The sequence below is a fragment of the Pleurodeles waltl genome, chromosome 6 (genome assembly GCF_031143425.1).
Source record: "Pleurodeles waltl isolate 20211129_DDA chromosome 6, aPleWal1.hap1.20221129, whole genome shotgun sequence".
In the NCBI taxonomy this organism is placed as follows: Eukaryota; Metazoa; Chordata; class Amphibia; order Caudata; family Salamandridae; genus Pleurodeles; species Pleurodeles waltl.
Genome location: NC_090445.1, coordinates 374,886,214 through 375,964,078, shown reverse-complemented (window position 1 = coordinate 375,964,078; position 1,077,865 = coordinate 374,886,214). Strand labels below are relative to the sequence as shown.

The window sequence follows — 1,077,865 nt, the reverse complement described above, 5'->3', positions numbered from 1 at the left end:
GATGTGAAAACTGCACGTGTGGTGCGAGTTATAGTTTCTTGAAATAACTATAACTGATGAATTTCAGTGGTATTTGAAGTTTAAAAAGCTAAATTGTTACTTTAACTTGTTTCTTTTCAGTATATATATATACATATATATATATATATATATGTATATATATATGTGTGTATATATATATATATGTGTGTATATATATATATATGTATATATATCTATCTTTATGTTTGTGATGTCGAGCACGAAGTGAGCGCGTAGGTGGGGGATTTAAATCTGATAAAATGGCAGGATATTTGTTTAAAAAAGGCACTATCGCCGAAACACATTCTGTTGTTTCCATCATATTGGAATAAACAATTATTTCATACGCCCACGGAATGCCTGGAGTCTTTTTAAAATAAGAATAGACCTAACTATTAGGCGTGAGCGGCGTAGCGCCACAGAGGCACTGCTGACGGTTTAGAGCTGATGGGCAACACCGAATTGCAGTGTGGATAAAAATGTAGAGAGAGAGAGAGAGAGATCAAATCAAATCATTAACATTTATAAAACGCGCTACTCACCCGTGCGGGTCTCAAGGCGCTAGGGGAAAGGGGGGGTTACTGCTGCTCGAATAGCCAGGTTTTTAGGAGTCTCCGGAAAGCGGAGTGGTCCTGGGTGGTCCTGAGGCTGGTGGGGAGGGAGTTCCAGGTCTTGGCCGCCAGGAAGGAAAAAGATCTCCCACCCGCCGTGGAGCGGTGGATGCGAGGGACGGCAGCGAGTGCGAGACCAGAAGAACAGAGGAGGCGGGTGGGGACGTAGAAGCTGAGGCGTCGGTTGAGGTATTCCGGTCCCTTGTTGTGGAGGGCTTTGTGTGCGTGGGTGAGAAGTCGAAAGGTGATCCTTTTGCTGACTGGGAGCCAATGCAGGTGTCTCAGGTGTGCGGAGATGTGGCTGTTGCGGGGTACGTCGAGGATGAGGCATGCCGATGCGTTTTGAATGCGTTGCAGGCGATTTTGGAGTTTGGCTGTGGTCCCGGCGTAGAGGGTGTTGCCGTAGTCCAGGCGGCTCGTGACGAGGGCGTGGGTCACGGTTTTTCTAGTGTCGGCGGGGATCCAGCGGAAGATCTTGCGGAGCATGCGGAGGGTGAGGAAGCAGGCGGAGGACACGGCGTTGACTTGCTTGGTCATGGTGATAAGAGGGTCCAAGATGAAGCCGAGGTTGCGGGCGTTGTCTGTGGGGGCCAGTGCGGTGCCGAGGGCCGTGGGCCACCAGGAGTCGTCCCAGGCGGACGGGGTGTTGCCGAGGATGAGGACTTCCGTTTTTTCAGAGTTCAGCTTTAGGCGGCTGAGCCTCATCCAATCTGCGACGTCCTTCATACTCTCTTGTAGGTTGGTCTTGGCGCTGGCGGGGTCCTTGGTGAGGGAGAGTATAAGTTGGGTGTCGTCGGCGTAGGAGGTGATGATGATGCCGTGCTTGCGAACGATGTTGGCGAGGGGGCTCATGTAGACATTGAAGAGTGTCGGGCTGAGCAATGAGCCTTGAGGTACGCCGCAGATGATCTCAGTGGGTTCTGAGCGAAACAGAGGGAGGTAAACTCTTTGGGAACGGTTTGAGAGGAAGGAGGTGATCCAGTCCAGGGCCTGGCCTTGGATCCCAGTGGAGCGGAGGCGGGTGATTAGGGTGCGGTGACAGACGGTGTCGAAGGCAGCTGAGAGGTCGAGGAGAATGAGGGCGACTGTTTCACCATTGTCCATCAGGGTTCTGAGGGTGGTTTCCGTGCTGTGGTTGGTTCGGAATCCGGTTTGTGAAGGGTCGAGCAGGTTGTTGTTTTCCAGGAAGGTGGTCAGCTGTTTGTTGACGGTCTTCTCTATTACCTTGGCTGGGAAAGGCAGAAGAGAGATGGGGCGGAAGTTTTTCAGGTCGCTCGGGTCAGCCGTAGGTTTCTTTAGTAGGGCGTTGACTTCGGCGTGTTTCCAGCATTCGGGGAAGGTAGCAGAAGAAAAAGAAGAGTTGATGACGGTCTCGAGGTGCGGGCGATGATGTTGTCGGCTTTGTTAAAGATGAAGTGAGGGCAGGGGTCCGAAGGGGCGCCGGAGTGGATAGAGTTCATGATGGATTTGGTTTCTTCAGTGTTGATGTGGGTCCAGTTGTTGAGGGTAATGGCCGGGGGTGCGGGTTTGGTGGTGTTATGTTGGGTCTGGTGTCCGAAGCTGTCGTGGAGGTCGCTGATCTTGCGATGGAAGAAAGTGGCGAGGGATTCGCACAAATCCTGTGAGGGCGTGACGGCGTTGGCGTTGGGGTTGGAGAACTCCTTGACGATGCTGAAGAGTTCTCTGCTGTTGTGGCTGTTTTTGTCCAGTCTGTCGGTGAAAAAGTTCTTTTTAGCAGCGCGAATCAGGCGGTGGTGTTCGCGGGTAGCGTTCTTGAGGGCGGTCATGTTGTCAGCGGTGTGGTCCTTGCGCCAGGCCTTCTCGAGGGCGCGACAAGTTTTCTTTGATTCTTTGAGGGTGTTAGAGAACCAGAGAGGTTTTTTGGTGTTGGTCTGTCGATGCGTGCGTTTGAGGGGAGCAAGGTTGTCTGCGCAGTTGGAGATCCAGTTTGTGAGGCTGAGGGCTGCGTCGTTGGGGTCGGTGGTGGGGGTGGGTTGGTTGGCGGCAAGTGCTGAGAAGAGTTGCTCTTCGGGGATCTTGTTCCACTGTCGATGAGGGATGGGTTGAGTGCGGAGGAGGCGGGTCTCGCGTCGGAATGTGAAGTGGACACAGCTGTGGTTGGTCCAGTGTAGAGCGGAGGTGTGGCTGAAGAAGACGTGTTTGCTGGCGGAGAAGATAGGGTCAAGATGTATTTATATATAAAATTGTTGTTGTTTTCTTAACTTTTCTTGTGGAGGCCCTTGTTTATTTTTCAATAAATTAATTTTATTTTTATTAGGAGGAACCCCCTTTATTAATTAACTTTACCAACCTATTCCCCTGCCACCTAAATCTTAAAATACCTTTACCACCATATACCCCTACACACCCCTAAAAACACCTGTTCCACCCAATACCCTTAACCCACCTCTAAACCCAAAAAAATCCCTTACAACCCAATACCCTTACCCACCTCTAAACACTAAAAATATCCTTTCCACCCAATATTGTCACCCACCCCTAAACCCTAAACAGATCCTCACAGCCCAAAACCCTTATCCACCCCTAAACTACCCTTACCACCCAATACCCTTACCTTGCCCTAAACCCTAAAATGACCCTTACCCCGAAATACCCTTACCTTGTCCGAAAGAAAACCCTTAACCACCCTATAACCCTACCCACCCGTAAATGTGTGTATGTGTATTACCTAGTGGCAGTCGCCACTAAGTAGTTATAGTATGGTCCTAGTTTCTATTGAAGAAGTTTTTTTTTTTTTTTACTTGCCTATTACTTTGGTGCCGGTTGACGAATCTTCACAGAATTTTCTACAATAATTTGATGCTCACGTCAGCTGCTCTCTGGAAAGTTTCGGGGTGATCCGTCAAGGTGGGACTGAGAAAAAGAATGGGTCCCAAAACGCTTTTTCCCCATTCATTTTTACATAGGGATTTTGAACAGTGATAGCGTCCGAACCATGGGACGGAATTACACCAAATTTGGCAGAAAGGTAGCTCTTGGTCCAGTACTATTTAAAACTATAACTGCCTACTTAGGTAACATATATATATATATATATATATATATATACACACACACGTATACATAATACATATATATATATATATATACACACAAAATACATACATATACACACATTCATATATATAAATTCTCAGAAAAAAACTAAAGGTTAGAGGACTGTTAGGTGAATTTGTCAATTACAACATTAACATTTAGAATTTTTTTAAAACACAGAAATTCACCAGTTTTAATTAGCAGCACTAACTATAACTTGTGCACCCCTCCCCCGCAGTGCTTATGACCTCACATATGAAATCACTCATGACATTCTACGGCATCGTTTATGACATTACTCATGGCATCTCAAATTACATCATTGATGACTTCACTGATTACATCATCCAAGCTTCGTTTTCCCACATATTGCACTACAGATTACTATGACATTAGAGGCCTGACAGTAAGTACAAAAATACCTCAGAAGGATATTAGCTAACATTAGTGCCATAACAGATACAGCTCCATTAGGCGTAGAAAGCATGCGTTATGTGCAAAATTGATACCATACACTTTATCACTGGCATAGTTCACATTATCAATCAACCACAGATACATAGAAAATCATCATGGAGTACGGTGTTCAATCTGTATACTGCTGTTCACAGAAAGCAAAGTTCCTAAAATAGTGAATATTAGTTCCAAAACAAATGCTCTATGACAAACAGCTTTTGTCTGTATCAAACCCCTGAAAATCACTGAACATACATTGAGAAATTAGTTGATCTCAACAAAGAACTGGGTACTGTGAACAGTGCTTAGTATACGGAGAGGGTTTACTCTATACCACACTGTTTGAATGGAAACAGTGAAACTTTCATGAGAAATACAACACAGAGTATTAAAAAAGTATCTACTAGGAACAGTGTACACTATGCAACAGTTGTGAAAAATACAATATTTCCCTAAAAAAAACAAGCTCTGAAGGTGCTAAACATCATCCTAACTTCACCCTTCATACTGTGGTGAACATTTTACACATAGCCTGTTGTCTCAAGTAAAACAGAAACATGTACATATGTTAGTACCTGGACTACACAGTCTTCCGTGTTATGTAGAAATTGTCAAGCAGACACAATTCTAATAATTCAAGGCTGCTTACAAAAGCTAGTATCTACTATGTAGAATCTTACTTTTCCTAAAAACGTTTTTCTGCAGAACCAAAAACCTTGTGTGGAACATAATGAACAAGTCCACTGACACCTGCTACTCTTGAATACAAAGATGTATAACCTGTTCAATACTTCTACACACCTCTGGTGCACTAGGAGCACGTGTGTTGTAAACACACCCATTAGCTGGACCCAGGCTGTACAAAATTAGGTAGACAAGTAATATGGTACACATTATATATATACACTCATGTCAACCACGACCAAGCTGTACATAAACAGCGCACTGATCGTTTGCTGGTGAAAACATTTACTAGGTAGCAAGAATGTGCTCCGCCCATTGCATTTTGGCTGACACTTTTATCAAGGGAGCCCACCACAGTGAACTCTTTACTTTCAAAGTGCATCACCTTATTTTTTTTTTTTTTTTTTTTACAATCAACACAAAAGACAGACAAAATGCAGTAGACTGAAATTTTAACATTTCGGCTTTGTGCCCTATATTGCAATGGTCTAATTCACAAAAAACCCTAATCTGAACAAATGTATATGTACAGCCTTTAAATATTTGATATACAAGATGATTATCAACTTAAATGTCATTCAGCAAGAGAAAATGTTTTACAATACAGCTTTTATAACTGACCATTATGATACTAGAATCCTTGTTTGTATGCGATTCAACACACATTGAATGCAATCAAAAGATCTATATAGCCCAAAATCAAATGACAATTAAGTCCATTTATATGTCTTGCTACATACCAAATAGACATAATTCTGCCCCTGCTGGTGTTTCTGACCCAGCTTTAAGCCCGTGTGCAATTGTTACCAATATGCAAAACAAGAAATAAAACAATTCAACATTGTTTGTCACAATTCATATCACATCAAATACAACTAAAAACAGTACTATCTCAAATCAAATGTTATAAAAAATAGTTATATTTATATAATGAACAGATTATATAAATATAATTGTTATAAAATTGTTTATTTTTACACCCAAGTAACAGGGAATGTCAGGGACCTCCCACCCTTCTGAACAAAATTAATTCCGGAGACTGTGAACAAAAGGGCATTGGCAGATCGCAAATGCCTGTGGGGGAGGTATTACTGACATTTATCAGATAAAATTTCAAGGGCCTTGTTTATAGAATTCGCTATGAGCCAAACAAGCAATTGTAAACATAACTGTTTTGCTATGCAGCTTTTCAAGTTCTGGTTTCGCAGCCTCGAAATGCTTAGGAACAAAAAGAGTCTCGCCTCTCAATTTTGGACTCTTTGTAACCATGTTAAGGTTTTTATCAGCACTACTGAATAAAGGACATTACAGTAGTCAAGCAAGATAAAACAGTAGTGTGGACAACTGTGTTAGTTTGCCAGGATAGCCTCAGAAGCAGTCTGTATAACATCTTCCTATACATGGACGCAGAGACCTGTTTATTTTCTTATCCATTGTAAGATCCTTGTAGATCTTAACACCAAGATTTTTTGCTGCTGATATGGGCTAAAAGGGATCTCTCCGTTCTCTCGGCCACCAATTTCAAGAGTGCTTAATTGCCACAAGACCAAAGCGCAGCAGCTCTGTGTTGTTCCCATTAGTTTCAAGGTGTTGGCACACATACACTGTGTCACTGAGACCATGAATTCAAGAACGTAAGAGGCCACTTTGGTTTTGCCAACTACAGAGACTACAATTTAGATATCAGCAGAATATGACTTGAGAGATAACCCACATTTATTTATTAGTATGGCCAAATGTACTCATCAGTATGGATAGTGGAGAGACAATATACAAAGTGGGCCTCAATATGGAGCCTTGCGGCACTCTGCGTAATATAGGTCTACCATGTGAGGAGAACGTTGTTTTCAGTTGGCTAAAAAGGCAGAAAGCAAGTCTATGGCTTTTTCTTGCACGCCTGTTGACTACAATCTGTGCCTCAGGCTGCAGTGCGAGACAGACTATCAAATGCAGCACTAAGATCCAGGGGCATATTTATAATCTGTTTGTGCCGAATGTGCGTCAAAAAGTTTGATGCGCAAACCTTGCCCCATATTTATACTATGACACCCGACCCCGCAGACGTCAAAAATCCTCCGTGTGTGTCATTTTTTGGATGTGGGAAACCGCCTTGCGTTAATGACATGCAAAGTAGGCGTTCCCGTAAAAAAAAATGACTTAAACACCCGTGCGCCATATTTATTCTCCCGCATCATTTTGACGCACAGGAGGGGGCGGGCCTTAAAAACGGCGGACAGTGTTCTAACATTCCTACTTATGAGAAAAGTGTGGCACACCTATAGCCATCTTGATTGAATCAAACTGGTAAAACTTAAAACATTTAATTTAGAAAGGAACAAAATAAGGGGGTCCATTTTCCCATAGACATTATGGTTACTGCTGTAGGAAGAAAAATTAGGACAAGTTTTAAGTGAGTTCTCAAATATCTTTCTCTTCTATTTCATTAACAAAAATTCCGAGATGTGGGCTGAAACGTGCACTTTCAACACCAACAGCAGACTGGCAGTTAACTCCCTGGTGATCAGCCGCTTACAGTGTTCTACTGAGCAACTAGAGTGCTAACATTCTGAATTCATGCCAAAAATGTGCCACATCTCAACGCCATCTTGATGGAATTGAAGTAGAAAACTGAAAGAATTTTCTACTGAGGATACTACAGTAAATAAGGAAATTAGGGAGCTTCATACCAAACAAGTCTCCCAAGATGGCCATTAAAGAAAAAAAAGCCCAAATGTAGCATGCACATCACCCAATTGTAGCCCAGATATAGGACAAAGACAGATGTGTGCAAAACACTTAGGGACTGATGAAGACTTTGGTGGATGATTTTGCCCGTCTGCCGAACTTCAGATGGGGAGTTTGCCGCTATAGTTGCTGCCTCCCCTCCAAGCCCATTAAGAGTTCCCCCTAGGTCGGCAGGAAAAAATTGGAGTTTCCACCCACTGGCCTAGCGGGAAATACCCTACAGCATTGTCCCCAGCTCGTAATTCGACTGGCAGCAATGCTGTAAGATGTAGGGTGCACCAGCGCAGTGGTCATAATGCGGCCTTCGGGCCAGCAGATTTGGCGGCAGTCCGTACGCCACAGTGAGTATAGCAGTCAGGAGACCGCCAGACTCGTAATGACCTTTTTTGTTTTACAGTTTTATATAGCGCAGACTTGACCTGAAGGTATTAGAGAGGTTTACACAAGCATCAGTTACACTATACTCGAACACATTAAATTTGGTACATAAAGATAGCACATAATTTCAAAGTGCTTTGTCGCTATTGGAGAACTTGAAATATGTCCTCATTTTAGCTTTTTAGAGCACTAACCATAATTTCTGTGGGAATAAGACCCTCTCATTTTTATAATTTCTAAAGAAATGCTTTAGGTGCTACAGATTTGATTACAGCAAGATGATGTCCAGTGTGTCACACTTTAGTAATAACTATATAATGTTAGCATTCTAGTTGTTTATTAGAATACTGTGGGGAGGCAGAGGTCTGGGGCACGGACTGGCATAATTGAGGGCATGGAAGAGAGTGCAGAGACAAAAAGTTGACCACAAAGTGCAGGCGGGAGGGGCAGTGGCAGCACATCAGATCCTGTAGGGCAGGGTGAACGGGGCCAGGGGCAACAAACCAATCATGCAGGACAGACAAGAGGCTGTGGCAATAGAGCAGACTATTGAGGGCAGAAGGAAGCAGTGGCAGTACAACCATACATGCCAAAGACTCGATTTACGCAGGAGACTCCCAATGTTTTTAGGCCCAAAAGGGTTTTATTTTGTTCGTCTTCTGCCTAAAATTTCTTTTTCAATGTAAGTCAATGAGAAATATCGATTCCCCAGGTTTTTTTTTTTTTTAAATCTCCCTCTCACCAAATTCAAAATGTTGGCAAGTATGGTACATTGGATCACTGAGGGTAGGAGGAATGGGGTAGAGACATGGACTAGGATAACAGAGGGCAGAAGGGAGATGAGCAGGGACACCAAACTGACCTTACAAGGCAGGCACCAGGAGTTGCAGCAGCACAATATAGCACACAGGGCAAGCTGGATGGCAGTGCAGCACAAAGGACCATGGAAAGCAATAGGGAGGGGACAACAGAGAGCAGAGGGGAAAGAGGTAAGGGCAGCAAGCTGACCATACTGGACAGACAGGAGGGACTGTTGCAGCATAACAGGCCAGGATGGGCAGGAGAGAGGAGGCAGAGGCAGCACATCGGACCATGCAGGACAGGAGGTTGGGGACTGCTGCATGGATTCAGACAACAGAGGGTAGGGAGGAGATGGATGGGGCAGCAAGCTTACTGTTCAGGGCTGGCCAGAAGGGAAGTGTCAGAACAAAGGTCACAAGGCTGTAATGAGGGAGCAGGGGCATGGACTTAGACAATGGATGGCAGGAAAGAGGGGGGCAGAAGCAGCAAGCTTGGGTGGGGGCTGTCCAATGCCAGGCCAGGCCCTGCATACAGCCCCCCCCATTGTGATGACCATCTTCCTTAACGTTAAAAAAAACTTGCAAATTCACTGAAAAAACCCAGAGGTTACAAGGATGTTATAGTTAGGAAACATAATTTAAAAAAAACCTTAGAAAGTCACTAAAAAAACATATGTTACAGGGACATTATAGCTAAGTTCAGATTTTACACACATAAAACCATAGAAACTTGCGCCCTCGCCATGCATTGCTAATTACCCCAGTTATTACATCATTCATGACATCTTTAATATCATTGACAATAGCACTGTAACATTTGCGGTAAAATTATTGATGAGAAAACCGTGCATGGCGAGGGTGTGACTTTTAGTTATCTTACGTTATGGTATATATATATATTTGGCTACTCACCAAAGCTTCTACTTGGTTTTGAGGAGGACTATAGACTGGGCCACCTTAGCTATTTCAACTATATAGTTTAGACCCCATTACTTGTTTGGAGGATCAGGCCTTTTATTAATGATCTGTTCTAGCAGGCAAAATGTATTTTGTCTAAGACCTAGGCAATGAGTCTTTCACTTTCAAATTACTTCGTTGGAACTTCATTGGAACACATTTTGCGTTTGTGTAAATCTGTTCAGTAGTTTTAAGGTTAAATTAAAGTTAAATTAAGGTTAAAGGTTATTTTAAGGTTGGAAGTTCTGGAATTTGCAGGAAGCCACAAACTTTTTCCCACTCAGCATTTCCCCAAGTCTTCTGATAAAAATAGTACCTCACTTGTGTGGGTAGGTCAAGTGCCCAGAACAGGAAACAGCTCAAAACACAATTTGGACACACCACAATTTTTTACTGAAAACTGACCCTTTTTTTTTTTTTGCAATGTGTCAAGGTGTGGATTTTGGGCCATAGCTCAGCCAGAAAAGTAGGGGAACCTACATTTTAAGACCCCCCTTTTTCCTTGATCCCCACTTGGCTGATTACTCCAAAACTTTCCAGGAAGGAGCTGAGGTTGTTGAACTTTTTTGGGAAAACGTTTTGTGAAGATTTGTCAAACAGCGGGAACGTTTTTAGCAAACCAAAACAATAAATTTCCTGTTGTAACTATGTCCTAATTATAACTACACAGTGGCCACTGCTATATCTATATATATATATATATCTATATATATCTATATATATATATATATATATATATGTATATATATACACACACACACACACACACACACACACACACACACATACATATTCCCACATATATATATATATATATATATTCACACACACACATACATATTCATATATATATTACCTAGTGGCGGTCACCACTAGGTAGTTCTAGTTAGGACCTAGTTTCTATAGAGAAAGCTGTTTTTTTGCTTGCCTAAATCTTTGGCGGCGCTTCTTGATGAATCTTCATGAAAACTCCCCAAAACATTTGACAGTCATGTGAGTTTCTATTTGGAAAGTTTCTGGGTGATCCGTGAAGTGGGGTCCGAGATTGGGGGAGGGGGGTTTTCCATAGTTAAAATTGAACTGCAATAGCACCAAAACTACTGGATGGAATTACAACAAATTTGGCAAAAAGGTAGTAACTGGTCCAGAAAGAGCCCTTTTTGTTATTTGGTGCAAATCCGTTCAGTAGTTTTACAGAAATTAAAGAAAATCCAAATTTGTATATCTAAGGACGCAAAGGATTAGCAACCCTTCCCGATTACATGCTCAGATCTGATTGGCTGATAACACTTCAACATGGAAGTGTTGTCAGCCATTTTGCCCAAAAAAGTTAAAAATAAAGAAAGGGGGCTAGGGTACAGACACCCTGACCCCTTAGCTCTGGTGGGAGATTTGCGAAGGATCTGCGGATTCGGCGAAAATTCCACCAAAAAAAACAAAAATTAAGTGCAGGTTTTCACTCTTCATGTTTTTTCAAGCCCCCAGGAGGGCCAAGTCCAAGGGGCAATGATTATAGCCAGACAAAATTGGATTTCATCCAGCACAGATCGATGCGTAGTGGTTGACCTCCTTTGGGGGTTTATATTAAGATTGCCTCTTCATTCTTAGGCCCTGATTTATACTTTTTTTCACTGCTTTACTGTCATTTATTGATGCAAAAGCGGCACAAACCGACAATAAACAATTGTATTTTGTAAGATTGCGCCGCTTTTGCGTCCAAAAAAATGACAGTAATGCGGCGCAAAAAATTATAAATCAGGGCCTTAGTGCAATCGTGCATCGCTATTCTATGACAGTGTGAACAGGAGAAATGCAATTAGAGGGGGACGGGCGGTTTATACCTGCTGCGCTTTCATTCCTCTGACAGTTCTTAGATTGAAGATTATAGCTTGAGCAAAGCCCCCTCAGCAGTCGCTAAAGGTGTTTGCCCGCAATGCCAGTGACGTTCCCGAAGGCGTTAGTGTCGGGTCATTTTCCGAAGATGCTTATGGCATGTACATTCCAAGGGACTACAGGGACATCGTGCATTGCGCGCTGTGGTGACACTCAAGGGCCCAGGTACTTTCAGTGCGGCCTGAATGACGTCGTAAAGCATCGAGGAAAGCACGCCGTTATTGCAGCAGGTTCTACGCCAGCAAGTGACTTTTTATATGGCAGAGGTCAGGGAAGGTCATTATTAGCAAACGCACCGGAGATTCCACTATATAAGCATATTCATAATGTTTTCATTAAACAGGTTGAGATACATTTCCAGGACACAATGAAAGGCAGTACACTTACTTCAAAAATCGCTCTAGCTATGTGGCACTCTTTTTCCGTTATAACTTCAATGACAATTACTGATTTCGTTATTTTCAATAATTCATTTGAATCATATAGAAAAGCTAAAGTCAAATCATTACAGATCATTAGGATGCCAGGTCAAATGCCACAGCTCAAATTTCTGAAACATGTTTAATGAAGAGCCCTTCACTTCACTTGAACACTGAATATTTCGTATTCATCTCAAGTTAGAACTGGTGCAGCACTTTTTGGTCAAACAAACCACACGCAAGACCAGTCCAATTCCGGTGACAAGCACTAACAAATTATTTTCGAACTGATATGACTTAAAAATGATGAAAATAGGCCTAATGCGGTGCAGTGATATATATATATTTATATATATATATATATGTACTTTGAAAAGCATTATGCTGGTGCAGAATGGGGCGATCTGAAGTGTAAACATAAACGCAAACCCCGCTGCTGCAGACACAGAGACATACTCCCCTGCGAGCTATTGTTTCTTTGCCCGAAGCCCAGCACATTTGATAAATGCATGGCACTGTCCAGGGGAACACTCATTCGCTGGGTATTTTCCTCAAGCCAAGCAAAGGTTGTGTCTACCTGGGATTGCCCAGGGGAAAATTAATTGTCAATGGGAAGAAAGAGAGCAAGCAAATCAGAATGTGGATGGCATGGGCAATGGAAGGGCTTGTTCTTTAAATGCCCAAATAATCCCAAAGGATCCAAATTTACTTTTTAAAAACTTTATATGTTTAAATGCCTTTCAGGATGCCAGTGGGACCAAGGTGATTGTTGAAATGAAAGAGAATGAAGCAATAAATGTAAGATGGGGATATGCTGTGGAATAAAATGTTTAAATTTACAAATCAAATGTATACCCTGAGCATTCTCATACTTTCGCTGTAGGCAGTCCAAATCATGTGTCATTTTGTAAAAAACAACAAAAACACCAATATCCACTTTTATATAAATAGGACAACAGCTCCTGTCTCTACACATTGACCGCACATCACCCGAAGGCCTGCCTTATCTTATGCGAGCCCAAAAGAATGAATGGCTAGAAGTGACTATGCAGGGCGATCAAGGATGCTGTGGATGCCGTATTGAGTATGAAAAGGGTATCTGGTAAAAGGCCACAAGCAAAGGCCTTCCTCAAGGAAGAATCTGCTTACTACCACGTGCCAAGTGTGTAAGGCCAAGGCGGGTCTTTGTGATGCTAAATGCTCTTCTTGTTCATTCTCGTCTCACATGTATATATAACAAGAAAACTAGCAAACTGCCTTGCTGCTACTGGCAAGGCCTATTGTTCTCTCTGAAAAAAGACATTTCACACTATGCTGAAGAGTTAATTACTGCTTTTGTGAAACGGACAGAAATTGCCTTTCACAGTAGATAAGTGCACGCACAAAGAACAGTAATGAAAGAGAGAATTTGTGTCTTCTAAATACATGAGCATGCAAACCTAAATATTATGCATGTTTCAACACTGCATTTTGTACCTATGATTTATTGGTTTCAAGACACTACTTACAGGTAACTTAGCTAATGCCAAACTTAGACCGTGTGACTCATCAGAAATGTTGCCAATTGAGATGCGAGCAACTTTGGTCACAGAAGTTAAATGGAGCGCTGACAGGCCTGCAATCCTGCTTTTAAAATCACTTATGCTGCGGGTGACATTTCAATTTCCACATAAATGTGCTCATATTTTAAAAGTTAACTATGCTCGTTAGGAAGAGCTAAACTTTCAGCATGCTTAGAAGTCAGGGAACATTTACTGGGAACTATTTAGGAGTTTCACGGTGCCTGGAAATTAAAAAAAAACAAGATTAAGGGCCTGATTTAAATTTTGTCGGGCGGCCTCCCCATCCGTCAAGGCGGTAGATAATATGATGCAAAAACAACAAGTGATGGACGGAATGCTGAACATTGTCAAACATTCACCCCCAGTCACAGATCTGGGTTTAATCCATCGTTTTTTTGCTGCCCATGCCATTCCAGTTTGGACCCAGCCATATGCAAATCAGTCTTGACCCTGTTCCCCATGGGAACAGTCCAGCCCGAACTGCCAGGCCAGGTCTTCCCTGGACTGGAAACAAGCATCCTGGGACCAGTTTCGGGGTTTCACCCCTCATCAGCCAGGCTAGCTTGAATCCAGTGGCATGGGAAGCACGGGACCCACGTCTGGGCATACCCTTCCCACTTAGGGCGAAAAATGCAAAAACAACAAGTGATGGACGGAATGCTGAACATTGTCAAACATTCACCCCCAGTCACAGATCTGGGTTTAATCCATCGTTTTTTTGCTGCCCATGCCATTCCAGTTTGGACCCAGCCATATGCAAATCAGTCTTGACCCTGTTCCCCATGGGAACAGTCCAGCCCGAACTGCTAGGCCAGGTCTTCCCTGGACTGGAAACAAGCATCCTGGGACCAGTTTCGGGGTTTCACCCCTCATCAGCCAGGCTAGCTTGAATCCAGTGGCATGGGAAGCACGGGACCCACGTCTGGGCATACCCTTCCCACTTAGGGCGAAAAATGCAAAAACAATAAGTGATGGACGGAATGCTGAACATTGTCAAACATTCACCCCCCAGTCACAGATCTGGGTTTAATCCATCGTTTTTTTGCTGCCCATGCCATTCCAGTTTGGACCCAGCCATATGCAAATCAGTCTTGACCCTGTTCCCCATGGGAACAGTCCAGCCCGAACTGCTAGGCCAGGTCTTCCCTGGACTGGAAACAAGCATCCTGGGACTAGTTTCGGGGTTTCACCCCTCATCAGCCAGGCTAGCTTGAATCCAGTGGCATGGGAAGCACGGGACCCACGTCTGGGCATACCCTTCCCATGGGGAACAGGGTCAAGACTGATTTGCATATGGCTGGGTCCAAACTGGAATGGCATGGGCAGCAAAAAAACGATGGATTAAACCCAGATCTGTGACTGGGGGTGAGTGTTTGCATTGTCAGCACTCCGTCCATCATTCTTTTGTGTTGTTAATGTCGCCCTAAGTGGGAAGGGTATGCCCAGACGTGGGTCCCGTGCTTCCCATGCCACTGGATTCAAGCTAGCCTGGCTGATGAGGGGTGAAACCCCGAAACCGGTCCCAGGATGCTTGTTTCCAGTCCAGGGAAGACCTGGCCTGGCAGTTCGGGCTGGACTGTTCCCATGGGGAACAGGGTCAAGACTGATTTGCATATGGCTGGGTCCAAACTGGAATGGCATGGGCAGCAAAAAAACGATGGATTAAACCCAGATCTGTGACTGGGGGTGAGTGTTTGCATTGTCAGCACTCCGTCCATCATTCTTTTGTGTTGTTAATGTCGCCCTAAGTGGGAAGGGTATGCCCAGACGTGGGTCCCGTGCTTCCCATGCCACTGGATTCAAGCTAGCCTGGCTGATGAGGGGTGAAACCCCGAAACCGGTCCCAGGATGCTTGTTTCCAGTCCAGGGAAGACCTGGCCTGGCAGTTCGGGCTGGACTGTTCCCATGGGGAACAGGGTCAAGACTGATTTGCATATGGCTGGGTCCAAACTGGAATGGCATGGGCAGCAAAAAAACGATGGATTAAACCCAGATCTGTGACTGGGGGGGAGTGTTTGCATTGTCAGCACTCCGTCCATCATTCTTTTGTGTTGTTAATGTCGCCCTAAGTGGGAAGGGTATGCCCAGACGTGGGTCCCGTGCTTCCCATGCCACTGGATTCAAGCTAGCCTGGCTGATGAGGGGTGAAACCCCGAAACCGGTCCCAGGATGCTTGTTTCCAGTCCAGGGAAGACCTGGCCTGGCAGTTCGGGCTGGACTGTTCCCATGGGGAACAGGGTCAAGACTGATTTGCATATGGCTGGGTCCAAACTGGAATGGCATGGGCAGCAAAAAAACGATGGATTAAACCCAGATCTGTGACTGGGGGTGAGTGTTTGCATTGTCAGCACTCCGTCCATCATTCTTTTGTGTTGTTAATGTCGCCCTAAGTGGGAAGGGTATGCCCAGACGTGGGTCCCGTGCTTCCCATGCCACTGGATTCAAGTTAGCCTGGCTGATGAGGGGTGAAACCCCGAAACCGGTCCCAGGATGCTTGTTTCCAGTCCAGGGAAGACCTGGCCTGGCAGTTCGGGCTGGACTGTTCCCATGGGGAACAGGGTCAAAACTGATTTGCATATGGCTGGGTCCAAACTGGAATGGCATGGGCAGCAAAAAAACGATGGATTAAACCCAGATCTGTGACTGGGGGTGAGTGTTTGCATTGTCAGCACTCCGTCCATCATTCTTTTGTGTTGTTAATGTCGCCCTAAGTGGGAAGGGTATGCCCAGACGTGGGTCCCGTGCTTCCCATGCCACTGGATTCAAGCTAGCCTGGCTGATGAGGGGTGAAACCCCGAAACCGGTCCCAGGATGCTTGTTTCCAGTCCAGGGAAGACCTGGCCTGGCAGTTCGGGCTGGACTGTTCCCATGGGGAACAGGGTCAAGACTGATTTGCATATGGCTGGGTCCAAACTGGAATGGCATGGGCAGCAAAAAAACGATGGATTAAACCCAGATCTGTGACTGGGGGTGAGTGTTTGCATTGTCAGCACTCCGTCCATCATTCTTTTGTGTTGTTAATGTCGCCCTAAGTGGGAAGGGTATGCCCAGACGTGGGTCCCGTGCTTCCCATGCCACTGGATTCAAGCTAGCCTGGCTGATGAGGGGTGAAACCCCGAAACCGGTCCCAGGATGCTTGTTTCCAGTCCAGGGAAGACCTGGCCTGGCAGTTCGGGCTGGACTGTTCCCATGGGGAACAGGGTCAAGACTGATTTGCATATGGCTGGGTCCAAACTGGAATGGCATGGGCAGCAAAAAAACGATGGATTAAACCCAGATCTGTGACTGGGGGTGAGTGTTTGCATTGTCAGCACTCCGTCCATCATTCTTTTGTGTTGTTAATGTCGCCCTAAGTGGGAAGGGTATGCCCAGACGTGGGTCCCGTGCTTCCCATGCCACTGGATTCAAGCTAGCCTGGCTGATGAGGGGTGAAACCCCGAAACCGGTCCCAGGATGCTTGTTTCCAGTCCAGGGAAGACCTGGCCTGGCAGTTCGGGCTGGACTGTTCCCATGGGGAACAGGGTCAAGACTGATTTGCATATGGCTGGGTCCAAACTGGAATGGCATGGGCAGCAAAAAAACGATGGATTAAACCCAGATCTGTGACTGGGGGTGAGTGTTTGCATTGTCAGCACTCCGTCCATCATTCTTTTGTGTTGGTAGATAATATGATGTCCACCCCACTGACAGATTGACACCCACCACAATTTAGAGATTACCATTGGCCATGTGGTGATTGACATCTGTGCCTTGAGAGCCACCACTGTCACAGCAGTTCTTCTGAAAGCAGCAAAGGCTTGATGGACGGCCTAACTCCCGAAGTAGGAATTTGATTTAAACAGACAAAAAAAAACGAATTGGCTTCCACCCAGGGAGTTTTTTCTTTTTCTGTTAATCTCCTGCAGATTTTCCACAGAAAAAGAACATCAAAATTTCATCATCCCAGAGCAGAGTTGGCAGTATGAGTTGGCAGAACCCCAACTGGCCGTCAGAGCAAGTTTTCCATCAACTTTTGAAGGGGGCATCACCAACAGAAAGCTGATGGTTCACTGGACTCTAATTTGGATGAGATAAATGAGAGTTAGGCAGACAGGGTACTTCATCGTATTTGAGACCGAGACCATGTCTCTCAAACTCTAAAATGGGCTATACAGTTATTCACATGAAAGCAATGAAACGAGAGAGACAGTGATTCTTCTACAATCCTGATGATGACATTGAAGTTCCAACTAAGTAATTTGAAAGTGAAAGAATCATTGCCTAGGTCCTCAACAAAATACTTTTTACCTGCTATAACAGATCATGAATAAAAGGCCTGATCCTCCAAACAAGTAATGGGGTCTAAACTATATAGTTGCAATAGCTAAGGGTGGCCCAGTCTATAGTCCTCTTCAAAACCAAGTAGAAGCTTTGGTGAGTAGCCAAATATATATATATTCACTGAAAAAACCGAAGCTTACAGAGACGTTATAGTTAGGAAAAAAATCAGATATTTACTTAACAAACAGTGGTTACAGGGACGTTAGGCTCACATTTTAAAAATGCGAAACCTTAGAAATTCACTAGTTATAGTTACCTCAAATAACTATAACTCGTGCCCTAAGGTAACTATAACCTACACCCTCGCCATTCACAGTTTTTTGGCAAAAATGTTATTGAAAATATTACATTGATATGATCAATGATATTATCAAAGATGTCATGAGAGCTATAAGTTGTGTGGTAATTAGCAGTGCATGCCAAGGGTGCAAGTTATAGTTACTTGAGGTAACTCTAACTATAACTGCTGAATTTCTATGGTCTTGTACGTTTAAAATGGTGTCACTGACCAAGTTGTGAGTGATGTAATATGTGAAGTCATAAGCTGTGCATTATAGGGGCCCAAGGTATAGTTGGCTGAGGTAACTATAAGTGCTGAATTTCACTGTTTTTTTTACATGTGAAAGGTGAGCCTAACTATAATGTCCCCGTAACCTCTTTTTTAGTGAATATAAGGACACTCACATACATATTTACACACATATATACACACTATATTTATATATATATATATATATCCACACATATTCACACACACATATATATATATATATATATATATATATATATATATATATATTCACTAAAAAAAAAAGGTTACAGGGACATTCTAGTTAGGTTCGACTTGTACACGCACAAAATCTTAGAAATTCAGCTGATATAGTTAGTTATATCAAGCAACTATAACTCGTGACCTAAGATAACTATAAGTCACGCCCTCGTCATACACAGTTTTCTCATCAATAATTTTACTACAAATGTTACAGTGCTATTGTCAATGATATTAAAAATGTCATGAGTGATGTAATAACTGGGGTAATTAGCAATGCATGGCAAGGGTGCGAGATTCTATGGTTTTATGCGTGTAAAATCTGAACCTAGCTATAATGTCCCTGTAACATTTGTTTTTTTCAGTGAATTTGCAAGTTTTTTTAACGTTAAGTAAGATGGTCATTGCAATGCACCTGGGGAGGGGGGCTGTACGCAGGGCCTGGCCTGGCATTGGACAGCCCCCACCCAAGCTTGCTGCTTCTGCCCCCCTCTTTCCTGCCATCCATTGTCTAAGTCCATGCCCCTGCTCCCTCATTACAGCCTTGTGACCTTTGTTCTGCCACTTCCATACCCGCCAGCCCTGATCAGTAAGCTTGCTGCCCCATCCATCTCCTCCCTACTCTATGTTGTCTGAGTCCATGCAGCAGTCCCCTTCCTCCTGTCCTGCATGGTCCGATGTGCTGCCTCTGCCTCCTCTCTCCTGCCCATCCTGGCCTGTTATGCTGCAACAGTCCCTCCTGTCTGTCCAGTATGGTCAGCTTGCTGCCCTTGCCTCTTTCCCCTCTGCTCTCTGTTGTCCCCTCCCTATTGCTTTCTATGGTCCTTTGTGCTGCACTGTCATCCAGCTTGCCCTGTGTGCTATATTGTGCTGCTGCAACTCCTGGTGCCTGCCTTGTAAGGTCAGTTTGGTGTCCCTGCTCATCTCCCTTCTGCCCTCTGTTATCCTAGTCCATGTCTCTACCCCATTACTCCTGCCCTAAGTGATCCAATGTACCATACTTACCAACATTTGGAATTTGGTGAGAGGGAAATTAAAAAAAAAAAAAAAAAACTGGGGAATTTATATTCCTCATTGACTTACATTAAAAAAGAAATTTTAGGCAGGAGATAAACAAAATAAAACCCTTTTGAGTTTAAAAACATTGGGAGTCTCCTGCGTAAATCGGGTCTTTGGCATGTATGGTTGTACTGCCACTGCTTCTTCCTTCTGCCCTCAATAGCCTGTCTGTCCTGCATGATTGGTTTGTTGCCCCTGCCCCCGTTCACCCTGCCCTCCATGATCTAATGTGCTGCCACTGCCCCTCCCGCCTACCCAGCGTGGTCAACTTGTTGCCTCTGCCCCCTCTTCCCTTCCCTGAATTATGCGAGTCCGTGCCCCTGACCTCTGCCTCCCCACAGTATTCTAATAAACAACTAGATTGCTAATATTATATTTGTATTACAAAAGTGTGACACACTGTACATCATATTGATGTAATCAAATCTGTAGCACCTAAAGGATTTCCTTTAGAAATTATAAAAATGAGAGGGTCTTATTCCCACAGAAATTATGCTTATTGCTCTAAAAAACTAAAATGAGGACATATTTCCTAAATTCTCCAATAGTGACAAAGCACTTTTGAATTATTTGCTATCTTTATGTACCAAGATGGATGTGTCCTAGTGTAGTGTAACTGATGCTCATGTAAACCTCTCTAATACCTTCAGGTCAAGTCTGCTCTATAAAAATTGCAAAACAAACTACAACATTTAGGCGGTCATTACGAGTCTGGCGGTCTCCTGACTCACAGACAAGATTAGTCACCCTGGCAGTCTTAATCCGCCAGGGCAGCTCTGCAAGCCCTCTGGATTAACACTTTGTTCCACAACAGCAATTTCATGGTGGTAACACCACCATGAAAAGGGTGGCCGAGAACGGGTGCAGTGGGCCCCCCGCACTGCCCATGGACTTGGCATGGGCAGTGCAGGGGCCTCCCTGGCCAGCACCGTCGCAATGTTCACTGTCTGCACTGACTGAACATTGCGAGGGTGCTGGTGCACTCTACATCTTGCAGCAGTGCTGCCGGCTCGATTACGAGCTGGAGACATTAATGTAGGGAATTTTCCACTAGGCCGGCGGGTGGAAACTCAGATTTCTGCCCACCGACCTAGCAGGAAACTCTTAATGGGCCTGGCGACGAGGCAGCCACTATGGCGGCAAACTCCCCATCTGAAGTTCGGCAGACGGGCAAAACCATCCGCTGAACTCTTCATCACGCCCTAAGTGTTTTGCGTACTTCTGTCTTTGGCCTATACTTGGGCTACATTTGGGTGATGTGTATGCTACATTTGGGCTCTTTTTCTTTACTGGCCATCTTGGGAGACTTGTTTCGTATGAAGCTCCCTAATTTCCTTATTTACTGCAGTATCCTCAGTAGAAAATGCTTTCAGTTTTCCACTTCAATTCCATCAAGATGACGTTGAGATGTGCCACATTTTTGGCATAAATTCAGAATGTTAGCACTCACCAGGGAGTTAACTGCCAGTCTGCTGTTGGTGTGGAAAGTGCATGTTTCAGCACGCCTATCAGAATTTATTTAATGAAATAGAAGAGAAAGATATTTGAGAACTTAAAACTTGTCCTAATTTTTCTTTCTAAAGCAGTAACCATAATTTCTATGACAAAATGGGCCCCCTCATTTTGTTCCTTTCTAAATTAAATGTTTTAAGTTTTACCAGTTTGATTAAATTAAGATGGCATCAGGTGTGCCACACTTTGGTCATAAGTAAGACTATTAGCACACTAGTTGTCCGTTAGAACACTGTGGGAGGCTGCAGTATAACACAAGGGAATTAACTGACAGGCTGCTCCTCCCAGGAGCTACACAATAGGTCACTGTGATTGACAAGTTGACCTTAATTGTGCAGAGATGATTCCTTTGATCCGAAATATGCACAGTTTGGGCTGCTTGCATTATTTTTGACATTAGTGTCTAATTCTGCTGGAAGTCAAATCATGCTTGACAGGTCTCCCAGAGTTTATATATAACACTTGGAGTACCCTTGAAAGGAAGATACAAAATGTCAAGACAAGTCTTGTGTATCCACTGTCTGGTTGATGGAATATTTGCTTTTGTTTCACAGGACTTCTATCCATGTGCTTATTGCGGGTTCAGTGGCTGCCTCAAACTGGATTTTAGTGTTAGGTGTGGGAGGATACTAGGATTACTATAGTACACTCCTCATGTAGACCCCCAACCTTCCAAACCCAAATTGAGTGTGGTTGAAGATTTTCGCTATCTTGGAAAAGTCCAAAATGGGTAGGGCTGGCCCCAGAATGGTTACTCCAGTGGTGAAGAGTCATTCTTCCCCAGTAGCTTGTGGCATCTCCAGGCATCCAGTTAAGAATACGTCTGGACCTGAGAAAGACCAGAAAGGACTGGACCTGCTCTCTCTTGTACTAAGTGTGCTGTAAGAGGTATTTCTCATAACTGCCCAGCTGATAACTGGCAATTGGACCTGGACTGAACCTTGCTGTTGGCCTCTACCTGGCACCCTGTGAGTCTCTAAGTGCCTCCCCCGAGGTCCTGCGGGCTTTAGAAGTGAAGTCCTGTGGTGGATTGGGAGTTAAAGTAGGGGTGGAAATAACTTACATAAATGTGTGTGGTATAACTATGCAATATGTGTCTTGCACACATCACATTAGAGAAATGGCAATAGTGACTCTTTTTGAGCTAAAAGACAGTACAAACTGCACCTCATGGTGCCAAGCATCCACCTATTTTGTTTGCTTTAGCCTACTCCTCCCTAGCCACCCCTTCATTTTTCTTGATCCCTAGGCCCCATCCAACCCAATCAAAGCCATGCCAATTTATCTTTTTGTCACTAATTTGTACCCATTTTACAGATCTTTGTAATCTGTCAATTAACTCACCAGTCTGTCCCCAACAGTGGAAGGATGCTTAAATTCTCCCTAATCGTGAAAAAAAAGCTCTTTACTCCTTTACTAGACTCCCTCCAACTATCGAAGTATCGACCCAGTTTGAGATTGTCTTTTGTTGCAAAAATACTAGAGGCATTGACAAGCAACAGAAAAATCAATTGGAGAATAAGCTGCTTGACAAAACACAAGTTGGATTTAGATCATTCCACTGCAGATTGCTCCGATATCATTCATGGGTGATATTAGAATGTTATTAGGTGGGGGAAGCATTGGATATTGGATCTTAGTGCTGCATTTAGTAGTCTGTCTCGCACTGCAGCCTGGGGCACAGATTGTAGACAACAGGCGTGCAAGAAAAAGCCATAGACTTGCTTTCTACCTTTTTAGTCAACTGTAAACAAACAGTTAGGATATCAACGTTCTCCTCAAATGGTAGACCTATATTACGCAGAGTGCCCCAAGGCTCTATATTGAGGCCCACTTTGTATTTTTCTCTCCACTGGCCATACTGATGAGTACATTTGGCCATACTAATAAATAAATGTGGGTTATCTCTCAAGTCATATGCTGCTGATATCCAAATTGTAGTCTCTGTAGCTGGCAAAACCAAAGTGGCCTCTTACTTTCTTGATTTCTTAGTTTCAGTGACACAGTGTATGTATGCCAACACCTTGAAACTAAATGGGAACAACAAAGAGCTGCTGTACGTTGGTCTAGTGGCAATTAAGCACTCTCCAAATTGGTGGCCCAGAGAACTGGGAGATCCCCTTTAGCCCATATCAGCATCAAAAAATCTTGGTGTTAAGATCAACAAGGATCTTACAGTCGATAAGCAAACAAACAGGTCTCTGCCTCCTGTTTTTTATGTATTGGAGGATGTTATACAGACTGCTTCTGAGGCTATCCTGGCAAACTAACACAGTTGTCCATGCTACTGTTTTATCTTGCTTGACTACTGTAATGTCCTTTATTCAGTAGTGTTGATAACAACCTTAACATGGTTACAAAGAGCCCAAAATTGAGAGGCAAGACTCTTTTTTTGTTGCTAAGCATTTCGAGGCTGCGACACCAGTACTTGAAAAGCTGCATAGCAAAACAGTCATGTTTACAATTGCTTGTGTGGCTCCTAGCGAATTCTATGAACAAGGCCCTTGAAATCTTATCTGATAAATGTCAGTAATACCTTCATTTGCGATCTGCCAATGCCCTTTTGTTCACAGTCTCCGGATTTAATTTTGTTCAGAAGGGTGGGAGGTCCCTGACATTCCCTGTTACTTGAGTGTAAAAATAAACAATTATATAACAATTATATTCATATATTCTGTTCATTATATAAATATAACTTTATTTTTTTTAACATTTGATTTGAGGTAGTACTGTTTTTAATTGTATTTGATGTGTTATGAATTGTGACAAACAATGTTGAATTGGGTTTCGCATTTTGAACATTGGTAACAATTACACACTTGGGCTTAAAGCTGGGTCAGAAACACCAACAGGGAAAGAATGTTGTCTATATGTGATATGTATCAAAACATATGAATGGACTTAATTGTCATTTGATTTTGGGCTATATATAACTTTTGATTGTATTCAATGAGTTTTGAATCGCCTAAAAACAAGGTTTCTAGTACCATACTGGTCAGTTCTAAAAGCTGTATTGTGAAACATTTTCTCTTGCTGAATTACATTTAAGTTGATAACCATCTTGTATATCAAACATTTAAAGGCTGCACATATACATTTATTCAAATTAGACATTTTTTTGTGAATTAGACCATTGCAATATAGGGCACAAAGCCGAAATGTTAAGATTTTAGTCTACTGCATTTTGTCTGTCTTTTGTGTTGATTGTAAAAAAAAACTGTGGTGATGCAATTTGAAAGTAAAGAGTTCACTGTAGTGGACTCCCTTGATAAAAGTGTCAGCCGAAATGCAATGGGTGGAGCACATTCTTGCTACCTAATAAATCTTTTCACCAGCAAACAGTGAGTGTACAGCTTGGTAGTGGTTGACATGAGTGTGTGTATATATATATATATATATATATATATATATACACACTGGAAGATGCAGGATCACAAGAAAACAACAGCCAGCCAGGGCAAAAATCCCAAAGGATACAATGAGCCACAAGAAAATGTAATATCCAAGAAAGAAGTGACTCAAACAGATGATCTCACTAAAGAACAAAAATATATTTCTACTACAACGTTTCAGCTTCCACCTTCCTCAGGTAGTACAAGATTGTTTGCTCAGTGGCTGTGCAGATCATCTGTTTGAGTCACTTCTTTCTTGGATATATATATATATATATACATATATATATATATATATATATATATATTCACTGAAAAAAAAAAAGTTAAAATAACATTATAGGTGGATTTGTCAATTACAACATTAATGTTGTGAACCTAAAAAAATCACAGAAATTCACCAGTTATAGTTAGCAGCACTAACTAAATCTTGAGCCCCCACCATGCACCTCTTATGACCTCACGTATGACAATACTGAGGACATCTCTAATTGCATCACTGATGACATCATCAAATGAGTGTGCTAGTTTGCAGGTAGGTACCATATTACCTGTCTGCCTAATTTTGTACAGCCTGGGTCCAGCTAATGGGTGTGTTTACAACACAAGTGCTCCTAGTGCACCAGAGGTGTGTAGAAGTATTAAACAGGTTATAGATCTGTGTATTCACGAGTAGCATGTGTCAGTTGACTTGTTCATTATGTTCCACACAAGTTTTTTGGTTCTTCAGAAAAACGTTTTTAGGAAAAGTAAGATTCTACATAGTAGATACTAACTTTTGTAAGCAGCCTTGAATTATTAGAATTGTGTCTGCTTGACAATTTCTACATAACATGGAAGACTGTGTACTTCAGGTACTAACCTATGTAGATGTTCCAGTTTTACTTGAAACAACAGGCTATCTGTAAAATGTTCACCACAGTATGAAGGGTCCAGTTAGGGTGATGTTTAGCACCTACAGAGCATAGTGTACCCTGTTCTTAGTAGATACTTTTTTAATACTCTGTGTTGTATTTCTCATTAAAGTTTCACTGTTTCCATCCAAACAGTGTGGTATAGAGTAAACCCTCCCCTTAGAGAAAGCACTGTTCACAGTACCCAGTTCTCTGTTAATATCTCAATGTATGTTTAGTGAGTTTCAGGGGTTTGATACAGATAAAAGCTGTTTGTCGTAGAGCATTTGCTTTGGAACTAATATTCACTATATTTAGGAACTTCGCTTTCTGTGAACAGCAGTATACAGATTGAACACTGTACTCCATGATGATTTTCTATGTATCTGTGGTTGATTGATAATGTGAAATATGTGAGTGATAAAGTGTATGGTATCAATTTTGCACATAATGCATGCTTTCAACGCCTAATGGAGTTGTATCTGTTATGGCAGTAATGGTAGCTAATATTCTTCTGAAGTATTTTTGTACTTACTGTCAGGCCTCTAATGTCATAGTAATCTGTAGTGCAATGGGTGGGAAAACGAAGCTTGGATGATGTAATCAGTGAAGTCATCAATAATGTAATTTGAGATGCCATGAGTGATGTCATAAATTATGTCACAGAACGTCATGAGTGATGTCATATGCGAGGTCATAAGCACTGCATGGGTGGGAGGCACAAGTTATAGTTAGTGCTGCTAATTATAGCTGGTGAATTTATGTGTTTTTGTTTTTAATTAAAAATGTTAATTTTGTAATTGACAAATTCACCTAACAGTCCTTTAACCTTTAGTTTTTTCAGTGAATGTTTATATATACATATGTGTGTATATGTATGTGTATATATATACATATATATATATATATGTATTATGTATATATGTGTGTGTGTATATATATATGTGTGTGTGTGTGTATATGTATGTATATGTATATATATATATATTACCTTAGTAGGTAGTTATAGTTATAGATTGTTCCGGACCAAGAGCTACCTTTCTGCCAAATTTGCTGTAATTCCGTACTGTGGTTTGGGCGCTTTCACTTTTCAAAATCCCTCTGTAAAAATGAATGGGGAAAAAGCATTTTGGGACCCACCCTCTTTCTCAGCCCCAGCCTTGACAGATCATCCCGGAACTTTCCAGACACCAGCTGACGTGAGCATCAAATTTCTGTAGAAAATTCTGTGAAGATTTGTCAACTAGCACCAAAGAAATAGGCAAGTAAAAAAAAAATGAACTTTTTCTATAGAAACTAGGTCCTTACTATAACTACCTAGTGGAGACTGCCAATAGGTAATACACATACACACACATTTAAAGGTGGGTAGGGTTATATGGTGGATAGGGGTTTTCTTTGGGGCAAGGTAAGGGTAGTGCATGGTAAGGGTCATTTTAGGGTTTAGGGCAAGGTAAGGGTATTGGGTACTTAGGGTAGTTTAGGGGTGGATATGGGTATGTTTAAGGTTTAGGGGGTGGGTGAGGGTATTGGGTGGAAAGGGTATTTTTACTGTTTAGAGGTGGGTAAGGGTATTGGGTTGTAAGGCTCATTTTAGGGTTTAGGGGTGGGTTAAGGGTATTGGGTGGAAAAGGTGTTTTTAGGGGTGGGTAGGGGTATAGGCTGGTAAAGGTATTTTAAGATTTAGGGGGTAGGGGAATAGGGTGGTAAAGCTAATTAATAAAGGGGGTTCCTCCTAATAAAAATAAAACTAATTTATTGAAAACTAAACAAGGGTCTCCACAAAAAAGTTTTTAAAAAAACAATTTTATATATAAATACATCTCTTTCTCCATATATATATATATATATATACACACACATTTTTATCCACACTGCAATTTGGTGTTGCCGGTCAGCTCTAAACCGTCAGAAGTACCTCTGTGGTGCTAAGCAGCTCACGCCTAATAAATAGTTAGGTCTCTTCTTATTTTCAAAAGACTCCAGACATTCCGTGTGTGAGTGAAATAATTGTTTATTCCAATACAATAACAATAGAATGCGTTTCAGTGATAACGCCTTTTTCAACTATTTGTCCGCCACTTTATCATATTTAAATCCCTCACCTACGCACTCACTTCGTGCTTGACATTACAAACATATATATATATATAAACTGAAAAGAAACAAGTTAAAGTAACAACTTAGCTTTTTAAACTCCAAATACCACTGAAATTCATCAGTTATAGTTATTTCAAGAAACTATAACTCGCACCCCACATGCAGTTTTCCCATCAATAATTTTACTGAAAATGGTGCAGTCATATTATCAATGATGTCATAGAAGATGTCATGAGTAATGCAATATGTGGGATAATGAGAAATTTCCTAGCTATCGTGAAGGAAAGTTTCAATTCTATTAAGGACACGGAGGCGAGGATTATGCACAATCTTTCTTCACTTTTTATTAATAGCAGGTTCAAAGTTCACCAAAGAAAACTACAATGCCCATGAGACCCATTCCCATGGCAACCAATGTCCAATCACACTGCTATCCGACTGCATGTATAAATATCCCCAGGCGGTGACGTTCTTCCTCGTCTTCACTGCGAACTGAGCCATCGTTAGGTAGTCGCAGGATTCACTTCTAAGAACAAATGTGAACAATAGATAAGCAATGCTATCCGAAAGAATAGTCAATAAATCAAACAAAGCGGAATTCCTAGTCCTCCTAACAACATAGCAAACAATGCTTACAGTATTGAAACATACGTAGAAACACATATCATGCCCCAATCAAAGTTTCAGGTAAAAGAAACTGAATATACCACCTCTCAAATTGATGAATTCATTCCGGGTGGGCGCCATGGCCACCGTGGCGGGTGGGATAATCCTCGCCTCCGTGTCCTTAATAGAATTGAAACTTTCCTTCACGATAGCTAGGAAATTTCTCATTCTATGTCAGGACCGGAGGCAAGGATTATGCATGTTCAAAGCTTACTTACTACTAATGAAGCAGCTTCATGGATTGGTTTAAAGTAGAACTTTTTAAAAGTCGACTCGGATGACCAGTCAGCCGCATTCATAATATCCTCTAGTCTACCACCTAATTGGATTGCTTTAGTAGCCATGGCACCTCGGGTGGAGTGAGCCCCCAAACAGCTGGATATTGATGCCCGATTCCGATAGAATCCACTTGACCCACCGGGCAATGGAAGGGGAGGAAACCGCTCTGAAAGGTTTCTTGATCGAAATGAGCAGTTGCCTCTCCCCCGGCGGCCGGAGTTCCGCCGTCACCTCTTCGTATCTCTTTAAACATCTGACCACACATAGCTTGAGTGTATGCTCAAAAGCAGGGTAGGTTACTGACCTGGTACTATACTTTGTACGTTGAGAAATTGTGAAAGTGACTCCCTCCGGAGAAAAAACTCTAGCAGAGACATCCAGAGCCCGGACATCGGAAACTCGTTTGCACGAAATGAGGCAAAGCAAGATTGCCAGTTTGGCCGATAACTGTTTACGTGAAAGACACTGATTATCTGGCCATGAGATCAAGAAGCGTAAACCCTGGTCAACATCCCACAGGGAGGCATACCTGGGTTCCGGTGGTTTAGCCATGCGAATGCCCTTCAGGAGTTTGCACACCCATGGGTGTTCCCCGACAGGGCGATCATTAATTGGGGGGTGACCCGCCGAAATCGCGGATCGAAAGGAGTTAACTGAGCAATAGGATTGGCCAGAAGCCGCTAGGCCGGCTAGAAAATTCGAAATATCGGTAATCTGGGCCCCCAAGGGATCGAAGTGCCTTGCCATACACCAACGAGCCCAGCAGTTCCAGGCTGATCTGTACCTCTTACAAGTACTAGGGGCCCACGCCTGTCGGATGAAGCCCTCAGCCTCCTGTGAAAGTCTGTGGTCTGCCCAGAGATCCCGGAAATCCTCCAGGCCACCAGAGAGAGATGGCACTGGAGGGCTAATGGGTGGAATTGCCCCTCTGGATTTGACAGTATGTTCGGACGAACCGGAAGAATAGGAAGGTCGCACGAGAGCTCCAGAAGCGCTGGGAACCATACCTGAGACCGCCAGAGCGGTGTGATTAGAATCACTGTCGCCCCCTGACGACAAATCTTACTCTCGGGATCAGAAGGAAGGGGGGAAACGCGTAGCTCTGATCCCGACCCCAGTCTTGAAGGAAAGCATCGACGGCCATCGCGCCGGGATCCGGGCGCCAGCTGAAGTAGCGGGGAAGATGAGTGTTCCACCTGGACACAAAGAGATCCACCGCACAAGGACCCCATCGATCCAAAAGAGCCAGGAACACTGCTCTGTCCAGGCGCTAATCGCTGGGATCCTCCAGATGCCTGGAGTTCCAGTCCGCCAGGGCATTCTGGGATCCCGGAAGATATTCCGCTGTGACCGAGATTTGACGTTGTAGGCAAAGTCCTTTGCCAACTCCGTAAGGGCCTTCGAGCGGGTCCCCCCCAGGCGGTTGATATGCTGTACCGCCGACACATTGTCCATCCTTAGAAGGACGCAGCAAGAGACCTTGTCCCGCGTCAGAGATCTGATCGCGAACGAACCTGCAAGGAGTTCCAGGCAGTTGATGTGGAGATTGAGTTCCTGCTGGGTCCAGCGGCCCCCGAAGGAGATGTCCCCACAACGAGCTCCCCAGCCGAACCGACTGGCGTCCGACTCTATGATCAGATCGGGTGCAGCCCCGAAAATCGCCCTGCCGTTCCACGCTTCCATGTGATCCAGCCACCACTGGATCTCCGTCCGCGCCTCTTGGGACAAAGCTATCAGCTCCGAATACGAAAGGCCCCTTTGTAGATGGTGGGCCTTGAGACGTTGAAGGACCCTGTAATGGAGTGGTCCCGGGAAGATGGCCTGAATCGAGGAAGAGAGGAGTCCCACCACTCTGGCCAACTGCCTCAGGGAGATTCAGTCCCGTCTCAAGACCTTGGACAGTTCCTTCTTGATCTTCGGGCCCGGAAGACTGAGGGAGGCTGCCTGGGAATCGATCAGAAACCCCAGAAAGGTCATGGACTGCGAGGGAAGCTGTTCCGATTTCTGTGAATTGATCACGAACCCCAGATCTTGCAGAAGTTGAATAGTTATGTTCACGTTGGATATGAGCTGCGAGCGTGACTGGTCCATCAAGGGGATGTCGTCGAGATAAATAATCAAGCGAATCCCCTGAGCCCGCAGGTACTCCACCACTGGTTTGAGCAGCTTCGTGAAGCACAACGGGGCCGACGACAGGCCGAACGGCAGGGATGAAAATTCGAATGCCTGTCCCCTCCAAATGAATTGCAGAAACCGACGATGAGGGCGAAAGATGGGGACCGTAAGATAGGCATCCTTGAGGTCTAAACGCACCATCCAATCCCCAAGAAGTAGGAGATCTCTGAGCATGTGAATGCCCTCCATTTTGAAGTGGCGATACACTATGACTTGAGATTGATAACGGGTCGGAAACCCTTGTCCTTCTTTTCTACAAGGAACAGATTGCTCACGAAACCCCTGGGATGGATCGTCGATGGGTGGATAGCTTCCTTCTGAAGAAGCCCTTGAACCTCTGCATCTATCAGTGCTGCGTCCGCATAGGAGAAGACCAAGGGCCGTGGAGGGAGAGTCCTGAACTGGAGTCCCCAAAAATTCTATGTGGAACCCCGTGATCGTCTGCAACACCCAGGCGTCTGACGTTATAGTGGCCCACTTGTGGGCAAAAAACCGCAACCTCCCTCCTAGAATGTGAGGGGAAAAAAGGGTAACACTCACTGTTAACGCCTCCGGAGGCATTAGCTCCACCACGGGCGGCCCTCTTGGACTTCCCACTACCCCGGTTGGGGAAGAAGGTACCTTGTCGCCATCCCTCCATCCGTTGTTTCGCGGTGGGTAGGGAGAGGGGCCTTGCTGGAACGCACGGCCGGAAAAGCGGCCCATGCCTCGTCCGGCCACGCTGAAAAACTTCCCTGGAAAGATTTTCTTGATGGAGCTCTGCGCCTTATCGAGCGCAGAAAAGGTCGCCACGAACTTGCTCAACTCCTTTAAGAAAGGATCTCCAAACAAGTTCCCCTGGGCCACAGCCCCCGCCTCTGAGTTGGAGAGTTCTCCTAACTTAGGGTCTATTTTAATAAGCAATCATCGTCTCCTCTCTGCAGAGAGAGTACAATTCGCGTTCCCTAGCAAGCAGACCGCCCTTTGGGCCCAGCCCGCCACAATATTCGTGGGCATAGGCGTATTGGACCGTTTAGCCCGTTCGGCGAGTTGGATGATCTGCGTGAGGGTACCCAGGACATCCAATAGCTTATCCTGGCATCCCCCCAGGAACGATCAATACCCTTCTTCGGGTCCTTGATGTACTTCCCAAAGAAAGTACACATCTTGGGATCCAGGTCAGGGGTAGCTGCCACTCGATCTGGCAGAGTCGGGCGCAGGCACTCCGCCTGTAACCTGGCCCGAACCTCCTTCTCCAGAGGCTGGTGGATTTTGCTGGCCACATATTCCGCCACTTTCTTGTCCGGATGCCATTCCGAAGAGCGGGGGTGATATAGGTCCTCTGGTTGGAACATTTCTGAATCTGAGTCCTCGGCCTCATGCGGGTCTGATAAATTAGATGACGGGCGCCAATGACGCCCCGCTTCCTGATCCTCGGAGGAAGAATCCCCGTCCGTGTCCCTCATGACCCGCTTAGGGGAACCCTGATCCGGGTCCGATCTGGTGTGAACCACTTCACAGGTCTCTCCGGGCTCAGACCCCTCCCGGAAGGGTGGCTGCTTTAGCATGCGCGCACTCTTACGGAAGGCTTCAGTTAGGCTACCGAAGCCTTCCAGGTGCCCCGCGACATGCTTGCGACATTTCTTGGGGACTGCCTCTCCCTGTAGGTCAGTCCCTGTCACCCTCATCCCTGTCCCCTTAAACACGTGGTCCGATAGTCTGGCCACGCTGTCTTTCAAGGGCCCCAAAGCCCTACTAATGGCCTGCGTCAGCAGGAGGTCCACCTCAGGGGCCAAGGCCCTCTGAGATGAGCCCTCCCCGGGGACAGGGCGGGGAAAGCATCATACTCATGTGGGGTCTGCATGAGGGACAGAGGGGAGATTGCAAGAAAAAAATGCCCTTTCACTTTATTGGGCAGCCCCCCCCACACTCCTGCGGTAACAGAAATTCGACCTGAAGGCAGGGGCCTTCGCGCGCGTGACACGCGTCCCAAAAGGAGGCCCCAGTCAAAATACACCGCCACGCGGTGTCTGCGGGGGTTGGTAGGGCTCAAAGTGAGCAGAGACTCACTTTAAGCCCAATGCGTTTATTCCGAAGCATTCGAGCGCAAAAGCGACTCGAAACGCTGAGGAAAAACGCTCGGGAACACTGGAGCACGCGAAAGAGCGCCCTCTGGTGGACCCGACCGGTATAAAATTATCAATCGCGCTCGGGCTAAAAAAAGCCTACCGCGTGTCTAGTTGCCAAGCAACTACAGAAAACACTTGCGCGTGCGATCAACAGAGTTTATCAAAAGAGTAAACCAACAGAAATCTGTCAAAGACACTTCTTAGCAACTCTACAACTCAGAGAAGGGGACTTATCTGAATCAGAGAGCAGTGAAGAAAGAGGAAGAACGTCACCGCCTGGGGATATTTATACATGCAGTCGGATAGCAGTGTGATTGGACATTGGTTGCCATGGGAATGGGTCTCATGGGCATTGTAGTTTTCTTTGTTGAACTTTGAACCTGCTATTAATAAAAAGTGAAGAAAGAGTGTGCATAATCCTCGCCTCCGGTCCTGACATAGAATTAGCAGTGCATAGTAAGGCCACCACCAGGCCTAGCGGGTTCATGGTATTCCCTATGTTTTATAGGATTTAGGACTGCGTCCACAGACCTACAATGGCTCCCACCACTACATTTTTGAGGTGCTGGCAGCCAATCAGAGCTCACTTTGGAATCAGTCGGCACCACGGATCCTCTACAGCATGAAATATACAGTTTTTAACCTTAAGATGCCATAAGCATCTTCGGAAAATGAACCAACACTAACGCCTTCAGTAACGTTACTGGGATCACGGGCAAACATGTTTCTTCCTCTGCTAAGAGGGCTTTGCTCAAGCTATAATCTTCAATCTAAGAGTTGTCAGAGGAATGAAAATGCAGCAGGATATAAACCGGCCGTCCCACTCTAATTGCATTTCTTCTGTTCACACTCGGTCATATAATAGCGATGCATGATTGCACTAAGGCCCTGATTTAAACTTTTTTTGTGCCGCATTACCATCATTTTTTGACGCAAAAGCGGCGCAAACTTACAAAATACAATTCTAAATGACGGTAAAGCAGGGCAAAAAAGTATAAATCAGGGCCTAAGAATGAAGAGGCGATCTTAATATAAACCCCCAAAGGAGGTCAATCACTACGCGTCAATCCTTGCTGGATGAAATCCAATTTTGCCTGGCTATAATCATTGCCCCCTGGCCTTGGCCCTCCTGGCGACTTGGAAAAAATGAAGAGCAAAAACCTGCCCTTTTATTTTTTGGGGGGGGTAGAATTTTCACTGAATCCGCAGATCCTCCGCAAATCTCAGCAAATTATTTTTTTAGAAATGTTTTTTTTAGCCCTGGGAGGGGTCAGGGTGTTCGTACCCTGACCCCTTTTCTTTATTTTTAACTTTTTTTTGGCAGCATGGCTAACAACACTTCCCTGTTGAAGTGTTATCAGCCAATCAGATCTGAGGATGAAATCGGGATGGGTCGCTAATCCTTTGCATCCCTAGATATACAAATTTGGATTTTCCTTAATTTCTGTAAAACAACTGAAGGGATTTGCACCAAATAACAAAAGGGCTCTTTCTGAACCAATACCTACCTTTCTGCTAAATTTGGTGTAATTGCATCCAGTGGGTTTGGCACTATCGCAGTTCAGTTTTACCTATGGGAACCCTCCCCCACTTTATCTCGGACCCCACTTCACGGATCACCCGGAAACTTTCGAAACAGCAGCTCACATGACTGTCAAATTTCTTGGTACATTTTCATAAATATCCATCAAGAAGCGCCGCCAAAGAGTTAGGCAAGCAAAAAATAGCTATAGAATCTAGGTCCTAACTATAACTACTTAGTGGTGACCGCCACTAGGTAATATATATATATATATAAAAATAAAAGTGTGTGTGTGTGTGTATGTATATATATATGTATATATATATACTTCATTCACCAAAAGGACTCGAATTACCGAGGCTCAAAAACGTGGCGGTCCGACCATGGCTTCGAGAAATGCCATAAAATGCAAAAGAAAAATCTTGGAATGACAAGAAAGGTCAGGACACTTCCAGTATAATTTAAAGCTTTTTACTCTTTACAACGAATTTCCTCCCAATGCGTTTCAGCCGTAGCCTTGTTCACAGATGAACAAGGCTACGGCTGAAACGCGTTGTGAGGAAATTCGTTGTAAAGAGTAAAAAGCTTTAAATTATACTGGAAGTGTCCTGACCTTTCTTGTCATTATATGTATATATATATATGTATATATATATATATATATATATAAAGCGGTGGCCACTGTGTAGTTATAATTAGGACATAGTTACCACAGGAAATTGATTATTTTGTTTTGTTAAAAACTTTCCTGCTGTTTGATAAATCTTCACAAAACATTTTCCCAAAAAAACGTTCAACAACCTCACCTCCTTGCTGTAAGGTTTTGGGGTGATCAGCCAAGTGGGGACCAAGGAAAAAGGGGGGGGGCTTAAAATGTAGGTTACCCTACTTGTCGGCTGAGCTAGGGCCCAAAATCCACAGCTTGTCACATTGCAAAAAAAATGGGTCAGTTTTCCATGGAAAATTGTGGTGTGTCCATAATGTGTTTTAGGCTGTTTCCTGTTGTGGGCACTTGATCTACCCACACAAGTGAGGTACCATTTTTATCAGAAGACCTAGGGGAATGCTGGGTGGAAGAAAGTTTGTGGCTTCCTGCAAATTCCAGAACTTTTCATCTCAGAAATGGGATAAAAAACATTTTCAGTCAAAGTTTGAGATTTGCATGGGATTCTGGGTAACACAACCTACCTAGAGCCACGCAAGTCACCCCATCCTGGATTCCTCTATGTGTCTACTTTTCAAAACTGTAGAGGGTTGCCAGGTTTCCCTTGGTGCCGGCTGAGCTAGGGCCCAAAATCCACAGCTAGGCACATTGCAAAAAAGGGTCAGTTTTCAGTGGAAAAATGCGGTGTCCATGTTGCGTTTTGGGGTGTTTCCTGTTGCTTGCACTAAGTCTACCCACACAAATGAGATACAGTTTTTATCGTGAAACTTAGGAGAACACAGAATAGTAGAACAAGTCTTATTATCAATTGTGTTTTACTACATTTATGCCTTCCAAATGTAAGTCAGTGTGTAAGGAAGAAGTCATTTTGAGAAATGCCCTTTAACTCGGATGCTAGTATGGGTACCGACAAATTCAGACATGCAAATAACCACTGCTTCTAAACGTCATATCTTGTGCCCATTTTGGAAATACATGTTTCCTTGAAAACCTATTTTTTACTCTTTCTACTTCACCATAATAATTGCTGAATACCTGGTACACACTGAAAAACCAATTCAAGGTGCAGCTCAGTTATTGGCTCTGGGTACCTTTACTTCTTGGAAAACCCACAAACCATACATCTACCTGCACGCAGAAGGGTCTAGCAGATGTAATGATATATTGCTTTTGTAAATCGTCTGTGATAAAAACTATCAAATGAAAATGTCACAAATGGCAGTTTTTTCCAACTACTTTTCAATATTTGTTTATGTCAGCACTTACTTTCTTTGGGAAAACCGTGAAAGATCTACACAAATTAACTCTTCCTGAATTCATGTTGTTGTCTAGTGTTCATAAATGTGTAGCTTTCTGAAATCTATGATGATTTTCCCAGCCATTTCCACAAACTGGAAGATGGTTAAAAACAATAGAAAAAAGGGCTCTCTCACAGTAAAATGTCAAAACTGTGGTAATAAATTTAGGCCCATATTTATACTTTTTTAGCGCCGCATTTGCCTCATTTTTTGACGCAAAAGCGGCGCAAATTTGCAAAATACAATTGTATTTTGTAAGTTTGCGCCGTTTTTGCATCAAAAAGCAGCGCAAATGCGGCGCTAAAAAAGTGTAAATATGGGCTTTGGTTTTCTGTATCAAGTCTGCTTGGGCTTGATGGTGATTTTAGCACAGCAAACCTTTTGTTTATGCCATTTGCAGGAAAAAACAGACACTGTCTTTTGCAGCACCTTTTTTCTCATTTTTTCCAGAAAAAAACTAAATGTAGCTAAGTTTTGGTTAATTTCTTGGTCCCCCCACGGGGCATCCACAAACCCTGGATACCTTTAGAATCCGCAGGATGTTGGGGAAAAAGGGATGCACATTTTGCATGGATAGCTTATGTGGACAAAAAGTTATGGAAGCCTAAGCTCAAACTACCCCAAATAGCTAAAAAAAAAAAAAAAGGCTTAGCACTGGGATGAAATGGCCTAGCAGCAATGGGGTTAAAGATGGTCTTGCAAATGATTCAAGACAGAGGCCTAACACTACAAAAAACAAATGTAAGTTTTTCAAAGGAACTGTTGAATACATTGAACACCTTATAGATGGAGGTGGTGTTTGGCCAAAGCCATCTTTGATATCTGTAATCTCAAGGTCACCGACCTCACAGAACAAGGAGGAACTTTCATGTTTCTGGGGCATGTGTTAATTACACTACAAGTTCATAAAAAACTATGCTTTGAAAGTAGAACCACTTCGGAAATTGATAGACACAGAATTTACCCAGAACGGGACGTGTGAGCAAAGCATGAAGGACATAAAAAGAGAACTTGAATTGGGCCCATCCTTGCAGTCATTCAATGAGAAGTTACAAAGTATTATAACTATTGATGCAAGTCAGGTTGGAGGCAGTGCTCATCCAGAAAACAGAGAAGGAGGGAAATACCAATTGCGTCATGGAAGTTGAGAGGCCTAGACACAAAATAATCAGTGACTGAATGAGAATTATTGGCTTGTGCCTGAATGGTTACCAAATTCAATCGTTTTCTATGGGGCAAAGAGTATAATTTGCACATATCATAAGCCTCTAGTTAGCATTTTAGAAGGAAAGGGTTCAGGTAAAAGGTCCCCTAGAATAGCTAAATTGGTGTGCAAGTTACAAGAGTACCAGATCAAAATGGAACATATAGCGGGCAGAGTGAATGTTTCTGCTGACTACCTGTCGTGAGCCCCCTGTGATGATTAGACTGTGATGAGTCTGAGGATGATGACAATTTGCTGGTCGCATGCTTGCTTGAATGCGAGGAGTCCAGTGGTGCCATTACTAAACAAGATTGGATTGCAGCCACTAAGGGTGACAGTGCGTTTGTGGAAATAATAAAATATATATAGTCAAAAGATAGTCTTGAGCAAAGATCCTGGCCGTAACAACCTAGAGCAATGTGCGGCGTCGATGTCCATGGCTAGATCCCCGAAAGGCCTACTGTGGATGAGGACTATCCATATTTTAACACACTAGCTCACAACAGTGGGCGTGGAGCTGAAAGAGGCAGAAGTGAGTGGCAAACTCTTCCGAGGGTCTCTCTTCCTAAAGAAAGAACCGTGTGCTGGACATGAGCGTGGGAGTCGGGTGTAACAGAGCAAGACTGGCTGGATGGGTCGTGCCAAGTGGTTGTAGCGTGGCATAACACAAGGGATCTGCTTTTACCTTCTGGTGCCCCTCCTCCTTCTACCATCAAATACCGCTCCTCCCCCACCCCCTGCAACCACACCGCAGAGACACTGACTGCCCCATTGTTCATGGAAGCACTAGAAGAAAGTGTTGTCCTGGCCAGCTAAGAGCGCTCGGTCATTGCAATGACCATCTTACAAACGGCAAGCGAAGGGACATGACCACACAATACGCTAGCAACACCAATATAAACTCCACCACTATTTATTCATGTGCAGCAAAGGGAACCAGCATGACCACTGAACTGACCTCCTGCGTGCTGATTTTCACAAGATTTCTGGCCTCGAGGGAAGAGTGAAAAAGACATCCTAAAATCTTTCTGAAGATGGAAAGGCACCAAATGTCAGAGTGGCCAAGCTTCAATAAATGTTGTTATAACAGAGGAGTGTAGGGGCAAATAACGGAACATTTGTTTAAACTTTAAAACTAAGACATCTGTGCCCAAAGGGCCTCTCTGCAGAAAGATCCCATAAGGCTCCAGTGTCCCAGCTTCGGCCAGGGGCACCCCCAAGGACGGCCAATCAATGCACCCTCAACGACAGCGACGCAGTTTTACAGGGACCAGAACCCGAGTCCAGATGATGTTCGAGTGTGCCAAAATCCTTTAGTTTCTGGGCATCAACAAAGTGGTACATTCGCAAAGCCGTACATTTGAAGCATCAAAGAAAGAACTTAAAAAGAGAGAACTCAAATATGCGGTGCTCTTCCGAATAAACTATCTGTAATTGTAAATGGTGAGACCTGCCAGTACAATAGTAGACTGCCTTTTATACAATACAGTCAACTTGTTAGAAAGGTTTTGAAATGTTTCCTCCTCAATAAAAAATATTTAATGAATCCGGCCAGACGATCAGTTGACGCAATTCCTTTACATGTATTCATTCTACGACTCCGTTTCACCATGGACTAGCTGAGTTTCTTTTTAAACACATTTTAATGGTTTTAGGTAATAAAAGGGAACAAACATTGGCAAAGCCAATAGGTCGCCTATATTCAAGAGCTACTAGTTTTGGCACTATACAAGAGCAATTAGTTTTGGCAATGTGTTTTGCCATGTTGTACACCAGTATGCTTCTCTCCAGCATGGCTAAAATTTAGTGGTGTGGCTTGGAGTGTCAGAGTGGAGTGGGGAAGTAGAGTGTGGATTTGTTGGAGTGTGGTAGAGTGGAGAAGAGCGAGTAGAGTGTCGTAGAGTTCAGTAGGGGGGAGTAGAGTTCAGTGGCAGGCAGTGTCGTAGAGTGGAGTGGGATGGAATAGGGTAGAGTGGGAAACGGCCTAAACAACGCAGGCTAAGCCACGCGTGCCATTTCCCCACAAGCGTAACAACGCTTGCCTGAACCACAACTCTCTGGATCTCTCCCTTAGCCAAACATATGTTTAAACCACGCATATGTCTGGTTAAAGTAGAGAGTAGTCTGCAGTCTAGCTGTGCGGATGGGCGGAACGGAACAGGAACAGAACAGTGGGGTTGGGGACAGGTTTTGCAGGGTAGCTTTCAGGGATGGGAGCGGTTTTAGGGCTCAGGGCAGGTGGGGGGGTTGGGGTAGTTGTTTTGACCAGGGGCAGGGTGTTAGGTATCAGGGTGGAGGAGCTGGGTTACTTTTAAAGGGGAAGGGGCAGTTTTCAGCAGTGGGGGCAGTTTTAGGGCTGAGGGTGGTGGGCTGGGGTCAGGGTAATTTTTAAAAAGGGGCCAGAGAGCAGAGAGAGGAACAGGAAGGATTGGGAGGGGTAAGTGGGGCTGGGGCAGGGTTTGTGTGGAGGATTGCATTGGTGCTGGGTGGATTAACTGAAGTGGGGTAGATTAAGGTGGTTTGGAATGGGATGGATTGGACTTGAGTAGGTGGATTAACATGGAATGGAGTGGGTGGATTAAAGTGGATTGTATTTGAGTAGGATGGATTGGGGTGGTGTGGGTGGAATGGATTGGAGTAAGGTGGATTGGGTAGCAGTGCACTTGATTGGAGGGGTTGTATTGGAGTGGGTGGGTTGTATTGGAGTAGGGTGGATTGGAGTTGGGTAGATTGTACTGATGTGGATTGGATTTGTGTGGGGTGGATTGGTGTGGGTTGGGCTAGATTGTAGTGGGGTGGATTGAGGTGGACTGGAGTGCGGTGAATTGGGATGGGGTGGGGTGGATTGGATTGGAGTGGGGTGAATTGGAGTGGGGCATATTGTTTTGTATTGAAGTGGGTTGTTTGGGATTGGAGTCAGGCAGATTGGAGTGGGGAGGTTTGGAGTGGGGAAGACTAGAATGGGGCAGATTGTTTTGGATTGGAGTGGGCAGATTGGATGAGAGTGGGGTGGATTGGATGAGAGTGGGGTGGATTGGATTGCGGTGAGGTGGATTGGAGTGGGGCATATTGTTCTGGATTGGAGTGGGGCAGATTGGAGTGAGACGGATTAGAGTGGGACAGATTATTTTGGATTGGAATGGGGCAGCCTGTTTTGGATTGGTGTGGGGCACATTGTTTTGAACTGGAGTGGAGCAGATTGTTTTGGATTAAAGTGGGGTAGACTGAAGTGAGGCGGATTGGAGTGGGACAAATTATTTTGAATTGGAGTGGGGAAGATTGTTTTGGATTACAGTGGGGCAAATTGTTCTGGATTGAAGTGCAGCAGATTGGAGTGGGGCATATTGTTTTGGATTGGAGTGGAGCAGATAGGAGTGGGGCAGATTGCTTTGGATTGGAGCAGATTAGATTGGGAGGGGTTGGGAGGATTAGAGTGGGGTGGGTTGAAGTGAATTGATTTAGGGGGGTGGGGTGGCTTGGTGTGGGGTGAAGTGGGGTGGAGTGGGGTGGAGTGGAATGGGGTGTACTGCACATTTATGTGTTAAAGCACCATTTCAGAAAATACACAGAATAAAGAAACAATGTTGCTTTGCAATATTTAGAACAAGATAGTCATCATCTTTTGAGAACAGCATCTATGAGCAAAAACAAAAGAAAACACGAGTGGAAAGTGAGAAAAGACGTCTTGGAAAAATAAAAGAAAGCTCAATAAAAATAAAACTTTGTAATTTTGTTTGTCCTCCTGGGCACGATTTTGGCAGTCACAAGCCTTCTGTTTGTAGGGTACTAGAAGTTAAAAAGAACAAACTAGAACTTCAGTTACATCGGGAGCAGCAGATGGGCACTGATTAAGTAGAATCAATCAGTGCTTGATTTCTGCTCCACACAGAGGAACGGAAATGATGACAGGCCTGCCATGACGAATTACGAGGCTGTGAAGAAGAGCACTATGCAAGCTAACAATTGGTAAGCGATAGAAGGGCTCCAAGCGCTTTACTGTACACAACAGAGTCTTGCAAGCGAGACGCATGCACTAGCACATGCACTTGCAGGCTCAACCCTAAAAACGAATTGGGGTGAGATTGATTAACTTTTGACGCATCGCAATTCAACACCCACAGTTACTGTGCTGTGCTGTGTCAAAAGGAGAAGGTAAAACAGTACCATATCTACTAAGAAATGGCACTGTTTGAACCTTTCCCAGAGCTGGTGCATTTTAGGCTGCCATGCGCCAACACACACACCCTTGCGCCACACTGCAAGGGTGTTTTCGTTCTGTCAAGCATAGGGGACCCTTTCTGTACAAAAACTTTGCTTTAGTACTTGTCCCACTTGTTATGTGTTCTGTACTGTGTTAAAGGTTGCTCCACCTATCTGAAGGAGGCCTACATTATTGGTGCCAAATCCTGTCTAGCAATGTTAGTAGATAGGGATTTATGTCAAAGCCCTTGGTGAACACAGCGCTTCTTTTTGTTGCTTTAGGCCACTTTCCATTGCAGATCATCATTTGCGTTGGAAAGTAAATCCACCCCCAACACTTTGTGCTGTTTGCATCACTCTTGTGGTGCAAACCTGGTGCAAAGTGTAAGTAATTTTCGCTGTGGGTGTTCAGAGAGCTTAACAGTATAAAGTATTAGTTATATTCCAACATGATCATTACCTACTTTTCTGTGTCAAGCACTTTTTGGCTGGAAAAGTCACACCATTCTATAATATATTTTCTAGTAATCTTGCTAACGCAGTCATCCATGGTTTCGTCATACACTTTTCTTCATATCAGTATGTTTTTTTGTGTCTTATCTGTTTTCACCCTCAGCATTCTTAACCGCCTTCATGGGGGGGGGGCTGGCCAATGGCCTACAACCTCCCAGCTGCATCTGTCAGCCATTGGCCAACACCAGGGAGGGCTGAAAAGGATTTTTGTTTTTCTTAAATGGCGAGGGAGACGCGGAATCGCTTCATCAGCCCTCGTTCCTCTCCCGCCTATCTATGATGTCAGCATGCCATGAGGCATACTGATCAGGGCCGGCTTTTGGGCGGTGCGAGCGGTGCGACCGCACCGGGCGCTGACATCAGGGGGGCACTGTGTTTAGCAATTACTTACGAAACTTGCGATTTAAAAGCACCTGCTGAAAAATTCCTTGTGCGTTTAGCCTTCAAGAAACAATTAAAATGTCAATATTCCTCTTGTGATTAATGAGGCATATTTAAGACAAGTGGCGCTGCATGCAGTGCAGCACCACTTTTCTTGCGCCTCCTAACGCCACCACGTGTGCGTCATATTAAAAATATGGCGCACCATGGTGCTAGTTAGGGGACTAGCGTCAGAAATTTTCACGCTAGTCTGGCCCTTTGCAGGATTAGCAGCAAACATTTTGACGCTGATCTTGCAAAGCACCGAGAGGCCCATTGTAACCAATGGAAGGCTCCTTTTAATGCCTGCTCTAAGCAGGCGTTAAAAGTGCTGGAAAAAAATGACACAAAGAAATATGTCAGATTTCTTTGCGCCATTTCTTTGGCCCCCACTAATGGGGGGATGGCACGTTTGCATACATTATGCCTGGCACAGGCACAATGTAGCGCAGAGGGGTATAAAGTGGTGCAATGCATGCATTGCAAAACTTGGTAAATATGGCACAACGCGTTTGGTCTTATAATGCCACAGTGTAAAGAAAATGACATTAATGTGGCGCTAGAATGGCGCTAGGGTCTCTTAAATTTGCCCCTATATTTTATGTGGCTATCTGAGTGGATTAGTAAAGCCAGTCTTTGCAAGTGCTTTAAAACACATGAATGTATGTAAAAGGGGAGCGAAGGAGAGATGAGGGGCACACTTGCCATGGTAGTGGGTGAAACTGAGGAGGAGGTCATGGGGTTGGGGGCACCACAATAAACTGTTGCACAGGGCACCATCAGTCCTAAAGCCGGCCCTGGCACTGATGCCACAGTTTCCCCACCAGAGTGGCAGAAGAAGCAGGTGAGTGCGCTCTCTCCACCCTGATGGGGAAAAAATTCTGAAAAATGCCTCACTGGGGTTTGGGGAGGACTCGTTTGCAAGGGGAGAGTCTCCCTTTCACATGAGGCCTTCCTGGAATTGTTTCCCATTTGTGGATCGTGCTGTGTCAAGCATAAAATCCTCTCTAAATCATATGCTACTACGGATACCCACAAATTCAGAGATGTATAAAAAACTACTGCTCCTAAATTCCATATCGTGTGCCCATTTCTTAAACACATAGGTGTCCTTAATACCCATGTTTTACTCTACCTATTTTATTTTATGATTTGCTCTATATTCAGAATTCAAAGAAAAAACATTGTATAGTGCAACTCAGTTGTTGGCTCTGGGTACCTTGCGTTCTTGCACAACCTACAAACCCTGTATATCCCTACAACCAGACTAGTCTAGTGGATGTAATGGTATATTGCTTTTGTAAATTGGCCATTGTGACAAAAAATTACAGATGAAAATGCCACAAACGGACGTTTTTTCTTACTCATTTTCAAAATGTCTTTATTGCAACAGTTATTGTCCTTAGGAACACCTTGAGAGATCTCCCCTTGTGGAATTTGGAATTTTGTCTACCTTTCAGAAATCTAAAGCTTCTTGGATCCCTCATGGGATTGACACTGGTTTCCACCACACACTTGAAGTAGGTTGAGAGCACAAAAAATAGGAAAAATGGGCTACCTCTTTGAAAAATGCCAAAACTGTGGTACAATATTATGTTTTTTCGATTCAGCGCTTCATGTTCCTTAAACTGGGAAGATGGTGACTTTAGTACAGCAGACGGTTTGTTGATACCATTTTAGGAAAATAAATTAGACACTTTAATCTGGAGAACTTTTCTCTATTTTTCACAAAAATCTAAAAATGTTGCTATCTCAGTTCCCTCCACGGGAATCCAAACACCCTGGGTACTTTCCGAACCCCCAGGATGTTGAAAATTTGGTGCGCGTACCTTTTGCAGAAAAAAGGTTTTGGAGCCCTAAACACGAGCTACCCCAAGTAGCGAGAAAAAAGCTCTGCACTAGAGGGGGGAAGGCCCAGCAGCTAATGGGTTAATCATTCAGCAAGGGAATTTTACCTAATGGCTCACATCCATCTCCCGTAAGATGGACCTGTATCTAAAAGCCATTGTATTATTATGCATCTCTTAGCCAGGAGTGAAGACAACGCTATAAATCTTACCTTTTCTACGGTATGGATGTAGATACAGTATGTAGTGTTTCTATGTCTTATCCACCACATTACCAACTGTGTCCCGCAAGTGGCCTAATACTCTATCCCATTATTGACTTGCCACCTGGCATTGACACAGCGAATATACAAAATCTGCCTACACTTTCCTGTATCTCAGACAATCGCCTGTGTTCATTGGGTTTATGTGGCATAAGATATTTTGAGTGATGTACACTGTGTGTGAATTTATATTGCATTTACTACCATTCCCTTTCTGACAATGGTTCACACTGGTCTCTCTCCCATTCGAACTTTACAGTTTGTAAAGGTGACACCTGTCTTCACATGTAGAGTATGAACCCCAGCCTACCCCCATCACTCAGGGCATACAGCCCTGCTGACATAGCAGATGCAGGTGACCTGCCCAGGAGCCCGATCCAGACAATTGGGAGTACAGTAGAAGCTGTCCCAGAAGTACACCAAATTACTTCATTGACTGTCAGGAATCTCTCTTTAGAGTACAAATCACCCATCATACAATAACTCTCGTGTGCCCATTGTCTCACCCTGTTGTGTGAGTATTATAAAATTCAGGAAGAGCCACAGGTACGCAACCTTTGTGAATGGATTAACTTCTATGACCTGCCTCACAGCTCTGTCAGATTTGTGACATCAGTTGTATTAGGTGCGTCTTGCCCCAAGCAACCATATGCGCCACCGTAACCATCGACGTCAGTGGGAGGATCCTTCATAACCCGCCAAAGGGATCGCTCCCCAATGGGGAACGGATCTAGTCACTGCCTCAGGTGCTGGAACTGAAATGCCAAGTAGCAGAGCTCGGCAGAGCCAGCACTCATTGTTGGTATGGGAGCACAAGAGTCACTAGTTTAATTCGGGCTGCGACCCCTGTCCACAAAAGTGTAGCTCACATTTTGTCTACCTAGAAGCATCATGGTAGGGGGGATACATCGGGTGGGGGAGGAAAGGGTCTCACAACCCTCTGAAACACGTATTGGCACCTCCTGGGTATCACCCTTAAATAGTGCACTTCTGCCTAGCAGTAAAAGCCGCAGTTTTGATCCAGAAGAGTATGGATTATTCCGTCCATTAGAGATCCCACATTCCGCGTGAGGGTCTCTTCCCCAGTGTAAGCCTCCTGTATTCCCAGATACCTCCGAGTTCCAGGTTGCCAAAGCATCCGATTTGGGGACAGTTCTACTTTCCTGTCCCCCACAAGGGCTTCTTCTGGGAATAATCTAGGCAAAAAGCTGTTGTCTTATTTTCAAACAGTTCCAATATTCAGAGCATATTTGGGCCCATATTTATACTCTGTTTGGCTGGATTTGCGTTGTTTTTTTATGCAAATACAGAGCAAACTTAACTCCATATTTATACTTTGACGCTAGATCCTTCTAGCGTGAAAAAAATGGAGTTAACACCATTTTAAGGATGTGTGAAACCACCTTGCGTCAATGAGATGCAAGGTAGGCGTTCCCGTCCAAAAGATGACTCAAACACCCTAGCGTCATATTTATCCAGCAGGGCAAAAATGATACACAGTTTGGAGGCGGACCCAAAAAATGACGCTACAATTTGTGTCAAATTTTAACGCCTGGGTCAGGGAAGGCGTTAAAATGAGGCAAACACACCACTACTTAAGAAGAACACACAAGCAACATTACAGACCACATGGAGGTGCTACTGATGCAGCTTGTAAGACAACACCAAGCACAGGACCAACGGCGGCAACCACCACCACCCCAATGCGGCCCACAAAGGCAACGCAGAAGGCAGGAGAGACTTTTCAGAAACAGGACAACCCTCAATGGCCTCAGGGAACAGGACATCATTCGGAGGTATTGACTCAACTGCCAAGCCATACAGCAGCTGCTGTGCCATATTAAGCCACAGCTAGCAGCTAGCCTGCAGACACCACACAACATACCACTGGTGACCAAGCTGCTAGCTAACCTGCATATGTTGGCATGTGGCTCCTTCCAGGCAACGGGTGCCCTGGTCCTGGGGTATCACAGCCCTCATTCTCGGCTTTCCTGCCCAAGGTGTTAGATTCCATAATCTCCCTCACACCCCGCCACATCAGCTTCCCCAACACCCAGCAGAAGCAGCAGGAGATAACAGGGCTTTTATCAAATCCATGGCTTCCCGCATGTGCTTGGTACAATTGACTACACCCATGTCCGGATCGTCCCACCTGCAGCAACAGAGTACCTATTCAGGAACAGAAAGCACACACATTCTATCAATGTGCAGACCATAGTTGACCACCAGGGATTGTTCACAAACCTCCTGGCCAAGTATCCTGGGATTGTCCATCACTCATTCAAATTCCAGCACAGCAGGATCAATCAGCACTTCCAGGATGGACAATATGTTAAATGCCTTCTTGTTGGTAAGTCAATAAACCTAGCAATACATACACAACACAACAACCCTGTTGGACACACAAGACATACACCACTACATTGACACATGGGCAGGGTGACACTGGTAGTTATGTTGTACACCTTGACACAATGGGATACACACCTCTGGACAAATGATGGCTGGTACAAATATTAGTTGCCACTCCAGAGCACCAAGGGACCAATGTCAAAGCCCACAGTGACAATGACATGGCCTACACTGCAAGTACATCTTGGAAGATGAACCTCTTACAATTACATTAGGCCACAGCATATATGAGGTGTGCAATGTGTGTTGCAGCAGGTCTAACACCATGAGACACATCGCATGATGATGCAGACTCACATGTAGGTGACATGGAAAGACTGAGGCAGTCCCAACATCATACATCACTCCTGGGATGCCGTTTCCAGGTTGCAATAAGGAAGTGGACTGTGCTATGAACACATATTGATGTGCCACCAATGCAAACTGCACACTGCTTCACACACTGAAAGAGCCAATTGTCCATCAAAATAGCATATGTACAGAGAGATGGCCTTTCCTGCACAGATACATCCACCTCCACAAGGCAGTTAGCCAGGTTCCCTGGGGCAAGTTCAGTAGCATAGGTGCACGGTTGCACATGAGCTAATGGCAGAGGGAACAACAAAGGCTTGCCTAGAAACAAGTCACACATCGGACAATTGTGCATTGTCAATACTGAACAGCTCAACTTATGGAGATGTGTTGTGCATTGTCACCTACCCAATTCAAAGGGCCTCAGTGTCGCATTTCATCTGCGATGACATATGTCTAAATAGATGGGATGTCCAGGCCATGTATTGCAACCATGTTGCCACCACATCTGAATCCATTGTGTGTGTGGATGTATCATGTCCCCTCCAGCGAAAGCACACTGAACATGTGGGACACTACACAACGCATGGCACATACATGCTGACCAACAGTTCGGAAACCAAATCATAGATCCCAGTTCAATGAGCCAAACACAAGTTGTCATGTCAAACAACCCAGTTCAGAGATAACCTCACAGAAGCCCAGGAACGCACACAATACCACAAACACATATGAGTCACAGACAATGCAAGATATCAACTGCCGTGCTACATGACATTCCTGTTGCAAGCACTAACAAAATACTCACTCCTATTACCTTTTGCAGAAGATCAGGGTTATGGGATCCAGCCATGGATCATGAACCCATTCCCCAACTCAAGCACAGCAGCAGAACATGCCTATAATGAGGCACATCGGAGGACATGCACCATTGTGGAAAGGACCTTTGGCATCCTGAAGTCCAGATTCAGGTGCCTGGATATCACAGGAGGCAGCCTCCTATATGCTCCACACATTGTGTGTAAAAGTATACTGACCTGTGCTATCCTTCATAACATTTGTGTGAGGATGAACATCCTATTATATGAGCTGGACCAAGAACTGCCTAGGGAGGATGAGGATGGGGGCAGGGAAAATGAGGGGGAACAGCAGAACACAGCTGCAGGAATGCGCCGCAGACAGCAAATTGTACACAACCTTTTCACTTAATAGTCACTTTACACACCTTGTTGAGATATGTAAATAAACACCTTACTTAATCACACAATCCTGTTCTGGTGTCTTCATTCTTCATCACATGTACATAGGAATATGAGTATTGCCTCAGGGAGCATGTTACAAAGACAAATCCGACTACTTCTGATGCAACATCACATGTGATGCGTATGATTGTACAGCAAATATCACACACATATAAAAAATACTAATCTCTTGAATGTCACATATGAATGACACAATCAATGGACCATAACATATGAGTCACATCCACGTTGCCAACATGGTCAACGGTAGCACATGACACACTACTAGGATATCTCCAATCATAAGGTAAATAAGGGCCCGTACATGAGACAGTGGATGTGAAATATCAGAAGTACAGGAATGTAAGATCAGACCCCTGACATTACTAAGTGTAACACTTGTAATGTCTGCAAGGAGCTTGTGTGACGGGGGGCATCATTTGTGACAATGGATAGCATGATTGTCCCAGGTATGACAAGCAATGTTCACAACACATGCCCTGCGAAGTCCATCCCTGGAAATCAGTCCTGCCACTCCCATGGAGCCCAATCCAGACACAGGGTACACATCCCCACACACTTGCACTGGACACATCTGTGGAATGCACATCTGAAAATATGTGAACACATGCAGCCTGGGCAGCAGGTCCACCACAGCAACACAAGTAACATAGCTAATTGTAATGAGTCAAACTGACGTGTACCAAACATTTTATGGATGGAATTTAAGCAAAGTGTCTCAAACACAGTACTACCAAACATGTGCACGTGAGGCATTTGCTTTGTCCACACACATCACCATTAACCCATAACCAGCAATTAATGACATCTGAGGGGTAACCAATCCTACATAGCACTCATTAGCCATCCTCATTGATACCTGAGTTTTGTTTGTCGTCTGAAATGTAATGTCCCCTAAGTCAAACAACTACACACATCACGATTCAACACATGTTATAAACACATACCATGACTGTTGCAGAGCACTGATTACAATCAGATGTAGACACACATTTGGCACACATTCATACATTTGCATGACGTCCAAAGTAATACCGTTCCTTCAGAAACACACACATCGTTGTTACAGATCATTCACACCCAAATCGCAAAGTAGCATGCTCTACCACATGTGGCCACACACTATATTATACACTGCAGACCATACCATCCTATCTTCATGTTGATACAGGGTGCATCCATGTTAAATATTACAAAATCATGCAATCACAGATAGAGTCAAAAATGTTGACGCAAATGCATCAAAAAAACACCAGCAAACGCAAACTAACTATATATGGGCCCATAGCATGAATTCCACCCATGCACCACACTCATGCGGGTATCCATTGAAATTGAAGTGTACAGGTAATGCGTAGTATTTTGGCACACATGTAGGTGATGCGTCGGAAATATTCACACATAGTATGCGTTAAAAAAATACACGCGTGACGTAAAACCTGCCGCAAGGGGACAGGAAATGATGTAATAGGAAATCCTGTTTACAGGCATGGCACAATTGGTGTACTTTCACTTTTACTTTACAGTCTGCAATTTGTTAACTGTGTGGCTGTTTCTCGGTGTTGCTGGTGTGTTGAATGCGTTTATTGTATCTTGTGGTGTCTCTCTTGTTGTGTCTGTCGTGAAATCTGTTTGTTACTTGTACCGGTGTATGTGATTTTGTGTAGTTTAGTGTCTTTCATATTGTATTTGTACTGTTGGATGTCTGTCTGGGTGTTAGATTAGTTGGGTTAGTTGGGGTTCTTAGGTTTCGGCTGACCTTTATTTTCATTTCATTTCTTTTCCTTTATTTTCAATATTTATTGTTTGAATTTGTGGTTCAGGGACACGTCAGGAAGGGCGAGGTTGACACGCATGGGGGAGGAGGAGCTTGGGGGCTTTGTGTGGCTGGTGTGTCACTTTCTACCCATGATGCTCGAGTTGGGTGGCCTGGTGATACATGGGTATCACACAGAGGCGGTGGGGCAAGGTGCTCTACCAACTGAAGAGGGTGTACCATACCAGTCGGAATGAGCACCAGCTAAAGCATCCCTGGGCTGACCTGGTGGCCAGAGAGCAGGATCTGCTGGACCACCGAGGTGTGGTGATCGGTGGCCCTGCTGGTGAGTATCGCATTGACAAATGTGTACAGTAGAATGCTTCTGAGTGACAGTAGCAGATGTGTTAGCGTGCTGCATACAACGTTTGTGGCCAGGTTGAATGCAAACAGAACAAAGTGTTAGTGTCCCAGTACTGAGATGGAGTCCACATGTCTATACATGTTAACAATGCAGGTCAGAGGTTTGTTGAGTCATGTATGATTATCACTTAGGGCCACATGTACGAAGCTCTTTTTTACTGTTGCAAACGGCCCAGTTTGCAGAATTTGTCCGTTTTTGTCGAGAAAAAATGCTTTTTTCAATGCACAAACCCAATTTTGCCATTCTGCAATCACATTGCCGAATCACAAAACAGGGTTTGCGAGTCGCATTTAGGAAGGGGCGTTCCCTTCCTATTTGCACGTCACAGTCCGATGTATGATTGTTTTGTGCCCGCAAATGCCATCACAAAACAATTGCAGTTACCACCGGTTTCAAGCTGGTGCTAACCCATTCCCAAGAGGGAAGGGGTCCCCATGGGAACCCTTCCCTTTTGTGAATGCATGCAAAAACATTGGTTTGAAGCAGGCAGTGGTCCAACGGACCACTGCCTGCTCTGAAACAATGAAAATAAAAGTTATAATTTTTGTTTTTGACATGCATTCTGTTTACCCTTAATGAAAACAGACTGCATTTAAAAGAAATACTGCTTTATTTAAAAGCAGTGACAGACATGGTGGTCTGCTGAGCCCAGCAGGCCACCATCCCTGTGAGTGCTTCCATTCCCAATGGCTTTGCAAATTGAGACTTACCTCATGAATATTCATGACGTAGGTCATTTGCTACCCCATTGTGAATTGCAAACAGTGTCATTGACAGTGTTGCACATAAGATTCTCCTACTCGCAAATTGGGGAGTCGCTAAGTCTCGCAATTTGCGACTCACAAAATCTGATCTTCATACATGTGGCCTTTAGTCACACTTTTCAGGTGCCATGGCAACACTTGTGCCCATGCATTCTGTCAATGATGATCAGGTAAGACACTGTCAGCATACCATATTTCACTGGATCCTGACAGCAAAGTGGCCAATCCATGTTTAGCGCTACAATGTCATCATTACACACACACACACATGATCCCTGCCATTATATTGGCAAAGAGGGAATACCTAGCTTAGGGGACACTGCCTATGGGGCATTTGTTACCAACATACAACTGTGCCACATCTGTCATGGACCACTGAACTCATGATAATTACAGACTGAAAATTGAGCCACACGTCTATCACACAGTAACTCAGTGTCCCTTGATGCACAAGCCACAATACCTGAGTCACTTGTATTGCAGTGCACCAGGGAAGTGCCATGGAAATGTTCATCCAAATACAAATCATGACATGGAATACCATCCAACATGGAAGGGCCACATTTGGTTGTTGTAGGGTTTAGCACGACATGATTGTTAGGCCCATTACATGTGTGCAGATGTGTGGCTCTCACTCACCGGAGTGTCAGTGTCAATGTGAGTTTGCAGTGAAATGCATGGGTAACTGTCCCCCAGCATGTAGCCCTATAAGTTGTACTCCATTTACATGACACTTTTGTGGTATGTACTAGGCGTGCATGCAGGTCAAGGCCAGACGTGTGCTGGCATCAATGTGGGTGTTTTGGGAATTGTGTTGGCCGATCAGGTGTTGATGGGTGTCCACACCTGGACACATGAATGTAGATGTGAATGACCTATGGATACCTTATTCCTAGGTCTCAGCCCTCCTCACATGTGTTCCACTAACTAAAGTCATGTATAAGTGGATATGCCTTTGTGGTTGACTTCGACAGTTGTGATGATGTATTGCATGCCCATCCCCCCTGAGGCACAGGGGTAGGGGAACAACATGTATGTAGGTAGATGTAATGGTCACAGTGTAGATGACAGTCATCTCATTCAGGCTTGCATGAGTCCCAAACAACACTGACCCCTCATGATTAGCAACTGCATACCATACTGCCAATTACCTCTACTAGTCACTGGTGTTGTGGCTTTGAAGTTGACTCAGATGATAAAGATTAGTGGGCCTGAACCATGTGAAGTAGTTGCTGCCTTTGCATTGTGACACTTTGCACTAAATCAATGCACAGATTACTTTATTTGGTCCAACTCTTGTTGTGCTTTGCTTTGGTGTAAATTACATGATGGGTAGGCAGCCTTGCCATTACATCCATCAGGGACATTGTATTATCTGGACTGTGATATGGACTGCATGTGCAAATCGAGGCAGAGTGTTAGAGTATCATCATTACACACATCACACAATGATGAAACTGATGATTGCCTTTCTCATTTTTACAGTTGCCAACATGGATGTTGCGGAACGCAGGGTGTTCCAAAAAAGGGCAGTGCAATATCGCCACATATTGGATATTGAGTCTGGGTACCTCAAGATGGCAAGACGCTATCGAAAAGAGCGAGCCACAGGTGAATGGCGGGCATTCTGCCAAGGGGGCCACAAAGAGAGAACCGAGCACCACACCTAAACAGGGGACCACAGCCACCACCGTCACATCTGCCCCACCTGCAGCACCATCAACATCAGCACCACAGCCCACCACGCCTGCTGCAATGGACATGTCAGCAATAAAGGAGCTCCAGAGGGACATGAAAGAGGTCCTCAAAAAGCTGGACAGCCTACAGAAGGATGTGGACCAGAATACAGAGAGACTGAAGGCCATCAAGAGGACACTCAGTGGGGACAACCTCTGAACTCTTGCCTCGCTTCACCCCTCGTTCAGTCCCCTTCCTCCTCATTCCTCATCATGTTTTGTAGTGGGTTTCATGGGGTTAGTGATAGGTTAGAGTAGGGTAGTTGTTTAGATAGGATAATTAAGTTTGGGGATTTTCATATTATTACATGTTAGTTTGTGGGTGAGTGAGGGTTAATGTTGGGGATTTTGTGTATATAAAAATAAATTGTGTATATATATATATATATATATATATATATATATATATATATATATTTGCTTAGGATTAGGTAGCATATGTTTAGTTAAGTATATGTTGTCCTACATGTGTCTTGTCATATAAGAGGGGTGGGGGGGCAATGTTTAGAGTGTGTTGTTAAATGTGTTAAGTAAGCTTAGCATAGAGTATTTAGGGCCAGTTGTAAGTAATGTATAGGTAGGATAGATTAGGTTAGTATAGGTGTTTTACATAGTTTTTAGTTCAGTTCCATACATAGATAATAAAGCTTTGGTTACTCCCTTACTGCATGTGTCATATGCTTGGGGCTCAGGGTCTTTGCATGAGTGTACAGTGCCAATTGTCTTTTGGCCTGGGGATTCCGCCCTGCATCCACAGCCCTCTATTGACATGTTAATTCCCACTTCCAACTGAGCTGTCACATTGACAGCTACAACAAATCTATTTCTCAATGACTCTGCCATCCAATGTACCCACCACTCAAGGTGACTATGGTTCCCATGTATTGGACAGGAAGGTGTGCTTTTTAAGCTGTAATTGTTTGGATCCTGTGTCGGGATGTCGGACACTCTGGGAAGTCTACCTGCAGCCTGAAGTTCATGTCAACACTGCTAAACTGACAAATTCAGATGAGGTCAAGTATAACAATTTCACACCAATGTGTTTCACTTGTACTCCAAGCTGACGTTATTGGGCGAGCACTCTTACACAGCCATTCCTGCTGTATGTAGTGGGCGAGGCATGTATATTTTAAAACAAATGTCACATACACAGTTACTTGCTTGTAGAGGATGTGGCCAGCATTGACGTTTATCATGTAGATACCTTCTGCGTAGATATCTGCCCACAATATTTCTACACTCTTGTACTGACACTCTGTGACCATAGACATGCTACACGCATCACAAATCTCCAGCAAAGTAGATGTGTCACATTACACAGAGACAAAGTGGTTGTGTAGGTGCCGTAGTGAAATATTTAGACTGTCCAGGTCTGTGACCCCATTAGTGTAAACCATTCTATTGTGACACAACACAAGTGCAGGGTTGAGGGACATGTCATTGGACTTCTGAGGTGAAGTGTTGCTCAGTGCAGGGGAACATGAATTGCCAATGTAGTAGTTCAAGACAATTGCAGTCCATAGTGGAAAGATTAACAGTGTGTTGGTAAAGAGTGCTTGTCACAAACTATAGCAACACTGGCATGTTGTCAAGCACAGGACAAAGGGAAATCACTGCCCATGTGGCATGGGCTGGTGCTACTGGGTACTCCTACAGGTGAAGATGATCTGTTCCACATCTTCATCCTCTGATGTGTGTTGTCTCCTCTGCCCTTGATGGCGGTGGTGGGTTTGAGGGGGCCACACACACTTCAGTGGTTGGAGAAGTGGACACCAAATGGAACTACATATGGCATCACTGCAGCAAGGAGGAGCTGCTGATTACTGAGTATGGCAGCAACATCCCTGCGGTAGGCAGCCATGTCTGCTCTGAGGGAGGCCAGTTCCCGGTGCATGGAGTCCTGCTTGTTGCCATGCATGCAGCAGCAAGATTGGGAGGGCAGGTGTTGTGGCAACTCCCTCACAGCAGTGGTTAGGTCCCTCCCACACTGTTGGACTCCATGCAGTGGGGATTGTGTGCCTTGTTTGGCTGCTGTCTGTTCAGTGGCCGTTATCATACACATGCACATACCCTCAAGGCTGGCTGCCGTAGTTTGCATCCCCACCCGCTCCTCCTTGGCCAGCTCCCACTGGACTTCCACTCCCGTCCTCTCAAAGGTGGTCCCTGTATCATCAGAGTCCTCAGCTGCGTTTGAGCTGGCAGGTTGTACTATTGGGGTGGTGGATGGGTTCTCTGGGATGGCTCCTCCTTGCAACTGGAGGTGGTGTTTTGAGGGTTCCCCGGACACCTTGGAGGGATTCCTGGCTGATGGGTGTCAGCTGGTCATCCAGGTCATCAGGGTGGTCCAGGACAGGCAGATCCAAAGGAGAGCCATCATCGTCTGCAATGAGATATTATACAATTAGTGTGTCTGTGTTATGCCAGTTGTAATGTGACGTCACCGACTTCCTGTTGGTGTATATTGTCATCTTGGTTGCCATGCATTGTTCCTGTCATTAATTTTTGCAGTCTCTCACCCCTATGACCCACCTGCATGTCACATGTAGTGAAGGGCAGTTTGGGCAATTGTCTGCGTCACATCTTCTAGGTGTGGGTTCTGTCCAAATTGTGAATTGCCACCTTCTTGACCTCATCAACCCTCCCTCTGCTTCCATTTGCATGGTGATGCCTTGGAATGAATTTTGGTGTGCTGATGCCACAGCACCACAACATGACAATATGGCCCTGTCGCAGTCTTTCATTTTTCACATACACCTATGCGGTGCAGAGACCTAGAACCACACCGTGCATGGCATTTCCAGGAGACAATGCACGTGTTACCATTGCTAGTTTCTCATTGCACTGATTGACTGGCAGAGTTCTGTTTCCTCTTGTGACTGTGCGGGTGTGTTCACCTTCCTACACACGTGTTCCCCCTCAATGCAGTTGTCTTTGCACTAAAATACCTGAGATGTGGCATGGTGGCATTGCAGCTAATGTGACACAGGCACAGGAGTAAACCCAGGGATGGCCAGCATGGGTATGCGATTACTGCTGCGTACATCATTATATATGTGACAGTGCCTGATGGTTACTGAGTCTAAAAAGATGACCAGTTGACAGGAGTTGCACTTGGATAGGGATTGATGGGGATTGATCACGTAGTCATACTGAACCCTCATTTCGAGTGTGTTTGTTCTATGGACACCTAACTGACATTTCCTAATTAACCAGCTCAAACAGCACAGGTAGTTGTGGCAACTGTTGTCAATGGGGAGTGTCGCTGGATCCAATGGCCTGACACTGGGCATTTAGCTATAGTTTACATTCTGACAATACCAGCTGTCTTGTGACACCAGACCAGTTTTACGTTCTACCCTACCCTCCTGGCCTGCTTCAGCATTTCCACCAGCCTTGGCATGGCAGTGTACCCCCATGCTAAGGTTGTTGGTGTTGTGTTGTGCCCCTGGATGCCTCTGCACAGTCCATGCACCTGGGCTGGGCAGTGCAGCGGGTCCCATGCCCTGCCTCTTTGCCCTTGCCGCTGCCTGATTTGCAGGGATAACATGCATTGTGTAGTAGCTATGTGCCTCCCCCTTCTTGCACTTGACATTTTGGCATTTTGGTCCCCCATGCAACTTACCCTGCATATGTGTTGTTTCCTGGTAGTCTGCGCTGTCCTGCGATACCAGTGACAATTTACTAAGGGATGATGGCTGCAACCATCTCGTCCATCTGGTCCAGGTCCTCTTGTGGTGCTAGACCCCCTCCTCAGGTCTGCAGTGCTGCCTTCCTATTCCTTGCCATTTTCTCCTTTGTCCTCCGCTTGCGCTCATGCTAGCATTTCTTGCACTCAGTGACAGTTCCCTCGACCTCTGCCACATTGTTAATCTTGTCCAAAACCTGCTGCCAAATTGCCTCTCTCCTTCCAATTGGCAATGGAGAGTTGATGAAGATTTGATGTTGGTGCTCCATCACCTCTTTCACCAGTATTTCATGCTCTGTGCTGAAGCGACACTTTTCTTGTCTCTCCCCTGGGTCTTGTCAATGTCCTCCTGGCTGGTTCCTGGTTGTCTGGGGTCTCCGTAGGGTCTCTCCTGGCTTTGTGGATCCATCTTGCCTCTCCTTTGCACTGTTTGCTCCATTAGTATTGCTTTTTGATGCTATTGCGGGCAAAATGGCGCATTTCCGTTTTGCAACGTGTTTACATGTCGTAAACCGGATTAGAGTCATTTTTCCTGCATTAACGTCATTTTGCCTTACGACTAGGCGCAATGGTTAACGTCAGAAAAAATTACTCTAACCTATTCTTAGTGCCACCCAGGGTCATAGTATAAATGTGCCACACGGGTGGCATTAAAAAATTATGCTAGACAGCGCTAAACTTTCTGAGGTAAAACTGCGTTTGTGCAGTTTTGCTTCAAAAAGTATTAACCTGGCCCTTACAATGAGGTCACTACACACTTGTGCTTCCTGCCCTCTAATGAATGTTTCACATGTATCAGCTTCTTTAGGTTTGGCAGTGGGTTGTTGCTGACACAAACCCACTCTGGTCCAGATGTATCAAATCTGGCAGAACTCTAATTAGCCTCTTCACTCTGGGCTTACTGACAAAGTTCATATCAATGTTAATCAATGATAGTAGTCTATATGTCTCATAGGCACCCTTCCATATAGAGAGGAGGAGCACTCTTAGCTCCTGGCCCTCTTCCTACACCTCACATTCCCATCAGGCCATTTCTGTGATGAAAGTTCTGGAATCTGTGGGAAGCCAATAGGGGCCAGATGTATGACCAAATTACGAGTCGCAAAATAAAATGTGCAGCAGTGTCAACTTCACTATTTGAGATTCGCAAATGGGTTGCAAGGGATCTCCCTCATCAGTGTTCATGAGTCAGGTCTCAAATTGTGATCCACAGGGACGGTGGCCTGTTGGGATCAACAGACCACCATGTCAGTAAAGCATTTTTTTTTAAATACAACACGTTTTCCTTGAAGGAAAATGGGAGGTATTTAAAAAACAAAAATGAAAAGTTACCTTTTCATTTTTTTCAGAGTAGGCAGTGTTCTCTGGCACCACTGCCTGCTCTGAAAAAATGTCGGCACCCACAAGCACAAGGGGTCCCTTGGGGACTCCATCCGATTTGCAAATGGTTTACCACAGTGCTTGAAATGGAAAAATAGAAGTGCAGGGACTCTGTACCAGAGTACCTGCGTATATCTGAAAAGTGCCAGTACTCTCCAATGAAAACTATTATGTTTTTCTTGAGAAGTGCAGGTACTCTCCCCCTAAAAATAAAAAAGTGCCGGTATTCCGTACCGGACAGTACCGGCCTATTTAAAACACTGGTTTACCACCAATTTGAAATTGGTGGTGACTGCGATTGTTTTGCAACCACATTCACGGTCATGCATGGGCCTTTGAGTCGCAATTAGGAAGGGATGCCCTTGGAACGTCCTTTCCTAATTGCGAGTCACAATCCTTATTTTGAGAGTTGGTAACAGGATACCAACTCCCAAAATAGGGATAGTACATCCAACAAAGCCAATTTGTGGTCGCAGAAGGCACATTTTGTCGTTTGAGCCTGCAAAATAGCTTGTACATCTGACCCAAACTTCCTTCCATGCAGCATTTCCAATAGGTCTCCTGATAAAAATGGTACCTCAGTTAGGTGGGTAGGCCTAGTGCCTGCTACAGGAAAAAGCCCAAAACACAACATTTGCATAAAAAGCCCAATGCACATGGATACAACTCTGAAGGGAGGTCATCTAAGCCTAGTTTTCTTGCCTCTCTACAAAATGGCCAAGTAGACCCACAGCCCAACTGCTCCAGGAACTCCAGGATGAATCCTGCATAATCCTGGTTGAATTATTCTCCCCACCCGGTGAGCTAGGTGAAAGCTGACTCATGAGCAGGTGTTGACTTGATTTTTGACTTCTCTGTGGTGCCGTTGCAATTTCAACTGACGTTTGCAGCTGTGGTGGTTCGAGGCCTGGCCTTGGCAGCCATATTAGATGAGGCAGGGGCAACTCCCTGTGGCGACATCCACTTCTCTGGCTCTAAGCCCCTGCAAAGGATGGTGAGACAAGACCATACATCCCTGGAGCGGCCCTGGGCTGCCACCTGGACAGCACTACCCATTAGCCTGTGAGAATGGGCAGCCGGGGGTGATTGTGGCCTGACCCCAGTGCCCATATTGGGTGAAGCAGTGGCTGGAACGTCCCGCAGCATAGCCTGCTTCCCTAGCTGTGATACCCTGCAAAGGAGGATTTGATAAGCCCTTGGCCCCTAGAGCAGTCCCGGGTTCCTACCAGACAGAGCTGTAAATTTTCACTGGAGGATGGGCAGGAAAACGCCCAGGGGACAGCACCATGGAAAGGCCTCTGGAGTAGGGCCCCATTGGATGGCACGTGAGAGGCCCTGCATGAGAATCTCTGGACTAAGTGAGACTCGAGCTTAGTGGTGGAAAAGGTGATGCTGTGGCAGGCCTAAGGGGGTCTGGAGCTCTTCCTGATTCAGGGAGAGTGGAGGATTGGAGACTGCTTGAAGCAGGGATGCTTGTTTATAGCTGAGGGCTTTAATTAGACCTCTGCAGAGAATCCTTTTGTGGCCTTTCAGCTCTGTGTACAACATAGCCTGGGAGTGTAAGTTGTCCTGGTATAGACTTGAAAAAAGTTGGGATGCACTGCACATTTCACATTGCAACCATGGTTAAAGACAAAAATCTCAGGATGCACCAGAACAATACAATTATGCAATTCACAGCTTTGCATCAGACTACGTGATGGCATCTTAGAGGGCATAGGGTCAGAGGGGGCAATCAGAACAACCCTCACGGAAAACGTAGACTAGCAGAAATTGCCATAGATGTTAACTTGGTGCACACTGATATGCGGAACGTAGCTGAGAGAATCCACACTGTGAAAGGTTAGGTGTCAGACTTACAAACTGCAGTACAAGTACCAAATGAACAAGTGGCCTCCCTAAAGTAAGCAGCAAAGGTATTGGATGAGAAGGCGGAAGATGCTGAAAACCAATCCCACCGATATAGTTTTCTCTTCCTGGGCTTCCGGGAACGTGCAGAGGATTCTGATAATGGTGTCCTTCCTGGAGGAATGGATCCACTGTGACATGTCGGCTGCATACGTCCTGGAGAGGGTGCATAGGGCCCTAATGGTGCCGTTCCCCGACGGGCGCTTCTCCTACAGCTTTGATAACTTGTGTTTTGAAATTTAAGGAACAGACCTATGGAGACTCTGTAATGAGGTGCTCCAAAATAATGCGTCACTAGAACATGTGAAGGAATACACCACATACTTCTTTAGAGCCAAGGCCCAGTCTACAGAGAGTAGTAGAATGACAGAATGGGAGGTTTATAAAGTGGCACTGAGGGGGGAGTGCATGGTCTAGATGCATGAGGTGCAGACGTTACTAGAGAAGGAGCTTATTGACTTGGAGCATAGGCAGGTGGGCTGGGACCGCTACGTAGACCGAGATCTCACTGCATGATAGCAGGTTGTGCAAATTAAGGGCCATATTTATACTGAATTTGCGCCATTTTAGCGCCATTTTTTTTTACGCTAAAACCGTGCAATGTTAACTCCACATTTAGATTTTTACGCTAGACCCGTCTAGCGTCAAACTATAACGCTTAGCACCATATTGTGGATATGGCAAACTACCTTGCACTAATTAGATGCAATGTAGGCATTCCCATCCACAAAATGACTCTAACCCCCTAACGCCTGATTTCAACTCTGGCGCAAAAATTACACGCACAGAGTAGGCGGACCCAAATAATGGTGCTAAGCCACTATTAAACGCCTGGGTCTGACCAGGTGTTAAGGGACCTATGGGCCCATTTCCATGGCTAAATACCATGGAATGGGCCCGCCCAAGGAACACCCCCACCCACACCAGAGTGACGCCATAGGATTGGGGGGAGACCCCATCCCAGGAAAGTAGGGTAAGTGTAGGTAAGTATTTAAAAATATTTTTTAAAGTACCTTTGGGTACCACTAAACAGCATAGTGTCATTCCTGGCCCACTAACACCATTTCCCCTCTGCCCATTCCCCCCACTCCCTCCGGCTAGCATCTTTATTTTAGACGCTAGCCTGTCCTATGCGCCACTGTGCGCCATTCCATTAATATGGTCCCTGGCTGGCACTATTGAATGGCGCTAGTAGGTGCTATGGATTTTGCCGCAAAACTGAGTTAGGGACGTTTTGCGGCATAATCCATAAACATGGGCCTAAGTGTCAAACGGTAGAGACTTGGAGGAGGCTGAAGAAATATTCATGCACACAATATAGACAAACTGTTAGACCTGACAGCCTTAGGGTGGTCATCCCCCAACTTTATGCCTGCCTCCCTCCATTTTTCTGACCCTGTTTTTGCTGGTTTTAAGACTGCTCACTTTGCCAGTGCTAAAGTGCATGTGCTCCCTAGTAAAGTGCACTAGAGGTGCCCAAGGCATGTGAATTAAATGTCACTAGTGGGCCTGTAGCACTGGTTGTGCCACCCACATAAGTAGCCCCTTACCCATGTCTCAGGCCTGCAATTGCCAGGCCTGTGTAAGCGGTTTCACTGCCACTTCGACTTGGCATTTAAAGTTACTTGCCAAGCCTTAAACTCCCATTATTCTACATCTAAGTCACCCCTAAGGTACCGTAGTCCCTAGGTAACCCACAGGGCAGGGTGCTAGTTAAGGAAAAGGCAGAACATGTACTTCTGTGTTTTACATGTCCTTGTAGTGAAAAACCCACACATTTGTTTTCCACTACTGTGAAGCCTGCTCCTCTCATAGGCCAGCATCAGAACTCCCCTCATATACTTTTAAGTGGTAGATTCTGATTTGAAAGGAGCAGCCCTATCATGTTTAGTTTGGCCAGAATGTTAATAGAAAATTCTGCTTACTGATTAAGTTGGATTTACTATTCCTATTTTAGAAATGCCTCCTTAAGAAAGTGGGCATTTCTCTGCACTTACTGCCATCCTTGCTTTACAGTTTCTGTCTAATCCACGTCTGGTCTGTGCTGGTTGACAGCTTCTCTTGTGCATTATACCCAGACAGTCATAAACACTGGACACTCAGTCACACTTGCATTCATCTGCATACTGAATTGGTCTCCCTGTGGAAAGAAGGGTGGAGAGGCTCTCGCTTACACTTCAAAGGCCAGTGGCCTGGCCTCACACAAAGGACTGATAACCCCAACATGGATCCTGGCAGACAGGACTGAGCTGAAAGGGAAACATATCCACTTCAAAATCACTCTTTGAAGTTTCCCCCACTTCCAAGGCATTTTGGGTTATATATACTGGGTCTCTGACCCCACCAAATCAGACACTTTGGGACCTACATCTGGAATCTGTCAGAGGGACTGCCTGGCTGCCCAAAAGACTCATCTGGACTGGGAAGGAATGCTGCCTTGCTTGTTGCCATGCTGCCTGCTGGTTCTTGACTCGGCTGGAAGGACTCTGCCTTCCCCACAAGTCCTCTCCAAGGGCTTGGATTGAGCTTGCCTCCTGTTCTGAAGTCGCAGAGCCACAAAGACTTCAAAGAGAAGAAAATCCCACTGCTTCCGAAAAACAATGCAACGCCTGCAGAAATTGATCCAGTGCCTGCCTTGTGGCTGAAAATTTGCCACACCACCTGCAGGATCGCTGCAGCACCTGCTCCTTTTGAACAGCGCATCATGGATTTTCAACACATCGTTCCTGGGCTTCAAAATAGCCCAGCATCACAGTGAGGAACCAAGGCTGCGCTCCTGGAAATCGACGCATCACCTTGCAGCATGTAAAGAAACAACGCATTGTCTGTGCTGCACCGGGAAATCTGACGCATTGGCATATTTTTCAATGCATTTCCTCCTCCGCAGCCCCCGTGCTTCATTATTTTTTACGCATTTTATGTGTTAAAAGGATACAATCACTGATTCTTAAGGATTTAGACTCATTTAAACCTTTAAAAAGTGATATCTTGACTTGTGCATATTGGATTTTTGTAGTTTTGATCTTATTTGTTAAGATAAATCTTAAGTGTTTTTCTAAACTGGTGTGGAGTGCTTTTTGTGGTGTTTTTACTGTGTTACTGTATGAGTTATTGCACAAATACTTTACACATTGCCTTCTACATTAAGCTTGCCTGAGCCCAGTGAACCAGACATCTCTGTAAGCCCCTGTAGATTTTGATGAGGTGAAAGAGGCACTATAGGACATTAAGCTGGGTAGGAAAAAATGTTAGAAGTGTTTCTTACAGTGAGAGAGAGAAAGGGGTGTTGCCTCAGAATATGAGTAAGGCACAAATTGTGTTAATCTTTAGAGATGGGAGAGATCCTGTCGACCTCTCCTTATAGGCCCATGTCTATGCTAAACACTGACTTGAAGATACTATGTAAGGCCTTAGCCAACAGACTTCTATGAGTAGTTCTCACATTGACACACCCATACCAGACTGGGTTTATCCTGGGGATGAGCACAATGTGCAATATTAGGCATATAAATCATAGAAATGCACATCCTGACATCCTCAAAAGATAGGTTGTAGGGGCAACTTTTGACATAGAAAAGGGCATTTGACACAATTGCGTGGCACTAAACGTGGGCCATTTTGCAAAACATGGGATTCGGCCTAAACTTTATTTGATGGGCGCAGTTTTTATATATGCAGCCTGGGGTGAGGGGGGGGCATGAGGTGGCATGGTCTCAGGCACTTGCGAGTTGGGAGGGGGGACGAGGCAGAAATAGGTAAAGTGAGGTCTGTCCGAATGAGCTGACCAACGCAGAACGGCAAAGGGCATGTGAGCAGTTCCAGCTAGTATCTCCCAATGCTCAATTCAGACTTATTCGATTTAACTTTCTGCACCAAATTTACATGACCTCTCAGAAGCTAAAATATTCCCTGCAACTCTGCAGTCGTTGCATGTGACGTGAAGCAGTTGTGGCCTGCCTTCGGCTGACTTGTTACATATGACGTGGTCATGTGTTTTGCTGGTGTACTTTTAGACAGAAGTAATTAACATATTATCGCACATAGTGGGTACAACCCTTTTGGGGAACAATAAACGTCTGTCTGCTGGGTGTATAGGCAGCGGGGGCTCCTCCGTTAGGGCGCCGCCCCCGCCAGAAGCATAGGCTGCAAAACCTTTAACAAACAAAACAATAATAAACCATAGGGCATGTTTACACTTCCTTTGTGCTGAATTAGCGTAATTTTTGCTACGCTAATTCAGTGCAAACTTAACTCCATATTTATATCTTGATGCTAGACCGGCCAAGCTCCAAAATATTGGAGTTAGTCATTTTTTGGATGCGTGAAATCACCTTGCATCAATGGGATCCAAGGTAAGTGTTCCCATCCAAAAAATGGATCTAAGGTACTAGTGCTTTTTTAATCCTCCTGTGTAAAAATAGTGCATGGGGGGTGGGAAGCGGGCCTAAATAATGGTACTAAGCCTGCTTAGCGCCATTTTTTAACACCTGGGCCAGGGCAGGCGTTAGGGGACCTGTGGACCCATTTCCATGGTCAAATACCATGGAATGGGCCCACAGGTACCCACCCCATACCCCAAGAACACCCCTACCCACAACAGAGGGACACCGGAGGATGGGGGGGAGACCCCATCCCTGGAAAGTAGGGTAAATATTTTAAAATATTTTTTAAAGTACCATAATGGGCCCTTAAATGGGCTCCCATACGTGGCAATGGGTGCAATGGCCATGCCCAGAGAACCCTTTGGTGGTGGGCATGCAAGGGGAACCTTGGGTGGTGGGCATGCAAGGGGAACCTTGGGTGGGGGCATGACTCCTTTCTTTTATAAGACAGGAGTCATGTGGTAAGGTTAGTTTTGCATCAGAAAATGACACTAGGATGGTTAGAGGCATTTTTTAAGCAACAGAAAGTGAACTCACGGAAAGACGCCTATCTTTATCTCATGACCATCCTAGTTCGTCAGCCGTAGCCCAACCGCCATCCTCCGGAGGTCATGTACACTTTAATTGTGGCCCCGGGATAGGGCCTCACCACCCAGACATCACCAGATGATGATTATAGTTTGGGGTCATCCCGCCATGCCCCTATATTAACATCTAAGAGCAGAGTCTCCAGTAAAATAAAGCAATTAGAAGCCAATCAAGTGCAAACTCAGAAAGGTTTGGGAGCAGAGGAGGTTGTATGTTGTTGTGGTCCCAGGGATACCAGGCCTATGGATCTCTTTAGCATGAAAACAACCACTTGGCCATCGCCAATGAGGGCAATCTCTGGGGTCGAAATCCAGATTATGCTCAAGAGTATTCTAGTGGTGGAGCTTTCACCTCTGGTAGCATGTTTGGAAAGACTGGAACTGACATGTAGGGAAATATTAAGTCAGACCCATGTAGCAATCAGGATTGTCTCGTCGGTGGGGACCCAAACGGAAGGCAGTCTGTGGACTCAGCTAAGGGGCTTTAATATGGACTCCAATTTGTATTCAGTGGCAACCTCCCCACACAATGGAAATGAGCTAGATCCAAGGAAATTAATAAATGGTAACCCTCTGTCTTCTGGGGCATTCAGGTGTGGGGTGCCTCTGAGCCAAGCTGTGGGGGGTCTGATGCCTGCGGCTAGGGGGTTTGGGGTAGTGGTGACACAGGATGTTGCTGGGGTGGATAGTGTGAACAGCCCAGTCATTAATCTGCCCCGCTCATGCCCCTATGTGGCGGTTCTCTCCGGTGTCCCCAAGCTGAAGACAGACCAAAGGTAGTAACGTGAAGAATTAAAAAACAAATGTATGCATTGGCTAACGCATAACAGGAACTCTCCCCGTTCACTGGTGGATATTATCTTTACCAGACTAGTAAACTAGATTGGTGTGTGTATAAAAGATCGCCCAGGGGACTCTGTGATTGTAAATTTCAGGAATCCCCGTATGGCCCAGAGCCTTCTGTAAGCATTAGCCCCCAGACCACAGTGTGGATGCTGGCATAATTATATTACCATTGGGCTATTTTTACAAACCACCTCACATTACACCGCCTGGAAGACAGGCTTTTAATTTTTCAAACTCTACAGCTTATAGTGGTAGTGCTCCTCTATATACGTCCAATGCATATATGACCACCACAGTGTCCCTAGAAGAGGTGGATTGACGCAGGGCCAATGGTCCATCTCTAGACCAATGTGTCTTCTGATCTCCATAGTCATGGTAGCATTTGTCCCGATGAAATGGTTAGTAAGGTGAGCACCTGCTCCTATTTTAGTGGCACGGTAGCTGTAAGCACAGTAAAAAGGGACTATATTGAGCCACTGCAGTCTCTATGGCCAACGTCCCAAGGCTCGTGGAACCCCCAAAACCTTCTATTTTTACCGGCCCATTCAGGGAGGGTGGCAAGGGGTTAGGTTTGAATGGGGATATTCTACAGTGGAGGGTGACTGGGGATGCTCTTAGGCCCTAGGAGCCCATGACATTTCCCACTGCTGTTGGCCAATCGAGGGAAGGAAGTGGGGGGGACAGGGTGTGTTTGGGGATACCATCCAGCTTGAGATAACTGGAGTTGAGAAGATTGAGGCCGCAGAGTTTTCCATGCAGCTACCAAGACCTCCCCAAGCTCTGTTAAGGTGCTCTTTTGGAATGTGGCTGGTTTACGGGATAAATTTGATAACCCTGATTGGGTATCTTTTATAACACAGTATGATATCTGCCTATTCCAAGAGTCATGGATTAGCAGGGAGGTCCAACACCCAGGGTAGGCCATTTACTCCAAGGCAGCAACCAGGGGGAGCAGGGTAGGCCCTCACAGAGACTGCCCAATTGGGTAGCTTCTTATTTGGGGTACCTATTTTCGGTTGTGGAGACTTTCAATAGTGATATTCTATGCCTCTCAGTTTTGTTCATGAGTAATATTGAATTATGTTTGATCAATGTTTACCACAGGCCTGTAGTGTCTGGAGTAGTGTCTGGCTGGGAATCCCTGGTTGTGGAGTGGCTGTCTGATTTTCTGTCTCAGCTTTCCAGTGGTGCATTCAAATTGATTGGAGGAGATTTTACTTGTAATTTTGAACCCATTAGTATTGTGGTAGATGATCTAGTGACAGCGGAGGATAGTCTGTGGCACATCCCAATGTCCGGTTCACAACCGGCGAGGAAATGCACTCAGTTGGTCCTTCAGATGACTGCGCTTTTATTAAATCATTCTATCTGCACGTATCACGGCTGAACTATGTCCGACTGACAAGGGTCTCATATTTTTAATCAGCCAGGCAGGACCTCATTGATTGATTATATTCTTATCAATGTCAGGTTCTGAGCATAAGTGATGAACATGGAAATGATTGCAAGGCATGACAGTGATCGTAATGCACTATCGCTTCACCTCGGGATCTCATGCTCAAGTGGAGACGCCAAAGGAAACTCTATACTGGATGACAGACTTGTGCTGTCCTCCACTAGGCATAGGATTAAGTGGATCAAAATTGTGCAGTCTCCTGAATCCTTTAATCAGCTTTTTACCACCATTGGTCTAGCCTTGCACAAGGTGGGTGAGATTTTAGAGGCCTGGGTGCCTCCCAACCAGTTGGCTTGAATGGGGAATGTGCATGTAGAGTTAATGGGTGAGCTCAAAAATGTGTTTTTTGTAGAGCATCAAGTTGGTAGTGGTAAGAAAAAGCCGGGTATGTGGTTTAACAAGTAATGCTGGCAGGCCAAATTGGATCTCTGTAAGGCCATCAAATTGAAAGACCCCAGGATGGTATGAATGACCAGAAACCAGTATAAGTGTACCCTGGCTGTTGCAAAGAGGGAGTGGGAGACCCAAAGATGGGAATCCCTGCACCTAGCTGTGAGGAACAAGAACTTCCAAATGTTTTGGCGACTTGTTGCCTCAGGCAAGCAGGAGACCAATGGCTTAAATGAAAGTAATATCTCTGCTGAACAATGGTCAGAGCACTTTCAATCTCTTTATGATTTCCCACATGCCACTGGTCCTTGAAAAATCAGAGGCATACGCTATGATTACAATCAAGGAGGTGCTTAATGCAATTTCTAAAGTAGCCCCAGGCAAGGCACCTGGATTACAATTCCAGGCCACTTATATATGTTTGTACCTGATGTCTGAGCACCACATGTTGGGGTTCTATTTAATGCCATCTTGGAGGGGATGCCTATGCCAGCTTTGTGAGCCATAGCAGAAATAATACCCATCTACAAAAAGGGCTCACCTCTCCTTCCAGCCAATTACAGACCAATTAGCTTAATGGATTCAATGCAAAAGTTGTTTGCGCATGTGATCTTAAGGGGACTCCAGGCCTGGCTCAAGGAAAATAATGTCCTCAGTCCTCTAAGGCCGGGTTTAGGTAAGGTATTTCCACTATGGTCTAGGTCTTTCGCCTCAAGCTTATATATTGGAAAATTGCAGTGCTGGAAGGCGCTAGCCTTTATGTAATATTTGTGAACCTTTGGGCTGCATTTGACCTGGTCCCAAGAGATAACCTGTGGTAGGTTCTGTTAAAAGAAGGGGTCCCTACCTACTTGTGTGAGAGCCTACAGAGACTCCACAAGGGTAACTTTGCTCAGGTCCGGTTCAGCAAACTAGGAGATCTTACCAAATCTTTCTCAGTCCGGAAAGGAGTTAGGCAGGGTTGTGTGCTGGCCCCAACTTTATTTTCTTTATATATTAATGGGTTAATTAATGATTTGAATAAAGTTTCGAAGGAACCCCATAGACTAGTCCATCTTAAGGGTCCTGAGTTAATGTTTGCAGACAATACCCTTTTATTGTCAAGATCTCCAATGGGCTTGCAAAGGATTTTAGATTGCTTTGCCGACTTCTGCAGGGTGGGGGGGCTAGACATTAATGTGGGTAAAAGAAAGTACATGGTATTCCATCCTTCCCCATCCACCAGGCTAGGTCTCAAACTCAATGGGTATCCTTGAAGCGGGTCAAGGTATTTGACTACCTGGCAATCACGCTATCAGAGCAAATGGACTGGCTACCACATATGAACAAACAAAAGTTAAGATTGGCCCAATTCACTGGCCTAGGAGAGCCTTTAAAGACTCGTCCTTTAAGCCTTTCACACCAGTGTGTGAGCTATACAGGTCTCAGGTTCCTGGGGCAGTGATGTATGGGGAGGAGCTGTGGGGCATAAGAGGGCTAGCAGTATTTCAAAAATGGAGAATGCATTTTTAAGACATCTACTAAACCTCCCCTCGAGTACTCCACTTTTGCCTTTAAGGTTAGGCCTGGGTGTTCGGCCCATAGCTGAGGAACCTGGACTGAGGCCACTTCTCTTTTGGAGAAGAGTGTGGGCACCACCCAAGCTAGTTTCCTATAGGAAGGGGTTGGAGAATATCATGAGCTTGCCGGGCCTTGCAAATCGCAGTGGCTTCAATACATCAAGGATACCATAAGACAAATACAAAGGGCCAGTTTGTGGTGGAACCTTTAGGCAGCCTGTCTTGCGACAGCCATGAGTAACTTGGCTAGGTCTTACAGAAATTTCAAATTGACTACACATTTGGCTAACTATGTACATGGCTCCATGACTTCTAGGTTTTTAGATTGTAAAAACTATTATGTTTTTGAACACTTTTTAGATGAGGTGCAGCCAGTGTTAGCGAGGAAATTTAACTTGCAGTTTAGACACGGGGCCCTTCCTCTTGTACGTTGACCTGCAAGTTGGGGGCAGGATGTGATGCATCGAGTGCAACATGTCCAGCACGTGGCAGGCCAAGGAAACAGAGGTGCACTTTTTTTTTTGTAAAGCCTACAAACACGCTAGATTGAAATGATTGGTCCCCCTCTGCAGAAATCTAGGTCCTGTTCAACACCTAGTAGCTTTAAGAATTTTGAAAACCAACGTACACAAGTCAGTTGTTTTCTCTCTGTCCAGGTATTGTTCATGGCTTGGAGCATCTACAAGAGATGTGTGTAACTGTTTTTAGGGGAGGGAGAACCCATTTTATTCTTTTTATCTCACATTATATATTTTTATAAATTTGTGCAACTGACGCATATTTTACAACTGTAATGAACCTACTTATTTGAATGGAAAGGTTTTATTTTTTCCATGATGTACTTTTTTAGCTTTGAGCCGCAATAACGTTATAATGAAGATGATGAATAAGTAGAACCAGAGTTAGGATTTTTTAAAGAATACACTGAAATGTTGTAGTTAAGAGCATTAAGCGCCAAACGGGACTAGCTGGTCACTCTATACCTGGTCAATTCTGAAAGTTCAGACCGACTGCGATTGAGCGCGGGTCAGAGACAGGGATCAGCCATGGCCTGCTGCGAAGTAACTTGCTTGCAATGTGGAGGGAGATGTGAGGAGCAGGGAAGGCAATGCGTCATTGTCAATCCTTGGGACGGAGGCAATGCGTCTGCTTCGAGCCACACAAAGTTAGAGATGCGTCACAAATTGTATTGTATTGTAATAGTATTTATATAGCGCTTACTACCCCTGATGAGGCATCAAAGCGCTTTTCGGCGAGTAGCACGCTACTCTGGAACCCAAGAGGAATTAGTGGTGGATTGGTATAGGGAAATATGAGTACAGTTTTAGTATTATTATGAGTTAATTTGAGCAGAGGATATGTGAGTTTGTTAGTTGGATTGACTAAAGTAATGGAGGGATAGAGGAGGGAAGAATCCAGAAGTGGTAATTGGGAGTTTATAGTAATAGGATGAAGCATGGGATGAGTAAAGGAGAGATGGAGAATGGAAGAGTCTGTGGAAAGGGTTAGGGAGATCATAGTAGCATGAGGGATTTTGGATGAGTCAAAGGTGAGATAAATGGGGGAGAATTTAGTAGGGTTGTTTAAGAGATCATGGTGGTAAACTGAGGTTTGGGTGAGCTACATGAGAAGAGGTGGGAAGAGCTTAGGCAGGGTTATTTTGGAGATAAAGTAGTAGAATGTGTTTGGGATGAGTCAGAGTGGGGATGGAGGATAGATTGATAGAGACATGACATATGGTGATAGGTAGACAAAGTAAAGCTTACAAGAGTACATTTATATTATTTTTATTTACAATTTTTAAATATATACTTTTTTAATAATTATTTTTACTTTATTTATTCATTATTATTATTTTTTAACTTTATTCTATTCAAGTCAATCAGTATCTGCAACTTGCTTCTCATTTGCTGCACAAAATTTTCTGGGATGATGCAACTTTACTAACACAATTTCAAACCTGTTAAAAGACAATGGCCTTAGTTGAGTTCTGCTTCGGTTGCATTAAATACTTTGTACTGGATGCCTATCTCCAAATGAGCAACTTTCAAATCTCTTTGCTTGGTCCATCATGTCTTCACTGACGAGATACTCACAATTTCCAAAGGAATTTTAACTATTATTTTCCAGCTCGTACGTTGCAGACCTCTGGGTGCTCATTCGATCAACATTCTCAAGTTCTATCACATAGTATTAGGTGGCAGGGTGTTTTTCAGTTAAATCACCTAAACTTTGATATTCTCTGCCTCTTTCTTTGAGAATGTTATAACAACTGCATTCTGGCTTTTTTTTTTATACAGGAATGCCGATTATTGCCAGCTGTGTTATCTCAGCACCAGGACAAAGTTCCAGGCTGCAGCGAACTTATAAACTACATTACCATTACAAAAATAACACACATAGAAGTAAAGGAACACAGCTACTGTTAAGAATGACTATGGCGGTGATTCTAACCGCGGCGGGCGGCGGTCGCCGCCCGCCATGCGGTTACCGCCAAATGACCGCACCGCGGTCACAAGACCGCGGCGGCCATTCTGGCTTTCCCGCTGTGCTGGCGGGCGACCGCCAAAAGGCCGCCCGCCAGCACAGCGGGAAAGACCCAGCAACGATGAAGCCGGCTCCGAATGGAGCCGGCGGAGTTGCTGGAGTGCGACGGGTGCAGTAGCACCCGTCGCGAATTTCAGTGTCTGCTAGGCAGACACTGAAATTCTTTTTGGGGCCCTCTTACGGGGGCCCCTGCAGTGCCCATGCCATTGGCATGGCATTGGCATGGGCACTGCAGGGGCCCCGCGGCACCCCCTACCGCCATCCTGTTCCTGGCGGGAGACCCGCCAGGAACAGGATGGCGGTAGGGGGTGTCAGAATCCCCATGGCGGCGGAGCGCGCTCCGCCGCCATGGAGGATTCTCAAGGGCAGCGGAAAGTCGGCGGTACACCGCCGACTTTCCGTTTCTGGCCGCGGCTGAACCGCCGCGGTCAGAATGCCCAGCGGTGCACCGCCAGCCTGTTGGCGGTGCTACCGCGGTCATTCGCCCTGGCGGTTTTTACCGCCAGGGTTAGAATGACCCCCTATGTTACATATCCATAACCGAACTCTCAGCATGCAAGAAAGTGACTGTTTTTAATAGGAGAACTAGTGTCCTCAGCTTCATCAAGCTGGTCTGTACAATCTTTAATGCAACTAACAGCTGCTGACCAAACTTTCTCTTCATGAGAGGTTTACCTCCTCTCTGGGGCAGAATAGCGGATAGCCTGTGATACTTTGTTTAGCAGACTTCCTGAATGAAACCTACTCCATGTGTTAATTTGTGATCCTTCTAAATTCCATTAAGAAAGTTATTACCAAATACCACACCTATAAAATGCAGAAATATTATACTTTCCTGAAAATGAGTGTTTCAGTGACAATGCACCACTAGCATCAAGCAGCTAGGCTATGAATAAATAATAGCACAAAGTGCTAAGTGTGATCTGCTATCAGTGGACATTCCTTGAGTGTCATCCTTGTTATTGGAAGGTGCATGAAAAGAGAACATGTTCGGAGTTGTACAAAAAGGCTCAAGCAAGATAGTAGTTGAAAACAGTGATGGACAATTTAATTTTGAGGACAGAGACAACAAAAAAATAAAACTACAAGTTGCCACACAACAAATAATACATGCATTAGCTCTCGGGGCAGATCAGCAAGCTATTTTCCTTTAAGTATAAAATCTTATTTGTTTGCAGTGTAAGCCAAGGACTAAAAATACTTTACCACAGGTACGGTTTTCATAGTCTTGAATCTAAACTCTACCCTGGGCTGAGAATTCGGTATCATGCTGCTCTGGTTTTAACAGTGTCTGCGGGCATGCAAACACCTACCTGCTGAGAGCTATACTGGAACTAACACTGCATTTCACAAAGGACACGGAACAATAATGATGACTTCTAACAAACTAGTAAGACACATTACTATGCTCAACTATTAAGCCGATCCAAGGTCCTGATTTATAAACATGTTAACATTTCTGTCAATGCATCAATATGCTCCAAATATTCAGTGGCCTTCAAACTGTGGTGTTGGGATGCAAAGTAATATCCGGGCGAGTGTGAGGCTCTAACATATTAATAGTACCTATTTCCTCCCACTACAATCACACCATTATCCCAAGTTCACCTCTACTACTCTCCTCCCACCAGGACGCTCCCTGTAAGCCTCATTTCAGCACCTTCCACCCCAACCGTTATTTCCCTTCTTCCGCAACCTCCAATGTGTCAAGCACTTGTTTACTTTGTAGCTAGGTTTGCTCTTTCCCTCTAAATAAGTCACAAACAAATTTTTTTTTTAAACTAATACAGACACAGATTTTCCAGTTTAGAATACAGATTATTTCAGGAAAGCTTGTAAAGCAGAGAAGCATAGAGGTTTACTTGAGTTCTGAGAATAAAAAGGCCCACTGTTAACATGAGGCTGAACAGAAAATTGAAAAGTCACAGAGGTAGTCCGCCTCTATCCACTAGAAGAAGATGAAGAAGTAGTAGAGTTGTGTCGGGAGATCTGCCTGGTCATTATGCCAGTGCCAGAGCCTCCAAATGGAGGTGATTCGCTGCACTGTCAGTGATGCAATGTCCTCAATCCTTGCAGCAGCAGTGATGTATCAGTGTTGATGGAGATGCACCGGTTCCAAGCCCCACACAGCATTCATTCATTACTCTTTGGTTGAAGCAGCACTTTATACCGACTTCCAAGGGCCCAGGACTGGATAAGCACCCCTTGGCCTTGCAAGACTTATAGCTGGCAGAGTCAAGGTGCTGCGGGAGATGGGTTGGAAGACTTTTGACTCCCTGTGACTTGAGAAAACAGGAGGCAAACCAGCAAGCCCTTGGAGTCACGCTGGTTCTGGATGTGGGTACAGTCCTTCTCACCCAGGCAAGAAGGGCAGTAGGTCAGCACAGCAAGAAAGCAGTTCGTCCAGAGCAGCAGTCCAGCAGAGTGGAGGTCCCTTTTCCTAGCAGAGTATCCACAAGTCAAGAAGTGTACAGAGTCCACACCCCTGGCTCCAGACTCATCACAGGGGGTCATGCAGCCCTTTGTGTGGGGACAGGACACAGCCTATTCAGGCCGAGGCAGTGCTCAGCTCCACCCCCCATTAAGCCAATTAATGGCCTATTGCGGCCCATCAAGTAACAACTAAGCTCCCATTGTGTGTGGCTGTCAAGAGGGCAAACACAAAGTCCAGCTCACACCAGACAAGTGATCAATGACAGGCAGCAGTCACCAAATGGCTGAAGTTAGAAAATGCCAACTTTCTAAAAGTGGTACTTTCCAAACTATAATTTAAATTCTGATTTAATCAAAAATTAGGATTTGAAATTAGGATTACAGAGACACCAAACTTGAAAAATCCCTCTCTTCATAAATGGAAGTTACACTCATAAAATGTAATAGGGTAATCGCAATGTTATACTATCAGAGAGATAGGCCTTGCAGAGGTGAAAAACGGATTTGGGAGTTTTTCAAGACCAGGACATGTAAAACTTAAAAGTACATGCCCTACCTTTTACTTACACACCACCCTGCCCTAAGGGCTAATTTAGGGCCTACCTTAGGAGGGGGCCTATATGTAATAAAAACAGGAATTTAAGGCTTGGTAAAGGGTTTTAAATGCCATGTCCACACAGCATTGTAACACTGCATTCAGGCGCAAATGGCCGGCCTGGGACATGTTTTAAAGAGCCACTTAAGTGGGTGGAGAGCGCTGTAGTGCCCGCCCACTAGCAGAATTTAATGTACAGTTCCTAGGCACATGTAGTGCACTTTACTAGGGACTTCTAAGTAATTAAAATATGGCCATTAGGTATATAACTATCAAACCATGTTTACAGGAGAGAGCACATGCACTTTAGCACTGGTTAGCAGTGGTAAAGTGCACAGAGTCTCAAGTCCAACAAAAACAAATTCAGCAAAACGTAGAGGGAAAAAGACAAAAGATTTGGAGATGAGAGGGCCATTTCAAACATGAGCCCCTCCAGGCTAAAGCTAGGGTAGACTAATCAATCCCTTGATGGACTTCCCTGTTTAGGTGATAGAAAGTGGAAATAATAATATAAGCATTTGATACGGTGTCGCATCTTATCGTTTTGCAATGCTTGCATGCAATTGGGATAGGTGGGGCTGACCTGACTTGGCTGAGATACTTTTGAGTCCAAACCCAAAGTTTTGAATTTTGGGGTCCCCCAGGGATATGTGCTAAGCCCAATCTTTTTTAATGTATATATTTCACCCCTAGCATACTTGATGGAATCGGTTGGCGTGCAGATAATTTCCTACATTAACGATACGCAGATGGCTCTAATATGGAACGGGAACGTCTGAAGATTTAAAGCTTACTTGTCAGCGGTGTTTCAAATGGATGTCCCAGAGTAACCTTCAATGTAACACAAGCAAGATGGAGGTTCTGGAGAAAAAATGGGGAGACTCCTCTTTTCCTGTGTTGGCAACCAGGGGATGGAATTCTATGCCCATGCACCTCTGTGCTATCAAGAATGCAGGGTCTTTCAAACGTATCCTGAAAACATGGCATTTTAATACAGTGCATTAGCCTTTCCTGATGAATAGCTGCATCTACAGTCCTGTAGCGCGGGGACATGCTTGATTTGTCATGTGCTTTACAAGTAACCTGGATTTCTGATTACTTCAGGGACCCTGGTAAGTTCTACACCTCTATGAACTCAGTTGGATCCCTCTGACTATACACTCCTGAGCCACTGAACTGACACAGGGGGAACCCATCTGCTCATTTGTGGACCACTTTTGTTGTTAAGGAAAGAATAAAATACGAGGCAAACTCATCACCACAGACATCAGTAAAGAGCGTTGTAGAACTATACATAGTTAAAGACCAGTACAGGCCCCAGCTGCAAGGACACAAACTAGGTGAGAGTTCACCAGGAAGCAAACTTTATTACTGCATACTGTGTTATTGCAATTGAAATGTTCTTTTATTTAATTAGCTATAGTTTGCTGTAAGAGGCCGAGCGCGAAGGTTGGTGGGATGTTCACGATCAGGCCAACCACCCAAATAGTAGATGTTCAGGGTAATACATATCAATTGATTTCAAGTGCAGGTCCAGGATTAGGGAAAGTAGTTGAAATATCAACTAGAAGGGGAATGTTAAGTAAAGAATAAAATGCAACAAAATCCTACCACCACAAACATCAGTAAAGAGCATTGTAGAACTATACAAAGTTAACCAGAAGTAAATACCCCAGCTGCCAGGACACAAAGTAGGTGAGCGTTCCCCAGAAAGAAGAACGTAAACGTCATTACCACTTAATGTGTTATTTCTTTCGATATGTTGTGTTATGTTTAATTAGCTATAGTTCGCTGGAAGAGTATGAGCATAAAGATGGGAGGGATGTTCACAGTCAGGCCAACTACCCAAGTAGTAAATGCTCAGAGTAATACATATCATTTGATTCCAAGTGCAGGTCCAGGATTAGAGAAAGTAGTTGAAATATCAACTAGAGGGGGGGAATGTTATGGAAAGAATAAAATGCAAGGACATCTCACAACCACAGACATCAGTTAAGAGCATTGTAGAACTATATATAGTTAAAGAGCAGTCCAGGCCCCTGCTGCAAGGACACAAAGTAGGTGAGATTTCACCAGAAAGCAGAACATAAACTCAACATGGTTCAGGTAAATGGGAAAACATGGTTTACACGTTTTAAAGAGTTTATGACTACAGCACACAAGTTTGAATTTCATTCTCATTGTTAATAGACATTGTTTAGAAAATATTGGTGAAAGGTAACCCTAGTCGAGAGCATACAGAGTCAGATAGAATGCCTTGGGAACAGATTAATAAATACTTGCACACTCAGGGAAGGAAAGTTCATGTTTTATCAAAGCTCTGTTAGGATTCCGATAAGGGGAACCTAGAGGAGCGGTGCCCAATTTACGGACGCAGGTGATGTGGTGTTCATGTGAAAGTATATTAACGTTTTATTCTGTGACTTGTTATTGTTTTAAAATAATATGTATGAAATCTGCATTTTGTGACATTATAAAGGGCTCCTTGCAAGCAGTCATTTGAGATCAGCTTTTCAGTTATACAGAGGTGACTGGTCTCCCGGCCGATGTGATTAACCCTACTTTTGCCTTGCCAGAGAAGTCTAGTTTTTCTTTATTTCAGTTTTCACCCAACACTCTGTAGCACCTAACTGTAACTTGCTCACAGATGCATCTTAGTAGGCAGATAGTACCACAATGGCCATTAAAGTGATGTGGCCCACTTCACCCCTGTGTTCAGACTTCTGTCCCCAAACCAAGGAGAACTCTGTCCACAAAAACAACAACCAACAGATGACACTGACAGCTGTCAGTAACCAGAGCCAGGCTCCAGCACCTTCAGGGCTCTCTGAAGTTTCTCAGAGTAGGGGGCGGTAGCCCCAGGTGCCTTGCACCTTTTTCCACTCTACCTCCCACCAGTTCAGGGGTGGCATTCTGAAACTGGTCACTCGGCCCAGAGTCTGTACCCTGAGGCTAAACAGGGGTCATGTGTGAGTCCTCCCTCACCTTGCCTCTACATCCGGGCTCGCGCACCCTCCACTTGGGATTGGTACTCCCAGAAAATGGAACTGTCAGGAAGCCCTTGCAGCCAGTCCTCTCACTTCTCATGACACCGGTTGCAACTTATTCCCCAGAATGCAGTCTATGGGTCTTAGAAATGGGGTCTCTAGCTGGCAGAGGTATACACCCTTGTCCAAATAGGGATCACAATCCTAGTCAGGGTGTCACACACAATCCAAATTATCCTGTGCCCACCCTCTGGTAGCTTGGCACTGAGCAGTCAGGTTTAACTTAGAAGGCAATGTGTAAAGTATTTGTGCAATAAATCATACAGTAACAGAATGAAAAACACCACAAACTTACACTGCACAGGTTTAGAAAAATATAAGATATTAAACTGGTTAAATTAAGGTCAAAACGATAAAGATTCAATAAGAACAATTCAAAATATGACTTTTGCAAGATTAAAAAGAGTCTTAATTCCTAGAAATCAACAATTGTCTCTTCTTAGCACAAAGTACCTGGTTTGAGTCACAAATTACACGCACGGACACCGCAGAAGAGGAGAGGCGTGGAAAAATAAGGTGTGTGTCGGATTTTCCACCTCGTTATAGAAGATGCGTTGTTTCTTTCCATGCTGCAAGGGGCTTGCGTCAATTTCCGGTGTGAAGTCTTGGTTTCTCACTGGGATGCGGGTTTCTTTTGACGCCCAGGAACGATGCAGGGAAATCCTGGGCATGCGGGATGAAGTCACAGGCATTGCGTCGATCCAGTATGGCGATGCGTCAGAGTTTCTGTCGCACGGCAGGTGCTGCGTCGATTCTTTCCTCGGAGGTCAGGCTGCATCATTCCGGTCCAGCTGTGCGTCGATCAGGTAGGGCTGTGCATCACATTTCCGGCCACAAGGCAGGCGCTGTGTCAATTTTCACTCAAAAGTCGGGCTGCATCTTTCTGGTTCGGCTGTGCGTCACTTTTCTCATCGCAAGACGGGCTATGCGTAGTTTCCGGCAGGCTGTGCATCGATTTTCGGTGCCCAAGGAGTTCCTTGAAGAGATTAAGGGGGTGATTCTGACCCCGGCGGTCACGGACCGCCGGGGCCAGGGTCGGCGGGAGCACCGCCAACAGGCTGGGGGTGCCCCGCAGGGCATTCTGACCGCGGCGGTTTGGCCGCGGTCAGAAAGGGAAAACCGGCGGTCTCCCGCCGGTTTTCCGCTGCCCTATTGAATCCTCCATGGCGGCGCAGCTTGCTGCGCCGCCATGGGGATTCTGGCACCCCATACCGCCATCCTGTTCCTGCCGGTTCTCCCGCCAGGAACAGGATGGCGGTATGGGGTGTCGCGGGGCCCCTGGGGGCCCCTGCAGTGCCCATGCCAATGGCATGGGCACTGCAGGGGCCCCCGTAAGAGGGCCCCAAAAAGAATTTCAGTGTCTGCTTTGCAGACACTGAAATTCGCGACGGGTGCAACTGCACCCGTCGCACCTTCCCACTCCGCCGGCTCAATTCTGAGCCGGCGTCCTCGTGGGAAAGGTTTTTTGCACTGGGCTGGCGGGCGGCCTTTTGGCGGTCGCCCGCTAGCCCAGTGCAAAAGCCAAAATACCCTCAGCGGTCTTTCGACCGCGGAGCGGTGTTTTGGAGGGGGGAAGTCTGGCGGGCGGCCTCCGCCGCCCGCCAGACTCAGAATGACCCCCTAAGTCTTTATGGCCCTGAGACTTTAGGAAACAGGAGGCAAGCTCAATCCAAGCCCATAGAGAGCACTTCTCAGCAAAGTCAGAGGGCAGCAGGGCAACAGCAGGGCAGCAGTCCTTCACAGCAAAGCAGTCCAGATGAGTCTTTTGGCAGCCAGGCAGTTCTTCTTGACAGGTTGCAGGTTCAGATCCAGAAGTGTCTGAGTTGGTGGGGTCAGGGACCCAGTTTATATACCAAAACATACCTTTGAAGTGGGGGAGACTTCAAAGAGTGGTTTGGAATGGCACATGGTCCCCTTTCAGTACAGGTCTGTCTGCCAGGGTCCCAGTAGGGGGTTTGGCGGTCCATTGTGTGAGGCTGGCCACTAGCCCTTGAAATATAAGTGTCAGGCCCCTCCACTCTTCCAGCCCAGGAAGACCCATTCAGTATGTAGATGAGTGCAGATGTGACTGAGTATCCTGTTTGTGGTTGTCTGGGTGAAATGCACAAGGGAGCCACCAACTAGCCCAGCCAGATGTGAATTGGAGACGGGCTGTAAGGCACAGATAGATTCTAAGTGCAGAGAAATGCTCGCTTTCTAAAAGTGGCATTTCTAGAATAGTAATATTAAATCCAGCTGCACCAATAAGCAGGAATTTCTATTCCCATTCTGGCCATACTAAATATGACCTGTTTACCCCTTTCTGATCAGAATCTACCTCTCAAACAGTATAGGATGGTAGCCCTAATGCTAGCTTATGAAAGGGGCAGGCCTCACAGTAGTGGAAAACGTATTTAGGAGTTTTCCACTACCAGGACATATAAAACACGCATGTACATGTCTTTTACTTACATAGCACCTTGCCCTATGGGTTGCCTACGGCCTACCTTAGGGGTGACTTATATGTAGAAAAAGGGGAGTTTAAGGCTTGGTAAGTACGTTTAAATGCCAAGTTGAAGTGCCAGTGAAACTGCACACACAGGCCTTGCAATGCAGGCCTGAGACATGGTTAAGGGGCTACTTATATGGGTGGCACACCAGTGCTGCAGGCCCACTAGTAGCATTCAATTTAAAGGCCCTGGGCACATGTAGTGCACTTTACTAGGGACTTACAAGTAGATCAGATATTCCAATTGGGTATGAACCAATGTTACCACGTTTTAAGGGAGAAAGCATATGCACTTTAGCACTGGTTAGCAGTGGTAAAATGTGCAGAGTCCTAAAGCCAGATAAAATGAGGTCAGAAAAGGAGAAGGAGGAAGATAAAAAGTTTGGGGGTGACTATGCAGAGAGGCCATTTCCAACAATGGGCATCTGGGGACTATGGCCCTATTATTGGTCACCTCCACCTCCCCACTCCAGGGATACCAGGGCTATAGGCCTTGATGTTGTGGAAAGAAAAAATTAAATGTTTGGTGCAAGAGACAGAATATTTGGGATATATCATTACGAGGGAGGAAGTCAAACCTAAATTAAATAAGGTTAAGTGCTACAGTTAATGTAGAGGTGCCTGATGATAATGGCAAGCATTGGTTGTTTATGGGTTTGGTGGAATACAGGTCCACATTTTTGCAAGATTTTTCCTTTAAAACAGAAGCTTCGAGGGAGTTGTTGAGGAAGGGAAATAAGTTAATGTGGGAGGGATGGGGTTGGAGAAGGAGGCCAACAGTCAGAATCTTTTCAGATTAAGGACAGTATTGCAAATGCTGGTATTTTGGTTCCATTACAAGTGGGGTCGAAGACTGTTCTCGAGGTGGATGCCAGTGCTGTTGGATTTGTTTCGTGCTGTTGGATTTGTGCTGTTCATTTACAAGTACATGGGAGGATGGGGAGAACAGAGGCTTTTGCTTCTTGTTCGTTGTCTAGAACTGAAAGAAACTACTCTGTCATCGAGCTAGAAGCATTAGCTTCTGCATGGGCAACAAATTATGTTAGTAGTTTTATTTGGGGCAGTAGTGGGATGTTGAATGGATCACATACCATTACTGAAGGTGTTTGGGATTGCAGGCACAAAAATACTTGGGTGTTTGGCAAGGTTGGCTGTGAAGCTACACGATTATGACTCTAGCATTCAACATGCTCCAGGCTGAAAAAACAAAGTTGGGAATTGTTTGTCAAGGTTACCTGATAAGTGGGTGGAGGGATTTGAGTTGGATATAGAGGAAGTGGTGCTGAGTGTGGAAAACGCCACAGAAGGATTGGAGAGCTGTGCTTCTGTGGGAGATTAGATGGGTGTCATTGAAGAAGATAGCGTACTCAAGGCAGTTGTTGATATGGTCAAAGGCTGAGTGAGGAGAGAGTACATTTCCGGATGTGTTGAAACCATTTCACAAAGTGGTTATTAAATTCTTTGTATGGAGATAAGCTTATCATGAGGGCGATATGTTTATTCTGCAGAGTGCTAAACGAATATGTATGGCACCCGGTGGGCACTTAGGTCAGACGTTGAAGCTCAAGAGACTGAAGGAAAGGTGTTGGTGGTCTGTCACGGATGGTGAGGTAAAGAAATGGATGGAAGAGTGTGAGGAGTGCAAGTGGCAAAGAGTGGGTTTAGGAGTGTTGGAGAAACCTGCATGTGTTTGAAGCAAATTGTGTTTGAGAAAAAGTACGTTTGGAATGTATAGGCCGGTTTGCTTTTCTGCTGAACATGAAAGATATGCTGCTGACCTGGTGGATGCTAAATCTAAGGCCCATATTCATACTTTTGCGCCGCTTTTTGACGCAAAAGCAGAGCAAACTTACAAAATGCAATTGTATTTTCTAAGTTTGTGCCGCTTTTGGGTCAAAAAGTATGCAAATGCGGCGCTAAAAAAGTATAAATATGGGCCTAAGTGGGTTAAAGTGGTTTTCAAGAAGTAGATAAGCACATAGGCTACCATTGCTGTTTTAGGAGTTGTTTTAAGGAGAGAAGGTATTTCCTCAGTTTTGGTAACTGATAATGGCACACAACTTACTTCTGGAGAGATTAAAACATTTTTGAGTAACATTGGTGTGAAGTGTGTTTGTACCTCTTTGTACAATCCATAAGGGAATGAATCAAAAGGTTAGTTAAGGGGACCATGGAATTGGATGGTGGTGCAGAGAATTGGTTGTTCATAATGCTATTAAGAACATGTTGTGGGCCCATCGCACCAGTCAAAACAATTACTGGTAAAACACCCTTTGAAAAGGTGCGGGTAGGCAACCAGGGAATAAACTGATTCCTTTGGGGATGAGACAGCTGGGTCCTAACGTGCTGAGTATGGGTTCATAGGAAGATCAGGGTAAGCATGTGGTCAATGTGGATGATTGGGTTAAGGTAAAACCTGGTGGTGTGGGGCATGGTTTGTCCAAGTTTTGGGGCCCTTACAGAGTGAAGGTTGTGGTAGGGTAGGTGGATGAACCTGGAGAATGGACAAACATGGAACCTGAGAAAAGTTGCTTTGTTCCAGAAAGAACGGAGGGGGTGAAGCAGCCCAGGAAGTAGGTGAATGAGAGTTCAGGGTAGTTGATCATGAATGGTTGTCATTTTCAAAGGGAAGCAGATTCTTCGATGTTTAGTTCTTCGATGTAGTGAGGTCTACCAGACCACTGGGGTGGTTGAGTGATTTTGCGTGAGGATGAATCATAATATCCAAGCCTTCATTCTTGGCAGGCATCATTCTCATGTTTTCACTCGTATTTGTATTATTTTTCTGTATTGTATGTTTGTTCATTGATGGTACGGTTCTTTACCCACACCTTATCACCTGTCTCTGTTTCCTTTCCCCATCTCTTTCTTGTGGATATTTTGGTTGTGTGGGTATTGTTTCTTTGGCAGGGGAATGGTAAGTGTAATAGTGGCTGTTTATCTGTGTTCAGCCCTGTGATGCTTCCTGGCAATGTTGCCTATGTATTGCACTGTGACTTCAGAGTTCCAGGATTGTTTATCTGGGAATGGAGTCAGTTCCTGTTTGGTGCCTGCCCTTGGGATGTCACAGGATTTTGCTGGCAAATAAACTAAAATTTCTTCCAAGTCTTACAGTCTCCAGCAGCGTGTTTTCCACACAGCCTCACAATTCGAGCAAGGGATTTTTGTTGAAGCAGCTAACAACAACTGTAGATTTCTATAATAACCTTTTCTATAGCTGCAAGGCTCAACTCTTCGGTAGATCCTACACTTTATATTAATTCTACAAACATTAATTGCCTTAAAGAGCTTTTCTTAGCCGGTATGCAAGCATAAGCATCATTTAGCATTGCCGCTATGTGTAGGGTGGTTAATGAAGTGAGATTTAAAGTCATAATTTGCTCTGTGGACTAGATGAATATCCGTTCAATCAAGATGGGAACTCTCATGCACGTTTTGTTCAGGTTGCTGTCTTATTTTTAAAATCTATTGAGGTATGTAGGAGGGAGGCAATAATTAGTTCATGCCAGTAAGAGGTTGGCCGATTGACCGATCTCCATAGATGTTGGGAGAACCTCTTTATTGATTTTGTGATCATATAGCCTTTCTTTTTCTTTGTTGACATGTGGTTGGACTACGAGTGGTATTGACTGTTGCACCAAATTATTTATAGTTAATCACTTCTTAAATAGGGCTATCCTCAATTTCTCATTGCAATTGTTTTCAAGATTTGCCAAAGGATGTCACATTTGTTTTCCCTTGGTTGATTTTTAAGTCATTCTCTCGATTATATTCCTGTAGCTTTGAAATTTGGGTTTACAAACCTGAAGGTGTTAGTGATAAACTCATTAATTCATCAGAATAGGCTAAGTAAGAGATGGGTTCAGTTCCTGGCTTTGGAGGAAAACTTTCAACACTATCTAGATGCAGTGTTAATTCAGATATATATAGAGAAAAGACTAAAGGAGCCAAAATGCAGCCCTGCTTTAGGCCATTTGGGGTTTTCATCTTTGGAGAGACAGTTCTCCTGGTCAGTTTAATTTGCAGCCATATTTCTAATGTAACAATTCTAAGAAGTGTAATAAGGTGTGGTTGATTCCTCATTTTGGTAATTTGTGCCCACATTTCTTCCAGTTGACTTTATTGAATGCTGAACTACAATCTATATAACAAAGAGCATATGTTTAAAAAAAAAAAATGTTCACTACTATTTCAATAGTGACAACATTGTTGGTCATAGAGCAGCCAGATGTGAATCTGTATTGATTAAACAGAAGTAACTTGTTAATTACTGCCACAACAGGAGCTGATCCACAACAAGAATGAAGTCCTCGAAGCCCTCTCACGGATAAACAAACTCTGCTTCCTGGGAGTCCCTGAGTCAACGGACATGGGCCGCATGGAGGACTACGTGGAGACTATGCTGAACGTGCTCTCCCTAGTGTTGGTGGTGGAGCGGGGGCATAGAAAACTAGGCCCGAAGCCACCTCACGGGCCCCGACCCGTCCCATCATAGCATGCCTGCTAAATTATAAAGACAGAGACACTGTATTACATCGCAAACCCATTGTATACAACAATAACACGCTCAGCATTTTCCCGGATTACACTCCAGGTGTGCAGGCGGCGTGCAGTGCGTTTTTGCTGGTTAAGTGCATCATGAACAAAACAGAATACTCCCTACTATACCCAGCCAAGTTGAGAATCCAGCATAACGGCAACTGCACTTTTTCACAGATCCGAAGCAGGCCACAAAGTTCGTAAAAACACTCCCTAAGAAATTGGACCAGGCTCGAGCACCTGACCATGGAGAAGGAGGGGACCATATCAGCAACAATGACTAAGTTATAAAGTTACTGTTGATCGAGTACCATAATGCTGTGGGTCCCTAGGCCTGGAGCGCGCTGATAACTTTTTGAAGCCAGGCGACTCCTGGCCCAACTGTCTCACCATGTTGTTGTATCTCCTGCCCACCCACCTACTCTGGGGTGGGCCCTACAGCTACACCAATGCCCAGTTGGATGGGTCCAAGAAAATGTTTGCACATTTGAGGTTGGGGTTTGTACACTGGACTTTTTAGGGTGAATAAGGGAATTCTGGCCTGATTGGGGGGCCAACGTGGGTGAGCCAGAAAATGTAGGTTAGAAAGTTTGCATCTGTTTCTTCAAATTCCTTTCCCTTCCTCTCCCTGTACTCACACTCGATGTTGGTAGTCACTGCGCTGGCTGAGGTCACTGTATGGATGAGATGGGGGCAGCTACATGATGGACCATGATAAATTCGCTACAGTAAGATGCTTGTCGTGGAATGTAAGGGGACTGAATGACGCTCGAGAAAAATTAGGCTACTATAGGCATACTTACAGCGTCATCTGATTGATGTCTGCATGTTGCAGGAAGTTCACTTAACTGCTGAGACAAAATTCCGGCTGCAAGCGGGATGGATGGGGGAATGCCACATGGCTATGTACTCAGGCTATGCATCTGGGGTAGCAATAATTATATACAAGGGACTGCCATGGTTCACTGGAGGGGTACTCTGCGATCCAAATGGCAGCTTTGTAATGATGAAGGGTATGAACCAGGACGGCCCTTTCAGTTGCTGTCGATATATGACCCTAATGTGGACGATCTGGAGTTCTATGCGGAGACCTGGCGCCTGGCGAGTTTGCTGTGCACTGAGACCCTGTTATGGGGCAGCGATTTCAATGTGGTGCTCAACCCTGTTGTAGATTGAGATAGCCACGCGTGTGTCTCGCACACCAGGCAGCGGCAAAGGTATTGTCTGACATCATGTAAGAACATGCCCTAGTAGATTTATGAAGGACAAGATGTGGTATGCGCAGTGAGGGTACCTGTGTTAACAGTGCACAACAGCTGGTCACACATAGATATGTGGCTTGGGACTAGAGACTTAGGGGCATATTTATACTCCGTTTGCGCCGAAATTGCGTCGTTTTTATCGACGCAATTTCGACGCAAAACTAACTCCATATTTATACTTTGGCGTTAGACGCATCTAGCGCCAAAGTTCATGGAGTTAGCGTCATTTTTTGGCGTGAACACCTTCCTTGCGTTAATGAGATGCAAGGGAGGCGTTCCCGTCTAAAAAATCGACTCCGAGGCAGGTGCGTGGGATTTATACTCCCGGGCAAAAGTCACGCCCGGGAGTGGGCAAGTCTAAAAAACCCGCTTTAGCGCCGGATTTTAACGCCTGGGTCAGGGCAGGCGTTAAGGGACCTGTGGGCCCAGAGGTGCCCCCCCATGCCCCCAGGGACCCCCCCTGCCACCCTTGCCCACCCCAGGAGGACACCCAAGGATGGAGGGACCCATCCCAGGGACATTCAGGTAAGTTCAGGTAAGTATATATATATTTTTTTTGGGCATAGGGGGGCCTGATTTGTGCCCCCCTACATGCCACAATGCCCAATGACCATGCCCAGGGGACAGAAGTCCCCTGGGCATGGCCATTGGGCAAGGGGGCATGACTCCTGTCTTTACTAAGACAGGAGTCATGTTAATGGGGGATGGGCGTCGTAAAAAAATGGCGCAAATCAGGTTAAGTCGATTTTTTTGACTTGCCCCATTTTAAGACGCCCATACGCCATTTTCCCCAACGCCGGCGCTGCCTGGTGTACATGTTTTTTTTCCACGCACACCAGGCAGCGCCGGTCGGCTAACGCCGGCTAACGTCATTGAATAAATACGGCGCCCGCATGGTGCTTCAGAATGGCGTTAGCCGGCGCTAATTTTTTTGACGCTAAACTGCGTTGGCGCAGTTTACCGTCAAAAAGTATAAATACGGGCCTTATTGCTCTGGACTGCAGAGGTTGAGCACCTGTCCTAAACACTACTGGATCACTCTCCAGTACTCCCTGAACTGCGGATCCCTGGGGGTGTTCGCCGAGAGTTTACTTGGCGCTTGCCAAGTGGGGCACTACAAGATCATGCTTTTAGGGAAGAAGTTTGGGTGGCAATAGTGGATTATTTTGCCTACAATAAGGACTGTATCCTCCCCTAGCTTGGCTTGGGAAGCATTTAAGGCAGTGATTTGTGGAGTTTGTCTTGTCAAGCAGCACGGAGTGCTCTGAATGATCCACAGCTAGTTGGGTGACTTGGAGATTCAGTTGTCATCACTGGAAAGTTGCTTTTGCAAAAGTATGGATGATGCTCTCCTGGGTGAGGCAAGAGGAAAGCTGTTGCAGTATGAGGAAGCAGCGCACGTGAAGTTTGTTTTTGGGAGAAAGAGGCAAAGGCGAGGAGATACGGGGAGGACGAGATAGCTGGTTAGACACTCGCTGAAATGCTGTGCAAACCATGGCAGGAGACTACATTGTTGAGCTTAAAGACAAGCAGCATGCACTCTGCCGGAACGGTGGAAGTCCAGAGATTTTTACACTTTTTTATACTCCGCATCGGATGCACCAGACCCTGTGAAATACACTGAGGGGGTCATTCTGACCTTGGCGGACGGCGGAGGCCGTCCGCCAAGGTACCGCCGTCAGAACACCGCACCGCGGTCGAAAGACCGCGGCGGTGATTCTGACATCTGCCCTGTGCTGGCGGGCGGCCGCCAAAAGACCGCCCGCCAGCCCAGGGCAAATCAACCTTCCCACTAGGATGCCGGCTCAGAATTGAGCCGGCGGAGTGGGAAGGTGCGACGGGTGCAGTTGCACCCGTCGCGTATTTCAGTGTCTGCTGGGCAGACACTGAAATACTTTTTGGGGCCCTCTTACGGGGGCCCCTGCCGTGCCCATGCCATTGGCATGGGCACGGCAGGGGCCCCCAGGGGCCCCGCGGCACCCCCTACCGCCATCCTGTTCATGGCGGGAGAGCCGCCATGAACAGGATGGCGGTAGGGGGTGTCAGAATCCCCATGGCGGCGGAGCGCGCTCCGCCGCCATGGAGGATTCAGACGGGCAGCGGAAAGTCGGCAGTACACCGCCGACTTTCCGTTTCTGGCCGCGGCTGAACCGCCGCGGTCAGAATGCCCAGCGGTGCACCGCCAGCCTGTTGGCGGTGCTACCGCCGACCTCCGCCATGGCGGTAATTACCATCAGCCTGCTCTGGCTGGAGAGCTCCCATAGACATATTTATACTTTTTGATGCAAAACTGCGCCGGCGCAGTTTTGCGTCAAAAATATTACCGCCGGCTAACGCCATTTTGGTGCGCCGTGCGGGCGTCATATTTATACTTTGACGCACAGCAGCGCAAACCACAGGTGTGAGTCATTATTTTTGACGCACACCGCAGCGTCAAGTCGTAAAGCAAAACGACGTTAATATGGCGGAAATGACTGTGGGTCGATTTACGACCCCGCAAACCGGATATGCGCCGTTTTTTGACGCAATAGCGTAAAAAAGAAAGCGAACACTGCCATTTCAGCAGAGGAGAGCCAAAATGGATCCCAGATGCCACTACAGACCCCAGGAAGATGACAGAAGACCAGGAACCAGCCAGGATGACCCACACAAGAACCAGGACACTTTTAAGAAGAAAAGAAAGTGTCGCTTTAGTGCAGAGGAGCAGGAAATTCTGGTTAAAGAGGTGACGGAACACCAGCACCAACTGTTTGTCACCTCAAAGTTGCCAATCAGTAGGAGAGAGCCTATATGGCAACAAATTGTCGACAAGATTAACAGTGTGGCTGAAGTACCCAGAACAGTCATCGAGTGCAAGAAACGCTGGCATGACAATGCAAGCGCAGCACCAAGGAAAAGATGGCCAGGAACAGGAAGGCAGGGCTGCAGACTGGAGGGGGGAGTCCAGCACACCAGGAGGCTCTGGACCACATGGAGGAGATAGTCGCAGCCGTCATCCCTGAGGAGATCGTCACAGGGATTCAAGGACAGGACAGCGCAGACTACCAGGAGACAACGCACATGCAGGGTAAGTCGCATGGGGAATTATAATGCACTAATGTCATCTACAACCGGGGGGCGGGATACCGACCACAAAATGCATGGAAGTCATCTTATACATGGAATGGCATGGGTAAAGGGGCACGGCAGGGGGGCATGGCCCGTTCTGAGAAGACCTGGGGCACACCATTACACAACACCAACAACAGTCCCATGGGGGCATGCTGTCATGCCAACGATGGAGCAAAGGGAAAGCCACGCCAGGAGGGAAGGCCACAACGTCGGACTGACATCCCGGCACACGTCAGCCGCCATACCCCTACATTAACTAGGGCCCTCTTAACAACCTCTAGTCATACCGACAACTGGAATGTAACTGCAACAACAGTTGCCACTACCACCTCCGATCTGTGTGCAGCTCAAGTAGCCAATGGCAGTAACCTCCCCAGGGATCATACACACCTAAATTAGGGGGTGAGGATGACAACTTCAACAATCCCCAGAAACAAGACAAAGGCCCCAGTACTCTCAAATGTCAATGCCCATAGTTGTCGCAAACATCAGCCAATGTAATTAACAATAGGAGCTACACAGCACTAAGGACACACCCATGCTGCATATGTCAGGGTCCATCCTGTGCCTGGGTAACAATGCAACATCCCAAATGTCATACTGCTCAGACAACAGCATTGCAGGGGGGACACATGTAACTGGTCACTGAAATACACCTGCACAGTCAGAGGAGGAAATAGGACACTGATACAATTATCAGGACAATCCAATGTAACACACATTCCCTAACATCAGCAGTACACATTACCAATGTCAACATCCATTTCAGATCATAACATTGCCATGCATAGGATATGCCACATGTCAAATACATTTAAGTGGATGTGAAAGATCAGAGATTGGGGCAGGTCCAGATTGTTACGTGTGCTGCCAGGGCCATCAGAACACCCACAGCCAGTGAAAGGTCTCACCATGAGAATGGATGTAGACGGAAGCTTGAGTAGGAAAAGAAGGTGGCAATTCTCTATTTGGCCTAAATCAACACCTAGAGGCGATGATGCTGACAAGTCTAATAACTCAATAACATACATGTGACATGCAGGTGGGCCATAGGCCTGGAAGAATGCCCATCTGAAGGACTGGAGCAATTAACACAAAACAAGATCACAAACTGAATTCATCAAAAGGCAGGCACGTCACATCAAAATTGCCACAACACAGACACACTAATTGTACCCTGTTTCATTGCAGAGGAAGATGGATCTCCTGCGGATATGCCTGTCCCAGATTTCCCTGATGACATGGATGACGAGCCGATAAACATTCCCCAGGAGACTATCCAAAAGGTCCTTGAAACCCTCCAGACCCCACCTTCAGTCACAAGGAGGAGCACAGAACAAGCAGCCATTGCGGAGGATCCACCCACCACCCCAATTGTAAGACCTGCCAGCTCCAATACAGCTGGGGACTCAGACGACACTGGCACCAGCTTTGAGAGAACTGTAGTTGAAGTACAGCGGGAGCTGGTCAAGGAGGTGTAGGTGGGGATGCAAAATATGGCAGCCAGCCTTGAGGGGATGCGTTCGTGCATGATGTCATCTGCAGATCAGGCAGCAGCTATGCAAGCCCTAACATCTAACTTGCAGGAACTGCAGAAAACCCAGAAGGAAATCAGCACAGCTGTAATACAGTTGACCCAACACCTACAACAGCAATCCTGTCAACGCGTGCACGAATGCAACATTGAACCCCTCAGGGCCAACCTGGCTGCCTACCATCGTGATGTGGCTGCTATTTTCAAGAACCAGCAGATACTCCTTGCTGCAGTACTGCCCTTAAGACCTTCACAGGGAGCAGCGACCGGGATGTCTGACTCCACGTCTTCTAACACTGAGGTGTTTGTTGCCCCTTCACAACCAACAACAAGAAGGACAGAGTAGGCAACACACACATCAGAAGAAGAAGACATGGAATAGATCACATTCACAAGGAAAATGACCCGGAAGCACTAGTCCATGCCACATGGCCAACATTTACCAAGGTCCTGCGCTTTGTAACTTGCCAGTCTTGCAACAACTGTACTCAAGCACTGTTCTGCAAACCACTGTATATCTTGTCACCCAGCCCAGTGATTGTCTCTCTCCTACTCATTGGCAAATTCTGTCCCTCTGCACTGTCTGAAACAGCAACCCCAGCATGCCAAAAGCATTTTGGTAAACCCTTGTGTTGGATCACAATGTAAGATGTCACTATAATGGACTAACAATCATGGACAATGTACAGATATCACTACAGCACTTTTCAATAAATAGCACTTACACAACAAATCTGTCTCTGGGTAATGTGACATATCAACTGTGCAGTAGATATCTGAAATGTGCCTACTGTCAAATTACGCAGCTTGTCAATACAACTGTCCTTATAATATGCAGTCAGGGAAATCTGCACAGTGCCCATGATTGCATCATACTCTGCCCATCCTGAGGGACAAATCTGATGAAGTGAGAAACCATACACCATCATGCTGTGTTGGACAGAATAATGCTTCCTCAGGGGATAACTAAGTCATCAAATAGTGGCCGCAAAATGTTGTCAACATGCAAAAATAACACAAATCACATGGCACACTAATCTAAGCAAACACTACAAAAACTGCATAAATTAAGGTGTCTGAGTTTACATACAAATAGGTAATCATGCTGAACTGTGTCACAAATGATGTATGAGAGTCATGAAGACAAGAATACAAGATTGCCAATGAGAACTCATCTTATAAGGGTGTCCATGATCATCACACTGCAGTCAGACCTAAAACTGTTTCCCCAATACCAAGTCTGGAAGCACTGTTTGTGACTTTCAAAACACACTTATCAACAGAAACACATTGTCATCCATATTAACTGTGATTGGTGGTTGCAACGAAGGGTCGACACTTTGCAAGGTAGCTCTGGGCTAGCTGCCAATCGTACAGCTCAGTTGGGATTTGTTTGTAGCATAGGACACAAATGTAATAGTACAAAATTTATGTACACTGAATCCAAACCCAGGATCAAGTACCACTCAAAACATACTATTAAGGGTTAACCAAATATTTATTAAATGCTAATCACAGAAGAGGAAACTGAGGGAAAAATCTTACCTACCCTAATCTACCCTGACTACTCATTACCCACAACTGTCCCTAACTAACCTAAGCTACACTTACTTATCACATGCAACAAAAGGTTCTAAACATCTACCCCCCACCCACCTTATGAGACGGGACACATGGAGGACAACACATACTAACCTAAACACATACTATACTATCCTAAACAAATATATATACATATATATATATTTTTAATTTAAACACACAAGAACCTCAACATAGCCCAGCACCCACCCACCCACACACTTAATAAGTAAAAATATAAAGAATCTGGACCCCCCACCCACTAACACTAAATAAACTAACAGCCTATACTAACCTAACACTAAGCCCCCTAAGCCCACTAACTATAAGAACAAGGAAAGAGGAGGGAGGGGAGGGAACCATGTCCATCAAAAAATGTCTAGAGGTTGGCCCTCCGGAGGGTCCTCTTAATAGACTTAACACGCTGGTTAATGTGGCGCACATCCCGGCTCAGGTGGCTCAACTTGGGCAGCACACGGTCCATCTTACGTTCCATGTTGTGGAAGGCTGCAGGGTCAACAGATGGAGCTGTGGCAGTCTGGGTACCGGTGGAGGAGGTCTGTGTGTGTGTGGTGCCAGACCTAGTGGGCAGTCCTGCACCGGTAGCAATGCTGGGGCCTGGAAGTCCAGCAGATGTAGGACCAACACTTCCAGCTGTGGGTGGGGCCACCTGGCTTGGATTGGTGGTTGTGCTGGTGGTGGCTGTGGTGGGCACAGTAGGGCCACCCTGTGGGAAGGCTCTCCATGCCCCGGAGGACCGTTCATGGCGATATCGCCGGGCCATCCTCCTGAACCCCGACTCCACCAGCAGGATGTGCTGGTATCTCATGGCCCGGTGCTGGAATTCACGGACCTGGTCTGGAGTCATGTTTGCAGCTGTGAAGACAAATGCAGATATTCTGCATTGTATGAAATGGCACAAGAAGTTAATCAGACAATACATCTACTGTACTTGTAACAGCTCATATCACAATACAGATCACTAAATGTCCCTGAGGAAGTACATGGCAGGCCAGCCTACAAAGGTCACATCACACATGGCACATCCATAACCAACAAGATGGGTAACAACTGGCTTTGACTTGCAATCTGAGTTCTGCCAGTTATCAGCTAAGAATCAAGCTGCATATCCTCCGCCAATACCTGGGCTACAAATGTCAGTGTACGGAAAGCAAAACTAACGCCACATGGTCTGCAAGTTGTAACTGGACTTGCCAGTATAGTACCAAGTGCCAAACCTGAGTGTGTATACTGGGTTGCAACCAAACCGTCACTTATTCACATGTATGTGTAACATACTGGTAGCATCAGTACTAGGTACCCCATTCACAAACCCATGCCCGTGTTTGAGGGTGGGGGGGTGGATAAACAACTATCAATTTCCAACAACATGTACACCGAGGAGTGTATAGAAAACTCCACACGTGTTTGGCTCTACACTCACCCCACAGGTAAGGTCTATCAACAATTAGGAGTCAGCAAACCCTAGAGCAATCATAGGGCCACACATGTCAGGAAATGCAGAACTTGGTACACAACATATACTTCCAGTAAGGCCTGACTTACATTAAACACATAGTTGCAAGAACACCCATGATCATGAATTGCATGCAGACCTACGCCATGGCACTCAAGTTCCACATACTTGTAGCACTACATGTGGAAGTACATGCTGCTAGGAGGTTCTACCTACTGTTTCATAATTACGTTGGTAAATAGGGAAGCAGATGTCTATTGGAAAGCAATTTGCTGTACCAATCTTGGAGAATGTGGGTCTGGCAGGCTGACTTCCAGTGCGACTCTTGTTGATACAAGTGTCATCCACATGACTAACCTCTGTACTCACAGTGGGGCCTACAGGAATGGCCTACAATCCCTACATAATACCAGTGGATACGCATTGGCCAACTCAAAACATGTGAGAAACTGAATTCCCACTCATGGAACAAGAGAAAAGCTTGCCCAACGCATCACACCTTGCTATGCGTTCAACTCACAAGAGTCCATAACTAGCAAACACAACACATAACAGACATATCAACACTTACTGGAGTGGTCAGGGTCCTCAAATGTCGCCACCTCTCCCACAGTGTAGGGTGCCGATCCACCTGTAAGGTATGGAAGGAAGTAATGTGCTCAAAATCTGTGCACAGCGCAACAATTTCATAAAGATATACAATGTGTAGGCTGAATAATGAAATGGCAGCCATTCAGACATGATGGGACTGCATCTGATATATCACGGCCAACTTGTACATAGCATGGGTCTCCTGTGACAGTTACACACATATCTGCACACATACATTGGCCCTAACTATCATGTGGTTGCAAACATACCCCGTAATTGGTGACCAGAAAAAAATATGGAGTGTAATCGTCTCATCATGTGCATCCCAGAGAGACATCCAAAGCCTGGTTACTTGAGGACTGCATTACCAGTCAAATATGCCTTGTGGCCATGACACATTAATGACACATAGGTACAATGTACAGAGGGAGGAGCAGGGACTTTTGTAAGCCCCCCTGTTGTTACATTTGATTCAATTGATGTGGCCCAGCTATGGTGATTTGCACCAACCATGGAGATGTGAAGCCATGTGCATACACTTGGACTGCCATCCATATTTGGAATGTGGCACAACTAACTCCAACAAACATTCTAAGATGTTAGCTGAGGGCACCTTACACCTTTTCACAATGTTTTCAAATCCAGATCTGACATGTATCCAAAAAGATCAAGGAACACAATAATCCCAAACATTCATAGTACTTCCGTGAACGCTTTCCTTCCACACTCACCAGACTCACATGAGACATATGTCTGAGCCACTTTGCTATTATCAATTGACGTGAAGGCAGCACTCATTTTCAGCATCATGTAGTGATTTTAAAGTCAGTCTAGCTATTGCCTCAACAAAGTTAGCCAATATGTTGGTACATCTTTACTTCTCTGTCAATAGTACCCTATATAGACATGATTGGCTCCTATTTTGTTTGGTTTTCTGACAAAAGGCCGCACCAATTTACTTCATGAAAAAGTATCCTATAAGTTTGCTGAGCATGTGCTACCTGACAGCTAGCAATTGTGATCCTTGCCATAGTGCATCAATTATCCCTTTATGTTTCCCCAGCATTACACACAGTCAGCAAGTTAGCTGGCAGACATTGTACAAATCCTCTTATGTCACTACAGAGCATTTAATCATGCACATTTACATGATTAGTACTCACCAATAGTGCCACCAATCATGATTCCCAGGTGGTCCAAGAGATCCTGCTCCCTGGTGATGAGGTCAACCCACCGGTGCTTCAGCTGGTGGTCACTCCTCTGGCTGGCATACACACGCTGCAGGTGATGCAGCACCTTTCCCCACCGGATTCTGCGCGCCTCTGTTGGATACCCCTGTATCACCCTGCCCCCTGCCTGGATCATGAGTGGCAAGAAATGGCACACAAGCCAGATGAACCCCCCCAACTCCTCTTCACCCATCCTGCCAAGACGTGGCCTACCAGACATACTTGAAAAGTGAAAGGGGATAGGGGTAAAAGAAATAGAAAGGGGAAAAGGGGGAAAGTAGGGGTACAAATATAGATGAAAAGTAAACTTAACCACTAAAAGAGCCCAACTATCCCCAAACTAACACTACCCACAACAGACTCCCATAAACAACAAAAACACAAGATAAATGGACAAATGTAGACAAAACACAGTAGTACAGTATACAGCAACAATATTTATTTCACAAATGGACTTTACAGATAGCACACAGGACAAAAAAGCACAAAATCTCAGGACACCACTCTCTACACTGCCACACAGTCTAGAAGGATCATAGACTGCAAAGTGAAAGTGAAAGTACACCCACTGTACCTGATCTGTAAACAGGATATCCTATTACATCACTTCCTGTATGAAAAGTCCTGCCTTTTTCGCGTTATGCGTCATTTTTTGTGTACCAAAACTGTATTTGCGTTAAAAAAAATTACGCACAGGAGTGAAAATTACCCTGCATCAACATAATAGTACATGGCCTGTACAAATATCTGGATGCAGGCTAATTTTCACTCCTGTGCGTCAAAAAAATGACGCAAATACAGTTTTGGTAGACAAAAAATGACGCATAACGCTAGGAACGTCAACATTTCAGTGCATTAACTGGTTTTGGGCAATTTTTCTTGTTTTTTTGTTCTGTTACATTTGGGAAAAATCTGAGATAGGCTGATTGAAGACACTATGGTGTTGATGGTGTATGTTCATATGTGTGACATCATACTGCAGCGGACCATGATCCGCTACTCCATTCACAGTATTTTTACGGTTGGCTGATGCAATAGTTGTTCATAAGTGTGGCCTACATATATGTGTTGCACAAATTGTGCATGTTTGGCATAAGGAGTGGATAGCAATGTGACGCACATATGTACAATACCTAAATGCCTTTGGCTCAAAGTGTGTGCTTTGGCAACTGATGTATTTGTTGACCAAGTGTGTGTGTATCACAAGAAGAATATTTGTACATATGCTTGTATGAATGTGACGTCCATGTGTCCAATCCTTAGATGCAAGTCATTGTGGAAATGAGAGAGGGCATGTATTAGTTATACATGTAGCAACATCCGTAAAGTGGACTTCCAAGATTTAGGGTCACGTAGACACCACATGTGACATAGCATGCACCAGATAGATGGCAGACGCTTGTTCATGTCAATGGTCCACATTTTCTACATCCTATGTCCTAGAGTATTGGTAACAGCTTCCTAGGCACTAGTTGGTGAATCCCACAGTGAGTCATACACATGCATTGAGGAAGTGGGTACCATGTTGTTTGCACAGACAGACAAGGGTGAATCTCAAATGTATGATGACACCACAGTTGAGGCCATAGAAGTGAGCCCTAAACTATCAAGTGGCTGTGGTGGACCAGCATACAAGACAGCACATGTCCACATATTTCCAGTGATCAATTGCACATAGGTGTCTTGTTCATGTGTGTGGTCCAATGATGATCCTGTATATTGTTTGAGGTGTAATTTGTCACCGTTTGGTCCATGACTCATCATGAGTCAGTGGCAGCTATTTCTGTATCTACTGAGTATCCTTGGTTGATCAATGTGAGTAAAGTGGATGTGGACATGTGAACCTACATGGGGATGGTCCCACCCTGTCACTAAAGACGTGTAATGAGACAGTCAACAGGGCAACCTTGGTGTGCAAAGTGAGATAATGTCTCAGGTGTCATGTTCCGGCAGGTGTCATTACAACATTTGTACACAGGTTAGCCTCTGCAATTCCCACTGCATCTGGGAACATCATAGCCTCTGTGCTGATTATTCTCGCAGCTATTCACCACACACGGCCCATCACTATGTTGTGAGCACTGTGATTCTGTGTGTGAACTGTCATGGTCCTGACATGTGTGTATTTTTCATGGACATTATCAGAGGTTGCTGGTTGTGCGGAAAGCCCCGTACCCAATCCCTGCCTACAGCCCTGGGACACTGTCACACTTTGTCATTCATGCATAAATGCGACCCAGACAAGGGATGGGCCATGAATTTTGCTTTTCCCAGAGGATTTAACTCAAATTGTACAGCTAAAAGGCAGATGATGCTATACAATGTATTTGTGTGTGCATTGAAGAAGCCCATGCTCAATACCCCCTGATGAATGAGAGGTTTGCTAATGCAAGTGTGGTACATATGTAGACACAGGGATACTTTAGTGTGATGCACAGACAGATGCCAGTCAGGCTGACAGAATGCAGGGTGATTCAGGATCCAGCAATTTGACAAGTTACATAATCAGTAGTCTCACTCAGACTGTTTGGAGGACAAACTAGAGAGTTGACATGTCAAACTGTGTATGTCCTGTGTTTTTGAAGGTGACAAATGAACCCAAGGGCTGTGTTACACAGCTTAATTAGTATCAATGCTTAACGGTGTATTTGACTAAATGGCAACTCCTATGCTGTTCCAGGCATCAGCAGGGGCAGTGCTTTTTGTAATGGGTGGTGTGCATGGAGGTGATCACAGGTGTGGGCTGCATCTGTTTCTCACCAGTCCTGTAGGTGAGACTTGCATTCTAAGGGCCAACAGACATTTTCACACGAGAAGCAATCTACAGGTGCTAACAGGGCTTTGAAACTAGAAGACAGTGTATAAATTGACCTGACGTCCATGCAGTCAGATGTTCTATGACAATGCCATAACATAGGAAAGGGTGTAGCATACTGGATTGCTAATGTTGGTCTGGGTGTGTAGAGGAGGGAATATCAGGGTACACATCTTAGTATTCCAGGGACCTCTTCCGACAGGTGGGTTGTGACCAGTTGCATGGGTGTGGCAGGAGTTAGGAAATGGGCTGACATGTACATGGAATGTCATGTGTGCAATGCTGCTCATATGTGTGGCACTTGTGCTGTCTATGTTCTGCTTCTATGGAACTCTGGTCACAGATAGCCCTTACAAATATTGGATGCAGTTGGACTTACTGCTGTCAACGGTCTGGTCAGACATTCCTGTTACTGATGCAAAAGCACATTGACTGCCTCATGTATGAGGGTTGTTTTCCCCTTATTGAGTGATGGTGTCTTAGTTGTGAGCCATATGCTGCGTTCGACCTTGATTTCAACATGTATGTGTGAAATAGTTGTGGTCCTCTGCTATTGGCCTTCAAAGGAGAAATATACATGATATATGTCATTAACAGTGTGTGTGTATGTGACCATTGTATGTTAGGCATCACATTAGCTCTGGGATGTTCAGTGTCCTAATCAGTATCTCAGCAATGCTCCATGAGGCAACACTCTTATTCTGATAAGTAGAGATGAAGGTGTGCAAAAATGAATAGCCAGACCATGATATGGTGATTATTATAGGTGTTTATTTAAGTTAGTTAACTAAAGTGGTGAAGGTGATTATATTCAAAAGAAATTGTTGACGATCTGTTGCCGCCTGCGTATACCAGCAGCCGTGTTCTGTAGTTCCCCCTCATGTTGCAGGCCAGCATCCTCCTCTTCCTCCTCTTCAGGCATGTGTGGCTCTGGTTCCAGGAGGGGAATGTTCCTTTTGATGCAAATGTTTTGCAATATTGCACATGTTAGGATGATCCTACAGACCATCTCCGGCGAATATAGGAGGCTACCACCAGTGATGTCGAGGCACCGGAACCTTGACTTGAGGATGCCAAAGGTCCTCTCGACAATGCTGCGTGTCCTCCTATGTGCGTCGTTGTAGACACGCTCTGCAGCAGTACTCGGGTTGCCAAATGGTGTCATAATCCATGGCTGGATGCCATACCCCTGATCAGCTGCAAGAGAAAATGATTGGGATCATGTTGATGTAGCTGGCCCTATTGAAATGACCTTTCATGGCAGTAGTTGTCTTGTGTTGTCTGTGACTCTTTTGTGTTATAATGAAGCAACCTAGGCTTGTAGGATGTACCATCTGCATTGAGTTGTTTCCTTGGCTGAACAAGTGTTTGGCTGCTAACCGGTTGTCAGCAGTATGTTTTGGGATTTGCAGTACAGTGTGCCCTCCCTAGCATTGTGATTTTTGATACAGGTGTCTTCACTGGGGGTGAGATGATAGTTCCATACACAGGTTAAAATTGACAGTGGTGGTAACACGTTCATATCAATGTACCCTGGACATCCCATACCTTTAGACTTACGCAATGGATTAATGTAAATGTCATTGGGACACTTACATTTTGCAAGGTGACATTTGGGCAACCCACTCCACACATTGTGATCTTTGACGTCTTAACATTAGGCTGTACAGTAATTTCCGATGTGTGACAGGATCAATGGTGACCTAAGAAACATGGCTAGCGATGTCACGACCTCAGTGTGTTCCTGTCCATATCTTGCTGTTGTGGTGTATGTGTTGTGTGTCCTAGAGGGTTGCTGTGCAGTGTGTATATAAGTAGGTTTTTGTACTTACCAACAAGTAGTCTATTGCCATACCGCCCATCCTGGAAGTGTTCATTGATGGTGCAGTGACAGAAGATGAATGAGTCATTTACACTCCCAGAATATTTACCCACGATGTTGGTGATCAATCCCTGGTGATCGACTATGGCCTGCACGTTGATGGTGTGTGCTTCCTGTTGCGGTAGAGGTGTTCAGTTGCAGCAGGTGGCACAAGGCGTACATGTGTGCAGTCGATTGCACCAAGGACGTGTGGGAAGCCACTGATGACGTAGAACCCCTGTTTTGTTTCCTGCTACTTCTGCAGTGTGTTAGGGAAGCAGATGTGGCGGGGTGTCAGTCCAATGATGGCATCCAGTACTTTGGGCAAAAAGGCAGAGAATGATGGTTGTGATATTCCGGCAACCAGCGCACCAGTTGTTTGAAAAGAGCCATTTGCCAGCATATGAAGTACGGCAAGCAGCTTGGTTTCTGTTGGGATGGTGCGGGGTGTCAGCAAAGTGGGGGACAACTGCGGTTCAATGTTGCGCAGCAGCTGCTGAATGGCCTGCCAGTTCAACCGGTACCTCTGGATGATGTTGTGTTCCCTGAGGCCCTGAAGGGTGGTTCTGGGGCGGAATATCCTCTCCTGCCTTCTGCGCTGCCTTTGGGGTCCCTGTTGTTGTAGCTGCTGTTGTTGCTACTGGGCTCTGCGTCTACGTGCACGCTGGATTTGAATCACCTCCTTGTCTCCCTGTTGCTGCTCTGCTGCTCTGCTGTTTGTTCTGTGTGTTCTGATTAAATACAGGTGTGTTTGCCCCATTTTAACACCTGCCCTGACCCAGGCGTAAAATTTTTACGCAAATTGGGCTGTGCGTCATTTTCCGGCTCCGCCTCCCAGCCGTGCGTAATTTTTGCCCGAAAGCTTAAATACGACGCACAGCCGTTTAAGTCATTTTTGGGACGGGAACGCCTACCTTGCATATCATTAACGCAAGGCGGGATGCCGCATCCAAAAAATGACGCACAAGGCGGAATTTTGTCATCCGAGGGCTCGGGTGAAAAAGTTTAAATACAGTTCAACGTTTGCGCTGAATGTGCGTCAAAATGTTTGACGCACATTCGATGCAGGCGGAGTATAAATATGCCCCCTAGAGTCCCTATTCTCGGTTTAAGATGTCACCCAGGTCATATGTGACCTACCGGGCGACAAAGCACCAGGCATAGTTGGCCTCACAATGGCCTTTTATAAAGAGTATGCAGACTTATTGATGCCACATCTGTTAGAAATATACATGGAGTCCTTGGAGGAAGGGATGCTTCCCCCTTCGCTTCATGAAGCCCTTATATTTACTATATTGAAGACTGGTAAGGACCCATGTCTACACGATTCATACAGACTGCTGTTGCTTACAAATGTTGACAATAAGATTCTAGCGAAGCTAATAGCATCCAGACAGCAACCTCTGCTATCAACTATAGTTCTCCCTGATAAATCGAGATTTGTGCCTGGGCGCTCAAACCTTTACAATCTTTTTACATTCTTTGCAGCGGCCCGGATGGTGGATCCGAAGGATCAAACTGTGGTGATTTTCTTAGATGCCATGAAGGCCTTTGACTCCCTTGCTTGGCCTTACCTGTTCGGCCTACCTGTTAGGTTGGGGCTGAGCCCCAGATTTATCCAATTAATTTCTTACTATACACTAACCCAGCGTCCAGACTGAGAGTCACTGGAAGCGTCACAGAGCCCTACTGGGTCATTAGAGGCACCAGGCAGGGATGGCCCCTCTCGCCACTGCTGTTTGCGGTGGCAATGAAGCCACTGGTGGCATGCCTGAGGCAGCATCACAACAGCCGAGGGCTTGCGTTTCGGCAGCGTTCAATTCTGGTATAGATGTATGCTGATAATGTTGCCCTTTATGCGCAAGATCCGCTAGTCCACTTGGACCCCATCATAGAAGAATTTGTGCGCTTCGGTCCCATTTAAGGCATTACAATCAACTGAGCCAAGTCGGTGGTACTTCCACTGACAAGATGTTACAACCCCACATCTCTTAGACTACCCCCCATGCTGGGCGTCTGAGCCGGTTCGCTACTTAGAAATCTGGCTTAGTAGAGATGTAGACGAGCTCTGGGCCGAAAATTATGGCAGGGCGATTATGTGGCTGGAAGGCAAGGTCATGGCCTTGTGCTATCTCCCGCTATCGCTGACTGGCCGGACAGAAATCACCAAGATGGTAATCTTACCCAAATTTTTATATTTATTCATTAATATGCCCCTTACTCTTACTTAGATCTCTACTTATCTCACTGGTCTGGGCAGGCAAGCAGCCCAGAATTTCATGGGAAATGCTTACTCAACCCTTTGAAAGGGGGAGATTGGCTGCCCCTGATCTGGCATTGTATTACAATTGCGCCCAGATCCATTTTGCGCACTTCTGGATCCACCCCTTTAGATACTTACCTCACCTGGCCCTTGAACAGGATTCTATATTCCCGAGTAAGCTATCCGGCATGACCACCCTCCAAAGCAGATCAGGGTGGGCACTGATACGGTGGCGTGCCCATCTCACGCGCATCTCGGTAATATGAAGTTGACAACCCTGGGATCACTGTATCCAGAGGGAAAATGTATCTCCCCGGAGGCTGCGCTTTGCAAACCCTACAATACTGCATTGCACTGACTGACGTACCTCCAGATTAAAGCAGAGGTGAACACGCTACCTGGACGTCCCTGCTGCACCACAGAGACTTCACGTGCTTGAACTGCTATACAAGGCCCCAACGCCCCATAGGCTAGTCACTGTTTTCTAAACCAGCATGCAAGCCACGGCTCCCACTGTGGATCCCAAGGCCAGGGCGTAGTGTGAGTCGAATCTAGGAGAGGCCCTACCAGATGATGTCTGGCATTACTGCTGCGTACATATGCACAATCTTTCCCCTAATGATAGATTGCAATTAATACATTTTAAGTTCTTAAACCGCATATACTATACACCACAGCAACACTGTTGTATGGGTCACAGAGCAGATGCCAGATGCCTTTTGCCAGATGTAGACTTTCTGCACTCATCATGGAGTTGCGGTGGGTTACAGGGATTCCAGCGTGAGGTGCTGGATGCAATTGATTAAATGACTGGTATGAAAGCCCTGCGCACCCCAAGTTCGCACTCTTAGGCTATGTAAAGGATATACAGCTTGTGTCAAGAAAATTAGTTGGCTTGCTGGTGGTATTGGCGAATCGTAGAGTTGCTATGTATTGGGGGAGGAATCATGCACCACGCAGAGTAGACTGGCTGAAGGATGTGGCATACTGCCAGGAGCAAATGACCGCTTACTGGAAGATGATGCTGTCCCACTCTCGTCTGGCAGATCTTTGGGCACCCCTCCAGACATATCTTATGTCTAAGACTTAGATATGTTGGCTCGGCTGCTTAGCGATTTGATGAGCGGACCCGCCCTGCGGGGCTGGCCCTTGGTGCACCTCTCAACTGAAGATAATTGCAGAGTGTGTGTAATCCTTCTTTCCTCTCCTCCTTTTCTGAGCCCTCCCACCTTCTATAAATGACCTCCACGGGTTAAAGTAAACCATGTCAATTCTTTTGCCTGCCTTGTGCAATACACGGTATTGTTACTATAGTACCCAGGTTTTCGGCTTGTTACAGACACAAAATGCACATTGATGCACAAGATGGGACTGTTATAATGTTGGTGTTAATGAACACTTGTCCTGTGGCCGTTGGTCATGTGCTGTTGTTAATATGCAAAATTCAATAAATAAATATAGCTCTAAAAAATAATAAGGTCAATAAGCTGCCGCTCAGGCGACCTAGGGTGTTTTTTTTGGCCAGTATTTCATAGATATGAAAATTTATTAGAGTGAAAGAGTCACGTTTCCAGGTTTCCTGCAGACAAAACAAGATATTTTAATGGCTTAAGATGGCATGCTTGTCTTCAGAGTTATAATCTGGGGTAGAACGTGGTCTAGTTCTGTACTTTTTGGAGATAGTTCTCCATTAGATTTATGAACAAATATGGGAGGAGGAATGCTTAGGTTCTCCCATAAGGTACCAGGCTATTTCCGAAGAGTAATAGGCTTAGGATAATTTGCTTCTGATGTTAAATCATGACCAAGGTTGTAGTCACAGTAGGTTTGTTGGTTAGAACAGTTTGTTATGAATGGAGTAATAGCTGTAGGCTTAGATTTATTAAGTCTTTCCATCACTCTTGCACAGCACAGGGTGACAGAGGACAGCACTAAGGCTTATTTAGAATTTACAAAGGCATGCAAGGCCTGATTTGTGTGGCTTTGTGAAGTAATGTAACAACGCAGATGCTTGTGCTGCGTTGAGCTGCATTTCAACTTGGAAGACATTCCATTGATGGGGCTTGTGAGTTCCCAGCATCCAATCATGGATTTTGGTGCATTCACAGATTTACTAAAACCAGCAAACCTGGAAATGCATCAAAATGCTATTCCATACCCAGTGACGCGTAACAAGGAGAAATAATTTTATTTTTCCTTGTTATTTTCTCTTTCCACCTGTGCTGCATTCTACAGCACACGCAGAAAGAGGAACATGCCTTTAAGAATTGTATTTGTGCAGGAAGGTGTCTCTTCCACCAAAAACAACCCAGTCTGAGGCACAGGCATCCTTGCACTATGAGTGCTTTACCACTGCTTCCATCCTAATGATGATCCCGCTGCATAATCAGGGATTGAAACACTATATATACATATATTTACAGTGGCAAAGACATTTTTTGAATTAACTTGTACATTTAAGAAGCATATTTAACAGAATGTACCTTTTGTGTCATTGTTATGTTATTTCGATCCCTTTCTCCAGTCTATACACTCCTACTGCGAGATTGTTTAAGCACTTATGTAATGGTTTTTCACAATACCGGCCTATATTCCATGACCAAATATAGCTATATAAACAATTTAAGTATAACTGGTCTCTTCCATTTATAGATTTACTCTTTGGATAAATTTATTTTAACTATCCCTTATCATTCTAGTGACATACCTAACACAACCTAGTTGGGCTCTGTTGTTTGATATTTGCTGTACTCCTGTTCAGTCTTGGTCTGTGGGCTGCTCCTGTGTTTTTTTCATAAAAGAACCATTTATGTGCCTCCTAGAACACGCTTGTTCAGTTATCTCTCTAGGAAGATGTGAATCCTTTTCACTTATGCCTTTTCAATATCCTGCACTTTGCAGTGTTACTTGCACAGCAAAGTCTAGCAGTGGGTACTAAGTGGCCACCCTACCCCCTTTCACAGGTCTTCAAAACTAGCCTTCTTTGTTTAAGTCTCCACAAGTTGCATGTTTTCTGAAGGTTTGTTGTATTTGTTTTCTCCAACTCTAGTCCTTGTTCCTCAGTGGGATCTGAATCTTGTGTTGGCTTTTCTAAAAGCATCACCATTTGATTCACTTTTGCTAGGTTTGACTTATCACTTTGAAAACTTTCTTCTTATTGGCAAGGACTTTAGCCCGCAAGATCGGCAAACTTCTGGCCCTTTGGTCACACCATCATTCAGGGTATTCTGTCCGGATAAATAGTTTTTTTGTACCTGGCCATTTTTTGTGCTGCTTTAAAGTTTCTGCTCTTTCCATGGGTCGGTTTATCACCCTTCCCTCTTTCTTTCCCACTCCTTATTTCACTAAAGAGAATAAGCAACTTTGCAGACTAAACACCAGGCTTGCAGTATCGTATTACATCAACTGCGATCAACAGGGCAACTTGCCCAATTGTAGGCTTCTCCAAGGAAATCAAGACAGTAACCAAACACACTATTTTGTGATCCTCTATATTAATTTTTGCTATGCCTTGGTCAGGAAAGACACTCCAGGGGTGCTCACTTCACTAGGCACTGTCATGGGAGGTATTTTAGTAGCTGATATCTGCCAGGTAGCCAAACACTACTGCCATACAACTCAAGTATGCAGTGACAGGGACTTTGATTAGACTGAATTGCATAATTGTCTGGCATAATCTGCACTACTCTATTCCACCTCATGGAAGGTTTTGCTTGGGACTAATTAATAAGATGAAGAACGTACAGAAATATCTATTCCATCAAAATAAAAAGGTACTTACCTTTGGTAACAATATTACTGAGGGGTACATCATCTTCCTGCCGATTCCTCACTGCCCTCCCTGAAAGGTGCTATAAAAAAAAAAACCTGAAGGTATGCAACTGTAGTATTTGCTATACTTGTCAATTTAATTGGTACTTTCTCAGTAGATCTCTACACTTTTTGGGGGGGATGGAAAACGCACCAAGAACTGCTGCTAGTGTGTTGATTGGCACAGAATATATTTTGATGCTGTCAGTTTTAGAGGGCGGAGTCACAGCTGATGCCTGCAGCACCACCTGGTGATGCTAAAGGGCTATTAGATGGGGACAGAAGGCAACTAACTTTCTCCACTTGCATTCTTATGCGCTTGTAGTGTACAGGCTACCATGGTAATAATCTCTTGGTTTACTCTTTTCCAGTTTCATTGACTGTGGGAAAGGTGCTCTAGAGGTAGCTGTAGCTGAGCAGCCAAGGCTTATTCAGGAGACATGCAAAGCTCATGCAATACCACTGTAGTCACCACTGTAGTCACACAGTACTCACACACATGAAAGAAAATACTCAGTGTTGCAAAAATAAAGATAATTTATTTTGGTGACACAAATGCCAAAAATACCATAGAGACTATACTCCAGTAGGAGGTAAGTACTACACAAATTATATACACTAGTATGCAGAAAGGTGCATAAAAACATAAAACAGTGCAAATATTGAAAATTACAATAGTTAGAAATGGGCCTGGGGGAACACAAACCATATACTAAGAAAGTGGAATGCAAATTAGGCCCACGCAGCACTACGACAAAGGCTCCCATGTCACTGGAGAATCACTCAGGAAGATGTGCGTTGCCGGATAGAGTGCTGGGGGCTGGAGCTGCACGGTGCATGAAGAACTTCGCGGAAGGATGGCAACAAGCCTTGGAAACTGCAAAACATGTGGTGCATGGGGGTACTGTCTTGGGTTGGGAGGCAAGCTCTTACCTCCACCAAAGTTGGACAGAAGGATGTCAGGACCGTCTGGACCACTTCAGTCTGCCACCCGTGATGCAGGATCCACGCAACTCATCAGGAGAGGGGACCCACGCTGCTAGTCCTCGATGTAGTGAAGTGCCTGCTGAAGCAGGGGAGTGACTCCTTCACTCCAAGGGAGATTTATTTGCTCTTCTGGTGCAGGCTGAAGACAGTCTGTCCTCTGAGGATGCACGACCGTGAAACAGTTGCAGTTGCATACACGAGCTGAAAACACAGTGTTGCAGAGGTCGTCTTTGCTTCTTTGTTGCAGTTTGTAGAGTTCCTAGAGGGTCCCGAATCAATTTCTTCAGTGAGAAGGTGAAGTAAAGGGTGCAGAGGATTCCTGCTGGAGTCTTGCAATCCGAATCTGAAGAACCACCCAAGAAAGACACCCTAAATAGCCCTGAAAGGGGGATTGGTCAGCTAAACAGGTAAGCACCTATCAGGGGAGGGCTCTGATGTCACCTGCTGGCACTGGCCACTCAGATGCTCATGGAGTTACCTGCCAACTTGGAATCCAAGATGGCAAAACCCAGGGACCCTCTGGAGTAGCTCTGAGCACCACCCCTGGGGTAGTGATGGACAAAGGAGTGGTCACTCCCCTTTCCTTTGTCCAGTTTTGCCCCAGAGCCGGGACTGGGGGTCCCTGAACCGGTGTAGACTGGATTATGCAAGGAGGGCACCAAATGTGGCCTTGAAAGCATTTCCAGTGGCTTGGGGAAGTTACCCCTCCCAAGCCTGTAACACCTATTTCCAAAGGGAGAGGGTGTAACACCCCCCTCCCAAAGGAAATCCTTTGTTTTGCCTTCCTGGGCTTGAGCTGCTCAAGCACCAGGAGGGCAGAAACCTGACCTGCTGGAGAGGTGGCCGCAGCTGGGGCTGCCTGGAAAACCTCAGAAGGCTAGAATGGCAATATCAGGGGTCCTCCAAGGAGCCCCCAGAGTGCATGGAATCATACAACCGATGCTTGCGAAAGCATAGGGGTATGATCCCTACATGTGTGATACTAAACATGCCTATGTTCGGAGTTACCAAGATGTAGCTAAACATAGGTAGAGACCTATGTCCTGTACACGTCTAAAATGGTGTCCCCGCACTCACGAAGTCTGGGAAAATGGTCCTGAGGTCGTGGGGGTACCTCTGCTAGTGCAAGGGTTCCCTCACACACAGGTACTCTGCACCCTGCTCTCAGAGCTGGAGGGCCTGCTAAAGGGGTGACTTATAAGTGACCTGGTGCAGTGTGCATGCACCTTTTCACGCAGGCTGCAATGGCAGTCCTACAGAAGCCTTTGCATAGGCTCCCTATGGGTGCCAAAGATATGCTGCAGCCCATAGGGATCCCCTGGACACACAATGCCCTGGGTACCAAGGTACCATATACTAGGGACTTGTAATGGGTTACCAGTGTGCAACAACTAAATTTAAGGGAAAGAGCGTAACTACTGGGAACCTGATTAGCAGAACCCCAGTAGACACAGTCAAACACACTGACAAACAGGCCAAAAGTGGGGGTAACCAAGCTAGAAAGAGGCTACTTTCCTACACCCACAGATTAAGCAGATGAATTCTGTGAGTGGAAAAATGTTTTTTTTCTTCACCATCTGGTCTGTATTGTCCTGCTCCCACACAGGATCGAAGGGCACTTATAACAACAAACATTTTGTTTTACTTGTCAGAAGAGAACCCATATTTACTTATTCAAAATATTTTAACAGTCAATGTAAAGACTATGGCCCTCATTATGACTTTGGCGGTAAATCCCACTTACAGCCATGCCGACTGCCGCCAACATAACGCTGCCGCAGCGGATAACCACCAAGCATATTATGACAGACCCATACCAATCCGTCATTATACAGCCACACACACAAGTCCGCCAGCCCAAAGGTCAGTGATAAACTGGCAGTATCCAAACCCACACCGTTACGCCAACAGAACTACACCCATCACATTATGACCCACGAATCACCGCAGCGGACATTCAATGGTGGTAAACCATTGGAGGTACATACCACTGTGCTCAAAATACACACACTCAAACAAAACTACACCACATTGAACAATTCAAACTACACACACCACACCCACACCACTATAAAACACACACCCACACTAACCACAACCCTTTACGACTGGAAATAATTTCCACCAGAGAGACAGCAAGAGCACACACACAACCAAAGCCACATAACATTGTCATCTACACACCATCCACACACCTTACATCACACACCCAACACATCACCCCACACACCCTCACCACACACACTACACCCATTGATCCATAACGACACCCCAGATGCTCTGACGAGGAGCTGAGGGTCATGGTGGAGGAAATCATCAGGGTACAGCCACAGCTATTTGGAGTACAGGTGCAGCAGACATCCATTGCTAGGAAGACGGAGCTATGGCGGAGAATCGTGGGACAGCACCCCAGAACAAGGGACGACATTAGGAAGAGGTGGAACAACCTACGGGGGAATGTACGTTCCACAGCAGCAAGACACCAACTAGCTGTACAGAGGACTGGCGGTGGATCCCCACCTCCTCCCCAACAACTAACAACATGGGAGGAGCAAGTCTTGACAATCATGCATCCTGAGGGCCTGGCAGGAGTAGGAGGAGGACTGGACTCTGGTCAGTCAAATCTCCATTGCTATAACTCCCCCTACCTGCATGCCATCACAAACCCCCACCCTCACCCTCACTCCCATCACTTCACCACCTCCCACATACCCAACCATCACAACCCACTCATCCCAATACCAAGCCCTGCATGTAACACCAATGCATGGACACCACTCACAGACCTTCATGGACACCTACCACCACTGCATGCACACTGGAGAGAATCACCTAGCCCACCAAATAGCTACTCACTCAAAGGCAAATCTGCCAGGGCAACAGGAACCATAGAGGGCAACACACCCATGCACAAAATGTCACACGCAGAAACAATAACACTGCATTTACATCCCCACAGGTCCCCCAGCCAATGTCACCAGAGAAGAGGTGTCAGCAACATCCGGTCCTAACCCCGAAAAGGCTCACAGTGATGACAGCAGCTCTGCTCGCCTGGATTTGGATGACCAACCTGGCCCATCAGGGACCTCCGAACAGTTGGTTACCCAGGCACACTCTCACACCACCACAGAGCCTACCCCCTCAGGATACACCAACACAGCACCCACCCAGCAGGCCCATACCTCTGTCCCCAGGACACATCAATCAGCAGTGTGTCCGCCACTACAGGGACCCCAGGCCACCCCACAAACACAAGACTATCAGGGACCTGGGGTCAGAGGCAGTGAGCACACAGTTCAGGGGACAGAGGCACAGGACAACAGGGAAGCTGGGAGGATTGCTGTGTGACAGGGGGAGGACAGGCCCAGGAAACCAACTCTCCAGGAGACACTCACCGCGATCCTGGGACCATTCTCAGGAGACGATGGGCCAGATACTGGAAAAGTTGCAGGAGAACATGCAGCTGCAGGAGGGACAGTACTTGGGGATCAGGGAGGACTTGAAGGACATTAACACCACCCTTGTCTCCATTGCAGGGGTGCTGGCAGACATGGCCAACACTATGAGGGAGGCAGTGGCACCCCACCGGGCCTCTGCCACCAGCCAAACTGATGAACAGCCCTCCACCTTTGCTGCCTCTAGTAGACAGGAGGCCCGCCACAGGAACAACAGTCCACCAGCACCCCTTCCCCCTGCAGAAGGTGAACCTCCCCGCAAATGTTTCCTGCAATCCAGGAAGAAGCCAGAGACTATTGCCAAGACCTCCCCCCCCCAGGAAATAAGACTGTCCTGATTGTCACCCTTGTGTCCCACTCTGTCACCCTGTCCACCTTGAACTGCCATTGCTCCCCTTCCTTTGCCCCCTTGGACAATGTACCTGTGATACAAACGGACTGGACTCCAACTTAGACTTTCCTCCATCATCTCCCCCCCCAGCCCATTGCACATCCCCCTCTACCTCTTAGCACCTAAATAAACACCCTTTGAAAACAAAAGTATGGAGTATGTCAAATGATTTAAGTATGTATTTGTTAAACAAGGTTTCAACATTGAAAATCAACTGTACAGAAATTTATACATAGGAATGATTTGCAGTTGGCTGCAGTCAACACACCAGGAGCGATAGTGGGACAAATATCTGAAAATAAGAGATTCCAAAGGCTACAGTTAGTGGCCATAGAAGTGGGAAAAATCAGCCTGCCAGTGACAATGTCAAACACAAAACTGTCAATTAAATGTGAAGTTACACTGTCTTACCTGTGTGTCATTGGAAGTATTGACGAATTACTGCACTTCTGTTGTACTCATCCTCATCCAACTCATCTTCACTGTCCACAGGGTCCACTGCTTCCACACGGCCATCTCCAGCCTCATCCTCCTGCAGAAAAGGCACCTGGCAATGTAAGGCAAGGTTGCGCAACATACAGCATGCCACGATGATCTGGCAGACCTTCTTGGGTGAGTAGTACAGGGATCCACCTGGTGGATGGAGGCAACAAAACCTGGCCTTCAGGAGGCCAAAGGTCCTCTCTATGATTCCTCTTGTTCACCCATGTTCCTCATTGTAACGTTCCTCTGCCCTTATCTCTGGATTCCTCACAGGGGTCAGTAGGCATGAGAGGTTGGGGTAACCAGAGTCACCTGCAAATATTGAGGGACAACTGTTAGCCACATACCAACCCTTAGGGCCCATACCATACCCATACACCAACATCCACTGGGTGGGAACCAGGGGTCACCTATTAGTCACACCATGTGCCTCTGGAGTTGAGCATCACATATGGGATGCTGCTATGCCTCAGGATAAAGGCATCATGCACAGACCCAGGATATTTTGCATTGACGTGGGAGATGTACTGGTCCGCCAGGCATACCATCTGCAGATTTATTGAGTGAAAGCTCTTTTGATTTCTGAACACCTATTCATTTTGCCGGGGGGAGGAAAAATGCTATGTGTACCATCAATTGCTCCAATAATGTTGGGTATATGTCCCGTTGCATAGAAATCAGCTTTCACTGTGTCCAAATCCTCCACCTGGGGGGAAACGATGTCGCTGCGCATGTGTTTAATCAGGGCAAACATTCTGGTCAGCACTATTGAGAACATTGGCTGAGACATTCTTGCTGCCAAGATCACTGTCATTTGGAAGGAGCCAGTTGCCAGGAAATGGAGCACTGATGTGCCTTGCACAAGAGGGGGGATCCCGGTGGGGTGACGGATAGCAGAGGCTCCGATTGGGGACACAGCTCTGTGATTGTGGCCCTGTCCAGTCTATAGGTGAGGATAATGTACCTGTCCTCCATTTTCGCCAAATCCACCAGAGGTCTGTACACGGGGGTATGCCTCCATCTCCTATTCATCCGCAGCAGTTGCAATCTATGGGGCAAAATGGTGAGCAGCTGGTCAGTATCTCTTATTTCCAACCACTACACTTAAATACATGTCATGATTTTAACAGTATTTTGTTGGAGAGGTCCAAATGGTGCTTATGTGTACTGTGATGCAGTTAGGAGCCATGGCCTGCCCCCCCCCCCGAAATGGTGTCCGCCTGTTCTGTTTGGAGGGAGAGGTGGACATGAGGTAATTCTGCTGACGTTGTGCGCCGTTGTGGGAGGCGGTCGAAAACCGCTGTGCACCTCCTCATTGGTTAACATTGGGCCCTATGGGGTTCAGTGGCCAATGGTGATGTACACCGACGGTGACGGTATGCACTGCCACGGATGTCACCGCTATTTTCCATCTGTTCACTCACTTGCTACCTGACCTTCAACAGGAGAGGACCTACACTGCAAGTGCTGTTGTGACCTGTGTCTGGAACTGACCATGGCTTGTGTCACTGGGGATAGGGCCCCTGTCTTCACCTCAGCGGAGTTGGAGCGACTGGTGGACGGGGTCATACCCCAGTAACGAATGCTGTATGGGCCTTCAGACCAACATGTTAGTACACAATGAGTACGATGCATGGGGCATGAATGCATGGAGGCCTCATGTGGGGGGGGGGGGGGGTGCTGGTGGGTGGGCCCTGGGCAGCAGGCCATGCCTGTGCAAAGGGGGAAGGGAAGGGGCATGGTGGGCCATGAGTGTAACAGGCAGGACGTTCGGACAAAGATCTTTCTCTGTGCCCATTTCCCTGCAGGTCAGCGCCCATCAGAAAAGAGGTATATGGCGTGCCATCGCCAAGGACGTGCGGACCCTGGGGGTCTACTGCAGGCAGAGCACCCACTGTTGCAAACAGTGGGAGTACCAGAGACGCTGGGCACGGAAGACGGCAGAGGCCCAGCTATGGATGGCCTCCCAACGAGTAAGGGGTGCCCGTCGAACCCTGACCCCCTTGATGGCTGCATACGGCGGTGGCCTATCAAGGAGCTTGATGGGCGCTTGGAGGCATCACAGCAGCCACAAGGGGGTGAGTACAGTGCCCCAATATACACCTTGCACCGGGTAGGGTGGTATCGGGGTAGGGGATGTGGGCCTGTGGTTGCCCCTAGGCCAGGCCTGACATTGCGGAGTAGGTCCCATGTTGGGCAGGGTTCTGATGTAAAATACCTTCAAACCAAGCTAGTAGGCATCCACTACTGGGCAGGGGTCTGTTGGTCTCAGATAGGCTGCAATTGGCATTAGGTGTCCCTATCCAAGGGCTGGTGACAAGGATTGTGACTGGTAGTGCATTGCCTAGTGCGTAGGGCTGTTCCCTGTGCGAGGGTGCTGTGTACGCCAACAGTGGTGGTGTTGCCGCCATTGGCCAAGTGTATCCTTGGTCTCCACCCCCTTTTTTGTTTTGTCACCCTGTCCTTATGTGCATTAGCATCATCTGGCGGAAAAGCTGAGGCACCGGCGACGGAGGGAGCTCCATCCCACAGGGCCCAAGAGGCCAAATCCACTTACAGTGAGGGCACCAGTGGGACGGAGGGCAAGGGGAGCACCACGGCGGAGACATGAGGGGACAGTTCAGACATCCCCTGTACCAGCAGCGCCCTCCCAGCAGCCCCTCAGCGTGTTTCCTGTGCCCGCTCACCCAAGAGGGTGGGCATCTCCTTCGCCCCAGGCACCTCAGGCCCTGCCCCAGTGAGCCCTGCTGCCCAGAGTGAGGAGGCTATTGACCTCCTGCGATCCATCTCTTTTGGGCAGTCAATCATTGTGAATGCCATCCAGGGGCTGGCAGCCCAAATGCAACAGACAAATGCATTCCTGGAGAGCATTCACACTGGCATGGGGGCCCAACAGAGATCAATCTAGGGTCTGGCCTCCTGATGGCAGCCATTGACCCTGTTTCTAGCCTCCCCCCTCCAACTTCCTCTACCCAATCCCCTTCCTCTTAACCCCAACCTATCCCAAACATACAGTCAGACGAGCAGGCACCCAGGACAACATACAAGAGTGGACTTGACAAACACAAGCACCACACAGGCACTCACACAAACACCATCCAGATGCAGACACACCAACATCCACTGGCTCCTCGTCCACCTCCCTCCCAGTTGCATCTCCACTCACATCTGCATGCAGTACATCCTCATCCACTACACCCATCACCAGTACATCTATCAGCACATGCCCCTCACTGGCAGTCACCACCCCCACTTCCATGTACACGTCCCCTGTGTCCTCTCCCACTGTGTCTGTGTCCCCTCCCCCCAAAGTACACAAACACAAGCACTCAGACACCCAACAGCCATCCACCTCACAAAAGCATCCAGCCCATGCACCTGCACCCACACACCTCGTACAACCTCTCCCTCCACCTCCACTCCCAAACTATCTCCATCTTCCCACCCCAATGTCCCTTTTGCTCTCCACTTTTGACCTCTTCCCTAGCCCTCCCCCTGTCCCTCACATCAGGCCAGGGTGGTCAGAATCCAGCCCAGCACCTCAGCCACCCAGTCCAGGGGCACAGTGATGTCCACAGCTACACCAGGTGGGAGAGGATCCCGGAAACCAGGCAGCCACACTGATAGGGTGCCTGCACCAAGTGCTGCAAGGAAGGGCAAGGAGGCACCCCCAGCTGCTGCAAAGAAGGCCAAGGAGGCACCCCCAGCTGGTAAAAGGATGGGCAAGGCGCAATCCCCGGCTGCTGAGAGGAAGGGCAAGGAGCAGTCCCCATCTGCTGCTAAAAGGAGTAAGGAGCCATCCCCAGCTGCTGGCAGGAGGGTCAAGGGGCCTGCACCAGTAGGCAAAAAGGACAAGAGGCCTGGTGCCGGGACCATGGTGGTTAAGTCGTCCGAGGCTGCAGGGGATGGGCTGGAGCATCCCCCCAACCACTGCTAGCACCGCCATCAGCACCGCCACCAGCACCACTGCCAGCAGCAGCAGCCCCAGTGGACAGCTGTCCGAGGCTGCAGGGGAAGGGCTGGAGCATTCCCCCACCACTGCCAGCACCGCCACCAGCACCATTGCCAGCAGCAGCCCCAGTGGGCAGCCGTCCGAGGCTGCAGGGGATGGGCTGGAGCCTCCACCCACCACTGCCAGCACCACTGCCAGCACTGCCACCAGCACCACTGCCAGCAGCAGCAGCCCCAGTGGGTAGACGTCCGAGGCTGCAGGAGAAAGGCTGGAGTTTCCAACCACCACTGCCAGCACCGCCACCAGCACCACTGCCAGTAGCAGCAACCCTAGTGGGCAGCCATCTGAAGCTGCAGGTTATGGGCTGGAGCCTCCCCCCACCACTGCTAGCACCGCCACTAGCTAGCAGCAGCAGCCCCAGTGGGTAGCCGTCAGAGGTTGCATGGGAAGGGCTGGAGCCTCCCTCCACCACTGCCAGCACTAACACCTGCACCGCCACTGCCACCACTGAGCAGCCGTCACCGCCGGTGGACACTGTGTAGTCCTGTGTCCATGGGCTGTTGTGCGGCCTGGCCCCAGCAAATTCCGTGGGTCTGACACCCAGGTGAGAGACTGTGACCTTGCACTACCCAAAACCTGCATCACAGGGCACGATGCCCCCTCCAGAACCAGTGAAGAAGCCATCCACTCACCCCATCCTTCCCAGGAAGAAGCACACTGGGCACAATGCCCTCTCCAGAACCAGTAGAAAAACCATCTACTCACCCCATCCTTCCCAGGAAGAAGCACACTGGGCACAATGCACCCTCCAGAACCAGTGGAAGTAGTCACCCACTAGAGAGACTGTGGCAAATCACCCACTTGAGACTGTGGCCTTGCATTGCACTCCCCAGGATCAAGCAAAAGGCATGTTACCCCCTCCAGAGCATGTGGGCAAGTCACCCCCTTGAGAGACTGTGGCCTTGCACTCCCCAGGACCAAGCACAGGGCATGTTGCTCCCTCCAGAGTATGTGGGCAAGTCACCCACTTGAGAGACTGTGGCCTTGCACTCCCCAGGACAGAGTGATGGGCATGTCGCCCCCTCCAGGACCAGTGGCGTTGTACCATCTTCCGGCTGAGGTGACCCCCTATTCCCCGTCCCCCTGAGGTGCCCGTCTATTTTCGGCCTGATGCCACTGCAGTGTTCTCTCCGTGTTGTTGCAGGAGTGAGGTTGGGCCTTGGACTTTGTGATGTGGCCCTGGACATTGAGGACTGGGCAGTGTCCCTGCATTGTAAATATGTATATACTTTTTGATTTGGATGCACAAATTTCACCTATATTTATCTTATTAGAGACTTTTTACACTATAGTAGTTTTCCTTGCATTATTCCTGAGGAGTACGGGGTGTATATATTATGTTGCCGCATCTGGTTGTGTGAATGGTGGTGGTGTTGCATGTGTGTGTCACTCTTTTTTTCCTTCACCCCACCACTGTGTGCTAGGCAGCTGTACTCACCGTGGTTGTCTTCGCCGGCGTTGGTGTTCGTAATGAAGCAGAAGGTAGAAGAGCGTGGGGAAGACATGCAACTCGGGCTCCATGGCGGCGTGGTTCTTCCTTGAGTGTCCAGAGGTGAGCCGTTTCCCTTCTGTGCAGTGTGTCTGCCAGGCTTTTGGTGTCGCTGGTACCTCCCCGGAAAATGTGGCAGATAGGTGTGTCATATTACTGTGGGAGGTACATTGTCTTCTGCCTGGCTGCTGGCGGTTACCTCTGTGGTGTCTGTTGATTTTGCCCTGGCGGTCGGTGTGTTAAAGTGGATGTCTGTCTGAGCGGTTTCTGCCATGGTTATTATTTCATGTTTATTACCGCCGGCCTGTTGGTGGTATTACCACCGCTTCATCATCGACCTCCAGGGTTGTAACGAGGGCCTATGTTTGCCAATTTCCATTATTTTCCTTAAAAAACAGCCAAATTGAAGTAAAGAAAAGTCACCAAATACACCTCTTTCACAAACCTTATTTCTATCTTTTGTATACCATCTGATCATACAATTCACATTTTAACTATGTTACAGGAAGTCCTACAACCCTTAGGTCTCTATTCTTTAGTTTTATTATCCAGCGAGGTGAGCACAACAATAACATTTTAGATGATGTGGCTATAATATACATTAATAGTTTGCTTTTTTCATGAACGCAGTCGTTCTTTTGTTTGATCTTTCTGAAGACAATAGCGTACTGCCCTGCATACAATACATGCCACTTGTTAGAAGGGATTTGTAATTCTGCATCCCCATTTCCACATTAAAGATATTCAATGAATCCGGCCAATAGACCAGTTGCAGCAATTCCAGTACATGTAGTAGTTCTTTGTATTCCATTTCACCATGTGCTAAGTTTCTTTCTTTCTTTTTTTTTTTTTAACACATTATTGATTTTATGAAACAACTGTTCAAAACTAATTTGGGGTGTGAGGGGTGGAACGGACCAGCCAAAGTTGATGCATTCTATCAAAGGCAGACAGGAAAAAAGTGCCATATTGTAGAACATAAATCCAAGATCCCAGCAAATGGTAAGATGTAGCTCAGAATTTAATACAGCCCAAAACACGTTAAAAAATTCGGATCCTCCGTCACTAACAGTTGCCTTCCAACTGCTCAGTCTGCTATACCTCGGCATTGTAACATATCTTACCCTTTAACAGGAAATAAACTAACACAAATAAGAAAGAAAATAAAGCTCTCTGCCAATAACGATATCCAAATATGATCTTTGGATGGGTTGCGAGTCTTCCAAATCTCTCAAAGATGATCTGTTGTTCAGATCTAGATTGACACGTTCTTTCATCACCATCCACAACTTCCTTTATAACCATCTGGGGAATCTATTACATGACTATTTGAAACACTCACTATCCATCCAATCATAATTCCGTTCAACAGCAATTCTCTCTCTATTTCACCTCTACACTTTGACAGTGTAGTCATGTGCCACATTTTCCCATCTTTCAGCATTGCTAAATCAAAAAAATATTTTGGCCACTTAAACTTGGATTACAGAGTGCAAGCGTTGTGTGTTGCACAATTTGTTAGTACTAATAACAAACACTTGCATGGTGGCGTCATTTGTACCGGTTTATTAAAAGCCATTTGTGATTGAGGTGATACAGATTTCCAATATGGCAGCATGTTGCATGACCTCGGAGTTCTGCACGTCTTTACACAATGAGGTCACTGACACGCATCCATAATGTGTCCTCTCTGTTTTGTTCTACTTAGTCCTGCCAAGAACCAAGCATGTCCTGTTAGGGTAACGCAATTTAAGTTAAGTTCCCGCGTTACCGCATGAGCAGTAATTTGTCACACAAACAAGATGAAGAGAAAGCTAAGCAGGATATCTCCAATTCCCTGCCTTGTTGCGAATGGCTCTACTCTTTTCAGTTAGCTGCCAGACAGTGAGTGACACCTAGTGATAGTCATCTCTGTTGGTCAAAACAGCCGTAGGAATGTCCCTGACACATGGGCAAGTTTACATAAGCACCTGAGAAGAGGTGCTCTTACCCGACCAGGCCCGAGTGTGTTCCAGAACTATGTTTCAGCTGCTGGTAAGAGTACTGGGCCAAGAATATGGGTCTGCTTAACACTTGCTGACTGTAGTGGTGTAGTGCATGGGTGGCAAAATAAATCCAATACCTTCTCATTGCACTGCTAGCTACAGACTAGTAAGTGCCACTAGTACCTTTCCCAATCCCTATTTAAGTTACTTTTAGCGCGTCAGGGGCCTAAGTAAACTGGGCACTAGGTTAGAGCTGTTCCATATCTAGTGCTTTGCAGCAGTTTTAAGATCTTCTTAGAATTTCTTGTTGCTCAAATGGGTGTAATATCTGATATTTATGTTTCCCTCATCTTCAGTGCTTGATTTTGCTCGTGACAAAGTGTCACTCATAGTCGTTGAATGTCACTCATGATTACACTGAAATTATGAAAATGTCACACATAAGCAATCTGAAACCTTGGCAGCGTTGTCTACTCTGGATACAGATGACTGTTAGGAGGTAATTTATAATCTAATAATGTTGCCCACCTGAAATCTCTATTAGATGTATGTGCCCAATGTCACAAATTAGCTTTTTCCTTTTTGTACACTGCCAAACGGTGCATCACTTGGGAACATCGAGCACGGAATGATTGATGTATTGCTCTGTCACTTTATCTGTATTTTCCAAAGTCACATATCTAGGGCTGCTAGAATTTATCCAATCCCATATTTGTCACCAACTATATGGTAAATGAATCTGAGAATCCAGCAAATGGTAAGATGTAGTATAGAATTTACTACAGCTATAGGCACATACATCAATCTGCTTCCTCCTTTACGGTCAGCTGACTTCCAAATGCCCAGTCTGAGAATTCTACACGTACATTCTATTTAAGTATTCTAGAATATATAGAAATGGAAGACACTGAATGATTTACTATATCTTGACATTATAACACATCTACTAAAATGTCACAAAGGGAGGGGGAAAAACAGTGCCATAGCTACTAAAATATAGCAGTTCTTCTCTCTCCTCGCTTTGGCAACCTTTAGGCTGCCATGCACCAAAGCACACACCTTTGCATAATAGTGCAAAGGTGGTTTTGTTCTGTCAAGCATTAGGTTTGTACTGTAAGGGGTCCTTCAAGTACAAAAACTATGCTTTAATACTTTCCCCATATTCTTTGTGTACTTACTGTAATAAATTGGGTTATTAGTTGAGAGGCCCACTCAAGTAATAAACACAGTCCTTGTCAGGGTAAACGACAGAAGACACTAAAAAAATCTGTGCTAGACCATCTGGTAGCTTGGAACAAAACCAGTCAAACAAAACATAGAAGCAATGTGTAATGTAGTCAAGCAGCACATCGAAAAAGTGAAAACACAACATCAGAAAAATTCCAAAATAATTTAGAAAAATAGAGTACATTTTAGTAAAAGAAATGGCACCACAACGACAAAAATCTAGTAAGCAGAACCAGAGTTATCAATTTTAAAGTTTCAGGTGAAACGAGCACCAAAAAACACAAAGCACCAATTGTGGCTATCTGGTCGTGCTGGACTCGGTCAAAGTCACAAGTTCAGGCCAACTGTGATGGAGTGTGGGTCAGGTTCATCCCAGCGAGGAGTTTACATTTTCAAGGTCCAAGTCCACAAGGAGAGCCTCAGCTGGAGCTTTGTGTTAGTGAGAGTAGCGAGGACGCTACTGTTAGAGCATCATGTTGACGGGAGATGCAGGGGTCGTGAAGGGTGAAGAGCAGGTCACTGTTGGAACTTTGTGTAGGAAGCTGGCCTGGTGTGTGGTGAGCACTTATGGTGTTATCACCGTATACCAGGTCCAGGTATCCCCTATTAGTGTCTGTGGGAAGAGGACTTAGAACCACCCCCAGGTGAGTTTTGTGGGCCTGAGGGGGAATCTTTTTGTTTGGCTTTGACCCTACCCTTGTCCTGAGACTTACCTGCTTCCTTCTTTTTGTGGTCACCCCTGTGTGAGCCTTCCTACTCACCCGGGTGCAGACCCACTTGTCTGCCTTCTTTACCACTTCTTGAGGTCAGATCAGAGTCCACCAGGTGCTGATGCAGCTGATCAGATACAGTTATTTAAAATTATCTTAGAATTAGGCTATACAAGCCCTGATAATTACTAACTTTGCTCTAATCCAACCAGCCTTCCAGAGCTTTTACAGAACAGTCCCTAAAATCTACCCAGTCTTGGGAGGACCCTTTCTTGGTCTCTCTGAACGTGATCCTATACTGTTCAGTAGTCAGACCAAACCCATCTAACAGTGCTGTTTTTTTTTTAAATGGTGTAATTGTCTGCATCTTCTCTGACAGTGAGGAGTCTGTCCCTACCCTTGTCAGAGAAGGAAAGCTACAAAATTGCTGCCCACTGCCTTTGGGGGACCCTCTGTACCCTACAGGCCCTCTCCAAAGCAGTGAACCACTTGTAGATGTCATCCCCCACCTTGTAAGGTGGGACTACTTCAGTTATGTTTTTAGAGTCAGTTTTCCCTGACCTCGATATCCCTGAAACTCAAACTGCTGCTACCATGGGGTGCTAACCCCATACCCTAACTTTCTCTTTCCACTGCCCAGGCCTCCCTGTCTAGGGCCAGCTGTTGATGCAGCAGCCTCAGCTTGGCATCCTCCAGCCTCAGTTGCCTGAGTTCCCTATATACGGAATCTTCCCCTGAAGTGGAGCAGTGGGTTCCCTCAGATACTGAGGAGACATGAGAATGGGCAGAGGGGGACCTGCTTCTCCTTTGGGGAACCCTCTGTACCAGCCCTCTAGGGACAAAGATGGGCCTAGTTGTATGACCCCTCCTTCCCATTACCTATAGTGCTTCTAACAGGTCTGTGATGGTCCCCAGATTCTCTATGATCCTCCTTAGGTACTTTCTGATCCTCTTCAGTATCTAGGTCTACTCTCTCTAGTTCTGGTGGGTCAGATTCTGCTGCTTCCTCCTCCTGGCTGCCAGCCTGATCCTGGTCAGCCTGGAGAAGTAGGCCTAGAAGCAGACTCTTATTGGGATTTCGCCCGGTCTTCAGTTTTCTCTCAGCACACATCTCCCTCAACTCTTGGAAAGTTAGACCCACATACTGTGAGTCCAGGGCCTGATAGGAGTGCTCTACTGAGGACATAACGTCTAGCTAGAGTGGCATAGGTGACCCTAACTACTCTTAATACTAGGCTCCCAAAGACGTTTGGAGCAAGGGCTATGCTAGCCTCCTAGCTTACCCAAAAGTAGGGGACTAGATCCCTGGCACTAAGTGCAGTATGTACCTACTAGTTAGCTAATGGCCTTTCCTGTGAAAAGTACCTAGTGACAGAGTGGTAAAGCAATTGCCATTGCTTATCCCACCACTGCCACCAATGAAGGAAGATGGCCTGGTGTGTGGTAAGCACAAGGTCCAGGTATCCCCTAATAGTGAGGTGTAGGCAGTGTCAAGGAGACATGTAAAGCTTATGCAATGCCACTGCAGTCACACAGCACTTACATGAAAGAACCACACAGTGTTACAAAAATAAAAGTACTTTATTATAGTAACACAAATACTAAACTACTGAATAGACAATACCCCAACTGGAGGTAAGTAAACACACTATTATATGTACATTAGATGTCAGGAATTAGCATAAAAGGCAATAGAAAACAGTGAAAGCAATAGTAAGTACTGAAGGCCCTAGGGGGGAGGTCAAACCATATATTAAGAATGTGGAATGTGAAGATCGGGCCCCCACCCAAGGAAGTGGAATTGGTAGAGGGGAGCTGGAGGAACTAGGAACCCCAAAAGGTAAAAACCAAAGCCACTACCCACCCATCTCTGGATGCAGGACCAGGTCGACGATGAACGAGAACAGTCAGCAGTGCAGCACTGGAGCAGCTGAAGAGTTCCCTGAAGTGATGCAGTCGACGTCCCAAACCGGACGAAGAACTGCAGTCGGTCAGTGGTGTGGAAAAACCACCAACAGGCCTTGGCAACGGCAAATGCCGTGGAAGAAGAAATACAGAGCTACAGGGGATCAGCAAGGTCCAGGGGGACTCAACCCATGGAGGGGAGTCCTGGGTGACCCTCAGCAGTGAGGAGAGTCACAGGAAGAGGAGGCACCCCCCCCACAGGTGACCCACAGGCAGCAAGCATAGGAGTCGCATTGAGGCCCACGCAGCACACCTAGAAAGGAGACCCACGTCGCTGGAGAGGCACGCAGAAGGCTGTGCCTCACAGAAAAGAGTGCTGGAAGCTGGGGCTACATGGAACCTGAAAATCCGTTGGAGGAGACGCCAACAAGCCTTGGTAGCTGCATGAGATGCAGTGCATGGGGGTACTGTCTTGCTTGGAGAGGCTTGGGAGACTACAGTCTCCCAAGTTAGAAAGCTGGTAGAGGGGCCCAAGGGGACCACTCCAAACCACCACCCGTGATGCAGGATTCATGCAGCTCTGGAGGAGAGGAGATCCACACAGACGGTTGTTGTTGCAGTTGGTGACTGGGAATGCAGGGGAGTGACTTTCACTCCAAGGGAGATTCCTTCATACTTTTTCAGCAGGCTGAAGACTGGTCGCCCTCAGAGGATGCACAGCTGGGGAAATGTTGGAGTTGCTGGAAAGAGCAGTGAAAACAATGTTGCAAGCAAAGTTGTCGCTGTGGATGCAGATTGACGGTTTCTGGAGGGTCCAGTTGCAGTTCCAGTGGCCAGGTGAAGTAAACGATGCAAAGGAGCCCTGCTGGAATTTTGCATGTCGAATTTGAGGGCCCACCCAAGAGGGAGACCTTAAATAGCCCAGAAAGAGGACTGGTCACTTAGCAGGGTGACCACCCATCAGGAGGAGGCTGTGATGTCACCTGCCTGTTCTGGCCGCTTAGATGCTCCCAAAGGTCTCTGCCCACCTTGGATTCAAGATGGCAGAATCAAGTGGTCACCTGGAGGAGCTCTGGGTACCACCTTAGGGTGGTGATGGACAGGGGAGTGATTACTCCCCCTTTCCATTGTCCAGTTTTGTGCCAGAGCAGGGACCAGGGTCCCTGGACTGGTGCAAACCAGTTTATGCAAGGAGGGCACTAAATGTGCCATTCAAAGCATACCAGTGGCTTGGGGAGGCTTCCCCTCCCAAGCTACGTAACACCTATTTCCAAAGGGAGAGGGTGTTGTCTCCCTCTCCCAAAGGAAATCCTTTGTTCTGCCTTCCTGGGCTTGAGCTGGTCAAACAGAAGGAGGGCAGAAACCTGACTGTAGGATGGCATCAGCGCGGGCTGCCCGGGAAAATCTTACAAACTAGTAGGAGCAATGCTGGGGTTCCTCTAAGGAGCCCCAGATTGCATGGAATCATACAACCAATACTGGCAACAGTATTGCGGTATGATTCCGACATGTTTGATACAAAACATGCCCAGGTTTGGAGTTACCATTATGTAGCTGGACACAGGTAGTGAGTGACCTGTGTCCAGTACATTGGTAAAATGGCTTCCCCACACTTACGAAGTCCAGGAAAATGGAGCTGTAGTTCATAGGGGCAACTTTGCTCATGCAGAGGTGCCCTTGTACACAGGTCCTTCACCCTGCCCTCTGGATTAGGAGGGCCTGACATAAGGTTGACTTACAGTGACCTGGTGCAGTGACCTGTAATGAAAGGGTGCATGCACCTTTTCATGCAGGCGGCAATGGCAGGCCTGCAGACACATTTTGCATGGGCTCCCATGGGTGGCATAATACATGGTTCAGCCAATGGGGAACCCCTGGTGCGCCAATGCCCTGGGAACCTAGGTACCATATACTAGGGACTTACATGGGGGCATCAGTTTGCCAATAGTGGAGTGTACAAAGTCAGGAACAACCACATTTAGGGAGAAAGAGAGCACAGTCACTAGGGTCCTGGTTAGCAGGATCCCAGTGAACACAGTCAAAACACACTGACCGCAGGCAAAAAGTGGGGGGTAACCATGCCAAAAAGAGGGTACTTTCCTATACTTTGCATTAGCAGGAGACATCTCCATCATTCCTGATGTGATGAGTCTGCTTGCGGTCGTGTAGAGCCCCAAGCTTCAGGGTGTTCACTTGTACCTTGATTTTGAGGCAAGAGGAGCACACTCTGATGTCAATCATGGGTCCAGGACTGGGCTACACCTCTTGGGAATCTGGGCTCACTCCAGCAGAGGTCAGCAGCAGGGCTCAGGTAGGTCCAGTTGCAGGGAGGCCTCTGAAAGCTTGTTTTGTCCTTGTAGCTCAGACAGGACATCAGCCAACTGACACTTGGAGTCACCTCTGGAGATTCTGGGTTCAAGGCAAGCAGGTCCAACCATTTCTTCTTCAGACAGCAGGGGAATCCTTATCTAAATCTTTCCCACAGGTCCAGGAGTGTTCATTTGAGAGGTTCTGAGGGTGCTACTTTCAGACCCAGTGCCAGCCTGTGTGTGTTGGGGCAGGGGTCTGGGGAGAAGCAACATTTGCCTAACCTTACCCTGCCTGGGTTTGGTCCTGTCTGTCTGTCAAATGGCAAGCAAGCTTAGGTGTGAGCTGCATTTGCTAGTGACAAGACAGGCATCCTCAGACGTCAGGAAAGGAGTGGACACAGCACTCAGGCGTCCCTTTAATGTTCAGGAAGGGCTAAGTACAACCCCCACTACCCCAGACCAGCCTGCTCAGGAGAGGAACATCCTGCCACACACCCAAGGACCTTTCGTCCCATCTGAACAGATAACACGACACCCCAAGACAGCCGTTAGTCATGTGACCTAGGCACTGGCAGAAAAATTCGAACTTTCAAAAAGTGGCATTTTCAGGATAGTAATTTAAAATCCGAAATTACCAATAAAGAGGATTTAAAATTAGAATTAAAATGAGTGAAAAATGTTTTTATCCATCTGCTCCCACACTGAAGTTCTCATTTATTAATTGTTATAATGTAACCCAATGTTCATTTATGGGGGAGGTAGCCTTGCTACAGTGAAAAATTATTTCAGGAGTTTTTCACTGTCAATGCATGTAAACTTAAGTGTGCATGTCCTATATTTTAAATACCTTATCTCTGAGCCTGTAGGGCCTACTGTCATAAGGACTCTTGTACTCTGATGAGACTGCTGGATCTGGGGCGGCAGCACCTCTGCGCTGTAGGCGACTGAGCCACTCCCACACCAGTTGGCAGCTGTCAGCTCAAACCTCCTGGCTCACTACCAGCACCTCACCAACACCCAGCCAGTAAAGGTGATTTGTGGCAGCCTTTCATGGAACTCTGAAAACCCCTCAGGGAAAACCCTGGTAAAACAAGCCTTGCCCTTTTCTCTCCACATGCGAGTCTCTTACACTTGGAGGCAAGAAAATAGATGCAGAAGAGTTTTCAATACATTTATTGAAAAGACTGCAATCTATGATAAAATGCATGAGCTGCAATTATTAGGATAATGAGGAATCACAAAATCAGGATAGTTAAAATTAGAGACTTAAATATTAACAACTTCAACATATTGTCAAGACATGAGTATACAATTCCTACCTAAAGACCTAAACTAATCTCTAGCCCCTAAGCGAGAGCATGACGATGTTAATCTGTTCATACAGTGTCCGTGAGAAACACAATCCACCCCCATTACCTGGGTAAAAGGGGTGGCCGCCAGTCTCCAGATCAGGATCTGTAGAGACATGAGGCTGAGGTCAGCTGAAAACTGGCTTGCAGTATGGATGGAAATTCTGGCTGGAACCCCCTCTAATGCTCTTTGTTCTACAAGATGCTTTTTATAGGGGACATGTTTATGTTCATGCAAAGAAACCTGATGCCAGTATGTACCTAAACGCTAGACTGTTTATGCAGTCTTGTTGTCAGCAAATATAAAATATTATTGATTGTGCCTCGTATTCTGTTCTTGTGAGTCTGAGGAAAAGAACATGATGCAAAGTGTGTCATCCATAGCACTGTTAATGACGCTTTCAAAGAATAGCAGCTGATAATTAAATTAAAACAATGGCACTAAAAAAAGCAATAACAAATTGACTAAAAATTGAATATAGAAATAAAGAGCTTAATTAATAGGGTTAAAGGGCCGCAAGCCAAGGCTAAGCTATCACTGTGCCCAAGCGACTAACTAAAATTGGCCCACAACACCCTCCCCTATTGCCGAAACAAGGGTGCGAAGCCCAAGCCCTAATGTTGAAGTGCTCTAATGAAAGCGTAAAAACATTTAAAGCATAGCTAAAAACATACTTGAGAGATTATGTCCAAGCCAAGCAAGCCAATAGACAGGCAATAAAAGGCAATTTGGTGTCACATTTTACTTTTCAGAAAAAAGCCAATGGCCGAATTCTAAAAATAATCATGTTCCTGCAAAAAATCTCCAATGTCATCAAGGGAAATTGAGACCAGGAAGGACTTCACTTTGGAAGGTGGCAAGTTGATCAAGGTATTGGCAGAAGGATCTATGGAGCAGAAGTGTGTAGAAGCCTCAGGTGTGGATTCAACTGCATAGATAGTACTGTCCATTGTACCAGATGTCATTGGAACCAGCAAATCCATATGCGGTGGCTCATTGGATGCATCATGTATCAACTGCAGTATCAAGGGGGATGTCCATGAATGAACCCTCATCGAGAACATTAACAGATCCTTGTCCACAGGAGGTGCAGACTGCACGGCAAGACACACCATAGGAGCACATTCAAAGAGGCACCAGTTGCAATGGAAGACTGGCTGGACACACGTCAAGACTGGTCTGAATGTCAAAGACCAATCTAGCTCCAGCTCCCCAAGCAAGGAAGCTCCGAAATACTGTATCATACATTCACGACACAGCTGGGCTGGTGGCATCTCCATCACATCTGTCTTTCTGAAAGAGAACAACCACTGCATATCAAAAATAGCAGCAGAATTCCACCAATAAATGCCTAAGTTATAGGAAATCCGCCAAACACACTTGAAAAGAGTGAGTGTATGGTTGCAGGTATTAGTTCAAACAAGGTCTGGAAAGTCTTAACAAATCCAGAACTGAAAGCCTTAAAAAAATGTGCAATCCCCACAGTATTTGATGCATTGAATATTCTGCTCACCAATTCTCCAAAATGATTTTGGAAGTTGGTATCGAATAGGGATTTTATCTCAGCTGATGATCTTGCTATCTGGAGGTTGTATGTCTCTCTGGCCGATATCAGGGTCACATGTTTTTGAAACAATAGTACCTTTGGTCTGCTGAGGGGTCACAAGACTGCTGCTTTTATCTCTTGTGCTGGGGGGACTAAAACTTGAACAGAACCCCATAACTTCCATTAGAAAGTATCTGGAATACTGGATGAATCATAGAGATGGGAATACCCTTTAGATAGCATGCCAAATTCGCAACCTCTGCATTGCAAAGGCTGTGCAAGGACATCTGCCTACAAATCATAGAATGACTAACGTAATCTCACATTCGCTTCCGCTGAGAAGGACCTCTGTTTCTCTGTTCATGCACTGTTCATGTAATCGAAAGTCAACGCCATGATGCATGATAGAACGCAGCTGGCTTTGTCCATGTTGTAAAAAGGACATGCTATTCTGAATTATATCAATTGCAGATGACACAATATTATTTAAGGTGTAATTATGTTGGACAGAGTGTTCATGCTATTACCGACAACAGCTAAAGCCTTTTCCATGTTTTCCTTTCAATCTGCCTCAATCCCGCAGCAGCTTCCATTTGGGAACGTTTCCAGATCTTGTTGTTTATGGCTTACAGGAAATGCTTTAAGCATGGCTTCCTGGGTCTTAACAGGAAATCTTGTAGATTGACGTCCTCAGACAGGAGACTAAGTTGTTCTCTTATAGATCTTCAAGTGGAGTTTACCCACACTGTATGTAGTAATGGTAACTGAGTGTTGAGCCGAGACAAAGCGAGGATCTGGCCGGCTTGCTCTGTAACCCCCAGAGGAATTAACATAAAGTACCTGACACCCTTTGTGTCCATTGGCCACAATAACCACGCCCTCCTCCCCCACCATACTCAAAAGTGAGTAATTTAAGGTATCATTTTGAACCCGAGCAGTTAGTAGGTCTTAGGCGACATCTGTAAATGTTTGCCAATTATGGAAATTAGCAGGTGAGGGGATACTGGGCGCATTTAATTCTTTTATCTTTGTTAACCCCATACCGGATGTTTGTTGGATGGTGTCATTTAAAAATATCATTTATAAAGGAATAAGGTGTGCTCTAAACAAAGTTTCCCTACCCTGTATTTGCCAATATTTTGTTCCCCACACACTTTTCAATTCAATAGTGTTTTTCCAAAACGCATAGCCTTCCATAGCAAGACCGGAAACAAAGGAATCTGAGTAGATCAATTTTGTGTCTGTTAGCAATAATTTCCTCATTTTGGAAATAGGTAATTTGAAATAATACAATTCAGCATTGCTGGTGTCATGCCCAGTTAAATATTCAAACTTATCTAAATATGTTTTGGGACTCCCCACAGGTGGTGTTGAACAATATTCCCACAGTGTGTAGTTGTAAACTAATCTTGGAGCACTGGTTCGGTGCAGAAAGGAATGTCCAAAACAGTGATAACAAAACATTCCCCCATAATTCGTGGGGTTCACCTACACATCTTCATTTTCAAATACAGTATAATATTCAAGCTCAGAAAGCATGGAATCAACTGTTTTAACATGCCTGTCATCAGAAACAATACCAGGTGTAATAACATCACTCACTGAAATGTTAAACACATAGAATTCCAATTACCTCAGTTGGACAGCATATATCAAATAGTACTTTTTCCCACACAATCCCATTTGAAATTGGAACTGCTGGAATGTTCACAAGGCACAAGTCTCTTCGGCCCTTATGGGAAGATACGTAAGGTGTCAAAATCTCATCCAACGGCTCAGCGGCAGAGCATTCAGGAAGATAATGACCAGTTATCACAAGGAAAAAGACAATAATGAAACCAATCCAAAGCAGAAAGGCAAGCAGTGTCAACAGAATCCAAAGATAGTACCATGGATAAATTAAGTAATTGTTCCAAATGTACAGCTTAGGTCCCTTTGATACAGTCTCAGAGGCAGATGAGTCAGAACAAAAGTTGCCAATATCGACGAAATAACCAGAAACTGCCTTTGCAAACACAGGAGCTGGTGCAGACATGGTGGATGGAACCATTTGTCAATCAGTGCTCGTAAAGCGCAACTACTCACCCCCGTTAGGGTCTCAAGGCGCTAGGGGGAGGGGGGGGGGAGATTAGCATATACTGGTGAGGTGGTTATTGAAAAAGCCATGTCTTCAGTTCCTTTGTGAAGCTGAGGAGGAGGTGGTTTGTCTGATGTGGAAAGGAAGGGCGCTCCAGGTGGTGGCTGTGAGGTAGGAAAAGGAGTGTCCTCCTGTTCTGCTTTTCCTAATGCAGGGTACTTCTGCGAGAGAGAGCTGGGCTGAGCGTAGGGCCCTGTGGGGTACGTGTAGGTTGAATCACTGGTTCAGGTAGGCTGGTCCAGAGTTGTGGAGGGCTTTGTGTGTGTGGTTGAGGATTTTGAAGGTGATTCTTTTTTATATGGGAAGACAGTGCAGTGCAGGCAAGTGTTGCAAGGTGAGGTAGGTCGAGACCAGACTAGCGGCGGCGTTCTGGACATTTTGTAGCTTGCGGGTGAGTTTCTTGATGATTCTGGGGTACAGTGTGTTGCCGTAGTCCAGTCTCCTAGTGATCAGGGCTTGTGTGATGGTCTTTCTATGTTCGAGGGGGATCCACTTGAACGACTAGTGGAGGGTGCGGAAGCAGGTGGAGGTGACTGAGTTGATTTGCTGGTTCATGCAGAGATTGGAATCCAGTATGATTCCAAGGTTACATGCTTGGCTGGTCAGGGTGGGCAGGTTTCCGAGGGTGGGTGGCCCCCAGGAGTCGTTCCATGCGTTGGGTTAAGGGCCCATAATGAGTACTTCTGTCTTGTTTGCGTTGAGTTGAAGGCAGCTGTATCTCATCCATTTGACGACTGCTTCCATGCCTTTGTGGAAGCTGTGTCTGGCTTTGTCGGGTTCGTTGGAGACAAGAGGATGAGAGGGGTGTCGTCGGCATAGGAGATGATGTTGATTCTGTAACTTCTTATGAGGGTGGCTAGCGTGGCCATGTAGATGTTAAACAACATGGGGCTGAGGGAGGATCCCTGGGGCACTCCGCAATTGATAGGGTCTGCGAGGAAGGGGGCGAGTCTCACTCGTTGAGTTCTGCCGTAGAGGAAGGATTGGATCTAGTCGAGGGCCTTGTCTCGGATGCCGGCTTTGTGGAGTCTGCTTATCAGGGTGTGATGGGAGACTGTGTCGAAGGCCCCCGAGAGGTCTAGTAGGATGAGGGCCGCCATCTCTCCCTTGTCCAGCAGGGAGCGGATGTCGTCTGTTGCGGCAAAGCCAGCTGTTTTGGTGAATCTGGAATGGGAGATGTCGAGGATGTTGTGGTCTTCTATAAACGTGGCGAGTTGGTTGTTTACCGCTTTTTCGATTACTTTCACAGGAAAGGGAGGAAGGGAGATGGGTCTGAAGTTTTTGAGGTCGGTGGGGTCAGCCGAGGGTTTCTTGAGGAGGGGGTTGATTTCGGCGTGTTTCCAGTTGTCAGGGATGGTGGCAGCAGCTAGTGAGTGGTTGATGGTGAGGTAGAGCTTTGGGGCGATGGGGTCTGCGGCTCTGTTGAAAATGTGGTGGGGGCATGGGTCTGTGGGGGCCCCGGAGTGTATGGATCTCATTGTTCTCAGCGTATCTTCGGTGGTGAGGGGGTCCAGGTGATGATTGTTGGCTTGTTAGTGTCGGGTTTTGGTAGAGGGGGTTCCCTGAACCGGTTGTCCTTGCTGAAACTGTTATCGATGGTCTTGATTTTGAGGTGGAAATAGGTATTGAATCTGTTGCAGAGGTCCTGTGAGGGTGGGATGTCCGTTGTTTCACTGTTGGGTTGGGCGAACTCCTTGATGATGATGCAGAGTTCCTTGGTTTTGTGTGCACGTGAGGAGATTCTGTCTTGAATTGCTTTCTTTCTGGTGTTTCTGATGAGTTGGTGGTGGCGGCTCTGAAGTTGCTATGGGCTTCTGTGGATTTGGTTTTTCTCTAGATTTTTTGGGAGGCGGCAACGAGTGCATCTAGATTCTCTGAGTTTGGGGGTGAACCAGCTGCCTTTCTTTGCGTGGGTGCTGCTGTTCTTTTTGAGGGGGGCTATGGTGTTGGTGCAATCGACAATCCATTTGTAGAAGGTAGGTGCTGCGGTGTTTGGGTCATCATCATGTGCGATGGTGGGGGTAGCGATGGCGAGGGCGGCAGTGAGCTGATCGTCGGTTATTCTTGTCAAGTTTTTATGTGATGGTTGGTGTTGGGGTCTGATGACGGTGGGAGTGTTGAAGGTGAAATGGATGCATTGGTGGTCTGTCCGTAGGAGTTCTGTGGTGTGACTCAAGGTAGCGGAGGTTCCTGTGGTGAAAATGGGATCAAGGGTGTGTCCTCCTGAGTGTGTTGGCTCGGTCACGATCTATTGGAGTCCTAAGTTGTGGAGGTTGTCTAGGAAGGATGCGGTGTTGGGGTCTTCTAGATTTTCGAGGTGGAAGTTGAGGTCTCCTAGTAGGGTGTAGGTGGCTGTGATAGCTTGTTTGGAGATGCAGTCGGTGAAGGGTGTACGTGGACCCAGAGAGCAGTAGATGAAAGTTCACCTGATGGTGGATGCCGGGCTGGTGTGTAGCTTGAAGTGGAGGTATTCTATCAGGCTTGTGGATTCTTTGGAGTGTTCGGAGTGTGTTCAGGCGGAGGTTGGATCTGTGGACGATGGCAATTCCCCCCCCAGGGTGGCAGGGGCAGTCTTTCCGGGTGATATTGCATCCCTGGGGGATGGTGATGGTGACGTCTGGGCCTGAGGTGGTGTTGGTCCAAGTCTCAGTTAGGAACGTGACGTCTGGGGTGGTGCTGTCAAGGAGGTCCCAGATTTCGGTAGCGTGTTTGTGGAGGGAGCAGACGTTGAAGAGAACACACTTCAAAGTTTTTGGGGTCGGAGTGTTGTAGGTGGGTTGTGCTCGGTCCAAGGTCTTGGTGGTGGTGTAGGTTTGGCAGCAGCGGAGGCAGCTGAAAGGACCGTGGGTGTTAGCTTCTGATGCTTGCTTGCAGTTGTTGCGTCCTTGGTTGAGTGTGACGAGTGCTGCTGATGTGCAGAGGCGGTGAGTGGCAGGACCAAGGGTCCTGATGCTGGTCGCATTCGGGTCACAGACGGGCTTGCCTTAAACGTGCCAGTGGCACGGCCGCCATTACGTAGGGAGGGGGGAGGAGAGGACTGGTGGGAGCGGAAAATGGTGTAAAAAAGGGGGCGGGCCACAGGGGCAGCAGCAGTGGGAAGAGTGAACAAGAGAGAGGAGGGGGGTGGGGCCGCAAGGGCAGCAGCAGCAGGGAGTGAAAGAGGGGGGACAGCGAGAGGGATGTGAGAAAGAGCAGAGTGAGGTGAAAAAAAACGAGGAAGAGAGGGGGAGAAGCACAGAAAGCAAAAGGCACAAAAGGAACAGCACACCAAGCATATAAAGAGGAATATAAAAAAAAAGAGAAAATAGGCAGAGGGCAGCCTATCAGAAGAGCAGAGCTCTCCCACAAGACACCAGGGATGAGGCGCAGGCAGAAGCCTGTGGGTGGATGAGGGCCTCGAACGCCTGACCGAAGTCAGAGTTCAGAGAACAGAAGGGCTTCACTTACCAGTGGAGCTATGCAGTGGCAGAGCATTTCACCGACCAGGTCAGTGAGGTTGCTCTTCTTACAGTGCAGTGGCTGCCATTAAGAGGGGGGTGGGGGGAGAGGACAGCTGGAAAGTGGGAGTGGGAAACAGCACGAAAAAAGGGGGCGGGCCGCTGGGGCAGCAGCGGCGTGAAGAGTGAACATGTTAGAAGAGGGAGGTGGGGCCGCAGCGGCAGGGAGTGAGAGAGGGGGGAGAACGAGAGTGATGTGAGAAAGAGCATAGTGAGGGGAATAAAAACGAAGAAGCGAGGGAAAAAGCGCAGAAAGTGAAAGTCACAAAAAGGAGCAGCACACAGAGCTCTCCCACTAGACACCAGGAATGAGGCGCAGGCAGAAGCCTGTGGGTGGAGGAGGGCCTCAAACTCCTGACAGTGGTCAGAGTTCAAAGAACAGAAGGATTTCGCTTGCCGGTGGAGCTACGCAGCGGCAGAGCAGTTCACTGACTAGTCAGTGAACTGCTCTGCCACCTCGTAGCTCCATTTGTGGAGGTTCATAGTAGACAATGTCCTCTGTCTGGGTCGAATTGAAATAACGTTCCACATCTCAGACAGTGTTAAAAAATGACGTGTTGACAAGAATCAGCAGAAGCTTATTCACCGCCATCCTCATGCTCGAGGAGGCAGTTGTAATATTGGTGCTGGCAGAAACATTGTTAGCTGCTTTTAGAGGCATATCCTGTCGGCTAGTGACAGGGGAGCAGGTACTATCCAAAGGACCTCTGGGTCTACTGTGTAGGATAGGCCCAAGGTGCAATTTGATATTGTCAATAGAAACAAATCTGTTCTCTCTGGAACCAGGCAGTGGCGGTATGATAACAGTTCTGGTACCATGTATTCCCAGGACTGGAACTGGTGCTCTGTAGGATGGGCTAAATTCCTTCTTCACAGCAATCTTTTCATGCACTAGATCCTCCACTTTAGGAATCCAGCCTGTAGATGTTGTTGGCAAATCCCTTATTCCCAAGGTGGCAGCACAGGCAGATGAATTCTCATCATAAAATTGTTGTAGCTCCTGTAAAGCAGCAACACGTTCATTTATGTCAAACAGTGTACCTGCTGCCACTGTGCTAGAACCATCAAGACCAGGGACACAGACAGGTATCACAAAAAGGAACTCCTTTGGGGTGCGACCTCAAGAGGACCTTCTGGGCAGATTATTTAGTGCTCTCTGGACCCCATAAAGGTGATAAAGCCAACTATGAAATGCTCCAAGAAAAAAAAGGAGGGTCCAAGCCACAAACTTCCTGTATAGAATGCCTTTTTGTGTAAACGTGGGAGCTTAACCAGAGGACATGGACCCTAGTCCTCCAGAGGGCAAACACTAGTAAGAAGAAGGTGAGGTCCCACTGAACGAAAGGAGTTATTAATGTCTGTTTGCCTCAAATTCAGTCAAGTTCTTTTTGCTCCAATTTGAGTTATATTTTGGAAGATAATTGGCTCTAGGTTGAAATACATCAGGATGGATCCCTCCAGGCCAATAGGTTTTTATATAGAAAAATATATTTTCTTAATTTATTTTTAGAAATACAAGATTCAAATTTGAGGTAAGTACACAAAATGCAAGGTACTTCACACAGGTAAGTGTAGAACTTTGATTTAAAACAGTAGTACACACAGTTTTGGTTAAAATGGCAATAAGCTACTTTAAAAGTGGGCACAGTGCAAAAATCAACAGTTTCTGGGGAGGTAGGTTTTGGTTAGTTTCTCAGGTAAGTAAAGCACTTACACAGTCAGGCTCCTGGGCATAGGCAGCCCACCGTTGAGGGTTCAAGGCAACCCCAAAGCCACAGCACCAGCAACACAGGGCCGGTCAGGTGCAAAGGTCAAAGGAGGGCCCAATACACATAGGCACCTATGGAGAACAGGGGTGCTCCGGTTCCAGTCTGCTAGCAGGCAAGTACCTGCATCCTCGGGGAGCAGACCAGGGGGGTTTTGTAGAGCACTGGGGGGAGGGAGGGGGACACACAAGCACACAAAACACACCCTCAGCAGCACAGGGGCGGCCGGGTGCAGTGTGCAATGTAGGCCTTGGGTTAACTATTGATAACAATGGAGGGACATGGGGGTCACTCTGGCGATGCAGGCAGGGCACAGGGGGGCTTCTCGGGCCAGCCACCGACTGGTCTAGGATGAGGGCCGCCTGCTGGTCCTTCTTGCACTGGTAGCTGGTTCCTCTCGGTCCTGGGGGCTGTGGGTGCAGTGCTTGATCCAGGCGTTGGGTTCCTTTGTTACCAGGCAGTTGCGGTCAGGGGGAGCCTCTGGGTCCTCTATGCAGGCAACGCTGTGGGGGTGCAGGAGGTCGACCCAGGGTGTCCACGTCATTGGAGTCGCCTGGGAGTCCTCTCAGTGGTGTTGGTTGTCCTGAACTCGAGCCGGTGGCGTCAGGTGCAGAGTGTGAAGGCTCACGCTTCTGGCGGGAGGTGAGAGTGTCTTTAAAGTTGCTTCTTTGTTGCAATTTTGTTGCTGTTTCTGGACAGAGACGCTGTCCTCGGGTGGTTCTTGGTCCTTCAGGTACAGGTCAGTCCTCAGAGGTCACTGGTCCCGCTGGATGCATCGCTGTGCAGGTTCTTTGAGTCTGGAGACCGGCCGGTAGGGCTGGGGCCAAGTCAGTGGTCGTCTCCGTCGTCTCTGCAGGCTTTCAGGTCAGCAGTCCTTCTTGTTGTAGGGTGCAGGAATCTGATTTCCTGGGTTCAGGGTCACCCCTAAATACTAAATTTAGGGGTGTGTTTAGGTCTGGGGGCAGTAGCCAATGGCTACTGTCCTGAGGGTGGCTACACCCTCCTTGTGCCTCCTCCCTGGGGGAACATCCCTATTCCTATTGGGGGAAACCTCCAAAACCAAGATGGAGGATTTCTTAAGACTGGGGTTACCTCAGCTCAGGACACCTTAGGGTCTGTCCTGACTGGTGGGTGACTCCTCCTTGTTTTTCTCAGTATCTCCTCTGGACTTGCCGCCAAAAGCTGGAGTGCCCTGGGGCATTGTAACATGAAGCCTGAGCCTTTGAGGCTCACTGCTAGGTGTTACAGGTCATGCAGGGGGGAGTTGTGAAGCACCTCCACCCAGTGCAGGCTTTGTCTCTGGCCTTAGAGAGCACAAAGGCTCTCAGCCCATGGGGTCAGAAAGTCATCTCAGTGGCAGGCGGGCATATACCAGTCAGTCCTGCACTGTAGGATTGTGTAAAATACAGGGGGCATCTCTAAGATGCCCTCTGTGTGCATTTTGTAAGAAATCCAGCACTGGCATCAGTATGGGTTTATTATTCTGAGAAGTTTGATACCAAACTTCCCAGTATTCAGTGTTGCCATTATGTAGCTGTGGAGTTCGTAATGACAAACTCCCAGACCATATACTTAATATGGCCACACTGTACTTACAATGTCTAAGAATAGACTTAGACACCTTAGGGGCATATTGCTCATGCAGTTATGCCCTCACCTGGTGTATAGTGCACCCTGCCTTAGGGCTTTAAGGCCTGTTAGAGGGGTGACTTACCTATACCATAGGCAGTATTTTGTGTGCATGGCATCCTGAGGGGGATACCATGTCGACTTTGCATTTTCCTCCCCAACATACACAATCTGCAATGGCAGTGTGCATGTGTTAGGTGAGGGGTCCCTTAGGGTGGCACAACACATGCTGCAACACTTAGGGACCTTCCCTGGTCACAGGGCCCTTAGTACCACTGGTACCTTTTACAAGAGACTTATCTGTGTGCCAGGGGTGTGCCAATTGTGGAAACAATGGTACATTTTTAGTGAAAGAACACTGGTGCTGGGGCATGGTTAGCAGGGTCCCAGCACACTTCTTAGTCAAGTCAGCATCAATATCAGGCAAAAAGTGGGGGGTAACTGCAACAGGGAGCCATTTTCCTACACCTCCCACCTCCCCTCTCCATCCACGGTCCCTCCCTTCCAATTACCCCCCCCCCCCCACATAGGCAAACTCACAGACATGCACCACGCATACACACACTCACTCACTGAGGCATACACGCATTCACACATGCATGCATCCATTCATTCACGCACACATTTGTACCACATTCACATTGACACGCATTCACATTTCCATTCATACACACATTCTCACACACGCAAACAACACTACACACACATTTGCATACACGCACACACCCCCACACACCCTCCCCTGTCGGAATCCCAACTTACCTGGATCCAGTGTGTCTTCCAGCAGCGGGACGGGACGGGGCGCTGCTACTGCCAGCAGAAGACCACCAGGCCGTATTATCTGTCATAATACGGTTAGCAGCGGTCTACTGGCATGGCGCTGCCTTAACACCATCCGCCAGTATGGCCACAGCTGGATTTCCGCCCTTCTTGTGGCAGAAATCCAGCTGTGGTCATAATTGGGTGGACGGATGTTAGCCGCGGCAACGGTCTTTTGGCAGGTGTTGCTGCAGCGGTAGGTGCCATTTACCGGCAATCTCAAAATGAGGGCCTATGTCTTCCTCAATTTGAATATTTAATTCAGAAACCCTGTCAGGTGGGGAGACGTGCCTGTCCACGTTTCAATGACCAGAAAGACGTTTGCAGCTGTCACATCCGGATGATCTATAAGATTCTGGCGACAAATCATGACCTCTGCCGCACTGTCTAGCAGAGTCACTGCCCACATCCTGTTCTTCAACAGAGTTCTCAGCGTGGCTGGCATTTTTTATTGTAATTACAGCCACCTTTTTCTTTTCAAATTGTGGTTTCTGTTGAGGGGATTTGTCCTCTTTTTTTTAACGTACTACTGAGGAACATTGTAAGTCCTTCTTCGGCTTTGTGTAGTCACTTCAAGTTTCAGACTGTCCCACTCTCTCACTCCGTTTATCTTGTGTGTCCTGAAAGAACGAGAGGACATGTATCAGTTTACTGGTATTTATCAGGAGTTTTTAAAGGTTCTTTTTTCTAGAGATTGTATCTTGTTTCAGAGGTCTCCGGTTACGGAGATTCTCCTCTCTGACTTCTTTTCTCTTTATTTTGTTTATCCCAGCATTTCCAGAGCCTTCTTGTGCTTGTTTGGTACCTTCCTTCTGGGTGGTACTTTGTATTTGTGGTTTAGTTGCTCTGGCGCCTAGACTATCCCATTCTATACTAGTATGGGTGTCAGAAATAATCTTCAGCAGCTTGCGGTCCTGTTCCTGTTGAGGAACCTCTCGGAGCAGTTGGCAAATAGCCAATGCTGCTGTTTTCCCTTTAATGTTACTTAAAATAATTGGGGACACTGTGAAAATTGCGCTTCAGTTTCATCCCCAAGTCCAGGGCCGGGGCTGCCCCATGCTCATTTGAATTTGTTTCAATACTTCGAGTAAATTGGCAAGTTTCAGGGTACCATATGTGGTAGTGTAAATCGCGGCGATGACTGAACCCCAAGTGTGACAGTCTATTGAGGGGACCATGCCAAACAGCAAACATGTTGTTTGAATTCTATGTTTGTCTTGGTATCTCGTAAGGCGAAACACTGCTTACAACTGACTTGTCTTTGTGCAATCCAGAATGGAATCTTTTCCCACTCTATAAGTGTTTTTCCCATTATTGAGTGGACTATTTGTGGATTTATTCCCAGAACAGCCAACTGATTAGCAGCTGGAGCAGCCCTCGCTGGGAAGATGTTCAAAGTCCACATCACAAATTGCATTACTCATCTATATACTGCTACTAGCTCATTATAAAGTGTGCGTACATCAGCTACTGGCATCATCTGCACATTGGGATGTGGTGTGTAAGGAAATGCCTTCCTTGGCATGGTTACCCCCTGACTTCTTGCCTTTTGTTGATGCCAGTTATGATTGAAAGTGTGCTGGGACCCTGCTAACCAGCCCCCAGCACCAGTGTTCTTTCCCCAAACTGTACCTTTGTTCCAACAATTGGCACAGCCCTGGCACATGGATAAGTCCCTTGTAAATGGTACCCCTGGTACCAAGGGCCCTGTTGCCAGGGAAGATCTCTAAGGGCTGCAGCATGTCTTATGTCATCCTGTGGACCCCTCACTCAGCACATGCACATGGCCTCACAGCTTGTGTGTGCTGGTGGGAAGAAAATGTCTAAGTCAACATGGCACTCCCCTCAGGGTGCCATGCCCACCTCTCACTGCCTGTGGCATAGGTAAGTCACCCCTCTAGCAGGCCTTACAGCCCTAAGGCAGGGTGCACTACACCACAGGTGAGGGCATAAGTGCATGAGCACTATGCCCCTACAGTGTCTAAGCAAAACCTTAGACATTGTAAGTGCAGGGTAGCCACAAAGAGTATATGGTCTGGGAGTTTGTCAAACACGAACTCCACAGTTCCATAATGGCTACACTGAAGTTTGGTATCAAACTTCTCAGCACAATAAATGCACACGGATGCCAGTGTGGGATTTATTGTAAAATACACCCAGAGGGCATCTTAGAGATGCCCCCTGAATACCAGTCCGACTCCAAGTTCTAGGCTGACCAGTTTCTGCCAGCCTGCCACAACCAGACGAGTTTCTGGCCACCTGGGGTGAGTGCCTTTGTCACTCTGTGGCCAGGAACAAAGCCTGTACTGGGTGGAGGTGCTTCTCACCTCCCCCTGCAGGAACTGTAACATCTGGTGGTGAGCCTCAAAGGCTCATGCCTTTTGTTACAGCACCCCAGGGCATCCCAGCTAGTGGAGATGCCCACCCCTCCGACCACTGCCCCCACTTTTGGCGGCAAGGCTGGAGAAGATAATGCGGAAAACAAGGAGGAGACATTCACCAGTCAGGACAGCCCCTTAGGTGCCCTCAGCTGAGGTGACTCCTGCCTTTAGAAATCCTCCATCTTGAGATTAGAGGTAAGATAGTGGCAACATTAGATAATTCTAATGCACTATTTTGTGGTAGTGTGGTCAAGCAGGGAGCTTATTAGAGGGTAGTGTTAAGCATTTGTTGTACACAGACAGGCAATAAATGAGGAATACACACTCAAAGACTTACTCCAGGCCAATAGGTTTTTATATAGAAAAATATTTTCTTAGTTTATTTTTAGAACCACAAGTTCAAGATTTGAAGTAAACACATAAAATGCAAGGTACTTCACACAGGTAAGTTAGGAACTTTGAATAAAAGCAATATCATATACAGTCTTTGTTAAAATGGCAATAAGCTATTTTAAAAGTGGACACTGCAAAACTCAACAGTTCCTGGGGGAGGTAAGTAATGGTTAGTTTGTCAGGTAAGTAAAGCATTTATAAGTCTCAGTTCCTGGGCATAGGCAGCCCACTGTTGGGGGTTCAAGGCAACCCCAAAGTTACCACACCAGCAGCTCAGGACCGGTCAGGTGCAGAGGTCAAAGAGGTGCCCAAAACACATAGGAGCCTATGGAGAACAGGGGTGCTCCGGTTCCAGTCTGCCAGCAGGTAAGGACCTGTGTCCTCGGGGAGGCAGACCAGGGAGGTTTTGTAGAGCACTGGGGTTGAGGGGGGGACACAAGTAGGCACACAAAACACACCCTCAGCGGCACAGGGGCGGCCAGGTGCAGTGTGCGAAGCAGGCGTTGGGTTTTAGATAGGATTCAATGGAGGGACACTCTAGCGGTGCAGGCAGGCAGGGAGGGGACTTCTTGGGACAACCACCACCTGGGCTAGGCAGAGGGTCGCCTGGGGGTCACACCTGCACTGAGGTTCGGTTCCTTCAGGGCCTGGGGGCTGCGTGTGCAATGCTGGTTCCAGGCATCGGGTCCCTTGTTACAGGCAGTCGTGGTCAGGGGGAGCCTCTGGATTTACTCAGCAGGCTTCGCTGTGGGGGCTCAGGGGGGTCGTCTCCGGCTACTCACGGGGTACCAGTCGCCGGGGAGTCCTCCCTGTGGTGTTTGTTCTCTGGATCTCGAGCCGGGGGCGTAGGGTGCAAAGTGGGAAGTCTCACGCTTCTGGCGGGAAACGTGAAGTCTTTAAAGTTGTAGAAAAGTTGCAAGTTTGTTGCAGATTGTTCAGCAGAGCCCCTGCTCACTGGAGTTTCCTGGTCCTGGAGGTGAGGGCAGTACTCTGAGGCTTCAGAGGTTGGTGGTCCCTGTTGGATGCGTCGCAGGTTGCAGGTTTTTGACTCTGGAGACAGGTCGGTAGTGCTGGGACCAAAGCAGTTGTCATTGTCCGTCGTCTCTACAGGCTTGTAGGTCAGCAGTCTCTTTAGTTCGGGTTGCAGGAATCTGATTTCCTGGGTTCTGGGGTGCCCCTAAATACTAAATTTAGGGGTGTGTTTAGGTCTGGGGGGCAGAAGCCAATGGCTACTATCCTGGATGGTGGCTACACCCTTTTTGTGCCTCCTCCCTGAAAGGGGGAGGGGGGGCACATCCCTATTCCTATTTGGGGGAATCCTCCAAAATCAAGATGGAAGATTTCTAAAGGCAGGTGTCACCCCAGCTCAGGACACCTTAGGCTGTCCTGACTGGTGGGTGACTACTCCTTGTTTTCCTAATTTTCTCCCCTGGACGTGCTGCCAAAAGTGGGGGCTGTGTCCATGGGGCGGGCATCTCCACAAGCTGGAGTGCCCTGGGGCATTGTAACACAAAGCCTGAGCCTCTGAGGCTCACTGCTAGGTGTTACAGTTCCTGCAGTGTGGAGGTATGAAGCACCTCCACCCAGAGCAGGCTTTGTTTCTGGCCTCAGAGTGCACAAAGGTCCTCACCCCTGGGGGTCAGAAGCTCGTCTTTCAGCAGCAGGCTGGCACAGACCAGTCAGTCCTGCACTGAAGGATTGGGTAAGATACAGGGGGCATCTCTAAGATGCCCTCTGTGTGCATTTTTTAATAAATCCAATACTAGCATCAATGTGGGTTTATTATTCTGAGAAGTTTGATACCAAACTTCCCAGTATTCAGTGTAGCCATTATGGAGCTGTGGAGTTTGTTTTGACAAACTCCCAGAACATATACTTAATATGGCCATCCTGTACTTACAATGTCTAAGAATAGACAGACACTGTAGGGGCATATTGCTCATGCAGCTATGCCCTCACCTGTGGGATAGTGCACCCTGCCCTAGGGCGGTAAGGCCTGCTAGAGGGGTGGCTTACCTAGGCCACACGCAGTAGTTTGTGGGCATGCCATCCTGAGAGGGATGCCATGTCGACTTTGCCTTTTCCTCCCCACCAACACACGCAATCTACAATGGCAGTGTGCATGTGTTAAGGGAGGGGTCCCTTAGAGTGGCACAACATATGCTGCAGCCCTTAGGGACCTTCCCTGGTCACAGGGCCCTTGGTACCACTGGTACCTTTTACAAAGGACTTATCTGTGTACCAGGGGTGTGCCAATTGTGGAAACATGGTACATTTTAAGTGAAAGAACACTGGTGCTGGGGGCTGGTTAGCAGGGTCTCAGCACACTTCTCAGTCAAGTCAGCATCAGTATCACGCAAAAAGTGGGGGGTAACTGCAACGGGGATCCATTTTCCTACAAGTTGGCAGGAAGAGGACTTAGCATTATAAACATAACTAAGTTTTCTATTTTAATTGTGCATTTTAAGACTGAGTAATGTTTTGGAATTTAACACCTGTTTTCCATTTTCTGTAGAGTTCAGTATACAATAAATCCAACTTAAGGGCCAAGTAGATGATTGGACTGGCAATAATTCTATTAAGAAGTCTACATTTAGTTTAGAAGCATATGTATAGCTTGTTGGTGGCATTTATACATGGCCACCTTTCATCAGCACTATAGCAAGAAACAGCACCCATCAGTCGGGCACTTTCATTACCAGCATAACATTGAGAAAGGGAAGATTATTGCTTCAAAAGTAATGTCCCAATGGAGTGCTGTTTCTATGTCTTTTTACGCAACGTGAAATAGGGCATATACTAAAGTGGCTGTGCAGAACCTTAACTTTGCCAAGTTGGATGTATTTGGCATCCGATACACACGAGAATTCAGCCAGCATTAGGAGAATTAATTCACTTAATTTCATTTATTACAGACTGACCAATAAAAATACAGATAATATTACAATATCAATATGGGTTCCGGGGCAGCGTGCTACTCCCCGTAAAGCGTTTCAAGGCCTTGTAAGGGGTAATAAGTGCTATATAGGATTCATGTTACTCGCCCTGTAAGCATCTGTTTGTAGCACACAATGCCGTGGATTCACATGCTCTGCACACTCCTGCTATCTAGTGTTGGGTTCGGAGTTATGCAAGTTGTTTTTCTTCTAAGAAGTCTTTTGAGTCACGAAGTGGGGTGATTTCTCCCCTCGGTGATATTGCACATGGGCATCGACTCCATTGTTAGATTGTTTTCCCGCAGGCAGGTGAGAAAGAAGTGTAAAGTATGTGTAAGAAAAGCAATGCCCATGCTAAATGTAAATGTATAATGTAATTACAACAACCATAGGAGTCCAGAGAGGAGGAAGGGCATATGTGAATCTACAGCACTACATGCTACGAACAGATGCTTACAGGGTAAGTACCATAATACGTTTGATGGCATGTGTTGCTGTAGATCCAAGCTCTGCCATAAAGCAGTTCTTCCTTAGAAGTGGTGGCTAGCCTGTGGGAGTTGCATTAGTCTTAAAAAGGGTACATAGCATTGCCTGTCCTACGCTGGCTTGTTAGCATGCTAAAACATCCACACAGTAGTGTTTGGTCAAGGTGTGTGGTGTAAGCTATGTAGCTGCCTTACAAATGTCAGTTCTGGGGATGTTTCTAAGAAAGGCCATAGTTGCTCCCTTTTTACAAGTGGAGTGTGCTGTGGGAGGAACAGGTAAAGGTCTTTGGGCCTTAGTGTAGCAAGTCTGAATACATTTGACCATCCATCTGGCTATGCCTGATTTGGATGTTGGGTTGCCTTATGAAGTGGAGAAAAAGCTACAAGGAGTTGTTTAGTTTTCCTGAAAGTTTTAGTTTTATCTATGTAGAACATGCATGCTCTTTAGACATCTATGGTATTAACAGCTCTTTCCACAACAGAAATGGGTTGAGGGAAAAAAGAGGGAGTTCAATGGATTGACTGAGGTGAAATTGTGAAATGACCTTAGGTAGGAATTTAGGATTAGTCCCAAGAACCAATTTGTCTCTATGTATTTGGAAGAAAGGTTCAAGTCTGGAGCTCGCTAACACACGTGAGTGGGGTAATGGTAACTAAGAATGCCAATTTACACAAAAAGAATTGAACTGGGCATGAGTGTAGAGGCTCAAATGTGGGACCCAGAAGTCTAGTGAGAACAAAGTTAAGGTTCCAGTAGGGCGCTGGAGGAACCCAAGGCAGAATAACTTGTTTGAGTCCTTTCATGAGAGCCCTGATGACGGGAATTTTGAAGAGTGCGAGATGCTATTTTGGAGATAGGCAGCTATTTCAGTGAGGTGTAACTGTATGGAACTGTAAGATAAATTTGCCTTCTGCAAGTGAAGCAGGTAGCAGACAATGTCTTGCACTGTTTATATAATAAATTTGTTTGGATTCACAGTAGCAAACAAAACATTTCCATTTTGCTGCATGTCTCTAGTGATGGGTTTGCATGCTTCCTTGAGAATTTCCATACATTGTGGTGGCAAGTCAAGGTTGCCAAACTCTATGACCTCAGGAGCCAAATTGCTTGGTTGAGAGTCTAGGGGTCTGGGTGTTTGATTTGTCCTCGATTCTGATTGAGAGGTTCCGGCCTGTTAGGGAGCATCTCATGAGGAACCACTGAGAGATGTAGCAGTGTTGTGAACTAGGGCTGACATACTGAAGTGGGAGCCACGAGGATCATGTTGAGAGACGATTGCCTGAGCTTCCAAACCAGAAATGGTATGAGGGAGAGGTTGAATAGCGTAGGAAAATATCCCTGACCAATTCATCATTAGTGCGTTGTTCTTGGATAGTGGGTGTGGGTACCTGGAGGTGAAGTTTGGGTATTTTGCGTTTTCTGCTGTGGCGAAAAGGTGGATCTGAGGAAAACCCTACTTTCAGAAGTATGCGAGAAGAACTTGTGGGTGGGGGTCCCATTTCTGGACTTGCTGTTTTGCAAAGTTGTTGCCTGTTCCTGGAACGTATTCTGCCAAGAGGTGAATGTTGTGGTAAAGAGCTCACTTCCATATGGTCTGGACAGGTGTGATAGTTGTGAAGACTGTGCCAATTACACCCCCCCCACCCCACACCCCCAACCCGCACCCCCTATTTTTGGTAGCTAACACATGGCTGTCATATTGTCCTTGCAGACTAAGGCAACCTTGTGAGATAGGTGAGGAAGGAAAGCTTTTAGTGATAGGTAGACCACCTGAAGCTCCAGGTAGTTGATGTGCAGAGATTGATGTTTGGCATCCCAAAGACCTTATACTGTCAAGTCTTGTGGGTGGGCACCCCAAATAGTCTGTGATGCGTCTGTGGTGAGGGATGTGAGGAACAGGGTCCAGAAAAGGCCGCCCCTTTAACAGGTTGTTGGTGTTCCACCACTGCAAAGAACGGTGAACACTAGATCTTCCAGGTGACCCTGTGACCGAGACCACTGACGAGCTACACATTGCTGCAGAGGACGCATGTGTAACCTTGTGTGGGAGAACTTTGGAACTGAAAGAAGCCATAATTCCTAGCAGATGCATGCCCGTCCTTACTGTGAGTGTTTGGCAGTGTCTGGAACTGGAGCAGAGTTGCCTTAAATTCTGAATTTGAGCTGGATTGGAGTAGGCTAATCCTAACTGTGTGTTTAAGATTGCTCCCAAATAAGGTTGAACTTGTAGAGGTTGAAGGTGAGACTTGGGGACGTTGACAGTAAACCCCAGCCTATGTAGTATATCTAGTGTCATCGGAGTGCATTGTTGGCACTGCTGGTGTGTGCTGGCTTAGATTAGCTTATCATCGAGGGAAAGAAATATGTGGACATTTTGTCTTTGCAGATGTGCTGCAACCACTGCCAGGCATTTTGTGAACACTCGAGGTGCAGTAGTCACACCGAATGGAAGAACTTTGAACTGATAATGCTTGCCTGCTATGACAGATGTTAAGTATTTGCAGTGAACAGGGTGTATTGGTAAGGGTAAGTGGAAAAAGGCATCCTTCAGGTCTAGTATTCACCATAAAGTCGCCTTGTTGAAGAAGCAGAATGACATTCTGTAGGGTGACGATATGGAAGTGTGCTTTAGATGCACTTGTTTAGTGATCTAAGATAAGTCTTAGCAGCCCATTCTTTTGGGGAATTAGGAAGTGTAGGGAGTATACTCCTGAGCCTTGGTGTTTGAGAGGAACGTATTCAATGGCTCCTTTGAGAAGAAGTGCTTGGACTACCTACTTGGGAAGTGTTTTATGTTCCTGCGATAACCTGTGAGTGCATGGTGGCATGTTGGGTGGTGTGGTGATGAGCTCCAGACAATAGCCATGTTGGGTAATGGCTAGTAACCATTTGCCTTTAGTGATGGTATTCCAGACTGGGTGAAAAAACGGTAGTGTGCACCCAGACAGGTGTGACTGGAGAGAGGGGTGATCTGGTAGTCACTGTTTTCCAGTGAGTTCGCTCCTCGTGCGGAGGCACCTTTGCCTCTTCCCTCGTTATTACTTTCCCAGGAGGAGCCTCTATAATAACCGTTGGTGTAGGCAGTTTGGGGTTGTGGGAAATGGAGGCATCTGTGAGGGTGGATTTATATGTACCTTTCTAGCCTGGGCGATGAAAGGAGCCCGTGGGAGTGGACGTTTGCAATGCTCCCATTGCCTTGGCGGTTTAAGTCCCTTTTCATCTTTTCAAGGGTAGAATCTACCTTTATCAAAGGGCATATTTAACCTTAAACAGGTATGTCTCTTTAGAAGGACACTGGCATTGATCCCTCTAGCAGCAGTATCTGCTGCACCAAGCGTGCAGCGGATGGAATTGTTTGTGACAGCTTGTCCCTCTGTGACAATTTGCTGGCCTCTCTTCCTATGCCAATGGTTGACTGCCTGCACAGCAGGCTTCTTCCCAGCAGCATCTATTTGCTTGTTTTCCTTTTCAGGACAGAGAGTATCCCCAGTAGCCTGACTGTCTGCCCTCCTGTGTGCAGTGGTTGCAACAATGGAGTAAGGCGGCACTGGACTCTGGATGAACAAGGGCAACTATGTATTTTTTGTCCATCCGAGGGGTAATGAACCAGCTCAGACTGGATGTCTTCCGCATGCCTCATCATGACAGGTAGCACGGGTAAAAAGAAAGTATCACTATGTGTGAAAGTTCGGAAGTTGAAAAGAAAGTTCTGTTCTTGAGGTTCTTTGTGCATAGAGGTTCAGGCAGTTGCCGAAGCGCGCTCTTGGTGCGAGGAGGTCGATGCTGAAGGCTTGGCAATTTTTGGTGCCAGGCCCGAGGGCAGGGCATCCGAACCAATCTTTCAGATCGGACAGTGGTCAGAAGGCAGTGGTGGTTTGGCGACCTACAATAGTGGGAGTGGAGAAACCACAGATTTTGTGGTAGGCTTGGGTATTGCGAGGGAGGGACACAGAACTCATGCACTGGATGGATGATTTCCTCTGCATTTCCAAATTCACCTCGACGTTGGAGCTGGAGCTATCTTTGATATCTCCTGTATTTCCAAATTCACCTCGACGTCAGCGCTATGTTCGATCGAGAAGGCCTACTCTTCTTCAGCGGTTGGCTCTTCCTGCGTATGTTCTTTCACCGAAGAGATCAGGAGTGTCATCCGAGGCCTTTCGCAACAGTTTGAGCTTACGAGCCCTTCGTCCCGAAGGGTCTTCTTTGAACAGAATGAATTGCAGCCGATCTCTGTGTGGTTGGGTGAAAGGCACAGATTGCACAGGAGCTGTTGATCGGTGTGCGGATATTTTGCGTGACAATGCAGGGAAAATCTGTAGGGTGTGCGTTCCGTCAGAAAAGCATTCTTGATGGAACTAGTGAGCAAAACAGGTTAGGTGATTAGATAACAAACCTAAAAGAAAAGCTGGTATACAGCTTCTAAAATTAACCTTTTGTTCAGCACTAATCCAGAGATCTTACTTACCAGCTTCTATAAAATTGTATCATGCACTAAACAAAATGACATGGCACTAGCTTAGGCGGCAAAAATCTAAAAATAAATCAACTACCAAATGGTATACGAGTGACCTAGCTCAAATGAAAAGGGCAGAGTTTGTAGCGCAAATGGACGGTTATCAAAATAAGATGCAAGATTCATTGATGCCACAAGCAGGCTTCCACTCAGGCCATTTGTCCCACCTTACAGCAACACTCTAAATTGCTGGACCTGAGTTCTGGGTTAAATAAGGTGGTTCCTCTACATGAGGGCACAGCTAATCGCCTTCAGATGTAGAAGCAACATCTTTTCCTTGGTTTCAGGGTACAGGCATTAATTCTGAAAAGGGAGACAGACAAGAATACTGCCTATGGCCCTCACTTTCCTTTACACAGTTGTGCAGACCTCTTGAGTAGAAGGTGACCAGAGGATATGTTGGAAAAGGTTCAGCTTACTATACCAGTACTGTGGCAGCTGGCCCGAACTCAAGTAGCCACTAAGATTCAAAGTTAGCCTGTAACTTTGAGGGGCATACTAATCATGACAAACTACCTTTAGGTGAGCCACAGACCCATGCCAACCAGCCATAGGGGTATTGACATTCTCAGAAGAGTGGGGACTTCCTGCCTGATTTCAGGTCAATGAAATTCTATCACTGTAGCCTTCTCTCTCTAGCAGAATCCTGTCTTTGGCCATTTTATTGTATAGTAGTTATGTTGTTAAATGTGGTCATGGATTAGGAACTTCCACAGTTTGAAAGAGACAGAAGAGATTTGTAGTTTATTAAGACTACACCTGACTATATGCCAAGGAATCAAAAGGCAGAGCATGGATGGACCTGGATTCTCTTCTGTTTTTATCACACCTTGCCAAGGAGGTACCAGGAGCTTCTTACGTCTTTTACATTTTTGCAGACCACATCATTTTTATGAGACTATGAGGGACAGCCCTGTTCATTTGACCTCTCTTGCCCCCACCTGTCCCCATCATGTTTGCTTTCAATACGCAGAAAAAAATAAGAATAAATCTAATTCCACACTGCACAGACTAACAACATGTTCCACAAGTTAAACTGGTGTTTAAGGCAACGTGATTGGGACAGATTAAATCAACTAGGAATCCTTTCTGTTAGCAATTTACACAATTGATTGATGATAGGCCCGCAAGAATTGTAAACCCTTAGTTGTCCGCGACAATATATGGTGGGGGCAGACATGATAAAGCACATGTTCGTTCTCTCTGGACAATATAAACACGTGTACTGGGGAAACATTACAAAAAAAAATATGAAACGAGATTACAACCAGAATTAAATATTACAAACATTTTTATTTTCAATTTGTTTTACTCCAGGCATCTATCTCAAACAGAAAGTAAATCTACTAATCCGATGAACAGCGATATGGAGATGGCAAGTCCGATCGATAATCATTCATGGAGAAAGAGCTATCAGCCTCTATCATAACAATCTGCAGCAGCAAAATTAAATAGGAGTTCAGAAGTTGAATGAAGGTAACATGTGAAAAAGGGCAGTGTTTCTGTTTTGAATAGCAATGCCAAGTGAATGAAAATAACATGACGGTCTTTAATTTAACCATGCTTCTGTTCACAGAATTACTCCTCCACCACTGTACTCCATTCGCTGAAAGAAAATTAAGAGAACACAGATTAGTGAAATACATGATGATTTGCAATATCAAGTGGAATTGTTGTGAGGGTGGCACTTGGGGTTTTCCCTATTTAACATACGACTTCTGATCTACAGTATAAGATTGTCACTGCCTCGAGTGGGCCAACCAACAACCACATGTTAAACACCCTTCTGATGTAACTGGGCAATAGGAAACAATGGTATTTTTATTGCTCAAATGTTAAATCTAGGGGAGATTGAAAGCTTGTAGTGGACAGATGTTTATTTAGGAGGGCAAATAAGCATACACCATCAAGTACAAAGCAGTCTGCCGTAAGACTTCCTACCACATTGTTACAACTGGATAGAAGTCTGGCACTCTCACAGACACCATCTGTATGCATGCAAACATAAGGAAACACATCCAAACTAACTCCCCAAAATGGAAATCTATTCTATTAATAAATGAGCAAAGACTGCAAGTAATCAGTTCCTTCTTGTCCCGTTGCCCTGACCATTAGTTGGCCTCAAAACAGTCTCTTCTTCTCAAGAAGAATTCTGCTTCTCAATACTCCCTATAACCATTGTTTTCTTCCTATTTTTACAAGATAACATTAACTTCAAAATCACTGGGAAATGCAATCCAGTACACTTCCTAACCTCTCTCCTCCACATTACAACATTTAAGAAAAGAAAAATATTCTAAAACTTTTTCACCCTGTAGCTTAACTGAATCCTCTCACTTTAACCACTCTAAACATCCCACATGCTTAACACTTCATTAGCAACATGATCTACATATAAATTTACCCAATCACCGAACATTATGCCACTAATTCAAAGAACAGTTAAAAGGTTAACATCCTTCTCCTTAGTAACAAATATAGCTTCTGTCTGGTGGGCTTCACCATGCCACCAAGACACTGTTGGTCAGAAACTACTACTGCTCTTTGATTAGGTGTCTGCTGATTTTGCCTTCCTTCAAGCTCTTCACACCAGGCAGCTGAACTGCTGTGATGTTGATGTTCCATGATAGAAGTGCCTATGCTGAGGTATCACGGAGTTTGTTGCTCAGAGGCAAATCCAGGAGACCAGCTCATCCACACTAATTAGCTAATCTCAGGGATTAGAGGGTAAATCGGTGCACCAACCTCAATGCTGCACTGAGGGTCCACTTCTGAAGCAGGGCAGAGTAATGTTCAGCTGGAGGAATCAAATTACTACATCCAGCTCTCCCCTATGACACTCCCAGAATGAAAAATGACTAACTTGTAATCTTAGTTATGCATCAGGGGTATATATTTCTTAAGAAGTAGAAGCAACACTGTCCCATTCCTCATTAGGACTCAGAACCAACATAAATCTAGAAGTGCAGAAGCACATGGGGTTTAGAGAGACAATTTGACAGTCAGCAAGCACAAGGATCCTAAAGCCCAAAGCTATACTCTTGGCTTAAAACAGGGTGATCACTACCTTGCAGGTTACTTCAGACACTGTGTCAAGTTCAGGACTTTTGTGTGCCAATATAAGGCACTCTGGGTGTTTAAGTCTTGTTTCGCTTCTATTAAAATGAGACTAACATCTAAACAATGATTTGTAGGTCAAACGTTTAGGACTGGAGACAGTGTGTATAATCACCTTGCGTAGAGTTTAGCCCTAGTCTTGATGAAGTAGATTGGGAAAATTATGAATTCAGAGAAAATGTCTAATACAGAGAACAAAGATCACAAAATTACTATTCTTTCTCCATCATTTGATTTACTCTGATATTTATATATTGACCAATAGTATAGCAAGTTCATCTTCAAACCACAAATACAAGAGGCCAGGAGCACAATAAGGCATACAAAAGAAAAATATGCAAGTCAATTGTGCAAGGTTGACTGACTACTAAATGTACCCATTCTGGAATCATTCAATGGTATAATGCCTAGCAAAGCCAGAAACTAATATCCAGTTAGAAATCATGCAAATCTCTGGAATCGGTATTTCTGATGGGAGGCGCAACAACTGCCTTACCCTGATAGAGTGAGATTGTGGCCTACCAGGATCTGATCCTGATGGCCTTTCAATAAGAAATAGTAATGCATCAAAATGCAGACCTAGCTATTGCCTTCCTACATTAGGACAAGGTAAAGAGAGAAGCTTTCAAACTAAACTTTTGACTTCATAAAAAGTCCATAGATGATTTCTTTAAAATTAATTTACTGTTTATTGAATTCATCAGTAAAATAATTCAGCAATGTGCACAGTAACATCTTTTGTTATATCACACAACAAAATGCTGTAATTAGTAGCCATAAGCATTTCTAAAGTATATCCTTCATATTATCATAAACGTAGGACAATTAAAAAGTTGTGAGCAAGATTAACCAATCTACAAAGATGATGAAAAAGTTGGTTAGTCCAAGTCACTTCAAAAGAAAAAGATTAAACAAATGAAACCCTATAAAAGTCAATACAACTTTTTTTGGACGCTGGGATATCCCCGGGTTAGACTGAACACCCTGTGGGAAACAGGAGCATCCCAACAAGTTTTCTACTGCATCTCTTCAAACATCAGCTCCAGTACTTCAGGTCTTACCTTGCTTAGCTGTTTCTTGTTTACTATTGTTGGAAGTTGGCTCTGTGTGTACTATTTGAAAGTAAGAAATAGCATGCACAGAGTCCAAGGGTTCCCCTTAGAGGTAAGATAGTGGCAAAAAGAGATAATTCTAATGCTCTATTTTGTGGTAGTGTGGTCGAGCAGTAGGCTTATCAGAGGGTAGTGTTAAGCATTTGTTGTACACACACAGGCAATAAATGAGGAACACACTCAGAAACAATTCCAGGCCAATAGGTTTTTGTATGGAAAAATATATTTTCTTAGTTTATTTTAAGAACCACAGGTCCAAGATTTACAAGTAATACTTCAAATGAAAGGTATTTCAGGTAGGTACTTTAGGAACTTTGAATTAGCAAAATAGCATATACAGTTTTCACATAAATGACATATAGCTATTTTAAAACTAGACAGTGCAATTTTCAACAGTTCCTGGGGGAGGTAAGTGTTTGTTAGTTTTTGCAGGTAAGTAAACCACCGACGGGGTTCAAGTTTGGGTCCAAGGTAGCCCACCGTTGGGGGTTCAGAGCATCCCCAAAGTTACCACACCAGCAGCTCAGGGCTGGTCAGGTGCAGAGGTCAAAGTGGTGCCCAAAATGCATAGGCTTCAATAGAGAAGTGGGTGCCCCGGTTCCACTCTGCCAGCAGTTAAGTACCCGCGTCTTCGGAGGGCAGACCAGGGGGGTTTTGTAGGGCACCGGGGGGGACACAAGTCCACACAGAAAGTACACACTCAGCGGCACGGGGCGGCCGGGTGCACTGTGCAAAGAAGCGTCGGGTTTTCAATAGAAATCAATGGGAGACCAAGGAGTCTCTTCAGCGATGCAGGCAGGCAAGGGGGGGGGCTCCTCGGGGTAGCCAACACCTGCGCAAGGGAGAGGGCCACCTGGGGGTCGCTTCTACACTGGAGGTCGGATCCTTCAGGTCTTGGGGGCTGCGCATGCAGTGCCTTTACCAGGTGTCGGGTCTTTGAAGCAGGCAGTCGCGGTCAGGGGGAGCCCCCTCTGCAGGCGTCGCTGTGGGGGGCAAAGCTAAAACAACAAGTGATGGACGGAATGCTGAACATTGTCAAACATTCACCCCCAGTACAGTGATCTGGGCCTAAATCCATCGTTTTGTTGCTGCCCATGCCATTCCAGTTTGGACCCAGCCATATGCAAATCAGTCTTGACCCTGTTCCCCATGGGAACAGTCCAGCCCGAACTGCTAGGCCACGTCTTCCCTGGACTGGAAACAAGCATCCTGGGACCGGTTTCGGGGTTTCACCCCTCATCAGCCAGGCTAGCTTGAATCCTGTGGGGGATCAGGGGGGTCAACTCTGGCTACTCACGGTCTCGCAGTCGCCGGGGAGTCCCCCCTGAAGTGATTGTTCTCCACAAGTCGAGCCGGGGGCGTCGGGTGCAGAGTGCAAAGTCTCACGCTTCCGGCGGGAAACACGAGTTGTTTCAAAGTTTCTTCTTTGTTGCAAAGTTGCAGTCTTTGGTGAACAGAGCCGCTGTCCTCAGGAGTTCTTGGTCCTTCTAGATGCAGGGCAGTCCTCTGAGGCTTCAGAGGTCGCTGGTCCCTGTGGAACGCGTCGCTGGTGCAGTGTCTTTAGAAGTGGGGAGACAGGCCGGTAGAGCTGGGGCCAAAGCAGTTGGTGTCTCCGTCTTCTCTGCAGGGTTTTTCAGTTCAGCAGTCCTCTTCTTCTTAGGTTGCAGGAATCTGAGTTCCTAGGTTCTGGGGAGCCCCTAAATACTGAATTTAGGGGTGAGTTTAGGTCTGGGGGGTTAGTAGCCAATGGCTACTAGCCCTGAGGGTGGCTACACCCTCTTTGTGCCTCCTCCCTGAGGGGAGGGGGGCACATCCCTAATCCTATTGGGGGAATCCTCCATCTGCAAGATGGAGGATTTCTAAAAGTTAGTCACCTCAGCTCAGGACACCTTAGGGGCTGTCCTGACTGGCCAGTGACTCCTCCTTGTTTTTCTCATTATCTCCTCCGGCCTTGCCGCCAAAAGTGGGGCCGTGGCCGGAGGGGGCGGCCGACTCCACTAGCTGGAGTGCCCTGGGGTGCTGTAACAAAGGGGGTGAGCCTTTGAGGCTCACCGCCAGGTGTTACAGTTCCTGCAGGGGGAGGTGATAAGCATCTCCACCCAGTACAGGCTTTGTTACTAGCCACAGAGTGACAAAGGCACTCTCCCCATGTGGCCAGCAACATGTCTGGAGTGTGGCAGGCTGCTAAAACCAGTCAGCCTACACGGGTAGTCGGTTAAGGTTTCAGGGGGCTCCTCTAAGGTGCCCTCTGGGGTGTATGTTACAATAAAATGTACACTGGCATCAGTGTGCATTTATTGTGCTGAGAAGTTTGATACCAGACTCCCAGACCATATACTCTTATGGCTACCCTGCACTTACAATGTCTAAGGTTTTGCTTAGACACTGTAGGGGCATAGTGCTCATCTACTTATGCCCTCGCCTATGGTATAGTGCACCCTGCCTTAGGGCTGTAAGGCCTGCTAGAGGGGTGACTTATCTATACTTCATAGGCAGTGTGAGGTTGGCATGGCACCCTGAGGGGAGTGCCATGTCGACTTAGTCGTTTTATCCCCACTAGCACACACAAGCTGGCAAGCAGTGTGTCTGTGCTGAGTGAGGGGTCCCCAGGGTGGCATAAGATATGCTGCAGCCCTTAGAGACCTTCCCTGGCATCAGGGCCCTTGGTACCAGGGGTACCTGTTACAAGGGACTTACCTGGATGCCAGGGTGTGCCAATTGTGGAAACAAAGGTACAGGTTAGGGAAAGAACACTGGTGCTGGGGCCTGGTTAGCAGACCTCAGCACACTTTCAAATCAAAACTTAGCATCAGCAAAGGCAAAAAGTCAGGGGGTAACCATGCCAAGGAGGCATTTCCTTACAACATTCTTTATGCAAAAGCCTGCTTACAGTCCAGTTTTACAGGCAATGTTTTCATTAATCTATTGACCTGAGAATTATTAGCAGTTTTCCGATTTATTTTTCTCAGCAGACCACCACACATGGTCAAGACAAGACATCTCAGCATTCTGTGTTTCCTTCTGTGGTCAACTTGTCAAGACCTTAAGTTTGCGATGCCACCAAAACATTGTCTATTACAACCAACTTTTTCTCTTTTAGCAGATGCCTACTGAGTTTGCTTGCATTCAAGTTCTGAATACTTGGCAGTTGAAATAGTGATATTTAACAATAAAACGCAAAGCCAGTATGGCTGTGCTTCTTTAGGGGAATCTGGGAACTAAATTCACCCAGTGTATTAAGATAATACATCAAGGTCAATATCTCTTCATTAGGGTGGAATTTGAGATTGCAGACAGGAAAGACAATGTCACAGGTGCACCACACACACCGTTAGCACGTTGATTTGTTTGTTCTTTTTTTGTTGAAGAGCTTTACTCTGAGTGGTTATGACATCTATTTGGGCTCCCATCACTCAAACGATGAGTCGGCATTACTGACTGTGAAGCATTTTTAAGGGAACTCCCCTAGCACTCCTTCTATCGCCACCATGGTAGAGACTGAAACTATAAATGTGTAAAAAATATTTTTTCACCCAGTATTACTTTCTCTTGCCCCAATGGTTCTCCCAAAGATCTTAGGAGGGGCCTCATGTAGCATGGGAATCAGCACTATAAAAATGTGCGATGCCCATAAGTAAGGGAGGAGAATTTCTTGACTCACAAACAAGCGATGATCTAGAGACTTGTTGACACACACATATTACTACAAACCACAGCAAAAACAGTAATACATTATTGTTTAAGAGGCACACATGCTCTATGCCAACTTGCAGAGATTGGTATGGTCTCAGATAGGTGGTGGAAGAACTCATTCCATGGGTTTCTCAGAGGCAGTGAAGAGGGTAGTCAGTGATGCCCTAACGGCGCCTGGAAAGCAACTACGGTTACTAACAGTTAACCACCCACAGCCCCTCCAGTAGATATAGGACTCCGTTTGGGAACCTCAGAATTCCAGAGGAAGCAGGGTCAAACTCCTGTCAGAGTAAAGCCAAACACAAATGAAAGCAGCATAACAACAGAGATGCCTTCAGTATGGTCAGAAAGACCTACTTGGTACACTCCAAAATTCCACCTTGCAAACCTGGACAGTCCGGAAGAGCCATCATTGAGAAACTCCAGAGACAAGGTTGCCCTGAAATCAGCCCTGCTACCTGTAGGCCCCCCTTCTAGTTATATGATGGGGCTCACAAAGATAATTAACAAAGGAACTTTGTCAAAGACATGAATGAACGCAGATCATTGTGACCAACGCTTGACCACAAGACATATAAGCCACATGAGATGGGAGTTGTACGCAGTGGTAAGCAACAATCTGAGATGCTGGACCCAGTGGATATTTATGCGGTGGGATGCCTAAGGCAGCTCCTGGACACAGTTTGTGGTGACCTGAGTGGGGAATGCCCATGCTCAGCTGTAACTAGTTAGGTGGTGATGATGGCTGAAAATGACAATTGGATGGTGATGTCTCTAGCCAAATTTGTCAAGGATCTGAAGAACGGCACTAACAGGTCTTGATGCTCTTGCCAATACAAACTTTTGGATATCACTTGTTTGTTGCCTAAGATATTGGATGTGACAGAAGCAGCCAAGGAATTTGATAAGCTGATCTCCCCAGAGATCATGTCAGGATGGGCCCAGAGGACCATTACCTACTGGGGCAAGGCAAACTGTGGCCTCACAACCAAAAAGGGCAGGTCCCTACTCATCAATGTCGACCTGAACCTAGAAGATGTTGCCACATCTCAAGCTGGTCCAGCGGCCTAAGGGGGACTTTTAGGAGACTTGTGGATGTTCATACTGATCTTTGCCTTGCTAGACAACGCACAAGCCTCAATTAACTCAGTCTTTGGCCTGAAGGTTTTTAGGGTGGGGAGCAGGCAAAGCAGGGGGTGCTCGACTGGCCACCCCACATTCCAAGGTGCTCAGATGGGGCAAGCATCTAGAAGAGGACAATGGCAGGTCCAGGCCCATTTTGGCAGATTATTTCCCTCAAGGAGAGTGGGGAGAGCACACGGAACCAGAGGGTCATCAGAAAGGTCAGCGATTTCTTTAACAGTCACCATAGTAAGTCTTATTGTTTTTTCCTTTTTAAGAGTAAGTCGTGAGTTTAGCAGAGATTACATGCAAGTGGCAGGAACTGACATCAGACACCCACATCTTCCACAGAGGTTTGCGGCCAAAACAATGGTGTCACCTGAGGAAACTAATGTGTTTGTTCCCTCAAACACAACTGACAGATTAGGTATTTGCAGTCCTGGAAAGGAAAGGAGCCATCTCACACTCAGTAGCTCGCCCAAGAGAGTTCATACGCAACATTTTTCTCATGGAGAACAAGGAAAGAGGCAAAGGCCGGAGACAAGACTCCGGGACTTCAATGAATACCTCATGTTCTGACACTTCAACATGTTAAGGGACATCCTTTGTCAGGTGGACTGGACAGACTATGCACTTAGACCTTTAGGATACTGTCCTAGTAACACCCATTCTGCTGCCTCATCACAGAAGTCTGCAGTTCATTAGAAGAGCCAACTTTAAGAATTCCGAACACTTCTTCGACCTTTCGTCCATACTCTGGTGCTTTAAGAAAGTGCTCAGGCTGGTTGCGGAGTTTCTACCAGCACAGGGGATACAAATAATAATCTATCTAGATGCCATTCTCCTGATGGATGACTCTCCAAACCATCCAATGAGACCTCTACAGATGGCGGTTTCTCTTCTGCAAAGAACAAGTTTTGTGATTAAACCAGGTTAAGTTGGCTCTGCTCCCTAGCCCGACCATAACCTGTCTGGGGTTCATTATTAGACTCACAACAGGCAGTCCACAGACACCCACTGAAATAGATAACACAAATCAGAGAGGAACTGAAGAGATCCCTGACAAATACCAAGATATCACTCATCAACTAGTCCGGTTAGTGAGACTATTGACATCTATCTAAGGATTTGCAAAGCACAACAGCTACTCACTGGGTGTCCCGGCGCAATAGTAGGTACTGATCCTTGGTGTTACAGAGTTTAAAAAGCCAAGTTTGGAGCAGTGGTGTCATGGAGTTTGAAAAGGCACAATTTGAGCAGAAGAGCTGCTGCCCACCTTTTCCTTTTAAATTTGGGGCTCATCACCAAAAGAGAGCCAGAGGAACAGAGTAATCTGGATGGATGATAGGGAATAATCCTTTTTGATAGGTATTGGGGACCGGAGTCGTATAAGGCCTTGAGTGTCATGATAAGTCCTTTAAACCTCACCTGCTCCTTGACAGGCAGCCAATTAAGTTCTTTCAAGTGAGGTTGGATGCAAGTCCTTCTGGCCAGTAACAGAAGAAGTCGTGCTGCAACATTCTGCACCAACTGTAGTCTTCCCAGGATACAGGGTGGTAGGCCCAGGCAAAGGGAATTGGGGTAATCCAACTTTGAGGTGATAAGTGCATGGATCACTGTTTTCTGCTGTGAGGTGGGAAGGATTAGATTAACTTTTTTAGGCTTTGTAGAAGTCTGAAGCAGGTGCAGACGACACTCGCTACCTGGGAGGCAAAGGTGGCTGAACTATCAAACTTCCCTCCCAGATTGCCAGCCACCACGGCTGGGGCTGGAGGAGGTGGGAACCAATTGGGCCAGATGTTATTGTCCCAGTCGGGGGAGGGATCCTGGAAAGCAATATTTCAGCGTTACTTGCATTGCATTGCAGGTTTCTGGTGCACATCTAGTAGAACACTGCCAAAACACATACCATAACACTGCTCAGTGCAATGGGGGCTTTTTATCTAGAGTGAGGAGAAATTGTGTATTGTCTGCATATGAAACTATTAGTACGTCGAAGGATCCAACAGGGGTCGAAAAAGAAGCCATAAAAACATTAAAGAGTATGGGACTCAGTGCTAACCCTTTGGGGACCTTTGGTTCAGAGGTGAAAGGAGCCATTCATACAGATTGGTGCCTGCCTGTAAGAAAGGAACGCAGGCAGCTCAATGCCGGGCCACTCACACCTATGTCACCTAAGCGCTATAATAGTAAAGAGTGGGAAACAGATTTAAAAGCTGCAGATAAATCAAGGAGACTCAGGGCTACCTGACACCCTTGATCCACTGCCAGCTAAACAGTGTCAGCGACCTCCAGCAGCGTGTTATTGGTGCTGAATCCATGGTGAAAACATGACTGGAAGGGCTGGAGCAACTTATTCCTTTCTAACAAGTCAATATAAAAGTCTAAAAATACAACCCATCTTTCTGGACCCATTCCACTACAGGACCCTGCAGTGACTAGAGGCAACGCATCTTAGGAAACGTTTACCATCCTTGGAACTGATGAACAAGTTACTTACCTCCAGTAACACTCTTTCTGGTGGATATCCTATTTAACTACAGATTCTGCACCTGGTGAAATTCCCCAGTTGCTGAATCCCGAAAATGAAATGTGTTGGTAGGTGGTACTGTATGATTCCACATAGACGCTGATCCAGAAGTGATGAACAAAGCTGTAGATTAGTGCCACCCATGTGCGCTGCCGTCAGTTTCTTACCACAGAACGGGGAGACTGGAGGGTGGTGAGAAATCTGCAGTTAGATACAGTCTCTACAAGAGGGTTACTGAAGGTAAGTAACTTGTTCTTCTCATTGATAGTTCTAAACACCGATTCCTCACCTTATGAGTAGACACCGAAGCAGTATCTCCCCAAAGTGGTGGGTCCGTGGAATTGCTCTGAATATGAAGTTCTGTAGGACCATTCTGGGAAAATGCCCAATTCAATGGACCTGTTCATGAACGTGTGCATGGATGATCACATAGGTGCCTGACAAATACACAGGATCAGCATTCTTTGTACCAATCTAGTGGTACCATCATTAGTCCTGGTGTAGACGGCCCTTAGACATTCGTGCCATTCTTTGCTCCAAAGAGCCCCACAAAGAGCAGACCATCCAGTCAATGCTCTTTGGTACGACTGTAAAAACTGAATGCCACCTTGGAGTCTAAATGGCTAAGTCTCTCTTCCGAGGGATGAGGCAGAGCAGACAAAGTTGGATGTATGATAGATTGCCCAACATGGAAAGGCATCACCACCGTTGGCAAGAATCCATCTTGCGTCCCTAACATCAGTGTCTCAAGGAAACAAAAAGGACTAGGGACGATGGACTGAAGTTTGCTCACCACACGCGGCAGATGTTGGTGTTATCGGAACCAGGAAGCTGGTGTTTAGAATGAGTAGGTGCCATGGACAACTGTGCATTGTTTCAAAAGTGGTACACATTAGAAACGTGTCCACCAGGTTTAAGTCTCCTGTAATATTACAAAGGGCTTAGGTTGAAATGTGCTGTAAACCTTTTAGAAAACCCATCACATTCTGAACAAAGACGAATGGTCCAGTAAACGTGAAAAGGGTGACGGGTAACCTTTAACTGTGCTTAGAGCAAGACTGTGGTGGGCTAAAAACAATGCTAACAACACATCTCAAAGTTTTGCCTGTAACGTGTCCAAATGGCAAATACTGCACCAAACCACAAACGTGTCCCAACACCCTGCATAAGCAGACTTAGTTGAAAGACTCATGGCTGCCAAAATGACAGCAACAACCTTGGGAAAAAGATCAAAGGAGATCAACTGTTGCTGCTCAATCTCCACACATGGGGTGCAGGTTGTGCAGGATGCAACAGGAGATCCTCAAGTGGTAACCTGATTTAAAGAAAGCTGCTCAAGCCCAGAAGTTCCAATTGCCTTACCAAATCTGGTGCCACTAGAATGACTTGGGCCTCAATCTACTTCAGAACTTGGGACAGGAGAGGTAATAGCAGGAAGGCATGTAGGAGTCCAGGATTCCACTGGAATTCCAGATGGAAGGTGTCTCCGAGAGGGAGTCTTCTTGGGAAATTCACAACGTAAAAGTGCTGACATTGAACATTCTCAGCTCAACTAAAGAGATCAAGTCAGGATTCTTCCAACTGTCGGAAGATGCCCTGTGCCACCTCTGGAAGAAACTAACATACAAGATTCACTAAGAAATGCCTCCAGAGTTTGTCCGCCCTAGTGTTTAAAGATCTACTAGGGAAATCCCCTGTTGACTTTTGGCACAAGGCCCTTCATGTTGTAAAGTACCACAAGACAGTGATGCTGTCTATGATAAACCGCACCAGCCATCCCTCAATGGAGCACAGGAATAGATTAAAAGCCAAGCGAATTGCCCACAACTCCAACAAACGCATGGGAAGGTGGGTCCCTGCTGCAGACCAGAGTCTTCTGATCTTCACTAGGGCCTGCCACTGGTCCAACTGAGTTCAAGCAGCCACCACTGCAGGTCTTCTTCACTCTTCTCTGACACCTTGTTAGAATCTGATAGTTTCCCTTGGTGCTGGGCCCATGGAGATTTCAGGTCCCAATGCAAATGCATGTGCCATTTGGTAGGGTGGGCAAGCAGGAGTCAGGAAGCTAGTAGGCGAAGAAGCTTCGAAAACCACCCTTACTGAGACACAGAACAGAGGTTTAAATATTGGGATTATAGCCTGAATGTCCTGTCCTGGAGAAAGGATGGCTCTGACTAAGGGGGGCCTCTGCAAGCCAGGTGTGACTTCGGCAGGTTGATTGAGAACCCCAATGAGGCTCACCATCATCTGGAGGAGGTCTGTGACTAACTGCAATGAGATCGCCTTCAACAGTGAGTTGTTGACCATGGGAAAGACTGGTATCCCTCACCTCTAAAAATGGCAGCGACCAACTCCATCACCTTTGTGAACCAGTGGGGGCATTGATAAGCCTGAATGGGAGCATGGCAAACAAAGTGCTGGGAGCGCACCTTGAACAGCAGGGACCATCTTTGTGCCTGCAGGATGGGGATGTGAAAATAAGTGTATTGCGGGACTTACGCTACCATCTAGTCTCGAGGACCAATGGCACAGAGAACCTCGGTAAGGGTGCGCATTTTAGATTTGGCCTTGTGCAGGAAGGCATTAAGAGGGTGCAGATCTAAGCCCTCCATCCTTCGTCTGCACAAGGAAGAAGCAGGGTAAGCTTGATGTAATGTGTTGCCAACCCTGTAGGAAATGGCTGGACCTGCCTCTTACAGAATGGCTCTGCGCCAATAAGTGTATGCTAAAGAGGCATGGCATTTGTGTCTGAAGGAGTGGAAGACTGAGACAAGCGCTCCCCTGACGACCAGCCTGTGGTCTACTGAACCAAATGCCTTTTCCTCTCAAGGACAGGGAGTTCTGTTATGCGGGCTGTGGGGTCTGACACTGCAGATATGCCAGGTCTCTTCCATATCCCTGAAAAGGACACAATTGTTGAAAGGAATGCCCAACTGGAACTAAAAGGCCCATGGAGTGTGCTGTGGCCCAGCTTGCTTCAAAACGCTCCATTGTCGAATCTGCCTGTTCATTAAACATGTGGTAGCCATCAAAAGGCGTATTCATCAATGAAACCTGGATGTGTCCTGATAAGCCAGTGGACTTCATTCAGGCATTGTGTTGAAGCACCACGCTAGGAACCCATAGCCTTTCCCAGACAGCCTGTGGTGTCTCGGCCAGAGTGGATAACATATTTGGCCACATCAGGACTTTCCAGAATGGTCTGGGCTAAAGAAACTTATAGGTCCTGTAGAAAAGTAGCGTCTTTTTTTTGGCATGGTTACCCCCATTTTCTGCATATTGTCAGTATGTCCGATGGCGTCTACTGCGATCCTGCTAAACAGGACCCCAGTAGTTGTGTTCTATTCTATAACCTGTACCTTTTTCTTCCCACAATTGGCATACTGGTGCCCCCATTTAAGTCCCTAGTATATGGTAACTAGGCACCCGGGGCATTGGGGTTCCAGGGGATCCCATTGGCTGCAGCAGTTATTCTGCCACTGTAGGAAGTTGGCTCTGTATGCACTATTTCAAAGTAAGGAATAGTATGCACAGAGTCCAAGGGTTCCCCTTAGAGGTAAGATAGTGGCAAAAAGAGATAATACTAATGCTCTATTTTGTGGTAGTATGGTCGAGCAGTAGGCTTATCAAAGGAGTAGTGTTAAGCATTTGTTGTACACACACAGGCAATAAATGAGGAACACACACTCAGAGACAATTCCAGGCCAATAGGTTTTTGTATAGAAAAATATATTTTCTTAGTTTATTTTAAGAACCACAGGTTCAAATTTTACATGTAATACTTCAAATGAAAGGTATTGCAGGTAGGTACTTTAGGAACTTTGAATAATCAAAATAGCATACACAGTTTTCAAGTAAATCACATGTAGCTATTTTAAAACTAGACAGTGCAATTTTCAACAGTTCCTGGGGGGAGTAAGAGTTAGTTAGTTTTGCAGGTAAGTTAACCACCGACGGGGTTCAAGTTTGGGTCCAAGGTAGCCCACCGTTGAGGGTTCGGAGAAACCCCAAAGTTACCACACCAGCAGCTCAGGGCCGGTCAGGTGCAGAGGTCAAAGTGGTGCCCAAAACGCATAGACTTCAATGGAGAAGGGGGTGCCCTGGTTCCAGTCTGCCAGCAGGTAAGTACCCCGTCTTTGGAGGGCAGACCAGGGGGGTTTTGTAGGGCACCGGGAGGGACACAAGTCAGCACAGAAAGTACACCCTCAGCATCACGGGGGTGGCCGGGTGCAGTGTGCAAACAAGCGTTGGGTTTGTAGTAGGAATCAATGGGAGACCAAGGGGTCTCTTCAGCGATGCAGGCAGGCAAGGGGGGGGGGGCTCCTCGGGGTAGCCACCACCTGGGCAAGGGAGAGGGCCTCCTGGGGGTCACTCCTGCACTGGAGTTCCGATCCTTCAGGTCCTGGGGGCTGCGGGTGCAGAGTCTTTACCAGGTGTCGGGATCTGGGAGACAGGCAGTCGCGGTCAGGGGGAGCCTCGGGATTCCCTCTGCAGGCGTCGCTGTGGGGGCTCAGGGGGGACAACTCTGGCTACTCACGGTCTCGCAGTCGCCGGGGAGTCCTCCCTGAAGTGTTGTTTCTCCACAAGTCGAGCCGGGGGCGTCGGGTGCAGAGTAGCAAGTCTCACGCTTCCGGCGGGAAACGCAGTTGTTTTAAAGTTGCTCCTTTGAAACAAAGTTGCAGTCTTGGGTGAACAGGGCTGCTGTCCTCGGGAGTTTCTTGGTCCTTCTAGAGCAGGGCAGTCCTCTGAGGATTCAGAGGTCGCTGGTCCCTGGGGAAAGCGTCGCTGGAGCAGTGTCTTTAGAAGTGGGGAGACAGGCCGGTAGAGCTGGGGCCAAAGCAGTTGGTGTCTCCGTCTTCTCTGCAGGGTTTTTCAGCTTAGCAGTCCTCTTCGTCTTAGGTTGCAGGAATCTGAGTTCCTTGGTTCTGGGGAGCCCCTAAATACTGAATTTAGGGGTGTGTTAGGTCTGGGAGGGCAGTAGCCAATGGCTACTGTCCTTGAGGGTGGCTACGCCCTCTTTGTGCCTCCTCCCTGAGGGGAGGGGGCACATCCCTAATCCTATTGGGGGAATCCTCCATCTGCAAGATGGAGTATTTCTAAAAGTCAGAGTCACCTCAGCTCAGGACACCTTAGGGGCTGTCCTGACTGGCCAGTGACTCCTCCTTGTTTTTCTCATTATCTCTCCTGGACTTGCCGCCAAAAGTGGGGGCTGTGTCCAGGGGGCGGGCATCTCCACTAGCCAGAGTGCCCTGGGGCATTGTAACACGAAGCCTGAGCCTTTGAGGCTCACTGCTAGGTGTTACAGTTCCTGCAGGGGGGAGGTGTGAAGCACCTCCACCCAGAGCAGTCTTTTGTTTCTGTCCTCAGAGAGCACAAAGGCCCTCACCACATGGGGTCAGAAACTCGTCTCTCAGCAGCAGGCTGGCACAGACCAGTCAGTCCTGCACTGAACAATTGGGTAAAATACAGGGGGCTCTCTAAGATGCCCTCTGTGTGCATTTTTTTAATAAATCCAACACTGGCATCAGTGTGGGTTTATTATTCTGAGAAGTTTGATACCAAACTTCCCAGTATTCAGTGTAGCCATTATGGCGCTGTGGAGTTCGTTTTTGACAGACTCCCAGGCCATATACTCTTATGGCTACCCTGCACTTACAATGTCTAAGGTTTTGCTTAGGCACTGTAGGGGCATAGTGCTCATGCACCTATGCCCTCATCTGTGGTATAGTGCACCCTGCCTTAGGGCTGTAAGGCCTGCTAGAGGGGTGACTTACCTATGCCACAGGCAGTGTGAGGTTGGCATGGCACCCTGAGGGGAGTGCCATGTCGACTTAGTCATTTTCCCCCCACCAGCACACACAAGCTGGCAAGCAGTGTATCTGTGCTGAGTGAGGGATCCCTAGGGTGGCATAAGACATGCTGCAGCCCTTAGAGACCTTCCCTGGCATCCGGGCCCTTGGTACCAGGGGTACCAGTTACAAGGGACTTACCTGGGTGCCAGGGTTGTGCCAATTGTGGAGACAATGGTACATTTTAGGTGAAAGAACACTGGTGCTGGGACCTGGTTAGCCGGGTCCCAGCACACTTCTCAGTCAAGTCAGCATCAGTATCAGGCAAAAAGTGGGGGGTAACTGCAACAGGGAGCCATTTCTTTACAGCCACCCATAGGTATCCCATGCAAAGGGTTCTGCAGGCCTGCCATTGCAGCCTGCGTGAAACGAGTGCATGCAACCGTTTTCACTACAGGTCACTACACCAGGTCACTATAAGTCACGCCTATGGTAGGCCCTCTCAGCTCAGGGGGCAGGGTGCAGACAGTTGTGTGTGAGGGCACACCAGCACTAGCGAAGGTGTCCCCACAAACTCCAGATCCATTTCCTGGACTTTGTGACTGCGGGGACGCCATTTTACTTGTGTACTGGACATAGGTCACTACCTATGTCCAGCTACATAATGGTAACTCTGAACCTGGGCATGTTTGGTATCAAACATGTCGGAATCATACTGCAATACTGTTGCAAGTATTGGAAGTATGATTCCATGCACACTGGGGGCTCCTTAGAGGACCACCGGCATTGCTCACATGGTTTTCTGGGCAGCCCAGCTGCTGCCACCCCTCTGACAGGTTTCTGTCCTCCTGCTGTTTGATCTGATGAAGCCCAGGAAGGCAGAACAAAGGATTTCATTTGGGAGAGGGAGGTAACACCCTCTCCCTTTGGAAATAGATGTGACTGGCTTGGGGGGGGATAGCCTTCCCAAGCCAATGGTTTGCTTTGAAGGGCACATTTGGTGCCCTCCATGCATAAACCAGTCCACACCGGTTCAGGGACCCCCAGTCCCTGCTCTGGCGCAAAACTGGACAATGGACCACTCCCCTGTCCATCCCCACCCCAGAGGTGGTGCCCAGAGCTCTTCCAGGGGGTCCCAGGGCTCTGCCATCTTGTTACCAAGGTTGGCAGGGAACTCTGGGAGCATCTGAGGGGCCAGGCAGGTGATGTCAGAGCCCCCTCCTGATAGGTGCTTACCTGGTTAGGTGACCAATCCCCCTTTCAGGGCTATTTAGGGTCTCTCTCAAGTGGGTCCTCAGATTTGGCTTGCAAGCTTCCTCTGCAACCTTTAAGGTTGACTGGCTGTGTAGATCTCCCCTCATCATGAGCTGCGTGCATCCTACATTATGGTGGTGGTCCGGAGTAGTCCTCTCGGTCCTCTCTGCCAGCTGTCCAACTTTGGAGGAGGTAAGCCATTGCCTTCCCACGCAGGACAGTACCCCCAGTGCACCGCATATCTTGCAGCTGCCAAGGCTTGTTTGCATATTCTCCAAAGGATCTTCAGGCAACCTGTAGCTCCAGCCCCCAGGACTCCATCCTGCAAAGCACAGCCTCCAGTGTGGTTCTCCTGCGGCGTGGGATCCTCTTTTGTAGTGCTGCGTGGGCTTCTTCTGTGACTCCTGTGTCCAGTTCTGTGGAAATCCTGTGGGTGCTGCCTCTGCTCCTGTGGACTCTCTGCGATGCTGAGGGTCCCCTGTGACTCCCCCTCCTGGGATGAGTCTTCCTGGGCCTTGCTGGTACTTGGCAGCACTACTTTTCCACTAACCGCAGGTTTTCCTTTGACAAGGCTTGTTGGTGGAATTCCGCCACTGACACGGGTCTGCAGTCTTCCATTCAAGGGTGGAACATTATCTGCCTCCTCAGGAACTCTTCTCCGGCTCCAGGACTGCAGTGCTGACCTGTTCTTCATCTCAGTCGACCAACTTGTGCAACTACAGCTGGGTGGGAAGTAGCTCCTACTCCTCCTGGATTCCACTGTGACTCCTGGACTTCGTCCCCTCTCTCCACAGGTCTTCTTTCTTCGGGAATCCACCGCTGGTTTTCTTGCAGTCTTGTCTGGGTGTCTTCTTTTTCTTCTTTTCTTCCTTTTCGGTGGTTTGGGGAAAATCCAGCGATTTACTCCTGCATTCCTGGTCGCTGCAGGGAGGGTGGCGGGGAGGGGGGGGGTCATACAGTGTTACTTACCTCTGTGGTATTCTAGTACTCCCAGCCCTTCTCTACACATTTTACTTACCTAGGTGGGGGTACCTTGTTCGCATTCCAATTTTCTAGTATATGGTTTGTGCCCACCAGGGTCACTATTAGTTATTTCTATTTTCACTGTTTTCTAACATTTTCTATGCCTATTTCTCATTGCTAGTGTAAATATCTAGTGTATTACTTACCTTCTAATGGTGGGTTACCCGTCTAGTATTTTGTGGCAATTTGTATCAAAAATAAGTACCTTTACTTTTGTACAACTGAGTGTTTTCTTTCATGTGTGTAAGTGCTGTGTGACTACAGTGGTATTGCATGAGCTTTGCATGTCTCCATAGATAAGCCTTGGGTGCACAGCCACAGCTACCTCTAGAGAGCCTGGCTTCTAGACACTGCCTAGACTTCACTAAGTGGGGATACCTGGACCTGGTATAAGGTGTAAGTACCTTGGGTATCCGCCACCCACCTTCCTACAGGTCCTCTGGCACTGTAGGTAGGATCTCAGTCACCATGTCCCATAGTGCATGGATGTAGGGACCTAGCAAACAGCTTGTGTTGATCAACAACAAGAAAAGGCTGGTAGGAAAGAGCATATGCTTTCCAAACAAGTCTATTAATCTTGACTCAGAAAGTGTAGTTTGAAAGGTGTTAGAGTTCACGTTATTGGTGGAGACCTGTACCACCAAAAATTCAGCTGTTCGATACTGTATAAGGAAGCCTCAGCAGCCCTCCTCATCACTTTTGCAAATTGTTGGTGGCCTGCGGCAAGGGGGAAACCAAACCAGTATGAGAAGAAATGTCTAGCCCACTGGAATCCTGTACGTCCATGTGCCAGTTATAATCATAGGTTGAGGCAAATTCCTAAGGCTAGATTCCACGCACAGAGCTGTGACTCATGCTCTGAGATAACTTTAGGGTTCATCTGAGTGCAGACGTCACATGCCGTGGAGTTGGGCGCAGAACCTAAGCACCAGAGGCACACCTTGTGGGGATTTCAAACAGACATCTTTTTGCGACAGTCCATAGAAAGCATGAATCTTTTTGTTTTAGGAAGGGTACATCCATTTCACCCTGGAATAACTTTTTTCAGGCAATAAGCTTTTCACAGGATGAAGAAGGAAGGAGAGGAGCTTCAGATCCTCATCTGAAGGCGAAGAAAGAAAGGAACTATGTCAGCACAATTGGGTGGCACTTACATGCGGCTCAGTTTGTCACTTCCAGAGAGGAACACTGCTGATGCAGTCTCATGGTGTCACCTGCTGGCATGCAGAAGTACTGCTCTAAAGCTTTCTGGATCCAGTCTGCTGGCTGGGGAATTCCACATGCTGTGGAATCTGTAGTTAGAAATATCCATTAGAATTCCCCCGACTGATGAAGCCAGAGAAGAAATCCACTGTTGGCTAAACTATATTGAATTATGTGGTGGAATAGAAAGAGAAGGCAATCTTGAGGTTGACCCCAAACCTATTCACAGAATCTAGTGTGGTCCGAGGTTGTCCATATCCTGAATTTTGTCAGATCTGGTCATGAAAGATCAAGCGTACAGGTCAGCACACACGGTCTGTTCAGTGGGGCATGTGCTGGTGATTGTGTTCTTCTGAGGGAGCCCCCAATGGTACCAAGTGACTTAGAGGCATCTGCCTCTTTAAAACTCTGGATCACAGATACTCTGGGTTTTGGGGTGTAAATAGGGTGCTGAATTTACTTATGTTTTACTATCAGAACAAATTTCTGACCAGAAAATAATGTGCATATAGGTATCAGGTGTGAGGGACACTGGACATCTCAGGTTGGATTTTTGCCCCAGATGGAGTTACCTTCACGATCAACAAACGGACAAAGACCAAAACTAAGGTGATATCATATCTAGCCTTGAGGAACTCCCCAAAGTTTTGTGTGGTTAAATGTATCACATTGTTTAACAGTATGATTTAGGAACCTCTTTCCCCTAGTGTCCATCAGTTCTTGACCTCACTCAGGCAGGCCTTTTCTGCAGTTCCCTCACTGACCATAGCACAGTGGGTAAGATGACTAATGCAAGATGTTTCAGTACTGTGGCACACCTGGCCAGGTATGATGGCTTCTATGATGTTCAGTCTAGAGGTATGCCTGGTAAATATAATGAATGCAAAGGACTGGTTGTTCTTGAAAAGGTTATATTTTAAGCTATGGGTGACATCACCTCTTTAGCTGTGAATAAGCTTTGAACTACCATAATCCTCCCCTCCCTATCCAGACATATAATTAAACATTTTTAGCTACTGTGAAGAAAAGTTACAACTCTAATAAGGACATGGTGGTGAGGATTATGCCTTCCTGCAAAATCTTGACAAATGTAGCCTGCTGCATAGCCACCCATGAAGTTTAGTTAAGTAAGTAAGGTGTTCAAATAATTATTTCCTCACTGCATGTTTTAAGACACTTATCTAGTAATTTGTTGCATTCTAAGTGGACTTATATTTCCTGGACTACATAAATAAATTTGGAGATTTTCTCTGAAAAGGCTGATGCTGCTCGAAGAAAGAGGTGAGTTGAGGATGTGAAGAAGGGTTTTCATAGACTTAAGATAATAGTATTGGTTGCTACAAACTACCAGTTTTTCCAAGTGGCTAAGGTAAATGTAGTACTGTTGATTTTTCATCGTTTATTTGAACTGTTGTTACAAATAACTCTGAGACAAATAGCTGCAGATTCCTTACCTTAGAATTCTCCCCAAGCGCCAGAATGGATGCGTAAAAAACTTTTCAGCAGTACCTGTGCGTGTCAGTAGAGGGCACCGTGCAACTCTTGTACTGATGTTGTCCACCAGATTTGACGTCAATGGAGTCCATATAATCCCCCCTCTGACGCGCGGACATCAGTTTCTTCTTTTCTGCGCTGCAACTCTGATTCGGAGAAGCATTGGATGGAACAGTGCAGTGCAGTCTTGCCAGGAAGCCTGTAGACGTTGCAGTCCTTCTCCTTCCAAGGTCCGTCCATGCAACCGCTCCAGGAGCCATTTGTGTGTGTCTCCATCAACATCTCAAGGTAGGCGTTGTCCAAGGTGGAACTTGCGCCATCCTCCGACTTCACCGCTTCTATGCAGCTCTTCTGAGGAAGAGTCCATGCAAGAGCCCGCCCGCACCGTCCTGTGTTTCCTGCAAAGATGCGGGAATATTACAGATCCCTAATGCCATTTTTGGGCCTACCCCTTCCCCTGGAGTGCCTTCGGGCCACAAGGAGATGGAGGGTGCCCTGGTGGGATCTTCGCTGTCCGGCTCCCTGATTCTGTCTCAGGAGTCATTTCGGCACCGGGGCACAGTTATCTGCGGCTTCAACCTTCTGCGTGTGACTCTCCCCTGCTGGCCCGGTTGTCTGTGTCGAGCTCTGCCAACTCTGGTTGTGGTGGTGCTGTCGACTTCGCTCAACGCTGATAGTAGTTTCACTGAAGTCGACCAACGCACCTTCCGACGTCGAGGTCTCACACTTACGACACTGGCTGACTTCGATCATGATGCGGGAGCGATGCTGATGGAGTCGGCTGTCTCTGATTCTTGCCCTATGTCTTCTGGAGCTTATCCTCCAGTTTCCCAATAAAAGAGGGCATGGCTTGCATTATCGCCCTCCCCTTTCCAACACCATTCCAAATACACAATCAGATTGGTTATTTGAATTGGGCAATGCTGGTGGACTTGACTCCTCCCCGGCCTTCGGCCTCCTGTCACCCCCTGGATTGGCTACAGAGGCAAGTTCTGCTCTAGCAGGTATGTTGAAACATGTTTCGGAAGTGTTGTATTTACAACATACTACTGTTCAATTGTCAATGGACCCTTTACTTGATGTCCTACATCTTGACCAATCTTCTGTAGAGCCTGTTCTTCCTTATTGTGGGACTTTTTACGATATACTGGGTCAGATAAAATCTGTCCCCCCTGTGAAGCGCTCTATTTCACATAGACACAGACCAACCCCCGAGGATTCCTCTTCGGCATCCGACCACTCAAAGCTTTGTGGTGCAAGCTACTTTAGATACACAGAGTCTTACTCATGTCCGATAGGCCAGGCAGGTTGACGCTTCTGGTGGGCGTATTTTAGTTTCATCTAGCTCTGCCCTATGTTCTATTATGAAAATGTCACTTACCCAGTGTACATCTGTTCGTGGCATTAGTCGCTGCAGATTCACATGTTGTGCATAGCCCGCCATCTGGTGTTGGGTCGGAGTGTTACAAGTTGTTTTTCTTCGAAGAAGTCTTTCGAGTCACGAGACCGAGGGACTCCTCCTCTTTTGCTTCCATTGCGCATGGGCGTCGACTCCACCTTCGTTTGTTTTCCCCGCAGAGGGTGAGGTAGGAGTTGTGTGTGTTAGTAATAGTGCCCATGCAATGGAGTGAAAAAGTATGTACCAATTAAGGTTTAAGTAATATATTTACAAATGTACAAAGTTGAAGATAACTTCCAAATGGCTACAGGCTCCCGGGGAGGCGGGTGGGCACATGTGAATCTGCAGCGACTAATGCCACGAACAGATGTACACTGGGTAAGTGACATTTTCAGTTCGATGGCATGTGTAGCTGCAGATACACATGTTGTGCATAGACTAGTAAGCAGTTATCTCCCCAAAAGCGGTGGCTCAGCCTGTAGGAGTGGAAGTAGTCTGAAATAAAGTTCTTAGTACGGCTTGACCTACTGTGGCTTGTTGTGCGGATAGCACGTCTACACAGTAGTGCTTAGTAAATGTGTGAGGCGTAGACCATGTGGCTGCCTTACATATCTCGTGCATTGGAATATTCCCTAGGAAGGCCATGCTAGCGCCTTTCTTTCGGGTTGAGTGTGCCCTTGGTGTAATGGGCAGCTCCCTTTTTGCTTTAAGGTAGCAGATTTGGATGCACTTAACTATCCATCTGGCTATACCCTGTTTTGATATTGGGTTTCCTGTATGAGGTTTTTGGAATGCAATAAACAGTTGTTTTGTTTTTCTGATTTCTTTTGTTCTGTCAATGTAGTACATTAGTGCTCTTCTGATGTCTAATGTATGTAGTGCCCTTTCAGCTACTGAGTCTGGCTGTGGGAAGAAAACTGATAGTTCTACCGTTTGATTTAAGTGGAACAGTGAAACAACCTTTGGTAGAAATTTAGGATTGGTTCTTAGGACTACCTTATTTTTGTGTATTTGGATAAAAGGTTCTTGTATTGTAAACGCCTGAATTTCACTTACTCTTCTTAGAGATGTGATGGCGATGAGAAATGCAACTTTCCAGGTTAGGAATTGTATTTCGCAAGAATGCATGGGTTCAAAAGGTGGACCCATGAGTCTTGTTAAGACGATGTTGAGGTTCCATGAAGGAACGGGTGGTGTACTTGGTGGTATAATTCTTTTGAGGCCTTCCATAAACGCTTTAATGACAGGTATCCTAAATAGTGAAGTTGAATGGGTAATCTGCAGGTATGCAGATATTGCTGCGAGGTGTATTTTAATGGAAGAGAAGGCCAGGTTCGATTTTTGTAAGTGTAGTAAGTAACCTACTACATCCTTTGGAGATGCGTGTAATGGTTGAATTTGATTATTATGGCAGTAGCAAACAAACCTTTTCCATTTGCTTACATAGCAGTGTCTAGTGGATGGTCTTCTAGCTTGCTTTATGACTTCCATACATTCTTGGGTGAGGTTTAAGTGTCCGAATTCTAGGATTTCAGGAGCCAGATTGCTAGATTCAGCGATGCTGGGTTTGGATGCCTGATCTGTTGTTTGTGTTGTGTTAACAGATCTGGCCTGTTGGGTAACTTGACGTGGGGTACTACTGATAGGTCTAGCAGTGTTGTGTACCAAGGTTGCCTTGCCCATGTTGGTGCTATTAGTATGAGTTTGAGTTTGTTTTGACTCAATTTGTTTACTAGATATGGAAAGAGAGGGAGAGGGGGAAAAGCGTACGCAAATATCCCTGACCAGTTCATCCATAGGGCATTGCCTTGAGACTGCCTGTGTGGGTATCTGGATGCGAAGTTTTGGCATTTTGCGTTCTCCTTTGTTGCAAATAAGTCTATTTGAGGTGTTCCCCAAATTTTGAAGTAAGTGTTTAGAATTTGGGGGTGAATTTCCCATTCGTGGACCTGTTGGTGATCTCGAGAGAGATTGTCTGCAAGTTGATTCTGGATCCCTGGAATAAACTGTGCTATTAGGCGAATGTGGTTGTGAATTGCCCATTGCCATATTTTTTGTGCCAGGAGGCACAGCTGTGTCGAGTGTGTGTCCCCCTGTTTGTTTAGATAATACATTGTTGTCATGTTGTCTGTTTTGACAAGAATGTACTTGTGGGTTATGATGGGTTGGAATGCTTTTAACGCTAGGAAAACTGCTAGCAGTTCGAGGTGATTTATATGCAGCTTTGTTTGATGTACGTCCCATTGTCCTTGGATGCTGTGTTGATTGAGGTGTGCTCCCCACCCTGTCATGGAAGCATCTGTTGTTATTACGTATTGTGGCACTGGGTCTTGGAAAGGCCGCCCCTTGTTTAAATTTATACTGTTCCACCATAGAAGCGAGATGTATGTTTGGCGGTCTATCAACACCAGATCTAGAAGGTGACCCTGTGCTTGTGACCATTGTGATGCTAGGCACTGTTGTAAGGGCCTCATGTGCAGTCTTGCGTTCGGGACAATGGCTATGCATGAGGACATCATGCCTAGGAGTTGTAATACCAACTTTGCCTGTATTTTTTGTGTTGGATACATGGTTTGTATAACATTTAGGAAATTTTGAACCCTTTGTGGACTTGGAGTGGCTATTCCCCTTGTTGTGTCTATTGTTGCTCCTAGGTATTGCTGTACTTTGCACGGCAGAATGTGTGATTTTGCATAGTTGACGGAGAAACCGAGTTTGTAGAGGGTTTGTATGACCTGATCTGTGTGGTGTGAACACTTTGTCAGTGAGTTGGTCTTGATTAGCCAATCGTCTAGATACGGGAATACGTGTATTTGCTGCCTTCTGATGTGTGCAGCTACTACTGCTAGGCATTTTGTAAAGACTCTTGGTGCGGTTGTTATACCGAACGGCAATACTTTGAATTGGTAATGTATTCCTTTGAATACGAACCTTAGGTATTTCCTGTGCGAGGGATGTATCGGTATGTGGAAATACGCGTCTTTGAGATCTAAGGTTGTCATGTAGTCTTGTTGCTTTAGCAATGGTAACACTTCTTGTAGCGTGACCATGTGAAAGTGTTCTGATTTGATGTAGGTGTTTAGTGTTCTGAGATCTAGGATTGGTCTCAGTGTTTTGTCCTTTTTTGGTATTAGAAAGCACAGTGAGTAAACTCCTGTGTTTATTTGTGTACCTGGTACCAGTTCTATTGCGTTCTTTTGCAGTAATGCTTGAACTTCTATTTCCAGAAGGTCTGAATGCTGTTTTGATATATTCTGTGTTTTTGGTGGTATATTTGGAGGGATTTGGAGAAATTCTATGCAATAACCATGTTGGATAATTGCTAAGACCCAAGTGTCTGTTGTTATTTCCTCCCAAAATTGGTAATACTGACTTATTCTTCCCCCCCACTGGTGTTGTGTGGAGGGGATGAGTGACCTGTGAGTCACTGTTTGGTTGCAGGTGTTTTTGGGCTTTGAAATTTTCCCCTGTTTCTAGGGAATTGTCCTCCTCTGTACTGGCCCCGAAAGCCTCCCTTTTGGTACTGTCCCTGGTAGGTAGACGGTGTTGAATGTGAGGTACTGGCTTGTGTGGTCTGACCCCGAAACCCCCCTCTGAAGGTTGTTTTGCGGAAGGTGCCGAAAGTGCCTCTGCCCTGCGGGGAATAGAGTGCGCCCATGGCCTTGGCAGTGTCAGTGTCCTTTTTTAGCTTCTCAATTGCCGTGTCCACTTCAGGTCCGAACAATTGTTGCTCATTGAATGGCATATTGAGCACCGCTTGCTGTATCTCCGGTTTAAAGCCAGATGTTCGTAACCACGCGTGCCTTCTTATGGTTACTGCTGTGTTAATTGTTCTTGCAGCTGTGTCCGCTGCATCCATAGAGGAGAGTATTTGGTTATTGGAGATGTTTTGTCCCTCCTCAACCACCTGTTTCGCCCTTTTTTGTAAATCTTTGGGTAGATGCTCGATGAGGTGCTGCATCTCGTCCCAATGGGCTCTGTCATATCGCGCTAGGAGCGCTGGAGAGTTAGCGATGCGCCACTGGTTTGCAGCTTGTACTGCGACCCTTTTTCCGGCTGCGTCGAACTTGCGGCTTTCTTTATCCGGAGGTGGTGCATCGCCTGATGTGTGAGAGTTGGCTCTCTTGCGAGCTGCCCCTACTACAACTGAATCTGGTGGCAGTTGTGAGGTGATGAAAGCAGGGTCTGTGGGCGGTGCTTTATATTTTTTTTCCACCCTTGGTGTTATTGCTCTACTCTTGACAGGCTCTTTGAAGATCTGCTTTGCGTGCCTTAGCATTCCCGGGAGCATAGGCAGGCTCTGGTAGGTGCTGTGGGTGGAGGAGAGGGTGTTGAAAAGGAAGTCATCCTCGACAGGTTCCGAGTGTAGCGACACGTTATGGAACTCTGCTGCCCTAGCTACCACCTGTGAATACGCTGTGCTGTCCTCTGGTGGTGAGGGCTTGGTAGGATACGCCTCCGGACTGTTGTCTGACACTGGGGCGTCGTATAGGTCCCAAGCGTCCTGGTCATCTTGGCTCATGGTGGTGTGAGCCGGTGAGTGTGACGGAGTCTGTGCCGGTGATATGTAAGTTACAGGTGGAGGAGAGGGTGGCGGAGTTACCTTCTTCACCACTTTTGTTTGTGGTGCTTGTTCCTGTATTTGGAACTCAAGTCTCCTTTTTCTCCTAATAGGGGGAAGGGTGCTGATCTTCCCTGTTCCACTCTGTATGAAGATCCGCTTTTGAGTGTGGTCTACTTCAGTGGTCTGTAACTCTTCCTCGAATCTATGTTTGCGCATTTGAGAGGACAGTGATTGCTCCTCTGAATATGAGCTGGTAGTTGGCTCGGTTGCCGGTCGTTTCGGCACCGAAACTATGTCCTTACTTGTTTTCGGCTCCGAGGCGACTTTCCTCTTTTTTGGAGTCGAAATTTCTCGGCGTCGATCCTCCTCGGTGCCGCTGTCTCTGCGTCGAGCAGCTTCGGCTCCGCTGTCTCGGCGTCGATCTTTTTCGGCAGCACTTTCTCGGTCCCGAGATTGCTGCGTGCCTGTGTCTCGACCCGAGTCGGACGATCTCGGCACTAGTTCGGCCTTTTTCGGTGCCGATGGGCGGTCACCGACTTTAAGGGTTGAGCCATGGCCTGTTGGCAGTGGCGTCCCCTGGGCCTTGTCTGTTTTCTTGTGTGCTGGCTTCGACGTCTTACTCACTGTTTCTTGGACGTCGAATTCCTCCGAGTCCGATTCATGGATAGAGAAGGCTTCCTCTTCTTCTCCTTGTTCCTCGAACTCTTGGTGTCCTGTCGGCGTGGACGCCATCTGTAATCTTCTGATTCGCCGGTCACGGAGCGTTTTTCGGGATCGAAACGCACGACAGGCCTCACAAGTTTCTTCCTTGTGCTCGGGCGACAGGCACAGGTTACAGACCAAATGTTGGTCTGTATATGGGTATTTGTTGTGGCATTTAGGACAGAATCGGAACGGGGTCCGTTCCATCAGCCTCGATGTTACACGCGGTCGGGCCGACCAGGCCCCGACGGGGGATCGAAATTACCCCGAAGGGCTACCGGAGCTCTTCACGATTCGATGTCGATTCTATCTAACCCGATCCCGAACGCAACAATACCGACGTAATTTTCCGAAGTTTTAACTATCTTTCCGTTCCGAAACCCGGAGCGAAAAGGAAAACGTCCGAACCCGATGGCGGAAAGAAAACAATCGAAGATGGAGTCGACGCCCATGCGCAATGGAAGCAAAAGAGGAGGAGTCCCTCGGTCTCGTGACTCGAAAGACTTCTTCGAAGAAAAATAACTTGTAACACTCCGACCCAACACCAGATGGCGGGCTATGCACAACATGTGTATCTGCAGCTACACATGCCATCGAACACACTTTTTCTGTTCTTGCTTGTTTCTCCCACGTCTTGTGGGACTCGGTGGTAGCGCATTTTGCCTTCTCTCCCTAAGGAGGATTGGAATATTTTGATTCCCTTAGTATGGGATGGTCAGCAACCTGCTAAGCTTAGTATCCGCCGTGGTATGGATACCACCATATTCTGTTGGAAGGGTTATGGCCTCTTCTGTGGCTATGCGTTGGTGGGCATGGTTGTGTCCCTCCAATTCTTCAGAGGCTGTGCAGGCAACTTTACTTTACAAGCCTTTTGATGGCACCTCACTTTTTGGTGTGTATGCTGACTTGACTTTACGCAGATTTAGAGATACTCATGGTGGTACACAGTCTTAACACCACCCAGTGGCCCAGGGTCTCACTCTGTATTGGTTTCGTTCCATTGTTCAGTATCGGATTTTATTCCCCTGTTGCTTTTCTCTCCACCTATAAGGATAAAGTGTTTTTTTCTTCTAGAATGACACCAAGAGTGGTGTTCCTGCTTGCTGCAGGTGCTTTCTCTTCTTATGTTCACACTGCCTAGCACACGAGATTGTATTCCTGAATTTGCAGGTGCTGTGTTTCTTTCTCCGCTGTTGTGGACAGGTTATATTATTTCTTGTGACCCTGTTGGTCTGATACCTCTTACAGGGAGGGGTTTCTGTTGTCTCCGCTGATCAGTGTGTCGCCTTAGAGATTGTGCTCTCTATGGGGTTCTTCCTCGCATAGAGGCATTTTCAGTTCCCTGATAATGGGAGCAATTGGTGTAGACTTTTAGCCATACTTCTATGTTTAAATATTCCCTACTGGAAATTTGTTAGGTGCTTATTTTGGGAGTAGTTACTAGATAGTTCCTTGTATAATTAAGGAATGTAGCGGTGCATTCGGTTTCCCCACATTTTTCGGGGGTATACCCTATGGTTTTTGGGGATGTCTTTTCCAACTGGTGCAGTCAGAAGTGGTATTTCTGCTTACAAATCCATGTTTTTGATCCCTTGTTTTTTTTGGTACATTTTCAATTTGAAGTGTCCCGCCTTTATTATGCACAACCTTACTCCTTTTCTTATATGCACGTTCAGTTGCCCTTATAGTGCACAGACCTTTATTATGCTTTTCCTCTTTGTGCACTAGCCCAAAAACTTTTTGTATATATATATATATATTCAGGGTTTCATCCAGCTGCGTATGGATTCTTGTCTTTATTCAAGAATGGTAGTCTCAGGTTGGCCATTTCCGTCCTTATCCCTTTAGGGTTTCTCCCTCCTTCGGTTTCTTTCCCCTTATGTGTAACGTTGATCATCTGTTGACAGCTATGTTCAGGCATTTAATGGGTAGGATTCAAGTTGTAACACTGACTTAATCCTTTCTATGACTGCTGCACAAAGGTAGTCATGACTCCTCCTTATGTCGGACATTTAATCATTTCTAACCACATATTGTTTTGTTGCTTAAAGCTATAGCCCATGGGTATAGACACTTGCATCTGACCTTGAAGACTCCTGCAGGTCCAGTGTTGAAATCCCATTCTGGCAGTCAACGTCAAGTATACCTTACACTTCAGGATATTTTATTATTAGGTCCACCTTTTGGATCGCTTTCTTTTACGCAGCTTTTGTCCCTCAGGGACTCTGTCCCCTTTTTCCTTGGGCCTGTCTTTCAGCGACTTTTTCCATCTGCTGGACTTATCATTGCCATTATCTTGGCCTTTATAAGGTTGGCGTCCTGTGGTTATTTTCTGCCTGGTATGAACCCTGTTCACAGGTCTACGTCTCTATTATATAAGTGTCCATGTGGGTTTTTCAGCATATATCTATTCAGGTCTTCTAATTTCTCCATCACATGTCGTGCATACGCCTTTCGTGTCCCCTCTCGACCCTTCTATGTGTATTACAGTTCTGTTACACATCTCTACAAGTTCTCCTTTTGTGTTCCTCAAGGTGTGCCCTCTGTCTTTCAAGTTACTCTCCCTACTAGTGTTCCATTTTTTGCTTCTAGCTGGTTTTGTATCCTGGTTGAGGCAGCATGCATGCATCGCTCCTCCTCTTTTCATGTCCTTTGTGGATTTTCCTTATTAGGAGCCCCATCGCAATTATATCAGTGACTGTTGTGGTGGCCTTGCACCTTAGTACTCAGCTCTTCATCGGTACAGCTCCTACCTTAGGGCTATAAATGTTTATTTTCCTATTGCTTGTTGTCTACAGACATATTAATTTTTCATTCCCATGTTCTCTGCTCCCCATGGCGTCTTCTTGACATGTTCTGTGGTCTTTCCACTGCTTTTCTGGTGAGACAAATTTTCTTTCTCACCTTTGGCTCTCTTGTGACTGGTCTACTCTGCCTTCAGTTAGACCGGTTACTTAAATGTGAGACTTGGGTAGGATATGTTCGCAGACCCACCTCCTGGGTTGATATTGCTTTGGCATCTAACTCTAAGGTAAGGAATCTGCAGCTAGTTGTCTATCAGATGAACAAGTTACACACCTTTGGTAACGCATTATCTGGTACAGACACAGACCAGCTACTGGTTCCTTTCCGACCCACCCATCCTCCCCATTCTGCAAACTATTATATCTTACCTCATTATACCTTTCTTGGTATTATCCTACCATGCATTTCGATTTAGTAGTTGTAATTCAAAAAAAGATATATCTTGCTTGTTGACAAACTGTTTCATTGTCAGTTTCTATGGTGGTTCCCCGTTGTTGCAAGGATTCTAGTCATAGAAGAGACTGACGTCAGTGTGTTGTCGGAGGGACTTCGATGATGTCATATCCAGTGGACGATGTAGATATGGAGCCACACAGCGCCCTCTACCAACGTGCAGAGGTACTGCTGAAAAGTTTTTTCTGGATCCAGTCTAACGTCTGGGGAAAATTCTAAGGTAAGGAATCCGATGCTAGTCTATGTCTCAACCAGATAAGGCGTTACTGAAGGGAAGTAACTTGTTCACCAATGGCAAAAGGGATAGTCCTTGGGTAGACTGGAGTCACAATTTTATGGAGATTGGTCAGAGTTCATGACTGACCATGGTAAACTGCTAAAAGAGGCTTGGCTGAAATTCTCTTACTAGATAATTCTACACAGGTGATATGGGATGCCTTACAAATACAAAAGCAAACAATGACAGCTAATGTGTTGTGCTAGAGATGTTAGGGGGAGGAAGGCGATACTGTGTATGGGAATGTTCAAAGATAAAACAGTGGTGAGACAGGAATTGGCTAGAGAGACAATCTGTAAGTGACATGCAATACCACTGACCCGTTGAATCGCATTTCTGCATGATGTCGGATATTTCACCCATACCAATCAATACAGCCATGGCCTTATCAGTGACTAAAATTGGCATCCTACATCTCTGAAAGTCCATAGTTCTTTCTATATATGACAACTGGCTGGAAGACATGCATAAACTGGCAACCTTTCAACATTTAGGGCCGGATTACAACTTTGGAGGAGGGTGTTAATCCGTCCCAAATGTGACGGATATACCACCCACCGTATTACGAGTCGATTATATCCTATGGAACTCATAATACGGTGGGTAGGATATCCGTCACATTTGGGACGAATTAACACCCTCCTCCAAAGTTGTAATCAGGCCCCAAGTATACAAATTAAATGACAGTATACCTCCATTTATGGAGGTGTGGGGTAGATTTTTGGAGCTGTGGCGGCCATACCTACTTAACGTTGGTGCAGAGAACCAAGCATTTTAGTGATTATGACCCAAGTTGAAATTTAGCACTTAAATTATGGAGAGTTTGGAAGGAGACAGTGAAGTTCTGGCATTACGAGTAATAATGAGGTAACTGGGGTACATGGCTGGATGGACGGGAGCAAGGGGGGTATGCACATTTTATAATAGTACTAAGCGCTAACGGTAAATTGAGTTGCTTGAGCTTGTTCTTTGTCATTCGTCAATATTTCAGGATCAAGTACTGTACAGAAAACATGTGACAGTGGATATGCATACTGTACTTATACTTGTGATTTATTTGTATCTAATAATCATCGTAAAAAAGGCTTTGCCCTTGCCTATCTCTTAATGGGCTGAAAAGTTTCCTTCATAAAAGTGAGGAAAATTTTCATTATTTGCTTTTAAAATAAAATATTCCCCGAACATAGGTGCAACTTGAAAAAATATGGACAAAAGTTGCAGACAGTTTTGATAAATTAGTGCACAATTTGTTTTATTTCAAATTATAAATGTACCCAAAAATATCTGCAACTTGAAAAAAGTGAACAAAGGATGGATAGGGACCATTTTGTTAAATTATCGTGCAATTTTTAAGGATAAATATTACTACTGTTTCTCTAAAGCATTATTAAATAAAACACGGTTGGAGGAGAATCAGCATAACAACATTATAGCCAACATATAAAAAAGATAAATGAATGGGCCAATTTCTACAGAATGTCACAACACTCTACGCTCAACTCTGAGACCATGCAAAAACACAGATTTATGACTTTCAGGAATTCACATGAATTTTTAGAAGTAGGACTGGAAACATTCCACAGTTGCAGGTTTCCAGACATACACCTAGCACACTTTTGCAAATGTAATTTTTGCATGATCAAACACTCACACGTCTGCTCGTGTGAAAAAACTCTTTAAAGGCTAAAACCAAATTTTAGCTGGTTTGGCTCACAGAAGCCAAACGCACATGCATCAATAGCTTTGGGAATTGGGTCTGTAACATTTTGACTCTGACACAACCATGCAGGGAAGATCTGGGTGTGTAATGCAAATGCCCACTCACTGATACACCACTCGGTATACTCTCAGTTATTGGCAAACAAGAGAACTGAGGCACAGTGAGTTGAAGTGAATTATACAATGTGGTCAAGTTGAGAGGGACAGACTTGGGACAGACTCTTTGATCTTTCTTCAGCTGGCAGCCTAAGTGGTAGACCACCAGTATAATCTGGGTTTACTTACATTAACATTTTGTGAAATAGAGTAAATGCTTATTAGTATATTTGGAAGAGCAATTCACAAGATGTTTCCCCAGAAACTAAAGTAAAAGTGAAATAGTTCAATTAGAACAATGATATAGCCAGACCTCAGCTGTAGTCAGAGTGTGGCTCAATGGAAACGGCAGTATATTCAGACCATGATCAATAAACTGGCTGATACTGCATATGCAAAGCTTATAAATATTAAAATGTTAACACAAATAGGTAAATGTAAGCTTGGAGGCCTGTATCATCAGATAGGTAGCATAATCCAAGCCTATCATAATATGAGCCGTGGCATAGTCAGAGGAACTAATATAATGAGAATGCTGCCATAATCGATCGCCTCACTAAATGGGTAAGTAAATTTCGAAGGCATGTTGACCATTTGACAACTACATATTTTATCAAATTCCACATCTGCTAGCTTCCACAGCTGAGAAAAGCAGCAGAGTGCAGCTCTACCGTTGTATTTCTGATTCTTAAGCAGGAATGTGTGCAAAAGGTTATTTATTCTACGTGTCTTAAGAGCCTGTTTGTTGTAACTGCCAGATTTTTTCATGTCATTTGAAAATGGCAAGCTCAGCGTATTATTATTTTTTTAGCTACAAACACTTTACAAGCTGAACTATTTAATTATGTGCTTACAGTTTTAAAGCCAATATTTTGGCTACCTCAATGCGACATGTTATTGGCTAAAAAAAAAAAGAGGGTTTGCTGAAGGTGCCACGCATGACATAGGGTCACCTGAGAGCTTTGCAGCACATATACATGTCTCAGGTACCATTATACGATTCTGCTACATCTATTCACTAAGCTGGTGTTGTCTTCCTTCTCTAAATTAAGTTAGATGTTTGAAAAATCCTATTCTGTTTTCGTTCACAGAATGTTATTAAATATGCAAATATGCAGCCAGAGTACCTTCCTCAAATTGTTCTTGTTTTTTAACCTTCGTGTGGAGTGAAGCATCTCTGCTGCCTGCTCATCTGTGAGACCATGCTGGCCATATGTGCAGGAAATGTAATATATTTTGAGTCATTACATGGAAAGTGTTAGAGAACTATCTGCCTCACTATATATCACATGCCATATGTAAACAAAGCCACTGGCTCACAAAACACATGACTGACTTATCAGAATTTTTTAGATCTCCTATACAAGGAAGCATTGATCAGAGAGATCAAACATTTTTCCATTCTCACCTTACTGCTGAGGATGTCATTTATATAAATATTTAAACAATATCACTTTAACTGTTTAAACATTTGACCATCGTTATGTTTGTAACAGAGGTAGACTAATAATATATTTTTGTTAGGTATTTACACATTTAAGAACAAACTGGCAGTCTAGAAGTATATTAAAAACTGCTGATGTTATAAGAGCTTACCAGGTAGGAACATTTTAAAGCATTTAACTGATAGGTGGATTACTCTGCGAATTTCACAGCAGAAACAAAAACATATACCACCTAGGGTATGGTTTTCTAGGCAGATTGCTCTATCACAGTTAGAGCATATCTTATAGGAGCCAATATGGGATTTCCTGTAAGAATTCCATTACTAGGAGACTGCACAGATAACAGGGGACCATGCAGCACTCTCTGTAACAGGAAAGAGCTGTTGCTGTTGAGCCCCTCTTTTTGGCTTTTTACATCTTTGTCACATAGATAGATCATTCAGGTTACTAATGAGCATTGTCCAGGGGAGGGAAGACAAGGTGTTTATGCAACAGTGGGTGAGAAAGCAGCAAGGGGCTCATCTTACCTCAGGGGGCTCAATGAAGGCTAGCCAGTCAGAGGCATGTGTTGGGAGCAGTCCCATGGACTGACACTTATACACTGCCAGTGCCAGCCCCAGGAGATTTCCAATAAGATACACCAGGCCTTGCAAGAACTTCTGGTTCGAGCTCTCCAGCATCTTGAAGGCTGGGAAAAGAGAAACAGTGAGTTAACGAACTGAAGAACGCTATAACAATAAAATAGAGACACAATGTCAGAGCCTTGGATTAGACTACCACAGGTACCCAGTATTGGAATAGCAGCAACTACTGTAAGGCAGGACAGATGATCGAAGACTGTCAAATAGCAAGAGACATTGGAGAGCAAGAGAGTATACTTTCACAGTCCTTCGCTGTAATAGTATGAATTTCTGTAGGGCAGGACATATGAATACTGTAAGTGTAGCAACACAGCCCAGAATGGAAAAAAACCCTGGGATAGCAGCTGTACAACAGAGCCCAGAACAGGATGAAACTGAGGGATAGTACTGTAGGACAAAGTAGTACTGTCAGAGCCGTGAACCAGAGTAGCAGGAATTGCTGTCACTGCTCAAGGCTAGTCCTGAGGGATAGAGGGGTATTGTCAGGGTCCAGCAACGGAATTGTAGGAAGTGCAATAGGGCTGGAAAGATAGGTACCGACAGCCAGGAAATGGAGTGAGAAGTGTTATAGAAGAGGACAAAGTGGTGTGGTTGGAGCCAAAGAATGGAGTAGGAGAAGGTGCTGCATTCAATATAGATGGGTACCCTGACAGCTAAGGGTTACATGGCTGGGATGAGATACTTTAAAAAGTCACTGGTGCTGTGCCTTAGCAATGAGGTGTATCGACGGAACTCCGTGTGAGCTTCAGTTCTGATATAACGTGGGTGCTGTAGATCAGAGCCTACGTGCTTTGGCAAAGGAGTATAGGCCCCCCTGTACAACAGAAGTTGAGGGTGGAGGTTAGCAATAAAGTGGATCAGCAGAGCAGCTTGTATGTCCCAAGAACAGAGCAGTAAATGATGGGACATGTCAGGAATCAGATGCACTGGTAGAGCTGTGCATGTTCAAGTACAAGAAAAGCATTGGGTTCCAAAGGTTAAGTTGAATGGGTGCGTTTTGTAGCAATCTGCAGGGTTATATCCATCGTACAGAACGAGGCAGGGATACTCACTTGCAGACACAGCCATGAGCGCTTGGATCGGTCTCCAGGCCATCATGCAGACCATCATGATGGGGAAGATGGAGATGGTATTGCCTGCCATGTACATGATAAATAGGTTCATGGGGATCTGTTTCAGGGGCCCCAGGGCGATGTCCCAGCAGCGCTAGAAATAGAAAAAGACGTTATTCCAAGCACACCCTCCCCTTGCCACACCAGAGCTGGGCCATCAGAAAAGAGGTCATAGGCATACTAGCCTTGGGAATGGACCACAAACCACTAAACTTTGCACCAACACCGAAGTGGACAAAATGTTTACTCTTTTTGCCTCCTTCTTTAGAGAGTTGGCTTTACCCTGCTAGGCTGTAGGTAACATACAACATTTTCATGACAGTTGGTGCATAAAGCATATTAAGTTCATCAACTCCCTCTCAAAGACAATCCAAATCCTGCTATTAATATTCCCCTTGATAAATATGGTGGACCACTTGATTGCAAACACAGTCATTTCTGCTTGAACAGTGTAATTTTTTTAACTCATCACTACTGGTCTGCCTATTGAACTTGTAACAGCTTGAGTACTGAGAGAGCCCAGTTGTTTCTAAAACTTGGAGAGATGCCGCATCAATAGGGAAGATGGGGCCCGACTGTGAATGCAGTCTTCTGTCCTAGGAGAGAAAAGTAGCTTAGCTTTGAAAGGGCACAGGAAAAGGTGGGGGAAGGTAAATGAGGGAGATATGGAGAATGGGGTCGTGACATGGAGGGGGGGGCTTTTGGAAGGGTCTCACCAGCTACAGAGACAAAAGCATATCAGCCTTTTCTCATACATTTCCTCTTTAGGGAAATCTGGTAGGCAAACCCCACATAGTATATGCAAGCACTGCTTGTTGGATAACGATATAGGAAAAAAGCTATTATACTTTCCCAAAGTGTGGTAAACTGAGTGATCCACCAACAAATCTATAACACACTTGATTTTTTTATTTTTTGCAAAAGACATCTAATGGTTAAAACCAGGGTAAAATGTTGGCTTGCGACCCCCTAGTTTCAGGTGTCTCATCTCCTTCATTTTGCCATTATATATCGATCAGAGTACATCAGGCACTACAATATCATCCAGGTAAGTATTTTTACCAGTCTGTCGTCATGTTTTATGTCACCCATATTTTGTAACTAGATTTATTTTGTCTTTCTACAGATCTCTTACTTTAGTGCTTTATTTTCATTTTAAATAATACTACCTTGCTCTTTTCACTTTATTTTACATATTATATTTTAAATGTTTATTAACCTTAAGTCCTCCCCCCCCACCTCCAAATCTCTTGTATCTATTTGTATGTACCTTTATCTGGTAATTGTGACCAGAACAACCAAAACCCAAAATGGCTACAAAGGACCATATTACATGTCACGTATTTTTTTAATAGCCTATATTTATTTTGTGGTGGTTAGCTTGAAACAAATTACTTTTCCAAACAGGAAATGGTTATTGAATATAGTAGTATAAATACTGGATAGTCCACTAAATAATGCCGAACTCTTGACGGGTGCATCCATTACGTGCAAGTGGATGCACGTTATTAATTTTAAAACAAGAAGGGATGGAGCACTCACGGGTACTTTAAATCCGATTTAACGCGCCACAGACACGTTTCAGCAGCCTTTGCCTTTCTCAATGTGATTGCGCAAAAGGGAAAGAAAAAACAGTCACCTGAGCAGTCTTGAAATAGATTACTCCATGTTTTAGGTGGGAAGACAGATGACGGATTCTCACTTCCCACTTTAAACCTTGTCATCACGGTACCGCCATCACACTCTGTGTTGTACTCATTATTTCAAATGCAGCGCCCGTACTTTAATGTTCTTCAGTAGAGGTCACCCCTTTAGTGGGTACGGGTCACTGCATAATGCCAAGTTTACAAAAATCCCAGAGAAACCATGCTTTCCACTTTGCCCAGCAACTCGAGTTTATCTTACACTTGTCAAGCTGAAATACAGCAGGATAAAACATCCCTCGTTTGCCGCAAATTGCCTCTTTAGTGACATCACATACCTTAAAGCGCCAATTTAGTAATCAGAGCCTTCACATTTTAGTAATTATTTTTACCTCGTGTCAGTCGGCATGACATTCCTTTGGCAAGCGGTGGTTCTGGCATTGTCCATTTAAATTCCTAACCAAAGTCCCATTTAAATGGACAATGCCATAACCAATCCTTGCCAAAGAAGCTCCCTTCTTGTTAAAAAAAATAAAATAATATATATATATATATATATATATATATATATATATATATATATATATATATATAGAAAATGTCACTTACCCAGTGTACATCTGTTCGTGGCATGAGTCTCTGCAGATTCAGATGCTTTGCACATCCTGCCATCTAGTGTTGGGCTCGGAGTGTTACAAGTTGTTTTTCTTCGAAGAAGTCTTTTCAAGTCACCAGATCGAGGGACTCCTCCCATTTCGGCTCCATTGCGCATGGGCGTCGACTCCATCTTAGATTGTTTTCCCCGCAGAGGGTGAGGTAGGAGTTGTGTATTATAGTAATAGTGCCCATGCAATGGAGTGAATATGTATGTACATAATGTAGTTTAAACTGATATATTTACAAAGTTACAAATGTTCAAGATCAACTTCGAAACGGCTACAGGCTCCCGGGGAGGCGGGTGGGCGCATGTGAATCTGCAGCGTCTCATGCCACGAACAGATGTACACTGGGTAAGTGACATTTTTCGTTCGATGGCATGTGTAGCTGCAGATACACATGCTTTGCATAGACTAGTAAGCAGTTATCTCCTCAAAAGCGGTGGTTCAGCCTGTAGGAGTTGAAGTTGTTTGAAACAATGTCCGTAGTACTGCGTGGCCTACTGTGGCTTGTTGTGCTGTTAACACATCCATGCAGTAGTGTTTGGTAAACGTATGAGGCGTAGACCAAGTGGCTGCCTTACATATTTCAGTCATTGGAATATTTCCTAGAAAGGCCATGGTAGCACCTTTCTTTCTAGTCGAGTGTGCTTTTGGTGTAATAGGCAGTTCTCTTTTTGCTTTGAGATAACAAGTTTGAATGCATTTAACTATCCATCTAGCAATGCCTTGTTTTGAAATTGGATTTCCTGTATGAGGTTTTTGGAAAGCAATAAATAATTGTTTTGTTTTCCGAATTTGTTTTGTTCTGTCAATGTAGTACATTAACGCTCTTTTGATGTCTAATGTATGTAGTGCTTTTTCAGCTACAGAATCTGGCTCTGGGAAGAACACTGGTAGTTCTACTGTTTGATTCAAGTGGAACGGTGATATGACTTTTGGTAAGAATTTAGGATTTGTTCGTAAGACTACTTTATGCTTGTGTATCTGAATAAATGGTTCTTGTATGGTAAATGCCTGTATCTCACTTACTCTTCTTAGAGATGTGATAGCAATTAGAAATGCAATTTTCCATGTTAAGTATTGCATTTCACATGAGTGCATAGGTTCGAAAGGTGGACCCATGAGTCGTGTTAAGACAATGTTGAGGTTCCACAAAGGAACTGGTGGTGTTCTTGGTGGTATAATTCTCTTTAGGCCTTCCATAAACGCTTTTATGACTGGTATCCTAAATAATGAAGTTGAGTGCGTAATTTGCAGATAAGCTGAAATTGCGGTAAGATGTATTTTAATGGATGAAAAAGCTAGCTTTGACTTTTGCAAATGTAGTAAGTAGCTTACAATGTCTTTAGCAGATGCGTGTAATGGCTGGATTTGATTATTATGGCAATAACAGACAAATCTTTTCCACTTATTTGCATAGCAATGTCTAGTGGTTGGTTTCCTAGCTTGTTTTATGACCTCCATACATTCCTGTGTAAGGTCTAAGTGTCCGAATTCTAAGACTTCAGGAGCCAAATTGCTAGATTCAGCGATGCTGGATTTGGGTGTCTAATCTGTTGTTTGTGTTGAGTTAACAGATCTGGTCTGTTTGGTAGTTTGACATGAGGCACTACTGAGAGGTCTAGTAGTGTTGTGTACCAAGGTTGTCTTGCCCAAGTTGGTGCTATTAGTATGAGTTTGAGTTTGTTTTGACTCAATTTTTTTACCAGATATGGAAGGAGTGGGAGAGGGGGGGAAAAGCGTATGCAAATATCCCTGACCAACTCATTCATAACGCATTGCCCTAAGACTGATCCTATGGGTATCTGGATGCGAAGTTTTGGCATTTTGCGTTTTCTTTTGTTGCAAATAGGTCTATTTGTGGTGTTCCCCATATTTGGAAGTAAGTGTTTAGTATTTGGTGGTGAATCTCCCATTCGTGGATTTGTTGGTGATCCCGAGAGAGATTGTCTGCTAACTGATTCTGAACCCTTGGAATAAACTGTGCTATTAGGCGAATGTGATTGTGAATCGCCCAATGCCATATTCTCTGTGCCAGGAGACACAACTGTGTTGAGTGTGTTCCTCCCTGTTTGTTCAGATAATACATCGTTGTCATGTTGTCTGTTTTGACAAGAATGTGCTTGTGGCTTATTATGGGTTGAAATGCTTTCAACGCTAGAAATACTGCCAGTAGTTTTAAGTGATTTATGTGAAACTGTCTTTGTTGAGTGTCCCATTGTCCCTGGATGCTGTGTTGATTGAGGTGTGCTCCCCACCCTATCATGGAGGCATCTGTAGTTATTACGTATTGAGGCACTGGGTCTTGGAAAGGCCGCCCTTGGTTTAAATTTATATTGTTCCACCACAGAAGCGAGATGTATGTTTGGCGGTCTATCAACACTAGATCTAGAAGTTGACCCTGTGCCTGTGACCATTGTGATGCTAGGCACTGTTGTAAGGGCCGCATGTGTAATCTGGCGTTTGGGACAATGGCTATGCATGAGGACATCATGCCTAGTAGTTTCATCACCATCTTGACTTGTATCTTTTGTTTTGGATACATGGCTTGTATTACATTGTGAAATGCTTGTACCCTTTGTGGACTTGGAGTGGCAATCCCTTTTGTGGTGTTGACTGTCACCCCTAAGTATTGCTGTGTCTGACAGGGCTGAAGGTGTGACTTTGTGTAATTGATTGAGAAACCTAGTTTGTGAAGGGTTTCTATGACGTACTTTGTGTGTTGTGAACACCGTTCTAGCGTGTTGGTTTTGATTAACCAATCGTCTAGGTACGGGAACACATGTATTTGCTGCCTTCTGATATGTGCAGCTACCACTGCCAGGCATTTTGTGAAAACTCTTGGCGCAGTTGTTATTCCGAATGGCAACACCTTGAATTGGTAACGTACCCCTTGGAATACAAACCTTAAGTATTTTCTGTGTGAAGGATGTATCGGTATATGGAAATATGCATCCTTTAGGTCTAGTGTTGCCATGTAGTCTCGTTGTTTGAGCAGTGGGATTACGTCCTGTAATGTCACCATGTGAAAGTGATCTGATTTGATGTTGGTATTTAATGTTCTGAGATCTAATATAGGTCTTAGAGTCTTGTCTTTTTTGGGTATGAGAAAGTACAGAGAGTAAACTCCTGTTCCTTTCTGTTGATTTGGTACTAATTCTATTGCTCCTTTTTGTAGCAGTGCTTGGACCTCTAGTCCTAGAAGGTCCATGTGTTGTTTTGACATATTGTGTGTTTTCGGTGGGACGTTTGGAGGGAATTGGAGAAATTCTATGCAATAGCCATGCTGGATAATTGCTAGGACCCAAGTGTCTGTTGTTATTTCCTCCCAATGTTTGTAAAAATCGGTTAGTCTTCCCCCCCACAGGTGTTATGTGTTGGGGATTTGTGACGTGGAAGTCACTGCTTGTTTTGAGGAGTTTTGGGACTTTGGTACTTCCCTCTACTCTTTTGGAATTGTCCCCCTCTATATTGTCCCCGAAAACTTCCCCGCTGATACTGGCTCTGATAAGTGGGTCTTGTTTGTGAGGTTGTGGGTTCTGTAGTTTGTCCTCGAAACCCCCCCTTCTAAACTGTGTTTTGCGAAATGTGCCTCTGCTCTGTGGGGAGTAGAGTGCGCCCATGGCTTTGGCCGTATCAGTGTCTTTTTTAAGTTTTTCGATAGCAGTGTCCACCTCCGGCCCAAACAACTGCTGTCTGTTAAAAGGCATATTCAGCACGGCTTGTTGTATTTCTGGCTTGAATCCTGATGTACGCAACCATGCGTGTCTCCTTATGGTTACTGCTGTATTTACAGTCCTAGCAGCTGTATCTGCTGCATCCATTGCTGACCGTATCTGATTATTTGAGATACTTTGTCCTTCCTCCACCACTTGTGCCCTTTTTTGAAACTCTTTGGGTAAGTGTTCAATGAAATGCTGCATTTCGTCCCAATGAGCCCTGTCATATCTTGCCAGCAGTGCTTGCGAATTGGCAATGCGCCATTGGTTGGCCGCTTGTGCTGCAACCCTTTTCCCTGCAGCGTCGAATTTGCGACTCTCCTTGTATGGAGGTGGTGAGTCTCCCGAGGTGTGAGAGTTTGCTCTCTTGTGAGCTGCCCCTACTACCACAGAGTCTGATGTTAATTGCTGCGTAATATATACAGGGTCTGTTGGCGGTGGCTTGTACTTTTTCTCCACCCTTGGAGTAATGGCCCTGCCCTTCACGGGCTCCTGAAACACCTGTTTTGAGTGTTTTAGCATTCCAGGTAGCATAGGTAAGCTTTGGTATTGGCTATGAGTGGAGGACAGTGTGTTAAACAAAAAGTCATCCTCAATAGGTTCTGCGTGCAAGGTGACATTATGAAATGCTGCTGCTCTTGACACCACCTGTGTGTAGGCTGTACTGTCCTCAGGTGGTGACAGCCTCGCTGGGTAACAGTCTGGGCTGTTATCTGACACCGGCGCATCATAAAGATCCCATGCGTCGGGATCATCCTAACTCATTCCAGTATGAGTTGGGGATTGCATCAGTGGTGGAGTGGCTACCGGTGATGTGTGGGTTGATGGTGGTGGAGACGGTGGCGGAGTTGTTTGTTTTGCCACCTTTGCCTGTGGCTGCTTGTCCTTTTCTTGAAAGTCTTCTTTTCATCCTAATTGGTGGAAGAGTACTTATCTTCCCTGTGTCCTTTTGGATGTGGAGCCTTCTTTGAGTGTAGTCTGGCTCCATCGACTCTAGTTCTTGTCCGAACTTATGTCCTTGCATTTGTGAGGACAGTTCCTGTTCCTCTGTGTAGGAACCTGATTTTGGTTCCGAGGCTGGATGTTTCGGAATGGAAACCTTTTCGGTAGACTTTTTCGGCTCCGACTACACTTTCTTTACTTTCGGCGTCCCGGTCTCTCGGTGCCGACTTGATTCGGTGCCGCCCTCTCGGTGCCGAACTTACTCGGACCCGCTGTCTCGGGCTCGAGGTTGCTGTGTGCCGGTATCTCGACCGGAGACGGATGACTTCGACACATGTGTGCCCTTTTTCGGTGCCGATGATCGGTCACCTATTTTTCGGGTTAAGCCATGGCCTGTTGGCGGTGGCGTCCCCTGGGCTTTTGTGGTCTTGTCGTGAGTTTTGTCTGTCGACGTCTTACTCACGGTTTTAGGCGTTTCTTCGGGATCGAGCTCGCCTGAGTCCGATTCCTGGATGGAGAAGGTTTCTTCTTCTTCCTCGAAGTGTCTTTGTCCTGTCGGCGCCGACGCCATTTGTAGTCTTCTTGCTCTTCGGTCTCTTAATGTCTTCCTCGACCGAAACGCTCGACAGGCTTCACAAGTATCTTCTCTGTGTTCTGGAGACAAACACAAGTTACAGACCAGATGCTGATCTGTATAAGGATACTTGTTGTGGCATTTGGGGCAGAAGCGGAATGGGGTCCGTTCCATCAACCTTGAAGAGACACGTGGTCGGGCCGACCAGGCCCCGACAGGGGATTGAAAAAACCCTGAAGGGCCACCGGAGCTCTTCCAAATATCGGTGTCGATCTGTTGTAACTAACCTGATACCGAACGCAAACAATACCGTCGAATTTTCCGAGATTCTAACTATCTTTCCGAACCGAAACGCGGAGCGAAAAGGAACACGTCCGAACCCGATGGCGGAAAGAAAACAATCTAAGATGGAGTCGACGCCCATGCGCAATGGAGCCGAAATGGGAGGAGTCCCTCGATCTCGTGACTCGAAAAGACTTCTTCGAAGAAAAACAACTTGTAACACTCCGAGCCCAACACTAGATGGCGGGATGTGCAAAGCATGTGTATCTGCAGCTACACATGCCATCGAACATATATATATATATATATACACACACACACACACAAAAAAAACAAAGGTTACAGGGACGCTACAGTTAGGTCCATATTTTGCTCGCACAAAACCATAGAGATTCAGCAGTTCTAGTTATCTGAAGTAGCTATAACTCGCGCCCCTGCCATGCACCGAATTCTCATTAATAATTTTACTAAAAATAGTGTCCTGATATTATCAATGATGTCATAGAAGATGGTATGAGTGATGTAACGTGTGGGGTAATTAGCAGTGCATGGGGAGGGTGTGCTTTATAGTTACCTAAGGGCACAAGTGCTATTCACACCTCTTTTCATTTTTTATTTTATTTATTGCTGTTATAAATTCCTTCTTATACATTCTTACCTACACTAACTTGGTAAGGTAAAGATAAACAATATTGTGGCATTCGATCTAGGGAAGATGACAACATAGTGGAGTCTACTTTCTGGTGTGGTGATTTAGGGGAGTATACCCCCAGTTTGTATTCATTACCAGAGATTTTCTACCTAGAATCCCTATACCTTCACTGGAGCGAACTAATCAACTTGAAGTCTTACCTTTTCCACCAGGTTCCGGTCAGTCTCCTGCACGCTGGTGTCTGGAACCTGCTTATCAGAATACCCAACTGGATACAGCGTGTCTCCTTGGCCACCACCCCGCTCTCCTCTTCCCCTGCAATGAACATAAGCATATTCTCCAATTAAACTTAAAATTCTCAAACCTGCTTTCTACTTCATAGTCACTTATCCCCACAGTAATTCCTACACAACAAGCACTGGCAAAGCCAACAGATCGCACCTGTGCAAGAGCTATTGGCTTTGCCAATGTGTTTTAGCCATGTTGTGCACCAGCATGGCTGCTGTTCAGCACGGCTAAAAGGTAGTGGCGTGGCATAGCATGGAGCAGAGTGGCGTAGAGTGTTGTGGAGTGTTGTGCAGTGCTGTGGAGGTAGTGGATTTTTGTAAAGTGGAAGGACGTGGAGTAGATTGGCTTAAAGTGGAGTGGCTTAGTGTTGTGAACTTGAGTGGCATAAAACAGAGTAGAGTGGCATGGATTGGAGCAAAGTAATGTAGAGTGGCATAGAGGGAGTTGCGTAGTTTGAGTAGTTTCATAGAACAGAGTATGCAGTCGTAGAGTGGAGTGGCATAGAGTGTAGTAGAATGTTGAAGAGTGGCACAGAGTACCAGAGTGGAGTGTCAGTGTCAGAGTGGGTTGGCATAGAGTGGAGAAGGGGAGTAGTGTGTCATAGAAAAGAGTGGAATAAAGCGGTATGGATTGGCGTAGAGGGAGTTGCATACAGCGTTGCAGAGTCAGTGTTGTAAAGTGGCACAGCGGAGAGTGTTGCAGAGTAGAGTAGTGTAGAGTAGTGTAGAGTAGAGTAGAGTAGAGTGAAAGGGTGGAGTATCATGGAGTGTAATGTCATGGAGTGAAGTGGCGTAGAATAAAGTGGTGCAGAGTAGATTGGCAAATTGTGCACTGATTTTGCGTAAAGTGGTGTAGAGTGCAGTGACAGAGTGGTGGAGAGTAGAGTGATGCAGCATAGACTGCAGTGTTGTAGAGTGGCATAGAGTGCTGTGGCAAAGAGTGCAGTAGTGCAGAATAGATTACAGTGGTGTAAAGTGGATTGGCGTAAAGTGCAGTGATGCAGAGTAGAGTGGCATAGAATGTAGTGTCGTAGAGTACATTATTGAGTTGAGTGGTGCAGAGTAGTGTGTAGTGTGCAGTGGCACATAATAGTGAGTCATGGAGAGCAGTAGTGTGGAGTATAATGGCATAGAGTGCAGTGGCATAGAGTGGTGCATAGTGCAGTGGCGTAGAGAGCACTGGTGAAGACGGCAGTGGTGCAGAGTAGAACAGAGTGATGTAGAGCGTAGTTATGGAGAGTGCAGTGGCATAAAGTGTTGTAGAGTATAGTGGCATGGACTGCAGTGGACCAGAGTAGATTGGCGTAAAGGGCAGTGTCGTAGAGTGCACTGGTTTTGAGTAGAGAGGTGTGGAGTGCAGTGGCATACAGTAGAGTGGTGTAGCGTTCATTGTAAGAGTGCAGTGGGGCAGTGTAGATTAGAGTGATAGAGTGGATTTGTGTAGAGTGCAGTGAGGCAGAGTAGAATGTAGTAGCATGTAGTGGCGTAGAGAGCATTTGTTTGCAGAGTGCAGTGGCACAGACTACAGTGGTACGGAGTGGTGTAGAGTGCATTGGTTTTGTATAGCGCAGTGGAGCAAAGTGCAGTGGAGTAGAGTGAAGCAGGATAGATTGGCGAGGCGCAGAATACATTACAGAGACGCAGAGGGGAGTGAGGTGGCATAGAATTAAGTGATGTAGGGTAGAGTGCAGTACAATAGAGAGCAGTGGTGTATAGTGCAGTGGTGTAGAGTGGAGAAATGAGGAGTGTAGTGGTGTACAGTGCATTGGCATAGAGTGCTGTAGAGTGGCTCAGAGTGGTGCAGTGGTGTGGAGTACAATGGCACTGAGTGGAGTGGTGTGGAGTACAGTGAGACAGAGTTTAGAGACAGAGTGCAGTGTTACGAAGTGGAGTAGACTCGAGTGGTGAAGGGTAGAGTGGAGTGGCGCTGAGTTCAGTAATGCAGATTAGAGTTGAGTGGAGTGATGCTAGGTTGAGAGGAGTAGGGTTAAGTGTAGTGGCGCACACTGCCGTGTCATAGAGCAGCTTAGAGTGGACTGGCAGAGTGCAATGGCGTAGAGTGGTGCCGTGAAGAGTGGAATAATGCAGGGCAGAGTGGCAAAGAGTTTAGTGACCGAGTGTATTGGTGTGGAGTGCAGTAGAATGTCGTGGTGCAGAGTGGTGCAGGTTAGTGTCAGTGGCATACAGTACTGTGGCACAGAGTGCAGTTGTGTAGAACCGCACAGAGTAAAATGGCGAGTACTGCAGCATTGCAGAGTACAGTTAAGTGGTGTATAGTAGAATGGTCTTTTTCTCCAGAAAAGACCGCACCAACCAGGTAGGAGGAGGTATCGCCATCGCCTTCAAAGACTCCATCAGCGTCACCACCTCCACCGAAGACACCCCTCTCGCCGCTGAACACCTGCATTTTCAGATTCGCACCGATCCGAGGACCACCCTCAGAGGATCCCTCATCTACCGTCCTCCCGGGCCACGCGCCCCTTTCAGCGACGCCATCGCCGACTTCATCTCCCCGCACGCCCTCGCCTCGCCGGACTACATCCTCCTAGGTGACCTCAACTTCCATCTGGAACAAAACAACGACCCCAACACCACCACCCTACTCGACAACCTCGCCCTCAAACAACTGGTGAACACTGCCACCCACATCGCCGGACACACGCTTGACCCCATCTTCTCTGCCAGCAAACACGTCTTCTTCAGCCACGCCTCCGCCCTAAACTGGACCGACCACAGCTGCGTCCACTTCACATTCCGACGCGAGACCCGCCACCTCCGCACCCAACCCATCCCTCGTCGACAGTGGAACAAGATCCCCGAAGAGCAACTCTTCTCCGCACTCGCCGCCAACCAACCCACCCTCACCACCGACCCCAACGACGCAGCCCTCAACCTCACAAACTGGATCTCCAACTGCGCAGGCATCCTTGCTCCCCTCAAACGCACGCATCGACAGACCAACACCAAAAAACCTCTCTGGTTATCTGACACCCTCAAAGAATCTAAGAAAACTTGTCGCGCCCTTGAGAAAGCCAGGCGCAAGGATCGCACCGCTGACAACATGACCGCCCTCAAGAACGCTACCTGCGAACACCACCACCTGATCCGCGCTGCCAAAAGGAACTTCTTCACCGACAGACTGGACAAAAACAGACACAACAGCAGAGAACTCTTCAGCATCGTCAAGGAGTTCTCCAACCCCAGCGCCAACGCCGTCACGCCCTCACAGGATCTGTGCGAATCCCTCGCCACTTTCTTCCATCGCAAGATTAGCGACCTCTACGACAGCTTCGGACACCAGACCCAACCAAACACCACCGAACCGGCATCCACGCCCATCACCCTCAACAACTGGTCCCACATCAACACGGAAGAAACCAAATCCATCATGAACTCTATCCACTCCGGCGCCCCTTCGGACCCCTGCCCGCACTTCATCTTTAACAAAGCCGACGACATCATCGCCCCGCACCTCCAGACCGTCATCAACTCTTCTTTTTCTTCTGCTACCTTCCCCGAATGCTGGAAACACGCCGAAGTCAACGCCCTACTAAAGAAACCTACGGCTGACCCGAGCGACCTGAAAAACTTCCGCCCCATCTCTCTTCTGCCTTTCCCAGCCAAAGTAATAGAGAAGACCGTCAACAAACAGCTGACCACCTTCCTGGAAGACAACAACCTGCTCGACCCCTCACAAACCGGATTCCGAACCAACCACAGCACTAAACCGCCCTCATCTCAGTCACTGACGACATCAGAACCCTGATAAACAACGGTGAAACAGTCGCCCTCATTCTGCTCGACCTCTCGGCTGCCTTTGACACCGTCTGTCACCGCACCCTAATCACCCGCCTCCGCTCCACCGGAATCCAAGGCCAGGCCCTGGACTGGATCGCCTCCTTCCTCTCAAACCGTTCCCAAAGAGTTTACCTCCCTCCTTTTCGCTCAGAATCCACCGAGATCTGCGGCGTACCCCAAGGCTCATCACTCAGCCCGACACTCTTCAATGTCTACATGAGCCCCCTCGCCAACATCGTACGCAAGCACGACATCATCATCACCTCCTACGCCGACGACACCCAACTTATACTCTCCCTCACCAAGAACCCCGCCAGCGCCAAGACCAACCTACAAGAGGGTATGAAGGACGTCGCAGATTGGATGAGGCTCAGCCGCCTAAAGCTGAACTCTGAAAAAACGGAAGTCCTCATCCTCAGCAACACCCCGTCCGCCTGGGACGACTCCTGGTGGCCCACGGTCCTCGGCACCGCACCGACCCCCACAGACCACACCTGCAACCTCGGCTTCATCTTGGACCCTCTTCTCACCATGACCAAGCAAGTCAACGCCGTGTCCTCCGCCTGCTTCCTCACCCTCCGCATGCTCCGCAAGATCTTCCGCTGGATCCCCGCCGACACCAGAAAAACCGTGACCCACGCCCTCGTCACGAGCCGCCTGGACTACGGCAACACCCTCTACGCCGGGACCACAGCCAAACTCCAAAATCGCCTGCAACGCATTCAAAACGCCTCGGCCCGCCTCATCCTCGACATACCCCGCAGCAGCCACATCTCCGCACACCTGAGACACCTGCATTGGCTCCCAGTCAGCAAAAGGATCACCTTCCGACTTCTCACCCACGCACACAAAGCCCTCCACGACAAGGGACCGGAATACCTCAACAGACGCCTCAGCTTCTACGTCCCCACCCGCCTCCTCCGCTCCTCTGGCCTCGCACTCGCTGCTGTCCCTCGCATCCGCCGCTCCACGGCGGGTGGGAGATCTTTCTCCTTCCTGGCGGCCAAGACCTGGAACTCCCTCCCCACCAGCCTCAGGACCACCCAGGACCACTCCGCTTTCCGGAGACTCCTAAAGACCTGGCTGTTCGAGCAGCGATAACCCCCCTTTTTCCCCTAGCGCCTTGAGACCCGCACGGGTGAGTAGCGCGCTTTATAAATGTTAATGATTTGATTTGAATGGAGTAGAGTGCATTGGTGTAGAGTGTTGCACAGTAGAATAAAGTGCCATAGAGTGCAGAGTAGACTGACGTAGAGTGAAGTAGTGTAGAGTGGAGCAGTTAGAGTAGAGGTGCATAGAGTGCAGTGGCACAATATACAGTGGTGAAGAGTAGAATGCTGTGGAATGGTGTAGCGTAGATTGCAGTGACGTACAGTGCAGTGTTGTAGAGTGGCATGGAGTGGTGTAGAGCGCAGGCCATAGAGTGCAGTTGCGTAGAGTGGATTGTTTCAGAATATAGTGAAATGGCATGGAGTGGTGCAGGGTAGATTGCTGTTATACATTGTAGATAAGAGTGAAGTGACACAGTGGACTGGCGTAGAGTGGAATGGTACAGAGTAAAGTGCACTGGTGTAGAGTCTAGTGGCACAGATTGCAGTGTTGCACGGTGGAAGGGAATGGAGTGTTGCAGAGAAGAGTGGAGTGGCCTAGACTGGAGTGGCATAGAGTGCAGTGGTGCAGAGTAGACTGCCATAGATTGCACTGGTATAGAGTAGGGAGGCGTAGAGTGGAGAGGCATGAGTGGAGTGGCACAGAGTGGAGTGGCACAGAGTGGAGTGGCACAGAGTGGAATGCAGTGGCGTGGAATGGTGTGAAGTGGAGTATGTATGGTTTGGTAGTGCACATCCATTACAGGCAACACATCTTCAGTTGAAATGACCATGATTTGCAGAGACATGCAGTTTAACTAATAAATCTATACAGTGCACAAACGATAACATGTGGAAATGTCATCACCTAGTGTATTGATATATTTAGATTGTATTAGGATATTTGTTACCACCACACTTCAGAATTACCAAAACATATGCTTCATGTGTGCTTTCCTAATTCTGATATATTCAGAAATATTTGCACAGTTAATTTAGAGACATTTATTTAATTTTTAGTTATACTTTTATGTATTAATCTTCAATTAACAAAAACAAAAGTGAAAGGTTCAAAGTGCATCATCATTCATAGTGACATTACAGTGTAGATGCAGCCAATACTGCTTTCTGCATACCAATGTAATCTGCCCACTCATAATAAATAGGCCACAATCTCACTAGCATCAATGCATCTAGAATCAATGATCTTCATCCCCACCTTTGGAGGAACAAGATATATAAAGTAAGTTTAAGACCATATATTGTAGTGTGGTCATTTTTATGTATCCTTTGCGCATTTGCTTCAGGCGTTAGGCCTTTGTGCACTTTGCCCTGGATGTATTTTATTCCTTTGCTTGCAGCATAGAGCCTCTGTGCCCTTTGCTCTAAATGCATTTTATTCAGCTTCGTACTGTTATTTTTCAAATAGCCAGTTCTAAGGTCTTGTTTTATTTTTTATATCACACTGTTTAGCCTACTTCAGCACCGGAGTTCTCAATAACACATTCTTGCTCACTCTGGGCTCCAGTCAAGGGTACATTGCCGATAGACGTTAGTCTTTGGATACATTCTTGCGTAGGGACGTTTTGTGATCACACTGACATGTTAGTTATAAAAACACTTCCTTGTCCTAATAGAGGTAAGAGGGAGATTCCGACCAGGGAACCACAACCAGACACTGACTGCCTTGTTGCAGATGCTGATCCAGATCACAGGCCTTTGCTCAGGTATGAGGGTTTACGTCTCTCCATGGAATCTGAAAGGCAATCTTAGAGCTTAACATGCTGTGCTCGAAATAGAACAGACTCAGTGAGAAAGTAACTTACTAACACTATGATAGCGTTATTCTTATGTTTCACTCTCCTCGTGACTATTTCAATCCTACTGTGTTGTATGGTTCTGGTTATTGCGGCTCACGCCTTAATATCTAAAATGTAGTTGTTTTATTAAAACAATCTATAAAACTCAAACTGCCTTTGTCATTTGTATATGAGATCATACTGTAAATGAGAGAGCTGGTTGGGATCTGAGTGACCACGACTTCCCTGAGAAGTACTAAAGATGTCATGCGCTCGGCTGCCCAATCATCCCTTCCCCTTGGGAGAGGTGAGGCACTGCTAGCTAGCCGGAGCAAAACCGGATTTAAGGTGGCAGAGGTCCTTCCAAGTGGGTAGGACTTAGTCCCCCACACCAGGAACGACCCTGCTACCTAGAAATCCAGTAGTCTCATTTAGGATAATGAGAGCCCACGCGACAATATAAGCACAATACTCTCAACTTAACATGACCATACAGAGCAATTGTTAGAAATGGGGTCTCTAGATGTCAGTTGGTTTGCACCCTGTCCAAGTAGGGACCCTCACTCTAGTCAGGATAAGGGAGATACCTGCTCAGATAACCCCTGCTCACCCCCTTGGTAGCTTGGCACGAGCAGTCAGGCTTATCTCAGAAGCAATGTGTAAAGCATTTGCACATAACATACAGTAATAAGTGAAAACATTACAAAAGGACACCACACCAGTTTTAGAAAAATGGCCAATATTTATCTATATAAAACAAGACCAAATACAATAAGAATCCAACATACAGTAAGAAAAATATGAATTATGCAAGATTTACTCAAAACTACAGTTCCTTGAAGTCGATAGCTCCACCTGGGGCTATCACGGTGGCGTGATCAACAAAACCAACAGCTCAGGCCGGCTGAGTCGTTGAGGGCCAGCTACAGTGTAGGGAAGACCCGCAAACAGTACCTTGGATTTGAAGGGCATCGTGATCCTCACGGTGAGCTCCGGAGGGCGGTGTCACTGCTGTCGCTGTGTCGGGTCCGGAGTCGGTGCAGGTGTCATCGGGCCCTTGAGGTCACACGCGTTGCAGATCAAACTCCAGACTGATGAAGTCAGGTTTGCCGGCGTTGATGGTGTCGGGGCTGCGGTGCGCAGTGGGACGATGTGACGTGCGGTGCCCACAGGTCACGGTGCAGGCAGCGACTCGGTGACGGCGTCCAGCGGCGGTGGTGAGACCAGGGCTGCGGTGTGAAGCGGGGCGGTGCGACATGCGGTGTCCACTGGTCACAGTGCAGGCTGCGTCGTCGTAGTTGCTGAAGCGCTGTCGTCGGTAGGCCCAAGCCAGCGGTGCGGGATGGGACGGTGCTTTGTGACCCTCACGAGCGGTGTCCACAGGCCACGATGCAGGCAGGATGCCTGGTGACAACACCAGAGTCGATGGTGCTGGCGTCGGTGGACTGGGGCTGCGGGACGGGACGGTGCTTCGTGTACCTCACGAGCGGTGTCCACAGGCCACGGTGCAGGCAGCGGCGCCGGTGTCGGCAGGAGCAGCGTCGTCAGGGATGCCCAGGCTGCATTTTGAGCAGGCGATGCCGGAGTGCAGGGCCCACAGGTCGCGGTGCAAGCAGCGGCTCGGTGAAGTTATCAGATGACGGCGTCGGTGAGACCAGGGTCGCGGTGCGAAGCGGGGCAGAGCGACTCCGTGCGGCGTCGGCAGGTCACGGTGCAGGCCAGCGGCATCGTCACAATGGTTTCTCCTCTTGAGCAGCACAAACACACAGTTCCCAGTGCTGCAGGTCGAGGAAACTGAAGTCTTTGGTGTCCCTGAGACTTCCAACAGGAGGCAAGCTCTACTCCAAGCCCTTAGAGAACTTTCTCAAGCAGGACACACAGCAAAGTTCACCCTTTGCACTCTTTTCAGGCAGAAGCAGCAACTGCAGGCCAGTCCAGCAAAGCAACACAGCAAAGGGGCAGTACTCCTCCTTCAGCTCTTCTCCTGGGTAGTGGTTCCTCTCGATTCCAGAAAGATTCTAAAAGTATGGGGTTTTGGGTCTTCTTCTTATACCCAGTCCTGCCTTTGAAGTTGGCAAACTTCAAAGCAAAGTCTCAAGTGTTTGCAAGATCCTTCCTTGTCCAGGCCAGGCCCCAGACACTCACCAGGGGGTCGGATACAGCATTGTGTGAGGGCAGGCACAGTCCTTTAAGGTGTGAGTGACCACTCCTCCCCTCCTCTCCCCTTCCCTCCAGCACAGATGGCTAATCAGGATATGCAGGCTACACCCCAGCCCCCTTTGTGTCACTGTCTAGAGGAGAGGTGTGAACAGCCTAACTGTCAAACTGACCCAGACAGGGAATCCACAAACAGGCAGAGTCACAGAATGGATTAAGCAAGAAAATGCCTACTTTCTAAAAGTGGCATTTTCAAACGCACAATCCTAAAATCAACTTTACTAATAGATGTATTGTGAGCTCAGAGACTCCAAACTCCATACATCCACTCCCAAAGGGGATCTACACTTTAATCAAATTTAAAGGTAGTCCCCCATGTTAACCTCTGAGAGGGACAGGCCTTGCAACAGTGAAAAACTAATTTAGCAATATTTCACTGTCAGGACATATAAAACACCTTACTATTACTATATGTCCTACCTTAACCATGCACTGCACCCTGCCCTTGGGGCTACCTAGGGCCTACCTTAGGGGTGCCTTACATGTAAGAAAAGGGAAGGTTTAGGCCTGGCAAGTGGGTACACTTGCCAAGTCGAAGTTACAGTCAAAACTGCACACACAGACACTGCAGTAGCAGGTCTAAGACATGATTACAGAGCTACTTATGTGGGTGGCACAACCAGTGCTGCAGGCCCACTAGTAGCATTTGATTTACAGGCCCTGGGCACCTCTAGTGCACTTTACTAGGGGCTTACCTGTAAATCAAATATGCCAATTATGGATAAACCAATCCACAGTACAATTTATATGGGGAGAACTTGCACTTTAGCACTGATTAGCAGTGGTAAAGTGAGCGGAGACAATAAACCAGCAAAAACAGACTTAAAAAAAAAAGGAGGAAGAAGGCAAAACGTTTGGGGATAACCCTGCAAAAAAGGCCATTTCCAACAGCAATGTACTCAATATCTGAATTATATGAATAGAGGCATGAGTGCTTAACTGCCAATAATACAGAGCATTCCTGGATCTCGTAGTCAGGTTCATCTGGGATCACCTGCACTTGAAGTAATAGATAATTACTCAGCGGATCCCAAATGTCTCAGGGTTGAGATCGAAGGGGCACCATTCAGCATATACGGATATTTGATCTTTACAGTAAGTCAGGTCAGACAACCATTCCTTAAATTTCGGCACTCTCCCTCTACCCCATCTACAGACAAACCTGCATTTGGCCAGTAGCAGGACCAATGCAAAATATTTTCTTAAGCCAGCCTCAACTGTCTCTGTGTCCCCCAGAAGAGCTATAAAGGGAGTAAGTGTGACAGGCTGACACACCATGGCCTGATGTGTGATGGAAGTATTGCCCTAGTATGCCTGTATTGGGCTACAGGACCATGCTAAGTGATGAAAACCGGCCCAGTAGCTCCGGAGTCAGAATCGATGAAGCCCAACTGGAGTGTTTTCGGTGTAGAAATTTGTAGTGGATAATGCGAAGCCTACTACTATAAACAATCTTCCCAGTTTGAGCACAGCAGTAGCCCCATTGGTCCACTGTAATAGGAATTGCCGTTTCCACTTCCCATTGAGCACATACCTGTCCGTCAGTGTAAGGCACTTCCAATTGGGCTGTTTGGTAGAGGCAGGAGTCCTAAAGTAGAGTGTGCAGAGTATTTAACGTGGGGGCTCAAGTGAAAAGTAAGGAGTTACAGCCCATACATTATGCCGCAAACAGATGTACAGAAAAATAGCCAAAGGGGGTGGAGTCACACACTCAAAAAAGGCTTTCCAGGACTTAAAAGATTCCTCGCTATAGGGATCCCCCCCCCAATGTGTCATACCACGAGCTTGAAGTAGATGTCTGCAGGTGTTCTATTGTGTGGCAGCAATGGGTAATATGGCAATGAAAAAAGTGGGGAATATAGTAGTGGCTTGTTTACTATGTGGCCATTTTATTTCATGCCCTGGAGGTATCTGCCACCATGGAGTTCACTAGTGATGTGGAGGATAACAAGGATCCCAAGAAGGAGCATGGTGGAACAGAAACCATATATCCTTGCTCTATAGCCAAATGTGGAAGATATGGGGTAGGTAGATACTAGTGAATAGCATAATGGGCTTACGCGCATAGATAGTAAATTTCAATGTTCGGCCCTCCTCTAGAGAATGGCAATGTGAGAGTGTTCCAATGTATGCAAGGTTGCCTACCCGCCCACGCCAGTCGTATTAGTTGCTTTTTGAGTAGTTGAAAGAAATTACGCCCGAAGTTCTAGGGATGTTGAGAAACAAATTGGGCAAGATGACAATTTTCATCAGTGCAATGCGACCTGCTAATGAAAGGGGTAATGAAATTCAATGTGTAATACTGTCAGTGATGACATTCAACGTAAACCATAGTTGCCCTAAGAATCTTTTCCCTGTCCCTCAACACCACCACCCCTAAACAGGAGAGTCCAGAGTTACCCCACTTCAACTGAAAGTCTGGGGTAAACAGCTGCATTGTTGGTGTGAAAGGAAAGTGATGGGATTTCTACCAATTAACCTGCACTCCAGATATCCCACCAAATCGGATCTGGGATCCCTCAAATAGAGGGTGATATCATCTGCGTATAATAAAACTAATTTATGTCTGGATGGATATCAAATTGCATATTCCCAGTGGTATTGTTGCAGTTTGGCTGCTAAAGGGTCCACCGCTAGGGCAAAAAGTAACAGCAATAGCAGGCAGCCCTGCACAGTGCCTCTACTGATATTTATTGGATCAGAGATCGATCCATTGATCCTAACTCTTGGAACCGGCCCGTACAAAGAAGAGCAATCCAAGTCAAAAATTAGTGAGGAAGTCCCATCCAGTAGAGGACAGTCATGAGAAAATCCCATTCAAGGTAATCAAAAGCTTTCGTGGTGTATGAGAATGCCATCACCACAGCTAGGTATGGGTTTATATCATGCTTGATGGCAAATAATGTACATACATTTTGGGACATGGATTGTCCTGGGATTAAATCAAGTGGTTGCCCCGGTTTAGGCAGGTTAATGATCAGAGCCTCACGCATGGATGGGGGAGTAAGCCAAACACCTTTGCCTCCTGGTATACGGATTTTAGGACTGGATCAGTGTATCAATGTAGATTTTGTAAAAGTTCGCAAGCAGACAATCTGGCCCTGGGGCCCTACCTGACTGCAGCTGCGTGACTGCCTCTCTAATCTCAGCCTCAGTGATCTCTTCTGCCACGTCTTCCAAGTATGTACTTGCATCAGCCGGCGCTAGCCTGCGATATGTGTAAAGGTAGCCATGAAATGAAGCAAAGATACTAAGAATCTCTGTTGTGCCCCAGTGCAATATATCGTCATCATCATAAACCTCCAGGATATCATGGCTAAGTGTGATATACGGGTCATAGTGGCTAGGGTGCAGCTTAAGCGCTCGTCCTCACCATAAGCCAGAGCTTTTGCATATTTGCCTCAGTAGAGGCATTCTCTCTCAGCCATTTCCTGAAATTCAGAAAGAGTGTCTCTAATTTGCTAATCCAGCCTGTGATCATCTGCGGTACCTCTGGAGGCTTCCAAGGTTTTAAGATTGCTTTCCAGCCTGTTAAAGTAGTCCCACAGGGAGCAAAGCATATCCTCAATTTTAGCAATGCAGATCCCTTGAATTGTGAGCTTCAAGGCCACCCAAACTGTGCCCATCGAGAGCACTGAACCAGTGTTTTCTAGTGAAGAAGTAAGCAATTTCTAGGCCTATCTCCTCACGGAATGGAGCATCCAGGAGATCCTCTTGGGAAAGTCGCCACGTCGCGTATGTCAGAGAAAGAGTGTGGACACGCAATGTCAGCAGAACCGGAGAATGGTCTGAGTATGTTCGTGCGAGATGGGTAACTGCATGTATGCATGGACTAACCCCTCTAGAGACAATCCAGTAATCGAGCCAGCAGTTATGCATCCAGGAATGAAAAGTGCCTTCTTTATGAAATAGTGAAATGTACGCCAAGCATCCACCAAATCATTGTCCTCCATAATGTCTTATATATGATAAGCAGCATTGCTACGGTGGTGAGGAGAAATATGAGAGCAGTCAATGGATGCATTCAAAATGAGATTAACACAACCCCCCCCACACACCCACCAGGCCATAAAATGAGCGATGGACGTATCTCAGCAATCTGTCCCCATAATCTGTCTATGTTTGTCCCATAGCAGAATAGTGGCAAATTAAGCCAACTTGCCCCATAACAGGGAGTAGCGCCCTTGGGTGTCATTTAGGAAACACAGTGGGACAAATGGTACACTTTTACGAATGAGGATAGCCGTACCTCTAGCATAGATGGAGTATGTGGAGAATTGTTTATGAGTGGCCAATGGACTGGTAAACCTAGTGTTAGTAAAATCTACTAGGTGGGTCTCTTGTAATTGGGTGATGTGAAAGTCATGTCTATCCAAATATGCCAGGTTGTGCCTGGGCTTACCTGGGTTGCCCAATCCCCTGACGTTCCATGTTATTCACTTATATATGTGGGGAAATCATCGAGGCATTCTAAGGCGGGTGATATGTAATTGAACTGATGTGTCAGCTGATGCCATGGTGAGGTACAGGGCTATACCGATGTAGCTGCCAGAAGTAAATTCGATGAGCATCACAAAACCACTTCATCTTGTTATCTCCCTCCACCCACACTGGCGGCCCAGTCCCACAAAGGATACATACCCCCCCACAACATATTGGTAAGGTTCAAACATTTTAGTAAACTTAATTGTACTTCAGTTGGTTATCCACAGGCATACCCGGTGCCTAGATGATCTAAAGAAAAAGAACAGCGATGCAGTGAGAAATTGAAAGGGGACGTAGATGTGCAGAGTACAAAGGGATTACAACAGCCACAAACAGCAAGAGAAGAGACTGAAAGAGTAATACAAGGTTGGTACCAAGTGTTCAATGCAGGGGTAACCTACTGAAGTCCTTTAGCGAGCCAAGGGAAGTCTACCTCGTATATACAAAGGCTCCCAAGGGAGGTTCAATATTCATCTCACCAGGCACAGTTATATAAAGAGAACAGGCAGCAAAAGGTTGTGTTGAGTCATAGGTGTAGCCACAGGTGTCCATAGATTGGTATAACAGACAAGAGTGCACAAACTGGAATCAAACAATGCAGGCCGTTTGCAAAAAATGACTCCAGACGGAAGTTGGTGTGGCCTCTCAGTTTATCATAGACATGGGCCATCAGCACTCTGAGCACTCCTCAATCAGCCCAAAGCTGACATCGGGGCTCACAGCCTGGAAGATGCAGGAGGTGTCCTAGTTGGGTGGGCTCATGTTAAGTGACAACGCATGAACTCGAACACTAACTGCGGTCGCCAGGGATATAACATTGCACATGGAATGGCAGTGTCGTGACTTCTGTTTAACCTGTGCAAACTTGCTCCGAGCTTCTTGAATCGCGATGGTGAAATCAGTGTAAATGGCCACTTCATTTCCATTCCAAGGTGTGCTTTTCTCTCTCCAGGTGTTAGGTTGTGTCTAAGTCCTTATAATTTAACAGCCTGGCTATTATGGCTTTTGCTGGTATACCTGAGGAGGGTCGGTCATCAGCTCTCTATGGGCATGTTCCACTATGAGTACTTTAGAGAAGGAGTCTTCTCCAAACAAAGTAGTTTTGGCTGCAATTATTTTAAGGACCTTCTCCATGTTAATGAGTTTGTCGACGCTGGTGGAAACTGTGTCATCCACTGCAGAGTGTTGTTGTTCTACTTCTTTAATGTGGTCATTTTGTTTCTCCATTTTCCATGTAATGGAGTCTATTCTGGTACACATAGTGTTTATTTTCGTTTCAATGGATGATAAGCTTTGTTGCATGGCAAGCAGTAACACTTTCATATCTACTTTGTCTGTGGGGCCATCCGATGAGGAATCCCCTGTCTGGGTTTGATCTGCAGGGCCAGACAGCACATGGCATCGAATTGCAGTTTAGTTTGCCAGCCATCTGACTGACTCACCAATAGCAACCCTGGGCAGCGGGGTGCGAATGTTAACAGAGGGCTGATGCAGTGTCACACTAAGGTGCACATTAAGTTTTATTTTACGTCACTGGGGCAGCTGTGAGTCCAGGGCAGCATCAAGCCCTGTAACAGATGGCTACTGGTCTCCTATGTTGTTGCACAACCATCTCTTGGGGAAGGGGAGTGAGAAGACTCAGCCACACCAGGCAGTGCACCAACCCTGAAGTCCGGGTCAGCACAGGGCAGCCAACTGCACCCTACAGTCTCTGGACTTCAGTTTTCCCCCTCACCAGTTCCACACAGGGAGTAGCCTCATGTCTACCGACACCCTGCAGGTAGGAAGAGTAGCAGTCTAGGCCCCACAAGTCTCAATTAACAGTGTCCAGTGTGCCAGCATCAATATAGAATGCTGAGCTTAGCGGGGTCCCAGGCACATGTGGAGCAACTTCAAGACAGCAACATATTTTGAGTGAAAGAGTATTATGTTGCAGCGGATCCAGCAATAATTGCAGGGCCACGAAGCTACAGCAAGCCAGGCGTGTTATGCCCGCAATTTCTAGGGAACCCGATGTGTGGAGGCCTGAAGGGTAGCAATGCAGGGCCTTCTCAAGCTCTTCAGGAGGTGGCTAGTATCAATTAATCACAGTGCCGGTTGCAGATGTATGTGCCTCCTAATTCAAGGGCTGATGTCAGGCAAATAGAGGGCAGCAGGAGGATCGCTGGTTTAGGCCATACTACATTCACAGGGGAATCCCTGCATCTTGTGGGGATTGCAAACTCATTGACCGTCGCGTCAGTCCAAGGGCCAGTCTCAAGGCTCCCTAGAGAGTTAGTGGTTACAGCAAGGCTGCGCTGCTCCAGTCGGTCACAGGCATGCAGGGCCGAATCGCTGCAGCCAGAGCAGGCCCACCCATGGCCAACAGCAGAACGACTCCACGACTCGCGCTGCCTCCTCAATTACAGGAGAAGGTGCTTCCCTCTTCCTCTCGGTGATGAATGAGATGAGGGTCACAGCAATGCACCGTGCCAGCCCAGCACTCACCGCAGGTCAATAAGCCACGATCGGCACAAACATCTGTTGAGCCTCAGGCAGCTGCCATTTCACTGCTGTGGTCTAGGTCGACAAATGAGGTCATTTGCCCGCACAAAGCTTTGGCTCAACAAAAAACACATCATCGGACCCCTGTTGCCATGCTGTGTACAGTCTGTTTAGAAGTGTATTGCAATTAGGCCAGATGAGCGAGGATTTGGTGGATATATTCCCTGGACTGCAGGAGCCTCGCTCCAGTGCGGCCATCTTGGGTGCCAGCCCTCTGGTGCCCCCCCACAAATATTTACATTTTGTTGTGTGCTAGAACAAAAATAACATCCTACAACCTTCCTTCAGCACACCCCCAGTAGCCAGCATGACTGTCACATACATTCTCTCCCTCAGAAAGAAAGGTAAATGCCAAGCGTCCTCCAAATGTAGAGTCTGACATCTGATCTTTTTTTTTTGAATGCACAGCAAACTTGACTTGATAAGAATAAGATTTAAAAGACCTGTTTACAGAATTGAGTACTCAGATGGATACGGTAAACAAGCAATGGTCCACTGGAGTGACAAACTCAAGTTGGACAGCCTCGAACAAATAAAGCCTGTAAATGGAAACCAAATACATGCAAGTTAAAAACCACAAAGCCAATGGTAAGCAATAGGCAGAATGAATTTCCAGGGAAGCTTTTGAATGTCCACAAGAAGTCTTTAGCAAACTAGACAGCTGCACTGCCTGGTAGACTTCGACCCTAAACATCCTGGGTTGAATAACAACTTCAAAGAAGGCTAGGGTGTGTCGCAACCAACTTGTCCTAAGCTTTAAGTGCCCTCTGCCATAACCCGAAGCACTAAATACCCTACACCTCTAAACACACTAACCCTTAAACATCCTCTGTGCTACCGGTCCAAGGGCTTTTAAGTTACCAGTACCAAAAAAAACAAAAATGTGTTTTACCTTCTTGTCATATCTTTATTGGAAATTACATTAATTAACCAATGTTTTTTCCCCCAATATACTTTTGTAAAGAAGGAAAATATTACTTACCAGTAGACATCTGTTCGTGGCATGTAGTGCTGTAGACTCACATGCTGTTCATAAGCTCGCCATCTAGTGTTGGGTTCAGAGTAGTACAACTTGTTTTTGTTCGAAGAAAGTTTTTGAGTCACGGGATCAAGTGACTTCTCCTCTCGGTAATACTGCGCGTAGGCATTGAGTTGTTTATTAGATTGTTTGTCTACAGGCAGGAGAGTGAAGTAGTGAAAAGAGTATAGTAGGATATAAAAGATGTCCATGCTATATATATATATATATATATATATATATATATATATATTGCAATCTGTACACACTTCTGGGGAGGAGGGAGGGCGCATGTGAATCTACAGCACTATATGCCACGAACATATGTCTACTGGAAAGTAACATTTTCCATTCGATGGCATGTGTAGCTGTAGATACACATGCTGTGCATAGACTGTAAAGCAGTCCCTCCATAAAGCGCTGACTAGTGTGTAGGGGTTGCAATTGTTTGCAAAAGTATATTGAGTACAGCTTGTCCAACATTTGGCTGTTGTCTGGCAAAAATGTCTACACAATAATGTTTAGTAAATGTGTGTGGTGTGGACCATGTTGCTGCTTTACAAATGTCTACAATAGGTATGCTACCTAGAAAGGCCATAGGTGCACCTTTTTTCCTAATGGAATGTGCTCTAGGTGGTACAGGTAATTGTCTCTTAACTTTGGTATAGCAAGTCTGAATACATTTATCTATCCACCGTGCTGTAGTTGTTTTGGATATTGGGTCGCCTTTGTGTGGTAAGGAGAAAGCCACAAAAAGTTGTTTTGTTTTTCTAAAATGTTTTGTCCTGTCTATGTACTACATAAAGAGCTCTCTTGACATCTAGAGTATGTAGAGCTCTTTCTGCCACTGTTTCTGGTTTTGGGAAGAAAACTGGCAATTCCATTGTTTGATTATTATGAAATTGTGAAATGACTTTTGGAAGAAATTCTGGATTTGTTCTTACTACAATCTTTTCTTTATGAACCTGAAAGAAGGGTGCCTCTAAAGTTAGTGCATGGAGTTCACTAACACACCTGAGAGATGTGATAGTAATTATGAATGCTACTTTCCATGAAAGGTATTATAATGGGCAGGAGTGTAGTGGCTCAAATGGTAGAGCTATGAGTTTTGTGAGTGCAATGTTTAAGTTCCAAGATGGAGCTGGAGGAATTCCTGGTGGAACTATTATTTTTAGTCCTTCCATAAATGCTTTGATAACTGGTATTCTAAACAAGGAAATATGTTGTCTACTTTGCAGATATGCAGCTATAGCGGCTAAATGTAAATGAATAGATGTGTAGGCTAAATGTGCCTTTTGTGAATGTAATAAATATTGTACAATGTCCTGTACTGTTGTTTGAAGAGGGTCAATGTTTTTTGTTTGAGAATAATAAACAAAACATTTCCATTTTGTTGCACAGCACTGTCTAGTGGTAGGTTTGCGTGCTTGTTTTAGGATATCCATACATTCTTGTGGTAAATGTAAATATCCAAATTCTATGACTTCAGGAGCCATATCGCTAGGTTGAGTGTTTTGGTATTTGGATGTCTTATCTATCCCTATTTTTGTGTCAGAAGATCTGGTCTGTTGGGATGTTTTTGATGAGGAACAACTGAGAGTTCGAGAAGTGTTGTGTGCCACGGTTGATGTGCCCACGTAGGAGCCTCTAAGATCATGTTGAGGGAAGACTCTTTTATCTTCCGTACTAGGAATGGTAAGAATGGGAGAGGGGGGAAAACGTAATCAAATATCCCTGACCAACTCATCCATAGAGGATTGCCTTTGGACTGAGGTATCTGGAGGCGAAGTTTCTGCATTTTTTGATTTGTTGCGAACAGACCTATTTGAGGTGTTCCCCATTTAGTGAAGTATTGTTGAAGGACATGTGGGTTGAGTTCCCACTCGTGTGTTTGTTGATGCGTCCTGCTTAGCAGGTCTGCTAAATGGTTGTCTGTGCCCGGGAGATATTGTGCCACTATGTGAATATGGTGACGAATCGTCCATTTCCACAGAGAATGTGCTAGCTGGAACAGTTGTTGAGATTGTCCCCCCACCCCCATGTTTCTGGAGATAGTATATGGCAGTCATATTGTCTGTACATATCAACACTGTGTTGCAATTGTGGTAGGAATGCTTTCATTACCAAGAATATTGCTTGCAGGTCGAGGTAAGAGACCGGTGAGTGTCGTCCCATATTCACTGAAATGTTCGTTTGAGGAGACACGTTGCTTGAGGCATCTTTTGTGAGACTAATCTGAGGCCCAAGGTCTACAATGGGCCGCCCTTTTAAAAGGTTTGTGGTATTCCACCAATGTAGAGAGAGATAAGTTTGGCAGCCCAACAACACTAGATCTTACATTTGACTCTGTGCCTGAGACCACTGACGAGGGAGACACAGTTGAAGAGGATGCATATGAAGTCTGGCATGAGGCACTATGGCAATACAAGATGCTATCATTCCTAACATTTTCATCACAGTTCTTACTGTGTATGTTTGGTTGTGTGTTAATGTTGCAATTAATGTTTGAAAAGCTTGGATCCTGTTTTGGTTAGGAAATGCTATTCCTAATTGTGTATTTAGGATAGCTCGTAGGTATGGTTGTGTTTGAGGAGGTTGAAGGTGGGATTTGACGTAGTGTATGGTGAATTCTAGAGAATGTAGGAGGCGTTTTGTAGTTTGAGTATCTTTTTGACACTGAGGGAATGAATTGGCTTTGATGAGCCAATCATCCAGATAAGTGAAAACATTAATCTGTTTTCTTCTGAGATGTGCTCCCACCACTACAAGGCATTTTCTGAATACTCTGGGAGCAGTTGTGACTCCGAGGGGTAACACTCTGAATTGGTAATGTTTTCCTGCTACAACAAATCTAAAGTATTTTCGGTGTGCAGGATGAAAGGGAATGTGATAGTAAGCGTTCTTTAAATCTAGGTCTGTCATGAAGTCTCCTATTTGTAATAGAGGAATCAAATCCTGAAGAGTAACCATGTGAAAATGTTCTGATAGAATGTAGTGATTTAAGAGTCTGCGATCTAATATTGGTCTGAGAGAGCCATCTTTTTTGGTAATTAAAAAATACAGGGAGTAAACTCCTGTTCCTTGGTATTGTAATGGTACTGGTTCTATAGCCCCTTTTAGAAGAAGAGAATTTACTTCCTCCTTGCAGTGGAAATGAGCTCCAGACAATAACCATTTTGGATAATTTGAAGTACCCATTGATCTGTGGTAATTTGAGTCCATTGGGGGTAAAAGAGTTGTAATCTTCCCCCTTCAGGAGTGATGTGGTGTAGTGTTGCATTTGTTCAGTCACTGTTTAGAGACTGGTGAGGAACCTCTAGATGAAGATGGTTTTCCTCTCCCTTCATTATTGTTTCCTCTATATGACCCTCTGAAATAACCCCTGGTGTATTGAGAGGTGGGCTTAGTTTGACTTGTGGCAAGTTCTTGGGATGATGACCTGAATCCTCCATTTAACCCTGCACAATAAATGTTACTTCTATATGTGTTTTGGGTTGCAAAGCTCCCATGGCTCCTGCAGTTTGACTGTCCTTGTTTAATTTTTCAAGTATGGTATCCACTTATAGATCAAATAAATGCTCGGAGGGCATATTTAGAACTGCCTGTTGTACTTCTTGTTTGAAGCCTGAACATCTAAGCCAGGCATGATGTCTTATGATGACACTTGTATTAATATTACGTGCTCCTGTATAAGCAACATCAAATGCACATCTAATGGAGTTGTTTAAATATTGTTTGTCCTTCATTTACAATCTCTACCCCTCTTTTACGATGTTCTTCTGGTAGGTATTGTAAAAGTTCCTCCATAGCATCCCAGTGAGCTCGGTCATATCTAAGAAGTATAGCTTTAGCATTGGCAATTCGCCAATGATTAGCTATTTGAGCTGGTACTCTTTTCCCTGTGGCATCTAATTTTTTACTCTTTGTCAGGAGGAACTGTGTCTCCTGTTGACTGGCTATTAGTACTTTTCCTTGCAGTAGATGCCACAATAGAGCCTGGAGGAATTTGTGTTTTTATATATAGAGGATCAGAAGGTGTAGCTTGATACTTTTTATCAACTCTAGGAGTGATAATCCTTGCTCTAACAGGAACTTAAAATATGTCTTCTGCAAGTCTGATCATTCCTGGTAACATGGGAATAAATTGGCTTTCTTTATGTGTTGCACTAAGGGTGTCAAATAAGAAATTTTCCTCTATGGGGTCAGTGTACATATTTACATTGTGATATGCTGCTGCTCTTGCTATCACTTGTTGATATGATGTAGAATCCTCAAGAGGTGAGGTTCTAACTGGGTAAAGAAGATCTGGATCATTTGGTATAATGGGATCCGGATCATACTCATCCCACGAGTCTTGCTTTTCTAATGTATCCCCTATATGTTGTGACCCACCAGGTGGTGAATTAGATTGTGTGAACCCTAAATGAGTGGGAAATGTTGGGGGGGGTGGAGTATGTTGTGGGGAAGTAGGTAAAGGTGGAGATGTAGATGTCTTTTACTTAGCAGTCTTCTTCGGAGGTGCAGAGGAATCAAGAATTTCTTCAAAGGTTAATTTCCTCTTTAGAGGTGGCGGTGGTGATTGTATGATTCACCCTGTTCCTTGCTGAATTTGAAGTTGGTGCTGTCTAGCGTCCATAACTTCTAAGATTGGTTCCACCTGTGGTGTAGGGGATGTTACAGACTGTCCAAAGTCACTGAGAGTCTTTTGGTGTTTTTTCGTTTCTGAAGCTTAGTTTGGATGGAAAATTTTCAGTGCTGAAATTATAGCTGTCTGGTGTTTCTTTTTCTGTGTTGAAGCGGTCGGTACCGAAACGACATTCAGTTTTTGCTTTGTCAGTGCCAAAATGGAGCTACTTGAGGTCAATGCCGAAGGCTTGTCTTTGGCTATTTTCAGTGCAGAGCTGGTATGCAGGGCATCCGAATAAGTTACTCGGCTCCAACCACGGCTGGAATGCCGTGGCAGACCGATTACCTCTTTTGTTTTATCCAATGGGAAAGGGGGCTTTTTACTTACAGTTTGAGCTGGTTGTAAAGGTTGAATCTCGATGTCCGACTGCATATCAGAGTCCGAATCTTGAACGGAGAACAACCCCTCTTGTTCCACATCTTCTTGCGCATGCTTGTCTCTGAAGATGTCCAGTGTATGTTCTGTCAAGACGCCATTTCAATCCGATGAGCCCTTTGGTCTCTAAGCGTCTTCTTCGACCGAAAAGAACGGCACGATTCGCAGGTCTGATCATTGTGGGCTGGTGAAAGACACAAATTATACACCTGGTGTTGGCATTAAGGGCAAAACCGAAATGGAGTATGTTCCATCAGGGCTCTATTGTTCGATACTATGTGGAAGAGGTAGGCCCAAGGAGGGCCCACTGTCCTTTCTGCCCCGAAAGGTCCGAAAAATGTGATTCCAAGTATACAAAAAGGAACCGAGAGTTGAATATTAAGGAATACGCATTCGGAAACAATACCGACAACAATAGAAAGAATCCTGTTTTAGACTGTTTGGAGCTGAGAACTCAGAGCGAGAGGAACACACGTCTGAACCAGATGCTGGAGAAAAATATTCTAACAAAAGACCCAATGCCCATGTGCAGTATTACTGAGAGGAGGAGTCGCTTGATCCCGTGACACAAAAACTTTCTTCGAACAAAAACAATTTGTACTACTCTGAACTCAACACTAGATGGCGTGTTTATGCACAGCATGTGATCTACAGCTACACATGCCATCGAACATGTATTTTCTCAACTGCTTTTGTACAGGCCTACTGAATCTAACTGGATAGTTCTACTTTTCTCTTTGATATTTTTAGGGTGCTACATCAAAAATGCCAAAGCCATCCCAGTCCTGATCAAGACCCTGTTTAAATTACTGTCTACTTAAGGGGTTGAAATGAAGTTTTCTTCACTGGCTGCTCAAAACAAAGTAAATATGTGTTTTCAAACCTTTGTTACTATACTGCCAGCTTCTAAATTATTAAGGCTGTCATTTTGATTTGGTCAGCCAAATTGGTAGCCTTTAGTTCTCTTTTCTTATATAGCTGCTTTTATACTACATGTATCAAATGTTTGACATGTGTTTAAGTCGACATAATGCTGATGCTTTTGCAATGCAATGCTGCTGAATGCATTATATGGGTATTGAGTTTCAATGAGCATTGTTTGGTCTGGCTCCAATGTTGCAATACTTTTCATGTATTGTACTTGTGGCTCTTCTTTCTGCAGAATCCTTCTGTGAATATCTATCTCTAGAATCTTATAAAAATCATGAAGAAGTTAGAGAGCAGCGTCTTCATACAAGAGTCTACATCCAGTCAAGTAGGAGTTAAGGGCCCATATATATGGAAGGTTTTTCCTATTCTGTGTCTATAGGAAAATTAGTTAATATATATGGGTATAAGATCTTTATTACATGTTAGACCCTTTCTAAAGTCTAACATGCAGGTAGGGTCTGCCAGGGGCCCATCTTCCCTCTAACTGTACCTAGTTCCTAACTTCCAGTTCACACCACACACCATCATTCAATTACATCACTCCTAGCTTCCAGTTCACACCACATACCAACATTCAATTACGTCACTGACTTTCATCATTCCTGACTTAAGCTCAGATATACAGGGAATGGGGGCATAGAGGATACTACAGACCACCCTTTCATACAAACAATACAACAAGAAACATCCATTCCCTTGTATATTAAGCACAAGGACAATCATTCACAATCAATCAATCTACAAAATGTTGAGCTTACACATTCAACAACTTGTTGAACCTGTTTGTAAGAAAGGGAGGTGTGCAGTATCCTTGTTGTCCACTTTCCTTGTATGTCTGAGATGGTGTTTGCAGTGCTGAGATTGAAAGATATAACAGAACATGTGTGGTCTCACTGGCAGTTAGAAACAGACAAATAAAACAAAGGTAAACAGCATAGCATGTGGACAATCCTCCAGTTGGTGCAGTGGGGTGTGTGTGTGTGGAGGCAATGAAAGGTTTATATATTTCTTTTGATAGTAACAATTTTAAACTATGATCATGAATATCTACCTCTAAAATCATGCAGAAGTTAGAGAGCAGCGTCTTCATACAAGAGTCTACATCCACGACTTTCAGCGTTCCTGACTCTAGCTCAGATATACCAGGAATAAGGGCATACAGGATACTACAGACCACCCTTTCTTACAAACAATACAACAAGAAACAGCCATTCCCTTGTATATTAAGCACAAGGACAATCATTCACAATCACTCAATCTCCAAAATGTCAAGCTTACACAATCAACAACGTGTTGAACCTGTTTGTAAGAAAGGTAGGTGTGCAGTATCCTTGTTGTCCCCTTTCCTTCTATGTCTGAGTTGGTGTTTGCAGTGCTGAGACTGAAATATATAATAGAAGGTGTGTGGTCTCACTGGCTAGAAACATTAGACAAATAAAACGAAGGTAAACAGCATAGCATGTTGACTATCCTCTAGTTGGCGCAGTGGGGGGGGATGTGTGTGTGTGTGGAGGCGATGGGAGGTTGATATTTTTCTTTTGATAGTTACAATTTTAAACTATGATCATTAGCTATAAGAAAAAGAACTTGTTTGTGTAGAATGTTATCTTCATATTAAAAATATAGTTCCTAATTTAAGTTGGCTTTGCTTGGCATGACTAAGCAGCATATTAGGCTGCAGCGTTTTAAATAGTGCTTGTTTATGTTTGTGCACAAGTCCTGCACATTAATTTTTTCATTCAGTTTCAGGTGCAAACCATGGTCTCTGCTTGCATGTAACAAAATAACGTTTCATAGCTTCATCAGGAGAGGATGTTCTATTATTCTAACATGTGCAAGGCCTCTCAGCTAAACCTCTGTTAACACGTCAATGATCTATTTGAGTGCAAAAGCCAATCGTTGTTTTCCCCTTGTCTTTTTTATTACTAATTAATTATGTGCACCGTTAGCCAATGCAAGTGCATACTATTTGAAAGTATTAATGTGAATGGTGGTGTGCAAGTAACATTCAGTACTGCACATTTACGTAATGTCAGGCTATGAAAAAATGGGTGCTTTCTTTTTCTAAAGCACTATAAAATACGTGCCTTTTGGGAAACAACCAGACTCGAGAGACATTCTGCTTGCTGCTTAAAGATGGCAAGATGCTAGTAGATGTCTCTGTGTATAGGGCCCATTTAGTATTGTTTGCTTAACAGAGAGGATTTTATTAATTTTGCCTTAGCTACAGAGCAATAAGGTTTGACAGGACCTTAGCTCTGAAATTTGAATAAGACTGACCTATGATGTCACTTGGCTTGACACCTATAGAGGGCTTGCTTGTGCTTTTGCTTATGATTTGAATATACACCTTCCCTTGATGTTTAACTAACCTTTTTCGGTCGAGAGCGCAAGTGCTCTGTCGTGTTGTAATCTCTCTGTGGGCTTTTAACCACTTCCACCACACTCCCATTACTATCACTCGTTCACGAGCTTGGCTTTCAAATATCCTTTATCATCATTGGTAAATGCTTTACATTTGTCTCTCCTTGAGGCAGTTTTGTTACCACCTTGGCCATCGCCCCTTTTACATGGATAATTGCACATTTGCCAATAGACTGCGAGCAAACTTATTTTTCTCATTGCGGCCGTGGTGCTTTGAATCAGCTTGCTTATATCAACTGTTTTACTTTTCATTTTCAATTTATGTGGTAAGAAAAGAAAAGTCCAGTTAGGAATTTACGATGCTAATAGCTCTAACTCGAGCAAACACAAGGCCCATGGCATTGTAAAAGCTTGTTGCTTTTGGTAATGATTATTTGTTTACACAAATACATTAACAGAACTGAGATTAGTCTCACAATCTTTCTTCTTACTGTTATTGGCTGAATATATGATACCAAGATTTCTCCACTTCCAGGGACATGGCCCCCATAAAAGTTGACATGTTTGGGTATAAACACTAGCAACTTTTAACAGGTATCAGTAAAATATATTTAAAAACATGTTAAAAAATAATATACGGCTAAATAAAACAATCCAGCTAGAACATTCAATTAAATTTTTTAAAAAAACTGTTTGATAACTGAAATGGTATAGCTAAGTAGGACAACACAGCATAAAATACAGGACTGCAGTGACCTTGTAAAAATATGCAGCCACCATCCCAGCAGTAAATCCTTAACTTTACACCTGTGTTTTGATGTGCAGCTAAGGTAGGAACAACATATGCAACATTACTTACCTGCTGCCACTGCCAGAGCCGCCTAGCTCAATTGCCCACTTGAACCGCCTGCCCCTATTGGCCACCAGGCCCGTTGCTGCTGCCATCACTCAACACTGCAAAATAGGGAAAGGGGATTTTTATTAGTAATGGGTGTGTGAAAAAAAGAAACAGGTTTGTCTTAAGGGGTCCCTTTCCTCAGGGAACTCTCAATTCCTACTTTTCTCACTCATTCCCCACATGCCCTCACTGCTAGCACATTAGTACTGCCTCCTCCTTTGGTTCTAGGACCGATCACACTGGTTAAGTTCCCGCAAAAAGGATGACATCAACATTTTTATGAATAGTTAGTTACCATATTAAACGTCCTGCTTTCAAAGATTTGGTTCACATATACCTCTAACTGACATTCAAGCAAACAGTACTACAACTCTGCAGTCTTACCCACATTAAAAGACACACTAGGCAGTAAAGAGGAACAGCTGTGATAGATACAAACCCTCTCAGGCCACTTTCTTCTTCAACACATGCAACATACAGGCATGCGGCACCATGCCAAAATGAAAATATGAGACATTTCTTCCTGCTGGTCAAAGGGTTCCTCAAGCAGTTTTGCACTCTGATTGCAAACGTACCCCCTCTCCACAAACTCCTCCTAGTAACGTAGGACTTCAAGGTCTGGTTGGAGAGCAAGTCTGGTGCCTCCCTTAGAAATTTCCTAGAAATATGTGACAACCTAGCTTGTCTAAAGGCCACTTCCTTGACATATAGGTCAATAGTGATATAGCCTGACCTAAAAATCTTCCAATTGCCACCACACTCCCTAAACCTCACAAAAGTAAATCCACCATCTTCAGTTCTAAACACAGACAGCAGGTGGCTACTAAACTGATCTCGCAGAAACCCTCCTCATTTTATTACAGCTCTTATTTTTCGAACCAATGGTTACTCCTGCTATCCATCATGTCTTTAATTCTAGTGAGACATGATTTTTAACTAATTATGTTTCAATTAATCAGATCTTCAAAATTGTTCTTTTTATTTATATGATGACTCTCATTATCTAATCCTTCATAGTAATGCAGCATATCCTACTGGCTATGAGAAGCTCTGCACTCAAAAATGTAGCTGTTACTATTTTCACAGTATAAATCAACTCCAGCTGTTTCCTGGAATTTTCAACTTTTGTAAACCATATGTACTACCTCTTTATTGAATAACGCCAGGCCCTCGTGTTCTATTATTCCAACTACATGCTTACAATCACAACACATTTGATGGCCATTATTTATACGAAGAGGCTGAAACACAATCCCCTTCTTCGAAGTTACATTAATCCTGATAACCTCATTCTCATCAGTTTCACTACACCCATTAATTTTACCCCTCCCATGCTCCATGGGTGCAAGATCTAGCTCATTGCTGCTTACAACCTCAAAGCAATTTTCAGCTCAGAATCATGGTTAAAAGAACACGCAAACTCAATCCTTGACCTCCTCTCGCAAAACTGCACAATTCTTACAGCTGAAAGACAACATAAGAGAGAACTTAGCAGTAATCATTAAAAACCCAAATGAATGCAAGACTGCAACAAGAAACCATACGATATCTTTGAATGCCTTAAGCTATCCTTTAATCTCTCACATCACCAATGCTACATACTGAATTTACCATCTATTCAGGAGCAATACTAAATACATTGGCCAAGTATTCGAAAATATAACTGAAAGTTGCATACTCTTAAAAAAAATAACATCTTTCTTGGCAACTTGAACGCCGAATGGGGAAATATTTTTAAATAAAAACATTACAGATGTACAAAACACGATCAAGCTACACGACGCTCAGCAAAGGGTATTCCTGCTCCCACCCACTAAAAAGGCTTGACCTCATATTTGATGAGATTAATTGAGCGTGGTTTCTACCTCCAATCCCTATTGACTAGTCTGACCATCTTACTGACCATTTTACATTCTCAGTCCTACCTGCACTCCTTCAAATCGCCCATCTACAAACAAATTACCCGCCTGCTGAAAAGAACATAGTCAGAACGCCTTCTAGAGCACTTAGTTTCAAAATTCAGCAAAATCACACCTGCCAAGTAAGTCGAAACACTGTTTTTGAATAGGACAGCATCAATATAACTATAGCAGACCTATTAGCTCAATTTAAATTCAAACATGCCACATGAAACCCAGACTTGGTTCTTGGAATCAATCGTCCAGGTAAGGAGCATCCTTAGGAACAGTGAGAATGAATGGGAAAAAATAAACTGCCACAACTACTATTCAAGCTAAGAGATCTCAAAAAACAAAAGAGTCCACATCTCATCAGCAGAGTTGACCATTGGGTTCGGGAGTGTCTTTTCTTATAGAAAAACAATAGAGGGAGACCTGTCGCGAGAGGATGTTCATCACGTAGAGGAGTGCAGTCCAACAGTACTAGCAGATAGTCTAGATCCTACTAGCAGTATCAGAATGAGTTTTTTTCGAATGATGATTTTCAGGACACAGAAAATTATTTTGACAACAGACAAATTAAGACAGTCCCCTTGCCGGACTATGACTTTGTATAATAGGGAAGCCTGAGAGGAAATGGGGAAAATAGGGGCCATCTCACTGGATTCGAAGGGCCCCTATGTTAAGGGAACATTGAAAGGAGAAAGGGTAAAGTTTTTACGCACACACTGGGTTCCAGGGTTCCCCTATTAGTGGAATGTAGGCAGTGTCTAGAAGCCAGGCTCTCTAGAGGTAGCTGTGGATGAGCAGCCAAGGCTTATTTAGGAGACATGCAAAGCTCAAGCAAAACCACTGTAATTACACATTACTTACACACATGAAAGAAAACACTCAGTGTTACAAAAATAAAGGTACTTTATTTTAGTGACACAATTACCAAAAGTAATAGATAGGCAGTTATCCCAACATGAGGTAAGTAATAGGCATAAATAGCAATAGAAAACAAAACAGTGCAATAGCAATAGACAATAGTGACCCTATGGGGAGCCCAAACCATATACTAAAAATGGAATGCAAATTCAGGACTCCCACCTAGGTAAGTGGAATCTGTAGCGGGGAGCTGGAGTAACTAGGAAACTCCAAAGGTAAGTACCACTGTGCCCGCCTGCGACCAGAAAGAAAGGAGTAAGTTACTGGATTTTCGCCAAACTAGATTTTTTTAAGAGGCCATGTGCCTAATTTTTGAGTAGCCCAACCCCTCTGGACAGTCTTCGGCCCCAGGGAGGTTCAGAGGAGGGCCCCATTTGGAACCCCAAATCCGACGCAGAGCAGATTCCAGGACTGACAGGACGCCTTGTGTCCTTGATTGGTGTCTCAGCCTTATTCGGAAGGGGTAGGCCCAGGGAAGAATGGAAGGTGTCACTGGACCCTTCAGAATACCAGTGAGAAGCACAGGACATTGACTGGTGTGAGGAATTGGGTCATGCCAGCAGACGGAACAAGAATCCAGATACCAGCTTGCTCTCTTCCTACCATGGCTACGGAAGAGGAAGCTACCTACGAAGAGGGTGGCTGAGGTTCTGGACCTTGAGATGCCCTCAGTGGCCCTCACGGATATTCTTCTAGGGACCTGGTCCAAACCTAGCACTGGGACTCCTATGAACAGGACGATTGCCCATTGCCACCGCTCCGCTACAGGGGACCCAAACGCCCTCACCCAACACCTACTCTGGAGAGTTTGATGGTCCGAGTTTCTACTTCCCTTAGCGCGTTCCCTGCCCCACCCTCTAGAATCCAAGAGCATAGATAGCTTAGGTAAGAAAATGTTTTCTTCAGCCAGCCTTGCATTGCGGTCAGTGAACACTGTATGCCTATTGGGCCACTAGTCCCACACACTGTGGGAAATGGTTACGAAAGTGCTGCCACTGGTTCTGGAGGCGGCCTGGGCCATTCTCTCCCAAGCAGTCAAAGAAAGGAGAGACACAGCAAAGTTCACTATACGCTGTTGCTTGGACACAACAGACTTATAGGGCAGAGCGGTTTCAAGGACAGTGGCACTCCATGTCTGGCTGAGAACATCTGGCTTTTCAGGGGATGTCTAGGCTTCCCTCATGGACATGCCCTTGGATGGCACCCGCCTCTTCAGAGTCAAGGCAGACACAGCGCTGGATTGCTTTAAGGACTCACAGGCTATGGCCAAGTCCTTGTGCCACTCAGCTGCCCTGTGTCATCCCAAGTCTGCCTTTCGCTCCTTTTGTGGCCATGGAAGAGGAGTTCAACTGCCCCAACCCTATCCCAGGCACCGGCCAGAGCATGTTTCCTAGCCTTTGCAAGGACAAGGGTGCTTTTCCTACTGGCCCGATGGATCAGGTAGCCAGCGGTCTGCTCCAACCACCCAACCCCTGGCAGCTGCAGTCTCCAAACCCTCCTAATTTTCCCCTTTTAAATCATGGGCATCCAGTTGGGTGAAGAATCCGCCATCATATCCACCACTGGCAGGACAGAACATTGGACAGGTGGGTTCCACAGATCGTTCGGAGGGGCTACTCCCTCCCCTTCTAATCCACCCCTTCCTCAATGCCTCCGTCTTATGACTGACTGTTGGAGGATCATTTGTCCTTACTCCACGAAGACGTCATGGCTCTCTTGGCCAAGGGAGCCATAGAGAAGGTTCTTGTGCCAGAATTAGGCTGTGGTTGCTATTTCCGCTACTTTCTGTTCCCCATAAAGGAAAAAGGTCCTCGTCCTATCCAAGATCTACAAACCCTCAACTACTTTTAAAAAAAAAGGAGTTCAAGATGCTCACATCGGCCTATGTCTTGTTAGCCCTGGATCCAGGAGACTGGATGGTAGCAGTGGACTAGCATGACGCCTACTTTCACATTCCTGTCCTGCCTGCCCATCTGTGCTATCTGCAGTTTACGGTAGGCCATGAACACTTTCAGTACGCCGTGCTCCCTTTTGGCCTTACCAGCGCCCCTCCAGTGTTCAACAAGCTGAAGATGGTGGTCGCAGCTCATCTTCGGAGATTAGGGGTGTCAGTTTTCCCTTATCTCGACAACTGGCTATTTAAGGCTGGCTCACCACATGCTGTTCTCTCTCATTTCCACACTATGGCAAAGCTTCTGCATTCGCTTTGGTTCACTATCAACATGCTGAAGTCACACTTGACTCCCTTTCAGACGCTTCCTTTTATCGAAGCTGTTCTGGACACAGTGCAGGCTTATCCTCCTGAGCACAGAGTCCAGGGTATTCAGGCTTTTATGCCGATGTTTCAGCCTCTAACCTGGATTTCGGTGAGAATAACTCTAAGGATGCTGGGCCTCATGGCCTCCTGCTGGTGATATGCCAGATGGCATATGCAGGCTCTGCAGTGGGACCTGAAGTTCCGGTGGGTGCAGCATCAGGAGAATCTCTCAAACATGGTCCAGATCTTGAAGGCAACTGTAAAGGACCTGCAGTGGTGGCTAACGAACAATGACTGGGTCAGAGGCAGAACCCTCTCCATTCCCCACCCAGATCTCACAGTAGTAACAGATGCTTCACTCCTGGGATGGGGCAGTCATCTGGGAGCGGTGGAGATCTTAGGACTCTGGTCTCCGGCAGAATCCAGACTCCACATCAACATGTTGGAGCTTTGTGCGATCTGACTGCCATTGAGGGCTTTCTTTTCCTCCCATCAAAGGAAAACTAGAGCAGGTGTTCACGACAACACCACTGCCATGTGGTACTGCAAAAAACAGGGCGAGATGGGGTTGCGGGTCCTCTGTCAAGAGGCCCTGCATCTCTGGACTTGGCTGAAACAGCAGGTCATATCCCTGGTGGCTCAAAGCAGGTTTCCTGAATATCAGAGCAGACAAACTCAGCTGTCGATGCCTCGCAGATCACAAGTGGCATCTCCATCAGGGAGTGGCACAAGGTCTCTTTCAGCAGTGGGGGAAGCCTTGGTTAGATCTGTTCACCTCCACAGAGAATGTTCAATGTCAGCTGTTTTGCACGCTGGATTTTCCAAGGCGGCTCTCACATAGAGACGCTTTTCGGCACGAATGGAGCTCAAGCCTCCTGTATGCTTTTCTGTACATACCACTCATGCCCAGAGTTCTCCAGAAGATCAGGATCCACTGGGCCAAGTCATTCTTGTGGCTCTGGAACAGGCATGGAGAGTCTGGTATCCCGAGCTTCTGGATATGAGTGTCGATTCTTCGATCAGGCTACCCCTTCAGGAGGATCTTCTGTCACCACAGCATGGGAGGGTCCTCCACCCGAACCTGTCAACTTTTCACCTTCTTGTGTGGATATTGAGCAGCAGCAGTTGATAGCTTTTGACCTTCCTCCTGAAGTTTGCAATGTTATTCTGGCAGCCAGGCATCTCTCCACCAAGACAGTATACGCCTGCTGTTGGAAGCAATTAGTATCATATTGTACAGAAAAGTCCATTGACCTACTTTCTGCCTCCCTTTCTGATATTTTGCTTTTTATTGTTACCCTTTTTCTGCTTTGGGCACTCTGAAGGGTTATCTTTCTGCTCTGTCTGCCTTCTTGCGGCTGCCTGACCAACCCTTATTTAAGTCCTCTTTTCTAAATAGATTTTTAAAGGGTCTTGTACATATTTTCCTCTTTCTCATTTGATTAATTATTCTTCAATGGGCCCTTAATTTGGCACTCACATTTTTGATGTGTGCTCCTTTCAAGCCTATTCACGATTGCCCCCTCCAGCTGCTGACGATTAAAACAGCATTCCTCACGGTAATTACATCTGTCCGGAGGAAAGGTGAGCTGCAGGCTCTATCTTCCAAGCCTCCATTCTTGTCAATTCAACCAGACAAACTGGTGCTTCTCACTAGGGACTCTTTCCTGCCAAAAGAGGTAACACCAATAACTCCTGCACCTGGCACACTGCAGAGTAAGCATCATCATGTAATTACTTAATTAACCCACACTGCATTGCATGCATATAAACAGATTCTGACAACGTCTTATGCAGTGGATAACAATTAGCCGCTTTATTTATATGGACAAGCGTGCGACTGCCCTTGATAGCATCTCTTGAGCATGAGACCAAATCACTGTCAATCAACATTTGAAATTATGCCAATAAAACATCATCTTATTTGTTTACACATTTACAGTCCAAAGTTTTCACAATTGCAGTGAGTGACTGGTGGGCCCTCAAGTCCTGGCCTCCATTTCTCACGGCTCCTTTTGTCCTTCAATTGTTTAGGCAGTCCCACCTTTCTTTTTAGGAGGGGCTTACTCCAATAGAATTTTGTTTTACCATGTTGATTAGGGGCTAGCTTCAAGTCCTTTGGATTAGGCTCAACTCGCTACCTGGCGTGTCCTATGCCCTGCCATCTGACTTGGCGGGTCTGGGCTGCGAGTGCCGTGTTCCGCTTACTCCCCATGTTTGGCCATCTTACACCCGGCCGTAAGGCATCCCCAAGTGTGTGGCTTTTATTAACACTCCCCCTTACTAGGTGTGTCTTTTGATCATTTATTTGGTAAAACCTTGCTTCTTTACACCCTTTGCCTCTGTCCGATACTGCAACTGGTTGAAAGTTTTTACTGTCGGGGTGGGTGGGTGGTGTTTATCTTCTCACGAGGTGCAAGCGCGTCGTCCTGGATTGAGAATAACACGGGGACCGCGCTCCTTAAATGCACCTATTTCTTGCACCCCTGGCCTGGCTTCGCCGTATTGATTGGGGGGTTTGAACGATGGCAAACCCCCCCCCATTGGTTGTTTGGTTGTGTCCTTCCCCACGAGGTGCAAGCGCGTCGTCCTGGATTGAGAATAACACGGGGACCGCGCTCCTTAAATGCACCTATTCCTTGCACCCCTGGCCTGGCTTCGCCGTATTGATTGGGGGGTTTGAACTATGGCAAACCCCCCCCCCTCTGGTTGTTTGGTTCTGTTCCTCCCCCCCCCGCTGGCACGTTGGGGTGGGGGCGCGCTGCCACCAAGTTGCAGCGCTTGTTGTTTCAAAACCGGTTTTACCGGTCCCTTCCGGGCCAAGGCGGCTGTTAAGGAGCCGGCCCTTTATGCCCCCTGCGGGGGCGGCATTTGCACTTCATGTGGGCCAGTCTGTCACTTTATCTACCTTCTCTGCTCTGGGTGGACAACAAACTCTTTGTGGTGTATGTTGGTGCAAAGAAAGGTCAGGGGATGCAGCAACGAACCATCTCTTGATGAGTTGTTCTCTGCATCAAGATCTGCTACGCACTGGCAAAGAACCAGCTTCCTGAGGGCATACGGGCTGATTCCATCAGAGTTAAAGCTGCGACTACTGCACTAGCATGTGTAGTCCTAGCCCTGGGCATCTGCTAGGAATCAACATAGGCTTCCTGCACACGTTTACCAAACATTACTGCCTGGACAGTCAGGCCCATAGGGATGGGCATTTCGCTTGTTTTGGTCCTGCAGGACTTCCTAGTTTAAATTTGTCCGCAGCAGTCCCACCTCAGGGTATCTATTCAAATGTAAGGAATCTGCGGCTACTATCAGGTGAACAAGTTACTTACTTTCAGTAATGCCTTATCTGGTACAGACAATATCCAGCCGCAAATTCCTTACCGACTCACCCATCCTCCTCGCTCTGCGAGCAGATTTCTAGGGTCAGTGATGAACCCTTTCTGAGCCACAGTTTGTACACACCAGTGTCAGTGCACTTCATGGCTCCATGCTCCTGGTTTGGAAAGTTGTGAAAAGTAACTAATGTCAGCACACCGAGGTGCTGCCTATCGAGGTGAAGTGGATGTCACTTCCAGCCCAGCTGCCACATGGAGCTGACCGACACCCCTTACTGACATGCAGGGCTCCTGCTCATGAAAAATCTTCTGGGTACAGTCTGATGCCTCGAAAATTCAAAGGCAAGGAATCTGACGCCCGATATTGTCTCTACCAGATAAGGCATTACCAAAGGTCAATAACTTGTTCAATAGGGAAATAAAATTGTATATGTAGCTCCATGCTGTTAAAGGTCTGTACACATTTTTATAATGGAATCACTCTCAGTAGTGCAGTCCGAGCTTACATTTCCTTAGAGAGCTCATCCAAACAATAAAAGCTTTGCAATAATGAACCATAAATACAAGCTTGAACAGCACTGACATATAAATACAAATATTACCTTAACAACAGGCAATGCCCTTCCCTGTTTCCTAATGTGGGACTGTAAACTGGCAGCAAAAAGGCTTTGGCTTCAGGGGGTTGGGAATACTTGTCTTAATGACAAAATAAACATGAAAACTTGTTGTCCTTGACTCCAAACAATATGTCCTGGGCGTCGGGCTTTTTGGAATTACACAACCCTGAAATAGTCCTTGTGCGCTACCCCAAGATATAACTTTATGCAAAACCCTCCCCCTACCAAAGAGTTGTGAGACTTTCTTTATTGCAACTAGATCCCACAAAACTGAGCCAAACACCCAGGAACCGGAAAGAAAGAATCAAAAGTGGGGAAGGATGTAGTGAGCCACCTGGCAATTATGACAGGGATGCCCTGTTATTACACACATCCTGAGGATGGGAACGGACAGGGGTTTAAGTAAAGGGACTTCAGAATGGTTGGGCCAGAGTCCACTCTGAGAAGCTGTGTTTCAGGTGTGTTATTGTGTGCTGCACATAAGCCAGATAGATCATGCCCAGACTCCCACCCACCCCCCCAACTTTTCTCAAGTTGCGATTTTACCATGAAATGTGACAAGACATGTGATGGATGCTATTTTTAACTGATCTGCTGCAATACAACTTTATTTTGTTTGTTTTTTCACTTCTCTGAACCATGCTCCATTGGGGTCAGCCATATAGTTTGACTTTGACCCAGTCCAGCGCAACCAGATGTGCATGGTTTGTGCTTTGATCTTTTAGGCACTAATTTTTACTAAAAACTTAAACAAATCATATCTCTGGTTCTACTAACTGTTTTTTTGTTGATCTGGTGTCAAATAATGTACTTAAATGTACGCAAGTTTTATAAATTGGTTTGGGATTTTTCTTCTATTGTGTTTTCATGTTATTACTGTTTGAAGCGCTGCGTATTTACTTTACACATTGCCTCGAAGTATGCCTGACTGCTGCGAGCCAAGCTATCAGAGGGTTAAGCATAGGTTAATGTGGGTTTATTTGTGACTTCACAGTGACAGAAATTGTGATTGCGGAGTAGTAGTATTTCACTCTCCTCAACCAATAACCCAATTTCCTACAGGGTCAAAACATTTTCTGGTTCAAGAAGATACTGGCACGCACTTATCATCTTGTGTGCAGTGACCAAAAGTCCTTCTGAAGATAGATCGGAAGGAGAGGACAAGGGAGAGGGGCTCATCCTGTCATCTCCCACGCTAATATTGACTTACCCTGGGCCTCCAACCCATTAAACAACAAGAGAACACCATAGAGCGCAGTTTGAAAATTAAACACCCGCAAGAGAGCCACAAAATAGTTATTGTGCCCTACCCAAGATATAACTTAATGGAAAAGCCTCCCCCTAGCAAAAGGTTGTGAGACTTTCTTTGCTGCAACTGGATCCCACAAAACTGAGCCGAACACCACAGAACTGGAAAGAAAGTATCAAAAGTGGTGAAGGAAGTAGTGAGCCACCTGGCAATTACGACAGGGAGGCCCTGTCATCACATACATCTTGAGGCCGGTAGCGGCCAAGGTTTTAAACGAACGTCAGAATGGTTGGGCTACGTCCACACTGAGAAGCTGTGTGCAAGGTGTGTTATTGCATGCTGCACATAAGCCTCATAGGTCTTGACCAGGTAGACCTCCCTCCCCCACAACTTTTCGCAAATTGCGCCTTTACCATGAAATTCAACAAGACACGTGATGGCTGCTATTTTTAACTCATATGCTTTTGTTTGTTTTTTTCACTCCTCTAGCTGACCTCCTGGCTTAAGATGGGTTAGTCATTGTCAAAGAGCCTGGCCGATAGCAGCAGAGCGGCAACGTCACCCCACTCCACCTTACTGCTGCAGTAATTATTTGGAAGTGAGCGCAAGGATTCCAGTGTGTCTGTTAGAGATACAGCTAGGAATCAAAGCCTCTCGTATCTGTGGATATCTCGGTGGTCAGGGTAGATTTTTTTATGTATATATATTCATTGAAAAAACAAAATTTAAAGTAATGTTATACTTAGGTGAGAATATCAGTGACAATGCCATGCTTTAAACGTGCAAATCAATGAAATTCACCAGTTAGAGTTAACCCTGGAAGCTATAGCTCAGGGTTACATAGTATTCTTAACAATAATTTAATTGCAAATGTTGCAGTGATATTTACAATGACGTCACAGAAGATATCATGAGTGATGTAATATATGGGGTAATTAGAAGTTCATGGCCAGGGTGCAAATTATAGTTACCTTAGGGCACGAGTTATAGTTACCAGAGATAACTATATCTGGTAAATCTCTGTAGTTTTAAACACTTAAAACATTACATGGTCAATTATATTCTAACCTATAACATTACTACAACTTTTGTTTTTTTCAGTGAATTCGTAGAGAGGCCAACAACAGTGTGCAGCTTGGGGTTGGCCGCAGGGCTTGTGTCCAACCTCCCGCAGGCAGCCAACCCCATGTTGTGCAAGGTCGCTGAGGGGATAGATGTATATGCAAATATATGGAAAGCACATTCCCACAGGTCTAACGATAGCTTGGCATGTTTACTTTCTAGTAATGTGACCCATACTGAAAATTCTAAACAAAACTAATGAACAACAAAGTGGCGAAAGATTGTGCTGCACAATCCAACGTCTCAAACTCAGTCCTCCATCAGATGCTCGTCCTACTCTCACCTGCACTTTCTATGCGTCGGTGGAGCTCGGGTCCAGACAGAGCTATGGCGCGTACTCGATGACGTCACCGCGACCAGAGGTGCGGCGTCCTTCAGCCGCTGCCATCTTGTAGGGGCGTGTTTCCCTTTCCCACCGCGGATGAGTCAGGAATTAAGCCCCTCGGGCGCACAACTCAAACAGTTTCAGGGCTCAGTGATACCAGTTCTGATTGCTTCTTGGCACATCTAGACTGATCGTAGAATTGAACTTCTAGCACAGAAACCTGCTTTCAGCTCTGCATTTGCTGTGCTCATGCTTAATAAAACACCCAGTTTCAAAACAACACCGCTTGTAGGTGCAGAACCTGCGTCCCGCAAGCAACTGCGCAGCCCTTTATATCTTTGCCCCGTGTCGGCTTAAAATCCGTACCTTTTCGAGGTTTTTTTTAAAACTTCAATATGGTGTAATACCTAATATGTCAATGTACAGTAGTTTGTGCCAGTATGTATTTGCGTATGCGTTCGCCCGTCATTTCATATACGTGGCATTAGTGAGCTGCGTGCATTGCATTTTTATTACAAAAGACCACCTATTAGTGCGGGGCAGCCAGCGGCAGCGTGTGCACTGCGCACGCACTCTCGAGTCGGCTACGTAATAACTAGCCGCTGCACTCTACCGCCTACGGTTGAGCCCGAAATGTTGACTGGCTGTCTACGCGCATGCGCCTTGTGGTCACAACATGCGAGTGCTCGTAGGTAAGGTGGGGGCTTGGGTTTTATAGTGTTGCAAGCGTGACTTGTCATACTCTTAGGCCAACTTCATAACCGGACATGTGAGGGTGACGCTCCATCATCTGGCGATTTCGGAGTAGTATTTGTTTTAAGTACCTGTAAACGTCAGAGTAGGCCACTAATAAGGAGGTATTGCCCCGTTGAAAAAAAGTTAAACCTTGCACAGTGTCTTGGTTTAGTTTCTAGATACTAAATCGATCACTTGCTTTTTACAATAGTGCTAGCTCAATGTGTCTGTTCAACGCTGTGTGATTGGTAGCTTTATATAAACTTCATATTAAGTATTGCAGTTTCCTGTTTCGTATCCACATAAACACCACACCGCTTGTTTAGGCGGCAGAGCCCGCTTTTTTCTAGCTAAAGTTTCCCCAATGAGCTTTCTCCCTCATTATATTGCCTCCATTCCATTGCATGTTAAAAAGTAGTTATGAGGATCTTCTTATACATGCCACATATTACAACAGGAAAGTCGGGGGCTTTGAAAAAAAAATCGGGGGTATGGGTTTTCCTATTGACGCCTATTGAAGCATAGACAGTTTCATGGGGGAAAGCTAAAATAAAGTTTTTTTGGCTTCAAAAGGCAGACATCATCCGTCTGAATGAAAAATTTGCTAGCATTCATGCCAAGAATTTTCTATTCTATTAAGGACACGGAGGCAAGGATCATGCTTCTCTCTCTTTACTACTAAAATTTTCAGCAGCCAATCAAAACACAAAAAAACATAAACTACATTTCCCAATAGTCATTGCACAAAATGTCCACCAATCAACAGCTCCTTTGACCATATTAGAGTCCATAACCTTTCTGGAACCTCCTCTTTCTTTGCTTCATGAACTGTGTACTAAGAATTCTATGTCAGGACCGGAGGCTTCGGATTATGCTTCTCTTCCTTTGCTGATCAAATACAGCATCTAAAGAGTTAACAACAGTAAAACTACAACTCCCATAAACATTTGTAGTCCAGGCTGCCCAATCCCAGGCTAGCCCTTACTATAAGAGTCCCCATAGCAACCGATCCTCCTCTTTCTTTGCTGCTGTGCAGCCGAAGTTGAGTCCCTTTTCACTTCTATATTGCATTAATTTGTAAATTGTGATTGTTTTGGTGTTTTTCTTAATTTCGAGACCCGTGGAGTGGGAGCGGGGCTGAGCGGCGCTTGCTTAATCGAGGGACGCGACATTCAGTCCTCCCGATTCATTTCACTCTTACGCGCGTCGGGAGTAATATCCTTTTATCCAGATCGCGCGCTGTTTAATGCTGTGTTCTTTCCGTCCACGGTGAAGTTCTTTGATTTCTACGCCCGCGGCGCAGCTTAGAGAGTGATTTACTCGGTCTCAGGGAGAGACCGAGCAAGCGCTGCTTCAGAGAGCAGTCCGCTCTCTATTTCTAGCCTTTTTCGGTCCTGCAGGACGAATAAACGCCTCTTCTGCCCCTCAGAACGCCCGACGGGGTGAATAAACGATCAGGCCTCGCCTAGGAGGCTGCTGCAGGTGCACCTTCCATGTGATTTGGCTCATCAGTGTAATTTTGTATATCTGTACATTTTACAATTTATACTCTTTACTTAAAGAGCTTACTTACCTGCTGGGTCTACCTCCCCCCTTGAACTCCCATCTGTATCCTGCCATGGCTTATTTTGCTGGGGAGGATGAGTACTACCAGGAGGAAGTGGAAGGTCCCTTCCCTGAACAGATGGAGGAGAGATTAGTGCAAGCCCTTGGCCACCATGTTCAAGACTCTGTCAATCAAGCTTTGATAAAAGCGCTAAAACCATTTACTAGACTCTTGGTCAGATATGGACAGAGAGAATTAATGGGACCCCCTCCCACCGGATCGCGAAGTAATGAATCTCACTCCAGAGACCCTAGTCTCTCCTGAGGATAGAGGACCCACCCTCAGGAGAGATCCTTTCCCAAATGGCTTCGGCAGTGCTCAATGATTACGAATACAGCTCAGATCTCCAGCCCCCTTCTGAAAACTTTCCTCCTCCTTCAGGGGCGCATAAAGATCTTTCTCAGTCTTCCGACTCACATTCTGATTCAGATATTTCAGAGCCCAAGCTTTCGGGCAAGCGCAAGCGAAAATCTAAACACTATGCCTTTGAGGATGTAACCCTTCAAGGTAATCTACTTTTTGATCCTGAGAACATTATATACCCCAGGTCAACTGAATGGGTTCCTTGCACTGGCGTAGCCCATTATGTACAGGATAGACTTCGTAAGGGCTTTGATAAAGATGTACGTAGTACCCTTAGTTCTGAATGCCCCCGCCCCTCTCTTGTGGGCAAGGTGGCTGACACCCCGGAGCTTGACCCCAGTGTGGCGACTTTACTAAAGAAATTTACCAAAGATCCCAAAAAAGGACTGGATCGCGCCTGGAAGGGATGCCAGGACAAATTGCTGGACCTGTCCAGTCCCATTACAAAGATCCTTGATTTAGCTGTTCAGGCTAAAGAGAGCAATACGCTTTTAGACCCCCGAGCTGTATTAGAATGGGCCCAAAGAGCCATTTGTCTACTCGGAAACGCGAACTGCTCCATGTCCTCCGAGCGCAGAAAGTCTTTTCTTATGCGGATATACCCTAAATTGATGGAGCTTGCTCCCTCCGAACCGGGTCCCCTGGCTAATGGTCTCCTCTTCGGAGATAAATTTGTGAAGGAAGGATTTAGGCAAGTACGTCTCAACCTTTATGGCCCTCGACAAGGCCCAATCCTCCATGAAGCGGATGTTCACCGGTGGCCTTTTTACCAGGGCCGAACGCTATAGGGGTCAAGCGTCGGGCCGTGGTTTCCAACAGACCTCGCCCAACTACGCCCCTAGGAGTCAAGGATACTATCAATCATCAGGCTTCTACCCCTCCAGAGGCCGTCGAGGCCGTGGACGTGGCTTCAGAGGTCGGGGCTCAGACAGTGACCAAGACTCCTCCAATTCAGGTGAGAATTATTCATTTTTCGGAGGTGATTCTTGGGGGGAGATTGGAGAGACATGTTCAAGCATGGGATCACATTTCTCAAGACCCTTGACCTGTTTTAGGTCTAGAGCTCGCCCCCCACGTCCGCAGCACCACCTTGCTGTCTCGTGCCCCTGACCCCCGCCCAAGCTGCTGCTAGCGTGTTCGAGCCCCCAGAGCGTGTCTAGTGGGCTCTGCTAAGCTTCGCTGGACCCGTGTGCTCTCTGCCGCTTTTCGCCGTATATGTTTTTCTACTGCTCAGCGCCTTGCCTCCTTGCGCTCTTGCCCCCATCTGTGCCCTCTCTGATTGCTGTATTCCGATTGTTTTGTTGTGCCATTTATTGTATTTTGTGACTGTTTTGACTTGTGCCTGACTTTTGTGCCTTACTTTTGCCATTTTGCCTTGTTTTTCCTGGTTTCGCCGCATGTGCGCTCCCCCTTGCCGTTTTCTCACTGCCGCTGCCTCCCGGCGGCCCCGCCCCCCTTGCGCCCCCATTCGCCGCTCCCTCCCGCCTCCCAGCTGCTCCTCCCTCCCCATCCCTTCTTAATGGCTGGCGCTGCGCGTCGCGAGTGAGCGACCTCTGACCTGTTTTAGGTCTAGAGCTCGCCCCCCACGTCTGCAGTGCCACCTTGCTGTCTCGTGCCCCTGACCCCCGCCCACGCTGCTGCTAGCGTGTTCGAGCCCCCAGAGCGTGTCTAGTGGGCTCTGCTAAGCTTCGCTAGACCCGTGTGCTCTCTGCCGCTTTTCGCCGTATATGTAAGTGTTTTTCTACTGCTTAGCGCCTTGCCTCCTTGCGCTCTTGCCCCCATCTGTGCCCCCTCTGATTGATGTATTCCGATTGTTTAGTTGTGCAATTTATCATATTTTGTGACTGTTTTAATTTGTGCCTGACTTTTGTGCCTTACTTTTGCCATTTTGCCTTGTTTTTCCTGGTTTCGCCGCCTGTGCGCTCCCCCTTGCTGTTTTCTCACTGCCGCTGCCTCCTGGATGCCTCGCCCCCATTTGCCGCTCCCTCCCGCCTCCCAGCTGCTCCTCCCTCCCCCCCTCCCTTTTTAATGGCTGGCGCTGCGAGTGAGCGACCTCTGACCTGTTTTAGGTCTAGAGCTCGCCCCCCACGTCCGCAGCACCACCTTGCTGTCTCGTGCCCCTGACCCCCGCCCACACTGCTGCTAGCGTGTTCGAGCCCCCAGAGCGTGTCTAGTGGGCTCTGCTAAGCTACGCTAGACTCGTGTGCTCTCTGCCGCTTTTCGCCGTATATATATGTGTTTTTCTACTGCTCAGCGCCTTGCCTCCTTGCGCTCTTGCCCCCATCTGTGCCCCCTCTAATTGCTGTATTCCGATTGTTTTGTTGTGCCATTTATCGTATTTTGTGACTGTTTTGACTTGTGCCTGACTTTTGTGCCTTACTTTTGCCATTTTGCCTTGTTTTTCCTGGTTTCGCCGCCTGTGCGCTCCCCCTTGCCGTTTTCTCACTGCCGCTGCCTCCCGGCGGCCCGCCCCCCTCGCGCCCCCATTCGCCGCTCCCTCCCGCCTCCCAGCTGCTCCTCCCTCCCTTCTTAATGGCTGGTGTGCCAGAGGCAAGCCCGTCTGCACCCGTCCGTGCCTGGACTGCGCCCAGCTCCACCCCCCCTGGTCCTCACGCCCCCCGCACCACCAGCCTTCGCTACTCGGCGAGCGAACTCCTCGACCTTAACCCTGGCTCCTCCACAACCTGCTTCCAGGCCACCCCGAAGCACACCAAAGGACCCTTCTCCTGCCGCACCTGCAACTTCACCTGCAACAGAACAACAAAGCGTGCAACAATCAACACCAACCACCTGCACTGCATCCTCCTCAACACACGCTCCGCACGAAAGCACGCCATCGAGCTCTGGGACCTGCTCGACACCACCACCCCAGACGTAGCCTTCCTGACCGAAACCAGGTGGAACGACTCCTCAGCCCCAGACCTCGCCATCGCCATCCCTGACGGCTACAAGATCACCAGAAGAGATCGCACCAACGGAATCGGTGGAGAGATAGCCATCGTCCACAAAACCACCCTCAAGATACACACCCACACGGATGACACTCTCAAGACAGCCGAACACCTCCACTTCCAGATCCACACGGACCCCAACACTACCCTCAGAGGAACCCTCATATACCGACCTCCAGGACCAAGAGCCCCCTTCAGTGACACCATCGCCGACCTCGCAAGCGCCCTCGCTTCTACGGACTACATCCTCCTTGGAGACCTCAACTTCCACCTGGAGAACAACAACGACGCCAACACCGCATCTCTGACCACCAACCTCTCCAACCTCGGGCTCAGACAACTGGTCAACACACCCACCCACATCGCCGGTCACACCCTTGACCCACTCTTCACTGCAAGCAACCACATCTCATTCAGCCACACCTCCGAACTCCACTGGACCGACCACCACTGCGTCCATTTTGCTTTCAAGAAAAACACCGAACACCACCGCATCCCACTACCACCTCTCCGCCGCTGGGGAAAAGTCACCGAAGACCAACTAACCGGCACCCTCGCCAAGAACCCACCACCCGACCCCACGACCCGAATTCCGCCGCCATCAACCTCCAACAGTGGATCCTCAACTGCGCCAACATCCTAGCACCACTCAAGAAACCCTCCGCCAACCAAGAAAAGAAAAAAGCAGCCTGGTTCACAGATGAACTGATCACCTCCAAACGCAACTGCCAGAAACTCAAGAAAAAATTGATCCTCGAGCGCACACCCGACAGCCTAGCAACCCACAAGGAAGCCAACCGCAAACACCACCAACTGATCCGACTCGCCAAACGCTCCCACTTCACAGAACGCCTAAACAACAACGCACACAACAGCAAGGAACTCTTCTGCATTGTGAAGGAGCTCTCCAACCCCAACGCCAACGACGTCCCACCATCCCAGAAACTCTGCGACGCTCTCTCCACCTTTTTTTTACCAGAAAATCACTGCCATCCACGACAGCTTCAACACCACACCTCCGCCAGACCTCTCCCCCAACAACCCCTCCCACGCTGACCGCCTCACCACCTGGACCCACGTAGACGACGCCGAAACACTAAAGACCATGAACTCCATCCACTCAGGATCTCCCTCGGACCCCTGCCCACATCACGTCTTCAACAAAGCCGACGCCACCATCGCCCCCCAACTCCGCAAGATCATCAACCTTTCCTTCAACACTGCTACCTTCCCAGACAGCTGGAAGCACGCTGATATCCAACCCCTCCTCAAGAAACCCAAGGCTGACCTCAATAACCTCAAAAACTTCCGACCGATCTCCCTCCTCCCCTTCCCGGCGAAGGTCATCGAGAAGATCGTCAACGCACAGCTCTCCCACTACCTCGAAGACAACTCCATCCTAAACCCCTCCCAATCCGGTTTCAGACGCAACCACAGCACAGAGACTGCTCTCCTCGCCGCCACAGACGACATCAGACAACAAATGGACAACGGTGAAACTTCAGCCCTGATCCTCCTAGACCTATCCGCCGCCTTCGATACGGTCTGCCACCGTACCCTACTAACTTGCCTCCACGAAGCCGGAATTCAAGACAAAGCCCTCAACTGGATCTCCTCTTTTCTCTCCGGTAGAACCCAGAGAGTCTGACTCTCACCCTTTCGCTCCGAAGCCACCAACCTCATCTGCGGCGTCCCCCAAGGCTCCTCACTAAGCCCAACGCTGTTCAACGTATACATGGCACCCCTCGCACACCTGGCCCGCCAACACAGCCTCATCATCCTCTCTTACGCCGACGACACCCAGCTCGTCCTCTCCCTCACTAAAGATCCACACACCGCCAAAGCCAACCTCCACGAGGGACTGAAATCCATCGCCGAATGGATGAGAAACAGCCGCCTGAAACTAAACTCCGACAAGACGGAAGTCCTCATCCTCGGTCGCTCCCCCTCGGCCTGGGACGACTCTTGGTGGCCCTCCGCTCTAGGCCCCCCACCCACTCCAGCCAACCATGCACGCAACCTCGGCTTCATCCTCGATTCCGCTCTCACCATGTCCAAACAGGTCAACGCAGTCTCCTCCTCCTGTTTTAACACCCTCCGCATGCTCCGCAGAATCTTCAAGTGGATCCCGACGGAAACCAGAAAGACGGTGACCCAAGCCCTCGTCAGTAGCAGACTTGACTACGGCAACGCACTCTACACAGGCATCCCAACAAAGGATATCCAACGCATCCGCCCGCCTGATCCTCGACATACCCCGCCAATGCCACATCTCCCACCACCTGAAGGAACTCCACTGGCTCCCCATGGACAAGAGGATCACCTTTAAACTCCTCACCCACTCGCACAAGGCACTACACAACGCCGGACCCACCTACCTGAACAACAGACTCAACTTCTACGTCCCCTCCCGCCAACTCCACTCTGCCAACCTATCCCTCGCCATCGTTCCCCGAATCCAGCGCAAGACCTCCGGCGGCAGATCCTTCTCCTACCTCGCCGCCAAGACCTGGAACTCACTCCCGACCTCCCTTCGCCAGACCCAGGACCTCCTCACCTTCAGGAGACTCCTCAAGACATGGCTCTTCGACCTTTAGCAGCTACCCCCCCCACCCCACCTAGCGCCTCGAAACCCTAACGGGTACATAGCGCGCTTTATAAATTAATGATTGATTGGTCCTACAAACTATCCGGGGTTACAAGCTAGAATTTTACACCACTCTGCGACAGAACTTTCCTCCGTTTCCTCTCCTTTTTTTCCTAACAGAAAGCAATTTTATAGACGCAGAAATCGAAAGTCTTCTGCGCAAACAGGCGATTGTTCCTACAAGTCCCCATCCAAACGGTTTAGTCAGTACTATTTTCCTCGTTCAAAAGAAAGGAGGAGGCTTTCGCCTGGTCTTAAACCTGAAAGATTTCAACCATTGGATAGTCTACCGTCATTTCAAGATGGAGGGTATACATATGTTGAGAGATCTTCTTCAGGAGAAAGATTGGCTAGTGCGTCTAGATCTCAAAGACGCCTATCTTTCAGTTCCCATTTTTTCCCCTCACCGTCGTTATCTTCAGTTTCAATGGAGACACCTATGGTGCAAATTCAAGGTTCTCCCCTTTGGTCTTTCCTCCGCCCTGTGGTGCTTCACGAAACTCCTCAGTCCTGTGGCCCAATTCCTTCGAGAAAGAGGCGTTCGTCTCATCATTTATCTCGACGATCTTTTGATCATGGCTCAATCCAATGAGTTGGTCGCTCTTTACCTCTCCTGGGCAATTCAAATCCTTCAAGACCTGGGATTTTTGATCAACAGCGAGAAATCCGTAACCATTCCCTCGCAAAATATAGAATTCTTAGGTTTCCAGGTGGATTCGATTCACGCTCAACTCAAGTTACCCTTAGCGAAGCGGACCTCAATCAAGAGAGAATTATGGAAAGCCCTTGTCTCTCCGACTATATTGTTGCAGATTTTGGCCCGACTGGTGGGGCTTCTGGCTTCCTCCATCCAGGCGATTTTCCCAGGCCCCTTGCATTACAGAGCTCTCCAACGCCTAAAGGTATTGCACCTGCGCAGGGGCCTATCTTATACGGATCTGATTCCGTTATCAGAGGAAGCCAAGACAGAGATTGTCTGGTGGTTGCATCACATGGAGGCTTGGAATGGCAGAGCCATATTTGCATCTCTCCAGAGATTGTCATAGAGTCGGACGCCAGCCGTTGGGAATGGGGAGCTCGTTGTGGCTCAGTGTAAACAGGGGGACGGTGGTCCTCAGAGGAACTCAACCTCCACATCAATTGTTTAGAGCTGCTAGCAGGAACCTTTGCGATTCACTCGCTTTCTCCCGACAAAGCCAGTTCTTGTATTCTTTTGAGGATGGACAATGTATCAGCGGTGAGATATATCAACCGGCTGGGGGGACCAGATCTCACATGCTAGCGGAAATTGCCAGGGAGTTTTGACATTATTGCCTTCAGAACCATATACATCTGATAGCGGAGTACATTCCGGGTCGTTCCAATGTGGTGGCGGACTGGAACTCACGCTTTTTGAAGGACAGCAGCGATTGGATGCTGCATCAGTCAATGTTTCAGAATCTCTTGGAGAGATGGGGTCTCTGTGTAACAGATCTGTTTGCGTCCCGGCTCACTGCCCAGCTTCCGAGGTTTTTCAATTGGAGGCCGGATCCAGTAGCAATGGAAATGGATGCCTTTCTCTAAAATTGGTCGCACAACATTCATTATGCCTTCCCTCCATTCTCAATGATTCAGATGGTCCTTGCTCAAGTAAAGAGACAAATGGCAGACCTAGTTTTAGTGACACCGCGTTGGAAAGCCCAGACATGGTTTCCGGTTACGATGGCACTATCCTGTGCCCCCCCAGTTTGTCTTCCATTGTTCCTGTCCCTTCTTCTGGATCCCTCGGGGTCCCCCCATCCTCTGGTAATCCAGAAACAGTTACACCTCATGGCATGGAGACTTTAAGAAGACGATGGCAAGTGCCGGGTGTTTCAGGGGACACTCTGTTCTTTTTGTCTCAATCCTGGGCCCCCTCCACCCATAAACGATATGAGGCATCCTGGAAGAGATGGGTGGGTTGGTGCGGTGAACGGGATATTGATCTCTTGGGGGCCCAGATTTCCATGATAGATAATTTTCTTTCAGAATTAGCTATGCAGGGTCTCGCCTACAGAACGGTTAATAATTTCAGGTCTGCAATTTCTGCAGGACATCCCCATGTGGATGGTAAACCTGTTGGTGAGCATCCGTTGATTTCCAAAATTCTTCGAGGCATTCGAATGGATAAACCTCTTCAAGCACGTTATTCAGTCTTGTGGGACATTGATGTTGTCCTTCGTTTTATTAGATCTTGGCCTTGCAATAACGACTTGTCACGCAAACAATTATCGGCCAAACTGACTGTTCTTTTGTGCCTTATTTCATGCAGACGCGTCTCAGATGTAAAGGCTTTGGATTTGACGGTAGAGTATTTATCCCTACGGGAGTTTCATTCACAATTTCTAAAAGAACAAAAACTGCATCTAGATGTATTTCTTACCCAGCTTTTCCTCATAATCAGAAATTATGCGTGGTTCAATCCTTGAAAGCTTATGAGAGTTGTACCTGTGAATCTCGTAGAGATGTAAGGGGTCAGTTGTTAATATCCCTTCAGAAGCCATTTGGACCTGTCTCGGCGGCCACTTTGGCTAGATGGGTCAAATGGCTTTTGGGAGAGGCTGGTAGTGATACTTCAGTGTTTGGGGCTCACTCCATTCGAGGAGCCATGGCTTCCAAATCCTTTGGAGCGGGTTCCAGATTGGAAGATATCATGGCAGCGGCTGATTGGTCTTCAGTTAGTACATTCAAAGTATTTTATCATAAGCCTATTGTTGATATAGCATCTAATGTGGTGGATCAGCTTTAAACTAGCTTAATCCGAAGCCTCCGGTCCTGACATAGAGTAAAAAAAATTCTAGCTATTGAGTCAAGAATTTTCAATTCTATTAAGGACACATAGGCGAGGATTATCCCACCCATCTACTGTTGACATTCTGTAATGTCTGATGACTGATTTGTTTTACATACATATTTGTGATGATGAAATGTATTTAGACTCATTTCCCGCCCCCTTAGGATTGATTAATTTTTTCCAAAGATATTATGGGTACATTTCTTTCCATTTAGGTAACGTTTCCAAAGGCGATTGAGGTTTCGATCTTGGATTTCGTTCTTTCCTGTTGTATCTATGAGTTTGCCAGCATGTTCCGCTGCAAGTTATGAAGGACTGGAGTGTGATTTGTCTGTCGCAAAGAAAGAGGAGGATCGGTTGCTATGGGGACTCTTATAGTAGGGGCTAACATGGGATTGGGCAGCCTGGACTACAAATGTTTATGGGAGTTGTAGTTTTACTGTTGTTAACTCTTTGGCTGCTGGTTTTGATCAGTAAAGGAAGAGAAGCATAATCTTTGCCTCCGTGTCCTTAATAGAATTGAAAATTCTTGACGCGATCGCTAGATTTTTTTTTATTCATAACCAAGAACTTGAAAGAACGCCCAGGAAAAGAACAGCTGATTGAAGACAAACATTCATCCAGCAAAAACACCCGAGCCAAATGCATCATGCCAGAACTCCCTGCTATTCCGCTTGTTGCTCCAATCCTAGGCAGAAAAAGAAAAAATAATAATAATAATAGCATGCTCATCTATATAACAGCATTATAATTCGGGTGGGAACATTAAAACATATCCCAATAGAAACTGAACTTAACATATTGTTGCCCAAAACAACCACAATCCTTGGGAGGGATAATCCTCGCCTCCGTGTCCTTAATAGAATTGAGAATTCTTGGTGCGAATGTTAGCAAATTTTTCATTCTATGGCAGGACCGGAGGCTCAGATTATGCTAGTTCAAAGCTGACAAACACTCTAGATGCAAAATCACCAACTGGCTTGTAATAAAACTGTTTGAAAGTGGAATCCGAGGACCAATCAGCTAATTTCATAATATCCAGCACTGACAGACCCAAACCCACAGATTTGGAAGCCATTGCGCACCAAATAACTGCGTATCGATTCCCGCTTCAACCATTACAAAACGCGGCCATCTGGCAATGGTAGCCGAAGATACAGGTTTAAAAGGTTTACAAAGTGAAATCAACAATTGGCCCGTCAGACTCTGCCTAAGAGATCTAGTACATTGCTCATATTCTTTAAGACAAGCACAACACACAACATTTTAGAAAATGGAAAAGCAAAGTATTCGATACTGGTAGACATTGTTTTAGTTCTTCTAGATATGGAAAAAGTAACACCCTCAGGTGTAAAAACTCTACCTGCAAGATACAAGGCCATCTCATCCGAAGCTCGTCGACAAGCCGCTAGGCATAGCAGCATGGCTAACTTCGCTGATAACTGTTTCCTAGATAGATCAGAGTTATCAGGCCATCCCTCAAACAAATGGAGAACTAAGTTCACATCCCAAAGGAACGTATACCTGGAAGAAGGAGGGTTGGAAACCCTCATACCCTTTAAAAGCTTAACCACTAATGGATGCATACCTACTGGAACTCCATCCACCCCGACATGGCCTGCAGAAGTGGCTGAACGAAAATGATTTACCGACCTGTACGACAATCCTTCGTCAGCTTTCTGCGCTTAAAAAATTCACAATTTGGACAAGCTTGGTTGCCATGGGATCCAAATGCCGTTCCAGGCACCAACTCCTCCAGATTCTCCAAGTGGAGAGATACCTCTTCCTAGTGGAGGGCACCCAAGCCCCACTGATAAACCTCTGTGCCGATCGCGGAATGCCTGGCAAGTGCCACTGTTGCCTGAAAGCCTCCAAGCCATCAGCTGGAACTGTCTCTCCAGGACCAGAGGGTGTTTCTCACCTTCCAGACCCAGAAGCATGTCCGGCGACCAAAGAAGAAGTAGAGGAGAGTCGCATGCCAGCTCCAACAGCAACACAAACCACGGCTTCGCTCTCCAGAGAGGAGTGATCAATATCGCCTCCTCTTTCTGCCGTTTGATCCTTGGGATCATGGCGAATGGAGGAAAAGCATAATTGAGGGACCCTGCCCAATCCTGAAGGAAAGCATCAGTGGCTCTCGCCAACGGATCCGGTCTCCAACTGAAAAACTCTTGTAACTGCTTGTTCAGACGAGAGGCAAACAGATCTATCCTGCATTGGCCCCACAGTTGCTGAGTCAACAGAAATAACTGAGGCAAAAGCCTCCAGTCGCTGTAATCCCTGAGATAACAGGAATTCCAGTCCGCTACCACATTGATCTGACCCGGAAGATACTCCGCCGTCACCTGCAGACTGTGCTCCAAACAGTAATGCCAAAAATCCTTGGCTATCTCTGCTAGGACAGGCGACTGCGTGCCCCCCAGCTTGTTGATATACCTGACTGCTGCAACATTGTCCATCTGAAACAGAATGGAACACAAAACTCTCTTGGGCGACAGAGTCCTTACTGCAAAAGAACCTGCTAATAACTCCAGGCAATTGATGTGCAACTGAAGTTTCTGCGAGGACCATCTCCCCTCTGTCGAGATGTCCCCGCATCTCGCCCCACAGCCCCAAAGACTGGCATCCATCTCTATCACCGTCTTGGGCTGGGAGCTGAAGATTGCTCTGCCATTCCACGCGTCGACTTGGATCAACCACCAGTTGAGCTCCGAACGAACCTCCTCCGTCAGAGGAACCAAATCCGAATAGGTCATGCCCCTCTGGAGATTACGTATTTTGAGTCTCTGTAACCCTCTGTAATGGAGGGGTCCTGGAAAAATCGCTTGGATTGAGGATGCCAGAAGCCCCACAATCCGAGCGATCTTTCTCAGGGACAATGATGTTCTGGCTAAGGCCACCTGAAGCTCCTTCTTGATGGCCCGAAGCTTGGCCTTGGGAAGAACCAGAAGCGATCTGTCGGAATCTATCAGAAAACCTAAGAATTCTACAGTCTTGGAAGGCACCAGGATTGACTTCTTGTCATTTATGACAAAACCCAGGTCCTGAAGAAGGGCTATGGTTGTGAGCCTGTGCTGCCTGAGCAACTCTTGGGATTGCACCATGATCAGAATATCGTCTAGATAAACGATCAAGCGAATCCCTTTTCTTCCTCAGAAAAGCTACTACCGGCTTGAGCAGCTTGGTAAAACACCAAGGCGCAGAGGAGAGCCCGAAGGGAAGGACCGAATATTTAATCCAAGAGTCCCTCCACCTGAACTGGAGGAAACGCCTGTGAGGATGCCAGATGGGAATCGTCAAATAGGCATCTTTGAGGTCCAGACGCATCAGCCAGTGTCCCGACTGAAGGAGGTCAGTAAAAGATGAAGACCCACCATTTTGAAATGCCGGTAAACGATAAAAGCGTTGAATTCTTGAAGATTTAAGACCAAATGGTGACCTCCTCCTCTTTTCTGTACTAGAAAAATATTGCTGCAGAACCCTGAATGATTGGGTTCGCAAAAAGCAATGGCTCTCTTCTGGAGCAACTCCCGAATCTCGGAATCTATGACATTGGCGTCTTGTCGGGGAAAAATGGAGAGGAGGAGAAATACTCTCCTGCAGCGGAGTCTGATAGAACTCCGAACGAAAACCCTGGACCGTTTGCAACACCCATGCATCCTGAGTCACTCGAGACCAATTGTGGAGGAAAAAACTGTACACAACCCCCCAACTGAATGAAAGAACCCTCTTGAATTCTCACCTGCAGACAAACTTGACTGGGAGTTAGATCTTGAGCCGCCTCATTGGCCACGCCGACAAATGAATAGGGAGCGGGAGGGGAAGAAGGCACCTCCTCTGCCATAGTCCTGGCCCCTAAAAGAGCCTCGCTGGGAGCCTTGGAAGGTTGGACGGCCTGACGAGTGGCCCCTGCCTCGCCCGTCCCGTCCAAAAAGGCCAGATTGGAAAACCTTTTTGAGATTTGCCTGCGCCTTATCCAGGTTCGTGAAAGTTGTGACATACTTGGCTATGTCTTTGACAAATTTGTCGCCAAAAAGACGACCGTCCGCCAGGGGACCTGCATCCGCCGCCGTCGACTCCGTCAAGGTCGAATCAATATTCATGAGAAGGGACCTACGCCGCTCCGTTGAAATGGCACAGTTAGCATTTCCTAATAAACATATCGCCCTCCGAGTCCACTCAGCCGGGGTGTGAGGATCAATAGGCTCACCAGACTCTTTAGCCCTTAATGCCATTTCCAATATTTTGGCCAGAGCGTCCGACAGCTCCAAAAGCTTGTCCTGACATGAGCGCCAGGCCCTTTCAACGCCTTTCTTGGGATCCTTGGCGAATTTCTTAAGGAAAGTCAGCATGCTGGGATCTATATCTGGCGTCTCCGCCACCTTATCTGGAATCTCCGGCCTAGGGCACTCAGCCCGCAACCTATTCCGTACCTCCTTGTCAAACCCCTTCCTTAGCTTATCATGGAGGTAATCCGCCCCAGCCTGCGCCGGGGCCCAGTCCGCTGAACGAGGATGAATAATGTCCTCCAGATTGAACTGAAATGGATTAGAGGGCGACTGAGACCTTTCCTTGACATGGGAAGAGCTGGCTTTCTGAGCTCTCTTGCGTTTACGCATGGGACTGCTAGAATGAGAGGAGTCAGAAGAGGCTGAATCCGAGCCAGACGAGACTGCAGCTTCCAGGGAAGATCCCTTGGACGTAGATGGAAGGGAACAATACACATGATCAGAAGAAGCCTGAGTCAACGTTGACAAGGTGGCATCATACAGCCATGAAGAGGTCTGCGGAGTAGCCGCCGCCAAAGGGATTCAAATTGCTGAGTGATGGGCTTGAGAGCTGCAAGAGCAGCTTGGTTGATCCTTTGCGGTACGGACACCGCCAGCGGCCTGCTCCGAGGCTGCTGCACTTAGGCATTAACTACCTCAGACAAGCCTGCTCCCAACTGAGGACCGAGGGCCTCCTCAAAACCATGCCCAATCTCCTCCTCCTCGATTGGCAGCCACTCGGTCATGGTCGCACAATGAATTGCCACCGGCAAACTGCCGAAATCCAGTCTCAGCACTGGGATAAAAAAAGGGGGGATCCACCCCAGGTGCAAAAGAAAGAACTTCCAATAAGACTCCTCGATACAGCCGTATAACAATTATTGTCCCCCCCCCCCCCCCCCCAAATATTTAAGTGGCGTAAATGAGAGCCCAAAAACAACGATCCACCTGCGTGCACACCGTTATCTAAGCAGGTCAAAGCTCAGTTCCTGCAGCCAGAGCCAGGCGTGGAATGCCGATGACTAACATGTCAGGAATGCAAAAAATGCACGATTCCTAGTAGATCTAGTAGGATTTGGGCTAGGTGCTCTGTCGAGCCCTCTGACGTGGGCCGTACAAGTGAAAGTCACCGGTCGAGCGCAGATGCGCTAATCACACATACAGAGAAACAACAGTCTGAAAATAAACTCATAAAGCCGATGTGAGAGTGGAAGGTCCCGAAAACGGGACTCCGCTCGGATCGGAGAACCAACAAGGCTACTGACGGCGAGAATGCAAAGCCGGCGCAATGGTAAACAAGCGCGCGCCCCCCCCAAATAGACAAACATCTAAGATTAAGATGGAAGAAAAGAGCACTTAACTCGCCGACGAGCAGCGTAGAAAGAGGGGGTCCCAGAAAGGTTATGGACACTAATATGGTCAAAGGAGCTGTTGATTGGTGGACATTTTGTGCAATGACTATTGGGAAATGTACTTTATGTTTTTACGTGTTTTGATTGGCTGCTGAAAATTTGAGAAGTAAAAAGAGAGAAGCATAATCTGAGCCTCTGGTCCTGCCATAGAATTGGGCCAGCTGGCACATCTGCTCTCGCACTTCTGAAGCCCTACTCTTCGCACACGCACTTGGATGTAGAGTCCACACTGAAGTAGTGGCACATACACTTTACTTTGAATGTGACAAAACTAAGGACCTTGTTACGACCTTTTGGGGGAGTAACGTAGATTTTGGTGTTAACTGCTCCAAAATCCATATGTACTAGTAAATGATGGGCATTTTCCTTGCTAAATATGGCAGGCTTCACCTAGTGATATTTATCAGAAAACTTGTAATTTAAATATGTGCCATAGCAGGACTTACCACACATAACAGAATGTATCAGCCAACTAGTAAATCACAAATTACAAGGGTTCCATAAAATTCTTGCCTCTCTTCAAAACCCGTGTTGCATGGGGTTTAGATGGATACGTTATGCAGACTTTATCATACTTTTTTTTTCTCAATTTTTCTTTATTAGCATTTGTTTAAACAAACAATGCTGTACAGGCAACAAAATCAAAACGCCACAGTGTTTATAGTCATTGCATGCAATGTAATTTAGCACACAATATAGTTAGCATATGAGCTTGTGACAGCAAGTAATATGATAACATTGCATGGGACAGAAAAAACATATGAAGATGATAGCGTAGAGATAGTGTGGAAGAAGTGTTGGAGTTATGAAGGGTACGTGAATGAGGCTCATGTGTAGCTGAGTGGCTTCCCAGATCCGCCCCGATGGCTATGTATTAGTGTGGAGAACTGACATCTCCTCACGTTGGGTGTCCGTCAGCCGCATCCACCATCATAGAAGATGATTTGGGGTCTTTTTATTAAGAAGGAATGAAGTGAAGGGCTACCATATATTGTTGGGGCAGGGTGATCCGTACCTAAAAATTGGACAATTCATCCTGGCAGTATGTCACGTTGCACAGCCATGCCTTGATGAAAGGAGCGGGTTTCCTGCCTCAGTGCATGGACACCCTGCGTTTTGCCAGTAGGAGTAGCATGGCAGTGAGACAGCGGCTAGTGCTGTGTATGTCTTTAACACAGCCCAGCAGGCCTACCAAAGAGCTGAGAGGGGGAGAGGGGCCCATGATCACATGGATGAGTTTGGAAGACCTCTGTCCAGAAAGATGCTACCCTTGGGCATTTCCAAGCCAGGTGGATAAAGGATGCCGTTGTATGGTTGCAGTGCATACAGCTAGGATTGGAAATCAGTCCCATTTTAAGAAGCTGAACAGGGGTGCAATAGATGCCAGGGAGGAATTTAAAGTGGCTGAGGCGCAGTCTATAGTTGGGGGGGAGGGTTGTTCCAGCTGACCACAGTAAAAGGACCATTGTATATCCATGGAAGCTGGGGTGACCTCTTCTTCCCATGCCATCCTTGCACGGGGTGGCGACTGGTGTGGAGCTTTGTGTAATATTGCGGCTAATCAATTTGCTTGGGGAAGTGAATATGTGTTCCATTACTGGGAGAGGTGGTGGCGGGTATGGAAAAGTATTTGGTAGCGTGTGACATGAAGCTCGAACTTGATAGTATAGCAAGGTGTCTGAAATAGTGGGTGGGGGCAAATACATTGTGTCTGCAAGCGAAGGGATGAACTGGTCACCAGGCTATGGGCCAGAGAACACTGTGAAGCTGTGTTTATGCACACTTGCAATGGCTCCCGTGTCCCAAGAGCGGTGGTATCATGGTGTTATTGGCAAGTGGGATGGAGGGAGCATATAACAGTGTTAGTCTCGCTCTCTTTTTCAGGCCCTCTCATGCCCATTTCACACATTCTACTGTATTAATTTAATCTCTGGTAGTTTTATTTGGTATGTATAGGGGCGTCAGTAGTGGGCACGGGTCTGCACGGTAAATCTTAACTGCAGTGTGGGTCTTGAATGGGGTTGGCTAGAGTCAAAAGTGTAGAAATTTGGCCTGAGCACAGAAAGCATATAGTGTCCCAGGCCTCCCTGAGCAAGTTGTAGGGTTAGGAGTTCCCAGGATGTCCATGGATGTTTACCTGTCCACGCAAATGTCACCAGGTTGGATTTCAGCCACCCAAAAAATTGAGCTGTGAGCGGTAGTGGAATGCTGAGAAAGAAGTAGAGGAACTTAGGGGGAAAGATCATCTTTGCGATTGCAATGCAACCGGCTAGGGAAAGTGGTAGTCTGGACCGCGTAGGTATTCTGTCCTTCGACCAGGTCATGACTAATCCATAATTCCTCTGGATCAGGGCTCAACCATATGCTCCAGATATCGTACTGGCTCGTCCATCCACTTCAACGGTATTCAGTGGGAAATGGATGTGTGTTATTGGTAAGGAGAAATATTACCGATTTGGCCCAATTTACCTGTATACCAGAGTAGCTGCCATATTTCACCACTTCACGTATCAGTGGAGCCAGATTCTCCCAGGAATAAAAAGCTTATAGGGTGATGTCATCCACATACAAGACCACTAAGCCTCTGGTAGTAAACCTTTTATCCCTGTTCGCGTGTCTCTGATGTAGCCTAGCCACTAGAGGTTCCATTGTGATGGCAAAAAGTAACGGTGAATACGGGCACCTCTGGCGTGTTCTAAGACTTGCAGCAAGATGCCTTCGCCTCAGGCTGCCCTTGTGCTTCCAGTACCAACTTCCCGTAATAGTGGCACAAGCTCTTGAACAACTCTGATGTACCCAGAATATAAATCAAGGGGCATTTTTGACCTGCTGAATTGGGGTAACATTCTATGGCTGTTGAGTCAGCTCCCTGAGACCGCGAGTCTCACTTTGGCAGACATGGCATCAGTGGAATTCATTCCGCCTTCTGCATCTTAGACGAATGAAGTAATCAAAGTGACTTGGATTCCTGCTGAAGTAGCCAACCAAGTACTGGTAGTTGGAGGGTCTTTGAGGAACTGGGGGATCCAAGTCTCCCCAGAACCCAATCTGGTTTAGCCATATCTTCTAGTGTCACAATAGGACTGCAGGGGGATTCACCCACTGCACCTTGCCCCTGGCAACATTTCAAGGGACTCTCAAAGCAAGCTGTCACCGCCTCAAGCAGTGTGAGTAATCAGAGTACCTTTGTGTTGGTCTAAGGCTCCCTCCCCCTCGGATGATTGGAGCTGGCTAGAGCCTTGAGTACAACATCAACACAATTATGAAGGAGCAGGCCAACCACTAGTGGCTCAGAAGACAAAACCAACCTCACAATATGTTCCTGGAATATCAGTGGGTTGCTGGACAAACTGGAGGATACGAACCTGCTGAACTAAGCGTCATTCCAAATAATAATGCTGCAGGAGACCTGGAAAGAAACCCTGCCAGCTATACCGGGAGTTGTGAGCTACCATGTTCCGGCAGCAAGAAGAGCTCGCTTTGGGCATTTGAATGGTGGGCTTATCATATATGTTAACTCGGCTATGAAGGGGTACCATCAAATTCCCCCAGTTATGCATAAAAACCTATTGACAGTCTTGCTCACCATGTCTCAAGGCCCCTTTATACTCAATCAAGCTCTATTGAATATCTATATTCCCACAGGGAAAGCTTGTAAATTAGAGGCTGTACTGCAACTGGAAAAGAAGATAGAAGACCTGTAAAACAACGCTCCTTGCCTCGAGCTAATTCTGTCTGGAGAATTTAATATGAATTCATTGGGCACGGAACACTCTGAGGAGGCCATTCTGGTACATAATATCTTCTGGCATGTCCCTGATCAAACTATGAATGCAATCTACAAAAGGCGCAGGCTAGGAAATTGCTAATAAAAGACCTCGAAGCAATGGGTCTTCGATCCAGTAACGGCTATTATAGCACGGATCAACCTCCTCCATTTACGTTTTTCAGTCAGAAGGCAAGAATGCTAATAGACTTAATGATGCTATCATCCTCTTTGTTTCACCGAATCTCGTAATTCCAGATAGCAAACTGAAATGAAAGTGATCATTTGCCACAAGAGCTGTTCTTTGCTCATGTAGTTGACCATCATGACCCAACAGATGCATTGCTGCGTGCAACATATACAAACAACGGTAGGAAACTCAAATGGTCACTAGACACTATTTTAGACCTGACGGGAAAAGCCAAGCGAATGTGGTCCTTTGAACTAGATCACTCTGACTCTGTACAAACAGCACAAGTAGTAAAAGCAGCCTGGGGTGAGTTTACACATGAATTTCTGGCATCTTGTCTACTACAACCTCTAGGCAAGGACATCGGAGGCCTCAAGGATCGTCATTCGGTCAGCAAACAAAGACACTTAAACGCAACTTAAACAGCACCCTCTGCCTCCTTCAGAAAGAGCCCAGAAACGAGGCCTTGAGAACGCTGGTGTCCACCTGCAAGTCTGCCTACAGGGCTCAACTGCGCGCACACTGCGCTGAAAACAAATAGGCACGCACAGTTTTGGAAACATGTAAACAGCTTAAGGTCTGCAACACATCCTCACTACACAATTAACATCGCAGAGCCTACCTGGCACCAGTACCTCTCTTGCCACTTTGGCCTTCTGACTCAGGAAATCCAAGGTCAGGGTCTTTCTGCTCACCAAATAATTCAAGACCAGTCCCAAAGTATTGCTCGCTCTTCCTCACAACCATTGCAGCTGCCTTCAAATTCTCCCTGAAACAGTGAGAAGGAAAATCACTAAGTGTCAGAGAGAGGGAGCCCCAGGTCCTAATGGTATCCCTGCTGCTGTATATAAAGAGGATCTGGACTTCTGGGCAAAACATCTTTCAACACTTTATAACCGCACAATTGCCACCAACATCATTCCGCATTCATGGAGAGGCTCAATTATTTCCCCAATCCTTAAAGGCGGCTCGACTAACAATCCAGCAAACTATCGACTAATTGCACTTTTAGACAACAAGTCCAAGATCTTTGCGGGGATACTCGTGAAAGAACTTGAGGCCTGGTCTGCGGATAACAACTTGATTCCATTCAATCAAACCGGCTTCTTTAAAGGGGTTAGCACAACTGCCAACCTTATGGCTGTGCCGTTATTATTCGACCAATGTCGACATGCCAAAAAGCCCCTCTTACTCTGTTTTAGAGACTATAAAGCAGCATTTGATTGTGTAGATAGAAGCAAACTATGGTCTTAAGCCTGCAAAATGGGGCATCCTGGCTCACTTGTTAAAAGCAGTAACGCTTCTTCAAACAAATACCTCGGTGAGGGTCAAACTAGGTGACAGCATGCACCTTTCCAGGGAAATACGAACTTCACAGGTTCTACAGTAGGGATGCGTGCTTGCACCTCTTCTTTTCAATTTCTTTCTGGCTGATTTACCAGCAAGGCTGGATAAAGTGAACTCTCACTCACTAAGACTGGGGAAATCTGCTACAACACATTTGGTGTATGCTGACGATCTCATACTCTTCAGCCACACCACAGTAGGACTCAAGATGCTACTTAACCCAACAGTTGAATTCTCAGAGGAAAATCCACTTCTCATCAACTTGGGGAAATCGAAAATCATGTCCTTTTTAGGTCGACAACTCAGCCGTGGTACCAGTGGTACCTGGGAACAGCAAAATGTAATCTGTGCACAAATACAAATACCTACGTGTCCTTCCTGACTGTAACGGCTCCTTTAAGCCCCACTTGGAAAGTCTCACTCGGAAATCCATTTCCCTCACCTTTGCATTTAAACATGTCAAAAACACCACTTGCTGTTCAGCATACCTCCCCCTATTGAAAGTTATTCAAGCCAAAATAATCCCTAAAATAATATATGGAAGTGAGGCGTTGTGGGGGTAGAAGAGGGGAGTTACTGAACAAAATGATCGTCAAGTCTAAAAACCAAGTGTATGGTGTTTGGGGATAAAAAAGGCAGGATGCGACGTCCTATCTATTTAGAGGGTGCCACGCTGGAAAGAGTCAGTAACTTTGACTATTTAGGTTTGAAATTAGAAGACTCGCATAAGTGGCACTGCCATATCCAGAAGGCCACCCTGCGATTGAAACAACGGGCAAGTGGCATTGTAAGATTTGCAGCTAGATCCCCTAGCTTTGCCATGACGCCCGCTGTCGAAATCTACAAATTACAAGCAAGAGGGGGGGCCATTTATGGAGCAGAACTGTGGGGCCACTGTGGTATAGATGATCTGACAAAGGTGGAAAATTCCTTCTTAAGGTCGTTGCTAAGAGTCCCTTCCAGCACCCCAATGCTCCCAATCCGAATGGATTTAAATCTGCCCCCCATCAGCCAGATCGTCGCACTTAGGCCCTTGCTATATTGGATTTGTTTATGGTCACTAGACTCCCTTGCCCCCTATAGATGTGGGCTTGCCAATTTGATGGCCAACAACACCAGCCCAAAAATTAAGCGGTGTGTATACATAGAACGGACCTTCTCACTACTTGGCTTGGGGTCTTATTGGAAGGACCCGCTATCTATCCCAAAAAATGCAGCACAGATATTAAAGGATGCATTTTGGCCCTATGTCCAACTTTTACAATTGTCTGCTGTTTCGCCATCTTCCATGACGGGCAATTTCTCACAATTCAAATGCCACTATGAATTTGCGCAGTATATGGACATCGTTTCTTCACCACATACACGTGCACTATATATTAGATTTAGGATAGGTTCTCTTCCGCTGCGTACCCTTACATACAAATGGTCTAACGCTAATTGCACTTCTAAGATGTGTCCGATGGGCTGTGTCCGAGAAGAATCTATAACCCACATCCTCTTTCAATGCCCCGCATACCACAAACAAAGAGTCCGTTGGATTATTCCTTTATGCAGGAAAATGGGTTTTAAAAACTGTTCATTGGCTCTGAGAATTTTTAAATCTGACCCATCTGTTTTAGGGGCTTGCTGCCTGGCAAAATATCTAGATTCAATCTGGCACAATAGACTGAATATGCTCAAAAAAATAGAGGGAAAGCTAACAATGGATGTGGGGAATAGTCATTGATGAACCTATTTTTGTATGTATTTACCATTTTATATTGCTCGGATGCATCCTTTTCATTTTTATGCTTAGATACTTTTATATTTTTAAATGGAAATGTCTTATTTTATCTGAAATGTTTGGTTAGGTCTGTATTTGATTCTTAATACCTATTATGTATTTTTGTACAATTTTATAATAAGGTATGAATTTCAAGTAGGAAAATGCTTATGTCTAACACCTCTTTTTAATCTTTTATGATCGTTTTTTTTTATTTTTTATGTAGCTTGTTGTTTTGTAAAACTACGAAACTGTTAATTGTGATGATGTGCTTTTATGGTATTTACTTTTACCGAAATAAAGCTAATGAATGAATGAATTCTTTAAAATCAGGCAAGGCGCCTGGACCTGACAAAATACCTGGAGATTTATATAAATCAGAATCAACTATTCGGTCCTGGTATATAAATCTACTCTCAAATAAGATTGCCAACGGTGGTGCTATCCCGAGTACCTAGAAAGGTGCTGAAATAATTCCAATTTACAAAAAAGGAAATGCTAACTTGCCTGTTAATTACAGACCCATTAGTCTCATTGATAATCTCCAGAATTTTTTTGCAAAACAGCTTTTGGACAATTTGGGCACAAGATCACCAGGTTTTTTTTCCGTTGCAGGCGGGGTTCCGTCCCAAAACCAGCACAATAGACCAGGTATTTAGATTGGTGCTTCTACATTGGAAGTACGTAGTTCTTGCCAAGCAACCTTTATATGTTGTTTTCGTGGACTTGCGATCAGCCTTTGATCTGGTTCCGAGAGAGAAGCTATGGGAAGTACTACTTAGGCTAAAAGTTCCATTTAACATAGTTGATCTTCTACGGTGATTACATGAGAATACTTATGCACAGGTGAGGTGGGGAGACCAAGGAGAGTTGACAGAAAAACTTCCTTTTCAGAGGGGTGTGCACCAGGGTTGTGTTATGGCCCTGTTTTTATTTACTTTATTTATCAATGAGGTGGTACCAATATTGCTCTCTTGTCAGAATGATGCCCCTTTATTGAATGCTCACAAGATCCCCATTTTACTATTTGCCGATGATTCACTCCTAATCTCTAAGACTCCGATGGGTCTTCAAATTCTAGTTGATAAGTTCAAATCCTTTTGTTTGGATTATGGTTTAGAGTTGAATGCTAACAAAACTAAGTTAATGGTTCTTGGCCCGGGTTCCCGTGGGAGATGCACCATTGACTTGGATGGGTCTTTATTGACTCGGGTTCACTCAATAGATTACTTAGGTGTGAGGATATCAAGTAATTTGCATTGGGAGCAAATCGGCAAGAGTGTAGGGCTTTTTCAGCATAGAGCAGCCGCTATCTTGCGTTTTTATAAAAGTTTGGTCTCGAAAGCTGTTTCTCCTGCCATTAAAATCTTTTTGGCCAAGGTGCAGGGAGCAGCTGCCTATGGTGCTGAAATATGGAGTATTTTTTATTGTAAAAAAAACTATTAGTGGGAGAAAATAATTTTGCTAGGGCTGTAACTTCTTGCCCGCGTAGTACCCCTTTAATACCATTGTTTTTGGATCTTGGGTTTAAACGTATAACGGATGTGATAATTTTAAGACTACTACTCTATTGGATAAGAATCTGGACTGTTCCCGAGCTTGCTACATACAGGGATTCCTTTTGTGATCTTTTAAAGAGACCAAATGTGCCTTCCATCCCATGGGTCAAACATGTGTCTAAATTGTTTCATATACTGGGATTGACTAATTTTTGGGAAAATCCCCAAAGCTTGGAAAAAACTCACAGTTCTGTTTTGAAAATAACTTATTGGGCCTATGTAAGAGAGGAGTTAATTCGTAGTAAGTCCAATGGACGTCCCACTAACTCTTTTATTGACTTCAAGTGGGTTCCCCAGTTTGAACCATATTTTGATTTTATACCTGATCTGCGGGGGAAGGGGTTGTGTGCATGTTTTCGGTTCGGGAATCTTCCACTGTTATTATTTTCAAGATGTTGGGGGTCTACTCTATTATCCGATTTATGTCCTGTATGTTATGGTAACTCGCTCAAAGTGGATTTGTACTATCTGTCGAGCTTTGGGCCTAAATCAGTGTTGCATAGCAATGAGGATTTTAAGGAGCGATACTTCTAAGCCCTTGATTGAGGCAGTTAGCAGGTTTCTTGTGGCTGCATGGCACATATGTAGTCATTTTTTAAATAGTGGTTTTTATGAATTACTTTTAGCATACAGTATTTTTTTTTTTTTTTTAATTGCTTGTGATTATATATTATAAGATTGTTACATAATGCTATATTATTGTTATATTTTCTTGGAATTTTTATTGTATTTTGATTGTATATGACGATGCTTTGATGGTTATGTTGAATAAAGCTTGTGTTGATGATGATAATACCACAGCAGAAGGGTCCAGCGCTTCAAATTTTCCCTAAAAGAGTCAAATTCCTTTACTCATGAAGATGACATGTTTCATCTTCGGGACTCTTCTTACCATGGTGTCTGCAAGTTATACACTGTGAACTCCTCATGGAGCACTTTAAAGAGGATTGAAGAATGTGTGCATTTCTAAAATGAAGTCAAATGGTTCCTAGGAGCAGAAATACAAATGTGTGTGGATGGGGTTACTAAGGAGACTCTTTTAGTCTGTCCCTAATACATGGTTATAATCATACACTCAGGGTACTGTATAATGCAGAGCCCCAGTTGGTGTCAGTACGTTTCTGCTCACTGTTGATATCCCTATCTGGTCTGGGGCATTCATCAGGAAGGACAAGAGTCTCCTTAATTCCTAGTACTTTGACAAAATATCATATTTACCCACATATAGTAAGTCATTAATGAAAGAGAAGTAAAGGTCTATGGGCCTGATTCTAACTTTGGAGGACGGTGTTAAACCGTCCCAAAAGTGGCGGATCTACCACCTACCGTATTACGAGTCCATTATATCCTATGGAACTCGTAATACGGTAGGTGGTATATCCGTCACTTTTGGGACGGTTTAACACCGTCCTCCAAAGTTAGAATCAGGCCCTATGTCTTGCTTGTCAGTGCTGCCCTCTCTGGTCATTTTGAGCTGTAAAGGAATAGTTTGAGTGCACAAGAAGTTAATAAATGGTACCATATGTGTTGGAAAGTGGATTTATTGGTAAGGGCAGGCAAGTACCTATACTTAGCAATAGGCCACCAACCTCCACTAGGCTCAATTAGGTCTCAATAAATTAACCCCAACTCAACCCTTGGTAGCTTGCCAAAGAGCAACAAGGCTTGACTTAGGAGATAAAGTGTTTAAAGCATTCAAGTATCCCAAAACAATAATTAAATAAAACATAGGAAACTGTTTAAAAATCCAAAGGCAATTTATAAAAATAGGTAATACTTTAGCTTTAATTTGACACCAAAACGAATAAGATCGGATATGGGGAACCGGAGATCAGATTTTGTAAAAAAAATAAATAATGTTTTCTAACGCATAGAAACAAAAAGCGCCAATCTGGTTGCACCTCGACCGGGGCAAAGTCAAAGTTCCAGACCGACCACGCTGGAGCCCTGCTCGGCTACAACAAGCAGGAGGCCTCGGTCAAAAGTTTACCTTTGGACTTCGTTGTTTTGTTGAAGATTTTCTTAATCGGGACAAAGTCACAAATTCGTTCCGAGCTCCCTGGAGCTATATGCGTCGCAGGAGGCCTCAGTGAAGATTTCTACGTTCGGATTTAGATGGTTGTGCAGGATGAAAATCTTCGTCTGGGTCAAAGCTGAATCTTGATCTGACGTCCCTGGAGCCCTCCTCAGATACACTGCGTGGGAAGTCCTAGTCAACTTTTTACCCTGGGACTTAGTCACTTTTTTGGTGCTTTTTCTCTCCGACCTTGGACGACCCTCCACAGCAAGCCGATTTCAAGGGTAAGTCGTTGAATTGCCTTTCCAGGAGCCCCCGGTGAAATCCTGGAAGTCCAGGGCTCTGGAGCTTTTCAGCGGGACGAACCTGCAAGTCAGGCCGGATTGCGGTCGACTTAAGCCGGTAAGTAGGTCCCTTTTATGGAGCTTTTTTCCAAAAGTTCTCCAAACTTCTGGATCTTCTCCAGAAGGACTTTGAAGGTCCTTTAGGAGTCTACAGCTCACCCCAAGGTTCCAGAAGCTCTGAGTTGCTCCTTGAAGTTTAGGACTCCAACTTCCAGAATGCAACTGGCTCAAACTCCAAAATGACCACTGTACAGTGGTCAGCTGGTCAGTTTCTTCAGGATTTGATGCAGGGGACTCTACTCTGGTTAGCTATTTTTCACCTGTAACAAGTAGGGAGTCCCTTCTGGAACCAGTTGAAGCCAGGCAAAGTCCTTCTTGTGGTGAAGAGTGCGGCTGGTGCAGCCCTTCAGAGTGCAGTGTCCAGGTTCAGGTCAGGGGTCCAGCTGGGCAGACCTTCTTCTGATGTTCTTCCTTGTAGGCATCTGAGGTGTGGGTGCAGCTCTCCCATATTTATCCTTGCTCCTGGGGTGAAAACCAGGGGATGCTGGTTGTCTAATCATAGGCTGGCTCCTTCCCCCTTTGATGACCACTTCCTTGGAAGTGTGGCAGAAATCAATCCCAGGCAGCATTTTCTTCAAAAATCCAACATGGCTGAAAGTGATTTTTGGAGGTGAGATCTGGCTGAGCCTACCCACTGGGGTGGCTAAAAATCCTAAACACACCCCTCTCCTAATCTAATCAAGAGGGCACCGAATTGTCTGTGGATGGAGGAAGGGGAGGGAGGTTCTGAGCTGCTCCAAATGTCCTTCACTGCCTTTGAAGACCAGTTTGGCTGCTCTCCACCCACCCTGTTTCACCATCTGCATCCAGAGGCTGGTCAATCAGAGAAGGGCACTATAGAGCTGAAGTTGGCAACTTTCATGTAGAGTTTTAAAGCACTTTACCTGAAGTAGTTATATTAAATCCAACAATTGCAAGTTGTGGGATTTATTATTATATTAATTCATTTGATACCAAACTCAAGGTATCTGTCTCTTATGGGGATTTTGTTAATTAAAATAAAGTCTACCCATGTTAGCCTATGGAGGCCGTTCACTACAGTGAGGGAAACACAAATTTGCCTGTTTTACCTCACCAGGGCTTCTAAAACAATTTTTATAAGGTCAAGGTCTCTGCTTCTAGTTACATGGTACCCAATTCCAAGGGGCACATAGGGCATACCATAGGGGTGACATATATGTAAAAATAAGGTAGTTTAAGACTTTGGAAGTACTTTTAATTACAAAGTCGAATTTGCATATAACTAGTTTAAAAGCAGCCTGCCAGGCAGGCCTGTCTGTAAAATGACACTGTGCACCTCAGCAGTGCACCTATGGTTGCACAACCTATGCTGGGGTCCCTAAACCTACATGCCCTACCATATACTAGGGACTTATAGGTAAGTTGATACTGCCAGTTATAATTAGCCTAATTTGCATATCCACTTTACACAGAGCACTGCGCTGGGACTGATGAACAGTACCCAGGGCACAGCCAGGAGTCAGTAACCACCAGTAAAAGTTTGGGGGTGACCAGGGCAAAAAGGAGGTCTTTGATACACCACCTCATTGTCCCTATACATGACCAATTGTTCACAACAGTAGCATGCAATTTATGAAAAAAGCGTGAAGTGTGGTTCTGTTCAGTCTGATAATTAAGTCCCACTATGTGGCCCTTCAGTAGGAACACCCACCATTTATCATAGCGAAGTAAAGTTTCTGAGTCTCCTTTAGGGACTTTTTTCTATAATGGTCCATAATAGATCACAGTCCATGTGTTGCTTCTCTTTATACTGCCTCACTAATGTGGTACTAAGCTTGCCTAATTGGATGATACTTTGGAGTACGCTGATTTTGTGTCATCATACCGACACATTGGAACCAACATTGACATGTAATGAGATAGCTCATGCCCTCAGTATTACAATATGTGTGACTGTTTTCTTTCCAAGCATTAGAAAGACCCAGGTCTAATCGTGTTGTGGCTGTAATGTAATTGTATACAGTGCAGTCTCCATATGGATGGTATCCTGTTGCATTATGTAAAGACAATAAAGTGGATTGATTATCAATTATATCTGCCAGTTTGTCTGGTGTGAACAAGGTGATCACATTGTTGTATACCCTTTTTATAGGAAAAAGTGTTTTTTTGCTCTGTCCTCATACCTACATTAAGAATCATCCAATGTCAAGGGCAAGATGGCATTCATTTGAGGATGGTCGGTTTGGCCCTGCTCCCTCTCTGGCTCTACAATGGAGTCTGAATTGCTTGCTGCCTCTCCTTTTGACGGGAATAATTGCCGGAGTCATAGTCTTCAGCTGGCGGTTCTTTTTTTAGTTTCCACGACGGCCCCCACGCTTCGTTGCCGTGTTTTCACCATGCTGATGCTACAGGCCCTCATAGCCTGGCTACCCAGTATAGGAGCGGGGCTGCCCCTCTGAATGGTGCTGAAGACAGCCAGTACCGCCAGGTCCTGCACTGTCAGCGCTCTGGCTGGAAGAGTTGGAAGGACAGACGGGGTGAATCCCTGCCCGCAACGGAGAAGGGCAACCTCCATAAGGAAATCAGCTGGGAAAACTAGCTCTGTGGATGTTAGACCTAGGGGATTCTCGGGGACAGCAACAATAGCAGCGGCACACTTTTTCAATTTGGCGAGGCGGGCTCAGGGGGATGAAGCAGCTGCTGAAGAGACTGCAGTGATACAGGAACCATCTGATGCTATGGTCCCCACGATATGCAGCATAGACCTTGCCACAACAGTGAGTACTCTGGGCGATGGTAGACTGGACCTACCACACACTGGAGGGGCCCAGGATGGAGGGCAACTTACCAACTCGGAGGGAATTTACCAGTAGTAGCCCGCTGAGCCAGCAGAAAGTGAGTGGTAACAGACCTCCGCTAAAACAAAATCGCAGCAGTACACACAAGTCAGATGACATATCAGATACTTTACGTCAGGCCATGGAATGGAGAGGGGATCTGACTGGATCCGCAAGTCACTTCTTGACCTTGGGGTCTCCATCTCAAGGCTGTCTGCAAATCTGATTAGGGCAAGGCACAGCCCACTAGTAAAGGCAGATCACTCTCAGGCTCTCCCACCTGGGGACCCTGAAGTTGGTGAACGTTTCATTTCTCGTTTGGATCTGTCGGACTGGACTGATGAAGATCTAAAATCCTTGGAAGATAGCCATAGAAGGGTCCCGGGGCAGTGTATTAAGCAGTGTAAGCAGGTTAAATAGAGCGGGTGAGACTCCAACATCCGGAAACACAGGGACTGAGGCCTGTCCGACAGTTCAGCAAAGAAACCCCCAGCAGGTGGGAATCACCGTGGCCTGCGCAGGGTCTGATTTTAAAATGGAACTACAGAGCTGTGCCTTGCCTCAAGGGAAACCTAGTGGGTGACCAGGTGCTTGGTGGGTATAGTCATTCACACTGGAAGCAATATACCAAGGCATTATGGACCATCAGGAGAAAACCCAGGCAGACAGCCGGCGAGCTCAGGCTGCCAATAGAAAGCTACAAGGGGCTATCCGCAGGGTCAACAAGGTTTGTGGTGAGTTCTCTTAAAGAGTGGCAGAGATGGAGGGCAGGGTAGTGACTATTGAGAGTGAGGCAGCAACTAGCAAGCAAAAAGTAGAAATGTTTGAATCTCAAATGACAGACATACATTGAAAGAGTTCAAGGACAGGCTTCGATGGAATAACCTAGGGTGCTGAGGGTAGCCTGAGGAGCTGAGGGAATGAATACTCGCAAATTTATAATCTGTTTGTTTCACTGTGCTTTCCGGAGCTGGCCCGCTGGAACTCAGATCTGTAGGTCCAGAAAACCCACAGGTTTCCGTTTGAACAGCAGCCACGGCATCTGCAGGACCCTGGTAAGCCACAGGCAATTCTGGTGTTCTTTGGGAATTTTTTACTTAGACAGGTGGTCTTTGAACTTGCTCATCCAGACAAGAAGCGTACTCATGACGGGTGCTCATTCTTTGTTAGACCTGATTTCTGCCACACCACCATGGAGAGGCTGTGGCTCTTAAGGCAGGTGATACAGCCCTTTCAGGACAAATGGGCTCAAGTGTTTTTGCCAGGGCCAGCTAAGCTAAAGGTCATTATCTAGGACAGAACCTATTTCCTCATCTCAGAAATCAAAGCTAAAGAATATCTTGATAGTTTGAGCTCTGGATAGTATGGTTTAGGAAGTTACAACATGTATGCTTTTGAATGTTGACTGTTGCTGGATCATTGTTGACAAAGTTCAACTATGGCTCTGTGTTCATGGCTATTTGTTAAAATTCACTGATTATAGATTGATGGTTTTTGGTTCCGTTGCTAGGAATGTTTTTTGACTCTCTTATGGTGTGGAGATGGGGCCAGGCATACTACACACAGGTTTTTTGCTAAAGAGTTTTTTTAATGAGTCAGATACAGGGAGGAGGGCATCTCACCAATGTTTTGGATTCAAAGCAATTGGTATGAGGGGTGAGCTTTTCTGTGTATCTGGGAGGTGGACAAAGCTGGTTACTGGTTTAGGCAACATATCATTATATTGGATGGTGTATTCGGCACAGTTGGAAGCTGTCTGGAATGGCAAGTAGCAATCTTAGTGTCTGCACGATCAATGTTTGTGGCTTAAATGATATGGCCAAGACGGGTAGAGTAGCCCTTGGCCCGAGGTTAATGAAACCAGATGTTGTATGTGTTCAGGAGACACATCCCCTGGGGCAAAATACGATATGGAGTTCCCACTTCTAGGCAGCATGTGACAGGGCACAGCAGCAAGGCGGAGTGGTCATTCTTGACAATAAGCCTAACTTCTCAGTGATTCGAAGCTCCGCCGATAAATTGGGTTGGTGGGCCATTTTGGAATGGCAGTTGGGAGGAGGGTGATTTACTTTAGGCTTAGTTTATGGGTCTAATCTAGACAAAGCTGATGTTTTTAATTTCTTAAATATTGAACAAGCAACCTGGCCAGCTCTCCTTATTTTATGTAGGGATTTTAATATACATCTGGAAATCAAGAGGATTTATCTGGATCCTAAGCATGTACGGGTAGAAAACCATTAGTACTGAGGGCACTTCAGATGATAGTTCATGATCAAGGGCCTGTAGACATATGGGAGGATCCGAAGGCTCTGGACCCTGAGTATAATTTTTCTTTTCTTCCCCGCTTAACAAGCTGGTACGGTTGGATTATTTTTTGTGTTCACTATACTTAGCAAACAGGTTGTCTTTGAGCGATTTCCCAGGGCCCTACCAGACCACAATCCACTGGTACTGGAAATCCCGATCATAGGCTTTGTTAGGCCAAGGCTCTACTGGACCCGGCTCTACTGGATCTTTGATAGGAAACTTCTGCTGAATGCAACATATATAGCCCATATGTGTCAGTGGATAACAGAATTTTTAGTAATTAACGGGCTCACAGCCAAAGAAACGGTGGTCTAGGGCAATCTGAACACTGGGATCAGGGGCGAAACTTTAAGCTATTCATTGCACCATCAAAAACAAAGGCCCAGTGGGGTCCAAGAGCTCTATAAGAACATTTTGGGGGGGGTATTCTAACTTTGGAGGAGTGTTAATCCGTCCCAAAAGTGACGGTAAAGTGACGGATATACCACCAGCCGTATTACGAGTTCCATAGGATATAATAGACTCGTAATACGGCTGGTGGTAAATCCGTCACTTTTCCGTCACTTTTGGGACGGATTAACACCTCCTCCAAAGTTAGAATAACCCCCTTTATTGCTAGAGAAGCACCAGACTAAGTTAATGGTTGTGAAATTGGTCAGTACAGGTGTCCAATAACAGATTCCAGTGGTGAAAGGCACAGTTATGCAGTATTTTGGCAATGAGATTGCTGCTAAATTCCATAATCACAAGTTAGAGTGTTATGGACGTGGGGAGACTGTTGGGTGCTTACTTGTATTACCGTATTAGACAGAAGGAGGTTGAAAGAGGGATAGAAGCTATAACGTACTCCCACAATTGGAAAGTTGACTCTCCCACTGGAATAATCAGGGTTTTTAGGGAATTTCATCAGAGTCTGAATGCAGAAGATACCCCTCCTATCTATAGATGCTGTGATAAGATTTTAAGTGTGGTTGATAGAACTCGACTTGATCCAGAAGATGGGACTTTCTTGGAGGCACCAATATCATCTGATTAAGTGCCCAAAGCAACCAACTCATTAGCTTTGAGGAAAGTTAACCTACCCCTTGAGTTTTATAAAGCTCTTTTTCATTAAATTTGCCAGTATATGCTTTCAATTGTTTTGATGGCTCAGGCTGGGGATATCCCCCCTCCTGGGAGTTAAATAATATTATAGTCTTTTTAAGGAAAAAAGGCAAACACCCTTAAAATCCAGGTCGTACAGACCTATCTCTCTAATAATGAATTGTGACATCAAAATATATGCTATGGTAGTGGCAAATTGGTTAGGAAAGGTTATCTCCTCTTTGGTTCACCCCGACAACATGGTCGGGGCAGTGGATCATATTAGAAAGGCAATCACTTTGTTCAACATTGCAGAAGTAACTAAAACAGAAATGGGATTGGTATTGTAAGATGCTGAGAAAGGATTTTACCGTGTTTCATGGGGTTATCTGTGGCGGTCCTGGATTAGCAGGGATTTGGTCCAGGTTTTATTAAGGCCATTAAAGCACTGTATTAAACCCCTAGTGCAACACTGCTAATTATGGGGATGGAATCGGAAAGAATTTTGATTACTAGATGGACGCGACAAAGGTGCCTGTGTTCACCATTTTTATTTGCCCTCTATATCGACCAATTTATTACACTCTCTATGAAGCTGGCTCTCTATGTACTATCTCAAAGTGAGAGATAGTGTGCACAGAGTCCAGGGGTTCCCCTTATAGGTTGATAGTGGCAAAAATTGATAATACTAATGTTCTATTTGTGGTAGTGTGGTCGAGCAGTTAGGTTTATCAGAGGGTAGTGTTAAGCATTTGTTGTACACACACAGGCAGTAAATGGGAACACATACTCAAAGACTTAACTCCAGGCTAATTGTTTTTTATATATTAGGTAAATATAGAACTTTGAATGAAAACAGTAATGTACGCAGTTTGGCATAAAATGGCAATAAGCTATTTCAAAAGTGGACACTGCAAAATTCAACAGTTCCTGGGGGAGGCAAGTAAAGGTTAGTTTGTCAGGTAAGTAAAGCACTTACAAGTTCAGTCTCTGGGGTATAGGCAGCCAACCATTGGGGGTTCAAGTCAACCCCAAACACCCAGCACCAGCAACACAGGGCCGGTCAGGTGCAGAGGTCAAAGAGGGGCCCAAATAACATAGGCGTCTATGGAGATTAAGGGTGCTCCGGTTCCAGTCTGTTAGCAGGTAAGTACCTGCGTCCTCTGGGAGCAGACCAAGGGGGTTTTGTAGAGCACTGTGGGGGTCCCAAACAGTCACACAAAATACACCCTCAGCGGCACTGGGGCGGCTGGGTGCAGTGTGCAAACAAGGCGTCGGATTTTGTGTTGAAATCAGTGGGGGGACCCGGGGGTCAATCTGGTGATGCATGCAGGGCAGAGGGGAGCTTCTTGGGCTAGCCACCGACTGGGCAAAGATGAGGGCCGCCTGCTGGTCACTCCTGCACCGGTAGTTTGTTCCTCCCGGGCCTGGGGGCTGCGGGTGCAGTGCTTCTTCCTGGCATAGGGTTCTTTGTTAGCGGGCAGTCGCGGTCAGGGGGATCCTCTGGATTCTCTCTGCAGGCGTCGCCGTGGGGGTTCAGGGAGGTCATCTCAGGATGGACACGGCGTGGGAGTCGCCTTGGGGTCCTCACTGCAGTATTGGTTTCTCTGGACACTGGCCGAGGGCATTGGGTGCAGAGTGTTGGGGACTCACGCTTCAGGAGTGAGGTGGGTGTCGCTTTAAAGATGGTTTCTTTTTGGTTGTTTTGGACAGAGCCGCTATCCACTGGAGTTTCTTGGTCCTTTGGGTTGCAGGGCAGTCCTCTGAGTCGACAGTGGTTGCTGGGTCCGCTGGATGAGTTGCTGTTGCAGGTTCTTTAAATCTGGAGACAGGCTGGTAGGGCTGGGGCCTAAGCAGTTGTCGTCTCCTTCTCTGCAGGGTTTTCAGGTCAGTAGTCCTCCTTCTTGTTCAGTCATCAGGAATCTGATTTCCTGGGTTCAGGGTCGCCCCTAAATACTAAATTTAAGGTGTATTTAGGGCTGGGGGGCAGTAACCAATGACTACTGTCCCTGAGGGTGGCTACACCCTCCTTGTGCCTCCTCCCATTGGGAAGGGGGGCACATCCCTAATCCTATTGGGCTAAATCCTCCAAAGTAAGATGGAGGATTTTTCCAAGGAAGGGGTCACCTCAGGTCTGGACACCTTAGGAGCTGTCCTGGCTGGAGGGTGACTCCTCCTTGTTTTTCTCATTATATCCTCCGGACTTGCTGTGGAGGGTGTGTCCAGTGGGGCGGCTTGTCCACTAGCAGGAGTGCCCTGGGGCGTTGTAACACCAGGCTTGAGCTTTTGAGGCTCACCACCAGGTGTTACAGTTCCTGCAGGGGGAGGTGTGAAGCACCTCCACCCAGGACAGGCTTTGTTCCTGGTCACAGAGTACACAAAGACACTCACCCCATGTGGCCAGAAATTAGTCTGGAAGTGGCAGGCTGACAGAGACCGGTCAGCCTAACACTAGCAGTTGGGCTGGCATGCAGGGGGCATCTCTAAGATGCCCTCTGAGTGCATTTCTCAATAAATCTCACACTGGCATCAGTGTGGATTTATTGTGCTGAGAAGTTTGATACCAAACTTCCCAGAATTCAGTGTAGCCATTATGGAACTGTGAAGGTTGTGTTTGACAAACTCCCAGACCATATACTCTTTATGGCTACCCTGCACTTACAATGTCTAAGAATTGGCTTAGACACTGTAGGGGCATAGTGCTCATGCAGCCATGCCCTCTCCTGTGGTATAGTGCACCCTGCCTTAGTGCTGTAAGGCCTGCCAGAGGGGTGACTTACCTATGCCACAGGCAGTGCGTTGTGGGCATGGCACTCTGAGAGGAGTGCCATGTCGACTTAGTCTTTTTCTCCCCACCAGCACACACAAGCTGTGAGGCAGTGTGAATGTGCTAAGTGAGGGGTTCCCAGGGTGGCATGATGCATGCTGCAGCCCTTAGAGACCTTCCCTGGCCACAGGGCCCTTGGTACCAGGGGTACCATTTACAAGGGACTTATCTGTGTGCCAGGGCTGTCCCAATTGTGGAGACAAAGGTACAGTTTTAGGGAAAAAACACTGGTGCTGGGGCCTGGCTAGCAGGGTCCCAGCACACTTTCAATCAAAGCTGGCATCAACAAAAGGCAAAGGGGGTAACCATGCCAACAGTGACATTTTCCTACATTTTAGTAGTGATTCAGGTTAATTAATTACAAGGTACTGGCCTATGCGGATGACAAAGCGGTGGCTACCACAGACCCCTCAATGGCGTTGGCAGAAATAGAGAAGGAAGCAGAACCATTTGGGGTGTTTTTTGGCTATAGACTTAATGTGACAAAGGCGCAGGTATTGCCACTAAGGAAACTGGCCTAAAGGATTCTCAGCTAGTGGAGACGGCTACGTATTTGGCGGTATGGATAGCTGCAGATCTATCTCTCTTGGTTAAATTGAGATTTGCCTCCCTATTGGGTATCATAGTACAGAAACGTAGGAGAATCAACTACTTACACCTCTCCTTGGTTGGTATGTGTGATGTGTTGAAAATGACAGTTCTACCAAATATATTACATTTATTCAAGGCCATCCCTTTAGTAATCAGTAAGCTTTGTCTGTCTAAATTTGAAACTCTGTGTTTTAGCTTTTTATGGGAATTTAAGAAGTCCCGAAGAGCTTCTAAATTTATGGTACTCCCTAGGGATCGTTGTGGCTGGGCTGTCTCTAACCTTACCTATACCAATGGACCTGCATGCTGCAGCATATGGGTATTTTAATTACAGGCAGAATGTGGGATTTAAGTTTTGTGGAAGTTCCATCTATGCATGAGCTAATTCTGGGGATGGAGGCCAAGGGATGGCTTTGATAAATATTGAGCCTGTAGGGTATATAGGGTATGGTGACAGATTAAGAGGATAGTTGGGATCATGAAATTTAATTACTATTCACTCTGAGGTTCGCCTACCTTACCTGCTGTGTTTCATGATACAGTAGGCAGAAGGTGGGCATGGAATGGTATTACACTGCTGGGTGATCTATTTCAGAAGGGGCAGCCACATTCTATCTATGACTTTCAAGAAATTTATGGGCAGACTTAAGGAGATATATATATTTTTTTTTAATTTCTCCAGATCTGAGATTTCGTTAAGAAGTTGAATAAGAATCAGTTCTTGACTGCACTGTTTCTCTAGTGGATACTATTGATAGGAGGGCCAAGACTAGGGTAATCTATTGCTTGCTATTACAAGAGCTACTATTGAGTCCCAAAATTCCAAATGGGAAGCTAGACTTTGGGCAGAGGGATTGTTCCTTCAGGAGACACTAGATGTTGTTAGGAAGGAATTGTTGACAGCGGGGTTAAAGAATCAACACTGTAAGACCATATTCGATCTTAATAATACCCCTGCTAAGCTGTATAAATGGGGCAGGAGACTAAACAGCAGCTGTCATTAATGTGGGGTTGATTAAGCCAAAATTGTTCATATGTTTTATTCATGCCCGGTTCTGGCCTATACTGGCACCTTCATTGGAGTGGTTATCGGGGAACAGGTTAAAATTACCCCTTTGATAATGTTTCTAGGGCTGGCCCAAGCCTCTCCTAGTACTGGGCACTTAAAGAACTGTATTTTTCATTCATCGCCATGGTGATTGCACAATTGTGTATTGCATTGGGTTGGTTAATTCGAACCCCCCAATTTATATAATCTGGAAATCAATCTGTATTAGTGTAAGGGGTGGAAGGCACAGCGATAGGGGTCTACAATTTGGTCACCCATCAATCACCAAGTCGATAGAGAGTGTGAATGTGATCAAGCTTGCACTGGCTATGCTCTTGCACTTTTATTGTTATCTGTACTATTCAAGTAGTTTATGGGCCTTATGATGTTGCAACTGGTTTAACACCTCAGCTTGTTTTGCTCACTGCCCTGAGTGATCTGGCTTTGGTTATGCATGTGCACTTTTCTGGCCACTATCTGCATTGTAGTAGCATTTTATACCATGGGTGGAAGTCGCGGTGATGGGGTCTAAGATTAGGTTATCCATCACCAAGTGGACAGAGAATGTGAAATAATGTTAGCTATCTTTCACTTCACTGCGATTTGCACTACTTAAGCGTTTTTTGGGCCATATAACTGTTTTTACATCTTGGTTTGTTCTGCTTATTGCCTTGTTCCATTTGGCGCTGCATTTGCACTTTTTATCATGTTACTTATACTATAACAGTACTGTATGCTATTCGCTTTTTGAAGGTTTATAGGAATACGTCTCTGATTCAGGCTTGCTTTGCACACTGGTAAAGATTTATGAATTTAGTATTGTGTTTTGTGTTTGCTGTCAATGGCTTATGCAGTGTAGTTTCCACTTTCTGCTTGTTAAAATGCAAACAATAATAATAATTTTAAAAAATCTCCAATGCCTAGTCACAAGTTTCTTTATTCTGTTGGGACGTGGGCGCTATGTCGTAGCCAGTAGGCCTTTCTTTTTTTAAGTGTTATAGTCTTTGTACAACCTCCTGAGAATGATTTCTTCTCATGTCTTTCTCAACGGACATAACACATTGCTGCAGCAAGCTACAATCTGAGAAACCAAAATCATTTAGGCACCATCAGGTTTCATACCGCAGCAGCATTTCTCACTCGGCATTAAATAACTTCCATTCAACAGTAATTGAAACACTGGGCGAATCAAAGCAACAGGAATACCCTACAGATGACAAGCTAAGTTTGATACAGCTGCTTTATATGTGCTGTGCAAGGGCACCTGTTTACAAATCATAGAATGACTTACAGAAGTCTTGCATTCATTTAGCTGAGAAAGACCTCTGTCTCGCCATTCAGACATCTGTAATCGAATGGTAACTCCCTAATTGCTCATATCTTCCTACAGGAAAATGTTTTAAACACATAGTGAATTGGAATATTGAAATGGGCAGATTAATCACTCCATGTATTAACCATATTGATGATGGAATTTGTGCCACAGTAAAAGGCAACTTTTCTAACTTTTTGAAGTTAAGCTTGATGTATCTAGACTCTTTATTAGCCATTATCTGTTGCTGTCATGTTAAATAAAAATGCTGTAAATATCATCCAAGAATTAACATGCTTTGAGGGCAAGCAGCCACTTTTAAGAGCTAAGTAATGTCCAACTCAACTGCATAATGGACCTACGTTGGCCTTTTCCATGGTGTAAAATTGACACAATGTTATATAGTGTGTGTGTGTGTGTAAGTGTTGTTGGACAATGTGTTCATACCATTGTCGAGAACGACTAGAGTCTTCTCAATGTTTTCCTTATCAATCTGCCTTAAATGGGCTCCAGCTTCCATATTTCATTATATATTGCATATGAGAAACATTTTGTGCGTGGCTTTCTAGGACCTAACAAGAAATCTTGTAAGTCTACATCTCCTAAAAGGAGACTAAGTTGTTCTTATACAGCGGTTAATGTGGAAGAGTGTAACAATTGTTGGCACAGTTTGTCCACTCTGCTATATGTTGTGACAATACCAATACCAGTATGTTGTGTAGTAGTGTAATAAGGGTCCGTCAGCTCCGCTCTAAAACCCCATGTGGAGTTTACAAAATGTGCATGACAACCATTTGTGTCCACAGGCAATAATTAATACCCGTTTGGACTCAAAAGTGATGAATTAAAGGCACCTTTCTAGACCCAACTATTAAGCTGTTCTTCAGTGGCATTTTTTAATTACTTTATTTATGATTTTACATAAGGACATATGCAACCAAACTTGGTGAGGTTCGCTCCACATATTACCTAAGGTGATTATCACCACACAGTAGATCAAGATAAATGCATCTGTGGTTATATCCTGCCACACATGGTCCAGGGGTCAAAACATTATCCTAGGAATAGTAGTATCATGTTTCTAAATTAATCTTGGATGTTGCAGACAAATAGATATATGGTGTATAAGAAAGGGGCCATTTGCATGGGTAGAGTTAGTGCTCCTTTATTTGAGGTTATGCTTATGTTTCTACTCAGTGATTTGACTCTTCCGGGCTTCTCACCCCGTTATCAGTTGTGTGGCAATAGCAGCATTGATAATGGATGGAGGGGGCAGGTTTCTGGTGTGGAGGTATGCGCAGAGGGAGCACCAGATGTCTGGGTCAGGAGTGTGGTGGCATTATATCCTAGTATGCATCTAGTTGTTCCTGGCAATATGTTGCGTCATGTAGCCAGGCATTAACTGTGGGGACGGGGCGCTGGCCCCAGGGTATGGCCACTCTCCCTTTAGCTAGCAGGAGTAACATAGCTGTGAGACCTCTACAGTCAACAGGTATCTCCTTCACATAGCCCAGCAGAGCCACCAGCGGCGTCAGAGGGGGGATATGTCCTGTTATGGCTTGCATGGTTCAGAAAATCTCTTCCTAGAATTACATTATTTGTGGGCAGTGCCACGCCAGATGCAGGAAGGAGGCTTGCACATTTTTGCACCTGATACATCTGACACCAGCCCTATTTTAAATAGTTGTAAGGGATGTCGGTAGAGGCGGTGGAGGAAGTTGAAATGAATAAGGCAAAGTCTGTAATTAGGGGAAAGGTCTTCCAGTTGACTGTAGCAATAAAACCATTGGGTATCAGTGAAAGTAATTGAGAGATCCTCGTCCCATTTAGCATGAGCCCTAGGCATAGAAAGTGGGGCGGAAGCGTGGGTGGATGGGTAGAGTCGCTTAACTAAGGGCCAAGAAGACGGGGATGTGAGAATTTGTTCCTAAGGGTGGCAGTGAAGGCGGAGCAAAGGGAAAGGTGGGGTGTAGGGCACGGCATGATACCTGCAATTGATAGTACATGAATGTGTTTACCGGTGTATGGCGATGCCCTTCCACCTCAGGCAGTGTGATGAGGGATTGGTCATCAGGTTACAGATCCGAGAAGTTAAGGATGTTGTGCTTATATGCTTGTGCTCTGGTGCCGGGTTTCTGAAGAGGTGGATTTATTGGGTTATTGATCAGGGGGGTGGATGGCGCGCACAGCATAGGCAGGCCTACATGTTTCCGTAAACCATCTCATGCCCAGTGGACACTTGTGACTGTGTTGATGTCGGCTCGAGGTGCTTTATATGGAAGATAGAGGTCCGTCAATAGAGGACATGGTGCTGCTCTCTCCGCCTCAGTGGCAGTGTGTTGTTGTAATGGAGTAGGATGTACCCAGAAGTGTACGTATTGAGCTTGCGCAAAGTATGCATATAGGGTCATGTCTGGTGCTCCTAGTCCCCCCCCAGCCAGTGGTAAAGTGAGAAATCCCCTGGATGCCCGAGGTTGCCTACCTGCCCAACCCAGGTTGATCAGATTAGATTTTAAGCGGTTGAAGAAAGCGGTGGTCAAGTGTACAGGGATGCATATGAAAAGATAAAGACATTTAGTGAGGATCACCATCTTCACAATTGAGATACAGCTGGTGAGGGAGAGAGGGAAGCAGGTCCACACTGGAATCCTATTCTCTAGCCAGGTCATTGCCCTGTCGTAGTTTACTTGCCACAAGGTAGCAACATTGCGACTGAGACAAATACCGAGATAACGGACTGGCTCTTCAGCCCATTGAAGGGGAAACTCAGAGGGGAATGTCTGGGTGCCAGCCTTGAGGGGAAACAGCACAGATTTTTGCCAGTTCACCTTAATACCCGAGAAGCAACCAAACCATATTATCTGTTGTAGCAGAGGAGTTGAATTTTCTTGTGGGTTGCAGGTATAAAATACTACATCATCTGCATACATTGAAACTACCAGGGCCCTGGATGTAAGGCCTATGCCCCTGTGAGCATGGTGTTGCTGAAGGCGTGCTGCCAGAGGTTGTATCACAGTAGCAAATATCAGGGGTGACAGCTAACATCCTTGTCTAGTTCCCCAACTAATCGGGAAGGGGTCTGAGATGAGCCCATTAGTCCATACTGTGGCCGAGGGGAGTGTGTACAATAGGTGTATCTGTTTTATGAATAGTGGGCTGAGGCCTATGCAGACCAGGAGGGTAAGAGGTATAACCATTCCAGCATATCAAATGCTTTAGTGGCATCCAGTAAGGCAAGTGTTGCCAATTATATGGGAGAAAGATGGTGCATGAATACAAAAATGGTGTGGAGAATGTGCACAGTTGAACGTCTGGGTATGAAACCTGCCTGATCAGACTGTATTGTTTTCGGTACAAGTGGTAGCACAGTGACATATAAAATATTTTGCCAATTGTCAAATTTAGTGAAAGCTGGAATACTGGGCGCATTCAGTTTTTTTATTTTTCCTAATCCAAGGCAAGCTGTTTGCTGCACTGTGTCATTTAAAAATATAATTTGTAATGGAATAAGGCATGCTCTAAATAAAGTTTCCCTGCTATGTATTTGCCAATCATGTGTTTCCCACACACTCTTTAAATCAATTGAATTGTTTTCCAAAACTCATAGCCCTCAATCGCCAGCTGGGAAACAAGGGAATCTGACTAAATCAATTTGCAGCCGGTTAGCAATATTTACCTTAGAGTAAGGTAATTTGAAATAATATGATTCAGTATTCTTCGCATCATGCCCAGTAAAATACGCAAACTTACCTACATATGTTTTGGAACTTTTCACTGGTGGAGTTGCACAATGTTCTTATTGTTTGTAATTATAAACTCATCTTTGGGTGCCAGCTGGGTGCAGAACATGATGTCCATAACCGTGATAACAAAACATTTCTTTCCCCATAATTTGCAGTTGTCATACAAACATCTTCACTTTTAAATCCAGTGCAATATTCAAGCTCAGAAAGCATAGACTCAACACTTTTTACATCCAAGTCATCAGAAACAACCCCTTGTGTAATAATATCATTTATAGATACCTTGAAAACATATGGAGTTTGAATAATTTCTGTGGGGCCAAAGATATAATACGGTAATTTATTCCAAACAATGCCATCAGAAATTGGAACAGCTGAAGACAAGGGACAAGTCTCTTTGGGCCTTATGTGCTAAGTAAGGTTTTAAAATCGCATCTACCAGCTCAACAGCAGAGTGTTCAGGAAGATAATGACCATGTATCAGCAGAAGGAAAACAGTGACAAAACCAATTGAAACAGAAGGCAAGCAAATGAACCAAGTAATAATTTTTAAGCCAGTTGAAAAGCTTATGTGCTCTTGATACAGGTACAGTTGCTGATGCTGAAAAGTGAGAAGAGTCATCTATGTTGGCAAAGTAACCAGAAGCAGTTTGTGCAAATGTTGGAGCCGTTGCAGAACTAGTAGATGTACCTAATGTTGGTTCTTAACAAACTATTTCCTCAGCTTGTGGTGCATTGGAATAGTATATATCTGCATCTTGGACATTTCTTGTCGATGAAGTGATGGCAGGAATCAACAAAAGTTCATTCTCCACCGTCCCCAAGCTTGGGCAAATAATTGTAGCATTGCTGAGTGCTGGAAGAGGTATATTCCGTTGGGTAGTGATAAAGTTTGTGGTTTTCTTTAGAACCAGGCAGTGGTGGCAGAATGACAGTTCTGGTACCATGTAATTCCCAAAACTGGAACCAGCGCTTGATATGATGGACCAAATTTCTTCACTGGTATCTTTTCACAAACCAGATCCCCAATCTAACATGTTGTGTTACAAATGAGAGGGCCCCCTTATACCAATCATGGTGTTATTGATAATTTAGTGGTATCTCTAAATATTGGTATGCTCTGCATTTTTTCCATACATTTGTATGTGTGAAATGGGTTTGAGTCTTTATTGACTGAAGGAAAGGTGACCCATGAGTAGAATACTTATATTCTGTACGCATTGTGTGCCTCCAACACAAACGTAACATCCCCACCCACAATGGTTAGTACATTATCTAATAGAAACTGTGTGACTGGTTGTCTACAGTTTTCAGGGCTATTTACTGGTAGTGCATTAGCCTTATCAAAAGATAGGGATCAGAATTGGGAACACCAATGGGTAAATCGTTTTAAGGTTCAAGCTTGAACAACCTACAGCCTAAGATAGATATCACCTGTGTAGTTGAGGAGGATTTTCCTTAATACCACAGATGTCTCTGTGTAAGGTAAATGGGGTACCTTTAGCATGTGCAAGAGAGAGATACTCAGGAGATCTGTAAAGTTAGTGCCTTACCAATGTTGGTGGCGTCATTTCATATGACTCTTACCATGGGGTAAGACTGCGGGTTTTCGGGTGGCAACACCACCATGTGCAGGTGATTGAGTCATTCCTTCACTGGTTGGAGGGTGTCAGCATAACAATTTCAGCTAGCAAGCAGCACTTCACTAAAACCTAGAAAACAAAGGTGATTTGTGGCAGCCTAGAAAACATGACACTCTGACTCCTCAGGGAAGTCGCGGTTGGCAGATCCTGCCCCTTTCTCTCATTTGCACAAGTCTCACACAAGCAAAGGCAGACACAGTGATGCAGGACAGTTTTCAATGCATTTATTGAGAAGACTGCATTCTATGATGAACAACATTAGCTGTGATTATGAGGAGGATGAAACATATCACAATTAAATTTGTGACCGTTAGTGAAAAACAGATGAACAGTCCCAACATCCTGGAATTAAACGTGTCTAAGAATTCCTACCTACACTCATAGTAACAACATGAGAGCATAGCAGTGATAGCCATTTCTGCCCGTACTAGTCCATGGTAACAATCTCTGCCTCATACCTGAGAACAAGGGTCTGCTGTCTGTCTCCTCTGTTGGCTGTAGAGACGAGGCCTGAATCAGAAAAGATGCTAAGTGACGAGAGGCATAGGATGGCTGTTTCTAGCTGGAATGACCTCTCTAACCTTTGTGGATCTATGTAGTGTTCTTATAACAAAACGTGTTATGTTCTGAGAACAGGACTGAAGTGGTTATGTGTCTAGATGTTGAAGGCTAGCTCTGCACTCGTGTGGTGGCAATACTAGATAAACTATCATGTACATCCTTGAGCAGAGTGAGATGCCGCACAGGAAGTTATCAGCACTTTCGCAGAAAGCAGTAGATTAGAAAATAAAATATCCCCACTAGAAACAAGCCATGCTAAAATTAAATAAAACAAATAAATGAATTAACTGGGTGAGAGGGCATAGGCTGCAGGCCTAAGCTAAAATAAATGTGCTCAAGCGAAGTGCTAAAATGACCCCATGACAGGGTAGACTGGGCAGGCTCTTGGCCTGGCTTATTAGACCAGACTCCTGAGGGGCACCTAGTATGCAGATTTTGTCAAACAAGAGTGCACCACTTTACACACCCAGGGCGACCAATACATCATTCTGGGAACACTAAAATTCCTTCATAAACGTCCGGAACCTCTCACATGGGGACTCTGACTGCATTCTTGGACCACGCTCAGGGAGGGCCAGTGACTGCTCCAGAGACCAAATTAGCCATTAAAGAAATGGCCTTCGGAAAAACCCCTGGCCCAGATGGTCTGCTTGCTGAGTTTTACACCACTTTTGCCAGGACTTTGGCCCCTCGGCCGGAGTCCTTGTACACTGAATCGATGTGACTGGGTTCTCTGCCTCAGTCCACCAGAGATGCAATTGTAATTCCACTTCCCAAATCCAAGGTACTGGGTGCCCATGCTTCTGTGTTCTGCCCCTTTCCCATGTTGAATATGGATTTTAAGATCTTTAGTAAGGTGCTAGCACTCAGACTGCTCCCACATATGCCTGCACTGATACATAACGATTAAAACTGGTTTATTCTGGACCAGAGCACCACTCCAAGCCTCCATAGATTATATCATAAATATGTATGACCACAGCACACAAGCATATGTAAAGTTAGTGAGGTATAAGGAGGTAGAATTAGGTAATACACATATGATAATGAGTAGTAAGCTCCTCTTCCTAATGTTCCAGAGAGATGTTTTAATGGATCAAAAAGTTGTATACCAATATGTACAGCAGGTAAGCACAGCCAACATGTGTTTCGTCACACAGTGACTTTTTCAAGGCAATGAAGTCCCTGAGCATCCGGGAATTAGCCAAACGAGATGATAAGGGTACTTGCGCTGTGAGTGCGTCCTAGAAAACAGTAGAACAGATATGGGCTTCCGGAGTCCCAAGAAGCAGGTATCAAGCAACAACAATAGTATCAACATCCACTGTTCATGAAGAATCCAATTGAACCATGGTAAGTTCGTAGCGTAGCGTGGCGTCGTGTCTGTTAGTTCCGTCCGATAGCGGGAATGGTCGTAAAAGATTATATCATGTTCTTTATCCACTAGAAGTACTGCTTCGCCCACACATTACCGTTATGTTGGTAGATCTTGAAAAGGCCTCCCCTTAGTGAGGTGGGACTTTCTTTTTGAGGCCATGCCCTAGATGGGGTTGGGAGAGAACTGAGGTAAATGGGTTAAACTATTCTACATAAACCGCACTGAAGACAGGTCAAAACAGGTCATGCAATCTCCACACAATACAATGTTTATGGAGGCACCAGGCCGGGGTCACTCTCATCCCCCCTCCTGTTTGCTCTGGCCATTGAGCTGTTTGTCGGGAGAGGGTGGGCTCCCGAGTGGTGATGGTGGAGGTGAGGGATCTTATTGTCTCCTTATATGCAGATGACCTGCTGCTCTATCTTGATAATGGCTCCACATGAGCCACGACTGCAGTGACCCTACTAGGTGCATTTTCTATGCTTTCTGGCCTCCGGGTCAATAAGACCAAGACAAATCTGTTCCCTGTGACAGCCGGCACCCAAAGGCTGGGGTATATGCCTCATGACTTGACTTCCACCCCAGAAACCTTCCGGTACCTGGCAATACATGTGTTCCACTCTTTGGAAGACTTATTGGAGGGTAATTTGGGGAAAGGCACTGAGATCACTTCGGTCCAGTGTCCCCTTCTGACAATCTGTAAAGCTGCCCATCTTGGCGCAGCTCTCATTGTCCAAAATGGTCATATTGCAGAGACTATTCTATTTTGTCACTAATCTCCCTGTAAAGATACCGGGTTTCTGGTTTCTGCAATTAGGTACCCTCCTTAGGAATTTGATATGGGACAGCGGTTGCCACAGAGTTTCTTTGGAAAAGATGGCCACTACATGACACTCAGTGAAATGGCATTATCAGTCTCTATCAGGAATGGTTCGGAAACCGCTGGTGGCAATCCAGGATAGATGGGGAGCACTGCTGGGATAGGAACTCACGGACTCAGAGTGGAGTAAGATCTTGGCATATCCCAAGAGAGTCTCCAGAAATATGAGGCGGAAGTATACCTAATTTAATTATGTTTACATGCCCTACTTCACACCTCATAAACTACAGGTCATCTGCAGTGGGGAGCCACGAACCTGCCCCAGATGTACATTCCAAAAAGGGGATTTTGGACACATGACTACGTCCATTCCAGGAAACAGTGATTCATACACTTAATACAATCTTGGGACGCACACTAGCCTACACCTTGGAGACCTGCTTACTAGAGTTGTTTCCTAGGCCTATGGCACTCAAAGTGGGCACTAAATTCCTAGATCTGGTCCTGCGATTGGCCAAGGGACATATAGCAATGATGTGGAAATCGCAGGTAGGCCTGAAGAGAGAGCTCAGATTAGGGAGGATGCCTGTGGTGTGCAACAACGCTCAATAGCGAGGTTGTGACTGGAAGTACTGGAGCCCTAGGAACATCCAGTGGAGGAGACAGGAGACTGTATGGAGGGACAGGGTGCACAGGCTGAGGGGGCTGGAGATGACCCCTTGGGGACATGGACAGAAAGAAAGACATTCATTAGAAGAGATGGATGGCTGTATCTCTTGAGAGACAAAAGCCTCTCCCCATGGTTACAGAATTGTAGGACATGGGAGGTTGTGCACCTACCACCTCCTCATTACACATCTAGCCATTGTTAATACACCAGCAGAGCCCACCCTCCACGTGGGCCATTTTTGGGCCTTCATTCTCCTTCTGGAACTCTCTGATATCACAGCGTTAGATAGGTGGACGGACACCTGGGACAGTTTGGTTTGCCTTTATCTTAGTTCCAAGAAATTAAACATATTGGTCACTGCGAATTCTCTTGACGATACCACTGAATGTTAGTATGCATTAATGTGTGGGCTGGGTGAAGCGGGAGATGCGCTTGTTGGCCCTAAACGAATGTTGGCTAAATCATACAACAGCTGTAAAAGGCAACTAAACGGAATGCAGTACTTATAAAGACCCCTCCTGGTATCACCTGAAGGTCCGACGCCTTGACACGAAGGGTAGATCCATAAGTTTTTAACCACAATTTTATTTTTACACGAGTAACCTGTACATCATAAGTGCATATGTAACAAATGCGTGTGCTTCCTTCTACATCCTGGCTTCGCAATACGATTGCCACAGTGTTTTCCAATATGCAAAGCTGCTTACATGTACATTTATTGTGTACCCTGAATGTCAATAAAAATAAGTTTAAGAAGGGGATACCATTGGGAAGAGTATTTAATCTTTTTCCAGAGGTGCCCATCTTGCCTTTAAGTTTAGGGGCGAGGGCACAAAAGAACAATAATACACCAGTTTACCCTGGAGAGGGCGATTGGGAAAGATTAGGGCCCAATCGACCTGTAGGGAAACGACACCTTTAAAAAAAAAATTAAAAAAAATAGCCCTGCGTGAGAGTTGGCACCTCTGATGCGCGTCTGTCGCTCCCACCACATAAAAATCCATAGTGGACTATTCCTGTTCTGAATTCGTGGGTCCTGCTGCGATCTCCGACCAGGAATCCTTTCCAGAGGGGCATTCACATTTGTATAACACCTCTCTTGACTTTATCTATGCCCACGGGGGAATCCCAAGGACTCTTAGTGCAAACACTTCTAAAGAAAACGGGCACCACCATGCCCTTTCCTTGGGTGGGTGGAGACTGGAGAGGTCCGGTGCCTGCTTGCTCAACCAAAGGCGAAGGGAACATTTTTAAAATTAAATTGGCTCCCACGGGTCTTCAGCTTCTATGCCAGGTGGTTCAGAACAAGAAGACAGATTAAATTAGGATTTGAAAGATTACAACTACTTCACCACTTTGCCTAAAGGTAAAACGACATTGCTAGACTTAGTTTATTGCCTTTACATGAGTCTGAATATGACCGATACTATCCCTTTTCTTTTTTTTCTTTTTATTTGGGAACATCTGACATCCAAACACATTTACGTCATTTTTGTTTCATATGTTTCATAACGTTTGATCAATATATTACATTGTACTCATGTCAACTTCTGTTTCACTGATGCAAACTTTTTGGTGAAAAATAAAAAATATAAGCGTTCTCTCAATTGGTTCACGTATATAGAGCTCAATTTGAAATCCACTGGAGAATAGATACCAGGACATTTACTGAATTTCAGCGCTGTGACAAGCAGGATTTCCCAATATACTATGGAGAGTACCACAGATGTCACTGAGTAGCCACCTGCTTCTTTCCTTGGTAGACCTGGTTCTGGACTGGCTATTCTGCAGTTGAGTTTCTTAGACTCTGCAACAGATCATTACTAATCTAAGGCATATGACAGGAGGCAAAGCAAGGGACAGGAAGGGAACCGTAGACCTATGTGGAGGGCTACCACAAAGTGTTTACCAGTTGTTTGCTTCATAACCTTCTCCATCAATTCTATACTTTGCCAAGGTTTTTCTAATCCCAGAACTGTGAATCAACTGTTAGCTCTCAGAAAATTATAATTTATTACTTGTATATGGTGCTTCTGTTATCCCAGAGCGTGTCTGTGCACTTTACAGTTAAGAAGGAATGTGAGAATGTTTTCAAAGTACTTTTGAATTACATTTAAGCATACCAAATTAAAAGAAGAATCAAAGGTTAAAATAGAAGGAGAGGAGAAGAAAAAGTCGAAGTTGAAAAGCTGAGGTAACTGAACCATAACAGTCCTTCAGCTGTAAATTAGTATAGGAAGGAGAATGTACTAAATATTGAAGTCGGAGCTGATTAACACAATTATCAGTTTCTTATGGGAAAGGTACAGTGTCTTCCTGCCTTCTCAGTTAATGGTGGAGCAGTGCCAAAAAAAGATCTTGACGTAAGTGATACAGAGTGAGATCTGAATGATTGTTTGGTGGAATAGAGGTGTGTTGGTTGTTGATGACCGAGGGCTTTGAAAGTGAGGCAAATAAACTTATATTTACTCTCCAGAGTTAGTTAATGGAGATATGTTGTTGTTATTTTGGATTCAGAGACCAATCTGGCAGCTGAATGAAGCAGACTTTTTTTTTTGGGGAAAAGGTAGGTTATTGAGAGTGCGTTTGAGAAGTGCATTTTGATAGTCAATTTTTGAGATTACTATATCTTGAATTAAAGTCAGACGTCTGTTTTGGTAATTGTTAGTGCATTTGACAAGTGAATTTCCATAATTAATTTTGAGATTACTATAACTTGAATTAAAGTCCAGAAGTCTGTTTGCAGAAAAATCATTGATTTTTTTTCCACAAGACGCATATAGAGCAACCTCAAGAACTCATTGATATTAAGGGAGTATGTGCTGCTATAGTTATGAAGAAGACATGACACAAAAAGTAGAAAGCTATACAGTTTTCAGTGAGGTGTGGGACGCAGGGGCCTTATGGGGGAGTAGGTAGACCACAACATTCTGTATGAATTAAAAAGAGCGAGAACTGCTTGGCTCATAAACTGATAGGAAAGTATGCCAGAAAAGAAGAGTTTGCTGAGGAGTTCGATGGCAGAGAAAGTGAAGAAACAACAGGTTTCATAAGTCTTGAAAACAGAAATTTAACAATGAATAATACTGTGATACTGATCCAAGGGGAGTGGACGTACAAGTATGAAGGTTGAAAAATGGAAAAACATGGACCAGTAACAGGCAGGAAAGAAAGGGAATTCTTAGGATTAAGGGGATGAAAACGAGAGGACATCCAAAATTCATTAATACAGACTTCTGGAGAAACAACAGTATGTGGAGAGTGTGTAGATGAAGGAAGTAATAACAAAGATAAAAGGAAGATGGTCCTTATCGTGCTCAGAAGAGTACCCAGAACTTATCCCTTGGAACCCAATCGAGGACTGTGAAGGAGAGCCAGGTAAAAGAACACCTACCACAGGCATTAAGTGGGTGCAAAACCCAAGTCTAGGTTCAAATGCTATTTGCATTGTTTTGTTTTGTGCCAACTTATACCTCATGGGCCTAACTCAGTCTGTTAGAGCCACAGACAACTCAGCACAGAGAATATTGTGATGTAGTGTGATGCAGTGCGTTTATTTTAGCTATAACTAACACACTGTGTTTTTTTCTCATTAGGTGGTGGGACAGGATTTCTGGGCCGTACTTTGACACGCCTCCTGAAGAGCAGAGGTCATGATGTCACTGTTGTCTCCCGCCAGCCAGGGGAAGAGCAGATTACCTGGGTAAGGAACATTATAAGAATGAATAGGCTGCAGAATAGAAATAACTTTGTTATCGAACATCTAGCATGGAGGGTAGGGAATCCCAGTGATTCATTGGGTCACCTGGGATGCATTTACACTTTAGACACATCTGAACGTTTTACCTGGGTTTTAATTTATCTTATTGGGATTTAACTAAGCATGGATTTTAAATGTCTTTCATGTTGAAAGACACCAAGTATTTGTGACCTCGACTAAGTAACACAACCTTCCATTGTCTCTATTTACAGTCCCCTTTTCACGTTTGTAACCTGTTAACCTAGAAGTGTAGAAGCTGAGGACAATATCAGATGATAGACACCAGACCTTACCAGTGCCCTCTTATTTAAATGGAGGTCACAAACACTGCCCCTTGTTTTCTTGGTTTGCATACCAAGATTTCGTTCCAAAAAGATTTTGCAAATCATTATGTTTTTTTGTTAGGTACAGTATATATACAGCAGTCCTTGCATCCGAGGGCCCAGAACAATTCAATGCAGGAATACTAAGGGTTTGTTTTCTTGCGCCATTGAGATCTTCACTCTGAAATCACTACTGATTTATTGTATTTATTATATTTACATGTGTTTTGGGTTCCCACAGTGGACCTTTTGTCCTTCACCCCCTCTTCCCATTTACCTTACTGTTTAATTACCAGTCTGCGTGAAGCTCACTTGTGTTTGATTCCAGATGGGTCTGCAGCCTTCGTCACTACTGCTGATCTGTGGTGTTTCCGTCCTACTTTGGTCAATGTGGAACTTTGGGATGGAAGGAAGCTGCCTAGAATAGTTTATGGTGTAATCGCAGCATAATGACAGATGTATATGTTATAGATAAGTGTTCACATTTATATTTTCGTTATACCAGGTCAGCACAAGAAAGGAAAATGCCAACAGAATAGGTTCCGCGAGGTAAGATTTGGATATGTTGAGCATTATCTCAGTATTGAACATTAACAGGTTCAGTACTACACACTCATCTGTTTAGTATGCACACCCCAAATAATCCACGGGTTCTCCAGGGGAAGTTTCATAACTTGTATAGGACGCTGATTATGGTCAGGGCTGGTCACACAATTTTTGTGGAAGAACCAGTGAGACATGACTTCATGGTTTTCTCTTTGCAGGGCAACCTCGAAGCTAATGGCTTGCCTCCCTGTGACGCCGTTGTCAACTTAGCCGGAGAGAACATCCTGAACCCTCTGCGCAGGTGAGCTTTAATGTGTAGACTACAACACCAGAAGACCCACCTCTATCACTACATCGTAAATGAACGATAGTAATTGACTGACACTTTATTCTTCTTCTGTGAAATAATTCCGAATCATCTTCTTGGAGTCTCGCCCATGTTCCATGCTCGTTTGCAAATCAACTAAGTTTATGCTTTACATACATGAATATAAACATATAAACATTAAAGAAACTATCATTCTTGCAACACACAGGATATAAGTCCTGCCTAGTCTGCTCTTGTCCCTGTATAAACAGCACATACATTACTTACTCTCCAACTCTTCTTTTACAATACCATTGCTTATTGTTACCTGTCCTGGATATCTCCTTTATTGGACTATCCTTAAAGTAAGTGAATATATTTTGGAAATTTTCAGCCTTGACTCCTCTCTTTTCCAAGTCCGTATTCAACTATTACTTCTGTCCTTACACGCTTTCATCGGTTGTCTGTTTATTTTAATGAACACATTGAATATTTTTTGGAATTCTTAGCATTGTTATTTGGTCCCATATACCAATATTTATATCAGTTTTCACTCTCCTTTTATAGGTCCCATTAAATAAAAGTTGAAGCCCCAAAACATTTGCTGCAAGAGTCGCTCTTTTAAGCCCTAGAAAATTGAAATCTTTTTCAGTTGTGTTTGGTATAACTGAGCCGTTTCATCCATCACTTCGGTGATTCACCCTGTCTTTGAAATACTTTCACTGTAGAAAAGTTCACATTCACATTTGGAGATGCTTCAGCTCCTGTGAAGAGATATCTGACGTTTAAGGGTGTTGAGTAATAATTTGTCACCATTGTGTTTTATTGGGTCACACCTACTAGTGAGAAGAGAAGAGTGAAGTGTACTTTCAGAACAACATAATTTCTTTAAACGCAAATAGAGTAGGGATGAAACAGTTGAGTAATTTATAGCACCATTATGTGTGCTCACCTCAATCTGTGAGTTTGAGAATAATGCAGACATGTATTATAAAACAGGTTGTACTTAACTGATTCTAAAACAAAACCAGTACTGAATTTGAGACAGTGGTTTGTGTTGGTCAGCGCCAACACCTTATTTCCAACACAGGTAATAATGACAGTCCATGACATGGTGGCATTGTCTGTCTAATTTTGAAATGAGTACAACAGCAGTGTTTAATAATTCAGTATGCAGTATAAATAAATAATACCAGTCCCACACTGTTCCTGTAGCTTTGGGTAGTCTAGAATAGTTTGAATTGTCACACTTGTAGTAGTGGGATTGTTAGTACTTGTGTTAGGGCTCCAATTGGCAGCCCTGACTGGTCATAGGTGGGGCAAGCTGCAGTATCCTCTTGAGAAGTGTCCTGGCACTTATATTTTTGCAAATTAGGGACTGAAAATAAGACAAGAAAGGGTGCTGACCTTTTGTCAGAGGTTATCGACATATCAAAGATTACAGAGAGATTTATTGTATCTTCACAAACTTAGTCAAACAATGAGGGTCATTCACCTATAACGTATGACACTCTTTGCAGTGAATACAAGAATGAACAAACCCAGGAAAGGGCAATGTTGTTTATATTGTAGATGTGGTACATATCCATAGATGTGGGACAAGGAAATCTCTTGGCCATTTCCAGTCACTTTGCAGAGTGCAAAAAAGCAACATAAGGTTTGGTAATAATCAGAAGAGGAATGTAAAAGTTAGCAATGTAGATGTTCAACAATGTACTGATGAATTTAGCAATGTGCCATTGACGGTTGACTATGTGAATGATTAAGGGACCTTTGTGTCAGGCTGAAATTGATGGTAAAAGTTTACACATATTGGCAGACTCCGGAGCGCTAATTACTATCCTAGCTGATGCCACAATTTTTAAATACTGACCTAAGGATTTTCTTTTATAATGAAACAGATGTCAATCCCAAGGCCTTTAGTGATCAACATATCAACATGCTTGGTTACTTTAGTGATGTGTTGGAGTATTTGTGACCCCAAATTACAATTAAAATTTACGTTGCCATCAAGGGTCGGGGCATTGTCAGATGGAAGGATCTGGCTAGGTTGGTCATTTTATAACGACCTGATCCTGAGAATCTCATTATTCTTGGAGAAATCCGTATTGCAGATAAGATCTAGTTCAGCCTTTCTTCTCTAAATTCCCTACGGTGTTCAAGAATGAATTAGGGATGGTGAAAGTGTTCGAAAACTCTATTAAACTCGAACAGGGTGCTACTCTGATGGTATATATATATGAAGACCCATTCTTCTCCGTGTGAAGAAGGATTTCACAGTCCTACTTCATAACCTGTGCGCAGAGGGACTCACCCAGCACTCAAATTGATCAGAATGGGTGTCTCCAGTTGTTTTGACGAGGAAATGTTCTAGTGATTTGCATTTATGTTTGGATTTGTGCTCTTATATCATAGTGGGCTGTCCCCTGTTGAAGCTCATACAAGAATTGCTTGCAAATATTGGGGAAGCCAGATATTTCACAGCTATTGATTTACATTCTATGTACCACCAGATTGCTTTGCGTGAAGAAACACATGATCATGTGACTTTTGTGACATTTTTGAGTGCTTTTAAGTACTTAAGATTTCCATTTGGATTACTGTCAGCGGCCTGTGTTTCCAGAAAATGATGGATACGTTGCTTGGTAAGTTGAGCAATGTCCATGATTTTCAAGATCAAATACTATTTTTCACTAAACATTAAAATGAGCTTTTATGAGTACTTGAACATGTGTTAAATATCTTAAGTGGTGGTGAAACTGGAGACTTGAAAATTTGTGTCCAAACAGTACAATTCATGGGTCACTCCATTTCACTCAGTGACTAAAACCTACATTTTATAATGTGGAGGTGATTCTTAAAGCACTGCTGTAGGAAAGTGCCACTGTTGGCATGGTTACCCCCACCTTTTGCCTAGTGTTGTTGCCAACTTTGATTGAAAGTGGTCTGGGACCCTGCTAACCAGTCCCCAGCACCAGTGTTCTTTCCCTAAAACTGTACCTTTGTATCCACAATTGGCACAACCCCGCCACACAGTTAAGTCCTTTGTAAAAGGTACCCATGGTACCAAGGGCCCTGTGGCCAGGGAAGGTCTCTAAGGGCTGTAGCATGTATTATGCCACCCTAGGGGACCCCTCACCAAGCACATACACACTGTCTTGCAGCTTGTGTGTGCTGATGAGGAGAAAAAGACAAAGTCAACATGGCATCCCTCTCAGGGTGCCATGCCCACAAAACACTGCCTGTGTCATAGGTAAGTCACCCTTCTAGCAGGCCTTATAGCCCTAAGGCAGGAAGCACTATACCACAGGTGAGGGCATAGCTGCATGAGCAATATGTCCCTACAGTGTCTAAGTCCATTCTTAGATATTGTAAGTGTAGTGTAGCCATATTGAATATATGGTCTAGGAGTTTGTCATTAAGAACTCCACAGCACCATAATGGCTTCACTGAATACTGTGGAGTCTGGTATCCTACTTCTCAGCACAATAAACCCACACTGATGCCAGTGTGGGATTTATTGAAAAATGCACACAGAATGCATCTTAGAGTATGTTAGCCAAGCTGATAGTGTAGGACTGACCAGTCTAAACCAGCCTGCCACTTTCAGACAAGCTTCTGACCACATGGGGTGAGTGCCTTTGTGCACTCTGTGGTCAGAAAGAAAGCCTGTCTGGGATGGAGGTGCTTCACCCCCCCGCCACAGGAACTGTAACAACTGGCAGTGAGCCTCAAAGGTTCAAGCCTCAGGTTACAGTGCCCCAGGGCCCTCCAGCTAGTGGAGATGCCTGACCCCACAGATAAAGTCCCACTTCTGCCGGCAAGTACAGTGGGAACATTAGGGAAAACAGGGAGGAGTGACCTCCTTCCTTCCGAATCCTCCATCTTGGTTTGGAGGACAGGGGCCAATAGGGATAGGACTGTGGCCCCCTCCCCAAAGGGAGTGGACAGAAGGAGGGTGTAGCCACCCTTGGGGATGTTAGCCATTGGCTACTGCCCTCTGACCCCTAAAACGCCCCTAAATCTAGGATTTAAGGCCCTCCCTGAACACAGCTCACCGTATTCCTGGTGACCTACAAGAAGAAGAAGGACTGCTAAGCTGAAACCCTGAGGAGAGAAGAAGGAAGACGACAACTACTTTGGCCCCAGCCCTACCGGCTTGTCTTCTGCTTCAAACAACCTGCAAAAAGACCAGTGATGCATCCAGCGGGACCAGCAACCTCTGCCAACTCCAGAGGACTGTCCTGCACCCAAAAGGACCAAGCACTCCAGAGGACAGCGGCTCTGTCTAAAGAAAACCTACAACCAAGGACTCCCACCTCACTCCGGATGTGTAAGTCTTGACCCCTGTGCACCCGACGCCCATGGCCCGTGTCCAGGTGGTCCACCCAGCAAGAGAGGGTCCCCAGGCAATTGCGAGCTAGTGCCCTGCATGGCTTGCCCTCTGCACCCCTTCACGACGACGCCTGCAGAGGAAATCCAGAGGACCCCTCTGACCACGAAGCCCCAGACGAAGATATCTGACGCTTAGGAACACACACTGCACCCGCCGCCCCCAAGTCTTGGGGAAACCAACCTCCAGTGCCTCCTCCCTGTCTGACTGGTGGTGTGCCCCAGACACCCCCCCTGGACCTCGCCTGCAGCCTCTGGGTGACTCCCGGGGTCTCCTCATAGACCAGCATTGGAAACCCAATGTCCTGTTTGTACCCTGCACCTGAGCCGCCCCTGTACCGCTGAGGTTGTGTGTTTGGTGCCTACTTGTGGCCCCTCCAGTGCTCCTTCAAACCCCCTGGTCTGCCCTCTGAGCTACAGGTACTCACCTGCAGGCAGACCTGATTCAGAGTGCGCCCTGTCTCCATAGGAGCCCACGTTAAATTTGCTCAACTTTGATCTGTGCACCCGACTGGTCCTGTGTTGCTGATGGTGGGTGTTTGGGGTTAAATTGAACGCAACCGGTGGACTTCCTAAAACCCGGAGACTGAAACTGTAAGTGTTGTGCTTACTTGTGAAACAATCTAATATTTCTTCCCCCCAGGAGCTTCTTCTGAAAATTGCGGTGTGTCCATTTTTAAAACAGATTATTGCTAATAATTCAAAAACTGCATTACTTACCTATTTCAAACAAAGTACTGTTGATACCTGTGTGAACTACAAAACCTTTGCAGTATTTACCTGCAACTTGAATCTTGTGGTTCTAAAAATAAATTAAGAAAATATATTTTTGATACATAAAAACCAGTGGTCTGGAGTTAAGTCATTAAGTTTGTGCTTCTTCTATTGTCTGTGTGTACAATGTACAAAAAATGCTTTGCACTCCCCTCTGTTAAACCTAACTGTTCGACCACACTACCACAAAGAGAGCATTAGTATTATCTACCTTAGCTGCTGTTAAGCCTCTCGGGAACCCCTGGACTCTGTGCACACTATATCTCACTTTGATACAGTATATACAGAGCCAGCTTTCTACAGCTCCAAATTGTAATTTCACAGTGTGAATACTATGCTTGATTTGTTCCAGGATATGCACTGGAAGTACAACCATTTTAGTCGCTACTTAAGAATGGGGTCAAATATAACTGGGCATCAAATGTTCATGACGCTATTGAAGAGATGAAAAAAAATGGTAATGAATGCACAGTATTTAGATTCTTATGTACCTTAGGGGTGATATTTTTTAACGGTTGATGCTAGAATGAAAGGTATTGGTGTCGTTTTTGGACAGTTAGCTAATGGTAAAGAGACTACAGTTGCGCTTTGTAGGAAGCTGGCCATCTATGTGGTGTACCAAAGTAAGGGGACACTACGCAGAGAGTACAGCTGACCCTTATTGGTTTACAGGGGTTTTAGTAATAATCCCAAAAGCTCTCTTTTCTGTTAGTGTGAGCGAGCAATTAGGCTTCTCAGAGAGTAGTACTAAGCATTTGTTTAACACACAATCAATAAATGAGCGGGACACTCAAGAAGAAACTTAAGACCAATGTTTAGAAAAAAATAAATACTTTTATATAATGTCAACACCAAAAAAACTTCAAAGAAGTTAAGTACTGTTGCAGTTGATCGACTTTTGCAAGTAAGTAACAGTTTTACTCAAATGCACTTTTATGTGGTAAAGACTTGGAAGTACTTTTACTGCAATGGGCTCCTTGCAGGCATTTCACCGGGGGCCCCTGTAGATTGTAGGGTGCTAGGAAGGCAAGGTCACAAGCAACACCAGCATTACAGTTTTACCTGCCCTGGGGCATCCGTGTGCGGTGGTGCTGGTCGAGTCGGGTGCCTTGTGCGCACTGCATGGTTGGTGACGAGGGGGGCACCTAGAAAAAGACTGCAAAGAAGGACTTGGGGACAAGACTGGGAGCTCCCAACAGTGGGCTTGGTTGGTGGGGGTCTTGCAGCAAGAGAACACCGTTAATTGCCATGGACCCGGGCCGTGGAACTCTGGTGCAGCAGATTTCCGTTGTCTGGTGTTCCTGCCTGCATCAAGGCGCTCCCCAGTTCTGAGGTGGACCTGTAAGAAGAGGACAAAGCAGGGCATCTGGACCATTCTTGGTGTTGTCCTCTGCTTTGCTGACATCCCTCGACAGCTGGCCCTTGGTTTTATTTTTTGCTGTAAGGAGTTTGGTACCCCGGATATGAGTGCAGAATGGTTCCAGTGGGCTCTTTTATCTTCTCACTTGGTGGGGAGACTGATCCAACCTCCTTGCACATTGTGACATCCCCCTAGGCGGTTGCTGCATAAGTGGACCTGGTGGTCAGCAGAACGGTGAGTTGGACGTTGAGGTTGGTACCTGCAGGGCAGAGAAGTGGCTCCTTCACTTCAAGGTAGATGCTGATGGCTTGGTGAAGTCCTGGAGTTCCTTTGAGGCTTTTGGAGTCTTCACAGCTGCAGGACGATTCGGGTTGTCGTGATTGTCGGGACAAAAGTCCACCAGCAGTCTGCAGTAGTTGCTTCTTCGGCTGTTCTTGATCTTTCTTCTTCTCAGACGAATCTGTCCTTCTGGTGTCAGAGGGGGTACCTAAATACTGAATGTAGGGCATTTAGAGGAGTGTAGAATAGTAGCCAACGGACTACTTACCCCTGGGGTGACTACACCCCATGTATGACAGCTTCCTATGGGAGCACATCAGGCTGCCCACCATAGGTGTGTGAGTAGCCTGATAGTGCACCACACCTATCTGCATAGCTAATTTCCTGCCTGTCCTGGTGCCAAATGGGCCTCAAGAAGGGGTTGGCAACTCGCATGTCTGTAGGAAGGCGGGGTTGCATATCAAAGGTGGCAGGGACTATGAAATCCCTGGCCTTGGTATGCAGATTGACTAGCCACGATGTTGGAGTAGGCGATAACACCTTCCTCCGGAGAAGCATTGTTTCTGGCCTCTGAGAGAATGATCTCTCAGCTCCAGGGGGTCGGAAACATGTCTGTGGTGGCAGGCTGGTCGATACCAGTCAGCCGGCACACTAAGGGTCTGGTAGGTTTCATGAGACCCCTTTCAGGTGCCCTCTGTGTGCATTTTATAATAAATCCAAGACTGGCATCAGTCTGGATTTATTAAGACAAGGTGTTTAATACCAAACACCATAGGTTTCAGTGAAGCCATTATGAAGCTGGGTAACTTGTACTGGCCAGTGCCCAGTATATACCATAAGTAGGCTTCCCTGTTCACTTGCAATGTCTAAGTAACTGAACTAGACATCAAAGGGGCATATCCGTTCATGCAGATTTGTCCTTGCATAAAATATGATGCACCCTGACTTAGGGGTGGGATACATATATGCTATGCAGTGAATTAAGGGCATAGTACACAATAAGTGTGCCATGTCGTGTTTTCACTCATGGCTTGCACCATGACACAGTCTGCAATTTTTAGGGGAGTACCTGAGGGTAGGATAATTCATGCTGCAGCCATTAGGTACCCTCGCTAGTACCCAGGCCCTAGGGGGTTAAAGAGGTGCTAGATTGGGTGCCAGTTGTTAACAATTAGACCTTTTACCTTGTTTTAGGAAAGGAGCACTGGCCCTGGGGACCTTTTTTAGCAGGCAACCAGTCCACCTCAGTGGAAAATCCCCAGTACCAGTGGATTTGACCATGTCCAAAAGGGGCACTTTCCTACACGTTTGCTTTCAGAACTCTAGATAAGGCTAGAGGCACTTTACACCTATTCCGTTTCATGTGCTAGCATGCTCGAGAGTGACTGGAGTCTTACTTGCTTTTATGATACATGTGGGTTCATGCAAAACTGCAAAGTCTAGTCACTAAAACTGAGGATTTCTCACTTTGAACAGTGGACATAAACAATTTACACAACCAGCGGAGGTCACATCATGGGCTTTCAAATGATGGCCAATATGGCAAGGGTCTACTATCATGAAAGAAGAGGATATGAATCATTAAAAATCTGCAAGTTGTGTGAAATCTTCGGAGGAGTGTTTTAACTGGAAGCAATCAAGAATGTTCCACTCATGTCTCTCCAAAATATTGTAAGGATATTCTACTCTAGCACAACGTCAGTAAATACAGAACACAGGCCATTTTACCCTGGACCTGGACCCCTTTGACCTTATGCTTTGTGACTGAAGCTTCCTTTGTCTTTTCAGCAAAGTGTGTCTCTCCCAGCTTCTTCATGCTGTAGGAAGTATTGCAGTGTGAAACATCCAACTCAAGCTATGTCCAGCAAAAATTTATAAGGAAACATCAACCCCTTCGTTCCAGACACTGTCAAGTTGTTCAGAGCATCTTTCCAGCAGGTCTCATCTTGAGGACATTAGCATGTTATAATAACACTGTTTTTTAAAACATTATTGATCTTGATCAAAACAACTGTATGACATTTCTTGTGCTAAATTATGGTACAATCTTCTACTTCATCCCAGAGGAATGTCATCTGCTAGACTTAAGAGTACACATCACCAGTGTAATATGTATAACTAATTAAATAAAAGTACAAAAGAAGTCTTGTCTCTTGCAGGTGCCTAGTAGTCTAGTCAACTCCTAATGTGAGGAGGTCAACTGAATGCATATAAAAGAAAGCCTGTTAGAATTCTGTCATGGCTACCGGTGAGGGTGTGCCCACAATTCCAGGGTGTCATGAGGAGAGTGTCTTGATTTTTATTTTTTATTTTTATGCTACTGTAAAGAGCTGATATACATGCAATTACCACTAATACCAAGTCATCTACTATGCAATTGGGATTTCTCGTTTCACCTTAATTAAATAGCTAGGGTCTCTTGGACCGCGTTGACCATCCATTTTGGACATCATCTACCATTGAATTCATCCCAAGCATGCCCTGTTTCTGGGTTTCTTATTCTCTTATTAACCTCCATGTACTACTGTATACTCTTCATTCCAGTGAATTTGTGCATATTTGTGATTAAAAAGGCATTATTAATGAACTTCTTGCTCACCTTTGATTTCTGGGGGTGTGGAAAAAAAAAAACTTGCATGGAGCTTTCCAGCATGTCCAGGCCAGCTCTTATCAATCAGTTGCTGGTCAATCGTTTCCAATAGTCTGCTCACTGGGTAAGGACCAACATATTAAAAAAAAGCTGGCTTCTGGGGTTCTACATCATGGGCATGTTGATTCTAGCCTCGGATACACTTTATTTATTCTCCAAAGGGTCAGGTAGGTTTTATGATTTATCTTAAAGTATATGAATTTAAGGCAGGCACTCTGTGATATCTGACTCCAGTCTGCTTCAGTTATTTCGGAGCTTTGCAATAATAGCACTGTGTTAAATAAACTTATAGCTGGCACCAAAGAGCTGCCTATTTACTGCCCTGTAGGCCAAACTTGTTTTCCTGAAGTATGCAAATACCTGAATGATGAGCCCTAACTAGGGCAAAACTGTTCCTGGGCTGCTTGTGTTCCAGTTCAGTGAGGACCCGGCCTGGCAGTTGGGCCTGGACTTCCCCTTGGAGCAGGGTCAAGACTGATTTGCTTATGGTTGGGTCCAAAGTGAGATGGCATTGTGAGCAAAAGAACGATAAACTGGGATGTGGCCCGAGTTATTACCAGTGGCTGAAATTAATTAAATTATTCCATCCATCACATTTTGTATACATTTTATTCCTGCTCAAAATCATGAAAGCTGAAATCTTGCACCAGCTCTAAGATCATGTGGAATCGAAAACCCTCCAACGTGGCATTTGAGAGTAAGGTTACTTGGGCACAAAACACACTATAGCTGAAGCCAAAGAGGACAGTTTCCATCCCTGTGACAGTAGTATGTAGTACTGCTCCTTCTTTGTTTGTAGTGCTTGAATACAGTATACCTTAGACTTAAATCAGTATTAGGAGTAGCCAGCGTGGGACCTGTGTTCTTCCATTAGGGTCTAATCTTTCAATAATTATATGAAACTCTTTACACAGGTCTTAACACCTCACCTGCCATTCTAAATGTATGTGGTTAATACAAAAGTTTCACATCTGACTGCAGTATAATCCAGAACATATTTTTAAGTGCCTAAGATGTTCCTCCTTGAAGCCTTACAGCCCCAAAAACCAGAACAAAATCAGTAATTGCTTGATACATTGCTGGATGAAAGGAAACTATCTTAGTCTCAAATACACTATGACAGAGATTATAACTGCTAGTTGACAACCTTGTGGCATTTCCTATTACCGGAATTGACCACATTAAAAATGTTTGGAGATTGGTTGCATCCAAACCTCTCCTTTTTCATTCGGCAACAGACCACTGTCACCAGAGAACTACTTTCCAACTCATTATGTTGAAAATACTTCTATTGCATTCAGACCCACCAGGGACTTTGGGCCATATGTACGAAAGCTTTTTCCCATAGACACAGAATGGGTAAAATCCTTTGGTACATCTGGCCCTTTGTGCTTTCCTCGTTGGAATACTGCAGCACAGTCTGTGTAGGAATGCTGAGGAAAGAAAGCTCTGACATTTAAAATCAAGTGGCTATACCTTAACTAATTTTTAAAGAAGCCAGACCACATCATTCCGTCCCTGGAGGAGTGCCCCGGCTCTGTGTAGTAAATTCTATTCACCTTTCAAAGAGGCATTGAGAGAAAAGATGACCTGAATATCTAAAAAAGCTAGCTCTTGAAAACACCTCTTAGGCTAAGATTTAGCATGCAAAGGTTAATTATTCTATCAAGTTTCAATCACAAATGGCATGGTAGAGTACAGTAACCAAAGTCCAGAACTTTTTTAACTGATGTCCTGGCTTCTTTCATAAAAACACTGAAGTCAAGATCTTTCTCAGCAATCCACAGATTTTCAGGACCACATTCATCTTCAAAGGAGATTGGCATCCACAAATACTGGTACAGTGGCGGTCACTGGCTAAAGGCATCCAAAGCAATTAACTTCATTATCTCACCTAATGTAGGTTAAAAACCTAACAGTCAATGGCGAGGTCATCAAAGCCCACCATGTATATCAAAGGCAATCCGGAGCAGAACCAGTGCGATGAGCTTGGGAGTGCTGGGCCTGCCGCGCCCCGTAGGATTGCTTGTGCCGGCATAAGGAAAGGAAGCGGTGGCAAGGGAGGTCGGTCCCCCGATTGGACAGTGCTGCAGTGGGGACGTCCTCAGAATCCAGAGCTGAAACGGGGCTGTGGGCCTGGGAGCACTGGGCCTGTCGTGCCCCGCGGCCAGGGTGTGGCCGTAAGGACTGAATAGTGGTGACAGATGAGAACTTGAGGCAGACCCCCATGCGCCTTTTGCAGGATGACGGCCCTGCGTGCGGGCCCGGCGTAAGGCCTGCTTACCTGGCCTGGTTCCCTCCGGCAACGGGTCACGCTGGCATCAGAAAAGGAAGTGGAGACAGTGAAGCATCAGGGGCATACTGGGATCCTGGAGTAGCGATGAGATGGTGAGCCTGGGGGTGCTGGAGCTGACACCGTCCATGGCCCGGGGGTGGCTGTGGGTGCTGGAGAACAGTACCAAACAGGAGCATGTAGCCGGTCCCCATGCACCTTTTGAAAGGAGATGGTCCCGAGAGTGGAGCTAATGTAGGGCCTACCTACTGGACCTGGACTACTCTGGCGTGGGCCCACGCCGGCATAAGAAGAGGAAGCGGCGACAAAGGCGGACGGCCCCCCGAGTTGACAACATCCTTCAAACCCGGAGCTAAGGTGTGAAGATGAGCCTGGGTGTGTGGGAGCTGAGGTGTTCCAGGACCCGGTGGTTGCCGCAAGTACCGAAGGAGGGCTCCAGTCGTGGCATGTGGCAGACCCCCATACGCCACTTGAAGGGGGACTGTCCTGCGCATGGCGGTGCCGGTGGCATAAACTCAGTACGAGAGTAGTGGGGGGACCCTCCCCAGCGGACGGAGGAGTGGGGAGGGACGCAGACTCCCGGAGGCACACGGATACATCCTGCTACCGTCCCCACAGACGGCTCTCTGGAGCCTTAGTATAACAGCAGTCACGAGGGACTCACAGGCCTATTACTGGCCATCAGGAACGGCTCTAAGCACAGTGCCCACTGGCCTGGAAGTACTGGTTAGGGGCTTTGCAGCGCCACTATGAGCAAAGCTAAACTACACAAAGGAGCCCAATCCAACAAGATCATGCAATACACCACCCTGGGGTGTGGATTGAGCACCGCAGAGGGGCAAGACCCTCCAGCCCAGCACTCACAGGACACTGCAGATATTCTGGAGGCAATCAAAGGGACCCGAGAAGCTCTAGAGAACAAGATGGGCACTATGGCAATAGACATAAACCCCAAAACTCAAAAAGAGACTAAATAATGGGAGGGTTTAGAGAAAATGGTCCTATGCACAGTATTCCCTTATAAATCACACAACAATGAATGCATAGTTCCATATAAAACAAAATAAGTTTTAGTCCCAGTATGGGAAAGACAGACAGGTCCCAGAGAAGATCCTAGATCAGGAACTGAAGCCCTCACTCACAAAATAGTGACTTGCTTCATCATCGGGTTTTGCTCCTCGTCGGGCCGGCACTGCAATGCCCGACGGGCCCCTCAAGGGGGCTCTTTGCCAGAGATCTTTTGTAAGGAAATTAGCCGATGGGTGAATGCAGTTATGTGGGATTGGTGAAAAGTGCTGTTAAAAATGACTAGAGGACAAAACGCAGGAAAACAATTATTCAAAAAATATATAAAACAGCCTCTGTCGTGATTAAAACCCAAAAAGAGGAGACAAAACAGAATGTCTATTCTTACCCTATTAGTATATAGTGTCTAGTTATCACAAACCCTACAGTTTAGGAATGAGATAAGGGCAGAAACAGGGGTCCCTATACTGCCCAGAGATGGTCAACATGTTTCTTGCTCAAATTGTCAATAATGATCAGGTGCGATTCGTCAGGACCGTAAATAACCTACCTAATCCTCACTTTTCAGAAAGCCTCCATCTGGTGGGGCTCCCGGAACGGATGGAGGGGCCCTCCACAGAACATTTCCTAGAAGACTGGCTAGTTAATGCCTTATAGCCCTTGCACCTTTCAAAATTCTTCACGGTAGAGAGGGCACATAGAGCCTTGGGCCCGATTCCGAAACCTGCCGCACCACCGCGAGCAACTATAGCACGCTTTTTCAACTATGGGATAGAGACTTGGGCCCACATGTACGTACCATTTTGCACGTCGCAAACAGCGAATCGGGCCGTTTGCGACGTGCAAAATGCACTTTGACATGTAGCAAACCATTTTTGCGATTCAGTAAACTATTTACTGAATCACGAAAAGGGATTGCACGTCGCAGTTAGGAAGGGGTGTTCCCTTCCTAATTGCGACTTGCAGTCCCATGTATGATTGTTTTGTGACTGCGAATGCGGTTTCAAAACAATTGTAGTTAGCACCAGTGTCACACTGGTGCTAACCCATTCGCAAACGGGAAGGGGTCCCTCTGGGACCCCTTCCCCTTTGTGAATGTCAGTAAAAACATTTTTTCAGGGCAGGTAGTGGTCCTACGGACCACTGCCTGACCTAAAAAACTAAATGAGCAAAAATGTTTCATTTTTTGTTTTTGAAATGCATCTCGTTTTCTTTTAAGGAAAACGGGCTGCATTAAAAAAAAAAAAAAAGAACTGCTTTATTTAAAAGCAGTCACAGATATGGTGGTCTGCTGTCTCCAGCAGGCCACCATCCTTGTGAGGGCCGCCATTCCCAAGGGGCTCGCAAATTGCAACCTACCTCATGAATAGTCGTGAGGTGGACATTTGCGACCCAACCCCCTTGCGAGTCGCAAATAGTGTAATTGACACTATATAACATACAGTTTTGCGACTCGCAATTTGCGAGTCGCAAAACCAAAGTTTGATACATGTAGCCCTTAATACTTTAACCTGTGCGTGCTCGGCCCCCCTCTATCTATGAAGGTAGGCCCATCCTTATGTTTCCAGATTACACGAGAAAAGTGAAAACTTCAGAGAGACTTCCTTGGGGTTAAAAGAAAGCTATGCGACAAGAACAGCAAGTACAGTCTCCTCTTTCTGGCCAAACTGAAAATACAGTATGGAAAATCAACACACTTTTTCAAGACTTCACAGGAGGCGTTTGATTGGATGGGAGCCCAAGGTTCATCGCAGGGAGAACATGCTTCTAGACCTCTGAGACTGGGGGTGGGGGAGAGATTTAGGACCCAACGGCCTCCTCGAACAATTCGCGCTCCCACAGGAGAAAATCGTGTTTTGTCACCTGATGGAGGCCGCATGCTGACAGAAATGGAGGGGGTGGAGGTGGTCCTGGAGGAAGATCTAGAAGTGACCCTTAACCTCTTCCTCCCCGCGTCCCACTATACAGATACTTACCACTCCAACTGTTTGGACATTTGACACTGTGACCTGATGATGCACCCATCCAGCGCCTCTGTTAATAGGAGGGCAGTGTGTCTTTTGGTACTGTGCCCTGCTTGTGTGGGTGACGGAGATCCGTACAACTCCTTTCCCTCTTCATACAATTCTGGGTTATCTAGACCCGATTGGACCTTTGTTGGGGGCAGTATGGAACTGATTGGTCAAGGTTTGGGACGGGATGGCTCGGGATCTGGATGCCCCAGAATTGCTGAGCCTAAGTTAAGCTCGTAACAAAGGGTCACTTGAGGTCCTGACCAGATTCTTCAATAGCACATGTTCTAATTCTGTATATATAATTTCTTTTCTTTTTTTTCCCCTTTTGGTAGGGATACGTGGGACGGGGTTTCACACCCTCTTGGGGAGTTGGTAATGGGAGCGTGTCGCGGCCACTACCTATGGGTGGGGGGAAATGGAGAAGACACAAGTTCAGTCGTCCCCAGAGATGATGGGTGGGGAATTCTGTTAGTTGTTTTTGTTTGTTCTGCGTTGTATCTGTTGTTACTACCAGACCTGTCATAGCGCAAATGCATGTCTACCCTGTTGAACGGCCTTCGCCGCATACAGCTGGCCACCCTGGACCTCTTTGTGTCCATCTGGTCACAGTGATAATATACTACAGAAGAGTTCATAGACGGTAGTAGTTCGAACAGAATACAAAATTCTGACTTGGAATGTACGGGGCCTTAATAACCCTGCTAAACAAAATAGGGTGTACGCTTTCCTGAAGCGCTATGGGGTCGCCATAGCTCTCTTAAAGGAGACACACATCTGGGGACAATATATTACCTATCTCCAGAGAAGATGGAGGGGTCAGGTCCTTGCTACCTCCTATTCAGGCTGTGCAAGAGGAACGCTTATATGGGTGGCTCTGGTGGTCCCCTTCAGGGCCTTCAGGTCGCGGAATAGGGTAGATATGTCTTGCTGTAGGGAACACTGGATGCTCAACAGATAGTTAATGTATATGGCCGGAATATAGATGATGGTGAATTCCTGGGTTCTATGATGAAAGGGCTCAGATTACACCCACCACTGACCTGATTGTGGCAGGTGACTTTAACTGTGTGCTGGACGGCAATATGGACAGATCACCCACCAAACTTCACACTAAGCATCGTTCAGCGGCCTCCCTCCACCAGCTCATACATACACTGGGGCTGGTGGATGTTTGGCGTCAACATCACCTGCACACCCGAGCCTACTCCCACTACTCCCATCCAACGAAGACCCATAGCCGTTTGGACTATATGTTGACTACAGTGTCATCTACACATTCTATCACATAGGTTCAGTACCTGGCAAGATATCTCTCGGACCACACCCCGCTCCTTGCTACGTACACTTTGCTGAGGCACCGCCCCACCCAAGGTGCCCCTGTGGCGCCTGCGGCCAGAGACCCTCATTGACTTAGGGTTTCGAGCAACACTACAAGAAACATTAATGCAATATTTTAAAATGAATAGACACACTAATAAGAGTCGGCCACCGAGTGGGACGCTATGAAGGTGGTTCTCCGGAGTGTCTGCATGTCTACCTCAGGGAGGGTGAGCCGAGTGCTCGAAAAGGAACTGTCAGATCGGGAGCAAGAGCTGGCGACACTGTGGTCTGGGCCTCCTGTATCTCCAGAGCTCAAAGTGCGGTGGGAACACTTGAAGGGGAAGCTGTTGTACTGTTGGCTCCAACTCGAGAAACATAATAGAATAGCAGCTCGTAGACATTGGTACCTAGAGGGGGATAAGGCAGGGAAGATGCTTGCTCATTTAATTAAAGCAGAGAAATCACTTGATCCCATACTATCCATACAGGACCGACCGGGCCGGGAGGTTTATACTCAGCAGGCCATAGACGACGTTTTTATGGACACCTCCCACTAACATTGACAAGACCGATAGACACAACTACTTGCATTCATTACCCCTTGCATCTATCTCAGAATTAGATTGTGACAATCTTGGGAGCCCGATTAGTAAAACAGAAATCTTGGAGGCCATAACACCACTAAAGTTGGCCAGAGCACCTGGGAGTGATGGTATACCATCGGATTTTTATAAGGCATTCCCAGGGATGTTGGCGGAGAGACTGACGGAGATGTATGCCGAAACATATAAAACGGGATACCTTCCTCTGTCCATGACCAAAGCTCTTATAGCACTCATACTCAAACCAATCAAGGATAACCTAGACGCAGGTTCCTACCGACCCATATAAATGTTCAATATAGACATAAAGATTTGAAGCAGTATCCTCACGACGAGACTGCTCCCTCACCTCCCGCCCCTTGTCCACAAGGACCAGTCCGGGTTCGTCCCACATAGAAACACCCTCCATGATCTATGTCGACTAGCACATGTGATTCTCGATCCCCCATCTCCATCAAGATTAGTACGTCCTCGCCTTTTTCGTCATTGAACAGGCCTCTGATTCCCTTAATTGGGACTTTGTCTGGTCAGTGATGCGAAAAATGCAGGTGGGACCAGGGTTTATCCGATGGATTAAACTATTATACACTCAGCCTAGGGCCAGGGTCCATACTGTACGTTACACATCAGATGAAATCTTATTGCAAAGAGGTACAAGGCAGGCATGTCCCTTGTCCCCCCTAATCTTTGCGTTAGCGATGGAACTTCTTGTGTGCAGATTACGTGAGTTCCTACAGGGATGGGGTATCGAGGTGGGGAAGAGTAAACATTTTGGGGGTTATTACAACTTTGGAGGAGGTGTTAATCCGTCCCAAAAGTGACTGTAAAGTGACGGATATACCACCAGCCGTATTACGAGTTCCATAGGATATAGTGGACTCGTAATAAGGCTGGTGGTATATCCGTCACTTTACCATCACTTTTCGGACGGATTAACACCTCCTCCAAAGTTGTAATAACCCCCATAGTCTCCTTATACGTGGACGATGCACTGATATATCTCCGTCGCCCCGATATATTTCGCCACTTGCTGCTTAAAGTGATGGACGAGTTTGGGGGGGTGGTGTCAGGCCTGCGGATCAATGTGGGGAAGTCCACCCTGTTTCCACTTGAGGCTCTAGCAGGAATACCCTGCGATGAGCTTCCCCTCACCGAACTCAGGTGGGAACTTGTAAAAGTTAAGTATTTGGGCCTGTACATAACACAACATCAAGATCTATTTTATGCCAGTAATATGGCCAGTGTGTTGATGGGACTAAGATCCTCAGTCAGTTTCTGGAACTCCCTTGGGCTGTCACTACTGGGCAGGGTAGCGCTAGTGAAGATTGTTGTCCTGCCCAGGTGCCTCTATATAATTAATGCAGGCTTATTTTGAAATTCCGAGGGGAGCATTCCGCGAGGTCGACACAATCTTAATTGGCCAGGGAAAGAGAAACTAAGTTGGCCTGACGACCCTGAGGCATGGATGGGCTGAGGGTGGCTTAGATGTCCCAGATCTGGAACTGTACCATTATGCAGCCCAGCTCCATCATGCTGTATCTTGGTTGGACGGGTAGTGGAACTGGGAGAGAAGACTCCTGGAAGGGTCACATGAAGGTCACCAATCGGGGGAGCTTTTACTGTCAGGAGCGGACCTACCTAAGCACTTTCCGCAGTTAATATGTCTTATGGGTCGAATTTGGGACTGGGCGGTCAAAACAGTTTTTGGGGGAACCCCATTTGCTTCAGATTTGAACAGTCCCTCAGTTCAAGTGCATAGCGCAATTGATGTTGATGGATAAATGATAAGAGGGGGGCTGCATAATGTTAGTGGACCTTTACCCAGAGGGACGATTTATACCCTTGCTGGAGGCACAAATATGGTTCCACCTGGAGGGGGGGGGGGCAGTTCCTTCAATATGCCAAAATATCTGCCACGGCACGCCAACTTTCCCTAGTGCACCAGACCCGACCTCTACACTGACCACTCTTCTAGACATGGCAGGGGGAAGACGCTTTGCTGACAGACGCCAAAAGCCACTGAGAATTGAATAAGTTTGGCAACAATAGAGCGCAGAACAGATCTCTCCCCAAGACTGGAAAGAAATTCACAAAGTGGTTCGTGGGGTGGCCACTTCGGCCAGATTTAAACAAATCCTTTATAACTTTATACATATTACATATTTTTCCCCCCAGCGCCTCAGCCGAATACACCCCTCTAGACCCAGCTCTTGTCCTAGATGCAGGGGCGGACTTTGTCCACATGGTCTGGTACTGTAGAAAAATATCGGAGTTCTTGACAGAGATCCTAGAACACTTAAAAGCGGTTACAGGATGGGACGTCTCCCTAACTATCACTGATTGTCTATTGGGGCTCCTACAATTCAATCCTAAAAGAAAAATCACTTGAAGGTACACAATCTTAGGCTTAGTGGTGGCTAAGCGTCGAATTGCCATACAATGGATTAGCCCTCACCCCTGACATCAAGTGAATGGAGACAAGACTTGTTGGAATGGGCCTGGGCCTAAGATTCACATTTGAGAAAAACCAGGAGGGATGCGGGGAGGAGGGGAGGCCCCGAGTGCGTGGGAAGCCATGACCCAAACATTAATGGCCCCGGTTAAGGTCTGAGACGATCTATGCGGTCAAAACCAACGCTTCTATAGCAATGTCTCTTCCAAAATAATGAGTACCATATATGTACGAGGATCAAGGGATACGTGACAGATACTGCACACAATACCGGCAGGCGTGGACAGAGTACACAGACACCTTACGACATTCTGAGACTGACTAGTGCTGGTGGTTTTGAGTTTTACAGTTCTTATAATGTTGATGTAACAATAAGGGAGCTCAAGTAGAGAACAAAATAGAAAAAATAACTGAAACCGGTGGGGGAGTAACTGAAAATGTTATCAATACTCCAATGTTTTTTCGATGTATATCTGTCTACTGCTCCGAATACGTTGTAAATGAATGCTGACTTTATAAAAATAAAGAAATATGGGGAAAAAAAGTTTATTTCGATCAAACAAAATATTAAATTGCTAAACTTCAGAACAAAGCAGCCCATCTGTTACTAGATTTTCATTGTTGTGACCATATGATGCCTGCCATGTTCCAATTTCTTGACTTCCAGTTAGACCTTTTATCCTATTTAAGTCCTTAGGTGTGGCCCATGGATCTTATCAGAGTCATGGATCTGGTGTATATTGATCAAAGCATACTGACTTAATACTCAACATGAGTCTCTTTTGAGGTAACTAATATCAAATATATGTTCAATGTATCGCTGTTGCCTGGGTAAACACTCCTTTTCTCTACTGGTTGCTGAGCAATAATATTTCCTCACTCTAAACACAAAAGTGATAGATTATAATCCTCAATTTAGGAAGGACGTAAATACTTTTTTTTTTTTTTTAGCTGGCTTAACGTCTTAATTTTGGACTGTTCAATTTACAGCTTGAGCGATCAAGTTCCTTCAGATGACCAAAAAATTTCAAAAGTGTTTATTATTTCCATCCCTGGACAATAATAAATTCTAGCTTCTTTTACTTATTGCCAGCCTGTATAACCAGTAATTGGTTGTACAGGCTGGCAATATAAGCACAGTGCTCGAGTGGGCTTGTTGTACCAGTTTCTTAAAGGTGGGACAAGGGTGCAAAGAGTAAGGATAGACATAGTGCTGGAGTAAGACAGCAAGCCGTGATCTACCTCCCCTGGCAATAGTGCATGAGAGGTAACTGTGAATTGACTATCGCTTGACAGGGCTGGAGGAGCAATCGTGACTTGGACATGCTAGTTCATGGCACAAAGCAAGTGGATTTAGCTTCTGATGTGGAGACAGATGGAACATGGCAGAAGATCCCTAAAGGAGCTATTATATTGCCTGGAAATTATCACAAGCTTTTTTCTCTTTTTAGATGGAACGAGGACTTTAAGAATGAAGTTGTCTCCAGCAGACTCAAGACCACCAAAATCCTTGCCAGAGCCATCAGCGAAATGGACACTCCACCTCGTGTGTGGGTGTTGGTCACTGGCGTGGGTAAGTCTACCAACATCATCTAAGAACATAGCTTAACTGTAATTGCAGTTCTTCTTCACTGGCATTTGTCACATTGCAAGCTGATGGCCACAAGCAGATGCTACTAGGCCCAGCCACTGGGGTTGAGGCCTTTTACTCCTGCTGTCCTGGGGCCCACCCTATGATAGGCTCTGAGCAACTGGCTCCAAGCACTCTTTCAGTAGTTGACTCTCAGTGGTAGCGCTGGTCAAGATTTCTCGAGGAGGAGATAGTTTTAGGGTGAACACTTAAAATACTTCCAGCAACCCCCAACACATGAATGTCCAGTCAAATATTTGCTTTCATATAAAAAGGAGTATTTCTCTACGAACACTAAGTACAATATGGCACACCACAAATAATATACAGTCTTCATAAGGCAGACTTGGTAGTGTTCCCTGGGTGAGCTCTTGAGCCCCACTTCCTGATCTAAGGACCATGGTTATTCCCCATTACATGAGACAACATAAACACTGTGCCCTTCTAGTGAGTTAAAGTCTTAGAAGTTCCACAATGACTTTGAGAAAGTCACTGTCCCCACTCCATAGCGCATCAGTCAGAGCAAGTTCCCCCAAGACCTGGCATTTTGGTATTCAATCTTACCTGCTCTCGTTTGAGTGGCGGTTCGTAGAATCCAAAAGCGCATTTGTGGCCCGGTGGTGGGCAGATGTTGAGATGCTGTGGTCAAGACAGCAGGTGACAACGGGACTCCACTGGTCACATGCTAAGTCTTTCCATTGGTATTGGGTGAGACAGAACCTGGTTCTCCAGAGCAAATTCTTTATTCTCTTGGATGATGTGCCCTCACCCAGCCAAGCGACTGGCAGACCCTCAGTTCCCAGTTCTAATCACATCATGCACAAGACATGCTGATTATCTCTCCACAGTGATGAACAGCTTCAGTTTGACAAGCTGGGAGTCTAGGACTCCCCTCCCTTATAATCCATGTCCAGACACAAATGTAATTTAGTGTCTCTGTCTTTGAAGTTTGTGTTATGGGGGGGTTTCTCACTTCGAAGCACCCACTGCTCCTTCTTATTCTTCCTTCTTAAGGCAGTCTGCCACAGTAGCAGTGACTCAAAACTTGATAGCCCCAAACCACAGGCCATGATAGTGACTAGAGAATCACACCTGGATGTGAGGCTCAGTGATATATGTTTATCAGAAGGTTACAAAGACCCCCAGCCTTACTCCTTATGATTCTTTTATCAGCCCCCATCTGCTTCCTGAAATGTGTACAGTTCACTTTTATCAGTGACTTCTTTCAGAATCAAATAGCCCTTTTGAGGTACACTGACAGGCTTTACTCTTCCTTCCTTCGTGTATCTCTCAGAAATGCAGCAATCCACAAATCTTTCTTGAGGGCTCCTCCACGTCCACATGATTCTCAACAGTCCAGGTGTATCCCAAAATGGACACAGAAGCTTCCATGTATTGTGCCCTTCACACGCACACATACATTCCTTTGTGCACATGCAATACATACATGCAGGCTTCCATGTCTTGCACCAGTTCACAATCAAACAGACATACATCCAGCGAGCTCATACAGACACATGCTGTCTTCCATGTATAGTACCACTCACAGGTACACATCCATCCTAGCATGCTCACGCAATCATGCACTGTTTTCCATGAATAACACCACTCGTAGGTACCCATACATCCCAGCACACACATGCAGCAACAGGTGTAATGTGGGCACTACATACAGCATGAGTGGGTTAAGCACACAGCAGTGGCTCCACTCTGGTGATACAGATAAAAAGGCCTATTCATGCTACTGATCAGAATTACTTAAAACACTGTATGTTGCCACCACCTCGCTCATGCTACTTAACTCCAGAAGAAGACAGCAGCCTTCTACTTCACGAGGGTAGGTCATTGGGTCACCCGTCTGCTCCAAGCAAAACCGCAATCCGAGAGACAGGTCTGAGTCATGGCGCACATGCATGATTAGTGCTTACCCATAGCAAATATTTGTTAACAAGGATCCAGATATCACCACAGCTGGGACAGTCAGGGCAAGGGTTCACAGCCATTACAATGTGAGGGACGTTACTATCCCAACAGAATCATGCATGGATTTCCTTGCTTTTGCATCGTTCCCCAAATGGAAAGAAGTTCAGTTAGAGGGTTAGGTAATTATCTAAGTCAGTCTTCTAAGTTATTCATGGGGATAGACCTGAAACATCCCAGTAAGGAGTTTATTTTCACACAATTATTAGTAATTAATTATATGTTCTTAATAAATTAAATAGGTCAGCACAGGGCAAATAGTGAGCAGCCTGTCTGATTCTCAAACAGAGATTTATTACAGACACACAATTGATGCATTTTGGTTAATTGGACTAATTTGTTTTTATTTCCTTAATCATGTTTTGTCTTTCTATGACTAGAGATGAGAAGATACTCTGCATTGTTTTATAAGTGTGCAGCCCTACTGTGAATTACCCACAAAGTCCATTCCTGGTGTTGTTGAACCATATTTGGTGTTAAAACGCACACCAATTCATATGTGTGTTTAGAGGTGCACTGTAGTTTTGGTTTACAACTCAGAGCAAAGCTCTGTGGTCCAGAGAAACATGCCATCTATGCCTTCACCAATGAGTGTGGCAACTGTCAGCTTGCCAGATTGCTCTAGAAGAACAGTGGTAGTGCAGTTGAATTTTAAGCAGCAGAGCCGCCTGTTTCTAGTTACTGGCAGAGGGCAAGGGGCCTGTCGGCCTCATTTATAAAATCAGGAGTGTGTATGTCATGTGTAACTGTGGAAACTATTTTAGGATCTCCACTTTAGAGAAGATGTAAAAGATGGAGGTTGGCAATATTCATCTAGGGGACATATTTGTATTGCTAGCATGCCTGAAGCTATTGTGTGAACCACACTCTATGGTGTGAGAGGGCAAGGGACCGAAGTCAATTAAGAAGTGCCTTTTGTCTTGTCCGGCTCATTTGTTTCTTTCCAGTGTTACCACACCTGATTTAATAGGAGGTGTGGGTGAGAGGTCTGAAGAAAATAGTGTCTTTAGAAGTGGACCTGAACATGAACAGAAGAGGACTGGACTTGGTGATTATGTCCTCAGATGATCCCCGAAGGAGCGTACCTGCTCTCTCTTGTACGCAGATGACAGAAGTGGACTTCAAAGGTCAGTTGGCTGACCTCCTGTGTGCCTAGAGGGATACAGAAAGCTGCAGAATATTTGTTCCTGATTTTTCCTGGTCAGTACCTACTGGATCAGTCCGGGACCATGCTTGTGGCCTCTGCTGCAGTCTTGACCCCCCACACGTGGTTCCAGTGTATGTGGGGCCCTTAACTGTGCCTAACTGGACTTCTCCTACCACCCCTTAAAACCTGGAACTTGGAACATTTTCCTCACCATTACTGATTGCGTACTGGGAGTCTCTGGCGTTCTGTGTTCTGTAAGTGTGGTGGAGTGCTTCAAATGTGAAGTTTTCATACCTTGAAAATGTGACTGTCAGTATCCAAGCACTGTTGTGATTCTCTGGAGACCTGGGGAATATTCGCAGTTTTCCTCTGCAGTTCGGTGTGGCTGACAGGAATAGGCATGTTACAAAAAAGTTGTTGACATTTTGATACTGTCAGCTGTCTCCAGTGAAGCCTGGCACATTGGAAGGGAGGTGTGGCATGGAGTGATCTGTGCCTGCTCCCTGAGGTGGATATTGGGCACTGCCCAGGCATGTGAGTAGCCTCTTGGGAACTGGTGAAGCAGCACTAAAGAGAGGAGGCGTAGAGGTGGCAGGCTGCAGCGTGCATGATGCCACTTTGGCGTGCTGGGCTTGGTAACAACAGCAGACCATTTTCAACACCCAGGGGAGACTTAATATAAGGCCCGAAGGTTGAGAGATGTGGAACACTGCCATATATTGTGGAAAGAGGATGTATTGCACTTGCCTAGGGAGCAGTATGATTGAGAAAGCTGCGGGCTTCATGCGGCTGGGAGGTGTAGCAGTGCTGAGAATGGGGCGGGGCGCCTGTATTGAGACCATGAGTAAAATGCACAGACCTTCACAAGCCTCTATGTAGTTTCCTGACACCAGGGACAGCTAGAGAGAGCTGTCGTTTGTGTGAGAAGAGAGAGAGAAAGAGTGCAAAAAGAAGAGTGTGCAAGGCATCCACTAACTGTGGGCCAGTAGACCCTATATTGAATTTGGCTGTGATTTTGCACTTGCCCGCAGACCATTTCAGAAACTTAGTAGCATCTAGATGTACTGGTGGATCTGCTCATGCTTCGTGGTGGAAGTTCAGGCAGTGGTTAAGATGAACTGGCATCTTTTATGTACCGGGAGCCAATGGAGTTCCCCAAGGTTGGGGGCGATTTGGATTCATCTGAGGAGATCCAGGACGTCTCTGGCTGCGGTGTTCTGTATGGTCTGTAGTCATCTGAGGAGGTGAGCTCTGATCCCTGCATAGAGAGCACTGCTGTAGTCGAGTGGCTGGAGATGAGGGCTTGTGTAATGGTACATCTTGACATTTGGGGTAGCCATTTGAATATCGTACGCATCATGTGGAGGATGGAGAAGCAGGAGGAGACTGAGTTGAACTGAGCCCTCATGGTTAGCTTGTTGTCCACAATGATGCCTAGGTTCCTAGTGTGGTCAGTGGGGTAGGAGTAGGTTGGAGTTCTGAGCTTTTGTTTCTGAAGAGCAGTACCTCTGACTTGTCCGTGTTGAGCTTCAGGTAGTTGTCCTTCATCTGGTTGGCGAGGTCTGCCATGCATTTGTGGAAGCTGGTCTTGGTGGTGCCTTGGAGAAGGAGAGGATGAGTTGTGTGAACCTTTGGGTACTATACAGATGAGTTTCTTGGGTTCGGAGTTGATGCGGGGAAGGCAGAGTTTTTGCGTTCTTCTGGCGAGCTAAGAGGTGATCCATCTATGAGTGGCTCCTTGGATGCTTGTTTGTGCAACCTTGTGATGAGTATGTGGTAGGACAATGTATTGAAGGCTGCTGAGAGGTCTAGGAGGATCAGAGCTGCAGTCTCTCCTCGCTCAAGTAGGACTCGGACGTGGTCTGCAGCAGCATTGAGTGTTGTTTCAGTGCCGTGGTTGCAGCGGATTCCGCATTAGGAGGAGTTGAGTGCGAGGTTCCGTTCCGGATGTTAGGAGGTTGTTGGTTGATTACTTTTTCTAATACTTTGGCTGGGAACGGAAGCAGGAAGAGCAATCGGGAGTTGCTGAGTTTGCAGGGGGCTGCCGATGGTTTCTTTAGTAGCGCATTGACTTCTGCATGTTTTCATTACTCAGGAAGGTGGCCATGGCAATTGAGGTGCTAAAGTAGTGAGTACATGGCTTATTTTGGCTTTTCCTAAGTTGAAGATGTGGTGGGGGCATGGGTCAGTTAGGGCCCCTTGGTGGACCAAGTTCATGATGAAGATGGTATCTTGTGGGGTCCGGTGGCTCCACTGGGCTAGTCGGATGTTTGTGGTAGTAGAGAGTTTGTTGTGTTGCTTGAAGGAGTCTGTGACCTTGGGCTGGGGTGTGAAGTTGTTGGTGTTCTTGTTTTGGATGAAGTTTGCAAGGTTGCTGCTGAGTTCTTGTGAGGGGTAATGTTGTTTTCTTTGCTATTGTTGGAGTTTGATTCAATGTGTGAGTTTAAGGCCTTTTTTTTATTTTATTTTTTAAATTCTCTCAACTATCTGTGGTAGAGGTTGAGGGCTGTCTTCTCTTTCATGTCCTTGCTGGTGTGCCATCTCCTTTCCAGTTGTTTACAGTGTTGTTTAGCTGTTCTGAGGTCTTCAGTGTACTAGCTAGACTGCTTGGTGGACCTTCTGTGGCTGTTGTTGCCGATGGGAGCTACACTGTCAGCGCAGTTGGTGATCTAATTGTTGAAGTTTCTGATGTTATGGTGTAGGTTGTTGAAGGAGATGGGCTCGACGGTGCTGAGGGTGTTGATCCATGTGTGCTTTGAGATTTTGCTCCAGCTGCCATGGGGGACATTGGGCAGACTGGAGGTTGAAATCTGGGAGCTGGTGATGTTGAAGGAGATGATGGAGTGGTCTGCCCAGGTGAGTTCTGTGGTGTGGCTGTACCTAATGCGGTCACTGGAGGTGAACGTATGGGGTCTAGGGTGTGGTCTGCAGTGTGTGTGGGGTTGTGTACGAGATGGGTGAGTCTGATGTTCATGCTGTCTAGGAGGTTGGTAGTGTTGATGTCATTATGGGCATTGAAATTGAAGTTAAGGTTGCTGAGTAAAATGTGGTTGTTGGAGTCTATGGAGAGGGGGGGTGATGAAGTCAGAGGTCCTGGAGGAGAGTACACAGTGGTGTCCCTGATGGAGGTTTTAATGTCTGTTTGGAGTCAGAAGTTGAGATGTTTCCTGGCTAGGGTGATGTCATCATTTGTGGTGGTGCACTGGATGGATTCTTTGTGTATGATGGTGATCCCTCCTCCAGGCCATAGTAGTGGCATTAGTGGTGGGTGATCTTGTATCCTTAGGGCATTGCAGTGGCGATGTTGGGAACAAAGGTTGAGTTGAGCCAGGTCTCGGTGAGTGAGAGGACATCAGGTGAGGGTGAAGATGAAGTCCCAAATCTCAGTGGTGTGTTTACCTAGTGAGCATGATGAGAAAGGCGCATGTGAGTTTGTGTTTTTGTTCAGGTGTTCTGTTGTGTGTTCAGCATGGGACTGGTCAGTGGGCTAGTGTGTGTGCTGTGGTAGGTGAGGTGTCAGTGGGTGCAGATCAAAGGTCCTGTGCTGTGGTGACGTTTGTTGAGGTGTCCGGGTTCAAGGCTATAGAGCTCGATGATGGTGTCTCTTGGGGGGTGGGAGGGCCAGAGGTCATGGTGCTGGGCACACTGCAGGCATGGACGGGCTGCAGCCTGCATTAATTAAGTCCTGGGGTGTGTGGGGCTTTTGTTGGCAAGAAGAACGGTAAGTGGGAAAACCCGGGCTTGAAAACCCAGGCAGCGGCGGTGTCATTTTGTCAAATGATGGCAGTTGGATCAGGCTGACCCCATGCGCTTTTCCAGTGGTTCTTGGACCCCTAATTGTGTCTAACTGGACTTCTCTTACCACCCCTGAAAGCCTTGAAACATTTTTGAAGTTCCAGACTTCTGGATGACTAGTAAAGCGATCCCAGTCTGACTAAGGTGTGACCTTGCTTGGCTAAAAAATCTGGTTTGTCATGCTCAGAGCTTTTCTGCAGCAGCAATTCCAGTTTAGCTGATCCTCCGCAAGAAGGTATCCTTGCATTTTCAACATTTTATATAGTTGCAGCCTTGCCCCACTAAAGGGTTCTGAGCTCCAAAAAATGTTACTTAGTTTGAAGGTAAAAATCTTGAGTGGACAAAGGCGCCATAAGTATCCGAAAGGAGAGTGGACTTAGACCTGGCGAAATTAACATTTTGCGCCCAGGTAAGTGTTTATCACTGTTAGAAGTTGGGTCTCTTATTGGCAGTGGTAAGTACACAGTCCAAGTAGGGACCACAATCCTACTTAGAGTAGGGCAGTTAAACTCCCTAAATTTGCCTGTGCTCCCCTCGATAGCTTGGCACAGAGCAGTCAGGCTTAATTTTAGAGGCAATATGTAAAGTATTTGTGCAACACTATACTAAGGCCAGGGTCATAATGACCACCTAAGTCTTCTTTCTGTGTTTGTCAGAGGTGTGCTATGGAGACCCTTCTATGTTCCCTGGTGGCTTTACAAAGCCATGTGATCTGGTGACACCTGGCCCTGATGGTGTTTAGGGTGTGTCTGACGATGTGAGTGGGGGGCTGTTTATCCACTGGGCGCCACAGAATCTGGAATGTCGCTAATAGCTGCCCATAAAGGAGGAACTGAACTGGGGGAATGTCATAGTCTTGACACAGCTGGTCGAATGTAAGCAGGTGATTCTCTTGGAAAAAAAATTCCCACAGTCTCTGTGGATTAAGTGTGCCAAACAGAGAGTTTGTTAGATGTAAAGGACCCCAGAAATCTTGGTTGTCCCTGGAGGGGCATGATAGGAGCATAGGGTTACATGTGACGCATTAATTAGAAGATCCTGGCGAGGCACATCCGGGCCACCCAGACGTGTAAGAACCAAGAGCAGTGCATTGTAACTGTGGGTTGTAATAACTGATGAAGGACTTTGGGGGGAGGGAGGGTAAGGGGGTCCATTCCTGGTACCAGATTGAAATATGTTCTTAACCGCTAGCCAGAGTGCTACCCATTGGAGTTGTGCTGCAATGTAGTAGGATTCGAAGGAGGGAGCACTGAGGCTGCCCTGGACCACTGGCAGCTGTAATTTTGTTTATACATTTTATGCTATCAAGTAATACCTGTACCACAGTACATTGTAGGGCAGAAGGTGTTGTTACTTGCTGTTGGTATGGGACTGTCCCCGGCAAGGTAAACCACTAAGGAATTAGAATGAACACTTTGAAGATGTATTGAATGTGAGTTTATTCTGGACTTTTAGTACTGAGGTTCAATCTACAAGGAGTATAGTGAACGCTTAATGAATTGTTGCTCATATATGTTCACCATTTCAGATACAAGTTTACAGAATTTTCAGATAGAGACTATAATTAATCTTCCTAAAAGAGTGTATAATGATGGCATGAAGTTTACAGGAATAGCCTGTTCTCTATCGAACTACATAGAGTTGATTAGTTTTCTGTACATTTAAGATCTCTTGTTTTTTAGCAGTTCACCATGTTCAACAGACCTCATTGACCAGTCAAGTATGGGGTGAAAGTGGCAGAGTCCTGTGTCCTGTTCATCTTTCACTGCCTCTACCCTTGGCCCTCATATTTCCATATTTGTGGTCATTGGTAGGAGTGGTGAGAGGCAGATAGGAACATCACCCCAGTTACATCCTGTCCATAAAGTTATTGCAAACCTGACGGGAACATCATGAAGCATGAAGCAACTGTCAAGCTTAGTATGTGTGCTTTGTGAACAACTGCCGTCTGATCCATTGCTATTTCAAGAATAAGTGCTTTGTGCTGGATCAGATATTAGCTCATAACCTAGCGCTTTCCCACAGAGGTGGCACCTTACTTAGGCTCTGATTACGGGATTCAGTGTTATTTATGAGTTATTGGGGAATAACGTAGATTTTGATGTTTAACATATCAAAATCTTCATGGTATTGCAAATACTGTATGTTTTTCCCCTGTTAAATGTCAGCAGGTTCGTAATATTCCAACTCATGTGTAAAACAGGAGTTAAAGGAATAGCTTTCATGAGCTGTCCCTCTTTATGTGGAGGTAATCATAGTTTTTCTGTTGTCTACATTGGTTTATGGAACATGTAAATGACCCAGGTTACCCCACTGTTTTCACAAACTCCTCAGTTTCTCCATTATGTTGTGGATCACCTTTTGGTTAGAGGACTTTATTTCTACTATATTGAACAGGTGTTGACTCCCATGTTCTATACAAAGCATGTTCCCTCAGATCTGATTATTTATATATATATATTAGGACCTAGTTTACATAGAAAAATCTTTTTTGACTTGTCTACATCTTTGGCACTGTTTGGAATCTTCACAAAATTTTCCAAAAAAGGTGCTCTGTAGAATCTTGTGCGTGGGATGTTTTGGTGTGATCCGTCAAGCAGGGGCTGAGGAAAATTGGGAGGGGGGTTACAAAAAAGTGCATTTCCCATGTTAATTCCCTTGGACTCTTTAGACATGCCTGCAGCCTGTACTGCTGGATGGGATTACACCATATTTGGCAGAAATGTAGCTTTTGGTCCGCAGATGAGTCTTATCATTATTTGGTGTAAATCCATTCAGTAGTTTGGGAGAATACAAAGGAAATCCAAATGTTTATATCTAGGGTCATAAAATTTTTGCGAATACTGCCGATCTTGTTCAGAGCTCCAGCCTGCTGAAAGCGGAGTTTTCATCTCTTTCCCTGCACACAAGTATGTGTGCAGGGAAAGAAATGAAAACATTGCTCCCACAAGCAGGGAGTAATGCCGGCTTCTGCAGGACTTGGGAAGCTGACTAAGACCGCAGGGGCCTTTGGGCTCCCCGGCGGTCCTGTCAGCAAACATTTTGCTTGTGTGCAGCTTTGAAGACATTCTGTGGAGAGATCATTACAATAACAGTAGCAGTGGTCTCTCCATAGAATGATTTCAAAGCGGCACACAAGCAAGATGTTGGGTTCAAATGTTATAGTTATGTTATGATGCACAGTAGTACATACTCACCTCTGGCATGCTGGTAAAGCTCTTGGACTGTTACTCAGTAGGTTGAAGGTTCAAGTCCTGGTATCGCATGGCAGTGTGCCTGTTTCTTTACTGGTGTTTTGAATGGTAAACATTACTTGTGATGAAACATCAAAGTCTTTTTTTCCTGGCAAGATCTTTGGGTTGAATATCACAGTAACGTCTGGACACTGCATAATCAGGAATAACCTGTGGTGTAGTGGTTAAGGTCTTAGACACTCACACTGAAGGTTGAGGGTTTTAGTAGAAGTTTATGCTTGAATTTATTTTCAACTTCAAATGTTTAAGGTACTTACTGAAGGTGATCTCACTTTTTAATTGACAAATACATGTTTCTTTTCAATTTGTCATAAAATATCACATTTTAAGTATATCATTCATGAAAGTCTAGAAAAACTTGCTCTCTCTGACTTTCCTCTCTGTCAAAGTCTTCCTCTCAATGTATCTCTCTCTCAATCTATCTCTCTATTAATCTCTCACTTTCTCTCTTCAATCCCAAAATAAGATGGAAGAGAGAATGAGAGAGATTGGTATTGCAATGGTCTCTATATCCAATGACTTCAAAGTGTCACTTGGGGCCTACTGTTCAAGCTCTCGGAATAACAGTAGGTTGAGGGCTCAAATCTTCCTATCTCATGATGGTGTGTCTGTTTATTTTCTAGAGTTATGAATGTTAAACAGTCCTCGTGATGGAACTTTTAAGTCTTTTACCCAGCAAAATCGTTGGGTTGGGGCCGACCCTCTATAACCACTCAACTGCAGGCGAGGCCCTGCGGCCAACCCCCACTTCAGTGGCATGGAGTTGAGTTGTTGTAGGGGGTTTAGGGGTCAACCTCTGCTGTGCACGGCCAAAGGTCATGCGTGGCTTGGGGTTGGGTGGTTACAGGGCGTTGGCTGCAGGCGAAGTCCTGCGGCCAACCCCAGTGTGCATGGCCCAAGGTCGTACACAGCAGTGTTTGAATTAACATACAGTAATTAAAATTACTTTACGTTGAAAAAACATACAAATTCACTGAGAAAAACAAAGGTTATAGGGATGTTATAGTTAGGAAATAAAGTTAAAAAACATAGAAGTTCACTTAAAAAACAAAGATTACAAGGATTTCATGGTTAGGCTCACATTTTAAACATACAAAACCATTGAAATTAATCTGTTATGAGTTATCCCAAGTAACTTGTGCGGTAAGGTAACTATAACTTGCGCACTGGACATGCACTGCTAATTACCCCACAAATTACAGCACTCATTACATCTTTGATAACATCATTGACAATATCAATGTAATATTTGCAGTAAAGCTATTGAGGACAAAACTGTGCATGGCAGGGCGGAAGTTATGGTTGCCTTAGGGCATGAATTTTACTTACTTGAAATAACTCTATACATTAACTGCTGAATTCCGTATGCTTTTGTACTTTTAAAAAGTGAGCCTAACTATGACATCTCTGCAACATTTTTTTTTTAAAATTCTATTTCCTAATTTTCAATTCTAGATGTGTAACTCGGTAGAAGTGCCTGATTGGAAACCAAGGAAAAAAAAATTAAAATCAAAAACTAACTTTGCTCAGTAATAAGTCTGCTGCTTCTTCCAGCACCAATTACTTGGTAGTTCATTTCTTACCATTATGAAACATCTCAGAATTCATATGTTTGCTATGTCTTGGAGACCATTAACTTCAAGGGAATTAGTCAGTTGTGCCAGTAGTTTCTCCATTGAACAACATCTGCTTCGGATCAAAACAAACATTTTCACCAAACTTCAATTTCCCAATTAAGAACTCAACTATTCATTCAAAGTAGATGCCCTTAACAACCCCCAGCCAATACATGTTCCACTCACCAGTACCTCTCATTAATCATCATGCTTCAAACCAAAAACTCTCCATTTGAGCAATAGGAGTAGCTCATCACTTACACCTAGACCCTTAACCAAACGTCCTTCACTGAGCTTAAGAAGCTGCTTCTCACAAACCCTCAGGCTCCCATTCAAGAATTCTACAAATCCACATACAAAGTATCTCTAATCTATTCTTCAAACTCTTAACCAGTATTTTTTCCTGTAGACTCAAATAACAATCTCTTTTGACAACCTTGAGGCTTCTAACAGGACTTCTGTTCCTGACATAAAGGAACTAAATTAGCATTCTTCCTCCCTACCCTGGCTGATGAAGGGTGATAACCTGAAACCAGTCCCAGGATGCTTGTTTCCAGTCCAGAGAAGACCTGGCTTGGCAGTTTGGGCTGGACTGTTACCATGGGGAGCACAGTCAAAACTGATTTACATATGGCTGGGTCCAAAGTGGTGTGACGTGGTGAGCAAAATAATGATGGAATATACCCAGATCTGTGACTGGGGGTGAGTGTTTGAAAAGTTTCAACACTCCGGCCATCATTTTATTTTGTGATGTTGCACCTCCCACATTGTAATTAGACCCATGACACAGAACTAAATAAGATGCTACTCTCATAAGAGAAACATGTTTCCTGAAATTGTTCTTTGCGTATTCTAGAGTTTTATTTTGCTGCAGAATGGATTTGCTCTGCAGGAGTGCTCAAACATCCAGTATATTCCTGTGTTCCAGCAAAAATTGTGAACCAACACCACCCTTAAGTTAGTGGGTGATGCCTGTAGCCATGTTGTCACCCTAGCATTGCCATGCTAATATATGCTCCTTATCATTTTTCCTCCCCAGGTTACTACCCACCCAGCCAGACAGCAGAGTATACAGAGGACAGCCCTGGTGGAGACTCGGATTTCCTTTCCTGCTTGGCCAGGGACTGGGAGGCCATTGCAAGACTGCCAGCAAACCTAAAATGCCCTACACGTCAGGTGGTGGTCCGGTCTGGTGAGTGGTGACTGGACAGAAGAAAAGTAAAAACATGAATATATGTAGGAGAGGGTTAGGAAGTAACTAAGGTGGGCGAAGAGAGAAATACAACGTTGATCAATTGATTGGGCTCTTGGAGCTTTTGGACTTACTGGTGCACAGGCTGTTTGCAGGTTGTAGTTGCGGGTAGGCAAACCGAACAAACTGGGACAAGGAAATCATTGAATAAAAATCAAACAAAATAGAGTGACAACAAAGCCACCCAGTGGTGGCAGTGGTCTGATTCTAAACACCAATAAGTTCTAGATAAGCCCACAATACACCTTATACGTTCTTGGTAGGCTTGCCTTAAGAACAACAGATTCCCCTAAAATCCTCCATCTTCAAAGGATTGACCAGTATGATCTTGTTAAACACAACTGCTTGTCAAAAGAAGCAGCTCGTGCATTTAGATAAAGAATTGAAATGTTTAAATATAGACACAAACAATATTTTTACAGTGTTCTCAGTTAAGTTTTACAGCCTCTGCTCCGAACATAATAAAGTCAAGTCAGAAATTGATAGCTTAAGTTTTGTTTTGAACTTTCATTTAGCTTCAAATAGAAAATGGTTTAAATTGGTAACAGAGGGTTAAGATTAAAGGCTTCTCTTTAAAAAAAAAAAAAAAAAAAAAAAAGTAGATGGGCATAGTGATCATCAGTTGAGCAGTTGCAGTGGCATCGTAGCCAGAAGGTGTGAGGGGTCCACTGCATCCTAATTGTAAATGATTCTGCTACCAAACCAAGGGGTGTGAGGCCCATTGTCCTTGCTTGCATTACGGTTTGACACCCTAGGTGTGCCACTGCAAAAGTGCTATAGGCCAAATACATTATATATAAATGAAGGAATGTTGAAAGTAATAACTTCAAATTACAATAATGTAATGAAAAACTAGTATCTTGTGGAGAGGGAAAGTGCAAAGTAAAACATGCAAGAATTGACAGTTCTGAAGAGTTACAGCTCCTGCTACAGCAAAGTTTGTATCTTTAGTTCTAGAACTCCCTTTGTCAGCTTAAAATTAGGTTATGATAAAATACAGTGAGCATTGGCAAAGCCAATAAATAGCTCAGTTTTTTTTTTTTTTGTTAAAATGCTTGTCAAGTTTTTTTTGAGTGTCTGGTAGGTGTGGAGAGTGAACGGTTGAAGGGGTAGATTTGAGCATGAGTCAGTGGATGATGGACTCAGCACAGCAATAAAGAAATGAATGAATGAGTGAATGAATGGCTGGAAGAATGCCCCTCCTGAGCCATCAGTGAGTTCACACCCTCAAAGAAGGGTCCAGGAATCCCACATGATTAAATTTCCCAGTTCACTGGTCCCAAAACTGGCTAGGTTAGTTTGCAATAATTGATTCAATCCTGGTGCTCATAGAGTGTCTTGGTCACCACTGATGTAGTGGTCCCAGATTCAGGAAACAAATCTTGGCACACTGCCTTCAGATCTCCCCCCCATCTTTATACTGAAGTTGGAGACAGTGATTGTGGATTCCAGAAGTCAGTTCAGAGACAAATTATGAGCAATTCTGCCCTTTTGTTTATTCCACTCAGACTGGTCCAGCCAAGGTCATTGTCCGAGACTGTGAGCGGGAAGGTGGGGTAGATTCTGAGAGTCTCCAACCAGAAACACATTCAAAGGGTGGGCACAAAGGCATGGAAGGCTGCCCTACTTAACTACCTGTTAACCTGTTGAGAGTAGTAGAGACGCTCAAAAAGTCCATGCAGCACGCTCATAGGTAACGCACAGAATCCCTAAGAGTACTTGATTGTCCCAATGTTCAGTGAGGGAGTAATAACTTCTAGTATCAAGAAGGCGTGCAGCTTCACCAAGGCCCCTGCTGCATAGAGGGCCCTATAGGCAACCAAGGCCCTGGAGTTAGACAAAAAGCAGGTGGTGCACCACAAGGAAAACGAGTCATTAAATATAGTACACGAGCAGTCCAATATTTAGTAGTAGAGACAAGTCAAATCCTCCATTTGATTATTTTAATTCCACACAATTATCATGTTCATATTGCAGCATGTAGTGTAAACAAATAAAAGCCAACGCGTTTCGCCCATCAACAAAGGGGCTTCTTCAGGGCTGTAATGCAATATAGAACAGAAACGTATAACATATGAGAAAGGTAATAGTTACATGTTACCAATCATGATAATACACTGCGTACCAACACCGAGTGAATCACTGTAAGCAGTTTGGTGGGATGCGCTGGACGTGCATTAAAGGTGCACAGGTAGTATCATATCAGTGGCACAGGAAGTGAATGAGAAGAATCAAAAAGAAAGATCGGAAAATCTGACAGAAAAAATGTGACGAGAAATAGAGGTAGATAAATCAATGCTGTACAGGCAGAGAGACCAACAATCTCCACCCACTGCCGAACTATTCTAAAAATCAAGAGCCAGATGAGTGAAATGATGGTGTAATTAAATAAATGCAAGTGTCTCAGGATAATATATATATGCAGAATACAGGAACTACCACCATAACTGAGAAGCAAATATGTTAGGCGTACCAGGATGATATCCAGTCAGTCATAAAAATCAATAGTAGTAGGGCAAGAAGAAAACTGCCTAAATGAAAAAAACACAATAAGCGATTTGTTTAGAAATGTATGTTATAGGCAAGAGGTCAGTGCACCCTAGGTGTAACCCCAAGTAGCTCTGCCATCAAATAGCGGCGAGCACAACAGAAAGAGAAGGGAAATTGTCTTACCAAAAAAAGTGGATGGTGAAGATTAGTCAAGATCCATCATGAGTAAAGCGGTCCGAACGACCGTTCCAAAGTAATGGGATCAATACATCCTATGTACAAAAGAAAAACCCTAAGTAAAACCGCCATAATGCGGTAATAAACCCCTTGAAATAAAAGTAAACACATGAAATATCTTACCACAAGGAAGAAAAGTGTTGAACCAAGTTAGACGGTTCAAGTCCGTAATTTGTGATACTGTCCGAGCGACCGTTGTCTTGTATGAAGGACGAGCTGGTAGAAGTGACGCGCCGGTCCCGGTGCTTAGTAAAAGGGGGAAGCCCCCGCGGGAGTAGCGTTTTAAAAGTAAATGGAAGTCCGGGTAAAAAATTTGGGAAATAGAAAAGGGACACAAACGACGGCGGCCATCTTGGGTGTATCTAGAGCATAGATAATGTCACAAATGCAAGTCAAGAACCAAAAATAAAAAACGAACAGAACTACGGCGGCCATCTTAAAAGTATCAAGATCAATTACATAGGTGCACCAAAGTGCCAGAACACGATGTCCCAAAGATACACAAAAGGAGAAAAATACAATTATGGGTATATTTAGAAGTGCCACCTCATCAGAGAGGCATAAGTAAAAAGAGGGTCACTGGAGACCTAAAGGGACAGAGGAAATAATATCATATAAATAAATGAAAGGGGAAAAGAAAAAGATAAATTAGGATGAAAAGTCCATCTTAAAGTAAGAGAAGACACAGATGAAGACAAACTGGATATCATCAAATACTAGAACAATATAGAGTGTTAGGCCAAATATAACACAATAATAGATGGAGTACAAATACAGACAGGCCTTCAAGGCCCAATGGGGATAGTGTGTTATTAAATGCAAAAGTGATTAGCACAATGTAATCAAACCAGAAAAATATACAAAAATGGACAGCCAGAGAAAACTGATAGTGGGTGTTTTTGTATCAGTACAACAGCCCGATTTCATAAGGAATATAAATATGTACATTATTTTATAAATGGATATGTTCCAATCAAAATGGAAAATCAAAATAAATACATTCTAACTTAAGTCACATTTGGATAACAGAAAAACAGTCTTCAGAATATAGTTTTGCATTGTTGTCCCAATATACAGTTATAAGTGTAGTGCAAACAGCAGGACTACGCTTGTAAGAAATAATGCAGTTCGTGATCGATGTTATGACCCAAGTCAACTGCACGTAGGTGGCAGATCCAGAATGCCTCCCTTTGACCTAATATTAGTTCTCTGTTGCCCCCTCTAGGATGTGTAGGAATGTGGTCAATCCCATGAAACCAAATCCATGCATTGTTGGGATGAGCCAAAGCTATGTGTGCAGTTAGTGGATAGCTCATATCATTGTTTTTAAGGGCACGTAAGTGTTCCTCTATTCTAAGTTTCAAAGAAAGTTTAGTGCTTTCCACATAGATGGTTTTGCAAGCGCATCCCAAGACATAAACAACAGATTTTGTGTTACAGTTGATAAAATGTTTGATAGTAAATGTTCTAGTGCTATTGTAACAAAAATCTTTGATTTTATCAAGACCAAAACTGCAGATACTGTAATCGTGACACGTAAAGAATCCCTTAGGTCTTGTAGGTAGCCACGTGGTGGGACTAGGAACAGAAATGTAACTAGGACATAGATAATTCCTTAAGGTTAGCCCTCTGCGATACGTGATCTTAGGTGTCTTTGAAAGATGTCCTTTAAGACCCGGGATATCAGTCAGTAAAGACCAATGGCGTTTCAAAATTTTAAAAATCTCCTGACTATGGACAGTATATCGGGTCACAAAGGACAGTGATTCCCCATAGTTCTTGTTGTGTCTAGGAGATTTAAGTGTCAGAGTCTCTTTCCTATGTGTATTCGTGATGCATTTTTCTGCAAGTGAAAGAGTCTTATGGTTGTAACCCCTCTTAGTAAATCTTTGCTTTGCAAATTGAATCTGTGTGAGGAATTGGTCGTTCGTGCTGCAGTTCCGTCTGATGCACATTATTTCGCCGAAAGGAATATTATGAATGACCGAAGCAGGGTGGGCACTAGTTGCATGAAGGAGACTGTTGCAAGCAGTGGGTTTTCTAAATAAAACACTCTGTATGCGGTTCTGTTCTATAAAGAATCTAATGTCCAAAAAATCAATAGTGTCTTTACTGTAATGTAGGCTGAGCTTCACATTGTAGGGATTATCATTAAGATAGGCATGATACATGATAAGTTGTTCCACAGTTCCATTCCATATAATAATAATGTCATGTATGTACCTGCCCCAGAACACGATAAATTCAGTCCAAGGGGAGGCAGACTTTCCCCAGGCATGTACCTTTTCATACCAACCCATAAATAGGCAGGCGTATGATGGGGCAAATTTTGAACCCATTGCCGTCCCTTGTATCTGTTGAAACCACTCAGTGTTGTGTAAAAAATAATTTCTAGACAGAATAATATCAATCATATCTATAAGCATTTGGTTATGCGCAAAGTGGTCAGTGGTGCAAATATTTGTGTCCTTTTTCTATTACCCACATTTTTTTTACCTGGACTTCCGGCTTCTATTTACTTTTAAAACGCTACTCCCGCGGGGGCTTCCCCCTTTTACTAAGCACCGGGACCGGCACGTCACTTCTACCGGCTCATCCTTCATACAAGACAACGGTCGCTCGGACCGTATCACAAATTACGGACTTGAACAGTCTAACTTGGTTCAACACTTTTCTTCCTTGTGGTAAGATATTTCATGTGTTTACTTTTATTTCAAGGGGTTTATTACCGCATTATGGCGGGTTTACTTAGGGTTTTTCTTTTGTACATAGGATGTATTGAACGCATTACTTTGGAACGGTTGTTCGGACCGCCTTACTCATGATGGATCTTGACTAATCTTCACCATCCACTTTTTTTGGTAAGACAATTTCCCTTCTCTTTCTATTGTGCTCGCCGATATGTGATGGCAGAGCTACTTGGGGTTACACCTAGGGTGCACTGACCTCTTGCCCATTTATATATATTTCTAAACATGTCGCTTATTGTGTTTTTTTCATTTAGGCAGTTTTCTTCTTGCCCTACTACTATTGATTTTTATGACTGACTTGATATCATCCTGGTACGCCTAACATATTTGCTTCTCACTTATGCTGGTAGTTCCTGTCTTCTGCAAATATATATATGTATTATCCTGTGACACTTGCATTTATTTAATTACACCATCACTTCACTCATCTGGCTCTTGATTTTTATAATAGTTCGGCACTGGGTGGAGATTGTCGGTCTCTCTGCCTGTACAGCATTGATTTATCTACCTCTATTTCTCGTCACATTTTTTCTGTCAGATTTTGCGATCTTTCTTTTTGATTCTTCTCTTTCAATTCCTGTGCCACTAATATGATACTACCTGTGCACCTTTAATGCACGTCCAGCGCATCCCACCAAACTGCTTACAGTGATTCACTTGGTGTTGGTACGCAGTGTATTATCATGATTGGTAACATGTAACTATTACCTTTCTCATATGTTATACGTTTCTGTTCTATATTGCATTAGAGCCTTGAAGAAGCCCCTTTGTTGATGGGCGAAACGCGTTGGCTGTTATTTGTTTACACTACATGCTGCAATATGAACATGATAATTGTGTGGTATTAAAATAATCAAATGGAGGATTTGACTCGTCTCTACTACTGAAATATTGGACTGCTCGTGTACTGTTGAGAGTAGTACTTTCAGAGATTGATGGGCCAGAAAAGAGCAGGGGGAAACTACCTGGTTTCAAAGGAACCCTGTGCTACTCTCAATAACTCTGACAAACTACAAAGGATCACTGGAATATTCTAGAGAAGCCCAGCAATTCATATCTGCTTTCCGGTGTTCCCGCCAGTCTCTAATCTTATCTACCACTTGACTCTAGCTAACCCAAAATGGATCCCAATGTGGCTCTAACGACATGAGTAACACGCTGCACATGCACCTGTTAAACATATGAGCCACGCATACACAAGCAAGAGTCATGCTTCACGTGGTTGAAAGAAGAACCTGATTATAGATAAATGGCAGAACAATTTAAAAGTGAGAGAGGCCAGTGTATGGCTCTCCCAAGAATACAAAAACGTGATGGGTGAAATGCTTAAATTAATCTCAGCCATTGGTAATTACTCAGACCGATTCAGGGAGATCCTGGATTTGTAGCTCGGGCTGGACTGCTCTTATTGGAGCAGGGTCTGGACTGATTTGCATTTGTATATGGCTGGGTCCAAACTGAGGTGGCGTGGTGGGCAAAAAAATGATGGGTTGTGTTAGAAATCAAGTTCTGGTTGGCAAAGGTATGCACCGCTTTCAAGCAGGAACCACAATCCTAGTCCGGATGAGTCAGGTACACACTAAAACTTAACCTGTGCTCGCCCTCTGGTTTCTTGGGACAGAGCAGTCAGGCTTAACTTAAGAGACAATGTGTAAAGTATTTGTGCAACTCTTAAAACAGTAAAATGGTGGAAATACCACAAAAAAATTATGGTGTGTGGGCTGGCTACAGGGACCTCCTAGGGCCTGCTGAATACAGTGCCTTAAATCATGGTGCTTAGTCAGAGTGGCATTGCTTAGCAACATTTTGCGTCATTTGACGTCGGTTCAGAGAAGCTGTGCAGTGAGGATTTGCAGGGCTCGAAGTCACTTTGTGTTGGTCCCGGGGAGCTGTGTGGCGAGTCTTTGCGGGGCTTGGAGTCGATCCCAGGGAGCTGTGCGGTGAGGATTTGCACGTCTTGGTGTTGCAGTGCATTGGTTCTGATGGACTGGCAGCATGCCTTTGCACCGCCCAGAGTCTATTCTGATGAGGCTGTGCTGCGGGGCTTCCTGGTGGTTCCGATGAAGACCACCGAAGGCAGAGCACCTTCAGCCCACTTCCAAAGATCAAGGATTGGGGTGGCACCATTTGGCAGGGTAGACTCACAGATGGCAGAATCCAGGTGCTGTAGCAGGTGAGTTGGAAGACTTTTGTCTCCCTGAGACTTCAGAAAACAGGAGGTAAGCCAGCAAGTACTTGGAGAACATGGGTTCAAGAATGTAGAGCGCAGGTCCAGTCGTTTTTCACTCCCAGGCAAGAAGCAGCAGGCCAACACAGCAAAGCAGGTAGCAAAACAGTTGTTCATACAGCACAGCAAACAGCAGGCAGCAGCCCAACTCAGCAATGCAGTTAGCAGAGTAGCAGCCTCTCCTGGCAGCCCAGCAGTGCTTCCTCTTGCAGAATGTCTTTGGTTCCAGTAGAGTTCTCCTTTGGTAGGGTTTGGGGTCCAGTACTTATACCCATTTGAGCCTTTGAAGTGAGGGAGATTTCAAAGAGAGGCCTTTGAAGTGTACAAGGTCCCTGCCCTCCCTTCCCTGGCCCAGACACTCTACAGGGAGGTAAGCAGCCCTTTGTGTGAGGAGAGGCACACCCCTATTCAAGTGTAAGTGTCAGTTCCTCCCTCCCATCATGCTTAGGAAGACCCATCAGCCTGGTGATAGACCATCAGGTTTCAAATGTCTCTCCCCAGTTCCCTTTCGGAGTGACTGTGTAGAGGAAATGCACAGAGCCCAGCTGTCATCCACCCCAGATTTGTATTCAGAGACAGGCGGAAGCACAGAATGGTCAAAGTAAGAAAATTACAACTTTCTAAAGGTGCCATTTCTAGACTTGCAATTTAATATCCAACTTCAACATAAGTTGTGATTTTTACATTGTGAGTCCAGAGACGCCAAACTCCACATTTCTATTGTGTCCCAATTGGAAATTACACTTAAAAGATGTTTTAAGGCAATCTGAATGTTAACATATGGGAGAGATGGGCCTTGCAGCAGTGAAAAACAAATTTGATAGTTTTTCACTACCAGTATATGTTAAACTTAAAAGCACACGTCCAACCGTTTAAATACATTGCACCCTTCCCAAGGTTTTAACTAGGCCCTCTCTTGGGGATGACTTGCATGTGATGAAAAGGACGGTTGGGGCCTGGCAAGTGGGTCCACCTGCCATGTCAAAATGGCAGTTTTAAACTGCACACACAGTTTCTGCAGAGGCAGGTCTGAGACATGTTTAAAAGGCTTCTGTAGTGGGTGACACAATCAGTGCTGCAGGCCCACTTGTACCATTTAATTTACAGGCCCTAGGCATATATAGTGCACTTTATTGGGGACTTAAAAGTAAATTAAGTATGGCAATTGTGGATAAGCCAATGTTACCATGTTTAGAGTACAGGGCACCTTCACTTTAACACTGGTCAGCAGTGGTAAAGTGCCCATAGTCCGAAAGCCAACAAAAACGAGGTCAGAAAAACAGATCAGAAGGCACAAAGTCAGGGGATACCACACCAAGGATTCCAGGTCTGACAGGTTGGAATACTAACCTCAGTGATTGCCAGTGGTTAGAATTATTGCAAGCAATCTTGCCATCACCTTTTATGTGTTTTAGTGAAAGTTCACTCTGTTTAGCCAGTTTGAATTCCTTTGGGAAAGCATGCCTCTCTCCGCTTAGAACAGAGTTTCGTGGGGTTACTTTGGCAAGATACTTGGAAGTCCTGAATATTGTCCCGGAGATGCACACAAGCCCAAGCAGAAAGAGCCTGCATACCCCATAGCATAGAAAATACATGTGTCTGTGTGGTTAGCCTCCAATTTAAGGGGTTTCATATTGTAGAGGAAGTCCTCTGATGCGGTGCGGTAGGTGTAAAGTGGGAGTGCGGAGGGGTTTTCCTTTGTGGTTTAGATATATCCTGTTGTGCTTTCTCATACTCCATGTCGATTGAAAATGATACGATGAGCTTAGTACACTTGCCAATACCTGAGTATCTCATCATCCTTGCTGACACTGTGATGTAGGTGGGTGCAGCTGTATTAAGTTGAATACAGTTATTCCTAAAATATAGACATATATGTACAATTCTTTTCAATAGAGAAGCTCATTAAAAACATTAAATAAAGAACATTACATCCTAATAAAATGCTAAATTACACCCTTTTTATTTAAAAAAAAAGACAATGCATTGTAAAAATCTACTAACCTAATAAATAGTGACTAGGAATATATTTTACAAATCTTTTTGAAAGGAAAAGAAAGGAAAGTAGGGCAGTGTAGGCACACGGTCTGAAGAAACAGACAATAAAGCTCTCACTGCACATTTATGAAATCCCACTCCTCATGTATCCCATCAAGACGATTAGGCCAGTTAACTTTTATGGACCAGCCAGGATCCTTGCTATTACTCATGTTTCTGTTCATTCTTCTGAGAAAGTTGCTTTTGACTTTAGTGATGATTCCACAGGGGGAGAATCTTTCCTTCTCTTCCAGGGGATATACATTAATAATCATAAGCTCGGAATAGAATTGGAAGTCTATCCCATATAAAAGGCGGAGGAATGAACAGAAAATGCATGCTGTCTACTTCAATAGGTTCCTTAAGGAAAACTGTCAAACCTGGGTCATCCACCATGTGGTCTGATTCAACAAAAACTTTGTGTGAAAGACCTTGAAGTGGCACATTTACATATTTTTGAAATATGTACATTTTTCAGAAGAGCCATCGTAGTAGCTTGGCCCCTAATAGAGTGAGCCTTAGGTCTGCTAGGAGTAGTTCTGTTTACTAACTGTTGTATTATGAGACAAGAAACTAACCCCCTGGAAATTGATAATTTGGCATTGTTGGTATATTTAGTTTGGTCCAAATAAACATTTAACAATCTTTTTAAATTTTGAGTGTGAAGAGATCTGTCAGTTGTAGAGGATGGATTTGCAAAGAAAGTTGGCAGTGAAATAGCCTGAGTGTCATGTAACTCTGACACAGCTCTGGGGAGGAAACAGATGAGTGCTTATCACCATCTTGTTCTTATGGAACACAGTGCAGTGTAGGCTTCTTGGCTGCATATCACTAACTCCACAAACTGAAGTTACAGCAAGGAGAGCAGCTTTCAAAGTGGAATGCTGTAATGATTCCTTATAAAACCTATAAGTCAGAACTCATCAACTTACAAAGGATAATAGTAAGTTTCCAAGGGATGGATGGGGAATCTAATAAAAGGAAATTCTTTGATTTCTTTCTAAAGAAACTTTGCATCAAAGAGGTTTGTGAGTGGGAGTTTCTGAAAGCAGATAATGGCTGCGAGAAATATCTTAATTAAGGAAATGTGCAACCCAATCTCGCTAAGCTGAGAAGGTAAGGTCTATTGTCTCTTTTTGACAGCTGGAAGGATTATAGCTGTTTTGAATAAACCAGATGTAGAATTACTTCCATTTGAAAGCATATGATGTTTTGGTTGAAGTATGATTGGATTCTTTCAAAATATCTATACAGTATTGTGGCAAATTTAAATGCTTGTATTACATGTGTTCAGGAGGCATGCCCCTAAGTTAATTGATGGAGGTTGAGATGCAGCGCCTTCCCTTCAAACTTTGCATGGTAGCCTTCGGTGTGAGCACTCCGATGTACCGGAGTAGGATATTGTGATTAGCACTGCTTGAAACAAGGGGGTCGGAGGAAAGGTGTATAGGAACATCCTAACCAGTCTAACAAAACAGCATTTCCATTCGACTCTGATTGTTAGTACCCAGAGGCAAAGTCTGGGCATTTCTTGTTGTTATTATATTTCAATCTTCTGCTTCATTCTTGGAAGATACAGTTGTTTGCGCTGCACATTTTATCAGCCCCTTGTACGCACTACACTTCGTACCCTGCTCAAGGCTGTCTTGTTCGGTAACGATATTCTAACTTGTAATGCCACTCCAGGAGCTCAGCAGTCAGTCCCCAATTCTTAGACACATTAATAAGTCAGGCCTGTTGTTAGAACACTATAAGATTCATTACATAAACATCACATAGTCCTAAGGGGGAGCAGAGAGCATTCCAGTCATGGCAGTCCTGGGATGAACACCGTTCTATTGCCAGCTTCGCTGTTCCTGGCACTGGCTCTTCAGCTACCGGCGAGGATTTCTATCCAGACAATAGGCGGAACCTTGCCTACTGTTTCAGGTATGGGGTTGGGGTTCTTCCCTTATATCAAGACAGGCAGAAGTGTTACCACCGCTATTTTCTCTTTAGGATTTTAGGAGCATACAAGATGGTGGGGTTGTTTATCTTCTTCCCACTGATTGTAACAAAGATCATTGTTTTATGTTTCATCTGCCTAATTATCGCAGACCATCATTTTACCATAGGATGCAATTGCTTTAACAAATGCAGTGAAATCCATTTTGCATCTTTATTCTGCCTCGGCATGTGTGAGTCTTGGAGTAACTGAGCAAAAGGTGTATGATCAGGTCACCACAAGTTTACGGAGGAGTTAGAGTGTCAGGTTTAGGTCACCACAAATCACCTCTTCCTTTCCCAGGTGGGTGAGGTTCTGCGGGCTAGCCAGGAGTTAGGTCAACAGCTTCCAGACGGTGTGGGACTGACTCAGTCCCCAACACTTTGTGGTGCTGCCACCCTAAATACACAGTTGTATTACCAAAATAGGAACTGCCCAACAAGACCAAGTTCCATTTACCTATAAATAGTCCATGTGTGCACTCTATTCCAGAGGAGAGGTGTTTGTCTTGTATGTGTTGGGATATTTCGATGACAAGGTACGCTGTTCAGCAGGTTTTGAGACTAGGACCACCAGGGGAGTAACTGACCGGCTAACTGAGATGTAGTGATCCTCTCTTTCACTTGACAGTCAGTTGGGTCCTACTAGGCAGTGCTGATGAGGTCTCATTGCAGTCTGGGGTGAGGATCTAGGAAACTAAAAGAAGCCATCAATCTTAACAGACAGGATAACTGTGGTGCTGTTAGATTCAGAGTTCGTAGCAGATTGAGACACTTCAGATGAATGACAGTCTCTCCTCCAAGTATCCACTCTTGCAACTCGTGTGTCCAATACTGTGCCCAGATAGTGGATTGATAAAGCTGGAACTGCAGTTGACTTTAAGCGGTTGATATGTAAACCTAGGTGGCAAAGAGAGGTTCAAGCCATTTGATAGTTGTGCCAGGCTTCCTGTGATTTTTGACGCTTTGATCAGCCGAGAGTTTAGGTAGGGGTAGAAGAAACATTTCTGCTCCCTGTGGTATACAACTGACGCTGCCATACATTTGGATTATGCCATTGATACTGACTGTAGTCTGAAGAGATAGACTTTGAATTAGAAGTTATATTTGTTCATTAGGAACGTCCAATGTTTCCTCTCAATCGTAACATGGAAATGAATATCTTTACCTTTGATGCAACACATCCAGTTCCCCTATTACAACAGTGACAACATTTGATGTGATCACAGCATTCTGAATTTTTCTTTATTTGTTGGTAGTTCTGAGATAAAGAATGGATCAGAACTCGTGCTTGGGTCCCTCCTTTCAAACCAGAAACGAACAGGTAAAAATCCCCACTCCCTTCTTTATTATGAGTAACCTCTTCCACCATCTGCATTTCCAACCATGTCTTGACTTCCCCTGGAGTTGTTCCCTATTCTAATGGGAGGCTTTTCTTGGAGGAATAGACAGAGGCGGAGACTTTAATTACAGAGAGTATTCATTTCGCCCAATATTCATCACCCAGTTGTCTCCTTATGTTTTTTGCCACACTTGCTGATGATTTGTGATGCTTTCACCCCAAGGTATTGACTAATGGAGAAAGGGGAAGTAGGAGTCACTGTTTAGCTACTGGCTTCCCAGCAGCAGTTCGTGGTTACCTCTTCCTGTGGAAGATTTTCATTGATGGTAAGGTTATCGCTGCTGCTGGTGCTACTGAGGGATAGGTAAAAGAATTTATATGGGTGTTTTTAGGTCTTGCTTAAGTCAGCGCATACTCTGTTTCTTCCGAGACATTTTGTTTACATACAGGGGGCTTCGAGCCCGTCCATTGCTTACAACTGATTAAGTCCATTGTCATTCTTTTTTGTTTGATTTCTGTTAGTCAGTGTGTGCCACTGCTGCATTTCCTCTTTTTTTGTTTGGCCCTCCTCTACAGCATGATCCAAGTACTTTTGTCCTTCCGCTGTTTGTGCTATTGGGACCTACTTTTTTTGTTGAAGTACTCTACAGAGTGTATCATTTGCAGCTGGGTCACTCCCACTCTACCTTCCATTGTCTTTGTTTGCTTGTTCCCTATTGATCCTCTCTCCCAGTGTTCGTGTTGTGCCTTTTCACCCTCCCTTCCGTTGTTCCTGTTGCTTGTTAGCACCCTCCCTCCTATGGTCCATGTTGCTTATTCACTCCCTCCCTCCTGCTTGTTCCCACCCTCCCTCTCATTTTACGTGTTGCTTGTTAGTTGTCAGTGTTGCTTGTACCCACCCGCCTCCTGTTGTCAGTGTTACATGGAAAGCTGTCCCCATTCTGTTGTAAGTTGTTTGTATTTTTGTCAGTGATGCCTGTAAGTTGTCAGTGTTGCTTGTACCCTTCCCCCTCCTGTTGTCAGTTGCTTGTAAGAGGTCAATGTTGCTTGTGCACACCCACCTCCCGTTGTCAATGATGCTTTTGTTGTTGTCAGCGTTACTTCTACCTGCCCCCTGCTGTCAGTTTTTCGCTTCTACCCACCCTCCTCCGTCAGTGTGGCTTTTAAGTTGTCAGTGTTACTTGTAAGTTGTCAGCATTCTTGCACTCACCCCCTCCTGTTGTCATTGTTGCTTGTTGTTGTCAGTGTTGCTTGTGTCCACCTGCCCCTGTCAGTGTTGATTGTAATTATCAGTGTTGCTTGTACCCACCCGTTCCCCACTGTGAGTGTTGCTTAAATGTTGTCAGGGTTGCTTGTACACTCCCTGGTTGTATATGTTGCTTGTAATGTTGTCATTGTAAGTAAGTAAAACAAAAAAAATATAGATATTCGACTTTCCAACAAGTCATAAAAGCAGCACATAAAAAAAAAAAACATCTTATATATAAAAACACAATAAATACAAGGAACTGAATAAATACCAAAATTAAAATACATTGTCATATTAATTAATCCAGTCGCGAGTATTTAAATAGCCTAATTAGCTTGATACCAGTACGCCCATGGACTTTCTTACTGTTATTACAGAGCATAGGAAATTTGCTAAAATTCCATATATTTCAATGGAAGATAAGATCTGTAAATTAATGTACGCAGTGCGACACTGTCGCACATTAATGGATCTTAAAAAAGGCATTAACAAGCGCTTTCTCTGTTTTTCATTGAATTGACAAAAAAGGACCACATGTATCGTAGTTTGTGCTGCCTGTGCATCACAAGGACATGCCCCTAAAGTTACACTCCAATCATTCATACTCGGAAAAGTTACTAAACGGTGGAACGTATCTAGCCTTAATCTTGTAAGGACAAAACAATGCTGAGGTTTTACCACATTTACCAGGTAGGGCTGCATGCACTCTGTGGACAGGATTAGTTGGTTAGACATGACAATATGCTTTTTTGACTCTACTTCCCATCGCTGATATTCTAGGTACTTCAAGGTCAAGGCCCTAAGTTCCTTCCTAGTCAGTCTTTCCAGTAATTCTGGGTTTGTATAGTATTCTTTATGGCCCATGTTTCTAAAGAAAGTCATAACCTACCTCAGCCCTGGGACTCTTAAGGAGGATACTGATGCCATACAATCACGTAATACTGCCTTGTTTAGACCAGTGTGTTCTGAAGTCCAAACTTTCTGCCATAGTAATAATGGCTGTATCTTTATTAGATCGACTAGAAAAGGAACCCCTAATTCAGCATGGCTGATGTATGATGAGGTGTCATTTGGTACCATTAACAAGTATCTCAAAAAATCATTTTCCACCGTTTGGATCAGATTACAGTTGGTATATCCCCAGATGCCTGATCCATACATGGTGACTGGGATGCATTTGGCTCTATAGACTTTTACCATATTCTGTGGGGTAATCACCCCTAGCCTTTTTGAAAAGATCTTCAGGGACGTCGTTGTTTTCATGATCTGTACTTTTTTAGTTTTCACACAGTGTGCCCAGGAACCTTGTTTATCAAACATTATACCCAGGTATGAAAAAGTTTGGGTTGTGTTGATTTTCCCATCTTGTGTAGTAATTTTATAGATCTTACTTGATTTCCTACAGCAGTACATTGTAAAAGTTTTAGAGCGAATAACGGTGAGACCCAAGTCTGTCATGAAAGTTGTACAAGTAGTTAAAAGATTTTGGAGGGCTAATGGAGTCTGGGCCATGAGTACAGCATCGTCTGCATAGAGCAGGGCCGGGATTGGGCGATGGCCTATTTGAGGGAGATCTTTACATTTGCTTATTAATTCACGTTCTAAGTTGTTTATATATAATGAAAACAGGGGTGGAGCTAGTACACAACCTTGACGTACTCCTCTGTATATACCAAAAGGCCTGGCACATTCTCCTTTTGTCCCATATCTCACCCTTACTCTACACCCTGAGTACAGGTCCCATATGAACTGTGTTATTGTCGGTTCTACCCCTATACTACTTCAAATGTCCCAGAATGTTTCATGTAGTACGCAGTCAAATGCTGAAGATAGATCTATAAAGGCCAAGTACAAATTACCCTCCCTGATCTTTGAATATTTCCCAATTATGATGTTTAAATTCAGTCCTTGTTCCACTATACCTATTCCTGTGCAGAAACCGTACTGTAATTCAGTTAAAATACCATTTTCCTCAGCCCAGGATTGCAATCTATTCAGGATGATTCTCCCCGCTAATTTGGCTGACGTATCAAGTAAGGAGATTGGTCTATAGCAAGCTGGGTTGAGGCGGTCGCCTTTTTTATATATAGGGAGAATGATAGAATCTAACACGATGGTGGTGGTCCTTGCATACAGGAAGCCCTCAATACCTGCGTCAGCAGGGGGCCCCATACTTGTACATTTGCTTTATATAAGTCTACCGGGACACCATCAGGGCCCGGCGCTTTCCCCGCTTTATTTGAATTTATGGCTTCTACTACCTCCTCTAAGGTGAACTGGGGTGTTATGATCATGCGTGAATTTTCCTGGATAGCAAGGCTCATTAAGGATTCTATATTGCTAGCCTGACTATATATTTTGGAAAAGTAATCAATCCAATCCTCTTCCGATATTGCAATTTCCATTCTGGTAACATGTCTATCCCCTAACACAGGGGTGTTTATTGTTTTCCAAAAGAGAATGTTATCCCTTGTAAAGCTAGCTTTGTGTACGGTTTCCCACATATTTCCTTTCAAAATAGATTTCCTTTTTTTAATGGCCGCCTTATATTCCTGACTCCGTGTGCGTATCTCATTCAAGCATCTTGTTGGGGCATTTGAGGCATTTTTTAGTCTCTTACATGCTTTTATGCAGTCATGATCAAACCAGCCCGTTTTCCTTTTCTGACCTGCCTTTCCCGTTTTATTAGTTAGGGCTTCTTTCACACCTTGTGCTATCACCAAGAAAGGGCTTAGGCATTTTCCTGCATCTATGTCATCGCTAAGGCAATCTGCAAAGGCTTGGTTATGATCACAAATTAACTGTTTTGATAGGTCCTTTGAGTCTATCTGTGACCATTGCAATGAGTATCCGTTATGCGAGGCTAGTTCAGTATCGTTTACCAGCACAGTTTTGTCCTCCCATGACAGTATAGGGGGAGTTAGTGGAACTCTCAAACTCTGGGGGAAGTGGTCGCTTATCGCAATATCATGGAGTGTAAAATTAGTAAGGTAATGTGCGAAATAGGTATACATTAAAACATAGTCAATCACTGTGTCAGCGCCCCTTCCGTTAAAAGTTGGTTTGAACTGTGGATCATCAAAATAAAGTTTGTTTACAAAAGCCAAATTAGATTTTTGCACCAGTAAGTTCATCGCATCACCTTGCATATTATGTAAAAAATGTGGCCTCAGACCGATGTCTTCCATATCCCAGCCACACACCTTCTCCGAGGTTTCTTTACAGAGATAGACATTAAAATCACCCCCCTATATATTAAAACTTTCCCGTCTAGTTTTTGTACATATTTTCTCGAAGTCCTCTCCCATCTCTGTTAAAATGATGGGAACCTCTCCTGGTGGTGCGTTTTTGTAAAAGTTAATAATCACTAGCTGGGTCTTCTGGTCCAGGTTACTCCCAATCATTTGGTAATGTACCCTCAAGATTTGCATATTTAAGTTTGATAGGGGGAGCTTATTGGAAATGTATGTGCATAAACCCCCTTTCGACCTACCATGTCTAGTCTGTACTGCTGGTGTGTGGAATGTTTTGTATCCATTTATGTGGGAAGGATTTACAAGCCAAGTTTCCTGAAGACATGTTGGCATTGTTGTTTGTACCCGCGTTGCCAGTGTTGTTTGTACCCACCCCCTCCTGCTGCCAGTGTTTGTAAGTTGCAATTGTTGTTTGCACCCACCCCCTTCTCTGGTTGCCAGTGTTGCTCGTACCCACCCCCTCCTGTTGCCAGAGTTGCTTTTACCCACCCCCTTCTATTGCCAGAGTTGCTTGTGACCACCCCCTCCCATTGCCAGTGTTGCCTTTACCCACCTCCTCCCATTGCCAGTGTTGCTTTTACCCACCCCCTCCTGTTGCCAGTTTTGCTTGTACCCACCCCTCCCCCATTGCCAGTGTTGCTTGTACCCAACCCCTCCTGTTGCCAGTGTTGTTTGTACCCACCTCCTCCAGTTCCAATTGTTGCTTGTACCCAACCCTTGTTCCCAGTGTTCCTTGTGTCGACTCCCCCTCCGGTTGCCAGTGTGGCTTGTATCCACTCCCCCTCCGGTTGCCAGTGTGGCTTGTACCCACTCCCCCTCTGGCTGTGGCTTGGAATTGCCAGTGTGGCTTGGGCCTAATGCCAGTGTGGCTTGGGCTCGCCCCCACCCACCCACTCCTTGCCAGTGTGGCTTGGGTTCGCCCCCACCCACCCACTCCTTGCCAGTGTGGCTTGGGCTCGCATACAACCACCCACCCACCCCTTGCCAGTGTGGCTTGGGTTCGACCCGTCCCCCCCCCCCCCCAAACCCTTGCCAGTGTGGCTTGGGCTCACCCCCCGCCCCCCCCCCCCCCCAAACCCTTGCCAGTGTGGCTTGGGCTCACCCCCCGCCCCCCCCCCCCCAAACCCTTGCCAGTGTGGCTTGGGCTCGCCCCCACAACCCTTGCCAGTGTGGCTTGGGCCCACCCCCATTGCCAGTGTTGCTTGGAATTGCTAGTGTTGCTCTGAGCCATTCCCCTCACCCCCATTGCCAGTGTTGCTTGGGAATTGCTTGGGCCTACCCCCCACCCTTTGCCAGTGTTGCTTGTAATTTCCAAGTGTTTCTTGTAACCACCCCTTCCCGTTGCCAGAGCTGCTTGTACCCGCCCCCCACCTGTTGCCAGTGTGGCTTGTACCCACACCCCTCTCATTAACAGTGTTGCTTGTACCCACCCCCCTTCTGTTTCCAGTGTTGCTTGTACCCACCTCCCTCCTGTTGCCAGTGTTGCTTGTACCCACCCCCTCCTGTTGCGAGTGCTGCTTTTACCCACCCCGCCTCCCGTTGCCAGTGTTGCTTGTATCCAACCCGTTCCCTGTTCCTAGTGTTGTCTGTAAACATCCCGCCTCCCGTTGCCAGTGTTCCTTGTACCCACCCCTTCCCGTTGCTTGTACCCACCCCCGTTGCTAGTGTTGCTTGTACCCACCCCTCTCTCGTTGCTAGAACCCATCTCCTCCTGTTGCCAGTGTTGCTCATACCGACCCACATCCTGTTGCCAGTGTTGCTTGTACCCACCTGTAGGAAAGTACCATCTTGCCTGGCATGTTACCCCCATATTTCACTGTATATATGTTGTTTTAGTTGTATGTGTCACTGGGACCCTGCCAGCCAGGGCCCCAGTGCTCATAAGTGTGCCCTGTATGTGTTGCCTGTGTTATGACTAACTGTCTCACTGAGGCTCTGCTATCCAGAACCTCAGTGGTTATGCTCTCTCATTTTCTTTCCAAATTGTCACTCACAGGCTAGTGACCAATTTCACCAATTTACATTGGCATACTGGAACACCCTTATAATTCCCTAGTATATGGTACTGAGGTACCCAGGGTATTGGGGTTCCAGGAGATCCCTATGGGCTGCAGCATTTCTTGTGCCACCCATAGGGAGATCTGACAATTCTTACACAGGCCTGCCTTTGCAGCCTGAGTGAAATAGCATCCACGTTATTTCACAGCCATTTACCACTGCACTTAAGTAACTTATAAGTCACCTATATGTCTAACCTTTACCTGGTAAAGGTTGGCTGTTAAGTTACTTAGTGTGTGGGCACCCTGGCACTAGCCAAGGTGCTCCCACATTGTTCAGGGCAAATTCCCCGGACTTTGTGAGTGCGGGGACACCATTACACACGTGCACTATACATATGTCACGACATATGTATAGCGTCACAATAGTAACTCCGAACATGGCCATGTAACATGTCTAAGATCATGGAATTGTCACCCCAATGCCATTCTGGCATTGGGGAGACAATTCCATGATCCCCTGAGTCTCTAGCCCAGACCCGGGTACTGCCAAACTACCTTTCCCGGGGTTTCACTGCAGCTGCTGCTGCTGCCAACCCCTCAGACAGGTTTCTGCCCTCCTGGGGTCCAGCCAGGCTTGGCCCAGGAAGGCAGAACAAAGGACTTCCTCAGAGAGAGGGTGTTACACCCTCTCCCTTTGGAAAAAGGTGTCAGGGCTGGGGAGGAGTAGCTTCCCCCAACCTCTGGAAATGCTTTGATGGGCACATATGGTGCCCATCTCTGCATAAGCCAGTCTACACCGGTTCAGGGATCCCTCAGCCCTGCTCTGGCGCGAAACTGGACAAAGGAAAGGGGAGTGGCCACTCCCCTGACCTGCACCTCCCCTGGGAGGTGCCCAGAGCTCCTCCAGTGTGCTCCAGACCTCTGCCATCTTGGAAACAGAGGTGCTGCTGGAACACTGGACTGCTCTGAGTGGCCAGTGCCAGCAGGTGACGTCAGAGACTCCTTCTGATAGGCTCCTTCAGGTGTTGCTAGCCTATCCTCTCTCCTAAGTAGCCAAACCTCCTTTTCTGGCTATTTAGGGTCTCTGCTTTGGGGAATTCCTTAGATAACGAATGCAAGAGCTCATCAGAGTTCCTCTGCATCTCTCTCTTCACCTTCTGCCAAGGAATCGACCGCTGACTGCTCTGGAAGCCTGCAAAACTGCAACAAAGTAGCAAAGACGACTACAGCGACCTTGTAACGCTGATCCGGCCGCCTTCTCTACTGTTTTCCTGGTGGTGCATGCTGTGGGGGTAGTCTGCCTCCTCTCTGCACTAGAAGCTCCGAAGAAATCTCCCGTGGGTCGACGGAATCTTCCCCCTGCAACCGCAGGCACCAAAGAACTGCATCACCGGTCCTCTGGGTCTCCTCTCAGCACGGCGAGCGAGGTCCCTTGAACTCAGCAACTCTGTCCAAGTGACTCCCACAGTCCAGTGACTCTTCAGTCCAAGTTTGGTGGAGGTAAGTCCTTGCCTCCCCACGCTAGACTGCACTGCTGGGAACCGTGTGTTTTGCAGCTACTCCGGCTCCTGTGCACTCTTCCAGGATTTCCTTTGTGCACAGCCAAGCCTCCTGAGTTGTCCTCCGGCGTCGTGGGACCCTCCTTTGTGACTTCGGGTGAGCTCCGGTTCACTCCACTTCGTAGTGCCTGTTCCGGCACTTCTGCGGGTGCTGCTTGCTTCTGAGTGGGCTCTTTGTCCTGCTTGATGCCCCCTCTGTCTCCTCACGCAATTGGCGACATCCTGGTCCCTCCTGGGCCACAGCAGCATCCAAAAACCCTAACCACGACCCTTGCAGCTAGCAAGGCTTGTTTGCGGTCTTTCTGCACGGAAACACCTCAGCACGACTCTTCACGACGTGGGACATCCATCCTCCAAAGGGGAAGTTTCTAGCCCTTGTCGTTCTTGCAGAATCCACAGCTTCTACCATCCGGTGGCAGCTTCTTTGCACCAACAGCTGGCATTTCCTGGGCATCTGCCCACTCCCGACTTGATCGTGACTCTTGGACTTGGTCCCCTTGTTCACAGGTACTTTCGTCAGGAAATCCATTGTTGTTGCATTGCTGGTGTTGGTCTTCCTTGCAGAATTCCCCTATCACGACTTCTGTGCTCTTTGGGGAACTTAGGTGCACTTTGCACCCACTTTTCAGGGTCTTGGGGTGGGCTATTTTTCTAACCCTCACTGTTTTCTTACAGTCCCAGCGACCCCCTACAAGGTCACATAGGTTTGGGGTCCATTTGTGGTTCGCATTCCACTTCTAGAGTATATGGTTTGTGTTGCCCCTATCCCTAAGTGCCCCCATTGCATTCTATTGTGACTATACATTGTTTGCACTGTTTTCTATTGCTATTACTGCATATTTTGGTATTGTGTACATATATCTTGTGTATATTTGCTATCCTCATACTGAGGGTACTCACTGAGATACTTTTGGCATATTGTCATAAAAATAAAGTACCTTTATTTTTTGTATATCTGTGTATTGTGTTTTCTTATGATATTGTGCATATGACACTAGTGGTACTGTAGGAGCTTCACTCGTCTCCTAGTTCAGCCTAAGCTGCTCTGCTAAGCTACCTTTTCTATCAGCCTAAGCTGCTAGACACCCCTCTACACTAATAAGGGATACCTGGGCCTGGTGCAAAGTGTAAGTACCCCTTGGTACCCACTACAAGCCAGTCCAGCCTCCTACACCACCCCACTCTCAGTGTTGCTTGTACCCATCCTGACCCGTTGCCAGTGTTGCTTGTACCCACCCCCTCCTGTTGCTACAGTTGCTTGTTCCCATCCCCCTATTGTTCCAGTGCTGCTTGGGCCCCACCCCCCGCCCACTGCCAGTGCTGCTTGGGCCCACCCCCCCGGCCACTGCTGCTTGGGCCCACCCCCCCGGCCACTGCCAGTGCTGCTTGGGCCCACCCCCCCTGGACACTGCCAGTGCTGCTTGGGCCCACCCCCCCCCCGGTCACTGCCAGTGCTGCTTGGGCCCACCCCCCTGCCCACTGCCAGTGCTGCTTGGGCCCACCCCCCGCCCACTACCAGTGCTGCTTTGGCCCCCTGCCCACTGCCAGTGCTGCTTTGGCCCACAACTGCCAGTGCTGCTTTGGCCCACCTTTCTCCCCGCCCACTGCCAGTGCTGCTTTAGGCCAACCCCCCCCCCCCCCCCCCACCCCCCACCCCCCATTGCCAGGCCTGCTTGGGCCAACCCCCCCCCCCCGCTCACTGCCAGTGCTGCTTGGGCCCACCCCCCCACCCACTGCCAGTGCTGCTTGGGCCCACCCCCCCACCCACTGCCAGTGCTGCTTGGGCCCACCCCCCCACCCACTGCCAGTGCTGCTTGGGCCCACCCCCCCACCCACTGCCAGTGCTGCTTGGGCCCACCCCCCCCTGCCAGTGCTGCTTGGGCCCACCACCCCCTGCCAGTGCTGCTTGGGCCCCCCCCCCCCTCCGCCCACTGCCAGTGCTGCTTGGACCCATCACCCCTCCCCCCCCCCCCGCCCAGTGCTGCTTGGGCCCACCGCCCCCCGCCCACTGCCAGTGCCGCTTGGGCACCCCCCCCACTGCCAGTGCCGCTTGGGCCAACCCCCACTGCCAGTGCTGCTTGGGCCCCACCCACCCACTGCCAGTGCTGCTTGGGAACTGCCAGTGCTGCTTGGGACCCCACCCACTGCGAGTGCTGCTTGGGCCCACCCCACCTCCTGTTGCAAGTGTTGCTTGTAGCCACCCCCCTCCCTTTGCAAGTGTTGCTTCTACCCACCCCCTCCCGTTGCCAGTGTTGCTTGAATTGCTGTCAGTGTTGCTTGTACCCACCCTCCTCCTGTTGTAAATGTTGCTTGTGTCCACCCCTTTCTGTTGTCAGTGTTTCTTGTATTGTTGTTGAATATTGCTTGTAAAGTTTTCAGGGTCACTCCACACACCCCGTTGTCAGTGTTGCTTGCAATTGGCTCAGTGTTACTTATATGTTGTCAGTGTTGCTTGTAACCACCCTCTTCTTTTTTTATAGAATGTGCCCATAGAGCTCTGACCAGGGGCCTCCCTGAGGGCCCTTATTGCACACCCGTTTAATTATAGAGATCACAACATTATTCTGCAACATGTCTGCACACATGGTCCCCCCCTTGTTTGAAGACAAACAGATTCAGATTTATCCTGACTATATCAAACGGGTTCAGGGAATCTTTCCTGGGAGTGAAAATACGTTTACGTGAACATTATATTAAATACAGCTTAATGTATTTGGCCCGGCTTTAAGTTCAACATGAGGACAAAGTTTCTATCTTCCACTCACCACAAGAGGCAGCAGTCTTATTGGAATCCCTGGGCCTGGCTCACGACTACCAATACTCCGAGTAGAGAGAACCAAAGTAGCGTGGAATGCGAAGGTCCGGACTAAAGCACACGAAAACAGGGAACCCTACGGAGAACTCCACAACAGAGTGACACAAATTAATCCTGGTGGTGCCAGATAGCACGCAGAGGTCAAACGCCCATCCCCTTCTCGCAGCGGACACAGGTCCCTGAGTCCCAAAATGAGGATACAAATACGAGTTGATGACCCAACCAAGGAGCTCTATGTGACTGTGCATGTGTGGGTTTGCACATGCGTTTCTAACTATTACACAAACCCATGGATATGACATAACTAGGTTTGTTACCTTTCCAGGGAATTGCCCAGAGCTGAATCTATTCTGTAACAAGAGTCAAGGCGCACTGGGTTAAATGTATCATAGAACACAAAACAAGGGGAGGAAGGACAACAACTTTCTTAGAGTTATAGGTCACCTGTTATTTCAGTACATAATGAACTGCAGCTCTTAGGGGGGATTCGGGGTTTGGACCACCGAAGGTTGTAGGGTTCTATACGCGCTCCCTCCTTAGCGCGGTCTAGTCACCTGGACTGTATCTACAACTTACTTAAATTTCTAGTTGAAAGACTGAGGGGAAAGGGTGGGGTTCTTTGGGTCATGATTTGGGGTTCTCCACGACTACTGGTTGGGTTTACGAGGGTCACAGATTCTGCCCGTGGGTGGTAACGGGGGTGGGGGAGGCTTAGGGTACAAAAAATGCAATGGGGTTGGGGTAATTGTGTTTTCATTGTTTTTTCTACAAGGTTATTTGGTTCGGGTGTAGCTTCCAGGTCTATGAGCCATGCCACTGAAGGGGAACATACAGCATGTTCTAATGTGCAGGGATGGGGTACTTCTATGATTTTATTATGACTAACATATGTACCGAATATAAACTGTTAACATGAAATGTGAGAGGTCTGCAAGGACCAACAAAGCACAATAGGGTCTATGCCTTTCTGAGAAGATATGGCATTTGTGTGGGCTTTCTTCAAGAGACCCACCTTTGGGGGGACTGCATTAGATATTTCGGGAGGAGATGGAGTGGACAAGTGTTTGCCACATCCTGTTTTCAGTTTGCACGCAGGACTCTGCTTTGGGTGGCCCATTTCAGATCTTCGCGGGTGCAATCTGAGAGTGAAGGTCGGTTCATAATACTGAAGGCACATGAGGTGTGTCTCCTCAGTGTCTACGCTCCCAGTGTGGATGATGATGCATTTTTTGGCACAGTACTGACAGCAGCCCAGGTCTCCCTAGACAAGGAGGTGAACTTGGCTTGGCTGGAGGTGTTAATTGTGTCTTAGATGGCCGCATGGACAGATCACTGCCGAAACTGGGGACGCAGCAGCCTATGAGTTTAGCCCTGTCCAAGACTATTTCAGGCCTAGGATTCATAGATATTTTGCGACAATGCCACCCACACACGCAGGCATACTCATGTCATACTCCAGCAACCAATACCTGTGGTCGAATGGACTACTTTTTGGTACAAAAGGGGTCAATAAATACAGTGATCGATGTACAGTGTTTAGCAGAGTATATTTCTGACCACTCTCCCTTGCTGCTAACCTACTCCCTAAAACATGTGATGCTGAAAGTCCTGATATAGTGATTACACCCATAGACTTTAACAGATCAGGCATTTCAGGCGACTCTTGTGGACTCCCTGAAACACTATGTTGACCATAATTGAGAAAGTACAGATAGGGCGACGGAATGGGATACCATGAAGGTGGTACTCAGGGGGGTATGCCTAGAGTCCTCTGTTAATATCCACCATACCTTGAAGGGCAAACTAGAAGCAACATTAGCTACGGATACAACAACTTTGGGTGAATGGGACAGGCTATGGGATCGACTGGAGAAAGACATTTGCCACAGGAGAAGGTGGTATATAGAATGGTATAAGGTGAGCCGACTTTTGACCTGACCGTTTTGATTGGAGAATGAACATACAACAATATTTGCTCTTCGAAATGCACTGGGGCAAGTAGTACATACGCAACACGCCATCATTGAAGTCTTTGAAGCACACATTTGGTTTGTCTATGCTGCGCAGCTTGAGCTGCATGACCTCCCCGAATGATTAGAAGAATTGCGGCTTCTGAGCCTGTTTGCCTAGGAACAAGACTTGTTAGGAGCTCCATTATCTCGTTAGGAGCTATTGGAGGTGATAACGGCCTTCAAGATGGCCAAATCTTTCAGTGGGTGATTGAATCCCTGGATAATTTTATAAAGCTTTCTTGAGTATCGTGACGGATAAACTACTACCCATTTATTGAGGAAGCTTTACAAAAAGGACACCTCCTGTCCTCTATGCGTGAAGCACTGGTTGTACTCAAACTAAAATCAGGCAGGGACCCCCTTGCACTAGGGTCCTACCGCACAATCGCTATGCTTAATGGTGACGAGAAACTTCTCAGCCACATTGGTGGTGAGACTATTGCCCTATCTCCCCCCATTGGTCCACCTGGACCAGTGGGGATTTGCCCCATGCAGGAACAGTCTACATAATATACGGTGCCTAACGCACTTCCCCCACGTATTCGAGTTGGATGTTGGTCCCTATGCCCTGGCCTTCTTAGATATAGAACAGGCATTTGATTTGCTGTGATAGGAGTATGTCTGGCAGGTTTTAGATAACTGGGATTAGGCCAAAATTGTATTAGATGGGTCAAACTGCTGTAAAATACCCCAACAGCCAGAGTGTGTACAAGTTGATATGTGTTATCAGAAATCTGCCTTCAAAGGGGTACACAACAGGGGTGCCCTTTGTCACCCCTGTTATTTGCCCCGGCAGTAGAGCCATTGGCATGCCGTCTGTGACATACTGCACAGGTGGGGTGTGAAAATAGGAGCCACAACTCGTGATATTGCTATAAGCAGACAACGCAATGGTTTACTTGCGCCGACCAGATACCTCAGCCCCCTTGATACTGAATATCCTTTGGGAGGTCGCAGAGTAGTCCGGTCTGCGGTTTAATGTTGATAAGTCGGTTCTCTTTCCCCTACGATGACTTAAACAATTACTGCTGGATTGTCTGCCAACTGCAGACATTTCATGGCAAGTAGGTAGCGTTAATTATTTGTAAATTCATTGAAAAAAATATATTTCTTTATTGCATTTATATTTCAACATGACATATTGCAGAATAATGATACATGTAATCTACATGTTTGTAATCAATTTCAATTCACTACAACAAACCTATGGGGAGGAAGATGCTGGCAAAACAGATTCATGTACCTACATTGCAGTCAACAAAATTGTGATACAACTCACATGGGCTCGGTAAACTGTCCCTACATATCTATTCCATACGGCCTGTAACTGGTTCAGGAACCCGAAATCTGAATGGAGTGCCTGTCTGCCCTAGTCATGTATACAGTTATGCAACACGTTGAATTTGATACATAATGTCTCAAATACCCATCGCTTACAGCAGGGGAATCAAAGTGGAGCAGGGGCAGGTGTAAACCATGTGCAGAGGTCCGTTAACATTATCTACCATTGTGCCGCGAGGGGATACTTGCGTAGTCCCAATACGTCCTTGCACCGGAGAGCTGTGCACTCCACTCTCGCCCAGATTGCTAATGAACGTACCCATGCTTCACATGTCAGCGGCCCGGAAGACCGCCATTTACGAGTTATAAGGCATTTGGCCACCAAGAACCCCAGTTCCAAAAAGCGGGACATAGTCTTCAACTTTTTACCCCTAGGAAACAATCCCAGAATACATGTCTCCCATGTCACTAGTAAGGGCCGGTCTACACAGTGCATTAAGCTTGTAAGGATTGAAGACCAGTAGTGACTCAGAGTGGGAAATGACCACATCATGTGCAGAAAGTCCGCTCCCAAGCACTGACAGCGCTGACAAGTGGTGTCTGCACGGTTAAAATATCTGTTGATCTTGTCAGGTGTAAGGTAGGCTCTTTGAGTAACATAGTACTGAATGAGTCGAAATTGCATATTGCACGGACATACATGAGGATTTCCAGTAGGGCCGCCCACTCCCTGTCCTTGAAAGGCTTCCCACTGTCTCCTTCCCATGTCCCTCGGAGGGCGGCAAGAGGCCAGATGTATGGAGACACAGAGAGTCCGCTATCCAGTGTATTAAATGCCTCCCTTCCCCAAATACATGTAGATACTGTAGTGTGTAGTGCACATGGGGTTCCTTCATGAGGTCACTCCAAGCATGTTGTAAGGTATGCTTGAGGGAGCTATATAACTGTAAGGTACCTGGATGCAGCTCAGTGGCATCCATCAGTATGTCATGAGTATGGAGAGTGCCATCCGTGTAAAGGTCTCCTGGGGTATCTATTTCCACTGCATGCTACGCTGCTAGCTCTGCAGCCGACGTGCCACGTGCACCATGTGGTGTCCTCAAGAGTGGTATGGGTGGTGCATAGGGCGTAGTATCTTTCGTGAGGCAACAGCATCAATGGAAGCAGCGATATGCTAGGTTCAGCAATATGGGCGCCAGCGCTGTGAATTTAGCAAAGGGGGGAAATAGGTGAAGCAGTTTACAACATGGCCACGCTGGAAGGTCAGTGGCCGTGTCTGCCAACTGCCTCGAAGAGAGCCAGCAGGCCACCCACTGTAGCTGCACAGCCAGATAGTGGTGCTCCAAATTTGGCAGTGACAAACCCCCCTGATTGTAGGAATGTATAGGGGCAGAGTCACAAAAGAATATAATAGTTGAGGTAGCACTATCATTTTAACAAGGGCCACCCTGCCCATGACAGTCTGCAGCAATGTTTTCCAGAATGCCATCTGACGACGCAGGCTTGACACAGCACACATCAGGTTCCCATCAAACAGATCATGCTCTGTGTTATATACCTGTATGCCTAGGTATCTGAACGTGGTGGATTGCCATGCCATGCCAGTGGGTTTAGATGCAAGGCCAGGATCAGACAAAGTAGGTGATAATGGGAAAATACAGGACATGGCCCAGTTAACTCGCAAGCCAGAGACCCTTGTATGCGCATTGAGTAATGGCATTATATCGCTGGGAAAATTTTCTAGCTCTCTAATATACACCAGAAGGTCATCCCATAAAAAGAGATCGTATGATTCCCACCTCCCAGTGGTATCCCCCAGATGCGTCCCGCCCTGCGGAGTGCAGCCGCCAGTGGATCCACTGCAAGAGCAAAAAGTAGGGGACACAAGGGGAATCCTTGCCGCGTGCCCCTCATAGCACGAATGGGGGAACGATATGAGGCGTAGGCAGTAAGCAGCCTGCTTGTGGCCAGTGATGGGGGGGCATGCATACCACAGCAAACAAAAAAATCTACGTAGGTTAAGGGACGTTGTGCGGCCGGGTACAAAGCCATTCTGATCCTCATTAACCAACGTGGGCACTACTGGGGCCAAGCGTAGTGCAACTACCTTGGCTAGTATTTTATAATTCGTGTTTAGAAGTGCCAACGGTCTGTAGGAGTGCAGATCGGTAGGGTCCTTATGCGGCTTGAGAAGGCAGACTAACATGGCCTCTTGCAACGTAGGGGGTAAGCACGCCAGTGCTAAGGACTCCTCGTATAGAGCGAGCAATTTAGGCGTTAGTTGAGCTGCGTAGGCCTTATAAAATTTAGCTGGCAGTCCGTCCGAACCAGTTGCCTTGCTATTTCTCAGACAGCAGAGGAGGACCGTCCAGTTCTGAACACTGCTCGGCCATGATCTGGGGCAGAAATACACCTGCGAGGAACAGTTCAATATAATTTAAAGGAGGAGAGGTAGAGCTATATAGGGATTCATAATGAGTGTGAAGTGCTGCATGAATCGAATCCTGTGTGTACAAGTCGCCAGACAGTGTCGGAATAGATAGTATCAAACCCGGAGACGTCTCCTGACGTATTAATCGGGCAAGCAGAGCACCGGCTCTGTCTGCCCTTGCATGCGCATTCGCCGAGTGTGCCGCATAATCCGGTCATCGCAATTGTTCAAGGAGGTCTGAATGGGTTTTACGCATGGCTTGCAATTAAGATACGGCACTGGGGTTCCGTACTACTTCTGACTCATGTTGTAATAGCTGCCGCTTCACTGCGTACACCTCCTGTTCCAGCTGCCTGCGCACACCAACACTAAGCCCTATACTGTGGCCTCGAAGTGCAGCTTTAAATGTTTCCCACTCCACTGAATGAGACGGTGCTGGGTCTGCGTTAAGTTCAAAGTAACTAGCAATCTGCTGGCCAGTCGACTCCCGGAACGGCGAGTCCTCCAGTGTTGCAGGCTGCACTCTCCATGTGGCAACAGGAGGTTAAGTGGTCCCACCCCAGTCGAGTTGAAGGTATTGGGGAATGTGATCAGAATGAGTACGGCCTAAGTATTCAGTCCGCACAACCATTGGAATCAGGGTGGCCGTGCAGAGCAGCCTGTTGAGTCAGACATGTTAATCATGTGGGGCCGAATAAAAGGAGTATACTCTGGCATCAGCATCATAATAGTGCCAAACGTCCGTCAATTGCCAGTGGTGCAGCCAGGTTACAAGACAGCAGGCATTGGATATAGCAGTGGTGCGTTCTAACGGTGGGAAGGACCTATCCAGATACATATCCAGTACACAATTAAAGTCTCCTCCAGTCATCCATGGAACATCTCTCCAGCGTGCCAGTAATCGACTGAGTGTGTTTAGAAAGGGAACCTGATCTACATTGTGAGCATATATGTTACCAGGGAGGATGTGTCGACCGCTCAGCCGGCCTCTGACAAACAGGTATTGGCCATCAGCATCTGCAACCTGTTCTAACAGATGGAACAGGACCCCTTGCTGGACCCATATCAACACTCCTGTGCATAGGATGAATAATTTGTGGAGTACACCTGGCCGTGCCATTTTCTTCTAACCTTGTCTACCTCTGAACACGTTAGATGAGACTCTTGTAACAGAGAAATATGGGCATTGCGGCGCTTCAAGTAGGAGTATACAGAGTATCTGCGCGCAGGAGTATGCATCCCACATATATCCCATGTGTCTACATTAATGTGCACCATCATGCATAGGACTAACAGAGGTGACGTGCATACTTGCCACACAGTTGATAGTGGCAATGACGTGGGTAAGGGAGCAGAGCGGTGTATGGCAAGTAATTTCATGTGTTGCCTAGCAGTGAACAGGGAAATGGGCAGGTAACAACAATCAACATATTGTAACAATAACATAGCGAATCCCAAAAGAGCAGCACACTAGAACCAGTGGCCACCCATACCAGGTGTTATCAACTAAGACAAGAGAAAGGTGGCCTTACAGTACGGACAAGCGGATGAGGGCCTACTGAATATAGTAACAGAGGGACTCCAGTGCACACCACCATACAGGTAGCCCAGTGTTCACGACCACATAAGAAGCATTATACCTTAACAACAGCTGTAATTGTACGGGAAGAGAAGGTCATAAATAGAATGACAGTTGAACTCAAATAATAGTGTCTGATGTCTGCGGGGTGATAGCTGGAGGATTATGTGAGCTTTGCACAAACAGCCAAGTGACAGCAGAACTCTTTCCAAGGAGGGGGAGCCCAGGATGTCTGGGCTAGAGCAACGCCTTGCGCTCAAGAGTGCGGCCACCCACTGCAAAGCACTGCGCCGCTCCTGTATTCTCTGTTCTAAATCTGGGACTGCAGGAAGGCTCCCCTCTGTTTGTGTCTTCATCCTGCGTTGCCCGTTAGTTCCGACCGCAATAGACGGGCGGCACTGTTATCAGAGCTCTTGATCCAGTGCCATGTCTCCTCGGGGGTAGTAAAGAAGTGCGTGCTGTCAGCAGCCACCACACGGAGCTGAGCTGGGAAGAGGAGAGAGTAAGCGAATCCCATTTCACGAACGCATCGCTTCACTGCCAAGAAGCTATTGCGCTGCTTCTGTACAGCATTCGTGTAGTCGGGGAAGAACATCACTTTGGCGCTGTCCACCCGCACCTCCGCCATCCAGCGGGTCTCTTAACACTATGGGCCAGATGTATCAAAGGGTTTTACCCATTCTGTCTCTATGGGAAATACTGTTCATACATATGGCCCTATGTCTCTGGCACGGTAATGAGGGAATCGTATCCCCATCGGTCACGGGCTAGCGCCCACTAGGGGTCATCAGGTGGGCACTCTATGCGCTCGCTCAATGGAGAAAAAACGGGAAAGCGCACCTGGGGGGAGAGCAGTTGGCAGTCAGTCTCCAATATACTGCACGGGATAGTGTCCCTCAGTGCCCTCCGACAGGCCCACCAGTCAAACATTGTTTCTATGGGATCTGTCCTCCGCACGCTGCTCCAGCATTCGTACTCTGTAAATTCCTTCATGGAAGTTTCCAGGTTGTTCGTTGTGAGCGGCAGTGCGTAACATTTTGCTCCACCAGTGTCACCCTGTCTGCCAGCTTTCTATGGTCCGCACGCAGTAGACTCAGATCTGAGGAAACTGTGTCTATTTTGGACTCTAGGGAGGTCTGCGTGTTGTCAATAGCCAGCAGCACAGCGTCTAATTTGTCCTTTTATGTGCTGGGGCACTCCACATTATCCATGGCGACTGTTGATTGCGATTGAGACCCCCAGTGTTGAGGCACAGGTGGCTGCCCCCCAGTTTGCTGGCGACCCACGGCTCGCAGCGCAGAGTCGCCTGGGAGGCAATAAAACAGATCAGCGTGCCCTGTATCTGTCTGCTGCAGTGTATGGCTCTTATGGGGATCAGGCAACAGGAGGGTTGGGCGAGAGATTGAGTTACAAGGGTACAATAACCCCAAAGCTGAACAGTTAAAGCGTCCCCCAAAGTCTAGTGTCTCAAGTCCAGTTCATCAGCTGCATTAGTAGGTTCTGTGGTATGTGATTGGCAGGGGCTAGGCCCGATTCGCTCAGCCGCTACAAATGGAACCTGTTCAGCAGGGCATGTCCAACGGTTGCAGTATGGCGTTCAGTGCCATGTCCCTGCGCTCTGCCAACAGCGCACTGTTTCAGGAACGGGCCTAGGCAACACCCGGCTGCGCCCTCACAGGCTCCGGGTATTTGTCGCCCCCGCCGCAGCTCCTTCTCCAGGGTGCTGCCACGTTAGGTTTGGCAGCCAGTCACATCTGCAATTGCCCTCCAGTCAGAGAGCCCAATCTGCAGCGCCCCAGCACTTCAGAGAGTACCTCACCTCCAGTCACCGCAGCAGGGGACCCTCCCCAGCTCCAGCGCGCTCCGATGTTCCACGCAACTCTCCCCCCGTAGGCGTCACTCACTCTGCCCGGGCGAATCTGTGCAGTTCATGCATTGCCAGTTCTCCGGGGCGCCGGCACTTCTCGCCAATGTCTCCTGCACTGTCCCAGCCAGGTGCCTAGCTACGGGGCAGTCTCAAGCACGCCGCCAGCTGGTCCTCCTGTCGGCGCGCCATTTTGTTTCTCCTGCTGCGCCGCCGCCGTGGGACATCCCAGCTGTAAGCGTTCACCGGGGAAGAAACAGGAGCTGGCGCCCGATGCTGCAGGTCTTCAGATTTCCTGCTGTGCCGCCGTTTGACCAGAACTCCCCGTGTTTCAGCCGTTTAATTCAGGAAAAGTTGGTGGCAGAGCGGAGCTCAACTAACAGACTTTCACTATGTTGACTCCTCAAGCCACGCCCCTCAATTATTAGGAAATTCATATAGCACATGGGGAACAATGAACATACCAATTAAGTTTTGGTCTGCTCATGGAGAATCTGTGCTCTTCAAGAATATTTTGGAACATGCTGAACCTTTCATTGATGGGAAAGATTGTCCGTATAAAAAATAGTTATTCTTCCTTGTCATTTCTGTGCCATGCAAGAAGCTATGTATGTAATTCCACATTGAGTGTTCGAAGAGATTGACTACTATTAAACCTTCTTTGGGCTGGGAAACGGTGCACGGTTGGCCTGCAGACCTTAAAGGGGAATGGGGAGATATGGAGGGTCCCGATTTAGAGCTCTACTACTTGGCGACCCATCTACAACATGTTATACATTGGTTAGATATAGATTCTAACTGGGAGAGGACATTGTAGGAGGGTGCATATCTGGGATACCTGCTGCGGGCTCTTTTAATGAGGGGTAAGGACCTTCCCACCTCCCTTCCACATCTTATCTGGCTTGTGGGTCGCCTGTGGGAGAGGACGATTCGTAGGGTGATTGGACATGCACCCTATGCTCTGAACCTGGACCTCTGGATCATTCACCCTTTCGAACGATTGGCCTGAACAATGGCGATTGATAGATGGCAAGTGAGGGGATGTCTATCACTTTCAGACCTATACCCATGGGGTAGATTCATCACAATACAGGACTCCATGGAGACATTTGCACTGTGCCCCGGACAGTTTCTCCAATTTGCTAGAATTTCTACTTTAGCCCGCCACCTCTGGCCCATATTCCCAGAGGACCCTAAGCCCACACAAACATTGTTGATAATGCTGTCAATGGCTGGAGGTCGTAAACTTATAACGCATCTTCAGCAAGCTCTGAGAAGAGATAAACATTGTGCCTCCCTATCATTTGAAGACACTTGGCAAAGTGTGCGTGGAACCCCTTCAGCCGAATGACTGGCCAAAAATACATGCAGGGTGCGCACTGTGGCCCTGTGTGCGACGTTTAAACTCACATATTATTATACGATACACTTGGTACATCTCTCATCTAAACAACTTCACATTGTATATCCAGATAGGTCCCAGGGTTGCACTCGATGCAATTGCAGACTTTCTACATATGGTCTGGCACTGCCCAATTGTGTATGACTATTGGACTGATGTTTTAGAACTCATTGAACACTCATCAGGCTGGGCAATTTCCAGTACAATCAAAAAATGCATCCTGTGTCTTCTCCCTGCTATAAAAAGTTAAGCAGACTCTTTGCCCTACTAGGGTTAGTGGTGGCGAAGTGCAGAATTACCATTGGTTGGCTGAGTCCTAAGCGCCTACACTAACAGACTGGAGAAGAGACATGGAGTGGGCTGGTGCTGAGGAGGCACATATGCGGAGGTCTAGAAGGGATGAGCAGGTAGACGATGACCTGGAGTGGTATGACACAGGCCCTAGTGCAATGCGAAGCGGGAGAACACTTGGCCTTGGAATCACAGTTCTCTCACATAGGGAAAAAGTGTGGAGATGGTACAGAGATGGAAACGGATGAAAACTCCTACTCATATACTCACGGGTCTCGCTCCCATTCGGAGGCCTTTTGGCACATGGAAAATGTATGAAAATTGTTAGGCCACATTAACCTGCTAATTCACAGATAGTTCCTACACAAAAACTGGAAGCATTTGGGAGGGAGGGTCTGGTGGGGGAATTTACATACTAAGTTGGTGTTAATGTTGTGCTATGTACATGAGTAAAAAGGAAACAAAAGTACATGGCTACAAACAGATGTATATGTTCATGCACAAATGTTAATAAAAATATTCTTCAAAAACAACCATGGAGGAGCATGCCGTGATAAAGGTAGTAGAAGTCCAGCCTTAAAGGGACAGCACTTTTTTTGGCTTTGACTTTAGCCAATACCTTTTGTTTTAAATAAAAATGTATATACTATAACAAATTAGAGAGGTTTCCAGTCATCTCTCCTTATACTCTGGTATGGTGTAGTGTCATTCATGTTTGATTCCGTCCACCACAGCATAGAACATGGGGCACGGGTTCACCCCACTTCAGCCATTGCTTTACCTGACTGTCACTAACGGCATACTGCTTTTGCAAAATGTGTACATCCACTCAATACGTTATTCCCTTCACTGTTAGAGTCTGCTTGTGAAATGTGTGATTCTACTTAAAACGTATCTACATTTTGGCTTTTAGACAATGCTCGTTTTTAAACAATGTGCACCTTCATTGAAAAAAATCACAAACAAAATAAGCATCAGCAAGAGCAAAAACGTCAGCAGCTGCCGCCAGACCATTTGACTTTACCAATGTTTGTCTTTATATGAAGGTGTATCAAACATTTGCTTCATTTTATTTTTGTTTTTTGAAGGGTAAAATGAGTCTTTCAAGCAGCCGTACCTCTGTTTTTATAGACACAGTTTTAAATTACTAAGTACTGTGGGTAGCTTTCTCACATTTCTGTTTCAAAGGATAAAGACGGTAAAAAGAATGTTGCCTCTGCATAGGCGTTGTCTCTTTTGCTTTAATTGCAGAGCTGTTTCTCTTCTTTTCCTAAGTGTTCTGGTGTTCCACGCATAAGCTACCTTAGATTCCCTTATCTGCCCATCTTACTTCCACTGTTTTGACCACTGCAGGCCAGCTTTACAAATCTGAGATTGATACTTCTGCTTGCAGGTGCCAGACTAGGTCAATAAAAGTTTAAATAACTCATCTATGCTGGCGGGATGTGTCGTGGCTCCAACCTGACGCCATTATCTCCTCGGATGTGAAGTAATTGAGCCTTAGATAGCCTAACCCCCGTGTTTTGACATCGGTTCAGTTGCCCTGTTCCAAAAACTCTTCAATAATAGGCTTTGTTAAAGTGCTTTAGAAACAAACCCACCAAAGGAGAGGTCAGATTGCCATGGGTCGTCTCTTATCATTTTTGAAGCTTCCAGTTCACATAACACCTATCTGCGGGGTATGTACTCTTCTGTGGGCATGTTACTGACCACATCTGTTTGCTTTTGACTATTGAGGGAACAGCAGGACCTGCATCTGCAGGCCATGACGAGTGTCAGTGCCTCTCCAGATTCCCACTCCCGAATATGTACGGTGATTTGACCTTTCTTCGAAAGAAGCCTTCTCACTCTAAGTTTAGGACTAAGGTGGACCCCGACTAATTACTTGAAGCCGGGGATCCCCACTGAATCATTACTGGAATCTGGGTCCATTTATAGAGTCATTACTGGAAGCGGATGACCCGGCCTAAACATTGTTGATGGTTTGAACTGCAATACAATAAACAAAAAATACAGAAACAAGCATTCTGTCAAACACATACACAAACAATAACACATTGTATTTATTTGCAAACAAATAACATTTTTAAAAAAGCAATTTGTTGTAATAGAAAGTTTGGGGCTTTTCTAAATTCAGTTGAAGACGCACATCGTCCATACTGTATTTTAAGCAAATTAAGCTGACGATACTAATTTGATTTTTAGCCTCCAATTTCAAATTCCCTGATCCAATACGTTTTAAAATTTTCAATTGTACATTTTAGCCACTTTATTTATATTCACTTTACTAATCTGTTAATACTATTTAATTTTCTAAGCAGTCACAGACCACCTGAGGAGGTTTGCGGACCCTTGGGGTCACCAGACCGCAGGTTGGGAACCTGCACTTCTCTTCATCTCGGTGTCTGTCCTTATTGTAGCACTTGTCATTGGCTTTGTCCTCCTCTTCGGAGCAGTTCCCTCCCTTAGTGGATATGAACCTATGTTGATGCCCAGCCCTGTTCTAGCTTTGCACTTGGTGCCACCAGCTCCAGTTCCAGCCTCTATGGGTCCAGCTGCTGACCCTGCTGAGGTGGCATTTTTCACCCAAGCTTTACTGACTATGCTGCTCCCTCCTCTGGCTCACTTGTGTGTGCCTTTAGACCCTATTGCACCTGCAGCTCCTTCAAATTTGCTTCTTTCAGTGGCCTCTTCTGTCAATAAGCCTGATGCCTCTTTGGTGTGTTATTTTGCTGCAGAATGCCTTGCTGTCCATTTCCACATTGGTGCAGATGCTGTGTATGGCTTCAACTTGTTTTTGGAAAGTAGGAGGCCAGTACTTTTTTTTTCCCCCAGGTCTGAGTTTGTGGCTGCAATGTTCAGAAGGTTCATGTTTCTTAAGGTGGTATTGTGGAAGGCAGCTGAGTTCCTGAAATTTCCTTTTCCATTTGCAGGGATTAAAACTAACATTTTGACCAAAATGTATGCAGCTTATTGCTCAGTGTCAGAACCATTATTAGCTTTTGGTCACTGTTAGAATTGTGCATGTGTGTTTGGAGTAGACCACCTTCGGCGAATGCTGTCCAGTATGAGGTGGCTTGTTACTGACCAGCCCTAGGCCATCCAACAATGGCTTAAGGCTACTGCTTTTGGATTTACAGTTGGTGTTCGACATTTTCTGCCCTCTTCTATGATAGGGAGTTTTTATGGGGAGCTGATGGAAAAGTGTTGGACCTGGCACTCTCTGCGGGATCGCCACCGAACCTTTTGCCTTTTCTCTCCACTGTTTTGCTGAATTATTTGTTGTTGGCCGTGGGTCTTTGTGCTCTTAACTAATTAGTGCCTAATCATGGTTTGGTTGGCATATATCTAATTGGCATATTTAATTTACTTATAAGTCCCTTGTAGAGTGGTATAAGTCCCTTGTAGAGTGATATACCATATACCAAGCCTGTAAATTAAATGCTACCAGTGGGACTGCAGCACTAATTGTGCCAGTTATGCTGCACCTTAAAACCTGTCCCAGGCCTGCCATGGCAGCCTGAATGCAGTGTCACATGATCATGTCAGCTTGGCCTTTAAATCCCCTTGCCCAGCTTTAAATTCTCCTTTTATTACATATACGTCACCCCTAAGGTAGAGCAGGGTGCTGTGTAATCCAAAGGTTGGACATATACTTTTAAGTTTTGCATGTCCTGGTGGTGAAAAACTCACAAATCTTGTTTTTCAGTGAGGCCTACCCCTCCCATAGGGGAAGGGGATTCCTTATTAATTTATTAAGCTGTACTTTTCGATTGCGAGCAAGTCAATAGATCATGTTTGGTTTCTATGAAATTGTAACAATACACCCTTTTTATTGGTAAAGCCATAGTTTGATAACATTTTGAAATGACACTTTTAGAATGTTCTTGCCCTTAGGCATTTGAGGCCTGCAGCCTGTGTTGGGTCACATGACTGGGTGTAGCTGACAGACTGTGAATTCCTCCCAGACAGTCACACAAAGGAGGGATTAGGTGTCCCTAAATGGGCCATCTACTAGCAGGGTGGGAAAGGGGGCAGAGCTGAGCACAGCCCAGCCTACACCTGATTAGCCAGTGCTGTGCCTTCACACAAAGGACGTCCTTATATTGTCACTTTCACCAGCTTGAAGTCCTGAGTTTCCAAGCACTTCAAAGAACCTTTCCTGAAGCTTAACCCACCTTCCAGAAGAAGGGCACCATAGTATAAAACAGGACATTCAGAACCATGCTTCAGTTCACTACTGGACCTAGGGAAGGCTCAGAGGACTGCCTGCTGTGCACTCTGCCAGGCTGCTGCTGTTCCTGGAAGGACTGTTTTGCTGCTTGGAGACTGTCTTGAACCCTCAGAGGCAGGCTAGCCCTGCTAATGAGCCCTCCATTTACACCAACACCCAGGCCTACCAGAAGTGACTCCAAGGGCTGGATTTTTTTCTGGCCTCCTTTTTAGAGCCACTTTGACATAACAGGGTCCCACCATCTTGAACCCCACACCTGGAACCAGTCTGAGTGAGTCCTGAATCCCCAAGGTGTCGCATCAGTCCTCAATCAATCAGTTAATAAGCATTTACAAATTGCAGCACTGTCACCCCTTAGGGTATCTGGGCGCTGAGGGTGCCAAGTTTCCATTAAACAGCCAGGTGTTAGTTTCTTTCTGAAGTCTGCCAGGAAGGGTGCTGTTTGGAAGTGGGGGCAGGTCGTTCCAGATCTTGGCGGCAATTTAGGAGAAGTAGCGGCCTCTGCTGTGGCTACGATGAATGCGGGGGTGTGCACGAGGGCAAGAGAGGAGGAGCGCAAGTGTCTTGAGAGTAGGTGGAAGTTCAGTCGATGGTTGATGTGAGATGGTCCCTGTTTGTGTAGTTCTTTGTAGGCGTGCATGAGGATCTTGAACTGGCATCTCTTCTGGAGGTTTCTGAGGTGGGGGGGGTGATGTGGGTCTGTATGGGGTAGTCTAGTCTTTTGAGGAGCTGGGAGGTGATGCCTCAAAGGTTCCTGGACCCTTCTTTGTGGTGCTAAAGGTGCCCTGATAGCCATTTTCCAAAACTGAGGACAGATAAAATTTGGCCAAAATGTGCTCGGAGGACCAGGAGGAGACCTGCACCAACCTGATTGCCTATTCGCCCAAGGTGCATCACCAGTCAGCTTCTTGCGATATGTTCTTCTCTGCAGCAGCAAATCTATTTCAGCGGTCCTTCACCAATGGGTATCTGACCTAGTGGAGCTGTCTTTGTCTACAGCCCTCTGCAAGTCCGAATGTGTGAAATCTTCACTGTAGCTTCGACCCACTACCATCCGATGATGACACTCCCTCTATAGACACCTCCTGCAGTCTTATCCCACTGAACTTTACCTTCTCAGAATTGTTTCTTCATAAAAAAATGTAAGTCCAGCAACACTTCCAATCTCGCTTTCATATATTTTCCCCTATCTTTATCTGCAGGGGCATTTTGGCTTTGAATGGTACTGATACCAAACATGGTAGTTTTGCCTTCATCATCCCTAGCTTCTACTGTTAGGTCGTAGTTCATGCCTCCTTGGAAAGTGGATGCCTGAGAAGAAGATAGCATTCCTTTGACACTGTGTATTTCAAACTACTGGAGCTTTGGATCCGCATGGGATTTTATCCCCATTTTGGGCCCGCTTGCCAAGCACTCGTCAATCTTGCCATCTGCAAGGGATTGCAACTTTTTGTTCATCTAAAAGGGAGTCACATCCATTTTGGAGGGTCTCCAGAAATTGCTAACTGGGATCTTGGCCTACATTTGGGCATGTCTGGTCTTGTTGATGTATTTCTCTTGGCTTTCTATTTTCCTCCCCAGTAAGGAATGGTAGTTAAGGTCATTGTACTCTTGTGGCTTGTTTGGTTGTGGATAGTCCACATTATGTAGTTTGGAGGCTTCTTGTCCTCTGACATTTGTGGTTGGTACATCCATGGGATGGATTTCAAGTATGCACTGACGGAGCTGTATTTCTCATTACCCATGATGTTTTTGTTTTTTGTTTTAATTCATGTAATCACTCAGGGGATTTGTAAAGCGCACTACTCACCTGTGAGGGTCTCAAGGTGCTTATTGACCATGAGGTTTCCTTCTCTGAGCTGTCATCTCTCAGGCTATGAGTTATGTCTTTTGTGTTGTGAGTGGGGTAACTAAGTGTCTGTTTTATGGCCATCTGCCTTGTCTTGGAGTATTGGCAATTTGGTGGCGAGTCATCTTCTGGGGACGATGCATTTTCAACAGGCTGGAGTAGGCAAAGGTTCCACTGCATGATCCTTGTAGGAATGGGAGTTGGGATTGACTGGTCAGTGATTTGGACACTTCTGCCCTACATACAGTAGGGACAGATATTCAACTATTTCCTTTTATCTTGGCGCCATGTGACGTATTTGCCTGCGCAGGTGTGTTTCTGGCACTGCTTTAATGTTTTCTCTTCTTTTGAAGACAATGCTGATCATGTTGCTTATAGTTCTGTTTGTACTCAGAAGTGTCTTTTCTCGCAGGAAATCCTTGTTTCTACCTACACAGTTTGTCCTTTCCACACCTAGATTGTGTAGTTGTTCCTTGGAAAATGCCATATGCTCTTGATGCAGCAACAGCCACTGTTAGATGATTGTGTATGTGGTACTACTGCTTCTATTCCCCGTTTTCTGCTTCTGTGCTTTAGTCGTCCAGGTTTACCCCTTGTTTGTAAGGTTATCTCCTCCCCACTTAGGTTGTCTGTTTTCTTATCCATGTGGGGTGTGGTGAAGGACATTTTTGTTAACATTTTATGAGGGACTGTCACCTAATTCTGAAAGGGTGTACTTTCAGAATTAAAAGGGGATATTTTCCGAAGGAGCACAATTCAGTGTGTGTTGACGTTTTCCAGGTTCTCCTTCCCATCACATTTCTAGAGGCATCTTTCCGAATGTTAAATTGTGTTTTGGTGGGGCCTGTTTCATCCTGATCGTGGTTGAGTCTGTGCTTCGAACTAGTTGAGTGGCACTGTGCTTGTTCAGTTCTGTGCCAGATGTTCTGGGCTATGGATTGGTTGGTGTTACACCTATCTTCAGTCAAGTGTTATCTTGCTCCTGCACCAGTAGGTTTCTGCTTTCTTCTATGTTTTCAGTCTCCACTTGTGATGAGGATATGTACAGTGCACCGTTTTGGTTTGCATGTACTATTGCTTATGTTTGGCCCTTCATGGGGTGTCCACGTATCTCAGGGCGCTTTCACTGTACTGTGCAAAAAAATAAAATAACAATTCTGACTATATGGTATTGTATTTGGCTTACAGATCCCATGGACACTTTTTTCAAGTCCTTTTGTTGAGTTTTTTGTATCAACAGGGAATTTGTGGGGAAAGACCAGTTCTGTCCCATCTTCCCACTTCCTGCTAGCAAGAACACGCAATAGATTGCTGCTAAGATTCAATCTGTTCCCTGCCATACAACACTGTTTCCAGTTTGGACATGGCTATTTGACTTCATGGAGGGCTGTTAGCCTCCATGTTGCACAGTTCTTCCTGTGATTTTCCTTAGACTATTCTTTTGTGACTTATTGCTTTGGTATTAATTCATGAGGTGAGGAATTTGCAAGTAGGAGTATATATCAGGGGAACAAGTTACTCCCCTTAGGTAACCATGTGTTCGATGGCATATGTCGCTGCAGATACACATGTTGAGCACAGTCCGCTGCCTGGTGTTGGGCTCGGAGTATTACAAGTTGTTTTTCTTCGAAGAAGTCTTTTTTGGTCACGGGATGAAGGACTCCTCCCTCTTCGGCTCCATTGCGCATGGGCGTCGACTCCATCTTAGATTGTTTGTTTCCGCTGTCGGGTTCGGACGTGTTCCTTTTCGCTCCGTGTTTCGGTTCGGAAAGTTAGTCAGAATCTCGGAAGAAAGCGTCGGTATTGTTCCGTTCGGTATCGGGATAGTTAGGTACATCGACACCGATCATCGGAAGACTTTGGGGTAGCTTCGATCCCCCATCGGGGCCTGGTCGGCCCGACCGCGTGTGACGCCGAAGCCGATGGAACGGACCCCGTTCCGTTTCTGCCCAAAATGTCACAGTAAGTATCCTTATACAGATCAGCACTTGGTCTGTAACTTGTGCTTGTCCCCCGAGCACAAGGAGGATACCTGTGAGGCCTGTCGAGCCTTCCGGTCCAGAAAAACACTCCGGGACCGAAGAGCCAGGCGTCTACAAATGGCGTCCACGCCGACAAAACAACGTTTCGACGACGAAGAGGAAACATTCTCGGTTCCGGACTGAGAATCCGGAGACTCCGACGTCGAACAACAACAACAAACAGTGAGTAAGACGTCGAAAATAAAGACCATCGAAAAAACAAAAGCCCAGGGGACGCCACTGCCAACAGGCCATGGCTCGACCCATAAAACCGGCGACCCGTCGAAGGCGCCGAAAAAGGGCACGCCCATAGCGAAGACACCCGACTCCGGTCGAGGGACCGCCATGGGGCAACCTCGGAGCCGAGATAGCGGCTCCGAGAAGCAAAAACAAGATGCCGGCACCGAAAAACATCGGCACCGAGACACACTGCCGAAAGCAACAAAAATTCAGTCGGTACCGAAGCCGAAAAAAGATTCTCTCTCGGCGCCGAAAAGTACCACACCTCCTTCCTACACAGAGGAACAAGGAATAAGTGGCCAGATGCACAGATTTGGACAAGAGCTCCAAAGTGTAGAATCAGACTACACACAAAAGAGACTGTACATCCAACAAGACACAGGGACGATATCAACCCTTCCCCCAATAATGAGAAAAAGAAAGATCGGATTTCTCAAGGATGACGCACAACCACAAGCCAAAGTGGTTAAAAAAGTCACGCCTCTGCCCTCTCCACCACAACAGGCATCGCCGGCACAAACTCTGCCACAAATGCACTCACCAGCGCAAACTACTATAAGTCAAGATAATCAGGATCAAGACGCTTGGGACTTATACGACACCCCAGTGCCGGACAATGATCCCGATTCATACCCCACAAAGCCGTCACCGCCAGAGGACAGTACCTCATACTCGCAACTGGTGGCTAGGGCAGCAGAATTCCACAATGTCCAACTGCATTCCGATCCTATAGAGGATGATTTTTTATTTAACACCCTCTCGGCTACACATAGCCAATATCAATGTCTCCCAATGCTACCAGGGATGTTACGGCACGCAAAACAAATTTTTGAAGAGCCCGTAAAATCAAGAGCCATCACCCCAAGGGTGGATAAGAAATATAAACCACCACCCACAGACCCAGTGTTTATTACTTCGCAGTTACCACCTGACTCCGTAGTAGTAGGGGCAGCTCGCAAAAGAGCAAATTCCCATACATCTGGCGACGCCCCACCTCCGGACAAAGAAAGCCGAAAATTTGATGCGGCAGGAAAAAGAGTCGCATCACAGGCAGCCAACCAATGGCGCATCGCAAATTCTCAAGCGCTGCTAGCCCGATATGACCGCGCACACTGGGATGAGATGCAACTTCTCATAGACCATCTTCCCCAGGAATACCAAAAAAGGGCGCAGCAAATAGTTGAAGAGGGACAAACGATCTCGAACAATCAAATCCGCTCTTCAATGGACGCAGCCGATACTGCAGCAAGAACAGTCAACACTGCTGTCACCATAAGGAGACACGCATGGCTCCGCACTTCAGGGTTCAAACCTGAAACCCAGCAGGCTGTCCTTAATATGCCCTTCAACGAAAAACAACTTTTTGGCCTTGAAGTGGACACCGCCATTGAAAAACTTAAAAAGGACACAGACACGGCCAAAGCCATGGGCGAACTCTACTCCCCGCAGAGCAGAGGCTCTTTTAGAAAAACTCCATTTAGAGGGGGGTTTCGTGGCCAACCCACAGACACCACCAGCCAACAAACAAGAACCACACCCTATCAGGGTTCATTCCAAAGGGGAGGTTTCAGGGGATATAGAGGGGGTCAATTCCCAAGGAGTAGGGGAAAATTCCAAACTCCAAAAACACCTCCACCTAAACAGTGACTTTCAAGTCACACAACCCCTTCACTCAACACCAGTGGGGGGAAGACTAAGCCAATTCTACCAATCTTGGCAGCAGATTACAACAGACAATTGAGTACTAGTAATAATCCAACATGGCTATTGCATAGAATTCCACAAATTCCCACCAAACATCCCTCCAAAAACACGCAAAATGTCACTACAACATTTAGAACTTTTAGGACTAGAAGTTCAAGCACTACTGCAAAAGGATGCAATAGAATTAGTACCAGTACAACAAAAAAACACAGGAGTTTACTCCCTGTACTTTCTAATTCCAAAAAAAGACAAAACATTAAGACCAATATTAGATCTCAGGACACTAAATACCTACATCATATCGGACCACTTTCACATGGTCACACTACAAGACATCATTCCACTGCTCAAACAGCAAGATTACATGACCACATTAGACCTAAAAGATGCGTACTTTCATATACCGATACATCCTTCTCACAGAAAGTACCTAAGGTTCGTATTCAAAGGAATACATTACCAATTCAAGGTGTTGCCATTCGGAATAACAGCTGCACCAAGAGTATTCACAAAATGTCTAGCAGTAGTAGCAGCACATATCAGGAGACAACAAATACATGTGTTTCCTTACCTAGACGATTGGCTAATCAAGACCAACACAGTAAGAAAGTGCACAAACAACACCACATATGTCATACAAACCCTTCACAAACTGGGTTTCTCCATCAACTATACAAAGTCACACCTCGAACCGTGTCAGACACAACAATATCTAGGGGCAACCATCAACACATCAAAAGGAATTGCCACTCCAAGTCCACAAAGAGTTCAAGCATTCCACAAGGTAATAAGTGCTATGTTTCCAAACCAAAAGATACAAGCAAAATTTGTGCTAAAACTTCTAGGCATGATGTCATCATGCATAGCCATTGTCCCAAACGCAAGACTACACATGCGACCCTTACAACAGTGCCTAGCATCACAATGGTCACAAGCACAGGGTCAACTTCTAGATCTGGTGTTGGTAGACCGCCAAACATACCTCTCGCTTCTATGGTGGAACAGCAACAATTTAAACAAAGGGCGGACATTTCAGGACCCAGTGCCTCAATACGTTATAACAACAGATGCTTCCATGACAGGGTGGGGAGCACACCTCAATCACCACAGCATTCAAGGACAATGGGACGTGCACCAAACAAAATTTCATATAAATTACCTAGAACTGTTAGCAGTATTTCTAGCGTTAAAAGCCTTTCAACCCATAATAACACACAAATACATTCTTGTCAAAACAGACAACATAACAACAATGTATTATTTAAACAAACAAGGAGGAACACACTCAACACAATTGTGTCTCCTAACACAAAAAATATGGCAGCGGGCGATTCACAACCACATTCGCCTAATAGCACAATTTATTCCAGGGATCCAAAACCAACTAGCAGACAACCTTTCGCGAGATCACCAACAAGTCCACGAATGGGAAATTCACCCCCAAGTTCTGAACAATTACTTTCAAATTTGGGGAACACCCCAGATAGATTTGTTCGCAACAAAAGAAAACGCAAAATGCCAAAACTTCGCATCCAGGTACCCACACCGCGAATCACAAGGCAATGCTCTATGGATGAGTTGGTCAGGGATATTTGCATACGCTTTTCCCCCTCTCCCTCTCCTTCCATATCTAGTAAACAAAACCAACTCAAACTCATACTGATAGCACCCACATGGGCAAGACAACCTTGGTATACAACTCTACTAGACCTTTCACTAGTACCGCATGTCAAACTACCCAACAGACCAGATCTGTTAACACAACACAAACAACAGATCAGGCATCCAAACCCAGCATCATTGAATCTAGCAATTTGGCTCCTGAAATCCTAGAATTCGGACACTTAAACCTCACACAAGAATGTATGGAGGTCATAAAACAAGCTAGAAAAGCTTCCACTAGACACTGCTATGCATCTAAGTGGAAAAGATTTGTTTGCTACTGCCATACCAATCAAATCCAACCATTGCATGCCTCTACAAAGGACATAGTGGGATACTTACTACATTTGCAAAAAGCAACCCTCCCTTTTTCATCTATAAAAATACACCTCGCAGCAATATCTGCTTACCTACAAACTACTCATTCATCGTCTCTATTTAGAATACCAGTTATTAAAGCATTCATGGAAGGGCTAAAAAGAATTATACCACCAAGAACACCACCAGTTCCTTCATGGAACCTTAACATCGTCTTAACAAGACTCATGGGTCCACCTTTTGAACCCATGCATTCCTGTGAAATGCAATATTTAACGTGGAAAGTCGCATTTCTCATTGCAATCACATCCCTCAGAAGAGTAAGTGAAATACAGGCATTTACCATACAAGAACCATTTATTCAAATACACAAAAATAAAATAGTTCTAAGAACAAATCCAAAATTTCTACCAAAAGTAATCTCACCATTCCATTTAAATCAAACAGTAGAATTACCAGTGTTCTTCCCACAGCCAGATTCCGTGGCTGAAAGGGCACTACATACATTAGACATCAAAAGAGCACTAATGTACTACATTGACAGAACAAAGTTAATCAGGAAAACAAAACAACTGTTCATAGCTTTTCAAAAACCACACATAGGAAATCCAATCTCTAAACAAGGCATTGCTAGATGGATAGTCAGATGTGTTCAAACATGCTATCTTAAAGCCAAGAGAGAATTGCCTATTACACCAAAGGCACACTCAACCAGAAAGAAAGGTGCTACAATGGCCTTTCTAGGAAACATTCCTATGAGCGAAATATGTAAGGCTGCAACCTGGTCTACGCCTCATACATTTACTAAACACTACTGTGTAGATGTACTAAATGCACAACAAGCTACAGTGGGCCAAGCTGTACTAAGAACATTATTCCAAACTACTTCAACTCCTACAGGCTAAACCACCGCTTTTAGGGGAGGTAACTGCTTTATAGTCTATGCTCAACATGTGTATCTGCAGCGACATATGCCATCGAACTGAAAATGTCACTTACCCAGTGTACATCTGTTCGTGGCATTAGTCGCTGCAGATTCACATGTGCCCTCCCGCCTCCCCGGGAAGCCTGTAGCCGTTTAGAAGTAAATCTTAAATCTTAAACATTTGTACATTTGTAAATAATTATTATAAACTTTTTATGTACATACGTATTCACTCCATTGCATGGGCACTATTTATAGCAAACAACTCCAGCCTCACCCTCTGCGGGGAAAACAATCTAAGATGGAGTCGACGCCCATGCGCAATGGAGCCGAAGAGGGAGGAGTCCTTCGGTCCCGTGACCAAAAAAGACTTCTTCGAAGAAAAACAACTTGTAATACTCCGAGCCCAACACCAGGCAGCGGACTGTGCTCAACATGTGAATCTGCAGCGACTAATGCCACGAACAGATGTACACTGGGTAAGTGACATTTTCATTCTGATGGGTGCTCCATCTATCAGCAGATTTTTCATAGACCTACCCACGCTCCTATTCTTAGAAGTGTTGTGTACTTAATACGTTTCCAAGTTAGATATATGCATTGCCCTTCTGTGAACTTTGTCAATTTAATCTTTGTCTTAAGGGTGCCAAAAAAGATAGCTGTGTGAAGGTGGTACCTGATTGCAGTCTTCCATCTTACCGGCTATACCTCTGTTCAGTAATAAATCGAATCAACAGAGGTTAAATGCCTGTTAAATGTCCGCTATTATATCAGCAACTGCCCCACACAAAGGCAATGTTGCTTTTACGGATTTGTCACTTCTTAAGGAAAGTGTATTCTTGTAATTCACTCCTTATCTATTCCTTGCATATTGCAGTTATGGTGAGGGAACTCACCAAGGTCAGCCCTACCAAACATCTATTTTTCCTTAACAAAATATATAGAACACCCTCCCTCTTCAAATGGGGGAAGGACCAACTACTCATCCTGTTCTCTTTGTGCGCTCCTTGGGAAATCACACTCTTACACAGTGGAATGATCAAAATTTTTCTTAGACAGATGGTGTTTGCCCCACTGTCGATTTCCTTATTTATTTTGGGCAACAGGTTTAACCTGTTTTATACAATTTTAAATTAAGAAGATCGTGCTTCCTTCTTGTTTTGGTGTCTCATAGCCGGTTGTTTTGCGCGGTTTTATCCCACATTTAGGGCAATATTTATACTTTTTGACGCAAAACTGCACAGACGCAGTTTTGCATCAAAAAGTTTAACACCGGCTAATGCCATTTCTTTGCCCAATCCGGGCGTCAAATTTATACTTTGACGCTCTGTGGCGCAAACCACGGGTTAGTCATTTTTTTTTTTACTCTAACCATTGTGTCACGTCGTAAGGAAAAATTATGTTAACGCAGCAAAAATGACTTTAATCCGGTTTATGAAGTCGCAAACTAGATATGCGCAATTTTTCCCCACAATAGCATCAAAAGCGGTGCAAACACAGCAAAATGAGCCCCAAAATGGATCCCAGAAGCCATGAGAGACCCCAGGAAGACTCCAACCGACCAGGAACCAGCCAGGAGGACACAGACAAGACCCAGGAGAGGGAGAAGAAGAAAAGGAAGTATTGTTTCAGTGCAGAAGAGCAGGAGATACTAGTGAAAGAGGTGTCGGAACACCAGCATCAACTTTTTGTCACCTCAAAATTGCCAATTGGGAGGAGAGATGCAATTTGGCAACAAATTGTGGACAAGATAAACAGTGTGGCAGAAGTGCGGAGAACAGTCACTGAGTGCAAGAAACGCTGGCATGACTGCAAGCGCAGGACCAAGAAAAAGATTGCAAGGAACAGGAAGGCAGCACTGCAGACTGGAGGTGGGAGTCCAGCACTGCAGGAGGCCCTGGACCAGATGGAGGAGATGGTTGCAGCCATCATCCCAGAGGAGATAGTCACAGGGATTCAAGGACAGGACAGCGCAGACTACCAGGAAACAACACAGATGCAGGGTAAGTTGCATGGGGGACAAAAATGCCTAAATGTTAACTGTAAACGGGGGGGGGACTCCCTACTACACAATGCATGTCAGCCATGAAAATCAGGTAGTGGAAAGGGAAAAGGGGCACGGCCGGGGAAACCAGGGGTACAGCACAACACTACACCAACAACATTTGCATGGGGGTACTCTGCCATGCCAAGGATGTTGGAAAGGCAAAGCCAGTCCAGGAGGGTAGGGTACAGCGTAAAACTGGCCTGCCGTCGCACGACAGCTGGTATTGTCGCTACATGAACTAGGGCTCAATTTCCAGTCTCAGGCTATTTCTGCAAGTGGTATTTACCATTGACAACAGTTGCCACTACCACCTGTGCTGTGTGCGAAGGTCAACTAGCTAATGGCATTTACGTGCCCATGGATCAAACGCACCCAAAATAGAGGGTTCAGGATGACAACGTTATCAATCCCCTGTAATTCCTAACAAAGTGCAAATCCTGTCAAGTGCTCATGTCTATAGGCGCTATAAACATCAGGCATTGTTACTTACATGAAGAAGTACACAGCACTAATGTCATACCCATGCTGCACATTTCAGGGTCTACCCCGTGCCTGTGTTACAATAGCTGCAATGCCACCTTGCAACATCCCAACTGTCATACTGCTAAGACAACAGCATTGAGGGGGAGGACATATCTGTCTAGCTAGTTAAACACACCCGCACTGTCATAAGAGGAAATGGAACACTGCCAGGACCATCAGTGCAATCCATTGTAGCACACATTCCCCAACATCAACATTACACACTACCAATGCTGACACCTGTATCGTGCCATGCCAATGCTATACATAGTATGTGCTTGGTCTCAGCAACATATAGGTGTATGTGAAATATCCGTGACTGGGTCAGTTCCATATTGTTAAGTGTGGTGCAAGGGCATCAGAACACTCACAGCCATTGCAAGGCCTCACCATGCTAATGGAAGTAGACGGAGGGTTGAGTAGGACAATAAGGTGGCAACAAACAATTTGGACAGAACCTACACCTAGAGGATGTGACGCAGACAATTTCCCAAACTGCCCACACTACATGTGACATGCAGGTGGGGCACAGGCCTGTGGGAATTCTAATATTAATGACAGGAACAATGAACAGGAAACAAGATTACTATGTCATCACTAATAGGAAGTCTGTAACGTCACATTACAACTGCCACAACACTGACACACTAATTGTACAATATCTCATTGCAGAGGACGATGGTTCTCCTGGGGATATGCCTGTCCTGGACTTCCCTGATTAAATGGACGACGAGCTGACAAACATTAGCCAGAAGACCCTCCAAGATGTCCTTGGAACCCTCCAGACCCCACCTTCAGTCGCAAGGAGGAGTACAGATATAGCAGTCATCACAGAGGACCCATCAACCACCCCAATAGTGCGATCTGCCAGCTCCAACCCAGCTGAGGACTCTGAGGACACTGGTACCACCTTTGAAAGGACAGTAGTGGGAGTACAGCGGGAGCTGGCCAAGGAGGTCCGGGTGGGGATGCAAAATATGGCAGCCAGCTTTGAGGGGATGCGCACGTGCATGATGTCATCTGCAGAACAGGCAGCAGCCATGCAAGCGCTACCATCCCTCCTGCAAGGACTACAACAATGTGTAAGGGACTTTACCACAGCAGTTAGGGAGTTGCCACAACACCTGGCATCCCAAACATTTCACTGCATGCACGAATGCAATCATGACCCCCCTCAGGGCCGACCTGGCTGCCTAGCACATAGCACATAGCTGCTATACTCACAAACCAGCAGCTCCTCCTTGCTGCAGTAATGCCCTTAATAGCCCCACAGTTGGCAGCTACCGGAAATTCTGACTCCACGTCTTTAAACACTGAAGAGTGTGTTGCCCGTTCAAACCCACCACCACCAAGGGCAGAGGAGACGACACACATCGGAAGATGAAGACGTGGAACAGATCACCTTCACCTGTAGGAGTACCCGCTAGCACAATTCCATGCCACATGGTCACTGATATTCTAGGTCCTGTGCTTGTTAACATGCCATTCTTGCTACAGTTGGTCACATGCACTGTTCTCCAGCACACTGTTTACCTTGACACTATGCACTGTAATTGTCTCTCACTACCTCATTGGCAATTCATGTTCCTCTGCACTGTATGACACTTCACCCCACCATGTCCAATGACATGTCCCTCACCATTGCACTTGTGTTGCATCACAATAGAAGGCGTCACAATAATGGACTCACAATCCTGGACTATGTAAATATTGCACTCCAGCGCTTTAAAATAAACTGCACAACTACTTTGATTCTGTGTAATGTGACACATTAACTGTGTAGGAGATTAGTGATGTGCCCCCCCCCCCCCCTCCCCACCATGGATGTGTACGAGTACAATGAAGAAATGATAGGTGTGAGTTATGTATACAGACGTCCCACAGTGCCTACGATTCCAATTCAGGACTCAGACGATGACAGATTTCATAACACATCGTGAACCATAGTAACCTTGAGTGGTGGGTGCAATGGATGGCAGATGCATAGAGAAGTAGCTTTGGTGTAGCTGTCAATGTGACAGCTCATTTGGAATAACCAGGTCAATAATAGGATTCTGATGCAGGATGGAACAGAAATGCAAATACTAAATAAATAGACACTGTACACCCATACCAAGGCCCTGATCCCCAAGCATATGACACATACTGTAAAGGAATACCTAAAACTTTATTTCACAGTAATAAAGGAAACTTAAACTTGGGGAAACACCTTAACTAACTAACCTAACCTATCCTAACTATACATTACCCACAACTGGCCCTAACTATCCTAAGCTAAACTTACTTATCACATTTAACTAAACATCAACCCCCCTGCCCCCCTTTTATGACGGGACACATGTAGGACAACATATACTAACCTAAACACATACTAACTTATCCTAAACAAATATATATATATTTTGTATTTAAAAAAAAAAAATCTATATTTTTTAAATTTTTTATTATACACATAACCCCAACATCATCCCCCACCCACAAAAAAAACATGTAATAATATAACCCCCTCCACCCCACTACCCACTTACACTAACTAAACTAACAGCCTACTCTAACCTAACACTAAACCCCTTAAACCCACTAAAGATAAGAACAAGGAAAGAGGAGGGATGGGAGGGAATCATGGGTGGGGATCCATTAATTACAAATTGGCCCTCCGCAGGATTTTTTTGATACCCCGCAGTCACCAGCTATTGCGGGACACCTCCTGCTGCAGCCTGTCCATCCTGCGCAACATTCTTTGCATGTCACGTTTCAGTGTCTGTATGTCCTGATTGTCACAGCAGCTGGAGTTGTTTGTGTTCCACTTGTTGATGCCATTGCTGGTGTCGGTGCCGTGGTTGGAGGGGTAGGTGCAGGAGGTGCTGCTTTTGGGCCTGGAGCAGATGAGGTTAAGGGACCTGCTACAGTGGGTGTCATCCTTGGGGCCACTGTGGTCTGAGCTGTAGTGGTGGTGGTGGCTGTTGTGGGCAAGGCTGCCCCCCCTTTGGGCAAATGCCCTCCAGACCCCTGTGGCTCTCCCATGGCAATAACAGCATGCCATATTGCGGAACCCAGCCTCCACATCTAGTATGTGGCGGTAACGCATTGCCCGCCTCTGGAATTCCCTGATCTCATGGGCATTCATGTTGGCAGCTGTAAAAATAGAGAAAGCCAAACATTAGAGACATCATTGTGTGATACATCTACAGATGATATTCTAACACTTCATCAAAAATAGCACACACAGTCCAAATCACAGTACCGATGATAGAATGTCCCTGAGGAATGACATGCCAACGCAGCCTACACATCTACTATCTAACAGCACACCAATGCACAACAAGGTGTGTACCTAATTAAATGATCTGTGCATCTTTGTACTGCTATTAGTCACATAACAAATACTGCAAGTACTCCACATGTGTCAGGCCAACTAATGACTATCTTCTGTGACAATCAAGGCCCACAAGACCTGTGATTTGTAAATGGAAGTGCCTGGACGGTATGCAGTTGGTAATCATGAGGGGGCATCGTAGGTTTGAACACATAAATGTTTGAATTACATGTCTGTCTTCTACACTGGGATCCTCACACCTAGGTGCACATATTTCCTAACCCTAACCCTGTGCCTCGGGGGGGATGGACATGTAACACATACTTTCAAATATCAAGAACAGCCAGGAAGCTTTGGACAGCTGTCCATGGGTTTAGTCAGTCCACCACAGGTAAGGAGGTCTGCCAACTAGGATTGACTCAAACATTGGACAATCACATCCACATTTATTTTTCTAATTGCGGACAATTGTCAACATCATTATATCTCACTGATACCTTTCCAAAAAGAAGCACATTGATGCAAGCACCCATCTGGCCTTTACCTGCATGCACGCCTATGACATTTCACTCAAGTGCCACATAAACAGAGCACATGTGGAGCTAGATGCTGCTAGGAAGTCAAACATACAGTCCTACATGTTCATTACTTAACAGGGAAACTCACGTCTGTGGGTAAGACTTCGGTATCACTGGTCTGTGTGAATCAGGGTATGACTTGCTGACTAAATCATGATACTGGCCACCTCCAAATTAATTATTGGCATACATGTAGCAAAAAATCACCCTGTTCACCTGCCCATGCCTATAGCGCAGTACTCGACTCCCAATATATGACTCTCTGCCACAGAATGTCCAACTCAAACTGGAACAAAATGTCAACCTCCAGTCAAGTCACATATCTGATCATGTGCTAGCACATCATACCTTACAATAAGTCCAACACACAGGAGTCAATCACACAACAGCTGCAAACACAACACAGGACAAACATATTAACACTTACTGGATACGTCTGGGTCCGCAAATCGAGCCACTTCACCAATTGTATATGAGGCGTGTCCACCGGTAAATCATGGAAGGGTGAAATGTGCTCATTGTCTGCTAACTGCACAAAACTTGGATCAACAAATTACTGTGTGTGACATTTTATATGATAGAGCAGCACATCAGGCATGTAGACGCCCCAACAGATATACTACTGTGAACATGCATTGACACTGTCACTCCAGTGAGTGATAGACACACATATGCACACATGCACTGGCCCTAACAATCATGTGATGCCAAACATGATTACTCAATTTTATGCGTAATTATTTCTAGAGGGTACTCCATTTCATCATTTGTTATTATGAGAGACATGCAATGCCACATTCCTGGTGCACTGCCATACCAGTGACTCCGGTATTCTGTCTTGTGCATCAAGGGACAATGAGTTACCGTGTGATGCTCATGTGGGTTGAGTTTTGTTCAGGAATTAATGTGCTTTCAATGGTCCGTTATATGTGTGGCTGTGTTGTATGTAGGTTACATATGCCACATTGGCAGTGTACCCAGAGCCGTATATGCCCCCTATGACACCATGATGGCAGGGATCCTGTGTGTTACTTGATGACAATGTTACGCTAAACATCTATTGGCCATTTATCTAAATCAAAACAACAAAAACATATATGCTGACAGTGTCTAATTTGATCATCCGTGACAGAATGCATGGGCACAGGTGTAGTCATTGCACCTGAAATGTGTTCCTCTGGGCCCTGTGTACCTATATCAGGTATTGTAGATCACAGTTTGCCACATTCATTATCTTAGAATTGCCAAGCTGGGTGATCTGTGGTTATACAACCGAACTGACGCCATCTGCTAAATAAAACATGGTTTAGAAAATGTTCTACTTCTGCAATCTTAATGAGGTAGGTCTCTATTCGAATGCACCTTGGGAATGGCGGCACTCACAGGAATGCTGGCCAGCTGATCTTAGTATACCACCATGTCTGTGATAGCCTTCATACTGAGAAGTTAAAAATTGTACATCTGCTGCACTAGATCAGCAGGGGTGTACCAAAATATTTAGATATTATCAAGTGTGCATTACTTTGGCATCCATAATTAATTTAAATACTGCACAAACCAAGTCGAAATATCAGCCTAAGATATTACCAGAGGTTAGGAAGATCTTTATACGTATGGCCATGAATACTGTTCAGACATGGTTTAAAAAATTTGGGGACTACACTGGTTCCTTGCATTAGCATGTGAAATACATCTCATTCCTGGTACACTCACAGGCCCTGAATAATACTTTTGTTTGTGCCGCATTACCATCTATTGACATTAAAGCGGTACTAATTTACAAGATAAAGTTGTCTTTTGTAAGTTTGTGCTGCTTTTGCATCAACAAGTGACGGTAATGCGTAGCAAAAATTGTATAAATCAGGGCCACTGTTTGTTCAACTTGCATTCCACATGTACACAAACACTGCATGCAGCATGTCCCAAAATCTGCTACTGTCACTACAGAGCATTTTACTGTACACATTAGTCTAATTTGTACTCACCAACAGGGCAACCAATCACCACACCCAGATGGCCCAGCAGGTCCTGCTCTCGGGCCACCAGGTCAGCCCAGCCATGTTTCAGTTGGTGGTCGTTGCGCTGGCTGTTGAACAGGCTTCTTAGGTGGAACAGCACCTTTGCCAACCTGAGCTTTCTAGCCTCCGTGTGATACCCCTTTATCACCCTGCCACCAGCCTCCAACATCAGGGGGAGGAAGTGGCACACCAGCCACACAAAAGCCCCCAGCTCCTCCTCACCCATTCTCTCCTGACGTGGCCTTCCCAACATCTCAACAATAATAAGGATAGGAAAGGGTAAAGAGGGAAAAACAGGAAAAGGAGGTATGAAAAGGAAACTTAAAGAACCCACCAACTGCCCAACAATACCCCAACTAACAATACCCACTAACACACTCCCAACAGTACAAAGACAAATCTAATCTCAAAAATGACAAAAACACACTTACACTGATTTACACAGACACTTTAACAAAAACAACAGATGACAATGGCAATAGCACACAAGAGACAAAAGCACAATATTCACAGACACAACTCTATACACAGCCACACAGTCTAAAAGAATCACAGACTGCAAGGTGAAAGTGAAGGGACACCCACTGTACCATTTCTGTAAACAGGATATCCTATTACATCACTTCCTGTCTCAAATGCCGTGCATTTTTATTATATTGCATGACATTTTATGACGCTTACAGGCTTTGCATCAATATTTTTTTACACATATGCTTAAAAATTCCCCCGCATTCAAGGATCAATACATTTTTAATGAAAACTCCATTTCATGGGGTGCAGTGTTGGAATTAATGCTAGGGACCAATCAATTTATTATGGGTGTGAGTGTCATTTTTTAACGTATATGCGTCATATTTTGACACACGTGTTTTTTTTACGCTTATGCATAAAAAAATCTGTCTATAACTGGTTTGTGTCATTTTCTTTTATTTAACATACATGAAGGCTATAACTATACAAAGATAGGATGTTATGACCTGCTGTGTGTGTGTTCTAATGTTTGGGCACATGTGGCAGACCACACTAATGCGGACCCTAATACTCATGTTGTTGTGCCGGATTAGCTCTCTTAACTGATGCAACAGCAACATAAACTTTTGAATAAAATTGGTATTTCCTAGTTTGAGCAGGTGTTGCATCAATAGAGGACCGCAAGGCTACGCAACTAAACAGACTCATGGCGTGTGTGTTTATGTCTGTGAATTGTCTATTTAAATTGTTGTTGTGCCTCTGTGTGAATGTCACAAGAAGTGTTTTGCATAATGTGCATGTAGCAGGTGGCACAATCCGTACACATGTGCAGTAAGTGGCACCAAGCACGTGCGGGAAGCCATTGATTTGATAGAACCCCTGTTTGGTCTCCTGCTGCTTCTGCTGTGTGTTGGGGAAGCTGTTGTGGCGGGGTGTGAGGAAGATGATGGCATCAAGTACCCTGGGAAGGAAGGTAGAGAATGAGGGCTGTGAGATCCCGGCAACCAGGGCACCAGTGGTTTGAAAAGAGCCACTTGCCAACATGTGCAGGACAGCTAGCAGATTGGTCTCTGGTGGAATCATATGGGGTGTCTGCAAGCTGGGTGCCAACTGTAGCTCAATGTGGCGCAGCAGCTGCTGTATGGCTTGCCAGTTTAGTCTGTACCTCTGGATGATGTCATGTTCCCTCTCCTGTCTTCTGCGTTGCCTTTGGGATCCCTGTTGGTGTGGTAGAAGCTGCTGCTGTTGCTCCTGTGCTCTGCGTCTTCGTGCATTCTGGATGAATAGCACCTCCATGTCTTCCTTTTTGAGCTCTGATGTTGCTTGTGTGAGTTTTCCTTAAGTACTGGTGTGTTTGCCCCATTTTAACACCTGCCCTGTCCCAGGCGTTAAATTTTGGCACAAATCAGGATTTGCGTAATTTTCTGGCTCTGCCTAACAGCCGTGCAGCATTTTTGCGAGGTTGGATAAATATGGCAAACGGGTGTTTGTCATTTTTTAGACGGGAACGCCTACCTTGCATCTCACTGACGCAAGGCGGTTTCACGCATCCAAAAAATGACGCACACTGGGATATTTTGATGTTAGACGGGTCTAGCGTCAAAGTATAAATATGGTGTTTGCACCGAATTTGCTTAAAAATAAATGACGCTAATCCGGCGCAAGGGGATTATAAATATGGGTCTTATTGTTAACTGGCAGGGAGGAAAAGGATGAAGCTTGTTTGCACCTCTTTCCTCAAAGTGCTTTTATCTTGAAGAGCATTTTTCTGCAGCCTAGTCTCAGCTAGCAGTGGTTATGGCCAGCATTTTCTTGACAGGAGATAACTGACTAATTGCAGGTAAATCACTCGTTCGTCATTCTACGGTGCGTTCAGCCTGTGCAGTTAAACAGCTCAGAGTCTTAAACACGTTCTCTCAACCGAGAGGTTTGTTAAAGCCCACATTTTCTTTTCTATAGAAGTGCAAAGGTGTGTAATCCACTTAATATTCTCTTTGAAGATGGTATATAAATAATGTTACTTACCTTTCTTTGTCTGAATGTTGTTTCTGTATTCAAATCAGTGAAGGTTTTACCTTCTTTATTTTTATTACGTCGAGCATAGCAGCGCCCAAGCGCTGCTTTTCCAACATGTTGGTATCTATGTGGGTTTTTAACCACGCCCACCTCACATCCATCACTACCACTCGTTCATCGGCGTGCCTTTCAAAAATCCTTTGATGACATTGTTAAATGATTTATATTTGTCCCTCTTTGTGGCGGTTTTGTTACCACCTTGGCTATCGACCTTGTTACATGGATAATTGCATGTTTGTCAATATGTTTGACTGCGAGCAAACTTCTTTTTCCTTTTGCGTCTCTCCTTCACCCTCACGGCGGCTGAGGCGCTTTGAATTGGCTTGCTTATGTCAACTTTTTTACTTTTCATTTTCAATTTGTGTGGCAAGAAAAGTTCAATTAGGAATTTAAAACGCTAATAGCTCTAACGCCAGCAAACGCAATACACGTTGTTTCTGAATGGAAGCCAAAATAAGCATTTGCAATGCAATAGGTCTCACAATTTCTTGAGTTAGACCTATTGACATTCTAAAGTCAGAACTGGACTTTTCTGGCCACATAAATTGGTCAACCCTGTCTCATAATTTTGTCTTTTCCTGCCATGTTTTGGTGGTCACTGGCGGCTACTGACATCAGAAACGTCTGAACAGAAATTGGAAAATAAGGCTGGAGAAGTATTTTCTTTTTATTTTAACAGTGTGAAAAGTCTTGCAAGAGTTCTTTCCTCACATTTCAACAAAGCTCTAATGAAGTTATCAATAGCATAGCAGCCTCAGAAGATGTATGGCCCCAATAAAGGAAAAAAAGCAATGCCCTGTGAGCGATGTCCTGAGTGCTGGCAGGGAGGGGCCCTGGAGAGAGAGACTGTGAGGTAAAGCAAGTTTCACATCATTGCTTCTAGGTTTAGCTACATTCTACCAGAAAGAGCATATTGTTGCTTTTGTGAGCAGTGAGCTAAACAGTTGTGTGTTTCTTTTGTAAAATAAGCTTATTTTAGGAGCTGAGCTAAAACGAGGACAGCACTGAAGTAAAGCCAAAACAAATGTCAGTGACATGGGAGGAGGTGTGAGGAATGGAATGCTGCAACAAAACAGGCAGCTACCAGCCTAGAACACCCACAGTGAAAAGGCAGCAACAAAGATATAACAAAACAAGCATTTGTAATGCAATGGCCTCACGTTTGCTCGAGTTAGAGCTATTAGCGTTGTAAACTCCTAACCGGACTTGGTTTACCACATAAACTGGAAATGAAAAGAGAAACTGTTTCATATAAGTGAGCCCCAAAGCAAACACACAGAAAGAACAGGAAGTTAGCTCGCAGTGAAACGTATCAGCAAAAGTGCAATTATCTATGTAACAGGACCGATGTCAAGCAAAGCTCGCGACTACTGCCCAGCGAGATTGCGGTGCTTACAAAACAAAGAGAAAAATGAGTCCAGAAACCATACTGAAAACATGGAGCCTCTACTGTTTTCAGTAGTTGGCCGATGCGCTCCAGGATGGCTAAACACTGGAAAGGGCATAACAAATGCATGCCTTTCACTAATCAAATCAAGAAAATTTAAAAAGGAAAGCCCACGAACCAACCAAACTGATGGACTTGGAGAGATAACAGGGACAGAGTGCTTAGCGCGCACAACCCTAAAAAGTCAGTCTCGGCAATAGATAAAGAAACCAAAGTGGAATAATACAGTGGCTAGTCACTGCTCTGAAACAGAAGGAGAGAGGAAAAAGGCAGAATTGACCACTAGCAAGCAAGAATTTGTAAAGGACACTGCAACCAACAATTTAAATCGTTTTAAGACATAAGAAGTATACTAAAACTATATACAAGATCAAACGCTTATGTTTGACCTAAACAGAGGAAGTTCTTTGGCTGTTCTCTTTACTTCCTGTACTGTTTTCTTCTACACTTCCAATTTTATCAGTTTAAACAGGAGTCCATTATTTATCTGACATACTTTTAATGATTAGATGAGTAGTAACTGTATTTTGCAAATATTAACAATTAAATTGAGTATATTCAAATCTTAAAAATAACTGCCATGAGTTCATCGGGGGGGGGGGGGGGGGGGGGGGGGGAGAGAACACACACACACACACACACACACACACACACACACACACACACACACACACACACACACACACACACACACACACACACACACACACACACACACACACACACACACACACACACACACACACACACACACACACCCCCCCCCCCCCCCCCCCCCCCCAATCACCTCTTTGGTCTCCTGAAGGTGTGCTGCTGCTCACTATGAGGAAGCATAGCGAAAAGCAGACAACCTATTCCTGTCTCCTTCCAGGGAAAAGGGTTCTCCAGAGTTTTCCTGTGCATCCTGTCTGTTTCCTCTTCCTGTTCATCTCCCAGCTTTGATTCAGAGAGTTTAAATCTGGAACAATGAGAGGGAAATATATTCAGGAAGAATTTCTATTTCCTCTAATTTACAGTTACCTGTCGATGAGGAACAACCTACTACTAGGGGTGACTGCTTCAGATCATTTATTCAGCCAGGTTTTCCAAGGTTTCCAGTGAATTCTGCTATCCACAGGCTCCTTCAAGGGAGTGTAGAGATGCAGAGAATACATCAGTTCCCAGGTTTATAGGAAGGCTGTACTCTGTAGCTAGGGAGAGGTGGATCATACTCAAAACCAAGATCCATTACTGTCTAGTCTGACAGGCCAAGCAGCTAAGTTAATATTATGAGATGAGGTGGTTATCCCAGACCCTGTGGACAAAAGAGTAGAATCTTCTTGAAAGAACTTAGGCCCTCATTACAACCCTGGCGGTCAGTGTAAAAGCGGTGGTAATACCGCCAACAGGCCAGCGGTAAAAAAAATTGAATTTGGACCATGGCGGTTATCGCCATCCAAAACCGCCACTTTAACGCACCGACTGCCAGGGTGGTAACGGCTGCCACAATCCGACCCTCGGGATTACGACCCAGCCTACCACTATGGTTTTCGTGCCAAAGATACCGCCACGAAAACCATGGCGGTAGGCACTATCAGGGTAGGGATCTCCCCCGGCCCCATCCCACTCCCCCTCCCAAGATTACTCCTCCACTCTCCCCCTCCTGCCTCCGCACATATACACACCCACACACGCACCCATATACACACATGCACACAAGCATACCCACCACCCCCCATGCATGCACACATACATACCCACACCAATATACCTTGTCTCACACATGCATTCACAACACAAAACTCACAATCACTCATTCACACATGCATCTTACACAACTCACACCTGCATGCACACATACCAGTACATACACACACAGCCTCCCCCCCACATACACACAACACCCCCCAACACCCTCTCCGGTCAGAGAACCTGACTTACCTGCTTGCAGGGGGTCCTCCGGCTGCTCTGCAGCGCTGCTGTCAGCAGCAGTGTCCGGCAGTAAAACACCGCCAGGCCGTATCCTTGCTCCTGATACGGTCAGCGGTATTTTGCTGGCTTGGTGGTGCCGCTATCAGCAGCGCCTCCTTACCGCTGTCCGACGTTATGACCGTCGGCCATGACTGTCTGGCGGAATACCGTCGGCGGTCATGATACCGGTAGATGGCTGGTAGCTACGGCGGCAGTGTATTGGCAGCTGTCGCCGTGGCAGTAGGCGGTCGATACCGCCAATGTTGAAATGAGGGCCTTATTCTGGTCTGAATGAAGGTTTAAGTGCTGGGATATATTCAGTATACACTACTCAATCATTATCCAAAGACTTCAGACCTTGAACTTAGCAATTTAAGAGGGGGATAGTTCAGCTCAAATCTTCAGGAGGTAATTCCAAGAATGCCCAATGAAATAATCAGCACTCCTGACCGTGCCAACGTGGGTCTGGTAGAAAATGCCTTTGGTGGTATGTTATTCTAATTTCTTAACATTTGGCAGAATCTGATGAAAGAAGGTCGGGAACTTCATGTTGTCTCCCTGGGCTATTCTTTGGCGTTTCAAACCCTACCTCAAAAAGATTGCTTCTTCCTGTCATTCCTTCCCAGAAACTCAGCAGAGAGACTGCTACTCAAGGGTCGGGGGGATATCATTGATTGGCAGGATCAGGGGAGAGATGTTTTTTTTCTTCTTTTTCCTATGCTTACTTGTGCTGATTTGTGATGCATTATTGTGAGCTCTATTAGTCTCTTTTCTTTTGTTACATGCAATCCTCTAGGGCATGTTCAGTGTATCAAATGCAGAACACAAAGAGACTGGCACTGCAAGAGAAAATAATAAGCTTAGTCAGGAAAGGATGTATGGGTCTCCTTCCTCTTCATGAGAGGTGTCCGGGTTGGTACTCTCCAGTATTCTTAGTGAAGAAATCTTAGGGAGAATATTGTCTAATGATAGACCTGAAAGATCTGAACACCTTCCTTAAGACAATCTCAAAATGAATTATTTGCAGCAAGTAAACTTATTAGATCATCAAGGGGATTTCTGGCATCCCTGGATTTTCAACACTGGAAATCTCAGGTCATACCATTCGGTTTGAAGGCATCTCTCACGGTGTTCGCCAAAGAGTTTTTAACTCCAGAGTTTGCTATTCTGCACAAGAATAACATGCACATTCAACCCTCTCTACACTATCTCCTCATAATTTCCAATTCTTCCCAGAGTTTGCAACTGGAAATTTCCCAGTTGGTACAGACTTTGAGGTATTTTGGGTTCCTAATCAACCTGGAAACCTCACACAGCTTGGTTTACATTGGAGCCCAGTTTTAAGTGGATGTCTGGCTCTTGTGTCTCCCTGTGGAAAGAAAGATTAAGGAGCAGATTTATGAAAAGTGGCGCTGCACCTAGTGCAGCAAAATTTTTCTTGTGCCCCTTAACACCACCAGGTGTGCACTGTTATCATTTTTAACGCTAGTCTGGTGCTTTGCAGGATTAGCATAAAAAATGTGGGCGCTAATCCTGCAATGCACCCAGAGGCCCATTGAAAAAAATGGGAGCCTCCCTTTAACGCCACATTAGCATAAAAAATTACGCTAATGTGGCATTGGAACGCCCGTAGGCTATCTTAATTCATGGCCTAAGTTGGTCCAGAGACTGTTGGTGCTTTTTAGTAGCCTTGCAGCTACATTATGAATGAATATAATATGTAAAACTGATTGTAGTGGTGGAAATTAATGAGGCGTTCACTTAACAGAATGCAGGCAGAAATTGGTGTCACCTGAGCCTACAGCTGAATCCATAGACTGTGTTGGAAATTTCTCACTAACCTGTTATATTACCTTTTCTTCCTTCTTTTAGGTGTCATCCTTGGTAAAGACGGTGGTGCCATTTCGCAGATGATCTGGCCATTCCGCTTTGGCCTGGGAGGCCCCATTGGCTCTGGATGCCAGTACTTCCCATGGATTCATGTGGCTGACATGGCGGGAGTCATCACCTATGCTATGGAGACAGAAGCAGTGCATGGGGTTCTAAATGGGGTGGCCCCAAGCACAGTCACAAATGCAGAGTTTGCCCAGTCCTTTGCCTTAGTCCTAAGGCGTCCGGCTTTCATCCCCCTTCCAGAATTTGCTGTCAATGCAGTTTTTGGGAGGGAACGTGGTGTCATTCTCCTGGAGGGTCAGAAGGTTATTCCCAAGAGAACGCTAGCAACTGGTTATAAATTTTCATTCCCAGATCTTTCCTCTGCCCTTAAAGACATTGTGTCCTAAGGAAATGGACTACTTGTGGACACATAACTTGGAAGCTTGACCAGATTGCATTTCCACCTCAGGCTCTAAGCTAAGCAGGGTGCAGGTTTCTCTGCAAAGGTCCCTCCCTTTTTCCTGTGAATAATTTATTTGCAATCTTGGTGTGCTTTTATCCTCCCCAGAGAGCCCAAGTTTCCTTGATTTTTAAGGAGTTGGTCAGACTGGCTGTCAGTTTTCCGAATTCTATTGTAAAACCCCTTACACATTAAAATGTATCAACACATCAGCTATTGCCCTCTAAATACTGATTTCTCCCAGGACCATGTCCAAAATTGCTTACTTTTTAAATAAACATGCATGCTATGCTCGGTGACTTTACTCCAGCTGCTTCTGCGAGACATTCTCCATGTCAGATGAGGCACCTTACAGATAAACTACACAATTTGGACTCAAAGTCGTTTAATGTTAAAAACGTATTTAAAACATTTCAGTTTACAATTTAACACAAATGCAATGGAATGTTTCTTTCAATAAAATCAGCATTAAAATCAGAGGTTTTATGATCAAGTTGGCTTTCTTTTTTTATGTTGATCCTTCTTTGTTGCTCTGTACCTATTTCATGCAGCTGAAATTGTCTGGTACGTACCCGACTTTAACATAATTGTCCCCTATGTCCCCACGAGCAATTGTAATGAGGTCATTAAAACTTAATGTGAAACTTTGAAAGAATTCTTCAGTCTCTAAAAACATGTTTTATCACACTGTTTCTGCAGTAGCATATGACAAGATTTACAAGACCCAACACTTACACAAATACCTCTTTGAGCTGCGAGATTGAAGAACAGTGCTCGTTCACCCAACATTAATGGAAAGGGTGGCAGCTCAAAACTCTTACTTGGGCTTACCAGGCACCCCCTTTGCCCTTTATTTGCTCTTTGAACTTTGGTTGATGATGCCTTATGCCAGCCCCACTGAAGCGTTTTCAGACCCCAAGAATTATGTGTTCAGCCGTGTTAGACGGAGCTGGAGAGGCGCTGATGTCTGCATCCTGAGGCTAATAATATTCTAAAATCTCTGTCTCATTCCTCTTGCCACACTACATAAGAACTAAACTTTGTATCTACATCTGGTTAACCATGTCTGTATCACAGAATCCAGCTTTTTGAGAGCTGATACTTCTCACTGACATGCCAGAGATCCACCTCTGCGTGCCACAAGACATTTGGTTTCTCACATAAGCTTGGCTTTCTTTTCTGCATGTCAAAATGTGCCTTGCTTCAGACTGTGGAATACGAAGCAGAGGTTAGTAGACTTGCATTTAGAAACTAGGCCACAGTGTAATTCTGACTGCATTATTTTACTGCTGAGCCCTATGATCTGAATTCAGGATGCGCAGAACTAAAATTACGAGCCAGTTCAGATGCAGCATCAAACCTATTCAAGTTCTGCATCCTTAACTAGCAAAGGATGCATAGGTCATCAAAGAAAGTGCCATGGCTTTGTTAATGTAGCCCTATAGAAGTAGGATGTCCCTTTACGTAAGAGGAAATTCATCTTCAGGAAAGGTGTTCCTTTCTAGAAAGGTGGCTGGTGGCATTCATGATTTTAGGTTAAGTATCATTTCAGAAAGCTTGTTGAGGTCTCGCTCGCACTGTTCATTCTGTAGCACAAAGTCCACCTCCTGCTGTGTGAAGATGGGAAGGAGCTGCTGGCGAAGCATGGCAGTCTCACGCTTTCGACGTGGCAAGCACTTCTCCACTTCCTCCTCCATCTTCTCATTTAATGGAAGCCCTCCTGCCTTCCGATCACGCAAGTGGAAGACCTCTGTCTGCGAGGATGCACGGGGGACAGTGTGAGATGTCCTGTGGCTCACAGACGAGTGGGACTTGAAAACCTTGGTTCTGTAAAACAATACAATTGTGGTAAATATCTATTGAAGCTAATTGCAATACAAATCAAATGGTACTAAAACAAGAATCGTGCAACACAACCCATCCGCTTCACAATGTATGTCACCAAAGTTATCTAAAATTCTAATAAATATACAAGTAAAACCTAGCAATGATTCTGTGTACACCTTTTCTGCAGCATAGCATCTATCGTATTCACAGATGATTATTGTAGGCATTGGATGGGAAAATGAGAGACCCTAAATACCTCCCAGCCTCCCTACTTTAGGAGGAACTTCCAACAACAGACGACAGTGGTGTGCATTCTTACAAGCCTGGTTCCATCTACAGAGTGCTGCCTCAAGTGTAACAATCAGCAGAGGTGCACTAGCAGAAATAGTATTGCCATGGGCACAGTGGGTGGGCCATATCCCCTCCTAAACAATTCTTGACTCATACGTTTATGGACCTACAATGATCCTCTGGGTGACCGATATGGACAGTGACATTGCAGTGATTTATGTGTCCTGAGTGAACGGATGAATTATAAGCAGGTTCAGACAGACTTTGCACCAGGGTTTCTATGAATGCTACTTTAGCTTTACTGATAGCTGTAAAGAAAGGATGTCATGTAAGGAAACTATAGAGCGTAGCTGTCCTCCCCAGGTAGAACCTAGGCATTCGTGGTTATTTGAGTCCAACAATGCAAGCAAAGTGTTGTGGACCTCTTGAGCTGAAGTGAGGAAAAAGTTAGAGCCTCAGGGAAGCCATTGAGAAGTCCTAAGACTTGTTGAAGCCTCTGAAACAACTCCTCCTGGACTGAGGCTGTAGCTGCTGTAGATGCGGGGCAGAAAGGGGGCTTGAAAAAGCATTGCCTCTTTGAAGGAGTAGTGGGATCTGCCATGGCACTTAGATTTGGTTGTGACCTACTGCTGAAGAACCTGGTCAGTGGAGGGACTGAAGAAGTTTTTGATCTCCAATGTGAGACAAGGGACCTTTTTCCATGTCCCCCAGGGAACAGGTCAAAGATTTTCATCCATGCATGTTGATCATCCTGTGTCAAATTTCTGACAGAAGTGTTCATGAGACTGTGGTACATCAGTATTTTCTGATCAGCAGCTTTTTGACTAGGTTAAGTGTAAACATATACATCTTACCACAAATTGGAAGCAAAGCTGAATAGCAAACGTGCCACACATTTAGCCCACATTGTGACAACACTGACCTGCCTGAGCAACGGACTTTGTTGCTACTTGTCTCTTTTTTTCCATGTGGGAGAATGGCATCTTAACTTTGAGGAAAATTGGCATACGCATGATATGTTAAGCAATAGGATTCCTCTAAACAATATTTGGGTGTCTACTATATGTGGGTTAGAGGCTTTGAGGAGGAGTTGACTCAGACTGTATTTTTTCAGACAACATGAGCCTGTATGAGGACTGGTTTGGGTGAAGAGTTGAGAAAACACAGTACCCGCAAAGCGTACATATCTTCAGTCTCTGGTGTGAGTGGCTGGTGTCTCGGCACACAGTACTTCAAGGCAGACACAAGCACCAAATAGTACCATTTGGTTAGGTGAAGTCACCTCGGTTGATGTTCTTTCCAACGTTCACTGAAATCAGCTGCTTGTGTAGAGGTGGCAAGGGACATGGTCAGATGGAGTCTCAGCTGACCATGATGATTTAACGGGAAGTGTGGCCAGACGAGTCAGCTAACAATTCTTGCAGCGACAAATGCAGGTTCTATATGGATTCGGAACAATCACTTGTGTCTGCAAGTGTGCAAATACTGCCTTGACCAAGGAAACCGCAAACCCTAGAGGAGCCAGGGTAACCTTCCTGGTCTTCAGTGAGGCATTCAAGATAGCTAGTTTTTAATTTAAGACGTTTTCAAGCCTGCATAGCTACCGTTTAAGGAGGATCAGTGCACTTGTGTTCTCTGAGATGAGAGGACAGGAGGAGGTGGGGGGTCTTATTTTTCTCAACATTGATAGTTGTTTTTTGTGAGTTTTTCTTTTGTCATATTGTTGTAGTCTAGATTTTTATCTGCAAAAGAGATTTAAACATGGGTGTGGTGCATCCATACAGCGTATGTGGTGAAGGCACATCATGGGTAAGCTCATCTGAGCCTGGACGACTCCAGGTCTTTCTGGAATAGAATTAAAGTTAAGAGCAAAGCATTCATGTTCCCAACGTGCTCCCTTCAATTCATTTATAAGAATACTAACTTTTGCAAATGCACTCCAGCTTACACTGAAGGCCCTTTTTCTTTAACTGCGAGTTCTCGTGTCTGCAGGGCACTATTTCAGGCTTGGTAGATACGCCTATAGGGACACAAGTAAACCAGTTATCTTGGAAGTCCCACCACTTCAAGAATGGATCAGCCCATTCAGATAGTCATCACAGAATTTTGGTCAAACACAACAAATCCAGAAATAGAGATTGCTGCTCCCCAAAACTGTAATAATACACCGCTTCATTTTGCAAGCAAGACTAGTAGAGGTGTCACTATAATGTTTAACTGAAAAATATAGTTGCAGTATTCTGGATTTCTTTTTTGTTTAATTGACCGCTATGGGATTCTTGTCTTTCATATTGTTCAAAACCCAGCATTCTCCTCGGACATTTCAGTTTTTAGTTTGGAGCTACTCCTGCAGAGTACATAGAGGCCCAGTGTATTTAATGGCAAGCCCCCTTTTAACACCTGCTCTGAGCAGGCATTAAAAGTGCTTGGAAAAAAATGACGCAAGTAAATCTGTTGGATTTTCTTGAGCCATTTTTTTCAGACCCCCTAACGGGGGAACGCCCGCTTTGCAGACATTAAGCCAGGAGAAGGCATAAGGAGGGCAAAGGATTACAAAGGGACGCAATGCATGCATTGCACCACTTTGTAAATATGGCACAGCGTTTTTTGCCTTCTAACGCCACATTAGCATCAAAAAATGATGCTAATGTGGCATTAGAATGGCACTAGGGGCTCTTAAATATGCCCCTGAGCCTCCAAGTGCAGATCTTGGAAGCAGATCATTAGTCACAGCTTACCTGACACACTTCATTTGCCTACCACAGACTATTCAGATAATATCAGTATGGCAGACTCCCAATTGAATGGTGCTATAACACTGGCCATGATATAATAGCTCCTCTACAGAACTGCAGATCGTCCAGAAGAATAACAGCAGCTAAATGGTATACTTGTGGGGGCCAAACCCCAACAATATCTTGAACACCAAATTTTACCTTAGGCACTTCAGCTCTGTAAATCTTCTCATTGATCTAGCAACAAGTAATTACCTTCCCCGTCAATGACACAAATTAGCAGATTAAAATCATTTTAGAAACTAGGAACATTAAAAATAAAATTTTAAAATGTTTAAAAGCATTACAGGAAAAATGCATAATTTGCCATGAAGGCTCAGATACAGGATGCAGAATCATAAATCATAACAAAATCCCTAGTTAGGCAATTAAATCTCTGTAGATTCTAGTGTCAAACTCATTTACAGCATCCTAAGTGAGGAGAAGAAAGTCTCAAAATAACTAGAGAGAGTCTCAGAAGGAAAATTATCATGTAGCCCCGATCCTTCAAAACCAAGGGTTTTTATACACAGTTTATGGATCTTAATTAATAAAATTGCAAATTCAGCATAATATGATCATTTGCATTGACAAATCATAACTTACAAAAAGTTCTTAACATCCACCCACATTGAACAACAGCTTATAAAATTTTGTTTTGCACGTCTGTATTGGAACTTCTGCAGTGGAAATCCTTCAAAATGATACATCAGGTACACAATGTAAAGTTTCATTAACAATACATACATTCTATTAAAATAGTTTTTTTGCGTCCTACTACTCTGTGTTCCACAGAGACTGTGGGGAGAGAAGACTTGTAGCGTGTTGGAGATTGGGAGGGGGGAATAAGCATGATAAACAGAAAACTAAAAAGTACTTCCATTTTAAATAAAGGGTGTCTTGCACGAAAATGTGGCAAAGCCATAAATGATTAATCACACTTCTAAATGAGGTCATTAAATTGTTTTAAGTGTAATGTCCTTAGTTCATCGGTTACAACCATATGCGTCCTTCCCGCTCTGATTATTGTTTAATAATCCCTATAACCCAAATACTAAACAATACTGTTTGTTGACACTTTCATCTTCTCAAAATAATTAAACATTCTACTTAAAATGCTTTAATTGTTGATACATTCAATGCTTAGTCATCCATTTTCACATCCACTGACCTTTCTCTTCTTTCCGATTTATTAGTGCTCTTGGTCCTACTATTATGTCTACTAATAACATAAACCTTGTAGTCTCTAATAATTTTTGCTAGAGAAATAGAGTAATTACACAAATCATCAAAATCATTATAGGTGTTTATCTGGTTGGTTAGTTAATATTGGTGGTTTTGTTCTTCATTCACCTGCTTTACAAAAGCTACTTCATAACTCCATTACCTACACTCCCCCATAGCCATGGCTTTGTAAATAATCTAATTTCATGAATCAAATTAGTTATGTTAGTAATAAAAGAATCATTTGCTTCACTATAATCAGAAATGCAAGTACAACACCGGTTTCCCTTAATTACTTTACAAACTCCGCCCCCCTAATGCCAAAAGAATATCTAAAGCAAGTCAGTCCTCCATGACTACTGCTCTAATTGCCACCATCTCTACGTTCACTAATTAAGGGATAGGAGAAAGAAATACTTCATGATTGAAAATAGCAACAAAAATATCCAAAGACAAAGAATATGAAATCTCTAATTGCACGTATGTAAAACCCTCTCCAGCTAATATGGGAAAATAAATACATACACAGCACTTACTTATCTTTATGATGTCTGCATATTGTATAATCATTTTAGTATACACATTATCCTTAAAACCACCAACTAAACGCTCTTAATGTTTCATTTTAATTTCAACATTACTAACTATGTCACCTGAAACATTTCCCACAGGAATCAGTAAGCACACCAACAGGCCAACTATTAATGTTATAATTAGCAACGTCATCTCTGCAATTTTACAGCATCTGCTGTTTCTCATCTTCTTTTAAGACCAAAAATTGTTTCACAGCAAAATAAATAAATATATATATAACATTTTCTTAGAAACAATAATTTATTTCTTATTTTCTTCTTGATTCTTAATGATGAATAATAATGAAAACAAGGAAAGGAAAGGGAAAACAATCAGCTTTTCAGACTTTGTAGCATTTCATATCTCAAAAATTCAGATCAATTATGTCATAGATTTCCTAGACTTCAGGTGTCATTTCAGTTTCTTAGGCAAAAATCTTTGATTCTTTTCATGTTTATTCCCAGTCTCTATTTCACTTTACAGGGTGGCTCTTCAGTTTGTCTGTATCTGAACCACTCTTAAAACGGTACTGACTATTGTTCATTTGAAAATAATTTCTCCTCCATCTCACCTGCTGCTTTTTCCTCTGAAATTGTGGCTAGCTACACCCACTCTTTTGATTTGGGAACTCCCCTTCTGGTTGATCTTTTAGCCTCTGGTGAGTCACTCTCACTAGTGTCTGAATCAAAGTCTCTTTAGTCTCTTTCTGGTGCACAGTGCTTCCGTTTACAAGTTCTCTTTCTTGGAATGGGTTCAGATTTCTCTTTTTTAACAGCAATGTTTCAATTTTCGTTTGTCTTTGCTTTGTCTTGAACCTAATCCTGAACTCTGACTCAAATTTGCATTCTCTCAGTCTGCATTCTTCACAGTGAATCTCTTCCTCCTGAGAGGGCACATTTTCACTTCTTTGATCAGAGATAACTTCTTCTTTCTACCACTCGTGCTTAGCTCGTTTGCATGGTAGTAGCTCTTCGCTCTGATCACGCCATAACTGGACTTAAGGGTTTTCAGCCTTTTTGAACTTTCGTTTTTCTTAATTTTTTGCTCATGTCTTGGCACCTCACCTTTACCAGTTCCAGAATAATCTTCAGATTCACACTGTGACTCTAGACTTGGCTCTGAGCTTGATGAGCATACTATGTTCTTTGATCATTCACATCATCCACTGCTTCAGCTACTGATACTCTCTGTGCGAGCAGCGTGGATCCACTAAGGAACACTTGACAGAGGAATTTATTGTTAATATCACCTGAAAAGGGACTCTCCATCTTTTGTTGAGACAGCGTTTATGAACAGGATTACAGATAACCACCTAATCCCTGCATTCAGTCCGTGAAAGAGTGTATCCTTGTAGTCTTCAATTGATGCATTCACCTGACGAGACAGATTTCACCATATCAGTCAGACCTTTTCAGTAATCAAGAACAATGTCATCAGTCACTGAACCTAGTGCAGCTGAAAGTACAAAATGAAGTCTCATTGCCCGGCCCATCACTACTTGATGGGGAGACAAACCTGTCTTCCTGTTGGAAGTACTTCTCATATTCATCAAAATAAGGGGAACAACATCAGGCCATTCGATGCAGGCCTTCACCAGCTTATTCAAGAAATTGCCATTTGTGTGTTAATCTAAACCTGAAGATTATGGTAGATGACTACAATGAAATCTGTATGATCTCAAAAGCTGTGCAGATTATTTGCAACACTTCATTTGTGAAGTGTGTGCCAGGATCAGTCTCAATAGAAAGTCAGGAGCCAATATCTTGGAATCAACTCCCTCAGCAACAACTTAGCAACTAGAAGGCTATCTGCTCTTCTTGTGGGAAATCCTTCCACCCATTATGAGAGCAGGCAGACTATTTCCAAGACATAGTTGTTATAATCAGCATTATTATAATTATTAGCTTTCAGCCTGAACCTATAGTTAGAACGTTATAGTTATAAAGGATAAGTGGTACAACCCATCCCACCTCCATGCACTTTTAATGGAATATCCCTTCAGTTGAGTGTGAGGCTGCTTTAGAACGTTGAGGTGAGGAGACTAGGAACGATCGAAATGGAAAGGTGAAGCGGCAAGTGGAAACCGAATAAGGAACCTGTATTTGATCCTGTTTCTGCCTGGTTCTATTCCTAACATAAATGCCGACGAGTTGGCTGTGAAAGGGGGCAGCGTGGTTTCCACCCCTTCTGTGTACCTCTGCTTCAAGGATAAAACATTCTGCGCAGGCCCTTTGTTCCCTGAAGCCTGGAATTGTACTGATCAAACTCGCAGAGTGGATCAAGGTACTGTGTCTAATTTTATGTACATTCAAGTCTTCATCACTGGAGGGCATAGTCAGGAATACTGCCCCACCAGCTAGGAGCCCAACTACAGATCACAGCATATCTTGGGTAAAGGAAGTTTTGTCTTCCCAGACACCCGGACTCCCGCAAGAAGGAAAGAAGGTGTACGTTTCCTCAGAGGTGTGCCCTGCTTCCTCCAGCACATTTGCTTAGGCTCAAAATACTTATTTTGTAGCCATATGGTGATACACTCACCGCAGCATAGGCTCTTCAGCTTTGGTGACACGCACACCTTTTGATTACCTTAGGCGGAGCACCGTCAGATCAGCGTGTCATTAAAGTTTTCGGTGACACGCACACCCTTCGGTGCACTTCATTTCAGAATCCTTGCTCTACATGTATATTGGCTGAACATAAAGTAATCCACTATTATTAACTACACATTAAAAGTTGTTACACCTTTTCTTTTCCTTGTAAGTGTAATGGATATGAAATTGTTCGGTCGGGGTTTAGCATAACAATCGTCTTTCAGATCACACGGGGAACTATTAATAACAACAGCATTGTATGTAATACTAACTGTTATTTATCCTGTAGTGCCACCTACTGCTAAAATGGGGATATATTATTTGTTAATTATTATTGCCGCAATATTTACGTGCTAAACAATACTAAATAGTTGGACCTCGGTTCAGATCCTGGAGAAATATAAATCTTAGGGCCATATGTACGAACACATTTTCCCATAGACACAGAATGGGCAAAACTGCTTGCTACATCTGGCCCTTATTTTCTAGGTATACAAGTTATTATTGTACCAGTGTAATTTTGTGGAATGACTTCCAAACTTCAGGAAAAAAAAAAAGGAAATACTCATGTGGGTTTTGAAAAAAGTACAACATTTTCGTGAATTGGATGTTCATAAGATTTAAAGAACGTACTACACCCAACTTGAATTTTTCAGCCGGGTTAACAGTTCAGTTTTAAAACTTTCCTCCACCATGGTGGCTGCTAGTATGCTACAACCTCCTCCATTCTTAAATGAACAAGGGGAGCCCAATGAACCTTGGGACGAATGGGTGCAGGTCTTTGAGTTCTACCTTATAGCTATTGGGGGTGAAAGATTTAGCCCGATAAGAAAACAACATATTTATTACACAACCTGGGACCCCATGGCAGGAAGAATTTTGAAACTATTCCTGAACCTGAGATTATGGACAATGATGTAGATGAATACAAAATTACTTTATTAAAACGTCAAAGTCAGTATGGAACCAAGATTCACATTGCAGTGGAATGTCACAAATTCTTCACCCGTGCACAAGGCGCACAAGAAAACATAAGTTATATTGCAGCACTCCGAGGTTTAAGCAAATTCTGGGAATTTGGGAATCTTACTGATTCTTTAATAAGGGACCAACTAGTCGTATGTACAAACAGATTGAAATTTCAAGAAAAAGTATTGCAAAAACAACCAAACGTCCAGGAGGCGGCGGAAATTCCAAAATCTATAGAACACACCGCAGTGTGCTTGAAAGAAATGAAAGTCACGGCGGCAAGTGAACAAATTTCACAAATAGCAGGAGAGGAGATTGAGAAGGATATATGTAAGATTTGAAAAATGAAAATTGTCAAAGGAACAACTTGGAGCAGAATAAAACTAAGTGTTATTGTTGTGGTAGCAGTAACCACTTAGCTAACTACATTAATTGTCAAGCTAAGTTTGCCATATGTAGGAAGTGCAATAAGAAGGGCCACTTTGCCAGAAGGTGCAGGGACTTATCAAAGAACTGGAGGAAAAATGAAAGTGGTGTACCAGATGAGAATTCTCAAAGTGTAAAGAAGCTAATTTTGCAAATAAAAGAAGACAGCACAATCAACCAAGTAAAATATCCAGAGTGTGTAGTTCATTTAGATGGGAAACCTGTGAAAATGTTTGCAAACTCTTGTTCGCCATTTACGCTTATCAACATTTCCGATTTAAAGTATATGACTAACAGCAACAATCCCAATTTCGAAACCCCTGATATCTCACTCACCTAGTGGATATACTAAGGACCGGATTCCCCTTGAAGGTATGGTTCATACGTGCATCACCTTCAAAAATAGATCTACTGTTGGTAAGGTGTACATAGTACAAGAAGGTTCTAACCTCCTTGGATGGCAAATATCAAAAAGAACTAGGAATAAAATTAGATCCTAATAACTCAGAGCAAGTACTACTAGTTGATCAGTCCACGGCAAGTGAACATATATGTAATGATTTCCCAGACGTATTTTCAGACAAATTGGGACTTCTAAAACAATTTCAACACAAGAATAAATTGAAAACAAACTACAAACCCATAGTACATAAAACAAGACCTATACCGCACTTAGACCCATATTTATACTTTTTTTTAGTGGCGCATTTGCAAAAATTTTTGACCCAAAAGCAGCGCAAACTTACAAAATACAACTGTATTTTGTAAGTTTGCGTTGCTTTTGCATCAAAAAGCGGCGCAAATGCAGCACTAAAAAAGTATAAATGTGGGCCTTAATGTGGGGCCCATTAGATAAAGAGCTAAATAGACTAAGAGAATTAGATGTCCCTTCAGTTGAGTGTGAGGCTGCTTTAGAATGTTGAGGTGAGGAGACGAGGAACGATCGAAATGGAAAGGTGAAGCAGCAAGTAGAAACCGAAACAAGAGCCTGTATTTGATCCTGTGTCTGGCTGGTTCTATTCTTAACAACAGTAGTATCTGGATGAAATCTGGCTGCAGTCTTATAAATGTGCTGTAACATTTGCCATTGTTTAACATGCCATTTAAATAATCAGGGCAAGAACACTTTTAAACTCATTTATAGCACTGTGTAAAAATGCTGTGTTTTCCCAATACTTTCTAAAAATCTTAAGCATACTGTCTCTTCATGCATCAATTTGAGTATGCAAATATTTTCATTTTCAGGAGCATCAGTTAATTCATTCAAAAAGGTTTCCATTGAATTCATAAAGACACAATTTACATTATTTGCTGTGAAATCATCTTTTTAATTTCTTGAATAATTCACTCTTCTTGCAGGGCACACTATCAGGCCATCTGATCTCTGTATATTTAGCCATGTCAGCTGTATAGGCTGTGCAATTAACCACGGCCACATCTTTTGGTCTCTGAATTGCACCCAGCAAATCCAAAATATACATACTATTTTTGATCACAGTTCCTAAAGATATCATTAATCCCCTTTTTGACTATACCTGTCCATAATCATGAACACCACCAAAACAATACTGACTATCTGTATAGATTGTAACAATCACATTTTCTGACGAGCAGCAAGCTCTTGTTAAGGCAATTAATTATGCCACTTGCACTGATGTCACATTTCCTAAAGGGATTCTTCAAGCATCTCTGTGAAAGAACATTCTGCATAAACAGCTTTCTGTCCCCCATACTAGTCTCTTAGACAAGAACCATCAACAAATTATGTTAAATCTGCCAGTTCCAATGGATCTTATTTTACGTTTGTTCTTGGTTTTGTGCGTAATTTGGTCACTTCTATGCAATCACGCACCAATTCATCTTCCCTGTCTTCTCAAACCTTGCCTGAAATTGAAAGCAGTGTTGCTCGGTTCAGGACACTGCATCTTTGAATGGAACTAATCTCTGCTATAAGAATAGTTTGCATATAACGAGTCAATCTACTGTTCGTTATGTGATGTGTTCTTTTCCTTGTCAAAAGGATCTCAACTGAATGAGGGAAAAGACAATTAATGTATGGCCTATCACAGCTCCTTCACTTTGCTCAATCACCAGACAAACTGCTGCAACCGATTTCAAACAACCTAGAAGACTTACAGTTACTGGATCCAATACACCTGAAAGATATGCCACTGGACACACAAGTCATCTATGGTTTTGAGTGAGAATTGCAAATGAACATCCATCCTTCTCATGAAAAAGAGGAACAAACATTATATTGTAATCAGGTATCTTAAGTACAACTCATGACAGAAACTCTTTAAATTTTTCAAATGAATCAAGACACTTATCATATGGTACCGGATCCTGTACATCACTGCATCTCAACCTTACTGGAGGTTTTGCAATCAAGGAAAAGTGTGGAATCCACTGATGACAGTATCCAACAATTCCAATAAACATCCAAACCTCACTCTGCATGGTCAGTGAACTCAATTTCATAATTACAGAAATACACACTTTAGAAATGTTCTTCAAACTATTTTCAATATGGTGTCCAAGATAAATTACTTCTTTTACACAGTACTGCATTTTAGTTGGGGGGGACTTAAAAGCCCATTTTCTGCTAAGTAATTTAACAAGGCAATGGTATTCAGTTTATAGTCAGTTCTCTTTCATCTTAGATGCTACTAACAAGTCATCAATACACTAAAATAGGTCTTACTTACGTGGCAATGTTAGACTTTCTAAATCTTTTGTTAATATCTGGGAGAAAATGGCAAGCCTCTCAGGATACCCCTATGGGATTCTACACCACACAAGAATTTTATTCAAAAATTGAAATTTAAATAGGAACTGTGAGTCCTCGTGCAATGGGATTGGGAAGAACGCTTGCCACAAGTCATTAACTGTAGATCATTCTGTTTCTGATGTAATCTGAAACAATATTAATGCTGGATTCTGTACCCCTGGACACGGAACAACAATTTTATTTATTTTACGGAGAGCCTGTATGATTCTCCATGTGCCATTTAGCTTTTTAATTCCTATCACTGGAGAACTGCAACACCTACCAAGCAATTCTCAGAGAATTCCCTGCTAAATAATTTTTTCAATCACTGGTTTCATTCCTTCTTCTGTCTTTTGTAAGTCTGTACTGCCTGGTTCTAGGAAATATTGCATCAGGTTTAATCTTTATTTTCACTGGTTCTGCTCTTTAATTAGTCCAATTACTTTGTCGTTTGACAGTATGTCTTAAATCCACAGGCAGGTCACCTTTTGTCAAAACTTGGTACAACTCAACTCTTGTCTTCCAAATTAATTTAAAAAAACTGAAACCTCATATTGAGTTTCACTTGAAACACCATCTGGTCTGCAATATATCAGGAAATTCATCTTATAAACAATGTCCCTTCCATGTAAAGTTACAGGACTCAAATCACAAACTAATATTTATTCTTTATCTATGCTAATTTAACTGGAACATCTGCTGTAACCTGAGTCACAATCTGTTTCTTGCTTGTCATTGGGCATTGACTTTTCCATCAATATATGGGCTACTCTGGTCTATTTCCAGGACTGCACCATGCAAGCAATCCTCCTCACCCCTCAGGCACCGTCATTGTGGACTACTCTCTGTCACCATTTAATTTAAAGTCATGGACTTTTGTTGGCACCCTCCATTATAAGGCATTCTATTTCATATTTTTTGTTGTATTACCGGGGCTGTTGGCATAAACATTCTACTCTGTATTTTGCATGTCCAACATCATATTAAATCTCTGGGTTTTCTGAATCTGTTCTGAGTTTACCTGAATCGTGTTAAACTTTTGTCCCCAGTGTTCAGCCATCCCAAAACAATGACACGCTGTATTCCTTCTCAACATTTCCATTCATCCCACCACCTCTACTTGCATTACTTGATTTGTTCATTTAATTCTGAACAATATTCACATTTTAACCCATTTGATTCCCCAAGCTTTTCTCAAACTGTTTTAACTGAGTGATCATCTTCTTCTTTAACTTTCTTTGCCTTGTTTCAAAACAGTCAGTATTATTTTTCGCTAACATCAGGATGTGTGTAGTTCTAGGGATCTCCTCATTAAAATTACTAATTCGTGAAAATGTGTCCCCCAAACGTCACATTTAAAAAATAAAAATAAAATTATACCTCTTAAATTGAGAAGAAAAAAATGTTGGTGCAAACACCTGAAATGCCATTGGCGCCGCACCAACAAGAGAGAGACAAAATAGGCTATTAACTTGGCCTCAGTTTCTATCATAAAGACCTTTGTCTGGCCTGCCGCAATTATTTTTTTCTCGGTTAGACAAATTAAAACTCCTCTAGTGAGATTTTTTAGAACTGTCAATTAATTTACCCACCCTTCTGCTCGTGCACATTCTACTTCCACATCACCCTTATCTTGCTCCACTTATTCTCAATACAAAACGAATACCATCTTTTGTAACTTTAACCCTCAGTCCACCCTTGGTTTTATGTTAGGACCGGATGCTCATATCATGTTATCATTTCTGCATTTGATTTAATCACAGCCAGTTAGTAGAAAAAGTAATCCACAATGAAGTAAACTAGATACCCCTGCATTCACACATGTCCCAAAATTCTCCACATAAGCAGCCTCCGTAATCTTTTTTCTTTCCTCTTTCTTGCTTCTAGTAGTCAGTCAAATAAGAACACATTTGTTTTATATCTTATGTGCATAGTTTTATGAAATAATGCTTGTTTAAGTTTGTAGAGTTATTGTTGAGATTAATACTATTGTTATTGGTGAGTGGTATGTCTTTCCCACATTTGGATTTATTTAAAACAAGCTCAGGCAAGAGAGCTCTGCTGTCTTCATTCAGCATGCACAGATCGCACTCTCAAGGCTCTATTGGGAGCCCTGTATCGCTCGAGTGCTGCTCATCTATTTGAGCACCTCACATTTTTCATTATTCAAGGGGTTTCACCAGCCAGAGCTTGTTGTGCTCGGTCAGTCTGTATTTTTCTCTATTAAGCACATTCATTTTTTCATTTATCTCTGTAAAATCAAGCGGGAGGAGTCTCTAAAAAGGGCGTGGCAGACCTGATAAAGGCATAGCGTAATTCATGGGAACTAGAATTGTGTACTTAAGAAATGTATTAAGTCACATTCAGCAAACAGTAATAAAATAGCAAAATGATATATTTATTTACCATAAGCAATAAAACAACAAAGCATATACAACAGTGGTTCCCAACATTTTGAGTTCTGTGGACCCTCACTTTATTAATACTGGAACCCGGGGACCCCCACTGAATCATAATTGGAATCTGGGGACCCCCCCACTGCCAGAGTCATTATTGAAAGCTGGGGACCTACTCAGTTAAAATTATAAAATTTTATAAGCAGTTGCGGACCCCAAAGGGTCCTCAGACCACAGGTTGGGAACCACTGATATATAATATATGAATCTAAATGATGCATTAAGATACCTTTACGGTTAACTGGCAGCCATGCCAGGTGCCTGTTCTCTCTGATCAGATCCAAGTCAATGGTAACCTTTTCTTAGTCTGTGCTGCCTTTCCTCGTAAATTATTTGGCGCAATGTCCTACATTTTCTGTAGCCTTCCTAGTTCGATTCCCAGACCTACATTCTCTTACAGTTGTATTTTCAAGTACAATCTGTTTTAACTTTGGTTCAGTAGCTATCTGCTGGTAAGAGGCTCCCTTGATCAACTGAAGGCATCATCAAAGCATTTATCTGGGAGGAAACTAGGGTAGATTAGGGTCTAACTGTAATTTCTGGTTTGACTGTTTGGTCCTGCTTAGGAAAACTGGAATTACATGCTGAATCAAACTAAAATTAAGACATTGATGAATAATCAAGTTCATTATCTGAGCTGTGAGACGTTACCTAGATTACCTTAGGAGAAAGAAAATTGGCAAGCCATTAGGTAATGCACATTGTCTTCAGGATAAAAAGTCCCCTATGTTTTATTATAGCATGGAATACCAACGTATGCCATGCGATTAATGCTACTGTAAATAAAATGTACACCAACAATTTAGAATGTCTTGCACTGTGATCTATTTTGCAGGGGGTAACAGGTTTTCACTCTTCCTCTCCCTCACCACCTCCATGCCTTCCTCAGCCCCTCTTCACCACCCTCTCTAACCCAAGACTCCCTGCCTAATAATCGCATTTAGGGCCAGATGTAGCAAAGGGTTTTTCCCATTCTGTGTCAATGGGAAAATTTGTTCGTACATATGGCCCTTAGTCCCAATTGCTGTGAAAATGGTGCCTTTTCTTTACCAAGGTTTTTAGGCGGTTTGGGGGGCTTGGGGAGGAGTAGGAGTATGAACAGACAATAGAGGCAGGGGAAAACAACTAGCATCTCTGCACAAGCCAGTATTCATGGCCCACAGGGAGGCCTGGCAGCAGAAAGAGATGGGTGTTTACCCGGTGAGAAAGTAACAAAAAATGAGAAATGCCAACTTTTGCCGAAATGGCAGAAAGCTTTCACCTCAAATAGGGAGTGTTGGCAATAGGCCATGCAGCTCATTGACCCTTTTCTGATAGTTCAAATTCACACAGGCTTCTAAAAATATTTTGAAATTAAATGGCAGTTAGAGGCCTGCAATGTTTAAGAGGTGTAGCTCATGGATACTGTTATTAAAGATATACATGCTCACTATGAATACTCTTTGTTTTATCCAGTGTCTTAGTGCATCTGCTTATGTCAAACTTACATAAATATACAGTTTATTAGAGAAACGAATATACAGAGAATACTAAACAAGATAAAACAAACATTGTCATTACTAACAGGCTCAGACATTGACTTGAGCAGCTTCACCTGACAAATGCATCAACTGATGCATTCAAGGCAACGGACTCGTTCCAGGAGGGCGCCTCCCAATTTGTGAAGCCAAAAACGGCTTTATTTTGACTGTTTCCCGTTTGAAACTGCCTTTGCTTCAATAAAATTCACTGCCTCCGCTTCAATGAATTCAATGGGAGAGATACATTCTCTCGATTATTTTCCTAAAATCTCTGACTTTCCTCTTCTAAAATGTTGGCATGTATGCTGATGATAAACAGAAAATAAATACATTAAGGTTCTTAAGCCATCACCAAGCTAAACCTCATCACAAAAATATCTGTTGTGGCCTGTGCCTGCCCCGCGATCACATATAAAGCAACGTGGAAACCTTGGCCCAAATCATCCGACACAAATTTTTGTCACTCCAGTTTATTCGTATTCCCATTACTGGATTTCGAGGACCATGGTTTACACAGTCCTACTTGGATGGGTTATATAGTGCTAACTATGCTCTAATTATAACGAGAACTCGATTCTCTTTGTCTGCGTTTGCTTTTTTTTTTTTGCTGCTTTAAGTGAGGAGATCCCTAGAACTACAGCAGCAGGTTTCGTAAAAGTAATGGAAGTCGCATTAAAATGCACAGGAATCTCCAAAATAACACCGAAGATAGAATCTAGTCCTGTCGCTGCCAATTGCCACCTGTGGCGCATCTTCTTCCATGCAGTGTCTATCCAGGTATGATTTCAGTTTGGTTGCAAACACCACTTCCAGCCGGAAAGGTCAGGTTCAGGAGTTACCACGAGGCTCCATATTTACTCTAGTCACGTTGCCTGAATCGAGCAGAGAAAGGCAGGCACTCCTCTTCAGATTACTTTCCAGTTACTGTTTTTGTATTTTATTTATTTCTTACTTTTTATCACACAAATGAAGTGTTGAGTGGCTCACGTAGTGCTGCGTGAGCCATGTTTGTTAGGCCTGCCCTACAATTTGCTTTGCCAGGACCGGGCGTAGAAAGGCAAGTGCATCAAAACAGAGCCCAATAGGGCTCCGTTTTGATACCCACCTTTTAAAACTGACAGTGCTCAGCAGCGGCAGAACCCCACCCACTTAAAGCCCTGAAAACAGCTGTTGCATGCATTAACTCAAAAAGCTACTTCAGTTTCTGGTATGATACCGCCACCCACTGGTAAAATGTATAACAACATCCAACTGTTATTAAAGAGGCATTGTCCAGGATGTTGGTAAGAGCGTGTATGACGCTATACTGGCCCAGACTCTCACTGCTGGTAGTAGCAGTCATGTCAAATAAAAGCCCTGATTCCTACAAGATTAATTTTCCCAATTAAGCCGGTCAAGAAACTTTCGCAAGGGCTCCATTTCCATATCTTTAGGGACAGTTTTTTCGGCAGTTCAAGCTGCAAAAAGGAATTCTGACGTTGTCAGTGCACAGAAGGGGGAACGGCCTATCTCCACAACATGGAAGAGACACGCTCAATTCACAACTCTCAGTAAAAGCGGTAGTAAAAATGTAGGAGAAAAAGAAAACCTAATGATGATGTCCAGTACTCTAATGGCGACGACTCAGATGTAATTTTATGTACTCCAGATACAGATTCCGATGACCAGGACCAGTCAGATTAAAAATTGGCTGGCTCCTTGCAAAAGGTCCTCAGATAGGAGAGAGAACTCGTCACCTTCAGAATTTGCTGGATTTTGCAGACTGGCCAACCAATTAGTACGTGGAGGAATATATTAAATCCAGAATAAGATAGCCTCTTCATGAAATTATATACAACAAACTGAAGTCCAAGGCCCATACTTATACTTTTTTAGCGCCGCATTTTGACGCAAATGCGGCACAAACTTACAAAATACAGTTGTATTTTATAAGTTTGCGCCACTTTTGCGTCAAAAAATGAGGCAAATGCAGCGATAAAAAGGTATAAATATGGGCCCAAGTGTCCTAGACCTCTCATTAGCGAGAAAGTCCTGCTCACTACTATTACTGTGCCAATACTATTAACGTTCGTTACTAAGTATAATGAAGATCCTAAAAAAGTTATAAATCGAGAATGGTCTGCCTGTCAGGACAAACTTCATGATGCCATGGGTCCTGTGGCCAATATTTTCGAGATGGCGCGACAAGTTAAGGAAAGCAGTGATTACATTGATCCAATGGATCTAATGAGTGTTATGTTTTTTGGGGGTAATGCCAATTTCACAATCTCCCTTGAACATGATAATTATTATCAAAACTGTACCCAAAGCTTGCTGAATCAGCCGCTACCTAAGAGGGTACAAAGGCCAATGGACTTCTATTCTGTGACTCTTCCATTAAGGACCATTCCAAAAATATTAACTCCCTCATAAACAAAGCGCAATTGTAGCGTGGGAACGTTTCTGGCCAGCACGTTTTCACTAGGATCAGCAGAATAGGGGTCAGTTAGTTTCCAAGGCAATATGTTCTAATGTGCATGAAATAGAGTTCAAACAGGATTCTATTATCAACAACCAACTTTCTATCCACAAACACACCAAAACGGTAGTAGGTTGCTACATGGGACAATCGAAATACACCAGTGAGAACGGTAAGAGTCCTACCACTTCCTCCAGCTTAAGGGTGACGTATTTCAAAGTTTATCATGTTTGGTTCACACTAACTGCAGAGCCTTGGGTATTTCAAACTGCTTGAGGCTACCACATCACATTTTTCTCCCCTTTGTCCTAGAGTTCTTTCCCTCATTGAATCCAGTTTTTAGAAACCAACACGCTTCTCATAGACCAGGAAGTGTCATATTTGCTCCAAAAACAGGTGATATGTTCAACTCCCTTTCTTCACACAGGTTTTTCAAGCAGTATTTTTCTTTAAAAAGTTTGCCCACTTATAAATCTGCAATTGCTCAGTTAATTCGTTCTCTACAGACAGCTGAAGATGGAAAATTCCCTCCATTTTCGTGATTGTTTCCAGCCTCGAGACTGGATGGACTGCTTAGATCAGAAGGATGTCTATCTTTCAGTTCCAATTTTCCCTCCCCACTAAAAATATTTTCAGTTCCAATGGCGGGGACCACTTTTTCAAATGCTTTGCTCATCGTTTTGGACTCTCTTCAGCCGCTTGGGGTTTCACCAAGTTACTCAAACCAGTCTTTGCACATCTCAGACCTCAAGGTATCAGACTCCTCATTTTTTTGGACGCTACTCTATGTCCCAAAGCAAAACCACACTGCTGTCTCATCTACAAATAACTATTATCTTGCAGGAAAGTTGGGAGTTCATCATAAACCAGACCAAATCTCTTCTGTCTCCAGTACAATCTTAACAGTTCCTTGGGTTTCTTGTGAATTTAGTATTCACTACTCTACAATTCCCTCCTTCAAAATGACTTGTAATAATGGAGGAATTGTCTTGTCTGATATTCTTCTAAAGTATATCTAAACCAATTCGCTTGCTTAGTGGGTCTCCTTGCTTTGTCCATTCAGGCTATATTTTCAAGTCCATTACATGATCGTGCATTACAAAGGTTAAATAAATGGCACTTGATAAAGGATCACTCTTACACAGATCATAATCTTCTAGATCCAGAGACTGGGGACGAAGCCACTTGGGGCCAGATGTACAAAATGACAAATTTGCGATTTCCTAATAGCAAATTTGAATGATTCCTTATTAGGTAATCACAAACTGCCATGTACAACAGTGTGTTTGACACTGTTAGCTGTTCCCAGTGGGTCACACATGGACGTGTCTCATCAATATTCATGAGATAGGTCACAAATTGCAACCCATTGAGCATAGCCAAAATCATAAGGATGGTTGCCTGCTGGGGTCAGCAAACTACCATATCTGTGATTGCTTTTTTAAGCATTTTTTTTTTAATGCAGCCCCTTTTCCTTAAAGGAAAATGGGATGTGTTGCAGAAAGAAAACTGAAACCATTGGGGACCTCTGCCCACTTGCAAATGGGGTTTCACCTCCTTCAAGGAGTTGGTAATACGTGGATGTTTTGTGACATTTCAATCGCAAAACATTCCCACACACCAGTGTGATTCGGTATTAGGAAGGAACATCCCTTCCTAATACAGAATTGCAAAATTCGATTCTGTGTCAAGTTACCCAGTCGCATTTTCCTTTTGGTACATTGTAAAAAGCATTTTTCCGATCACAAACAGCCTAATCGGTTGTTTGTGACCAGAACAATGCTTTGTACTTCTGGCCCTTGGTGATTAGAAAATATAGAAACCTAGAATGGATGATCAATCTCCAATACAACACCAGATCATCTTTTAGAATTGGACACAAATTTGTCAGGGTGGGAAGCTCGATGTGGCCAGTTTTCTACTGGAGGGGCATAGTCAGGGAATAAGTCCTCAATGCATATCAACTACTTAAAGCTTCTTGCAGGCCTCTTTGCCATCCAGTGTTTCTTTTGCTCCGTTCTTCCCAGGATGCTTAACCTTAGTCAGGTACATCAACTATCTGGAAGGCATTTGCTCCCATATTTCTACAAATCTGGCAAAACAGTTCTGGTAGTATTATCTCCATTATTCTTCAGTACAGGCACAATCTCTCCCCCGTTATCCTAACACAGAAGCAGATTGGTTTTCATGTCACCTCAGTGATTGGCAACTCCATCCTCCACTTTTTCAGAAACTTCAGGCACTCTGGGGCCCTTTTTCAGGTAATCTATTACCACCAGGCTCAATGCTCAACTCCCATAATTCTTCAGACCAGATCCGATGGCTTTGTCATCAGATGTGCTTCTCCAGTTGTGGAACAACGGACTCCCATATGTTTTTCCTTCTTTCCTCAAGATAGTGCGGTGTCTATTTAAGGTTCGTAGAGAGGGGTCCTCTCTAGTCATAATGACTCCTTTTTGGCCATCTCAGGCCTCATTCCAAGACTTTCTACAAATGTCAACCATGATTCCATTTCTCTATCCCAGCGTTCCATACCTACTGCACAATCCAAGAGGGAAAGTGCACAACCTGGAAGTTTTGGATCATTTGCAGCTCACTGCATGGAAGATCTCCAGCCTGCCTGGTCCGCCCCGTGCCTTTTGTGACACACTAGCAGTTTCATCTCAGAAGCTTGGCCTCCAGCAACATCTACAGTATACAAATCAGCATGGGCTTCTTGATCTTGCTGGTGTAAAAGATCACATTCAGATCCATTTTCATTTGACGTCACTATCATAGCACATTGTTTTAGGTTCCTTAGTGGCCACAGGTAAATCTTAGAGAACAGTTAACACACATAGGTCTGCAATCTCCTTGCAACACCCATATATTGGAGACAAACCTATAGGAGAACATCCTCTCATCTGCAAACCACTCCAAAAAATAAAGCTAAGTATCCCACCAACTCCTAAGTATGCTTTCATATGGGCTGTTAATGTAGTTGATAATATGTTCAGAAATTGGCCTCAATGTAGATTTATCCCTTACAGCATTGTCTGCAAAGTTAATAATGTTATGCTCTATTTCATGTAATTTCAAGGCAGTTTACTGCTTCTGTGGTTTATTTTTCCATTTTAGATTAACAGAAACTTGAATTTTCTCTCTGGGATAGCTTGCTTTTCTGCCGATTCTAAACCTTCGCATGGTCCAGTGCCTACAAGAATATGAATCTAGAATGGCCACTCTGAGGAAATCTCCTGAACAATTATTTATATCCATCATTAAACTTCATTCCTCATTGTCCTCCCCTGCTTTGGCCAAGTGGGTGAAATGGGTTATATCTCACCAGGAATTGATTTGTATTCTTTTTTGCGGATGATGGCATCTAACGCATGATTTTCATAGGGCTCCCCCTTGACAATATTTTGAGAGCGTCTGACTGGTCTTCAAGTTCTACATTCCAAACATTTAACTGAAAATAAATTACGCATGCTACATCTGCTATGGTTGATTCACTTCAAAATAAAAGCATAATATGATCCACGGACTTGAAACAAAATGCAGATTTTCCAAAGGAAAAAAATGTAGTAAAGTACTAATTTTATTAAAGACACCGAGGTGAGTATTATCCTCCCACTTTTATGTCGATAAATATTTGCTCATCCAATTGTCTAGATTCTACTGATTGTTTTCTTTTATTCCAGATCCTCATTCAACTATTCCACAATCAAATTGAGGATATGGTCCATCAAGCACACTTCCTACTGTTTTGCTTATGTTCATCTGCATCTTCATTATTATTTCTTTTGTGCCTCGACGACCTGTCTTACTCAACAAGAAAGGGGAAGGACAAGCATTACACAGGCTACTTATAAGGACACTAATGGAACACTTGTGTGAACAGCACTTGTAGTCTGGCTGCCAGTTGTGCTGTGATATGTAGTTTTCTTCACTGTGGATTACTTTTCTGTTAAATGGATGCTATTAATTTAAAAATTAGAAAAGATAGCACAATACTCACATCTGTGTCTTTAATGAAATTAGGAATTTACTACAAGTTTATTTGGAAACTCTGCATTCTCACATATATCTACAAAGCATTTTTCAAAAACAAGAAGCTTTTTATACACAATCACTATAATTGAAGTAAAATAAATAATGTCATTTGTAAGATCAGGATCCCCTAAAGGCCCTAGGCCTCATCATATGAGTTTGACAAATAATTTGACTTTAGTGTTCACGTGATAGAGCCCTTAAACATGTATCTTCACACTGCTGACTTCCCAGCTGTTTTGAGACATGCTAATGTGCTCCTTTTACTCACTAAACTTATGGCTGGTCCAATTTGTGTTCCTTTTCCAGCCAAAAGTTTTGAAGATCTGATAAATATCCAGTTGTCTTCAGGGCTGGTCATAGTACTGAAACTGCCCTGCTGACTGCCACTGACAACATTAGGTTAAGTCTGGATAAGGGGACACCTGTCATCCTCACCTTTCTTGACTGACAACTTTTGACACAGTATCCCACACTATATATTCATTAAAAGACTGTATATTACTGGCTTATTTTCCAAAGTTCATAGATTGTTTGAGGTTTTCCTTTCTGGAAGATCCCAGTCTATCTATCTTACTCTTGCTGACACTGTTGAAGCTACGAGAAACATGTTTCTGCACTGTCTAAATAATATAGCCATATGGATGAAGAACAATTGCCTTAAACTGAATGGTGATAAGACCAGAGTCATTCTATTTAGCAAAGCCAACTCCATCTGCCAATCAGTGGCCTAGTAAACTTGGATTCAGTCCAATTCCTAAGAAAGTGGAATGAAATGTGCACATTATTGTGGGCAATAGTCTATCCATAAAGGAGCAGATCACCACAGTGTGTGGGACCTGTTGTGGGATCCTGTTTATAAGGTAGGAAATCTTGAACGGGTTTCCATTATAGAGCCGCAAAACCATCATTAAAGCTCTTAATATAATCCATCTGGACTCTAGAAAATCCTTCTACATAGGTATTGCCGATCACCTTCTTACATGTCTGAAAACTATCGTACACACCTCAGCTTGGATGGTGTGTAATTTTTCCTCCAGTTCATAGTCCACTTTGACAATGAGAGCCCTTCATTGGCGGTGTAATTTTTAAGCTCCTTTGTAAAGCTCATAGGTCCTCTATTCTTCAGGCCCACCATATCTCTGAAGCAGAGTTTCTTTTTACAGACCAATAAGATAGCACAAACACGACAAATCCATCAGAACATGGGGCTATTCTTTTAACCGTCAGGTGGCCCACCACTGTTATATTCCCCTTTGAAATCTTGACATGTCCTAAAGTTTTTTCTTGTTTAAAAAAAAACTACTTAAAAAGTGGATGTTCTAATTTCTTCACATTCTTATATCTGTCGATCCTCCTATATGAATTATCCTCAGCCTGTATGTGCTAGAATACCCCTTTAGGGCTGACCTGGCAAACAATAAATCAAATTTACATAACAATTGCTGCTCTAATCCACAGTTTATTTGAGACTTGAAAGACATAAGATAAATCCCAGGACTTTTGTACAACTGATGGTAAGGAGGCTGACCAAAGGTTTTCAGTCAACTTCATGGATGTTTGTTGCCTACTTTTGACCTCTAAATGAAAATTAAGACTTTTGATTCATCCATTTACAGGTTTAAGAAACGGTTGCTCATCCAAAAGAGGAATGTTCCATACAGTATGAAAATTTGTTCTGATCAAGTGCGTTGTTATTTAATTTGAAGAAGATCTGACAGTCATAAGTGTAGAGCTGGAACTGAATCTTGTAAAAATCAATGTTTTGTGCCAGGGCACATGTGTTTGCATCAAATGGTAATGGAGAGAGTGATGAACGCTTCTTGGGGACTCTTCAATGTACGGGTTTGATTTCCATGTGGATTATACAGAGGCAATGCTGACCTGGTAATCATTTTGTTACATAACTGGTTGCAGTGTGGGTTAATTTTACAGGATGTGATTTCTCTAAAGGTTTTGGAGAACTTTTTGTTTGATAGAGTCTTTATACATTGGACATATAACTCCTTCTTCTTCTTCATTCTGTCTTTGTGAAAAACTCTCATGTAGATTTTGCATTTAATCTTGTCCACAACCAATAGGGATATCCCACATGCCAGTTCCAGTCTACAACCTAATATTTTTAGTTCTGCTACTTCAGCATTAAATCATTTGTTGGCAGATTTTTTTTCTCTGATTTGTTATGTCTCCAATGAATATGTGCAGGTGTGTCTAGTGTATTACTTGTTACCACATAGTTGAATGAGCAGTTTATCAGGTATAAGATTATGATAACCAAAGCATGGATTAGTGAGTGGACACTGAGTGATGGTATTGTATGAAATGCTGATGTTCCGTGACAGTATCAAATTGAGCCTACTGCTAGCCTTGTGCATATGCAATTGTGCCAGTTGGAAATAACTGGGGAAGTTCATATTCTCTATGAAGCATGATGCTTACATATGTAAAGTTGTAAATGGACCCAGATGTTAAAACCATCTATAGTTAGAACTTTTGGGCTGATGATTTTAGATGTAGGGTAAGGTTCATAAGGAAAATGTTACCCAATAAACATCTGTTCGTGGCATGTAGTGCTGTAGATTCACATGCCGGGCATACTCCTGCCATCTAGTGTTGGGTCCAGATGTGAGCAAGTTGTTTTTCTTTAAAGAACTCTTTTGAATCACAAGGTCGAGTGACTCCGCTGCTTGTTTATAATGAGCATGGGCATCGACCCCATTGTTAGATTGTTTTCCTGCATGGCAGGTGAGGATGGAGTATGAAACGGGTGATAAAAAGATGTTCATGCAAAAGAGAAAAAAGATACAGTAGGAGAAACTGCTACAACCACAGGTGTCCTGGGAGGAGGGTGGCCACATGTGAGTCAACAGGACTACATGCCACAAACAGATGCTTACAGGGTTAAGTAATATTTTCTGTTCGAGGCATGTGTGGCTGTAGATACACATGCTGTGCATAGACTGTAAAGCAGTCCTCCCCCAAAAGTGGTGGCTAACTTGTGGGTTTTGTAGTTGTTTGGAAAAGAGTACGCAGCACTGCCCGACATACCTTAGCTTGTTGACATTGTAGAACATCCATATTGTAGTGTTTAGTGAATTTGTGTGGTGTACATCAAGTAGCCTCTTTACATATGCCATCTTTTGGGATGTTCACTAGGAATGCCAGAGAAACTCTTTTCTCTTGAATAGAGTGTGATCTAGAAGGAGAAGGTAAAGTTCTTTTAGCTTTAGCATAGCATGTTAGAATGCACTTAACGATCTATCTGCCAATCCCTGATTTGGATATAGCCTTTCTTTTAGGAGGTTGGCAGAAAGCAACAAATAGCTGTTGAGTCTTTCTACATTTTTTGTCATATCAATGTAGTACATGAGGGCTGTCTCTTTTGACATCTAAGGTATGGAAAGCCCGTTCCACATACATTCTAGTAGTAGAAAAAAGACAGGCAGGTCGATTGACTGATTGAGATGGAAAGGAGAGACTACCTTTGGAAGGAATTTGGGGTTGGTGCTGGGACTGCCCTGTCTTTATGGAGTTGGAAAAAGGGTTCTTCCAAGGTTAATGCCTGAAGCTCACAAGCACACCTGAGTGAGGTAGCAGCCACCTTCCAAGAGAGAAATTGAAGGGGAGAACTGAAGGGGCTTCTATCAAGAGCCCATGAGTCGTGTGAAGACAATGTTAAGATTCCATGAGGATGCAGTCGGGACCCGTGGTGGAATCACTCATTTGTGACCTCCCATGAAGGCCTTAGCAACTGGTATTCTGAACAGAGAAGTGTACTGCCTGTTTCAAATATAGGCAGCTACTGTGGCCAGGTGTAGCCATATGAAAGTGAAGCCTAGGCCAGAGATTTGTAAATGAAGCAAGTAAAAAACAATATTTTGTATTGTAGCTTTAAAAGAGTCTATTTGTCTGGAGTGACAACAGAAGACAAATTTCTTCCGTTTAGCTGCGTAGCAAGACCAAGTGAGAGGCCTACAGACTTCCCTGAGAATGGCCATCTACTCAGGGGGAAGAATGAGGTATCCAAATTCTACGACCTCATTAGCCAAACTGATAGGTTGAGGGACTTAGGATGTGGGTGCCTGATTTCTCCAAGGTTCTGCATGAGAGGGTCTGGCCCGTTACCGAACTTCTCAAGGGGAACCACAGAGTGGTCGAGAAGAGTTGTAAATCAGAGCTGGAATGCCCATGTGGGAGCTACCAGGATAAGCAAGAGAGACGTTTCCCTGTGCCTCCAAACCACAAATGGAAGAAGAGGGAGAGGAGAAAAAGCGTAGGTAAATATCCCTGACCAATTCATCCAAAGTGCATTGCCGCTGGACTGTGGCTGTGGGAATCTGAAGGCGAACTTTGGGCATTTGGTGTTTTTTTGCAGTTGCAAACAGATCTATTTGAGGGGAACCCCCATTTGTGAAACTAACGGAGGAGCACTTGTGGGTGGAGTTCCCACTCATGGACTTGTTGCTGCATTCTCCTGAGGAGGTCGGCAAAATCAGTCCATTCCTAGAAGGTACTCTACAAAGAGGTGGCTATTGTTGCACACAGCTCAATGCCAAATGGTCTGAGATAGCTGAGACAATTGAGGACAGCATGTCACCCTTGCTTCTGTAGGTAGTACATGGCTGTCATATGGTCTGTCCAGACTAGAACAACTTTGCTGATCAGGTGAGGTTTAAAAGCTTTTAATGCTAGATGAACTGCTAGAAGCTCTGGGTAGTTGATGTGGAGGACCCATGTTACCCCCACCCTGTGAATGGTGTGTAGAACAGGGTGGAGGAAAGGCCACCCTTGTAACAGGCTGTTGGTGTTCCACCACTGCAGAGCGGTAAGTGCGGCGGCTGATCAACACTAGACCATCTCAATGACCCTCTGACTGAGACCACTGTTGAGCTAGACATTCTTGCAACAGACGTGTAGCTTTGCACGTGAAAATGCAGGTGGCCATCAAACCTAAGAGACGCATGACCGCCCTGACTGTAATCTGCTGATTTGGTTAAAACAAGGGGATTAGTGTATGAAAAGACTGGCTCCTTGCTTGGCTGGACTACGATAGCCTATTGCTGCATTCAGAATAGATCCTAGGTAAGGTTGGATCTGCTGTGGTTAGAGATGGGATTTGGTGGTACTGATAGTAAAGCCCAGTTGGTGAAGTGGATCTATTGTGATCTGTGTGTGACTTTGACTCTGTTATTGGGTGGCTGCTTTGATAAGCCATCCGTCTAGATATAGGGATATGTGGACGCCCTATCTGCACAGATAAGCAGCTACCGCTGCCAGGCACTCGGCGAATACCTGAGGTGCGGTACTCACTCCAAAAGGGAGGACTTTAAATTAGTAGTGCCTTCCTCCTACCACAAACCATGAGATCGTCAACGTGCCCGGTGTATTGGAATGTTGGAATAAGGATCTTTTAGGTCTAGTGCAGACACGAAGTCCCCTTGCTGGAGATTAGGGGCTTGAGGTCAAGGATGGGTCTTCAGGACCCATCATTTGTGGGTATTAGGAAGTATAGTGAATACACTCCTGCACCTTGCTGACGCTTAGGGACGGGTTCTATAGCCCCTTTGAGGAGGAGGGTTTTGACCTCCTCTTTTAGTAGTTTTTGATATTCTTATGATAGCCTGTGTCTGCAAGGTGGAATGTTGGGAGGTGTGGAAATAGCTCCAGGCAATGATGGATAATATCCAACACCCACGGGTCTGATGCAATGTTTTGCCATGTGAGTAGAAAATCCTGTAGGTGTCCCCCGGTGTTATATGGTTGGTGGGAAAAAGAGGCAAGTCATTGTTTGGTGATGGGTGTTGCTCCTTTTGAGGAACTACCCTTGCCTCTGGAGTTATTTCCCTTATGGCATCCCCTGAAGTACCCCCTGACTGAGGTGTACTGGGTCTGGGTATGCTGAAAAGATGTGGAGGCACCAGAGTGGGTTGTTTTTGAGCCTCCACTGTAGGAACTGGTGATTGTAGTTGCCCCACTGCTTTCAACATTTCCTTCTCGATTTACTCTAACATTTGTGGACCAAAAAGATGCTTTCTGTCAAATGGCATCTTCAGTACGTTTTGCTGAACCTCTGGCTTAAATCCAGAAATACGAAGCTGCACATGCCTCTGTATGAGAATGGTTATGGTGACCCTGTCTAAATCCCCCCACCACTCCAGCTGCTGTGTCCGCGGAATCCAGGGCACAGTGTATGGATGTGTACAATATAAGCTTGCCCTCTGAGACTAGCTCTTGCCCCCCCCCCACCACACTTTTTGAAGAAGGTCCTGCATCTCATCCCAGTGGGCACGGTCTTACCTTACAAGCAGGCCAATGGAGTTTTCAATATTCCAATGGAGTTTGGAATAAGACAAAGATTGGTGAACTGCGTTGCCACCCTTTTACCTGCCACATCAATTCTTTTACTTTCCTTCTCTGGCGGCGGGGCATCTCCACTGGCCTGGGGGTTTGCCCTCTTATAGGCAGTGGAAATGACTAAGGAGTCTGATGGAAGTTGATCCCAAATGTATATGGGATCAGATGGGGAGACGTATACTTTTTGTCCACTCTGGGTGTTAAAACCCTAGTACTAATAGGGTCTTTAAAGATGTCTGTGGTACATCGAAGCATGCCCTTGAGCACTGGTAGGTATTGTGTGGTGCAGTGAGTGGAAGAAAGTGTTTCAAATGGAAATCCTCCTCTAATGGCTGCTTACGTAGTTCTACTTTATAGAAGGAAGCTGCCCTATCAATGAATTCCTGGTGTGATGTAGAGTCATCAGGTGGTGAGGGGCGGGCAGGATAGAGATCAGGCTTTGTGTCTCCTGGTGGCTCTATGTCACAGATGGAGTGGTGTCAAAAGTGTTGACCCTAAAATCATAGCCAGCTGTGACGGAATGTGGAGAGGCTTGTGGTGAACTGTCAAGTGGGTCCCCGGTGGAAGGAGCCAGGGAGGGGCAAAGGAGGTTGAATAGGTGGTGATGGTGAGGCCAGTGGTAAAAGGCTGGTAGCCTTATTAGAGTTTCTGCGTCTTTTCACAGGAACTGGTGTGTCCAAGGCCTCTTGGAACGGCAACTGTCACTTGGTTGGTGGAACTGCAGCAGTCAAAGGGCGGGCAAGGATGCAGCCTTATGAGCATGTATAACAATTATGGTTTTGTTTGGGAGTCCAGCTATTCTTGCAGTCATTGAAGGATGGGCTCAAATGGTGCACTAGACTCTGGCTCTGAACATTTCAAAGCCGTCTTCAATACCAACGTTTTTTTTCTTCTATGTGCCAAAGGTCCTCCCAGTGTCAAAGCGGTAGGAGTCGACGTCACTGGTCTGCTTGGCACAGAGGATAGACTCAATGCTATGCGGTAGTCCAATACAGAAGCAGCTGGAGCAGAAACACCCGCCTTGGAAGGTCTTTTCAGCACTGAACTGGAGCTGGGCAGGGTAGCTAAACCAGTTGCTCATTGTCAAACATGGCCAGAAGGCAGTGTCAGACCGAGAGCCTCTTTTTACTGTTGCCGAGGAAGTTTTTAAGCTGAAGGCTGTCCTGGATGGTGTAAGGGGAGAGGGGATACACTACTCACAGATTGCTGAGTCAGAAGAAGGGCTACCATCCCCAGACCGATTTTCAGGGCAGATCTGGAGCTGCCATAGATGGAGAAAGCCTCTTCCTCTGCCACTGATGGCTGAGGGTGTTGTTCTCTCCCTTTGGGGTGCCAAGACCGCAAAGGTCCAGTGGTTCTTCAATACTCCTCCACAACATCCTGAGCCGATGTGTGCAAAATTTGCAAAGTGTTTTCATGGCATGGCAAGCGTTGCGGTCAGCCTTGCTGTGTTCTGGAGGCAGGCAGAGATTGCAGACCAAGTCGGTCTGGGGGTATTTTGTGTGGTGGCGACTGCAATAACGGAAGGGCATCTGCTCTATCAACAGTGGTGCATTCTCAACAAACGGGATGGATACAAGAGTGGGCCCTGAAAAGCCAGGTCCTGAATAGGCTACAGTTGAAACAGACTTGACTCAATCGCAATCTAGCAGATGTCGATAAGCGATGGAAAACAGAAACGCAATTGAAGTCTATACTGACGAAGGGTAAGGTACTGTGAACCGAAAGGAGCACTGCCACTTGCCACTGTGTCAACCCGGAGCACTGGAGCACATTCCAAACCGATGGCAGAAAGAAAACAATTCAACAATGGGGTCGATGCCCATGCGCATTATCACCAAGAAGAGGAGTACTCAACCTTGTTACTCGAAAGACTTCTTTGAAGAAAAACAACCTGCACACATATAGACCCAACATTAGATGGCAGGAGTCTGCACGCATGCGCATCTACAGCCACACATGCCTCAAACATTCTTATACAAACGTGGTGTTCTATTACAGGGTTCCATAAATTGTTGCCACAATAGAAGATGTGTTATCACTGACTGTGCCACAGGCTGATACAGCTTCAAAGGAAACATTTTCATACCAGAAATCTCCCAATACATTAAGTGTTTATGATGAATAATAGCCATTCCCACACCTCTACTTGTAGTTTTGTTTTTATTTATAACATTTTGTCGGTTTAATAATCTGAAAGACTAGGTTTCCGAAAGATTTTGAATTTCTAACAGGTTGTTTACAGCTGAAATTGTGTTGGTAGTCCTGTTGAGATAAATATGTTAGTCTATGAATGGGAACAAGGGGTAACAACAATGTGGACATGAGATCTATTATAAGGTAGTTCAGATCCTCTGGATGTAACCTATAGAAGGTAAGGGCCAAAACTGCTGCAGAGAGGTGTTCCGGATTGGGTACAGGTGTGGATAATAGTAAAAACACTGTTGAATAGGTTACTGACCACAAAAAATAAAAAAAAAACCTCTATGATAGGTACTGATTAAAGAATGTCTAGAGAGGTTCTTGGAAAGGTTCAGGTTTGTTTCACAGAGCACCACTGAAGGAGCTAGGTTCTAGTACTTAGGAAATTCACCACTCCCCGATTCACTGCAGCACAGTGGGTCCCCTCCATCACACCCAGGAAGGAAAGTATGCCTAACACCGCAGTGCAAAATGACAGCCATACTACACTTCCGAAAAGACATACTTGATTCAGCAGTGCAAAAGCAACTCAAGTCCTCCATGCTTAGGTGAACAGTGGGACTTAAGAAAACTGCTAAATAAAGTTTCTAGAACTATTGAGTTTGGCCCTCCAACCATTAGCTCAGATGCTCTAGGTGACCCTAACTGTTTAATCCTCTCTCCCATCGGCCTGACATGAGTTCCTGAAGGCAAACCAAAGTGGCTGCAGCCGTTGCAATGGGGGAGGAGGAACCCTGATGCCCCATATGGTGCCTTCAATACTGCATCCACGTCCTGAAAGGACTGGACTGTCTGCCGTACCCCTGGTTTGAAAAGCTGAGAGTGCCTCTAGACAGCACCATGGAATAGTCCCTAAATTTCCTAAATTTATTAGAGAAAAGTGTTTCATTAGCATCAGTCATGCTAAAGAGCATGCAGTGATACAGCCGTCTTTAAATCTTTCTAGTGCTACGTCTGCTTTTTCACCAAGCAGCCTGGACTCATCGAAAAGCATATTCATTAGGAACACTTGGACACTGACAGAATATCTGGTTGGCTACATCCACACATGCCTTCTGAGAATTACACTGGTGCCAACTGCACTGTTAAGGCAGTCAGTCTTATCCAGACAAGCATACATTATGTACTATGCTGCATTCCATAATATAATGTCTGAACCAGAGAAGCTTTGAGATCTTCTGGGACCGCTGGCAAGGTCTTGCTTTGCTTATTACACACAGTATCCATGTACCTGCTCAATAAGCAAACTACATATATGGAAATGAGGGCCAGAATTGAGGGGAAAAAAACGTTCTCTTAACAAGTTGGTCAATCCTTTTAGATTTTCTACCTGTACGAGTAGTATGAATAGAATTAGGAGTTCTAAGGTCTTGGGGGATATTTAGGAAGTCCAGATAACGGGTGCTGATCTATGTTGCTGAGCTATTGGCTGGCTGACTGGCAGGCAAGAACAAGGCGTGGACCATGTAGCCATCAAGGCATCAGCAAGAGCATTATTAAATTGTAGCAAGGGCTTGAATGATGTCACCCTGGCTAGAAAATATTTGTTAGAACTTTTGTTTTTGTCTCAATGGAAGGCAGCTGCAGATTCCCAGCACCTCACCTGCCCAACTAACTAACGAAGCAAATGAAGCCCTTTCTTCCATTGGTGGCCCGGGTGGCAAGTTGAGGTCTGTTTCAGGAGAAGTGTCTAGTCTAAAGGCATTTTATAAAGTCAGTTATAATGCATGATCAGTATAGTGAGGGGATATAACCCATTACCCTTCTCATCATCAGTACCCTGAGGGATACTGTGTGTTTCCAGTATAGAGTCAGAGCCAAAGTGACAATGCAGCCTCTGCTGATAGTTACGTAATAGTAGAGGTTCTAGATTAGAGACAGGCTGCATAATATCCAGCTGCACTGTTTTGATTTCATAGCATGACATCTGTTGAGCCAGGTCAACATTAATTCAGTGTTTGAAATTGGCACCGTCTCTTATTGACGCCGGTGGAGTGAGTATCAGTGTCAATGCAACAGGAACCAATATGGATCTTAGTATAGAAGTCTGTACCAGAGTCAGTACAGGCCTGGTAATGGGTCCCAAGAGGACAGACTGCATTGGGGTAATGCCGACCAGTGGTGATCCAAATAAAGAAACCTTCTGCTGGGGGGCCCCCCAAGGGACACTAAATGGGAGTCTGACTTGCACTTAAGATATGTACCATGGCCTCCTTGAAGGCTGCTATCTGATGTGGGGTCGATGACAGTCCGGGAAACCTAATACAGAGCCAATGCGAAGCCGCACAATGCCACCAGCCTGCGAACATAGGCACAGTTTCCGCAGTTTTCTGGAACCATTCTGGCACCTGGGAATATTGTTGAAGGGAAGAATCTAAGGTTAGAAGTATCTATCAGAATGATACATTTTATGTGGTTTTTACTCACTTGGGAGAAATTGTTTTCCAGATTGGGGATGCAGCAATTAGTATTAGTGGCGGAGACAATGGAAATCCCACAGATATAGTTAGCTTGAATGGTATCAGGTAATACTGATGATGGACTCAGATGCATGGATTACTTTGATTTCGGAAAATAATTACAATAATAAATTCTGAGACTAGGTAGTCTTTAAGGAACAGGTGTTAGACTTCACAACTTTGGGGGAGAAGGCAGAGGGCATAAGACTGAAGAGAAGGTAAATGTTCTCCAAGAACGAGACTCATTTCTAAGCTGGACACATCAGGATGACACTTAATCCAAATGCCAAGCCTCAGGTACAAGTGAGTAGTGTTGGAGTGTGGCACCACTCAAAAGGAGTTGATTCAGGAGTTCTCCAAAGACTTTTCAGTTTGTTTGAAAGGATATGTGCGGTGCGTTAAATTGAGAAAGGGTGTAATGCCTGTGACATGCAAGGTTAGAACTATTCCATTAAATTTAAGGCATGCTGTTAAGCTAAGCGAGCTAGATTGTGCTCCAAGAGATTCAATGAACTGATAGAAGCCACTGAGCGGTTGGTGCCAGTCATAGCATGCAAACTCAGCGTTGAAAATAGACAATGTGCAGATTTAAGAGAATTGAACAAGTATTTTTGAAGGGATGTCGGGAACACAATGGGTCCAAGACGACATACTGGTATTTAGGGACACCCTTGAACAGCTTGCTGTATTAGGAATGTGCTGAAAGTCTTATGTAAGGGTTTAAGTGATAAGGGTTTGACTATAAAAGTTTAAAAAAATGTAATTCTGTAAATCTGATATTAGTTAGGTCATGAGATCTCAGACACTGGAGTCAAGCCCAAAAATAAATTAGTAAACAATATACTGAGTTTGTGTGTTAAAAAAAGCTACAGACATTTTTGGCCAAAAAATAATTTTATTCTCACTTTGTGCCAGACTGTGCCATCAAGACTTGTGTCATTCAAGCTCTGCTAAATAATGGTGTTAATTACAATAGCATTAGTGAGTGAGAAAGGGAGGTTATAGATATCAAAATGAATCTTCAAAAGCTCCAATGTTGCAGAACGTAGCAAAAAAACGCTATGTGTTATGATGAAGCAAAAGAAAGACAAGCCTTCGCAAAGCCAACAGGCAACACCTTTGAGTTCTGTTGGCTTTGCCCAGGGGACCAGGGGCCAAAAAGTGTGCTCTGTGGTGTAATAGATGGGTGCACTGATGCCGACAGAGTGGGAATCAGCAGCGATGTGTCTGTAAGATGGGTGTAGGAGGAGTGAAGCATATACATGGTGGAGAATTAGTTGCTGAGTTATTCTGAAGATTGCAGCCCACAATGCCTTTTAAATTATGGTCATAGCCTCTATTGTGTTACATTATATCTTAATCGCTATCCATCTACGGCACCCTCGGATAGCCTTCTTTGCTTGCTATTGCTACTTTTAGTAAGTTGACTGTGCAAAGAAGGTAACATGATGACTCAATTGGAATGAAATAGAATTGTATGCTCACAATCTCCTTATTCATTTATTCTCTTATTTGTATACATTAGGAATGCTTACAAACAGGCTCAGTTAAGATAGCAAGTGCTATAAAAACTCTCTGACAAAGACCCTCTCCCACTTTGTCAAGACTTTCACTACAGGTGTTAGTGCTAAAAGGCGCATGTTGGGTGGTTCTTCTAATTGTTGTCTGTAAAGTCAGTGCACACACTTCCTTTATTGCTTTTGATTATATCAATGACCATTTTTAGATTCTTGTGAAAAGTAATATAAATGTATACCTTCACTGCTTTAATATCTTGTTATATTTCTTGGTGAAATGTCAATTACAAATAGTAATATTGTAATCTCTATATATGCATCTTTGATGAATACTAACCTTTATCAGTACCTGTCAAATAGTTGAGCAAATGCCATTAAAATTACAGTATACTGCTTCCTTCAAGACCTGCATAGAAAGAGGATTGTTGAAAAGAAGAGTAGCAACAAGGGCTCATGTACAAATGACATTATGCAACTGGGATGCTTCAATGGTTCTAGAACAATTTTCAGAGTATAGGTGCTGCCTATTTTACGTGACTGTAGTCAAAGAGGTTGTGTAAAATGCATGCATCAGATAAAAAAAAAAAGTGTATCAAATGGATTCAGCAAAAGGGTGGTAAGGGTGTAGTATGTAACTGGTGGTACACTCTTGCAAATATTATTTCTACAGCATGATGTGATACTGCACTGTCATTCCAGACAACACATTATCAACTGAAATGACATTTGCACATATATAAAATATTTTAAGGAAAAAAGTATGGATAAAAAGTATGCAGCACACAAGCAATAATATGTGGAGATCGGGTTTCAGAGAACATTTATATTGCACATCACCAAGTGTATTGATTTGTTTTGTTCCTATTGACATCTTTGGGCCTGGTTCAGTGTTTGGCAGAGGGGTTACTCCATTACAAACGTGACGGATAAACAATCCACTGTATGACAAGCTCCACAGGCTATAATGGAATTATAGTACGGAAGATGGGATATCCATCAAGTTTGGGATGAAGTAACCCCCTCCACCAATTTCTAAATCGGGCCCTTTGTTTCCACCACACTTAATAATTACAAAAATGTGCTCCATTCACGCGTTCCTGACTACTAACATGTTCTGAAATATTTGTACAATTCACTTATAGTTTAATTTTTGCTGTATGCTAGAAAATAAAATATATTCTGCAGCCTTTCCTTTCATACTCCCTGTACCAAGAAAGACTGCTGCATGGTTCACTTTAGAAAATCCTCTCATTTTGGAAAAAAAGAAAACACCAACCTCCCTTTTAAAAGAATAAACAGCAATTTGACATAGCCTGACATTTGACTTCTGTCTTTGAAAGCACAGAAAATGTGCGCAGATAAAATCAAAATGTAAAGGGCTCTTTTTTGCTCATTCGCCTTCTGAGCTCCAGCATGGAGACAGGCATACATTATGGCTGAACCTGTAGTGCTAGAGATAAACAAAATCAATCATGCAGAAAGATAATTCTGAGGAAAGAGAAAGGCTTGAACACATTCAAGAGAAATGTAGACAGTGGACAGAAACTTGATGTGGCCTGCCATGAGTGGTGGATTGGATAATAAATCATCCCTGTCACCAAAAGTGCGGCAACACCCACCAAGTAGCTTCCCCGTGAACTACTAAACAAGGGAGACCGCTGAAAACACAAGCATACTCATGGAGTGCCTCACAAGTAAAAAAACATTTTTAAAAAAAGTTTCTGGAAAGAGAGTATTCAGAAAAATACAAGAAGCCAGTCAGAGAGGCGGTCAAGAGGCTATGCTCCACTGGAGGAATACAGAAACTAGACATCCTAAAATAAGTAAAGCCAGCGAATACAACACAAAAAAATACGAGTTAGAAAACAAAAAGCCAATGGTAAGCAATGGGTGGAATGCATTCCTAGGTAAGCTTTCAGCATGTCCTTAATATGTATTTGCAGCCAGACAGCTCTACTGTCTGGTAGGCTTCGACCTAATGAAGTGGCTGAAATGAAGGATGCCACTGAGTCAGAACTGTGAGTGCCGATTGTGCGATTTCTCCCTGGGGTGAAGACTGGGTCTAATGCCATTTAGCTTTCTTCTGTGAAGGCCTGATTTTTTACTTCACTTGGATTTACTTGATGACTAAGACCATACTGCAGACTTCGAATGGGACTGGCCCCACTTCTTTTGCTCGGTTTCCGTCTCGCTCCCTAATCGATCATTTTAGTATGATTTATAAAGTGCATAGCTACCCAGCAAGGCTGCCCAGAGCTAAAGTAAGTCAGTGGCACCTAAAGGTGGAAAATTAGAATATAATATTTCAACAGCTGTCTGACTCCTCTAATGAGATACATACACAGAGCTTCTGTGGGAGAGCGTTTCACAAAATGGGGCCAAAAGAGGCAAGGGACCACCCACCTTGCCTCACCAGCTTCTCTTGGGGAATCCCAGCGAGGTTCTGACTGCCTGAATGTAGAGCAAGGTTTGCTGCACCACCAACCTCAGACAGGTAGGACCAGAACTGAACATGATTTTTTGCATCTAGTACAAGGCTTTGAACTAGTTTGTTAATGGGAAGGCAGTAAAGAGTCTGTAAATGAGAAGAAACTAAGACAAATTTTAGTCTTTGGATGTATCAGTGAGCATTTTTGCCAAGCCTCTGAATCATGTTTGGAGCCAAGGCACCAAAGACAGATGTTCTACATGCCCATGACAGTGTTGCATAGGCTCTCATTATCCTAATGAGACTACTGGATTTTGAGCGGTAGAATCGCCTGTAGTGTGGGAGACTGAGTCCAACCCACTGCAGGTGGTGCCTGTTGCTCCAATCCGGGTTTTGCTCTGGCTAACTAGCAGTGCCTCATCTCTACCCAAAGGCAAGGATGATTAGGCAGCCGAGCCCATGACATAATTGATTTCTCAGGGAAACCCTGGTCACTCAGGTCTTATCAGTTTCTCTCAGTTATATTAGTCTCATACATACAATGACAAACAGAGGCAGTATATGTTTCAATAAGATTTGAATGAAGTAACTGCATCTTAGATATCAAAGCATGGACTGCAGTAACCAGGACAATACAGCATGACAAGATTAAAATTGTGACAAGGAGAGTAAAGCATAGAAATAACGTTACCATATTGTCACTAGAGTCAATAGACTAATTCCTACCTAGGCTATACTAGAGCACAGCGTCCACAGCCCTAATTCTGCCCTTCAGGTTCCCCTGGGAAGACATCATTCCTCATACCTGAGCAAAGGCCTGAAGTCTGCAGTAGAGGCTGTAGCGAAGCATTCAGCAATCAGCATACAGCTGTGGTTCTCTGGCTGGAATCTCCCTCTAACGTGTAAGGGACAGGAAAGTGTTTTTATAATAAAACAACTGATGTTCTGAGAAAATGTCCCTACGTAAGGATGTGTATTTTCTATGAATGTCAGAGACTAAACTTATACCACGTTCACCAGCAACCTATCTTGCTGCAGCCTTGGAATAAGCACAGATTGAGCAAGAATATCTTGTTTGAGAACAGAGTGCTGGCCTAGGCAAAAACTGTTAGATAGAGAGAAATAAAACAAGACCGTAAAAGTGGCTATTGTAACAATAATAAAGCAAAGCTGAATAAAATATATCTAGGTTAAAGTGCACAGCAGCAGGCCTAATATGTTAAAATAACATGCATGGAGCTATAACTAAAATGGCTACACAACACCCTCCCCTTGTCGGTTGAAGGACGTTCAAAGACTAAATATATAAAAAAGCTACTAAAACTCAAACTAAGATATATCTATAAAAAAAAGTCAATAATGACAAGATAAAGGGACACATGAGCATACGAAAGGACAATTTACAACAGCTAACATGTGGCATAAAAAGACCGAATTTCAAGAGTCAGAGTTGTTTTTAGTATTTTCAATCGATTCCAGGACAATGGAGGACAGGAAATCTTCCACTTCGGCAGGTGTAAAAATTGGAAAGGCATCGCCAAGAAGGACCATGGAGCAGTTGTGTTCCATAGCCTGAGCCTCAGCCAAGGTTGCATTCTGTGGTGTGCCCAACGATGAGTTAAGAGCCACTTCCTCCAGGAAGCGCAACTCATAAGTAGCTTCCCGAAGCAAACGCACCCTCAACGAGCATGTCTGGTAATGAGCCTTCAGCGAGAACATCAACAGATCAGCGTCCAATGAAAGCAAGCGCTGCGTAGAAAGACAAACTTCCACTGCAAATTCAAAAAGAGCACCAGAGGCACCAAAACTCGGGCTGCACACAATGCAAAACTGGTCTGAATGACAGGGACCAGTCACACTCCAATTGCTCTAGGAGTGTTACTACAAAATACTGCATCATGCGTTCACGACACAGCTGCGCTGATGGGAGCGCTAACATTGCTCCTTGTAGCGGCAGGACAGGCATTGCACATAAAAAATAGCAACAGCAAAATGCCAACTATTATAGCCAAAGTTATTGGAAATCCCCTGAAAATACTGGAGAATATTGACTGGATGGCTTATGGTATCAAACCGAATATGGAGGAGAAGGTGTGAACGAAACCAGAACCAACAGCCTTAAAGAATTTTCGGATTCCGGTAGCACTGTAGTGTGGTTAGTTTTACGTATCCTTTGCGCATTAGCTTCAGGCTTTAGGCCTTTGTGCACTTTGCTCTGAATGTATTTTATTCATTTGCTGACGGCTTAGAGCCTCTGTGCACTTTGTTCTAAATGCTTTTTATTAGGCTTCGTACTGTTATTTTTCAAATAGCCAGTTCTACGGTGTTGTTTTTTATTCATATCACACTGTTTTGCCTACTTCAGCACTGGAGTTCTCCATAACATATTCACTCTGTGCTTCAGTCAAGGATACAGTCTGGTACATTGCCGATAGACGTGGTAGGAGTTTAGATTTGGCATTCCTGCGTAGGGACATTTTGTGATCACGATGACATGTTAGTTATAAAATCACTTCCTTGTCCCAATACACGCAAGAGGGAGATTCCGACCAGGGAACCACAACTAGACGCTGACTGCCTCGTTGCAGATGCTGAACCAGATCACAGGCCTTTGCTCAGGTATGAGGGCTGATGTCTCCCCAGTGATTCGGAAAGGCAAGCTAGAAGCTTAACATGCTGTGCTCTAAATAGAACAAGCAGAGGGAGAGTAGAAACTGTTAGGCACTATGATAGCTTTGTTCTTATGTTTTACTCTCCTGGTGACTATTTCAATCCTACTATGTTGTATTGTTCTGGTTATTGCGGCTCATGCCTTATTATCTAAAATACAGTTGTTTTATTAAAACATTATATAAAACTTATACTGTCTTTGTCATTTGTATATGAGATCATATTGTAAATGAGAGAGTTGGTTTGGATCTGAGTGACCACGACTTCCCTGAGAAGTTCCAAAGATGTCATGCGCTCGGCTGCCCAATCATTTCTTCCCCGTGGGAGAAATGAGGCACTGCTAGTTAGCCGGAGCAAAAACCGGATTTAGGGTGACAGAGTTCTTTACAAGTGGGTCAGACTCAGTCCCCCACACCGTTATCGATCCTGCTGCCAAGAAATCCAGTAGTCTCATTTAGGATAATGAGAGCTCACACGACAGCACTGAATGCATTAAATATTCGTCCCACAAGTTCACCAAAGTGTCTCGGAAAGTTGGTGCTTAAAAGGGACTGTATCTCTGCTGACGACCTTGCCACTTGAAGTGCGTATGTCTCGCTTGCAGATGTGAGAGCCACATGTTTTTGAAACAATAAAGCCTTGAGTCTTCTCAACTTGTCAAAATTCACATTAGAAATAGCAATATGAGGCCAAATGTCTGCTACCTCCTTTATTTTAGTGGGAGGAAAAAGTACATTCCTGCAGCATGTAACAATCTTAGAGACCGAAACAACAAACTATTCCGGCTCGCATCCCACAACAGTCTTCACCATTGAGGAGGACATAGCTGCTGTTTGAAAGCACCTGGAACGTAGGTCAAATTAAGGGGACTGGGAGTCCCTTCAGATAACAAGCCAAGTTTGCTGCAGACGCGTTACACACCCCGTGCAAGGACAGCTGTTTACAAACCATAGAATGGCTGACAGAAGTCTCCCATTGACTACCGCTAAGAAAGACCTCTTTCATGCCACTGAAACATTTGTACGAGAAGGGTAGCTCCCAAACCTCATGGATGTAACTATCTCCCAGCCTTTCATTTCTGCCTACTGGAATGTGTTTTAAACAGGAGGTGAATTGAAGTGTGGAAATAGGCAGATTAATGACCCTGTGTATTAACCACTCAGCAGATGGTATTTCAGCCACAGTAAAAGGTAACCTTTTTAACTTTTCAATGTTTAGCATGACATAGGTCGCTTCTTTCTTAGCCACTAGTAGTTGTTGTCGCGTTAAATTAAAGGAAGAAAGTATTTCCCTTGCACTGACATGTTGCCAGGGAACGTGACCCACCTTCAGTGTTTGAAGTATCCAACCCAACTGCATAATAGACCTTAGCTGACCATCCATGATGTAAGGAAGACATATCTGTTTGTATGATGTCTATAGCAGAAGAGACAATGTTATTCAAGGTGTATATCTGGTCGGACAGAGTATTAATCCCATTATCTACAACAGCTAATGCCTTTTTATTTTTTTAGATTTTCCTGGTCTATTTGCCTTAACTGGGCAGCAGCTTCTTGTTGTGAAAGCTTCCAGATTTCATTATATACTTCATATAAGAAGCGTTTTCTGCGTTGTTTTCTGGGGCCTAACAGGAAGTCCTGTAAGTCAGTGTTATAAGACAGGAGACGGAGGTGTTCTCTAACCGCATCTAGTGAAAATCTCTTCAACCATTGCTGGCATAGTTTCCCTATGCTGTATGTTGTTACTATACCTGCATGTTCAGACGATATATAGCGAGGGTCCAGTCTACAAGTTCTAAACCCCTGAGGAATTTATAAAACGTTTATGACACCCATTTGTATCTATTGGCCACAATAACCACCCGCCAGGACGTGACAGTGAAACATTAAAAGTGCCATTCTGGACCCATTCATCGAGCTGATCTTCAGTTGTGTTTATATATTTTTGCCATTTATAAACTTTTCAGGTGTAGGAATACTGGGAGTGTTCAATTCCTTAATCTTTGCTAAGCCTAAACAAATTGTTTGTTGTACAGTTGCGTTTAAAAATATAATTTGAACAGGTATCAGGCATGCTTTAAACAAAGCTTCCTTCCCCTGTATTTGCCAATGTCTAGTTCCCCACACACTTTTTAAGTCAATCAACCTCAGCCAATAATCATAGCCTTCTATAGTCAACCGGGAAACAAAGGAATCCTAATAAATACATTTTGTATTTGTTAATAATATGCATAGATTTTGTGTTGGTAGCAATTTAAAATAATATGACTCAGCATTTTTAACATTGTGCCCAGAAAAATATGTAAACTTTTCAGAATAAGTTTTAGAACTCCCTTGTGGTGGAGTCGGACAATGTTCCCATTGTGTATAATTAAAAACAGTCTATGGGGTACCTGCTCTGTGGATGAAATGGTGCCCATAATAATTATAGCAAAACATGTCACCATAATTCTCTTTAGATTGATAAACATCTTCGTTTTCAAATACAGTATAATACTGCAATTCAGTCATCATAGAATCAACTGTTTTTATTCCCAATCATCAGAAACAACCCCGGGCATTATTATATCGTTAATTGAAAGTTTAAACACATATGGTATTTGAATGACCTCCATAGGGCCGTATATATCAAATGTTACTTTATCCCAAACAATCCCATCAGGAATTGGTATAGCAAAGATTTTCACAAAAGACAAGTCTCTGCGGACCATGTGAGAAGAAAAATTTGGTTTTGGGACCTCATCCACCAGTTTAACTGTTGATTTTCCAGGAAGAAAATGACCGTGTATTAGCAAAAAGAAAGTGATGACAAACCCAATCCAAAGCAAGAAGGCTAGTACAGTCAAGGAAAGCCACATATAGTTCCATGGAAGAATGAAGTAAGTTACTTTAAGCCGGTTTATCAGCTTCCGTGTTTTTGAAAGTTCAGGTGTTGAAGAGGCGAATGAGTCAGAGACGTCATTGTTGATGTCGGTAAGATATCGAGAAGCAGTTCGTGCAAAAACTGGAGCCGTGTTAGTTGGTGGAGTTGGTGTTTCCCGCGGTGGCACAGAATATATAGCACCATCCGTCAGTGTTGAAGTTGTGTCAAATCGATCAGTTATTTCTGTATTATTCGATGTTAGTGGAACTAATGCAAGATCATTTTCCACCCTCCCCAAGCTCGGAGAGGTGTCAATGTTGCTGCTTACAACTAGTAGAGGAAGGTCTTGACCAGTAGTGAGTGTGATTTGGGAACTACTGGCTGTTCTCCTTTTGGTCGGCTGTGCAGGATCAGCCACGTGGTGTAATTTGACATTGTCGATGGAGACAAAATGATTTTCTTTGGCACCTGCCACGGTGGTAGAATAACAGTTCTGGTACTGTGTATTCCCAAAGCTGGGACTGGTGCACGATAAGAAGGACCAACTTCCCTTTTCACAGCAACCCTTTCACGTACTGGATCCCCCACTCTAGGAATCCAGCCGGTAGGTGTTACAGGTACATCCTTAATTCCTATGGAGGGAGCACTGGAAGAAGAGTTGTTCCCACAGAACTGTTGTATTTCCTGTAGGACAGTGACACGTTCATTTATGTCAAAAGGTGTTTCTGCTGCCTCCACGCCAATACCATCAAGATCTGGAACATACATTTCAGTTCCAAACAGGCACTCATATGAAGTACGACCCCCCAGGGATCTTCTAGGCAGATTGTTAAGTGCTCTCTGGACTCCATTCAGGTGGTTAAGCCAACTACAAACCGTACCTAAGACTTTGGCTTTTAAGGATTGCTTTAAATCACGGTTTAATCACTCCACTACACTATTTCCCTCAGAATGAAATGAAGACAAGTACTGGAGTTGGACCCCCAGCGAAGCCATGGCCTCCTTGAATGCCCTTAAGGCGAAAGCAGGGCTCTGGTCAGAGTGGAAAGCCACAACTGCATATGTACCGATAAATACTTGCAAATCTTTAATAACAGTCTGAGCGTCAGCTGAGCGTTGTGGCCATACCCATAGAAATCTGGAGCAGGAGTCAACAGCGACGAGGATGTATCTGTATGCCCTATCCGGTGTTAGGGGACTGCAATGGTCCAAGTACACACATTGTAAAGGTTTGTTAGAAAGTAGGAGGGTTGTCTGCGGTGGGTGTTTAGCGGTGGAAACTTTAATTTGTTGGCAGAAGTCCCAACAAAGGACATACTGCTTGGCCTCTTTATACAGGCCTGGCCACCAACCTTCGGCTTGTAACAATGATATTGTAGCCACCACATTAGCATGGGCAGATGCTACCCCTTCATGCGCTGCTTTAATCAACTCTGGTCTTATACCTTTGTTGGGAATATCTTGCACCCTTACGCCTGGTATCTTAACCTCAGCGTTTAGGCAGCCTCAAATTCGTAAGGAATATTTAGCAGGAAATGCTTTTCGATAGGGCGGACCATCAGCCTTAGCTTTCATGGCAGCCCATATGTCTTTGTCAGGTTTTGCACTTAAGTGGGTTACTGCAGCAACATCGGTTGTAGCAACTGCTGATTTTGCAGCTTCATCAGGCAGTGTATTCCCAGCCACGTGTATTCCAATGCGCTGGTGTCCAAGTGTATGTACAACATGGACATTCGGCAGAGTTTCCTTCAGATCCGCTACTCTACCCCACAGAAGTCTGTGTTTAATGGTGTTGCATTTAGCATCTCTGAACCCATTCTGGTGCCAGTAATGCAGGTATTCATGAAAGGACTGGACACAACAGTACGAATCAGAAACAATCAGCGTGTGCTGTGCAGGATCTGTATGTTCCAGTGCCATCACCAGAGCCTTTAGCTCTGCTAACTGTACTGTGCAACCCCATAGGGTTTGCGTAAATGTATGTTGGGAACAAAACTTTTTGTCTTCCATGTAGCCACTTACGACTGTACAAGCAGCGGAGTATTGATGTTTTGTGCCAATTGAAGGTTGTGCCAAGCCATGGGTGTACATGACTCTATGATATTGTTCAATAGGCAGTGTGATTGCAGGAACTGGGTATTCTAGTTCGTAATGCACAAATTTTTGAGTTTGTAGATTTGGGTCAAAAATGTAGTCTACATCAGTGGCTGTCAAAGACGTGGCTCACTGTATCCAACGTGGATGTAATGCTTTAGCGTTAGGAACACTGGCTTTTTGTGACAGCCTCTAGTGCTGGAATAGGAGAGATGACAATAATGCATTTACCCCGGGCTAGAGGTCGTTCTTTAATGACAGCCATCTGAACAGCAGTGAGAATTTTCTCAGTGGGAGCAAAGCGCTGTTTTGCTGCTGAATACAAATGTGATTTGTATGCAATTGGGACAGTCTCACCCTCATTAAAGGTTACATAGGTGAAACCAACGGCACCAGCAATTACTCTGATGACCAAGTGTGTTTTGTTGTCCCTTGTGTGTAGATGTTGTGCTGCAAGTATGTCTGTTTGCAGGTCTCTGAGAATGTGTGTGTGTTCGACTGTCCACAATTTACTTGAAAAGTCAGGAAGTATTAAGTCATATAAAAGGTTTTATGTGTGATGCATAATCTGGAATGTAAGTTCTGCCAAAACTTAGGAAACCCAATAGAGATTGGAGTTTTTAAATCGTATTTGGAGGTTGTAATTGTGCGCATTTTTCTAAGAATTGTTGCGCTAGGCTCTTTTCTTCACTCTGTAGCTCATATCCTAGAAACAGGACGCTGAAGAAAGCTATTTTAGTTTTTTTTAAGTTGAATTTGTAGCCAAATTCAGCAAATCCCACAACAATGCGGGCTACCCATCTTAAATGTTGTAGTAAGTCATCATCCGTAAGATAGATATCACCTACATAGGACAATGCTTCAGGGTCAATGTCGTGCAAATTTGAAGTCACACGATCTGCGAACAGTCCTGGGCTGCTCTTGTACCCCTGGGGTAAACAACAGATTTTTTTCTGGGAGCCTAGTGCGCTGAAACTTGTTAAGTCTCTACACTCTCAGGCGTTATATTCTGGCAGAAGAATCCATTGGAAATGTCCAGAGTTGTTTTGTATTTTTTTTGCACTGGTTGGTCATCTGTGCTGTGCTATGTGAGTTTTGTATAGCAGATGTGCGTGAATGACAGTTTAAATGTCTGTAATGTAAGACTATTCGGTATGATGGTCCGGTTTAGCTACTGGGAATAAAGGATTATTCATTGGAGAGACACAGGGTTCAGTTACACCCTTTGCATCATGTTTTATTGGAGGCTGAGGTTGAGGCTCATTTTTAATAGGAATTACATGGTAGGGGGTACCTTTATCCCGTTCTACGTGGTTGCGCTATAACGCGGGTGTCTGTGCAAATGCCCAATAAATGGCATAGGATTCAACGAGGAGGAACAAGGGGCGAGAAAGAAGGTTTAATAACATATTCCCCATATGGCCAGGTACGGACAAATTCAGGTGGCCAGTCTTGTTCGGCAAACAAAATATCATATATATTTACCACGTGATCCGAAAAGATTGCATCTATTGTTCGTTCAGTGTCTCCTTCTAACTGTAGCATTACTTTATATACCCTATCAGGCGTGGAGACAAGCATGTCCGCAGTTTCTACTTGTAGAAAGTCATCAGTTGCTTTTACCTCCAGATGCTCTTGAAGACTCCAGCAAACTACTGTGACCTCTGCCGTGCTGTATAGCAGCGCTAGTGCCCACTTCCCGTTCTTCAAAAGGACTCTCTTCTTGAGTGGTATGTCGAACTGCAACTGCTGCCACCCTTTTCTTTTTAAATTGGGGTTTTTGTTGGGGAGGTTTCTCTTCCTTTTTAACAGAAACCTCTGTTGAGCGATGTGATTCCTGTCTCGGTTTCACGTACTCTGTTCTTCGCTCTGATTGCCCACCTCTCTCATTACGTTTTCCCGATGAGCCCTAAAAGGAACGAGATTGGCGTGTATCTTTATATTGATACCTATCAGGCGTTTTTATATTATCTCTATTTCGGAGAATATATCTATTCTGTGGGGTCTTCGTTCGTGGAGATTCTCCCCTTTCTTTTTTAGGAGTTTGTTGTTTTTTTATTCCAACGTTGTTACCCTCAGGAGCTTGCTTGTAAAATCTTTATTAGATTTGCCCCGAAATTGTGGTTTAGTTGGTCTGGCCCCTAGACTATCTCGACCAATACTAGAATAGGTCTCCGATAATCTTTGGCAGCTTGCGTTCTTGATCCTGTTGAGGAACATCCCGGAGCCTCATGTGCACTGCTAGTGTGACCACTTCCCCTTTAAGGTTACTTAAAATAATTGAGGAAACTGTGGCAAAGTTGCCCAATAATTGCATCCTCAAGTCTAAGGCCGGGGCAGCCCCGTAGTCATCTTGATCTTGTTTAAATACTTCCGGTAAGTTGGCAAGTGTTGGTGTACCATGTGCGGTAGTATAGAGCGCAGCAAATACCATGCCCCAGGTATTACAGTTACCTACTGTGGGAACCTTCCCATATGGCAAGCATATTGTTAGAATTCTATGTTTATCCTGAGGTCCCGTATGGGGAAATAGTGCTAGCAGTGCATTTATTTTTTTGAGTTAACCAAAACAGAGTTTCCTCTCGTTTGGCAGGTGCTTTACCCATGATCGAATGTACAGTTGCTGTATGTGGTTGCGCTGGAGCAGCACGTGCTGGGTTTGAATTCAATGTTTGCATTAAAAATTGTACTAGACGTCTGTATATTGCTGTCAGCTCAGTACATAAGTGACTGACTTCAGCTACTGCTAAGTTTGCTACTGCAGGGTGAGGTGTAGAAGTGGCCAATAAAGGCCAGGTAGGACCATCATTACTTAGAGGACCTAACCTAACGTAAAATCATATGGGGTAGGGCGCCATCAAGCCATTTTTTATGTTCTTGTTAAGATAAAGGTATTTCTAAATATGTGTATGCTCTGTATTGTCCAGGTAGGTTTGCAAGTGTAAAGTGATGAAATGTGTTTGTATTCCCATCAGCTGCTGGAAATGTGACCTAGGAATAAACATTTTCCATGCTATAAGCTGGATGGGCGTCCACCACAAATGTGATTGGACCCCCCCCATGGGCTGTTAGGCCATTTGCCAATAAATGTGCAGTCAGAGGTTGTCTCATACTGACTACAATTGCTACCTGTTGCGGATTAGCCATAATAGATGATAAATTTGTTCAGAGAAGGCACACCAAAAAGGGATTTTCCTTTTAAAGTTCAAGCTTGAATAACTTCCAGCTTCGGAGAGGGTGCCCTATTTAGCAGAGGAGGAAATCCTCAATACCGCAGACATCTCCGCATATGGAGTACTGAGGTGTCTTTGTATATAATAAGACAGAGATACTCAGGAGGACCCGAAAATTAGAGCCTGACCAAACATTGGCGGCGCCATGTCACATAGGTTCTCATTATCCTAATGAGACTACTGGATTTCGAGCGGCAGAATCGCCTGGAGTGTGGGAGACTGAGTCCGACCCACTACAGGTGACGCCGGTCGCTCCAATCCGGGTTTTGCTCCGGCTAACTAGGTGTGCCTCATCTCTACCCAATGGCAGGGATGATTGGGCAGCCAAGCGCATGACATAATTGATTTCTCAGGGAAACCGTGGTCACTCAGGTCTTATCCGTTTCTCTCAGTTACATTAGTCTCATACATACAATGACAAACAGAGGCAGTGTATGTTTCAATAAGATTTTAATGAGGCGACTGCATCTTAGATATCAAAGCATGGACTGCAATAACCAGGACGATACAGCATGACAAGATTAAAATTGTGACAAGGAGAGTAAAGCATAGAAATAACGCTACCATATTGTCACTAGAGTCAATGGACTAATTCCTACCTAGGCTGTACGAGAGCACAGCATGTTAAGCTCTAATTCTGCCCTTCAGGTTCCCCTGGGAAGACATCATCCCCCATACCTAAGTACAGGCCTGAAGTCTGCAGAAGCAGCTATAACGAAGTGGCTGGAATCTCCCTCTAACTTGTAAGGGGCAGGGAAGTGTTTTCATAATAACACAACTGATGTTCTGAGAAAATGTCCCTACGTAAGGATGTGTATTTTCTATGAATGTCAGAGACTAAACTTATACCACGTTCACCGGCAACCTATCTTGCTGCAGCCTTGGAAGAAGCACAGAGTGAGCAAGAATGTCTTGTTTGAGAACAGAGTGCTGTCCTAGGCAAAAACAGTTAGATAGAGAGAAATAAAACAAGACCGTAAAAGTGGCTACTGTAACAATAATAATGCGAAGCTGAATAAAATACATCCAGATTAAAGTGCACAGCGGCAGGCCAAGTATGTTAAAATAATGTGCATGGAGCTATAACTAAAATGGCTACACAGCAACAGACACCGCTGTCCTATAGTCTCGGTAAAGCTTAAACCCAGCTATTTTAGAGGGAGACATCCCTTTATATTGACATAAAAAGTATTCTGTCAAAATCAGTAAACACCAAAAAACAGGTGGGGCAGATCTCTAGATCCATGCCTCGGGCCAGGGAAATAGAGGAACTGACGTATTGTGAAGGGATGGCATTTACATGATGCTCTGTGTTTTTACTACTGAAGGTAGGGCCACTGTCTGATGGCACCACCTTTTGGCTCTTGAGCACTACTGTAGAATGTTTTCTGAATCCATTTTGGTGCCTGGAATGATTAAACATGAAGGGAATCTGCTGGTATATATTAGCTTACACTGAAACACGTTTCAGACCACCTAGAGATACAGGATTCGCTGCTACTAACATTCAGGACAATTTGAGAAGGGGAACTGACAGCAATGTTGTTGGGATGATCTGTCCACTACTTTTAACATCACTAGCTACTCCATCCTACTTGAACAGCTCTCCAACGTGGAATTAGTGGGACAGCCTTTGCTTGGAGTGGGTGATTTCTGACTGATAAGATGGCAGGCAATTTCTAAGCCTTTTTTAAGTCTGCTTGAACAATCACTAATGTGTGGTTTTCAACAAAGCTCACCTTCTCCCTTTTTATATTTACAGGTTTCTCTGTTATTTACAGTTTTCCACTACATGAATGATACACAACTGCTTTTCAGACTAAAATGTTTGTGAGAACAGTTAAGTAAATCTGTATTGTGTGTGTCCATAATAGATAACTGGATGAGCAGACATTATTTCAAATAAAATCTAATCAAAACAGAGATAATGAATGTAGATGTCCCTGAAGTACAATGGCCAATTAAGATCTTAGTTGCAGTGCCATAACAACGTGGGGCACAAGAGTACTCTAGAAATAGAATAATCAGACAGGCACTGGGAACTGTCATACATCAGTGCAACAGGCAAAAATCTTGAAGTAGTCATTGGCTTGAAGTTGTCCACAAACCTTACTGTAGACAATCTTGGTGATCTTTAGATTGCTGAATGTTCCTTATAGAGTACAGTCTGTTGTGTGCATTGACATTTTTGGCAGAAACTGTAACGATAGTTCAGATACTTCAGCTGCTATAAAAGTCAGGACGGAACAATACACCAAGCCATCACTTTCCAGAGTCCCCTCTTCCTTCAAAATAAGTTGTGTTAGTGCCAAAGGATTACCTGCCATTATAGCTTAAAATCCTTTCACATTCAGACAGGCTTTCACAACCCCATAACACACAGGAAAATGCCTAATCTGAATAAAATAGAAAACTAAAAGTTATTTGAGAGATGATAAACAGAGAGGCAACAGTTCACAGGGGCAAGCATGGGGCATCCTCAGAATGTTCTTGGTCTCCTGCTAAGACAGTGACAACTCCTAGTGCTGCTTAAAATACAGCGATCACTGCTGGAACATTTGATATTGTGGGGTCTCAAAATTGAAGACTTTTGCAGAAAATGTTAGACGTTAGGGGATCACATCCTGTAAAGATCTCAACATCAAGGCACTCAATGATAAGAACTTCAATGTATAATTACACAACATAAGATATTAAGCTCAATGATGAATGCTAAAACAGCCTGGCAGTATTTCCATGCAAGAGCTGGTGTGCCAGTTAACTATAAACCCATTTTCCTTGCTTTGGCGACAGTGGAGGGAAGTTGACTGTCATTTTGTCTCATAAATGGACTTTAAAGTGCACATGAAATTAATCACAGTATTCATGAGAACTACTTGAAGTTTGTGGAAGAAAAACTGTATACCCCTCTAGATACAGAGCATAATGGAAATTATTCCCTGGAAATAGTCATTATAGAAACTGTTTGTAAGGCGGAAGGTTTACTGGACTACAGGATGTAGAGTATTCACATGGTTTAGAGTGTGGGATAATCATACTGTGACAGGGAAATAGCTAAATTGCTATTTCATAACGAAAACATGCGTTGCCATCCACAGTGAGAAACCCATATACAAGCTTCCTATTTACTGCGTTTGCTAAAACTAGTGTAGCTCTTATAAACAACTTCATTGTGTTAGGATGTTAAGAAATCAATAACCATGTTAGAGATGTCCCTGCTGTTTTCACTGACCACCATATGCTTAGCTGCTTTCTTTTTCGCATTCTGTGTGGTTGCCCTTCATCTTTTATGCACTTGCTTAGGATTTTAAATAACATTTTAAAATCCATGCCCGGTTTCTTAGTGCCTTTTTGAGTGTGTTATTCGTTTATGAAAGGGAGTTCGGCGTTCTACTGTGACACTGAATTCATCTTGGGAGTTGCAGTGAGGCTCAGTTCATATCAATGATAAAACGTATACTCTTACATACATACTCAGATTTGAGTGAGACACAAACGTTTAGGTACCTTCACCTCAAACCTTCACTTATATGGGAAAGACAAGATATGATGGTAGGATCATCTTTAGAAATGAGACTACCAGAAGATATGGTTAGAAAATAGTTTCTCTGACCTGCATCTCCTTACTGAAGAACACACAATGATCTGATAATGGAAATCTGTTGGAAGGAATAGTGATGTAGGAATAGTTGAAGACCAAGTGTCAGAAGAGTTCCTTAGACTCTCTAGAGAGGTGTCAATTAAAATCCAGGTTGGAGTTATCCCATCTTAAGAAACTTTATAAACTATATTGTATTAGGGAACAAATCTACATATGTGCAGGGTTCAGGTGTTGCGATGTGCTTGCAGTGGATGTGGAGATGATGACATTCTTTCCATACACTACGGAGCAGCGTTGCGACCTTAGCAACTCCATTCCAAAGGCAGGGTAGGGAGGTGGATAGCTAAATGCATTCAGCCATGTCACGCCAATGCCATAGACACACTGGATGACAGCCAGAGAAGATGCCACTGGCAGAAAAGGAGCCACAATGGTGTTCTTGGGTAATACTCTTCTAGCAAGGCTGCACACATCCATTCACTGGGCATTACTGTGTAGACATTCTTGTCTGACAAGAACCTCAAATGAGGCAGAATGTACTTAAGCTATTGTTCCACCATCTTATGTCACTGCCTGCAAGCTATTACATTAGGGCATTGGATACTGCTCCTCAGTCTATACACAGAATGTCATCTTCAGAGACACATGCTGCAAAAGAAAAATGTTACGTACATATGACAGCTGGTTTGCAGCCTGAAGTGCTGTAGAGTCACATGCTCCCAACCCACCTCCTCAGAAGAGAGCAAAAGATAAGCCGTATCGACATAGTCATCCTTTATATACACGTTAGCAATTGCATGTATTTTGACAATTTACTTTTCCATGTATACATATCCTTGAGGGTAAAAAAACATTCTGAAGTGCAGTCTCTGTCCTTGTGTGTTGCAAGTTTCATGGATGCCGAAATTAATCACGAAACCAAAACGCCTTCTTCAAACAAAAATAACTTTTACCTTTCCAAGACCAACACTAGATGGCATGATTGTGCACAGCATGTGAATCTACAGTACACACAGACTGCACCATGAAAGTCACAAGTGTTTTTTGTTCTTATTTTGGTACTTCTTTAACATCCCTGAGGGTACCCCAAAGCAATTTATGCACTTTTGCACTTGTCCATGATAGGAATATTTCTCACTGTAGGCACTACAGTGGGTTACCCAGTCGGATTTGCCATTTTATCTATGTTGTGCTGAAGTTTCACAGTCTCATCATAATATTGCAATTAATCCTCTTTATTCACATTTGTGTTTCATTTTTTTAATTCCTATATCACATTTATTTATGTTGTGTCCATTCCCCATTCCCCAATGCATTTTGAACCCTGTTAGGTCCTTCATCAGGGAGCATCCTGTGAATCAAAAGAAAGCAATGTCTCTATCCAAGTTGTCTGAATCATACAGCAAAACAGCATTTTTTTTTTTACTTTGTTTGAACTCATTTAATGGGTATATCCTGACTTGGACCATACAATCAGCATAGAATTTGATACGTTTAAATGCATCATGAACTTGTTAAGTGATGTCCCATGCCTCTTAATAACCAAAGCATATCGAAAATATTCTAACATGTACAAATATTTGTGTTTTGTATCCTAGCACTATATTTCATACGTCCAATTGAGATCATGAACCAACACTTCAACTGTCGAAATGCATAGTGATTTCTTTCAAATGCTATACTGAAAATGACTATTTTGTTTCCCCTACACTAATTTTGGTCACGGATTGTTCTGTTTGAATGATCTGAAATCCCTTCATTTCTGGGAGAGGTTCTTGCAGTTATGATTATGGCTTGCAAGTATTGGCTACGATGCATTCACTATGATGCGCTACATGGTTTACATTCTCCCTTAAAGTGCAACATACATGATCTTGTGTTGTTAGATTAACATATAGTTAATTCTCTCCTATAACTATAGTCAGAAACGCAATAGTGTATTGTGTTACCACACAATGCTGAAAACGTGACCTATAGATTGGCGCTTAGGTCAACAATGTTTGCTCAACTACTGGAAATTGAAATGGGACTGCCTCTAGTTGTATTCCAATCAAGGCCATCTTAAACTGGGTTGGACATCATCGCTAGCACTATGTGTTTTATTGTAAGCATGTGGAATTATCACGAGAAAAAAAGAAATACGCTTGAGATATTTTGTGTCAAGTTTAAATAGCCGCCATCTTAAACTAAGTGTAATCTCAACACCACTGCTGCAAGTTAAGTGAGGTGCAATGAACTGTAGAGACAGGAGTGGACCTGGTAGGGTCCCCTCGCTTAACAACATACATCATCCTGAGATATGTCGTGGAGAGGTGTCACCTTTTGTAACGGACATGTGAAGTTGTCATATGACACTGGACATGCAAAGATTCTTGTTCTCAGACTTTTTCAAGCTGTACAGCAAGAAAATGATAGACATTTTCTAAACATATGTTTAAGTATTGGTATCACACTGTTAAATCACATTAGCCCATGGTTAAATTTGCTTGTAATTACCATGATCTGGGACTGTCCAACTTGTGCCGTAGGCATATGAACATGCAATTCAATCTGAACACCTGACTCAAGTGGATCCAAAGTAACTATACACACACACCTCTACACGGCCCTTCAACTGAAGCAATCCCCCAAGTCGTCCGTGCAGAACTTTTGCTCACCACCTCCTATGGCCATTTAGCTTACACAGGGAAACTGTTGGCTGCATTAGACAAATCCCAGTGCTTTGAGTATAAGCAAATTTGTAATCTACCAAACTATACAAGGCAAGCTCTGCTCCGTCTTGACTTTGGTCTAAACCTATCACCAACCTTTTTTGTAGAAATAGCTACTTATGTTCAGTGGAAACCTTACCAAGATACTAATATTATTAGTGTCGTAATACTGACCATATAAGACAGAATAACATTGTGGGCCATGCCATTCAAAACTATCAAACATGATCACATCAATACATTAGGCAGGGATACCAGCAGAAATGTAAAAAGGCTTTATCAATTTGCGATGCCTCTACGTGGGTAATACATAACAGCCACAGTATAATGACCCGAAGCAACAAGGTAATACATCTCCCCAATGCCACCTAATTTTTCACTCAAATATTAGGTTTAAATATAACATAACATGAGGGTTTGTAAAGCCCATGGGTAGTATTTTAGCACAAATATATGGCTATTGTTACCCAACACAATGGTTGGAATTGTTGAATTGGGAATTCCACTGGAAAGTCAGTGGGACATTCAACAATTTTTTTCCCAAACACCAGCCTAGGGGTTCTGAAAATGCACACATTTTCATACCGAATACACGCTTTTCAATTTTGGTACACAAATATTAATTCAACCAAGCAAACACTTCTAATTTAATTACCTGGGTTGCATACAGGAAGGCTACTAATAGAGAGCTGGAGAGCTACCTGTATCTCACGAACTACTCATTAGAGAAGCCTGGACTAAACAAGCAAGACCTGGATTGCAACTCTGCCCATATTGAAAATTTCTATGCCCATGTTAAAGATGTCTCAGGCTCTTTAAAAAGGGTCTTGCTGGCGATTTTAAGGCCTCAAATAACCCTTGGTGAGCATATTTAATAAAAACAGCCAGCAACATACTGATCTGGCTTGAGTCAGTAGCTACAACGTGTATAAGTACCCAGGCCATTAAAAGTGCTGAAAATACAGGTCCTGGCCATCTCTCAAAAGGCACACTTGAGAAAATTTGGGACGTACCTTATCCACATATAATTACGAACTCTTATGAGGCAACAAATATGCAGCCTTATTTTTAAAAGAAGGCACAAAGGAAACCAAGCTCACTCTTAATACTTCATGCAGTGGTACTGCAAATTTAAGAGAAGAGGACAAACTGGGTCGGCATGGTTGCAGGTTTTGCAACTACTGGAGAGAAACAATGCTTCACTTTTTATGCTGCTACCTCACATTCCTTGTAGGTCGGCACTCCCTAGTGGGGCCAATGTTTTTAATTGAGGAGGAATCTCCTCCCGTAAAGATGCATGGGCTTGTTGTCTAAGCACAGACAAACCAATGGATTTAGTTTGATTTGGCAAATTCACAAACATCTTATATGCTATGATAAAAAGTCTGGACACCGATTTGTAACCAAGGGGGTGGGGGAGGCCTAATAACACCAGCTTCTGATCTAACTTTTATAATATGATTTTATAGTTTTAAATACATTCTAGTAATTGTTTTAAAATTCTAAACATCGTGTACCTTGGGGATTTGATTGAGACATCTGTATAATTTTTTTTTGTATTAACTGAGACAGTAAAGAACTCATTCATAAGTAACAAGCATATGCCAAACGTTTATTAAATACCTTCCATGCCACCAAATCCATTTTTTTTATCCAAAAACTTTCTTTTTAAAAGTTCTTTCTTGTTATCCGTGCCTTCTCTCTGTTCACCTATTTCTAAAAAGAAAAACCTCAACCGACTGATGTTATGTCTTTGATCATTGAAGTGCACTGCCGCTGACGACTTCTCATTCCTTGTTCTTATGCTGCTTTTATGTTCAATTAATCTTGTTTTGATCTTCAGCTCAGTCTCGCCCATGTAAATTAAGCCACATGGGCAATTCAACATGTATATCAAGTTGTTGAAATCATAAGTGGCAGGAGTTTTAATTTTGGCTCCCTTCAGTGGACATGTGACTTCAGTACCTTTGTTACTGCAATTGCTACAGTTATGACATTCTTGTCCCTTTGTATTTAGCTTCCGGAATATGTTTTTGACACCCGCCCCTCCCCCCCCAATATTTCCATAAGGTTTCTGGATTGTTCATAGGTGAACAATGGTGGTCTGTTAAATATAGCTTTAAATTCTGATTCTGTTCGTAATATCATCCATTGTTAGATTATTTATCTTTTTTATTTTGTGGTGGAATATTCAAAACAAAGTCTTTGTGTTCTCCTTGATTTCAGTGTGTTTTCTCAATAGATCCAGTCTGTTGTTTTTGATGCCTTTTGAATGATGTTCTCCGATATTACTTTTTTTTCTTAATTTTTGACACATCTTTGTACATTTGAGAGCTGGAGTCAGGACTGGAGGTGATCCTCGTGATACGTAAGAACTGTGAAAATGAAAGGTGCTTCTTTTAAACTGGTTGATAAAAGTTTTATAATGCAAAAGGTAATTTATGTTTGTAGATTTGGTGTAACAGCTGTCCGTCACATAATATTATCTCTACATCTAGGAACAAAATCTTAGCGTCACTGATTTCATGTATGAAACCAATCCGGGTGTCTATGTTTTAAATATTTCTATTGATTTTCCTAATGTTTCTTTGGTTCCTTTCCATATTAAGAATATGTTATCAATGACCTGCTAATAGAATATCAGATATTCTGTCCAATCTACACTGTTCAACACATTGTCTTCCTCAAAGGTTTTCATACACAGATTGGTGTAGGTTGGTAGTGTGCAACTACCCATTGAGCATCTGGTAAGTTGTAGATACTTGTTTTCCCATTCAAAACAGCTGTGGTATGAAATGTGTCAATGCTAAAATGAACACCTTCAGACTTTCTGCTATTGTAATTGTCATTAAGGCGTGCTCTATGGCATTAATCTCAAGTTATGAGGGATCGATGTATATATAAAGATTTGACGTCTATCATACAAAGAACGGCTCTTGTGAGATCTTGTTTCTAGTTCCCGTATTTTGGTTAGAAAATCTGTCATATCTCTCAAGTCAGATTGGCTAGATTGTACACTTTGCTGCAGGTGGTTATGCAGAAATACACCTATAGGTTTGTGGACTGATCCCAAGATTGACACAATTGGTATAAACGGTGGGGTGTTGATATTTTTGTGAATCTTAGGAACATGAGGGTGCTCTTGTATAAGATACTTTTTTGAAATGGTTTAGTCTTCTTCAGACCTTTCCAAAATAACTTTAATATTGTGAAATGTTCAGTGGGATTGGTTTAATCCATCCTGAACATGTGGGTTAACATTCTGTGTACAGAATTCCTGATCCAATACTACTAATGCCCCTCCTTTACCTTGAAGATGGATGTAGGGTCTTCTGCCGGTTTTCAGACTATGGCCAGTACTTTCTTGGTCATTTTCTCATGACACTCTCTGGCAGGGGTAATTTTCTTCTTTATGTGTTCATCTACTACTAATTCAAACTTATCCAAAACCTTGTGGCTAATTTGAGCCATAAATAAGAGTTTGGGTTTATATTTTGCTGAGGCGATTGGTTTCTCCATGCTGTTGGTTACTACCTTCTTAAAGAAATAGCATCATTTTAAAGTATGTATCCAATTTAAACAAGGCTATTCCTGTCTCTGGTTCATTTGTTTGATAAGTGGTATAAAAAAGTGCCTTTCTGTAAAATCTTTGTTTCAGCTATTGTTAACAAACATTTGGAGATGTTCACAATCAGATTTTTTTTCCTGACGTCTTGTTGATTCTTTTTTTTCTGTGCCTGTATCTCTTTGGGTTTTTTCCTTTGAGACTGGATTTGTGTATGAAAAAAACACAGCTTAGAACAACTGACAATGGAAGCTTTTGTTAGTAGTTAACCTTCAATGGCTTGTAGTAAACTCTCTGGTTGATGTTTCTTGGGGTTTTGAATGTGTGGTTGATGTTCTCCACCCCACCACTCTGATCTGTTCTGTCTTTTATGGGCCTAAATTTCTACCCAGTTGTAAACCACTACAAATTTGTAGTCTATTATGTCCCTTTTAAATCTACCTATTTTTCTCTCACTGATTTCAGATTATTGGAAGGACCTATTTAACAACATCAACATCAGTTGGGGAAAACATACAAAGGAAGAGACTTGGGTCAATGAATTAACAAGTTCATGATGCATTTAGGTGTATTGAATTCTATGCTTGTGATTTATCATAAATTTACTAGATGAGTTTAAACAGGGTGAAAGAAGTCTATGTTTTGTTATATGATTCGGGCAATTTGAATAGAGATTCACAGGACACCCTCTGACGAAGGACCAACCACAGTCTGGAATGCATTGGGGAATGGGAACGGGAACACAAATGCAATTCTATAGGAGTAAAAGAAATTGTGCACAAACACATTGTGAACAAGGAGGATTAACTGCAATATCATCATGAGATTGTGAAACTTCAGAACAACATAGATGAAATCGAAAACCCGACTGGGAACGGCACAGGTAATGAATAAAGTGTCACACCCATCACCGAGCTTATGATTTCCAAGGGCAAGGAATATAGGTGCCTGCATCCGTTCTGCATTGCTTTCACTCATGAGCGCCGTACACTCCTCACAACCTCCCTACAGTAAGTCAAACAACTCCTGAACTTACCTACTGTCGATCAAGAGGATGGCTCCTCTGATGCCCAGACAGCACCCAGTGGTGACCCTCTCTGTTGGCAGTCTGTATCGAACAGTGGGAGGTGGAGGTACCTGAGCGACTAACAAAATCGAAAATGGCATGGCTCAACTGGATTACCTCTTAAAGGCGAAAGAGGATGACCTACAACCAACAAACTATCTTCCAATCCGGGACGGCAGTGCTTTCAACCGGAGGTAGGGACCCTGCACCTTCATACTGTAAACAGAGAGCAACACTAACTCTCTATGGCTTGGCCCGGCTGGAGTCTGAACCGCCTCATGGAGTCTACACAGCCAAATACCCCCTTTGGCTTTCCAGTGACTTCAACTGGGGGTGCCTTTCGCATGTGGGTGACCACCTCAGGGATGGCCCCACAAAAGACATCTTTACTTACATTTGGTTGGTTTTTAATGTTTGATTCTTTGTTAGTTTTTCTTTCTTACCTTGTAGGGGAAAGGGCGGGGGGAGGTGGAAGGGAGTGGAGTACCACATCACACATAACCACTTGCATATCCACACCATCACAATTTCGGGATGGATGGGCGGACTCTCGCAACCTCTTTTTTTGTATGCTTCCTATGCCATGGCCCCCACGTCCACATCTCTGAGGATCAGGATCATAATGTTAAAGGTTTTAATAACCCATTCAAATGCTTGAGCATCGTGGAGGAACTCCAAGCTCTTCAGGCCCAGATATGCTTCCTCCAAGAAAAACACCTCTTAAGCATAGATACCTGCAGATTTCACCCCAGAAAATTCCCTGTGCAATACCGTGCTTCCGCCTGCACAAAATCAGCAGGTACTGCAATTCTCCTAGCTCACTCATCCCACTTTATGGCAGGTAACCACAAATTTGGAGGCGGTGGCTGATGGATGGCAGTCATTGGCCTCTGGGACAGTGCCCCAATATGTTTAGTATCCATCTATATGCCCAATACTGGCCAACAACACTTCTTACAAATCACACTCTAGAAGATTGTGGCTTTCGCTGTGGGTGTTCTTGCTATAGGTGATTTCAGTATTGTCCTTAATGCCATCCAAGATAAATCGCACCAGCGTCATGGGGGGACCCCGGAGCTATCTACTGAGGAATGAGCTTGGGTCACTGATCTCTCCTGGAAGGGTGCCACACTCGACTCAGCTACTGTCACTACTCACCCCAGACCTTCTCAGACCATGCCCAGTCTCTCTGATCCTCAGCCGGAGACAACAGGCAACTTGGAGTCTCAATAACTCTCTCCTCCAAGACCCAGTGGTTGTGGAAGTAATTCAGAAAACACTCACTGACGACCTGGCCCATAATGACTCAAAGGACGTTGACAAACCCACTGTTGGGGACGTCCTTAGGGCAGTCGTTATGGGACACTTAATTTAAGAGGCAGCTAGACTTAGGCACATGCACAAGTCAACTAGATCCCACTTATCCGCTGGTCTGACAAACCTCGAATTGCAACATAAAAGATCTCCCTCCAATAAACTCTGGCAAAATGTTGAGATGATAACTATGCCCCCTGGAACTAGATAGAGATAACCCTATCATGTGTGGGGGCATATTTGCACGGGGGAGGGGGGACCTGGAACACTACTAGCTCACAAACTCTGAACCCTGCAAGCCCGTAAACACATTGGTGACATTAAGGTAGATAAAAAAAACATACAACACCAGAGGGAAACCAAAGCCTTCTGCCAATCTCTTTCGGCTGCAGTCGCGGCCCCCCTAGAGCATCGTGAGGCGTTTCTTAACTCCATCACTCTGCCATGACTTTTGTTAACCCAGGCAGCTGATCTAGACTCCCCTATTTGAGCAGCTAAATTCTACCTTCTATCAACTAACTTAAACCTTCTAAAGCTCTGGGGTCAGATGGATTTACTCCTACCGGTTCTTACCTTTCTCTTCAACATCTTAACATCAGAACACAGGGTCTCCACCTGCATGATTAAAGTTTCTATTTCGCTGATACCCAAACTGGGCTGATACAAAAACTGGGCAAAGACCTGATACTCTGTCCCTCATGGTGTCCGATTCCCTTGTTGAATCTCGACTTAAAACTCTTTCTAAAAGTCTTGGCCAATCATCTAGACAAACTGATGCCTGGCTCAATAGACCTCAATCGGGGACTACAAGTGATAAAACTAAATTGGCCCTACACCTCAAAAAAGGGCAAAGCACTGATCCTTTTGTTTCTAATGTCGAAAAGGCATTTGACAGAGTAGACTGAAAAATGCTCTGAGTTAGTCAGATGCATGGGCAACAGGATGAGGGGCTGGATCGCTGCGCTATACTGTAACCCCACTGCAGAAATCAGAGTCAATGGTTACTCCTCGCTCCCTGCCCAAATAGCTAGAGGCACTCACAAGGGATGTCCCCTATTACCTCTTCTGTTTGACCTCTCCCTGTACTCCTCCTCTGGTGCATTAGCGAAAACTCTCAGATCCAAGGCATTTCATTCTCCAGATACTCCTTTAAGATCTCAGCCTTTGCCGATGACATCTTGCTTTCCCTTATAGAACCACAGTGCTTGTTAAAACCCCTGATTGCTTTCCTCAGTTTTTCATGTAGTCGCTGGCCTAAAAATCAATGTGACAAAACCTGGAGGCTTGATCCCAGAGGATAGGGATTCTCTGGTGAAAACCCTTAGCACATCAACACAGTTACGCTGGACAACTCATCATCGATCAGATACTTGGGTATTCACTTGACGCCTACCCTCCCGCTAAACGTAACTTTGAATTACTCTTGTATGAGACCAAAACATCGCCATTAGCCTGGAGGAATCGCATGCTCTTCTGGGTGGGACGAATATCAAAATGAACCTGCTCCCGAGCATACTTTACCTTTTCCAAACTATGCCCCTACCTATCATAAAAGAGGATATCACCCATCTCCAGACTGCTTGTATGTCATACATCTGGGAGGGGCCAGTGCCTCATACTGGCCATGCAGACTTGTACACGGCACCCTCGGGATGGCGGGGTTGGAAGTTACCCACTTGCTTTGTTACTATCAGGCATCTCAACTATGATCTATGATTGAGTGGCTCAAAGGCGAAACTGATAAACCCTGGTGCTTTATCAACCAGAATTTAGCAACTAGGCCACTTGGTGAGGTCCTCTGTGTTCCCAAGGTCATGAGAGGCAGAGGCCGACTCCTCTATGCCTCCCCAGTGACTAGAGCCATCCAGGTAGTTTGGGACTCAATTGAATCTAACCAGAGTCTCACCTCCTCTCCATTCACATTGAAGCCAATCCTTGACAATAATGAGTATACCCCAGGACTCGCTAGACAGGCCTTTCAAATTTGGAGGGAGAGTGGCTGCTTTTCCTTCGGGACTTTTTTTTTTTTTTTAGAGAAATAGAGTTAAAACATTTGTGGAACTCAAACCTGATTACGAGTTCCCTGAATCCAAGTTCTTTCTCTATTTCCAGACATGTCACTGGGTCTCCCACACTAACATTATAACACAAGCAACTAGGCCATTCACCCTGTTTGAAAAGTCCTTCCAACACTTACAACCGACAAGCACTTTGTCTCAACCATCTATTTCCTCCTTAATACCCGGACTGGAATTACTAAAACATTGTTCCAATAATGCAGGGAAACAGGCCTCCAAATCATCCTTTGCACTAAATAATGGAAAGAAGTATTCCACAGTACCACTAGTTTTGCCCGCCATCCTCAGGGCAGGGAGATCAAAATTTTATACCGCTGGCACCTAAGCCCTCACCACTTACACATCATCAACCCCACCTATTCAGAGGCAGTTGAAATGGGATCAATATACACATCTTATGTTTTGTCCCTACATGGAGACATTCTGGGCCGTGGTCTTCTCATCATTCTCCCAAATTCAAAGCTGCGACCTGGTCAAACGTCCTGAATTTGCCATCATAGGCAGACCCACTGGGGATGCTTACCCACTCAATAGAGGGCAAACGCATCTCCCATCTGTTCCTTGCTGCCAAATACACAATTCTCTGGAGTAAACATGTACTCCACTCTTACAAACTACAGCTTCACAAGCTGTGGCAACTGCTCGGCCATGAAAAAAAAAATCGCATATGACTTGGTGGATAAATCACTGCTCTTCCACCAATTTTGGGACTCAGTACTTACCTATTTGAGCTCTGATTTCCGAAGCCAGATAGCCCATAGACACTTAGTGCACTGGGCTTAACCGACCCAAAATGTATCCCTCGCTTCTGCACACTTTCCACTGTTGTTACTGATATGTGATTCCTATTAATTTCTAGTGCGAATACTGGGTGTGGGACTAGCAAGGGTAAGATGGTTGTTGGATACTCTTGTTGGGTCGTTTACCCTTTTTTAGGTGCTGTGTTGTACCTGATATATACATGTGCACAGTCTCATGAGATTTGCACTTAAGATCAGACGGTGACACCCGGAAAGCACACAAAATAGTGAAATATTCCAAGATATTAAGTAGTATGGGAGAAACACAAGTCTGTGGACTTTCCAAAGGAAATCTCATTACCCCAAAGAAGACACACAAAGACGCATTGTCCCAGCCTGATACTTACCCGCCCATCTTGCTGAGAAACTCATCCAGAGAGGGGCCATGCCGTCCCAGTGGGTCATCCGGAATCATGAAGATGTCTCCAACAAAGGTGAACTGCAGTAGTCTGGGAGGAGGAACAACACGATAAGAGGTCTAACCACACAGATGACATGTACGTGGCGTTGTAAAAATAAACAGTTTAAGAACCAAGGGGAGGTACAGATTACGGAAGGTTTGAAGGAAAGGGGATGAAGCACACCCGAATGATGAGAAAATGATACAAAGCCAGCTCAGACTCACTCAGATGAAATCCCCCTTAGTGCCCTGCCCAGACTTGTTTACTGCCATGCACATCCTAAATGATAACAGTAAGGACCACACCCCATTTAGAATCACGCAGCACTAGACTCATTGTTGAGCAATAGGAATGGCTGGTTGCACCAAGCACTGACTCTCCCAGAGCTGAGCCGATCGCTACTTCCTAAACTGTACACAGCCCTACTAAGAATCCCCAAAGCTGGGTACTTTATAGTTGAACTCTGACTACTTTCAGCCATATACCATTCAAAGCGAGTTCCTTTCACCAGTAGTGACCAGAATATGAACCAGGCTCTACCAGACCTACCCTCTTGCAGCTAGGTTCACTCTAAGATCATACTAAGAGTCCCCGAGAGCAGAGTTCACTTTTACAGATCAAGAGAGGACACAAGACTTGCTCAGAATTGCCTAGTGGGGAACAGACTATAGACTAGTCTTGCTCAGTCTCTCAAAGATCTAGGCTCACCCTAGTGATCAAGAGAGGATGCCGAGTCGACTTAAAGCTCAGCCTTAGAGACTAAGATAGGGCATAAGACTTACTTAATTTTGCCAGTGCCAAGTTCACATTTAGTGACCAAAGTACACACTGGGCTCTGGTCTCACTTGCCCAGAGCTCACCTAGGGGTTGGCTGTTTCTTGGTTCTTTCCTCCCAATCTGTAGTGTCTTCTGACATACTTCAGACAGAGGAAAACAAAGTGTCTGTTTTTCTGTCCTGATGTTCTTTCCTACTGACTGTCTCTCTTCTACTTCAACACTCATGCAGACTATAGTCCATTTTCATTTTTCGAAATACTTCAGCTATTTTTCATACTATCACTCCACTATAGAACCCCATCATTAACTGTCCCCTCACTTTAGCACTCTCCACCCCAAGCACATTAGTCATGGCGTATTACTTTGATTTGTACCTGATTGCCCACACTCCAATTGTCACTGTCTCTGTGATCTCTTTTCTCATGTTGGTTCAACAAGTGTATGTTAATGGTGTCTTTTGTGCAGAGTAGCCTTTCACAGACTAAATGTGTGGTAATGTAAGAGATGGAGACTGAGGAAGAGGGGAATCTAGTCAAAAGAGGAGACAAGGTGGAAGGCTTAAAGTGGGATGAAAGGTGGGATGAAAGATGGGAGGCAGTCAGATAGCTTTAACTAATGTGAAAACATATATACATTTTAAATTCAGAATATGAGACATTATGCAAACCCAATTTGTTTTGCAGAAAGCATAGCAACATAGGAGAGGAGGCAGCTCTGAAGACTTGTTGAGGTCATGGAATACAGAAAACCCTTTATTTCTAGAGTTTGGCAAATGTGGGCATTTGTGAAAAAATGATGTGAATTCTGTTCTGAGAGGAGCCGAAAAAGAGAAAATGGGGCATGCTCATTTCCATACCTGTGCTTGATGATGTCTTTCCACTTTGGGGACTCCTCTGCACAGTCGCGCAAATTGTCATTGGTCACGATCACTCCCTCTGTCCTCTCTGCCAATTGCAGCAAGAACCTGAGAAGGAAAGATGGTACTATTAGAACTATCTCCAGGTATCAGGGCCTAAGAGGTCTCTCAGCCCTTGCAATCACTGGGCCACCACAATTACACCACTAGAAATACATCTTCAGTGCCAGGAGAACTGTCTTTTCTCCCAGGTGCGCAGCTACCATGATAGTGCAGTCACAGCTACTAATAAAGAGAAAAAAACATTGCTTTCCAGCCTTCGCAATCGGGAGGACAACATGGCCAGCACATACCGAGCTCTCTACAGTTGATCCATACTGAGGACCAACAGTCCACAGTCCAGTTACCCTTACAAATAAAAGGGTCACCAAGATATCAGAACGTGATGCAACAGGCCATTCTGCCTCTCTTCCCAAGTACACTTCAGGCCAACAAGCACAGTTATGATCAAAGGTAGAGGAACACTCCTGCTATCCATACATTACAGACTTCGACCATCACAGTAAAGTCAAACCTACTATGGGTAGTAGAAACCTACTGGCTTTACACTTTCCCTGCCAAACAGATGTCTGTCCTGCACTGTCAAAGCTAGTTCTACTGCTCAGAATCCAACAGGTCACTCCCATCTTGCCTATACACTCTCATACATATCCACCTACAGAGACTGACCCTGCCATCCCCAACAAGTCCATCATCCTTTCTATTGTGCAGACATTAGCCAGGCTCAATTAAGACTCCTTCTAGAAGGTGAGTTACTAAAAACACAGCAGTGGAGTCATTCTCCTGTGATGCAGGCAAAAAATCTGTATTTCCAATTGTATTAACCTAGAAATTCATCCCTTCACCCATCCATCCAAAAGCTGATTTTGTCTAAATGGTAATCTTGCACCTGCCAACTGATCAACCCTTCCATTCAATACCGGACCAATCAATCTATGCGACAATCAAATAATAACCCAAAAATCGATTCACTGATCCACCTATCACAATCCAAAATCCAGTTTTTCTGATTTGGAATCTATTATTATTTGTGTTATGCCTTTTGAATCCTAGATCTTCTAAACCAATTCTAGCGGTGTAAGTTCTCTTCCAAGGGATTGTCATTCATAGTCATAAGCAATGGACAGTCATACACACTGAAAAGTCTACCCTACCCACAGGATCCCTAAACTTCTTTTTAGGAAAAAAAAAAGAAACGTGTTTCACCATCATATCTGAAAGCAATTTTGGCAAAATTCTGTTAATTTCTATAAAAATAAGAATAAGAAGTTATAAATGTCACCAGAAGGAAGGGAAGAGGGGAAAGGGTAATCTGGACATATAGGCTACAGCCCAAAAAATAGAACAGTGTCACTGTTCCTTAAGAAATCAGAAACCAATAATATCCCACCATTTCCAGTCAGTGTCAGTTATATCAGTTATTTTTTCCAGCACTTGGAAGCAGGATCCTGGATAACTTAACTCCATCCTTTTTTCTTTGCATAACCCTCACAAACTTCATACAAATGCATGGGGTTATGAGGTTTTTATTTTCCCAACGTAAAACATGTATTTTTTTTACCAAAAAATGCTTTCATTGTTTTTCTAGTGCCCCACAAGTGCAAGAAGGCCCACCCAGACTCCCATGATATTTGCACTGTGCGCCTGCCAGAAAGTCATCTCTCTACAAATTATGAATATTGTCAGAGGATGTCCTTGAGAGTTTAGAAGGGCAAACAGAAATTTGTCTCAGTGGGATGGAAGAGGACCAGCACAGGTGCTAGGAAGCAGCTTTTTTGGTGGTCAGAGGAAAAGGGGAGAAATGCTTGCTTCTCCTGAAGCTAAGTCTACTGTTTCTAGATATTCCCTGAGAGAGAGCTCTAAAAAAAGGTTACAACACGAAAAATAGGAACATTCCCACTCCATGTTGACAGCAGAGGTGGTAGCAATAGGTTCACCGTCAAGGCCCAGGTCAAAGTCTAAAAGGCAAGACATGTAACATAGAAAGACACTTCAATGTTGAGGTGCTATTCGACTTTAAAATATTCCACGCCAAGTAGATCCTTACATCTTTCTGCAGAGTAGGTCAGCATGTTGACAAGATGATTTCCGGCCAATTTGAAATCCAGATTATTTTAGTTTGTTCTCTCCAGGTTAGGAGATAACATCTGGAGTGGACCTTTCAACTCTGTTGTCTCTTAGATGGTCTGTTTCTCCAAAGCATCGCCCACCAGTCTCCTACAGTTCCAAAACCAGATTCACCACAACAGGCTACTGTACATATTCAAAGAGGGCTCCAACTCCATAGAGAAACTTGTGCACTTTGACCTGCCATCACTCAAGGAACTCCAGACACTGCTTTTAACATATCTTCAGAAATCAAATTACTCAGGCATGTCACACACTCCTAGATCAGTCTCTTTTGGTTCTACCTATACTGCATCGTCCATCAGACTATAATCTCCCACTAACAGACTCCAACTGAGGACATTAACACCTTCTTAGTGCTTATTATTCAGAGAGGTAACAAAACACAACATTCCAACACCCATCCTCTAATGATTAACTCGGTTATTTGTGAGACTATGCACCATCTTTCCAATTTTAAATCTCTTGTACCCTTATTTGTAAGCTTCTTGAAACAGCCACAAAGCTTCTATTGATTATTGACTCAGCCAAGTCTATGTCTATTAGCTTTCAGAAGGGGTATAACCTGCCAGAGTTGATTTTCTTCAAAGAGATACCAAGCTGGACTGTAGCTTTTGCCAGAAAGTAGCAAGCTACACCACCAATATCTCCAGTTCCTCTTGATGAGCAGAATAAATGTTTCTCTTCACACAAAAATGTGCACATCTTTCACAGCAATATAAGCTGCCAGCACAAATATCTTGGTAGGCAGATTTGATAAGTAGCCGTAGGACTTCTTGCAATGCTTCACAAGAAGATCCCATACACATCATGAGGAATGACAGAGTCCAATTAAGTCATTAGCAAAGATGCTGGTTCTTCTGACCGTGCAGGTCGACGCAACTCCAATAGGCTCTCCTTGTGACATTCTTATTTGCCAGGTTAGCTCTGAAGCTCAACTGTGACTTCTGAATTCATTATACTCTAGCAACATGCAATTTAGCTTACTTGCCAATAAAGAAATGCACCTTACTAACTCAAGAACCCAGGACTCCCAAAGTTTTTGAAAATGAAGAGCGAATTTAAAACACATCAAATCTAATGATCTCTGCTATGTCCAGCACAGAGATCAAACCTCTTACTGACCACTGCAAACAACATCAGCAGCAAGAAAATACATATCAACAATGTAGAATGTCAAAAGTGGAAGGTAACAAGAACAAAAACCAGTCAGGGGGAAACCTCCAATTTGAGGAGAGCAGTGACTTTATTCTTACCCCTCTTCTGCCCACCATTCTGTTAGGGGATAGCATCAGAAAGCATTTTTAAGAGTGTAAAAGGATCACAAAGATAACAGAGAGCTTACAGGTTTGCAATGTGACTATTCTGAGATTCAAAGCATTGGTTCTGTCTCTTCTTCTGAAGTCATTCCAGTACTATCAAGAAAGGTTTCAGCAGACTTCAGCACCTTTTTAGAGAAGCAAATAGGTCTTACCTGTCTTAGAAGGAAAGGTAATCTATTCCCATTATGTTATAGTTCGAAAGCAGAGGCCTGAACAAGGATCAAATCGATCCTCAATTCAAATCAGCAAATAAGTTGATAACTCAGAGGAAATTCTGAATACTGGCCTTTCACCAAATGTTTCCCCAACTCAGAGAGGGGTTTGGATTTTGCCATTTACCTTGAAAATGCATGCTTCCTTATTCTAACAGCAGAAAAACCTCAAACGTTCCTAAGTTTTCTATGAGATAATGATCATAGTTATTACAAATTTCACCCGTTTGAGTTGACTTTCTTTTGGATGTTTTCAAATGCATGGAGATGATGGCCACGTAGCAGAGAAGGATGGGGTATTTGTATACTCTTAGTACTTAGATGACTGGGTAATAAAAGCCTCAACACCTCAGAGGGGTCTTTGCCATGTCCAACTAAGTCTGTATTCTCCATTGTCTCCACAGGCTAATCTGACAAAGTCAACATTAATCCGGTTCAATCCATCACCTACCTGCAGGCAGTGCTGGGCAGTCAGAGGGCAAGAGGGCATCACTAGGAGGAGACTATTTTCTACCTATCTGAAGTGCAGCAATCTTCAAAGGACAGTGCATCTGACAGCATGCCAAATTTAATCAGTGATGGGGTCCATGATGTCATTTTTCTAATCCCTCATACTTGACTCCACATGATGCTACTACAGAAGTGCCTCGACATTCCATGGCACCAGTACTCTGGCAGGTAGGAAAACTATATAGGTAACATGTTACAATCCAGTTATTCTGCTGGTGGTGCTGATAGAACCTATAAAATGGTTACGTACTCGGCAAGACATCATGACAGACATTTGTGACAAATGCCTCTATTATCTTAAAGTGCAAAGAATGTGGTGCCCAGAATTAGCCTTCTAGAAATGAAGGTAGTCCACCTTGCTCTCAAGTCTTTTCTTCAAGTATTCAGTCCACTAAGCTTTCAAGCCCTTTCTTCATGGATTCAGGACAAACTCTGCTTGAACAGATAGATGGACAATACAAAAACTCACTATTTGAACAAGCAGGGACAGGGTCCACAGTTCTGTATATCAATGTGCAAATAATATAGAAATGGGTTATGACTAAAGACCTTCAAATGACTCCAGTCCATCCAAGTGTCGAAATTACAGACCTAGGCTCACTCAATAGACTCTTCCAAGAAAATCACAAGTGAGCTCCAAAAGACAAAGTGCTGCATGATGTTGCAAATTGGGTTTTCATGAAACAGATGTCTTTATAGAGCAAATCACCAGACTTAACCTCCAGTTATTACCAACCAGGTATGAGGTAGAATGCCCTTTTAATCAACTAGTCAGGGAGGTCTATGTATTATGTACGCATTTTCACTGTTACCATTGGTTATCAAGCTGACATACTCCAAGAACAGAATCACACTTCTTCACTCATCTCACAATCGAACAGAGGCTTACATCGAGACTAGGGGCCATATGTACAAACACATTTTCCCATTGACACAGAATGGGAAAAACCCTTTGCTACATCTGGCCCTAGATCCCTTATGCAACTTTGGTGTCCAGATTCTGCAACCCAACCTTAAGCTATGGATCATGAAGGATTAGTTTCTTACCTGTAACTCCAGTTCTCTTGTAGGAGTATTTCCAAGATAGTCATAAGCGTTGAATAGTTTCTCCTGCCTGCCCTGCTCTCCTTCATCCTTATTTTGCATTACAAAAAGGTTTGTGAAGGATTTTTTCTGCTAAACCTTCAACTCATTCATGCATTTGAATGCATGTGCCTTAGCTATTTTTCCTTTTTATAGTAAACAAGATGACGAATTTCAGACTCTGTACCCTTTCCTTTAGGCTGCATATTGACATTCTTAAGTGACTTTACAGGCCTTCCTCAAGTAAGGCGAACATGAACACTTAAGAAGTTATGTTGGAAAAAGTGCCCTGGGGTCCTCGCAGGCGGTGGAACTATTCAACGCATATGGCTATCCATGGAAATCCCCTACAAGAGAATTCAAAGTATCGTAACAAGAGCCTTCATCAGGATTACAGGTTCATTGTGAGGGAAGTTAAGGGTCAGTACACCAACAGCCTGAATAGAGTCTGGCTATCAGGGTACTCAGAGTTTGGCGGACAGCGTGCGCCATCGCAAATGCAACAGAGTACCTTGTACACCAAACTCTTGGTCCACCCCGCTCATTTAGAAATAGGCGGACCATAAGCTTTCTGTCAACTGAGCCCCCATTCCTTCCATCGACAGAAAGCTTCCTCCAATGGTCCAAAGAAGTAGGGTCAATTGAAAGAAGGACATTACATCACCTGCCCTATTTAGTGTGAATGGTGTAATGTATTTTTTCTGTCCCTTATTGCTAGGTCAGAAAAAAATACAGATTCAACCCCTAAACTCCCCCCAGCCAACACTTGGAACTTTTTTTGTTTCTCAGAAACCAACTCAAGACATCAAAACTTAGAGCAGACGCACACCAAATATTTTACCTTGGAGGGAGTCTGCGTGACAACAGTTACTTTCATGGTAAAGACATGACTGCTGGGCCAGAAGTCATCTCTAAATTTGGCAGATGGTAGTCTGTCAAGATGGCAGAGTTATTGTCCTGTCACACTGAGCGAGTAGCATCCATCCAAATCTTCCTACACATTCAAGTGGAAGAGATTCTCTATCTGGTCTATTCGAGAGGGTTACAACCCTATCACTTGCTGAAAGGAGTTGCTGCTCCCTTATGATCTAACTGCCAAAATAAATGATGACAGCAGTTTGTTTCGATAAAGGTGTATCCTCTGCAACCTTCACAAATCCCCCTTTTCCAGAATAGGAGTAATCATGGACTTCCTACAGGAGATTAGGAAGGTGTTTCTGACAGTTACAAGATCCTTTAAACACATTCGACTCTAAACTCATAGGTCCTCCTTTTGACCCTATCCACAAAGTGTTTTTGCATCATTTAACATGGAACCCGCTGGAAGTGTTGGTAGAGTTAGTGAAATTCATGATATGTGATGTCATGAGCCATATAATGTACTCCACTGGAACAAGATGCTTCTGAAGATGCATCAGTTTTTTTGCCTAGATTTTCCTTTATCAGCCTTTTTTTGTTTTTTTTTGCAGACACCTGACTGACAGAAATTATGTCTTCAAACACTGGGTATTAATAGACTATTACATTTTACTTAGGCAGAACTAAAGAGTGTAGGCTTCAGTCCAACAATCCACCCAAAAAGCAAATTATCTACTCATCTACCTAGCCATCAACAGTTGTATGCATTGCAGTACACATCCAGCAAGGGATCCAAACCAACATCTACACTTAAGTAATCACCCCATCTATCTACCAATACAGCCATTGCTCTATTCTATTGATTTATTCCTCGATCTACTTATCCAACGACACAATCAACTTACCTATCCAAGAACTGACCCACCTCTCCAACAATTGGCCCATTAACAACCCTTTAATCCATCAAACCAATTATTGTAACACACACTTAATTCCCTGATCATCCCGAAAAAAAGTAAACATTTTATGCAACCTACACCTCATCCTTTTATGCAGTTACCTGTTCACGATTGATCCAACAACCCATCTAGCAATTAAATAATCGATCAATCCATCCCTCTAACCTCAATCTATTCTTTCATTTTTTGTAGCAATACAACACTCAAGTCATCCATCTGTTTTAACAATTAACTCACCTTTTAACTCAACAATCTATCCAAACCTTCTGTTGTCAGTTAAACAATCGGTCAGCACATTCACCAATCAGTCCAGTAATTGCTTCATTCATCTACCTAAAAGCTGAACAAAAACTCCCTCTACCCATCCAACAACTGATCTATTCATCCATCAAATCTATCTATCCCAAATCAACTTCCTAAGCATCCAGTAATCTATGGATCAACAATCAACACATAAATCTAGGCAAACAATTAAGCCACAACAATCGACCCACCTGTCGATTAATCTATAAATTCAACAGTCCGTCTATCCATTTTTCTATGAATGGACCTACCCATCTACCAATTAGCCCACTCATTGGTCTGCCCCTCCAACAAACTGGATCATCAATCCAACAATTGGTCCAACAATCCATCCACCAAACTAACCACCAATTCATTCATCCATCTAAGTAACAAACTGACTAATCCATCCAACAATTACCTAAGCAGACAACCGAGCCACCCATTTAACAATGCACTTATTCATCCCATCCATCAGTCCTCCTGACAATTAGCTCATTTATGAATCTCCTGGACTATCTGCAAAACCATCACATTGATCAATTTAAGTATTCATCCATCAATTTATTCCTAAAACTGACACTGTTGTCTCATGATCAACCCCCCAAAAATACATTTATCCAATGTTTTCATCTACTTATTATTCAGGTAAATATATTTCAGTATTCAACCCCACCTGGTCTATCCAGCCATCTATATGCTCAGTGGTGGCTCCTACACAATGGCAAAGCAGTGTCACCTCACTGGCTAAGAGCCAGCAGCTGAAAAATAAAACAATATTTTATTATCGTTTTATTTTTCAGCTGCTGGCTCAGCCAACGTGTGCAAGGAGGGGCGAACTGGGCCATGGGCGGGGGGAGGAGGAGTGGAGTGCACTTAAGAACGAATGCCAGTTTGGGCGTCCGACTTAGGCCAGTCAAACTTACATGCGCACTTAGGTTTCTCCAACCCAGCTGTGTTGCACAGCTGGGTTGGAGAAACAGCACAGACTCCAATGCACTGTCTGAGCAGCAGACTAAGCCACTCAGACTAATCCTGCTGCTGCTGTCATGCTAGGTATAGCATGACAGCAGTGGTAGGATTGTGTGGGGAAGTGTGTGCTGGTGTCCCAGGGACTGCTGAGACACCATCAGGAACCAGAGAGAAGAGGAGCAAGGTGGCCGGCAGCAGCAGGACAGGTACGTTTTCTTTTTTTGTGTGTTTTTTTTTTATTTGCCTCCCCACTCACCTCCCATGAGATTTGCGGCAGCCGCCACTGCATATGCCTATTAATCCAACTACTGAAGTGTTTGCCACTCAAACTTTATACCCATGCTAAACCCACCTACTGATATGCCCACACATGAATGCATACATTCATCTGGTCATACATGTATAAATGAATCTGCTAATTTATCTCCAACGAATGAACCACCAGCCTTCTCAATCCATTGATTTTCTCACCCAATCACTCATAAACTTTCCTGCATCTGATACATTTCCCATTTAATTAACCTTATTCCACATCAATTACGTCCACTCATCCATACCAATCTTTCAGCTACTACATTTAGTAGTCTCAGAATTTATCACTACATACTCTACTCATTTTCCAACTTATTCATCTCTCTTCCATTCATCCTCCCATCCATCACTATGGTGGACACCCACCACACAGGCTGGCACCCTATCTGACGCATGTACATACTCCAGTACCTGTCATCATAGGAGGTGATCCTCTTGCCAGCCACAGTGCGCGAGGGGGTGAATGAAAGCAGGCTCAGCTGGTTCAGCTGTGTCAGAAAGTGTTGCTCTGCAAAAAAGGAGGCAAGAAACTAGTAAGGCATTAGTGTGGTGAGGACAGGGGGACAATGGTGGCACAGGCAAAGCCAGATTCAGGTGTGTGGTGGCCCTAGGTACAACACTTTCTGTCCTGTTTACTAGATATGTTTACATTAACCAAGAAGTAAAGTGTGGGAGTAAAACTATGAGTGGAACTTTTTGAAACAGACCTGACCTGATCTGACCTGAACCAAACAAAATATTTTTCTACCAACTCACTTAATATGTGTGGTAACTGACCAGTGAGCCAACTCTCTCCAGGATGGCTGTGAATGTTCTTTCTATAAAACATTATAGAGAAAACTAAGACCAGATAGGGCATTTTGCAGCTCAATGTATCAAAAATATATTTTTTCCTTATTTTGCTTTCTGTTTCACTCTCTGTCTCACTCGTTCTTCCTCGGTTTATCTTGTAGTGTTCTACTATCTGCCTATGCCGCACTCTCTCCCACTTTACTGTAATGTCTTTATCCTACCAGTGAGTCTTTCTCTCTCTCTCTGATTGTCTCCCTTAATATGCACACCTGCTCTTTCACTCTCCCTTTCTCTCTCTTTGTATCCTGATCTACCTTTCAGTGTCACTCTCTATGTGTACTATCACAACGGTATCAATGGTGCTGCTGTTGTTACATACCCATAACAAGTATTGCACTAAAATATAATCAATGTTAAGTGTTTTTTCTATTGTGTAGAAAACTTTACTCTGCTTCCAGTAAAGTCTGCTAAAAAGGTTAGAAAAGAACCATTATGTTACATATTCATTTTTAGAGGGTAAATGCACAGGTACATCAATTAGTAGACAGTGCCATTTTTCATATATTAATTGTGAAAATGTCTACACCACTGCAAACAACATCAGTAATTATACGCACTGTTGGCCTCCACAATGTATGAATATTTTATCAAAATAACAATTCTTTATTTTCCTTCAAAACATCATCAGAGCTGCCAACACGTTTTTCATACAGTATCTCCAAGCATCCACTGAAGGGGACATTTTGCAGCATGTTAGGTAACTGCTGCTATGTCATCAGCGTTTGTTAGCAGGATAAGTATCCAATTCAAGTATTGGAGTCTTCAAAATGGAGTCCGTCCCACAGCTAAGAGACATAACTTTGAGGCTACTGCCTTTTTTTGGGGCCCCATCATACTATTATCCTGTGCAACAATAGTTTAGTTATACTCAAGTATGTCGTTAATTTTTCCATCCTGTCCCTTCCAAGTAGATCCCCAATAATCTTTCTGCCCTTCCAACAGTGACATTAGCCCTGTACAGTCGGATCTACTTGAAAGTAGGCTGAGGGAAACAATCTAAAGCCACTGATAGAGTAAAGCTGCTCCTATAGGTTTTTACAGCAGCGGTTGTGCTCAGGCTACAGAGAATAAACAGAGGCAGATAACTTCCATCTTATAGACTAATTCACCAGGAAGTGTGCAGTCATGAAATAAAAAGTGTTATAGCTACTGATGAAATGTCTCCAAACGAGTCATGAAAGTGACAGTCGCATTTGGAAGTAGCTGTGGAAACAAGGAAACAACATCAGTATTATGTCTCCCAAACTCAGCAGGGATAAACAAATATAAGCTTACAATCAATATTGGAAATGTAATAATTGTATCTGCAGATAGCTTCTCAGCTTGTCATTACACACAAAAATTACACTTAAGTTAAATGCCTCAACAAATACTGTTCCATCAGTGACTGAGACAGAGCTGAACAGAAGAAAAGAAAGACAACAGTTAAAAATAAGAGTAAAAAAAGATAAAAGCGGGTGCCATGTCATTTTAACAGAGGTAAGAAAACAGACGATTTGAAAGAATGATGTGTCAAATGTGGAATTAGTAAAAGGCTGTGGATTTGTTGGATCCAGATCGCTGAGGAATGCAGGAGTAGGCTCCTTGTCATTTGCCATTTTCAGATGTGATTATTCCTATAATAATAATATGACCCACTTAACCATACATGTCTTTACTCTTACTATATCCCAGTTTTTTATTAACCTGCTTTCACATGGGAGGATTTTATCTGCAGAAATATGGTATGTATTTAGGTAAATGCCACACCCAAAAAAGCATCCTGGGCCCTCATATATAAACTACACATTCCTGCAGAAAACATTGAAAGCACTATGTCCACACCTCATAATACAAACACCACCCTGCACATCGAAGTAGCATTTCCTGTTCCCCATGTACATTTCAGATAAAGACAGCTGATACCAACCACAGATACACTGCCATTTCACTGCCTCTTGCAATCTCATAGACTTTGCGGAGTCCCCCACTCAATGTGTGTGCAAACACACACACAATACATAGCTTAATAAATATTTTGGGAAGAAAATGGCCACTTCTGCCCTTTGTTCCGACACTACAAATATAGGGGGTCATTCTGACCCCCGCCGGCGGCGGAAACCGCCCGCCTGGCGGGAACCGCCAGAAGACCGTACCGCGGTCAAAAGACCGTACCGCGTTCAAAAGACCGCGGCGGTCATTCTGACTTTCCCGCTGGGCTGGCGGGCGACCGCCAAAAGCCGCCCGCCCGCCCAGCGGGAAAGCACCAGCAACGAGGAAGCCGGCTCCGAATGGAGCCGGCGGAGTTGCTGGTGTGCGACGGGTGCAGTTGCACCCGTCGTGATTTTCAGTGTCTGCTAAGCAGACACTGAAAATCAATGTGGGGCCCTGTTAGGGGGCCCCTGCAGTGCCCATGCCATTGGCATGGGCACTGCAGGGGCCCCCAGGGGCCCCACGACACCCGTTCCTGCCAGCCTGGTTCTGGCGGTGAAAACCGCCAGAACCAGGCTGGTGGGAAGGGGATCGGAATCCCCATGGCGGCGCTGCTTGCTGCGCCGCCGTGGAGGATTCATAGGGGCAGGGGAAAACCGGCGGGAAACCGCCGGTTTCCTTTTTCTGACCGCGGCTTTACCGCCGCAGTCAGAATTGCCCTTGATGTACCGCCAGCCTGTTGGCGTGCATCCTCCAACCCCAGCCCTGGCGGTCCATGACCGCCAGGGTCGGAATGACCCCCATAGACTTTTTGCATACAAACACACCAACACACACAGATGTGAGGAGCATAACATGCTATTTATCACTGTTGTGGAGTATGGAGAGACGCCACTGTAAACAAGGAGATTCCTCAAACCTGTAATGGCCACTCTCCTCTCTCAACAATGGTAACAAACAATATTCTACTGTTGGCAACGCTACATGTATTCTAATATCTTTTTTCCATGTGTAGAATTTTGCACGAAAGTAGAGAATAGATTTGCAGTACAAATACATCTGTGAAGGCAGATTTATTCGTACAATTGTTTCTAACCACATTACTTTTTATTTGGCCCTGCACAGTATTAATATAATGTATAAAACATTAAAAATCTTTGATGTGTAGGTTGCACAGTGCATGTGTAGTGTAGATGTGCTGTGTGTATGAGTGACTGTGAATGATACAATACATGGATAATGCGGTACTATGGAGTGTGTATATTTTATATGTTTGTGCCTGGTGTATATGTGCCTGTGATGGTCACAGTAGATGAAGGATGAAGGGCTGTGCAGGGCATGTACATTGTGCACATGCTGGGTGTATATTTGCCTGTGAATTATACAACGTGGGGATAATACAGTACTGTGCAATGCATGTATGACATTTTCATGTTCTGTGTGTATGTGGGCCTGCGGGTGGTACAATACATGGCTGACTCTGGGTTCCACTTTGGGAGACAGAGGTCTGCATGGTGAAAAATGAAGAGAGGAGGCAGACGAACAACCCTAGACAGATTGGTGTACTGCTGTATTCCTGTAAGCTTGATGGGGCACACTGGAGAAAGGTAGACTTTGGTTCCCTTAGTACACTTCAAAGGGTGCTCTTTGATTCAGAGAACTGTCACAAGGAAGGGGCCTGGGGACATCACAGGAAGGAGATTGGACTGTTATGAAGATCAGGAAAGTAGGGCTGGTGCCCTGGGATGACCTCTTGATACACATTTCACTGTGGCTGATATCCAGGTGGGAAGTCTAGTCACTCCCATGGCCTGTGTTTTGGGACTATCAGCTGTGGAGTCGCTTCTGCTATATAAAACTGCTTTCTGGAGGAAGAGAGAATAGAGGAGTGGGCATTTCAAACAGGAAGCAGACCCGAAAAAATAACCTTCAAATACCCAGGCTCTAAATCACATTTGATACCTGGAAATAGACTATAAGGGGATCTTGAGACCCCAAAAATTGTCAAATGTAAAATAGCCAGTTGGGCTGTGCAAGGAGGAGAACTGGGACTAGAACTGTAACCATTACTGGGGGCCAAGGCCTACTAGTCTCCTAGCTGGGTGAGAAGACATCACCCAGGGAATCAGACCACCTGCTCTGAAGCCTGGAGCACCAGCGCCTGTCTGCTTGTCAAGACTGGTGTGCACTGTGAAGCAGAGGAGAGTGTTGGAGGAAGCAAGGTCTAGGGTGGAATTCTGCCAAGTGGCTTCTCTTTGGTTGATTTGAGGAGGCAGTTGCTGCACAGATTGGGTCATTGCCCATGAGCAGGGCCAAGTCAGCAACCCCTGTTGCCAGAGAAGGGCTGCTGAGAAGTGAACCATGAACGTCGCTGTGCCAAAGGGGCTGTTGCCGATGTAGAGTGAAGAACTGGCAACCCTGTATGCCAGAAGGGGCTGCTGTGACGTAAGCTGTGATCACTGCTGTGCCAATCAGGTCAGCGCCTGAATGCAACGAGGGACCGGCAATCCCGTATGTCAAGAGGGGCTGCCGTGAAGGAATCTGCTGTGCTGATCGGGTCAGAGCCCATGTGCAGTGGAGACTTGACCCCATATGCCAGACGGGGTCACCAGGACCAAGCAAGTAGTGTGATCTAGTTGGGATCATCATTGGAGGATAGAGTTCACATGGGAACCTCTGCAGACCTGCACAGTGACAGAGAATAAGCATCAGGACCTTCGCGCTACGCCTCTGTAAGAAGTTATTGTGTCCAAGGGGTTGTTTTTGACTGTTGTGATGAATATGAAACTACACCACACGTTTTCTGCAGGTGTAATCAGTTGTCTCCTTCTTTTCTTCACAGGGTTGTGCCAGAGAGCGTCACCTCGAGAATAGAAAATATGGTGGATTATCCGGTAAGGGCTCTTTCTGTTTTCTTTTAATAGGGTAAGGTAGTGAGGGACCACCAGAAAGGCAACCAATATAGTGCTCACAAAAAGGGGAGGGGTAAGTGCTTGTGGTCTCTGGCGTCTGGAATTTTGTCTTAAGGACTATTTTATATCTGCTCTCATCTCTGTCCCCCTTTCTTCCATGCTGCGGGTCTTCCCAGTCCCAAAAAGGAACCGTACCTTGTGTAGCCACGTTCCTTCTGGGTTGGTACTCAGTCTCTCGTAGCCTTCTCCTCTGCTCTCCAGCTGACGCGTCCTTTTCCTCTCCGTTCCCATCCTCACCATTCTCTTCCTGGTTCTCCTTTCCTTCGCTCCTTACTTCGTCCCTTTTCTCACCCTCGTCAGTCTCCACTGTCCTCCGGTCTCGCCGCTCGTTCTCCTCTCCTTCGGCGTTCCACTCCCCGATCTCGTCCCGGAAGTTACAGTAACTTCCGTGTGAGGCGCTCTCTTGCGTGCCCCTGGTGGACGGGTTGGGCGGCTCCGGGCTTGCTGCGTCGTCCTCTGCTTTCCGTCTGCTGACTGCCTCCCGCTCACAGCCTCCCTTCCCACTTCTCCCCTGACTGCCCCTGGCTCTCCATGGGACAGACCCAACATCTTAACCAACTTGAAGGAGCCCCGATGAACTTCTGGTCTCTCTGGCTGCACGATTGTGTGTAATGAACTTGGGGAACACTGAAAGCAGCCCGCCTGGGTCTCGTGCAGTGAACTCACCTGAACCACTGAACCAGCCGCTACTGTACAAGTACCTGTGGAGGGGGACTGATTTCGGGCCAGTCAGCCCCAGGAGAACTTGCTTACTAGATTTAGCTTCGATGCTGGAAAACATTTCCCTTTAAGACAGACTCGGAGTGGAGCTCTGGAGACTCTGACTACTAGTGGGGCTTACTCTGGATGTTGCCTATAATGAATGGGGAGTGACCACTAACGCTAAAGCGAGGAGGGAGTGGGACACAGGGGACTGCCTAAGAAATACTAGAGCCCTGACCTCCAGGGGACTGTGGAAGTAGTTTGTAAATGTTGTATTTCCCTTTATGTTAATAGCAGTAAAATAAAATACATCTGTTTTCATAAAAGCATTTGGCTAGACAATAAGATACTTGTGCTGCTGTGAGTTTTGTGCCTGTGATCACTCCTTGAATCTACCTCCGTTCCCGAGGGAACCTTGGACTGCTTGGACAACACTATTCATGACAGTCAAATGCTGAAGAGGTACTTTTCCCAGCTGCTCAGTATCCATAGTAGGTGGGGCACCAGGACATCAGGATTGAAGGTCCTCAACACCTACGGCTGGGCCTAGTAGCCACTGCTTGTCCTGTGCCTCTTAGAAAGGGGTTCTGACAGGATCCTTTGCCTGGTCAGAGACACATCTGTGGTAAGCCAAATAAGTGCAGAAACTACTAATGCAACAAAGTGACTAAGATCAAGAGTGACAGAGAGCAATTTATAGAGCACAGGGGCCAACTCTTTTCAGCATACAGGCTGCATTCAAGTTGCTGTTAATGACCTGAAAGAGGCAAGGAGCCCTAATACTTACAATGATTACTTCATACCATGCATTCAATGCCCACCAATCACTAGTTAAATACGCGTCTAAGCTTTGCAGAGAATGCTGGTAGTCATTCCACTAACAGTACTGCAAACTTGCAATGCTGTACATGCGAATGAGGAAAGTTTGGACAGCAGCTGTTTGTACTGTCCTTGGTGGGTGATGGAAGCTTCCTCTACTACTTGGTCTCGAATTATACAGTGCCAGGGATGAACCACAAATCAAAACCTGTTTTTTAATTTGCATGCCAGTACTTTTAAATGCAGAATTGAAAGTATCTGATTCAAAGCAGCAACCATGACTGGATGAACCCCTCATGCCTGACATCCAACAATTTGAGAACTCAAATGCAAAACAGGTGCGTAAGAAGACCACACAAATCAATTACAGGAGGCTTCACCTTCTTTCCAGTATTTTGTCCTTTGGTTGCACATACTGTACCCTAAGTTGTCCATTCGTGAAGCTTGCACTGGAGCCGGCTGTGCTTTCTCAATGTGCAAGTAGGAAAATATGTCCTGCTGTTGCCCAGGTTGTACCTTTTCTGTGAACGTTAGCGAAATGTGTACTGTGCCACTCAGCCCGTTCCTGTACTGTGGCCATAGCTGCAGAGTGGCGCTATTTGATGTGATTAGAAAAAAAGGGATAGGTGATATGCTTGCACTTATCTCAGCAACTAGTGATCATTTTGGGTCTCATTCCAGTTCTTAATGTTTTAGCTTGCCTGTGCCATTACATTCAAGGATCAAACATATGGAACTCAGTCTTGTACCACTGAATACATCCGAAAAGGGCCAGTCAGCTGGAATTGATAGGTCACATCCCCTCTGAATGGGAAACAAGAAAGCGCAGACCAAGCAATTGCCTAATTGGGCTTGAATCATGAGGTGCTGCTTCAGTCCTAATGCATAGCAAACAGCTCCTGCCTGGGCACTTACTCAGGGAGACTTACTTCAACAGCACAAAATATGATAGATGGAATGCTTTAACTAATCTCAGCCACTGAGCTGCATCCCAGTCCATTACTTCTTAGCTCTTGTGTATCATTACTTGTCATGCAATACACCTCCAGCCAGTTAGCTGACCACACTTTGCATGTTGGAATGTTTAAGGTCATAGCTATTCTTGGGAACGGACTGTCTCCTGCATGGTGAACAGGTATATACCACTGCCTTGAGTGCCTGGCTGCTCGTGAAACTGGTATCTTAACTGTTTTTATTTGACCCGAGCATCGTGCTAATCTACGGTGTGTATAGAGGTCTAGGCCTGTCCCTGGTAACGCAATACCCAGAACCTGTTCCAATCGTATCTTCACAGTTGGCAAAGGACTAACCTTCATGGCCAAGGAGAAACACAAAGTGGTTGCGGTGTAACAGTGGGGTTGTGTGAATCAGTAATGCCAGTAATGTGACCAGACCTTTTTCTCTGTGGCAGAGAGAGGGCAGCCTACTGATCCCCCTCATGTAAAGTTCTGTCGATGCTTGTGTCGAATATGTCTACATGCAGTCAGTGTGCAGCACATGTATGGTAAGTAAGACCTGTGTGGAGAAAGTCTGAGTACTGGTATACAGGAGGATACAGCTTCCCCAGACAGTGGAAGTGTACTGGCTGTACTTCTGCAGCTGGAGGGTGGAAATACAGACAATGACGTGAAAATGCATGGCGATAGGGCTTGACTTTGAAATTCAATGTGGACTTTGATCGCAAAGGGTCCTGATTAATCCTGCCTGAGCAATGTAATTTGGTAATTGGTAGGGAAGAGGGCTAGGACAACAGTTTCTGTTCAAGGTAAGAAAGTTTCTAGGCAAGATCTGTCCTTGTGTCTTTTTTCATTTTCTCAATAGCCGTGTCTACTTCGGGGCCAAAAAGCTGTTTTTGATTAAACGGCATATTAAGGACTGCCTGTTGAATTTCAGGCTTAAACCCTGAAGACCTAAGCCATGCGTGTCTCCGTATAGTAACTGCAGTATTAATTGTTGTAGCTGCTGAGTCTGCAGAATCTAGGGCTGACCTGATTTGGTTATTTGTAATAGCCTGCCCTTCCTCGACTATTTGTTGTGCCCTTTTTTGTTGGTCTTTGGGGAGATGTTGTATGATATCCTTCATCTCATCCCAGTGGGCCCCATCATATCTAGCCAATAGTGCTTGGGAGTTGGCTATCCTCCATTGGTTGGCTGTTTGCGATGCTACCCTTTTGCCTGCAGCATCAAATTTTCTGCTCTCCTTGTCTGGTGGGGATGCATCCCCAGATGACTGGGAGGTGGCTCTCTTTCTGGCCGCGCTTACAACTACAGAATCAGGAGACAGTTGTTGTGTAATGAATGCTGTATCAGAGGGAGGTGGTTTATACTTTTTCTCCACTCTGGGAGTAATTATCACAGCCTTGACTGGCTCTTGAAATATCTGGTGTGCATGCTTTAACATGCCTGGAAGCATGGGAAGGGACTGATAGGTAGTGTGTGTAGAGGATAATGTGTTAAAAAGAAAATCATCCTCTAAGGGCTAAGTGTGCATGGCGACATTGTGGTAGGATGCCGCCCTAACTAAAACCTGAGTATATCCGGTGCTATCCTCCAGTGGTGATGGTTTGGAGGGATAACATTATGGGCTGTTATCGGGAATGAGAACTGGATCATACAGATCCCATGGGTCCACATTATCTTGTTGTGAATCAAAAGAATGTACAGGAGATTGAACAGGTGTGGAAGTAGTAGGTGGAGAGACAAGCAGGTGAGGAGAATGAGGAGGAGACTGAGGAGGAGAAAATTGTGGAGGTGGAGTTTTTTGTTTAGTCTTTGGCACTTTAGCTGGTGGCTGAGCAGTGTCCAATTGTTCTTGAAAGGCCAGCTTCCTCTTAGGCTTCAGAGGAGGTGCAGTTATAATTTTGCCAGTGTCCTTGTGAATATGAATTCTGGCTTGCCTTTCATCTATATCCTCCATCTGTGTGTGTTCCTCCGAAATTCTATGGCTTTCTTTAAGTACTTTCGAAAGTTCATGTTCCTCCATATAAACTGGCCTTTTCGGCTCCGAAGCTGTTTTTTTCGGGATCGAAAGGCTGTGAGTGGATGTTGGCCTCGACTCCGAAAGCGGCTTTCGAAGTTTCGACTCGAAGGATCGATGTTTGATAGTTTCAGAGCCAGTGCTTCGGCTCGAGTCCGAAGGTTTCAGTGGCGTGGGCTTTTTCGGTGCCGAAGTTGTTGGTTGGTTACCGAAGGTCTTTTTACAGGTCGAGCCATGGCCTTCCGGCAGTGGCGTTCCCATGGCCTTATGTTTGGGCTTGGCTGGGGCAGGCGTACTCATGTGCTGTCCTGCCATGACCAGTCTATCCTCCTCGGAGTCAGATCCTCGGACGGAGACTGCGGTGTGCATAATCTCCTCTTCCTCACCGTCGAGACGTTCAGTGCTCTTCGACGCCATCTCGAGTCTTTGTGCTCTTCTGTCTCAGAGAGTTTTCTTCGAGCGGAAGGATCCGCAGGCCTCACAATTTTCCTCCCGATGGTCTGGGGAGAGACAGTGATTACAGACGAGATGTTGGTCTGTGTAGGGAAATTTGGCATGGCACGGAGGCCAAAAGCGGAATGGGGTCTGGTCCATGAGGCTTCCACGCGATCAGCCCGACTAGGCCCGGGTTGGGCGCGGGCGCCCCGAAGGGCGAGTGAAGATGTTTGACCCGACGATACTGAAGTGTTGATGAGAGATGGTACGCGATCGAAACAATCCCAATACGAATTAGTGAGTTGTAGAGCTTTTTCGACTCGAACTAACGGAGCAAAAAGAAACCCGTCCGAACCCGATGGCGGAAAGAAAACAATCTAACATGGAGTTGATGTCCATGCACAATGGAGCCGAAGAGGAGGAGTCACTCGATCCCGTGACTCGAAAATACTTCTTCGCAGAAAAAAAACTTGTGACACTCAGAGCCCAACACTAGATGCCAGAATATGCATAGCATGTGTATCTGCAGCTACACATGCCATCGAACATATATACATATAAATAATGGAAAAGAGATGTCCATGCAATGTATATACATAGTTACAATATCCTGTACTACAACAACTACAGGCTTCCGGGGAGGAGGGAGGGCGCATGTGAATCTACAGCACTACACGCCACTAACAGTTTTCTACTGGGTAAGTAACATTTTCCGTTCAATGGCATGTGTGGCTGTAGATGCACATACTTTGCATAGACTGCAAAGAAGTCCCCTCCAAATAAGTGGTGGCTAGCCTGTAGGAGTAGACTGCTTGACCAACATTTGCCTGCTGGCGAGCTAAAACATCTACACAATAGTGTTTAGTAAATGTGTGTGGTGTAGAACAAGTAGCAGCTTTGCAAATATCTGCTTTTGGAATGTTTCCTAAAAAGGCCATAGAAGCACCTTTTTTTCCCTGGTAGGGTGTGCTTTAGGAGTTGTTGGTAATTGTCTTTTAGCTTTGAGATAACAAGTATAAATAGAGTTGACTATCCATCTAGCTAATCCATTTTTTGAAATCGGATTACCATTGAAAAAGCTATAAAAAGTTGTTCTGATCTTCTCAAATTTTTGTCCTGTCAATGTAATACATAAGAGCTTGTTTAACATCTAGTGTATGCAGAGCTCTTTCAGTGAAACATTCTGGCTGTGGGAAAACAACAGCTAACTCAACTGATTGATTAATGTGAAATGGTGAAACTACTTTAGGTAGAAATTTGGGGTTTGTCCTAAGAACTATTTTATCTTTATGTACTTGGAAAAAAGATTCCCCTAAGGTGAAGGCTTGGGACACGGGTGAGACGGAGCTCTGTCTCTCTGTGTAGGCCCCCTGGGGGTGGTAGAAGCACGGCCCCAGCCCGAAGTGACGAGAGAGGACCGGGAACCAGAGAAAGGGGCAAGGAGCAGCCGCGGGAGCCGGCAGATGATAGAGGGTGAGCCTGCTTGCCCATGACTGTGCAGCTTCCAAAATGGCAGCGCCCACGAGGGCTCAGGCGTAAGACAGCAGCGGAGACGGAGGGGGGCCCCCACGGCCAGGGAGGTGACACCTAGGGCCCCACAGAGACAGAGGTGGAGTCTGCCTGGGGTGCGCTTGCAGGCAGTGCAGAGGGGATTCTTCCTGTTCCCTTCTGTATGTGAATCTTGGTTGAGCGTCTATCACTTCCAAAACAGGCTCTACAGAAAAAAATCTCAGGGGAAACTGTGGAGTCTTTGCAAACTATACTTTTTGGTTCTGAAATTTTCGGTACTGAATGCTTTTTTCGAGCCAAAAGTGTCAGCTCTGAAGTAGATGGTAATGTCGGTTTCTTCGGCGCAGAAGCGGTTGAATCGAATGTTCGACTCGATCCCGAAACAGACTGGTATGAGTTTGCTTCTTTGGTTGGTGCCGAAGGCATTTTGATCTTTATGAATTGCTGTGCTGAACCAGAGGGTGGGGCATCCAAATGTATTTTCCGGATCCTACCATGGCCCGAGAGCAGCGGAGGACCGATGACCAATTTGGCAGTCTTTTATGTGGTAAGATGGTGCTGGTGTACTCGCGTACTACACCGCTGGAATGGACTGACTCTTGATATACGAATCTTGGTACCACTCGGAGTCTCGGATCGATAGGGCTACTTGATGTCTGACATCAGCCGGAGGGTCTTTTTAGATCGAAAAGACCTACAGGCATCACAGATCTCCTCCTTATGTTATGGGGATAGGCACAAATTACACACCAAGTGTTGATCCGTGTGTGGAAACTTGGAGTGACATTGAGGGCAGAATCTAAACAGAGTACGTTCCATTAGCCTATCATTCTCTGACTACAACTGTCAAAGTAAGCCCAAGAAGGGTGTGGATACCCCTAAGGGCTTTAAACCGACCCAGACGATCTAGATCAGATAGATTCATAAGTGTGGAATACATGATCGAAAGCTATACCGTCATCGATAGAAAGATGGAAAATAAACTTTGAATGATACCGAACCGAGATCCACCGCAGCGAGAGGAAACATGTCTGAACCCGACGGAGGAGAGAAAACAATCAAAGGACTCGATGCCCATGCGCACTATCACCAAGAGGAGGAGTCACTCTCCCTCATTACAGCCCTGTGTGGCTGTTGTTCTGCCACTGCCCTTCCCACATGCCATGAACAGTTAGTTTGCTGTCCCATCTACCTCCTCCCTACCCTCTGTTGTCTGAATCCATGCACCAGCCCCCTTCCTCCTGCACCGCCTGGTCCGTTGTGGTGCTACTGCCCTCTATTTAGCTTGATGTCACTGCCCACTCCTGCCCTTTGTTGCCCAATTCTATGCCCCATCATTGCCCTCCTGCTTATCATCTGTGCTTAGCTTGCTGCCCCAACACTCATTCCCTTGACCTCCGATGCCTGTGTGCATTCCTTTGCTCCCTCCTTTTTCCCACCATGTTCCATAGCCCCTCCCATCTACTCTGAGTGTTCTGTTGAGCTGCCACTGCCCCTCCCACCTGCCTAGAATGACTGCCACCTGTCCCTGACACCTCTACTCTGTCTGACCAAGTTCCATGCCCCTACTTCCCTCCCTCCTGTTCTCCATGGTCCATTTGCTAACACTCCCTTCTACCCTCCATGCTCTGTTGTGCTGCAACTGCTACTTCTGCCTGCCCTGTGTGGTCTGTTGTGAAACCCCTTCCCCTGCCCTCTGTGCCCAGCCCCTAATCCTCCCTTGCTGCCACTAACCCTCCTATTGCAATGCATGATCTTCTCTGCTGCCACAGCCCCTCCTACCTGCCATGTGTGGTCATCCTCTGACCCCCTTCCACCTTCCCTTAATTGTTTGTGGGTTTACCATTATAGTCTTACTGCTGCCCTCCATGGCGTGCTGTGCTTCTAGGGCTTATTCTGCCTAGCCCTCCTGGGTCAGCTTGCTGCTCCTACCCTGCCGCCTTCCCTCCATTTTCTATATGCAGACCCATATCCCCTCCCTTCTGCCTTGTCTGGTCTGTTGTGTCCCTACACCCTCCATCTGCCCTTCATAGTCTGCTATGCTGCAACTGTCCCTCCTGCCTTTGCCTCTTTTCCCTGTGCTCTCTGGTCCATATGCTAGGCTCTGTTCCCTCCCTATTGATTTCCATGGTCTGTTGTGCTGCACTACTGTCCCGCTTGACCTGTGTGGTGTATTTTGCTGCTGCAACCCCTGATGCCTGCCCTCGAAGGTCAGTTTGGTACCCCTGCCCATATCCCTCCTGCTCTCTTGTTATCCAGGCAATGTCCCTACCCCATTGGTTGTTATGAAGCTCCCTAATTTTATATCAAGAAAGGAATCTAGCATTATGCAGTGACCTTTTTGTCACCCCTTCTGAGCAGCACAGTTTTAAAAGCTGCAAAATAGAACCAACAATAAGCGCATAATTAAAAAGAACCATAAAAACATATAATAGCCCCATGCAGTGTCTTGCACTCCTCTTTTGTTTGCTGCTTCTGAGCAGAGCAGATAAGTATTGCGCTTTTTTATTTTATAATTATATTAAAATATATATGGCTGTTTTGACTGAGTGCAGCATTTGATTTCAGAGGTTATTTATCCAATTTTCGGGTATATAGAGTACGTTTAGGTTTAATTTAATAATATTTGTAATAATACTGTTTTAAATATAGAGCCTTGTAAGTATACATGTTAGTATTAAATCAGGGGTGTGTTTAAGTACCATTTTAAAGACAACAATTTAACTTGTATGCATATTTTTATAAGAAGGGTTAGTACTGTTAGTAACTATAGGAAGTACTGTTGAGATTTAAAAACTGTAATGTTTGCCCTCGCACTGAGGCATTCTTCTATCTTGCGCACGATCGCTATGGCACGCATTCTCTATCGCACTCGATGCGTCTGACCTCTGTTTGTGTTGTTGTGAGCAGTTAATCCATTTTTGAAAACAGATTGTGCACTTTGTTAAGTCACGCATGGAGTGAGCCACGTTTACGATTGTTTTTTTGAAGAAAACCGAGCACATATCAAAATGTTAAAGACATGTTGACTAGGTAATACATGTCAGAAGCCGATCTTAGTTAACAATCAGCAGACGTCCGGCTGAGAAGGGGAAAGTAATAATGCTTAAAGCATTTTTGGGGAAATTGTTAGTTTTTAGTTTTAGAAAGCGTTTTAACAGATTTAATGTATTTATAAGAGAAATATATATGACAGTTACACAGTCAAATTAGTTGTTTTATGTTTGAATAGGATTATATTAATAAATACATTAACTAAAACTAGAGCACTTAGAAAACGAGCGAGGAAAATTTGATATCCTATCAAGAAGTACAGGAGGAGGTTATTAGGAGACTAATAAATAAAGAAATATGAGATACAGTTCATGAAACTTTAAAGAAAATACTGGAGGTAAGAGAAAAGCAAGGCAGTTGATAAGGAACACTGGTCATTATCGGATGAGGAGGAGAAAGTAAATAGAGGACAAGGAGGAAAATGTTTAAAGAAAACATAGAAATGACTAATGAGAGGGGAGAAGTCTCTCACGAATTACAAAAAGGTGTCCAGAGCGGCACACATAAAAGGCAGGTCCACCCTGCAAAGTATATGGGCTATCAGTCTAATTGGGCAGAGCAGGATACTGATGCTGCTTTAGATGAATATGTCCTAGATTTAGCATATGATGCTGGCATAGATGAGTTCTTGAGCACTGAGAGTTCAAATAAGAATATAAAGAAAGAGATCAAAGACACCTTGGGCCACAGTTTGTTTAATCTAAGAGAAAGTAGGCACCCACGAAGTTCTGAATGGTGGCCAATGGATCATGTGACAGAATACACAAAACTTTGGCTAAGGAGGGAATTAAAGAGAGGCGGAAGAAATTAATAAAGGAAAAAGAGACTAGAACTCCTAGTTTGGACCCAGATCTGATCACATATTTATTCAAATTAGGTCGTCTTCAAGAAAAGGACTTGAAAGAAACTTAAAACAATGTGAAGACAAACTGTGTGATTTATTGGATCCAATTGTAAGACTATTTGATATGGTGGAAGAATCCTACCTTAATGGAACTGATTTGGATATTTATTGAAGGGGCAGAGAGCAATTTGTTTTCTAGACAATGCCAACACAAGCCTTATTGCAGAAAGACAAAGAGTAGTAGTATTAAGAATCAGTCCAAAGTTAGGAAACTTTGCTAAAAAGAAGACAAGCGAGGAGTCAAAAAGGAATTTTATTTGGCGAAGGACTAGTAAAATCTTTGGGAAAGAAATGTTCACACATTTACTGCCTTAGATAAGGCACATATTTCTATGCAAAAAGTATTCAGAGAAGGTAAATTATATGGTAGGCCCGGAAGAAGGGGCCAATCTTTCGGCCATACATATTACAGTAGCCCATATGGACAGTGATACAGTTATGGACAAGGACACAAAGGAAATAATTACTCCAATACCTTCTATCCTCAAAGAGGGAGAGGTGGTAGGAGCAGATCAACTCAAGGCAGATCCCAGGTGTCTCATGCGAGATCACATCCAGGACAAGGCGAGTATGCAGAGTGGTATTGGTTTTATCTGGAAGAATATAGGAGGGAGGCCAAAACATTTCATTCAAGAATGGGAGACAATAACAAAAGACGCATGGCTTTTAGAAGCAGTAGGGTTTCAAGAAAATATAAAGAAAATTGTGACAGGAGAAATTTGTGGAATGTGGGAGAAGAAAAGCCATAGTAGAGGTGAATGAGGTTCAGAAAGGATTTGTCAGTACTCTATTACCTTAGAACACACCACAATTCCTAAAACCAGTATGGTACCATTAACAAATGATTTATATAGTAACTAAAATCTGTTATCACCCTTTATACGTTCTTCTTTTTGTAACCCTAAAAACCAGCCATTTACTACAATGCAGTTCAATAAAGTGCTATCAAGTATATTGGTCCCTAGATGGCTGCCAGCACTTCCTAGTTGAAGTGCTAAAAGGCAATCAGATCTCAACAAGAGATCAGTGCTTAGGCTCCGCCCAGATATACACATTTTGATTTTCTTTAATATCTCGAAAGCTACTGAACAGATTTACAACAAATAACAAAAAGTGCGCTCTGCGGACCAAAACCTACCTTTTTGCCAAATGTGGTGCATTTCTGTTGAGCAGTTTGGGCTGCAGGCATGTCTAAAGAGTCTATGGGAATTAATATGGGAAAGGCACTTTCTGATGTTGAAAGGTGAAAGAAGAAAGGACATTGCAGGAGAAGATGAAGTGAAAACTGTTAGAATGGAACGATGAGAATGATAGGGACTTGCAAGTTGGAGGTAGAGATGCATGGGGAAAACAGGGGAAGGGGGGATGAAGGTGAAGTGGTTAGTGATAAGCAGAGAGACAGGGGAAGGAATGGAGGGGTGGGGGACAGCTGGGACAAAATAGGGAGAAGAGATATGAAGAGGTGAAGAATAACTATAGACATATGGGGAAAGAAGCTGCGAGTGAATATTAGGTAAACCAGAGGTCGAAAGAGCTCCACTGGAAATGTGAGGGAGACTAGAATGTAAACTTTAAAATGAGAGAGGAAGAAAGTAGAGTGAGTGACAGGAGGGAGAGGCAAACCTGCAGGGAGAGAAGTGACAGTAGAAAGCAAACCATAGGGAAAAGTGGAAGTGATAGCTCCGAGAACTGAAAAGAGCAAAAGAGAACTGCTGTGTGGAAAAGAGCGGGAGGGAGAGATCCAAGAATTGAAGGACAAGGGTACAAGAGATTTGAAGGTGGGGGTGGAAAGAAGCAGAGGGAGAAGCAAGAGGCAGACTAGGATGGGAAGACAAAAGCAACACTGGACAATCTTAATACTAGTCCAAGATTTCATAGAACAATTCAGGGTAGCAAGTAGGTCTGAACTCTCTCTTGGGGATGACTGAAGAGGGGGTTCAAGGTGCTTTTTTAATACCTTTATTTTGCAAAACATTACACATAAGAGGTGCCAATGACACTCAAAAACACTGCAATATGAGATGAGGCATGTAACAGCCAAATTCAATAAAAGACCCAACTTATTAAGAAAAAAGGGTCAGCTCACTAAAACCAGACTGATGGAAAAGCGAGACCGTGAAAATACACTTCAAGAAAGGAATGCCTAAGCAAATCAACTGGCAAATCTATGCACCAGACCCTCTTTGAGCAGGCTCATTGGTTACACACTGACAATGGGCTAAAGACAGCACAGCACCTTCATGAAACGTTCCCAGCATTAAAAAAACAAGCGATTGCAGAACCAATGTATCTAACTTGCCTTCAATACATAAAATAACCATCTGATGGCAACATTATTCTACGATTGCAAAATTGTGAAGCAAAAACTGATTTGAGCCATCTCAGCTAAGTGCTGCCAACCAAGACAAGCTCACTGAGTCTGGAACCTGTAAATTATGATATAATGTTATGTTGATTTTTAGTATGTTTAATACTGAGAAAATGCAATAAAGAAAAAAATATAAAGGAAATAAATAGACAGCTGGAGCTGTCTGTAGCTACCTCCAAAGCTCACAGAAGGCTTAATCTCCAGTCTCCTTAAGGATCTGCAGGAACGATTTAGTTGGTACTACCTGTGCAAAAGTATGTTTCTTCATCTCATGGGTCACCTTCAACCAAACTTCAAGTTCTCTTGATAAAAAAAATCAATTTTGATCAAAAGCAGGGCTCTCCTCTGAGCCAAGGTTTCCCAGACAAGATTCCTTACCTATTGAACGGACATCAAAGCAGTACCTATATGGAAGCGGTGGTGAATGGACTCAAACCAGAAAGTCCTGCAGGTCTGTGCAGGAAAATGTACCTCTCGGAGAACCTGACTGTCCTGACAATAGTAGTTAGTAAACATATGGCAGGAAGCCCATGTAGCTGCCTGGCATATGTCTAGGACAGGGACTATGGGTGCATCTGTGGCCTGGCAAGCACACAGTCCATACAGAGGCTGCTTTTTAGTAAGTGTATAGCTGATCTTAATGTAGAGCACAATAAAGGAGGAGATGGTTCACTTCTGTACAGCCTTGCCTTTTTTTTCACTCTTGCAAACCCCACAAAGAGCTGATCGTCCACCTGGTGTTCTTTGGTACCATTATATGGAAGCTCTGTGCTCTCTTGGGGTCCAAGCATTGGAGTCTATCCTCCTCATTAGAGGAGTGAGGCGGTGCATAGAACTCAAGCAGGGTGATAGTCCAATGTGGAAATAGTGGAAAGCAGAGAGACATCAAATAAGTGGGGACCAGATTAAGATACCACTGGGGCTTCACAAAAGGAGAAGGGTACATATGTTGTAGCCATTTAAAAAAATCACATCACAACTGGTCATTCACAAAAAAGAAGGCTAATCTGGCAAGCGTAAGAAAGCTGAAAGATAACATTTAGCCATGCCCAAAGCAAACCTCACCAAACAAGAGACAAAGCAAAAAACAGAAAGTCAGCTAACTTGGTCTGGAGGGGTCAATCTGGTGTGCCACACAAAACCACAGATTTGTCCCAGCGATAGGAGTATACAGATTTCCTTGAGGGCTAACAAGATGACATCAACCACCTCCAGAGGGAGGCTAAAGGTTTTCACCTGTTGCCTCCTAATCTCCAAGCATGAAGTGGAGATTGCGAAGGTGCAGGTGCAGAACCCTGCCCTGTTGCTGAGGACCTCTAGGAGGTGCAGCCTGATCGGAGAGCATATGCTCAAGCCCAGAAATTATGGATACTACGCTCTCAGTGCTAAATCTGGAGCCACTAGGAAGACTTGGGCCCGGTAGGTCCTGATCTTCTTACGATCTTTGCAGGAATGATATCGGCATAAAGGCATACAGGAGTCCTGAGATCCACTCGAGTCAGAACACATCACCAAGCCGCGAGATGCCATGGAAACTCCAGCATCCAGAAGTGCTGACACTGTGTTCGTAATGTAACAGAACAGATCGAACCATGGTTCTCCCTATTCACAGATGAGACCTCACACCACCTTTCAGGTGTAACTGCCTCCTGTGATCCATGAGTTGTAGACGGCTGAGTCTGCCTGCTTTACCATTCAAAGATCCTGCTACATGAGTCACCACCAGGAACATTTATTACCAGTCCAGCCATTTCCAGAGGCGCAAAGCCTCCAGGCACAGCGGCTGAGCAACTGTAGCAGCCTCCCCTTGATGGAAGGAGGGATGGCTTCCAATGCCAGGCAGATGGTCCTCAGCTTCAGAAGACTGATATGGAGCTGGGACTCTGCCAGGCACCAGATGCCTCTGATGCCAGAGGTCCCCTTGATTTGGGGTACAGTAGGTCTTTAGATCCCACTACAGAGCCTGCATATGCCGCCTGGCATGCTCAACCATCAGTAAGCAGTATGCCATCAACCCTCTGTTGATATCAACATATATCAACATCTCAGAATCTTCCTCTTGCATTTCTATTAAGCTTTGCAGAAAGTGTTCCATCATAGAAGGAGCAATTCTGGAGCGATCAAGGAAAGAAAACACAGAATGCATACATTTGTACTCTTCAGTTGGTCATTAACTGACACTTGTAAAGCATCAATTGCCAAAATGCTTTTCAACACAGTCTTTGAAAGTTTTATAATCACCTAATACTCCTTAGCACTCCAATGCCTGCATTTTGACCACAGTAGAGGCAATTTCCCACTCACTTTGCTCCATACACATTTCCAATCCTTCCACCTTGCATGCTACTGCTTTTACCACTGCAAGTCAAACCCCAGCAATCTGCTGATGAGAGCCTCAACAGCTGGGTCCTGGCTCTGCCAGTCTCCGGTGCTATCCATGCCCCAGAGGAGGGGCAGGCTCGGGTTACCATTGCTGATTCATGCTTCCCTTTTTGCATGGATGAAGTAGAGAAGCTGCGTCAGAACACAACTTGAAGGTCATCACTGCTAATTTTCAGCATCATCATGGATACCCCACTCCTTTCCCACATATCTGACTACCACCTGCAGCTTTAGCCCACATAGCGGGTGGGAAACCAGTGATCCATACCAGCATCTAGGGTTCACAAAGGTGGCAGTCCAAGTTGTTTTCCTGCCATCCTGGCCTCCCACTAGCAATTCTCCTCAAGGACCGTGTTGAAAATGTGGGACCAAATGTGCATTGTTTGCATTCTACTGCCAAATATGAGACAAATTAATTAAATACTAAAATACTTCAGTGTCGTATTCTATAATACCAATTATTCATCTGCCTATGATAGAACTCTGCCACTTCCTCAGGGATGCTTACAAGCCTCAGAGGGCTGAGGATGCCTCCGACCCATCAGAACGCAAAGCAGCCCCCAGCATACATCCAGTCTGTGCCTTGTACTGCCAGCCCAACTCCTGTGAGATGGAAAATTTGAACAGCAGCAGGAAAGGGGAAATTAAACTACATCTAGAGAGCAAGAAAGCTGCAAGGGGAGAAGTGTGAGGGTAAGAGGGGTTGGTTAGAGAACATGAGAAAGCTGACAGGGGAGAGGCAAGAGAATGAAGTTGCATGAGGAAGGAGAAGAGCTGCAGAAGTGGAAGGGACAAGACAACAGAAGGATGCAGGAAAAGAGGTGAGAGAAAGCTGAAGGAAGAGAGTAGAGAGAGCAAGAGAAGGTGGAAGGGAAGAATCAAGAGAAGTAAGCTGCAGAAAGATAAATGAGTGGTGGGATCGAAAGTTGCAGCTGTAAAGGGTGTAAAAGAAAGAAGGATGCTCCAGAAGGGCAAGTAAGATGTGAGATGGATAACACCAGGAAACAGGGAGAGGGGAAAATGAGGCTACAGGTGTAAAGGTAGAAGGAGTGAGGGAAGCTGCAACAGAAAAATTGAGAAAGACTTGAGGAAGAGGACCTCTGTGAAAAGAAAAGTGACTGGGAGAAAGGAAAGCTGAAGGGACAGTGGCAGCAGAAGAGGTGAAAGAGAGAGCTGTAGAGACACAGAAAGGTGACATGGAGTAGCTGCAAGAAAGGTGAGACCAGGATGAAGGTGAAGAGGTCACATCAGAAACGGAGTTGTAAGAGGGGAGATAGGAGGAAATGGCAGGCAGTTTCAAGAGGAGAGGTGACTGAGGTAACCAAGAGATTGGCTGCACAAATAGATAGGAGAAAAAGGTCAATAAAATGAGTGTCAGTGAGTTGGGTACCAATAAACAGCCATTATCTGTCAACCTTGCCAAGAGACTACTCAGAAGTGAACCTGTGCTCTACAAATATAACTGTATGCTATAGTTTGAATTGCTTTGTGATTGGTTGCTGTTTTTGTAAATCAAAAATGGGGTGAATGGCTGTGTTTCTTATCTCTTATTTTGGTAAGAATGGGCTGATGAACATGACCTTGCTGTAAAGAAGTTGCGCATTTACTAGTGCTCTTACGCCCACAGAGTGATCTGTTAAGATGAAGACAGGGTTTCTTTCTGAGCAGCTTCATTTGCAAGAATGTTTCTTTAACCTACAATCCTATTTGGGAGCTGAGACAGAGCGTAGCAGCCTCAATAAAGCCTAATTTCTGAACTTTGGTTTGGAGGTGGGCAAAGTGATTTTTTTCCAGGAATTGTGTGAACCTTAGCACTATTTGTCTGTCTTTGAACAAATAATTGCAGACTATTCTAACTAATCCAAGAATCTATTGCTTTGTGGCCTTCTCTCACATTAGTGATTTCCATTTTGTTTCCAGTGACTTGCAGGTAAACTAATCTTTCATCAGCAAAGATGTGGAAGAGTAGATTTTGTGGTCTCTGGAGGTACAGGATGGGCTTGACATAATTACTTATTGGGGTGGGGAAGGGAAAAGAGATAGACAGAATCTTTGTGGAACTCCATATTTCACCCGATTGGCAGAAAAGTCAGGTCCTCCATTCTGAAGTTATGGGACTAATGAGAGGAATGATTTGAACCTTTTAGAGTGTGGTTGGTGATGTGTACAACTCAACAGAGGTGTCCACAAAAGATTTGTGGTCGACAGTATTGAATGGGGTTGAGGTCAAGAATAATCAGAGTCTTTAGGAAGCTGTGGTCCATTAGATCTAGCAGTTTGCCCTAGATGTTGTCTTACCTTCCTTTATCTCCCATATTTAAGTTGGAGCCAAAACGTTTAGTGTTTAGGATACTGTGAGATTCTATGTGAGTTTGGAATTGTGAAGTGATGGTTCTTCAAGGAATTTTGAGCTTCAGTGCAGGCCCACAATTGGATGGTATTTGCTGGCACATCCAAATCTGAAATCATGGATTTTAGACAGGTAGGCAGCTATACTTTCCAGTGGGATGTGGACTTGGAGATATGTAAACACAATGTTACAGCGAATGTACCGAATCCCAGGGTAACACAGATGGTCCTTTTTCGCTGTGACTGGTTTGATCCTCTTATGTTTTGGATGAAATAATTACTCACTTCAGCTTACCGCACTGTCAGGAACTTCATTATAATTCTTACATTAGTGCACTTCTCCACTGTTTTGTAATTCTAACTGAACTAGACCTGCTGGGCTGAATGCCAATGACGTATCATTATTGATGCCGAAGCTGTTCCTGTTGTGTGCTATGGCCTAGGGTTTCTTGTTTTTCAGACACAGGTCATCTTCTAGAGCAGTGGTTCCCAACCTGTGGTGCGGTGACCCCTCGGTGTCCGCAAAACCTCCTCAAAGGGTCTCCGACTGCTGAGAAAATTAAATATTAACAAATTAGGTCCCCGGCTTTCAGTAATTACTCGTTGGGGGGGTCCCCAGATTCCAATTATGATTCAGTGGGGGTCCCCAGGTTGCAGAAATGATAAGTGGGGGTCCACTGAAATAAAACAAAAAAATTGGGAACCCCTTTTATAGAGGACAAAAAATTGACATCTCACTGTGAAAAACTTCAACCCAGCTATCAATTCATGGCGCACAACTGCAGTGGACTGCCCGTTTTGGTTTCACATTTTTAATGCCCCTGAGAACGTGCCCAATGTCCTCCTCTCTTGCTCATTTTTATCATGTCGTTCACTCCCTCCATCAGTGTGAGTGATAGAATCAGTGCCCTGTGAAGTAAAAGTTGAAGTGATGGCAGTTTACATATTCTTTTTTCAATGTTGTTTGAGAAACTGGAAAATTATTAGTAAAACTTAAGCTTATAAATGTTTGTGAATTTTATTTTTGAAACTGGAAGTGAAAAAAAAAATATCAATCTTAGTTTTGGGATTATGGCCTTATCCGGTGAGGAGAGGCATGGGATAGAGGACGATGGGGTTCCTCTGCATGTTCATACCTTTGAAGCGATCTTTCTCTGTGAGAATGACCAACGGGAAGTAAGAGGGTCTGTCTGTACTAAGTAAAGCTACTTCTGCAATACCGGTATTCAGTTCTTACTCTCAATTCAGAAGTGATCCTTCAGATGTAGACTCCTGTGGATCAGTAGTTATTTGTTTGATAAAGTCATATAACGAATGTTCTCTGCCATGGTTAAATCATATAACAAATTTTATCAGCACCTTATAAATAAGGAGTTTTAGATGAATGCACGCTGGACAAGTTCAGTTTTTCAGCATTTCCTAAAAAGGCTGAGGTTTTGTTCCATTCTGAAACCTGGGTTCAGGATGTTCTGAAGTCTTTGGCCCTGGACTCCACCAGCTTTGCCTCCATGTATTTTCCATATTAAGGGTTGTTGACAGATGAGGTATGATGCTGCTGACTGAATGTTTCTATTGGGCACATATGCCCATTATTAAAGAAAACAAACCTGGACCTGCATGCTTCCAACAACTACAGACCAGATACAAATGGCACTTTCCTGGGCAAACTGATAGAAAGAACAGCATTCACCCAGATGTCACAATTCATTGAAAATAACTCTAAACTTTCAGACTCCCAAAAAGGATTCGCCCCGGGAAGAGGCACAGAATCTTCCCTCAACTCCATTTGAGATGACATTAAAACACAGTAGACCAGAATGGGGTTGCTGCCTTACTTTTCTTGGACCTCTCGGTCAGCTGCCTTCGACATAACTGACCATGACACTCTAATACAAAGCCTCTGAGAAGCCTGCATAGAGGGGACTGCTCTTGCCTCGATTACATACTAACTTCAAAGCAGAACAAATGTCATCTATCCTCCCCCTTTCTCATCTAAACCATAATTCACAAAAGCAGGGGTCCCTCAAAACTCGATTATTTCATCCATGCTTTTCAACATCTACATGAGATCATTACCAACAATGATCAATGAATTTCTGTTCACATGCTATAACTATGCAGATGACACAAATACTCCTTATACTGCAAAGCTACAAAGACTTTGGAAACTTAAAAATCTCCAGTTGCCTCAGAGCCGTTGATATGTGGATGGCACGGAGCCATCTCAAATTGAATGCTCACAAACCTGAAATACTCACTTGTGGCGACTGCTAAAAAATGATGACCTACCCTGTGCCTGGCTTGACAATCTGGGATCACCTCCTAAAGTATCTAAGGAAGTAAGAAACCTTGAAATTACCATAGACTCCAAATTATCAATGCATGGCAAGTAGATAGAATAGCAAGATCATGCTTAATTACTATTAAAACTCTGCAAGGCATCTTTCCCCACCTGGGATTTCCAGAAGGTCAAAGCTACTATCTCTCTTGTAGAGTCTAAACTGGATCACCCAATGACCTCTACTACAGATCATATTTACCAAATATGAAAGCACTACAACAGATTCAGAACTCTGCTGCCAGACTACTCCTACATACGAAGCCACAAGCCCACATCTCCTCTGCCTTGCAGGCCCTACATTGTTTATCGTTTGCGAGGATATCCAACTTCAATCTACTTTGTATCATCCACAAAGCAATACATGGAACAGGAATAAACTTACCAAATTAATTCAACAAAGGAGCCTCCGCTACAGATTGGCATCTCGCTCAAAATCCCACCATACAAGAAAAAAAACATAGGTGGTACATCTTTCTCTGTTAAAGCAGCAAAAAAATTGAATTTGTTACATCCAAACATAAGATTTACGGATAACTACCTTATCTTCTGAAAATTATTCAAGAGTTGGCTCTTTCCTGCATAACCATCATACTCAAACACTAATGTACAGCATACCCGTGTATATAAACATTTATATTTTGATTATATGTATCTATCTACATATGTGCATTTCTTTGTACAAATATGTATAATTATGTTTTTTTAATACACAGATATTCTTTTGGTCTACTTAACAGATGTATATAATACTTATGGTGTCATATATATATATATATATATATATATATATATATTTTTTTTTCCTTTTCTATGCTTAACATGTACAAAGGTCACTGCATAGTTTTCATAAGTTAGTTAAATATATGCTTATGGGTCTCTTATCTATTATAATTTGTAAATATTATCATCATTATTTTATCTACAAATGCGTCGCTATTGAAATATTGAGGAAAATATAGAATTAGATAGTTATAAAAATGCACAAATAAATTAGCTTAAAGTGCAGCAACACTTGAAAGCCTGAGTTTATAAAATACAACTTTAAATCTCGATACATTATCTTCCTGATACATGTATACCCTCTATATGTACTTAGAACTATATATTTATTACTTTACTCCTACCGTAGAAGAAAAAAAAAAACTCTCTCCTATGCACTACTTTCTCACCCTATACTTATCTCAATATATTCTCTATCTACACTCTCTGAATCATCCCAAACCTCATTCTACTACTATGATCTCCTAAATAACCTTTTCTAGACTCTTGCCTCCTCTATCCCTTATTGGCTCACCCAAAATCTCATTTTACTACTCTGATCTCCCAAACAACTCTTTCTAAATTCTTCCCTGAAGTATCCCTCCTTTGTCTCATCCCAAACCTCATTTTACTACTATAATCTCCCTAACCCATTTCTAGAGTCTGTTCCCTTCTACATCTCTCCTTTCACTCATCCCAAACCTCATGTTACTACAGTGGCCTGCCACATAACACTTTCTAGACTCTTACTTCTTCCATTATTCTAATCAATCCAAGTAACAGACTCACATGTCCACCACTCACATTAACTCATATTTCCCTATACTAATCCACCACTAATCCATTTTGGGTTCTGGGGTAGCATGCTACTCGCCAAAAAGTGCTTTGATGCCCCGTAAGGGATAGTTAGAAGTATAAAAATACAATTACAATTCTGGAATTACTGCCTTGTATCTGAGGGTTTCTCCGACTCACCTTGTGGTCCCTCATCACATATCTTGGGGTATCTCTCACCTGGGACTTTCTTGCCTTGGACTATGGGGTTTCTCATCTTTCATGTTGGGGCTTCTCACTGTTCATCTTGGGATCCCTATCCTTCCATTTTCTAGCTCCTTCCATTTCACTTTAGGGCCATTCCCCATTTCACCTTGTTTGTTGCTCTACTTTCAACTTCTCATTCCTTCCGTTTCACTATGGGACACTTTTTCCTTCAACAATTGGGCCACTACAATTTTATCTTCTAGTTTCTCTACATTCACTGTCTTGTTTCTTCCCTTTTTACTTCGAGGCTCTTTCTCTTTCACCTTGGGGGTTCCTTTAACCTTTTCTATCATCCTATTTCATCTTTGAGTCCCTCCCGTTTCGCCTTGGAGGATCCTTCCCTTTCACCTTCTGAATCCTTACCTTTCACCTTGGGGTCCTTCTTCATCCTCCACTGGGGCACAAAGACAGTCACGTGGCGGTGGCCAAGGTCCCAAAAGTGCTGAACGGCAATGGCAATACCACGGCAGGAGAAGAACCGATGCAAGCCATGTCTTAAGAAAGGAAAGGCAGAGGGTCAAATCAAGGTAATCTAGCAGGGATGTAAGGTCACTTCAGTTTTCAGCATCTTGCACCCCATTCCAAACACTCTATGGAGGCCCCAACTGTGCCTCACTCCCTAGATAGTCTACTCTTAGTTTAAGACCTGTAGGCAGGGGTCTAAAAAACAAACTGTGCACGAGGGTTGAGGGGGTGCCAAGGTCTAACCGAACACCTGTGTTTTGAGTCTCCTATTAGGGATCAGTGTTACACTTTGAAGGAACTAAATTTTTCCGCTAAGCAACTACTACGTTAATTGTGCTTTGGCTCCCTTTAGCTGTAGAACTCAATACCCCATCTTGTCCTTGGGAGTCTGGTGAGACCAAAAAGCATGTTTCTGTGATGTTTATGTCCATTATTAGTGAGCAGCTCCTTCAGCACCCCAATTCTATGTGTTCTGAGAAAAAATGGCTTAGGGAGAACATTTTGCATTGACAAAGTAATTTTATTTTCTTCCATTTAAACAAGGTTGCTGGTCCTCATCCGTTCCAAGTCAGTTAAATGGCACAATAAGGCTCTCAGCGGCACTCGATCCAGGCAGCTTCTAAGCATCTCCAATGAAGCTGCTCCGTAATTGTGGCTACTGTTGTCAAGAAGCCTAGTAGCACCCTAGTCCTCTTCCACAATTTGAGATATAAGGAAAACATGGGCAGAGTGGAGGCTGCGGAGGGGAGACATGATGGGAGGAAATGGGGAGCTTTTGTATGACACTGGACAGCTGCAGATGAAGACATGAACGGGAAGGCAGGTGCTGAAATTAGGCACACAGATGTGGACACAGCTGCAAGAAGGTTGATGACAAAACATTTGGGAATGATGAAGAGACATCACCTTTTCAATTCACTTTTTATGAAATCTGGCAAGAAAGGCAGGGTTAACAGCCTGCAGCTCGGGACTATACCTCAGGTTTGGAGCCTAACAACCGATACAGCCTCGGCAGTGGGCTACAAGGCTATCTATAGAGTCTGACAATGGAACAGTATTTGCAATGTGTAAAGAAATGGCTCCCTGTTGCAGTTACCCCCCACTTTTTGCCTGATACTGATGCTGACTTGACTGAGAAGTGTGCTGGGACCCTGCTAACCAGGCCCCAGCACCAGTGTTCTTTCACCTAAAATGTACCATTGTTTCCACAATTGGCACACCCTGGCATCCAGATAAGTCCCTTGTAACTGGTACCTCTGGTACCAAGGGCCCTGATGCCAGGGAAGGTCTCTAAGGGCTGTAGCATGTATTATGCCACCCTAGAGACCCCTCACTCAGCACAGACACACTGCTTACAAGCCTGTGTGTGCTGGTGAGAACAAAATGAGTAAGTCGACATGGCACTCCCCTCAGGGTGCCATGCCAGCCTCTCACTGCCTATGCAGTATAGGTAAGACACCCCTCTAGCAGGCCTTACAGCCCTAAGGCAGGGTGCACTATACCATAGGTGAGGGTACCAGTGCATGAGCATGGTACCCCTACAGTGTCTAAACAAAACCTTAGACATTGTAAGTGCAGGGTAGCCATAAGAGTATATGGTCTGGGAGTCTGTCAAACACGAACTCCACAGCACCATAATGGCTACACTGAAAACTGGGAAGTTTGGTATCAAACTTCTCAGCACAATAAATGCACACTGATGCCAGTGTACATTTTATTATAAAATACACCCCAGAGGGCACCTTAGAGGTGCCCCCTGAAACTTAACCGACTATCTGTGTAGGCTGACTAGTTTTAGCAGCCTGCCACAAACCGAGACATGTTGCTGGCCCCATGGGGAGAGTGCCTTTGTCACTCTGAGGCCAGTAACAAAGCCTGCACTGGGTGGAGATGCTAACACCTCCCCCAGGCAGGAATTGTCACACCTGGCGGTGAGCCTCAAAGGCTCACCTCCTTTGTGCCAAACCAGCAGGACACTCCAGCTAGTGGAGTTGCCCGCCCCCTCCGGCCAGGCCCCACTTTTGGCGGCAAGGCCGGAGAAAATAATGAGAAAAACAAGGAGGAGTCACTGGCCAGTCAGGACAGCCACTAAGGTGTCCTGAGCTGAAGTGACTCTAACTTTTAGAAATCCTCCATCTTGCAGATGGAGGATTCCCCCAATAGGGTTAGGATTGTGACCCCCTCCCCTTGGGAGGAGGCACAAAGAGGGTGTACCCACCCTCAGGGCTAGTAGCCATTGGCTACTAACCCCCCAGACCTAAACACGCCCTTAAATTTAGTATTTAAGGGCTACCCTGAACCCTAGAAAAATTAGATTCCTGCAACTACAAGAAGAAGGACTGCCTAGCTGAAACCCCTGCAGAGGAAGACCAGAAGACGACAACTGCCTTGGCTCCAGAAACTCACCGGCCTGTCTCCTGCCTTCCAAAGATCCTGCTCCAGCGACGCCTTCCAAAGGGACCAGCGACCTCGACATCCTCTGAGGACTGCCCCTGCTTCGAAAAGACAAGAAACTCCCGAGGACAGCGGACCTGCTCCAAGAAAAGCTGCAACTTTGTTTCCAGCAGCTTTAAAGAACCCTGCAAGCTCCCCGCAAGAAGCGTGAGACTTGCAACACTGCACCCGGCGACCCCGACTCGGCTGGTGGCGATCCAACACCTCAGGAGGGACCCCAGGACTACTCTGATACTATGAGTACCAAAACCTGTCCCCCCTGAACCCCCACAGCGCCGCCTGCAGAGGGAATCCCGAGGCTTCCCCTGACCGCGACTCTTTGAACCTAAAGTCCCGACGCCTGGGAGAGACCCTGCACCCGCAGCCCCCAGGACCTGAAGGACCGGACTTTCACTGGAGAAGTGACCCCCAGGAATCCCTCTCCCTTGCCCAAGTGGAGGTTTCCCCGAGGAACCCCCCCCTTGCCTGCCTGCAGCGCTGAAGAGATCCCGAGATCTCTCATAGACTAACATTGCAAACCCGACGCTTGTTTCTACACTGCACCCGGCCGCCCCCGCGCTGCTGAGGGTGAAATTTCTGTGTGGACTTGTGTCCCCCCCGGTGCCCTACAAAACCCCCCTGGTCTGCCCTCCGAAGACGCGGGTACTTACCTGCAAGCAGACCGGAACCGGGGCACCCCCTTCTCTCCATTCTAGCCTATGTGTTTTGGGCACCACTTTGAACTCTGCACCTGACCGGCCCTGAGCTGCTGGTGTGGTGACTTTGGGGTTGCTCTGAACCCCCAACGGTGGGCTACCTTGGACCAAGAACTAAGCCCTGTAAGTGTCTTACTTACCTGGTTAACCTAACAAATACTTACCTCCCCTAGGAACTGTGAAAATTGCACTAAGTGTCCACTTTTAAAACAGCTATTTGTGAATAACTTGAAAAGTATACATGCAATTTTGATGATTTGAAGTTCCTAAAGTACTTACCTGCAATACCTTTCGAATGAGATATTACATGTAGAATTTGAACCTGTGGTTCTTAAAATAAACTAAGAAAATATATTTTTCTATATAAAAACCTATTGGCTGGATTTGTCTCCGAGTGTGTGTACCTCATTTATTGTCTATGTGTATGTACAACAAATGCTTAACACTACTCCTTGGATAAGCCTACTGCTCGACCACACTACCACAAAATAGAGCATTAGTATTATCTATTTTTACCACTATTTTACCTCTAAGGGGAACCCTTGGACTCTGTGCATGCTATTCCTTACTTTGAAATAGCACATACAGAGCCAACTTCCTACATTGGTGGATCAGCGGTGGGGTACAAGACTTTGCATTTGCTGGACTACTCAGCCAATACCTGATCACACGACAAATTCCAAAATTGTCATTAGAAATTGATTTTTGCAATTTGAAAAGTTTTCTAAATTCTTAAAAGACCTGCTAGGGCCTTGTGTTAGATCCTGTTTAGCATTTCTTTTAGAGTTTAAAAGTTTGTAAAAGTTTGAATTAGATTCTAGAACCAGTTGTAGATTCTTAAAAAGTATTCCAACTTTTAGAAGCAAAATGTCTAGCACAGATGTGACTGTGGTGGAACTCGACACCACACCTTACCTCCATCTTAAGATGAGGGAGCTAAGGTCACTCTGTAAAATAAAGAAAATAACAATGGGCCCCAAACCTACCAAAATACAGCTCCAGGAGCTTTTGGCAGAGTTTGAAAAGGCCAACCCCTCTGAGGGTGGCAACTCAGAGGAAGAGGATAGTGACTTGGAGGAAAATTCCCCCCTACCAGTCCTATCTAGGGAGAACAGGGTCCCTCAAACCCTGACTCCTAAAATAATAGTCAGAGATGCTGGTTCCCTCACAGGAGAGACCAACACCTCTGAAATCACTGAGGATAGCCCCAGTGAAGAGGACATCCAGTTAGCCAGGATGGTCAAAAGATTGGCTTTGGAAAAGCAGCTCCTAGCCATAGAAAGGGAAAGAAAAGAGATGGGCCTAGGTCCCATCGATGGTGGCAGCAACTTAAATAGGATCAGAGATTCTCCTGACATCCTAAAAATCCCCAAAGGGATTGTAACAAAATATGAAGATGGTGATGACATCACCAAATGGTTCACAGCTTTTGAGAGGGCTTGTGTAACCAGAAAAGTAAACAGATCTCACTGGGGTGCTCTCCTTTGGGAAATGTTCACTGGAAAGTGTAGGGATAGACTCCTCACACTCTCTGGAAAAGATGCAGAATCTTATGACCTCATGAAGGGTACCCTGATTGAGGGCTTTGGATTCTCCACTGAGGAGTATAGAATTAGATTCAGGGGGGCTCAAAAATCCTCGAGCCAGACCTGGGTTGATTTTGTAGACTACTCAGTAAAAACACTAGATGGTTGGTTAACTGGAAATGAAGTGTGTGACTATGTTGGGCTTTATAATTTGTTTATGAAAGAACACATTTTAAGTAACTGCTTCAATGAAAAGTTGCATCAGTATCTGGTAGACCTAGGTCCAATTTCTCCCCACGAATTGGGAAAGAAGGCAGACCACTGGGTCAAGACTAGGGTAACCAAAACTTCCACTGGGGGTGACCAAAAGAAAGGGGTTACAAAAACTCCCCAGGAGAAAGTGGGTGACACTAGAAACAAAGAAAAAGAGTCCTCTGTAGGCCCCCAAAAACCAGAACAGGTGGGTGGGCCCCAAGACACAACCCAAAACAAAGGTGGGTACCAGGGTAAGAACTGGGATGCCACTAAGGCATGGTGCCACAACTGTAAACAGTCTGGACACCACACCAAGGACACTTCTTGTCCCAAAAACAAACCCCAGCACAAAATTCCTGGGGTAACCAGTGTAGCCATGGGAGATGACTCCTCAGATGAGGAGGTCTTCCTAGCCTTCAACTGGAAACAGGGCCCAACAGGTGAGTTGGAGATTCCAGAGGGAAGTAGACACTTCCACCACCTACTGGTGAATGGAATCCCAACCACTGCCCTGAGAGACACTTGTGCCAGTCACACTATTGTGCATGACAGGCTGGTGCTCTCAAACCAGTACATCCCAGGTGAGACTGCCAGGGTAAGAGTTAGCCTAGACAGGGTCACTAAGAGGCCTGTGGCTTTAGTACCCATAGAAGTGGGTGGCACTCTTAGCTGGAGAAGGGTAGTAGTCAGTACAGACCTCCCCCTTGATTGTCTCCTTGGAAATGACTACCCAGAGGTTAGTCAAAGCCCAAGAGAGGAACTGGTCCAGTGCCAGTCCTCTCCCAAGGATTCTGGAAGTCCTGCCTCTGCAGTAAATGCAAGCAGGCCCCAGAAGAAGAAGAAAAGAAAACAGAGTAGGAAGGGTGGACAACCTTTAGCCAAGGTTACAGCAAGCCAGGGAGATTCTGCTCCAGTAGGGGAGAACTCCAAAAATGGCCCTGATAAAGTCCAACCTGACCCACAAAAAGTCCTGGCTAGTCAGGCAACTGTTAAACCTGAGTGGGTGGCTCCTCAGCTACCAGAAGAAAGAGTGGAAGAAGGGTGTTTACTACAAAATGTGGTAACCCCCCACTCTAATACAGCAGACAGGCACCCTGAACCCAAAGAAGCCTGTAACTTAGCCCCTTCCCTTGTAGGTGAAGAGCTAAAGGTGTGGTTCTGGGCACTGACAGCTGTCAGTGGCCTCTGCTGGGTGTTAGCCTTTATGGCTGCACTATCCTTGGCATGGTGGTCAGACCCCATGCCAAATAGCAAGTTAGGCCCCCTGACCCTGTTGGTCATGGTGGGGTTACTCCAGCTCTGGGTAACCTCTTTGGGTAAGCTAGGGATGACCCTGGCTAAGATAAGATTAGCAGAGGTGGATACCTCTAAACCCAAAATAAAAAGAATGGGTGGAGACATTGAAGAGGCAGACAAGAGGCAATTCAGACTAGGTCCTATCACTGTGGAAGTGGGTCAGTTCCCCAGAGGGAATGACCTGAACAGGAGGATGTAAGGCAGAGTAGGCCCTGCAACAAACCAGCCATTTCCTCTACTCTTCCTCGCCTGACAGACTAGGAAGACTCTTCCAGCGTTGGCTGAGTCTCCTGGCCTGTGGGCTGGGGGGGGCTTGTGTAAAGAAATGGCTCCCTGTTGCAGTTACCCCCCACTTTTTGCCTGATACTGATGCTGACTTGACTGAGAAGTGTGCTGGGACCCTGCTAACCAGGCCCCAGCACCAGTGTTCTTTCACCTAAAATGTACCATTGTTTCCACAATTGGCACACCCTGGCATCCAGATAAGTCCCTTGTAACTGGTACCTCTGGTACCAAGGGCCCTGATGCCAGGGAAGGTCTCTAAGGGCTGTAGCATGTATTATGCCACCCTAGAGACCCCTCACTCAGCACAGACACACTGCTTACAAGCCTGTGTGTGCTGGTGAGAACAAAATGAGTAAGTCGACATGGCACTCCCCTCAGGGTGCCATGCCAGCCTCTCACTGCCTATGCAGTATAGGTAAGACACCCCTCTAGCAGGCCTTACAGCCCTAAGGCAGGGTGCACTATACCATAGGTGAGGGTACCAGTGCATGAGCATGGTACCCCTACAGTGTCTAAACAAAACCTTAGACATTGTAAGTGCAGGGTAGCCATAAGAGTATATGGTCTGGGAGTCTGTCAAACACGAACTCCACAGCACCATAATGGCTACACTGAAAACTGGGAAGTTTGGTATCAAACTTCTCAGCACAATAAATGCACACTGATGCCAGTGTACATTTTATTATAAAATACACCCCAGAGGGCACCTTAGGGGTGCCCCCTGAAACTTAACCGACTATCTGTGTAGGCTGACTAGTTTTAGCAGCCTGCCACAAACCGAGACATGTTGCTGGCCCCATGGGGAGAGTGCCTTTGTCACTCTGAGGCCAGTAACAAAGCCTGCACTGGGTGGAGATGCTAACACCTCCCCCAGGCAGGAATTGTCACACCTGGCGGTGAGCCTCAAAGGCTCACCTCCTTTGTGCCAAACCAGCAGGACACTCCAGCTAGTGGAGTTGCCCGCCCCCTCCGGCCAGGCCCCACTTTTGGCGGCAAGGCCGGAGAAAATAATGAGAAAAACAAGGAGGAGTCACTGGCCAGTCAGGACAGCCCCTAAGGTGTCCTGAGCTGAAGTGACTCTAACTTTTAGAAATCCTCCATCTTGCAGATGGAGGATTCCCCCAATAGGGTTAGGATTGTGACCCCCTCCCCTTGGGAGGAGGCACAAAGAGGGTGTACCCACCCTCAGGGCTAGTAGCCATTGGCTACTAACCCCCCAGACCTAAACACGCCCTTAAATTTAGTATTTAAGGGCTACCCTGAACCCTAGAAAAATTAGATTCCTGCAACTACAAGAAGAAGGACTGCCTAGCTGAAACCCCTGCAGAGGAAGACCAGAAGACGACAACTGCCTTGGCTCCAGAAACTCACCGGCCTGTCTCCTGCCTTCCAAAGATCCTGCTCTAGCGACGCCTTCCAAAGGGACCAGCGACCTCGACATCCTCTGAGGACTGCCCCTGCTTCGAAAAGACAAGAAACTCCCGAGGACAGCGGACCTGCTCCAAGAAAAGCTGCAACTTTGTTTCCAGCAGCTTTAAAGAACCCTGCAAGCTCCCCGCAAGAAGCGTGAGACTTGCAACACTGCACCCGGCGACCCCGACTCGGCTGGTGGCGATCCAACACCTCAGGAGGGACCCCAGGACTACTCTGATACTGTGAGTACCAAAACCTGTCCCCCCTGAGCCCCCACAGCGCCGCCTGCAGAGGGAATCCCGAGGCTTCCCCTGACCGCGACTCTTTGAACCTAAAGTCCCGACGCCTGGGAGAGACCCTGCACCCGCAGCCCCCAGGACCTGAAGGACCGGACTTTCACTGGAGAAGTGACCCCCAGGAATCCCTCTCCCTTGCCCAAGTGGAGGTTTCCCCGAGGAACCCCCCCCTTGCCTGCCTGCAGCGCTGAAGAGATCCCGAGATCTCTCATAGACTAACATTGCAAACCCGACGCTTGTTTCTACACTGCACCCGGCCGCCCCCGCGCTGCTGAGGGTGAAATTTCTGTGTGGACTTGTGTCCCCCCCGGTGCCCTACAAAACCCCCCTGGTCTGCCCTCCGAAGACGCGGGTACTTACCTGCAAGCAGACCGGAACCGGGGCACCCCCTTCTCTCCATTCTAGCCTATGTGTTTTGGGCACCACTTTGAACTCTGCACCTGACCGGCCCTGAGCTGCTGGTGTGGTGACTTTGGGGTTGCTCTGAACCCCCAACGGTGGGCTACCTTGGACCAAGAACTAAGCCCTGTAAGTGTCTTACTTACCTGGTTAACCTAACAAATACTTACCTCCCCTAGGAACTGTGAAAATTGCACTGTGTCCACTTTTAAAACAGCTATTTGTGAATAACTTGAAAAGTATACATGCAATTTTGATGATTTGAAGTTCCTAAAGTACTTACCTGCAATACCTTTCGAATGAGATATTACATGTAGAATTTGAACCTGTGGTTCTTAAAATAAACTAAGAAAAGATATTTTTCTATATAAAAACCTATTGGCTGGATTTGTCTCTGAGTGTGTGTACCTCATTTATTGTCTATGTGTATGTACAACAAATGCTTAACACTACTCCTTGGATAAGCCTACTGCTCGACCACACTACCACAAAATAGAGCATTAGTATTATCTATTTTTACCACTATTTTACCTCTAAGGGGAACCCTTGGACTCTGTGCATGCTATTCCTTACTTTGAAATAGCACATACAGAGCCAACTTCCTACACAATGTTATTTGTATGTGTAAAATAAACCACAAAAGATGTGAGAGGGTAGTAGAGCCTGCACTGAAGGGAGGTTTAATAGGAGAACTTGCAGGGGGACAGATACGTTATAGGTGGAACCGTTGTGCAGAGAAACACTGACATTATATGACAATATGAGCATGTATTATATGGTACTATCAACTAATTGGTGATGTGGTACAAGTGAATGTTTTAACATCTCTGAAATACCATTACATGGAAACTAGCAGAACTGAGCATGCCGTTATACTGAATAAATGTATAATCTTAATCCTAACACTAACAAACTCATTCTGAATCATACACTGGAACTTCACGCTAACATTAAATATCAACTTAGCCCGAAACTTCAGCCGAAGCCTAACTTTTATCTTAACCCAAATCTAAGCCTAATCCTTGCCCTGACACTAACCATAAAGTTAAGCCTACGCCATGATATAGTATTAGGGTTTGTGCTATAGTCCAAACCCTGCCCGCGTTGTCAACCCAAAACTACCCCACAGCCTAACCATAAGCTTACCCATAACCCTAAACCTAAGGCTCCGCCAACCACTCTGATACCCACTGTGATAAACTAACCCTGACACTTACCTTTATACTTGTGTTATCCAATGTAGTGATATACTCATTGTTGGTATTTCCAGTACGGCTACTTTTGTTGTATTGCCTCAAAAGGTAACTATACATCAATGTAGTGAATTCTCTATAATGGGCTACATCAGATATACATATCAGATACCAATTTGCTTGGCACTGCACTTTGTCAGCTTTTTTCTGAAAATTCATTTTGGGATGCATAGTGATCTCAACTGTATCTGGGGCACTGATTTTTAAACTACATGTGGAAGCAATTTAAGAGTGATTTTGTGCCATGATATTCACCTTGGGAATTTGTATCTGCTTCAGAGATATTCGGAAATGTTTTGTTAAAGATACACTTCACTCCTCCCAAGAGAAGAAGGAATGTTTTTGGTCTTGTCGTTGGGATTCTGAATGTCTAATGTCGCAATGTGTGCAGAGGTAAGATACACAGCTCAAATGCAGCATCACTTCCTGTGATGTAATCAAAGTCAAAGGTTGCACTACGTAACTTCCTCTGAGGCCATGCACTTTCATATCCTGTGAGGCTATCTCATCACCTATCATGTTGTTGCTTTCAGCATTGTCATTGGCAGGTGTGGAGACCAGGGTCATCTGGTGTCATTTGTGTGATGTAATTATGGACTAAAGGGTATACGTCACTTCCGTAGCAGTGTCACTGGGCCATCAAAATGACTAGCTCTGTGCACAGAAATGTCCAGCAACATAAAAAACAATGATGACTTCTGCTGTTCTTGTGTCACCTCCAGGTCAGCAGTTCTTCCAGGCTACAAAGCCATACAACAGCTATTTTGGTCCTTAGCTGAACCTTCAGCAGCATTTACGTAACAAGCACAAGTGACTCCCCATCAGTACTTTGTATGCCTCATTCATCCACATCCTGTTGAAAACAAGCTATAAGTCTTCAATGTGAATATTGCAAGAAACTGATGGGACGAAACGGATCGAAACCTGAAAATCTGAATATGTTTAGTCATTCCTGAATATGAGGTTTCTTTGTGACAGCTGAGATTTTTGAACTATGAAAAGCTAGGAATGGGCTTCTGTTGGTAAAGGTTGAAACTAAGCATGGTTTGAGTGTCACTGAAGGACAGGCGGTAAGAAGACCGGATGGCTTGCCAGTCTCCACCTTCAGACACTAAGCTATCAATGCCAAATTTGCGTCTTTTTTTTCCCAACATCCTGGGGATTCTGAAGGTAGCCAGGATGTGTGGATTCCAATGGAGTAAACATAGAAATTAACCAAAATACAGCTACAATTGGGTTTTTAGGAAAAATTTGAAAAAAGCGCTGCAGTTTTTCCCCCTGCAAATAGCACCAGCAAAGAGTTTGTGGTGCTAAAATCACCATCTTCCCAGCTTTAAGGAACAGGCAGACTTGAATCAGAAAACCAAGGGCCTCATTACGAGTCTGGCAGTCTTAAGACAACCAGATTACAACCCTGGTGGCCATAGTCATGGTCAGCCACTGCGGTGCGGTGCGGAGCGGAGCCCCGTAGCTGATGACGGCAACATCAAAGGGGTTAAGAGTCTCAGCATGTCGAATTGGAAGAGTCCTGATGGAAAGCTGGAATGGGACTGGCTGTGTTGCTGAGATGCTGAATGCCTGGTAAGGCAACAAGAGAAGAGGCACAACAAAGCTGCTCAGATTCTCAAAGTGCCTTTCACAGCATGAACACAACAGGGCACACCAGTCAGTAACCAGAGAATAAGATCTATGTGGTAGAGCCTATTTCCCAGGCCCCCAGCCCCTCTAAATTAAACATCGGTATTGGTATTAAATGACAAGCCAAAAAAACTAACTAGAAAAAAACACATGCTTCTGTTCATGGAGAACCCCTTAACCTGTGATTGCCTTGACATGGAATTTGTTTTTAATTTCCCTGTAATTCATGAATGAACGTACCCTTAAGTACTTGTCTAACTCACATTAGAACAGAAAAGTGCAGAGCAGACTTGGGCAAAGTTTATTTAAGGCTTGCATAGACAGCGCATGCCCTTTCTTCAAGACATGTTGTTTACAGTTAGTGGGCTACAGCCCGTCCATAGGCTTACCAATGGTGTGGCTTGCATTTTCTTCTTTTCATTTTGGCAGGGCATGCGTGCATCATATAGTCTCTTGGGTTTTTTCGTCCCCTGAAGCTTGGACTAAGTACTTGTGTCCTTCAATTGCTCCCATTTTTTGGAGCTCCTCTCTTCTATATGTTCAAGTACTTCATGAGTGCTTGTGTTTTTAGGGCCTCTCCCACATGCCGGGTTATGTTGCTTCTTTTCCCTCCAACCCCCTTCCCCTGTCCCTTACATCTCTCCCGTCATTTCTGTCACTGTTTCATCTTACTCCCCTCCACTAACCACCGTCCCATCTCTCTTCACCTGCCCTTATATCTGTTTCTTCTACCCCCATCTAATTGTCTCTGGTGCTTGTTCTCCCAAGGCATTCACGATACGCAACAAAGCTGGAGTGACCTTGTGTGTTGGCGAAACTCTGCCATTTGTTTACTTCTCTCACAGCCTCAAGAGATCGTTATTGTTCTCCCAAGGCTTGTGGTCACCTCCCATAGGTTTGGTTAAGGGAGTAAGGCAGCAGTGAACTTGTGCACTGGCCGGGCTCCTTCCTTTTATCATTCTTTAACACAGTCTTGTGAAAGGTTTACTTTCTCGTGTTTGTAATATCCTACTGACATGCAGGAGCCATATGGATAGGCCCTTTGATGCTGTGGTGGATTGGCCTGTGATTTATTTTCACCTGAAAAGGCACACTCCAGGCATGAGGAAGAAGTGTCTGTACTGCTGGTTTACACCATTTTTATTCTTTCTACATTGCTTACCTGTTGTCAGCGTTTGTCCTTTATTACTTCAGTCCGGAAGCCTCTCCTAGGGAGTAGGGGAGGAGAAGAAGCCCCATCTTTATTATTTCTTTCGCTGGTTTCCTCTTTGCCTAAAATTTTATAATTGTACTGGGATTGGTTCTTGTGGAGTGCATATTAAAATATAAAATTTTCTAGATTGTTCTTCATTTTATTTTTATCCTTTTTACACCTTGCATAGGCAACGCGTGCTCTGTATTTTTGTGACATTTTGTTTTCAACATAGCTAAAAGACATTGGTAAAAGCCATAAGCTCTGGCATAGGCAAGACCTATTGGCTTTGTAAATGCTTGTTTTTAAAACACAGCTACTGCCCACAAGTGGTCTGGCCTTTATGGAATCAGAGAAAATTACCATTAGCAGGCCACTGCGGTGTCGGGCTCCATTAAAGGCTTGTTTCACTGAATGCAATGACATTCCTCCTTAACATTATTAAACATGAATGTGTTCCTAAAACTGCTTTTTGCAGGGTATTATCTATGGTTCTGCTCCTCCTTCCCAGCCCCCCATGTAAAGGAAATGCCTGGCTCTCATATGCAGCTTATGCTGACAGCGCAAGTCCAAACTAGGCAATGTGCTCCGCAGAATATCAGACCACAGGGAAAATGAAAAACATTTTGAAACGCAATTGAGGTGGAACCCGGATTTTCTGCCCACAGAGTGAATTTGCGATAAGAAATTGCCCAAAAAATCCGCTGCAGAGGCAAACTAGAACAAAAAAATCTGCTGCACAGGCAAACTAGAACTACAGAAAACTGCCTGCGTTTAGGCTCCCTGCACCTTCCTGGCAGGTGTGAGCTCTCTAAAAGGACTCTGTGTATGGGCTATTATAGTCGACTGTGAGTATCAAACTACTCGAAGTGCCTGAAAGTCATGCCAAGTTTGGTAACTTAGTTTGGTAACCATGGTGGAGTCAAGATGAGATCTGCTTCCACATATTGCAGACAAAAAAAATATATCTGGCCAAACCCAACCAGACCCATTACAGCTACAAAGTACCAGACCCACAATTACCACTAGATAAACTGGAAAGGCCCTCAATTCCCCTTTTGCTCCGGAGCCCTCACTCACTGCTTAAGATTTCTTACCTCAACATTCTCTCACCTAATTAATACTGTTTCCCTCGATCTTAATATTCTATACACATCCCATTTCTTCTGAACCCCTCTGTAAAAAAAAATATTATTAGTTGAAGTTACGTGGGAATCCACTTCAAATAAATAATCACAATCCTTGTCAGAGTGAGCTATAAAAGTCACTAAAATAAACCTGAGCTTAATCGCTCATTATAAATATTCCCAAGGAGTCTCCCTCAACATACTAAGCCTAAACATAACAGGAACCTTAAGCTTGGGCCTAAAACAAAGGGCCTGATCTAGAGTGTGGCGGACGGGTTACTCCATCACAAACGTGACAGATATCTCGTCCACCATATTACGATCTCCATAGGCTATAGTGGAATCGTATACAGCGGACTGGATATACGTCACATTTGTGACGGAATAACCCCCTCTGCCAAACTCTAAATTAGGGCCAAAGTCACAAGTTCTGGTCGAACGCGATGGAGCACGGGCTGGATACAGGATCAGGTTTGTCTCACTGGAAGATATACTTTCTGACTTTGATGTGAGGTGGTGCAGTGAATCTCTGCAAGGCTCTGTGTCGCTTCTTTTTGGATCCAAATTGGATTAAATCGCAACCTGTGCAGCTCTGCAGGGCTTTTGCACCGCTCAGCACAGATCTGGTGAAGCCTTCAGTGAGGAAATGGGGGCTCTGTGTCGTGCTGCATTGGTCCAGTGAGACTTCAGTTAGAAGTTGTGCAGCTCTGTGTCGGATCTGATGAAATCTTCAGTTAGGCAGGGAGAAGTGTATTGTCACTCCAGCCAAGAGTCTAGGATCTTGAGGACAGCACCTGGGATGAGGTGGGTGTCAGGACTCGTTCCCACTGAGGCCAGCAAAGGAGACCGTAACAGGTCCAGATGGGTCTGGTCAGCTGGGAAGGAAAGGTCTCTGGAACTTGTATATCTGCAGTTCACACCGGAGTTCAGCCGATTGACTCTTAGAGTGACTTTTGGGATGCTGGGTTGAAGGCAAGCATGGCCAGTCTTTTGTCAGCCTTCAGACAGCAGGGCAGTCCCTTCTTCGGAGTCTTCACACGTTCAGGAGTGTTCCGACTTCAGGTTCTGGGGATGAAGCCTTTAAACTCAGTGCCAGTCTGTTGTTGCCTAACTGTAAAAACCCCTTTGCCTAACTGTAAAACTGGATCTGGTCATTACTTTCTTTTCCCCTGGGCTTGGCACCAGCCTACCTAGTGAAACAAAGGGCTGGCAGGCCATTGATGAGGCAGAGATGAAAGGTAGTTTCAAGTCTTTATTGGCAACCCAGGTGATTGCTACCTCTTCCGTGAGCAACTCCTAATAACTGACCACAGTGCATTCTGACCTCCTGGGAATCTAGGTGCAATCACCATTCTGAATTCTACTATTAAAGAAATGCAAACATAACAGGACACAGCTCTTCCCCAGCCACCCTGTCAAGAAAACCCTCACCTCTCCATGACCAGGCCCTCTGTCTACTGCCCAGGGGTAACACACATCACACCACAGGAGAGCCATTAACAGTCAGGTGACACTTGCAGAAGAGCACATTTGGCACCTTGGTAGAAAAATGCCAACTTTCTAAAACTGGAATTTATAAAACAGTAATTTAAAATATGGCTTCATCATTAGTTTGGATTTTAAATTCCTATTCCAATGAGTCCTTCAATCATTTCCCTAGCTAGTCCCAAACTGAAGTTATGCATTATAAGGAGTTATCATGTAAACCAGTGTTTTTTGTTTAGTTTTTATTTTTAATGGGACAGCAGCCTTGCCACAGTGAAAAACAACATTGGAGGTTTTTCACTTGCAATACATGTAAAACATAAGTATATATGTCCTGACTCTTAATTACCATGCACCATGCCCTATGGGTATTTTGGACCTACCAGACTATTGACTATAAGTATTAAAAAGGAAGGTTTGGGCCTGGCAAAAGGTTTATTTTGCTAAGTTGAAATGGCAGTTTAAAATAGCACAGTAGAATGCAGTGCCAGACCTCAGAAATGTTTTTCAGTGCTACTTTAGGGGGTGGCACAATCAGTGCTGCAGCCCACTTGTAGCATTTCATTTACAGGCCTTAATTAAATTCAGTACTATATACTAGGGATTTATAAGTAAATAAATTCATTTTGCCAATTAGGTGGATGCCAGTTTCACTATACTTGGAAGAGAGAGCACAACCACTTCACCTCTGATTAGCAGGGGTAAAGCACACAGTCTTAATGCTAACAAAACTGTGTTCAGCTACAAAAGGCAGAAATCTGGGGGTGATATACAAAAGTTCACAATTTTCAACACTCTGCATATTACTCTGATTTCCTTCCTCTTGACTCTGTGCTCCAAATGCTCCTTTTCCACATACCTGCTCGTTTTCCACATACCTGCTCCTAATCATTGACCCTTATGTGATTTCCTCTACCGCTTACTGCTAATGCTCCCCGACAGTTGTTTCTTACACTATCAGGCATAAAGCTATTTAACAACAACAATCCTGGGTTTCAAAATGCTGTATCACAAAAGAGGTGCACTGCTGATCTATAGATTAACCCAGTCCCGGAATAAATGCAGTGATGCAGGCACTGATTGTGTGTGTGTGAGGGGGCTCTCCAGGGTTCACAGCATTGAACAATCATTGAAAAAGCCAATAGATCTCGCCTACAAGACCTACTGGCTATGGGAATTATTTTTAGCTATGGTGTAGAGTAGCACGACTAAAAATTATTTTAAAAAGCAATATGATGTAGCCATTGTGTAGGAAATCTGCCGTTTCTGTGTGGTCACTGAGCATTTTTTGCCTTTTTCTGGACCCTATGTTTTTGCTGGCTTTAGAATTCTGGGCACTTTACCCCTGCTAACTAGTAGTGAATGTGCCTGTGCTATCCCTTTAAACATGGTCAAATTGGTAAATTTCAAATTGAAACATTCAACTTACCTATAAGTTCCTAATATATAGTAAAAGGTGCACCAAAGGCAAATGGCCTGAAAGTTAAATGGCAATAGTGGGCTGCAGCATCTATTGTAGCCTGACTGTAACAGTGTGAAACATGCAGTGTGACCCAAATAAATCGTTTCTGAAAGGTAAAGATCTCCCTTTTAAATATTAATGAGCTACCACTATGAAGGCCTTGCAGCCAAGAAAGCAGGGTGCATGGTATTTAAAAGTATGATAGGCACAACCTTTTTGTTCACATTTCCTTACAGTGACTAGAAGCTAAAATCTCTTTTCAGGTGATCGCCAAGATGGCGGCGCGCTAGGATGTTCCTGCCCGCGCTCCGCTGCCTTGGCCCTGAAAACTAACGACTGGCCTGACGGGGGGCGTCCTGAGGCCCCCCCTCCCCCCGAGGAGACGGGCACTGCTCTTGGCTGGGGACAGCCCGACCGAGGCTGAGCGGCGCTGCTCCTGGAGAAGGAGGAGCGCCGGCCCCGAAACATGTTTGGGGCCGCGGAGCGGCTTGGGCGGTGCCCTGGGCAGCGAGGTGGTGCCTTTCTCCGGCGGCGGCCTGGGCTCTCTTTTGGAGGCACCGGAGCCTCAGAGGGACCTCGCTGGGCCCCGTGAGTTGCGGGGGCATGGAGGGGGCTTAGACCCCGAGAGTAGTTGCCACCCTTGGAGCGGAAGGTGCCCCCTTTGAAGGACCTGGTCGGGATTGGAGGGGAGCCCCCCCTCCCCATTGGATCTTCCCAGGACCGTGGAGGGACCTGGAGGCGCGGTCAAATAAAGGAGAGGCCTTTGGTTGGTCCCGAGGACTTTATACTCTCCAGCATGGACCACAAGTAAGTGCGGGCCCTTGTGCGAGGCGGCAGAGGCTACAAAAGGCGAAGATCCGTGGGAGGAGGCTACACAGTGCGAAGGCCAGACGCAAACTTTGACACGGAGACACCTGGGGATTTATTTCCGGACGGAGCTTTTGGAGAGACTTTGGGGGGTGACCCGGCGAGCCCTGGCGGCGTCCAAATCCAAGCGGGAACGCTCAGTGAGAGAAATGTTGACAGGGGCCAGTATGGCAGCGGGGGGCATGGCTGAGGATCCACTGGCGACAAAACCACTGGAGGGTCGGACGTAGATGGAGTCGGATGAGGGCTCTCCAGTCACGAAGGGCTTTCTGACCTCCCTGTTTGATTCGCTCCGCAGCGACATCCAGGAACTTCGCGGGACATATCCCAGAAGATGAAGGAGCTGCAAGGAGAGGTTACCTCCCCAAGAGATCGAGTAGCGCAGCTGGAAGATGGCGAAATTCCCTGGGGTGAAGAGGTGGTGGGCCTACAGCAGGAGGTCGTTCGTCTCCGGGAGCAGCAGGATCTCCTCCAGATAGCGGTCGAGGATTTGGAAAATCGTTCAAGGAGACAAAATATCCGCATCAGAGGGGCCCCGGTGGGGGCGGAAAAGGAGGACATTGGAGAGTATGTGGTGGGCCTGTTTCGCTCTCTGCTGGGCCCAGAGGACACTCAGGAAATAGTTCTGGACAGAGTTCACAGGGTGGGCCGCGCTGGTGGCCCTGGAGATCACTCCCCGGATATCCTGGCCTGTCTCCACAATTTTGTGCTTAAAGAAACGATCCTACAACGGGCTCGAAATCTTCATCAGGTACTTTTTAGAGGACATGAGCTCCAATTATTCCACGACCTCTCTGTGCGGACCCTGCAGAGGCGGAGAGAATTTAGACCTATTACGGAGCACCTGCGGGCGCATGATGTGTCTTACTCCTGGGGCGTTCCGCTTGGTCTTCCCTTGGGAGGAACAGCTCCGGCAGGTGAGATCCGTTTCGGAAGCATTTCGGATCTTGGGCTTGGAGGAGAACTGCCAGGATGCGAGCGAGAGGGCGGCCTTGCCGGGTGGGGAGGGGCCCACGTTGGCGGATGATGGAGAAAAGAAGGAAATTGCAGCGCCCTACGGCCTCGGAGCCGAGGTGGCCGCCGGAACTTCAGCCTAGAGGAGGGGGGGTGGGACGGACCCGAACTGCGGATGGCCTTGATGCTGACGGCTTTTCAGCCGCTGAGGAGGGTCGGGGTGGCGGAGGCGTTGGACCTGGTTTACCAAACATGGATGGTTCTACGGCCCTGTGGACACATTTCCTCGTAAAGTTGGATGTGCGAGGACTTTTCGGTTCTTAGCACCTGTTGTGCGCATTGTTTGAATGTTGCTGTGTTTATCTGTGACGCTGGCTTCTGCGTGGAGATAGCCTCAGGCCTTGGTGTTTCAGATGGTTCATCTTCTGGCCCGGGGGGTCTTCTTCCTGTGGGGCCCCTTCCCTTTTGAATGCTTCTCTCCTTATAGGGTATGATTATTAAATGTATAAGCTTGAATGTCTGAGGGCTTAATAATCCTACGAAGAGGCTAGCCATCCTGTCTGCCTTAGAGAGGTCGGGGAGTCATATATGTCTGCTGCAGGAGACACATCTCGTTCCAAAAGATATTTACCGCATGCGCTCTAAGTGGTTCCCTAGGCAGTTCTGGTCTTCGGCATCAACGAAACATGCAGGGGTTGCGATACTGTTGGCGTGCTCATTCCCTGGGGAAGTGGTGACAAAACTGCACGAGGTGCAAGGTAGGCTTTTAGCCATGAGATTGAGACTGGTTTTTTTTCCCTTCACTATTGCTTCTATATATGTGCCTAATAATCAGCAGGAAGTCTTCCTAAAACAGACTTTGACCCCGTTGTTACAATCTCCGGACGGCACTATCTTGGTGGGGGGCGATTTTAACCTGGTGATGGATGGGGATTTGGATCGCTCAGGTGACCGGTATGGGCAGACAGGGTCAATGACAGCGGCGGGGCCTCAATGGCTGAGTGAGTGTGGCCTGGAGGATGTGTGGAGGAGGGCGCATCCCACGTTAAGGGACTATTCCTTTTACTCAGCAGCGACCAAGACATATGCTAGGCTTGATCTTTTTTTGGCCTCGCAGGAGTTTCTTCCCCGGGTGAGAGCCCTGTCTGATCACGCTCCGGTTACGGCTGAGGTTGCCATGAGTATGGGGCGTGTGGGCGTATCGGAGTGGCGATTCAGGAACTCAATGCTTCAAAACGGTGCAACAGTAGAGGCGATACGTAGTGCAATAATAGATTACCTTAGCCATAACGATGATGGGGCCACTTGTTTGGCGACGCTGTGGGAGGCACTGAAGGCGGTATTGAGGGGTGAGGTGATGTCGCTGTCAGCTAGGGATAATAAAGCAAGGAGATTGCTTAGAGAGGATTTAGAACAGAGAGTGAGAGTATTGGAGCGTTCACATAAGCATACTGGTGCTCGGAGAGTCTGGCGAGAGCTTGAGAAAGTGAGGAAGCAGCTGAAATGGTTGGATTGGGACAGGGAAGAGTATGCGGTAGTACGCCTTAAGCATAAGTATTACTTAGGGAGCAACAGATGTGGTAAGCTACTGGCGCATCGGTTGCGAGCGCAGCGCGTGGCGTCAATGATACAATGGGTTCGCTCCCCTTCGGGAGCGGAAGCGCGCACGAGCAACCAAATTGCAGAGGCCTTCGCGGAATTCTATCGGGGACTATATGGGGCTGAGGACCCCGGTAATGCATCTCCGGAGGCCTTCCTAGAGGGAATAGCAACTACTTCTTTGACCGAGAGAGAGGCGACCTCATTAGATCAACCCATAAGGGCCAAAGAGGTCATATCAGCGATTTCACGTTTGCAGGTGGGGAAGTCACCTGGCCCTGATGGTTTTTGCGCACTTTTTTTACAAGACCTTTTGTGTGGAACTTGTACCGATATTAGTGCGACTCTTCAATTCCTTTCGGCAGACGGGGGCTCTCACAGCCAGCATGCTGGATGCCACGATTGTGGTTATCCCGAAACCGGGGAAAGATCCTGAGGAGTGCGCCTCCTCTTGAATATCGATGCCAAACTGCTCACAGGCATATTCGCACACCGTCTTAATTATTACATGCCGGGCCTTGTGGATCCCGACCAAGCAGGATTTATACCACATAGGCAGTGTAGTGATAACACTAAGAGACTGCTCCATCTATTGGATAAAACTGATCGCTCACGCAGGGAGGCGCTCTTTCTCTCTTTCGACGCCGAAAAGGCGTTCTATAGGGTTCATTGGCCGTATCTGTTTAGGGACCTTGAACGATTTGGACTGGGCCTGGGTTTCATGGCATGGATCCGTTGCATCTATCAGGCGCCCCGGGCGGTGGTCCAGGTCAATGGAACGCTCTCGTTGCCGTTCCCAATTCAAAGAGTAACCCGGGCAGGGGTGTCCGCTTTCGCCTCTCTTGTTTGCGCTTTATATGGAACCCATGGCGCAGCGGCTTCGCGATAACCCTCAGATCAAGGGAGTGAAGTTCGGGGGAGATGAGCACATCATTTCATTGTACGCGGATGATGTGATTCTTACCCTCTTGGAGCCTGCGACCTCATTGCCTGCACTAATGGAGATATTGGATGGATTTGGACGGTGTAGGAAGTTGGCTCTGTATGTACTATTTCAAAGTAAGGAATAGAATGCACAGAGTCCAAGGGTTCCCCTTAGAGGTAAGATAGTGGCAAAAGAGATAATACTAATGCTCTATTTTGTGGTAGTGTGGTCGAGCAGTAGGCTTATCAAAGGAGTAGTGTTAAGCATTTGTTGTACATACACACAGGCAATAAATGAGGAACACACACTCAGAAACAATTCCAGGCCAATAGGTTTTTGTTATAGAAAAATATATTTTCTTAGTTTATTTTAAGAACCACAGGTTCAAATTCTACAGGTAATATCTCATTTGAAAGGTATTGCAGGTAAGTACTGTAGGAACTTGGCAGAATTACAGTAGCATATATACTTTTTACATAAAACACATTTAGCTGTTTTAAAAGTGGACACTTGGTGCAATTTTCACAGTTCCTGGGGGAGGTAAAGTATTGTTAGGTTTTGCAGGTAAGTAAACCACCTACGGGGTTAAGATTTGGGGGTTCAGAGCAACCCCAAAGTCACCACACCAGCAGCTCAGGGCCGGTCAGGTGCAGAGTTCAAAGTGGTGCCCAAAACGCATAGGCTTCAATGGAGAGAAGGGGGTGCCCCGGTTCCAGTCTGCCAGCAGGTAAGTACCCGCGTCTTCGGAGGGCAGACCAGGGGGGACACATGCTCACACAAAAAGTACAACCTCAGCGGCACTGGGGCGGCCGGGTGCAGTGTGCAAACACGCGTCGGGTTTCCAATGTAAATCAATGGGAGACCAAGGGGTCTCTTCAGCGATGCAGGCAGGCAAGGGGGGGGGGCTCCTCGGGGTAGCCACCACCTGGGCAAGGGAGAGGGCCTCCTGGGGGTCACTCCTGCACTGAAGTTCCGATCCTTCAGGTGCTGGGGGCTGCGGGTGCAGGGTCTTTTCCAGCCGTCTGGATTTTAGAGTCAGACAGTCGCGGTCAGGGGGAGCCTGGGGATTCCCTCTGCAGGCGTCGCTGTGGGGGCTCAGGGGGGACAACTTTGGTTACTCACAGTCTCGGAGTCGCCGGAGGGTCCTCCCTGAGGTGTTGGTTCTCCACCAGTCGAGTCGGGGTCGCCGGGTGCAGTGTTGCAAGTCTCACGCTTCTTGCGGGGATTGCAGGGGTCTTTAAATCTGCTCCTCTGAAACAAAGTTGCAGTCTTTTTGGAACAGGGCCGCTGTCCTCAGGAGTTTCTTGTTCCTCTTGAAGCAGGGCAGTCCTCTGAGGATTCAGAGGTCGCTGGTCCTGGAGAAAGCGTCGCTGGAGCAGGTTTCTTTAGAAGGCAGGAGACAGGCCGGTAGGACTGGGGCCAAAGCAGTTGGTGTCTTCTTTCTTCTTCTGCAGGGGTTTTCAGCTCAGCAGTCTTCTTCTTCGGTAAGTTGCAGGAATCTAAATTCTTAGGTTCAGGGAAGCCCTTAAATACAAAATTTAAGGGCGTGTTTAGGTCTGGGGGGTTAGTAGCCAATGGCTACTAGCCCTGAGGGTGGGTACACCCTCTTTGTGCCTCCTCCCAAGGGGAGGGGGTCACATTCCTATCCCTATTGGGGGAATCCTCCATCTACAAGATGGAGGATTTGTAAAAGTTAGAGTCACTTCAGCTCAGGACACCTTAGGGGCTGTCCTGACTGGCCAGTGACTCCTTGTTATTCTCATTATCTCCTCCGGCCTTGCCGCCAAAAGTGGGGCCGTGGCAGGAGGGGGCGGGCAACTCCACTAGCTGGAGTGCCCTGCGGTGCTGGAACAAAGGGGGTAAGCCTTTGAGGCTCACCACCAGGTGTTACAGCTCCTGCCTGGGGGAGGTGATAGCATCTCCACCCAGTGCAGGCTTTGTTACAGGCCACAGAGTGACAAAGGCACTCTCCCCATGTGGCCAGCAACATGTCTCGAATGTGGCAGGCTGCTAGAACCAGTCAGCCTACACGGGTAGTTGGTTTAAGTTTCAGGGGGCACCTCTAAGGTGCCCTCTGGGGTGTATTTTACAATAAAATGTACACTGGCATCAGTGTGCATTTATTGTGCTGAGAAGGTTGATACCAAACTTCCCAGTTTTCAGTGTAGCCATTATGGTGCTGTGGAGTTCGTGTTTGACAGACTCCCAGACCATATACTCTTATGGCTACCCTGCACTTACAATGTCTAAGGTTTTGCTTAGACACTGTAGGGGCACAGTGCTCATGCACTGGTGCCCTCACCTATGGTATAGTGCACCCTGCCTTAGGGCTGTAAGGCCTGCTAGTCGACTTACTCGTTTTGTTCTCACCAGCACACACAAGCTGGCAAGCAGTGTGTCTGTGCTGAGTGAGGGGTCCCCAGGGTGGCATAAGCTATGCTGCAGCCCTTAGAGACCTTCCTTGGCATCAGGGCCCTTGGTACCAGGGGTACCAGTTACAAGGGACTTACCTGGATGCCAGGGTGTGCCAATTGTGTAAAACAAAAGTACAGGTTAGGGAAAGAACACTGGTGCTGGGGCCTGGTTAGCAGGCCTCAGCACACTTTCAAATCAAAACATAGCATCAGCAAAGGCAAAAAGTCAGGGGGTAACCATGCCAAGGAGGCATTTCCTTACAGACGGGTCTCGGGATTCCAGATAAACATGTTAAAGTCCCAGGCCATGAGTAGGTTTATTAGTGTCGAACATGAATGAGATCTGAAGGCCCGATTTCACTTTATATGGTCTCCCTCAAAACTCCCGTACTTGGGGATTGACTTAGGGTCCACTGTTGCCCGTACGGCGACGTTGAATTACACGAAACTGACCCGGGAGGTGCAGCGCGACCTAGAGACCTGGGGGAGACTTAAGCTGTCTTGGCTAGGCAGGGTGGCAGCGGTGAAGATGACTATCTTACCATGCGTTCTCTACGTTTTCCAGGCACTTCCGGTGGCGCCCCCGCCATGGACGATAGTAGTCCTCCAAACAGCGATTCTAAGATTTATTTGGGAAGGCAAGGCGCTGCGGTTACCGCGTCGGGTGCTGTATCGCCCTAAGCAGGAGGGAGGACTGGCGGTCCCCTGCCTTCTACAATACTTTCAGGCTGCACAATTGCGTTTTTTATTAGAATGGAGTCGCCCATCTTCCGAAAAACATTGGTGTTTCATGGACCAAGCGGTGGCGGGCTCCCATATATGGAAAGAGCCCTGGCTCCGCCGCCGCCACAGAGCGCGGGGGTTGTATGTGTCCCCGGTCACGGAGGTGTCGATGAGGGTATGGGATGTGGTAGCTAGCAGACTGGGCTTGACGACATTCCCGTCCCAAATGACTCCCTTAGGTGCGAACCCTGATTTTGGCCCAGGCCTGCAACGGGAGGCACTACGCCGTTGGTATGAAGGGGGCTGCAAAAGGGTAGGTTACCTTTTCGACGAGCAGGGGGTGATCTCCTTTGACCAGATGAGAGAGGCATATGGCTTAACGGAGGCAGACAGGATGATGTATTACCAAATACGGCACTGGGCCATGTTGACAGCCAATAGAGCATTAATAGATAGGCCGCTAACACCGTTTGAAAAACGGATCTTAGTAAAAAAAGGACGATAAGCGGGTGATCTCGGAGCTCTACGGCCTCCTAAGGGGGGAAGCCCGTTCGCCTAAGACTAAGGGTCAGCTGAGGTGGGAGAGGGAACTGGAGAGAGAGCTTTCTGATGAGGAATGGGAGGGTGTTTTCTACAGGACTCACCACACGGCCTATAGTGCGGCAGGCACAGAGACAGCCTATAAGGTGGCCTCCTATTGGTACTACACCCCAGCAAGGATTCATGCCTGGGATCCCACTAAGTCTAGCCTTTGTTGGAGGGGTTACGGGGGTGGAGGGTCGCTTGTGCACTTACTATGGCATTGCCCCAAGCTTCACCGGTACTGGGAGAATATTATAGATGCTATTGATTCTGCGTTTGATACTCAGATCCCCAGATTTCCTGCGCATACTTTGCTGGGCCTGCCTAACTCGCTTACCTTCCCCCTGAGATCACTGAAGGTGCGGCAGATGGCCTTGAACACGGCACTGCAGCTGTTGTTGACCGTGTGGGGGACTGACAAGATCCCAACAGTAACCTCATGGCTCCACAAGTTGTGGTTCATTCTCGCTATGGAAAAGCTCACTTTAGCTTCACGGCAACGCAGTGGCGAATTTAAGGAACTCTGGCAACCCTTCTTACAACTACTATCCACGGAGTTCACAGAATTGACATGTCCGGCCTATTTGAGGGTGCTGGAGTTGACTTGAGTGAAAGGGAGTGAGTGAGCATTAGAGACCTATACGCAGGACCAAGATCACGTTGAATCAAGGCATGGGACTGAGTGATGGCTGTATGATGTGCCAGTAGCGGGGAAACAATGTTAAAGTTTTGTTCATGTTTATTGTCACTGTACATGGAGCATGCCTTATTTTACGGCTTAATGTAATGCATATGTGATGTTTATAATTGAAAGATATTAATAAACAGATTTGATCCATAAAATTTATTTTCACTGTGGCAGGCCTAGCTATCTCCTATGTAGAAAACCAGAGTACATATTAAAAATGCTAAAACTGTATCTCAGGAATGGGGCCAACTAAAAAACAAATTAAACTTTATTTTTCTAATAGTTATTAAAATCTAATTTAATGGTGAAAACAGTTCTTTCATTAATATTAAAGAAAAATAACTTTCAAAGAGTAACTTTTTCCCTGGCTGAAGTTCCAAGAGACTAATTTGCACTGGCTCACCAGTTACTCCCAGCAAGTAATTAGCCTTGATATAGGTGTGAAAACTGTATGAAATGCCTCCCAGGAGCGAACAATCGGCTGACCTGAATAGGCAGACAATTCCTCTGAACTCTCCAGAATATGCAGATGGGGGCTGTGGGCATCCTTTTTGACACCACAGTGCCAAATCCTGCTTAACTGTCAAATTCTGTATGGCAGGTTTGATGGGTTAACATATAACACTTGAGGCACACTTGAAAGGGAGAGAACAGGGTGCCAAGATAAGGCTTGTGTATGCACCATCTGCCTGCTTAAGTACCCTGCTTTTGTCTCACCAGACCTCTGTTTCTGAGTTCAAATATAACACTTGGGATGCACTTGTATGGGAGAGAACAGGATGTCAAGACAATTCTTGTGTATCTATTTTATGGTTGCTGGAGGACCTTGCTTTTGTCCTGCCAGATTTTTATCTCTGGATTTGTTGTGGGTACAGGTATTGACCAAAACTGGAATGTAGAGTCAGATGCGGGAGGATACAGGATTACCATAGTACACTTCCCAAATACATCCAAAGCTCTCAGAGCCCACGTTTACTATGACAGAAGACTTTTGCCATCTTGAAAATGCCCTGACACATTGCATTTTGGGCCAGTTTGTGATAAGGCAAATTGGAACTACTGAAAAGGGCAGGAATAAATGTGGCAACTCCAGGCACCCACTTTAGAACCCTTTCTGGACCTGTGAAATTTCAGAAAAAGACTAGACCTGCTGTTTGTGCCCTGCCAGGAACCCTGAAGGACTGGAGATGCTCACTCTTGCATTTAAGGCGAGGAAATTAACTCCAATCACCTGTTGGCTAACCTCCAGTGCAGTTAGAGGGAGACAACCAGCTGCAAGAGACCTTTTCCTCGAAGCATCCAGCTGACCAGCGACAACTGGACTTGGACTAGACCCTGCTGCTGGCCTCTGCCTAACATTCTGTGAGTCTAAGTGCAACCTGTGAGATGCTGAAGGGCTTTAAAAGTGCACTTCTGTAGGGCCAGTGGATGGGGGCCACGCCCTACACTGTTAATTACCACCACAAATTACAGCACTCATGACACACATGATTTTGTTTTGTTTATTGGTCTACACAGTTGTGCCCATTTGAATATTTTATTATAATCTTTATTGCTTCTAAATTTAAGCTCTTGATTGCTACGAGCCATTTATGTAAGGTGTTTTATTCTGCACATTTGACTTTACTAGTAATGTGTCTGTTTTTCATGATGGCAGCAAAGTTGTCCGTCTGCTTTCACTTTCTTTAGATTGTTCTGCAAACTTTGTTTTTTTTTTAAGTGATTTGGGCGCAGTTTCCCTCATGGCTGTGACAAAGATCTTGTTGGCCGAAACGCTGTGCTGCAATAAATGTTTCTCATGAAGACCCAGTCGAGGAGTGCGAGTCTGGTGTGACAGACACACACACACTACAGTTAGGACCTAGTGTCCATTGAAAAAGCTTTTTTTGACTTACCTATATCTTCGGTGCCGTTTGACGAATCTTCATAAATTATTATTATTTTTTAAAAGTGTGCCCCGGATTCTTGATGTAGATGGGAAGTTTCAGGGTGATCCTTCAAGCGAGGGCAAAGAAAAACAGGGGGAGGGTGTGGGGGCGTGTGCGGTGGTAACAACATTTCCTATTTCAATTCCCACAGGGATTTTGAACACGACTACAGCCCAAACCGCTGGACGGAATCACACCAAATTTGGCAGAAAAGTAGATTCTGGTCCAGAAAGAAGCCTTTTTAGGTTGACATGCAAGTTGTTGTAAGTATTGTGGGCTTTTAACCATGCCCATCTCACGCCCATCACTTTCATTCATTCCTGGACTTGCCTTTCAAAAATCACTTGATGTCCTTGGTAAAAAGCTTTGCGTTTGTACCGCCTTGAGCCTGTTTCTGTCACACCTTGCAGACTGCCCCTGTTACTTGGATTATTGCACGATTGCCGATATAATTCAGCGTAGGCAAACTATTTTTTTCTTTTGGGTCTCCCCTTTGTGCTGCATGGCAGCCATGGCACTCAAAGCGCGAACAGGCACAACAGCATGAACTCTGCCAGCAGTATTGGAGCGGTGGTCACATTGTTCACAGTTACCTAGTCACAGTAATTTCTTCTGCCTATCCCCTTAAAACACTTGAAATTTGTAAGTGCTTTATGTAAAACAGAAATCCTCAACGTGAAACCGGCTCTCCCAGCACAGCATCAGGGCCGATACTACAATTTTCACTGCACTTGGGAAAACTCGACCGATAATGCTTTGCAAGCATGCTTTTTCTTTTTGCCCATACCTCAGCCTGTGGTGGTCCTAGGACAATAGGACTGCCACCAAAAGGTTAAGAATGACACACTCTTTCTGTTTAGGTTCTCCCAGGGTCCCTTCACTAGCTTAGTGTGGACCCCAAAATAATAACCCCTCCCACCATTAAGTCCCTTTTTAAGCTTTCTTACAGCTGGAACTATTATTTTAATGTTGGGAGTAATTTGTTTTCTAAGAGGCTTAGTATTGCAGAAGGTCTGCTACTCCTTAAAATATGTAATGCACTATGCCCTTCAGAGGCTAAATATATGATTGCATTTCATTATTTTCTGCCATTCTGTTTTCATGTGGTAATGCCCTCTAGGTGCTAACTGTACAGTTACAGGACTATGGGCCAGATGTAGCAAAGGGTTTTTCCCATTCTGTGTCAATGGGAAAATGTGTTCGTACATATGGCCCTATGTTTCTTACAAATTATATTTTTATTGTGTATCCTCTAGGGGCTGTTCTCAGCATAACAGTCTAATGCCAAATGTGTATTTCTGATAAAGATGTTTATTGGGTTCATATGATGATTGTATATATGTTTTATTAGTCTCTCCTTATTGGAATTATGACCATGATTCAGGCCAACTTAACATCCTTATTACACTATGACTGTTAGAACACTCTTGATATATTTGTGAGAACCCTTCTAGTTTCTTTCTCTTGTTACTCTGTGGCTATCTTGTCTCTTTTTTTGGTAATCATATTAGCCAGTCAGCAACTCTGATGGTAGGGTGGTGAAAATGGTATTCTATTGGAATTAGCATGGCAGATTTAAATTAGGATGCTAAATTGCAACATTTTTATTTTTGGCTGCAGAAAGAGGAAGAAGGTAAATGTAAGTGCTTTAGTTATATGCAGAGCCACTGGAATTATGTGGCAGGAAAAGGCCAAATTATAAGGCAGGGTTGACCAATTTATTTGGCAAGAAAAGTCCAGCTATGAATTTACAACATCAATAGCTAACTCAAGCAAATGTGAAACCCATTGCATTACAAATGCTTGTTGTTATTTGGTGTTAAGTTGTTCAGTATTTTTTTAAATCTTAACAGAAAACCAAACTTGTATAACTGAAGGTGCAAAGCCTTCACGAATACGCCCGATCTTGTGCAGAGATCTGGTTGACTGCCAACACTTCAACCAGGAAGTGCTGGCAGCAATTTTGAGACTTGGCTTTGGTGTGACCGATTGGTGTGACCCGGTACTTACCTTTGCGCCCTGAGCTCATCCTCTTAAGTCGTTGTTAACCCTATGTTTGCTGAACACGGTTTTCCTCCTTAGAATAACATTGAGAGAACTCTAAAAAAAAAATGCTGATTTCTCAAACTGCAAAGTATTTATGCTTAAAAAGCCTACTTACAAATTTACAAAGTTCTTGGGTTTGAAACATATATAAAAAGAAATGTTTTTTTTTTTTTTCTAAATTAATCTCAGATGTATTATTGTGTGTGTCTCATTTATTGCCTCCGTGAGTACAATCAATGCTTAGCATTACCCTCTGATAAGCCCAACTACTCGCCCACACTATCACAAAATAGAGAATTAGTCCTATCTACTTTTGCCTATGCAAAACCAATTGGGGATCCACTGGACTCTCTATATAGTGCACTAAAATGAAGTACACTGTGCAGAGAGCAACCTCCTTCATCTTCCAAATCTGTGGGTTGAATGTCATAGTTATATCTGGACACTGCAATGTAAGGAGCCACCTGTGACCTAGTGGTTAAGGTCTAAGACCCTCACACTGAAATGTAAGGGTTCTAGTCTGAGTGTTCCAGTGATCATTCCTCTACTTTAATTTATTTTCAATGTCAAATTATTAAGGTACGTATTGAAAGGTGATTTAACTCTTTTTAATTGACAAATACACTTTTCTTTTCAATTTGTCCTAAAATATCTCAATCTAAGTATGTCATTCATCAAAGCCTAAAAATCCTTTCTCTCTCTCTCTCTCACAATTCCTCTTGGTCAAACTCTTTCTCTAAATCTCTCTCTCAATCTCTCACTAATGCCATGGGTTAGTGTTGTTAATAGAAGTGGGTTGTACGGCCTGGCCGCAGGCCAGACCTTGCGGCCAACCACAGCTGCGAAAGGCCGTGCATGGCAAGGGGTTGGGTGGTTATAGGGGGTTGGCCACAGACCCTGCAGACCACTGTGCACAGCCAAAGGTCGTGCACAACGAAGACTGAATTAACGTATAGTAATTAAAATTACTTTACATTAAAAAAAACATAGAAATTCACTGAAAAAACACATTGTACAGGGACGTTATAGTAGAAAATAATTTTTTTTAAAACAAACAGAAATTCACTTAAAAAAACAAAGGTTAAAGGGACATTATAGTTTGGCTCAAATTTAAACATACAAGACCATAGAAATTCAGCTGCTATAATAAGATTTATCCCAAATAACTATAAGTTATGCCCCAAAGTAACTATAACTCGCACCTTCGCCATGCCATGCCATGCGCCTGGAGCAGGTTAGCAGACATGCATTTAAGAGGGACTGCTATTCTTTCTATACAAACCCTATTTAAACCATACAAACGTAACAAATTATAAAGTTTAATGTATGTTGTAGCAACGCATGCTGGAACCAGGCATGCCTGAAAAACGCGGTCGGAACAACGACCGCGTTGTTACCACTAATGCCTTTAGCACGAATGCCTTAACAACGATTTTACATTGTAAAGGCATTCCTGGTAAAGGCATTAGTGAACGGCATGCATGGTTCCAGCATGCGATCCCCCCTGGCGCCCACCCCGGCCCCTAAAAATTACCGCTACCCCCCAACCCCTAAAACCACATCAACCCCTCCACCCCTGCCCCTAAAACTACCCCCATCCCCGCCCATAAAATTACAACCCCCCACCCCTCCCCTAAAACTATCCCCATCCCCGCCCATAAAATTACCACAACCCACCCCTCCCCTAAAACTATCCCCATCCCCACCCATAAAATTACAACCCCCACCCCTCCCCTAAAACTACCCCCATCCCCACCCATAAAATTACAACCCCCCACCCCTCCCCTAAAACTACCCCCATCCCCACCCATAAAATTACAACCCCCCACCCCTCCCCTAAAACTACCCCCATCCCCGCCCATAAAATTACAACCCCCCACCCCTCCCCTAAAACTATCCCCATCCCCGCCCATAAAATTACAACCCCCCACCCCTCCCCTAAAACTATCCCCATCCCCGCCCATAAAATTACCACAACCCCCCACCCCTCCCCTAAAACTACCCCCATCCCCGCCCATAAAATTACCACAACCCCCCACCCCTCCCCTAAAACTACCCCATCCCCGCCCATAAAATTACCACAACCCCCACCTCTCCCCTAAAACCTAAAATCACTCCAACCCGCCTCTAAATTACAGCGACTCACCACCACCGCCCCTAAAACCACCCCAACCCCCACCCCTAAAACCTAAAACCACCCCACCCCCGCTTCTAAAATTACCCTGACCCCCACCCCGCTCCTAAAACCACCACAACCCCCACCCCTAAAATTACCGCAACCCCCCACCCCGCCTCTAAAACCTAAAACCACCCCCACCCCACCCCTAAAATTACTGTGACCCCCACCCCTAAAACCACCCCAACCCCCCCACCCTCGCCCCTAAAACCTAAACTACCCCAACTCCCCACCCCCAAAAAGTAAAAATACCCCAGACCCACCACCCCGCCCCTAAAACTAGAAATAATCGCCCCTAAAACTAATAATGCCACGACCTCCCTCCTCCGCCCGTAAACCACCCCGACCCCCACCCCTAAAACTAAAAATGTCCAACCCCCCCACCCCTAAACCATCCCGACCCCCGCCCTAAAACTAAAAATACCCCAACCCTGCCCCTAAAACAGCCCCAGTCCCAGCCCCACTTACCTGATTACGTCCTCCTCCTCAGCCGACTCCCTTCTTCTGTGCCTTAACCACGCTTGTGTGTGGTTCAGCACATGCGTGGTTAAGGCACCGAACAAGGAAGTCGTGGTTAACGAATGCGTTGTTCCGCTTTAGTTTTCCACGACTTCGTTGTTCGGGAGTCGTGGTTCAGGCTGCTTCCCTATAAAGTTATAACTTTAATTCTAATTTAGGCACCACTACATATAACTCACAATTCTAATTTATGCACCACTTTCAATTTAGTATACGTTGCGAACCTCAAAACACAATCTTTTGGCATCAATCACCACACTACATTATCTATAACTCGCCACTCTACCATGCACTCTGTTGCGAGAAACTATGTAATTTCAAGTGTAATACGTGTCATTGTGACTCCTATGATTTCACACGCTATAGGTTCTATGATATGCAAGGTTATAAACAGTGCATGCAGAAAGGGTGAGTTATAGTTAATGTAGTGCAGCAACATATACGAGAAGAATGTGTTCGAGGTGCCCAACAGTTAATTGAAGGCAATGCATAAATTATAAATGTAAGTTATACGTAGTTGAGTGTAAATTAGAAATGTAAGTAATAACTATAGCTTTATAATTTCTCACGTTTGAATAATTTAAGTTGGGTTTGTACAGAAAGAAGAAATAAAGTTTTCCTAACTTTAACTCAGCTTTACCCGTTGTGTTTTTCATTAAATTTAAATGGATTTTATTTTTTTATTAAAATGTGTTTGAAATCGTAGTGTTGAGTGTCATTTTAGTGTTAAGTGCTGTGCCGTAGAGTATAGTAAAGGGCGCCCGAGTTCTTTATATTTATTTGAGAATTCACTTACTGTATAAAGGTTGTGATATTTTCTGATGACATTTATTCAGTGAGAAACATTTTTGATGAGCGCTCTGTGCTTTCTAACTCATCCTGCTAGTTTCAACATCCATTAAGCAATGGAACCTGCCTCTGTTGATATCTCTCAATTTTCCATTCTTTAATGTAATTAATTCACCTGTCTTTCAATTGCAACGCATATGTGTAGTAAAGATAATTCTGGGGTCTTCGGACTGTCTGAAGAACAGCTCTATAGCATGATAGATTGATCACCTGAGGATATTTAGTTTACTGTTGCAGAGTGGAATAGAGCAGAATGGTGTTGCATGCAGTGTAGTAAAATGCTATACAGTGCGTATAGTGGACTTGAGTGTTGTGGAGTGGAGTGGAGTGGAGTTGAGTACTGTACAGTGGAGTTGAGTGTTGTACAATCCATTTGGATGTTGTGCAGTAGAGTATCCGCGACTGTAGTGTCATGGAGTTGCATGCTGTGGAGTGAGTATAGTCAAGTGGGATAGAGAAAAGTACATAGTTGTAGAATGGCACAAAGTGGAGTAAAGTATTGTAGAGTTGAGTGTTGTATGGTGTTGTATAGTGCAGTAGCGCATTGTAGAGTGCACTTTTATACAATAGTGTTGTAGAGTGAGCAGCATAGATTGGAGTGTCGTACGGTGGGCTAAACTGTTGTACAGTGTAGTCAAGTAAAGTGGTGTAGAGTGGACTAAAGTGTGATAATATAGTGGTGTCTCATACAGTGTAGTGCCATGGAGTAGAGTACAGTTTGGTGCCAAAGCATAGAGCCGAGTAAAGTGTTATAGAGTGGAGTGTCGTGTCATACAATGCAGTGGTATGCTATGTCGTAGAGTGTGGGAAACTGTTATGGAGTAAAGTAAAGTGGAATGACAGAGTGGATTACAGTGTTCTACAGTGGAGTGAGGCAGACTAGAGTGTGCTACAGTGGAGTGGCATACAATGTTGGAGAGTCTGGTGGCATAAAGTGGTAATGAGTAGAGTGGCATACAGTGGAAAAGTGCAGAGTGGAGTGGCATACAGTGGAGTGGCATCCAATGGAGTAGCTTAAAGTGGAGGGGCATACACTGGAGCGGCATTGAGTGAGTTGCATATGTTATACTAGCATAGATTGGAGTGGCGTACAGTGCAGTGCCGTAGAGTAGAATAGCGTAGAGTGGAGAAGCGTACAGTGGACTGGCGTACAGTACAGTAGGGTAGAGTGAAATAGTATAGAATGGAGCAGCGTAGAATGAAGCTGCATTCAGTGAAACAGGGTAGAGTAGATTGGCGTAGAGTGAAGTAGTGTACAGTGGAGTGTTGCAGAGTGGAGTGGCATACAGTGAAGAGGCGTACAGTCGAATAGCATAGAGTGGAGTAATGTTAAGTGGAGTGGCGTAGAGTGGAGTATGGTACAGTGCAATACCATACAGTGGAGAACCATAGAGAGTATTTGTGTATAGTGGAATAGCATACCGTGGAGTGGCAGAGTGGAATGGCATAGAGAGTAGTTGCCTACAGAAGAATAGCATAGAGTGGTTTGATGTACAGTGTACTAGTGCACAGTGGAGTGGCGTAGAATGGAGAGGCGTACAGTGGAGTGACATACACTGGACTATCTTACATTGGTGTGGCACACAGTGGAATACCGTGTAGTTGAGTGACGTACAGTGAATGGGGTACAGTGGAGTGGGGTAGATTGGAATACCATCCAGTAGAGTGGCATAAGGTATAGTTGCGTCCTGTGGAATAGGGTAGAGTGGAATGGGGTAGAGTAGAGTGGCACAGAGTGGAGTGGAGTGCAGTGGAATGGAATGGAGTGGCATAGCATGGAATAGCTTACAGTTAAATGGCATAGAGCGGCAAGGTGTAAAGCTGCCTTTAACTTTTATAAAGGCAGTCATTAGTCAGTCACAAAATCTTGCTTTGCTAGCTACTGCAATACTTTTGCAAAATACCACAACCCACACCTATCACTAAGTTAAAATAGTTTATAACTTAAACTTACCCAACTTACCTGTAGCACCCACAAGGATCATCTGCACATCATAATCTATATTCCTGTCAAAATTAATTCAAATCAGTCCATTCGTTTAGGCGCCACACGTGATTACAAAGCCTATAGGAAATACATTGGTGACAAAATGCGTTTGGGTCCCTTCATTTTTCTTTGCACCCCCTCTTGACGAATCTCTGCAAAACTCAGCATACGCCACCAAAGTGGAAAAAGTGATAGGTCTGCAAAGTTTTGTGGAGTTTCCTCAAATGGGCACTAAGTTATTAGCAACCAAAATCAAAATTCAGGTTATCTCTGGTAACCCTAACTATAACTACAGATTGGCAATAGCCAATCTGTAATAGTTTCTTAAAATATCTGTTTTTATTATGATTACACAACAAAAAGAAGAAGGGAATCCAATCCGGTTATTTATACCACTTCGCCATATGCATGCTGTACAGTCATACTAGCAGGTACTTCTTAATGGCACAGAAGGCAGTATACAAACAACCCCTATAACATCTCCAAACCGGAGGTAGAGTGGAAGGGGAGGGGATGGAGAATCTGTGCCGCAGGCAGAACATTAAATCTGTGGTGCATTAGGCATTAGTGAATTGCGGATATATGACTTAACATCTTAATCACCTGCGCGCCGGGCCTCCTACCCCTGCTGTGTCCCCCCCAGTGCATGGTGCGAGGAGATCAGCCATGGCACCCTTGCACAGTACTGAGTGTACGGGTGCAGAGTGTATCCTTCGGGTGGGTGAGCATCATTCTTATCCTCAATGTTCACAACAAAGGTGTCCCAGCTTTCAGAACCCGCACGCCCCCTCCCCTGGCCTGCAGCATTCTCAGCACATTGGACTCCCAACACATCTACTGCAACAGCACAGTCAGCCATTTAGCTGTGTCAGGGATCATGGGAGCCTTCCACTGCGTTGCAATTTCACATTTAAAGAGAACAAATGCAATGTCAATGAACCAGTGTAAATGTTTATCTCCTTTAGCCTTGGGGCAACGGCTAAGGAGGCAGGATTCCGGAGTAGGTGTCAGTGTTTGTCCAGCTAATTCCGCCATGGTGACTGTTACTACTAGCCACCCCAACTGCACTGGTAGGCATTCCCACACCATATGATAGAAACCAACATCAGCCAGCTTGCATCTCAGGCAATTTAGGCATGGACTCACGGAACACGTGCACTGGATGCATTGGGGAGGAGAGTTATTCATGGTGAATATAATTAAATTGGGTAAAGTGGAATCTGGGATTCCTGGACACGTTCTTTACATGTTGCAGTGATGAAACCCGGCCTTGTTAGTCAGTTGAAGGGGTAAAACTGCATTCCATCAGGTGTCTTCTCCACATCCACCAGAGCGACAGACAACACCACAACATAAAGGGTGGAGATGGCCCAACGTGTCCCACCACGAGTAACAAGTGTGTGAAGGAAGGGCAACTGAAGCGGTTCTGTCTCTCCATTTCCCCATGTAGTTCTCACCGCATGTTGAATGGCATGATAAGTTAGAAAGTGGCCCACTCCAGGTTTGTGTGCATCCCTGAGGTCCGAGAAGGACATAAGAGTCACCTCATTAAATAAATCACCCAGCGTATTAAGTCCTGCAGCTTTTGAAGTTGCCAGGTCGTGTTGGAGAACCACCTCTCGCATATACGACAGCTGGTTCAAAATGATCAATGGTGACTAGGGAGTGGGGGGTGGCCCCTATGTACAAACCGTTGCCAGCATGCTTGTGCCGTCTACATCAGTGTTGATCCCCCCCCCCCATGGGGGGAAGTGTAGTTAGTGAGCCAGGTGTAAACACTTAAGTCACCAAGCTGCGCTCAGACTGCTGTCCTCTCAGCACTCTGCGTTCTATCTAACCAGCTTAGTGGTCACTGCAGCTGGCCCACTGCTTAATAGAATTCAAAATTAGGTGCATCCATATTTCCCTCAAGGAGTGGCCGCTATGATATAATCAGAGCCACCCATCGGCGGCCTGCCCTCCATATCAAAGCCAATAATAGGCTGTTCGGTCACAATAAAAGCGTTTGGGGAGGACAACTGGCGGTGGGCAAGAAAAAATACAACAATCTTGGTAGAACCACCATCTTGGCTATGGCTATGTACCCCAGTGGAAAGAGAGGTAGAGAGTATCACAAAGGGAGCGAGCCTTGCACCGAATGCACTGCTCTGTCAATGTTACCCTCTCTGAGAGCCTTATTGTTGCGATATATTTGGACTCCCAAGTATTTGAATGTATATTAACACCATATAAGGTGGTATTCTGAAGAGGCAGCTCTGCGCAGTTCGGGGGTCGGAGAACTGGGGCACAGGCATGCTTTGGGCTAGCTGACTCTTAGGCCCGAAACTGTACCGAAGTTACTGAACAGCTGCATCAAGTCCCATCAGTGAGACACACTCATCACGCAGGAACAACAACGTATCATCTGCATAGAATGCATACAGCAACACAATATGATGGTCTACAGGCACACCATTTGTGTGCCCACAGACAGTAGATAGGCCACTAGGGGCTCCATTGGAATCTCAAACAGCAATGGTGATAAAAGGCATCCCTGTCTAGTGCCCCTCCAGATGAGGAAACTCAACGATATCACCTGACCCGTCTTAACTCTAGCTGTTGGATTTGAGTACAGGGTATGGATCCAACCCAGGAACCCCGGCCAGAATCCAATGAGCCGCAGTGTCTCTAGCAAGAAATCCCAGCTTAGGATATCGAAGGCTTTCTCTATGTCGAATGATACTGCAACTCTGTCACGTGCTTCCAGCGGCGTGTTGTGAATTATCCGTAAGATTCATCTTATGTTGAGGAAGGTGCTACAACCCGGTATAAATCCAGACTGATGCATGAGGATCAATGTGCCTACCAAGGGGGGTAGGCTGTGGGCGAGTATTTCACCCAGGACTTTACAGTCAAGCTTAAGGACGGAGAGTGGGTGGTATGACCGGACATCTAAGGGGTTGTTCTGCTTTACTTCAGACTGAATGGAGATTAAATAATAGGAATGCCAAGAATGCACTCTTAGTCTGAGGGATGAATTTATTAAGAAACTTCTCAAGTCCCATGCACAGAGAAAATAACGTGAGCTTTTATTTCAAAGGCAGTAAAGCAAGTGCAATTCTGAAAATAATCACAGCTGTGAAATAATGATAACAGAACTCAACAATGGTTATTGTATGTATATATACATATATATAGACTACATATTCATGCATGCATAACGCAAAGCTAAAATTAAGATTAAAAAATGCATCATCATGGGGCTTGACATCGACATCATCCCTTTGTTTGCCAGCATCAGGTCGTGGAACCCGGACGACTGGAAAGAGAGAACTACCTGTAATGGGATTATGTTTTGAGCAAGGCGTCTCTCCTCAGATGAGCTCTGTCCATCCAGCCATCCAGCTCCCAACACCTTATATACTTTAAACAAACTGGAAAGACAAATTCTAGAAACTCCCCCTCCCATCCGGTAAGTTGTTGTTCAAACGCTGGCCGTACCAGGTCAGTCTTGTAAGAAACACTCTAGAGACCGGACAAATTTCACCATGTTTTTCCAGGACTGAGCTATTTCCTGCCTTACCATAAACAAATATTACACTCACTCCCCCATGTTAGGTACCCATCCTTCAGTGAGAAAGAGCGAAAACACGTTGCACAAGCTGTGCATGGAAAAATAAGTGCGCCACCAATGTGACGGTGTGTAAAACTAAGCTAAGCACAAAATGGAGTCAGTGTTCAAGATGGTGCCACTGGTTAAATACAGACAGCATTACAGGGGTCATGGCCAATCCTAAGAAAGACAATTATCAATGCTTTGCGTTGCAAAGCTGGCCACGCGATGTGGCATCCTAAAAACAGTCCAAGATGGGTTGGGCAAGCAGAGAAAGTGGAATAATATTCAATTGGTAGCTCATCTGTGCCTGGGGTGTAGTTACAAGCTATTCCGGCCACGGCTGCTCTAACTTCCTTTAGTAAGATGGGTTTATCCAGTTCTACTTTTTGGATAGGGGACAGGCGCGTCAGTGAGACTCCCGTCATGAATCCATTGAGCAAAGCAGGGATGGCGGCTTCCACAATTCCGTGCAGTGCACAATAGTAATCGCCAAGTGGAACATTAATTTCAGCCTTCGTATAGGCCACAGAGCCATCTTTACATAGTATAGCACCAACTAGAACTCAATGTTGGTCAACCATGCCCAATCGGTCACCCTCTGCATGTAGTATAGTCAAGTAGTGTTTGTAGTCATGGTGTCCCAGTCTGGTATTCCATTTACTATATCGCTCGTGCGGGTGCCGAAGATGCTTAAATCTCACTTCCTGCACTTTCCAAGGGGTGCAGTTCCCTCCCAAAAGTCAGCAATTTGTCATGCAGTGTCTGTTGGACCCTCCAGATGGCCGTCATACAATGGCCCCTTACCACTACCTTATGTGTGTCCCATTTCGTGGCACTAGAGGAGTGGACTCCTTGTTGAGTTTGAAGTATTGGAAGATACATGTAGCAAGGCCTTCTTGGAGGGGGGGTGTCAGCAGACAACACTTTCAGTCTGAAGGCATCAGGTAGGAATTCGCACACACAGCCTGTCCCACTGTAGGACAATCTGCATCGGGCAATGGTTAAAGAGTGAACAGGCCAAGTACTCCATCTGGCAATCAGTGGTTCTCAGTGGTCGGTAAAAAGACACAAGTCCAGGCTGGTGTGGAGATCATGGACTGGCGGGTAGAATGAGTATTCACGGTTCTCCAGATGACAAAGGTGCCACACATCAGGCAGTCATCATTGTACCAGCCAGGTTCAGAGGTGTTGTGTCGCCTGAGGCGTCCCAAATCACACCCGGCATGCACCTGAAGTCCCACCCCAAAGGGCGAGCACCACTGAATCATGAGCAGGAGTAAGCGCATCAAAAAAGTCTGCTTGATTAGAGTTGGGGGTGTAAATTCCCACAAGTGTCAGTTGTATCTCATCCAAGTGGCCCTCTAGAGCCACATATCTACACCCCATGTCTATGTTGTGTCTCTCCACTTTTTAAGGGGACTCCCGGTGCTATCCAAATAAATACTCCATGAGTAAACACTGAGGAGGATGTGCCATAGAGTTACCTCCTCCATTTGGCCTGGTCTTTCTGGAGTCCTGCAGCCATGAGATGCCTTTCCTGCAACATGGCAATGTGCGTAAGGTGACGCTTAAGGTAGGCGTGGATCAAATAATGTTTTGAGGAGTTGCCATGCTGCGCACATTCCACGTCACTATATTATATTGGGGGTGTGATTATCAGAGTGTCCCCATGGAGAGTCATGGTCGTGTACATGCCAAGAAGCAAGCCCAGAGCCCAAGTGATCTGTGTGCTACGTCTGCAACGACGGGCCACTCACTATCACAATGACATGTATACCATAGGAGTCGACATATGTACAGTGGCTCTATAGTAACAAACCGGTAACAACAAACATAACAATGCCACCCCCCTCTCCCCCAATCCCCTGCCAAAGGTCAGGTGACTTGTCCAAGTCCAACCACCCCTGAACAAAATATCTGAAAAGTAAAACTATATGACAGGCAAAACATGTCCACTATGGAGTCTGTCTGGGGCGGGGTGGGGTGAGTGATGGTGCTAGTGTCCACTTGTACCAAGGCATATGCCCAGAAACAATGAGTCATAATCCAGGGCATTCAAGCTGTACAGCTTACCTTGAAGACGCCTAGTCTCGTCAACACCCAGGGTGTGTAGAACCATTCGCGAGGTGACCTCCACCACCTGAGTCACAAGTCATATGCCGACCGTGGAGTAATTTCCAGCCCCCTGTAGATGCCAGCCATAGAAGCTAGACTCAAACGGATGGTCAGTCCTCAGGAGAGTGAAGGAGTTTGTGCAGTGTTGTGAGGCCTCAGAAGCTGCCCGTGCTCGTTTTGCCATTGCTTGATCCCGGGAGGGCTTTGCTTGAACAGGTCTCCACTTATGTTGTCAAGGTTTGGGGACCAACCAGTTCCCGCCATCCGTCTCCTCCGTTGTGGCTGGCACCAGTCCTTCAGAATGCAACCAAGTCCATACGTCTACCGGAGAAGACAAAATGTGTGTTGTGTTCCCATCTATTACTCTAAGCTCCTCTGGAAAAAGGAGCACATATTTGAAATTCAGATTGTGGAGATGTTGCTTAACTTTCAAGTAGGAGCTGTGGAGCAATTGCACCTCCATTGTAAAATCCGGGCATGCTGTGATTGTTACATTTTCGTACTGCTAAGAACCCTTTGCACAGCACTGCGGCAACAGGAAGTTGTGGTCTCTGTAGTTAAGAAGTCTGGCAATGATGGGTTTCAGTGGGGCACCTGGTGGAGGTCTGCCAGGTACCCATGGAGAAGAATTTTGGAACCTTCTGCAAGCACCATCGCCATCAACTATTCTTCAAGAAACAGTTCTACGCGGAGTGTGCTTAGGGAATCCCAAGAGGCAAATACTGTTGCGTCTGGATCAGCCCTCCGCACCTTCTGCCCTGGGTTGAGGCTAGCAAACTCATCTCCAATCTTCTTCAGTTGGTCCTACAGCTCCTGAATTGTGGGTCTCATCAAAGTCAAAATGGACTCAGTTTCATCCCCCCGGTCGGCCAATTAAGACGGTCAGCACTCAGTATGTTCATATCTAGTGAGACAGCATCAATTTGGGCATCCAGGGAGGTTTTAGCGTCTATGCTGGCCTACAGTACACCTTGTCAAATTGGGTGGAGTGGTTGCAAACGGTGGCCTCTAGGTGTTGCAACGAATCCAGAGTGAAATCCGCAGGTGTAGTTTTCAGCAATTCGCTGTTATCACGGGAGGAAGGTCGAGGTGTTTTGGGTGTTTCACCATTATTATAGCTCCTCAAGGCAGTTTCAGATTTACAGCAGGAAAGGCGAAGAACAGAGGGCTGGGCTGACGTACCAAATGTTATTACCCAGGCACGGCCAAGTACAAGTCAATTCAATGTTCTTCCCTCCCAGGCTAGGACAGTGTCACCCAAAGACTTCAATGGCCAGAAGCCCTATGGTGGTGTGCAGGTCAGGTAATTGGGTAGAAGGTGCACATATCCCAGTCAGAAGCAGTCACCAGGGGTCCCCTGGATGCATGGCAGATGGTCAGTGCTCAGGTTCCTAAGAGGTCAAGAAGCAGGAGAACTAGTCAGTACTCGTGATGGAGGTAGTAGAGCAACGGTAAAACAAAGTGCCCTCCAGAGGTGCAGGATGATGTGTGCAATGCTTCTGGGATAGACAGGGCCTTCTCGTAGCAGCTTGGGTCTTCAGAGGAGTCCAAAGCAAGGGAGACTAGTGGCGGGAGACTGATGTGTCAAGAAAGTGCCCCCAGAATACGGAGAAGGAAAAGGTGTGGCTCAAAAAGGCCTGGAATATTTAAAGCATGTACAGTCTGCCCAGAGCAATGTCACCAGTTCACACAAGAAGGGTTCCTGAACCTCCAAAGCAGGCGTGATGGTCCCCCGCTGGTCCAGTAGATGAGTCTGAGGTGTGCTGGACGTCTCCAGGATGCAGTGCCGGCCGCTTTGATCACAGGGGGCCGCATTCTCACAAAAAAGGCTGCAAAGGGCTCCCAAACCACATTCCAGGTAGGCCATATAGCACCTTCAGCACAGTTCAAGCACGGAACATCCCCCGATGGCCCGACACCAGCAGTCGCAGAGAAGCTACCCCACTTAACACAGAGGCCCCTTTCAGGTCAGCCAGAGATCACCAGTGGGAGCCGGGTACTTCGTTCCTGCAGGAGTGCACCTCCCTGGCCAGGCCCATGGCCGTGCAATGGACTGCGTCCAGCATTTGGGGTAGAGTCGGAACAGAACTCATCAGGGCCTGGCTGAGCACTGTAGGGCATTGTAAATGGGTGTCGCAGGCAGGGACGTGCATGCAGAGGGTCGCCCGAGCTCAGCACACAGCCGCATAGTGTCTCTCCGGAAAGACCTCAGGGTCACAGAGAATCACAGGAAATCTGTTGGGGGCCACTTCTCTAGGGATGACATGCTCTTTGTCAGAGGTCACCCAGCCATTCTGCTCTGAGGCAGTCGTGCCTTTGCCCTGATTCCTCAGCTGTGCAAATCCCAGATAGTAGCGGGCTGCAACTACACAGGCCTCAGTAATGACAGAGCCACGGGCACTGTCTTCGCCAGAGTGGAGGCATATAGACGTAGCGGGTACTTGGCCATTAACACGGCTGGATGAGGAGGATAAATTAGGATAAAAATCTGGGCCTGCCTCAGAGTTCTGCAGGAAGCATCCGATGCGGCAGCCATCTTGGCCACGCCCCTGCCAATCTACAATATTTATATACATACACACAGGAAAAAATAATATATATATATGTATATATATATATATGCGCAGAGCGATAGATGTAGACACACACACCAGGGATGTGGAATTCCTATCGCCCGACGCCCGGGACATCTTGTTTGGGGTCAAGGGCAACAAGTTTTTATGTTTACTTTGTCCTTGGGACAAGTAGGCCCAACCCTCTGCAGCACAAATCCTTTGGCTGCCTGTTTACAGAGAGTGGAACTCTCTGCAGTTGAGGTAATGTGTTTCCGAAAGATAATGCTGTTCAAACTTGTATTTATGGTTCATTATTTGAAAGCCTTCATTATTAGGGTGAGTGCTGTAAATAAATGTTTTAAGGTCACACTTCACTACTGACGTTGGTTCCAGTACAAAAAAATAAAAGGTGTATACACATGTTTGAAAAGTTTAGGCTATGAGGCTAAGTATAATGCTCCCAGAATGCTCTCTGATTAGACGCAAATGAAGTGTCATTTAGTAAAATGTGTTGATGCATGCTAGTATTTCCCAAAAATCTTTCTAATGGAAAATCAGTGTAACCATTTTCAACACGAATATGGGAAGCATGAAAATAAACAAACACTGACAAAGCCAACTGGTCTGACATTTCTATAAGTCTTTTAGTTTCATCAATGCGTGTCTTGTTTTGACATGGCTTTTGTAACACTTTATTGTTGTGGGAGCTACCAGGCCCTCAACATTGTAACAAACACTGGCAAAAACCCCCCAAAAAGTTTTTGAACTCTAAAAGCACATGTTGCCACCAGTGGCATAACAAAGGCCCACAGCCGCCCTCCAGGGGGCCCCTTCAGCACAGCACCTGCCCTGAGTGATTCTGGAGAGGGGGCTCCTCCATGTTCTTTGCAAAGGAGCACCCTCCAGTTTCTTTACGTCACTGATTGCCACTGTAGTTCCTGACACTGAATAAAACTACTTTGTGTGCCAATATGCTCCTTGTGGAAGAGCAGAATGCGACCACTCACAGTAAAGCTAGCCGAAAGAGAGAGAAATAGAAGTTTAATAAAAACAAAATGTCTTTGTTAACACCAGACCTAATTAGGGACCAAGACCCACATGTAGGTAGCTTTTTGCATGTCGCAAACAGCGACTTTCGCTGTTTGCAACGTGCAAAAAGCACATTGCGATGCACACACCCAGTTTTGCGATTCAGTAACCTGGTTACCGAATCGTAAAACGGGGTTGTGACTCGCAATTAGGAAGGGGTGTTCCCTTCTTAATTGCGACTCGCAGTGCAATGTAGGATTGTTTTGTGACCGCGGGCGCAAACCAATCGCAGTTTGCACCCATTTCAAATGGGTGCTAACACTTTCGCAAAAGGGAAGGGGTCCCCATGGGACCCTTTTCCCGTTGTGAATGTCACTGTAAACATTTTTTCAGAGCAGGCAGTGGTCCTGCGGACCACTGCCTGCTCTGAAAAAATGAAACGAAAGCGTTTCATTTTTCGTTTTTGTAATGCATCTCGTTTTCCTTTAAGGAAGCAGTCACAGACATGGTGGTCTGCTGTCTCCAGCAGGCCACCATCCCTGTGAGGGCTGCTATTCGCAAGGGGGTCGCAAATTGCGACCCACCTCATGATTATTCACTAGGTGGGCATTTGCGAAGCCCTTGCGAATCACAGATGGGGTCAGGGACACCATCCTACATTCGGATTTGCGACTCGCAATTTGCGAGTCGCAAATCTGAACCTACCTACATGTGGCCCAAAATTCTTAAAGAAAGTCACAAAAGTGCACCCATGGTATATGTCGTACCCCTATAAAATATTTGTGAACTGTATTTTAGCATGGGTAAATACGCATGTGTAGATTTTCTCATGTGAAAATCTATTGAGCATTTGCAAGTTCATTTTCCCTCCTGCCACTTTCTTCCCAACCCTGGAAGAAGATCTAATTCTGCCATTGTCAAGAGTAAATGTCCAACCTTTCTTATTATGGGAAAATATTAGAGAGAAGCTGGTGAAAATCTTTAAAACATGCAGGTTAGTAGGTTTGCAGACTCAAAGGCATTCCAGCCCTGGAACTATTGCTTACTGCTTCCTCCAGCCCCAGTATGCAGATCTGAAGAAAGGTGGCAAAATAAGGAAATTGATACAGTAGGGATTGAAACTGCAAGTATTCAAGCCCTACTATGGTAGTAGCCCTGGCATAATCAGAGAGGCTATTATCAGAGCTCTTACATAATGAGATTGCTGCCATAATTTGTCGCCACACTACATGGCACCAAAGGGACAAGTAGATCTTTTTACAGGACAAGTAGATTTGAGAAGCAACCTGTCCCCTGGACAAGTAGATATTTTATAGGGGTACGACATATACCATGGGTGCACTTTTGTGACTTTCTTTAAGAATTTTGGGCCACATGTAGGTAGGTTCAGATTTGCGACTCGCAAATTGCGAGTCGCAAATCCGAATGTAGGATGGTGTCCCTGACCCCATCTGTGATTCGCAAGGGCTTCGCAAATGCCCACCTAGTGAATAATCATGAGGTGGGTCGCAATTTGCGACCCCCTTGCGAATAGCAGCCCTCACAGGGATGGTGGCCTGCTGGAGACAGCAGACCACCATGTCTGTGACTGCTTCCTTAAAGGAAAACGAGATGCATTACAAAAACGAAAAATGAAACGCTTTCGTTTCATTTTTTCAGAGCAGGCAGTGGTCCGCAGGACCACTGCCTGCTCTGAAAAAATGTTTACAGTGACATTCACAACGGGAAAAGGGTCCCATGGGGACCCCTTCCCTTTTGCGAAAGTGTTAGCACCCATTTGAAATGGGTGCAAACTGCGATTGGTTTGCGCCCGCGGTCACAAAACAATCCTACATTGCACTGCGAGTCGCAATTAAGAAGGGAACACCCCTTCCTAATTGCGAGTCACAACCCCGTTTTACGATTCGGTAACCAGGTTACTGAATCGCAAAACTGGGTGTGTGCATCGCAATGTGCTTTTTGCACGTTGCAAACAGCGAAAGTCGCTGTTTGCGACATGCAAAAAGCTACCTACATGTGGGTCTTGGTCCCTAATTAGGTCTGGTGTTAACAAAGACATTTTGTTTTTATTAAACTTCTATTTCTCTCTCTTTCGGCTAGCTTTACTGTGAGTGGTCGCATTCTGCTCTTCCACAAGGAGCATATTGGCACACAAAGTAGTTTTATTCAGTGTCAGGAACTACAGTGGCAATCAGTGACGTAAAGAAACTGGAGGGTGCTCCTTTGCAAAGAACATGGAGGAGCCCCCTCTCCAGACTCACTCAGGGCAGGTGCTGTGCTGAAGGGGCCCCCTGGAGGGCGGCTGCGGGCCTTTGTTATGCCACTGGTGGCAACATGTGCTTTTAGAGTTCAAAAACTTTTTGGGGGGTTTTTGCCAGTGTTTGTTACAATGTTGAGGGCCTGGTAGCTCCCACAACAATAAAGTGTTACAAAAGCCATGTCAAAACAAGACACGCATTGATGAAACTAAAAGACTTATAGAAATGTCAGACCAGTTGGCTTTGTCAGTGTTTGTTTATTTTCATGCTTCCCATATTCGTGTTGAAAATGGTTACACTGATTTTCCATTAGAAAGATTTTTGGGAAATACTAGCATGCATCAACACATTTTACTAAATGACACTTCATTTGCGTCTAATCAGAGAGCATTCTGGGAGCATTATACTTAGCCTCATAGCCTAAACTTTTCAAACATGTGTATACACCTTTTATTTTTTTGTACTGGAACCAACGTCAGTAGTGAAGTGTGACCTTAAAACATTTATTTACAGCACTCACCCTAATAATGAAGGCTTTCAAATAATGAACCATAAATACAAGTTTGAACAGCATTATCTTTCGGAAACACATTACCTCAACTGCAGAGAGTTCCACTCTCTGTAAACAGGCAGCCAAAGGGTTTGTGCTGCAGAGGGTTGGGCCTACTTGTCCCAAGGACAAAGTAAACATAAAAACTTGTTGCCCTTGAACCCAAACAAGATGTCCCGGGCGTCGGGCGATAGGAATTCCACATCCCTGGACTGTGTGCCCTGGGACAAGAAGGATGTACATAGAAGTATGATTATGTATGGGGGGTGCGTGGGTGTGGGGGTAGGTGGCAGTCACCAGGAGCGTGCCCTGAGGTAGCAATGTCAGACGTCGGGGTTGTGTAACAATCTATGGTGGTCAGGAGTTGGACTTGGCTACCACCTTCTCTAGATATATGTGCCAGCCTGGAAGTGTACCTGACACTTCTTCGACGGCATCCTCGATGCACCTGGAGTTGAAAACTAAAAAATGTATTGACAAAAGGTAGAAAAAAGCCAGCCATAAAATGACTGAGGGGTAGCTCTCTTCGGATCAGCGCTAGCTAGCGAAGAAAAAAAGAACCAACATCAGCTCGCAGGGGTGGCTCCTATATAGGAACCACAATGTCATTTCCGGCGAGGATGACGACAGGCACGGAGCCAATCGACGCCACTTAACGGCACATAAGGGTACTGCTCACGTAAAATATCCCGATCTAATCGGACACCTGAGGGAAATACAAAGGTATCTATCAGATATATATTAACTGAGAAAACCAAAGATTACATTGACGACATAGTTAGGTTGATATTTTAACCACAGAAAATTAGCAGTCATAGTTCTACTTATGTGAAGAAACTGTAACGCGTGGCCTAAAGTTACTTTATGGCACGAGTTATAGTTTCTTCCGAAAAGTAGAAGTAAGTATTTGGCCCCCCTCCACAAGTCTCATTAGGTCTTGTGACCCCCTTCCCCCAGGGCCTTATTTATTTTGAAGGTGAGGGGGCTGCGTGGCCCACTCCCCCAAGCCTTATTAGGCCCTGGGGACCCTATTCCCCAGGGACACTATTTAAAATAAAGGGGAAAGAGACAGCGCCCCCCACCTCAAGCCTATTAGGCCCAGGGGACCCCATCTCCTGAGGCCGTTGTTTTTTTAATGAAGGACAGAAGGGACACGTGGTCCCCCCCCTTCCTGAGATTTCTTAAGCCTTGAGCCATTCTTTTTTATTGGAGGGGATGGAGGGTGCATGGTTCCCTTCCCGAGCCTTGTTAGGCCTTCGGGAGCCCATCCCCAGGGCTACTCCTTTCAATAGATTGGAGCGGGCAAACATGGCCCTTCTCCCTAAGGTGATTTCAGCCCCAGGGACCCCATCTCCTGAGGTCTAATGTGATTTTTGCGGACAGGGAGCCATGGGGACCCCATCGCCTGGGGCCTGCCACCGTTAAAGGTGGGTGCCCTGGTACCCACCCAGGGCACCTACCATATTGTCTTTCAGGCCAAGGGGGGCCCCAAGGCCCCCCCTGCTGCTCCAGCCAGCTCCCCACATAAGCTGGAGCCGGCATTGCTCCGGTCTGCATGGAGCAGCTTCGATTTCTCCTTCCTGCGGTCAGGAGCAATATTTTTATCTGTTTACCTGTGCACATCACGGAGGGCAGGGAAACAGGTGAAAAGTCCAGCTTCCAGCGGGTCGGAGCATTTTCAAAGCTGCTGCTAGCTGGGTGTGGACTTCGCATTTGCTCCTGCTAGGCAGGAGTTTTGAAAATGCTATTGCAAGCAACAGCAAACACAGGTTTCCCTGCTAGTGCGGGCAGGGAAACCGATCCCCCACTCTCTTCAAATAATCGGCCCTGGGGTGGACTCCCTTGGGCCTTTAGAGGCTCCGGGAGGAGGGCTGAGTAGCTTCCTTCCTTATTTTCAACAATTTCAGCCCCAGGTCATGTCATGGCTCGGGAAGGGGGCACAGTGTGGCTCCCCTCCCTTCTTTAACGACTCTGGCCACGGGGTTGCATTCCCCGGGGCTTCCGATGGCTCGGGGAAAGGTGCTATGCATTCCACCCACCCCACCTCCCCTGCCCCCAATTTATAATATGTTTGGCCGTGGACGTAGGCTCCCATGGGGCTCTGATGGGTTGGGGAAGGGGCCGTGCTCCCCTCCCTTAAACATTGTTTTTGGCCACGGGCGTGGGCTCCACAGGTTTAGTGAGGTGGTCCACCTCCCTTAATCCCCGGTGTGGGACTCCACAGGACTTACAGTAAATAACTTCAACCCAATCGCCAGGTTTTTTTCCGATCCTGCTGCGGGAGTCTCTCAGGATTGCAGCATTGTGTGTCAATTTATTTTCTTAGTGGCCCCAGGAAGGGTCCCGCTGGGTCCTCCATGTGGGGCCTATATAAATATATATATATATAAATATATATATATATATATACTCACATAAGGTACGTAGGGTGCCAAGGTATCGCCTCAACCTTAGTGATAAAATCAGCACTGTCTCTACAATAAGAAGGTAAATTCAGAACATATGCCAACAAATAGAAGTCTAAATACATAGAAGTGGGTTCTAAAAGGCTGCCTTTGCTGACCCATTATGTAACCATTGATGTGGTCTCTTTGTACACATGTATTGATCACGCATTGGGGATTGGAGCATGTCGGGTTTTCCTTCAGGACAAGGCTATCTTTTTATATGATAACACTATGATGCTTTTGGACATGTTAAAATTTTGTCTGGAGAACAACTTTTTTCTATTTAATGATCAATGGTTCAGACAGGTTACCGGTACGGCAATGGGAAGTTGCTTTGCTTCAAGATTTGCAGGTATTTTTATGGGGTGGTGGGAGGAGCAACATGTTTGGACAGAAAAGAATACTGGATGGACTAGGCATATAATATTTTGGACCAGGTACATTGATGATCTTTTTGTAATATGGGATGGTCCAAAGAGCCAGTTGCAAAGATTCCTAAAACACAACTCGCATAATGAGCTGAATATGGTATTCACACACCAGATACACAGCACTGAAAAGGATTTTTTGTATGTGCATGTGGAGATAAAGGGTGGTAAAGTATGCTCATATCACCCTTTTTCATATAACAACCGCAGGTAATAGTTTATTACATGGGGGCAGTCATCATCCCACTAATCTTAAGTGGAGTATCCCCTCTCGGGAACTCATTAGAGCAAAGCGCAACTGTAGCAATATGGAAGCATTTGAGAAGGAAGAGAGAACCATGCTAGGAAAATTCAGAGCGAGAGGCTATCCCTGACATGTGTTAAAGGCTGCCAAGGAGAGAGTCAGCACTCGAAACAGATGGGATCTCTTTACCCAGAGAGCCAAGGTTTCTAGTGATGAATAGGATGTAAGGCTGATTACCACTTACAATTCTGAGTCAGCCAATATCAAGAGAATGATCACGAAACACTGGCATCTGATTAAATCTAATTCCTATCATTGGAAGGAGAATTTCACCCTATCCTCCAATCACCTATCGTAAATCCAAGTCTCTGAGAGACATGCTAGTTCAGACCAACTTGAGTATGAAAACTAAACAAGAAGGTTGGTTATCAAAACAAAAGAGCTTTTTTAAATGTGGAAAATGTAAAGCATGTAGAGGCAGCAAGAATGTTTTTGCTACCAAATGGAAGAAGAAGTAAGAGAATTGACAAAATTATCACATTTATTAGTGATTTTTGTGTTTATGTCCTTACATGCCCACGTGGCCTAATATATATTTGAATCCAACATGGGTTAATTTGGTTAGTCTACTGATAAAATAAAATAGATTAATAGTATAATGTGGTTACTAAGATACTGAAAATGATAATATAATCTGTTTACCATGTTCTAGGGCCGTAAGTTTACATAGGAAGATGTATTTTACCTTAAATATGTAAACTCTATAAGGCCTTGAATAAACGAAAAATAGAAATAGAGACATGGTCAAAACTTAAGTATATAAAGAAAGAAAAGCTTTATAAACAGAGAGTTTAGCATTATATATAAAGAAATAGCATTAAATTACCATCAGTAGGCAATATCAAAACTTACCAAAAGTCTTAATGTAGAGGATGAAATAGATGGTGACATCATGAAACGATACGAAACGGAAAGTGTTTTTTAATTGGTGTATGCTGGATGATCACATGGTTTAAATACACTGACATATCACACAACTCTGGCCAGTCGAAGGCTTATTCCGAAACACGTTGCCATTAGTGTTTGGATAATTATTTCTGCACTGTGTACTTCACATTATGGAATAAAAGAGGATACCTTTCAAATTGATTGATGGTGCCGGCATCATTCTTGCGGCGAGAGGCTGAGAAACCTTGGCTTCTGTTGCTATGTAGTGACTTGTGGAGAAATATAACTATATATATATTGTTTTTTTTAACTTCAGGACTGGGGACTACGTCCCACAGTACAGTAATGGCTGTCAACAACATTTTTTTACATGTTGCTAGCAGCCAATCAGAGCACTCTCACTCGAGTCGGACTCTCGCAGGAGTGAGATAGCCTAAGAGAAAAATAAAGCTCTTTGGGCCAATCAGAATGCCCTATTTTCAAAATGCCGCTCTCAAGAGTCTCACTAACGCATCCGATCAGATAATCAATTCTGTTTCAACCTTAATTTCTCAAAAACTACTCAACATATTTACACCAAATCACAAAAAAGCACAATCTGCGGACCAAGACGTAGCTTCCTGTCGAATTTGGTGTAATTTCATTCAGCAGCATTTACTGCAGCCTTGCCTAAAGAAGTCTATGGAAAATGCATGGGGATTTAGCGTTTTGGGAGCCCCCTTTTTCTCTGCCCCCAATTGACAAATCACCCCAAAACTTTCCAGGAAGTAGCTGAGGTGAATGAACATTATTTTTGGAAACTTTTGTGAAGATTCATCAAATGGTATCAAAGTTATTAGCAAACCAAAAAAAGCTTTTTCTTTGGAAAAGCAGACCTAACTATAAATACCTAGTAGTAATGAAATACACTAGGTTGGTATTATTAAAACCTAGTCTGCACAGGAAAAGCATTTTTATTTTGCGACATTTGACGAATCTTCGCAAAATTTTCAAAACTGGTGTGCATCACTAATATTATTGCAACATTTGCAGTGAAATTATTGATGAGGAAACTCTGCATGGCGGGGGTGCAAGTTATATTTACTTGGGATAACTATAACGGCTGAATTTCTATGGGTTTGTGTGTGTAAAATCTGCACCTAACTATAACATCCATGTAACCTTTGTTTTTTTCAGTGAATTCCTAAGGTTTTTTTTTTTTTACATTTTATTTCCTAACTAGAACGTCCCTGTAACCTTTGGTCGCTTCAGTGGGGCGAGGGGGTGTGAATTACACATTGGCGGCTGTTAGGTCAGAGTTACTGTAGGAAGAACGTTTTTTGTTTTACTAATAACTATAGTGCCCTTTTCAGAAATCTGCACAAAACGTTCCAAAAGAAAAGTTCATCCAACTTAAGTCCTTCATGGAAAGTTTTGAATCAATCAGACAAGCTGAGAACAAGAAAAAGAGGGGTTCCAAAACACTGATTTTCCATGTTAATTCCCTTTGGAAATTTGCTCTCTGATACAGAAAAGCAGCTGAATGGAATTTCCCTAAATTTGGCAGAAAGTCATAACTTTTCTGAGAAAGGGTGCTTTCTGTGATTTGTGCTAATCTGTATATGAGATATTTGCATTTAAGGAGGTGGGCAATTCTGACCCAAGCCATAAGAGTTCATAAAAGATAGGGAAGCAGTATGTTTTCTTCTCATCTTGTTCTTGAACCTTTTGGCCAATTCTATGTTTCATCCCTAGACAAACCTCATAGCAAGAAAATAGACTTTATTGCTCATATATGAGCATTTACTCATCAGACTGCAGCGTTGATTGGTCATTGTTACAGTTTCCGTTACTGGCTACACTACCCTGAAGGGGATTTGGTTGGTATTTCTTTGTTGTTTATGTTTAATGTAGGTGTGCTCACAACATTCAACCAAACCTACAGGCACAATACGCACCTTTGTGTCTAATGAAATTATGACTGATTGGCACAATTGGGTGTGGATCATTAATGTTAAAACAAGTTAGCTTAATGTGATGACTGTGGTGTACTGGAGGAGCTGTATGTGGGTCACAGTACTGGAAATGTTGGAGAGGACTCGGACAAAGGAAAACTAATGGATATCTAAGCATGTCCGAATCCAAGAATAGCAGAGGCTGCTACCTTGCTATAGTACAGGATGCAGGTGCACAGGCAAAGCTGTGTGCGAATTCCAATACTAAATTAGCAGGAGGTGCCAAACACTAGGACTGAGCTCCACTGACTAAATGAAAGCTTGTGCAGCAATTGTGCACTTATAAGTGTTATCTTTGCACATATTCACAATTGTTCATTTGTACTTACATCATGGCAACATTGCTACCATCGATGATGATATGCCGCAGGTGGTCCTTTCCAGGCTCATTCTTCAGATTCAGTTGGAATGGTTTCTCCATTACTTCTTTGAATCGCTGTGTGCCAGTTACAAGAGAAAAAACATCTTTTCCCCCAGATGGTGGAACCCCAACAGTACCTTCTGCACCCATTGCTTCTGGTGTGGGTCCTCCAGGGACAATATCTTCTAATGGCGTTTTGGGAGAAGGACAAACAAACTCAGGGTAAAAAGGCCCAGGTCCCGACTCCTCTTGGTTTGGTTTCTTACTGATGTTTAAATGGCCAGTGGTGTTAAGTTTGGGCTCTCCTTCTAGTGAGCCATAGGGTCTGCTCTCACACTGAGCCTCGTGGTTCTTCCTCAGTTGTGGGCTGCCACAATCAGGAGGTGTGAAGAGCTCTTGTTGAAGATCTGTATCATCTTCATGCAGAACAGAGGAAGATGAAACCATGGTTAACTTGGAGCTACTTTTTTCTTCCTTTCTCTGGTTTAACTTGATCAATAAGTTTGCCATTGGGGCTCCCTCCTGGATTTCTGTGATCTCACTGGGGGAGTAGCCACAGTTCTTAGCTGCTGACTTGATCACTTCCAAAATGTACTCCTCTTCGGTGGGGAATTCATCTGCAGTAGTTGAGGAGGATGCCACAGGTGTTTTGTGTTCTGCTTCTCCAAGTTTATTGCAGAGATCTTGCTTGGTCGGGCCTCTGGGTGTGTGGCACTCTTGATCTGCCTGCAAGCGGTCAAGGATTTGCGACGGTTCTTGGAACCCTTCCGTGGACAACACCCTTCTGATTGTCTCCTCTGGATAACCCATGGTCTGGAAGAAGTTGACCATCATGTTGAACTCTTTCTCCGTGCCAGAGGACAGGATGACACTATCCGGATCTTCCTTTCCCAGATCATTCTTACAATCACTTTCTTTCTTTCTGTTAGTGCTAGAACTCCAAGGATGTTCCAATAAGTTAAAGGGCTGTGCAGTGTCACCACCCACTACTATACTGTCCCCATGGCTAACTAATGAACTAGGTCTTTGCCTCACAGGAAAACTGTCTTCCAAATAGTTTGAATCTTTTTGTGCCTGTATGCTCTCTTCATCTCTGCCTGCCCTTGTTTTTAAGTGATGACCCTCCGGAGTGTTCAGGTGTGGCTCCAAGACATCAGAGATGCTGGGGTTGAGTTCAGGAATGGGTCTTGAAGCTCTCTTGCGCAACACCTGCCTTGGTTGTGGTTGGTCAACTGTGTCCTCAAACCTGGCTGGGTTTTTCATATCCAGGTTGCCAACAAAGCTATCCAGCCTATCGGGGGATCGGGTTGTGCTATCCCTTTTGCTGTTTAAGACAAGTCCATCGCCTGGCATCTGAGGCTTCTTGGGAGTATGGTTTTCGGGTACTTTCCAGTTGCCACTCCCACCAATGAAAAGTGTTTCAGAGCCCAGTCTGCATGCCGTGGCACACAGACCCTGTACCAGATCCAGAAGCACCTCCTTGACAGCGCTAGGCAGGATCAGAAGGTCCATGCTGTGCTTATCATGGTGAGTCTCTACTAGCTGTTTAAACCTTCGCTTAACAGACATTTCATGCTCCTCAAGCAGATGGGGATTCTTCAGATAGCGGTCAACAAACTCTTGGATGAGGCTCTGGGCCATTACCACAGACTCAGCTAGGCCCAAGATCTTCACTGAACCGTGGGCAACCACAGATATGCTGGCGCAGGTGGCCCAGACTAGGCCTTTCAGGAATAGTCCTTCGGACCCAAGGAAGATGCAATGCAGGTCTTTTGGATAGGACATGACAAAGTCAATTTCCGGAGTGCAAAGGCCCTTGATGTAAATCTGCAACATAAATAGCATTGTTAGTACGGCAATATATTTTGGACATTATGATAAGGCTGAAACATGGCAATGCCATCTACAGTTATCGAATAATGTGAGGAACACTACAAGTCCTCTCCCCCCCCCAACTCTAAAAATGTCTCTCTAACCTGCTTTAGTGGACACAGGAAAAAACGCTTGGATGTTGATCTGAAGCTCACTCTTTAGGTCCAGCCAATTCTTGGCCCTCTTCTTCCGAAGTCCCCAGTTCCAAAAAGAAGAAACATTGGGCCTGATTATGACCTTGGAGGATGGGATATTCTGACAAACATTTGACGGCTATTCGCCGTATTACAAGTTCCATTATATCCTATGGAACTTGTAAAATGGCAGGCGGGATATCCGTCACGTTTGTGACGGAGTATCCCATTCGCCAAGGTCATAATCAGGCCCATTGTCTTTAAGCTGAACCAAACTGTAATGAAGTCAAAGTATAAATGCCAATTCAATCTTAAGGACACATGACATTTTTTGGCAAGGGATGGCTGTTATAGAATCCCTTTCTGGAGTCAGATGAATCAATCACAAGCCAGAAGCAACTCAGTAATAAGGAAATTGCAAGTCTGTAGGGTCTAAGCACTCAAACTTAAGTTAGTAATGTAAATTAGGGTCAGACTAATGACAGATGTGAGAAAAGTCACATTATAGCAGTCCATTGGGAACTGCCCATGTAAATGAGACACTCAGGTGATAGTAGAGATCTCCTACTTTAGAGATAGTGCACTCCATCAAAAGATGACCAATAGTCTGCATGTTGAGTGACAGCAGTTTCCCCTGGCTACAGGAACAACACATCCCATTAGAAGTACCTCAGGTGTTCTAATGCTTTTAGGAGAGCCAAAGTTCATTTTCACAGGAGATAACGAAAGAGACTGAGAGAGAACATGCACATACAAGGAAATACACCTATTATACAGAATGATCTACAATACCACAAACAGCCAGAGGTTGCTAAAGCTACATGAAATTCTAGAATTACATATTCAGAGTGGGAAGATGTAAGAGTGATATGTATTATTACCTGGACACGGGATAGAAGCATAGTAGACAGTGCGTTCTCATACTCAGATACTAAAGAATCACAACTCCCAAACCATTTACAATTAGCCATTTCATTAGACGAGACACATCCAACGTCATGCCAGGAGCACTGTATCCATGCCAGAGTTTTGGATAGGTAGGAGAGGTACAGTTAGATTCAATATACGTGTATGTAAATGTATTTTATAGGACTACCCTCAAAACGAAGCATGGAGCCAGCCATTCTGAGCCTAGGCTGGACACGCCTCATTAGGTAATTTCTGAAAAATAAAGCAAAATGAGGAAGTTTAAAGAATATTTACTAACTCTCTTTCTTAATTTATTGAGACAGAGGAAGGTGTGGTAAAATAGCTTTTGACAGTTGATATCTTAAATGGTGAACAGTAAAAAGTTAAACCAAAAAAAAACATTGCTTATTTGAAGGGTCACTTTTACCTCTGCAAATAGAAAATAACTGGAGGCCTCACTCCAAACTGCTCATCTTTGAACTTTACATAAGCACTCCATTACAACAGCATGAATAGCAGGTCTGGGAAATCATAATGAAAAATACTCCCAGAGTACTTGATATTAGAGTAGTATTTGGTGAAAAGGGGTAATTTCCTTGCTCTGACACATAATTTGGTGACAAGAGGCTACTGCAGTTTCTATGGAGTGTGAAGAAGACACTTGTCATAACAGTCTAAGTGATCAAGAAAGGTAGGCGCATTTCCAATGGACTCTGGGGTATTTGACGCAGAGGCATAGTGGACTTGCATGGACTCTGGGGTATTTGACGCAGAGGCATAGTGGACTCGCATAGTGGCCTCACACTGGGTGTGTCATATTTGGGAAGGATGGTTATTACAGGTACTATGACTTTTCTTTGTGTGGTGACGAGGGGTAGCTCACTTGCTCCAACAAACTATTTGGTAAAATGGAGTGACTTCTGATATTGTTGCTATATTTAATGAAGAATGGTATTTGTTCCACCTCATTTCCTATCTTTGCATAAAAGGGAGCTCTGTTTGGCCTTAGGTTTATTTCTTGCATAAAGAGAGACAAGTATCATGCTTACTGTAATGTGCATGGGTAATTTGCTTAACATTTCAAGTGAAGTTGCCTATGCATGGAAACACCTACCCTCGGGGTGAGATAAGCAGTCTCACCTAGGCCTTCGAACATTTGTTCCAATGTCTCTCTGTCCAGATCTAGGACAAACAAGTACTCTTTGTGCTAGAATTTACCAAGAAGACAGTAGCGTTACTCGAACGTGTACCACAAGTGTAGCCCTAAGCAGGCCATTATTGTAGCCGATTAACTTTAGATGTTTTATGTGGCATGCAGTTATTTTATGCTTCAGAGTATGAGTGCTTGAACCAGAAACAATTTATCTTTAAAACATCCTGCATTTATAGTGATATTGGGCCAGATGTATGAAGGCATTTTGAATTTGCAAACGGTGCGAATGCCCGATTGCGAATGCAAAATGCCATTTCAGAATGTATGAAATACATTCAGAACGCAATTTTAAGGAATCGCTAAAATAGCGACCCTGTTTTCTCTAAATTAGAAATCGCAAATAAGGATTCCTTATTTGCGATTTCTTAGCACATGTATGAAGCAATTCCTAAATGCGATTTTGGCATTTAGGAATCTCTAATTACCACCAAGTTGAACTTGGTGGTAACCATGTGCCAACAGGCCCATAGCTGTGAATGGGGCCGGTATCGCAATTTGCGATTCCGTAATAGCATTTGCGATTTGTAAGAAATCGCTATTACCGATTCGCAAATGTGACACATGGCACTTTGCGAGTCGCAAGTAGCGATTTCTTAAAAATCGCTATTTCCGAATCGCAAAGGGCCGTGATGATACATCTGGCCCATTGTTTTTTGTTCCCTAACTAGAACCTGCTTCATGTCCAGGGTCCCCATGTGGAGCAAACGTTTTGCAGGCAGCACTAACAAGGTTAATTAGACAAAACACTGTTACTGCTAGGTGTATCCATCAAGTCTCAAGTGATAATGCCTAATGAGCCTGGGTAAATATGTAAATATGTCCTGAGAGAGAGCGTAAGGCTTTGTGAAACTAACTGTTAAAATCATCGTCACCAAACGTCCGAGTCTGGCATGCTTTATGGGGGTGTTTTAATTTGGTGATGTACTTAATATGGTTATGTACAGAATGGTATTGAAGGTACGGAGATTACAGACACTGCTAGCAACAGAGTGACGAGTACAGATTAAGCAAGGCCCCATATAGCCATATCTAAACTCTTAACCTTGCTGCTTATTGCCAGTGAAAGGTTGTCTTAGACAAGGCGGTTTAACACATGCCAATTCTTGATACTGATTGACTTAGAGCACCATCCACAGTCCCTGAAGCAGAGACAACTAAGGTAGACGGTGGCAAAAAAAGTACACTTTACAGGTTCAACTTAGTGTTTCTCCTGCATTACTGGGGAACTGGCAGGTCAAGGGCCAGAGATGGATGAACCTGTACTCGTTGGGCATACCTGTACTAAACTCCCAGAAGTTAGAGAAGAGGGGAAACGAAAGACAGGATCTAGTAAAGGTTCAAGTCAGTACCATCACAGGGAGGTGCTTATGCAATGTCTCACCACAAAGGAGATGTATCAGGATATTCAAGGTGGCTGGCAGTGGCTTTTTTTTTTTATAACTTTACTTTCCACTTTTTTAACAAGAGAGAATAACAGCAAGATTAAACAAGGCAACTAGTAATCATGAACAATTTTAGTTACGACAAGTCAAACGGGTACATCGCTAAGTGCAGGTTTTGAAGAAATGAGAAAGTCAGGGTGGGCTGCTAGGTCCGGTTAATTCAGTGATGCGATGCGTGCCATCAGGTGACAGTAGTGAGTTACAGTCCTGCATATGGGTGTCAGGATTGTCTGCGGTTTGGGGGTTGTTGAACCTGTATTAGAAGATATGACCTCAGGGATTGCCAAATGTCCTTAGGACGGACGTCGGGGTGGCAAAGAGGCATAGATTTTGCTGGTGGTGTTACAGTGGACAAGACTGCGTGGCCAGGCCACCTCTTGGGATTCCCCAGTGCAGGGCAATTTGTTGTTTGGCTAACAGCAAAGCTACTGCAGTGAAGCATCAAATCGACTGCGGCAAGAGCTTGACGTAGCCTAGCAAGGCCTGAATTGGGGGGGGTGTAATCTCCAGGTCGATCATGCAGGATTAGGGTAGTGAAAATTGCTCTCCAATATGTAGAGATGATATGACACGACCAAGTTAGGTGTGAAAAATCAGCATGTTCAGCAGTGCACTTAGGACAACAGTGAAATCGTTCAGGGTCTAACTCGGCAAGGGCAGGAGGGGTGACGTATGCGTGGTGTAGGAACTTGAAGTGGACCGTGCAGCATAAGTACCAAGTTTTATCAGGTACTGTGCATTCCAAGTCCCTCTCCCATGCAATCCTAGATTTCACTAGGTCGAAGTTCCAGTGAAGAGTGGTATAAGCGCGACATTAAGTGTGTGGAGTCAGGGGCTGCAATGATCAGGGACAATAAGGGAATTCCTTAGGCTCCGCTGGGTATGCTGGCAATGTAGTACATTGAGTACTGAACAATCTGTGTAGAACAAATCTGTCCAGAGTAAAGGATTCATGGTCTTCAGTTACACTTGCCACTGTGCGGACCACGTCTGTGTCAACTGTTAACAAGTGAGCGAGAGTCATGGGTTATTGGCTAGGGGGATGTGTGGTTAGTAAAGGGAATCATGGCCAAAATATCGGAGCAATTTGGTCCATTCCCAGCAGGACATAGGGAGTGTCTGTTTTTCGGCTGGAGTTCTCGGTAGTCCAAGGGCTAGCACGACCGGAAGAGATGCTGTAGTAGTTTGCAATCGCTCCGGTTTAAGGTATTGGATCCTATTGTCAGGATGGTACCAGTAATATGCAAAATGTATCTGGGTCACCAGATAGTAATGATAGACGTTGGTAACGCCAAACCCACCTTGCTCGATCAGAAGCATTAGTGTACTCCAGCGCACTCAAGGGCGACGACCCGCCAAAATCAATTGCATCAGTAGGCTTCGCACTGCATCAAAGAAGTGCTTGGTAAGGACAACAGAAACGTTTAAAAACAAATATAGAAGGTGTGGGAGTACCTCCATCTTGATGATGGCAACTCACCCGGCAAGGGATAAGGACAAAGAGATCCATAGCTCAATCTGATTAGTGAGGTTGTCAATAAGTGGGTCACAGTTGTGCTGAATTATTTCAGCGCTGTCCCTGTGCAGGTGTATGCCAAGGTATTTAGTGGAATTGTTTTTCCAAATGACCGGACACAAAGAATAAATAAAAGGGGAAGAGTGGGTATCCCTGGTGAGTGCTGCGGGTCAAAGGAAAGGGGGCCGAAAGTGCACCACTGATTCCGATACAGGAAGAAGGGGCTGTGTATAGCAGTGAGATAAGGTTGTAGAACCCCCGTGGAATGCTCAATTTGTTTAATACGACATATAAAAAGGGCCACTCTAGGGAGTCAAATGCCTTTTCAGCATCAGCAAGATCACGGTAGGGAAGAGTTCAAGATTTATCTGATTAAGAACTGCAAACACCGTGCGCAGGTTAGACGAGGTGGATCAGTGGGAGACAAATCCTGACTGCATAGGTGAAATTATACTATCCATGAGTAAGGATAGACGCGTGGGTAGCACTTTGGCTAAGATTTTATTGTTGTCATCCCCGCCTAAGAGGATGTGATGAGTTTGGAGGCGTTCAATCTGAAAAAAACTCAGGGGAGACACTGTATTGGGAGCATAAACGTTGATGAGCAAAAGAGGCCCGCCTGCCAGGAAGCCGCGGACAATTATGTAGCATCCCTCTGAGTTGAAAAGCATCTCATATAGCACACAAAGGGGAGACTTTTGTGTACAAGAATGCATACCCCCCTGGAATAGGAACTGTAATGAGAGAAACAGCAATTCCCTCCACACTGTAAAGCATAGCTGCAAGTCGTGAGTTTCTTACAGGAAAGCAAGCTTAATGCCATGTCTGGTAATGTAGGTAAGGACCTGCTTACCCTTCTTCAGGTTGTTTAGTCCCCCGATGTTCCATGTAACGCAGGATAGGTCAAGACTGCAGTCACCCTGGAAGTGTTGGGTCATGGGTGAAGTGATTTAATAGCCGTGGGGAGGGTGATTAACGTGTCGTATATTATTGTGGAACAGTTCAACCAAAAATGTTAACAAATAAATCCAGTAACAATCCCAAATAAATAATTCCCTCCCCACCACCCACACCAGAGGAAAAGTCCAATGGTGAAACCCACAGACCAAAACAAAGACAACAGTGCAAAGTACACCTTGGGGCTATAGTAACGCTCCGAAAGAAGGACACTTAGTCGCTAGTGTAGAAGGAGAAAATAAATATGTACTACAAAGTCCACCTATGGGCGCGCTGGAACAGCAAGAGCTGTCTCTGGAATGAGAGAAGTGGCAGTGGGGCCAGAGCCTGAATCGATGGTTGTACTTGAAAACAGCATCTGCCAATAAACAACTGATGTGTGCTGCAATACGTCTCAGGAGGGCGAGGAGCCGGAACTGTCTTCCAAGGAATGACAAGGGGAGTTCCTTGGTTATTGCCGCTCAGATGATAACTGTCTGCAGAAGTGCACAGCATCCGCAGGGGTCTCAAAGATATGTTCTTTACCATTTAACTTGATACGGAAGGAAGCAGGATATAGCATACCATATCGTAGGCCAGCTCATTGTAGCAAAGATTTAACTTCAGCATACTTGCCTCTTAGACCAGCGGGATGAAATCCAGGTATAATGACAGTCATTACTTGGAAATATAAGGGGGTCTTCTCAGGAACCTAACGGAGCACAGTGTCACGATCGCAGGAACTTAAGAGTCAGGTGACAATCGATTGTGAAGGTGCCCCTGGGATGGCACGTGGGCTCAGTGAGCGATGCGCTCTCTCCACTGCAAAGGATGCAGTAAAAGTGCCCCTGCCAAACAGTTCGACGAGGAGCCGTTCTACATAATTGCCTATGGGCCTGGTATTGGTGGATTCAGCCACACCAGTAATACTGATATTGCGCCATGAACGGCCCTCCAAATCTTTATTTTTTGCCGCTATGGACTTCAGTATGCGTTTGATTCTCTCTACGCGTTTGGCCATGGTCGAAGCACCATCCTCAACTTCAGAGATTCGCTGTTCGGCAGCGCCTAGTCTGGTAATGTGGTCCTCTAGGCACTCCTGCATTCCGTCGAAGAGCTTCACAAGGTCGTCAAGACAAGAGTCGATAGCTTTAAATCCCTCCTTCTTTGGGCTTGTTTGGGTCACCAGTCTTCTGATCCACTTGGGAGACAGTGGGCCCCTGCTGCAGCCACTGGAATAGCAACCCTGTGCACCGCAACAGTTGCTCTTGCTGCAGCTTGGTGGCTCTTCCTCCAAGAGATCTCCGAGCACCGAGAAGCCCCAGCCTCCAGCACTCTGCAACTTGAATATCAACCTCTGTTCTGCAGCTTCTGCGACATGGGACTTCTGCTTTATTGTGCTGCTGAGGCCTTCTTGTGACTCCCTGTGTTAAACGCCTGTGGCTCACTCGTGGAGGCTCAGACGACCTCTGCTGTCCTCCCTGTGTGCTGAGGGCCAGCCCTGACCCCCACCCTCAAGAGTAGAGTCTCCATGGATCTTGCTGGTCCCCATAAACTTGCAAATCAATCTTCAGCTCCTGCTTCCTTTTGCCAGTGCTTGTTGGTGGCCTCGCTGGTCACTGACCCTCCTGCAATCCGGTGACTGACGTGGGGCAGCTCGTAGGCAACTCCTAGGTCTCTTCTGCACTCTTGGACCCCCAGCTGGACATCTTCTATCACCAACATACAGGAACTTCACCTCTAAGAGGGTGGGTATTGCCACCTGCACCACCCTGGGCACCTCATAGGGGGGTGAACTCGGTCCCCTTCCTTTTCAGGTCTTCTACGTCTGGAATCCGTCCTTGGGTTCCACCGGCCTGGTCCACGGGTCACAACAGCAGCTGGAAAACCAAGGCCTCTTTTGACATTAGAGAAAGTTTCGGACGTCCTTTCACTACTATGCATCCGGGTCCTCTGGTGTAGGTACTCCTGTCCTCTGGGTATCCTAGGGTGGGGACACGCTCCAACCTTCTTCCTGTCTTCGTGTCGTCTCTGGGTCCACTGGGAAGGGTCCTGAAACTCACAAATTCCAACCACGACTGCCCTGTGTTAGTCTATGGGACGACCGGGTAGGCAACCACTCTGCATCCGGTCACTGGGGATATTTGCTGTACTTACCTCTGGTGTTTTCATTGTTCCCCAGCCCTTAGCTAACTACCACACTTAGCTTGGTTGGGTTCACTATTTTGCATTCCACTTACTTAGTATATGGTTTGACCCCTGCCCCCCAACATTGGACCCTGTACATTTTATGCTATTTCTTCTTGTTCTCTGGTTTATATATTGTGTGTAGATCTCTTCAAAGGGAGATATATCAATGCTAGTCTAGTAGTTAGTGGTGTAATACACAATCCTTTATTTTTGCAACACTGGTGTGGTCCTTTCTTGTGTGGGAGTTACTGACTACTGTGGTACTGCAAGTGCTTCACATTCCTCCTGGATAAGCTTCAGCTGCTCACCTCAGCTACTCCAAGAGAGCTTTTGCTATCTGGGCACCTAAACACTATCAATAAGGGTTGCTTGGGACTCAGTATAGGGAGCCACGCCATAGGTGTACACCGCAAACTGAGCCAGCTTTCTACATTGGTGGTGCAGCAGTGGGATAAAACACTTGCATTGCTTTGCCACTTGGTCAGCAGTGACTTTCATTAAGAAAGATCGCTACTAACTATTGGTTACACACTACACTAGTAACCTCAGGAACTTCTAAACTTTTGCTTGGGTAGTCCGGGGTCTAGCATAGCCCTTTCTCCAAGCCTTTTAAAAGTTTAGAACTTTTAGTAGGTAGGTGCATCACATACACCACTCTAAAACCATGTTGTTAATTGAGGGAGCTGACCAGGCTCAGGGGTATGGAGGTTTTAAGTTCCAGGAACGTAGGACCCTGTGCACAGCTAGGAAACTTAGGACAGGGTGCAACCCTACCAATCTCCTAGACTTACTTCTTCAGGATGATATTCAGAACCCTGATACAGAAAGAGAATTAGATGAGGTGCGTGAGCCACCAGTGTTGGAAGTATTAGGTACTTCCTATGGCCACACTGGACAGAACCATGAGGATTCTGGAAAGAACTTTGAACCTGCAGCGAGCTGTGCTGGTAGCACAAGAGGGGGTCCTAGTAGTAGGCCCACTTTTTCTCCCTCTGGGTTGGTCAAAAGGGTTCCTAGGAGGAGTAGATCCTCCTCCCCACCTTCCCTTGCTAGGACCATCCACTGTAGCTCAGAAGAGGGATCCTTAGATAGGGGGTTCAGCTTGCTGAAGTTTGAGAAGGCCAAACTCAAGCTGAAAAAGCAGCAGCTAACTCTTGAGAGAGAGGATGTAGCAGTGGAGAGGGACAGACAGAATTTTGGGTTAGAACCCCATTGTGGCAGCATAAGAGTCTAGGGTAAGGGAAGATACCTTTGATTCTAGTAATCCCAGTAGGATAGTCCCTCCTTACAAGCAGGGGGGATGACATCCATAAGTGGATCACTTCTTTGGAGAAGGCCTGCAAAGTCCAGAAGGCCCCTCAGAGGCAGTAGGCAGCTATCCTGCGGTTCTCATTTGCAGACAAAGGCAGAGATAAACTTTTGCCTGTTAAGGGGGCAAGATGCAGATAACTTCCAGGTCTTGAAAGAGGCTCTGATTGTTGGGTTTGGGATCAGAACTGTGGAGTATAGGATTAAGTTTAGGGAAACTCAGAAGGAGTCCTCTCAAGACTGGGAAGACTTTGTAGACTGTTCAGTTAAGGCTCTGGAAGGCTGACTGCATGGTAGTAATGTACATGACTATGAGGGGCCGTACAATCTAATCACAAGGGAGCACATCCTCAATAACTGTGTGTCTGAGAAACTGCATCAGTACCTAGTGGACTCAGATCTGACATCTCCCCAAGAACTGGGAAAGAAGGCAGACAAATGGGTTCACACCAGGGTAAGTAATCACACAGTGGGGGTGACCAAAAGAAGAAGGGTTCTTCTAAGACTCAGGAGAAAGATGGGGAAAAGCCTAGCAAAAAGAAGATAAAGTCTTTATCGGGCCCACAAAATTCTTCTGGGGGTGGTACAAATCACCTTTCTCCTCTTCCAAACAAAAAAAAAACTTGGTGCTTCCTGTGTAAGGAAAAAGTCCATTGGGCAGGTGATAGCAACTGTCCTAAGAATATTGCCTACTACCATTCCACCTAGAGCCCCTAGCAACAGCACTGGTAGTAGTACCACAAATAAGGGTGTAGCTGGGGTCACCTTGGGTACAGCAGTGGCCTCTGCCCTAGTCAGAGAAACCACTGAGGCTATCCTAATACCCGAGGGTGGCATATACCTTGCCACTCTGGCTGCCTGGAATCCTAAGAGGAAATACAGGCAGTACCCTCTTATCAATGATACTGAGGCAGAGGCTTACAAAGACAGGTGCAAGTGTCACCATGGTCACTGAAAAACTGGTGTCCCCTGAGCAACTCCTACTTGGGCAAACTTACCAAGTAACTGACACTCATAACATCACTCAGTGTCACTCCATGGCAGTTGTTAACTTTAGCTGGGGAGGTTTACTGGCCCTAAAAAACTTGTGCTGCTTCTTCTATACCTGTAGAATGTCTATTGGGCAATGACTTGGAGACCTCCGCATGGGCTGAAGTGGAGTTACAGCCTCATGCAGCAATGCTGGGCATCCCTGAAAGTATTTTTGTAGCCACAAGGGCACAGGCTAGGGAATGGGGAGAGCAAGGAGCACTGGAGCCTGGAATAATGGCTCAGGAAGCTTCCAAAAAGAAAGGCAGGAAGGGTAAGAAATTATAATCAACCCAGTCCTCATGTCAGGATCAGTCTCCTCAGGGAGATGCTCTTGCCCCCTGTGAGGAACCTACAACAGAGGAGCTTGGGCTTGCACAGCAGAGCTCTTGGGTGCAAGAGGACCCTAGATGGAGGAATTGAGTCTGGATCATAAATCCTGCCCCTCTTTTGAAGGTCTCTGACAGCGAGCTGCTGCACAAGAGGCAGAGGATGTCAGTGGGTCGCACAGGATTTACTGGGAAAATGGTCTCCTTTACTCTGAGGCTAGGGACCCCAAACCTGGTGCCACCAGGTGGTTGGTCGTACCTTAGAAGTTTAGGGAGTTCGTATTGACCATGGCACATGACATTCCCATTGCAGGACATCTTGGGCAAAGCAAGACTTGGGGCAGACTTGTCCCACACTTTCACAGGCCCTATGTCTGGAGACACCAAGAAGTTTTGTCATTCCTGCGTCACCTGTCAAACCAGTGGCAAGTCAGGTGGCACTATAAAGTCCTCCTTAATTCCACTACCAGTTGTTGGAGTACCCTTTGAGAGTGTTGGGATTGATATTGTTGGCCCCCTTGACCCGCCTACAGCATTTCAGAATAGGTTTATATCAGTGGCGCTGCACTATGCCACCAGATACACAAGAGGCCATTCCCCTTAGGACCACTACAGCTCCTGCAGTGTCCAAGGCCCTCCTGGGAATCTTTTCCAGGGTGGGTTATCCTAAGGAGGTTGTATCCGACAGAGGTGCAAACTTCATGTCTGGATACCTCAAAGCAATGTGGCAGGAATGTGGTGTAACCTACAAATTTGCCACTCCTTATCATCCACAAGAAAATGGGTTGGTTGAGAGATTCAATAAAACCCTAAAAGGTATGATTATGGGACTCTCTGACCAACTGAGGAGAAGATGGGATGTCCTATTACTTTGCCTTCTTTTTACCTACGGAGAGGTTCCACAGAAGGGAGTGGGTTGCATTCCATTTGAACTTCTGTTTGGACATCCAGTTAGGGGTCCTCTTATTCTTCTGACGGAGGGTTGGGAACAACCTCTCAAACCCCCTAAACAGGATATAGTGGACTATGTACTAGGCCTACACTCTCGCATGGCAGAGTACATAAAGAACGCTTCCAAAAACTTGAGACCAGCCAAGAGCTTCAAACGCTGTGGCATGACCAAACAGCTGTACTGTTTACCAGCCAGGACAGAATGTGTGGGTCTTAGAGCCTGTGGCCCCAAGAGCACTCCGAGACAAGTGGAGTGGCCTCCACACAAAATTAGAGCAGAAAGGTGAGGTCACCTATTTGGTTTACCTGGGCACTCCAAGAAGTCCCCACAGGGTGCTTCGTGTGAACAGCCTTAAACTTTACTATGACAGGGCTCACATGAGCTTGCTCATGGGCCCTTGATGAAGGGCAGGAGGCAGAAAGTGACCTTCTTCCTGACCTTCTCGCCCACAACCCTGTAGATGGTTCAGAAGAAGAAGTAGTTTTTGCTGATTGCCTCTCTGAACAACAACAAGCTGTATGCAAATCCTCAATCAGTTCTCCGAATTATTTTCCCTGACAACTAATCAAATAACCTTGTGTGCACATGATGTGGACACAGGTGATAGTCTGCCTGTCAAGAGTAAAATCTACAGGCAGCCTAACCATGTCAGAGATTGCATCAGGGCAGAGGTCCAAAAGATGCTATATTTGGGGTGATTGAGCCTTTAGATAGCTCTTGGGCTAGCCCAGTAGTCCTTGTACCAAAGCCACATCACCATGGTGGAAAGAAAGAAATTAGGTTTTGTGTTGACTACTGGGGCCTCAATGCAGTCACTAAGACTGAAGCCCACCCAATTACTAAGGCAGATGAGATGATTGCTACTTTGGCTTCAGCCAAGTACCTCAGCACTTTTGACCTAACGGCAAGCTATTGCCAGATCAAGGCAACTGATGCTGCAAAGCCTAAAACAGCATTTTCCACTCATGGTGGCCATTATCACTTCATGGTGATGCCCTCTGATCTAAAAAATGCACCAGCCACATTCCAGAGGTTGGTGAATCAAGTTCTGGCAGGCCTGGAAGACTTAGTGCAGCATTTCAAGATGATATTGCTGTCTTTAGGTCCACCTGGAAGGAGCACATTGTCCACCTCAGGAGTGTACTGGAGGCCTTGAAAAAGGTAGGCCTCAGTGTCAAGGCTGCCAAATGCCAGATGGGGCAAAGCAAAGTCGTTTACTTGGGCCATTTGGTAGGTCGAGGCCAGGTTTAACCCCCACAGAGCAAAATTCAAACCATCATGGATTGGGTTGATCCAACTACCCAGACCCAGGTCAGAGCTTTTCTAGGCCTCGCTGGGCTTTACAGGAGATTTATAAAAGGATATGGCTCCGTTGTGCCCCCCTTGAATGAGCTCACTTCCAAAAAGTTGCCTAAAAAGGTACAATGAACCTTTAGCTGTCAAAAGTCCTTTGATGTCCTGAAAAAGGCCATGTGTTCAGATCCAATTCTTAAAAGCCCATACAGCTCAAAACAATTTTTTGTCCAGACTGACGCTTCGGAGATAGGAATAATGCACTGCTATCACAACTTAATGAAGCGGGCCTGGATCAACCTGTGGCTTTTATCAGGAGAAGGTTGACCCCCAGAGAAAATTGTTGGTCAGCCATTGAAAGCGAGGCCACTGCTGTGGTCTAGGCTTTGAACAATGAAGTGAGTGTCAATCAGGTGTGGCCTCAGCTTCTTCAAACAGACCATGAGCCCCTCCTCTGACATAAAAGTTTGGGGATCTCACCTTTCACCTGTTTGGGGTGGTCCATTTCCCTAAAGAGGCTGGACTTTTCAGTGGAACATAGACCTGGGAGTAACCATGCCAATGCAGATGGACTATCCAGATATTTCCACTTAGATAATGAAGATTCAACTGGGCAAGGTTGGTCTCATTACGTTTCGTTTGGGAGGGCGTAAAGTACCTTCCTTCTAGCATACCTACCCCCACTTTTTGCCTGATGTCAGTATGTTTAGACTGTAGTTCACTGGGATCCTGCTAACCCAGTAGCTGTGCTCTCTCCTCTAAATTTGTATGCTTGGTAAGTTTCTTGCCACACAATTGGCATATTGGTGCACACATGCAAGTCCCTAGTATATGGTACTTAGGTATCCAGGGCATTGGTACACCAGGGGTCTCCCATGGGCTGCAGCATGTATTGTGCCACCCATTGGAGCCCATGCAAACTGGCCATGGCAGCCTGCGTGAAATTTTGCATGCACTCTTTCACACCCAAAGTAATGCTTGCCTTACATCATGGTCACTGCACTTAAGCACTGTAAGTCACCCCTCTAGTAGACCCTTCAGCCCAAGGGCAGGATGCATGTCCCTAACTGTGAGGGTACTCCTGCACGAGGAGAGTAACCCTACAAACCCCAAACTCCATTCTCTGGGCTTTGTAGTGCGGGGAAGCCATTTTGAGACATGTAGTGGACACTGGTCAGTACGTATAGTCCAGCTACAAAATAGTTTCTCCAAACCTAAGCCTGTTTGGTATCAAACATGTCAGAATCATGCAACACAGATTGCACAGTTAGGCGCATATCATCATGTATTCTGAATGTTCCTTAGAGGATCCCCCAGATCTGCCTGTACAGCCTTCCAGGGTCTTCCTGGCAGTCCACGCTGCTGCAGACGCCCGGACACTGTTCTTCTCTTCTGTTGCTCATCCAGCTCAAGCAGAGGGAAGGCAGGACAAAGGGTTTCCTGTAGGAGGGAGGTGTGACCTCCTCTCTTTTAGAACTAGGTGTCTCTGGGCTGAGGTGGGGTTGCCTCTCCGCTTTACCAGGCTGCTTTCAAGGGCATATTTGGTGCCATCCTTGCATAAATGGTTTTGCACCAGTGCAGGGACCCTTGGTCCATACACTGGCGTGAAACCACAGGGGAGTATCCACCCCCCCTGTCCAGCTCCTCACCTAGGAAGGTGCACAGAGGTCTGCCAGGTGATTCTGGCATATTAGAAACAAGATGTGCAGAGGTCCCTGGGAGCATCTGACTGGTTAGGCCAGCTAGATGACCTCCCTAACCTCCTCTGATAGGTGGGTCACTATCGAGAGTGACCAACCCCCATTTAGGATTACTTAAGGGCTCCTGCGTGGGTGGGTCCTCAGATCTGTCTTGAACCCTATGCAAGACTTCTTCTGCTCCTGGCCTCTGGAACCGCTGCTGATCTGCTTTGGAACCAAAACAAAACTACTTCTGGTAGGAAGGCTCCAACTGCAGCATTGTTTCTCTGGATTCTGCAAGAATTCTGCAACATCCAAGGCTGTGTGTCCTCCAAAGACTCTGTGTGCACCTGGAAGCACGAAAGAATCTCCCTTGGAGTGAAGGAGTCACTCCCCTGCATCTGCAGGCACTTCAAGGCAATGACGACTAGCTGGTGGATACTGCTGTCGCACGGACAACATGAAGGCTCTGCTCACAGGTGGTGAATCTGTGGTCCTCTTCAGGTCCCCCTGTCTTATGATCCACTTGGGAGACAGTGGGCCCCTCCTGCAGTCATTGGAACAGCACCACTGTGCACCGTGACTGTTGCTCTTCTAAGGCTTGTTGGCTTTTCGTCTAAGAGATCTTCAAGCATCGAGGAGCAACAGCCTCCAGCACTTTTCAACTCGAAGATCAACCTCGGTTCTGCAGCTTTTGTGATGTGGGACTTCTGCTTTGTTGTGCCGCTAAGGTCTCCTTGTGTCTCCCTGTGTCCATCGCCTGTGGGTCACGCGTGGTGGCTCCCACTACTTCTGCTGGCCTCCCTGTGTGCTGAGGGCCATCCCTGACTCCCCCTGAAGGCTAGAGTCGCCAATGATCTTGCTGGTTTCCAAAAACGTGCAAATCCATCTTCAGCTCCTGCTTGCCTTCGCCAGTGCTTGTTGGTGGACTAGTTGGACCCTCCTGCAATCCGGTGATCGACATGGTACAGCTTGTGGGTGACTCCTAGGATCTTGTGCAGCTCCTGGACCTCAAATTTAGACTTCTTCTTTCACCAACCTGTAGGACCTTCACCTCTTGGAGGGTTGGCATTGCCACCTGCACCACCTGGTGACCTTGGACTCCGTCCCCTCCCTTTTCAGGTCTTCTACATCCAGAATCCGTCCTTGGGTCCCACCGGCCTGGTCTAATGGTCACAACAGCAGCTGGACAACCGAGGCCTCCACTGACTTCAGTGAGGGTTTCCAACATCCTTTCACCTCTATCTTCGGGGTCCCCTGTTGTAGGTACTCCTGTCTTATGAGTATCCCTGGATGGGAACACTCTCCAACCTTTCTCCTGTCTTTGGGTCTCCTTGGGGTTCACTGGGAAAGGTCATGAAACTCACAAATTCCAACCACAACTGCCCTGTGTTAGTCAATGGAACGACCTGGTAGGTAACTACTCTGCACCCGGTTGTTGGATACACTTCCCCAGCCCCTAGCTTACTACCACACTTGCCGTGGTTGGGTTCACTATTATGCATTTCACTTACTTAGTATACGAGTTGGCCCCACCGCTAGGCCCTGTACATTTTATGCTATTTCTGCTTGTTCTTTGGTGCATATATTGTGTGTAGATATCTCCAAAGGGAGATATGCCAATGCCAGTCTAGTAGTTAGTGCAGTAATAAATAATCCTTTATTTCTACAACACTTGTGTGGTTCTTTCTTGTGCGGGAGTTACTATCCAACTACTGTAAATACTATATGCGACGCCGTCAACATAACGAGTAAAATAAGCGTGAAGACATTGAGGCTTTCCATGGTCCTCATTCATTCTCTTCCTTAAATTGCTATATTAATTCACAAGACAGCAACAAGTCTCTGGCATTTTGGAACATCGAGCGAATATCACTATAGCCTTGATAAAGTCTACCCAGACGAAACACGTGTCGGCTGTTGTCCATTTGGGCTGTTTATCCACTTGAGAATGAATTCTGTTGTCATCAACTGATTCTGGCCCCAAGATGTCATTTTGGGCCAGATGCCATTGTTTCATCTAAGGACATTACAAGGAATAAATTTGAACATTACAACTGTCTGGGATGTGCCGTGGTTTTCCTTCTTTGCTTTCTAACTACTGTGGTATTGCAAGTGCTTTACATTCCTCCTGGATAAGCTTCAGTTGCTCGCCTCAGCTACCCCTAGCGAGCTTTTGATCTGGACACCTTAACACTATCACTAAGGGTTGCCTGGACTCAGTATAGGGTGCCACACCAAAGGTGTACACCATAAACTGAGCCAGCCTCCTACATGGACATGGTGTCATCAGAAGCCCTAGGAGTCAGTCACAGCAACTGCAACTGGGAGGAGCCACTCTCTGCAGGATGTGGTACACTTAAGACCCCGCTCCTCAGTGACAGCACACAGCCAAAGTAAATACAGCATGAGCAGTGAGCCTTGTGGATCACTATATGAGGGTGAAAAGAGACATGACAGAGTGCAGGATATCTGCGAAAATATGCCTGTCTTGTGTATCTACGCATCTCAGTGCATGTATGTCAAAGTGCATCTAGATTGGTGTTCTACTACACGAATGGCAGCTGGTGCGAAATGTTAGGTGCCTCCTCGAGCATAGTGATTGTCTTTCTTGGCATACTGTAGGTATCCGTGGCATAATGGTGCCCAACCAAAGTATTAACAGCATTTTGGCATGATGGTGGGCTTTCCTTACAATTTTGTGGGCATGTCTTGGCATACTGCGGGCATCCCTTTGCATGACCGTTGCAAATTTTGGCTTAATGCATACCTTGTCATAATGCAAGTTGTTCATGGTATTTTGTGGTCATTGCTAGCACGGTTGGGCTCAGGCCAGACCGTTCTTGGCATTCTAGTGCCATACCATGTCACAGTGGTGACCTTTTATTCCATACTGTGATCATCTCTAGCATGACAGACCCTACAAATAACATGCTGGTGGCCATTCTTGGCATACTGTAGGTAGCCTGGGCTTGATGTTGGCAACATACGATATAATCTTAATTCTGACAAAACCGCGGTCAGTCTTCCAATATTGGAGGGACCTCTGTCATAAATGGCCCCTTACAGTGTTCAATGGTGGTACCCGCTACATGCCTGTGCTCAATGTTTCACTAATGCTGACATTGGCATAATGGTGATCATTCCAAGTATACATAAGCCTAACCCTTGCATACATAAGCCTACCCCTGACATAATTCTGACCATTTTACCAAATGATGAGAATTAATGGCGCCTATCACAGGCTTGATGGTTACAGTTCTAAATAAAATGTGGACATTCTTGATTATGCTATTTTTATTGTTATGCACATGAACACAGTTTCCTCAGCTGGACAAAACACAGTATGATAAAAGGGGATATGCTATACAGGCCATTAAAGGCTTAGAAAACCTGGATCAATAATTGAATAGAAGCCTTTTAAGATGATTTCTGAAACATGGTAGATTGGTTTTCATTCACATTGGCAGTGGTACAGAAGTAGATAATTTAACTGTAGCTATAGAAAATACTCTGTCTCCAAAAATGGCAGTGAGAGATTTAGGAAATACCAGAAGATTTTAGGAGGATGAGCAGAGTGTGCATAAAGCACAGTAAAAGGCCAATTAGTGAGTAAAGTAAGTGGACCTGTTGGAATAAATGGATATATGCACAAATGTTAAGGCCACTTCATTCTAGCAAGAATAGGCAGCCAATACCGAGACTTCAGAATCAGGATAATAACAGCCTGATGAGCAGTAATAAACCAAGCTGCAGAATTGGTGGTATTATGGTCCAGCCCTGATATAATGCAGGCTTTGGCATACATAACAGTGGTTATTATTGGAATATTACGGATAACTCATACATGACACAGCCCACCCTGGCACACTGGTGGCCATTCTTGGCTACATGGTGCTTTAAACCAACAGGATGCTGGTCCTGACAGAACGGTGGTGATCTGGAATCACCACCGTTCTGTCAGGACCAGCATCCTGTTGGTTTAAAGCACCATGTAGCCAAGAATGGCCACCAGTGTGCCAGGAGTAGTGCAGGCCTGGCATGATGGAGCTCACCCCTAGAAGAAAGCCGTGCATTCTTGTCATACTGTGAGCATCCTTAGAATTATCAAACCCACTGCTGGTATAACAGTGGCACTTGTTTAATGGAGTCCATCCTTAATTTATTAGGAAATTCTTGCCATAGATGTTACTATCCCTTTCAAAATGGCCTCCATTCTTCGCACAGTGTCAGTATTTTTGGCATGGTGCTCATCCCTGAAAAATAAAGTAATGATGCCAAGGGGTTCCAAACTCAAAATAAAGATCATTCGTATTGCACAGTGGGTATCACTGGAATGAAAGATTACTCCTGTCATAAAGCTGGTCATCTGTGCCATACTGTGGGCACCTATGGTATTATGAACCCCATCTTGGCATAACAATGGCCACTGCATATTGGTGCCCATCCTTACAAGGTGAACAGTTTTTTTTTTCAACAGAGCATGCACACAGTGATAGATCAGCAGAAAGAAGGACAAAGGGACCTTTATGGTTCGAAATTAGACAAACAGATAACATTTTTCTTATTTTTTTTTTATTTATTTTTTTTAGAAAAAGTGCACCTCAAGCTCGAATTCACTGAACAGAGGTCCACTGTCTTCTGAAGCCAAGCTAGACCAAGTGGAATTGGGACAGGTGGGTACTCAGAAAAAGAACATGCTTATGAGCAACTGGAAATTTAAAGATGGTTCAGTGAAAGCATCTACCCTGCTCTGACGTTAGCTGTCTATTTAGAAGACTAAGGCCCTCATTATAACTTTGGCGGTAATTGCCGCCTACTGCCACGGCGACGGCCGCCAACATGCCACCGCCATGGCTACCAGCCATCTACGCATATTATGACTGCCGACGGTCATGGCGGCGGACGGCAGTAATGCGTCGCTGCTGACAGCAGCACCGCCACGCCAGCAAAACATCACCGACCGTATCATGAGCAATGATATGGCCTGGCAGTGTTTTGCTGGTGGACTCTGCTGCTGACAGCAGCGCTGCGTCCCGTCTCCAGCCAGAGGACCCCCTGCAAGCAGGTAAGTCGGGTTCTCTGACAGGAGAGGAGGGGGGGTGTTGTGTGTGTGTGTGTGTGGAGGGTGTTGTGTGTGGGGGTGTGTGTATGTTTTGGTATGCGTGCATGCGGGTGTGAGTCACAGTGAATGAGTGCGTGATTGACTGAATGTGAGGGTATGTTGTGTGTTGTGAATGCGTGTGTGGGACACAGTATGTTGGTGTGTGTTGCGGTGTGTGGGTATGTATGTGTGAATGCGTGGGTGGATGTGTGTGCGCATTTGTGTATATGGGTGCGTGTGTGGGTGTGTACATGTGCGGGCGGGAGGGGTAGGACTCTGGGGAAGGGGGCAGGGGGACCCCTATCAGTGCCAGGGAAGGGATTCCCTGGCACTGATAGTGCCTTCCGCCATGGTTTTCGTGGCGGTAAGATTGGCACGAAAACCATGGCGGTAGGCTGGGTAGTAATCCAGAGGGTGGGTTTGTGATGGCCGCCGGGCTGGAGACCGAAGTCTCCAGCCCAGCAGCCATTACCACCCTGGTGGTCGTTGTGTTAAAGTGGCTGTCTGTGATGGCGGTTACCGCCAGGCTCAAAATCCCTTTTTTTTTTTTTACCGCCGGCCTGTTGGCGGTTTTAACGCCGCTTTAACACCAACCGCCAGGGTGGTAATGAGGACCTAAGTGAAGTGTTTGGGCACTTTAAGTTGTTCTGGGATAATCTGAGTGTTGCGATGGCCTCAACCAACAATGAATGAGACTTTGTGGGACATCTTGAATCATTTCTTGCCAAGGAACTTTTCTCCCACTCTATTGATCCCTATATGATGGTTCAAAAGATGCCACCAATCAAATGATCCAGAGAAAGTGAGCAGACCAGAGACTCCATTTTGGTGTCAATGAGTGACAATGAGTGAAGACGACGCACATAGAGAAATTCTGTGAAAGAGCTATTTTAACATGGGAACCAAAGTGTTTTGTTCCTGAACCAAAATATAATTACTTTCTCTATGCATCACAAAATGCATGAACTGAGAAAAACACAATTAGATAGAGAGCACATGGCAATTCTGTTCTTTGCATGTCTGAGGGTGGTCATTGTGGAGATAGGAAACAGAAAATTAACTCCATTTTGCGAAGAGATTCCATTTTGTGTCATTCAACCAAACAAATGTGAAAACAAACTCATAAAGTATGTGTTACACCCAGAGTTTCAGTAAGTAGATAGTCACAAGGCATAGGCAGAAAAAACACACAAACAATTCCAAGAAATACAGGTTATCTTATCTAGAAGAAGCAAAACATCCCCAGCCCAGGGGATGTAGGGCATCATTTACAAAAAAGCTAGAGGCTGAGGATAAAACTCCATGACCAACAGATGCGCTTGCCAGATTGTAACATATGCATCAGCTACTTGTATTTAATGTCTGTTGAAGTGTATAAATATTAGACGCAGTCAGATTGTCTTTGAGACTCTCCTTTGTACGTGACTTTGCATGCAGCACTACACTGGGTCTCCCAGACGTAAAATAAAGTTTATCCTGAGAACCCAAGATGGAAGGCTGTGATCATTTCTAAGAGTAGAGGGAGGGAAATTGTCCAGAGTTGACATCATATGGGACAAAAGACTGATGTTTGCAAACTCTGCAGCAAAAGCATTTGCTGGGAAATCGCAGCAGCTCAGACAAAAAGGGAAGAAGAAAGGTGTGAAAATGGCAAAAACATTCATGACAATAAGCCTTGGCTCTTTGTTGGTCGTACTGTTTCGGTTTTTGCATGAGTAGTATCAGATTTATTGCAATCTGGACCACTCAGAGGACAGAGTAATCTTGTCGTCTAATTATCTTGTGGGGTATGGGATGACAACTGGGCAAGGGATCTCTTGGACCACGCTCATAAGGTCTATTCCACATAACAAAAGAATGTACCCCAGATGTCCTCACATAAATGCATTACTTTCACGTCAATAGGATCCTATAGTTTTTCAGGGGGATTTGATATTTCTTTTGCAAGATGTATCAGCCCACAGGCCTGCAAAACGTCAAGAATTATAGGAGGTGACCCAATATCTTCAAAGTAAAAAAAAAAAAAAAACTCCATACCACTAGTGTTTCCACCTTTTCTTCACCCAGAATGGCAAGAGATATACGACTCGCACAACTCAGGAGGCTATAGCTCTGGTGCCACCATCGAACAGAGACCCACCGCCTGCAGGATACAGATCACCTTCGCCTGGAGAACCAATGGGGAGGCTGTTGCTTCCAGTCAACAAGGTCATCCTGGAGAAGAACCGGCAAACAGTGCTGTCAAACTGACGGCGACTGTCGATTATCTTCATAGGAGGAGACTCCTCTCCCTTAGAGTATACTCCTTGGATTCAAGCCCTATTCATGCTGGATCATCCATCCCATGTGAACTGTAAAGGATGCATTATGCTAAGCTGTTTATTTCATTCCTTCTTTTTGCATTTTGGGAAACGGAAGGTCGCCTGTGTAAAGCAGGAGTCAGCTTCCTCTACTCTGCTGTACTTTTGTACATCAACATGACTTATTGATGTTTTACCATAGAATTCACCGTTATGAAGTCCTTTTACTAATGTTTCACACTCTTGTTTGGTTTCTATTTTCCTTTTTGGAGTTGTGTTATTTACCTCTTGTTGACACCCACATGCGCACAACTACACACGCACGCACGCACACACGCACACATGCACACATGCACACGCGCGCGCATATACACAAGCTTCTACCCCCTGCTCCCCACCCTCCCCCCCACGGGGCTCAGCACATCCTACTACATTCACCAACATGAACTCGGTGTTCACCATGACACCTTTACACTTCATATCACTTAATGTACAAGGCTTGAATTCCCCAATTAAGTGTTGAACCCTACTGCAGTGCTCTGTCAGAAGGAGGTGGATATGGCGTTTATAAGAAACTCATCTTCTTAGGTCCAGTGACAACCGCCTCCACTCCTACCCAGTTCAAATCAACCCTTCATACTTGCACAAGACTATAGGCGATGCCACAGAGATTTAACCTTTCGGTATGATAACACACTCTTTGACCACAACGACAGATTTGTGGGCATCAGGTAAATCCTCTCATTTTAGGGGGAGGGGGATTTCTGAGTTATCGTCTGCTTATGCCCCATCTAAGACAAACAATCCTACACACACACACTTTGCGGTAGGTTACATAGTTCTGGGTAGTTAAATATCCCTTAAGATTCGGCCCTTGACTGTTCACATCTTCGCCATGGCGAATCAAGGCCCTCTGTCTCCTTCACACAGGGTATGATCAACATGGCACTTATGGATGCCTGATGCTACCATCACAGGGATGAATGTGATTACATATATTACTCCCACATCCACAAAATATATTCATATATAGATTACAAGCTAGTAGATACCTTCATAGATATTAAGTTCATTGTCGACCACCACTGGTTTGGATGACAATGAACTCAGTCACCCTATAGGCCCATTCCTAAATCATAGGTAGTGAACGAAATAGCGTTGAGTGACCCAGCCTTGAGGGACTGAATCGGAGACATTATTGATCACTACTTTATCGAAATCTGTAACAGTGAGGTTTCCCCTTCACATTATGGAATTCAGCTAAGGAGACAGTCCACAGCAAGCTTATATCCCATACAGCACACAAACATCTCGCAAAACAAAGCAAACAAGAGTTAGAAGCCCAAATTTTGTTGGCCAAGCATAAACGAGTAGGCACGGCTAGATCTACGGGAGACCTCTGTAGTTTACGGGGGGGCACTAAAACAATGTCCAATGAAAGAGGTTGCTAAAAAAAATAATCTACTTAAATCAAACCTACTAAGCAAAGGGCAATAAGTCAGATCAGCTTTTGGTTTATAAGCTCAGAAAGACTGCCACATGCAACTACATTAAAAAGCTAGTAGATGGGGATGGCCATTCATACTGATACCCTGGGGATTCTCTCCACCTTCAAAATGTATTACGCTTCTCTATTCCGGGCATAGACCCTAGATGGTTGTCTCCAAGACGAATATCTTCCAGGCTTTACGTCTCCTAACTTAGCAACTGAACCGAGCCTCCTCGAGGAGGTCATCTCCCCAGATGAAGTCAGTGCGGCCATTAATGCCCTACCACCCAGAAAAACACCAGGGCCTGGACTGCTTCCCCACTTCCTTTTATAAGGCATACACTTCGCTGCTAGTGGAACCCCTGACAAAGATCTTCTACTATATTGTTTGGAGTCAGGTGAAAGATTCCATGCGGGGCTCCCATTTGGTCCTACTCTTGAAACTCAGAATCTCTGCCCTTAATGCAGACCGATGGCACTGCTAAATTTTGATGTTAAATTATTAATTTCAATATTAGTGTCTAGGCTACACCAAGTATGGCCTCGCCTCATGGCCATTCAACAATCAGGTTTAATTAAACATAGACAGGCCAATGATAATACCAGATTGGCAGTCGCATTCATGGAGGTGGAAGAGCCTCTGAAACGCCAATGGCTTTTCTCTCCTTAGATGCAGAAAAGACCTTTGACAGAGTGGATTGGCAGTTCACGCCGAAGGTGCTGGATAAGATACAACTGGGCAGCCAGATTATGGCATTTATGTTTAGCCAAATATACGCAGCCCACCACCAAAATTAAGTTCAATGGGGAATACACTTCAGACATGCCATTATCGAGCGGGACAAGGCAGAGCTGCCCCTCGTCACCATTGATGTTTGCCTTGACTATGGAATCCCTTGTTTCCCAGATCCGGAATAATCCAGGGTGAACACTAAGCTTCTGTGGTGGGGGGTTTTGCGACTAGGTCTGAGGAAGACCCAAGCAGTAAGAACAGCAGGATGGTAAAAACTGCAAGATTGTGGGCACCAGCATTCGTAGCATTAAGCGCAACCCCATTGCTTGGGCAGATACACGGAGAGCAACATACCTGCCTGGTGGCCCATGTAGAGAGTATCAGTTATGGATCTGTTTTTGCTGACAGCAGAGCCTGCAAGTGTGGACTGCTCAAAAGAACTTCAGGAACTCTACTCCAAGGACAGTAAGGGACAGAAGCTTTGTATGCGAGACAGATGGGAATGAGTGTTCATCAATTTAGGGACGGAGGCCCTGATCTGGAGAGAAAGCAGGCCTGCCAGAACTTCTCCCAGCAGTCACACTGAGATCAACATATGGCAAAGGGTCAATTCATGTTACCACATGAGATTAACCCAGATTACCACAAATAACTTTCTCACTATCATGCTTAACAAAAGCCTTCTGGTTGTTATGCACAGTACATTTCCATTGTGCAGTTTATCATTAAAGTACATTTCTTTCTAAAACTGAAGTGATGCCTGGATATTCATTGATTGCTACATGTTGCAAATTGAGAGGTGAGTGTCAAATCCCACAGCCTCTTCCCGAGTTAGCCTTGGTCTACTCAACTCCCCTACCCTTAGGGTCAAGTGCTAATGGGGAATACTTAGTGCTCAGTTTTGGAACAGCACACTAGTCATAAAAAGCTCTCGCTGTTACAAACTGAATGCCCTGTGACTCATGGAAAAGTTTCTACAACTATATTAAATATTACATTTTGGGGAAAGCTGTGCATGTAAGATCCTTCTATTTATTTATTGTGAGTTTTATAGACTATGTCTGAAGGTGTCAAAGCACTGTACAGTTTACAAGCTGATAAACCTGTTACAGTAGAAAGGTTTTGAGGATAAAAACAACATGAGAGAATAAGTACAAGGATTAGATGCAGGAACAGGAATCAGTCTAACACCCTGTGGGAATTCAGGAATAATGCCTGTCAAACAAAAGGCATTTAACACTCTTCTTGAAGGACGCAAGGGAAGGGTGTCTGTGAATCTTTGGAGGTGATAAGCTATAGATCCTTAAAGTGCTACAGTGATGAAGCGTGAGTGGGATCTCTTTTTCTTGAATCAAGATGGCTCAAGGAGTAGTGGGTCTGAGTTTCAAAAGGATCAGCTGGCTCAAGAGGGGGTGAGTTTGCAAGCCTTTTATTTACAGGTCTCAAGATGGCATCCTCTGTGAAAGATGCAAGCCACTTTGAAGATGCATCGGGTCTCAATCCTGAGACATTTGAGAGCAGTCAGTAAGTGAGTGAGTAATGTGGTCAAAGCAACTGGCTGCTGAGACTAGCCTCGCAGCAGTATTGAGCATGACCTTCATTGGTGTTGGGTGAGATTTTGGTATGTCGGCTACAACCACGTTACTGTAGGGACCTTTTGTCTTTGAGCTGATACAGCTAAGCCTGTTATGGTTTTTATCAGCATTATTTCAAGGGATGTGGTGCAGCCAATGATTTTAGGAGAGCTACTGAGTGAGTCAAGGCAGCTCAGCCAGTATTCAATTTGGGGAGACACTGTGAGGTGAAGAAATGAGGAGGAATTCATTCTTCACATATATATGATATATAAATCACACCTAAACGAATGATAATCTTGCTCAAAATCCAGTCTGTAACAGAATCCTCAAATTCACAGTGTGTAGGCACCCGAACCTGATAATGCTGTGAGGCCATACAAATGGTGATAAAGCACTATACAGATCTTTGCTAATGTAACATATACATTAAATGAGACATGCCGACTAGTCTCAATGCCATACTTCACTAATGATTAACCCTGCTGTTTCTTTTTTTCTTCAGTGCCAGCTGCTGCAAGTCTCAAATATGTTTACTGTCACATTCTGTATTTTTGTAAACATTTTCTCCCATCTCACTATTTTACTGGATTATATCTTATATAATTGGTAGAACTCATGGTCAGTTATTTTTTAACGGGGATGATTCATTGCTGTCATTAGGCCACAGGATCCTGGCTTGTCTTGTTGCATTCTCCTGCTCTATCCATTATCAAGTTTCATTTGATCATTAACAATGATCATAATCTTATGATTCGGCAACAACAATGACACCCTTGTATATTACGAAAGCAGCACAGCAACTGAAATAATTTTCTCATAGAATTCACACCTCATTTTATTTCGTTTCACAGCTGTCCAGAGACACTTTTCGTCTAAAGCGTCACCGTTCCCCAAGTTACCATTCAGAATAGGTGGCTCGATTATCAGAAAATACTGCACAAAAGGATATTCTCCGGTAGAGGCAGTAGTATATAAATAAGCCACAACCTTGTCCAAAAATATTTTAATTACAGGCTAACCACTCTCTGCATACCTAGTAATCATCCAGGGATATCGCCTCTACTTAACCTCTAAGCATTCTAAAACGTATATGAGTAAATTAGTCAATTGTTCCCTTACCATTTATTGAGACAATTTAGAGTGTGTTTAAAAAAAATAAAAAAATAAAAAATCAGAGATACAATACAAAAGCCACCATCATCATACAGCTCATTATTTCCAACAAGAAAATATACCAATACTAATGTAACAATTGGATGCTCACATAATGTTCCTCAGAAATATTATTAAAAATCTCTATATAAATACATTTCATCGAATCCATTCCTCTACCTTCCCTCAAAGGATCCACCATACGCTTCCCTTAGCTTGCTAAAAAGAGTACATAGTTTGCAGAATTAATTTTCTCAAGGTGCTCGTCGGACAGAAAACACCTTCTCTCTTTCCCTTATCTTCCACATTTTACTAATCCAGTCATAGAGACTGGAAACCAGCTTTGACCGCCACTTATGTAAGAGTAGTAGTCATGCCACTAACATTGAAATAAATATAAATTTCTAATGCCTTATTGCAACACCTGTCATAGGACAATCCCTTAGAAGTGCAAGCAGTAGATTTATGGGAATTTGAATCTGGAGTTGATTTTACATAAATCTAAAAATACTGTCCAAAATTCATTCAATTTAACACACTGCCAAATGATATGGGTCCATACTCTGCCACCCAATGAATCAACCCGAATTCACTTATTAGGACACTCCTCATTAATTTTATTTAACAGTTGATAGCACCTATAAATCAACCATATCGAAAAAATTCATTTTGTGAACATTCGTCCCTCTCAATGCTGTAAAATTCAATTTAATTGTTTGTCTTCAAATGTCCTTACTTAATACTAACCCTCCTCTCTTACCCAGCTGGCAGAAATCCAGCTAAAACATTCAATCTCTCAACTGACACCGGGTATCTATTTAAAAAAAAAAAACGAAAAAGGAATACTGGTAGGAATGAATTACATTTTCCAACTAGCTCCATTGTATCAAATATATATTTTTGGACCAATGTGTAATAAAAAAATAGCCATGGAAAACTAACTATCGGGCCACATTTTACTGTCCTTAATTAGCAACACCTTCTCTTCCCAGGTTCTCCAATTGTTTTTCAACAAAAAATCTGCTAGCTTCAGAAAAACGTTTGTCTTCCATCTGGTGACAGAGTCCATAGTGGACACCTCCCCTTCCCCCCCCCCAATCCCACCGAATCTGACCAATGTTAAGTTTCTGAGTTCACATAGAGACTATCGTACTCTCTAAAACATTTTAACTTTCTTTAAAAAAAAAAAACACAACAAAAAAAACATTGCAATACCTAATATGTTACTTATTTGGGGATTTGGTTTATTTTAAAGGATATTTGGTTTGATTTTTTATTATCATAATCATCATCATCATATCTATCAGTTCATTCTATAAAAATAAAAAATAAAACATGCAAAGTGCAGATTTTCCAAAACCTAAAAAATATATTGTGCCAAATTCCAGGATTTTATCTTAGGCAAGGCTAAACCTCCTTCCCCCGTACTCCTATATAAAGAATCTAGTGCTAATCTTGGGCCCGATTTGGCCCACAAAAAGGACGAAAACAGAGTTGACAGCCTTAAAGAAATAGCAATATAAAACAGCTGCAAATAAAAAGTGAAACAAAAGGGATAACTGCCATTTTTATTACAGATACCCTACCAAGAAGCATTAAGGAGATCGACATCCACCTAATTAACAATCCTTTGACTTTGCTTAAAAAACAAGTTACTTACCTTCGGTAACGATTTATCTGGTAGAGGCATATTCTAGTTGCAAATTCCTTACCTTAGAATTTCCCCCAGGTGTCAGACTGGATTCGGAGATTTTTCTTCGAACAGTATTCTTGCGTGCGGTCAGGTGGCATTGGTCGACTCCGCGTCCGTTGTAGTCGTCATGATGATGTTGCGGTTGTACTGAAGCGCCACCCCGGTGCCCTGACGTCAGTTTCTTTTCACGACTTTCCATGCCAGAGCGCAGAGCAATGAAGAATACTGAAATTGGTGCACCAGAGCTGGGGCCCTGAAAGGGAAATCCCCGTCCCTAGAAATCAGTTTGCAAGCGGGAAGGATGGGTGGGTCGGTACGGAATATGCAACTGGAATATGTCTCTACCAGATACATAGTTACCAAAGGTAAGAAACCTGTTCATCTGATAAAGACTTCTAGTTGCAGATTCATCACCTTAGAACAGATACACAAGCAATACCATCCTCGGAGGTGGGCTGCAAAACAAGATCACACTAAAAAGTCCTGCAGGACCAAACAACAAAAGAAGCCTTCTCGGCAGACCTGACTGTACAGGCAGTAATGTTTTGCGAGCATGTGCAAAAAAGGCCCATGTTGCTGCCTAGCAGATGTCCAGGACATGAATTCCGCATGCTAACGCTGTGGTAGCAGCAGTTCTGGTTGAATGAGCACGCAAGCCCTCGCGGGTTGCTTCTTTGCCAGAGCGTAGCACATTTTGATGCAGAGCAGTGCCCATTGTGAAATGGTACATTTCTGCACGGTCTTCCCTTTCTTCACACCCACATATTCAACAAAGAAGTGAAAGAGTTGATCGTCCACCCGGAAATCTTTGTTATGACTGTGGAGAAATCCAATGGTCTTTTTGGATCCAAACAGTGGAGTCTCTTCTCTTCATGAATGGGATGTGGGGGTTCGTAAAAAGTAGGCAAAGTGATGGGTTGGTCTTCGTGAAAAGGTAGTAACGACCTTAGGAGGGAAGGAAACCCTTGTACAAAGCACCACTTTGTCCAGGTGGACAGACAAAAATGGTGGTTTGGAAGACAGTTTGAAGCTCACTGACTCTGCGAGCAGAGGTGATAGCAATAAGAAAAATAGTTTTGAGGGTCAACAGCCGCAAGAGACAATTGTGCATGGCCTCAAAAGGGGCACACATGAGATAAGTTAGGATTAGGCCCATTGGGGAATAATGAACGGGGTTGGAGGAATCAAATGGGTATGGCTCTTCAAGTACCTTCCAGCAATGGGAGATTTTAATAAGGAAGGTTGGTCTGGCAATCTAAGAAAGGCCGAGATGGCCGACAGATAACCTTTGAAGGTGCCCAAAGCAGAGCCCTGCTGGGCTAAAAAAATAAAAAAAATAAAGTATGAACAAGAGAACCTCAGGAAGAGGTGCAGAAATGGGGTTAACAGACTTGTTGTTACACCATGCCACAAATTTATGCCAACAACAGGTGTATGCCATTTTAGTGGAGGGATGTCTGGCTGCCAAGATAACATTACAGACTTCGGGCGGAAGGTCGAAAGCTGTCAACTGTCGCCGCTCAATCTCCACGCATGTAGGTGACGATTGGACAGGTTCGGGTAGAGAACCATCCCCTGCTGCTGCAACAGAAGATTCTCCCGAAGGGGAAGTATGATCTGAGGATCCATTGCCATGCTCAGTAGCTCTAGATACCAGAATCTTCGTGCCCAGTCTAGAGCCACAAGTATTACTTGGGCGCGGTCATTCTTGAACTTCTTCAGAACTCTGGACAGAAGTGGCATTGGTGGGGAGGTGTAAAGGAGGCCAAGCGAGTACCACATTGGAAACTACAACGCGCAAAAAAGCTGACATTGCGTGATCTCTGTGGAGACAAACAGATCTAACCAAGGCTCTCCCCACTGCTGAACGAGGCCTTGTGTTACATACGGATGGAGATGCCATCTGTGATCGACTATGCATCGACGGCTGAGTTTGTCTGCTCTGGTGTTCAGAGAGCCCGCCAGATGTTGAACCACCAGGGTGATGCTATGATGTTCCAGCCACGTCCAGAGGCGTAAAGCCCCTTGATAGAGTGCCCACGACCCCACTCCAGCTTGCTTGTTGCAGTACCACATGGTGGTAGTGTTGTCTGTGAACACATGCACGACCTTCCCTTTCAAAGAGGGAAGGAATACCTTCAATGCAAGCCTGATCGCCCGGAGCTCCAAAAGATAGAACTGGAATCCGGATTCCACCTGAGACCAGAGGCCTCTGATCTCCGCCTCTCCCATGTGGCCGCTCCAACCCAGAAGTGACACATCTGTCACTACTGTGATCACTGGTTGGGGAATGGAGAGAGATCTGCCTCTGACCCAATCGCGATTCGATAGCCACCACTGCAGGTCTTTCACAGTTGCCTCCGAGATCTGGACCATGTCGGAGAGATTCCCCTGATGCTGCGCCAACTGAAACTTCAGGTCCCACTGCAGAGCCCACATATGCCATCTGGCATGTGTGACCAACAGCATGCAGGATGCCATGAGGCCCAGCAGCCTCAGAGTTATTCTCACCGAAATCCAGGACAGAGGCTGAAACATCAGAATTATAGCCTGAATATCCTGGACTCACTTTTTGGGAGGGCAGGCCCAAAACTGCACTGTGTCCAGAACAGCTCCGATGAAAGGGAGCGTCTGAGCAGGAGTCAGGTGTGACTTCGGGACATTTATATTGAACCCGAGAGAGTGCAGAAGGTTTGCCTTAGTTTGAAGGTGGGAGATTACTTTCTGGGGCGTGTTCGCCTTCAACAGCCAGTCATCGAGGTAAGGGAAGACTGAAACCCCTAACATGCGCAGATGAGCTGCGACCACCGCCATCACTTTTGTGAACCTGAGGGGCGCTGGTAAGGCCAAAGAGGAGCACAGCATATTGAAAGTGCTAGTGACCTACCACGAACCATAAGTAGCACCTGTGGGCAGGCAGGACGGGTATATGGAAATGAGCGTCCTGCAAGTCCAACACTACCATCCAGTCTTCTGGGTCAAAGGCAGACAGGACCTGAGCCAGAGTGAGCATTTTGAACTTCTCCTTTTTGAGGAAGGGATTGAGGGTCTTAAGGTCTGGGATAGGACGTAGGCCCTTGTCCCTTTTGGGCACCAGAAAGTATTCCCGTCTAACAACCACAGCCTATTTCTGGTGTGGGGACACTCTCTACGGCTCCCTTGGCCAAGAGAGCTGCAACTTCCTCTCGGAGAAGTGCAAGATGATCCTCCGGTAAGCAGCTGTAGGATGGTGACATGGCCAGAGGGGTAGTCTCGAAAGGGAGGAAGTAACCCCTTTGGACTATTTGCACAACCCACCTGTCTGTCGTGATGGATTCCTAGTAGGGCAGGTGATGACGGATCCTGCCTCGAGCTGATCTGAGATGAAGGGACAGACCAGAAAAGCTTGGAGGTTGCAGCAGGGTTGGGGGTGGACTGGGCAGACCTCTGGTTCCCTGTCCCACGTGTCTGTGGGATTCTGCGTCCACAGCCACACAGTGGCTGGGAAGAATGCGCAGCTCTGTGACTGGTAGGGTGAGGACGCGGCAGGGAGCCCCTTCCGTGGCCAAAAAAGGGACGAAAAGCGGACTGTGGTGCACGAGGGGCAGTTGCTATGCCAAGGGACCGTGCCATACCCCGAGACTCCTTGAATCTCTCAAGGGCTGAATCCACTTTGCCTCCATTAGACAAGTGCCATCAAAGGGCATGTCTATAAGGGATTGCTGGACATCCCCTGAGAAATCCCCCGAGAAACCAGGTGTCCTCAACCAGGCATGGCACCATAAGGCCACCGTCGACGCAAATGTTGTCCCTAGAGAGTCGGTTGTGTCCAGCCCACCAATGGATTGTGAACTGAGCCGCATCCCTCCCATCAGCAACAGCTTGAGAGATGATGGCCTGTGCCTCCTCCGGGACCTGCAGCAATACTTGCGTGACAGTATCCCAAAGTGAATGGGTGAAGCGGCCCAAAAGGCATGCTGTGTTCACGGACCACAATGCCAGACTGGAGGATAAAAAGAACTTCCTCCCAAGTTGATCCAGTATCTTTGATTCCATGTCCGGGGGGAGCAGTTGGGAATGCGCCAGATGACAAGGATGCCTGGATGACAAGGCTCTCAGGCGTGGGGGTGTTGGGACAGGAATTTGGTGTCATTTGCGGTAGGCAGAAGGCAGCGAGTGATTGTCCGATTCACAGGAGCCCCTGTGCTGAGTCTGGACCACTTACCCAAAAGGACATCAGTGAGGGCTTCATTAAATGGAATGAGAAGCTCCAAAGTGGAAGCCCCAGGCTGAAGCACCTCCATCAGGAGATTAGTCCTGACTGCCACAGTAGGAAGCTCTAGGCCAATGACCTCAGATGCCCTACTAACCACCATTGAGTAAAAGGTTCCTTCTGCTGTAGCCACGGTAGGAGGAGAAAGCATGCCAGCGTCTGGAAATACCCAGACCACTGCCCTCACCCAATTCCTGTGCTCAGTCCATGTGGGGGTTTTCTAGCTGGTATTCCAAAGGGTCAAGTGACCCCTCCAATCCTTCCTCATATTCGTACCCATAATAATAAGGGTCCAAATCTAACATGGGATGAGCAGGCCTGGTTGAAAGCGGCGTCGATTGATGCTGTTCCAGCACCAGGTTGCCCGGGATTAGGATTGGGACAACGTCGATGACAGGCCCAACTGACGTCAGGAGCGTCAACGACTTGGTCGTCATCAGGGAAGGTCACAATGGTACGAACGCCATCAACACGGATCAGACAATGGATCCGGAGGGGCCCTCGGAGGCAGGGGCCAAAACCACCGGTAAAGAACCCAAAGGGCCACCATTCTAGCGCACAGTGGGTCAGTCTGTCTAAAAATGAGACGCAAGACATCAGAAAATTCCTTAAGTTGGGCAGTGGTGGCTCCGGCTCCCGGAAACTCGGGGAGGCGCAGAGTAGTCCCAGAAGTATGCTCCGTGGACGGAGGCCAAGAGTGTCAACGCTCTTCCCGCATCGCATTGGCCGAGGGGCGGGTTGCAGTCGAAGAACGTTTCGCCTTCTTCCACTTTTTTGTGACCTGAATGTCCCAACGATTTTGAATTGGACTAAAAGGAATGGTGATGACTCCGCGAGCGGTCTCGAGCGAGACCGGGAGCAACACAGAGTAGAGTACTGGGCCGCCATAAGCTTTAGGGACCACTCCCTCAAAACCTTCAGGTTCACGGCCCGGCACTCAGAGCACTTCGGGTTGTGGTCGCACTCCAGACAAGACAAACAAACCAGTTGCTGATCCATCACCATCATTTGATGACAGGCATCGAAGGGCTTGAATCTGGTCTTAACTGACATCTTTTCGACGCACCAAGTTTGTCAAAAAAAGCAGACAAAAAAGTTTCATTAGGTAAAAAATTACCACTATAGCTCTCTCCGGATCTGCCACGCGCAGATCCGGAGAGAGCTATACTGGTAATTTTTTGCGTGGAAAGAAAAGAACTGACATCAGCGCACCGGGGTGATGCATAGGTACGACCGCGATGTCATCACATTGACCACGACAGACACGGAGTCGACCGACGACACTTGAAGGCGCACAAGGGTACTGCTAGAAGAAAAATCTTGGAATCCAGTCTGATGCCTGGGGGAAATTCTAAGGTAAGGAATCTGCAACTAGAAGTCTCTATCAGATAAAGACTTTTAGTTTATATCATATAATTGTTCAGTACAAACAAAATAAATAAATAACGTTTTGGGCAGGTGTGCACACACTCCAGAATTCAGGCAGTAGATTTTCTTTTGAGCAATTGCTGAGAATTGCTTGAGTCTTAGATTTTATAACTTTGGACCTACCTAAGATTTGAAATGCAAAGAAGATTAACTACTTTCGCCTGCACTTCCTTCTCAGGGGTCAATATTAACATAATGTGGTCAGCATATATTTTAATTTTTGCCATCTGGGGAATAGGTGTCTGAATTGCTTTATCAGTCGGAATAGCTAGAGGTTCAATAAAAAAATGCAAAAAGGGGAGGAGAAAAAGGGCAGCCCTGCCTGGATCTCCACTGGACTTTAAATGCCCAGCCTCCACTACATTTACATACATCTTTTCAATAAACCCTGTGGCCTGAGTCAAAAACAAAATCTCTCTAGAATATGAATAAGGGTTTCCCAGGGCACAAGATCAAAAGCTTTTTCAGCATCTAACAAAAGAAAAAAAATAAAATCACTGTTGGGAGCAGAGTAGTAGCAAACATGTCCACAGCTTCAAGTATTCGGGCAGAGTTGTAGAGCTGCAGTCCTACAACAAAACCAATCACGTCCCTGTAAATACATGTAGGTGCTAATTTATTAAACCTATTCACAATCAACTTCATTATAATGTTATAGTCGAAGTTTAAAAGCGTAATGGGCCTATAAGAATTTAAGTTTGTGGGCTAATTACCCTTTTTAAAGAAGCAAATCACATTCTCTAAATTGAAAGTCAAAGGAGGTATTCCTCTTTTTAGAATGTAATTAGCAACTTCCAGCAGATGAGGATTTAAATCCTCTATGAATACTTAAAAAAATTAATAGAGGAACCCATCTGGACCCCCAACCTTGCCCTCTAGTAGGTATTTCACCACCTACTCCTCCAATTCTTGTATGGAGAAAGGGATATCCACCGAGCTCTGATGATCCTGGGGGAGAAAGACCATCCAAAAAAGCAAGCCAATTCCATTGCATCTACATTAGAAGAGAAACTATAAATATTCTTAGAATGTTCTAAAAAAGTATTATCAATTTCATCCTTGGAGGTGTATAATGTCTTAGCATAATAATGCTCACAAAGAGCCAATTTCGATTCTTCTAATGCTTTCCTATCCTTTTTGAGTCCAACCACAAAAGTTCCTCATACTAATCATTAATTCAGCTCTCTAAACTCTGTCCACTTTCAATGCTTTAAAATGAGCTATATATCTAAATAACAAAAAAGCTTGCAGAGAAGCTTTTATGGTATATTATACCATACTAATAGAGGCTGTACCGTTATTTTAAAAAAATCTTTCAATCTCTACTTTGCATGCTCTAAACCAGCCCTCATCCTCCATGTACAGTTTGTTAAAAGCCCATCTTTGTCGTTTGGGCACCCATTCTCTGCTTACTGTCTCGAGCTGTAGAGCAGAAAGGTCGAAAACCCCATTCAGTAACATATTTAAATATTTTAAACCTCACTGTAGATGAGATGAGAATTTTTTTTTTTTTTTTTAAACAAACAAAAAAAATCAACAGAAGCAAGGAAACACACTTAACAGGAAACACCATTCTCCAGGAATCAACTAATCCGTACGTTGTTATAAAGTCTGAGAGCGTTTGAGGTCTTGGGTTTATGTTGCTTCTTATTACTCGTTGATTCTTATTATCTAGCCCAGATTTTTGTAGAAAGCTATGCTGTCTGAGTAGTGTCTTGTAGAGTCTGGTTCTGGTAAGGCCCCACCAATGTTCTCGGCCTTGGTCATCAGATTGCATCTGAATGAGTATGGTCTGCCCCCTATGCTGCATTAAGCCAGTACAGATTTGAGGGTGGTAGCGGGTAAGAACTGAAATTAAGTCAGCTAGAAAGTGTCCCTGGGAGGTGTGGAGAAAGAAGCAAGACCATGAGGAGCTGGAGTAGTGACAGGAATGGAGAGCTGAGCGCTAGGCTGCAGGTAGTGAACATTGTGGCAGCTGTGCTGAGATGTGTTCTGATGCATGTGCATCAGAGGCAAAATGTGATTCCCCCCAGTAACTAAACAGCTGAGGACGATGGTAGCTTTGTGGACTGTGATTACGCCTTGACTTTCTTGCTTCATCTGTGGGGGGCTGCATCTGGAATTCGGCTAGTGAGGGGAATTGGGGAAAAAAGGCATTAGTTATTGACCTGAATGTGGAAGAATCCTTAGATCTTTGGAGATACAGTACTCATTGCCTTCGTTACAGCCTACCAGATGTACTGAATCAGCTAGCATTATTCTAGCTGAGTCAGCCAAATAGTGGATGAACATGGAAAGAGAGTGTGTATTTACACATTGAAGGCCTGGTGGAATTTATATGAACTTTGTTTGATTTCTACCTGGACCATGTATGCTCGAGCTTTGGGGGGGGGGGGGGGAGTGAGGGGGGAGTTAGTAAATGAAACCGCCATCCACTGCATTCCAGAGCCACTCAGTCGGGAGTATGCTTTCAAAGGGGAGCAAAGTCAAAGTGTTGAAGTGTGGCAAGCATGAACAGGCAGCTGTCTCTAAATCAGAATCAAGCTTTTTAACCCAGCCGCAGCGTATTGGTTTGGCAGTCTCCACTCTCACAGCCGCCTCAACAGATTTAGAGCACACCCCACAACCACAGTAACCACCTTGGATGTTGCAGATTGTGGGTCAAGAACAGGATACCCACTCCTGAGATCTGACAGTAGTGAATAAAGATCATAGGGAGAGTGTTCAAAGGTCAACAACCCGCAAGATTGTTGAAGGAGGTGCCTCATCATCTTAATGCATCCAATGTACTACCATCAGGCAAAGAACTGGGTGTTAATATTTCCTGACATGATTCAAGTCTTGTGGTCCATGTGGATAAGGGAACCAGGCTTGCTTGCACAATGTGCAATATTTGATGACACCACCTACAGAGATCACCCTCCTCCCCCATGGAAGAGTCCCAGAGGTGAGAGGAGGGGGGTTGACTTTGATGCCCTAGTCACACCAGAAACTGGGGTTCAATTTCAGCACACTCTGCAGTGGAAAGCCAAACAAAAAGCCAGTGTGCAATGAGTCTGCAAACTTAAAGTATTGCTTTTAAGCAGCTTGGTGAATCAACCCCTCCTCAACTGCTGGATAGGGGAGGGGGCAGCAAACAAATGTTTCCAGACCCCTGATGCGTCTGCTCAGAGAAGTGCTGGTAAATTAAGTCTTTGAAGTATAAGAATGCAGAATGTGCCAATGAGATTCGGGAGGAATTGGAGGTGAGGCAGGGGGCGGTGGAGTAGAGCGGCAGTTAACACAATTGGCAACCCACTGCGATAAGCTAGAACAGATCTCAGACAGCAAGGATAAAATAGAGGCTTAATTTCAGTCAATGCAGTTTGAGTAAGCGACTAAACTCCTTCTTGAAAAGGAGGAACAACTGGAGAACAACTCAAGATGCACGGACCTCAGAATTGTTGGGATCACTGAAGGAAATTAAGACAGAATGGGACTAACTGCTTATGTGGAGTCTCGTTTGAGATCTTATGTCTTCCTAGAATTTCCGCAGGATATTACTATTAAGCAGGCACATACAGTGCCTTCACATATACAATCCATTTGGCTGTTCCCCAATATGACTTTTGAAATGGCTCAGTGTCAAAGGGCATTTAAGAGAACGGCTGTATCATTTCAGATAGCAGGAGCTTAGGCCTTGTTAGTTGAAACGGCAAATTCAAAGGTTTGCATAAAGGATGTTTTCATCTGTTTTCTCGGACAGCAGAGGCACAAGTCATCTTAGCTGAATAAATCAAGGGTCACTGCCTATTTGAAATATGGGAAGTCTAGGGATCATTTGTTCTGTCTTTAGTACAGAGGATTTAGATCAATGGGTGGTCGGCGGAGAGTGGATTTAATGAAAGGGGGAGTGAGAGGACTGCATATTGACAACACCCTGTCAAGGTATTGGCTGCCCCAGGGCATAGTGGAGGGTGTTGGGTGGAGGAGTGAGACGGGTGGTTTTTCCTCTTTGCCAGAAGTGGGGGAGGGAATGTCGGGCGGTGCATGTTGGGATGTGCATTGGAAAAAAAGAAGGCACAGAAGATGTTTCTGTATAATATTTTGGGGAAAGATTTCAATGACCTGAGGGGATCCCCAGTTAGATGAAGTTAGTAGGTTGGCTATGCAAGGTGGAGAATGACAGCCAAGATTTGACTGAGCTGATTAGGACTGCACAATGTTTACACACTTCAAAAGGTCTGCACTTTCAGTTGGATAACACTCAGGTAAGCAGTTGTGCTCAGGGGAAATTGTTGTCTATTGCTGCTATAGAAGGGTGCTCTTTAGGCTTATGCACTTTTATTTTTATGGTATTTGTTGTGTTGGTTGGAGAACGGACAATTTAAGACTGGGTTTTATTGTTTGCAGATTTGCACATAAGGAGATGTTTAGTCCAACATTAGTATGTTACAAGATAATATCTAAGTGGATTTTGTGAAAAGAAGGGTATGGAGAAAGTGTTTTCAATTAAAGTTAATGGGCTAAATAATGGGAGATGGTAGCAGGCGTTAGAAACCTATGTTAAGGGGCATAACCAGAAAGCAATATTCCTACAAGAAACCCATATTCTCTCCAGTAAGTTGAAGTTAAAGCATGGACAAGGTTTAAATGTTTTTCTTCAGGGGGTGCAGCACACAGAGGGATAGTGATTTATATTAAAAAGAATGCCAAAAGCAAATATACATACATTGCATGCTGATATGGGAGGTTGATGGTGCTGGGTGAGCTGTTTGATAAGCTCTTTACAGTTGACAAAGGTAAATGTTTATGCCCCATTGAGGATGACCCAGGGCCTTTTTCCAGGCTATTCCAATAATTAGCCACAGTTGAAGGGGAAATTATTATAGGAGGCTATTTTAACTTTCTACAATTTTGAGTATGCGTTTGGGAAAGTCCATAGTTTCACAGAAGTCGGATACATGTGCATCATTAAACTATAATCCTGACATTTTAGCATTGCAGGCACATTATGCTATCAGCACCATTCCATCATCATTGCTAAATCATTCCATAGTTTATAACAAAAACTATTTTTATTCTCACCAGTTTGCCAGTAGCCATTAAGCAATGCAGTATCCTTTGTCAGTGAATGCCTCACTGCAGCAGCTGAATGGCCACTATTGTCCCTACTTGGGCAACTGTGTCAGTATCAAGGGAGTGAAAAGAAACCAGTCTCACCCTGACTCATGGGGCCTTGTCTAAAAAAAAATATTTTGTTTCATTTGTAATGGAACATAGAAAACAAGTTATACAGCCCCAAAGTCGATGCCACTGAGGTCCTGTATATACAAATAATAAAGCTTTGGTGTACTTTGCAAGTTTCACATCAATATAAAATCACCTTTTACACTGTTGAAGTCCGAAAACAAAACCTATCCATTTTTCTCAGTAGTATTTTAGGACCATCCTTTGTAGCCATTTCCAGCATGCATATTCATACTTACAACTCACAGAGGACATTTTTCAATTTTTGATTTGCTGGGTGAACAGTCACAAATCCTCAGCCGCGACATCCAGGAGAGTACAGATTATCAGTGTAACTCTGGATTCCAGCCCGACAAAGACCTTTGCAGCTCCATGAATGTACTGACCATCTACCAGACAGTGGTCCTCTTGGTAATCAGTAACAGTGTTTCATCTGATGGTGCAAGAGTCTTCACAAATTACAGGCATCTTGTACAAGGGTGGTCCTTCATGCCGTCCTCCATAGTCACTACCTGAAGCTTGATCTTACAGAGTACTGGGACTGATTGATGAACCATAACTTTAAAAAGCCCCACTCCTTTCATCATTGATCCCGAATATTATGATCGCGGATGCACATATTATAACTTGTGCTGCAATGCACTTTCCATCTGCCCCATCAATCAATCAGGTAGTATTTGTATAGCATGGCTTGTCACCCGTGAGGGTATCTAGGCACTTGCTGCAGGTCCCATTCGAAGAGCCAAGTCTTTAACTCCTTTCTGAAGTCTGTCAGCATGGACGAGGTGCGGAGGGGGAGGGTGTTCCAGACTTTGGCAGCGAGATGGGAGAAGGAGTGTGCTCTGGTGCAGCAATGGCGAGCGTGGGGATCTGTGCGAGGGCGTGGTGTGTGGAGTAGAGGTTCCAGGAGGGGCAGTGGAAATGTAGCCAGTGGCTCAGGTAGGGTCATTTGTCGTAGAGGGCTTTGAAGGCGTGGGTCAGAAGTCTAAATAGGCATCTCTTCTGGACCGGAAGCCAGTGGAGGTCCTTTGAGGGGTGATGTGGGCTCTTTTGGGTAGGTTGAAGATCAGTCTGGTGGCGGAGCTCTGGATCGATTGGAGTCTTTGCATGAGTTGGGTGGAGGTGCCTGCATATAGTGCGTTGCTGTAGTCCAGTTGGCTGGTGATGAGGGTGTTACTGTGTTTCTAGTGTCAATGGGGAGCCACTTGCAGATTTTGCAGAGCATGCGGAGCGTGTGGAAGCAGGCTGAGGAAACAGCATTGACCTGTTGTTTCATGGAGTGCTTATGGTCTAGGATGATGCTGAGTTTGTGGGCACGGTCTTTTGGTGTGGAGGTGGGTATGAGTTCTGATGGCCACTAGGAGTTGTTCGGGAGGGTTGAGTGTTTGCCAAAGAGGAGGACTTCCCTCTTCTTGTCAGTGTTAAGTTTCAGGCAGTTATCCCTCATCCATGTTGAGACAACCTTCATGCAGTTATGGAAGTTGACCTTCTATGCAGAGGGAGTCGCCGGAAAGGCGTAGGAATAACTGTGTGTCGTCCGCACAAGAGATGATGTTGATGTTGTGGGCTCTGACGATGTCTGCTAGTGGGACCATGTAGATGTTGAGGAGTGTGAGGCTGATGGATGAGCCTCGGGGTGGGGGGGAGTGGGGGATGCCGCAAAAGATGTGCTAGGCTTGCGATGTGAAGGAGGGATGTGGACTTTCTGGGGGCATCCTGTGAAGAAGGATGCCATCCATCCGAGTGTGTTGTTCATTATTCTGATCTGGCGTAGACAGTTGATGAGGGTGTGGTGTGAGCCTGTGTCGAATGTGGGAAGAGGTCAAACCGGATCAGCGCGACTGCTTCTCCTTTGTCCGGTAGGTTGCAAATATCGTTGGTTGCAGCGATCAACACTGTCTCTGTGCTGTGAATGGCTCTGAAACCTGATTTGGAGAGGTCCGACAAGTTGTTTCTTTAGAGTTTATTGATAAGTTCAACTCACAATTAGAAGAGTTCACTTTTGAGTGGATGTTATCAATACTTTTTCTCACCATGTGACTGAATGAGGTGTGTAGAGAGATACTTGCAATACTACTTAGCAACAATTAGGGTTTATAAAAAGTCAGTTATGTTAACACTACTTAACAGGCCTGATGCACATGTCTTATGTGATCAGATGCTCCACAGGGTCTTGGGATTTTAATCAGGCCCTCACTAGTATGCATTAACCTTTTCAGCATTCTGCTTAATGAACGAGTTACTTACCTTCGGTAACGACTTTTCTGGTGGATACATTAGCTACCTGTGGATTCCTCACCTAATGAATACTCCCATGGCGCCAGCATTCGACGGAAATCTTCTTCCTAGTCTCTGCACGTCGACGAGGACGTCACTCTAGCCCACGCGACGCCATCTGACGTCATACAGGCAATAAGAGGTCCTCGACGACGTGCCGTCGTCAGTACCAACATTTTTTACGTGCATGAGAACAACAACCCAATGCAATGAAAGAGCAAGGCAACATCCCATAACATTGTAAAATACACAACATTGCAATAAAATGGCTGTAAATGTAATATAACTCTCTCTTTTTTTTTTTTTTAAACCAACAAATATATGCAAATCATGTATATACACAAAGATATATACATATATATATACATATAAATATACACAAGTATCCATATATACAACATCTATTGCAACCTTGAATACCAAGAGGAGCGCACTCAAGGATTACTTGGTAAGACCAGAAAGGCAACGGGGAGGCGGGTGGGACCGTGAGGAATCCACAGGTAGCTAATGTATCCACCACAAAAGTTGTTACCGAAGGTAAGTAACTCGTTCTTCTGATGGATACAACTACCTGTGGATTCCTCATTCAATGAATAGAGTCCCAAAGCAGTACCACTCCCGGTGGAGGGTGCCTGTATGGTTAAACCAAGAAATCCTGCAGCACTGACCGTGCAAAATGGCCGTCCCTTCTGACCTCAGAGTCCAAACAGTAATGTTTCGCAAAAGTGTGAAGGGACGACCAAGTTGCGGCCTTGCAGATGTCGACCACAGGAACACCTCTGGCCAAGGCCGTAGTGGCCGACTTAGCTCTGGTGGAATGAGCTCTAATGCCATCAGGAGGATCCTTCTTTGCCAAAGAGTAACAGATTTTAATGCAAAGAACAACCCACCTGGAGAGTGTTCTCTTGTGGACTGCCTTTCCTCTCCTCTTGCCCACGTATCCGATGAACAGCTGATCCTCCAGCCTGAAATCCTTTGTTCTATCAATGAAGAAGCTTAACGCCCTCTTTGGGTCCAATCGATGTAGTCTCTCTTCCTCCTTTGAAGGATGAGGCGGAGGATAGAACGTGGACAAAGTAATTGTCTGGGCCAATTGGAAGGGTGAAACAACCTTCGGGAGGAAAGCAGCCTTGGTCCTCAACACCACCTTATCCCCATAAAAAGTTGTATAAGGGGGTTTTACCGATAAGGCCTGCAACTCACTCACTCTCCTTGCAGATGTTATGGCCACCAGGAAGACTGTTTTAATAACCAAATACCTTAATGGGCAAGAATGCATAGGCTCAAAAGGGGACCCCATAAGGAAAGTGAGGACCAAGGACAAATCCCATTGAGGCATCACGAATGGTTTTGGAGGATATTTATTTAGAAGACCTTTCAAGAATCTGAGAACAATAGGGGATTTAAATAACAATAGTTGATCTGGAAGACAAATGAAGGCTGACAGGGCAGACAAATAACCTTTAATGGTAGCCACTGCACAACCTTTCTGCGCTAGAGACAGAGCAAAAGACAAAACATCTGACAGATGAGCATGTAAGGGATCAATCTGTCTCTCTCCACACCAGATAACAAATTTAGACCACCTATTAGCGTAGATAGATTTAGTGGAGTGTCGCCTGGCCGCTAATATAACATCCACTACATCAGGCGGGAGAGAGAAGGAACTCAGGTTGCCCCGTTCAATCTCCAGGCATGTAGGTGTAGACTCTGGAGGTTGGGGTGTAAAACCTGCCCCTGCGACTGCGAGAGGAGGTCTGCCCTGAGAGGGAGACGGAGCGGAGGGCACAGCGAGAGTTGGAGAAGGTCGGAGTACCACACCCTCCTTGGCCAATCCGGAGCTATTAAGATGACTTGGGCCCGGTCTTGGCGAATCTTCCTCAACACTCGAGGAATCAAGGGTATGGGGGGGAAACGCGTAAAGCAACTGGTCGCACCAGGTTATCAGAAACGCGTCCCCCAATGCTCCCTGCACCGGATACTGGAGGCTGCAGAATAACAGACAATGCGCGTTCTCCCGAGTGGCAAACAGATCTATCTGAGGAAACCCCCACATCTGGAAGATTAAACGGACTTGATCTGGATGGAGACGCGACTCGTGGTCGGCCGAGAATTGGCGACTGAGACTGTCCGCACGTACATTCAAGACCCCGGCCAGATGATTTGCTACCAAGCAAATCTGATGGTCCTTTGCCCAGGACCATAGTCGAAGAGCTTCTCTGCAGAGAAGGTACGACCCTACTCCTCCCTGTTTGTTTATGTACCACATCGTGGTAGTATTGTCCGTCAGGACCTGTACCGACTGACCACGAAGGGAAGGGAGGAAGGCCTTGAGAGCCAGACGTACAGCCCGTAACTCTAACAGATTGATATGAAACCTCTGTTCCTCTGGAGACCAAAGTCCTTTGATCTCCAGATCCCCCAGATGAGCTCCCCACCCTAGAGTGGAAGCATCCGTTATGACCGTGGCCACTGGTGGCGACTGCGCGAACGGCTTTCCTTGTGAAAGATTGTTGCTCGCAATCCACCACTTCAAGTCCACAGCAGCATCTCTGGAGATCTTGACCGCACCTTCTAGATCTCCCTTGTGTTGAGACCACTGCCTTCGGAGGCACCACTGAAGAGCCCTCATGTGCCAGCGAGCATGCGTGACCAACAGTATGCAGGAGGCAAACAGACCGAGCAGACGAAGGACCTTGAGGACTGGAACTACCGCTCCATTTCGAAACATTGGAACCAATTCCTGAATATCTTGAACCCGCTGAGGCGGAGGAAAGGCTCGATTCAATGTTGTATCCAGTACTGCCCCTATGAACAGGAGGTGCTGAGAGGGCTCCAGGTGAGATTTGGGCACGTTCACCGAAAAGCCCAGGTCGAACAACAACTGGGTTGTTGACTGCAGATGATACGACACAAGCTCCGGGGACTTGGCTTTGATCAACCAGTCGTCCAAGTAAGGGAATACTGCTATCCCCTTCCTTCTGAGCTCTGCCGCAACCACTGACATCACCTTCGTGAAGACTCGAGGTGCTGAAGTAAGACCAAACGGGAGGACCGCAAACTGATAGTGCTGCGACCCTACCACAAACCGGAGATACTTCCTGTGCGACTTGAGTATCGGGATATGAAAATAAGCATCCTGCAAGTCGACAGACACCATCCAATCTTCTTTGTTCAATGCCAAAAGCACCTGTGCTAGGGTCAGCATCTTGAACTTTTCCTGATTGAGGAACCAATTCAAGATCCTCAGATCCAGGATCGGTCTCAACCGACCATCTTTCTTGGGAATCAGGAAGTACCTTGAGTAACAACCTTGACCCCTTTCCTGCTCTGGAACCAACTCCACTGCGCCCTTTGAAAGGAGGACTTGAACCTCCTGTTCTAGCAACAGGAGGTGCTCTTCTGAACAATAAGATGGGCGGGGCGGGAGGGGGGCGGAAACTCCCGAAAGGGAAGGGTGTAGCCTTTCTCCACAATACTGATAACCCAAGTGTCCGTTGTAATAGTCTCCCACTTGTGGAGAAAATGCCGTAATCTTCCCCCTACAGGAGAGGAGTGAGTGGGAAATGGTGGAAGCCTAAGGCTGCTTTCCCTGCTGCACCCCTCCAGAGGACGAGGAAGAGGCAGAGTGCTGTTGAGAGGCTCCTCTGGTGCGGGCCCTACCTCTCCCTCTAAATGATCTATAGGGGTGAGAAGAGGCGGCTTGCTGGAACCTCCCCCGAAAGGAAGAGGAGGAAGAGCCACGACCAAATCCACAAAACCTCCTGAAAAATCTGGAAGAGGCAGAGGAAGAAGGAGCTTGCAGCCCTAACGATTTGGCTGTGGCCCTGCTCTCTTTAAATCGCTCCAAGGCCGAATCTGCCTTTGCTCCCAACAGTTTGTCCCCATCAAACGGGAGGTCTAATAGGGTCGACTGTACATCCGCAGAAAACCCTGAATTACGGAGCCAGGCCTGTCTCCTTGCCACCACAGCCGTGCCCATCACCCTAGCCACCGAGTCGGTCGTGTCCAGTCCAGACTGGATAATCTGGGTTGCGGCAGCCTGGGCGTCTGAGACAAAATCCAAGAGTCCCTGGGGAAGCTCCGTAAAAGAAGATGAAATATCATCCATAAGAGCATGGACATATCTCCCCAGAATGCAAGTTGCGTTGGTGGCCTTCAACGCCAAACTGCAAGAAGAAAATATTTTCTTGGATTGCGCATCCAGTTTTTTGGAGTCCCTGTCTCCTGGCACCGTCGGGAAGGATCCAGGCACTGATTTTGAAGAACAGGAGGCTTGTACCACCAAGCTCTCCGGCGTAGGGTGTCTTGAAAGAAAGCCAGGGTCAGATGGTGCAGTCCGATATCTCCTGGCCACAGCCCTATGAACTGCCGAGGAAGATACAGGCTTCTTTCACACCTCCAACACCGGATCAAGCAAAGCCTCATTAAACGGCAAGAGAGGCTCCGCTGCAGCAGAGACCGGATGCAGCACCTCCGTTAATAAATTCTGCTTCGCCTCTGCCACCAGCAAAGGCAGGCCCAGAAAATTAGCCGCCTTCCTCACCACCGCGTGAAAGGAAGCAGCCTCCTCCGTATAATCCCCTGGAGATGAAAGGTCCCACTCAGGGGAAGTATCCAGCCCACTGGCCGTATCCAGACCATGCAGTCCATCACCCGAGTCCTCAACCTCTCCTTCCTCCAGGACTCGCTGGTACTCCTGCTCTTCCAACAGACGGAGAGCACGTGTAAGGAAATGCCTCCTTGGCATGGTTGCCCCCTGACTTTTTGCCTTTGCTGATGCTATGTTTACAATTGAAAGTGTGCTGAGGCCTGCTAACCAGGCCCCAGCACCAGTGTTCTTTCCCTAACCTGTACTATTGTATCCACAATTGGCAGACCCTGGCATCCAGATAAGTCCCTTGTAACTGGTACTTCTAGTACCAAGGGCCCTGATGCCAAGGAAGGTCTCTAAGGGCTGCAGCATGTCTTATGCCACCCTGGAGACCTCTCACTCAGCACAGACACACTGCTTGCCAGCTTGTGTGTGCTAGTGAGGACAAAACGAGTAAGTCGACATGGCACTCCCCTCAGGGTGCCATGCCAGCCTCTCACTGCCTATGCAGTATAGGTAAGACACCCCTCTAGCAGGCCTTACAGCCCTAAGGCAGGGTGCACTATACCATAGGTGAGGGTACCAGTGCATGAGCATGGTACCCCTACAGTGTCTAAACAAAACCTTAGACATTGTAAGTGCAGGGTAGCCATAAGAGTATATGGTCTGGGAGTCTGTCAAACACGAACTCCACAGCACCATAATGGCTACACTGAAAACTGGGAAGTTTGGTATCAAACTTCTCAGCACAATAAATGCACACTGATGCCAGTGTACATTTTATTGTAAAATACACCCCAGAGGGCACCTTAGAGGTGCCCCCTGAAACTTAACCGACTGTCTGTGTAGGCTGACTAGTTCCAGCAGCCTGCTACACCAGAGACATGTTGCTGGCCCCATGGGGAGAGTGCCTTTGTCACTCTGAGGCCAGTAACAAAGCCTGCACTGGGTGGAGATGCTAACACCTCCCCCAGGCAGGAGCTGTAACACCTGGCGGTGAGCCTCAAAGGCTCACCCCTTTGTCACAGCCCAGCAGGGCACTCCAGCTTAGTGGAGTTGCCCGCCCCCTCCGGCCACGGCCCCCACTTTTGGCGGCAAGGCTGGAGGGAACAAAGAAAGCAACAAGGAGGAGTCACTGGCCAGTCAGGACAGCCCCTAAGGTGTCCTGAGCTGAGGTGACTCTGACTTTTAGAAATCCTCCATCTTGCAGATGGAGGATTCCCCCTATAGGGTTAGGATTGTGACCCCCTCCCCTTGGGAGGAGGCACAAAGAGGGTGTACCCACCCTCAGGGCTAGTAGCCATTGGCTACTAACCCCCCAGACCTAAACACGCCCTTAAATTTAGTATTTAAGGGCTACCCTGAACCCTAGAAAATTAGATTTCCTGAAACTACAAGAAGAAGGACTGCCTAGCTGAAAAACCCCTGCAGAGGAAGACCAGAAGACGACAACTGCCTTGGCTCCAGAAACTCACCGGCCTGTCTCCTGCCTTCCAAAGATCCTGCTCCAGCGACGCCTTCCAAAGGGACCAGCGACCTCGACATCCTCTGAGGACTGCCCCTGCTTCGAAAAGACAAGAAACTCCTGAGGACAGCGGACCTGCTCCAAGAAAAGCTGCAACTTTGTTTCCAGCAGCTTTAAAGAACCCTGCAAGCTCCCCGCAAGAAGCGTGAGACTTGCAACACTGCACCCGGCGACCCCGACTCGGCTGGTGGAGATCCAACACCTCAGGAGGGACCCCAGGACTACTCTGATACTGTGAGTACCAAAACCTGTCCCCCCTGAGCCCCCACCGCGCCGCCTGCAGAGGCAATCCCGAAGCTTCCCCGACCGCGACTCTTTGAATCCTAAGTCCCGACACCTGGGAGAGACCCTGCACCCGCAGCCCCCAGGACCTGAAGGACCGGACTTTCACTGGAGGAGTGACCCCCAGGAGTCCCTCTCCCTTGACCAAGTGGAGGTTTCCCCGAGGAACCCCCCCCTTGCCTGCCTGCAGCACTGAAGAGATCCCGAGATCTCTCATAGACTAACATTGCGAACCCAACGCTTGTTTCTACACTGCACCCGGCCGCCCCCGCGCCGCTGAGGGTGAAATTTCTGTGTGGGCTTGTGTCCCCCCCGGTGCCCTACAAAACCCCCCTGGTCTGCCCTCCGAAGACGCGGGTACTTACCTGCAAGCAGACCGGAACCGGGGCACCCCCTTCTCTCCATTCTAGCCTATGTGTTTTGGGCACCACTTTGAACTCTGCACCTGACCGGCCCTGAGCTGCTGGTGTGGTGACTTTGGGGTTGCTCTGAACCCCCAACGGTGGGCTACCTTGGACCAAGAACTAAGCCCTGTAAGTGTCTTACTTACCTGGTTAACCTAACAAATACTTACCTCCCCTAGGAACTGTGAAAATTGCACTAAGTGTCCACTTTTAAAACAGCTATTTGTGAATAACTTGAAAAGTATACATGCAATTTTGATGATTTGAAGTTCCTAAAGTACTTACCTGCAATACCTTTCGAATGAGATATTACATGTAGAATTTGAACCTGTGGTTCTTAAAATAAACTAAGAAAAGATATTTTTCTATACAAAACCTATTGGCTGGATTTGTCTCTGAGTGTGTGTACCTCATTTATTGTCTATGTGTATGTACAACAAATGCTTAACACTACTCCTTGGATAAGCCTATTGCTCGACCACACTACCACAAAATAGAGCATTAGTACTATCTCTTTTTGCCACTATCTTACCTCTAAGGGGAACCCTTGGACTCTGTGCATACTATTCCTTACTTTGAAATAGTGCATACAGAGCCAACTTCCTACAGCACGCCTCCTTGAATGTAGTCTCTGCTCAATGCGCGGAGTCGACATGGCCTCTGCCGAAGTCGAAAATCGGCGCCGATCTCCAGAAGCATCCGACGCCGCATCCGGCGCCGCAGACAGCTTCGGCGCTGATGAAGGAACAGGACAAAGGGATCTTGGAGCCGATAAACCCACCGGAGTCACAGGACGAAATCCCGACGTCGACGGGATGGAAACATCCGGAGCCAATCCCTCTGAAGCCACCGGAGCGGCCACCGGTGCCGACACCGGCGCCGAGCCCACATTCCCAAAAGGGAGAAAGGGCATAAAGGGTGCCGGCCGAAGAGGCGCAGGATCACCCAATGAAAAGGCCAAAGGCCCCGAAGGACCAGCCGGAGCACCTCCTGGAGCCATCTGCTGAAAGATGGTATACATCGCATTCAGAAATGCGGTACTATCGGCTCCAGGGGCTGGAAAAGCCGGATACTGGGGTGCCTGGGGTGCCTGGATCGAAGGCGACCCCGACCTCGACGTCCGCGACATCACAAGAGGCTGCATCACCTCAACCACAGACGCTTGTCCAGGCGAAGTCGGTGACGCCGGAGAGGGCAACGGCGTCGATGGATGCAGCGTGACCGTGGGACTGACCTCCCAAGTCCTCCGACGTCGAGCCGAAGGCGACCTCGAAGGAGTCTCCTTGCTTGAATGACGCCGTGAATCTCTACGGCGCCGGGAGTCTCGATGACGCCGATGAGACCTTGGCGAGGAAGACTTCTTGTGATGTTTTTCCTTTCTCTTCGACTTCGCCAGGAATAATTTAGCCTCACGTTCCTTGAGGGCCTTCGGATTCATGTGCTGACATGAATCGCAAGTCACAACGTCGTGATCGGAGCTCAAGCACCAGAGACAGTCGGAGTGAGGATCTGTAACGGACATCTTGCCCCCACACTCTCGACAGGGCTTGAAACCCGACTTTCTCTGAGACATTGTTACCGCAGAGAAGAACTACGCAGCAGAAAACACACTGCAACCACAAAAGTAACAGTATCTCCGTCGAAGATAACCGTTTCGAATGCACGGAAAAAAGGGAAACTGACGTCGGCACGTCGTCGAGGACCTCTTATTGCCTGTATGACGTCAGACGGCGTCGCGTGGGCTAGAGTGACGTCCTCGTCGACGTGCAGAGACTAGGAAGAAGATTTCCGTCAAATGCTGGCACCATGGGAGTATTCATTAGGTGAGGAATCTACAGGTAGTTGTATCCATCAGAAGTAAAAATGTATCCACTTTCTTTGAGAATTCTTTCTTGCTCACCACATCATAGTTCATTTTTAGGAAATAAAATCAGTGAGTGCACTCCAGTGATTTCAGCCTTTCTGAATATTCAAATGTTCTATGACAAACTATCTCAAGGTTTTGCTGCTAAAATTGACTCTCTTTGTAAAAATATAAAATACTGAAGGCAAGAATGTCTTTCTGGCTGAAAAACTGATCTTACATTTGTCCAAGAAGATTATAAACCTGCTAAGTTTCCAGATACAATTTTCCCTGTTTTAAAAAAAAAAAAAAATCCCTTCTTTAGTGCTGGTGCAAGAATACATTAAAAATTGTAGATATGGTTCTCCAGTATATCTGATCCCCATCAAAGTGTTACAATAAATATCCCTTTGATAAATAAGTTTATTTCACAGATCATTTTCATGTCTTTAAATATTGGCATTGTTCCTACTGAATTATTAAAGAAAGTCCATTCTTATCCAGCCAAGGTTTTCAATAAGCACCCTATAACTATTTTTCCCCGCAACAGCCAAAGTTTAAGAGCCCATAGCAGCAAGCCAACGTTCCACTTTTGTAGTAGGAAATTATCTGCTTCATGACATACATGTTGGCTTCAGGGCACATCATAGTATTGAGACAGAACTTCTGACTGTGCCGGAAGATAACAATTGACAATAACTCTATATTGGGTTTGGCCCTCTCTGCAGGGTCACCCCCAAATGTTTTACCTTTTTCCCCACCACTTTTACAGCTTAATTAATTTTTGTTGGCCTTGGGACTCCTTGAACTTTACCACTGCTAACCAGTGTTGAAGTGCATGTGCTCTCTTCTTTAAACATGATAAGATTGGCTTATACCATTTAGCACATTCAATTTACTTATAAGCCCCTTGTAGAGTGGTAGATCATATAAACAGGGCCTGTGAATTAAATGCTACTAGCGGGCTTGCACTCACTTACTGTGCCACCCATTTAGGAAGCCCCTTAAAACATGCCCCAGGTCTGACATTGGCAATTTAAAACTGCATTCAGGCTGCAATGTGACTTGCCAATATAACACCCTGGCCAAACCTTACCCTTCCCTATTATTGCAAATAGGTCACGCTTAATGTAGGCCCCCAGGTGTTCCATATGGCAGGGTACATTGTAATTAAAAGTTTGGATATGTACTTTTAGGTTGTATAAGTCCTGGTGGTGAAAAACTCCTAAATTTTGTTTTCACTACTGTAAAGGCCTATCTCTCTTATAGGTTAATATTGGGCTGCCTTATTCCATTTTATAAGTGCTGACTTTTGATTGGGGACGGACATGCATTTCCTGTTTGGTATCAATGAAATTATAATTAAAAATCCTCTTTAATGTAATGTCAGATATTAAGTTACAAATTTGAAAATGGCACTTTTAGAAATTTGGAAATTTCCTATCCTTAGCCATTTGGTACCTGCAGCCTCCCCTGGGTCACATGACCAAGTGAAACTGACAGACTTTGTGAATTTTTCCCACACAGTGACACAATGGAGTGATTAGGTATGCCTCAACAGGCCATCTGCTGGTGGCGGTGATGGTGGTGTTGGGAGGAAGGGGGGGGGGGGGGAAGCTGGGCACAGCCCCACTTGCAATTGAATAGGCTGTGCCCTGCCTTCACACAACAAAGGGGTGGTCACCTCCACATTGTTCTTGCAGAAAAGTCAGGAAATTCAAAGCACTTCGAAGAGAAACCTCCAGAAACTTCTCCCAATATCAAAGAAGGCACTAGGTATACAAATAGGGCCCTCAGACCCACTCTTCAGTTCTGGACCTGCGGAAGAACTCTCAGGGGACTGCTTGCTGCTGTGGCCTGCTGCGTACTCCACAAGACCACTTAGCACATGCATGGACTGCTTGCTGCCTACAGCCTACCTTGACTCCTCAGAGACTAGCCCTGCATCTTCATCTGAACCCAGGACTACCCATGTAACTCGGAGGGTTAGTTTGACTGGCCTCCCGTTCAGAGCCACAGGGATGTGAAAGGGTGCCACCATCTTGAGCCCACACCTGGACCCATCCTGAGTGAATCCTGAACCCCCAAGTGGTGTCCCAACAGTCCTGAATCCTTGGTTGTGGTGCTAAAAGTACCCAGATAGCTAAAATCCGAAACGTGGGACATGGGAATTTTGGGGCTAAACTGCAAAATGAGTGAAGACCAAAGCCAACCTGCTTGTCGATCCAACCAAGCAAGGTACATCTCCGGTCGGCCTGATTTTGCAGCTGCTCGCGCTACGTTCTTCTTCGCAGCAGCAATTCCTGTTCAGCGGTCCTTCACCAATGGGGTATCTGACATCCTGGGACTGTCTTCAGCTACAGCCTCTTGCCTCTTCCCGCTGGACATTTTCGACTTCCAAAAAAGTGATTAAGTCAGAACGTAGAAATCTCCACCATGACTTTGTCCATCGGCTCCCCGATGACTATGCTCCCTCCTCGGACACCACCTGCAGCCTTTCTCCACTGAACTTTCTCTTCTCAGAACATTTTTGTTGAAAACTCTTAAGTATGAAGGTAAGCGCAGACTGGGCCCAATCCATTTCTTGTATCTGACACACACACGCCATCACAGTTGGCCATATTTTTTTTTAACTTTTAGTAGCTCTTGTGCGAAAAGATGTTCGCAGTTGGCGCTTTGATCTTTTAGACACTAGTGTTTAGTATAAAAACTTTAAAAATCCATAACTGATAGGATTTTTGGCATTTTGGTGTCAATTAATGTAATGGATTTTACTCTATGTTTCAAAAGTGGTGTGAGATTTTTCTTGTGTTGTATTTCACTTTATTACTGTTTGTGTGCTGCATAAGTACTCTACACATTACCTCTAAGTTAAGCCTGGCTGCTTTTTGTGCCAAGCTGCTTTAGGGTTAAGTACAGGTTAATTAAGTGACTTTTTGTGGTACACCCTGCCAGGGATTGTGACTGTTGCTTGACCAGGGCTCACACCCCAGTCAACCACCAACCCAATTCCTTGCACTCTACAAAAGCCCTAATTTTACTTGACCTTTTGGCAGCCTTCGACATCATAGATTATATCATCTCATTTGACAGACTGTTGAAATGCACTGTGTTGTAAGAAACTGGACTATTAAATGGGAAGGGTGACTATTCACCTCAAGTAATAATCACAGCTCTCGTCAGAGTCACCCCTTAAAGTCACTAAATGGACCCCCTTCTAGCTACGGCACAGAGCGGACAGGCTTAATTCAGGACAATGTGTCAAGTATTTATGCAGTACCAAAACAGTAATAAAATCAAAATGGAATGAAAATCCCAAACGCAATTACAATAAAGAGTGCAATTTAATGAACAAAATGACATCAAAATTAAAAAAATCCAATATGGGAAAACAGGGATATGATTTTTCAAAGTTTTAAGTAGGAACAGCAGCACGGATAATCAATGGTCACAGTAGATAGGAATCCAGGCACAACTTGAGGCTGATAGCGAAGAAGTGCAGGTTGGATACATCAACTAAAATCACCCTGTTCAAGGGATTTATCTTCTGACTTACCCCTTTAAGTCGTAATCCACCACTACTTTTAAAGTCCCCCCCCCCCCCAGTGCCTCAGTAGATACACTTGAAGACTAATCAAGTGTCAGGCAAAGGCCAACAGTATGAACCAGCTGCCACTGCTCAGATGGGCAGTTACAGGAAAGGTCTCTTGTAGCTTGTTGCATCTCAGCAGCTTGAACAGGTCAGCCTCATGACCCTTGGGTACAACCAGGAGCAGGTGCAGTGCTTCGGAGATCCTCTCAGGTCACAGACAACCGGCCCAGTCTTCTTTTGTTCTTCCTCAGGTCCAGAAAGTGTTCTGAAGTGGGTACCTGGAGATATTGTATTTATGACTGACATGAGCTAGTGGGCGGCATGACCGCTGTATACACCCTACCAATGAAGTAAAAGTTCCAGTGACCAACCCTCCCCACTTTGGGCATTTTCAAGATGGCAAATGTCTTTAGCCACACACAACATGGGCTCTGAGAGACAGGGGTATGAAAGGGTATGTACTATGTTAATCCTAGTGTCCTCCATATCCAACACTAAAATCTAGTTTGTGGTAGCCACTGTAGCCCCAATAAATCCAGAGACAGAAGTCTAGTGGGACAAAAGCAGGGTTTTCCATCAACCAGACAGTGCATACACAAGAACTGTCTTGGCATCATGTTCCCTTCCTCTGAAATGCTCCCAGCGTTAAATGTAATCCCAGAAAACCTCTAAAGCAAAATCTGACACTTCAGCAAGATTTGCCAATATAATGTCCTTCTGCTATTATCAAAGGAATTATTCCTACCATATCAGATTTACCTGTCAATCATAGTGGTCTACTCTGTAGCTCATGAGAGGGATTTTACTTAAAGTCCCTGGATACTTTTGTACCATATACCAGGGATTTATAGGTAAGTTAAATATACCAATGAGGAATATGCCAATTCAACTATGTTTAAATAGGCGCACAATCGGGAAACACCTGGAACAACGAGTCCTAAACCACGAAGTCATGGAAAACGAAAGCGAAACAACGCTTTCGTTTTCCACAACTTCCTTGTTTTAGGGCCTTAACCACGCATGTGTGAACCACGTACATGCGTGGTTAAGGCACAAAAGAAGGGAGTCGATGCGGTCAAGGAGGAGGTAAGTTGGGCTGGGACTGGGGCTGTTTTTTTGGGGGTGGGGGGCTCGGATGATTCGGGTTTAGGGGCAGGGAGGGGGGTTGGGGTGCTTTAGGTTTTAGGGGAGGGGGTGGGGACTCAGGGTATTTTTAGTTTTTGGGGGTGGGGGAGTCAGGGTTTAGGGGTGGGGTGGTTGTGGGGGTTGCTGTCATTTTTAGGGGTGGGGGGGGCAAGGGGTGACTCATGCTGGAACCCTGCATGCTGATCACTAATCCCTTTACCAGGAATGCCTTTACAATGAAAAATCGTTGTTAAGGCATTCGTGGTAAAGGCATTAGTGATAACGAGGCCGTTGTTCCAACCTCGTTGTTGAGGCATGGGTGGTTGAAGCACTCGTTGTTTCAACATATAACCCGCACAATCACTTTACCACAGGTTAGCGTGCACAGAGTTCGATAGCCAGCATAAATATAGCTTCCAGCAAAAGGTGAAAATATTGTGTGACCACACAGAAAAGGCAGATTTCCTACAGGTGTCGCAGGCTTTTCATTAGATTGGTTTAAATCCTTTCTATCCAGCTGGTCTCAGAAAATGATGATTAATCAGTTTCTGTTTAGCATCGAGCATGAAGAACACTGTAGACCCTCTAAGATCTTTTCTTTCTACCCTCCTTTTTAATATACAGACTTTACCTTTGGCTCTGTTAATCACAAAATATGGTTGTTCGTTCTCTACTTATGCTGACGATGCTCAATTGATTTTTCAGCTCAGTGAAGCTGAATCTCATACTGAAACCTTGTTAAACTGTCTAAACACAACTAAAAAGTGGATGGATCAAAATTGCTTAAAAGTAAACATAGAAAAAAATAAGTAATGAGGATAGAAAAAAGTCTCTACTACAGTCACCATCTTTCTGGTCAGCTCCTTTGGACCTGGTCTCTTCTGCTACGTCAGGAGTGAAAACACCTGGAGGCAAATTAGACATACGTCTTAAGCTTCAGACATGAATTTTAACTTTATTATTACCCTGTACTTGTACTTTCGTAAGCGAAGACTGATCCACTCACTAATGTCGGAGGAACATAATCAGCCATAATCAGATCCAGATTAGATTACTGTAGCTTGGTAGGGCTAGGAATTCAAATTAACATTACTTAACTTACACCACAGTTGTACCAAAGCTTTTGTCAGAACTCAATCTGAAGGAGATCATATTCTCCATGCATTCATCAACGAGTTGGGATTCACTGCCAATCACTGCATAGTACTAGCCCAACTAGCCCACGTGTGGTCAATTACAGACATCTGTTCCTGAGAAAAAGAAATAAATGAGGTTTGGGGCAGTCGAGGGTCTGGAGTGCAGGCATTGCCTGGCAGTGTGTTTGTTCCACGTGCAGTAGCCAAGCTGAAAAGAGTTGTTTTCTGCACGAGGCCAACATATTTGGAAAATAATGTGGCTGATCTAAATGGGATTCAGCCAATAGCGGTCGTGCTTTGTGATATTGGGCATGAAAAGCACTGCTTTCCCCCACCTTGCCAAATCTTAACATCTGGTGAAGGTTTTACTTCCAGATTATATTGGGATAAGATAGTATAAAATGCCACAAGGAAATCACTTCTGTGAACACTGAGTTCGTGGGTTTTTTCACAGTCACAACGTTGGCACCTGTCCTCCCTGCATTGTGCACCTTTATAGTTTTTACCTCCTTTAGTTCTGTTAGTTTGTAAGTTTCCTGCTGCGGTGCTTGCTCTCACGCTCTTCTCTCAATCCTCATTTATATTTCCTGCAGAGTACTGACCAAGGCGCCTAACCAGCCTTTGGAAGGCAAGTTTATCTTTAATGTTCTTTTTTGCTACATTCCTAACCAATATATTCACTGTTAGTTATGTATTCATTTTTCTATCTCCCAGCATTTGTGAGACTTTCTAGAAACCAAGTCTATTCCCCTTCTTCCCTTGTTTTACTCCCATATCCTCAAGCACCTCAAGTGCAGGTCATCTGGGTTTTTTGGGGGCAGTGTTAGGTGAACAGTAGTTCTGACGTTTATGAACTTCTAGCTGGACTCTTGACACCAAGTTCACATGCCTCCTCTGTCAAGGTGGCACTACACAATTTGGATGTCAGCGCTACAGCACAAAAGCTCAGTTTCACTGATCAACTTTGTGTAACTTTTGGTGGCAGTCATGCCATCTAAGCATCTGCCAAGGCTACTTTTGCCAAACTGATTGCGTCCTATATCACTTACTGGTACACCCTGCATGAGGCTTTACCCTGATTACATAACGAGCCACACCAAAGCAAAGACAGCATCCTACAAGCATGCCTTTGTCAGAGGTATATACTGGGTGGCTACATGGACATTTCAAAATGCATTTGGTCAATGTTATGTTCCTAAGGGTTCCTCCCTGAAAGATGGTAAATTTAGCCATAAATTCTTCACAATATATTTGCCTAGGTTTAAGTGACCTTATGCTGCTGACTTCTCCCATTTCTCATGTTTAACTTCTGAGGAATTTAGCAACATATTGAGAATGGGAGCAGCCCAGAACCTAAAGGTGGGTCAAAATAAGCTTCCGAACAATTCTGTTAATCTTAGAACACTACCAAAACCCTCCTATGGACCTTTCAGACAAAACCATTCACTGATTTGCTACTTTTTTTTTTTCTAAAAAGAAATGGAAAAGATGAACATACACTCGTCTGATACATAGATGTGTTTGTGGTATTGGATGCAAAGAATTAAAGCCCTCATTACGAGTGTGGCGGTCTCAAGACAGCCACACTCGCTATGGCGGTTGTACCACCGCAGACAGGGTGGTCCAACCGCCCTATTATGACAGTGGCAGATGGGCCACGGTCCGACTGCCAGCACCGCCAGGTTGCAGCCTGTCGACAGCCTGCCCTGGGGATTACAAGTCCCCTTCCCGCCTGTCTTTGCATGTCGGTGAGGCGTCATGGGCCCCATGGGGGAACCCCTGAACTGCCCATGCACTTGCCATGGGCAGTGCAGGGGTCACTATGGACAGCCCCATCTCAAATTTCACTGCCCGAATCACGAGCAGTGAAATGTGCGATGGGTGCTGTCACACCTGACACACCAAAACATTGCCGCCGGCTCGATTACGAGCCGTCGTCAATGTTGTTGTGGGTTTTCCACTGGGCCAGCAGACGGGAACGCTGTTTTCGCCCGCTGGCCCAGCGGAAAACTCCTAATAGGGCGGGCAGCATACCACCAGCACTGGCGGTATGCTGGTTGTAGCGGCTCTGTCGGTCTTTTAAGAAGACCGCCAAAATCGTAATGAGGGCCTAAGTTTTTAAAGCCTTTTTCAGTCCTGGCATTAAGTAAAAGTAATAACCAGACACGGAGAATTGACATTAGCCTACAGACGACAAGTAAAGTCACCACAAAAATTCATCTACCCATTTTGTTGGAGTGATAAATCAGTAGAGTGGTGACTTTGATTCCAGTCCTAGGTATTGACAGTCATTCAAGAATCAGATTCTCACATTCTTTACAACAGAGTAAAGCTCTGAAGCATCTTTTGGTAATCCAGCAGTAGCTCAAAACTACCATGCACAATATTGTGCCCCAACTGCTGTTCTACCAAAACGGTGAGGCTTCTGCCACCGTTTAGCCAAGCAGTACTTACTGTTCCAGATACAAACTGTTCTGATTTTTTCTGCAAAACTACACAATTTCATAATGTGTACTTGCAGTAAGATTTATCGGTGTGCAAAAAAGACTAGCTGGTACTGCCACATCATTCCCTGGCTCCTAGCCTGTCAAACAAGAGCATGGACAAGTAGCTATTTTATTAAATTCCACACCCCTAATGAGAGCTCTCATACTGAATCGCTTACTTCTTTGTTCTTCCTAGTTGAACATGATAAACACACCACAACCACTCGAAATGAGTTACAAATTCACAAGGAATAACTGACCTAACCAGGCTCACAAATTTGCCAGAACGTTGGTACAGATTAGGTCACTAAAGATGCCCATTCAATGTCATTGAATTATCAAAAAATGGCACCTCTGCCATCGACTGAGAAGGTGGGAAACAGCATGGTCTAGAATGAGTAAAGCACATCAAATATAATCCACTGAAAAGGGTCTTTCACCGGCCTGAAATGCATTTAAGTAATAAATATCAGTAAAGGACTATCTACTAAAAGATGATAGGAAACAGACATATTTGGTGAACTAAAATAAAGAAATTGGAATGGAATTTGTGGCCCGAATTGTTTTTTAATATATATATATATATATATATATATATATATATATATATATATATATATATATATATATATATATATATAAAACAAAGATTAACTGGAACATAGGGCAGTACCATGGAGCACCATCACTGTTGTTCAGGTAGACACTAACCAGGGAATGAGTTCTGAACTAGAATCTCATCGAGTGCCGGGACCAGTGAATCTCACCCTTCCCACACACAAAATAAATGATAAAACAAAGCCAAAGGAGGACTAGTAGTAGTAATAACTTTATTCGACTTTCAGCAAGTCATAAAAGTATCAAATATAACACATCTAAATATAATAACACAATAGAGTAAAATAATAAAAGAATAAATAAAAAGAATAAAATACATATCATTAAAGTTCCCATTAGCAGATATTTAAATAAGCTGATTAAAAATTACACCACTACCCCCATAGACTTTCTTACAGTTAATACAGAACATAAAAAGTCAGCCAAAATTCCACACATCTCAATAGAAGGTAAAACCTGAAGGCTAACATACGCAGTACGACACTGGCGCAAGTTAATTGATCTCAAAAGGGGCACTAATAAGCGCCTTCTCTGCTTAGCATAAAATTTGCAGAATAAGACCACATGGATCGTAGTTTGAGATGCCTTTGCGTCACAGGGACATACCCTTAGAATGGTACTCCAGTCATTCGTAGTTGGGAAAGTTACTAGGCGGTGAAAGGTATCTAACCTTAGTCTTGTAAGAACAAAACGGTGTCGGTGGTTTACCACATTTACCAAATAGGGCTGCATGCCCTCCGCCGACAGAATTAATTGGTTAGACACAACACTGGCCTTTTTTGATTCTGCCTCCCATCGCAGTTCTTCTAAATACTTTAATGTCAAGGCCCTAAATTCCTTCGTGGTAATTTTTCCCAACGAAACTGGGTTTGTGTAATAATCTTTACTACCCATATTTTCGAAGAAGGTCATAATATATCTCAACCAGGGAACCCTCGAGGAGTATGTTGACGCCATGCAATCAGACAAAATAGCCTTATTTAATCCAGTGTGCTCAGAAGTCCAGACTTTATGCAATAACAATAATGGCTGGATCTTTATGAAATCAGCTAAAAGGGGGACCCCCAACTCTGAGTGACTGATGTACGATGATGTACCATTTGGTACCATTAACAGGTCTCTGAGAAAATCATTTTCCACCGTCTGGACCGGGTTACAGTTGATATACCCCCAAATTCCTGACCCATACATATCGGCCGGAATACACTTGGCTTTGTAGATTTTTATCATATTTGGCGGGGTGATTCCCCCCCCCCCCGAGCCTTTTTAAAAAAAAACTTAAAGCCGCCGTTGTCTTAATGATCTGATCTCTTTTCGTTTTCATACAATGCGCCCAAGAACCCTGTTTGTCAAACATTATGCCCAAATATGAGAATGTTCGAGCTATTTTGACCCTCTCGTCCTGGATCGTGGTGTTGTAAGTCTTACCGCGTTTCCTACCGCAGTTCATAATAAACATTTTACAACGATTAACGGTGAGTCCCAAGTCTGACATAAAAGTAATACAAGTAGTTAACAGTTTTTGAAGAGCTAGTGGTGTCCTGGCTATAAGTACTGCGTGATCTGCATAGAGTAATGCCGGGACAGCGAGATTACCTATTCGAGGTAGGTCTTTACATTTACTTATCAATTCACTTTCTAGATTATTTATATACATTGAAAACAGGAATGGAGCAAGAACACAGCCTTGGCGCACTCCTCTATATATGCCAAAAGGGCTAGTGCATTCTCCTCTTAACCCATACATTACTCTTGCTCTACACCCTGTGTACATGTCCCGTATGAACTGAATTATAGTTGGTTCTACCCCCATGCTGCTTAAGATGTCCCATAGCTTGTCATGTAGTACACAATCAAATGCTGATGATAAGTCTATAAAGGCCAAATACAAATTATCTGCTCTAATCCTTGTATACTGCCCGATAATGCTTAAATTCAGACTCTGCTCCACCGTACCTATTCCTGTGCAGAAGCCATACTGTACTGGAGATAAAATGCCCTTTTCTTCCGCCCATATTTGCAGTCTGTTCAGAATAATTCTCCCTGCTAGTTTAGCTGATGTATCAAGCAGGGAGATTGGCCTGTAGCAGGCTGGATTGAGGCGATCACCTTTTTTTATATATAGGGACAATATTAGGGTCTCGCCACGATGGTAAGGGTCCTTGAATACAAATGGCCCTCAATGTCTACGTCAATAGGGGACCCCATAGCTGCGTATTGGCCTTATACAAATCTATCGGAACGCTATCGGGACCTGGCGCTTTCCCTGCTTTGCTTGAGTTTACGGCTTCCACTACCTCCTCTAAGCTGAACTGAGGGGTTATGGTCAGACGTGGGCCTTCCTGGGGGCCTGGGCCCTTTGCAGAATCTGTGGGATTTATATCACTAGCCTGCGAATATATCTTGGAAAAATATGCAATCCAGTCCTCTTCAGAGATGGAAATTTCCATCCTAGGGGTATCTCTATCCCCTAGTACAGGAGAGTTTATTGTTTTCCAGAAGAGGATTTTATCCTTCATACAGCTTGCTTTGTGTAAGGTTTCCCACAAGGTTCCTTTCAAAATCGATTTCCTTTTTTCCATGGCTATCCTATATTCCTGTCTACACATACGTATTTCAGTCAGGCATCTTTTTGGGGCACTTAAAGCCTTTTTCAGTCTCCTATGTGCTTTTGTACAACTGTGGTCAAACCAGCCAGTTTCCCTTTTCTGTCCCGCCTTTCCTCTTCTAATAGTAAGAGCTTCTTTTACGGCTTGCGTGATCTGTGTAAAAGCACTTAAGCATTTTCCTGGATCTAAATTCTCATTAAGACAGTCTACAAAGGCTTGATTGCAATCGCATATTAACTGCTTCAGTAGAATCTTTGGATCTGTCTGAGACCATCGCAGTGTGTATCCATTGCGCAAAACTAATTCAGTGTCATTTACCAGCGTGGCCCTGTCAACTTTAGCCAATATAAAGGAGGTTAGTGAGAGATTCAGGCTCTGAGGAAAGTGATCACTAATTGCGATGTCATGCAGAATATAGTTAGTGAGATAATGTGCGAAATGGTTTGACATTGAGACATAGTCAATCACAGTGTTAGCACCCCTTTCATTGTAAGTTGGTTTAAACTGAGATTCTTCAGAGTGTAATTCGTTTACAAAAGACAAGTTATAATTTTGAGCCATTGATGTCATTGCATCTCCTTGGATGTTATGTGAGAAGTGAAGTCTTAAACCAGTGCCTTCAGGATCCCAGCCACATACCTTTTCCGAGAGTTATTTACAAGGATGGACATTAAAATCACCACCCCAAATAATAAAGATCTCACGTCTATTATTTGCACATATTTTTTTTATATCCTCTCCCATCGCCATTAGAGTATTAGAAAATTCTCCTGGAGATACATTATTATAAAAGTTAATAATTACTAAATTAGTCTTATGATCCAAATTACTCTCTACCATTTGGTAAGGCGAGCTCATAGTTTGTATCTCTAAATTCTGTAAGCATAACTTATTGGAAATATATGTACATAGGCCTCCTTTTGGCCTGCCATGTCTGGTCTGTACGGTTGGTGTATGGAATGTTTTATAGCCGTTTATATGGACAGGATTTAATAGACAAGTCTCCTGGAGACATATACATGAGAAATCTTCTATAAAGTTCACCCAAATCTCATTACTGATCTTGTTATTTAGGCATGCAATATTCCAATAAAGTAAGGCTATTTCCGCTCTCTTTTGAGATTGACAATACGGTCATTTGGAATTCGGAGAGATATGCCGCCATCTATTGAATGAGTTACATTTGAAGGGAGGTTTCTCTGGTTTAACTGTATTCCTATTGCATTTCTTACAGGTACCACTTTGTAGGATATATCTTCCTTAGTCATGCCAGGCCCTTCTGTATGTACTTCTGGGGCCATTTCGTGGGAAAGGTCTTTCTTCTTCATACTGAGTCAATCTAGATCTTCTAAAGTTGTAAGAGGATGGAATCTATTACACGAAGGGATAGGGTCTGATCTGGTTAAAGATGTTCTTCTTACTGGTTGTGGATTCTTAAAGTTATACCCCCGCAGGTCTTTGATAGAAAAAACCCAGAGGTAATAACGAGATTCCTTGAGGTGTGGCTTGCCTTGCTCCTAATTCGCGGATAATTCTATCCACTAAGTCTGGAGATCTAAATGAAAGGACCACACAATCTCCTTCCAGTGCTTTCTTACTACTTCCTATCCACTTAACTCTTCTGACCATTTTTATATCATCAAAGAGGACCCCCACCATTCCAGAGCCCAAACCTATTCCTATCCAGTTAAGAGCCTTGTTCCTCAAAGCCGACCATGATTCCCGCTGTTGATCATCTATAGATGGAACATTAGCCGAGACCACTACATACAGAGTTACCTCCGGGGGAGATGTAAAAGGTCACTTGGAGAGTGTATAAGCTTCGAGGATCTGGTCCTACTAGATTGACTCCCTCCTAAGTTTAACTGGGGTTGGGTTATCACCGTCCTAGGTAAAATATTATTTCTTGATTTTAATGATCAGGAATTTGGTTCTAATGGAAGTGTTTGTACTTTAGTCAAAGGCATTGAAGTCAGGTATAATTTATTAGGATTTAATACTGATGGTGGTGGTTGTAGTTTTCTCAGGGGCTTTACATTTGAATATTGGTCATTTGTCCTATCTTGCGTGACAAGTAGGGTATTACTCTCATAATTTGGAGTCAGCAGTGGGGTACTGGAATCGTTTTTCGCGTAATATAGGTCTTCAGGTTGTAAAGCCTTTATAATTCATAAGCCTGCCTCAAGTTTACTCTTCACCACTTTTAAGCGCTCTGACAGAGTCCAAAGTGGCCCCAATAGATAATTTCAAAGTATTTACTGATTCATGAAGATTTATGAGGAGAGATCGATTTGTATCTCCTAAATTACTTGAAGATTTCTTTCGAGATAATTTCTTTAATGGCTTTTTAACTAGGGTGGTTATTGAGTCTTTCTTTGGCGTTTTTTTTGGGGTCTTATCTACCGTTTCTACCGCCGGTTTCCTTGGGCGTTTAGCTACAGGGGAAAGATCATCCAGGGAATGAATTAGATTTGAGGTATCTTTAATACATTTGTTTGCGTGCCTTACTTCTATGTTCGTAACCCCGTGATCGCTAAGCGTAGAATTATTAGGCATCCCAATATGTTTTAATAATTCAGAAGTTTGTTCTTTAGGCATCAACCGTTTCCCTTCCACAGTAGCGATTTGTTGATCTATCATCCCCATCGCCCCTGAAATATATTTTAATATAGATGTACTATCTTTTAGATTTGAAGGGTGATTCAATTTTGAATGCTTCCTTTTACCCATATTTTATGTGGTATCAAACTTATTCCAATATGGATGGTGGGACAAGAGAAGAAGTGCCAATTTAATTAGCTTGCCAGTCCACTGCAATACACTACCCCATTTAGATAACTTAGGGATTAAAAAGCAAAATCACAGTCAACACTCAGTAATCACAGTTCCCAAAATTGCTCAAGAGTCAAATGTCATATATAAGGAACGTCCTCACTTGTGTGTCCGACGTACAAAAAGCCTCTTGAAATGCTCCTGGGCCTTCGCACCCTGTCAAAGGCTAAACAAGACAGGGGAAATCCACATCTGACCCAGAGTAATTAAGGCTTCCTTTTCTCCTCCTCGTAGATCAGTTAGCACCAGAGTTAGACAAGTCTGTCCCGGGGGGTGGGGGAGGGCCCCAATGAAGAATTAAACAGGGGGGACCCAGCACAGCCTCTTCCTGGCAATGACGGGCGAAGGATGGGCCCGCCCTTGGCCCGCGCAGCGGGAGCGCTTTCCTGAATTTAAAGGGCTTCCCCTGCCCTGCGGCCAATCAAAGCATCCTGCGCGCTCCAAAAAGTTAAAGGGCTCCTGCCCCGGCACCAGCGTCAATTGTAGTGCGTCCCACGGCAGCGGGAGCGCTTTCCTGAAGTTAAAGGGCTTCCCCTGCCCTGCGGCCAATCAGAGCATCCTGCGCGCTCCAAAAAGTTAAAGGGCTCCTGCCCCGGCACCAGCGTCAATTGCAGTGCGTCCCGCCCTGTGTTCACAGACCGAGGTCAAAAGTCAGTTTGTCTTACAATTTCTTTTCCTTCTGACTGTAGAGTACTAGGGGGAACTGTGTGACCTGCTGAAATCAGAGAGCCCACTGGAGCCTCGCAACAGCGTGCATTGTCCTCGGAGAGACCTCTCCTGGTTGGTGCAAATTAGGACAGCATTCTGTGTTTTAGACAGTAGATTCCCTCTTTCCTTTATCCTTCAGATGTCTGGCTCAACTCCGTTGTGCTTTTCTCTGGTTGCTGTGGTTTGATGTGAAAGAGTTTACAAGACACCTATAGCACTGAATGGTGGTCTCTGGCCGCATAACACTAATCCTTGTGATTAAAGCTAGTATGGACACCTCTTTATACAAAAGGTGGTTTGTCAGTGCAGTTGCACAGCTCAGACTCTTAAGTTCATTAAATTGCTCTTGATTGCTCCTTCCAGGATCGTTCAGTTTTCCTCAGTACTGGAGCTCAATTTGTTCTGTCAGTGTTTTGCAGATTTCAGTATTCTTTTCATGTTTCATATTCATTTTGTGAATTCAAGATTTGTTTTCTGAGCAGAAACCTGTGCGGACGTTTCCAGGCTCTCTCCTCCTCCTGGGGAGGGGAGGGGGGGGGGGAGAGGGGCAGGTGCAGATTTGGGTTCTGAGGGGGGGTCTGTAGATGAAGATAACTGCACAGACAGACAGGGGGGCCTTCCTCCTCTGCAGCAGGCTGGACAGAGAGGGAGAGGCCGGAAGTAATGTCAGCATCCGCTGCTGGTGCTGTCTCTGCCACCACTGAAGGAGGACTAAAAGCAGAAAGAAACAAGGAGTGCTTACCAAGTAGGGGCTCAACAAAGATTTTTACCGGTCAGGGAAAAAGGATCCCCCTCTACCGCTATGTGAGAATAAACAACACCAGAAAATTAGCTGGATGGCATTTTTCAGTCGTGAAATAAAAATTTCTACCACTCACCTAAGGGGCCAAATAGCAAAACCTTTTGTGTACTTAAAATCAAAAAAAAAAAAATTGTCAAGGGACATTCCTAATCCAGATCCACAGAGTCTGGACTGGAGAACTTTAACCCGTAAAAATCGTTTTGGTTTGGTGGAATTTCCAGATCTCAACGTTAGGTTTAGGTGCAGAGTTCTAAGTGTCTACGAGTGGCTCTGCCTGCAAAGGTAGACACATATGCGTACATTCCTAGGTTGAAAACAAATCACATGCACTTGCAGATAGTTTCTCACCCAGGAAACACTTGCAAATGCCCTCCTCTCAGAGGCAGGAGGTAGTATATTTCAGGATGGAATTGGGTAGGGAACGTCCCCATATTTTTTTCAAATCCTTCTCCTTCATTTACATATGGGCTCCTAAGACCTTCACAGGCAGAGGAAGCAACAGTAAACAAAGCAGCATAAGCAATAAACGTCAGTACACAGCATTTGGAACATCCCCATATTTAATGCGTAAAAGGAATTAAGAAAAAAGAAATAAAGCACAAACGTACAGTGGAGTCTTATGTCAAGTACTTTTTTTTTAACCTCTTTGACAAGCCTAATGCTGAGATGGTGGACAACTTCACCTAACACGGTTCCGTCATTCTTGCAAAGCCGCTCCTCTCATCAGTATGACTGTCACACAGACACTAAGGGGGTTATTACAACTTTGGAGGAGGTGTTAATCCGTCCCAAAAGTCACGGTAAAGTGACGGATATACCACCAGCCGTATTACGAGTCCATTATATCCTATGGAACTCGTAATACGGCTGGTGGTATATCCGTCACTTAACCGTCACTTTTGGGACGGATTAACACCTCCTCCAAAGTTGTAATAACCCCCCAAATGCGGAGTGTTCAAAGCTCTGAGTTCAGAGCATGGGTTAAAGCAAAGCCAAAATTTGCATGCCCATTCACTAAGTGGCAAAATGAATAACATCGAGAAGAAAATTGATCAATATTTAGCCACACCTGAGGACGTGAAAAAAAAAGGGGTCTCTGCCTTGGAGGACGGTCAAGGTGAGTTAGAATCAGCTACGGCCTCCTAAGCAAAGGATGTCAAGTTAATTATGCTCCAGTTGGAAGATGAGGGAGATCAAACTTGCACTTTGTGGGTATCCATGAGAGAAAAGAATTGGCATCCTCACCAGCAAAGGTCATGGAAATCTAATAAAAACTCATTTCACTCCAGAGTTTAAGGGTGATTTGACAATCATGCGGGGCACTGTGTTCCTTTTACAAACTATGCCAACTCTGCACAGCTACGCACAATGTTAGTACATTTTGGACACTTAGAACTCAAGAGAAGATTCTTTTGCAGGTAATTAGACAGCAGAGCTTTAAATCTTCAAAGGGTTCTAGCTTCTAGGTCTTCCCCGATATGACTTCTGAGACTTCGAGGTGACGGAAGGAACTGAGATCATCAATCATCGAGTTTAAGGCAGAGTGGGGCCAGGCTATATTATTGCTATAGATTTATATATTATTGCAGCCAGAAACACTGAAGGTGCTGCTGAATGGGACATTCAAGATGTGGAGGTGGCAAGAAGATATTTGCACAAACTTCAGAAAAATAGTCTAAAAAGACATTAATAGTCGTACATGGAGTCTTCAATGTAATGTGACTGGGAGGGATGGTTCCCCCCCCCTTTCTTTTTTGCTGCTGCTGCTGTCTTCAGGTTATTGAGGGTTTAGGGAACCGGGCTCTTGGGGGTCAGGGTACTGAGGGCACTGAGTGTAGTCATCATACTGGCGTGTGAAGGGTGGGCAGGTCATCCATATGGAAGGCGAAGAAGGTGCATGGCTACCTACAATGAGGGGGTTGCTTTGGGGGGTACTGTAGAGGAGGGACAGGGGAGTTGCAAAAGTCTTTCATCGTGGATGAAAATAACAGTTTCCTGGACTTGAAAAATCCAAAAAAGACCTCCTTAAATGGAGAGCAGGTAGTAGGAGAAAATAGGATAATGGAGAAAAGCGACAATCAGTGTCAAGGTTGGATGGCAGTAGGATTTAAATAGAAGAGCTGTACGGACAGGAATACATTTCGCATGATGTCAATCAATGTTAATAGGCTCAATAATAAGAGGTACTGCAGGACCATCTTAAATTGGTTGGAAAGGCACAAACCAACCTTTGTATTTTTAATACGAGACCCACATTACTAAGGAAAGAGAGACGCAAGATACCTGGGGGCCTGTTCAACTTTTGCAGCACTCTGACGCTTCAGCAGCACTTAGCTGTTATAGCTAGTAAGAGATTCAGGGGTGATATTACCAAATCACTCACGGCTAAGCAAGAAGATGGGCAATTGTAGAAATGTTAAGTGACAATGTGCCAACACATTAGTGTCATTATGTTGTTCGGCAGCAGACAAGCCAAAGCCACTGTACGATTTGATCTTCCATCTTGCTCAATCCTCCAAAAATATTATAATGGGGGAGGGCCCTTTAATTGAAGCCAATTTCCAGAAATGGAGTTGAGCACTCACAAGGTTAAGCAAGGGAAGCCTAGAGGGGCACAAGCCTTAGCTAGGCTCAGTAGAAGCTAGGCATGACCGACTCCTGGCACAAATTAAATCCTGGCTTGAAGCAATATTCCTTTTTTTCTGCTCATTTTCAGATGGCCTCTAGGTTAGATTATTTCCTTATTACTGAGTCTCTCTCAAATGTGGAAGCAGGATATGTCCTTAACTGCTTCTCAGACCATACAGCTGCTTCTCTGACAGTTCAGATGCCCTACATGAAAACCTCTAGGCTAGGATGGTCTTTTAATAAAGCTATGCTATTGAAGGAGTCCTTTCTGGAAGAGATGGGGAATCAAACCCACCTCTTTTCTTGAAACATGAAGGTTCTGCATCATTAGAAATAATCGGAGAGGCTTACAAATCAACAGTGAGGGGTGAAATCATAGCCTACAAAAGCGCCTGTCGAAATATAGAAAAAGAACCGCTCCGAAGTCTTTCAAAAGTACTGAAATTAGGCTGAAGAAGGTGCCAGGGGAATGACAATACCGAACCGGGGAGTTAGCAATGAAGAAATTGCAAACTTTGTTGCTGGAGGGAGAGAATATAAGTTCCCAGACCTATGGACAAGAGTTATATGCAGAGGGAGATGTTAGTGGTACATTGCTGGAATGGCGCGCGCTCACACTCAACAGGTGGAAAACAAAACAGAAGATCCAATGAAAGGAAAGATAGAAAGGGAGGAAGAGGGAATAGAATCTATTTCCAATCTCTATTTCCATAAAATTTATGAAGGAAATATTGATCCTTCAGATATCAAAAGATTTTTATGTCAGGCCAAAATTCCCTCTTTGGCAACGGAGGCAGCAGGCAACTTGATTCGCCCAATAGAAACACAGGAAGTGGTGGGGTGGCAAGGGTGCTTCCATGTTGTAAAGCTTCAGGAGAGGATGTTTACCCCTCCAAATGGTATCAATTTAGGATTACGTATTTAAAGCATCCGCACAGGCAACTGTTTAATTGTGTCTTAGAAAGGGGGTGAGGGGCTATACCCCTTCATTTGAAAAAGGAATCCTAATTTGCATCCCTCAAAAAGAAATTAATCCAGAACAGGTAAACTCTTATTGTCTTATCACTTTAATAAACTTGTTACAGGGTCTTTATGAAGATCATGACCTAGAGAATATTGCACCCATAAACCAACTTAGTGGCAGCGGATCAGAAAGGGTTCAGACCCACACAATCACTTTCAAGCACACTTTTAATTGAAACTATTATTATGAAACCAATCAGTTTTTATGTCAAGACAGGAGTATGGCATTATGCATTAACTTTTATTTACTCCTTCTGAGCAGCAAACCCATTAAAAGTATCCAATAGAACATTAACAACATCATAATATATATAACAGAATGTTCAGCTCCACATAAAACTGTGTCTCCTCCATTTTGTGCCTCTTTTGTTTGCTGCTTCTGAGCAGATAAGTATATGTTTTTATTACTGTGTTTTTTGTCTGATGAAAGGAGATGTACATTACTATTGTTGTAAGCATTACCCAATTTGTGGGTAGAACTGACTTCAGAGGCTTTTTAAAATGGTTGAACATTTTTTTTTATAAACCAGTACAGTTTTATAATGTGAATGTACAATTTTGCAGTATTGTAAGTTTTGGAATTTTCTAGCAAAATTGACTGTTCTGTGTGGTTTTGGTTCAATAAATAAAATAATAAAAAAAAAAAAAAGAAAAAAAAAAAAAGGGATAACGAGAAAGCTGCCTTACTTTAGTGGCGGTTTGTCGCGCGCACTGCAAGCATGGCGCAAGGTGAAACTGTATGGTAAACGTGACGCTCGTGTCGGAAGAGCTCAGTGCTCTCGAGCGTCGAGATCAACAGGCGTAAAGAGTTGACATGTGTCAGCACGTATGCCTGCTCTGAACAGGAACGCATTGACGTGTTAGCACGTACACCTGCTCTGCACAGGAAGGTGTTTAGGTTACCTTCAAAAGAAGTTTGGGCTTGTCGTGAGAAATTCAGTTTTTGTTTACAGCGGGCTGCAGTACAAGGTAGTTTCCTTGGTAATGAGTCACCGTTGAGGTGGTTTGTTACGAGAGAGTTGTTTGAGGCGAGTTAGGTAATTTGTGAGAACGAAGGCGGTTTTGAGGCCCATCAGGCATTTTGTTAAAAAAATATATATAAATAAGTAAAATATAAACAAAAGTAGTAAAGATGTCTGAAGTAAATAAGGAGGATTTTATTAGGAAAATCGTATCAGAGGAATTAAAAGCAGTAGTACAGGAATCTGTAAAACAGGCTTTAGGGAAAAGAAAAGGACATAATGAGGAGGAGTTTTTTTTTTTTTACATTGGATGAAGATGAAGACCTTCATAGGGATCGAGGAGGTAAGTGTTTAGCAAAAAGGAAACATTTACAGGAGATGCAGGACAGATTTGGAGTCCAAAGCAGCTCGAGACGGAAAGGTACCCTGAGCGGTACAAAGGAGAGTCAGCCTGACGCTGAAAGAGAATATATAAATGAAGAATTTAAAAATGAAATAGATGACAATTTAGACGAATATGTCCTAGACCTGGAGTATAAAGATGGTCTTGAGGAAAATTTGGGTGGTAATCTTAGAGCTAGGAATAGTGAGGATATTATTGACCCAATGGGTGATAAGTTATTTGAGCCTAAGGATATAAGACATCCAAGAGGAAAGGAAAGGTGGCCTTTGGACCACATTGCCAATTACATTAAAGCAAGGTTACTTAAGCCTTTGGAAAAAGATGAAAGGAATGTGATGAGGACGGAGTGTTCTAGATCGGTCATTGATGATATGGTGTGTTTAACACCTAATTTGGACCCAGAAAAGATTACTTATTTATTTAAGTTGGGTAAAGATCCAAGGAAAGGACTAGAAAAGTCCTTGAAGCAGTGCCAGGATAAACAGCTTTATGTGCTAGGGCCTTTGGCTAGGATATTTGATACAGTAGAAGATGCGTATTTAAAGGGAAAAGACTTAAATGTGCATCTATTACGTGGTTGGTGTCAGAGAGCCATTTGTTTTATTAGAACCGTAGATGCAGGACTTTTGGCAGAAAGAAGGAAAACAGTCTTGATCGGTATAAATCCAAAATTGTCAGAGATGGCAAATAAAGAGTCTTCAGAGGAGGCTTGCGGCCTACTTTTTGGAGATGGGATGGTCAAAGCCTTGTCTAAATATGTCCGTACATTTACAAGTTTAGATAAAGCACATTTCTCTATGAGAAGAGTTTTTTCAAGTGGTAATTTATATGGACGGGTCGGTAGGAGGGGCAACTTACCAGCCGAGCATGTTTTAGAGCCTAAAATCAGAATCAAGGGTCAGGTTTCTACAGAGGAAACCAAGGAGGACCTCAGTTCTATCCCCAGCGAGGGAGAGGATGAGGTCGTACTGCAAAACAAGGAGTAGTAACCTTCAACATGTACAGAGTCAAGGTGAGTATGAACATTATTTCTAATTTCTGTCCCTATAGGTGTAGGAGGAAGACAGAGGTATTTCAAGGAAAACTGGGAAATGATCACTCAGGATGTATGGGTGTTACAGACGATACAGGTATATGTAATAGAGTTCGATCGAGAACCTGTGCAAGTAACAGAACCAAGAGAATTAGAGTTTCACAGGGAGTTAGAACAGATAGTTCAATTAGAAATAACTCAGATGTTGTCAAAGAATGTGATTGTGAAAATGAAGGAACAGGACAAAGGATTCGTAAGCACTTTGTTTCTAGTGGAAAAGAAAGACAAAGAACAGGGACCAGTGATAAATCTACAGAAGTTGGATAAGTTTGTCTCTTACCATTATTTTAAAATGGAAGGAATTCATCTTTTACGGGATCTTTTGCAGGAGGGTTGGTTGGTGAAGTTGGATCTCAAAGATGCCTACTTTACAATTCCAATAGCGAAATGCAGTCAGTGGAAAAAACTGTTATTTCAGTTTCAAAGTTTGCCTTTTGGTCTTGCTTCAGCACCTTAGCGTTTCATGAAGGTGTTGAGACCAGTAGTTGGTTTTCTCAAAGAAAGAGGTGTGAGGATGATAATTTATTTGGACAATATACTGATTTTGAATCAGGATATAGGGGATTTAAAAAAAAGAGCATTTAACCGTTGTAAGGGATTTATTGGAAAAATTTGTTTTTATTATAAATCCGGAGAAATCGGTGTTGGTTCTGGTGAAGAAGATGGATTCCTTTGGGATTTATAGTGGATACAGAATAATGTCAGTTACAGCTTCCAGAAAGGAAAGGAAATAAATAAAACAGGAAGTCCAGTCTTTGATGAAGAAGCAACAAGTGACAATGAGAGATTTAGCATGCGTGATTGGACTACTGTCTTCGTCCATTCAGGCTATTTTTCCAGGTCCATTGCATTACAGGGATTTACAATGTTTAAAGATGGCTGGTCTAAGAAAAGGATTGTGGTATGGGGTTTGGGTGTCCCTATCTCAGGAAGAACAAGAGGAATTGGTTTGGTGCAAGGAGAATATGGAAGCATGGAATGGAGTGCGATATTTGGTTGAAAACCAGATTTCATAGTAGAGTCAGATGCAAGCAGTTTTGGTTGGGGAGCACATTGTCTAGGTTTAGAAATAGGTGGAATGTGGTCATTTTTAGAGAAAGAGAAGCACATAAATTGCTTAGAATTACAGGCAGGAATGTTTGCATTGCAAAGTTTCAGGAATGTTCTGAAGGGAAGGTCTGTACTTTTGAAAATGGACAATGTGACAGCTGTAGCATACATAAAAAGTTAGGAAGGGCCGATCCAGGAATTTGGCGGAATTGGCGAAAGAGTTGTGGGGCTTCTGTTTGGAACACAAAATAAGTTTAAGGACAGAGTACTGGCCAGGTGTACAAAATGTTATAGCAGATTGGAATTCTCGTCAGATGAGGGATTTCAGCAACTGGAAACTAAGAGAGGATCTCTTCGAGAAAATCTCTCAGATTATGGGACATTAGAGATAGATTTGTCTGCTTCCAGACTAACCTTTCAGTTACCAGTCTATGTCAGTTGGAGAGCGGATCCGGGTGCTTATGCAGTGGATGCATTTATGCATGACTGGAGCGGAATGAGAGGTTATGCTTTTCCTCCTTTCTCTATAATTCAGAGAGTGTTGTTACAGGCGAAACGTCACCGATGACAGTCTTGGTGACTCCTTTTTGGACAACTCAGCTCGGGTTTCCAACAGTAATGGAGATGGCAGTGGAACAGCCAATTTTAATAAGGTGCTGCAAAGGTCTATTGTCGGGTGTGGACAGCGAAGAGCATCCTTTAGTGGAGTAGGGTTCTCTGAACCTTCCAGTATGAAGGATATCAGGCATTCCAAGGAATTCAGACCTTTCGGAATCAGCTGCAGGTTGATTGGATGAATCCTGGGCACCAGGGACAAAGAAAAAATATAGGAGTGCATGGAAAGTTTGGTCTTTTTGGTGCTTACAAAGGAGTTTGGATGCCGTGGAGGCAGATGATATACAGGTATCAATTTTTTGGCTGAATTGTTTGATAAGGGTATGTCTTATAGAACAGTAAATTTATACAGATCTGCAATAGCTGCTGGTCATGATCTTAAACTGGGTGTATCAATTGGGAAGACCCCTATGGTTTGTAGGGTATTGACCAGCTTGTTCGAAATATCACATTATTTGGAATGTAAATTTGGTTCTTGAACTATTTCAGAAATGGTCGGCCAATAAGTATTTAAAGGAAAATAAACTTTCTTGGAAGTTGGCGACTCTACTCTGTCGAATATCTTTCAGAAGAGTTTCGGATGTTAAGGCTTTCGAAGTTTCACACAGATTTTATCAGCCAAAAGGTGTGTTGATTGAAGTGTGTAAGCATACAGAGACAATGTCTGATACAGTATTTTACCAGTTTTTTGATGAATATCCAAAAAATTGTGTGGTTCGTTGTTTGAAGGAATACGAATCTAGGATGCTGGAAAGAAGAGGGGCAGGAGTTGAGCAACTCCTAATTTCTTATGTAAAACCTTTTAAGGCTGTAACAAATGCTACCATTGCAAGATGGGTGAAAGGTGCTATGAAAGAGGCTGGTGTGGATATTTCAAAGTTCACTGCCCATTCTATGAAAGGAGCCATGGCACGTAAGGTTTGTATGAAGGGAGGAAGTTTGGCACATATTTTGAAGGCTGCTGATTGGTCCTCAGCAGAAATGGTTAGGACATTTTATTGTCATTCTATAGAACATGTTTCAAAATGTGTTTTGAATGACTTTAAACATGCATAATGCTAGCCTCCTGACTTGACATAAAATGGCAATTCTTAAAGGTTTACAGCATAAAGAATCAGGATTTTGTTAAAGACAAAGAGGCTAGCATCAACCCACCCACCCTTCCCTAGAAGTGGTGGAATAATTGATTGAACATTAAGGTTATACTATTATTGTCTATGTTAAAAAAAAAAAAAGGAAAGGATGGAAAACTTTACAATTGTGTTTTTATTTTGCAGAATCTTTAAAAAGTATAATTTCGGTTTTAAGTGGATTTATGATGAGAAGAGTTCAAACAAAAGAGGCACAAAATGGAGGACACGGTTTATATGGAGCTGAACATTCTGTTATCTATTATGATGTTGTTAATGTTCTATTGGGTACTTTTAATGGGTTTGCTGTTCAGAAGGAGTAAATAAAAGGTAATGGATAATGCTAGTCTCATTGTCTTTAATGAAATCCCGATGCTTTATGCAGTAAGCATTTAAGAATCGCTATTCCAGCTACAGTTTTGTTTGTCGATAATGAAAAAGGTTTCAATCTGGTGAGTTGAAAGTTCTTATTTTGAACCTTGGAAATAATGACGTTCCCTGCTCAACTAATCGGGACAATGGCCAGAATATATCAGGGCTTGGTAGTACAACTGTAGTTAAATGGTAGAATGTCAACTTTTATAAATATCCACCGCGGTACGAGGCAAGGGTGCCCACTACAACCCTTGCTGTCCACGCTTTTCATTGAGCCTCTGGAGTGCGCCTTAGGAGAACAGAAGCCGTCAGGGCCCCTCTATGAGATTCTCCTAAACTCAAGTTATATGTGGATGATTAAGTTTTATATCTTCAACTAGATCCAAGTTCTAAAGGAAACATTTGCATTTTTAGGAACTTTACAGCTGTTGCTAGTTATACTATTAATACTGCCAAAAAATAGCTGTTGCTTTTTAATACAAGTTAAAAGGCTTGCCAGTAGCTTTTCGGAAGGTTCATACAAACAGACTTGTAAGGTATTGGGGCATCAGGATTACAAAAATAATCTTGACGAACTTTATGAAGGAAGCTATATCCCTCTGCTCAGGAAGATTGGGGATAAATTAGGCAGGTAGCGGAAGCTTCCAATCTCGATTATTGGTGGGGTTGCAATGACTAAGATGCACATTTTGCCTTTACTAAATATTCTCGTCATGACCATTCCAGTCCACTGAAATAAGGCATTTTTCATAAAACTGAATGCAAAGATTTCAGAATTCATATGGAACAAAGCCAACCTGCAAAAAAAATTATATAAAAATTAACTCTTCACTGAGAAGAGGGAGGGAACGCACTTCCAGACTTAAAAGACTTCGCAGCTTTTCTAGATATGCACACTGAGATACAAAATATACCCAAAGTGTCAGTGGTAGAAAATTTCTAGACGGAAAAAGCTCTGAATGAAGCACTACAATTTTCAAGCTTTATTAAATCCAATGAGAGAAATTCCAAGTTAGTCAGATATAAGACCATAACACTTTAAGCACAAGCAAAAATAGCTTTGGAGTTATCTTGCCATTCCATACATTCATGCAGCGCTTCTCCTCCAATTGATTTGCCCCTTAGAGCTACAGCAAACTGTTATAAAACTGGAAAGCGCTAAACGGGGAACAATAGGGGATTGGTCGACACTAACAATGAAATTGTTTCATGGGAGGTAGTACAGGTGAGCCTTCCCTCGGGACAGGTTTTTAATATTCTGGAGTACTTTCAAATACAAATCTTCATATTTCTGCAGAATGCAACAAATTCCCTCAAAAGATTTACCTCTGTCCCCAAAATGTTGGTTTCCTGAAGAAAACTGGATCATCTTTCCAAATGGTCAGGGGGAATAAAACCTGTATGACAGTCTCATTCTTTAGGAAAGGTGATAACATTAAAAAGTGTTTTTTTCAGACCTGTGTACAACTTTGTAGTGTTTAAAAATAGGAAAAAGATTTAAACCACATAAACATGGGGCTTAACGAGCATAAACAATTTTGCATGATTATTATATCACCTTTAAATTTTCACTCCAGTTTTTAGACTCCATGTGTTCTAAATAACCCCCTGAGAAGGAGAAAGCCTAATAATGCAACTACCTGAGTGCACACATTTCCCTTTTTGAACAGAGAAAGATAAAATATTGGACTATTTAAAAGCAGCACACAAATCAGATGTGTACTGGAAAATAAGAAAATCAGCCATAACTTCCAATGCAAGGCATCAAATGATCCAGATTTTCAATGATGGTTCAGAAGGAAGTCTGGGCTCCAATGTGTACATAGTTTGTAATGTGCGAATGCATCAGAATGTGCGAATCTTGAGTTCGTGTGTTTTTTTTCCACAAAGGAAATTGATTCCTCTCGCTCTTGCATTCAAAGCCATCAAAACCGTATGTATGAGCAGTGCAGTTTTCAAAGTGCTAAACATCCCAGCCAGGCAGTAATTAATGCAAGGAAGAAAGTGCTAATACCTGAGCCACTGGTTCTTAATTACTGGCAATTCCTCTGCAAACCTTTCCATTGCATTCTCTTTCTTAGTTTATCTTTGCATAAATGGGCCAACCATACACAAATCTGTCTTCGCCCAACCACAATGCACCTGTCTAGCATGAACTGTTTGGCCATATAGTTTTGCCACTGGAAGATAAACCATCCCAGATGTGTTTCATCCTTACTGGGACAAGACAGTGTGAGTCTGGGGCTCAGTGCCCTGGATGACAAACTGGGCCCACACAATGAGACTCAATAAAAGAATTGCCCCAAATGCAGAGCTCCTGAAGCAAAGTATTTTATTCCAGCATGGGACTGTCTCCAGGAATACCCGTTTAAGGTTACAGAAAGGTATGACCTACAAGTCTCAATCTCGAGATTATTGAAACCTTGGGTGTCTGCTAGCCACAGGCACCATCAAAACTAAATGAAAAGAAAATGTGTACAAGTCACATTGCTACTGGCAAAAAGAAGAATGGCTATTGGTTGGCATAATGATAATCAGACCAGTGACATCGCTGAAAGGAGGTTACAGGAAGAAAAAAAAAAAAAAACTGACTAGAACATACGATACGTTAAAAGAAGATATAAGGATATGGAAATGCTAGCAAGGAAATTATTGTTCTCTCTGGATGACAGACAATCCTCATGTAGCTATAGATGCAAACTGGAACGTAAAAGTGTTGGTTTAATCTGCTCTCATCACACCTTTGTGACACATGTATCAGTTGATCTAAACTGCAATTGTACTGTTTTCACGTTAAAATATACAACAAAAAAACTCAATAAAATATGTTTAACAAATGTGAAATACTCTAAAAGTTACCATTACAGAGCGCACCTCAGGCCTCAATCATATCAACGGTGAAAAATAGTGAATGTATCCTGACCAGAGCTTCACAAAAAATCATGCAGAGACCTACTTAGATCACATGTACCTAAGTGACAATCTTATGTTTTGGGTGAACTGGCTATGAAAGGATCACAACTGTCCCAAGGCATTCATATTTTAGTGTATACTGACAGGGAAAAAAGACCTTTGAGCCTCTCTGTCTAGCTTGCGGAAGGAAAAGGAGAATAATTAGAAACGATGAATCTCTCCCACTTCTTGAAAACCGATTGGCAGCTTTACTGTTGGCTGCGGTCCCAGATATGCTCCTCCGTTCTCACCCGACACTGAACATCCATGCCAGAAAGTAACAGGTGGAACCCTTATGTGAGTGAAAGCAGCAAGTGCTGTGGCAGTATTCAACAGAGACTATTTCTGGACTTCCCTCTGAAATAAAAAGACGTCTCCGGGCATGATTAAGTTGTTGTTGAGTGGACTAGACAATGAATACTTTGAATATCAAGGTTTTACACTGGCAGTCAGTGCCAGCCGACAACAGCACCTTGATCACTCAAAAAAGTGTTCAGGTTCGCAAGGAGCTAATTTTATCATACCATGCTGGCGATGATTCGACAAGCTTCCTTCCACATATAGTTAGTAGAGGGCAGATCAATCTTTACTTGACAAAATACACGCAGCATTGTGGAGTGGTAAATATCCAAAATCCACAATCAAGTGGTGTAGCACTTAAATGCTCCAGGTGTTTACAAAAGATTTATCCAACGTTATGAGAGCATGGCCATCCTGCTCTCCATCTGGCATTATCTGTGAGAAACAAAGAAAAGTCTGTGAATTGGTCCGAGATGTTATATAGGGCTCTCCCTAGACTGTAAGATACACCTTAAGCAGGAAGCAACAGAAAACAGATTTTAAAAAAGTACATGTAATACCTCTCTCTTCTTCACTCTAAAAGGCTTCTTGCCTGCTTGTCACACACTTTTCACTATTTAGATGGATTACAGCTCCTTCCAGAGCTTATAGACTATGGAATGGGAGAATGCAAATGTGACAGCTCACTATATATTGCAAGAACAAACCATAACTGTGGTTTATCTTGAAACTCAAAGCACAGTTCGGGGACCAGCTGTCACAACCTAATGGTCAACTCAAAGATGAGTGTGCATGGGAATACATATATCATCCATGGGCTGATAAATCTGATGAGGCGGGCTATGCAACATATATATTCTGCCTCTTAGAATCATCCTTAGAGGTTTTCCGATTTTCTGCATTTTTGATTTTCAAAAGAGAGACTTCCACGAACTATGACAAACTTCTCTCATGTGCACAAGTGGCACCCACCGTAGTGTGATACAGCTGGGTGCAGCAGTTGTTTCAAAGAAGGCAACATTCAGTTTCATGAACTATCTGTGATGCAGTCCTATCTAATTGTTGACACCTTTTTCAATTATTTGCTTGTTTTCATCCCTGGGTATGAGGCAGTTAGAAAACACCTCTGTTGATTTGTGCATGTATCGGTAAGGCTTAAGTGTTGTTGGTTTTCAAGAGTTGTGGCCATGTGATCAGAAGATTGGCAAGCTGGCAGTTGGCTCTTTGGAACACAATGGTAAAAAAAACCACTCCTGATGCACTGGAAACTGGAACAAATGCTGGAAAGTGTACAAATGGATCAGCGCCCTCCCTGGCTCCTTTCTGCCTCCCAGGGTCTCAACCAAAGGAGAGGCTCTGTTATGCCGTCAGCTGATCAGGGTAAGGCGAGTTCCGAATTGCCACGCCTCATGCTGGGCTATGGCATATTAATTTGTCAAACTCTTACTTTGGAGGAATTAAAAGCCAACTGAAAGCAAATCAGAAACAACTCCATAGGGCAGTTTAAACAAAGTAAACTGTGAATCAGAATAATCCTGCTCCAACTTCTTGAAGGGTGTCAGGGGTCGGCTGGATATAATAATTAGATCTGGCAGAAGAGAAGCGACAGTTGCAGCGTAGGTCTTCGTTGGTTGATCAGTTCCTGCAGATAGCATGCTTCAGCACTTAGTGTGTAACGAGGTCACCAACTAAAGAACCCAAAAGAGCTGGGTAGAACCCTTTATAAAGAATCCCCATATTTAAAGAAGAAAGCAACCAATATGATCCTTTTTTTATTTAATCCTTGAAGGGACAAACAATTGTGAACACTGTCCATGTAATGCACCAAAAAAAAGACCAATCAGGAAGAAGTACCTTGAGATCTTTTTGCTAACTCAATGAAAGAGCCAGCAGTCTCTATCATCCCGGGTATATGTTCTATCTGGTTTCAAGGCGTCAGTGGTCCAGTCTATCAGGGACAGGCCAAAGTGCGTGTCCAGCCAACTGATGCTAGATGTGTGCACTTTTGAAAAGACAATGTTGTACTCGTTACACTGCACAGTGTAATCTGCAGTCACATTGTGTGTAAAAAAAAAAACTGTTCTCCATTACACAAAATTGACAAAAGAAATATATAATAAAACTGCAGGGTTTTGAGAGACATTTTGGTACAGCGTGATGTTTTAACCAATACACACCAAATGCTTTCATTGTAGTATTTTAAAGCCTTATGCCAGATGCCCTATATCCTGATTGTTAAGCTGTATTATACTACTTTATGATGCTAAGTATGCTTTCTCACGTTTTCTGTCATCAGGCACAAACATGGTGCTTTTGTGTGTATTGACCAATGTGAGTGTTTGCCTATATTGTATATAATTCCTGAGTTTTTAAGGTTTGTTATTAACCGAGTCAAACTTGACAAAGTACATACATTTTTCTGTTAGTCTGTTTGAATTGGTGCATGATAAGATAGCCTGTAGGCATCGGTCGGTTTGTGTTCACATGTGCATCTATGGTGTTGTGTGGGCGAGAGCCAGGACTATACAAAAGCCGACCATCAGGACTTGACCAGTACTTGCTGGCTTCCTGGCAGTAGTTCTTGAACTCCGACTTATGCCATGAGTCACAAGGAAAGCCGGTCAATTGATTTTTATAAACTCTCGCCCATTAAACTATGCTAGTAGTCTTTCCTTGGAAACGGACCACTCTGAGCATATGTTTTCTAGAGGCCAATAAACATGCATTTCACAACAACGAAATAAGAAGTGATTTCTTCTGGTCAACCTCTTCTTTAAAATACAGGTTTGTCATCTGTTGTCCCAAGAAGTTCCAAGTCTCACTTCAGAAAGTAAACATCTCTACTTACTCTCCAAGTCACAATGATCAGCTTGTCAAGGACAGTGGCCAGTAAGGGACTCATCACCCCTGCAACTGCTGTACTGGGCAACTCTCTGAGGTACCAATGGAGCCTAACATTGTGGCTTCCTGGTCCAGACTGCTACTGCAGCACAACTCTAGGGCTCACTCCAAAACTTCCTTCTGATATCAACTCAAAATGACTCCACCGAGTTGCCTTTTTGGCCTATGAGCTAGCTGCTACCCAAGGAGCAGCGCAAATAGAAACCCAAGGGCATGTCTGGTTCTCAGTCCCTGTGTTGATGGCAACCCTTTGTCAAATAATAAACCCTCAGGCCAAGCAGACCCAAACAGGAGTTTCAGGCGCAGGAACTGAGTATGCATGCTCACATGTTAAGTGTACTTTAGCTTCTGGCACCTCGTGGATGCCCCAGATCCAGTACAGTCCTTGAGCAGATCAGTAGATGAGCTTTTAGAATAGCCAGTCCTGTCTGGGCTTTAAGAATCTTCAATTCTGTCTGGTCAAGAGGGGCATTAAAACTAGTCTCCAGACTAATGCAGGCTTTCCTAAATCTAAAGCCCAGAAAAAAACTTACCAGTTTTACATCTTCTGCAGCTTCAGGCTGCATGGATTCAGGTTTGCTTTTCTTCTGCTCACTTGCAAAAGGCAGCATGCTTCTGTGACTAATTACTTTTTGCATGTCTGGATTTGCTAGATTTAGAACTCTGTGCACTTTACCCATGCTAACAGTAATCAAGTTCCTCCCCCCCTTCCCCCAAAATATGTGCTATTGACTGGAACTCCATATTTAGCCTGCTTAACTTCCTTATAAGTCCAATCCAAATGGTGCCTTAAATTCACCTATGGCATGCTAAGGTAAATGCAATACGTTTACACAACTTACACGTATGTAAGAAACGGTTCTGCGAGGAGCACGACAGTGTTCTGGCTATGCTGCAGTTTAAATACAGTGATATCTAGCAGGAAATAAAAATGCCTTTGGCATATAGGAAAAGATTTGTATACATTCCTAAGTTACCCCTAAAGTATGCCTTGTTTAAATTATAATTATTAAAAAAAAAAAAAAAAAAAAACACAACAAGAGCACGCTACATATTGAGATTTGTGTGTGCCCTCACTGCTAAATAAACTCAAAAGCTATTTCACTATGTAAGCTAGGCTAGAGTTTTTAAGGCCTAGGTGGGATTAAAATGCACCCCTGCTTGAGGCCAGAAGAATGCTTCAAAGTGGGATTAAAATCTTTATTTTCCACCTTCGTTTAGGAATAGAAAGGAAGTTATTCCCTGCTTAGTTTTAAAATTTCTACATGATGGTGAAATCAGATTTTTGATAACGTGAGCAGAGAAAGTAGCACTGTAAAAAATAATTTAGGCTATCTGAGCCAGAAGTGGCTTAAATCGAGTTCTGCCACTTGTCACACTGCAAGAGCTGGAGTACACATTCTTGGCTGGGAGAGTTCAGAACACTGATGCAGAGGACAATGGTCTGCCTCTTGGCCCAGGAAAGGCCAATGGGCCTCCACTGTTGACCACTTAGCAGGTATTAGTTGTCTGGGAGTCGCCAAAAACAGTCGGCAGAACAAAGGGCAGCTATGCCACTACCTCTTGACTTATAGAAGCCAATGAGTGACTGACTTAATTATTCCCAGGATCCTCCTAGACAGCCCATCCTCAGTCACAGAAGGGTGAAACACAGTTCCAAAACCTATTGCACTTTCACAGCTGGAACACACATCTTTGGCTGGGTGAGTCAACGTTTCTGGCTTAGAGAACAATGGCTTGTCTCTGGGTCTAGGGAAGGCAAACAGCTGGTAACTGCTGACCACTCAGTAGGGATTAGCTACCTTGGAATGGACTGGAACAGTCAGCAGAACAAAGGGTAGCTTTAGCACTACTTATTTTGACTTGGAGATGCCACAGAGGGCTTCTTATAATCACCCCCAGGACCCTCCTTGACAATGAGGTTCCAGCCAATTGGAGAGAAAACCAGTTTTTACTGTCAGGTAGTGGGGTGGTTGAGATGTTAAACACAGGCCTGCTTGGTGGCAGATGGGTCTCAACATCTTTAAATAGAGGCGCCTGGTAAATTTGGCAACATTGCACAGAAAAAATGCTACAAAAGGAGGTGGAGGACTAAAAGAAAAGTGTTAGGAATGGGAGGCAGAATTCCTCCAATCACAGGATAAATTTGGCACTTCCACCATCATCTCCTCAGAACATTCCTGTATGTGGGAAGACTCCATCTGAAGAAGGAGGACCTCCTGGAAGAAGAATCCTGACTTCTAGCTCCTGCTGGAAGAAGAGGGCTCCTGCAAGGATCCAAGGACTTGTGAAATCCTGTTTGCACCTGTGGACTGGAACTGCTCTCCCAGGGTCAAGCGGTTCGTCTCCTGTTTACATAGCCATAGCTTCCAGGGTTCCAGCATGAGGTTCTTTTTTTGTGCAGTTTTATATAGCGTGAACTTGGCCCAAGGGCACATTTCAGGAGTAGTACTTACATCAGGTAAGATCATATTCATTTTTTTAAGCCACAGAGAAATTAAGTGATTTGCCCAGAATCGCAGGATGTTGAGCCAACGCCAAGACTTGAACTTGGTTCACAGTTCCATAGTCTGCAGCTCTAACCGTAATGCCACATCCTGTCCCCCATATGACCTGTGCTTTGACCTAACCAGAGTGGGCTTATTGAATTGGCAGGCGTATCCCCCACTCAAAATTAATAACCCCATTTATCACAGCTTCCCACTCCAGTACTACTCCTACACTGCACTTGGTACCCAGTCTGTGAGAACAAGTCAAGCTGCTGCAGCTTATGCCCCTACTGGTGAACAGGCCAATGATGATAAATCATAATAGTTTCCCCATATTTCTCTATGTGCCTGCTGTGTCCTAGCTTCTGGGTACAACCCGATCAAGGCCTTAAAAATCCAGACTCAGATGAGTCAGATGAGTACCAGGGGGTACTTGCCCCTTCTTGGCCTTGTTTACCATAGACACATAATCGAACATGAGGATGTTTTTCTACAGTGCCATCACTAAAAGCCTCAAGCTCCCTGAAGTCCCAAACATGGACTTGGAGGAGCTGGTCATTAGTGAATCCATCCAATTTCTTCAACCCACACATTTTCTTCAGGTTATTTTTCAAAGTAGAACTGTGAATATAACTACTTTCCATCTTTGTTTATATGAGCGTGGTTGTGCTCTAATCATTACCAGAGTTACTGATAGACCCCAACAAAAAGAACCTCTAATCAATAGTGAGGACATTGTGGCCTGGGATACAGGACTTTTGCCAGGTGCAGTCAGCCTGTCTGCACCACTCATTGGACTGATAGAGATTTTATTTATTTATCACCCTTCTAACCTGACCACAGCCTTTTTTGTTTGCAGAATGAGCTGATGATCTACTTCTGATCTTATGGGGAAAAAGTATATTATTCGTTTTACCATATGAGCAGAGTTGCGGGTGCTGGAGGCTATTTATGTAGCTGGACTTATCTTGTAGGCGATACAGGTAATCAGTAGCTATTTGTCGTTCTAGCTTCCCTAGCACCCATTCGTTTTTTTTATTTTTTTTATCTTGAATAGACATCAGATGGCCTATCACATAAGGGTGGACATAACCTAGAATTAATTTGTCCATCCTAAGCAAGTGACAGCTGAATCTCCTCAACTTGTGGTCTGAACGTTTCTTGGTTCCATTTTGTATTTTTCACTTTTGTAATTGAAAATGGTCAAAATCCTTTAATTCAATTACTATGACAGCACATCCCTGGAAGAACATCTTGGAGGGAAAGCTTAGCAAGTGATCTCTCTAAAAAGGTAGCACCTAGCCAGCCAGCATGGGTGGCTCCTCCGCAAAGGCGGAGGAGCGTTGCACCCCCCCACCAGCAGCTGCAAAACTTTTATAGTAAAAACATAATAAACATTGTTTATTATGTTTTTACTATAAATGTAGGTGGGGTCACTCACAGGCATGACGGGGACAGAGGGGGCGTACACAGCACTCCCCCTCAATGAGCATGTACTTTTGGCCAGCTGTCTCGGGCTGGCCAAACATACATGTGCAGTAGGGTCTGTCCACTGCGCTGCTGGGTTGGAGAGACTAGGCAGAGGCTCCCATTCTGCCTGGGAGCGCCCTAGATGGGCGTTCCCAGCCAATCCAGATGCTGCTTTGAGCAGCGTCAGGATTGGCCACAGCCTGTGCCTGCAACGACGGAGGAGAGCAGAGCGGATGGAGCGGCGCGGCGCAGTAGAAAGGTAACAACACTGACATATCAAGCATTCTAATTAGAACGTGGAACATTGTGAAAAGGTGGTCCACGAAAGTTCTATTATCTGTTAGTTGTTTCTGATGCTGCTAAAGGTTCCGATTTACTTCAATAAAGCTCTTCGTATTACGGAGATTTCCTGACTCGTTATTTGAAGGATATCACCACAAAATGGTGACAAGGGTGATATTCAAACCCATGCATGCAAAGCACAATGGATTAGCAGAAAAGTCTAGAAATTTCACAAAAATCTCGCAAAGAATTAACACTTTAAGGTCAATCTGGAGTGGGTGTAGTAAAAGAGTCAGGAAATAAACAAAATTTTCAGAGTAAACAAAAATAATAAAACAAACACTTATCCATTTTTCAAGTAGAAACATTTGTTTCAGGTGTGGGGTTTCCAATCACACACCAAATAGTTGCCTTTGTCCAGCGAAAAATGTTACCTCTAGAGTCTGCAGGAAGGTAAGACATTTTGCTAAAGTTTGTCAGCCCAAGAATGCGGCAGTCAATGCTTTAATTAAAAAAAAAAAAAAAAAAAAAAAAAAAAAAAAAAAATTTAAAAAAAGGGAGTTCAGTGGAGAATCAAAAGACGAACCTAATTTTGGAAGAGACGTAAATGTAGTAGTTCAGGGGGATGAGTCAAATTGTATTGGTCCTTAAGAAAACATCCACACTTGATGGTAAGGTGCTGAATTTATTAATTGACTCTGGGGCAAGAATCACCATGATTTAGGAAGAATTGTACAGAGAGAAGTGGGAAGATCAAGAGCTAAATTCTCCAGATAGGAACCCAGTTTCACATGATGGGAGGAAAATTGATTAAACAGGTTATTTTGAGTCTTTCTTGGAATTCCAAGAGAGAAGAATAAATGGGAACATATATTTGGCTCAAAAGGGACACAACAATGGTGATGACATTGGTATCATCAAGGCCCTTTTGGCATGACTCTCAGGCCCGGAAGGAAAGTGCAGGTAACTGTGGTTTCTGAGGAGGAAGAGTGTGGTCCCTCATCAAGGGATAGTGTGTTGATACAGTCTTTCAAGACGGTTTTAGGTGACAAACTGGGTAAGATACAAGGGTTCAAACACAAGATTTGCATTTAAGGAGATGCTGCTCCTGTTAAACACAAGTTGAGGAATGTACCATTGTGTGTAAGTGAGGAACTAGCAGGTATACTTAAAATTTTTTTGATCATGATGTGATTGAACTAGTCGAATTGTCTGGTAATAGCTAAAAAGAAAAGTGGGCAACAGTATGTATAGATCTTAGAAGTCTGAACAAAGTGATTTCGGTTGACTAGCATCCTCTACCTAGAATAAACAACATAATATATATGTCTGCTGGTGCTAAAGTTTTTAGAAAAATCGACTTAGCATCTGTATACCATCAGCTAGAGCTAGAGTTAGATCCTTCCTCTAGATATCTCACCGCTTTTGTTTTACTGATAGGGACTTTCCAATTCAAAGAGATGCCTTTTGAATTGGCATCTGCAGCTTACGTTTTTCAAAAAGTTCTAGAAGAAGTATTGAAAGGCATAAAGTGGGGTGGGGGGGCATCTTTAAGGACAACATCCTAATGTCAGGAAAAAAAAATGTAGATGAACATGATGAAATAATGAAATCCGTTTTGGGAAAGTTACAAAATGTAGGGATTGTAGCTAACAGAAAGAAATGCGAGTTCAGGAAAAAAAGAATAGAATATTTGGCACATGTCATTTCTGAGAAAGGTGTTCACACACAACCCAGTTTGGTTGAGGCTATAGTAAATGCACCTATACCACAAACACGAGAATATGTTGCATTGTTTCTGGGAGTGTGCACATTTTACACTAAATTAATCAAAAACATCTACCCTACAGAAATTGTTAAAGAAAGGGAAAAGATTTATGTGGGACGAGGTGTGCCAAAACGAATTTGATATGTTAAAAAATGACATTGTGTCAGCTGAAGTGTTTTCACCATTCGATCCCTCTAAAGAATGTATCATTACTGTTGATGCAAGTAATGAAGGTTTGGGTGCCACTCTTTCTCAGTATAAAGAGAACACAGAACAAACTATAGGGTTTGCATCCAGAGCCTTGAGGGAAAATTAGAAAATATTTTCAGTAATAGAAAAAGAGTTGTTGACCTGCTGTTGGGCAATTAAACATATCAAGTGCTATGTGTGGGGAAGGAAATTCGCTCTCAATACAGACCATAAACATCTGGTCCATATTGTGAATGGAGGTGCAATAAAAGATCACACTCCTAGACTAGCCAGATTGAGCTCAAAATTGTTATAGTATAATTTCCAACATATTTCTGGTGGAAGAAATATATAGATGGATTATTTGTCACGTTCACCTGTGTGTGAAAACACTGAGACGTCCAATCAAAATGAAGCTGATGCGGAATGTCTAATAGCCACCATAGATGTCTGTAACGTGTCTAGCTTCACAGAAAAAGATTGGAACGCAGCCTTTCTTGAAGATGCTACTTTTAAGGAGGTGTCTAAATATGTAACAGAAGGTTGGCCAAAAGAAAAACAACTACCCACAAGTGTTTAACCTATCTACAAAATAGCAGATGAGTTATCCATTGATAATGAAAGCATGCTTATGCGAGGAGAAACAAATTATACCTTCATGTGGTGTTAGAGCGACGTTACTCAAAGTACGGCCCGCGGGCCGCCAGCGGCACCACGGACCGACCTTGGCGGCCCACGGAAACGTACAACAAACGGTCTATGATAATGGCCGCAGTATGTAAACATAGAAGAGGGCCGCGGGAGCATGCGCAACAGTTGCTTCTTTGCGCATGCTCCCGCGGCCCTCCTCTATGTTTACTACGGCGGCCATTATTTATGGCGTTTCCGTGGATCCTGGAAGCCAAAGCCCCATAAAAGTCAGCGCTTGCAGCTAACTTTTACGGGGCTTTGTCATCTGCTTCCTGTCACCGGCTCCACGTCTGCTGCCCACCTGCCTGCCTGCCGTTCTACATTTGTGGCATCTTTACAGTGCTTTGAGTCAGGTAAGGCTCTTTGGTTATTTATTTATTTGTTTTTAATGTAGTGTGTGTGTTACTGGGGTAGGGGTGAGAGTAGATTGCGCTGCGTGCGTGCGCTGTGTGTGTGTGGTACTGGGGTAGGGGTGAGAGCAGATGGCGCTGTGTGTGTGTTACTGGGGTAGGGGTGAGAGCAGATTGCGCTGTGTGTGTGCGCTGTGTGTGTGTTACTGGGGTAGGGGTGAGAGCAGATGGCGCTGTGTGTGTGTTACTGGGGAAGGGGTGAGAGCAGATGGCGCTGTGTGTGTTACTGGGGTAGGGGTGAGAGCAGATGGCACTGTGTGCAGATGGCGCTGTGTGTGTTACTGGGGTAGGGGTGAGAGCAGATTGCACTGTGTGTGCGCTGTGTGTGTGTTACTGGGGTAGGGGTGAGAGCAGATGGCGCTGTGTGTGTGTTACTGGGGTAGGGGTGAGAGCAGATGGCACTGTGTGCAGATGGCGCTGTGTGCAGATGGCACTGTGTGTGTTACTGGGGTAGGGGTGAGAGCAGATGGTGCTGTGTGCAGATGGCGCTGTGTGCGTTACTGGGGTAGGGGTGAGAGCAGATGGTGCTGTGTGTGTTACTGGGGTAGGGGTGAGAGCAGATGGCGCTGTGTATGTTACTGGGGTAGGGGTGAGAGCAGATGGCGCTGTGTGTGTGCGCTGTGTGTGTGTTACTGGGGTAGGGGTGAGAGCAGATGGCGCTGTGTGTGTTACTGGGGTAGGGGTGAGAGCAGATGGCGCTGTGTGCAGATGGCGCTGTGTGCGTTACTGGGGTAGGGGTGAGAGCAGATGGCACGTGTGCAGATGGCGCTGTGTGTGTTACTGGGGTAGGGGTGAGAGCAGATGGCGCTGTGTGTGTGTTACTGGGGTAGGGGTGAGAGCAGATGGCGCTGTATGTGTGCGCTGTGTGTGTGTTACTGGGGTAGGGGTGAGAGCAGATGGCGCTGTGTGTGATAGACCGGACCCTGCAAGGGTAAGAACTGTGCTGCAGCATTGTTTAGCAATGTTTTGAAAAAGGGGGCGGGTGGTTGTTCCCCCTCTAAGCCCCCCCCCCCGCTGTCACTTCAGTGTGGCCCTCGGCCGCAAACCATACTGCAATTTTGGCCCCCGAGAAAAGGTTTGTGAGCACCCATGTGTTAGAGAAAGGATGATGAGTGCTCATGAAGGGCATTTAGGCCAAACCATTACTAAAAGGAAGGTTAGAGCAAATTATTGGTGGCCAAGCATGGATAGACAAGTCATTGATTTGGTCGAACAGTGTGTGATAAAATTCAAAAAAATAATATTCTGCTCCAACCTACTGAAATATCTGAAGGTCCTAGGTCTAAGGTAGCTATGGATTTTATTTGTCCTTTCAATGTGCTGCCACGGATATCCAGATTTGCCATTGTTGTTGTTGACTACTATAGTAAATGGTGAGAAGTGGGGTTCATTGAAGAACTTAGTACTAAAGGTGTGATCAAGAATTTAAAGAAAGTATTCCTTGGAGAAGGTTGTCCTAAAGAAATTGTGTCGGCCAAGGGTGTCCAGTTTGTGTCTAAATCCATGCAAGAATTTTAGAGGGAAATGTTATCAAGCACAGGAGGATTGTTTTATACTACCCACAAGCGAATAGACCTGCAGAAAAAACTGTGTCCACTGGTCTATTCAGAACAAAACTGATGTGGAAGAAGCGGTGAATACCATGCTGGACTCATTATTCAAGCCTGAATGGTACCACTGGCATGAGTCCTTTTGAGATCAAGAGGGGTTGGTTACCTATGTCTAAAATGTGCACTGGATGGTTCCAATAGTATCAGTCTAAAACCGACCATGAGAAACTAGTTGATGGAATCGTACGACCCAAAGTAGAAGTGTCCCAATGTAGAATGAAAAATTGGTCTGATGACAAACACAAGATCAAAGATTTTACCCTCAAGTTAGAAATAAGAGGTTAAGTATGGGTAAAAGATCCCATACATGTTGCGAAAGGAATGCCAAAGTTCAGGACTCCTGTTCAGGTGGAGGCTGCCTCTGGTAAGGCAATCTGTGTCAATGGGAATGAGTGGTGGGATATTGAAAGAATGGTAAAGATAAAATGGCATGAGTGTTGCATTTCCCCATCAAAGCAGTAGTAATGAATAGGGGCCATGAATGCATTGGTCCTAGACCCAAAAGTTCAAGACATATAAAAAACAAACATTTACAATACCGGGATGCATATTGTTCTATATATTTTTCCTGTATAAGTAAAGAATTCTATTGAGAAATGCACAATATTTTCCTATTATATGTTTTTATTTTGTATGTTTTTTTTACATTGCTATTGTATTCTGCTTAGTTTCTAGCTTTGTTTCGAGGTTAAATGCTTGGTAGAAATAAATCTGTCAATTCAATACGTTTTGTGTAATCATTGGTATTCAATGGAAAGAAAGGAGATGTTGCAATGATATCTTGATGTCACACTAATTCATATCAAGCACTCTAATAAGAATGTGGAAAGAAGTGAAGAGGTGGTCCATGAAAGTTCTATTATCTGGCAGTTGCTCCTGATGCTGCTGAGGGCTGTGATTTACTTCAATAAAACTCTTCATATTACAACGGTTTCCTGACTCGCTATCTGAAGGATATCACTACAAAATTATTCTTTTAGAAGTTGTGAAAAATCCTTAGGAAGCTAGAAACATTCTTGAGGAAAGTTTATTCAGAGTCGGCTAACATCTAATGCTTGAGGAGTTGAGAAAATACACTGATACAGTTCAAGCAGAGTAACAAAAGTTTATATGAGGGAAAAAAAAAAAGAGTAAGCCAAGGCCATTATTTAAAATATTAAAACATTAGCATCCCCTCGTATAGATGGCCAGTAAACTGCCACATCACAGGAGCTTGTGAATCTCTTAGCAACTTATTTTCACAGTAAAGTTCAAAAGATGAAGGAAGCTTAAATGAAGTTATCCTACAGCCAACTGTTTTTCCAGTATGGAATCCATGTCCCTTGACAAGGACGGTGCTCAAAAACATTCACAACCCCTAACAATCAATTTAACTAAATTGCTATCAGTAAGCCACCTTGCTCTCCTACTCAATCTCTTAGCAAACTCTCCTTTAAAGTAAAAGAGGTTATTAACTGTGTGTTGTTTCAGGCCCTGAACAGGTCTTTCAGATCTCTAGGTAGCCACTGTCAGGTCCATGCATGCCAAGCCCACACCTAGATGAGATGATCCAACCAATTTCCTGCCCACATAGTTCGATCCACTTTCTCTTAAACTTCTAGAAAAAACATAAAACAATCAAGGCTGTAAGAAGTAGATAAGATTTGGAAAAATTAACATCTTCTTTCCTGAAAGCTGGAGAGGCATGGAGTAAATAAAATGCCAAAAGACTAAAATTAACTTGTACACCATTTGCCCTTGCATCCTGATAACAACAGATCAGTGCTTAGCTAAGCTGGAACTGTCGGTTTAGTCTTTTAAAAAATAAATAAATAAATAACTGGGAAACCACTGCTTTTATTGCCAATAAAAGCATCTGGAAATTATTATGCCATTTACAGACCACTCAGCCTTCAATCTCTTGCTTTGCAATCACTGCACCCCACGCCCTCTTAGCATACCAGAAATGTAATCCTGGAGTAGCATCAGGTATCATCAATACATTTCTCAATTTAGAAATGCGTTTTTTGATTTCTTGCATGAGGTTTTCAGGTGGCAGCATTGAGGGGGAGGTCTAATAGCTCACATGAGAAACAGATTTCATGGGGCTTTTTGGTGTAATGCCGTTTTTTTCCTGAGCCAGAGATGAACGGGCATCTTTCCAGGGACTGCTAGTGCCAACTGAAAAGTACCTGTTTTGTGGCAGGGATCTCTGCTCCCAGCCTAACATGGCTCAAGAAAGAGGATAATGAGACTATGGGCCATATGTACCAACGAATTTTCCCATAGACACAGAATGGGTAAAACCATTTACTACATCTGGCCCTTAATCCCCTGAAAGAAAATACTCAATTTTGACTCACCCATCAGCAAGATTATAAACTCTGTACAGCAAAAATGAATTACTGAAATGGTAAGTGTTGTGAGGTATAAAAATAAAGCACATAAGATAAACCAAAACCAGGGGTAACATCTACTGCTCTCCCTGAGATATGTCACATCAACGATATAAATTAGTATAACTTCAAGGCATAATGGTGTTCAGTTTTCTTTTTAAATCATTGTCACTGGTTTTCCTAGGATATAGTAACATATGAAAAAAACAAAATCATTCCACAAGTTCATGCTCCATACCTTGGCTTTGTCCAGGTCTTTCTGTGAACCCTGCAGCTGCAGCCAGATCTGCTGGGGATCCTTCTCCCCGGGAGCAAGGGGCCGGCCCAACACCCCCAGGACATTCAACTGCACCCCAAAAAGGGCCTGAATGTGGCCTCTGTTCTCCCTTACAAGTCCTTCATGCACACAAGGTACAGCAAAGTCATCCATCGCCAGCTGTCGGTCCTCCTTCACTGGGTGAAGCATCGTTCTCAATGTTCGTTCTTGTTTTTTTTTTATTCAAAACATACACTCCGAAAACTCTTATTTCAGTTGCTTAATCTTGTTTCACTCACTAGACATCCGAAAAAAATGATTTTTCATTAAAAAAAACAACACAACGGTTAAAAAAAAATGTTCACACTTATTTAAAAACTTTACTGTTCAAGTCTGTAGCTCATAGGTCATTTGGCTCTCGCTCGACCAAAAGTCCACCATGGCCAGCAATCCAGAACTACCATGATGCTACGAAAAAAATAATACAGGAAAGACCTGATGTAACTATTTTTAACTGAAAACAGTCGAAGAGGCAGAACAAAATTATTTACAATGGAAAAAAAGAAAAATCAATCTCTTTGTGGTGTTTCTAGGCTTCACCACACCAAAAAATTGCATATTTACTTAACTAAGGCTCAGGGGTGATCCGTTGTTATTTGCCAAAATCTATAAACTATCCTTACTTTTCGGTCAACAATAATAGAGATTTCAGTGGGCGATCTGTCTAAAATGTCATTAATTTCGAGAATGACTTCGAAAATGCCCGTTCTTCAAAAAACACAAACTTCTCTTGCTGTGAAAATGCACATGCCCTTAGATGCACTGGAGAGAGTGCGCACCGCCCACAAATCCAACTACACAAATAGCCTCTACCACCCGCAAACAAAACCCAAGAGACCACAACGAACTGCCGTTCACGAAGGTGGCTGCTCTTTCATATTCTGATCCAATGAATTTAAACGGCATGCTTCTCCGTGAATATTCCCATTTGATTTCCTCATCCTGAAGCAACTTTAGGAAACACTACGAACACCCTCAATAAACAGAGGCATGCGAGTACCGGAAAAAAACGAGCAGTCGAAATTGAAAGCAAAAGCTCTGGTAGGAGGACTCGCAAGGCTTGGTATTTCAGGGCTCGTCCTCTCTGGGCCTCAAGCTGAAGGGTCGGCGTCCTGTCTGTCTACCACAACACCTGGGTGTGTGCTGTGGGGGACCCTGATGGCGCCCCGGCATCACAGTCGCTCGTGTTAGGTTGTTGCTGCTTGTCTGGCTACTCACGTTCTAACACACGATTCAACCAATGGCCGCCTCTCCCGTGGGCACGTGGGCATGTGGGGAATTCCCAGCCCAGCGTCATAGTTAGGGGCGGAGCCCGGCCTGCCGCTCGCTGACTGGGCGGCTCAATGCTCAGGCATCGAAGTATGAGTTCACGCTGCGGGGTCCGGTGCACCGCGCGGGTCAGGGGAATTAAGCACGCGCAGTGTTTTAAAGGGACAGCCTGTACTGTGATGGGTGTGCGCGGTGGCATCTCTCTGGCAAAGGTGTACTCTACAGAGCACCTGCGTTTTCATATTTCTGCTCTAAACACACGGCATAGGCGTCGCCCCTACTTCGAGGTGCCCAGTGAATGGAAATGGGATAAAGTTGGCCGCGACAAATTGGGTGTGATGAGAGTTCAGGACTTTAGTGGAGTGATGCAGAGAATGAGAAATTTCCTAGCTAGCGTGAAGGAAAGTTTCAATTCTATTAAGGACACGGAGGCGAGGATTATGCATGATCTTTCTTCACTTTTATTGACAGCAGGTTCAAAGTTCAACAAGAAAAATCTACAAAGCCCATGAGACCCACTCCCATGGTAACCAATGTCCAATCACACTGCCATCCGACTGAATGTATAAATATCCTCTTGCGATGACGTTCTTCCTCGTCTTCACTGCGAACTGACTTGGATCGTCGCTAGGTAGTCGCAGGATTCACTCCTAAGAACAAATGTGAATAATAGGTAAGCAATTGAATCCGCAAAAGTCAATAAATCATACAAACGAACTCCTAGTCCTCTGACCAACATAGCAAACAATGCTAGTAGTACCCAACTTAGGTAAAACACATGGTATACCACAACATAACTTTAAGTAAAGGAAAACTGAATATACCACCTCTCAACGGACGAATTCACTCCGGGTGGGCGCCACGGCAACCGTGGCGGGTGGGATAATCCTTGCCTCCGTGTCCTTAATAGAATTGAAACTTTCCTTCACGCTAGCTAGGAAATTTCTCATTCTGTGTCAGGACCGGAGGCGAGGATTATGGATGTTCAAAGCTTACTCACCACCAATGAAGCGGCTTCATGAATAGGTTTAAAATAGAACTTTTTAAAAGTCGACTCGGAGGACCAGTCGGCCGCATTCATAATGTCTTCCAATCTACCACCTACTTGGATTGCTTTAGAAGCCATGGCACCTCGGGTGGAGTGAGCTCCGAACAGCTGGACATTAATGCCCGATTCCGATGGGATCCACCTGACCCACCGGGCAATAGAAGGGGAGGAGACCGCTCTGAAAGGTTTCTTGATCGAAATGAGCAATTGCCTCTCCCCCGGCGGCCGAAGTTCCGCCGTCACCTCTTCGTATCTCCTTAAGCATCTAACCACGCATAGCTTGGGTGTATGATCAAAAGCAGGATAGGTTACTGACCTGGTACTAGACTTTGTACGCTGTGAAATCGTGAAAGTGACTCCCTCTGGCGAAAAAACTCTAGCAGATACATCTAGAGCCCTGACATCGGAGACCCGTTTGCATGAGATGAGGCAGAGCAAGATTGCCAGTTTGGCCGATAACTGTTTACGGACAGGTACTGATTATCCGGCCATGCGATCAAGAAGCGTAAAACCTGATCAACATCCCACAGGGAGGTATACCTGGGTTCCGGTGGTTTAGCCATGCAAATGCCCTTCAATAGCTTGCACACCCACGGATGTTCCCCTACGGGACGATCATCAATCGGAGGGTGTCCTGCTGAAATCGCGGAACGAAAAGAATTAACTGAGCAATAGGATTGGCCAGAAGCCGCTAGGCCAGCCAGAAAGTTCAAGATATCGGTAATCTGGGCCCCCAAGGGATCGAAGTGCCTTGCCAGACACCAACGAGCCCAGCTGTTCCAGGCTGATCTGTACCTCTTGCAAGTACTAGGGGCCCATGCCTGTCTGATGAAATCTTCAGCCTCCCGTGAAAGTCTGTGATCTGCCCAGCGTTCCCTGAAATCCTCCAGGCCACTAGAGAGAGATGGCCCTGAAGAGCTAGCGGGTGGAATTGCCCCTCTGGATTCGACAGTATGTTCGGACGAACCGGAAGCAGAATAGGAAGGTCGCAAGAGAGCTCCAGAAGCGCTGGGAACCAAACTTGAGACCGCCAGAGCGGTGTGATCAGAATCACTGTCGCCCCCTGGCGACGAACCTGAGCCGTTACTCTCAGGATCAGAAGGAAGGGGGGAAACGCGTAGTTCTGATCCCGGCCCCAGTCCTGAAGGAAAGCATTGACTGCCCTCGCGCCGGGATCCGGGCGCCAGCTGAAGTAGCGAGGAAGCTGAGTGTTCCACCTGGACGCAAAGAGGTCCACCGTACAAGGACCCCATCGATCCAACAGAGCTAGGAACACCGCTCTGTCCAGACGCCAATCGCTGGGATCCTCCAGATATCTGGAGTTCCAGTCCGCCAGGACGTTCTGGGACCCCGGAAGATACTCCGCTGTGACTGAGATTTGACGCTGCAGGCAAAAATGCCAAAAATCTTTTGCTAACTCCGCTAGGGCCTTCGAGCGGGTCCCCCCAGGCGGTTGATATACTGTACCGCCGAGACGTTGTCCATCCTTAGAAGGACGCAGCAAGAAACCTTGTCCCGCGTCAGGGATCTGATCGCGAACAAACCCGCGAGGAGCTCCAGGCAGTTGATGTGGAGATCGAGCTCCTGCTGGGTCCAGCGGCCCCCGAAGGAGATGTCCCCACAATGAGCTCCCCAGCCGAATCGACTGGCGTCCGACTCTATGATCAGATCGGGGGCGGCCCCGAATATTGCTCTGCCGTTCCACGTTTCCATGTGGTCCAGCCACCACTGGATCTCCGTCCGCGCCTCCTGGGACAAAACTATCAGCTCCGAGTATGAAAGGCCCCTCTGTAGATGATGGGCTTTGAGGCGTTGGTGGGCCCTGTAATGGAGAGGGCCCGGGAAGATGGCCTGGATCGAAGAGGAGAGGAGCCCCACCACCCTGGCCAACTGCCTCAGGGAGATGCTGTCCCGTCTCAAGACCGTGGACAGTTCCTTCTTGATCTTCGGGCCCGGGAGACTGAGGGAGGCTGCCTGGGAGTCGATGAGAAACCCCAGAAAGGTCATAGACTGCGAAGGAAGCAGTTCCGACTTCTGTGAGTTGATCACAAACCCCAGATCCTGCTGGAGTTGAATAGTTATGTTCACATTGGATACGAGCTGCGAGCGCGACTGATCCATCAGGAGGATGTCGTCGAGATAAATAATCAAGCGAATCCCCCGAGCCCGCAGGTATTCCACTACTGGGTTGAGTAGCTTCGTGAAGCACCACGGGGCCGACGACAGGCCGAATGGCAGGGAAGAAAACTCGAATGCCTGTCCTCTCCAGATGAACTGCAGGAACCGGCGATGAGGAGGAAAGATGGGGACCGTAAGGTAGGCATCCTTGAGGTCCAACCGCACCATCCAATCCCCAAGCAGTAAGAGATCCCTGAGCATGTGAATGCCCTCTATTTTGAAGTGGCGGTACACCACCCACTCGTTGAAGGACTTGAGCTTGATAACGGGACGAAACCCTTTGTCCTTCTTTTCTACCAGGAACAGATTGCTCACGAAACCCCTGGGGTGGATCGTTGACGGGTGGATAGCTTCTTTCTGAAGAAGCTCTTGAACCTCCGCATCTATCAATGTTGCTTCCGTGTCTGAGAAAACCAAGGGCCGTGGAGGAAAGTCCTGAACTGTAGTCCCCAAAAACTCTATGTGGAACCCCGTGACCGTCTGCAACACCCAAGCATCTGACATTAAGGAGGCCCACTTGTGGGCGAAGAAGCGTAGCCTCCCTCCTAGAATGCGAGGGGAAAAAAGGGTAACACTCACCGTTAACGCCTCCGGGGGCGTTAGCTCCACCACGGGCGGACCTCTTGGACTTCCCTCTACCCCGGTTGGGGAAGAAGGTACCCTGACGGCCATCCCTCCATCCGTTGTTTCGCGGTGGGTAGGGTGAGGGGCCTTGCTGGAAAGCACGGCCGGAAGAGCGACCCCTGCCTCGTCCGGCCCCGCTGAAAACCTTTCCAGGAAAGATTTTCTTAATTGAGCTCTGCGCCTTATCGAGCGCTGAGAAGGTTGCTACGAACTTGCTCAACTCCTTCAAGAAAGGATCTCCGAACAAGTTCCCTTGGGCCACCGCCCCCGCCTCTGAGTTGGAGAGTTCTCCTAACTTAGGGTCTATTTTAATAAGTAAGGATCTTCTCCTCTCTGCAGAGAGAGTGCAATTTGCGTTCCCCAACAAGCAGACTGCCCTTTGGGCCCATCCCACCACAATATCTGTGGATAGGGAAGTATTGGACCGCTTAGCCCGTTCGGCAACCTGGATGATCTGCGTGAGGGGACCCAGGACATCCAGTAATTTATCCTGGCATCCCCTCCAGGAACGATCGATACCCTTCTTCGGGTCCTTGACGTACTTCCCGAAGAAAGTACACATCTTGGGATCCAGATCAGGGGTAGCCGCCACTCGATCTGGTAGAGTCGGGCGTGGGCATTCCGCCCGTAACCTAGCCCGCACTTCCTTCTCTAGGGGCTGGCGGATTTTGCTGGCCACTTAATCCGCCACCCTCTTATCCGGATGCCACTCCGAAGAGCGGGGGTGATATAAGTCCTCTGGGTGGAACATTTCCGCCTCCGATTCCTCAGTCTCAGGCGGGTCTGATAAATTAGAAGACGGGCACCAAGGACGCCCCACTTCCTGATCCTCCTCAGAGGAAGAATCCCCGTCCGTGTCCCTCACGACCCGCTTAGGGGACCCCTGGGCCGGGTCCGATCTGGTGTGAATCACTTCACCGGTCTCTCCGGGCTCAGGCCCCTCCCGGAAGGGTGGCTGCTGTAACGTGCGCGCACTCTTACGGAAGGATTCAGCCAGACGACCGAATCCTTCCAGGTGCCCCGCGACACGCTTGCGGCATTTCTTGGGGACTGCCTCTCCCTGTAGGTCAGTGTCCGTCAGTCCCATCCCTGTTCCCTTAAACACGTGGTCCGATAATCTGGCCACGCTGTCTTGCAAGGGCCCCAAAGCCCTACTGATAGCCTGCATCAGCAGGAGGTCCATCTCAGGAGCCAAGGCCCTCTGGGTTGAGCCCTCCCCCGGGGACAGGGTGGGGAAAGCGTCACGCTCGTGGGTGAGGGACATAGTAGGGAAGGTTGCAGGAAAAAACGCCCTTTTTAACCTTATAGGGCAGCCCCCCCGCACTCCTGCAGTCACAGAAAGTTCGGCCCGTCACAAGCGGATCGCCCGTTCAAAATGAGGCCCACAATCGAAAATCACCGACACGCGGTGTCCGCGGGGGTTGGCAGGGCTTAAAGTGAGCAGGGACTCACTTTAAACCCAACGTGTTTATCCGAAGCGTCCGAGCGCAAACGCGACTCGAAACGCTGAGTAAAAACGCTTGGGAGCACTGGAGCGCGCAAAAGAGCGCCCTCTGGTGGACCCGACCAAGATTAATTTATCGATCGCGCTCGGGCTGAAAAGCCTACCGCGCGTTGATGTTGCCAAGCAACAAATACACAAACACACACGCGCGTGATCGATCGAACACAATTATAAACCAACACTAAATCGCTATCAAAGACAGTTCTTAACTCTACAACTCAGAGACAGAGAAGGGGCACTTATCTGACAGAGAGCAGTGAAGAAAGAGGAAGAACGTCATTGCATGAGGATATTTATACATTCAGTCGGATGGCAGTGTGATTGGACATTGGTTGCCATGGGAGTGGGTCTCATGGGCTTTGTAGTTTTTTCTTGTTGAACTTTGAACCTGCTGTCAATAAAAGTGAAGAAAGATCATGCATAATCCTCGCCTCCGGTCCTGACATAGAATTGAGTAAAGTACAGATGCCTTGGCTCCGCAGCTCGTGTGAAACCTTCAACAAGTATTATGCATGTTTTTGTATACCCAGTGGTACACATCCAGGGAGGGACGAGGATATGCCCAGTGACCCCCCGTGGTATCTGGAGTTTTAGTTAGCATGAGGCCCATGCGAGGGCACGAGCACTCTAGTTGCTTTATGAACTGCGAAAGTAAAACAGACACGGTGCGTGACAGAGTATAGTTTGCAATTTAGAACGGGCTGGAAGGGCATGAAGGATGGATTGTAATCGGTATAGTACACAATTAAACAAATCGAAAATATAAACTCCAACCTAAGCAGTACGTGAATTCCGATCAATAGTCACGGTCACAGCTAAATGGGTAAAAGAACACGATGGGCTGCTGTGATGCTTTGAATTGGAAAAGGAAGACGGAGTGGCACTGTTTACAAATAACAGGGTGATAAAAATCACAACTTGCAGGGGGCGTGTTGATGAAAAGCACACAGGAGAGAGATTACTGTCTCGGAGCCACTGCACCTGTTTCAATTAAAACATCTTTGCATGAAAAGAGCTGTTGGCTATAGAGCCGGGACTGGCTGAGGGTGTCACGTGACATGAAGCTAATTAGCACCCACTGGGCTTGTGTCACGATGAAGGATCGTGTCATGAGAAAAAACAGAAATTGAAGGCTGCAGTGGTCCTGTAGTATGTTTTAATTCATTTTACACACATTGTCACCAAGTAAGTTGAAAACAGCAAGAACGTTAGTAAAGATATTCAGTCCCACATGGTGACAATAGTTTAAGGGCTTGCTTAAAGCGTGTGTATGGGTGTCTGTATCCAGCAAGTTTTAGGTTATAACGCTGGGTATAAAGTGGTTATTGCACTTGCTTGGGACCGCGCCATGCTGTCTTGTCATCTATTATGTAATTTCAAAAGTTGCAGTGATGCTATCAATGAAGTTATAGAAAATGTCATAAGTGAGGTAATATGTGGGGTGATTAGCTGTGCATGGCAAGGGCGCTAGTTATATTTACCTTATCGCACAAGTTAGAATTACTAGAGATAACGATAGCTGGTGAATTTCAATGGTTTTTTTTTAGTTTAAAATGTTACGTTGTCTCTGAAACTTGCACCTAACTGTAACATCACTTTAACCTAGATGCTTTTCAGTGAATTTCTAGGTTTCAAAAAAATGTAAAGTACTATTTTATTACCATCTGTAAAGCTAAACCCCCACCATGTACGGATGGTGGCCAACATCTCATAGGCAGGTAACAACCCCCTTACGATCACAGCTAATTGCCCAGAGGGCCTGTGGCTAGACCCTGCATCCAACCCATTATGAGCAGCCAACCTCACATCAAACACAGCATTCTGGCAAACGCAGCATGCAGTTGGTCTTGAAGGTCCTGGCTGCACAAAGGCAGACTCCCATCCCCTGGGCTGATTTTTCAAAAAAAAAGAAGGAGAGGTGCGTGCCCCTAGCATTTGCAGGCCCCAGTGATCCTGCCCTCAGGGCTGTATTTTTTATTTTTATATATAAAACAGAGGAGGATGAGTTGCACCCCACCTTGAGCCTTTGCAGGCACTGGGGATCGCATCACCATACCCCTTTCTTTTAAAATGAAAGGGAGGTGGGCATGGTGCCACCATCTCTGAGCCACTAAATGCCCTGGGCACCCCATTCCCCTGGGGCTGCATTTTTTTATTAAGGGGAGGAAGGCACGCAGCCACCCTCCCGAGCATTTATGGCCCCAGGGACCCCATGCCTGGGGTCTTTCTTTGATGTAAGTGGAGAGGTATGCAAGGTCACTTTTCCTCTTTATGGCCCCAGGGACCCTATTCCCCACAGCATTTATTTTTTAAGATGAGGGAGTGTGTGGTATCTTTCACCAATCCTCCTTGGGCCCCAGGGACCTCATTCTACAAAGCTTTTTTTTTTATAAAGAGAGGGGCATATGGACCCCCTCCATGGACCTTTACAGCCCTAGATAACCCATACCCCAGGTGGCCAAATCATACATTTAGAGGTAAGGAGGTGCTGCCCACTGCAGGCCCCAGGAACCCCATCCCTGAGGCATTTCTTTTTAATTAAGGGGGAAGAGGCACACAGCCCCCACCCCAAGCCACTATGGGCCCCAGGGACCTAATTCTCGGGGCCTTGAGTCTTTTTTATTAAGGAGAGGGGGCATGCAGCCCACCTCCCCACCCAATAGGGCCCCGAAGATCCCATCCCCGCTGCCAAAACATATATTTTAAGGGGAAGAGGGGGGTGCTCTGCCCCCACAAGCCTTTTGTGGCCCTGGGTTCCCCATCCCCCAGGGCCTTCTTTTCCATTAGGGAGAGGGGGGATGCACAGCCCCCTGCTAATAGTGGCCCCGGAGACTCTACCCCCAGGACATTACTGTCGGAAACGGTGGGAGGACCTGAGATGCTGGGCACGGAAGACTGTGGAGGCCCAGCTGGTGATGGCCTCCCAACAAGGAAGGGGTGCCCGTCAGACCCTGACCCCCCTGATGGCCTGCATACAGGCAGTGGCCTACCCTGAGCTGTATGGGCACTTGAGGGCATCACAGCAGCCACAAGGGGGTGAGTACAGTGGCTATCATTACAACTTATGGCCGGTGGGGTGGTATCCGGGTGGTGGCTGTGTGTTAGTGTGTCCCCCTAGGCCAGGCCAGACATAGCAGGGTAAGTCGTCTGGAGGATAAGGGTTGAATGGAAAATACTGGTTGCCTAGCTTGTTAGATTTCACTTCTATACAGGGCTGCGAGGGTCCCAGGTGTGCTGCAGTTGGCAGTGTGTGCCCCTCCTCATGCCTTGGTGACTAGCCATTTCACTAGTATTGCAATGCATAGTGCGTAGGCCTGTTCCCTGTGTGTGAGGGTGCTGTGTACGCCAACGGTGGTGTTGGTGCAGTCATTGACCCAGTGTATCTTTTGTCTCTCTACCCCCTTTCTTGTTTTGTCATCCTCTCCTTATGTGCATTAGCATCATCAGGCGGAGGAGCAGAGGCACTGGCGACAGAGGGAGCTGCATCCCACAGGACCCTGGAGACAGACGCAGAGGGAACCAGTGGGATGGAGGGCGAGGGGAGCACCATGGCGGTGACTGGAGGGGACAACACAGACTCTGATACCTCCTCCGATGGAAGCTCCCTGGTGGTGGCGGACACCTCTGTGACCACCCCAGGTGCAGGTACAGGCGCAACCCCCGTACCAGCACCGCTGTCACAGTAGCCCCTCAGCGAGTTGCCTGTGCCCGCTCACCCAGGAGGGTGGGCATCTCCTTCGCCCCATGCACCTCAGTCCCTGCCCCAGTGAGCCCTGCTGCCCTGAGTGAGCAGGCTATTGACCTCTTGAGATCCATATCTGTAGGGCAATCAACAATTGTGAATGCCATCCAGGGGCTGGCATCCCAAATGCAGCAATGCAATCCATTCCTGGAGGGCATTCACTGTGGATTGGCGGCCCAACAGAGATCGATTCAGGCTCTGGCCTCCTCTCTGATGGCAGCCATTGTCCCTGTTTCTACCGTCCCCCCTTCAACTTCCACTTCCCAGTCCCATTCTCCTCAACCCCAACCCATCCCAAGCACACAGGCAGATGAGCATGCACACAAGACGACACACGAGTGGCACAGGCAAACACAAGCACCACACTCCATTCCACAGGCACTCACACAAACACCATTCAGTTGCAGACACAACAACATCCACTGTCTCCACTGTCTCCCCCTCCTCCTCCACCTCTCACCCAGTTACGTCCACACTCACACCTGCATGCACTACATCAATATCCACTACCAGCATCATCACCACACCAAGCAGAACACACACCTCACTGGCAGACACCTCCACAACATCCATGCACGCGTCCTCTGTGTCCTCTCCCACCATGTCTGTCCCCCCTCCTAAAGGACACAAATTCAAGCACTCAGACACCCAACAGCCATCCACCTCACAACAGTATACAGCCCATGCACCTGCACCCAAATCCAGCAGACATACACCTCCGACAACCACTCCCTCATCCTCCACTCCCATTACTCCTCCCGCCCAACACCCCTAAAACATCCCTAAATAGCTTTTTCTTTCCCAGATTGACCTCTTCCCTACCCCTCCTCCCTGTCCTGCATGTATGGGCAGGGTACCAAGGACACAGCCCAGCACCTCAGTCAAACAGTCAACGGGGACAGTGGTAGCACCACCTACTCGTGGTGGTAGGGATACCAGACCACTAAACGGGAAGGAGGCAGCACAACCTGGGATGAAAGGGAAGAGTCCAGCACAGCTGTGAGGTAGGGGAAAGAGCCTGCATGAGCTGTGAGGAAGGGGAAAGAGCCTGCACCACCAGGCAGAGAGGGAAAGAGCCCATCCACCCCTGCTAGGAAGGGTAAGGGATCCCCAACCCATGACGAGGAGGACAAGAGGCACTCTATGCCAGTGGAAGCTGTCAGGCAACACCGCCAGCACCACCCACCGTCAGGGGCCCCCAACCCCCAGCCGTGGATGTGCTGCCATCATTGAGTGCAGGGGCTACCCAGGAGCCTCCCCAACCACCACCAGCATGCAGCCATCACTGAGTGCAGGGGCTGCCCAGGAGCCTCCCCCAACTACCACCAGCATGCAGTCATCACCGCCAGCGGACGCCATGTAGTCCACCCTCCAGGGGCTACTGTGCGGGCTGCCCCCTCCAGAACCAGTGGGTCATTCACCCACTTGAGAGACTGTGCCCTTGCACTCCCCAGGACAATGAGCAATGGCCATGTTGCCCCTCTCCAGAACCATTGGGGTATTCACACACTTGAGAGACTGTGGCCTTGCACTCCCCAGGACAAACCAATGGGCATGTTGCCCCCTCCAGAACCAGTGGGCAAGACACCCACTTGAGAGACTGTGGCCTTGCACTCCCCAGGACAAAGCAATGGGCATGTTGCCCCTTCAGAACGAGTGGGCTTGTTCCCGCATCCGGCTGAGGTGCTCCTCCCTCCCCCTGAGGTGCCTGCCTATTTGCAAACTGACCCCCCTGCAGTGTTCTATCCGGATGTGCTCAGGATTCAAGTTGGGCATTCAACTGTGCCCTGTGGCCATGTGGGCCCTTTGGACTGGGCAGTGACCCTTTTTAAAACAAGTGTAAATATCTGTTTCATAGCCAAATCGGATTATTAATTTTGATGTTGAACTGATTACAATCACTTTTGTCAATTCCTGTTGTCCTTTCACTATTCTGCTGATTTTCAGGGTCAAATTGTTTTTCTTGTGCAGCTGGTTGTGTGTATGGTGTGTGCGTCGGGTGTGTGTGGTGCGTGTGTGTGTCACTCTCATTTTCCTCCCACTCTCCCTTGTATGCTAGGCAGCTGTACTCACCGTCGTCGTGTACGTCGGCGTTGGTGTTCCAGGTGCAGCATAACGTAGATGATCATCAGGAAAACTTGCAGTTCGAGTTCCATGGTGGCGTGGTTCTTCCCTGTGTCTCCAATGATGAGTCCTTTCTCTTCTGTGCTCTGTTTTCACCAGGCTTTTATTGGTGTTGGTACCACCCCGGAAAAGGTGGCGGTTTGCAGAGTCTTAATATAGTGGGCGGAACTTTGACTTCCGCCTGGCTGTTGTTGCCTACCCCCGTGGTGGCTGTTGTTTCTGCCCTGGCGGTTGGTGTGGTACATTGGCTGTCTATTGGAGATATCACCGCCATGGTCATAATTTGTCGGTACTTACTGCCAGCCTGTTGGCGGTATCACCACTACTTTATCACCCACCCCCAGGGTCGTAATGAGGGCCTTTGGGCCAGATGTAGGTAGGAAAAAAATAGCGAGTCGGAAATTGCGATTCAATGCGAATCGCAATTTTCGACTCGCAAAATGGGTTCCAAGAAAAAAGTTAGACACCAATTTGTGACTCACAAATGATGTCGCACCGCATTTTGCGAGTTCGCTTCTAGCGAGTTCGCAATTTGTGAGTAGGGTGTCGCAAATTGGGACTGGCCCGCAAATTGCCTGCAGGTGCAGCACAACAGTTTGGAAATTCACTTCCTGGCTCTTGCTAATGACATCAGAACCAGGAAGTCATCAAATACACCTGGGAGGAGGGAGAACCACACCCTTTCCAAACTGCTGTGCAACACCCAGGAGAGAGGACCTGCTGCTACAATGGAGGAAACAGGCAGTGCTGGGAGAAAAAGAAAACTTAAGTTTTCTGACAAATAACTGGAGGTGCTCACAGAGGAATGCTGCCAGCACCATGACAAACTGTTTGGGAAGGCAGCCCTGAGTGTCCCAGACACAGAAAAAAAGAAGATTTGGCAGCAAATCCAGGAACAGATTAATGCCATAGAGGTGAGCCACCGCACCCTGGAGGAAATCAAGAAAAGGTGGTATGACCTGCTCTCCAGGACAAAGGAGAGAGGAGCAGAGTGGCTCAGGGAAATGAGGGGCACCGGAGGAGGCCCATCCACCTTCCCACCACCCACAGCCATGGAAGCAATGGTGGAGCAGACCCTGGAGCCTGAGATGCCGTACTTGGAATGGGAGAGGTGGACAGTTCTGCGCCAGGGACATCCAAAAGTGAGTACCATGAGATATGCATTTACACCTACAAATGCAGTACCCACACTCTCCCAGTACACAGCAGCAGGCACAACCAGACTAGCTCCATTCCAGTCTAGCAACCACTAGAATGTTGCATTATGGGCAATGTAGTACAGTAGTCAGCATATAGGCAAATGTTTATTATGAGGCATAAAACAGATGTGAGAGACTGACAGTGTATTCCCTATGTCCCACAGGTCTCCCACAAGACACCCCCAGCAGCGACAACAGGCAGAGAGGAGACAACAGGCCAGCGACAGTGCAGGAGGCTGCAGCAGAAATTCCTGGGCCCAGCAGGACACCACCAGAGTCCTCTCAGGAACAAGAGCAGGAAATGGGGGAAGCTGATAAGACCCCTGGCCCCAGCCCCACAGCAGGTCATCCAGAGCCAGCAGCACGACAAAGGCGCAGACACAGACGCAGAGTACTGGCAGTGCCCCAGGAGGAGATAGGGGAGGCAGGAATTGCAGGAATATAGGCATCCCTCCTTAACGGTCAGCGCCTGCAAAACAGACAATTGAGGTCAATCTCAAGCACATTGCACAGGATGGCGAGCAACATGACCACTGGCCTGGCTGAAGTGAGCACGCAGTTCACTAGACTGAATGAAAACGTGGGGGATCTCACCCAGGCCATCCGCCAACTTGTGACGGAACTGGTGGCAGACAGACAGAGCGCAAGGCGCAGGGAGCGCCACACAGTGGCACACTTCGACCGCATGGCAGCTTCAATTGGGCGTCTTGCAACAAACACTACTGGCCTGTCTAGACGGACAGTGAGTTTACAAGTGGAACTTGGCCACTTTGCGGGGTATGTGGCACGTGGACTTGGCCGCATCAGCCAAGCAATGGACTTGATGGAAGCTAGGCAGGTGGCAAGGGGCACAGGTGAGACCCCTCAGGACAGTGAGGAGGGGTCCACAATAAGTAGTGTGTCAGCCATTGACTCACGTGTGCTAAGGAGTGCAAGTGCACGACAGGGGTTATCTGACCCACCTGGGATGAGCCATGCTGGGTGCACAAGGAGGAGGGTGTAAGCCATCAGACAGCATGAGTCATGAGGGACATGATGTTAATGTGTCCTCATTACATTTGGACATGTACAGACTTCAACGGACAGCATTTTTCTTTCATCATTTAGTTTACTAATAAAAAGGTTTTGTTTGTTCCACTACACATCTGGGCTCTGTTTGTCTGACATCAGTGAGTGTGGTGACAGTTGCCACGTACCTGCCAAAGTATTGGGTTGCAATGTTTTCCCGTCTCTATCTGCCTTGATTTGAAATGCTTCTATCCCCAGGCTGTCGGTGTGGTAGCTCTTGCTCCTCATCCTCCGAATCTGTGTCTTCAGGGGTGAGATGTAGCCCACGTCTGGTGGCAATGTTGTGTATAATTGCACAGGTGGCGACAATCTTGAATGCTGTTTCTGGGGCATACTGGAGTGCACCTCCACTTTTGTGGAGGCATCTGAATCTTGCCTTTAACAATCCAAAGGTCCTCTCGATGAAAGGTCTGGTCCGCCGATAGGCACTGTTAGAACGCCTCTCGTTATCATTGCCAGGTGTTAGGTACGGGGTAAGTATCCATGGTCTTAGAGCATATGCATTGTCACCTGTTTGCAAAAATAAGCAATGTTAGCAGGGCATGGATGGTTTCCACAGTGACCTGTATGTAAGGCTTCAGAGTGTATTCAGCAATACCTAATGGATATCCGTCTCCAAACTCCCCACGTTCTAGGCATTGGTGTATCCCACTGTGCCTGAATATGTATGAGTCATGTGTACTCCCTGGAAATTTAGCTACAATGTCTGTAATTACATTATGGGCGTCACATATCACCTGGATGTTTAGTGAGTGGGTACATTATCTATTGCGGTCACATATTCCAGATTTGCAGGAGGGCAGATTTATATATGTGTCCCGTCCACACACCCTATTACATGGGGGAAGCTGGCAATTCTGTAGAAGTCCAACTTGGTGCTGTTAATTTCTGCCTCATTCCTGGGTAGGTATATGTATCTGGACATGTGTGTGAGTATGGCATCTAGGAAACATCTAAAGAATCGTGAGAGTGCACTTTGGGATACCCACCTGCCACGGCAATCACCCCCTGATAGCTACCCGAGGCCAAGAGGTACAGTGAGCATAGCACTTGCACATGTGTGGGGATGGCGCTGCCGTGCATTGTCTGTCGTTGAAGCTGCGGATTGAGTAGTTCAATTAATTCTAATATTGCTGCACTGCTCAGTCTATATTTGTCATAAATCTCCTCCTCAGTTTGTTGGAAAAGTGTCTGCCTGGTTCGGTATATCCTCTCCTGGATCCTCCTCCTCCTCCTCCTCTGCTAGGCGGCGTGGACTCTCCTCCTCCATGCTATCACATACAGTTCAGCCATTTTGAGTAACCCAGATGCCTTCTGGGTAACCTTTTATACTTTGGTTCTGGTTACCACCTGCTCTGACTTAGTGGTAATTTGGGTGTGCAAAATGGGCTTTTTGCGACTAGTCGCAATTTGCGACTGGCTTTTTCCTATGGTTTGCGACTCGCAAATTTGCGACTTCCTATTTGTGGGTCGCACAATCAGGTTGCTATTTTTGTGAGCCGGTAATGGCTCGCTTCGCTATTTGCACTTCGGAAATGGGATTTTTGCATCCCATTTCGGAATTTGCGAGGTCGCAAATTGCGAATCGGGCCATTTGCGACTCGCAAAGCTTTGCTACATCTGGCCCTTTGTCCTCTGTCCTGAATTTAATTTAAAATAATGAGTCCTAAGGCAGGGCACATTACACACATGTGAGGGCATATCTGCACGAGCAGATATGCCCCTGCTATGTCTTTGTCAATTCTCAGACATAGTAAATGACCAGGGATGCCAGTTTAAATGCATGTCCTGGACACTGGTCAATACGAGTTCCCCAGCTACATGATGGCTTCACTGAAGATAGGGATGTTTGGTATCAAACATCTCGTATTGGTGAACACACACTGATGCAAGTATTGGATTTACCAATGCATGCACCCACAGGGCACTTTAGAGGTGCCCCCTGAAACACTACAAGCCTCTGGTATGCTAGCTGACCCGATTCTGCCAGCCTGCCACCTGAGACACTGTTCTGGACCCCTAGAGTGAGAGCCTTCTACTCTCAGGAGGCCAAGAACAAAAGCCTGTCTGGGAACAGGGTGTAACATCCCCTCCCACAGGATGACCTGCTGATTAGTCTTCCTTAGGTGGACAGCCTCAAAGGGCTGCCACCTCTGAAAAGCAAATCTGGCTCCCCTCACAGGACAGGAAGCCACTACCCCTGTCCAGAGCCCATTTGGCACCTGGACAGGTGGGAAAAGTAGCTAGTCAGGTAGGTGTGCCACCTCAGGCTAGTACCACCCCTAAGGTTGGCTACAGCAAGGTGGACATGATTTTTCAGAGGTAGCCATCTTTGAGATGGCATACCTAGGAATTCTGGGACTGGGTTGAGCCCACTTCCCACAGGAAGTGGTAATATAGGGGGTGTAGCGATCCCAAGGGTAAGTAGCCCATTGGCCACTACCCTACACACCCTTAATGCCCCTAAGTTCAGTATTTAGGAGAGCCCTTGGCACCAGAGAAGCCGATCCTGACAACCTAAGAAGACCAAGGACACCAAAGAGCCTCAACAGCTGAGGAGGAGAAAAGAAGCAGCTGACCTGGTACCAACCACGCCAATCTGTCTGCATCCCTGGTCAAAATCTGCACCAAAATCAACTCGTCCTGCAGGTGTGACTCCAGAAACCCGGCAGGGCTGCCTGCTTCTATAAAGACTCAAGACCTCCAGTGAACAGTGGACCTGTTCTCCAACAACCTCCAAAGAAGGAACTCTGAAGCCTCTGGAACTGCCAAAACCCAACACCTGAAGTCACTTATGCACCACCATCACCGACCCGAGTTGAAGTGGACCACCAATGCCAACAAGGCTCCCCAGCCCTACAGAGCCCGAGTACATTATGGTTTCATCCCTCTTAGACTTCCCGACGATGTCTGCAGCCTCTGCGCACAGCCCCCCTCTACTGCGACCGCACCTGGGCACCCGTTGCCCCTGAGCCATGTTGAAGAGGGCGAAAGGTGCCTAACTGTGCTTGAGGATCATGAGGCCTGGCCATGCTGTTGGTTCAACCCAAATGGCCTCCTGGCCAAAGCCTGCAGCCTCTTTCCGCAGAGACCAATCTCCACTCTGCACCCCCCCACTCCTGTGCCGCTGAGGGTGTACTGTGGGTGCTGCCTTGGACCTTGCCCACTACTCACCTTAACTTCTGAAGATTGGTCTTGTAAGTCCCTGTACTGTATCTGTCTGCAGAACCTGTTTTTCCTCCCATAGGATAATATTGCAGAACTCAGAAATTGCACTGTGTCAACTTTTTAAAGTGAAAAGAATTCCTATTTAAAAACGTACTTAACTGATCGATTTTTCTCTAATGCCTAAACATATATAAATAAACTTGCTATTTTTATAAATTGGGTTGGATTTCCTTTTTCAGTTGTGTGTCTGATTTATTGACTATTGTGTGTATTTGTACATATCTTGCAGTCCTCTGTGTTAAGCCTAAGGGTGCTCAACCACACTACCCCTAAAAAGAGCATTTTGGGATTGCATAGCAAGCCCTGTCCACTCACTGGGGAACCCCTGGACCCTTTACACAGTATTCACATACCACATAAAGGGCCAACTTCCTACACACTTTAAAGATGCATATAAAGTACTGTATGCATTATGTTGCGCAATTGATTGAGAGACTGGGAGAGCATTGCAGGGCAGCAATAGCAGTACACATGGACTTCTCCATTAGAAAGCATATGTTTCAGACCCTCCCAAATATACCATGGTAATAGTATAACAGAATGCATATTATACCGTTTAACCGGTTCTGTGCCTTGGACGAGATGATCTCGTCCAAGGCTACAGTTCCCCTGTGCCTTGGACGAGATCATCTCGTCCTAGGCACAGGGGAACTTGGGGGAGCGCTAGCGCGCCCCCCGTGCACCCCCCTCCCTCCCCCAGGCGGGGATGGAAGGGGAAGACCTTCCCCTTCCACCCCCGCCCCCCCACGGCAATCCGATGACGTCAACGCGCGCACAGCGCACTGACGTCATCTAGTGTTGCCGGGCGCGCTGGAAGCCATTTGCTTCCAGCGCGTCTTAGGAGAAGGACCCTAAAGGTGAGTCCTCTCCGTTTTTGGGGGGCGGGGGTGGTGAAAACAGACACGGTGGGAAAGGAAAGGGTTTTTCCTTTCCCCCTGTGTCTGTTTTCACAAGATTCCTGCTCCACGATCGCGGGCAGGGCCCGCGATCGTGGAGCAGGAATCTCCACTAGCCACCAGGGATTTTCTTTTTGGGTAATTTTGGGGGCGACCCCTTGGGCAAGGGTCGCCCCCCCCGGGGGCAATTTTTATTTGTATTTCGCCCCCCCCTGGGGGCAGATCCGCTGATTTTTCGGCGGATCTGCCCCCAGGGGGGGCGAATACCACTAGACACCAGGGATGTTTATTTATGTGTGTTTTGGGGGCGACCCCTTGGGCAAGGGTCGCCCCCCCGGGGGCAATTTTTATTTGTATTTCGCCCCCCCCGGGGGCAGATCCGCCGATTTTTCGGCAGATCTGCCCCCAGGGGGGGGCGAAAACCACTAGACACCAGGGATATGTTTATTTATGTGTGTTTTGGGGGCGACCCCTTGGGCAAGGGTCGCCCCCCCCCCCGGGGGCCATCTTTTTTTGTATTTCGCCCCCCCCCGGGGGCAGATTCGCTGATTTTTCGGCGGATCTGCCCCCAGGGGGGGGGCGAAAACCACTAGACACCAGGGATATTGTTATTTATAAGTATTTTGGGGGCGACCCCTTGGGCAAGGGTCGCCCCCCCCGGGGGCCATTTTTTTTTTTATTTCGCCCCCCCCTGGGGGCAGATTCGCGGATTTTTCGGCGGATCTGCCCCCAGGGGGGGGGGGGGGGGCAAAAACCACTAGACACCAGGGATTTTGTTTTTTATTGTTTATTTTGGGGGCACCTCCTTGGGCAAGGGTCGCTCCCCTGGGGAGCTTTTTTTTTTCTGTTTCGGCCCCCCCGATGGCAGACAGCCATTTTTTGGACGATCTGGCCCGGGGGGGGGTGTGGAAGCACACTAGGCGCCAGGGATTGTGTTGTGTGTGTGTGGTGTGTGTTTGGGGGCACCCCTTGGGAAACGATCGCCCCCCTAAGGTGGGGAAAATTTGTATTGGCCATCTCTGCCCGTAATTTTGTAGGCCCATCCCCCAAGGAGGGCAGAAACCACCAATACGGCAGGGATTTTTTTGTTTTGTTTTGTGTTGTGCTGGGGGTGCCCCCTTTGGGAAGGGTCGCCCCCTGAAAGGGGGCACAGAGGTGTTGCCCATTTCTGCCCCCCTTGGGGGCAGATTGGCCAATTTTTTTACGCCCATCTACCCCCGAGGGGGGCAGGATCCACTTAGGTACCAGGGACAACTTCTAAGTTCTTGGTGGTGGGGTGTTTGTCAACTGGCAAAGTATTTGTATTTGTGATTATAACAATTTATTTCTTCTTTTTCTTCTAGTTCAACGCTTTTGCTTCCTTTGCTGTGGATCTTTGTGGTTTTGGCAGTAGTTGTCCTGTGGTTTGCATAGTTGCATGTTTTAGGTAAGTGAAAGCAATTTACTCCAAAGGAGTATTGTTGACATGTTTGTAGGTGGTGTACTAAATGCAGTATTGTGTGTTTGACATTGTCCTTAGATTTGAGCACAGTGATGTTTGTGTTGTCATATGTCTAATTTGCTTTTTTCTTTTTTCTTTTTAGTGGGATATCATTGGTGATTGCTGTCTGTGCAGAGTAGTTGCTTGGTGAGTAGCTATTTCAGGCAACTGAGTGGTATAGTTTTTTGTAGTACATAACTCTTTGTGATAAAGCTACACTTTGTTTATTACTTATTTTAGTGCTAGTTGTTGTTGGCAATCCATTTGTTGTTAGGATCATGGCTAGCCGCAAAGTGACCGCTCAGCAGGTTGTTCGCATGCTCCTTGAGTCGTCTTCAGACCATGATTACGACACTGACTCTGCATCTGAGGCAGAGGAGGAAGCAGGAGATTCTGGAAGTGAGTTTTCTGTCCGAGAGTATTCTTCTGATGAGGAAGCTACTCTCAGTGCAGATGAAGGGCCTGTGTTAGAGGAGGACATTGATGTGCCAAGAGTGCAGCAGCCTGGGGCTGCAGGGTTTCCCATTGGAAGACCTGACACCTGGATTGCCCCAAACATGGAGCAGCCACAGTTACCTGCATTTACTGGTCTCCCAGGGTGTAGAGTTAATACGGAAAACTTTCTGCCTGTCCATTTCTTTCACTTGTTTATGGACGATGTATTTTTGGAAGAGATTGTGGAGCAGACAAATGTGTATGCAGAGCAATATTTGCGGGACAACGCTGCCAGACTTAAGCCTCAGTCTAGAGCTACTCATTGGGTTCCCACATATCTGGAAGAGATGAAAAGGTTTGTAGGTTTGTCTTTTTTGATGGGGTTGATCAGGAAGCCGTCACTGGCTTCTTATTGGTCTACTAGTCCCTTGATGGCAAATGCTATATTTCCTGCAACTATGACACGTAATCGGTATTTGCTTCTTCTTCGTATGCTGCATTTTGTAGACAATGCTTTAGCCTTGCCACGAGATCACCCTGATTGTGACCGCCTTTTTAAGATTAGGCCTGTCCTTGATCATTTTGTGGATCGGTTTTCAGAGGTCTATGTTCCAGGCAAAGAGATAAGTGTGGACGAGTCTTTGGTCCTTTTCAAGGGGCGTTTAGTTTTTAAGCAGTGCATTCCTAGTAAGAGGGCACGGTATGGGATTAAATTGTATCTGCTGTCAGAAAGCAGTACAGGATATGTGTATAATTTCCGGGTCTACACTGGTAGGGATTCCAGTATTGACCCTCCTGGTTGTCCGGCCACTTTTGGAGTTAGCGAAAAAATTGTGTGGAAACTTGCTAGACGGCTGTTTAACAAAGGTCACCATTTGTACGTAGATAATTTCTACACTGGAGTGCAGTTGTTCAAGGAGTTGTTTAGGGTGGACACTGTTGCTTGTGGCACAATCCGTTCTAACCGGAAAGGCTATCCAAGGGAGCTTGTCTGTAAAAAACTTGAGAGGGGACAGTGCAGTGCCTTGTGGAATAATGAGCTGCTAGCTCTGAAATTTTCAGACAGGAGGGATGTGTACATGCTATCGACCATCCATGATGAGAGTACTTCCCCTGTGGCTGTTTGGGGTCAGGTTGCGGAAGTGCGCAAACCTGCGTGCATTTTGGACTACAATAGGCACATGAGTGGTGTTGATAGAGTAGATCAGAGGTTAGAACCTTACACTGCTCTTCGTAAGTCATATGTGTGGTATAAAAAGTTGGCCCTACATTTATTTCATTTGGCAACTTTTAATGCCTTTATTGTATACAAGGATTGTTCACCCGAGTCAAGGATGACATTTGTTAAATTTCAGGAGTCGGTGATAGAAAGCCTTATTGTGGTGGAACCGGCAAGAGTTCCTAGAGTAGAAGTGGTGGAGGATGTGGCTAGATTGAAAGATCGGCACTTTCCAGATCACATTCCTCCCACTCCCAAAAAAGACATGCCCACAAAGAAATGTAGAGTATGTGCCCGGAGATTAATCCGGAGGGAGAGCCGGATGTACTGCCCCGAATGCCCTTCAAAGCCTGGGCTGTGTGTTCCCGGCTGTTACAGAAGTTACCATACCCAAAAAAATTCTGGGAAATACCTTGAGCGTAAGCTGTCTGTTTTATATTTTCATATGTTTCACGGTTGGCATCTCTGTCATGTATTTAGTTAGAGCTTTTGTGTTTGTAGTTTTGTGCTTATTTTATAATTAGTGGTTTCTTTGTTGTTTATAAACAAAAAAAGTGATGGTGGTGTGCTTGGGGTGGCGCTTGGCTGGCGGTGTGCGTGGGGTGGCGCTTGGCTGGCGGTGTGCGTGGGGTGGCGCTTGGCTGGCGGTGTGCTTGGGGTGGCGCTTGGCTGGCTGTGTGCGTGGGGTGGTGCTTGGCTGGCGGTGTGCTTGGGGTGGCGCTTGGCTGGCGGTGTGCGTGGGGTGGCGCTTGGCTGGCGGTGTGCTTGGGGTGGCGCTTGGCTGGCTGTGTGCGTGGGGTGGCGCTTGGCTGGCGGTGTGCTTGGGGTGGCGCTTGGCTGGCGGTGTGCGTGGGGTGGCGCTTGGCTGGTGGTGTGCTTGGGGTGGCGCTTGGCTGGCTGTGTGCGTGGGGTGGCGCTTGGCTGGCGGTGTGCTTGGGGTGGCGCTTGGCTGGCGGTATGCGTGGGGTGGCGCTTGGCTGGCGGTGTGCGTGGGGTGGCGCTTTGCTGGCGGTGCCAGCCAAACGGCAGTCCACACTCCCATCAGCTGGTGTGATTCTTGTATCAGGCATGTGGGCGTATGTAAGTGATGGGCCCTTGAGTGGCGCGGTCTGTCGATGTGAGTGTTGTAATGTGCTGGGCCCGTGGCTGGCGGTGTGAATGGTCTTGTGCGTGTCATGTATGAAAGGTGTGTGAATGGACTGTAAAGCGGTTGGTGCCTTGTCGCGGCTTTACAGCTCACGAGCTGTGAGTCATTGGTTCACTTTTTTGCCTTTCAGTTATTAGCAGTGCATTTCATTTTTGTGAAATCTCTTGTTAATAAAATTTGATCCACTGAACCATCACTCACCCTCGTGCCAAATCCAACCAGTATGTGTTGTAAAAAATGACAAAACCTGCTCCGCTGTAATCAGGCGTCGCAGCACACCTGTGACACGCTAGGTGCCTCGGTTGGGACCCCGATGATGAAGCATGCCACCAACTTGGTTGGTGGGTGAGGGGTCTTCTTCACATAACCTAAGTGTGTTTCTTTTCACAATTTTAGTGTTTGGCACATCACGGACATATGTGCACACATCAAAGTGATATATTCCAAAAATACCTGTGTTTGGGGGGGAGGGCCCACCTATGCTTTTGGTCCTGGGTGCGGCCTTCATGTAGGGAAACCTACAAAACCCAGAAACTTTTTAAAACTAGGCACCCCAAGGAGTCCAGGGAGGTGTGGCTTGCGTGGCTCCCCCAACATTTTCTTACCCAGACTCCTCTGTAAACCTCAAAATTTGCATAAAAAAAGCATATTTTCCTGATTTTTCTTAGTAGGATCACCGCTCCAGCACTAAATTCCTACTCTCCAGTTTTCCCCTCAGTCTCCCAAGTAAAATGACACCTCACTTATGTGGGTCCCCAAAGCAGAGTCCGTCTAAAGATGTATAAAAGAATATGCCCTTATAAACTTGCTGTGCTATCCCTTCTATCCCTTCAGGCTTTGGGCCTTATTCTGTTGCAGGCACCTGGCCCACCCACACAAGTGAGGTATCATTTTATCGGGAGACTTGGGGGAACGCTGGGTGGAAGGAAATTCGTGGCTCCTCTCAGATTCCAGAACTTTCTGCCACAGAAATGTGAGGAACATGTGTTTTTTTAGCCACATTTTGAGGTTTGCAAAGGATTCTGGGTAACAGAACCTGGTCCGAGCCCCGCAAGTCACCCCTCCTTGGATTCCCCTAGGTCTCTAGTTTTCAGAAATGCACAGGTTTGGTAGGTTTCCCTAGGTGCTGGCTGAGCTACAGGCCAAAATCCACAGGTAGGCACTGTTTTCTTTCAAAAAATGGGATGTGTTCACGTTGCGTTTTGGGGCGTTTCCTGTCGCGGGCGCTAGGCCTACCCACGCAAGTGAGGTATCATTTTTATCGGGAGACTTGGGGGAACGCTGGGTGGAAGGAAATTTGTGGCTCCTCTCAGATTCCAGAACTTTCTGCCACAGAAATGTGAGGAACATGTGTTTTTTTAGCCAAATTTTGAGGTTTGCAAAGGATTCTGGGTAACAGAACCTGGTCCGAGCCCCGCAAGTCACCCCACCTTGGATTCCCCTAGGTCTCTAGTTTTCAGAAATGCACAGGTTTGGTAGGTTTCCCTAGGTGCCGGCTGAGCTAGAGGCCAAAATCTACAGGTAGGCACTTCGCAAAAAACACCTCTGTTTTCTTCCAAAATTTTTGACGTGTCCACATTGCGCTTTGGGGTGTTTCCTGTCGCCGGCGCTAGGCCTGCCCACGCAAGTGAGGTATCATTTTTATCGGGAGACTTGGGGGAACGCTGGGTGGAAGGAAATTTGTGGCTCCTCTCAGATTCCAGAACTTTCTGCCACAGAAATGTGAGGAACATGTGTTTTTTTAGCCAAATTTTGAGGTTTGCAAAGGATTCTGGGTAACAGAACCTGGTCCGAGCCCCGCAAGTCACCCCATCTTGGATTCCCCTAGGTCTCTAGTTTTCAGAAATGCACAGGTTTGGTAGGTTTCCCTAGGTGCCGGCTGAGCTAGAGGCCAAAATCTGCAGGTAGGCACTTCGCAAAAAACACCTCTGTTTTCTTTCAAAAAAATGGGATGTGTCCACGTTGCGTTTTGGGGCGTTTCCTGTCGCGGGCGCTAGGCCTACCCACACAAGTGAGGTATCATTTTTATCGGGAGACTTGGGGGAACATAGATTAGCAAAACAAGTGTTATTGCCCCTTGTCTTTCTCTACATTTTTTCCTTCCAAATATAGGAGAGTGTGTAAAAAAGACATCTATTTGAGAAATGCCCTGTAATTCACATGCTAGTTTGGTCACCCCGGAATTCAGATATGTGCAAATAACCACTGCTCCTCAACACCTTATCTTGTGCCCTTTTTGGAAATACAAAGGTTTTCTTGATAGCAATTTTTTACTCTTTATATTTCAGCAAATGAATTGCTGTATACCCGGTATAGAATGAAAACGCACGTCAGGGTGCAGCTCGTTTATTGGCTCTGGGTTCCTTGGGTTCTTGATGAACCTACAAGCCCTATATATCCCCGCAACCAGAGGAGTCCAGCAGACGTAACGGTATATTGCTTTCGATAATCTGACATTGCAGGGAAAAGTTACAGAGTAAAACGTAGAGAAACATTTATGTTGTTTTCACCTCAATTTCAATATTTTTCTTTTTCAGTTGTTATTTTCAGTAAGAAACCCTTGTAGGATCTACACAAATGACCCCTTGCTGAATTCGGAATTTTGTCTACTTTTCAGAACTGTTTAGGTTTCTGGGATCCAGCATTGGTTTCATGCTCATTTCTGTCACTGACTGGAAGGAGGCTGCAAGCACAAAAAATTGCAAAAATGAGGTATGTCCCAGTAAAATGCCACAATTGTGTGGAAAAATTGGGTTTTCTGATTCAAGTCTGCCTGTTCCTGAAAGCTGGGAAGCTGCTGAGTTTAGCACCGCAAACCCTTTGTTGATGCCATTTTCAGGGGAAAAACCACAAGCCTTCTTCTGCAGCCACTTTTTCAATTTTTTTGAAAAAAACGAAATTTTTACTGTATTTTGGCCAATTTCTTGGCCTCCTTCAAGGGAACCCACAAAGTCTGGGTACCTCTAGAATCCCTAGGATGTTGGAAAAAAAGGACGCAAATTTGGCTTGGTTAGCTTATGTGGACAAAAAGTTATGAGGGCCTAAGCACGAACTGCCCCCATTTAGGCAAAAAAAGGCCTGGCACAGGAGGGGGAAAAGGCCTGGCAGCGAAGGGGTTAATGAAGTGTTGTATGTCTGTCTTGGCACGGGGCTTCAGTCTATGTAACAGCATTGGCAAACAAAATGTTACTCTTAGACTTGGGGGAAGTTAATGTTGTTACCAGTTATTCACAAGGGAGGCAGAGGCATTTGTTTGTCTTATCTGCAGTTGGGACCCTTTGGGAGAACTGTTCCCTGAGAAATGTGTATTCTTTGTGGTTCTTATTTAATCAAGGGTTGTCCTCTTGAGTCAAAATTCTATATAGGTGCTCCTGGATACGAGGGGTATTGGAAACAACAAATGTGACATACCAACAATGTAACAATCAAGAGGAAATATTCTCTTTCTGCTGTTAATGTTAACATCCAATACCTTATCAATTGATGTGAAAGTGTGTGCCATTAAAATGCCTTTCTGTTATTATTATTATTAATGTTAACATCTGATACTTTATCAGTTGATGTGTAAGAGTATGCCATTTAAATGCCTTCTACATTGGTGTCCCACGTGATGTAGGATATTACAAAATGTGCAATGATGGCGGATGAGGTGATTCTTAACATCTGATACTTTATCAGTTGATTTGTACATAAATGTTTGCCATTTAAATGCTTGCCTTGCATTACAAAACTGTGTCCCGCTCGATGTAGGACAGTGGTCCCCAACCTGTGGTCTGGGGACCACGGGGGGTCCGCGTCTGCGTAGAAAATTATATAATATTAACAGATTAGGTTCCCAGCTTTCAGTAATGACTCATTGGGAGTCCCTGGACTAAAATAAGGATTCAGTGGGGGTCCCCAGATTCCAGTAATGATAAAGTGGGGGTCCACAGAAGTCAAAAGGTTGGGAACCACTGATGTAGGATATTCCACAATGTGCAATAATGGTGGACAACCTGAGACACATTGTAATGTTGAATGTAGCAGCCCAGTTGTTTTTAACTGCACGGTAGAGGGGATGGGGTTGTCCCTTTTAATGGGTACTCTGCACATGGTGACTCTATGACCCTGTTAAGGCTATGGCCGAAACGTGTTGGTCTCTTTTAATCCTTACATCATTTGAATATTAGTATAGTAGGATTGTCAGAATGATGGAGCTGTGCCGCTTGTTTCCTTCCCGCACTGAAGTCTAAAGGACGTGTGGAGTGGGGTTTGATAGAGCAGATACTGCAATATACATATGTACACACACACACAAATATATACACACATATATATATATATATGCACACACATGTATGTATGTGTGTGTATGTATGTGTGTGTGTATATATATATATATATATATATATATATATATATATATATATATATATATATATATATATATATATAAACAAAGGTTAATGTAATGTTATAGTTAGGTGAAATGTTCAGTAACAAACTTTAAAATCATTCATTCCAGTATGGAAATGTGAAGTTAGGAAAAGTAAATAACATTAGATCTACCTACATATACTTCCCTTGACAGCATAGTGGTTGTCGATTGTTAAACCTGGCATCCTTGGGATGGCCTTACCCCAGATCTTTTGCCTTTTACCTCCTGTTTTGTTTTTGTATCTATTTATTGGCCTTAGTACTCTGAGCACTTTACCACTGCTAACCAGTGCTAAAGTACATGTGCTTCTCCCCTAAACATAGTAACATTGGTGCATCCACAATTGGCATATCTAATTTATATGTAAGTCTTTTATAAAGTAGTATACCATATACGTAGGGTCTGTAAATTAAATGCTACAAGTGGATCAGCAGCACTGGTTGTGCCACCCACTTAAGTAGCCCTATAAACATGTCTTAGGCCTGCCATTGCAGAGCCTGTGTGTGCAGTCTCACTGCCACTTTGACTTAGCATTTAAAACCTCTTACCAAGCCTCAAACTGCCCTTTCCTCACATACAATTCACCCTTAAGGTAGGCCCCGGGTAGCCCACAAGGCAGGGTGACATGTAATTAAAAGGCAGGACATGTACTTTAAAGTTTTACATGTGTTGGTAATAAAAAAGTACCAAAGGCATTTTCATTACTGTGAGACCTGCCCCTCTCATAGGCCAGCATTGGAAATTCCTTAAAATACTTTAAAGCTGCATTTCCTGATCGGAGAGGAGCAGAAAGTGGATATTTGTCTGTTTCTCTGTTCTCACTGCCCTGTCTGCCAACAGCCTGCCTCCAATACACATCTGGGCTAGGTGACAGCTACACTTGTGTTCCTGGGGAGGAGTTTGGGAAGAGCTCCCACTTACACTTCAAAGGGTAGTGGTCCGAGCCCCCACAAATCAATCAATCAAAAAATTTAGTAAGCGCACTACTCACCCGTTAGGGTCTCAAGGCGCTGTGGGGCGGGTTTGGGAGGGAGGGGTTGCCGTTTACTGCTCATAAAGCCATGTCTTGAGGTGCTTTCTGAAAGTTAGGAGGTCTTGGGTCTTGCGTAAGTTGATGGGGAGAGAGTTCCAGGTCTTGGCGGCGAGGTGGGAGAAGGATCTGCCGCCTGAGGTGGTGCGTTGGACGCGGGGGACTGTGGCGAGGGCGAGGTCAGCGGAGCGGAGATGTCGAGTTGGTATGTGGAAATTTACTTGTTCGTTGAGGGAGGCCGGTCCAGAGTCGTGGAGGGATTTGTGAGCGTGGATGAGGACTTTGAAGATGATCCTTTTGCTGATGGGCAGCCAGTGTAGGGATCTGAGGTGAGCAGAGATGTGTTTGTGGCGGGGGAGGTTGAGGATGAGGCGTGCGGCTGCGTTCTGGATTCGCTGGATTTTTTTCTGAAGCTTGGCTGCGGTCCCAGTGTAGAGGGCGTTGCCCTAATCCAGTCTCCTGCTGATGAGGGCACGGGTGACCGTTTTTCTTGTTTCTAGAGGAATCCATTTGAAAGTCTTGCGTAGCATGCGAAGGGTGTTGAAGCAGGAGGACTGTTGATTTGCTGGGCCATGGAGAGAGATGAGTCTAGGACGATGCCAAGGTTGAATGCGTGGGTGGTGGGTGTTGGGGGTGGTCCGAGGGTGGTGGGCTACCAGGAGTCATCAAATGCTGTCTTGTTGGGGCCGAAGATGATCATTTCTGTTTTGTTTGAGTTAAGTTTGAGCTGGCTTGCTGTCATCCATTTGGTGATGTCGAGGAGTCTGGTGTGCAGGTTTGTCTTGGTGGTGGCTGGGTTCCTGGTGAGGGAGATGATGAGGTGGGTATCGTCTGCGTAAGAGATGATGGTGATTCCGTGGGGGCGGAAAATGTTGGCGAAGGGGGGCCATGTATATGTTGATGAGGGTGGGGCTGAGAGAGGATCCTTGGGGGACCCTGCAGATGATCTTGGTGGCTGGGGACTGGAAGGGAGGGAGGCGAACTCTTTGGGTTCTTTCGGCGAGGAAGGAGGTGAGCCAGTCCAGGGCCTTGTGTCGGATTCCTGCGTCAAAAAGGCGTGCTCGGAGGGTCTGGTGGCATACAGTGTTGAAGGCTGCGGAAGGTCTAGGAGGATGAGGGCGACGGTCTCGCCCTTGTCCACTCTGGTCCTGATGTGGTCTTGTCAGGCGATGAGGGCAGTCTCAGTGCTGTGGTTCTTGCGGAATTCAGACTGTGAGGCGTTGAGTGTGTTGTTTTCTTCTAAGAAGTGAGACAGTTGGGCATTCACTATCTTCTCAGCGACCTTTGCGGGGAAGGGGAGAAGAGAGATGGGACGGTAGTTTGTGAGGTCTTCCGGGTCTGCTTTGGGTTTTTTGATGAGCGCGTTGACTTCGGTGTACTTCCAGACGTCCGGGAAGGTTGCGGTGTCGAAGGAGCTGTTGATGATGGCGCAGAGTTGGGGAGTGATGATTTGGCTGGCCCTGTTGAAAATGTGGTGGGGGCAGGGGTCTGTGGGGGAGCCTGAGTGGATGGAGATCATGGTTCTTTTGGTTTCTTCGTCGTTGGTGGGGGTCCAGGTGTGTAGTTGGTTGGTGTGGGAGGGCTTTGTGTTGTTGGTCATCTCGGTGGTAGTGATGGTGGGTGTTGATGCTGTGAAGCTGTTGTGTATGTCTCCGATTTTGAGGTGAAAGTAGTTGGAGAGGGAGTTGCAGAGGTTTTGTGTGTGTGGAGGGTCGATGGTGCTGGATTTGGACAAAGAGGTTGATTACCTCTCACGGATAGTCTGGAGCTGGGGCTGGGCTGAAAGGATAATGTGTGCACTTCAGAGAAACCTTTTGAAGTCATCCCCTACACCAAAGACACTTTTTCGTGTAAGTACTAGGTGACTGACCCCTACACTTCCTGCAGTAAAGACATAAACACCTTTTAAATTTTAATTCAATACTTGGGCCGGTCCTAAACAGCCCTGACAAGTATTCGCTGTGCTCTTCCCAGAGGGATAAATGTACTCTTCCAAAATACCGCAAAGGCTCTAAAACAAGCTCCTTACAAAGTGAATTTATTCTTGACATCCTTTTAAAGTTAATTTTCATTGGATTCTTGTTGTTTTGGTCTTGATCTAATCAGAAAAATAATCTCTATTGCTCACTCACCTGCGTGGAGTCTTGTGGTGTTTTCATTGTGGTTGCTACAGGTGTCTTGTACAAATACTTTACACATTGCCTTCTAAGTTGTCTGCCTGCTCTGTGCCAAGCTACCAGAGGGAGAGCACAGATTAATTTAGGTTGTGTATTTGACTTACAGTGACTATAATTGTGGTCCCTGCTTGACCAGGGTGCATACTGCTGCCACCTAGAGACCCCATTTCTAACATTAATAAATTAGATTCAATATTTTTGTAGGTCAGTGTAAAAACTCAATATTTAGGCATACAAAACTGTGTCTAGACCAATATCCGCACTTGGTCCTAGACAACATGAGGGCACACTTAATAATCTCCAAATCTGTCTCTTTAGGTCTGCAGACCTTGGTAAGCAATTCAGACAATCCTAAGTCTAAGAGGGTTAATGAATTTGAAGAGGTAAACTTAATTTGGTCGATCGACCTACATTCCAGAGTACAGACCCACCATACAAAATTAGCCTCTCTAGGGTGGGCCCCACTCTCCATTGACTTTTTGCCACAGCATCTTCCGCAAACCTCTGGGTTCAAAAACCTCTAAATGGCTAACAAAGCAAGAACCATTCTCAATGGGTTCTCTAAAAAGCTTTTATTCAACTTTTGGGAAATTTCTTAAAGTCACTAAATTGATTTACTTCCATACTGTGTAATACTTATGATGGATACTTTTGCTCGTCACTTGTGTCTCTGGACCTTGTGGACCGTTGCATTTCTGAATGACTACTAAATTAAATGGTGTCTCTAAGCATGTGCTTTGGAAGAACAGGAATAATCTTGCCTGGCTTTATGGGACATACGACTGTCTACTCGTAGAGGTGAATTATTGTCTGTACTTCCCCCTTTATCATTCTTGGAAGGCCAGGTGAAGGTTTGTTGGTAAGTGTGGGTGCCTTACTGTGCAGTGTAAGGGCAGGGTCGATGAAGCAGGAGACCTGCACTCCGAAAATGGATCTATGCTGGTGTTCATCGGGACAAATGTGGCCCATAACTAGCCCTCTGAGGGATGGATCCCTGGTTCAGCCATCAATTTCAAGCAATAATTAATTTAATTGAGGATCCTGACAATACCAGGCCTTTAGACTGGATCTAAGTATGTAAAGGGAAGGAGGAATAAACTGAAAGTTTGTTAACCACTAGGAACCTGTGTCCAGTGATTCTATCACATCTTTGGAATTTTCCAACAGCTTAGTGTGTCCCTTCACCCAGGAACTGGGAGCTTCACTGAGACAGACACAGGCAGATTGATATATGTAAGCCCACCTTGAACCTTTATGAAATAGGCTTGCACACAGCTATACTTAAGACTCCTGGCTCGTGTTCAGAGCAATTTGTGGCATTGTCTCCGGCTACCACCTGGAACTAACAGCATAACAAATTCCACCTCGATTTGTTTGATCAGTCTCTGTCCCTGTGTCTCACTGCTTTTTAAATCTTTTGCGGTTGCTTGCCCTACAATTCTGGCTCACCCTTTCCAGCCTGATCTACCGAAGTGACGGATTTCACATGTGCCCTGAAAGCTGACTTTAAGATATTGAAAGCCACTTCGGGTACTCAGCCACCATAATTAATACTCCCTCCTCCCAAGTAACAAGCTATTTCATACACCCCCCCCCCAGTATACAGGAAAGAGGTAACCTTTGTAAATGTTTCGTTTGATGTTTATTTTCGTTTGTGTATGTAATGTGACTTGGCCATTTCCACGTTTCTGTTATACAACCTCCGTTCTAAGGGCTGCAGATCTCTATAACTATCAAATACATAAGGGTCAAAGAAAAAAATTGCTATTTAAAGAGAGAGCCATAGAAAGGAAGGTTACATTTGAGACTCACAGGAACAGTAGATGAGAGAAAAGAGTAAGATTTAGAGACCCACAGAAAGAGAAATATTTAGATAGAGGCCCATAGAAAGAGAAAGGGTTATAGAAACTCACAGAGTGATGAAACAGACAGACATAAAGGGTAATCGAGTGAGTCACAGAAAGAGTAAGAGTAGATCACCATTATTTTGAGAAAACATGTAGAAAATCTCGTCTTTAATGCAAATTGTGCATGCACGGATATTTCAATAAATGGACCAGTACACAGCTGTCAGCATGTACTATGTTTTGCTCACCTGTACAGTGATTCCTTGCTCATCTTTTTTTGTTTCGAGCATAGTGTAAATTATACTAAATCTCCCTGGAATCAGCCGAAAACCTCTCAGCAAAAATAAGCCGAGGTAACAATATTTTAAGGTTGAATAAAAGTGTAGTTGTTAGCAATAGGTGTTCTCTTTTTGGAATCTACACCCACTCTTTGGCTGCCCGGGATCACCATGGCTGGTGCTTTCGGTTTCTATTCCCTCCTCTTGCACAGATGGAATAGAAACAGTGACTATGAGTCACGGTCCTTGTCATGGACTAGTGCAGTGGGAGGGTACTACACAACATCTGGGCTACTGCTCCAGTCATCGCGCAGGTGCTGCTGTGTGATCCCCAAATATCCCTGGCACCTTAGAAGGTTAGCGCATTAGAAGTAATTTAGTTATTGTTTTTAATAAACAGTCTTTATCCCAGAATGCCAATTTAACAGCAAAACCTAGTCGACACCAGAAAATAAACTTTAGCTTCTCCACTCCCGCTTCCTTAAGCTGCACCAAACAGACAGTCACCCCGCCATCCCCTTAAAAGGAAAAAAAGTGCTGGGCAGCAACGTTTCAAAGCATGGGCAAAGTGGGCTGTGACCCAGTGCCCAAGCCTTTTCAGGGGGCCCCCTGACACAAATTTTTGTTTTTTTAACAGCAAGGGCCAGATGTAGGAAACCTTTTGCATCGCGCAAACAGCGAATTTCGCTGTTTGCGACATGCAAAAAGCACATTGCGATGACCATTCCCATTTTGCGAGTCGGTAACCCCTTCCTATTTGCGATTGGCATCTCGATGCAGAATTGCTTTTTGACCGCGAATGCGGCCGCAAAGCAATTCGCAGTTACCACCAGTGTCACACTGGTGGTAACCCATTCGCAAAAAGGAAGGGGTCCCCATGGGACCCCTTCCCCTTTGTGAATGGCCCTGACATTTTTTTTTCAGAGCAGGCAGTGGTCCTGCCTGCTCTGAAAAAACGAAACAAAAACGTTTCATTTTTTCGTTTGTATTGCAACTCGTTTTCCTTTAAGGAAAACGGGCTGCATTACAAAAAAAAAATTGCTTTATTTAAAAGCAGTCACAGACATGGTGGTCTGCTGTCTTCAGCAGGCCACCATCCCTGTGAGTGCTGCGAGTCGCAAGGGGGTCGCAAATTGCCCCACCTCATTAATATTAATGTCAGGGACACCATCCTGCATCCGGGTTTGTGATTCGCAAATTGCGAGTCGCTCAGACTTGCAATTTGCGAGTCGCAAATCCGGAATTTCGTACATCTGGCCCCAAGCAACATCCATAAAAAGTTCCTTTTAGATCAAAACAGAACCACACATTTTAAAAATGGCAGTCTGTCATAGAGATTATTCTCAATGATATTAGTGAGCTATATTGAAAACGCACATCACTATCCTGAAAATTATATGGAAACACATTTCAAATTTGGACCAGTGTGCCTGTGCAGCTTTACATTTATGATCCAATTTCAACTTTTTCATCCCCTCTTTTACTGACTCAGTAAAAGAGGGGATGAAAAAGCTGAAATTGGATCATAAATGTAAAGCTGTTTCGAACGGGGTCCCCAAAATACGTTTGGCCCAGGGGCCCCAAAATCCTTAGGATGTCCCTGATCTTGTGTCCTCACTGAGGAAGATTCTGCCTGCTCCAGGCCTAAATCCCAGATGCCCACTATTAGACCTGGCAGCTTTTTGAAGTGTCCTCCCGGTCTTTTTGCCTTCTGACCTGTTTCTATGGTGCACTGGACTCTGTTTTGGCTGGTTTATTGTCTCTGCGCACTTTACCACTGCTAACCAGTGCTAAAATGCAAGTGCTCCCTATATAAATTATACTGAAATATAGAGTTTGGTGTCTCTGAACACACAATTTAAAAATACACCTTTTAGTGAAGTTGGTTTTTACATTGTTAGTTTGAAAATGCCACTTTTAGAAAGTAGGCATTTTCTTGCTTAAACCATCCTGTGACTCAGCCTGTTTGTGGATTCCCTGTCTGGGTCAGTTTGACAGTTGGGCTGTTTACACCTCTTATCTAGACAGGGACACAAAGGAAGCTGGGGTGTAGCCTGCATATCCTGATGAGCCAACTGAGCTAGAGTGGAGGGAGGAGTGGTCACTTACACCTGAAAGAACTGTGCCTGCCCTTAAACAATGCAGTGTCCAACCCTCTGGTGTGTGTCTGGGGCCTGGCCTGGACAAGGAAGGATCTTGCAAACAACTCAGACTTTCCTTTGAAGTTTGCCAACTTCAAAGGCAGAAAGCGGTATAAGTATTAGACCCAAAACCCCAGACTTTTAGAATCTTTCTGGAATCAAGAGGAACCTCTGCCAAGGAGAAGAGCAGGAACAGGAATACTGCCCTTTTCCTGTGTTGCTTTGCTGGGTTGGCCTGCAGACGCTGCACGGAGTTGCACTGCCCCACTTGGCACCGCAACCCTGGTCTCACCGACACCGCTATCTGACGCTGCCACCGAGCCGCTGCCTGCACCGTGGCCTATGGACACTGCTTGTGAGGTACACGAAGTACTGTCCCATCCTGCAACCCTGGTCCACCGACACCAGCACTATCAACTCCAGTGTCGTAAACAGACATCCCTGTCCGCCCCGTGACCCGTGGACGCCGCACAGAGCCCGTTCCATGCTGCACCGCTGACTTGGGCCCACCGACCACAGCGCTTCAGCAACGATGACGGCGGTGCCTGCACTCTGACCTGGTGACACAGCACATTGCACACCCTCGCTTCACACCGCAGCCCTGGTCTCACCGACACTGCTGGGCACCGTCACCAAGCCGCTGCCTGAACCGTGACCTGTGGGCACCACACGTCGCATTGTCCCACTCCGCACTGCAGCCCTAACGTAATCCACGCCAGCGCTCCTGACTTCGTCAACCCGGGGTTCGATCTGCAATATGTGTGACTTCAAGGGCCCGATGACCCTCACACCTACCTCCGGAACCGACACCACGAGGACAGGACACCGCTCTCCAGATCTCATTGCGAGGATCACAACGCCCTGCAATTCCAAAGGTACTGTTTGCAGGTCTTCCCGACACCGCAGCTGGCCCACGATGCCGCGGCTGGCCTGAACTGTTGGTTTTGTTGATCACGATGTTGTGATAGTCCCAGGTGGAGCTATCAACTTCAAAGAACTGTATTCTTGAGTAAATCTTGCAGAATTCATATTTCTATTACTGTATGTTGGATTTTTATCGTATTTGGTCTTGTTTTTATATAGATAAATATTGGCTATTTTTCTAAAACTGGTGTGGTGTCCTTTTGTAGTGTTTTCACTGTGTTACTGTGTGTTATGTGCAAATGCTTTACACATTGCTTCTGAGACAAGCCTGACTGCTCGTGCCAAGCTACCAAGAGGGTGTGCAGGGGTAATCTGGGCGGGTATCTCCCTTATCCTGACTAGAGTGAGGGTCCCTACTTGGACAGGGTGAAAACCGACTGCCAATTACAGACCCCATTTCTAACACCCACTAACTACAACTACTGCTTCTGTGTCTGTTTGCGACAGTCGTCCTGCTGTTGTCTCCTCATCTGGGGACCCACCTTTGTTAATTTGCTTTTATCCAGGTCTGGTACTGGGCACATGCTTGCATGTACTGGACTACTGACAACTTATTGGACCCTGCTAAGGCGAGGGTACTCAGCCTGCTGTTAAAAGCCCGTAATGGTTGTGCCTGTTTTTATGTGCCCCTTCGTCTTTCGATTTCCCTGCCTCTGTTTTCCTCATAATCATCTAGGATTATCAAGCTTTGGAGAAGCCAATAGGTCTCACGTATGCAAGAGCTATTTGCTTTGCCAATATGTTTTAGCCATGTTATACACCAGCATGTATACTGTCCAGCATGGCTAAAAGTTAGTGGCATAAAGGAGAGTGGCATGGAGTAGAGGTGAGTGGTATTGAGTGGCACTGAAGTGGAGTGTCATGCACTGGCGTAGAGTGGAGTGGCATAGAGTGTTGTGGAGTGTCGTGGAGGGAGTAGAGTGTTGTAGAGTGGAAGGACGTGGAGTAGTGGGTCATAAAGTTTAGTGGGGTAGAGTGGAGTAGAGTATAATAAAATGGCATAGAGTGTTGTAGAGTGGAGTGGCGTAGAGCAAAGTGAAGTGTCATAGAGTGGAATAAAATGGAGTGGCATAGAGGAAGTTGAGTGTTGTACAGTAGAGTGGTAGAGAGTGAAGTAGCTTGTCACAGAGTAGAGTGGCATGTATAGAGTGGTGTAGTGTAGTAGAGTGCAGTGGCCAGAGTAGAGTGCAGTGGCGTAGAGTGGATTGGCGTATACTGCAGTGGTGTTGAGTGTAGTGGTGAAGAGTGCATTGGTGTAGAGTGCAGTAGAGTAGAGTGCAGTGGCACAGAGTGCATTGGTGCAGACTAGAGTTGTGGAGAGTGCAGTGCCCCAGAGTAGAGTGCTGTAGAGAACAGTGGTCTAGAGTAGAGTGATGTGGAGTGCATTAGTGTGAAGTGCATTGGCAGAGAGTGTAGTGGCACAGAGTAGAGTGGTGTAGAGAGCAGTAGCATAAAGGACAGTGGTGCAGAGTAGAAAAGACTGCTACAGAGTGCAGTACTGAGGAGTACAGTGGTGTAGAGTGCTGTGGCATGGAGTACAGTATTGCAGAGTAGACTATAGTAGTATAGAGTGCAGTGGTGCAGAGTAGCTTGGAGTAGAATGCAGTGGTGTAGAGTGCATTGGCAAAAAGTGCAGTGGTGGGGAGTAGAACAGAGTAAAGTTGCATAATCTGGTGCAAGGTAGATGGAAGTGGTGCAGAGTGCAGTGGCGCAGAGTAGATTGTTTCAGAGTAAAGTGAAGTGGCACAGAGTGAAGTGATGCAGGGTGGTGTGTAGTGGTGCAGGGTAGAGTGTAGTGGCATAAAGTGCAGTGGTGTAGAGTGCAGGGGCATAGAGCAGAGTGCAGTGATGCAGAGTAGATTAGAGTAGGATAGATTGCAGTGGTGTAGAATAGAGTGATGCAGAGTAGAGTGGGGTAGAGTGTAATGGCGTAGAGTGCATTGGTGTAGAGTGCAGTAGAATGGCTAAAGTAGAGTGGCTTAGAGTAGAATGCAGTGGCATAGGGTGGAATGGCAAAGAGTGCAGTGGCTTAGAGTCAAGTGGCAGAGAGAGCAGTGTTGCAAAGTAGAGTGACAGTGGGTGAAGTAGAGTGTATTGTCGTAAAGTGCAGTGGCATAGAGTAGAGTGGTGAACAGGAGAGTGGCATACAGAGAAGTGGCAAAGACAGCTGTGGTGCACAGTAGGAAAGAGTGGCATAGAATGCAATGTGTAGAGTAGAGTGGTGTAGAGTAGAATGGTGCTGAGTAGATTGGTGTAGAGTGCAGTGCCAAAGAGTGCACTGATTTTGAGTAAAGTGGTGTAAAGTGCATTAGCGTACAGTACAGTGGTACAGAGTGCAGTAGTTTTGAGTGGAGTGGCACAAAGTGGAGTAGGGTAGCATAGAGTGCGGTATCATAGAGTAGATAGTTTCAGAGGAGAGTGAAGTGGCGTACAGTGGACTGGTGCAGCACAGAGTGGATTGGTGCAGGGTAGAGAACAGTGGTGTAAAGTAGAGTGGCGTAGAATGCAGTGGGATAGAGTAGAGTGGCACAGAGCAGAATAGTGAAGTAGAGTAGCATGGAGTGATGTAAAGGGAGTTGCGTGGAGCATCATAGAGTGGAGTAGAGTGTTGTAGAGTGTCTGAGAGCAGCTTATAGAGGAGTAGAGTGTTGTATAGTGGAATGGCATAGAGTGGAGGGGCACAACGTGTCATAGAGTAGGTTACAGTGGTGTAAAGTGTCAGAGTAGATTGGCGTGGACTAGAGTGGCATAGAGTGGCCTAGAATAAAGTCTTAAAGAGAGGAGTGGTCTAGAGTGGGGCGGAGGGCGGAGACTGGGCAGGCATAGACTGGAAGGGCACTCTTAAAGAGAGGAGTGGTCTAGAGTGGGGCAGAGGGCGGAGACTGGGCAGGCATAGACTGGAAGGGCATAGAGTAGATGGAGCACAGACTAGAGTGAAGTACAGTTTAATGGAGTAGAGTGTCAGAGAGGAATATCGTGGAATACAGTGTTTTAGAGTGGAGTGTCACAGAGTGGAGTAGCGGTGCCTAGAGTGATGTGGCGAAGTGTTGCAGAGTAGAGTACAGTGGTGTAGAGTGCAGTGATGTAGATTAGACTGGAGTAGAGTGCAGTGGTGTAGAGTGCATTGGTTTTGAGTAAAGTGGTGTAGAGTGCAGTGACATAGAGTGCAGTGATGTAGAAATAGAGTGGCGTAGAGGACAGTGGTGTAGAGTGGCACAGCATAGATTGCAGTGGCATAGCATGGACTGGTGTGGAGTGGCGTGGAGTGGAGTGGTGCAGAGTGGAGTAGAGTGGCGTAGAGTGCAGTGACATAGAGTAGATTGTTTCAGGGTAGAGTGAAGTGCCATGGAGTGATGCAGGGTAGAGTGCAGTTGTGCAGGGTAGAGTGCAGTGGTATAGAGTAGATTGGTGTAGGGTGCAGTGTCGTAGAGTAGAGTGCAGTGGTGCAGAGAAGATTAGAGTGGACTGGCGTAGAGTGGAGTGATGCAGAGTAGAGTGCAGTGGCCTAGAGTAGAGTGTATTAGTGTAGAGTGGATTGGAGCATAGTGCAGTGGTGTAGAGTTTAGTGGCAGAGGGTGAATTTGTGTAAAGTGCAGTAGAGTAGAGTGGTACATAGAGTGCAGTAGCATAAAGTGCAGTTCTGCAGAGTAGAGTGGTGAAGAGTGCAGTGTTGCAGAGTAGTGTCATAGAGTGGAGTGATGTAGAGTGCATTAGCGTAGAGTGCAGTGGTGCGGAGAAGAGTTACTCAGAGAACAGTAGTCTGGAGTATAGTGTTGCAGAGTAGAGTGTCGTAGAGTTCAGTGGTGTAGAGTTGTGTAGAGTGCCTTAGCATTGACTGGAGTGGTGAACAGCAGAGTTGCATAAAAAGCTGTAGTGTAGAGTAGAGTGGTGCAGAGTAGAATGGAGTGGCATAGAATGCAGTGACATAGAGTGCAATGGTATACAGTAGAGTTGCATACAGAGCAGTGGCATAGAGTTCAGTGGTGCAAATTAGCTTGGCACACAGTGCAGTGGCGTAGAGTGCTTTGGCATAGAGTGCAGTTGCCTAGAGTGGAGTGGCGCAGAATATATATTGAGTGGCGCAGAGTAGATTGTTTCAGAGTAAACTGAAGTAGCGCAGAGTGTAGTGGTGCAGGGTAGAGTGTAGTGGTGCAGAGTACAGTGAAGTAACTTAGAGTAGAGTGCAGTGTTGTAGAGTGCAGTGGTGCAGAGTAGATAAGATTGACATAGAGTGCACTAGCGTTTAGTACATTAAGGCCCTCATTATGAGATTGGCAGCAAATGCTGCCTACCGCCACGGCCACGGCCGCCAACGTACCGTCGCCGTGGCTACCGACCGTCAATGCCATTATGACCGTAGACGGAATACCGCCAGAAGGCTGGCGGAATTCCATCGACGGTCATGACGGTAATGTGGTGCTGCTGCCAGCAACAGCGCCACACCAGCAAAACACCGCCTGGAACATGATACGGCCTGGCGATATTTTGCTGGCGGACGCTGATGCAGCAGCACCGTGTCCCATCTCCTGCCGGAGGACCCTCTGCATGCAGGTAAGTCGGGTGCTCCGACAGGAGAGCGGGTGGAGGGTGTTGTGTGCGTATGTGGGGGTGTGTGTGAATGCATGCATGCGTGTGTGCATGAGTGGGTGTGAGTGTACGTGCATGTTGTGTCATGAGATTGCACGTGTGTATGGGTGTGTATGTATGTGCGTGTTTAAATGTGCGGGGGTCGGGAGAGGGAGGGTGGGGCAGGACTCTGGAGAGGGGTAAGGGAGGGGGGCGGGGGAGACCCCTGTCAGTGCCAGGGAAGGAATTCCCTGGCGCTGATAGTGCTTACCGCAATAGTTTTCATGGCGGTACAGAAACCACGGAAACCATGGCAGTGGGTGGGGTCAAAAGGCTATGGGCTGCCTAGTGACAGCCGCCGGGCTGGAGACTGTAGTCTCCAGCCTGGAGGTCGTTACCGCCGTGGCGGTCGGTGTGGTACACTGGCAGTTTGGCTTTGACCAAACCGCCAATGTCATAATAGTGGAGGTATGTACCACTAGCCTGTTGGCGGTAATATCTCCACTATTCCACCAACCGCCAGGGCCTAAATGGCTTAGATATAGTGGTGCAGAGTAGAATGTAGTGGCATAGACTGCAGTGGTTTAGAGTAGAGTGGCATAGAGTTCAGTGGTGAAGAGTGCAGTGTGGAGTGTCACAGAGTGCAGTGGTGCAGAGTGTATTGGTGTAGAGTGTAGTGGTGTAGAGTGGCGTGTTGTAGAGTAAAGTTGCGTTGAGAGCAGTGGTGCACAATAGAACAGAATGGTGTAAAGTGCAGTGACGCAGAGTGCAATGGTGTAGAGTAGATCGGCATAGAGTGCAGTGACATAGAGGGCATTGGTTTTGAGTAAAGTGGTGTAGAGTGCATTGACATACAGGGAGTGCAGAATTATTAGGCAAGTTGTATTTTTGAGGATTAATTTTATTATTGAACAACAACCATGTTCTCAATGAACCCAAAAAACTCATTAATATCAAAGCTGAATATTTTTGGAAGTAGTTTTTAGTTTGTTTTTAGTTTTAGCTATGTTAGGGGGATATCTGTGTGTGCAGGTGACTATTACTGTGCATAATTATTAGGCAACTTAACAAAAAAAAATATATACCCATTTCAATTATTTATTATCACCAGTGAAACCAATATAACATCTCAACATTCACAAATATACATTTCTGACATTCAAAAACAAAACAAAAACAAATCAGTGACCAATATAGCCACCTTTCTTTGCAAGGACACTCAAAAGCCTGCCATCCATGGATTCTGTCAGTGTTTTGATCTGTTCACCATCAACATTGCGTGCAGCAGCAACCACAGCCTCCCAGACACTGTTCAGAGAGGTGTACTGTTTTCCCTCCTTGTAAATCTCACATTTGATGATGGACCACAGGTTCTCAATGGGGTTCAGATCAGGTGAACAAGGAGGCCATGTCATTAGATTTCCTTCTTTTATACCCTTTCTTGCCAGCCACGCTGTGGAGTACTTGGACGCGTGTGATGGAGCATTGTCCTGCATGAGAATCATGTTTTTCTTGAAGGATGCAGACTTCTTCCTGTACCACTGCTTGAAGAAGGTGTCTTCCAGGAACTGGCAGTAGGACTGGGAGTTGAGCTTGACTCCATCCTCAACCCGAAAAGGCCCCACAAGCTCATCTTTGATGATACCAGCCCAAACCAGTACTCCACCTCCACCTTGCTGGCGTCTGAGTCGGACTGGAGCTCTCTGCCCTTTACCAATCCAGCCACGGGCCCATCCATCTGGCCCATCAAGACTCACTCTCATTTCATCAGTCCATAAAACCTTAGAAAAATCAGTCTTGAGATATTTCTTGGCCCAGTCTTGACGTTTCAGCTTGTGTGTCTTGTTCAGTGGTGGTCGTCTTTCAGCCTTTCTTACCTTGGCCATGTCTCTGAGTATTGCACACCTTGTGCTTTTGGGCACTCCAGTGATGTTGCAGCTCTGAAATATGGCCAAACTGGTGGCAAGTGGCATCGTGGCAGCTGCACGCTTGACTTTTCTCAGTTCATGGGCAGTTATTTTGCGCCTTGGTTTTTCCACACGCTTCTTGCGACCCTGTTGACTATTTTGAATGAAACGCTTGATTGTTCGATGATCACGCTTCAGAAGCTTTGCAATTTTAAGAGTGCTGCATCCCTCTGCAAGATATCTCACTATTTTTGACTTTTCTGAGCCTGTCAAGTCCTTCTTTTGACCCATTTTGCCAAAGGAAAGGAAGTTGCCTAATAATTATGCACACCTGATATAGGGTGTTGATGTCATTAGACCACACCCCTTCTCATTACAGAGATGCACATCACCTAATATGCTTAATTGGTAGTAGGCTTTCGAGCCTATACAGCTTGGAGTAAGACAACATGCATAAAGAGGATGATGTGGTCAAAATACTCATTTGCCTAATAATTCTGCACTCCCTGTAGAGTCCAGTAGTTTAGAGTGGCAGAGTGCAGTGGTATAGAGCAGATTGCAGTGGTGTAGAGTGGAGTGGTATAGAGTGGGACAGAGTAGAGTAGGATGGCATAGAGTGCAGTGATGTAGAATGCAGTGGCATAAAGTAGATTGTTTCTTAGTAAAGTGAAGTTTCGTATGTAGTGTCCTGCGAGTTTTATGAAGGAACACTTTTGGCTCCGAACGGACTCCGTAAAAGTGTGACATAGTTGTTAGAGCCGAATGCAATGGAAGCTTGGTTTAGAATGTTGGGTTTGCATTTTCACTCAAAAGAATAAAGATGGGTAATATGCAGATCCATGTGTGGTGTACTCATTGGAGGGTACCCAGGCTGGGGAAGACGCTGTAAATGGTGGTGAGATGGGGTATAAATAAGCCGAAGAACGATTGTGCTCTCCAGCAAACTGCCGCCCGCGTGCCACATGTGTCGCTTTCAAAGTAGGGAATCAATGCTTCATGCATATGGAATCAAAGTGCTGCTACAGCCAGTGCAAAGAAGTTGAAAATGACGCAAGCACTGTGAAGAATCTACACGTTGTTGGCCAAGGACATGCCGGTCTGGCCACAAATAAAGGTACAACGCTGCCAGGCAAGATAAATCTGTACATCATATGGAACATTAACACTGAAGACGAATACAACCAGGTTTCCAGAGCGCAGTCAAAAATAATCATAACTTGCCAAATAACGCTGCAAACAGAAGTGCTGCAAAGCGGAGATCAACCTGGTGTCAGAAAGTGCAAACTAAAGTTCAGAAAAGAAGAAATACATGACTTACTGACTTCATTAAAGAGAGTCATCGTACCACAGTACCCGGTGAAACGGTTCAAGGAGAAGCGCCTAGGGTTGTGCTTACAGAGCTGTCCATACCCAAAGCAATTTGCCCGAAAAAGTTGCTGAGTGGAGCTCAGAACAACTTTGTAGGTCTTCAAAGAATAAAGAGCCGAAAGCGACTTTCAGAATAGTGAAATGTTTCAGATGGCAGCTAAGAAAGAAGTCACAGTTCCAAGTAATGTTGAGGACAAACCTAAAGAAAAATATTGGAGATAGATGGACTGCCTGGATAGAGACATTTGATTTCACTGATGCACTTGAAGAGACTGATAACAGAAATATGATCAAATATCTAAAAAATCTTGCTGGTGATGGTGTGAAAGAAGTCATAAAGTCACATACTGTCAGATTAAATCAACGTTGAATCTTAAATTCAATCCAGTACCAAACGCTGATTATGAAATATACATTTTCAGTCAAGAAAGCCAAAGGGTTGGTGAAACCATTGATGATTTGTGGAGAGACTCAATACACTGATCAAATACTGTAGTTTAATGACTTTAAAGACGAAGAAACGATGGGGATCATTACGACCCAGGACCACTAAATTATGACCTCGCAAGTAAACTGCCTGCATCGCAGCCAATTCACCACCTGTACCGCCAGGGAGGTGGGACTGCCTTGCCGAAGGTTGACCACCTTTGACCCGATGGCCCACCTAACACTGCCTGCAGTATTTTGAGTATCCTTCCCGCCAGAGATTCCATGGCGGCAGCCCCGCCACGAAGTCCCTGGCGGTAAGGATACTGGCAACAGGAATACTCATTCCTGTCACTACTATAGGACTCCCCAACCCCTCCCTCCATGTAGGAGTCCCCACACCCCCGGTCCCATCAGAAGCCCCCAAGCAGCGACTCCCCTTCCCCGATCACCATTCTGAACCCCCCACCCATCTCACACACGCATGCACACACCACACTTGCATACATGCACGCACACATCCACGCTCAATCATTCACACACAGATGCACACACCACCACAACTCCCCACCCCGCATATACGCATTCATACTCCCCCACCCCCGCATACACGCATTCACACAAGCACACAGACACTTGCACACACACACAGAAATTCACGCACACAACACTCAACACCGCCCTCCCCTGTCGGTCGATCACCTTACCTGGTGGTCGCGGTGGTCGTTCGGGAGGGAACGGGTCCATGTCGCTTGCTCCGCCGCCAGTGCCCAGCCAACACAACACCGCCACGCTGTCTACAATGTAGTAATACAGCGGGCGGTGTTGTGGTGACGTGGCAGTGGCGACGGACCAAGTGTCAGGAATAAGGCTGTGCGCGGTCCAGGTCTCACCCCGAAACTCCGCTGCGCAGATTTGCGTCGCTTCATGCACACCACTTGTCATCCCCTCTTGTTCTAAAAGTGGTCATCAGCGTTGTCTGCCCTGTGGTAAAGCTGATGTAGCTGCAGGGTCAGGACATTGGTGGACAAGATGCACTTATCAGTGCTATTCTATGAAGGGACTACAATTCCCATGTTTTTAGAGGCAGCAGCCATCTTGGGGTGTGGCAGGCCTATAAAGCCCAGCCACACCAAAGCACATTGCTCACTATTTTGAAGACTTCAATGCAGTCAGACCTCATGGGGGTGCCTCTGAAGAAGAGCAGATTTCCTGCATGGCAGATTGACAGCAAATCGGAGTATCCTTGTTTCCATGGTGAATTCAGATACGAGTATGTCGTACTCGTAGCGGTAAGGCCTTGATGAGTCCAAGCTTGAAGGGAGTTGTTACTTCCAAAGGTAAAGCGCCCCTTAGAACAACGAGCAAAGTGTTTTCAGTTTTAAGAGTAAAGCAGCCTTGGCGCGATGATCAAAGCGCTTCAGAGCACAGAAGTAAAGCACCCCTTAGCACAATGAGCAAAGCGCTTTAGGCCACATATGTAAAGCGCCCCTGGCACGGCAATCAAAGCGTTTCAGTCCACATGAGTAAAGCGCCCTTGGCACGGCAACCAAAGCGCTTCAGTCCACATGAGTAAAGCGCCCTTGGCACGGCAATCAAAGCGCTTCAGTCCACATGAGTAAAATGCCCTTGGCACAGTTATCAAAGTGATTCAGGCTACATGAGTAAAGCGCCCCTTAGCATAATGAGCGTAGCGCTTCAGACAAGACAAGTGAAAGCGCTTTCTGGCATAAGGAACAAAGCTCTTCATGTATAATAATCAAAGCGCTTCATGAACAATAAACAAGGCACTTCTGCCCAATGAATAAAAGGGCTTCAAGTTCAATGAGTAAAACGTTCAGGTCTATAGTTGTAAATGTGAAAGCATTTCAGAGATAAGCAAATTATAGTTTCATGTTTTTTGGAAAGCATAATATGTGAGATACATATTTAAGTCTTTGAGAATTTCTAGGCTGTGATCAAATGTTTATGTTATGAATGCATAGTTGTTACAGCATTGATATTCAGAGTATGATGTGGATTTTCATTTCCACACGAAGATAAATGTCCTGTCATTGGACAGATAGGTAAAGGCTGTGGGAAAGAGAACCATTTTGTGACAATTTGTAAAGCAAAGGAAAAAATAAGTGTTCACGGTGTGAAGACAAAATGGCTGCAAGAATGTTTCAGAGGCAACGCTTGACGCACGCCCACAAAATCAGGGGGGGCAACTTCAGGTGAGGTAAATCAACAGTAAACAAAGTTGATTGTCATCTAAATCATCATCATAATGTTCCTCTGCCTCAATATCAAATGAAAATGAGAAAGATGGTTATGCAATGTCGAGGTTAACCTCAGAGAGACATGTGCATGTTGGATTGGCCGCACTGTCCAAAGATTCACATTGAAAATGAATGGTTGTTCGATACCTTTCATTATCGACAGTGGTGCATTGATAAACATAATGCCTGAAAAGAAATACAATAAATTATCTCTATCACAGCAGCTTACGCCATCGAAAACCAAACTGTATACATGGGCGGCATCGACACCTATAATAAGACAATGTTCTTTTGCAGCGACTTTGAAACAATAAAAAACAAAGGTGCAAGCACTCATTCATTGTCTTCAAGGTATGGCGTCATATGCCTGTCTACTCATTTTCAGCACGCTGCTGATGTGGGACTGAGTTCTGTGAACTACAACATGAATTTCCATCATGAAATAGTAAGTCAATTCCCTTCGTTGTTTTAAGGTTTAGGAAAGCTTAAGACTATGAAAGTAAAGCTGCATAATAACGAGGAAGTCCACCCTATTGCTCAAAGACATATAAAATTGCTTTTCATTTACAAGAAGCACTTGAATCAATATTCAAACTTAGCATTATTGTGTGTTCTATTGATCCAATGCATGGGTGTCTCCATAGTGGCAGTGTCCAAAAAGGACAGCGAAGGAGCTGTACACATATGCGTTAACATGCGTCAGGCCAAGAAGGCAGTTGAAAGAAAACGACATCCAGGTCTACATATTGCTGACATGATAAAGCAATGAAATGGGGCAAAGGCATTCTCTCAACTTGATTTAAATAAAGGTTATCATCAGTTGGAACTCAAAGAAACCTGCAGGTCCATTACAACCTTTTCTACACATGTTGGTCTGTTTCGATTAAAGAAACTCAGTTTTGGTGTGTCATCAGCTGTAGAATTTTTCCAAGACGTCATTTGACGTATCATACAGCCTGTTCAGTTCAGTTATAGAGATGACATATTAGTTTTTGGAGCTACATAGAAGGACCACAATAGAGCTCTCACACAAGTGTGTTGTATGCTTCCTGATGCTGTTTCTCTGGCATGTTAATTTCTCTGCATGGCCAGTTACTGCTCAAAATACATACAAGACTTTGCCAATGTAAGTGCTCATTACCAGAGTTGACGAAGAAAGAGGTTTCATTTCAATGGCCACAAGAATACGAGAGAAGTTTCAAAAGAATCAAACATGCCATTAAAATGCATGCAGAAATGGCATACTTCAATCCAAAGAGTCTTACAGGAGTTGTTGTTGACGCCAGCTCAGTCTGATTAGGTGCTACCCTTGCACAGCACATTGGACATCCAAATGCTGAAAGGCATATTGTGGTATATACTAGTAGAGTGTGTCCCAAAGGCAAGATGTTTACTCACAACCAGAAAAAGAAAGTTTAGCCGTGGTATGTACTTGTGAAGATTTCCATGTATTTGTGTACGGAAAGCCTTTTATGCTGATAACTGATCATCAAGCTTTACTGACTATCTTTGGTCATCCAAAGGCCAAGATGCCTCCTCGCATTGATCGATTTGCACTACGATTGCAAGAGTACAATTATACCTTTGTGCAACATCCAAGGAAGGATCAAAATCCTGCTGACTAATTTTCCAGAGTTCCTATACCAGGTCAAGCTACTCCATCCAAGACGGCTGAAGCCTACATTAATTTCATTGTAAAATCAGATACGCCAGCTGCTTTCTCGTTATCCACATTATCACTGCCATGATAGTGACATGCTGACGTCAAAAGACATAGGGGGTAATTCTGACCCCGGCGGGCGGCGGGAGCCGCCCGCCTGGAGGGAACCGCCAGAATACCGCTGCGCGGTCAAAAGACCACCGCGGGTATTCTGGGTTTCCCACTGGGCTGGCGGGCGACCGCCAAAAGGCCGTCCGCCAGCCCAGTGGGAAACACCCCTCCATGAGGATGCCGGCTCCAAATGGAGCCGACGGAGTGGAGGATGTGCGAAGGGTGCAGTGGCACCCGTCGCGTATTTCAGTGTCTGCAAAGCAGACACTGAAATACAAAGTGGGGCCCTCTTACGGGGGCCCCTGCAGTGCCCATGCCATTGGCATGGGCACTGCAGGGGCCCCCAGGGGCCCCACGACACCCCTCACCGCCATCCTGTTCCTGGCGGGCGGAACCGCCAGGAACAGGATGGCGGTGAGGGGGTCGGAATCCCCCATGGCGGCGCAGATTCCCAGGGCAGCGGAAAACCGGCGGGAGACCGCCGGTTTTCCTGTTCTGACCGCGGCCAAACCGCCGCGGTCAGAATGCCCTGCGGGGCACCGCCAGCCTGTTGGCGGTGCTCCCGCCAACCCCGGCCCCGGCGTCGGAATGACCCCCATAGGGCCGATATATGACTTTGATGGGTGGGATACTCCGTCACAAATGTGACGGATATCCTGCCTGCCGTTTTACAAGGTCCATAGGACATAATGGAACTTGTACTATGGCAGACGGTATATCCGTCACGTTTGTGACGGACTATTGCATCCGCCAAGGTCGTAATCAGGCCCATAATTAGATATCAGTAATGGAACAGTCCATAACTCAGGAGGGAGTTATACTATGAGGGTCGAGAGTCCTGATTCTGGAGTGTCTGCAACAGGAAATATTTGAAGTGTCTCATGAAGGATATTGTGGCATCCTTGCCACAAAAAGAGCTCTCCGAGACCGAGTTTGGTTTCCATATTTAGATGAGAGGATTGAAAAAGAACTAAAAGCCTGTCATGTATGCAACTGCCTTTTGTCGCGCCGCTGCGCGTGGCACGAGCCGAACCTACGTCTCGGGTCGCAGCATGCGTTTATCTGACGCAACCCACCCCCAGTCTGTTTTGTGCTTACAGAGGCCCCAAATTGGGCATGGGGCCTCGTTCTTTTGCTGTTCACCGCGTTGTCAGGTATGTCTGACCCCCCCACTCAATTCTTCTTTTCTTCTTTTCTTGGACATCTGGTTGTGCCTTCCTTTATGTTCTTTACTCCTTCCCGTGTTTCCCTTATCTTTCCAGCATTCCTTGTTCCCTATTCTCTATGGTTCCTAGTCCATTCTGTTCTATGTGCTTTTCCCTATCTAAGATGGTGTGCTTTTACTTCCTGTTGGTCGTTTCCTGTTTGTTGGTATTTAAGGGCTGTGATTCTTTCTCTCCTTGCGCTGCAACACTTTCTGTTTGAATAGTGTCTTCGCTCCTGCTTCCTCGTATTCCTGTGCTGGTTCTCGTCAGTTCAGAATACTTTTTCCTGTATTTGCTCTTGCTGATATTCTCTTCGTTTTTGTTCCTGTTTTTGGAACATTCTTTGTGGAGGTTTTTTCCCCTTTCAGGGTTTTTTTCCCTCTGGCGCTACTTTTGAGGGGCATGGCCTGCTCTTGGCGTACCATTGCCTACTTGGGCCAAGGCTGAACCTCCACGCCACTCGCTCTGCAGCCTCCAGGGTAAAGCAGCACATAAGTCGTGACACCTTTCTACAAATGTTATTCAATACACTCTGAACATGTTGAACTCCCTAAGCATGCATGGGAGACAGTAGCCATCAACTTTTTTGGTCCATTCGATAATGGACATCACCTGATGGTGATTGTGGATGAATATTCCTGCTTTCCATTATTAGAAGAGCTCTCATCCACAACTTGTGAACAAGTCATTGAGAGGTTAGATGGCATCTTTGCGACTTTTTTAATGCTGATAATGGCCCTCCTTTTAACAGTCAAGAATTAAAACAATTCCTGGAGAATCGGAATGTAAAGCATCAAAAAGGCACACCTTTGTGGCCGCATGCCAACAGACTTGTTGAGTGTTTTATGAGTATGCTAAGGAAAGCAGTACAGTATGTAAATCTTGGGAATCTTAGTTTGAAAAAACTGTATTAAATTCCACCCTACAAGCTTATCTTTCAACACCTCACTCGACTACAGGCGAAAGTCCCACAACTTTGATGTTCAGAAGAGCAATGACAATCAAGTTACCTATGTTAACGAGAGATGCCAAGCAAAGAATATCAGTTTTAAGAGAGGAGATTTAGTGATCTCCCGACGAAGGGAAGAAGGATATCTGATGCTCCATTTGATGCTTAACCTTTCCACCTGGTGTCTACCAAGGGACACATGGGTGACTGCTCAGCACCCTAGGAAGTCTGTTACCAGAGACTCTTCTCACTTTAGGCCTTTGAATTATCGGTCTTCAAATCGAGATGGTGAAGAAAAGACTGAACCTGAGAACTCAGTAACTGGTGTTACCTCTTCAACATCCTCAAAAATCTCTGAAACTGAAGATAACAGCTCCCAGCTTCCAGTAACCAGATCAGGTTGACTGATCAAAGCACCAAGAAGGTTGACTGTAGGGATGCAGTTTTACATGCTTAAAAATATGTGTATACAGATTTTGTAAAAAATCGTAATTTTTTATTTAACAGAGGGAGAGATGTTGGGCCTTGCGAGTTTTATGATGGAACCCTTTTGGCTCCGAACGGACTCCGTAGGAGTGAGATGTAGTTGTTAGAGCGGAATGCAATGACAGCTTGGTTTATAATGTTGGGTTCACAGCTATAAGCAGACAACTAAAGACATGTAATAAACAGCTCTGTGTGTGGCATAGTCATTGGCTGGTGCCCACGCTGGGGAGGATGCTCAGGCGCAGAGTGGAGTGGTACAGGGTAGATTGAGTGAGGCAGGGTAGAGTGCAGTGATATAGAGTAGAGTGGCATAGAGTGCAGTGGGGTAGAGTGGAGTAGAGTGATGTGTCATAGGATGCAGTGGTGCAGAGTAGATTAGAGTGACAGAGTGGATTGGCCTAGAGTACAGTAGTGTAGAGTGTAGTGGCAAAGAGTGAAGTGTTGCAGAGTAGAGTGCAATGGGATACATTGCATTGGTGTACAGCTGTGTAGAGTACAGTGGTGCAGGGTAGAGTGCAATTGCATAGAGTGCTGTAGTGCAGAGTAGAGTGACAGAGTTTGGTGGTAGAGAGTGCAGTGTTGCAGACTAGAGTGGTGTAAAGTGCAGTGGGGTAGAGTAGAGTGGTACAGAGTAAAGTGACATTGACAGCAGTGGTATAGAGTACAGTGGTGTAGAGTAGAATAGAATGGTGTAGAGTGCATTGATCTGTAGTGATGTAGAGTGCAATGTCATAGAGTAGAGTGGGATATAATGCAGTAGCACAGAGTAGAGCACTGCAGAGTAGAATATAGTGGCGTAGATTGCAGTGGTGGGGAGTAGATTGTCAGTGTGCAGTTGAATAAGGTGCACTGAGTTTGAGTAAAGTGGTGTAGAATGCATAGATGTAGAGTGCAGTGGCGTAGAGCGCAGTGGTTAGAGTAAAGTGGCATAGAGTACAGTGGTGTAGAGGGGTGCAAAGTAGAGTAGAGTGGCATAGAGCGTATAATGCAGTGGCACAAAGTAGATTGTATCAGAGTAGAGTCACGTGCCATAGAATGGAGTATTGCTGGGAAAAGTGGTGAGGTAGTGAGTATCGTGGAGGGGCATAGAGCAGAGTGGCATGGACTGCAGTCGCATAAAATGCAGTGGTACAGAGTAGATTAGAGTGGCGTAGAGTGGACTGGTATAGAGTGGAGTGGTAAAGAGTGGAGTGCATTGGCATAGAGATCAGTGTTGCAGAGTAAAGTGCTATAGAGTGGAATGACGAAGAGTGCAATGGTGCAGAGTTGAGTTGTGTAGAATGTATTGGCATAGACTAGAGTGGTGTAGAGTAGAGAGGCGTAGAGTGGTCTGGTGCAAAGTAGGGTGCAGTCATGCAGAGTGGAGTGGTGCAGAGTACAGTGAAATGGGATGGAGCTGTGCAGAGCGGAGTGGAGTGGTGTAAAGTGGAGTATGCATTGTGTGGTAGCGCACTGCCATTATAAACAACACATGTTCAACTGAAATGACCATTACATTTGCATAGACCTACAGTAGTACTCATAATACTATACACCTCATAAACAATAATGTGTGGAAATGTCATCACCTAGTGTATTAATTTGTTTTGATCTATTTTTATATTAATTATTTATTTCTAATGCACTTCACAATTACCAAAAATGTGCTTCATTTGTAGTTTCCCATTTTGAATATATTCTGAAATATTAATTTACAGACATTTATATGTCGGTTGGTGCTAGAGCAAAAACACCCTAAAGCATTCCTCAAGCACCACCCCCCGGTGCCGAGCATGATTGTCACATAAATCCTCTCACTTTGAAGTCAAAGAAAGAAAAATAAACACCAAGTTCCCTTGGAAGACAGAGCCTGACATATGACTATTGGCTCTGAATGCTCAGCAAATTTGATAAGGTAAGAGCAAGATTTATAGGCCTGTTTACAGAAAAGAGCACTGGTGGAAGAATACAAGCAGAGGTAGCTCCTCCATTAGGGTGGAGGAGCATTGCCCCCCCCGCCAGCAGTGGCAGCTGCGAACCTCTTACCAAAAAACAATAATAAACTGTGTTTATTATTGTTTTTTGTAAAAGGGGCGGGGCCACGGGCTGTGATGAGCACTGAGGGGGAGTGCACAGCCCTCTACCTCGGGCCGGCCAAACACACATGCACAGTAGACTGGAGAAGTGTGGCATAATGGTTAGAGCGGCAGACCCTGATGCAAAGATCTGGCCCGGGACCAGGGTTCAAGTCCTGCCTCAGCAGGTCTTGGGCTCAATTCCCTTGGACCAGCTAGTTCTCACCTCAGTGCCCAATCTAATTAATGGGTCCCACTCTGTAACTCTGGGCATTAGCTTGCTTAATCTCCACAGCAGCCCTGACAGTGCTTCGATGCCTGGCTTCACCCTGGGGGTGCCCAGGAGTGGGCACCTCACAGGGAAAAGCCAGGAGGGTTTCCATAGTGGTATGTGTACAGCGCCTTGAGACCCTAACGGGTGAGTAGTGCGCTATACAAGTGCGAAGTTTACAGTTTCTCCAGCTGGAGAGAGTCTGTCTGGGAGCCCCCTGGCTGGGCACTCCCCACCAATCCTGACGCTGCTTTGAGCAGCTAGAAATAAGAATAATTGAGCTACTCTTTAATTATATTGTAAGGATATATATTAAACACCACAATTTAAAACCTAATAAGTATGCATTTGATAGATATGTCAAAAGATTATTGTTTCTCAAATCCCATCATGATAAATTCATATATGACATATTACTTCCTTCATAATGAATCTAACAACACTCCATATGTGTCTGCTTATTTAATTCTTTAAGACTTCCTTCATTGAATCGGTCATATATTTCTTTAGTATGTTTATTATATTCATATCAAGTTACAACAAACATATCAAAAACAATAATATACAAAAATCCTAAAAACGATACAATACAATACAGTACAGTACAGTGCAATCCAGATATTCTACCCCACACACACCGACAAGCAACAAACAGATATATACTTCATTCATACTCAGTGGAAATCAGGCTTAACCTAGGATTTATAGAACTGAGACCGGTCTATGATCTAACACATAGTAGATCTATACCTCATATGCTAAAACACCAACAGAATAATGTAAAAACAAATATAGACATTCAAATATATGAAAATTGGTTCCAAAAATTCTTCTTCTCTACTCTTGATATAGAAGACATTTTGATTTGAAAATATATCGATACAGTCAGTGAAACAATGTTTCAAAACACATTGCCTACGCGTGTTTCGGTATCCCTCTCATATGGAGGCTACCTTGATCAGGGCGACTGCAGACCGGTAATTCATGTGGGATCCAAAAAAGAAAGACAGACGAAACTGAGATACACGCCAACCTTTTTAGATGTAACCACTTCTATAGATGGTTTCTTATAAGGCAATATTTTATCGTACTCTCATGTGGGAACCAGATCTTAATAAGCCTGTATCCACATCCAGCAGTCACCTGGGGATAACAGGAGCTGCAATACACCGGATTATCTCCAATTATGGTGTCTGTAGAGTTATCTGAGCTCCATAAGGTATACGGGTCCTTTAAATTGTCATTCACAGCAATGGAAACAAATAAGCTGGCCACTGATGTCAAAGTCCGAACTCGCGCCCTGCGTCCGGATCTAAAACTCCTCCCCCTGCAGACCGGACGTAATTTGTAGTTCCGGTCACATGGTGTCTGCCCCTCATCTGTTTCACGTACTGCGTCCACCTACTTTGAGCAGCATCAGAATTGGCCAAAGTGGCAGGCGGTGCGGCGGCGGAGATGGAGGTAAGTGTTTTTTTTTTATTAAATTTGTATTCCTCCCCGCGCCGCCCCTCCCCTTCTGCTTGCCGCGACTGAATACAAGAGGCCCTTGTAAATGGCTATGCTTCAGGGGATGGACAAAGTCAAGCTAGTCACCCTAAAGCGAATAAAGGCAGCAGACAGAAAGCAAGAACATTTGAGTTATGAACTACAAAGCCAATTTCCAGCAATGGGTGGAATGCATTCCCAGCGAAGCTTTTTGATTGTACCCAAGATGGCTTTAGCAAACCACACCAAAAAGCTGCAGGGTCTGGTAGGCTTTGACCTAAAAAAGCGGATGGGGTGGATATGTATGTGGGCTGATTGGGTTGGCCTGCATGCGTTTTGCCAGGGTGGGTGCCTTGGTTTCACCTTTTCTGGCCTGTCTTCATGAGAGCTATAGTGTCGGGCCCATAGCACATGCGTTCTTACGTAGGATGAGTAAACAGGCTGACATGGAGGTACAGCACAGTAAGCCTGGAAGGCATGGGCAAACCCATTTTATTTCAAAACTTGTGTAACCAGGACGTAACCAAAATCATAAAATGCTCAAAAAACAAGGGCCCGCAGCACGGATGAAATAAAATCCGTTTACTGAGAGGCACATGCAGCAACTTAAACATTCTTCCAGGGGCTCCTGCGTCAGTACAGCATCATGATGCAAACTCACAGAAACATCTGGGTTTGAAGACCTACTTATTGCAGGGTCTCATAGCCTTTCTATTTAGGGAAGATTGAAGGACTTAACGAAGGGCACTCATGCTGATATTTTGGAGAAAAAGCACACTGAAACAAGCATTGGCAAAGCCAATACGTCTGGCCGTTACATTGGGCATGCACACAGAAACAATACACTAACACACACAAACACAAACTATATACCCACACTAAAATGTAAAAGCACCACTACTCACACCTAAAAGTATATAGACTTTCTCCCACCCAGTATTCAAAATACATGCATCGCTATTTAAGGACACATACTCATCTTTGCAAAACATGCAATAAATACATCATCATGTTATAGAATGCACTGAAAACAAACGGACAAAAACTACTAAACAAATGTAATCGCAAAAAGTATAAAAAACACTCATAGGGGGTCATTCCGACCTCGGCGGTAAAAGGCGCTTACCGCTGGTCAGAAGACCGCCATAACACCGCCGCGGTCGCGGTAAACCGCCACGGTCATTCTGACCCGCAACTGGCAAACCGCCAAAAACCCGACACCAACAAAAGTCCGCCACACCAAAGGTCAGCGGGAAACTGGCGATGACCAAACCTTCACCGTCACGCCAACAGAAATACGCCCATACCATTCCGACCCACAAATCCCCGCAGCGGTCTTTCAACGGCGGTATTCCATTGGCGGTACACACCGCCGCGCTCAAAATACACACTCCTTTACAAAACACTACCACATTGGACAAATCAAAATATACACACCTGAGACACATACACACACCACTCCCACACACCCAATTAAATATAAAACACACACCCACATCACCCACAAACCCTTACGACCACAATTGCGACAGAAGGACAGAGAGAGACAGCACAGCATAGAGTAGACCATCACACAGAGGCAAATCACAACATCACCCACACAATTTCCAAGCACAAAACACCATACACCACCACACTCACCACACTCTACAACACATACACCACCCCTCACCTCATCCACACCACCCCATGGCACCCCAAAGACACCCCAGGTTCTCTGACGCAGAACTCAGGATCATGGTGGAGGAAATAGTTCGTGTAGAGCCCCAGCTCTTCGGGGCATAGGTGCAGCACACCACCATTGCCAGGAAGATGGAGCTATGGAGCAGAATAGTGGACAGGGTCAACGCTGTGGGACAGCATCCACGCAATCGGGACGACATCAGGAAGCGGTGGAACGACCTACGGGGGAAGGTGCGTTCCATGGTATCAAGGCACAAAATCGCGGTACAGCAGCTGGCGGCGGACCCCCACCTACTCCCCCAGAATTCACAGTATGGGAGGAGGAAGTCTTGCACATCCTGCGTCCTGAGGGCCTCGCAGGAGTAGGCGGAGGAATGGACTCTGGTAAGGCAAATCTCCACTACTTCATTCCCCCCACCCCACCTGCATGCCAAATCATACCCCCACCCTCACCCCCATCACACCAACTCCTTGCAAATGCCTCACCATCACATCCCACCCATCCCAATACCTAGCCCTGCATGCGTCCCCAAAGCATGGACACCCATCCCCAAAGCATGCCCACTGCACACACCCATCACCCCCACAAGCCACCGTCACAAAAGCCCCCACAAGGGAATGCCAGCACTGGGGTACACGGCCACCCACCCATTACACGAAATGCCACACACAGAAGCAATAACCATACTCTTATACCCCTGCAGGACCCGAACGCCACCGCACCGCCACGGAGGGTCCAGAGATGTCCATCCCCACCCCCAGAAGAGGCCCCCAGTGACGACAGCAGCTCTGTCTCCCTGGACCCAGATGACCAGCCCGGCCCATCGGGGACCTCGGGACAGTCGGTTCCCCACAGACAGCCACAGGCTACACCTGACCTAACCCCCTCTGGGAACACCAGCACAGCTCCCACCCAGCGGGCCCATGCCTCTGTCTCCAGGACACGTCAATCAGCGGTGTGTCCACCACTACAGGGCACCCAGGTTGACCCACTACCCCAACAGCAACAGGGACCTGGGGGCAGTGGTAGTGGGCACACCATCCAGGGGACAGAGGCCCAGGGAAACAGGGGAACTGGGAGGGCTGCTGTGCGACAGGGGGGGGACAGGCCCAGGGAACCGACTCTCCAAGAGGCCCTCTCCTCCATCATGGGAGCATACCACCACTCCCAGGAGACGATGGCTACGGTACTGGCCAGGTTCCAGGAGATCCAGGTACTGCAGGAGGAACAGTATATGGGGTTCAGAGAGGAACTGAGGAACATTAGTTCCGCAATGGGGACCATCGTCGTGGCCCTTAACCAGATAGTCACCACATTGCGGGACCATGTGGCACCACAAAGGGCCCCTGTCACTAGCCTGGACCAGGAACAGCCTACCACCTCCGCCGGCGCTAGTGGACAGGAGGCCCCCACACAACGACAGGCCACCAGAACCCCACCTCCTGCAGAAGGAGAACCACCCCGCAAGCGGAACCTGAGATCTCACAAGAAGACAGAGTAGGATGCCAAGACCCCGCCAGCAAACGATACCCCCTGATGTCATCCCACTGTCCCACATTGTCACCCTGTCCAACCTTGAACTGCCCCTGCTCCATCCTTCCACAGGCATATGGACAATGCACCTGTGAGACTGAGAACTGGACTCTGCCATGGACATTACTCCACCATCACCCAACACCGTTTTACAAGCATGTTCCTAAATGTAGCACTTTAATTAAATCACTTATTGCACTTAAAAAATCTGGCGTCTGCTTGTATTTTGAGCAAATGTATTAGACATAACGGTGCAAAAATGTTCAGTTACATTGTGATGACAACATACCACTGTCACACAGCTGTAGTCCATGGGCAAACAAAGCAGAGGTCACGCAGTGGGGCCCACAGCTCTGAAAACGAAAGGGAAAGTCACAACTCAGTTAACAGGAACTGGGGGGGAACTCAGACAGTAGAGAGGCAGGAGACTTTAAGTAAATGTAAAATGGCGTGGTTGATTCGTACCTGTGTGCTACTGAAAATACTGTTGTATCACTGTGTCCCTGTTGTCTGTGTCGTCCCCGTCGTCTTCCTCCTCTTCACTCTCCACAGGCTCCACAGCTGCTACAACACCACCATCTGGACCATCCTCCTGCAGGAAAGGCACCTGGCGTCGCAAAGCCAGGTTGTGAAGCATACAGCAGGCCACGATGATATGGCACACCTTCTTTGGTGAGTACATGAGGGATCCACCTGTCATATGCAGGCACCTAAACCTGGCCTTCAGGAGGCCGAAGGTTCTTTCTATAATCCTCCTAGTTCGCCCATGGGCCTCATTGTAGCATTCCTCTGCCCTTGTCCTGGGATTCCTCACTGGGGTAAGTAGCCACGACAGGTTGGGGTAACCAGAGTCACCTATTAGCCACACACTGTGTCTCTGTAGCTGTTCCATCACATAAGGGATGCTGCTATTTCGCATGATGTACGCGTCATGCACTGACCCAGGGAACTTGGCATTTACATGGGAGATGTACTGGTCAGCCAAACAGACCACCTGGACATTCATAGAATGATAACTTTTTCTGTTCCTGTACACCTGCTCACTTCCGCTGGGGGGAACCAAAGCCACATGGGTCCCATCAATGGCACCAATGATGCTGGAGATATGTCCAAGTGCATAGAAATCACCCTTCACTGTAGCCAAATCGCCCACCTCAGGGAAAACAATGTAGCTCCGCATGTATTTCATCAGGGCAGACAACACTCTGACAAAACCTTAGAAAACATAGGCTGAGACATCCCAGATGATATGGCCACTGTTGTTTGGAATGATCCACTTGCCAAAGAATGGAGTACTGACAGAACCTGAACCAGAGGGGGAATCCCTGTGGGTTGGCGAATGGGGGACATCAGGTCTGGCCCCAGCTGGGCACACAGTTCCTGTATAGTGGCTCGGTCAAGTCTGTATGTCAGTATGACATGTCTTTCTTCCATTGTCGACAGGTCCACCAGCGGTCTGTACACGGGAGGATTCCTCCATCTCCTCGCAAGTCCCAGCGGACGGTGCCTAGGAAGGACAACATGGAGCACAGAGTCAAGCAACCCACAGGTACGTAACCACAGCTTGCACAGTACACGATTCGCTATGCATTGAATGGCTTGTATGAGTGGCAATGCAAGGCCTAGGCCTGTGTGACGCAGTAGAAATTAAGCCATGTGGGCCCTTGAAATGGCGGCTGCCTGACCTGTAAAGTGTGACAATGGGATGTGAGGTCAATGCGCTGGCGTGGCACACCGTGTCGGTAGGCGGTCGAAGACCGCGGCGCAAAGCAGAATTGGTTAACATTGAACCCTATGGGTCTCAGGAGCCAATGACGATGTGCACCGGCGGTCGCGGTACGCACCGCCGCGGTACGCACCGCCGCGGGCGTGACCGCCATTTTCTAACTGCTTAATCACTCGAGACCTGATCATCCACAGGAGAGGACCTATACTGCAAGTGCTGCTGTGACCTCGGTCTGGAAGATACAATGGCTGCTGCGACTGGGGAAAGGGCCCCTGCCTTCACATCTGAGGAATTGGAGAAACTTGTTGATGGGGTCCTCCCCCAGTATGCGCTACTCTACGGTCCTCCAGACCAACAGGTGAGTACACAGGGAGCACGTAGTATGGGCTATGCCTGTGTTGAGTGGGGTGGATGTAAGATGGTGGGGCGGGGGGAGCGAATGAGGAGTGCAACGCACGACAGATGAGAGCATGTGCCACATGGCAAGGTTGGGGAGGGGGGGGCCACTCACATCGACCAAGCAGAAAAGTGATGATATTTCTTTTTCCACCCTGTACATGTCACATAGGTCAGCGCCCATCAGAAGATCGACATTTGGCGTGCCATCGCCAAGGACGTCCGGGCCCTGGGGGTCCACAACAGATGGGGCACCCCCTGCCGCAAGAGGTGGGAGGACATCCGCCGCGGGAGCAGAAAGACCGCCGAGGCTCTGCTGGGGATGGCCTCCCAACCTAGGAGGGGTGCCACACGGCAATTGACCCCCCTGATGTCCCGGATCCTGGCGGTGGCCTACCCCGATTTGGATGGGAGCGTGAGGACATCACAGCAGACACAAGGGGGTGAGTATCAGCACATTCTGCTATATTAGCGCACAGTGGAGGTGTCTGGGTGGGGGAGGAGGGCTGTGGCTATCTCTAGGCCAGGGCGGTTTCTGTAGGCTAGGCCCCTCAGTTTGGCATGGCCCTGTGCCCCCGCCCCCCACCTCTGTAGGGTGCTAAGTACAGCTATCCATGGTCCGGGCTCACCTATGTGTGCATTTGTCGTCCATAGACTTGTAGGCCAAGTCACAATAATTGAGTAGTGTACCCCGAGTGCGCAGCGCAGTGCAGGGGGCTTCTGTGTCTGTCCTCTCCGCCAACGGTGCCGCCAATGCATGCACTCAACATGTCTTTCTTTCTTCTCCCCCCCCTTTTTTTTGGTTTTCCTGTTCATGTGTGCATTAGCATCATCAGGCGGAGGAGAAGTGGCATCAGCGCACGAGGGAGCTGCATCTCACATGGCCCCGGAGGGCCATGCAACCGACTCCGAGTACACCAGTGAGACGGAGGGCGAGTGGAGCTCCACAACGGGGACCCGTGGAGACGTCAGCGACACCGACACGTCCTCGGAAGGGAGCTCCCTTGTGGTGGCGGCAACATCCGTGCCCACCGCAACAACAGGTACAGCCGCCACCCAGCGCACCAGCTCCGCCCTCCCAGCAGCCCCTCAGCTTTCGACCTGTGCCCGCTCGGCCAGGAAGCCGGGCATCTCCTTCGCCCCTGGCACCTCAGGTCCTGCCCCAGTTACCCCTGCTGCCCTCAGTGCAGAGATCATTGACCTCCTCCAGACACTCATTCTTGGGCAGTCTACCCTTTTGAATGCCATCCAGGGGGTAGAAAGGGAGGTGCATTGGAGCAATGCATACCTGGAGGGCATTCATTCGGGTCAGGCTGCCCATCAGCGATCGTTCAACGCTCTGGCCTCAGCACCGACGGCAGCAATTGTCCCTGTGTCTAGCCTCCCCCCTCCAACTTCCTCAACCCAGTCCCACTCCCCTGTTCCTCTGCCTATCCCAGACACACCTACAGACCAGCCTGCACACACCTCAACACCCAAGGGCAGCTCATCCAGACATAAGCACCACAGATCACACAAGCATTCCCCCAAGCAACATCCACATGCAGACATGCCAACAGCCACTGCCTCCTCTGTGTCCCCCTCCTCCTAGTCTCCCTCCTCCCTCCCTGTGACGTCTCCACTCACACCTGCATGCACACCACCATCAGCCAGTACGTCCATCACCACCACACCCACCAGAACAGTCTGCACACGTGCAGTCACCAACCCCACTGCCATTTACACGTCCCCTGTGTCCTCTCCCAGTGTGTCTGTCACCCCCTCTTCCAAACCACACAAACGCAGGCAGCCACCCACCCAACAGCCATCCACCTCACGACAGCCTCCAGCACAAGCACCTGCACCCAAAGACACCAGACTTCACTCTCCTACAACCACATCCTCTTCCTCCACTCCCATACCCACTACAACTACCCGTCCCTGTCTTTCTAAATTGATTTTCCTTTCCAACCTTGACCTCTTTCCAACAACTGACCCACCCCCTCCATCTCATAAGACTCCAATCAGCACCTCAGCCACCACAAGCCCTGCACCTACTAGGACCATTGTTCAGGGCTATTGGAGTCCACCAGCTCCTAGGGCAGGAACATCGGCCAGCAGCAAGGGGACAGCCAGCCCACCCCCTGGGAAAAAAACCAAAAAAGGGAAGAGCCGGCGCAACAGGCCTGAGACGGCTGCCCCCAAGGACACCACCCTTGCACCGTCACCTGGCCCATCCACAAAGGGAGGCACGGGCCCCAGAGTTTCTGCCAAGGAGGGCAAGGGCAGCAGGGCGGACAAGTCCGGCAGCAGGCGAGCTGCCCAGGAGGGCCCCACCAGCCCCATTTGGGGTGTGACGGAGGACACCCACGGGCCCAGAACTCCAGCACAGGAGGGCCCCGCAAGCGAAAGTTCGGATGGCGACTGAGCGGGAATTATTGGCCAGATCTGGTTCCCTAGGAACACAAGACAAGCACCGCTGAACTGGGCCCCGCCGTGAGAAGCACCGCTGAACAGGGCCCCGCCGAGACAAGCACTGCTGAACTGGGCCCCGCCGAGACAAGCACCGCTGAACTGGGCCCCGCCGTGAGAAGTACCGCTGAACAGGGCCCCGCCGAGACAAGAACCGCTGAACAGGGCCCCACGGTGAAAGGCACCGCTGAACAGGGCCCCGCCGAGACAAGCACTGCTGAACAGGGCCCCGCGGTGAGAGGCACCGCTGAACAGGGCCCCGCCGAGACAAGCACCGCTGAACTGGGCCCCGCTGTGAGAGGCACCGCTGAACAGGGCCCCGCCGTGACAAGCACCGCTGAACTGTGCCCCGCCGAGACAAGCACCGCTGAACTGGGCCCCGCAGTGAGGAGCACCGCTGAACAGGGCCCGCCGTGAGAGGCACCGCTGAACTGGGCCCCGCCGAGACAAGCACCGCTGAACTGGGCCCCGCCGTGAGAAGCACTGCTGAACAGGGCCCCGCCGAGACAAGCACCGTTGAACAGGGCCCCGCCGTGAGAGGCACCGCTGAACAGGGCCCCGCCGAGACAAGCACCGCTGAACAGGGCCCCGCCGTGAGGAGCACCACTGAACAGGGCCCCGCCGTGACAAGCACTGCTGAACAGGGCCCCGCCGTGACAAGCACCGCTGAACTGGGCCCCGCCGTGACAAGCACCGCTGAACTGGGCCCCGCCGAGACAAGCACCGCTGAACAGGGCCCCGCCGTGAGAAGCACCGCTGAACTGGGCCCCGCCGTGAGAGGCACCGCTGAACAGGGCCCCACCGTGACAAGCACCGCTGAACAGGGCCCCGCCGTGAGAGGCACCGCTGAACAGGGCCCCGCCGTGACAAGCACCGCTCCGCTGGGCCCTTCATCTCAAGCACCGCTCCGCTGGGCACCGCCGTCTCTGCACTGCTCCGCTTGGCCCTTCATCTCAAGCACCGCTCCGCTGGGCACCGTCGTCTCTGCACCGCTCCGCTGGGCCCTTCATCTCAAGCACCGCTCCGCTGGGCACCGCCGTCTCTGCACCGCTCCGCTTGGCCCTTCATCTCAAGCACCGCTCCGCTGGGCACCGCCATCTCTGCACCGCTCCGCTGAGCCCTTCATCTCAAGCACCGCTCCGCTGGGCACCGCCGTCTCTGCACCGCTCCGCTGGGCCCTTCATCTCAAGCACCGCTCCGCTGGGCACCGCCGTCTCTGCACCGCTCCGCTTGGCCCTTCATCTCAAGCACCGCTCCGCTGGGCCCTTCATCTCAAGCACCGCTCCGCTGGGCACCGCCGTCTCTGCACCGCTCCGCTTGGCCCTTCAACTCAAGCAATGCTCCACTGGGCACCGCCGTCTCTGCACCGCTCCGCTGGGCCCTTCATCTCAAGCACCGCTCCGCTGGGCCCTTCATCTCAAGCACCGCTCCGCTTGGCCCTTCATCTCAAGCACTGCTCCGCTGGGCACCGCCGTCTCTGCACCGCTCCGCTTGGCCCTTCATCTCAAGCACCGCTCCGCTGGGCACCGCCGTCTCTGCACCGCCGTCTCTGCACCGCTCCGCTTGGCCCTTCATCTCAAGCACCGCTCCGCTGGGCCCTTCGTCTCAAGCACCGCTCCGCTGGGCACCGCCGTCTCTGCACCGCTCCGCTTGGCCCTTCATCTCAAGCACCGCTCCGCTGGGCCCTTCATCTCAAGCACCGCTCTGCTGGGCACCGCCGTCTCTGCACCGCTCCGCTTGGCCCTTCATCTCAAGCACCGCTGGCCCATTGGCAGGGCCGGATCTGTGTCGGGCAGGGCTTCACGAAGCACTCTGGCCAACATGCCTCCTCCATAACCAGTGGAGTCTGTAATCCACCTGATGGACTGTGGCTTTGCACTCCCCCGGATGGTACAGTGGGCATGGAGGCCCCTCGTGGACCTGGCGTCGTGGACTCATGTGGCTGAGGTGCCCACCCTTCCCTTCCCCCTGAGGTGCCTGTGTTTTTATTATCTGATGCCCCAGCAGTGTTCTCTCCAATGGAATCGGGTCTCGTGTGTGGGCTTTGCCCATGTGTTTATACACATTGGCCCACGAACAATGGAATGTAGCCAATATGTGCCGGACTTTTGGACTATGTATATATTGTTCATGTTGTAATATATTTATTTGATAAATTTCATATTTCACTTAAGTTCAAATATGCTTTAATATACTTCAATTTTAATAAACATTTTATTTTGTCTTTGCATTATTCCCAGGGGTTTGGGGGGTGTCACTCTGACTTGTTGCTCTTCATTGGTGTGTAGGGATTGGGGGGTGAGGGTGGGTGTGTCGCGTGTGTGCCCGTAACCTTTTCTCCTCCCCCCTCCCCTGTGTTGTAGGTGCAGTACTCACCGTTGTCTTCTGCGCCGGCGTTCGTGCTCCTGGTAGAGGAGCAGGAAGACAATGGCTGGTAGGATGTTTAATTCGGGTTCCATGCTGTCAAGATTCCTCGTGGAGTGTGTATAGGTGAGCGTTTTCCCGTTCGTAGTCTGATTCCGCCGTGTTTTTACCGGCGGGGTGCCCGCCCCGGAAAAGGTGGCGGATTGGTGGGTCGTGATAGTGTGGGCGGTACATTGTCTGCCGCCTGTCTGTTGGCGGTGACCGCCGTGCTGTTTGTTTGTCGGAGTGTTAAAGTGGCGGCCTGTGTTGGCGGTTCCCGCCAGGGTCAGAATCCCAGTTTTATTACCACCTGCCTGTTGGCGGGTTGGCCGCCGCTTTAACACCGACCGCCAGGGTTGGAATGACCCCCATAGTCTTCTCAAAATAGGCCATATGCTTACATCATCAAATGCTAGAAAATACACACGCAATCAAAGGCTAAAAATATCACAAAATAAAGTCAACAGACATATATACATCACACAATCCAATCAAATAAAAAACATAGGGCCTGATTATGAGTTTGGTGGTCGGACCACCAGACTCCCGCTACAGCGGTCCCAGAAAGACTACTGCATCGGCGGTCTCCAGACCGCGATATTACAATTTATGCAGGCTAAACTGTAACCTGGCAAGACAAATGGCAGCCCACCAGCTGTGGGCGACCTGCAATCTTGGCAGGTCGCACTCTATCGGCATCATGGCCGTGGGAAAGCATCTAACCCATTACAAAAACACAGTCAACATGGTGGTCTCCTTGCGGTGGTTAGCTGACTGCAGTCGGCTGCCGCCGTACACATGCAGCAAAGAAACATACAAGTGCCCTTTGGAAGGACTCAAAAACAACACAGCTGACATACATTAGCCGAGTGGACACACCTGCAAATCACACTATAAAACACACCCCTTCCCAGACCATGATCCTTTGCCTCTCCACTACAGCACTGCAAGAAAGAGACCAGAGTCCACCATTTTTTTATTGATAGATAAGTCCCCTTTTTGTCACCATCCCATTTAGCACCTTTTACATTGTCCATTTACTCCCTAAATCATGTTTCTTGATAAGTAGGTTGCTGTCACTCATTTTAATTTACATCCATGTCACGTCCCAAAAATCCCCGTTTTTCTGAAGATGAGTTGAGTCATGGTGGATGAAATCATAAGAGTAGAACCACAATTGTTTGGATCCCAAATACAGCATACTCCTCAGTTGGAAATGGAAAAATGGCAATGGATAGTTGACAGAGTGAATGCTGTAGGCACCACCCCGCGCACAAAAGAAGGTATTAGGAAGAGGTGAAATGATCAGAGGGGGAAGGTGTGTTCCCTGGCCTCCAGGCAACACATGGAGTCCCTGAAGACTGGTTGTGATCCTCTCAGTGCCCCATTATTCTTTCCCTGGAAGGAAAAGGTCTTGGCCATCCTGCATCCAGAGATATCTTGACAGGAATGCCTGAGGGAGTGGAGTCTGGTAAGTTACAACACAAAAACTGGCACACATTTTCAATGTCCTGCATGCTCCCATCTCACCTTTTGCCACTGCATTGTCCACCTACTTTCCCAACATGCAATACCCAGAGTAGCAGAGGTATAAGCTTGTCAATGTGTACTGTCGTACATAACATCACATCTATCATTCCTCATTACATGTCATATGTTGGAATGGGGTCTGTAAGCGTTTCAATATCAAAAGACCATCTCAGGGCCCATGGTATGTGTCAACATGTAAATGTGTGGGCCAACCTAAATGCACTGTGGAAACATATGTAAGACTAAACATTTGTCAAATGTTGGGAGGTAGAGAGAGTGACATGACTACCTACCAGGAGGCCCTGTTTCTGTAACTCAAACCAACAGGCCTTCGTTCTCTTGCCCAGGTACACCTGTTTGTCATCTCCCAACTGGTATCCATGCACCTTAGGGTTTAGCATTTGTGTAGAGTGGGAAGTCAGTAAGTAACATGACTACAACTACAAGAAGGCCCTGTTTCTATAACTCAAAAAACTGTCCATTCTGCACTTGCCCAAATACACCTGTGTGCCATCTCTCAAATGAAATTTCCTCCTCTGGGACTTTAGCATTTGCATGGTGTGGGTGGTCATCAAGTGACATGACTACAGCTACTAGGAGGCTCTCGTTCTGTAACTCAAGCCAACAGGCCATTCTGAACTTGCCCAAATACACCTTTGTGCCATCTCTCAAATGATGTTCCCTCCCCTGGGAGTTTAGCATCTGTGTAGTGTGGGGAGTCAGCAAGTGACATGAGTACAACTACCAGGAGGCCCTGTTTCTGTAACTCAAAATAACAGGCCATTCTGCACTTGCCTGAATACAGCTGTGTGCCATCTCACAACTGATGTTCACTCACATGGGAGTGAGCAATCTTCATATCATGCTCAGTTCAGAGACATGTCTGTTTACCTGGCTTGCTCTTGTCCTGATATCCCAAAATGAAACAGGACAGGAATGGCATCAGACCAAGGGTGTATATCAAGCATTCCCAAGGCATTAAGCTGCTTCATCAGATTGGTAGTGGCAGCTAACACATTGACTCAGCACTGCTCATATGATGGATACAGCTACAAATACCTCAAAGTTGTGTGTTCACCTGTATCTCATACAACTAGCCCTTGGAATGGTTAAATACACATTTCCTCACCAATGTGTTGCCTCACCTGTTTGTAAGATGTAATGTCCATTCCCTCATCTAAAGTGCAACTGATAACCACATCTAATGAGCTGCTTGAGTCTAATAGTTTCTGCAAGCTTGTTTACAGTGACACAAAACCTTTGGATGTAGATTCCACACTTCAACAAATAACAATGTACTCTTTTTCTCAACAGGTTGAGCTATGGTTTAATTCACCAGGATTGACCCCTTCCCTTTTCGTTTATGTTACTTTTTGCCACATGTTTGTTTTCACCCTTAGCACTATAATAAATTCACTAGTCACAAACTCATTGTCTGCTGTCTTAAATTTCACATTTAGCAAATGTATATATGTAAGAACATGTGAACCATACAATGAAAAACAAGCTACTTGTGGAAGCAGGGATATGTTGCATGTACACAGTGTCCAGCTCAGGATTATAACCATTCCACACAAACACATGAATACAAGTGCCTTGTGAAAGAAGACATTTTATTACATTGTTAAGCTCATAGGCTGTCAACATGTCTGAAACATAGCAAATCATACATGATTGAATCATACTGTGTAAATTATCAAATTTACAGGTACAGACCTCCAGAAAATGGAAGGAAGGGATATGTCAGACACTGTCTTGTAGAATGGGCAAACATGAAATTGGTTGATGTCATCAGCTGGAGCCATAACGCCTACCTCACAAAAGAAATCCAACATCATATAGACAGATGGCAGTACAACAGTTTCTGATCACAGGGCCTTTACAATCCAGTGCTTCTGCATCTGGTTGTATGACATAAAGAAATGCCAGTGATGTGCCACGAGCACTTTGGCCTACAATGATGAAACACATTAACAGCTACATATAATTCTTACAAAAGAGCGTTTAGCCAATGTGAATGGAAACTAACATGAATTAGGCCTAGGATTACATATTGTCTAACCACATGATGATACAAATGATCCAATGAAGTCTTCTAAACTTCATCCCATCACTCTGCAAGCTGTCTTGGCACAGGTCTTGTACACCCAAAGTCTGTGACATACATTCCCAGGAACAATCCATGTCCACTTTGTATGTCAGAACAGCAACAAATACCTACGAATGTAACAACTCGGAAATGTCCCAATGAAGGTATAATGGTGAAAGTACCTGAACAAACGTGAAAACAAGGAGTATAGATATGAAACCATACATATGACACAATTCAAGTCCAAACGTCTGGAGAATTCAGTGCATGTTAGAAATCTCAAACAAACAAACCAACATCCCCAAATTGTGATCGTGTTAAAAACGTCCTCATCAGACACACTTTGTCAATATTTACCAAAGCTTTAGCTCCCAAAGATTTCCAACAAATATACTCCTCACATCATCACAACAAGAGTTCATTGTACAGATAAAGTGAGGCCATCTTAAGACATACTTACTCTCATGAGAAGACGCTGTTGATGAGATCTTGTCACAAGTCAACTCCTTCCTTTTCACCACTACCATCTCCATTTGGCACTTCCGGATTGTCACCCGGTGGCACTGCAGGCTCCCCCAACTCTGAGATGTACGGAATGTTCCTTCGCAGGGCGATGTTATGGCCATGCAACATACCACAATGATTTGTCACACCTTCCCGGGTGAATAAAGGTGGGCTCCCCCAGTCTTGTTCAGACAATGAAATCTGACATTCAGGAGCCCAAAAGACCACTCAACTGGCTGCTGTGTTCTTCCATGGGCCAGATTGAAGCGGACTTCCCCAGGCGTAGTTGGATTCCTCAGCGGTGTTAACACCCAAGGTCAGCTGGGATATGCGGAGTCTCCTGTTTTGTAATGAGACACAAGTGCCACAATGAGTCACACACTTCTTGATTGTAGCACCTGACACTGCACACACAAGATCAGGACAGATGTGATTTACCAACAAGTCAAGCCCTCTCTGGTTGCAGTTGTGACATCAGCTGGGGTATGGTACTGTTACACATAACAAAGGAATCATGAGCTGAACCTGGGAACCGGACACAGATGTTTGAAATGTACAGATCTGACTAGCAGACAACTTGCAGGTTGACAGAATGGAAGTGCTTCCTGTTTTGATAGACCTGTTCACTGACACTCAGTGGCACCAATGCAGTATGGGTGCCATCAATGGCTCCCACAACATGTGGAAGGCGACCAAATCTATAGAAGTCAACCTACACATTGGCTAAATCCTCACGTCTGGGGAACCTTCTATAGCTGTAAATGTGTCACGTTCTTCCATGGTCTAGAGGTCTGGAAACGGAGGGCAGACTGGAGGTTGTCGCCTCCTCCCTCTCCCAAGGTACCTATTTATGGAATTAAATGAATTGGAGCAATAGTCACTGTTTCCAGATCAACATATCTGATGAGTAGAACCAAAGTCATGTGACAAAACATTGCTGATTGGAAATACATTACGCCTATTACACATCAAAACGGTCTACTACTAAAGGTCCAGATATGATCCCTATGGTTATCTAGATATATGTCTACAACATATATGTGCACATAACACACATATCTGCTCTTCTTGTGCCCCTTGATATTGTAAAGCATGTTACGATTGCCAAAAAATACCGTCATTGGCGGGGAATAGTGCACTGCAGTTATATGGCATCTGTGACCAGCAACACACTACTCTGATGATTGTGCAGAACAATCTACATATCAGGGGAGCATTACATATCTCTAGATGTTACTACACATTTATAGATGTTGTGACTCATTGAACAGTCACCAAAACTGTAGTTTCAACAGCCAAAATGGTAGATGCCTGACCTTGTTCATTGGACTTTAGGAACCTCCCACTGCCGGCGGGAATTGACCACGCAGTGGGCCATTTCAACTGCAGTGGACACAGCCATAGGCTAAAGTTGTTGACTGTGACGGTCGCAGTCCAATGGCTGTGCCATTTGACTGTGATGACGGCGTATGTGGTGCACATGTATGCCGCGGTTTGAAAAATAACTCACTTACCTCCTAACACTGCTGCAATCAACACCTCCATCACTTCAGCTGCTGTGTGCCACCTCTGGAAGTAATCATGCCATGCAAAGTAGGTGAAAGGGCCCCTGTCTTCTCTCCAGAGGAGCTGGAGAGGCTTGTGCAAGAGTTCCTTCCCCTGTATGGGCAGCTCTATGGCTCACCAGAGGAGCAGGTAGCTATCTCAGTGGCATGTCTGACTCTGTTCAACACCACCCTTTCCTTCCTCACCGGCTACAATGAGCCTCTGAGTCCCAGTGAGTTATATGGGTGCCTGTTATCACAATCTGTGGTCGATAAATATGATGTACAGATTGTGGATTGTCGAGCCCTGTACTCTGTGTATTTCAAATGACCACTGTGTTGTGTGATGTGAGATAAGCCCTAGATCTTCCTTCTGTTGCAGTCAAATATCTATGCAAGTAAACTTCACAGCCAAACAATGATATATCTGGTGATGGTAAATGACACAGTAAATGTATTGCATTACAGCATGAGCTGTGTGTGCATACATTTTGAGTCAGTTGAGGATGTTGTTAGCAATGTGTAAAGTCCCACAGATCACTCAACCCAGATCAGGCCTTGGCAAACTGTGGTATGAGAACAATGTCAAACTCACTGAGCCCTTCAGAGTGCCACACTACCCTGAATTCACCTATAGGTGGCTACAGAATGTAATGTTATGCATGGAAGTGATTGAAATGTGATGTTCATGTAGGTTCTCTATACTCAGCCTGCAGAGAGCATGGCCTGTCAAAGACTTTTCGCAGTATGGGACGTAGCCCAGGCTGGTGCACAGTAACTGTGACTATGCAAATGAGGCACTGGGCCTACTCCCTGTAGACCTGCAGATCCTTGGATGTGGCCAAAATGAGTCTTCGGAAACAAGATTTGGCCTAAATGCGTTACATTGTCTACATTAGGAATGCAGACTTAAGTAACCATCTGACCTGGTACTTAATTCCATTGCCCCTCATTGTCAATGTGTGTAATTGACTTATGACAGGCCCCTTACTCCCACAGGTCTGTTATCACCTTTCCATAAATCTTGTTTGTACAGTACAGGCCAATTGCACAAGTGACAAACCCACAGTGCAGATAGTTGGTTAATTCAGGGGAGATCATGACATGTGACTCACTAGCTTTGTTACTTGCAACCAATCAGACCAAACATAATATGTTGATTATCATCTCTGTAGGAATGCCACATATGGAAAAAGGTGACTCCTGTGACACACAAACCCACTCAGAAGTGGTATGGGAATCCATTAGGTAGACCCTGTGTCCACACATCCACCAAGAAGAAGCTTTCAGTGATACCCATGCCCACTCTTTCATTGTCACTTAAGTCTTAGGGTGTAGTATGTACCATCGTAGATGCCTGTATAGACCGTATGCAGCGAGTCAATGTACCTGCATGTAAAGGTGTCTGTACAGCCATGCACAAGTAGTTTACCCTTCAGAAGGATACACTGGTGTGTTGTGTCTCATAGTGGCTTGTTGCTTGGCCCTGGGTTACATGATGTGAGTGGGTTTGCTCAGTCAGTGTAGGCCATGACCAGGGCTTTGGATAGTCAGCAGATGACTCCCAAGTATGTTTATATGTCTCTGTACTTATCACCATGTGTGCTATACACATGTAGTGTGTTGACAGTTACAAAATGCTTCTTCTAGGTGTTTCCAAAATGTGAGTTAAACAACCAATAACCGTAAAAAGGTGTCCTCTTCTTTTGTCTATTGCATCCATTTGGACCTGGCCCTTTTGGCAGGTTCATCCCCTGACTTTTTGCCTCCTTCCTCCTATTTTTTCTGACCTCTCAATGTTGGCTCTAGGACTCTGAGCACTTCACTGCTGATCAGTGCTAAAGTGCAGGTGGTCTGCCTTCTAAAGTTGGTATGATTGGCTTATACCTAATTGGCATATTTAATTTACCTGTAAGTTCCTTGTACAGTGGTATCTCTATACCCTGGAGCTGTAAATTAAATGCTACTAGTGGACCTGCAGCGCTGCCTGCGCCACCCACTGAAGCAGCATTTCAAACCTGTCTCAGGCCTGCTAGCACAGGGCCTACATGCAGTTTTCTGCCACAGGGACCTGGCATCTAAATGTACTTGCCAGGCCCAGAACTCCCCTTTTACTACATGTAAGTCACCCCTAAGGTAGGCCCTATCTACCCTTATGGGCAGGGTGCTATGTATGTAGAAGGCAAGACATGTGCCTTCTAGCGTGGCCTGTCTGGGTAGTGACAAACAGCCTATTTGGTTTCTCACTGCTGTGAGTGCTGCCTTCTCATAGGATTGTATTGGAAATGCCATGCCTTATGTCTAGGGGGTATTGTCTAATTTATGAGGGGTAGCGTAGGCATCTTTGGTATGGTTGTAATGGTAGTGAGAAATGCTGCCAACTGGTGTAAGTGGATTTTGTATTACGATTACAGAAATGCCACTTTTAGAAAGTGAGCATTTCTCTGTGCTTATGACTCTGGTGTTTTGCAGCTTGACTCCAATCCATGCCTGGGCAGAGTGACAGTTGGGCTTTTTGTATACCTTTCAGACAGCCTGTACATGGGGAGGGTGGAGGTGTCACAGAGGTGCAGCTGCATATTGAAGAGTCTTCCTGGGCTGAGAGAAGGGAGAGGCAGGGCACACATGCATTTGTAAAGGCTGTGCCCTGGCCTCACACAAAAGGGTCATTTACCCCCAACTGATGTTTGGAGCCTGTGCTGGAGGAGAGAGGGACGGCACTCCCAGAACTAGTTGTAACTGGTTGGAACCTCCTCTCCCCTTCTTTGTGAAACACTTCTAAAAGTATAAGTACAGGGGATTTTTCCCTACAATTTGGTGACATTTCGGAACTTGACACAGAAGGCTGCTGGAAGGAATCACCAGGAACCGCTATGGACTGCTGCCTGCTGCTGTGCTGACTTGTGACCTGCTTGGTCATGTGGAGGAACTGCCAACTGCCTGCATTCACCTTGTGCTGGCCTGCTGCTGGACCCTGCTGTCATGTGCTTCTGGTGTACTTTGTCCCCCAGGGGCAGGGTGCCTTGGCCCCTGACCCCTACAACTATCTGAATATTCTTAAACCAGCACTTTGTTTTATTGCCCCCAGCGCTTGAGAGCGCTTTCTTCTGCCAAGAATCACCGCCGCAACCTGGGATCATTGATTTGCCCAAGCGCATTGGGAAACGCATTGTTGGCGGCCAGGAATCACTGCTGCGACCTGGCTCGGTTTCATCAGTGCGCCGGAGTTGCGCTGCCCCTAGGACCCATGGGGCACCACTGGAAGAAAGGAAGGAGCGAGCGTGCTCCTACCGTGCCCCCGGGGCGGAGCACCCCTGGGACGCAAGCAGGCACCCACTCTGGTACCTGCTGTCTGTTACGGCCCGGGGGGCCGCAGCCTGTTGCTGGAAGCCGGGCGGGGGGAAGGAAGCCTCATTGTAGGCTCCCCCGCTCCACCGGAGCCCCCTCTCCATTGTTGCTCAGTCAGGCAGGGGGGAAGGAAGCTGCTGTGGTGCGGCTTTAACTGTGATGTACCTAATAGATTCTTGGGTACATCACAGAGAATGCCTGCAACAGTGGGAGTTGGGAGAGAGCAGCAGGAGGAGACCGTCCTGTTGTGGTGGCTGTTTCATGAAAACTTATAATTTCAATAAATGCCTGGATTTTCAACCGTGCAAAGCGTCATCGTAACAATTTGGCGATAAGGGGAACAGGAACTGGATACATAATGCTACAGATACAAGCCAAGCTGCATCTGTCAAGTTAAACAGTTCACTCACTACAGGGTGAGTTCAGTCAAGTCTCCGATGATATTTGAAGTCTTGCATTGCAATTTTAATTATAGGTCTATTTTTAAACGGTGATGCAGAGTGAATATTTTTGGTAACGGGCGCGTCGAACTGTAAATCGTGCATGAGCTCTGTTGTCAAGCAAACAGTGCGGGTGCCGTTACTCGTGCATGACAGAGCGTGTGTGCTTACCTACATGTTGAAGCTTTGAGGCATTGTACATTGTGACAATGAAACACGCATGTGACTAACGCCTGTTATCAAGCATAACAAATACATGCGTGCACGTTTACTCACATGACGCACACTTGATATTGGTGAGGAAATTAAACCTACCGATCCAGCTTGGCGACAACACTGCTTCCTGGATACAAACCCCCATAGAAATAGAAAAAAGACTCTGAAAACACTGCTTCCTGTTACAAATAGGAAAAAGACTTCTGGAAAAGCACTCTCCTGGTTACAAACTCCCTTAAAATCAGGAAAAAAAGAAAAAGGACTTCTGGAAAAGGACTCTAGAATTTGAACAAAAAACTTACAAATAACTACAGAAATAAATTAATAAGACTTCCCACAGACACCACAACAAAATAAAGTAATATATTGTCACGTGGCATTTTTTTTTTTTTTATTAAATTGCGATAATGGCAGCAGGAAGCATGTTACCACCTCAACAATTCTTGTCTGATGCAGGGGAACCAATTTTACCCAGGAAGAGATGGAGGAAAATGCTAGACTCTTATATTATAGCAATAGGTGGAGAGAAATTCTCTCCAGCAAGAAAACAAGGAGTACTTTTACACTATTTAGTAATTGAAAGTCGTAATATTTATGAAAGCCTCGATGAAATCACCATAGGAACAGCTGAAGGAGAACCTTGTGATATTTTTGAAATGTCTATGTTAATGTTAGAAAGACACTTTGGTCCAAAAATAAATGTGGCTATGGAACAACACAAATTCTTCTCAAGAATTCAAGGCAAGACAGAGAAAGTTGGAAATTACATAGCCTGCACATGTGACTTTGGAAATCTCACTGACTCATTAATAAGAGATCAATTGGTACACTGCACCAACAATCCGTGAGTACAAGAGAAATTATTAGTGAAGAACCCAACTTTGAAAGAAGCAGTGAATATTGTCGAGGGCATGGAGCACACTACTGGTTGGGTTCGAGAGATGCGTGAAAAACCCCTTAGTGCCAACATAGCTGAAGTGAATACAACCAGTTTCGTGGAGGATGATTATGATCTTACCAATCAAGTGGAGACTTTGAATGCCAGGAATGCTCAAGGTGAAGAAAAAATGAAGGGGAAGTCTACCAAAGACTTGCGAGACAATTCCAAAACGAAGTGTTACAGATGTGGTAACCTGAACCACTTTTCGAATAGTCCTGCGTGTTTTGCTAGAAATTTAACATGTAAGGGATGTGGAAAAAAGGGACACATCATTAAGGTTTGCAGGCGTCTAAAGATCAGTAATGTTGAACTACAGGATATACATCAACACACTGTTTTATGCATATCACAGGATAATACTGATGAAATTCACGAACATGACATGGATTGTGGTCATGTAAAAATGCTGGAATGCCAAATCACTATCGATGGCAAGGAAGTCAAAGTTCTTGCAGATTCAGTTTCGCCATATACCTTGGTTGGAGATAATAATTGGGAGCGCATCTTTGGGAAATTTGACATACAATTTAAAAAACCTGACATTAAACCAGGAGGCTATGGGGGAATCAAGACTGACCTCATTGGGTACACTATTATGAGAATTATGAGAATCAACTTCAACGGACGAGAGACAGTAGGGAAAGTCTAGGTGGCTAAAAGAGGTAACAACTTGTTTGGTTGTCATCATCAGAAGGATTTTGGCATCATAATAAATCCTAATGCATCTGATCAAGTCATGTTAGTAGGAAATGTAAGTGGTGGAAAGGATGTTATCAGAGAGTTCCCTGATGTGTTTACGGATCGACTTGGACTTCTCAAGAATTTTGAACACAAAATAATCCTCAAGAATAATGTCACACCTGTTGTCCATAAAGTGAGGAAAATACCGAATCTCATGTTGAACCTATTTGAATCTATTTGAAGCTCAAAAAAATGGATGTCATCGAAGAAATTGAGTCATCAGTATGGTTGGCCCCAGTGGTGCTAGTACCAAAGGACAATGGCACTAAGATCAGGATGTGTGTTGACCTAAGAGATTTGAATCAGTGCATATGGGTGGATCGTCAACCTCTGCCCAACATAGCCGAGACATGATCCCTGCTTAAGGGAGACAAAATTGTCAGTGTGATGGATCTGTCAGCAGCCTATCATCAAGTGATGCTACACAAAGACTCTAAACATCTTACATCATTCGTGACACCTTTGGGGGGCATTCAGGTTCAAGAGGTTACCGTTTGGGTTAGTATCAGCAGCAGCCTGTTTCCAGAGATTGATGAAGAAGGTCCTAGAAGGGATGCAGAATGTGTTCTTTTTCCAGGACGATATTCTCATTTATGGCGAGAATGAAGTGGCTCATGATATCACGTTAAAAGAAGTTCTAGAGAGACCAAGAGAAAATAGACTTACTGTAAAAAGAAAGAAGTGTCAATTTAGAGTTAACACAGTGACGTATTTAGGACATGTCATTTCTGGAGAAGGCATTAAACCTAGGATTAGTCTAACTGAATCCATTGTTAGGGTGCCCTCTCCTGTTGATAAGGATGGAGATCGATCCTTTTTAGGTTTGGGTGAATATTATTCAAAATTTGTTCAAGGTTTTGCTAGTATGGTCGTGCAGCTGAGGATGTTGCTTAAGAAAGGGAGCAAATTTGTATGGTCTGATGAATGTGAGAATGCATTTGTATGTGTTAAGAATATAATAGGAAATATGCAAAACATGAATCATTCTGATGTGACTGGAAGAACCATCCTTACCACTGATGCCAGTCTTAAGGGGCTAGGTGCAGTTTTGAGTCAGGTGGACAATGGAGAAGAGAAAGTCATAGCATTTGCCTCTCATTCTCTGAAGGGAGCGGAAGAGAAATATTCTGTCATTGAACAAGAGGCACTTGCTTGTGTGTGGCTATCCATCATTTTAAGTTCTTCTTGTGGGGCCTACTCTTTCACATTAAGGTCGGACCATAAACCATTACTACAAATTTTTACATGTAAGGTGTCGGACAAGGCCACTCCTAGGATTAAAAGATGGTTGGAGAGTGTGTTGGAGTTTAACTTCAAGACTGAATACATACCCAGTTTGAGAAAAGCCACTGCAGACTGTCTAGACTGCCTGTTTAAGGAGATGATCCTATGGAGCAGTGTGCTCTGGTGTTGTGGGTGATGGAGTCAGTCTTATCTCAGGAGGAGTGGTGTTGTGAGGATGAGAAAGATGCTGTTCTAGCAGAAATAAGATGCATGATAGTGAATGGATGGCCTGATCAGAAGTACTTGAATATGGAGGCACAGAAATCTTGGGGCGTGAGAGATGAATTAAGCATTCTGAATGATCAAGTATTCAAAGGAGATCGTGTGGTCCCACCAGTAGTGTTGAGAGATAAAATAATGAATCTTGCACATGAAGGACATCTAGGCAGGAATATTGCAAAAGCCAGAATACGAGAAAAGTATTGGTGGTCTGGACTTGACAAAGAAGCAGAAAACTTAGTGAGGGATTGTTGGTTAATTACCAATAGTGATAAAACCAAAGTAGAGAGAGCAGCACTTTTGTCTCCTGTAGAAGTGCCTGAGGAACCTTGAGTCAAACTTGGATTGGATATAGTGGGACCATTCAATTTGTTGAACCCTACTGAGAGATTTGTATTGGTTTTGGTGGACTATAAGTCGAAATGGGTGTACACTTGTTGTGTTGGATCAGTCACAGCTAAGACTGTGATAGAATTCTTGAAAGATGTGTTTGTTTTGGAGGGCATTCCCACAGTGATTGTCACAGACAATGGGGTGCAATTTGTTTCTGATGAAATGAAAGCGTTTTTGAAGGATTTGTCTATTGAACATCAACGCACATCACTTTATGCTCCGCAAGCCAATGGTCTTGTAGAGAAGATGAATGGACTTATAAGAGATTGTGCTCAGTTAGCCTTGAAGAAAAGAAGAGAATTCAGAAATATTTTGAGGGATAAATTGTGGGCTCATCGCACTGCTCCAAATGTTTTGACAAAGAGAGTGTTTGAGAGTACGAGTGGTGGGGTCTACGTTGATTACCAAGTGGTTAGGATATTATGGTGACGATGAGAGTGTGGATGGCAGCAAAGTTCGTATGCATCAGAGAAGGTATAAGGAGCAATTTGATAATAAACATCGTGCAGTGGCCAGGAACTGGAAATTAGGAGAGTTGGTGTTTGTGAAGAAACCAAGGTGTTCATTCAAAGGGGAGCCTACATTTATAGAACCATTTTGCATCAAGGAACTTAAGAAAAATGTAGTGACTCTAGAGAATGGAGACGTGTGACGTATGTCTACATTGGCTAAGTGTGATTGGAACACCAAATTGATGGAAGTCAAACTGTGTGCTGATGAACTGGGAGACAGTAGCAAAATCCTACAACATCATAATGTTACCTTGCCAACCAAGGAGGTTCGCACTTGAAGGAGGCCAGAGTATCTCAAAGACTATATGGGATCATGGTTACCCTCTCTATGTTTGCACTTTTATGTCTTGTACGTAGTAAATTGAGTAATACTTTAAGTATACTGTATTATTGTAAAGTAGTTAATGCTTAATATTAATAATTGTTATGTATTTGTTTGGGGGGAGGATGTGCTGTGGTGTGGCTTTAACTGTGATGTACCTAATAGATTCCTGGGTACATCACAAAGAATGCCTGCCACCAGGCAACAGTGGGAGTTGGTAGAGAGCAGCAGGAGGAGACCGTCCTGGTGTGGTGGCTGTTTGATGAAAACTTATCATTTCAATAAATGCCTGGATTTTCAACCGTGTAAAGCATCATCGTAACAGAAGCCTCATTGGAGACGACCCTTCCCCAGCGGAGCCCCAAGTTATTTTAGAAGGATGTGGGCAGGATGGAAGCCTCGCTAGAGGCTCCACGAACCATGTAGTCCTCCTTTGTTGTGTTGGGGCCCCCACAAGAGTTGGGTGAGGCCCCCACTGTGCCCCAGTTGTCATGCTGGTTTTGGGTCTCCCCTCTGGAGGGCCGGTTGCGGCCCAGGGGGGCCCGAAGGATGGGTGCATGTCTCCCCTCTCCCCAAAATTATTGCAAGGCCCCAGTTTGTCACAGAGAAGTACCGGGGGCCCGCTCTTTGGAGCTCTGTGGCACTGGAAGTGCCTTAGCATGAAAACATGTACTTTTCAAAAGACATATTATTTATAATGTTCCTGGTATGGACATGGTATATTATTATGTTAACCTGTTTATTTTATGATGTGCTACATATATGTTTGCTGATGTTCCTTTTATGGGCATCCTATGTTGATGTATTCTTATGACCTGTCATATGTTTTATAATGCTCTTGGTATAGGCACTGATGATACTTTAATGACAAGTGCATTTATTTAGTAATGTGATTCCTGACTACTGCTTATGTTGCAGAATAATAAGTAACGTGAGTGTTATGTGTGACTTCTGCTTATGTTGCAGAATAATAAGTAACATGAGTGTTATGTGTGACTACTGCTGGCTCTGCAGAGTAACTATTGTGTAACGTTCTGACAACCGCTTGAGTAGCAGAGTATTACTGACATGTTGTGTTTGGTCTAAAAATTATGTTGTGTGCAATACAGGTTATTTTTATATAACTTGGTGTTGTGTTTTCTTTGTGGTGGGGATAGTGCGTCATGTATGCTGTGTCTGTTGTGCAAACGCTTTACACATTGCCTCTGGGATAGGCCTGACTGCTCATGCCAAGCTACCAAGGGGGTGAGCAGGGGTTATCTTGGATGTGTAACTTCCTTGCCCTGACCAGAATGGGTGGGTTCTGCCTGGCTCAGGTACATAACCTAGCTAACCAGAAACCCCATTTCTAACACATCCATACAGGTCAATGCTCATCAGAAGCAATGGATTTGGAAGTTGCGGACCCTGGAGGGTCTATTGTCGGCATATCGTTCACTGTCACAAAAAGTGGGAGGAACTGATATGCTGGGCCCAGAATATCACAAAGGTCCAGCTGGGGCTATCCTCCCAACGTGGGCAAGGGGCACACTGGACCCTCACCCATCTGATGGCCCGCATTCTGGTGGTGGCCTACCCCATTGTCCTTTGTGTGCAGTCACTGAGCAGTATTTGCCCTTGGTAAGTAGGTAATGTACAGTAACATGATTTGGGTAACATCACTGTTAGCATCAGTATTTGTGCCTAAGTGTTACTATGTGTGCCTTGCACTTTTTGTAGTATCATTTCCACTACTGTTTCATATATGATCTACCTGACTTCATAGGATGATGTCTGATTCCATCACATATGTGTGGATGCTAAAATCTCTTAGAAAATAGTTTTATATGATGAGCATACAGTTCATGTGATACCAAAGACAGGAGTGTGTCAAGGTTGTTTGTGAGGTCACACATACCCTAACCCGGTGCTCCATGTAAATTATCATGAACAATTGCAGAAGCGACAAAAGACATGACAGGTAGACCTACAGTAATTATTCACAATGTGGATTTACATGCCATTGATGTTGAATGTTTTGGCTAAGGGCTTTGCACATGTTAATTGGTAAAGGTTCACTACCTGACTGTTGACATGCATCAGGGAGTGACATGCAAAAATGCTGAAATCATATGTGAGTGTGTACACTCAGTAATCCTATGGAATCTGTGTTTGCATGACAAAAAGGTACAGTGATGTGCATTCCCATTGAGAAACATGTTAAAAGCCTTCTTCGGATAATGGAGAGTCCCTGAGCCTCACATACATTCAATAGTCTATTGCCTTTTAGTTATACAATGTTAGAAGGATGTTCTCAGCAGTGCCAATCAAGACAGGAGATTTCCCTAGGCCTAGATGATTCATTGTGATGTGGATATTTGTAGACAAATCTCCCAAACATTTGATCAGATTCTCTCCAGTATACTTTTCTTTGCAAGATGTGTTATTTATCAAAGCAACATTAGTTCAACATCCATGAGACTATTTAGACAATGGACATATTGTGAAGTGACTATTGGTGAGTTTTAACAGCGTGACATGGGTTTTTCCATGTCACCTTCTTCTGGCTACTGAACTTCTTACTGCAACATGGCTGGATTATTTGCCCATCATGTCATCATGATGTGGTGTGTGTATATGAACATTTGCTGATTGCAGGATCTTTTGTGGAATCTGTGAGACTGAACCTGGCATTGCCATAAGATTTGATGCCAACAGGTTACTGAAGTGTGCTACAAGAGCCAAACTATTCAAGGTGACAAGGTCTCCTACTTGAGCCATGGGTATTATGATTGGACAACTTCACTCATGCAACTGATGTTGTCGGTGATTCTGATTTTCCTGTGGGCAACTTTTTGCAGTTCATGTACCATGCATGCATGTGGTGTTGCAAATGTTGAACTTTGGAGGACCTTGTGGCTGGGGGCTACTATACATTATGGTCATGTTTTGTAATCAAAGCTGTTGTTCAAGTGTGTTCAGGCACATGGAATTACCCTATTTGTCTTTGTCATTTCAGCACCATCAAGGACAAGCGGAGACAGGGTCGACATCAGAGAAGCAGTTGACCCCAGTTCCTCCGGTCACAAAACATCCGAAATGGAGGAACACACTAGCCCAGAGGGTGAGGGGAGTGCTACGGAGGACACCGGCTCAAGATCGCCTTCTTCTGAGTCGACCTCCAGTGGGCACTGTCTAGTGGTGGTGGAACGGTCTGCCATCCCCAGTTCCATCTCCACCCTCCCTGTTGCTCCCCACCCAGGTGAACGGGTCCACTCCCCCAGAGGGCAGCAGTCTCCTTCATTCCAGGCAACTCGCCCCCTGCCCCTGTTGGCCCCGCTGCCCTGAGTGAGGAGGCTATGGACCTCCTGAGGAGCATCTCTGTGGGTCAGACTGCCATTCTGAATGCCATCCAGGTGCAGGGCAGCCAGCTCCAACAGATGGTTGCATACCTTGAAGGCATTCACAGTGCTACATCTTGCCCACAGAGGTCTTTCAGGCTGTGGCCTCCTCCCTCATATCAGCCTTCCACCCCCCACAGATCCCCCGTTCTCTTGCCCATCCAATTTCCCTATTCCCATACCTGTCCCTGGCACACTCACACATACGCACACACTACCTCAACAGCCACATGCAGCACACATAAACACAAACACCACAAGCACGCAAGCACTCAGCAGACAATCACCCCACTCACACCCATTGCCACACACCCCATAACCCCAGACACCACCCCAACACCCACAGACACAGTCACCACTCACCCCATACCTCCAGACATCACCCCAACTCTCACAGACACAGCCACCACTCACACCATAATCCCAGACACCGACCCAACATCCACAGACACAGCCATCACTTACATCATACCCCCAGACACCACCCCACCGCACAGACACATCCATCACTCCCACCTTACCCATCACATCCACGTCACAGCCCACCAAGAGACGCAAACGCCCACACTCACACATGCAACAGACACCAATAAAACACAAGCATACTTCAGACACACACACCAGCACCAACAACAGCCACACCCACACCTGACACAAGCACTTTCTAAACTCCCAAACCCAATCCCTCCTAAACACCCTACCCATTTCCCCAATAAAGTTTCATGTTATGTTTGCCCTTGCCCTTACCGGGGGGGGTTCGGGGATGAAATTACATATTACATTTAAAATAAAACTCTTAACGTTGCCGCCTCCGCTCCATCCGCTCCTCTGGAGGCAGAGGCTCCCAGCATGGCCTGCGCCAATCCTGATGCTGCTCAAAGCAGTGTTAGGATTGGCTGGGCGCTCCCTGGCAGACTGGGAGCCTGTGCAGGATCTCTACGCAACTGTGTTGCTGGGCTGGAGAGAGCCCACTGTGCATGTGTGTTTTGCCGGCCCGAGACGGCTGGCCAAACACACATGTGCTCTGAGGGGAGTGCTCTGTGCACTCCTCTCAAGTGCTCGTCACAGCCTGTGGCCCGCCCCTTTTCAAGAAAACAATAATAAACACCTTTTTTCAAGAAAACAATAATAAACACTGTTTATTGTTGTTTTCTTGAAAAGGTTTGCAGCTGCTGCTGCGGGCGGGGGGGACAACACTCCTCCTCCCCCATGGAGGAGCCGCCCCTGCCCACACCCCAACCCATCCCTTCCAAGCACTCCTCTATGACATCTGTCCCCCTAATCAAAGTCAGCCATACCCCTACCAAACCCAAAAAGAAGCCTGCTTCTCCAAAAAGGGAAGCCCACCCTTTGCAAGATCAAACCCACCTATCCGAAACCCAAGCCCACCCCACCAAGGGTGATCATTGAGGTGCCTGGAATGCCCTTTACAGTGGAGGTTTCTGTGGCAGTGATCTGTGAGGCAAGGTGTGGGGCACAGCAGTGTGCTCAGCACATTTGATGCAAGGACTGGCCAATGAACTTGTCTCCATTTTTGGTGTATTGAAAAAAAACATTAGTTGGTTGCTTTGCTACACATTGGTCCTGCCATTACTTTTCTACCTTTCTGATGTTCTTGAATAATTTGTGATGTATGACTACAGTTGTGTTTGTTTCATTCTGATTGATGGTCCATTTGAAGTGGTTGGTTAGATCTGATTTTGGAACCAGTGCTGGAGTCACCGAGGGCAAGGGGAAATGTTCAGTGGATGTGTAGGATGTAATCCAATTGGGGTGGCATTGAATTGTGTGGTGTTTCATATGGTAAGTATTTCATCTTGGCTTGGCCAATGTCAGCATCTGTTGGGTTACATTGCTCCCCTGATGTCGATTGGACATTTGTATATGTGCAAGCTTGAGGTTTGTTTGTCCGCACATTGAGGGTGTTCAATTGTGCTACCTTCCTATACATTTGAATGGACATGTCAATTTTAATGTGTGTACCTTACACCTACTTTATCTAAATGTGTGTCCCACGCTGTTACTGCTGTATTTGCTTTCTAGACTTGCCCTTACACATTTACCACATAGGCATGAAACTTGGTTATAATATTGGTTGTCCCTGACACTCATCAAGCTACAGTTCCTGTGCTAATAGCGGTTTCGAGGCATGTGCAAAGTGAAATGTGTCCTAAAGCAGCAGCCTTCCTGGAGTCCCCCTGATGCCACCATACCTATTCTGCAGGGATTGTTTAAATTGTGAATTGGATGTTTGGCACATTAATTATTCTGCATCCCATTTACCTTACATTCTCTTGCAATGATAAGTGTGAGTCCATGAGAAGGATTTTGCAGGAAAGGTGTGTTTGGGTTGAACAACACATCCATACAGATGTATATATGATATCATGACAGGCTATTGCATGTGAACAATGTGAGGGTGTCACTTCAATTTTGTAGGTGTGATAGTAATGAGGATTTGCTGTTGTGTAACACAATGTTATGGACACATCACTATCCCTGAAACTGGGATGTGCACACATATGAAATTTTGAAGAGTGTGGTAGTTCAGTGCCAGTGACCTGGCCAAAGAAGGCGTCATGGGACTGTGATTGGGTGATACTTTGTGTACAACTCTGACCTGGGGCATGCAAAATAAATGTGGTGCACGGAGCACAGCCCACATAGAAGGTCAATGGCAGGCCGTCGATTTGCTGTGGAGTTGGTGGAAACAGGTAAGCATTTGGCTTAGCATCAGTTGCGCCCACGGTGGCATCGATTTTGTGTGCCATCGAGCAGCACAAGCAGTGTCAGGACATAAAGGATCAGCTCCATGTGGCACAGGATGTGTGACGCTGCCTGCAGGTCAGTTTCTGCCTAAAGGTGTAGCAATGGGGTGTAATTTTGCTCCCAAAATTGCAAACTTAGTGATGGCCTACTTTGAAGATAAATGGATTTATGATACAAATAACCCTTTTCAAAAATACATCAAAGTGTGGCTACATTATATTGACGATATTTTTATGGTCTGGGAAGGCAATTTGCAATTACTTTCCACCTTCCACAATTGGATTAACCACTTGACACATGATTTAAAATTCACGTTGGCTTCTGATTGCAGACGTATTAACTTTTTGGATCTATGGATTCAATCAAATGATGGGTGTATCTCTGTTAGCCTGTATAAAAAACCTACAGATAGAAATACTTTATTACACTTTTCAAGCAATCACCCTCGCACTCTTAAGGAGAACTTGCCTTATGGCCAATTCGTACATATTCACAGGAATTGCTCTAAAAAAGAAGATTTCTTTGAAAATTCAGAGGCTCTGATATCAAGGTTGATAGAGGTAATCCGAAGAAAATTGTTAAAGGAGCTTGCAAGCGGGCATGTTATACTCCCAGAGAACATCCGTTAACTCCAAAGCAAAAAAACAAGGAATGTCCTTTGACTTGTGTACTTACATACAATCCAAAAGCTAATCAAATCAGGGCGATCATTGAAAAAAATTGGAAATGACTTCACCCAGTAGGGATAAAGAAAACCCTGTTTGCATTTAAAAGAGGTTGCAATATCTATGATGCTTTGGTACACACTCCTTTTGCTACAAATGTAAAGAAAAGACTGGACTTGAGAGGTCTGTTAGACTTACCACCAATTATTGGCCACTTCCAATGTAACAATTATTTGGCATGCTAATATATGGAGAAGAGCAAGTATATAGAAGTGAGTGGAAAAATACATCACCAACTCCGATTTCAAACTGTAATACACGAAATGTGATTTATTTTATTACATGTCTATGCTCTTTTACATATATTGGTCAGACTACACAGCCAGTTAAAACTAGAATCCTACAACATATGTCTAGGATTAGGTGTGTAGTGCATGGTGCTCCATTGGTTGACCACTACATTGAAAAAGATCATAGAACTGAAGACATCAAATGGTCTATTCTTTAAGTGGCATAAAAAACAAAAACAGGAATAGAGATAGCTTCTATTCTGGATAGAATGGAAGCAACTTTGATCGAAAAATTTGGAACTGCTAGGAAGGGGTTAAATGACCAGACAGAAATGTGATCTTTAATCAAGGTTTAATATATCTATGATCCCTAGTTCCTTTATACTGTGTATGTTTTCCTTTTTTTGAGAATACAAGATTGTATTTATTTTACTGATTGACTATTCTTTAATGCAGACTGCGTTGGGTGGTATATTCTAACTTCCCAGGATTTTAATATTGTCACTTCAGTTGTGGATCATTCACGCTAAGATGGCCGCCACGTTAATTCTCTGTGGCTTCGTATGTATCAATGGCCGGTAGTCCGTTTTTTAATTTTAGTGCTCATGTTCGTTGCCAGAGCGTTTTGACGCTGCCTTGTAGACATCGTCTTTGTATTTAAACTTGAAGGATTTTCGCACTAGCATTAGAGACACGCTGGAATGCCCGACACGCGCGGGAATATTCTCCTTAATTGACTCACATTGGGTAAGTGGATATAAATAGCTTCGGGCTCCCCTGCGAGTATTTTCACAGTCAGATAAGGAAAAATTATGTTACAATTTTTTCAACTTTAGATCGTCTTCGACTGCGACCTCTAAGATGTCCTTCTCCTGAATTTGAGCAGGTTATTAAGAAATATAACATCTATAAGGTTAGTTCCTCTGGCAGCTTGCATGGGCACTAATCTAATTGCAACACCGTTTTATAGATGAAATAAATCACCTTTGGGCCTTTTTCTCTTGACTTTTCTTTTGGATTTTACTATAATGTATAATAGGTAATTTTTAGATGTGATATGAACATCTGGTGTTTTTATTAGTCATGGCATTCTATAGAGTCTCTGTTAAGATTAGTCAAAACTATCTACTTTAACCTATGTACACTGGTGATCTAAGGGTGAACAGGGGTGCTGCTTACTCCTGGTGGTCTGTGCTTATAAAACAAGTATCATTAGTGTAGCAAATATTTGGTATATTGTATATATAGGCACTGTTCCTGATGTCCTGAGGAGGCCACATTTATAAAGGCCGAAACGTGTCGACTACATCTGTGGCGGAATGTATATTTGAATTTTTTGAAAAACTGGATGATAAAAAAATTGGACAGTATTGGATATTTATACCAGCGATAGAGGTTTGGCTGATGGACAATACATTATTTACATCACCTCAATGTAATACTGCTCGCCAGTGAATGGCTAAGCAGTTCATAGGCTAAAACACAACAGTGCATAAAGGAACTATTTGGTTTATATGCTTTTTCAATATTGTTTTGTTTTGTATGTGGAGAGTATTTTATCATTTGTCTATATTTCTCTCGTTTTTTGTTTGTATAATACACTTGGTGACATTGTTGTTTGTTAGTTTGGTACACAGACCTGAGAGTGGGACTTGGAGACACTAAGCATAACTTAATGGATTTCATTTGAATCAAGAAATAATTTTTCCAGTGATTAATTCATGTTTTCACTGTGGTACTTTGTTTTATATTCATCCCTACTGTATATTTGTATTTAGTTTATGGATCGGCTCCATGTGGCACAGGATGTGTGATGCTGCCTGCAGGTCAGTTTCTGCCTTATAAATCCCCGTTTCGGCCTGCTCAGATGTGGTGGTTGGACCGTCACAGTCATGTCAGAGGAAAGCAACATCATAAGTGACCGGCAGAAACACTGGCAGTCTGCCCTCCAAAAAGTGTAGTGGCCGATTTCGCTGCCAGCGCGGTCTAGTGTTGCTGGGATGGCGGCGGTCTCTCGTAATACAGCAGTTGGACCACCAACATAGTGGCGGTCAGACTGCTATCTCCGCCATGGCAGTACCCAGACTGCCAAACTCGTAATCAGGCCCATTGGCATCAGAAAACAGAAACTTGCCATACAAATCATTGAACAACATACATTACATGTAACATTTTCAGAGATTATAACCTCGAAGGGCTAGTGTTAATACAAAGCAAAAGCCCACCTGAGCATGCCGCTGCCTCCTCTTTGGGCATTTTAACATCCACAGCACCACATGCGGAACAGGCAACTGCTGTGAATATTGGCTAATCCAGTCTTATTGCCTCCTTTAGTAAATGTTTCTATTGCGGTTATGCCCCTAAGCTTTTGGGCCTCTTTAGGAATCAGAACCTTCGTTGGCATGACTATATCCATAGCACAATGTGCAGAACCGCAATCTGCTGAATTGTTGCCTATTCGGTCCATTTGCCTCCTGTTAATGTTTCTTCTGTAGTTATGCCCCCAAGCCTGCACTTGGCCACATTAGGGATCAGCAACTTTTGCGCTGTTCCAAGATGGCAGCTGCTCTAGACGTCACTTCCTAGTGACCTGAGCATGCTGCTATCAGGGACAAGGCTTCATTGTGCCTGCGCAGCCCTCTCCTGTTCTGCCCGCACTCCCCCCACTGCCTCCTCCTTTGGAATAGCGCCATTGATTAGGGCACCACACGGCTGGCACCCTTGATACTCATCCAGTAGCCACTGCCTCTGATAATTACAATCAAGATTTTGCCCCAACATGGCGGTGGCCTAGTTACTCAAATGTGATTTGACATCCCAGCCTCCCCTGGGTTGTCTTCGTGCAGCACCTGAAGCCAATTTTTTATTTCCCTCCAGTCTAAAGACAGCCCCCCATTTCTAGTTCACCTCTAGGGTGGCAGGGAAGTGGCAGGTCACCGCTGAATCAGGTTTTTGGAAACCGTGAGTATTATGGGCCATTGACTAGTGATAGGTTTGCATTCAAGGAGTCCTAAAGGTCTAACTTGACTACTTTTCTTCAGTTTTGTTCCACAACTAGTGTGTTCCCTGCCATCACCCAAGGGGTCAGTAGCTTACCTAACTTGGGTAAGTGCCACAGGCATTAGTGAAATGGTATTTTATCCATGTTGCGGTCACTGCATCACTTCACATGTGTGTCACCTTCTTGTTTGAATGTGTGCTTGTCATGCTACTCTGCACTTACACGGATAAGCATGTTTTCCCCATGGCATAAATGTATTCTACTATTTGTTTTAATTATGGGTGTGATATTGAACACCCCTAATGTATCTTTATTGTAAACCCATAGAACAGTTGTAAATTTCTTTGTTTGTCTTTTTTCTAGGTCGGGTTTTAGATATTCCCAAGTATACTTTACTGTGAGGATTTGGATTTGCGTGATTGGAGTACTTCTTGCTAAGGTTACACCTATTTCCCTCATCACAAGTAGATTAGGTTCCATTTGTTTTATTTTTTCCCACATCAATAGTGACACTTGAGTCAAGAAACATGTCGACCTTTACACACACTATTTTACGAGCAGGATGGGACCATTACTTACAGGTTCAGCCACCAATTGCTATTTAATCATAACAAAAGAACCCACCCATTAAATTTGATTGGGTGTCTCTTAGCTATTTGTAATCCACAATTCACATTAAACCAATCTAGAGCATCTCCACCCTACACCCCACATCAGCATCTCATGCTCAGAAAAACCTCCGGCAAAGAGCCCCCTCGAGGGGCCAGTTGGGCATTACAGCGCCGGTTCAACAAGGAGTGTTCCGATGATGAAGCATGAGGTGTGTGTGGGCTCTTGCTTCTGAGAAATTAGATCCCCTGATCTGTTACCTCAGTTACCCTGGCGTAGAATTCCTTCCCCTTCCTCCTACCGCTCCCTTCTTAGGAACTGCATACTTATTGTATTACATAGCATTCCCAGGTTTACCAGTTCTAGTAAATCTTGGAATGAGTGTAAATCCATGGAAGTTGCATGGGAATATCCACACAAAATGCCTTGCAGGGCACAGTAAAGCAATGCAGCGATATGCACTGCATTACTTTGCTCGAGATGAATGATGCCTCTCAGAGCCACGCAAAGTGGCATTGTGTGGTTTCATAAATCAAATTTTTTTGTTTTATCGCTCTTGCACCACATTATGTGATAGAACAGCAATGAAACAGGGCTCGTAAACAGGCTCCTAAATGTCAGCAGCTAGCTTTCATGTTACATTCCGTGAGCTTTAATATTGAATGCCCAAATATTTTAATCATGCCATAAATTAAAGTGAGAAAATCTACATTGAAAAACATATAAAACTCCATCACAACACTTACACAACACACATCTTTAACAGAGATTAGCAACTAACATTTACACATTACTGTTAATAACAGTTAGACCTGGCATCCTTGGTGTGGCCTCCCCTGTCTTTTTTGCCTCTGCTTTCCATGTTTTGACTGTGTGCTGGACTCTGTTTTTGCTGTTTTGGTACTCTGGGCACTTTACCACTGCTGACTAGTGCTTAAGTGCAAGTGCTCCTGTGTAAAGTGTATGTGTAATTGGCTTTTCCTGATTGGCATATTTGATTTACTAGTAAGTCACTAATAAAGTGCACTTGAGGTGCCTTGGGCTTGTAAATCAAATGCTACTAGTGGGCCCGCAGCACTGGTTGTACCACCCACATTAGTAGCCCTGTCAACATGGCTCAGATCTGCCACTGCAGTGTCTGTGTATGAAGTTTTAAACTGACAATTTGACTTGGCAAGTGTACCCACTTGCCATGCCAAAACCTTCCCTTTTTATAAATGTAAGGCACTCCTAAGGTAGGCCCTAGGTAGCCCCATGGGCAGGGTACAGTGTTTGTTAAAGGTGAGATATGTACTGACGTTATGTACTTGTCCTAACAGTGAAATACTGCCAAATTTGTTTTTCACTGTTGCAAGGCCTATCTCTCTTTTAGGTTAACATAGGGGCTGCCTTTAAATATTCTTCATGTACAGTTTCCCTTTGAGAGCAGATAGAAATTTGGAGTTTGGGGTCTCTGAACGCACAATTTAAAAATACACCTGTTAGTGAAGTTGGTTTTTAGATTGTTAGTTTGAAAATGCCACTTTTGAGGCAATAGAAGGTCAGCAGTGTGACCCGGAGCAAGAAGTTGGCCGCATGGGTGACGGCTGTTGGCCCCGACCCCCCCCCACGGATGCTGGTCGGAAACTCAGTGTAACGACGGATGTGAGGACGTGGAGACGGCGGTCAACCCGCGCGCTGGGTACTGTTTCCACTCTGCCCCCCCCACACCCATAGTTTGCTGAGACTGCTTAATACCAGGGCAGCCTTTTGGGGATTTGAGGTGACACAGAGAAGCGGTGCTGCTTTGCCGAGTTTTCAACGAGTCTGGTATGGTTTGATATCGGTGAGTAGGACCTGTGTGGGTGTAACAGTGAAACATCCTGGTGCTTATCTAAAGTAATGTAGGGCGTGAAAGACACTGCGGCTCCACAGATTTTGTATTTATATTAAGGCAACCGGATAGTGTGATATCAATGCTGACTGGGCTCTGCCAGAAAGAGGAGGTGGCTGAGAGGGCGTGGCTCAGCTCCTTTGATGGTACTGCATGGACACTGACTGGGTCACTGAGAAGTACTCTGTGGCAAAGGAAACCGAGCACTGGTATTGGATAATAAGAAGGATTGCAGAGTTAATTGGAGCCTGGCCCTGGTTTTGAAAAGTGAAAATGGCACCAATAAATACACGGACTATCTGAGATAAAGGGGAGGGGACCCGTCAGACACATGTAGGGAAAGATGGCAGTGACAGAGGCCTGGCTGGCAGGCGGTCTGCTTTAGGACCAACTAAATTAAGCAGTAAAGCCGGAGGTGAGACTGTCAAAGATGTCAAGGATGCGCCTAGGGGGACTCTGCCTGATCTTAAGGGGAAAGGCAGATCACAGCCCGCCATTACAAACGTTTTGACCAGCGGTGTGTAAGAGAATGGCAACGCAAACCCTACACCTCTCTCTAACGATATGCCATTTTGTTTAAGAGAGGATCCTGAGGCAATAACTACAAGCTAAAGGTGGGCCCTCTGGGAGCAACTTTCCCCCGATACGCCACAAGATGGTGGGGGTGGCGATTAGATGAATCTAGGAGCCTTAAGGAGCAGATGGCGCCGATTGAGGTTTTCACTAGGGTACCCACTAATGACAGCACGCAAATGCAAACAGAGGAGTATAAACAAGGTACTCAAGACATTCAAGGAATAGTTGATAAGCCCCTTGAATTCTGTCTTAGGAAGGGGGAAAGATTAAAACTAGTAGGCAATGATGCTGTCAAAGATTCAGAATTGGAAGCTAGTAAATCTGGAAGGGGCGGAAAGATTACAGACTAGTCTAGGGACAGAGGAGATAAATTCTACTCACTAACTGAGGATTCTGAAGCTATTAGAAGTGGCTGTAATCAGAGTGAAGCTGAGGGGAGTATATCATCAGAGTCCAAGAGTGTATCATCAGCGGTAGGGCCCACAGTGAAATTACAGCGATGACACCGCAGGTGCATAAAATCATGGTCAGGCTCAACCAGTGGAGCAGATCTCTCAGGACGAGGCGATAAATGGGACTATTCAGAAATCAGACTTACGAGTCTGGAGAAAGACCCTAAGATTGACACGCCTCCCAATGTTGATGCAGTCGAGAATTGCCAGAGTGCTCCAGTTAATAGCACGGCTAGCACAGACGCAAAAATGCTACAGATGATATACGATACGATAAGGGAACTGCAAACTGAGACCCGGGCAGAGAGTCGGAGAGCCCGGATGGCCACCAAGCAACTGCAGGGCACGGTCCGAAAAGTCGCGAAATCCTGCATGGAAATTGAAGAAAAACTAAATACAATGGAGAACAGAACCTCTATAGTAGAGGCAGAGGTTGAGACTCTGAAAGAGCAGGTGGAAGCACACAGAAGATAACTACCTGATATCATGTGGAAACTGGAAGATTATAAATATCGCCAGAGGAGAAATAATTTGCGATTTTTGGGTATAGAAGAAGGGGTGGAGGGCAATAATATCAAAGCATGCATGATTAAACTCCTGCGGAATGCTTTTCCAGAGCTCACAAAATGGGATTGGGAGGTGGAAATCCACAGAGTCCACAAATTTCCACTAGTTAGATGAGGTGGAGAGCATAATGCGGAATCTAAACACCCTAGAGCTATATTGATCTTTTTTGGTAATTATTTGTTAAGGCAAGATATCTTTGAAAAAGCCCGCCCGGATGCCCCACGGTGTGTGGATAATGTCACCTTCTTCACCCCACCGGATTAATGCCATGTTACTGTGGAGCGAAGATGGAGGCTGTGACAGCTGATTAAGCCCTTTCAGGACCGGGGAGGGGAGGCTTTTTTGCTGGCCCCAGCACGGTTGAAGACAGTGATTAATGGGAAAATTAAAATATTTACGTCTGAGATTCAAGCAAAATAATATTTGATGGAACTGAAAGTACTGAACCCGCAGAAAATTGAGTAGGGACTATAAGAACTCCAATGTGTAATGATGGTAGAGGTAATCACGTGTGCAGGAAGCTCAGCAGTCAGGGTGGGTCTTCGGCCAACACTAAGGGATACCATCATTCAGACCAGAGGTGGTGCTCATTTGGCTGGGGTGGGGGTGGGCCTGGGCGTGGGCAGGTGATGGAGATAGAAGAGGGGAGGAGTGGGATTAAGAGGAGGGGAGGGAGAAATGGAGGGTCAGGAGGAACAGGGGTGTGGGAAGAGGGGCTTGGGGGTGGAGCTGGAGGGGTTTTCAGGTGGGTTAAAAAAGAAAATTTGGATACCTGAGAGAATGCAGGGGGTGAGAAGCAACAGGAGGAGGGCTGGTTTAAAGTGTGAGGTTTCAGGTGGGAAGGTTGATGTAATGGATCTTAAATATAGTCAAAGTAACAGAGAGATTTTAAGGGAATATGGCTATCCTGGGAAAACCTTGCTTGAGGGTATATAAATGGCGATATTTCGGATAGCATCCGTAAACATATGTGGTTTGAATAACCCTCATAAAAGAAGGAAAGTAGCAGAAGATTTGAAAACATTAAAAGCGGATATTTATTGTCTACAAGAAACCCACATAGAGTATCCTGACAAAGCTGTGTTGGAGACTCTTGAGTTGCAGCTGCTGGTGTGTACTGAGCAAAATGCTGAAACAAAAGGGGTAGCCATTTGAACAAGTAATACAAGATGTAAGGCTACTCGGTGTAGGGCGGACCAGCTGGGGAGATGGGCTTTAATAGAGTGCCAGTTGGGTAAAGAGACGTTTACGCTATGCTCTTTTTTACGGTTCTGTGCTTGCCGATCCGACTTTATTAGATTTCTTTTCAGTTGAATTAGCAGTGTGGCCAGCCCCATATATTATTTGCGGGAATCTGAATTTCAATGGCTTATGGGATGGATTACTAAATCTAATGGATGCTAATAATAAAAGCTACTTGGGGCGTAAATCTAGAGTATTTCAGGCCATTCGGAATTTTCAAAAGGAAGTAGGAGTTGTAGATGCATGGCCAATATTGAGGGGGCCGGATCCAGGGTATATGTATTTTTCAGCGCCACACAGGAAATTGGCCCGGTTAAATTATTTTTTTATCTCGCCTGAATTATTATAGGGAGCAGAAATGAAACTATACCCACGCTTTATCAGATCATAATCCTCTACTGTTGGAGATTAAGAGAGTGGGTACTAAGAGTTACAGGAAGTGCTGGATATTGTAGAGAGGGTTCCTGAACAATCCAGCATTTTTGCAGCATATGAAAATATGGCTGAGGGAGTTCCTAGAATTTAATAGAGGATCTGCCCCAGTTGAAATTGTGTGGGACACAATGAAAGCGGGGATAAGGGGGAAACGCTTAGTTTTAGTATAAGACGACAGAAACAAGTAGCAGATCAGATCCAATAATTATTTACAAGGCTTTGGGAGGCAGAAAAACAACTCATCACGGCAGTTGAAGATGGCATGGATGTTAAAGATGCTCTACAGAAGATAGCGATAGCTAAAATGTTAATGGATAATCGGTCGGCGGAAAGCGCAGAAGAAAAATATTTGGCAAGACGGAATGAGTGTTATGAATACAGTGAGAAAGTGGGTCATTTATTGGTGGTACGCCCTGCCAGAAGGCTGTTTTTGGTTCAATCTCGGAGATTAAAGACGGTCAGGGGAAGTTAGCTTCAGACCCTGACCAAATTAGGGAAGCTTTTCGGGTGTATTATGCGGAGTTATACAATACCACCCCGTAGGTGAGGAACAGACTGGTTGTGGCTTGTTAAGTGAGGTAGAGTGTGACAGGATTACCCCCGAAAAACAGGAGGAATTAGGAAAGGAGGTTATAATGGAGGAATTAGAAGAGGCGGTGTGAGGGCTACTTAGCGGGAAGGCTGTAGAGATGGATGGAATCCCACTATAATTGTATAAATATCTTAAGACATTGCTGATGCCGGTGATGCTAGAACTGTTCATTCAAGTGCAGCAAGTGGGTAATCCCCGCCGTCCTGGGCTACCCACAATTTAACATTGTTCTTAAAGAAGGGCAAAGATCCGCTTAGCTTGGGTGCGTATAGATTTTTAACACTTATTAACAGTGATGCGAAGATCTATTCCAAACGTTTTGCAACATGTTTGTCTGCTTGTATCTGTAAATTAGTTACGCAGAACCAACACAGGTTTGTTCCAGGGAGGGATACAACTGACCATATCCGAAGAGTCATCACTTTGTTTGACGCAATTCACATTGTGGAGGAACCCATGGCAATAGTTCAGCTAGATGCTGAAAAAGCATTCAATAGGGTTAATTGGAAATATATGTGGGAAATATTAGGGGCCTATGGATTTGGAAACAGCTTTATTACTGCACTTAAAGCTTTATAGAATCACCCAAGCGCTCAAATTCAAATGCTTGGCGGCCAGTCAAAAGATATACAAATTGAACGCAGTACAAGACAAGGATGCCCGTGTTCACCTTTGTTATTTGCACTATATGTAGATCCAGTTTTGTGACAATTAGAAAAGAATACAGCAATTCAGCCAGTTACCCACAATGGTTGGGATACCAAAATTTTAGCGTATGCCGATGACGTTGCTGTTGTTACTGCTAATCCAGATTTGGCTCTAAAAGAAATTGAAAAAGCTGCATATATTTTGGGATGGTATCTGCTTACTTACTAAACAAAGATAAAACTCAGATAGTGGTAAAAGAGTATGATAAGACAACCGATATCCGAAGGGTAGACCATGCAGTTTATTTAGGGCTTGATATTAGATCTAATGTGGAATGGATAGTATAGATTAATCTAATGCCGACCGTAAAAAAAGGCTAGACATAATTTTAGCAGATGAAATAATCTTCATATGTCAGTCATGGGACGATGTAATATGGTTAAGATTATGTTTTTACCCAAGGTCCTATACTTATTCCGGTCAATCTCGTTGGTGTTTGAGAAATCCTGGTTTAATATGTTGGATCAACTTGTGATGAGGTTTATTTGGTCGTACAGCAAGATCTAGGAGAGCTAGCAGATATCTGACATTACCAAGGGAGAAGGGGGGGATGGTCTCTGCCGAATTTTAAACTATATCAGTTGGCAGCAGCATTTTAGTTTACGCGCCCTCTGCTTAACAGCAGAGGATCCCCGAGAGGGGAAGGGTATGTCCCGGATATTTATGAATTGCTAATTGGACACTCAGCTAGCGGCGCGCTGCTGACATTAACAGAACCCAGCTATTACAAGAAAGTGCGATTTAAGGTTTTAAATGCTGAATTTAAATGTTGGGACACCTGGTGGAAGAGAATGGGACTCAGTAGGTTTAATCGCTACACCTTGATTGCAAACAGCCCTTCCCTCCCCCAGATATTTAGAGATAGCTATATGGCAAAATGGAATCGACAGGGTGTTCAAAAGTTAGGAGATTTTTTTGTAGGATCTACAATAGGCACATTTGAGAACTTGCAGGAGAAATTTGGTCTGGAGCAAAGGGAATTTTTTAAATATTTACAGGTGAGGGTTTTTATGCATAGGAAAACCGGGGGAACAGGAGGGTTTACAAAATGCCCTTTGATGGAGATGATGGCAACAGGCGCAGGGATAACTATAAGGTTAGTATATGCTAGATTGAATGAAGAGCAGCCAGAGGATCTGGAGAAGTATTGTAAGAAGTGGGAAGCTACATGTATAAAATTAGAAACTTTGAGAAGGGGTATCGGGCAATTTTTAAAAGAAGTAGTCAAACAAGATATGGAATTAACTCCTGAGATTGTTATATTAGGTGTATCTGATGTAGTTGGGTCTCAGATCTCTAAGTTTGTTTTTGTCTCAATGGCAGTCTATCGGCTTTGTATCGCCTCTGTGTGGTTGGATCAGCAACCTCCAATATTTCAATATTGGTTAGAATGGCTCCTCACTGTATATCAGCTTGAACACTCATTGTACAAATAGAAAGGGAGGGAAGCGAGATGGAAGAGCAAACCATCTGGGGAGTACTGGGTGAATGGATCAGATCTAAACAGTAATATGGAATAAAATGGCGACAGAGACTAAAAGTGTATGATTTTGGACAAATGTGTATATTGTGTATTGTTATTTACTTTACGTATTTATTCTCTTGGGTTACAATGAAAAAAAAAATTAAAATGCCACGTTTAGAAAGTGGGCATTTTCTTGCTTTAACCATTCTGTGACTCTGCATGTTTGTGGATTCCCTCTCTGGGTCAGACTAACAGTTGGGCTGTTTGTGAATCTCCTCTAGACAGTGACACAAAGGGAGCCTGGGTGTAGCCTGCATATTCTGATGAGCCATCTGAGCTAGAGTGGAGGGAGTAGTCATCACTTACCCCTAAGTGGGCTGTGCCTGCCCTCACACACTGCAGTCTCTAACCCCCTAGTGTGTGTCTGGGGCCTGGCCTGGACAAGGCAGGATCTTGTGAACAACTGAAACCTTCCTTTGAAGTTTGCCTACTTCAAAGGCAGAAAGGGGTATAAGTGGTGGACCCAAAACCCCAGACTTTTAGATCACTTCTGGAACCAAGAGGAATCTCTGCCAAGAAGAAGAGCTGGAGAGCTGAGGAGAAATGCTGCCCCTGCCTGTGATTGTCACGGTTGGGATATTCTGCAGTTTCTGCTTCTGCCTGTGAAAGGGGACCAAGACTGGACTTTGTTGTGCATTCCTGCTTGAAGAAGAATCTCCAAGGGCTTGAACTAAGCTTGCCTTCTGTTTTGAAGTCTCAGGGCCAGCACCTGGACTCTGCTGAGACTCCTGCCCTGCCAAGTAATGCCCTATCCAGTCCCTGGGCCCTTGAAAGGTGGAGATGGCAGAACAAGAGCTGAAATCCACGTACAGAACGCCGTGCTGGGAAATTTTTGATGCACCATCTGCAATGCAGATGTAAAGAATGCGCCACCCACTGGCTGAAATCGATGTTCCAACTGCATCGCGGCTGAAAGATCGACACATCGGGGATGAAGAAACAACGCAACACACACTTGCGGCTGCTGATAGTGACGCAAACCCCACGGAGTGCAGTTTTCTAACACTGTGCGACTGGATTTCTCATGCATCATCCCTTGGCATCAAAGTCATCATGAATCGGTGTGGATCCGAGGTGTCCTGTCTGGAAATTGACGCATCACTGTCTTGCAAGGGAGAAAAACAACGTATCGCCTACCCGACCTGAGAAGAAACGGCACATGGCCGCAGTTGTGAGTAAGGAATCGATGCATCGCTGACTTTTCCAACACACGCTCCTCTGTGCGGCTTTATTATTGACGCAAACCAGGTACTTTTTGTAAAATCAACGTTTCCATTGTTTTCTATGGAGTAAGACTCTTATCCTTTTGAAAATTCATATCTTGACTTGTGTATGTTGGATTTCTGTTACTTTTGTTACTTTGGTCATGTTTGATTTAGATAAGTATCACCTATTTTTCTAATGGTGTCCATTTTGTAGTGTTTTCACTGAATTACTGTGTGTATTGGTACAAATACTCTACACGTTGCTTCGGAGACAAATATTACTGCCCATGCGGGTGAGTGGGGTTTAACCAGGTGTGTTTCTCCATTACCCTGACTGGAGTGAGGGTCCCTGCTTGGACAGAGTGCAAACTGACTGCTAACCAGATACCCTGTTTCTAACAATAAGGTTTGCAGATATTTCACAATTTGTACTTTATTTCTGAGTAAGTCTGACATGTGTAAGTCTGACGTCACCCTTCCTGCCCCACCAAACATAGGGCCAGTTGTACGAAGCCTGTTTGCATTTCTTAACGGTCCAAATCCGTATTTCGGGTCATTAAGAAATGCAAACTGGGCTTTTCTACTGTACAAAGCCCTTTAAGAAATCACAAATTGCGGTTTCTACCCTGGGAATTTGCAATTCCCAGAAAAGGAACTGCAAATAGGGATCTCCTATTTGGGTTTCCTATTCTGGTGTACCATGCATTTCCAAAATGCGATTTGGGCATTTTGAAGATGCACTTACACCCCAACTTGAAATCAGTGGTAACCAGGTGCAATTTAAAAAAAGCACCCAAAGGCGCTTTTTAAAACTTCAATAGAGCACATAGATGCCCGTTAGGCAAATGTGTGCTCTACAGGTCACCCCTATTTTTTCCTATTGCCATCCCTGGTTTTGCATTTCCTAAATAGTGATTTATTAATGAGAAATCATTATTTAGGAAATGCAAAACCGGCCCATTGAGTCAAGTGCAATGGGATTTCTTTATACCGATTTCCTAATAGCGATTCCTACTTTGTAGGAATCACTATTAAGAAATCAGTATCTTTGTAGATAGCATTTTGCATTTCTTAAATAGGGATTTCTTTGAAGTCACTATTTAGGAAATGCAAAATTGCATTTTTGTACATCTGGCCCATAGTTCTTAAAGAAAGACATCACTGTGCATTGTAGTCAGTAAAGTTGTGAGCAAGTATTTAAACCACAGCAATTCAAGATTGTTCAGCGCTGGTTATTTAGCATGAACAAGCTTCATCACCTTGAAGACTCTACGACGCATCTTCTTCCACCTCGGATTTCCACACAAGGTGCAAGCTACTATCTCGCTTGTACTATCCAAACTGGATTATGCCATTGGCCTCTACCATGGATCATCTCTATCTATTATGAAAAAACGACAACGTATTCAGAACTCCGCAGCCAGGCTACTATTACATGTAAAGCCGCAAGCCCACATCTACCCTGCCTTGAGAGCACCACACTGGTTACCCATTGCCAGAAGATGCACTTTGAAGCTGCTTTGTATCACCCACAAAGCAATACATGGAACAGGACCGCTTTTTAGCAGAAACAAAATAACCAAATACATCCAACAAAGAAACCTCCGCTCAAGATTGGCACCCCGCCTTAGAACACCACCATACAAGAAAAAGACTATAGGTGGTACATCGTTGTCCGTTCAAGCAGCCAAACTATGGAATTCATTACCCCCAACTGTAAGAGCCACAGATAACTTTCTTGTCTTCAGAAAACTACTCAAGAGTTGGCTCTTTCCTTCATAACCACCATATTCAAACAACTATGGACTGCATATGCCTATGTTGCTAAATATTTTTTCTGATTATGTGTCTATTTCTAGTTATGTATAGTTCTTTAGAAAACATGTATCACTACTATGTCATAACAATAAAATACACACACACTCTTTAAACCTGTTTGACTAAGTATATTTACCCATGGTTCTAATTAGGTATTGTATGTACATATATGTGTGCATATGTGTGTGTATTCATGTGTGTTTGTATGTGTGTGTGTATGTATATATATATATGTATATGTATATATATATATATATATGTATATATATGTATATATATATATGTACATATGTGTGTATGTTGTTCTGTGCTTGGCATGTTCCTGGGTCATTGCATGGCTCCTGGGTGGGTTGTTATACTAGTTATCTACGAATCCCTGCTCTCATCTTATCATACTTTTGTACCCATCATCATATGTCATGTCTCTATCAATCTATCTTCCATTCCCACTCTGACTCATCCCAAATCCATTCTACTACTTTCATCTCCTAAATAACTCTGCCTAACCTCTTCCCTCCGCTTCCACATCTAACTCACCAAACCTCACTCTACTACCATGACCTCCCAAACAACCCTACTAAATTCTCCCTCATTTATCTCACCCTGCTACTGTGATCTCCCTAACCCTTCCCTCCTCTATCCCCCTTTACCCATCCCAAGCATTTGGGATGAGTAAATGAGGGATATACTCCCAATTAACCCTTCTGGATTTCTTTCCTCCTCCACCCCTCCATTACTCCAGTCAATCTAACTAACAAACTCTCATATCCGCGGCTCAAATGAACTCATAATAATACTAAAACTGTACTCATATTTCCCAATACTAATCCATCACTAATTCTTGTTGGGTTCCGGAGTAGCGTGCTACTTGGCGAAAAGCGCTTTGACGCCTCGTCAGGGGTAGTAAGTGCTATATAAATACTATTACAATACAATACAATACAATAAATGGAAGCTAATTAAAGGCTAGGAGGCTATATTTCTTAATTTGTCATTGTAACATGTCCACTATAAACAAAACGTTTTGGGGTTGCCAAATATGCTGGCTTCAAAACAATCCTCTTCAACTGACAGAAGAGACCAAGAAGTAGTAGCTGCTGAGGCTTTTATACTCTGTCCTGGGCCAGTGAAACAAGACACAGTCGGGCATCAAGAGCCAGAGAAACTGTATCCAGATATCTATATTTCATTTTCTTTTAATATCTGAAAAACGACTGTATGTATGGTTATAAAATATTACTTTACGTTAAAAAACCTTGAAATTCACTGTACAAAAGAAAGGTTTAAAGTAACATTATAGCTAGGTATGATAAAAAGATTTGTTTTTGTTTACAAAAAATTTAGAAATTCAATGAAAAAAAAAGTTAAAGTGATGATATAGTTAGGGGACTATGTCAGTGACATTAATGTTTTGAACTCAAAACAACTGCAGAAATTCACAAATTATAGTTAGCAAAGCTGACAATAACGTGTGTTCTGCCATGCACTGCTAATAACCTCACATTTTACATCACTCATGACATGTTCCATGACATCATTAATGACATCACTGATGACATCTCAAATGACATCATCCAATGAGTGTGTTAGTTTGTTTTTCAATGTACATCGTGGCAGGTAGTTAACTGGGCCAGATGTATTAACCCATTTAGAATTTGCAAATTGTGCGAATAAGTCAATTTGACCGTTTGGGAATGCACAGTAGCCTTTCCAGATGTATAAAAGGCATTGGCAGTCCACTTTTAGGAAATCACTAATTAGGAAATGCAAAACCATTCATACCTGTCGGCCATAGGCCCATAGGAACGAATGGTGTAGCATTCTCGAAATAGCGATTTCCTAACAACACTTGCAACTGTATAGGAATCGCTATTTTCTTACATACCATTTTGCATTACCTAAATAGTGATTTCTTAAGTTTCGTTATTTAGGAAATGCAAAATGGAGTTTTCAAACATCTGGCCCCATATTACATTTCTACTTCATTTTGTAGCGTCTGTGTCCAGCTAATAGGTGTAAATATTTACAAAATGCTAGTGCTCCTAATACATAATAGGTGCGTAGAGGTACTGAACATATCATAAATTCTTTGCATTGAAGTGTAACTTTGTATGCAGATGACCGTTGATGACTTGTGTTCATTATGTTCCACACAGGTTTTTTGGCTCAACAGAAAAGTTTTCAACAAGGGAAAAATTGTACCTACTACATACTGAGGACCTCATTATGACATTGGCGGTAAATCCCGCTTAACCGCCACCCTGACTGCCGCCAACATACCGCCGCTGTAGCAATATCTGTTCACCACATTATGACACACATACAGGAATCCGTCACTATTCAGCCACATACACGAATCCGCCAGTCCAAAGGTCAGTGATAAAGTGGCGGTATCAAAACCCACACCGTTACGCCAACTGAACAACGCCCACCACATTATGACCCACGAATCACCACAGCGGACATTCATTGGCGGTATATACCTTCGCACTCAAAATACACACACATACAAAACAACACCACATTGGACAATTCAAACAACACACACCTGACAAACATACACACACCACACGCCCACACCACTATAAAGCACACACCCACAGAACCCACAACCCTTTACGACTACAAACCATTGGCACAAGACAGACACCAAGACCACAGACAAAACGAGAGCCACACACTACTTACACCCATACACCACTCACGCACCCCACATCACACACCCCAACACATGACCCTATACACCCTCACCTACACACCTCACACAACACCCATGGCACCACAAAGACACCCCCGATTCACAGAGGAGCTAAGGGTAATGGTGGAGGGAATCATCAGGGTAGAGCCACAGCTATTTGGAGCACAGATGCAGCAGATATCAATAGCTAGGAAGATGGAGCTATGGCGGAGAATCGTGGACAGGGTCAATGCCGTGGGACAGCACCCAAGAACCAGGGATGACATCAGGAAGAGGTGGAACGACCTACGGGGGAAGGTGCGTTCCGTGGTAGCAAGACACCAGGTAGCAGTACAGAGGACTGGCGGTGGACCCCCACCTCCTCCCCCACAACTAACAACATGGGAGGAACAAGTCTTGGCCATCATGCATCCTGAGGGCCTCGCAGGAGTAGCAGGAGGACTGGATTCTGGTAAGTCAAATCTTAACTACTTTATCCCCCTACCCTACCTGCATGCCATCACAAACTCATACCCCTACCCTCGCCCCCATCACTCCACCACCTCACGTATACCCCACTAACACAATCCACCCATCCCAATACCAAGCCCTGCATGCAACAACAATGCATTGACACCCATCACAGACCTGCATGGACACCCATCACCACAGCATGCCCAGTAGAGAAACTCACCCAGCCCACAAAATCACCACTCACACAAGGCCAAGCTGACAGGGAAATCACAATCATACAGGGAAACACACCCAGGCACAAGATGGCACACGCAGACACATTAACAATGCATTTCCATTTCCACAGGACCCATACTCCACGTCACCGGAGAGGAGGTGCCAGCCACATGCAGTCCCCCACCTGAAGAGGCCCACAGTGACGACAGCAGCTCTGCACGCCTGGATCAGGATGACCAACCTGGCCCATCCAGAACCTCCAGACAGTCGGTTCCCCTGCCACAGTCCCAACCCACCACAGAGCCTCCCCCTTCAGGAAACACCAGCACAGCACCCACCCAGCGGGCCCATGCCACTGGCCCCAGGACACGTCAATCAGCAATGTGTCCACCACTACAGGGACCCCAGGCAACCCCACAAACCCAAGACAATCAGGGACCTGGGGTCAGTGGCAGTGGGTACACAGTTCAGGGGACAGAGGCACAGGACAACAGGGAAACTGGGAGGACTGCTGTGCAACAGGGGGAGGACAGGCCCAGGGAACCGATTCTCCACGAGGCACTCTCCAACATCCTGGGAGCATGCCACCATTCCCAGGAGACCATGGGCCAGATACTGGCCAAGTTGCAGGAGACCCAGCGGCTGCAGGAGGGATAGTACCTGGGGATCAGGAGGACCTAACAAAAATGTACACCATCCTGGTCATCATTGCAGGGGTGCTGGCTGACATAGGCAAGACCATGAGGGAGGCAGTGGCACAACAACGGGCGCCTGACACTAGCCAAACCGAGGAACAGCCTTCCACCTCCGCCGGTGCTAGTGGACAGGAGGCCCCGCCACTGGAACAACAGGCCACCAGCACCCACCCCCTGCAGAAGGAGAACCACCACACAAACGGTCCCTGCAATCCAGCCAGAAGCCAAGACCCCCGCCAGGAAATAAGACTCTCCTGATTGTCACCCATCTGTCCCACTATGTCACCCTGTCCACCTTGAACTGCCATTGCTCCCCTTCCTATACCTCATTGGACAATGCACCTGTGATACCAAGAGACTGGACTTTACCCTGACTTTCCTCCACCATCACCCCAGCCCCTTGCACATCCCCCTCTACTTATGAGCACCTAAATAAACACCCTTGGAACAAATACCAATCTGGAGTCTGTCAAATGAAGGTCCTTTCTATAATCTTCCTTGTACGTCCATGTGCCTCATTGTAACGTTCCTCTGCCCTTGTCTGGGCATTCCTCACTGGGGTCAGTAGCCATGAGAGGTTGGGGTGACAAGAGTCACCTGCAAATATCGAGGGATACCTGTTAACCACACACTCTCTCTTAGGGACAACCCCATACCCATACGCCAATTCATACTGGGTGGGGACCTTTGGCTCACCTATTAGCCACACCAGGTGCCTCTGGAGTTGGCCCATCACATATGGTATGCTGCTATTCCTCAAGATAAAGGCATCATGCACAGAGCCAGGATATTTGGCATTCACAGGGGAGATGTACTGGTCCGCTAAACACACCATCTGCACATTCATCTAGTGATAGCTTTTTCTATTCCTGTGAACCTGTTCATTTCTCCGGGGGGGTACAAATGCCACATGTGTACCATCAATGGCACCAATGATGTTGGTGATATGTCCCAGGGCTTAAAAGTCAGCCTTCACTGTGGCTAAATCCTCTACCTGGGGGAACACAATGTAGCTGCGCATGTGTTTAAGCAGGGCAGACAACACGCTGGTCAGCACGTTTGAGAACATTGGCTGAGACATCCCTGATGCTATGGCCACTGTTGTTTGGAAGGAACCACTTGCCAGGACATGGAGCACTGACAGGACCTGCACTAGAGGGGGGATTCCTGTGGGCTGGTGGATAGCTGACATCAGGTCTGGCTCCAATTGTGCACACAGTTCTTGGATTGTGGCACAATCAAGTCTGTAGGTAATGATAATGTGTCTGTCCTCCATAGTCGCAAGGTCCACCTGAGGTCTGTACACCAGGGGATGCCGCCATCTCATATTCTGTCTCAGCTGTTGAATCCTATGGAATAGAACGGTGAGCAGAGGGTCATATTCACACATCTATTGCACTAATGATGATTTGTTTACTTTACAGAAACAGTATGTGATCTTGAGAGTCAGTTGATGTGCCAATGTCTGCTGTGACGCAGTTTGGTGCAATGCCCTGTACCCCCCTGAAATGGCGGCTGCCTGACCTGTGAGGAGGGACAAGTGGAAATGAGGTAATTCCACTGGCGTTGTGGGTGGTCGCTGTAGGCGGTTGATGACCGCTGAGCAAAATCACATTGGTTATCGTTGGGCCCTATGGGTTCCAGGAGCCAATGATGAAGTATGCTTGCAGTGACGGTACGTCACCGGCATTTTCTATCTATTCACACACTTGCTACCTGACCTTCAACAGGAGAGGACTTACACTGCAAGTTCTGCTGTGACCTGTGTCTGGAACCGACCATGGCTCATGTGTCTGGGGAAAGGGCCCCTGCCTTCACTGAAGAGGAGTTGGAGAAACTGGTGGATGGGGTCCTACCTCAGTACACGTTACTCTACGGTCCTCCAGACAAACAGGTGAGTACACTGTGAGCATGACGCTTGTGACATGAATGTATGGATTGCTATGTGTGTAAGCCACATGTAGGGTGGGGAGCTGAGGCTTCTTGGCCAGAGTGCAGCATGTAAGGTGGTCAATGTATGTGTGTCAGGGGATGGGTGGGATCTGGTGGGCAATGAGTCTGACTGTCCGGACGGGTGAATAATTCCCTTTTCTGCTGTCTTTTCCCTCCAGGTCACCGCCCACCAGAAAAAGGGTATTTGGCGAGCCATCGCCAAAGAGGTGCGGACCCTGGGGGTCTTTGACAGGCGGAGCACCAACTGCCGCAAGAGATGGGAGGACCTGCACTGCTGGGCAAAGAAGATGGCGGAGGCCCAGCTGGGGCTGGCCTCCCAACGAGGAAGGGGTGCCCATCGCACCATGATCCCCCTGATGTTCCGCATCCTGGCGGTGGCCTATCCGGAGTTGGATGGGCGCTTGAAGGTATCACAGCAGCCACGAGGGGGTGAGTACAGAATATGAAACATGACTTTGCACGAGGTAGGAGGTACCTGGGTGGGGGATGTGGGCTGCGGATGCCCCTAGGCCAGGGCCAACATAGCAGGGTAGGTCCCTTGTTGGGCAGGGTCTTGAGCACTCTAACCCCAATAGTGTAGCATTGTACCCCATGGGCTGGTGACTGTCTTAGTAAATGGTTGGGCATGGCCTAGTGCATAGGGCTGCTCCCTGTGTGTTGTGTACGCCAACTGTAGTGGTGTTGCTGGCATTGACCAAGTGTTTCCTCTGTCTCTTCCCCCCATTTTGTTTTGTCACCTTGTCCTTATGTGCATTAGCATCATCTGGTAGAGGAGCAGAGGCACCGGTGGTGGAGGGAACTGCATCCCACATGGGCCTGGAGGCCGAATCTACTGAGGGTTAGGGCACCAGTGGGATGGAGGGCAAGGGGAGCACCACCACGGGGACAGGAGGGTAGACCACAGACAGCGACTCCTCCTCTGATGAAAGCTCCAGTGGCGGACACCTCTGTGCCCACCCCACCAACAGGTACAGCAGCCACCCCCATACCAGCACCGCCCTCCCAGCAGCCCCTCAGCTTGTTTCCCGTGCCCGCTCACCCAGGAGGGTAGGCATCGCCTTCACCCCAGGCACCTCAGGCCCTGCCCCAGTGAGCCCTTCTGCTCTGAGTGAGGAGGCTATTGACCTCCTGAGATTCATCTCTGTAGGGCAGTCAGCCATTGTGAATGCCATCCAGGTGCTGGCAGCCCAGATGCAACAGACTAATGCATTCCTGGAGGGCATTCACACTGGATTGGTGGCCCAACAGAGATCGATCCAGGCTCTGGCCTCCTCTCTGATGGCAGCCATTGTCCCTGATTCTACCATCCCCCCTCCAACTTCCACTTCCCAGTCCCATTCTCCTTAACCCCAACCCATCCCAAGCACACAGGAGATGAGCATGCACACAAGACAACACACAAGAGTGGTTCAGGCAAACACAAGCACCACACTTCATCCCACAGACACTCACACAAACACCATCCAGTTGCAGACATACCAACATCCACTATTTCCACTGTCTCCCCTCCACCTCCTCCTCCACCTCCCTTCCAGTTCCGTCCACACTCACACCTGCATGCACTACATCATCCACTACCAGCATCACCACCACACCAAGCAGAACACACACCTCACTGGCAGCCATCTCCACAACAGCCATGCACATGTCCCCTGTGTCCTCTCCCACTGTGTCTGTTCCACCCCCTCCTAAGGTACACAAACACAGGCACTCAGACACCCAACAGCCATCCACCTCACAACAGCATCCAACCCATACACCTGCACCCAAAATCAGCAGACAGACACTTCCAACAACCACTCCCTCTTCCTCCACTCCCAAACCTTCTCCCTCTTTCTGCCCCAGTGTCCCAAAAAAACTGCTCCTATCCACCATTGACCTCTTCCCTACCCCTCCTCCTCCCCCCGTCCTGCACGTCTGGCCAGGGTGGGAAAAATCCAGCCAAGCACCTCAGCCATCCAGTCCACGGGCCCAGTCGTCACCACACCCACTCGTGGTGGAAAAGGATCCAGGACACATGTCCTGAGGGTGAAGGAGCCTGCCCAAGCTACTGCCAAGAAGGGAAAGGAGCCTGCCCAAGCTGCTGCCAAGAAGGGATAGTAGCTTGCCCACCTGCTGCCAAGAAGGGAAAGGAGCCTGCATCAGCAGGCAGGATAAGCAAGGGGCCTCAGGCAGGGTCTGTGATGGAGCCCCCACAACCACCATGGTTGTGCGGCTGTCCGAGGTTACAGGGGATGGGCAGGAGCCTCCCCCCACTAGCAGCACCACCACCACCACCTCCAGTGAGCAGCTGTCCGAGGTTGCAGGGGATGGGCAGGAGCTTCCACCACCAGCAGCACCACCACCACCACCTCCATCGAGCAGCTGTCTGAGGTTGCAGGGGATGGGCAGGAGCCTACCCCCACCAGCAGCAGCACCACCACTGAGCAGCTGTCACCGCCAGCAGACGGTATGTAATCCTGCCTCCATGGGCTGCTGTGCGGCCTGCCCCCTGCAAATCCAGTGGCTATGACATCCACCTGAGAGACTGTGACCTTGTACTCTCCTGGATCAAGAGCACAGGGCACGATGTCCCCTCCAGAACCTGTGGGGAAGACTCCCACCTACCCCAGACTCACCAGGATCAAGAGCACAGGGCACAATACCCCCTCCAGAACCAGTGGGCAAGACACCCACCTACCCCAGACTCCCCAGGATCAAGAGCACAAGGCACGATGCCCCCTACAGAACCAGTGGGTAAGATACCCACCTACCCCAGACTCCCCAGGATCAAGAGCACAGGGCATGATACCCCCTCCAGTACCAGTGGCCAAGTCACCCACTCGAGAGACTGTGGCCTTGCACTCCCCAGGACCAAGCACAGGGCATGTTGCCCCCTCCAGAACCAGTGATGTTGTTCCATCTCCTGGCTGAGGTGCCCCCATCCCCCTGAGGTGCCTGCCTATTTACCAACAGATGCCCCTGCAGTGTTCTCTCCGTGTTGATGCATGTCATGTTTGGCCTTAGACTTTGGCCTGTGGCCACATGGACCACGTAGATTGTGGACTGGGCTGTGTCCCTTTTTGTGTACATATGTATATATCTTATGTCTTGCCTCACTTATTTATCTTGATGTGTTTCTCTCATTACATTCACTTTCTCAAAATCTTTTCATCCTTGCATTATTCATCTGAGGTATGGGGTACAAATGTTTTGGTAATGCAGCTGGTTGTGTGTGTGGTGTTGGGGGTGTTGAGTGTGTGTGTGACTCTCTTTTTCCTCCCTCCCTCCCTTCTGTGCTAGGCCGCTGTACTCACCCTCGTCATTTTGATGTACGTGGTGGAGTAGCACGTAGAAAATCATGGGAAAGACATGCAGCTCGTGCTCCAGGGCGGCGTGGTTGTTCTCTGGGTCTCCAATGGTGAGTCCTTTCACTTCTGTGCAGTGTTTCTGCCAGGCTTTTGATGTCGTTAGTACCACCCCGGAAAAGGTGGCGGTTTCCAGGGTCTTAATATGGTGGGCTGAACATTGACTTCCGTCTGGCTGTAGGCAGTTACCATTGTGGTGGCTGTTGTTTCCGCCCCCGGCGGTCGGTGTGGTACATTGGCTGTCTATCGGAGATAACACTGCCATGATCATAATTTGGCCATAATTACCGCCGGCCTGTTGGTGGTATTACAGCCACTTTAACACCAACCGCCAGGGTTGTAATGAGGGCCTAAGTATTGTAAGCAGACCTGAGTTATTAGACAGAATTGTCTCAGCATGATAATTTCCACATAACAGAGAAGACTGTGTGCACCAAAAAACGGGTTGTCTGAAAACTGCAGGTAGTATGATCTTTAGCACCTTCAGACCTTGGTTATTTTAAGTGAATAGTGTCTCTTTGGACACGTTTTGCATAGTGTGTACACAGCTCTTAGTGGATACTTTTTAATACTGTGTGTTGTACCTCCCATGAGAGTTTCATTGCCTGCAAAAAGTGTAGTACAAAGTAAACTCTCTCCATGAGTAAAACCTGTTTTCAGTACCCACTTTTCTACTCATATCCATTTCACTTCTCAGTATAGGTTCACTGACTGTGAGGGGTTTGATACAGGTAAAGACTGTCTTTAGTAGGGCATTAGTTATGACCATGGCTTGAGTATTTGGAGAAACTTGATTTTCCCTGAACAGTTGCATACAGATTGGACGCCATGTGCAGGATAGGTTACCTTTGTGTACTTACTTTCATAGTTTTAATGCCATACCCGTTTATAGAGAAATGTGTACAAAAGAATCTTGGATGATGTCATCAGTGACGTCATTGACCGACCAATCAAACCAATTATTGCAATCTTAGTCAATAAATCAAAACAATCCAAATGAGGTCTTCATTTGCATATTTAGGCCCTCATTACAACCCTGGTCAAAGAGTGCTAGGGCTGTTTTGTCTATTGCACCGCCAACAGGCTGGCGGTGCAATCTTGGGAATTACGACCACGGCGGAAGTGCTGCGGTTGCACCGCCGGGACCGGCGGTTTTCCGCCACGTTGGTCCCGGCGTATTTAATCCTCCAGGGCAGTGCTGCTTGCAGCGCTGCTGAGGGGATTACGAGTAGGAACCACCATGAAAAGGCTGGCAGAAAGAGCCCCATGAAGCTTTTCACTGTCTGCATAGCAGACAGAGAAAAGCGCGACGGGTGCAACTGCACCCGTCGCACCGCTGCAACACCGCCGGCTCATTTGGAGCCAGCTCCCATGTTGCGGCCGTCATCCCCGCTGGGGTTTCCATCCTCCGGCCCAGCGGGGATGTCGAAATGGCCACCGCGGGAGTGCGGCTGTATTGGGGGCCGCACGGCGGTTACAACTTGGCGGGTGGCGATTGCCGCCCGCCAAAGTTGTAATGAGGGCCTTAGTCCCTTGTCGTTAAAAGTTGAAGGTTTGCTACACAGATGAAAACATCACACATACCAGAAGCAGCAGCGGACACATTAACACATCATAACATTGACCAACTATTAAAATCGACCAATAGGAAAAATCAGTATGGGTTAGTCATTATCTCTGAGGTGCGCAGGACCGGTCACCTGTCCCTCGTGGTGGGAGTTTAGACCCAGACCTTGTTTCTCTTCTGAATCGCAGATGCAGGTTGATAAGTTCCTGCAGTGCCTCTGGTTGAGTGAATTTTTTTTACTGAGGTCTAAAATTATAAATGTCCTGTGAACAATGTACACTTGGAAAAGTCTTCCCATCTAAACACACACACCAACATTTCCTCCACAAACCTATCCATGTTGGACACCACATTGGATTCTGCTACTCTCATAATGCAAACATCACTTTAGCACTAGTGGCCTTCCATTCACCGACTTGCTCTACTCCGCCAGTTTGGTCAAGGTGTTTGCTCGTCCACGACTGGTGTCCTTCATGTCAGATATCCTTAACTCCACTGCAGATAATCGATTATCATGATCATCAGTGCATCCTTTCAATTGGTTCATACGTGCAGTGCGGTTATTTATCTTTCCTTCTCTGGATTTCAGGCTTCCTTTTATTTCTTTAAGAAGTACCCCTGTCTTTTGCTGAAAGGCAATTTCCCTTGGTGTTGGGCAGTTTTACCCACATTGACCACTCTATTGAGGCTACACTATGTAGCACCTCTATGGGTGAAGTCATCTGAGGGCCAAGGAGTACGCTGCAGGCAGCCCATTCAGTTAATGCACCAACCCCCTTTGAAATTGGTATGCTACTAGTATTGCCCAAAATGTAACACTTTAATTAAAGTGACTCCAATGAGGTCACCACAGGGGAATACCAAATACACTTTTTGGGTCATCTTCATAAGACCACCATCACTCAGCCATGTTCCAGCCAGGTCATACTCCTCTTGGCCACTGTATTGTATGGGACATTTCAGCAGCAGGTCCATACATTGATCCGTCATGGGCGTTATAGTATGACGCACTATTATAGAAATTTCACCCCTGGGGCCACATGATCGCTACGGAACAAAAACATGGCCACAATACTGTTTTACTGCCCAGTATTGTTGCTTCTTTAGGGTCCGCTCGCTAACACTGATTTGAATCATACCTTCCTCAACTCCCTGACAGCAGCCACCGGCCTCAACAGACAGTAATCAATGCTAAAATACGGGACTGGGGGGGCAGATGACCTTGGAAGGTGCACCCCCCAGGCAGGTTGGGCAGGTGGTACTACTCAGGGGGCTCAGAAGCTGGGATTGGGCAAGGGCAAGCAGGTGTCGGGCTAACTGGACATTGTGGTAGCATGTAAGGGTTATGATTTGGACGGTGCAGCAGGGGCAGTGGCACAAGGGCCAAAAGCTCTAGGAAACCCACTGAGCACCAATTACTGATATTTGTTACTACTGAACAAGCAGTCAAAAGCACAGATACCTTGCAGGTAGTAGGGCCATGATTTGGATGATGCAGCAGGTGCAGTGGCAAAAGCTTTAGAAAACACACTGAGCACTGACTTTTTCAGTATGATGCCACTGAACAAGCTGGCCATGATTTATGTGGTGTAGCAGGTGCAGTGGCACAGGGACCAAAAGCTCTAGAAAACCCATTGAACACTGATTTTCACTACATGTTGCTACTGGATAAGCAGGCACAAGTGCAGTTACCTTTCAGGCACTAGGGCCACGATTTCAATGGTGCAGCAGGTGCAGTGGCATAGTGGCCACAATCTCTAGGAAACCCACTGATCACAGAGTATTGCTATATTTTACTACTAAACTAGCAGTCACAAGTGCAGTTACCTTGCAGGCACTGGGGGCCATGAGTTGAATGGGGCCAAAGGTTCTAGAAAACCCACTGAACACCAATTATTGCTATATTTTACTACTAAGCAAACAATCTGTATTGCTTTTTTGGACTTTGTAACCACAGCACCCAAGGTAACACATAGCCTCACGCATCACTGTAATAAAAGCTGTAACCTACTGGACTTTTCTGTCTACCTACAATTTATGTTACATTCAGCTCATTTATATGGCGCATTTTCACAGTTTTTGTATGGTCCTAAAATGCTTTTGAATATGCACACAGTAACACCTTGGCAAGGGCATTCTCCATTCTATAACATTAGCACTTCAGCCGTTGTAAATACTATATAAATACTTATAATTTACCATATAGTATTCTATGCCAAGCAATGGCATAGTCAACAGGTTTCGACTATGCAAGATCTATTGGCTTTGTCAATTGTTTTTACCCACATTATACAGCAGCACTAGCTTCAGTGCAACATAACTGAAAATAAAAAAGCGCCATAAGGCGGACAACGCTGGCTATGTAATACAAGTTTTTTACATTACTTTCAGGCATTTGCAACTGGCGGACAACGCTGGCTATGTAATACAGCTTTTTTACATTACTTTCAGGCATTTGCAACAGAGCTAAAAACATTAGCAAAGCCAATAAACCTCACATAAGCAAGACCTGTTGGCTTTGAAAATGCTTGTTAAATAAGTGCTGGGATCACACGATAGCAGGGCTCTAATGAGCTTTTTAAACTAATTTTAGCCCGTAGCAAATGTGAAATTAGGCTGGCATAAACAAAACTGTAATCAAACAATGTTGCCTCCATTCATACACTAGTGGCTCTAGCCTACAACTCGAGCTGTCTGTGCAGCATTTTGTGATGGCATCACCATGTGCTTAAACAGAAAATAAAATACACTTGCAGCATAATTTTTTATTTTTGCAGCTTCAACGGGCCAGGCAAAAAGGCATCTGAATGTAAGATTGGCTGTCCTTGGGCATTTGCAGTGGAGAGGGAAATACGGAAGAGATGAAAGACGACCAGGTATAGTAGAGAGGTTAGAAAAAGGGAAGAAGATGCATCAAACACAGGTGAGGCACACAGAGGCAAAGATTTTTGTGTGGGTGTGAGAGCAAAAGGGTGAGTTAGAGAGAGTAAAAGAGAGAAATAAACAGCTGAGATAAATGAGGAGACATATTTGAAGACATAGGTGAGAGAAACAGATGAGAGCAGTTATGAAGAAGGAGAAAGGCTCACAAGAGACTGCAGAAAGCTAGAGAAACTCAGGTGAGAGACGTGACAGGCGTTCAGATCAGAAAAACACAGGTGAGACAGAAATAGAGGGGTAGATAGGTGTGAGAAAGAGATGATAAATATACATCTTTGATAGAGACATCAGAGAGAAAGCTGAAAAAGAGACATCTGTGAGAAGGGGAGATAGATGAGAGGCAGGTGAGAACAAGACTGAGGGCAGGTGACAGGTGTAAGAGAAGTGCTAAAGAAAGACTGGTGTAAGAGAACTCAGAAAGAGTGAGGAGACAGGTGAGAGAGGCATGTAATAAAGAGACAAGCAGAATAGGAACAAAAGAGCTGAGAGGAGGAGGAATACACACCTGGATGACAAAGTTAGGGGTTACCAGTTGTAGGAGGCTGGCTCTCAATATAGTCTACGAAAACAAAGTGCACTGTGCAGGGAGTCCAAGCAACCCAACTTTGGTATCCAGAGGTAAAACACTGACCACCTAGTGCTCTATTTTTGTGGTAGTGTGGGTGAGCAGTTAGGCTAATCCAGGAGATGTGCTAAGCATTTGTTGTACTCACATTATCAATAAATATGGACACACACTAATAACACAAGACCAATTTACAAACATACTTCAGATTTTTATAAATATTTTAGGACTAAGATTATCAATATTCGGTAAGTACTTTTTTTGTTACTATTTTTCAAAGTTTAGAAAATGTTCTGTTTTTGTGCATAATTAGACACCATAGGAATCAATGGGAAAAACTTTGAGAATGCATATAAAATCAGACAATGTTCTCATAAGTGCCATCTTCTGTTTTTAGGTTGAGGTTGTGGAGAGGTCCAATGGTCCAGCCAGAGAAATTCGGGCAGTTCCCAGTTCAAGTGGAAGCAGTGACTGAAGATCTTGTAGCTGGCGCCCAAAGGAGAAATGGGCCTCTTGGAAACACACTGCACAGAGGGACTTAAAGGTAAGTCTGCTGGGTTCCATTGGAGGGGGGAGGTCACAAGGGTTTGGGGACCACCAGGGCTCAGCTGGTTAATGGGTGCGGGGCCAGGAAGGCCGGGTGCAGCACAGATAGGTCAGCCAGGACTCCTGCATCTTGGAGTCCTCACATGAGGGGCAGGCAGATTTGAGGGTGGATTGCAGGCCAGCAGGGCCACTCCCGGGCTGGATCTTGGGTGTCCTGAAGTCCCTCAACTGGTGCTTGCACCTGTACTTTTGGGAGTCTTCTTCTGGGTGTCCGACGCTGGGGATCCTTTACCCCAGGAACTAGTACACCACAGCCCTAAAAAGTACTAGTGCCACCAAACTTGGCATGGTGGTAGGTTTTGTCCTCTGGAGCTGTTGTACGGGTTTTGGCTTGGCTGCTGCTCTGGGTCATTGGTTAGCAGCAAATCAGTAAACCGGACTTCACAGGTCCTCACCTGTAGGGTGTAGGAGGGTGGTACCTTCACTCAGAGGGAGGTTCTTGAAAATCTTTTGAAGGCTGGAGGTTCTATGGGGTTTTGTAGAGTCCTTCAGGTTTCCAGGTGACACCTCAGTGGCAAAGGTCGAGTCCTTGGAGCAGCTGGCAGGGTTTGGTGCCTTTTTCTTTGTGCAGCAGGAGTTCAGTTTTCGTGCCTTGAGTCTTCTTTGTTGCTGGTCTTCTTGTGTCCGTTGAATCTAAAATCTTGGTTAAGGGATGCACTCTAAATACTACATTTAGGAGGCGTTAAGGGGAGTTTCTGGTAGTGGCCAATGGGGCACCTACCTTAGGGTGGCTACACCCACAAAGTGGCTTCTTCCTGTGGGAAGGGGACACATCCCTGACCCTGATTGCTATTTTTCCTACCTAGAGGAAAATGAAATGGAGTGGTCACCTCGCCTGCCACACCTGAGTGGTGGTGCAGGCTGAGGGTGGCCACTCCTCTGATTCTTGCTGAGTTTCCAGTGAGTTTTCCAACCTAAAGTGGGGGTAGAGCCGTTGGGCTGGCTTCTGCTGGCTGCAGAGGAGGGATTCAGATTTCAAAGGCTGCAAAGCCTTTGAAGCTGACCACTGGTGCAAGGTACCTGCCTGGATAGGAGGTGTGACACCTCCACCCAGGAAAGACTTTAGGGGTCATTATGACCCCGGAGGTAGGTGATAATGTGGCGGTAGTACCACAAACAGGCTGGCGGTACATACCACCACATTATGACATTGACGGGTTGGCTGCAGCCAACCTGCCAATTTACTGTTCCTACTGCCATGGCGGTAGCAGCCGCCAGGCCAGAGATAACAATCTCCAGACCGGCGGCCCCTATTGCACAGCCGGCGGCATTTTGAGGCTGCCTACCGCCATGGTTTTCGTGGCGTTCGCAACGCCGCAAAAACCATGGTGGTAGGACCTATCACTGACAGGAAATTCCTTCCCTCTCACTGGTAGGAGGCTCACCCACCCCCCCAAACACTCCCCAGATGCCCCTACTCCTTCCACACTCCCCCTTCCAGTCCCCCACCCCCCCAATAAACACACACTCACAGACACGCACCACGCATACACACTCTCACTCACACTGGCATACACGCATGCATCCATTCATTCTCGCACACATCCGTACACATATTCACACTGACATGCAAACAGAAATTCACATTTCCATTTGTACATGCATTCACACACATGCATACACCCATGCACACTACACACACAGTTGCATTCACGCACACACTCACACATGCATGCACACAACCCCCACACACACAACACCTCTCACCCCCCTCCCCTGTCGGAAGCCCTACTTACCTGCATCCAGGGGGTCTTCTGGCAGGGAATGGGACGGGCCGCTGCTACCCCCAGCAGCGCCCACCAGCAGAACACCGCCAGGCCATCTTATGTGTCATGATACAGCTGGCGGCGGTCTTATGGCATGGCGCTGCTGGTGGTAGCAGCGCCACCTTACCACAATCCGCCAGTATGGCCACAGCCGGATTTCTGCCCTTCTTGTGGCGGAAATCCGGCTGTGGTCATAATTTGGCAAACAGATGGTAGCAGCGGCGACGGTCTTTTGGCGGCCGTTGCCTTGCTGGTAGCTGGCTTTTACTGCCAATGTTGAAATGAGGGCCTTTGTCTTCTGGCTCCTGCGAGCAAAGGCTTTCACCCCAGGAGTCCAAAATTACATCTGGTGGTGGCAAGCCAGTTAGGACCAGTCAGAAACCATGCCAGGGCTGTTAGGTTTTGCAGGGGGCACTTGTAAAATGCCCTTTAGGTACATTTTATAATAAATCCCACACTGGCATCAGTGTGGATTTGTTTGATACCAAAGAACCCAGGGTTCAGAGAAGCAATCATGTAGTTAGTGTCCAACACATGCATTTGCTATGGCTTCCCTGTACACTTACTATGTCTAAGAATTGGCAAAGACACAGTAGCACACATATGCCCTCACATGCATTATAGTACACCCTGCCTTAGTGCTGCAAGGCCTGCCCGAGGGGTGACTTACCTATAATGCATGCAGTGTTAGTGGACATGGCACTCTTGGTGAGTGCCATGTCGAGTTTGCAACCTTGAGTACACCTTGTCATGCACTTGCAATTGCAGGCTGAATGAGGCTGGGGCGGGGCCTCTCAGAGTGACACAATTGGTGCTGCAGCTTTAGGGGGACCCTCTTCAGTACCTATGCCCTAGGCACCAGAGGTACCATTAACTAGGGACTTACAAGGGTGGCTGAAGTGTCAATCACAGTGCAGTTTTGGGGAAAGAGATCTGGTCTTGGGAACCTGTTTAACAGGGGCCCAGGGCACTTAAAGTTCGAAATCACAACATGTTCCAGGCAAAATTTGGGGGGCTACCAATGTCAAAAGAGGCCCTCTCTCACACCAGGGGTCACAGCTGTGACCCCTGGCTTGTCCCTGGTGACCACTGGCACTGCTTTTGCAACTCTTGGTCTCAAAGATGGCAATGTCAATGCCAGGAACAAAGGGGCATTCATTTTTGTGTATTTATGCTCTACACTCTTTGTTTTCTGCCTATTTTAATTATACTAATAATGGATAATATATTGTTCACTATTACTGTGATTTAGATAGGGCACAACGAACTGGAACAGACATTCATTAAAAGTTGAGGTAAGTAAAACAAAATGTTTTCAAATTATTTTTGTCCTTAGGTAGACTTGAGAGTGTGTTTGTGTGAAGAGCGTGCCTGTGCGATCTTATGTCTGTATGTGTAAGCATGTGTGTGAGAGTGAGTGATAAGCAGTGAGTAAGAATGAGTGAGACTGTATCAGTCATTGAGTGTGATTGAGTCACAGTGAATGAGAATACGGAAGTGAGCTAAAGAAATACTGGAAGTGAGTGAGAATAAGAGAGTAAAAAATGGAAAAGAATGATTGTGAGGAATGTTGGAGAGTATGCTGGAATAAGAAAGAATGACCATGTAACAATGAGTGAGTGTAATTGTGAATGAGAAGTGCTGAGAATGAGTGAGTGAGAGTAAGAAGAAGAGTGGGAAAGTATGAGTGAGTCAGATTAAGAGTGAGTGAGTGAGAGCAAAAGTGAGTGTGAGCTACTGAGAATGACTGAGAATAAATGAATGTGTGTGAGTGAGAATGTGTTTTTATGCTTGTGAGACTGCAGTTAGTTCTTGTTAGACCTGAAGAGAAAAGGCTATGGTTCCTCTGGATTTTTTTGCTTCTTTTGAGTAGGTTTTGTCTGTATTCCTCTTCAAGAATCTAGGAGTTCAGATAATTTTCCCTCTGCCAAAGCACAGTGAAAGTGCCCATGCCAGAAGTATGAGCCAGAAACTGGCACCGTTACCTGTGTGCAGGTTTGAGTACCCGGGCATGAATGGGGGTTGGCCTCTCCAACCCAGGTGTCCATGTCTACTACCAGATGGGGTGGTGTCTATGTGAATAAGCACAAGGCTGAAGTGGCCACAGCGTGCATATATACACAGAAGTATTCATGAGATAAACGGAGCCTTAGGGGTTCGGCCAACTTAGGTGCACAAACACCTTGGTGGTGGCTGTAGCCAAAGTGTCACCTGCCTTGGCAGGTTTGTGCTTGCGCTAGGGCATAAGTGCTTGGAAAGTGCTGAACACCCAGGCGTGTTAACACTGCCCGTGAGAGCTGCTCTACCCATACAGTGATATGGGACACTGAGGCTTAATAAGTCCAGTTGCAATAAGGGCTTGCAGGGAAGCAACCTCATGCTGTTTGGTATCGTTGGACTCTGGGTGACAAACCTGAGCCGTTGGTAACAATAGTTTTGTCATCCCTGGCTTGGAAGTGTCACTTCTAGGAAGTGGGCATTTCTAGGCATTGGGACTGGTTCTGGTGCTTCGTAAATTAGGCTTTGTTCCATAGGTCCCGGGGGAAGAGCACATCTGCACATTCCTCAGATTACTGCTATAAAACTCTGGCATCCAGATTGACAGATCCCTATCATTTGGGGCCTGGCACCCATAAAGATAATGATCTGCTTTCCAGGACCCCAGGGCAGACATGGATGAAATTTAGGGGAGACATCTGTGGTTCAAAGGAATACCCTTCGAATCACCCCAACTTCAAAGGGTGTACTTAGTACTAAGTAGGGGTGCTCAAGGTCTGCAACATAATAGTACCACTGATGGATATGTGGGACCAGTGCGGCTGGATCACATTGGCGTAGTGTCAGAGGAACCTGGGTGCCCAGGAGGATAACTGTCCAAGGAAGGTGATCCATGCACCCTTCCTGATTAGAGTCTGCCCTGAAGCTGATTGCATGCTGCTGTGTGGCATCCTGAAGTGGCTCTCCAAGGGCAGGATAGCTGCCCTCTGTTCTCTGCTGTGGTCTCAGGGACATCAAAGACCTCCTGAGAGGGACCTACATCGTGATCAGTAATATCTGGAGAGTGGTGCCCTCTGTTTGCGCGTATATCATGTCAGACTCCACCTGGCAGGAGCAGTGTACTTGTGGACCAAGAACTAAGGCCCTCATTACAACCCTGGTGGTTGGTGATAAAGTAGTGGTAATACCACCAACAGGCTGGCAGTAAATACTGCTAAATTATGACCATGGCGGAAACAGCTCAGACAGACAGCCACTTTACACACCGACCGCCAGGGCGGAACCAACAGGCACCACGGCGGTAACCGCCTACACCCATGCGGAAGCCAATGTTCCGCCCACTGTATTAAGACACAGAAAACCGCTGTCTTTTCCAGGGCGGTACCAACGACATCAACAGCCTGGCGGAAACAGATCTCAGAAGTCAAAGGACTCATCTGTGGATACTAAGGGAAGAACCATGACGCCATGGAGCCCGAGCTGCACATATTCCCAATGTTGATTTACATCCTGCTCCACTACGAACATCAACGACGGCAAAGATGACCACGGTGAGTGCAGCCGCCTAGCACACAGGGGAGGGGGGAGGAAAAAGAGAGTGACATACACACGCAACACCCACACCCCGAACACCATACACACAAGCAGATGCAGTAACATAACATATTTACCCCATACCCCTCAGGAATAATGCAAGGACAACTCCAATAGATAAAAGTGAGTGTAATAAGATAAAATAGTAGCAATACGTCCATCCAAATCAAAAAGTATATACATATTTACAAACAAAGGGACACTGCCCAGTCCTCAAAGTTCGTGGGCCACAGGGCCATATTACAAAGTCCAAGGCCCCACTTCACTCCTGCAACAACACAGAGAGAACACTGCAGAGGCATCAGGTCAAAAATAGGCAGGCACCTCAGGGGGACGGGAAATGGGGGGCACCTCAACCGGCAGATGGTACAAGGCCACTGTTCCTGGAGGGGGAAACATGCCCTGTGCTCTGTCCTGGGGAGTGCAAGGTGACAGTCTCTCAAGTGGATGGCTTTGCCACTGGTTCTGGAGGGGGCATTGTGCCCAGTGAGCTTCATCCTGGTGAGGATGGGGTGAGTGGATGGCATCTCCACTGGTTCTGGAGGGGGCATTGTGCCCTGTTATGCAGATCTTGGGGAGTGCAAGGTCACAGTCTCTCAGCTGGGTGTCATACCCACAGGATTTGCAAGGGACAGACGGCACAACAGCCCATGGAGGCAGGTTTAAAAAATGTCCAATGGCGGTGATGACTGTTCAGTGGTGGCAGTGGTGCTGCTGCTGGTAGTGGTGGGGGGAGGCTCCTGGCATCCCCTGCAGCCTCAGACAGCTGTCCACTGGTGCTGCTGCTACTGGTGCTAGTTTTGGGGGGAGGATCCAGCCCATCCCCTGCAGCCTCGGACAGCTGCCCACTGGTGCTGCTGCTGCTGGTAGTGGTGCTGGGGCAGTGCTGCTGGTGGAGCTGGTGGTGGTGGTGGGGCGAGGTTCCAGCCCATCCCCTTCAGCCTCGGACGGCTGCCCACTGGTGCTGCTGCTACTGGTGCTCGTTTTGGGGGAAGGCTCCAGCCCATCCCCTGCAGCCTCGGACAGCTGCCCATTGGTGCTGCTGCTGCTGGTAGTGGTGCTGGGGCAGTGCTGGTGGCGAAGCTGGTGGTGGTGGTGGGGGGAGGCTCCAGTCCATCCCCTGCAGCCTCGGATGGCTGCCCACTGATGCTGCTGGTGGTGGTGGTGGTGGTGGGGGAGGCTCCAGCCCATCCTCTGCAGCCTCAGACGGCTGCCCACTGGTGCTGCTGCTGCTGGCGGTGCTGCTGGAGAAGCTGGTGGTGGTAGGGAGGGGAGGCTCCAGCCCATCCCCTGCAGCCTTGGACGGCTGCCCACTGGTGCTGCTGCTGCTGGTGCTGCTGGCGGAGCTGCTGGCGGAGCTGGTGGTGGGAGGAAGGCTCCAGCCCATCCCCTGCAGCCTCAGATGGCTGCACCACCATGGTTGGTGGTGTGGGCTCCAACCCAGCACCAGGCCTCTTGTCCTTACTGCCTGCTGGTACAGGCCGCTTTCCCTTCCTGCCAGCAGCTGGGGATGGCTCCTTGGTCCTTTTGGCAGCAGCTGGGGGTGGCTTCTTGCCCTTCCTTCCTGTAGCTGGGAGTGGCTCCCTGCCCTTCCTTCCTGCAGCTGGAGCTGGCTCCTTGCCCTTCCTTCGTGCAGCTGGGGCTGGCTCCTTGCCCTTCTTGAAGCACTTGGGGCAGACACCCTTTCCGTCTGGCTGGCTGGTGGCCGGGATCCTTTCCCACCTGGAGTTGCTGGGGACACTACTGTGCCCGTGGACTTGGTGGCTGAGTTGCTTGCCTGGGTTTTGACCACCCTGGCCTGACGTGAAGGATGGGGGGGTGGAGGGAAGAGGTCAACAGTGGAGAGGAAAAGCTTCTTAGGGACATTGGGGCGGGAAGAGGGAGAAGGTCTGGGAGTGGAGGAAGAGGAAGTGGTTGTAGGAGGTGTCAGTCGGCTGTGTTTGGGTGCAGGTGCATGGGCTGGATGCTGTTGTGAGGTGGATGGCTGTGAGTGTGTGCATTTGTGTACTTTGGGAGGAGGGGGCACAGACACAGTGGGAGAGGACACAAGGGACGTGTGCATGGATGTGGGGGTGGTGGCTGCCAGTGAGGTGTGTGTTCTGATAGGTGTGCTGGTGATGGTGGTAGTGTATGAGGATGCAGTGCATGCAGGTGTGAGTGGAGACGTAACTGGGAGGGAGGTGGAGGCGAGGAGGAGGGGGCCACAGTGGAGGCAGTGGATGTCTGCATCTGGATGGTGTTTGTGTGAGTCCCTGTTGGATGAAGTGTGGTTCTTTTGTTTGCCATGTCCACTCTTGTATGTTGTCCTGTGTGCATGCTTGTCTGCCTGTGTGCTTGGGATAGGTTGGGGTTGAGGGGAATGGGACTGGGAAGAGGAAGTTGGAGGGGGGAGGATGGAAACAGGGACAATGGCTGGAATCAGAGAGGAGGCCAGAGCCTGGATTGATCTCTGTTGGGCCGCCAAGCCAGTGTGAATGCCCTGCAGAAATGCTTTGGACTGTTGCATTTGGGCTGCCAGCCCCTGGATGGCATTCACAATGGTTGACTGCTGTTCAGTATAGGGAAAGATGCGGAAGACATTGTGACGCGAAGGGTTAATTAGCTTGAGCAGTGTAGATGAGTGTAATGCCTGTTGAAACCCCCTCCTAAACATCGTGGGAAAGTTCATGATATTATTTTCAAGCTTGTTTGTGTAGAAGACTCCGTCTCAACCTTGAGAACGAGAGTACAGGGAGAAGATGGAATGAAAACAAAGGCTGGAGAAGGGCAGAGCAGCCAAGTACTGATAACATAGCTAGAAAATGCCAGAATGAAATAGAATCCAAGCTTCGAGTTATTTAAGCACTGAAGTGTGGGTGAGGGATTTGGAAGCTCGCAGATGGAATTGTGGGAGCTGCCATGTCCCAGCGCTGCCTCCCTGTTTGCTGACCATGGTGCTTGAGGGGGAGAGAGGTCCAAGCAGGCGGTAGAGGGCTTCTCAGCATGTCGTGGACTAAGTTAAGTTTCCACACAGGGATGAAAGGCCATTGTTTCTCTGCTCTATTATTATGACTGATTATTTATGCTTGCACTGTGTTTATAACCTGAAGTATTCAGCTTGTTTATATTTTGCTTTCTAAACCTTTTAGTGTGAACTGCTACAATAACTGAAACATGCATTTTGGTGTGCAGTAAATCAAAGCTTATCTGAAGTATTCAGTTTGTTTATATTTTGCCTCCTGGACACCGTAGTGAGAGCCTGCTGCAGTAATTGAAACATGCATTTTGGTGTGCAGTAAATCAAAGCTTATCTGAAGTATTCAACTCATTTATATTCTGCTTCCTGAATATCGTAGTGCGATGCATTTTAGTATACAGTTAATCACAACTTATATCTGTCAATGAACTCTTTGCTTATATATATATATATATATATATATATATATATATATATATATATACATAGATACTCCTTGTAGTGTACTTATATATAAATAGATGCTTTTCATTGCTATTCTTATTCTACTATTGTTAATGTGCTAAATGCCTACATTTTACCTGCAATTCTAGTAAAGCTAAATTGTATTTATAATTGGTGTGTGGTCCTTCATTGAGCGTCCTTATTGACTTATACCGAACAGGTGTCAACCAGTCACCTGGATAAGACATTTGGTACCAGAAGTGGGGTATAAGTCAATAATGCCTCTCTGGGGACGTAAGAAAAGTGAGGCAGAGAGCGGAAGGCAGCATGGGGCAGAAGCCACATTCATTCCCGGGTGGTTAGCAACTGACCCGTTTTCTGGTGTGGCAGGACTCCTGAACCGGTGGGCAGAGCTGGTGTTATGGGAGGCATTAGATGAGAAAGTGACTACTCTCTTAGTGGAAGATGCGGTTGAGAGTGTGAAGCTAAGAGGGGTGAAGCTGGAGCTGAAAGCAGCAGGGCAAGTGGGATGGCTTTTCCTGTCTGCGCTCCGTACGGTATACAGGAAAACATTAACACAAGATGCAGAGATAATAAAACTGCGGGATGAGGTTGCAGCCTTGCAGGAAAGGCAATTACTTATGAAAGATACCATAGAAAGTGCAGTGACTCGGGGTGATCAAATGGAGGCAAGGTGCACCGCATTAGCAGTACGAGTAGCAAAACAGAAGAGTAGGCAGAAGCCTAAAATGCCCTCAACTGTGCAAGTGAGGGCACTGATACGCAAACAGAAGAGTAGGCAGAAGCCTAAAATGCCCTCAACTGTGTAAGTGAGGGCACTGGTAGGCAAACAGAAGAGTAGGCAGAAGCCTAAAATACCCTCAACTGTGCAAGTGAGGGTATTGGTACGCAAAGAAAATTGGGATCCATATACTTGGGATGGAACAGTCTCAGACAATGATGACTGGAATTGGGAGGATGAGGTGGAAGTACGTGTAACAGAACTAGGTGGAGTTGAAAGTGGAGAAGGACGTGTTGGTGAAATTGAAGGTGGGCAAATACAGAATTCTCGTTTGGTAAAAGATTATACGCAGAGTGAGTTGTTGGAAAGAACCCGTATGTTTAGGCAGATGCCTGCAAAGCCTTTGTTTAAATGGTTGGTGAGATCGTGGGACACTGGAGCAAAAGATGCACTACAGAATCCTTTTACGTTAGGTCCCATCACAGAAGGAGACCCGTTTGAGCTGGAAATGATAGTACAGGATGATGTATATGATGTAGTGATGTGGAGCCTATGGCAGAGGCAGGGAAAAAAGAGGGTGCCACAAGATAGGGCCTTAGTGGAAATAGAACGCATAACTGATGATCGGCCGGTCACTTTAAAAACATGGGTCCCCTTACTAGGTTGGACAAGAGAAGGAGGGGTTGGCAATAAAGTAGGCAGAGCACAGGAGTTTGCCATCGTGAAGTGGAAATGGTATCTGCAGCAGAGGGCAAAACCGGGACCAGCAGGAGTGTTGAAGTTACAAGAAGATAAGCTAGGGGCAGTGGACTTGCAGGCAATGGCCCCTGCTCCAGAGCCCTCTGAAATGGAATCCTCACCATTTAAGACAGCCCCGCCTTTTGAACAACTCACCGAAGAAGAACAGCAAAATGCATGGTTCACAGATGGTACCGCCCGGTACTATCAAGGAAAAAGACAATGGCAAACAGTTGCATTCCAGCCTGCTACAGAAATGATGTTGCTGCGAGGAGGGGATAATGAATCAAGCCAGCTTGCAGAACTGCAGGGGGTAGCAGCAGTGATCGAACAAGCCCCCATCGGAGAGAAAACATTTGTGTACACTGACAGTCGGGCCACTTTCCAAGGACTAGTAAGCTGGGCCCCGACATGGCGCAAGGATGGATGGAAAATTAAAGGCACCCCCATTTCGGGAGGTGAGCAGCTATGGGAAGAGATGTGGGATAAAGGGCAAAACTGTCAAATCTATGTGGGACATGTGGATGCCCAGTGCCCATCGGATACCTCACTTGCATCTCTATTCAACAACACCACGGATCAAATGGCCAAAACGCAAACGGTGGTCATCAAGGAGGAAGCTGACGCCACTTTAGCAAACAGGGCCCATGCAACATCCGGACATCCAGGAGAGAATGGCACTTAGGCATGGGCACAGCAACGACAAATTCCAGCCACTAAAGAACAAGTGCAAAAAGCAGTAAAGGAGTACCCCACATGCAACCAGATTAGACAAATGCCCTTGCAAAAGAAGCCTAGCGGCCATATCAGAAGAGGAACTGCAGCTACTACAGTGCGGCAATTAGACTATATCGGGCCGCTACCAAAAGAAGGAGGAAAAAGCTACGTATTGACCATGGTGGATACCTACTCTGGCCTTATGTTAGGTATGCCCTGTAAGTCTGCAGACCAAAAGTCCACTTTGCGAGGGCTAAACTACCTGATATATCCTTATGGGGCACCTGATGAGATCCAAACAGATAGGGGCACCCACTTTTTCAGGTACAACAGTGCCGGGCTGGGTGCAGGAACAGGGAATTCAGTGGATTGTGCACCTTAGTTATTATCCACAAGCTGTAGGCATGATTGAGAGATATAACGGATTGTTGAAAGAACAGCTAAAAAAGTTATCAGCACATGATAGACTTGCACAAGTGATTTGTGAACAAGCGTACACCTCTCACATTGAAGAAAGATCTTCCCCCCGATAACACCCAGAGAGGTGAGGGAGGATTTGGAAGCACAGGAAGAAAAGTATGGGTGAACCATCCAGGGAAAAAGCCAGCGGCAGGAGAGCTATTGAGTCAAGGGGTGGGGAGTACGAATATTATACTTTTAAAGAACTCAAATGTACCTGTATTTGTACTTGCAGTGAGATTTACTCTACGGTCGTAAATGATGACATCTGCATCGATGACGTGGTTCATGATTATAATAGGAAAAAGTGTATGAGTCCGACTGAATATAGTCCTTCATGTCACTTGTGCACCTCAAGCCGCTAACATAACTGATGACCAGGGAAATGTTTCACTTTGCAACGTGGAGGTACCTGGAGGCAAGTGGATGGCTGCCAAAGCTGTGACCTGGAAGGTAACTGGACAACAAATCCGACATGCCAACGGACTGAACAAGGTGGAGGGGATGCCAGCAACAGTACAGGCTTTGAGTTACATGCTAAACATGATATGTAAATATTGTGATACCAGGACACATGGTGGTTGTTACAATGAACAATAGAACATCAGCCTTCATGTTTTGTATAACCGAAAGACGCATGGTTAACAACTTAAGCAACGTTTCTATAATGCGATATAGAATAGGATGTAAGCAAGTTCTGCATGCAAGCATAATTAATCGTATTGTGTTACTGATAAATTTTGTCAAGGGGAATGTCTCAAAGTATGATCCATTATGTACACCATGGACACCACAGTTATGGCCCTTGCCAAAGTTACGCAATAGAAGAGATCTAGGGTCCTTGATAGCTGGGGCCACCGGAATCGGGGTAGGGGCCCTGAATTCTTTTGATGTTGAAGCCATTAGGAATAAGCTATCTTCTACAGGATATAGTACAGGAGAGGCCATAAAAGTAATTTCTCAATGGGGGCCTACACACTCACAAGAAGTATGGAAAGTCCTGCTTGGGTTGCATCGCGATTGGCAATGGCATAATTTCACTTATGAACAATTTGAAAAAAAAAAATTAAAAAAAGCTTTTAAAACACACGAGCAGTGTCCAAGGGCATCTAGTGCATACCATGGTAAAGCATTGTTTATCTTCAATATGCAGACTTTAACGCAGAATGGGAACAGCCTCAGGGTTAATATTCGAGAAAACAATTGCCTTTGCCTGAAGAAATATGGGTAAAGCCCATACAGTTTCACGGTGAGGAAGAAATGTGTTATGGTCTTTTTGGTATAGTAAGAAGTGATCTTCCTCCTGACATATGGTGCCCCTTTATATTGCTCCCGTAGTGATAAGTAAAAGAATGGTGGATACCTCACACTGACAAAAAGTAGATTGATTAAACAAATCACACTGTATATCCCACTAGATGTGCAGATTGGTCTAAGGGGTGGGTATGTACCCACACTGGACGGGTGCTAGATCCATGTCTTCACACAATACCGGGAGAATGTGAATGGTTACCTTATCCTATTAAATGGCAAAGACTTATATCAGATAGGGACAGAGAGTATATGTTATGTCATTAATCATCCCTTACTTATTAACGGATTTATACAAACCACCGGAGAGCAAGTTATGTGTACATGCAATATTAACAGCATTATTGGCATAAGCACTCACATCTTGTACCGACCGACTAAGTTCACCATAACCACATTACAGACGCAAATGCGTGCGCAGTTAGAGTGGAACATCGCTTGTTGTTAAACTACCCAGATAAGAGGCAATCAGGCACTACGCACAAGTTACCTTTGCTAAATTTGATATGGCAGCTAAATACACCAAGGATACAGCCATACTGATGACCATAAACACTAAACAGCTTATGCACACTGCTTCGTGCATCCAGCAAATAACTGAGCATCATTGGTATGACATCTTCTTAGGCTGGGCACTAGGAGCTATAAAGACGCTAACTATAGTGTTACAATAGCTAACTTGGTTATTGATTGTTTGTGTTACGCTAATGACTATACTATGTAGACTATATGTATGCACAAAGCAGCTTCATACTAAAGATACAAGCGCTTAGAATAACGTTGACCAGTATTAGTAGTAACCTAGCTAGCGTAATGTCAAAGTAAATGATATCCGTTTCAACATGCATTACGCTCATCTAAGGGGTGGAGTGTTCAGTATAGGGAAAGATGCGGAAGACATTGTAACGCGAAGGGTTAATTAGCTTGAGCAGTGTAGATGAGTGTAATGCCTGTTGAAACCCCCTCCCAAACATCGTGGAAAAGTTCATGATATTATTTTCAAGCTTGTTTGTGTAGAAGACTCCGTCTCAACCTTGAGAACGAGAGTACAGGGAGAAGATGGAATTAAAACAAAGGCTGGAGAAGGGCAGAGCAGCCAAGTACTGATAACATAGCTAGAAAATGCCAGAATGAAATAGAATCCAAGCTTCGAGTTATTTAAGCACTGAAGTGTGGGTGAGGGATTTGGAAGCTCACAGATGGAATTGTGGAAGCTGCCATGTCCCAGCGCTGCCTCCCTGTTTGCTGACCGTGGTGCTTGAGGGGGAGAGAGGTCCAAGCAGGAGGTAGCGGGCTTCCCAGCATGTCGTGGACTAAGTTAAGTTTCCACACAGGGATGAAAGGCCTTTGTTTCTCTGCTCTATTATTATGACTGATTATTTATGCTTGCACTGTGTTTATAACCTGAAGTATTCAGCTCGTTTATATTTGGTTTCTAAACCTCTTAGTGTGAACTGCTACAATAACTGAAACATGCATTTTGGTGTGCAGTAAATCAAAGCTTATCTGAAGTATTCAGTTCGTTTATATTTTGCCTCCTGAACATCGTAGTGAGAGCCTGCTGCAGTAATTGAAACATGCATTTTGGTGTGCAGTAAATCAAAGCTTATCTGAAGTATTCAACTCATTTATATTCTGCTTCCTGAATATCGTAGTGCGATGCATTTTAGTATACAGTTAATCACAACTTATATCTGTCAATGAACTCTTTGCTTATATATATATATATATATATATATATATATATAGATGCTCCTTGTAGTGTACTTATATATAAATAGATGCTTTTCATTGCTATTCTTATTCTACTATTGTTAATGTGCTAAATGCCTACATTTTACCTGCAATTCTAGTAAAGCTAAATTGTATTTATAATTGGCGTGTGGTCCTTCATTGAGCGTCCTTATTGACTTATACCGAACAGGTGTCAACCAGTCACCTGGATAAGACAACTGCCCAACAGAGATGGATCTCAGGAGGTCAATAGCCTCCTCACTCAGGGCAGCAGGGCTAAATGGGGCAGGGCCTGAGGTGCCTGGGGCAAAGGAAATGCCCACCCTCCTGGGTGAGCGGGTATGGGGCAGCTCGCTGAGGGGCTGCTGGGAGGGCAGTGCTGGTATGGGGGTCGTGGCTGTACCTATAGCTACGGTGGGCACAGAGGTGTCCGCCACTACAAGGAAGCTTCCATCTGAGGAGGCATCTTTGTCAGAACTGTCCCCTCCAGTCTCTGCCATGGTGCTCCCCTCACCCTCTGTCCCACTGGTGCCCTCACCGTCGGTGGACTCTGCCTCCTGGGTCCTGTGGTTCCTCCATCTAACAGGTGGATCCCTGTGCTTCTCACCCAAGAAGGTCTGCCAGATAATCGTGGCATGCTGCATGTTGCACAACCTTGCCTTGAGACGCCACGTGCCTTTTCTGCAGGAAGAGGAGGCTGGAGATGGCTGTGTGGCAGCAGTGGACCCTGTGGACAGTGAAACAGAGGGTGAGGATGAGGACAACAGAAATGCAGTTATTCATCAATACTTCCAATGACACACAGGTAAGACAGTGTTATTTCACATTTAATTGACAGTTTGATGTGTGACATTGTCACTGGTAGTCTGTGAATTCCTACTTCTATGCCCACTCACTGTACCCATTGGCATCTCTTTTTGCAGATGTTGGTGCCCCACTATTGCTCCTGGTGTGTTCACTGCAGCCAACTACAGGTCTTTCCTATGGCAACATTACTGTACAGTTGAATTGCAATGTTTAAAGCTTGTTAAACGAATACATACTTATTTCATTTGACAAAGTACATACTTGTATTTTTTCAAAGTGTATTTATTGCAGTGCTCTGACGAAAAGGGGGAAGTGCTATGGGCTGGGTTGATGAGTTGAAAGTCCAGGTGAGAGTCCAGTCCAATGTAGCACAGGTGTGTTTTCAAAGGGGGCATACGAAGGGGAGTAATGGCAGTTGAAGGTGGACAGGGTGACAGAGTGGGACAAAAGGGTGACAATCAGCAGAGTCTTATTTCCTGGCGGGGCTCTTGGCAATAGTCTCTGACTTCTGACTGGATCACAGGGAACGTTTGTGGGGTGGTTCTCCTTCTGCAGGGGGAGGGGTGCTGGTGGCCGGTTGGTCCTGTGGCAGGGCCTCCTGTCCACTAGCGGCAGCGGCGGTGGAGGGCTGTTCAGTAGTCTGGCTAGTGTCAGGGGCCCACTGGTGTGCCACTGCGTCCCTCATACTGTTGTCCATGTCTGCCAGGACCCCTGCAATGGAGACCAGGGTGGTGTTAATGGACTTCAAGTCCTCCCTGATCCCCAGGTACTGTCCCTCCTGCAGCTGCATGTTCTCTTGCATCTTTCCAGGATCTGGCCCAGGGTATCCTGGGAATGTTGGTATGCTCCCAGGATTGCGGTAAGTGCCTCCTGGAGAGTCGGTTCCCTGCGCCTGTCCTCCCCCAGGCACACAGCAGTCCTCCCAGCTTCCCTGTTGTCTTGTGTCTCTGTCCCCTGAACCGTGTGCCCACTGTCACTGACCCCAGGTCCCTGATTGTCCTGAGTTTGTGGGGTGCCCTGGGGTCCCTGTAGTAGTGGACACACTGCTGATTGACGTGTCCTGGGGACAGAGGTATGGGCCCGCTGGGTGGGTGCTGTTTCCTGAGGGGGGAGGCTCTGTGGTGGTGTGAGACTGTGCCTGTCCGGAGGTCCCTGATGGGCCAGGTTGGTCATTCAGATCCAGGCGACCAGAGCTGCTGTCATCACTGTGGGCCTCTTCTGTGGGGGGACTGGACGTTGCTGGCACCTCTTCTTCAGTGACATTGGCTGGGATACCTGTGGGGATGTAAATGCAGTGTTATTGTTTCTGTGTGTGACATTTTGTGCATGGTTGGTTGTTATTGCCCTGGCAACTTTGCCTTGTGTGAGTTGTTATTTGGTGGGCTAGCTGATTGTCTCTAGTGTGCATGCTGTAGTGATAGGTATCCATGCAGGGCTGTGAGTGGTCTCCAAGCAGTGGTATGGCATGCAGGGCTTGGCATTGGGATGAGTGGGTTATGATGGTGGAGTGTGTGGGAAGTGGTGGAGTGATGGGAGTGAGGGTAAGGGTATGTGATGGCATGCAGGTGGGGGGGAGTGATAGTAATAGCGAGTTGACTTACCAGTGTCCAGTCATCCTCCTACTCCTGCCAGGCCCTCAGGGTGCATGATTGCCAAGACTTGCTCCTCCCATGTTGTTAGTTGTGGGGGAGGAGATGGGGGTCCACCGCCAGTCCTCTGTACTGAGAGCTGGTGTCTTGCTGCAATGGAACGCACCTTCCCCCGTTGGTCATTCCACCTCTTCCTGATGTCATCCTTTGTTCCTGGTGTCATCCTTTGTGCTGTCCCACGGCGTTGACCCTGTCCACGATTCTCCGCCATAGCTCCATCTTCCTAGAAATGGATATCTGCTGCACCTGTGATCCAAATAGATGTGGCTCTACCCAGATGATTTCCTCCATCATGACCCTTAGCTCCTCCACAGAGAATCTGAGGTGTAGTTGTGGTGCCATGGGGGCAGTGTGAGTGGTGTGGGTGAGGATGTGCAGGGTGATGTGTTGGGGTGTGTGATGTAAGGTCCGTGGGTGGTGTATAGGTGATGGTGGTATGTGGCTCTGGTTGTGTGGGTGCTCTTGCTGTCTCTCTCTGCTGGCAATTATTGGTATTTGTAAAGGTTGTGGGTAATGTGTGTGTGTGTTTTATAGAGGTGTGGGTGTGATGTGTGTATGGGTGTCAGGTGTGTGTAGTTTGAATTGTCCAATGCGGTGCTGTTTTTTTAGTGTGTGTATTTTGAGCACAGTGGTATGTACCGCCAATGGTTTACCGCCATTGAATGTCCGCCGTGGTGATTCGTGGGTCATAATGTGGGCGTTGTTCTGTTGGCGTAACGGTGTGGGTTTTGATACCAACAGTTTATCGCTAACCTGTGGGCTGGTGGATTTGTGTGTGTGGCTGTATATTGACGGATTGGTGTGTGTGTCATAATATGGTTAGCAGATATCCGCCGATGCAGCGGTATGTTCACGGCAGTTATGATGGCGGTAAGTGGGATTTACCACTAATGTCATAATGAGGGCCTAAGTCTTCAGACAGGGTGCACCAGGTGCGGGGTAGCAAAGTACTGCTCGTGCTACTGGTGTGTGGCCCTTCATTGTGGGGACCACTGCACCCTGAGACGGCTTGTGAAGTGAACAGATCACTGTTGCGGGAACCTGCTGGGGCACGTTGAGGTTGAGGGGGAAGCATTTCTCTCGTGTCACCCTTGGCTGCATGTTCATTGTGTGCTGTGCCCATTCATAGGTCAGAACCTGCAGAGGTGTAGGTACAACCCGAGAAGTACTAAATGTGGCCTAGTATTGCACGATGGAACTTGTGTCTATTGTGTTAATCCGGAAAGTCCAGTACTGTTAAGGTCATAGCGTACTGGGCAGAGTACCTCTACCCGGAGGGGTACAGTCCCAAATGGAACCAGAAGGTCTGGTGCGGTTCAAGTCATCACCCACCAATTTAGTAGCTCCTGTCAAGGAGGGTACGATACTAGGAGTTGGTTGAGGAAACCTGGTGCCATCCGGGAACCCCCAGTCATCGGCAGTACGGCACTGAGCACTTTCTACGTGGGATCGAACCTTTCTGGGGCATCTGGACAGGATGTCTCCAATCTAGAGACATGGACCTGTCTCTGGATTGTTGTGTGCAACCTGAATTGTCAAGGGCGGTTCGAGTCAACACACCCGTACATGCCACTCCATTCTGGAGGTGCTGAATTTGGTAACATTGGATTGTCTAAAGGGGCTGGGCACCTCCAAGTCTAACAGTTGGCCCTGGTGACCATCCTCCTGTGTTTTGCAAACCTCTGAGTGAACCTCGTATTGGGAGCCTGAATGACCCCTACTTAATTGTTTACGCAGCGCCTTGAGACCCTCACGGGTGAGTAGCGGGCTCTACAAATTTTTTGATTGATTGAGTGACTGGCTGTTGTCTTTCCAGTCCCCCACCTTGACCCTGAAACCTGGGGAGCAGCTGGGTGCCCAGGGAGCGTTACTATAACCTTTAGGGTTGCAGTGGAGTGAAGTTAACTGGAGGCTGGTTGACAGGTGGGGGGTGGGTTGGGAACCAGAGGGTGTGCAAGCGTATGGGTATCCACTTGCCAATTATTAAGGTGCTGGAAGTGAGTGCGAATGAGAATGTGTGCATGCTTACCAGCGACAACTGATACACTGGCCCCATGCCTAGGTGTGGGGTGATGTGAACGAGTGAGTGCCAGGGAAGCACTGTGGTCCAGGGTGGTCAAGTACACCTTCCAGATAACCTGCGCTCACCCTTTGGTAGCTTTGCACGGAGCACTCAGGCTTATCTCAGAGGCAATGGGTGAAGCAACAGCACATCATGTTCCACAACACCCTCACATCGACCCAGTGCCAAGGCACGGGTATCAGTTGGCACAGGCACACACACACACACATTCTCATGCGCATTCACTTCCGGCACCCTAATGCAGTGCCCAGATAACTAGCAAGGTGATGAACACTTGCTTTCAAATACCCTGGGTCCCAATCTGCCCTCCACCTGTCGCCCAGCACTCTAGTGAACCTCACCCCACCACAGCCCACATAGTATGGTACATTTCCCAGAGCACCTAGTCCCCTCGGCCAGGTCACAATCCCCCAGGTGCCAGGGTTAAGGTGAAGGACAGGAAAAACAACAGCCAGCAGACAAACAAGGTGGAGATGTTCAGGATCCAAATAGGGGGTTCACTCAGAGAGGTCTGCAAAACAAGGGGAGGGTCACTGGGACCAGCCAACAGACTTGGAGGCACTGAGCCCTGCCAGACAATCCAATGTTGCATAACTGTAACCAAGTTCAGTACCTCCGGAATGGAGCAGTGTTGTTAGAGCGTGTTGTCTTGATCCTCCCTAGACAGCTCAGATTGTTCACAACAGGTTACCAGGTCCATGACTCCGGACTGGTGACACTCTGTCTGATACCCAGGAACTTCCATGGGCCCCACACGGGTTCTATCTGAGGTAAAAGTGTATGGTGCCATGCCCCCGCAAAAAGAGGACACTAGTCAGGGATATGATGACTTGGGATTCCCTGATGGCACAGTGTTGCTCCAACCAACTCCTGGTTCTTGTACCCCTTTGGATTGAGGTAGTCTGTCCAGAACGCTATGACCTTAGCCATACTGGATCCTCCCTCCGGGCGAACACACTAGAAGCAAGCTCTGTTGTGCAGTACTCAGACAAGTATTGCACTCCTTGGGTTGTAGCCACACCTCTGAGGGTTCCAACCTATGAACAGGCACAGCACACAATAAGCATGCAGCTGAGGGTCACACAAGAGAAATGCTTCCCACTCGACCCCCGCAACAATGGTCTGTTCACTTTGCAAGTTGTCTCTGGTGCAGTGGTCCTCACTTTAGAGGACCACACAGTTATGGGTGTACTGCTACTCCACACCAGATGTGCCCGGTCTGCCAGACTTCTTCCTTAGGACACACACACACTTCTCCTGCCAAGTGGAATCCGGTACAATGTACGTGCAACAGAAAGAACCATTCTCAAGATATTACAGATTACGATGTAAGTCCCCCTAAGGAGGTCTTTGATGTCCGTGAGGCCTCCGCTGAGAACAGGGGGCAAGCCAACCTTCTCTTGGAGAGTCACTTTCCAGATGCCACACAGCAGCAGGCAATCAGCCACAGGCCAGTCTCTAATCCGGAAGGGCGCATGGATCCCCTTCTTGGAGAGTTAACCTCCAGGGCACCCAGATTCTTCTGACAGTGTTCCAGCAGAGTCCAGCTTCACTGGTCCTGTGTAGCCGTAGGCGGTAATTTAAGTTGCAGACATTGATTACCCCTTTTTATAGTTGGTAACTAAGTCAGGGTGGTTTGAAGGGTATTCCTTTGAACTACAGATGTCTCCCCTAAATTTCCTCTCTGTCTTCCCTGGGGTCCTGGAATGCTTTTGTTTTCGAAGTGATTGGGTACGTTTCTGAAGAGAGGACGCACACTCATATGGAGATGGAATTGAATGAATGTTTTGAAATGTAGTCTATCGGAGATACTTGGAACAAAATATAAATAGATTCAACTGCTTGACAAGTAGGAATACCTAATAAGTAAAGGGCTTAGAAGATATGATAGGGGACTCCCATCAGTTAGTCCTGAAGAAGACCCATTGTGGAGCAGTGATTTGGCCCAGGACATAAAGGGGTCGAAACGTCGGCGTATATATTTCAGTCTGGATTGGTTTCTGCATAGGATATTAAAGGACACAAGAAGGAGATTTATATTCCTTGATGGTTTGAAATTGATTCAATGCAGCATAAGGATAACCAACTGACTGCTCTTACTCTTATGTAGTTTTTGGATTATTGGGATATTGATTATTCTTTCTCTTTTTATTGTCTATCACGAGCACTTTTTCCTCACACTGGTTTGTCCTTCCATTTTTTTGATTATGAGATGGGTTGTTCCTATGAAATAAAGATAGAGATATGTTTTTAATGTTTATATGTAAATGAATAAATAGATTTTTGTATGTTCACCTATGTTGTTTTATGATATGTGTAAATAATTTTTGTTTTCCTTTAAGGGCATTGTAGTCCTTGATATTTAGTCTTTAACCAGCCCATTTGGGTTTATGGGTTACCCTCTGTGGTTTATGAGTGCCGTCTGGCTTAGAGTGGCCAAGTGTCACAACCTCTCCCCCTTCTCTCTGATGAGGCCCTAAATAGCAGGAATCTGATGTTCTGGATGCCCGAGTTTTATAGCGATCATCCGGGGAATGTGCAGATGTGCTCTTCCCTGGGGATTGATGGAATGAAACCTAATTTACCGGGCACCAGAACATGTCCTGACCTAGAAATGTCCACTTCCCCAAAGTGGCACTTCTCCGACAGTGATAACAAAACTACTGTGATCAACGGTGCAGGTTTGTCATCCTGAGTTCAACGATACAAAACTGTATGAGGCCGCTCCCCTGAAATCTAATTGGTTGGAGAGGCTAAACCCCCAACCATACCTAGCTCTGCTGGGAAGCTCTAAACCCGCACCCTGGTATCAGTGCCAGTCTCAATCCGTATGGGTGGCGTGTGCGCTTTCACTTTGCATTGCCAGAGGCAAAGGGCTCCGAACTGTAGGCTCCTGCATATGAGAACCAACGAAATCTACTTGAGAGAAGCAAAAAATCCAGGAGAACCAGTGCCTATATGTGTCAGGTCTAACAGTATTGAACTAGTAGAAAATCGGTAATAAAATTCTAAGGGCCAGATGTACCAAAGGATTTTACCCATTCTGTGTCTATGGGAAAAAGCTTTTGTACATATGGCCCTAAGTTCTTCCACACAGGAGACCTACACTGTTGGCCGTTCTTTTGTGCAGCGGTCAGGTGAGTGAATGTGGAGAATGAAAAGGCACAGTCCATGCTTCCAAGACAATTGTCTCAACATTGTATGTCTCTGAGTCAGGTGCAGGTGACAGTAATGAGAGCGATGTATCATATGGGGCCCAGAGGTGGTAATTTTGGAACTATTGACGTGGTGTATTCCGCGAGGGAAAAAGGTTCTGAATTGAATTTTAAAATAATGCAGTGTCCTACAAAGTGTCTTTCCCTTTGCTCTGCCTCCTTGTTTGGCGAAAGTACTGAGGAAGTATTGGGTTAGGGAGGTGCATTCCAGGGCGCTGGATTTATTGATGCAGAGGTTAAATTCTAGTTTGCCGCCTTGATAGGTGGTCTGTGGACAGTGAATCTCATTCCTTGCAAGATGATCCGTAGTTAGAATAAACTCCACAGAGATGGGGTTCATTTGGGAACATGTCTTCATCAAGGCACTGTTACTCCCACCATGGCCTTAGGGCAATGGATGAATGATGGTCGACATTGTTGCCTTGTGGCTGAGTTAGTGTTGCTCCAGTTGGTTATTAATGCTCTTGGTGAACATTACATCTTGCAATTTAACACAATAATATATGTATGAGCAATTTATGACTTCAACATAAGCCACTAAGGGGTTGATAGTTTTGGACTAGTTTAGACTGGTTTCCAGACTTCTGACCCCTGCAGCCATGATATGGGAGGCCCAAGAAGTGAAAATGAGGGATCTGGTTTGTGACTTTGTGTCTTGTAATAGTTACCACAGACTAACCATAGAGTATAGGTTTTCCAGGGCACTCTGGCCGCTAGGGCGCAATAATACATTCATTTTTAAAGGTTATGCAATTGGTTTACAGCTATGAAGCGTTTACGTTATACATGGTTGACTCGATAAATACTGACCTCACATGTTCTGCCTACTGTAAATTTTAAGGGATTCTGTAAATATGTGTATTTAATATCCATTTTTCAAGATCTGGTAACTTCCCTTTCTCTGCTTACCACGCGCTCCTCTCTCATCCTCCTGTTAGTTGCACAGCCCATCCCTCTCCATCCTGGCATCCCCTCTCTCTTTCCCTCCCCCTTTCCCTTTCTATTCCCTCTTGCTCACCACAAACACACACATACCACTCAGTAATCACCTACTCTTATCTCATCATCGCCTCTGATATCTTCCTCCCTCATAGCATCCTTTCATATGTTCTGGCCGTGCCTTCTCGAACCTTCTAAGATCTCTGGCCCTCACACCATTCTTATCCAACCCTTACTCGAAGACTTTATCTCTAAGATCTGCTCTTTCACGCCGTCCTCTCACTGAAATGCTCCTCTTGCACATACACAAACTTATCATCTGCTCTCCTAATTCTCCTTTCCCTGACAAACCCATCTTGCTATTCCCACACACCCTATTACTTCCTCCTCTTTCACTCAACTTAACCTACCTTAAGCTGTGCCCTCTCTCAGTCACTCCTCTCTCTCTCATACCTCCTTGCTTCCACACACACGTTACGTTTTTCACTCTCACTCACATAGAAGCCAAGGTTGGCTGTGTTTCTTACGCCCCCATCAATAGTGCAAACGCGAATCATTTTATATTCACACTGGTGAAAACAAAGTTGTGCTATACAACTTTAATATTTACAACGCCCTGTTGTGACATGTGAAGTTCGTATGAATGGTTGCTGATTTAAATCAATCCAGTGATGATTTCAATAAGAAACATGAATATTTGGATGTGGTAAAGGAACAGAACGAAGGTCAATTTAAAGATTTGTGCATGGGATTCACTTATTTAATGAGATGCTACCTCGCTTCACTTTTTGCATGAGATTCAGTGGTTCACATACTTACAAATGTGCCTTTTTGCTGCGCTGTCTGTATTAGATTCGCTTGTTTAATGCAAATCCACATCACTGCATCTTCTGCTTGAAATCTAGTATACCATTTGCACAAGATTCACTTATTAAATCAGACGATACCTTGCTGCACCTTCCGCACGAGATTTATTTATTTAATGAGTTGACACGCTGCTGCACCTATTGCACAATATTTGTTTATTTAATGCAATGCTACCTCACTGTACCTTAAGTATGAGTTTGACTTAATTAATGAGACGCTACCTTGATGCATTCACTGTATGAGATTTATAGGTGCACTTATTTAATGAAATACCACATCGCTGCAACTTCTGCATAAGATTCACTTATTTAATTAAATGCTACCTCACTGTACCTTCAATCTGAGATTCACATTTTTAATGAGATGCTCTCTTGCTGCATCTTCTGCGTGAAATTTAGAGATTTACTTATTTAATGAGATGTCATGCTGCTGCACCTATTGCACAATATTTGTTTTTTTAATGTGGTGCTACCTCATGGTACCTTAAGTATGAGATTCCCTTAATTAATGAGACGCTACCTTGATGCATCTTCCGTATGAGATTTAGAGATTCACTTATTTAATGAAATACACCTTGATGCACCTTCTGCATAAGATTCACTTATTTAATGAAATGCTAACTCACTGTACCTTCAATCTGAGATTCACATTTTTTATGAGATGCTCTCTTGCTGCACCTTCTGCGTGAGATTTAGAGATTCAATTATTTATTGAGATGTCAACTCACAGCACCTTCAGCACAAGGTTCGCTTATTTAATACAATGCTACACAATACACCTTCACATTTTTAATGAGATGCTACCTCACTGCACCTTCTGCATGAGATTTGATTATTTAATGCAATGCTACGTCACTGCGACTTCAGTATGAGATTCACATCTTTATTGAGATGCTACCTGACTGCACTTTCCACATGAGATTTAACGATTTGCTTAGTTAGTGAGATGCCACCCGCTGCACGAGATTCAGGAATTCCCTTATTTAATACAATGATACATCGCTTCGTCTTCCCCTTGAGATTCACTTTTTATGGAGATGCTCTGTCCCACTGCTCCTTCTCCTCTAGTAAAATGCCTTTGCCTAAAACTTAGCACATGAACAGATAGTGTATCATAAACAATATTTATGAAACACACAGAGCATAATAGGCCTATTAATACCATTATTAATGGAGGACAGAGGCATCTCACCCGCTCGAAGCTCTCCCTGCGGTGTTTCCTGTCTCTTCCCCTCACTCATGGTAACAAATAGCACTTTCTTCTCCTTGCATCTGTTCGTATATGCCTAGCGCCCCTTAAGCAGCTCCTGCTGCGCTATTAGCCAGCTAAGAGTGTGTGTTTGGTGGGGGCGTTGATGTTGAAGGGGTCGTGTTTCCGCATTGACATGAGGATGGGGTGGAGGTGACTGGCTACACCGCTGTACCATCCAGAGCAGTATTAATCTGTAGAGAACAATGAACAGAGGGATCGGGAGGAATAATTGTCCAGTGTATGCCCTCCCGTAATGGATATCATGCAAATAAACAAAACACACTGTTCTAAAGGAAAGTAGGTGAAAGGATACAAAGGAGTCCTAAATGTTAGGGAAAAAAAAGTCATCACACACCCAAATGGGTGTCATGCTTCATCATCGGAGTGCTCCTCGTCAGACCGGCGCTGCAATGTCTGATGGGCTCCCCCCAAAGAGGGGGGGGCTCTTTGCTGGAGATCTTTTGCCGTGAGAGCTCCTGCGCCAAGCTATTGTGGGAGCTCCTGCGTCGAGCTGCCATGAGAGCTCCTGTGCCAAACTATTGTGAGAGCTCCTGTGTTGAGCTGCCGTGAGAGCTCCTGCGCTGAGCTATTTCGAGAGCTCCTGTGCCGAGCTATTGTGAGAGCTTCTGTGCCAAGCTACTGTGAAAGATCCTGTGCTGAGCTACCGTGAGAGCTTCTGCGCTGAGCCATTTTGAGAGCTCATGTGCCGAGCTATTGTGAGCGCTCCTGTGCCGAGCTACTGTGAGAACCCCTGTGCCGAGCTTCTGTGAGCGCTCCTGTGCCAAGCTATTGTGAGAGCTCCTGTGCCGAGCTGCTGTGAGAGCTCCTGTGCCGAGCTACTGTGAGAGCTCCTGAGCTGAGCTGCCATGACAGCTCCTGCGCCGAGCTATTATGAGATCTCCTGTGCTAAGCTGCTGTGAGAGCTCCTGTGCGAGCTGCCCTGAGAGTTCCTGAGCCGAGCTGCTGTGAAAGCTCCTGTGCCGAGCTGCTGTGAGAGCTCCTGCGCCGAGCTATTGTGAGAGCCCCTGTGCTGAGCTGCCATGAGAGCTCCTGAGCCGAGCTGCAGTGAGAGCTCCTGTGCCAAGCTGTCGTGAGAGCTCATGTACTGAACTACTCTTGACAGCCCCTGTGCTGCTCTGAGATCTCTGTGATCTGAGCTACTGTAAGGGCTGTTGTGAGAGCTCCTGTGCCGAGCTGCTGCAAGAGCTCCTGCACCGAGCTATTGTGAGAACTACTGCGCCGAGCTATTGTGAGTGCTCCTGTGCCCCGCTGCCGTGAGAGCTCCTGCACAGAGCTATTATGAGATCTCCTGTGCCAAGGTGCCCTGACAGCTCCTGAGCCGAGCTGCAGTGAGAGCTCCTGTGCCAAGTTGCCGTGAGAGCTCATGTACTGAAGTACTCTTGACAGCCCCTGTGCTGCTCTGAGATCTCTGTGATCTGAGCTACTGTAAGGGCTGTTGTGAGAGCTCCTGTGCCGAGCTGCTGCAAGAGCTCCTGCACCAAGCTATTGTGAGAACTACTGCGCCGAGATATTGTGAGTGCTCCTGTGCCGAGCTGCCGTAAGAGCTCCTGTGCCGAGCAATTGGGAGAGCTCCTGTGCCTAGTGTCAGCTCCTGTGCCAAGCTATTGTGAGAGCTCCTGTGCTGATCTCTCCTGTACCTAGCCTAAGAGCTCCTGTGCCGAGCTACTGTGAGAGCTCTTGTGCCGAGCTAGCAGGACAGCCCCTGTGCTGAGCTAGCAGGACAGCCCCTGAGCTGAGCTGCCGTGAGAGCTCCTGTTCTAAAGTACTCTTGACAATCCCTGTGCTGCTCTGAGATTTCTGTGATATGAGCTACTGTAAGAACTGTTGTGGTTAGCTGTTCTTGGAGATCCTGCACCGAACTGCTCAGGGAACTCCTGTGCTGAGCAACTTTGAGAGTTCCAGTCCAGAGTTAGTCTTGGAGCTCTGTGCTGAGCTGCTGTGAGAATTCCTGTATTGAGCTACTGTGAGAACTCTACTGTGAGAGCTCCTCTGCTTGAAGTCCTGCGAGAGCTACTTTGTTGGTCTACTGTGAGGGCTCCTGTGCTCAGTTACTGCAAGAGTTCCTTTATTGAGCTTCTCTGAGAGCTCCTCTGTAGAGCTACCCTGCAATCTCTGTGAGCTGATATACTGTGAGAGTTCCCATGTTGAGCTACTCTGAGAGTTCCTGTACTGAGCTACGCTGAGATTTCTTTGAGTTCAGACGGTGTGTGGTCCTGTGCTGAGCTGCTCTGAGATCTCGGTGAGCTGTGTTACTGTCAGGGCCAGACAGGACCTTGGGCCAGAACCCCTGCTCCACTGAAACACACAAGGTAAGATAAAATCATGTGCATCACAAAGCACCTCATACTGCTAATCCACAAAACCGCACCATACACCAAACCTCTTACACATCCCACTAACTACCACACACTCACAAAGTACACAACACATATTACAACTTATGCGCATTGATGCTCGCTCTGCAGTACTCCAGGCACTAGACATTGCAGACTTCATCACCTATCACAAGCTTTATCACAGAAACATGGTTCACATCAACATCTTTGCATATCCTAGGCATCTTTCTTCTCACAGGCTGCAGCATGGTTGTGTGAGCCATGCACAAAAGATGGGAGGAGGCCTTACTGTCATCCCGTTCCTGCACTCTTGGCAAGCCAGCAGCACTCATCCCTATGGAGTTGCTGCCATAACATTTCCCTCTTTCAGCAACTTACACCACCACCTTCCATTTCATCTGCAGACCTGCAGAACAAGGACTTCATTGATGAATTCTCAGATGTCCTCACCACCTCATTCATCTGACAGGCCATAGCACCCTCCTGTGTGACTTCAACCTCCCGGACAAAACAAGGTAATAGAAAAGAAGGGTCACACTTTTCATCAACATCAATACACTTAACATGGTAATGCATGTCACCAAACCAACACACTCCAAAGGCCATATCCTCAATCTTGTCTACTCACCATCACCAACAATCCAATGCAAACCACCCATAACCGTGGAATGGACTGACCACTTTGCCATCCCTGTCTCCGTACTCAGTGTCCTATCAACAAACCAAAGTTACAAAAGAGAGCATCCAATCTTGAGATACTGCAAAGACATCTTCACAGACAACGGAATGCTTGAATTAATCTCTCACCCACTCAACTTCACGTATGACGTTGACACCCATGTAAACAACCACACAAATGTTCTGGAAATCAATGCGATAACCCACCCGCCCAATTACAACAAGAAAGTGGAAGTCAAGGCCTTCTGCATCCTTTTACTACAAAGGCTTTCCTGACAATAAGTGATCCATCTGCAGACAGGATAAAAAATGGAAGAAAAACAGAACTCCAGAAGATCTCTTGATAAATAAAGTCCCTTCAATCAACACACAGACATGTCAGCATGAGCAAAGCACTATACCAACACCATTATTGAAGCCATTAACAGAAGCAGAATTCTGTTCAAGACAATCAAGCACTGCATCAACCCCCTGCTGGACCCATCTATCCCTCACACCAAACAAAGAGTAATACCATCAATCTCTTCGTCACTAAAGCTTGCTGACATACTCAACTCTCTCAAACCCACTTCTTATGAAGATGATGTCATACCATCATCGTTCATCAAAACTCTATCTGGGGATGCTCTTTTACCCTACTTACCATTACTGCTGAGCCAATCTCTGACCTCCAGCTGCTGAGCTGGTGTCTGACCTCCAGTTGCTGAACTGGTCTTTGAATTCCAACTGATGAGCCAGTCTCCGACCTCCTCCTGCTGAGCCCGTCTTTGACCATGAATTGCTAAGCTGGTCTCTGACCTCCAGCTGTTGATCTGGTCTCTGACCTCTAGCTGATGAGCTAGTCTGGGACCTCTATCTTCTGAGCCAATCTTTGACCTTCAGGTGATAGCTTGTTGTGGACCTTCAGCTGCTGAGTTGGCCTTGGACCTCTAGCTGTTGAGCTGCTTTCTGTCCTCGACCTGCTGAGTTGGTCTCTGACGTTGAGCTGATGAACTGGTCTCTAAATTCCACCTGCTGAGCCAGTCACTGACCTCCAGCCAATCAGCCTGTCTCTGACCTCCAGTCACTGGTCTGATCTCTGACATCCAGCTGCTGTGTGGGTCTCTGCCCTCAAGCTGCTGAGCCAGTCTCTGACCTTCAGCTACTGAGCTGGTCTCCGACGTCCAGGGCGTCCAGGGCGGAGGGTTGCCAAGAGTCATAATATGGTTGGCAGAAGACCGCCTACACTAGCGGTCTTCGGCCCGGCCGCACCTCAGCGGTCTTGTGAAAAGACCGCCGAGGTTGAAATGAGGGCCTATGTTTCTTACAAATGCTATTTTTACTGTGGTGTCCTCTAGGGGCTGTTCTGAGCATTACAATTAAAATTCTACAATATTGGCTGCACTTGGAAACTCATCCCATAATGCTTTACGGGGCATTCCATTTACAAAACATTTTTGCCCATAACTCACTGTATGGTGGTCCTAGGATCACCATCAAAACCTTCAGCACAACACGCTCTTTCTGTCTAGGTCATCTCTGGGTCCACACACGAGGTTGGGAGGGACCCTAAAATAATAACACCTCCCACCATTCAGTGACTTTTTAAGCTCTCTTATGGCAGGAACTTTTGTGATAGAGGTGGGAGTCATTCGTTTTTTAAGGGCCCTGTTTGTATTATTATTCGGCCATATGTATGGTTACATTGCATTACTTTCTGCCATTCTCTTTTTAGGTGGTTATGCTCTGTACGGGCTGACTATATGGTCAGATGACCATGGCCCATATTTATACTTTTTTAGTGCCGCATTTGCGCCACTTTTTGATGCGAAAGTGGCGCAAACGTACAAAATACAATTGTATTTTGTACGTTTGCACCACTTTTGCGTCAAAAAATGATGAAATTGCGGCGCTAAAAAAGTATAAATATGGGCCCATGTTTCTTAGAAATGTTATTTTTATTGTGGTGCCCTCTAGGGGCTGTCCTGAGCATTACAGTCAAATTACTACAATATTCGCTCTTTTTACAAAACATTTTTTTCCATAACTCTGTGTGTGGTGGTCCTAGGACAATGGGACGACCATCAAAACGGTCATCACAACATGCTCTTTCTGTCTAAGTCATCTCTGGGCCGCCAAACTAGGTTGGGGTGGACCTTAAAATAAAAATAAAAAATAAAAAATAGTAAACAATAGCAATAATTACATTTTTGCAGCAGATAGAAGAAGAAGGTAAATGAAAATGCTTTAGTTACATACAGGGCCACTGGAATGATGTGGGAGTAAGGACCAAATAATGTGGCAGGGTTGACCAATTTATGTAGTAGGAAAAATCCAGTTACACATTTACAGTGCCAATAGCTATAACTCAAGCATATGTGAGACCTATTGCATTGCAAATGCTTGTTGTTACATATAAGTCACCTCTAAGGTAGGTACTGGTTAGCCCCAATGACAGGGTGCAATGTATTTAAAAAGTTGGACATGTACTTTTAAGTTTCACATGTCCAAGTAGTGAAAAATTCCTATATTTGGTTTTCACTATTGCAAGGACTATCTCTTCCATAATCTAACGTTGAGTTACCTTGGAACATCTTCAATGTGCAATTTGCAATTGAGAAAAGGTAGAAAAATGTAGTTTGGTGTCTCTGGACTCACAATTTCAAAATACATATTTTAGTAAGGTTGGTTTTTAAATAGCAGGGCTGAAAATTCAACTTTTAGAAAGATGGCATTTTCTTACTTTAAGCATTATGTGCCTCAGCCTGTCACTGAATACACGTCTGGGTTTAGGTGACAGCTACATTTGTGCATTCTCTCCAGACAACCATAAACAGGAAGGGCTAAGTGTGACAGGATATATATTTGCATACTGATAGCCATCCTGGGCAGGGAGAGTGGGAGGGTGTAGTTCACACTTACATCTGAATAGGTTGTGTCCTGCTCTTGCACAAAGGGCTGATTACCCCTTACTAGTAGTCTGGAGCCAGGGCTGGGTTGAAAGGGATACTTGTGCACTTCAGACAATTGTTTTGAAGCTACCCCTAAATCAAAGGCCATTTTGGGTATAAGTACTGAGGCCTTGACAGCATTTGCTCAGAACACTTCTGGGCTAAGGACATTCTACCTGGAAGAAAGACTGCTGTGTGGTCAGGAGGGACTCCCACTTTGCGGTTTGCTCTGCTGTGTTGAACTACTGCCTGCTGCTTTTTGCCTGTGAGTGAGAAGACTGGATCTAACTCTGTACATCCTGCAATCTAAAGTTTCTCCAAAAGCCTGACTGAGTGTGCCTCCTGTTCCTGAAGTCTAAGGGACATCAAGGACTTTACCTGCATCTTGTTACAAGCACCTAGGCTCCACTGTTGTGAGTCCTACTCTGCCAAATGGTACCAAATCCAGTCCTGAGCCCTTGGAGGTGAGTGTGGTGCTGCAACACAAGAACTGATGCAACAACACTGGCACATCACTTGAAAATTACGCATCCCACTGTAAAAATGTCACTTTGACGCTGCCTGCAACGTAGCTGCGGATACTGCTCGCCGACTGCGCAACGCAACGACCCTAACTTACAACGCAGCCCCGGCTTGGCCAAAGCAGCATTGCGGCATCCGAACTGGTACTCATTGCTTCTGAACATCGATGCATCAATGACGTTGCCCGACCAGGAAACTACGCATCACCTGCAAGCTTGACATATCACTTCCTCTGGATCAACGCATCGTCACCGAGCATCGACACAACAAAGGTACTGCCAGCGAGTCTATATGACTCCTGTACCTGACCCGTACTCCATTGCAGTCGGACTTAACTTTTGGATTTGCCCCAGTCCAGCGCGACCAAAGAGCCCCGGTTGGAGCTATCGTCTTTCTTTTAAGCACTGCATTTTTATTTAATCTTTGAAAACTCATAACTTGTCTTGTGTATGTTGGATTTTTGTCGTTTTGGTCTGGTTTGACTCAGAGAAATATAGGCTATTTTTCTAAACTGGTGTGAAGTCCTTTTGTGGTGCTTTCACTGGGTTACTGTGTGTGTGCACAAATACTTTACACATTGCCTCTTTAGTTTGGCCTGACTGCTCTGTGCCAAGCTACCCAAGGGTGAGGACAGATAAACTTTTAGTATGTTTCTTATTTGTCCTGACTAGGATTGTGGTCCCTACTTGGACCAAGTGTACACCTCTGCCACCTAGAGATCCGATTTCTAACATGGTCCATGACCCCCCAGCCACTGACATGGTCTCTGACTTCTATCTTATGCGCTGGTATTTGACCTCCAGCTGATGCACTGGTTTCTGACCTCTATCTGATGCGCTGGTCCCTCACCTTATTATATTATAAATAATAATATGAGCCTTGCCTACACTTGTCACGGATATTCTTGCCGCCTGAATACGAGTTGTTGCAACTCAGTCTCGACTGAATGAAAGAATTGGACAGCCATGACCGGACTGGGACATGCCTGCAGTTGCGTAAGGAAACTTGAGGGGTCCCCCCTGAACAGTACATGGAGGTCCCCCTTCCTCCTCCCTGGACGCACGCAGTAGCTCCGAGTTCTGTGCTGGACAGGGTGCTCTAGAGCTTGCGCCCCCATTCCCGGGCCGCTGGGGCTGCGGGGGCCTTTGTTACGCAACTGAGGCTGCCTGTTATTTACAGATCTCAGGAGCTGCCGCATTATCCAACTAAGCTATGCTTCTGAAATACTGACTGAAACCAAAATGTCTCTCCTTTGGATGCACAAGCCCGAGTTACCAAGGGAGGGGCTGGGTAAGAAGTGGTCTATTTGCTAGAGCTGTGGAGGGAAGACAATACACCCCCTTTAAGCCGCCCCTCCCCCGCACACTTCACCCACACTAGTGAGAATTTACTATACCCTGTATATCTGCTCTTAGCACAGACAGACGGAGAGAAAAAGCAAGAAAGAAAGAGAATGGGGGATAATAAAAGCGGTGACGTGAGCGGGGAGGGCAGGGAGAAAGGATAATTAAAAGGAGAGGGCACATGGAAGAGAAGTGGGGGGATAAACTAGTGAAGGGACAGTAAACGTGGAGAATGCGAGGAAGCGAGGGGCATGGGGATAAAAGAGGGGAGGGGAAGAACGCGTGGGGTATGGAGCATGAACAGATGGGGGAGTACAGAGTAAGAGAGGGAAGGTGGGTGAGGAGGGAGAATGAGACAGGGAGGCGGCGAGTAACGCGCGGTCATGTGCAGCCTGGAGAGGGCGCGGGAACCGCGAGGGAAAAGAGTTTCAGTGATGGAGAAACGGGCACCGTGAGGGCGGCAGAAGGAGCACAGACCGAGGAGGAAGAGATACATCAAAAAATAGTGATAGACAAGTGTGGGTCAAAGTCACACCGCGGCAGGGGCGGGAGAGCAGAGCGAGAGAGGGGCCGGGGTGAGGGGATGGAGGCCAAGGCAGCGGATGTGAGGAGCTTCTAGGCTCGCTTGACCCACGGATGAAAGGAGGAGACAGGAAAGGTCTGCCACTGGTGGACGAAAGGAGCCAGCGGAGACTAGTCACCGTCGGATACAAGGCAAGGAGAACTGAATCTAAATACGGATTCTGCGCGAAGATGGGCCGCAAGATGAAAGGAGGAGACAGCATTGATGGACATCAAGTGGATTGACGGAGGAAATAAATATTATTTACTGATGGTGAAAGCGGGAGACAGTAGATGAAAACCATATGTTGGCGATACAAGGAGGCATCCTGAACAAGCCGCGGTGAACAGCCTCCGGCCAGAGTTGATGAAAGGAGGAGAAAGCAGAGTACGCTGCTGGTGGTAATCAGCGTCAGCCCTGAGAGGCGAGTCCGAGGAGGTGGGAGTAGGGGATGGCAGAGGCTGGTTAGCGGGTGAGAGAGGAGCACATCGGAGAACAAGCACGTGGGTAAAGAAAGGAGACCGCGGAGCCGCATATCAACACCGAGGGATGAAGCAAGAGCAGAGGCAAACTGCTGAACTCTGTACTGCTAAGGGGTAAGACAGGAAGGGAAGGGGGCCCTGCGAGCGGCCCCTCGGTTGCATGTTGTGCCTCTCAAACTGCGGAGGCACCTCGCAGCGCTGCAGCATGCTCTGTGGGTAGGGGCCTCACAGTACTGCGGCGTACTCTGTGGCTAGGAACCTGGCAGTGCTGTGGCATGCTCTGTTACTAGAAACCTTGCAGTGCTGCAGCATACTCTGTGGGTAGGAACCTTGCAGTGCTGCAGCATACTCTGTGGGTAGGAACCTTGCAGTGCTGCAGCATGCTGTGTGGGCAGGAAGCTTGCAGTGCTTCAGCATGCTCTGGGTGTAGGAACCGTGCTGCGCTATAGCATGCTCTGTGGACAGGAGACTTGCAGTGCTGCAGCATGCCTGGTTGTAGAAACCTTGCAGTGCTGTAGCATACTGTGTGGGCAGGAACACTGCAGTGCTGCTGCATGCTCTGGGTGTAGAAACCTTGCAGCGCTGCAGCATACTGTGGGTAGGAACCTTGCAGTGCAGCAGCAGGTCCTGGGTGTGGGAACCTTGCAGTGCTTCAGCATGCTCTGTGGGTAGGAACCTTGCAGTGCTGCAGTATGCTCTGTCTGTAGGAACCTTGCAGTGCTGCTACATGCCCTGTGGGTAGGAAGCTTGCAGTGCTTCAGCATGCTCTGGCTGTAGGAACCATGCAGCGCTGTAGCATGTTCTGTGGGCAGGAGACTTGCAGTGCTGCAACATGCCTGGGTGTAGAAACCTTGCAGTGCTGCAGCATACTGTGTGGGCAAGAACCCTGCAGTGCTGCTGCATGCTCTGGGTGTAGGAACCTTGCAGCGCTGCAGCATGTCCTGGGTGCAGGAACCTTGCTATGCTGTGGCATGCTCTGTGGCTAGAAACCATGCAGTGCTGCAGCATGCTCTGTGGGTAGGAATCTTGCAGTGCTGCAGCATGCTCTGTGGGTAGAAACCTTGCAGTGCTGCAGCATACTCTGTGGATAGGAACCTTGCAGTGCTGCAGCATACTCTATGGGTAGGAAGCTTGCAGTGTTGCTGCATGCTCTGTGGATAGGAACCTTGAAATGCTGCAGCATGCTCTGAGTGTTGGAACCTTGCAGTGCTACTGCATGCTCTGGGTGTAGGAACCTTGCAGTGCTACTGCATGCTCTGGGGGTAGGAACCTTGCAGTGCCACTGCTTGCTCTGGTTGTAGGAACTTTGCCACGTTGTTGCATGCTCTGTGAGTAGGAACCTTGCAGCGCTGCAGCATGTCCTGGGTGCAGGAACCTTGCTATGCTGTGGCATGCTCTGTGGCTAGAAACCATGCAGTGCTGCAGCATGCTCTGTGGATAGGAATCTTGCAGTGCTGCAGCATGCTCTATGGGTAGAAACCTTGCAGTGCTGCAGCATACTCTGTGGATAGGAACCTTGCAGTGCTGCAGCATACTCTATGGGTAGGAAGCTTGCAGTGTTGCAGCATGCTCTGTGGGTAGGAACCTTGCAGTGCTGCAGCATACTCTGTGAGTAGGAACCTTGCAGTGCTGCTACATGCCCTGTGGGTAGGAAGCTTGCAGTGCAGTGCAGTGCTCTGGGTGTAGGAACCTTGCAGCGGTGTAGCATGCTCTGCGGGCAGGAGACTTGCAGTGCTGCAGCATGCCTGGGTGTAGAAACCTTGCAGTGCTGCAGCCTACTGTGTGGGCAGGAACCCTGCAGTGCTGCTGCATGCTCTGGGTGTAGGAACCTTGCAGCGCTGCAGCATGCTGTGGGTAGGAACCTTGCAGTGCAGCAGCATGTCCTGGGTGTAGGAACCTTGCCGTGCTTCAGCATGCTCTGTGGGTAGGAACCTTACAGTGCTGCGGTATGCTCTGTGGGTAGGAACCTTTGCAGTGCAGCAGCATGCTCTGGGGTGTATGAACCTTGCAGTGCTACTGCATATCCTGGGTGTAGGAAACTTGCAGTGCTACTGCATGCTCTGGATGTAGGAATATTGCTGTGCTACTGCATGCTCTGGTTATAAGAATCTTGCCATGTTGTTGCATGCTCTGTGGGTAGGACCCTTGAAGTGCTTCTGCATGTTCTGGGTGTGGGAACCTTGCAGTACTGCAGCAAGCTCTGTGGGCAGGAACCTTGCAGTGCTGCTGCATGCTCTGGGTGTAGGAACCTTGCCATGATGTTGCATACTTTGTGGGTAGGAACCTTGCAGTGCTGCAACATGCTCAGGGCATGGGAACCCTGCAGTCCTGTGGCATGCTCTGTGGCTAAGACGCTTGCAGTGCCGCAGCATGGTCTGTGGGTAGGAACCTTTCAATGCTGCGCCATGATCTGAGGGTCAGAAGCTTGCACTGCTGCTGCATGCTCTGTGGGTCACTGGTGTAACAAAACGTGAGGGGCACCCCTGCAAGATATGCTGAAGGGGCCCGCAACACCCACATCAGCAGAAGCAGATCGGCCACACTCCAGTATTGGTACGCCTGGGGCCCGCACCGCGGGTGGGCTTTGGGGGCCTCTGTTACACCCCTTCTGTGGGTAGGATGCCCACAGAAGGGGCATTTAGGAACCTTTGCATTGCCCTGGATTTAGGAACCTTGCAGTGCTGCAGCATGCTCTGGGTGTAGGAAGATTGCTGTGCTGCCGCTTTCTCTGTGGATAGGAACCTTGCAGTGCTGCTGCATGCTCTGTGGGTGGGAACCATGCAAGGCTGCAGCATGCCCTGAGAGTAGCAAATTTTCAGTGCTGCAGGATGCCCAGTGGGTAGGAAGCTTGTAGTGCTGCCTCATGCTCTGTGGGTAAGAATCTTGCAGTGCTACACCATACCCTTTGGGTAGGAAGCATGGTGTTGCTGCATGCCCTGTGGGTAGGAAGTTTGCAGTGTTACCCCATGCTCTGTCGGCAAGAAGCTTACAGTACTGCAGCATGTTCTGTGGGTAGAAAGATTGCAGTGCTACCACATGCTCTGTGTGTAGGAATCTTGTAGTGCTGCTGCATGCTTAGTGGGTGGGAAGCTTGTAGTGCTGCAGCATCCTCTGTGGGTAGGAACTTTGCAGTGCTGCCACGTGCTCTGTGAGTAAGAACCCTGCAATGCTGCAACACAGCAGATCGGAAGCTTGCAGTGCTGAAGCATGCTCTGTGGTTTGGAACCTTGCTGTGCTGCCACATGCTTTGTGTGTATGAAGCTTGCAATGCTGCTGTGTGCTCTGTGGGCAGGAGCCTTGCAGGATATCTTGGCACTTAGCAGGTGTGTGGACCTTTCCCAAGGCATGCAACTCATAGAACCACTTCTTCAGCTTCTTGCTGAATTCAAGAAGAGAGGGACATGGCTCTGATGTGTGGCTGGAGGTCGTGCCACGTGTTAGATGTGATGTATGAGAAGGATTGATCTCCGGCTCTGTTACTTTGAATGCGTGGGGTGTGTGCAGGTAGCAGTCCGGCTGAGTGGAGGTGTCTGGCTAGGTGGTGGAAGGAAATGCAATGTTCAGGTAGTCCAGTCCTTTGTTATGCAGAGCTTTGAATGTGTGGGCGAGGAGCTTGAACTGTGCGTGTTTGTGTACCTGAGGTTTGGTGTGATGTGAACCCTGTGAGGAAGTTTACGGATGAGTCTGCCCGCCACGTTCTTTATGGTCTGTAGTGGTCTGCTGAGTTGCTTGGTGATTCCTGTGGTCCAGTTTGCTGATGATGAGGGCATGGGTGATGGTTTTCCTGGAGGTACTCCGGGGTCATTTGAAGATGATCTTCAGGAGCATCAGGGTGTGGATGTTCGTTCTCACTGCACCTGCACTGTGGGTGCTTGTGCAGAAGTATCCCCATTCTCTACTGATGCTCTCTGGGCCTTGTATGCTTTTCCTGTCTGTGCAGTATTGTTGCATTACTGCTGCCGATGGTAAATGCACTGTTCTTTTGTATGCAGAATTACTGCACTGGTGTTACCCTGGCTGAGTGTACATATTATGTGTGTACAGAATTCTTGCATTGCTCCTACTTGCTCTACATGCTCCTTCTGTGTGCAGAACACTTGCACTGATGCTGCACATGCTGTATGCACCTTCCTTCTGTGTGAGAAATTCTTGCCCTACTGCTGCATGTACCGTCCCTGTACTGCTGTTGCCCAGTTATCCGTGTAATTGTTGTACTGATCACGGCCGGGCCGTAAACTCTTCCAGCAAGTGCTGAATGTAGAATTCTTGACTTGCACTACTGCTGCACACGCAGTGTGAACCTTCTCTGTGTGGAATTCTTGCTCTGCAGCTGCCTTTACACGCTCTCTGCCCCTTTCCTATGTATGAAGACTTCTATACTCTTGCTGCACAGGCTGTATGTAGCTTCCAAGTGTGTGCTGAATTCATGCACTGCTTCATGTTCTGTGTGCATCTTTCCTTTGCATGTGGAATTCTTCCACTGATGTTGCTGTGGCAGTATGCTCCTCTTTGTGTGTGGAATCCTTGCACTGTTGCTGCTTGTGCAGCGTACACCTTTACTGTTTGAGGAATTCCTGACCTACTGCCTGCGCACCTTTACTGTTTGAGGAATTTTTGCACTGTTGCTGTTTGTGCAGCGTGCACCTTTACTGTTTGAGGAATTCCTGCACTGCTGCTACCTGTGCAGTGGTCACCTTTACTGTTTGAGGAATTCCTGCAGTGCTGCTGTTTGTGCGGTGTGCCTCTTTATTGTTTGAGGAATTCTTGCAGTGCTGCTGCCTGTGCAGTGTGCACCTTTACTATTCGAAGAATTCCTGCACTGCTGCTGCCTGCGCAGTGGTCACCTTTACTGTTTGAGGAAATCCTGCACTGCTGCTGCCTGTGCAGTGGTCACCTTTACTGTTCAAGGAATTCTTGCAGTGCTGCTGCCTGTGCGGTGTGCCTCTTTATTGTTTGAGGAATTCTTGCAGTTCTGCTGCCTGTGCAGTGTGCACCTTTACTGTTCAAGGAATTATTGCATTTCTGTTGCATATGCGGTGTGCATCTTTATTGCTTGAGAAATTCTAGCAGTGCTGCTGCCTGTGCAGTGTGCGTCTTTACTGTTTGAGGAATTCCTGCACTGCTGCCTGGGCACCTTTACTGTTTGAGGAAATCCTGCACTGCTGCTGCCTGTGCAGTGGTCACCTTTACTGTTCGAGGAATTCTTGCAGACCTGCTGCATGTGCGGTGTGCTTCTTGATTGAGGAATTCTTGCAGTTCTGCTGCCTGTGCAGTGTGCACCTTTACTGTTTGAAGATTTCCTGCACTGTTGCTGGCTGTGCGGTGTGACTCTTTGTTGCTTGAGAAATTCTTGCAGTGATGCTGCCTGTGCAGTGTGCGCCTTTACTGTTTGAGGAATTCCTGCACTGTTGCTGCCTGTGCAGTGGTCAACTTTACTGTTCGAGGAATTCTTGCAGTGCTGCTGCCTGTGCGGTGTGCATCTTTATTGTCTGAGGAATTCTTGCAGTGGTACTGCCTGTGCAGTGTGCACCTTTACTGTTCGAGGAATTCCTGCACTGCTGCTGCCTACGCAGTAGTCATCTTTACTGTTTGAGGAATTCTTGCAGTGCTGCTGTCTGTGCAGTGTGCGCCCCTACTGTTTGAGGAATTCTTGCAGTTCTGCTGCCTGTGCAGTGTGCACCTTTACTGTTTGAAGAATTCCTGCAGTTCTGCTGCCTGTGCGGTGTGCATCTTTATTGTTTGAGAAATTCTTGCAGTGCTGCTGCCTGTGCAGTATGCGCCTTTACTGTTTGAGGAATTCTTGTAGTGATGCTACCTGTGCGGTGTGCACCTTTACTGTTTGAGGAATTCCTGCACTGCTGCCTGCGCACCTTTACTGTTTGAGGAAATCCTGCACTTCTGCTGCCTGTGCAGTGGTCACCTTTACTGTTCGAGGAATTCTTGCAGTGCTGCTGCCTGTGCGATGAGCTTCTTTATTGTTTGAGGAATTCTTGCAGTTCTGCTGCCCGTGCAGTGTGCACCTTTACTGTTTGAAGAATTCCTGCACTGTTGCTGCCAGTGCAGTGGCCACCTTTACTGTTCGAGGAATGATTGCATTTCTGTTGAATATGCGGCGTGCATCTTTATTGCTTGCAAAATTCTTGCAGTGCTGCTGCCTGTGCAGTGTGCGCCTTTACTGTTTGAGGAATTCCTGCACTGCTGCCTGGGCACCTTTACTGATTGAGGAAATCCTGCACTGCTGCTGCCTGTGCAGTGGTAACCTTTACTGTTCGAGGAATTCTTGCAGACCTGCTGCCTGTGCGGTGTGCTTCTTTATTGTTTGAGGAATTCTTGCAGTTCTGCTGCCTGTGCAGTGTGCACCTTTACTGTTTGAAGAATTCCTGCACTGTTGCTGCCTGTGCAGTGGCCACCTTTACTGTTCGAGGAATTCTTGCAGTGCTGCTGCCTGTGCAGTGTGACTCTTTATTGTTTGAGGAATTCTTGCAGTGTTGCTGCCTGTGCAGTGTGCACCTTTACTGTTCGAAGAATTCCTGCACTGCTGCTGCCTGTGCAGTGGTCACCTTTACTGTTCGAGGAATTCTTGCAGTTCTGTTGCCTATGCGTTGTGCATCTTTATTGCTTGAGAAATTCTTTCAGTGATGCTGCCTATGCAGTGTGCATCTTTATTGTTTGAGGAAATCTTGCAGTGCTACTGCATGTGCAGTGTGCACCTTTACTGTTCGAGGAATTCCTACACTGCTGCTGCCTATGCAGTAGTCACCTTTACTGTTCGAGGAATTCTTTCAGTGCTGCTGGCTGTGCAGTGTGTGCCTCTACTGTTCGAGGAATTCTTGCAGTTCTGCTGCCTGTGCAGTGTGCACCTTTTACTGTTTGACTAATTCCTGCAGTTCTGCTGCCTGTGCGGTGTGCATCTTTATTGTTTGAGGAATTCTTGCAGTGCTACTGCCTGTGCAGTGTGCACCTATACTGTTCGAGGAATTGCTGACTGCTGCTGCCTGTGCAGTAGTCACCTTTACTGTTCGAGGAATTCTTGCATTGCTGCTGTCTGTGCAGTGGTCACCTTTACTGTTCGAAGAATTCATGCAATGCTGCTGCCTGTGCGGTGTGCCTCTTTATTGTTTGAGGAATTTTTTGCAGTTCTGCTGCCTGTGCAGTGTGCACCTTTACTGTTTGAAGAATTCCTGCACTGTTGCTGCCTGTGCAGTGGTCACCTTTACTGTTCGAGGAATTCTTGCAGTTCTGCTGCCTGTGCGGTGTGACTCTTTATTGTTTGAGGAATTCTTGCAGTGCTGCTGCTTGTGACGTGTGCACCTTTACTGTTCGAAGAATTCCTGCACTGCTGCTGCCTGTGCAGTGGTCACCTTTACTGTTCGAGGAATTCTTGCAGTGCTGCTGCCTGTGTGGTGGGCACCTTTACTGTTCGAGGAATTCTTGTAGTTCTGTTGCCTATGCGTTCTGCATCTTTATTGCTTGAGAAATTCTTGCAGTGATGCTGCCTGTGCAGTGTGCACCTTTACTGTTTGAGGAATTCCTGCGCTGTTGCTGCCTGTGCAGTGGTCACCTTTACTGTTCGAGGAATTCTTGCAGAGCTGCTGTCTGTGAGGTGTGCATCTTTATTGTTTGAGGAATTCTTGCAGTGCTGCTGTCTGTGCTGTGTGTACCTTTACTGTTTGAGGAATTCTTGCAGTGCTGCTGCCTGTGCGGTGTGCACCTTTACTGTTCGAGGAATTATTGCAGTTCTGTTGCCTGTGCGGTGTGCGCCTTTACTGTTTGAGGAATTCTTGCTCTGCCGTTGCCCATGTATTGTACACCTTTTGTCTGTGCAAAATTCTTGCAATGCTGCTGCACATGCAGTATGTATTACACATGTGTGTGGTATTCAAGTACTGCTGTTGCACATGCTGTGTGCACCTTTCCTGTGTATGTAGAATCCTTGCACTCATGCTGACCTCGGCCGTATGCGCCTTCCCTTTGTGTGCAAGATTCTTGCACTGCTGCTGAACGGGAAATAATTCAGTGACAGCCATTTAGTGTAAAAGGTCATTTATTAGGACAGGATTGCAACAAGCAACACAAAGTTTAACTTTACTCTGCAAACCGCAACTTTAATAACGCCCTCCCTTTAACATCTCCTCGCTCATCCTTCCACTCCAAACCCTCATTTCGTTTCCATTCCACTACACAATCCCCTTTTCCTTTCATGCCCCATTTGGTTCGTGCGTTTACCCACTCACAGCCTTCACCTGCTTGTTTATTCCCTGGAAGGGTGGCCAAGCCCGCATCTGACTCACCACCCTCCCCCATCTCGTGTCCGCTCCTTCCTGCAACCTGCCCTAACTGACGATCCAACCCCATTACCCCCTCTTTCACTTAACTCAACTTCATTCCTTTCCTTTCTCCCTTCCTTTGCCGGGTGGGTGGGAGGCCAAACTATCCGCGCGATGGGCTGCACAGAAAGAGTCTGGTCCCTTTCCCCCACCCCCTTTTATCCCCACCCTCAAAACCCTCCCCCACTTACCTTCACACCAGTCCCGTCCCATCACTTCCCCTTCCCGAAAGAGCCCGCGGAGAGACTAGAGCGGGCTCTTTCTCTCCACGGGCCCCTCCATCGGGAAATAATTCAGTGACAGCCATTTAGTGTAAAAGGTCATTTATTAGGACAGGATTGCAACAAGCAACACAAAGTTTAACTTTACTCTGCAAACCACAACTTTAATAACGCCCTCCCTTTAACATCTCCTCGCTCATCCTTCCACTCCAAACCCTCATTTCATTTCCATTCCCCTACACACTCCCCTTTTCCTTTCATGCCCCATTTGGTTTGTGCGTACTCCCACTCACAGCCTTCACCTGCTTGTTTATTCCCTGGAAGGGTAGCCAAGCCCACATCTGACTCACCACCCTCCTCCATCTCCTGCCAACCAGCACAAAGCCATTTGGCGGTTTGCTGCCCCACCCCCGCAGACACGCTACTGCAACCTCAACTCCTCAATCCTTATTCATAATCCACATGTTTTCGCCCCACAAATCCCCAACCAACAGTCTCAAATCCATAAAATAGTATGCATTCCCTAACGTGGACAAGTGTACACCATCATCCCTAAAGAGCGCCTCATCCTGCTCTGTAATGTCTTTGTGTTTTAGAATTTTTATCCCCTGTACCCAGCAGAAAACTCTCATGGCTCTGTTGAGCTTCCTGCGAGCCCGCTCCATGGCTCCGTATTTGACTGCCCCTCTCCACACCCTACGCGGTACGAATTCTGTCCACACCAAGCATGTATCATGCAATTTCTGTTTGATAGTTTCCAAATCTCTCTGCATGTGTTGCAGTAGCGTGAGTCCTGAGAGTTTAACAAGGTCATTCTCGCCCAGGTGGATGATTAGCAAATCTGGGCACCACCAGGTCAGTAAGTTAGATGTGATGAAAGGAAGCAGGTTACCCCACCGCATGCCGCTCTTCCCCCACCATAACACCTCGTGCCGTTTGCAGGAAAGTCCCAAGGCCCGACAATAGATTTGTTTCTCCGCAAACTTCGCTGCCCAGTGGATAAATGAATGGCCTACTAGCCACGTGGCCATCTTGCCATGCGATGGACCAGACGCATCTCCTGCAACGGAAAAATAACTGTAACATATATTACAATAATGGACATCGCCCCACCCCTCCCCCTGCCAACTGTTGTCATTCCCTGCCCTTCAGGGCCTCACATAACGTTCACAGCGCCTTGACTTCCAACGACCTATCGCCTTGATCTTCGCCCAATCCCAACCCAAATGCGCTGCGGCCGTAGCTGCCCCAATTCTGAACGAATGTGTGCCAAGATCCATGGCCCGACGGCCCGTCTGTCCCAACGCCATCCTCAACACTCGTAAGAGCTGAAAACTGGTAAGCTTGGATCCAGTATAAATCAAAAATTGCACACACGATTCCAAAAAGAGAGAGTTCCTTTTAGACCAATAGGTTCTGCATACCAAGGAAAAGATTTTTCTTTTGAAGCACGAGCCCTCACTCACCTACCGGTGACATGCGTCATCATAGGGCTGTGCTCCTCGTCAGGCTGGCGCTGAAATGCCTGACGGGCCCCACGTGGGGGCTCTTTGCCGGAGATCTTTAGGAGGAAAATGCACAACCGGTCAAAAGAATTCGAGGATTGGTATAATAATGGTTAAAAATGCCTAGAGGTAGGATATGATCATAAATTTAATTCAATGTTAGTACCTCTGGCAAGATTAAAAACAATAAATAGGGATATAGTAAAATAATGTCTACACTCCCCATAAGAAAAGAGAATTTCCTATTATAGCTACTAACTCTCACATTTGGGAGTAGTAAAAATGAAACAAGTACACACAGGACCCCCTGTGTTACTCTACATCATAGGTCAACATGTTTCTCGCTAATTTCTAGTCAATAAATGATCTTACGCGATTCGTCAGGACCTTAAAGACGTACCTAATCCTTTAAATACTTGGGCATCCCATATTAGGGAGAACAAAGCCTATAGGAGTAAAAGAAACACGTGTCAAGAGAAATAGTTGTTGTCAGAAGTAGCATGTGCTCAATGTCCCATACACTCGTCAGAAATCCCAAAGGTGCCATGTGCTTAACATCCAACAGTGAAATGATACAGAATTCCTATGCCTGTATATCACAATGCTTACCCACAAAAAATTAAATGTAGGGCCTCATCGGGGAGAGCATCTAATTGAAGCAATCCACTTTGATCTAGGTATACATATGAGAATAAAAATAAATGTAAACAGACCTTACATCACGTATTCGTATAGTTCGTAGTCAAGGTGTTCATCAATGAAATATGTATAAATGATGACAAGTAAAGTACAATAAACCCTTAATCCTATCCTTGAAGCAATCCTTAATCATATCATAGTCATGTAAAACTATGCAACTCGAATCAGGAAAAAATAATAAAATAGCACTAGCGGAGTAGGATGTTCACTGGTATTACACTATGTCTATACATGTGTGCAATAGGTAAAACAAAATCAATATCCAATCTAGTTCAATGTGAACATTTCTTGTAATGGTTGAATATATCAATCGTGGTCAGTAGAAAGTCTATTTGACAGAGGTACTTAATGAATACTTGGTCAGGAAATATATAGATAGTTGATTCCTTAAACCATTGTATGTTATTAGATTTAAAAAAACGCTATACTAAAGGGTTAATTGTCACCCTTGGTTAAGGAACAAAAAGCTATCAAAGAATATCGACAAAAATAATTAATTAGAAAAGGATGGACGCGTCAGAACACGCGTCCAATATTTGCTTAGAGGCAGGTCGTTCAGCTAGTCCTACCCCAGCTCTGACCCGCGTTCGAGTGCAAGGAGCATGAAGGTAAACCTCGTCTCAACTCAGCTCCGGTCCGCAACGAAAAGGCAGCCGGAGCTGAGGTGTACCGCGCTAAATAGCGCGGTTTCGGTCTTATCACTGATTGCCTCAAAACTAAGGCAATTACAGAGGCAATTGAAATACCGGCCGGAGTAAACAAAAGACGCGCTCGATAGCGCGGTTCAAAACGTAATACTACCTGCCCCAAGGCCAAAGAACCATGAGGCACGCAAAAAGCCCCCAAAAGAAGCACTTACTTGTCAGTGGAGCCAACCTAGTCGGTGACCTACTTTAATCGAAGTTCCCCGGAACTAGGGAGAGTGTGTTTAGTAAAGATTATAAAGAGAGAAGAAAGTCACTAAAAGAGAAGAAGGACAAGTAAAAATTGTAAAGAGGTGGACAGAATCATGTCGGCCATTATTAAACAGAGAGTCAAGACAAAGGATAATATGGGGTGGGGCTGTAATAAATGACTCAGAGGGCTTCCAGAATACAGATAAGAACCCAGTTCAGGTATCTTAAATGAAAAACTCGAAAAAGAGACCTGTTTTTTTTAAATTGGGACCCCAAGGTAGTAAGCAATGGGAAAAAAAGAGATAGGAACAACCAATGTATATAATAATCAGTGGATGAAAGTAGTCCATTGAATGTCATCATTGAGTCCAGTGATATGTGTCTTAAGCCTGAACACCCACCGCTGTTCCTTCTCAAAAAGTCTTGTGGTACAATCTCTGTTGTCTTTAATGGTCTCAAGAACAATCCATTTAATATCATCAGGAGTGTGTTGTTTATCAATATAGTGATTAGTCAGTTTCGTAGAGGACCTCTTACATCTTCTCTTTTAGTGACTTTCTTCTCTCTTTATAATCTTTACTAAACACACTCTCCCTAGTTCCGGGGAACTTCGATTAAAGTAGGTCACCCGACTAGGTTGGCTCCACTGACAAGTAAGTGTTTGATTGGGGCCTTTTTGCGTGCCTCATGGTTCTTTGGCCTTGGGGCAGGTAGTATTACGTTTTGAACCGCGCTATCGAGCGCGTCTTTTCTTTACTCCGGCCGGTATTTCAATTGCCTCTGTAATTGCCTTAGTTTTGAGGCAATCAGTGATAAGACCGAAACCGCGCTATTTAGCGCGGTACACCTCAGCTCCGGCCGCCTTTTCGTTGCGGACCGGAGCTAAGTTGAGACGAGGTTTACCTTCATGCTCCTTGCACTCGAACGCGGGTCAGAGCTGGGGTAGGACTAGCTGAACGACCTGCCTCTAAGCAAATATTAGACGCGTGTTCTGACGGGTCCATCCTTTTCTAATTAATTATTTTTGTCGATATTCTTTGATAGCTTTTTGTTCCTTAACCAAGGGTGACAATTAACCCTTTAGTACAGCGTTTTTTTTAAATCTAATAACATACAATGGTTTAAGGAATCAACTATCTATATATTTCCTGACCAAGTATTCATTAAGTACCTCTGTCAAATAGACTTTCTACTGACCACGATTGATATATTCCACCATTACAAGAAATGTTCACATTAAACTAGATTGGATATTGATTTTGTTTTACCTATTGCACACATGTATAGACATAGTGTAATACCAGTGAACATCTTACTCCGCTAGTGCTATTTTATTATTTTTTCCTGATTCGAGTTGCATAGCTTTACATGACTATGATATGATTAAGGATTGCTTCAAGGATAGGATTAAGGGTTTATTGTACTTTACTTGTCATCATTTATACATATTTCATTGATGAACACCTTGACTACGAACTATACGAATACGTGATGTAAGGTCTGTTTACATTTATTTTTATTCTCATATGTATACCTAGATCAAAGTGGATTGCTTCAATAAGATGCTCTCCCCGATGAGGCCCTACATTTAATTTTTTGTGGGTAAGCATTGTGATATACAGGCATAGGAATTCTGTATCATTTCACTGTTGGATGTTAAGCACATGGCACCTTTGGGATTTCTCACAAGTGTATGGGACATTGAGCACATGCTACTTCTGACAACAACTATTTCTCTTGACACGTGTTTCTTTTACTCCTATAGGCTTTGTTCTCCCTAATATGGGATGCCCAAGTATTTAAAGGATTAGGTACGTCTTTAAGGTCCTGACGAATCGCGTAAGATCATTTATTGACTATAAATTAGCGAGAAACATGTTGACCTATGATGTAGAGTAACACAGGGGGTCCTGTGTGTACTTGTTTCATTTTTACTACTCCCAAATGTGAGAGTTAGTAGCTATAATAGGAAATTCTCTTTTCTTATGGGGAGTGTAGACATTATTTTACTATATCCCTATTTATTGTTTTTAATCTTGCCAGATGTACTAACATTGAATTAAATGTATGATCATATCCTACCTCTAGGCATTTTTAACCATTATTATACCAATCCTCGAATTCTTTTGACCGGTTGTGCATTTTCCTTCTAAAGATCTCCGGCAAAGAGCCCCCACGTGGGGCCCGTCAGGCATTGCAGCGCCAGCCTGACGAGGAGCACAGCCCTATGATGAAGCATGTCACCGGTAGGTGAGTGAGGGCTCGTGCTTCAAAAGAAAAATCTTTTCCTTGGTATGCAGAACCTATCGGTCTAAAAGGAACTCTCTCTTTTTGGAATCGTGTGTGCAATTTTTGATTTATACTGTACTGGGAGCTTCACACACGGGACCAGGAGTCCTGTCTCCAAATATCCAATTTTTTTGGCCCCTTCTCTTGTTGTTTTTTGATGATTTAGCGTAGCCTGTTGGTTACGGGGCATTTCTAAGTACACTCCGATAAAATTATATCTGGTGGTGAACATGTCGGACCTACAAGGTCTCAGTTATGATGACAGTATGGTACAGGCCATACTGCAAACCCCATCCATCCTAGGAGATGAAAACAGTGGTCCCTCTAGCGGTGCCAAAGAAGATTGGACAAAACTATCAGCTTTGAAGAAGGAACTTATAAAGACCGTCCTGCACGGGACAATTATGACAGAATATCTTAGGGCCAACATTTCACCCAACGGCCTAATTGTCACTAACGTCCCGAGAATTTTTTTACAGGACCTACAATTCCGACTTGATTGGTCGCAAATTTCATGGAAGTGTACTCGGGATTGGTTGATCTTGATTATCAACACTTCCAAACGGTTGGCCGACTCCATAACTATACAGATTTCTATCACGGAAGCGGCCATGAAAACCACGATTCAATTGTCTCAGTTTAAGTCTCGTTTGGCTGAGATTAACTTAGAACTCAACGAGACAAAGGAATACTTGACAAGACAGAAAATCAACAAATTACAAAAAGATATCAAACGTTTTAGTAGAGAAAAGATTTACCCTTACACGAAGGATGACTATCAATATGAAGGAACTTCAGAGACCTCAGATGATTCCGAGACCCCGCAACGCAAATCACGTACACCACAATATAGCTCTAGCTCGGATGATTGGAGCAGCGATGAGGGACAGAGACAGAACCGTAATCGCTATAACCCGCCGACCCATTACAACCCTCCATTCCCATATCAACAGATGCCACCGTGGCAGGCTATGCCCATGCCTTTCTTTCAACCACAACCACAGTAAAACTTCAATCCTTTTTTAGGAAGAGGCCGGGGCAGAGGCAGAGGCAAAAACAGAAGGAGAGGAAGAAACGTACACTGGGCACAGGAAGAACCACAGATGGTGACCAGGAGTCGCAGAATGACAATACAAAAGAAACCTTAGTTGTAAATCTTTCAAAATCTACCCTCGCACCTCCAGAGAGGGCAGTTCTGGAGAAAGGCCTAGGGTTTGTCCCTACCCCCAAGGAGGACCATTTCAGATTGAATTGCGAGTTGTCAGCATTGTTTCGTAAGATCAGATTAATTTTTTTCTTTAAAGATCGTCCAAAGCCAGATTTGAGAGGTGACACTAATCTAAGGAATCCCTCTACTTTTACACCACCTGCTACCACAGTCCCGCTAGAGGTTCTCACCTTTAAGAAAGCGGTTCGCCACGAAATCCAACTCCTTGAATCTCCCCGATCGTTTCAGAATGTCTCTAAATTGGAGCGTGCTGCCTTACATTCCTTATCACATAACCAAGACATCACCCTTAAACCTGCAGACAAAGGAGGTGCGATAGTGGTGATGGATACAACTGACTACAGACAGGAGTGCCTCAGGTTACTTAGTGACGTATCCTACTATCACCAGATCACAACAGACCCAACCCCACGCCTACAACGGGAAATACGGGGAATGATTTTGGAAGCAGAGTCAGCTGGCTGGATCACTCACCAAGAAGCCGAGTTCCTGGATACTAAGAACCCCAGGACTCCATACTTTTACTGTCTCCCGAAAATTCACAAGGGCATTCCTCCCCCGGGCCGCCCAATAGTCTCCGGTATCGGCTCTTTGTTGGAACCCCTCTCAAAGTTTTGTGATTTTTTTCTACAACCGATTGTGCAGTCAACCTCCACCTTTTTAAAGGACACCAAAGACACCTTGGTTTTACTCGATAATATTAACGACTCAGGTACTACTGACATATTGATTTGTCTAGACGTAGAGTCCTTATATACCAATATTCCCCAAGAAGCAACTCTTGCTGCTGTGGAAAGCATACTTTTGACTGACACGCGGCCCCATAACACTCCCGTGAGCTTTATCATGCAATGTGCTAGCGTGGCCCTAACAGAAAACTTCTTTCAATTCGAAGAGTGTCTGTATCATCAAATACAGGGCACTTCCATGGGGAGTACTTTTGCGCCGAGTCTGGCTTGTTTATACATGTTTGACTTTGAACGCCATTATATTCTAACCCCTGACCAACCATTCTTTTCCAACATTAGATTGTGGCGTCGCTACATAGACGACATACTAGTGATGTGGAAGGGCAATATAGACCAAGCTAAAGCCTTTGCACAATGGGTTAATACTTTGGATACCCATTTGCGTTTCACCTCCACCATCTCCGACAGTGAGGTATCCTTCCTTGATTTACGAATTATACTTAAGGGTGGGCGTCTACATTCTTCAGTGTTCCATAAACCCACAGATAGAAATAGCCTTTTACTTTACAACAGCCATCACCCGAAGGCCTTGCGAGACAATTTACCCGTCGGTCAGTTTCTTAGGATACGACGCAACTGCTCTGACACTAGTGACTTTCATACCCAAGCCAATATGTTGTGTCATAAACTTTCTGAGCGCAACTATCCGGCTAGGAATATTAGACAAGCGAAGAAAAGAGCCAGCAACATCCCCAGGGAGTCGCTGCTGATTGACAACATCCGCACACCACAATCTAGACTCACCTGTGTGACTACTTTCACTCCTCTGAGCAACCGGATTAAGAATGTTGTCCGTAAATTCTGGCCAATCCTCACAAGTGCAGGCGAGACTTTAGAATATCCTCTTTTTGCATTTAAAAGAACTCATAACATCAAAGATTTGGTAGTTCACACGAGACCTATGACATATCGCCACCCGGGCAACACAGGCCCTAGCCAATGGTTGAAAGTTAAGGGACACCACCCTTGTGGTGATTGTAATGTCTGCCCCTTGACCAGCAATATACAAGAGGTGGATTTAGGTGAATCAAAGATCTGGCAATTGAGAACTCATACCAATTGCCATACAAAAAACTGTATCTATATGATCACATGTCCTTGTGACCTTAGGTATATAGGTATGACAACCAGAATGGTGAAAATCCGCATCAATGAGCATCGCAGCACTATCAGATGTAAGAGGTCCTCTACGAAACTGACTAATCACTATATTGATAAACAACACACTCCTGATGACATTAAATGGATTGTTCTTGAGACCATTAAAGACAACAGAGATTGTACCACAAGACTTTTTGAGAAGGAACAGCGGTGGGTGTTCAGGCTTAAGACACATATCACTGGACTCAATGATGACATTCAATGGACTAGTTTCATCCACTGATTATTATATACATTGGTTGTTCCTATCTCTTTTTTTCCCATTGCTTACTACCTTGGGGTCCCAATTTAAAAAAAACAGGTCTCTTTTTCGAGTTTTTCATTTAAGATACCTGAACTGGGTTCTTATCTGTATTCTGGAAGCCCTCTGAGTCATTTATTACAGCCCCACCCCATATTATCCTTTGTCTTGACTCTCTGTTTAATAATGGCCGACATGATTCTGTCCACCTCTTTACAATTTTCACTTGAGTCCTTCTTCTCTTTTAGTGACTTTCTTCTCTCTTTATAATCTTTACTAAACACACTCTCCCTAGTTCCGGGGAACTTCGATTAAAGTAGGTCACCCGAGTAGGTTGGCTCCACTGACAAGTAAGTGCTTCTTTTGGGGGCTTTTTGCGTGCCTCATGGTTCTTTGGCCTTGGGGCAGGTAGTATTACGTTTTGAACCGCGCTATCGAGCGCGTCTTTTCTTTACTCCGGCCGGTATTTCAATTGCCTCTGTAATTGCCTTAGTTTTGAGGCAATCAGTGATAAGACCGAAACCGCGCTATTTAGCGTGGTACACCTCAGCTCCGCCCGCCTTTTCGTTGCGGACCGGAGCTGAGTTGAGACGAGGTTTACCTTCATGCTCCTTGCACTCGAACACGGGTCAGAGCTGGGGTAGGACTAGCTGAACGACCTGCCTCTAAGCAAATATTAGACGCGTGTTCTGACGCGTCCATCCTTTTCTAATTAATTATTTTTGTCGATATTCTTTGATAGCTTTTTGTTCCTTAACCAAGGGTGACAATTAACCCTTTAGTATAGCGTTTTTTTAAATCTAATAACATACAATGGTTTAAGGAATCAACTATCTATATATTTCCTGACCAAGTATTCATTAAGTACCTCTGTCAAATAGACTTTCTACTGACCACGATTGATATATTCCACCATTACAAGAAATGTTCACATTGAACTAGATTGGATATTGATTTTGTTTTACCTATTGCACACATGTATAGACATAGTGTAATACCAGTGAACATCTTACTCCGCTAGTGCTATTTTATTATTTTTTCCTGATTCGAGTTGCATAGCTTTACATGACTATGATATGATTAAGGATTGCTTCAAGGATAGGATTAAGGGTTTATTGTACTTTACTTGTCATCATTTATACATATTTCATTGATGAACACCTTGACTACGAACTATACGAATACGTGATGTAAGGTCTGTTTACATTTATTTTTATTCTCATATGTATACCTAGATCAAAGTGGATTGCTTCAATTAGATGCTCTCCCCGATGAGGCCCTACATTTAATTTTTTGTGGGTAAGCATTGTGATATACAGGCATAGGAATTCTGTATAATTTCACTGTTGGATGTTAAGCACATGGCACCTTTGGGATTTCTCACGAGTGTATGGGACATTGAGCACATGCTACTTCTGACAACAACTATTTCTCTTGACACGTGTTTCTTTTACTCCTATAGGCTTTGTTCTCCCTAATATGGGATGCCCAAGTATTTAAAGGATTAGGTACGTCTTTAAGGTCCTGACGAATCGCGTAAGATCATTTATTGACTATAAATTAGCGAGAAACATGTTGACCTATGATGTAGAGTAACACAGGGGGTCCTGTGTGTACTTGTTTCATTTTTACTACTCCCAAATGTGAGAGTTAGTAGCTATAATAGGAAATTCTCTTTTCTTATGGGGAGTGTAGACATTATTTTACTATATCCCTATTTATTGTTTTTGCCAGAGGTACTAACATTGAATTAAATTTATGTATTTAAAGTATGTTTTTTTTCATTGTCTCTAAATCCCCAATATACACTCTCTGGAGTTTTGGTATATCGTCCTCCTGGCCCACCAGATAATTTTTTACACTCTTTTTCAGAACTAATGGCAGATTTAACATGTAAAAAAACAAATGTCACAACTTTAGGTGACTTTAATATACACGTAGACAATTTATATAGTGCGGCAGCTAAAGGTCTCCTGGCTGATATGGAGGCTTTAGAGCTGGATCAATTAGTTAGAGGCCCTAATCATGAGAAAGGACACACTATTAACCTAGTTTTTAGCAACCTAGTAGGTCTAGTCTCCAAGCCTCCACTTTCCATTAGCCTGGTCAGATCACTTCCTAATCTCACTAAACTTAGCCATATCCTCCAATTCTAGTTCTACTCAAGTATCAGGTCAACCTTTCAGGCGCTGGCATAAACTCAATGCCAGCAACTGGAACCACATCCTGATAGACCGTAAACCTGTCTTTCTTGACAGGAATGAAATTAGTACAGACTCATTCAATGAATGGATCAAGGATGGTCTAGATATTTTACTCCCATACAGCAAGAAAACGGGGAGCTGCCGGAAGTCGGGCACCCCAGGATTCACCCCTCACTTGCAAATTTTAAAAAGGAAATGTAGACGTTTAGAAAGAAGTTGGAGAAAAACTTACAAACCGGCTTTATAGGAAGAATATAGGAAGGCTATTAGACTCTATCACGCAGAAATCAAACTAGCACAAAGTACCTACTATGCTGCTAGGATTGACCAATCTCTCAACTCTTCGAAAGAGATATTTCAGTTATTTAAAGAAATCTTACATTCACCCTCTGAGGGTAAACTAATTGAAGCTTCACAAGAACACAGCAATAATTTAGCTCTATTCTTTCAACAAAAATTGCAGATATTTACTCAAGCTTTTCAAACAATGAGCCTCTCTCAGAGGAGATGACAGATCCTCATCTTAGCGGTGCTGCCTCCATTTCACAATTCTCCCTCATTTCACAGGATCAGGTAGCTTCCTCTCTATCAGCTCTTAAGTCAGGATACCCCTTGAACCCAGCCCCTCCAGCGTTAATGGCCCTACGGGGCTCAGCTATCATTCCAGTTGTGACGGATCTGATAAATCTTTCCATATCAAGAAGCACTGTCCCTGATCAATGGAAACACGTGATAATCAGACCTTTGTTGAAAAAAAACAACCTGGATGCATCAGTGCTGAAGAACTATAGACCTATCTCGCTACTTCCCTCTCCCTCCAAAATATTAGACAAACATATTAATGCTCAACTATCTAGATATTTAGAGGACAATAATATCCTTCACCCTACCCAAATGGGTTTTAGGCCCTCACTCAACACTGAATCTGCTCTGATCTCTGTTATGGAAGAGGCTAGGAAATGCTTGGATCAGGGGCGCCCTACGGTGATCATTATCCTAGACCTCAGCGCAGCCTTCGACACGGTGGATCACCATCTGCTGTGTCAGAGGATGAAAGAAATGGAAATTGAGGGAAATTAACTTAACTGGCTTTCCTCATTTTTGAAGGGAGGAGCATTCCAGGTTCTGAGCCGGTCATAAGTTTCCAGTAAAGTTAAATGCAGCTGTGGGGTCCCACAGGGCTCCACCCTTAGTCCCACATTATTCAATATATATATGGCTCCACTGGCTAAGATAGTGGAGTCACTCAGGATTTCTCTGGTTTCCTATGCTGACGATACCCAGTTGGTGGTCTCGTTCTCTTCCAATTCAGATCCTGACAATTGCCTTCTGCCTCGCTGTTTACAGGCAGTATCGAGATGGATGAACGCTAGTATGCTCCAATTAAACAAAGACAAAACCAAAGTAATGATACTAGGTCAGAGCATATGTCTGGGTATGACCCCAGGCTGCCGATTTCTTTGGGGGAGTTACCAGCTCCGAAGAACAAAAGTTTGGGAGTTTGGCTCGACCCCCAACTCACTTTGGAACACCAAGCTAAGACAATCTCTGCCACCTGTGTTAGTATAATGAGTCTTCTGAGGAAAATCTTTGCCATACTTCCGTTTTTGGCAAAAAGACTCATTGTTCAGGCTCTCATTATTTCTAGATTGGACTATGGAGACGGTCTACTGCTGGGTTCTCCAAGATATGTCAAAAGGAAACTGCAAGTAGTTCAAAATGCTGCGGCTCGGCTTCTTTTAGATACACCAAGGTTAAAATCGCTCTTGCTGACCTTCATTGGCTCCCAGTGGAACAACGCATAGTGTTTAAAATCCTGTGCTGTATGCACAGATCACTATACAACAGAGGTCCTAGTTATTTAAAGACCCTTGCATCTTTTTATATTCCATCCAGAAAACTCAGATCCACCTCAGCACCTCCTGCCTCTGTACCTAGAGTTAAAAAATCCAGATGGGGAGGTACCACGACGGCTTATATTGGAGCCAAACTGTGGAACTCCCTCCCCTAAAGCCTTTGGTCTACGAGTCATGAATTTAATTTTCGGAAAGGACTGAAAACCTGGCTATTCTAATATGTTTTGTTATGCATCCTTCTTTTTTGGAGAGTTGTTCACCTAGCGCTGGGAGGCCTTCGGGTAGCCATGCGCTATACAAATACCGTAACATAGCACAACATAACATAGTACAGTACTGGTACTTGTAGCAGCAGGGAGCATCCCTCTGCCGCGCTGTACTCAGACCTTCCATCATTTATGACGTGGCACCTGCGTGCACCTTATTTGGAAAAATATCTGGATTGACTTTATAAAGTGTCAAAGTCCAACCTTCATATTGAAACACCAGAGAGAGGCGCATAGGTTGAGAAAACCGCTCAAGTAATGTCCATTCCAATCACCTGGGGCAGTAGACAGCAGCAAACTGAGCCTTGTTCTGGACCGCTGGTGGCAACGCAGTGCCTGATTTGCTTGGTGATGGGCCCGCTACACCTCCGGGTCCCGTCTACTGGTGCCTGTCAGACTTTCAACACAGCAGGGCTGGGTAACCCGCTGAACTTTGATTCTCGGCCACTAAGCACTTAGCTTTGTGGCAATACCTGATCTGACGAATAAACTGAATGTGTGTCCTAAAATACCAACTCTTTATTTTCAGTAGATAAATATTTGGTGTCCAAATGTCAGTTTTTCATTTTCCTCAAGTGTACTAATGCAACGCACGGCTAGTGTCATCATCTCCATGGATGCCCAAGTTGTGCCAAGAATTACCACCATTGTGACAGGACCAGCTGTATACAAAGGGTGAGACTCGTCTTACTGTGGATGCTTACAGTGTGCCGGGAACTATCACCATTATGCCAAGGCCAGCTTTATCACATTATTGATAGCCAAAGTATGCCATGAATTGCCACCATTTGCCATGGCCAGCAGTACGAGTGCTATGGATGCCTACATTATGCCAAGAATTCTCGCATTTCAATAGGTGGACCTCAATTTATGTATAGCTGATAAGCAATGAAACGCTGTACATTAATGTATTAGGAAGGTTAAGAGACGATGCAAAATCATGTACATCAAGTGCAAAGGTGACATTTTAATTACACGTTTACATTTTACACATTTACAACTGCATTTCACAAATTCATTTTACAGTTTGAGGCATAAGGAGATTAAATGACTTTCTTGGATTCACTTCATGCAACCCAAAACTTCCCTTGCAGTCCTTCCTTTGTGTCAGTGCCATTGCTGACCGCTGGCGCATTCAGCATCCATTGTGGTGTGGAGCGAGAGCAAGGCTGTCTCGGTCCGCTCCTGGGCCAGGGATCAAGTCCAAGGTCCGCTGTTCAGGTGCCGGTGGAGCTGTGTGGGCAGCGGCTGCCTAGGCCACAGTTGGAGGCAGCCGCGGTTGTAAGCAGCCGGACCTGCAGCCACAGAATGGTGGCCGCTGAGTTGAGCCACGGAGAAGCGGAGGAGCGGCAACAAGTGATTACGACGGTAGGCTACGATGAGGGCTGTGGGTCTCAACAGAGGAAAAAAGACGCTGCCGGATGGTGTCGCGGAGGAGCCCCAGAGCCCCTGGAGTTTCTCGAGGGGGCCCCAGAATAGAGTGTCTGTGGCTCACACCCACAGCCTCGGGATCTTAAAGGATCCTGTGGAAGCAGTTTTCTCAATGCTTAAAGGCTCAGTGGCTCTTCCTCAACAAATCTCCCCTATAAAAAGCGAAAACAGTCTGCTATACGATCAGGGGGGAATAAGCGGGCCCAGGGAGGGGGGGGGGGGCGACTGAAAAATCTGTCTCTGGCAATATCACTGAGTTAATGGATGAAAAAGATAAAGAAAATGCCTGGGGTCCCATCAGTGACTTAGAATTACTGACCTTAAGGTCATCATCTCCAATCCCAGTCGCCTCCACATGTCCATCTTTGAAGATATTAACTGACCACCCAAAAAAAGGTGTCCAACTCCCCCTTGAGGTAAATGTAATTGTTTACGATTACCCGCTCAAGGGTCTCAGAAGGTGGGTCTGACGTGGAATGAGAATAAAACTCTAAAAAACATTCATATCTCAGTCAACATAGATAATACAGGCCCACTCAACTTTAATTTTAGTTTGCATTCTCAAACTCACTCGGACTTATGCCCTACTATGCATGTCCCTAAAAGTCCTGTCATACAAGATATTGGGGACAATTCACAAGAAGTGCAGGCCTTTGTTTCAAATATTCAGGTGGATACCTCTGTTCTTGATTATGAATCTCCAAGTGTGTCTGACTCATCAAATGCACAAATACACGAATATGTAGGTAAGGAGGTTATTAACGAGAACTCATTACCCTCACAAACCACTAAAAACAAATTAGATCAAAATACCTGTAGGATATTTTCTTTCAGACCTCACAATTAACTCTTGATGCCTTGTCATATCAGTCCACAAAAATGGACATGCAGGTGGATTTACTGAATGTTATGGCAAAAGCAGTATCAGGGATTGATTAGAAGCTGGCTGACCTAACAGCTCTGATTAAGCGAGCCCAGAACTTCGCAGAGATAACAAAATTGGACTGTACCTGTGCTCCTATAGTTAATAAGCTGGCCACACTCCCGAGAGGCTTTAAACACATTGATGGTAGATCTTAGTGCGAATCTTAACATGGTAAAAAGGGGAGAAACTGTAGTTCTAGCAAATCCCCAGCAACGTGAGGAGGTTAGCCTGAACGGCAGTATGGGCAGTATAGCTACCAACCACACTGAGGAAAGGTCTGATAAGAAAATAGGATGTTCTAAAGAGGTGGGGTGCGGCCAGGGGAGAACACCCAGTGAAAGTTCTTGTTTTTTGAAGCCTCTTGAGGAGGGGAAACATGTTAATTCTGCTATTCCAATTGGAAAAAATCTCTCCCCCATTTTCCGAAAACAACAGAAAGCAAGGAATAAAATAAGGGGTGTCTTAAGAGCCCCCACAAATATAGAGATGAGCACCTCGATTTCTCACGCTACAGGAAAAGGGAACAGAAAGAATTTTGACTTAAGCATTAATAAAAAGAGCAGTCCAATGGCCAATAAGCTGTTCCCATTATTTAACACACACATGGTGGGACAAATTCACCAAGATCATAGGGACCTGAATAAATCTAATTTTAACCTGGAGAAAATAAAAAGGAAGGAACAACATGACCCCCTTAATTCAAAGGAAAAGGGATGAACAAAATGAAAATTACCTAATATCAAATTACAGCAAAGGGAGACGAAAGCTAAAATGAGTTTTAATCTGATAGAAAGATAATTGAAGCAGAGGGTCAAGGCATTACAATCACTAAAACTGAAAATGTTGAAGGCCAAGTGGATTATATAGCTGAGCCCAGGGTAAAAAAGGGAAGTTGTTCTCCCATCGAAGAGTCGGAAGTTGGGGGACTTGGTGCAAAGGGAAGGGAAGAATACCCCGGGCCACTCTCTGAGGCCAAACTCTTAAATAGATCAGACAAGAGGATTCATTTATTAAATCAGGGATGGCCTCTTGGGGAATTTACACCCCAGTTTCCGAAAAGGAACCAAAATGGGCCAGCCTCAGTTGTGGAACAGGATGATTTTACTGGAGGCTTCAACCATAGTTTCCCCGTAGACTGTAAACAATTAATCCTTGAACCACGATACCAGACCAGGGACCCACATGATATACTCAACTGCGGTTATATACTAAAACTTTTACAAGGTATTCCCGCTCTACAGGATATTCAGTCCACTGACATCGTCTCCATAGAATTTTTGCCAGCCTGTTAACCTGGACGACATCTCAATTTGTTAAAAAGGTTCTAAAAGAAAAAAGTACCTTTCTAAATTGGGGAATTATGCTCTTAATACCCCAACAGTCAGGTTATCCTCACTCCTTAGAAGCTCAAAATATCTCACCAAAATTAAACAATCTGAAAGATCCAAATCAACCTTTCTCAGTCCTTAGATCTGCTATATGGAACCTAAGCGCTGTTGATAAACATCACACAGGACATAAAGTAAACAATAGATATAATTCTGAGCAGCTAGATCTACGGTGATTGTCAGTAGCACTTCCCAATTAAAACCGTCAGTGACGTTTGTGTAGTCCAGCACGATCTGGATCGGCAATACCTTATGATAAACCACTCCAAATTTGCTCCTGGAACATAAACAGGATTAGTTGAAACAATTAACAAAAAGACTTGACAAGTCTTTTAAATAAATTCCAAATTATATTTTTACAAGAGACCTGGACCACAAAGCCCTTTACAATCAATGGCTATATGGGCTTTTTCTCTCCCGCAATAAGGGAAAAAAGGTTTGGACACCCGAGGGGGGCTTAGCAATCTTTATTGGAGAAGGCTTGAATATATCATGCACACAGGTAAATGAAGATAAGGAGGAGTTTTTGATAGTAAAGCTAGAAGATTGGCATAAAGCGTGTAACAGCCCACTTTTGCTAGTAAATGTTTACATTCCTCCAGATGCATGTTCTAGGAAACTTGCATCCTCCAAACTGGTAGATATAATACTAACTAGCTATCAAGATCAGGTATCTTCTGAGTTTTTAGTAGCAGGGATTTTAGCATGAAACTATTACATCCTTTTGAAAGGGAGCTCAGATTATCCTGCAAGATCATTTGTGGGCTGTCCCACAGCAATCCCTCGGGTCTTTAGGGTTAGGTAAATCGGACATCAAGGCAATCTCCTTTGTAAAGAATCTGGAGGCCCTTGGGCTCAGACTACTGAATTGGAGATTTCCACAAGATACGCCGCTGGCAGTCACCTATTGTGTCACTGGAACCCACGCAATAATCGACTATACAGTGGTCTCTCTGCCACTACTTACCCTAATAACTAAGCATTACATTATAAAGACAGATAAGAGTGGCCATGGTCAACAATGTATGGAGACTGATTATGGTTTCCCTACGTTTAATCATGCCTTTACTCTACTAGGGGATGTTATCACTACGAAATATGACAAACTTCGCTGGTGTGAAAACTCGATGACATCTATTGGTGAACTTTCAACTGTGTTATTCAACCAATGCTGGAATGTCATGGCTAGTGACCCAATAACCTATGGTCAACATACTTAGACAGGTTCGCAACCAGGTTCCTTTTGGAGAGGCCACAAAAAACCTACCAGAGCCAGGGGTGGATTAAAATATAAAAGAAAATTAAAATCTCAGCCTTCATTATCAATTTAAGAAGGAAACGGAATAGACTTCTAAAACTATTTAAGAAAAATCCAACTGACCATCAAATTAAAGCTGATTTAAAAAACATCAAAAATATTTATCGGAAACAAATATGGAAACATAAATTATAGAAAAGCCATGACTTTTGGCCTGTGGCATAATTCTTGAGTAAAATAACCAATGCACAGAGATTCTAGAAAATGGTGAATAAATTAAATAAAGCTCCAATGACCCTAGCTAGCTCATACATTTCAGAATCCTCATGGGTCTATTATTTAGCTCATCACTTCAATGGATGTAGTAAAAACTAAAGAGACACTAATATCTCGGGAGTGTTGATGAGTGGGTCATGCTCAGGAAGGGGTATGACTATACCCCCCATTGTCCAAAAAGATGCCTTTAAATTAACCTTCTCGGTGGTGGAGATTACTAGTCTAATAAATAACAGCAGGAGCGTGTGGGCCCTACTCCCAAATGGGATCCCAGGTGTACTATTTAAATCGAACATGGAATTCTGGGCAGAAAGATTGGTCTCAATCTTTAACTATTCTAGAGAACTGGAAAACATTCCAAGCTCTTGGAGAGGCACAATAATCCATCCAATATTTAAAGGAGGTAACCGATTTCACCCAGAGAATTATCGACTCAGAAGCCAAATATTATGCTGGTTCATTATTGGAGCACCTTCGTACCTGGGCGACTGAGAATAATATTATTCCTCCCAATCAGCCAGGCTTTGTAAAGGGCCCCGGAATGGCTACTAATATTTTAACTCTTTCCATCATTATTGACAAATGTAAGCAAAAAAATCAACCTCTGTATTTGTGCTCTGTAGATTTTAAATCAACCTTCGACTTGGTACAGCAAAGACACTTATGGTCAAAGCTAGCCACCTGGGGCATACCTGAGCAATTACTAAGAGCCATACAGTTGTTATACACAGATACATGGGTTAGAGTAAAGATAGGGGATGGATCCTTTCTATCAAGAAAAATCGAGACAAAGCAAGGATTGAAACAGGGCTGTGTATGAGCTCTGTATCTTTTTAATCTTTTTCTATCAGATTTGACAGCTAAGCTAAATAAGGTGAATGCTCATTCTCCTAAGATTGGTGAAATGCTCATTTCTAATCTGCTATACACTGACAATGTAGCCCTCCTAAATCAAACTAAAGTAGGATTACATCTGCTCATTGTTAATCTAACTGAATTTGCCAAGCAAAATGGAATGATAACAAATCAGGAAAACAACCAAAGTGATGGAAGTTAGTAAAAAAATGTTTAGAGACAGTAAGAAGTGGTATCTAAAGGGAAAGAATTGGAACAAGTCAAACATTATAGATACTTAGGTGTATTATTTGATAAGTGGGGCTTCTTTCTTCCTCAGAAGCAGGACTTAAGGACACATGTATGAAATTCAGGTTTTGCGACTCGCAAATCGGGAGTCATAGCTATTCGCAATCTGCAAGTCGCAAAACCTGATGAACAATAGTGTCAATGACACTGTTTGTGATTCCCAATTAGGTCGCAAATGACCTACCTCATGAATATTGATGAGGTAGGTCGCTATCTGTGACCCCATTGGGAGAGGCAGTCCTCACAGGGATGGTGGCCTGCTGGAGACAGCAGACCACCATGTCTGTGACTGCTTTTAAATAAAGCAGTTTTATTTTTAAATGCAGCCCATTTTCCCTTAAAGGAAAACAAGATGCATTTCAAAATCAAAAATGAAAAGTTTTCTTTTCATTTTTTCAGAGCAGGCCCTGGGACCACGGCCTGCTCTGAAAAAATATTTTACTGCCATTCACAAAGGGGAAGGGATCCGAATGGGTTAGCACCAGTTTGAAACTGGTGCTAACTGCGATTGTTTTGCGACCGCATTCGCGGTCACAAAACAATCATACATACCATCTGGATTCGGTATTAGGAAGCGACGCCCTTGTCACGCCCCTTCCTAATACCGAATCGCAAAACCCAAACTGCGATTCGGTAACAAGTTACCGAATCGCAGTTTGGGCTGTGTACATCCCAAATAGCATTGTACGAAGCATTTTCAAGTCGCAAACAGCGAATCAGGCCATTTGCGACTTGAAAAATGCTTCGTACATCTGGCCCTTAGAGAGGAAAGGAAATGCTCTATTGTTTGCTTTTCGTACTTTGAAAAGGTCGCTTGATGGCCCTCGCTACCATCCTTTGCTACAAGTAACTGCCGCCAAATTAACGTCAACTATAGGGTACAGGAGCGAAGCTCTGCGAGGAAAAGATGCCGACATTTTGAATAGAATAATTGGGTAAGTATTTAGGTCCTTATTCCAACTACCAGGAAACTCTTCCCAAGCTCAAATTAGGCTAGAGTTTGGGTATTTAAATCAAAATATAGCCAGAAAGTGCAGTTACATTAAAATCTGGAAACACCTACAGTTAACAAGGGGGAATCAACTTTGTCAGGCACTCTGGAAGGAGATAAGTTTGAACCCCACATCCAAATCTAGGCAGTGCTTAGACCAGGCCCTGGGAGATCTGGAGTTATGGGGATTGTGGGATGAAAGACTCTCCTATCATGCTTTAATTTTTTTTTTAAATCACACAGCAAAGAAGAAATCAGTAGTCATGGATAAGAATTTGTTAGCAGTCAGATCACATTTATGGATGGTATTGAATGAGTATAAAACCCTAAAATATCAGCAATATTTGGAGGCCGGGTGGTCAGAAGTTGACAAAGACTTATTTATTAAATATCGATTTGGCCTTATTCCAAGTGGTGCCCACTCAGTCCCCTGGGAATGTACCCCTTCAATCCCCCAGTGTAGGCTGTGTGGTTGTGGGGTGGAAGACGTCATCCATCTGATCTGTAATGGTTTATTGAATGAGCGCAGGACTCTATTGAAGGCAGCCTTTAATCAGAGGGGCATACGGTCATGTAGAGAAGCGGTGATCGCCTGTTTAAGACCATCTGATAATATTTTGAAAGCTAGACTAACAAAGTTTTTACGTTTGACATCAAAAAATTATTATATGTCCAGCAATAGGACAAATAAAATAAGCCGCAGCTTAATAATGACTTATGTTGATAGATGTTTACCTATGACTCCAAGTTTATGCAGTTGGTTAGAGAGACAGACATGTGACAAGTATTTAGGCACTAGACCATAAAATATCATATTTTGCATTCTAAAAGGAGCCAGGATGGGTACACTTTGTTACCTATTAGGGGGAACCTTTTTAGCTAACCTAAGTAAACTAGCTCTACCACTTCAATATGTAAAGCCTTTTTATATTAATAGTCTTTGTTGGTCATAGGTTGTGAAATTCTGAGGACCATCGCTGACTATGGTTCCCCGCATAATATCATTTGAAGCACTACAGTATGTTTTTAAGCACTAACTTAATTGTTAACTACTTGGGATTTTATAAAACAGTATTTATTATTATGATAGGATGATGGTAAAAACCTTTCTGCACTTTAATGCTATTTCAATGAGATTCCTGGATTAGCATGTATAGGACTAGGGGAGTAAGAAACTGTATGCACTTTGATGTTATATTGACGGGAAGTCAGGGTTATAGTGTGTATATGACGAAGAAGCAAATTGTCAGTTACCTCAAATAGTAGTGGTTTACATTTTAACTATGTATAATATGTAGATAACTATGGTCATTTGCACAGAGCCTTTTTTATGTGACATGTTATTGCGAAGGAATTTTAAACTGTAATGGATGGTACTTGTTAGTATGAAGTAATTTATTTATTTCTATTGCATGATGTATTGGTTTTAATTAACTATGCATTTAATAAACTTGAACATAATTTCAGTCAAGGGCCGAAGCTGGGAGTAGGACCATGGTAGGTTCCAAAGTTGTCAGCTGTCTCCAGGCCACATTTGCCACAGGCACCTACATTCTGCCAGGAATTACCACTTGCATTATACCAGAAAAGGGCACCGTCATGTGATAAATGGCCATAACATGCTAAGAGCTACCACCATTTCACCTGAATGTGCCATGAATGCCCATAGTATGCCACAAATTACCACTTAGTTTAGTGCCAGCATTTTAACAAGAGTGAATACCATCACACCAATGGTTCCTACAAGATGTGGTGTACCTTTTCTGTGCGTGTGGGAAGGCTTGGTTCCGGAGGTGCATTTGCTTCTAGAGCTGTCAATGACTTGTGTAGAAGCATTTCATCATTTGTATTGCTAAGTTTTTTATGCCATTATCCTTACGGCTGGCCGAAGGGTAAACATCACTTACAACGCGGTGAATGCAACTAAATGCATTTACCACGATGCATTTACAACGCATATGCTTTTACCACACATGACTTTACCACGCATGCCTTTACCAGGAATATACCTTTACCACGCACGCCTTTACAACAAATTTCGTTGTAAAGGCATGAATGGTAAAGGTGTATGTGTGGTAAAGGTTTTAAAGGTAAGTACAGGTAAGTGGGTATATATAGTGTTTAGGGTGGGTAACAGTTATTAGCGGTAATTGCATTTTTAAGTTTTAGGGTGGGTATGGGTTTTGGGGTGGTAGGGGTATTTTTAGGTTTTAGGGTGGGTATGGGTTTTGGGGTAGTAAGGGCATTCTTAGGTTTTAAGGTGGGTATGGGTTTTGGGGTGGTAAGGGCATTTTTAGGTTTTAGGGTGGGTATGGGTTTTGGCTGGTAAGGGCATTTTTAAGGTTTTAGGGTGGGCATAGGTTCTTGGGTAGTAAGGGCATTTTTAGGTTTCAGGGTGGGTATGGGTCTTGGGGTGGTAATGAGTGTTTAGGTTTTTGGGTGTATGGGGTTTGGGGTGGTAAGGGATGTTTAGGTTTTAGGGTGGGTATGGGTTTTGGGGTGGTAAGGGGTGTTTAGGTTTTAGGATGGGTATGGGGTTTGGGGTGGTAAGGGGTGTTCAGGTTTTAGGGTTGGTATGGGTTTTGTGGTGGTAAGGTAATTTTGAAGGTGTAGGTAGTGTTTTTGGGTGGAAAGGTGTGTTTGTGTGGGTATATATATATATACTATATATATATATATAGTATGTTATACTTACCTTTAGTTTTTACCATGCATATGCCTTTACCAACTATGCCTTTACTACTACATTTTCGTGGTAGAAGCATATGCGTTGTAAAAACATTTAGTGGTAAGTGCATGCGTGGTAATGACCATGCATTGTACTTACCGTGTTGTAAAGGCATGCATTGTAAGTGCATTCGTTGTGCCATCGTACATCCATCTGAGCCTGTAAAATTGGTTTATCTGCTATCTGAAACTGCAAGGTCTCTGTATCCTGAGTTCTTAGCATTGGTGTATGAGACTGCCCATGATCGCAACACAGGCCCCTGCAGGATGCCCCTAACACATTAAGGAGGGGTCCCCATTAACCCAAAGCCAATGAATATTGGTGAGTTATAGGAGACCCCATCATTTTGCATTACACCATTGAGACTGCCCCTCTCAGCTCAACAGTAGTTGGAAGAGGGAGGATGGAAAATTGATAGGAAATTAATATTGTAAATGAAGACTTATACTATATGCACGTTACAGAATGATAGACCATGTAAAATTCTGTTCTTTCAACTGCTTTTAATGACACTAAAGACAATTTTTAAGGAACCTGCTTTGAAAAAATATCAATGTTTGCCACTATTTTCTCATTTTCCTTCTTGGTGACGGTGAAACTCAAAGCACTCATACGGGGTCAGGTTTGCTTGGAAAAGCATGGAATGTACTGACATATGCCCTTTCAGAACCTTCAACATTGTAGCTAACTGTAAAGTTCCACTCCACAGACTTCTTCTTTCTTCTTTTAAGTTATCTTTATTATGATATGAAGTCACAACACCTTCAGCAGATACAGAAACAGTTCCTCTTTCTCCTCCTCCAGATCCTTCTCCCCCTCATCATTCTATTCCACACCTCATCCTACTACCTCATCACATTCTAGGTTCCATAAAGGAGATACTACAATGAATGGTAAATCTCCACACACCTCCCCCCTTACAATATAAGAACAAATAAATCAAATAGAGAACAATGAAGATAATATAATCAACTATGTACATCAATATAGAACAGTTCAGAAATTTTGACGATCAAGTTTGCAAACATTTCCCAAGTTCCATGTAGATCCATTTTCCAAAACCACCACATTTTTCCTTACACTCAACACTCGTTGAGGAGGATAAAATTTACTTTCTCCTTTAAGAACAATACCTTTCTTCTTCACTGCCACCCAATCTCCTCTCCGTATAATGCTAGATTTCACACACATCCTCCTGTTGTAGTATGTGGCACCCTTTTCCTGCATTTTCTCAACCTTTGCCCTTATTGACTCTCTATCAACCACCACCTTCTTGTTAGTCTTCAACCACACCGGACACTCTAGTACACCAGGTTCCCTTCCTTTTAATGATACAAAAGGTGACACTCCCGTTATCGAATGGGGAGTCGTTTGATAGGTCCACATCATTTTTCTCAACTCTTTTTTCCACGGAAGTTGATTCGCCAAAGATAACTGTATGTTTTCCATAATCAATCGATTCACCCTCTCCACAAGACCATTGGCTTGCGGATGGAAAAGTGCTACCCTCTCATGTGTGATTCCAACTTTTCGCAAATAATCAGTCATTTCTGATGATATAAATTGCACCCCATTATCAGACACAATGTATTTTGGTATGCCCTCTTCCATGAATACCTCCTCAAAGAACTCTATCACTACGGAAGTTTTCACATCCCCAACCACCTTAGTAATTAACCATTTAGAGTGATAATCCACTAACACTAGGATATATTTACACCCCATTCCCAGACTGGATATAGGTCCAATAAAATCCACAGCCAGTTTCTCCCATGGACCCTTAGGGAATTTCACAGGAGCCAGAGGTACATGCCTTACCACCTTGGTCTTGTCACTCTTTGGCACATGCCACACAATTTCTTACAGCCTCTTCGACTTGTTTGTCCATCTCAGGCCACCAAAATGTTTGCCTCACCTTTCTTTTCATTGTTCCCCTGCCCAGATGCCCTTGATGGGTAATCTCAATAATGTGTTTACGTACACTAACCGGTGGAACAAGTTGGTCCCTTCTTAATAACCTCCCACTGACTATACTTAGTTGATCCTTAATTCTAAAATACTTTACTAAGTCACAATCCTGCTCATCCCCATTCCTCCAACCATTAACTACTCTTTCTTTCACAACCTGCATAGTGGGGTCACTCTCCTCTGCCTGTTCCCATTCCTGCGCCGTTATAGCTACGTCTCCTAAAACAGTGCCCACTACATCCTTTGACTCTTCTTCCAGGAACTCTTCTTCACTCACAGGCGCTCTAGACAAATAGTCTGCTATAACATTCTTACTACCCTTCACAAATTCCACCGTAAAATTGTAGCTCAAAACTGACAACAACCATTTAGAAATTTGCGGGGTAATACCTCCCTCCAGCCCACGCCCCCCTTTAAAGATGTAGGTAAGTGGCTTGTGATCGGTCTTCAATTTAAAGGGCAAACCCCACAAGTAAAATTTAAAATGGTTTATTCCCCAACAACAAGCTAGGGCCGCTCTCTCTATTACAGAGTATGAAACTTCAGCACCTTGCAATCTTCTAGACGCAAATCCAATAACGCGTTCCTCACCTTCCTTAACCTGAGTTAACACAGCACCAATACCTACATTACTAGCGTCAGTTGTCAAAAAGGTTTTGGCACATGAATCAAATATTCCCAACGTGGGAACCTCTGAAATATGATCCTTTAGTTCTTGAAAAGAGTACCTACAACTTTCATCCCACTCATACACTACTCCCTTTTTCATAAGTTTTCTTAATGGTTCAACAATCTCAGAAACGTTCTTAACAAACTTGGAGCAATACTCTGCAAGTCCCAAAAATGACCTTAACTCATCTTTTGAGCCAGGTTCTGGAGCATGTCTGATTGCAGAGACAATGCTCTTCTTTGGCCTAATCCCATGCTCATTTACTGTGTGTCCCAAATATGTTACCTCCCGTTTACGAATCTGACACTTCTCTTTCTTAATCGTCAGACCATTTTTTTTCAACCTATGCATTACTTCATGGAATAAAAGATCATGATCAGACTCATTTTCTCCTATGATCAGTATGTCATCTTGGAAACATAACACACGACTCATATCCGCAAAAATTCGCTCCATTATCCTTTGGAACACCGCAGACGCAGAGGCAAGTCCGAAAGGCATCCTCTTATATCTGAAAGCTCCTAGCGGTGTCACGAAGGATGTTACATGCCGCGACTCCACATGCAAGTTTATTTGGTGATACGCAGAAGACATGTCCAAAACACTAAATGTATTCCCCTTCGCCTTCACTGATAGCATCTCTGTAATGTTTGGAAGGGGTTGTAGGTCAACCCATATGCACTTGTTGAGATCTCTAAGGTCAATACATAAGCGAATCTTCCCATCTTCCTTCAGTGCAACGACGACCGGGGCCAACCATTCAGAAGATTCGATTGGTTCAATAATATCTTCCTTCAACAGTTTCTCTAATTCTCGTTTCAATGGCTTCCTCATTAAGTTTGGGACATTTCTTACTTTATGCACAACAGGCGTAGCATTTTTTTTCAGTATAATCTTATGCACAAACCCCTTCAAAAGTCCTAATTTAGAAGAGAAAACTTCAGGATATCTCGCAACTAAACCATGTTCAATAGATTCTGTCACAACACCAATATCAATCTCCCCAGTGAGTGACACAGGTTCCTTTGCGTTAGGATTCAAAATTATACCAAGATCTTTCTGATGGCGCCAACCAAGAAGATTTGTACCAGAATCTGTAATATACACCTTCCCCTGAATGATCCTTCCTTTGAATGAAATCATCATGCAGCACATTCCTATGAGCTCTATTCTCCTTCCTGCATATCCCACTGCTTTTATATCAGGCGTTGATAGATTTTTTCATAAAGAATTTGTCCATCCAGACTCGAACACTTCTTTTGAAATAAGAGTGAATAAACTTCCTGAATCCACAAGTAACCTAACTGGAACATCATCTAACATAGCTTGGATATGCGGTTTATCAAGTGCCTCAGTGCTCCCCTTTTTGATTTTTTGAAGTGAAACTTCTTCACAATTGTGGGAAACCAATTCTCCATGAACCGTCAAGATTATATCCTCTATATTTTCGCATATGTCTTGTACCTCCTGAACTATCTTGTTATCAGTACCCAATTTGAATTTGCAAACTTTCGCAAAATGCCCCCTCTTTCCACAATTGCGACAAATAGCTTTCCTTGCAGCGCACATTTTACTAGAAGCGATATGCCCCCGAGCGTCGCATCAATAACATTTTATTACTCTCCATTCCTGTATTTTCCGTTTCTCAACTTTATTCACCCTAACACCATCATCATCTTTATCAGACTTGTTCCATCGCACTGCACCGCAAGGTTCTTCTTTCTTTTTGATTTCTGCTACAATCCCTTGTTCAGCTTGTGTAGATTTTACATCCATTTCTTGCAGCCACACAGCTGCATGCTCCATTCTTTTTGCAATCTGTATTGCCTCTTCCAAGTTCGGATCCCTCATTAATAATTTTTCGCGTATCCTTTTATCACTTGTACACCTCACAAGTTGATCCCTTATTAGGGAATTAAGTAAATGATCAAATTCACAAGATAGACCTAGGCCCCTTAAACTCGCCACATAAGATGCAATGTCCTCGTCTTTCTGCTGTATCCTTGAAAAAAACTTATGACGTTGTAATACCAAATTTGTTTTTGGGATGAATTGTATATCTAGCATCTGCATAGACATGTCAAAGACGTTAGAAGGGTGACCGTCTCCCATTCCTAACGATACTTCTGGTAGATTTTCATATATCCTTCTACCTTCAATACCAAGGTGATGCAACAATATAGCTTGGCGTCTGGAAGGGGCATATCGATCACTGCCACTAGCTAACATATAGGTATTAAAAATGTTCTTCCACTGTTTCCAAGGTATGGATGGATCACCTGGAGTTGGTAGAAATGGGGGTGGCGCTAATATACTTTGATCACCCATTTTCCTCTCTTTTTTTTTTCTTTCTAAATGTTCGTTATCTTCTCCAACAATATATAAATTTATTTATACCATTTATACATTTATTCTCATAAGTGTAGTTGATAATGAAGAAATATGAATAGTATATCTTCACTTTCTCAGTGCTTTTCATAGTCTCTCTTCAGTTTCTTTTTTTTTTTTTTTTCCTTAGTCCCTCTTCAACTCCGTTCTAATCCAGGTAGGATTACTTATGCTTGAAACCATTCGATTTTGATGATTTCCTTTTAAAGAGCATAGCACACTATAAAATGTCTTAAAAGTGCTTCAAGCAGTGCGCGCCGGTACTTGTTTATTTTTGTGTAAATCAAGCAGCACGCGTTAACGCGCGCATAATCCTCGCGTTTATTTTCTTTTGAAGCAGCGCACGGCACACACAACCAGTTGCTAAAGCGTGAAGCTTTCAGCGCGTGTCAACACGCGCACGGCCTTTAAGCATTATCTTTCCTTAGCGCGAGGAAGCTGAATGTCAAGAGATTAATCGGCGCATGGGAACACGCGCACGGTCATAACGGTAACGAGGAGTTCGACAAGGATTTGAGTAATTTGATGGTTAAAGTTTGAAAAATCCAAAGTTGAAAGTTGAAGAGTAATCTTAATGCCGGTAAAAGATATCAAATATTTTTGTTTTGAGTACCTTTTGTCGAAGTTCCCTCGAAGATTAGTATCAATATGTTCATATACTTCAGGAGTGAAGGTGTCCCTCAGCCTGTCTCCTGCACAGGACCCTCATCGCCAATGTAAAGTTCCACTCCACAGACTTCTTCTTTCTTCTTTTAAGTTATCTTTATTATGATATGAAGTCACAACACCTTCAGCAGATACAGAAACAGTTCCTCTTTCTCCTCCTCCAGATCCTTCTTCCCCTCATCATTCTATTCCACACCTCATCCTACTACCTCATCACATTCTAGGTTCCATAAAGGAGATACTACAATGAATGGGTAATCTCCACACTAACATATGTGAAAATTGTGTTAAAAGTATCCCTCTAACTCATTTTTTCAATAATGTCTCTAGTGCAAAACTCTAAACTAACATAAAAGATATCTGGATTGCTCACTTGTTTAGGTACGGATTCAGTTGTTGACAATGGTTGTTTTCATTTTCTTCCCTAAACTGAAGAACATCTTGTGGCCTTCCCTCAGTTGCTGTCGCCTGATGACTTCTGAACGATCATGGATAGCCCATTTTTTGCAGTGCCTGACATATCTAGAGATAGTTTATGAATAGTCGTCTGTCTTTGATAATGAGAATGCAATATAAAGCTGTTCATCCACCCAAAAAGACATAGGACCTAATTTAGAGTTTGGTGGGCAAGTGCTCCATTACAAACATGACAACTGTCCTGTCCGCCTTATTACAAATGTTTGATATATAGGATAACGTACCTCCTGCTGTTCATTATAAGGATATTGCAAGTCACAGAGGAGTTTTGTGATCATACAGAGTAACGAGGCCCTAGGCGGAGTTCCTTTATAAGGTCATGGAAGTCCAAAGTGACTTGCAATATTCTTATAATGTGTAGTGGGAGTACTTTATTCCTCATAATCAGAGCCACTGTAATAATCTTATTCTGAAGCCTCATCTTTTTTTGCATAGTTATGCATTTGCCGCATTTGTCACATAATCCATCATCTGCTGTTTAATTTGCAGATTTTAACAACAAAAAGTTGTTTCTAGTTCAAACAGATCAAAGATTACTGAGAAACGTGAAAACAAGTGTTGGGGTGCAGTTGAAATCCTTTCGTAAAAGTTAACTGGTCATCTTTTAGTTGTTTATTTTTGTATTTGGCAAAAAGTTAAACAATAACGAAGGTGTACTATAAAAAAATGGGCCACACTATGCTGCATAATTTACCTTTTCTTGCTGAATAATTTAGTCAATCTTGCCACATAATTTGGTGCTGCCCTGCGGTATTTCCAGTGGCCCTGATTATAATACATTGTCACACCATCACTCTTCTTATAAACTGCTTAAATCCTTAGTGTGTTGCTCTTCCACATGGAAATTGACATTTGTAGACATAAAGAATCTGTAGTGCAAAATGAAACACATCAAAAGGCAGTTTGATAGTTGTTGAAAAAAGATATTAGGACCATTTTAACATGTTACGTTTAAAAACACTCTAGCTCAGAATGTGCAGAAACATCAGAAAGATTCTCTCTTACCGTTAATCACTTAAAGCATGCAAAAAATAAACAGATTGCAATAAATAGCTAATTACTGCTGATCACTGTTCATTTAGAAAAACAGCAGAAGAGTGAAAAGCCAGGTTTCGTTTTTATTGTTTAATCAGTAACTTTAAATGTATACTTTGAGCTGCCTTTCACCCTGGTCGTTGTGTCTGGCAGGAGTGCTGATGTCAGAACTCAGCTGTAATAACACAGTGGAGCAGATACGTAATTTCTTTGTTAAAGGCGACTTAAGACCACATAAGTCACCTGTAATAAGGTAGAGACAGGCTGTTATACAGGGATTGGAGGGTACCGTGTATTATATCCATATGTACTTGTAATAAGGCCAAAGGGATATCCATCACTTTTATGGCAGAACACCTTTCCCCTAGACTCTAATTCAGGCTTTTTGTTCTTTCTAAAAGTTCAAGGCTGTCCTTGGGTTGGGTCTTTAAGGTTATTCCTCCAAATGTAAATGGCACACAAGTGGCAAAAATGCTGAATGAGGCATTTCAGATACAGACCAAGGTCAGAGATTACCTCCAACACCGTAATTCTGTAGTCTCTTGGAAAGCTCTACCTACGAAATGCAGTCAAAACAAGGGACCCTGCTTCACCGAGCAAATAAAGGCAGACCCCAGTGGTAGGTATCATTTTGACTGTTCTAGTGCTTAGTCCATTTGATATAAGTGAAGCCAGAAACTGAAGAGCTTATTCCTCATAAATTGAAAAGGGGTTAATATTGTGGTCAAGGTGCCAGATTGTAATGACTCCCCATCTACATGAGTAGATTGCTGTAGTAAAGATGCCTTGTGGCTGACACTATGTCCAATACCTCACATGTGATTGGCTAGGAAGCCTTTTGGTTTCTAACCATGCAGATTGAGGACCTACATTAGGATGGTGGACTGCTCCGAGCTTTTATAAGAGGAGGTCTTCCCATCTTGAAAGAGGCCAAGGCGCTTCCGTGCACAGTTCTTGATGGGTCCCATTCATGACAGCCTGTATGGATTTACCAGAAGGACCAATGGGCATCTTTCACAATCTGTGGTGAAAGTAAAAAGACCTGTGTCCAATAATTAACTATCTGCTGGCACCAAGTGCTTATGGTATCATTGCCTGGACATATAGGAATTGTAGTCACTCAGAATTAAAGCTGGTCCATTTTGTGTAAAGCACCATTCGCAGCACAGCTGTTTCTCAGCTGGGGAGGAAAATCCAAAATCATTGTGGAGAACCTCAGAGGACTCATGTCACAAGCCTTCTGGGCAGCAAACATTACAGTTTGGTCCGAAAAGAAAGCATCAGGAGCAGGGCTGCAAAGGGTTATTGTATCAGAGACTTCAGAACTTGCAGCCTGTTTCCCTGCAGCCTGTTTCCTCTGTGCACTGATATGCTCTGCGCTTTCCCTGCCATTAATCAATTACTGGAGTCAATAGGGAGAAATTGTGGCCTTAGCCCACTTTGATACTGGGAAACCAGGTTTGAGTCCCAGCATCAGCTCAATCGCCCTGTGATTTTAGGGAAATCACTTAATCTACACGACCCCAAAAAATTATCTGGCCGTCTGTAATGTTATCAGGTGCTCATGTGAAGCCCCTCAATGCATCTGGGACAATTTTGTTTTTTATAAGCAGCATGTATTTAAAGAAAGTAACAATATTTATTTTTTTGTTTTTGCATTTGCACTAAAACAAAACAAAAAACAGATACACCTTTCACCAGTCTTTGAGCACTGGAGAGCCTCCATTAAGTTCTGTAAAAAAAAAAATATCTAAAAGGCCTTGGTGAGTGTAAAAGGCAGTCTAGGTCTATGCCATTTCCAAACCCATAGATAGAAAAGCAATTAAACATGAGTTCCTAGTATTTTTCGTAATTCTAAGCTTTCAACGTATATAAGCCCTCATTATGACATTGGCGGTAAATCCCGCTTACCGCCATGCCGACTGCCGCCAACATAATGCCCACGGATAACCGCCAACCATATTATGACACATATATACCAATCCGTCACTATACAGCCACACACACAAGTCCGCCAGCCCAAAGGTCAGTGATAAACTGGCGGTAACCAAACCCACACTGTTATGCCAACATTACTACGCCCACAACATTATGCCCCACAAATCAATGCAGCGGACATTCAATGGCGGTAAACCATTGGCGGTACATACCGCCGTGCTCAAAATAAACATACTCAAACAAAACAACACCTGTAGGAAAGTACCATCTTGCCTGGAAGTTACCCCCATATTTCACTATATGTGTGTTGTTTTAGCCCTTGTGTCACTGGGACCCTGCCAGGCAGGGCCCCAGTGCTCATAGTATGTGCCCTGTATGTGTTCCCTGTGTGGTGCCTAACTGTATCACTGAGGCTCTGCTAACCAGAACCTCAGTGTTTATGCTCTCTCTGCTTTCCAAATTTGTCACTACAGGCTAGTGACTACATTTACCAATTCACATTGGCATACTGGTACACCCATATAATTCCCTTATATATGGTACTGAGGTACCCAGGGTATTGGGGTTCCAGGAGATCCCTATGGGCTGCAGCATTTCTTTTACCACCCATAGGGAGCTCTGACAGTTCTTACACAGGCCTACCACTGCAGCCTGCGTGAAATAACGTCCACGTTATTTCACAGCCATTTACCACTGCACATAAGTAACTTATAAGTCACCTATATGTCTAACCTTCACCTGGTGATTGGGGGGACAATTCCATGATCCCCCGGGTATCTAGCACAGAACCCGGGTACTGCCAAACTGCCTTTCCGGGGTTTTCACTGCAGCTGCTGCTGTTGCCAACCCCTCAGACAGGTTTCTACCCCCCTGGGGTCCAGGCAGCCCTGGCCCAGGAAGCCAGAACAAAGGATTTCCTCTGAGAGAGGGTGTTACACCCTCTCCCTTTGGAAATAGGTGTAAAGGGCTGGGGAGGAGTAGACTCCCCCAGCCTCTGGAAATGCTTTGATGGGCACAGATGGTGCCCATCTCTGCATAAGCCAGTCTACACCGGTTCAGGGATCCCCCAGCCCTGCTCTGGCGTGAAACTGGACAAAGGAAAGGTGAGTGACCACTCCCCTGACCAGTACCTCCCAGGGGAGGTGCCCAGAGCTCCTCCACTGTGTCCCATACCTCTGCCATCTTGGAAACAGAGGTGTTGGGGGCACACTGGACTGCTCTGAGTGGCCAGTGCCAGCAGGTGATGTCAGAGACTCCTTCTGATAGGCTCTTACCTGTCTTGGTAGCCAGTCCTCCTTTCTTGGTAGCCAAACCTCCTTTTCTGGCTATTTAGGGTCTCTGCTTTGGGGAATTCTGCAGATAATGAATGCAAGAGCTCACCAGAGTTCCTCTGCATCTCCCTCTTTGACTTCTACCAAGGATCGACCGCTGACTGCTCCAGGACGCCTGCAAAACCGCAACAAAGTAGCAAGACGACTACCAGCAACATTGTAGCGCCTCATCCTGCCGGCTTTCTCGACTGTTTCCAGGTGGTGCAAGCTCTGGGGGTAGCCTGCCTTCACCCTGCACCAGAAGCTCCGAAGAAATCTCCTGTGGGGCGACGGAATCTTCCCCCTGCTAACGCAGGCACCAAAAGACTGCATCACCGGTCCTCTGGGTCCCCTCTCAGCCTGACAAGCGTGGTCCCTGGAACACAGCAACTCTGTCCAAGTGACTCCTACAGTCCAGTGACTCTTCAGTCCAAGTTTGGTGGAGGTAAGTCCTTGCCTCCCCACGCTAGACTGCAAAGCTGTGTACTGCATGATTTGCAGCTGCTCCGGCTCCTGTGCACTCTTCCAGGATTTCCTTTGTGCACAGCCTAGTCTGGGTCCCCAGCACTATGTCCTGCAGTGCACAACCCTCTGAGTTGGCCTCCGACGTCGTGGGACCCTCTTTTGTAAATTCACATGGACTCCAGTTCACTAATCTTCTAAGTGCCTGTTGGGGTACTTCTGCGGGTGCTGCCTGCTTCTGTGAGGGCTCTCTGAGTTGCTGAGTGCCCCCTTTGTCTCCTCCTCCAAAAGGCGACATCCTGGTCCTTCCTGGTCCTCAGCAGCACCCAAAAATCTCTACCGCGACCCTTGCAACTAGCAAGGCTTGTTTGCGGTATTTCTGCGTGGGAACACCTCTGCAAGCTTCATTGCGACGTGGGACATCTGTCTTCCAAAGGAGAAGTTCCTAGTCCTCTTCGTTCTTGCAGAATTCCAAGCTTCTTCCATCCGGAGGCAGCTTCCTTGCACCTTCATCCGGAGTTTCCTGGGCTCCTGCCCCCCCTGGACACTTTCGCGACTATTGGACTTCGTCCCCTTGCCTTGCAGGTCCTCAGGTCCGGAAATCCGTTGTCAGTGCACTGCTGGTGTTTGTTGTTCTTGCATAATCCCCTTATCACGACTATTGTGCTCTTTTGGGGTAGTAGGTGTACTTTACTCCTACTTTTCAGGGTCTTGGGGTAGGGTATCTTGGACACCCTGACTGTTTTCTTACAGTCCCAGCGACCCTCTACAAGCTCCCATAGGTCTGGGGTCCATTCATGATTCGCATTCCACTTGTGGAGTATATGGTTTGTGTTGCCCTTAGACCTATGTTCTCCTATTGCAACCTATTGTAATTCTACACTGTTTGCATAACTTTTCTGACTCTTACTTACCTAATTTTGGTTTGTGTACATATAACTTGTGTATAGTACTTACCTTCTTACTGAGGGTACTCACTGAGATACTTGTGGCATATTGTCATAAAAATAAAGTACCTTTATTTTTAGTAACTCTGTGTATTGTGTTTTCTTGTGATATTGTGCATATGATATAAGTGGTATAGTAGGAGCTTTGCATGTCTCCTAGTTCAGCCTAAGCTGCTTTGCCATAGCTACCTTCTATCAGCCTAAGCTGCTAGAAACACCTCTCTTCTACTAATAAGGGATAACTGGACCTGACACAAGGTGTAAGTACCTTTGGTACCCACTACAAGTCAGGCCAGCTTCCTACAACACCACATTGGACAATTCAAACTACACACACCTGACACCCATACACACACCACACCCACACTCCCACACCACTATAAAACGCACACCCACACTACCCACAACCCTTGACCATAACAAACATATGCCAACTGAGAGAGACAGCAAGAGCACTCACACAACCAGAGCCACATACCACCATCACCTAAACACCACCCACACACCTTACATCACACACCCCAACACATCACCCCACACACCCTCACCCACACAACTCACACTACACCCATGGCACCACAACGACACCCCAGATTCTTTGAGGAGGAGCTGAGGATCATGGTGGAGGAAATCATCCGGGTAGAGCCTCAGCTATTTGGATCACAGGTGAAGCAGATATCCATTGCTAGGAAGATGGAGCTATGGCGGAGAATCAAGGACAGGGTCAACGCCGTGGGACAGCACCCCAGAACAAGGGACGACATCAGGAAGAGGTGGAACGACCTACGGGGGAAGGTACGTTCTATTGCAGCTAGACACCAACTCCCTGTACAGAGGACTGGTGGTGGACCCTCACCTCCTCCACCACAACTTACAACATGGGAGGAGCAAGTCTTGGCAATCATGCTTTCCGAGGGCCTGGCAGGAGTAGGAGGAGGACTGGACTCTAGTAAGTCAAATCTCTATTACTATCACCCCCCCTTACCTGCATGCCATCACATGCCCCCTCCCCTCCCCTCACTCCCCTCACTCCACCACCTCCCACACACCCCACCATCACATCTCACTTATCCCAGTGCCAAGCCCTGCATGCAACACCAATGCATGGGCACCTCTCACAGACCTGCATGGACACCTATCACCACTGCATGCACACTAGAGACAATCACCTAGCCCACCAAATAACAACTCACACAAGGCAAAGCTGCCAGGGCAATAACAACCATAGAGGGCAACACACCCATGCACAATATGTCACATGCAGAAAAAATAACACTGCAATTACATCCCCACAGGTAACCCCCCCAATGTTGCTGGCGAAGAGGTGCCAGCAACATCCAGTCCCCCCACAGAAGAGGCCCACAGTGATAACAGCAGCTCTGGTCGCCTGGATCTAGATGACCAACCTGGCCCATCAGGGATCTCCGGACAGTCGGTTACCCAGGCACAGTCTCACATCACCACTGAGCCTCCCCCTCAGGAAACACCACCACAGCACCCACCCAGCGGGCCCATACCTCTGTCCCCAGGACATGTCAATCATCAGTGTGTCCACCACTACAGGGACCCCAGGGCACCCCACAAACCCAGGACAATCAGGGACCTGGGGTCAGTGGCAGTGGGCACACGGTTCAGGGGACAGAGGCACAGGACAACAGGGAAGCTGGGAGGACTGCTGTGTGCCAGAGGGAGGACAGGCCCAGGAAACGGACTCTCCAGGAGGCACTCACCACGATCCTGGGAGCATACCAACATTCCCAGGATACCCTGGGCCAGATCCTGGAAAGATGCAGAAGAACATGCGGCTGCAGGAGGGACAGTACCTGGGGATCAGGGATGACTTGCAGTCCATTAACACCACCCTGGTCTCCATTGCAGGGGTGCTGGCAGACATGGCCAACAGTATGAGGGAGGCAATGGCACACCAGTGGGCCCCTGAATCTAGCCCAACTACTGAACAGCGCTCCACCTCCACTGCCGCTAGTGGACAGGAGGCCCCACCACAGGACCAACATGCCACCAGCACCCCTCCCCCTGCAGAAGGAGAACCACCCCGCAAACGTTCCCTGCAATCCAGGCAGAAGCCAGAGACTATTGCCAAGACCCACCCCCCCAAGAAAATAAGACTCTCCTGATAGTCACCCTTGTGTCCCACTCTGTCACCCTGTCCACCTTGAACTGACATTGCTCCCCTTCCTATGCCCCCTTGGGCAATGCACCTGTGATACAAATAGACTGGACTCTACCCTGGACTTTCCTCCATCATCACCCCAGCCCACTGCACTTGCCCCTCTACTTCTCAGCAGTTAAATAAACACCCTTTGGAAAAATGCAAGTATGGAGTATGCCAAATAATTTAAGTATATATTCTTTTAACAAGGTTTAAACATTGCAATTCAACTGTACAGTAATGTTGACATTGGAAAGACCTGGCATTGGCTGCACTGAACGCAGCAGGAGCCATAATGGGGCACCAACATCTGCAAAAAGAGATGCCAAAGGGTACAGTGAGTGGGCATAGAAGTAGGAATACACAGCCTGCCAGTGACAATGTCACACATCAAACTGTCAATTATTAGTGTTTCAACACTGTCTTTCCTGTGTCTCATTGGAAGTATTGATGAATAATTGCAATTCTGTGGTCCTCATCCTCATCCTCTGCCTCCTCATCTTCCCTGTCCACAAGATCCACTGCTGCCACACTGCCATCTCCAGCCTCCTCCTCCTGCAGAAAAGGCACCTGGCGACGCAAGGGAACGTTGTGCAACATACAGCATGCCATGATGATCTGGCAGACCTTCTTGGGTGAGTAGCACAGGGATCCACCTGTTAGAGGTGGGATCCCGGTGAAGTGACGGATAGCAGAGATTAGGTCAGTCTCCAATTGGGCACACAGCTCCCTGATTGTGGCACTGTCAAGTCTATAGGTGAGGATAATGTGCCTGTCGTCCATTGTTGCCAAGTCCACCAGGAGTCTGTACACGGGGGGATATTTCCATCTCCTATTAATCCGCAGCGGTTGCAATCTATGGGCCAACTGAGTAAGCAGCTGGTCATTATCTCTACATTCCAACCACTATAGTTCAATGCATGTTGTGATTGTAACAGTATTTTGTTGGAGATGTCCAAATGGTGCATTTGTGTACTATGACGCAGTTAGGATCCATGGCCTCCACCCACACTTGAAATGGCGTCCGCCTGTCCTGTATGGAGGGACAGGTGGAAATGAGGTAATTCCGCTGACATTGTGCGCCATTGCAGGAGGCGGTCGAGAACCGCAGTGCAACTCCTCCTTGGTTAACATTGGGCTCTATGGGGTACAGTGGCCAATGGTGATGTACGCCGGTTGTGACGGTACACACCACCGCAGACGTGACCGCCATTTTCTATCTGTGCACTCACTTGCTACCTGACCTTCAACAGGAGAGGACCTACACTGCAGGTGCTGCTGTGACCTGTGCCTGAAACCAACCATGGCTCATGTGACTGGGGAAAGGGCTCCTGCCTTCACCTCAGCGGAGTTGGAGCGACTGGTGGATGGGGTCCTACCCCAGTACCGACTGCTGTATGGGCCTCCAGACCAACAGGTGAGTACACCGTGAGTATGATGCATGGGGCGTGAATGCATAGAGTGCTCTGTGGGAAGGCCTCGTGTGGGGGGGGTTGGTGGGCAGCATGTACGCTGAGCCATGTCTGTGCTAATGGGGATTGGAAAGGGGCATGATGGGCCAGGAGTGTCACAGGCAAGACGATCAGACTAATACCTTTCTCTGTGTCTATTTCCCTGCAGGCCAGTGCCCATCAAAAGATGGGTATATGGCGTGCCATCGCCAAGGACGTGCGGACCCTGGGGGTCTACGGAAGGCGGAGCACCCACCTTCGGAAATGGTGCTGGGCACGGAAGATGGCAGAGGCCCAGCTGGGGATGGCCTCCCAACGAGGAAGGGGTGCCCGTCGAACCCTGGCCCCCCTGATGGCCCGCATACTGGCAGTGGCACATCCGGAGCTAGATGGGCACTTGGGGGCATCACAGCAGCCACAAGAGGGTGAGTACAGTGCCCATCATTACAACTTATGCATGGTGGGGTGGTATCCGGGTGGGAAGGGTGGACCCTGTGGGTGCCCCTAGCCTAGGCCTGGCATTGCAGGGTAGGCCCCATGTTGGGAAGGGTTCTGATGTGAAAGTACTCCTACCAAGCTAGTAGGCCTCCACTACTGGGCAGAGGTCTGTGGGTCTCAGGTATGCTGCAATTGGCAGTAGGTGTCCCTATCCATAGGCTGGTGACTAGCATTGCCTAGTGCGTAGGTCTGTCCCCTGTGTGTGAGTGTGTTGTGTACGCCAACGGTGGTGGTGTTGGCGCCACTGCCCAAGTGTGTCCTTTGTCTCTCCTCCCCCTTTTTGTTTTGTCACCCTGTCCTTATTTACATTAGCATTATCTGGCGGAGGAGCAGAGGCACTGGCCACAGAGAGAGCTGCTTCCCACAGGACCCAGGAGGCCAAATCCACCGACGGTGAGGGCACCAGTGGGACTGAGGGAGAGGGAGCAACACGGCAGACACTGGAGGGGACAGTTCTGACATGGATACCTCCTACGATGAAAGCTTCCTGGTGGTGGTGGACACCTCTGTGCCCACCCCAGCTACAGGTACATTGGCCACCCCCGTACAGCACCGCCCTCCCAGCAGCCCCTCAGTGAGTTTCCCGTGCCCGCTCACCCAGGAGGATGGGCATCTCCTTCGCCACAGGCACCTCAAGCCCTGCCCCAGTTAGCCCTGCTGACCTGAGTGAGGAGGCTATTGACCTCCTGTGATCCATCTCTGTTGAGCAGTCAACCATTGTGAATGCCATCCAGGGGCTGGCAGCCCAGATGCAACAGACAAATGCATTCCTGGAGGGCATTCACACTGGCTTTGTGGCCCAACAGAGATCGATCCAGGCTCTGGCCTCCTCTCTGATGGCAGCCATTGTCCCTGTTTCCAGCCTCCCCCCTCCAACTTCCTCTTCCCAATCCCATTCCCCTCAACCCCAACCTATCCCAAGCACACAGTCAGATGAACATGCACCCAGGACAACACACAAGAGTGGACACAGCAAACATAAGCACCACACTTCATCCCACAGGCACTCACACAAACATCATCCAGAAGCAGACATTCTAACATCCACTGCCTCCACTGTGGCCCCCTCCTCCTCCTTGTCAGCCTCCCTCCCAGTTGCATCTCCACTCACACCTGCATGCACTACATCCTCATCCACTACCACCATCACCAGCACACCTATCAGTACACGCCCCCCTGGCAGTCACCACCCCCACATCCATGCACATGTCCCCTGTGTCCTCTTCCACTGTGTCTGTGCCCCCTCCTCCCAAAGTACACAAACGCAAGCACCCAGACACCCAACAGCCATCCACCTCACAACAGCATCCTGCCCATGCACCTGCACCTGCACCCAAACACAGCAGACAGACACCTCCTACCACCACTCCCTCTTCCTCTACTCCCAAACCATCTCCCTCGTCCCGCCCCAATGTCCCTAAGCTTTTCCTCTCCACCACTGACCTCTTCCCAACCCCTCCTCCTCACTTCCCTCACGTCAGGCCAGGGCGGTCAAAACCCAGGCAGGCACCTCAGCCACCCAGTCGACGGGCACAGTAGTGTCCCCAACTACACCAGGTGGGAAAGGATCCCGGCCACCAGCCAGGGTGCCAGCCCCAAGTGCGTCAAGGGGAAGGAGGCAGCCCCTGCTGCAGGACGGAAGGGCAAGGAAGCAGCCCCAGCTGCAGGAAGAAAGGGCACGGAGGCAGCCCCAGCTGCAGGAAGGATGGGCAAGGGGCCTGCAACAGCAGGCAGGAGAGACCAGGGGCCTGGTGCAGGGACTCAGTCAAAGCCCCCACCACCAACTGTGTTGGTGCTGCAGAAGATGGGCTGGAGCCCCCCCCCCCCCACTGCCAGCACCGCCACCAGCACCACTGCCAGCACTGCCACCAGCAGCCCCAGTGGGCAGCCGTCCGAGGCTGCCGGGGATGCGCTGGAGCCTCCCCCACCACTGCCAGCACCGCCAGCAGCAGCCCCAGTGGACAGCCGTCCGAGGCTGCAGGGGATGGGCTGGAGCTTCCCCCCATCACTGCCAGCTCCACTAGCAGGACCACCACTGCCACCACTGAGCAGCCGTCACTGCCGGCAGACAGTGTGTAGTCCTGCATCCATGGCCTGGCCCCTGCAAATTCTGTGGGTCTGACACCCAGGTGAGAGACTGTGACCTTGCACTTCCCAAGATATGCATCACTGGGCATGATGCCCCCTCCAGAACCAGTGGAGAAGCCATCCACTCACCCCATCCTCCACAGGATGAAGCTCACTGGGCACAATGCCCCCTCCAGAACCAGTGGCGAAGCCATCCGTTCACCCCCATCCTCCACAGGATGAAGCTCACTGGGCACAATGCCCCTCCCAGAACGAGTGGAGAAGCCATCCACTTGAGAGACTGTGGCCTTGCACTCCCCAGGATCAAGCACATGGCAGTTTCCCCCCTCCAGAACCAGTGGAGAAGCCATCCACCTGAGAGACTGACCTTGCACTCTCCAGGATCAAGCAGAGGGCATGTTGCCCCCTCCAGAACCAGTGAAGAAGCCATCCACTTGAGAGACCGTGGCCTTGCACTACCCAGGACCAAGAATAGGGCATGTTCCCCCTCCAGGACCAATGGCGTTGTTCCATCTTCCGGCTAGGGTGCCACTCGATCCCGTCCCCCTGAGGTGCCTGTCTATTTTTGACCTGATGCCCCTGCAGTGTTCTCTCTGTGTTGTTGCAGGATGTGAGGGGGGGCCTTGGGCTATGTGATGTGGCCCTGTGGCCCACAGACATTGAGGACTGGGCGATGTCCCTACATTTGTAAATATGTATATACTTGTTGATTTGGATGCACGTATCTCTACTATATATATCTTATTACACTCACTTTAATCAATTCCTTTTGTCCTTGCATTATTCCTGAGGCGTACGGGGTGAATATGTAATGTTACTGCATCCGCTTGTGTGTATGGTGTTGGGGGTAGGGGTGTTGCGTGTGTGTGTCTCTCTCTTTTTCCACCCCCACTACCCTGTGTGCTAGGCGGCAGTACTCGCCGTGGTCGTCTTCGCCGGCGTTGGTGTTCGTAGTGGAGCAGAAGTTAGAAGAGCATGGGGAACACATGGAACTCGGACTCCATGGCGGCGTGGTTCTTCCTTCAGTCTCCAGGGGTGAGTAGTTTCCGCTCTGTGCAGTGTTTCCGCACAGGCTTTTGATGTCGTTGGTACCGCCCCGGGAAAGGTGGCAGATTGGTGTCTCATAATACAGTGGGCAGAATATTGTCTTCCGCCTTGGCTGTAGGCGGTTACCGCCCTGGCGCCTGTTGATTTTGCCCTGGCGGTCGGTGTGTTAAAGTGGCTGTCTCTCTGAGCAGTTTCCGCTGTGGTCTTAATTTCATATTTATTACCGCCAGCCTGTTGGTTGTATTACTGCTACTTTATCACCGACCTCCAGGGTTGTAATGCGGGTCACAATGTTTTAAGTGGAATGATAATTTCCTATGTAATATTGTCCCTATAAGCCTTAGAATACTTTAGTTACTGCAAATGTTTACCAGCACTTAGCTCCATGATCATACCCAGGCAGTTTACTGCAAAAGGTTGCGACCTGCGAATGTGGCCGCCCGGGGTCTAATTGTGGCACCAGTCCTAGCCTAGCAGAAAGCTTTCAGTGTTCTGAACACTGCCTGTGTTGAGTATGCTATTTGAGTGGGTACAAAGCGACCCTAATGGCAGCTTGGTTTGAACATCTGCTGCGTATGTGAGGCATCTTTACGCTGTGCCCTTTCTCTGTGTGAGGAGAGCTTGCACTGCTGTTGCTATCTGTTCACACTTTTTCAGAAGTGAAAAAACCTTGCCTGGCTATGGTGATGCCCTTGCATGCCTGAGGGAAGTTTACACTGCTGCCTGTGACGTGCAGTTCTGTGTGTGATGGATTGTACTGTACCCTTTGTGTGTGGGAAGCTTACACCTATGCTGCCTGTCCCTGGCAGATCTGTGGGAGGGCTGTACCGTGCCCTTTCTCTGTATGAAGGAAGCTTGCACTGCTGCTACCGTGCATGGTTATTCTGTGTGTAGGGGCTGTGCCCCTTCTCTTTGTAAACAAAGCTTACACTGCTGCTGCCTGTATATGGTTCTTCTGTGTGTGAGAGCTGCATCCTGCCCTTTCTCTGTATGAAGGAAGCTTGCACTGCTGCTGCCTATCCATGGTTCTTCTGTGTGTGAGAGCTGCATCCTGCCCTTTCTCTGTATGAAGGAAGCTTGCACTGCTGCTGCCTATCCATGGTTCTTCTGTGTGTGAGAGCTGCATCGTGCTCTTTCTATGTACGAAGGAAGCTTGCACTGCTGCTACCTGTGCATGTTTCTTCGGTGTATGAGAGCTGCGTCATGCCCTTTCTCTGTATGAAGGAAGCTTGCACTGCTGCTACCTGTGCATGGTTATTCTGTGTGTAGGGGCTGTGCCCCTTCTCTTTGTAAACAAAGCTTACACTGCTGCTGCCTGTGCATGGTTCTTCTGTGTGTGAGAGCTGCGTCATGCCCTGTTTCTGTATAAAGGAAGCGTACACTGCTGCTGCCCATGCCTAGCAGTTCTGTGCGTGAGGGCTGTGTTGTGCCCTTTTTGTGTGTGAGGCTTGCACTGCTGCTGCCACCTGTTTGTACCTTTTAGCAGAATGAAGAAATATTCGCTAATATGGTGATACTCCTGCATGTTTTAGGAAAGCTTACATCTGTTGGGCCTGTCCTTTTTTAAGAGACGCTTGCGCCTGTGCTGTACCTGTGGGGCGCATAGGTGATGGCTCTTTGCCAGAATCAAACGGCCCGTGAGTTGGGAATGTATAATTTATTGCGCCAAGTCCGAGTGCAGCCCTTCGAGTCTGGAGAGACTGGTGATGATTAATGAAGCTTCTTCCTGCACTGCCCGCTCGCCATTGTGCACCTCTCTCTGCGCAGGAAGCGAGGCCCGGGTTGCAAGGGATCAAGGCTGAACATGTTTCCATGGCAACCCACGCAAACATCACTATCGTTTCCAATGTGCAGAAAACCGCATAAAGGACTTCAAGGAAGAAAAAAAAAGTAAATAAAAGAGTGTACAAACCCCATTCAGAAGAATTTCCTGGCACGCCGTGCCACCCACTGCCCGCATATAGGCGCTGTCTAGGGGCAAGTACAAGCATAGTACAGATGGCGACCCTCTATTAGCGGAAGTTATCATCTAGAGACGGGGGACTCTAATCTTCCCCCTCCCAACCACACTGCCCATACTTCACGTGTGGTCATCTTGAATACAGCCACGCAAACATCGGCTCTTTGTGCTATTAGGACCATGTTGGCGAGGCACCGATCTTGCTAACAGGGCCACCAAGTAAGGTGAGCTATACAGACTACTTCGTGCGCCACCAGGACATAAAGGACTTTTACCTTCTGATTCACAATGGATTTGCAAGCAATTGTCCCCTCCATAAAGAAGGAAGAAGATGTTCCCCCCAACCCTGTCCAATCCATTAGCAATGGACTGTATTATAATGACTCATTAGGTAGCTAGGCTCACCTGGGGGGACCACCTCAAATCCAGCATCTCTTTAGCTGCTTGACCAGTGGAACACCCGTCATTCACCAGTGCACAACAACCCCTGCTCACCATACAGAGATGAGGCTACCTGAACACTCAATACCAACACATCATGTTCTAAGCTTGGGGTTTACGTTTTCACATTATTATTGGCCAGTGTGTCAATCCAGAAGGAAGCAAAGTTTGTTAGCGGCAAGGGGCAGAAAATGTGTCCTTGATGACACAGAATCGTTGCATTGAATCCATACATCTGACTCAAACAAAACTCATTTTTATATAACCCACACTCCAGGCTAACCTAACACTCTAGACACTGCCCTCTGCCTGAACACCCTCATCTTTATTGCTTACTCTATGTGCTTCATGTTTTGAACCCACTTCAATAACTCTAACATCACATCCTCCACCTCAATCCAACATCCTCTCCTTCAACTAAATCCAGCATGCGCTCTTTCATCACTGAAACTAGCCCTAAAACTAACTCCTCTCTCGCCAGCATTATCAGGAAGAGTGGTGTAGGGTAGATGGCGCTCCTTTTGTTTGTTAGTATCAGTTTAACTATGGCTTGGAACTTGTAGGTCTCACATAATGGAAATGTTAGTATCCACATCATTGGGGTCAAGGCCGCTTGAACTTTAGTAGGTTGTTAGTAGCAGGGTGAAGGACCAAACCAGAAAGGCAGTTTAGGACTGAACAGCTGACACACTGAAAGGAATAAACAACAGGCCAACCAAAGGCTGTAGATACTATTGGAATATGGACAGCCAAAGGTCAGAAGACTGAGGGGACAATACACCTCCAGTGAAACCTGCACAAGAGTCAGCAAAGAGGATGACTTTTAGGAAAAAGTACACAACAAACTACTGAGAAGCAAAGACTTGGAAGTTCTGCAGTTCGTTCATCTTGTCGGAACTAGGAACTGTAATGATATTGGTGTTTTGACCACTGACTCCATGTTGCACTTAGCCTAGCAGCACACCATCACATTAGTGACCACCAGCTTCATTATGCCCATTGACTTTATTTTAGCATTAGCAACCGCCACATTAAAAGCTGCAAGTAGTTTTCCATGGTGTACACTGTGCTAATGTTTTTATTTTTTGTGTTCTTTCCCACCAAGGGCTTAGGCTGATAAGAATGTACTAAGACGGCAGGGAACGGTTTTGTTTTGAATTGGCACCTTGGAATTGTGGCCAAGTCCTGTGTTATGTTGTCATGGTGCCGTGTGAGTTCGAATGGAATGCCGAGGTCTGATGTTCGAATGGAATGCCGAGGTCTGAGTGTGAGTTTGAATGGAATGCCGAGGTCTGAGCTGGCCGTCTGTTTGTGACAGTTGGATGTGACTGGCCAGGGGAAAGGAGCCGTATTTGTTAGACTTAAATAAATCAATAGAAATCACCTCATTTAATCAACCCTGCATCATCACTTCATTTGGCGACGAAGGATGGGATGTGATCCAGTCACATCCGTGACGCACTGACACTTGAACAAGACGTGCTCCGAGTCGCGGACAGCCGCCAACTGGAACTGGAGCTTGACAAGCGGCGAACTGGAAATCGGAGCTTGGCTGGAGCCGTAATTGCTGAGACAAGAAATCTGTGCCACTATTGAACTTTCGAGGAAAGCTTTGGCTATGTGAAATTCGGGTGAGGCCTCTGTTATTTTTTTTTTTTTTTGTGAAGGAGCAGTATGTCATCGAGCGCGCGCACAGCCAAGCTTTTCTAATCTCTGTCGGCTGTCACCTACCAACACTCATTCACAGCGTGACCTGCAAGCTTGTGCAGTTTTTGCGACAACAATTACACTCAGAGTGTACAGCAAGCTCGTGTGTATTCCTCTCTAGGGAAAGCTTCCGCATTGTCTCCCCATGAGAACCTCTGGTTATAGGAAAGTACTTTAGCAGCTATACTTCGTTGCAAGAGTAGAAACTGAAGGTGGACTATATAACAGCCTCATTTACAGTAGTGCAGTTGTGCTTATAACTTCGCTACAGTTATTCATAATATGTCTATGGCTTCCTCCATCAATTTACCTCCTACCTTGTTAGATATGCATGGTCAACCAGCCATTCTGTGGGAGGAGTGGATAGATTTATTTGACAATTATCTATTGGTTTTGGATGGACAAAACTTTTCACCCTTGAGAAAAAAAGCTTTATTATTAAGTACTATTGGTAAGGAAGCTCATCACATATTTAAGTATTTACCTGAAATCTGCGATGATGATGGACAACCTTTGCAGAATGTTTTTGATGATGCGAAACTACGCTTGGAGAAGAGATTTTCTGAAGAAGAGAACATCGTCATGTCACTATATAAATTTTACACCATGCCACAGAGAGAGGGAGAGTCACTAGATGACTTTATTTCAAGTCTACGAGAACTTTCAGTGAAGTGCAAGTTTGGTACAATGACGGATGAACTGATTCGAGACCAACTTATTGTGCATTGTCGGAGCAAAAAGACTCAGGAGCAGTTATGGGCGGCGAAAAATCCGTCTCTTAAGGACGCGATAGGCATAGCTAAAATAGTTGAAGAATCGGAACTATGCATGAAGGAAATCAGCAAAAAGGACATAATCTCAGGAGAGGGGATGTAGCACTTATATCAAAGAAAAACTCTGCTTCTAAGAATAGCAGCTTAGCTAGTAGACAGTCTATATACGAGGGTCAACCAGCCAAATCAAAAGGATGCTCTAGGTGTGGGAGCTCTTCTCACAACAATGATGCCAAGTGGTGCTATGCACTAAACAAGGAGTGCAGAAAGTGTGGTCGCAAAGGGCATTTCGCACGAATGTGCAAGGATATGTACAGAACGCGTGTGGCTGCGACTGAATCTTTTGCAGAGGAGAATAGTTTGGATGATCGTGTATTCATGGTGCGCCCAGATGAAACTGATATAGAACGAGAAGTGAGACCGAAGGGTAATTTTTCTATTTTAGGCAAAAGTGTAGAGATGATGGTAGATTCAGGCTCATTATATACCATTGTACCAAAGTCAATGTGGATTGAGAATTGGTCTGATGTGTCTTTGTTACCCAAAGACATCAACCCTGGAGGATATCAGGGATCAAAGATCAACGTATTAGGATATTTTATTTCACCCATTCTCTTTAGGTCAAGGAGCATTGAAGGGAAAGTATATGTAGCTGATAGTGGTCCCCCCATATTAGGTTGGGCTCATCAATATGACTTACATATTGTCATTGATCCTCATTCTGTGGAGAAAGTGTTGATGGTGAGTGATGTCAGTCTTGATGAAATTTTAAGTGACGTGAAAGATGTTTTTGGAGAAAGGTTGGGCAAGTTGAAAGGGTACGTACACAAAATAATTTTACAAAAAGGGGCTGTGCCTGTGAAACACAAGGTGAGGAGGGTGCCTGTAGTAGTTAGAAGTGAAGTTAAGAAAATGCTGGATGACATGATGAAAGAGGGTATCATCGAACTTGTAGAGGCGTCTTCCTGGATCTCTCCAGTAGTTATAACCAAGAAGTGTGATGGAAAACTTGTGGACTTGAGAAGTGTGAACCAATTTGTGGTGACTGATCTGTTTCCCCTGACTAAGATAAATGAACTCTTGTTATTGCTTAAGGGAAGTGAATTCTTCTCTAAGTTAGATCTCAAGAGTGCATACCATCAAATTAGGTTGCATGAAGATTCCAGGGAGTTAACAGCATTTATAACTATGGAAGGCACTTTTCAATTCACTAGAATGCCTTTTGGGCTGTCTTTAGCCGCTATTGTTTTTCAACAAGCAATGTCACATATCTTTAGAGGAGTACAGAATGTAATATTTTTTCAGGATGACATCTTGATTTTTGGCCAAACAGAAACAGAGCATAATTCAGTTTTCAGAGGTGTGTTGCGTATACTCAGAGAAACGGGGTTAACACTGAGAAAAGACAAATGTAAGTTTCTGGTTGAGGAAATTGAATACTTGGGCCACACAATTTCTGGCGAAGGGGTTAAACTCAAGGAAGACTTGTTAAAGGCTATTAGGTCTGTACCTGTTCCGTGTGACAAAGAACAACTACGTTCTTTTATGGGGCTCATTGAGTACTACAGCAAATTTGTAGAAAATTATGCAATGAAAACAGAGTGCCTGCGGAAACTGTTACATAAAGGTAATAGTTTCAGTTGGGAGCTTGATCAACATGAAGCGTTTGATACAGTGAAACAAGATATTTGCAATGCAGGGATATTAACGCCCTTTGACACGCTTCGCAAGACGATTTTAACTGTAGATGCTAGTGCGTGTGGCATAGGAGCAGTGTTGTCGCAGGTGGTTGGGAAGAAAGAAGTGACAGTAGCTTTTGCTTCGCGCTCTTTAACGGAGAGTGAACATAACTATTCCGTGATTGAGCGTGAGCTGCTACTTGGTCGGTGGAGCATTTTTGGACTTTTCTATGGGGCATAACGTTTACGTTGCGTTCTGATCACAAACCTCTACTCAAAATCTTAAGTCCAGGTGGGGCAGGTAAGGGCTCTGCCAGGTTAGCAAGACTAGCCTCCAAGTTGCAAGAGTATAAATATGTGATTGAACACATTCCTGGTTGCAAAAATTCCCAAGCTGACTGCTTATCTAGATTGCCTTTGAAGTGTGATGATGTTAAAGACAAACATGTTGTTTGTGGAGATGAGGAAGGTGCAGTAGCTTGGATGTCTGATGTGGTAGACTGTGTGGCTGGAACTTTCGGGGCTAAAGATTGGGAGCGGAGTATGGAGAAGGATACTATATTGAGTGAAGTGGTACATATGGTTTTAGGGGGAAAAAGGAGAGAGAGCGCAGTCAGAATAGCAGTGCAACCCTATGTAAAGTTAGTTGATGAGTTGACATTAATAAATGAAAAGCTGTTGATGAGGAACGACAAATTTGTACCTCCAGAGGGTATCAGAAGGAAGATTTTTGCATTGGCTCATGAGGGTCATCTTGGGCAGACCTTGACAAAAAAAAGGGTTAGAGAGAATTTTTGGTGGCCTGGTATGGATGATTTGATTTCTCAATGGGTGGAAGATTGTGTGGATTGCAAAGAAAGCAAAAAAAGATTAAAAACTTGAGCCACAAGTGTATGTGGACACAGAAGATCCAGGTTCATCATGGAGTACTGTTTGCTTGGATTTTATTGGTCCCATCCATGGCATAAGGAACAATTTTCAAAATGCTTTAGTCATGGTTGATGTCCATTCAAGATGGATCATAGTCAAATTTCTGCGTGATATCACGACGAGAAGTACCATTGACATCTTAAACTGAGTTTTTCTTGAAGAGGGTCTTCCACGTATTTTGATAGCTGACAATGGGACCCAACTCACATCACGAGAGATGAAGGAGTTTCTTGACAGTCAGGGGATTATTCATCACTGCACTGCTTTATACAATCCTCAAGCCAATGGTATGGTTGAAAGAATAAATCGTTTGGTGAAAGGTACCATTCTTAATGGGAAAGAGGTGATGAAAATGGTGGAAGATATGGTTTGGGCTCATCGCACCACCATTAACAAAGCAACTGGTTGTTCTCCATTTGAAATGATGAAAGGCAGGAAACCAGGTTTGAAATTAAACCCTGCTTGGATGTTGTATAGTAACCCCAAGACTGTTGAGGCTAAGAACGAAATGGAAAAAAAAATGTGATGTAGTCGAAGGGGATTGGGTGAAAATCAAACGAGGGAGGTTATCTGGTGGACTTTCGAAATATATAAGTCCATTCAAAGTCAGTAAAGCGTGTAGGAATTATGGGGCTCATTCTGGGGAGCCACCCGCCTGGAGGGAGCCGCCAAATGACCGCACCGCGGTCAGAAGATCGCGGCGGCCATTCAGACATTTCCTCTGGGCCGGTGGGCGCTCTCCAAAAGAGCGCCCGCCTGCCCAGAGGAAATGCCCCTGCAACGAGGACGCCGGCTCAGAATTGAGCCGGCGTAGTTGCAGGGGTGCGACGGGTGCAGTTGCACCCGTCGCGTATTTCAGTGTCTGCAAGGCAGACACTGAAATACTTTGCGGGGCCCTCTTACGGGGGCCCCTGCAGTGGCCATGCCATTGGCATGGGAACTGCAGGGGCCCCCAGGGGCCCCGCGGCACCCCCTACCGCCATCCTGTTCATGGCGGTAGGGGGTGTCTGAATCCCCATGGCGGCGGAGCGCGCTCCGCCGCCATGGAGGATTCCCCCGAGCAGCGGAAAGTCGGCGGGAGACCGCCGACTTTCCGCTTCTGACCGCGGCTGAACCGCCACGGTCAGAATGCTCATGGGAGCACCGCCAGCCTGTTGGCGGTGCTCCCGTGGTCGGTGGCCCTGGCGGCCGGTGACCCCTATGTGGTGTTAGAGAATGGAAACAAATGGAATAGACGGAGAGTAGCATTATGTCAAAAAGGGGGTGATAGAGATGTGAAACTTGTGCGTGACATGTCGAGTGGTAACAGTTTTATGTTGATGAGTGATGAAGAATTGGGTGTACGTCCAAGAGTAGAGTTCCTGAAGACCGATCTGGAAGCAAGCTTTCTCAAAGATGTGTTGCGAATTCTGGTGATTGCACTCCAAGTTTAAACAGGAGTTATCGAAGTCAAAGGTCTCAGAAACCACCTTGTTACTTGGAAGACTATGTTCAACCCAAATGAACGTATTGTTATACTCTTCAAGTTTATGTTATGTATACTTTATAGAGAAATTGTTTTGTATTAGTTAACGGGTTTTTGTTTTGTTAGGTTTTCAGAAAGGAGGGAGATGTGTTATGTTGTCATGGTGCCGTGTGAGTTCGAATGAAATGCAGAGGTCTGATGTTCGAATGGAATGCCGAGGTCTGAGTGTGAGTTCGAATGGAATCCCGAGGTCTGAGCTGGCCGTCTGTTTGTGACAGTTGGATGTGATTGGCCAGGGGGAAGGAGCCGTACTTGTTCGACTTAAATAAATCAATAGAAATTACCTCATTTAATCAACCCTGCGTGTCAGCGTCGTCACTTCATCCTGATGTGTTATTTTCAAAGCTGGCCTAAAACAATCAGCATTTTTTGAGTAAATAAACTTCTGCAGTGAGAGAGAGGCTCTAGAATTTTCCTCTCTTGTTTGTTCAAAGTATAAGAGGCCGAGACCAGATGGACTAGGGACAGAGAGTGTTTTCAGATCTCAGGCATACCCAGGACGCTGGGGTTTGTCATCCTTCCCGTGAGGATAATTGATCTCTCTCTCCTTGCTCGATTCTGGGATCTGGCGATCTGATGCTGAATAGGAAGGAGATGAAGTAGTTGTGCCCTTGCCTCATGATGATGCATATTTTTTAATTCATTATTTGCTTTGCAATATAATATAGATACATATATTTGCTGTGTATATTGCAGTGGAGAATCATTTGTACATGTTTTAATTTCATTGCTGTGGCCATTTTTTAGCGTGTGCTTTCAGCATGCTAATATCCTTTTTCGAACCTTGCGAAGTGAAAGAATAAATGTCTTCTTTGGAATAAGAAGCGCATTCCATAGATTTTTGTCAGTGTTTCAGCTCGGTCATTAGTGAAGCAAAGCTGGAACTTAGATAGCATAGCTGCCTGGCTGACGCAGTAATCCCCTCGCCATGCATAGAGAAGTGCATGCATTACACGAATGGCATTATATAGCACTTCACATGCTTACTATAGAATAAGGGTCACCAAGTTATATTAAGCAGGCACCAACTAGAATAGGGGAGGGGGACAAGTTGTGTGTAATGGTTCCCTATCAAATCCCTGCACCATACAATAACAATAATGATAAGGACAACAATATCAATACATTAAATAACCAAAACAAAAATAATACATATTAATCGTAATTATAATAGTCACGATCATAAAATAACTAATGATATAGCCCAAACCGCACTTTGAATTTTGTCTTAGTCCCCAAATATGAGGTGTCATCTGCATCTAACTCAAGTATAGTCATTTTGTTGATAATGAAACAATGAAAAACTTGGTCTGTCCTCCTCGGTTTCAAATCTATAAACTTCAGAACCCTGTATGGGCCCTCCTCCCACTCCAGCTACATCAATTTCCTTCATCACTCCAACCCCACCTCCTTCCTGTTGAGAATTCATTAAACCTGGTTCACAATAACCTATGCTTACCTCTTTAATTTAACCTACATGATTCTTTCAAGGACATTCTCAATAATGGCCTAGAAGAAGGTGGTCAAGTTACATCAGCCGGTTTGGAGGAATGCTTATGCAATATAATGATGAGGATGATATGACAGGACCTCTTGCTGATTTGACGTGCCTGATCATTTGAGCCAACTCATTATCTCCAAGTTCATCAGACAAACCGACCACATAACCTCTTCATTATGCTTTAGATCAACATTCCACCATCAATTTCATCACCCAAAGCACCTCAAAATCCTCAACCTCATTCAACTAACCAAACATAATCACATTGATCAGTCAATTTAAACCAATATTTAGTCTTTCATCTGTCCAGCCAACCCAAAATCCTTTCTTTGATCTGGTCAGAAAACCCAAAATACTCTCATTTAATGAAATGAGGTAACTCCATATCCTCTCAGCGAACACTTCTTCCAACCTAACATCCCACATTTTATGCACTTAAGCCAATCCTACTGCATCTCATTCTTCATGCCAAATAATACATCATTCTGTCTTTCATCACTTGAGGTAACCAAACATGTTTTAGCATATCATCCAACCTAACATTCTATTGTTTATCACTTCAACCTATCTAAAGTAATCTAGATGCTCAATCGAGCCAACACAGTTAACCCAACAATCTTTTGTCAGTTCATTTAGCTAACCTAAAATACTCCCAACTCCAGCAAATCCTTTTGTGGAACTCTTCTTCATCCAAATCAATATCCTCTTGTTGAGCAGTAATGCCAATCCTAAATTCTCTTCTTCCCAACCCCAAGCAATGCCATTTCCCTTCCTCCATCACTCGAACCAGACCAACAAGCTGTTGTTCCTTATAGCTAACATAACATCCTACGCTTCATCACTCTACTCTAACCAAATTCAAAATCAGATGCTCCTCTTTGGCTCATCATACCGGACACCTGCTCTTTCTTCTGTTACAGCAAAAATGTTCTGTCAGTCTTCATAACTAATGGTCTCTCTACATTCCTCCAAATCTTCTATTTCCTTCTTCCTTGCAGCAGCAATGTTCTTTTCTTTTCCTAGCAAATCTTTCATGTGATTCATCTCTTTATCTTTACCCTTCACGGAGAATCTGCTTCTTGTTCCCCCAGGGCTTGACTGCTGAGGACCTCTGTGGTCTTTTAGGATAAATGCCTCCTTGGAACGTGATGCTCTTCCATGTGCTTGTGACTTTCACGTTGACTTTTGGCTCGGTTCTGGGGCAGGACCAGGCTCAGAATGTAACAGATCCTTTTATCCTGGAAGGGAAGTGTCTGGTTGTCTGTGATTCGGACCCCACAAGTGGAATGGGCCGCACCAGCATTCTAGGCATGTCTGTCCGCTCCGGGGTTGGCAAAGTGGCCTTCTCGGCTATAAGGGACAACAACCTGGAGCCTTCTGAGCTAAGCAACAGGACAATGGTCATCTTTTTTGACCGGGTGAGTAGTGGAGATATCAAGAGTTCACACAGCCTCTGAAGTGATGTGGCTCAACATACCTATCTAAATCTATTTCTCTGTATGTTTTTTATCTTCATGCACATTCTTCCTATCATTTTATTCGCTCTCCAACTGTATCTTCATGCCTACCTCTTCTCTTCATCTCTATCTCTTCTGTTCTCAATCGTGGTCAATATCCCTTCTTATATATTTTGATCTCTCTTAATATTTTATCTCCACTTCACCCTCCCTTTCTCATCTGTCCCCAACTCATTGCCTTACCTAGCTCATCTCCTTAGACCCTTAGGCCCATATTTATACGTTTTTAGCGCCGCATTTGTGTCGTTTTTTGACGCTAAATCGGCGCAAACTTACAAAATACCATTGCATTTTGTAAGTTTGCACCGATTTTGCGTCAAAAAACAACGCAAATGCGGCACTAAAAAAGTATAAATATGGGCTTTAATCTTCCTTTTCCTCTCCAGATCTTTCTTTCTTCTTCCATCATGTCCGTTACTATTACTTTTTACATACCAGTTTCATTTTCCCCTTATTCTTCTACATCATATCTTCGCCTCCTTATCTCCACCTCTCCCTTCCTGTCTCCACTGCTAACCCTCCATTTCCTTTTCTCTCTTTCTCTATCGCTTCCCATGATTCTGTATTTTGTTGTCCTTGTTAAAGTCTCTCTCACCATCTATTCCCTCCTTTTAGATGTTAGTCAACATTGGATACAACTTTGATATTGAGAAAAGCACATTCCTGGCCCCATGGACCGGTATCTACAGCTTCAGCTTCAATGTGGTCAAAACCTACAGCAGACAGAGCCTTCAGGTATGGAGTGTTTGTAACATATTTTAGGAGGCAGAGCTTCCGGTCATGGAGTATTGTGGAAGTCTAGTGTCACATTATGAAAGGCACAGCCTCTGGGTACAGCGCTTTGGGTATAATACCATCATTATAACAGGCAGAACCTCTAGAGGCCTGTCACAATCCCTTTAAGAAGAGTCCTACATCCACCCTCAATATCAAGCTTGGCCCTGAATGTAGAGCTAATGTATGTCTGCGTCTTTGCTGCTGTATTGTCTTTGCTCACATAGGTTTCCTCAGACCTCTAACAGAGCCTGCCTCAGCATCTCACAGCTGCCAACTAGCCACAAACCCACACACATGTTACTCCAATGCTACTAAATTCTCTCCCTTAGGTACCTGAAGTGATCCCACCTAACCCTAGTTCTGAACCAATTTACAATGCAAGAGGAGAACGATTCCACAAGGGCCATTCGTGCTTGATGCCCTTTGGTGAATGAGTCCCTGCCTTTTTCTTCCCAGTGATTCTTCCTTGACGAGTCTGTGAAATAGAAACAGTGGCTGATGCGTCTAGGTGACTATCTGAAGGTGATGCATGGATGGTACCATCATCAAATTTACAAGTTAACCCAACAACTTCCAAACAAGAGCAATGGAGTTGGAGGCTGTTTACACTCACGGCAGCCCACTCAAAAACACAGATTATGAATGGTTCCTGCAGAGGCAAGGCCATCCAGGACAAGATGAGCCCTCACATGCTTTCAAAGGATGACTGAGGAGCATGGTGAGGGTGTGCAAAGCGACAAACCCTGAGAAGCAGGTGTGTGATCAGATCACACAAACCTGCGAGACCCTTTAGACTGCAGCATCTCATACTGAGGGAGCAAAGCATACAGTTCTTGCCTTTATCTTATAATGTTATCATGAAGGAAGCCACGAAGACCCACATGGTTAGGAACGTGCACACGTAGATTGCCCAGGTTACTGGGATAATCATTACTGCCTACCTGTGCCCTCCTATGGGTAGGCCTGGGAGCAACAATCTTTACCAGCAGTAAGGTTTGTAATGGGCCATAATATACCTCCACTTAGTAGACTCAGGGGTGTGTACTTGTAGTTAATATTTATTGCCCCTCCCCAAAAAATGTAATAAATAAAAGCACAATATGTCTTAAGAGTAGGCAGGTAACACAACCATTAAGACATACAATTTGTATACATAAATGTGTATTCAGGATTCTAGGTATATGTAGTTATGTGTAGCATGAAACGCTAAGCTGTCATCTGACAATCAAACCAGGATCTGGACGCAATAATTTTTCAAGCTAGCAGTCTTCAGCAAAGAGACTCAAAAAAAATGTTTGCAGAGTTCACAGTGCAACACAGATATATCAATTACTGGTGTAATAAACTAGACCTCTATACAGGACTACAAAGCCATGTACATCAGACAACCAGCGAGAGACATCCTCAGCCTTCCAACACTGTGCCATCAGTTTTCTCCAGAGTCACACTGTTTCCAATCAGATGGTACCAAACGCTATGGGACGAGATGCAGTATGGGTTTACTATCCAAAAAGTCAGTACAAATGGAAGTATGAGACATCGAGATGCATGTTTATGATAAGGCATCTGCAGACTAGTACCTAAGGAAAGGTTACCAAACCACACAGAAGAAAGCCACCTGGTCCTTTGTGTTGTAAATAGTACGCTCACAGGAAACCATCCTTGCCAACATGGCCAGCCATTCCTTATGGGACGGAACCATGGGTTTTCTGCAGTGGCACAAAATGTTGGTTTTGGTAACACCAAGAGAGGTCACCAGCCATCTACACGTATGAGTGGAGGGAGCCTTGTTGTCAGTCATCTCACATAATGTAGCCAAAGAGTTTGATGGGGTAAGAATCATGCCATCCATAGATGACAGTGTGGACCTATCTCTGACCAACATTGCTTAATGTAGTGTAACCCCAAAGAATATGGAAGAGATCACTGTTAGGCAGTCTGCATTCCTAGCACTCAGAATGAGGTCGGTGCTCAGTCTCAGCTTTGTGTAAACTGGAGGAATGCTCAATACCAACTGTGAAATTTTTTGTAATAGGAAACTTTCAGTCTGGTCTCCCTCAAGGATTTACCATGGGAAGTGAGTATGGTGGTCTAGTATTGCAAAGTGTAGTCATGGTAGCTCGTGGTAAGTCACTAGAGCCTTATTGCACAGACTGATAACAATCCTGTAAACCTCCAGAGCCTTTCCGGTTCCCACTGAACAAATTGGAATGGATATCAGGTTCCTGTATGTATGTGTTTGGTACTTCTAGACAAAAGGTAGCTAAGCACTGTATGAGGTTACAGACAAGCAAAAAGTCAGCAAGCAAAAGGAGAGGTAGAAGGACTGAGGACTGTTAATGCACTGTGAAGTAGCATTCTGTAAAGAGGAGCGTCTTCAACTGTTTCTTAAATTAGGCTGCAATCGGCCCCCCGGAAAACCACACCTACATATAAAAGTGATCTCTATATATATGTATATAAATAAAGAGATATAAATTTGCTACCAGTTCTCTTGCGTTTCAACTGTAGCTTTTAGGCAGCAATAAAAAAGCCAAGTAAGTCCTGTGATTATGTTTCTGCTACAAAAGGATCTGACTTTTGTCTAGTGGCAGTTTTGATGTCATAAAGTAGCGCAGAAAGTGTATATGGCTATTGCAAAGATCAAATCTGTATTTTATGTAAATAGCTGAGTAGATTAGTAAAGTCAGCCATTACCTGCACTATAATACAAATGACATGTATGTGAGGGGGGGACTATGGAGAGATGAAGGGCACTTTTGCTGGGTGGTAGTGAGGGAATCGGAGGAGGAGGTCAGGGGAGTGAGAGCACCAATAATGATTGTTGGACTGGGCGCTAGAGGCGCAAAAGACTGTGACGATTGGTATGGGACAAGGTGAAGTAATAGCATGTCTTTTTTTGAGTGTCTTGAAAGAACGTGCTGATTGAGGGAAGAAGCAAAGGTAAGGTGACCTCTACTGTTGCACATATCACAGACACTCCCACCAGCAATTTTGTGACTGTCTACGTAGGCTAGTGTTTTAGAGCAACAGTTCAGCCAGTAGAAGGGATGGCATCTTGTTGGATGACTGCTGCTCAAGCCCTCACTCGGGTTACAGAAGGCAGCTCTGATGTAGGATCAGACACTAAGACAGCAGATACTGAGACAGCATCTGAGGGATAGGACAATGCTGCAGACTCCAGGAGTGATTTGTGATTCGTCTGAGTCCCATTCGACAACTCCTCTTCCATTGATCATGAGGGAGGTGATGAGGACAGTCCTGTTGTCCCTTCGCAAGCACAGTCTGTGCAGCGGGATAATAGCGGGTTAGCCCAACCCAGAGAGCAGGTGCATGTGGCGGCAAGCACAAAGAGAGTTCTCTCTTCGGTAGTTCAGTCCCAAATTCCACTGCCCAAATTGTATTGTGGAGACATCAAAATTATCCTGGTTTTGTAAGGCAGGCACCTGTGTTTTTGGTACTGGGCTCGGTGGACATATAGGGAAATCTACCAAACCCAGACATTTCTGGAAAATAGACATCCGAGGGAGTCCACAGAGGTCTGACTTGTGTAGATTCCCCCAAGTTTTCTTACCCAGAATAACCTGCAAAGGAGAAATGTTGAACAAAAACTCAATTGTTTCTTCTATTTCTGTCACACAAACTACAGGAATCTGCTGGGATCTGAAAAATTCCTACCACCCACTGTTTCCCCACCTGTCCTGATAAAAACACTACCCCACTTGAGTGCCTGTACCTAGTGCCTGCGTCAGGAATGGATCACCCCAGGGTCAACAGTTGCCCTCATGTAAGGACCAACATTGACCGTTGTGTGATCTATTCCTGTTGCGGGCACTAGGCCTACCCACACAAGTGAGGTACCATTTTTATTGGGAGACTTGGGGGAATGCTGGGTGGAAGGAAATGTGTGGCTCCTCTCAGATTCCAAAACTTTCCATCACCGAAATGTGAGGAAAAAGTGTTTTGTTTGCCAAATTTTGAGGTTTGCAAAGGATTCTGGGTAACAGAACCTGGTGAGAGCCCCACAAGTCACCCCATTCTGAATTCCCCTAGACTTCTAGTTTCCAAAAATATATAGGTTTGCTAGGTTTCCCTAGGTGCCGGCTGAGCTAGAGGCCAAACTCCACAGCTAGGCACTTTTAAAAAAGCACGTCCGTTTTCATTAGAAAAATGTGATGTGTCCACGTTGTGTTTTGGGGCATTTCCTGTCGCGGGCACTAGGCTTACCCCCAAAAGTGAGGCACCATTTTTATCGGGAGACTTGGGGGAATGCTGGGTGAAAGGAAGTTTGCGGCTGCTCTCAGATTCCAGAACTTTGCAGCACCGAAATATGAGGTAAAAGTGTTTGTTTGCCAAATTTTGAGGTTTGCAAAGGGTTATGGGTAGCAGAACCTGGTGAGAGCCCCACAAGTCACCCCATCCTGGATTCCCCTAGTTGTCTAGTTCTGAAATATGCACAGGCCTGGTAGGTTTCCCTGGGTGCTGGCTGAGCTAGAGGCCAAAATCCACAGCTAGGCACTTTCCAAAAAACACGTCAGAATTCAATGTAAAAATGTGATGTGTCCATGTTGCGTTTCCTGTCACGGGTATTAGGCCTTCCCATGCAAGTGAGGTACTATTTTTATCGGGAGACTTGGGGGAACACAGAATAGCAGAACAAGTGTTATTGCCCCTTGCCTTTCTCTACATTTTGTCCTTTCAAATGTAAGACAGTGTGTAAAAAAGACATCTATTTGAGAAATGCCCTGTAATTCACATGCTAGTATGGGCACCCGGGAATTCAAAGATGTGCAAATAACCACTTCTTCTCAACACCTTATCTTGTGCCCATTTTGGAAATATAAAGGTTTCCTCGATACCTATTTTTCATTCTTTATATTTCACCAAATAAATTGCTGTACACCCGGTATACAATGGAAACCAATTGCAAGGTGCAGCTCCGTTACTGGTGCTGGGTACCTAGGGTTCTTGATGAACCTACAAGCCCTATATATCCCTGCAATCAGAAGAGTCCAGCAGATGTAACGGTATATTACTTTAGAAAATATGACATCGCAGGAAAAAGTTACAGAGTAAAAGTATAGACAAAGGGCTGTTTTTTACCTCAATTTCAATATTTTATTATTTTAGCTGTTATTTTCTGTAGGAAAACCTTGTAGGATCTACACAAATGACCCCTTGCTGAATTCAGAATTTTCTCTACTTTTCAGAAATGTTTAGCTGTCCAGGATCCAGCATTGGTTTCATACCCATTTCTGTCACTAACTGGAAGGAGGCTAAAAGCACAAAAAATAGTAAAAATGGGGTACGTCCCAGTAAAGTGCAAACATTGTGTTGAAAAATGTGTTTTTCTGATTCAAGTCTGCCTGTTCCTGAAAGTGGTGAAGGACGGTAATTTTAGCACCGTAAACCCTTTGTTGATGCCATTTTCAGGCGGAAAAACACATGCTTTCTTCTGCAACCCCTTTTTCCCATTTTCTGAAAAAAAAAAGAAATGTAGCTGTATTTTGGCTAATTTCTTGGTCTCCTCCAGGGGAACCCACAAACTCTGGGTACCTTTAGAATCCCTTGGATGTTGGAAAAAAAGGACACAAATTTGCCGTGGATAGCTTATGTGGCCAAAAAGTTATGAAAGCCTAAGCGTGAACTATCCCAAATAGCCAAAAAAGGGCTCAGCACTGGGGGTGGAGGGAGGCCCAGCAGCTAAGAGGTTAAGGAGTACCATTTTGGAGCCAGGAAGATCCTGCAGCAGGGCATTACCACCAAGAATGCGAGGGTCTGGCCAGCACTGAAGTTGCTTTCTATTTAACAACCAATCAATCAGTGTTTGTAGAGTGCAGCACTATCACCTCAGGTGTATCTGGGCACTTGGGTGAGAGGTCGTCGTCGAAAAGCTAGGTCTTGAGCTTTTTTCCAAAATCTGCCACAAGGGCACTGTCTGCAGGTGGAGCGGCAAGTCATTCTAGGTCTTAGTGGCGTTGCAAGAGAAGGAGTGGCCACCGCTGCAGCTGCAATGGATTCAGGGTGTGAATGCGAGGGCTAGCTTGGAGGAGCTCAGTTGTCTGGAGGGTTGATGGAAGTTCAGTCGGTGGTTGATGTAGGCTGATCCTTGATTGTGTAGGGGTTTGTAGGCATGCATGAGGATCTTGAACCAGCAGCTTTCCTTGATAGGGAGCCAGTGGAGGTTCTAAGGTGGGGGGGTGAGGTCGGCTCGTCGGTGGAGGAGTTGATTGGAGATGCCAACGTAGAGTGTGTGGCTGTAGTCAAGGTGACTGGTGATGAGATCCTGGCTGACGGGTTTTCTGGTGTTGATGGGGATTCATCTGAAGATTCTGTAGAGCATACGGAGAACTTGGAAGCAGTTGGAGGCAACTGCATTGATTTGTCGTTTCGTGGTCAATTTGTTGTCAAGGATGATGCAGAGGGTGCGTGCGTAGTCCGACGGTGTGGGGGTGGGTCTGAGTTCAGCTGGCGAGTAGCTGTTTTCCCAGATAAATATGTTTCTCCCGAAGACTAGTACTTCTGTTTTGTCTGAGCTGAGTTTCATGCGGTTATCTTTCGTGCAGTTGGCTCCGTTGGTCATGGCACCACGGAAGTTTGTTCTGGTGGTGGGGGTTCTTCAGTGAGTGAGAGGATGAGCTGTGTGTCGTCTGCGTAGAATATGATGTTGAAACCATGGGATCAGACGACATCCATGAGAGGGGATATGTAGGCATTGAACAGCGTGGGACTGAGGGATGATCCTTGGGGTATGCTGCATATGATGTTCTTGGGTTCAGAGGTGAAGGGAGGCAGCTGGACGCTCTGAGTGTGTCCTGTGAGCAAGGAGGCGATCTGTTTGAGGGCGTTCTCTTGTATGCCAATGTTGTGGAGTCTGTTGATTAAGGTGTGGTGGGAGACGGTGTTGAATGCTGCTGAGAGGTCGAGGAGGATCAGGGCAGCAATTTCTCCATGATCAAGGAGTGTTCTGACATCGTCTGTGGCTGCGATCAGTGTGATCTCTGTGCTGTGGTTAGCTCAAAGCCTGACTGGGAGAAGTCAAGTAAGTTGTTTTGTTCCAGATATTCAGTGACCTGTTGGTTGATGGCTTTCTCGTGAACCGTGGCAGGGTATGGAAGAAGAGAAATTGGTCAAAAGTTTTTCAGTTCGCTGGGATTAGTGAGGTGAGGTTGCTGTCCAACTGACCAAAGATACAATGGACTATCTGTTTATATCATCATAACTGTGTAACACTAAGGCTATATTCATATTCTAGAACACAAAACACCTTCAGAGTATTGCCCTCAATAAGGTGGTTATGTGTGACACTGACTGAGCATGACGCTCAGTCAGCATATAAAGGAGGCTTTCTTGACTAGGCTTGCACTGTGCCACAAAGGAGCTGAGACATGAAATTACAGCTCAATCCTAAGAGGTTTCTTCAGTAGCTTTCAATGCATATGCTTACTCAGCACAAGGGGGTTGTCAACACTTGATGGCAGTGATTTATTTTAATACACAGCATCGAGGCTGCCTTCACAGCCTAGCATATTCCGTTACATGGGAACCAAATGGGGAGGGTTAGGGATCAGCGATAGTTAGTCTGCAGGAAAAGGTGTTGGATGGAATAAGATCCCATGTGGGGCAGGCATAAGCTATCTGCCTTTATATGAACATGCAGTTTATTAGGCTTTGGCCTTATCCCCCTGCACAAAAGACCGTGGTACTGATTGAGGTCATGGCGGTGGGAAGTACTCTGTCTCAAATGTGACTGATTTTTTTCCGCCTTATTACAATCCCATGATATCCTATGGAGATTGTAATAATGCAGATGGGATATCTGTCACGTTTGTGACAGAGAAGTCCCTCCACCAAGTTCTAAATCAGGCCCTAAATGTCCGAGTCAATTAAATTAAGGACAAACTTATATATCACGAGGGATAACATCCCAAAGACATAATTATATCTTGGGGTCAACACCATCTTAATGAACCCTGCCGCACAAAAAATAATTGAAGCTGGGACCACCTTCCGAAGTCAATCTGAGCCATCAAGGAATGGACATTATCTTCCACCATTCATCAAGATCTCTAATCCAGAGTATGCCCAAGTAGCATAAGCCCTTTGGACCCACTTCAGGGGATGGCTGGCAAAACTTGTGCTGCTGGTGGCAGCCCCTCACATTGTTACCAGTTCCCCTGGTAACCACAGAACTGTGAAGCGTCAATCAAAGACATCAGTGCATGAAACAACAAATAGGGATCCATAATCATCACTGGAATATTAGTGGCACAAAGGAAAGAGCTTATAGGTCCTGATCATGACAGTACATCCTTTATAGAGATCTAGGTGTGCATGGTGGCCTCTAGAGGTTCCATAACAGAAGAAATAGAAGGGTGGACAAAGGGCATCCTGCCTAATAGCACATTTAATTGGTACAGGATGGGACCAGAAGCCAGCTTATCTGCACAGTCAGGAAGTGATAGATATCAGATTTCTAAAAGGAAGCCATAGCTTTCCAGGACTTCACTTGATCAGATGCTCTTTCAGCTGTGAGGGAGATAGCAAATACATTACCCCCCAGGTCTGTGGATTCCCGGCGCAAACGAGCAAGTGCCCTCAGGTTATTTACAGAGCAGTGTCCTGGATCGAAACCCACCTGTGAACTGTGACTGAGAAGTGATGACTTTACGTAATCTGAATACTAGGACTCTGGCCAGTATCTAAACATCAGCAACACAAAAGGACATCTACGTTGATGAGGGAGTTGGGCCTGTAGCTCTTGCAGCTGAACAGGCCTTCGCCTTCTTAGGAAGAGGTGTTATGATGGTTCTCTTAGATATAGATCCTAAGGCTCTGGAACTCTTGGCTTCCTTCATAGGTCTCATATACTAAGGGGCAATTGAGCCTCATATGTGTTAAATAATTCTCTGGGGAAGCTGTCTTTACCTGGGGATGTGCAGGTCTTCACCAGAAATGGCTTCATTAAACTAGTCTATGGTGATCTCACCAGTCGAGAGTTTAAGTCTCAGAGTTAGAAAGAGTAGATTAAATGGAAGCAAAAATTCCCATTCTGCTGGTGATTCTTCACTCTTTGTGTAGTTGTGTAGTCTTCATAGAAAGAGGGAAAAGCCTTGGAGATATCATCTGAGTGTGTTAGTGAATTGCACTATGCAACCCCAATCATGGGTATGACCAGTTGAGCAGTGGTATGCACATCAAAAAACAAAGTGACAGATGAAACTCTTGAATGAATCTTAGCCACGGGCAAACGCTTTAGACTGCACCCCAGTCCATCGTTTCTTGCCCACCATAGCACCTCAGTTTGGACCCAAACATATGTAAATCAGCCTTAACCCTGCTCCAAAAGGAAAAGTCTAGCCCGAACTGCGAGGTTGGGCCCTCCCTGAACTGTAACGCAAGCAACCCAGAACTGGTTTCACCATTATTATGGGCTCATCAGCCATGTATAGCTTGATTCCACTGGCACAGTGAGCATGGGACCCACATCTGGGCACATCTGTCACACGTAGGGCATCAAAAAACAGTGATGTATGAAGTGCTTGAAATAATCTCAGCCGCTGGTGATCACTCAGGTCACATCCCAATCCATTGTTATTCACCCACCACACCACCTCAGTTTGGAACCAGCCATGTGCAAATTAGCCTTCACCCTGTTTCAATGGGAACAGTCCAGCCCGAACTGCCAGGACCGGTCCTCCTTAAACCCAGAACACAAGCAACTCAGGACCAGTTTCACCCTTATTATGGGCTCATCAGTCAGTTATACCACATGACTCATGTCTAGGCAGGAGCAGGGTCGATATTGATTTGCATGTGGCTGGGTCCAAACTCAGGTGGCATGGTGGGCAAAAAAAGGATGGATTGAGATGCGACCCAAGTGATTGCTAGCGGCTTAAATTTATTCAAGCATTCCATATTAATGTAACTTGCTATAGTGCACAAGTCGCCTCCGATGGGGTATCTCGGCGTAGAATAAATGTAAAGGCAGAACAGAGTGCTAGCATTAAAAAACAAAATGTCTTAAGTGATTTTCTGAAGTTGACATTATGAGAGCAAGCATGGACATGAAGAGGCAAGTTGTTCCAATAAAGGGAAGCCAGGTATCTATCACTTTGTTGTTGTGCTGTGTCCACTAGCACCATTCCTATATTCTCACTCTACTCACAATGTCTGCATTTAAGTCTCACCAGAGCCCTTTTAGCCATGAAGGTATAGAAACTATTAAGAGCAAACTTCTTTGCTTACTGTTGTCACTTAAGGAGAGGGGTGGGATTGGTTCAATAATCAAAAAAGGATGTGATTGGTTCCATATTCAGACTTCAGTAAAAAGACTGTTGCACTCCAACCTGAGGTGCTCATCGGAGGATTTCCTCCTTGACAGGGTCAAGTCACGTAGCTGACACCTCCAAGTCACCTTTCCGTCGAACAGTGTTGGTGTGAAGGTGTGAAGGAGACATAACGTCTGTTCTACAACCTGTAAAAGTGAGTATGACAATTCAGAAGATGTTTATCTTCCGGTAGTCTAAACTGCATTTGTCTGTATTGTGCAGAAGGAGTGATATGACCTAGAGTAATGTCCAACTGGACTGGGAAGTGGTCAGATGAGCCCACAGGCAAGATCTCAACTCGTTGTCAGATGTAGGAAGTGGCCTTATATCAGAAAATAGTCAATGCAGGATAAGGTGCTGTGGACTGGTGACAGAAAAAGTATATCCTTTGTCAGATGTGTGTGTAAGATGTGAGTAACAATACTTCGATCATTTTTTTAGCAGTCAAGACGTCTTGCAGCAAAGGTACTTAAGCCATGGTGCATTTGTCCAAGATTCCATTTATGTCCAATACAGAGTCTGTAGCTAAATTCCAGTCATTTCCAATTACGTTATGGTTTGCCTCTTGTCAAACTCAAGAAGATATCTAGATAGAAGTACCAAGATTTCGCCCTGTTGACTTTGGAAGGAAAGACAGAGCCCATCACTAAAATCTATCCAGCTGTTTTTAATTTAACTGAGGCATATCTGCCCTCTGAGTCTATACAGGTATTGAGAATCGAGTGAGACAGTCTTATCAATCAAGATCACCACACTCCGAGAAAGTTTGTAGCCCATCATCAATGCAGCACCGCCAGAACTTATACAGCACCCAGTGAGCACCCTATCTACCCAATCCCTTTTTAGCTTGTTTGCCTCCTTGGTCGGGAGGTGGGTCATTTAATGCTATATCAGCCCTTTTGTCATTAAAGTAATGCAAGGCCATTTTCTGTGTAGCATACGGGAATCTAGAAGGTCCAAATACACAGAATGCAGTCAGCAGTCAGTGCATATGTGGGGTGCATGGGGGTTCAGAGGGTAGCAGAACAAGGAGCAGCAGGTAGCACACCACACCGCTAAGCCAAAGGACATTTGGCATGAGGAAACACACAGGCACAACAGGCATAGGTCTAGCATCTGTTATAATAACCAACAGATGAAGCACAGAAAAAAGAGAAAGCCAAATCCGGAATGAATATAAGAAAGTTAGGATTGTTTACTGAGCACAGGCATGTTATTCAGAGGCTTGGTCTTTCGGAGGAACAGTACTTTTCCTTATCCTGCACAAGAGACTCAACCTCTCTGGCGACACCGTTGTGGTCGGTTCGCCTGTGCAGTGGCATTGTAAGACTTTCCTGATCCCTAGAACAGACAGATTTGTTCGGAATAACTTTGAAATTCATTGGCCATTTTATGCTAATTCAAGCCTCCATTAAAATCAATTATATATATCGTTTGATATTGAGGTTTGCTATCTATCTATCTATCTATCTATCTGTCTGTCTGTCTGTCTGTCTGTCTGTCTGTCTGTCTGTCTGTCTGTCTGTCTGTCTGTCTATCTATCTATCTATCTATCTATCTATCTATCTATCTATCTATCTATCTATCTATCTATCTGTCTATCTGTCTGTCTATCTATCTGTCTATCTATCTATCTATCTATCTATCTATCTATCTATCTGTCTGTCTGTCTGTCTGTCTGTCTGTCTGTCTGTCTGTCTGTCTGTCTGTCTGTCTGTCTATCTATCTATCTATCTGTCTGTCTGTCTATCTATCTATCTGTCTGTCTATCTATCTATCTATCTATCTATCTATCTATCTATCTATCTATCTATCTGTCTGTCTGTCTATCTATCTATGCATTCTTTTCGGGGGTGGAGCTTCCAAGGTAAGATAGTGTGAGAGAATAATTACATTACTATGGTGTCCCTTGGAAGATGGTGGCCGTGGATAATTGCCCACTTTGCCAGTGCCTAAAAACGTCTCTGCACCTGTGCTGATGACCACCATTCGAGGTCAGCGTACGGGAGTCCATGGAGAGTCTGAATTCAGCACGGGACATGCTTTCGGTATCATCACTTTCATGGTGAAGGGCAGCCACATACGTCATGCAGAGTCCACTATATCTAGGAAACTGGCCAAGTTATCAGGTTCGGTGAACTCTGAAGTCTAGCCGTTGATGGTAATGATCATGATGGTACGGGCGAGTAGGTCACATTTTATGTACCACGTGAAACAAAGTAGGTCTACTCCCAATGTTGCACTCCTATTAGTACAGAGCTACCGTTTTTATTGGAATTCTTCCCATCTCTATACCACCTTAAAGGCGATTTTTCTGTTTTACTTATGGGTGCATCAACCAAAGTGCCCTGACACTGGGCACTCCTAAACATCAAGCAACTGGATCTGTTCCTTTCTTACAATACTGTTGTTCATTCCCCTGCATGTAGCTGAAAATAGGTATCCATGAAATTCTCTTAAAATATTTAGTGAAGAATTATTCATGTTTGATATACTCTTGAAAGTGAGAAGGGTATTGTAGTCGCTTAGCTGTTCTTTAAACACCAATTTATTCAAGTTAATTTCCTTTCAATTACGTTTAGCGTTCTTATGCATTAATTCGCATATAAATAGGGACTTTTCATGACAAACTCAATAGATTCATGCCCATTGTATTGGTACATCGTATGCAGAGCCACTGAAATTGTGTAGTAGGGCTGACAAAAGTACGAGGCAAGAAAAGGCTAGGGTGAGTTATGCGGTGTTACGCAGTCCATTTTGAAGCAGTATTACTTCACTATTTTGTAATCTGTATACATGTTAACACTGTATGGGAAAACATTGCACGTCATTAATATCAGTTTAAAATCTAAATATAGCAATCTGCAATTGAAAGGTGGCCTGCCTCTGTACATCAACTCGTGTGGTTGTGTTTTAGTAACTTTTGGACTGGTTGGGCTAGAAACAAGATTTGTTTTTAGTTAAAATCTGCAAATTATGCAGCAGATGATGGATTATGCAGCAGGTTCAGCAAATCCACAATTATGTGGAAAATTAGACTCGCATAATTCCATTGGCCTTGGCCTTCTGTTTCTCTATTCATTCATTGAAGAAAAGCATTTTGCTTTCACAAGCAACCTTTTTTTTTTTTTACAAAACCCACCTGTTTTTGTCAAGATTTACTGAAGTTAAAAGCCCCCTAGAAGCGAGAGTATTATAATGAATAAAAAGAGAGCCGACATAGGATGGTCTATGATGATCTGTGGATTAAAATGATTGCATAATGCATTAGGCTTGCAATATACTGAATAATATAAGGTTGAATTGATCTCTGATAATTCGTTGAAACTTTAAAAAACTAATGGGCTTGGACCCATCAGACTTGTTCTTATTAAAAGCAAGATATAAGAGAATGTAAAACAGTATCTGTAAGAAAAACTCAGATCTAGTTGCTTCAAATTTGATATTCCCCTGACGGAGCTTGGGTATCCTTAAAAGCAGGGGCGCAGCTTGGTCATTAAGGCTGGGAGGTGTGAGCTTCAGATTTCCCGACAAATACGCTGGCATAAAACTTAAAAACACATTATAGGACACCTAGGGTGCATAAGAGGGGCTTAAGAGGCAGTGGAAAGGGAGAGGAATGCGGATTGGTATGAGTACGAAGGAGGAGAAAAACACAACATTGTGTAAAATAAAAAAATATATGTTTTTCAAAACAGAGATAAGAGAGAGTGTATGTTTTTGTCAGTGTATGCATGCAAAAATCCCAGGTGAAATCCGACAGACATCTCACCCTACTCGACTGAAAGCACCTGTACCCAACTATTCATCAGGAAATGCAATTATTATGGGGGGTGTAACACCCCACATGCCCCTTGAAGCTACGCCCCTACTTACAAGTACCTTGTTCCTCTTTACCACAGTATCACAAGAGTAGTCTGCATTAATATGGATGGGCTGTCATCATACATGAGGGGCCACGCCTTCTTTTTAACAGATTGCTGTATATCACAGATGTGCTGATCATACAACAGGCGCGCTATTACAGGCCTCTTGCTGTCAGACTTCTGGGGGCCTTATGATCACAATCTATAGGCCCTCGGAAAGCCAAGTGATTTAGGAGCCAGCTGTATGAAGGTCAGGTTTTGCGACTCCCAAATTGCAATATTTAGCGGCTTGCAATTTGCGAGTCACAAAACCTTTTGTGCACCAGTATCTTAGACACAGTTAGCGCTTCCAAAATGGGTCGCAAGGGATGTGCCTCAATAATATTCATGAGGCAGGTCATAATTTGTGACATATTTGGGAATGGTCGCACTCAAAGGGATAGTGACCTGCTGGGGTCAGCAGACCACCATGTCTGTGACTGCTTTTTCAGTAAAGCAGTTTTTTAAAAATGCATCCCGTTTTCGTTAGAGGAAAACGGGATGCATTATAAACAAATTCAAGTTTTCTTTTCATTTTTTCAGAGTAGGCTGTCTGTGGGAACATTGCCTGCTCTGAAAAAATATTTGCGCTCCCATTCACAAAGGGGAAGGGCCTTTGCAAATGGGTTACCACCAATTTGAAATTGGTGATAATTCCGATTGTTTAGTGACCGCATTCACAGTCCCTAAACAATCATACATATCACTGAGACTCCCTCTTAGGAAGAGATGCCCTTGGCACACCTCATCTTAATAGCGACTAGCAAACCTATTTTGCGATTCGGTAATAGATTAAGGAATTGCAAAATAGCATTTGTACATCCCAAAATGCTTTTTTCTGTGCGCAAACTGCCCGATTCTGTGAATCGGACTGTTTGCGCACAGAAAAAAGCTTAGTACATCTGGCCCTTATTGAATTGTAGATTCAACAGGCAAGGCAGAAAATCCTTCAAAAATGCTATGACGTCACATTTCTCAAGTTGTTTGGGAACACCATATAGGTGGGTGTTGTTTCTACATGAATGGTCCTTCATGTCTGTGATGTCTCGACTCGGGTATCATAGTTCCGTACCTCAGTTTGGCCAAGTATGAAGCTGTCTCTCAACATTGTCTATAGTGGAGCCCCTCTCATTTGGCTGATGGAGAAGAGGCAGCTGGTCCAAAGTACTCCAGAAGCCAATCTATCAAGTCCAGGCAGCACCATGTGGCACAGCATGTCCTGGAGTGAGAAGAGCTCAGCAGTGGTCAACACTGAGTCATCACACATTGGCGATGCGAAGGGAGGATTCTACCCGGGGCAGTATTGCCTCCACCCACCCACAAGGCCAGTTTCAATGGTGCGTACTCCTCTATGACAGCCGAAAAACCCCAAGGGTACAGCTAGGTGATAGGTTTACAGAGCAGCCATCTTGCTCTGTGGGTGGCTCCAACAGGTCCATCTACTACTTTCTAATGATTCAATTTCCAAATTGATCTTCCTATTTTGCACCGAAGCCACTCACCCACCTATGTATCTGGTCTCCACATGTTGACAGTAATTACCCTTGAGAGTGGTTTTGCCCATTTTCAAATGATGCAAAGCACACTCTTCCATGCCTTCTTTGTTGTCTGTCTCTTAAAACACCCCATATCCTCACATGCTTCCCGTCTACCTTGTTCTTGGGTTGTGTAGATGTATGTACAGGCACCTTGAAGCGCGCATCATCTAAGGAGTGTGAGGCACACATAGCTAAGCATGAGAGCGTTGTAAAAAATGCTGTAGATAGAATTATTCATTCTAAAATAACGCAGTGAAAAAATAGAACTATGAAAACTCATTTACAGAAAGACTGTGGCTCTGGTTGTGGACAATAAAACAACATAACATGAACGTCTTGGAAGAGATGAAAATCCATCACAGAAAAATGCGTGCATATGAAAAAATCATTAAAAACTGTCTGGTAAAAAGACATCATTGGATCCTGTCAGCGTTAGTACAACGACACTGAAAAACATCAGCCCAGTAAAATGTCATCACAAGAAAAGGTCAGCTCCGGAAAAAGACATCCTAGTAAAAAAAAAGGTCAGCTTAGTAAGAAGAGAGAGGAAAATGTCAGCTAAGTAAAAAGCTTAATTGAAATATGTCAGCTAAGTAAAAAAATATTGTGAAACTCGCTTCCAGAAAACATTCTCTTTTCAGAGGGGCGTCACGGTAATCCAAGTACTGATCCCACATCCCTCCGTGGGGGCAGAAGTTAATGACTTTCTGAAGTTTGAGAGATGCTTGGAGCGCTCAAGCGCATGAAGGAGTCCTTAAAGGAGTCTTGAGCAGTAAGGGAGTTAGAACGAAAACAAAGTCAGGGCCCCTTTAGCCCAGCACACCAAGAAGATGGTGAACACCTAGTGGCAGATGACCTGTGGTTTGTGTGACGGAAAAGTTGTATGTAGGCAGGACTGTCTAGTTGAGGGGCCTGGACGCTCTACCTGCAGCAAGCTCAATCATTTTCCAAAGGTATACCGGTCAAGGTATAAGAACCATCCTCAAAGAGGGACAGTTAAGCACCAAGGTGTCATGCAGACCCTCTGATAGGGAGAAACCTGTGAGAATTTCCATTGGCAGCACCTCGCCAAATACAAAGGGGGTGAAGAACTGCACAAATGATTGCTGATCTGCAGTGAAGCCCCAAAGAGTCACAGACACCCCGGTCCACATGCTGGGTGAAGATACATTGGAGCCAAGGTATTGGCCTCCTTTGATATCATGCACACTGTCAACCTCATGGCGGCAAGCCAGACTCAATGTCTCATCACACCGAACAGGGAATAAAACACCAAAAATACTCAGAACGTGAATTCTATGAACCTCCACCTGCATTGGAGAATCAAAGCCTTCGAGCAATAATAGTGAAGAACAGCATTTTCTTTATTGGGCTTCCACCAAAACTAAATGTGTTAATTTTTTTATACCTATATTTTATTAACCATAAATGAACAGGTATGCACCATTTTAAATTAAGTTCAAAACTCTAGCACAAAAACCAAGAGGAGAAGGTGAGAGAGAAGAACAAGGCTAATTACTCCATCCTCTTATCAATAGTTTTCACACCGACATATTAGTTATCTATTAACACGTTTATAAAGTGGTATATGTACCAACAAACCACTACATACCAGTGTTCTTACTGGACTGTTGGTGCAGTGACTATAACACAAGTCATTATTTCATATGTAGTTTATGCAGAATGTAAACACAATAAACGAAACCAATAATCTAAATTAATAAAAAATGACTATCTTACCCAGATAATTTGCATGAGGTCCAGGTACAAAATGTTTACATGTATATTGCAATATAGGTACTTTTGCTTCAGCATGCACTCCATAACATGTCAACCTTACTTAATCAACCTATTTAGAAATGGTACAACATTATAGGCCAAGCGTAATTTTTCCGTGATTATTTGCTGCAGTTATATGAATCATCCTTTTTGTTGCTACGTTGTTTTCTGATTAAACTTGCCTTTATTGTTTTTTGTCATTTCTAGTTGCTGAATGTAAAAAGTTTTAGCTTAATGCTACATACCATTGTGGTATTTGCTACATAAAACCGCAAAATAACTAGCTAAAGAAATAAATAAATATGGTGCATCAGCTCATAGGACTACTTAGTGACCATTTGCAACTCTTTCCCCACAGGTGAGCCTAATGGTGAATGGCTGGCCTGTCATCTCTGCCTTCGCTGGAGATAAGGATGTCACCAGGGAAGCTGCCACCAACTCTGCGCTTGTGCACATGGAGAAGGGAGACAAGGTGTACCTAAAGCTGGAGAGAGGAAACCTGATGGGAGGCTGGAAATACTCCACCTTCTCGGGATTTCTGGTCTTTCCCCTCTGATCAAATTTTCACCACACAAAAGTATTATAAAAAGCACCATCACTGAGGAATGAGAGGGCCAGCCACCCAAGAAATGAGTAAGGAAATTGAGAAGGAAGATGCTTCATGTCAAGAAGCAGAAATTTGAGTTGGTGGACACCTCACTCCATAAATCCATCAACACTGTTCTTTGTTACAAATTAACGTTTAGTTGTTGGTCCTTGGATGAAGACCTACACAAACACCTAATGTGTCCACTAAAAGAAAGATCTGAATTGTCAATGTTTCTCTAAGACATTGTGGAACTTCTTTGCCAGGGATGGAACTATTTCATCTACAACGTGTTCATCCTAAAAATGAAGTAGCTCTCCAAGACGTGAATAGTAGGAAACTAAATAGAAAATAATATGTACTAGCTTGATGGGAGCCATACCTATCACTGGCTGGCAGGTCAGATAAACACATATGTTAACTCATGTTGTTTTACTATATAGATCTGAGCTGCTTAGATATGCCGCTCATTCTTTCTATATAAAATCGCTTCCACCATTCTTTATCTTCTTGATTTGCAGTCTAATGACATGGTCAACCACTGTTCTTTGGGGATGCCCAATGGATTATTAACTGATCGTAGAAAAAAGTTGGCCTGGTCATCGAAAACTTGCGGATGGACACATTGACCTGTGCAACAGTGGAATGCTTAAGAGGCTGGTACAACGGTGTCGTAGCCCATTAACATGTTGGATTCCATGGTGGACAGCCATGTATTTGGCACCCTGTTAGTGTGGTGGATAGTCTAGTCACCTCACTACAGAGAAACTGTGGCTATTCAAACACCAGAACAAGCAGCATTGCTAAACTTATGCATGCACCAAAACAGTTGGGGCAAATTCTTTGCCATTGTAGTAGGTTCATCAATCTACACTTCTCTTGGTCAGTATGTGAAAGATTATTATTTTTTTTGTTTGTGTAGTATGCACTCCAAGTCTAGATTTTGTCTAGGAACCTCTGAAAGAAGCAACTGGTGATGTTTGTGCAAGGAGGTGTCAACTTTTTCTGCCATGTGAGAAATACAATACAGGTGAGAAATACTACAACAAAGGTAATGGCAACACTTAACTTGGAATGGTGGAGATACTCTGTGAAGAATATGTGAAAGAACAACTAGGTCCTAAACAACTATAGCCTAAACCACTACTGCTAAACAACTAAAAAGTCTCTACAACTAAGTACTGAACAACTACTGTCTGAACAACTATTGTGTCTGAATAACAATTGCCTGAACAACTAATATATATATATATTCTAAACAACTAATAAACCATAAAAACCAAAAGGAAAACCTTACCTTAAAATTAGTTGTTCAGGCAATTGTTATTCAGGCACAATTGTTGTTTAGACAGTAGTTGTTCAGTACTTAGCTGTAGAGACTTTTTAGTTGTTTAGCAGTAGTGGTTTAGGCAAGTAGTGGTTTAGACCTAGTTGTTCAGGATGTTTCCCCTCTGGGAAACCTAGCCAGGGTGCTTGCAGGTCGTAATCATTTAATTATCATATAGTTGGGGCACATTTCAGTGGAGAGTTGTGTGGTGGCAGAAATCAAGGGCTCAGAGTAAGTGCTTTTTCAGTTTTGGTCTGAAGAGCAGCAGACTGGTAGTGTTGCACATCACAGGTAAGGCTGTTTCAGAGGCATGGACTGAGGCACTGAAGCATTTATGTTCTGTGCTCTTGCCTTTGGTTCTGGTTCTCATGAAGTGGTTGGCACCAGAAGGCATAGCCTTTTTGCAGTGAGATGTTGGCCAGTATGGTCAGTCTAGCCAACACTTCTAAGTCGCTGGAGAAACGTCAGATTTTTTTATGCTAAGTATTAGTGTCCTGATGTTCTCTGAGATTTGTAGAGTCTTTTTATGCGGTATGTAGGCATCAAGGCTGAGTTAAAGGGCATTGCCATATTACATGCACCGACTTCTACAGTGTTGATTTTTTGGGATATGAAAAGCATTTATTTTGAGTTTCATCTAGTAGAAAGAGAATCATTTTCCTTTTATTTGAGTAGCAAGGCTGAATTCTGCTTCCCATATGCTGCCTGGGTTCAGTATCTTGATTCCCCAGGAAATAACACCTTGCAGTAACAACAGTGACAAAGCCCATCACACACGTTCGTCGAGCGTACAAAGTGTACAGAGATTTCCAAATATATTGCTCACTCCAGAGGCAGGCTTGAACACGACATTACATAAAGATGACATGACTGGGCATTGCTGCAAACGTGCACTTCGTGCCTATCTCAACTAACATGCTTGCCATTTTAACGTGCTTCTTGGCCAGCCCTACAAAGTAGCTATCCATATCAATTAAATGTGCGTGTCCCATCACATTAATGGCCAGTGTTTACTAGACAAAGACAGGTAACGCCCTGATCGAGCTTCTAAGTAGAGTCAGAGCTCAACAGGTAAAGGAGTTGGTCTCACAGGATGGTCACACTGTGTGATGGACTGTTTACCAACCTGTCCACTCTTTATTCAATGCGATGATTCCACCAGCAAACTGACTAAATCGTAGGTAAGGGTTGTGCCTGGCGGTGATCAATTAAACCAGTTTGCAGTAGCCTAGTCAATTGGCTGAGCTAGCTGTTCATTCTGTGAATTAATTGCCAAAGTAACTGTATGCTTCATCAATAAATAGATTGTTCCTCTATGTTATGTGTTTCTATCCCCTAGAAGGGCACTGAACAGACAAAAAGGATGTGGGGTAATTATGTCATGAAGACGGCGAACAGTGGTGGGGTGTTAAAAAGTAAGTTGGTCAGAGAATGAAGTCAGTGGCTTTTAAGAATAGTTCACTAGTTTTTTTAGTGAAGTGAACTGGTTGGCCATCAGGCTTGTTTGTATTAAACAATTTGGCCTTTAGGTGAGTAGCAGGGCTCATCACGGAAAGAACTAGATGGTTTCCATGGCCATCAGGACCTCTGTAGTAGCCAAAGATCTCTGTTTGTAGTGACCTAACGCCAACACCGTGCTAGTACGTGTAACTCCTCTATTCTGAACTCGCTCCACAGACCGGACAATGGTCCACCTTCACCTCCATCTCCACTTCTGCGCCACTGTTTCCTTCCTCAAGCACTCTCTCCCCCCACTTTAAACCACACTCTCTCGTGAGCCACCAAACATAACCAACATTCTACTACATCAATCGCACTCGCATGTCACATCTGCTGAGACAATCCATCAGTTGACTTGTAGAGCACGACTTGTCACCCATGGCGGTATCCAGGCGCTGACGCAACATGTTTCCTCATAAACCCACCACCATACGTACACACTGCATGTGTAACTCGGATCATAACAGTGTGATCACTGTATATGGAACTAGAGGGCCTTTGCAAAAGCACTGTGTGATGTGAGAGCTAGCACTGTTACCAGATCCCTGCCGGATACAGAGTGGTTATTACACAGAAGAAACATCATCGCACATCCACTTCCACTTAGAGGTGCTTGTTAGATGAGTCACAGTTATTAGTACAACACACACTGTGAATTCAATCACCATTGCACTTAACAGGACTTTAGATGTGGGTTTGTGAAATGTGCATGACGGAAAGCACTTGACCTGTAGAGCTGAACTATAATGTGAGCGCTTTATATGGCCAACTCGCATTCCTTACACGTTCTCCAGAGGATGAGATGGGGACTTTTAAGTGTATGTTAGTCAGTCGTTTTCCTCTGTCAAATGTCAACAAGGCTGCCAAATGAGAAAATGTTTAGGCTTGGGATTAATAACAGTGCAACAGGGTAACAAAATACTTTTATGGGTATTAAGACTCATAGAAGAGTGTGTGAGTTATGTTACAGAGGTTTGTGTACTATGTGTTTTGCTATTGGCAGCGCTGTTGGAGTTTAGCGGATGATCAGTGGAGTGGGTGCGACTCATAATAATATGCTACTTTAATGTATAATTTTGATTTTACGTGTTACATTAATTAGTAGTATTTGGTGTTTGTAGTCGGCGATCTTGATCAAATGTTATTTTTATTGCCTGTCCTGAAGTATGTGCACTCTACAGTGCTTGGTGGCAATTAAATGAAAAACATAAATCTTTCTGTCTCACGTCTGTCTCGTTACTTCTCTTCACATCTTCTACCTCACCTTTTTTTGTCTCTATCATTCCATGTTTATGTACCCAGCCCTTACCCTTCCAGCTCGCTTCACTCTACCCTAGATCTCCCTACATACAGCCCTCTGTACCCCACCTCACCTCTCTTTCTGCCACTATGCACCTAGCTCTACATTTTACCCCTCTGCCTCAACTCTCTACCTCACCCCTCTCTCTGCAGCTCACTGCTGCTTCCTCTCACTTCCCTGCTTATATACTCTATGAACGTCACCCCTTTCCACCTCAACTCTCTCTGTACTTCGAGGGGTGGGTTGTTATGGGTGCAATGCTACTCAAGTATATGGTGTATCTACACTGTGTGGATACGTAAGACATGCTCGGTCTATTTTCCATAGCTGGATGTTGAACAAGATGTCCTGATGGTCTGTGCACTATTATCTGCTGGATGTAAGGATGCCAAAACATAGGAATCTGCTTAGAGCCATAGGGGCAAAAGAGTCTCGTGTGTGTTTACACCCACACTGTGCTATCATTAAACACCCGGTAAATCAGATGGTCACGTGCAAGGATACTGACGAATAAGCGGCATGACACCAAATAAGTGCCATAACAGATGAAGCAACAATCGAACTTGCTGCAGTCATGCAGCCTTAAAAAGGCAGAAGAGTGCCTCCTGCTCTAAATTTATAGCCAACGACCGAGACAACAATAGGATGAGCAACACAGGTGGCAACCGGAGCAGAAAGTAAACCACTTTTTGAAGGCCTAGATTTCACCACCTCCTCCTAGACCAAGAGAGGCTCATATTTGTAGCTCTTTTAGGTCGTTGCATCTCTCGCTATGTTACTGATCTCTACTTTCTGGTTTGCATGTCTCTATACTTCACCCACTTTGTCACTTATCTAATTTCTAACCTCTACCTCTCTCCTTATCTGTCGCGCGGCTTGCCGCTACCTGAGCCGAAGGTTCGGGACGCAGCACTCAGCAGTAGGACGCGCTGCGCCCCGAGCCTTTCTTACATTTGTCGAGGCCCCAAATTGGGCATGGGGCCTCATTTTTTCTTTAGTACGGCGCTTCCCCAGTAGCTCCTGCTCCCCCCTCTCACCTCTTTTATTTCTTCTCTTCTTTCCTGTCGCTCTTGTTTCTGCTCATTATATACTTACTGTTTTAGCCATGTTTCTTTTCCCAGCATGCTTTCCTTTTTTCCCTGCATGCACTGGTTCCCTATTCACTATGGTGTTTTTTCTATAGCATTTTAACACTGGATCCCAATTCAAGATGGCACCTTTTACTTCCTGTCGGTTACTTCCTGTTCCTGGGGTATATAAGGTGTGTGATTCTTTTTCTCTTTGCGCTGCAACACTTCCTGTTAGGTGGTGCTCTTTGCTCCTGTTCCTTTGCTTCAGATATTGAAACTCTGATTTTGTTCCAGATTTTTCCTGGTCACCTTTTCCTTTTGTTTTGATTCTCTTTTATTTTAGTTTTTGTTTCAGGAGTTCCTTCTTGTTGAGGTTTTTTCCCCTTTGTTTTTTTTTTCCCCTCGGGGACTCCTTCTGGAGGGCACGGACTGCCTTTGGCGTTCCCTCCGTCAGCAGCACCGTGGCTACCAGGAAGGGTCGCCCCTATTTGGGCCCAGGCAGAACATACAAGAACAATAATTCCGCCATACTTCCTGTGGGTCACAGACACAGACTGCGAGTGGGACGTGACATTACCTCTATTTGTACATCATTCCTAGGTGTACACTTCCTTTCCCCCATCTTTTTACCTCACTTTACATATTTACCTGGCATGCTTTCTCTCTCTTTTACATCTTCATCTTTCTACCTCTCTGTAATCTTTCTTTCAGGCTACTTCACTTTCTCTCTTCAAATTACTCTCCCTCTCTTTCTACCTTATGGATTTCAGTACCTCATATTTCTACCAGCACCCTTCTATATCTGCATCCCCTTTCTTGCTATACCATTCCCTGTACTTATCCGTCCTCCTGTCCCCAGCTGTCTCCCATTTCTGTTACTTAGCAGAGACAGAAGTCCTGGTAATGCAAGACAAGTGAGCACATACAGGAGATGTTGGGGCCAGAATGACCACTGTGTGTTTCAAAGGAGTCTGTGCCTGTGCACGATTAAGTACCTTTATGATGATGAGTTATTTTTGCCACCCCAAACACAAGAGTCATGCGTGTACACTGAGGGCCCGTGGCATGTTCTAGACCTATACTCTCATTACAACCCTGGTGGTCGGTGTAAAAGCAGCGGTAATACCGCCAACAGGCTGGCGGCAAAAAAAATGGAATCACGACCATGACGGAAACCGCCAACATAGACATCCACTTTAATACTCCGACCGCCACGGCGGTAGAAACAAACACCGTGGCGGTCACCGCCAACAGACAGGCGGAGGACAAAGTACTGCCCACTGTATTACAACACACCTATCCGCCACCTTTTCCGGGGCAGAACCAACGCTATCAAAAGCACGGCAGAAACAGTACACAGAAGGGAAACCACTCACCTCTCGACACCCAACGAGGAACCAGGACGCCATGGAGCCCGAGTTACAAGTCCTGCCCATGCTGGTCTTCCTCCTTCTGTTTCAGGAGCAGGACAGACTCGTCGACGACCACAGTGAGTACTGCACCTACAACACAGGGGAGGGGGGGGAAAGAGAGTGACACACACACGCAACACGCAATACTCTCACCCACAACACCATACACATGAATACATGCAGCACCATTACATATACACCCCTCCACCCCCCTGGAAGAACGCAAGGACAAAAGGAAATGATTGTAACGAGTGTAATCAAGAAAAATCAGATAGTGCAACTTCTAAAATCAGTGTATACAAATATGAACACCAACTACACAAGTCCGGATAGTGTTCCAATCATTGTCCGTGGACCAGTGGTCCCAAAATGCATGGGCGAAGCCTACACAAGATACCTGACTCGGAACGGAGAGAACACTGCAGGGGCATCAGATCGAAATTAAACAGGCACCTCAGCCGGATCAACGCACAACGCCAATGCTGCACGAGGGGGCCCCATGCCCATTGCTGTATCCTGGGAGTGCAAAGCCACAGTCTCTCAAGTCTTTCCAGTGGGTGGTTTGCCCTCAGCTTTATCCTGGGGAGTGCAAAGCCACAGTCTCCCAAGTCTTTCCAGTGGGTGGTTTGCCCACTGCTTTATCCTGGGGAGCGCAAAGCCACAGTCTCTCAAGTGGAAAACAGTCTCCACTGGTTCTAGAGGGGGCTTTATGCCCAGAGTGCTTCATCCAGCCAAGGACTGAGGAAGTGGATGTATCTCTCCACTGGTTCTGGAGGGGGTTTTGTGCCCAGAGTGCTTCATCCTGCCAAGGACTGAGGTAGTGGATGTATTTCTCCACTGGTTCTGGAGGGGGCTTGGTGCCTAGAGTGCTTCACATGCAGTGTGGCTGGTCCCATTACCTCACATGGGTGTGTGTGCCACGAGATTGCCTAGGAACAGGTAGCATGATACGCCATGGAGGCAGAGACATACCACACCCTGCTGCGGCTTCGCCTGCCACCTTCAGGTGCAAACAGTGATGAGAGTCATGCCTCATGGAAGCTTGGCAGGGCCCAGGAAGTCTCCTCCAGCCTCAGACGGCTGCCCACTGGGGATGGTAGCCATGTCAGATGTGTTGGCACTGTCTGAGCACGTCGCGGGGCTGGTGGCGGTGCTTGCGGCAGTGTCTGTAGGAGAGGTGCTGGCAGTGGTGCATGTGTCAGCACCTTTTGAGGGACACAGCAGGACGTCTCCTGCAGCCTCGGACAGCTGCCCACTGGGGAAGATGCTGGGGACTGTTGCTGAGGCTGCAGACGTGAAGGTGGCAGTGCAGGTGGCAGTGCAGGCGGCGGTGCTGGTGGCGGTGTCTGCCGCCATACAGGTTGGTGTAGTGGTTGACAGAAGGGGTGACTCTAGTCCCTCAATCGGAGCCACCGTGCCCTGTCCTGACCTGCTCTTTGGCTTGTGTTCCTCCCCACCTTTGATGTTGCCGCAGGTGTCTTGCCACTGTCCCGTTTTGGTTTGGAGGAGCCCTTGGTGGCTGGTAGGTGCGGCTTCTCCCTCCGGGATATGGGCACCTTCTTCACCTTGGCAGGTGGCGGAATGTCCTCGGCCTCGCTAGGTGGCACACTGGCAGCCATGAGGGGTGGCGCACTCAATGACACCGCAGTTGCTGGCACCACTGTGCCTGGGGATTTTTATTGGCTGAGGTGCTGCGCTGGGACCTGGAAAGCCTGGCCCTAGGGGAAGGACGGGGGGGAGGTGTAGAGAAGAGGTCAATGTTAGCCAGGAAAAGTTTTTTAGACACACTGGGACGGGAAGATGGCAGGGGTTTGGGAGTGGAGGAAGAGGTAGTGGTTGTAGGAGGTGTACGTTTGCTGAATTTGGGTGAAGGTGCATGGGCCGGAGGCTGTTGTGAGGTGGATGGCTGTTGGGTGGGTGCCTGCGTTTGTGTACTTTGGGAGGAGGGCTCAGAGTCACACTGGGAGAGGACACTGGGGATGTGTAAATGGCAGTGGGGGTGGTGATTGCACGTGAGCAGTGTGTGGTGATGGGTGTGTTGGTGATGGAGGTAGTGGCTGAGGATGTAGTGCATGCAGGTGTGAGTGGAGACAAGACAGGGAGGGAGGAGGAGGACGTGGAGGAGGGGGACACAGTGGAGGCAGTGGATGTTTCTGTGTCTGCATGGGGATGGTGCTTATGTGAGTGCTTGTGGGATGTGTGGTGCTTATGTTTGCCATGTCCACTCGTGTGTTGATGAGTGTGCATGCTGGTCTGATGGTGTGCTTGGGATAGGCTGAGGTACAGGGAACTGGGTCTGGATGGAGGAAGTTGGAGGGGGGAGGCTGGGCACGGTGACAATGGCTGCCATCAGTGCTGAGGCCAGAGCCTGAAATGCTCTCTGTTGGGCCTCCTGCCCAGAATGAATGCCTTCCAGGTACAAATGCCTCTCAACACCCTGGATGGCATTCAAAATAGTAGATTGCCCAACAGTGATGGATCTCAGGAGGTCAATCACTAAGGGCAGCAGGGCTGACTGGGGTAGGGGCTGAGGTGCATAGGGCAAAGGAGATGCCCACCCTCCTGGGTGAGTGGCACGGGACACACGCTGAGGGGCTGCTGGGAGGGCGGTGCTGATAGGGGGGGTGGCGGCTGGAGCTCCCATCAGAGGAGGAGTCGCTGTCACTGGTGTATGCTCCTCTCCCCATCATGGAGCTCCCCCTCGCCCTCCGTCCCACTAGTGGCTTCAGACTCTGTTGCTTCACCCTCCAGGGCCATGCGAGATGAAGCTCCCTCCTGCTCCGGTGCCACTGCACCTCCGCCAGATGATGCTAATGCACGCAAGAACAGGGTGACAAAACAAAAAGGGGGGGAGACAGAAGAAACACGTGTTCCGTGCATGCAACACCACTACCGTTGGTGGACACAACACATAGGGAGCAGCCCTATGCACTAAGACATGAACTAACAGTTCCTAGCAAATTTACAATCCCATGGGGGACAAAGCCTAAGCCCAATTGCTGCACACCTGGAAGCCACAGGAGCCTGACTAGGTGTAGATGGCTATTACCAGTAGTGGGGTTGGGGTGCCGCAGAGCCTGCCTAACAAGGGACCTAGCCTACCAAGTTCGCCCTGGCCTAGGGGAACCCACAGCCCACTTCCCCCACCCAGACACCTTGTAAAGCGCACCGAGTCAGCTGAATTAGAGTGAACTCATCCCCTTGTGGCTGCTGTGATGCCCTCAAGCGCCCATTGGATAGGCCACCGCCAGGATCCGGTACATCAGGGGGGTCATGGTGCGACTGGCACCCCTTCCACATTGGGAGGCCATCCCCAGCTGGGCATCCGCCGTCTTCTTGCTCCAGCAGCACAGGTCCTCCCATCTTTTACGGCAGTGGGTGCTCCGTCTATGGTAGACCTCCAGGGTCCGGACGTCCTTGGCGATGGCACGCCAAATACCCTTCTTCTGGTGGGCACTGACCTAGAGGAAAAGTGAAGTTAGAATGGATGTTTCTATCCCGTACATTTCATCTCACGCATTGCCAAACACCTCCTATCCTGACCCAAACATACATACACACACAATCCTGACATGCTGGCCTGTCCTTCTCCCCACCCTCTTCCATCCACGACACTCCATACAATCATGTGCCATCCACCATGCTCACAGTGTACTCACCTGTTTGTCTGGAGGACCGTACAGTTGCTTGTACTGGGGGAGGACCCCATCCACCAGTTTCTCCAACTCCTCCAAAATGAAGGCAGGGGCCCTTTCACCAGACACTGTAGCCATCGTCACTTCCAGACACAGGTCACAGCAGCACTTGCAGTGTAGATCCTCTCCTGTTGAAGGTCAGGTATCAAGTAAGGGAACAGTTAGAAAATGGCGGCCACGTCCACGGCGGTGCGTACCGTCACCGCCGGCATACATCGTCATTGGCTCCTGGGACCCATAGGGCCCAATGTTAACCAATGCTGAATTGCACAGCGTTCTTCCACCGCCTACCGCGACGGTGTACTACGCCAGCGCAGTTACCTCATTTCCCCTTGTCCCACCTTACAGGTCAAGCAGCTGCCATTTCAGGGGGCCACATGGCAGGGAAAAAACTGCATCACACCTATTTAGGCCCAGAATATGGACAGATAAAGGCACATTGCAAATTTCCAACGTTTTAGCAAATAACACATTGTGATACCTAAGTGTTGGATGACCCTCTGCTCACTGTTCTCCTCTATAGGGCACGTCTGCTGGGGAAGGTGATGAGATGGCGGCATCCTCCGGTCTACAGACCCCTGGTGGACCTGTCAACAATGGAAGAGAGACACATCATTATCACTTACAGAATTGATAATGCAACAGTCCTGGAACTGTGTGCCCAGTTGGAGCCAGACCTCATGTCAGCTATCCGCCAACCCACAGGAATCCCCCCTCTTGTGCAGGTTCTGTCTGTACTCCATTTCCTGGCCAGTGGTTCTTTTCAAACAACAGTGGCCATGGCATCAGGGATGTCCCAGCCAATGTTCTCTAACGTCTTGTCCAGAGTGTTGTCTGCCCTGCTGAAACCATGCGCAGCTACATCGTTTTCCCTCAGGTGGGGGATTTGCCCACAGTGAAAGGTGACTTCTATGCCCTGGGACATATCCCAAACATCATTGGTGCCATTGATAGTACACATGTGGCATTTGCTCCCTCCTGCAGGAATGAACAGGTGTACAGAAACCGGAAAAGCTACCATTCAATGAATGTGCAAATGGTGTGTTTGGCAGAGCAGTACATCTCCCATGTGAATGCCAAGTAACCTGGCTCTGTGCATGACGCTTAAATTTTGAGGAATAGCAGCATCCCTTATGTGATGGGGCAACTCCAGAGGCACCATGTGTGGCTAATAGGTGAGCCCAAGGTCCCAACACAGTTGACATAGGTGTCTGGGTATGGGGTTGTCCCTAAGGGTTAGTGTGTGGCTTACATTTGTCCTTCGACATTTGCAGGTGACTCTGGTTACCCCAACCTGTCATGGCTACTGACCCCAGTGAGGAATGCCAGGACAAGGGCAGAGGAACGCTACAATGAGGCACATGGGCGAACTAGGAGGATTATAGAACACACCTTCGGCTTCCTCAAGGCCAGATTCCGGTGCCTCCATCTGACAGGTGGCTCCCTATGCTACTCACCGAAGAAGGTGTGCCAGATTATCGTGGCCTGCTGTATGTTGCACAAACTGGCTTTGCGACGCCAGGTGCCTTTTCTGCAGGTGGATGGGCCAGATGGTGGTCTTGTGGCAGCTGTGGAGCCTGTGGACAGTGAAGAAGAGGAGGCAGAAGAAGAAGATGTAGACAACCGAAACAACATCATCATGCAATACTTCCAGCGAGACACAGGTAAGATGATGTCACTGCTTCCCACATCTCATACTATTGTTGGAGCTATCATAAGTCTGCCATTTTCACTCAGTGTATGGACCCTGACTTGTTACTTTGCCTTTCCATTTCACAGATCTGAGTCCCACTTTGTGCCCTCTGCTATGTTTACTGCTGGCCTACAGCTGTATTACATTGGTACGTGAACAAGTACATTGACATTGCTATATTCCAGAGGTTTTGCAATTACACATTTGTGAAAACACAGACTGACTCCAGATTGTTTTGTGATTCAAAGGTGTTTATTTCTGTGCAAATAAGTGGAGGGGGTTGTGAAATGGGCTGAGGTGATGGTGGAGGAAGGTCCATGGCAGAGTCCAGTCTATTTGTTTCACAGGTGCATTGTCCAGTGGGGCATAGGAAGTGGAGCAATGGCAGTTTAAGGTGCACAGGGTGTCAAAGTGGGACAGAAGGGCGACATTCAGGGGGGTCTTATTTCCTGGAGGGGGTCTTGGCAATGTTCTCTGTCTTGTTCCTGGATCTCAGGGACCGTTTGCGGGGTGGTTCTCCTTCTGCAGGGGGTGGGGTGCTGGTGGCCTGTTGTTCCTGTGGCAGTGCCTCCTGTCCACTAGCGCCGGTGGAGGGCTGTTCATCGTCCAGGCCAGTGTCAGGGGCCCGTTGGTGTGAAACTGTGTCCCTCCTGGTGTTGACCAGGTCTGCCAGCACCCCTGCAATGGTGACCAGGGTGGTGTTGATGGACTTCAAGTCCCCCATGATCCCAAGGTAGTGTTCCTCTTGCAGCCTCTGGGTCTCCTGAAACTTGGCCAGTACCGTGCCCATGGTCTCCCGGGAATGGTGGTAAGGTCCCAAGATGTTGGAGAGTGCCTTGTGGAGAGTGGGTTCCCTGGGCCTGTCCTCCCCCTGTCACACAGCAGTCCTCCCAGCTTCCCTGTTATCCTGTGCCTCTGTCCCCTGAACCGTGTGCCCACAGCCCCCAGGTCCCTGATTGTCCTGTGTTAGTGGGGTTGCCTGGGTTCCCTGTATTGGTGGACACACTGCTGATTGACGTGTCCTGGGGATAGAGGGATGGGCCCGCTGGGTGTGTGCTGTGGCAGTGTTTCCTGAGGGGGGAGGTTCAGTGGTGGTTTGTGACTGTGTCAGGGGAACCAACTGTCCTGAGGTCCCTCATGGGCCGGGCTGGTCATCTTGATCCAGGCGTGCAGAGCTGCTGTCGTCACTGTGGGCCTCTTCTGTGGGGGGACTGGATATGTCTGGCACCTCCTGTCCAGTGACATTTGGTAGGGGTCCTGTTGGGGTGTGAATGCATAATCTTAGTATCTGTGTGTGCCATCTTGTGCAATGGGTGAGTTAACCTCTACTCCTGTGCTTGCATTATTGCCGTGGCCCTTGTGTGATTGGTGATTTTGGGGCATGAGTGAGTCTCTCTACTGGACATGCTTTGGTGATGGTTGTCCATGCATTGGTGTTACAAGCAGGGCTTGGTTTTGGGAAGTGTGGGTTGTGGTAGTGGGGTATCTGTGGGGTGTTGGGGTGATGGGTGAGGGTGAGGGCGGGAGTATGTGATGGCATGCAGGTAGGGTGGGGGATATAGTAGTAAAGCTTTGCCTTACCAGAGTCCAGTCCTCCTGCTACTCCTGTGAGGCCCTCCGGATGCAATATTGCCAAGACTTGCTCCTCCCATGTTGTTAGTTGTGAGGGAGGAAGTGGGGGTCCACTGTACAGTCCTCTGTACAGCAATCTGGTGTCTGGATACCACGGAACGTACCTTCCCCCGTAGGTCGTTCCACCTCTTTCTGATGGCATCCCGTGTTCTTGGATGCTGTCCCACTGGGTTAACCCTGTCGACGATTCTCCGCCATAGCTCCATCTTCCTAGCAATGGATGTCTGCTGCACCTGTGATCCGAATAGCTGTGTCTCTACCCGGATGATTTCCTCCACCATGACCCTGAGCTCCTCCTCTGAAAACCTGGGGTGTCTTTGAGGTGCTATGATGTGGTGTGGGTGATGTGTGAGGTGCTGTCTGTTGTGATGTGTGAGGGGATGTGTTGGTGTGTGTTGTTTGAGGTGCGTGGATGTTGTATAAGTGATGGTGTTGTGTGTCTGTGGATGCTGATGTTGTGTTAGCTAATCTCTCTCTCTGGCCTTCTTTCAAAATTTTGGTTGTAAGGGTTTGTGGGTTTGTGCTTTATATTGGATTGGCTATGTGGGTGTGGTGTGTGTATGTTATCAGGTGTGTGTATTTTGAATTGTCCAATGTGGTTGTGTTTTGTAAATGTGTGTGTATTTTGAGTGCGGCGGTGTGTACCGCCAATGGATTACCGCGGTTGAATGACCGCCGCGTTGATTCGTGGGTCGTGATAGTGTGGGTGTATTCTTGTTGGCGTGACGGTGTGGGTTTTGGTATCGCCAGTTTATCACTGACCTTTGGTGTGGCGGACTTGTGTGGGTGTCTGTATTGTGGCGGATTCTGAGCTGTGAGTCGTAATACCTGTAGCGGAATTCCGCTGCCGCAACGGTATGTTGGAGGTCTTCAGCACAGCGGAAAGCGGGATTTACCGCCAGGGTTGTAAAGAAGGCCCTAGTCTGCAGTTCTGTGGTACAGAGGGGAACACCAGCTGGATCCCTACTTTGTTGAGAGTGACTACTGCACTGGGTTGAGAAATACTGAGAGTGGTGGCAGGAATTGATCACGTATGTAAGAACCAGTATTTATCATCCTCCTGAACGGGGAGAGTGGCCTACTGACCTCCTCTATTTAAGACAGTTCTACCAGTTCTTTTCACCTGGGGCCTTCTCTTCATCAGTGTGAGGTGTGAATGTTGCATAGAGGAGTGCTCTGTTGTTGTTTAACAGATTGAGCATCGAATGTGTGTAACTGCAGAGGCAGAGACATACATTTTGGATCGCCTTTGAAAGAGTGTTTGACAAAACAAGGGTTAGAGAACCTGTCAAACACGGAGGTGAATGGTAGGTAGCCTCTACAACATTTCTGAGAGTGCTTCAGGGGCCCGTGAAAAGATAGCAGGAGAGAGAAGCACCTTTAAAGTGCAAGGACAGTATCTGCCCTTTCTTGTTCCATTTTTCCCCAGAGGTTTATCTGCCAAGTCAGGGAGGCCCATTGTTGTTGGTTCGATTGTCTCACAATCCGCTCTCAGTAAACACCCGGATGCATCCTCCTGCATGGCAATTCTGCATTACAAAAGCAAGTGGCAGAGTAGCTAGTGACAAGTGAAACCCAGTTCCTGGAAGAAGGCATACCCCTCAACAGAGAAGAGTTCTGGAATACACATTACTGTCTGCTAGTATAATAAAAATATAGAATGGCATCCCCAGGTTGGTGTTCCAGTGTTTTCCTACTGACCACTTCAAAGGTGGTCCTTAGCAGTAGATTTCTGAGCTACAGAGCAGGTGTCCTTGATAGCTTGACCCTTTTCTTTCTCTGGTCAGAAACAGACCCAAACGTCCTGCAACAGTCCAGAAGTGCTTGAGGGGAGGCTTGACTGAAGGAGCTATATTTGAGGAGGAAAAGGGTGTTGAAGTATTCCTACAGAAAGGAACTGCCTAGACCAACATCCCAGCTGCATGAAGGAAACAAACATTTGCAAAGCCAATAGGTGTTGCCTATGTGAGGTTTATTGGCTTTGCTAATGTTGGTTTTCAGCTGTCTTGCAAATGGTTGAAAGTAATATAAAGCTGTATGACACAAGCAGCGTTGTCTGCGTTATACCACTTTTTTATTTTCAGTCCTGCTGCACTGAAGCTAACATTGCTGTAAAATATGGCTACAAATACACTGACAAACCCAATAGATCTTGGATAGGCTAGACCTATTGGTGGTATGGGATGCCATATGGTAAGTTATAACGGCTGAAGTCATAGAATGGAGAATGCCCTTGCCAAGGTGTTACTGTGTGCAGATTCAGAAGCATTTTAGGATCATACAAAAAGTGTGAAAATGTGACATATACATTTGCTCAATGTAACATAAGTTGTAGGTAGACAGAAAATTCCAATAGGTTACAGCTTTTATTACAGTGATGCTTTAGGCTATGTGTTACTCTGGCAGCGATGGTTAAAAAAGAATTTAAAAAACAATCCTGACTGCTTGTTTAGTAGTAAAGTATAGCAATAATCAGTGTTCAGTCGGTTACCTAGACCTACTGGCCCCTGTGCCACTGCACTTGCTGCACCATTCAAATCGTGGCCCCTAGTGCCTGCAAGGTGACTGCGTTTGTAACTCCTTGTTTAGTGGTAAAATATAGCCATAATAGGTGCTTGGTAGGTTTCCTAGAGCTTTCGGCACCTGTACCACTGCACCTGCCGAACCATCTAAATCGTGGCCCCTAATGCCTGCAAGGTGACTGCGCTTGAGACTGCTTGTTCAGCAGTAACATATAGCAATAATTAGTGCCTGTGGCAACATACAGCAATAATCAGTGTTCAGTAGGTTTCCTAGAGCTTTTGGTCCCTGTGCGACTGCACCTGCTGCACCATCCAAATCACGACCCTAGTACCTGCAAGGTAACTGAGCTTGTGACCGCTTGCCTAGTGGTAATATATAACAATATTCGGTTCTCTGTGGGTTTCTTGAAGCTTTTGGACCTTGTGCCACTGCACCTGCTGAACCATCCAAAGCATAGCACTAGTGCTTGCAAGGTAACATGAGGAAATGGTTTATATCCAGTAATGCATGTTTTCCAAAAAAGGTACAGCTGCAGACAGAATACATAATTATTTTGTAGGTAAAGAAACACAAAAGCTTTCATAAAAAGTGCCTTTAAACTTAGCCAACTCTCCAAAACGGTTTGCCACAGATGTTATAAATAAAGGGTATGCTTTACACATCAAAGTGAAAACCAAGCATTGTTAAATATGTGGTTGGCTCTTTTCTGTGAAGATATTGTATCCTCTGCTTGACAGTTAATAGGCCATAAACAGTCTAAATTTCCCAAGATCACCATATATTAGGCTGACACTGACACTGAAATGCAGTTTTGTACTGGCTCCCACGAAAACACAGCTTGAAATTTGACCTTGGACCTTAAATACCTAGCAAACATGGCAGATAAGAACAAGATTTAAAGGCCTGTTGATAGAAATGGAGTTTGTGGAAGTATTCAGTGAACACAACTTTCTCATCGGGCGCGATGAACTGAACCTGGACAGCCTAAAGCAAATAAAGCCAACAAATGGGAAGCAAGAAAATGTGAGTTACAAACCACAAAGTCAATGGCAAGTGATGGGCAGAATGCATCCTCAGCTCAACTTTCTGAACTCCACAAGATGTCTTTCACTTACCACACAGCTGCGCTGTTTGGTATGCTGCAACCTAAAAAGGAGCTATGTAGGAAGAAGTGAACAGTATCAACAGAGCATTGAGAGTCATGTCAGTGACGGAGTGCCCTACCTGGACCTGTCATAAGCCAACTGCTGTCCTTTACCACTGCATTTACCATGATGCTTTGGGGTTATACTTTGTTGCTGGAGTGCAGGCAGTGTGCTCCCTCTCTTTGTCCCACACCTGTGTCCGAGCAGGTGGCATGCTGGGAGGCCTGTCAGGACACACCAGGCTCTGGTCAGACCCTGTACTGCCGTTCCCACCACCAGGGATGCGAGTTGCCTACCAGGACTCCATAGGGCAGGCCAGGACTCTACAGTAGGATGGCCTCGAAGCTAATCCAGGCAAGAACCACACACTACTGACCACCTAGGTCATCTATTATTTATGTTCATGGCAGAGAACCAGAAGAGAGGAACTCTTTCTGTTGGGTGTGGTTTGTGATCTCATGCCCTGGGCGAGGCCAGGGAGCTCTGGTACCTTCTATCTTATTTTGGAAGGAAGAGGGAGCCCTCTGCTCACATGTTTACTGGCTTACTAGCAGAGGGCTAAAATGAGAAGAACTGTGCGTGGGCATCAGTTAACTCCTGTGTTCTGGGGCTAATTTTGATTGAAGTACACCAGTGTGCTTTCTTAGGTGGGGTTAGTCCAGAGATTTAGACATAAACTGGACCTGATAGCTCCTAGTTGTAGCGTTCCCCCCCCCACAGCCTAGGTACCCGTTAATAAATACACCACACAGGGAGCTAAGTATTACACATTTGTATTCGTCAGCATGTAACCGTGAACTCAACATTCTAAACCTGCATTCACTTCATCACATCCTAACACTTACGTCACAGCTCTATGAAGTCCTTCAGGAGTTACAATGGTTACTTCATTCAGACTCACACTGTCATATGGAGGAGGACTTACCATGGCCATCCCCTTGTAATACTGAACCAAAGGCAGCACTTTTCAGTTTTCCACGGGCCGCAACAGGACCCTGTCCCTTTACTCCGCCTCCTGTGGAGTTGGAAGAGGCGTGGCCGTAACCACAGTCAACAAAAACAGAGTGCTGCAAGGAAGAGAGAGAGGACAACAAAAGAAGACGTGTGCTGGGACGGAGCGCTTCGGAGCGACATGCCCACTGAGGGAATGCCAAGCCACATCCACAAGCACCTAGAGAAGCTGGCCAACTCAAAAGACAAAAGGGAAGCCGACTTTTAGTGGAGAGGCTGTCCTGCACTGCAGACCCGTGAAGGGAGTGACCCACCGGTGTGGCGTTCATGTCAGCCATGCTCCTGGAGGAGCGTGGCTCTCGCAGGTATGTGCGAGGGTTCGGGCATGTGGCAGTGGGAGGTAATCACACAAGGAACCATCGTAAGGTGGCAGATGTTTAGAAGCCACCCTGTCAGTTATTTGCAGGAGTTTTCCTCACTGGGTTAACATCTTGTTTTTTAATTTATTTTTAAATATAAGTCACACTGGGTGTGTCGCGCCGCGGCCCAAGCAGGAAGATCAGCTCGGGATGCGGCTGAAGCCGCAGTTCTTTTTCTCAGCTACAGGACGTGCCGCGTCCCTTTTTTCCGACCTTATCCCGCACGAGGCCCTAGATTGGGCTTCAGGCCTTGGCGAGTTCAGGGTGCGGCGCGCCCTCGAACTTAGAAGTGGGCACCCACCCCTCACTTACCTGATGTTACCTGTTTTTTTTCTTTGCCTTCTTTTTCCTTCTTTCGCCTTTTCTTCTTTCCAACATTTTGTCAAATAGGAGCCATGTTTTTCTTTCTCCCAGCATACCCTTCTTCTACCTCTTTCTCTGCATGCATTAGGATCCTTTTCTAAAATGTCATCTTCATCTATGTTCTCCTATGGCCCTTTCCCAATCCAACATGGCGTCTTTTTTCTTCCTGTATGTCACTTCCTGTTTTAGGGGATATAAGGAGTGGGTTTCTTGCTCTCATTGCGCTGCAACACTTCCTTTGGTGGTGATCACGCTCCGGTTGTTTTTCCTCCAGTCTTCTTCCCTCACCTGTTCCAGTTTCTTCCAGTATTCGTTTCCTTTTTATTGGAAGACTCACCTTTTTCCTGTGCTTATTCTCTGTTCCAGGGAGTTTCAGCCATAGAGGTTTTTTCCCTTCGGGTTTGTCCTCCGGGACTCCTTCTGGAGGGCACTGACTGCCTTTTAATGTCCCATTGTCAGCAGCACGGTGGCTACCAGAAAGGGCCGCCCTTACCTTGGTCAAGGCAGGACCTACAAGGATCGAGACCATCCTGCAGTTCCAGTTGGCCCGAGCTATAGGCGACGAATAAATCGTGACAGGGTGGGTGCAACTGCATAGTATATTTCTGTTCAAGTAGAACCAAGTTAAACAACACTACTGAATCCTTTGAGCACCATCCTCAACACTCACAATTGTTGGTGGCACTAAGAAGGGTCAGGTTCACAAGAGTAAAAAGAGCATCACAATATAATGAGAACAAAAAGAGAGAACAAACCACTTACCTGACATGTCATTTCCTCCAAGGGTACCGGCTGAAACGACACCAGACTCCTGGCCTATGGAAAGGAAACAAAGCGATGGAAAAGAAGACTACTTCCCTTTCTGGATGTCCTATGTGTGAACTCGTTATAAATACAATGTTGTAAACCTCAACAAAATAAACCTTTCACTAAAACAAAGCTTTGAATCCCTGAAATTATAAAAGGGCCTGGCATTGTGCAACATACATTTGTGACACACACAACACTACATCTCCCCCTCTGTTAAATAAAAAATTTAATTTTTTTTACAAACATCTACACAATCATAGCTCTTCAATAAGCCTTCTCTTCCTGATTGTGTCTTAAGAAATTGGGAATCAGCAACAGGAGTGTCCATGATCTACGATTGCGATGTAGGACCAACGGCAGTCTGGGGTTTCCAATTGTCCTTCCTGACACAGTCTCTACGTCGACATCAGTATCTAATGAGTGATGAGTTACATGTCTGAAATGCGAGGACTCACACGTGATGGATTTCCCAGGACTCTGGGCAGTCACCATGTGTCATTTGATGATTATGACATGGAATGGCTCAGCATCAAAAGGAACATGACTTATGTTTTCTTTTCTCAGCTGATGGACAAGCACTTGATCTCCTCTTGTGAAGACAATGGCCCTCAGTAAGACATTGGTGGTAATGACCATCTACTGCCGCGGTGACGGTCGCCAAAACACTGTCGACACGGCTACCTACCGCCCGCCATATTATGACCGTAGCCGGAATTCCGCCAGAAGGATGGCAGAATTCCAGCTACGGTCATGGCGGCGAACGGCTGTAAGGTGGCAGCAGCAGCGCCACACCAGTAGATCATGATACGGCCTGGCGGTGTTCTGCTGGCGGACGCTGCTGCTGGCAGCAGCGCCACATCCTGTCTCCTGCCAGAGGACCCCCTTGCAAGCAGGTAAGTCGGGTGCGCCGACAGGGGAGGGGGATAGGGAGTATTGTGTGTGTGTGGGTGTGTGTGTGTATGTGATTGTGTGCATGCATGCAGGTGTGTGGTGTGTGGAATGCATGTGTGCATGAATGGGTGTGAGTGTGCATGTATGTTGTGTGGTGTGAATGTGTGTGTGCTAGAATGTATGACAGTGTGTGTTGATGTGTGTGTGAATGGATGTATGCATGCGTGGGTGAGTGTGGGTATGAGTGTGTGAATGCGTGTGTATGTTGGTGCACGAATGTGCGTGTATGTCAGGGGAGGGTCGGGGGAGAACTCTGTGGAGGGGGCGGGGAGACCCCTATCAGTGTCAGGGAAGGAATTCCCTGGCACTGATAGTGCCTACTGGCATGGTTTTCATGGCGGTAAGATTGCCATGAAAACCATGGCGGTAGGCGGGGTCATAATCCTGCGGTTGGGACAGTGACGGCCACCTGGCGGGAGCCCGAAGTCTCCAGTCCGTGGCTGTTACTGCCCTGGCAGACGGAGTGGTACATTGGCGGTTTGGCGTGGCAGTACCTTTCTCCAAAATACCGCCATCCACCAGGGACTTAATGAGGGCCAATGCCCTTTGCCTGGCATCTCTTGTCTGCATAAGCCTTCTTGTTGTTGTGTTGGTTATCATTTCTCTCCCAAACATCAACATTGCAGCGCATTCACCTGTGGTCGAGTGAGGACTCGATCGGTAACCTTGTAGTGTAGAATTCAAGACAGTATTCAACAGTAGGTCGAGCTTTTCAAATGCAGCACGCTGAACAGATTTCTTTAATGTACTCATGAAACGTTCAACAAGGATATTAGCCTGTGGCCAAAGAGGCATCCTCTTTACATTAAGCAGATTGAGAAAGTCTCTGAATTCTCAACTACTGAAAGGTGGGCCATTGTCAGATTTTAAAATCGCAGGAAATGTCCCATGTCACAAATATGCCATCTGATCTCTCAATGACTCTTTCCTGAGTGATAGATGAGAGATCTTCTATTAATTGAAAACAGGAGAATTCATCCACAATCACCATCAGGTGATATATATAGTCAAGTGGAATGAAAAAGTTAAAAGCAATTCTTACCCATGCATGCTTTGGCAACTGTGACATGTTTAAAGGGTGTTGAGAGGTTTTCAATGGCAAGCAGTTGAATAGGTAAGAGGCCTTTAATTCTCTTTTAACTCTTTCCTCGAGACAAGGACACTAAACTCAATCTCAGAGAGCTCATTTTGTGGCAACAATTTCACGATGTCCTTCATGGGCCACTTCAACTATCTGTTGTTGTAGACTCTCTGTAATGACAATTCTCTAACCCCTCAGGATAATACCTTTTGTGTCACGGACAGTTCATCTTTGAAATTTTTAAACATGTGGTATTCACTGTCACTGGTAAGAGTATGTAGGTTCCATGACTGACGTGTGATAATTTTAACAAGTCACTGTCTTGATTCATGGCAGTGAATTTCAATTTGTTCCATCGAAATGGCAGCAGCCATGTTTGATTTCACAATTACATTTAGATAGGCTTCAGCAGTCTTAGAAGGGTTACCTTGACTGTTTAGGCACTCTGGAGAATTAGTCGGCAGGGTTTTGATCCTTCTCTGGATGGTGCACAATTGTGTAGTTTTACTCTTGTGATCGTAGACCCCCTATGTTCAATGCATGGAGGCATCTTGGCCTCTGGATTGCCAAAGACGGTCAGCAGTACTTGAAGATCTGTCACAATTGTAAAAGGTTTTCCCACACTACTGCTAAATTCTCTTATTCAGGTTGTGAATAAGCATGTTCTGTCTGGCACAAACTCTTGCTTACATATGCCACAATACGTCTTTGAGCATTTGGTTGTCCTTTGTGCTGTGTAAAAATTGCCCCTAACTGACCGGGCTTGCATCAACAACAACTTCTGTATGTAACTTTGGATTGAAAAATGCCATTTCAGTAGCTCATGTGATTCTCTTAAATCTTTTCTCACATTCATGCGACTAGTGAAATGAAATATTCTTTTTCGTCAACTCGCTCAAGGGAGCACTCCCAGTGGCAATGTCTTGTTGTTGGACCTGACAGCCTTAGGGTGGTCATCCCCCAACTTTTTGCCTGCCTCCCTCCACTTTTCTGACACTGTTTGTGCCGGTTTTAGGAGTCTGCACACTTTACCACTGCTAACCGGTGCTAAAGTGCATATGCTCTGTCCCTTTAACACAGTAACAGTGGTTCATCCCCAACTGGCATATTTGATTTGCTTAAAAGTCCCTAGTAAAGTGCACTACAGGTGCCCAGGTCCTGTAAATTAAATGCTACTAGGGGGCCTGCAGCAGTGATTGTGCCACCCAAATAAGTAGCTCCTTAACCATGTATCAGGCCTGCCATTGCAAGACCTGTGTGGCATGCCTGCCACTTCTACTTGGCATTTAAAAGTACTTGCCAAACCTTAAACTCCCCTTTTTCTACATGTAAGCCCCCCCCTAAGAAAGGCCCTAGGTAACCCATAGGGCAGGGTGCGATGTAGGTGAAAGGCAGGACATGTACATATGTGTTTTGTATGTCCTGGTCGTAAAAAACTCCTAAACTCATTTTCCACTACTGTGAGGCCTGCCACTTTCATAGACTAGCATTAGGACTCCCCTCATAAACGTTTTGAGTGGTAGATTCTGATCTGAAAGGGATCCCAGGTAATATTTAGTATGGCCAGAATGGTAATAGAAAGGGGAAGCACGCCGTCAGCGTCTGTTTGGGGGCCGGAGGAGGCGGAAAGAACACCTGTGGGCAGGAGCCCTTTAAATTACTCTAAGCACTCCCGCTTCGCGGGAAGCGCGCCGTCAGCGTCTGTTTGGGGGCCGGAGGAGGCCGGAGGAGGCGGAAAGAACACCTGTGGGCAGGAGCCCTTTAAATTACTCTCAGCACTCCCGCTTCGCGGGAAGCGCGCTGTCAGCGTCTGTTTGGGGGCCGGAGGAGGTGGAAAGAACACCTGTGGGCAGGAGCCCTTTAAATTACTCTCAGCACTCCTGCTTCACGGGACGCGCGCGGGCGGTGCCCGGGCGAAGCCCGGGCCAAGGACGGGCTCGTCCTTCGCCCGTCATCGACCGGAAGAGGCTGGGCTGGGCCCCCCCCCAACGTCTACTCCTTCCGCCAGTGGTAACTTCATCTGGGTACTGTGTCAGGTACTGTGTGAGCCTGTTAACGCGTCCGTCTATGTTAATTTAATCATATCAGGACTCGTTTTAGGCCGATGAATCTTTGGGCCCAGTGGTGAGACACCGTAGGACGAGATAACTGATCAAACTATCAATCAATATGTCAATAACATTGTTAACATTTAACACCAAAATATATCTTACTTTAGGCATTAATAAACATTCGGCGCAACCATGACCTTTCAGTCTCAAATAACCACACCTTAATGAAGTTTTATGAGTTTTATTCCCTATTGATTACAATCTAATAGTAAATGCATCAATCTCAAAGCCAGGAAGCATATAAGCGCAGTCACAAGATGACAACCATAATAAGCTTTCGAAAATGCTAAGATCAGTAGCATAGGCAATCAGATAGATATAAGCAAATCGTAACACATCGAAGGTTCTAAAGATACTAGTTCAGCATAGCATTACGTCAGTCACGTCAGTTTGTCAGTCAGAATGAATACCTCATCTAACCTCTAATTAACATTAGCATGTTGGGCTTCATGCAAAACAATTTTGAACACCAATTTGGAAAACTTCTAACTAAGGTCTCTAATCAAAACATACAGCAGTTGGTACCTAGAAAGAAAAGCAAGTAAGTAGATTTCATTAGCATCATTTGTTATTACCCTCCTCAAGATAGGTCAGCATACAGGATCGGTCTTCGTCTTCAGGACATCAGTTAGATCGCCGTCAGTCTATCTAAGTTAAAGGCAAAGGAACACTCTCCTCATAAGGAGAAAAGTGTAAGGGGCAGTCTATGGACAAGGATGGTTTTGTCTAAGTCTCAAGTCACCAAATAGAGTGACAGAGTTTCTGGATGCAATCGATTTCATTCCCTACCTAATGTCGTTTGTCTTCTGTGTCATGGGTTTTTATCCCTTTTTCATGATACATTCCCCCAAAATTCTATTGGTCAGTCACTACACCCCACCATTGGTAACCTATCAAATTATACATTAAGTAAGGCATTTGTCATTTCACGATATATTTCTGAATCCTAATTGGTCTTCATAATTGACGTTTTTCGTAGGTGGCATATCCGGGGTTACTTCATCTCCTTGGCACTCGTCAGGTCAAAAGTTCTCTTCTCCTCGCTCCATCGTCCTTGGAAGTGTCCATTAATGTTTCAAAGTATATAGCTGTTATGCTAGAAGTTACTAACATGCGGATGGGAGAATCGGGGAAAGTTGCAAACTAGTGAAGAAAAGAACAATCGCTGGGTCATGGTCTTTTGCAAGTCAGTACACTGAAGAGACAGAAAATACGCTTTAATATGAGAGCTACACAGCTTTGCTTGACTCACGCTAACTTAAGATATACGAGTCCTAACGAATGCAGTCTTATGCGTTTTAATGTGTACAGCTTTGGCAATCTATTGACGATTATTTCTTACAGATGACATTAGTTTACACACATGAAAATCCTTTACGTTAATGAATATGTTTCAATGAATATTTTATTTAATGCAGCATTGTTAATCATAAGCACTTCACGTCTATAATATGTAATATCAAAACTACGCTCTCTCAAGCCCATTATTAAATATGGGGAAAAGAAAGATTAATGTTCAAAAGGGGGAAGGCGGGCCCAGCTCCCTTCAGTCCTCCATTACTAGTTATTTATCTTCTGTGATGGGCGCCATCGAATCTGAACTTGAACATGTAGAAGAAAGGATTGGGGCTGTCCAAAGTACTGTACAACACCCCCCTTTGGAACCTATGGTCCACATTTCCACCTTTCCAAGAACTGGTCCTTCATCACCGATCTTGCCTCTGAATACCAGACAATTGGGCGACGATATACTTCCCACTACCGACCAAATCATTTCTTCTCCCCTATTAGTTATTCCTCCTCTTGAAAGCTCTTGTTCTCAGGCCGATTCTCCTCCCTTGAAGAAGAGGAGAGCCGGGAAAAAGCCCAAAAATACAAAAAAGGCCTTGGGCTCCAAAAAGAAACTACCTACCCTCCCGGCCCAAAGTGAACAACCCCCAATCTCCCTGGTTTCCTCCCCTGAATGCCCTCTGAGTAAGGATGCTCCTGAAGACCGTTCTAGTATTATTGACTTGACACTCAAATCCTTTTGCGCAACTCTAGAGGCAAAAATTACCACTTTGATCACTAGGAAGCTTGATTGCTTTTGTAATGACGTGACCAGGTTTTTATCTAGTTTTTTAAAACCAGGTCCATTAAGTACGGGAATACATCATAGCCCTGAACCAGCCTATCAATCCACTCCTCCCTCTACTTTGGTACCCCAAGGAGTAAGTAATCCTTTGCTTGATTCACAAGCCGTCTCTGGTCAAGGAACTCTCGTTGACAACCCTGCATTAGGGCCGACAAGGGAAGTCTATTCCTCTAGGTTGCAAGATAAAGGTCCAAATAAACGTACTAACCATGCAGACTTTTTACATTTACCACCTGACTGCAATCCGTACGTTTTGGTTCTCTCAAACGTTCCTCCTCTGGAGTGCTCCAAACAAGAAGATACCCACTCCCTAATTAGAAAAGCTGGTCACTGGTTGAATTCCAATTTCAAACCTAATTTTTTTCATAACGATAAGATTCTTATGGCCCGAAGAGTGAGGAGGGTAGGATATTCAAAGGAATTGGAGGAGGGAGACTATGTTGTTTTAAATTTTGCTAATCCTCGTTCAGTAGACTATTTTTTGACCAATTTGGACCACTGTAATATGTCAAATAACAGGATTCAAATACATCCCCTGTGTCATTTTTACGACCCTGTGCTCCTACCAAATCGCATTGTCATTAATTCAAATATTCACAGACCCGACCCAGAAAGGTTTCATTTACAGATTAATGTACCCTCTAGCAATCGGTTCTCGACTCTTAGTCACCTTGACGAGAACGATTGACTGACGGTGAGCCACTCCTGTTCTTCTAACATGGAGAGACCGAAGGCTGGGAACGTCCACGTTGAATGTACCTGGGACACAGGAAAGCCTGTAATGGATCTGCAAGTTCCTATAAATACCAAAGTTCTAATGTCATGTCCTGTGTCTAGACCATTAACCCTGCTTAGCCGGAACATAGCAGGGCTGCAATCCAAAATTGACAATTCGGACTGGAAGAGCTTTATTTCCTCTTACGATATAATTTGCCTACAGGAGACTTGGTCCAAAGATACGTTCCTTCTGAACGGTTTCACCTCTCTGTGTCAGCCGGCATTAACCTCCCAAATGGGGAGAGCTAGCGGCGGCCTTTTAGTTCTTTTTTCTGTACATCTTCCGCTTTTAAATGTGTCCTTAATCTGGTCTTCCCTTTATTTTATGGTTGTCTTAGTCTCTATTAGTGGACAAAAGGATATCCTAATTTTAAATTTTTACAATAACATTCCCCGGGGCCTTCTTATGGGTCATTTGGAAGAGGTAACGGACCTCATAGATTCTTCACATGTTTTACAGAATAGTGATCTAATTATTCTATGGGTGGGCGATTTTAATACTCCTCTGTGTAGCAAAGAACACATGGACTTGTGTGCCTTTCCTGCTGAGGGCAGAGAGTCAGTAATTCATTTTAATCATACTATTGAAGGAGATGCCTTAAACCTTTTTACTTGTAAATTTGATCTGGCTCATGTCACTGAGAAATTGGCCCCCGACGCCTGTAATATACCAACCTTTACAGGGAATTTGAGGGGGAGTATTATCGACTTCATACTTATCGGCTCCTCTGATTTTTACGTAATTCAAGAATTTAAGATTACGCCTCATTGTGCGAGCGATCATAACCCCCTTAGCATTATATTGGACCTAAAAATTATCCAGGCATCCAAGAATAAAAGCTTGAGCGCTGCTACTGTTTATAATCCAAATTGTGGCATACGTTTAAAATGGGACAAAATAGATCAAAACATTTTTAACCAGGAAATTGTAAGAAGTAGGTCTGACTCGATTCATATGTGTTTGTCCCAGCAGTTAGATCCTGACCGCATAGTGCATGAATTTGAATCTTTAACCACTGACATTTCACGCGCCCTGGCGGTGGACAGGCCCGCGAAGGGGCCGGTGGCCCACAGATGGTTCGATCCTGCGTGCTCATCCGCCATAAAAAACTCAAAGACGCTCTTAAAGCAGTTCCTCTCTCCCGTCAACTAGTTAAATTAGCTAGAGCCGATTATAAGGCTGCCCTTGATAAACGGAAATCAGAAATTAGGTCTAGGGCCTGGGGCGAACTTTTGGCTGCATCTGAGCAGAAGGATACTTCTAAATTCTGGAAAGTGCTAAATCACTCTTACTTTTCTGACAACAACTCTTTGGCCAATGACTGTCTTATCGCTGAGGACGTCTGGGTAACTCATTTTAGGAAAGTCTTCTGTTCAGGAACTTATGAGAATCCGCATGTAACAGTTAATCCTTCTGCACATTTTATTTTAGACTCTAATACTAAGGCCCCAAATATTATTTTTGATCTCCACGAGGTCAAAAGTGCTATTGATAGATCAATGCAGGGAAAGGCTCCTGGCCCCGATGGGGTTCCCGCTGATCTTTTTAAATCAGAAATTGATCTTTGGGGTCCGTTAGTTACAAATGTGTTGAATAGTGTGGTAAACAGTAACGTGCCCCTCTCATGGAAATCGGCTATTATTGTCCCCATCTTCAAAAAAGGAAACAGACAAGATCCTTCTTGTTACAGACCAATTTCTCTTATCGATTCGACGGCAAAGATTTTAGGTAGCGTGATCTTGTCCCGTTTAGAAGATTGGGTGACCGAGGCCCAGATTTTATCTCCTATTCAATTTGGTTTTAGACCCGGTGTAGGCACAGTTGAGCAAGTCTTAAACTTGCAGCTGATACTCAGTAAATATGTGATAGTCAAAAAAGAGTCTATTCATATGGCTTTCATTGATCTAACCAGTGCCTTTGATATGGTTAATAGGTCAAAGTTATGGCAAATTTTGGAAGTCTTAGGCTGTGATCCGGCTCTATTGGAGCTTATTAAACGCCTACACACAGACTTAACGATTTCTGTTCAGGCCGGCTCACATGGGCAGAGAACCTCCCCCATCCCGTCAACTAGGGGTGTAAGGCAGGGATGTATCTTAGCCCCTTTTCTTTTTCTGATATACATAAATGGGCTCTATGATTCACTGGTAAAACATGCAAAGGAACGTACCGAAGATGGGCCAGAGACTACTTCCAGTTTTATTATATGCTGATGATACAGTTTTAATCGCTCGTACTGCAAATGGTTTACAGGGACTACTGGACGCATTTTATAATTTTATGTTGAACCTCGATCTGAAAGTAAATTACCCCAAGACTTTCGTTATGACTTGTGGCCCACGTAACACAAAGTCTAAACAATTTACTATGGGTGGGCATACTCTTAATAAGGTCAAAGAATTTTGTTATCTAGGCATGTACATGAGTTCTTCTTTGTCCTGGAAGACGCACATTAATTTTAAGCTCCAACAGTTGATAAGGAATAATGAAGCGATCTTTCGCTTTTCAGATAAACTAGGTCATAGACCCCCTGCACAGATGATAACTCTTTACAATTCTAAGTGCACTGAATCAGTCCTTTATGGGGCAGGCGTCTGGGGCTATAATAAAATACTGAGTGTTGAAAATAAATTCCTGCGCAGATTACTGTTGGTCCCAAAATGCATCGCAAACATAATCTGCCATGAAGAACTTGGTCAGCGCTTTTTGGAGGATAGGGTCTCTATGGCTCCCCTACTGCTCTGGATTAGATGTTGGTCAAACCCTATGGCAGGATTGGTCCAAGACTGTATTTCTGATTGTCTACAATTGGAAAATTCAAATAGGATTCCCTGGCTTATGTTTCTGCGAAACTCTTTTGAGAACGTAGGGCTTAGATACATGTTTGATGAACCCCATTTGTTAACTACAAACTCTAGGTCTGTCTTGAAGTCTACTTACTCCGAGCATATATCAGAGCTGAGATTTTATAGTTCCCTGAAATTGAAATCTTTTGATTCCTACTCTCGGATTGTGACTGTTCCATGCCTTGAACCCTATTTGACCTGGTTTTCAAGTTTTAGAATAATTTCTCTTTTAACACTTTTTAGACTTAATCTAATTCATTTTAAGGTAGCTTTCCCCGAACCATGTTTTTGGAAAAAGGACTTACCACTTTGTCCCTGTGACTCCAAATCAACTCAGAGTACCTTGCACTTTTTTCTTTTTTGCCCTTTATTTGCTGCTCCTAGAGGGGCTTTTATTTTACCCACTTTACGTCTTCTTAGACCCATTCACTATAAGGAAGCTCTATTATATCTTCAGAGATTGCCTGATATCCAAATTTGTCACCATGTATTAGACTTTGTTACAGCTTCTTTAAGTATTAGGAAAAGGCCCACTCTATTTAAAAAAATGTTTTTTAAATGTACGTATAGTTTATCATTTTAAGCTAATATTTGTACTTTTCTGATTTTGTGATTTTAATTATGTCTAGTATATTTATTTGTCTATGTCAAGGGGTTTCAGATTGGATGTTCATGCAGTGTTTTTAGTAATGGTTTTTAAGTTTTATTTTGTTTTATATTATTTATAGATCGGTAAATGTGTTTTGGTTTGCACTTTTATGGCAATTGCCGAATAAAGTTATTTGACTGACTGACTAATAGAAAATCCTACTTATTGGTGAGGTTGGATTTTATATTACTATTTTAGAAATGCCACTTTTAGAAAGTGAGCATTTCCCTGCACTTAAAACCATATGTGCCTTACAGCCTGTCTCCAGTCAATGTCTGGTCTGTGCTGGTTGACAGCTCTCTTGTGTATTTCACTCAGACAACCACAAACACAGGACACTCACACATCTGCATTAATCTGCATACTGAATGGGTCTTCCTGGGCTGGAAGGGTGGAGGGCCTGACGCTTACATTTCAAAGGCCAGTGGCCTGCCCTCACACAAAAGACTGATACCACTGATAACCCCCCTCTGGCAGACAGGGCTGGGCTGAAAGGGGAACATGTGCACTTCAAAACCACTCTTTGATGTCTCCCCACTTCAAAGGCATTTTTGGGTATATAAACTGGGTCTCTAACCCTATCAACTCAGACACTTCTGGACCTACCCCTGCACCCTGTGAGAGGAGCTGCCTGGCTGCCAAAGGACTCATCTGGACTACTTTGCTGGAAAGGACTGCTGCTCTGCTGCCCTGCTGGCCTCTGACTTTGCTGGAAGGCCTATGCCTTCCCCAAAAGTGCTCTCCAAGGCTTGGATTGAGCTTGCCTCCTGTTTCTGAAGTCTCAGGGCCAACAAAGACTTCACCTCTTCAAGAAACTCCTTGTGCATTGAAAATCGATGCAATGCCCGCAGAAATCAACACAAAGCCTGCATTGTGGCTAAGAAATCGCTTCTCAGCCGACCAGAACCATGCAGCACCGACTTCCTGACTGGAAATCCGACACAGCGCCTACTTTGCGACAGAAAGTTTGATGCATCGCCTACTGGATTGACGCAGCACCTGCTCTTTCTTTCAGTGCTTCAAGGTTTTTTAAGGCATTGTGCTTCAGAGTCAAAATATTCCTGCACGCTGAAAAATGACGCAAACCCCTTGCAGCATGGGAAAAAATGAAGCATCGTATGTGCCTCATTTTTCGACAAATCTTCTCCTCTGCGTTCTCTGTGTGTCATTATTTTTGACACATCCCAGGTACTGTGTGTAAAAAAGAGACAACTGCTTATTTCTAAGGATTGAGACTCTTTTAAACATTTTAAAAGTGATGTTTCATATTGCATCTTTGTCGTTTTGAACTTATTTTATTCAGATAAATATTATCTATTTTTCTAAACCTGTGTGATGTATTTTTGTGGTGTTTTCACTGTGTTACTGTATGACTTATTGCACAAATACTTTACACATTGCCTTCTAAATTAAGCCTGACTGCTCAGAAAGCTACAAGAGGGTGTGCACAAAATAATTTGGATTGTGTTATGACTTACCCTGACTAGGATTGTGGTCCCTATCTGGACAAGGGTACATACCTCTGCCAACTAGAGACCCCATTTCTAACACTCGTATGTATCTGGAACAGTAGCTGGCCATGCCAAGGAATGAGCATAACATGGAAACATCTTGTGGGGGACTGGCAGTTGACATATCCTGCACTTAGGCTGGATATGGTGTCATGCCCCCATCAGAAAAGATATGGCCAAATAATTTTTGCATAGTCTTGCTGAATTCACATTTCTCAGAATTCAGCGTTAAACCTGCATCAACAAGTAGACAACACACTCATGTTCCTTCTGTGCAGCTCTAAAAACTAGTCTGTCATCATTATAGTTGAAAGCATTCATGACAGGCTATGTGATACATCTAATGACATCTTGAAAAATCTCTGCAGCTGATGATATAACGTAACAGAGTCTTTTGTATCAAAACAGACCAATATGTGTAGAAAAGGCTGTAATACCTGCAATTCTCCTCAAGTTCCAACTGATGACATCTTTTATGTAAATCAAGGCGAGAGAAGACTTTTGCACCCTTCAAATGTGTTATCATGTCAGCAATGTGTGGACCTGGATGTCGTTCTCTTTCAGTTGCCTTGGATGCTTGACGCATATCCACACAGATGTGTACAGCTCCTTCACTGTCTATTTTGGGCACTATAAGGATGGGATAAACCCATGGTTATGGACCAGTAGAACGCTCAATGATATCATGCTTAATTAATGATTTGAGTTCCTCTTCAACAGCCTTTTGTAAATGAAATTAAATTCTTATGTGTCTTTGTGCAACAGGACGGACATACTCATTAATATACAATTGTACTTTCATAGTCTTCCTAACCGATTAAACAATGAAGGGAAATGTCTTACAATTTCGAGATGAGCATTGATGTTGTAGTTCACTGAGATCAGTCCCATATCAGCAGCTGTACTGAAACTGAGTAAACAGGGACTTGATGCCTTACCTTGTAGCATGTGGATGGGCGCTTGCATTTCTGTTTTCTTGTGTTCCATAATCGCTATGAATTAACCTTTACTTTTCAAGGGTGTTGATACAGCCCATGTGGCACTTTAGTTTTTGGTGGAGTCAGTTGTGGCAATAGAGATAGTTCATTATATTTCTCCTCAGGCATAATATGTATTAACGCACCACTGTCGATGATAAAAAGGTATGGAACAATTGTTTATTTTCACTGTAATTTTTTTGACAATGTTTGAATGACTTTGGTGCTTTTACATGTCAACTTTTTTTTGACTGGTATTTTTCTTCACATGCTGCCAGCACAACATGTGTGCATTTCTCAGAGGTAAACACAGACACTGCACAATCATCTACTTCACTTTTACTTGATACTGACAAACTTTTTGACGATGATTAAGATGACGATTGACTTTGTTTGATGTCAATTTGTCTCAATTGATGTTGCCACTTGGCCTGGTGGGCGTACGTCAAACGTCACTTCTGTTAAGTTCGGTCAGCCATTTTGTCGTCTCGCCATGACGCACTAAATTTTCCTTTGCCTTGCAAACCCTTACAAAATGGTTCTCCTTATGACAGCCTTTGCATATCTGTCCATTGGCGAGACATTTACCTTTATTTGGAAACAACAATCTGCACCTGAACCACAACTTATTTTTCTTTCGCAACATCATTTTGTGTCCTTCAGCTTTCTGTTTGTGCTTGCTTTTCATGGTCATGACTGACTCACTATGGGCACCTCTGGCCTCCATGTCAGCAGCTTGTCGATCAGCAGGCTCTTCAGCTCTGGCAGCCATGAGAACTTGCTCCAGACTCAGAGTTTCTCGCAGCATTCGTCATCTGAATGAATCTGACAGGCATCCATCAATAACTCAGACATATTGCTTCTTTAGCATTAAATTAATTGAGTCTACAGTGTTTGATGAGCATTTCCAGTTGCTCAACAAATGCATCTATGGTTTCACCAATTCTTTGTCGTACGTGACTGAAAATGTACTCTTCGTAATCTACATTCGGCATTGGATTGAATTTGAGATTCAAAACTTCTTTAATTTGACAGTGCATAACTTCCTTACCTTGCGGCATTTTCTTTATGACTTTATGACCATCACTAGTAAGATTTTTCAGGTACTTGGTAATCTTTTTGTTATCTGTTTCTTCTAGCGCATCAATGAAATCATCAGATGTCTCTATCCAAGTGGTCCATATATTGCCAGTATTTTGCTTTTTGGCAGTTTAGAATGGTGGTGGTGATTTCAGGAAGGCAGTAGCATTATAACTATTTGTAGTACTTACTGATGTTGATATTGGAGGTCTCTCCAGCTTCATCTGCTGTGTATCAGGACCAGTTCCATTCATACCATCAGCTAGGCCCTGTGACGTGCTGGCCACAGGGTCATCTTTTAGAACTGTCGGGAATGTGGCCTCTTTCTTGGTCTCCATTGGAGAAATAGCCCTCTAGGGTACCTTTTGCCGCTTCTGGAATGGATGGCTCTGTAAGCACAAGCCTGGCCACTTCTTCTTGGGCCACGTCTCAGTGCTGCAGTATGATGGCTCTCTTTCATTGGTTCTGGTAAGCAGATGACCTTATCTTGCAATTGAATTGTCGCATTTCCAGGTGCTCTTTTGCGCTTTTTGGCACCAGGTTTATCTCTGCCTCTTAGTGCTGTTGATCACAACATTATTGTGTTATTTGTTGCACTTCAGCATTAGTGCTCCGTGTACTGTAAAGCTTTATGGAGTGTAGTAGTGCAGTACCTCTCTGTACAACCTTGCCAGCAGGTCCTTGATCAATGATGTGTAGATTTCTCAGTGAAGCTTACTTTATCCTCAAATGCTTCACACTGGCTGGAGTTGTGATTTGACTCCACATACGCCAAACTTCGATTCTGCACTTCAACAAAGGCATACGTGGCACGCACAAGCAGTTTGCTTGGACCACAGCAAACTCTCCGGGAGAGCACTGTCGATCTTCATCCTCGTCGCCAGTTGTAGCGCCCTACCCAGCATGGGTACTCGCCAATGAATACGCCACACATGCAGCTACGTGTTACATATCTTTATTCATCTGCATGTAACCACAAACTCACCATTCTAAACATGCATTCACTTCACTACATTCTAACACTTACGTCACAGCTCTACAGAGTCCTTCAAGAGCCAAAAGGGTTCGCTCATTCATACTCAGACAACACTACATCAGGGATATCACCTTCCTGGTCAGCACAGCTTCACTTCTCACAGGGCAGAGCAGCAGCTCTTCATAGAGGAAGGTCACTCATTAAGGATTCTCTGCTAACCTAGGCTTGGTTCTAACTAAGGAAAAAAAAGCAAAGCAAAATCCTGGTCAGTTGTCTTTTGAGAGCTTGTGAGGCTTCACTCCCTTTGTAGTACAACCAAGGGCGTAACATAAGCAGGCCTTGTGGCATTGGATGGCCCCTGACCTTTTAAGGGCCCCCAAGCCCTACAGAGGGCCCCCATTCAGCCCAAGGCCAATGAATATCTATGGGATAGGTGTTCTGTGTGAGCCACTCACCTGAATTCCAGGCGTTCCCATGGGGTGATGACAATTCCCCAATCCCGGTGAGGACTAACGTGACCGCGATGGATGAAGAGTACGTTGCCCTCCCGCAAGTCCTCAAGGGGAAGGGGGTTTTAGGAAGAGAAAATAAAAGCTTTTGCTTCGTGGACTGCAGAACTAGACTGCTGAACCCTTGACTGCATTTTGTGTTGGGCGTCAGGACTTCTGATTTCTCAAATTACTGGGTTCTTGTTTTTTTAGGATTCTGGGCTGCAACAGAATTACTTCATTAATACATTGAACTTGCATAAACTATTGTACATTGCATAATGTCAGTTACTGCTGACACAATGTGCACAAGTTTCTATAAGGCAGAACAATTCTCTTCCTCTTGTTACAATACTTTCAGAGTTTCTGAAGCAATGGCCAAACTCAAAAACAATCAACTTGACTAAAGGGCTTCTTTGTGTTCTGAAGTAATCTCTTGCTAATAATAGTCTGATAAGCTTGGTCTATTTCCAATCTCCTAATTCTCAAGGGAGCGCTTGTTACAGGAAATATGTCTTTCCTTAATGTCTGTTTAGCGATATCTTGGATTCCCACCCAAACAATAAATAACACCAGTTCTTTTTGTCATAAATTATTTAAAAGACAGAGCTCTGTTTTGTTTCATTTAAGCAATTAATCTTTCTTTACCTTAAAATGAACTTACTTGCTTTAAATTTTAAGAAGAACCCAATCTGGGTTTTTTAAACTTTCTTATTTTCTCTCTTTTACAGGATTACTGGATCATCAGCAGAAGACGGAAGAGGAGAGCCGGGATGCCGCAGGAAGCCGACCGGAAGGTAGGGATTGCCAGAACTTGTGGTGGTCGGAGAAGGAGGAACTCTGGAACTCGACTGAAAGCAAGCTGGAGAACAAGGAACTTGACTTGCACTGGAACTTGACTAGAGGTAGGCTGGAAGACAAGGAACTTGATGTGACTGGAAACAGGTGAGCAGAGCAATAGGTAGAAAGCCAGGTAAGGCCTCAGACTCGCAATCATCCTTAAATAATAAAATGTGCACGTGCCTTTTGACAGTTGATTGCTTAAGGAAATTAACAATTATCCTCCTGATTGTGGCACATGTTCAATACAAATCACATTGTGAAGAGCACGTGTTTTGGCAGCTACCGTTGGAGCAGGTGGAAAGACAGTTGGTTGCTTGTTAAGGAAATGAGCAGTTATCCTCCTGATTGAAGGACATGTTCAGTACAGATCACACTGTGAAGAGCACATGTTTTGGCAGCTACAGTTGGAGCAGATGGCATACAGTGTGCACAAGGCTGGCATTAGCGCTGCTGGCACCCCTGCAACAGTCTTTTTTGGTACCTCATCACCACCTTCTCGGATTCCCTCACTACCACCCGGCAAATGTGCCCCTCATCTCTCCATAGCCCCCCTTTCACATACATTCATTTGTTTTGCAGCACTTTTAAAGGCTTTACTAATCCACTCAGCTAGCCACATATAATATAGTTCTGTTCTTCGCAGCAGGCATATTAGCCCTCTATGCTACTTCATGCTGAGTCAAAGCTGCTGCTAGACAAAACTCCCATCTCTCTTCCTAGCAGGAACATTAATCACAAGAGGTATCTTGACATTTTCAATGCTTCCTGACTGAACTTTTCAGCAGGTGCTTTCAAATTGCAAGTTTCATAAGTTATTGCTAAACGCAGCGCCCCACTAAGGTCACTGCCCCCAATCCAGGTGTCACCCGGTACGGCCGCATTGCTCGCACCATGACTAGTGCGAAGAATGCTTTGTGCTGGTGCTTTCCAGATCAGACTACGGGAACGCCATCCTCACAGGCACGGCAAAAGTCCATCTTGCACCCATGAGATCCACTCTCCATGCAGCGTCCAGAATGATAACAGGAATTAAAAAATATGACCACATCTCCCCTGCCCTGAAAGGACTAAAGTGGCTCCCAATTGAAGCTCACTGCAGCTTTAGAACTGCCTGTCTAACTCACAAAGCCCTGCACACTGAGAAACCAGCATACCTCGCCTCTAAACTCAATAAGGCAGGGCAGACAAGAAAACTAAGAAGCTCAAACACCCTACTCCTCATCCTGCCTAAAGCCCAAAAAGAAAAAACCCTGACATGCTCCTTTGCAAACAATGCCCCTAAAATCTGGAACTCCATCCCAGTACACATCAGGTCAAACCCCTCCTTCCAGATCTTCAAGAAGCAGCTGAAGGAAGTCCTCCTCAACCAACATCTTAGTTAGGGAGTCATCCATCACCCACAAGACCTATTACCCTCCACTGTGATTTCTCCATCTAACTCCTGTTTACACTCCCCCATCTTACCTAAACACGCTAACATCAGTAAAACCCAAGTTAGACCACACACAAATGATACTGAAAGACTCAATTAAGGATCTCACATCTCTAGAATAATGCTTATACCAGTACTGTATGGGTTCGAGCCTCATGCCTCTTTGGTTAAATCCTAACATAAGAATTGATGGAAAGAAAGTGATTTGGGAACATTAGGCTGAATAAGACACTATGCTGGTGAAATACCCTGGTAATGTACCCCATAAGCCATTAACATTGGCAGTATTATAGAACAAAAATAATCTCTCAGACATAGACTTTTATAAATTGCTCAAACTTAAAGTTGCCCTGAGGAAAATTGTCAACACTCATCAAATACTCCCAGTTTCCTTACCAAAATTGCCACCCAAATGCACATTGCCACGAAGATCTACCAAATAATAAACAATGAGAAAATCCTGACGCCACCCACATTGGAAAGGAGTGGCAAAATTCTCTGGCTGGTTCAACTAGAGCCCCCTTGATAAACAAGGACTGGACTTTGTCTTGACCTTTCTTTGAAACGTACAATCTAACCTCTACTATGCAAATGTAAATTGTTGGTTCTTATGAAATCTTTTTGCACACCTCAAAAACTCAACAATCGTAGTCTACCACACTCCTCTAAATGCTGGAACTGTTCAGCAACTAAGGCTGATCTGCAACACATGCTATTTTACTGTGAGGATGCTGATACCCTCTGGAACCAAACTGAACACATCATACATGCCATCTTTCAAACTGATACCACAATAGGGCTTCCACTGATTGTCCATGGTCCATATCACTCAATTCTCCCAGATAGCCTATGAATCAAAATGATCCTTAGTGAATGGAAATGTTACAAAACCTCTCCGATCACATGGATATGAGTTATTGGGGGTGCAAATAATATACTGGCCAACAATAATTTTAATTACAGAATTTCCAATAAGCTAGGGAATACACTGGACTTATATCTTCAAAAAACATAAAACCTCCTTGAGGACTATCATGACATCATGTACAGTTACCCCTGATTCACCAAAATACCATCTGCGTTTCAAAACGCCAAAGGATGCATGCCACTTAAAGGTCAGTTCCCCCAGCTGCCTACTAACCTTCTTTTATCCTTACTTCCTTTTTTCTGATCCTTCTGATCTGCCTTCTATTTTATCTGCTCTAACCTTTTCTCTTTCTTCTTCCTTCTCCCTAACATCATTCTATGGACTTCCTCACACTAATAATTTTCGCCCTTATGAGACATTATTATCTTCTCACAGTGTTGAATAATATATGTACTATCTAAGTGGTATTCATTATCATATTACTGACCAATCCTCCAACTATGCATGGTTGTTACTTTGTTTTTCTCTCTTTAAAAAAATAAAGATTCGGAAATTAAAAAATAATAAAAACAAAGCACAGGTTTATCACTTTTTTACCCTCTTTCATACTAACCTGGCACTCACACTGCACAGAACATCATTGGACAAGGAATAATATATTGAAACAAACAATAAAACATCACTGAAATTATGAGTACAAGGACAAGCAGGAAGCAGCAGTAGTGGAATGGTCTAACCCAGTGGTCCCCAACCTTTTGACTTCTGTAGACCTCCACTTTATCATTACTGGAACCCAGGGACCCACACTGAATCATTATTGGAAGCCAAGGACCCCCCACTGAGTCATTACTGAAAGATGGGGACCTAATCTGTTAATATTTTTTTATTTTCTGAGCAGTCACGGACCACCTGAGAAAGCTTTGCCGAACCCCAGGAGTCCCCGGACCACAGGTTGGGAACCACTGGTCTAACCATCTTGATTTGGGATCTCTCAAAGGACACCTTCAGTCTGTAATTCATCTTGGATTCAAAAATGACACAAGAACAAGTCGCAAATCAGTCACAAATTGTTTCATGAATGCAAAAATAGCCATACGTAAAGTACGACAAGCATTTGCAAAACAAGAATAGGGATTTGCGAATCGATATTTTTTGCAACCAGAATTTGCAAGTCGCAATTAGGAAAATACCTAACAAGCAAGTCACAAATTGCAATTAGTCCCAAAATGACCCGTTTGCACATGCTATTTACTACCAATTCAAAACAGGTGGTAGTAGGGCCCAAAGTATAAAAACAGCCCCAGAATGCACCAGGGGCTTCCACAATGCTTGCCCTGTACGTGATAGCGAGGAGGGTGCAAATACTTGATGCTCAGCAGAGGAGGTGGAGACAGAAGAGGGTATTCAGAGTCAGACTGGCCATGTTTGAGAAGACAGAGTACGATATCTATGAACAATACAGGCTGAGTAGCAATGTTATCCTGGAGCTAATAACAACCTTAAAGCCGCAACTTGAAAGCAACATGCAGCGCAGCAATGCAATCCTCACCCATATCCATGTGGGTTGCTCCCTCCACCTATTGGCCAGTGGCAGTTACCAAAATGTGATATCTGTGGCCAGATGGGTGTCACAGAGTCCGCTTTCGCATTTCTTTCATAATTTCCTAGACACTTTACTCCTCTACATACACCAACACATTTACCTGCCCAGGAATGATGTGGGAATTCAAACGGCGAAACTGCAATTCTACCGGCTAGCCAGATTGACACAGGCTGACACCTTGCCCATTTTGTCTTACTGGGTCAGGTGATGTTTTTCCTGAGACACCGCAGAGGAATAAATTGAAATCTCTACGTATCTGCGATGTGCTGTGGTTTTTCTTCTTCTCATAAACCAACTGTGGCCTTTTCAAGGCGACAGCTCATGCACCCTGTGGCTGGGTGTCAAACCACTTGGGCACTCCTTCCTCCAATATAGACTCTACTGTTATGGACTTTGCATATATACGTTAGCTTACTTTCTGGAAGTGCGCACCATCTTTACACAGCCACAATTTTTGTTGTCATTTGTGTATACACCTGGAATACATATTCAGGAACTGCAAAAACACCCATTCCCTGAACATCCGAGTTGTCTGCGATGCACACAATAACATCACAGATATTGTGGCACAATTTCCAGGGCGCACCCATGACTCCTACATGTTCAGGCACAGGCGTATTTACCAGCGACTGGAAAGACGAGAGTTTGATGAAGGTTATCTACTAGGTCCTTGAAAGTACTGTTAACACTTGAACATTATTGCCCACTTAGTGCTCCTTGTATGTTTTCTCACACACATATTTGCTTTGCCAGGTGACAGTGAGTATGCCCTGAGGCCATGGATCCTCAAACCCTACCTGTCTCCCAACAACCCATATGAAAGGAGGTATGACACAGCACATAGGCGGACAGGGTCAGTGACTGAGTGGACATTTGGGATCCTCAAATCCCACTATAGATGCCTGCACAAGAGTGGGGCAGCCTTGCAGTATACAGTACACCTGAGACTACTTGAGAAATTGTGACAACCTGTGCCATCCTCCACAACATTGCCTGGAGGAGAGGCTCAACCACTGAGGTGACTGGTTTGAATTCAGAGGATGAGGATCCTGGTCCATCTGCCCAGCAGCCAACCGAGGCAAGCAAAGCAGCTGAGGGGAGAAGGTGCAGAGACCACATAGCCAGACATTACTTTGCAAGGTAAGATGTCCATATACGCAATACTGCCAGAAAATGCAACTACAAGTAATTGATTGCTCTAAATTAAGCTCTCTTCAATGGCCAGGTTTAACAAACATTGACAGACAACCTGTCCGTCACACAAAAGCATATCTGCATTGAGTGGTTGGTTACATCACTGACAACTGGATGGGAAGAACAGTAAAAGAAATGTCTGACTTTCACCCTATGCTTATTTTGTTTGATCCATGTCCAGTATGCGGGCTGGTGCCATGAGAAAGTCCTAGAGTGTGACTGCTGCTCTGTTATCAGCACAAGGGCATCAGAGGCAGATACCCTGCTGAAACTTGACACCTCACTGTCTGGACCCTCAGCACCCAGCTCACTGGCCATGTGGGAATTCTGGATGGCCTCCACGACTGCTGTGATCTGGGCTAGGTCCTGTGAGACATCCCCACTGTAGTGGCCCATCTCAACCTGTGGGGCCACCTGTAGAGTGCTTCAACAGGGTAGTTGTAGCCTCTGGAAGCCTACCTATATGGCCCTTGTCATGGCATCTATAATGGCACCTCTGCCCCTCTCCCTGTACCTTTGCTGGCACCTATCCTCCAACAGCTTGGTTCATAATTGGCTCACAGCACCTGTTAGTGCATCTATTTTAGAGTCCATACGGGCCTGATTCTCTGCCAGTTGCCCTGTCAAGCTGTTGAACCCCAGTGTCAGTTTCCAGTTGATTTTTTGGAAAACTGCGCCTGTTGGTTTGTCTTGGGATCCAGATGCCTGCCTGTCTGATGGTGCCTACACCCATGTGGAAGGGAGAGCTGCTGTCTGATCCTGCTGAATGGATGGTGGATGGGAGTGGGTGGCTATCTTGTATCCTGCCTCTACTGCTGCTGGCTGTGGGGGAGATGGACACAGTGCTAGACTGGCCACGTGATGGGGAAGGCACACTCTCAGGCTCTCCTCTTGGGTCTTCCTCCATCTGGCCCTCGTCTTCTTCTCCATCATCTGCCAGTCCTTCAAGTACATCAACAGGTGTATCTAATTCAATAATGGGAATATCAATAAAATGTTGTGACACACTATCTCATTGGTCGTACAACTTTATTCAACAAATACCTGTCACTGACTACATTGATTATGTCTATGACTATATTTCCCATAATGTACCAAGTGTGATTTTTTGAGACATGTACATGGACCATCCAGATATGTCTGTGTAAGGTTGTGTTACATGCATGTAGATACCAGGTTTAAGGACAGAAAAGGTGTCACAGTAGAGCTGATGGTGGAGGGGCAGACATGTCCAGTGTCCCAAATCCTGCTACTGCCTCTGGCTCAAGTGTAGTTGCCACCATTCCTCTATTGTTGAGGGTAGGGGTGCAGTATAGGGACCACCTCCTGTTGCCCGGGAATCCTGTAGACATGCTGCCACCGTTTCTGTGGCACAAGACTGCAGGTCGTACCACCTCGTTTTTATTTCCTCCAGGGAGCATTCTGCCACTCCAACACCATTAATCCTGTGCTGCATGTCCTTCCACATTTTTATTTTTTGTGATTCAGGCACAGTCATGGAGGCATGACCAAAAAGCTGGTCCTGATTATGGCAGATCTCCTCCATCAAAATGTCATGTTCTTTTTCAGAGAACTTTAATTTTCTTTTTCTCTGCCTTGCTTCCTGCTCTTCCTGTTGGCTGGCCATTTCTGGTTGTGTTTCTTCAGCTTTGTGGACTCCTCAGCAAATTGTGGGTGCACAGCAGGTCTCTCTTCCACAATCTGCCTGCTCTACTGGCTTCTACTGGGCAGCACTAATGGGCATTTGCAAATTGCAATTGAGTAGGAAATTGGAAAATGCAATTTGCTATTTTGCGTTGTGACTTGTTACTGAGTCGCAAAAAGGGCCCGCCTGGGACAGTAAATACGATTTTGCTAATTCCTAATTGTGAGTCACAAAAAGTTGCAATTAGAAAGTCACAAAATCTGGACATGTGGCCCTTGGTCTGTGTAAGTGTACGTGTGTATGTATACACACACACACACACACACATATATATTTGTAAATTAATATATGTATACGGAAATATATATATATTTAAATGTGTTTGTATTTATTTGTATATACATAAATGTATATAAAAATACATATACATACAATTTCTTATGTCACTTAAACAATAAGGAGTCTTTAGAGATCAGGGATGGTTGGGGTAATATAGGAAAAGCATTGTTTGGTTTTCTTATAACTTTGGCACCAGTTGGAAAATCTTCACAAAACTTTCCCGAAAAGTCTCATCTTCCTCATCTCCTTCCTGTCAAGCGGGGGCAGATAAAAAGGGGTGTCCCAAAATGCATTTTCCCCATTCATTTTGCCATAGGAAAATTGAACAGCGATACCACAAACATTGCTGAGTGGAATTACACCAAGTCTGGCAGAAGGCTAGATCTTGGTCCAGAAAGCATGTTTTTGTGAGATATGATTGCTGCCACTACATCAACAAAGATGTGTCGATAGCCGTTTTCGTACTCAGGACCTAGCCCCCTGTCCTGAAAATAAGTTTAAAAATACATATAAACGGCAAAGTAGGGATACTCACCCATCCATGACTGATGGGACCCCCCCAGGACAAAAACTATTTTGTATAAGATTTTTACAGCAAATTTGTGGTGTATGTGCCAAAAATTAAAAAAATAAAGTTTGAGCCCCTGTGTTTTTAAACAAAAAAACAAAACTAGAGTGGGTCAGGACCTGGATGGCTGTGAAATCTGTTTGTTAGGGAAATAGGGTGTGCAGCCCCAATCCCCGAGCTTCTATGAGGCCCCAGGGACCCTATTCCCTTGGGTCATTTTTTAGAATTAGGGGAAGGAGCGTGCGGTTCCCCTACCTGGCCATTATGAGGCCCAGGGAATCCATCTCCCAGGGCCTTTTTAAAATACAGGGGGAGGCATGCTGCCCCCCCATCTCTCCAAGCCTCAATGAGACCCGGGGCACATCATTCCCTGAGGCTGGTATAAAACATAGGAGAGGGTTACACACAGTGCCCCTTCCCAAGCCTCTACGAGGCCCAAGGGATCCCTTCCCTCACGGCAAACTTTTTACATGGGGGGCGTGGGCTCATCCCCGGGGCCTGATCCAAACTGTATCTTGGGGACCCCACCCTCAGGACACTGCTGTTTTCTGCCCACGAGAGTGTGGGCATAACCTGTCCATACTTTCCCTGGCAAAAAAACAGAACTTTACTTCCGCCTGCTGGGAGCATGGAAAAATGCTGCTACTGCCCGAGTTGATCAGAGTTAGAGAGTCCGCTCCTGCCAGCACTACTCTCTCTCCTATATTTAAAAACATCCCTCGGAGATGGAGTCCCTGGCTGGGGCTGGCTGGGGCTGGCTGGGGAGCTGACGGGGGCATTGGGGCTCCCTGCGCGGCCTCCAACAAAGCCTGGATTGTGGTTGCCCTGAGTGGGCCCCATCCAAAAAATCAAAAAGTGCCCGGCTCCCGCCACAGTGGGCACATAACACCCAAACAAATGTTAAAAATTAAAATGATAGGAAAAGAGGTATAATGTTATATATGTTTGTAAAGCGTACCATAATAAAATCTATGCGGGACTGTGCTGTCAAGTGGGCTGCATCCATTTACACAAAGTAGTTCCAAAGAGCACATAAAGCTACCAATGTGATGTGGAATAGGGACTCTACTCTGCACTACTACACTCAATGCTACTCCTCTCTACGCCACTGCACTCTGTCACTGTATGGCACTATACTCTACTCTGCACCACTCTATGCCACTGCATTCTATGCCACTCGACTCTACTTTACATTCTGTGACATGCAACTCTACTTTGCACCACTGCCCTTTGCACCACTCTACTCTGTGCTACTGCACTTTATGCCACTCTACTCTGACCTGCGCGACTCTACTCTGTGCCACTTCACTCTATGACGCTGCATTGTACGCCACTAAATTCAATGCCATTACACTCTAAACTCATACTCTGCAACACTCTAAGCCAATGCACTCTTCACCAGTCCACTCTACTCTATGGCACTCCAATGGATGCCACTCTGCGTGACTCCACACAATGTCACTCCAATGTCCAACATGGGAATTATATCTTACTTTAGATTTTTTTAAACGTAGAAATTCACTGACAAAAAAACAAAGTTTAAAGATACATTACAGTTAGGTGAAAATGTCAGGTAAAACATACCATTTTAAACTAACAAAACCATTGAAATGTAACAGTTATAGTTATTTCAAGTAACTATAATTTGTGTCCTTAACTACTAGAATTCGTGCACTCGTCATGCACTGCTAATTACCTCCCATATTACATCAATAATGAAATGTTCTAGAACATCATTTACATTGCTCCAACATCTTAAATGAAATAATTGATAACAACACTGTGCAAACAAAATAAAATGTGTTGTGGAAACATAGTACTCCAGTGGTCCTCCAGTTACCACAGTACACCCTCTGAAACCACCACTCAAGCTTCAGTCCCATGATACAGCAGTACAGAGAAAGGTTCCTTGGGGAAACTGCCAGCTGTCCAGGTCCCCTTTAGATCCTTTCCCAACAAAATGTTTGTGCAACCTTGTATGACAGGAAGAGGGCTGGAGTAAAGGCCCGTATGAAGAAACCCTCGCTTAAACCCAAGGACCCAAATAATTTTAGTCTTATTTCCCTCCTCCTGTATCTTTCTAAATGGTTAGAAAAATAGATATTCCTGCAGTTAACAGAATGTGTAGAATCCTAAGAAATATTACATCCCTTTCAAGTTGGCTTTAGACTGGGGGTGAAAACTGAGCTGGTGGGGGTCTCTGCCTTGGACAATCTTTGTCGAATGATGGATACGGTGGGGCTAGCAACCTTAGTGCTCCAAGACCTGTCCGCAGCCGTGGACATGATCAACCATAAAATACTATTTTTCAGACCGACAGATTGTGGCATTAAAAGGTAAGCTCAAACCTAGTTAAAAGATTTCTGAGCAACAGACAGCAAGTGATCATCATGTCTCCTTACACATCTCAATGGAGAGCAACTGATTGTGGCGTTCCTCACCTGTACATTCTGTCTCCCCTGCTTTTTAATCTGTCTATGAGACCTTTGGCTATCTCTAACATCAGTTAAGTGTCAAATTCAATATGTATACTGATGACACTCAACTAGTGTTTGGTCTTTAGCATCAGACCTTTACACCGTCTTTACTGTATGCTAGCAATCTGTTGGTAGGTGGGTACCAACTTTCTTAAACTAAATGCGTTCAAAACAGAGACATTATCTTACTACGAACTGCATTGCAGGGATCTGAACTTGCCCAGTGCTCTAAGACTCCCCCAGTAACTGTGGTCTAAGTACAGAATTTGGGAATCCGTGGAAAGAGAACAAACTTGGATTTCAAGCCTGTCACTAAAGTCACTAAAATCTGGTTTTATTATCTGAAATCTCTAAAAAAAATATCTTTGCATTCCTAGACAAGAAACTAAGGACACCAATGATCATTGCTCTAATCCAATCACACCATGACTCCGGTAATGCAATATTCCTAAATGCCCCCAAGGACTTCATTGCCCAACTGCAAGCGACAGCTTGTCTGCTATGTGACCTCAGGACCTTCATTGGCATCTCACCCACTCTCAAAGCCTTACACTGGCTACAAACACACAAAAGGCCTTCAATATAGTGCACAAGTCATATTTTGCTTAAAAAATAATTCTGGTTAAAAAATTCTCTTGGTATGTTCCCGATCGGTCCTTGCGCTCTGAAAATAAGTTTCTGCTTTAAGTACCTAGAGCCAGAATGGTAACTTTCAGTGACAAATCCTTCTCTGTGGCCACCACATCAAATCTATGGAACACAGTCAACCTTCACTGCTTAATTTTGGGAAAACTTTTCTGTTCTGTGACTAATTCTTTGTAGGTGTTGCTTAAGACAGCAATAACCATTAAAGGCTGTAGCGCCAAGAAAGTTTGGTGGCCGTTCGCGAAACATAACATGTGCAGAATACACAAAGACCACTCATGCTCTAGTATCCCTGGATCATAAACGGCTGTGGCAGGGAATTTCAGCATCACACATTATTGAAAGCCCTACAAGGTCGGTCAGGCAAGCCACTTTTGTTAAAGTGCATGATGGATATAAGTCTGTTTGGAGTTGCCTGAGGAAGGGCTTCACAGCTGCGTCATGTGCAGTACATTTCTGAAACCATAATAGTCAATGTCCATTTCCTTTCACTCACAACATTTTGAACAATACAAGCAAAAAAATGCCTCTATTTGTATGATCACACTCCCAATTTTTTCGGACTGATGCTGCTGGTTTTTCAACTCTAAAGTGCACTGGGCCCAGCTGGCCAGCTCCCAGTGCATGTGCTCAGACCCTTTTTGTCAAGTCCAAACCTTTCTTTTCAATATTTATAAGTGACCCCTAGGGAAGGCCTTCATAGCCTAAAAGGCACGGTGCCAAATGTGAAAAAGGATGTTTTGTTTTTAATTTACAATAGCCCAAACCGCGAAGTGCTATCTTCGATTTGGGACCACTAAATATAGTACTCCAAAGTATTAAATTTATTGTTATATTAAACATGACCCATTGCTCAAGTCAGATTTAAAGTAACTTTTAATAATAAGGAGAGTTTAAAAAGCCACCACTTTCTTGTCCCAAACTTCTAGTAGCTGTTTCTATTAACCTACAGTAGTTGTCACCTGGGACAGCCTGCTGCCCTCCTGCTAGAAGGTGTGAAGAACTCACAAGTACAGGGAAAAAAAGGTCTCATAGTGGAGCAGGGCTGTGAGCCAACTTCAAAGAGACTGCTGCCTCTGATAGGCAAATGTGAGTCACAATGCAGTCTACTTCCTCCTTTGTGTAGGCAGACAGGCTGGCATCTCTACGGGTTGGAGCGGATTGTGGGGAACCCGTTGCAGACCCAGTTTCCCAGGAGAGGTGGCTCATCATACTGGACACACTTCAGGGATGTCTCATAGCTTGACTAAGGGAAGAAGGGTCCCAGCATTTTGTATTTGGGCAGAAAGATGCACTGTGGGATTGTTTAGTGCCAGCCCCACAGGAAATGATGGAGGGGTGGGTGAGGTTGCCCTGTGGGAACTGCAGCCCCATTAGATAGGGAGTCCTCCCCACCCACAAATTGGCATAAAGGTGGCACCCGAGTTTCCCGCCTTTTAGAGCACTGCTGGTCTCGGAAAGGACTTCACCTGCTGAACCTCAGAAAGAGAAACTGCACCAAAGAAGACTGCACCTGCACGAGCAAGATAGAACCTGAGAAATAAAAGGGCTGCTCCTACCGTTGACTCGTGGCGAGAGATCCCAAGAGTTGGACCTGCTCCCACTTGTGCAATAATCAGTGAGAGGACTCCAAGGGCTATATGGCTAACCTCCTGTTAAGCTTCAAGGAAACAACAGCTAAAGAAGCATGGACCCGCACAAAGCTCAGCTGACCAATTAGCACTGGGCATGCCCTGGACTCGGCTGATGTAGCCTGTGAGATTGAATCCTAGCCCCCCAAGGGTTGCCTCCCATGTCTTGGACCTTTGGCTGGTGCTAGGGTGTACTGTCTCTCCTCGAAGAACTGCAACTTGCAAGCCAAAGGCACAAGATAATGGTTTTTGGGCATAGAGTCCGAGGTAAATGGACTACTTCTACTTAGCAGCTCATAGGTTTCCTTGAAAATCAGTGGCGGCTGCCGGCAATCTAAAGTCGTGGGGAGGCAGTAGGGGGGTGTAAGAGGACCAATGATAAAAAAAAATGAAAAACTTACCTGACGCTCCCGGTCACACTGCCGGCTGCCTCAGTGCTCCTCTCCCCCAGAAGTCACTGGGGCATAAAGGCACAGGCTCCCAATCAAGATACTGCTCTCATGCTATTCCAGCCTTGAGAGAAGTGCCGGGAATGGCCTGAGCGGGCTGGTCTGACGCTTGCTCAGGCACAGGGAGCCTATGCCATTTCTCCACTCAGCTGTGTTACACAGCTGGGTAGGAGAATCGTAAGTGCTCATGTCAGTCTGGCCATCCTAAGACGGCCGGCTAAACAGATATGCGCACTTAGAGTGCCCACCACTCCTCCTCCCTGCCATGGCCCCACCCTAGATTCGATTCCTCAGTTGGACAGTGATAAATAAAATGATAATAAAATTGTTTTATTATCATTTTACTTTCATTGACTGACTCTGAGCGGGGGGGCGATGCTCCTCCACTATAACAAAGGAGGAACCCCTGGGTAAAATCTTGACCATGGTGTGCAACGCTTGGGGACCTTTACCCCACAGATGATTTTCTCTTTGAGGCTCTGCAGCAGGCGTTTGCTCTGGGGGAGGGTTGTGTATGCTAGTATAGCCAACATAGCTAAATAGACATGGCTGACCTATCCGGCTGCCCCGTCCTCCTCCCAGGTATTCTGGGCAGTGCTGGAGTTTGGGGGTGCAAGGCAATTGAAATTGCATTTACATAAAGCTGCACTGGCTGATAGTCCAAGAACCCAATTCGCGGCCAGGGTGGTACTGGAAACAGACCTGGGGGCCCTGATTGTAGAGAAACGGTGGAGTTAGATGTGTTTCTTGGTGCGCACGGTGTCTTGTAGTGCCATTTTTAAGTTGGCTCATTTTAACTATTTACATTGTACATTCATCACTCCGGTCCTAACTCCATAGGACGGACCCTGCCAGGTCGACGAACTGTCACAGCTGCCCAGAAGATAATACAACCTTCATACACCTCGCTTGGTACTAGCCGCCTGTAAGGGCATTCTGGGAGGTGGTGGTCCAACATTTGGGGGCTCTTGTGGGATAAGTATAGAACGGTACCCTGTAGTGTTTTTTTTGGGGAGATGTACAATCGCACAAAGGGAAAAAGATGGAGTATACATTTTCACAACTGACGCTACTAGTAGCAAAACGTAGGGTGGCTATCACCTTGATGGAACACATGGGACCCAGTGTGGACCATTGGAAGAAGGATGTGAGGGAATGGGCAGTGGCAGAAGAGGTTTGCCTTAAACATATATGAACGGATGATAAATTGGGGGATCACTTGCACACATGGGAAACATTATTGACTAGATCTGAGGGAAGGGACACCTAATCCTCAGGAGAGTCAACGGATGAAGAGGGGTGAACATCAGCAGGTGAGGTGGATGAGCACCAATGCAGTCAAAGAAGGGGATCACTTGAGGTTGGGCCTGTGTTCAATGATTGCAGTTTTGGAATACCACTTTTTCTGTGACCAAATGTGGAAATTGTAAAAATTTTACTCACATACTTATGGCTGGCGGGGATCTCCAATGTTCTAATATTGTTAATTGTTAATGATCCATTGCTGAGTTTATGAAAAATAACAAACAATAAAAAGATTCTTTAAAAAAAATGTTGACCGTGACCAACCCAGCACCTGCATCTGCATCTGACCCCGCTTTCCATTGCGGTCAGCATGAAACTTTGGTTTTGCACCAGGCCTTCTTGTTCGAGGCATATAGACTACCACTAACTACGAAAGCAGTGATTTATAAACTTTAAAAAACTTTTTGAAGTGAAAAGCTGTGAGTTATGTAAATATTGCAGTCATAACTCGGGTTCCCTTCATCAGATTTTTGTCATTTTGCTATCTATTTAAAGACAAAAATGTATACTATTGTTTATAAATTGGAGTGGGATTTTTATTGTGTTGTGTCTCGTAGTTATTCACTGTTTTAGTACTGATAAATGCTTTACACTTGTTTTCTTTTGAGTTAAACCTGACTGCTATGTACCACAGCAACTCAGGACTTAGATAAGGTTTCAGTCAAAGTAACCAAACTGGACCTGATTCAGAATAGTGACATTATTACTAGCTGAGGTCTCACAACCACCCAACTAATAATCCACTTGTCTCCCAACAGCCATCTCCCACACAAGCAAACTGCACCTAGACAAAGGCACAACATATATTTGCAATCCAAACAATCTCATCAACATTCCACTGGTCACCATCAAACAACAAAATCAATGAACATGTCTTCTAACTAATGCTCATTGAACCTGCATGAAGTCGACATTGCTGACTTTAATACCACCACTAATCTCAGCACCATCTTTATTAGAGACTCCTGGTTCACCCCTTACAACCACCAGCAATATTGATGCCCCGCTCCCACAAGACTACAGCAACCAGCACATTATCTGGGTTCTTCAACCAGGAGGGCATGGTAGAGTCACCGGTCAAACATTGTGGCTCTGCGCACCCCATCAACGGCTAAAATGTATCTCCCACAAATCTACCACAAATATCATGCCTTACTAATCTGACTGATTTTACAAAGCATGTCATGCTGTCAACCCAAATCACTGGAAAATGTAGACTTTGCATTCACATCTGCTGAGCAGGTTCTTCAGGAACTTTGTTCAAGTACCTCTCCTTAGAGACCTGCTTGCTCTGACATTTTTATTGAACCTGGGCACATATGCAGAGGCCTCACTGTAGGACTTCAACAGCACTCTTCATGTGCCAGCAGAAGCCAAAACCCCAAAGAAACTCTGACTCCTGGAAGCTAAACTTTTATATCTTTGTACAGGCAACATCAAATGTGCAGCTAGACTTTTAAAAAAAGTAAGAAAACGCATCCAACTGCAGACCTAATTTCCCAAAAACCTTGCTGCTCAACTCAGGGGCTAAGGGTGGCTACTACAAGAACGTCACTAGTAAGGGCTACAAACATACACAGGCCAATCGTTGATGCTATCAAGCACTGTGCACAATGCACCACCCACTTACTCACTTGCTCTGAGGAGAAGGGTGTAGCAATCAACAACTTCATGGATACAGTAGGCAAAATCTGATGTGACATTGACAGACACGCACACTTGATATTCTCAAAATGATTTGGGCATGCAACAAAACAAAGTGGTCTAGTCTCCACACCCTCAGCTACAAAATACTTCAATAGCCTACTGTAGTCCCTGAAGGTCACATCATAGCAAGGCAATATCAGGATGGAGATATCCAAAGAAGCACAGAAATGGCTACTGAACATAGTCCATGTATTCCTTATATAGTCCATAACATTCAAATGGTCCTAAGACTGATCCAGCTTCCTCTAATGAATCCGAACCTCGAATCAGACAACCTCAGAAACTCTCACCCACTTACAGACTTGATGTTTCTGGGCGAGATTACTGAGGAGGGTGCTGCAAACCATTTTGTTGATAATATCAAGCGTGACAACCTCTTCCGGGATTAACAGTCAGGCTTCACGTCATGTTGCAGCAGAGAGACTGACCATCCAGTTTGCTGACAATGCTCTTTACATCATAGATAATAGTTTCCTATGTCTTCTCATCGAGTCTGACGTGTATGTAGCCTTGGATGTTGTCAACCATCAAAGCCCTGCTTCATCCCTTCTCACTCTGAATGGTCGTCCAAGCGGCTCAGCTGCCCTGAAACCACCTCCCGCTGTCCTGCATCAGCTGGGGTGGGACTCGGTCCCCCAGCTCTCTGTGCTCCCAGAGGGGCGAAACTCCAACATTTTCGCTCTACAAAGCACCAACTCCAGCCCGCAGCATGGGTCTTCCAGGTGGCTCATGTAGGAAAGTGCCCCTTGTTGACATGGTCAACCCTACGTTTTGCCTGGTATTTGATGCAATTTTGACTGAATGTGCACTGGGTTCCTGCTAACCAGGTCCCCAGTGCCAGATCTCTTTCCCTCAAACTGTGCAATTCTTCCCTAATTGGCAATACCTTTGGTCCCCCTCTAAGCCCCCAGTAAATGGTACCCCTGGTACCTAGGGGCTGGGTACCAAAGAGGGTCCGCAAGCACTGCAGCATGTATTATGCCACTCTCAGGGACCCCTCATCTAGCACACACAGACTGCCATTGCAGGCTGTGTGTCCTGGTGCAGCTAAAAGTTAAAACAAGATATGGCACACTGCCTGTGTGCCATGCCCCCTGACACTTTGTGCAATATATGTAAGTCAACCCTACAGCAGTTCTTCCAGACCTAAGGCAGGGGTCATTACATTGCATGTGAGGACATATCTGTATGAGCAGATATGCCCCTGCTATGTTTTTGTCGATTCTTAGAGATAGTGAGTGAACATGGAAGCCATTTTAAGGATTTTTGCTGGACACTGGCCAATACGAGTTGCACAGCTACATGATGGCTTCACAGAATATAAGGATGTTTAGAATCAAACATCTTGTGTTAGTAAACCCTTGCTGATGCCAGTGATAAATGTATTAATACAATCACAGAGGGGGCACCTTAGAGGTGCCCCCGGAAAACCTACCATTACCCGTGTGCAGATTGACCAGTTTCAGCCAGTCTGCCACCACCAGACACGAGTCTGACCCTCCCCCCAAGGGTGACAGCCTTTGCTCTCGGGGTGGTCCTAAACCAAGCCTGCTCTGGGAGAGGTGTTTACACGCCCTACCCAAGAGTATGACCTGCAAAGAAGCCCACTGCCCTTTGTATGCAGATCTGGCTTCACTTACAGGAGAGATGTCGACCCCCCTTCCCCAGAGACCATCTGGCACTAGGACAGGCAGGACATGTAGTTTACAGAGAGGTGTGTCCACCCCGTCAGGTCAGTCCCACCCCTAAGGTAGCTGCCTGATATTGACACTACATTGAGAAGTCTGCCATCTTGGTGTTGGCATGTTTATGAATGCTGGGACAGGGTTATGCCCACTTCCCAGAAGAAGTGGTCAAATAGGGGGTGTAGTGACCCTAGGGGTAAGTAGCCCATTGGTTACTACCCTGCACTTCTTGAAAGGGCCCTAAATTCAGTATTTAGGGCAGCCGCTGACACCAGTAAAAGAAGATTCCTTCTGACCTACAAAGCAGGACACCCAAGAGTCACAAAAGCAAAGCCCAATGAAGAAGCACCTGACTTGGCCCCAGCCCTGCTGGCCTGTATGCTGTTCCAGCTGATTTACACCAAAGTCGACTTGTCCTGCAAGCTGCTGTGCCTCGAAAGCCTGGGAGACATGCCTGCCTTCAGCAAAGACCCAGGAACTCCTGTGGAGCAGCTTCCCTGAATCTTGCAGGCACCCCAAAAAAACTGTGAGGACTCGGACCACAGAAAACCCGACACCGGAAAGCACCACTGCACCCGTGCCGCCTAACCCTAGTTGAAGTGGGCTAACAGTGCCAACGTGGTCCCCCAGCCCTCCAGAGACAAAGCCCATCTTGGACATGCCCACTGTGGACTCACTGACACCGCCTGCAGCCTCTGTCTGCAGGCCCCGTCAACCACAAGATCTCCCAGTGGAGAAAGCTTGATGCCTCAGGACACCGCTGCACCTGTCGCCCTTGACCCGTGAAGAAGAGGACCGAAGGTGTCCCTCCATCCCTGAGTATTTCAAGACTTGAACCTACCTGTTGGTGCTTCCCGACTGGACTCCCTGTCCACATCTAAAGCCTCTTTTCAACCGGACCGATCCCCATTGACTAACATTGGGCACCTGACACCGTGCTACACCTCTGCACCCTGCCATCCCAGTGCTATCCCGTGAGACCTGCTCATGTGGTCCTGACCCTTGCCCAATACTTACCTTAAGCCCAGGAGATTGATCCTGTAAGTTGCTGTACTATATCTGAATGCAGCACTTGTTTTTCTCTCTATAGGATAACAGTGCAGCTTTTAAGAAATTGCACTGTGACGACTTTTCAAAACTGTAAAGATTTTTCTTGCAAAACGTACTTACCTAATTGTATTGATTCCGGTGCCAAAACATATATAAAGATACTTGATATTTTTGCAAATTTGTTTGGATCCCCTTATTGAGTCGCTTGTCTCATTTATTGGCTGTGTGTTTCGTTGCGGATGTCTAACACTTCTCCTTGATAAGCATAAGGCTGCTCGACCACACTAGCCCCTAAAAAGAGCACCTTGGGATTGCTAGTCCCCCTGGACTCTGTGCATGATATAGCTCATGTTGATATATCATACAAAAAGTCAGCTTCCTACAGCTCACCTGCCCTGAAACCATCTCTCGTTGACCTGCATCAGCTGGGGTGGGACTCAGTCCCTAAGCTCATTCTGCGCCTGGAGGGGGGGGAACTTCGACATTTTCGCGCTACATAGCACTAATGCCAGCCCGCAGAGCAATACACACCCGGGTAAGGACCGGGTGATGACGGGCCCATCTTAGCGCATCTTAGCCTGGGCTGGGACTATCCTCTTGGACCTTGCTGATTTAAGTCACTGTTCATTCATGAGTGTGTTGTCAGTAGGCTGTGGCATTTATTTCCTAGCCCTGGCTAAGGAGTGAAGGTGACTAGGGCTTTATAATTTTTCATGATGGGGAAAAAGACCCACTTGGAGGAGACGCTGTTCAAATATCTGCCCAAAACTCACATATATAGACCGTGTGCTAGAAAGGGCAATAGGGGTGGTGAGTACTGAAACTGCACTTTCAGAGAGAAGATTTTCCTTAAGTATAAGCTCTGCCCTGCAACCAGCTCTAGAAGATATTGCATTCAAAAGGCTTGTTTCCAATTTTACTCTGGTATCTCCATCTACACCTACCACTCCATCAAACATTCCACCAGCAAGCTCCAGCCTACTAGTTTCCTGAAATGTAAAAGCTAAGAGGGCTACTCGTTCAAAGCCAACAGACAAACCAGTTATGGTCTCAGATTCCACTTCCCCCATGAAACACAAGTCCATCCAAGAGAAGTCCATTCAGTATCTTATTTCACCTACTTTGCCCTCACCTCAAATAGGGGATCTGTAACCCTGCTTGCACGTGCCTAGTATGGAGTCTTATTTAGAGTTGTGTAGGTTAACCTTAAAAACAGAAACGAGCTGCTCTATTTGCCTGTCTCGATCGGATAGAACAAAAGCTAGAGGCCTAACAAAAAAGCCTGCCACCACCAATGATATAGAACTGCACAAGCTGCACTGCAGAAGTTCTCCAACAGGACGTTCTAGAGCCAGAGTTGAATATTGGTTCCTCCAATTTACAACCATGCTGCACTTCAGATCTTGTCCTTCACCAGGCTGTCGTGGACAATTTAAGGGGGCGACAACCGGCCCTTAGGAGAGGGTGCACAGAAGACAAACAGACTAGACCGAATTCAGTTAACCAAACTGGCAGGCTGATTGCTCAATACCCTCAACTTCCTCCAGAATATACTCCCTATCTAATTGTTCTTAAAGACGTCCCAGTTCTCCTGCTCAATTCCACCGAGGACGTTTTGTCGCTGAAAATTAAAACCACTCATTGGCTTGGTACTAAGTCAGGATGGGCACAGGACCTTTCACTGGAAGGTTTAATGATTAGGAGGGTTCCATGGATCAACATTCATCCTAAGGATTAGCCCGGAGATTGTGTGCTCATCAGCTTTAAGAATGCAGCCATCACTGAGACATTGTTAAAGCGCCTACACAAGATGTCTCCACCTTCGAGTCAAATTAAAGCACTTCAGCTTGGATACTTTAACAGCCCGTCCACCTCCTCCAAAGACCACACTGCCTCAAACAGGTTAACAACTCTAACTTCCAGCTCTAGTAAGCAGATGTTTAACATCCCTATTCAGGATCATTTTGATGTTCTCTCTCACTTAGATGATCAAGACTGATGGTGCATGAGCTCTGAAAGCACTATCCCAGCAAAGCTAATGAATGTTGGAGTCCAGCAGAACAGGCTATGTGGGCACCAGCTGTTTCTTCAGACTCAGTCCCAGTGACTGTGCATATTAGCACCCATAAAGGCTCTGCCTCAGCGATTAATTTGTGCCACGATCTGTCAGAGTTAGATACTGAGTACTCATCTGGGGAGCAATTGCAGGGTAAATCTCCTGTTTTCTTTAACATCCTATCATAGAGCATTGCTGGACTGAGGTCCAAAAAGATTGTTCCTGATTGGCTAAGGTACACTGCTGAATTTGACCTTTGCATGGTCCAGGAAATGTGGCTGACTCAACCAAAATAACAAAAAGTGGTTATATCACTTTGTAAAGGAATGTAATTTCTTCTGTAGTGGAAGGGCTTCTGGTGGTTTATTAGGATGGGTAAAGATTGATTTAACCCTCCATATAGAACAAGGGAGCATTGATTCGCAAGGCATATTAGGGTTAAAATTAAAACAGTGGAGGGAAAGTGTCTAAATTGTTTTAATGTCTACCTAAGACCTAGACCCAGGAATGTGGAATTGCAAACCTTAGCCACTCTCTGTGGCGCTATATTAGCTTAATCACGCCTGACGGTATGATCATAATAGGGGGAGATACAAATTTTACTTTTGAGCCCATTTATGGCCTCAACTTAGTCACAGAAGGGGAGCGTGAGAGTTGGGGTATACCATCCCTTAATATTAACTCTTATGTCCTTTGAACAATAGCACCCCCTCAGCTTGCCTGTTTCACTATTTCAACCAGGTTCAGAGCCTGTAATGGTAGATCCACGTCTGACAAAGACAGGCTACCCACCTTTAGGAGAGGGTCAACTAGAACCAAAATTGAATACATTTTAATCTCTGTTTCTACGTGCGACAAATTAGTAGATTTCATGCGGAGTGACAGAGAGGACAGCGACCACCACTCCTTATATTAAAAGCTCTCAGGAACTCTAATCACCAAATGCTGCATCCCAATAACTCCAGTCTTGATGCCTATCCTGGAAAATAACCATAAATCAATTAAATGGCTATCAGTATTGGGAAATATGGAGAATTTAACCAAGATTTACAATCTATTTGCGTCTGCTCGAACTTCCTATATTCACTTTGTCCCCTCTGAGATTCCAATTTTGGACATCCATAGTAAACTGGCTGACACTTTGCAAATGGTTCTGTCAAATCCCACTGGGAGGAAAGCCTCCTCAAATAAAAATAATGCTCATGACACGAACAACTGGTTCACTAGAGATTGTAGCGAGGCTATCAAAGATCCTATAATTGCACTCAAATCTAATGCATCAGCTGTGGTTCAGTAAGCTAGAGCCCATTATAAAGCAATATTAAGGCAAGCGCAACAAAAATGGGATAACTCAAACTGGAGCATTTTAGTAGTGGCAGCTAGATCCGGAGATAATAGCCTATTCTGGAAGAATGCTGCCCATGGGAGTGCACAGGTAAAAGCGCAGATAGACTGCTATTTGAACCAGGCTGGTTGGGAGGCACACTTTACTAAACTACATACAAAGTGATCAGGAAGCTCTCCCAGTGCCAGATCTAGCTCCAATAAACCTACAATTCTCCTACATGGAGTCAAAGGCTGCCACAGTATCATTAAAACTAGGTAAGGCACCCGGGCTGGATAAAGTCCTGTGCGAACTACTGTCCCATTTTCTATCAGTTTAGGCCCCATATGTTAATCTTCTTTATAACGCTATAACCTCAGGTGTTCCGATCCCCAATATTTGGAGAGAAGCTTAGATAATCCCCATATATAACAATGGTGTCCGTATGAACCCAGGTAATTATAGGCCAATAAGCCTTACAGACATTTTGCTGAAGGTCTTCGCGAGACAGATACTCAACAGACTCCTAGAGTGGACGGGGGAAACAGAGATCCTGGCCGCCCCCCCCCCCATCAGGCAGTGTTCAGGGCAAAAGTGAGTACCACAGACCAAATGTTAAGGCTCATCTTTTGTTATTTGAAAGTATACCAAGTTGAGAGACAGCCATCTTTACATAGTATTTGTAGACTTCGGGGTTGTCTTTGATTTAGTCCCAAGGGGGCTTTTATGGACCTCGCTTAAGGGGTTGGGTTTTCCAGATGTGTTGCTCTCCTTGTTAATAAGACTTTATCAGGACAATTATGCCCAAGTCCACTGCGGTTGTGAGGGGCAATTAACTGTGCATATTCCAATACATAGGTGGTTGAGGCAGGGGTGTGTACTGGCTCCCACGATTTTCTCCCTCTTCGTAAATGATGTTATAGGGTCAATACATAATATTAACATAGATGGGGTCTGTGTACCAGCTCTGTTATTTGCTGATGACATCCTGCTAATCTCCCAAACCCATATTGGATGACAACAACTAATAGAGAATTTCCATGGTTATTGTTTAATCAGGCGGCTGGAGATTAAGGCGACAAAAAACAAATACAGGGTAGTAAGATCCAACAAGTCTTTCAGAAGGAAGTGTTATACATTTGGGTAAGGAGAAACTGGAACGTGTTCACAGATTTGAAAATCTGTGTATCATGCAAGATAGTAAAGTCTTATGGTCCCCACATATTCAAAAGCATATACTTCCTGCCATGGAAGTGTACAGTATAATGTAAAGGCCCAACCTGCGGCACTTTATGGGGCTGAAATGTGGGGCCATGAAAACTCTGAGATATTGACGCTGAGTGAGAACAGGTTTGTCCGTTCTCTGTTACATCTTCCTAAGAGTACTCCACTGATCCCAATGTTTTTTGGGTGGGATGTATCGCCAGGTTAAGATCCTTGTTATGTCGGGAGAGGCTTTGGCCCACTGAAGAGGTCCTGCCATATAGGAATGTTGTGAAGGAACTTCTAGCTTTAGTTAAAAACATTACTTTTCGTTGGTTTAGGCACATACAAGATTGTTTTACGAGGCTGGGTCTTGAAAGGTTTTGGAGTGACCCAGAACAGTTAACTACATCTTCTAAAAAGCAACTAAGACACATGTATTGGGCCTATATTATAGCTAACTATTCACGTAACCCCACTTTGGGAAGATATCGGAAGATTTCTTGTCTGTTAAGGTTACTCTATGTTATTAGCCTTTCCTGGACATACCGCACCAACAGATGGCAAACTTGAACTTCCGTTATGGCACACTAGAAATAAGATATTTTACAGCTATGTGGTCGGGAGGGAGCCTAACAGACCCTACTAAAATATGCCCAATGTGCTACCTCGCTCACAAGGAGAACGCTAGCCATGTGCTCTTTTTCTCTAAGGCGTATGCAAGCCCAAAGGCAAAGTGGATTAAGCCACTATGTACTAGGCTTGGCTTTAGATGACACAATGAAGCTCTAAGAGTTCTGAAGAACGACATGTCAATTGATGCTGTATTTAACTTGAGTAAATACTTATTTGCGGTGGGATTATTGAGGAAAAGTAAGGGGCTATGGTTTTAGTCATATATAGTACTGTCTACACGGGCTTTCAGTTAGCGTTTTTAGCTGTTAACATTTGTAACTATGGTTTTAAATGATGACAAGTTTTTCTTTAAAAATCCAGTTTTATCATTTATTAGGGTTATCATTAGTATAAAATTAGTGTTCTCTCTGTTGATATTGTTGCTAGTCTATTGCACAAGTATTTTAATTTGAACATTCGAAGTTAATGCTGCTGGTATCTTATTTCTCAGAGCCTCCAGTTAAATGTACCCCACAAAACAGCCCGAAAAATCTATTAGATGGTTTTGTATTCGTCACCTGCCTCATGGTCTCTACAAACTGTGGATAGTAGGGGGGGTGACCTCCTATAGATAAGGCGAATTTGTGTTGTATTTTAATGATTTGTATCTAATTTTATGAAGGTTTTCTCTTTTTAACTAAATGTGTTGTATTGTTTAAGTTTTGTATGTTTTATGGGTGCATTTTCCGAATAAACATTTCTTGACTGACTGACTAAATGGGCTTCAATGGAATTGCTCATAAAAAGTTGGAGTCATTCTTGAAAAACAGACTCCAGCTGGCTGAAAATTTCCTCATGATTCTAGCCCATACACTCTTAGTATGTGGCATCCTCTAAGACTTAACCTTCGATCAAAGATTAGCAGCTCTTACATAAAACTCTGGGAGTTCTACAGGCAGCAAAGGATGTCAGTATTCACTGCTACACAAATGAAAGGAACACAAGGTGGGAGTCATGTCTGGTAATGTTGTCCATTTGAAGGACAGCCTGGCAGTCATTCGGGCATGGATGTCAAAGGGCTACCTTAACCTGAAACCAGACAAGACACAGAATGTCCTCATCACTAATGTCAGGAAGCAACACCAAGTCCTGGAACGGCACAATGGAAGGACTGTGGATGGCTTTCCACTCCTCGACTGCCAAGTGCCTGGGCTTCATTGTTGCCATCAGCCTAAGCTCCGGATGCATATTGTGGGCAAGAGCGAATGCATTCATAAGAAAGACAATTACAGGAAAGCTGTCCAAGGGCTGGTGCCATCTTATCTTGATGGAAGCATTACCATGCAAACAGGCATCCTCGAGACCCATCTAGTGCACCTAAAAAGCGTTCACCCAGGAGCAGCCAGCCTTTTCACAGTGCTACAGAAGATCCATAGGATGCCTCCATCTCTTAGAGAATTCCACTTGGTTGCCTCTGCCTACATGTACATAAGAGTTGAGAGTCAAATACAAGGCAGGCAAGGACATCACACCACCATACCTGGTGACCGAGATGCCTCAAGGCTTCACAAGACCTGTGGCAGCACCAACGCTGCCTGTCTTGTGAATGTAGGATTTAATGGATCAGGTATCTGTTCTTCAGCTAAGCTCTAAGGGTGTTGGACTCCAGCTCAATGAAAATCTAAAGGCACAATCCCTCCTCTGTTCTAAACCAGACTCTTCAAACAACAGGTCGTTGCTTTGTAAGCTCCCGGTTGTTGGATTCATTGTAAAAGTGCCACGATATGTTCCCTGCTGCTACATTGCCCTTCTTCCTTAGGTCAGTTCCTCACACCCTCCCTAGCACCTATACCCTGTGTGTGCGCACCTGCATCGGTGCAAACCCGGCACGTCAGCGCTATAAAAACGTGGGGCATTCCAGCCTGAGGATCAGTTTTTATTAGAGTTGAAAGGATCACAAGCTAAGAGCCAGTTTAACATTATAACACAGTGAAACTCTTGCCCCCAAATCCCGTTGGTAAATATGTCTGCTCTCCCACACCACACCCCACCCCAGCGCTGCCCCCGGTGCCACGTGGCCTGGTTGACAACTGCTCTAGCTTGTGTAAACGCTCAGAGCCTTCTTAAGTTCTGGGCCTGGCTCCACTGAGTGTGATGCTGTGGAACAGCACATGGAAGAAGAAGGCAAGAGCTACGTGGGATCCCAACGCAGATGTCAACATATAAACCACATTGGCATGTTCGGGGTCATTACATGGCTCCAAATCCATTCTACTACTTTCATCTCCTAAATAACTCTGCCTAAGCTCTTCCCTCCGCTTCCACATCTAACTCACAAAACCTCACTCTACTACCATGACCTCCCAAACAACCCTACTAAATTCGCCCTCATTTATCTCACCCTGCTACTATGATCTCCCTAACCCTTCCACAGACTCTTCCCTCCTCCATCCCCCTTTACTCATCCCAGATCTTTGGGATGAGTAAATGAGGGATATACTCCCAATTAAAACTTCTGGATTTCTTTCCTCCTCCACCCCTCCATTACTCCAGTCAATCTAACTAACAAACCCTTATATCCGCTGCTCAAATTAACTCATAATAATACTAAAACTGTACTCAGATTTCCTGATACTAATCATCACTAATTCTTGTTAGGTTCCGGAGTAGCGTGCTACTTGCCGGAAAGCAATTTGACGCCGCGTCAGGGGTAGTTAACGCTATATAAATACTATTACAATGCAATTATCTGAACGACCATCCCCCGCCCCCGCGACCACCCCACCCCCCCACCCCTACCCCCACCCCCACCTAAATAGCTGCCACTGATTTACTGGAGTCCGTGAAGTACCATCATCTTTTAGCCACAGATCACAAAGAGCGTCAGTACAGCCGCTGCAGCTCAAGTGGAGAAAGCCCACATCGTAATTATATCGGACTTCCAGCCCCGTGGGGTGATCTAACAACGTTTAAGTGTTGCAGGCAGTGACCTCTATCTCCAGCCTCCACGGGGATCCCCAGAGTTCCGGAAATCGTTCACCGTGATGGATTTTCCACGTCACTCTTCATTAATCTCCGTGAGGAAAGGCAAGCAGCTAGCTTGCGCCTTGGCTCTATTGGTGCAGTTTGTCTTCTTGACGGCTCAGCATGATGGATTGCGTGATATTTCCCATCTATGAATCACCCATCAGAAACTGATGGAGCAATCTGTACAGCATAGGCGGCTGTCTCCCACCAGCCCACCAGACTCCATCCTATTCCCAGGAAGGAAGACAACATATTACTTCAGCTCTCTAGATGAGCAATCCGAACTATCACATTATGAGTCCTAATACTTCGGGTAATTAGACAGTAATCGCTCAGGATGTACCTCTCGTAGACGTCATCAGTCCTGGACGTAAAAACATGTATTGATGCGGTCAGGATCACATTTGAAGATAGGCTGATCCATATCAGAATCATCCAGTGGGGGCGGGGGAAGCTGTGACAAAGCCAATAGGTCCGGTTCGCATTTTAAGTCTACAATAACTTAAAACAGTCTCTGTAGTTAAAAAGAAAACAAAAAAACAATGATTGTTTTCTTTGTAGATGAGAAAGAGCGTAATGTGTTAAGATTCAGTTTACTTTTGAAATGTTAAATAGTGCCTCAAACAGTGTGAGGTAAGCACTTCAAAAGCGACTTAATGATACGTCAAACATCCAAAAGCTGATGTGCTCTGTGCAGGGTCAAAGCCAATACTAGCATGTATACTTTAAAGAAGTGGTGATAATGGGGGTTGCAGACAGTTCCGCTCTAGAACCAATCTAAATAACCTATTTCAAGAGAGCTATTGAGCGCCCAACATTTTTTTTTTTTTTTAAATCTGTTTATTGAACAAGTTACAAAATAAACAACAATGCACTATATTTTTTTACATAGAGAGGAATTATGCAGTTTCTTCGTTTATATATATATTCACTAGTTTTGATGTACTTGGTGTTACGCTTACAGAAACCATTTTGCTGCTATGCATTAACAAGGGGGGGGAAACAGAAAAGATAAGGGGAAAAACTATAAAATATTAACTGTAGTCACTCGGATTATAATGTTTGTGCGTGCGTATATAATGGCTCCCTAAATAGTGGCGACAACGTTGGGGCGTAAGGAAACAAATGCTTCTCACATAGCGTGGGTTTGGGTATCAATGGTTGGGATGGGATTTGGAAGATTCTGACTTATCTGTATTAATTTGATGCATTGACCAGTAATCCACGCTGGTGGTGATGCTAATGTTTGCGCAGTATGTAGAATATGACGGTAATACCTTTTTTGCCAGTGGGAGAGTGGGTGGTCATGGGGGGTACATGCCATCTCTGGTTTCTATTTATATTACAAATCCATCCCAGGTTTTGACTCCTTCTTGTAGTAGGCCTTTTTGTTGTAGTTGTCTTATTGTGTTGGCTTCTGCTTGTGTATGATTGTGTAGGTTACGGAGCCAGGCGAGATAAGGTGGGGACTGGGGGGCCTTCCAGTGTGTAGCGATCAGACGCTTGTGTATCACAAATGCCAGATCTATGAGCCTGTGCTGATGCTTATCTACTTTGGAGCGCCGACGAATTCACAGTAAACACGATTCAGGGGAGAGGTTGAGCGTGCGGTCAGTGATTTCTGATGTAGTTTCTGTGATGCGCTGCCAACTTGCATTTATGGTGTGGCATTCCCAGACCATGTGATAAAAATTAGCCGAGGGAGTGGCGCACCTGGGGCACTCCGATTTGGCACTGGGGTATATTCTATTGATTCGGGCTGGAGACAAGTAAGTTTGGTGGATATAGTTGAATTGCGTGTAACGCAGTCTGGAGTTACGTGACACCGTTTTAATTGTGGTGAGTGCGGCTTCCCAGGTTTTTTGGGGGATTGGTGTTTTTAGGGCAATGTCCCAGCGGGATTTAGCTGGGGATAAATTGGTACGAGCATCTGTTAACAGTATTTTGTATAGTGTTGTGATAATACCTTTGGTATTGCCTATGGTTAGGAGGGCTGTAAGTAGGAGCGATTCATTGGGTTCTGCATGCCTACTGCCCCAAAAGTTACGTAAAAGTTTAGTGAGGGCGCCGTATATTAGAAAAGCTCCAGACTGCATTGTCCCAGCAGTCACCTGTTCATCAAAAGTGGTTATAAGAGAGTTAGAGTATAAGTCTCCCACATTCCATTTTTCAGTATCTCGTATTTCATGATGAGATGACATGTCCTGTACCTTCAGTATTTGGGATAGTGGTATCAAAGAAGAGTAAGGGGGGGAGCCAGTTTTGCCTTGAACGTATCTTTTCCAGCAGAATCTAGCTGCATCTAGTAATGGGGATCTATTCAGAGGATAAGGGGGGCCAGCCAATAGTGACGTTAGTATTTTTTGTGGTGCTGTGTATGCATTCAGTGCTACGTACTCTGGGGTGGTTGAATTGTTGAGCCATAGTGCTATCCATTGTAGCTGTGCCGCTGCATAATATAATTCTAGGTTTGGCATACCTAAGCCGCCCTCCTCTTGTGAGTGTTGTGTAATAGATAGTGCCACCCTCCGTCTGTCTCTGCCCCATAGTATGTCGGTCAGGAGGGAGTGTCGTTTGTGAAAGAATGAACGTGGCAATGACAGTGGGAGGGAAGTGAAGTAGTATAGGAAGCGTGTTAGAATTAACATTTTAGCTATGGCGGTCCTGCCCATAGGGGATAGTGGGAGCGAGCTCCAGAATGACATCGAGCCGCAGGTAGATCTATTCAGTCGGTCCATATTGCCCTCCTTTAGGTCCGTCAGTGAGTGATAAACCTGTATACCTAGGTATTTAAAGGTTGAGAAGGACCAGGGGAGTTGATATTGAGGCAATACTCTTTGCTGCTCTTGGGATTTAGGAGTGAGGGGGAAGATACCTGATTTAGACCAGTTTATGTGTAGTCCCGAAGCCAATGCGAAGTTGTCTAGTATTTGCATTATCTCTGTAACGGCTGTAGAGTGTTTGCGCAGATATATAAGGGCATCATCAGCATATAAAGACACTATGGGCCTCATTCTAAGTCTGGCGGGCGGCGGAGGCCGCCCGCCAGACTTCCTCCCTCCAGAATACCGCACCGCGGTCGGAAGACCGCTGCGGCTATTCTTAGTTTTACACTGGGCTGGCGGGCGACCGCCAAAAGGCCGCCCGCCAGCCCAGTGTAAAACTCCCTTCCCACGAGGACGCCGGCTCAGAATTGAGCCGGCGGAGTGGGAAAGTGCGACGGGTGCAGTTGCACCCGTCGCGAATTTCACTGTCTGCAATGCAGACAGTGAAATTCTTTGTGGGGCCCTCTTACGGGGGCCCCTGCAGTGCCCATGCCATTGGCATGGGCACTGCAGGGGCCCCCAGGGGCCCCACGACAACCCATACCGCCATCCTGTTCCTGGCGGGAGAACCGCCAGGAACAGGATGGCGGCATCTCGCTGCGCCGCCATGGAGGATTCTGATGGGCAGCGGAAAACCGGCGGGAGACCGCCGGTTTTCCACTTCTGACCGCGGAAAAACCGTCGCGGTCAGAATGCCCTGCGGGGCACCGCCAGCCTGTTGGCGGTGCTCCCGCCGACCCTGGCCCCGGCGGTAATGAACCGCCGGGGTCAGAATCAGGCCCTATGTGATATAAGTTGAATTCTTCTGCATGCTGTCGTGCCTGATAATGTCTGTAATCGTGCTTGCTCAGCCTGGTGTCTGTTTCTCTATAGCTGGTTCTGAGCGCGCTCAATGCCTCTAGAGAGGATATGTTCATGGAAACCTCTAATTCTGCCTTGCGCAGTTTAGCTTCTAGTTCTTGCAATTCTTTAGTAAGTATTCTTTTGACTTCCACCGTAGCCGCCAGGCAGTGGCCCCGAACCACAACTTTGTGAGCATCCCATTCAATAGCGCACGTAGAAGCAGAATCCTTATTTAGTGCAAAGTAGTTTCTTAGGAAGTTGGATATTTCTGCTTGGAAGTGGGGGGTCTGTGAGAGCCTTCCAGTTGAAGGCGCCAGGTTGGGATATGAGTATGCATACAGCCCCAATATAATGTAGTGTATAGTGGGTTGTGGTCTGAGATGGCGCGGGCTAGGTATCCTGACGTGTTTATATTATGGATTATGTTGGGTGTTGCGAATAACATGTCTATTCTTGTGTGCAGTTTATGTACTGATGAATAATAGGAGTATTCTCGTTGTGTGGGATGCCCCGTTCTCCAGATTTCCTTCAGACCATTATTGGAGGCCCATTCTACTAAATCAGTGGAGGATCGCTTGGCTTGGGTGGTGTTGTGGGGAGGGAATGAGCGATCTATATTTATATCTAACACTGAATTAAAGTCTCCACCCCATATGCTAGCTTCCGCTGGGTGTCTAAGTTTGCTAGTATTTAGTGTCCACAAGAATTCACGCTGGCCTACGTTGGGGGTATACAGAGCGATTAATGCTAAAGGCTGACCGTCCAGTAACCCCCCTAATATCACGTACCGCCCGTTTGGATCATTTTGTGTACGGGACATTACAAATGGGACCCCTGGTACTACCCAGATCGCCACCCGCGAGCGAAGGTTGAGAAGGTAGTGCCATATAATTGACCTCCCCAATTTGTGCTTGTGCTCTCTAATGAGGGCCTTTTTAGGTGAGTCTCTTGTAGCATAGCTATATGAATCTGGTGACGATTAAGGTAGTAATTAATCCATTGGCGTTTGCGTGTGGATGCCATGCCCCTGATGTTCCATGTGATTATTTTGTATTGTGGGGTGTTATGTGAAGGTAGAGGGGCCATGATATATGTGATGATTTACTGGTGCTGGTTGGCATGCCTTCCCTGCAGTGCGTGCAGCCTTGATATACTCAGTGTGTCTTGAGCGTAGGTATTTACCTTCTTTGTTATTATTTGCTATGTTTGTATTGGGAGCGCAATTGGGACATCTATTACTATAATCGTGGACTACATTATCTACCCTATTTGGGTGCCATCTAATAACATAAAAAGCAATAACTGTGTAAAACATTAACTGTGCATGCAACACGGCTAGAGGTGAGCCAGTGTCTGCCAGCTTGGTGGACCAGTCCATATGGAGTGGGGGGTGCTACAGGTTCATGCTTACGAGACGGTAAGTTTCCCGGCCCATGTTGCTTTTGTTGCTGGTGCGTCTGCATGGGGGCCTCCGCCGTACACTGGTCTATTGTTTTAGGTTTAGTGATAGGGACTGAGTGTGCACCATTCAGGTCCGGACAGGTAGGCAAGGTAGATCGGTATCTATGAGGGTAAGGCATGTCACAGGCCTCGGGTTATCCTCGTCTCACTTGGTTAGCAGATATCATCCGCTGTGCGCGGCGTGAGGGTGGGGCCCCGGTTTGAGTCTGTAGAGTCATATTGTGCATCTGGCTCAAGTTCGGCTTCATCTTGAGTTGAGAGAGAAGTTGGAGATGCGTTAATAAAGTGTGCTGTGGCCTGCAATAAGGAAGTACGCTCCGCTTGTGACTGTTCCAATGAGGGTTTAGTATCTGGTTTCCTGCGAGGTTTTCGTCTGTTCTTTGGGGATATCCATTTCTCCGTTGAGGTCTGTGAGCTTATTGGGTCGGCTAGGCCTTTGGCGTGCAGCCAGGTCCAGGCATCCTCTGGGGTCGCAAAAAAGAGAGTGCGAGTGTTATCCTGTATGCGTAGTTTAGCAGGAAATAATAGAGCGTATTTAATGTCATGTTCCTGCATTCTTTCTTTAACCCTGAAGAAGGAGCTGCGTTTCTTTTGCACTTCCGCTGTAAAGTCTGGGTAAGCTGTTATTTCTACATTTTCGTATTCAACTGGGCCTGTTTTTTGGAATAATTGTAGGATGAGGTCTCTATCCCGATAATTAAGTAGTCTAGCTATGAGCGGACGGGGCTGGGCGCCTGGTTGGGGGGGTCTTCCAGGGACCCTGTGTGCGCGCTCTACAGAAAATAATTTTGGGATGTTATTTTGCAATAATGCGCCCGTCAGCCATTGTTCAATGAATAATTCTGTGTGTGGAAATGTTGTTCCGACGTGATCTGCCCTCAGCGTCTTCAGTCTTGCGCTTCAGCGCTTCAATCTCGGATGATATTGTCGTTAATTGTAGTTGGAGGTCTTTTATCGATGGTGCTGTCTGTTTCGCATCCACTTCAAGTGTTGTTACCCTTTCTGCTAGGGCTTGTAGGAGGTTGACATCCTCAGCAACTGATCCTATTCTGGCTTCTAGCGAAGTTTTGGTGTCTAGGATTGCCTGTAGGATTTTCTCGAATTGCGTTGTATGAGTTTGGAGAGTGGCCTCCAACTTCTTTAGTGCCTGGTGTGTTACCGACGTCTCCGGCAGTGGATCTGGCTCCATGTTCCCAGGTGGCGCACTTGGGGTCTTAGGTTTGACCATCGGTGATCTTTATGTGGTTTGATTTATCGGGGCCAATGTGATGTGCTCCAGGCTTTCTAGAGGCTTTACTAATTGTGTTTTCCGATGATCGTCACAGCTGCGTCCTGGATGGAACCAGTCGGAGGTTGCAGTGCAGATTAGAGTTTGCCGTTAGTTCTGGCCAAATGAGGGTAGTATCTTAATTCGTGGGATCATGGGACCCGGGCAGATGTTGCCCCCTCGATAGATTGTAGTTTTTAGTTAACTGCTTATCAGGAATCTTATTCCCTATGCATGGGCACAAGATTTACTTAGGCGCAGACCGGACACCGATGAGGCTGGTCTGATATATTTGGGTGATGTTAAGTAGTTTGTCAAGCAGGCAGCGGTTCTGGGGTACAATGGGCGGGTATTGTGCGCTGTGTGGCATCTTCACGGGCCGCGAGGCACCGGACCACCTTCGTTACGGCCTCCAAGTGCCCATGTGAGGCCCAGTCTGTGACCACGGGGCCCCGCGACTCGGTGCACATCGCCGAAGGGGCGCAACACAGTTCTCTTTGGGGTTCGGGGGTCACGATTATTGGGCTGCCCCATGCCCACCGAAGGGACCACGCGGTTGCACCCTCTTGTGCCGTTCAGTGCCCGGGGTCTCGCTCGCCCGAAGCGGAGAGGGCCAAGTCCCAAAGGTTCAGCGGCCAAGCGCCCGAGAGCCCGTCGGTGCAGCGCCGCGGCCCGTGTGGCCTGGCCTGCCTCGACCAGCGGTCGCGGCCTAACTGTCGTAGGGCCACCGTGGCCTCCGCCTCCCCACAAGTCCTCACCTGGGTCTCCGGTCCCGGGCCCAACGCCACCTCTGCGGGCCTCCGACTCACCACGGGCTCCGCAGCCCCGCTGCTGTCTCCCCTCTAGGTGAAACTCAGCAGTCGCCCGGCCTCTCGCCGCGCTCCGGCGAGGTGCTCTCTCCAGAGCTCGGCGCGGGCGCCTGTCCCCACGGCAGCAGCGTCGCAATTTCAGTGGTCCCTAGTTCATACTGTAGTGTGCCAGAAAGCCCCGATGACTGCGCGTGCGATGCCTTTCGTATAGGAGGACGGAGGCTTCTTGTTCAGGATATTTTAAAAGGGCCGAGAGCGGAGCTGCGAGCTATGCGACCGCTCCGGCCGCCATGTTGGCCACGCCCCCCTTGAGCGCCCAACATTCATGCTTCAATATGAAGGGCACCGTGGAGAGCAGACATAGTCTAGTCTCTCCATGGGTGCGTTCAGGAGGGAAGTGACAGAGGGAGGGCAGGACAGGGTGAAAGGTACGTGGGGGTAGGATATGGGGGTATATAGGTCCAAGGGGGCATGGGGACTGGCCTCTTCCGTGCTAGCCGTTCACACGGGTGGAAGTTTTGGCCAGTACCCTGGGGTAGGTGCAGCTGTAGGTGCGGAAAGTTTTCTATATAGAAGCGCCATTGCTCAGAGGCACAAGGCTGCTGCAGTTCGGGCCACGCTTCGCCTGCATGGCAAAGCCGGCCGTTCCGACCTCCTCAGGCCTGGTGTTCTAGACCAGGCCTGGGTCAGAATGACGCGCAAGGCCTCTAGCGGCGTGGCCGCCGCTGTGGCTGCATGCATGTTGCCTGAAAGGGCAAAACAAAGAAAGTCAGTTGGGGGGAGGGGACGCAGCACATCTCCCCCGGTCCCAATTCCTGCCCCACGGGCGCCAGGTTGAAATAAAACGGTGTTGAAGGATGGGGGGGTGGGCATCTATGGCGTGGCGACCTCAGCGGGGGGGGGCCTGTAGGTTGCAAAAAGGGAAAGCAGGGCCTGGAGCAGGCCCCAAGGCTGTGGATGGCCCACACACAGAAGTGGCAAGTGAGGACAGTGAGGTAGGCCAGGGGGCTGGGTCTGCTAAACAGGTAAGCCCCCTTTCAGTGGCACAAGCCTCAAAGGCGGGGCCCAGGAGAGTGGGGGCCAAAAGGGCCCCCAGCACGCATAGGTTCAGGAGCGCTGGCGGGCAGGACGGGGGGGCAGTGCGACAGTTTTCTGGATCCTGGAGCGGGGAGGTGGGTGAGGAGCGACAAGGGACATGGTGGGCCCCTAGGGGCCCACGCAGGGAGGCATCAGCTGGCAGGGCCACTGGGCAGCAGATGGTACAAGACTGGTCCACGGTAGACACTGAGGCAAGAATCAGGGAACAGAGGCGGGTGGTCCATGAGATGAAAGACAGATGGGGCCGGTTATGCAAGGGCAGGGAGGAGGTCCTAGAGAAGGTACGTCGCCCCAAAAGGAAGGCAGACAAGGAGCAGGTGGAGGGTCATAGGGACCATGAGTCTGGGTTGGGCACTTGGGTGTGAATCCCAAGGGAGGTCAGTCAAGAGGGGTCCAGCCGTGCAACGGACACGAGGGGCTCATACGGCCATGTGAGGTGCAAAGTATCAATGTCAGTGGAAGGGACTGGCTGAAGGAAGGCGGTACCAACGGAGTGCAATACAGCTCCGAGAAGTTGGTCTGAAGCACTAGAGGGTTCTTCAGTGACCTTCTCTACACCGCAGGAACGCACTGGGCGTAAGTATGGTGGACGCCAAGAGGGACATGCGCATGAGGAGTTGAGCGAGATATTGGGTGTGAAAGGTGTGGACGATGAATGTGAGATGTATGATGAGGTGGAACTGGGTTACGAGGATGAGTCGGATGAATGGGATGAAGGGGAGATACGCAAAAGCAAGGTGAGAAGCGAAGGCAGCAGGGTGCGCGGGTGCAAGAGCAGTGCAAAGCCCTCTTCAAACTCTGAATTACAGGAGCAAGCAGTCAAAGGAAAGGCGAAGACGATCATAGGCGGAGAATAACGGGTTCTCCCAGCCCAGACGGAAACTAAAGGGAAGGCACCACGGTTACAAGGTAAGGGAGAATGGTAATCAGTGTGGGGCAATGGTCCAAAAGAGGTTGTAACCACTAACACAAATCAGTTGGTGAGGGAGATCATTCTATTCATGACATACCTGGAGTTAGTGCGGCCCAGGTGGGGATGTGGCACAGGCAGTTCAGGCTGAGGCTCCAGTGGGGGGCACAGGGGATACCTCGAAACGGGATGGAAAGGATGGCGATGACAAGGACGGAGAGGGGCTTAGGAAGCGGCTCCCTTATATGGGTCAGGCGATGCCTTTGGGTTCTCACGTGGCAGAAAAGAGGAAGGCCCTCATTACAACCCTGGCGGTAAATCCCGCTTTCCGCTGTGCTGAAGACCGCCAACATACCATTGCGGTGGCAGAATTCCACTACAGGTATTATGACCCACATCTCGGAATCTGCCACAATACAGACACCCACACAAGTCCGCCACACCAAAGGTCAGTGATAAAGTGGCGATACCAAAACCTACACCGTCACGCCAACAAGAATACGCCCACACTATCATGACCCACAAAACAACGGGGCAGTCTTACAATCACGGTAATCCATTGGCGGTACATACCACGACGCTCAAAATACACACACATTTACAAAACACAACCACATTGGACAATTCAAAATACACACATCTGACACACATTCAAACTCCACACCCACACACCCACAACACTATAAAACACACACCCACATTACCCACAAACCCTTACAAAGAACAATTGTGGAAGAAGCCCAGAGAGAGAGATTAGCAAACACGACACCAGCATGCACAGGCACACAACACCATCACTCATACAACATCCACGCACCTCAAACAACACACACCAACACATCCCCCCACACATCACAACAGACAGCACCTCATACATCACCCACACCACATCATGGCACCTCAAAAACACCCCGGGTTTTCAGAGGAGGAACTCAGGATCATGGTGGAGGAAATCATCCGGGTAGAGCCACAGCTTTTCGGATCACAGGTGCAGCACACCTCCATTGCTAGGAAGAAGGAGCTATGGCGGAGAATCGTGGACAGGGTCAACGCAGTGGGACAGCATCCAAGAACACGGGATGACATCAGGAAGAGGTAGAACGACCGATGGGGGAAGGTGCGTTCTGTGGTTTCAAGACACCAGATTGCTGTACAGAGGACTGGCGGTGGACCCCCACCTCCTCACCCACAACTAACAACATGGGAGGAGCAAGTCTTGGCAATACTGCATCCTGAGGGCCTCGCAGGAGTAGCAGGAGGACTGGACTCTGGTAAGTCATATCTTTACTACTATATCCACCACCCCACCTGCATGCCATCACATACCCCCACCCTCACCCTCACTCCAATCACTCCATCATCTCACATATGTCCCACTATCACAACCCACACATCCCAATACCAAGGCCCTGCATGCAACACCTATGCATGGACCACCATCACCAAAGCATGTCCAGTAGAGATACCCACACAGATCCCAAACCAACTATCACAAAAGGGCAAACACAATTATGCAAGAACAGGAGTCGAAGGTACCTCACCCAATCCACAAGATGACACACACAGATACTAAAACCATGCATTTACACCCCAACACGACCCATACCCAACGTCACCGGACAGGAGGTGCCAGACATATCCAGTCCCCCCAAAGAAGAGGCCCACAGTGATGACAGCAACTCCGCACACCTGAATCAAGATGACCAGCCCGGCACATCAGGGACCTCTGCACAGTCGGTTCCCCTGCCACTGTCACAAGCCACCACAGAATCTCCCCCCTCAGGAAACACCACCACAGCACCCACCCAGCGGGCCCAACTCTGACCCCAGGACACGTCAATCAGCAGTGTGTCCACCACTACAGGGAATCCAGGCAAACCGACCAACCCCAAAAAATCAGGGACCTGGGGTCAGTGGCAGTGGGCACACGGTTCAGGGGACAGAGGCACAGGATAACAGGGAAGCTGGGAGGACTGCTGTGTGACAGGGGAAGGACAGGCCCAGGGAACCCACTCTCACGAGGCACTCTCCGACATCATGGGAGCATACCACCATTCCCAAGAGACCATGGGCACGGTACTGGCCAAGTTTCAGGAGACTCAGCGGCTGCAGGAGGAACACTACCTTGGGATCAGGGAGGACTTGAAGTCCATCAACAACACCCTGGTCACCATTGCAGGGCTGCTGGCAGACCTTGTCAACACCATGAGGGACACAGTGGGACACAAACGGGCCCCTGACACTAGCCTGGATGATAAACAGCCCTCCACCTCTGCCGGCACTAGTGGATGGGAGGCACTGCCACAGGACCAACAGGCCACCAGCACCCCAGCCCCTGCAGAAGGAGAACCATTCCGCAAACAGTCCCTGAGATCCAGGAACAAGACAGAGAACATTGCCAAGACCCCCGCCAGGAAATAAGACTCTCCTGATCCCCCTCTGTCACCCTGACCACCTTGAACTGCCATTGCTCCCCTTCCTATGCTTCCTTGGCCAATGCACCTGTGATACCAATAGACTGGACTCTATCCTAGACTTTCCTCCACCATCACCCAAGCCCATTGCACACTGCACATCCCCATTTACCTCTCAGCACTGAAATAAACACCCTTGGAAAAAACAAGTATGGAGTATGTCAAATGATTTAAGGAAATAGTTGGTTTACAATCTGTAAGACCCTCCTGAATGTCACCCTTCTGTCCCACTTTGTCACCCTGTCCACCTTAAACTGCCATTGCTCCCCTTCTTAAGCCCCATTGCGCAATGCACCTGTGAGACCAAGAGACTGGACTCTGCCATGGACAATCCTCCATCATCAACCCAGCCCATTGCACACCCCCCTCCACTTAGTAGCGCAGAAATAAACACCCTTGAGTCACATACCAATGTTACACAGCTGTAGGCCAGCAGTAAACATAGCAGAGAGCACACAGTGGGACCCAGATCTGTGAAATGGAAAGCCAAAGTGACAAGTCAGGGTCCATACACAGAGGTAAAAAGGCAGATTTATGCTAGGTCCTACAATAGTATGAGATGTGGGAAGCAGTTCCATCCTCTTACCTGTCTCTCACTGGAAGTATTGCATGATGATGTTGTTTTGGTTGTCTACATCTTCTTCTTCTGCCTCCTCTTCTTCACTGTCCACAGGCTCCACGGCTGCCACAAGACCACCATCAGGCCCATCCTCCTGCAGGAAAGGCACCTGGCGTCGCAAAGCCAGGTTGTGCAACATACAGCAGGCCACGAGGATCTGGCACACCTTCTTCGGTGAGTAGTATAGGGCTCCACCTGTCAGATGGAGAAACTGCAATCTGGCCTTCAGGAGGCCAAAGGTGCACTCTATTATCCTCCTAGTTTGCCCATGTGCCTCATTGTAGAGTTCCTCAGCCCTTGTCCTGGGATTCAGTCAGTAGCCATGACAGGTTGGGGTAACCAGAGTCACCTGCAAATATCGAGGGACAACTGTTAGACATCCTCCAAACATTAGGGAATCTCAAATGAAACTGTGTGGGGACTTTATGCTCACCTATTAGCCACACATGGTGCCTCTGGAGTTGCCCCATCACATAAGAGATGCTGCTATTCCTCAAAACGTAAGCGTCATGCACTGAGCCAGGATACTTGGCATTCACATGGGAGATGTACTGGTCTGCCAAACACACCATCTGCACAATCATAGAATGGTAGCTTTTGCTGTTTCTGTACACCTGTTTATTCCTGCGGGGGGAGACAAATGCCACATGTGTACCATCAATGGCACCAATGATGTTGGGGATATGTCCCAGGGCATAAAAGTCACCTTTCACTGTGGGCAGATCCTCCACCTGAGGGAACAGATCCTCCACATGAGGGAAAACGATGTAGCTGCGCATGTGTTTCTGCAGGGAAGATAACACTCTGGACAACATGTTAGAGAGCATTGGCTGGGACATCCCTGATGCCATGGCTACTGCTGTTTGAAAAGACCCACTGGCCAGGAAATGGAGTACTGGCAGGACCTGCACTAGAGGGGGTATTCCTGTGGGATGGGCACACAGTTCCTGGATTGTTGCACGATCAAGTCTGTAAGTGATAATTATGTGTCTGTCTTCCATTGTCGACAGGTCCACCAGGGGTCTGTACACCGGAGGATGCTGCCATCTTATCACCTGCCCCAGTGGACGTGCCCTATGGAGGAGAACGGTGAGCAGAGGGTCATACAACACATAGGTTTCACAAGGCTGTTTAGCACAAACGTTAAATTTTCTCTATGTGCCTTTGTCCGCCCGTATTCCTGGCCTAAATAGGTGTGACACAGTTATTTGGCTTGCCATGTGGCCCCCTGAAATGGCGGCTGCCTGACCTGTAAGGTGGGACAAGGGAAAATAAGGTAACTGCGCTGGCATTGTACACCGTTGCGGTAGGCGGTCGAAGACCGCGGCCCAATTTAGCATTGGTTATCATTGGGCCCTATGGGTTCAAGGAGCCAATGACGATGTACGCCGGCAGTGACGGTACGCACCGGACGTGACCGCCATTTTCTATCTGTTCACTCACTTGATACCTGACCTTCAACAGGAGAGGACCTACACTGCAAGTGCTGCTGTGACTTGTGTCTGGAAGCGACAATGTCTACAGTGTCTGGGGAAAGGGACCCTGCCTTCACTTAGGAGGAGTTGGACAGAGTAGTGGATGGGGTTCTCCCCCAGTACACGCAACTGTACAGTCCTCCAGACAGACAGGTGAGTAAACTGTGTGCATGGTCAATGGCACATGATTGTATGGAGTGTTGTGGATGGAAGAGACGGAGGGGGGGACAGGCCAGCATGTCAGGATGGTGTATGTATTTCTGGGCCGGGGTGGGAGGTTTGTGGCCAATGTGTGAGAAGAAATGTACGGGGGAGTAACATCCATTTTTACTTCACTTTTCCTCTAGGTCAGCAACCACCAGAAGGACCCCTGGGGGTCTACCATAGACAGAGCACCCACTGCCGGAAAAGATGGGAGGACCTGCGCCGCTGGACCAAGAAGACGGTGGAGGCCCAGCTAGGGATGGCCTCCCAACGTGGAAGGGGTGCCCATCGCACCATGACCCCCTGATGTACCAGATCCTGGTGGTGGCATATCTGGAGTTGGATGGGCGCTTGAGGGCATCACAGCAGCCACAAGGGGGTGAGTACACTCTCATTCAGCTGACTCTGCGCGCTTTACGAGGTGTCTGGGTGGGGAGGTGGGCTGTGGGTTCCACTAGGCCAGGGCAGACGCTCAAAGGTAGATCCATTGATTTGCAGACTCATTCCCAGTCCAACCCCAAAGGTGGTATTTGCCCTCTACACCTAGTCAGGCTCCTAGGGCTTCCAGCTGTGCATAAAATGGTTCTCGACAGAGTCCCCTATGGGCATGTGCTTTTCCTCTGCCCTGTCAGTGCATGGCTTAGTGCATAGGGCTGCTCCCTGTGTGTTGTGTCCACCAACGGTAGTGGTGTTGCAGGCACTGACCATGTATCTCTTCTGTCTTTCCCCCCCTTTTTGTTTTGTCACCCTGTCCTTGTGTGCATTAGCATCATCTGGCAGAGGAGCAGTGGCACCGGAGCAGGAGGGAGCTGCATCCCACATGGCCCTGGAGGGTGAAGTAACGGAGTCCGAAGGAACCAGTGGGACGGAGGGCGAGGGGAGCTCCACGACGGGGACAGGAGCAGACACCAGAAACAGTGACTCCTCCTCTGATGGGAGCTCCCTTGTGGTGGCGGGCACCTCTGTGCCCACCGCATCAACAGGTACAGCCGCCACCCCCCCTACCAGCACCACCCTCCCAGCAGCCCCTCATCGAGTTTCCCGTGCCCGCTCACCCAGGAGGTTAGGCATCTCCTTCGCCCCAGGCACCTCAGCCCCTGCCCCAGTCAGCCCTGCTGCCCTCAGTGAGGAGGCTATTGACCTCCTGAGATCCCTCACTGTTGGGCAATCAACCATTTTGAATGCCATCCAGGGTGTTGAGAGACATTTGCAGCAAACAAATGCATACCTGGAGGGCATTCATTCTGGCGTTGCAGCCCAACAGAGAGCATTTCAGGCTCTAGCCTCAGCACTGATGGCAGCCATTGTCCCTGTGTCCAACCTACCCCCTCCAACTTCCTCTACCCAGACCCAAACCCCTCTACCTCAGCCTATCCCAAGCACACCATCAGACCAGCATGCACACACATCAACACACAAGAGTGGACATGGCAAACATAGGTACCACACATCCCACAGGCACTCACACAAGCACCATCCCCATGCAGACACACCCAACATCCACTGTCTCCATTGTTTCCCCTCCTCCACTGTCCTCCTCCTCCCTCCCTGTCTCATCTCCACTCACACCTGCATGCACTACATCTTCATCCACTACCAGCACACCCATCACCACACACCGCTCACGTGCAATCACCACCCCCACTACCATTCACACATCCCCTGTGTCCTCTCCCAGTGTGTCTGTGAGCCCTCCTCCCAAAGTACACAAACGCAGGCACACACCCACCCAACAGCCATCCACCTCACAACAGCCGCCGCGCCATGCACCTTCACCCAAATTCAGCAGACGTACACCTCCTACAACCACTACTTCTTCCTCCACTCCCAAACCCCCTCCATCTTCCAGTCCCAGTGTGTCTAAGAAACTCTTACTCGCAAGCTTTGACCTCTTCGCTACACCTCCCTCCCCCGGTCCTTCCCATAGGGCCAAGCTGTCCATGTCCTAGCCCAGCACCTCAGCCACCAAATCCTCCAGCACAGTGGTCTCAGCAAGTCCGGTCACATCGCGGGCAGCACCTATCAGGGTGTGCCACCTAGCAAGGCCAAGGAGCAGGCCATTCCACCACCTGCCAAGGTGAAGAAGGTGCCCACATGTCGGAGGGAGAAGCTGCACCTACCAGCAAGCAAGGGCTCCTCCAAGCCAAAAGGGAACAGTGGCAAGGCACCAGCAGCGACTTCAAAGGTGGGGAAAGGACACAAGCCGAAGAGCAGGTCAGGACAGGGCACGGAGGCTCCGGCTGAGGGACCCGAGTCACTCCTTCTGTCAACCACAATATCAACTTGTATAGCGGCAGACACTGCCACCTGCACATCTGCTGCCTCAGCAACAGTCCCCAGCATCATCCCCAGTGGGCAGCTGTCCGAGGCTGCAGGAGATGTCCTGGACCCTGCCCAGCGTACATGAGGCCTGACTCCCAGCATTGTTTGTACCTGCAGGTGGCAGGCGAAGTCGCAGCATGATGGAGTGTGTCTCTGCCTCAATGGAGTATCATGCTACCTGTTCCCAAGCAATCTCGTGGCACACCCCCCCAGGTGAGGGAATGGGACCTGCCACACTGCATGTGAAGCACTCTCGGCACAAAGCCCCCTCCAGAACCAGTGGAGTTTCACATCCACTACCTCTGTCCTTGGCAGGATTACGCACTCTGGGCCCAAAGCCCCCTCCAGAACCAGTGGAGAAAGGCATCCACTACCTCAGTCCTTGGCAGGATGAAGTACTCTGGGCACAAAGCCCCCTCCAGAACCAGTGGAGAAAGGCATCCACTACCTCAGTCCTTGGCAGGATGAAGTACTCTGGGCACAAAGCCCCCTCCAGAACCAGTGGAGATTCACATCCACTACCTCAGTCCGTGGCAGGATGAAGCACTCTGGGCACAAAGCCCCCTCCAGAACCAGTGGAGACTGTTATCCACTTGTGAGACTGTAGCTTAGCACTCCCCAGGATATAGCAGTGGGCAACCCACCCACTGGAGAGACTTGAGAGACGGTGGCTTTGCACTCCCTAGGATAAAGCAGTGGGCAAACCACCCACTGGAGAGATTTGAGAGACTGTGGATTTGCACTCCCCAGGATAAAGCAGTGGGCAACCCACCCACTGGAGAGACTTTGGCTTTGAACTCCCCAGGATAATGCAGTGGGCAACCCACCCACTGGAGAGACTGTGGCTTTGCACTCCCAAGGACCAATCAGTGGGCATGGAGCCCCCTCGTGGAGCAGTGGCGTTGTCCATTAATCCGGCTGAGGTGCCCTCCTCCCCCTGAGGTGCCCGTTTATTTTCCATCTGATGCCCCTGCAGTGTTCTCTCCGTTTCGAGTCAGGTATCTTGTGTGGGCTTCGCCCATGCATTTTGGGACATTGATCCACGGACAATGAATATCCGGACTTGTGTAGTTGGTGTACATATTTGTATATACTGATATTTGAATTTGGCTTATCTGATATTTCAATGATTACACTCGTTACAATCATTTCATTTTGTCCTTGTGTTTTTCCAGGGGGTGACGGGGTGTATATGTAATGTTGCTGCATGTATTTGTGTGTCTGTTGTTGTGGGTGAGGCTGGGGGTGGGGGTGTTGCGTGTTGCGTGTGTGTGTCACTCTCTTTTCCCTCCCCGCTCCCCTGTGTGCTAGGTGCAGTACTCACTGTGGTTGTCGCCTGCGTCTTTGCTGCTCCTGATACAAGAGGAGGTAGACCAGCATCGGCAGGACCTGTAACTCGGGCTCCATGGCGTCCTGGTTGTTCGTACAGTGTCGAAAGTTGAGTGGTTTCCGTTCCAAGTACTGTTTCCGTCGTGCTTTTGATGGCGTTGGTACCACCCCGGAAAAGGTGGCGGATACGCGTGTTGTAATACAGTGGGCAGAACCTTGTGTTCCGCCTGTCTGTTGGCGGTTACTGCCACGGTGTTTGTTTCTACCGCCGTGGCGGTCGGAGTTTTAAAGTGGCTGTCTATGTTGGCGGTTTCCGCCATGGACGTGATTCCATTTTTTTTCCCGCCGGCCTGTTGGCGGTATTACCGCTGCTTTAACATCGACTGCCAGGGTTGTAATGAGGGCCGAAATCTAGGATTTGGCACCACGAATACTTAGATGTTTTCAAATTGCTTCACAGAGACATTCAGGCCAAGGAGGGCTCCAAGGAGGAGGAATGGGAGCTAGCAGGTAGGCCCAGGGTGCTGATTACGATGGATAACTGGACGTCTACATTTTTGATACATGCCAGTATCTATTGTGAAAAAGTTCCTGACAGGGCTATTGCGCTTTTTAAATATATGGAAATTATATGCAAAGCACAAACGCATTTTGGGGGCTTCGCATGGTTGAACTATGATGAAGAATTCAGGGCACGGGTCAGCGTGAATCCCGATAAACCCTGGGGATGTCGACTCGGAATTGTGGATGCAGTGGATGGCTTCCTCACACTCTGCCGCATCCACACACACTACCAGTGGGCTGCCTGTGGTGTAGAAGCCCTTTCAGGCACGTCCCCCCTAAGGGGGGGGTGGGCGCTTTACAGCGACCACAATCGTCCACGTCGGGAGCATGCTGGAACTTTAACAAGGGTTTCTGCTCACGCCATCCCTTAAATTCAAGCACGAGTGTTCCAAATGCAGGAGACGACACCCAGACATGCAGTGTTTTTCTCTCACAAGTCCAGCAGAACAGTGGAGGGCAGCCAGGGGTAGAGGGATGCAGGGCACTCCTGCGCCAAATCGCACCTACGCAAATTAAGCTTGAATTTTTGCTGCCTTGGTTGTGTATGTACCCGGACAGGGACATAGCATGAAAGTTGGAATGGGGCTTCAAGGAAGGTTTTCGGATAGGTTATCAAGGGCCGAAGCAGAGGAGGTGGGCAGACAAATTTGCAGTCTGCTAGAACACTGCCACAGGTGGTTGCAGACAAGCTGGCGAAAGAGGTAGCAGAAGGTAGAATTGCAGGTCCATTCTTTGACTGGCCCCTAGACACATTGATGATTTCCCTGCTTGGCGTTGTGCCTAAGAAGAGCAAAGGTGAGTTTCACCTTATCCACCATGTGTCATGGCTGGAAGGGGCATCGGTGAACGATTTTATTGCACAAGAGGACACAAGGGTGGTGTACGCTTCAGTCGATGATGCCATTTGGCTCGTTCGGGGGTGTGATAAGGGGCAGAGGTGCCTCAGTGTGACATCAAGGCAGCAGTTCGGCTCTTGCCCATTCATCCGGAGGATTTTTTCCTGTTAGAGATGAAGTTGGATGGGGCAATCTATGTGGATAGGGGTCTCCCTATGGGCTGTGCAATTTCATATGCACTTTTTGAAGCCTTCAGTACTTTTCTGCAGTGGGTCTTTGTAAAAGTGTGCGGGAATAGAGAGGTGACGCACTTCCTAGATGACTTCCTTTTCACTGGACGAGCTGGGTCCCAGTCTTGTAGCAGGGCATGGGGCAGTTTTGAAGCACTGGCCAGCGAGATGGGGGTTCTTTTGGCTCCTTAGAGGACCAAAGGCCCTAGTTGTATTCTGACATTTTTGGGGATCGAATTGGACACGGAGGCTCTGGTAGCACGATTGCCGGCGGGTAAAGTGACAGAAATCTTGGATTTTTTTTAGACGAGTGAGAGGTTTGCACAAGATTGATTTGCGCACAGCTCAACAGCTTTTAGGTTTCCTCAACTTCGCATGCAGAGTGGTACGAGGGGGTAGGACATTCTATAGGCACCTGGGGCTTGCTATGTCGGGTGCCTTCCTCCCACATCATAGGATTTGAGTGTCAGTAGGGCTTTGGGAAGATATCAGAGCATGGGAGAACTTCTTGGCAAGTTTCAATGGGGTTCCCATGAACTTTTGAAAGGAGGACATGATCTGCTAGGTACAAATCTTCTCAGATGCAGCCGGGGCTTCGTGGTTCGGTCTTTTTTGGGATGGCAGGTGGTGTGCGGAGCAGTAGCCAGTGGGTTGGCTGACACAAGGCAGGAGTATCTTCCCTCTATTAGTAGCTTTGACTGTCTGGGTTGGCGAACTCGCCAACAGAACGGTAGTTTTTCATGTGGACAACATGGGAGTAGTGGAACTGGTGAACAGACAGAGAGCTAAGGACCTGAGGATGTTGCATTTGTTGAGATGCTTTATGCTTAGATGTTTATCGTTAAATGTTATATTCAAGGCAGAACACATTCCTTGGGTAAACAATGCCATTGCAGATTCCCTGTCTCGTTCACGGTTTCGCAGCTTGGCGCCAGGAGCGAAGCGACTCAAGACAGCGGTCCCGGCAGACATTTGGGAATGGGGGCGTGATGGTCATTGGGCTGGTGGAGATGTCTTTAGCAGATTCAACTCAGAGGAATTATCAACTGGCATGGTTGCAATTTCAGAGTTTTGAACATTGGGAAGGGGACTTTTGGGTACAGAGTACAGATACGCTGCAGTCTTGCACTTTGCGATTTGTGTTGTTCTTGATTCAAAAGGGTTTATCACCTTCAACGATTGGGGGGAAGCTGGCCGGTGTTTCTTTTTAGGGGAAATTGTTTTTCGGTTGTGACCCGGCAAAAGATGATATCTTGGGTAGAATGTTGAAGGGGTGGGGTAGAGTGAGGGTGGATAGGTGTCTGGCGGCAAGGGAACCCGTTATGTTTGAGTTGTTGTTGGAGCTGGTGCACGTGCTACCGGTTTGTTGTGTTGACAACCGTGAGTTGGCTTTGTTTCGTTTGGGTATGGTGTGGATGTTTTTGGAGCATTTCGGGTGTCTAAGTTGTTGGGGTGGGAAAGGGGGTCGGTGTGAGGAGGGGTGACATCTGCCTGAAGGAGGAGCGCTTGGCATATGGCTCAGAAAGTCCAAGACGGACCAGATGGGGAAAGGAAAGTGGGTATGGTTGCGTAGGGTGGGGGATGCAGCGGCTTGTCCAATTGTTGGGTGGAGCACTTTTAGGGCGGCATGGCTGATTGGTGAGAAAGGCGTTTTTAGCCATGCGAGTGGCAAAAAGCTCACTGCTTTCTAGTTGCTGACTGTTTTGCGTATGGTGCTGAGAAGGATTGGGAGACAGGCACAATGCTATGGAACTCAATCTTTCAGGATTGGGGCAGCCACTGCCGCGACACACCTGGGTTGGGACTGGGCAGCTATCAGGCGAATAGGCAGGTAGAGTTTGCGGTGCTGTGAGCATTACGTGAGGGCTTGAGTGGTGTTGTGGTATGGCTGAGGGGGAAGAAAAGGGGGATTGGGGTGGGGGGGAGTGGTTTCCTGGTGTTAATATCTGTTCTCTTTGCAGGTTGTATGGCCGGCCCCAGGAAGGGGAAGATGGTCACTTGGATGGTCGGCCATTCATTCATCCATTGGGCATTGAAATATATGGACGTTCATTAGGATTGTCAAGTGGATGGCATGAAGTTTTGTGGTGGGGGAAGAGCGGAATGAAGTGGGGTAAATTGCTTCCTTTTCCAACATCAATGATTCCCAATTGGGGTTGCCTGGATATGCTGTTCTTACATTTAGGAAAAAATTACTTGGTGAAACTTTCAGGGCTCACCCTACTGCAACATATGCAAAGAGATCTGGAGCTGCTTTGCCAAAAGATACCTGCATTACATGGACTGAGTTTGTACCTCAGAGGAAGTGGAAAGGGGCATTGAAACATGGGGCTGTGGAGAGGGCTAGAGGAAGCTAAATAGAGCCATGAGGGTTTTCAGTTGGGCGCATGGTATCAAAGTGTTGAAACACGAGGACATTAAGGAAGAAGTGGATGAGCTGCTCAGGCCAGATGGTGTGCACCTCTCCGAGCTGGGGAATGCGTATTATCTCATGGAGGTGCGATTAATGCTGGGAGATTTGTGGGGAGAGAAGATACAGAGCATAAGCATGTAATGTTGCAGCGGGTTCGCTGGTGGGGCAGCAAAACGCCTACCAGGTTTGTGCTGAGTGGCAGTAGATGGGGAGGGTTGAGAGTCAGATGCGGGTTTGGCCACCCTTCCAGGAGGGAGAAAGAAAATAGGTGAAGGATGATAGCGTGGGGGATGCCCGAAGTAGGCAGGGGATGAAAGAGAAAGGGGGATGTGTGGGTCAATTGAAGTGAAAGATGGATGAACGGAGGCTAATGTAGGGGATGAGTGAAAAGAGGACTGCAGAGGTTTTCAAAGGGGCAGGGGTTTTGAACTTGGTTAAAGTTTAGTTGTATAATATGATTGTATACGAGGCAAACCTGTCCTAAATAAATGGCCTTTTACACTTTAAGAACACTCTGTCACTGATTGTGACCCGATGAAGGGCCCTGTGGAGAGCAGACATAGTCTAGTCTCTCCACAGGTGCGTTTGGGAGGGAAGTGACGGAGGGAGGGCAGGATTGGGTGAAAGATACGTGGAGGTGGGATATGGGAGGGGTATATAGGTCCAAGGAGGCGTGGGGACCGGCCTCTTCCACGTTAGCCGTTTGCGCAGGTGGAAGTTTTGGCCACCCTACATTAGATATCAGTGTGGGGAGTGTTTGTCATGTTTCTTTAGTGCTGAGTTGGAAGGATGCCAGTTAGTACAGGTGTGCTGATAGGAGGTGTGTGGCAGTAGATGGGGGAGGGTGGAGAGTCAGATGCGGGCTTGGCCACCCTTCCAGGGGGGAGAAAAGAAACCGGTGAAGGATAATAGAGTGGGGGATGCCCGAAGCAGGCAGGGGATGAAAGAGAAAAGGGGAAGTGTGGGTCAATTGAAGTGAAAGATGGATGAACGGAGGCTAATGGAGGGGATGAGTGTAAAGAGGACTGGAGAGATTTTTAAAGGGGTGGGAGAGTTTTTGAATTTGGTTAAAGTTTAGTTGTATAACGTTATTGTATATGAGGCAAACCTGTCCTAAATAAATGGCCTTTTACACTCTAAGAACACTGTGTCATTGACTGTGTCCCAAAGGGACTATGGGCTGATTACGACTTTGGCAGAGGGGATTACTCTGTCCCAAATGTGACGGATATTCCGCCTGCCGTATTACGAGTTCCATAGAATATAATGGACTCGTAATTCAGCGGGCAGGATATCTGTCACATCTGGGACCGAGTAATCACCTCTGCCAAAGTCTTAATCAGGCCCTATGTGTGTTAGTTTTTCTTGCTCTGCACATTATCGAGATCCCTGAAAAATCCAGAAACAGCGCGCATGCTCTCTCTCTATATATATATATGCCTCCCCACACCAGAGTGCCAGCAGTTCCTGTGCCGACGTTTCGTCACCACGTCTAACACTCCGTACTACTTCACTGGGGTCAAACGGGCAGGTACGGCAGGTAAATACATACTCCAATCCGCTTGACGGAAAAATGGGAACAGGAACACGTTTCGGCACACAGCGCCTTTCTCAACCTACATATATCTATCTCTGATCACTGTGATCGTCAAGCCACAACCGCATCCCACATCTGTGTACTGCACCCGGCTAAAAATTGCACAACACAGAGAATGTTGTAATCCTGGAAAACCCTGTGATGAAATTTCAGCCGCTGTGAATGTGGGGCAAAGACATACGAAAACAAAAAAAATCAAATGTTACCTAAAAGCATCTCCGGACACAGGCATGCTTCAAACTCCCGTCCCAACCACAGACACCTTTCTCAGTAAAACGTATTAATCATCATTATGTTGTGAAAGCAACTTCCACAAATAGGGTTGCCTATAGCAACGAGAAGAATGACAAACGTGCTTCTGGGAACAATGAAAATGTATTTAATATTAACAATTGTGTGTCTCTAAGCACCTAAAAAGAAAAAAACGCTTTTGTCGTATTGTGGGCTCGCACATGCGGGGTGCGCGTGCCTGCAATCTGACGGGCGGTAGAGTCGGAGGATGTTTTCTTTTAACTGTAACGACGCTGCACAGAATCAGGAAAGCTCTGCAGCGCGGCTTAAAATCAATCGATAAATCCAACAGGTTAAAATGGCGAGACCTATTGGCTTGCCAATGCTTGTTCAAAATCCTGTGCTCCACTTTGTCCCGGTTTGCACCTTGATGGGGAAGGGATGGGTTGCAAGGAGGAGGGAGGGCATATGGTGCTCTGTGGTGGGAGGGGTCACCAGGAGCCTCAAGCTCTCCCTAGGGAGGTACAGGAGGCCTGGCCAGAGGGGCTGTGAGCACAGTGGTGGACGAGGAGACTTCAGTGGGATCTGGTGAGTGGCGTTGTGAGCTTAGTGCCGGGGGGAGTCGGTGGAACCCCCATTTATACAGTTTCAGCCAGGGGGAGGCGGGAGCATAATATTGTCCACAGGTGCATAACTCACTGCTGCTTTACTCTTTCTTTCTTATACCTTTCTCGCAGTCCGACCTCTCACCTGCTCGCTTTTGCCTCCTACACCACATTCCTTTATACACCCACAATTCAGTGATGGTGCCAGAGGTCTGACTTATCACTGCACATAGGGATGGGCCAGCAGGTTAGTCCCGCACATCCGGTTTCCTTGACTCGAATGCACCTTAGCCACGAGGAAGCCGACTAGAGTCAGGTCATTTCTTTATTCAGTGTTTGTTAAGGCTCTGGGCCTAACCAATCACCAGAAGCAAATCTATATTCGTGCAGTATCTGCACCACTCCCATTTACTGGATTCACTTTTACAGCTACCAAGTGAACTGCTCATAAACCAAGATCACAATAGAAGCCCTTTACATTCCAATAACCAATATTGTATGTCCCCGCTACTAAACAAACTTGGAATGGATACACACTCATACTGAACTATTGCATGCGGCGTGCAACATAGCTATGCTTAGTCACCACCGTACACTTAATATACACTTTTCAAAAGTCGCAATTGGATTAGACTAGATCTCAAAGAAACGGAAATATTTTGATTAAGATGCTTCGAACAAATACACATATTGCTTAACTTTAAAAACCTCTACTTCTGAAGTAAATATGATATATAAAAAGCCCAGCACCTGGTACCAAGATTACATGTCACTGCTGAGGTGAAATTTATAGCACAACTATAATGCACCACAAAAGTCTAAAGGATATCAATGATTTCTTTTTTTACATCATTTTCCCTCTTATTTATTGTAACGTTTAACATTATTGTTAAGCTTTACAGTTTTTTCAAATCACTATTAATCTTTCAACCAACACTTATGATAAACTCTAGCTGACATGTTTCGTACAGAAGTTACTTTCTCCCAGCTGAATGAACAAAAAGGAGAAAGAAAGCGTAAAATCAATAATCATGACTTGATACAATGTACATTGCCATTTTATTGTTCTATAATGTACACTTCAAGAATTTATATTCTCAGCTGATCCATCACTAAATTGATTAGACTCAATGTAGATGAGATTCGTTCATTATCTATGTTGAAGAGGGATACAAACATAACCACAAAAAGTCTTGATTAAAGTTCATACATCATTATATATTTCACACAAATCTGGCGTGTAAGACCTGTAAATTGGTAATTCAGTGAACACAGGGAAACCATACAAATATCATGCAGAGAAATCTGTACTAGTTTTCAAACACAAAAGTATGGACATTCTAATTTACGTGACATTTCCACTCACCTCTTAAATCAAAGAGCAATTGATTTCCAAGTTTCAGTTGACGTCTACAAGTTCCATCTTCCAGCGAATCAGATAATATACAATCCCTCAAAATCAAATTTGGAATGTCCTCAACTAAAATACTAGGTGAGTAACAACCCATAACAGGAACAAAGGGTCATAATTACATGACACTTTAAGTAAATAAAGGTCCATACAAAGCCAAAAAACTCAATACAAAGCAATAATATGTTGGTCCCATCAATTTCTTCACCAAATCCAACGTCACTCAATATTCACAAGACTTAATAGTCACATCATTATATCAAAAAAACAGAAATGTTATATTTGGGCATCAAACAATGAAGAAACACAATAAAATATTATAGATTTAATTTTCTACTACTGCTTATATAATGTGAATGTTTGACAAAAATGAAGACAACACATACTTGCTTTGCTTGTTTGGTTCAAAAGGAACTGAAAATACCAAACCATCCCCTCACTTCCGGAATTCCGAATGGCCCCCAAGACCTGGCTGTTCGAATAAGTCTTCGGGACCCACACGCACCTGGATACCCTATCAGTGATTTGCTTCGCTTTATAAATCCTGACGGATTGACCCATTGATTGAAAACAATGGCCATTGAACAGTTTTCTTTGTTCTTTAGGCATATGGGTTCCCTATGTCCACTGAATTTCTAATTCACACAGGACTAGCATGTTAGTTTACTGGTGGACTGGGCTAAACAAAATATTTAATTCATTATCAACACTGGGTTTTACTTGTGATGTTATGAAAAAGACAACTTATGATTAGTTTCTCTAACTATTCAACTTTGTTAATTAATTAACCTGATCTATACTGAATCTAATGAACTTTATGATGGATTAGCTGAATTTATAAATACTAACTAGTGTACTAACTAGAGGGATAATATGGAAACATACATTGTACTGAATTATGATTATTATTAATTGCATTTTCGATTTTCATCTCTTGGCCCATTCAGTCTTGAGAAAGTGGCATCAGATCAGCAAAATACCTGTTTGGCTGGAGTTTGTGATAAGATTTCAGTGGGAGATAAAAGCTGTCTTAAAAAGGATTGTACACTTTTAAATATAGCGAAAATTGACAATAAGAAAGAACATTTCATTATTAACAAGAAATCACTAATATTCGTACCTTATATTAATTTGCTTTAGAAAAATGCTTAACTGATTATAAACGATTCCCAATATTCTATACCATGACAATATATTTCAGGAAAACTTAGTGTATCTGAATAGTGTTCCAGTGGGGGTTCTTTTTAAAATGCAAAATAACTGATGTATTTCAGTAATTTTGAGAATTGTATGTTACTTTGTAGTCTACATTAGATGTAATTTTGACTTACATTTAAGTTTGTTCCATTAAACAAATAGAAAATAAGGCATGCGTCGGTGCACTTTCTACAGATTGTGTTGCTCTTTTGTAGCTATATAATAAGAAGTGCTCTTATTTTAGCTGACTCAGTAATCCTGATTTTATCAATGTCAGAAAGATTAAATGATAAATGCCACTTCTGGGATTCACTACAGTTTTTGCTGGCACATATACCTGTCCACCTACACATGAAGATCAAATGGTTTAAGTAGAATGATTCATAGAGTGACCATCACATGTTTTAAGTAGAATGATTCATAGAATGACCGTTTTAACCAATGTCAAGATGCAAGATTTCTTTTTTTTCTTTTCATTTTTTTTCTTTTTTTTACTCTCCACCACTAAGATATATATTCCCGCTGTATGCACATTTCCTATATCTTTATTGGGAAGGTAAAAGTTTCAAATGGTTTCTGTTTTTGTCATAGTACCTTGAGATGAGATCCTGCAGTCCCTTTTGTTACAGTGTTGAAGACCACCTGTGCTGTTCATTTGAGGATGGCAGCAGCTACCATCTTTGCTGGCTTCACATTAGTACTCAAGTACTTAGAGTAGATAAAGTCATTAGTGATTAGGCAGAGAGAGCAAGGCCTTCTGGCACCCATCTAGGGTTGGGCTACGTGACTTTTTCTGTAGCAGAAGAACACCCCTCCTCAAACTGGAGTCCGTCCTCGCTGGACTGCCAGATTCTAGACATATTAGCTCTGAGAAGAACAAGACCATGGCAGTAAGAGGAGTGCACCAGTTGACATGGTCCTGAGGACTAGGTTACAGATTGGCAGGACCCAGCGGGCCATATTACATGAGTGTTCCCCAGGTGTGTAACAGGTCTTTGCGTACTGTGTTTGTTTTTACCACCCCAAGCCTTTTTCATATTTCAGAAGTGGCCACAGATGCTTGTGCTGCTGAGATGTAATACAGATTGCATGCCACATATATTATACCCACATGACCTCAAGGGGTAGTATCGCAAAGAAGCTGTTAGGAGGTGCATCAGTGTTCAAAGGAAACTCAAGGAATTCTCACACATGGGAGTGCATTTACACATTGCACCTACCTGCGGGAGAAACTCCCCCCCCCCACCACCTACACTGTCATACTGGTTCACCGCAGCCTCGATCAAAATATTACCTTTGGACTTAGTCTCTTTTCTGGAGCTTTTTCTCTCGCCGTCAAGCGGAGCTTTTCTCCAGGCCGGCTTTTGATGCAATATTGGTGGCTTGGCTCAGTGCGAGCTACGGGTCAACTTCTGGAAGTCTCGTCGACCGGAAAAAGCTCCAGAGCTTCAGCGGGACGAACCGGAAATTCAGGCTTGGTCATGGTTCGATGCTACTGGCTTGATTCCTGTCAAAAAGTCTATACCTTTTGGAGCTTTTTTTCACAGTTGCTCTAAACATATTTATCTTCTTCCAGAAGCCCTTTTAGGGGTCTTGCAGTGTCCACAAATTAGATCCAAGCTTCCAAAAGATTTGAGTTGTTCCTTGGGAATTGGGACAACAATTCTCAGAATGCACTTGGTCAAATCCTTAACTGTCCACTGGTCAGCTGGGCTCTCCTTGCAGGACTTGATGCAGGGGACTCTTGGTAGCTCTTTTGTACCTGTTGCTTACAGGGAGTCCACTCCTGGAACTTTGGAATCAAGGCAAAGTCCTTTTTGTGGTGAAGCACAGAGTGTGCTGCTGGTGTGGTCCTTGTGGGTACAGTCCTTCAGGTGCAGATCAGGGGTTCCGCAAGGCAATCCTTCTTCTGATTTTCTTCCAGCAGGGATCGGAGTTGCTGGGCAGCTTTTTCATATTTATGCAGGTTTTTGGGTTGGCAAGTGGGGGGGCACCCCTGACCAACGGGGTGCAGGGTGCCACCTTCTGTGATGACCACTTCCTCCAAAGTGTGGCATATTTCAATCCCAGAAACCACTGTTCCTTAAAAATTCAAGATGGAAAAAATCTCTCCTGGAGGTGCAGGTCTGGCTAAGTCTACCCACTGGTGTGGTTAACGTTACCTAACACTCCCCGTCCAGACCCTCTCTTAATCTATTTACTGGGGCTCCCATCTGGCTGGGGGAGGTCTGGTTTCTGTCCCACGTGTCTCTCTCCTTTGAAGACCAGTTTGTCCACCCAGACCTCTTCCTGCTCTGCCATCTGTTGTTGCAGATATTCACCCACCACATGTTTCCTTTGTCTCAGCCCAGCCCACTTCACACCTTATTAAGGTAGACTGGCTAAGCCTGCCAGAGGCTGGCCAACCAGGAAAAGCTACTACAGGACTGATTTTGGATAACTTTTAGAAAGAGTTCTAAAAATCTTTCTCTGTAATAGTTATAATAAATATAACTCAGATAAGTTGCTAGATTCATTCTAACCATTAACTTGATATCTTGAATGACATTTTTAGCTTGCGCCTTTCAAAAGTAAGACTTTGTGTGGGAAACTGGCCCCTTGTTGCAGTACCCTCCCACCCCCCCACTTTTTGCCTGGTTTCTGAATGCAACTTGGATTGGAGTGCACAAAGTACCTGCTAATCAGGGCCCCAGTACCAGTGTTCTTCCCCTAAAATGGCTAAAAATATTGTCACAATTGGCAACACCTTTAGCTGCCACTATAAGTCCCAAGTAAATGATACTTGGGTACCCAGGGCATGAGGTACTAAGGGTTGTCCTCTAAGGGCAGCAGCAGGGCAGCTGTTGCAAGTTGAGTGTCCTGGTGCAATCCTAAAATGCATAACTGAGGTGGCCCACAGCCACTACACACTGCATGCAATATAGGTAAGTCAACCCCTCTGGCAGGCCTTTAAGTCCTAAGGCAGGGTGCACTATACTGGATGGGTGGGCATGGATGCATGAGCAATATGCCCCTACTGTGTCCCAGCCAAACCTGGGACAGAGTAAATGAACAGATCAGCTATTTTACATGCATGTGCTGGACGCTGATCAGTATGAGTTTCACAGCTACATGATGGCCACTCTTCACACTGGGTTGTTTGGTATCAAACAACTAAGAGTACTAAACCAAAACTGGTAGCAGTATTGGATTTATTGCAAAGTGTACCCAGGGGCCACCTTAGAGGTGACCCCTGCAAAAGCCAACTACCCTGGCATAGTTGCTGGTCGGTCACAACCAGCCTGCCACCACCATACAAGATTCTGGAATCCTGGGGAGAGAGCCCTTGCTCTCTGGGTCCATAGAACAAAGCCCTTCCTGGGCAGAGGTGTTACACCTCCTCCCCCAGGAATGTGCACAGACTTGCCTATGTGCTTCAAAGGGTTTATCACCCTTGTACCTCAACCCCCAGCCCTGCCGCTAACAGCAGATGGCCGTCCCTGTTGCAAACCCCCACTTTTGGCTAGAGGAAAGGCAGGAAAATGCACAAAGGACAGGAGGAGTGGCCAACCCCAGCTTGCACCACCCCTAAGATGTTGCATGCGAGGTGACCTCTCCATTTCATTTTCCTCCATCTTGCATGGTAGGAAAATAGCCTATCAGGGATAGGGAAGTGACGTCTGCCCACATGAAGTGGTCACATTGTGGATGTAGCCACCCTAAGGTAGATGACTTATTGGTCACTACTAGGTATTCACTTACCACCCACTAAATGCAGTATTTAGTGGGCACCCCTAGACCTGCAGATTGGATTTCAAGAACAAAAGAAGACCAGTGTAGGAAGCTGGCTCTGTATATAATATATCAAAATGAGATATAGGGGGTCATTGGGCCGGGGATGCGGGAGCACCGCCAACAGGCTGGCGGTGCCCCGCAGGGCATTCTGACCGCGGCGGTTTGGCCGCGGTCAGAACAGGAAAACCGGCGGTCTCCCGCCGGTTTTCCGATGCCCTCAGGAATCCTCCATGGCGGCGCAGCTTGCTGCGCCGCCATGGGGATTCCGACACCCCATACCGCCATCCTGTTCCTGGCGGTTCGCCCGCCAGGAACAGGATGGCGGTATGGGGTGTCGTGGGGCCCCTGGGGGCCCCACACAGAATTTCAGTGTCTGCTCAGCAGACACTGAAATTCGCGACGGGTGCAACTGCACCCGTCGCACCTTCCCACTCCGCCGGCTCCATTCGGAGCCGGCTTCCTCGTGGGAAGGGGTTTCCCGCTGGGCTGGCGGGCGGCCTTCTGGCGGTCACCCGCCAGCCCAGCGGGAAAGCCAGAATAGCCTCCGCGGTCTTTTGACCGCGGAGCGGCCATATGGCGGTTCCCTCCAGGCGGGCGGCTCCCGCTGCCCGCCGGGGTCTGAATGACCCCCATAGTGTGCACAAAGTCCAGGGGTTCCCCAGAGGCTTGACAGAAGCAATACTAGATAATACTAATGCTGTATTTGTGGTAGTGTGGTAGAGCAGTTAGGCTTATCAGAGAGTATTGTTAAGCATTTGTTGTACACACACAGACAATAGGAGAAACACATACTCAATGACTTAACTCCTGACCAATAGTTTTTATATAGAGAAATTGTCTTTTGTTTCTTTATTACTAGAACCACAAGATTCAGTTCAGAAATAATTATTGTTACAGGTCAGTACTCAACACAGATATCAATGTAACTTTGTTTCACTTTAGCAAAGAAAATAGTTTTTAAGTAAACAGAGAATATCTATTCCAAAAGGGGACACTGCATTTTTCAGAACAGTTCCTGGGGGAAAAAAATAAAGTACAGTTTTAGAGGTAAGTACACGACTTACAGTTCCAGTCCCTGGGTTATAGGTAGTCTACTGTTGGGGGTTCAAGACAACCTCAAACACCTACCACCTGGAACACGGGCCGGCCGGGTGCAGAGGTCAAAGTTGAGCAATTTTAACGTGGGCTTCTATGGAGACACTGTACTCGGAATTCGGTTTGCCAGTAGATAAGTACCTGTGGCTCGGAGGGCAGACTGGGGGGGGATTAGAGGAGCACTGGAGGGGCCCCAAGTAGGCACCAAACCCACACCCTCAGCGGCACTGGAGTGCAAACAGGGCGTCAGGTTTCCAATGAAACTCTATGAGGGGACCCCGGGGGTCACTCAGGCACTGCAGACGAGGTCCGGTGGGTGTCTCGGGCACACCACCAGTCAGATAGGGAAGAGAGACGCCTTTTTATTGTTGCTGCACTGGGTGTTGATTCCTCCAAGGCCTTGGCATCTGTTATCTTCGTCCTGGGCAGTCAGGGGGGCCCTCGGGATTCCCTCTGCAGGCGTTGTCGTGGAGGGGTGGAGAGGTCAACCCAGGGTGGACACTTGGTTGCGGTCACCTGGGGTCCTCTCTGGTCATTTGGGCCACCTGGACTCGGGCCGTGGGTGTCGGGTGCAGAGTGGTTCTGGAGTGAGGTGGGAGTCCTTTAGAAGAGGTTTCTTCTTTGGACAGGGCCGCTGTCCACGGGAGTTATTGATCCTCTGTGATGCAGGCAGTCCTCTGGAGGTTTTTCAGAGGTCGCTGGACCTGCAGGACGCACCGCCTTTCTTCTGCAGGTTCTCTGAAGCAGGAGACAGGCCAGTAGGGCTGGGACCAAGTCAGTTGTTGTCTCCTTTTCTTCTCTGCTGGGGTTTCAGCTAAGCAGTCCTTCTTCGTCTTGTGAGGTCATCAGGAATCTGACTAGCTTGGTTCAGGGAGCCCATAAATACTAAATTTAGGGGCATTTTTAGGGGTTAGAGTGCAGTAGAGAATGGCTACGGTCCCTGAGGGTGACTTCACCGTTCCTGTGCCCTCTCCCTTTAGGGAGGGGGCACATGCCTAACCCTATTGGTCCCTGTCCTCCAAACCAAGGTGGAGGATTCTGCAAGTAGGGGGTCACTTCAGCTCTGGACACCTTAGGGGTGGTCCTGGCTGAGGTGGTGACTCCTCCTTGTTTTTCCTAATTATCCCTCTGGACTTGCCACCAAAAGTGGGGCTTTGTCCGGGGGCTGGGCATCTCCACTAGCTGGAGTGCCCTGGGGCATTGTAACACGAAGCCTGAGCCTTTGAGGCTCACCACTAGGTGTTACAGTTACTGCAAGGGGGGGGTGAAGCACCACCACCCAGTGCAGGCTTTGTTTCTGGCCTCAGAGAGAACAAAGGCTCTCACCCCAGGGGGTCAGAAACTCATCTGCTAGTGGCAGGCTGGAACTGACCAGTCAGTCCTACACTAGAGGATTCGGTAAAATACAGGGGGCATCTCTAAGATGCCCTCTGTGTGTATTTTTTAATAAATCCAACACTGGCATCAGTGTGGGTTTATTATTCTGAGAAGTTTGATACCATATTTCCCAGTATTCATTGTAGCCATTATGGAACTGTGGAGCTCGTTTTGACAAACTCCCAAACCATATACTTAATATGGCCACACTGAACTTACAATGTCTAAGAATGGACTTAGACACTGTAGGGGCATATTGCTCATGCAGCTATGCCCTCACCTGTGGTATAGTGCACGCTGCCTTAGGGCTTTAAGGCAGGCTAGAGGGCTGACTTACCTATGCAACAGGCAGTGTTTTGTGTGCATGGCACCCTGAGGGGGATGCCATGTCGACTTTGCCTTTTTCTCCCAGCCAACACACTCAATCTGCAATGGCAGTGTGTATGTTTTAGGTGAGGGGTCCCTTAGGGTGGCACAACACATGTGGCAGCCCTTAGGGACCTCCCCTGGTCACGGCCCTTGGTACCACTGGTACTGTTTACAAAGGACTTATCTGTGTGCTAGGGGTGTGCCAATTGTGGAAACAATGGTACATTTTTAGTGAAAGAACATTGGTGCTGGGGCCTGGTTAGCAGGGTCCCAGCACACTCTCAGTCAAGTCAGCATCAATTTCAGGCAAAAAGTGTGGGGTAGTAACTGAAACAAGGGCTATTTTCCTACAACCAGTAACAAAGAAGACCCAAGGCTCGAGAACTGCATTCCTGCGGCACAAAGAAAAAGGTGCCAAACCCTATCTGCTGCACCAGGACTCGACAATCGCCACTGAGGGGGTTGCTCGAACATCGGACAGACTCAAAAAGCCCCAGTGGACCTCCACTCATCTGATAAACGCCAAAGACCTCCATCCAGAGTGAAGGCATCACTCTTTTTCCACAAAGACCTAAAGACCAGTGAAGTCCAGTTCACTGACTGGCTGCTGACTAAGGAACTGGATGCTGCAAGAGGACCAAATTTCACTCGAAGGACCCAGAGGACAAACCCTTCAAGTGTGCAAAGTTTGGTGGTACTGCACCCTCCAGTGGCTGAACCGTGCAACAGCCCAGAGTATGGTCACTCAACATTGGACACCAAGAAAAAAAGCCCACACAGGACTCTAAAAGGACCAGTCGATGGTCTTCAGAAGCCACCAGTACCACCCACCAGAGTGGCATTGCTGACCTGCAAGTGACCCTCAAAGTGACCTCCCTCGTGCTTCCAAGGGCACCTTTGCACACAGCTTTCGGCTCACCTATCTGCTCTGCACCCGGCCTCCCTGCACTGGAGAACCAGCTCTGCTCTAAAAGTCCCCAACCCCTTGCGACCTCTATACTCCAGGGGGACCCACCAGACTCACCATGAGTCCACTTGTGAATAGCTTTTCTAAGTGGTCCCCCGCAGTGTTCCTGCACCAGATCCAAGGACTTTTTTAGCAGCTCTTTTTTTAAACAGATTTTATTGAGTTTTTTTTCCTCCCAATTGACAACATCAAAACATCCAGCATTACCATATCAGTTGCAACTTAGAGGCAGAAACACCAGGAGATATATTTAGAAAAACCTCTTGCAAGTCATTCCGGATAGCATGCACATAACAATTGGGGAACTGTACCACCCTCCCCAATACCCTGAGTCAGAATAGCGGTCATTGTAAGGCCCTTCAGACCTTTGTATGTTTATTTCTAGCCAGGATGACACCCCCCCACCCATGGGATATCCTGCACTAAAGTCGATCAGTCCGGGGTGAACTCCATATGTAGTCAAAGAAGAAGGTTGCATGAGCAAGGGCTATGTGCCTGGGGAGCTAGCTGGTGAAGTGCCCCTCGACCGGGGAGCAGGCACTTTCAGGCCATTGGTGAGTGTCTCCCAGGCCTGCGCCACCTCCATTTGGCCAATCCCCCTCTGCACCTCTCCGCAGAAGAGTTCCCTCATAACCTGCCCATTTCTCCAATTCTCACCACCAAGAGACTAAAGTGGGCCCTCTAGTGTCCTTCCAGCGCCAGGTGATCTCCCGTTTAGCTAGGGCTAGGCCTAAATCTTGAAATGTACTGGTCACCTTATTTTTGAAGGTGTAGAAGGCAGTGAGCCGGAGTGGCCGGGACCGGTTTCTCTATGAGCATCGCCAGCAAACTTGTGACCCCGGCCCAGTATGGAGCTAAACCGGGACACTGCCATATCATATGTAGGAAGGAGGCATCTACCATCTTGTACCCGGGGCAAGTGGCCTCGTTGTGCCAAAGTATTTGTTGATCTTATCTGGGGAGAGGTACACTCTATGCAAAATGTAAAAACGAATAAGTTTGAATCTCGTATTGCTGGAAACCCTCTGTATTTTCTCTAATATGAGCTCCCAAACGTGCTAGGGTATCGGAGTTTCCAAGTCCATTTCCCATTTGACCCAAAGGGCATTGAGGGGCCGTACTGATTTGGTCTGCAGAGCGTGGTATAAACAAGTAACCACCTTGTATGTGCCTGCTGCCCGAAGCACATAAGTGCATAAGTGCAACAGAGATGGCTACAGGTTTCTCCATTTCCCATCCTCCACTGCCATGGCAGCCAGTACAGAGCCATAGAGCAGGAATGGCCTCTCGGTATGCCAAATTCTTCTCTAAAATCATCAAAGGGGAGTATAGTAGAATCCCGAAACAGGTCCCCCACCTTAATAACTCCTGCCTTATTCTTGGTACTCAGCCCCACCTATCTGCCATTATGTTTGGATAACAGGCACTTTAGTACTGGTCTTTCTCATACATCATGCCCAGCATTTCCATATAGCCTTGTGGGCCTGCAAGGGCACATTTGGGGTGCAAGGTGTTTTGAGCAACAGTTGCAGCAAGGAATCCTGGGAGGGTGTGAAGCTATCTATGGTTCCATCGGGGGAGCATCTACTAGCTACCCACTGTGTAAGCCACTGTAACAGGGCTGCCAAATAGTAAGACTCAAGGTCCCGGACCGCCAAACCTCCCTGGGATATTAGACATGGAAACACGAAAAGCACCACCTACCTGCACCCTGTGCCCCAAATAAAGGCAGTAATAATGGTATTTAGATTTGTGAAGAAGGACCAGGGGAGCCAGAGCAGGAGAGTGTCCAACAGATATAGTAGGTGAGGTAAGGCCACCATTTTGAGCAAAGCAATACGACCCACCAGTGACAATGGAAGCGTTTGCCAAAAGGTAATGTGTGACTTCAAGTTACGGACCGCCAAGCCATAGTTTCCTTCCGAAGTGTCGGTGGTGAAATGTTAAATTTTAACTCCCAAGTAGGAGAGGCAGCGAGGCTCTGGCGCCAAATCTGAAGGAGGGTCAACCAGATTGGCAGTCACGCTGGTGGGGAACAGTTTCATCTTCTACCAATTTACTCTTAGCTCTGAAACGGTGACGAAGTGTTCCACGAGCGTTCTAGCTCCCAGTAGATCCCTCTCAGTATCACACAAGAACATCAGGAGATCATCCGCGTATTGGGCTATCCTCTGCATGGTGTCACCAGTCTGGATGCCTTCATAGTGTAATCCAGAACGAGCCATTAATGTCAAGGGCTCTATTAAGATGTCAAATAGTAGGAGTGACAGCAGGCAGCCCTGCCGCTTGCCTCTCCGCACTCCAAGGCTAACTGAGATATTATGACCTGTTCATATTTGAGCTCTGGGGCTGGTGTTTAAGAGGTGTGTCCAGGCTATAAAGTCAGGCCCCAGCCTCATAAGTGCCATGAGGTTGTATAAGTAGTCCTATTAAATCAAACACCTTCTCAATATCAACTGCCAAAACTGCAGCATTATCATAGGTATCATCCCCCAAGATACCCATCAGTCAAAGTACGATGAAGACAGTGTTGCAACTGGGGATGAAACCTGCCTGGTTCGGATGGATCAGCGAGTACATATGTGGGAGCAGCCGGGAGGCAAAGATCTTGCTCAATATTTTGTAGTTGATGTTGAACATTGAAAGTGGACTACAGGCACCTACTTTGGTGGCTGGTTTCTCCAGTTTCAGTAGGGGGACAATCAGCACCTCCCTACTGGACCCTATTAGCAAGTATCCATCGGTTTTTGCCCCATTTAAGAGCTTCACCAGCAGGGGGGCAGCTCAGCTGCATATGTGCTGTAAAACTCAGCTGGCAGACTGTCTGAACCAGGAACTTTACTCGGGCCATCTCCTTAGCTGCCCCAATTACCTCCGGCAGAGTAATAGCCGCTTTCAAATTGTCAATCTCTTCATGAGTAAGGCGCAGAATCATGGGTGTCCAGAGGAACCAGAAGCGATGCAACGCATTAGATGGCAGCTTACTAGTGTAGAGGGTTCAATAGGAGGATGTGAAACAGCCATCAATAGCAGCCTGGGACACTAGGGACTCCGGGGGTAATCAGCTCTACTACTGGTGTTCCCCTCTGAGCTGGATTAGCTAGCCACGTCAACAAGCGCCCGCTCGACCTCGTTCGGCGTGGGACCGTTTTATATATGCCTTATAGGCAGATCAGAGAAGCTCAGTGTGCTCCTCAACCTGCTCCTGGGCTACTAGAAGGTTTTGATGCAGATCAGGGCAACCCAGTCGATCCAGCTCCATGGCCCGAAGGAGAGACTCTGCGGCTGTGATCTCCCGAAGAAGGGTGGAGGGCCCCTCTATGGATTCCGCCATGCAATGTCCTCAAATTACCACTTTGAATGCATCCCATTCCACCTGGTCATTCCCTTGCTGTCAGTAAAGTAATCCACTATCTTTTCCTCTATGTCTTTCCTAAATGAGGGGTTCTCTAATGCTTCAGGTTCCCGTTTCCAGGTAGGGATCTTAGAGCGAGGCCTGGACCGATTCGGCTGGAGCACGATAGAATTGTGGTCTGATATTGTGCGGGATAGGTACTCAGGTCCCTCTACACATGAGTGGAAATTGGAGGAGCAGAGGAACAAATAAAGTTGCGCATGTAATTTGTGTAGTGGGAAAAAAAAAAAATCCCTGCCATGAGGATGATGACATTGCCAGTTATATGGGAGGCCCCAGTTATTTCTTCAATCTCGAAATGCTTGAACCGAGCAGTGAGCTGGGGAATCTGGCAGCAAGGGGTGGGAACGTTACAAGGAAGGTTCTGCTATACAGTTAAGTCCCCCCCTAACTATTACACTGCCTGTTAATATAGTGGATAATTGGAATGACAGTCGCTCGAAGAAAGCGGATTGGTTGACATTTGGGCCATACACGTTTCCAAGTGAGAGGTCCTGCCTATTCAACTTTTCCACTACTGCCACATATCTGCTCCCGGGATCTGTCACGGAGTTTGTTAGTTGAAAGAGGAGACCAGCCAGGAACCATATCAAGGACCCCCTAGTGTATGCTGAAAATGTATTGTAAAAGACAACTTTTCAGCAGCTCTTCCCACCAAAACCGTTAACCACCCGAACTCCTCCGGCTGGCTCACAGGACTTCTTGACGACCTTGACTTAAGAAAAAAAAGGAGACGTTGCTAAACACATTGCCTGATTTTATATGTATTTTTAAAGTGTGTAAAACGCACAAAAGAACAGTTTTTTATAAACTTTGAAAAATCATAACTTAAAAAGTACTTACCCGATTGTGATGATCTTGGTATTAAAATTTTTATAAACATCTGAAGTATTCTTGTAAATTTATTTCCAGGTATCCTTTTGAGTGTGTGTCTTGCTTTATTGATACTGTGAGTTCAACAAATGCTTTGCACTTCTCCAAGATTGGCTTAACTGTTCGACCAAGCTACCATAAACATTAGAGCATTGGGTGTTCTAGTTTCTAACTCTAAACCAACATGTGGTTGCCTGGTCTCTCTGCACAGTGTGCCTGTTTTTGCGCACTACATAGAGAGCCAGCCTCCTGCATTCTTAAAATTTAAAATAAAACCTTCCCATGTTAACCTATGGAGCTGATACACTAAACTGGGGAAAAATAGCCAGCTTCAACATTTCACTTGGACCACGACGTGCCAATACTTGAACTCCATAACTCTGACAGCGCATTTTCTATGGGCAAGATCTGAAAATCCTTCCACAGGGGTTAATGGGATCTTTGGACCCATTGAAGAGTGTGGTTAACCGTATACACACTCCAATCTCAATCAATACCACAACAAATTTAAACACTATAACCAATGTGGCCATTGAAGCAAACTCCAATCTGTGAAAAGTTTCAAAGCTTATTTATAACCACAAAGCCAAAGTCACATAAATAGAGCACAAGGTTAGATTATATAGGTAAATTAAAACCACAGGCTGGCGAAATCTGCGAAACAAGTTTAATCTACTCAACATCAATACCATTAAACATTCACCAAGAAGTATACACACAAGCAATTACATAATTTGTGCAATAGAAATAGATTTCAAATCACTAGACGGTGACATCAGTCAATAGCCTATGACTAAACTGAGATACACTGTTCCAAGAGAGAAAGACTTTGCTCTACCTATTAGGGTGGGGGTCTTATTAGTCCTCACAACATTAGCTTTTTAGGATCAATAGCCCTCACTCACCGTTAGGTGACATGCTTCATCATCAGCCATGCTCCTCATCAGGCTGGCACTGGAATGCCTGGCAGGCCCTGCTCGAGGGATCTTTACCAGACATCTTTTTAAGAAAATTGCCGGTAGTGAGTGGATGTGTGAGGGGCTGGAACAAAAAACATTAAAATTGGCTATAAGCACCCAAAAAAACTATCTTTACTGTAACCTGACACCTATGCCAAGATTAAAAACAAGTGAAGGAAACCCACAGAATATAATGGTCTGGTTCCCTACAAAAGTGTGTGTCTAGTGCTCCAATTAATGGTGCATGTGTGAAGGAACTCTGTGTGGGTATTTCCTACACTACAGAACTAATGGACATGGTCAACATGTTTCTCACCTAGACAAGTCTCACGGATCTAGTGGCAATTCATCAGGACTTATTCTAACTCCTAACCCTCACAAAGAGAGTAAAAATACTCCTTGCCATTTGAGTAAGAGATTACTGAAATCTTACACTGAAGTTGTGGGCTTCTGAATGTGGGAACCAAACTAAACAAAACAGACATTATTAAATAATCAATAATTAAGCACATACTTGTGAGCACACATTTCACCCTCACAGCAAGTGTTTAAGGTGTATGTGGAAATAGCAAGCCATACTCATACGCAACATGGGGTGTACAGTGAAAATATAATCAGGCTTAGAACAATGTGGAGCATAACCCACTGAGTTATTCTTACCCTCCTAGATCAGGTATATGGGCCACCTGGGGATCGCATGAATGCTAGCTGCCCTTCTATCAAGAGAATCTAAAAAACATGGTTGTAGACAACATAAAGGTGGTTATTTAATAACCCTCTTGTCCCTATGCCTGAAAAGCACTAAACCTGCAACATCTGGAAATTTTATGAGATATGTGAGATGCTCAGATGTGAATCTTCAATAGAATATAACATATCTATGCTTGATTGGTGTTGTTTGATGCTGCCCAAAATGACAGCTCCTTCCTGTCTGGACATTATCAAAAAATTGCCACCGTTTATCATCAAGGACAATCGTATTCATTCTTGAGGTAAAATATGGACTATGGCTGTTCATGTTTCAATATAGTAAATGACCAGTTGATCTCATCTACACTACACAGCTTAATTACACACTTGCCAGCACAACATGCTGATGTGTTTCATGGCGGTGGTCGTCAATTGCTAAGTCACCAACACTATGGCCCTCATTACAACCCTGGCAGTCAATGTAAAAGTGGTGGTAATAATGCCAACAGGCCGGCAGTAAAAAAAATGGGATCACGACCATGGCGGGAAGTGCCAACACAGACAGCCACTTTAACACTCCGACCGCCACGGCAGTAGCAACAAATACCGCGGCGGTACAGTAACCACCAACAGAAAGGCGAAAGACAATGTACCGCCCACACTATTACAAGGCACCAATCCGCCAGCTTTTCCAGGGCAGTACCAACAGCATCAAAAGCATGGCGGAAACAGTACACAGAAGGGAAACCACTCACCTCTCGACACTCCACGAAGAACTGGGACACCATGGAGCCTGAATTGCAGAGCCTACCCATGTTGCTGTATCTCTTAATACACCACGAAGTGGAAGGAAGGCGGCGCCGACGACGGTGAGTACTGCACCTAGTACACAGGGGAGGGGAGGAGGGAAAAGAGAGTGAGACACACACACGACACGCAATACCCCCACCCACAACAACATACACACACACACATATCCAATAACATCACAGATACACCCCGTCACCCCCTGGAAGACCACAAGGACCAAACAAAATGAGTTTAACTAGTGTAATATTCGAACAGATAGATCGAGAGAACAGCAAATAATCAGTATACACAAATATTTACAGCAAGTACACAAGTCCGTACACTGTCCCATGAAATGTCCATGGACCAGTGGCCCCAAAAAGCATGGGCGAAGCCCACACATGACACCTGCCTCAAAACGGAGAGAACAATGCAGGGGCATCAGGTCGAAAAAAAAAACAGGCACCTCAGGAGGAAGGGGATGTGGGCACCTCAGCCGGATGATGGTACAACACCACTGCTCCTCGAGGGGGCTCCATGCCCACTGCCTGGTCCTGGGGAGTGCAAAGCCACAGTCTCTCAAGTCTCTCAAGTGGGTGGGTTGCCCACTGCTTGGTCCTGGGGAGTGCAAAGCCACAGTCTCTAAAGTCTCTCAAGTGGGTGGGTTGCCCTCTGCCTGGTCCTGGGGAGTGCAAAGCCACAGTCTTTCAAGTCTCTCAATTGGCAGCCTAAGTTGCCATCCTGCGGCGACTTAGGCTGCCAATTGCTGGTTCATGTCAGTGCTGGAGGTGGTGTCTCAAGTGCTGTGTCCAGGGTCCAGGATGTCACCTGCAGACTCTGACGGCTGCACACTGGGGACAGAGTGGCATCGGCTGTACACGTGGCAGTGCTGATGGTGGTGCAGGTAGCGGGGTCTGCGGCAGAGATGCTGCCAGTGTTGGCCGTGGTGCAAGTGACTGTTGTGGTGGATGGCGACACCATACCGTCTCTGGCAGCCTCGGATGGCTGATCCCTGAGGAGGAGGATGCAGACTGACGTTGTGGCAGCGGCGGTGCAGGTGGCGGTGCAGGAGGCGGTCGGAGCAAAGGTGGTGACTGTGGGGCATGTGGCTGCCATCCCTGATGATATGGTGGTCACCAGCCCCTCAACAGGAAACATCGTGCCCAGAGGTGATGTGCCCTTTGGGTTGTGGCCCTTCCCCATCTTGACAGTCGCTGCAGGGACCTTGGCACTGTCCACTCGGTGTTTGGGTGAGGCCTTGCTGGGTGGGTGGTGTGACTGTCCCCTGCTGGAAGCCGGTCCCTTTTTCACCTTTGCAGGTGGTGGAATAGGGTGGTCCTTCTGTTCTGTCGGTGGCACACTGGCAGCTCTGACGGGTGCCCCCTTAGACCGTACTGGAGTAACAGGGACCACAGCGGATTCAGATTTGGTGGCTGAGGTGCTGGGCTGGGATCTAGACATCCTGGCCCTAGGGGAAGGTGTAGGGAAGAGGTTATTGTTTGCTAGGAAAAGCTTTTATGACACACTGGGACGGGAAGATGAAGGGGGTGTGGGAGTGGAGGAAGAGGTAGTGGTTGTAGGAGGTGTACGTCTGCTGAGTTTGGATGAAGGTGCATGGGTTGGAGGCTGTTGTGAGGTGGATGGCTGTTGAGTGGGTGTGTGCCTGCGTTTGTGTACTTTGGGAGGAAGGCTTACAGACAAAATGGGAGAGGACACAGGGGACGTGTGAATTGTAGTGGGGGTGGTGATTGCACGTTAGCGGTGTGTAGTGATGGGCATGCTGGTGATGGAGTCAGTGGCTAACGATGTAGTGCATGCAGTTGTGAGTGGAGACGAGACTGGGAGGTAGGTGGAGGACGTGGAGGAGGGAGACACAGTGGAGGAAGTGGATGTTGGTATGTGTGCATGGGTATGGTGCATGTGTAAGTGCCTGTGGGATGTGTGGTGCTTATGTTTGCCTGAGCCACTTTTGTGTTGATGTGTGTGCATGCTGGTCTGATGGTGTGCTTGGGATAGGCTGAGGTAGAGGGGATTGGGTCTGGGTAGGGGAAGTTGGAGGGGGGAGGCTGGACACAGGGACAGTGGCTGCCATCAGTGCTGAGGCCAGAGCCTGAAATGCTCTCTGTTGGGCCGCCACGCCAGAATGAATGCCCTCCAGGTATGCATTTGTTTGCTGCAAATGCCTCTCGACACCCTGGATGGCATTCAGAATGGTTGACTGCCTAACAGTGAGGGATCTCAGGAGGTCAATAGCCTCCTCACTGAAGGCAGCAGGGCTGACTGGGGCAGGGGCTGAGGTGCCTGGGGTGAAGGAGATGCCCACCCTCCTGGGTGAGCGGGCACAGAAATACACTGAGGGGCTGCTGGGAGGGCGGTGCTGGTAGGGGGGGCGGCGGCTGTACCTGTTGTTGGGGTCGGCACAGAGGTGTCCGCCACCGCAAGGGAGCTTCCATTAGAGGGCGGATCGCTGTCGCTGGTATCCCCTCCTGTCCCCGTTGTGGAGCTCCCCTAGCCCTCCGTCCCACTGGTGCCTTCACCCTCCGTAGATTCACCCTCCAGGGCCATGTGGGATGCAGCTCCCTCCGTCGCCAGTGCCTCTGCTCCTCCGCCAGATGATGCCAATGCACACAAGGACAGGGTGACAAAACAAGAAGGGGGGGAAAGACAGACTACACACATGGTCAATACCAGCAACACCGCCACCGTTGGCGGACACAAGACACAGGGAGCAGCCCTATGCACTAGGCCATGCACTAGCAGTTAGTAGGAAATTCACCAGGCCATGGGGTACTATGCCTAACACCATTTGCTGCACACCTGGTACCCACAGGAGCCTGCCCAGTAGTAGATGCCCACTAAAAATATTGGGGTTGGAGTGCCTCAGAGACTGCCCAACATGGGACCTACCCTACCAAGTTCGCCCTGGCCTAGAGGAACCCACAGCCTACATCCCCACACCCAGACACTTTGTAAAGCATGCAGAGTCAGCTTAATGACACCGTATTCACCCCCTTGTGGCTGCTGTGATGGCCTCAAGCGCCCATCCAACTCCGGATATGTCACCGCCAGGATCTGGAACATCAGGGGGGTCATGGTGCGATGGGCACCCGTTCCACGTTGGGAGGCCAGCCCCAGCTGGGCCTCCGCCGTCTTCTTGCTGCAGTGGCGCAGGTCCTCCCACCTCTTGCGGCAGTGGGTTCTCCATCTATGATAGACCCCCAGGGTACGCACTTCCTTGGCAATGGCACGCCAAAAACCCTTCTTCTGGTGGACGTTGACATAGAGGAAAGGTACAGGAGGAAAATAAATTACTCACCCGTCCGTACGTCATACTCATTGCCCACCAGTTCCCACCCATGTCATGACGCACATACACTCACCATCCTCCCATGCAGGCCTCAGCCCCTCCCCCACATGTATCTTCCATCCACACCACTCCAAACAGGCATTGCCCATGCATCATGCTCACTGTGTACTCACCTGTTTGTCTGGAGGACTGTAGAGTAGCGTGTACTGGGGAGGACCCCATCCACCAGTTTGTCCAACTCCTCCATGGTGAAGGCAGGGGCCCTTTCACCAGACACTCGAGCCATTTTCGCTTCCAGACTCAGGTCACAGCAGCACTTGCAGTGTAAGTCCTCTCCTGTTGAAGGTCAGGTATCAAGTGAGTGAACAGATAGAAAATGGCGGTGACGTGCACGGCGGTGTGTACCGTCACTGCCGGCGTACATCGTCATTGGCTCCTGGAACCCATAGGGCCCAATGATAACCAATGCTGAATTGCGTGGCGGTCTTCGACCGCCTACCGGGACGCTGCACAACGCCAGCGCATGTTACCTCATTTCCCCTTGTCCCCCCTCAAAGGTCAGGCAGCTGCCATTTCAGGGGGGCACATGGCATGGCACCTAACTGCGTCACAGCACATTTTGGCAGGTATACGGACAAACTACGCCACAAACGGATTTACTCACATTACTGCAAGCACGCGTGTGCAACCTATGTGGTACATGACCCACTGCTCATCATTCTCCTCCATAGGGCATATCCACTGGGGCAGATGATGAGATGGTGTCATCCTCCGGTGTACAGACCCCTGGTGGACCTGTCGACAATGGAAGACAGACACACCATAATCACCTACAGACTTGATCGTGCCACAATCCAAGACCTGTGTGCCCAATAGGAGCCAGACCTGATGTCAGCTATCCTCCATCCCACAGGAATCCCCCTCTAGTACAGGTCCTGTCAGTGCTCCATTTCCTTGCAAGTGGCTCCTTTCAAACTACAGTGGCCATGGCATCTGGGATGTCTCAGCCAATGTTTTCTAACGTGTTGACCAGAGTGTTGTCTGCCCTGCTGAAACACATGCGCAGCTACATCGTGTTTCCACAGGTGGAGGATTTGCCCACAGTGAAAGCTGACTTTTATGCCCTGGGACATATCCCCAACATCATTGGTGCCATTGATGGTATACATGTGGCATTTGTCCCCCCCGCAGAAATGAACAAGTCTACAGAAATCAAAAAAGCTACCATTCGATGAATGTGTGTTTGGTGGACCAGTACATCTCTCATGTGAATGCCAAGTATCCTGGCTCCTGTGCATGACACCTACATTTTGAGGAATAGCAGTATCCCTTATGTGATGGGCCAGCTCCAGAGGCACCGTGTGTGGCTAATAGGTGAGCCCAAGTTCCCCACACAGTATGAGTAGGTGTCTGGGTATGGGGTAGTCCCTAAGGGTTACTGTGTGTCCAACAGGTATCCCTCGATGTTTTCAGGTGACTCTGGTTACCCCAACCTCTCATGGCTACTGACCCCAGTGAGGAATGCCAGGACAAGGGCAGACGAACGCTACAGTGAGGCACATGGGTGAACTAGGCGTATTATTGAGAGGACGTTCGGCCTCCTGAAGGACAGGTTCAGGTGCCTCCATCTAACAGGTGGCTCCCTATACTACTCACCGAAGAAGGTGTGCCAGATAATCGTGGCATGCTGCATGTTGCACAACCTGGCATTGCGACGCCATGTGCCTTTTCTGCAGGAGGATGGGCCTGATGATGGTCTTGTGGCAGCGGTGGAGCCTGTGGACAGTGAGGAAGAGGAGGCAGAGGAAGAAGATATTGACAACCGAACTAACGTCATCATGCTGTACTTGCAGTGACACACAAGTAAGAGACTGTCATTGCTCCTCACATTTCTGAATACTGTAGGACATTGTATACGTCAGCCTCTTCACCTCTGTCTATGGACATTGACAGTTCACTTTGGCTTTCCATTTTTCAGATCTGGGTACCTCATTCTGCCTTCTGCTATATGTACTGCTGCCCAACAACTGTCATAAATTGGTATGAGCAAATGAACATTTACATTGATATTTGGTGGTGATGTTGTAATAATACATTTGTGAAAGAACAGACTGACTCCAGATTGGTTTGTGATTCAAGGGTGTTTATTTAGGGGCTAATGTGTATAGGGGTACGTGCAAGGGGCTGGGTTGATGGTGGAGGAAGGTCCATAGTAGAGTCCAGTCTCTTGGTATCACAGGTGCATTGTCCAATGGGGCATAGGAAGGGGAGTAATGGCAGTTCAAGGTGGACAGCATGACATAGTGGGACAGGAGGGTCCTATTTCCTGGCGGGGGTCTTGGCAATGTTCTCTGTCTTCTGCCTGGATCACAGGGACCGTTTGCGGGGTGGTTCTCCTTCTGCAGGGGGTGGGGTGCTGGTGGGCTGTTGTTCCTGTGGCAGGGCCTCCTGTTCACTAGTGCCGGAGGAGGTAGAGGGCTGTTCCTCGATTTGGCTAGTGTCAGGGGCCCTTTGTTGTGCCACTGCCTCCCTCATGGTCTTGCCTATGTCAGCCTGCACCCCTGCTATGGTGACCAGGATGGTGTAGATGTTGGTGAGGTCCTCCCTGATCCCCATGTATTGTTCCTGCTGTAGCCGCTGGGTCTCCTGAAACTTGGCCAGTACCATGCCCATGGTCTCCTGGGAATGGTGATATGCTCCCATGATGTTTGATAGTGCCTCGTGGAAGGTCGGTTCCCTGCGCCTGTCCTCTCCCTGTCACACAACAGTCCTCCCAGCTTCCCTGTTGTCCTGGGCCTCTGTTCCCTGAACCATGTGCCCACTGCCACTGACCCCCAGGTCCCTGATTGTCCTGGGTTTGTGGGGTTGTCTGGGGTCCCCGTAGTGGTGGACACACTGCTGATTGACGTGTCCTCGGGACAGTGGCATGGGCCCCCTGGGTGGGTGCTGTGGTGGTGTTTCCTGAGGGGGAGGTTCTGTGATGGCTTGGGACTGTGGCAGGGGAACCGACCGTCCAGAGGTCCCTGATGGGACAGGCTGATCATCTTGATCCAGGCATGCAGAGATGCTGTTGTCACTGTGGGCCTCTTCTGGGGAGGGACTGGATATGGCTGGCACCTCCTGTCTGGTGACGTTGGGTAGGGGTCCTGTTGGGGTGTAAATGCATTGTTATTTTATCTGTGTGTGCCATCTTGTGCAATGGGTGGGTTTCCCTCAGGCCCTTGTGTGGGGTGTGTGGGAGATGGTGGAGTCATGAGAGTGAGGAGTGAGGGTGAAGGTGGGAGTATGTGATGGCATGCAGGTAGGGTGGGGGATATAGTAGTAAAGATTTGACTTACCAGGGTCCAGTCCTCCTGCTACTCCTGCAAGGCCCTCAGGATGCATGATCGCCAAGACTTGCTGCTCCCATGTTGTTAGTTGTGGGGGAGGACCGCCAGTCCACAGACAGTCCTCTGTACGGCTACCTGGTGTCTGGATACCACGGAACGCACCTTCCCCCGTAGGCCGTTCCACCTCTTCCTGATGTCACCCCTTGTTCTTGGATGCTGTCCCACTGCGTTGACCCTGTCGACAATTCTCCGCCATAGCTCCAACTTCCTTGCAATGGACGTCTGCTGCACCTGTGATCCGAATAGCTGTGGCTCTACCCGGATGATTTCCTCCACCATGACCATGAGCTCCTTCTCAGAAAACCTGGGGTGTCTTTGAGGTGCCATGATGTGGTGTGAGTGATGTGTGAGGTGATGGTTGATGTGATGTGTAGGGTGATGGGTTGGGGTGTGTGGTGTGTTGTGCGTGGATGGTGTATGAGTGATGGTGTTGTGTGTCTCTGGATGATGGTGTGGTCTTTGCTTTTCTCTCTCTCTCTGCTTCTTCAAAATGTTTCGGTGCAAGGGGTTGTGGGTAATGTGGGTGTGTGTTTTATAGTGGTGTGGATGTGTGGGTGTGGTGTGTGTATATGTGTCAGGTGTGTGTAGTTTGAATTGTCCAATGTGGTGTAGTTTTGTAAATGTGTGTGTATTTTGAGCACGGCGGTGTGTGCCGCTAATGGTTTACAGCGGTTGAAAGACCGCTGCTTTGATTCGTGGATCGTGATACTGTGGGTGTATTCCTGTTGGCGTAACGGTGTGGGTTTTGCTATCGCCACTGACCTTTGGGCTGGCGGACTTGTGTGGGTGTAAGGAAATGCCTCCTTGGCATGGTTGCCCCCTGACTTTTTTCCTTTGCTGATGCTATGTTTACAATTGAAAGTGTGCTGAGGCCTGCTAACCAGGCCCCAGCACCAGTGTTCTTTCCCTAACCTGTACTTTTGTATCCACAATTGGCAGACCCTGGCATCCAGATAAGTCCCTTGTAACTGGTACTTCTAGTACCAAGGGCCCTGATGCCAAGGAAGGTCTCTAAGGGCTGCAGCATGTCTTATGCCACCCTGGAGACCTCTCACTCAGCACAGACACACTGCTTGCCAGCTTGTGTGTGCTAGTGAGGACAAAACGAGTAAGTCGACATGGCACTCCCCTCAGGGTGCCATGCCAGCCTCTCACTGCCTATGCAGTATAGGTAAGCCACCCCTCTAGCAGGCCTTACAGCCCTAAGGCAGGGTGCACTATACCATAGGTGAGGGTACCAGTGCATGAGCATGGTACCCCTACAGTGTCTAAACAAAACCTTAGACATTGTAAGTGCAGGGTAGCCATAAGAGTATATGGTCTGGGAGTCTGTCAAACACGAACTCCACAGCACCATAATGGCTACACTGAAAACTGGGAAGTTTGGTATCAAACTTCTCAGCACAATAAATGCACACTGATGCCAGTGTACATTTTATTGTAAAATACACCCCAGAGGGCACCTTAGAGGTGCCCCCTGAAACTCAACCGACTATCTGTGTAGGCTGACTAGTTTTAGCAGCCTGCCACAAACCGAGACATGTTGCTGGCCCCATGGGGAGAGTGCCCTTGTCACTCTGAGGCCAGTAACAAAGCCTGCACTGGGTGGAGATGCTAACACCTCCCCCAGGCAGGAATTGTCACACCTGGCGGTGAGCCTCAAAGGCTCACCTCCTTTGTGCCAACCCAGCAGGACACTCCAGCTAGTGGAGTTGCCCGCCCCCTCCGGCCAGGCCCCACTTTTGGCGGCAAGGCCGGAGAAAATAATGAGAAAAACAAGGAGGAGTCACTGGCCAGTCAGGACAGCCCCTAAGGTGTCCTGAGCTGAAGTAACTCTAACTTTTAGAAATCCTCCATCTTGCAGATGGAGGATTCCCCCAATAGGGTTAGGATTGTGACCCCCTCCCCTTGGGAGGAGGCACAAAGAGGGTGTACCCACCCTCAGGGCTAGTAGCCATTGGCTACTAACCCCCCAGACCTAAACACGCCCTTAAATTTAGTATTTAAGGGCTACCCTGAACCCTAGAAAATTAGATTCCTGCAACTACAAGAAGAAGGACTGCCTAGCTGAAAACCCCTGCAGAGGAAGACCAGAAGACGACAACTGCCTTGGCTCCAGAAACTCACCGGCCTGTCTCCTGCCTTCCAAAGATCCTGCTACAGCGACGCCTTCCAAAGGGACCAGCGACCTCGACATCCTCTGAGGACTGCCCCTGCTTCGAAAAGACAAGAAACTCCCGAGGACAGCGGACCTGCTCCAAGAAAAGCTGCAACTTTGTTTCCAGCAGCTTTTAAAGAACCCTGCAAGCTCCCCGCAAGAAGCGTGAGACTTGCAACACTGCACCCGGCGACCCCGACTCGGCTGGTGGCGATCCAACACCTCAGGAGGGACCCCAGGACTACTCTGATACTGTGAGTACCAAAACCTGTCTCCCCTGAGCCCCCACAGCGCCGCCTGCAGAGGGAATCCCGAGGCTTCCCCTGACCGCGACTCTTTGAATCCCAAGTCCCGACACCTGGGAGAGACCCTGCACCCGCAGCCCCCAGGACCTGAAGGACCGGACTTTCACTGGAGAAGTGACCCCCAGGAGTCCCTCTCCCTTGCCCAAGTGGAGGTTTCCCCGAGGAACCCCCCCCTTGCCTGCCTGCAGCGCTGAAGAGATCCCTAGATCTCCCATTGACTTCCATTACAAACCCGACGCTTGTTTCTACACTGCACCCGGCCGCCCCCGCGCTGCTGAGGGTGAAATTTCTGTGTGGGCTTGTGTCCCCCCCGGTGCCCTACAAAACCCCCCTGGTCTGCCCTCCGAAGACGCGGGTACTTACCTGCAAGCAGACCGGAACCGGGGCACCCCCTTCTCTCCATTCTAGCCTATGTGTTTTGGGCACCACTTTGAACTCTGCACCTGACCGGCCCTGAGCTGCTGGTGTGGTGACTTTGGGGTTGCTCTGAACCCCCAACGGTGGGCTACCTTGGACCAAGAACTAAGCCCTGTAAGTGCCTTACTTACCTGGTTAACCTAACAAATACTTACCTCCCCTAGGAACTGTGAAAATTGCACTAAGTGTCCACTTTTAAAACAGCTATTTGTGAATAACTTGAAAAGTATACATGCAATTTTGATGATTTGAAGTTCCTAAAGTACTTACCTGCAATACCTTTCGAATGAGATATTACATGTAGAATTTGAACCTGTGGTTCTTAAAATAAACTAAGAAAAGATATTTTTCTATAACAAAACCTATTGGCTGGATTTGTCTCTGAGTGTGTGTACCTCATTTATTGTCTATGTGTATGTACAACAAATGCTTAACACTACTCCTTGGATAAGCCTACTGCTCGACCACACTACCACAAAATAGAGCATTAGTATTATCTATTTTTACCACTATTTTACCTCTAAGGGGAACCCTTGGACTCTGTGCATGCTATTCCTTACTTTGAAATAGCACATACAGAGCCAACTTCCTACATTGGTGGATCAGCGGTGGGGTACAAGACTTTGCATTTGCTGGACTACTCAGCCAATACCTGATCACACGACAAATTCCAAAATTGTCATTAGAAATTGATTTTTGCAATTTGAAAAGTTTTCTAAATTCTTAAAAGACCTGCTAGGGCCTTGTGTTAGATCCTGTTTAGCATTTCTTTTAGAGTTTAAAAGTTTGTAAAAGTTTGAATTAGATTCTAGAACCAGTTGTAGATTCTTAAAAAGTATTCCAACTTTTAGAAGCAAAATGTCTAGCACAGATGTGACTGTGGTGGAACTCGACACCACACCTTACCTCCATCTTAAGATGAGGGAGCTAAGGTCACTCTGTAAAATAAAGAAAATAACAATGGGCCCCAAACCTACCAAAATACAGCTCCAGGAGCTTTTGGCAGAGTTTGAAAAGGCCAACCCCTCTGAGGGTGGCAACTCAGAGGAAGAGGATAGTGACTTGGAGGACAATTCCCCCCTACCAGTCCTATCTAGGGAGAACAGGGTCCCTCAAACCCTGACTCCTAAAATAATAGTCAGAGATGCTGGTTCCCTCACAGGAGAGACCAACACCTCTGAAATCACTGAGGATAGCCCCAGTGAAGAGGACATCCAGTTAGCCAGGATGGCCAAAAGATTGGCTTTGGAAAGACAGATCCTAGCCATAGAGAGGGAAAGACAAGAGATGGGCCTAGGACCCATCAATGGTGGCAGCAACATAAATAGGGTCAGAGATTCTCCTGACATGTTGAAAATCCCTAAAGGGATTGTAACTAAATATGAAGATGGTGATGACATCACCAAATGGTTCACAGCTTTTGAGAGGGCTTGTGTAACCAGAAAAGTGAACAGATCTCACTGGGGTGCTCTCCTTTGGGAAATGTTCACAGGAAAGTGTAGGGATAGACTCCTCACACTCTCTGGACAAGATGCAGAATCTTATGACCTCATGAAGGGTACCCTGATTGAGGGCTTTGGATTCTCCACTGAGGAGTATAGGATTAGATTCAGGGGGGCTCAAAAATCCTCGAGCCAGACCTGGGTTGACTTTGTAGACTACTCAGTGAAAACACTAGATGGTTGGATTCAAGGCAGTGGTGTAAGTAATTATGATGGGCTGTACAATTTATTTGTGAAAGAACACCTGTTAAGTAATTGTTTCAATGATAAACTGCATCAGCATCTGGTAGACCTAGGACCAATTTCTCCCCAAGAATTGGGAAAGAAGGCGGACCATTGGGTCAAGACAAGGGTGTCCAAGACTTCAACAGGGGGTGACCAAAAGAAAGGGGTCACAAAGACTCCCCAGGGGAAGGGTGATGAGACAACCAAAACTAAAAATAGTAAAGAGTCTTCTACAGGCCCCCAAAAACCTGCACAGGAGGGTGGGCCCAGAGCCTCTTCACAAAACAATGGGTACAAGGGTAAAAACTTTGATCCCAAAAAGGCCTGGTGTCATAGCTGTAAACAGCATGGACACCAAACTGGAGACAAGGCCTGTCCCAAGAAAGGTTCCACTCCAAACTCCCATCCAGGTAACACTGGTATGGCTAGTCTCCAAGTGGGATCAACAGTGTGCCCAGAGCAAATCAGGGTCCACACTGAAGCTACTCTAGTTTCTGAGGGTGGGGTGGATTTAGCCACACTAGCTGTCTGGCCGCCTAACATGCAAAAATACAGACAGCAACTCTTAATTAATGGGACTAGAATAGAGGGCCTGAGGGATACAGGTGCCAGTGTCACCATGGTGACAGAGAAACTGGTTTCCCCTGGCCAATACCTGACTGGAAAAACTTACACAGTCACCAACGCTGACAATCAGAGAAAATTCCCATGGCAATGGTTACTTTAGAATGGGGAGGGGTCAATGGCCTGAAAGAGGTGGTGGTCTCCTCAAATATCCCAGTGGACTGTCTGCTTGGAAATGACCTGGAGTCCTCAGCATGGGCTGAGGTAGAACTAAAAACCCATGCAGCAATGCTGGGTATCCCTGAACTGGTGTGTGTGAAAACAAGAGCACAATGCAAGGCACAGGGTGAACAAGTAGAGCTGGAGTCTGGAAGAATGGCCCAGCCTACCAAGAGGAAAGGAAAGTCAGTTGGGAAACCAACTGCAACACAGCAAAAGAAAGGGAACCTCTCTTCTCAGGAAGAAGTTCTGCCCTCTGAGGGAACTGAGCCTTTGGAGCTTGAACCTTATCAGGTTGAGCTCTTAGGCCCAGGGGGACCCTCAAGGGAGGAGCTGTGTAAGGGACAAGAAACCTGTCCCTCTCTTGAAGGCCTTAGGCAGCAAGCTGCTGAAGAGTCCAAAGGCAAGAAAAATGGAACGCATAGGGTCTATTGGGAAGATGGACTCCTGTACACTGAGGCCAGAGACCCCAAACCTGGTGCCACTAGGAGAGTGGTAGTGCCTCAGCTGTTCAGAGAGTTCATCCTAACATTGGCCCATGACATTCCCCTTGCTGGACATTTGGGACAAACCAAGACGTGGGAGAGGTTAGTCAACCACTTCTACTGGCCCAATATGTCCAACATGGTTAAGGAGTTTTGCCTCTCCTGCCCCACCTGTCAAGCCAGTGGTAAGACAGGTGGGCATCCAAAGGCCCCCCTCATTCCACTTCCAGTGGTGGGGGTGCCCTTTGAAAGAGTGGGTGTGGACATAGTTGGTCCACTAGAACCTCCCACAGCCTCAGGAAATATGTATATCCTGGTAGTAGTGGATCATGCTACCAGGTATCCTGAAGCTATTCCCCTTAGGTCGACTACTGCCCCTGCAGTAGCCAAGGCCCTCATTGGTATCTTTACCAGAGTGGGTTTCCCTAAGGAGGTGGTGTCTGACAGAGGTACCAACTTCATGTCAGCATACCTGAAACATATGTGGAATGAGTGTGGAGTGACTTATAAATTCACTACACCTTACCATCCACAAACTAATGGCTTAGTTGAGAGATTCAACAAGACATTAAAGGGCATGATCATGGGGCTCCCAGAAAAACTCAAAAGGAGATGGGATGTCCTCTTGCCATGTCTGCTTTTCGCTTACAGAGAGGTGCCACAGAAGGGAGTAGGATTCTCACCCTTTGAACTTCTGTTTGGTCATCCTGTAAGGGGACCACTTGCCCTTGTTAAAGAAGGCTGGGAGAGACCTCTCCATGAGCCTAAACAGGACATAGTGGACTATGTACTTGGCCTTCGCTCTAGAATGGCAGAGTACATGGAAAAGGCAACCAAAAACCTTGAGGCCAGCCAACAACTCCAGAAGTTTTGGTATGACCAAAAGGCTGCACTGGTTGAGTTCCAACCAGGGCAGAAAGTCTGGGTTCTGGAGCCTGTGGCTCCCAGGGCACTCCAGGACAAATGGAGTGGCCCTTACCCAGTACTAGAAAGGAAGAGTCAGGTCACCTACCTGGTGGACCTGGGCACAAGCAGGAGCCCCAAGAGGGTGATCCATGTGAACCGCCTTAAGCTCTTCCATGACAGGGCTGATGTGAATCTGTTGATGGTAACAGATGAGGATCAGGAGGCAGAGAGTGAACCTCTCCCTGATCTTCTGTCATCAGACCCAAAAGATGGCACAGTAGATGGAGTGATCTACTCAGACACCCTCTCTGGCCAACAGCAGGCTGATTGTAGGAGAGTCCTACAACAGTTTCCTGAGCTTTTCTCCCTAACCCCTGGTCAGACACACCTGTGTACCCATGATGTGGACACAGGAGACAGCATGCCTGTCAAGAACAAAATCTTCAGACAGTCTGACCATGTTAAGGAAAGCATCAAGGTGGAAGTCCACAAGATGCTGGAATTGGGAGTGATTGAGCGCTCTGACAGCCCCTGGGCTAGCCCAGTGGTCTTAGTCCCCAAACCTCACACCAAAGATGGAAAGAAAGAGATGAGGTTTTGTGTGGACTACAGAGGGCTCAATTCTGTCACCAAGACAGATGCCCATCCAATTCCAAGAGCTGATGAGCTCATTGATAAATTAGGTGCTGCCAAATTCTTAAGTACCTTTTGACTTGACAGCAGGGTACTGGCAAATAAAAATGGCACCTGGAGCAAAAGAAAAGACAGCATTCTCCACACCTGATGGGCATTATCAGTTTACTGTTATGCCCTTTGGTTTAAAGAATGCCCCTGCCACCTTCCAAAGGTTGGTGAATCAAGTCCTTGCTGGCTTGGAGTCCTTTAGCACAGCTTATCTTGATGATATTGCTGTCTTCAGCTCCACCTGGCAGGATCACCTGGTCCACCTGAAGAAGGTTTTGAAGGCTCTGCAATCTGCAGGCCTCTCTATCAAGGCATCCAAATGCCAGATAGGGCAGGGAACTGTGGTTTACTTGGGCCACCTTGTAGGTGGAGGCCAAGTTCAGCCACTCCAACCCAAGATCCAGACTATTCTGGACTGGGTAGCTCCAAAAACCCAGACTCAAGTCAGGGCATTCCTTGGCTTGACTGGGTATTACAGGAGGTTTGTGAAGGGATATGGATCCATTGTGACAGCCCTCACTGAACTAACCTCCAAGAAAATGCCCAAGAAAGTGAACTGGACTGTGGAATGCCAACAGGCCTTTGACACCCTGAAACAAGCAATGTGCTCAGCACCAGTTCTCAAAGCTCCAGATTATTCTAAGCAGTTCATTGTGCAGACTGATGCCTCTGAACATGGGATAGGGGCAGTTTTGTCCCAAACAAATGATGATGGCCTTGACCAGCCTGTTGCTTTCATTAGCAGGAGGTTACTCCCCAGGGAGCAGCGTTGGAGTGCCATTGAGAGGGAGGCCTTTGCTGTGGTTTGGTCCCTGAAGAAGCTGAGACCATACCTCTTTGGGACTCACTTCCTAGTTCAAACCGACCACAGACCTCTCAAATGGCTGATGCAAATGAAAGGTGAAAATCCTAAACTGTTGAGGTGGTCCATCTCCCTACAGGGAATGGACTTTATAGTGGAACACAGACCTGGGACTGCCCATGCCAATGCAGATGGCCTTTCCAGGTTCTTCCACTTAGAAAATGAAGACTCTCTTGGGAAAGGTTAGTCTCATCCTCTTTCGTTTGGGGGGGGGTTGTGTAAGGAAATGCCTCCTTGGCATGGTTGCCCCCTGACTTTTTTCCTTTGCTGATGCTATGTTTACAATTGAAAGTGTGCTGAGGCCTGCTAACCAGGCCCCAGCACCAGTGTTCTTTCCCTAACCTGTACTTTTGTATCCACAATTGGCAGACCCTGGCATCCAGATAAGTCCCTTGTAACTGGTACTTCTAGTACCAAGGGCCCTGATGCCAAGGAAGGTCTCTAAGGGCTGCAGCATGTCTTATGCCACCCTGGAGACCTCTCACTCAGCACAGACACACTGCTTGCCAGCTTGTGTGTGCTAGTGAGGACAAAACAAGTAAGTCGACATGGCACTCCCCTCAGGGTGCCATGCCAGCCTCTCACTGCCTATGCAGTATAGGTAAGCCACCCCTCTAGCAGGCCTTACAGCCCTAAGGCAGGGTGCACTATACCATAGGTGAGGGTACCAGTGCATGAGCATGGTACCCCTACAGTGTCTAAACAAAACCTTAGACATTGTAAGTGCAGGGTAGCCATAAGAGTATATGGTCTGGGAGTCTGTCAAACACGAACTCCACAGCACCATAATGGCTACACTGAAAACTGGGAAGTTTGGTATCAAACTTCTCAGCACAATAAATGCACACTGATGCCAGTGTACATTTTATTGTAAAATACACCCCAGAGGGCACCTTAGAGGTGCCCCCTGAAACTCAACCGACTATCTGTGTAGGCTGACTAGTTTTAGCAGCCTGCCACAAACCGAGACATGTTGCTGGCCCCATGGGGAGAGTGCCCTTGTCACTCTGAGGCCAGTAACAAAGCCTGCACTGGGTGGAGATGCTAACACCTCCCCCAGGCAGGAATTGTCACACCTGGCGGTGAGCCTCAAAGGCTCACCTCCTTTGTGCCAACCCAGCAGGACACTCCAGCTAGTGGAGTTGCCCGCCCCCTCCGGCCAGGCCCCACTTTTGGCGGCAAGGCCGGAGAAAATAATGAGAAAAACAAGGAGGAGTCACTGGCCAGTCAGGACAGCCCCTAAGGTGTCCTGAGCTGAAGTAACTCTAACTTTTAGAAATCCTCCATCTTGCAAATGGAGGATTCCCCCAATAGGGTTAGGATTGTGACCCCCTCCCCTTGGGAGGAGGCACAAAGAGGGTGTACCCACCCTCAGGGCTAGTAGCCATTGGCTACTAACCCCCCAGACCTAAACACGCCCTTAAATTTAGTATTTAAGGGCTACCCTGAACCCTAGAAAATTAGATTCCTGCAACTACAAGAAGAAGGACTGCCTAGCTGAAAACCCCTGCAGAGGAAGACCAGAAGACGACAACTGCCTTGGCTCCAGAAACTCACCGGCCTGTCTCCTGCCTTCCAAAGATCCTGCTACAGCGACGCCTTCCAAAGGGACCAGCGACCTCGACATCCTCTGAGGACTGCCCCTGCTTCGAAAAGACAAGAAACTCCCGAGGACAGCGGACCTGCTCCAAGAAAAGCTGCAACTTTGTTTCCAGCAGCTTTTAAAGAACCCTGCAAGCTCCCCGCAAGAAGCGTGAGACTTGCAACACTGCACCCGGCGACCCCGACTCGGCTGGTGGCGATCCAACACCTCAGGAGGGACCCCAGGACTACTCTGATACTGTGAGTACCAAAACCTGTCCCCCCTGACCCCCCACAGCGCCGCCTGCAGAGGGAATCCCGAGGCTTCCCCTGACCGCGACTCTTTGAATCCCAAGTCCCGACACCTGGGAGAGACCCTGCACCCGCAGCCCCCAGGACCTGAAGGACCGGACTTTCACTGGAGAAGTGACCCCCAGGAGTCCCTCTCCCTTGCCCAAGTGGAGGTTTCCCCGAGGAACCCCCCCCTTGCCTGCCTGCAGCGCTGAAGAGATCCCTAGATCTCCCATTGACTTCCATTACAAACCCGACGCTTGTTTCTACACTGCACCCGGCCGCCCCCGCGCTGCTGAGGGTGAAATTTCTGTGTGGGCTTGTGTCCCCCCCGGTGCCCTACAAAACCCCCCTGGTCTGCCCTCCGAAGACGCGGGTACTTACCTGCAAGCAGACCGGAACCGGGGCACCCCCTTCTCTCCATTCTAGCCTATGTGTTTTGGGCACCACTTTGAACTCTGCACCTGACCGGCCCTGAGCTGCTGGTGTGGTGACTTTGGGGTTGCTCTGAACCCCCAACGGTGGGCTACCTTGGACCAAGAACTAAGCCCTGTAAGTGCCTTACTTACCTGGTTAACCTAACAAATACTTACCTCCCCTAGGAACTGTGAAAATTGCACTGTGTCCACTTTTAAAACAGCTATTTGTGAATAACTTGAAAAGTATACATGCAATTTTGATGATTTGAAGTTCCTAAAGTACTTACCTGCAATACCTTTCGAATGAGATATTACATGTAGAATTTGAACCTGTGGTTCTTAAAATAAACTAAGAAAAGATATTTTTCTATAACAAAACCTATTGGCTGGATTTGTCTCTGAGTGTGTGTACCTCATTTATTGTCTATGTGTATGTACAACAAATGCTTAACACTACTCCTTGGATAAGCCTACTGCTCGACCACACTACCACAAAATAGAGCATTAGTATTATCTATTTTTACCACTATTTTACCTCTAAGGGGAACCCTTGGACTCTGTGCATGCTATTCCTTACTTTGAAATAGCACATACAGAGCCAACTTCCTACAGTGGGTGTCTGTATAGTGGCGGAATTCTCAGTGTGGGTCATAATACCCGTTGCGGATTTCCGCTGCGGTCACGGTATGTTGGCGGCCGTCGGCACGGCGGTCTGTGGGATTTACTGCCAGGGTTGTAATGAGGGCCTATATCCCTGAATGTTTGGCAGGTTAATATGGCTTCATGATTGCTGTCATTAGTAGCTAGATCACCAAAAGTATGCCTCTGGTTTGGTGGTTGTAGTAGTGAAATCACGTCTGATATGCCCCCAATTTGACAGCTTTGATGCCCAATCTCCTTCCTTGACATTGAAACTAAAATACTGGCCTCCATCCTGGCCACCAGGTTGATCTGAGTAGTAACCCAGTTGGCCCATAATGATCAATCAAACTTTATGCGCAAGATATTGACAAAATTCAATCTCCGTAGACTACACGACTGGTTTGCCAAAAAGGTGTTTGACGCCATACATTGTTTTTATGTTTGTGGCTTTGCGGAGATTCAAAACCAAATTCCTGCAATGGATAAGGTTACTCTATCATGGTCCGATGGCAGCTATGCCCGTTAACAGAGTGACATCTGAGGACTTCCCAATAGTGAGGGGGACCAGGCAGGTCTGCCCCCTCCCCCCACTGCTCTTCGCCCCCATGCTGAAGCCACTGGCATGTATGGTGCGGCACCAAAAGGCAATCACAGGATTCAGGGAGGGGGAAAATGGGGGAAGAAGATCTTGTTGGACGCGGGCGATATTTTGCTTAACATCACCAAGCCACACACAACATTGCCCGCAGTGTTCCAAACATTCAAGCAATATGGAGACCATTTTGGATACGCAATAAACTGGAATAAATCCAGCTTATACCTGGGGCGAGAGTACCAAATACAACTTACAATCCCAGAACACTTACCAATATCTAGGGTTCAAGTACTTGGGCATCTTTGTGAGTAAAACTAAGAAGCATAGCCTCACTTGAAACATTGGAAAGGTACTGAGGGACTTTCAGGAAGACATAGAGAGATGGAGGACGATTCCCTTAATGCTGATGGATAGGGCAGCCTTGTTTAAGATGGTCACTCTGCAAAGTTCATATACATTTTCCAGAACACGTATGTGCAGATCCCAGAGGACTTATTACTTAGGATAGAGGGGGAACGCCGTAATTTACTTTGGAACGGGAAGCAGACGTGCATTGCACTTCATACATTCCAACGCAGTCAGTATAACAGAGAGTTATCCCTCCCAGATACCCAGGCGTATTAATGGGCAGCACATCTCATAGTGATAAATAACTGGGGGCATGTTCAGGGAGATAACCCCACATACTTTTGAGAAATAAGTCAATTCCAGGAAAAGTCATATCTACACTACTTATACGGAGAAAGGGAAGCAGAAACTACTGATAGTTACAAAACTCATCATAGCGGCTTGGAGGGCGGCTGAAAAGAGCATGGGATGGCACAAGAATATCACGTGAGCTACACCGCTCTGGGAGGGAGCCTGGCCTAGGGAATTCGAGAAGCTGAGAGGGTTCGGAGCCTGGGACAGCCTAGGGGTCTCCAGCGGTGGGAGACCTTGCAAGGGGAATACCCGTTGGGCCACTCTTAACAGTACAACTACATGAGTGTGCACTATGCCTGGATAACAGAGAAACTAGAGACCATGAATATCCCTGAATGCACTCCATTCGAAGGCAGATTACAAATGGGGATGATAGCAGAGAAAGCACTCTCATGGAAATATTAACAACAATAAGCCCGACTTTGCGGGCGAGGTGGGAGGGAGAGCTGGGCGAGATGGACAACAGTGAGTGAAAAGCAGCGCTGATGCACCATAGGGAAGTGGCCATTAATAACAGGCTGAGGCTTATTCAATTTAAATTCCTCCATCGGATATATTACGGTAGATCCCGCTTGCACAAAGTTGGAAGGGGCCCATTCCCTTACTGCATGAGGTGTAAGACGGCACCGGGTACCTTCCTGCACACACTCTGGGAATTCCCCCCCCCATACAAAGGTACTGCATAAAGATAACGAAAGAGTTAGAGGCAGTGTTGGAGAAAACTATCCCACTAGACCCCAAATACATATTGCTGGAGGTACCCACTGATGTAGACCTTCAACGCTTTAAACTCCTATTGGCCATTCTGGGGCTAGTGGTGGCTAAGAGAAATGTGGCCAAGCTTTGGGGTGTCCCAGAATCGTCAACCATTGGGGAATGGAAGACAGGCATGGACTTATACATGATGGCTAAGAATGAGACATACAAAGCAAGGGGCGGCCTGAAAACGTTTCACTGGATTTGGGGACCTTGGAAGGCATACTACCACCTCGAGGTTGGGTCAGAAGAGGAAAGTCGCGTGACGGAATAGACAGAGAGGACACAACTTAGCAATAGCCAAGGGGAATACCCCTACATGTCGCCGAGATATAGCAGTAAAAGTTCAAAACCTTGCAGTCTTATGGTGCTTCCTGAGGATTGTGTACATTGTCTGTAATACTGATCTCGAAACGCAATTGTAAAGGAATTATTGTATGTTCAAGTTTATTCAACTTTCTAAAATGTAAAATAAAAAATATAAAAAAAGAACGCATTAAAAGAAGCGTGGCTCACACCGAGGGAACATTTGCTAATCCCAAAGGAAAAACATAAAAAGCACCATTGAAGTGTGTACTTACTTTCTCACCTATGGCCAATAAAATGAAGATAATTATCAACTCTAACATGAAATTAGTCAGCAACACTGAAGTCACACGTTCTCTGTTTGCATTTGAGAAAGATACAAATCTTCTTCAACATTTAGTTAGGGCGAGTTGTAAAATTACTAATCCGCCTTTAACAAATATGCTGGGTTTACCTTCTTTGAATGGACACTACAAATGCAGTGCCTGTAGTTTAACAAGCAACAGTAAGGAAATATGTAGTAATGGACCTATATGGCATCAGAAGTCCTTTTCTAATTGCAACACAAAGAACATTATATATTATATACAATGTCAGTGAAACAAGATTTACCTAAGACAAACTACCAGGCAAATCAAACAGAGGATATTGCAACATAGATCCTGTATACGATGCCTAACTCCAGGGGCACCGCTGGTACAACAATATAAGGAAAACTGTCACACTGTAAACAACATAGAATGGTCAGTTTTATATCTCGCTCCAAAGAGAATTAAAAGAGCACAAATCAACAGTGTTCTTTTGAAAACAGAGGCCAGGCTAATTGCCAAATTTGATACAGTGACATGTGATCTAAATGAACACGAAGTCTGGGCCTTGCTAGATATATTATTGTTTTTTCCAATAAATGTAAGACTGTCATGAGGTGTGTTTACAAATGGCTACATATTTTTTAAATCAGATATTGAATGAAATCTTGTTCCTTTATGTGATTTTGTGAAATATTTTTCATTGTATAATAATTATGATTTCTTCTTGATTGATAAGATTCATGCACTTTATGGTGTCCATCCAACTTGATTTCCCATCCTTTCATTTAGGAATTCTGTTTTTCATCCCATAATTGACTTCGCCCCCGAGATGTACTGTCTTTCGTCTATGCAAATGGATGGTGTCTGTTCTGCAGAGTCAATGTCCTGTGGTCTGGTTGTTATTCTTGGGGCATAGGCCGCTCGATACACAACTTCTGGGTATGCACAACCTTTACCTTAGATGCGCGGGATTCTTTGACACACAGTTCCCTTGACCAACCACTACGCGAGCTGAACCGTTGACTTAGGCATTTGTGCCGGCATACCAGTGAAGTTTGCAGATCTTCTGAGACAGAAGTTATCATCGCCCCCCGGTAAGCAAACAGAACCGATGGGCCCTATTATTGGTCTCTATAATTGACCAGAACTTTTCATTTAATAATTAGCTCCTGCCTGATTGATGAGCGAAAGTATGGAAAGCCCGCACCTGAGGGGATTTTAAGCCCTCTACCTCAGCATGGCAGGTATTCCCACATGAGGCACTGCAGCCTGGCGGGATACACAACATCTAGGTGTTATTTTTACAAACATGCATGGTATGTTTCTCTGAGGCAAGCTGGGTCACTCCCAGCGTGACGTATCTCACTCTAATTGTTGTTTGTGAGATAGGCACAAGGGGCTAGACACCATGGTGTGTATGCTCGTAGATCACTGCATGATTTTAAAAGTGCAAACAGGGGATGTGGCTTGGTGCCGAACGAAGATGGCCACCTTTTTCTGAGCTCTGTGACGCCGACAGGAGATGAGGGAGCCGGCCCGTTTATAGAGTATTTTTAGTTATTGTAGCAGAGAAGAAATGTTAGGAGAATATGCCTGGAGTGCATTATTCCCTTTAAAATGCCATGAAAGCAAATTTTTATGCCCTAATTGACCGAGTTAAATGGTGGTCGTCTGAGGAATCGATTGCGACGGCCATTTAGTTTTTTGATTTCACCTCACAATTTATTTTTCTACTTTCTACATCATTCCTTGAGGTATTCTTTTTTGCATTTTCTGGCCTAAAAGTGTTTACTTACGCTCTCTGCTTATCGTACCTTGCTTTTTGCCAGAATATGTCCAGTTTATTTCATTGATTGATCTACTTTTTTTGAGGTGGAACCTTACTTCATACAATAACTGATTTACTACATATTGGGCAAAACTATATATCTTGCTTATGGGCAGATCCAGGAACCTTCAATTGACTAATAGTAAAATACAAAGTAATGAAGATTCAGATAATATTCCTTTATCAAATTCATTCGCCCTTTTGTCAAATATGGAGAGTACGGGGCTACTAATCTTGACATTACGTCTTCAACGCCTGTTTCTCCCCCTACTGTTATTAATAAACTATTGCCCAAACTTCCAGTTACGGTATCAACCTCCACGTATAAGAGAGCTAAAAGGGATCCTCCACCTCCGATTAACGTTGTCGATACCATTTCTATGGAGTTACTTTTTGAGGAAATAAGAGCTCTCAAACCTTATATGGAAGATACAAACAAACAACTACACATTTTGGATGACAAATGGTCTCTTGTGGAGAATAGAGTCTCTCAGGTAGAACGAAGAGTGAAAGAGCTTGAGGACTCAGTTGCATCTATTAAGTCTCTACAAGCTGAGGTCGTTATGTTGAAGAAACATGCAGAGGATATAGAAAATCAGAACCGGAGAAATAATCTACGGATTTATGGTCTACCTGAGGAATTTAGGGTTCAGACTCATTATCTTTCTTTCAATTGTTCCTGACCAAAATTTGGGATCTGTCTACTTCTCCTGCTTTAAATATACAAAGAGCACATAGACTTGGTCATCCTTCCCATATGGCTTCGACGTCAAAGAAACCAAGAGGAATAATACTTTATTTTTTGGAATATGTAGACCTGCTATAGGTTCTCAGAGCAGCAAGAGCTAAAGGTCGGATCATGTGGTCATGTTCCAATCTCTTCTTTGCTCAGGATTATGCTAAACCGATCGTTTAACGAGCAAACGAAAGAAGTTACTGGATATGCATCCGGCATTAAAATTGGTTAATGTTCGATATGGTCTCTTCCATCCATGTTTGTTCAAGGTGACTTACAATAATAAGACCACAACATATAAAGATCCAGTGTTACTTCAGAAATTTATTGACTTGTGAAGAGGTGAAAAAATGGATACTTCTAAAGTAACAGAGAGTTGACTATTGTGTTTTTTTTTTATTTAATGGTTATGCCCATTACTGGTTCATGTAATCTTAAGAGTGACATATTTTCGAAGGGTTTTGAATTTCCATATTTTCTTCTCTTTTTAGATTTTACTTCATTAAAGTACCCGTCTTTTGTGGTAGCAACCTGTGTGGCCTGGTCTCTCTTCCCTCCTGTGTCTGCAGTCGTGGAGTGAAGGTTGCGTCGTCTTCCCTTCGTGGTTTCACCACCCTCATGTTGTTTCTGTTTTATAGGTATGTCTTTATTACTTGTTCTGTTTTGTTTTTTCTGTATTTTTTATCTTTCTTTCTATATTGTATTCTGTTTGTTCTTTCTTTCACCTTTTCCTCTTCTTTTACTATTTTTCCCTCTTTTCCTTTTTCTATTTTCTCCTGTTCATAGTTATATTCTTCTTGTTCTATACATCAAAATATTTCTTTTGGTTCAATTTGTCCTCAACAATAGTTGATTTACTTGCATTAATTCATGGCTATAATATATATTCTTTATATTAAATGACAATTAGATTTATTTCATGGAATGTTAAAGGCTTAGGATCCCCAATAAAGCGTCAAAGAGTTTTAACAAATTGAGAGCTGATATTGCCATGTTGCAAGAGACTCATATATCGGATATTGAGGTAGCAAAACTTAAAAGGCAATGGGTAGGTCATGTTTTTTCGTCTCCGGGTACGGGTAAGAGAAATAGAGTCATTATACTGTGTCATAAAGCTCTGAATATTTCTGATATTTCTCAAGAATTTGATGTGATGGGTAGATGGGTTATAGTTTCAATGTACATTAATAATGTACCTTTAACTATTTTTAATGTTTATGCTCCTACCCAGCCTGATAAATCTTTCTGGAATTATATATTAGTTAAGTTGATGACTCTTGCAGATAAATATTTAATTTTTGGAGGAGATTGTAATATGGTTATGGACCCTTTTATTGATCGTAAATCCCATTCTAGATTTATACCATCCACCATATTTTCACAATTTACCTCTATGATTAAACAACGAGCTTTAACCGATGTTTGGAGATTGTGTAACCCCACATTACAGGAATATTTCTTTCTCCCCCCTGCACATTCTTCCCAGTCAAGGATTGATTATTTATTTGTCTCACAACATCTCGGAAATTTGCTCTATATTAATCCCAGATCATGCTCCAGTGAGTATGGATCTTGATCTTATTGCACATAAGCAGCCAAGTAATAGATGGAGATTTAATAATTCCTTACTTCTTGATACTAAGTTTACTCAATGTTTTGAGAAGTTTGCAACACAATTCTTTGTAGAAAATGATACCCCTCAGTTATCTGTTCAAATCATTCGGGATGCTTTCAAAGCAGCATTTAGGGATTTTATTATTTCCTATGTTGCCAATAAAAGGAAAACAGCAACTAAAAAAATTACTTAATTTGATGAATCATATCAAACATCTAGGAAATCTATATTACTCTTCCAAGTCTGCAAGTGGTCTTAATGATTTACTTCAAGCTAAATTAACTTTCAATAAGAACTTGACTGGTATTGCTAATTCTTATCTTCTTAAATCTAGTGCTAAGTACTATGGGGCCAAAACAAATCAGGAAAACTTTTAGCAAATTATTTTAAAATTAAGAAAGATAGAACAAAGATAGATTCTATTTATAATTTTTCCAATTGTTTATTACATAAGAATAATGATATTTTGGATGAATTTGTTCCTTTCTACACACAATTATATACTCCTGAATCTTACCCCAGGCAGGATCTTATTGATCAATATTTGTCTACCAATCCACCAGTATTTCCCCCCTATGAATTTTCTGCTCTAGAGAAAGATATTTCCATTAAAGACATTCTAAATGCACTAAATCTTATCAAGAAGGGTAAAGCTCCAGGCCCAGATGGCTTTACTATTGAATTTTATTTACATTTTTCTAAACTATTGATTCCGAAATTATTTCAACTTTTTACCTATTTTGTTAACACAAAATCCTCTGGAGGCTCTTTTCAAGAGGCTTTAATAGTTCCTAAACCAAAAGATAACAAAGGTCCAAAGTTTTGTAAGAAATGTAGACCTATTTCTTTAGTTAATTTAGATTATAAAATGTTCGCTAAAATTATTGCTATGCGTTTGGAATTGATTCTTCCTAAATTAATTGGTAAAGAGCAATGTAGTTTTATTAAAGGCCGTCTATTATCTGACAACACAAGATTATTTTTTAATATTTTAAGTAAATCTGTTACATATATAACGACTCTCTATCTGCAATTACGCTAGATGCTGAAAAAGCGTTTGATCGTGTTAATTGGCTCTTTATTTTGTCAACGCTTTCTTGGTTTGGCTTTGGAACTAAATTTATAAATCTAATCTTATTATTATATTCTTCTCCTAAAGCTGCTATTTTTCTAAATGGTCTATTTTCTCCCTCATTCTCACTTTATAGAGGACTTCGTCAGGGGTGTCTGTTGTACCGCTTTTATTTGTTCTTGCTGTGGAACCCTTTTTATTGACACTTAGAGTTAATCTAAGTTTCCATGGGTTTCCAATATGGGGAAAGGCAGGCTGATGACATCTTGCTTTTTATATTGCACCCGAAATCTTTGCTTCCTACTTTTTATTTGAAGTAGACAATTTTGCTTCTATTTCAGGGTATAAGTTAAATAAAGATAAGTGTGAAATACTTCCTTTACATAAATTTGGTCTTCCTGATGAAGATTTTAAATCTTCCAATGTTCACTGGAACAATGATAAAATTAAATACTTCGTTCTTTGGTGTACACCTTCTCTTAAAGATACAATTTCCTGTAATTTTTTGCAACTAGTTTTACTCTTGATTCTCTTATATCTAAATGCAACCCTTTATTTTTTACCCTGGTGGGGTAGATTAGACTCTCTTAAAATTATGTTGCTTCCTGTAATCCTCTGTTACTTATCAAATACTCCAATTATTAACCCATGTCTTTATTTTAAGAAGTTGAACTCTATTTTAGCCAAATTCTTATGGAATAATAAGAGACCCGGAATGTCTCTCCAAAATGAATGAGGCCTAAAATCTGTGGAGGGGTTAACTTTCCGAACCTTCGCTCTTATCATATGGCCTTTTCCCTTAAACAAGCTTCTTATTTATTGAATGAAGATGATTCCACTATTTTACCATTGTGGGTTGAAGTAGAAAAGTCATTTGTTGTCCCTTTTACACTTCCGGAGGTATTAACTTTGTCAAATAAACCAACATCTATTTCCCTTCCTATTTAGAAAACTTCATGCAGAATTCAGCAGCCTATTTTTGCTCCATACAATGGAGACAGAGTACAGTTTCTAAATTTGTCAATTTTGTATAATAAGTACATCAAGTTGAATAATAGAACTAGCTACTGGAAAACGTGGCATTTAAAAGAATTAAGATGGGTGCACCAACTATTTGAAAATGAATCCCCTCTTTCTTTTGTACAGGCACAACTTCTTTTGTCATTTCTGTCCTCTCTTGCTAGAAAATGTGATGTTTTAATACATGTCGTGAATAGTTCATATCAATCCTTTCTAGTTCAGCAAGCACCTTTTGTCCGACCTTCTCCAATTCAGAATCTGCTAATACAGTCTTCATCGGCTTCTCGTATTTATCAAACAATTACAGCCCTTCCTGAGGACAGACCTAAATCCGCGATAGAAATACAGTGGGAGAAAGATTTAGATACTTCATTTTCACCTTCTTTATGGAATAAAGTGTGGATTAAAATAGGAACATCCTCAAGAGCAACTAATGCAATTCAAACTTTATTTTTTACATATAATAGTTTATTAATTACACCATCATCATTACATATAATGAATTCTAACCTTCCATCCTCTTGTTGGTCTTGTAATAGGCCGTTCTCAGATCTTAAACATATGCTTTTTGATAGTCCATATACATTTCAATTTTGGGTTAATGTATGGAATCAAATTAATACTATTTTTAACACTCAAGTTACCTTAATCTTTCCAAATATATTTTTAGGTAGTCTTGCAGACGAATTGTCCCACTATCCAAAAAGTAGTATCTTAATCTTAGATTTATTATTGGCTGTTGCATTTCAACAAATTACGAAAACTTGGAAGGACTCTTCTAAATTATCCTTTCAAGTTTGGTGGTATGGTATATGTTATAATCATAGACTGGAGAGAGCTTATGTTTCCCCTTTATCCCTGCAATTAAAAGAGATATGTTGTAGATACCTGTTACAAATTACCTAAACTCTTTGGCTTACTCGTCATGTAATCATTTTCCTAGAAAGGAAGAGATTTCTAAACCGCCATGAACTGTTTCCCTTTACATTTTCTTGTAGTTACTTATATTGCTCATAACTTCCTACATCTATATACTTAATATATACATATATACTTACATTTTAAAGCATTACTATATCTCTTGTGTTTTGCAATAAGTACGTTTCATGAAATTGAACTGTTATTGTGCTATTTACTCATGTCATCAAATGTATCTATATCTTTTGAATATTGTATTAATTATCAATAAACTTTCTTTTTAAACTTTAAAAAAAAGTGCAAACAAATGATATAATTGTACGTCCTTTACTCGTAGTTTGATATACAATAATGTGGTAGCAGTTTCTCTTTTCTTTCACTCAAATATGTAAATAATCACATGGGGTGTTTTTATTTAGGTTATAGCCCTTAGTAAGATTTTTTTTGTTTTTGTATACTCTTAAAGCTATTGATATGTAATCCTTATACAGTCCTGAAGAGGCCATAAGTCAAGAGGCCCAAACGGGTCGATATATGTGGTGGATTCCTCTATGAAATAATAAAAGAGACAACTAATTAATACTACCTTGGGTCCACAATGCAAGAGAGTAGTTGTGGACATAGGCGACTGGTGTAAAACGTGATGGACTACCTACTGTGATGGACCACAATAACAGTTGTATGGCATATGTGGTGGTCAGTTGTACAAATGTTTGTATATAAGGATTTTGCACAGATTATTTCATATGATGCTCCCTACGGGTGCATTGCCCTTGTCTGTGATATGTGTAATAATTACTTTTGTAGTGTTGGTATATACCCTATAGAGTTTGATGAATAAAATGATGGAAGTTATAGAAATTAAAGAAATTACGTGAAATAGATCACTAACAAGTACAATAATAATTAATATATTGACTAAAGAAATTGTATCAAATATATCCCTGAAGAGTCAATGTTATTTGGAATATATATACAAGTTTGCCCAAGACTCTAAGGGGGAACATCTGGCAAACCCCTCTTTGTGTTTGATATACCTTTAAATGTTTTAGGCTGGTATTTTATTTTATACACTTTCACATATGACCAGTCTATATTCTATGCCCAGCTTTAACATGTAAACGTTGAACACATTGTAAACCTAAATTCTTTTTTTTTTTTAAGATACATACAAATAATCATATTATAAATGTTTACGTACACAGTGATAGGCTGTACATTAGTTTTTGAGTATCGAACTTGTGAAGGAAAGAGCCAACTTTTGAGTAGTCTTCGGAAGAAAAGATAGTTAGCTGTGGATCGTATGGGGTATGAATTCCATAGTTTAGTTGCTTAAACAGAGAATGACAGTACCACTTAAGTTTTTTTTTTTTTTTGTATGATGGAATTTTGAGTTGAGGTGCCAATCTGGAGCGGAGGTTCCTTTATTGAATGTATTTGGTGATTTTATTCCTGATGAAAAGTGGTCCTGTTCCTTGTATTACATTGTGGGTGATACAAAGCAGCCTGAAGATGGATCTTCTGGCAACCAGTAACCAATGTAGGACTCTCAAGGCAGAGGAGATGTGGGCTTGTGGCTTTACATGTAGGAGTAGTCTGGCAGCAGAGTTCTGACTCTGTTGTATTCTTTTTGTCATTGATAAAGATGACCCATGGTATAGGCCACTGGCGTCATTAAGTTTAAACAGTATAAGAGAAATAGTAGCCTGCCCATGTGTGGAAATTCCAGGTGGGAGAAGATGCGTTTTCATGCTAATGAGGCTTAAAACTGCTAATTTGTCCACATGGGCATTCACTGATAACTCAAGGTTTTTTAACCTCCTTATATACTTTAGGAGGTGGTCCCAGATCGCCAGGTGTAGAGTGGGTCATAAGTTTTCCAATCGCCACAATTGAGTATATCAGTTTTGAAAACATTTACTTTGAGGTGGCTCCTTGTCATCCACTGATCAACGGTTCTGAGGTAAATTACGATTTTTGAGTTTCCAATGTCTTTGGGGCTATTTGTGTGTCATATGAACAGTAATAGCATGTGAGCTGAAATTCATTGATCATTGCCAGTAATTACTTGATCTAGATTCTGAAAGCATGGGTGAGATGTTAGTGCCTCGAGGCACCCCTTTTTTGTGAAATACGGTTTGGATGAGAAAGGGGGAGCATGGATGATATCTGTTCTGTTTAGAAGGTAGGACATGATCGTTGTCTTTGTATTAGAGTGTCATGTTTAACTGTGTTAAAGGTAGCTGAGAGGTCCAAGAGAAGTAGTCTACCAATGCCTTTTCGTCTACTGTGTTTTTAAAGTAATCCCAGATGGCAATGAGGGCAGATTCTGGTATCCTGTTTGGTAGCCTAAAAGTATTCATTTATCTTCACTTAATTGTGACATCTGGGTGAATGCTCCTCTCTCTGTCAGTTTGCCCATTTGCAATTGATCTGTAGTTGCTGGGGGAATGCAGGCCCAGGTTTGGTTTAATAATGGGCATATGTGTGCTATTTTTTAGGTCTTCTCAAATGATTCCCATTAATAATTAATGATGATTCTTCATACTGGTGTGGCAGCAGAGGTAGTTATAAGAATGTTCTTCAGGATTTGTGGTAGACAAGTGTCAGAAGGACAGCTGGCTGGCTTGCTTTGACCAGATCCATAATTCACTTTGTGATATTTGTTTGAAGGAATGTAGAGGCTGGGTTAGCCTCCTCTTGGAGGGGACTGTTGGAAATGGGTTGGTGCTGGTGGTTTTTCTTTGTTTCAAATAGACGTCCAACATGTCTGCATTGGTTGTGTACTGATTTGCCAGTTTGTCAGTGAATTCTTGAGTGATGAGATAAGTTCCTTCTGTGCATTTAGGTTTACAAAATTCGGTGAGAATTTTATAAAATTCTTTTATTTGCACATTAAGCATTTTTAATTCTGTCTGAATAGTGCTTTTTTTTTTAGCCTTTTTGTTTTTTGACCTGTATATTCTGTTACTCTCTGTAGATGAAGTTTGTCTTGATTAGCTTTTGTTTTGAGCCAGGGTCATTGCAGCTTTCTAATTTGTTGTTTTATCTTTTTTAGTTCTTTATTTCTCCAAGGTGCTTTTCATTTTTTCTGTTTTGTTGTTCATAGTGTATTAGGATATCTAAAGTTTCCTGTCACCACTCAAAGGTTTTGAACATAATTTATTGTGTCTAGATCTATGTTCGATCTGTGTTGGATGTTAGTTGTGTTTCTAAGTATTCAAAATTGAGTTTGTTCCTTAGGAGGATGCATGTAAGATGGCCTTTGGTGTGTTGATTTCTGGTGCTTTATGTTGAAAAGCTACCAATTGGTGTTCTGAGAAATACTGTGACTGGAGAAATACTTTGAAAGGTAATTAGTTCTAGATTTGCAAACATGACACCTAGGATGTGTCCAGCGATGTGTGTAGGTTTGTCTACGATCTGTTTTAGGTTCAGTGTGTTTAGGCCAATGATGACAGTTTTTCGATAGGGCATATTGGGTTTGTCAAACTAAATGTTTAGGTCACCAAGCATGCATAAGTTGTAGTGTTACAAGGTTTGAAACCGGTGTCTAGAAATGTGTCTGGAAATGTTGCATTGATAGGTGGTGGTGTGTAAAGAAGAAGGAAGATACAGAAGGATTCTGGTGTAGGGTTGCATCAGGCCATGCGGGCCTTTCAATCATGTATGGAAAGGTTGTCAGCATTGGTGAGATTTATTGTTTGGTTGAATATAATAGCTAGTCCACCTCCTCTTTTGCCCATATGATTTTGTGCAATAGTTTGATAACCTGGAGGAATGGCATCATGGAACACTGGAGCCATGTCATGTCCCAACCATAAGTCAGTTATAAAGAGTGAGTCAGGTTTTGTGTCAGTGAGTAGGTTGTAGAAGTGGTGCTTGTATTCAGATAGTGCTTGAGCATTTATTAGTAGGCAGTTTAGATATTGTGTTTTGGTGGTGTGACTTTGTTTTCTAGAAGAGTGAGCAGTATTTTTTAACTTGTTACGGGTGTGTCATTATTGCTAGTATTAACTGGATGAGTGTTGTTTTTATATCATATTTCTTGTTGAGAAGGCTTAGAAGGCATTTTGTTGGGTCTGCGTGTGTAGGTGGTGGGGATGGTGGTTGAGAGTGAGATGGTAAGCTGTGTTGTTTTGGTGGAGTAGCGTTGTTGTGTAATAGACATGGAGATGCAAAGTTGTGAATAGTGGTATTTTGTTTATTTTGATTCTGTTTAGGGTGGAAGGTGTATGGGTTAGGGGTGGTGGTGGAGTATGTTGGTCATGTTTTAATGCCTTCAACTGTGCAATGGAAGAGAGGCGGGTGAATGAGAGATGTTGTTTTGGGGTATTTGTGGTAGTTGTTGGTGAAGATTTGAGTGTAAAGATGGTTTAGGATGTGTATTATTTGTTTAATCATGAGGGTGGGTGTATGTTTCTAATATGAATCAGAATGTATTATGAAATTGTGTGTGTGTTTGAGATTTTGGGGTTCACTACAAGTTCGGCAGATCGTTTTTACTGTCTGCCGAACTTCTGACAGGGAGGTTGCTGTCACACAGGCTACCTCTCTGCTGGCCCCATTAAGAGTTTCCCGCTAAGGCTGATGGGAGGAAACCACGGTTTCTGCCTGTCAGCCTAGGGGGAAACAGGCCAAAGCATTGTCACCAGCTCGTAATCAAGCCAGCGGCAATGCTGTAGCCCGCAGGGTGCACCAGCATCCTCGCAATGTTCACTGTCTGCAATGCTGACAGTGAACATTGCGATGGTGCAGGTCAGGGAGGCCCCGCACTGCCCATGCACTTGGCATGGGCAGTGCAGGGGCCGCCCTGCACCCGTTCTTCGCCAGCATTTTCATGGCAGGGGGTCGTAATCCCCAGGGCAGCACCACCACCTTCAGATCCCGGCAGAGCTGGTGGTTCCCTGGCGGCCCGACCGCCAGAGTTGCAATGTGGCGCTCAGACTGCCGCACTGGCGGCAGCTCGAAAGCCCATCTGCGAGCCTGGCAGTCTAGTAACCTTCATACTGTAATGACCCCCTTTTGGTTTTGTTTTTTTGGAGTAGCAAGAGGAGATATTGATGTAGTGGTTTTCTGAGAAGAATTTGTATGTAAAGTACTGTTGGTGAGTGGAAGCTGAATGATAAAAGGGGTGTGATGTGTTTCAGAAAAGAGATTATGTAGTGTGTGAGGGGATGGACAAGAGTTGTAAGTGTGGTAGATTTGATAGCTGGAAGGGATTATGTGTGTAAGGATTGTTTGGTTGTGTGTGTTTTGGTAAAGAGAGGAGGAGGGTGTTGGTGGATGATATAATGGAGGGATGAGTACAGGTTTGGTGGTGACAGAAAGGGGTCTGCTGGGGCAAGTAGAAGGTAGAGCTGGTGTTTTGTATGAACAGGGAGTGTGTGCCTGGATGCTTAAAGTTATGTACAATGTGGTTTTGTGTTGTGCGGATTTGTTAGTGGTATAGGACAGAGTGGTGTTTTGTCTGAGAGTGAAGGTGCCATTGTGTGGTTGTAGTGATAGAAGGGTGTACAGGTGTGGCTTGTGGGGTGGGTTTTGTACTGGTTGTTGAGACATTGAATTGTGGATAGGGTTTGTAGTATATGAGTGCAGTGCATTTGCTGAGAGTGTGGTATTATGTTTGAGGTTCTTGATATATTAAAACGGTGGCTGGGCATGGAAAAAATGACAACATTTCTGGCCCTAGGCCCAAACAGGCAACAGCCTTTGTCTTCTCCACCCTTAGCCTTGAGGTCCAGCCGGCGACGCCCTGAACCCTAAGGTCAAATAGTCCTAGGTCTGGGGACCAAGCCATAGGAGACCTGGCCCTTTCAACCAATCACAGCCCTAGCCCTAGTAACCAACCAAAACCTAAACCCTAGGCCCAATGTCCAATAGTAATACTAGCTCTATGCACCAATCAGAACCCCAGACCTATCTGCCAATCAGAACTCTAATCCTAAGCCCCAAGTCTAATAGAATCCCTAGCACTAGGAAGCAATCAGAGCACAGATACAACAACCAGTAAGAAACCTATACAAGTGGCATATGACCATAAACAAACTGGTGGGTAGGAGGCATGGAGGTAGTCCTGAAGTGAGAATCTCCTTGGATACAGTTTCAATCCACATTTTGTAATTCCTGTTCAATCCTGCAGGTAAGGCCCTAATCTAAAAACACTAAAAAATACTGCTGTTTGCACACTCAAACAAATTACTTTTTTTGCAAAAAAAGAATGCTACATACATTTTCCAAACACATTTTAAACCATAAAGCAGATTAAGCAGTCTCGTAAACACACTCTAGTTAGTCTATGAGGTGTACTTTGCTTTTTACCTAGTGGAAAAAAAAGATGGGGGGTGGATTGCCTTATATAGGCCTTAGCACAGTTTAGAGCAAAACTAGAAAATAAATGTAAACAGTCACAGGTAGAAAACAACATTAGTTTTAAAAGTACAAATTGCACAGCAACCAAGAGGTATATGTAAACAGCCACAGGCAGAGGAAAAAAGCAGTTTTAAAGTTTCAAGAATACACAGCGCAAAGTGTGTGTTCTTATTATTTTCTTTGTCTTTTGCTCACTGGGCTGTTTAGGGCACAGAGAAGTTGGGATTACAAAACGGAGGTGGCTGTCTTGGGGTTCCCTCCACAAACTTTAAGGGCCTGTGCAGTTGTATGAGGAGGGGTCAGGGTTGCTTGGGTGCTAGAGGGCCAATCAGTAAAGCACAGGCTGATTGGCAGGGGGCAGGGAGCTGCTCACAAAGTCAGAATCTCCTTGGATACAGACAGGCACAATCCACACTTTGTAGTTTCTGTTCAAACCTGCAGGTAAGGCACAAATTTAAAGCCGCTAAAAATACTGCTTTTCGCTCACTTAGACAAATCACTTTTTCTAGTCAGAAAGAGAGCCTTGTTGGACCCTCACATTTTTAGTGGTGATGAAAAGACCTAGCCAGAGTTTGCCCACCCTGGGGTTCAAATATCCTGCTAGATGGTTCACAGGCAGGTAAATGCCCTGATGCTCCATCCAGCTCCAGAGACAAAGCACCACCTGGCACTGGACCCAGGATCTCCTTTTTGAAGTACCACATGGAGTTAGTATTATGCATGCAGTGACCTAATGCAAACTAATGGCCCCTCCTGCAGAATGATAATGAGGGACCAGAGTATCTCACATATAATGATTTGCCTTGGCTAACTGGTTGCCCCTGAAGGGTGGGGGGGCCTGGGCTGCAAAGGTCTGTGTTACTTCAGCCGTTCTGTTTTGTGCCCCCAGTGAAGGAAGAGGATTTTGAGCCAGAGCTTCTGACTTTCGAACAGGGAAACCAGGTTTGAGTATTAGCGTGGGTTAAAATCCTGTGATTCTGAGCAAATCACCTAATCTCCCCTTGCCTATAGAAAAATATGAATCTGACCTTTCTAATGTAACTGGCGCTCATGTAAATGTAAAACGCTCCAATGCCCTTGGGACAAGTTTGAACTATATAAAGGAGCAAAAAAATAATGAATACAAGAATGTGTCAGATTATGAAAACACTGGCTGTCCCCATCACAGGCACACACGCGCCATTACTGGGACAGCGTTGTAGCGACAGAAGGACCTGTTTCAGACCGCTGGTCGGTTTATAACTGCAAGCGGTGTACTTTCTGATATGATGTGAGGGTGGAGGTATTCAGGGATTCCCCACAGACGGATGGTGTGTGAACTGCACCTTTTTGCTGGGGAATGCTTCATCAAAAAACACAATTCTGTTAGGGTCGCAATACAATAGGGGCACAACTAGGCCCGAACTATGGCAAGGGACATGGGAGCTGTGCGGTGGGGCAAGCTAACAGGTCAACCGATGGAGGCATGGCTAGACTTCAAAGCTATCCAGAGCCAATTCAACAAAATAGAGTTATAAATTGTACATTTTAAACATGCTTGTCAAACCCAATCTGATTTGAGGTTTACGGTCTAGTTAAAGATCTTTAGAAAGGGGGATGCGAGATTTGCCAACTAAAAAGCATATTTTACAGGTTTCACTACAGAGCACTTAAGAACTGTTTTTCACAAAGTTGTTTCAAGACGAAGGTCCTTTTTGCCAATTCTCTGATAATACATTCTATGAAATGACAATAAGGTCATAAAATATTTTTAATTCCATTGTCAGAAAGGTGCTCCTGCCTAACTGTTGAGAAAAAGTATGTTTTCAGTCTACTCATCAGGACCTTGCAACATATGCTTGTTTGAAGCCGCACACATGTAAAGGCAGTGACAGCTTTGGGGTTGGTGGCGCTCGATGCACCAATCTTTTTTGGTGTCCCCCATGACCTCCTCCTTCTATTGCCTCACTACCACCTGACAAAAGTACCCCTCATCTCTCCTAAGCCCGTCTCTCACATACATTTAATTTGTTTTAAAGCGCTGGTAAAGGCTAGTTTTACTAATCCACTCAGCTACCCACACAGAATACAGATCTGTTCTTTGCAGCAGGCATATTAATCATCTGCGCTACTTTATGGTGAGTCAAATCTGCCACTAGGCAAATCTCCAATGATGTCTCTCTAGTAGGATCATTAATCACAAAACTTATCTTGAATTTTTTTTTGCTGGCCGCACAAGGGACACTGCAGCAGTTGCTTTTATATCCTAAGTTATTGATCAACACAGCGCTCTCCCTGAGGTCAGTGCCCCACTCTAGGTCAGCGCCCAGTGCGGTTGCACCGGTCGCACCACCCTAAAGCCGGCCGCGTGTTCAGGTCGGAGAATCCTGAGCTTAGTGGCTTAACGGACCTAGTCTCAGGATATATGACTTGCAAGTCACAAGTTTTGTAAAAAAAAAAAAAAAGTTTTATTATTTCAAGTACAGGAATTCTATCAATAATCTGGGGCCGACATTATAGGCTCCACTTCCTACAAAGGTAGACAGCATTAGTATACCCATCGTGGGGAGGAGTAGAATCAAACCATGTGTGGAACATGCATATTGCAGGCTATATAATTAACAATCATGTAATAAATGTACAAATAGTTGATAACAAGACTGGTACAGTAGACAGATCAGGAACTATCAAATATCATTGTCAGTGTCTTAAGCTAGGCAGAGCCGAAAGCGTTTCCAAATATCTTGTGGACAGGCTTGCGGGTGTTGTGTTTCTGCATAGTTGTCAGCTTGTTCCCTAGAAATGGCTGCTTCTTTTAACCAGTCCACTGTCTTAGGTGGAGGGCTTCTCATCCATTAGCAGGCCAGCTGCTTTTTGTTGACAAAAGTAGCACTTCCACTAATCAATTTTGGTATGCGCTTAGTGTAAGTAGGGTCATTGGTGGCGTGCATTCAATTGTGGGTTCTACTATCTCAGTAACAGCATTAAATATATCCTACCCAGTTTCGGGGGAATAGTCGGCATTCCCACAGGAGGTGGAAGAAGCCCACAGATTCGCTAGGACATCTGGGATACTGTGCCAATCTCTCCATGTTCATTCTGTGCAAGTGTTGTGTGCAATACAGATTAAGAAACTCAGAAGGGGAGCAGCTTATGTCATAACTGATTGATATAAATTTAGTTTGAGAGCAGCAGTATCTCCATACATCTTTGCCTACATCTTGCTCAACATCTATCTTCCACTTCACTAGGGCTTTGCACTTTGGGGCTTGTACATAGATCCGTGTATAATGCATATAGTAGACTGTACTTGTTCGATCTGGGTTTTGCATGAAATAGGTAAGTGGGGAGTATTCAAGTGGTTTAGGATGTAGATGGGCCAGGTATTCTTGGCTATGCCATAAGTGCATGTAGTCAAAGATATCTAGTGGTGCAGTTAGTCTATCTGCATGGAATTGGACCAGGGTGAGAAATGCACCTTCTCTAAAGAGGTGTCCCACTTTAAGCATGCATGCCCTTCTCAGCCAGAGTGTTACTCGTCTATCTAGCACTGGGGAAAGGGGTGGTTTATTTAGCAGAGACATGTGTGGTGAAAACATACAGGGGGTCATTCTGACCTCGGCGGTAAAAGCCGCTTACCGCCGGTCAGAAGGCCGCCACAATACCGCCGCGGCCGCGGTCAGCCGCCACGGACATTCTGACCCACAACTGCAAAACCTCCGAAAATCCGCCCTCCACTGCAGTCCGCCACATCAGCGGCCAGCGGTAAACTGGAGAAGACCAAACCTCCACCGCCACGCCAACAGAAATACGCCCATCCCATTATGACCCGCAAATCCACGCGGCGGTCATTCAACCGCGGTATTCCATTGGCGGTACACACCGCCGCGGTCAAAATACACACACCTTTACAAACCCCTACCACATTGGACAATTTGAAAGGAACACACCTGAAACACATACACACACCACTCCCACACATCCAATACCATATAAAACACACACCCACATCACCCACAAACCCCTACCAACAAAAACCAGAGACGAAGGAGAGAGAGACACATCAGAGAATAGAGAGCCAGACACACAGAGGCACACCACAACATCACACACACCACATAGAAGCACAAAGCACCACACACCAACACACACATCATCACATACACCACCCCACACCTCATACACACCAGCCCATGGCACCACAAAGGCACCCACGCTTTTCGGACCAAGAACTCCGGGTCATGGTGGAGGAGATCATAAGAGTGGAACCCCAGCTCTTCGGCTCACAGGTCCAGCACACCACCATAGCGAGGAAGGCGGAGCTCTGGCAGCGGATCGTGGACAGGGTCAACGCGGTGGGACAGCATCCCAGAAATCGAGAGGACATCCGCAAACGATGGAACGACCTACGGGGGAAGGTGCGCTCGATGGTCTCGCGACACAACATCGCAGTGCAGAAGACTGGCGGGGGACCCCCACCCACTCCACCCGAATTCACAACATGGGAGCAAGAGGTACTAAACATCCTGCATCCTGATGGCCTCGCTGGAGTACACGGAGGAATGGACTCTGGTAAGTACAAGGCCAACCACTTAACCCCCCCCAGCATGCTAACCCCCACCCTCACCCCAACCCCCCAGCACACATCCTCCCTGAGAATGTCTCCCCAGCACAACCCACCCAACACCAACCCCTGCATGCCACCCCCAAACTATGGACACCCATCACCTAAGCATGACCACTGCACATACCCATCCCCCCCCCACAACACACCCTCACAACACCTCCCCCAAGGGAATGCCAGCACTGGGGGACAAGGGCACCCATAAAACGCAAGCTAATGCACACACAGAAACAATAACCATACCCTCTTACCCCATGCAGGACCCGAACGACAACACACCGGTCAGGAGGGACCAGAAATGTCCATCCCACCCCCTAGTGATGACAGCAGCTCTGTCGACCTGGAACCTGACGACCAGCCCGGACCATCGGGGACCTCTGGGCAGTCGGTTCCCCTCACCCAGACACAGACCACTGCAGACCCAACCCCCTCTGGGAACAACAGCACAGCTCCCACCCAGCGGGCCCATGCCTCTGTCTCTAGGACAGGTCAAGCAGCGGTGTGTCTACCACTACAGGGCCCCCAGGGTAACCCACCAACCCAACAACAACAGGGACCTGGGGGCAGTGGGAGTGGGCACACCGTCCAGGGGACAGAGGCCCAGGGAAACAGGGCAACTCAGAGGGCTGCTGTGCGACAGGGGGGGGAGGAGAGGCCCAGGGAACCCACTCTCCAAGAGGCCCTCACCACCATCATGGCAGCCTACCACCGCTCACAAGAGACGATGGCGACGGTACTGGCCAGGTTCCAGGAGATCCAGGCACAGCAGGAGCAACGCTACATGGGGTTCAGCGACCAACTCAGCAACATCTCAACCGCTATGGGGAGCATAGTCCAGGCCCTGAACCGTATAGAGGACACGTTTCGGGACCATGTGGCATCACACAGGGCCCCTGTCACTAGCCAGGAACAGGAACAGCCTACCACCTCCGCCGGCGCTAGTGGACAGGAGGCCCCACCACAACGACAGCCCACCAGAACCCCACCTCCTGCTGAACAACAACCGCCCCGCAAAAGGAGCCTGAGATCAAAAAAACCGACAGAGTAGGATGTCAAGTCCCCCGCCAGCATCACATACCCCCTGAAGTCCTCCCACTGTTCCACATTGCCACCCTGTCAAACCTTGAACTGCCCCTGCTCCATCCTGCCACAGGCATATGGACAATGCACCTGTGAGACTGAGAACTGGACTCCGCCATGGACATTACTCCACCCCCACCCATCACTGTTTCACTATCATGTACTGATATCTATGCACTAATAATAAATCACACATTGCACTGAAATCAATCAGGACTCAGCCTGTCTTATTTACAAATGTATGACACATTACATATCAATTACGTATTATTAACATTGTGAATTACACATACCGAGGTAACTTAGCATTAGTCCATGGGCCAACCAAGCCGAGGTCACGCAGTGGCTCATACAGCACAGAAAAGGGAAGGGAAAATCAAACATCATGTTAATAGGTCTGGGGGGAAATCGACAAAGTTGAGATGCAGGAGGCTTTCAGGAAATGTAAAATGGCATGGGTGATTATTACCTGTGTGCTACTGGAAATACTGTTCTATTACTCTGTCCCTGTTGTCTGTGTCGTCCTCTGAGTCTTCCTCCTCTTCACTCTCCGCAGGCTCCACAGCTGCTTCAACACCACCATCTGCACCATCCTCCTGCAGGAAAGGAACCTGACGTCGCAATGCCAGATTGTGAAGCATACAGCAGGCCACGATGATGTGGCACACCTTCTTTGGTGAGTACATCAGGGATCCCCCAGTCATATGCAGGCACCTAAACCTGGCCTTCAGGAGGCCAAAGGTCCTTTCGATGATCCTCCGAGTTCGCCCATGGGCCTCATTGTACCGTTCCTCTGCCCTGGTCCGGGGATTTCTCACTGGGGTCAGTAGCCAAGGCAGGTTGGGGTAACCAGAGTCACCTATTAGCCACACACGTTGTCTCTGTAGCTGCTCCATCACATAGGGGATGCTGCTATTTCGCATCACATACGCGTCATGCACTGACCCTGGGAACTTGGCATTTACATGGGAGATGTACTGGTCAGCCAAACAGACCACCTGGACATTCATCGAATGATAACTTTTTCTGTTTCTGTACACCTGCTCATCGTCTTTTGGGGGTACCAAAGCCACATGGGTCCCATCAATGGCACCAATGATGTTGGGGATATGTCCCAGGGCATAGAAATCACCCTTCACTGTAGGCAAGTCACCCTCCTCTGGGAAAATGATGTAGCTCTGCATGAGTTTCATCAGGGCAGACAACACTCTGCTCAAAATCTTTGAAAACATAGGCTGAGACATTCCAGATGACATGGCCACTGTGGTCTGGAATGACCCAGTTGCCAAAAAATGGAGGACTGACAAAACCTGCACCAGAGGGGGAATCCCTGTGGGTTGGCGGATGGGGGACATCAGGGCTGGCTCCAGCTGGGCACACAGTTCATGGATAGTGGCAACGGTCAAGTCTGTATCGAAGTATTATATGGCGTTCTTCCATTGTCGACAGGTCCACCAGCGGTCGGTACACGCGAGGATTCGTCCTTCTCCTCGCAAGTCCCAGCGGACGGTGCCTAGGAAGGACAACATGGAGCACAGAGTCAGGCAAACCACAGGTACGTACAGACAGCTTGCACAGTTAAAGAATGGCAATGGGTTGAAAGGCGTGTATGTGTGGCAATGCAAGGCCTAGGCCTGTGTGTCGCAGTCAAAATTAAGCCATGTAGGCCCTTGAAATGGCGGCTGCCTGACCTGTGAAGTGGGACAATGGGATGTGAGGTCAATGCGCTGGCGGGGCACACCGTGGCGGTAGGCGGTCGAAGACCGCGGCGCAAAGCCGCATTGGTTAACATTGAACCCTATGGGTTTCAGGAGCCAATGACGATGTGCGCCGGAGGTCGCGGTACGCACCGCCGCGGTACGCACCGCCGCGGGTGTGACCGCCATTTTCTATCTGATTAATCACTCGAGACCTGATCATCCACAGGAGAGGACCTATACTGCAAGTGCTGCTGTGACCTCGGTCTGGAAGATACAATGGCTGCTGCGACTGGGGAAAGGGCCCCTGCCTTCACGTCTGAAGAGTTGGAGAAGCTCGTGGATGGGGTCCTCCCCCAGTATGCGCTACTCTACGGTCCTCCAGACCAACAAGTGAGTACACCGGGTGCACATGGAATGGGCTATGCCTGTGTGGATTGGGGTGGATGTAAGTTGGTGGGGTGGGGGGCAAATGAGGAGTGCAACGCCCGACAGATGAGAGCATGTGCCATATGGCAAAGTTGGTGGGGGGGGCCAATCACATCTAACATGCAGGTCATTGATGATTTCCTCCTTTCCACCCTGTACATGTCAAATAGGTCAGCGCCCATCAGAAGATCGAGATTTGGCGTGCCATCGCCAAGGAAGTCCGGAACTTGGGGGCCCACAACAGACGGGGCACCCACTGCCGCAAGAGGTGGGAGGACATCCGCCGCGGAACAAGGAAGACCGCAGAAACCCTGCTAGGGATGGCCTCCCAACCTAGGAGGGGTGCCAGTCGCACAATGACCCCCCTGATGTCCCGGATCCTGGCGGTGGCCTTCCCTGAATTGGATGGGCGCCTTAAGACATCACAGCAGACACAAGGGGGTGAGTATCAGCACATTCTCCTATCTTTCTGCACAGTGGAGGCGTCTGGGTGGGGGAGGAGGGCTGTGGGTGACATTAGGCCAGGGCGCTTTCTGTAGTGTAGTCCTCTCCCTTAGGCATGGCCCTGTGCCCCCGGCCCCCACCTCTGTAGGGTGACAAGTACAGCCATTGAAGGTCCAGCATCTCCCATGTTCGCGTTTGACGTCTCTTGGCCTGTTGTCCTAGTCAGTAGTACTGAGTAGTGTACCCCGAATGCGCGGCTTAGTGCATTAGGCTCCTGTGTCTGTCCTCTCCGCCAACGGTGTTGACATTGCATGCACTCAACCTGGTCTTCTTTTTTCTCCCCCCACCCTTTCTCTTCATCTTCTTGTGCATGTGTGCATGTGTGCATGTGTGCATTAGCATCATCAGGCGGAGGAGATTTGGCATCGGAGCACGAGGGAGCTGCAGGACACAAGGCCCCGGTGGGCCCAGGAACAGACACCGAGGGCACCAGTGATCCGGAGGGCGAGGGGAGCACCACGACGGGGACCGCTGGTGAGAGCAGCGACAGCGACACGTCCTCGGATGGGAGCTCCCTAGCGGTGGCGGCAACATCCGGGCCCCCCGCCTCTACAGGTACAGCCGCCACCCAGCGCACCAGCCCCACCCTCCCAGCAGCCCCTCAGCCTACGCTCCGTGCCCGCTCGCCCAGGAAGGCGCGCGTCTCCTTCGCCCCAGGCACCTCAGCCCCTGCCCCTGTTGCCCCTGCTGCCCTCAGTGCGGAGCTCATTGACCTGGTGAGGACGCTCATTGTTGGGCAGACGACCCTTTTGAATGCCATCCAGGGGGTGCAAAGGGAGGTGCAACAGAGCAATGCGTACCTGGAGGGCATTCATTCGGGTCAGGCTGCCCATCAACGAGCGTTCACTGCTCTGGCCTCAGCACTGACGGCAGCCATTGTCCCTGTTTCCAGCCGCCCTCTTCTGACTGCCTCCAGCCTTTCTCTGTCTCCTGTTCCTCAGCCTATCCCATCCACACCATCAGACCAGCCTGCACACACCTCAACACCCAAGAGCAGCTCATCCAAACACAAGCACCACAGATCCCACAAACACTCACCCAAGCAACACCCAGGTGCAGACATTCCAACAGTCACAACCACCTGTGTGTCCCCCTCCTCCTCGTCTCCCTCCTCCCTCCCTGTGACGTCTCCACTCACACCTGCATGCACCCCAACATCAGCCAGTGCTTCCATCACCACCTCACCCTCCAGTACAGTCCACACTCGTGCAGTCACCACCCCCACTGCCATTTACACGTCCCCTGTGTCCTCTCCCACTGTGTCTGTCACCCCCTCTTCCAAGACACACAAACGCAGGCAGCCACCCACCCAACAGACATCCACCTCACGACAGCCTACAGCACCAGCACCTTCACCCAATGACAGCACACCTGACTCTCCTACAACCACCTCCTCTTCCTCCACTTCCATCTCCACTTCTCCTACCCTTTACCTTGGCCCTAAAAAACTTTTCCTGGCTAATCTTGACCTCTTTCCCTCCGATGAGCTCCCCCCTCCATCTGCAAAGAGTCCCAAGAGCACCGCAGCCACCACCAGCCCAGCTTCGGGTGTCACTGTTGTGCATGGGTTCTGGAGCCCACCCTTTGCCAGCAGTGACACATCGATCAGCAGCAAGGACACGTCCAGCCCCCCCCCCCGGCAAGAGGACCCGCAAAAACAAGGGCCGCCGTGCGAGGACCGACAGGGCTGCCCCCAAGGAGCAATGTGCGGCCACTTCACCACCCACACCATCTAGGGGAGGCAAGGGCCCGAGAGCCCCATCAAAGGAGCGGAAGGGCAGCAGGAGCGCGGAGAAGGTGGACCCCACATGTCACATCCCAGCTGGGAAGGAGGACACTAAGGAGGCCAGGAGTCCGTCCCCGAAGGGTCCAGAAACGTCACGGTCCGAGGGCGACTGAGCAGGGAGTCCAGGCCAGGTCTGGCTCCCTTGACCTGCTGGATGAGCACCGCTGAACAGGGCCCGCGGTGCAGAAGAGCACCGCTGAACAGGGCCCGCCGTGGAGAAGAGCACCGCTGAACAGGGCCCGCCGTGGAGAAGAGCACCGCTGAACAGGGCCCGCCGTGGAGAAGAGCACCGCTGAACAGGGCCCGCCGTGGAGAAGAGCACCGCTGAACAGGGCCCGCGGTGCAGAAGAGCACCGCTGAACAGGGCCCGCCGTGGAGAAGAGCACCGCTGAACAGGGCCCGCCGTGGAGAAGAGCACCGCTGAACAGGGCCCGCGGTGCAGAAGAGCACCGCTGAACAGGGCCCGCGGTGCAGAAGAGCACCGCTGAACAGGGCCCGCCGTGGAGAAGAGCACCGCTGAACAGGGCCCGCCGTGGAGAAGAGCACCGCTGAACAGGGCCCCGCCGTGAAGATAGGCACCGATGAACAGGGCCCGCCGTGAAGATAGGCACCGATGAACAGGGCCCGCCGTGGAGAAGAGCACCGCTGAACAGGGCCCGCCGTGGAGAAGAGCACCGCTGAACAGGGCCCGCCGTGGAGAAGAGCACCGCTGAACATGGCCCGCCGTGGAGAAGAGCACCGCTGAACAGGGCCCGCCGTGGAGAAGAGCACCGCTGAACAGGGCCCGCCGTGGAGAAGAGCACCGCTGAACAGGGCCCGCCGTGGAGAAGAGCACCGCTGAACAGGGCCCGCCGTGGAGAAGAGCACCGCTGAACAGGGCCCGCCGTGGAGAAGAGCACCGCTGAACAGGGCCCCGCCATGGAGAAGAGCACCGCTGAACAGGGCCCCGCCGTGAAGATAGGCACCGCTGAACAGGGCCCTCCATGGAGAAGAGCACCGCTGAACAGGGCCCGCCGTGGAGAAGAGCACCGCTGAACAGGGCCCGCCGTGGAGAAGAGCACCGCTGAACAGGGCCCGCCGTGGAGAAGAGCACCGCTGAACAGGGCCCGCCGTGGAGAAGAGCACCGCTGAACAGGGCCCGCCGTGGAGAAGAGCACCGCTGAACAGGGCCCGCCGTGGAGAAGAGCACCGCTGAACAGGGCCCGCCGTGGAGAAGAGCACCGCTGAAGAGGGCCCCGCCGTGCAGAAGAGCACCGCTGAACAGGGCCCGCCGTGAGGATAGGCACCGCTGAAGAGGGCCCCGCCGTGCAGAAGAGCACCGCTGAACAGGGCCCGCCGTGGAGAAGAGCACCGCTGAACAGGGCCCGCCGTGAGGATAGGCACGCTGAAGAGGGCCCCGCCGTCTCAGGCACCGCTCCGCTGGGCCCTTCATCTCAGGCACCGCTCTGCTGGGCCCGTCATCTCAAGCAGCGCTCCGCTGGGCCCTTCCTGTCAAGCACCGCTCCGCTGGGCCCCGCCGTCTCAAGCACCGCTCCGCTGGGCCCTTCATCTCAGGCACCGCTCCGCTGGGCCTGTCATCTCAAGCACCGCTCCGCTGGGCCCTTCTTCTCAAGCACCGCTCCGCTGGGCCCTTCTTCTCAAGCACCGCTCAGCTGGGCCCTTCATCTCAAGCACCGCTCCGCTGGGCCCTTCATCTCAGGCACCGCTCCGCTGGGCCCGTCATCTCAAGCACCGCTCCGCTGGGCCCCGCCGTCTCAAGCACCGCTCCGCTGGGCCCTTCCTGTCAAGCACCGCTCCGCTGGGCCCTTCTTCTCAAGCACCGCTCCGCTGGGCCCTTCTTCTCTAGCACCGCTCCGCTGGGCCTGTCATCTCAAGCACCGCTCCGCTGGGCCCCGCCGTCTCAAGCACCGCTCCGCTGGGCCCTTCCTGTCAAGCACCGCTCCGCTGGGCCCTTCTTCTCAAGCACCGCTCCGCTGGGCCCTTCTTCTCAAGCACCGCTCCGCTGGGCCCGTCATCTCAAGCACCCCTCCGCTGGGCCCCGCCGTCTCAAGCACCGCTCCGCTGGGCCCTTCCTGTCAAGCACCGCTCCGCTGGGCACCGCCGTCTCAATCACTGTTTATGGTTCACTGTGCCCACCATGCCTCCTCCTTGACCAGTGGAGACTGTCATCCACCTGATGGACTGTGGCTTTGCACTCCCCAGGATGGTACAGTGGGCAGCCCACCCACTGTAGAGACATTGAGAGACTGTGGCTTTGCACTCCCCAGGATGGTACAGTGGGCAGCCCACCCACTGTAGAGGCATTGAGAGACTGTGGCTTTGCACTCCCCAGGATGGTACAGTGGGCAGCCCACCCACTGTAGAGACATTGAGAGACTGTGGCTTTGCACTCCCCAGGATGGTACAGTGGGCATGGTGGCTCCTCGTGGATCTGGCGTCGTGGACTCATGTGGCTGTGGTGCCCCCCCCCCCCTTCCCTTCCCCCTGAGGTGCCTGTAGTTTTTACATCTGATGCCCCTGCAGTGTTCTCTCCAAAGGACTCAGGTCTCCTGTGTGGGCTTTGCCCTTGTTTCTCAAAACTTTGGCCCACGGACATGATGAATTCGTAGGATGTGCAGAACTTGTTACTTCAGTTATACACTGATGTGTATGTCATTTGTTTTCTTGTGAATATCTTTCATGGTTGTACGATAATTTTCAGGAGCTTTTTGGTACATAAATATTTATTCCAAATTTGATTATGTCCTAGCATTTTTCAGGGGTGTTTGGGTGGTGTCACTGTGACTTGTTGCTCTGCATTGGTGTGTACATAGTTGGTGGGGGGTCGCATATGTGTGTGCCCGTAACCTTTCGTCCTCCCCCCTCCCGTGTGTCGTAGGTGCAGTACTCACCGTTGTCGTCTGCGCCGGACTTCGTACTCGTGGTAGATGAGAAGGTAGACGAGAGCAGGTAGGATGTTTAATTCGGGTTCCATGCTGTCCTCCTTCCTCCTGGAGTGCGTAGTGGTGAGCGTTTTCCCGTCCGTAGTCTGTTTCCGCCGTGTTTTTATCGGCGGTGCTCCCGCCCCGGAAAAGGTGGCGGATTGGTGAGTTGTGATAGTGTGGGCGGTACATTGTCTGCCGCCTGGCTGTTGGCGGTGACCGCCGCGCTGTTTGTTTGTACCGCCGTGGCGGGCGGAGTGTTAAAGTGGCTGTCTGTGTTGGCGGTTCCCGCCAGGGTCAGAATTCCATATTTTTTACCGCCAGCCTGTTGGCGGGTTGGCCGCCGCTTTAACACCGACCGCCAGGGTTAGAATCACCCCCACAATCTGGCCAAGTGCCAGACTGACTATTTAATACATTGGACCATCTCTATGGTCTGAGTTTGCTTTAGTCCTTTGATGGTGACACAGGTGCGGAGGTCATCCGTTAGTATCTGATCTTTCTCTAGTGACATGGGGGACAATATCAATCTGGCAGTACCAGAATACCACATACTGTGATTGTGCAGCATGGCAGTATTGTTTCAAATCTGGTGCTGCAAATCCTCCTAGCTCATATGGTAGTGTAGGTGCCCCTCATCACATCTACCGTTGACCTCTAGCCCCAACCAATCTGGTCAGCACTGTTTTGAGTTGGGCAAAGAAGGTTTTCCGCAGCAGTATTTGGATTTTTTGAAAAAGATATAAGTACTTGGAAAGTGCCAGCATTTTGATAAATGCAATTGCACTGTCATCAAAAAGAGAAGTGTGATCCACTTTTAATTTTGCTCCGTTAGTCTAGCTAGCGCTGAACCATAGTTTTTCAGCAATTTTTGTTGCATGTCCCTGTGGAGTTTAATAGCGAATAGTACATTACACCAGCGTAGCAAGTAGTGAGTTTGCTAGTTTATAGGCTGCTGCTGTTAGCGAAACATTTTTGATTGCGACCAATTAATTTTAATGCCAGATATGTACCATATCATGTTAATTCTGCTATGAGGGATGCAAGGTTCCTTTTGGGGTCCTTTACAAATAGCAGTACATCCTCTGCATATAAGGACAATAATACTTGCTTATTCAGGACCGTGAGCCCTCGATATAAGTGTGTGAATCTCACCCAAGTAGCCAGTGGCTCCATAGCTAGAGCAAATATGAAGGGGCATCCCTGTCTTTTACCTCTGCCAATTGAGAATGGGTCAGAGAGGTAGCGGTTTGGTGTATAGTATATCCTTTAGATGCATTAGTGTATGGTGAATACTCAGTCTCAGCGGAACGACAACCAAAAAAGGCAATTCAAGAGAAACAAATGCCTTCCCAGCATTACAAAATACCGATAGGGCATTCACTTCTAGGTGGCACTGCGGCAGAACAGCAACAAAAGTATGCACGCCATTTAGCATAGCCCTCCCGAGAGAAACTTGACTGTTCCAGCTACAAGGCCAGACATTAATGGAGCTAGTCTGTCTGAAATAATATGTCACAATATCTCATTAAGTAAAGTCAGTAAGGGTACTGGGCTGTATGTCTGACACATCTGCCAGCCCCTACTGATTTTCAATATAGCTGTAATGACTGCCTCTTTATTGGTTGTTGGGAGTTCTCCTCTTTCCACTGCTACCTCGTAGAGTGTATTGAGGTGTGGTGCCAAAATTTGCTTATACACTTGCAGAATTTGGCTCCAAGGCCTTCAGTGCCTGCGGATTTCCCATTGTCCAAGCTGTCAAATGCCTGCATTATTTCCTAAATTCCTGCATGTGTTCAAGTAGGTGGCCTCTGGTAGCCCCCTCAACCCAAGCCAGCCCGATGCTGTCTTGGTAGTGTTGCAAGTCAGCACCAGGTGTTGTTGTATGGCCTGTGTAGAGGGAGGTGTAACATTCTCTGAAAGAATGGACTACATTCGTCCTATCTGTTATGTCCCCAGTGCTGAGCCTATGGGAGTGTATAGCGTCCTGCATGTGTGCTTTTTGCAGCAACCATGAGAGGGTGTTTGTTACGATAATGCTCGTACTCAATCCAGCAGTAAGTATTGTAAGGTTTATTAGTAAATTCCTTCATGTACAAAGAGCGACAGTGTTCTCACCAATGCCCTGATCCTAACTGCCTTCTGATCCTCTCAAACTACATTCTACATTCCCTACATTCTATGTTCTTTAGATTCTATGTTTCACAACAACAAATACCGCACATCTTTCTGCCGTTAAATATATTAACAATGACAATAACATAAATCATTAAATATATTTAAAAAAACAACTCCTTTGAGCACATAACATTGTTACATAATATAATTCATCAGATAATAGAGAAATGTGAATTATACTCTAATATATTATTATTGTATACATTAAACATAAAATTCCTACATTCTCGGCCCATTACATAATCTTCCAAATAATCTGGAACCTTCTCCACCCTCTCACTATGCCGCAATACTTCTTCTTCACGTACTTCACCAATATTACCATTGGAAACACCATCTTCCCTTTGGTCCTCACTCACATCATCATCACCTATACCACCCATCATTTAATCATCACATTCTTCATGACATTCCTCAACACTCCTAACTTTTACTTCACAGCTTTCCTTCCTACATACTGATACTCAACGTAAATTCCATACTTTATAATCCTCCAACTGTGTAGCATTTCTCAATATTTTATTAATTCTCAATGGTTCGGACCAACATGGTTTCCCTTTATCAATAAAACAAGGTTTCTTAACACAAACATACTGTTCCACTTTCAAATCAGTCACTCTTTTTGGTCCACCATGATACATTCTAGTTCGCATTTGGTAATCCTCCACTCTATTTCCCTTCTCACTATTCTGTACAAAACCACATTTTTTACAGCTCTTCTCCACCAACCACCATGGCACCAAACAGGTAGATGGTTTCCTTCCCCTTAGCAACTCAAAAGGCATTTTCCCCATCACAGAAGGAGGAGTGGATCTATAGGACGAAAGCATACTTTGTAAAGATTTTTTCCATGAAAGTCCTGATTTCAGTACCAGCTGTATAGTCTCTTTTATAGCTCCATTGAACCTCTCTACTTGACCATTGGAAGAGGGGTTATAGAAAGCTACCATCAAATGTTTGATACCATTATTCATGAAAAATCTTGACATTTTTTCCGATATAAGCTGCAAGCCTTTATCTGGTACCAAAATGTCTGGCACACCTACACTTGAAAATACATCTTTTAAAACTTCACTACATTCGTAGTAATTTTGCTTACTATTCTCACTTCAGGCCATTTAGAAAAATAAGTAATTAATATAATGGTATAAGATTCCTTCATTGGTAAGGTGGGGAATGGGCCCATAAAGTCAGTAGCCAATTTTCTCCATGGTCTAACAAGTAAGTCAACTATTAATAATGGTGCCTTGCATGGTTTAACACTTTTGTCACTTTGAGCACAAATCTTACAATTCCTTACACATCTGTCAGCTATCACTTCAACACCCAGCCACGAGAAATTCTCTTTCACCTTTCTTTTATTACTGGACATATCACCATGACGATTATGACTTTTCCTCACCAATGCCTCACGTACTCCCTTAGGTGGGACGATTCTGTCACCTCTTAATACTACATAATTACACTGCACCATCACCTCTCAAAATGCATTCACTAAGCCAACCTTTAATTATGTTTTTTTTAAATCATTTGTATTTCAGTATCCTTCTCTATTTCTTGCTTCCATTCCTGCTCAGGCATAATTTCTTGTTCTTCAACATTCTTCATACCTAATAGTACATCATCATATGTAAAAGCTACATCACACTCTGTATTTTTGAAATATTCATCTTCATTTTTGACTGGTAAGCGAGAACAAACTGTCTGCAATAGTGTTGTTCCTCCCTGGTCTACATTGTACTTCAAAAAAATATATCTGTAGTTTAGTAGCTAGTCTTGAAAGTCTTGGTGACAAATTTTTCCCACCATCTGGTTTTAATATATTAACCAATGGTGTGTGATTCGTGCATAACTTGATCAATTTTCTCTACTTTTATTGCATAGTTCTTAATGAATCATGAATAAAATTTAATAAGTCCTAAAAATCAACTGTTCCATTCAACTCAGTTCTGGAGCTTCCACAATGGCTTTACCATGGCTGACTTTAGTACAAATACCATCCTGAGAAATAATGTGACCTAAATATACAACTTGAACTTAATCAAATTTGTATTTTTCTTTTTTCACTGTCAATCCATTTTCTTGCAGGACAAATAACACTCTTTCCAAGATCTTGTCATGTTACACTTTATGTTTTCCAAAAATCAAAATATCATCCTGAAATACCCTGGCGTTCTCAACTCCAACTGAAATTCTATTAATTTCCCTTTGAAAAACTGCAGAGGCACTAGCAAGTCTAAATGGCATTCTTTTATATTGAAATGCTCCCTCAGTAGTTATGAAAGCAGTATCATCTTCTAGTTCTATCTGATGGTATGCTCTAAATAAGTAAATAAGTAAATTGTTGAAAAAACGGAAGCTTGACTTACAGATGATAAAAATTCTTGTACATTCGACAGAGGAAACGTCTATCCAAATAGCTTCATTCAAAGACCTAAAATCAATACATAGGGCCTCATTCCGACCCTGGCGGTACAAGACCGCCAGGGCCGGGGGCAACGGAAGCACCGCCAACAGGCTGGCGGTGCTTCATTGCCCATTCTGACCGCGGCGTTAAAGCCGCGGTCAGAAAAGGGAATCCGGCAGTTTCCCGCCGGATTTCCCCTGCTTGGGCAGAACCTCCATGGCGGCGCTGCAAGCAGCGCCGCCATGGAGATTCCGACCCCCTTCCCGCCATCCTGTTCCTGGCGGTTTTTACTGCCAGGAACAGGATGGCAGGAACGGGTGTCGTGGGGCCCCTGGGGGCCCCTGCACTGCCCATGCCACCTAACAGGGCCCCAGGGAGATTTTCACTGTCTGCATTGCAGACAGTGAAAATCGCGACGGTGCAACTGCACCCGTCGCACCCCTGCAACACCGCCGGCTCCATTCGGAGCCGGCCTCTGTGTTGCAGGGCCTTTCCCGCTGGGCCGGCGGGCGCTCCCTTGGCGGGCGCCCGCTGGCCCAGCGGGAAAGTCAGAATGGCCTCCGCAGTCTTCTGACCGCGGAGCGGCCATTTGGCGGTTCCCGCCACGGTCAGAATGACCCCCATAATCTTAAATCTCCTTTGCTCTTGAGCGATATTACTACAGGTGACATCCAGTCTGAATTTTCAATAGGCTCAATAATATCCTTTTCACACAAATCCTTCAACATTTCATTACATTTTGCTCTATAATTCACTGGCACATAATGCTTTTTGTGTCTCACAGAATTTGCATTTTCATGTAATATAATTCGATATTTTAAATTTTTCGATTTACCTAATGATTTTCTAAATACATTTGGAAATTTCCAGTCTAGCTCTTCATATTTAAATTTTTCATCAAGTAATTCATGTACTACATACACTGGAGGGCCTCTCATAGGGTCTAACTTAATTCTCAATTTCATAATATGTGGCCAACCTAAAATTAGTGTTCTCTTATCAGTGACATACAGTCTGCCTTTGCACTGCTTATGTTCAAATTCAATTTGCACTTGTGTATATCCTACTATAGGTATTTTATGACCTGGATAACTGCCAGGATTGACATCAGTTGGAGGTAAGCATCTTTTAGGCCACAATTTGTCAAACATTTATTTGCACATTACAGTGTACCAGGCACAAGAATCTACCATGGCATTCACTTCACAACCATCTATAATCAACTTGCATGTTGGTAAGTTTAACGATTTATCTAAACCATGACTATTGTTTCGTAAAACACTTAATACCACATCCTGGAACCTTTCCTCCACACTATCTTTATACTGACAAATAGTTTACACTTTTCTTAATACCCTTGCAACCTTTGCTAAAATTGGCAGTTTTTTTTACATGAACTACAAACCTTTTCTATAGCAGGACAATTTCTTTGAATTGGCTAAATGATAATTTGCCCCACATCTAGAACACAATCTCGCATTACTTTTCTTCCTCTCAATTTTCTTTTCCTTTTCCTTTACATCCTTTGCTAAACAAATAGCATTTACTTATCCATATTACAGCCTTCAGTGTTTTTTCTTACTGTTTGGATACACTTTTTAGAAACTCCTATGCTTTTAGCAACCTCAATAGCAATTTTTAATGTTAACTCACTACCTCAAGACCATAGCTTCTCTTGTATTTAACGAGATTTAGCCTTCATTAGCAATTGATCCCTCAATACTTATGACATTTGTTGAAATTTACAAGTAACTGCCAATCCTCTAATTGCTGCCATGAACTGATCAATTGATTCATCTTCCTTCTGAACTCTAGAATAAAACTTGTAATATTCTAGTACTACATTAATTTGTCTCCCATAATGTTCATAAAGTTGTTTCTTCTCAAAATTATCGATTGCTGGCAAATTCTTGAATTCCCTAAGAGCAATGGCACCCAATCTGTGCTTCAATAAGGTTAAATACCTTTCTGGGAACAATCTTGGCCCTCTAAAACCTCAACATATGCCTCAAATAAATCTATCCATAACTCTCATTGTATAGGTGGTTCCCCTGGCTCAGATAAAAAAAAATGGTGGAGGTTGAATTGAGGTCATTATAAATATTTAACAATAAGTTACATATGCTAAAAAAGATAATAGAATAATAGTATGAAAAATTATAATCTATAGAATACATAATTTAATATAAATTTCTCACTACATGCATAGGTAAGATAAAAAGAGTAGTAGTCACTGTATAACGTAGTGTGCGAATCACTGACAATTCGCAATCAGAACGTTAAATGACATACACTACCATAAGTGTGCGAATCACCATTAATCAGCACACAATAATTTGTGTGTATTTGCACTGAAACTTTGAAGTTAACACCGTCAGTAACATCTAGTTAATACACTTAGATGGCTTCCACGTATTGACGTAATTTATGAACTACAAATAAGAAGTTACTGAAACACTCCTTCCAATATGGCTCTTACGTACATTTGATGTAATTCTGTGCACTCCATCCGATATAGCTCTTATGCACGGATGACATAAGGCCGTGCCACAGAAGATGAATACTTCCGCTACTTGGATGAATTCTACGAGAGAAGATGACTCAAAAAATCAGACTATTGCAGGGAATCCAGAGTCAGGCCAATTACAGAATACAGTCGGCAAACATGTATTCTTCTGCAATACTACTTACAGTCGGACTCGAGAAACAGGACCGAAACAGGATCAACACATCGTCGCTCACTCTTCGGTTCTTCTGCTCATCGCCAATGTTAAGATAATGCTTGTACTCAATCCAGCAGTAAGTACGGTTTATTAGTAAATTCCTTCATGTACAAAGAGTGATGGTGTTCTCACCAATGCCCCGGCCTTAACTACCTTCTGATCCTCTCAAACCACATTCTACATTCCTTACATTCGATGTTCTCGACATTCTATGTTCCACAACAACAAATACCACAGTTTTGCTCAGGTGCTCTTCTTCCCCGGAGAGGAAGGCTGCATTGTCTTTAGTTATGTATCTCAATTTCCTGTCCATAAGGATAGCCTCGTGTAAGGCCTCATGAATTTCAGCTTGTGTTCATGGATTTTGAGTTAGTGCATATGCTGCTTTCAAATCTCTTAGCTTGGTCTCGTCTTGTGCCAACTAAGTGAGGATCAATTTTTCTTTAGGAATTTAAATATGTTGAAGATATATTTAAATATATATACTTTAAATTCTTTCCGTATCATAGAAAAGCTCGTCACTGAGCCTATGTTTGTCTCAAAGAACTCCTCAGTGACACCCCGCAGGTGTTCAAAGAAGACTGCGCGTCCGAGTGTACATTTAGGCAAACACCATGGACGGTGTGTGAGCTGATCGGAGGGTATTTTAAGTGTGAAGATAATTGTGGAGTGATTGAATAGTGTGCAAGGCTGGAATGTGATGGTACGAACCCACAGGATCACCTCAGTGGCTGATAACCAGAATTCTATGCGGGAATGGGTTCTGTGTAGTGCAGAGTGACAAGAATATATTCTTTCCCATCCATATTTCTCTTGCCACATATCCCTGAACCCCTCCGTTTCAATCATCGGCGGTGATACCTTAGCAGCTTTCAGGTGGTCGCTGGGACTAGGGTTGTTGCTGTTGACCTCCAGATTTATGGTTAGGTTAAAAACCTGGGGTTACTGATGTTGGCAGCTTAATTGATAAGGGTAAAATGTGGGCTGTTTAGTTTCCCTTCTATTCATATATAAATATCGCCCCTCAGAGCTCCCAAACACAACCTCAACACTGTCTCTATTCAATATTTCTTTTTAGGGTTTCCTAGGCTGGGTATGTTCCTTGTAATTAACTTGATCTCTACCGTATTAATCTGGTAAGTATGTTGTGGAAAAAGCTGTATGCTACCAACAAACCTTGTGGTGTGTGGAATCCCCATGTGTGCCCTGTAAAACATAAAGAACTCCAACTTCCCAATAACGCCCTCCCCCCTCCCACACTGATTACCCCAACTTTCAGTGCATACCCTACATTTCCACAACCTCTCATAAATAGAACACTATGCACATTACTTGAAAGGGGCCTAGTGCCTACCATCTGCAACTGCCATGTCAGACAGCCTTCACAGGACCCCAAATGTCTGTATTATGTAGTCATGTGTGGTCAGACCAGGGGCTTGGCTGAGCCGCTCACCAAGATGGCTGTGCGGCTTTGAAGCTCCAGAGACTTTGCTCACATGTAGCTGCTGGCCGGCGCCATCCTTTGTCTAGAACAGCTTCTGAGTACCGGGCTGGGGGTGTGCAGGGACCGTGACCCTGGAAGATCGTTCTGGTGCCCTGTGGCCTACCTCCCCTCTGGGTCCTTGCTGCCTTCGGCCTGACGTGGCCTTCAGAGGCCCTGTGGAGATAGGGTCCACGAGTGAGCTTAAGAACAGGGTTGCGGCGTGCGCAGTCCAAGGCTGTGAACTGTTTGCGGCCCTGAACCCAGATCGGACCACTCTAGGCATATTTATCTGTGGCACATCTGGAAGTGAGCCGCGTGGTTCCTGCACTCAGTGGGGCCTCTTTACTGTGCCGCCACCAGCCCTGGATCGTGACGCGGCCTGTTCTTGAGAACTGATTCCTGCGCTGAACAGAGTTGCACCCAGCCTGTCTGTATACTGGTGGCGCCGCATGTCGGGCGCAGGGGATGACTGTGGAGGACCCGCTCTGTTCACTGTTACCCTCCCCGCCTCCTCTGCTGTGGCGTGCCCACACCCCATGGGGGCTTAACACACCCAGAGCGGACCCATGAGGACCTCGAGAGCCGGGGAGACATAGTGGCTGGCGGCCGCTGATGAGGGTGGGAGACGTGCTAAGACTGATCTGTATAATCTGATGTGAGAAGCTACGATGCCTATTTACACTCGCACATCTGCTACACTAATATAACCTACCGTCAAGACCTTGCACCTGGATGCAATGGGGTATTGGACTTCAGCCCCTTGCAACAAGTGCCTGCAAATTATTCCTGCAACACCTAAACTCTGTTCTCCTGCACAGTGCAGACTGGGACTGAGATTATTGTTGACTCCTTACCCCTGATGTTCCCTCCCAGCGTGCTGCCTGTGTGGGATATTCTGACTGCACCTCCACTACTAAGCTTTCTTGGGTTCCATTAATCCTATTCCTGTGCTTGCCAGGCTCTTGTACCCCCTTCTACGTGCCCTCCTGCAACCTGCTACCAACATCATAATGGGGTGTGGGGACCCCAAGCAGTGGCATCTCTCCTTCAACCCAGTAAGACCCCGCACCCGAGACTCCCCCAGGCAATGACCCAATCATTGACACTGTCTCTGCCCCTCCATTGGATGGTACTACCGCAATTATGGCGAAACTATGGACGGGTTTTAAGGCCATTGATACATGTTTTCATGCCGTCACCACACGCATTGACCACATAAACGAACTCTTGGACCGCCTTGCCATTAGGCTGGATGTCATGGAACCCCACATATCTGACCTGGAAGACGGAGGCTCAGACGTCAACAAGTGGCTGGAGAGGGCAGAGCACCTAATGAATACCATAGCCACCAAACATGAAGATCTAGAGGTGCGCTCTAGGCGCAACAACATCTGCATTGCCGCATGGATCGCTTTGTTGAGAAGATATTGGTGGAACTGTTTGGAAGAGACTCCTTCATGGACACCTTCATCATCGAAAGGGCCCACAGGTCCTTGGGATCGCGATCTGTACCAGGCCCCCCCACTGACTGATAATTGCCCAATTACCTAACTTTCATGATTGAGATACCGCTTTATGCCTAGCCTCTGAGAGAGCGCTGCTACACTACCAAGGTATGGCTCTGTCCCTATTGCCCGACTTCACACAGATGGTGCAAGAAGCGAGACGCATGTATGCAGATGTCGAACAGATGCTTCAGAAAGGTGGTCTTCGATATGGCATGCTTTACCCATTGCATCTGCGGGTTGAACTAAATGGTAAATTCCATGTCTTTAACTTGCCCACCAACGCTGCGCTTTTCTGTAAGCAACACAAAATTGTAATGACCTCTCATGTACATTGCTCTCCCACAAACTCTCCTCCCCCCTCTCCTTTGGGTTTGAATTCTGACTCTTCATCATGAAGATCATTAGCCAATAACCCTTCTTGAAGACTGCCTCTACTGTTGCACCTGCCTGGATGCCAACATGAAGCAGACTGTCATAACGCTACAGTTACTGATCCGCAGCCAGCCAGTGGATGCCACACCATTAGTTCTCCATTACAACTGGCCACCCCCCATTTCGGAATGTTGCCACCCCCCAGGTGTATGCCGACATGGTAAGTATGTTAGTATGTTAGGGAATTGTTGGGATTCACCGGTTTCTGTATACACCTATGTGGGAGGGGGTATGGGAACAGTAGTTTTTGTTCAGTTGCTGCATAGAAGCTTTACTTCTAGGTGTGCTCTGATGTTTCATGTTTCTCACACTTGCCATCCATCACACATAAATTGCTACTTAACTGATGACGTGTTCGGGCACTCGTCCTATTGACCTATGGTGCATGACTTGGAATATCAGATGATTAAACAACCCCCAGAAGGGAAAGCAGGTACTGCCATATCTAACTAGATGTGGCATTAAACTGGCATTCCCTCAGATGACACATTTAGAACCCCGAAGCTCTTGCGCCTATGCCTCTACCTGGGGCGCAAACCGTTGTTTTTGCACATCACAGCTCCTTGTTGTGTTGTAGAATTCTCATCATACGCGCGTATGTCGAGAATTCTACATTCGATGAAGGGACGGTTGAGGTCGGCAATAAAACCGGAGGTGGGCGAGGGATGGTTTCTGCTGCTGCGTCTGTATCTATCAAATAAACTAACTTTATAAGAACACTCTCTTGAGCAACCGACTTTATTACATTGCGACGAGCGCCTACCTCCACCTTCAGGTTACCGCGGCACAGAAACGTGAGTGTGGACCTGCGATCTTCACGGCAAACATGGAAAATGACTTTCTTCATTCTTCATGATTGAAATGTTATGAATGGAGAGGAGAGTCGACGCGCATGGCTTTTAACGCGTATTGAAGCTTGTAAGCTAAAAGAAAATATTTTCTTCAAAACAACCCCTACCGCCCATAAAGAAAACGTCAAATGATGTGGCGGCCATCTTGAGGGTAGGAAAGACAAGCTGGAACAACTGTCCATTAATGTGGCAGCCATTTTGGAAGTAAAAAATCGGATTTAAATTTTATAAATGTGGACAATTTGATGTTGAAGGTCATCAAGGTTCTATACAAGGGTGAGACTATTTATTAACAATGGTAAATGTTGCCTAGGTTCATATTTTAAGACTTATTAGACTGGTTTTATCACAAAAAAAAAAATATATATATATATATATTTTTTACAACAAAGAGAGATTACCAATATTTAAATTGTGAATTACCATGGCCACCAATACTCAAGGTATAGTACCACCTCCACCATTCCTTGCACAACCAGGTAATCCACCTATCCCTTGGTGTGAATGGATTGATATTTTTGAAAATTATTTGGTGGCACTTGACGGCCAGGATTTGAGACCAGCGAGGAAAAAAGCCATTCTTTTAAGTACTATAGGACAGGAAGGTCAGCGCATATTTAAGTACTTACCTCAATCATTAGTGGAAGAAGGTCAACCGGAAATGGATGTATATAAGGAGGCGAGGAAAAGACTGGAAAAAAGATTTTCCAAAGAAGTCAACATTGTCATGGCAAGACATACATTTTATACCCAACCTCAAAGATCAGAGGAAAGTATTGACGAATTTGTCACAAGATTGATGGAGTTATCCACCAAATGTCAGTTTGGGGCGATGACTAAAGAATTGATACGAGATCAATTAATCGTTCAGTGTCATAGCAAAAAAATGCAGGAAAGATTGTGGGCAGCCAAAAATCCGTCGTTGAAGGATGCTATTGATATAGCAAAAGTTGTGGAACAATCTGAATATTGTATGAGAGAGATGGAAAAGAAAGAGAGAGTGTCCAATAGTAGTTCTGATACAAATTCAACATGTGTTATAAAAGAAAACATTGATGTTTTGGCAAGCATAAAAGGTGGGCGTATGTTCAAGGGTGCAATTAAGAATAACGTAGTCAACAAGTCTTACAATAAGATGTGTACGAGATGTGGGAGTAAGTTTCACAATGCAGATTCAAAATCATGCTTTGCCTTGGGTAAGGATTGCATGAAGTGTGGTAAAAAGGGACATTTTGCACGCATGTGTAAGAGTAATGGAAAATCTAGGGTAGGTATCATACATCAAGACTATATGGAGGAGGCCGAAGAGATAGATAGAGTTTTATCTATAGGGAACACTGGACAAGAGATAAAGGGTATACATAGACCTCCCAGACCAACAGCAAATGTTATAGTACGTGGGAGAAAGGTACGACTAATGATTGATTCTGGTTCACTATACACAATTGTACCCAAAAGCTTATTGGTTAAAGAGTGGCCCAATGTCCGTCTTCTACCAAAGGATATCAATTCTGGTGGTTATCAAGGTGAGAAAATAGATATAATTGGTTACATGTTGGCCAACATATGTTTTGCTGAGAGACAAATTGAGGGTAAGGTTTATGTGGCTACTAATGGTCCACCAATTCTGGGTTGGCATCACCAGTATGATTTACACATAAGATTGGATCCCAGGACAGATGATAGGGTCATGTTGTTGCAAGATGATAATTTAGGGAATGTATTGGAGGGATACAAAGAGGTTTTCACCAATAAAGTAGGAGCACTTAAAGGGTATACACATAAAATCATGCTGAGGAAAGATGCAGTTCCTGTGCAGCACAAAGTGAGGAGAGTTCCTATTAAGGCAAGGAATGAGGTAAAGAAAATGATTGGTGACATGGTACAAGAGGGCATCATAGAACGTGTTGAAACATCCAGTTGGATCTCTCCAGTGGTCATCACAAGTAAGCCTGATGGGTCTTTGAGATTCTGTCTCGACCTCAGGTCACTTAACCAGAATATAGTGGTTGATAATTACCCGTTAGCCAATATTAATGAATTAGTGTTACTCCTGAAAGGGGGGAAATATTTTTCCAAGTTAGATCTTAGGAGTGCATATCATCAGGTCAAATTGCATGAAGAATCCAAAGAGTTAACAGCATTTATCACTATGGAGGGGGTCTATCAGTTCAATAGGATGCCATTTGGTTTGGCCTCAGCGGCAGGTGTATTTCAGAGAATAATGGGCGATGTGTTTGAAGGGGTTGATAACGTGCTGTACTTTCAAGACGACATCTTAATTTTTGGAGAAACTGTGGAAAAACATAACCAAGTACTAAAGTGTGCATTAGAGAGAGTTATGAGAGCAGGCCTTACACTAAAAAGAGAAAAATTTAAATTTTTAGTTGAAGAAATTGAGTATTTGGGCTATACACTCTCTGAGCATGGAGTAAAACCAATGAGGAAACTGTTGGAGGCCATTGAAAAAGTTCCATCTCCCCAGGATAAAGAACAGCTGAGATCATTCATGGGACTCATTGAGTACTACTCAAAATTCATAAAGAATTTTGCTGATAAAACAGAGAGTATAAGAAAACTTTTACGCGAGGGGCAAAAGTTCCTGTGGGAGGATGATCAAGAAGCAGCTTTTCAAAACATACAGAAAGAAATGTGTGAAGCTAAAGTGTTGGTACCTTTCAATCTTAAAGCTAAGACTATCATAACAGTGGATGCGAGTGCGATTGGTCTAGGAGCTGTTCTTTCACAAATCTCTAACAAAGGAGAAGAGACCGTGGCGTTTGCATCACGTTCATTGACCAAATGAGAACGAAATTACTCAGTCATTGAAAAAGAGACGTTGGCCGCATCGTGGGGCATTGAGTATTTCAGAACTTATATTTGGGGATGTAAGATAATTTTGCGCACTGACCATAAACCATTGTTGAGGGTACTGTTACCTGGAGGTGCCAACAAAGTGTCTCCACGTCTAGCCAGATTAGCTGCAAGGTTGCAGGAGTATCAGTTTACGATTGAATATATTCCTGGTTGGACTGCCTATCTCGTCTGCCATTGAATTGGCAGGAGGTAGATAAACAACGTATACAAGACTATGAGAGTGAAGGTGCTGTTGCAAGTGTTGAAGACGTGCTGGAATGCACTCAGGGTGTGGTATCGCGTGAGGAGTGGTGTGAGGAAATGGAGAAAGATGTGGTGATGAAAGACGTTATCAATTTAATCGTTAATGGAGAAAGGAGGGAGAGTGCATTAAACCCTCGGGTTAGACCCTATGTAAAGATTCTGGAGGAATTGTCAATTGTCACTAAGAATATCGTGGTGAGGGGTGACAGGTTTATTCCTCCGGTAGGTGTGAGATACAAACTGTTTTGGTTGGCTCACGAAGGCCATTTAGGGCAGACTTTAACGAAAAAAAGACTAAAGGAAAATTTTTGGTGGCCAGGGATTGATGGTGATGTTTGCAATTGGGTTGAGAGGTGTATTGAGTGTGTGGAGAGTGAGAAGAGATTGAGAGTGGGCAGACACGCTTTATTGGGATCCATATCAGATCCTGGTGTAGTGTGGAATACAGTGTGTATGGATTTCATTGGGCCTTTGAATGGTGTTCCATGGGAATTAAGATATGCTTTAGTGTTGATTGATGTGCATTCAAAATGGTTGACAGTCAAATTTATGAAAGAGATTACTACCAGAGCAATTATTAAGACAATGCAGGAAATATTTTATGAAGAAGGTTATCCTTCGAAACTCATCACAGATAACGGGACACAGTTAGTTTCCCATGAGATGGAACAATTTCTCAAACAGACAGGGATACATCATTCTCGTACTGCATTGTATAATCCACAGGCCAATGGTATGGTAGAGAGGTGTAATAGGATGGTAAAGGGGGTTATCAACATGGCTGTAAGAGGTGGTAAGAATGTACGTACCATGGTGGACGAACTTGTATGGGCGTATCGCACCACTGTGCACAGCGTTACGGGTAAAATTCCTTTTGAGGGGATGAGAGGCAGGAAGGCATGTACAAAAGTTAACCCACCATGGTTGAATTCAGTTTTAAAGGAAGGAGAGCTGATCCAAAGGAGTGCAGGGACATCACGTTCTATTTGGGAAAAGGATATTAAGAAGGGAGATTTGGTGAAAATTAGAGCGGTAAATACTGGAAATAGCTTCAGGAAGTTTAGGGGACCTTACGTGGTCAAAGATGTACGTGAATTTCATGTCGTTTTGGAAAATGGTGAACGGTGGAATAAGAGGAAAGTAGCACTGTATTGCAGAAATAATGAAATTGAAAAGAGGATGATGGGTTCTGAGAGTTGGGTTCCAGGTGAGAATAGTGGGTTCTTGCTCATGAGTGATGAAGACATGTTAGATAATGGAAGAGTGGATGTACAGGAGAGAGGTTGTTTGCAAAGTGAATGTCAATAAGAGACAGAGGTGGAACCACTTACGGATATGAATAAAGGGAATGTTCAAAGCAAAAGAGTAGGCTTAAGACCTCGTAAACCTCCAAGATATTTACGAGATTATGTTGAGTGAAGTTGGCTGTAAGTTATACTACTGTTGTAGTTTATTTTGTACATAGTTTTAAGTTATATGGGATTGTGATTGTGCATGTTATCTATTGTTTGTAAAGGGGGTGGATATGTTGTGTTGTAGAATTCTCGTCATACGCGCGTATGTCGAGAATTCTACATTCGATGAAGGGACGGTTGAGGTCGGCGATAAAACCGGAGGTGGGCGAGGGATCGTTTCTGCTGCTGCGTCTGGATCTATCAAATAAACTAACTTTATAAGAACACTCTCTTGAGCAACCGACTTTATTACACTCCTCTTCCTGTGGTGTATGCACAGTGCAGGAAAATGGCTCCCTGTTGCAGTTACCCCCCACTTTTTGCCTGATACTGATGCTGACTTGACTGAGAAGTGTGCTGGGACCCTGCTAACCAGGCCCCAGCACCAGTGTTCTTTCACCTAAAATTTACAATTGTTTCCACAATTGGCACACCCCTGGCACACAGATAAGTCCCTTGTAAAAGGTACCAGTGGTACCAAGGGCCCTGTGACCAGGGGAGGTCCCTAAGGGCTGCAGCATATGTTGTGCCACCCTAAGGGACCCCTCACCTAACACATGCACACTGCCATTGTAGATTGTGTGTGTTGGTGGGGAGAAAAAGGCAAAGTCGACATGGCATCTCCCTCAGGATGCCATGCCTACAAAATACCATCTGTGGCATAGGTAAGTCACCCTTCTAGTAGGCCTTACAGCCCTAAGGCAGGGTGCACTATACCACAGGTGAGGGCATAGCTGCATGAGCGATATGCCCCTACAGTGTCTAAGTCTATTCTTAGACATTGTAAGTACAGTGTGGCCATATTAGGTATATGGTCTGGGAGTTTGTCAAAACGAACTCCACAGCTCCATAATGGCTACACTGAATACTGGGAAGTTTGGTATCAAACTTCTCAGAATAATAAACCCACACTGATGCCAGTGTTGGATTTATTAAAAAATGCACACAGAGGGTATCTTACAGATGCCCCCTGTATTTTACCCAATCCTTCGGTGCAGGACTGACTGGTCTGTGCCAGCCTGCTGCTGAGAGACGAGTTTCTGCCCCCCTGGGATGAAAGCCTTTGTGCTCTCTGAGGCCAGAAACAAAGCCTTCACTGGGTGGAGATGCTTAACACACCCTCCTGCAGGAACTGAAACACCTAGCAGTGAGCCTCAAAGGCTCAAGCTTTGTGTTACAATACCCCAGTGCACTCCAGCTAGTGGAGATGCCTGCCCCCCGGGACACAGCCCCCACTTTTGTCGGCAAGTCCAGGGGACTTTGGGGGTCATTACGACCCTGGCGGACGGTGTTAAAGCTGCGGATATACCGCAAACAGGCCGGCGGACAAAAAAAGGGAATTACGACCCTGGCAGTAACCGCCAACAAAGACAGCCACTTTAACACTTCGCCCGCCACGGCGGTACAGACAAACAGCGTGGCGGTCACCGCCAACAGACAGGCGGGCGACAATGTACTGCCCACACTATTACAACACACCAATCCGCCACCTTTTCGGGGCGGATTCACTGTGGATAAAAACACGGCGGAAACAGCCTTTGCTATGGGAAAACGCTCACCTCAACACACTCCACGAGGAACGACGACTCCATGGAGCCGGAACTCCAAATCCTACCTGCCCTTGTCTTTCTGCTCCTCTACAAACAACAGCGACGTAGGCGCAGAACATACCGGTGAGTACTGCATCTACGACACGGGGGAGGCAAAAGTTAGGGGGACACCCACCAAACACCCCAACCCCCACCCTCGCATATTACAACATACACACCAATGCAGTCAAAAATATTACATGAACAACCCACAATCCCCCCGGAAGAATGCAAAGACAAAGCGAGATCCATTCAAATATTGTAATGTGCCAATATACATGTCATATAAAAATATACTAAAACATATCTCAAAATCTGTCCTAATTATATATACAATACAAGAAGTAGTGCAGATATGTACACAACAATGTCCGTGCACCAACAGTCCAAAAATGCATGGGCAAGGCCCACAATAGATACCTGACCAAAATCCGAGAGAACACTGCCGGGGCATCAGATAGAAACACTACAGGCACCTCAGGGGGAAGGGAAGGGAGGGCACCTCAACCACATGACTGCAAAGCCAGATCCACAATGGGGCTCCATGCCCATTGATGTATCCTGGGGAGTGCAAAGCCAGTCTCACAAGTCTCTACAGTGGGTGGCTTGCCCACTGTGCCATCCTGGGGAGTGCAAAGCCACAGTCTCTCAAGTCTCTACAGTGGGTGGGTTGCCCACTGTGCCATCCTGGGGAGTGCAAAGCCACAGTCTCTCAAGTCTCTACAGTGGGTGGTTTGCTCACTGCTTTATCCTGGGGCGTGCAAAGCCACAGTCTCTCAAGTCTTTACAGTGGGTGGGTTGCCCACTGGACCATCCTGGGGAGTGCAAAGCCACATTGACGCAAGTAGATGCAGTTCTCAACTGGTACTGGGTGGGACTGGTGGCCAGACTGGATGAGTCTCCCCGTGAAAGTTCCTGTCCTGTCACTGTCCCAGCTGCACATGGGAGAAGGTTGCCTGATGTGGCGGCCTATTCATACCCACACGGTGTTTGCCCTGATCAGCGGTCTTCACCATGGCGGTCTTGGCCTTGTTCAGCGGTGCTTTGCCATGGCTGGCTATGGACTGTTCAGCGGTCTTCACCATGGCAGTCTTGGCCTTGTTCAGCGGTCTTCACCATGGCGGTCTTGGCCTTGTTCCTTGTTCAGCGGTGCTTTGCCATGGCTGCCAATGGACTGTTCAGCGGTCTTCACCATGGCGGTCTTGGCCTTGTTCAGCGGTGCTTTGCCATGGCTGGCTATGGACTGTTCAGCGGTCTTCACCATGGCGGTCTTGGCCTTGTTCAGCGGTGCTTTGCCATGGCTGGCTATCGACTGTTCAGCGGTGGCCTGAGATGGCTGTTCAGATACTGACATTGGGGTGTGGCATGACGAACTCCACACTGGACATTGGTGTGTGGCATGACGAACTCCACACTGGACATTGGGGTGTGGCATGACGAACTCCACACTGGACATTGGGGTGTGGCATGAAGAACTCCACACTGGACATTGGGGTGTGGCTTGACGTTCCATCATCGCCCAGTGGGGCTGTGGGATCCTAGTCCCTCCTGGTCCCTGACTCCGGCGGTGGTCTCCTGACCAGTGACGATACTTGGGCCCTCCTGGGCACTGACTCTGGCGGTGGTCTCCTGACCAGTAACGATACTTGGGCCCTCCTGGGCACTGACTCTGGCGCTGGTCTCCTGACCAGTAACGACGGTGCTGGCGGTTGTGTCTGGACCGCCGGAAATGATGGCGCACTTCTCCGCGTGACACTCACAACAGGCTGGGCAGACTTCCTCGGAACCTTCCCCACCTTCTTTGGAGTTACAGCTGACTCACCAATCGCCTTCGATCCCATTTCACTTGTTGTCCCACCAGGAGTCTTGACACGGTCCCGTCGTCCACTCTCCAATTTCGGTGCCTTTACAGGGGGTGGGCTGACAGTGCCTTGGCTCCGGGTCCTACTGCCTGCCCTGGTGGACGGTGCACTCCAAAAACCTGGAACACGCACCACTGGTACTGGAGGCTTTTTGGCTGAGGCGCTTCGATGGGACTGATGAACTGGAGGGGGGGTGGGGGCAAACAGGTCAATTTGACAGAGGGACAGTTTATGACGGACACTGGGATGGGTAGCTGGAGGGGGTCTGGGAGTGGAGGTAGAGGAGGTGGTTGTAGGAGGTGTCACTTTAGGTGTTTTGGGTGCAGGTGCAGGTACTGGAGGCTGTCGTGAGGTGGATGGATGTTGGGTGAGTGATTGCCGGCGTTTGTGTACTTTGGGATGGGGCGTCACAGACACACTGGGAGAGGACACAGGGGACGTGTAAATGGCAGTGGAAGTGGTGAGTGCAGGTGAGCGGCTTGTGGTGCTGGGTGTTCTGGTGCGAGTCCTAGTGCCTGTAGATGTGGTGCATGCAGGTGTGTGTGTAGACGACACTGGGAGGGAGGAGGGAGAAGAGGAGGAGGGGGACACAGTGGAGACAGTGGATGTTGCTGTGTCTGTATGGGTGTGATGCTTGTGTGAGTGCCTGTGGTGTGTGTGGTGCCTATGTTTGCTTGAGCTACTTTTGGGTGTTGACTTGTGTGGATGCTGGTCTGTAGGTGTGCTTGGGATGGGCTGGGGATCAGGGGACTGGGTCTGGGTGGAGGAAGTTGGAGGGGGGAGGCTGGACACAGGGACAATGGCTGCCATCAGTGCTGAAGCCAGAGATTGCAGGGTTCGCTGAAGGACAGCCTGACCAGAATGAATGCCTTCCAGGAATGCATTACCATGTTTCAACTCTCGTTCTACACCCTGGATGGCATTCACAATGGTAGACTGCCCAACAGTGAGTGACCTGAGGAGGTCAATGGCCTCCTCACTGAGGGCAGCAGGGGTGACTGGGGCAGGGCCTGAGGTGCCTGGGGCGAAGGTGATGCCCACCCTCCTGGGTGAGCGGGCACGGGACACACACTGAGGGGCTGCTGGGAGGGCGGTGCTGGTAGGGGAGGTGGCGGCTGTACCTGTAGAAGTGGGGGGCACAGATGGTGCCGCCACGACAGGGGAGCTTCCATCGGCGGACGAGTCCGTGTCGCTGGTTGGTGATCTGGTGGCCGACGTGAAGCTCCCCTCGCCCTCCGTCCCACTGGTGAATTCAGAGTCTGTGGTGTGGCCCTCCATTGCCATGTGGGATGCAGCTCCCTCGTGCTTCGGTGCCACTGTACCTCCGCCTGTTGATGCTGATGTACAAAAGGACAGGGAGAGCAGGAAAAGGGGGGAGACAGAAGAAAGAGAGTTTTAGTGCATGGCATACCGCTACCGTTGGCGGACAAGACAGACGCAGCAGCCCCATGCATTACGCCGTGCTCCTGCCCTCTGCACATGCTATTTCTGGGATATGGCCTACATGGCAATGGTAGTAATCTGCCCACATGGATGGCAAAGGGGCAACTATACATCAACTTCCCTCTGTTTTGAGCTGGGGTAGAGTGCCACATGGCCTACATAACGGAGGGGCCTTGCCTACCTAACTCGCCCTGGCCTAGGGACACCCACAGCCCACCACCCCGACACCTCCACTGCACGCAAAGTCCATAGGATGAGGTTGTACTCACCCCCTTGTGTCTGCTGTGATGTCCTTAAGCGCCCATCCAAGTCCGGGTAGGCCACCGCCAGGATCCGGAACATCAGGGGGGTCATGGTGCGACAGGCACCCCTCCCACGTTGGGAGGCCATCCCCAGCTGAGCCTCCGCCGTCTTCTTGCTGCAGCGGCGAATGTCCTCCCATCTCTTACGGCAGTGGGTGCCCCGTCTCTGGTGGGCCCCCAGGGTCTGGACTTCCTTGGCGATGGCACGCCAAATGTCCCTCTTCTGGTGGGCGCTGACCTACATGACATGCACAAGGAAAGAGGAACAGTCATTACCTACTGCACCGTCGTTGTGATTGGCCCCCTCCCAACTCTATCCCTGTGGCCCATTCATCCCCATGCATAACTGTTCTATGTACTCTGCCCCTTCCCTCATTCACCCAGCCCTCTCCACCCAAGCCTAGCCCATACAACGTGCTCCCTGTGTACTAACCTGTTGGTCTGGAGGACCGTAGAGTAGCGTGTACTGGGGGAGGACCCCATCCACAAGTTTCTCCAACTCCTGTGCAGTGAAGGCAGGGGCCCTTTCCCCAGATGCAGCAGCCATCGTCACTTCCAGACCGAGGTCACAGCAGCACTACCAGTGTAGGTCCTCTCCTGTCGAAGGTCAGGTATCTAGTGATTGAAGAGATAGAAAATGGTGGTGACGTCCGCGGCGGGGCGCATCATCACCGCCAGCGCATCTGTTCATTGGCTCCTGGGACCCATAGGGTCAATGCAGCATTGCGCCACGACGGTGTCCAGCGCCAGCGCAGTTACCCCACAATTCCATTGTCCCAGTTTAGAGGTCAGGCAGCCGCCAATTCAGGGGCCCACATGGCTTCAATTATTACTGCGTCACACATACCGAGGCTTACACTCAAAACCTTTCCCGGATGGGTTAATTGTCTGTTGTAGTCTTGTGTGTGACTGTGGGTACATACCTGGAGGAATGCTGACAGTTTCTTCGCTGTTGTCCTTCTTAGGCACTGTCAGTTGGGACATATTGGAAGATGGCGGAATCCGCCGGTGTACCGACCGCTGGTGGACCTGTTGACAATGGAAGAGCGACATGTCATCGTGACCTACCTACCGGTTTGACCGTGCCACAATCCAGGAACTATGTAGCCAGTTGGAGCCAGACCTGATGTCACCAATCCGCCATCCGACTGGAATCCCCCCTGACGTGCAGGTGCTGTCAGTGCTCCATTTCCTTGCAAGTGGGTCTTTTCAGACAACAGTGGCCATGGCATCAGGGATGTCCCAGCCTATGTTTTCCAACGTGTTGTCCAGAGTGTTGTCTGCCCTGCTGAAACACGTAAGGAGATACATCATTTTCCCTGAGGTGGCGGATTTGCCTACAGTGAAAGGTGACTTCTATGCCCTTGGACATATCCCCAACGTCATAGGTGCCATTGATGGGACCTATGTAGCTCTGGTCCCCCACCCGCAGGAATGAACAGGTGTACAGGAACAGGAAGAGTTATCATTCTATGAATGTCCAGATGGTCTGTTTGGCAAACCAGTACATCTCGCAGGTAAATGCTATGTTCCCTGGCTCAGTGCATGACGCCTACATCCTGCGTAATAGCAGCATCCCTGATATGATGGGTGAACTCCAGAGGCACCGTGTATGGCTATTGGGGGACTCTGGTTACCCCAACCTGTCATGGCTACTGACCCCAGTGAGGAATCCCAGGACCAGGGCAGAGGAACAGTACAATGAGGCCCATGGGCGGACTAGGAGGGTGATTGAGCGGACCTTCGGCCTCCTGAAGGCCAGGTCCAGGTGCCTCCATATGACAGGTGGATCCCTATTCTACTCACCGAAGAAGGTGTGCAACATCATCATCGCCTGCTCCATGCTCCATAACTTGGCATTGCGACGCCAGGTGCCTTTTCTGCAGGAGGATGATCCAGATGACGGTGTTGTTGCAGCGGGGGAGCCTGTGGACAGTGATGAGGATGAAGCTGATGAAGATGAAAACGACAACAGGGAGTCAGTCATACAGCAATATTTTCAGTGAGACACAGGTGAGTACATTTTCATGTTTCACATAATATTAACTTTCACACGTCTACCTCTATCCTGTACCTACATTTCACTCCCTATTTGTTAACTGAGTTGTCCCCTTCCATTTCAGTTTCACTAATGTGGTAACCTACGTGTCAACAGCTTGCACCCTTGAAAGGCTTGTGATGTGTGACATTGGTATGTTGGCCTTCCAATGGGTAACCTTTTTTAACACTGTAATTGACAATACAAAGTTCACAATCATTGACTGACTCCAGTTTTATTAGTGTTTCAAGGGTGTTTATTTAAGTGCATAACAATGAAGGGGGGTTGTGAAATGGGGATGGGTGATGGTGGAGGAATGTCCATGGCAGAGTCCAGGCTATTAGTCTCACAGGTACATTGCACATCTGGCCATTGGAAGTGGAGCTGGGGCAGTTCCGATTTTGGCAGGGTAACAAAGTGGGACAGTGGGAGGACGATCAGGCTGGTCTTATTTCCTGGCGGGGGTCTTGCCATATGGCTCTGTCCTGTTCCTGGATCTCAGGGCCCGCTTGCGTGGTGGTTGTCCGTCTGCAGGGGATGGGGTGCAGGTGTGTTGGTCCTGTGGCGGGGCGTCCTGTCCACTAGCGCCAGCGGAGGTGGTGGGCAGTTCATCGTCCTGGCTAGTGTCAGGGGCCCCTTGGAGTGCCATGGTGTCCCTCAAGGTCTTTTGAATGTCCGTCAGCACCCCTAAAATGGTGCCCAGGGTGGAGCCGATGGTCCTGAGCTCCTCCCTGAACCCCAAATACTGTTCCTCCTGCAGACAGGGTCTCCTGCAACTTGCCCAGTACCGTAGCCATCGTCTCCTGGGAGTGGTGGTATGCTCCCATGATAGGGGAGAGGACCTCGTTGAGAGTAGGTTCCCTTGGCCTGTCCTCCCTCTGTCGCACAGCAGCCCTTCTAGTTCCCCTGTGTTCCTGTGCCTCCGTCCCCTGGACCGTGTGCCCACTACCACTGCCCCCAGGTCCCTGTTGTTGTTGGGTTATCCTGGGTGCCCTGTATTGGTGGACACACCGCTGATTGACCTGTCCTGGGTAGGGAGGTTTGGGCCCGCTGGGTGGGTGCTGTGCTGGTGTTCCCAGAGGGTGGCAGTGGCAGTTCGGTGTTGGGCTATGGCTGGGCAAGGGGAACCGACTGTCCTGAGGCCCAGGATGGTCCGGGCTGGTCATCAAGATCCAGTGGGGCAGAGCTGCTGTCGTCACTGTGGGCCTCTTATAGGGGTGGAGTGGTGTTGTCTGGACCCTCTGGTGTGGTGACGTTCCTTCGGGTTCCTGCGGGGGTATGAGTACATGATTATTGCATGTGTGTGTTTCATGATGTGCAATGTTTGGGTGTGCATGTACCCCAGTGCAGGCATTCCTGTGTGGGGGCTTGTGTGGTGATGGTTGGGGGGTGTTGTGGGTCTGTGCAGTGGGCATGCTTTAGTGATGGGTATCCATGCTTAGTTATGTCATGCAGGTCTTGGGGTTGGGATGGGTGGTTGGTGTCATGGGTAGATAGGTGAGGATTTGGAGTGATAGGGGAGGGTGTGAGGGTGTGGGTGTGTGATAGCATGCAGGTAGGGTGGGGGATATGATAGTTAAAATTTGACTTACCAGTGTCCGTTCCTCCAACGACTCCTGCGAGGCCCTCAGGATGCAAGATGGACAAGACTTGCTCCTCCCATGTTGTTAGTTGTGGGGGAGGAGGTGGGGGTCCGCCGCCAGTCCGCTGTACCGCGATGTGGTGCCTGGATACCGTGGAACGCACCTTCCCCCGTAGGTCGTTCCACCTCTTCCTGATGTCCTCCCTATTTCTTGGGTGCTGTCCCACAGCGTTGACCCTGTCGACTATTCTTTGCCATAGCTCCATCTTCCTGGCTACTGATGTGTGCTGTACCTGTGAGCCAAATAGCTGTGGCTCTACCCGTAGGATTTCCTCGACCATGACCCTGAGCTCCTCCTCGGAGAAGCGGGGGTGTCTTTGGCGTGCCATGGGGTGGTGTGTGTGATGTGTGGGGTGGTGTATGTGTTGACGAGTGTGGTGAGTGTAGTGGTATGTGATGTTTTGTGCGTGGGTGTTGTGTGGGTGATGGTGTAGTGTGCCTCTGTGTGATGGGGTTCTCTATTCTGTGCTGTCTCTCAGAAATTGTGGTCATAGGGGTTTGTGTGTGATGTGGGTATGTGTTTTATATAGTAATGGGTGTGTGGGAGTGGTGTGTGTATGTGTATCAGGTGTGTTTATTTGTAATTGTCCAATGTGGGGGTGTTTTGGAGATGTGTGTGTATTTTGAGCGCGGCGGTGTGTACCGCCAATGGAATACCGCGTTTGAAAGACCGCCGCGTGGATTCGTGGGTCGTAATAGCATGGGCGTGTTTCTGTTGGCGTGGAGGTGGAGGATTTGTTTCCGCATGTTTATCGCTGACCTTTGGTGTGGCGGTGTTGTGTGGGTGTCTGAATTTCGGCGGATTCCGAGATGTGTGTCATAATAGCTGTGGCGGAATTCCGCGGCCGTGGCGGTGTATTGGCGGTCTTCTGCACGGCGGTAAGCGCCTTATACTGCCAAGGTTGTAATGACCCCCATAATGAGAAAAACAAGGAGGAGTCACCCACCAGTCAGGACAGCCCCTAAGGTGTCTTGAGCTGAGGTGACCCCTGCCTTTAGAAATCCTCCATCTTGATTTTGGAGGATTCCCTCAATAGGAATAGGGATGTGTCCCCCTCCCCTCAGGGAGGAGGCATAAAGAGGGTGTAGCCACCCTCAGGGACAGTAGCCATTGGCTACTGCCCTCCTAGACCTAAACACACCCCTAAATTCAGTATTTAGGGACGCCGCAGAACCTAGGAAACTAGATTCCTGCAACCTGAAGAAACAAAAAGGACTGCTGACCTACAAGCCTGCAGAGAAGGAGGAAGACGACAAATGCTTTGGCCCCTGCCCTACCGGCCTGTCTCCAACTTCGAAAAAACCTGCAACCAGTGAAGCATCCTACAGGGACCAGCGACCTCTGAAGCCTCAGAGGACTGCCCTGGACTAAAGGACCAAGAAACTCCCGTGAGCAGCGGCACTGCTCAAAACCAGCTAATTCTTTGCAACAAAGAAGCAACTTTCAAAGACTGCACGTTTTCTGCCGGAAGCGTGAGACTTCTCACTCTGCACCGACTTCCCCAGCTCGAGATTCAGAGAACCAACACTTCAGGGAGGACTCCCCGGTGACTGCGAGCCCGTGAGTAACCAGAGACGACCCCCCTGAGTCCCCACAGCGACGCCTACAGAGAGAATCCAGAGGCTCTCCCTGACCGCGACTGCCTGTAACAAGGGACACGACGAGTGGAACCAACACTGCACCCGCAGCCCCCAGGACCTGAAGGAACCGAACCTCAGTGCAGGAGTGAACCCCAGGCGACCCTCTGCCTAGCCCAGGTGGTGGCTGTCCCGAGAAGCCCCCCCTGTGCCTGCCTGCACTGCTAGAGTGACCCCCGGGTCCCTCCATTGTTTTCTACCTGAAACCAGACGCCTGCTTTGCACACTGCACCCGGCCGTCCCTGTGCCGCTGAGGGTGTGTTTTGTGTGTCTACTTGTGCCCCCCAGTGCTCTACAAAACCCCCCTGGTCTGCACCCCGAGGACGCAGGTACTTACTTGCTGGCAGACTGGAAACGGAGCACCCCTGTTCTCCATAGGCGCCTATGTGTTTTGGGCACCTCTTTGACCTCTGCACCTGACCGGCCCTGAGCTGCTGGTGTGGTAACTTTGGGGTTGCATTGAACCCCCAACGATGGGCTGCCTATGCCCCAGAACTGAGGCTTGTAAGTGTTTTACTTACCTCCTAATCTAACCTTTACTTACCTCCCCGAGGAACTGTTGATTTTTGCAGTGTCCACTTTGAAAACAGCTTATTGCCATTTTTACAATGACTGTTTATGATATTGCTTTTATTCAAAGTTCCTAAGGTATCAAAGTGAAGTACCTTGCATTTAAAGTGTTTACTGCAAATCTTGAACCTGTGGTTCTTAAAATAAACTAAGAAAATACATTTTTCTATATAAAAACCTATTGGCATGGAGTAAGTCTTTGAGTGTGTGTTCCTCATTTAGTGCCTGTGTATGTACAACAAATGCTTAACACCACCCTCTGATAAGCCTACTGCTCGACCACAATACCACAAAATAGAGCATTAGAATTATCTAATTGTGCCACTATCTTACCTCTAAGGGGAACCCTTGGACTCTGTGCACACTATTTCTTACTTTGAAATAGTATATACAGAGCCAACTTCCTACGCACAGCAATCCATAAGAACATCCCATTTGTCAGCCAAGACTCAGTCTCTGATTCTGATGGCCGATATCTTATTGTCTGTGGTGCGTTGGCTGGGAAGCCTATATTGTTAGTCATTGTATATGCCCCTAATGTTGACTCCCCTGAGTTCTTTCAGAAACTCTCTACCCACATGGAACATATTCTCCTTGGTGGAGATCTCAACATTACTTGCAGCCCCAATCTGGATTCAACTGTCTCTTCTATCAGCACCAAACAACGTTCATACTTGATACCTTTCACCTTACTGACGCCTGGTGCTCTAGGCACCCACACACAAGGGAGTACACCTACTATTCTGCCCCGCATAATGTACGGACCCAAATTGACCACTGGTATCTTACTCCTGGAATCCTGCTCTAGCTGTCAGCTATTGTCCACAACCCCTGTACTTTGTCAGACCACTCATCAGTAATGGCTGTGCTACATATCCCTTATACATGCCCCTCCCCCCCCCCCCAAAGGGCTCTTGGCGCTTTCCTACTAATTCACTATACAAGTGGTTCCCAACCTGTGGTCTGGGGACCATGGGGGCCCGCGAAGCATCATCAGGGGGTCCACGACTGCTAAGAAAATTAAATAATATTAAAAGATTAGGTCCCCAGCTTTAAGTAATGACTCAGTATGGGGGGGGGGTCCCGAGATTCCAACAATGATTCAGTGGGGGTCCCGGGTTCGAATAATGATAAAGTGGGGGTCCACAGAAGTCAAAAGGTTGAGAACCACTGCACTATACTATTACGTATTTTGCACTGAAGTTCGTGAAGCAATTACTGAATATTTTACCATTAACGCGGGGTCTGTACAGACACAATCCGTACTGCCCATAGATCAGGCACCAAACACTAGAGCTATCCCTCAGGCGACATTACTGCATCACCAAAGGGCATCGGCTACAACCCATCATTTCTGCTCAATTTCTTCTAAAATTGCCAAAAGCCCTGCGTTTAATGCCTAATGACAACCATTAAATATATTTGAAAATGTAGACATGCAAGATATAAGTTGTTACTTATAATAAAAGTGCAACAAATGCCCTAAGGGCTTTAGATGCTGAACTAACAACATCAGAAAAGATATGAAGATTATCAATGAAGCAGTTTAATTTTAAGAGCCATCCTAAACATAGAGTGGTCCTCTATTTTCCAGAGGTCAACACAGAGGGGGTCATTCTGACCCTGGCGGTTGACTACCGCCAGGGCCGGGGACCGCGGATTCACCGCCAACAGGCTGGCGGTGCATCCATGGGCATTCTGACCGCGGCGGTACAGCCGTGGTCAGAAACGGGAAACCAGCGGTGTCCCGCCGGTTTCCCGCTGCCCTAGGGAATCCTCCATGGCGGCGCTGCAGGCAGCGCCGCCATGGGGATTCCGACCCCCTTACCGCCAGCCTGGTTCTGGTGGTAACGGGTGTCGTGGGGCCCCTGGGGGACCCTGCAGTGCCCATGCCTATGGCATGGGCACTGCAGGGGCCCCCTAACAGGGCCCCACCAAGATTTTCAGTGTCTGCCAAGCAGACACTGAAAATCGCGACGGGTGCAACTGCCCCCGTCGCACCCCTTCCACTCCGCCGGCTCCATTCGGAGCCGGCATCCTCATGGAAGGGGGTTTCCCGCTGGGCTGGCGGGCGGCCTTCTGGCTGTCGCCCGCCAGCCCAGCGGGAAACTCAGAATTACCGCGGCTGTCTTTTGACCGCGCAGCGGTATTCTGACAGCGGGAATTTGGCGGACGGCCTCCGCCGCCCGCCAAAGTCAGAATGACCCCCAGAGTCTCTTTTCTTGTTTCTAAATAGAGTAAACAACGAAAGATTCTTAATGCTCCCCCACGCCCCCAAAAGCCCCTCCGAAGCCTAAATAGGGGGACCAATGAGCTTATCTCCTCTTGCAGATCTGCTGACTGCTCACCAGGTTCTAAATGTCGCCTAAGCTTGAGCTAATTGTTTTCAGTATGCAGGGCATTTGAGATATCAAGCAAGTCTTTGGGTATCCTCAATATCTTTGCATGATCTTGGCTATATATTTAGCTGCCCGCTATGAAGCTACCAAAGTGCAAGAGCAAAGGCAGAGCTGGTGACTGCAGAAAAATGGACAGGATAGATGGATCCCAGAACTCTCCCCCGCCACACACACACATCCACACCCCACATCTCTGCTTGTAATACATAATTGTATTGTCAGGACAAAGACAGAGGTGGAGATTTATTAGATGCTACAATGTTACAAGAAGTAGAAAAATGGGAAAACAAGGTGGACTTATGCACCCCAGACTAAGACTAATATTGCAAGCTACGCACCTACATGGGTATGATTATGAGAGAAGCAGAAAGACACATTTGGAGACCAAGGCCATGGTTCTAAGTTCAGTAGAATTTGAGTGATAATTAGTGCACACGGAAGCCCATCTGCTTAGAGAGGTCCAAAATATTCTGTGAGTGGGGACCAGGTTCCTCCTGGTACTTCTCTACGCAGATCATGTGGCTCTGTTAGCAAGAACAGCACTGGGGTCTTAAGCACCCATTTGACTCCTGTGAGTTTAATACATTTCCTAGACCTTATTACTAACTTTAGCAAACCCCCACACCTTAATTGTAGGCCCTAAATCCACTAAGCCTAGAGTGTACCAGGTCCAAGGATGAAAAATCAAAAGAGGTGTTTCCCACATTTGAGAGAGCAGCTCAATCACAATGGGCCTTGGTTACTGCTTTTGACATCTAAAAAAACTTTCTCTCATAAGGTCTGTTTCCTCAATTTTTGACTTTGCTTCAAGACATGGGAATACACCGTTAAAGATATACAAGGCCAAATGTGTCTCAGCAGTCTCTTATGACAGTGACATCTGGGGGTATATGGACACCTTGCTGTTCCAAATCACTAAGAATGTTTTCACTCCATTAAATCTGAAACCAAGCTAAACGTACAAGTTACTTACCTCCAGTAACAAAATATCTGGTAGAAACATATTCTAGTTGCAGATTCCTTACCTTAGAATTTCCCCCCAGGTGTTAGACTGGATCTGGAGATTTTTTTCTTTGAGCAATACCCTTGCACGTCGGGAAAGATGGCATCGGCCGACTCCGCGGGCGTCACAGTCGTCATGATGACGTCGGGAGTAGTACATAGACACCGCCTCCGCGCAGTGACGTCAGTTTCTTTTAACGACTTTCCACGCCAAAGCGCAGAGCGCTAAGAACACTGAGATTGGTGCGCCAACACTAAGGACCTGGATGGGGAATCCCTGTCCCTAGAAATCAATTTGCAAGCAGGGAGGTTGGGATGGCCGGTAAGGTATCTGCAACTAGAATATGTGTCTACTAGATATTTTGTTACCGAAGGTAAGTAACTTGTACATCTGATAGAGACTTCTAGTTGCAGATATCTTACCTTAGAATAGATACCCAAGCAATGCCATTCTCGCAGGTGGGCTGTGAACCAAGATTATACTAGAAAGTCCTGCAGGACCGAACAACCAAAGTAGCCGTCCCGATGGACCTGACTGTCCAGCAGTAATGTTTAGCAAACGTGTGCAGGGATGCCCACCCCGTAGCAGCCTGGCAGATATCCAGGACAGGAACTCCACGTGCTAACGCATGGGAAGCAGCAGTTGCTCTGGTGGAATGAGCACGCAAGTCCTCAGTGGGTTGCTTCTTGACCAAAGCATAGCACATTTTGATGCAAAGAAGTACCCATCGAGAGATGGTACGTTTTTGCACCGCCTTCCCTTTCTTCACACCTACATATCAAACAAAGAGTTGATCATCCACCCGGAAACCTTTAGTACGATTGAGATAGAATGCCAACGGTGGAGTCTCTCCTCCTCATGAGAAGGATGGGGGAGTGTAAAAAGTAGGCAAGGTGATGGACTGGCCTACGTGAAAAGGTGTAACAACCTTGGAAAGGAAGGAAGCTATAGTGCGCAACACCACTTTGTCAGGGTGCAAAGACACGTATGGGGGCTTTGAAGAAAGAGCTTGAAGCTCACTTACTCTGCGAACAGAAGTGATGGCAACAAGAAAGACAGTCTGGAAAGTGAGAAGCATCGGCTCAAAGGGAGTACACATTAAGTAAGTAAGGACAAAATTGAGGTCCCACTGAGGCATGATAAATGGAGTGGGAGGAAATAAATGGGTGAGACCTTCAAGGAATCGATTGACAATAAGAGACTTAAAGAGTGAGGGCTGATCAGGTAACCTAAGAAAGGCCGAAATAGCTGATAAATACCCTTAAAGGTGCCCAAAGCAGAACCCTGCTGGGCTAAAGAAAGAATGAACAAAAGAACCTCAGAAAGAGGAGCAGAGAGGGGATCAACAGATTTGTTGGTACACCAGACCACAAATTTATGCCAACGACAGGCGTATAATGTTTTGGTGGAGGGACGCCTGTCTGCCAAAATAACATCACAGACCTTGGGCCCAAGGTCAAAAGCCATCAACTGCCGCTGCTCAATCTCCATGCATGAAGGCAGAGATTGGACAGGATCGGGTGGAGAACCGTCCCCTGCTGCTGCAACAGAAGATCCTCCTGGAAGGCCTTCTGAGTGGAGGATCGGTGGCCATGCTCAATAGCTCTGGATACCATACTCTCCATGCCCAGTCCGGAGCCACCAAGATAACTTGGGCCTGGTTGTTCCTGATCTTCTTGAGAACCCTGGGAAAAGTGGTATAGGCGGAAAGGCTTAAAAGATGCCAGAGTTCCACTCAAGACGAAAAGTGTCTCTGAGCGAGTGCCACCTTGGAAACTCTAATGCGCAAAACAGCTGAAATTTTTTGTTCTCTTTGGAGGTGAACAGATATAACCAAGGCTCTCCCCACTGCTTAAAGAGACCTTGTGCTGCTTCCGGATGGAGACGCCATTCATGATCAGCTTTGCATCAATGGCTGAGTTTGTCTGCTCTGGCGTTCAGAGAGCCCACCAGATGTTGAATCACCAGGGTAATATCCTGATGTTCCAGCCATATCCAGAGGCACATTGCCTCCTGACACAGGGTCCAGGACCCTACTCCGCCCTGTTTGCTGCAGTACCACATGCCGGTAGTGTTGTCCATGAACACTTACACTACCTTCCCTTTGAGAGGGGGAAGAAATGCTTTCAACGTAAGCCTGATTGCCCGGAGCTCCAGAAGATTGATATGGATCCCAAACTCCGCTGGAGACCAGAGGCCTCTGATCTCCACCTCTCCCATGTGGCTGCTCCAACCCAGAAGTGACATCTGTCACTATGGATAGATATGGCTAGGGAGGGGAGAGGGGTCTGCCGTGGTCCCAATGTGGATTTGAAAGCCACCACTGCAGGTCTTTCACAGTCCCCTCTGAGATCTGGACCATGTTGGAGAGATTTCCCCGATTCTGCGCCCACTGGAACTTCAAGTCCCACTGCAGAACCCGCATGTGCCATCTGGCATATGTTACTAGCAGGATGCAGGAGGCCATGAGGACCAGTAGCCTCAGAGACAGTCTCACCGAAACCCAAGACAGAGGCTGAAAGATCGGAATCATAGCCTGAACGAGACTCGCTTTTCGAGAGGATAAGCCCAAAACTGCACTGTTTCCAGAACAGATCCGATGAAAGGGAGCATATAAGAGGGAGTCAGGTGTGACTTCGGCACGTTGACAGTGAACCCCAATGTATGCAGGAGGCTCGCCAGAGTCGAAGGTAGGAGACGACTTACTGGGGCCAGTCGGCCTTCAACAGCCAGTCGTCGAGGTAGGGGAAGACTGAAACCCCTACCCTGCGCAGATGAGCTGCAACCACCGCCATCACTTTTGTGAACACCCGAGGGGCACTGGGAAGGCCAAAGGGGAGAACGGTAAACCGACAGTGCTTGTGACCTACCACAAATCGCAGGTCACGTCTGTGGGCAGGCAGGATGGGAATGTGGAAATAAGCGTCCTGCAAGTCCAACACTACCATCCAGTCTCCTGGATCTGAGGCAGACAGGACCTGAGCCAGGGTGAGCATTTTTAATTTCTCCTTCTTGAGGAAGTAATTGAGGTCCCGGAGGTCTAGGATAGGATGTAAGCCCTTCTCCTTTTTCAGCACCAGAAAGTAGTAGGAATAACAACCACAACCTACTTCTGGCATAGGGACCTTCTCTATGGCTCCCTTGGCCAAGAGATCTGCGACTTTCTGGCAGAGAAATGCCAAATGATCCTCTGGAAGATGGCTGACTGATGGAGGCATGGCTGGTGGGGCAGATTCGAAGGTGAGGGAGTAGCCCTTTCGAACTATCTGCAAAACCCACTTGTCCGTAGTGATGGATTCCCAGTGGAGCAGGTGATGGCGAATCCTGCCGCCAACTTGAATGGAGTGAGGGGACGGACTAGGAGGGTTTGGAGGCTGCAGCGGGGGCAGGTGTGGACTGGGCAGACCTCTGGTTTTGTGTCCCACGCCCACATGGGATTCCGCATTTCCGGTCAGGCAACGGCTGAACAGCATAGGTGGCTGGGTTGGGGATGCAACAGGGAGCCCCTTCCGTGGCCACGAAAGGAGGACTGTTGGGGACAAAGAGCAGTGGAAAGGTCAAGGGATTGAGCTGTAGCCCGAGTCCACCTTGTCTCCAAAGAGATGGGAGCCATCAAAGGGCATGTCCATAAGAAACTGTTGGACATCCCCCGAAAAAAAACAGAAGTACGCAACCAGGCGTGGTCCCTCAATGCCACCATCGTCGCAACCGATCTGCCCAGAGAGTCGGTCGTGCCCAGCCCTCATCGGATCATGAACTTCGCTGCATCTCTTCCATGAGTGACAATTTGGGAGATGATAGCATGGGTCTCCTTTGGTATCTGTGGGAGAACTAGCGCAACCGTATCCCACAGAGAGTGGGTATAGTGGCCCAAAAGGCATCCGGTGTTCACTGACCGCAGCACGAGATTGGAGGAAGAAAACATCTTCCCAAATTGTTCTAGGCTTTTTGATTCCCTATTAGGGGGTGCAGAAGGGAATGCACACGAGGAAGAGGAAGCCTGGATGACAAGACTCTCAGGCATGGGCTGTTGGGACAGGAATTTTATGGGCATATGGGGCGGGCTGATGGCGGCGTGCGATGGTCCTATTCACAGGAGCCCATGTGTTGAATTTGCACCAAGTACCCAAGAGGACATCGGTGAGGGCTTCATTGAATGGCAGAAGGGGCTCAGATGTGGAAGTCTCTGGCTGAAACACCTCTGTTAGGAGATTTGACCTGACCTGTACAGCAGGCAGCTCAAGGCCAAAGACCTCAGCCACCCTACTTACCACCATAGAATAAGTCACACCCTCTGCCGTAGCCACGGTAGGAGGAGACAGCATACCAGCATCTGGAGAAGTGTCCAGGCCACTAGCCTTCCCCAACTCCTGCGCCCAGTCCAAATTAGGGTAATCCTGGTATTCATAAGGGTCCTTCCTTGAATTCATATCCATAAGAAAAAGGGTCCAGATCTGACCTGGGGTGAGTAGGCCCCTTCGAAGACAGAGATGGCGTCGGCCGACACCGTTCTGACTGAGTCAGGGTGAGGATCGGGTTGACGTCAATGGTGGGCACCACTGACGTCAGGAGCTTTAACAATCGAACCGGTGCCGGGAAAGGTCTCAGTGGTACGACTGGCGTCGGTACGGATCTGAGAGCAGATCGGGACAGGACCTCGGTAGCCAGAGACGAAGACTTCAGTGTGGAACCCAAAGGCTCCCCGACCGAACCCCTTGGGCCTGAAGGCGTTGTATTGGGGTCGGCCATCCCAAAAATGAGACGCATGGCCTCATAAAACTCTTTCAATTGGGCAGGGTTTGCTCTGGCTCCCACAAATTCGGGGAAATGCAGAGTGGACCCAGAAACAGGCTCCGGAGACGGAGGCCACGAGCGTCAACGCTCCTCCCGCATCACATCAGCCAAGCGACGGGGTGAAGTCAAAGGGTGATGGGACCGCATCGACGACGACATCTTACCAGGGCCTGAAGACTTGGAGGAAGAAGAATAGTGGTGCCTCCGCAAGTGGTATCGAGACCTTCCCCTCCAGCGAGGACAGGACCTACGTGGAGTCGAGCGCCGGGTCACCATGAGCTTGAGAGACCGCTCCCTCAAGGCCTGTGGGTGCCTGGCCCGGCACTCAGAGCACGACTTCAGGTCGTGGTCACACTCCAAGCACCACAAACAGACCCGATGTGGAACCGTCACCGACATCATATGGTGACAGTCTTCGCATGGCTTGAAACCGGTCTTCGGGGACATCTCGACGCACCAAAAACTCGCCAAAAAACTCAACAAAAGGGTTTAAATCAGTCAAAAAGAGACCAGGGTAGCTCTCTCTGGATCAGTGTGTGCACAGAAAGAAAAGAACTGACGTCACTGCGTCGAGGCGGCGTCTATGTACTACTCCCGATGTCATCAGTGACTACAAAGCCAATGACGCCCATGGAGTCGACCAGCACCACCTACCGACGAGCAAGGGTATTGCTCGGGGAAAAAATCTCCGGATCCAGTCTGACACCTGGGGGAAAATTGTAATGTAAGAAATCTGCAACTAGAAGTCTCTATCACATAGAGTAATTATAGGGGATTGCCTGAGCTTTGATGGGAAAGCCAAAACCCCGTGGGAGAATTATATCCAGCCTGGTCCTGGGGCCTTAGATTGTCCATAATTGTTTAATACTCCCAGTCGTATTAGGAAATCTGATTTGTTTTGAACAAAAAAAATCTGACACATAAAAGGAATATCAGAAAGTCTAATTAGAGTAAAACTAACCCTAGGTATGAGCTTATGCTTTAGTGAAAATTATGTTGTTGGCTGAACCCTATTTGAATTTTGTGACAAATATCAATCACAATTTTTTTCGGACACGGTTCAGATTGAACTTGACACATTGTTTATTGGCTGCTGCAAGTGTGTGGCATCAGGTGAAAAGTCTGGGTCCCTATGGTTGTAACTCGTTTTCAGATCAAGATACATTGCACTGTGTCATATTTTTGTGAGTTTTATGCCGATCTATGAATTAAGTTTATTGTAACTCTGTTAAAAGATTTGAATTTTAGTCAGGTAAGGCTGGCCATGACTTATTTACAAATGTTACCAACTGAACAAACTTGGTTTTATGTTGCTTGTTTTTATTGAATGGTGCTACCAAAAAACAAGAAGTCACTAATGTTTTTTTTTTTTTTTACAGTCTCATTGATTATGTATGTTTTTATCTGTTATGGTTTATCGTAAACAGGGTATTTAATGGGAGATCTAATTACCTTTTCTGAGTTCCCCACCTCACAATGAAGCCCAAAACGTGGAATCGGTTCATACCAAGGTGACTTCTGCATGTTTTGCATTTATTTTTTGCATTTTACCCTGACAGAATTCCTCTGGAATTTTCAGGCGCAATCTGTCTGAAAAAATTGCATAATGTAGTAATCGATGCACAACTCAGAATTCCGATCCGTGTGTAAACATCCACTTGTGCACGGATCGGTTTGAAACACAACTTTGAATCAGGTTGGTCTGTATGTGTAAAGGAAAGGTGTGTCAATAGAGCATTGCCTTGCTTTGTATTGCCATTATTATGGTATTGCAGTGCTGAAGGGTTTGAGTATGTTGTATTGCACTGTGGCTGTATTTATACACGGCTTCATACTATTAATGAGGTACCAAACCGTATTTGAGAGGCGTAGCATGTTACTCTGTGGAGTGGTAAATATGGAATAGTGCATGTTTGCCAGGTGGCCTATAGATGGAGTATTTTGATGTCATGTGTAAGGACCAGACATATTCATAACCATTTTTAGTGATATGGCTCTGAATGTATATGAAGAGAAAAAGATTGAGATATAGGATACTAAATCATTCATTTCGAAGTGATGGACAGAAGTGCTTGAGTGCAATCTGGCCTATGTTTGAAAAGTTTTGGTGTATGGATATGCCAGAATGAAAATGTCACTTACCCAGTGTACATCTGTTCGTGGCATCAGTCGCAGTAGATTCGCATGTTTTGCAATAGCTCGCCATCTGGTGTTGGGCCGGAGTGTTACAAGTTGTTTTTCTTCGAAGAAGTCTTTCGAGTCACGGGACCGAGTGACTCCTCCTTTTGTCTCCATTGCGCATGGGCGTCGACTCCATCTTCGATTGTTTTTCCCCGCAGAGGGTGAGGTAGGAGTTGAATTGTAGTAATAGTGCCCATGCAATGGAGTGACTAAGTATGTACCTATTTAAGGTTGAGATGATACATATACAAATAGTTGAAGGTAACTTCCAAACTGCTACAGGCTCCCGGGGAGGCGGGTGGGCACATGCGAATCTACTGCGACTGATGCCACGAACAGATGTACACTGGGTAAGTGACATTTTCAGTTCGATGGCATCTGTCGCTGTAGATACGCATGTTTTGCATAGACTAGTAAGCAGTTATCTCCCCAAAAGCGGTGGATCAGCCTGTAGGAGTGGAAGTAGTTTGAAATAATGTTCTTAATACGGCTTGACCTACTGTGGCTTGTTGTGCGGATAACACGTCTACACAGTAGTGCTTGGTGAATGTGTGAGGCGTAGACCATGTGGCTGCCTTACATATTTCTTGCATTGGGATGTTTCCTAGAAAGGCCATGGTAGCACCTTTCTTTCTGGTTGAGTGTGCCCTTGGTGTAATGGGCAGCTGTCGTTTAGCTTTAAGGTAGCAGATTTGGATGCATTTAACTATCCATCTGGCTATACCTTGTTTTGATATTGGGTTTCCTGCATGAGGTTTTTGAAATGCAATAAATAGTTGTTTAGTCTTTCTGATGTTCTTTGTTCTGTCAATGTAATACATCAATGCTCTTTTGACATCTAATGTATGTAGTGCCCTTTCGGCTACGGTATCTGGCTGTGGAAAGAACACTGGAAGTTCCACTGTTTGGTTTAGATGGAACGGTGAAATAACCTTTGGCAAAAATTTAGGATTGGTCCTTAGGACGACCTTATTCTTGTGTAGTTGTATAAAAGGTTCTTGTATTGTAAACGCCTGAATCTCGCTTATTCTTCTTAGGGAAGTAATGGCGATGAGAAATGCCACCTTCCAGGTTAGGAACTGTATTTCGCAGGAGTGCATGGGTTCAAAAGGTGGACCCATAAGTCTAGTTAGGACAACATTTAGGTTCCATGAAGGAACAGGTGGTGTTCTCGGTGGTATAATTCTCCTAAGGCCCTCCATGAATGCTTTAATGACTGGTATCTTATATAGGGAAGTTGAATAGGTAGTCTGCAGGTATGCAGATATTGCTGCAAGGTGTATTTTAATGGAAGAGAAAGCCAGGTTAGATTTTTGTAAGTGAAGGAAGTAACCCACTACATGTTCTGGAGTTGTGTGTAATGGTTGTATTTGATTAATATGGCAGTAGCAGACAAACCTCTTCCATTTACTTGCATAGCAGTGCCTGGTGGATGGCCTTCTGGCTTGCTTTATGACTTCCATACATTCTTGGGTAAGTTGTAAGTGCCCGAATTCTAGGATTTCAGGAGCCAGATTGCTAGATTCAGCGATGCTGGATTTGGGTGTCTGATCTTTTGGTTGTGTTGTGTCAACAGATCTGGCCTGTTGGGCAATTTGATGCAGGGTACTACTGATAGGTCTAGCAGCGTTGTGTACCAGGGTTGCCTTGCCCAAGTTGGTGCTATTAATATGAGTTTGAGTTTGTTTTGACTGAGTTTGTTTACCAGGTAAGGAAGGAGAGGGAGAGGAGGAAAAGCGTAAGCAAATATCCCTGACCAGTTCATCCATAGGGCATTGCCTTGGGACTGTTTGTGTGGGTATCTGGATGCGAAGTTTTGGCATTTTGCGTTCTCCTTTGTCGCAAACAAGTCTATTTGAGGTGTTCCCCAGAGTTTGAAATAAGTGTTCAGAATTTGGGGGTGAATTTCCCATTCGTGGACCTGTTGGTGATCTCGAGAGAGATTGTCTGCGAGTTGATTTTGGATCCCTGGTATAAATTGTGCTAATAGGCGAATTTGGTTGTGAATTGCCCAACGCCAAATCTTTTGTGCTAGCAGGCTTAACTGCGTGGAGTGCGTCCCCCCTTGCTTGTTTAGGTAATACATTGTTGTCATGTTGTCTGTTTTGACGAGAATGTATTTGTGAACTATTATTGGTTGGAAAGCTTTTAGTGCTTGAAAAACTGCTAGAAGTTCTAGGTGATTTATATGCAGTTTTGTTTGATGTACGTCCCATTGTCCTTGGATGCTGTGTTGATTGAGGTGTGCTCCCCACCCTGTCATGGAAGCATCTGTTGTTATTACGTATTGTGGCACTGGGTCTTGGAAAGGCCGCCCTCTGTTTAAATTTATGTTGTTCCACCACAGAAGCGAGAGGTAAGTTTGGCGGTCTATTAACACCAGATCTAGAAGGTGACCCTGTGCTTGAGACCACTGTGATGCTAGGCACTGTTGTAAGGGCCTCATGTGCAGTCTTGCGTTTGGGACAATGGCTATGCATGAAGACATCATGCCTAGGAGTTGTAATACCATCTTTGCTTGTATCCTTTGTGTTGGATACATGCGTTGTATGATGGTGTTGAAATTTTGAATTCTTTGGGGACTTGGAGTGGCTACTCCTTTTGATGTGTCTATTATGGCTCCTAGGTATTGTTGTACCTTGCGCGGCAGAATGTTGGATTTTGTGAAGTTGACGGTGAACCCTAGTTTGAAGAGGGTTTGTATGATATGATTTGTGTGATTTGAGCACTCTATTAACGAATGGGCCTTGATTAGCCAGTCGTCCAGATATGGGAACACATGTATTTGCTGCCTTCTTATGTGTGCAGCGACTACCGCTAGGCATTTGGTAAAGACTCTTGGTGCGGTTGTTAATCCGAAAGGCAGTACCTTGAATTGGTAATGTATTCCTTTGAATACAAACCTCAGATATTTCCTGTGCGATGGGTGTATTGGTATATGGAAATAAGCATCCTTGAGGTCTAAAGTTGCCATGTAGTTGTGTAGTTTTAGCAATGGTAATACTTCTTGTAGTGTGACCATGTGAAAGTGGTCTGATTTGATGAAAGTGTTCACTACTCTGAGGTCTAGGATTGGTCTCAGCGTTTTGTCCTTCTTTGGAATCAGAAAGTACAGTGAGTAAACTCCTGTGTTTATTTGTGTGTTTGGCACTAATTCGATTGCATTCTTTTGCAATAGTGCCTGCACTTCTATCTCCAGGAGATTGGAATGATGTTTTGTTAAATTCTGTGCTTTTGGTGGTATGTTTGGAGGGAATTGTAGAAATTCTATGCAATAACCATGTTGGATAATTGCTAAAACCCAAGTGTCTGTAGTGATTTCCTCCCATGCTTTGTAATAATGACTTATTCTTCCCCCCCACTGGTGTTGTGTGGAGGGGGTGAGTGACATGTGAGTCACTGTTTAGTAGTAGGGGTTTTGGGGCTTTGAAATCTTCCTCTATTTCTAGGGAATTGCCCTCCTCTATATTGTCCCCGAAAACCTCCTCTATACTGTCCCTGGTAACTGGACGGTGTTGCTTGTGAGGTGCTGGCTTGTGTGCTCTGACCCCGAAACCCCCCTCTAAAGGGTGTTTTACGGAATGTGCTGTAATTCCCTCTGCTCTGCGGGGAGTAGAGTGCGCCCATGGCTTTGGCAGTGTCCGTGTCTTTTTTGAGTTTCTCAATCGCTGTGTCCACTTCTGGGCCGAACAGTTCCTTTTCGTTAAAAGGCATATTGAGAACTGCTTGCTGAATCTCTGGTTTAAATCCAGACGTTCGGAGCCATGCATGCCTTCTGATAGTTACAGATGTATTAATTGTCCGTGCAGCTGTATCTGCAGCGTCCATGGAGGAGCGGATCTGGTTGTTGGAAATGGTCTGTCCCTCCTCAACCATTTGTTTTGCCCTATTTTGTAGATCCTTGGGCAGATGTTCAATGAGATGTTGCATCTCATCCCAATGGGCTCTGTCATAGCGCGCAAGTAGTGCCTGGGAGTTCGCGATGCGCCACTGGTTTGCAGCTTGTGCTGCGACTCTTTTACCAGCTGCATCGAACTTGCGGCTTTCTTTATCTGGGGGTGGTGCATCTCCAGATGTGTGGGAGTTGGCCCTTTACCTAGCTGCTCCTACCACAACAGAGTCTGGTGGCAGCTGTGCAGTGATGAAAACCGGGTCTGTAGGAGGCGCCTTATACTTTTTTTCCACCCTTGGTGTGATAGCCCTACTTTTGACCGGCTCCTTAAAGATTTCTTTTGCGTGCCGGAGCATACCAGGGAGCATAGGCAGGCTTTGGTATGAGCTGTGGGTGGAGGAGAGTGTGTTGAATAAAAAATCATCCTCGACCTGTTCTGAGTGGAGGCTTACATTGTGAAATTGTGCTGCTCTAGCCACCACTTGAGTACGCAGTGCTGTCCTCTGGTGGAGATGGCTTCGTAGGGTATGCCTCCGGACTGTTATCTGACACTGGGGCGTCGTATAGGTCCCATGCGTCTTGATCTTGGTCACCCTGGCTCATGGTGGTGTGAGCTGGGGAGTGTGATGGAGTTTGTGCTGGTGAGACGTTAATCACGGGCGGTGGAGAGGGTGGTGGGGTAACTCTTTTCACCACTTTTGGTTGTGGTGTCTGTTCAGTTTGGAACTCCAACCTTCTCTTTCTTCTAATAGGGGGAAGGGTGCTTATCTTTCCTGTCCCCTGCTGTATGAAAATACGCTTTTGCGTATGGTCCACATCAGTTGATTGTAGCTCTTCCTCAAACCTATGCTTTTGCATTTGGGAGGTTAGCGAGTGCTCTTCTGTATAAGAGCCTGAAGCTGGGTCGGTTGCAGTTTGTTTCGGTACCGAAACCCTGTCTGCGTTCTTTTTTGGCTCCGAGGTGACTTTTTTCTTTTTCGGGGCCGAAACCTCTCAGCGCCGATCTTCTTCGGGGCCGCTGTCTCGGCGTCGAGCCGTGTCTACACCGGCATCTCGGTGTCGATGCTTGTCTCCAGCACTTTCTCGGTCCCGAGAAGGCTGCGTGCCGGTGTCTCGACCGGAGTCGGACGATCTCGGCACTGTTTGGGCCTTTTTTGGTGCCGACGGTCGGTCACCGAATTTATGGGTCGAGCCATGGCCTGGTGGCAGTGGCGTCCCCTGGGCCTTGTAGATCTTCCTCTGAGTGGTTTTCGACGTCTTACTCACGGTTTGTGTATCGTCGAATCCTTCGGAGTCCGAGTCTTGGATCAAGAAGGTACCTTCCTCTTCTTGTTCCTCGAACTCTCGGTGGGCTGTCGGCGCGGACGCCATCTGAAGTCTTCTGGCTCGACGGTCTCGGAGTGTTTTTCGGGACCGGAACGCACGACAGGCCTCGCAGGTGTCTTCACTGTGCTCAGGTGACAGGCACAGGTTGCAGACCAAGTGTTGGTCTGTGTAGGGGTATTTACTGTGGCATTTGGGGCAGAAACGGAACGGGGTCCGTTCCATCGGCGTTCTTCAGCACGTGGTCGGGCCGACCAGGCCCCGACGGGGGATCGAAAAAACTACCCCGAAGGGCACCGGAGCTCTTCGATCCTTCGACGCGGTGTTGAATCTAACTACGCCGATCCCGAACGCAACAATACCGACGAAAATCTTCCGAAATTTAGCTATTTTTCCGTTCCGAAACTCGGAGCGACAAGAACACGTCCGAACCCGATGGCGGAAAAAAAACAATCGAAGATGGAGTCGACGCCCATGCGCAATGGAGACAAAAGGAGGAGTCACTCGGTCCCGTGACTCGAAAGACTTCTTCGAAGAAAAACAACTTGTAACACTCCGGCCCAACACCAGATGGCGAGCTATTGCAAAACATGCGTATCTACAGCGACAGATGCCATCGAACACTGAGTTATACACAAATGCGTATGCAGCTCACCAGCCAACATCTGCCATCTATTGGAGTGATATGTGCATATACAGTTTCAGCCACGTGGAATACTGGGCTAAGAACGTGCAAAGTTGAAGATAGCTGCCCTTGGGAGGTGTGAACTAAGGGTTTCAGACAATTACAAGGCCGATGAGTGTAACCGAGTTAGCCCCCCCAAAACAGCCTCTGTGGAGTACAATAAATAGATCCTATAGTACCCACAATACACTTTGCTTTAGGCAACTATTACCTGGAATTAGAAATGCAGAGCAGCTTTGGTGGGTTGAATCACTGCTAACACCTAATGATAAAAGAATTTTTTTTGCACAGCTTCTTTTTAAATTCTGACTGATGTTATTATGAATGGGTTCAACGCATGTTTGCTTTTTCAGCCTCACAAAGGTTTGGAAAGTACCAGACAAGGACAATGCAATAAAATATCACTACATCTCTGCATTTCATTCTGATGGAACCTTGCATTCTCTGTCATTTGTTAAAGTGCAGAAACGTTTAGCTGCTGCTTATTGGTAGAGGTGGTGGAATGTGACAACTGGGCCTTTCATCCCTTTTGATTTTTCCCCACTCACTTTAAGTAGCCCATCATGGCTCCGACTGCAAGTGGCACAGTGCTGGCGGGATGCAAGCTCCACACCAGTAATTACCAGTACCAGAAGATAACGCACCAGTATTGTGAAATTATGGGTTAAACCCCACAGATTGAGGATGTACTGTGCAGACTTGGATTTACCAGGAGGCTCCGAGCATGTCATACCCTTTTCCATGGAATTTCACACACACATTCCCTAACTGCTCTGACCAGGTGGTGAAAGTGTGCAGGGGCTATTGTATGGCGAAGGAGGAGAGGTAGGTTGAAGATTGTGCAGGAAGTAGTGAAGAATGTGACTGGCAAGGGGGAGCATATAATGCCCCCCCTGCGTCTTGTCTGAGGCTTGGGCAAGGGATAAGGAAGGGGTTCAGGCTACGACGTAGCCTTTTCTCACAGTGATATTACTTGCAAGATTTTGAGGCTGTTAAAGTCAGGTTCATGGTACTCGCATCCTGCATATCCAGGTGCAGGGACACTGGACCACACAAATTGTGCTCTGCACAGTTCACAATCAGAGCCCATGATCTTAAAGGCTGCTTGCAAGCGGACTGATTAGCCAGAGAAATTGTGACACCACGAGGCAGGAGAAGCAATGAAAAGACAAAGTTCTACATCTGTAAATGGCTTTTGCATGACCTCAGTGGTTGAAGCGGGTGAGCTCTTTCGGGACATTTTACATTTTACAATAACAGTTCCCATACATCCATTTTAGAATGGATAACGGCAACCTTCAGGTGCCGCTGGATGATAGGGAACAAAGGTGGTGGGGGTCAAGGGAAAGGCAGACAGAAAGGAGAAATAAACTTTCTGACTAGTGTGCCTGCTACCTAAATGAATTGTCGAGATGTGCAATTGATTAATCATCTGATCTAAAGGCTGCTTTGGGGACAGTACATGGCTTTAATTGATGGAGCCAGTTGAGGCTTCATTGTGACAAAGATTTATTCTATTTGTGAGGTAATGTAAGCGTGTCATCATCTGAGTTCGAGAGTGTGTCTTTTTCATGGAAACTTGTATTAGTTCTAGAGTGTGTCTTTATAATGGAAACTTATATTAAACCAGGTTTGCCCTAGGTATGGTCTAATTGTGTATTACTAAAAATATACATCTTTATTACACTTATTTTATCTCTGACTAACTCACTTTTTGCCAGCCTATCTTACTGTGTACAATACAGTTTTTACTAATTGGCCTACATATTTACAATGCATATAGTTGTAGGCGTGGACCTCGTAGCACTCTATATACTCATCTTGATATTCTCCAGCACACCAACCAGGATTTAGTTTTGTGACAGTTTGGTTACACATAAAGACATCTACCGTTATCAAATTAACCACTTGAGCTTTCATAAAATCAAATAATGCAATTCCCACCAATTACTTTAACTTGCTTTTCTTTTTCATTTAAGGTGTGTGTGTGTTATATTTTATAGTCATTTACCTAAGGCGAAAGGCCAACAAAATAGAATATTTTGTCTTTTTTAGCCACATCACTGACTCTGCACTAATCATCACAGTTCTCGCACTTTTTAAAAATTCACTTTGAACTCTAGATGAAATGCAAAATACTTAGTATGATGCAAGCATTGGGGTGGACTCAATAGCCTGGTGCTAAGAGGAAAAACCTTGTGTCACTCCCATAATATGGCCCACAGGTGCTGTACACAGGGGTGGATCCAAGCTCATCTGGCCTAAAAGGGGAGGAGTTCACTCTCTGTCACAGACTAGGATGATCCCCATGGCTGTTCTTGTTCCACACCAAGTATTTTGTAATTGCATTTATATAGCGCTTACTACTCCTGACAAGCCATTGAAGCAGAAAAAAACAGTAAAGTCTGTGAACAATAGAGAAATGGGCTTCATCCTTTCAGGATCCTACTGCCAAGAAAGGCTTTACATATCTGCTGAAATCCCACAGAAGCCAACTTAAATAAAGCATCACCTCCATGTTGCACCACTGTTTGTTAGCACACCTTTAATGATAGAGATGGCATAAAAGCACAACAAAAGTCAGCAGATAACTCTCAGATGGAGTGACGCCAGCATGTGTGCTTACAGCAACAATTCTATAGAATCTATACCTGACATATGAGGACTGTGTTGTGTGTAGCATGTTCCCATAACCTGCATGTGTGAGCTGGTGTGTGGAAGGGTGAATGTGGCAGACCGAATGTGGCAATGTCAGAGAGAGAAAATGAGGGCCGGACTGGCCACGCTGCCAGACTAGCATTATCCCAGTAGGCTGTGCAACAGGGGGGATACTTTCATAGCAGGATGGGCTGCGATGACCCAACTATGCTTTGATCAGAGTCTTGAGGTGGGGCAGTTTCCTCTGAATCAGTAGGGCCTCATGATCATCGGGACAGATGTCTGAAGTGGGATGAGTCCATTGTGATGGATTTGCTGGGATAACGCGCCTTTATCATGTGATGCTTTCATCTCACAACTTTTAAAGGCTCAGCATCAAATGGGGATCTGTCTTTCGCTTTTCGAGGACTAAATCACCCTCATTAAACATGGCCTCCTGAGTTTGATGTTGTTGGTCAGCAAACATTTTTATCCGATGCTTCTGCGCAGCGTCAGTTGCATGAGTCACATCATCATGCAAAGTTCATTCAGCCGTCCACTGTGGTAATTTGGTTTTCATGGCTCTCTCGAACATTAGAGCGGCAGGACTCTGGCCTGTAGTAGAATGAGGGGTTGACTGATGAGCACGGAGGGCTTGGCATAGTCCCTCTATTGATGCACGTTGAATCACCCATTTCAGGGTCCCTATAAATCATTCTGTGACACCGTTGACTTGCTGTCACAAAGGTGTGCTCTTCTGATGCCTGATATTAATACCAGCTAAAAATTCTTTCAACTCTTTGCTTCTGAACGATGAACCATTGTCAGACTTGAGAATCTCTGGTATGTTCCACACAGCAAAGATGTTATCCGACTGCTCAATGACTGTCTTGTGGGTAGTGGATGACATATCTTCTACCAGAGGAAACCAGGATTGCCCATCAATGATTAACAAAAAGTGATGGCCGTTGAGCAGAGATCCAAAGCCAACAGCAATTTTTTCCAAGGCATTATCACGGGATGCTGGATCACCTTAGGAGACAGGCAGTTGCATAAATGCCACTTCTTTAATTCTATCTCTACTTTCTCATCCAAGCGAGGATACCACACGCGATCCCTCAATGCCCTCTTGATGGCCACAATGCCACGATGGCCTTCATGGGTGAGCTCAATCACATGCTGTCTCAAACGCACAGGTATGACAATCTAGGATCCCCTAAGCACAATCCCTTCTTTGGTCACAGCGAGTTCATCTCATACATTGCATTTTTTTTTTAATTCATCATCATCACTTGTGGATCGAACACTCCGTCCCAATGACTGGGTCGCAATGTCTTTAAGGGCACACATGTCCTTATCAGCATCGGTAGCAACATTGATCTGCTCAATGGACAGATCTGCAGGCATGCTGGATTTACAATTAAGTTGATGTACTACTCAGCAGTTTTCGATATTGAACGGTGCCGCTGCAAAAGGTACTTAGAAATAATCAGCAGGGTTTGGGTTTTTGCCTGGATTGTGCACAGTTGTATAGTCGTATTCTTGTAGACACAATTCCCACCTCTCGATGTGAGGAGGCATCTTGGCTTTCAGATTGCCAAAAATGGTGAGTAATGCCTGGTGATGAGTGACGATTGTGAAATGCTTTTGATACAGGAACACATGAAAATGTTCACAGGCCCATATCACCGCTCTCCCTTTCTGGCTGGGAATAGGCACGTTCAGTGTCAGACAATCTTCGACTTGCATATGCCACAATGTGTCTCTGAGCATTTGAATGTCCACTATGTTGAACAAGGATTGCACCCAACCCCACCAGGCCTGCATCAACAGTGATCTCAATGTGCAAGGTAAAAGTAAGCCATCTCAGTCACATTTTTAATTGCATGTTTTATATTCTTGAAACTGGGGTCACATTTTGCCAACCATCGGAAAAGGACATTTTGCTTTGTCAGGTCTCGCAAAGGGGCATGCACTGTGAAAAATTCACAAAGATATCTTGAACAATAACTGGACATGCCCAAGAAAGACCGTACTATCTTGTGGAGGGCTGGGGCTAATAGTGCTTGTAGGTTATCAGGAACGAGAGTCATGCCTCCATCAGAAAATACATGTCCAAAGAACTTGAGCTTTTTTTGTGAAATTCACATTTTTCAGGGTTTAGGTGAGGCCTGCATCTTGAAGTAATTGACACTTGTTTGAGGGCCTTTTCGTCATGCTCTTTAGGTGTAGCACCAAGTACCAGTAATTCATCACTGTATTTGAAGGCATATGTTACAGGCTGAAAAATCCTAAGTAGGACATCTTGGAATATTTCTGCCTCACTGAACACTCCAAAGCTTAATCTTTGTATCTAAATAAACCAACATGAGTCGAAGAAGTGGTAATGTACCTACAGTTCTCCTCCAGAATTAACATCTTTACTCTCTATCTCACAATATCCCATAACCGCTATGACCACATGCTGAAACCTCCCATATCGAATATGTAATTTCCTTCATAAGTCCTCCCCCTGAGTACGAGGTCATAGCACGTATAGTATTCAGACACTACACCCAAAATTATGGGAGATACTCCTACAGCAGAGGATTTGGGAGTTGCAGGGGTATTTTATGTACAGATGATGTCTGTAATCACGGTTAGTAAGACTCATTGTCTCCCATGGGCATAGGAGACCCTAAAACTCTGGGTAAGCGAGTGTGCAGTGGACCATCTTTCTTGAACATTAGCACCAACAATGTATACAAATTAAAGATCACAAGGTTTGGACGTATCAATGTGAAAAAGATAAGCTCTGCAAAGACAGTAGTAGTTTGCCCAACAGTAATAGTTTGCAAATATGTTTGCTGGCACCGAGAAGGCACTTCTGGAGACAACTGATATTGCATGTGATCCAAAGAAGGCACTAATGGAGAAAAGTCACATTCAGGATGCCCTCCAGACTCACAATATACTGAAAAAAATGTCAAACTGAAAAAGTCCTCTAGTACCAACTTTAGCGCCAGGGATGCCCAGTGTGACAATCTTTTTTGGCACCCTTCTTCCCCCTCCCCTTCTATTCTTCCCGCCCCCAACACCACTACTTTCCTCTTGGATCTGCTAACTACCACCCAGTAAATGTGCCCTTCATCTCTCCATAGCCCCTCTCTCACATACATTTGATTTGTTTTAAAGTGGTGGTAATGTCTGGCTTTACCAATCCACTCTGCTATCCACATAAAATACAGATCTGTTCTTTGCAGCAGGCATATTAAACCTCTGCGCTATATTATGGTGAGTCAAGACTGCCACAAGACAAAACTCCATCTATCTCTCTAGCAGGAACATTAATCACAAGAGTTATCTTGACATTTTTATTACTGTCTGAAATCTAGACGTACAAGTAATTCTTCAGCAGGTTCATTTAGATCATAAATTAATGCTAAACATGGCACCTGGTCAACGCCCAACGTGGCTGCACCAGTCACACCGCCCAAAAGCTGGCCCTGTCTAGTGCTAAGGAAGAACTGCTGGAGGAAGCCAATTACCTGGGGTCGCACATGAAGTTTTCACATTTCTATGAGGCATTGACAGTACACACTCTGAATTGTTAAATACTAGTATCCTTTTAATTTCTGTATCGCCATGCTGGACCTGAAACGTGTCGGCCAAAGAAGTCCCTGCATACCAATTTAGCCTTGACATGCATTATGTATGGGCATTTTTTTGAATGAACTAAAGTTTGTAATATATAAAAGACTTTACTAAATCTTATGGCACGTGGAACTCCTTAGCAGTAAGAATGCTGTGTGCTGCAAACACTTTAAGAGTAGCTGACTGGGTTTATAAAGTTATCACAATTGAAATTACAGATACCAGTCCCCAGCTTTTCTTTTTCATGGTTCCATGTGTGTTAGTCCCATGGGCTTACCTGAAGTTCACCAAGGAATACAACTCCTAACATGAAACAGACTAAAAGGGAAGTCCATGCAGGAAAAGTTGTGCCCTTGAAGGTAGGTAGGTGTGTGTGTGTTTATATATATATATATATATCACCATGCAGCCATAAAATACGGTGGGACCCCAAAGAGATGTTTCTAATGGGTACTGGCTGACTGCTCTGTATCATGTCTGCTCCCACGCTTTCCTGCTCAAAAATCCAGGGGGAAATCTCCCTTCCGTTTCCACAGTCCCTAAACCCATGATGTCATTGGCTGTCACGTTTCCCACTGCCATGCGTGGCTAGTTAGTCCAGTCTTGGATTTTCCTCAGAATTCTGGGAGTTATAGAACAGTGGTTTCCAACCTTTTGATTTCCATGGACCCCCACTTTAACATTAATGGAACCCAGGGACCCCCACTGAATCATCATTGGAATCTGGGGACCCCCGCCTGAGTCATTACTGGAAGCTGAGGACCTAATTTGTCAATATTTGTTAATATTTTTTAATTTTCTAGCCTCTCGCGGACCCCCTGAGAAGGCTTCGCGGACCCCCAGGGGTCCCCGGACCACAGGTTGGGAACCACTGTTATAGACTATAGTTCTGGTTTTATCCGGAGATAAATAAGACTACAAGTTCCAGAATTATAAGAAAATAAAACAGGGTCTGAACTATCAGTCAGCACGGTCCTGAGAACATGGCGGCTAATATCATCAAGGATACAATGCTTCAACCTTGGCCTTCTGCTTTACAAATCAATTGATTAATAGCAAGACCTGAGGAAAAAAGATGAAATGTCTAAGGTGACAACTATTTAAATATTTAAAGGTGGCCCGGGCCCTGCCGGTAAACAGATGACAGTTCTTGAAAGAACAAACCTCAGTTATGGGACACAGAGCTCTGACCTCTGCTCCGTAGCAGTGCGGGCTGCACCTTTTCCATATGCATTGGGTCACGGGGCACCGACCTGTATGTAATTCGGTTCCGCGGGAGAGGCGGGCGCCGGGCGGCTCCTTGGAACTGCAGCGTCAGAGCTTCTGCCGCCCTCGTGCTGAGCTGTGCGCTGGGCCCACGCGCGTGCACCTGACCTCCGCAGGGCCCTGGCCGCCTCGAAAGTTGCTGAGAACTGCAGCGGCGGGGAGGTAATTGGTGGGCACGCGAAACACGCAGTCATTTGCGGATGGTAGTGGCGTTGTTTGATGCGAAAGAGGTTACATAATAGTCTTGAGGGGACGTCGCATTGAAAACGGAAATGTACACGGGGGAGGGGGGAGCATTTGAAACCCTTATGAATAGCACTGCTGTAATATAGTGAACGGGTTCCAGCTCTTTCTGGTAGACTGTTTCCTAACGTGTAAGCTCGGCTACTATACATTTGGTGGGGGCATTACCAAAACCCATCGGCAGTGCTGCTATAGTTTAAATGGAGTATACAAAAATGTAACGGGTGGAATGCTTGAATTAATCTTAGCCTCTGGTAATTACCAGGGTATCCCCATCGTTATTTTGCACGCCCTGCCACCCCAGCTTGGTCCCAGCCATATGCACATCGGGAATATCAGAATTCACAAGCAGGGCTTTACGCCGCAGGCCGTACCACACGTTGTGATACCAGCAGAGATTTAGAACGCATGCCTTTACAACATAATGCAGTGTCATGGACTGTTACTGTGGAGGGCAGGTACAGCACAATTAAACGCATAATAGCCCTCCGGAAAAGTGCTCATATGGCCCCAATTAACACATGACAGCCCTGCTAAGAAGTTCAGCTGGCGTCATATTAAACTTCTGACAAGTCTGCCAAGAAGCACTAGTCTGCCCAGTTAATGTAACATGACAGTAGACCAGCCCTGCTGGGTAAACCCACACTGTCCCGTTAAGAGCCCTTCTAAGAAGCCTTGGCACTGTTTTATTTGGGGTTCTGACAAGTCATGGCCTACCCGATTCAACGTATGGGAGGTTTGTTGAGTAGTGCTCTAAATGTCCCATGGACTGAATGCACAGAAAGCTCCCGAGAAGAGGCGGATCCTTGCACTTCCACCAGAGGGCACCACAGATACAAGGGGGGTAACGTCCAGAGCTTACCTTTATTCGAGCCTTGGCCCTCGCTGTTGAAATTACCTAGTCGGTTGTACCCTCTCTAGGTACACAGTGTAAAGCATGCTGATAAGGGCTACTTTTTCAAGTGATTTATACAGCTTACAATCAGCTGAATCTAAAACGTTCAGCGCTCTCACGTTTTCTACGTTCATGTGTGAGTAGCTCATCCAGTCCGGATCTTTGCCTTGCCTTCTGGACATGCAATCTCGCTGTTTTAATAGGATACATTTGACCACAAGTCCCAGAATGCAAAATAGCATGACCTGGATGACGTACACATTGACCTGGGAAACTTGAGCTTCCTTTTCAGCTGGTGGTGGTTGCATTCATAAAACCCTAGTTCCCTTTACTCTACTGAGAAACATACAAACCCTATACCACACTTTAGCACTATTTGCTCAGAACCCTAAAAATCCATTGCCTTCTTTTACCACCAACTGCCCTATAACATTTAAAAACCCTTACCTTCCTTTACCTCAGCCCGCCCGATGCTTACCACCCTGATGCCTTACCTACCCCTTACATCCTCCGTTTTCTAAATTACATAATTATATGTACCAAAAAAAATCTGCATTGTATAGTACGGTGGGGTAAAGTACCAAAAAAGAGGCCTGCAGTGTAATTCCCTGCATGTTAACGTCCTTTGTGGTAAAGACTGGATACCGCAAATCAGTCTCCAGTGGGAACAGCCAGGCCACGGTCTCCTTGAACCAGAACACTAGCAACCAAAGACTGGTTTTGCTCAGGTTGGGGCTCTTCAGTCAGGTGTAGCTTGGTTCCAGTGGCACAGTGAGCACAGGACCCATGCCTGGGCATACCTATTGCACTTATGGCATTTTACTGAGTAAACAAACACGCATTGCCAAAGCCAACTGGTCTTGCCATTGAGAGCTATTGGTTTAGGCAATGATTTTAATCCATGCTGTACCGGAGCATAGCTGCTATGCAGCATGGCTAAAAATATATTTTTTAAAAGCACTTTGACACCGCCATCACTAATGCACTATTTTATTTAAAAACAAATAAATAAAACAAATGGAGAAGTTGGTTAGGAAGCGAGGCAACACTGAAGGAGGACGGAGGGAGAGGACAAGCAAGACAGAAGGAGGAAGCACATGGACAAATGAAGGTGAAAGGAAGGAGCTGGGGAAGCAAGCAGAAATCGGAGGACAGGCAGGAGGGCTGGGACCAGAATATGACAACAAAGGGCTGGAGGGTCTGGGGAGGCAAGCTGACAGAGCACGGGTGCGGGGCTGGTGACGCAAGCTGAGAACAAAGGGTGGGTAGGAGGAGGTGGGACAGCACGCTGACAATGAAGCACGGGCAGGAGAGAAGGATGAGGTGGAGGAGGAACATGCAAGAGACAATGTGGCAGCGAGCTGGCAATAGAGGGCAGGCGAGAGGGGCTGTGGTTGTGAGGGAGGGCAGATGGGAGGAGATGGGGCAGCAAGCTGACAACACAGGCTGGGCAGGAGAGTATGGGAATGCAAGCAGACAATGGCGAGACTGAGGGGATCAGGAAACACACAACAGAGGGTGGGTGGGAGGATTTGGTGGAGCAAACAGAAAATGGAGTGTGGGCAGGCAGGGCTGGGCAAGCAAACTGACCAGGGGGTGGTAGGCAAGCAAGCAAGACAAGGGCAGGTGGATGGGTGGAGACAAAGCAAGAACAGCAACTAAGAAAGGGTGAGAAAGAGGAACGTGGGGGGGTGGGGTGAGGGGTGGAGAAATACACAATGGAGACAGCTGTGAAATAAAACGCACTGTCACAGAGCGCTTAAACATACTGGAACATGACCAAAGCAGACTGACATATGGCTGGGTCTAATTTGAGGTGGCATAATGGGAAAAAGGATGGACTGGGGTGTGGCCAGAGTAATTACCAGATTAGTTCAAGCATTCTACCCATCACTTTTTTGTTTACTTCATAATTTCAATGGGACAGTACGGGCAATGTACTAAAGGGATGTTACACATGTAAAAGGAGTGTGTCAGAATTGCTATACTTTTAAGCTGATCATGTCAGAAACACTCAGCCAAGATTATAGGTTTTTAGCGCAACAGTGAGAGAACTAATATCAACTGCTGTTCTTTTAATTTGATAAAACCACAACTTCTAAGCAGAGTTGCTACACCTTTAACAGTACAATACTGACAACAGTTTGCAGTCTCACCAAAGAACTCAATATCTGAATGGGCTTGTAGTGGGGGTCTCATCTTGTACAACGCTGAGCAAGTATGATGGACAGTGGTATGGTGTACAGAAGGCAGTTTTGGTACAGGCTTTTATCGCTGAGAGTAAATGTATCCCAGGTAGCAGCAGTGCAATCTGTCAAAGAGCAAATACATTACAAGCAGTAGCAGTGCACGTTTCACTCAGAAACAAAATAAATACAGCACAGGTAATGCTTCCAGAATTTAGAATGCTCTTCATGCACAAATATCTTGCCCTTTCCCTCTAGATTTTTGAAACTAACATGAATAAATAACAAACACTGGCAAAGATAGTTGGTCTCGCCTGTTAGACATGCTGGTTTTGTTCATGTATGTGAGCCATGCTGCCATGATGGCGTGGCTGCCATTTTGCATGCACGTCCATGTGTTCAACATGGCAGATGGAGGAATAAGCTGCCAGTCTCAAGGGCAAGTTCCCCCTAAGGGACGCTCCCTGTTTCATGAATACTAGTTTGTAGCTTGAACCACACCCGTCTCCATGCGTACGCTTAAATGCCAAGATGTGAAACCACATCTAGTCCAGATTTATTTACAGTATTTGCTTTAATTTACCGTTGCATTCTAGGGGTCGAGGAACAAAGGAGCTATTCAGAGAATTTGAATTATACTTGGTCTCAATGGTTGCACCTCTAGCATGACCCCTTTCCACTCCGGTTTTTCTTCCATTTTCAAAGAGGTCTGCTGTCTGCTCTAGCCACATCTATCTTCAGGGTGGTTGGTCTGCATTCCTCTCAGGTAGGGGAAAGACTTAAGTTGAGGCATCCGGAGTCTCTCCTGTCTCAGTATAATTGCGGATCACCTCCACAAATAGAACACTAGTCTCGCAGGGTATGACCAGGCTGTGACTTTGCTGTGTGATAGTTGAGTAATCTGCTATCAAGCAAAAGGGTTGTCAGTAAGGTTTTCAGAAGACTCTCTTATAACATACTGGTATACCAAGTGCTACCACCACCCTCCTGTGTCCAGATGTGCCCTCGCTGTGACCATGCCATGATGGACTGCGGCTGCACAGCCTCGTGCCATGGAAGACTGAGTTCATGATGGAGATGTGCTGTGTTTTGAACAAGCACATATCTTGGGCCATAATGGAGGACGTGTTTGTGTTGTGACACAACGGTACATTAGTTAGTAGAGTTAGGGCAAGTTGGTGGGAACCAGGACTTGCATTTCCCAGCTAGAGCCACTGGGTGCCGGTATAAATAGAGCCACGTCCAGTCCCTCTGAATGTGCAGGAAGGAATGGGTTAGCTCCTCAGCAACTACCTAAGAAGCATTTGCAATGCAGTGGGTCTTGAGTTTGCTCGGGGTTGGAGCTATTAGCATTGTAAATTTCTAATTGGACTTTTCTTACCACATAAATTGAAAATGAAAAGTAAAACAGTTGACATAAGCAAGTCAATTCAAAGCGCCACGGCCATCATGAGCATAAGCACGAGAGTTATTGGCTCCCTGCGTGAATGTCTAGAAAGGTTCATGGCTGGGAAGAAAGGCAAACCAAAATCAGGGGATGGGGGGGGGGTCTGGGGGCATCACACGCTGTAACAGGAGGAAGCGTGACGTAGTGTGATGGCCAACAAAAATTTTCACCTAGTAAAATCGCCTGGGAGGGAATTCAGCACAAAAAGAAGGGACATTTAACAAAATGCACAAATAAATAGGAAGTATTTATGACAAGCACAACAAAGAATGAATAGCAAGAGTGGGCATGGTTAAAAGCCCACAGAGATTAGAACAGGCCGGAGCGCTTGTGCACTTGACTCTAAAAAAGTTTAATTGAAAATACATTATGTTACAATGCAAAACTTAAAAAGTACTGAAAATGACCAGTTAAGGGGCCAGGTTTACCATAAAGCCCACCACATGTGGTGCCCATAACCTCGTACATGTCACAGAAAACATGACATTCCTGAATATTCCATAGTAGTCAGGGCAAACTATGGTTAGAGAATGTGGTATAGCCAAAGGAAGAAAAGCGAACTACTGGAAGACAAGACCGTCTTGAGCACTGGGCTTGGCTGTAGAGCATTTTGTCCGAGCTACTGGGCATAGACCAAGACGGGGTCTACCCCAGAGATCCCTGGACATTGCTACGAACCACCTCCACTCTGCGTGTTATGAGTAGGTGCTGTGAGTGAAGGGCGAGAGTACAGCACCTGTGGTCGGGAAGAGTTCCCCTACCCCATTTACATTCTATGTTCTGCATCATAAAATTTATGGATGTATTCATGAATCCGGCAACTAAGAACATGTAGGTCAGGAAATCTGCAGGCATATTCAGCACATCACAGCGATTGACATAAGCACATATGCGCACATAATTTATATTTTTGCACCTGGTACTTCAATTGTCTTCTACATGCTAGTGATGTATTCACCTGCCATGTCACAAGCTTAGATACTCAGTTCCCACT

General features: G+C 45.7%; 4 protein-coding genes across 5 annotated transcripts; 2 read left to right on the top strand and 2 right to left on the bottom strand.

The window, feature by feature from the left end:
• Positions 1-150,490: 150,490 nt before the first annotated feature.
• Positions 150,491-233,562, bottom strand: EMC4 (ER membrane protein complex subunit 4). 2 transcript variants are annotated; one of them, XM_069238297.1, is made up of 6 exons: positions 233,420-233,562; positions 221,690-221,784; positions 195,439-195,553; positions 186,708-186,861; positions 185,542-185,702; positions 150,491-150,823 (listed from the first exon to the last, which is right to left on the bottom strand). In XM_069238297.1, exons 2-6 carry the CDS (start codon positions 221,773-221,775, stop codon positions 150,788-150,790), a joined length of 552 nt encoding a protein of 183 aa, XP_069094398.1. In that variant the 5' UTR covers positions 221,776-221,784; positions 233,420-233,562; the 3' UTR covers positions 150,491-150,787. The 2 variants fall into 2 exon arrangements, with proteins under 2 accessions (XP_069094398.1, XP_069094400.1); XM_069238299.1 differs by lacking the exon at positions 233,420-233,562 and adding an exon at positions 228,294-228,432.
• A 426-nt stretch (positions 233,563-233,988) lies between these two features.
• On the top strand, positions 233,989-385,866 carry SDR39U1 (short chain dehydrogenase/reductase family 39U member 1). The gene is made up of 6 exons (XM_069238296.1): positions 233,989-234,153; positions 285,681-285,787; positions 286,932-287,014; positions 307,635-307,756; positions 320,645-320,797; positions 384,911-385,866. The coding sequence occupies exons 1-6, from the start codon at positions 234,138-234,140 to the stop codon at positions 385,318-385,320; spliced, it is 891 nt and encodes a 296-aa protein (XP_069094397.1). The 5' UTR covers positions 233,989-234,137; the 3' UTR covers positions 385,321-385,866.
• Positions 385,742-639,245, bottom strand: LOC138299758 (NEDD4-binding protein 1-like). The gene is made up of 7 exons (XM_069238295.1): positions 637,912-639,245; positions 542,335-544,193; positions 488,708-488,838; positions 461,381-461,477; positions 452,273-452,380; positions 450,586-450,687; positions 385,742-387,200 (listed from the first exon to the last, which is right to left on the bottom strand). Exons 1-7 carry the CDS (start codon positions 638,137-638,139, stop codon positions 386,897-386,899), a joined length of 2,829 nt encoding a protein of 942 aa, XP_069094396.1. The 5' UTR covers positions 638,140-639,245; the 3' UTR covers positions 385,742-386,896.
• A 147,976-nt stretch (positions 639,246-787,221) lies between these two features.
• Positions 787,222-873,649, top strand: CBLN3 (cerebellin 3 precursor). The gene is made up of 4 exons (XM_069238294.1): positions 787,222-787,992; positions 850,383-850,709; positions 851,424-851,543; positions 869,497-873,649. The coding sequence occupies exons 2-4, from the start codon at positions 850,422-850,424 to the stop codon at positions 869,692-869,694; spliced, it is 606 nt and encodes a 201-aa protein (XP_069094395.1). The 5' UTR covers positions 787,222-787,992; positions 850,383-850,421; the 3' UTR covers positions 869,695-873,649.
• Positions 873,650-1,077,865: the final 204,216 nt, after the last annotated feature.

What these genes read in the sequence shown, in the direction of transcription:
- CBLN3 (XM_069238294.1), top strand. Translation starts at nt 850,422, where the DNA reads ATGCCTCCTTGGAACGTGATGCTCTTCCATGTGCTTGTGACTTTCACG. An exon ending in TGGTCATCTTTTTTGACCGG is followed by an intron (nt 850,710 to 851,423) that starts GTGAGTAGTGGA and finishes CCCTCCTTTTAG; the next exon opens with ATGTTAGTCAACATTGGATA. An exon ending in ACAGCAGACAGAGCCTTCAG is followed by an intron (nt 851,544 to 869,496) that starts GTATGGAGTGTT and finishes CTTTCCCCACAG; the next exon opens with GTGAGCCTAATGGTGAATGG.
- EMC4 (XM_069238297.1), bottom strand. Translation starts at nt 221,775, where the DNA reads ATGGCAGCAGCAACGGGCCTGGTGGCCAATAGGGGCAGGCGGTTCAAG. An exon ending in GGCTCTGGCAGTGGCAGCAG is followed by an intron (nt 195,554 to 221,689) that starts GTAAGTAATGTT and finishes TGTTCATTGCAG; the next exon opens with GGGAAGAGGAGAGCGGGGTG. An exon ending in ACCGGAACCTGGTGGAAAAG is followed by an intron (nt 186,862 to 195,438) that starts GTAAGACTTCAA and finishes TTCTATTTCTAG; the next exon opens with CGCTGCTGGGACATCGCCCT.
- SDR39U1 (XM_069238296.1), top strand. An exon ending in GGGAAGAGCAGATTACCTGG is followed by an intron (nt 285,788 to 286,931) that starts GTAAGGAACATT and finishes TTCTCTTTGCAG; the next exon opens with GGCAACCTCGAAGCTAATGG. An exon ending in TCAGGTGGTGGTCCGGTCTG is followed by an intron (nt 320,798 to 384,910) that starts GTGAGTGGTGAC and finishes TCCTTCTTTTAG; the next exon opens with GTGTCATCCTTGGTAAAGAC.
- LOC138299758 (XM_069238295.1), bottom strand. Translation starts at nt 638,139, where the DNA reads ATGCTTCACCCAGTGAAGGAGGACCGACAGCTGGCGATGGATGACTTT. An exon ending in GAAGGACCCCAAGGTGAAAG is followed by an intron (nt 461,478 to 488,707) that starts GTAAGGATTCAG and finishes CCTTTTTTGCAG; the next exon opens with AGCAACACTTTCTGACACAG. An exon ending in AAAGACATCATCAAGCACAG is followed by an intron (nt 450,688 to 452,272) that starts GTATGGAAATGA and finishes TCCTCCTCCCAG; the next exon opens with ACTACTGCAGTTCACCTTTG.